The sequence below is a fragment of the Pseudonaja textilis genome, chromosome 2 (genome assembly GCF_049901715.1).
Source record: "Pseudonaja textilis isolate UNSWEBS1 chromosome 2, rPseTex1.2, whole genome shotgun sequence".
Classification (NCBI taxonomy): Eukaryota; Metazoa; Chordata; class Lepidosauria; order Squamata; family Elapidae; genus Pseudonaja; species Pseudonaja textilis.
This window is the reverse complement of record NC_141991.1, coordinates 104,427,632-105,518,520: the sequence shown is the minus strand read 5'-3', so window position 1 is coordinate 105,518,520 and position 1,090,889 is coordinate 104,427,632. Positions and strand designations below refer to the sequence as shown.

Here is a 1,090,889-nt window from a genome sequence, read left to right as displayed (position 1 = left end):
CAACAGTATGCTAAACAATTATGAAAGTGACTCAATGTCAACAAGTATATATCCTTATGATAATAAAATTTAAAAGATTAGCATGAGAAGAATTAGCATTTATGGTTATTGTGCTGATAATAAATGAGATATAGTTTAAATATCTGAAAATTAAATCAGATGCTAAAATCAGGTCTATTTTTCCCTTATAGGTAGGGATACTACAATGTTGCTGTTATACTTCAGCCATTTCCAATAAAAACTTTTTTTCATGAACTTGAGCACTCTGATTTTTAGATTGTTTTCACAATGGTATCTCAAAACAAATTAAAAATCCACCTTATTTTCAAGTTCAAGTTTATTTTAATTACCATTCAGTGAGGATTCTGAATAAATCAGTTGTTTTTCAACAACAATTTCAAGAATTGTTTTTCAACAACCAACAAAAACTTCACAAGATATTTGACCATATTTGATTTCACTTGCCTAGATTAGCTATATGGCTATTTACTACCAGACACAGTGATTCCTCTCAGAAGACAAGGATCAAATTGAACCATGAGTTTTCTGTCTTGACATCATTTCTGCATTCCCTTCGTAATGAATGGGGCGTTTTTGTCCATTTTTTAAATTTTTATTATTTGCTTACTATAACATTACTCCTGATCTGTCTATCAAATTTCAGTCACAGTTGTTGCAAACAAGTGCTAGAATGTTGATTCTTTGTTTTGAGAGACATTTGCTCTGGCATAGAAGAAAAAAATCTGAACTCTGTATGATGGATATATAACAGATATCGGTAAAAATGATTGGCAAGTACAGCATGAAGTACTGGACTTGTCATCCCCAGACTGAAATGTAATTAGAACCATTTTTTGCCACTGGAGGGAGACCACATTGCTCAAGAAAGCAATAGGAAGAGAAGTCCAGAACAAAGCCAAACACACACACACACACACACACAGGTGCTGTATATTTAGACTAAAAAAACTTTGTAGACTAGACAACATTGTTTTATGCACAATATCTTTTAGCAGCTAATTTTGAAGTAATCTTGTTTTTCGCAGAAAAAAGTACTACAGCAGCAATAGAATGTAAGCATTTCTGCTGGCAATTTTCAGCAGATCTGATTATACTTGCATTGAAATGGCTCAGTTTGGGAGAGGAACCAATCAACCCTGACTTTACTGATGATGGATAGGGGTATGATTTTGTTTGCTGCATATCTAAATCTAGGCAGGGGACAAATAAGTTGCGGAACAACAAAAATAGCAAATGGAATTCTACTTTGTTGTGTTTATAAATGTAGGTCAGCAACCACAGTGCCTGCAGACCAAAAGGAGTGCAGAAAATTATTTTGCTGATACTTTCTGAAATCGAAAGTCTCGTAGAAACTGAATAGGCATAGCCATGTGACATCATTGCTGCTCTAAGTTACAATTTATTTCCCAGGCTTGAATAGGATTTTAATGTCCTATTAAATATACATTGCTGTTACCCAGTGAAAGTGGTTTATTTTGCTGTATTTTAAGGAAATGTGTGGATTGAAATTTGCTTCCACTTTAAGCATTTATAAAAGGTCATTTAAAGATGTTAAAATAGAATTGTTATTTTTAATTATTTTTATTGTTACATTTAAAATGTCAATGTGGCTGTAGTATAATTGTGTGTTATTCACCACTTAGATTGGATAGAAAAGGAAACAAAGTATGATATCTCAATCTTCTCAAAACATCTTTTAAGTTTGAGGAACTTACTAGTATTGAATATAATTTGGATATATGTTTCCAGTCGAAAAGAAGAATATGAGAAAAAAAATTAGCTTATTCCAAAAGAAGGACCAGGAGTGACATGATAGCAATGTTCCAATATCTAAGGAGCTGCCACGAAGAAGAGGGAGTCAACTATTCTCAAAAGCACCTGAGGGCAGGACAAGAAGCAATGGGTGGAAACTAATCAAGGAGAGAAGCAACTTAGAACTAAGGAGAAATTTCCTGACAGAACAATTAATAAATGGAATGACTTGCCTCCAAAAGTTGCGGGTGCTCCAACACTGGAGGTTTTTAAGAAGAGATTGGACAACAATTTGTCTGAAAAGGTATAGTTTGTCCTGCTTGAACAGGGAGTTGGACTAGAAGACCCTCAAGCTCCCTTCCAACTCTCTTATTCTATTAAAATTGATTTAGCAGAATCTCTCTACTGTCTATACTATTGGAAAGCCATTATTTCCCCACTTTTTGTGGCCATAGTATTGCCATATATCTGGGTTTTATTTTGGGGAATGGGTTTTAAAAAATAAATAGTCAAGCCTCTGGGTGGGTCACAACAGATTAAAAATATAAATTGCTACAAAAGACAGACTGTATGACCCTAGTGGAAGTTAATAGGAATCAATTTGGGTTTAAAAAGGCGCTTTGCAGGTGGGCTGTTTGGGAGGGTTTTTTGAAATGTAATGAGGGAGGTGGTTGCACAGACCTAGGGAAAAGAGTTCCAGAGTGTAGAACCCATCAGAAATTTCTGACCTTTGATGAATGGGGGAGATTTTTTTTAACAATCATTCATCCCTACTAATGGGCAAATTCATTGCTGACAAGGCAGCATAGTATTGCAGTGCTAGTTTGTACAGCATAGTGATTTAAAGGTGATGGCCAGCACTTTGAACTGGGCCCAAAAATCTGCAGGTAAGTAATGCAACAATGTTAGCACTGCAATTTTGCAGTTCTGTAAACTGACTCAGCAGGACTCCTATCACCATATCCCAAAACAGCTGCAGCTTTTGGACTATGCAAAGGCTGCTCCATGAAATATCACCTATTACAATAATCAAACCAGATGGTGCTAAAAAGATGGCTTGGCATCTTTAAAGCCTCCTGGCCCAGATAGGATTGAAACTAGCATATGGGGTTAAGGTAAGCATACTCCCCCCCACCCCATGCAGCCACAGACTCTGCCTGTTGTTTGAGCAATAGTCATGAGTCCAGAAGGATACCCAGCTCTTGAACCAGTTCATTTGGAATGCACATAATTCTATTCAGAGTGATTATCAATATTTCAACATACTTGAATTATATATAGCAACTCAACCTTGGATGGGTTTAATCAAAGTTTATTTTGCCTTCTTCAGAGCTCCAGACATTTGTTCAAACTTCATTGCATAAAATTTCCTGACCGAACAATCAACGAAGTTGTGGGTGCTCCAATCTGGAGGTTTTTAAGAAGAGATTGGACAACAATTTGTCTGAAAAGGTTTGGTTTTTCCTGCTTGAATAAGGAGTTGGACTAGAAGACCCCCAAGGTCCCTTCCAACTCTGTTATTCTATTAAAACTTTTAAAACTTGACTAGGTAATGTAATATACCGCTGAATATTATCAGCCTAATGATAGCTCCCTTCAGATCAGCAGAAGACCTCATCTAGCAGGTTGATATAGAGCAGGGCTGTCAAAATCCTGGCCCATGGGCCGGATGCTCATGCGCTGGCCATGCCCACGGTTGGTTTAACTCAGATATGTTGATGGCGATGTGAGTTTGACACCCCTGATATAGAAGAGGAGTAGCAAGCACTGTGGAGCAGCTACATACATATAGTGTCAAATATTGTTATCTCATCCTAACAGACTGGAATCATTTACTCAGGAGCAGAATCACTGAAGATCAGTGTCTCCACAAACTTTGCAGGCATCCTAGCAGCATACCATCACTAATATTATCAAAAGCTACTGGCAGCATATAAACGGACCAGGAAGTGAGAAATTTCCTCCCTCAGTCCCAACAAAAATAACCTGTCTAGGCAATTAATAATGACCTGGTCTGAATTCAGACCATCTGTTTCTTCTAAAATTCTATGCAGCTGAGTCACTTTACATTTTTCCCTATGCTTTTGCGTTGCTTGATTTCTTTTTAATTTCCTGATATATTTTTGGAGAAGCTTGACAAGAATGTGTATATGTTCCATATTAATAAAGCAAAGTTTTGTTAATTTTTTTAAATTTTAAAACCTTGTTACAATTTCTCAGCTCAAATCTGTACTCAATCTTCAGTTGGATCAGATAGTTTTTTTTTCATAGTTATTCCTATTCTGCTTACTTTCTGGTTTATAGTTAATCATCTAGCAAGAGGATGGGAATGCAGCTAGTGGCATAACTGAAAATATTGGAAAGCAGATCTTCCAACAGGATAATACTTTTGCATATCTTTGGTGCTGAACTAATGCTTCATTAAGACCATCTTCAATGTATCTGCAGGGAATATGGCTGATTTTAACTTTTAAATGAAACTATAATAGCAATTTGAGCAGAGGGACGTGAGTCTGGTTGCAAAGATTTCTTTAGTGTGGTTCATTCATGACTCGATGGATATTGGTTCTCCAGGATTGTTTGTCAGTAGCAATTTTGTTGAGTTCTTGTAAGGTTATGTTTGTACCATTAGCCAACCATCTTGTCAACTTTGGTCTTTTCTATCTCAATTGTTCTGATTTTTTCCAAAAAGCAGGGTCTTTCTCCATTGACTATTGCCTTTGAGTTATATGTCCAAAACATCTAAGCTTTAATTTCATTATTAGGGCTTCTATGAGCAGTATGGTTTTACCTCATCTAGCACTAAATAATTTGTTCATTACAGTGCAGGGTATTCTCCAGCATCACAATTCAAAGGCACCAATTTTCTTCATTCAGCATTTTTTATGGTCCAACGTTCATAGCCATATGTTATAACTTGAAAAGCGGTAGCCCACAGCCTATTTGTTAGTGTGATGTCACTACACGTTAATGTGTTGTCTGATCAGTCTTTCTCCCAAATAGTCATATTCTTATTTCATGGCTATAGTAATTCACATCTCTATGAATGATTTAGTCAGGAAGATTAAATGCTACTACTTCAAGTTCCTCTTTATTTGTGCTCAGTTGGCATTGCATATTGATGTAATGTGAAGTTTGATTTTTTAAAAAAAAAATGTGGAGCAGCAAACCAAGTTTTCCCCTCTTCTTTTTATCTTCAAGAAGGCTTTCTCAGTTCTTCCTCTCTTCCTCAACATGGTATCATTAGCAAGTCTATTTATTGTGATTTATATACTACCTCTTGAATATCAACTCCATATGAATTGCCTCCTGTTCTTTTTTTCCTCAACAGTGCTGTGGGTTAGATTGGGTTAAGAAATAGTGAATGTCCCAAAGTTGAACAGAGAACTTCCATGACTGAAAGTAGAGTAGGACAGAGATCCCCAACCCCTAGGCCCCAGCCCACTACCATGAACTGTTCAGAACTGGGCCAAAGTGGTGGGTGAGTGTGTGCATGCACACATCCGCTCTTGCACAAAGCAGATGAACATGTTCGCACACATTCCATTTATGTGTGGGCCAGGTGCACATGCCCCTCACTCAGGCAACTACAGCTGTATGTGCTTCCCCATCACTAGTGCAGAACGAGCTCCCCCCCCCTCCGCAAAACCAGAAAGGGGCAACTCTGGACTAGAACATAGGTTTAGCTCATTTCATCATATTGTTGAAGTTAGAACTCCTATAAATGCAATAGTTTCAAAACTTTAGCATTGCCTCTCCTTTTGAGGTATGTGGGTTGGAATACAAATTAATCTTTTCCAGTCCTTCGGCCCCTGCTATCTTCTTTAGTTGCTTCCAATGTGCAAGTAGCACTTTAATAGCATCATCTCAAACATTTCTGTTGAAACTTCATCAACTCCTGCTGTTTTCATGTTAGCAATATTTTCTAGGGCCCATTTAACATTAACTTTCAGAATATTTGCTCTAGTTCAGTGACCAAATCTTCAGTAACCAAATCTTTGCTCATATCTTGGATACTGTGATCTTTTTTTGTTCAATTCTTCTGTACAGTAATTGAGCTTCTATACAATATTTTCCTTTTTACCAGTACACTAGATGTGGTAGAAGAAGATAGGTTTTAGATTATTTCTGTTTGTAGGGTGCTGTTAAGCTACTCCATTAATTAACAGCCTCCCTTAAGGCAAAATACAACAGTTGCTTCTTTGATTTCTTCTCGTTGAAAAGGCAGTTTTGTTTTAGTGAAAATTAGAGGCTAGAAACTGGGAGACCACGAGTTCTAGTTTCATCTTTAGGTTAGGGTAGAACAAAGCCCACTGGGTTATCTTGGGCCAGTCATCCTTTTGAAATCCTAGGAAAGAGGCAATAGCAAACCACTTCCAAAGTACTTTGCCAAGAAAACTCCAGGGATTTGTTTCAGCAGTCTCCCATAATTGAACACAACTGGGGGGGCGGGGTATCTGAAATAGCCTCACTACTGCCATGTTGCTTGATTCCAATTGGCTCATGGCTGTGGTTTATGGTGGTTGTAACCTGATGGAACTACAATTCCCAAATTTCCCACACAAGAATGCCCATAGATAGAAATTCTGAATGCTTGTAGTTCCGGTGAATCAGATGGGGGACAGTAGGTTTGATTAAATAGATCTATATAGGAAGAAAGAGAATTGATGAATGTTAATTTTGCATAACAGTGATTATTTCAAGGCTGATTACAGTTTGATCACGAGAAAAAAAAATTCACAACAGTAGCTGTTGCTTGTTAAACCAATTACCAGAACAAATAGACACAGGAACTAGCCAGATTTCTCAATCCAGTTTCTTTTCAGGAACTGAGATTAACCTTTTTTCCTTCCAAACAAAGCTGAATAGGGAAAATTACCTCATCAATAAACACAGGATTAAACATCACCAAGCATCACCAAAAACCAGTTTTAGACCAAAACTCAAAAGGGGTATGTAAACTCATGTTTGAATGTCAATCTTTCTAGCTAGCCAAGAAGCCTTGCTGAATGCCACTCATCTTGATTCCTTGTCATTAAAAGCTTCTTTCCGGCAGCTCTGCTTCATTATTCAATTATTTCTTCAAAGTACTAACTCCAACAGGGGGAGTATTTCCTCCCAACAGCAGTGTAAAAAGCTTAAAACAACCCTTCCCCTTTAAAAAGTCAAACTGTCAGGTTTCCAAGTAAAATGGCTACACATGTCAATTTCGGGCTCCACACAAGCAAACTACCAGCAAAGGAGGGGAAAAAACCTCCAGAGAAACTCCGGAGATAGGAAGTCAAGAATGTAATAAGGGTTAAGAGAAAGGCAGTTTTCTATAAGCAACACCAACGTTTTCTTCCTGCCTTCCTTACAGGATTGGGCCACTAAAGTGGAAAAAACAAAAGATTTCTTCTAACAACTGGTTCTTTGAACTGCTTAGAAAGTTAACAACTGGTTCTAGCGAATAGGTGCAAACCAGTAGAATCTCACCCCTGATTATACCATGCTTATAAGTACTGAGAGAAACCCAAAACCTTGAATTTTTTATTGATAATAGCACTATTATTCTGGGGATCATTCATTTGATGTTTTCTAAGTTCCAAGTGGTATTCCTAAGTGATCTCTGTAGACCAATGTTGGAAATATTCTATATATTTCTGCTGATAGTGTTTCTACAATTCATAAGTTTAGAGTGAATATTGAAATGAAATGCAAACATTTTTTTACAAGGATTATATATTCTTAGGATAATTAAGGACTGCATATTAATTACATGGCACCCTTGATTAAGAAATAGATCACAACTATTACTCTTTCTCATGGACTAAGGGTAGCTGACAGCTGTGGATGCCAGATCTGACAATTGTGAGCCATGCAGGTGCAAAATTGTCACAAAAACCCATCATCACAATTTGAATTATGAATGGAATTTTAGAGCAAGGAAGCAGAAACAAGTCACAATGAGAATTTACAAACAAGGCAAAACATGTTTTGAGCCTTTTATAGTCTAAACTTCAGTAGCAATGCAAAAGATCTTAATCAGATATCAAATTTCTTTGGCTTCTCAGGTTATTATTATCTGAGTTTGTGGGAACTTGCTGCTTTCATCCTGAGATCATTTTGCTAGGACTAACTCAAATTCCAGGTTATTCCTTTTGTCCCTTTTACAATTGGGGAGTGCGTTTTTGCCATTGAAGTGGCGTCACTTTTATTTATTCAATTTAAATAGAATGTTTATGTATATGATTCACATATGTATTTAATTCCCTTGTACCCTGACCTACGTTATTTCTTCATGGCTCCTATTTATGAGTTCTCAACAAAACCATCTGGATGGGGGAGGGGCTTCATGAAGGTAAGCCTTTGTGGCAGCCATTTGCACCTCTCCAAGATGAATCTACTCCCATCTCAGACTAGTTTCCGTGTCTTATTCTGTCACAACTGTGCATCATAAAGGAGCTCTTAATTTTCCTGGCTCCTCAGCTCTACTGAGTGATGACCACATGGGTGACAAGCTTGACAGGAGAAGCCTATTCTAGTGTCACTTGTTACTATTAGTGTCATCTGTGAGAAATATATGCCTCAGTGTGTATTAAATTGCTGAGGCAATAAGAAGCATTGAGAATCTCCATGCAACCCTCCTAGTCTTATAACAGCAACCCATTTAGTCCAGCATTTTTTTTTTACAAGACACCTAGATGAAGTTGCTCCAGTGAGAGCCAAAATAGATCAACAGCCAATATAATGCTTTGGTTTTGGCACAGCAAATCAGATGATTTAATGTTTGTTTGCATTTAAGATAAGCAAGATAACTCTTGCGTACATTAACTTTATTAGCTTGAGGCATCTTCCTTGACATGTTAGTTTGATATATGGAGGTGTGGTAGTCATCCATCTTTGGAAGGATTCAAAGGTTTTCTGTCCTGCCTTCAACTGAATAAAGCTTTCACAAATCTGGTATTCCCCAAAGGTGTTTGCACAAGTACTCTCAGGAATCCTAGCCAGCAAGGGAAATTGTAGTTCAGAGGTGCCATCTCAACATTCTTGAAGAAAGCTGTGTAATGGATTCAGAAGCATGTACAACGAAGGCTGCTAATTGTGTATCTTTATATCTCAGTTTTAAGTTTAATTAAGGTCAGCTGAGTTCTGAAATGGACTTAAGAAGCAAAGGTAGAGGTACCATAACTTATGACCATCTCTTATGTTCTGATTTTATATGAAGTTCATTGTCAGAAAATGTCTGGAAATTTCAGTTGGTGGTAAGCATATGCTGCTGCACAATATAATGTAGAGGGATTATATGATGCCTATCCAGAAATAAAGCTTCCCTAATTAGTTTAGGATCTGATTATTTACAAAATCATTCCCTCCTGGTACAAGTCCACCCAATAGCAGATGCTCTCACTGACCAACAGTAGAGACCTTCAAATTTCTAGGTTCTATTCACATGACCTAAAATGGACACCTAACATCAAAAATGTCGTCCAAAAAGCACAACAAAGAATGTTCTTTCTGCGCCAACTCAGAAAGCTCAAACTGCCCAAGGAGCTGCCGATACAGAGGAATTATTGAGTCTGTCATCTGCACTTCTATAACTGTCTGGTTTGGTTCTGCAACCCAACAGGACAGACACAGACTTCAGAGGATAACTAGGACTGCAGAAAAAACAATTCTACCAACCTGCCTTCAATCAATGACCTGTATACTGCACGAGTCAAAAAAAGGGCTGTGAAAATATTTACAGACCCCTCACATCCTGGACACAAACTGTTTCAACTCCTTCCCTCAAAACGATGCAATAGAGCACTGCATACCAGAACAACTAGACACAAGAACAGTTTTTCTCCAAAAGCCCTCACTCTGTTAAATAATTCCCTCAACACTGTTCCTATTACAAAGTCTGCACTACTATTACTATTAATCTTCTCACCACTCCTTATCACCCATCCCCTCCCACTTGTGACTGTATGACAGTAACTATCGCTTGTATCCTTACAATTTATATTGACTGTTTCCTAGTATGATTTGATTGCTTATTGTACCCTATGACTATCATAAGTATTATACATTATGATTCTTGACGAATGTATCTTTTCTTTTATGTATACTGAGAGCATTTGCACCAAGACAGATTCCTTGTGTGTCCAACCACACTTGGCCAATAAAAAATTCTATTTCTAAAGCTTCCCTAATTGGTTTAGGATCTGATTATGTGCAAAATCATTCCCTCCTGGACTCTCACTGACCCTCAGGCATTATATTTGCCTTCTGGAATCACCTTCTGGAAATCGAATTGGCCTTTCATAAAGACTTTAAGACCTTGTTCTCTGCTTGAGTCTGTGTGTGTGATATAGCCCATACAACAGTTTTTTACTTGTTTTAGTTGATGTTTTTGTGATTTCTCCTGATGCTGTATGTTCTATTTTTAAATAAGTATCTATATGCTTTTATCTATTTTGAACATTGTTAGCCATGCAGAGTCATCTATTTGTGATGGGTGGCCATATAAATCAAATAAATAAGAATAATATTCTTCTGTATGGCTTTCAGGATATGGAATGTGCTCCTCAAGAGGTGTGTTTAGCTCCTGCTCTCCCAATATTAAGAAAATGGTAGAAACGGGGCGTTGGTTCTTACCTGATACGCTTCTTTTCGTAGAGCTGTTGAGAGTGTCCAGGTTGGGAGGAGCTCCAGTCTCGGCTCTTCCAGGCTGAGCTTGAAAATTGAGGAACGCCCCTCACCGTCACATGGTCCTCGGGCACTCCCCAGGTTTTTGCACAGACGAGAAGGAAAGTCCTGTTCTCATCACACTCAGGAAAAAAATATATTAGATTGCTCGGTCGAACAGCCAGGTTTCCCACCAGACGGCCTACGGGTGGGGCTGGACACTCTCAACAGCTCTCGAAAAGAAGCGTATCAGGTAAGAACCAACGCCCCTTTCCATAGAGCTGTCTCGAGTGTCCAGGTTGGGACATACCAAAGCTTGGCTAGTCCTGCGGGTGGGGCCCGTCTGGTATAGAATCTCTCCTGGAACCCTGATGACCCGCTGGAAGGCATGCCCAACAGGAGAAAACCCTGGATATTGGAATGTCTCAACAAGGGGCCTAAAGAGGAGGCGGAGCTATCCGGGAGGAAGTCCCGCCAAAGAGGCCAACAGGTGTGCACTGGGACCGGGATTCAAGAAACTGGGAAGATCGACCCGTGTTGGGAATTCCCCTGGGAGAACTCTGGGACAGAGAGAAGGAGGGGAGGCGCAGAGATCTGTGTGAGGCCCGGGAGCGCAAGAAGGGACCCTGGCTAGCATTGAATGGGGGTAGATGTGTTGCCGACCAGTTGCCCAGGGCAGGGTGAGGAGGACAAGAGTGCTCCTGGGGTAGGAGCCTGTTGCAAGCAGGGGTTAAAGGTCGGAGTAGAGAAGGCCTTCTCGCACTCCTTCCTCTTTTTTTTTTTTTTAAAGGGACAAGCGCCTGAGGGCGACTGCATTATCGAGAATCCACGGAACGAACCTCTCCCGGATCCCGGGAGGGCTTCCTGGAAGAATTACCTCCGGACCCATCCGGCTCCGCTCGGTAGGGAGATCTATAGGGAGAGGATCGGTAGTATCTGGCAAAGGAGGAGGAGTGAGAAGAACCTGGCGAGGAGAGGGGGAGCCTCTGAAGTCGGACCTCCTAGAGAGGGAAGGGAGGTACTTGCGCTTGTTCGGGTCTCGGCCAGGAATGGGTCGAGAACCGGTCCAAATAACTTCCCCCAGAGATAGGGGCTGTTGCTAGCATAGTCTTGTTTTTAACGTCCGCTTGCCAGTGGCGGAGCCAGAGTAGACGGCGGGCGGTAACCTGGGACGAAATGGCCCTGGTGGAGAACTTTGCCGCCTGGAAGGTGGCGTCTGCAAAACTCGGCCGCGGCCAGGATCTTGGCAATGTCCTGGTGCGCCCTGAGATTGGCTGTGGGGACATGCTGCTTGAGCTGCTGGAGCCACTTGATGGAAGACCTGGTGAAAAACGACGCGGCAGTGGAAGCCCTGACTGCCCAAGCATCAGAGAGGTGAGCCCGGCACAGGGCCAGTTCAGCTCGCTTGTCCTCGGGCTGGAGAGCATCGAGTGAGTCGCTGGGAGTAGAGCGGGAAACCAGGCCACCACGGGCTCGTCCACGGGGAGGGGTCGAGCAAGGTGGAGAACTGCGGTTCCAGGTTAAAAACCGCTTGTCCTGGGCGTTGGGGGGGGGGGCCCCGAGGAGGCCAGCTGCCTAGAAACCATGTCTGAGAATATGGGCGGGACAGGGATCACCTCAGTTTCCGCCATGGGCTGAGAGAAGAGAGAGTCGGGAGGAACCCCTGCCACCGCTGGGTTGGGTGGGGAGGGGGTTCAGGCCCGAGGTGGTCCTGGCTTTGAACAGGAGGGACCTAAATAGGTGCGGTTTAAAGAGCCCTAGAAACGCGGGCTGACCTGGAGGAGGCCCTCGTCCTCCGACATGTCCCCTTCTAGGGGACCTGTTCCCGAAAGGAGTTCACTGCCTATGAGGGACCTCGTGTCAAGGTCCTGCTCGTCCCCAAAGAGGGAAGGGTCCCCGGGTTCTTGGGACTCCATTCCCTCCAACTCCAAAGGTAAGGTTAAGTCCTCTTGGGAGTTGCCTGACCATGCGAGGCCGCTGATCCTAGGGCCTCGGGGCGCGGGCCGAGGAGCCAGACCGGCCAGCTGCTGCATCTGTTGCGCTACCCTTTGCCGGATGGCCAGCTCCATAGCCTGCATTAGGTTTTCGGGTATTTCCGCCATGGGGAGAGACTCCTCCGGGCGCAGTTCTACAGCAGTGGTGGGCACGGTGACCTCAGGGGCCTGTCCAGGCTGTGGGGGAGAAGCAGAAGCAGGAGGGGAGGGAGAGGAGGATGGGTGGAGGTTGATGGAACGGAAGGGTCCCGGGACACAGAGCTTGACTCCTGAGAGCGTCTGTCAATTTCCCTTCGAGGGCCCTGTGTCGCCTGAGGGCATCCCTTTGGGAAGCTTTGGATGGTTCCTGTGCCTGTTTGCGCAGGTGGTGGGATTTGGCCTTGGCCTTCAGAGAAGTGCCACGAGAGGTATTGTCGTCTGCCATCTGGAGAGGAGAGAAAAAGGAAAAAATTTTCTGGTTAATGCGAGGCGGTTAACGGGTCTGGGTACAGCCTAAGCAGAGGCTGGAACTCCCAGTGCTCGTGTTGCACCCTTTTTGTCAAGGCCACAGAATTGTTCTGTAACGTGTTGGGAAGTAGGGCCTAGCCGGGGCCAATCAGCCAGAATAAACGCCAGCTGTCCCTGCCGGGCGAACCGGGAAGAGACATGGCAAGCAACTAACTCCTTAGTTGGGTGGAGACTTAGGCAGGATTGCAAGGTATTTGAGCAGTCCCAGGATCTGCCCAGGAGTCAGGGAAACAATGCGGCCTACTGGTAGGCCTCTGAAAAAAAAACCATTGACCCTGGGGCCGCAGGCAGAAGGGAATAATGTAAGCTGAAGCCAGGTCTGGATGCGGCCTACGGGAGGCCGGGAATCCCAACGCACGTTCCACGCCCCCTTTAGTCAAAAAAATTTTTTCTGTTTAAAATAGAGGTTTGGTACGAACCAGGGCCTAGCCCAGAGACCAATCAGCCAGAAAGGTGAACGCCAGGCAGCTACCCCTGCCGGACGGACCGGGAAGGGGTGGGGGGCAGAGCTGCTACTCGCCTGCTGGGGAAAAGGCTGCAGGGCCAACAGACCCTATTTCTGCAGGAGGCCTGTTGGTAGAATAAAAGACAGGCTGAGACGAGGGAATCCCAGGCTGCCTAATAGTCAGTTAAGGCTGCGGCCTGTAAAGGGCCTCTAGTAATGGCGGACGGCCATGCGGCCACTCCCAAGATGGCGGCCGCTCCAGGGCACACCCAAGATGGCGGCCGTTCCAGGACACACCCAAGATGGCGGCCGCTCCAGGGCACACCCAAGATGGCGGCGCTCCAGGACACACCCAAGATGGCGGCCGTTCCAGGGCACACCCAAGATGGCGGCCGCCCAGGGCCCACCCAAGATGGCGGATGCCACAGGGGCCCGAGATGGAGGCCGCAAGCAACGGAGGCAGCCCCAGCGGCGGTAAACTCCCAGGGAAGATTAGAGCCTTTGGGAGAACCAGGGAAGCGCACCCTGGGCTAGAAGGCGTCGCGGGGGGAACGGCGGCTAAGGCGAGGAGAGGCAGGCAGAACGAAGCGGCTCGCGGAGCGATTAGGCGGCAAACGGCGGTGGGGGAGCGCCGAAGCGCTGCTTTCTCCCTTAAAGAAACGGCTCGGATATTAAAAACACTCCTGGGGAGTTCAAACCTGAGTTCCTGCGCTGCCTGCCGGTGATCCACGTGAAAAGCGATGAGAGAAGAGGCCTAGAATGCTGAACGACCGAGCAAGGGAAAAACAGCCTGTTAGCCACGAGGCTGAGCAAAAAACTGGGGAGTGCCCGAGGACCATGTGACGGTGAGGGGCGTTCCTCAATTTTCAAGCTCAGCCTGGAAGAGCCGAGACTGGAGCTCCTCCCAACCTGGACACTCGAGACAGCTCTATGGAAAAACATTTATTCTATCAACTTTTGGGGCCATTTTTGTATGATTTGCAATCATTCACTCCATCGTCCCTGTTAAAACACCCTATTTTGGTCTTTGATTCATTACATTTCAGATCAAAGCTAACTGCATCATGCAATCTATTCACAAGTCACTTGAGTTCTTAGCCAGCAATATAGCAACCCTAATCCATATCCCCTATTTCATCACAGCATTTTTATAGTTATTCATAAATACGTTAAAAAGCTAAGGGGTTATCACACATCATTGTCCTACTACTAGCTTCATATTGAACCTTTTCTAAGCATTCAATTTATTCCCATGCTTGCTACTTCTTTCATTTACTGCTCTAACCGCATTTAGTAACTGATACTAACCCAATATATTCCATCGTATGCTTTCTCTAAATCCAAAGGGGTATAGTTAACTGCTTTTCTCATATTCATACATGTTTCACTGAAATATTTTGCAGCCCCCAAAGCCAAAGATGAAGATTTTGGAGTCCTCCAAAAGTAGCTGCTACTGCATAGTGGTGTTTAAACGTATGACAGAATATTAGTGTACTCATATTAACTACCTGTATTTTCAATTAACTTTAAACTTAAATGAATTCACATTCAGTTTTTGCCTTGAACCCACTCACTCTAGTTTCAAGTGCAGTCTCCCAGATAAGCAATTCAATTGCTGAGTGGGAACCTAAGTCTGGAAAATTCAGTTCACTTTTGGTTTATTGAGTTTCTATAGCAATTGGGGACATCTTTAAAAAAAAATAGAGAATCAGGCAATTTGAAATTGTGGATCCTGTAGAATAACTCCCATTTGCATCAATTCTTTGGTTATTTGACAATTTTCTCCAGTAATTCCATGTAAATAAGCATATGTGCTGTATTAGAAAGCAATGAGAGAAGAGACTATCCTATTACGCTCATTGTAAAGTCCCATGAAAAGCCAGAAAGCTATCAAGCCTAGCAGAATCAATTTGGAAACTGTAGTGCTCTTTTCAACTACTTTTAAAACAAGTGGTCCTACAGCAAGGAAATGTGATTGCACTCTTTTAAGACACCACATTTTGCATAGTCTCAGCAAAAATAATTTTGACAGCTATCATGGAGGATGAAAAATTCTTCAGAGGTGGATGAATAGCAGGGGACCTTATCCTAGTGTTCTCTATTCTGGCATAATTCATTCTAAATGCATATTTAATAGCTACAAACTTGACTTTCTCCTGATTATTCTAATTGATTCCTAAATTGTCTGGGTGGTAGTGGGGAACGCTTTTATTTTGTAGAAATCACTGACCCACATGCACCAAGCTTTTACCACTGGTGGGCCATGAGAAAACTTTGGTGGGCTACAGAGAAATCTCAGCCCCAGAGCAACCCCCCCCCCCAAAGCAATTAATCCAGGATGCATGGAAACACAAGGCTGTGCTGCCCACATGGCCCGCGGGAACCCTCCCCGCCCACTCACTCCTTACCCTGCAAACTTGCCTGCTAAATTGCTATTTTTCCTTTTTCCGACCATGTTTTGTTCTGCTATGCAGGGAGATTTAGATTAGCTAGGAAGCAGGAAATGGTTGGATTTCTTGCTTTCTAGCTAATCTTTAGATCTTCGGCTCTGCTTTTAAGCACAGCCGAACCTCCCTTAGGATTATTATTCAGTGCAGACTCACAGCAAGCAAATTGGAGAGACTGAGCTAGTCGATAGTGGATAAGATAGATCACTGAATGATTCTGTGAGCGATTCAATCTGCCTGCCTGCTTTGCCTGATTTTGGGTAAAAGTTGCTCTTTTTTAATAAAAAAATTAAATATTTACATATATGGTGTGTTGTGAGTTAATTTTGTGAGTTTGCTTGCAACCAGATTTTATGTGACAGACTCAGATAGCCAATGGCAGATAGATTTCTGAATGAATCTGTGATTCTGTGAGCAACTCAATTGCCTGCCTGCTTTGCCTGATTTTAGGTAAAAGTTGCTCTTTTTAAAAAAATAAAAAATTCAATATTTGCATGCATGGTGTTTTGTGAGTTAATTTTGTGAGTTTGCTTGCTAGCAAATTTTATGAGTTTGCTTGCAAGCAAATTTTATATGACAGACTGAACTAACCAATGGCAGATAGATTTCTGAGTGAAGCTGTGATTCTGTGAGCAACTCAATCTGTCTGCCTGCTTTGCTTGCTTTTGGGTAAAAGTTGCTCTTTTTTATATAAACATTTATATAAATATTTGTAATATTTACATACAAGCCATGCAAGCCACACCCACAAATTAGGCCATACCACAGAACCGGTTAGTGGTCCCTGGGATTTAAAATTATGAGTTTGGTGGTCCCCAAGGTCCAAAAGGTTGGCGACCCCTGGTATAGATCATTGGAAATCTTTTTCAGATATATTAAGGTAGTGAAGGTGAATATTGAGACAGTCTGGCTTTTCTAATCATCGTAGACTTCTCTAAGAGAAAGGTTTAATTCTGTCAGTTTAGCAAGAGTCACCAATTAGTCACAACCTGAGGCTTAGGGAATGGTTGTATGGTCTAAAGAGAAAACTTTCAGAAGAAAGCTACACACTCAGTATTGCATATTTAGTCACTGCTTGGACTTTATTTTATCAGGGATTAAGATGACACAGAATAGCACTATTTAGAATGTAAAGACAAATATCTTGCTAATCTACTTCTATTTGGTGGATCACAGCTTTTGGATTTACGCCAAGGACCTCCTCCAGGAAGCTAATTTATTCTCGTTACAATTTTTTTAAGAGTGCTGCTGTTGTTCGATATATTCATTGAATCCAATGGTTATAATCTGGAAGTGTTCTTTCCACATTGATATGATGTTGACTAGTTACTGCTATGTCATTTTTTTGACTGTTTAGTTCAGTCTGTCAAATCTGGTGGGTACCAGATTTGTTGGAACCATGCTGACTGGGAATTTGTCAGGTTTTTTTTTTTTAAAAATCACCTGATTTCTTTTTCAAAAAATAAATATTTGCAGTCTCATTTTTTCATATGAAACAAATTACTGTACCACCAATCAACTGAAGCTGGCAGATAGATTCCAAGTTTAGCATTTGCGTTTTTGAAACAGGCCCTCTAAATTTGGTATTAGTAATAGTGATGCTGCTTATTATAAAAAAAAGAATGTGTGTATGAATTTAAAGATAGATTAATGCTTGGGCAATAAACAATGCACTGATATTATACAGTTTTGAAGAAATGGATTTCTCTATGTGTATATATTTTTCAAGGCAGATATGCAGTACACACACACACACACACTATAGTTCATGCTTTGTATGTGTTGAATGGTGAGGCAAAAGTACAAACCTACCACAACTCACTGTTCTATTCCTGCACTGCATGTTGCAGCCAAAGAAGCATTCTTTTCTAATCACATCACCTTTCTGGATTTATCATTTTAATGTTCTCTGGGCCATTAAGCCCTACAGCTGTAAATTAATTTTTTTGAAGTGATATAGGTTTTAAAACTTCAATTTGTTTTAATGAGCATGGGGGACTCGCCTTACTTGCATAAAAAAAGCAATTATTTCTGCGTTCTTGCATTCCATCACACTCAAGAACTCCACCTACGGGACATAACTGGTCCTTTGTAAAGTGACTTGCTGTAGTTGTGTGGTTATAGTACAGTGCACTACCTGCCTGCAATATGCTTTCTGTGCTGAGAATAGCCAGAGCCAGAGAGGAGCTCTCAAGAAAACTTTAACGAGTCTCTTGATAATTTCCTTCATCACCTTTCTATTACTCCAGCAGTGCAAGGTAGAATTATGAGATGGCTAATGATCAGCATCAATTTAGGCTGCCTGATGGAACTAGATTACTTTTCTCCACTCCTCAACCTTCTGTGACTGGTTTGTAATATCTGCTATACCTTTTCAAATAGCAATTAGCCTAATAAACAATGTTTTCATTGCACAGATGTAGATTAGTCACTTCAAATACTATAAAGAAGGGATTATTGCAGAATCATACATGAAAGGTTAGGGGATCACAAATAAATATGTCCAATTACTGCTTTGGCATAGTGCTTTTATTTTATGCTAGGCATGCTCCTTAGCTGTTGGTAGCACCAATGTTTTAATCCCCTTTAGAAACAAAATAATAATCTGAAGGCTGAATGGTAATATCGCCAATTCACCAAGTGCTTCTGAATTTTAAGTTGCCTACAATCAATCTGACAAGAACACTTGAATGATAGAGTTTTGCAGAGACATACTTTTCATTTTAAGTCTGTACTGAAGGTATACTGGGTATAAAATTATTCTCTCCCTAATGTACTATAATCAGTTGGATCTTATTGAAATCAGTAGAGTTTAATCCCTCACTAATTTATCCCACTGACTTCAATAAGATCTAAGTGCCAGGAATTTAATCTGGGTCTAACCCAAATATGTTTGGGTCTAACCCAAATATGGTTCTCTGTGCCAATTTTGAATGTATTAATACCTAAATGCCATATGGGAGTCTGCATATGTAATAAATATTGATTGCTGTCACTGGCATGAGCATATTTGGTTTGATCAAATTTGCATTGAAGTAGGACAGAGATAGTGAGGAACATCATACCAATTATGTGACAGAAAGCAAAAAGAAATGAATGAGGCCATGCTAAGTATTAGAGGCAATGTAATAAGAATGAATACATTGACTGAATAGAGGCTCACAGAATTGAACAGACTGAAAACATCCCTTCGTTTATTGTTAGAAACAGTGACTTCATAGACACATATGGACATTGGCTGCATTTTTTTAAAAAAAGTACAAAAACTAAAAACCACATTGAGTTCATGGTTGTAGTCAGTGTAGTCACTGTAGAAATCTTTTCAGGTCAGCTCCTCTCCCTTGAGGGTTTATAGGATTATTATGTACATAGTAAATGCAAACATATATCATAGATCTGATCCTAGTCATGTATATGTACCTCTGAAGCATCAAATAGGGCTTGTCTGGGCAATGAGATTAATGCTTTGACACAGGTATATGTGATGTCTAAGTAGGTGTGCAGCCATTGGGTCATTATACTATGAAGTTCACCATCACTAGATGCAGCACTAGATATTGGGATATTCACCCATCCATCCATCTATAAAAAGTTGATCCTGGGGGCTGTTATTCAGTGCTTTATTACATTTAAACATTATTATTGTTTACATGTGTATCATATATTTCCTTCAAATTGTTCAGGGAAGTGTGCCTGAAATCATTCCATTTTCCCCAAACAATCCTATGAAATAGCCTTGGCAATTGTGTAGAAATCTCACCCAAAGTCTCTTGGGATACAATCTGGCTTCCACCACCACATTTTATCTTTTTTGACATTTCTAAGATTCTGAGAGATGTTCCAGATGAGGGAGAAGATGATTCACACAGCTTTCAGAATTACATCCCCCCCTCCACACATGCTTAAGGTCAAATATGCTCCCCTGTTTTGATATTTTGATTTGTCCCACATGGAATGACCACTTGGTATATTATTAAAATGTCCTTTGCATGTATGATTGGAAAGTGCTACATGATGGCATGGCATAGCTGTTGCTTTGCAAAGTCACTTGCAAAAATAATTTTAAAAAGAGTTTTATTTGCTTTTATTTTTTAATCATTGTACTTTTCTCACTTGAAATGTAGGAATGGTCTATGGTGGGGAGAAGATGAACTAAGAGATTTTTCCTTCGTATGAGAAGAGGCTGCCACATCACAAAGAAAACAGTAGCAGGGAATAAAAAACATCATAAACCAATCTTTGATCCAATAAAAGAAATATTTGTTTCAGAATGAAATTACAGTGATAAAGCCTATTAAAACGTTCCTGGATAATTAATTGGACAAATTTAAATGTATGAAATTCCTGTAGTTCTCATTATGAGAGTTGCATTATTATGCACAGCAAAATCCCTAAAGCAGAAACAAATACATTCATTTGCAACATCCATACCTCAGGAGATATCGACAGTCAGGCATTTATGGCAGGGCTGGATCCTGTAACCTGGCCAAGTTCACACCTGCCTGAATGATTTGGCCAGGCAGTAAGCAAGTCAAAAGCTCTTTTCTCCCTTCATCCAATTTGTTGCCCTCTCCCTTCCAATCACATTTAATGGATTGGCAGCTGTTAATCAGAGGGCTATATCCCTGCAATCTTCCTGCATCTCTGCAGATACTGCAAACACATATTTTACACAAACCTCCTAGTTGCGCTGAATTTTCCCAAAGTGAAGTCACCTTCCACAATCTTGGGAAAGTGCCTTAAGGAACTACTGTTTACGTACCTTGCTTCGGGATTTCCCAAGGGCATCTGATGCGCCTCTCTAAAAAGAAGCATATTGAACCAAGTAAGTCTTTCTCAGACTGGTGCTGTACAAATACATTAGGCTACTATACTGTTATGCCCATATCTCTGCAATTAAACATATTAAGTATAATGGGAATTGTAGTCCAGGTTGTAGGGAAGACTTTACTTCCCATGCTAGTGTTCCCTAGCAGTTGTGGACAACAACCTTCATAATTTTCATCATTGCTTTGAAAAGTTGAGCACTGTAGTCCAAAATATTTGTGAGGCACCAGTTTAGATAAGACTGATCCTGAACTCTAGCTTTAAATAGCAAAAAACCAACCTTCCTTCCTTCCTTCCTTCCTTCCTTCCTTCCTTCCTTCCTTCCTTCCTTACCAAGTCACAGCCTAAAATACACATCTACTTATTTTATATAAAGTTTTTACAGTAAATTCTTTCAAGAGATGTTGCTCGAGGAAGTTCAGGAGAATTTTTGGCAATACAGCCCTCTTGGAAGGATACATTGGAAGAAAGAAGGATGCAAATCTTTCAACCCTTAAGTTGTGTTAGCAAAACATATAAAACTAGGTGTTTTCAAACAGTGAGTCATGCCCCCTCCCCAAAGGGTCTACAAGTAGCTTAATGTCAGGGTCACAAGCTGGCAAAACATTTTGTTTCTGGCATGGTAATGCAGCTCAACCTTTTGTGTATTATTAAGCAGTTTTCTGTCTGCTTCCTTTTTTTAGCAGAGACACAAGAATTATGTGAGCTGCCAAACATTTGTATTTTTCAATGTTTGTTATAGAATATTATAAACTGAAGCAATAAAATATTTGTTTTACAAAATGTTTAAATCTATTTAAATTTAAATATACTGTTATATTAACAAGTTGACCGTTTTTGTAATTTTCTTTGATTAAAGCATAATGTGTTTTGTAAACTTTTTAAGGTATTTGAGATGGAAATTTTTGCAGAGTACAAATGACACTTATTGAGCTTGTAAAAAAAAACCTATTAGATACACGCACTGATCATCAATAGCTAGATCAGCTTCTTTTGGAAATATTTGCATCTCCAATACCTCTCTGGGTGTTATACAGAACAGCATATCTATAGACATTGGAACATTTATGAAACTAAATGTGTTATTAAAGTTCAGTATTTTTTTATTTCTATCATTGTTCTATTATTTCTATCAAAGTTCTATCATTGCTCTTCACAAAATGCACCTCTGTTAGTCTCTTCACCTGAGGTAGAGCTTTTCGTGTTACACCTAACCATGGCACGGACAGATCCTATAAAGATTGTCCTTTATCTCATCTCCCTCTGTGGCAAGTTAGCCGTCCTTAGCTCTTCTGATGTTAAAGTAGCAATTTCTTCTTTAATTAGGCAAGAAACTTGAAGGAATTATTCCAGAATGCCACCAAACCTATGACTTGAAGGACCCCAACTCTCAGCAGATGTCAGACCTCTTTGAATAAACTTGCATAATATGCTTGTACCAAAACAGAGCAAGTTTTGATAAAAGATGTAGTCATCTGTCAAACCAATATTTCTCAACCTCATCTCGAGAGAGCGTAGTGGATTTCTTTTTCCCATTAGCCAATGATATTTGGTGGAAGGAGAGAGGGGAAAGAAATGCAGAGGAATTTACCAATCTCTTCCTTTAAACATAATCTGTTATGCTAAAATTCATGATAAAAAAAGAGAAATAGTTATAAATACAAACAATCAATGGATGGGTGATCCTGTTTGAGGACCTATATGGGCTCTTTGTCCATCATACAAACATTTGAAGAACTGTTTCAAAGAACTCCCATTTTAATGAACTCACAACAGTTGAAGGGGGCTAGAAGCTTCCTATCTCACTTCTTAAAATTTTATTTATTTATTTTATTTGGTTTGTCAATTGCTTACAAGATAATTGGTATAAGTAAAAACATAGTTATGAATACATGGGTACATATAAGAAAAATAAAAGAAAGAATAGGATAGGGATGGTATGCATGCCCCCTACAGACCTCTTCTTCTTCTGATTCTTGGCATAAAAACCACTTAAAAGACTCTATGAATCTCGCTTTCTTGATCTTGCTCTGCAGTTAAGGAATTTGACACTAGTCCTTGTTGGTATTGTGCCTACGACACGACAATGTTCACTGTAGACAGTGAATATATCACTAAAGTATTTTGATTGTTCAAGGTAAGTAGCCCTTTAACTTGGCCATGGGGAGGAGCCCTCTATGTCCCCAAGTTAATGCATAAGCTTCTTGCATCCTTACCGAAGGCCTGAGAGAAGCAACCATCTTTTTAAAAAATTAAAAATTGAAACTTATGAGGAGAATCATACACAGTCACCACTCAAACAATCCATCATGTTCACATGTAACTCAAATGATTGTTATCCCCAGATATAACAACCACAACAACAACCAAATCCCACACTCCTCCAGTCCGTCTCTGGATTCTCATGTGAACCTTGCAGAGTTGATGCAAAGCATCTCCATCGGAAATGTTGCCTGTGTTGGCATTGTTTCCAAGCACCTGAATGAGCACCTCCAGAGAAATGGAGCCTCAGAACTGCATGCTAAATTGCCCGTGGAAAAAAAGAAAAAGAGCTATACCAGGGCTCTTTCTTTTATATCTGCGCTTGCAGGTTCAGCGCATTACAAAGTGCTCCTGCTTTGCCTTTTTCTTTTCTTTTCTCTTGACCGGGGGAATTTACTCCAAGAGAAAAATTAAGTTTGTTCCTCTGCTGGCAAGCTCTTGGAATGAGGACGAATTGCATTCCTGCCTTCACTCCTCCTCCATCAGGCAGGCAATCTGCAAAGATTCTCAGAGCTGCAGGCTGCTTATTCATGGCATGAGAAGGTTAAACAAAGGCCTCATTCATCCCTGCTCTCTTTCTGCCAGTTTTCCTTTCAGCCCGCCTTTCGTTTCTCTCTCTCCAGCATTCTCTTTTGCAAGCTCTGTCACTTAATTCCATTGACAGTATCATTCACATTGGGTGGGAGCAGGGGAAATCTCTCATCCCATTCAGAAAAGACCACTTGGGTGCTTTCCTTTCTTTTCCCAACTCCCCCCTCCCTTCCATCTTTTAAGTCTATCAGCATTCACAGATTTGAAAGCCAGCCAGAGGAGATGAATGCAGGAACTGCAGTCAATGTAGCTCCAGAACATGGCCGAGGGAGAGAACATATGCCCATCGTACGAGTTCCATCTCAGCTAAGAAGGTCACAGTAAAGCACTTTAGAAAGCTCAGTGCATCTTATTATTAAATTGGATTCTGAAATGAGGTTTAGATGTAAAGAAACAAAGAGGCTTGTTCCTTTTTTTATGCATGCTGCATCCCACAGATCACTCATCTCCAATCTCACATTACCTATAAAATAAGTGGTTTAGGATGGCAAGCTATTTCTGGCTGAGTGCATTTATCACAAAGCCAAAAGCATGGCATCTGAAAATTTGCTTTCTTGTAACGCACACTGGTTTGCCCTCATGCTGAGGATTGCTCCAATCCTCAGTTGCTCCAATGCTCAAAGGGAGGAATCACACATTCAGTGTGGCTTGTCTTGCTGTCTGTTTGCTGCTCCAGGGTTGCTATTTCCAATCTCTTCCTGCCAGACGCAGAACTGGCACTCTTAAGTGATATTCTCTGAATATGTCAGGTGAAAGCATGTACCTGGGTGAATATGTGGTATGGTGGATTCCTAACCCTCTTTTCCCTTACAATTTTGAAAAAGAGAAATTACTGTAATTGGCTGGACCGGACTGATGCCTTGCATCATTGTAGTATTTTAATGTAGTATAATTATATTTCTCAATTACAAAATGTAAACTACATTTTATTCCCCGTGATGTCAAATTACTTTTTTTAATCTCCTTCCTTTCCAAAACATAGACAAACAAGGGGAAAGGCAGCTAGAAAAAAATTGCACTCCTAGCCTAAGCATTCTGTATTGCAGAGGTGCAGTATATATACCTTTATTCATATAGCTTCTTTCTTGTTTTATATGTTGCAGCCTATTTGGAGATCTCAGAACAGTTGTAGAAAGCAACCTATATAAATACATTATTGGCAGGAATTCTGCCAAAGAATTATTATCTTTTCCAAACTCTGTTTCATTATCATTTTCTACAACAACTTCCTACCTCTGAATTATGGTTGAAAAAACTTGTCTTATATTTTTTTATTTATGTTATGCACTTATTTATTATTCCATTGACAAAGTGAGAATTGTAAACCTACCCTAAATTTAATATAACTGGGTGATAAGGGGATTGCCTTGGATTCAGAATATATTGAGCCGAGTTAGGATAATTCCGACACAGATGGAATTCATCTGAAATGCCTTGAGATCCTCCTGAAGTTTTAGAAACAATCCGATATTTGGAGAGATGTGGAAATAAAAAGAATATGTTTCTAAAACTTTATCTGACTTGCCCCATATGATTACAATTAGGTGAAGCAAGTGAGGTATAATGTTGTGGCTACAGAATTATACATGCTTGTTCTACATCTTAGGGAAGTTTTAAGGATAAACTGTGCAGAGGCATTTTCCACAGTTGGTCTTAAATTAGTTTTGTGACAGCACTCCAGTTTTACTTAGGATCTGGGTTAAATGAAGGATAATTCTTACCATTACTACTCATCCATTGGTTGACATGTAAGTAGAGTCTGTTAGCACCTGTGTCTTTCCTTAGAATTGGGCAGCAATTGCAAAACTTAACTGCCCAATTCTGGGCAAAGCTGAAGCTGCTTTAAAGAGTTGCAGACAGGTGCTATGTTCTTTCATCAAAAGCACCTTTCTGGAATTGAGCTGGAAGTTCAATTGAACTGGGCTAATATTATGATTTATAATAGAAAATCAGACTAATGTGCTGTGCTATTGGAAAACAGAACAGATGATAGTAGTTTGGCTGCTTTTTCCTTCACTCTTTATGGTAAAACCTGGTAAGAAAGTCTTCTTTCTCTGAGGCATGGAGGGAGACCTTCTCTGCACAACACTGAGACACACATTGTGACACTTGGCCCTCTACCCTGCATATGTAGAGAAGGATCATCTGAAGGGTTCACTACCAAGGAGGGCTTTTGCTTGCTATGAGCATTTTTTTAGCATTGAATATAGCAAAACTACAACCGTTGCTCATTAAAAAAAAGTTAAGTGGAGCAGTGTTTGAAAAATAGTGATCCTTAAAAGTTCCCTTGTTGTAAGCAGTTTGGAAAAGTTCTCCTTTAGGCACCATTATGTCTACAGTAGCGATGTCAAACTCATGGCCCATGGGCCAGATGCGTCACGTACTGGCCATACCCACCCCCAGTTTAGCAAAGGGGGGGGGGGGGAAGTTGCCATACGTCACATGATAAGAATGTGATGTTGTGAGTTTGACACCTGTGATATAAAAGCATCGCTGTGAAACCTTTCTTGGTGTTCACTAGGCGTTCTTGTTCCACCTGTCTTTTTAGGGGTTCTTTCAATTAAAAATAAAACAAACCAGAATATAAATGCTACAATGTCAAACATGTAGAATTATATTTATTTAAAGAAGTGTTCCTGGACACAAGAAAGGATTCGCTGAGGTAGTTCAGAGTATCTTGCCAGGTGTGGGAATCTGTCAAATAAGTGTTTTGTGACGGCCAAGTTCATCATAAGCACCCATTTTGTAACTGGGCAGGTTCTCCTTTGCCAACCATTTTTTCCCTGTAAGTAATTCTCCCATGGCAGCTATTTTATGAATGACTAGGTTTCTCGTGGAAGCCATTTTGCAAGTGTACTTCTTATGTAGTCTCATCATTCCCAAAATATCTATGGCCCTAAAAAGTTTCCCTTTGCCTCCATTCTTTTATCACATTCATATCTTTTCTCACTGAAGAGCTTTTATTAGCTTGGTCCTGTCAATAAAATAGAACTCTCCCCATCTTCCCTTCTCTTGTTCTTTATAACTCTTTTTCATTCTGTATCATCCTAAAGTCTGCAGGATTATTCACTTCATACAGTAAAATATGGGGGAAGCTATGTGAATTTCTTTCCAGAAAGTCCAATTCCATAGGCTGAGCTTACAATAAAAGCCCTGATAGGATTTTACAAATTACTTCCTAAGCGGCACCTTTCTCATGTCTGCATAAATGCTGCCACAAAAAACACAGGGAAGAAACAAAATACTCCAAATTCCTCTGCATCAATTTAAGAGGCTTAAGAAAATTTCCCCATCCACCATTTCTTTCATGCAGCTACCTCTACAACCTATGTAATATTTCATATACTGTATGTCAGCCTCACTAGGTAGACCAGATCAAGAAATCAATTCCATACAAAGGCTAAAACTAATTTCATTTTATTGTCTAGAACAACAGAACTATACAAGTCTGATTGTTCCATACCGCCTCCTTTTCCTTATAGTCTGGTAAATTAGGGAGGCATCTGAGTGTTATCTGGCGGTTCTGGACTTAAACAATGTTTCAGCTCTTTTTGCTTAGGCAACATTCCTATATATCTACATCAAGGTACTTTTCTTTACTGTCTACAATAATTTTTAATTTAAATTTCACCAAAATATATTGAGAGAAAGGTGAATTGTGATTCTATACTGACTGTGCTAATTCTTACTATTGTTCCTTTAGTTTGGACTTTGGGTCTTCTATGAACCTAGCTACTAAACTTTGCAAAGTGTGGTTTATCATATGTGGATCAGGCCAATTGTGGAGCTTAATCAACTGAATCAAGAGCAAGAGCAATGCTGCCTCAGAAAGAAACTCTGAGCTGTAGGAGTTCCTTCCCTTACTATAAATGTATGTTATTGTATGTATGCACACATATCAATGTATAATATTTCAGGCTATCTCCTGTTGTGGTGCTTAAGCACTTGTAGTGCTTAATGAGCATATTTTTCAAATATACAAAATGCCAGTAAAGCTGTAGTTGGCAAGAAAAATTATGATCTTCTACTCTTTGTTGAACAACAAGTTGCATCAGTCAAAGGCAGAATGATTACTGGTGACAGATAACGTGAGGTATAGATCAGCAACATTTGGAGGCCCAAAGGATGGGCATCTCTGATCCACGGTGACCTCATTCTGAAAAAGCTAATTTTCAGTGGCAATTTCTTATTGTGCAGAGAACTGGGGCAACTCAAAAAAAACTAAACAAAACAGTAGTGATGACTGAGATGGCAGTCATATATCACTTTTTAAACTTTTATAAAATTAGGAAATTGTGTTTGTTCTGGTGTTCTTGCCAGGAGGCAAAGCTTGTAAAATGATCTGGCGTTTCCATTTTGCAGCACATGTGACTTTTCTGCCTGAACATGACTGTACAACAACCATGTGGTTTCTTTAATTTCCAGTCCATCCAAGGACAAAAGATAAATGGAATTGATTCAGCCAGGTGTTAATGGCATCGCCATAAGCACATGCCCAATATTCAAAGGCTGGGCTTTGCAGCCTCGCTTTGCTACCCAGAACGGAGCAGCAGAAATTACTTCAGTGTTGTTGTCTGCTTAGGCAGCAGTACACAGGAAGCATAGCGCCTCCCCCACTTTTCATGTTTAGTGGAGAAATAAACACTGGGCTTAGTGAATCTGGACGGACGCATCAACAACTTTATTACCTTTTTTTCTGACAGATTTTTCATGTTTTCAGAAAGCTTCATGTTTGAGATATTGAAGTAGCTGGATAGTCTCCTAGAGACTTTAGAAAGGTCTAATCACAAATAATATATCTTGTGTCCACAACATAATATAGGATCTTTATTATTAGGAAGGCAGATATTGCATTTTACATAAAATATACCTTCCCATAAGTTAAGGAAAAGGATATCATCACTGAAATAGACACAGGAAGTGGGAAACAAGTTCCCTGAAGCATCTTCTTTTCTGACTCACTATTGGATATCAGACTAATATACCCAACATTTATATTAATATTACTTTAGACTTGTTTAGTTATTCGGATCATTAGTGTACCTGGCTGTTTACAGATTATAGGAGTACTGGTGTCTGCCCTGAAGAGCTTACAATCTAAAAAAATCATAAGAGAGGAAAGCTTTTCAAGATCATTTTGACATAAATGTATGGTGCATAGATATGTCAAGAAGATGGGCTGCAACTGGAGATTCTTTTAATGACTAAGTGCTTTATTAGTACACCTGCATTTCTGTCTATACTCTTCAAATCAAAAGAGGTAGATCAGAGATCAGCCACACTTACAGACAATAAGGGCATCTCCTGGCCCCTTCAATGTGTTTAAGGCTCATAAGCCTAATAATGCTTTGAAAGTCCAACAAAAAGTTGTAAGATTTTGCAACCCACAGATTTCAGCCTTCTTGAAGTTCTGGGCATGGAGATGTAACATCTCTTCACAAGACATTCAAGGCACCGAGGGAGCCAGCAGCAGTCACTGTACACAAAACCATGGGAAGATTTTGTTCTGACTCAAGACCATTTAGGTCAGGATTGTTGACATTGGCTGGCTTCACACAGCATGTTATGCCATGGCTTCATTGACCACAGTGTCATTAAATGACTGTAATTGGCTGTCTAAGTGAATTTTATGGTACATTGAGCCATAAATCGCCATTTACAAACCATTGTGGTAAGTTCAAATAACACCCTAGACTACAAACAAGGAGATATAATGTGAACCCAGACACTGATTGGCAAGATCTCTCTAGAATTTCAGGCTGGGATTTTTCTAACTCTGTGAAGTTGCTAGGGATGACGTCATGCCACTTTGCCTGGTCCTCCTATACATACTTGCTTCCTTTAATTCTGCTCTATGGCATATTGCGGATAGAGGGAGGGACGACAGTTGCAGAAGAATGAACAGCAATTGCACTCCACATTATGGAAAAGCTTAAGATATGGAAGACATAGTCCCCACGCGGCAAGGATTGTCCAACCTTTAATAAATCCAATTATATTAGGAAGAGAGATCTCTCCTTGGACTTAAACTTACAAAAGAAGAAGCGGGTAGGTAGTATAATCCTCCTAAGGCTAGCTTTACCTAAGGCCTGGTTTTCTAAGGCACAGAAAAATCTCCAAAGCTTGTCATGTGCCAACATATCTTGCACTCCTACAAAGGGTCAAGTTTTGCTTCGGTTTCAGTCAGAAGGCAGACGGTTGTCAAGCAAGCATTAATAATTATTTAGCATGCCTATTCACCTAACTAAGGATCCCTATGCTGCAAACATGTCTATGAATTAACAAGGCATCTGGCCTCTTTTACACAATATGGACAGCTTGGATCATCAAGTGTCTGCAGCAAATAAAAAGTGCCTTCCATCTGTCTCTCCAAAGCAGAGCTCAGTAGCACCAAAGCAAACAAATCGCTCTTTCCAACTTACCCTCCCTTCCACCTGCACCTTCTCCCCTCCCTCCCAGTTCCATGTGTTACTTAAACAAAAACCTACAAGTATTTCTAAAAAAGCATTTCCTGCTTCTGGAATTTCTTGGTGGAATGATATTAATGGGGGGTGGGGGGGGAAGTGGAGAGAAAAGCAACATCAGGTGTATCAGTGGCAAAAGAAGTGTAGAGGGTGATGTTTCAAAAGAAACAAAACATTGCAATTGTTAGTGATGTTACTTAACCCACATTCTACTTCATTTCAAGCTGCAGAGGCACTAAAAAGAACCACTAAAAGTGACCTCCCTCTGGCTTGGGTTTAGAGGCACCTTAAGTAACTACATTCCAATCTGTGCAGGAAATGAAAGATAATAAGTATACACTAAGTTGTAGTTAGAAATGGACCTCTGGGGAAAAGTTGCAATGCAAAGTCCTAATGATCGGCCTAGCAACTTTGTTTTGAATGGGCTGGGTCTTAGTTACTTTCAGACCATCTGAAGCAGGTAGTATCTGCCCAAACTCCTTACTTTGTGCAGGGCAAGAGAGTAGGTCGAGAATCCTTCTCCCATGAGAAGTCCAGGGGAAGGAATCAGAGATCAAGTGTTCTTGGTGACAGCCCCTTTGAGGAGAAGGTGGCAGCTGGCCTGTTCTCCTTTTAGAAAGCAGAAGAGACAAGGCTTTTCCAAAGAGATTTTAGTAGGGATGGTGCAACTTATTTAGGAACAGCTGACCTAGGGATGAAACCTTCCCATATAGGTGTGATTCGATGCATGTATGTGTCTATGATTTTAATATTTGTTAAGGGATGTTTATTTGGCTCCTGCAATACCCCATTTTTATACCTCCTACGGGAAGATAAAAAGTGAATAATGTGTGAGTGCTCTTTAATGCTGGATAAAAAGCAGAATGGAATCACACTTCTGATCTATCTATTGTGGTAGGAAGTCACAGGGGTGGTGGTAGAGAGAAGGGTAATGTATAAAAGAGCTGAAATTGCTGTTTGAAGGGGTGATGGTATAGATGAGAAAGGGATGGGATGGAATGAAAGTGTAGGCACTATGGGGGAGGGGAAGAGAAGAATACATCTTGTCTGAAAAACGTCTAATGCTCTAAATTACTTTGATTATGCGGGAAAGCATGATATATAGGAGAAAGCTCTCCTGAGGTTCCTTTAAACCCACAGCTAACAAAATTAAAAGAAGACTCTTTGATCACTTTCTACAAATAATTCCTAGGGGCATTGGGAATATTGATCTTTGATCTTCGATATCTTCCAGGAGATGGAAAGATCAAGACCCAATGCCATGACCCCTTGAGTGATTCTGTCTTCATCTGTGACAGACCAGTTAATGGAATGGTTTCTTTGAGGGGGGGAGGGGAGACATGGAATTTCCAAGGAGATCAATAAAACTGGATCAACCTTCCTCCTACCCCAAAATATTCTGGATGTTTGGGTAAGGAGTGGGAAAGAGTACCTATATTCCCCATGCCCAAGCTCAAATTTGCAAAAAGCAATTGCTTATTGTTGTCCCTGTCACTGAGAGATGTTGCTGAGTGGGATAGGATTAGAGATAAAGGGGGAGGGAAGGACAGGAGGGAATCTACCTATTGTTGCAGTGCATCTGGTAAGGACAGCAACATTGCCCAGCCTCTTGATTGAGGTGCAGCAGTGACGTCCAGCCAATTTACATCTGTATACTTTTCTACCATGGACAGGAGTAAATGTACACTGAAGCAGCTATGTGGATGAGCAAAGCATTGGGCTATTGTCACCCTACTTCAGGAGGCTTTTCCAGGAGGCTGGTACCTTCTCAAGTGCAGGATATATCCATATCCTTCTCCTCAAATTCTAAGAATTGTCTCCTCATGGCTCCTATTGACTCCACAGAAAGACTTTAAAAACAGCTACTGGCATCCCACAATGATGTCCCCTGTAAAATAACAAATTCTGTTAACCTTCGTAAGACCTCAGTTGTACCTTTCCTGGCACAAGAACATTTCATGGGAGAATAATGCAGATAATTTGCTCCTACAGAATGCTGTCCAAAATCTAGACAACTCCTTGCACATAGGGACTTTTTGCTAGTTTGTGTTCAATTGTTGCTCATTTTGTGGGTCTTAAGCCCAGCTGGGATATACAGTCAGATCTTGTTCTATACACATGTTCCTGCAAAATTTCTGATATATGTAGAAGAAATATGGCATCTTCAATATGTGCACTGTGTTTAATACTGTGTTTGCTAGGTGACATTTTCCACACAACAACAATCCTGTGAGGGGAAATGGGCTGAGAGAGAATGACTAGCCCAAACTGCACCCAAATGACAATTTTGATTGACTGATATCATATAGTCCTTTCTCCCCCTAACTTCTGAAAAACTGACCAAAGCAATAACTTAAAAAGGGGACAAAAATTATTAAACACATGCTATACAAATATTTTTCAGCAATTAAAATGGATACGGTTCTCACAGCGAAAATAAAGCTGATTCAACTCCATCACATACACTGAAAATGGGTCTAAAAGCTAATCCTGAGGGATTAGTCTATTGCATAATGTGGAGAAAACTGTGTCCTTAATTTACTTTTGAAATGACATCATTTTTGTTCATCTCCAAGCACAGCCAGCAACAGAATATGTGCCTACATTGATATCTTCTCCAATGAAGAGAGATTGCTTGTCCGAAATAACCACTATCTCCTTCATCAATAATCGGCCACCTTCTCATTCCACCTCATCCCAGAGTCTGCATTCTAGAACTTCATTAAGCCTCCTTTAGCCCTTAGGAAATTTCCCTTGGGGAAACCTGGTTTTTGACCCTCATCCTGCACCCACAGTTATCAATGCCAGCTTTGTCATTGCCTTGAGTAGAAGCAGAATTGGGCTCTGTATGCGCAAGAAAAACCTTTCAAGCATGAAAGCTAATTTAAAAGGAGCAGCCCTCCCTGCATTCAGAGGGAGGGAGGGAGGGAGGGAGAAACACAGTTGAATTTTGGTGTATTTTAACTGGGTTATTGTCCGCTGGGGATTGAACTAAAACCACAAACATTATTTCACTTTCCAGCAAGGCTTCCATGATGAATTTGAGTTGCAAAGCAGAAAGATGGAGGTTTTCTGTTTTTAATAATGAGTGACTAGAGTTGTAAACACCTCAACGCTGCAGCATGTGACTCTTCAAACAAAGATTCTTTATTGCAATAAACAAACAGCTGAAATTTGTTCCAACCTTATGAAAGACAGCACTGAACGCAGCCAGAAATTTCCACTAGAGCTGTGCTAAGAATATTCTGTTTAATTGATTTTCTACAAAATCTATTATGTTGCTCCAGGCATGGTTATTGATCGATAGTGCTGTGGAGGTAATGAAGGAGCCTTGAAATCAATAAGGCAAAAGTATATCTCAAACTGTATCTGCTTCACCAGCACATCAAGGATGCAGCCAGTCAAATTCCCTTGATAAAGCTGATAGTACAAGCCGCTGACTGCCGAGATTTATTTCTATTGGCATAAACATAACTAATGAAACCCCTATGACTCTTGGTTCTATGGACAGCAAATAAAATTTGGCATTGCTAGTGACAAAATGGGCAAGGACAGAAACTTCAGATGTAATGTAAATAAAATGTTTTAAATCCTTGGGCACTTGTGAGCAGACAGGTTCATTTGTATGTTAGTGCAGTCAGTATTCAGCTCCTTCCCAGCCGTGATCCAGCGACACTGTTTACTTTATTTAGATTCTGTGTTGGCTGTTATCACAGTATTTTCAATTCCAAGAGTGGTTCCCCCTCCTTTCCATCAGCACAATGCAGGCAACAGCAATCAACAACTGATAAATATGTTTGGAATCGAGCATTGTAGCCTATCGACTTTGCAAATGCTGCTGCCCTAGATAAACCACCTAGACTAGGCAAAAGACTGTCTCTCAAGGAATTAACCTCATTAAAGTTCAGAAGACTACAGACTGTCACAAAAACAGCTGAATTGCTGTAAAAAAATAATAAATCTACAGGATTTCCATGCTTTCCTGTTCCATGTTTCGTATTTCAATGCACAGAACTGCAAATGTTATTGCAAATGTAAATGCAAATGTTATAAAAGATGTGCCTTTAAGAAAGAATGGAGGGATATGTTATTTTTCCCTACAAAACATAACTGACCCATAAGAAAAAAGGAGTCGAGGACCACATACTACACTGGGTGGGGCTACTATACTGATTAAAAAAAAAATCTGTAGTGGAGAGATAATCAGCACATCTAGAATACCAAAGGAAATATTACAGCAATGTAGAAAAGTTGTTTTATGATACATGATTACAGGAAGTGTTGGGTCCTAGATGTGTATCTGAGATAAGTACAGATATCCACACCCATTTTTTGTCTCTTTATGAAGAGTTGCTCTTGGAGTTAAGGAACCATCCACTCCCATTGCACAAGTCCAACTGCACAATAGAGGTTCTGGATCACAATAGATTCTTTCAAATGCAGCCAAGTTTTGGGACAGAGACGTGGCATGCAGAATGAGGGAATCCATTTTCAGGGCCTACCGAAGAAAGTAGTGCCTGCCAACAGAGTTCTATATGCTACTTGTCTTAATGTCATATTACTATTATTCCAAATTCCGAGTGAATTTCCCATGGGCAGTTAAACCAATTAAAAGCCACCCTGTTGTTCTCATACCCAGTTGAAGAAGATCAAGCTGCAATCAATCTGCCTGGTGGTTGAGCAAGCTAGGTGCACTGTCCCACTAGCTTGACAAGGTTGATACCTATGGGGACAGGAAGCAGGTAAGCTAATCAGCAGAGCTATATTGTTCATAGTTATTAGAAGCACTAAAAGAGGGATGGATTGAAGTTCTGAACCCATCTCTTCTGATCCACCCCTACCCAATATCTACAAAGTGAAGCAATTCAGTAGTTATAGCAACACAGAATATTTTCAACAAGCAACTTTTCTGGAGTTGGGCTAAGGATTTCCAAGCTTTGTCTCTTTCTTCAAAGAAATGATCTTATTAAAATTCCAGAGAATGGATACTAATTCTGTCCTTGATAATGCTTTGTCTGATATACTATGTATAATACTGGAGTGATAATAATGGTGCAGAAAGAATGTGATGTTTCAAAGAAAAGAGGCTTTGGAATCAGTTTTGTACAACCTGGATTGATGGGCCGTCATTCAGGTCAAGAACATAGTTAAACTTTTCTCCAAGTTTGATATGAAGTTTATTGCTCTTCAGAGAAGGCAAGGACAAGAATCAAAAATATCAGGAATGCTCTTTATTGTTGTATGGTACAATAAAATAATTTTGAAATTAGACTTGTTGGGAAAGCCCCAGCTAGGCAAGGAGGAGGGATCAAGCAGGGAATTAGAGTTGAGTCATTGTGTAGCTGCAATAAACCTAGAACTAACCCCACCATGGAACCTTTGTTTTCAAGGGAAAATGAACAATTCAAGGAGATTCTTGTATTATAGGTAGAACACAATAAAGTAGTCAATTTAAACTTTTCATGTCTAAATCTGGTTACTTGGGCCTGATAATATTATACCAAACAAAATCAAGGCAGGGTTTTAAGTTTCTTTCTCATCCTTTCCCAGGACTGAGTAACTACACAAGCAAAGATTGATGAAAAGCCACATTAATTTTCATAGATGCAGGCAACCGCAAATAGAAGATGATTGGAAAGGGATGGATGGATGGATGGTGGACAGATAGCTAGCTAGCTAGCTAGACAGACAGATAGACACATGATTTATAGATGATAGATTTTTATTATACATACATACATTTAAACAGGAAAAATATATAGAAAATAAAGTTGACAGAAAAAAAGAGAAAGAAGATAAAGAAAAAGTGTAGCAAATAAGAAAAAGTAATTTAAAGAAATTACTTCTGATCTTCCTTTCAGGAATTACAAACTTATTGTCACTCTTTTCCAATCAAGGTTACATCAAATAGTTATCTTCATCCCATACTCAGCCCTTTGCAATCAGCAAATCCAGAAATTATCAAATTATTGTCAGCAATATGTCCGTAAAGGGTTTCCAGGCTTTTATAAAAGTACTTATTGTTTTATCCCTGACCAAGTCTATCATTTTTGCTAATTCTGTCACTGTCGTCATTCAATCTTCTACTGTGGCTAGTTCTGCATTTTTACACTTTTGTGCATATAGTAACTTCACTGCAGTCACCATATATAAAACCAACCTTCCATGAGTCTTTTCTAATTGGCTATCCATGATCCTAATAACAAAAATTCTGGTTTCATCTGAACATTAATTTTTTAAAATTCTGTGCATCATCATATGCATTTGTATCCATGTTTTTCAGAGGTCCACTATGTATGATAAAATGTCCCTTCATTCCTCCTATATTTCCAGCAATGACAAGAAATAGCTTTATACATATAATTTTTCTGGTGACAAATACCAATGGAACATCATTTTACAGAAGTTCTTTATTAAATTAAAAGACAATGTGAATTTCAGTCACATCAATTTTTAACCACATTTTTGCCATGGGATTTCTTTATTGAGCCACTGCAAAAGAAAGGATATATTTAGAGTCCAGCTTTGTGGAGACAAATACAAGAATCTAATGAAAAGCCACACCACATCCACCTCTTGGCTCTGTGTGTCTAACCCGCTCCCCTCTATGCAGTCTCATTTTTGAAATTAGTGATCATTCATAAGTCTACTACTAGTACAAGCTGTACTTTATCGCCTGAATCTGCAAAGAGTACAAGAAACAATAATTTTGTTTGCCTGTTATGGGCCTTCTGAGGGGCCCCCTTCAGACCTATTGGGAGAAGGCCTGATACTGGATCACAGAAAGAAAAGACTGTTGGTGCTGCAGGCTACTGTGCTGTTGCTGCTGGCTGAGGTAAATTCTGTCTGAACTGCTGCTCAAGCAGGACATTTTTCAGGTTATTTATGAATGTACCTATGTTGGTGTCACAATAAAGCTGCAGTAAGATCCTCTGGTGTGCCCCGAGGGTCAGAAGCCAACTACCCTCATAACGATAAGATCTTTAGCTTCTCTTGAAAGAGGGTTGAAGCCCTGTAAAATTGATGTCAGCTCACTAGGTAGACCAATCCAGAAAAGTCACTCCATACGAAGGTTGGAACTATCCTTTATGGACATAGTGTATAACAACAAAGCCTGATTGGGCTTTACCTTACTTCTTTCTTGCACTCCAGTGAACTAGGGAGTAGTCTGCCTAGTACTGTTTGCAAACATGAGTGAGGTCAAGCCTTAAACAATGCTCAATCCCCTTTGCTCATGGAATGGTTCTTGCATATCAAGATCAGGGTTATTTTCTTTACTCACTACAGCCCTGTTGAACGTTATTTCTGCATAGGAATTCCCCTGTATGTCATGTTTATTCCATTGGGTTATCCATTATATAATTAATGTGCCCTGTAGCTACAACTATGAATTGTGTAATCTTAAACTAGCTTCCAAATTAAGTGGAGAAAACCAGAGATTACCTTGGAAGAGATATGCAGAGACTGTTAGCAACACAAGGATTTGGAACGAAAAGAGGAGAAGGGATTAGCAAAAAAAAAAAAAAAAATCTTAGTGTCCCCATCTTGACTTCCTTTGGAAAGAAAAAGAAGGAAAAACACTGTCAGGTTTCCAAGATTCTATTACTGTAGCCTATATCAATATAATAGAGTTCCCATATTTCTCGCCAAGTTTGTTTGCTGACCTAGCCTACGTTGAAGAGCTGACACTGAATGAAGTCTAATGGAAGCAATAATTGAATTATAGAGTTGGAAGAAGTCTATGCATCCTCTGGCTCCAACTCCCTGTTCATTATGGGATTCAGACTAAAGTTTCCTGAAAAATAGCTGTCCACTGGAAATATCCAGTAAAGAAGATTCCACCCTCTCCTCTATATTTATTTTCCACTGTCAAACTGCTAGTTAGGAAGTTATTCTAACACAGACCCTGTTTTCCTGTCTGTAACTTTATTCTGTGTCTTGCACTCTGGAACAAAAAATAACAGCTCTTGACTTGTTGACATATGAATTTTACATAGAACATTCTTGTGGGTGTTTAAGATTGTTATCATATCCTAAAAAAATCTCAAGAAATTTAAGACTTTCTAAACTTACCAAAAATAGTTTGCCTGTTGAAAGAAAGAGTACAATATCGCATTTATTCAAGATAGGACTTTATTTCTCCTAAAATGGGATGGACAATCCATTCTGTCATTTACAAGCAATCCCTTATAACATCACATGGGAGGGCCAAATAATTCCAATGGTGTAATTGCCAGAAATTGACAGCACAGTTTTGTCCCATTCAGACATAAGAGATTCACATAAAATGGTAGCATTATCCACAAAAATAGCCATTACACCTTTTTTAAAAAAAGAAAGAAATCACAATCCTTCTAAAGCTGGAAAAACATCAACCATCTACTTCTATGTGACCCAGGAGTGTCCATTATGTATTATTGTTCTGCCTAGAATGGATCTCATCCCAACAAGATTCCATTTGATTGAAGTAATAGGCTCTTTTACTAAGGGTTAGTCACTGCAAACAAAGCAAGGGTTAGAACTAAGGTTTCCCATGCAAAGACTACAAAATTTTCTCTTTTCATGGTCCTCCCGCCTTGACCATATCAATGGTCCTTCCACCTTGACCATATTCCGTCTTGTCCAATAGCATGCCAGTGTGATGTTTGGGAACTGTTCTGATGTCAGGTGCGTCCTGCAATGGCTTTGCATTCTTTCCCATGCCAAATGTCCTTGAGGCAGATGGATCAATCTGGTTCAACAGACCTGGTTAATATTAGTGCCATTCCCTCCCTACTTACATATACCTTTTGTTTTCCTGCACATCTCCACTCCACCCCCATTACTGCTCTGACCACCACCTCCTCCGTTTATGGCAGAATGCCGTCAAACTTAGCGAATCATAGCAAAGTTAGCAGATCTGACAATATTGTCCCTAATAATCTGGGTCCTTATTTTACTGATCTTGGTAGGATGGAAGGCTGAGTCAACCTTGAGGCTGTCAGGATCGAACTCATAGCAATGGGTAGAATTTGTCTGCAATACTGCATTCTAATCACTGGCTCAGACTAATGCTGAATGTCAAATCCAGTCTAAACAATTGGATAACTGTGTGACAAACATAGTAGTAATTTTAATGAATTCAGACAGTTCTTCAGGTAGTTCAGCATACAGAAATCCATATACTTAAGGAAGCATTACTCCAGTGCTAAAAAATATTTCATTGATTGCTGCATTGTTCCATCATAATGCATGAGATTTTTAAATCTCCAAAATTGGGATATGTAACTCAGAAACCCCAGGACTCTGTGTAATCTCTTGAGCTTTTGATGCATTCCCTTGTGCCCCTCCAAAAGTTGCCATTAAATTATAATTAATAAAATGTCTTTTTTAAAAATAGAAGTGTTCCCTTTGTACATTCTGAACATTGCAAACCTCTCTACTCACATACTATTACCATGTAACTCACATCTCTTCTCTTTCTTTCCTCTTTTAACCAATCTACCCAGACAGAGGATGATTGCTCTTAGCATGCATACCAAGTTTAGTTGCAATGAATGTAATTTCGCTTAATTGCAATATCTCTACTTTCAAGGAAAGAGAGCACATTATAACATCATTTGCATTTTCTTCCTACTGCTTCTAAAAGAGTCACAGAGCCTATACTGTTCTTAATAACAGCCCCCTCCAAAAAGTGCTCTGGACATAGGTGTTGAATTTCCTTCTAGTATTTCCATGTTCAAAAGGAAATAATGTCAAGAAATGGGCAGTTCTGGACCATAGAGACTCCAAATGCCTTAGGGAAGTTTTGACCCCATTCAGGAAAAAAAGGAGAACGCCACAGAAGCTAAAACTGTAGATGTCTGCCGTTTCATTCAATATGTGTTTGTGAAGAACTTCATTGGATACCAGGCAGTGATGAACCAAAAGAAGTTGTCCACAGCTGGTATATCCACCAAAATATATTAATTTTTTTAGGATCCCATCTGAGTCGGTCACCAAAAGCTTATTCTTCCAAAGTTAGGGAATTTCTGTCTCTCAAGAATATATACTGGGCTACTGGGCTACTTTATGCATCATATTCATATAGTTCTGGTTGTATGTAGCTTTTAGTTGTTCATTGAGGTGTTGATGGCTGACTATGAAGTCATTAATTGTAATTTTTTGTACTGCTATGCCATTGGCTCCTAAACACCTGATAGGCTGGTGGTAAATCAACACTCCTATTGACTGACAAGGGGCTTCAATCATTTCTGTGGTTATTGTCCAGAGATATCTTTGTCCCGGCTTGGCCAACAACAGTAGTGGCTGTGAAATTGAATGCATGTCCCTGTTCATTACAATTATTTTTTTAGTTGATTGTTTTCTTCTCTTGCTCAAAATTTGTATCTGGGTTAAGTTGATGCTCCTCTTTCATCTATATGACTATGATGTGTCAGGTTTATGTCACCTGCTGCCAGCTTGTGTGTTGAAAACCTCAATGCTTTAGCAGCATTTGGAAGGCTGTTTCAACTGGGAGTCCCTTCATGAACCAGGTGACCACTGATATCTCAATCAATGGGGTGAAGGGCAAAAGAGGAGAGTCTCCAGTTTCAAGGAAGTCCAAAGACTTTCAGCTAAGGAGGAAGTGAATCTGGTCCTTTTGGAAATGTCTAAAGCTAATCTGCATCTCCAAAGTTTTTTTTTTTTTTTAATATATGATAATGCAATTAGTAACATCGGCGGTCTAATGAAATCCACTTTAAACCCTGCAAAAATACCATTGAAAGAGAATGCTGAAGGGCCTCTTCAAACTTTCAAAAAATGTAAAAAGTGTGTTCTTATTTAGAAGATGCCAATCTTGTCTTTTTCTTTCTAGGTTCAGCATTAATTAGGGTCTTGCTTGGGGCATGAATGAGGAAACAAATGAACTCTTGCATCAAACTCTACTGGAAGCAAATTTTCTATCTTTCTCTCTTCCTCCCCTCTCCCTTTATTTTTTAAAAAATTACATTTACATCATGGTACTCTTTGTTAGCCTTTCTGTCATGAGCTCTATTAAGTCAAGTAACTATAACAGTCATTTCCTGTTCTCCCAGTCAGAACATTAGGAATTTCTTCACAAATAAATGTAGATAAAAATATTTAAGGGAATGACAATACTCGTTAAAATGTTGTTGTTGTTTTTTTAAATGCATGCCCATATTTACACTCCAGCTTTTTAAAAAACAATGAGGGCTTTTTTTTTCATAATTAGCCAACATGGAATCCAGGCATTAAAGGATTGTGCTACTTAAGTTCTCTGAAATCCAAGTACAGGGCAAGTTACACTGTGTTAACCTGTGAGACTTTCTGCCACAATAATGCAGTTTTGCTCTAGCATAATGTTTATATTATGGAAGATGGAAATGTGAATATTCTAACACATGAAGCTTTAGGTAGCTTAAAATAAGCAATATGCATGTACATATATTCCCTACTATAGTGCTTAAGATTTGGTTACTTTAAATGTCTTAGCACTTCCTCATTTAAAGCTGGAAACAGAAAAAAGGTGATGATAATAATAATATAATGAAATGGTGTAAGGACAGGGAGTGATGTTGGGTAGAAGTCAATATATAAAATCTCACTGATTTTTCTTGCGGTTTGGACAGGACATTGTTGTGGGATTGGTTTTGTCTATTAAATTTATTAAATTTATTTGCCGTTCATCTAATTTCAAAACGACTCTGGGCATTTATCAATGCATATCTACATATGGGCATCCTACTTAGGTTTGACCCTAAGTTGGTTCACTATCCTTGGACTGAGAAGTTTAAAAACGTTTGCGTGTCCCAAAAACAGATTACGATAAGGAGGAAGTCAGAAACTAATACTTATTACATAAGTTTTAGTCATTTTTGTTCTATTTTTTTTTTTTTTTTGAAGTAACAAATAGTGGAGATTTTGGTCCACACTTCAGACATTCAAATCCCTTATATTGTTCAGCCATGATATATATGAACTGCAATAAAGGCAGTTTGTTCTTCAAAAACAAAACAAAAACAAAATATGGTTCATTTCCAACCATGGGGCATATAGAATTCTAGTGGTGCAGTGGTTAGAATGCAGCATTGTAGGAAAACTGCCCAAAATCAAAGTTCAATTCTCACTGGCTCAAGATTGACTCAGCCTTCCATCATTCCGAGGCCAGTAAAATAAGGACCCAGATTGTTGGGGGCAATATGCTGACTCTGTAAACCGCTTAGAGAGGACTATGAAGCAGTACATAAGTCCAAGTGTTATTGCTGTTTGTTCAGTCATTAGCCTTAAGCTTCCAATTGGCAGTTTCAGCCAATAGCATAAGAACCTCCGCTCTGGTTCTAAATTGGCTATTTTTTAAAATGGGCACAGTAAGCCCTTTGCCATGGTCCCTTCAGCAGCTTCTGTCAGGGCCATCTGTCCAGAGGACTTTTCCTATGTTACTTTAAAAGTTTACTCCTTGGAAATTCAGCCTATTTCACTGTTTCCTTTTCAGGGCCACAGCAGATGGCTGGCTTTTTAATGACCAGGCAGTGTTCCTTTCTGTGTCCCTGGACGATGAGTGGGCTTTAATTACTAACAGCCTGTTGTGGGGTTGTTGTTGTTTTTCCTTCTTGCCATACTTCTTACGTTTATTCAAGGAGCATTATTCCACGATATAAAAATGAAAAGAAAAGCATAATTATTGAAAACTAGTTTTTGTTCCTACAAGCAGGGGGAGACTTTCATTGCTATCAATAAGAAGCAATTAACAGAATCTTTTCATCAGTAATCCGGCTGCTGTGCTGAACAAGGAGCCCTCAAGTAACCTCTTTGTGCAAGCAAAAAGCTTTAATTAAAGGTACAGGAATTATGAGAAACTTTAATCATATGTTTGCTGACTAGCCTGGGCAACCTCGTGCTGCAGCTGTATCATTTTCACGCAAAAGCATGAGAAGGCAATATCAAAAATGCAGTACTTTAACAATGGTAGAGTCTGGATGACTTTCAGAACTGGAGAGTTCAAAAATTTGGGAATTTCAGAGGGGAAAAAATGCATCATGGAAACAATTGTGGATACTACTACTCACAAGCAATGAAAAGTTGCTTAAGAGAAGCGTTATTTATGCTATAAAGAGCAGTTCTATTTTCACTTTCAGTTTTCCTCGAGTAGATTATTCAAATTTCTGTATGGGCTTTTAAAGAGATTATTAGTTTTTCTTAAATTTGGGGGGAAACCTTTCTCGTAGGTAACAAGTAGTAAATATTAAAATAATTCTTATTTTTCATATTTGTGATGGAAATGGAGCACACATAACTGTGATTAGCAGATGTGCTTACCCTTTCCATTAGTATCAATGCACGATTATCAAGCCTATACCAAGCCAACCTTATAACATTTTCTCAGCTATAATTTTCATAATTGATTCCTTCAACCCTGTTTTATGTCCACTGAGCAATTGCACATCAGATTTATTTTCTTCAAGATTTCTTTTCATATGCTTTTTTTTTAAGTGCCAGGGTAATTCTAAGTCATGTGTCACAACTTCATTTCTATTGAGCTAAGCTACAGCTATTGCATAGTAGAATACCATTAAAAGTGGGTGACAAAGCTTTAACCTGTCTCTAATGAATATAAAGAGGCTTTTCATTAACTCAAATAGGGTTGCCCATAGTTTTGGCCTATGCCTTATAGCAATAGTCATAGTATCTGAAGACATCATCTTCCATTTAATCTAACTTTTAAAGATGTCTAGGATTACCATCTTACATACACACTTGGTCAACTCTTTTGATGTTGTGAAAGGAGACAGTAAATTAAAAATATATGTTATTTATACATAGTCAGTTTGGCATAGTGATTAAATACATCAGGAGAAAGAACAGGAGTTCTAATTCCGCCTTAGACACAAAATCAGTTGGGTGATCTTATTTATTAAATTTCTATATTGTCCATACCACCCAAGTGACTCTGACAATAATAAGCATCCTCTTAGCCTTAGGAAGCAGGCAAACCACTTCCAAAATTTTGCCAAGAAAACAGCAGGGAAGTTGCCAGGAGTCAAACTGACTTGAAGACACTCAAAAAAAGAAAAAAAAGAGCTTGGAAAGAAAATTCCTACTAAAATATTGAATAAATCAAAATGCACTTTCCACTAGCATTTTCAAATATTTTCATGGATGTTTTTTTATCAGGGATAAACCATGTAAAGCGTAGGGGCAGAATCTGTTTTATCAGCCATGTTTGTTCCCTCTTGTAATGGCTAGATAGGAGAGAACTTGGAAAGACATGACTAAAGCCAAGTTTGCATTTAATCCAACATTCAGCCCTGGGATCTTTTAAACCACTTAAGTATTACCCTACAACAGGGCTGTCAAACTTCCAGCCTGTGGGCCAGATGCATCACATGCTGGCCATGCCCATGACTGGTTTAGTGAAGGGGAAAAATGTCACATGATGCCGCTGTGATGTAAGTTTGACACCCCTGCCCTACAAGAACAAGGTGATTTCATAAAAGATATCTGGCTACTTTTACAGATGCTGTGAATTAGCTACCTGCTGGCTCCCTATAAAGGCGATGTTCACCTTTTCCATTAATAATGTCAGCCCTATTATTGGATAAATGAAATGGTTGACTAGGGAGCTAACTCCAAAAAGATCGTTCAGCTGCTCAGTTTCTAGAGAGCTCTTGCTAATGAACATTTTGGATTGTAAAATTGTGTTGGTTTTTGAGGAATTTAAGGGCTTTCTACATTGCTGCCATTTGTTCCATCTGTCTTCTTTGGTTACTCACTTTCACCCTAGTGATTAATTTTGAATAAGATTCAAGATGGGAAGAAAGCCATCCTGTGTGCTATGATATATAGACTGGAGACACTGTCTTGATCCAATAATAGTACGGAAGGCATTAGTTACTACACAAGATACTGTATTTTGCCCAATGGCAAGAGTGTTCTTTTCACAGGCTCTGGCACCAAATGCAGTATGTAGGATCCAAACAAGAAAAATATTTGGATTAAACAGAATCTCCCTCCCCCACCCTTTTTGTTTTTGGCCTCTCAACAACTCTCCTAACTTAAGCCAGATTCTGCATGTTTGATGTTGCTTTCTTTTCTGTTTTGAAGATCAAATCTTCAGCTTAACATTGAATACTGCCTCTGGCCCTCAAGAACTACCGTGAGCTAAACATTTTGGATCTGCTCTACAAATTGTACAAAGCCATAAAGTGAAAGTTTATGTGATCCTTCTGGACAAGAGTACAGGGATCTGTGAGCAGAAGTTCCCAAGGGCATGAAGGTTGCCTCAAAGACATAAATAACCCCTTCCGTTTTGAGAATTCTATGATATGAATTTAATCTGACAGAAATACCATAAGTTTCCCACATGACAAGGAGCATACTGCAAAATGGTTCTTTGATGTTTGGCATGGCTGGTTTATAAACATTTTTGTAGATTGAATTGCCCATATTCTTTCTGAATAGGCTATATTTTGAGCAGAGTCAGGGGTGACAACAGCAGCCCTTCGTTATATCGTGATAAATACCATTCAGCTATATAGGCCTAAAGACAGGTTGGTTATGCCAACATGAAATCAAGAATTTGCATGTTTACCTTTTGTCTTTTAAATGAATCTGAGTGGCCAATATTGTAAGTGATTAACACTTACTAGGAAGGAACTTTTTTTTTTTTTACTTCTCTGGTGAGCATAGAAGACATTTCATATAAGGTTTCAAGACATAACCCAAAGGGCCATTTGGCATTTTTCCTCTTTTCAGACAGAGGCATTCAACAGCTTCTAAGATTATTCACTGTAATTTTACGTATACAATATATAAGGTTTCATCCCTTGTACTATCTAAAAGAAGTAGACAGTAAAGCCAGGTGATTCTTCTTGACCTCATCTCTCTAGTATTTTATAGCTCATTTCTATGCACTGGAAAATGATTTCTGCAGTTGGAAATCTGCTGTAGTCCTAAAGGGGTCTCTGTGAAGTTTAAGCCGTTGTCCGTGGAGAGCTTTAAATGGCAGGGAGACCTGCTTCCATTTCAAGATATCTGACCTGAAGACATGAAGGGTTGAGCACTGGCTCAATAATCAAAGAGTTGGCCACGAAGTGTTGTTCCCCATGCATTGGGGGAAATGCCACGGCTATAAACTTTAGAAGGTTCTGTAGTCCCACTTTCTCATTCATCCATTACAATACTAACTCTTATATAGACTTCAGAATTAAAAACATTAATTTTTGTTACTGTTTTCTCCTGTTTCTTGATTAAAATAAATAATTTTTTTAAAAAGGTGATGGGGGAATTCCTCTTTCATTCTTTCCAGAAAAATGTAACAGACAAATAAAATAAAATAAAATAATAAAAAATGAGTATGATTGCAAATCTTCCTTTTATTCAAAGGGCATATCTATTTCAATACTAACTCATATACAGATTTAAGAGTTAAAAGTATTAATTTTCATTACTGTTTTCTCATGTTTCTTGGTTAAATTTTTTTAAAAAAGTTAAAAAGTGAGAGGTGTGCGTCTTTCATTCTTTCCAGCAAAATATAACAAATAAATAAACATAAATAAACTAAAAAAATAAATGGAGCATGATGACAAATCTCCCTTTTATTCAGAGGACAATTCTATTTCTCTCTAAAGAAAGCAGATGGAAGTAAATGGAGGAGAAATAAACTAGGTCCATGTGTATTTAACTGGCTCTTCAGAGACTATAGTAAGGGTCGGTACAGGTGCAAATAATTTTACTCTTACTTGGGTTATAGGGCAAAATGACTGCATTGAAAGTGAGCTTTCTTTGGAAGAAAATGTTGGAGAAATGTAAATTAGAAAGTTATTATTGTATCCCAATTTTCACTAACCCCTTTCTTCTGTTTGTTTCCTTTCTACCTATGATGAAGTTGGAGAAGTTATTCTGTACAAATCAAGGAAATGTGCAAATAAAAATCCATGGGAGCAGCTTTAAGCCAGGAATGTCATTTCAGGGGATAGAAGGTCACTTTTAGGAAGTTCAAATACCAGTACAAATAGTGAAGGCAGAGGAGCCTACTGTCTTTGAACCTGTAAATGCAGAGGTGTAGGATTGATTCCTACAGGTGACTTTGGACTGTTCCATTGACAGAATGGTCAGTGAAGCATGTCAGATTTAGTCAGAAAAGAAGGAACTGCAGCATGGCCAGTTACATCTGGAGCCTTCCTCATCCAACAAATTTTGTAGCTGCTGGGATTAAAATAAAATGTGTGATAATAACGATTTTAATAACTGGAAGACTTTCTTAAAATCTTTTTTGTACTAGGTGATTGGCTCTATTCTGAATCAACCTAAAAGTGGGGAGAACTGCTCACAGTATTAAAAAAAAGGAAGAATATATCCTTCCTTGTATCAAAGAAGGAAGTTTAGTGATAAAAGAGACTCTAAAATACTATCCTTTATTTAGGCACAGTGGTTAGAAGAATGCAGGTGTTAGATCTGGGAGGATGGTTCAAGAACGGAGGCAAGACTGCTAGTCCGGAACAGCAGGTTTGCAGGCTAACTCTGCCCACAGCCAGGGGTTCAGCTGTGACTGGTTCAAGGTTGACTCAGCCTTCCATCCTTCCAAGTTGGTAAAGTGAGGAGCCAGATTGTTGGGGACAATAGGCTGACTCTGTAAACTGCTCAGAGAGGGCTGTAAAGTTTTAGTTTGAGTGCTATTGCTATTGAAAACCACTTGATGAATCCAGGTAGGAATTGTAGGGCTACCTGACCAGGATGAAAAGAAGCATGCCCTTCCCATAGGTTTTCTTCTAACTTTATTCCATAACATTCACCTTAGATTCTGATCTGCGATCTCATTCTGAATAAGCCTGGCCTTGCTGAGGTGGGGAAAACTGGGAAATCATCACAAGAAAAATATTCCCAGACTGGACCTTTCAGGGGAAAGAAAGGACCATAGTGATAGTAAGACAAGGCAGGTGAACCATAACCATTTTATCTGATCTGTGATGGCACAGTGGTTAGAATACAGCATTGCAGGCTAATTCTGCTGACTGCCAGCAGTTTGATACTGACCGGCTCAAAGTTGACTCCACCTTCCAGCCTTCCAAGGTCAATAAAATGAAAACTCAGATTTATTGTGTTGTGTTGCCTCAGTGATTAGAATGCTGTATTGCAGGCTAATTCTGCCGACTGCCAGCACTTTGATTCTCACCAGGCTCAGGGTTGACTCAGTCTTCCCTCCTTCTGAGGTCAGTAAAATGAAAACCCAGATTGTTGGGGGCAATATGCTGACTCTGTAAACCAGTTACAGAGGGATGTAAAGTATTATGAAGCAGTATATAAGTCTAAGTCCAATGCAATCTGTCCTTGAATTCTCTGCAGAGGTGTCCCCCCCCCCCCACTTCTCTCTTAGCACTCCCTTTGTCTAGTGGACAGCATAGCCCTGTCAGTTTGATAAATGAGGATCAATGCAAAAGATCCCCAAATCTCATTTTGAGAGTTTCTCTTGATGGACTTGAGTTGAGAAGTGGCCAGTTGGGAATCTCTGGGTGAGGTTCTTTTGCATTGCCTTTGGTCCTCACTTAAACTTTCTTTTTAAAGTTTAAGTGTATTAATATACACCACCCACAAAAGGTTATTATGCTTGACCAGGTTCCCAGAAAGAATGATTAATGATTATCCCTGCCAGCCCTCTGCCTTTTGGGTGTGTTGGAGCTGTAGAGAAAATCTGGCTGGTTTAAAGATTCTTTCTATTAGCTTGTCATGTTCCCAAGTGACTCTCCAGAATGATGTGCATTTTATTGTATGTGGCAGTCTGCATGTAGGAACTTTTTTGTGTCATTATCATATGGTCAGGTGCTTAAAACAATGAGACCTCGTGATGAGAGGACAGGAGTGGAGATGACACTCTGAAGTCACTGCATTAAAAACTGTTGTAAGAGTGAATGTTTATCCAAACAGCACCTGTAATTTCCTATAATTCCCTGATTTGGTTATGCTCATTCAAATATTTGGTTCTTTCTTGCTAATTACTGATAAAGTTCCAACAGACTCTCCAGTACAGTATTAAATACCTGCCTGTTTTTTTCCTTTTGGGTCATGGTGGTTTATATTATTTTTAAAGCAGCAATAATAACAACAAACCTGTCAAGGTTCTGAAGAACTTTTGAGGGTTAAACCAGAATTCTCTTCACCCTCACATATAAGACATCATAATTATTTAAGAACATTTTACATCTTTCTATCACCTCATGTTATATTTTAATGCTTTGCCAAAGTCTCCCTTTCATGCTTTGTCATGAAAGAAATGGGATTACTCTTATTCTTCATTTCCTTCCCTTAGAGAAAGATAATAATGATGGAATGATAATTCACTTCTCAAAAATTGCCTTGAAATGGTCTTTAGATGGGTCACCATGTCCAGGAAAATAAAACAAATAAATGAAGAAAGAGCAAATACAGAAAGAGGAAGGAAAATACAGCGAAAGACTTTGTTGGCTGGCGTTAATGTGTTCCTCAAAAGAAAAAGGTGAAAAGTTTAAAGACAAAAAGACAATATATAAATCAGTGTATAGACCTGATAGAAACAAGGATGGTTTGCAAGGACAGAAAATTATAGGTAAGTTTCGTGAATGGTGTTGGCATAAACTAGATTCAGTTTAATTTTCTTATGCTTAATTTTCTTTAACTAAATATCCCCCCCCCTTTTTTTTGTATAACACTATTTACTCTGAAATAGAATAGCATGAAGGGGAAGTAGGCATGTGTCAAATTCAGCTTAGTCATCTTGATGAAAAAATAAATAAATGGTATTTCTCTTTTGCTTCTCATTAATATATAACCATATAGAAAATATTCACCCCAAGTTTATTCATAGCCTTTCCTGCCACATTGAATAATATAAAAAATCTTTAAGTGGTTGCCTGTTTTTCTTTGCCTTATGATAGCATGATGTGACAATATTGTTCTTTAAGTTATATTGAGATTATATGAATATGCCATTATGTCAAGGCTTCCTGCTTTCCCCCACTAGTTTTATTTAGTAACAGCAATATATTTTAGTCTTTTTTTATGATACTCATATTTCAGTTAGCATATCAGACTTAAATCTAACCAAAGACACCTGTTCACACAGAACAATGAGCTGAAAAAGAATAATGATACAGAATCATGGCATTCACATCACTAAGTTATACTTTAAAAGGCGATTTTTTATTTGCTGCATCAATTTTTTTCTTTCATGATCTGTACCATTAGGTACGACATTTTTATTCTTCCTGTTTTCCTGTCAACAATTATTTCCAAACTCAGATTCCTTAATTAGTGTTATTGTTTACAATGACCCATATTGGCCATATTGGTTCATAAAATAACAGGAAAGTAAAAAAAGAAAATTTCTTCCCTTGGGAGAAATAAGATCAGCTTCAAAACTTAGATGATTTCTCTCAATTATTTAATACAAGTATTTCTGAAAAGAACACACATTTGATATACTATAATCTATAAAAATTAGATCTATCAGACATCCTCTACTCGTTTTTTCAGGAGTTTAAGATAGCATGCATAGCACTTTCCCCTTTAATTTTTTCTCTATAAAAATAACCGTGTGAGTTAAGTTGGACTGAGGTAGACCGACTGTCCCAGAAAACACTAAATGAACTCCATAGTTGATGCCGGACTTCAACTGAGTTCTCGTCTAACTTCTTAACTATTATACCAAATTGGTTTGCTGTTTCTTATGCAAGTGGAACAATTACTGATATCATCAGTGTTTCAGATTATTTTTATGTATAATGGAAAACTATCTAAATCTTCTGCCATAAATTTCTGATTCTCATAAATTTCATCACACACAGAAAGACCTTGCTTCAGTAGTATGTCTAGGCTAATGTGGTAGTCTTAAGAAGAACTTTCTGATTACTGGATCCCTTAAGCCAAATCTATGGATAGCAGAGGTGGTATGCAGCAGGTTCTGACCAGTTCTGGAGAACTGATAGTGAAAATTTTGTGTAGTTCAGAGAACTGGCAAATAGCACCTTTGACTAGCCTCACCCCCATCTATTTTCTGCCTCCCAAGTCCCAGCTGATCGGTTGGGTCTTCTTTTGTTGCCTTGCACAAGAGAACGAAGCTGGAAAGCAGGTTAGTGGGCTATGGAGGGAATGGGATTTTGCAGTAATCTTCCCCCAGAGTGGGGAGGGAATGGGGATTTTACAGTATCCTTCTTCTCCCACGCCCACCAAGTCACACCCACAGAACCGGTAGTAAAATTTGTTGAATCCCACCACTCATTGAGAGGCCTAAATGGTTATCCTCAGAACATTGAGTCAAACCTAAAGATCTACTCATAATACTAGTACCGTGTTTCTCCAACAATACGACCTCCCCCAATAGGAAGACCCAGCATGTTTTCTAGGCATAAAATGAAATTAAGCCCCTCCCCCCAAATTTAGGCCTATTTTAAAACATGCAAAATGGGGGGAAGGGCGGAGGGACTTGCCATTAGAAAGATATAGACATGAAATTCTTAAAAAAAAATAGGTTATCTGTAGGGCATGTAAGGAATTTGAAGAAAAAATCTGCCTAGTATGAATAAAATTAAAATGTTTGAAGCTCTTTATTTTTAGGTATTAGAATTTGTGGGCCCCCACTGAAATTAATTTAGCAAAATTGCACAGGTTGAATGTATGCCAATTCCATATTTTATAGTAGTTAGAAAAAAAGCTAGCTTTGGAAACCATCAGGTTGGGGGTAATATGCACAGGAGGAAAGAAATTACATTTTCATATATTGTAGCTGTGCATGATATAGATTTCATTGCAGCAGTAATGACCAGTGAAGGCCGCCCTCCCTCTGTTATGTTGGAAGAATATAATGGAGGAATTGGAAAGGTTCTTCAGTTATATGTAGCTTCCAATTTTTTCCTTTATGCATTGCTCCTGAAAGTTATTTGCAGCTTATCATGTAAACTAGGAGTTAATAGTGCTCTATTCGTGGTCAGCACAGCACACAAGATTTTCTCAGCAAAAGTCCAAAATTAAATACAGTCATTAAAAATTAACAATATGTAGTTGAAAACTTCTGAAGCTGCAAATTCTCACAAGATTTCAGTGTTGTTCTTAGAACCCTCAGGAGATTTTAGGTGAGATCATCAACATCTCAGGAGATTTTTTGATCTCACTACACTTCATCTGTTTAATAGAAAACATTTCTAGGTTTAGTTTGGTATTGTCATACGATATATTTGAAGATCATCAAAGATCCATGGGTCACTTTCAATAATTTGCTGTAGGAGATTCATGGATTCCATTAGGAGGGGATAAAACAATGTAATGCCAGGAAAGATATCCATTTTTTCAATCAATGACAGTGTTGTACATCAGCACTTGAATTATTTTTCCCCAGGCATCTTCCTTCTTTGTACTTACAAAATAATAATAATAATAATAATAATAATAATAATAATAATAAAAATAATAATAATAAAAACAACACCTGCCTATCTCAAATCTTTGTGAAGTGTCAACAAATGAACAAAAATGCCAAATCAATTATAAATATCTGGCTAATTGGGTGACTAACCATAATAATAAAGTGAGACAATACTTTGATGTGGTTGTGAGGTTTATGTGCTCTCAGGAAGGTGAAAGCTATGCCAGAGGTTCAACAATGCTGGACAGGTCTCATCAGAAGAAGCAGATGAAGAATGTCTTTTCCATAAACAATATGGTGAGATGTTACTTACAGAAATCTATACTGGACTGATCATTGCTTAGGCTCAACAGGGACCACGGTAGATTTTGGAGTCCTTGGATTTCTGATGACAAGTGAACTATAGGACTTAGGATTGTTGACTGAGCAACCAGGGCCAGCACCTGCAAGACTACTGGAAGAAAAGTTGCCCACCCATGGCAAATAAAGTAACAGCCTACAGGTTGCAACCGTACCTTTAATACCATCAACAAAAACATCTGCCTATCCCAGGTCCATGGGTATGACTTGATAGGTGAATAAAATACCAAATCCATTCTAAACATCTGACAGACTGTGACCAATCATAATATCCTCTATTTCGGTGTTCAGACTATTGTAGTTTATGAAGCCCATGGGAAAACCGGAGGAGGAGGAGGAGGAAGAGGAAGAGGACGATGACAACGCTGTGGTGGTTGAAGGAAAGTGGTTCCTCTCACTCTTTCACTACCTTTCAGTATCATCAGTCATGGTATATCCTTTGGAGTCAACTGAGGTTCTTTCGACAGTCACTCATGCCCTGCTTACTTCACAGCTGTGATGGGGTTGCTTTGATGTGCCCATGAACACTACTGCTTCACAGGTGTGCTGTTTGCCAGTTTGGCCCCCGGGTAGGATTCAAGGGGGTGATTGTTGCCTATAAAGCCTTACCTGATGAACTGTCTTTATTCCCAGAATATCTGCCCAGCCTATTCAGTTTGGTAGGTTTGGTGCATTTCAGGTTCCTTCAGTTTTAAAAAATGCCACCTATCCGGATCTACATTCTGTGTAGAAATAACCACCCGTTGGAATGAGGATGGCTCAGAGCTGGGCATAGCCCCTATCCTGCTAGTGTTTTTGAATGGTCTTGAATGGTCTTCACTGAGGAATTTCACAAGGATAAGTAAAAACCCCTTTGAACCATCTGATTTCTTTTTTCACTTCTACCTAGTTTTTATCCTCTTTACCATCTGTTATTCTTATGATTGTTGTTGCAGTATTATTATTTGTTTGTAATGAGAGAAGGAGGAGAAGGGGAAGGGGCTGAAAATAAAGAGAAGAAAGAGGAGGAGGAGGAGGAGCAAGGGGGAGGGAAGAAGGAAAAGGGGAAGGGGAAAAAGAAGGAAGCGGAGAAGATATAATGGAGTGGGATGACTAGAATGTTAAACAGGAAGCATAGCCCCCAATGCAATGTTTTGTCCCAAATCCCACCCGTAGCCCTAGTAGTAGAGATGAATGAGTAGTAGAGGGCTCCAGCCTTCAGGTTCAACTACCTCCAAGATGAAGCAATTCTGCTCTCCTGGCTGTTGCCTCTCCCAGGAGTCAGTCAAATAAGAATTCTGGCCTGATCCCTGTAAAATATGAGGGGTGGGACTGATTTATCCAAGACAGATCCTGGGCACGCAAGGTGTAGAAGGTGCAGGTGTAAATAAGGAAATCCACAGTAAGAAGCCGCCTTGTTTTCCTTTATCTCTGCAGACGCTTCTTTCTCTCTTATCCTCTTTTTCTCCCCACCCTCCATTCCATGATATACACTGCTGGGCACACTGCCAGCTCAGTTCTACTATTAATAATCCAGCAACAATGAGAGGAAACAGATTTCAGTGCCAGCCTTCCAAAGGGAGCTAATTAAAAATAAGTGTCAGCAGAATAAAAAAAAGAGAGAGAGAGAGATTTTGAAAAATAACAGGATAGTGCCCTTTTAGGCAAAGATTGTATATATAAAATCTCCCCTGTATATGGGCTTCTTTTTGCCCTGTGCACTGTATCTTAGGAGAAAAATAGGACAATTAAAATTTAACGTGGGCCAGCATGTTAATAAATCAAAGCGGACACCAACACAGCTGGGAGAGCAAAAACGACTGTGTTACAAAGCACCGAGACTCTGGCTTCTCTGCAGGTCGTGTTCGGCAAATGAGAGCACCAGGCTAATGTTTCGCCACTCCCTACAGCTTTATACAGCAGGAAACAGACAGCCCCATCTTCTGCAAGAGAGGCACATTTAAGCCCACTGAATTCAGAGCCACTCACACAAAACAAGACCCACAGACGATCCTCCTCCCTCCTCCTCCTCTTCACTTGGGTCTTTCCATTTAGTTGTGGGAAACAGCCCGTTGTGAAAATTTTCCGTTTATTGTTTTGCTTTTGCTTCCCTTCTAAGATGCCACAGTCCCCCAAACCACCAGGACACGGGTCAGAAGTGCATCAGCCAAAGGTGCTGTGACATCCCCAAATATCAGCTGGACTTATAAGCACATGCACAAACAGACACACAGACACACAAGTGCACCTATAAACATAAATATCTCATCAAATTCCAGAGTTTTCCCCTGAACTCTTAGGAGAGAGATGGACCCTGAATACTGAAAGCATACTGATTTGAGGCAACAATGATTTGGCAATATAGGTAGTCCTTGATTTACAACAAGGGTCTTCAAACTTGGCAAGTTTAAGACTTGTTGACTTCAGCTCCCAGAATTCCTGAGCTAACGTGACTGGAGGAGGAATTCTGGGAGTTGAAGTCCACAAGTCTTTTTTTTTTGTAAGTTTTATTTGGGTTTTCACACACACAAAAAAAAAGAAATACAAGTAAAACATCTTTTTTGAAAGCGGCATAATCCTGGGCTACATCTCTTCGTACAGACACAAATTCAAGTTCATGCTCATTTTTATATTCCATTCCAGATCTTATTACTATTCTACATTTTCTACATAGCTTCTCCCCTCTTTTAACTTTCTTAATTTTATTTTATTTATTTCATCTCAATTCAAATAATTGTACTTATATTCTTTGTCTGTCCTGTTTCAACTGTCTACTATCTTTTCTCATTAAACAAAATTTATCCTTTAATCACTGATTGGAGTATGACGCCTTTATATCTTTCCCCTAAAATTATAACACTTAATATAATACATAACTTTCATTCGGATTCTGCTTGGCCCATTCCAAAACTACACAGTGTATTCTTGAAAAAGGAAAAAAAGATTATACATGTATAATATAATTAAAACAACAATCCGTTCCAATTCAATTCTATCATTAATATTAATATTCATTTAGATCTTAACATTTTGCACATTACTTTTCAAATAAATATCATATTTCTATGGGAACAATTATAAACTTTCACTTATATTTTATAAAACATTGACTAATTAAAATGTTCCCATTCCTTCCTAATTCAATTTTCTCATTTATTTTAATCACAAACATTTCCCCAAACCACACCATCTACTTTATCCCTCTTTTTAATCATATGTTGTTTCCAATTTTCTAAAATTATTTCTATTACAAATATAACAATACAATCTTATGTACCTTCACAGGATCCCTTTTTCAATTAGATTTTCACCCATTATCTCTAAATAGGTCCTGTTTCTTTACATTTTGCTCCAAACTTTTATAACTTCTCTTCCTTTCCTTCTTCCCTCTCTTCTTCTCTTTCCCCCTTTTACTCCACTTTCTCTCCACCTCCATTTCCCTCTTCTGTATTCCCCTTTTCTGTTGCTTTCCAACATTATATCCACTTTTCAAATTATTTTTCCCTTTTTTGGCTGTTTTCTTAAGTCTTAAATTCTCCATTCTCTTTCCCCACTTTCCTTTTTCTTCCCCACATAGAATTACTTGTTTATTAAAGATGGCTTCTTCTTTGTCCCAGTCTTCTTGTTTTGCAGTCTTTTCTTGTTGTTCCTCCTAGTTGGAGATCTCCATTTCTAAGAATTGAAAAACAAAGCCAAAAGAGCCCTTCCCTTCTTGTGCCTCTTCTTTGTATTTTTTAAGTTCCATTTTCAATTCATCCAAAAGTGATGCCATTGTAAAAAAATTTAAACAACCACCCAATTAATTTTAGTCATTCAAATATAATAACCAAAAATCCAAAAGTCACCAGACAGTCCAAATACACACAGCTGTTTCTTTTTACACTTTCTCTTCCTGGGGTTACTATTTAGTTGCAAAATCTCAGTTAAAATGTATCTTTTAGAAGTCTTGTTGAAGTTTTACTTTAGATTCTTTTGAAGTCCAGGCAGTCTCCTCCCTCCAGACCCTGCCCATATTCTTTTCCTCTCCCTTCCTTAATTGTTGTTTTTTCAGCTTAACCCGGTCAGCCAAAACTTTCACTTCTTATCTTCCTCCTGCACTTTCTTTTCCGATTGAGTTCTTCTTTGAGGCGGCCATTTCTGACCGCTGCTCCTACTGCCTTCGGGAAAGGGAGTTTGGCCAGCTGAGGAGGAGAGATGCGGATCTCCTCGATCCTGCTGGCAGTCTCCCTCTTCTTCACCACCTCTATAGGGTGGCTTAGCCCCGAAGCCAGCCGGCTCGGGGCGCTCCAGCGGCAAGCCCAGGCAGAAACCGTGCACAATCGTGGATTCCTGTCTGTCGCCGAAGCCCTTCAAACCAGAAGTCTCCGAAGTCCACAAGTCTTAATGCTGTCAAGTTTGAAGACCCCTGGCTTACAACCACCCATTTAGTGACAGTTAAAGTTACAACAGCACTGAAAAAGGGACTGATGGTCAGTTTTTGCACTTAACAACTGTAGCAGTGTCTCTATTGGTCACCAACTAGCATGACCAGCATTTAGGCATTTACCAACTCCAGGATGCAGCACCCAGCATTTATGCTGGGTGCTGCATTCCGGAGTGATATGATAGCTATTTATGACCTTCTGGGAATTACTTTTGAAAAGCCTACCTCTGAAAAGCAAAGTTAATGGGGGAAGCTTGATTCACCTAACGACTGTGATTCACTTAACAACTGCAATGATTTGCTTAACAACTGTGGCAAAAATAGTCATAAAATTAGGAGAGACTCCCTTAAACTCTGCTTTGCTTAGCCAGGTGTCTTGCCCTTGTTAGAGTCGGACTCTGAGGGAGAGGAGGAACAGCTGACAGGGAGTGGAGGTGTGGCTCCGGAAGTTGTGGAGGAGGCTGGGGAAGGGCAGAGGCTGACTGGGCAGTCAGAGGAAGAACCAGATCCATTCCCTCTTCATCCTAGGACATGCAGGGAGGAACGGAGAAGGAAACAACTTGGCTTATGAGAGATGAAGCAGCCATGATCCCCTTCATTGGCTGCAGCTAGGGAGAATAGTATATAAGAGAGACATTACAACACAGCGTTGCCAGAAGCAAAGTGTGTTTTATTTTGGGCTGAAGTTATCTTGGTTGGCATTCTGCCAACAGATTGTGCCTTATTATCTCCTTGAATTTGGTAATTACTTATCCTGGTCCGTTGTGGAAATTTTTTCACTGTAGTTTGTTTGGTGTTTTATTTCACTTCTATCTGCCATTAAGTTCAGACTGTATTGCTTTCTTTTGAAGACTATTTTTGAAAAAGTTTTATCTCCAACTGAAAATTATTGAACACTGGGGCCAAGTTGGAGGCATTAAAGGACATTTATTTATGTTTTGGATTTTGTTATGTTTGTGTTACACTCCGGGTCATCACACCAGAGAAATTCTTATTTCTTAGTTCTTAATAGTAAATTGGGAACTACCTGTATTTCTTTGGAATCTCTTCTAGATTGAGAGACAATGGATGGAAACTGAACAAGGAGAGATTCAACCTGAAAATAAGGAGAAATGTTCTGACAGTGAGAACAATCAACCAATGGAACCTTTGGAAGTTGTGGAAGCTTCACCACTGGAGGCTTTCAAGAAGAGATTGGACTGCAATTTGTCAGAAATGGTGTAGGGTGTCATGCTTAAACAACAGGTTGAACTATATGCTCTCCAAGGTCCTTTCTGTTATTCTGTTAGTAAATATTCTCCCAGACTTACTTCCTTTTTCAAATGGTCCAGCTCTAAGATTCTTTTTGCAAGGTCCTTGGTTAACAATTGTTTAGTGACTGTTTGAACTAACTGGTTCTGGAAGTTCTGGCTATCACAGCACTGCTGCAGTCACATTATTGCAATCCAGGCAATCCAACAGCTTGAATTTCTGATGATTGCAGCATCTTACAGCCACATGACAACAATTTGCAACCATCCCTTGTGCTTCCCACAAGCAATGTCAATGAGGAAGATGGCAAGAAGTCAGATGTCGCAGTCAAGTGAAATCCTCACTTAATGACCTCTGATGATTCATTTAACAACAGTAATGGAGACTGCCAGAACTTCAGTTGCTAAGTGGTAAAGGCACATAACATCACATTCTATGATTGTGTTGTTTAGCGACAGAAATTCTGATCTCAATTATCATTGGTAAGTGAGGACTGCCTGTATTAGACTGTATATTAGAGAATATGGGCAAGAGGTTGGAAGCTAATGATAGAAAATATCCTGATCTAAAACTTTTTAAGGTTCCACTGAAATCAAAACAGAATCAAAACACTTCTTATTATGTAGTGAGTTCTTCATTGTATGTGTTCTGTATTCTGTACAGTGGTGGATTTGTAAGCTGTACAGATGCAGATAGATAAACTCAAGAAAACGTCCATAACAAAGTACATTTATTGGTTCATCAGGTATCCTCATAACTCACATTTGTGACAAAGTTTTCTTTAATGACCAATCCTTTGTAGGTATAAAGATGATTATCTTCTATCCTTTTTCTCTCATCTCGTAGTGGTAGAAATAGAACAGTTACCACGAGTCCGTGAGTTCAGCCAAGAGAGAGGAAAACTCCTCCTACCCATCAAGGGTCAATTTAGTGACCAATCAGGATTACAGATGTGGTCATGTGATATGGACTACATTTCCCAGGATACCTTAACTACATTTACCATGATGCATTCCCTTAAGGGGACAGCTCACAATTGCTACCTAACTATCCAAATCCCATTAACTCTAAACTGTCTGGACAGCACAGTATGGTTCATTAACCTTGGGAATTATAAAGACCGAGGAATCAAAATTAATTCCATGGAAATGTGGAAGAAGGACAGAAAATGATCTGTAGAAAGAAGCTCTATGTGAGGAGTTATATAAGGAGAGGATTGGTTGCGTGTGAGACGTTAACAATAAACAAATTCCTTTCCTATAGAGAGTCTTCTTGCCTAAGCTGCTTTTTTACAAGCAAAACTGCAAGCTTCTGTCATAATTTCTAGCCCAACTTATAAGACTGGCTGGTATACTGTATCAAAAAGCAGAGGTCATGCATAGAAGTCACCAAGGGTTTGACAAATTTCACGACTCTTTATTTCTTTAGTATTCTTTCCCTTTTGACTGACTCTACCTCAGTGAAATATTCTTCTCCATCTGCAAATCAGTAGACAGTTAGAAGAGCCCATTGCACCTGGACAACTGTGTCCTTATTCGCCACACGGGTATATCTGTCCTGCCCACAGCTTGTCTATATCAATAGCTGATGAGAAAAAAAAAATCTGTATCAGGCCCCCAAAACCAAGAACAACATAACAAGTTACTTCTGAGTAGTTCCTTTATTGTTGTTCACCTAAAAGAGAAATCATGCTGAACTAAAGCAATTCTCTTCAATTACTAACCATAGAAATACTCTGTGAATTGTTTGGCAGGACCTCCCTTCATCCTCTTCCTGCCTACCAGACATTCCGAGTTCTGCTGTCCCTTCATCCTCTGGGAAGAAATTCCCCCCTCCTGCTGCTCCAGACTGCATTCCATCACATCTGCCAACCACAACATCGAAGGGATTGGCAACGAAGTTGAGACATGGATAGCCTTGAGGAGGTAGCTTGCTATCAGAATTGCTTCCCCCACAAAACCTTTTCCTGTCATCTCTCTCGCACTGAGGATCGGATGCTTGGGCAAGGAGAGACAGCAGGTAAAGAGGAGAGGAGGCTATTTACCCAGCAGGTATTCACAGCGATTTCGGGCTTGAACTAAATCAGCTCCCACAGATAGCAGCCCAAAGATCAATCAAGAGGCATGCCCAGCTCTTTTCCCGACACTCTGATGTTATTTAAGATGCTTTGAACACCTGGTTTACTACCATTGTTCCAGACCAGTGCTTATCATGTGGTCTTTTGAAGAGCCAAAAACCCATGTTTAAAAGTAGCCCAAACAACAGTTGACATGGATCGCACTATGAAAAGGTAGACAGCCAATTCTCTGTCTCTCACTATGCTCTGTCTGCCACTAAATCCCCAGTAAAATTACAATTTATTTTATTTTTATCCCACCTTTATCGCTTTATAAGTAACACAAAGCGATGAACATACTGAACACTCTTTCCTGCTCCTATTTTCCTCACAACAATCGTGTGAGGGGGGTTGGGATGAGAGGGAGTGACTGGCCCAGCCAGTTTTCATGCCTAAAACAGGACTAGAACTCACAGCCTTCTGGTTTTTTAGGCCAGAACCTTAACCACTACACCAAACTAACTCATGGGTATGACTTATGGTTGCTTAAACAAATATTGCATAAGAGAACAACTTCTCAGGACAGCTTTAAACTGCCTCTGGAACAGTTGTAAGGCAAGATATAGGCATTGTTGTGGTAACAAAGAAGGAAAATGAAAGAGATTTGGGGAGCGTATTTATATTAAGTGCAAGTTTGTAAAGATTCTCTGGATGAATACAGAATACTGAAAATATAATGAACTAATTGTGGAAACTGTGGATCTTTTGATTTGAATTTGTACCCTGATGGATACTTCTATACAGCTTTGTTGTCAACAATATTATTAGTTTCTATTCACCATAAACGTAGCAATAGTAATAGCACTTAAGACTTATATACCGCTTTATAGAGCTTTTACAGTTCTCTCTAAGCGGTTTACAGAGTCAGCCTATTGCCCCCAACAATCTGAATCCTCATTTTATCCACCTTGGAAGGATGGAAGGCTGAATCAACTCTGAGTCTGGTGAGATTTGATCCACCAAATTGCAGGCAGCCAGCAGGCAGCAGAAGTAGCCTGCAGTACTGCATTCTAACCACTGCGCCACCAAGGCTCTAACTTCCCCATCAAACATAGAATTCTGAAATTCACTCTTGTTTTAGCATGGGCTAAAAATTTTATGAGTGCAAGTGATTATGCGCTTATTCCCATAGTTCGGATAAGCGCAGAAAAAGTGGGCAACTGCTACTGGAGGGCAGGACTGGATGATTCACCCTTTATTAATCTACTCATATTTTAAATGACCTCACAGTGCATTTTGTTGGCTATTTGAGGTACTGTTAGACCTCAGAGAGAATCATGATGGATTTTAAATTCTACGAAACCCCATCATCTCAAACTTGTGGGTCTCTCCACCATATTCACAATCCCTTCTGTAAAACCAGGAACAATTCTCAAATCCCAAGCATGCAAACATTCAAAATCTGAATCTGAAAACAACATGGCCTTGATAACTGAGTTGAACACCCCAAAACTAGTCAGAAAATGTAGATAAGCTTTTTCTCAAAACCTTTCTCTAACTGTGTGATAACAGTGACCTCAGAAGAATACCTTCCTTACTTATGTCCTCTGCCCTAGATTAATGCAGGCAACTAATTTATCAAACACCGTACTTGGGGAAACTGAACCTGTTCAAACGTGACACGCCATGTTTATTCTTCTTCATTTACTAGGCAGGTTGTCTGTATTCAACCTAAAATATATCTGGATGCAATCATCACAGTCCCGTTATCTATCTTTTTCTGACATACATCCTGAGAAAGCCTTGTTGGCTCTGCTTTCTTGTTCAGCCTTTGAGAATACACAAGCTCTATCTAAGGATTGTCTTTTAGTAATATACACATTCACACAGGAGAGATAACTCGCTGCACGCATGATTAAGATGGAGCAGGAAATAAGTAGCAGAGTTCATCAATCCTATGCCAGGATTTCAGTTCCCAGGACATCTCATTAGCTACACTGTCACAAAAGATATTGACTCCTGTGGGAGAAGAGTGAGGCCACACGCACAGCTGTGGAGATGGATGCTAGGGAAGGCACCATACAAAACACGCAACACATCAAAGGGGCCTCACTAATGGTAATGCAAGGAATCAGACAAGTTTTGAAGAATGGTTGCTCTAGAAGCAATGCAATGTTTTTAGAACCAAACTTTACATGAAAAGAGAGAGATTCATGAAACCCCACTCTGCATGTTTTTCCTCCATAGAATAGACTAAGGGCTGGTCTAACTTTTTTCATAAACCCAACCAACTAACTTGGGATTACTAAATCATGGCTGTTCTGAAGGCCTATTTGATTGTCGGGGAGGATTGTAGAACCTGCCTCTTAAGCGTTCATGCGATTGTCATTTCATTGCATGCATGGCTATTTCAGTCTTCCTTTGTGAAATCCCAAATGATTATAACAAATGATTTTACATTTTCAAATTAAAAATTACAAATTAAACCATTAGTGTATTACTGCACCAGAGAAATGTTGAAAAAGACTGTTACTTTTCCATTATAACAGAAAAATAACAACTGCACAATCAGGATCTGGAAAAAAAATCTGCCACTTTCCCTTTGTCTAGCACAATAGTTATCATTAAGAGATGAGGGAGGACTCATTCATTTCATATTTTAATGAAGCTTATCCAATTTTGAACAAATATGTGAATTTTCCTTTGACATTTATGCTTCCTTAAATTTGAAAGTGAAGGCAACAGTACCTTACAATGCTTACATTAGTGAAAGAAAGTCTGTTATCTCTTGGCACGGATTCTACTGCCAAACAATTCTTAGTGTTCCATAGAGCTCCTTATATTCTGGCTTCCTGTAATTTAAGCCTACTATTTTGTATCCTGCATCCTGAATGATAAGGAATATAACTTCACTTTTTGTGTGAGACCCCTTCAGATAGTTCAAAGATATTATATCCTTTAAAAGTACACTTTTTTGAAGTCTAAAACCACCCATTTCTCTCAAAGTCTAACTTTATTCTAGTTCCCTAATATTTTTCTTGCTGTTCATTGCACCTGCTCCAGGTTGTCTACATTCTTCTTAAACTGTGGTGCCCCAAATGAACTCATTGCTCAATGTTTTGATCAACAGGAAGTTCCTTTCCTCGATTTGGAAACTAAATTCTTTTGATGAAGCCTAAGAGTGTATTTTTATTTTTCCTCTTTGCTCCACAACAACTGCCCTGTGAGATGAGTTTGGCTGAGAGAGGCTTCTAGCCTGGTGCCGTAACCAACTGGTTTACGCCTCTATTTCATGTCTTTTGATATTTTCAGTATCATTAGATATACAAGAGATATTTTCATATCTATTATTCTACAAGAAAAGATTCCCCATCTATGCATTTGACCACTTTCCTTAAATTTAATTTTATACTGTTGTTTTTAGTTTATTTTTCAAACTGTTAAAATCAATAAATCAAATTTTAGTTACACTTTAGCTAATACTGCCTCATTTTGTACAGTCATCTACACAGACATATACATTAAGGTGTTCTCTTTTGGGATAGGTGATGTTACAGATATTGCAGACAAGTGGTAAGAATTAATCACCCAAATGAATTAGAGGTAGGATTTTTTGAAAAAGAAAAAGGAAAGGAAAAGTAATTAGCACAACAGCATCAACAGCATTCACTACAAGTAGCCCTTGACTTACTGCCCCATTGAACCCAACATTTCTGTTGCTGATTCTTTTGTTGATTCAGTTTTACTCCATTTTATGACTTTTCTTACCATGTTTGTTGAGTGAATCACTGCAGTTGTTGAGCTAGTAACAGGGTTAAGTGAATCTGGGTTCCCTATTGACTTTGCTTTGTCAGGAGGTCACAACAGATTGATCAGATAAGCCCAGGACACTGCAACTATCATAAATACATACAAGTGCCTGAATTTTGATCACATGAGATGCTGCAATGTTCAAAAGTGTGAAAAATGGCCACAAGTCACTTTCAGTGCTGTTGTAACTTCAAACAGTCATTAAATGAATGGTTGTAAATCCAGGAATACACACACACACACACACACACACACACACACACACATACTTTTATACTCTGTTGGGCTCAATTGTTCACTCTTAAAGAGTGAACAGTATAATAAACAGCATTCGCTGTACCTTATTTTTGCAAAATTTCATTCTAGTATGCACTTGTGTCAATTTATTCATTGTGTTTTGTTCATTGTGTTGACTCAGAGTGTAACACAAACATAATAAAATCCAAAACGTAAATAAATGTCATTTAATGCCTCCAACTTGGCCCCACTGTTCAATAATTCTCAGTTAGAGTAAAAACTTACTCAAAAATAGTCTTCAAAAAAAGCAATACAGTCCGAACTTAATGAGCAGATAGAGGTGAAATAAAAAAACCAAACAAACTACAATGAAAAAATTTCCACAATGGACCAGGATAAGTAATTACCAAATTCAAGGAGATAACAAGGCACACCAACCAAGATAACTTCAGCCCAAAATAAAACATGCTTTGCTTCTGGCAACACTGTGTTGTAACCGTCTCTCTTATATGCTATACTATACCCAGCTGCAACCGATGAGGGGACTCATGGCTGCTTCCTCTCTCGTAAGCCAAGTTGTTTCCTTCTCTGTTCCACCCTGCGTGTCTTAGGATGAAGACGGGATGGGCCTGGTTCTTCCTCTGACTGCCCAGTCAGCCTCTGCCCTTCCCCAGCCTCCTCCACAACCTCCAGAGCCACACCTCCACTCCCTGTCGGCTGTTCCTCCTCTCCCTCAGAGTCCGACTCTAACAAGGGCATGACATGTTCTTTAAATTTCTCACCTCTTCCTTTTTAAGGATCTTATTACTTTCCTGATCTTTTCTCCATGCATACTTTCTTTCATGAGTTCGTTTTGTGATCAATTCCTGATTAATGATCTCCATGTGATCAAATTTACTCAGTGTACTACCCTTGTACTGATCAGTCACTTCTGTATTCAACTCACATCCAGTTATCCCCTATTCATTTTCTATGCAGTGTTTGTAAGTAATCTATTTCCGCCACATTCAGCTTATTTTAATGTTTCTCTTAACATATCCAGCACTCACTCCCAAAGAGGGCAGATGTCTGTCATTACTTCTGACAAATATTTCATTCATTGCAACAGATTACATACCCCTGCTCCGCTACATTTCTACCAGCTTTTATGCATCTTAAGATCTGCATGTTTTTTCCTTGATCAATGTGGATAAGCATTTCATTTATTCTAACACAGGCTTTACTACTATAATTTATCCTTACCGCATTTAGCAACCATTTTAAACTCCATATTTGCAGAAAAGATTCTACTTCTTTTCTGCAAATATGAGAATCAAGATTCTCAAGCTTAACTTTTTTCATATGCTATTTCTAAATCACCAAACTTGGAACAGCATCCTTCCAATCATCAGATGTAAGAAAACAGACCCAATAAACAAGTCACATAGCCAGTGCATAATGAAACCATGTCTGCATTTTAACATTTCTCCAGTAACACCACTTACACCTGCAGCTTTATTATTTTCAATGTTCTTTGAACAGTTTTTTTTTTTTCATTCATTTTTCCTTGAACTGTAACATTGATAGCATTCATTTCCATTTTATTTTATTTTTAATATAATTATTATTCTTGTATGCTTCTCTAATTAATTTGTTCCAGCATGCTCACAAATGTCCAACATTTATGTTTTTTAAGGTTTATTTTTTAATACCTTTTACTTGCTTTATTTTTACTTGTTTAGTCCTTTTCATCCACTTTGAATACATTTGTATTTTCATAGCTGGCATTCTCCTAGCCCCATTAAACTTTAAACAATTCTCCTTTTCTCTGTCTACATTCTTCTTCCTCTCTCCCTTCCCCCCACAACTTCTCCCTTCCTCTCTCTCCCTCTTTCTCTTTCTCTTATCTATCTATCATCTATCTATCTATCTATCTATCTATCTATCTATCTATCTATCTATCATCTATCTATCTATCTATCTATCTATCTATCTATCTATCTATCTATCATCATCTATGGATAAAATCACAATATATTTAGATCTGCAAATAAAAGTAGAATGGCTGTGGCAAAAGAAAGCCAAGAAAATACTACCGGTGGTAGTGATAGGCACTTTTTGGGCAACCTCAAAATACTTAAACACCATCGGCATTGACAACTTGGCATCAGTAAATTGCAAAAAGCAGCTTTCCTTGAAAGAGCTTAATAGCCTGTGAAAATTAATCCTCAGCTTACGACTACAATTGAGCTCCACATTTCGGTTGATAAGTGAGACATTTGTTAAGTGAGTTTTGCCCCATTTTATGACTTTTCTTGCCACAGTTGTTAAATGAATTACTGTAGTTGCTAAGTTAGTAACACGGTTGCTAAATGAATCTGGCTTCCCCATCAACTTTGCTTGTCAAAAGGCCGCAAGAGGTGATCACATGGCCCTGGGACACTGCAACCGTCATAATTGCTTGCCAGCTGCCAGACGCCTGAATTCTGATCATGTGAGCAAGGGGATGCTGTAATGGTTGTAAGTGTGAAAAATGGTCATAAGTCACTTTTTTTCAGTACCTGTGTAACTTCAAATGGTCACTAAATGAACTGTTGTAAGTCAAGAACACCTGTATTATTTTTAGTATTATTAAACAACATCAAAAGCCATGGTGGCGCAGTGGTTAGAATGCAGTATTGGGAGCTAACTTACTGCTCACTCCAGCAGTTCAATTCTGATTGGCTCAAGATTAATGCAGCCTTCTGTCCTTCCGAGGTCCGTATAATGAGGACCCAGATTGCTGGGGGCGCTATGATGACACTTTAAACTGCTCAGAGAGGGCTGTAAAGCAATGTGAAGGGGTATAAATGCTGTTGCTATTGTTATCTGCACATCTCATGTTCTTGAGATGGATTCAATAGGTGGACAAATATGCTAATTCCAGTCTAAATATCTGGCTGGCTTTGAAACTAACCATAATAATAATAAACATGTAGGCTGTTACTGGCCTTAGTCATATCCATGCCACATGCAGAATTTCCTTCCAAAAATATTGGTTGGTTTGGACACATCATGGATAATATGCCATAAATACCACAACTGCCTGTTGTACAATTTTATATCAGCTAAGATTTCTAATTTAGAAACTGTCTGGCAAAGCAATATAACTGTTGCCCGTGTCCTGATGTGTGCCAACCAATCGCAAAATAAATACAATTAATCTAATAAGACTTGCTCTCGAGTTAGTTATTCATGCTGCATTCTATTATCAATCCTTTTCGCCAGGCGACAAACTAAGTTCAAACCACCAGATGAGTTGCAGGTTGTGTCTCTCTTACGATTTGTCTTTCTTTTCTTTTCTGCAAGGGACAGGCAAAACATTTTGAAGGTTGGGTTTGTGGGTTTTTTCAGCTGCAGGAAATACAGCAGCTTGTGCTAGAGAACACCCTTTCTTAGTGCTGTCAGGTTGATGGTGAAAGAAAAAAAAATCGCAGACCATTTTCCAACATCTACTGAAGTTGTCAGGTAGCATAAATTAACTGATATTTTTAAGTGTAGTGTTTTAAGCGTATGGACAAAATTTTAACAGATAACAGGTAACAGATAATCAGAGTTGGAAGAGACTTTGTATGTCATCTAGTCCCATTCCCTGCCCAAGTGGGAGACCCTACACTATTTCTAACAAATGGCAGTCCAATCTCTTCTTGAAGGTCTCAAGTGATGGCGCTCCCACAACTTCCGAGGGCAAGCTGTTCCACTGGTTGATTGTTCTCACTGTCAGAAAGTTTCTCCTTATTTCCAGGTTAAATCTCTCCTTGTTCAGTTTCCATCCATTATTCCTTGTCTGGCCTACAGGTGCTTTAGAACTTATAGCTACACCTGTACAGACTAAGGTATGCCATGTGCAGAATATTCAAACCAGTGGTGGTATTCTACCAGTTCGGCCTGGTTCTGGTGTACTGGTAGCACCGAAGTTTGGTGAAGACCAAACCGATTCTCCTCTCTGAGGAGCCGCTGGAGCTGCTGTTGGGCCCAATACTACCATCTACTGTATAGTGCAGTGTTGGTGCGGTGTCGGGGGCTGCCATACTGATCTTTTGAAGCGCAGCTGCTTTGTGCGGCACAGCAGATTGCCGGGGATCAGCTGCTGAAGCAACAGGGAGAGTGAAGGATTGCAGGAGATGAGTTGGAAAGCCTCTGCGCATGCGCAAAGTGTGCGTTTGGTGCGGGTGTGCACACAAAGCACACCCACCAAGCCACACCCACTGAACCGATGGTAAACTATTTTGAAATGCACCACCGATTCAAACCTAGAGTATTATGATACAGGTAGTCTTTGACTTACAGCCACAATCTGAGCCAGGAATTTATGTTGCTAAGTGAGATTTGTTAAGTGAGTTTTGCCCCATTTTATGACTTTTCTTGCCGCAGTTGTTAAGTGAATCACTTCAGCTATTAAATTAGTAACACAGTTGTTAAGTGAATCTGGCTTTCCCCTTGGCTTTGCTTGTCGGAAGGTCGCAAAGGGGATCACATGATCCCGAGACACTGCAACCGTCATAAATATGAACCAGTTGTCAAGCATTTGTATGTAGCTCACATGACCATGGGGATGTTGCAAACGTTGTAAGTGTGAAAAATAGTCATAAATCACTTTTTTTCCAGTGCTGTTGTAACTTTGAACGGTCACTAAATGAACTATTTTAAGTCAAGGACTGCCTGTACTGTTAACAATTCTATTATAAAACATAGGGACATATATATTTGTATTTAACTGCATTAGAGCTATAAGAACTGGGCCACAAGGCTCTGCCCAGTTCTTATAGCTCAAAATCCTCCCTCTTTGTTTCCATCTAATGCAGTATTTAACATCCTTGGAAATCTTGGAAGATGCGTGCACTTTAATTTCCAAAATTCTTCAGCCAGCCATGAAGAACAACAGTTTTTTTTAAAAAAAAAATGTTTTGACAAAAATATGCAATGAGCAAACAGAATCTGAAACAGCTGCTGATCCCCCAACTTTATCACTTCTTACAGGTGTCTTTCTGATTAACAATAAATTCATTTACAGGAAGTGGCAAACCCAACAGATGTGGCCACCTCCTGGCTATTAGCAACGGCTGAAATCAGTAAATTTACTCCCAGACACCTTTTCTCCACATCCTGGGAATAGCTCTTTCTTTGAAACACCAGCTTGTCTCATTGTGCCAATGAATGGGTGTTTGAATGCTTGGACTTCTGGCGAATTAATGTCCATAATAAAAGAAGAAAATTCACATGATGAGCAGTTACAGAATAACATTAGCAAACAAAAGCAACAGATAAGGTTGCCTACAGCTTTGTACCTCTTACAAGAGTAGGCTCCACTGAACAATTTGAGCTTGTTAATGAGTGAACATGGGTACAATTGCTTGATGGGGTTTGTTCTCCTTTGCTTGTTATTTTAACTTGCAGTGCTTCCCTAAAGTTCTGATATGATTTGGAAATGCATTTGCTACAAAACATGTTTCTCCCTGGAAAAAATACCTAATTTGCTACAGATAATATATATTATCATATTATTACATTATTTAGGTAACAAATATTGTCTCTTACTGTACCTTGCTTTTGAAGCTGCTTAGATTCATCCTAATTGAAACAACATAAAACCACTTATAAACAAATAAAAATACTCTGCCGTCTCCCTTAAATGCACCATCTGAAATAACTTGCTGCAGGCTATAGTCAAATGTATTTGGACATTTCAGATCTGTTAAAATGTCCTTGGTAATTTTTTCTATTGTTGTATCTCCCATTTTTGCCAAGCACTAGAGAAAATAATTAAAATCAGTACCTGAAAATGTAAATCCTGTTACAATAACATTTAGCTATCTATTGGCACATATACCTTATTTTTTTTCTCCTACATGGATGGATGGAATGAAGTGAGGAAGGAGTGTACAATCGATATAATTACATTTCATGAAAGAATGGTAAAAATAAAATATTTAGTAACTGTCATAATAGGGAATTAAGAATAAAAGCTATAATGGAAATGAAATGTCTCTTTTGACTTTTTTTTTAGAATTGAGGGTGTTCAATATCATTTCACACCACCAACTTTTTCTTATAGGTGCATAAAGCCATGACACTATTTCTGCTTTTAAAAACTGAGTAAACACAATGTTTATTCCTATTATAAATCCAAAATAAGTTTCCATTTCAGTACCAATTATGAAAGTTTGTTTCACAAACAAACATATTTGGCTGTTACAGCAGAATGATGGGAAAGGAGGCATGAAATCTTCATTATACCTCTTATGTAATATAAAAATTAGGAACAAACATTTCTTTCCTAATGATAGATTGATGTTGTTGACTATAAGGATTAAAGCTCCCACCAGGAGTTCATGAGAGATGTATGCAATGTCTTTGGGCATTAATCCCAAAACCAGAACATAATTTTTTTTAAAAAAATCATACTTTCCCATTTTCTGCTTATTTTAACCACTCTCTTTTCTTGCTTCCTCTTTCCCAAATTCTTTGGCCATGTCCCCATTTGGATCTATGGAAAATCTAAACATATTCTGGCCACATTGCTGTGATTGTGCCCTTATTTTGTCCTCAGTCTATGAGTGAGATAGGCTTAAATAGTTTTTAATTGCCTCAGTGGAAGAAAGCAGTTTTCTCCACTTAAGACAACATCCAATAACAGCTGTATAAAATCTGCTATGCTTTGTTTCCTTTTATATAGGAAGCAAAATTAAGCGGATAGTAGTGGATGGGATCAGAGAGGTGTTATTGGCTGGTTCATACCTTCCTTGTTCAATCTTGTTAGTTGCCATTCTGCTATTGTCTTCTTAAACAACTGGTTTCAGTAGTGATACACTCTGGGATCTAACAGAATTATATATATAAAAAAGAGCTAGTACCCATAGAGGCACAATAAGGTTCAGCAAAATAAGCAGCATATTTCATGTTGGCATGCTTTCTTTCCAAATCAAGGATGTGATAATGCTTTCAATTATCAATTGGGGAAAGCCCCAATTCGAAGCAAGGATGTGATCAACATTAGGAAAAGACCACTTACAGTTTTACATATTATGCAGGCTCTCGTGTTTGTATTTGACCCAGAATTTTTCCTGATCTTTACCAAAGACCTTTTCGGAAAAAGCTGCAGAAAGCTTGAATTGTGGATAAAGGGACTTTCTCATGCAAAATATGTAGCTACCTTTCTCATCTAGTCACCAAGACATTTCTGTGTTCTCCTGTCCCTTCCCAAGGTTTAGTCTATAACTATCTACATATAGAGCTGGAAAATAATAATGGACCAAAGTGAAGTTTTTTTCTTCCTGAGGAAACACACACAGAAGCAAATGGTAAATTTTCTAAACGAAGAGACAGAAAAATAGTTATAGTTTGGAATGGCATTGGGTAGGGTCATTCACAGGGTTAGATGATCAAAAAAGTGAAAATAACCGGGACTGCACAATTTAAAACCAGAGAGATGTGAAATAGAGATGGGACTTCAATCACATAGTCATGGTGATCATCGATTGATAATCCTGGCTTGGGATGCATTTCAAACAGGGAGTACCATAATTATCTCTTGCAACAATCATTGCATGATGTTTATTCTAGAAAACATGTAGCAACCAATTCCCACAAATGGATTCAACTAGCTATAACTTCACCAGCTAAACTTTGTTGTTACAGTTACACAGTTTTCAGATGTCTAGGTTTTGTTATGTTGAAGTCTACATTTCAAACTACGGTTTAAGTTTCATGCTAATAGAGTGTAGCTGGGAAGAAGCAATGAGATTTCTCTGAAATAGAAAGTGAAATGCATGAATAAATAAAATGCCAACATTAGAACAGAGCTTTCTTGGAAGAGTTTAAAAAATATTAATGTGGTTGTGGCCCATATCTCCTAAACCTTGAGGAGCTATTTATAATTCTTAATGACTTATCTCAATCCAGAGAGACAAGTCTTTAAAAAACATCCTTTACAATCCTTTCATACATCTTGGCAAACAGGTTTTTAAGATGCCTACAGTTAGAGAAAACTCGAGATACTTTGAGTTTAAATGGATGTGCTGGGAAAAATGGTTGAAATGATTGGACTTTTATCAAATTTTCTTATCAACACAGGCAAAAATCCTATCTAGGCCATAGCTAGCACTAGTGCATTTTACACCAGCGGAGACAGACTACTTACTACTAACATGACAAAAATTGTTATTTTATCTAAGTGTATCTGAGCAAGTGTTACAAGAAGATGGAAAGTCATAACAATGCTGTAATTTTCAGAGGTTTCTTCTTCTTTTGCCAAGCAGGTGTTCTAAGATTTTAGTAGTATAGCCAGAGGTTTCCCCACCTTTAAAAGCCTAGTGCTTTAATTAGATTATTAGAATCATGGCAGCTAATAAATGTGCTGGCACCTTTCCAAAATAAAACTGGCAATCCAAAGTAGAATTTCTGGGATATGATTTAAAAACAGAAGTGAGTGAAAATAATCCCTTAGGAAGGACCCATTTTTGGAAGATAATTTCCTTCCATTGGCTATGTATGAAACCACAGATGTTTTGGTATGCATGTAGTTAATTTTAGTCTGCAGCATGCTTTATGTTTAGGAAGAGAGTATTTCTCACATTGGGACACTATGGAAGAGCTAGCTCAATAAAGATGATACAACTAGGAGGACCTTCACTGATGATTGTACTGATCAGACAGATATTTACAAGAGAAGGTGTTTTCTTAGCTATATTAGTTTTAAGATGATGTGAGCTTCAAAGGTTTCTGCCTCACCTGGGTATGAATTTGCAGCTCTTTCAATAATGATGCTATATGACATTGGCTAAGCATACCATCAAATGACCAAACAGCTGTATTTTGCAGATGTAATTTTCAAACCAAACATAATAGCAGCCCTATCTAGTTTGAACAAGAATGGCATTTTCTTACATTCTTATGAGCGAGACTTGAAGGGGGTAATCATAATACAGCATCTACATTTTCTGCAGGGAGTTGGCTTACTTCCTCTTGCTTGGGATTTAAGTTAAACCCTATAATCCATCTTTAATATCTACAATTCAATTGGGAGGTAGAGACCTTTAGTGTTATGTACTCTTTGTGATGGAAAAACATTGAAAATGTGCAGAGCTGTGGTGCAAGAGGTTATCACTCCTGTAAATATTAGCAAGGATGTTAAATCGTTTATTTTTTGGGTTTCCCCCCCAGTAAATCCTATGTTGTCCTCTCTATTCTTCTGCATTTTTGCAATTTGCAACTGAAGAAGACTCAAAGTTACAACATTCATGATTTTATCAAAATTTATCATTTTCTTGAAGGGAATTTAAAACTGCAGAAAGATATTATTCCAAGTAAGTGGAACCCATACCTTGAAGGCTGGACTTTTTTTAGCCATTTTTGCATTTTTCTTTATAACCTTGATACTTTTTAAAATGAAGCCTGATCTATAATCAAATCATTGATCAACTGACAGCTTCACATTAAAAGAACTTTTCCTGGCATTTTAATCCCCCAGGAGGTAATGTAGATATTTGTCATTGCTGATCTTCTCTTCTTGCAACCCATGCATAGATGACAAGATCCGTGAAATTGCTACTGCCAGGCAGCGAGATGGATATTAACCTTGTGGCCACCAGACATTACAGTACCATCCTTTCTGAATTGGCCTGGACCACTTTTGTTTCTAAAGCAAAGAAAATGAGAATAGGTGGGACGGGGATGGTGATGGTGATGATGCTGATGATATTGTTGTTAGAAAATTCATTTTCTATACAAGTGTCTTCCTTTCGGTATTGCTGTGTTACTTTTCATGGATGCATTTTAGTGGAGAATAAACAGCCACCTCTAGATAGATCACTTAGGATTGAAGATCTTTCTCTTTAATTCTAGTTCTCCTTTGTTTTCGTACTATTACCATCCATATACAGGAGAAGTTATGAATAAAAATAACGATTACATCTACATCTATGTACATGAGTATGTGTGAAGGGGTGTGTGTGTGTATATGTGTGTAGCAATGTGTGTTTATATGTACACACCCACCCACAAAACTGCTGCTGCTGCTGCTACTCAGTATCAAATCTGAATAGAAACAGATGGAAGGAAGGAGGTAAGAAGGATGAATAATATTTCATGCCCTGTAGCCAAGCATAATTTCAAAAGGAAATGAATGCAAACTAGTACAAGGATTTATCCTGTTATGATAGCAATTCAGAGTGGTTCTTTAAACAGAGTCTCTAAACACATTTACCAGTTATTTATTACTATTGACTGGAACTCATCTTTCAGGGAAGGGGGACCTCTTTGGAAGAGAGGCAATGCCTTATTAGAATAGAGATCTTAAGAAGCAAAGGAATTCTTTGGCCAGCTTTGCCCATACAAGAGTTCTGCCTCTAGTCCCCGCCTCTTGGAACGCTCCATCTTTGCAATTTTATAATGTTGTTTTACATTTTTTTTTATTTTTTAAACTTAAATTATTCCATTTTCAATATTTTATGAAATTGATTATATGTTATATATATTGATTATATATATATATATATATATATATATATATATATATATATATATATATATATATATATATATTAAACTGTACAACACCCACAGCCTCTCTGTGTAGATGAGCAGTTTAAATGTTTGATATAAATACCTACCTGTCTATAATTCCCACAAGTCCAATAGTGCTACTTCATTGTGATGGGGCAGTTTCCTGGGAAGATTGAGTGAAAAAAATGTTAAGACTGTACACCGGGAGTATACATTCCCATCAGGGAGCATGTAGATCACCCCAGGGCCCCGCTAAAGCAAGCAGACCACTTTATGTATTTCATCAAGAAAATTCACATGGTTAGACAATGATAAGTGATCAATGATATAGTGCAGGGTGTTGGATCCCTGAGGATTCATGGTACTGAACATGCTACATGAGAATTGGCACAGCTGATTGGCAAGCTCAGCTGTTTCTGCAAAGAATCTGACTAGCATTGATAATTTTACCTAGTTTGGGTGACAACATCTGCAAGAAAACAATCAAGTTCAGAGAACACCAAGGATCCCTGCAAAGAATCTCCTCTTTACTGGCTTTGACGGATTTAAAGCTGGACAAGGCACATTGGTAATGTTTGCTCTCTTCTGATGGGAGTGTGATTCGCTGCAATGTTTTGTTAGTAGAGTCACCAGTACAGGTTGTTGCAATGAAACCAAGATAGATCAGAGAAAGAAACTAAGAAACATCCGCTAAGAGAAAGAGACATCTATAGCTTCACCACCCTTTTCATAAAAGAGTACACATTTAATCTAACTATAGAAAGTATTAGCTTGGTACTCATTCATACCCTGTATTGTCAAGATGCTTACACACGTCCTAACCAGGCAGAATATAAATAAGAGGTAACTCCAGATTGTGAACTGGCTTGACAGAAGAGTGCCTACTGTCTTGGCCAACCTTGTGCTTATATTCCCACCAGGCAGCTGAGAACTAGATCAAACTCCTAGTTTTGTTAGTTAGACAAGCAGTGAAGGATAACAACCTGTTAGCCAAAGAGAAACAAAGTTGTGGCTGGCTACATTCAAGAAACTGAGAGCTGCGGAAGAGAATGACCATAAAGCAAAGTTAAAGAATACTGATAGAGGCAGAGGTGGATGACATATTACACATGGGATTATCAGAATCCCATCACAACCTTTTCTATATATGGATGTATATTGTTTAACTATCTGGAAATTGCACAGAATCTATTGAATTTGTGCTGATTCAGTTTTCTAGGCGGATCTCTGTTTTAATTTCAGTCAATAGATAACTCAATCAAATATTCATCAACATGAGATATCTCTTCAAAGGGATATATACCTAAGCAGCAAGTCCCTGAGGATTTGAATGAGATGTTTAGATGTATGACTTCCTTATCAGGTGAACAGAAGTCTGATTTGGCCACCCTCAAAGGAGACTTTCTTTGTGAAATTGGAGAAAAGCAGAGCCATCTTGATTTCATTAGAAAAGTCTGTTTTCTTGCACCCAATTGTTTAGCAAGTTGGGAAAGTGAGTTTGATGAGTGAGCAGGATTGGAAGAGTTGTGCGTATGTATATGTCAGGGGATTTGAAACCTTTTTCCAAGAATTCCAGTACTGTACCGGAAAAGCTGTGTCAGAATCGTCTGCCCAGAAATCCTGATCAAGTTGATTGTCCCAGCAGTGTGTTCTAGATTCTTGAAGAACAGCAAGTACTTGTTGACAGATCAGAATAAAATGAAAGAAAAATAGGAGTAAATCAATAAGATTGAAATGTTCAAGGTCAGCACATCTATGTCCTCTAGCTTATGAGCCAAAGAAGGAAAGCTGGCAGGTCTGAGCTACAGAATTGATTGTTTAATTGAAATACCAGTGAAAACCTCTTGTCTTTTGATAGTAATGGCATAACACAAAAATATACACAGAGAATTTGTTCTTACTTCTTAATGTTCCTAAATAAAATCCAATCCTTTGCCATGCTTGTATGCATATTCACATTTTCTTTCTATCCACAAATAGACTTATACTTACTCTGGGAACTGCACGTAGTTCATTAAATATCCGTAAAGTGCTAATGATACTTCTTTTTCTTTTTTAAATACCTGTTTAATGTTTTTCCAGCTCATTTCTTCCTGTTCTCACCCCAAATCTGGTGGGCAGTAATGACATGTTGAAGGCAGAAAATGGGATTATGATGTACAGAGTGAACACTCTTGAAAAATGGGAAACATTAAAAGATTCGCAGATACTTTCCCATTCTCTCCCCTTGCGGGCTTCTACCTAAAATGCATTTCATTCCCATCACATACGAGGAACAGTTCTGCAGGCACACACAAGAAATCTAATTCATATCTAGCTCAAATACTTTAGCTAATAGCATAAAGAAGCAGAAAGGAGCAAGGACAGGTGCTCTATTTTGAAAGAATAGATATGTGATCTGAAATCTCTCTCTCTCTCGTTCTCTCTCCACTTCCCACAGGGCACTATGCAATTTAAAAAGAAAAGTGCTTCCCCCCCTAAAATAATAATAAAAAAAGATAATTTCACAACAGGGGACTACTGTTTTTGTACAGCAGGTTGATTTACAACTGATTGCAATCCCAAATAATGCACAAGCCAAGAGTGCTAGCTTCAGATTAATATCAGTCCTCAAATGACCATTCCAAAGCTGTTCCTGAGTGTGTGTGTGTGTGTGTGTGTGTGTGTGTGTGAGAGAGAGAGAGAGAGAGAGAGAGAGAGAGAGAGGGAGGGAGGTGGAGAGAGGGAGGGAGTGCGCTATCTTCACCTTTGCTTTCCTTTTAGAAGATATAATATTGTCCAAAGGGAATCTATTGCTCTATTGTGAACATTGCATAACAAGCTCAGTAGGATGTATGGCATCTAACAAAAGGAATATTTGGGCAATCTTAAGAAGGATAAATGAAGTTAGGACAGGAACCTTGATGTTGGTTACTCTGAAAGCTAAGTGGTACTCCTTTGACAGAGAAAGACACCAGAGCAGGATGCCTGCCTGAGACAGTAAAAAAAGGAAATTGGTGCTTGATTTGAGGACAGTGGTGTGATGGCTGTTAACACTTTCTTTACATATTTAACCAGCTTGCTATAATATGGGTGGAAACTGTTACAGGAAATAAAAACCAGAAGAAGAAAAACATGGCCATATAATTGGTTGAATAAAGGCATGCTGGTTTCAAGTAGCTGAAGTACTTACCCAATGCATGTTTCTTTCAGTGAGAAAATTAACATGTGAGAGGTTACAAATGGGCTTCATTTCTCCATCTTTTCACAAGATTTTTGTCTCAGTGACCCTATTATGGGCTATGACATAAGATGCTTCCTTTTGTGGAATTCTTCTGCAGACGCGGTTCCTACAGTATAATTATATGATCTTTAAAAATGCCGGTATGTCCTGTTATCTCATGTTGTTCATGTTATTAACAATAGGAACCCTTGCCCTCATCATCAACTCTAGTTTCTATATGTCCATGGAGCTTGCTCTTGGAGACCCCACTAGAAGCGTCATGTGGTCCAGACAACATCTGTTTATTGGCACATATTATATTAATACATTATGCTAGGATGTATGACTGTACTTTGGTTTGGAGGTGTAATATGTTTTTAATAACTTTTTAATATTGTACCTGAATGATTTCATATTTTAACATTGTGCTATGTTTTATTTTTTATGTTTACTCACTATAAATAATCAAAAATGCTATGATTGTGGCAAGTAGTACCTTTGATTAAATAAAAAAATATTTTGAGTGACCAATAATTACTTTTTTTTAACTCTTTATCTTAACTTGTTTTCTGGTAGTTCTGCCACTTGCATCAGAGAGAGAGAGAGAGAGACAGAGAGAGGGAGGGAGGGAGGGAGGGAGAAGGAGGGAGGGAGAGGGTGGAGAGGGAGAGAGACAGACAGATTTGAATGTGGAGTCAAGCATAAGAAAGGTTCCCCTAAGCATTTTTGTTTCTTTTTCTTTTTGTGCCTTGAAAAGATCTTTCCTCCCTAGGGCTTCAATGATCAATCAACCCCAATAAATTGAAAACAAATTTTATTCTGTGTTTGCATTTTTTTCTCTGTTTGATTTCCTGGTTGTAATATAATTTAAGGGTTTTTTTAAATGCTACTCTTTATCAAAGCATAGGATTTGATTCATTAATAAATAAATAATAAACACTGGTTCAAAACAAAAGATATATGCATGTAAGCATCAGTTTACTGAATGTGCACCAGTCATGGGCTATTACTATGCTGGCTTCACAAGACAGACTGGAGAAATCATTGTCATTTCATGGGAATAAGGTAAGGTCACAGTTTTTCAAGTAAGAACAGTTCCTTTCAAACGACCCTCCCTCCGGACTTTACATTCAGGCTTGAGTTTAATTAGCATAAACAGAATTTAATTAGCATAAACAGAATAAAGTCCTGGATACATTTCTAATAATAGTCACTCTGCTGAAACATTTATAATGCAAACCGTTGATGTTTCTACTCTGTTGCATCATTTGAGAATGCTTGATTCCTGGGTGAGTCAAAATTAAAATTGTCTTATTTATACTTTTGCACACAAATATTAAAATTTAATTGATGCAGAGTGGGAAAAAATTCTTGGAACAGCATAGAAACATGAAGCAGAAATTGGGTTTTCAAAGCTGTTTGCTTTAGAAAGTGAACTTTTTGATACTTCTGGGGTGGGAAATTGGGCTTCATATATTTTATGCATGTTAAAAAGTATGCTTTGCATTTACTTTCTATACAGAAAGAAAAATTGTTGTTATTCATTAAACTGCATTCTCAGAGAACATTTCACACTTACATTTAAACAAATGTAGAAAGTGTGCAAACCAAAGCTGCAGAAAAATATACATCAGGATTATTTAACACATATATTTATTTATGTTGTGATTTCCTGTATGCTTTTTAGTATTTGGCATTTTCTTGAAAGATGAAGAATGAAGACTGGCTTGCTAACTAACAGTGAGCATTTTCAAAACTTATTGTTTCTTCTTCTGTATTTAAATACTTGATCAGGAGAGGAAAAGGAAGCTGGATGCATTAGTCCAAATTGCTTCCATCACTCTTATAACTTGGCTCAGCAAGTTGAATGATTTCTTCCAAAAATCCATTTGATGTATTCAAAGTCCAATTTCGACTCATAGAGGCAGAGACCTCTGGAGGATTGAAGACTTTCCTCAAAATGTTGAAACAGGTTCTGTTGGAACACAAGTTCTGCCCCTTTTGTGTATGTGTGTGACTCACAACACACATACAGAAGGAGCAAAGAGTACATCAAGGTGGCACAGAGATTGGATTGTGGTAGGTTTCCAGATCCCTTGAGAACCTGCCAACTTCCTCTTAAACCTTCATCTTCCAGCCTCTTTGCAAATTCTCTCTCTCTTCTCATGCCAAACCCACCACTTCTCTGGATCCTCTTCATCTCAGTCTAGCTATAAGAAGTTAGTGAAAGTTTTCTTTTCATGAAATGTTTTTATTCATTATCACTGTGAAATAGAAGTAATGCTAGGACAACCTCTCCCAACAGTTGGGAGTGTGTCAGTCTTGTAAGTTAGTACAGACAAGAAGCGCAACTGCGATGACAAGTTCTATCTTTACTGTGAGGTCATATTATTAGACACCTACAAGCCTGAAAATCCTTCCCTCACTTTGACCCTCTGGGAAACTAAGGTGGTTCCCTTCTGAGATGCTTTTGCCACCCATCCTCCATCAGACTCACATGTTATCGGACTGTTGCCTAAAATGCTGCTCTTCCTGTCTCCCAAGGACACTTCCTCCCTCCCTCCCTCCTTCCCTTCCTGATATAAAGGAAACAGGAGAAATGGAGAGAGTGACACCTTGATTTCTTCTCAAGCCTGAATTAAAATCAAAGCCAGAAAAGGAACATTGTGGGCATAATCCTGGTCTTGAATCTGAACTTTATTTTGGAAGCACATCATTTGGTTCCATCAGTCGCCACGTGTAAAAAAAAACTGGCTTCAAATACAGATGAGCATAACTTTTGAGCCAAATGAAGGCTACGTGTGGCATCAGCATGAAATATTTCTATCTTGGAGCTATTTTGTATGGCAGATTTCCCTAACCTGGTACTTTCTTGATATGTTTGAGATTGCAGTGCCTCTGGATGTTCAATCATCAGTTGACTTTGGGAATTGTCATCCTCATCTAGAGAAACAGTTGAGTGTACTGTGATGGTTAAAGGCATCAGGCTAGAAACCAGGGCAGTGTGAAGTCTAGCGTAACACCAGGAGAGTGACCTTGGATTATGCACTCTCCCTCTCGACCCTAGGAATCAACCAAGGGCAAATCTCTTTTGAAATCTTGCCAAATCTTGCAGGGACTCATCCAGTCAGTTGCCAGGAGTCAACATTGATTTGAGGAGACAACCCCCTCCCAACAGCGCATCCTCAGTCCTAATATGTCTGAAAGGGACAGGGTCTAACCTTTTTGGAATGGAATATTGAATGTGCCCTTTTCCTTCCCGACTGCAAAGGGAAGATTACACGAACTTCTATGTGTGGATTGCTAGATGGCATTTCTGCAGAGCTCCAATTCGCAGGGAATGAAACAGCTGCAGATGGCAGCTACACATTTAACATTCCTAAGTGCTTTTATCATTCCTTGAAAAAAAAATGTACAGGAAAAAAAAAAACATTGTGAACTGCCTGTCCATATTTAAAGCACAAACCCACACACCCACAAATGACACCTCAAGCAAACAAACTAGCAGTAAAAAAAGAAAAAAAAAGAGAGAGGAAAATCCACCCAACCACTCTTTCCCCCCTCTGTATAATGTATCAAAGCAATAACGTGTGCTGGAGCGTTGCAGTCGCCTATCAAGAGGTTGATCGGCTTTTATCAGCCTTGGGCAATTCGGCACATGATGGTCTTTAGAATGACATGGAATTTATTAAACTTTTCTACAAACTGACAGGCCCCTGTGTGACTGCAGCCCCTCCTCCCTTTGGTGGGGTTGGGAGAAAAAAAACCCTGTTTTTTTACAAATCCGGGGTTGCCTTTATTGTTTCCTCTTTTTATTTCACTGGCCACTGGAGTATGTCTCCCAAGGTGTTAGTTTAAAGGAACCCCCTTCTGATACCACCTCAAAGGCAATTATATATGTGTGTGTGTGTGTGTGTGTGTGTGTGTGTGTGTGAGCGTTGGCATGCTCGGGTCTTTTCCCATGTAAGATTGAGGAAAAGACCCAAACACACCAAGACCTGCACACCTGTACCCGTGAAAATCTACAAAAATACATACACACACACACACACACACACACACACGCACACATCCTGTGTGGCCCCACTGTTGCCTACCTCACACCATAAACCTGCTCAAACAAGCTCCACAGATATGTAACATGCATGCGCGCGCACACAAACAGACCAGGCATGATTGCTGCTGCCGCCTTCCTCCTCCCTTCTGGATCACCTAATTTTTCCTGTGTGTGCTGTCCTGTGCAATAAATTTAACATTTCAGACAATAGCCTGTCGCCTCAAGCAGCTGGCTCCCTTCAAAATCCCTTCAACGTTGAAAGCATCTGCTTGCTTTGCCTTTTCCTATCAATAGACCGTTAGACTGTTGCAGGAAGATCAGCCTACGCCATTATGGTGAAGGAGGCATTGAGGCTTTAAAGGCTGCTCATACAGCACTCTGTAAATTGACTGGAACACACACACAGAGACACAAAAACACAAACAGACAGATATACTGGAATGAAGTAATTTGCCTTTCTTTTTCTTTTACAAACCCTGAATGTATAAATCCCCCCAAATATAAGAGACTTGACGGCGACTCCTTCATACATACCTCCCTGCGTACATTATGATAAATTGTTTCAGAGCAGTTTGATAGATAGTGTAGCTCTGTTGGTTTCCAAACATGTCACATATTAGCAAAGCTTTTAAACTACTATACAGAATACATCAGGAAATGTATGTGTCGTTGAAGATGACCAATTCCTGATTTGTTCTCCTTTGTGCCTTAGAAAAGGTAGCAAAATATTTGACCCCAAAATGTTAATTTAAAATAGACTATGAGCTGAGCTGAATCAGACTCTTCATTTTACTATTCTCATTCAATGTGATGGAAAAGGAGTAAGTTTTCATTTATTTTTCAAAGATAAATACAGTGGTACCTTGGTACTGCTTTGAAACTCATCGTATTTGGTTCTCAACACATTTTGACATGAAAATTTTGTCCCGTTACTCATCGTTTGTTTGGTACTCATCACACAAGCTAGAACTTGTTAGTGGCTGCCTTGTGACTCCCTACATTATTCCTTATGAGAAAAAATTGTTTGGTCCTTATCATTTTTGGTACTCATCATGTCTCCTGGACCAATTTAACAATGAGTACTGAGGTACCACTGTACAATTTTGATGAAATTCATTTGGTGGTACCACAAGATTTTCCATGTACCTTTAGCACCAAAGCGAACAAAGGAGGTCTTTAATTATATCTTTAATCCTACAATCATCTCTCCGAAATCTGCTTTCTATATTTCAGTGAAACCAGGACAAAATCATCTTGAGAGAATGTCTCTACAGCACTTTCTCCAAGGAGCAGGAAGGGAGGCTGAAAAGTGATAGATGAGTAGCTGAACAAAACCACAAAAACCTTTCAAACCTCATAACAGTTAAGGAAACTCCAAAACATCATCTAAATATGGTACATATCACCTATCTAGATGTTTGAAAGAAAAGTACTTTGAGGATATGGTAGAAAAGAGAAGCCTCTTTCATAGGTGAAGAAAACTAGAAGACATAGAGTATTTTGTGGGTGTCCTTTCTTATAGATAAAATGTTGTACTGTTTGTATCCCCAATTTTCCAAGAAAAAAGACCACTATTATGGCATATTGCCATGACCACCTTCTGTAGATGCTATTGCTGCTTCAACCAAACCGCGATAGAGCTTTTTTCCCTCACAAATGGGCAAGAGAGAAAGATGTCTTTTTATTGACATTTTGGGAGTCTTGTGGAAGGAAGAGAAATGTCTTTAAATAAAAAAGACATTCATTGGGTGAATTTGAATCAATTTCTATTCTCTATTCTAACTCACCTAACACTAATTGTGAAGATTAAAGATTGGAGAAGAGTAACCTGAAGCCTGCTTTGATCTCTATTGGTAAGGCAGGGGGAAGAAAAAAATATGACTTAAAAAAAACTGTTACCAAATACCAGACAACCATTGGGAGTGCGAGCTATAGGAGTCAGGGTAACTGTATTTGAATAGGAGTTGGAAGGGACCTTGGAGGTCTTCTAGTCCAACCCCCTGCTTATGCAGGAAACCTTACACCACTTCAGACAAATAGTTATCCAATATCTTCTTAAAAACTTCCAGTGTGGGAGCATTCACAACTTTTGGAGGCAAGTTGTTCCACTGATTAATTGTTCTCCACTAGGAAATTTCTCCTTAATTCTAGGTTGCTTCTCTCCTTGATTAGTTTCTACACATTGCTTCTTGTCCTACCCTCAGGTGATTTGGAGAATAGCTTGATTCCCATTTCTTTGTGGAGGCTCCTAAGATATTGGAACACTACTATGATGTTACCCCTAGTCCTTCTTTTCATCAGACTAGAAATACCCAGTTCCTGCAACCATTCTTCATATGTTCCATATGTCCAGTCCCCTAATCATCTTTCTCTGCACTCTTTCTAGAGTCTCCACATGAAAGATGGTCCTTACACTGCAGGAGCCACTTGTTGGTCCAGAACTGAGGTCTGCTATGAATATAATATCTGGAATGTTAGGATCCAATTGTAGAAAAGGATTAACCTGTTTTTATTTCTCTTATCAGGTATTCCCATGATGCACACCTTGCCAGATGCATAGCACCAATGCTGAGTTTGCTTCTCTTGTGCTGGTTGTGCTATGCTTGGTTACGTACTATGCATAAGGATTAAAATTTCTGAACTACTGTATGTGCATCAGGGGGAAAAAAGGATTATGCTAGAGTATGTATGTCAGCATGCAGCAGCCATGTACTTCTGGATGCAAACTAAGTAACAATTGTCATTCACAAGGAACTCCTACCAAGCAGCTAAACCTTATTTCAGTCTTATTTACCCCCTTTGTTATCTATGCTGAAAAATGAATAGCAAGTATATATTACAATGAATAGCCTGGTGCTTGTCTGACAGAACAAGGGATGAACAAAAGATGGCTGCCTGCACAATGAATGAATTTCCTGGCAAATCTTAAGGGAAGATGGACCCTCTTGTTTCACTCACATGGAATTTGCCTTTGCTGGGGTGATATCTATCAGCATCATACCTTGATGAGCTTGGTTTAGGTTGGACAGGAAAACAGAGGCCTCAAGACTCAGCTGTTTCATACTCTGGCAGGAGTCTTGTATTAAGCTACTGTATTAATTGGGCTGAACAAATGTAATAAGTTTTCAAATGGCAACATAGGAGTAGAGGTTATATATATATATATATTTCATTGCTCCCAACTAGCGGTGGTCTGGATTTTGGCAGCCCAGATATTCTAGCTCTGGGTTTTAAGGATTCTGTCATTTACAATCTTCTTACACCTGTTACAAGGATCTCTGGGGGATTTAATCCCACCTTACTTGTTAGGAGAAAAAACTGTTGGGAGAAAGGGTGTGAACAGCCCCACAGCTGGACTAATTGAGTGAGGTTTTGGGAATCCAATAAGAATATATCTGCCAGGCATAAAATAAATACGGGTTATTGAGGCTTCCTACTACATTATTTTTCATAGCATTCTCACCAGTTATATACCCCTTTAGATGCAATTCTGGACAAATTAATATAATTTTCTTCTTAGAGCATTGGGCATGCACATTTTTCATCCAGCTCAGGTGAAGGCAATTTTTGGAGGCTTAAAAATGATGTTTTTTCCCCTCTCCAAATGTGAGGTGCTTCCAGGAATGTTCAGATTATGGGATGGTAGCCCTGAACATTTCCTGCCTGATTTTAGGATTGGAAGAAGTATGATGAGCAGAGAACTCAGAACAACATGCACTAAAAAAACATACAGTTGTTGGGTTAAGAGCCTGCCTGCAATCCATGGGCCATATCACCTGCCCCAATTCTAATCACTGATCTTTACAGGAACATCCAAATTAACTATGCCCAGAATTGCATCTAAAGGCATATAAAACTATGGTGAGGATGCTATGGAAAATATTGTATTAAGTATACTCAATAATCAGGTATTTATTTTATGCCTGGCAGGTAGATCCATATTGGACTCCCAAAACCTCATTCAGTTAGTCCAGCTAGGGCTGTTTTTCTATAATTGTATAGTTGTACAATCTTACAGCAATCTTACAGGAAGTCTCTGCACTATTAAATAGAACTTACTGGGTAAATATCTTCCAAGACTTCCCAAGAAACAGCAGAGATATCACCTTAAAGCGTTTATTGGAACATTCATTCTTCTTTCACTCTCTAGTCTAACATAAACAAGTCAGGTTGGTCTTCAGGTTTTCAAGTAGCCCTGGATTCAAGTTACGTGATCAGAGGCCACCAGAATGGGACAAGTGTGTTATCTAGCTAATTCATTTTGTGTCTCATCCTCATTTCTGGATTGTTTTGTGTGAAAGGGCAAAACACTTTTCATATACAATTTAAAATCGACTAAGTAACTACATATTAAAATATGGCTCCAATAGTAAAATAACCTTAAAAGCGATCAAGATTTACAGTAATTTGAAAATGGATTTTGAAAAAATGTGCTAATTTGAAATTTTCCATTAGTTCTCTTTCTACTTAAAACAGGAGCCCCCAATCTTCGGGCCAAAGCCCACTACCAGACTGAGCTGTTTGGAACCAGGCCATGAAAACAGGGGGGCTGACCACATGCATGCACACTCCATTTGTGCGAGGGGCGTGTGCATTCCTACTGCTTGCACAAATGGAGCTACACATGCACACATGCTTGCCCATTGCTCACATATAGAACCAACCCCTCTCCCCCCCAGCTGCTGGGTCACAAAGCCAGGAAGGTTGGGGAATTCTAATTAATTTAAAATATATTTTGTTCCTTGTGTGTCCTCTCATATACTCTCCATTTATGTTAGGAATTACTATTTCTGCTAGATTTATATATTTTTTCTCACAGAGGTGCACAAGTACACTGAGTTTGTATTTCAAGGATTGCTTTTCGGCTTTATAATAGCTTTTCTTGTTATTTTGTAAAACATTTCAGCCTGCAAAGGACATTTCCTCTCTTTTCCTTTTTATCTTTTTGAAGTTTTCATTTGTGCCCATTTGCTGGTTGGGAATTTCTATTTCATTTCTTCTTTCAGGACAAAGAAGGAAATCCATGTCAGGTTACAAATTATGGAATGGTCAACATTCCCAGTATAAGCTAACTGGCCAAGTCTGCAATGATGAAGTATCATCTCCCCAACATCCCTACTGCAACATTAGGGAAACACCATGGGCCCCTTAGATAAAAAAACAAGGCATCTCTAAAGGAATTGCTTCCACTTCCCATGACGTGAAACATTTTAATCTCTTTTCTACTTAATCCACTGAGCAAGATAGCCAGTCTGTTGCTCCCCAAAAACCACAGATAAAGAAATCACTCTCCTTGTCAACACACAGGAAGAAACTGCTGGAGTATGCGTGGTTTTTTTCTGCCATGTTATGTAACATCCGCCCAAATCTGTGCTAAAAGCCCAAAGGATTTAGAGTATAAGATTTATTGTTTAATCTCTAAATTCTAGAGCAGACACAGGCAGCTCAGAAGTCACACGTAGGCCTGACTGCATAAGTCTCTACAACCAAGCAACTGGACTTTAGCAAGAACAATGTCTTCTACTGCATGAGGACAACTAACAAATGCAAGCAATAACAAAGAAAGGGTTTCAGAACAAAGGTGTCAGAAAGAGAGGGGTGGTCTTACCAGTTTTTATTCTGGTTCATCTACTGTTTAACTTAACCTCATCTTCCATTGCCATTTAGACCAATATGTATTATTCCCAAAGGAACAGAGACTAGAGAGAAAAACTACATACACAAAACTACACAATCAGCATTGGAAAGGACAACTTAGACCATTGTGCTCAATTCCTTTCTGCAAATAAAGGCACCCCAGACTGATAGTTGTCTAGCTTCTGCTTGAACACATTCAATGAAAGGGAGTCTAACCACTTCTCTTCCTTCTCTAGGAAGTGGTTTCATTGTCAAACTGTTAGAAACCTTTTTCTAACATTCAGTTGAAATCTGTCCATTTGTAACTTACATGCCACTTGTAAAGGAGAATACTTGTAGCTTAGGTTAAAACGAGGGGTCCTTGAGTGCAGTGATGAGGTCAGCTAGTTTGGGTAATGAAACAACTGACAGGAAACAATCCAGCTCAGACAGCACCAAGGAGCCCTGAGAGATACCACTTTCTGTATTCTGGAGTGTCAGATGATAAAAAGGTAATGACCTTCTTCTGTGTGATCCTTCTAGATCGTTGAATAATGTTATCGTGCATCATCAGTCTTCTCAAGTCTCTTTTTCAGACTTCCTTGGACCCAATCTTTCAATCATTAAAACCTTACATTTTAGTTCCTTTTTTGGACCTCAAAAAAGGAACTTTAACCTTTCTTAAACATGGTACCCAGAACAGGATCCTACATCGGAAAAGAAATTTGACCATTGAAAAATAGAGTAGCATTATATTTTGACCAGCATTTCTCTTTTCAGAAATTAGCTACTGGGTTTTTTGTTTTGCAAAACTGTTGTCAAACAGCTCCAGAGCTGTTATCTATAAGAACTTATTAACTTGTGTGCCAAAAGAAGGGAAGCAGCCCAATAAACTGGAAGAATTCCAAAACGCGATCATTGGAAAAATAAATGCTGGGGCATTGCCATCTTGGAAAAAAATGACTAATTCAGTGCTCACAGACCAAAGAATACGAAGCAAAAAGGAAAACCTTTAAAAAAAAAATCTTTATCTTCTTAAAGAACAGTTAAATGTTTTTAAAGCACAGATAATAATACTGTGCAGTGCTTTGGATTGGCACCTACCAGTCTTGGGAAAGGGTTCGCCTTGCTTTAAAAATTGTAGACCTGTGCTCTGTTTATAACTGAGCCTCTGCAGTGTCATTTTACTATAGAGTGCTAAACAGCCCAAATAAATTCCTCAAACTATGCAGGTAGAATTAGAGGTAATTGATTTTCTAATATATATCAATAAAGAAATAAAAAAGGCAGCGCTTGAAGGCTTGGTTTCTATTATAATTAAATATTTTCAAAGCATTAAAAAAACACTCAAGAAAAGGTTGGAAAACATGTCTACTAATATATTGGGAGGGAGGAGGAGAAGGTATAATGTTTTCACCAGGGAGTCATAAAAAGAAAGAAAGCCAAAAGGTCCATATCAGAAATCTTTCAAAAGCTATTTTTCATGAAGCTAAATCACAGGGCTATGATTTGTCTGCTATTATGTATGTAGAAAGCATAACCCTTAAAAATACACACCCATCTTTGTTTTTGCACAGTTCAGCAGACAGAACTCCCTACTATTTCAAGGGGAAATTTTTGATGCAACATTGTAGCTGTGCTGCTATTCAAATATAATATGTAATTAGCGAAACAGAGATTGAATCCCAATGAATACCGCCTGCAAGACAACCCTCCATTAAAAGCCTTCTTGTTTAAACTTCAATATTTTAGCAATAGTGACAAAGACACACACACACACACACAGAACACCGATTTTTCCTTTTGAAAAAAAAATCCTACTCAGGTAAAAAGGTGCATAAGATGAAAATTGTCAAAGGATCCTAGTTCCCTCTCTTCCAGCAGTCTGAAATACATGGGGATGGATTTCCTTTTATACTAATCCATTCAGCCTCTTCCTACTCTTGTTGTTTTATTGAGAGGCATCTGGGAGATGCATAGCAGGGAACAGCCTACCCCGTGAGAGGCAACTGGACTCTGTTCCTAAGCTACAGAATCCTGCCCAGACTCCTAACAAAGGAACAATAGCATTTCCATAACAGAGCGAGAAGCATGCAAAGGGCGGCTGGGGGAGGGAGCAGCAACCATCTCTCCACACAGGCTGACAAATTCCACGCAATTTATATGCCCCATTTTGCTGATCTCTTCCCCCCCCTACACACACACACACACACACACACACACGTCTGCATACATTGGCATGCTGCCATGGAAAAAGCTGCGCTAAGCAAAGAGGAGAGGGACGCTCCCCCTCCCCAAGCCCAGATGCAGGGTTTTATAGGACTCGGCAGCACACATGTGCTTTGAGAAGGCAAATCTGGAGAGAAGAGACTTGTTTAAATGTTGCTTTGGCTTATCTGCATCCCAAAGTGGGAAATGGGAGGAGAGGGAGGGATGCCAAGGGGGATGAGGAGGCTGGCTCCCGGTTCCTTTCCGTTTCCATCTCCCCACCTTCCTTTCATCTCCCACCCTCTGTAAACAGGACTGCAAACATGATGCAAGATTTGGCTCCTCCAGGGTTGGAGAGGCCCTCATCAGGGTAGATTTTTTAGCAACAGCAGGACTTTTGATAGATGGGTTTTGTTCTGTTGGGAAGAATATCCCAGGCTATTTCTTTGGAAAAGGGGGCAATTCTTATTCCTATGTCCCAGTTTGTTTGTTTTTAATAATCTATCAAGCCCAAGCAAGATGACTTTCAGCAAGAGAATCAGAATTTGGTGAACACTGCGCTTGAGGAGAGAGATGAAGGTCCTGAATGATATCTGGTAGCCTGAATGGAAAAATGGTTAAGGAAATCATATTTAACCATGTGACAGAATAAGCCATCTCTCTCTCCCTCCCTCCCTCTCCTGTGTTTCACACTGCTGCCTATGATTTCAACTGGTGCACAAATATAGAATTCAGTCTTGTCATGTCCAAAGCCAAGGACATGTATGAAACACACACACACGCTTTTAGGTGCCAATTTATTGGTCTCTGCTTTTGATAAGGAACAAGACCTTTTTTATTAAACACAGATTATCAGATTATTTTAAAGGAAATTTCTGGCCTCTCTGATGATCAGAAATCCACAGGGCAACATCAGAGAAGGAAAGTAGGCCTTAAAGGATTAACAGATGAACCATGGATTTAAAAGCAGCCAGTGTAAGATTTATTTATTTACTTGTAGTTTAGGATGTTTGACATCGGAAGGGGAATGGTGGGATTCCCAAGAATTCCAGGATGCCCCAAATGTGAAGAAAATCGCATGTACTTTATCTCTTCCCTTCGACTATGATTGGCCCCATGCTAATTAGCTGAGCAATGAAAGCAATTCAAAACAAACACGGCATCATTGCACAAATGGGGGTGGTGGTGAACTGTGAACGCTACACAAAAGAAACCCGGAACTACGTTAGAGGACAAGGGAGAGATAAGAAAGACTACTGGCCGTATCTGACGCCAGTTAAGGGGTATTTTTGCAAAAACTGGTCTCCCGTCCTTCCAGCAGCAGTCGGTGCAATCGCTTTGGAGCAAGGGCGTTAAAAGCCCAGGCAATCCTGGGCAATTCCTTCAGCGAGAGGAAAAAAGACAATCGGATAGAGACAACTACAGGAATGAGCAGCTCTAGCCCAATTAATAATCCTCTTCTGATCGTCTTTATTGCGGCAACGTCGCCTTCCCTCCGCCTCCTCCCGGATACAAAAGGATCCTCCGTTCGCCTTCTCCCTTGTGCAGGGGAATGGCGGCCGCCACGGCGCAACAGCGCCCTCCGCTTCCAATAGGCCTGGTCCCGAAAAACTTGCCTCCGCTCGACCTGCGATCTGACGAAGGCCTCTCTCCCCAACTTTCCCGCTCCCGGCCTCACGTCCCAGGAGCGCCCCTCCCGGCGGGCCGCCATGAGCGTCTCCCTCTCCAGAAGCCTGTGCGCAAGCCAGATAGGCGGCTGAGCCAAGGCAAGCAGGCGAAGGCGGCCGCCGCGCCACGCAATGGACGGCCGGTGTGTGAGGGGGGTGGAGGGGAAAAAAAGCCGGACTGGCGTGAGCTTCATCAAGGGTTTCGCGGCTGATGCCCTTGCTAGAGGAAGAAAGGCTGAGGAGAGCCGTCGCGCTGCCTGAACGGATGTGTGTGTTTTGGGGGAGAAATAAAATGCTCCGGGTTTTTCAAACGGCGCCCCTTGCAGAGCGAGCTTTCTTCAGTGGCGAGACCGCGCTTGGCTCACACACACAGCGACCAAATGGCGTGGCTCCCCCCTCACCTCCCCCCGGGCATTGTAGTCAGCCCTAATTAGGGCTCTCCTGCGACGAAGACAGTCTTGCCGTTGCGGAGAAGGGTCGCTTTAAAAAAAAATCTTTTCTAAAAAAGGGCCGTTTTGATCTGGATTGATGCGTAGTTTCCCTTCTATTTTTTAAAGGCAGAATCTCCCTCTGGTGGCGCTGGACGGGGCAGGTTCCTGTCGCATTCTTAGAGAAGCCCAAAGTCGTACAATATTTCTCCCAACAAGCAAAAGAGATTTGCCGCTTCTTTTAACTCTCTCCCAGTGTTTGCAGACAATTGGAAACTAAAAGAAAACGGCTGCGTTCCATTTTTATTGTGACTCATTTCTGTCGTTCGTAAATCGGGTGGACAGTCACTCTCACACTGGTACAACCGAAGAGGTAAAGAAGTAACTCTATTACTGGGAATGTTCTGTGCAGAGATCTTTCCTTTGATGTTTACTTCCTTCCCGGGTGAATCATGCCCTCCCAGCAGGTACTGGGAAGGAATATCTTAATTCCCCCACCCCCAATCTCCTGCTCTACAGCCTGCAGAAATCTGTCAAAAGCCTAGGCAACTTCTATTTATCTTAGTACTTTGATCAGAATTTGGACCAAGGGCCTTGGAAATAAAGGCTTTTAATACATACCTATTTATCCATCTCTCTTTTAAAGGAATGAACACATCAGTCTCTGAGGGTCAAGTGTTGTGTAAGCAATATAAATCAGGGGCTTCCTGAGTTCTCCCTCTAAAATTGTTTTCTGTTTCCTAACTATTCTGCTGGAAAGATCCTAGGGAACAGAAAAGCAAATTGGAAAAGAACGGGAATTAAATTGGGACAATCCCACTTGATTGTAGATTGAAGGATGGCAAATTGCGTATGCCATGATTCACCTGAACATCCTAAGTTGACCTGTAGGAGCCCTGTGGGCTTACTTCACCTCCGGGGGGTAAGATATTCCATAGGGTGGGGACAATGGCAGAGAAAGCTCTTTTCCTAGACCCTGCCCGTCAAAATTCTTCAACTGAATGGGTCTGCAACATACCCTCCCAGCCTAACTGGCTGGGATGGATCGATAAAATAGGGACAAGTTAGTTCCTCAGGTAACCTGTTTCTCTTCCACTTCTAATGCTTACACGTGGAATTGAGTTGGAAGGTGCCATTCAGCAATCAAGTCCAAAGTCCATTCCTATTCAGTGCAGAAATCCAAATTAAATCCAGACTGATGGCTGCTTATCCGATGACAAGGAATTCACACTCTGCCTTAATGAATAGTTCTATTGTCAAATTCCTCTTAGTGTTTTCTTTAATATTCTTGTAACATGACCCCATTATTTCATGTTCTGAGATGATAGAAAACAGGTCTTGGTTTTCCTTTCTATGACGTCCCTTCAAGTATTTGAACAATGTTATATCCCCATTCAGTTGTCTTTTTCTCAACACTGAACATACCCCCCTTTTCCCTCAAACTCTCTTATACTTCTTTAATCATCTTTATTTCTTTTCTGTACACCTGTTTCTTGGAGGCTTTCTTAAAAGTCTGGTGCCCAGAACTGAATATAACTACTCCAAGTGGGGTTTAATGTTGCTTTCCAGATTTTCATTCAACTCTTAGAGGTTTATCCTTTTGCATTTGGGTTTTTTCCTCACTGACTGGGATTATTTGCCATTTTCCTTTCAGAATTCACTATCCAACTTTTTCTACTATCTTCTCCTGCTGTGGAATTCTTTGAGAGCATTGGTCTGAGATCCACCCTGCAGGGCAAGCTGAAACTGCTTGTCTCTTGTGCTGGTACCTGTGTTTCTTACCAGTAGTAAGAAATCAGTGCCCAGATTTCAGATTTGGACAATAATACCAAACAGCTGTTCTATCCAAACAGCAGTTGCCATGGCTCCTGATTAATGGAGTCTCCTGCTTTCCCAAAGCCAATAGCTGACCCTTTTCTTTGACAGGATGTCTCTTTAAGGGCACACAATTTTCATTTGCAAACATCAGCTGTCATAGAAACATTGATTTTGAATGGGCCATAAAGATTATGCAGTCTAGCAATCTACTAGGTGCAGAATTTTCTTGGTTAGGATGAGCACTGCATTGGGTCATATAACATTGTTTCACCATCCGTTTTTATTTATTAAAATTCTGCAACCACTCATCACCTTTACTTGACTCTGGGAGGTGTGCAAATAAAATATTAAAATCATATAAAAGCTATAGTTATAAGCAAAATTAAACACGGAATTAAACAGAGTTAAAAAGAACAGTTGAAAAGTTAAAAAGTCAGCGGGAACACCTTCAGCCCACCCCCAAGGTTGCATTACACTCTAAGACCATCACCACAGTTGGCAGAGTCTTGATGCTTTTCCAAAAGGCTATGGAAGTATGGGCTTGCTTCACCTCCGGGGGTAAGATATTCCATAGGGTGGGGACAATGGCAGAGAAAGCTCTTTTCCTAGACCCTGCCCGTCAAAATTCTTCAACTGAATGGGTCTGCAACGTACCCTCCCAGCCTAACTGGCTAGGATGGATCGATAAAATAGGGACAAGTTAGTTCCTCAGGTAACCTGCCCCATGCCATGGAGGGCTTTAAGGAGGATAACTAACACCTTGAGTTGGATCTGGAAGCAAACCGGCACCCAATGCAGCTCACATAGTAGAAGTGTTATATGCATATCCATACGGACACCCAAAATTGCTTGTACCACTACTGTACCAGCTGCAGTTTCTGGATATCTACAAGAATAGCCCCATGCAGAGCGTATTGCAGTAGTCAATATGGGAGATGACCAGGACTTCACTGACTGAAACAAGAGCCTTTCGATCCACAAAGGGGCACAACTGGAGTACAACACGAAATGGGGCATTCTGAGCTTTGCAGGTGGTCCAAAGAAATGCCTTCTCTCGGCCCCTGATTTTGCAAGCTATGACAAAAAGCTTCATAGGCCAAAAGCATTACTGGATTCTAGTCCAAGACAATTGAGAGGAGCCTCTGAAGGTGTGCTGGCTTCTTTTTTCTTATTCTTTACATTTGGCAGGAAGATGTTGAAGGGTTGGTTGCTTAATAGTAGCTGCTGACATGAGCCTGCATGTGCAGATGCATATACACACACACAATCTTCCATCCTCCACCCTTTCTCCTTTCAGTTTTTCCTTTCCCTGGTCTAATTTAAAGAAAAAACAAAAACCAGAAAATGAAAACTTTCAATGGCCTGGTGTTTAAAAGTTTTACTGGTCCAGAAACCCAGGATGAAATGGCCTTGAAAGAAAGTGACTAGTAACTGGGGATATTCCTGTCACAGCACACAGTAGCTAATTGGAGTTGGCCTAAATTTGCACAGCAGGCAAATCGGACATCCCCATTTGGACCAGTGCATGCCAGAAAATAGTACTTTTGATGTAAAAAGTACTATAAAAGAAAGAAAAAGGACAGAAGGAAGCTTTCTTTATATCCACAGTGGGTGGGTAGGGCATAAATGAGAAGCTAAGATGATCTTGTTTATATCCCACATTGTAAGCATTAATATGTAAACAAGAAAGGGCACAAACTTTTTGAGCCAATATTCTTCCAGACTGTTCTTCCTAAACAGTTTAATAGACTATCCCACTCCCATTCATTCCTGCAGTTCTTAGGTCCTTGTTCTTATTTCTAGATATTTGTCACTAAACCCCACAGGATTCAGTTTAAAACACTCCTGATCAAATCGGATATCCTTAATCCAAACACATTTTTTTCCAATCCTTGTGAGATACAACTCATCTCTTGCCAGCAGCTTACCATTCAGTTAAAACAGATTATGGTCTCAAAAGGAAATCTCTCTTCAACACCATTTCTAAGTATGTTGTATTCTATGGAATGTTTCTGTGCTCATCTGTAGTATTTTTTCTTTTCCCGTGGAATGGAAACATGGGATAAGACCTCAGGGTCTTTGTTAATAGAAGATATTTCCTTGTTTACAGAACAGACTATCTTAAGAAGTCCGTATGTACATATATGTAATTATAATACCTATCTAACTGTTGTGCAAATGTATATTTTGAGACCTGAAATCCTGATTGAAATCATCTAAATTCCCACAGAATCAAGGACAATAATTTCCTAGGATTTACAGCTGTACCATTCCTAATATATTTTCATAGGTGCAAGATGGTAACTTCAAATAATAATGCAAGCCATGAATTGCAAACTCATTATAAATCCCTTCTAGGGATCTAATTACTTCAACAGAACAGGACATGTGAGTAAAAGTTGTGATAGAGGAGGAGGAAGAAGAGGAGGAGGAAAAAGCAATATTAGACCAGGTAGGAATGTTTTGTGGTACAATTAACTCAATGTGAATATCACTTCCTTATGACAGACAGCCTGCATGGAAGAACACATAGAAAATATGCTTCCCTGTGCAGCGTGCATGCTTTTTCCTCTCTATATAATGATATATCCGTTGAAAAGCCATCAGTTTCATTTTAGTGCATACATTTTTATTACATACATTTTATAGTACCATATGCATTTTTTAAAATGCCTTTCCACTTTTTATATCACCCAGGTTGCTATAGAATGAACTAGATACAATAAGCCTACTTCCCCCTGCATCCAATTGTCGAGATTAATTACCTCTTTGTCAACTCAGCCAAGAAATTTACTGGGCCCAGTGCACTGCTTGTGATGGAGAAATACCTGCAGGGCACAACTGTTCCTTGTACTTCATTTTTATCCCCCCAATGTCTGAGCAATCAGTAGCTCTGGCCTTCTGTCATCTCATAGCTCTAGAAGTGAATTCCAGTGGAGGTAAAAGAGGCAGATGTAGGATTTTCAGACCCTGGAATGGGGTTGGTGGAATCCTTTAAGTATGGGTTTGTTTGTTTTTATGTGTGTGTGTTGTTGGGGGGCAAAGGGTAAGCAAACCTAAATTCTTAAAAATTTGGCTAGCCCTCAAACTTTAAGAAGGTCCTGATGACTGGTTCATCTTGGACCAGTAAGTTAGATGAACCAACCATATGGTGGGAGGGTTCCTGTCACAGTATATTTCCCTTTACTGTGTTCTATTTTTATATTTTTCTTGCCTTGCTGTTTTCAACCCTTGTTAGTCATCCAGTATCCCTGGGCAAGTGGGTGGCCATAGATTATTTTAAATAAATAAATAATGCTAGTAGGTTCACAGCTTCGGAAAGCACCACATAGGGCCATTAAGCTCCACCTCTCTGCTCAGTTCAGGAATCCAAATTAAACCTTTCCCAACAGGTGGCTGTCCACCTCTGCTTGAACCCATCTTATGAAAGGGAGCTCACTGCTTTGCTGGATGATTAATTCCACATTCAAACTGTTTTTACTGTCAGGAAGGTCTTTCTAACGTTCAATCGTAACCTGCCTTCCTGTAGTTTCAATTCATTATTCCATGTCCTGGTCTCTGGAACAAGAGAGAAGAGGCCTTTCTGTTAGGAATCACTTTTTCAGTTATCTGAAGTGCTATCATATCGCCTTTCAACTTTTTTGTCTCAAGGTTAAACATTCTGGATCTTTTAATCTTTCTAATTTTTAAATCCTTAATAATTTTGATTCCCCTTCTTTGTCTTTGGAGATTCTCAGTCATCCAGGTCATGGTTATCCCAAAGGTGCTTTTTTCAAGAGGCAACTGGAATTTCCAGTTTTTCTTTGAAGATGTTTCGCTTCTCATCCAAGAAGCTTCTCCACCTCTGACTGGATGATGGGGAATGGAAGGATTTTTACGGACAGCTGGGCATTTGCATTCTTTTAGCAGGTCGTTTAAGGTCACCTGAAGGTTGAGTCCATATTTTGGACAGAGCGTATTGCTGGTTTGAAAGAGGCCATCTATGTCAAAATTGAATAGCCATCTCTCAAACAGTGGGGGAGGGCTACAACATCAACTATCTCCAATCTACAACACAGTCCTTGCAACAGTTCCAAGAAGACTCCACACCAATTTGCACCACTCAGGTGATCCTGATGACACAGATAAACCTCCAGGTGATCTTAACAACCTGCTAAAAGAATGCAAATGTCCAGCTCTCTGCAAGGAGTATAAATCCTTCTATTCCCCACCATCCAGTCAGAGCTGAAGAAGCTTCTTGTATGAGAAGTGAAACGTCTTCAAAGAAAAACCAGAAAGTCCAGTTGCCTCTTGAAAAAAGCACCTTTGGGATTCCCCCTTTTTTTTGTTCCAGTTTGTTTAAATCTCCCTTTTAGTGTGGTGCCTAGAATTTGGCAAAATTACTCAAACTGGGATTTGGAGCGGCATGGTGGCTGGTGATGAAGATGCTTGCCTCCCACTCAAGACAGTTGAGAGTTCCATTTTAGGTAGCAGCAGATATTTCTCTCCCAGGAAAGAAAGAATATCTGCTGCAAACTCTGCGTAATGTCAGGAAGGGCATCCGGGCGGTAAATGCTTAGCTCTATCCAGTCACCCTGACTCTATCCCAAATAGGGACTGGAGGGTCATAAAAAGAAGAAAAAAAAATCAAACTGGGATTTCATTAGCACAAAAGATGAAGAACAGTTATTTCTTATATGTTAGAAATTATACTTCTATTAATATGATCTAAAATTGCATTTGCCTTTTTTGCAGTCACATCACACTTGGTCAATATCTAGTCTGCAACTAGTTACTAGTCAAATATTTTTTTCATAGGTATTATTATCCAGCCAGGTATTGTCCATTATAAGTCTGTATGTTTCACTTCTGTATATAACATAATGAATTTTGCATTTGTCTCCACTAAGTTTCATGCCATCTATCTACCCTCCTAAAATAATTTTAAATTTTATTTCTGTCCTTCCCATCCAGTTTTCTGTCTCCTATGAATGTGGTAAGTAGTCCATCCTCAAACTGTGCAAGAAGATGTAAGCCAAGGTATGGAGTTGTTGCTGCTGCCCAAACCAAGCTTTTATGTACCCTGACGCATTTCTCAGCAATGTTGCACGCTTCTATGTAAGCTTGAAATTTATAACCCTAGTGGAAATATATTTCATTTTTTTCTAGGTGTCCTGGAAAAGGGATTCTGTATGGCATTTGAGCAGAAAATATAATGAGCTGGATGAGGTCCTTTAGCCATAGAAACCACAGAGAGTGATAAAATCAATAAATCATTACTGCTGATAGCAAGGAAATGTTTGGGTATCTACAGCTTGCAGAATATAATGGAAATCATAAAGTCTTTAGCTGATTTTATGTTTCCCCCATCCACTTCATTTCCTAGGTTCTATAACAGGTTTGTAAACAAAATAAAAATGTGGGTATGTGTGTGTGTGTGGGGGGGGGGGAAACGAAAGAGGTAAAAGGCAGAGAGAGAGGTCTTTCTTTATAGGAATAACATCAGCATTCTTCTCAGCTTCTCAGCTGCTGACTGTTTCTGAAGCCTTCAGTGAAATGCAATTAGTATCTTTTACTGCCCACCTTCTGGGGATAGCAAAATTACCATCTTCTTCCAGTTTCACCTTGACATGCAGATAGCAAAGCACAAATCAGGATTTCATCTTGAGATTTTGCTACTAGATTATGGTATGGTCTTCTGAGAGCTCTATGATCAGATAAAATGATGAAATGATGGGAAAGCAGCTGGAATAATAAACATGAGATGTGGATAACTTCCAAAGATGCTCAAGTGCAAAAATCCTGTGATGTGTGCAAAAGTGGGCACAGAAAGGGTATTAAAATTATATTAACCACGGGGGAAAAAAAAAATCTGTTCTCTTTTCCTCTTGTGTTTTTGGTCCTTCAATGTTTATTTAAGCTAATTTTCCCTTTCTAGCATATTTTTTGCTCTGTCTGGATTGCTGCCAGATCATTTATTTTTCCTGGAAAAAAAAAGATGAATAATTTTATCTCTTTTCAAAAAAGATGATCACAGAGGCATGTTGGCAGCACTTTGGCAGCTTCAATAGGGTCAGCGCTGCTAAATGTGGAACCATCCGCTGTGTAGTATTTGCAAGAACAGAAATCCTGCCTTTGATTCCTTTTATTATACTAAGCTTCAGGGTTTGCTTAGCCCCAAAGAACATCTTAGCAAGAATAGCCAGTGAATAATACATACTGTAGAAGGAATATGCGAATATGTGTGTGCAGCATGTGATCAAATGTATTTCTCTGTGAGTACTCAGTCTGAGACTCCATTTATTCACTTTGGCATTTATTCACCATTCGCTTTGGCAAAAACAGATAGAATTCCAAAGAAAAGGCGTTCTCTATATATTTCACACTCTTGAAAGAAATAATAATGCACTGAATGCACAATTGTCACTAATAATGCACCCAATGATCTGGGTATCTGAACTCAACTTCTATACCTTCCTAATTATAATACACACAAACCCCTAAATACAAGCACACACTGAAAAGTTGAGTCTGCTCCTTATCACCAATTTGTTTGAACATGATTACTTAGAATTAAGTACTTAGTACTTCCACAAATAAGGTTTCTCTAAAAACACTTTACCCATCAACAAGGCACAATGATAAAGGGGTTATGCAGGACGAGTGTCCTTCTGACATGAACCTTATTATTATTCTGGTTTTCAGTTAAAAATAAGATAGATAGATGGAATTAAATTGGAAGGAAGCCCATCTTCCTCTGAGGAAATGGATCACAGTACTGTGGTTTATTTGACAATTTAGTCTGTCTAGTTGACAGGTCACCTCAGAAAGTCTCTTAATTTAAGAATGAGGAACTGTTTAATGATACATGGATTGAAGGCAAAGAGGCATTTGTATCCCAGGAGAGAACATTCATTTATATTACAAATATATAATCACTTTGACTTAGGCAAAACTTTGGTGTTGGCAACCACCAGGACTTTTTCTTCTCCTTTTGCTTATTTCAAAGGCTAAGCAAACCTAGATCTGCTTAATAGTTGGAAGGTGGGAATTACCCCCAAATTCCTGGATTTGAACTTGAAAAATATTCCTCAAAAAGACAATGACCAAATATGAAAACCAATTCATCTGTATACCTTGAGCAAGAAGATAAACAATTTTATTTAGTTTGGGATCTTTTTTATCAATGGTTGAATGATGAAATATTAAAATATAAAAGTTAGATAATAAGGAATAATAATGACTTTATTTTCCCTTTCTTTTTATTGGTTTTTGATACTATATCTATATAATAGTTTTCTTTGTTTCTTTCTTTTTCATATTTGGGATAGAATTGGTATGATTATAAGATTTGTTTTAGAATAAAATATTTAAAATATAGTTATCTCATAAAGGCATGACCGAATAAAAGTTTAGTCAAATTTTTTTTTTTTCTTTAATAGCGATACTAGGATTTATAAATTTGTATTGATAAGAGTATTATATAAAGTAACTGTAATTGTGACTATGAGGTGAATGCACAAAACCGATGGACCAACCGACTTACTGTGTGTACAAAAATATGGGGGAGCTGATACTTTTATGTTTTGTTGTTGTGTTTTTTATGTTAAAAAAATAATAAAAATTTATAAAAAAAAAAAAAAAAAAAAGACAATGACCAACCACTTTTGTATCATTGCCAAAAAAATTGACTGGCTGTAGTCATAAGTGTCTAGCCTGAACTGAGGACATGAGAATGTTTGCATTCCTTTAGAGAACTGCTACAACCATAGCAGACCAATAGATTCAGATGTAGGAAGAAAGCAAACCTCTTTAATTCCCCCCTTGTAAATCTAAGACAAAGATAGCTAAATTATCCATGGACAGCACAATTTGAGTAGCGCATACACCATTAATTCTATAGTGTAGCATGGGCTCAAATTCACTTACTGGGAATCCCTTGAGGTTGCATCAGCGGATGTCTCTGAGAATTGTTTCTCTTTAAAAGACTAATATTGCTATTGAGGTGTTAATGAACAACCGAGGAAAGGCCATACCACAAATTAAATATGTGGTTTAGACAGTTATGGGCAAAAATATAAGAGGAGATATATATATATATCTCCTCATCATACTTCCCTAGCACCTCACTCATTTTATATTTTCCAGGTTTCCTTCCTATATAGCTGTATCTATGACATAAGCTATGCCCATCCAAATCAGCAAAAAAAAAAAAAAAAAAATGGAGCAGGAGAAAAGCAAATCACCCCAAATATCACTGCCCCTATGGGATCACCACTATCACTTGTTATTGCAAACCTGTTCATGGGAGAATTCAAATCCAGAGCCCTAGCCAATGCCACCCATAAACCCAACTACCATTCCTAGATGTACTAATCTACAAAAAAAAACACAAAAAAAACAGATGGCACACTAGGACACACCATATACCAGAAGAAAACATTCACCAACCGCTACCTCAATGCCCAATCCCACCACCACCCAGCACAGATAAACTGTGGCCAAAACACTAATCGCCAGAACCAAATGCCTGGCAGACAAGACACACATAAAGATTGAACTATGCACCCTGACTAAAGTACTGACAGCTAACGGCTTCCACAAAAGCAAAATCAACAGCTTGATCCACAAAAACACTGAGACATAATGGAGACCTAGAAGATGAATAGACCTATGGAACAGCTGTCCTGCCCTACATAAGACGTACTACAGACAAAATTAGTAAGATACTACACAGGCATCACATCAAGATTGCCTTCAAAACAGACAGAAAAATAACAGCCATCCTAAGAAACCACAAAGATAAAATTGACCTGGAAAACCAAGGCATATATGAAGACCCCTGTGCATCATGTCCTGCCACATACACTGGACAGACCAATAGAAGAATAAGTACCCACCTAGATGAACACAAAAATGCAGTAAAAAAGATGGAACACACTTCCTCACTAGTCCAACACACGAAAGCCACAGGTCATAGTATTGACTTCAATGGCACCAAAGCCCTAGCCACTATTGAAAACCCCAGCTACAGAATTATCAGAGAAGCCATAGAGATTGAAAAAAGACCTGAAAGCATGAATAGAAGAGATGACTCCACCAGACTGTCAATTATCTGGAAGCCTGCACTCTCAAACAAAAAAATCTCCACACCACAAGCCAGGCAAACACCTGGGCACAAACAGACTCCCCCTGATACCTCCAGCTCAAACACACCCCAACCAGGCACCCAGATGAAACCTAGCTTCCTAATAAACGATAGCTGTCCATTTACTTAGAGCCAAGCCACACTAAAAGCCTCCAATACAGGAAACACAATATTGCCAGCCAATCAAGACAAAAAAAGCTACAAAACAGACAGAAGATATTAGAAACACCAATTAAACAGAACACAGCAAACTCCAAGACTGATAAACATAGACCAAGACTCCCAACCAATCAGGATGAAGAAAAAACCATTCTGGCAGAGTAGTAGACTAGCACCAAATTTAAAACAGAAATGGCTGTGAAAGTCTGACTCACAGACGAACATAATACATAAGCCTGATGATGGCAGATGAGATTCTGCTGAAACGTTACAACTTTAAAAGCACAACTATAATGACGTGGGAAAATAACCGAACAAAGCTGAATACCCCCCCCCCCACACACAAAGGGATATATATAAGGATATGTGTGTGTGTGTCCCCACTTATATATCCCATTGTTTTCCATCCTTTTCTTTCTCTTCTACATACATCCACCCCTCTCCACCTCCCCCATTCTTAAATTTAACAGTCTATATTGTAATCTGTTCTCTAATGAACTCTAGTTCCAGAAAAACTAGTGGGAATTTTCTCACATTCAGATCCCCATGCCCTCGAGGATGAGGGGATAAAAAACAGTAATGAAGAGGAAAAATCTTCAAAGGTGGTTACTGCCTTTGGAACAACCTTTCATTAAGGAAGCTTCCATAGTTGTTGTTTTTTTTTGCTTGATAAAAGCAGATTGGTTGTCTGTGCTTCACTAGATAGAACAAGTTTCATTTAGGTCTGGGCTGTCCCTGGAATCTGAATGATTATGTATTGATTTCATTTTATTTGAAATGAAACCATGCAGAGTGGTGAGAGATTGCATTAAAACAGAGCTCAGACCCACAAAATTAGAGATTAGAAAATAAAGCAGCATTACACTAAATGCAGCCCAATTAAAACCTTTCCAATTACAGAAAAAGGAGCGATCGATTAAAAGGGTTTCAATGCAGTGATATTTGGGGTGATTTGCTTTCCTCCTCCATTTTTCTTTGCTGATTTGGATGGGCATAGCTTATGTCATAGATTCAGATATATAGGCAGGAAACCTGGAAAGTATAAAATGAGTGAGGTGGTAGGGAAGTATGATGAATGAAAGACTTATTGAAAAGGTTTTGATTTTTCTACTCAATTGGCATCAAAACCATCACAAATGCAACAGAGGTAAAAAAAAAATGGATGTGGAGCAAACAGCTGCAGAGACAGACTTGCATGAGTGATAAGAATTTTCCAAGCAAGAACTCAAATGCTACAACCTTCCTACTCTGAGTAACTCCACATTTACTTTTCCTGCTCTGGGGCAAAGAAAGTAACAATGTGAAAAGCACTGAGCTCTAAGAGTAGTCCTGGCATATATTATTTAGCCTTGCCCGCTCCCTTGATGGGTGTGCTACACTAAATTCACGATAGATTTGCCGGTCACAAAAGTACAGCTCTTCATCAATCCCTAATAGCTTTTTCATTCTGTAAAGTATTTGGTGAGAAATATCTTGCAGGCATGGTGTCTCTGTGGGTCTATCAATATCAACTAAGCTTCAGAGGGATTTGGTCTGCTTTCAAAGATGATTCAAGTTTAGATTTGGTCTCCTTTCAAAGATGGTTTCAATTTGGATATTCCTCAAGCTGTTTCTCAATCATACTGCTTCAGTTGGGATTCCAGAGTTGGCTGAACACAACATACAATCCTACTTTGCATGCTGGAGAGCAACACTACAGAGGATAAGCTTGGCATGCTCCAAAATACATGCATCCTATTTCCAGTAACTCCTATGTTTTTAAACCTATATAAATGATTGAGCCGCAATTGAGCATGTTTATTGCCCGTTTATAGGTAAGCCAAGGCAGCTTCTTAAATCCCACAAATTAAAGTCTCTAAGTTTCCTTAGTTTTCATGTGAATTCTCAAGAAATCAATATAATAAATAAGTCCATTTCACAGTTGCCTTACAGTAATATCCATTTAGTTTTATGTTGTATGAAGCACTATTGCAGCAGGCCCAATAGGCAAGAAAGCAGAGATGCTGTTTCTGGGTATATTTAATACCCAGAAGTTAAAAAGAATGGTACAAATAGAATGGAACTTATCAGAACCTCATATAGCCAAGTGGCTTTGGTGAAGATTATTCATAAATCCTTGAGCAGGTAGAAAAGGATATTGGCAGAAAATTTGTAGCTTTGATTGCTGATCACCCTTCTGACACACTAATAAAGCCTGTGACTGGTACTATCTTTCACTACAATATTTTATACAGGAAAGTTAAGGAAAGTAATGGGTGGGTTTCCCCAGCTTTGTTTTCCCTTTTACTGTATGAAATATTGACTTCTGGTGGAAAAATAAACACCTGTGGTTCTAACTAACATGAAAGAGGGTAGATTTAGACGAGTATAAGGAGGTGGCTGGAAAAGTATGTTATTCCATCTTCAACTTGCCCAATTAATAGGTCACAGATTAAACTATTTCCTGCTCTTCTAACAGAAGGGAACCTTTGGGCAAAAATTATCAGCTGATAGATTGCAGGTTTAGGAGTGAGGTAAAGCAAGAAGGAATGATCAGTAACAAGCAAGCTCCATTTTCAAATAATGGTATAATGGAATGGAAGCAGGACAAATAAGTCCATTTTTATTTATGTAACTGGTGATATCTAGATACAGGCTGTGGATGGCCATGGAATTAGAATGGAGTACTCAAAAGGGTCTCATCCCCAAAGTAATGAAAGCAGTACAGCCAGGTGAAACTCTTAGTTGAGAGAACAATGCTACTTTAAATGTGAAACTATTAAAGATGAGTAAGCTGCCTCAACTGTGGTCTGGAGGTGTGAAGAAGGCTGCATCTTGAGGACAGGAAGGCAGAAAGAAATAATTATTGGGAGACATTTGTATCATAGATAAGGAACATGAACATGAGCCCAAAGAAAAGCTCACTGAAGTTAACATACATTATTTCCAGGGGTGGGATTCAGCCGGTTTGGTCCGGTTTGGGTGAACCGGATGTTGAATTTATATCTGGTTCGCCGAACCGGTAGTTGAACCAACTGGCTGGCCCCACCCGCCTCTCCCAGGAGTCTCCATGCAGCCCGTTTTGGATGCAGGTTAAGTGCAGGGTCTGCAATGGAGGCTCTGGGTGTCAACTCATAAAACATTTTCTATACACTTTTATAGTTGGCAACAGAAAGATGTTCTTCCAATAAATCCTTTGAAGTTTTGGATGTGTGGCTCGAAACTGAGTTGGAGTAACTGCCGGAATCCTGACACTGGGAGGGCAAAAAACAGGCAAAACCAGAAGGTTCAGAAGTCCAGAAATGAGCTTGTTTCCAGCTCATTTCTGGAGGCTGGGGAGGCTGTTTTCGCCTTCCCAGAGGCCCAAGGGAAACCTCCGGACTCTGGGGAAGGCAAAAAACAGCTCTCCCGGAAGTTTGGTAGGCTACAGCTACCATGGCCACGCCCACCTAACCGGCAGAGAACCGGTTGCTGGGATTTTTGAATCCCACCCCTGGCAGATGAGAGTATTTCTTATATGCAAAATCTGTGTGCACCCATTTTACTTTTCACTATTTTTCTGTTTCACTTATCGCAGGAGGATTGCCAAGAGCTTTAAAAACTATAGTTAGATCTTCCAATGACCTTGAAGCAGATTTAATAGGGGCCTTTCACTGTTTTGATTTATTTGTTTTGCAACTATCGGGTGGTGTGTACAAATAGGCATTATTAGCCCAAAAATCTCAACATAGGGACTCCTGTGTCTAGGTTTGAAGCATGCAGAAACAAACACATAATTGTCTATCTGTGTGTTGTATGTGTAATGAAGTGGCAGAATGCCCTCGATGCCGTTCCTAGGAAAGCTCTACATTTGTCAATTAACACAAATTACAGCCAGCCCAGCTTGGTGCCAGCCTCCAAAGCTTCCGTGCCCAAAAGGCAACAGAATTTTCTAACAGGGATTGGAGAGAAGCCCTTACAATAAAGAGATGCTTATTTAGATCTGAATGGAAACTCCAGTGCAGCACCAACAGCACAACTGAACCTCCCGCCTGCCTAGATTAAGCACTTAACTTTCTTTTGGAACTGAAGTCCCACTTCATAAAATTAAATTACATAATAAGATGTAATGATTCTATTGTGTCCGAACGCTCGTGCTGTTTCTGTCAGGTTCCTTTTCAATTAAATAAGTCTTTTAGTCGTCAGGGAAATAGAACTTGGCATCACGACTACTTACCGTGGAACATGGAAGAAGCTCAGAAAGAATGCATGTTTGTTATTATGGCGCTCAAGCCTCTGTCTAAGACAGGGCTGTCGAACTTGATTTCATTGAGGGCTACATCAGGATTGTGTTTGACCTGGGAGGGGCATGGCCAGCTCACTGGTGTCAGGGGCACCTGTGGTGGGCAAGTGCTAAGGCAGGACTTCCTTCAAACCCTCCTCCCTCTCGTAATCTTCCTTCCTTCCTTCCTTCCTTCCTTCCTTCCTTCCTTCCTTCCTTCCTTCCTTCCTTCCTTCCTTCCTTCCTTCCTTCCTTCCTTCCTTCCTTCCTTCCCATTCCCTCTTCATTCTCCTTTCTTCTTCTTTCCCCTCATTCCTTATTTTTCCTTCCTTGCTCTCTTCCCATCTTCCATTCTTTTTATTTGTCTTTCCTTTCTTTCCCCCTTTCTCCTTTCCTGTCCCTTCTTGGATGCTCAAATGCAAAAGGGGAAACATTTCTCCTTTTGTTTTGCTTTTAGTTTGTTTTGATAGCCCTCTGCCAACTAAAATGGAGCTGGTGGAAAGCTGAAATAAGATCATAAGCACATTCATGGCTTCATTTAGTGACTTCTTCATTTAATGACCAAATGGCTGGTCCCAGTCACTAAACAAGGATAACTTGCATAGGTATGTATGTGCTTGTGACACAAAACTGTTTGCACTCAGCTAGAGAAGGACTACTGGAGGAACACAAAGGTTAACTTTTACTCAAAAAAAATAGACCTAGCATACACACCCAGCTGATATTTGTGATTGGAAAAAAGACTTCTAAAAATAATGTTGGTGATCAAAAGACTCCTGGAAGTACCTGGGATAACCAGGAAAACAAAGAAACAGATCATAGAACACATCAGTCCAGAGTTCTCAATTGCACAATTGATCAGGCTCACACCCTGGGCAGATTAGGTGAAGATCTAGTCCTCCTGAGAAGTCTATAAAGCTGGGAAAGATTAGAGGAAAAAAACAGAAACAACATTAGCTGCAAAGTGGAGGAACACATTTACAGCAGCTACTGATAAGTGTTAGAAGCCCTGAAGGACCAGGCTGAGGACAGATCATTCTAGAGGAAAATACACCTTTGTGATCACTGAGAATTGACATCAATATGATGACACATAATAATTATGGCAGTCACCCTTGCCAGGGCTATATAATATCAGAAGACATCTATTAGGTCCTAATGAGATTTGCAGCAGATTGACCTGGGAAGTGAATACATGTATTCCCAACTTTGTCTACAAAGATTGAAAGCTTTTAGGAGTAGTTGCAATCTGGTAGCAAAATAACAGGAGTGCACGCATACGTGGAACAGGATTTAGAAAAATGCTGGAAAGAATTGGAAAGTCCAATAAAGGGCTGAAGGACAAGAAGAACTGGCATGAATGGGAAATCTTTTTACGTATAAATATGCAGTTGGCATATAAAATTGAAAAAAAGTAATACTTTATTGATTTCAAAGAGAGCTAAAAAAAAAACCAACCTCTGCACTTTTGTGTTTAGAAAGATTCAGGAAAATAAAAAGTAAATCATGAAAGCAGAAGAAGTACCAATAGCACTATATTAAAAAAAAAAAGAATGATGTAGACATTATCTTCAGGTAAATCAAACAGATATAAAAAAAAACATTCATTTTCAGAAAAATATTGAGAAAGAAAGTAAGGATCCAGGTTCAGAACACACATTTTAGGTATTACTATTATCAGTTCCTATTTTTATGGGTCTTTTAGTGATCATTTTTCATAGATTCTTAAATACTGATGATTTGCCTGCTTTCTATTTATTTCTTGGTGCATTCTCAGACACACCAAGATCAACTTCTTAACCATTTTATGCATTGCAAATATTAACTAATATTTTATATGTTTCTTCACCCATTTTTTAAATTAGGAAAGATTAAGAAAATCTTTTTTGCCAGCTTTTATTTAAAGCCTTGACATCTTTAGTTGCAAACAAATATATCAAAAGATTGTAACACTGACAGTTGTTATCTTGTGAATACGATAAAGAACACACATTATTATGCTTATACGCATAGATTTTTATTTAGAAAAATAAGTGGATGACATTTATTAAAGTGGAGGACTTTTGTTAAGAGCTGTGGTGGTACGGTGGTTAGAATGCAGTATTACAGGCTAATTCTGTCAACTGCCAAGAGCTCAATCCTGACTGGCCCAAGGTTGACTCAGCCTTAGGTAAAGGTCAGTAAAATGAAGACCCAGATTGTTGGGGGCAATTAGTTGACTCTGTAAACTACTTAGAGAGGACTGTAAATCACTGTGAAGCAGTTTATAAGTCTAAGTTCAATTGCTATTGCTATTGAAAGGGAAAAACCTAATTCTCTTTTCCTTTCGTGCACCTGCAATGAAAGCTACTGTTGTTCTTGACTTCTGCTAATGAAATTCAGGCAGAAGTTCTAAAAAGTGCCAGGGTTGCAAATCTATGTCTTGGCTTTTCTCCAAAGTACTTCAAAGTTTAATGCTATACTAAACCCAAATAGTCCTAGGCAACAGGGTATTCTCCTCCCTCCCTACAATCTGGGTAAGAATTATGGAAATGGAAGAAAGGAAATTATAAATTCAGCTCATACTAAATAACCAAGCTTTAATATGTGGGAAATGCAGTTGCTTTTTCCTCCCCAAGCCAGACGAAAGCAGATAAATCTTGCCACTCATTTCACTGGCAATCAAAACAACTGTTTTATTTAGAAAAGGGCCGGAAGCAACAATAACAGGAGAACATTTATTCTGAAAGATTGTTCATTGGCTCTGTTGAACCTGCTTTTTATAAACTAGACATTTTTTTATTCCTTTTACGAATCCAAGAATTGTCATTTTGGGTTAGCTGGAAGGAGAAAAAAAGCTATTCTAGTTGTGGCTTGTTGTTATCAAGTCTTCCCACTTTACCCACCTAAACAGGTGCCTTTCTTCTAATAAGTGCCCATTTGTGTCATCCGCCCATAATTAAGCATCTGTTCTCCAAGAGGCTGACAAATTCTTTGGCTGATAATCCCAGGTGGTTTGGTGGCATTATTTATAATGCTATCTTGAAAAAGGTCTTCTTTTGGTAGTCTCCTCGTCAAATTGAGATATAATTATTTCATTATTATGAAGATACAGTGACCAAAATCCACATGACACACCTGAGAGACAGCGCTAGACAAATAAGATACACAAACGTCGCATGAAAAACAAATGTGCTTGTCTCATTGGCCTAGAAGGCTTTGGGATATGACTTGTTCTTTATTGCAGCAATACATAAGCCATTATTAGAGCTGTCAACCAACTAAAATGTTTTTGGTCAATTAACCATCTTGTTGTTAATCAAGTGATTAATTAAATAGTCACAATAAATGTTACAGTATCTCCATAAGGCTGATAATTTAGGAGAAAGCTAGCAAAGATTACATTTTCCACTCCATCACAATGCATTCACGTGACTTTTTTGTTTGAAAATTACCTTATATATAGCTTAAATTAAGATATGTATATTTATCAAATTAGGCATTTAGGAATATGGCTGATTTACAGCTGTAGCTTAAACATGGAACAGCCTTTCTCTCCCAGAACTAACATGTTACCTATATAACTAACAAAGGAATTGAAAATGATTACTAAGTTAGTTTTTCTGGAAGGATTTATTAATTGATGCAAAATGACTGAAAGGTTAACATGAAGCACAGCAGGAATGAATGTCATAACCATCACAGTTATCATCTGAGAATGATTGTATATAGCATATTTCATTTTTACTGTGCCTATTCAACTAGCAGAGCAAATAGAAAACATGGGTTGAACATTAAAGGTAATTCTCGACTTACAACACTTCATTTAGTGACTGTTCAAAGTTACAACAGCATTGAAAAAAAGTGACTTATGGCCATTTTTCACACTTAGGACCGTTGCAGCATCCCTGTGATTTATATTTGGATGCTTGGCATCTGGCTCATATTTATGATGGTTGCAGTGTCCTGGAGTCATGTGATAACCTTTTGTGACCTTCTGACAGCAAAGTCAATGGGGAAGCCAGATTCACTTAACAACCCTGTTACTAACTTAACAAAATATCATAAAATGGTGCGAAACTAAATGTCTCACTTAGCAACATAAATTTTGGGCCAGTTGTGGTCATAAGGCAAGGACTACCTGTGTTGTACGAGGGTGCAGTATCATCAGATGCTGATGATAGCCAGTTATAGATCTCTGTCCCTTGCAAATTAAGTGGTACCATCAACATTTTATCCTGGTACTTGGAAGCTATATGGGTCCAGATAGTCCATAGTTCTGATAAGACTGGGTTTGAGTCTAGTTCTAGGACTATGCCACCTTTGGTGCTGGATGAAGTAGCATTGTCTTAGACAAACCCTTGCACAATCTGGAGTCCTTCTGGACTCGAAGAGCAGATGGCTAGGAGAGCCTGTGCAAAGCTTTGTGTTTGTGCACCTGTTTCACCCATTCCTGATTGGAGAGGCTCTTCTCACTATCACTCCTGACCTTGTAAACTCCCAAGTAACCTTTCTGTAATGCATTCTACACGAGGCTGTCCTTGAAAAGTATCTGGAAGCTTTGGCTGGTCAGAAGGCGGTTCAGGCAGCTATGTATGACCCTAGAACTGCACCTCTGCTCCATGGACTACATTGGTTGCAGGCCCAATTCAAAGTGCTGGGTGGTTTATCTAATGACTCATCTCTCCCAGTTATATATGACCATGCCATCAGATTTGGCAGAGAAGGCATGGCTTGCCAGGTGGTAGGGAACTAAGAGAGACCTGGGCCTTCTCTGCTCTAGTGCCCACCATATGGAATCTTCTCCTCCTGTAGTATGGTTGGATCCATCCTCTTAACATTCCACCAGTCTCCCAAGACCTGGCTATGCCATCAGGTTTGGGAGTCCAAGAGACCTTGTGGTAGTTCCCTTACAGTGGTTTAAATCAACGTCTTGTTCTTGTGCTATTTATAGTTCAAAGACTATGGACATACATGTAAAAGCCATAGTATCTGCTGTCATATGTAAAAGGTAGAGGAGTCCCTGCAGATTTCACTCTGATAGTCATTACCGACTATAGGGGGTGATACTCCTCTCATTTCAAGGCCACTGAAATAGTGCAGTCTGAAGGCATTTCTGTGGTCATGTGGCCAGCATGACATCATGGAGCACTGTTACTTTCCTACCATAGCGGTACCTATTTATCTATTCACATCTGCATGCTTTTGAATTGTTAGGTTGACAGGAGTGAGGCGAGGATAGGAGCTCACCCCATCATACGGTGCGCGGGTCTTGAACCAAAGGTGGTATTAAGCCAGTTCTGACCAGTTCTGGAGAACTGGTAGTGGAAATTTTGAGTAGTTCAGAGAACCGGCAAATACCACCTCAGTCTGGCCCCGTCCCCATCTCTTCTCTACCTCCCGAGTCCCAGCTGATTGGCTGGGTCTTCTTTGTTGCCCTGAACAGGAGATCGGAGCTGGAAAACAGGTTAGTGGGGTGGGGAAGGAATGGGGATTTTGCAGTATCCTTCCCCTGCCACGCCCACCAAGCCACACCCACAGAACTGGTAGTAAAAAAAATTGAAACCCACCACTGTGACTTGAACCTGGGTGCCACCTTTCCAACCAGCAAGCCTTGCGTCTTAACCACCCCGCATCCCACTGTCCTATGACAGAGCAGAAAAAAGGTGAAAAGAAAGGCTCGGCCATCATCCCTTTTCTGCATTATCAATGAGCAATAGATAGGATGACAATTGAACAGTGTAATTGGGGTAAGTAATATGTAAGATAGCAATGTCACAATAGGGATAGCTGCCCACCTATGTCCAACAGCACCAAGTAACATAATGAAATAAGGCTATAAGAATAACCTTGATACACAGAAGGAAGTGTAGCAACCAAGGCAACTGTCAGACAAATAAATTTGAGTCCAAAGCAGGAATATAATTTGAGAAAATGTCTCAGATTTGCCCCTCTCCACTTTTCTTAGAGGTACAATCAAGATGAAAGAGGCTTAGTCAGACTTTGTGCTTTTAAAGTTGTAGCAACATTTTGGCAGAATCTCATCTCTCATCATCAGGCTTCTGTATTGTGTTTGCCTGTTCTCACAGATGAACACAATACAGAAGCCTGATGATGGCAGATGAGATTCTGCCAAAACGTTGCTACAACTTTAAAAGCACAACTATAATGATGTGGGAAAATACTCGAACAAAGCTGAATACCATACATGTAAGTACCTGCGAAAACTTATATATATAATAAAAATATAACCTTATAATAAAAGTAGTTATAATGATTTGTTGGAATGACTAGGGAGACAGGAAGACTGAACATAGATTGAACAACTGGTATCTAAGACAAATCTCAGACCACAGAAGGAGAAAGTGGGTGGGAGGGTCCCTTTAGAAGGGACCCTCCCTAGTTTCCCAGAGAGTAAAAGGAAAGGAAGGGAGAAATACTTCCAGATTTGCAAGATTCTGTGAATGTAACCTTACAATAAAGATACAGCTAGTACTCCTGGCTGTGCTATCACTGTGCTATCTTTTGGTTATAAAATGGAAGCGATGGTCCATCTTAGAGGGCAGTTATGGAAATGCTAAACAAATGAATAAATTCATCAACACTTTTGTCTTTATGTTTATTGGTGTTGTGTGCTGTAAAATAGATAGCTTGGGAGGAAAGCTGCAACTTAATTTTTTTCCCTTTAGCAGAAAATTGAATGGCTATAGAATCTACTTATGCCCTTCAATTCATTCTTTGAATTCAGCATCCTTTCCATATCAATTTGCTTGTCCATTCAAACTTGTATGTTCTTCCTTCTTACTGCTTATAGAGAAAAGCTACTATAGTATGCCTCTACAATTCACAGTAAGACACTGGAGCTGCAATCTTGGATCACTCTGGCCGTAGGACACTAAGGTCCAGATGCAACTTTGATTTTCAGAAACCAAGGAGCCAGTATCCTGCAATGTCAGATTCAAGTCTTTATTTAATCTCTTGATTGTTCAGAAAGATTAAAGGTTGCATAAATATGTGTTTATGGAGATATGCAATCCTTGAAAACAATCTCAGGAGATTGTATAGCACAAATAATAGCAGGAGTATTTCAAAAATAAAGACATGTCTACAAGAAAGGAATTAAAAAAAAAGTAAAATCAAAGGAAAGGAAAGAGAAAATCAACCCATTGCAGAGCCCAAAACTGATTATAAGCCAAATAATAAGAAGCTACAAGGACCTTCCTTCCTTCTTTCCTACTTATAGGCAATCCTTGAACCACAAACATTCTTAAAAATCTCCAGATATTTTTCTATGTGAAGTTTGCAAAAACTGCACCATCATGTGTTGATTATTTTTCATTATAAGCACTTAAGAGAGAATCCCAGTGCAGAATTCCACTAATTCAAGGTGATTTTTTTAATGTTCATTTTGTCAGTAATTGCAACTTGCTCATCTAGAATCTTCTTTCTTGTCACTGCCATTGATCTCATTTCCACAAAATGTCACTTTGGGAATGGACACCTGCCCTATATTTTCAGCAATAAAGAAAGATGCAAAGAATGTATTTAGCTTCTCTGCAGATTCTTTATTATTTTGCAGTAATGTTTTAACTGTCATTCAACAGGCCAATTGTCTCTAGTTCTCTGCTCCTGCTAATGGTGTTTAATACATCAAAAACATATCTAGTGACGTACAATATTCCTTAAAATCCTTCTGCTTTTGTGGACAACACTTTTTCATGGAACCTGTATTTTCTAAAATTGCTTCCTTGAAGCTGCTTATTAACCCTGCTAGTGATGATTTGTGGTAGCAAGTCCTTCCCTGACCTTCCCTCTCCTTAAAGGGTTTATATGAAAGATGAAAGTATCTCACTGGTTCTCTGTGTTCTGTGAGGGTTTTTCTTCATGCCCAGTGAATCTATGTTATATTATGTGCTCCACTGTTAACATTGTAAATCAAAAATTGCTAGCAGTTTGCACACAACATATCTGTGTATGCCTGTGGAGATTCTCAGTCATCCAGGTCATAGTTGTCTCAAAGGTGCTTTTTTCTTCAAAAGGCAAGTGGACTGTTTTTAACTTGAGGAGGAAGAAGAAAACATTTCACTTCTCATCCAAGAAGCTTCATCAGTTCTGATGGCAATGGGATGGAAGGATAGGTATTGACAGTTGAGACCGGATGGTGGGGGATGGAAGGATAGGTTCTTAAAGGAGGGGGAAGGGAATGAAAGGATTATATTTCTTCACAGCCATTTGGTCATTAGCACTCTCTGAGAGGTATTGAGGCCACTTGGTGACTTAGGGTTACCTGAATCAGAGTGCAGCTGGTTGTGGAATCTACAACACTGCCCTTGTAGCAGTTTCAAGAAGATTCCACAACCAGTTGCATTCTGATTCAGGTGATCCTGAACTGGCATCCTTCAGTCTCAAGAGACTATGGTATCATGCTATGAAACCAGTAACTGCCACTTTCCGTGTTGTTTCTATGCTGTATGCAAAGCTGGAGTGTCCTCTCCAGAGCACGAGGCCTAGGTAATGTAATATGGAGGATAAACTGTTACCCAAGCAGCAGATCCCCACTCTCCACATCACTGAAATATGGAATGGCAGAGCCCATACGATTAGTTCCAGCTGCGTCTCAGGAGTTACTAGAACGTGATTGTACACAGTTACGCACTGCTTCCGGGACTCTGGCTCCGGATTTTGCCTTGAGGTTGACTCCTGAAGCCTTTTCCAATAATAGATATAGCCACAAGGCAGTGGAGGTTTGAAATCAGAATTTCCCTTCTCCTAGAAGATGGTTCTACTATTTTATCTGCCATTGGGGCATAAAGCCCTCTTCCGCCTTCAAAACTGTTGACCATCTTCTCCTGTAGCCCTGGAAAGGGGCCCTTACAAGGTGCTATCAGCCAGGCCAGCTGGACCAAGGTTTTTAAAGGAGGTATCACTCCTTCCGCACTCCTTCAGCACTCCTCCTCACTCCAGGACACCCAGCTCGGCTCCATTTGCAATATCCATTCTCTTCCAACTGTCACTTTCTGACCATTCCACTCTACCAGCTCTTGGCCTATCAGTTTCTTCACCTCTCTGTTTCTTCAACAAATTCCAGCCTCACAGTTAGTTTATCAAACTTGTCTCTTTCTTGCCTTTTCCTCTACACACTCTTCCACTTCCACATGCCAATCTCTACAATCCAAATTCTTCAAAAACGTCTCTGCACAACACTTCGGAGTACCATCTACAAATACATGCAGCTGCTGTCACCATCTTTGTTGCTCAGGTGATCCTGAGGGAACAGAGAAGCCCCCAAGTGGCCTCAACAGTTCTCAGAGAGTGCTAACGACCAGATGACTGTAAAGGAATACAATCCTTCCATTCCACCCCGCCCCACCACCATCCTATCAGAACTTAGCCTTCCATCCCCTCAGCCATTAGAACTGATGAAGCCTCTTGGATGAGAAGCAAAATGTGTCTTCTTCCTCCTCAAAGAAAAAAAATAGGCCAGTCACCTTTTGAAGAAGAAAAAAAAATCACCTTTGAGATATCTGTATACGACGTCCTTTTCTGAATATGGCAGATACATTGGTTTACTGTTCCGCTCTATGCCTGTTGCCCGTTTCTAACCCACCACCACTGCATAGATCAAAATATTTTTATACTTATCCTAGCTCCTACCAACCTTTATTTATGAACTAAGGAGACAGAAATCCAGTATTATTTCTGGTCTTTTTCTTCTTATGAGATAATCTAGCTTTAGCTCTGCACCTGCCAACAAGTTACATTTCACAGGAAAAAAAAAGAATCTTGGAAATTCTAATTAGCAACTTACTTTTGCATTTCAGGATCTCACATCTCAGTACCATTTATTAGGCTATCAAGATTGTGCATGATTTTAACACCTGGTAGGCAATTCACCTTGTTGTCTACTTGCTGTCACATACCATACAATCTCTGTCACTAATCCTACTATGAGTTCCCTTTCCTGCCCTCATCCACAGTAATATCTGTCCCGGTAAAAATCATTTGTCAAAAGTATTACAGGAAGTCAGTGTATGATGTGTGATTAACCAGAAAGTTTAAACTAATTACAGATCGGTAGTACTTCCCACAACAGATATATTTAATTTGTATTTTTTTAAAAAAAAAATACACACACATTCAAACATTCAAAAATGGCTGCAACATTTAGTCATATCTTGTCCATGGAAATTACTCTATTTTAATTTTCTGCACCCTGCTGAGGCCCAGTTGGTAGGAGCCAACATTACCATGCCAGTTTTAGATTGAAAAAAAAAATTAACTTCAGGACTCTTAATTTCCTTTTGGACTTTGGCCCTGATAAGAGAAGGGAATGATGCCTGTATCCAAACAGGAGGAACATTTAATTGGAATAATCTTGATTAAAACTCAATTAAAATAAACTTGATTAAAAATCTTTTGGATCAGTTCTAGCATTCTCATGTATTTGTAAAGCAGCAAGACAAACTTTCAGTTTTCCGTTTTGAGATTTTGCAATTCTGTTAGGGGGTTGGAAATCATTTAAGTTGCCCCTGGAAGGACCTTCCGCACTGACAATCTGGGTTTGTGGTTGTTTCTCCTTCCCACAAATGCATCATGGTTTGTTCTCTCTCTCTCTCTCTCTCCCCTCTATCCCTCCCTCCCTCCCCCCCATCAATAGAAAAATAAAGAAATGCAACAAGGCATGAATGGGAGCAGTGCAATGGTCTGTCTTAAAAGGAAAGTAATGGAGAAGACACTTGCATGATGATTCAAGTCTGTCTTGGAGGGCTTTGGAAATGAAGCCAGTGGCCATCTAGAAGCATGCTTAGTTTCTTACTGTTCATCAAATTAGTAATTTACAATAGCCTGCTGGATTTTAGAAAGTTTGGATGGATGCATAGAAAGATAGAATGTAAAGAAACTGAGGTGTTATGAAAATAAAAATGCAAGTTGTATTGTCAGAATTAGGACACTAGCAATACATTCTTGCACCATTACTGTTCAATTCACCATCTTTTTCTGTCAAAGGTTCTATGATTTGCACCAATACACACACACATACACACACAAACATCGCCCCCTTCAATGCTATAAAATGCTATGTTGTATTGTCATCAAAGGCTTGAACATCAACAGATAAGCGGAACGTAGCATGAATTTTCTGGATGAATATTTCTAACATTGATTTATCCTTGCTTTTGATATTGTAGTGATTATTCTGTAGCCCATAGACAAAAGTTTCACCCAGCACAAAAGCTTTCACCAATTAGACTAGGATATTCATAGCATAAAGTCTGCTATCTATTCTATTCATAGCATTTTTGTTAATGTATAACATGTTAATATAGATCCAGGTTTTCATAGGTCATTGTTTCTACTTGCAGAGATCGAAACAGAAGTGGATTGCATGTCTTTCAATCTGCTTTATGGTTTTCCTCCATAAATTATAATGATGGTTATTTGACCAAGCGCCATATTAGCTCTTTGTAGGGACCAACTGGTAGCCATTATCTCAATCTTTGTGAGAGACTCCAAAGGTTGTTGCTTTCTGGAGAAACATCGCAATATGAAATAGGAAGCCAAACTGATGTCTACTGACAAAATAAATATACAACATAAAGGCTATTCTCAAGAGACTCACAAACTGCCATCTTGAATATTATTTACAGCTCCAAATTTATTGAATGGCTCAGCATGAACTTGAATGAAACAGAAGCAATGTTTAAACATACAGTATCTTGTTGTTTTCTGCAATGTACAGGAAAGCTTTCTCCCCTTACCCCAAATTCCAACTGTAATAGATTAACGTGACACTCCTGGTTGGCCTAGAATCAAAATGAATTAGCATTTGTTCCAAGAAGAGATGCCAATGAATTTACCCAATGCAGGCATTGAGGTAAGTGAAAATTAGTGCTCAATTTCAGTACAACTATTGAAAGACTAAAAGAAAAAGGGCAGGTTTCCATAAAGACAGGTTGTAAGTGAATTTTGCCTTAAGCAAAATGCAAGGTAAGCTTAGAAGTCTCTGCTCAGATAAAATGTGGTGGGGTAATTATGTTATTTTTTAAAACAGAAATGTATGAAAGGGTTAGATATTAATTGCTTATTATTTACAATGCTGCATATGTAAACCTACTCCTTAAGGGATGCTTACCTTGATTCTAAACTTTGTAATTTCTTTTGAAGTTAAAAGGAAGAATATTTTCCAGAAAGTTTCTTGATGTTAAAGTTAAAAGGTTAACATCTTAGAAATGCTGATTTTTTTAAAGATTCAGATCTCATTCACTTCAAGTTGCCACAGTAATTTAGCAAGTTTGTTTAGTAATATCACATGAACCACCCAAATAAGCTACCCTTTTGTATACCCTATGGCATATTAAGTCAGAGTAGTATTTTGCTCAGCACTTGAAAAAGTCTGGGCATTAGAGAGGGCCAAATTCAAGATCTTAAAGTTAAGTGGAATAAACCAGAAAGTGCTTTCATTGACATGGGGTGGAATGGATGGCATTGAAGTCATTATGAAGATCTATTTTTGATTTATACTCTGTGAAAAGGGATCAAAGAAGTTACCACAAAGGAAAAATGAAAGAAAAAAAACACCTTTTGGTTAAGTATGTAAAACCTCAAGTATTAACCTAGTACAGCCAGGGCTTACCTGACTAGCAATTAATTATTTATTTTATGATAAAATTGTAGTATTTTCTGCTTCTCCTCCAACCTTAACAATTATCATATTCAAGAAGGTGCATCATCATTACATGACACCAGCTCCCTTTTTCCCTAGTGGTTTAATATGCTGGATGAAGTTAGTCCATTTATATTGGCTTACTGTGCAAATTTTGAAAATGGTGTTTATTCCACAGGGTCTATTAGAGCAGCAGTTGCCAACTGGTGGGCTGTGGCCCACTGGTGGTCCATGAGAAAATTTTGGTGGACCGCAGAGAAATGTCCCCCCAAAGCACCCACCAAAAGTAATTAATCCAGGCTGCATGGGAATACAAGGCTGCGCTGCCCACATGGCCCGCCCACCACTGGTCCCCACCCTTCACAAATCTTACCTGCAGTAGAGCCATGGAAGCTGGAACTGGAAGGTAGGACCAATGGCGGGGGAGGGAAATTCACCTCGAAGTGGCTTGCTGACGTTGGTGGGAAAGTCGGTTCCATATTCCAGAGCTGCAGTCCAGTCAGGACTGGCCCTTTGATCACCCTGGAGCAGCTCTTCCATCTGGGTGCACCGGCCTGCCGTTGAGGAGCTGCTCCATGATGACCAAAGGACCAGTCCTGACTACTACAGTTCTGGAATATGGGACTGGCCCGTGGTAGGACTGGAAATCTCCTCTATAGGGGGTGGCATGTGCAATGTGTAAATTTGCAGGTAGTGCAACGTGCAAAAAGGAGCACAACCCTCGCTGGCCGGAATGAGTAATGGTGCTGTTGCAGGGTGTGTGTGTGTGTGCAATGCAAATGGGCCGAAGCGGCAGTGGCGAAGATAGAATGCTAATGCCGTGCAAATGCGAGTAGCATTTGTTCTCTAATCTCCAGGTTAGAGGAGCAACATTCAAACGTGCCTGGCAGCAGCACCCTGTGGCTTCCTTGCTGCCTTTGGAGCCAATTTCGAAGGCTGGGAGAGGACTGGTGTGGGGGGGGGGCTCACTGGCCTCCAAATTGGTTCCCAGCCGGCCTGGGGCAGCATTCAAATGAGGGGAGTGGAGGAGGGGGAGGTTTCTAATCAAACCATGATTATAAGCCTCCCCCTCCTCCACTCTCCCATGGCGGGAGAGAGAGAGAGAGAGAGAGAGAGAGAGAGAAAACAAAGCAAAAAGCCCTGCAGAGTTGACACCTGGATATGCCAAAGGTGTCAATCCAGGAGAGAAAAGCTTCTCGCCACCCTTTTCCCAGGTAGCCCTTCTCTAAGCCCTTCAGGTGGGAGGGGGATGAGGGGTACGTGTGAAGGACTTTTGATGAACTTTCCTTCAAGAGTTTCTCCCTTTCTGCAACTCCGCAGCATGAGTCGGCCGCTTCTACAAGTGCCGGCGGAATCAATGAAGCTCGCCTCATGGGGCCAGTTCCTTAGGAATTTCCCCTCTCCTCTTCACTCCCCAGAGGACCAAGAAGGTGCTCAAAACAACCTGGAGGTTTTTCCACCTTATTTTTCTCTTTCGCTTACCTTCCACAGCAAAATCAAGACGACCAACCGTGTCAGATTCCCACCACCTTCCCCCGCCATCACTCCCAGGGAGAGAGAGAGAGAGAACAACACAAGGGCAAAGAAGTGATGTCGACTTGGCCATGCCCACCCACCCAGTCATATGACCACCAAGCCATTTTTATATTAAAATTTTATATATATATATATATATATATATATATATATATATATGTTTTCTGAGGTTCTCATGGGTATTTATATGTAGATCTTTGGTTGTTCGGGTTTTCTCCCGCGTAAGATTTGAAGTATCTAGGCAACGTTTGATGAAGTCTCATTCATCATCTTCAGGCTTCTGTCTCCAGCTCTGTGCTTCTCAGAGTAATGGAGATTGCAGCTGCTTCCTCCTTTAACTGCCAGTGGGGGTGGAACTTGATTGGGTGGGGCTTGGCTGTGTTCTGATTGGGTGGGGGTGTGTTCTCATTGGTAGGGGGTTTGGCTGTGTTCTGATTGGTTGGGGGTTAGCCGTGTTCTGATTGGTTGGAGGCGTGTTCTGTTCAGGAGGGGGCTTGGTTGTGCTCAGGTTAGTTTTAGTTGCTGGGGATTTGAGCTAGAGAGTTGTGATCTTGCTGTTTGGCTTCTAGTTCGTGGTCCTGCTGCATCTTCATAGTGGGTGTTGGTTTGCTTCATGTATGGCTCAGAGGGGTTTGAAGTGGGTAGTGATGCAGCTGCAGTGCAGCTTCTGGTCCATGGTCGTTTCTCATTTTCTGAATGGGTGGGAGTCTGTTTTCTACATGGAAGTGTGGTGGTGGCATCTTGTGTGGCTCTCATGGGTGTGGGTCCAGTGTCCTTCTTCATGTTAGGTACTGTCTGTTCATGAGGGCGGGTTTCCAAATGGCTGGAAGGCGGAGGTGTCATCTCGTTTGTTCATGCTGTGTGGGCGTTTTTCTATCTCTATGGCTTCTCTGATTATTCTGCTGTTGAAGTGTTCGGTTTTGGCGATAGTTCTGGTATTTTTAAAATCAATTTCATGTCCTGTGGCTTTGAGGTGTTGGACCAGGGAAGAGGTCGTTTCTTCTTTTTGATTGAGTTCTTATGTTCTTCAATGCGTGCGCTTATTCTTCTGTTAGTTTGTCCAATGTATGTGTTAGGGCAGGCTGTGCAGGGGATTTCGTATACTCCTTGGTTTTCTAATTCGATTTTGTCTTTGGGGTTTCTTAGGATGGTGGATATTTTTTTGTTTGTGCAGAATGCTGTTTTGATGTTGTGTTTTTGGAGGATCTTGCTAATTTTGTCTGTAGTGCCTTTTATATATGGGAGGAGGGCTTTTCCGTTTTCTTGTTCTCTGTCTTGGATTTTGGTTGGGGCTTCTTTTTGGATTAGGTGGGTAATCTTCTTTCTTTGGAATCCATTGGCTGTGAGTACGTTGGTGAGAGTGTGTAGTTCGGTTTTTTGGTGTTGTTCATCGGCTAAGCATTTTGTTCTGGAGATGAGTGTCTTGGCTACGGAATTGATCTGTGCTGGGTGGTGGTGCGTTAAATAGAAATCTTAGAAATGCTGATTTTTTAAAGATTCAGATCTCATTCACTTCAAGTTGCCACAGTAATTTAGCAAGTTTGTTTAGTAATATCACATGAACCACCCAAATAAGCTACCCTTTTGTATACCCTATGGCATATTAAGTCAGAGTAGTATTTTGCTCAGCACTTGGAAAAGTCTGGGCATTAGAGAGGGCCAAATTCAAGATCTTAAAGTTATGGAATAAACCAGAAAGTGCTTTCATTGACATGGGGGTGGAATGGATGGCATTGAAGTCATTATGAAGATCTATTTTTGATTTATACTGTGAAAAGGGATCAAAGAAGTTACCACAAAGGAAAAATGAAAGAAAAAACACCTTTTGGTTAAGTATGTAAAACCTCAAGTATTAACCTAGTACAGCCAGGGCTTACCTGACTAGCAATTAATTATTTATTTTATGATAAAATTGTAGTATTTTCTGCTTCTCCTCCAACCTTAACAATTATCATATTCAAGAAGGTGCATCATCATTACATGACACCAGCTCCCTTTTTCCCTAGTGGTTTAATATGCTGGATGAAGTTAGTCCATTTATATTGGCTTACTGTGCAAATTTTGAAAATGGTGTTTATTCCACAGGGTCTATTAGAGCAGCAGTTGCCAACTGGTGGGCTGTGGCCCACTGGTGGTCCATGAGAAAATTTTGGTGGACCGCAGAGAAATGTCCCCCAAAGCACCCACCAAAAGTAATTAATCCAGGCTGCATGGAATACAAGGCTGCGCTGCCCACATGGCCCGCCCACCACTGGTCCCCACCCTTCACAAATCTTACCTGCAGTAGAGCCATGGAAGCTGGAACTGGAAGGTAGGACCAATGGCGGGGAGGGAAATTCACCTCGAAGTGGCTTGCTGACGTTGGTGGGAAAGTCGGTTCCATATTCCAGAGCTGCAGTCCAGTCAGGACTGGCCCTTTGATCACCCTGGAGCAGCTCTTCCATCTGGGTGCACCGGCCTGCCGTTGAGGAGCTGCTCCATGATGACCAAAGGACCAGTCCTGACTACTACAGTTCTGGAATATGGGACTGGCCCGTGGTAGGACTGGAAATCTCCTCTATAGGGGGTGGCATGTGCAATGTGTAAATTTGCAGGTAGTGCAACGTGCAAAAAGGAGCACAACCTCGCTGGCCGGAATGAGTAATGGTGCTGTTGCAGGGTGTGTGTGTGTGTGCAATGCAAATGGGCCGAAGCGGCAGTGGCGAAGATAGAATGCTAATGCCGTGCAAATGCGAGTAGCATTTGTTCTCTAATCTCCAGGTTAGAGGAGCAACATTCAAACGTGCCTGGCAGCAGCACCCTGTGGCTTCCTTGCTGCCTTTGGAGCCAATTTCAAGGCTGGGAGAGGACTGGTGTGGGGGGCTCACTGGCCTCCAAATTGGTTCCCAGCCGGCCTGGGGCAGCATTCAATGAGGGGGAGGGAGGAGGGGGAGGTTTCTAATCAAACCATGATTATAAGCCTCCCCTCCTCCACTCTCCCATGGCGGGAGAGAGAGAGAGAGAGAGAGAGAGAGAAAACAAAGCAAAAAGCCCTGCAGAGTTGACACCTGGATATGCCAAAGGTGTCAATCCAGGAGAGAAAAGCTTCTCGCCACCCTTTTCCCAGGTAGCCCTTCTCTAAGCCCTTCAGGTGGGAGGGGGATGAGGGGTACGTGTGAAGGACTTTTGATGAACTTTCCTTCAAGAGTTTCTCCCTTTCTGCAACTCCGCAGCATGAGTCGGCCGCTTCTACAAGTGCCGGCGGAATCAATGAAGCTCGCCTCATGGGGCCAGTTCCTTAGGAATTTCCCCCTCTCCTCTTCACTCCCCAGAGGGACCAAGAAGGTGCTCAAAACAACCTGGAGGTTTTTCCACCTTATTTTTCTCTTTCGGCTTACCTTCCACAGCAAAATCAAGACGACCAACCGTGTCAGATTCCCACCACCTTCCCCCCGCCATCACTCCCAGGGAGAGAGAGAGAGAGAGAACAACACAAGGGCAAAGAAGTGATGTCGACTTGGCCATGCCCACCCACCCAGTCATATGACCACCAAGCCATTTTTATATTAAAATTTTATATATATATATATATATATATATATATATATATATATATATATATATATATATATATATATATTTCTGAGGTTCTCATGGTATTTATATGTAGATCTTTGTTGTTCGGGTTTTCTCCCGCGTAAGATTTGAAGTATCTAGGCAACGTTTCGATGAAGTCTCATTCATCATCTTCAGGCTTCTGTCTTCGGCTCTGGGCTTCTCAGAGTGATGTGAGATTGCAGCTGCTTCTTCCTTTTAACTGCTAGTGGGGTGGGACTTGATTGGGTGGGGGCTTGGCTATGTTCTGATTGGGTGGGGGGGTGTGTTCTCATTGGTAGGGGTTTGGCTGTGTTCTGATTGGTTGGGGGGTTGGTCATGTTCTGATTGGCTGGGGGCGTGTTCTGTTCAGGTGGGGGCTTGGTTGTGCTCAGGTTAGTCTTAGTTGCTGGGGGATTTGAGTTGGTGAGCTGTGATCTTGCTGTTTGGCTTCGAGTTCGTGGTCGTGCTGCATCTTCATAGTGGGTGTTGGTTTGCTTCATGTATGGCTCAGAGGGGTTTGAAGTGGGTAGTGATGCAGCTGCAGTGCGGCTTCTGGTCCGTGGTCGTGTCTCATCTTCTGAGTGGATGTGAGTCTGTTTTCTACATGGAAGTGTGGTGGTGGGATCTTGTGTGGCTCTCATGGGTGTGGGTCTGGTGTCATTCTTCATGTTAGGTACTCGTCTGTTCATGAGGGTGGGTTTCCAAATGGCTGGAAGGCGGGAGGTGTCATCTCGTTTGTTCATGCTGTGTGGGCATTTTTCTGTCTCTATGGCTTCTCTGATTATTCTGCTGTTGAAGTGTTCGGTTTTGGCGATGGTTCTGGTATTTTTAAAGTCAATCTCATGTCCTGTGGTTTTGAGGTGTTGGACCAGGGAAGAGGTCGTTTCTTCTTTTTTGATTGAGTTCTTATGTTCTTCAATGCGTGCACTTATTCTTCTGTTAGGTTGTCCAATGTATGTGGTGGGGCAGGCAGTGCAGGGGATTTCGTATACTCCTTGGTTTTCTAATTCGATTTTGTCTTTGGGGTTTCTTAGGATGGTGGATATTTTTCTGTTTGTGCAGAATGCTGTTTTAATGTTGTGTTTTTGGAGGATCTTGCTGATTTTGTCTGTAGTGCCTTTTATATATGGGAGGAGGGCTTTGCCGTTTTCTTGTTCTCTGTCTTGGATTTTGGTTGGGGTTTCTTTTTGGATTAGGTGGGTGATCTTCTTTCTTTGGAATCCATTGGCTGTTAGTACATTGGTGAGAGTGTGTAGTTCGGTTTTTTGGTGTTGTTCATCGGCTAAGCATTTTGTTCTGGAGATGAGTGTCTCGGCTACGGAATTGATCTGTGCTGGGTGGTGGTGTGAAAGTGCATGTAGATAGCGGTTTGTATGTGTTTTCTTCTGGTAGATGGTGTGTCCTAGGGAGCCATTGGATCTTTTGTATACCAAGACATCTAGGAAGGGAAGTTGTGAGGGTAGCATAAGCCATTGGCACTGAGGGATGAAAAAGTACCTTCCTGTTCAAGATCTCATAATTTCCGGAGATTCCTTCAAGGTTACTTTTGTCATCGAAACGTTGCCTAGATACTTCGAATCTTATGCGGGAGAAAACCCGAACAACCAAAGATCCATACACACACACACACACACACACACACACACACACACACATATATATATATATATATATATAAAATGTATATAAAACTTATATTAAATATATTATCTCTTTTTTAAAATTCATATTAGTGGTCCTTGAGATTTAAAATTATGAGTTTGGTGGCCCCTGAGGTCTAAAAGGTTGGCGACCCCTGTATTAGAGTATCTCTTATCATCCAGCGTCTTTGTGAAGACTTCTAGCAAGGCTGTCTGTTCCATTCAGCCTAAATCTGAGTTTTATGTCATTGGTTCCAAGCCAAGATAGAAAACTTTTCTCCCACTTCTATGTGACAACCCTTCTGATATCTGAAACTACTGTCACATCTGGGAGTTTTTTCCCATTTTTTGGTAAGATGTATTCCGTCTCTTCTCTGGTTTCCTTTGTGAGGGTAGCATAAGCCATTGGCACTGAGGGATGAAAAAGTACTCACCAGTTCCTTCACCTTCCTGTTCAAGATCTCATAATTTCCGGAGATTCCTTCAAGGTTACTTTTGTCAGTTTTATCCATCCACACATGTATCAAGAGAAAAGCATAGGTGTTGATGGTTTGAATAGGCTTGAGAAACTGTCTGTCATGGGAATCTGAATCTAGGAAATTGGAAGTCAACACACCTCACATCTAATTTCTTTTGCAAACAGTTGCTTCAGGTCTTTTTAGCTGGAAATAACTTGCCATCCAACACCTTTTCAGTTTTTCACCTCTTCAGAGACAATTGTCACCTCTACATAGACTATTTCTTCAATCCAAAGGAGCCCAAGTGTCTTCTATAATGTTCTACGCTGTGATATGCCCTGGTGATTATTAATTGTCCTCTAAGGGACAGCTAGATATGGATTCCTGACATCTACTGATATTAAGTGCCTCTTATTTCTAGTGGTCATATGCTTCCAAATGTTTACCTCATCCAATGGAACTTTTTTTCTGTTATTTGATCTCTTCATTCCTGTCTAAGAATTTCTTGTTTTTCCTGATGCATTTCAGTTTAGAATCTCTCTCCTCAGATCCTTTTGCTTTCTCCTTCAATTCAAAACAAAGCTTTTCACTTCCAGCAGGTATAGCTTGGATCCCCTTCCAACAGGAAGGTACACAATTAATTTCCCCTCACTGTCTGACATTTAGAGCCTTCCTTATCAACTCATCTTTGCCAAAATTTTCCCTATTGGTTTGCTTTAGTTGTGAGCATCTAGAATCTCTTCCCTGGACTGAAAGACCATGAAGAAAAGAGAAAAGGAAGCCAAAAAAGAAGGGGAGAGGAGAGAAAGGGGCTAACTCTCTTACTATGTGTTTTCTCTCACTTGGGGACCTCGAGGATGTTTTCCATTAGCGAAGGAACCATCACCCCTATCTATACATTAGATATTGAAAACTGGGGGTACTTAAACTTGGGCCAAAGAAAAACCAAATGGGTTTGAGGACCAGATTTAAGGATTGTACTTTTATATTACCCCCTCACCATGTCCTCCAGGGAAAGCCATGCTGGTACTGGCTGGAACAAGCTTTGGTAGAGTAGAAACTGCTAGTCTGTCAAATCGACTATAAATGGAGAGGGAAGAAAGAGAGAGTCCAAGAACTAACAAGGAAACTCTGTGTTATGATATATTTCAGACAGAAAAAGGTGATAGATTGAAAAAGGATTTACTGAATTTTGGTCCTCGTGTACAAAAGCTTTCCTGAAAGCAATTGCTCATGCTCTCTTATGCATGGCACTGTTCCTTGGGAAATGAAAAGACTTTTTTAAAAAAGGAAAGAGAAAGAAAAAAAAAGCTAGCACTGAGCCTCATGAATTCACAGTGGCACTCCAGAGGCTTAGAGAGAAGCAATAAATATAATAGTAGCAACCGTTGTCAGCGGCAGCTTCATTTTTATCCTAGCAGTATAAGAAAACTCTATATAGCATAAGAAAAACCATCCAATACTGTAATTAACTGCAATGAATTAAGGAGGGAAAATGAAAAGATGAGATAGAACATGAAGGGGAAAAGGGGGGGGGAGAGGACTAAAATCCTCGAATCAGTGAGAAATACTAGAATACAAGGCGTGCAGCATGAAACAAAATGATGTTTTCCGGTAAACTGATGGCCCACATTGCTCATAATGCAACTTGCATTAAGTGGCTTTTTGGTGTTAACCTTGTCCTTCCCAATGATTTCATTCATCACTCTTTATTACCTATTTATTTAAATTTAACAGGTGTTTGGCCTCTGTGACATTCCTAAAAAATTTGGTACGTATGTTGTTAGAATAAAAGGGGTACAGTCTTAAGGACTCAGTCCTTCCTTTCTCTTCTTGTCATTACTCCATCTTCCTTCTTCCAAACTCCCTCCCTCTGAAATGCACCAGTTTTTTTTTTTAAAAAATATTATGTTGGAAATATTAAATTTACCTTCAGTGTCAAACCTTGCAACAAGTATCATTCTCCTGACAAGAGACTGGCAGACAAAGTGATTCCCAAGCTCTTGGCCTTGGCCTTCCCTTTGACATTCTTTGCTGTCTCTCAAAAATATGTCCTGGCAGTTTTATTCATTGGACTCACTTTATTTGGGTCAGAAAAGAGAAATTAAAATAAAATGAGTTCTTAAGCATAAAGAAGGAAGGACTAAAGGAGGCATTGCTTACCTATGTGTCTTGGTTCAAGAGGGCTACCCCTTCACGTGGATTTGTTTATACTGTATTGGGAGAAGATAAATTAAGAGTGGAATAATTCCCAAGTGAGATGATGGGAAATAAGGCTGGTGATAAGTCAGGGACGAAGAGGCAGAGGGAGATACATTTGCCTCTTCTTCAGTGTACACGGGGAGAAAGTTAAGGAATGTACATAGCACATACATATTTTCTGAGCTGCAATTTGCAAAGCCTAACAACATAATGTTTCCCCCCCTTTGTCTGAGATACCAAATGCATGTATTTCCACCCCTCCCCCAAGGATTGTAAAGCCACCTTCTCCACCCAATTTCAACATCTGAAGCAGAAGTGATTCTGCTGTGCCACCCAGACTCCAGTATCTATCTGTAGTGGAAGTGTTCATATTTCTTTTGTCAAAGTGGTCCTGCTGGGTTTGTATTGGGTTAAATGCCTACTTTTTGTTTGATAACTGGTCCTAAAATATGTTTGTTTATCAACTGATCAATGTATAATTTGTTAGCTGCCAGGAAGCTTTTGTACCGAAAAAAAGTTATATAAGCAGGAACAGAAATAAAGGGGAGGGGAATAAATAAATAAAAGCTTGCATCAATATACTAGGCATATTTGTTTCCCCTGTATCTTTCTAAACATTTGAGGCAGGACTAATTGATTTGATTTTGTCCTCTCTCCAGATTCTGTATTGATATCGTTTTCTATCAAACACTGTTCTTCAACTCTAACCATTTCCCTGCCTTAAAAAGTTAAATGTACAATATTATTGCAAATCAAATGTTGGCATTAAATGTAGATGACTTTAGGAACCTAACTCTTACATTTCCATCCCCGAGTATCACAGCTGTAAAAATGAGCTTGTAGTATTGTGGCATCTTCCATTACAACATGTCTTGTTTCTCTGCATTTCACCAGCTGGCATCCTGCAATAATGCTGCTAGTGTCTGTGGAAATTTCATATTTCTTAATATTCCCATCTACTTTCCAATAACATTTTGATTTGGTTTGCATCCCTAATCACTTCCACAGCTGAATGCCATCCTGTAATTTATTCCATCTGAGGACAACTAACTGGCAGATGTTTCGCATAGTCTTTGTAATGATAGCTTATGGTAATATTCACCTGCAAATATAAAACCAAACCAATAATCCTTACAATTGGTCCTAAGACCCACATGCAAAAACAGGTAGTTATTAAATCTCTTATATTGAATGGTCCCTTAGTTCATTAGTTCTATTTCAGAGGTGTCAAACTCAAGGCCCGTGGGCCGAATCTAGCCTGCGGTCTGATTAGATCTGGCCCACAGGATTGGCCTGGAAATAGCAAAGGAACAGCCCGTGGTACCTCTGCTACTGAAAACTGGGCACAGGGGGGCTGAAACGTGCCCCCCCGTGCTCTGTTTTTGGATTGGATGACTTCCTGCAGCACTCTGCCGCCAAAATGGGGTGGGGGGGCATGTGTGCCCCCCATGGGTCATTTTGGGTGTGGACAGCCTCCTTCAGCACCCTGCTGGCCAAACGGGGTGTGGGGGGCACACATAGCCCCCATCTCCCTGTCCTGTCTCCTCCCCAGCTGGCCCAGGGAGGACAACTACAATGCTGATCCGGCCCTTGAAGAAATTCAGTTTGACATCCCTGCTCTGTCTATATTGTCCTATCTAATAACTACTGTGGACAACATCAGATTGAAGTCTTGCAACTCTATCTGCAGGCCATGGATCTGGGAAAGATGCCATCTGCTGCTGTGTGCTATTACACTTTTCTTTTTTTTTAAAAAAAACCAATTTATATTAAAATATTTTATGTGAATAGCATAAGGTGTACATTTAAAGAAAAATATACGGTAAATGAGAAAGAGAAAAGAAAGGAAAAAAGAAGCAAAGAATAAGGAGCGTTTAAAAATAATAATAACAGAAAACATGAAATATTTTAAAAATGCTTTTGGTTCTTCCAGAGTTATCCCATCTCCTTTCTATCACCATGCAACTGGAGAACGATGCAGGGATCAGGAAGGACATACAAAAGAAGCTATACATGCCATTGATTTTCCCTGTTGTATTGAGATACCAATCGTTTTCAGACCTTCAGGCTATCCAGTTTCTTCCAGTTCTGCAACTACATTATTTATTTATCTGTTTGTTTGTTTATTTATTTGTTTATTTATTCAAGCAATTATAAGATAACAGGTATAAGTATAAACATAGTTATGGATACACAGGAAGTACCCCCCATATCCTAGAGTTAGGATAGACAATTGTTCATCAGGCAACAAAGGGAGGAATGACCATCAAGATGAACTGTTTTTATAGCTAAGAGTTAATATTTTATTTGTTCACTGCCCAGAGTCCCCCAGAATGAGGCAGATGAGTGATTTCTAAATTTCATAATAAAATAAAATAATAAAATAAATAACTGAGCCATAGATTCAGTAAGGGAGCAAAAAAAGAAGAAGAAGGAAAGTAACCATTTAAGCCTGTGGGGCAAGAGCTGTTTTGCTGAGATAGGGAAGAACCTGAAAATAAAGCTGCTAATCCAGTGGGCTATAAAAAATTCATATCCGCCGTCAGTCATATCAGCCAAGGATGTCATGCCAAAAAGTTAGTGGCAACATCATAAGAGGCAGAAAAGCATCACTGCATGTATTAGAGGAGGCCAGAGCCTAATACGCTGCTGGAGTAAACCCAGAGGCACAAAGTTATTCATTACACAATATAACTCTGTATTGTCTCCAACATTTTTTTTGCAGCTCTTTCCTGATTTGTAAGATCAGAGAGAGAAAGATAACATTTTAATTTCTATTAAAAAGTTAATATGTGAAAGATAGTTTGTCTTTAATAAGTCCTGAAACCCCTCTATGGAATTACCCTGTAGGTAAGGATTTTCTTAGGGTTGCTATCTTGATAAAATTTGTCTCATAATTTCTAATGTCTAATTTTTATACATGCATTTTTGCTTATTTTCATAAAAAGGATTCCTGTGTCATTGCAAAACTTTTCCAGATGGTCAGAATGTATGTTCTGAATGTATGTTCACTAGATGATCGCTGATGAGTTCATAGATAAAACAATTATTATATAATATTTGCTGAATTTACCAATTTTACTTAGCTCTAAATTCATGTCAGGTTTGCCTTATAATGTTGTTAAACCCGGCATTATGTTTTACAAATCATGGTTTATGATTGGCATGTTCAGTTCAATCATGTTTTATTCCATAAGCCTTGGTTAAATAAACTATAGTTTAGTATGCTGAATTAAGCCAATAATTGTATGGTAGAAATCCTCTGCTTGAGGAATTTGTAATTGGGATTTTTGTGAACTTTTACTTTATAAACAGCTATTTGTGGAAAGAAAGCATTTGGTTTTATTTATTTATTTATTAAATTTATTGATTGCCCAACTTACCACATGGTAACTCTGGGTGGTTTACAATGTCATCATAATGAGATTTGTACTATAGAAGACTTCATTTTGATGAATTCCAATTAGGCACTTTATAAAAAAAAAGTGGCTATCATAAAATTAAATGCAAGAGGACCCTTAAATGGATACGACAAAATTCTTACTTTGAGAATGATTTTGAACAATCCTTAAGGTGGGATAAAAACAATAATTTATATGTTGCAACCCTGGTATATGATTTGTCAAAATATCTCAGAATGCCCTCTTTTTATGGTATCAGTCTTATTGCTACGGACAGATTTCAGAAATATATATTATTTTCACACTGTACAAACAATGAGTTAGCATAAAAATATTTCTATCTTCCATTCTTTTAGCCACAAAAGAATATCAGTTCAGCCATGTTAAATATCTTAAAATATTTTATTATGAAATCTACAGCAAAAAAATAGCTGGTTTTAATTAGAGGAAATAACTGAATGAGCTACCTCCACCATACAAATGTGGTTTGGTACTGAATATAAATTAGACTTTGGTTTCTCCCATAATGTATGATTTTGAAGGAACTGAATAAACTTGGATATGGACTGTACAATTGAGTTCTTTTTTCAATTTTCAAAGCCATTACTCATGTGTAAAAGAGTTAAACATTTCCTTTGGACAAAGACAAAGTACAGATATTAATCTAGTCCAAATTCATTTGGGTTTGGATTTGAAATTTGTTCACTATTGAAGCTGGGCAGCAGAACATGTCAATGGAGCAAGGAGAAAAGTTATATGTTTGTTGAGATTTCATTACCTGACTAGGTAAACATCATCAGTACATGGGAGAGTAGGGTTTGCTCATTGTTTATATATAAACAATATCTCATTTGTGGAAACATGTTTATATTCTGTGTTGTCTCTCTCCCTCCTTCCGTCTCTCTCCTATTGATGTCACATAATCCATCACTCATTAATCATTAATTCACTTAATCAATTGTCAGTCAGTCAATCAGTCAATCAATCAATCCCTATTCTATTCTCAGGTTTCATGATAATCTGGAATAACTACTGAAACAAACAGAAATAAAAAGTATGTTTTTTTCCCCTGCTGTATTAAAATAAAAACATGTCTGGCTTGTGAAGCAACAAATTTTGGCTACATCAAGAACTGCAGAAATAAAAAACTGGAAAGCTGTGGCCTAAATCTTGCATCTGTACCCTTCTTTCCCAAAACAGTGATGAGAGAACAGAGATAGACAAGCTGCAGCTTCACTTTCTTGATTCCCTCATTCCTGACTCATGATCGTACTATAGAAGCCTGAACAGCAAAGATTTGCTTAGGTAAAAGGTAAAGATAACCTAATAAAGGGTCTAATTTAAGATGGTCAGAGCTTTAAAGCTTGATGTACGCATATTGTATTTTCCCTTGATTGCATCTACTAAGAGGGAGAAGGAGAATTTTATTTCATTAATGAAGTGGGTGGGTGGGGGAATTACCTCCTCCAACCAGTCCAATTAAATCTGAGTTCTACAGGAAAAAAAGCTAGAATGTTTAGAGAGAGTGAAAGCACATCCAGTGCTTTCCTGCTGATTGGCTGATAAAGTGGGAATGAGGTTTGCATCCTATTTTTAGTCATTCTTACAGCAGACTGTTATGCCACAAGACTAGCTGTGCAGGGATAAGGCTACTGAACGAGATGATGATTTCTTGCCAGTATTAAATCCCAGACTAAAGACTTGGCTTCCCAAAAATTAATTGTTACTGTAATAAAGCACAATTTCATACCTTCCATATAAATAACACTATCAACAGAAATATATTTGCAAATGAATGTTTGGGGAGAGTGGCTGAGATTAGCATAAGGGAGCCTCCACCTCCCCTCCTTGTAAGCAAACAAACTCACAGAGATTTACATGCACCTCATCAAGAAGCAGCTGAAAAAAGCTGTTTCACTCACGATTAAAGCATTTGCCTCATGTTTTCATAAAACTGCAAGTGTTCCTATCTTTAATCTCTGGAAAATAAGTACAAGAAAACATTTACCCATAGGTAAGCTGTGCAAGCCAGAAAGAGCTTCATTAATATTTAAAGTCTTTATTCTAGAATTACCTACATCTATTTTCTTCTGGCAAGGTTGTGTTGTGTTTTGTTTTTTTGTTTAGCTTTATGTTCTCCAAGTGCTCTATTTTGTTTCTCATGCTGGATGGGCTTTGTGACATTTAGCTCATCAGCAGGTTCCTGTTTTCTATTAGAATTTGAGGGGATCCAAAGAATGAGAATATAAAGTCAGTGCTTTTTTTTTTCATCTGTTTAACAGGCATTTATAAAACATTTTATTATCCACCTTTATTATTTTTATAAGTAACTGAAATTGATAAATACAGCTAATATTTGCCCCTGTAGGGTAGTATATATATGTCCTACACTGTTTGTGTAATGTATATTGGAGGTGGTGACCCTTTGAGAGCTGTATGCAACAAAATTTCATTTTAATGTATGCCGATTAGTATACATTCAAAGTGACAAAATTATTTATTCTATTCTATTTTCTCCACAACAACAATCCGGTGAGGTGAGGGAGTGACTGGCCCAAAGTCACCTAGTCACCTAGCTGGCTTTCATGCCTAAAGTGGGATTAGAACTCATGGCCTCCTGGTTTCTACTCTGATGCCTTAACCACTAGACTAAATTGGCTATATTAGACTACTAGATCTATACCAATAAATCAAACTGACTAACTGCTCTTGGTTTACCATGTGAATAAACAACTGGGCAACTTCCAGATGCTTACTATCGACTATACAAGCTAGAATTTACAAGTGTTGTGGACCAAATTATGAATTGTTTCATGACACAATCACAAAACTTGAAACATCAGAAGCCCTTAGATTTTTGGATTATTTAGATAACCCCCAAACCTTATCCATGATATCCTTCCAAAACATAATGGGATCTTCACCTAGAATACTGAAAGACAACACTGTGCTTACAACTGCTATAGGGTATTTCTCTTTTTAAAGCTACTCATAACAGAGTATAGTAAGCATACATTTAATTATCTGCAAGAAAGGGTGAGGAACAGGTTCCAGCAAGGTTTCTAAAGGAGAGACAACAGGGGACAATTATCGCAACTCTCAACCAAAGTGTTGTTTAGTATATGAAATTATCAAATGAATAAATTGAAATTTATTTCAGTAAATTTAAATCTACATGGAAGGAAGCATGCAGTGGTGTACACCAAGGCTCTGGCTTAGGCCCTGTACATTCAATATCTTCATCAATGATTTAGATGAGGGGATAGATGGGGAACTCATCAAATTTGCAGATGACACCAAACTGGCAGGAATAGCCAACACTCCAAAAGTTAGGCTTAATATACAGAAGGATCTTGACAGACTTGAACATTGGACCCAATCTAACAAAATGAAATTCAATGGTGAAAAAAAGTAAGGCTCTACATTTAGGCAAAAAAACCTCAAATGCACATGTATAGAATAGGTGGTTCCTGGCTCAATAGTAATAATTGTGAGAGGGATCTTGGAGTTCTAGTAGACAGCCATTTAAATATGAGCCATCAGAGTGCTGCAGCTGCCAAAAAACCCAATGCAGTCCTACGCTGCATTAATAGACGGAATCAAGATCACGTGAAGTATTAATACCCCCTTATAACGCTTTGGTAAGGCCAAACTTGGAATACTGCATCCAATTTTGGTCACCGCGATGTAAAAAAGATGTTGAGCCTCTAGAAAGAGTGCAGAGAAGAGCAGCAAAGATGATTAGAGGACTGGAAGCTAAAACATATAAAAAGTGGTTTGGAACTGGGTATGTCTAATTTAATGAAAAGAAGGACTAGGGAGTCAACCTATTCCCCAGAGCAATGTTCCAATATCTAAGGAGTTGCTACAAAAACCAAAGAGTCAAGTGATTCTCCAAGGCACCTGAGGACAAGAAGCAATGGATGGAAACTATAAGATGTTTTACAGGTGGCACTTTCCCCCGACAAGGATAGCAAGAATGTTCAAGAATAAATCTGAAAAATGTTGGAAATGCCATCAGATACCTGGCTCATATTACCATATGTGGTGGACTTGTGAGGACGCTAGAAAATATTGGACTAAAATCTGCATATGGTTGGAAAAAATGACAAAGAAACACATAGATTTGAAACCGGAGGTTTTTTTATTGGGAATCTTACCAGATACATATAGTAAAGACTTGAAATATCTGGTTGTAAATGTATTAACAGCGGCTAGGATTGTATTTGCTAAAAATTGGAAAAATGAGAAAGTACCATTGCAGGAAGAAATTATTAAGAAAATATTGGAATGTGCTGAGATGAGTAGATTGACATTTGAAATTAGAGAGCAAGAGGATAAACAATTCTATAAAATTTGGAACCTTTTCTATCAATGGTTGGATGATAAAATATAATAATAGAATATTTAGAATGTTAGATAACAAGGAATATCTTTGCTTTTTCTTTTTCTTTTGTTATTTGACATCATATCTATAAAGTGTTTTTAGGATAGATTTGGTATGATTATATGATTTGTTATAGAATAAACTACCTAAATTATAGTTATCTCATAAAGTATGAATGAATAAAATTATAGTCAAATGATTTTCTAATAGTGATACTAGGATATATAAGTTTGGATTGATAATATGAGTTATTATGTAATGTAACTGTAATTGAGACTACGAAATGAATGCACAAAACTGATGAACCAACCGACACACTGTTTGTATATATGTATGGAAGAAAGCTGATGTTTTTATGTTTTGTTTGTTTTATTTGTTTTTAAAAAATCAATAAAATTGTTTTCAAAAAAAAAAAAAAAGAAGCAATGGATGGAAACTAATCAAGGGGAGAAGCAACCTAGCACTAAGGAGAAATTTCCTGACAGTTAGAACAATTAATGAATGGAACAACTTGCCTCCAGAAGTTATGAATGCTCCAACACTGGATTTTTTAAAAAGGAGATTGGACAACCATTTGTCTGAAATGGTATAGGGCAGCAATGGCAAACCTATGGCATGCGTGCCAGAGATGGCATGCAGACCCTTCTCTCTAGGCACGTGCACCATCAGCCCATCTCAGCTCTACTGCACATGCTCATGCACCTCCATTGGCCAGCTGGTCTTTGGGTCTCTGTTGCACATGCGCAGGGGTACACATGTATGCATGGGAAGGGTAATGCACCTTGCATTTTCGGTATGCATGCAGGCGCGCTTTGAGCACTCAGTGCCCTAAAGGTTCACCTTCACTGGTATAGCGCTTCCTGCCTGAGCAGGAGGCTGGACTAGAAGACCTCAAAGGTTCCTTCCAACTATTATTCTGTTAAATGGAAAATGTTATTTGGCTTTCCCACATTCTCCATTTGCTTGGCTTTTAACTTCTATGGACAAAAAAATAAAGAATAAGTGACACTGACTTAGAATGCAGTGATAAGAAATAAGACCTTTTAGTCATGAAAACGCCTGGATTGTGGCCAAATGGTACTTTATAGAATTAGCCCCAACATAATTTTGATGTTATTGAGTGCTTTTGCACTGACGCTTCAAAACAACTCTGAAAACTTCCTCCATGTTTTATATCTTTTCTTGATCAACTTTAAGATACATTTTAAATATGTGTTGAAAACAAGTTGTGCTTACATGTTGGCTTGCCAAGTGAGAGGAAGCTTTAAAACCTGGTGCCGACACACTGTCTCATCTGCCCTCTGGAGATTGTTACCTGAATGAAGCTTAGTTTCACATGTGTCCCATTATAAACTTGAATCAGTGCAACCTCCATAAGTCCTACCTTGCCAGCTTTGTAAATTGTAGGAATGTACCAGAAAAACTTCAGTTATGAGCCTAATTGAAAGGCTGGGCTAAAATGGATCAAGTTTGCTTCAAAAAATAAACCAAAGCAAGTAATAGATGGGTTACAGACATCATCTATTATGACTAATCCTTTAAAAGGAGCCAACATTCAAAACTCGGTAATTAGAATATGAGAAGAAGACCATATTCATCACATTGAGCTCCTGAATATCCCTTTCAATATCCTTTTCAAAATATCCAGCAAAGGCACAGGATAGAAATCCAACAAATACATACCACAGACATTAAAGAAATGTAATAAAAGTTTTGATTGGATGTCTAAATTACTTTAACAGCACCATTCTTCTTTGCTTCCTCCCTAACAAAAGATGAAAGGATGAATACCCCCTCTGCAAGATCTTTTATTTTGCTTTGTGCAATAAATTCTAGAAATATGTGGCTGCTGCCTTCTGTTTTTTCTTACTCTTCAGACAAGTACTGAAACTTTAGGAAGTTTATCTTAGAAACTAGATTTTTCTATTCTCTGCTACATTTCAAATACATATTGTACATATGCATGTACCCTGTTAAAATATTTTCAGAATGAATTCATTAGGCAATTGAACTCCTAGGATTCCGTGACATTCATATTCTGAACTCCCCTTCTTTACGACCCTGTAACCCTCTAAATAACTGATCAAATCTAACTGAGAACAGACACAAAGTTCTAGAGCAGTTCTTCCAAGGTCTTGACTGGCCAGAAAATTCTCCTCATCACCTTGGTGAAGGAAGTCAACTAGATATGCCCACAGGAAGTGATGCCACAATTTTTTCACTTCTAGAACTAGTATTGATTGTTTCACGGTTCTGTATTTTATTCTCTATGATAAAACAATAAATGTATCTTTAAAGAAGCTAGTGTCGATTCGAAGGTTTGATATAGTCTAAAGTGAATCCTAAAGTGGTTCTGCCTTCAGCCGAGTCAGACCAATATTTCAACATTATTATTTTTTTGCTGTCCCAAGTCCTGCCTTCTCTTATCTATTCTCCCTTTTGCAGTCCATGATGGTGGTGCTCAAAAAAGGTTCATTTTACCTTGATTCTATCTGCACTTGAATTATTACTGAGGGAAATGACACTGTGAAGTATAAAGCAGGCCCATGGAAAATCAGAATGGGAAGCCAAAGCAGGACCAGAGAGAGAATTCCGGGCAGGTCAGGTTCCTGATCTTCTCCTGCATCATTCCTCTCAAATGCTGTACAATTAAGTAATACAGTGGATTTGAATACACAGGATATCCACATTAAAATTTATTGCAATACGTAATCATTACCTTAAGTCTGTAGCCTGCTTGGAGGATTTTTGCTTTGGGTTCATTGTTAGTTTTCTTGAACTTATCAGTTAAATTATTAAAGATCTGCCTCTCAAGAACCATTTTCTGTTAAGATTATAAGGGAAAGGAAGTCTCGCGTTTCCTACGGCACATCTTAAAAGTGCAGCAGCTGATGCCATTAAGATGGAGATTGATGCTAGGGTTTGCAAGGTAACGGAGTATATATTAGTGTACGATTTTCCAAGCTTTTACTATAATTTTGGTCCCATATGACATTTTTCCCATCCTTAACCCCTTACTCTTTTTTTATTATTAATAGAAAATCAGTGGGCTTTTTTTTTTTTTTTGCAATGCCCCCATATTCCACATCAGTTGGATATTTCTCACTGAGGCCATTTCCTTTCCAGTGATTTATATTGTTATGGCAACATAAGACCTGTCTTGATTATTGTTATGTTGGTACAGGAATGGTCGGATGATGCTATAAATCACCAAAGAGGAAAATAGCCTGCATAACTGAGGCCAGGTCACAATGGTTATGCTGCAAAGCAAATTCGAACAGGGACAGAACAGAAGGTGGCTATGTTTGGGGCAGCAAGTACAGAATCCTCCCCTACCCTTAAAGTTGCTACAGCTATTAATTGAGCTTTCTTCCGAAGCCAGGAATCCCCGCCAATTCTGTTTTCAGGGGGAAAGACTTACTTCTCCTCCTACCCACTACCCACTGTTGCTTGAAGCCCAAATGAATATGCTTGAAGCCAAGGGCATACTGGAACCCAGGTAACACTGTCAATCAACCTCTGGAAATAAGCTTTCCTCTACCCACTTACTTAAGCCATTACCGTGTAAGTCAAGGGGAAAAGGCCCCAGGGCTGTGGCCTTTTGTAGTCTGCTAACTTTGGGCAATATAAAGCACTGGAAATCTGAAGTTTTGGGAGAAGAGGAGGGCAAGTTGCCCTCATATGGCACTCTCTGCTCTTGTGAGAAACAAAACGTAAGCAATTGTGTTAGGCAAACATATTCAAGTCGTGCTCAGAATGAATGGGTAAGTGTAATAGTAAGAATGAGGAGCAGGCTATTTGAGGAGCAATATGCTGGGATTGTCCCTTATCTGCTTCTCTCTGATTTCATGATGGGTTCAGAACTGCACCAAAATATCTAATGGTGCCCCGGAAACCCTCTAAGCATAGATAATGACAATAATACAGACAAGGCTATATTCTGCAATTTCTGACCCCACTTTTAGCTCATAACCATTCAAGCTAGCACATGAACCAGTAGAAAGACCAAAAGGAGGAACTTTGCTTGCTAAGACAGAGTTTACTCTCCCTTGCTTGACAAGGCTGCAGTGCCAATGTATTCACAAATTTTACACACTTCAAATGTTTTTTATAAGTTCTTTCACAAGAACAACCCCCCCCCCCCCAAACTGAGCTGCTTGGAACAATCCAAATGAGCATGTATGTTGGAGTGCTTTGTAAATAAAAAAAATTATAATGTTATTAATCTATTCATCCCAGATGTACGGGAGCTATTGATGTCATAGAGAGCCTGGAAGGAAATATTTTGTCTATTGTTATTTCAAAAATTTAGAAAAACCTCAGCCATGGCCATGAAGAAATAGTGCTGTCTTCCTTCCTTCAAGTAGCCATGGATCACAACAAAGACAGATGATATTTTCCTACTAAACACATAACGGAGGAAATGAATGGAGGCACCGATTACCAGATGCATCTCAGAATTCACTGAAGTGTAATGAAGTTAGCAAAGAAAAGAAGCTCACTTGTAGTGCAGACCTGCCACAGTATTAGAGTAATACATGATATTTTCTTGGCATGCAGGGTAATCTCTGCTCAGGGACTCATGTGCAGTAATGTGAGACAAATAAAGTATGCAGCATTCTTGTTCTGATTCAGAAAGGCTCAAACGGCTAGACACATCTTAAAAAGAAATGATTTCCATTCCATTCCTCTTAAACCGAAAGATTTAGAGAGACAGACAGACAGAGATAGATAATTGATTAGCCTTATGACCATGTCAAAATATATAATAAAAATAAGATTCAGAATCTAATTTCAGGGTAAAATAGATAAAAGAAAATACAGTAATAAAATGCATCTGTGGTAAATACAAGGAATCAACGTTCAGAATTTCAGATGCACATCACCTTTACCCCAATCTGTTCAATGTAATGTGTTCTTAGCTCAATTGCCCTAACTATAAAGCAGTTCTGCTCATGCTATATAAATTAGAATCCAGGAGAAAAATAGGACAATATGCAATTCAGATCCCAGTAGGCCTTTCTTTCAAGTAGGGATGCTAAGTATCTAAGCCTAAGAAGGTCACATAGTTGACAATCAAACAGAACTTGAGTAATGTCTTTGATGGCTGGAACACCACATATACGTCCTCTCATGATATGGCAGGTGGTGGAATGCAACAACTTGAATCTGACTCTAAAATAGGCCCTTCTTGCAAAATGTGTCAATTTCATTTACAGTATTTTTCAGATTTTGAAAAGTAGTTTTGTTCTTAGCCATCCAACTCAAAGATCTATATTTGCCAGTAACTCTTAAACTAGTAAAAAAAAGTAGCATTTATGTGGAGGTTTCATGTTGTGAAAAGTGGCACAATGCGGACCGAGATAAAAGGTGGAACAACAGTCTTTTCACAGAATTTGCAATGTCAGTTCTAGAATGGCCCATTCTACAAAGGAGACTGCCCTGGATGCTCCCTTCATCTTGAGACTGAATTCATTTTCGTTATCCCTAAAACAATTCAAACTCTTCAGCTTCTTGATTCAGAGGACATTCTGGATATACTTTATGCCACCACCAACGAAGGAAAACATCAAGAATCACATCGATTGCCCACATACACATGTCCTTTATTAAACCAAGGTAAGCAGCCATTGGGTAATTGGGCTACAAAATTTAAAATTATTTTGAGGAGAGGGTATAAACTGGACTGGACAGCATGGAGATGCAGTAGCATCACTTGATGTGAACAAGGCCTGGATCTGGGGGGTGTACAGATCTGGCCATCTTACATCTAAATGAAAACTTGAATGCTTTTAAAAAGACATACTTGCAGAAAAGCACTGAGAAAATGTGCCTGTGTTTCTTGGTGCTTTGTTGCCTAGCTTTTGCTCAATTCTCACGAAAGAGAAGTTTGGGTTCAGAAGTAGCAAGATGTTTTTGTTTTTATCTTGTTCTTGAAGGCTTCTCATTGGCAGCTGTTTGGATGCTTTGGGGAGTATATTCAATTAGGAACATCTTTGGTCTAATGAGCAAGCCTCTATATATACATATACCATGTTTCTCATATAATAAGGCTGGGCCTTATTTTTTTTTTTTTTTTGAGCCCTGAAAAAATGGCTAGGCCATCTTTTCGGGGGTGACTTAATTCCCCCCTTGCATCCTAGGATGGGCGGACGGCAATGGCTTGGATGTTGACCTTGGCGTTGGTGGGGCACTTTGTATCGGGAGACCTTCTTCATATCAGGAGAGCTTTCCTGGCTCTGCCCAGCCCGCCCGGCTCCGGTGCGGCCCTGGCGGGATGAGCGGAGAGCCCGGTGGGGAGGCGCTCGCTGCCTTGGCCAGAACTCTGCCACCGGGCAGTAGGGCCCGCCTGTCAGCTGCGCTGGGCACCCCAGGCGAAGCTCTTCGTGCTCTGCCTGGCTGGGCGCTTCTCCTGGGGTGGGCTGATCCTGCGCTGCAGCCCCAAGGAGATTCGCTTTCCCATGTGAGGTTGGGCTGCCCTCTCGGGCAGGGGAGGCTTTGTTGTACCAGTAGTAGGGTGTCATTTTTAAAAGAATGGGCTTTGCTTTTGAACGATCCCCGGGAGGGCAGCGACAGGAGTGCCTGAAGCCGAGTGTCTCTGCCGGGCTCTGGTTGCAGGGAGGAGCCCTGCCTGGCCATGCTGGCTGCACCAAATGCTGCGTGGCTGCACCAAATGCTGCGTGGCTGCACCAAATGCCGCGTGGCTGCGCCAAACACTGTGGCGTTGCTCTAAATGCTGTGGCAGCATGGGGAGAAGGGAAAGCAATGGTGGCAGAAAGTCTCCCGATACAAAGTGCCCCACCAACACCAAGGTCAACGCAGGCAGCACCATATCTGGGTGTGCAACAAAAGTACTTCCTAATGGCAAGCCCCCTCGCTATTCCCCCCATTTCGCATATTTTAATATAGGCCTTAATTTGGGGTGGGTGGGTTAATTTCATTTTATGCCTATAAAACATGCTGGGACTTCCTATTGGGGAGGCCGTATTTTGGAGAAACACGGTATCTGGGCAAGAATGTTACATGTATTTTACATATCTTTTTATAAACAAACCTTATGTTATAAAAATGCATAAGTAAGAACAACAGAATGCTCCTGCTGGAGTTTTCAGTATTTTTTTATATAGTGCTCACACATAGGAAACAAAGATATGCCCCTCTCCTGCTGTTATCTTCCTACAGTTGGTATTTAGAGGCATGCTATCTACCAAATAGAAATAACATTGACTCTTCAAGATTAATAGACCTTGGTAGCCTTACTTTTGTTATTCTTTCTGATCCCCTTTTAAAGTTGTTTATATAAATGGCCTCCACCATATTTTAAAGTAATGTTTCTAAATCTCAGGGCCTTTAAGATGTCTGACTGGCTGGGGAATTCTGGGAATTGAAGTCCACACATCTTAAAAGTTCTGAGATTTAGAAACACTGTTTTGGAAAAGTAAACTCTGTCAGTTTTGCATTGCGTAATTGAAATTTCCTTCCAGTCAGCATCTCTGGAAGGCCCACAGCCTAAGCATTTTTGAGACAAATGCTCAAAACTTCTCTCCATCCACTTTTTCCACATAAGATTTTAAACGTTTGAAGCATATTCCCACTGTCACCTTTTCTCATGTTCAAAGAGTTCCAAATTTTCTAGCCCGCTCTTGCAAGGAAGGTATTCCACCTTCCAGATCATTTGGGTTAGCTTCTTCACTTTTTCCAGGACTATTATATTCATTTGCAAATGCAATGTAAAGAATTATGCAAAGTATTTCAGATGCAGATATGTACTGTTTTCTAGATTTACAACATTGACATTTTTGTCTGCAGGCTCCATCCCGAACACTTTCTAGCACAGAATCTGCTTTTTTCATAGTTACTCCTCACTGAATCACTATCTTCATTAGATATCCACAATGACCCCAGATCTGTTCTTGGATTATTTACAGACAGCTCCTCTCCATCAGAATATCTCTAAAGTTGGGGTGAAATGTCCCAATGTACCTCACTTTATATTTATTACATCGTATTGTGGTTGCCATTTGGTTACCCAGGTTGAAGACAGCCTTTGAAAACTTTCATTTTCACCACCTTAAACAGTATTATTACAAATTTGGCCAAATCATGGCTTATCCTTAAGGTAAGAAGAAATCCAGTGATTTCTCTTTCAATGGGAAAACATCTCTTCACCACAGTCCCTTGGCATGTCTCACAGTTTAGCAAAGTTAGAAACGAAAAATGTCTGATGTCCAAGGGTTCTTTTTATTTCCCAATCATTCTTATCCTAGTTTAAAACACATTCAAGCTTTAACTTTCCTCGGATCCTTTGTGGTCAAAAGCTGTACAGAAGGAACAATCCATGCGCAAGCTGGCCAGTAACAAAGTGGCTTTCCCCCAAACAAGTCCATGCTTAAAAAAAAACAAAAACCTCTTCCTCTCAAGAAGCAGAAAATAGATGGCTGATGCTCTTGTTCTATGTTCTACAGAACAAGAACACTTATCCATTGTTTCAAAAAATATTCCAAAGGCATTTACAGAAAGCAGTACGAGTAGAAGTCAGTTGTTAAAAGCCACAAATACACTGAAAACCTTTAAAAAACTTCCCATCAGCTTGAAAGCAAGCTTCAGTTGCCTTGTAAACTCTGTGATCTACAATACTAGCAATGCCAGCAATTTTGCATCTAGGTACCTTTTCCTCATCATGCTAGTAGACTGTTAGGACTGGAGCCCAAGGCTGGGAGGTGGGGAGAGGCCAGCTGCCCTCCTTAAAGCATAAGAGAGAAATGCTCTTGCCAGTGCCATTTACTGGGCCAAAAAGAGACTTTCTGGCAACTGTCCAAATGGCATGGTGCAAGGAGACATTACAATTGCAAAGCCTTGGTGACAAGGTTGTGCAGCTGGGGAGGGAGCCATCCTCTCATTTCTGCAAAATCCACATGCAAGAAGATGCCTGTAAGAGAGGCAGAATATGTGTTGCTGCAACTGTCCTGTTTCCGAAACAGCACGGATCCTTTCTCTTGTGCCGCTTAGCCTGCCCGTATGATCGTGTAGACATGGTTCTGCTTGTGGACATATATCATGGACCATAACGTGTCCCCTTGTCGATTGAGACTCTGTACATGATTAAAGCAGACTTGCCAGAACCAAGAGGAAAAAGTTACCAGCACCGTGTTGTTAGGAAAAGTGGTATCTGGAAGAGGCATTTTTTTTTTTTTTTTATTAATTGCTGAGCAAGGATCCCACATGCCAGGGCAGTGGCATTATTTTGCTGATTTATGGTTGCAAGATGATCCTTGGGCAACATGGCGTTAGCAACATGCAGTTACACTTCCTGCATGGAAGAGTGGCGGAAAATAATAGACCAGCCTCTTGCACAATTAATGTAATGAGAGTAATTAATTTGAAAATAATACCCAAGGGTTAAGGATTTTGGGTAGGAAAAAAAGAAAGGAATAAAAGCAAAAGCAGAGCTTTAGTGCCCCATAGGAATTAGCATTATTCAAGCCTTGATTGTTGCATTCATGTGATAATATTCAACGAAGCTCCTCTCTCCTGGCAGAAGCTGTTGCCCCTTCTTTCCTTGCCTACAATAGATACGGAAGTGGCCACTCCAAAGGCAACATTTGTTCACAAGGTATGTCAGGACTGAACCCAATGATTGCTTTGGCTTTTCGCAATCACATAAAGGAGATGTACATTGCCATCTCCTATGGAAGGGAGTTCTTCTAATCATGGCAGCTGGCGAAGAGAAACAATGGGACATGTGATACTATACAAACAGCTGCACGAAGGGTTGTCCAAATGGGGGCATGGTGGGGGGGCGTGGAAGGTGGCAGGAAGGATGCCTGCAGAATAAAATGCCTGCAGCCACATATGTCTTGACAATTTATTATGGGAGAACAAATCCTTAAACCCCACCTTTCCATAAAGGGTTTAACTCTTTAATGTTCAGTCCAGAGTGAATTGAAATCAACTTATTCTATAAAAGGAGGCATTCTCCCAGTTCCACCTTTTGTTTTTAAAATTCTTATGATTCTTCTTGCTGTTTCTTTTTCATTCTCTCCAATGTCTCTCCACACTCTTGACATTTTCAGTGTGTGCTCATTGAAGCAGGAATCTGTCTTCATGTATGTATGTATGTATGTATGTATGTATGTATGTATGCATGTATGTATGACAAATGCTATGGGGAAACGGAGAAGGAGGAAGAGAAACAGATGGATGTGGAAAATTCTAAACATTCTGTTTGCCTCTTATCTTTATATTCACGACATGTTATGGAGTGTTCCTTTTGTGCAGACCTTTAAGATTTATATATTTTTTACTTTATTCAAGCCACCATCTAAATCAATGCAATAACCCTGCTTACTCTCTAATGAAGATGGATATGAATATTTTTTTCTTATACTAAAAAAAAATTATCATGTTGGCTAAGCATAGGAAATGCATTGAAAATGTAAATAGCATTTTTCTCAGTTTGGCAAGTGGGAGACCAAATTAAGGTTTGGCACTGTGCTTCAACCCATAGATACAGTATATTTATGGTGGGTTTTTTTAAACTTGTGAATACTTTTTTGTAGGCTTTATAGACTAATCATAATTTTAAACAGTTTGGCATGAAACAAATATCATATTTGCGCCAAACTCTGAAGACAGCTGGAACTGAAACACTGCAAACTTTGTCAGTGTAATTTGACAACAAAATCAAGTTCTTTTCCAATTTCTCCCCTGTAAAGAAGGAGCAGCAGAAAAAACATCTCGTTATAGCAGCCATTCATGTCCAAAGAAAGAAAGAGAAGAACAAAGGAAAGAGATATTTCAAGAGCTGCAATATAAGACTTCCAGATTTGAATACCCTAAATCTAAAGTTGCCATACTTACAAATCATAGGATTCTAGCACTCCACTAAAACATGCTTTACTTAACTATGACCCACTGAATAACACAGCCTGCATACACACAATACTTTTAAGTCACAATTACTGACTTTTAACACAAGGGATGAGTTTGCATGGCACAAACAAAAAAGTCAAAAGAAAAAAAATGCATTATGATCAGCAATGCATGTCCCAGGCTGCAACAGTATTCTATTTGTTTATAAAACCAACATAATTACTTAGATACAAAGAACACAGCATTCTAGAATCCGTTCATCACATATGTTCCCCAGACAGACATAGCACTGCAAAAGAAACAGGTTCATAATGGAGGATCCAAAGGGGCCAAAATGGTGGGCAAAAGTGTAAGTTGAAGCGCCCCCTTTTTATTGTGTCAATGTCACAAAAATATTGGGGAGGGGCTTCAAATTAAAATTGGGCCCACCATTTTAATCTCCCCTTTGTGTATATGTCTGCCAAAATGTTTTCAATACAAGTTGTGCAGTATTGCAAGAATAAGAGACTCTGGATGTCTATGAAGATTCTCAGTTATTCAGTCATAGCTGTATCAAAAGTGGCTTTTATTTTTGAAAAGGCAACTGGACTGATTTTTTGAGAAAAAGAAGACATTTCAGTTCCCCAATTTACAATGTAGTTCCTTTGGCTGTTCCAAGAAGATTCCACATCTCTGATTCAGGTGATCCCGAGGTCACACATATGAAACCGCAAGTAACCACAATGGCTCTCAGAGAGTGTTAAGACAAGTTGACTACAAAGAAAGCACAATCTTTCCATCCCCCCCCCCACCATCTTGTCAGAACTTATCATCCCCCCCACCACATAATCTAAACTGTCAATAATTGTCCTTCCATCTCCCATAGCATCCAATGTAACTGATAACTTACTAGTTTCAGGATAAGAAACGAAACATCTTATTTTCCTCAAAAGTCCAGTTGCCTTTTCAAAAATAATCATAGTCTCTTGATACAAGAAACTATGAATTTCTTTCTTTTATAACTAGATCTCTGATATAAAACATATTTTATATCTGTATTTCTGTTTCTTGCATCTTTTATTATATGCAAATAAACCAACCTTGCAAATTTGGTACTTTTAATCTTTGGCTTGGTAGTGATGGGCCTTTGGACTTTGGGTTAAAGTTGTCATTTTACATTTTATCTTTTTTATTGGGTTTCCACTCTCCCTGGTACTCCTGGACAATTGAACCTCATCCTGGAGGAAATGTATCTTTGATTCTGCATGTCTTGGGTTTTGACAATAAGATATGTCAGATAACGTTGGACTGTTAAATATATAAATCGTCTCAAAGATAAGAGTACAACTTCCATTATTTCATGAAAAGAGGCCAACAGGAGGATTTTTATATCTGCTAACTATTGATTTAATGTTTTCTGTGCATCCATTGAAGAATCTTCTTTTTAGCTTAGCTAAATGACTTATCCTTCATGTTTTTCAAGAGAAATACAGTAGCAAGAAACCCAGACGTAAAGGATTTATCCTTTTGAACTTGGGAAATTGGAGACAGTGTTGTATATACTACACCCTTTATATAGACTGTTATTTTGATCTAATAACACTTCTAATCTATTCTTCGAATTTTATATATATCAGACAGAAATAGCCTGACTTTTTTTTTTTTTAGAAAATGAAATTTAGAAATATATATCTTTCCTTCCTTGCAAGGAACCAAACTAATATACAACAGAGAAAGTAATTTTCTATGCTACCAAGGATTGTTTGCTAAGAAACAATCCGGGTTGATTGTGGAGGACTCCCACACTGTAGTAATTCTAATAAAGGAGAATATTTGTAGCTCAGAGTTGAAATGAGGGGTCCTTGGTGCTCTCTGAGCTTGCTTATTTTCTTGCAGACATTTCATTACCCTAACATCATCAGTGCTAGTAATATTACCTAGTTAGGATCCCTTATGTAGTAATTCTTAAATATAAGGGATTATATTTCAGACGGACAGTTGGTGTCCTTTTAACACTGTGTTTATTTTGTTGAATTTTGATTTCTTTTTACTTCGTTGGCAATAACTTGTGCCAGTGCAGAAACACTGTCCAAGAAGGTCAGTAGAATGCATCAAAGGGAAATACCAGTTTTGTAGAGATTTTAAAATTAAGCAGGGTCTGAAAAATATCAGCTCAGGTACCAGAAAGAGATCAGCAACATGCGATAAATCAGGCTACCACTTTTGCACCATTTTGTACCCTTACAAGACTACTATTCTCAAATGGGTGCAAAAAAATCAATAGAGAGAAAAAGTCCCATTGGTTATAAGCATTTTTCACATTGGATCAAGGAATTAATGTCAAGGGTCAAGTGAAAATATCTAACTTTCTTCCTAGTCAGCTAGTAAAGCATGGAAGACCCATTGCTTCTGTGACTGGGCTGCTGCTTGAACTGCGAATTTCATTCTTCTTTGATTTGTTGTTTCTAGCAACCAAGGACTTCATCCTTGCCCTTCAGGGTTTCAGCAAGGTGAGAAATGTACATTGAAGTTCCCACAAATACACAAGGTAAAAAAAAAAATGTCTCTCCAAAGCTCTGAAGCAATGTTAGGTCTTCTGTTCTTTACAACGAATTTGGAATCAACCTAGGTTTAAAAATAAAACACTAACAAGTTTTGTCATGGCCATAGAGTAAAAGGGACAAATAATTTCTTATGAGTGAATTACAGCTAAGGGGAGCAATTAATCTGGCAAAAAGCATGAATTCTAAACAATAACTAGGTAGTAAAAATGTGGTGGTTTGATGTAGCAATATTTATTTTGTATATTTGGCAATTTACATTTTAACAATGTAACTTAATAACTTCAGTGTGATTAATTGGTCTTTGTCTAGCCTCTTAAATTCTACATTGCTATGAACAGGTAAATTGTTAGGTGTTTTTTAAAAGATATTTAGTGACTGTTCTGTGGCAATTTTCAGATTCTCAGTCCAATTGTTTTTGCTCGGCGGAGATTAGGAAAGGTTTTAATTTCAAACAAACAAACAAACAAAAACCCCAGACTCTGTTAGTTTAGAATTAGTTAGTTTAGAATAAACTAATTAGTTTAGAATAAACGAACAGATGAATTTTTTATTTATTTATGATATTTGAATTCTAGAATGGCACAGAAGTGGAAGTTGATAGACTTGTGTTAGATTCGTAAGGCATGAGGTGTTTGAAAGCTAAATCTACAAATCATAAAAGCTTTAAAGCAGAAATCCATTTTTGGAATATACATACAATTAAGCAATTTCTGAATAAGAATTTTATCTTGGAAAGCAAATTTTTTTGTTAAAGCAATGTAACATGAAAAAAGTGAACATCTATCCCAGTTCTTTTCTGCAAATATCTCTCAGCCATTGCACTTGGATTAAGAAGAAATTCAGCAGTTGCCTCATAACACATTTTGCCCTTAAGTGTGTAAACACCCCAAATATATAATTTAAACTCTCTTCAAATAAATAACTGAACTGTTTTATTTTTCATTAGGCAGGGATGGGAAATCTTTATTTTTTTGCTTTATATGCAGCCCACATGGCTCTTCCTTTTGACATGCAAAATTCTGAGTTGGAAGGTCCAATCTCTTGGCTGAAATTTTGTTTTTCAGGGTTGTCTTTCTGCACAGAGAGATTGTTCCATACTTTCCTGTGTACAAAGAAAGGGGAGAAGGAATCCTTAGAAAATGGGATTTCATTCATGAGGAGGGGCTGCAATTATCCTTGTTCACTAGCTGAGACAAACAAAGACAAAATTGAACTGAGTTGAAACAAAGACATTTTAAGTTCACGAACAAACCAGGAGGATTGATTGTAGATAAATTAAGAAAAGAAAGAGAAAAGAAACTGTGGAGAAATTTCAAGAAGGTTACACTCTACTAACAAACAATGAGTCTATTTTAAAAAATCCTTTATAATTTTTTACTTCAACTTCTACAAGAGGCAGGAAGTGAAAAATTAGATGATTATCTATAAAAACAACATTTACCAAAGCTTTTGGAAACCCAAATATTAATGAATTGATCACTAACTTTGAAATATCAGATGCTATTTAAAAATTGGAAATAGTCAAAACACTAAGTCCAGATTGTCTCTCAAGCCAATATTATAACTATTTTGAAGATCAACTTTTAAAAGAAAGATATAATTAATTCCATACCACATGGAGTTAGGATGCCTCAATCTTGGAAAAGATTACCAGTATTGCTTTATTGCCAGAGGAAGGTCAGGATGCTTTATTGACAAAAAAAAATTATAGACCAATTTCATTATTAAATGATGATCATAAATATTTTAGTACAACACTGGCTGTTAGTCTTTTAACCATAAACTCCAACCCGGCTTTTTGTCAAAAAGACAATTGAAAGACAATGTGAAAATGGTCCTGAACATTATTGAATGCCTACAATACTGTAATGAGAAACAAGCATCTTTAATATTTTTGAATACAAAGAAAGCCTTTAACAATTTAAACTGGGTCTTTATATGTAAAGTTTTGAAAAATATGGACTTTGGGGGAAAAATTATCCAAGGGATTAGGTCAATTTTATGTATCATAGTAAGCATATATCAGTCAACCAGGACTTAACCAAACTGTGTGTGAAATTCAAAAGGGCACAAGATGAGGCCATGTTCCCATTATTGTACATTTTAGCTTTAAAACCTTTGAACAGAGATATAAGGGTGAAAACATTACTAGGTGTGAAAATTAAAATTGAGGTCTATAAACAGAAAGCTTTTTCTGAGGATTTAGTTATATTTTTATAAGACCCCCAATATGATATGGAGTACCTGATATCTAGAAGCTAAATGGAACTTTTGCTACTTGCAAACAAATAAACAGAAAACAAGAAATCAGAAAACAAAAATGCTGGTTAAGAACATGAGTATTCAAGATTACAAATCTTTGGAAATACTGTAAGTTGGATTTTGAGGTAAAAAGTTAAGTCTCTTGGGGTAAGGTTGACAAACATAAACTAAGAATGCTTCAAAATAGTTTTAAGCCTCTTTGGAATGATAGTAAAGAACAATTACTAAGATGAGATAAATTGCAATTATCCTTTCTGGGTAGAATTTACAATGAAAGTTTTATCAAAGATCCCAAAGGTACTTTTTCAAGAGGCAACTGGACTTTCTGGTTTTTCCTTGAAAACATTTCGCTTAGTTTTCTTTGAAGATGAAACTCCATGGATGAGAAGCAACATGTCTTCAAAGAAAAACCAGAAAGTCCTGTTGCCTCTTGAAAAAGCACCTTTGGGACAACCATGATTTGATTGACTGAGAATCTCCAAGGACTTTTATCAAATATGTTCTTATTGCAGACATTACCAGTATCGATGATTGATGTTCCATTTAAACAATGGCAAAAGTTTATTTCTAAGTTTGTATGCCAAAGATAAAACTGGGAATTAAATATGAAGTGTTGCAAGATGCTAAAGAAAGAAGAGGTTTTGGTTTACCAAATTTAAAATTGTATTTTGATTCTTGCTGTTTGGTCTAGATTAGGTGATTTTTAAAAATAAAAGGTTATTAGAAGTGGAGGGTCATGAACTGTGATTTGAATGGCACATCTACCTAAGGTATGAAAAGGTTAAAATAAATAAACGCTGATTTTAAGAATTATTATGTTAGGAATGCCATCCTAAGAATTTGGAATGAATACAAAATAAGTTTTTCTCTTAAGGTACCTCTTTGGGTATCACCTAAGGAAGCTTTTCAAGAAAAGAAATGTTGGTGAGATCAAACAGGTGGATTTGTGGTGAAATTTAAGCCAGACAAACCTACTCTCAAATCAAAAGAATTGGAATTGAAAAAATATATTTGTTATTGGGTCATATATTTACAACTGAAAAGAAAGTTTAATTTAGGCAAGAAATATTATGGGTTTGAATCTGTAAACAATAAATTTGAAATTGTATTGTGTGCTAATGATGAACAGGTTATTGCCAAGATTTACAAAATGTTGCTGAAATTGAACCTAGAAAATGAACATGTGAAACATTGTATTATTAAATGGGAAAAGAATTTTGGTTATAATTTTTGAGCAATAGGAAACTATGTGTACAAATATTTTGAAATTTACAATAAATTATAAACTGAAAGCAAACTATTACAAAGTGATGTATCACTGGTACCTAATACTTGATAAATTGTCAAAGATGTATAATGGTATATAACATAATATAATGTGTATTGGAAATATAATTGTAAAGAAGGAACTTTTTAACTTCGGTGGACTTGTGATAAAGGTATATTGGGACAAGATTCATGTTTTAATGCAGAAGATTCTTAAACTGAAGTATAAAATGGAAATCAGAAGCTTTTCTTAGAACTACTGGATAAGGAGCTTAAAAAAATGGAACTTTGTTATTGTATGTACTGACTAGAGTAAGAATTCTTTATGCACAAAAATGGAAAGATATGTCAATCCCCACAATGGAAAATGGATGGAACAAGTGATGGGGCTAGCAAAGATGGCAAAATTAACTGTTTTAATCAGAAAAAAGAATATATGTAGTTACCACTGTACCTGGAAACCACTTCTAGATTTCATGATCAAAACAGAACAAAAAAAAAAAGAAATTCTGACTTTGAAATTTGCTGATTAATCCTGTTATAGAAATGGCTAGTATTTAGTAAGTAAAGTATGTAAAAGTAAAAAAATAAAGTCTGTAATTTTCTTTTGTGCTAAAAAAAGTTGGAACTCGATGCTTTTTTCTTCCTTGCCCTTTATCCCTCGCTCCCCCCACCCCCGTTTCTTTCCCCTTTCCATTTCCCTGTCTTTAATTTGAATTTTGCATTATGCTCCCCGTCTTTGGAACATCATGCCCTTCCCAGGTGAGATCCTCACCTATTCTTTTGGCATTCTGCAAGTGTCTGAAAATTTGGCAATTGGCCTGGGGCTCCAATGGGGGCCTGTCCTTCTGGAGTTGGTTAATTAATTAAGATAAACTCACCTACTCTCTTAACTGTTTCTTCATCCCTCCCTTCCCATGTTTGTCAACTTTAAACCAGTTACTATTTGTTTTAATGATGTGTTTCATATTGTTTTTATTGATTGTAAGCTGCCTAGAATCACCTCTAGGTGCGTTGGATAGCATATAAACAAATAAACAAACAAACAAATAATAATCTCAATGAAATTTAGATATTAAAAAAGTTATGAGGAGGAGATCTGTTTCCATTCCCCAGTAGTAAGAAGAACTCTTGCGGGAGTCAACTTGGCTTTAGGCTAATAAAAGTTCTTCATCTCTACAATTTTGTGTATGCTTGTATATATGAATGTATGTATATCTATAGTGTGTGTTTGTGTATACATTCACAAATAAAATTTGTAAGTCAGTCATAAATCAGCTTCTATCCACTCCGTCAAATTCATATACCGCCCATCTCACTCTCAACATGACTCAGGGTAGTGTCCATTTAAAAGCATATAAACCATATATATAAATAAAAAGTAAGAAAAGGCTAAAGTAAGTTAAAAGGTGAGGGAAGGGTCTTCAAAGGTAGTGTGCCCATCTGTGAGCCCCATGTGGTTGGCAGAGCCTGGTCCTGAGATTTTTCCTCACCTTTGGGGGGAGAATATTCCAGAAGGTGGGGGCAACCACAGAAAAGGTGCTTTTCTTGAGTCCCACCAGTCAAAATTCATTAACTGACATGGGTTATAACATATTTCTCTGCCTGATTGGGTGAGATGGGCCAATGCAATATTTACTTCGATTATGATGATGTAGTCCTTGCTTTACCGGTGTTTAAAAAAATTGAAATGGGTGACCAAATTCCAAAGTTCATTATATGTTATGTTTTATACTATGTTATAAGTACTTGACCATCTGATTTATAAATATATTTATAAATACAGCCTATAGCTTTAGATACATCTCGATACACCTTTATGGTAATGTTTGAAGCGTCCTTCCTTAAATTCTTATGGACATTGGATTGTTTTCATTTAAGCATCTATTCTGGGTCAATTTCATTGATGTAAACAAAGGGGCGCCTACCACCCATGAATCCTTTGGTGAAAAAAGTTAAGATAGTTAGCTAAGGTTGATTATGGTGCAAAAGGGATGGCAGGCAAGCAGAGACAGGATCAATGTTATTAAAACATATCCTCCCCACCTTCCGCCCCCCAAAATCGGAATCCTTAAAGGGAGAAGCTTTGGTGCTCAAGGAGAGGGTCGAATAACACTGACGGATTCCCAAATCACCAGTTTAGGGCATCTAACGTGGTGGCGTGGAAAGCCTCGGGTTATGAAGACGACGCATGGCTGAGCTAAACAGACCATTGGTCTGATTCTCCAAAGACCCCTTGCCAGATTTGCCACTCGACCTTTCCCCGAGAAGGCATCCAAGGCGTTGTAGCAAAACCAAAGCAGCCGATTACGATTCTCCTGCCGGGGTCCATGCAGTTGGCAGAGTGAAGGACATTTCCTTTTCTTCAAGGGAAGAGAAGGGCCGGAGCCATGTCGGTGGTGGTTGATCTCGCGTCGTTTTAATTGTTTGGCACACCGGGAAAAGAAAGCAAACCTTTCATTGGGAGGTTAGAGGGTCGGTGCGACAAAGAGGCTTTTATTTTCTCCTTAATTTAACACTATAACGCGGCTTTTTGCTGCGCCGTCGGGATGTTTTGAGGGGAGGGGGTAATTAAAACCCCTACAGGAGAAGGAGGAGGAGGAACCTTCTTCTTCCTGCACCGTTCATTAGCGAAAGTGACATTGATGCAGACAGGCAGCCTAAAAAGCCAGCTAACCGCTCCCTTGTCTGGCAGCCCCCGCCGCTGGTTTCCGTAGCAACGGCAGGCAGGGGGAAAAAAGAGAGAGAGGAGAAAATAAACCCCACCAAAATCCGTCAGATGGAAAATGTCAATTACGGCGCAGCGGCACAGGCGGGCGAGAGAATGAGGGAGGGAGGAGGAGAGAAACAAACAGGGAGGAGGGGCGGCCGGCGGGAAGCACGCAGGGCCGCCGAGCGACCGGCGGTGCAGGCGATTTAGTGGGAGGAGGAGGAGGCGGTGGTGGAACAGCCAATATGTAAAAGAAGCGGGGCTGCGTCGAAGCGAAGCGGGGACGCAGCAGCCGAAAGAGGGAGGCAGGGAGGGACGGGGAGGCTGCAGAGGAGGAGGAGGAGGAGGAAGAGCGCTTGCCTCGAAGCCAACAAGCAGCGTCTTCGCAAGGAGGCGAGCGGGTTCTCAGCCCTTGGCCGGGCGGCCGCTTTTCCTTTGCAAAACAGCCTGTGCGGGCAGCGGCACGGCGCCCCCGTGGTTCAAAATGGCTTCTCTCCCCCACTCCACCCCTATTTTGAAAAGTTTCCTCCCGGCGAACGGCGGCTAAGGCAATCACCGTGACTTTCGGAGCGGTTGTGCCCTTGCCTGAGCTGGTGTCGAGGCGCGCATGGCGCCTGTGGCGGCATCCCTCAGGGGGGAACGCGACCGAAAGCCAGCGTGAAGGGCAGGCTGGGTTGTTCGGTTGTGCGATTCTTTCCGGAGAAGCCCTCGACACAGGATGCCGTAGCCGATGGGGAAGCGTAGGAGCCGAGCAAATCTGCTGCTCAATCGGTGGGGAAAGAGCAAGGCCGCCCCTTCCTAGGAAAGCAAAACCGAACCTCCCCTTCCCGCCGCCCCACCTTTGGGGCTTTGCGCCTGAGACAAAGGAGGAAAGGGCGACCAGGGCTGGAAACGATGGAGGCCGAGGGGCTTTTTATTGCAGGCGCTGTGGGAAAAAGCAGCACTGTCCCCTTTACGCCTCTGTCGGGGTCTCTTTTTGCCACCCTTGTCGGCGTCCTTCTGTTTTCTCACTCCCCATTTTTTTTCCTAATCGGGCTGTGCCTCCCACTTTGCAGTTGATATCTGCATCGCTTTACTTTGTTAATCTTTCTGTGAATCTTTAAGGTTAGATTAATTTGAATGACATGAGTGTCATGTCAGGAGTGACATCTGTGTTCCGATATTTGAGGGGCTATGGGTGGGCGGTGTCAACCTGTATTTTCAAAGCACCCCAAGGCCAGAGAAGGAACAATGGATGGAAACTGTTCCAAAGAGAGATTCAACCTAGACATTAAGGAGAAATTTTCTGACAGTGAAAACAATCAACCAGTGGAACAGCTTGCCTTCAGAAGTAGTGGGTGCTTCATCACTGGAAGCTTTCAAGAAGAGACAGGACAGCCGCTTGTCAGAAATGATATAGGGTCTCCTGCTTGAGCAGGGGGTTGGACTAGGTGCTCTCCAAGGTCCCTTCCAACTCTTATTCTGAAATAATTCAGCCCTGAATCTGACTGGACTAGTCACCATAAGCCTCTACAGGTATCCTAGGTATTGTTTGAATTTAAGACTTGGGAATAAGACTGACGTCCACAATGGCTTAAACAAACATATGCAAGAGGAAAATCAGTCCAATCATAGATTGTCATCCTTCTATTGTAGGCATATACTGTATATTTGTGCTTTTTTCCTGGCATTTGTATTTGGAGTTGGGAGCTGCTAGGGTTATGAGGCTCACAGTGGCCTCTGCGTATGTGTGTGAATGGACCTTTTTCTGCAATTGCACAACACAGCATAAACCTTTTACTAGTAGTAATTAGCATAATTACTACTTTGCTCTATCAATAATCCATCTTAATAGAATTGCCATAGGCTTACCTGATTCTCAGTCCTGTCATATACTATGGTTAACAAAACCTATGGCCCTTACTGGGAGGGGGAATGATGTGGAAAAATATTGGTCAATTGCAAGTATTTCATGTACAGATAGTCCTTGCTTATCTACTGACTTGTTTAGCAACCATTTGAAGTTACCATAGTTGGGGGAAAAAGCTTTGTGGCCACCCTCCCATTTGTTACAGCATCCCATGGTCACATGATACTGTTTGCCTAAATTTCTCTGTGCATCAAAAATAATACCTTGTATTTCTCATCCTTTTCTAAAGTCAGTTTGAACATCTGGTAGCTTTTTCACATAGGGCTCTAATCTATATTGGATGATCCTAAGCATTATTTTGCAAGCATGTGAAAGTAAAGGTATTCTGCCACTGTTTGCATGTTCTGTTAAGTTTCATTTTTGTTAAGAATTGGAATGTAGATTGTAGACCTCTTTCAGTCTGCTGGTAACTATTGTTCTTCAGATTTGCTTTCACAGCTTGGTCAGAACATTACTGATTCTTCTGTTGATTGCCTTGTTTCTGTGGGTATTCCTATATAGACTTCCAACTTGGTATGGGCAGGAGTGCTAATCTCACTTCATCTTCTAGTGCTACAGCTTCTTACAAGGAAATTTCTTATAAAGTATCTTGGATGTTGGCATCTCTACTGTACAGCATTTCAGTATATTCTTTCCATTTTTCTTTTATCTCTTTTTGAATTGGTTATTATCTCCACTGGCATCCTCTAGCACAGTGGCCCCCAACCTTTTTTGTGCCACGGCCCGGTACCGGCATCACAAAATGATCCGCGGCCCAGTACCAGCATCAGCACGCATGACAAGGCAAGCCGAGCGACTGGCCAGCCAGCCGTCCCCCGCTTCTCCCCGCCACCTTCAACTCCTCCTTTGTACCTTTGTTGATGGGCTTCGCTTCGGGACGGCTTCAGGACGGTCGCTCGGCTCGCCTTGCCTTGGGTGCTGAAAGAATCCTTGCACCTTAGTTTCGTTCAAAGCCTCCCCCTTCAATGAAACTAAGGCGCGAGGATTCCTTCAGGACCCAAACGCCGCTTTCCAACTGGAAAAGCTCACCCGGAAGCACTTTCTCGTCAAACAAGATGGCGGCGCCCAGCAAACCGGCGGCCCGGTAGGAAATGTTCCATGGACCGGTAGCGGTCCACGGACCGGTGGTTGGGGACCCCTGCTCTAGCATACTAAATCAAAATTGGAACTTCCTTCTGAGCTCAGTGGCCTTTTGGAAGTCTTCCTTTGTTTTTCCATGTACATTTACATAGCCAAAGATCCTCACTTTTTCCTCAATAGCATAGTGAGTGCCATTCAACTCCGTCCTCTGACATTATATCATCAATCATTTAATACTGTCTATTCATGTGGTTTCCAAAAAAACTGGTGAGAAAAGACATGATATCCCAGGAAAACTCTACTAGTCTTTTTTTACATCACCAGGCAATATGTACTATGTCATATATAGAGTGAGAACTTGCATATGTTTGAACTCAAGGGAATGGCTTACAAGTCAGTCACTTTTAGTCATGCACACTTTTACCTGCCTTATGGGGATACAGACTTATCTTACAGAGTGGTGGTTTCTGGCAATAGATGTAAAAATTACAGCAAGGTAACACGTAAGCTATGCTTCATAAATCCGGTCTGCTTTAGAAATTGACCTCATTCTTTCAGATACTTCTTATAGTTTTCTGCATGGAAATCTATCACTCTTAGCTGTATGATGTCGCTCACAAGACAGCAATAAATATTGCTGGGCCTCTTAGACCCTTTCCCAAATTTTAAATTGATTGCTCAGTTTCATTATGGGAACATCATTAATTAATTAATAGATTTCTGTTATTCACTTCCTCAGTACAGGTTTGAATTATATATCATTAATATTGACAGAAGAAATAAAGTTGGCCATATTACACCATATTAGTTGCAATAATAATGTGCCATATAAGTGAAAGCCACAATTAATTATTGGTGGAAGGGGGGAGGGAGGCAAGGTTAAATTTAAAATTCATTTGAGGTGCATTCCTCTTCCATTTTTCTTTTTGTCTTTCTCTCCTCCCTTTTCCTTTTTGTCTAATAGTATCATTTTTCCATTATATTAGTCTGGAAGGGATAATAAGCTGAACTATTGGAAGATAATGCCAAGTTATTAGTATTTTTCATAGCCAACTTGTTTCATTGCCAAATTAAAGAATAAAGAAGGAATGGGATAATCTTTTAGCCTAACATTGTTTGGAGATACTAATAATAAAGATTGGGTATGAGTATGCCCAATTGTCCTTTATGCACCATCCAAGTTATGTGAGTATGCAGGTATGTGTGTAACATACACATACACATGCAAAATATATATGAGGGTTAACTGGGGGTAACCCTCTTCAGACAAGAGACTTCTTAAGGAAGAACATCTCTAACTTGCTCAGTTTAGTTTTAATTTAGTTCCTTCTGTAGGAAGTTAAAACCCACTCCTCTCCTAGAAAAATAAAATATTTTAGGAAATATTAAATATTTCCCCTAAAAGGGAGGCAGAAACTCAGCCCCCCCACCTTTGTTAATGGGCCATTAAGGCCTGGGGCAGTCTATTCTACATAACAAAGATCTACCTCCAGGCAGAGCCATTTAATTGCCCTTCATTGCATCACCCAGCAAGAGTCAACCAAACTTAGCACACAGACAACCTGCAAAGCTAGCTATGACTTCTGACAGCAACCAATCAGGATATTCTTCAAAGAAAGAAAGTTCAAAGTCAGAGAGGGTATAAAATCCAGGGACTCTCTTCCCTTTTTTTTTCACCCAAGATCTCCAAGGCATGTTCATCAATAACCTTTCCAAGCAACTTCCATGAATTCAGTGTCTTTTTCCCCACTTGGAACTGAAGCCAGAAGGATATTTCTTCCAACACTCCCAGTCTCTCTTTAAAACAGAATAAAGGAATATGGAGCTGGTATCAGCAGAATTATCTTCTTTCTGGTTGGTTAATTGGTTAGTTTAGCACAACATATGTGTATCCAGCATCTCAGGTTTGAATCATTATTCATGGCCTATCCGAATGAGGATACTATGGTTTGTTCTACAAAATGTGGGTTAAAAATGGTTCTCTGAATACAGACATTGTAGCACAGAGAGCTTTCCATGAAAGCATTATGGAGTGGGCAGCTACATTGTCAATCATTTCAGTCTGGCCTCAATCTAGTTCATGTAGCTAATTATGATCAGCAGAATTCTCATTTCATTGCAGGTGCTCATTCTTTTTCTGTTCATGCACATCATGTAAATACAGATTACATCACTGCTATTTGCCTTTCAGATCATGAATAAGAAAATGCCATGAAATGTTTGCTTTCTAGAAAAACAAGCAAACCTTAATTAGAAAAAACAATCCAAGCCCAAACTTATGCTGTCTGTGGCCATGCCAGAAGGTGAATTCATCTTTGATTAGATGAAGTCAAGACTTAATGGGTATAAAGCCCCCAAAAACAGCTAATGGAAAAATAAAACAGGCCAGCAGGAAATCCAAACAAATTATCTGTGCAAATTTGGTGTTTTTTTTTGAGGATTGTATCCACTTTGAACTTTATGGGTTCAATACCATTTACATTAAGGGTGAGGATAGAGGCAGAGTCCACAAAACCTGCAATTCTATTTGTAAAATTTTATACCCAAAATAGAGAAGTATTGAGTTCAGAGGCCAAGGATAGTTAAGTTAAAGAAAAAAAAATATCTTTCAGATTTAGATTAAGTTTAAGAATCTTTTTTGACTCTTGTTCACTACATGGGCATGAACTTTTCAATATTAGCTAAGTGCTGCCATCTAGCTGGGTTAGTGACATATCTAGTACTCAGTATTAGTTGACATTTATAGCCATGGGTACAAGGATCACCTAAGAGCTGTGGAGACATGTTATTTCTACTGAATGAATGTGAACAGAAAAGTCTTCCGTCAAGTTTTATCTGTGATCATGAGGCAGTTTCTACCTTTCTTTCTAGGACTATCTTAACTTCAGCCCACCATCTCTACACAAACAACTTGTGTCTTTTCCAAACACTAAAGAACCCATACAAGAACTTTGTCATGCATAATGACTCTGATTATTAGCTGAACGTGGAAGAAGCTGAGGAAACTGACTCACATTTGCTAAGTGAGGACACTAAAAAAGAAAAGCCATTTCCTAAAAGACATTTGGGAGGCTATCACCAACAAAATCTGAAAAATACACAGCAAAAGGCACTGAAGATGCAGATTTTAGTGAAATGTGAAATGATGACTGGTCTTGTTGTATCATGCATATGACTTTATGTGGCATGATTTCAGCTTTTGTTTCACATCAGATTCAATTCTCAATCAAAGTGAAAAATGTCATAATTTAGGTCCAGACTGATCTGACAAGGAAGCCCAAATGGCCTTTACTGTAAAAGGAAGAGAGATTTAGTCCTGTCACAATAAAAATGGCCCAGAACCTGAATAAGACACTTGTGTCAGGAAATTGAATAAAAGAACTCCAGAGCTTTCTTAATTGGAAGCAAAATGTATTTGGGCTCTCTTCTTTTTAATGACCATACAATCAAAATTTCCTTCAAATCCTGGCTTGTATTCTAAACTCTGACATGGGCAACTCAGGATATTAGTAACAGCCACTACTGAAATATTTGAAGTGAAAGCAAAATGAGAAAACTGAGTATCTTTGGTCCCTCTGCATGCTGTTAGATTAAAACCAGGTATCTCTCCCATCCCCTGGCATATAAGGGCTGGACTGACAAATGCTGCAGATCAACAACATCTGGAAGACCATGTACTCAGCAGTTGTGATCCATCAGAGGCTGCATGGTTTTAATCCACCTGAAACAAATTTTCATTCCACTCCAGTTATCCCACACATCTTTTCTTTTTAACACACATATCAACCACTAGGACATGAAATAAATCAGCACTATACCAAGAGCTTGTAATCTATAAAATGTTTTCCCTCAACACCTGCTTTTAGCCTCTTATGTTAGATGTGCCATATTGTGAATATGTATAGATGCAAACCCATATTGTGCCTGAAAACACATTTTGTGGCTCTGAACACAAGAAGTATTTTATAGACGAGAAATAACAGGCAAACACAAATGGCTAACTTATTGTGAGATACTAGAATTTTGTCCAGGGGAATTTAAAATAGAATCAAGACAAGAACTGGGGCAATGGGATATGATTGTCAATGTTTTCTTATTTACCATTATTAGATTTAAAGTAAAGAAATGTGTTTATGGTTTTGAACATTGTAAGATTCAGTTTGAAATAGAATTGTGTACAAAGGATGAACGAGTAATTGTTAAAATGTCCAAACTTTTATTGAAATTTCAACATGAATGTTCTTGAAGATGAAAAAGCATGATAAAGTGAGTTAAAAATTCTTGTTATAATATGCAGATGGAAAATATTGGGACCATTGAAATTTATACCATGCTATAAATCTTCAAGAGAATTTTTGTAAAATGATGTACTGTTAGGATATGTCACCAGAGAAATTGTCTAGACTGTACAAATTTATGTTGGAAATGTGAATGAAGAGGAAAATTTTATCATGTTTGATAGACAGGGAAAAAATTGAAAACTCTGGATATTAATACATATAATGATTCAGAGGATTTTAAAGATTAATATAGAAACTAGAGTTTTTTTCTTTTGGGATTGATAGACAAACTGTTGGAAAATAGTCATGGCACTTTGTTTTTTTACATGATAACTACATGTACTGCATGTACAAAGATGGCAAGGTTCAGTATTTCCCATCATGGAGGAATGATTATTAAAGATGAGGAAACTTGCTAAAATGGCTGAATTGGCCATTTTTTTCTTTGATCAAGGAAAAGACAGGTTTTTAAAAATATTTATTACAGACTTTTGGCATTATGGACTTCTTGCGTAAAACAGAAAAAATGAACTTTTGATTTATTGTTTGGATGATTAGACAGGCTATAATATACTGTAGAAAGAAAAAAGTTATGTTGTAACTATAGAGTAATTTACCTTATGATTTTTGACTCTTGACGAATGTATCTTTTATATACACTGAAAGCATTTGCACCAAGACAAATTCCTTGTGTGTCCAATCACACTTGGCCAATAAAGAATTCTATTCTATTCTATTCTATTCTATTCTATTCTATTCTATTCTATTCTATTCGTAATTAAATTTGTAATTGTACTTTCGACTGTTATAACGAAGAGTAGAAGCTTTATAACGAAGAGTAGAAGCTTTGTATCTGTTTTCTTTCTTTCCTTTTTTTTCTCCCCCCCACGTTCTTGCACTTTTTGCTTTCTCTTTGCTTCCTTTCTTTTTCTTTCCTCTACTTCATACTAGTCTATATTAGCTTTTTATGTTCCTCTTCTGAAATCTTTAAATTGCACACACAAATACATATACGCTTGCTTTTAGCCTCCCAGTACTATCTCTAAGAAACTTTAAAAAAATGATGTCTTTGTTTTTATTTTGGTTAGTTGCCTTGAGTATCCTAAAGATGGCACATAAATTATAATTGTGTACATAATAAATAAAGGACAAGAGGAGCATGAGTGAGAAACTCATGGTTCTGGAGATGTTTTTGATCTGCAACTCCTAGAGTTCTTTCGGTACTATGGATACTGCAAGCTGCATTCAGCAACATCTGACATTTTAACTATCATTGGCCTAAGAAAAAGGCAGAGAATAAGTAACACAAAACCATGAAATGAAAAAGTGGTGATTGGAAAAAAGAAAGCAGGAGATGCTCAGGAAAGAAAAAAACAGAAGAAATATGGTTCAGAGGTAGAAGTAAACAAACAAAAGAGAGAAGAGTGCATAAGCGCACCAACGTGCCTACCGTCCCTGTCCTATTGTTTCTTTTATTTTTATTTTATTTTTCTTATATGTACCCATTTCATGTATTCATAATTTTTGTATACACTTTTACTTATTATCTCGTAAACAATTGACAAATAAATAAAATAAAATAAAGAGTGAAAGATCATGAGCAAGGTAATTAAATTCACACAGCCAAGATTTTTCTTTGTGACTATTATTTCTTAGAGAAAACTGAACTGATTTGAAGTCCTTCATGAGAAGTAATGTGAAGCTCTCAGATACAAATTTTCATGATTGCAAAGTCTGTTAAATACACTGTCCTTTATATCCGTTCATCTTCTGCTAATGGTTCTGTTTTGAACTGAAGATTCTTGCATCACCAACACAGTTTAACATTTTTTTCACCTTTTAGAATCTTTGAATGTAACCATAACTGCAAGTTTCTCTTTAAATTGACTAGAAGACCTTTATGGTCCTTCCAAAACTCCATTTTGTTATTCTGTAAATGGGGGTGAGTGGGTGGGGGAGGTTAGAAAATAACTTGCAAAGTATGTTTTGACATTTCTTTCTGCTAGGGCTACTATATCTGGGCTGAAAGAATCCAGACAACAAACAGGTACTAACAAAGAAGCACAGAATATTGTACTCTCCATGGTATTCAAGATGATCGGTTTTCAATAAAATCAAGTTACTATAAAACAAAGTCAATATACTCATTGTTCACCTGGCTTTTAAAAAGTATCAAGCTAAACTTCAGAACATTTTTTATTTCTACTTTTTTCATACCTGGAATATATGAGAATTCACAATTTGTTTTTCTTTTTTCACTTTGAAATCAGAGCAGAGACATCAAGTTGTTGTGACATATTTTCCTTTGCAATTCTCTTGTGTTATGTTGAACTATATTCCCACGAAACTCTTTGTAACCCAACACAGGGCATCAGCTCAGAGAGACCAAATTCCCCAAACTATTATCATATGACAGCATTAACAGTTGTTATTGTATATAAGGCTATCCATCTCACAGCAGTAACTTTGAATGATGTGGAAAGTGAAACCCAACAATTAAAACAATCAAAATGATTAGTCTAAAGTTGCAAACAGCAAATACCAACTTTCTACTACTATATCATGCTTGATTGTGCTTTTAAAGTTGTAGCAAGGTTTCGGCAACTTTAAAACTTTACAACTTTTTTACAACTTTACAACTGTTTTTTTTACATTTTTTTTTACAATTTTACAACTTTAAAAGCACAACTACAATGACGTGGGAAAATACCCAAACAAAGCTGAATACCATATGTGTAAGTACTCGCAAATATATTTTCTCATATATATATATATATATATTTCTACTAACAGTATTTTTATTACAAATTTACCAGATACACAGAGAAACAGTAAAAAGTGTCTACTCATAGCATAGATAGGATGTTAAATCCTGCTCTGTTTTGAAAATAAGAGAGAAGAAATCCTTTCCTGTATTCTCAAAACCCAATACAAAATTACACTAAGAATAAGATCAAAATAACCTGAAGTAGAGGTTACATAGTGCAGAAGTGGAAAGAGGAAGGCTCCCAACATTTAAGTTTTATTTGATGCATCATCTCCAATAGAATAGAATTTCAAACTATTAAGGACCACAGCACAAATAAAAAAAGAGAAGAAAAGTATTGAATTATTAGCAGTTGTCCACATTTTGAGAGAGAGAGAATACAGTACTCTTTCTTTCTCACAGCTTAGATGTCTAAATTCTGAATATTTAAGATGTTCAGAACATGTTTTTTCTTTTAATGTGCATTACTGTATTCTTTACAACTGTCTGGCATCCTGAATCTCTGTCAGCCCATAAATATACTGTGGCAACTTTCCATAAATATTTTTTTCAGAGCACCTGTGTGAAAAGTGCTTCTTAGCATTGAGCTTGCATTTCTTGGTGTTGCAATTAGGTGAGTTTAATAGGCCTCTCCTCTGATTAATCTGATTAATGTCTTTTAAAATGCATGGATGCTGGCTTAATTCCATATCTTGATAATAATACATGTGAACAAATGCATCCCTTCGCTTGTTTAAACTTAACTTTTGGTTCTCCTGCTCTATTTATAAGAAACAATAATATCTATTAATTCTTTCCAACACATTCCTAATTTTGTAAATCTCTGTGTCATTCCTCTTTTATAGTATTTATCTTTTAAATGTTTTTTTTTTAAAAAAGAAACTTCCATTCCTTAAGCTTCTCTTTACAAGAGATTCCATGTCATGTCTTATTTTTAGTATATTTTGGTGTATTTGAGGGTTGCATTTTGAAGCTCGCAGTTGGAATGGGCTATGGGAAAGGAAGGATTCCAGCTGGGACACTTCCCACACTCCTGGCTGTACATTCCATTGGCTAAACAGACAGCCAGGAAACCACAGTCTGGACAAGACTCCCTAGGCTTATTGAGAAGTCTTAGTACATCAAACAGAAAAGGTCCCAACCTGCCAGAAGAAATCTTGACTTTTGCTTTGTTATTTAGAATTGTGGAATGTTCACAGGGAAGGGATTCAGTAGCCTTATATATTAATAACTGTTCATGATTTCCATGAACAAGGACTCTCTTTCTACCGTGGATGCCTTCCCTTTCCCTGTTTCAAGATCACGCAATAAAGGTTTTTTTTAAAAAAAAATCTTAGGAGGCCAGCAGTGGAAGATATCTGTATCTGTGAACTTGGTTGCTTCAGACAAGCAGTGGCTACTTTTGCTAATTTCTGAAGTAAAGAAAAATGGCAAATGAAGGCTATCTTAGTGGGAACACTTACATGAAGTGAATGAGGCAGAATGGTTGCAAAAAACTGGGGGAGGGGGAAGAGACTCATTTTGTCTGGGAGCCTCCCTTGGGAAGCAGCTGGTTATCAAATTGGACAAAATTGAACCATGTTAGGTAATAGTCCAAAGGTAGAGTCTCATGTGTTCATAATGGGTTCCTATGTTCAGCATACTTTGTAAAATGCAACTTCTTCCCACAATGTTCATAGAGGCATTAATGGAAAACTTGCCATTACAGATAGTCCTTGACTTACAACCACAATCGGGCCCAACATTTCGGTTGTTAAGTGAGACATTTGTTAAGTGAGCTCTGCCCCATTTTACGACTTTTCTTCCCACAGTTGTTAAGTGAATTATTGCAATTGATACGTTAGTAACCAGGATGTGAAGCGAATTCCCCACTGACTGCTTGTCAGAAGGTAACATGACTCTGGGACACAGCAAAGGACATAAATATGAATCAGTTGCCACGCATCTGAATTTTAATCACATGATCATGAGGATGCTGCAAAGGTTGTAACTATGAAAAACTGTTTTTTTTTCTAATTGAAAAATTTTTTACAAGATATTCATTTGGATTAGAACACCTCCAAGGTCTCTTCCAACTGTTCTGTTCTGTTCTATACATTTGCTGCTGAATTTTGGTGTTGCACTATCTGAGGCTTTCAAGGGCCCTTAGTCTTTGTTGCAAGACAGCTTTAGATGAAAAAAAAAATTGATATTGACTCTCTCCCAAGGCCCCTTTTAAAGTAAAGTAAGCATTATACAACTTGCACCGAAGGATAATTTATGAACAAGAAAACTGCTAACGTATTAATTGGCACATTGACCAAAAACTAATATTGACAGACATTCTTAAATTCTGCTTTATGGAACTAATTGTATTTAAACACTGTAATATTTATTATGATTCAATAAGCTGCAATTGTTTTCATTGTGTAAGTTAATCTTGGGAAAACAATGGGTCTTTCTTCTCTACTACGTTATAGCACAATCCACCCATCCTTGAATTGGCAGATATATATTTATATGTGGGGGGTGTCTATATAATCTGATACTCCTGCTTTATGTATACAATCATTTATGCATGCAAACCAGAGTGTCAAACAATAGCAATGCTGTTTAGAAACTTTGACAATTCTAAGACCTTTCCCCTCTGCTGACTCGAGGTGCTCTTTACCCATCTTTGAGCCTGAAAAAAAAATTCTATCGGCATGAAATTGATTATCCCCATTGTCAATCCCTTTGTTGTCTCTGTTTCCAGCCTCTGACAGTCACTAAATTCCTTCCAAGGTTAATAGATGACAAATCCTAACAAATTTGAGAAGGCTCAGGGACCTTAGCAGAATAAAGGAAAAAAGCATTACTTTTACAGCTAAAGAAGTCTTAAATCTGAGCTGGGGATGACGTGAGAGCAATTTAATGGAGCTATAGCAGGGGAAAAAAAAGATGTCTGGGCATGTTTATGCCATGATTAGGTACAAGTGGGGATGTGAGTATAGACTTAAAAGGCAACTAAGAAATTGATTAAATAAAATATTCCTGTACAACATATATTTCTATGTCCTGTGCTTTCTTAACCAAGTTTCCTATAAATAAAATATAAGAGCTTAAAAAAATAAATGATATATTTGCAATATTTAACTAAGAAGAACATTACTATAATCAAATAATAATTAATAATATCAAGCCAGTTTGATTCCCAGCAACTACATGGGCAGGTCCCCATGCAGTTTTATAGGTGGCATTTTCAGCAATGGTTGGCTACTGCCTTCTCCCTAGGGTTGAGAATGACTGGCCCAAGGTGACCCATCTGTAGGGGTGAGATTCAATTTTTTTTAACAACCGGTTCTGTGGGTGTGGCTTAGTTGGTGGGCATGGCTTGGTGGTCATGTGACTGGCTGGGTGTGGCCAGCTCAACATCATTCACATCGAGGCATGCATCTCCTTGCCTGGCCTCTCATGACTGTGGGGAAGCTGCAACAGTTGTAAGTGTGAAAAATGGTCATAAGTCACTTTTTTCAGTGCCATTGTAACTTTGAATGGTCACTCAACACAAGCAAAGTACCAGCAAAGGAGGGGAAAAAAACTCCAGAGAAGTTCCTGAGACAGGAAATCTAGTCCTGCCAAGAACGTAATAAGGGTTAACGGAGAGGCAGTTTCTGTAAGCAACACCAGAATGTTTCCTTCCTGCCTTTCTTACAGGATTAGGGCAGTAATTTCTTCTAACAACCAGTTCTCCGAACTGCTTAGAATGTTTACAATGGTTCTAGGAAATAGGTGCGAACTGGTAGAATCCCACCCCTGCCCATCTGGCTTTCATATCCCTCCGAGGCAGATCTACAATTCAGATTTCCCTACTTCTAGTCTGCCACTTTAACCATTAAAACAGACTGGGTTGATTATAATCAAATAAGCTATAGAAATAAATATAAATGTAGATGCGATGCTATTTTTTAATTTCTGCATGAAGCATTTCCAAAGCAATTAATTGATATTTGACTGAAACAAATAACAGTGAACAGGATATAGTAAACTAAAATTATTTTTAAAATAATAAAATACCATAATTAAAGATCTCCCTCTGTGATGGGGAGTTGGAATGACAATGAAGAGCTGCAACCAAGTCAATGTCAGATAAAAGAAATTTGAGTCTGAAATAGAAAAGTAATTTGAGAAAGCATTTCAGATTTGCTCATGAATATACAGGAAGAGAGGGAGGAAGTGTACTCAAACTTGCAAGATTCTATTTCTGCAACCATTTTATTAGCATTGTATTCATAACTTTGGCTTTCAATCTAGTCTACCTCAAACGGCTTACATCCCAGGCATTCCAGAACTGAGATGCATGCATGGTTGGATGGATGGGCGGATGGACGGATGGATGGACGGGCAGATAAAAAATTATGGAAGAATGAAAGAATGAAAATAATATTTATCTCCTGGGATTGTTTTCAGTCAGAGTTCCAGCTAGCAAAATGGCAAGAAAGAACGGGTCTGGAATGCTTTCAAAGGAAACACAGTCAACTGCACTAATAATAAAATACTGAAGGTCTCATGAATAATGGCCTCATTTTTGTACAAACTGGAATATGGAACAATGTTTTCCATGGCATGCAGTTATGAGAATGCAGGACAATCATATGAAAGGTGTAACTCAGAGTCCCCAAAGTAATTACATTGCCTTGCAAATGGAAAGTACTTTATGGGAATGTTACTGGCTAGCCGCTAGTGTCATGTGAGAAATAGGTGCAGTGGCCATCTGATTTAGTCACAGAAGAGGTAAGCATATTAACAATGGTTTTAGTAGATCTTTAGAGTGTTTGATACAGTCTCAATAGCCCTGACCTCCAAATCTTATTGAGTAAAATTACATTCTTCAGCCAGGAGGGCAAAGATTTTTAATACATGTATCTTTCTCCTTGTTTGAATCTTCTTCTAAATGCCAAACAACCACAAAGTGGGAGGATTATGACAAAAACTAGCTTGTTGAAAACTAGGAAGGGTATATGTAATTGGCTCTATTCCATGAACTGTCCCCCTTACCAATAGAAATCTACATTAAATGCATGCAGATCTGCATTAATGGTAGCTAAACATCATTTCAAGAATCAACACTGAAACTACCAAAACCACAACATTTGGATAGAGAAATGTCAAAACATGCATTCAAGTTATTAACCTGAAAGTCAGTATTCCCACATCTGGTTTCCAGATGTTCTGGCTGAGGGTCATGGGGACTATGCTACCAATAAATCTGAAAATATCCAAATTTAGAAAAATGAAACAAATAGGATATAACTACCTTTTTGTGACTTCAACATAGGTTTATGAACCAAAGGATTACAGTTAGAGGATAAGGTGGTTTTGTCAACATGCTGGCTTTTAGTTCTAAAGCTCAGATGTAGGCTGGTGTCAAAGCTATTCTGGCACATACCTTATCTGTATCCTTAAAGGTAAAGATGTCCTTCACTGTTATCACCTGCTGTATCAGACACTCCTATCAAATGAACCTTGAAAACCCATAAATTACTACACAAACCATTCCAAACAATAAAAGCAATTTTACTTACTGAACCATTAAATTTACATACTTAAATTAGACTCAACCAGACGTTGCAAGGGGATGTTTGCAGCCAGACAAACAATGAATTTAGAGAAAGAGCTGCTGTGTACTTCCCCACCTCTCACATGAAATTAATGAGGTGCTTCAATTTAATCATCATTAAAATTACATCTTTATTTAGTTACTTAGCAGAGTTTGACTCTGTGGCATGTGACAGACTGTCTGGTTGCCCCTTTGATAATAACCTTTCTCATGGAGTGAAGAGTTAGTTGGAGAACTGACATACTTGCCATCCCTTTGAACTTTGCACAGCATAATTGTAAGAGTGTAGGAAAATGTTAAATTAACTAAGTATTTGGGGAAAAAACAGGGCTTGGAGGTTGAGAAAGAAGAGTCTTAACTTTTCCTAAGTAATTTTTTTTTTCAAATTTATATCCGCTGTGAGTGTCAGAAAAATAAAGCACAGGAGATGAATATATCCTTTGATATAAGAAGATTACCAAGTATATTTTCTAAAAATCAAATTTGTTTATCACTTTTCCATTACAAATTTGTTTATCAGCTTTCCAGGATTTGCTTAAAGAAAGCTTTTGGAGTTTGGTTTTTCTATGTAGATGATGTTAGGCGTAAAAAGTTGGTGGTGTCTGATTGATAATCATTTTTCTGTGATTTAAAGAGCAAGCTCAACCAAATATTTAAAAACATGAAAATAAATATAAAATATAAAAATAAATTAATAAAACTAAAAATGTAACATGAGCAATGAGATATGATGATGTGTGAAAGTCGGAGACATTTCAAACTACTTCATTATATTTACAAGAAACATGTGAAAGCAGAAACGTGAACATTTAAGATAAGCTTCACTGGAATTTAAATCCCAAGAACTAAGAGACAAAGCTATACCTGATATAGAGAAGATTCTATTTTAATTCTTTTTTTACTGCAACAGGTTTATATAAGAGCTTCCTTATAAGTGGGGATATAAATAGCGATACTAAACAAGGATTTAAATTCTTCTGCACCATTTTTACTGAAGATCAGTTTATTTGCTCTTCATCTGTAATAATTAAATAAATACCAGGCTATGTTTGCAATACTACGGATATCTACCATACCTCTTTAGATAGAAATGCTCTAAATCAGTTTTGTGTAACATGCCCCCCCTTCATCCAGATGCTTTGTATTTCTGCTTCCATATTCTCAGCCAGCACTGATTAAAAGTTTCTGGAATGCACCTGTCTCAGGAAGACTCCACTAGAAGATCGTTTAAGTCATTGGCTGTTCAATTGTGATGACATGGTTTTGGGTCTGGATTGCTGAGGTTGCTGGGTTTATAATACTTGACCTTAGTTGCAAATTCTGGAGGAAACGTTATCATTTTCAAAATCATGGGTCCAGCTTTGAGGTCAAAGTTTGTTAATTAAAGAAAGATTTAAAGAGAGTCGCAAACATTTCAAAAGCAAAATGTTCTATTTGACTTCATGTAAGAGAGAAATCATTTCTGAACTATTTTGAAATAGTTAGTATACTACATTGTGGGAAAATAGTTTTTCTTTTTATGTACAGGTCATGAAAAGAGATGAGAAGCAAACTTGACAGAGAATTGATAAATGTAATTTGTCTACTTTAAAAATGCAATGTCAGCGGTTCGGGTCTCAGGAGACTCAATTCATCAATTCCAGGGTTCAAGATGCTTGAAAGCTGTATAAAGGTTATACAAGCACAACACTGATATACTGCAGGGCTGGTCAGCCAGTTTAAAATACACAGACACTCTGTCTTGGTAACTTTTTTCCAATCTTCAGATAAATGGAGGAGTGAAAAGCAAGACTCTTCCTTCAAATAACTTGAGTTTATGCAGGCAACCTGAAGGGAAAGTAACCAGGGGAGGGATTCAAGTTTTTAACAACTGGTTCTGTGGGCATGGCTTAGGTGGTGGGCGTGGCTTAGTGGTCATGTGACTGGGTGGACATGGCTTGGTGGTCATGTTATTGGCTGGGTGTGGCCAACTCAATATCACTCACATTGAGGCACGCATCTCCTCGCTTGGCCTCTCATAACTGTGGGGATGCTGTAACAGTCGTAAGTGTGAAAAACAGTCATAAGTCACTTTTTTCAGTGCCATTGTAACTTTGAATAGTCACTCCACACAAGCAAAGTACCAGCAATGGAGGGGAAAAAAATTCCAGAGACATTCCTAAGATAGGAAGTCTAGTCCTGCCAAGAATATAATAAGGGTTAACAGAGAGGTAGTTTCTGTAAGCAACGCCAGAATGTTTCCTTCCTGCCTTCCTTACAGGATTAGGCCAGTAATTTCTTCTAACAACTGGTTCTCCAAACTATTTAGAATGTTAACAACTGGTTCTAGTGAATAGGTGCAAACTGGTAGAATCCCACTCCTGAAAGTAACTGAATGCCACATTAAAAAAAAAAAACTGACAATATTGAGTCATTCACATACATCATGATTAATGGCTGAATTCCCAAATGTGAAAATTGTTCAGAAATCATATTTTTGTTACTGACACTGTTCCATGCTTTGGCAAAGGTCATAGATGGTAAGATTACAATCCCTATTTCTTTAGCAAACATGCTTAATCTTGTAGAACACACCTTGCCTCCAAGTTCATAGTTGTATCTCCAGCATCTCAATGTACAAAAGATACAAAGATTCTGTCAGCAAATCAAACAGCTCTCCAAGTTAGGAGGCACTAGTAGTTGCTTTTAATATAGTTCCTTAAAACTGCCCTGTTTCCTCAGAACTAAACCTCATAGTGCTTAATGGAATTTACTCCCAGGAAAGGTATGCACAATGCTACTACTTTGTATTATAGATTTTACTTGATTGTTACCATTTCTAGCCAAATGGAATGTTGGGATGTTGGAAAGAAATGATGTAAAAGGTCTGGGATTGTGTCAGTGCATCACCAAGCTAGCTCTCTGAAAACTCAGGTGACAACAAAAGAAAAAGAAAATAGGCTGAATCAAACTAGGAGCTGCAGGAAAACAACAACAACAACAAAAACAACAACAACAACTACAATCATCTGGCCCACAATATGCCTGACATCACTTTTGTGGAAAAATCTGATTCATTGATATTGCTACACCAAGTGATGTATGAATCGAAGAGAAACAGCTAGAAAAAAAACACAAAATATTGTGATTTGCAAACTGAGGTTGAGCAATTGTGGAGGAAGAAATCAATGGCTGTACCAATAGTAATAGGAGACCTTAGAGCAATACCCAAAAGGCTGCCTAGGTCCATAGACATTTTGAACTTTATTAGACCTGAATATTCAGACTTCGCCAAAAAACAAACAAACAAACAAACAATTCGACCTGGAACTGCCTATATACTCAGACACTATTTCTTAGGTCCTTGGTTAGGACTTGGTGAATTTATACCATTCTGGAATCTTGTTACAATTTTATTTATTTTAAATATATTCATTCATTCATTCGTTAAATTGTTTTTAATTTAATTTCAATTTTAATATACTCTAAAGGCAATGCCTGTGCTCTGGAATGATTTGCCCCTCGGTATCTGGATAGCTCCCACCCTCTCATGGTGTTTCAAAGGGCCTTAGGGTGTTTCAAAGGAACACCCAAGCCTTTGGTAAGGATGATTAAAGCCCCCCTTGAGTTATGTGGATCTTCTTTTCAGTCCTGTTCTGGTTTTGTCATCTTTGTGATCTTTCACTTCTTTATTCTTGTTTATGGTATATTTTTAAGTTGTTTTAATTTTTTTGCCTGTGAACCATCCAGAGCAGTTGGGTGAGTATATAAATCAATAAATTAAATTAAATATTTTAAAATCATTTCATGAGTGGTTTAACCCTGCAACATTAGTGTCACTCACAAGGCCCCTGGAACTTCTCCATTCCATCTTCTCAGTGCTATTTCTTCTTATTCTAATCATCTCTTCCTCTATACTCCACATTTTTTTAGGTCTTTGGGCTGATTGCAGTTTCCAAGGAATAGAAAATAAGAAAGGTTTTAATTCTTCTTAGAGTGATTAGGATTGTTTTCAAAAGAGAGGACCTTAACTTCTTAAGACCACCTCTTTGCACAGAAGTATGGAAATGACCAGAGGTGGGATTCTACAGGTTCACACCTATTCACTAGAACTGGTTGTTAACATTCTAAGCAGTTCAGAGAACTGGTAGTTAGAAGAAATTACTGGCCTAATCCTGTAAGGAAGGCAGGAAGGAAACATTCTGGTGTTGCTTACAGAAACTGCCTCTCTGTTAACCCTTATTACATTCTTGAAACATTTTGCCCTCCAGCGATCCCTTCAGGGGAAATTGCTGTGTATATTTAAGTGCCTAAGAAAGAGAGGCATAGGCAGATTGACCTCTTCAGAGAGTATGTGTGGGTGTTCAGCTTCATCTTTGCCTCTCCTCTCCTCTCTATGCCAAAGAGTTCAGGGACAGTCAAGAATCAGAAGCAGGCTGCTTGCACCTTTTCAAACTAACACATTTAATTAATAGGCATGAGCTTTCATGAGCTGCAGCTCCTTTCATCAGATGCAAGACATGGCTGACCTGATGTAGGATTTATCCACTCCACACAACGGTTCTCCAGTCCTACTCATTTAATAAAGTATGTTTGTCTGAAAAGTACTACCAGCCTGTTGGAATTAATGCCACCCAAACAGCACAAATGCTTTGCACAGTCTTTAGAGTCAGAAACAACACTCAGTTATAACACATGAGGGATTATCTGGAAAAAGGATCACTGCCATCTTTCGTGGTTTGGGAATCTGAAAGACTGAATAAATCACTGCTGTTGCTAATCAGCGCTGAATTTTGCTATGTTAATGAGAACCAAGTAAAATGTTACAATTTTACTTGGAAGAGAATGTGTGTGAGGGAAGCAAAGCCATATGCATTAATATTGACCAAGCTATTTTAAAATCTCTTGCTCAGTACTTCAGTGAGGTTCTGCTCTTTTAAGGATTTGGCATGGTTTTCAGGGTCTTGGGTGCATTTCGTTTTGCTTTTTAACCCGCCCCCCCGCCCAATAAACCATACAAAAATGCAACAACATGAAGGAGCCTATTTTGCCACAGCAATATCTCCCATAGTAATTATTACCCCCTTTGTTTTTCTCTCCCCCGCTTCTCCCTCTCCATCTGTGTGTAGGAAAGAGAAAACTTAAAACTTTGATGGAGATATTCCTTACTATCCTCTTAAAAAACATTATTTTGCTATTTGGGTGTCAAAGGCTCAAACCAAGACCTTAAAGGAAGATTAACTATTATATCTTAAATGTAAGGTGAAATGTCTCTCTCAAGTCAAGCTTCTCTCTCAAGTCAAATCAAGTCAAGACTCCTAATGACTAGCCAGACAGGTTCATATTGTTGTCATGGCAATGTTACAAGAGTAGTTTTCTTTCTTCTGAGATGTTTTTTGATTTCTCAATTTAATTGTGATATGTCTTATGGCCTTCCATCAAGAACTAAGGCTGCTTTAAAGATGCATGGAAGTTTAATTTTTTATATGACAATGATAGCAAGATTGTTATATACATAAAGATGGAAGAGTATTGACATTCCCACAATGGAGGAATGGATTATAAATCTATTAGAATTAGCAGAAATGGCAAAATTGATCTGATTGGGAAAAAGCAACAAGTGTTTTCTTAAAAGATTGGAAACCTTTTATGGACTTTTTGCTAAAAGAAGAAAAAAGTGAAATGAAGATGTAATGGACTTAGCGGTAGAAAAATATGACAATTTAATATGAGTTTGAAGGGATTTTAGGAAGTTATAAGAAGGAAGGGAAATGATGAATATGTCATTATCTGTTGAAGAAAAGGTTGGAAGCCATTATAACTTTAGGTTTTTTTTCTCTTTCTTTTCTTTTCTTGCACCTACTTCTTTCTTCTTTTCCTCATTTCTTAAAAACCTCTTTTACTTTATATAGCAATTTCACTAAATAGAAATAATCGAAAAGAGCTTTGGAGGAAGAAAAGTTGCAATGAAAGCCCCAGAGAAAAGAGAAGAAGGTAACTTGTGTATGGACATCAGGGAAGAGAGAAGAAAGAGCCTAAATGTAAATAAAAATGGGTTTTCCAGTGATGTATGAAGTATGGCAATTATCATTCATTCATTCATTTATTCATTCAATGAGGCAATTCTTTCAAATGTTTTTGCTAAATCCACAAAAACCTATTGTGGAGCTTTCTATCTGGAGCATTTGGGCTAGGACTTTTATGCATTTATATCCTCCCTGACAGTCATACAAGATTTTAGCTTGATTGCATCAGTATTTTTTTTAGCTTGATTGGATCAGTATTTTTGATATACTGATTTATATTTCAGTAATTGAACCTGAAATGTGCCTTGGCCTCTTTGTGCACTAAGCAATGATTCACTTTCTCAGTTTGGGAATGTTGTTCCTTGTTTTTGGCCAGTTTTCTAGGCACAGTGATGGGCAGGTGCTTGTTCAAGTCAGTAGTAATGGTTCTAAGGTTTCTGTTTCTGATATCAGAGGATGTGAATTAAGTTCTGATTCACAGGCTAACACTTGTTGGTGTTTCAAAACACAAGAGTCAATTTTACAAATTTTCTATTCTCCTAGAGCTTCTTTTGTGTTACCAATTTATTTAAAATATTTGTTTGGTGCCCTCCTTACCAGAGATCCCAGGGTGGTGAGACAGCAAATAGGTCATAAAATATTAAAATATGTAATAGAGATATCAGATTAACGAGGCTTAGCAGAAAATTTCAGAAAAAAAGGCAAAATTACTTGGTCAGGTAAGCAGAGCTCCAGCTAGAAAGAGGAGCGAGAGGGGGAAGCAAAAGCATTATCGGATGAAACCCACGTCACACAAATTTGCTAACTGCCACATAATTTGCACAGCGATTGATCAGCTCTTTAGAGAAGAAGGTTAATCAAGTAATGGGCATAAAAGTGATAGTGCTTACTTGCCCATCAGTACTGTTAGGTGATTTCTGAAGCATTTTGTCCCTCCCCAGGCAGCTTAACAGGTGGGCCCACAAATGGCTAATTGGGAAACAGAGAGATGGGATAAATATGGACCAATTCACCATGGATGGGACTGCACAAAAACCACGCCCACATTTAAGGAGCAAAGATTGAGTCAGCTCTTGGATGGAGCCGTATTTCAATGCAAGAATGCTGCCACAGAAAAGAAGCTGTCACATAAATAATACATACCAGGTTATATATAACTCCCAGGGTTATTCTATTGACTGGGCTACAAGTTATCTCTTCCTAACACCACATTTATCACTTGCAACTGCAGATGGAAATCTCTATCCCTTCAGGGGCTTGTTTACACTGTCAAGGATCCCAGTTTGCAGAGAAGCTAATATCCCTGAACCAACAGTCTCCCAGGGCAAGGAAGATGTGGCTGATTCCAAGGTAACAGCCCAAGGGACTGTCAAGCTAGCATAATAGGGTTGAACAAGGAATTCGGGAGAGCTCCAGAGATAGCAGCAACCACAATCCAAGCCATCTGCCTGCCTGTTGTGTTGGAGTTTAATATGTGCCATGACTATACTGGTCCTAGGAAACTAAGGGTGGCGGGAGAGTATTCCCAAGGCAATTGGCACAAAAAAGCAAGCTTGTCCCAACCATCTGCTGATACATGGACATGAATGCACCTCTCTAGCATGAGTCCATCTTTAGGCTTTCCCCCACTCCCCATTTTGCTAGGTTCAGTATCCCGGGGGGCTTTCACCAATTCAATTCAATCTTTAATGTGACCTAACCTGATATTTGAACCTGTGCCTCTTTGAGTGACAGACTGATGCATCTTTCTCTCTGTCTTTTCACCACAGCTTCTCCTACTGTCTACTCCTCCTGACCTCATTTCCATCAAAATATGTCCAGGAAAGTAAGCAACTATCCCCTCTGCCTCTAAAAGGCAGCTTAAGGTCTTGCTCTTTCTATCTTGATATCAATCAGCATAAACAGGAGAGACAATTGCAAGAAGAGGATCACTTTGTTCTCCAGGGTATATTCAATCACCCCAGCCTCCTTAATCGCAAACAGATTAAACACACACAGCCAGAAAAAGCTGAAATGAAGGGTAAGAAGGATGACAAGAAAGAAAGAAAGAAAGAAAGAAAGAAAGAAAGAAAGAAAGAAAGAAAGAAAGAAAGAAAGAAAGAAAGAAAGAAAGAAAGAAAGAAAGAAAGAAAACACTAGGAAATGCAGTAGATGTCAGCTTCTACTTATTTTTTTAATTTCATCTTTTACAAGCCTTTTGCAAGCTAACATGATTAAGTTCTTCATACAATTCATTAGCATCATGTTGGAAATCCAGTACATATTATGCTCTCTGAGTAATCCAATTAGCAAAATGTATTTATTTAACCAGAATATTAGCTGCACACAATCCCAGATGAAGTCTAGCCCATGAGCCCTGAGTTTCGTTCGCAACTCTGGGCTCTTTCCTTTCTATAGAGAGATTTATGCAGATACAAACAATGCTGGCATCTCTGCTTTAAATGAACAAAATGAACGTGATGTGAAATTTTCTTCTCGAATACACAGTTTCCTGCAACAGAATGGGCTATTGAAGGGACACTGATTTTTGATCCCTCAGCTTTGAATACATTTGCTTCATAATCCTCCATTTTTATATGCATATAATTTTATATGCATATAAAAAACCCATGCATAGTAACTAAATGGCAACTGTGCTGCAAGGGCAGGTTCTCTGCTTATTGCAAAATGTCCTTTGTTCACACGTCTTTTGGGTTATTCCATGTCGCACATATTTCACCAAGCAATTGGCAGAATTTGCTAAATTACCGTAAAATGAAAAATGCATTTCTCAGTTTTATTCCATTTTTACCATTTCCACCTAAAGCATTTAACAGTTCTTGTCCTCATATCTTTTTAGGAAATATGAAGATTTGAATCTTTAAAAAAATGGTAGAATGGTAGCTATATAATTTTCCTTTTGAGAAAACAGAAATGTTGTTGAATCTTAAGAGATATATGGATATATATGCAGGGTTTTTTGGGCCATAGTAGAGAAGTAGGTTTCTTCCAGGCTGATTTACAATCTCCCATTCTAATCTCTACCAAAGATGTTCTTAAAGTGTGATTTAAAAAAAACCCCAAGATTGCAGCTGCAATGGGGCAATTAAAGCTCTGCCTATTTTTATGTGCATTTTGCATAAAAAACCTGCTTCAATTACCCATCATGGCTAGCATCTTGGTTTTTATATATACTCTACAGACACTCCTGGCTAACCATAATATTCTCTGGTGGAATCCCATCTAAATACTATCTTAGCCAAAGCCTGCTTAACGTGTGCACAGACACAAGGTCAGTTAAGTGTTCCTGCTACCTACCGTACTAAGGCTTGAATGTAGTTTATTCTGAATGTGGTTAATAGCCATGATTTCCACTTTCCTAGGTTTCACTCAACAAATTAGCCTACATTTGATTTATCATGAAATATGATGGACCAATCATATTCAGGAAAAACACCATACATGCTGAGCCCATTGCTTCAGAATCTATGTCATTTTTATCTAAAAATTGGTAGCTTTTTGAGAAAACTCAAATCCTAATCCTAGCCCTACTTCCCAGCTCTAAGACTTTTCTTCTCCTACCCTCGTCTTAGAGCCTCAGCACTCTCCTCCTGGGACTTTCTAGGTAGGAGTCATCTCCCTCATTTCAATATTGTTAACCCAGAGTTCAGTTTTCTCGGGAATTAGCCTAGGTTGCAAAAGGGGACCGACCCCCTGCTGTTGTTTCGGCACTGGTGGTATCATATACAATAGTGCAACCATGGATTTAACTTCCTGCATATTGTTAGATCTTTCGGCAAATTAGCCAAATGTACACAAGGTGCACTGAGAGGGGGAGAAAGTATTGCTATGTTTCCCTGAAAATAACTCAAAAAATAAGTCCTAGCACAATTTTTTCAGTAATATAAGCCCTACCCCCCAAATAAGCCCCAGTTAAGATTGTCAGTCAGACAGATGCATTTAGTAGTGCATTTCCTAAAAAATAAGACATAGTGCGTCTTTGGGAGCAAAAGTTAATATAAGATCCAGTCTTATTTTCAGGAAAACAGGGAAGCGATAGATTTTATGTCTTTTGGGTGGAATGGAAGATTCAGTACTTCAGGCCTGCCAGCAGGTTGGCAAGGGGCATAGATTGAATGATATTTTTGTGCTCCCTTATTGGTCCACTGAATGGCTTGAGGAGCTGCTGACCTGTTTTCTGTGTTTGGAGACTAGCTAAAGTGAAGATTGCCATCAATTTCAAATGGTTATATGAAAGAGAGAAGACCGGCAATGGGAAAGTGTGGAAGTCCCCTGTATTTTGGAAGGCTGGATAATAACTAGCTGCACATTTTGGTACCTGGAAGCCTGTACAGGTAGTCCTTGTCTTATGACCACAATGGAGCCTAAATTTTCTGTTGCTCAGTGAAACATTTTGTTAAGTGAATTTGGACCCATTTTACGACCTTTCTTGACAAAACCATTAAGTGAATCACTGCCGTTGTTAACATTAATAATATAGTTGTTAAGTAAACCTGGTTTTCCCATTGACTTTGCTTTCAGAAGGTCATAAAAGGTGATCACGTGACCACAGTGCACTGCAAAATGTCACAAACATGAACCAATTGTCAAGCGGCTGAATTTTGATCATGTGACCATGAGGATAGTGCAACGATCGTAAGTGTGAAAAGTGGTCATAAGTCACCTTTTTCAGTGCCACTGCCATCATACCTTCGAATGGTCACTAAATCAACTCTTGTAAATCAAGGACCACCTGTATAGCAGTGTTATTTTTCTTCATCCTTATAGAGGCCAGGACGACTCTCAACCATCCAGCAGGAGCCGTGTTTCAAGCTGCTGATCCCAGTTCTGGCCTAAAATCTTAATGACTCTACCAGCTGCAGATATGAAATGCTGAGGTTTAACTCTTCTCTCTCCGTCCTTTGCAATGCCTTCAGGTCTCCTCCTGCTGACAATGCTGAGGCCTCTAGGGACAATTAGCAGGTGCCAATTAATGGCTGAAGAATGGGATGGGCGGGAGGCAGGCATTCTCCCATTTTTGATTAAATGAGGACATGTGGGGGTGTTTTATCAGCATGCCTTCATTTCAACCCAGGTCCCCAATATTGGTGGAGAATGGAACTTCCTTTAGCTGGGCTTTTGAATGAACCCTCCAACTAAAATTAGCTGAACCTGGAATAGTTAACTCATTTCCCTCCATCTGAAGCCTTAATGACTCTGATTAATTTCTTTCCTCCTTTAAAGGAGACCCGGAATTAGCAATATGTTTGCGCACCCCGCTTCCCCCCCCACTCCTTCTCGGTATTTGCAGTTCGGGAAATTAATATCCCCACTCTGGACTGCCCTATTCAGCAGTCAGGCAAAATGACAGAGAGTCCAACTTCCCTTCTTTATGGCAACATGGCAAGGCTGTGGAAGATAAAGAAAGCCATCTTGCTATTGTCTTCTTGTGCTCATATTTGCAGCTCGGGGACATTTTTTGTTTTATTTCCCCTTTTTATTATCATTAGGCGAGGGGGGTTCCCCTCCCCCCTCCTCCCCTGGAACTGCCAGCGAGCGCACGAGCCAGACCTGATTTATGGTTATTAAAACCAGACAGTCTTTGGCAGAAGGCAAGGGAAGAACAATGTGAACGCGTTTCCCCGCCGACGAACATGCGGGGTTGAGCTTCCTTTGATACCTCTGGTCTCTGCCTCCCCCCACCCTCCATCCCCAAAATCTCCACCACAGCGTCAAAAGCAAAATGTACTAGCGACGGTGCGTGTTTCTGTTTGTGGCTTTCTGTAGGTCTGCGCTCCGCTCCTACCTAGAGGGGCTTCTGCCTATTCTGCATATCAGTTTTCCTCGCTGCTGCCCTGGCTCCGAAATCTGCAAATGCAGGCAGCACAGCGAGGCAGAAAGCCGGAGGGGAGCCTCTAAGCTCAGCCTGGGAGGTTCAGCCCTCCCTGCGCTCCAACCCCCCTCCTTCTCCTCCTCCCTTCCCGTGGCTAATGGGCAGTGCAGTAGGATCACACTTCAAATGGGAGGAAGCTGGTGTGTGTGTGTGTCTCCCAGCTCCCCACCCCCATTGTTTCTTCCCATTCTGCCTCCCCTCCCCCCTCCCCTCACTCCTTCCCTCTTGCCCTTCCCGGGCTTTCACTGCACGTCAACAATGCCTCTCTCGGTCCCTTTTCAACTTCTTTTTAGGCTGCTTCTGTATCACCTTGAGGCAATTGAGAGAGAAAAATATTTCAGTCCCAGCCTTCCCCTTTTATCAGCCTGGGGTTGTGGTCTACGGTGGATTCAAAGAAGCCCACTGCAAGAATGCTACCCTCTGAAGGCATTTCCCTTCTCTCTGTTTTAAGAATCCTACAACGTTTACTTTCAGGCTTCCCTGAAAAAAATGCCTCATTCCCTGGAATATATTTACTCCTGGGCACTAAAGATACTAAATTCTAACCTTCCATTGCTACACAGTTAAAAAGGCAATTACTACTAAGAAGCATTAATTAAACTGATTTTAAAACCATTGGAATTGTGCAGGAAAAGCTGTTGAAGTGACTTGTATCACTTGCCCTGTCATGTGTTAATAGTGCATTAAGTCCTATGAGCTACCAATTACTGGCCAGCAACATCTTCCAAGATTTGAGGGCATTTCTCTCCCCCCCACCCCTCTTTGCAATCACAAATATTGCTTGAAGCAAACCATCTTGCTCATTCAGCTATTGTATTCCAGTTATCCATGTAAGCAGGATGGCTAGCTTGTTGGGCCTCCCGAGTGAAAAATTACACATTGAATGAAAACATATTACAAGGACTCAATACTTTATTAAAAGGGAGGGGTGGCAGTTTTGGGGAAAGAAGGAAGAGGCAGCTTTATTTTTCTGAGATTTCCTGTTGCAAACTGTGTGCAGTAGCTTGATTCCTTTAGAATTCTAAATAGATCAATTGGTTTATTGGAGATGTTATGTTAAAATTTTGACATGTAACCTTACAGCTGCTACTCTTCAGCAGGCAGGTTGTATAATTTCAGTGGCGAAATATCTAACCAATCTTTCTTTTTATCCTATTTATTCCTTCCTCTTCACTGCAGCAGCACTTAGACTTATATACTGCTTCATAGTGCTTTACATTCCTCTCTAAGTGGTTTACAGAGTCAGCATATTGCCCCCAACAATTTGGGTCCTCATTTCACCAATTTCGGAAGGGTGGAAGGTTGAGTCAACCTTGATCTAGTCAGGATTGAACTCCTGGCAGTGGAATTCACAGTTAGCCTGCAATACTGTATTCTAATCACTGCACCTCCACGGCTCTTACTCCTTATTCAATGAGGGCTATTTAAGCCCTGATGTGTTTGAGAGAAATTGGAGTGGTTGTGCCTTTTCAACTTTGATTTTTAAAGAAATCAAAAATATCTTAACTGTGGCCCAAATTTTTCTTAGATGAGATATTTTTCTAATAGGATAATTCGCATCAGATTAAACTATAGCAATAGCACTTAGACTTATATAGTGCTTTACAGTGCTCTATACCCCTCTTTAAGTGGCTTACCCAGTCAATATATTGCCCCCAACAATCTGGGTCCTCATTTCACCAACCTCGGAAGGATGGAAGGCTGACTCACAAAAATAAAAAATAAATCACACTTTTGATCCTATACTAAGTAATTCAAGCCTGGAAGCAGCCAAAATGTCTCTGAACTGAACTCAGTTGTGGCTTACATGTTACTTACTTATGTTTTTATTTTTGAATGAGTTGTTAAAGAGTAGTGGGGGAAATGGTAGAAACTGATATTTTCTGCTCCTTGTTTAGTTGACTGGCTGGAATTTGTTCTTCTACTTTAACAAGGCCAAGCATGACATTTTGTGGTCATTTTGAATAACAAGTTCATCAGTTTTGGATAATAGCTTGGAATTCCTAGTTATGAGATTCCAGGTAGGTTTCAAGGTAGACATAGATATTGCTATAATAATTTCTTATGGCATTATATGAATCATCTAAGGCTGCTATCTATTTCCACCTAATGAGAAGACTAAATTTGTTGCAATATACTGAATACCTTCCATTCTGCCTGTGAAAGAATGAAGAAAGTAAACATCATTGGCCAGTCTGTCACATGACCTCCCAGATATAAAAACTACTTAAAGGTAGCAACCTAAAGAACCAAAATAAGTTTTATACACAGAAGATGTGTCATTGAGGCATGAAAGTTTAAAATAAATGAAAAAAGCTAGTAAAATAAAGGTGAAAAAATCCAGGTGGATATCAGGCAGTCTTTGACTACTGAAGACATGTAGATTTCAAGATGAAACCACTGATTTAAAACCACCAATGAAATATTAGCACAGGGCTCATAATGTAAGACAGATGACAGTTTGAGATCTGTCTCCTTGTGCAGATATTCAGAGGAAAAAGAGGATCTGAAGACACTGGAATGAAAATCTAGGTTTTGCTTGCCATGACAGATTGCCAACTTATTTTTAATTGCAACCCTTGCTTAACTCTTTGGGGAATTTAATTGCAGCTACATTTTAGGATAGGCCCACTGTCATTTTAGCAGAGTTGCTATTATTGCAAGTGGGAAGAGAATTAATCTTGGAGTGGTAGAGCAATTAGGTCACAAAGAATCAGGCTGCTTTCTATCTTCCTGTGAAGGAGATAATGGAAGGAAACAAAGTGGGGGAAGGGCAGCAGAGAACAGTAGGCCTGTTTGTATGCATTAATGGCATCACTTAATTATCAAACAGAAAAAAATCAACACTAATATATTTCTCTTCTTTTTACACTTACAATAAAGGAAAAGGTTGATGCAAATCATTAGAAGACTATTGTTATTTTTTTCTGATAAATTCTGAAAACTCATGGTATTGCCCTTTAAAGAAATCAGGCTTCTTTTATAGCACTAGTAAACAACAGAGACATACTGGGGTTGGATTTTATACAATGATTCAGTTAGAGTCATTTACCACAAAGTTCATCATGGGAACAACATAAAATAGTTGTACTGGAATGAAATTTGCATGCAGGATCAAGATATATGAATGAATGAAGCTCGCCATATGCCACAGAAATCAATGCTTCTTTTTAAAGGACTAACATTGCTTGAAAACCTATTTTACTTTATTTTCTCTCAAGTTGCCAATAATTATATTTTGGGGGAGGTATTGCACATTCTGAAATTTGCAACTGTCTCTGTAAGCGTTCAATAAATGTGGAAAAAAAATTCAAACCTACTGAGAAGAATTACCCAGAGTAACCTTATCAGGGAGATGTGGGTGGCATATACATTTAATGAACACATAAATTGCATAAAGAAAGGCTTTATATAGAGCCAATTGGGTGTAGTGGTTAAGACATCAGGTTTAAAATCAGGAGATGATACATTTTAGTCTTTCCTTAGGCATGGAGCCAGATGGGTAATCTTGGGCATACTTTTTCAGCCCTAGGCAAATCTCTTCCCAAAAAAACCTTGGCAGGGAAAATTGCAGGGATTTGTCCAAGAAGTCACAGGAGTCAATACTGAATATATACACACGCTCAAAATGATTTTATAAAGAATCCTTTCTAAATGCAATGAAATTGAGCAGTGTGTGTGTTTGAAAGAGAAGTACAAAGGATCCCGCCAAGCCCAGTCAGTGTTCCACCCAATCTCTCCATCCCAAATTCAACACTCGGAGACAAAATCCATCCAAGTAAGAATGTATTAGATAAGTCGTATTGGCACATCTGGGGAAAACCTGGATCTGAATTCCCGCATTCCCCCTGCTACACTAAACCTCACACCCAGCCCCCTTACTGATGACCCTCAAGACACGCTCTCCAATCCACCTCCATTCTGAACTCCCACCAAGACCAATCACTCCCCTTCAAACTCCAGCAAGTTGACCTTGAGCTCTGGCGAAATAATGTTGTTGTGGCTATCCTCCCTTCTCTCTCATTCCCACAGTTACCCATCCTCCCTTGTGAAAGCCCCAAATCTGAATCGAGATGGATCCAGGGCTGACATATTATTTCATTGGCATTTTTCATAATGGAAATCACTATTTCGATCAGGGCAATTGTCACCCAACTAATCAGAATGAGGGGATACTAAAATCAAGGGGATAGCTAACAGTTCAGGATCACTCTGATTTGAGGCACTTCCTTTTGGTCTCTCCTGATTCCCAACAGGTTCATCAAGGTCAAGGTAGCACTGTAGCTCAGCTCCAGAATCTGGAAATACACATTTATTCCTGTATCATTTATTAAATTAACTCTTTTGAATATAGTGGAAAATTCATGAAAGTTATTAACTCATAAGGGGTTCTTGGTGTTCTCTGGGCTTGGTTGTTTTCATTACCCAAACTAGGTAACATCAGCAGGAAATGGGCTTGACATAAACAACATCTGCACACCATTGAAAAGAAACAATCAACAACCCCAAAGAGGGAACAAAAGACCCAAACCCATTCTCAACAGCAACCAACACTCAGGTGAGCAGAGATCAACAAGAGTAACATTAGACCAACAATCAAGCAACAAACAATACCCCAATCAAGGAACTTTCAAACAAGCTAACAGTAAACATCCTAACCAAAAAAAAAAAGACCACTAAGACCACTCGACCAACACTAACAGGACAAACTACTGGAATGTAAAATAAGAGTAAACTCTACTCCCAAATAGCACTGTTGATGTTAGCTCCTTGGTGCTCTCTGAACTTAGTTGCTTTCTTGCCAATATTTCATTACCAGGATTAGGTAACACTATCAGTGGGAATGGTCTTGAGCCCCACTTCTTACTTCCTAGTTGTGATGGTAGCTAATTTGGGTAATGAAACACCTGCAAGAAAACAACCAAACTGAGGGAGCACCAAGGACCCTAAGCCTTTATTTCAACCTAAACTACTCTCCTCTATCGTGAATTTATGTTTCCTGTACTGAGGCTTGAAAATTGGTTCTCACACAATTAGAAGTAAACAACTTAGTAGTAGATCATCACACTATGATGAAATGAAGGAAAACAATTACTGCTAGTGCTATACATAGAGCAGATGGACGAAAGAGGCAAAAGAAATTGAGCACCATCTATATTACTGGAATTTATTTATTTTTTTGCTTCATGATTTATTACAGTATACCTGCTTAATTTTTGCATTCTGGGAAATATTTAATTGAAATATGTGAAATATATAATCTAATATTGTTTTATATCATGTATAAATTTTATTTAGTCATTATTTTATTTGTAGTGTAGCATAGTTTAGTGTATTGTAGCATCATATACATACATACATATATATACATACATACATGCATACATACACATATATATATACAGAAGCCTGATGATGGCAGATGAGATTCTGCTGAAACGTTGCTACAACTTTAAAAGCACAACTACAATGATGTGGGAAAATACCCGAACACAGCTGAATGCCATACACATATATATACATATATACATACATACATACATACAGTCATTTTTATTTGTAGTGTAGTGTAGTTTAGTGTATTGTAGCATCATATACATACATACATACATACATACATGCATGCATACATACATATACATACATACATATATATACATACATACATATACATACATACATATATATATATAGTCATTATTTTATTTGTAGTGTAGCAAAGCTTAGTGTATTGTAGCATCATATACATACATACATACATACATACATACATACATACATACATACATACAATGTAATATGTAATTTTTAAAAGGTTGCAGTAATTTGCTTTGTCAGCTGAGAGAAACCTAACACTGGGTCAGAGGAAGGGGTCAAGCTATTTTCCAAGGCGCCTGATGGCGAGACAAGGAATAATGGATGGAAACTGAACAAGAAGAGATTTAACCTGAAAATAAGGAGAAACTTTCTGACAGTGAGAACAATCAACCAATGGAACAGCTTGCCTTCGGAAGTTGTGGGAGCACCATCACTTGAGACTTTCAAGAAGAGATTGGACCGCCATTTGTCAGAAATGATGTAGGGTCTCCCGCTTGGGCAGGGGGTTGGACTAGATGACCTACAAGGTCCCTTCCAACTCTGGTTATCTGTAAGGTAGGTAAGAAGTGCCATGGAGTTTGTGCTCTGTGTGTGTTTGTGTGAATGTGCCTGGGAAAGAAGGCAGGAAGAAATGACAGTCAGCAGGTCATTTCTTAGCAGTTTCTTTGACAAAGAGCAAGCAGAGTTTTAAATAAAGAGGAGGACACAGAATAAACCCTGAACTCTCTGTCTATCCCCTAGTATTCCCCTGTGGTCACTAGATCATGAGATGCTGAAGTGTCAGTGTTATTAGCCTTGGACAGTCACTTGAGACTCAATTTCCTCATTCATTAGTCACTATAAGGTAAATATTCATGTTTCCTCTAAAGCACCTTCTCTAGTCAAGCCAGAGGTTTCTGTTACGATATTTTTTTTCCAGTGTTGAGATATTGGATTTCTGGTCAAGTATTAACCAAGTCTGAAACTATTTAGTTTTTTCAAGATCAGCCAACTTCTGGAATTGCCATCTCTATTCTGCTGCGAGAATCTGTTATTGTAACCATAATATTAATAATGACTACTTGATATTCTAATGGCCCACTCAAAGAATATTTGGCCACAATATAAATCTTAGGAGCTTGCAAAAATGGAAAACCATTTAAGTCTGACAAACTTTACACATGCTAGAAGCATTTGCTGCAAGAGTAAAATATCTAATTTATTATCAATGCAATTTAAATGCAATTTAAAACTTATTATTGTTACCATGCCACTAAATCTGTGGTGTTTTTACTGCAGTGTGTAAGTTGTTACCTTTTGATTCTTCACAGCTAGTCAGGGAAATGAGATACAAGTATGTAACATTCATTGATGTCATTAACTTTGATTATTGTTACAAAGATAAAAAGAACACTGGCTTTTCACATAACAGAGTATTGTGTTTGCACATATAATAAATGGCAGTTACTCACAGGTGATGTAAATTATTTTTCCATTCAATATTATGGGGGAATAATTATCCCTTTCCCCACAATTATGTGATCATTCATATTTATCCAGTGGCATAACTAAAGAATTAAAGTCAAGTACTTGTCCCTCCATGAGATCAGGGATCATAATATATAAGCTAAGTGTCATTTATTCCAGAACATTATTGCAAGTGGGATAAGTACGGTGCCCATTTTCTCTTTAAAGCAGATGCAACTGAAGCTGAGCTAAGTCCCCCTAGTTAGGTCAAATGTTGTTTTCAGACTTCGGATTCATATGTGGTATCAGTTGTCAGCTAGGATCCTTGAAGTTTTACCACAGACAGTACTGAAGAGTCACTTATTTCTTACTTATGGGGCCGCGGTGGCTCACGTGGTAAGATGCTGGGCTTGCGCATCACTGAGGTCAGCAACTTGGAGGTTTGATTTCTGTGAGTGAACAAACCATGGAGGGACAAGAAAGCAGCCTCCCCCAAATGCCTATCAGCATTCAGGGTCCTGCAGGTAAAGATAACACTGCCCCCCCAAAAAAAAACCTTTCAAAGAGGCAGCCAGCAACCTCGATGATCCCTGGCTAACATGTGCCATATGATAAATAAATAAATAAATACTTATTATTCTCTTTTTCTCTTTTACAATGGATTTTGCTACAAGGATCTTGTTATTCAGCAGCTCCCCCTCCCTGGATCTCCTCCCCTCAATGTTTTTCATACTTCACTTCTACAGTTGATCTGGATGTAGGCTGTTTTTCTTCCTTTCTGCAATACATTTCATAATTTCAATTGCCTGCAAATTTCTCTGTAAGCATGAGATCTTACATATATACTAAGATAAAGATTTCCTTCACACATACGTGCTAGTCATTTCCGGCTCTAGGGGGCAGTGCTCATCTCCATCATGTGGCCAGCATGACTAAATACCGAACCTTCCCACCAAAGTAGTCCCTATTTTTGCATTTTTATATGCTTTAAAACTGCTAGGTTGGCAAAAGTTGGGACAAGTAATGGGAGCTCACTCCCGCTGTGGCGCTAGGGATTCGAACTGCCGAACTGCTGACCTTTCTGATTGACAAGCTCAGCGTCTTAGCCACTGAGCCACTGCATCTCTCTGCATATCTCCCTCCCTCCCTCTCCCTCCCTCCCTCTCTCTCTCTCTTGTATACACAAGCCTGATGATAGCAGATAAGATTCTGCCGAAACGTCACTACAACTTTAAAAGCACAACTATAATGACCTGGGAAAATATCCGAACAAAGCTGAATACCATACATATAGATACCTATGAAAACTATATATATATTTATATTTATTTCACAGAATATGAATAGCTTTGGAATGGATTCAATTCCACATAACAGCTTAATTCAATGGTCTAGTGAAGAACCAAAAACTATGCTAAGAGTAAATGCAGATATGTTTTAAGATCTCTTTATTTATTTGATTCATCGCAATAATTTCTATATCTATGACTAACTTGAATGAGTCGGTCAAGAACGGTCAAATACAGATATGGATGAAGTGTTGAATTAAAGCAGACCAGATTCAAGAGCTGTTTTTTTTTTTAAAGTGCATGTTTTTCTCTCCAATCTCTTGAAAAAGATGCCTACAAAGCTAACAAAGGAAGTTTGCTCTTGCTGAAATTTCTCTTACTCCTTGGCGGAGTTAGAATAATGCAATTCAGATTTGTAAGTAGTAAAAGGAACTTAAGAGATAAAGGTGTCCACAGGAACACAAATGAGGTTCTGAAAGACATTGAAAAAATTAAATATATGCTAGAAAGCAGCATCTTTTCCAGATTTGAAAAAAACAACAAACCTAAAATGGACAAAAATTGTTCCTTAAGAACATGTTGCCCAAAGCAGTCTTATCCAGAGAAGAAAGTCACGTATTAGAGAGAACAGGTCTCATTTCTATAAACAGCAGTAAACACAGTTATAGGTAGTGCATATTTATTATTTGGGCATGATCAAAATTAATTGCCTTAATTTTGGCTGTCCTACTCTAATTTTAAGAAAAACAAAACTTAACCTTTTACTGAAATTTCATCAATTCTTATTTGCCCAGGGACACAATTTATAGGAACGATCTGAAAAAGTTTGAAGTTGGGTGAATGCCGAATCTTAGATTTATGACACATCTTGAGTTCCTTCTGCATATGGAAGATGCTCATCTTGAACTTCTCCCTGTCTTTGTGGTACTTTTAGCATTCTCTTAGGGAGAAACCAAACTTCTGTATGGCATCTAGATCCTCTTCCTGATACTGCTTCAGATCCAAACACATAACATGAATGGCTCAGTGCACTTTAAAATATGAATGAGAAATCTCACAACTCATACGCTGTGCAAGTTAATTTTTTTTCTTGCTTAAATTTCCCATTAGGCCAGCAGCAGCCCTTTATCTTGATTCAAAACAACCCACCTTACAGGCAAACCATGATGAGAAATTACACCGTATGGCAGGACAAAGATGTTCTTGAGCCCCTGTGTCATCGTAAAATATACAAGCATTCTTGTCACTTTGATGTTACACTCAGTGAAATCCCTACCTGCTCTTGACTCCTTCAAAGGCTGCCTTCTGGCAAGGACTTATCTGATAGTTTATTCGCTGCTGAAAGATAGAGGAAAAGAAAAATGAAACATTGAACTCACACAAAGGAAGACAGTTTACCCCAATGTAAATAATGGGAAGGGTTTTTTAAAATACGTGAACAAGGCCATATATGAGGGTAGTGAGCTCAACATTTTAAAAACATACAATCTGGTACAAACTATCATGTACATAATGATGTTTTAACGTATGATAAGTATGAATTATGTAAGTTGTGTCATCATTTGCACAATAGGATTAGGATGCATATGACATCACTTTCTGTTAAGTTCGGAAAGGAGGGAGGCCACACCAGAGCTTCAGTCATAACACGCTTTATTCGTGGGAATAAAGGGGGCTGTCGCGTCTGCAGCTAACAGCAGACCTACCAGCGAACAGCAGCTGGCTCAACCTAGCAGCCGGCTTTTATAGCCGACTGTCGAAGGGAGCCAGCCAATGGGGACTAAGAACGCCCCCACAGGAATTGCGGACCTGATGGGGAACTGGTGTCAGCCCCAAGGACATAACACTTTCTATCCTTCCTCTCCCTGAATTGTTCTAGGAAACCTGATCCCTTCACTCCATTCTCCATATATATTTCCAGCAAAGAAGGGAGCACACTTTACTCCTAAAGAGAGCAATAATTCTATTGTCAGATATTTCAGTTGAGCAGGCCCTGGCCCAGTTGAATCTGACAATTGTAACAGATAAAATGGGATATTGAGTTCTTTTTGGAATAATTCCGTAGTTCTTTATTATCAACCCAGTTCACTAGCATGTCATGCAAAGACAAGCTTGTCCAAACCTTTAAATATATATTACTGGACCTCTCAGATTTCCCCAGTAATCATGAAAACTGGATTGCAGCTAAGCTAGAATCTTTAACATGAACTTGTTTTCAGATTTAGCTGTTGATCGCTTACTTTCACAAAGAATTTGGGACATTCTTCAGGTAAGCCTTAGAACCACCAGTCCTCATATGCTTTGCAAATAATCGCAATGATACCTTTAATATATTAAACAACACCTGCCTAGGCAAAAGGTGGATAAAAATGTCAAATCCAGTCTAAACATCTGACTGTTAGCCAATAACCACAACACTAAATCTAGAACCTTCTTGAAAGCCAAGTGATTGAGGCACGGAGTCCCAAAGGGATGGAAACAGAAGGTAGCCCAAAGCCCTAACTTCTCACTGGTTGTGGATCATAACCATTCTTTCCCTCAGAGATTACACAGGGGCAGGAAAGGTGACCGGGTAAGATTTTCCAAGCTACTGTATTATGAACTGAAGCTTCTGAGTTGTTTTCAAAGGCAGCCACAGCCTCACACAGAGCCTGACATTGTTAGCCTTCAAAAAAAAAAAAAAAATAGACAAGAAACACAATCAGGAATACTAGCTCTATTGTTATTGTAAGGTTATATTAACAGAATCTTGCAAGACTGAAGAAGTATTTTTCCCCTCCTCTCTTTTGACTCTCTGGAAACTTGGGAGGATCCCTTCTGAAATGCTTCCCACTTCTCTCTATGGACTAGATACTTTTACAGGTTGTTGTCTAGGACTATGACATCATCTCTGCCAGGCCTGGAATGGCTGTAACGGTACCATCCGCAAATGGGGAAAAAAATGCTATTCCTTAGTTTTAGTGGACTGAAACTATTTTATTCAAAAGTGCATAGCTTTTTTAAGACCTGTGATTTCATTTTGAAATAACTTTAATTGTGGTACTTTTAGCATGTACTTTAAATAACATATGAATTCCTATCCTTACCCCACTCTCTGCCAATATTTAGAATTAGAGCATTCAGTCTAATTCTCATTAATTCATGAAGTCTTGTAAAGTGCTTTCTATATGAGATACCAGAAAATTACCAGAGGTAATTCAAAACTGATTTAAATAAAACAGTTTCATACTAACAGTGAACATTGCTTTGGGGGTGGCACAACAAGGCATCTAAAAGCTTGGATTAAAATAAATCAATGTCAAGGGTTAATAAGATATTACCAAGAGATTAGTAGCAAAGCATATTTACAGAAGTTACAAAACAAGTAATTTCTACTGGAAATAAATCGATAGAATATAATAAACTGGGGCTTTTGGGTCACTTGTGTCAAGGTATATCAAATCTATGAAACCAATGGCTGAATTCTGACAGCTCTTTGAGGTAAGACCAGGTCAGGAAACAGACACCATTAGAACTCTACTATATTGGTATAGACTATGATAAGGGATTCTTGAAAAAGTTCCCTCTTATGCTAAGGACATGTGGTGAGGCTGGGGCTATCTTGATATTCTTTCTTTCCCCTTCATGTCTTTCTGGACTAAGTTCATGGTTTCCCAACAGCTGCTACATATCTTCTTCAAGGCTATCTCTATAATGTTCTACTTCTACACATTCATATACATCTGTCAGCCACAAATAACCAAGGCCATTTATGGAGTTCAAAGCACAGAAGAGTTTGTTATTATTACCTATACCTAAAAATATAGTCAGCTAATGGTCAAAGCATAACTGGTGCTAGATAAGGGTCAACTGAATTCACAGGGGCTGGACTTGGGTCTTTTATGGTAATGCAATGACTCTAAACCAATGACACACATAACTTCGCCTTTCAGTTCAGCTTGATTTTTTCCTAAACCTAAACCATAGTATGATTTGTTTGATTTCATTTAAAATGTTTGAATTCAGCCACTGTGTATAATTATGTAATAAAAATACCCCAATGGATAATATTGGGAACATTCATAAAGAAATATCAATATAAGAATCTAATAAAGTATTGATTGCAGGAAATCATGCAGTAACTATGGATTGGAAAGGTCCATTGAAACCATCAAATGTAATTTGGAGCAACAATATTTGGTATCAAGTTAAAATGGAAAAGATAACTGGTCCATGCTCAATAACATGATATGATATGATAATAATATGATTTTTAAATGATTGAAAGTTGACCAAGCTATATTATATTATGAAGTATTGTAAAGTATTCCTAAAATATTTCTGGAAATAAATATGCTAAAGGTTTTACGTATCAATAGATGGACTAAAATTACATTAAATAAGTGGGATTAAAATTAATGTTATTAAAATAAATATTGCTCTCTAACTGGTTTATGTTTAAGATTTAACCCAAGAACATAATTTTCTTCAGGTAGACAAAATTATTGAGGAAATTTACATGTTAAAACAAGAATCAAAGATTTCACTGCCTAAGCTGAATTATCATGATATGATAAAGTTTTTAACAGATTTTCAAACATATATTTGAATTTTCAATTTATCAATCATATTTAAGTGGACTGAAATGTTAATAGAGTATAAACTTTTGTGAACCTAACTGGATCCCCACACCCATTTATTTCCACTCAAGTCTTAACAATTACATAGGTCAACATAGAAGAAAAAAGTCATTCATTCCTGGGACTGTGAGCAACTAAATATGTTTGATTCTACTGTATTGTAAATTAGATATTGACTTTGAAAATTATGAATATTTAAGTTAACAGAAAAATTCACCTTTTCTAAAATAGGTGCTAAAATGCTTTACTGGAAAGCAGGAGTGAAACCTGGAATAGTTACTTTAAAACGCCCAGGTCTTTGGTGAGAAAAAAAATGAATATGTAGGGTCATTAATTCATATGGTTGGTCTTCTGAGCTTTTAAAAAGAATCTCTATATTTGTGTTTTTGTGGGTGTGTCTGGAGATTTATGGGGAAATCTCTTGTTGGTTTCAAGATGTCAATATTAAGTCACTCCAAACATTGGGATTTGACTGTTTTTGGTAAACTATGGCTATATCAGGCATAGGGAATAGCTAAGATAATTATTTTAAGAAATTGAAAAAATATTACTCTGGGTAATATGAATTCAGCATATTATGAATGTACCAGTCTTCGAAAAGGCAATGGTACATTGTGTTTCCCTTAACAAAAAATTCACAATATTCAAAACAATAAAGTTTAAGTGATATGCTTAGACTTATATTTTTCTTTTTGTTTATTTCTGCTTTACTTGTTATTGTTTATCAGTATGTTTTTTAGACTTCTGTTTATAGTTTATTTTTGTAGTAAGTTCACTTCTTTTTGTATTTTGAATCTTGTTATAAAATAAATTAAAACATTGAAAATGCTATGAAGTATTGTGGGTTTGCTGAACCACAGATGGCCTATATTTTATTTAGATATCAGTAGTTCATATAGACCAGGGAATGGGAATGATGGCTCTTTTATGAACTTGTGGATTTTGATTCCCAGAATTCCTGATCCAGCCCTGGATTAAATCATCGCTGGCTGAGGAATTCTGGGAGCTGTAATCTACAAATCATAAAAGGGCCTTCATCCCCAACCCCTGCTATAGAGCATAAGCCTATATCAATTTAGACAGCAATAAGGCCTCTGGACTTAACAGCCCTTTCTGTAAGTAGACCTGGATTGGATTGCACTCTAATTACGATCTTTTCCTTTCCTGAAATATAATTGTTACTATTGGATAAAAGATGTTATGAATAAATGTTTGTGAAAAAAATATGCTTGAATTAATCTTACCTCTTCAGATCCTTCAGAAATATTGAGACAACAACGTTCAAAATCCCACAGTGATGCAGCCTTTTGTCATGCTGATTTGGAAATATGAGTATCAAAAGCTCAGACTGAGGATGGCTGAATTAAGTATTGTAAATAGAAAAACTGCACACTTTTATTCCAATTTAGTTTTTACTTTTTAACAATGGGTTCTTTCTTTATATATTTGGCATTAGAAGAGTAGGCTCAGTCAAAATAAGAAATTTTTATTCCCTAGAATATTGTCGCTGTTGCTTGGAAATGAAGGCCAATTCCCACCTCCACACCCAACACACAACAACTTATATATCATACTATTTGGTGTGTACACATGCTTTTTTACAGTTAGGCAGAAATCTGTTCTTATTCATTACAAACAACTTCTAGTACCCAGCAGCATTATCATATAGACATTTATTCAGTCTACTTCAGACATACCGGTATTACTAAAGTCATAAATTTTGCATTTTCCTAAATTTTATCTTTTATTATCATCAAACAATATCTGCTAAAATTATTATTTGCACTTAAATTATAAATATATACAAAAAATAGACACCTAATATAAAAATCATATTCTTCTAATATACATGGCACAATCAACCAGCAAATGTCTGATGCAATTTATTAAAATGACTCCTATCTCTTAATATACTAGGTCTGGAAAAATGCCAAAAAAAAAAATCCAGATAAGGTCGTGGCTTTCCTCTCAGTTACACACTATTTTTTTTTTTCAGATGTAGCTGATTAGCTATGTTATATTAAGGCTCTAATGTGCTATGTTTTAAAGCAAAATATTAGAAAATCTAATAAGGAGGCATAGATGTAGATAGGTTGACAAATACTTGGGTTATAGGAATAGATGTATAACAATGATATTATTGGCTATCTCATTGTATATTCCACATAAATATGATACATTATTTGGTTTGGAACAGGGTAAATATGCCCCCATGGACACAGTGTTAAGGCCTATTAAATACTTAATTATTTGGTATATTCACATTTCACTTCACCCAAAAGTCTTTTCACTCTATTCATCAAGAACACTTTCTCTTTCAACTGCAAATTTACTGGGACATGGAATTGAAGTTTTGCAATACTCCACAGGATAACTGTTTCCTTGGGTTAAGCCTATCTAGGGGAAAGGGAAATGTCACTTTTTCCTTCAGCTTTTAAAAGCAATACATTACAAGCAAATCAAAACACTTAAGTTTCACCATCCTGATTATTTGACTCAAAGAGCCCGGGATGTTTACTTGATTACTCATTTCTCCTGTCATGGTCCTACATCTCAATATAAATATGACTGTTTTTCTCCCTGACATACCCAAGCTACAATGGAAAAAGTTGTACTTATTTCATCTGAAACAGATCTACTCTGCAACTGTTGCTTGGATTTCTGTAACCTGCACAGTCTAGCTTAAAATATAACTGTTTGGCTTTATCTAAATATAACTTCTTTTTTTACTCTTACTTGCTTAATCTTAAATGACATCTTAAATTAGAAACATGCAACTGACTGACTAGGTTTATAGCTTAGGATCCTGCTCATCCATGAGTTCCACCCCATAGGAAGGATGAATAGGACTTCACAGGCTTGAGAAATTCTCCATTCTCAAAAATTCCATTCTCTGAAACCTCCTCAGGTTCAAAACCAGCTAGATTAAAAAATGTTTACTACTTGGCTTTGGAAATTCTTGTCAGCACTCCACATTCTGGAGTATCAATGAGTGAATTTATTTTAGCATGGATGTCAAGGAAAGGGAAAAGAAGCAAGCAGAAATAAAGGTTTCTTCATTGTAGGAAGCAAAAGAACTTAGTATATGGAAAGAGTTGCAGAATATAGTTTAGGCGAAGAACCCTCCAATGAAATCTGAATTGCATTTAATAGAGATGGGCATTTTTGGTGGTGAAGTAAGCCAGCAACACACACATTCCAAAACAAATCTTAGAAATGCTTGGTTTAAGGTGCCACAATTATGTTCATATAATTGTTCATCATGGCTCTTATTCCTAGAAGAATTACTCAGAAACAACCTAAAGGTGCTTGGAAACCAACCTAGAAAATCTAGTTACCTCTTGAAAAAGTACCTTTGGGACAACCATGACCTCGATGATATAGAATCTCCATAGACACTCTGAAACCAACCGATCATGTGGGGATTGAAACTAGGTGCTCCTATGGGTACCAACCATTATTAGTTCAACTATCAAGTTCTTCTGAATGTTAGAATCCAAACTATCAGAAGGATACTGAATTACTCACAGTATTTTATTCAGTGGTGATAATTTTTTACATTAACTCTGCCAGCAGGCCAAGATGATGTCAGGAACAATGTTTCCATTCAGGTAATCAGGAATATTTTGGCAAATAAATTGTCTCACTCACCCCTCCCCACTTTTTTTGCACCAGATGGCTCTCTAGTACTAGGTAAATCCAGCTCTCTTAGGCTTTAACACAAAGAGCCTTAAAATTAATTAGTAGCTCCATTAAAAAAATACAAAGCAGTTGCTGTGTTAAAAAGGAGTGCAAGAAAGGAGACTGATTAGGATTTTTTCTGTGCTTTTAGGCCAAAGGGATGAATTATAGCTTACAAAAGAGGTGGTTTTTATTCCACAGAGAGGTTAAAGGTATTTACAAGCTGGTGCTTTGATGCTGCTTTGTTTTAAGGCATTTGCAGAGCTGTTTGCAAGATGACAGATTCAGCAGCATCACTGTGAATTCAGCCTTCACCAGAATGAAAATTAGAAGAAAATTGGTTTTCTCACCAGAATAATCAACAAGAAGTCAGGCAACTTATGGTTGCCTGGTGACCAGGAAAAGAGCCATTTTCCTTATTCAAGACCAGTTTTGAGCCGACATGTCATGCTCCATGTTAAAACTAAATGCAACAGGAAAGGTAAATTCAATGGGATTCAGCAGTTCAAGAACAAGCATTCAGGAAAATTGCACTGATCCCTTTAAGCACAAAGAAAACATCATTGGAGATCATGGCTCATGATCTTTTATTGCTCAAACCCAATCAAATTATGCCACTTTATTCTAATTGGTGTTGTTGACAAGCTCTTTCTAACTGAATGGTTAGAAAACTACCCAACAAGTAGAGGAACAAAAACCACAAACAAACAGACAAAAAGAACACCCCAGCTTTTAATTGACAAGATGATTTTGGAAAACAGCAAGAGAAGGGAGACAGTTTCAATGTAGCTTGAACTGATTACAAGAAAGCATTCAGCCTGACTCATGATTGATAATCAAGTGCCTATAAATAGCAGGAATCAGTAGAAACATCAGAAACTTTGTGCAAAGATTATTCACAAGGAGGACACAATCCTGGTCTATGGTGAGGTTAATATTAAGAGATAAATCTTTCAAGAAGACTCACTATCACTACTACTGTTTATTATTGCACTGATTTCTATGTCAACAAGTGAGGCTATGACTATCAAGCATAAAAACCACCTGCCACTATTTCACCTCCTTTGCGTGGACAATTTCAAGCTATATAGATAAACATCATCTAAAATAGAATTGTTGTTCTATACTCTCCGTTTACACAGCCAAGATATTGCAGTGGAGTTTGGACTGGACAAATATGCCACCCTCATCATCAATAGGGGAAAAATAATGAAAACTGAAGGAATCAGAATGCCTATGGAAATAACATCAAGAGTCTGGATGAAGATGGTCACTACCAGGGGTGGGATGCTACTGGTTTGGCCTGGGACTATAGAACCTGTAGTTGCGAAGAGCAGCTGACACCAAACCGGTTCAGTGTTTGGCCCACCTGCCTGCCACCTGCCTCTAGGCTGTCTTTTATTCCCTGCTTTTCCCTCCTCAGCTGCTTTGTGTGGCACAGCTGAGGTTGAAAAAGCAGGAAACAAGAGGATTTTCAAATGCTGCACACCTGAACACAGTGCTTGTCAGCTGTCCAGGTGGCACAGCTGATGATTTCTTGCAAACGCTGCACACACCATTGTCCGCAGTTTGGAAAACCAGCAAATTGCTCCACTGGCTGGCCCTGCCCCTCCCGCCCACTCACTCCTTACCTGGCATGCGAGGCATCCAACTTGCCTGGTTTGATAAGTTGCTATTTTTCCTATCCCCCCGCCCAATCATCAGCTGTTCTGCTCTGCCAGAAGATTTAGGTTAGCTAGAAAGCAGGAAATCCTTGGATTTCTTGCTTTCTAGCTAATCTAAAAGCAGAGCTGAACCTTCCTTAGGACTGAAGCTTTTCAGTGCAGACTCAGGTAGCTGATTGCAGATAGATAGATCTCTAAGTGAATCTGTGGTTCTGTGAGCAACTCAATCTGCCTGCCTGCTTTGCCTGCTTTTGGGTAAAAGTTGCTCTTTTTTTAAATAAAAAATTCAATATTTACATACTTGGTGTATTGTGAGTTAATTTTGAGAGTTTGCTTGCAAGCAAATTTTATGTGACAGACTCAGTAGCCGATTGCAGATAGATCTCTAAGTGATTCTGTGATTCTGTGAGCAACTCAATCTGCCTGCCTACTTTGCCTGCTTTTGGGTAAAAGTTGCTCTTTTTTAATAAAAAAATATCAATATTTACATAAATATTTATAATATTTACATACAAGCCATGCCCACCCAGTCACATGACATACAAGCCATGCCCAGTCAGCAAGCCATGCCCACCTAGTCACATGACCACCAAGCCACACCCACAAATTAGGCCATAACCACAGAACCAGTTAAGAAATTTGAATCCCATCCCTGGTCACTACACATACCTGGGCATTGTTCAAGCTGACAACATGAAGCACACTGAAGTCAAGAAGAAGATTGGAAATGAATACATCATGAAAGAAAAGAAGATCTTAAAGTCCAAATCCAGTGGAGGAAATATTATCAAGGCAATTAACATCTGGGGAATTCCAGATATTAGATGCACTAGTGAAATAGGGGCCCAGAACTCAAGCAGGACTAAAAGCTCTTTATAGGAAAACCAGAAAAATAATGACAATGAATCATGTTCATCTATGCAGCAATGTTGACAGACTCTACATATCAAGGAGTATAGGTGAGCATGGAATGTTGCAAATACATCAGACAATTTTTTTTAAAAGGGCATTAGAATAATATCTAAAGGACAGTAAAGGTTGGGTCAGCAGCAAGCTCCACACAAGGTCATCTTAGGATTGTGTTGTTATAAATTTGCTTCGGACCATGCAAAGTATCTACTGGATGGACTACTGGATTGTTGCTGTTGATTCATCTGATTGAAAAATTGTGGTTTTCTCATGCTGCTCTACCAGGCATGTGATGGATCGAAGAAAAGCTCTAGACCTACTGTATGTTCAGAAACAGCTTGATTGACAGGTAGCAATACACAACACTCTGACTTGGCCAGCTTGGCAGATTGATATGTTGGAAGAAATGTCCATCTGGGTTCAGTTCCAAGTGGGGAGAAAGACACTGGAAACATGGAGGCTGTTTGGAAGGATAGATTAATGGTGAAGCAGAACCACAAGGATATGTGAATCTGGGTAGCTGAACACATGGAGTAGAGAGTGAGAGTTATTTACACTCTCTCTTGGGCCCTGCCCTTGAGTTTCCTGTTCCTGGGCAAGAATGTCCCAGGAGGCTATGCAGGGGAAACTTTGTAGGCTGTCTGAATCAAGTTTGATTGAACCTTGGGCTGATATAATATTCCCAGGTGCCATATGGTGAGTTCTGTTGCTACATGTGTAGAGAGCTAGTCCTATCATGTCCTGAGGGTCATGTCTTAACCAGCCTGGAGCTGAGGTCTTTTGTTTTGTAGATAGGCTGGCCAAGTCCTCAATGGGCACCAAATATGTGCTGGGGGCAGGGAGCTGAGTTTCTGTTTCTCCTTTTCTCAACCAAGGAAATATAATATTCTGCCTTTTTAATATTGCCTAGAATATTCCATTCTTCTAGGAGAGGGGTGCGTGCTAACTTCCTTCAGCTAAATCAGCCATTGTAAGTACCTGGTCTCACCAGACACCAAAAGGAACAGGTAATGGTTGTTTTTCCTGCTATGTGGCACCCCACTCTTAGTGGGAGAAGAAAGAGGAATCTACTAATTGCTTTCCTTCACATGTCCCACAATAAAACAGTGAAAACACATTTTTACTGGCTCACAGACTAGAGGAAAGTATTTTCACGCAGCCATCTGGCTACGCCCACAGAGAAGGTATAGAAAGACTGCACAGCAGTTGTTTCGGAGGCACCCTCTTATGTCTTTCCTGGGAGGCATCTTTTTTTGACTTGTAATGTCCAGTTAATTCAGTCCAACTACTTTCTTCTCTACTTAGTCCCTTTAATGTTTTTCCACATATAATCTGATGATTAGATCAAATATTTCAGCAGAACTGCTGAACGGGGATTTTTTAAGGGCATTTCCACCTGGTGTCTGGCACTATACCAAGTCCATGGGTTTTCCCACTATTGTTTGCACCAAGCAGCTAGCTGAGCTAATTTATCCCCGGTTCTGCTGCAGCACAGGAGGCCCTGGAAATCTTCTGCTTGACAAAGTGACACAGTGAATCTTGGAGAGCAGCCCTTCTCCATTGCCTTCTGAATCCTGAGCTCTCCCCCCACCCCCCACCCCCCAAAGGGCAGAGACAGCTCCCTTCTTCATACTGACTAGTGCTTTATTTTTATTCAGTACAAAATCTCACAGTATAAGAGGGAAGTGGGGGGGTGCTTTCTTAACGCTGATGCTTGCTGGCCAGATGAAGGGAACTAAAAAAACAGTGATAGGAAAGAAAGTTGTGGGGAACTGGCACTTGGTTTTGAAGATTTAGGAGATAGAAATGATTTAAAACTTGCAAAAAAATGTTTTGAAAATCTCTCTCTCTCTCTCTCTCTCTCTCTCTCTCTCTCTGATGTTGACCTACCTAGCAACAGTGCTTTGCCATCGAAAAGGTAATTCTGGAATAACTCTGGAATCAGTTTCTGATAAATGGTAATATGCTTCTTTCGTACACATGCACACATAGGCACACTTATATTGATACAACTATTAGGTAATTTTCCCATTGATATTCTTGAGAACATAGTGTCTACAATAGGGTTTTTCCATCCCTGAGCACTGGATTTCAAGGAAGGAAGGAAAGAAGGAAAGAAGGAAGGAAGGAAGGAAGGAAGGAGGAGAGGAAGGGGAGGAAGAAAGGAAAGTTTGTTGGTTAAAGCTAACCTGGAGATGCTGCCTGAGAGGTAAATAGTAAATTGCTTATGGATATTTCCTACAGAATGAAGGCAAATTCTTCAAACACAATTTTGATATGAATTTTGTCTTTAGCTCTAGGGAACCAGATAAGATTCTGAGTTATTAGGTATTAGCCCAGAGCGTTGTGATAACATTAGATATTATTTATCATTAAACCCAAGCAGGAGAAAAAGCTATTTTCTTCTGCAGGAGAACAGCATGCATTTGGAATGAGAAAAAGTCAGAACTGGGGGCTGGAAGAAGAATCACACAGAGCCCTAAAATGAAAGCTTTCAGCAGCATTCCCCATTTCATTGATTTAGCCCAGAATGAAATTAAGATATTTCATGTTTAAGAGCAATACACTGTATTAAAGCAGACCTTCTTGTGTTTGATAAAAGACCTAGGAATTTTAAGATAAGACATGAGAAACAATGAATTTTTAAAAAGAATAAAACTAAAAAGAGGCTGTATTACTCTGTGCACATAATTGATGTTTTATTTCATCAGAGCCCATCCATGTGTAACTGTAAAATAATTTGAACGGTACAGACTACACCAAATGTTAAATAACAGACGAGGAAATTACAAACTTTAGTGGCCAAAACATCTACCTAGAATGGGGGAGGGGTGGAAGGGAAAGGCCTTGATAAGGGCTACAATAAGTGGGAGAATGATGTAAAATTGGCAGGATTTTTTCCATCAAATTTTTTTATCAAGGAAGTACCTTGATCTGTCCCATAGTTGGGACTGAAACTGTCGTATCGGCTGATACGAACAAAAGACGTGAGGCAGTGACTTGAGTTCAGCTCATTTATTAAGGGAAAACACAAGTGGGGTCAGTGGGGAAAAGCCGCGGCTTATATGGATCTGGCGCCGGGCGCTGCGGCCAATGACAGCCGTTCGAATCGCCCACGATCGGCTCGGCCAATCGCGGTCGATTCTAAACGGCCAATCAGTGCCGCGCGCTCGACCAATCCGGTGGCTGCGCGCTTCCATTTCAAGAATGGAAATGTCCATACAGAACGCCCCTCCCCTCTTGGTCCGGTCCTACGTAACGTAGTCCCATAAGTAGGTGGGGCTCCGTACTTGCCGACTGGACCTGCGCAGATTAGTTGTTTCCTGGCTGCCGGCTGGTTCAGTTGGGATCCTTGTCGCTCTCCGCCTCGTTGATGGAAACGCCTGGAAGGGTGAGTCGGGCCTCTCGCCGTAGCTCCCTCCTGGTCTACCCAGGCTGGTCGAGCTGCTGGCTTCACTGCTCCCGCTCGGGCTTTCCGGGCTGGTTGAGCTGGCTTGGCTGCTCCCGCTTGGGCTTCCCGGGCCGGTTGAGCTGGCTTGGCTGCTCCCGCTTGGGCTTCCCGGGCTGGTCGAGCTGGCTCGGCTGCTCCTTCCAGGCGAGGCTTCGAGTGGGTCGTTCCCTGGTGCTTCGGATGGTGAGTATTGCTGGTTCCTTTTTGGGTGGGTTTGTCTTTCTTGTTCTTTGGGGCTTTCCCTCCCCTCTTGGTTGGTGTCTTGGCGGTTCCCCTCTGTTTCTGGTGTTTGCGTGTCGGTTGTATTTCCCGCGGTGGTTCTCGACCTTAACTGGTCGATGTGCCGTTTCCATGCTCTCCCGTCATTTGTTAGTAGCCAGTACGAATGGGGACCCGTTACCTGGGTTATCATCGCTGGTATCCAGAGAGGGTCCCCGGTGAGGTTTTTTGCATAGACTGCATCTCCCGGTGCGAATGTCCGGTGCTTGCTGGTGGAGTCGGGGGGCTTCTCTGGGTTGTATGTGGGGTGTAGGCGGTCAAGTAGTGATCGCAGCTTTCTTCCCATCAGCAGCTCCGCTGGGCTCTTGTTTGTTGTTGTGTTCGGAGTTATGTGCTGTATGAGTAGCATCCTGTTGATCTTGTCCTGTATGTCCCCGGTTTCGATTTTTTGGATGGTCCTTTTCGTGAATTGGACCATTTTCTCCGCCCTTCCATTCGCCGCTGGGTGAGCTGGTGCCGTTAACGCGTGTCGGATCCCTCGTTCCGCTAGGAATCTTTTGAAGGGTAGTGCGGTGAACTGGGGGCCGTTGTCCGATACAATGACATCTGGGAGGCCGTGGGTTGCGAATAGTTTGCTGAGCTCCTTGATGACGGCTTCTGTGGTGGTTGTCCTCATGTTGCTTACCTCCAGCCAGTTGGAGTAAGTTTCTACCGTCACCAGGAAGGTGTGTCCTCTGGTAGGTCCCACGAAATCTATATGAATCCGGGCCCATGGCCCTCTGGGGGTTTCCCATTCTAGGACCGGGGCGACGGGGGGGCTTGGTCTGGATTCTTGGCACTGCTTGCAGGATGCCACCCAGGCTTCGATCTCTTTGTCCATCCCTGGCCACCAGGCGTGACTTCTGGCCAGGGCTTTTGTTCTAACGATACCAGGGTGCCCCTCGTGCAGCATGCCCAGGACTTTTTTCTGCAGTTTCTCCGGGATTATGACTCTATCCCCCCACAGTAAACAACCCTTTTGCGTGAAGAGTTCTGTTTGGCGGTTCCGGAAAGCTCTGAATTGCTCATCCTCGTCCCTTTCCGGCCACCCTTTTTCCACCCATCTTAGCACCCGCGCCAGACGTTTGTCTTTATTGGTTGCCAGGGCAATGTCTGACGCGGTTAGTGGGAGGTTGGGTAAAGTCTCTATGCTCAGGGTGGATGTGGTGGGTGCTGGGTCAGCGTCCAGGGTGGGCAATGGCGTGCGGCTCAATGCATCCGCGTGTGGGATTGACTTACCGGGGCGATGGTTCAGCCGGTAATTGTAGGCGGCGAGGAATTCGGACCACCTCGTCATCCTCGGGGATAGGATGTTTGGGGTGGCCCTGTCCCCCGCCAGTATTCCGAGCAACGGTTTGTGGTCTGTGATGATGGAAAAAGTCCTGCCATAAAGGTATTCGTGGAACTTCTTTACGGCTGCGACGATTGCCAGGGCCTCTTTATCCAGCTGGCTGTAATTCCTTTCCGGTTTTGAGAGAGTCCTTGAAAAGAAAGCGATGGGTGCTTCTTTTCCGTCGGCGAGGGGGTGGCTGAGGACGGCTTCGATGCTGAAGGGGGATGCGTCGCATGTTACTGTGAGGGGTAGTGTCTCGCTGTATTGGATGAGAACAGCGTCCGATGTGAGCAGGTCTTTTGTTTTGTTGAATGCGTCTTCCTCTCGTCTTCCCCAAGTCCAGGTGGCTGCCTTGTCGAGCAGCCTATGCAACGGTTCCGCCGCGGTTGCCTTTTGGGGCAGGAAAACATTATAGAAGTTAATCAACCCCAGGAACGCTTGTAATTCGGTTTTGTTTCTGGGCCTTGGGGCTTCCTTGATGGCTTTGATTTTTCCCTCAGTTGGGTGGATTCCGTGCTGGTCTAGGAGGTACCCTAGGAATTCGACTCTTGCTGTGCGCAGTTGGCATTTCTCTCTCTTGACTTTTAGCCCTGCGTCTTTGAACCTTTGCAGTACCTCCCTCAGGCGGCTTTCCAATTGTTTTTGGTCGGCCGCTGATACCAGCACGTCGTCAAAATAGGGCACTACCCCTTTTATGCCCTGGAGAAGCCTCTCCATTAAACTTTGGAACACCCCCGGGGCTACGCTGACTCCGAACTGGAGTCTCTTGCAGCGGAATGCCCCGCGGTGGGTGACTATGGTCTGCGCTTCTGCAGTTTCCTCGTCGACCGGCAGTTGCTGGTAAGCTTGAGCCAGGTCGAGTTTGGCGAAAACCTTGCCCCCGCCCCAGTGAGTGTAGAAGGTGCTGCACTACTGGGACGGGGTAGGCGCTTTGTTGCAGCGCACGATTGAGGGTGGCCTTATAGTCCCCACAGATTCTCACTGAGCCGTCTGGTTTTACTGGGGTGACTATAGGGGTCTCCCATCTAGCATGGTCCGTTGGTTCGAGTACTCCCTGTTCGATGAGCTTATTTAATTGCTCATCGATTTTGGGCCTGAGCGCAAAGGGTACTCGCCGGGGCTTGAGGCGGATTGGGGCAATGGCGGGGTCTAGGCTGAAGGTTATCAGGGCCCCTCGGTACTTGCCTAGGCTGCCGTCGAAGACCTCTTGGAAATCCCGTGCGAGCTGCTCCTCCCAGTCTGCCTCGGCGATGTGGTTGGTGCCGGTCACCTCTATTCCTAATGGCGCGAACCATTGGAGTCCCAGGAGGCTGGGGTGGTCCTTCTCGACGATGGTCAGGGGGAGTATTTCGGTGTGTAAACGTGACTTTGAAATGTCCGATTCCTACCACGGGGATGCGGTTTCCTTGGTAGTCCTTGATGAGTTTCTGGCTTTCCAGCTCGCGCCGCTGTATGGAGGGCACTAGACACTTGATTTCCCGCCATGCGACCATGGATAGGTAGGACCCGGAGTCCACTTCCATCTTGCAGGGGTGGTCTTCAATGGCTACCTCCATGTGGACCTTCCGGCCATCCCAGTTGGATGAATGGCCGACGATGACCGTCTGGTGCGTTTCCTCACGTTGGCGGGTCTCGTTGAAGCGTCGGCTCCTTGCTTCCCAGCTCCATTGGCTCTCGGTTCCTCGGGGGGTGCTGTCGCGTCTCCGTGGGCTGCAGTCTCGATGCCGGGGGCTGTAGTTTCGTTTGAACCGGCAAACTTTGGCGATGTGGCCCCGCTTGTCGCAATGCCGGCATATCGCATCGAAAAACCGGCATTCCGACCGCGGGTGTTCCCCGCCGCAACCGGCGCATTGGAACTTCGATTTGCGGCTCTGCTGCTCGCGCCGGTCGCGCCCTGCCTGCAGCCGGTGGATGTCTTCCTCGTCGTCCTCGGAGTTGGAGGGGGAGTCGAGGTCGCCGTGGTGTGTGGATGCAGTCGCTCGGCGGTTGGTCTCGGGCTGCCTCTCGGGGGTCGGAGTCGTCTCGGTTGTGGTTGGGCGCTCTGCAATGCTTGCTTGCCGCATTCGGGCCGCTGATCTCTGGGTTGCTTCTGCTGCGGTGGCCTCGGCGAGGGCGTCGGTGAGGGATATGTCGCCCCTTGCCATGAGCCGGCTCTGTAGGACGGGGTCCTTGAGGCCGAGGATGACGCGGTCTCGCAGGGCTTCGTCGAGATCTGTGAACCCGCACAGGCCCCCGAGGTCCCTGAGATCAGCCATGAAGTCGCTGATACTCTCGCCCTCTTTTTGATCGCGCCGGTAGAACTCATGCCGGCGGATGAGGGTGGGCACGGCGGGCGCGTAGTGACTTCGCAGCAGGGGTTCGAGATCGGCCCAGTCCATTGCCTTCACGTCGAGAGGCTTGGCGAGGGCTTTCGCCATTTTAAACACTGCGGGCCCACAGTGAGTTAGGAAGACGGCCGGTTTCTTCTGCCCATTCGCGTCCTTGAGATTGCTGCTCTCCAAGAACATGAGGAATCTGTCTATGTAGGATTCCCAGTCCTCAGCAGCTTGGTTGAAGGGAGCGGGTGGCACGGTGCCGCTGGCCATGTTGCCGGTTGCGGTTCCATGTGCCACGTGTGGTGTGGGACTTGCTTCAGGATCCCATCCTCGTCGCCAGTGTCGTATCGGCTGATACGAACAAAAGACGCGAGGCAGTGACTTGAGTTCAGCTCATTTATTAAGGGAAAACACAAGTGGGGTCAGTGGGGAAAAGCCGCGGCTTATATGGATCTGGCGCCGGGCGCTGCGGCCAATGACAGCCGTTCGAATAGCCCGTGATCGGCTCGGCCAATCGCGGTCGATTCCGAATGGCCAATCAGTGCCGCGCGCTCGACCAATCCGGTGGCTGCGCGCTTTGACCAATCCGGGTTACCGGATTTCAAGAATGGAAATGTCCATACAGAACAGAATCGTTGGTTGCTAAGCAGTGTGGTTGTTACACAAGTCACTCCATGATCAGACCCAATTTTACAACCATTGTGAATCATGTGATTGTTTGGTCAGTCCAGCTTCCCAACTGACTTTGCTGGCTGGGAAGGTCCCAAATTGCGATCAAGTGTTTGCGAGACCCTGCAATTGTCTAAAGGTGAGCTGGTTTCCAAGTGTCAATATCGCAATCATGGGGACGTCCCAACAATCAGAACCTCAAGGATATAAGGGGCATTAGCCACGTTTTTTCTGAAGCTGTTGTAACTCTGAACTATTGTTAAATGAATGGTTGTAAGTCAAAAACTACCTGCCCGTGAGTTATCTCCAGCATAGATAGATCTTGAAAGACATGAATACTGGGTCCTATCTAACAAAATGAAATTCAATGTAGAGAAAAGTAAAGTCTTACACTAAGGCAAGAAAAACCAAAAGTACACATATAGACTGGGTGAAACCAGGCTTAATAGCAGTAACTGTGAGAGGGATCTTGGAGTCTTAGTGGACAACCAATTAAATATGAGCCAATAGTGTGCTGCGGAAGCCAAAAAAAGCCATTGCAACCCTAAATTGCATTAACAAAGGGATACAATCAAGATCAAGTGAGGTACTATACCACTCTAGTAAAACCACACCTAGAATACTGCATCCATCCATACACAATATAGGTAGTCCTTGACGTACAACCACAATTTAGCCCAAACATTTCTGTTGCTAAGTGAAACAGTTATTAAATGAATTTTGGGAACCCCTTTTTTGCCACAGTGGTTAAGTGAATCACTGTAGTTGTTAAAGTACTAACACAGCTGTTAATCTGGGTTCCCCATTGACTTGTGAAAAACAGTCATGTCACTTTTTTCAGTGCCGTTGTAACGTCAAATGGTCACTAAATGAACTATTGTAAGTGGAGAACTACCTGTATATTTACATGAATTAACTCTATACGTTCTTGCACTCTTGTATCGCCATCCTTCAGCTTCATTTCATTCTGTGTATTTTTTTAAGCAGCAACGTAAATACCAGGACTGTTCACTTCATATCTAGCAAAGGGAAACAGTCAGGAACTCAGGCACTGATGGACACAAAGCCTGAAATTTAGTCAAACGATTTATCCCAACACATTTGTAGGCTGTACACAGCACAATAGTAAACGGACTGCCTGGTAACTGAGGAGGACACATCCCTTTTATGATATTGAGCCTACTGTGAATGATGATGATGGCAAGTTAATTAATTATCTCCGGCATTGATTTACTTGAACATTTTCTTTTTTCTCTGGCAGCTTTTTAAAAGAAGCCCAATAGAGGGCTTGATTAGGGAGATAATGAAGGAAATTTCCAATAGATTATATCATTTCCCATCTATTTGCAGCCATTGTTAACATGGATTGCTCGCTCCGTGCTAAGATTCATGCCAAGGAAATTTCAAAAGCATGTAAATCTGTGTTAAATGGGATATTTAAGGATAAATTCAAATAATTGCATGTTTATCATATTTCTGTCAAAGTGATAGAAAAGATATTATCTGCTTTCAGTTCAGGAGGAGGGGTTATTTTATGTGTCCAATTCTCTTTTGAGCCATCTATGATATACATACATACACACATGCATACATACATACATACATACATAAATATAGTTTTAAAAGGAAGTGCTTTCTTATCATTAAAGGATACTTTGCTACGTTAGCTTTTGGAAACATGAAAAGTAAAAAAAAATGTGATACTGATCTGTGCTTTCAAGACCTTTTCATTGTGACAAAATTCTGTATTTGGGGGAAAACAAGCACCCCCTTAAAGTCCTTGTTTACAGCCTGCCACATTCCTATTCTTCTTGCTTTTTCCATTTTGCTTTTAAAAGAAGATCCATGCATGAGAAAGGTAAACATCAGCGCTAGGCTTCTCATCAGAAACCATGCAGAAAAGGTACTTCAGAAAACTCAGGAGGTAAAATGTGTCACCATTTTGCAATCCTTTCAAGCAGCTGAGTCAGAGATGATATTCAGCAGGTTCTGACCAGTTCTGGAGAACCAGTAGCAGAAATTTTGAGTAGTTTGGAGATCCAGCAAATACCACCTTTGACTGGCCTTGCCCCCATCTTATTCTCTGCCTCCTGAGACCCAGCTGATCGGCTGGGTCTTCTTTTGTTGCCCTGCACGGGAGAGCAGAGCTGGAAAGCAGGTTAGTGGGGAGGGGTAGGAATGGAGATTTTGCAGTATCCTTCTCCTGGAGTGGGGTGGGATTGCAGATTTTACAATGTCCTTCCCCTGCCATGACCACCAAGCCATGCATGACCACCAAGCCATGCCATGACCACCAAGCCACATCCACAGAACCGGTAGTAAAAAATTTTGAATCCCACCACTGAGTATCTCCCTAGGATTGCCTGCCTTTATTAAGCTTTATCTGAGTGTTAATGTGATTAAAATTATAGCTCTAGGCCAGATGCATTGACATCCCAACTCTTTTGGCTGCTATCTAGTAACCCTTTGGAGTTTTATAGTTGAGGGTTGGTAGTCCAAAATAAATTGGTTTCTTGACTTTCAGCTTCCATGCTTTTTGATGCACAAATGCATTTGATCTTTAAAAACATATTCTAGTGTCCTCCAGAAATTCTCCATTAGCAAAGGTTATCCTGGTTGACAATTACAGAATTTGCAAAGAACAACTATTCTAACTTCCCTTTCCCCAATGCAGGGACAAATTTGACAGCAGTATTGGTGGGAGAATTATAAACAGAAATGGTATTACCTGGGTGTCTCCCTGTAGTAGCATGTTCGAGACCTTTGCATTTTGATGAGCATTGTGTCATCTTTTGGTTTCTCCTTCTAGAAGATTCTAGAAGTTTAGAATTTATTGTGAGTTATGATAATGTTTAAGTTCCTTGTTTTCCAGTCTTACTTGATAAATAAAGGAAAGGGAGGAATCTTCACACAGCAATAAAAAAATCCCTCAAGACTATTTAGGTTGGCATTGACTTACATCTCAGGGTTTTGTTGGTTTGCATGATAAACAAATGCATTATCTAGTCAAGGTCAGGTCCTGCAATTTTGTTACCATGGAAACAAAGTCATGAGGTTTTGGTATCAGGTTTTGATAAAACCCTGGTATTGCCCTTTGAGTTGGGAGCTGACCTAGTATTGGGTAACTTTGATGTTTTGGGGTCTCTGTGGTGATTCACTGAGGCTCTCAAAAGCTGACTAGAAATTTGTTATCATCTTCCTGGCAAGTTTTTCTGTTGTTGTTTAAGTCTGTCTGATAAAGTTAATAATAATGCTGAAAAACTACTTGCTTGCTGGTATTTTATCCATTGTCTCTGGATCCTCAAACAGCCACCTTATCTGACACCTGGCCATTGTTTGACACTTGGCAATATACTCCCATCTGTCTGTGAATGAGACCAGAAAATTACAAACAAGCCTTATCTGGAAATATTTTCAGATGCAATATTTTTCTACCTTGTTATCCTTCCAGAGGAACAAATAGATCATGTCCAGCATGAGCAGAAACTCAAAACCTTTTTTTCTAAGTGGTAGAAAATCTTAGAGTTGACTGGACATCAGTATGAATAGAGTCAATCAGCTGATATGAAGTATAAAACATTGGGAAATTATCATTTCAAAGTGAATATTTAAATAGATTTCAGCAAAGTGGCTGAATTAACTACTACAGCAAAAACATCAAACAATTAATGTATGCATTGTGGTATTATTAAAATATGAACTATCATAAATTATAGCCATCAGATCAACAGATCAATTTTGGGATGAATGGCAATCAGCTAACGCGTCTGTCAATGTTTCCGGCAGAATACAATGAAACATTCACCATTATTAAGAGTACAATGTGATACATCCAAAATAAAAATCTTAATTTTTTCTTTCTTAAAAAGGGAACAAAAATAGGCATTTGTGTAAGTGTAGGAAATTTATCTATTTTTGGAAAATATATTTGGTTATGTAAAAAGACAGCTAGCTTGACTTACCTCAAAATTATGACAATAAACATGATTTTTTCCCTTTTAATTTAGCTATGTGCCATGCAAAGTGAAATATGCACACCACTCTAAAAGACAATATGATTAGCTTAGGTTTGCTGCAGAAGGCAAATCTAATCAGTTCTGATTTAAGGAAAATGTAGTTTACCATACATAACTTGCATATCATATTAAACCGTTATTTGTTTAATCATGATTTGTTGCTTGAGAAAGGCACAATTGCCTGGCTTTACACATACAAGTAATTTACAAATTACAAGGATTAGATTCATGCCAGATGCTGAACCAGAACCAAACCACAGTTTCGCTTAGCATAATATGTAGTGAGAGTTTTCTCTGTTCACTTTCATTTCTGCTGTGGCTCTCGAACAAATGTTATATAATGCTATAGCATAATTATTTTGTTTTCACATGAAGCCTCTTTTTGATACCTCCAATATGCAAGACTAGTGGTTAGCAAAAGTGGACTCCTTTTAGCCATGATCTCTGATGCATGTATAGCAGAGCTAGGGGATGGTAGCTCTCCAGCTTTGGGGATATAGCATGTTAAAGACCCCATTTCCTGGGTGTATTAAGATCCATATTAACATTTACTTGATGCCATATATATTTATTTTGTACTGCTTTGTTTTCATTATTTTTATGTTCTATGAAGTACATCACCCAGAGTCACTTGTTGAGATGGACAGCTATGGAAATCAAATAGTCTATTCTACATGGCTAGGATGCCATGTTGAAAATATACCTAAATGCCTGTAGGGTTATCCAATCTGCAATGGTTTTTCTTCTCAATTTTTAAAAATATGATTCTGTGGAATTCCCTAATTTATGAAAAAATTATCTCTGATGAGGCACCAGCCTCAAAGACAACTCAGTGTTTTAAATTTCAATATTATGATGAATCACTTGCTAGCTGACAAGCTTCATAGTGGACAGATTGCTACTAAATTGTAAATAAATAATTTCAGATCATATATGGAAATTTGATGACAAATTCCTTAGCCGGCCATAATGAACTATAAAGTGGGCACAATCAGTTTTAGAATGCCAATATTTCTCTTGTTGTTGCCTAACTATAATGTGAGTTCGCAGAGACCTGGGAAATAGGAGGAAAGGATGGTTATATTACAAAGGTTAGAAAGAGATAAAGAAAGTGTAAAGAACATATGTTCTGTTTGAGTCTGGAATCCCATCTATCAGAAGTAATTCCAAGAAAGGCTGAGATGAAGTCTGACCGTGCTTTAATGGTGAAGGCATGGGGGGGATTCATATCTTTATACTTCTGCAAGATAGCTAAATTGTCCGGTTTGTATCTCTGACTGATCGATTGATTACAAATGGGAATGGGGAAAATATTAAATGTCCCTGCCTAAAGGAAAGCAGTTTGTTCTACTATTTTCTCCCAAAGACTTATCATCTCCATCTGGGATAAAATAAAGCTCTCTTTAATTGAGATCCATTTAAAATGAATCATGCTAACAAGATTATTTAACCAGAGCTAATTCTATATTTACAGAAGTGTCATATCCAAGGAGAATGATCCATGTGCTTTGGTGGTAACAGATCTACAGGCTGTTTCATCGATGCCGTAAGACTATGAAATATTGGCTGCTTCCCATGATCTCCACTGTTTTTAAATACAGTTGCAGAAAGAACTTTGATGTTGGCCATTAAATCTTTGGAGGAAGAATACTTTACAGATAGAGGCAGTACATTAATAGAAGTCCTCTGGGTATGCTTACTGATCAATCCAACATTAAAACAACATAATACCTTAAGAATGCTTAAAGTCAAACACAGGATTTAAAAACTTATTTTTAAAGCTTGTCTTCTAAAGCCTTGTCTTCAAGATTGTCTTCTGTTTGCATGGAGAAGAGTGACAGGGCTCTACTATTACCAGACAGACAATTCTGATTGCTTTACTGAAGTGCTAGATGTAAGAACAAAAGGATAAGATCCTCTCTAATCCTTCATCCTGAATCTCAGAATTGCCATCCAAATGCCTCCAGTAAGTACGTAAAACAAAACAAAACATGAAAGTAGTTTATAAGGCTCTTCAGCAGCTACTGTTCATTTGCATGCCATCTGTAGAATCTTTATAGCCTATGTTAGGACTATTCTTCGTACTGTAGGAAGTTAGCACCCACTTCTCTCCTAGAAAAATGAAATATCCTGGGAAATATTAAAAAGGCAGAATATTTCCCCTAAAAAGAGTAAAGTAGAAACTCGGAGAAGCAGAAACTCAGCCTCCCCTCCCCTTTGCTAATGGGACATGAAGGCCTAGGCCAGAGTATTCTACATAATAAAGGATCTACCCATTTCACCACCTGGCCTGGGAAGATTGTATGGTCAACACTCTTTCCCTCTTGACCTTTCCTTCTCACCTTGAAGTATGTGATCATCCTTTCTTTTTCACTTTGGAGCTCCAAGCCATGTGGTCCTGCTGTCCACCATTAAACCATCTTTCCAAATAGCCTCCATGTTTCCAGTGTCTTTTTCCCCACTTGGAACTGAACTCAGAAGGATATTTCTTTCAACAATTTGGCACTCAAGCAGATGGGACTCCAAGCTAACCTAACCAATGGACCAGGCCCAGGTAAGATTCCCTTGCTGGCAAACAGATCCACTGAGTCTGTGGGTGAATTTTCCTGGACCTTGGCCATTTGGGAAAAAAGGTTTTAAAGGGGTTTTGAGTGTTGAGCTCAAGGGCTGCTTGGAAAGAAGGTGAGTACCTCTAAATTTTAATTTTAAAGCATGGAAAAATGTGGGAAATGTGTGTATGCCTGTGTGTGAGTGAGAAAGAGATCTTTCTTCCTCTGTGTGTTCTACCAAGAGAGCTAGTATCTATTATATTACTGCTTATAACAATAATATTCATGCTATTTGTTTAACCATGGTAATGTATTTTCCTTATATCACTAATCCTTTCATATATTTCCCCCTTTCCCCTTGTTTTTGTCTGCTAGCCATTGATGAGTCCCAAGGAAAAAAAATCATTTTCTTCCTTTTCCTTAATTGTAAGTGTTAGCTTAGTTTAATCACATCTTCATTGGTTGGGATTTCTTCACTTTTCTATTGTTGTGCAAATACTATTCTCCCTGCAGTCAATACATGTAAATATATTCCCTTTGTTATACCTGTCTGGCAGTATGCCCAACAAAAATGTATCTGGTTTCAAATCTATGATGTTGTTTTATCATTTTCCGCTCAAGCCATGTATGTATTTCTGTCTAATATTTTTTTCCACTTTCTGACATGCCCACCACATATGATAGTAGGAACCAGGTATCTGATGATATTTCCAACATTCTGTAGATTTACTCTCAAACATCTTTACTAACCTTGAAGGCAGAAAATGCTATCAATAAAACATTTTATAAAGATTTTCTTTGTTTGCAGTAGACATTGTTAATTTATAATTTCTATCCCATAAATTCTGCCATTGATCTAACTCAATCGAATAGCCAGAATTTTTAGAATCTTGCAACATTTTCAAGTTTATCCTTGCTTTTTTTTCCCTTGCCAAATCCAGTTTTTTTGGTATTGCTTGGAATAAATATAGTAATCTTGGCAGGGTATTCAATTTTATGGTGGCTCTTTCCATCAATGATAGTTGTAGATTTTTCCACTTAACCAAATTTGTTTTAATTGGTTGCGCCAATTTATAACTTTCTTGACTATCTGTATACCTATTTTCCTCGTTATTTTTCTATAAGTCTGTAAACAATTATTTTGATTTTTTTTCTTTATTTATTTTCAGTCCTGCAACTTCACCATACTCTTCTATTTTCCTATTTAGTTTGAGTCCATTTTCTTGTTGGTCTTCCAAAATAAAGAGCATATCTACAAATGCCTATAATTTATATTGTTCCCTTTTTATTTCTCTTGTCTAATATTTCTATTTAGCAATTCTAATATCAATATGAATAGTAAAGGAGATAGTGGACATCGTTTTCTTGTGCCCTTTTATATTAAAACTCTCTGTCCTATTTCCATTTTCTATCACCTTTGCCATTTGTTTATGGCAAATTGCCTTTGAAGTTACAATTTTCATATTGTTTTAATCTGTCTCTTAGGCAAAAAGCCATTTTAATCTGAATATATCGATTCATGTAGACTTTTTTAATTCTCTCTGCCATTATTGAAGCATATATCTTAGTCAGTTTTCAATAAAGATATAAGCCTATAGTTTTTTATCTGCATTAAATCTGAATCTTCTTTTGGAATCAAAGTAATATTTGCTTTCATCCACGAATTTGGTACCTTTGCATCAATCAATACTTCATTATGGACTTCCAACATTGATGGGTCTAAAGTATCTTGTAAATATTTGTAAAATTCTGCCTGCAGCCAATCTGGCCCTAGTGTTTTATTATTCTTTTGTCTCTTGATCACTTCTGATAATTCCATCATTGATATTCATTCATTTAACATGGCTTTTACTTTTTCCGGTACTTTAGGTAATTCCACTTTTTCCAAATATAGTTTAATTTTCTCTTCTGAAACTTTTCTTGCTCATACAGCTTTTCATAACAATCTTGAATTATTATCCTCATTTTGATAGTATAAAGTTCCCTGCTCATCTCCTGGCTTATTTGCATTTTCAAAAAAAAAGAGAGTTATATTTAACGTTTTCAGAGCACAGGACCTTTTGTTAGAGAAGGAGGAAGAGTGTGTGTGTGTGTGAGTGGCTTCACCCTTGAACAGCAGCTGGATCTCATTTCTTTGTTTGGCCTCTAGCTTCCCTCTTGCCTGTTGCTAGCTCTATAGAGCCATGATCATCAGGACAGGAAAAGCAAGGGGGGGCCATCAGAGTGTGGGACCTTCTGTATATAAGAGGAAAAGCCAAGTGGGTTATGACTGAAGGGAGGGAAGAAAATTTTGTTGTTTTTTTGTGCAGGGTATCCCAAAAGCAAACCCCAGGATTTTAGGTAATTGTGAATTTGTGGTCCTGCTGTCCACCATTAAACCATCTTTCCAAATAGCCTCCATGTTTCCAGTGTCTTTTTCCCCACTTGGAACTGAACTCAGAAGGCTATTTCTTTCAACAGTAGCTTTCTCTAGTTCCCCTTTTAAGCCATATAAAGGCCATCATCACAGCTTATGGCAGAGAATTTAATGAATTAATTATATGTATAAAGAATTTTCTGAATCTTTTTGCTAGATGACACTAATTTCCAGTATTGTTAGCTAATTCCCCCTTTTAAAGATAAAAATGTACTTTCAGCTATTGACATACATATGCAATTAAGTAATGTACTGTATAAATATATTAATACATCAATAATGCCTGCCTGCCTGCATGCTGGTACATACACACACACATAGGAGTGTACCTACAAGTGTTCAATTTGCATGTAAATTCTGTAGACTAATAGTAGAAATGGAATGAAATAATAAACTAAAATAATATTGGTAATATTTCAAGGCAAGTTCTGACCGGGGTCATGTTATACTATAAATCATGATATGATTTGTTTTACACAGTGCTCTAAGCTAAAATATTGTTTTTAGTTTAAGGTGTTGTATATGAACCCAGTGATTGGGATTTATAAGCCATGGTTTATAGTTCATTTAATGCAAACCTGGCTAATTGTGGTTTATGTGAGAATCCACTATTAAACAAAACATTGCTGAAAGAAAAAAATATAATCCTAGTCTTCATCTACAGGGTTCTGGTTTAAAATGATATTCAAATAGTAATCAACTGATCATTAAACATTTTTAAGAAAAATACTACAATGCAGGTTTATTTTCTTTATTTAGTAAAGTTTTCTCACACATCTACATTTGGCCCATTTTCTGACTATTAGGAAAAGGCACGATAAAAGCCATTGTGATATCTAGCTCAGACACTGGCAATAATCTGATGTACATATGCACATCCCCAAATAATGACATCATCCTTCAAATGATGCAATTATGTAATATGCAGAAAATTATATAATTTGTGTCATGTGCTCTCTGTAGACACACAAGTATTGAAGTTTTCTCCCTTCAACAAATGTGCTAGATGTTTACAGTATGTGCTTTGTCTACAGTAAAAAGGACAGAACAAAATCTTGCGAATATCCAAGGATGGAAATTTACCAACAATGTAATCTGGGCTGTGAGGAATGATTAAAAGTTGTGTAAAAATCTCTAAAATTTCAAAGTATCAAGCATGTATTTATTTATACAATACAATGTATATACAATAGGAAAGAAACAAGAGAAGGCAATAGTTATATTTGCAGAATTCTGAAGGAAATCAGAGACTGTAGTCACTGTGCCTTTCTGAGCACAATCTTGGGATTAAGCACATATGTATATTTTCTTCCACAGAAGAACATTTCAAGAAAACATCTTTGATTTCCAATTAAATATTGCTAGGAAACACCATTTTGAGATCAAGGTCTTTAACAGGGATGGGATTCCAACATAAGTAAAGCAAGTTCTTTAATATAATGCAACTGGATTGCCATTTTCCTCAGTAGGCAAATGAGCTCTGTTTTTGATGCCAGAGGTTTAGCAATCAAACCTCAAAATTGTTCGGCAGCTGGACTTATTTTGTAATGACTTCAAACTTACATCTCAAAAGAGCCAGCTGGTTCAAACTAGATGAGCTATTATGAAAAAGAGATTAACGTCTGGATGCATATTCAAAAACAAAGCCCATAATATATGTTCATTCAGACTTCCTGGCAAAGTTCCATATTACTAGATCCCTTAGGAGAAACTACTGAGTAACATTAGAATATTGGGATACATAATATTAGATTTAAAAATGATCAGTTACCAATATAATTATTCAATTTTGAACTCCCCTACTCATCTCTCATACAATTAAACATTGGCAACTTTGCTACTGATTATTGAAGAACATTTGCAGACATTCTGCTTCTGTCAGCTCTCTGATGCCAAAATCCTGCAAATTTACAACACTGTCACAACTAAAAAGACATGCCAAGAGGAATAGTTCTAACTTCCCTTTTCTGCATAATGCCTGGCATATTCCAGTAGATTATTTATTATTCTGTGGCTAGGCTTAATTAGTTTGTTATGTTTTCCAAATTCTTGCCAGGTTTGGATAATCTGCTATTTTGAAAGGGATTGGGGTGTGTGTGTGAGAGAGAAGGAGAGAGTCATTTTAATGATAGCTTCATCTTTCTTTAAGGCACCCACATATTTAAAAATGCCCCAGAGGAAGGATTAAATTATTTCCCAGTCTTTGAAACCTGGGGGGAAGAAACTAATACTGAGATCTCGAATTATTTTATAGCTGGTCATTGTTATTATCAGATCTATTTTTAGTTTTCTGAATAAATTGTTCCACAGACAGGCAACCTAGTGGCCTCCAAGAATATTGGACTTCAACTCCCATCAGGCCCAGGAAATTTGACAACAGCTTTAATTCAAAATATTGAAGTTGAAGCTTGGAATATCAAAAGGAGTCAGATTGCCTATCTCCCCCTGCTTTTCTATTCACATAAACTGTCGAATGTATCTTTTCTTTTATGTGCACTGAGAGCATTTGCACCAAGACAAATTCCTTGTGTGTCCAATCACACTTGGCCAATAAAGAATTCTATTCTATTCTTGTTTAAAAAAACTAAGGAATTATTTTCAGGAACTTGATTGTTGGGGAAATACTACATTTTTCTATGATTAAGAGTGAGAAATGCTGCAATTGTGATGTTTTGATTTGGGGTGATCATAATACTCATATTTTATTATCATGCCTGCTCTAGCTGTTCCCCATGGTCTGATTTACAATTTGAATTAAGCCCTAATATGTTTGGTTTGGTTTGGCTTCACTTATAAACTCAGCCATTGTGATTTGTTTATGACATAAAAGTGCAATGTCAAAAGAGCCAATTGCAGCTTATTCAACAAAAAAATGGCTAAATAAGCCATAAGTAAAATCTTTTTAAAAATTTTGATCCTGGTAATCACATGGCTATATCCAAGCAAGCTTTTTTGCACTAGCATGAAAGTGGTTCACCATTGTCTTTTTCTGGGACTTTTTTTTTTAAGCATTTTTAGTTTTTACTCTACAGCCCTGATATTTGTCAAATTTATGTCCTATATTTGTATATTAAACAATCCCATTCAAGTCAAAAATTGATTTCCCCCACAACTGAAAAACCAGTAGGCCAGGGATGAGGAACCTTTTATGGCTCACTCAGGAATTCTAGGAGTTGAAGTCCATAAGTGATAAAAGAGCCAAGTTTCCCTACCCCTGCACTAGACCAACCTGGCTTCCTATCCAAATAGCAACCAGACCCAACTATGATTAGCTTCCAGTAATTTGGCACACTCTGTGAACTCAGCCATCATCGGCAAACACAAGGTGCCTCCAGTTGCACAAAGCAACATGACAGTTTACCTTTGAAGGAGAGAGTATCACACATCTGTCATTGAATCCTGGCTATTGTGAACATGGCAGTCAATTGCAAACCTGGAAACAATATAAAATTATTTCTTTTTGGAGCAGAAAGGCAGCGAATCGCTAATCACTTGCCATCGTGTAGTCTCATAAACCGTAACAGGGTATGCTAGCAAAGTGGTTAAGTAAGCTGCTCCCTGAGCCTTCTTGTAGATTTGACTGACAGGAAAACCATATTTAGTAACAGGGCGATTAAAATGAGAATTGCAGAAGCATGAAGTCTTGTTATCTGTGCATCTTTCCCCAGCTGAGCCTCGAGACACACACTGATTGGTAATTCAGATCATGAAGTTTGTCCCATGGAGCTTCCATATGTTTCTCCCCCTGGAGGAGCTATGAATGTCAATGCACCCCTTAGGGTCTTCAGTATGTGAAAATTCTCCAGGGGAAGAAATGAGAACTGACATTAATCTGCCACAGGTGGCCTTTGCAACTTTTAAGCATTTCCCGATTTCTTGCAAATCCCCAGAAAGGAAGCTGACCCCACACATGTACACACATGCACGCCTCACCTTGAAATAATACATGTTAAAAGATGGATTGAGTTGAGCTGGAAGGCTAATCGCAAGTGATTTTATATGAGGAAAACATTCTGAGTGTTACAGGACTATTTTTCTTAACTGAAGACTTGTCACAAAGGCTTAATTACAAACGTCCACATGCACAATGGCCGTTTCAACAAGTCACCATGATTTCAATTCATACGTATCTGCAGAGAAGCAAGGGGAATATGGACACCTGCACTGCGACATTGGGCAAACGTCACAAATTATAAACTTGCATCAGATTGCATGACATGTGTTATGTCCTGAGAACTCTAGGAGTTCTCACTCAGGTCCACTCACTTTGTGTGGGCGTTATTCTCCCATTCCCATTGGTTGGTTCTCTCCAGCAGCCAGCTATAAAAGCAGGCTGCGGAGTCCAACCAGTTGCTGATTGCTGCGAGCCAGTTCCAGGCGTGGCAAGCTTGGTCAGCCCTTTATTGTAAAATAAAGTATTGTTGCACTCATGCTCTGGTTCAGCCTCTCATTGCTCAAACTTAACACTGGCGACAAAGGTGGGATGGCTACCAGAAGCACCATGCAACCGCTGAGTCACTAGCCACCGATCCGCAGCCCAGAGAGAGCGATCGGCTGGCGATAAGGGAAACGCTGATCCGCAGCCAGAGAGAGCGGTCAGCCAACAAAACGAGCGATCAAAAAGAGCAAACGCTGATCCGCAGCCAGAGAAAGCGGTCTGGTTCAAAAGTTAGAAGCGTCTGTAGCCGCTTGTTAGCCCCGCTACGGGGAAAGTGAAGCGCTGCGAGCCGCAGCCGCTCTGTATTGGCGCGAAATTCAAACGGGTGTCATTTGAATTTCGAGCCAGTAGGAGACACAGCACAGCGCTGTAGGAAGTCACTAACGCCCACTTTTGGCGCGAATCAAGACACCTCCAACGGCTAGCAGCCAACGTGGTAACCCAGAGAGAGAAAGAGAGGGTAGCAAAAAACCTCTCCAGAGCTGATATCACTAGTAACTCACGAGCGCCCGTTGTCCCAGAGAGATTTTTCCGCAGGTAGCCCAGCCGTTCCAGCACCATGAGTTCCAACCCAGTATTCCCGGCGTTTAAACCAGACGAAGAGAAGTGGGAATCGTATAAGAACCGCTTCAATCATTACATCGATGCGGTCGGCCTGTCGGATGCGGGAGAGCATCGGAAAAAATCCTATTTCCTAATCTACTGCGGAGCCACCGTTTACGATACCGCCGCAGCACTCGTGGCGCCGAGAGAATTGAAAAACGTCCCGTGGTCCGAGTTGCTTGAGATCCTCACCAACCACTACGCTCCCAGGCCTTCACAAATCGCCAGAAGGTTCACGTTCCATATGAGGAAGCAATCAAGTAAGGAGACCATCAATCAATATATGGCCGCCCTCAGAACAGCAGCCCTGCACTGCAGGTTTGGAACATACCTGGAGGACATGCTCCTCGATCAATTAGTTTGTGGGGTCAAGGATCTCAACCTACAGAGGCGCCTGCTAGCAAAAAAAGACCTCAACCTCGCGCAAGCGGTCGAGGAGGCCCTAGCAGCCGAGCTAGCAACGAACTCAGCCACCGAAATTCAGGGCCCAAGTGCCAAGTTGGCATCGTTCCCAGTCCATTCCGAAGAGGTGGAAGCGGAGGAAACCCACAACGATGAAAACGACGTCCACCGCCTCGCCAACGACAGACGGTCGCAGGTAGGGGCCAAACAAGAATACACCGGTCCACCCAAGCACATCACACTGTGCCTAGCCTGTGGGGGATCGCATCAAAGGGCCACCTGCAAGTTTAAAGGAGCCAATTGCAACAACTGCCATAAGAGGGGGCACATCGCGAGAGTCTGCCAAGCCCCTCAAAGCGCTGCACACAGACCCCCGTCCTCGCACTCGGGACCACAGAGGCAAGTATTAAACTGTCGCACGCACCGCCTTGCCAGGCGTACTGGCCACACTGTTAGTAAAATTTCTCTCTCCGTTTCCCTAGAAGGTAAACCGTGCCACATGGAGGTTGACACAGGGTCAGCGCTCTCAATAATCTCGTGGAGCACCCTCAAGAGACTCCATCCCAGCCTATCTACTACCCGGCTTCAGAGATGCCAGTTCGGTCTGAAGGACTACCAGGGAAGGCCATTCCCGTGATCGGCAGAGGCAAGTTCTTTGTCAGTTTTAGAGCTTTTAAAGGCCACCTACCTCTAGTGGTAGTTAACGGCAATCTACCCACCTTATTGGGGCTCAATTGGTTTCCCCACCTCGGCCTAGGGCTAACAGGAGTCCATGCTGTCTCAACCTCAGACACTGACTCCTTATTCGCTGACTACGCAGATGTGTTCAGCGAGGAGCTGGGGTGTTATAATGGAACCCCCATCTCGTTCACCGTTGACCCCCAGGCAGTCCCAATCAGATTAAAACCACGTAGAGTTCCATTTGCTATTCGACCAAAACTAGACGCTGAATTGGATAAACTACTAAAACAAGGGGTCATTGAGCCAACAGATTTCGCCAAGTGGGAGACGCCCATTGTCACACCCCTTAAAAAAGATGGTAGCCTGAGAATTTGCTCGGACTACAAGACAACAATCAATAAATATTTACAAGTTAGCGCCTACCCTGTGCCCGTCATTCAGCACTTATTACACACATTCGAGCCGGGCAGTATTTTTGCTAAATTGGACATGTCTCAAGCATATCAGCAGTTCCCTGTTGATAACAAAACAGCGGAACTTCAGACCATCGTCACTCACAGGGGTGCCTTCCGATGCAAGCGTCTCCAATTTGGCGTAAGTGTTGCCCCAGGTATTTTTCAATCCCTCATGGAGCGGATTTTACAGGGCCTCCCTGGTGTAGTACCCTACTTCGACGACATCTTGGTCTCGGCCAGGGACAGACCCCAACTCTTCCAGAGAGTGCGAGCAGTGTTAGAGAGGTTCAGACAGCATGGCCTCAAAAAAAGAAAAATGCGCCATTGCCACTAGACAGGTGGACTTTCTGGGTTATAAAATTGACGCCTCTGGCATTCACCCCCTGGAGTCCAAGGTTAGGGCAATCCACGAAGCTCCCGCACCAACCTCCAAAACGGAGCTACAAGCTTTCTTGGGGCTGCTGAAATTTTATGCATCCTTCTTGCCCCATAAAGCCTCAGTAGCCAAACCCCTACACAGATTACTAGACAAAAAGTCACCGTGGCACTGGGGGCACAAAGAAGACCAGGCGTTTAACGCCGTCAAATCACTACTTACGTCAGAGGCAGTGCTCATCCAATTCGACCCCAACCTTCCTTTAGTACTGGCAGCAGACGCATCCCCCTTTGGAATTGGGGCGGTCCTTAGTCACAGACTCCCCAATGGCGCCGAGGCCCCCATCGCCTTTTTCTCCAGGACGCTCTCGGCCACGGAGCGAAACTACAGCCAAATAGACAAGGAAGCCCTAGCAGCTGTTGCGGCCGTGAAAAAGTTTCACGAATTCCTTTTTGGCCACTTCTTCGAACTGGTCACCGACCATAAGCCCCTCCTGGGCCTACTGGCCGGCGACAAACAGACACCTCAAGTCCTTTCCCCTAGGATGACAAGGTGGACACTTTTCCTAGCGGCCTACTCATACAAACTTATTCACCGCCCGGGCAAAACTCTATCCCATGCCGACGCTCTCAGTCGCTGCCCCTTACCCGCTCCGGCTGAAGACCCAGCTCCTGTCAACGCCATTTTCGAAATCACCCAGTTGGACCTGCCCATCACCGCCCTTGACATCGCCGCTAAAACCAAGGCAGACCAAGCGCCGCCCAGGTGCTCGACTGGGTGAGGAGGGGGTGGCCGGGAGGCAACGTTGATAACAAATTCGCACCCTTTAAGACTCGCATGCAGGAGCTGTCCAGTTTGCAGGGTTGTCTACTGTGGGGCACTCGAGTGGTCATTCCGACCTCGCTGCGTACCCGAGTCCTGGAGGCGTTGCACGAGGGACACCCCGGCATCGTGAGAATGAAGTCATTAGCACGCAGCTACGTGTGGTGGCCGGGTCTAGACGAGGACATTGTCAATTGGGTAAGTTCCTGCAGCATTTGCCAGGAATCCCGTCCTGCTCCCCCATCGCCACCCCTACCAGATGGGAGAGCGCCAGCGTCCCTTGGTCTAGAATCCATATTGATCTGGCCGGCCCCGTGCATGGAAAGATGTTCCTAGTGGTCGTGGACGCTTATTCCAAATGGATAGACGTGGCACAGCTATCCACGACCACCACACTAGCAATCACCAACATGTTAACGCGCCTGTTCGTTACACACGGACTACCCGACTCCATTGTCTCCGATAATGGCCCACAGTTCGCATCAGTAGAATTCAGCCGTTTTGCTGCCAACCTGGGCATTCGCCACATTTTCACAGCCCCATTTCACCCTGCCAGTAATGGGTTGGCTGAAAGGGCCGTCAGGACCACCAAAGAGGCCCTCGCTAGGTTTGGCAGGGATGACTGGCACCACAAACTCGCACGGTTCCTGATGAGCCAGCACTCAACCCCCTGTACAGTCACCAATAAGTCCCCAGCGGAACTTCTGATGGGCCGGCGCCTGAGGACTGTATTGGACAGACTGCACCCTCAATACTGTCCTGACTCTCCCCTCGCTTCTACTTCGGGGGTTAGACATTTTATGTTACAGGAGCCAGTATTCGCAAGGAATTTCGCTGGGGACCCACTTTGGATTCCAGGCGAGGTCATCGCCGTCACTGGGCCGAGATCGTATAGGGTCAGGCTGGAGGATGGTCGCGTCTGGAGGAGACACATAGACCAACTTAGAAGGCGCCTCAGCACCCTTGCCAACAAGAATCCAGAGTCTCCAGTCGAAGAGGAACCACCTCATCCGCCGCCCAGCCACATCGCACCCAACGACCAGTCTGCACCAGCGGTCGCTCCGGTCAACCCAAACTCGGACAACAGCGCCCAGAGAGTTGACCAGCCTGATCCAACCCATGAGAGCTCGACCCCAGTAACCAACCCGGTGGTTTCCGAGGATGCCCAGTCCGGAGGGAGCGTTGGCGACACTATGCCGGCTCAACCGTCACAGACTGATACCGAACAGACAGACAATGTTCCCGAGCTGCGCCGTTCCGGGCGCCAACACAAACCCCCCCGTCTACCTCAAGGACTATGCATGTTCGCATCTGGGGGGAAGGGGTGTTATGTCCTGAGAACTCTAGGAGTTCTCACTCAGGTCCACTCACTTTGTGTGGGCGTTATTCTCCCATTCCCATTGGTTGGTTCTCTCCAGCAGCCAGCTATAAAAGCAGGCTGCGGAGTCCAACCAGTTGCTGATTGCTGCGAGCCAGTTCCAGGCGTGGCAAGCACGGTCAGCCCTTTATTGTAAAATAAAGTATTGTTGCACTCATGCTCTGGTTCAGCCTCTCATTGCTCAAACTTAACAACATGACTGGTGCACGTTATATAACCATGCCATTTTCAGAATGACATCATGACCCACATGTTGTTATTTTGATGCCATTGTAGTTTATAATAGAGGATTAGGGCTCAACCTATTTATCTGCTCCATGGATAATGTATTGATGAAAAAGAATGCATAATGCAAAAAATCAGAAGGTAGTGGGGGCTTCCATAACCTTTTTTCTGGGATATAAACTAATGGAATACAGCTAAGAATACGGCTATCAGCTGAATACTCTTTCATGTTTCTTCTGTTCACCCAGTTGTATAATTCTGCAGCCTTGGTTGGAAGGAATTGTTCTCATACAGTATGTTGCCAGGCCAAGAATTGATGAAAGGAAGAAGGCTCTGGCACTCGGTTTCTTGACTTAGCTGAAGGCATTAAAGCTCTTTCTCAGTCCCTTGCTAAGAGCAACTTCAGGGATTGTTTCTCATCAAAAGAGAAGGTGTGGGATATCTCCTCATTTTAGCAATCTTTCTGGTAGAAACATACCTAATCTTCTGATTGCTGTCTCTCACTATATTCTGAATGTGAGAGGCACCCTGAAGAGGGTTCTGGAAGAAACAAAACTTGCAGACAGCATTGACGGACATACAATAATATGTAAAAATGTAAATGTATATCTTATTTTTTTCATAGTAGTGAGAGGAAGAGGAACTGATTTTTAAAAGCTATATGTCCCTTCCAGCATTTATAATAATCCACCTGAACTCAAATTCATTGCAATTTCATAGCACCTCAGAAGGGGAGGACCCACGGAGATGGCAGATGTTGCAGGATAGCTGCAATATCACACTCTGTCTTTTCTCTGGAGCCCTCCAGCTGTTCCTCTTATTGGCAGAAAAAAATTATATGATGCCAGCCATTCTCAGAATTCAGTTGCCTTCTGGGTCCTCATGTACTAAGATGTCACTGGCTGATTCTGATTAGGAATTGTTTTTTCCAAATTCCTCTATGATCATACCTCTTATTCTTTAAGTCCATTTGATGATATTTATGTTTAACTTGGCATATTGATAATACAGAAGCCCTAATCAAATGTTACTGAAGCTATTTAATCCAATGTTTCGGGAAATGTTTTAGATTAAAAGTCCCAGAGTGCCATATCAACAAACCAGGAATCTAGGAAAGAAATCTTGCTTCATCTGGGCATATGGGATAGCAATAACAATACTTATGTATCATAGTGCTTTACAGCACTTTCTGAATAGTTTACAGAGTCAGCATATTGCCCCCAACAATCTGGGCCCTCGTTTTATTGACCTTGGAAGGATGAAAGGCTGAGTCAACCTTGAACCCCATCAGGATTGAACTCTAGGCTATAACCAGAGTTAGCCTGCAATACTGCATACTAACCACTGCACCACCAGGGCTTATGGGATGACTTTCATGTATTGGATGACCCTGTTGGGAGGATATACTTTTGGCATACCCTCCTAGAATTTTTTGTGCATCCCTTTTTGGAACAACCACACCTACCCATGGCAACAAAACAGGATTTCAGGAAGAATTTGGCTTAGCAGAGAGCTTATAAACAGCTATAATTCCCCAAATCTTTTCATATACATTATTATGAAGCCAGGTATTCCTGAATCATATATCTCTTTATTAGATTATTATCTATCCCACCCAATTTTATTTCATCTGCAAATTCAAGAAATATTTTCCCCCTTTTGCATCTAGGTCAATAATGAAAATATTGAAGAGTACTATGCCAAGGATCAAACCCTAGGGTACTCCATTTCATTCCAGTTTAATGTGGAACTGTTGATCAGCACACCTTGAATAAAATTTGGAGTTAGCTCTGGATTTACTTAATAGCCATTCACTTTGGTATGCACTTAATTAACAGTCTGTTAATCAGAGAGCCACGGAGTGCTTTTGTTAAATCCTTTGCTGAAGTCAAACTCTATTATGATCATAGCATTCCCATGATCTATGGGACATGCCTGACCAAATAGTGAAGTAATCTGACCTGGCTTATTTTTTAAAATTCCTACTGATATTTAGTAACCCTGTATTGCTTTCAGGAGGCTTATAGATTGCGTTATGTCCCATTGTAGAATGGGTCTATGACAATTTGCCATAGCCAACTTGCCACAATCAACTCGTCACATCCAATTCACTGCGGGACAACTTGCCATGGCCTACTCGCTATGAAATAACTGCTGTGGGACAAGAGTTACACTACTATCAAAGACATGATAGAATATAATCATTCATATAAACTAAAGAAAGGATGCAGAAGGAGGAACAAAATAAAATGTGAATGACAAAAGTTAAAATAATTTTAAATTTATTTTAAATAATTAAGTCAAATGGTTAAATTATCCCATGGCGAGTTGTCCCATAGTGAGTTGACCCTGGTGAGTTGGCCACCATGAGTGGCTGCATTGAGGTGTCCCATTCCATTGTAAATTGCCCCAAGTAATTAACTTTAGGATCCTTCTTTCTCCCATTTTCAAAAATAGAAAATTTGCTCACCTTCAGCATTCTGATACTTCACTTGGTATTCATCTAATCTCTCTGGAGTTTCTCAAATGTAAATAGAAAGATGGTTTGACAAGACTACCAGCAAATTCTTTGAGTTGTTTCTATAAAGCATGAGCAGCAATCCTGCTCCTTCAATCAGCTCTTTATAACTGCCTTGAAAATTGAATCAAAACTGGAACTGAGTAGCTGCAATCTTTCTTTGTTATTTCTTACCCTTTAGTCATCTTCAGTGAGCAGCTAGTAGACCGTATTTTTCTTTTAGTTTGAACTTGTCTAAGGAAGCTCTCTTTTTTTTGTTATTCTTACAATCTACTGTTAACTTCTGAGACACTTGTTCTTCTTGTAGGTAGCACTTGTATCGCTTTTACTCTTTAGGCCTCAGGTTTTCCAATTCCTGTTCAGCCCAGTGTCTTATGCTGAGTCTGTAGTATTGTTGTTATTTTGTGTGGGGGAGGGGGAGGAACAGGGTGGGTGGGAGAAAGACTTGAGCGTTATTTTGAATTCCAGCTGTGGGTTATATTTTCCATTTCTTTCCTGTTGTCCCTCTTGTATCTTGCTCCTTTTAAAATTCTTTTCCTTGAAGGCCACTGCATTCTCTGCCTATTTTAAGAATTCCTTTCTTAGATCAAATAAATCTTTACCTTTTTAATGGAAAGATGTGGGGGCACTTACTGTTCTAATCATCTTTATTTTTCTTCTAGTACTGATACACTGCCTGCATCTCTTGAAAAAAAATACACCACAAGGTGCTCCCAGGAAGGAACACAAAAAGTCTCACAAGGTCACAACTTGCAGAGTTTGTCCATTCATCTTCACTTCTGTTTCTTAAGATAGCACTGCGGGAAGAGTTTGTATTTTGCTTTGTTTGCTTTTCAGGCCCTTGGCTTAGGCAAGTTGTCATTAGATAGGAAAAATTGTTGGGGACATCTCATTTCAATAATGCGTGAACAAAACTGTAGGAAGAGAAAATCACTTCTGAAATTTTGCTTTCGATTTCCTAGAAAAAGAGAAATGAAGTACAGCCAAGTAAGAGAGGGTCCCTGGTAAGGGCAGAGATTCACTCCTTAGGCAAGAATAGCAAAAAAGTGGAATGATCTTACATATTTGTACTGCCAGATAGTTTCTCATCTCTGGCAATACTGAGCAGCCTGTAGGCATACAATTCTCTGGTGATCAAATCTAGGAATGCTCTCTCTCTCTCTCTCTCTCTCTCTCTCTCTCTCTGTGTGTGTGTGTGTGTGCGCGCGCGCGCACGCGCGTGTATGCGATAGAAGGGAATAAAGGGATAGAAGGGAATAAAGCCTAAGTACATCCTTGGTTTTGGGGTGGATAAAAGGGATGCCCTTCAATACCGAGACTGGAAAGGGAGGTCTGGTTTGTAGGTTTCATTGTTTCACATTTTGCTTTTGTGCAACCAGACTGTTCTTTTGCTCCAGTTGAAGGAATGTGGGAGAGAGGGCATATGACAATGTTGGGAGTTGGGCCCACACAATTACCATAGTCTTCCTCTGTAACTTATTTCAGGTAAAAATATCCTTGAGTCAACTCAACTCTCAGTTAATAAATGGGCAAGTGATTTTCCATTAGTTACTTTTCAAGATGCTTTTCTAATTTCTCAGATGAGTCTCTTTCTCTGTCTTTCTATCTCTCTGTCTCTCTGTCTGTCTGTCCGTTTCTCTCTCTCTCTCTCTCTGCAAGTGACTGGACCTGTCCCTCACTTTTTAAAGTAAGATTTCAGAAGTGATTTGAGGGTTGCCTCCTTCCTTGGGCTGGTATGACTGGCCCAAGGACACCCAGATGGTGTCATACTAAGATGGACTAGAACATACAGTCTCCCAGGTTTTAGCCTGGTGCTTTAGCAAACAATAGCTTCCTAGACCAGCCTGCAGGCTTGGTAACCAGACTCAATCTTGCTTAGCTTCAAAGATCCAGAAAAAAAATATATCAGCCAAGTGTTAACATCTATTGAGATCCATGGCTTAGTACTGACTAACGATTACTTGCAACTCTTTCATGGTTTTAACCACTGTCCTTTAGGAAAACCTCTGGGGTGGTTCTCATATAAAATAACCCACAGAATAATCTAATAAAGATAAGAATTCTACCTTCCCTTACTCTCTTACGTGATTTGGTTATCAGACTGAAAAAGATCCCCAATCATCTCCCACCCATCCCCAATACTTTGCTCCTGCAAATGAGAAATGAAAAGCCCATTTATTTTCTTAAGTGAGATCTTTTGGTGACATTGAAGGACCCCTTTTATACACAACAATTACTGTTTTTTTTTTTTAAAGTTTGCCTCTGACTCCAGCAAACCTGCCAGTTGACTTAAAGCTACATAAAAGATGAAAAAGCCCCATCCTATCTCCCTGGAAACCCTCCATTTTGTCTCTCTGTATGTGTGCTTTGCCATCTACATAATGCCCCAAAGAACAAAACAATATGTCAGCAAAGAAAGGGTTTCTCCCCGCTCCCGTCCCCTCCACTTCACAGCCAGGCAGCTTGATTTTATTTATTGTTATTGACAATTTCAGCAACTATTTCTCAATCATAAAAGCAAAAAGCAGAGGCTGAGCAAGCCAGATCATCACTCATATTTTGCTTTTATTGGAACCAGAAAACCTGGGAGACGGGGTGAGCTCGTTTGCCAAGACACCCTAGTGGCGGCATCACATTATTCAAATGGCTAAAGCAAGCCTCCTGCACATAGTTCATACAAATCTCCTCCATTCTACCCCCTCTGCAAACAATGAATCATACCAATGACTCCATTAGATATAATGCAGGAGCCCCCATGCGCATATCTAACTTGCTTTATGTTTGCCAGAACAAAATTTCAAATACAAAGAGCAATTCAGATGTGTCCTATAAGTACAACAACAATTTTATTGTTGGAACGAAGTCCTAGAAACCCAAAGATTTCGAAGCATGGGTTCTCTAGTTCTATTGGATCACAAATGCCCCAACCATATGAATTTCGTAACTATTTTGTTTAGCTCCTGAAAGAATCTTTTATTCAGTTTTATAGGAATTGTCTGAAAATAGTATAGTAATTTTGGTAGAATATTCATTTTTATCGCTGCTATCCGCCCTAATAAAGATAATTGTAGTTTCCCCCAGTTTGTCAGGTCTTTCTTTATCTGTTGGAGTAATTTCTTATAATTGTCCTTCTTTATAGAAGAACATGTCCCTGATAGCCAAATTCTCAAATATTTAGTTTATTTTTTAACCATCTGCAATCCCAGTTTTTCTTCTAAATCTTTTTTCTGTCTTTCTGTCAAATTTTTAGCCAATATTTTGGTTTTTTCCTGATTAATTTTTAATCCTGCTACTGCCCCATATTTCTCCAATTCTTGTAACAAATGTATCCCTGTCTCCATTGGTTCTTCAATAAAAAGCACCAGGTCAACTCCAACATTCAGATTATAGACTGGTTGGCAAACTTGGCTTAGAGGATCAAGTTTGCTTTTCCTTAAATGCCGGGTGCCTTACAGAGAGCCAAATGTAATTGGTTAGGAAGAACAGAGTTATTATAAGAGATGCAGTGCCTCTGGAACAAGTCAGGAAATTGAGCTCATAGTTCTATCACCCAAAAACTAGCTGGGGTTTTCCTTCTTCCAATTAAGATGTTAACATAGCCAAAAGAACAAGAATATCAGACACCCCTGATACAATCCATTCTGAAATGAACAATAATTTTCTCAGATCTTCCTTTTGTTAACACAATTGTCTCAGAATTGAACATCTGGCATACTCATAGGAGATAATTGTTTTAGCACAGAATTTGAGGAGATGAAGAAAGCATAACGTAGAAATCAGTGTTGGACGTTGTGGCTGCTATTTTTAAAGTCTAAATTTAGATTCTGATATGAATTAGATACAGAATGAGTAAAAAAAAATCTATGGCAGACACCCAGCCTAGCCAAATATACTGAAATACCTAGAATTATGGACCTCATCAACTCCTGCCTCACTACCTACTATCAGTTTGATTGACAAATATGCAAATCAGAGGAACACCCATAGGTCATCACTCTCAGGACTCATAGCAAAGACTGTAATGCATTCCTATGTATACAATTTAAAGTATGAATCCCTTATGTAGACAACACTTTCATCAGAATAAGAAAAGAACTACTAGAGAAGATATATTAAACAAACAACAACATCTTTAGAAAAATAAAATTCATAATGGAAGAAGAAAACTACAACATACTACCCTGCTTGGATAGCCTCATCAGCAGAGGAAACAATGGTAAATTACAGTCTATCAAAAAACAACCCAAAGTATTGGAAGTGGGGGAGGAGCTGGCGTCGCGACGATATGGCATGCAATCTTGAAGGTCTGAGATCGCTGCCGATATCTTTGTTCCTGGATGGTCCAATCGGATCTAAACCATCCTGAAGAGATGGTGAAAGTAAAGAGTGCATTCTGTCAATCCCAGGGATATTGCAAAGTCCCTGGTAGATTCCAGAGAAGCTCTTTTTGCCAGCAGCAAAGAGGCAGCCATTAAAGCTGCTGAAGTTGGGACAGCTCCGAAACGAAAGAGAACAGAAAGAGAGAGTGTGCCGGTTTGGTGTGAACTTTTTTTTTATTTTAAGATTTGAAAGGACACCCTAAGGAAAAGAAAGAATCTGTAAAAGTTTTGACAGAAGTGATTAAGTGGCAATTTTAAACAGGAATGTCAAAGTAATGTTTTTATTTTTTTTTCTCATTGCTGGATTTTTTACACATGATCTTATACTTTGAAACTGGACTGGTTTTTTCTCTTCTTTTATCTATTCTTTTTGTCCTTTTTGATTTTATAATATTTTAGGCTAGAGACCCCCTCTTAGTTATTTTTTTAAAATATCTTTTTCTTTTTTAATTAATTTTTTTATATTTTGCTTGGAAAAGGAGGGGGAAAGTGAAAGCAAAAGAAACTTTGTAACACTGCCAACTAGAGGCTTGGAAATATTCTATTTCTCTTCTGACCAGACAAAGCTGAGAAAGAACTGAGACTTCTTTTCAAGGACATTGCTATTTGATAAGATAGAGGGAAGAGCATGGGAGAGTATTATTACAGGTGCTCTTCTGGGTTTCTATCAGTAGCTGGAGTCTGGTGTTGAAGCTTGTAGGAAAAGAAAAGGTGATAAGTCTCTGGAGAAGAGAGTTATAACAAGAGCCTTGGATAATTAAAGAGAGTGCAGTGTGCTCTTTTTATTTTTTCTAAGCTGTGCTACCCCTCCTCATCAATTTGCTTTTTGTAATAACTATTTGGATTTCTGGCCCTTTGGAACTTGTCTTTGTTTGTTTTTTTCTTGTCTTTGGAAGTTAAATGTCTATGCTTGCTCTTTATTTCAAAGGAAAAGCTTTAGTATTAATGATTTTCTTCCTTTTTGTTTTAAGGGAGTAGTCTTTGTTTTTCTTCCCCCTGGTATTTTTGTTTTTCCATCTACCTTCCATATTGGCTTTTTCTTTTTTCTTTTTGTTTATTTTCTGGCCTTCTTTTTTTTCTCTTATGTATCCTTTTATATTTGAGACCTGTTAATTGGATTAAGGTGTTGAAGAATCTGAAGAATTTTCCCTTTCTCTTTTCTAGCTTTTTATTTTTTACTTTTCCGCCTTCTTTAGGATTTTACAACTTTTTCTATTTTGTGTGTGTTTATGGTCTTTTCCTTCATTTTTGAATTTTCACTGTTATCTAAGCAATCGATTGGATTAAGGTATACAAGAACCTGAAGAATTTTTTTTCTTTTATTATTATTACTATTTGGCTTCTTTTTTCCTACTATTTTTATTCGGAATTTCAATTGGTTATTTCACAATTGGATTAAGGTCTAGAAGAATCTGAAGATTTTGAATTGCTCGAAATGAGTAGGAAATAACAGCCCCTGGTTCCTCAACTTCTACTTCTTCCTCTCCACCATCTGGAGGACAACGTTCAATACAGGCAATGTTACACCAAGAAAAAGAACAAGAAAAAGTGACCCTGCAGATGATTATGCAAGGAATTCAAAATATTCAAACAAGAACAGAGAATATTGAAAAGAGAACAGAGAATATCGAACAAAGAACAGGGAAAACCAATGAAAAGGTGGAGAACATCCAACAAATGATGATGAAGTATGATGAGAGATTCCAAAAAAATTGAAGAAGAAGATAAACAAAGAGACAAGAAGATTGGAGATATTGATAACAGATTAATGGTGGTTGAAGAAGATAAAAGTGGTATGTTGAGATGGGAGATGGATAAATCAGAATTCTATCTTAGATTCCAAAATGTAGAGGAAGAAAAAGGACAAAACTTAGCTGAGATAATGATAGAAATACAGGCTGAAGCTTTGGAAATAACTGAAGAGAAGATGATGGATGGAATAGATGAGGTCTATCGAGTCTTCACAAGATATGCAATGAGAAATAGCTTACCAAGAGAAGTTCACATCAGATTTACAAAGAAAGCCATTAAAACACAAATATTGCACGTGGCAAGAGAGAAAACATTGAAATACAAAGACAAGGAGATTGTGGTCTTGAAAAAAATACCCAGAAGAGTGAGAGAGATGAGAAGAGAACACCAATTCCTGACCAAAATGCTACTTAAAAAAGAGGTGAATTATAGATGGCTGATTCCAGAAGGTTTAATGTTCACATGGTAAGAACAGAGAGAAATAGAATTGACTCAATTGAGAAAGCTGAATCATTTTATACAGAATTTTTTAGAGAGGAAGAGGAAGAGGCAGAAAAAGAAATTTCACTAATTGAATTCCAACAAGACGGCCAAATGACGACTGAAAAAGAAGAAGGTGCAGTAGGTGGAAAGGAGGAAGCCAAAGAACAACGTGAACCAAGATCTACGATAGCTGTTAAACCTAACTACAAAATATAACCATGGAAGATTACAATTAATATAAATGGACTTAACTCATCTGTTAAAAGAAGGAAAACTTTCCATAAATTAGAGAAATTAAAATTTGATATAATCTGCCTACAAGAAGTACATATTAAAAAGCAATATGAACAATTGTTGATACAGCCAAAATTAGGGAAAATATTTACTTCTTTGACACAATGCAAGAAAAGAGGAGTGGTTTTATACATTAGAAATATTATCCCAGCAAAATTGATTTATACTGACGATGATGGAAGAATACCAATGGTGGAAATAATGGACAATAATACAAAAACACTCCTGATTGCAATCTATGTCCTGAATGACAATCAAGAAGAATGTTATTAAAAATTACATATGAAAATAATTGAACTGGACTATGCTAGTATAGTTATGATGGGAGATTTTAATAGAATTGTAGACAATAAACTGGACTATACAGCACAGAAAACAATAAAGCAAAACAGAAAGACTCTCCCTAAATCTTTTTTTAAAATGGTAGATGAAATAAACTTGAAAGATACATGGAGAGAAAGAAATGCTAAAACCAAACAATACACCTTCTACTCAAATAGACATTTATCATGGTCCAGAATAGATATGATATGGATGTCAACAGAATTAATAACTAATATTCAAGAAATAAATATTGAAATAAGTACTTGGGCAGATCACAATCCAATGACAATTAAATGGAAAGGACAAAGAAGAAGATCTAGATGGACGTTAAATAATACTATTTTAAAGGGAAAAGACTTTACACAGTGATGGAGAAAGAACTGGCTTTTTTCTTTAGAGAAAACAAAAAAGAAGATACATCAAACCAGAACGTATGGGATACAATGAAGGCATATGCCAGAGGCTTGATAATAGACTATACAAGGAAAAGAAATACCATGAAAAGTTTCGCCTTTACAGCATTAGAGGATGAGTATAAAGGACTCGAAAAAGAGTTACAGAAAATACCACAGAAAAAGGACATTAAGTTAAAAATGGATATAACCAAACATAAAATGGGTCTAATAGAAAAAGAAGAACGAGCACAGAAAATTAGAGGTGCTAAACAGAACTACTTTGAAGATGCAAATAAACCAGGTAGATGGTTAGCATATAAATTGAGAAAGGAGAAAGAATCAAGGAAAAAATTGCAATTAATAGACAACCAAGGCCAAGTTTGCTATGGTAGTAAAGAGAAGAAGGAAATCATAGGAGACTATTATGGGAAACTATACACACAAGAGAATATTGGTGAGGAAAGAGTTAAACAGTATTTACAGAATGCTAATCTACCCCAGATACCTAAAGAGATTGAAACAATGTTAGAAAGAAATATAACGATGATGGAGTTAACTGAAGCACTCAAGAAGCAAAATAATGGAAAGGCACCAGGCCCAGATGGACTTACGGCAGAATTTTACAAAACATTACAAGAATCATTGAACCTTCCATTGCTAGAAGTTATGAATGAAGTTATGTTAAAGAAGAGGATACCTAAATCATGGTCAGAAGCTTATATTACAATTATTCCAAAAGAGGAGGCCGATCCATTACAAATTAAGAACTATAGACCTATTTCCTTACTAAATGTAGATTAAAATTTTTTTGCTTCAATATTGGCAGAAAGACTTAAAAAATATCTAAATAATTTTATTCATCCTGATCAAAATGGATTTCTGCCAAAGAGACAAATTAAAGACAATATGAGAGTAATCTTGGACACTTTGGAATACTATGAGGCACATCCTGAAAAACAAATGGCTCTGATATTTTTAGATGCACAGAAGGCATTTGATAATGTGAATTGGTGATTCATGTTATTACTGCTGGAACAGATGGGCTTTGCTAAAAAAATTATTCAAGCAATAGAAGCTATATATCATAAGCAAATGGCAAACGAAATGATAGAGGGAGAACTGACAGACTCTATCGATATAAGAAAAGGAACAAGACAAGGGTGCCCACTATCACCTCTGTTGTTTGTGTTAACCTTGGAAGTGCTAAATAGAAATATTAGAGATGAAAAGAATATAAAAGGGATGAAAATTAAAAAGGAAGAATTTAAATTGCAAGCATTTGCAGATGATCTGGTTTTCATTTTAGAAGAGCCACTAGAAACAGCATCCAAATTGATAGAAAAGATAGAGACATATGGAAAGGTGGCTGGCTTGAAAATAAATAAAGATAAGACAAAGATCTTGACAAAGAATATGTTATCAAGACAAAAGGAAGAACTGGCAAATCTATTGAAAATCCAGGTCACGAAAAAGATCAAATACTTGGGGATATATTTGACAGCAAGATGCAGTACACTAAAAGAGAATAATTATATCAAACTTAAGCAGCAGATAGCGCTAGATCTGGCAAAATGGGAAAATTTACAACTGTCATTAATAGGGAGAATATCAACAATCAAGATGAATATATTACCCAGAATTTTATATTTGTTCCAAACAATTCCAATTAGGCTTGGAAAAGATTACTTTGAAGATTTAAATAAAATTGTGTTGAAATATATATGGCAAGGTAAGAAAGCGAGAATAAAGTTAAAACTTTTGCAAGATCCTAGAATAAGAGGATTTGGTTTGCCTAATTGGGAGTTGTACTACCAAGCTACAAATTTGATGTGGGTTAAGGAATGGATAACATTAAGAAATACTAGATTGTTGACATTAGAAGGACATGATTTGTTGTTGGGGTGGCATGCTTTTTTATCATATAAAGGAACTAAAACACAGGGGTACTTTAGAAGACATTATATACGGGAGTCTCTGTGTTTAAACTGGGAGAAGATTAAAAGACAATGTTATTTGAAAATTCCAGTCTGATTATCGACTATTGAAGCATTTTCTTATCCTATAATATACAAAAAGGAACAAACAGTTAGATATGGTGAAATATTGAATGAAAAGGGTCAATTTAAATCTATGCAAAAATTAGAGGAACAAGGTAGAAAGATGAATTGGTTTTCATATGCGCAAATACATTCAAGGTATGATAAAGATTCTAAAACAGAAGGTTTCTATGATAAACTGACTGACTTAGGTAAGATTTTGACAGGTACTGATGAAAAGGTGATTAAAAAATTGTACGGATATTTATTAGAAATTAAACTAGAAGAAGAAGAAGTTAAAGAAACTATGATTGCTTGGGGGAAGAATTTTGGATATGGGATTGATCTAGAAAAATGGCAAAAACTGTGGTCTCAAAGTTATAAAATGACAATGTCAACAGCATATAAAGAAAATTTGTATAAGATGTTTTACAGGTGGCATTTCCCCCCGACAAGAATAGCAAGAATGTTCAAGAATAAATCTGAAAAATGTTGGAAATGTCATCAGACACCTGGCTCATATTACCATATGTGGTGGACATGTGCGGATGCTAAAAATTATTGGACTAAAATCCACACGTGGTTGGAAAAAATGACAAAAAAGTATATAGATTTGAAACCAGAGATATTTTTATTGGGAATTTTACCTGAAATATATAGTAAAGACTTGAAATACCTGATTGTAAATATATTAACAGCGGCTAGGATTGTATTTGCTAAAAACTGGAAAAATGAGAAAACACCATTGGAAATAATTGATTATTTCGTAAAACATGAATGAATAAAAATATAGTCAAATGATTGATTAATAATGATATTAATGTATTTAATATTTGATTGAAAGTACGAGAGCATATACAATGTAATTGTAATTGAAGGCTACGAAATGGAAGCACAAAACAATCTGTAAACCAACCGGCACACTGTATGTATATATATGGAAGATGGCTTGATGTTTTTATGTTTTGTTTGTTCGTGTTTGTTTTAAAAATCAATAAAAAAAAAAAAAACAGCAACAACCCAAAGTATTATCAAAGTAACAACCCAGCCTTTCACAAGGTTGTAAGCTATATAAGAGCATCATCCGGATGGATACAAATGCACTGCAGTAATCCAGAACACCAGAAAAAGGAAATAGATCATTTATATAACATCTTCTAACAAAATGTATACCAATGCAACTTTATCCATAACATAAAACCTCCATTTCATTATGTATTTGTTATTACATTTCTAGCCTATTTACAAGATTGAAATAATAAATATGGAATACGGGGGTCTTGTTTATGATTTCATCCTCAAAACAGCAATACTGATAGGTTGTAAACAGAGATTTTAATCCATCCAATATCACCGTATGATCTATTAGATTAAATGGGGACTCACATTGGTGTAATACCTGAATTATTGTATTACAATACATCACATACATCAATACTTTAGCTGCATTAAGTCTACTTCCATTTGTTCTTGGAAATGAGAAAGCAGATTTACAAACTCCAACGTGCACCGAAAATAATGTTCTTTTTTTTTTTTAACTGAGAACTGAATATTTTCCATAAATTCAAATTGGCTCAGTAGAAGCACCTATTTAGTATATAAGGGGGGAAAGGCATATTTCATCATAGGAAGATTATTATTGGTAAAGGAACTGAAAACAAAATGTGAAATCAAAATCACCTGGAAATATTGTGTAACGAACTGATGCCCTGTTTCAAAATAAGAGGTCCATAGGATGAAGAATGTTGCAAAAAGCCCATATGATCAATAGATTAGATTATCTTTCCTTGAAGAAAAGGCTAAATCCCTGAAAAAATAACCAAAGGGGATATTACTAAAACTCAGCCAGTGAAGTTGTTTCACTGAAGCCTAAGAACAGGGAGCAATTTTTTTTTTACATCAATTAGGAAATATGTTGCCTGAAGAAGTGGTATTGCCCATTAGCTCTGACGGGGTTTAAAAATATTTGATGAACAGAGAGATGATATAGAGATATATCTCAGTGGACAGCCCTTTTAGCTAATGAAATTTCCAGCGTTATGTTGCCCAATTTAGTTTATAAGCAAATTAATATTTGCTTTGGCTAGCAGAAAAGTCTTGGTTAAACCTTTGCTCTCCCCAGGTCTGATTGATGTCCAACCTGTCCAAGATCCCCAGAGCTATGGCTACTGTTTCGACAGTAGAACATATAAGTACCTTCTTACATTCCTAAGAGTTGACTGCTGTTTTGCTGTGGATGAATTGCATCGGAGCAATTGATTGACCAACATTAAACTGACGGATTGATCCATTCTGACAAGCTAGCCAAAAAGTTTGAATCTAGCAGACAAGAAACCCCACACTCAAATTGTGTCAGAAATTAAAAGCTGCAGTCAAGAACATGATTGTGATACTGGACTCTTAAAAATTGGTTAATGTTAGTACTGACGTTGTCCATAGATCTTGTGCTGCTGCATCTGGATTTTTAATAAATTGAGCAAAGGGGTGCTGATATTGTTTTTGCACTATGATGCAAAGCATAAAGTATCCAAGAGTTAAGGTCAGCATCCACCTCCCGTTCCCTCCATCCCACCGTAGTATGATATTAAAAAGCATATGCAGTGAGGCTATACCTTCTGTCCACAGCCTATCAATAATTCTGAAAGGTTTGCTTCTAACTCCCTAATGGAAAAGCCTTTTATATGGCTTGCTGGCTGTGCTTCACAGTTAAGCATTATCTGCAAAGATGCAGACCGTTGATTTGTGGGTATCGTAAGCTCAAGATGCGGAATCTAAAAGAAATGGTTAGATGCAGTACAGCAGGCCAGGAAACACAAGTAGTGGGGGGGGAGGGGGGGACAGGAGGCTGTGCATAAGGCAGAAATCTGGGATTATCCAAACCTTGAAGAGGAACTAATTCCAGCAATGCAACTCATTTTGAGTGGGAATGGGCTAGATGGAGAAAAGAAATCCTAGCTTAAACTTAATTACAAATTTCATTCACCCTGGTCCCCATATTCAAAAAAGTTCAGCAACAATAAGAAATCCCTATGAATGGCAATATCCAGTATTCATTACAAACCTATGAGAGAAATGGAGAAACACAACTCATTACTGAGTTCTTCACCTCTACCCTTGATAATGGTTATTTACATAATAACCTGACCTGTGGGTTACCATTCATTAACAAACACATGTGAAAACATTGAGCCAGCTGGCTACCACTCATAAATATAGATTGTTAACCTTGGCTTATAAGCCTTAAACTCACTGATGGCAAAAGAGAGACCTCGTTTTTGCATAACTGTTATGTCATACCCTCTAGGCCAAATACAATAAACCAGTGGCCTAAAGGGAGGCTCTCAAGATGTTGCTTCTCATGCCAGGAGCACCATTTAAAAACATCAAGCCCACGTAAAGGGTAGAAATACATTTACAGGAAAGGCAAAAAACCCTGACAATTCATGTTCTTATACTATTGGCACTTGCAGTTTTTGGCATTTGCTTTTACAATCAAAATCTATTGATATCTATCTTTCCAGGATACATCCTTCTGAAATAAATGACCTTAATGTTTTTACTTATATATGCTTCTTTTGGCTTTTCTTCTTGAAGGATAGTATTTACAAGAGAGGCAGAAATAATTTCTAAAAATCACAAGCTTGGTCAATTATATGACCCATGTTGTTTGAAGGTCAACAAAAATTAGACCCACACGCAAGGAAAACTTTAAAAAAAATGAACATAAAGAATCCACAGATCATTTTCTAGCTCCTTGAGAAAGATTTCTACTTAAGTAGACATTTTTATCACTTAGTACAATATTGGGGCAAATATAGGACAGCCTCAAATCTCCTGGCATTCTATAGGACCAGAAAGTGCCTTTCATTTTAGAGGCAGCATACAAATTATAGTGATTTTATATTATTTAACACAGTCTTCTTGATGACAGAATGGTGAAGACATAAAAGACCAGGTTAAGGAGATTATCACCATGGAGCACATCTATCTATCTAGTCACTAAAAGAATTGACACCAATTAGGTGGCATATAATCAATCTTCTTGATAGGGGCCATTTGTGATTTACTGCTGATGATTTTGTGTTGTAGCAATACTTGATGTGATGGTCATGACCAAAACCTCATGCGTGGTCAGTGGCAAGCACAAGCCAAGACTTGTAAAAGTAAATGTCACCAAAATCTATTCAATAGATGCAGTTTATGTATTTTCTATGACATATAGAATTTGAACACTTGGGGGACTTCCGGTTTGAAGGGCTTCGGCGATAAACAGAAATCCGCGATCGTGCGCAGTTTCTGTCTGGGCTCGCTGCTGGAGCGCCCCGAGCTGGCTGGTTTCGGGGCTAAGCCACCCTGTAGAGGTGGTGAAGAGGGGGGAGACCACCAGCAGGGTCAAAGAGAGCTGCATCTCTCCTCCTCAGCTGGCCATTACTCCCTTTCCTGAAGGCGGGTTGCAGCGGTGGTCAGAAATGGCCACCACAAAGAAGAACTCGACTGGAAAAGAATGTGCAGGAGGAAGATAAGAAGTGAAAGTTTTGGCTGACTGGGTTAAATTGTAAAAGCAACAACCAAGGTACCCTGGAATTTAAACTTACAAGAAATAGCATCGCTCCCAAAGAAGAGTCGGAAGCAGTGAAGGAAAGTGAAAAGGGAAAGGTTTGCCTTTTTTCCCCTTCTCTCTCCTTCCCTATACTGACAACTAAGAGACTTAAATAAGAAACCGGAAAAATCCGCTTTGACATCAATAGGCAATTAAGCTGAAAATAAAACAAAATGCCAAAGGGATAATAAAGATTTCTGGACATTAAAAGCTTTCTTTTTCATAAGCAGGAAGGGAGAGAAAAAGAATAAGGGCAGGATCTGGAAGAGGGAGGAGACTGCCTGGAATTAAAAAGAATCTAAAGTAAAACTTCAACAAGACTTCTAAAAGATACATTTTAACTGAAACTTTGCAAAGTAACCCCAGGAAGAGAAAGTGAAAAAAAAAGAGCAAAAAAGAAACAGCTTGCGTGTATTTGGATTATTTGGTGATCTTTGGATTCTTGGTTATTATATTTGAATGACTAAAATCAATCGGGTGGTTGTTTAAAAATTTATACAATGGCACCACTTCTGGATGAATTGAAAATGAAACTTAAAAAGTACAAAGAAGATGCACAAGAAGGGAAGGGTTCTTTTGGCTTCATTTTTCAATTCTTAGAAATGGAGATTTGGAACTATGAGAAACAACAAGAAAAGACTGCAAAACAAGAAGACTGGGACAAAGAAGAAGCCATCTTTAAGGAACAAGTAATTCTATGTGGAGAAGAAAAAGGAAAGCGGGGAAAGAGAATGGAGAATTTAAGACTTAAAAAAACAACCAAAGAAAAGAAAAATAATTCAAAAAATAAGTATAATACTGGAAAGCAACAGAAAGGGGGAATACAGAAGAGAGAAATAGAGGTAGGGGGTAAAAAGGGGAGAGAGAAGAAGAGAGGGAAGAAGGAAAGGAAAAGAAGTTACAAAGGACCGGGGCAAGATATAAAGAAACAGGACATATTTAGAGATAATAGGTGAAAATCTAACTGAAAAAGGGATCCTGTAAAGGTACATAAGATTGTATCTTTATATTAGTAATAGAAATAACTTTAGAAAATTGGAAACAACATATGATTAAAATGAGGGATAAAATAGTGTAATTTAGTGAAATGTTTGTGAATAAAATAAGTGAAATAAAATAAATGAGAAAATTGAATTAGGAAGGAACGGGAACATTTTAATTAGTTAATGTTTTATAAAATATAAGTGAAGGGGGGGGAATTAACTATGGAAAGCTTATAATTGTTCCCATAGTAGTATGATATTTAATTGAAAAGCAATATTAAAGATGTTAAGACTTTAATGAATATTAATATTAATGATAGAATTGAATTGGAATGATGTTTTAATTATATACATTTATAATTTTTTCTTTTTTTAAAGAATACATTGTGTATTTTAAGAATGTACCAAGCAGAATCCGAATGGAAGTTATGTATTATATTGAATGTTACAACTTCAGGGAAAAGATATAAAGGCGTCATACTCCAATCAGTAACTACAGGAGAAATTTTGTTTAATGAGAAAAGATAATAGATAATTGAAACAGGACAGACAAAAAATATAAATACAATGATTTGAACTGAGATGAGATAATTAAAATAAAATTGAGAAAATTAACAGAGGGGAGAAGCTATGCAGAAAATGTAAAATAGTAATAAGATATGGAATAGAATATAAAAATGAGCATGAACCTGAATTTGTGTCTGTACGAAGAAATGTAACCCGGGATTACGCTACTTTCAAAAAAGATGTTTTATTTGTATTTTTTTTCTCTTTGTGAAAACTTAAATAAAATTTACAAAAAAGAAAAAAAAGAATTTGAACACTTGCTATATAGTTGTATTTATATGGGGCCTGACTACATTGAATATGCTACTTTCCTAGTACAGGTAGTCCTCACATTATGACTATAACTGAGCCTGGAAATGATGGTGGTAAATCATGACAATTGTAAAGTGAATCATCATGTGACCAGATCTGTTTTATGACCTTTTTATGGCTGTCATTAAGTGAATTTGGTGATCATTAAGCAATCACGTTATTTGGTATGGGCTTGTTTTTGCTGAAAACTAGAAGTCATATTGCCATATTAATTTATGGCACACTTGCCGAGGGTTTAAGTGTACGTAGATTTTACTCACATAGAGGGAACTTTTTGTAGAAATCCATTGAGCAAATCACCATGGAAACCAATGTCAGAAAGAAGATATCAGAGGTATAAAGGTGCTAAGAAAGTGGACCCTAAAAGTTTAATGTACTGACTGCATTTTGTGATATGTCATTGTTGGACTAAATAATCTACCATTCAGCAGCTATTTTTATTTTGATGTTTCAACTTTGTATACCTAATAATATTTTCACACTTTTTTTCCCAGGCTAGCCAGCTATAAGAGTAGAATCTAATTAAAGCTTTGTTGGCTGACAGGATTAATTAGGCTGGATGGCTATAGGAGTGAGAAGTGAGAGTAAGAGAGATCTATGAAAACATTTTTTACAATGCATGTCCTGACACAATTGAATATGTGTCAATTATTATTATTATTAATTAAAATTTTATTCGCCTGACCTCCCCTATAAGACAAGTCAATATCATTTACTAACATATATATTTGTATATGTAAAAATATCCACTGGCTGGATCTAGGAAGAGGGCCTTGTCTGCTGTTGCCCCCACCCTCTGGAATATCTTACCCCAAGAGGTGTGAGACAAGCCCCTACTTTTCTGACTTCCTGTAACTGGCTCTGACAAATATCATGAGGGTTTAAGAGCATTATGCAGCTCTGGAGGGAGCTAGTGATTTCACGGCACTTCCTCCACATTGTCTAACCTTTTAGCCTTGTGCATTTTCACTTTCATTTTCACTTTGAACTTGTAAAATTTAACCTGAGCCATGGTGGCACATGGTGGTTTGAATGCAGTATTGCAGACTCTGCCCACTGCCAGGAGTTCGATCCTGACCAGCTCAGGGTTGACTCGGCCTTCCATCCTTCCAACATCAGTAAAATGACCCAGATTGTTAGGTTCAACCTATGCTGACATTGTAAACCACTCAGACATTGCTGTAAAGCACTGTGGAGCAGTATATATGGCAGCTTCTATCACACACTGCTTGCACTGGCACGAAGCCGAAAGCACCAGCCTGACAATGGCGAGTGGGAGCTCACCGAAACATCACCAAGGAACTCTTAATCTTACATGGGAAAAGACCCGAACATACCTAGACCTACACACACACACATACATCCTGTGTGAGCATGACCTTACATTTCAATGACATATCTGTCCATTTTGACCTCATCTGATTCATTCCAATGATGCTATTCTGCTAATATCTGCAGTGGAAGGCTTCACTGGCAGCCTTTCCCTACTTTCACTTGATTTGACTGTACAAACATGTCCTGCCCATATTTCCCCCCCTCCATTGGGTCTGTATGAATTTTGCCTTCATCTACTACCCAGCCTAAGTCAACTACAACATCAAAGTAGAGTTCCCCCTTATTCTCATGCATTCTAAGGACAATCTTGAGGCGTATGAAATCTGGTGGGCATTGGCACCCATTATTTTGGAAGAGCATCAGAGAAGTGAGTTGAAATGTCAATCACAGATGCAAAGTAAGGATCAGCCATGGGGACAGTCAATGTTTGGTTATCACCATTTTCTCCTGACTCAGAGGGAACTTCCCCAAGCTAAGTTGCAGTACCATCCCTGAGGGCATGTTTGTGCTGTGGTTAAGTGCACCTAGAAAAGGTACGAGGATGAGTGGATGGGACTTCATTTCAGCAATTAGAAGGGTCCTTATTAGTTAGTCCATAAACTAATTACTGCAGTTTATGACTCCAACAACCTACTTGTTGCCCACTGAGTTTTCCTAATCTTTATGGTGTTTACACTCTGAAGACTAAAATTAATAGCTTTTGAAACAAACAATAGCAATGAAAGAAAGCAAACAACCAACACAGGGAATCTGTGCATATAATAATTAGAAATGATTTTTGATTTTTTTTTTTTTACAAACCAACAACATAGGAAATGCATGTGAATAATCAGAAAAGGCTATTTTTTTTTACTTATTTCCTTAAAATGTTCACACCAATTACTGCTTCAGCTTTTGCAGAGCCACCTGACTGTGGGTTTTAGGCAGAGATAGCTTTCATTTTTGTTATCAACCCTATATGATTTATTTAGTAGAAAGCATATGCGGTGACTTTTTCTTTTTAGCTTCAGGGACACCACAGGCAACCACAAATATTCCTTGAGATGAGTTCATATTTGCCAGTTTAAGAAACAGTTTATTCTATCTCAATAATTGGATTTAGCAAAAAAAAAAAAAAACCCTTTATATAGAATGGAAAGAATATTAGCTCCCATAAAAGTATGTGATTTAATTGAAAAGTAATGTGCTAAGTGTTTAAGATATAAATAAACATTAATATTAATGAATAGATTTGTATTGGTATTGATAATATTGTATAATTTTAGAATGTACCAAACAGAATCTCAATGTAAGCTATGTATTCTATATTAAGTATCATAAATGTAGGGGAAAGAGATAAAAGTGTCATACTCCAATTAGTGTACAGGAGAAGTTTTCCTTAAAGAAGAAAGATAAATGGATAGCTGGAAGTAGAACAGACAAAGAATAATATTATGATTCGAATTGAGAAGAGATAAATAAATAAAATAAAATTAAGAAAATTTAAAAGAGAGGAGAAGCTATATAGAAAATTGAAAATGCTAATAAGATATGGAATGGTATATAAAATGAATATGAATTTGAATTTGTGTCTGTATGAAGAGTTTTAACCCAGGATTAAGCAACCTTCAGAAAAGAGGTTTTTTATGTTTCTATGTTTTGTGTTTTGGTATGTCTTTAAAAATTAATAAAATTTGGGGGGAAAAAAAGAATATTTTTTTTAAAAAAGTTGAATATTTACGATGATCCTGTTTTGTCCTGTGGACTTCGTTCCAATACAATGGAAATGAATTCTGACCAATAAAATTTCAAAACAGAAAGAGCTAGACATATCCCAAAACTAAGAAAATCCAGCCACAATCTATTTTCCTTGCCATTTATTGGAAACACTAAAACAACCACTTATGAGGACTTGGGTATTGTTTCTGTTATCCAACTCCATCATATGATGGCCAATTTGTTGCTTGGATATATTCAAAAACTTGTTTTTGCTAGACAAATGTAAAGCCTCTCTCAAATCATCTCAGCTTCTGCTAACCTAATGGACATGTCTGTTGTTTCTTGGCATCAATGTGGAAGTGATTTGCCACATTGTCTTCTTTTAACTCCCCAACCTTAATTATAGGATTTTCTTATGACCTCCAGGTATTAACCAGCTTCTTACCTCACATCTAGTATGGCACTCAAGTCTAAAAAGATTGCCCACTTCCGATCTAAAATAAAGCAAACCAAAATGCAGCTTGGTGCTAATAGAGAAACCTCACAAGTTTCATCAAATCAAAGAGATGGGCTACTGATAGTGGACAACAAGGAAACAGCAGGATTCAGCTCTGGGTAAGGCAAGCTCTTGAAAGCTGGAGGAAAAAAAGTGTTGAGACAAGAACAGAGATTAAAATTTGTCCGATGTTCTCTAAAATTTGAACTTTTAAATTGAGTGGATGTTATTTCTGCACTACAATTACATTGCCCACTAATAATAGACATTTAAGCATAATATTTCAGAACTGCAATTTGAAAATGGCATGTGGTGACATAGCTGTAAAAAGGTACTACTCAAGCCTAACCTTTTTTTTTTCCCCAGTGGTGGTCTTTAGACTGCAAAATACTTTTTTGCCCATTTATAGCTAATGGCAGGCCAAAATTAAACAGTCATGGTACTTATAAATCCAACTTGGAAAATGCCATCATGTATTTTTAATCTAGCTACCTCATCACTGAATAATAAAATGAAAGGATTGCTGAGTTTGACTGGCATTTGTAAGTAGCATATAAAAGAAGCTAATAGAAGGAGAAAATTAGTTGCATTTATCATCTTAACTACATTCATAATACACTCACGATTCAATTGTTTAAAAATTAATCCTTAAGAATAGCTTTTTTAAGTTTAAGCATTCCAAACAATTTTAATTTATTCTCTGAACAAATGCTATTTGTAAAAGATTAAAAAAAAGAACCTTCCACATACTGAATGAAATAAATGACCTATTTTTCAAGTATTTGAAATAAGTAGCATTTAATACCTCCATGTGTATAACATGAGAGGGGAAAATCCTGTAAGCTAATAGCAGACTCCCAAATGTATACAATCTGTCTTGAAGGCAGTGTTATTGATATAACATACTTTACTATTTTGGAAAGAACTAAGGCTTGTATTAACATAAATCAATTTACTCTGCTGGGGTTGTCAGTCTAAAGTCACTCCAAGTTACTGCTTGTCCAGCATTGCAGTGATCTTCATTTTTGACATTGAACCAACTCAATATTATCTAGATCAGCTTTCTGTAAATGAATAGTGTTCTATGACTTTCAGGCCACAAAACAATTGCCCATGCTGGCTAAGATTTCATTCATGCACCACTTGTGGCTACCTTGGACTCTGTTGCCAGGTAGTTTTCTGTAGGATGGCCTGCTAAGAGGGAGGAAAGAAATTCATCATAAAAATGAACAGTGGTTGAGGCAAGGAGAACAGACATCCCCAGTGTCTTGACATCTGATTTTTCTAACATACTTCCAGGACAGAGGTGGTATTCAGCAAGTTCTGACCAGTTCTGGAGAACCGGTAGTGGAAATTTTGAGTAGTTCAGAGAACTGGCAAATATCACCTCTGACTGGCCCTGCCCCCATCTATTCTCTGCCTCCCGAGTCCCAGCTGATTGGCTGGGTCTTCTTTTGTTGTCCTACACAGGAGAACGGAGCTGGAAAGCAGGTTAGTGGGATGGGGAGGGAAGGGAGATTTTATAGTATCCTTCTTCTGCCACACCTACCAAGCCACACACGCCAAGCCACACCACGTCCACCAAGCCACACCCACAGAACCAGTAGTACATTTTTTTAATCTCACCACTATTCTAGGAGCTCCTTTCCAGCTGCCTAAGCCAAAGCAAAGGGAACTGCAGAATGGGCAAACTGAGGCTGACCTCTCTAGCCAATTGTGGGAGTTCAAAAGAAGGAAGAGCTAAAGTGGGAGGCAAGAATGGTGTTCCCTCTTTCATCAAACTCAGGGAAAGTGGATGAGAGGGAAACAGAAGGATGATGAGCTCCTGGGGCAGACTTGGCCAGATGAATATTGCTATTCTCCTCCAGAATCTTTCATACTGACTCTTAGAAGCAGTGGCCAAATTTAGGGGGCGGGGGGATGTCTTGACACACACTGATCTATTCTCTCCCTAGCTTTGTGAACTCTGGCTCTGCATTCCAAGGAAGTTGGTTCTGGTTTCTGCCCAGACGAGTTACGCTCCATCCGCAACAACTCTTGGAGGCTCAAATACTAAACTTTTATGATTCTTCAAAAACACAAACCTTTATTATTCTTTGTTGGAAATTAAAATGGAGAACACTAAATAAAAATTGCTTTTTTCACTTTCTCTGTTTGACAGGGTACTTACTTAATAAATTCTTATCATTGTTTCTATGAACAATACTCTGAAGTTGAATGGAATTGGTAGGATTAACAACCTCTTAAGCGATGGTGAGATATGCCAAACTGAAAGTAAAACATTGTCTCTTTTTGCCTTACAAAAAAACTGCCAATATTTTTTTTATTTATATCAAAAACTGGAAATAATTTTCAGGCATAGTTGCCTGTTTCAAGAAGGTAAATCTTGCTAAGTTTCAGATTATTAAGTTGAAGGGTTTTGTGCTGTTGTTGAACAACCACCAAGCCAAATTCCTGGTGTCATGAGGAATGCTGTTAGGTAAGTGGCTAAAATGAAATGATGGGAAAGGAGCTGTGTTCATAGCAGTAAAGTATTAACAAGGGTATGCTTAATAGCACACTGGGATACTCTTGATTTTTGACCCCTTAGAGCAGGGATGTCAAACTCTCGTCATCACGGCGTCATCATGTGATGTATCAGGACTTTCCCCCCCTTTGCTAAACTGGGTGGGGGCGAGGCTAGCATGTGATGCATCTAGCCTATGGTCCATGAGTTTGACACCCCTGCCCTAGAGACTCTGGTATCAACGTGTGAAAAGACTTTCAGGGATGCAGCCTTCAGGCTAATGAATTATACTTAATACCATCGTGGTCATGATTTGAGTTTGGAGGCCCTGAACTGGATACACCAGTGATACAAGAGACCATAGGACAAGTCCCTATGTCTCTGTATAAAGGTAAGAGTGATTCAGGTGCTGATGCTCTCTGTCATCCATCAAACTGAATACAATCTGCCAGCATATAGCATAAGCGATGGACAAAACAATTGCATGTTCACACACATTGGTTTTGCAGTATTAGGCAGGCAACAAAGCATGCCATGTATCAAAGCATCTGCCGGTCCATCACATCTGGCAGACAGGCTGGTTGGCTGAGTCATCCTTTGTGGCCTGCCCGCTTCCATCGCACTGTTGTTGCCCTGGATTTGGCTGAACTTAAAATGTCACGGACAACTGTGGAAATGTCCTGGCTTAAGCTGTAATTGCAAGAGAAAGAGGAGACACCACCCCCATGGTAATTGTGCCCCTTTTCCAAAATATCTGCTGTGGGGAAGCCCTTTTGCAAGGCAATTACAGCTTGTGTTATTGGCAGGCGGTGGAATTCCTGATTGCCCTTTCCCCATCAACTCTGATGCTCTCCATTCACACAGTGGAAAAGCCAGCCTGTTTCTCTAATTAAGCTGCTTGAACAACAGTTGTAAGAGAACAATTAGCCCTGAGTCATACTGGCATGCAGCTCTCCCTCCACCTGCTGCCAAGCACTCATGTGGCACATAGAGCCATCAGTTGCTCACTCTTTACATGTTGGGTTGATGGGAGGAGCTGCTGACCCTCCTGGTAATTACTCAGTCTAACAGCTTAACTAACATGCAAATTCCTCTGTTGAATGACAGGGAGGCAGTGTAAGGCCCTGGACTTCAGCTGACAGAGGGGAGGAGGAAAATAAGAGTGGGTGGGTGCTGACAAAGATGTAAGAACGGGTATCAATTGCAGCTCTAACAGAGCTTCGGAAGTATGACATGATTCATTAGCTTTCTTTCATGCTGGGGTAACAAAGTTGTGGTTGCTGTGTTAATTAAAAGAGGAGGGAACTGGGTGGTACTTGGCAGGCAAGTCAATGGGTCTGGCAGGCAACTCCCAAAGGGCAAAGCTGCTCCAAATCACAGACTTTACAGTTCTCTCCAGAATTTGCATCTAAAGTCTTCATTCTGAGCATGGAAATTAGAAAAGGAAGTCAAATGTTTTCAGTGCTTCGCTTAATCCAAGCTGCTCGATTACTTTGAGGGTGGAAAGATTTGTCGTCAAAATCAAACAAAATCATTTTTATAAGGATAGAGGGCAGTGCTCACTATCCTGTTCAATGTTTGCTGAGTAGAGATGAAGCGAACTTTTGTAAGTAATGACTGCAGTTATTTTGAGGGGGTGTTGGCAATGGTTTTAATTGGGATATCAGCAGTAAAAGGCCACCGTAATAGTCCAACTTTTTTTGGGGGGGGGGGCATTTTAAAAGGAGCCCAGAGTATTTCTAGCTTCCTGCTTTTGGAAAATCTAGCAATGGACTGAGGGTGAATCCTCAGTACAATGTCTATTAAGGAGGAAGAATCTGTTTCTGAAAAATTTATAGAACAGGTCTACCTTTTCCTTGCTTTTAGGCTTACTGCAATCAGCAGTAGATTTAGCATCCATTTGGAAATAAATCTAAAGTTTTCCTCATGCCTTTCTTCTTTCCTCAACCCAGTATTTAACTGTACTGAATCTGTAGTGAACTGTATACCCTGGTGCACCAGAAACATTATTCTAAAATCCAAGATGCTAAGAAAGCACCATGGATAATAATACTGAACCTTTATGCTAAGTTATACACTAATCTAATTCTCCCTTCCTACCCCAACAAACAAAGGATGAATAACCCAGGCTTTGTTGTAGGACAGACATAAATCATGCACGCTATTTAATTTTTTAGTTACTTACTGATGTTGTGGTGGTTTTTGGTGTTATATTGCAGACTTAGTAAAACACTAAACCCTGAACTGAATAGGTTTTATGAGCTGGCACCCAATTCTCCATCAAGAAATATGGATGGACTAAGAAAACAAATTACATTTAAAATGAACTAGGAAACTCCTACTCCTATGGAAGTGTTATTTTATTCCACGTTGCCTCTGCATTTATAAATAATAATCATGATGACTTTATTTTATTTTCTTCACATCAATAAAAAGTGGAAGGAAGCTATTTTCTCACCAAGCAGGGCAAGTCTGAACCAGAATCCAGTTTTTTTTTTTAAAAAAAGAAACAGATATTGGGAATCTGAGAATTATTATTCATTGCATGGGGATTTTTCTTTATCTATGAATATCTATGAAAGATAGTGGACAAATACAGAACAGTTTAATGCAATCATCCTATATATTTTTAGAACCAGAACCTTCATTTGGGAAGAAAAAAAGAGCTTTAAATAGGAAATTTCATTTTATTTGCATGTATAAAATATATTAAAACAATTATGCTACTTGTTTATCCAAACAAGTTCTGAATTCAGTATTATGTAGCAGTTAAAGTATTCAGAATAACATTAACAGGTTGGTAGTTTTTAATTAAATGTTTCATGCAGAAGTTATAGAAGAGAGATGGTTTGAGACAGCATCTTCCCTACCTTAGTTGTTGGGAAGAATGCAACTGAAGGGAATCTGCTATATTGAAGATCATCTGTTCTTACTTATTCTTTCCAACCCAGTGGAACACTGGAAAGAAATTATGTGAAGGGAGACTCCATGCATATCCATCACTTGGGATCTCTCTCCCTCTCTCCCTCTCTTTCTCTCTCAAAAATTAAAAGAGAATAGGACCAAATTTTGTTCATGTATAGAAGCTGACAAAAGAGAGATTGAATTAAACAATGGACTAATCTCCCTGGGGACTGCAGAAAAATAGCAATCAAGAAAGACATTCTTCTAGTGGATCAGAATGCTATTCACTCCTCCATTCCATCATTCCTCCTCTTCCTGGTCATATAATGTCAGAGAGGGACATATTAGGCCTTCACTGTTTTCCAGCACATACAGAAAGTTCAAAAGCACATGCTAATACACCATACTACTTCATTACCGAGGAGAAACTACAGAGTCCTTCTGTGGCTCTAAAGAGGCTGGAAGAACTCAAGAAACCATGTTCTGCATGCTTCCCCTGTCTTGTATGGGACTTCATCTGTCTCCATAATTCAAGGGCAGTCTTACACTTTAAGCAATTCTATGACTGACTAGTACCAAATTTCTGCTTGTTGAAAGTAATTTATTTTATCCAGTCAGTATCTTCTCAGCTATTTTTCTTTCCTGCTGACCTTCTTAACAGACAGCTATTCATAGATTATATCCAAGTTCCAAGTCACTTATGGATTATTATCAGTCTTGCCCAGTCTGCTTCTGAAAATATATTCAATAGTATAAAAATTAATGGGCCTCCATAGGAAAGCAAATCAACGTATGGCCAGGAGGAACTGATAAAAGAAGAATAAAATGGAAATGAAAACATCTTTGAAGTCAATGATACCTCCAGATGTATATAAACTGTAAAACATAACCCCACTGTGGTCTCCAACCTCCAAGATTCACTTTTGTCTGAATAGAACTACTCAGCTTTTATCCATACAACTTTCAAAAACAAGTTTTCTGATTTCATTCCCCTGTATTTAAGAAAATGTGGAAGATCCTCAACTGACTACTAAATTGGAAAAGGCAGTATTGGCTGAAATGGTGGAAATTGCTGAAATCACCATAATCATGAATTTTAAAATCCTTTGCTAGGGATTCTTCATCAGATGCAGCCTAGAACTTTGCAGCTGCCATGACAAACCACTGATTTTTGTCAAGAGAAGTCCTTTGATTGTAAAAGTCATTATTCCTTTACAACATTGTTGTAATAACATTCTGTTATTTTATGTCCGTCAATATACTCCCATATAATGCTTTAATTACATTCAACTACATTTGAACACACATTTATGCATCTTTCCAAAAAGCACAATGGTTTTCAAGAAACTTGATTCGTAGTGATTCTAATTGCTGGGCACAATTGACTAGAGAACATTTCCATTTGTTACTGCCATCCATTTTATAGCTGAAACCTGCTTTAGTATGTCATGGCTTTTGAAAGGTAACTAGAACTGTGAGGTAACATAGTTCAGTTCAGAACAGAATACAAGGGCAATTAAAAGCATTATACAAAGCCAAGCTGTGATCCCAATGCTGCGAACAGTTTCTAAAACCATTTTTGTGACTCCTAAATCCAATCCCACCACAACTGCCATTTAAATAGTATAAGCCTTGGCCTGTTGAGCTATTGTTTCAAAGATGTTTCCTTATCTAAACAAAGAAACAATATGATCATGGTCAGGCAAAAAAACAGTGAGAAAGGGAGTAACTTCTGACTTCCTACCATTTACTTTCCTTGTAGGAAGTTGGCATGGAGCATTGGAAATGACATTTGTGTAGCTGCAACTGATCATGATAGCATGGCAGAGAAGGACCATGGCAGAACTGAAGTACCCACAACCTTGCCAATCCCACAGGAGTCATGGATACCAGATTCTGGACACATTCTACAAGGTAGCCCATTTGAGGTACGTTGATTCAACAATTGTTGCCCTATGATGATATAATGGAATTCGCGGATGAACTAGAGGGACAAGAGAAAGAGATGCTCACCAGGTAAAAATCAGACAAGAGGAGTGAGTGCCATTCAGGGGCTTAATGGTAAGACAAAGAAACTTAGGAAGGGCCCTCCGCCATTGATCAGACGGTTAAAAGTGGCAATGGGAAGTTTGTGCCTTTAAGCTTGCAAGATTCGTTAATGTAGCCTTTTAGTGAAGTAGATTTAGCTCTACTAGTCTGGTTTCCTATCTGCTTTACCAAAGAGAGCTGACAAATGCACCATTTTATTCAATTGAAGACAATCAAATAGATAGTAGTATGTAGTATTTTGGTAATATATAGTTGACAGCAATGTAAACCCTACAATTTCTTTGCTTTTTCAAAACAAACAAATGCAGTATCCTTGGTGCTCTCTGAGCTTGGTTGTTTTTCTGCATTATTCAAACTGGGTAACAACATCAGCACTGATAGTGTTACCTAGTTTGGGTGATGAAACATCTTTAAGAAGCACCAAGGACCCTTCATTTCAACCCTGAGCTACTCCCCTTTTCAATCCTCAAATAGCCATGGATATCTTTATTATTCCCAAAGAATCTTAAATCTGTCTCAAGTCACTTAAAGGTGCCCCACCTTTACTTTAAATAATAGGACAGCAGAAAATTATGCATCAGGGAACTAAAAGACATAAACAAATTGTCTAAGCATGAGGTGGAAGGGGTGAGGAATTATTTATTGCTTTATTCTTTAAATTTTATCCCACCTTTCTTCCAGGAACTCAAAGCAGCATATAAGGTATTCCCTCCTCCAATTTCACAACACAACACAATAATTGCTGTGTGGAATGTAACAATTTTACATTTCTTTCTGTCACTTGGGACACAAGAGGGAAATATGGCAAAACTCTTCTCAATGTCACCCAGTTAAAAGAAAGGAAAAATAGAAGGAAAGACAAGAGAGAAAAAAATTCAGATGAAATGCTCTCCTCCCACCCATCTCCACAAAGGTCCACATTTTCAGGGTCAGGTAGCCAGACAAACCTGGGTACAAAAATGGCTATCAAAAATGTGTGTCTGGTAGGAAAGGGCCCTCCAAATCATATACCAACCCAGTCCAGTTGGAATGGAGGCACCTGATTAAAATGGAATGAAATTCAGCAGGTGGATCAGGCTGCTCTGCCAGTATTAATAGAGGTGGGGAGCAGTGGGGACACTATTTTTGATATTGAGGAAAGTGCCTCCCCCACTCCTAGAAGAATGGATTATTTTAAAGGCAGAATATTATCTTTCCCTACATGAAAAATGGATAAACATGGTGTTTTTTTAGGCAGGAAGCAGACTCACGCATAATAGCACCTCCCCAGCAGATATTTTGTGCCCATTAAGAAAAACTGGGCCAGCCTATCTACAAAATAAAAGACCTTCAGCTCCAGGATGAGGGGATTAAGAAGAACAGGACATGATCCTTCAGGCCATAATAGGACTAACCCACTACCATATAGCAGAAGACACATAGCTCACTACATTGCACAATCTCCTAAGGGTATTTCAGTCATTGCATCATCTCAGAGTAGTCCAAACTTCAACCAAACCTGGGAGCTCAGACAAACTCCTAAGATTTGTACTTTGCCTATAGAGACAGCTATGACCCCTACATGGCCCCATGGGAATCTGACAACAGCCAGAAAATATACTCCTGCACAGAAACAGGAAGCTCAAGTGCAAAACCCAAGATAAGGTATAATTACCCCCCTACTCTCAACTCCATGTGGTCAGCTGCACCAGAACCATGTGCTTGGTTGTTCTGCTTCATCATTAAACCATCTTTTCAATCAGCCTTCAGGCTTCCAGTGTCTTTCTCTTAGTTTGGAACTGAACCAGATGGATATTTCTTCCCACAATATGGTGCAAGAAAACCTGGGTGGAGGTCATCTTCACATAAGGCTAGGTTGGGCTGAGGATGTGATCTCTTCCTATATAGCCCTCCTCACATTGGGATAACTGGGAAAAAACAAATCGGTTCTGGTTTTTTTTCTCTCTCTCTAATGTGGACAAGTACTTTAGCCAGGATTTTCAGTTGCTATAAAGGCTCTTTGACATTCTTCAATGTTTTCTATTCTGTTTTTTTCAGAGCTGGTAGAGGGACTGGATTACCGCCATAGTTTAATCTCCAGATATCTAAATGGGAAAAGTTAAGAAAGGGTTGTCTTTGATTTGGCCAATTCAAAGTTTAGAAAGTCCCAATCTGATATCAAGAGGAAAGCATTTTGCACATGTTCTATTCAGTGTATTTCTCTATCATTCAGGGTGTTTATTCCAGCCTTTGATAAAGGCATTTCTTTCTTTTAAATGGCCTTCATGAACACCTGTTAAATGTTTTGGTACAAAAGGTAGATATGGGGGGAAGTTGTGGGGGAGGGGTAAATGGAAAAAGAGCCCATTGTCTTGCTAGCCTTCAAGACTTATTTTAAATTTAATGTTGTTTTAAACAATCTTCCAGCGTTGGTTTCTTGCACCCATGTCTGCTTTCAGCTCCCCTCCCCCACCCAACAAAAATACAGCTATTATTCTCAGGCCATTTGGTAGTGGTTGCTATGGAGATCAAAAGGAAAATAGCATGCAAATCAACACAAGCCCTAGTGTTCAATAACAACCTTAAAAGGACAGCTGGATAAGGCAACAGAAATCACTTGAAATGCTTCAACCTGCTCTGCTTGCTGTGATTAGATCTAAAACTAAAAGAAAAATGCTCTAATGGATTAGAGAGCAGATGGGAAAAAAGTCTATCAGCAATGGGGTGTAACCTTCCTGATTATTATACACACATACATACTTTCACATTGCATCCTAGATTCACACTGGAAGGAAAAAAGTTTGTCTGTAAAGGTTACCGGGTTGATCAAATCACCTAAATATTGTATATGCAACATTTTTATGTTTTTCCCATCCCAGAGCTAAAGGAAGCTATTATCTCAGTAAGTTTTTGAAAATTCTGCTATTGATTAAAAATAAACTCTTTAGGGGGGATATGGATAATTTTAAAGTCAATCATATTGTGAAAACTGTTTGTGGATATTTGCTTTGCACTTGGGAAATACTTTGATTGTCTAAACTTTAGTTGGTAGAAGAAAACTTTTGATATTTATTTTTTAGATACCTGGTTATATCTTGGATTCTGGGAGGAATGAGAATGTAATATTCCCTAGGTTTGTGACTAGGGAAGTAGTAAAGGTTTAGTAAAAGTTTTCAAAAGCATTTGGTGTTACCCCACAGTTCTGACATTAATATGAAAATTGGATTTTACATACATACCGTCCAAAGAAAGCAGGTTTTACATCAGAGAAAATTCAAGCACTTTAGGGCTACCATGTTATATATACATAGTGTGTCCATGAAAAAAATTCCATTCTGAGTTGATGTGAAGGTCTGAAAAGGGACAGTTAGAATAGAATTCTTTATTGGCCAAGTGTTGTTGGACACACAAGAAATTTGTCTTGGTGCAAATGCTCTCAGTATACATAAAAGAAAAGATAGATTTGTCAAGAGTCGAGAATCATAACGTAGAACACTTAATAATAATCATAGGGTACAATAAGCAATCAGATCATACTAGGAAACAGTCGATATAGATCATAAGGATAAAAGCAACAAAGTTACAGTCATACAGTCACAAGTGGGAGGGGATGGGTGATAAGGAGTGATGAGAAGGTTATTAGTAATAGTAGTGCAGACTTTGTAAATAGTTGGACAGTGTTGACAGAATTATTTTTTTAGCAGAGTGATGGAGTTCGGGAAAAAACTGTCCTTGTGTTTAGTTGTTCTGTTGTGCAGTGCTCTATAGTGTCGTTCTGAGGGAAGGGGTTGAAACAGTTTATGTCTGGGATGTGAGGGGTCTTCACAGCCCTCTTTTTGACTCGTGCAATACACAGGTCCTCAACTGAAGGCAGGTTGGTAGTAATTGTTTTTTCTGCAGTTAGTAAAGATATCCCTTGCTTGGCTGTAGGGCTGCCATTAAGGAGAAACTTTAGTGTTATAAGGTGAACAAGCAGTTATATCAAGGATTAAGGTTACAATAAGAACATAGGAATGGTGTGGCTATATATATTCTGTACCTGTCAACAGTGGTGTCTCCCAAGGCAGTGTTCTAGGACCAACTCTCTTCATACTCTACATAAATGACCTCTGTGATCATATTAAGAGCAACTGTGTTCTCTTCACTGAGGATGTAAAGCTATTCAACACCACAGACAATGCTGCTATCCTTCAAAAAGGCCTTGACTATGTATCAGAATGGTCAAACAAATGGCAACTTCAAATCTCAACAAATAAATGCTCTGTCTTACATATTGGCAAAAAAATCAGAAAATAAAATACAAGCTGAATAGTCAAGACCTTGTTGATGATCCAAACTCTGTCAAGCACCTTGGAGTACCCATCTCTAATGATCTAAGTGCTAAAGCCCACTGTAACTACATAGCCAAAAAGGCATTAAGAGTTGTTAACTTAATCCTATGTAGCTTTTTCTCTGGTAATATCACACTACTAACTAAGAGCATAAAAAACATTTGCTAGACCAATACCTGAATACAGCTCATCAGTCTGGAACCCGCATTACATATCTGATATTAATACAGTTGAGAAAGTCCAGAAATATTTCACAAGAAGAGTTCTCCACTCCTCTACTCGTTGCCAAATACCTTATGCCACCAGACTTGAAATTCTAGACCTAGAAAACCTTGAACTACGCTGCCTACGGACCGATCTAAGTATAGTATATAAAATTATATATTGCAATGTCCTACCTGTCAATGAATACTTCAGCTTCAACCATAACAATACAAGAGCAAACAATAGATACAAACTCAAGGTAAACCACACCAAACTTGATTGCAGGAAATACGACTTCAGTAACAGAGTGGTCAATGTCTGGAATACTCTACCTGACTCTGTGGTTTCTTCCCCAAACCCCAAAAACTTTAACCTTAGATTGTCTACTATTGACCTCACCCCTTTCTTAAGAGGTCTGTAGGGGGCATGCATAAGTGCACCAACGTGCCTACCGTCCCTGTCCTATTGTTTCTTTTATTTATTTTTTCATTTTTCTTATATGTACTCATTTCATGTATTGATCACTATGTTTAGACTTATATCTGTTATCTTATAATCACTTGACAAAATAAAATAAATAAATAAAATAAAAATTAGGCCAAACTTTGTCTCATGATGATCAACTGGATACTCCCAAACCTGGATTGGAAGGCCATAGCACACTTTAATCATCACTTCCTGGTAACTGGTATTTAGGAATTCCTGGTAACTAATATTTAGGAATTCTACGATTTAGGAGGTAGTAAACAGTCCTCGATATAATTAGCCATTGATAGTATGATCCTCTTTGAATCTGTCCCATCTTTTTAAAATTTCCCAAATTGATTGCCGTAACACCACCGAGGAAGCAAAGTTCCCAGCTGAATTATGCATTGTGAACAAAATATTTTCCTTTTTCAGTCTTGAACCTCCCCACACAATTAGATTCAATGTATGACTCTGAGTCCAGGGCTTATGAAAGGGGGAAGGAAAAAAAATCCACAGAAATTCACATCATTTTTTTCAGGTATTATTTTATATACCTCTCATATATTTGTTCCTACTCTTCATTCCAAGCTAAAGAATCCCTTAGAGCCTTAGTAAGTCCACACCTAGAGTACTGCTTCCAGTTCTGTTCACCACATTACAAAAAAGAGGTTGAGACTCCAGAAAAAGTACAGAGAAGAGCAACCAGGATGATTAGGGGACTGGAGGCTAAAACATACAACGAACAGTTGCAGGAACTGGGCTTGACTAGTCTAGTAAAGAGAAGGACCAGGGGAAGTAGATATAAACAGGACAAGAAAGAATTTGGAATTAACAATAAACTCCAGCAATTAGATAAAATTTGATTAGGATCAGGCAAAAAAAATATAACAAAATTTTATAATTATTTATTAGAAGTAGAATTAGAAGAAGAAATTGTAAAAGCGAACATGATAGCCTGGAGTAGGAATATGGGACGTAGTATCACCATAACAGAATGGGAAAAGGTCTGGAGTAGAAATAATGAAAGTACAAAATCAGTAGCATACAAAGAAGATGCCTATAAAATGTTTTACAGATGGCACCTTCCTCCTTCGAGATTAGCAAAGATGTACCCCAATGAGTTTGAATTGCTGGAAATGCAAAAAAAAAGAGGGAACTTTCTTCCATATGTGGTGGTCCTGTATAGAAGCTCAAAAATATTGGCAGAAAATTAGAAATTGGCTGGAGGAAATGACAGGAGAACAGATCGAATTCTAACCAGAGTCCTTTCTATTAGGGATCTTTGATAAACAAATACCCAAAAAAGTGAAATATATAATAATACATATTTTGACAGCGGCCAGACTGGCTTTTGCACAATGTTGGAAACAGCCTCATGTTCCATCAGAGGAGATGATTATTCAAAAAATTTCAAGTTGTGCAGAAATGGACAAATTAACCTTGGCATTAAAAAATAAAGACACTTCAATATACTACAACAGCTGGAACTGCTGGTACAAATGAACAGACCAAAGATGGATTTCACACTAAAAGGCAAAAGAGGATAGGATAGAACCATAGTAGTGATATAAAGATATATGTAAGGATTAAGCGTGTATATGGCATAAAATAAGGATAAAAAGGGGGTTTCACAAACTGTTGAAGATGAAAATGTTTTTAATTGTTTGCTATCTTTTTCTTTCTATTTTTTTCTTCCTTTCTTCTTTTCTTTTTCTCTCTTACATTTATGTATGTGTTGTTGGTCTGTTTTAATTGTAAAATCAATAAAATTTATTTTTTAAAAAAGAGAAGGACCAGGGGAGACATGATAGCAGTCTTCCAATATTTGAGGGGCTGCCACAGGGAGGAAGGGGTCAAGCTATTTTCTAAAGTGCCTGTAGGCCAGACAAGGAATAAAGGATGGAAACTGAACAAGGAGAGATTTAACCTGGAAATAAGGAGAAACTTTCTGACAGTGAGAACAATCAACCAATGGAACAGCTTGCCCTCGGAAGTTGTGGGAGCGCCATCACTTGAGACTTTCAAGAAGAAATTGGACTGCCATTTGTCAGAAATGGTGTAGGGTCTCCCGCTTGAGCAGGGGGGTTGGACTAGATGACCTACAAGGTCCCTTCCAACTGTGATTATCTGTTATCTGTTATCCCAACCATAACACTCACAGAATTGTTCTGACTCATTATTTTGGTTTCCTTCTTTGTACTGCATAATAGTCTTCTTAAGGCATCCAGAAATGTATGTAATACGCCCAGGTATGGTCCTATCAAAGATTTGTACAAGAACTTTGCTATACTGTTAGTGCTTCGACTCCTTCTGTTTCCTGTTTTTTAACCCACTGTCACTCCATCAATATACCTGATCCCAAGTGAGGAGTTTGGTCAGAGCTTTCTAGAAGTACAGGTATACAATATTGATTAGTGACCTTTGCTGACAGGCTTTCTGTTCTCAAAAAGTAAAAAACTCAATTCTGAAGGAAAAAGAATTTACACAAAATATGGAAATTTGCTGAAAATCATGGTGTATTCTTTGCATGAAGATTCATTCTTTTATTTGTTTTTTTAAATACCTTTCAATCATTTCTCCTGCATAGATATTAATTTAACCAGACCATAATTTCTTTTATTGCCTTAGATCCTTAGTAAAAATTGTGAACATCACAACTATTTTCCAGACCTTAGGAACAGATGTTGACGCTAAAAAGAAATTACATATTTTTTAAATAAAATATCAGCTATTTCAACATATTTAAGTTCTTTAAGAATTCTTGGGTGGGTACCATCTGGTCTTGGGGATTTGTTCATTTTTAGTTTGTCAGTTTGGCTAATAATGTCATCTTTGTTATTTCTATTAGTCTCTGTTCATCCAATTCTCCTCTTAAAAAAGCCATCATAGGCATGGGCATCTGTCCTTAAGTCCTCAGAAGCAACAAATTAATTTCTCTGCCATTTCTCTATTTTGTTTTAGATATATAGTACCTTCCTGGTTCTATTTTAAACACATTTAAAGATTTAAAACAATGTTTGTCTTAATATTCTTTACCATGTCTTCCTTGGAGTGTTTTGTTTTTCAGTTTTTTACCAAGTTAATGAATCTTTTGTCCATGTTTGTGTTATTTTTCCCTTTTACTTGGACAAGTTTCATATGTTGAAGGAAGCCCTACTGCTTTTAATCTCTGTCTGTCTGTCTGTCTGTCTGTGTCTGTCTGTCTCTCTCTCTCTCTCTCTCTCTCTCTCTGTCTGTCTGTCTCACTATCTCACGCACACCCCTAATTTGCCAGTCTGGAGTCCTCTGGACTCCAAAACAAAGACGTCTCCTCACCAGCTTACAGCATGGCCCAAAGGCAGTTTCAAGGAAATTGCAACCTAGAGAAACCACAGGTTTCAATCCTTCATCAGCTGAAAACCTCAACATTCTGTCACCTTAACAAGGAGTTCCTCAGTTCTGCTGCCTTCTGGAAAGATCTATTTTGCTTAACAACAGAACCAACTTAGTCTAGTATTTCAGGCCCAGGCTAGAAACCAGGATTGTGAATTCTAGTCCTGCCTTAGGCTTGCTTGCCATTTGGGTGCCTTTATATTGTTTTCACTTTCTCAGTCCAACTCGCTTCAAAAGATTGTTGTTGTGAGAAAAATAGAGTGAAAGGAGTATCAGATTTGTTCGCTGCTTTGAATTCTTTATAAAAGTAATAAAGACAGAATAAAAAATAATAGAATAAAAAATTAACTCTAATAGAACTCACCCCAGGTGAACTCACCCAAGGACCTGCCTAGCTTCCCCAACAAGCCAGCCAGTCAGATTGCTAGGATTTCCAACCTTGAAGCCCTCAACTTCTATAAGCATCTTTGCTTTCCCATTGTTATCCTGGGGCACACAACAATTGTTGCAGTAAACATGGTTCTTCACCTCAATATTGAGCTTTTTCTTCAAACTGAATCCACAGTGTTTGTTTCCAGATCTTGCATAGTTTGAAGGCTGATAGATAATTTGCAGCAGCCATTTTTATGTGTCCTAGCAGCTGTGAAGGAAGGTGAAATATTGTCACTTCTTATCCCATTCCTTTCCGCACACCCCAAGCCAGAGTGAAAGCAATAAAGAAAAGTCCATAGCAGTGCAATTGAGTTCACCTCTCACCAACTTCTACTTCTTCTTTTTTTCCAATTTGGTTTTCCTCTAAGACATTAGAGTTCATCACAGCTGAAGATTAAATGAGACCATACAAGGCAGATATGAATGTTAAAAGACCAAATTCTTGGATTGTTTTTTTTTAAAAAAAACTATCAAAATTTTGGGAGCAAGATAATTCCTTTACTTGAATGTCATTAAATTTTGTTCATTGGAAACTCACCTTCATAAAATCTAAATATTCTCCTGGATTGTATAGCTATTTTAAATAGGAATAGGAACATATATAGAGATCACATCCTACCTTATGCAAGACCTTTACTTAGATGGCTGCCATTAAGATAAACTTGTGGGTATATTGTGTTCTACTGAATAATGAGTAAAAGCACCTGGTTTTAAACCAATTTCACTTCCATAAGTTAAATGGTCTTTCTTAACCTAGCTCCGAGCAGATGTGTTGGAGTTGAAGTTTCCAGATTTCCCAGTCAGTATGTCCTTTGTCCCAGTAAATCTGGAGGGTGCCAGAACAAGAACAGTTTAGCTAAAGCACCAGTTTGAATAAATCTGTTCACTAGCTCTACTTAAAAGAGATACAATAAATGTCAGGCAAGGTGGAGGAAAATGAGGAAATGTGAAGGACCAGCAGGAGAAAGAATTTGTCTCTTTGTATCTTAATAATACCATAATGACCCTTCCATTCCACAACTACTAAAGTAATTTCAAAATGTGACTTTTAAAGTTCATTGCCAAGAAAATGTCAGTGCATCTTACAAATTGTACAGAGCTGAGGTATATTTTTCCCACATTACAAATTCCATTTTCAATTCCAGAAATAGAACCAGCTTTTTAAGCAATCACCTGGCTTAGCCTGAACTAACAACTCTTTCACTTGATAGGAAGAAAATGCTCTTTTTTTCTCAGAATAAAGCAGAAACACATTCCTAAGTCATGATTAATTCTTCCAGAATTAAAAGAGAAAGACATTTATTTTATTTGATAAGACGAAATGAGTGATTATCTCTGAAAGGACCTCTGTTCAAGTTCATAGCAATGAACTATTCCAAACCTGGTTACTGTTTTCTGTTGAAGGATCCTTTTGAAAAGTGTGACATTTGTCACATTATCAAGGCCAAGACAACTGGATTCAGTCAATGGCAGCTGTGCGCTAAGGTAATCTGTTCCTTAGTTCTAGGGCACAATACCTGTTGGGTTTGCCATCAAGTGTACTCAGAGTTATTATTATTTTTTGTATCTTGATGTGATGGCAGAATATAGGGCTTGCAATGAATGAATACAATAGAAATGCAAATTTAAAAATGCAAGCATGACTTGGGAGAGGTTTTTGTACCCCTTATTTGCTTACAGTGTACTGTCGGTGCTCTCTGGAGTTGTTCCTGTAGTTGCTGCATTTTTAAACTCTTACAAACTCCACTTATATTAGTCAAGTCTCAAATAAAACCCTATTGAAGAATGTAAAGAATGGGGCATCACAATTTTGCTACTTGCTGAATGACTTGAGTTTATACATTGCACTAAACTCAAGAATCATTTATTTGGCTTTGGCTGTATGAATCCACCTACTATATTTAATTCAAAAATATTGGTTAAAAGTATAGCCATACTATAGCATGGAGGCTATACGGAACCACTACGTAGATTTCTTATAGAGGGAGATACTGTACACATTTTGAGTTTGATGGCTTATGAAAAAATGTCTAGTTAGTTGTAAAATAGGTCGTGGCTTCTTTTAAGAACCAGGTTTTATTTTATTTATCAACGAATGTACTTTCTCATAGAACTTCTCTGGGCAGTGCATAGTTAATTGAAATAAACTATTAAAAATAAAGCAATATAAAAACCATATAAATATCTACATGGAAAACAGCACATGGGCACAATAAAAATAGATATCCACAACAATAATAATGGCAATAAATAAACCATAACATCTCAGTAAATGTTGCAGCAAAATAAACATTCCAAGTAGCTCACCATTCTTACAAACTCCTCATCTAATACTGAAAACATTATCCTATATGGGCAATACACAGTAAACTTTTTCTTGGAAAAATGTTCCATAAGCAGACAGCCGCTATCAAAAAGGCGCATTGAATTAGGCTAGTAGTAGGATTCAATTTTTTTTGCTACTGGGTCTGTGGGCATGGCTTGGTGGGTGTGGCGTGGCTTGGTGGGAGTGACAGGGGAAGAGTCTCCATTCCCACCCCACCCCACTAACCTGCTTTCCAGCTCTGTTCTCCTGTGCAGGGCAACAAAAGAAGACCCAGCCGATCAGCTGGGACTTGGAAGGCAGAGAATAGATGGGGGTGGGGCCAGTCAGAGGTGGTATTTGCCGGTTCTACGAACTACTCAAAATTTCTGCTACCAGTTCTCCAGAATTGGTCAGAACCTGTTGAATACTACCTCTGAATTAGACCCTGAATTGATAGCTAAGTGAAAATAGCAAACTATCGGCATAGTGTGGCTCTCTCTCTAAAAAGGCTTAGCTGCTCATTTTTAACTCATAGAAGTTTCCCAATATTAAGATTTCTTCTGGAAGCATCATTACTTCTGAATAAAGAAGCAGCCACCATGATGAGTATATAAAGTGGAATATCCTGCGCTAATGATGGCAGACCTTGCCACTGTTATATAAGTTTTGGTGACACCCTAGTGAAGAGAATATATATTATACATGTTTCTTATAGAAATTTAAGCTGGCTGTATAATGCAGTACCTAAATCACTGAGAGCCCAAGGGTATATCGCCATTGGTTTCTGGTATGTCAGCAGGAACCAGTTTAGTTGTGTCCCTAACAGGTAACTTGGTAGATATTTCCAGCTCCGATCACCATTTTCTTGTTTAGTCTTTTAATGAGCTATACTATGCTGTATTAATTAGCTGCAGCTTTCTTTTTTGACTTTTTGCATGTCAACCAGAGTCATAGATAGATAAACATGCAAATGCTTACATGACTAGGCATCATTCAAAATGCCAATTTTAATTTTTAAATTGCTAAATGATTTAAAGGCAAACCATTTACTTAAAATGATTCTTCTTCTGATTGAAAGCAAACCTCATTCTGAAACTGTATGGGGTACCTTGCTCTGTTTTCCCATGCTGAGGGATAAGAAACTTTTGAAAATGAGAGTTGGCTTCCAAGAAAATGTTAAACATTATCAGTAGCAGGTGGTCAATTGATGTTTTAATTCCTGTGGCTTATTATACATTCTAACAAGATTTTTCTAGAAATCATTGGGTTTTCAAATATGTTTATCATCAATGGGTATCTCCATTTCCGCCTGCTTTTTGGACAGGAACTCTGCACTACTTAATAGGTTAGACTTGGATGAATGTTTGTGACAAAACTATTCCTGAATAATCTGCAGATGAAATTCCAGAATCTAATTAACATTTCTCTTGGAAAACAGAAAACCAAGTGATAATTCATATTTGCATGACTTGGAAGGCTAGAGTCAGTTGAAATAATGGTAAACTCTACACTCAGATTTTCCAAGACATAAGAGTCAAGCTATAATAATATTTTTTTTAAAAAAATGAATTGGTTTAATTATGTCAATTATTGGCCTTGAGATGTTTGTCAGTGAATCTTGTCATATCCTATTTATTTGAATTCCTTTAGCTTGCCTAAGGATTCTTTAGACAAGAGTACATCACAGTGCTTGTAGCATCTTAGTTTCATGAAATTAAAAAAGAAAAACACAAAGCAAAACTTCCAGTACTTTTTGAAAAGTAGCTGGTTGAAATAAAAGCTATTGTATGTATTAGATATGCTTCAAAATTCTCCTTTGTAATTTATCTTTGTCCTTTGTTTTACATTTCTCCAGGTTTCATCATCATCATCACATAGTTTTGTATGCAACGTTGTTTTGAATCAAAGGGGTTTTAAATAGTTTCCCCTCCTGTTAACTTTTCATCTTCCTTTCTTTCCAAGCTGAACAATATTTCAGCGTTCCTCTTTATAGGAACACAAAAGCATATTAAAAAAAATATTTTTTGCCACTTTCTGATATCAGTTCTATTATAACTCATTTTAAGTTTCTGCCTTTGTTATGATTGCCCTGACATACTCAATGGTGTCAATACATTCACTTTGAAAAATCTGCGAATGAGTTTGACTTGGAAGATTTTTCTCTCTCCATTTAGATAATTCTATCTGATTCGGCATCTAGTGACTACTTCGTTTTACGATCCAAAATTAAAGTCCAGTATTGCTCATAAAAAAACTACCTTCTTTTACAAAGACACAACACACCATTCTAATTTCATGTCAGGTCAAAGACAAATGGGACTAACAGTTCGATTTTTTAATTTCAAATATGGGGGAACTTTGAATATATTTGTTCAATTGGTTCAGTACAGAAACTTTTTACTTTCATATCTGGAGTTTTTACGGAGTAACAGTGACATGTCTTACTGTGTATTGTATTTTATGAATAATCTAGAAAATACCTTGGAATGTAGCCCTTCTCCCTGTAGAGCTTGTGGTTCAACTCTCTTGTTGATAAGAATTATGTGTTTTAAAAAAAACCTAGTGGTATTTTAAAACTTGTTTTGCTAAGAACTGAAAGAGACTCACAAACAGCTGTAAAACTTGTCAATCCAAAGATTCTTAGCTGAAAAGTAGTTAACAAGTGTTGTAGCTCGAAATAAGGGGAGGCCACACCAGAGCATTAACAAGAACACGCTTTATTCAGGGAATAAAGGGGGCTGTCGCGTCTGCATACTAACACGCAGACCTGCTCAGCGAACAGCAACTGGCTCGACCTAGCAGCTGGCTTTTATAGCCGGCTGTCGAAGGGAGCCAGCCAATGGGAGCGGCAAACGCCCCCGCGGTATGGACGGACCTGGTTGGGAACTTGTGTCAGCCCCAAGGACATAACACCCCTTCCCCCCAGATACGAGCATGAATAGTCTTTTAAATATGCTGGCGGTCTATGCGGGCGCCCGGACCGGCGCAATTCAGGTGAGTCACTAAGTGGCACAAAGTTCGGAGAATCAGGAACGGGGTTCGCCGGAGAGCAGGATTGTTCTGGGACCAGGCTTGGTGTCTGGGAGCAGTCATAGACCTCGGGTTGGGAAGTCAAGCAGTCATTGTCCAGCAACCCAGTGGCGTCATTGGTCGATAAGGCCAGAGTCTCTGGTGGACGGTCCTGGTCTACCGTTTGCTCTTCTGGTTCGGCCGGTGATGACTGGCCCCTCTGGTGGTCCCTGCTCGGAATCTGGTGCGGTACCTGGAGAGTTACGGGAGTCCATGGGTCAGCGTTGGTATGACCGCTTTGGCGCCTTCTAATCTGGTCCAGATGCCTACGCCAAACGCGCCCGTCCTCCAGTTGAATTCGGTATGATCTCGGACCGGTGATGGCCATGATCTTCCCTGGTACCCATAGCGGATCGCCGGCGTAGTTCCTGACAAACACTTGGTCCTGCAATACAAAACCTCTGACCCTACTGTCAGAACCAATTGGCATATCAGGGCAATAATGGGGATGCAGTCTATCTAACACTGTCCTTAGGCGTCTGCCCATCAGTAGCTCGGCAGGAGACTTGTTTGTAACTGTACATGGGGTCGAGTGTTGACTTAAGAGGAAACGGGAGAGTCTGGAGTGCCAGTCTTCTTGGTTGAATCTGGCCAACGCCTCTTTTGCAGACCTAACGGCTCTCTCCGCCAACCCATTGCTAGCGGGATGAAAAGGGGCCGTTAGGATGTGCCGGATGCCTAAGTTGGTGACATACCGGCTGAATTCTGTAGATGTAAATTGGGGGCCATTGTCTGAGACTATGGAATCGGGCAGCCCGTGTGTAACAAATAGGCGGGTCAGAGCCTGGGCAACTGCTCGGGTGGTGGTCGTGGGTAGGAGGGCCACATCGATCCATTTGGAGAATGAATCCATGACCACCAAGAAGGTCTTGCCGTGGAATGGCCCAGCCAAGTCAATGTGCAACCAGGACCACGGTGCGTTGGCACTTTCCCATTTGGTTGGGGTGGTGATTGGTGGTGCTGGCCTAGACTCCTGACAGGGACGGCAAGAGCTTACCCATTTGGCGATCTCGTCGTCCATGCCCGGCCACCAGACGTAACTCCGAGCCAACGCTTTCATCCGGACGATGCCAGGGTGCCCCTCGTGTAGCGCCTTCAGGACGGATGTGCACAGGGGAATTGGGATGATGACTCTTGTCCCCCATAGCAGGCAGCCCTGTAAACTGGAAAGCTCTTGCTGACGGGTTTTAAACGGTGAGAATTCAGTTGAGAGGTTAGTGCCCGGCCACCCCCTCCATACCCAGTCCAGAACCTGGGCGATAGTTTTGTCTTTTTTTGGAGTGGAGGGCGATGTCGCCAGTGGTGACTGGAATGTTGAACTCGCTGACATCGAAGATGGCATGGACCGGGGCCGGGTCCTCCACGGGAGCTGGCAGCGGGCAACGGCTGAGGCGTCGGCGTGGTTAAGGTTTTTCCTGGGTGGTGAGCGAGTTTGTGCGAGTAAGCGCCAGGAATAAAGTCCACCTGGTCATTCTGGGTGACAAGACTTGGGATGTTTGTTTTCTCCTGAAAGTAGCTAAACAGTGGTTTGTGATCTGTGACAAGTTCGAATTTGTGACCAAAAAGAAATTCATGGAATTTTTAACCACAGCGACGGCGGCTAGGGCTTCTTTGTCAATTTGGCTGTAATTACGCTCGGTTGGTGAAAAGGTTCTGGAAAAGAATGCGATTGGAGCTTCAAAGCCATTGGGAAGTCTGTGGCTTAAACAGCCCCAATCCCGAAAGGTGAGGCGTCTGTGGCTAAGACTAGAGGAAGGCGCTGGTCGAATTGTATTAGAACAGCGTCTGAGGTGAGCAGTGATTTGACTGCTTTAAAGGCGTATTCCTCTTTGGGTCCCCAATGCCATGGAGTGTTTTTGTCTAGGAGCCTATGCAACGGTTCAGCTACTGACGCTTTGTGGGGTAGGAACGACGCATAGAAGTTGAGCAAACCCAGAAAAGCCTGTAATTCTGCCTTGGTGGTAGGAGTAGGTGCCTCGTGAATTGCTTTGACTTTAGACTCCACCGGGTGGATGCCAGAGGCATCTATTTTATACCCAAGAAAGTCCACCTGTTTAGTGGCGATGGCACACTTCTCCCTTTTTAGTTTGAGGCCATGCTGCCTGAACCTATCCAATACCGCTCTGACTCTGTGGAAGAGTTGGGGTCTGTCCCTGGCTGAAACCAAAATGTCATCAAAGTACGGAACCACGCCAGGGAGGCCCTGCAGTATCCATTCCATCAATGACTGGAAGATGCCTGGGGCGACGCTAACGCCAAATTGGAGGCGCTTGCATCAGAATGCCCCTCTGTGGGTGACAATAGTTTGTAGTTCGGCCGTTTGGCTGTCAACAGGAAATTGCTGATAAGCCTGTGACATATCCAATTTGCGAATATAGTACCAGGCTCAAATGTGTGTAGTAAGTGTTGGATTACTGGAACTGGAGTGCGCGCTAACCTGTAGATAGCGGTTGATTGTGGTCTTATAATCAGAACAAATTCTTAAACTGCCATCTTTCTTAAGGGTGTGACAATTGGGGTCTCCCACTTAGCAAAATCTGTGGGCTCAATCACCCCTTGTTTGAGCAATTTGTCCAGTTCTGCGTCCAATTTAGGGCGTAGAGCAAATGGTACTCTCTACGGCTTTAAGCGGACGGGAACTGCTTGGGGTCCACCGAAAAGGATATGGGCGTGCCATTGTAACAGCCTAATTCATTGCTGAACACATCAGCATAGTCTGTAAATAGTGAGTCAATATCAGAAGGTGAGACAGCATGCACTCCCGTTAAGCTAAGACCGAGATAGGGGAACCAATCCAAAAGGCTAGGGAGGGCACCATCTACAACCACTAAAGGCAGATGGCCTTTAAAGGATTTGAATTTAACGAGGAACTTGCCTTTTCCGAGCACTGGAATATTCTTCCTTGATAGTCCCTCAAGGTGAGACGACTCTTCTGGAGCTGGTTCCTGGACAGGCTGGGTCGTATTTTCTTAAGTGTGCTCCATGAGATGATCGAGAGCGCTGACCCGGTATCGACTTCCATAAGGCAGGGTTTACCTTCTAAATGAATAGAGAGTGTGATTTTATTAGGTGTCAAAAAGTGTGGTTAGCTTGGTAGCACGTATAACAATTTTCTACTTGCCTTGGTGGCCCCGGAGGGGCGTAAGAGGACGACCTTTGTGGCGTCGCGTGTGCTGCTTGGCAGGGCCCTGGCGATGTGGCCATTCTTGCCGCAATTGTTGCAGGTAGCGTTTCTGAACCTACAAGTTGTTCTGGCATGGGAACCCCGCAGGAGAGGCACAACAGGATGTGTTTAGGTGTGTTGCTGCTCCCGGGCCTTGCTCCTACCTGTGGTTGCCTGGATGGTTTGAGGCGATGAACTTCTGAGTGTTCGGTGGGGTCTATTTCGCTCACCGCTTCCTCGGAGTGAACTGTGACCGGACTGGTTTTTTGCGAGGTCCCTTGGATTTCAGCGGCAGACTGGGTTGCTAGCTCTGCGGCCAAGGCTTCTTCGACCTCTTGGGAGAGGTTGAGATCTTTTCTGGCCAGCAAACGCCTCTGTAACCTCAGATCTTTGACCCCACAGACAGAGTTGATCAAGGAGCATGTCGTCCAAGTAATTTTTAAATTCGCAGTGGAGAGCTGCGGTTCTCAGGGCGGCCATATACTGATTGATAGATTCCCCATCAGCTTGCTTCCTCATACGAAAGGCAAAACGTCTCGCGATCTGCGATGGCTTAGGGGAGTAATGGTTGGAGAGTGTCTCCAACAGCTCGGCCCAAAGGACGTTCTTAATCTCTCTGGGTGCGAATAGCGCTGTGGTGGTATCGAAGACTGTGGCCCCGCAGTAGCTCAGGAAGTATGACTTCTTCCTGTGCTCCGTGGCATCGGCCAGACCGATGGCATCAATGTAGTGATTGAAGCGGTTTCTGTAAGAGTCCCACTTTTCTTCATCTGGTTTAAATGGCGGGAATGCCGGGTTTGAATTCATTTTGGGTTTTCAGTCTGTTGGTAGACTGACCAATCTCTCTGGGACTACGAGGCCCTGATGAGTGTGGCGGCTGTAGCTGCAGCGCCAACCTTATTCAGTGCTTACAGCTCTTAGAGGTTCTCTCTGTGTTACACGCTCTAAGTGACTCTTGGCGGCTATGTCTATAGTGCCTTAACTGACTTCAGTTTGAATTTCGCGCCCTCACAAGGGCGTAGGCGGCTATAGCTGTAGCATCGTGCTGACAGCTATTCAAATTGCGTGCCCAATGTTATTCTGGCGGCCGTGAGTGCGGCACCGAGCTTCGCTAACAGCAGAATTCAAACAGCAACGGTTGAATTCTGTGCTTATGAACGCTGGGCGGCTGAGGCTCTCAGCGCCCTACTTTCACTGAGTAGCTTGCTAACGGAGCGGCTACAACGCTCCACTTTCACTTCCGCAATCAACAACTGACCGAGCTCTCAGCGGCGCGGCTACGGCTCAGCGTTTTGGTGTGTGATTTCAGCTCTTCGATAGTTGCTGCTGGTTGGCCTGATCCCATCCTCGTCGCCAATGTTGTAGCTCGAAATAAGGGGAGGCCACACCAGAGCATTAACAAGAACACGCTTTATTCAGGGAATAAAGGGGGCTGTCGCGTCTGCATACTAACATGCAGACCTGCTCAGCGAACAGCAACTGGCTCGACCTAGCAGCCGGCTTTTATAGCCGGCTGTCGAAGGGAGCCAGCCAATGGGAGCGGCAAACGTCCCCGCGGTATGGACGGACCTGGTTGGGAACTTGTGTCAGCCCCAAGGACATAACAACAAGCAATTCCAAAAAGTGATCAGAAAAGGAAGTATGCAACCCTGAAGTTGCTGACTGTGGTTTGAGCAAAAGAGGCCTATTTCCAGAGGTGGTATTCAGCAGGTTCTGACCAGTTCCGGAGAATCGGTAGTGGAAATTTTGAGTAGTTTGGAGAACCAGCAAATACCACCTCTGATTGGCCCCACCCCCATCTATTCTCTGCCTCCCAAGTCCCAGCTGATCGGCTGGGTCTTCTTTTGTTGCCCTGCACAGGAGAATGGAGCTGGAAAGCAGGTTAGTGGAGTGGGGAGGGAATGGGGATTTTGTAGTAATCTTTCCCCAGGAGTGGGGAGGCAATGGAGATTTTACAGTAACTTTCCCCTGCCATGCCCACCAAGCTACGCCTACAGAACTGCTAGTAAAAATTTTTGAATCCCACCACTACCTATTCCGTCATCATTCAGAACTATAAAGCTGCTAGAAATGACTGCTTTGCAGGCACCTCATGAGGAGAAACTGTATGGAATACTTGTGGGAAATCTCAAGTACTCTCCTTGTCTCCTTGCAAGCTCTTCATTTCACTACAGTCATCAGTTCTGCTTTTCATGGAGCTGTTTTCAGTTAATTATTTCTTTCCTGAAAGCCTTGTCAGAAAGTGTTTCTTTTAAAAAATTTACATTCTGCAATGTAATTATTAATCCATATTCCTTAAATACTTCTGGAAGACTTCCAGCAATAAAATATTTTACTTCTTTCCTTCCCATTTATTTACCGATACCAGTAATTGCTATCTACTCAAACCTTCTGCAATGTACAGGAAAATCAGCTGACAGGCTTAAGAGGTGATTATCCAAAAACCTTGAGAAATAGTGGATCCACAATGCCTATAGGTGAACTAGCACACTGTTATTCAAATTTTGTTGCCAGGAACACTTTATATTTAAACAAAATCTTGGAAGTTGCAACTAATAGCTATACTTCTGATCCTAATTTCTGCGGCAATGAAGATTAGTTCATCACATCTTCCCTATAGTATTTTTTTTCTGAGAACCAACCAGCATTTAGGGATGAACACCCTTTGAATGGGGTGCGAGTAGAAGTGGATTTCCAGAGGAAAAATTGCAGACTACAGGAACCAGAAACACTACTCAGGCGACCCTGAGGACACAGATAAACCTCCAAGTGCTTCAAAGACCCTCCAAAACTGGGGTGTCAAACTCATGATGACATATTGTCATCATGTGATGTATGCCAACTTTTTCTCCCTTCATTAAAACATGGCTAGGTATGGCCAGCACATGACACATCCAGCCTGTGGTCCGCGAGTTTGACACCCCTGTCTAAAAGGATGCAAATTACTAGGACACATTCCTAAGACATTTCAAAGAGAATCAAGAGGTCTTGACATTTTTAAAACTAATCTTCAATATTTTAGGGTATGTTTTGTAAGGATCCATGGTCTGATAAACTTGGACTCAGTTAAAAGATCCTTTACCAGAACTTTACTTTATACCTGTTGTTTTTGAGTAGCAGACTATGCTACTCAAATCACTATTTCTTTGAGTGTAAAGGCAGAGGAAAAGTAGGAGTTGAATTTCTTTGTATTCTCTTGGTCTCCTATTAAGAGGTAAACCACAGTGAGCTGACTCCTCTTTTGTTTCACTCTTCTTACTGATATATTTGAAGAAATTCTTCAAAACCCTCCTTGTTGAATTTTATTTCTCTAAGATTTCATTTATTTTCTCTCTTTACCTTTCTGACCTCATTCATGCATTCTGACCCGAAGTTTGGTAGGTGTGCTTAGTCATTACGTTTCTTCCATTTTGGGTAAACATTCTCCTTTAGTCTGAGCTATGTTAGGAGTTATATATTCAATCATATTAATTTCTTTTCTTGCCTCTGCATTATCTTTAATGTCCTTTTCAGGAAGTTTCAATCAGCAACAATTTTCTTTCCATGCATCTTCCTTATGATTCTTCTTAATTTATTAAAATTAGTCTTTCTAAAATTCATGGCTTGTGTTTTTGTTTTACCAGTTACACACTATATTGTCTCACTATAATGCACACTGACTGCTCCCTTCCAACTTCAGTTGGATAATTGCCCTGTTCTTTTGGTATAGAATGTCTGATTTCCTTGTAAAAACATTATTAACACTGTCCATTAACCATTCGTGTGTTAACTAGATGTCCAGTTAATAATCAGATTCAGTGATGCTTCTAAATGGGAGCAAGTAGTTGGATGTAATTCGCAATTGTGTACTTGACAACAATAAAACCTTGGAGACAGCGAGATATATGGAGTCATAGGAAAGCAGATGCAGGGAGTTTGTGTATGGGTGTGTGGGCACATGTGTAGAGTACTCTGGAACAGAGAAACAGAAAGAAATAAGTTGGAGTCCTGTGACTTAACTGAAAACTGTAGTTCTCTGCAGAGGCAGTGCCAAATCCTAGTTCTGCCATAAGGCAGAAGTGCCAATTATATAACCTCATTTATAATATCTGTAAATTCTTATTCTTAAAAGGTGAGCAGAGCAGAGCAACTGGATGGCCTCAGGAGCTTTTTCATAAGAATATTTGCAATCCTACTCATGCTTATTTGGGAATCAAATGTACACCTACACATGAATTTAAAAATACAGTATGTCAAAACCACAAAGTGCTTCACTGACTATAGAAAAGCCTTTGATTGCAACATATATGATAAGCTGTTGAATATGCTTATAAAAATAGGAATTCCGGACATCTCATTGTCCTCATAAGAAACTTATGTACAGGTCAGGAAGCCACAGTCCAGAGAAAACATGGTGAAATGGATTGGTTCCAGGCTGGAAAAGAGTGCACAAAGCTGTCAATTCTCTCCTTATATATTCAGCTAAACACAGAATATACATTAAAGGAAACCAGATTGGAAAAAGATGAATGTGGTTTTAAAACTGGAGGAAGAAACACCAATAAACTGAATGATCCAGATGACATTACCCTCATGGCTGAAAATGCAAAAGATCTGCAAACTCTAGTAAGAAAAGTTAAGGAGCAACTTTTTTAAAAATGGGACTAATATTAAATATAAAAAAATATGAAACTAAGGATAATAGGTAGAACAACCAGCCATAGAATTGGCAAATAATATGTTGTCTGGAAGAAAAATGTCTTTTAAAAAATTTCTTAGTACTGAAAATGAACATTTGAAAAAATATTGTTTTAAGCTAATAAATTAGTTAAAGAAAAAAAGGGGACACTTCTGCCTTCCAGATATTTGGAATTATGCCTTATGTATGTACTTGCCGCTGATACAAATTGATTATCAAAACATTTGGAAAAGATCATTGTCCAACCCTCTTCATAGTAACATAAAACATTTCTGAAATATAAAACATAGGATATTTTTTAAATCTTAAGGATGTATTTGAAGAAATTAATTCACATCTCTAGGTAAGCAGAGAAATTTCCAGCTTCACATATTCAATCCTCTGTTCCTATTGAAGGAAAATTTCCTCCCCACATTCTGATTTTTAAATAAGGATCTGTTTCCCCTTATAGTGTTAGCTACAGCGTGAAACTTCCACTTGTCTCCATGGCTGCACTATTGAGTGAGTTAATTGGGTAACATCTTGCTCACCTACACAGAGTTTGAACCTCTTGCTGAAGCCCAGCTGTAGCTCACACATCCTCCTAATTACATTTATTCACAGAAATCAAAAGAAGAGGGACAGAGTTCAGTAAAGGTCACATTAATAATACAGGCTAAAAGAAAGCCTGTGGATATGTATTTTTCATTAAAGGCACATTTGACTGAAGGGGCAATTCTTTTAGGATTGGCAATAATTCTCAAGGAGGTGGTAGAGAAGGAGGGAGTGCAGGAGGAAGAGTATAATTCTTTGGTCATAGTTTGTTGTCTGCTCCAAATCAGAAGAAATAACAAGGAAAGTTAATGATGTTTCTCATAGCGGGAATAACCTGAGATCACAAACTTCAAACCATGAGGTTTTGTTGTACAAGCTCAAGAAAAGTACACACACTTGGAGTTCTGTTCACATTCAGGGCTCCTGAAGAGGCCATCAATGACTGGGAATAAAGAGGTGTCCTGTTTTGTTAGGTCCAAGTGGGAAGCAAAATCAGGACCATAATTCAAAACCACATTTATTTTGTTTATGTGCAAATTTCTAATGCTCTGTATTCCCTGAAGTCCAGCAAGTATGTCCTCAAAAAGTTGTTTGCTTTCCACATCATTCAGAATTGACAACGTCAATGTAGTTTTTAATTGCCTGTATGTTTAGTGAATCCCAAGATACTGTGAATATCTAACCCTCTCTGGATCAATTATTTTAGCCAATTGTCTAATTAACTGGATTAGATAAGTGTGCATGTTTTTTCCCCTTCCCAAAGGTTTTACAGAATCAAATAGAGCATGGATATCTTAAAGTTCACTCCTTCCAGACTATCAGAGGAAGAGATAGTGGACTGAAGATAGTTCCAGAACCGGCAACCACATTTGAATGCAGAGCCTATAAGTAAACAAGGAGAGGACTTGAGATTCCCCACAAGTGCTCCAGACAGCTTCTCCTCACAAGGAGACTGCAAGATAGTAGTTTCTGGTAGGTTTCTGGGAGATGAGGGATGATCAAGAGCAAATTGAAAATGGAGTTACAATGGACTACAAGAATGACATGGAAAAATATATTACACTGGACTTATAAAAGAAACCAGCTGATGTCTTAATAACTAAAAAGGCATGTGCAAAAAGAAATCAAAAGAAAGACTAGATATTTTTTTTTCCATATTGGATTTACAAAAAAAGCTTGTTAAACTTTTAAAGGATTTTGTGTGAAGGGGCAAAAAATGTAAATTAATCAAGTGGTAGGACATTCTTTGAATGGACTAAAGGCTGAGACAGTTAGAATTAAAAGGAAGGAATATAAATTTGGTTTATTTGATTAAGGTTAGAATAGATATTATCTCTGGTAACCCTTAATGGGATTTTGCTGACAATAAGACTGAAATGATGATGTGTTATGGATTTGTTCATGGATAAGTGATGGGATATGGGAAAAGAGATCATTTATTCTATTTTAAGAGGTGGTAGTATTACTAAAAAAATTTTATACTTGTAATGAAGATGGGATATCAGTATAGTTACAAATTAAAATTATAGTGTTCAAATTAATAAAATGTATATATGTATAATATATATATTATAAACCCTTAGGCAAAACTAGCCTGGATGACAGGTACAGAAAAGGGTTACGGGATAAAGTTCTTTACCACTGTTCCTTTTCCATGCCTTTGATTCTTCAAAAGAGTGCCTAGATTCCTCTTAAGCGTACTTGCATGGATGAGGAACAGCTATAACTTGTCACTCAGGAGCTTGAACCCCTTTATACCAGGTCCTTATATAAATTTGCCAAACGTCACTTCACACATTGTTGAAAAAGAATGCTTGGTGATTGTTTCTCCCACTGGAGGAACACAGGGGTAAAGTTTGAATATTGTAAGCCATCCAAAGTTACCCTGCAGTAAGATGGGCAGCCAATAAATTTCATAAATTTCATCAAACAAACAAACAAATGTGGAAAGCTGCCCTTTATGTTCACTACCCAGAGGTTTATTGGATAGATGGGTGGCCATAAAAGTCAGGTAGGTAGGTAGATAAACCATGAGGAAGAATCCAGAAGCAACATTTTATGTGTTTGACCAGCTAGGAAAGTCAGCTTCAACCATTGCCATTCTTACAGAGATCTTCCGATTATTTATTTTTAGAATGAATATATTTTCACATCTCAAATTAACCAACTCTAACTCTTTTTTAAATTACATCAGTGTCCTATTTCTTAGGTGTAATACCTGGTTTTGCAGAATACATTTAATTTAGTTTAGTTAGTGTTTTTTCCCCATGACAAATAAATTTTATTTTTCTTTCCCTTTCTTCTTCTTTGTGGGTCCCTGCATACCTCTGTGATGTGAGACTTCCCTGTACCTAAATTCTGAAAGACTTGTGCCCAATTGTGAGAATCAGAGTGGTTTTTTTAATTATTAAGATTCCTGTTGTCTAAAAATAGGTAGAATGGCATTCCTGATGCGTAGGACGAAGATACATCTACATTTCACTTGATGTAACCTTTATGTTGCACCAATAACAGAAGCTGCTGTCTCACATGAAAATATTCTCTTCCAGCTTGAAGGTGGGGAGGGCTGTATTTCTTTCTCTGCTGATACATAACAGCCCTCATGTCAGTTTGCACCCAGACAAAAGTCACTCAAAATCTCTTTTCTTTAACAAATAGAAATTACTTTTCAAAAGTAGCCTGAGGAATCGGTGATTTTCACTCGCTGGGAGCACTTAAATCCCCAAGGAGTCTTCTGGCTGAGTGTCGGTGTCATTTCTTCACAGCTGGAATTCCCGGAGAGAGACGATGCAGATAATGCTTTTGGTCTTGGATTTCCACCATGTTTCTTCTGTGTGAAGCAATTTATTGCCATCCCCTCAGTGGAGATACTGGTGCTGCCCCAGGCTTTCCTAAAAGCCGGTTAGTGTTGAATTAATAACTGGTAATGGGAGATGACATGGTGAGCTGCTGCCATCAGCTGCTTGACCAACAGACTAGGACCCAGAACCATTTCTGGTACACAGCCATCAATTTACAATTTAAATTCATCAATTGAGCAAATACAAGCAAATTCACATATGCAACAGAAAGGGCCCTGCAAATCCAAGTGAAAGAAAAGAAGGGAATCTTAACAGTGTTTTGATTCATTTGCTATCCAAAGAACAAAGGGGTGGGTGGTAGTGCAGGAAGAATAGTATAAAATCTGTGGAATCCACCATTAATTAATGTTGAGGTACCAGGGGGCTTATTTATAGCTCTCTCCGTTGCACAGGAGAGGATGAATTATAACCAAGTCAACCATTTGGGAACTTGGGACTATGTGTAGAAACTGATTCACGGCTGCTTCTCTCTGCTTAAAAGCTGGCATCTGGCTTCTACTGGGCTCAATAAAAACTTCCAGGACTTTCCTGTTCTCCATTTAGAATGTCACAGCAGCCTCTCTCTAAATCTCCTCACCCCATTTCCCATATTCCTTCTTGCATTTATCCTTCCACAATTACAACTAGAAGGGGAGCCCACAGCCAGGCCAGGAGTACCACATTACCCACAAGAGGGGGATAACTTTGCTTGCTTATGCCGAGCTGCTTTTTTTTAAGCATAAAAACAATTTAATTAAAAACCAAACCAATCCTTGTGGAAATTCTACCTCCTGGTCAATATCCCTATAGCGGACCTGATAATTCTTTTAACAACTTGTGAGGAATGAGCTAACGAGTTCAAAACAAGTTCCAGATGCAATACAGGCACTTTACTGTGGTGATTAAGATATTGAAGTTGGACAGAGGAAGACTGGGCTCAAATTCTTATCTAGACATGGACCTTGCTTAGTGACTTTGGGCCGATCACTTCTCCCAATCTTCTTTACAGGGTTGCTGTTTAGTGCACCTCGTACAATGAAATCAAACACCATCTTCAGTGCACATCATGACATGATCATGAAAATAAACACAAACACACATCCTTCACCCTCCACACATTGAACTGGAAACCCCCAATGCCACACCAACACTGCACTATACAGCAGAATTCAAAAAAGCTACAGCCTATTTGTCCTTATTTTTATTATTCTGTACCATCTGCCAGATGGTAATAGTTCAAAAAAAGGGTGCCCAGGATGAGATGGATCTTTGAGAATGTTTTGAACTTTCTTAAGGCAGCGGGAGCTGTAAAGCTCTTCCAAAGAGGGGAGAGGGCAGCCAATGATCTTCTGGGCAATGACATTAACCCTCTGGAGTGCTTTCCTATCTGAAGGGACTAGAGGTTTCTACCAGTAGAAACCTCCATGTATGGTTTTTTTTTTTTGAGAGCTCAGGGAGGATAGAAATCCATCAATGGATCAGAAATGCAAACCTTTGGCTCTAGAGCCACTCGTAGCATTTAGAACTTGGATCTGCTTCCCAGTTACTCCAAATATCAGCATCACATTATAATTGTTAGTGTGAAAGGGGCACATATTTGCTGAATAGACAAATATGTGCCCCTAAATTAAAACTGATTTTAATTTTAATTTACTCTGATTTAAAATTTGTCTTTGCCCAGCCACTTTCTGGAGTTTAACCCCTGACTTGCTATTGAAGGATCAAAGACAGTCCTCAACACAAGATCCCTGTTACTAACTTCAGCTAGGAAATGTGGTCAGACATACTTATTTCCCTTTAAGCAATAAAAACTGAAGTCTGTGACATGTGTGTTTCAGGTTTGATCTCTCAGAACAAAAAAAAAATAGAGAAATGCCTGAAATAACTGAAAGCCAAGGAATGCTTCAAATGATATGATAAGAATTTATGAAAGAATGGAAGAACTTCTGTTAGAAGAACAGAATATAAAAAAGCCTCCAGGGTCATGAAATATCTGGATCTTTGAATGTTGCCCAAAACAAGGTAGGATTCAGGGGGGGAAATCATCTATATTATGGAAAGATATCATAAAGAAGTATTGTACGTATATTTATTGCAAATAAGGCAATCTGGTGATACAGCAAAACAAATGGCTAGACTGTCAATAAATCCTGTAAGCACACAACATATCTCTACAAAAGTCTTCTTCCAATGCCCTCTACAGACATGTAAGAGCACCTCAAAGTGCAAATGTGGTAAGAGGCATGCAAGTCATGTGCCTTAGCTCTCAGCTATTAAAAATTTGCTTATAGATTCTGCTCAACCTGAAGTGAAAAGCTGAATTCTACTCTATCATCACAAATTCCAGATTCAAGGAAAAATGTACCTTGACAAAGGTCTCCACCTCATATCCCACTAACTATAATATGAAGGTGCCTTACTGAACCATTTTTAAAAGACATATTTTATTCATTTACAATTCCTATTTCTAAACCACCCATCTCCCTCATATTACCTTTGTCTCATGCCCAGCCCATAGCAGAGACAATTCAAATTACCTCGAATTGTTCCAGTTTTAAAGTAGTATTTCCCCCTTTTCTTCCAACACAAAGCCTTGACGTGTGAGTGATCTAAAATACCTCAGTGATAATGTTGGTGATGACCCAAATGGAGCTGGCTCTGTCTAACACCTATTGTCAACTTTAAGCTGATGAAGTCAACCCTCCTCACCGCTATTTGCAGAGCACATGCCTTCGTGGTTATTTTGGCCTGGCTTCTGCACAGAGATCATCTGACATAATACCTAAATAGTGCATTTCCAAGCACCTGTCAGATAGTATTCAGATTTCTTATACTCACAGATATATCAGTTTTGGGAAAGACAGCTAGATTTGTATTTATGGTCCCTAGAGAGAAAGGTAATCCAGAAGGTCAATTTAAATTGGAGAAGAGAGTTGTGTGTTGCTGGTTCTGTCCCAAATGAGTACATTTCACATTCTTCATTGCTCCTGCCAAGAAGAATTTTAAATAGCCATCCTTTCTACCATTTTTATTACTTTGGAAGAAGGGGAGATGGCATTATTTTGCCTACCATTTTAATGATTTCACAGACTACTTCTGAGTTCAGCCATTGCAAGCACTCACTATCGGTTATTTCAAATTATTCCCATAATAATTTGGGATATGTTGGGATATGTTGGAGTGCAATGACATTTGACAAGGGTTCTCCTTCTCCTTTTAGCATTAGAAGCAGGTCACAGGCACAGTGGGGCCATGGGATAAGGTGGGAACGAGATGCCTGGTGGTCTCTGGAACCCTCTGAAATCCCCCAAGTGATGCGTCACTACTACTCTTCTGGAGGAACGCTTAATTCATTTCAAAAAACAGCTTGGCTGACAGTCCAATGGAGGAAGTCAGACTGCAAACAGGATGAAGGGGGTGGCAGATGATCCTGTATGAGGGGAGAGCTCCATCTCATCTCATGTATCTTCCGATGTCCACCTGTCAGCCACATTTTTGTTGTGCACATTTAGAGTTTCTCCAGAAGACCAACAGATCCCTGTTCAGATACAGCACACAAGTGTTTATGCTTTTATCTTGGCACATAGGTAATTTGAAGAATGGCTAAATTCTCCATGCCAGACAACTGCCTTTAGTTGCCCAGTCCTGATCCATCACATTTTGAAGACAGTAATTGGCAATTTGTTTTGCCAAATGATACTAGGTGAGAAGCAAAAGGCATACCTGTAAATCCTTCAATTACTGCCCTTTGTCATCCTGTGCTAAAGCTGTAGGGATAGCATGAGTCACTAGGCTCATCAGTGGCCAAAGCCAAGCCAATCACATCATTACATCTTCCTGCTGAGAAAACTTTCCTCTTTAGGGTTTGGTTGTCATGCATCAGAGACTTGCTATAAAATAGTTGCAGCCTTATCAGTAAACTCTGCTTATTCAAACATTCAAGTTGCATTCTGACCCAGCTTGAGATAATGGTTACAGGCATGCAAACCGTGGTTGTAAGATGGAAAATCAGTTGTTTGCTTTCATTTTTATCAATTTGGGTGTATCTGGTTGCCCTTAAAAAACAACAATGTTTTAAATCAGAAGATATAAACCTGAGAGCTAGAACATGTGTACTCAGGTGATTCTACAGCATCCTTCATTATTAGCCATGTTGACTAGAATGTCCTGGAATTGTAATTTAGCAACATTTGAAGAGCTGATAATGTTGTGCAGCTGTGCCAAAGGTCATATGAAGCCTTCAAATGCTTGGAGTATGGTTTGCCCAGCACCATAGGCCATCCCAAATCATATTTTTAATATGACTAAAATAATTGGGGAGAAACTAAACAGATGTGAAAAGGAAGCATATCCATTTATTTAATTACCTTTATATATTTGTAATTAAAAATTGAAACAAATTTAAATTCCCCAATCTGTTTATCTTTGCCTACCTAAAGGACTGCATTCCCCACTGTCAACATGCCATAAATTTCAGACCTCAGCCACGTATAATTCAAAGACCAAAGCTCCATGAAAAGAAGAGACCAGAATTCCTCAAATTTAAAAGCAAGGTTCCAGAAACCTCCATGTCCCACATTACAAGTTCTTATGTCATGTGCTAATGCTTCACAGCTCTACTGAGATTTTGTTCATGGGTAATTTCAAACCTATTAAATCGTGTTTTTATTGGCTTTCAAGAGTTATTCCTTTCTAAGCCTATTTAATCATCTCTCTCTCTCCCCCTCCCTCTCTTTCTCTCTCTCTCTCTCTCACGCACACATCCTCTGGATATAAGTCAATCTAATATCAGATGACCAAAAAGAACCACATATATAAGGTCTGGGCATGTTTTCCTACAGATCAGATAAAGCAGCCTTCCTCTTACTGGCGTCCTTGCATAGTTGGGAAGTTTGTGTTCTGTAGTCCTGAATCATCGGGAAGGGTGCCTATCTGAGAGAAGGTTGACATCAAGGCAATATGATGAACCTGCTGTATGCAATCATTCTAAGTGTAATGCAGGCAATGCCTGTGATCATAACACACCTTAGAAACAGGGTCATAAGAAGATAAATTAGTTGCATCCACAGGCACAATGACTGCATATAGGATTTATTCATGCCCCATTACCTCTACTGGAACACAAGGCTTTGGAAGTCTTGACAACATGATATATATTTGTATTGTATCTAACTGTGTGCATCTAATACAGAAATGCTTCTCCAAGGTGGACACTAAGCCAGATGGCAGCCAAAGATTCAAGGTTTTAGGGTGCCATGCTGATATTCAACTCAGGGAAAAGGTTTCATCAATTAAGGTAGAAATATTTAATAGAATCTCTGACAGAACAGCAACAAATTAAGCGGGGAAGAACAGTAAACCAAGAAAATTGATCAAATTAGAAGCAAAGCCAGGCAAAATACCTTATGCTTAATTGGATAGGGGGAACTAAATCCCAGTCAAGTTTCTCAAAGCCATCATTCATTTCAGAGGAAGCAGTCAAGAAGAATGAGGGGAGGGAGAATGTAAAATAAAAATCTTCCACATGTAAAATAAATCTGATATTCATCAAGAAATTTATCTGATATGTTGCCATGTAGCAAGACCATCCATTAACATGATAGCTGTAGTTGATGTTGTTCAGTGACCAAGTCATGTCTGACTCTTTGCAACCCAATGGACCACAGCAAACCTAGGCTTGCTTTCTATCTGCCCAGAACTGTCTATCTGCCCAAACTTATGCCTACTGCATGGATGACACTATCCAACCATCCCATTCTCTGCTGCCCCCTTCTCCTTTTGCCTTCAATCTCTCCCAACATCAGAGTCTCTTCCAATGAGTATGAAAGCTGTAGTTAAGAAGAGCCGTGGTGGCACAGTGGTTCGAGTGCATTACTGTAGGCTACTTCTGCTGATCACCGGCTGCCTGCAATTTGGCAGTTCAAATCTCACCAGGCTCAAGGTTGACTCAGCCTTCCATCCTTCTGAGGTTGGTAAAATGAGAACCCAAATTGTCGGGGACAATAGGCTGATTCTGTAAGGCACTTAGAGAGGGCTTTAAACATACTGTGAAGTGGTATATAAGTCTAAGTGCTATTGCTATTGCTAACTGCTATTCAAAGGAGGTCACTGGAAAATGGCAGGCTCCTCACCTCCCAGAACTTCTGAGTTACTTAAGATTCTGCATTTCCCACTTAGAGCAGTCTGGAGAGTTTAGTACTCAGTATGATTGAATGACTTTCTGGAGTTATGGTCTTTGTGAAGCCTGTACTTTATATTTTGTGGGTTACCAATTACTGTTACTGGAACTCTGGGAAGTACATGAACTTGGAATGTGGCAATATATGGATTTCATAAGGACATAAATCAAGATTGGGTGAAGTGGGGATAGTTAAAGCATTAGTGGCAGAGTTAACAAAAAAGTGACAAGCTTCAGTAATGAAGTGGTAAACGTAGAAATATTCAAAATGAAATGAAATAAGATAAGAAAGAGTTTTAAACTCAAGAAGATGAAATTGAGAAACTGGGAAGAGAGTGGGGGGATCAATACAACCATATCAGAGAAATATTACAGAGGAATATTACAAAGAACTTCTTGGATTTCTTCAAGAAGATCTGCAGATCTTAAACTCAAATGTTCTACATGGCTAGTGAATATTCTACCTTTAAAATTACACAGATAAATAAGATGGATAATTGAAATGTAATATTTTGTTTTCTTTGCTCAGAGTCCAGTTTTTTTTATACAAATACTTCATGACTAATCTAATCCAATAAATATAATAAGCATGACTTTAACACAACTCAACAGTACACATGGCACTCTTAATAATCTTTCACTACTTGTACATGTGAAGTGGTTCCTTTTATTGAATTAATGGCATCAATTAGGACATGCATATTAGCATATCATGAAGCCTCATGGGTAAAGACAACAAATGCAATGATGATTTTAAAGCTACAGTTATTATGGGTAGCTAAATAGTTATATTTGTAAATTTGGCACATTTAACTCAGGTTAAAATGAAATCTGGAATTTTTTTTCTTATCAAAGTGTAGATATTATTATATTTTCCCCACCTTACCTTTACCTGAACCATTTTTACAGATTCTTTGCTCATGGCAAAGAATTCTCATCGCTGATAATAACATCTATTTATGCCAGGTTAGCAGAAAGATTTGATAGGTGGATAAAAATGCCTAAACATACTAAACATATTGTACGTCTGACTGTGTGACTAACCACAACAGGTGTTAATAATTTGCTAGAAGTTATTAGAGAGTATTTAGCAAGTTACCTATTGACAGTGATTTTGTCAATACTGATAATGTTCAAGTAGTACTCCAGATGTTTTAGAATGGCACCCAAGGCATCTACAGGTGGCTTCAACTGAGTGAACTATTGTTTCACTCAATGACAACAGCATTCACTTAATGACCATCACAAAAAAGGGTGTAATATCAGGTTGGTCTCTAAGGGAGCCTGCCCACATGACCAACCTAATTTTACAACCTTTTGTTGCGATGCTCCTTAAGTGAATGCAAAAGTCATTGAGCAAAACAATGGTTCACTATGAGCCAAGTTTTGCCAAACATTGGAAATAAGTGCTAGTTTATTGGGCAAATTTGTGATAAAATGCAATCACATGACAATGTGGGATATTGCAAACCACCATAAACATTGCCAGGTTGCAAAGTGCCTAACATGCAGTCACATGACCATAGAGAGGTTGCCCAGTTGTTGAAACTTTAAACAGTCACTAAGTAATCAGTTCTAAGTCGAGGACTACCTGTATTATTTTGGGACTATTTCACTCTCTTTTGCTACAGTTATTCCACTTCAATTTTCATGTTTGTATACTTTGTGATGTTTTTTCCAGTTCTTTCTCTCCTGTTCTGCTGTCCCCAGGTACTACAATGTCCATTATCCAGACCTTTCTTTCTTATCAACAATTGTTAAGTTGGTGTGTGTGTGTGTGTATACATGCCTGTCTGTTTGAATTCTAAACTCCCAGAGCACTTTAGCATCTTCATTTTCTACTATTATTTTTTTGTCCCTGTAGTTCTAGTTTGCAGACAAATTGTATTTTCGCAGATATTTCAGTGCACCTTTATGGCTACTTTATCACGTGGCTGTTTGCTGTCAGTCTGAATGAGTTTCTTGCAGTGGCTAACTAGGCTTCCACCATTTCTTTAGCTTGTTTGCAGAGGTGGCATTTGCTATCTATTGCTATCTTCTAAGTTCTGGCTTTATGTGCATTTGTTCTTAAGCTGAGTCTTTTGTAGCCAGAATTAATCCCGCTTCTCTCTTTCTTCAACTTTTCTGCTTTTAGACATTGTCAGGTCTTGTCATTATCTGCTTTGCCTGCTAGTTTTTTCATGTATCAGCCATGTAATACTTTGTCTTGCCATGTTTCTTTTCTCTTCTTCATTATAGGCCAGTTTGGTCTTTTTGGTATTTAGTAAACTTTTAGGAGGTGCTAGCTACAGTGCATCTTCTTCATTGTCCTTCAGATCGTCTTCCAATGTCCTTTTTTCATCTTCAACTGTCTGGTATACTTGCAACATTGTGCTCTCAGTTATGCTGCTCAGTTATGTGCTCTCCAGAAACTGTAAAAAAGGCTGCATGAATGAAGGACATGATTCATTGTCATTCTTTGCTGGTCTTTCTATCCGGATTTTCTAGTTCAGCTTGAGTCCACTCCACTATTCCAGCTGTATATCTAATGATTGGAATTGTTGTTGGACTGCATCAGTTGCCACACTGGCTAGCAATTTAAAAGTTATTGGCAAGCAGATAATTGGCTTGTAATTACCCTGTGCTGCCCCTTTTGTTGGATCTTTCAAAATTAGGGAGGTTTTGCCAAATATTAACCAATCTTCAATTTCATTTGCCTCCAGTATGTTGTTAAACTGCTTGACAATGAATGGATGCAAACTAGTCAGATGTTTCCACCAAAAACCATGCAGCTCATATTCACTTGATGCTGTGCAATTCTTGATCATCCGTCTCCCATGATTTCTGCTTTTATTACAAGTTCTTTTGTTTATTTGTTTATTTTTATTCATCTCCTTTATCCAAGCTGCATTTCTTGTTGGATTTCTTTGGTCTGTCCCATAGCTGTGCCAGAACTGTACTTTGTCTTCTTTGTCGTATGTTATCTAGTTCATTGCAGTGGACCAATGTGCTGATGTGCTGGAAGAAACATTTCTGATTCAACTGACATTGAAGATTCTGTCTGTAGTGTGCTTATTAAGCTTTGTATCTAATGATTTTCTTGGTTATAGCTTTTACTTGCTGCTTTGTTATTTTCAGTGCTCCCTTGATCTTCCTCGTCTCTAGATGATACTTTTTGATCAGGTATCTTTTGGTCTTATTCTTTAGCTTCTTTTTTTTTCATTTGTTCTAGCTGACTTGCATCTGATCTTAGCATGCTGATCCTATTTTCCAATCTGATCTTCCATTTTAATTATACACTCTTTTGTGTCTGTCAAGGTTTCAACCTTTAAAACCTGACATGACAGGGGCCACATTATCTGAGGGACCACTGGTTCCACCTGTCCCACCAGATCCAGCAGAGAGGGCACACTATAGGTACTATTATCTAGGGAGCTACATTTGCCACATCCCAAGTGGAAGGCCTTCTCTGCTGTGGTGCCCACTCTGTGGAATATTCTTCTCCCAGGAGTTAAGGCTGTTTTCATCCCTTCTGACTTTCTGAAGGTCTTTAAAAAACTAGTTGTGTTATCAGGGCCTGGGGCCCCCAGGGAATTGGTGAATTAATTAAGGTGGCCATAATTAAGGTGTTATTTATATCTCTTCACTTAATATTTCTTTTTGAGTATTTTTAGTTTTTTAAAAAATATTTAATGATTTTAATTTTTATTGCTTTAGTATTTATTAACTACTAGTTTGTAGCTTTGTTGTATGCCTGCCAAAGTCACTTGTGAGGTGCGTGGCTAGATAAATTTGATAAATAAAATCAAGGGTCAATTAGTACTTATCCTCTTACCTTCTACTAGATCACTAGGTGAGTGCAGAAAATAATTTTCCTACCCTTCTCCCTGAGCTCTTACCAGTTGTAAGTAACAAAAATAATCTTATACCGCTTCTGGAGCTGGCGTCACAATGATACGGCATGCGATCTTGGAGGTCTGAGATCGTTGCCAATATCTTTGCTCCTGGATGGTCCTATCGGATCTAAACCGTCCCGAAGAGATGGTGAAAGTGAAGAGTGCATCCTGTCTATCCCAGAGATACCGCAAAGTCCCTGGTAGATCCAGGAGAAGCTCTTCTTGACAGCGGCAAAGAGGCAGCCACTAAAGCTGCTGAAGTTGGGACAGCTCCAAAACGAAAGAGAACAGAAAGAGAGAGTGTGCCGGTTTGGTGAGAACTTTTTCTTTATTTTAAGATCTGAAAGGACACCCTAAGGAAAAGAAAGAATCTGTAAAAGTTTTTACAGAAGTGATTAAGCGGCGATTTTAAACAGGAATGTCAAAGTAATGTTTTTTTCTCATTGCTGGATTTTCTATACACCATCTTATATTTTGAAACTGGACTGGTTTTTTCTTTTACATCTATTTTTTTTCTCCTTTTTGATTTTGTAATATTTTAGGCTAGAGGCTCCCTTTTAGTTATTCCTTTTTTTAAAATATCTTTTTCTTTTTTTATTAATTCTTATTATACCTTGCTTGGAAAAGGAGGGGGAAAGTGAGAGCAAAGAAACTTGGTAACACTGCCAACTAGAGGCTTGAAAATATTCTATTTCCCTGTGACCAGAAAAAGCTGAGAAAGAAAGAACTGAGACTCTTTTTCAAGGACATTGCTATTTGATAAGATAGAGGGAAGAGCATGGGAGAGTATTATTGCAGATTAAGGTGTTGAAGAACCTGAAGAATTTTTCCTTTTCCTTTTTTTTTCTTTTCTTTTTTTTTTCAAGCCTTTTTCTTCATCTAACTACTGATTGGATTAAGGTATACAAGAACCTGAAGAAATTTTGTCCTCCCTTTTTTTAATCATTATTATTTGGCTTCTTTTTTCTACTATTTTTATTTCGAACTATAATTGGTTATTTCACAATTGGATTAAGGTTTAGAAGAACCTGAAGATTTTGAATGGCTTGGGGTTAGGGTTAGGGTTAGAAGAACCTGAAGATTTTGAATTGCTTAAAATGAGTAGGAAATTTACAGCTCCTGGTTCTTCAACTTCTACTTCTTCCTCTCCACCATCTGGAGGACAACGTTCTCAATACAGACAATGTTAAAGCAAGAAAAAGAACAAGAAAAAGTGACTTTGCAGATGATTATGCAAGGAATTCAAAATATTCAAGCAAGATTAGAGAATATTGAAAAGAGAATAGAGAACATTGAACAAAGAACAGGAACATTGAACAAAGAACAGGGAAAACCAATGAAAAAGTGGAGAACATCCAACAAATGATGTTGAAGTATGATGAGAGATTCCAAAAAATTGAAGAAGAAGATAAACAAAGAGACAAGAAGATTGGAAATATTGATAATAGATTAACGGTGGTTGAAGAAGATAACAGTGGTATGTTGAGATGGGAGATGGATAGATCAGAATTCTATCTTAGATTCCAAAACATAGAGGAAGAAAAAGGACAAAACTTAGCTGAGATAATGATAGAAATAATTTTGGAAATAACTCAAGAAAAGATGATGGATGGAATAGATGAGGTTTATTGAGTTTTCACAAGATACGCGATGAGAAATAGCTTACCAAGAGAAGTTCACATTAGATTTACAAAGAAAGCCATTAAAACACAAATATTGCAAGTGGCAAAAGAGAAAACATTGAAATATAAAGACAAGGAGATTGTGGTCTTGAAACAAATATCCAGAAGAGTGAGAGAGATGACAAGAGAATACCGATTCCTGACTAAAATGCTACTTAAAAAAGAGGTGAATTATAGATGGCTGATTCCAGAAGGTTTAATGTTCACATGGCAAGAACAGAGACATAGAATTGACTCAATTGAGAAAGCGGAATTATTTTATACAGAATTTTTTGGAGGGAAAGAGGAAGAGGCAGAAAAAGAGATCTCACTAATTGAATTCCAAGAGGACTGCCAAATGGCGATTGAAAAAGAAGAAGGTGCAGTAGGTAGAAAGGTGGAAGCCAAAGAACAATGTGAACTAAGATCTATGAGAGCTGCTAAACCTAACTACAAAATATAACCATGGAAGAGAAAAAACTGATACAATTAATAAAAATGGACTTAACTCAGCCGTTAAAAGAAGGAAAACCTTTCATAAATTAGAGAAATTAAAATTTGATATAATTTGTCTACAAGAAGTACATATTAAAAAACAATATGAACAATTGTTGATACAGCCAAAACTAGGGAAAATATTTACTTCCTTGACACAATGTAAGAAAAGAGGAGTGGTTTTATATATTAAAGAGACCATCCCAGCAAAATTGATTTATACCGATGATGGTGGAAGAATACTAATGGTGGAAATAATGGGCAATAATACAAAAACACTCCTGATTGCAATCTATGCTCCGAATGACAAACAAGAAGAATTCTACAAAAATTACATATGAAAATAATTGAACTGGACTATGCTAATATAGTTATGTTGGAGATTTTAATGGAATTGTAGACAATAAATTGGACTATACAGCACAGAAAACAATAAAGCAAAACAGAAAGACTCTCCCTAAATCTTTTTTTAAAATAGTAGATGAACTTAAAAGATACATGGAGAGAAAGAAATGCTAAAACTAAACAATACACCTTCTATTCAAATAGACACTTATCATGGTCCAGAATAGATATGATATGAATGTCAACAGAATTAATAACTAATATTCAAGAAATAAATATTGAAATAAGTACTTGGGCAGATCACAATCCAATGACAATTAAATGGAAAGGACAAAAAGGAAGATCTAGATGGACATTAAGTAATACTATTTTAAAGGAAAAAGACTTTCAGAATTTCAACAATCAAGATGAATATATTACCCAGAATTTTATATTTGTTTCAAACAATTCCAATTAGGCTTGGAAAAGATTACTTTGAAGATTTAAATAAAATTGTGTTCAAATATATATGGCAAGGTAAGAAAGCAAGAATAAAGTTAAAATTTTTGCAAGATGCTAGAATGAGAGGAGGATTTGGTTTGCCTAATTGGGTGTTGTACTATCAAGCTACAAATCTGATGTGGGTTAAGGAATGGATAACACTAAGAAATAGTAGATTGTTGACATTAGAAGGACATGATTTGTTGTTGCGGTGGCATGCTGTTTTATGGTATAAAGGAACTAAAACACAGGGGTATTTTAGAAAACATTATATATGGGAGTCTCTGTGGTTAAACTGGGAGAAGATTAAAAGACAATGTTATTTAAAAATTCCAGTCTGGCTATCGACTATTGAAGCATTTTCTTATCCTACAAAAAGGAACAAACAGTTAGATATGGTGAAATATTGAATGAAAAGGATGAACTCAAATCTATATAAAAACTAGAGGAACAAGGTATAAAGATGAATTGGTTTTCATATGCGCAAATACATTCAAGGTATGATAAAGATTCTAAAATGGAAGGTTTCTATGATAAATTGACTGATTTAGATAAGATTTTGACAGGTACTGATGAAAAGGTGATTAAAAAATTGTACGGATATTTATTGAAATTAAATTAGAAGAAGAAGAAGTTAACGAAACTATGATTGCTTGGGGGAAGAATTTTGGATATGGGATCGATTTAGAGAAATGGCAAAAATTGTGGTCTCAAAATTATAAAATGACAATGTCAACAGCATATAAAGAAAATTTGTATAAGATGTTTTACAGGTGGCATTTCCCCCCGACAAGAATAGCAAGAATGTTCAAGAATAAATCTGAAAAATGTTGGAAATGTCATCAGACACCCGGCTCATATTACCATATGTGGTGGACTTGTGCGGATGCTAAAAAATACTGGACTAAAATCCACATATGGTTGGAAAAAATGACAAAAAATATATAGACTTGAAACCAGAGATATTTTTATTGGTAATTTTACCTGAAATATATAGTAAAGACTTGAAATACCTGATTGTAAATGTATTAACAGCGGCTAGGATTGTATTTGCTAAAAACTGGAAAAATGAGAAAATACCATCACAGGAAGAAATCATTAAGAAAATATTGGAATGTGCTGAAATGAGTAGATTGACATTTGAAATTAGAGAACAAGAGGATAAACAATTTTATAAAATTTGGGATCTATTCTATCAATGGTTAGACAATAAAATACAGTAATGAAATATGTAGACTTTTAGAAAATAATAAATATATAAAGATGTACTTCTTTCTTATTATATCTACAAAATGATTTTAGGATAGATTTGGGATGATAATATGAACTGTTATAAAACAAACTAAGTAAATTATGATTATCTTGTAAAACATGAATGAATAAAAGTATAGTCAAATGATTGATTAATAATGATACTAAGGTATTTAATTTTTGATTGAAAATATGAGATCATATACAATGTAATTACAATTGAAGACTACAAAACGGAAGCACAAAACAATTTATAAACCAACCAGCACACTGTATGCACACATATGGAAGATGGCTTGATGTTTTTATGTTTTGTTTGTTTATGTTTGTTTTTAAAAACCAATAAAAATTAAAGAAAAAAGAAAAAAGAACAAAAATAATCTTATACCCATTCTTCATGAAAAAAAATAAATAGTAAATGCCTCACTCCCCATGCTAAATCTATGCTTTACAATATATTGCTTGTATGTACATTTGTCTTGTGGCGTGCACAAGAATTGGATAGGTTGCTATGCTGGGAAATGTGCATAAGGAGAAGCGGATCGTATAGAAGATTGTATTGGTGATGTCCCCATCAATTTCTCGCTCACCAATTTCCATTTGAATTAAATTCCAACTTGTGAAGATGGAATATTAACATGTCAGCAGTTTTGCAACTGGGTGGTTTTCCCAATAGCTGTGACCACTGTGCACATTGCCAAAATATCTGAGCCAGAGAAAGTGGGGGTGGGGTGGGGGAATTATTACTTCTAAAAAAAATGGGTACTTAAAGAACAGGACTCCACACCACTAGTTGTCTTGAATCTGGGAAGCAAGAGACAGGAGAGGCAAGAATTCCCATCAATGGGGAAAACAGATAACTCACAAAGACTGCAAAATTACAGCAGGAATCTCCTTGCAAAAGCTGGAAATTGCTCTTCAAAGAAAAAGCAAACTCTGTAAGAACAGCTTCTGAAATTGGAGCTGAATCCAAAATAAATAATCTTAAATCCCGAAGACTGTAAGAATAATCAGATTCCGAGCTGATCAAAGAGTGGTTCAGAAAAAAAATATTCCCTGATATCTAGCAGGCACCGCTTTAATATATTTAAAAGTAACATTGAACTGATTCAGGCCTCCAAGGAATTTGCTTTACCTATCAAAACAGACCAGTTTGCTCATACCACTTTGGGAAATGCTGGGGCACATAGTTTCTGATTGAACATAATATCAGGGTGTTGTACTTTGTGTTGCCTTCTAATGATTTTCCTCTTCCCATCTAACTTCGACAGAGAAAAGCCACCGACTGCAGGCAATTATCCCATGAGACATTTTATAAGGGAATGTTGGAAGAAATATCCTTCTGGGTTCAGTTCCAAGTGGGGAAAAAGACACTGGAAACCTGGAGGCTGTTTGGAAGGTTTAATCATGGACAGGACCACAGGGCCTGGAGCTCCAGGGTGAAAAGGAAGGATGCTCACATGCTTCAAGGTGAAGAAAGGGAACAAAAAAAGACTGAGATGCTGAGAGTGCCTGGGTTTTATAACCTTTGTTGGGATTTGAATTGGAGCTTGTATTCTGATTGGTTGTCAAACTCCCATGAGGCCATGCAGGTGCAACTCTGTAGGCTGTCCTGAGTTCCAGGCTTGGTTGAGCTTTGTTGGATGATGCATTGAAAGGGATTTTGGCAATTGCTATAGTTTTACCTGGAGATCTTTGTTATGTAAAGTATTCTGGCCCAGGTTTTAATGGCCCACCCATTAACAAAGGTGGGGGTGAGCTTCTGCTTCTGAGGTGAGCTTCTGCTCTTGAGTTTCTACTCTTTTTAGGGGAAATATTCTGCCTTTTTAATATTTTCTAGGATATTTCAATTTTCTAGGAGAGTCTGGACCTTCACCCAGCAGCTGCTGTCAGCATTACTGGGTCTCTCTCTCTCTCTCTCTCTCCATGGTTATTAAGAGACGAAACAGGCTTTAAAGCTGGAACCTTTTCACTCTGGGAAAATTGTGTATGGCGTGTTACATACGGATTGGATAATTAATGTATGCCCTGATTTCCTTCACTGTAACATAAAAAGTGTGAGATAACAGCAGTATAATTCCAGATAATTAAAGAGCAATCGACTTAGAGCAGTTTCTACAGCTCGGGAAGTGTATTCCTCCATTATTAACACCACCTAAACCTTCTCTATTCTTCACACCTCATTGTGAGCTGCACTCTTGGCAACCAGATCCCCAGAGAAGGAAGCACTACAGAGCACCGGCTGACTCAAACAGATGCTGTTCTCAGCCATACTCTCTGGTGTCATTTGGACCAATTTGTAGCATATTTGGGCCACATGGAACCATCATTATGCATTTTCATCCATCTGTTCTTTTCAACTACCTGATGCCTACTTCAGCTGCCCAGGAACCATAGAGGAAGTTGCAAATTCAGGTCTACAGGGAGCTTGTGATTAAGTTGTCAGGGAGTCCTGCTGCTTTGAAAACACCTGGACAGTTCAGATCAGGAAGGCTTTCCTCATTGGTTAAACTTGTTTGATTATTGACAGCATTCCTATACAATCTGTCACCCCAAAGAATTCTATATCTCTTCAGAGGCATTCTGTGGCCACTTCATTTGATCAGTGAATGTATCCAGTCATTTTGAGCAATTGGCTCAGGTCAAGGATCAAGGAATGAATTACATTCTGGCACGTGGCAGTTATCGGACATACTCCATAATACAAAGAAGTCTATTTTGCCACACAATAAAAACACTAGGAAGTGTGCCAACGAGGCAAGAGAAAGCAGAAAGGCTGAAGGAGAAAGGGATCACTTGCTCGTGTGTGCTGATGTATGGAGAGGCTTATGCCAGTCCTCTTAAATATTTGTTCCAGCATGCTGGAGGAGTTGAGAAACGAAGAAACAAAGGCACTTTAAGGCCACCTTTTTTCCTCTGATTTCATACATCTTGTTTAGTGGTGCTGAGTTTCCCTTTATTCTTCCCAATGTTTCCACAATGAATATACCGTAGCTGGGTACCCAAGGCCTTTTGACATTCTGTACTCGATTTAGGAGCAGAGATATTGAGTAGATAATTTCTCTGAAATTCTCCACTGAAGGAAGACATTTTACAACAATGATTCAGAGAGAGATTCCCCCTTCGTAGTGACGATAACACTGCTATTGAGCTACAGATAGTCTTCGACTTACAACTTGTTGCTTAGTGACCATTTGAAATTATGATGGACCTCCCAAAAGCTAATTACAATCTGGTTCTGAAGCTCCAGTTGCTGCTTTCTGCAATCATGTGACTGTATTTCAGTGCCTGGCAACTGGCCCATATTTACTACACATCACCACAATTTACATTTTTGCTGAAAATTGGCATTTATTTCTAAACACCATTTAGTAAACAATAGGTTTCCTTAACAACTGTAGCATTCACTTAATGATTGCTGATTCACTTTCATGGTGATTTTCTTAATCACAAAAAAGTTGTAAAATCAGGTCGATCACAGGATATGCTGCTTTACGGCCAACACAATTTAACGGAAGTAATAGGCAGTCTGCATGACAGTCATAAGTTGAGGACCTCCTATACTGGCTGAATTTTTTATGATGTCCTCTCTTGAGACTGAAGTTTCAAACCAGGGAGGTTGCAAAGAGCTGGAGAAAAGGAGGATGCAAAAAATAAACACAAGGACATTTGCACCACTTTTGGTTTACTCCTAACTAAGCACATAATATTAGGAAAAGGAGACCTGGCCTCAAAGAAAGTTGAGTCATTCTCTCTGAATCTATCTCATAAAAGTTGTTAGTGTGGAGGGGAAATGGAAGAATGAAATTTCCCCCTACACTGAATTTCTGATGGAAAGGTGGGATAGAAATATAACACATAAATACATAATCCTCTGTAGGAAGTTATCACCCACCCCACTCCTAGAAAAATGAAATATCATAGGAAATATTAAAAAGGCAGAATATTTCCCCTAAAAAGAGTAGAATCTCAGAAGTAGAAACTCACCTCAGAAGCAGAAACTCAGCCCCCTTCACCTTTGCTAATGGGCCATTACTCTGGCCTAGGCCAGCCTATTTTACATAACGAAGATATCCAGGTAGAGCTATAGGAATTTCTCAAAGCCCTTTCATTACATCATCATCCAGCAAAGCTCAACCAAGCCTGGGACTCAGGACAGCCTACCGAGTTGCCCCTGCATAGCCCCATGGGAGTCTGACAACCAATCAGAATAAAAAGCTCAAATTCAAATCCCAACAGAGGGTATAAAACCCAGGCACAATCAGCATATCAGTCCTTCCTTCTTTTCCTTTATCTTGAAGCATGTGATCATTCTTTTCACTTTGGAGCTCTAAGCCATGTGGTCTTGTCCACCATTAAACCATCTTTTCAAGCAGTTACCATGTTTTCAGTGTCTTTCTTCCCCACTTGGAACTGAATCCAGAAGGATAACGCCTCTTAAAACAATTTCTGCAACCAATTCTTTTTCAGCAAATACACAAGAACAAATAGAAAAGAATTCGGGAGAATTGCCTTTTTCTGGGTGCACTGGCAATCATTTGACTAAGCATCTTGTATTCCCATTATCTCCCTAATTGTTTGCTTTGCCTCTTTCTCTCTCATCTTATTTTGTTTTTATCTCACTGCTTCTCTGCCTCTTGTTGACTCATGTTTTCCCCTCTCTCACTTCTTTGCCATTTCTCAGTCAGACTCACTTGTTCTCACCTGTGTTCATTTTCACTTCTACTTTCTGTTGCTTGTTCCATTTCTTCTGCTCACTTTCTTGTGTTGCACAAGATGGTGCTGGTCCTTTCAAGTGTTCATGTTGCAGTTAATATGAGGCTGAGCTCTAAGAGTCCAGTGTTAGCCTAAGACATTTTACTGCCCAAGATGGAGCTCAAATAATACCTCCTCCACTTATTGGTAGCAGAAATTTTGAGTAGTTTGGAGATCTGGCCAATACCATATCTGACTGGAGATTTTACAGTATTCTTCCCCTGCCACACCCACCAAGCCATTCCCGCAGAACTGGTAGTAAAAATTTTTGAATCACACCACTGGACTGATGTTACTGAAGGCAAATTCAAGGTGGCTGTAATCATTCTTCCCTTTTTCCATCTCTTTCTATGGCTATGGAAGGATGCCTAGAGAGGCTTCCCTTTTTAAAAAAGGTCTGTCTAGGACATCAACACAGTCACTGACATTGGAAAGTATGGAGAACTCTTTGGTAAATACTTTGTACAAGGTGACAGGGGAGTTAATATAACTCCAAACAATATCAGCTCTAACCCCTCTCTGGCTTAATTGGTCAAGTCAATTAACTGGTCTCTGGAATTTGCATAACTTGCTTAGCTCTGTAGACCCAAAACGCAGTTGTTGTCTGGAAAGGAACACTTTAAATATTGTGAAACATACCCTAGAAAACTTCCTTGACTTTCTTTCATTCTGTAGTATAAGAAATTAGCTATAAAAAGGTATACATGGTTAAGGTCATACATCCTTAAGCTTTCCTTTTCAGTTGAGACTTAGCTGCCATAACTCCTCCCTCACCCTGTACTACAGTATTTAATTTTAAAGCAGAGCAAAAATGAAACCCCCAAGATTGTTTGGTCTCTTTCTTTCTGCTTGTTGCAGAGTTTCTAAGGAAAAGGGTTCACAGACAAAGGGATCCAATCTCAGGAGCTCCTGCTGCATTGCCTCAGTAAACCAGCTCCTTGTTTAAGAAACAAATCTCCACAGCTACCCTCTGAATTTTCACGTTCTGCTGCCTGTTTCCCATCTACTCCGTCTCAAATGTGTTGTTTAACGTTCTATTGAATATATACAAAAAAAAAAAGTAATATATTCTGTGCCCAGCTTGCTAACACAGGCTTCTTTTTCTAATGCTTTAAAGGTCTCAATCATTTGATTTGACCGTGATTCTCCCTCCCTCTCTTTTCTTTTCCCTTCCCCCTTCTGCCACCACCTTCATTTCAAGGAGAAAAAAAAAAAACCTTTCCCAGGGCTAAATCCTGACAAATGTCTGCCTTCAACCACCGCTTTCTTGCACACCCCCTTTGAAATATGTATGCGCATGTTATGCAGGGTGGATGCATATCAATGCCAAGCTATCTACCTTTGCATATTAAATCATTACCACATCTTTGCTGGCAGTAAAATATGCAGAGCGTATTCTAAAGAAAAGCCTCTCCCCTGCCGAGCCAGCATTCTTCCTTCTCCCCACTCCCTCCCAGCTTTAGCCCAGAAGCCCAGGTATCTCACACCACCCTCTTTTGTTCCTTTGCAAAGGCATTTCTCTTGTTTTCTCTTTGTCATTGTCCAGGCAGTTCTGCTGGAAAAGGACTTTTTGCAAATGTGACTCAAAGCAAAGCTGTTCGGTGCCCTTCAATACCCTTCACCCCAGGCCCCCTTTCTCATCTGCCTGGAAGAACCACCACTGTTGGGAAAGGTCTGGGGTCATCCTGCAATGCTGCAGTGCACGGTCTCCCTACTGCAGATGGCTGCTTCCCCTGGTATCTCCTACATCCCTTCCTCTGGAACCTAAACCTAAAGCTGACCTCCAAGCTTCTTGCTCCTTTCCCATGCACCTTTTGTGCCATTTCAATCCGTTGAAATCCCTTCCATTTTGTTTAAAAAAAAAAAAAAACCTGGGAGTGCCAATTAAAGAAACCCTGGTGACTTTTTTGAGTTGAGTTTTGTTTTCCTTGCTTCAGGGATGGGCAGAGAGTAGGTTAAGATGTACTGGAAAAGCTCTAGGTTGTGTGATTGTTAAGGACACCTCTCTGGCAATTATTCAATTTGTTTCAATTTGTGCGTGTGTGTGTGTTGTGTTTACAAGCATGCACACTTTTGAATCAGTTTTTGACTCCTGGCAACTGCCTAGACTAGCCCCTGTAGTTTTCTTGGCAAGAATTTTGGAAATGGTTTGCCATTGCCTTCTGCTTAGGGCTGAGAGAGAGTGACTGGCCCAAGGTCACCCAGCTGGCTTCATGACAAAGCAGAACTAGAACTTATGGCATCCAGGTTTCTCAGACTGGTGCCTTAACCTGTCCACCAAATTGGCTCTTAATCCAATTGTATTAACTGCAACATGAATCTCCCATGCCGTATATTATAACAATTCATTTGACAATTTTCATTTGACAATGGTTGCTCTGAACTCCGGGCTTGGCAATTTGGTTGCAAACGTTTCATCACCATTTGAGGAGACATCCTCAGTGCACTTTGAATTCTGCTTGTCTGTTGAAACACAGGTCTTTAAATACCTTTTTCTGTGATGCAAATTAGCATGGATGTTGATTTGCATCACATAAAAAGGTATTTAAAGACCAGTGTTCTGACAGACGAGCACAATTCAAAGCACCCTGACAATGTCTCCTCGAATGGTGACAAAACATTTGCAACCAAATTGCCAAGCTCCAGCGCAAACCAACAAGGTTTTATCAATGGTTAGAAACATGTGGTAGAAGTTGGAAGATGAAGAATCAGATGTGGGGGATTTGGAAAGAGACACTATTCATATTATTGATACAGAAATGTATGTATTAGAATGATAGAGTAGTTGACATTTTATACGATGGTCAGAATTTTTTGTACAAAAAGTTGTATATATAAATATGCATATATGTTATTTTGTTTTTACTTCTGTTTTATGGCAGTTGGAATGCCATGGCCAATTACACTGTATTCAATATATTTATATGTACACAATAAATATATATATTCAATTTTTTTTCTGTATATTGAGTGTATATTTTAACTTCCTAGGATATTAAAATAAGAAGATATTCTCATGCTGATTGAATTTACTATATCTTCTGATTTCAGTTGGTGATTTATACTATGTTGACCAAGGTTTCTAATATTTGTTTTTAGTTCAGTGCTTAATAATGATTCTTAATCTTTTAAAGTGATAGAATATAAGTGATTAGTGCTATATTTGCTAGGCATGAAAATCAAGGTCCACATTTAAAGTTCCAATTAAACTGATTTGTTGCTAAACAGCCCATGTAGAGGAATCTTCTCAACTAATGGCTATCACCTGCTTGGATTTAGATAAGGGTCAAAGGGGTTGGACTTAGTCCGGTTGTGGCTACATAGGGATTCTAGGCTGATCCCTCTTTTAACTCCACCCCCAGGTTCTGCTACTTCCACAATATTGGAAAACTGCCAGCTCCCTAGCATTTTCAATCCTTTGCTTGCTTATTTGTGTTTATATTATTTTAACTTTACTTTTACCTCTGTTAATAACCTTTCTCTAAAATGTCTCTGCAGTCCCACCTCAAAGTAATTTTAGATACTTTTTGAGTCTTCCATTACAATCCAGGACTTATGTAAGCTGGCCAGCATTCTAGCTTACTCCCAATTAAGGATTATCAAAACTGGCCTCAGGGTTCAAAGAGCTCCACTGTATCAAACTGCGAAATGGGAATTTTGCAATTTGAAAATTGAGACAGTTGCATTGATGCAAAATCCATTTGGCTATTTAGTTGGGATGATTTCATGCAATCCAGGGAGTAATGTGGACATGCTGGTAGATGGCTTATAATTGGATTATAAACATCCTGAGTGCTGTGTTTAAATGTGATATCACATTCAATGAAGGGCCCACATAAATCTGGAATTGAACCTGATTGAATTTTGGAAAGTAGAAATAAGAGTTAAGCACCCTTTCCTCTAACTGCATATAGCTTTAAAGTTCTAAATAGCTTTTTCTGAAATAGCTTTTCAGAAACATTCTGTGGTCTGTAACATAGGGTTAGCCCTGCAGATTGGGGCAATTAGATGCAAATGGAAGAGAATGGAGTGCTGCTACTGAATTTTCCTGAAGTGTCTGGATCTGACCCCTGTCATAGACTAGGAGATCATTTGTCTGACCCAGCAATATGCGAGTAAAAGTGGATTTTGATTAGATTGGTGACCAGACTAACTAGCATTTAGCTTTTGAAGCTTTTCCATTGCTGAATTTGTACCATAGGTTTGCCTCTCAATCTCATCCCAATCCTCTGTCCTGCGTTCTCTTTGCTTGTTAATTTTATAAAAGCATGCAGCAAATGAGAGCATTATGGAGAACTCTAACAGAACAGAAGAACAAAGACAAGCTTTGTTTCGCTGTAAGTTGTCAAATTCAAATCCCAGTTCCCAGGTGCCCATGTCTAACAAGTGCCCATTGAATGATTCACCTATGGCCCCTTTTGAGGGAAGGCTAAGAAGCACAGAAAGTTCTGCTCCTTCACTCACGACATTAAAGAGTGTAGGAGCTATAGTTATTTATTCACCATATGGCACATACACACATGCGCAGGAGATAAAATGGAATGTTGATGCTGGAATACATTCTTTGTTGCTGAGCCAAAAGACCATCCATTCATCCATTCAACTTAGCTTCTGATTCCTACTCTTCATAGTTCTCTTAATGCTGTCAGGAAGAGACAGGGAGTTCCTTGTGTGCATAGAGAATGATTTTTATTTGTTTGTATCCTACCTTTATTATTGTTACAAATAACTCAAAGCAGCAACATATCTCCACACCTTCTCCCTCCTATTTTAACTCAGAACAGCAACTCTGTGAGGTGAGTTGGGCACAGAGAGAGAGAGGGGGGGAGGAGTGGGGGAAGAATATGACTGGTCCAAGGTCACCCTGCTGGCTTTCCTGGGTAATCTGCCTCTGGATTTCCATACTTAATCCCTTAACCAAATCCACATGTAAGAATTTGATCTGCAACCTGTGTTTTCTTGTTTCATTTTTGTACCACTCATCCACGGCTTTACATACACTTTGCATACAGTTGACAGTGACTAACTGAGACCCTTTCTTCACTTGTGCTTCACCAAGGCACAAACACGCCTGGCAATAATTTTTTTTTGGCATGTCTCCATGATATGGGCTTCATATTTTCCCAAAGTCCACGAGTGAAGCATTTTTAAAGACATCATTAGCTATGTTGATGTTCAAGCGGTGCTTTTCTCTTTATCCCAGCACTGTCCAAGGGCATCTTCAAGGTGTGCAAAATCTGTGAGACCTTATTAACATTTATCTTCAAAGGAAGACAGAAAGCCAGTAGTGGTTAAACGCTGGATTAGAAATGGGGAGACCATAAATTCTCCTTCTCCATTAAGCATGAGTGGGTACTTCAGGCCAGTTACTCTTTCTCAGTCCACAGGTTTGTTGTTGTGGGAAACTAGGAGCATGAAGTATGTATGTTGCCTCAAGTTGATCAAAAATAATGAGTGTCAATGACTGGGAACTGAAGCAATATAGGCAGAATAGGGATTGGCAGCGAGGACAAGCAATTTCATACAGATTACTTCTCTGCCAGGTCAAGGATGGGTGGAGACCAGTTCAACTCATTGATGAAGAAAGATCCTCGTATTCTCTGGATCTGCATTTCAGTGATGCGCACGAGCTAAAAATTGGTTGGTTTCTTTTTTAGTTTGTCTGTGGTAGGAGTGCCCATTTTTAATATCACACCATGCAGGCATAAGGAGGTTGGAATGTGTCCTGATGGCATTGATGATGCTTTTGTCAGTTTATTTGACTCCTCCTGTGGACACCATTAAGCATATGGATAGAAAGTACCTTTCCCAATTATCATGACCAATTTCTTGGTTCTTCTTACCATGAAGCAATGCAGTTTGGCTGCTTCAAACAATAGATTTAGAGTAGTGTGGGCCCCCTTTGCTCCATTTTTGGCCTGGATGGCCTCCTGGAACACTGCCAGCCAAAACGGGATGCAGGGGGCCTCGCATGCCCACCCATGCCCTGTTTTGCCAGCAGGTTGCTGCAGGAGGTGTCCATCCCATCTCTCCCTACTCCCCACCCCCGGTCAGCCCATAGAGGAGAACTACAATGCTGATCCAGTCCTCGAAGAAATCCAGTTTGACACCCCTGATCTAGATGTAAGTGAGGGGCAGAAAATGATAGCCTAGCATAGCCCGCCCAATTTTCACATTTTCAATTGGCCCATGAAGTCTGGGAATACAAGAAACTACAGTTTCAACACATCTGGAAGATACCAGGTTGGGAAAGGATGATGTAGGACGAAAACCCTGGAGAGGACATAGTTTGAGGGGCAAAAATGTTAATCACAGCTTTGATCATTTTTCTTCTATACATCTAAAGAGATTTGTATGGAATACCTCAAGGACAAATAGCATCCATAAATGGATTAGCACTGGGACCAATAGAATGTGGGCAATTAATGCTCAACTCCCCAGCCATTTTCACAACTAAAATTCCCCTTCCAAGGTATGATTTGACTCGAAAATACTTAAGACACTTTTAAAAATGGGAAGAGATGTGTTTCATTGATCTCCCATGTCTTAAATAATTTGGGTCCTAGAAATATCTCTGTTTTATTGTCATCATGTTGGCATAAAATAAGTGGTAAGGATGTGCAACTTTCCCTGTTGTTATAGAACTCATTCATCAAGCAATGCTGAATGACCTTGAGTTCTCAGCTAAGAAAAGAACAGTGACGTTAAGCCAATTTAAATATTTGGAATTGCTTTAAACGGATAATTATCTAATCTTCAAGTACAGATGAAACAATATATTGGCCAGCATAGCATAATAGATTCCTGATATTCAGCTTTAAACTGGTTGTCTAAACTGCTATTCTCCATTATTCTGAGCCAGCAGAATCAATATTGTCTGGACACCTAGGCAAAATCAAAGGAGGGAAGGTCTCAGTGGAGACCCTCTGGTAACCTCACCTCCTGAATAAAGTATATGCAGCCTCCTCTCCTTCTATGAATTCTCCAGGGTCTTACAGACAATACAGATATTAATTTATTTATTTATTTTATTTATTTATTTATTTTGTCAAACAATTATTAGATAACAGGTATAAGTACAAACAGGGTTATAAATATATGAAATGGATAGGAATAAGACAAAAAGTAACAATAGGACAGGGACGGTAGGCACATTTTGGTGTGCTTTATGCACGTCCCCTACAGACCTCTTAGGAAAGGGGTGAAGTCAATAGTAGACAGTCTAATGTTGAAGATTTTGGGGTTTGGGGAAAAAAACCACAGTGTCAGGTAGAGTATTCCAGACATTGACTATTCTGTTGCTGAACTCATATTTCCTGCAATCAAGTTTGGTTCGGTTTATCTTTACTTTGTATCTATTTAGTCTCTTGTATTGTTTTGGTTGGAGCTGAAGTATTCATTGATAGGTAGGACATTGCAATATATAATTTTATATACTATACTTAGATCGAACGGAAGGTGGCGTAGTTCTAGGTTGTCTAGGTCTAAAATTTCAAGTCTGGTGGCATAAGGTATTTTGCTACGAGTAGAGGAGTAGAGGATTCTTCTCGTAAAATATTTCTGGGCTTTCTCAATTGTATTAATATCAGATATGTAATGCAGGTTCCAGACTGATGAGCTGTATTCAAGTATTGGTCTAGAAAATGTTTTATATGCTCTAGTTAGTAGAGCGATATTACCGGAGAAAAAGCTACGCTTTTAAGGTTAACAAACTCTTAATGCCTTTTTGGCTATGTAGTTACAGTGGGTTCTAGCACTTAGATCATTTGAGATGAATACTCCAAGGTCCTTGACAAAGTTTTTGTCATCAACAATGTCTTGACTACTCAGCTTGTATTTTATTTTTTGATTTTTTTTGCCAATATGTAAGATAGAGCATTTATTTGTTGAAATTTGAAGTTGCCATTTGTTTGACCATTCTGACACATAGTCGAGGTCATTTTGAAGGGTACCAGCATTGACAGTGGTGTTGAATAGCTTTACATTGTCAGCGAAAAGAATGCAGTTGCTCTTAATATAATCACAGAGGTCATTAATATAGAGTATGAAGAGAGTTGGTCCTAGAACACTGCCTTGGGGGACACCACTATTGACAGGTACAGAATTTGATAGGACTCTCCCAATTTTGACCATTTGTTGTCTGTTTGACAGGAATGCTTCTATCCAGTTATGCAGGTATCCAGAGATACCACAAGATCTTAGTTTTAGGAGTAGTTTGTCGTGTACCACTGAATCAAAGGCTTTAATCAAAGGCTCTATGTAAATTGCGTCAACTGCTTTGCTCTGATCAAGTCGTGTAGTCCATATGTTTTGACAGTGCAAGAGTTGCAGATTACCGGACAGTTTCCTTCTGAAACCAAACTGTTTGTTAGATAGTAGGTTGTTTGTCTCTAAGTGGAGGATAATGGATTGGTTAATAATTGATTGCATTATTAATAATTAATTGTATAAATAATTGTAAGTTGATATGTGTAGTCCTCAACTTACAACCGCAACTGAGCCCAAAATTTCAGTTGTTAAGTGAGACATTTGTTAGGTGAGTTTTGCCCCATTTTATGACTTTTCTTGCCACAGTTGTTAAGTGAATCACTACAGTTGATAAGTTAGTAACCCAGCTGTTCAATGAATCTGCCTTCCCCATTGTCAGAAGGTCGCAAAAGAGAATCATATGACCTGGGACACAGTCATAAATATGAACCAGTTGCCAAGCATTGGAATCATGGGGATGCTGCAGAAGTCGTAACTGTGAAAAAGGGTCATAAGTCACATTTTTCAGTGCTGCTGTAACTTTGAAGGTCACTGAACTATCTGTACTCACACAGATATGGATTCTGAAGGGAGAGGAATTCCCATATATGCTCCCTGTAAAATTATTTTACATTTCTAAGTCCTCTAGAAATTCAAATCACAAAGCGTTATAAAACTGAATGTGTGTGTGTGTGTGTGTGTGTGTGTGTGTGTGTGCTAATTTGATGTGTTGCCATGATTGTGTGCTATCCTAACCCTGGTATGGATTCTGGTTGGCCCTACATAATCAGCGATGGCCCAAATGGAGAGATGGAGCATTCTGGCTCCATTCTCTTCACCACCAAATCATGGAATTCTTTCCACTTTTCAATATGGCAATAGAGGTAAGAAATTGTCTTCTACATTCCTGCTTCCTTAATCTTTCAGGATGAATCATTGCTATTTTAAGCAGGATGGCAGACGGCAAAAAAGATTTATGCAGTAATAGTAGTGGGGAATTGTTTCAGACTCTGAGGTCTCTGAACAATAATCCATAATTCAGAAATTAATACAGGAAAGCAATGACAGCGGGATTTGAAATAAGAGTTAGTAGCTAAGGCAAGAGGCGACTCCATAGGCTTCTACACACATGCAATTATAACTTTAGCCGTTTCAGGAGAAGCAGACTTAAACCATTATCTTTATTGTTTTTTCCCCCCTGTGGTGGAAGTGTGCACAGATGCACATTTTCTCCCTGTGGTGTATATGCGCAGACGTACATGTGCACATTTGCATAGATGTGGTGGAGGGAGAGGGAAGTGAGAATGAAGCTTCTTTAAAGATATAGAGTTTAAATTGAGCCTTAAAACTGTGACTGAGCTAGATTTGATGATAACAATTAGCCTGGACAAACAGTTAATCATCCTGCAGGCATAATTTATATTTTCTGTGTGCAACAGGGAGATTGTCAGCACATCACCCTACAAATTATGGCAATAAAAGAATCTCATAATCTCCAACAGCTTAGCTGTCTGACAAAGAGAGAGAGCAAAAGAGAGAGAGTGGGGGGATCATTTCCCCACTTCCTCTCTTCCTTCCCTGGCCACAATGAAAGCAGTTGAGGTTGCCGGGCTCAGGTATTATATTTGATTTCCCTGGCTGCTTCATATTTAACTTCATCAGTGCTTTCTATTTACCCTTCCCAGGCAAGATCTTCTTCGTCACACTCTGGAGTTAGAACAAAGCCAAACCTAATCACACTGCAACAAGTTGGATATTTGAAAAGGCTTACCTGATCAGTCCAGACAGGAACTGCCTTCTTGCATCGTTAACCAATTCGGCAGGGAACATTTTTGCTGAACATTACATGCCTCCTTCTGACACTTATTCCCACCATTGTTTTGCGTGAACTTGCCACTACTGTTAGACAGAATAGGCATAATAGAGAACAAATTGGGGCAGATCTTACGCTAAGCTATTCCTCATATCCCCTTAACTGTGGCACAGCAGTGCCCCTCCATCTGTCCTTATAGGACAGGTGTCCCCATAAGACAGGCCTTTGCCTCATTGTAGCCCAACATGGAAGCAGCTTAAGTGGTGTGTCCCTTCTTTTCCTGATATAAGTCTTGTGTCACTTCATTGAATGGCAACTTTTAGGAGTAGTCCCTCCATTTTTCTTAGCAAGATTTCAGAAATGGTTTGACATTGACTGCTTCCTAGGGCTGAGGGTGACTGACCCAAGGTCACCTAGCTGGATTTGTTCCTTAGGTTGGACTAGTCCTCACAGTCTCCTAGTTTCTAGTCTTGTGCTGAACCACTACACCAAATTCACTCTCACACAATCTTTTCCTCCTTTTTAAAAGTATTTCTTCTTCTTCTTCTTCTTCTTCTTCTTCTTCTTCTTCTTCTTCTTCTTCTTCTTCTTCTTCTTCTTCTTCTTCTTCTTCTTCTTCTTCTTCTTCTTCTTCTTCTTCTTCTTCTTCTTCTCCTTCTCCTTCTCCTTCTCCTTCTCCTTCTCCTTCTCCTCCTTCTCCTTCTCCTTCTCCTTCCCTATCCACCATCAGATGTTGGTGGTCATATTGGCAATCCTACTTTTATCAACAGCTGCACAAAAAAGTGCTGTTGAGTTTTGTCCAAACCAGTCCCTTAGATTTTGAAACCATGATGTTCTTCTTCTGCCTGAACCTCATTTGCCTTCAATCTTTCCTTGGAGTATAAAGTGAAGTATGCCATATTTTTCTGGGTCTTGCATCACATGTCCAAAATATTCTAATTTTCACTTTCTTATGGTTTTGATGATTTCCTTTGGCTTTCCCAGGTGGCTATCACCTCCTCATTTCTGATTTTGTCAACCCAACTAAATATTGCTAAAGAAGACTTATTGTCAACATTATTTTGGTTGAATTAGCTATCAAGACACTGACACTTAGCTAGAACTCTGTTTTTCCTAAAAGGTTACATTATACAATGACTCAGAAGTATGTTATTTTATTCTGTTGCCAACATCTGCATGAAGATGGTGTGTGTTAGACAGGTAAAGAAGGGGCACGTTTGCAGATGGGTAGGTGGAAGGGACAAGAGAGTTGTGGAGATGAGAAATTCTTGGTGGCTCACGGAGGTCAGAAACACAAATTTCTTTATGATCCCCTAATGGGAATACTAGAAACATTCAAATTGTAGCAAATAACGATTGGCTTACTTCTAGCTCATGTCAGAGCTTAGACTTTTCCTGAAGCATTGCACAAATTTTCAGTCTTCTGAACTGATGAGCTAATTTGAGAAGTAAGGAATTATTTCAATCAATAATGAATGTATTGTGGCAAACTACAGTTAGTGGTAACTGGGAAGAGGAATCAAGAGTATCAGATCCACATTCACAATATTCACAATTGCTTTGACTCTTTACTTATATATTGACACTAAGATTTGCAATGTAGAGGTAGGATGGAGAATTGGTGCTTATTAGCATCCTAAGAATGACTGCTGTGTGCACAAACACACTAATAACGTATAAAAGAGCATTCCCAAGTGGTCCTTGAAAAAGCAAAATGTGGCTCATGATTTACCAAAAGACAGTAAAAAGAAAATAAGGCCACTGTGCAGCAAAGGGATAAGGGGGAGTGAATATGCATGTTAAATAAAGTTGTGATGCAAACCAGGTACCTGAAGGTTTTATTATCGTAGATTTCACTTAGGAATTAATTTTTATCTGTTCCACCTGATTATGTCAATCTCTTTATATTACAGTACTATTTTTTTCCCCAAATTCTTTTTAAGTGAATTTGTCTACCTTATTGACATTGGATTAGATTCAGATTAAATGTGTAGTTCTCAGAGAAAGCAGAGGGACTTAAGTAATCATTCCCTTGCTGCAATAGAAAATTGCAAGAAACAACTTTCCCTACTTGCACCTACCCAAGTCACAGCAGCATTTTTTTCTTCTCTTGTGTCCTCATTGCTTTCATCTCATTCCCAGCCCATGAATGGGACACGCTTAAGTTATTCTTAGTTACACTGATATTGAAATAGTCTTTTACCCCTCATTTTGACTCTGTCCAAAGGCAGCCTTGAGGTACATAAAATATATAAAGTCTGTCAGGCTTTATCATCCATTACCTTGGAATGAAATCAAATGACCGCAGTGATTTAAAAGAGAAGTAATAAAGTCAGGATGGAGGATCAGCCGTGGGACACTGCCACACACTATGATGTCGTATAATTTTCTGTGAACTCAAGGATGGCAGAGACAATTTGAACTTATTAGTAAAGATAGGCCCTTACTCAGAGTTATTCACCGAAATGTTCCACCATCAATATTTATCTCAACTGTTTGAAGAACTCATCATGTTATGTTTAAACTATGCCTACTTTTAAGCAATATTCAAATAAATGACATTTCTTCAGAAGGACAAACATGCAGAACTGTCTTATTCCCCTTTATATTGGCTGGTCAAGCAGAGAAGATACGTTATGGATGGTCAGTTAAATAGCTTGAGTGGTGGGGTCCACCCCTTATGAAATCCTCCCTCCAGACGTGAGGCAGGGTCCTCACTCTCTGGGCCTTTCAAAAGAGTTTGAAGACTTGGCCCCTGCCGACTTGCAGAGAGGTACAAAAGTTTGAAGTTAAAAAGGTCCTTTTAGGTTTTAATTTATTCTAGCCTTGTTTTACCTCGCACCTTTACTGAGATACAGCATTTTAGTATGGTTTTTGTGTTTTTTAACCATACAATGCCCAGACAGAGATGGGAAGCCTCTCAATTTGATTCATTCATTAATTAATCTTTTTGGCATAAAGCAGATTCGGTTACACACCAAACTCTTGCAGAGAAATAGATGTCGAATCTACAGCTCTCCACATGTTTTGAACTACAATTCCTTGCATCTCTCACCATTTTCTGTGCTGATGGGGACTTCAGGGAAAGGAAACTCAGCAGTATCCAGAGGGCTGCTTGATTTCCACCCTTGTCCAGCAGAGCAATTAACACAGCCCTAACAATTGCAGAGTGCCAGGAAAATGAGCATGCTTAGATAGCTCATACAAATGATTGCACATCTTCATATTTTCAAGGACACGTTTTCATCTGCGGACCCTAATATGGATTCCCTCCTACCTGTTAATGTTGACCACGTCTTTAAAGACTGGAAGCAGAATGAAACAGACAGTGGCATAAATGTATGGTTTTTAAACTCCTGGGTTTTTTACATAGATGGTATTCAGCAGGTTCTGACCAGTTCTGACCAGAACCGGTGCCGGAAATTTTGAGTAGTTCGGAGAACCGGCAAATACCACCTCTGACTGGAGATTTTACAGTATCCTTCCCCTGCCACACCCACCAAGCCAGAAATGATAGTAAAAAAAATTTGAATCCCACCACTGTTTTTTTTTTTAAAAAATCACAGTCATTATTTTGAGATTAAAAATGAAGAGGAAAGGTGGAAGGAAAGAGAAGAAGGCAAACAGCAGCAAAGTGGATGGACTTTCAGAGTGGCAATGAATGTAACATTAGGTGACTTAAAAGAAGAGATTAAGGCTAGATCCTCATTGAAAAAAATCTATCTACACCTGTATTTCTCAAATTTGCTACTTTCAGATATGTGGATATCAACTCCTGGAATTCCCTAGTCAGCCTTGCTAGCTGGGAAATTTTAGGAGTTGACGTCTGCACTTTTTAAAGTTACCAAAGCTGATTTAAACACTGATTTATATGGTCACTAGGAATTAAATGACTTTATTTTCCTTTTGATGACCTTTTTAATCCCTTTATTCAGGATGGAGTCGGGGAGACTAAATGAAGTTGAGCCTTTACTGGCCAGATTCCCTTCCTGATGCTTACATGGAGTTTGCAGCAGCTATATTCTTTTTATGCCCTGATAGAGAAACACTTGTTGCTGCCTAGGATTGAACTCAACTTTCCATATGGGAGGTGAGCGTCTTCATCTTTAGGCCACTTCACATTCAGGAGTTTAAAATGACTTGATAGCACATAATTAATCAAATATTATGGCATTGTAAACTTATGTGTTATATTCATTCTGTAATTCTCAATCGTGCAAACCTTTGACCCCAAATGTGATCAGGACAAGAAGCCCATCACTAAGCTAACACTACAGAGGTAGCACAATGCAGCCATTATGCTCAAGGAAACAATAGATGAAGATTACAGACTACTTTGGGGCAGATAAAATGCAAGATTAGCTTTATATGACTTTCGGTGTAAAATGAGTACACCTTCTTAGGCTAATTGTCTTACACTGAGATGTTTTAAAAGCAAGTACAAATGAAGGCTCCAGTTACCTAAAGATTTATGGCATATAAAATGCTATTTTTTCCCTCCACATTATATTTGCATAAAATGCTTATTTTACTAGAGTTTCACCAGACCTGAAAATGCAATATGATTCTAATAACATTTCTCTTGAGATAGACAGTAGAGCTGGGGGAGGGGGGGGCACCCCTCAACAATGACAGGAAAAGTGTTCATTCAGCTGTGTGTCTTTATTAACAAACATGCCAAAATGCATTTCTAATATTGCACAGTTTAAATGGAGAGGGTAGATGGGGAGAAAAATAGCTCACAAGGCTGGCCATCATCCAATCCATCTTTCTATTTTCTAGTGTCAATCCATTGTTTTAAACTTGTAATAAAATATTTGGCTGAAATATGGACAAAGTGTACCAACCGCCTTTAGAATTCCTATTTACTATAACTGCTTTACTAAGAATTTTGCTGGGCTTGGATTTTTAAAAGAGCATATACTTGTCCACCAAATACATCTGAATGAGGAGCATTTTAAAGAATAGTAGTATAGCAGAAACTCCTGTTATCTAAATTTGTCCACAGCCTAAGTGCAGTACATCATCTCATGTAGCTCCTTATCAGTTTTACTGGAACATTCTTATTTAGTTAAGGTAAGACTTGCTGTTTGAATATTTTGGTGAGACAGCACTTTCTTTCAAATAGAATCTGGATTATATTTGCTTTTACAGGAACATTCTGTTTCTGTCATTGCTGTTTTTACAAACAACTTTGCAAAGTTTACATCAGGGGATATCTAAACGGATATTTAGTTTGCTATTGTGTCTCTAAGTGGAATTGTTTTAGAATCCCACAATTGCAAATATTGGATTTCTTTATTGGTCTCTAAGTGGAATTGTTTTAGAATCCCATGATTGCAAATATTGGATTTCTTTATTGGTTTGTACTAAAACAAAAGAATAATCTGGAAAAAATGCTAAAGCCTAAGAATTTGTAGGAGGTTGAGATAGGTTGGGAAAAACACAGGTGCATAAAAAGGTGATTTGACTCTCTTTTTGTTCTTGGAAGGAGAGATACTGATGTTGGAATATTTGCATGTTGCAGTTCAAACCTCCCCAGTCATTTAAATTAACCAACACTATGGACTGAGCTTGGAACACAAATGGGAAACCAACATTGGCCTGTCAATATTGCTATAACCTGATCTATAATCCCTATACCTATTAAAAGTACAACTCACTAAACCTATGAAACACTTTTCCAGCATAGTCCTGTAAAGAAGAATGGCATTAACAGAGATTTGTTCTTGGAATATAACTGCAAACACATTCCCAGCCACCAGAAAATACCAAATGGTATAGAATCAGGAATGGTCCTAAATTACAATCCTGAAAGTTCAAAAGTAATAGCAATAGCACTTAGACTTATATACCACTTCACAGTGCTTAGTTTACAACACTATCTAAGTCAGGGCTGTCAAACCCCCGGCCCACAGGCCAGATGAGTCACATGCTGGCCATGCCAAAGCCTGGTTTAGCAAAGAGGAAAAAAGTCCCGATATGTCAGGTGATGCAGCCATGATGACATGAGTTTGACCCACCTGATCTAAGTGATTTACAGAGTCAATATATTGCCACCAACAATCTGGATCCTCATTTCATCAACCTCAGAAGGACAGAAGGCTGAGTCAACTTCAGCAGGATCAAAACTCCTGGCAGTGAGTAGAGTTGCTTCAAAACTGTGTTTAACCACCCTGCCACTTCTGTTTCTCAAAGCAACCCAATCCAATTCAAAGCAAATTGAATCCGAATTCTTGAATCATGTTTCCAGTGTTCTTTCTTGTCTGGATCTAACCTTATCTAATTCATCCTCTGGTGACCCATCACCAAGCTTAGGAAACATTTAACATTAAGCCAATGGCTATTCTGGAAAAAGATGTTCCAGCTGTGTTGAATTTGCATGGCCTATGAATCTGATACTCCAAATTCCATTTAACATCTGATGGCTGTAAAACAAAGCAGTTTTCTTGTTTAGGGTACACCATTAACTAAAAATAAGAGAATTATCTTGTTGTAGTAGTTAAGGCAAGAGGCTGAAAACCAGGAGACTGTGAGTACTACTTCTACCTTAAACACAAAGCCAACTGGATTACCATGGGCCAGTGACTTTTTCTCAGCCCCAGGAAGAAGGCAGTGGCAAACCACTTCTGAAAAACAACTTGCCAAGAAAACTACAATGATTTGTCCAGTCATTGTCTGAGAATCTGACATGATTGAATAGAAGGGAAATGAAAAAAAAAAAAGAGGAAAACTGGCTTAAACAAGGTGATATAAAGTAAAAATGGTATCTGATTTAAAATAGTATATTGTACATATATTTTGAGGTACACTTTATTACACACACACACACACATACACAAATTTTCTAATGACAAATAGAAAAAATATGATAGATCAACATCACACTGTTTATTTTTGAAAGTGTGCTAAGATTGTTTTTGAAAGTGTACTAAGCTGAGAGTTGTGCCCAATCAGGAAATCTTTATGAGAAATTTTTCTCTTCCACTAAACCCTAGCAGATGTGGAACAGGAAAGCAGCTATCCCATTAAAAGTGCATTCGCTTTTTGGTTTGGAAGAGACAGGGAAAATAGGGAATGGAAAGAAGTAACATGCAAAGATTAATGACGAAGGGAGTGTGAGGTGGTATCAGGGTAGTTGGAGGGGGGGGAGATAATCACATTTTACACCTGCTAACATTCCAAGATCCCCTTTAAGGCATGAGTACTAATGAGCCAACAAATTATTGAGATGGGAGGCAAAAAAGCTATCCCTCTGGTTCTCTATTCTCAGAGAGCCAATCTGGGACTGCCGAAGTGGAAAATTACGTGGGTTTCTTGTTTTTAAGGATATTGTTCCAAATGAGGTCTATGTCTAGCTCTTGCAAACTATGCAAACCCTTTATAACCCAAGATTTTCATGACGGAAGTCACAGGCTATATTTGAGCAGTGGGATATTCTGTCAATCATCTTGCATATTAATAGCTCAACATCACTGCACTTCCACATTAGCTATACATACGGCTAAGTAGCTGGTCCAGGGAGAGTGAAGCATATGCCTTAAAAGCAACTTAATAACCTAGGGTGTGTGAGGGGGTGGCAAATGGGACAGAGAATTATGACAGAATCCCTGTGCCTTAAAAAAACCATGGAATAGATAAGCAATTAACTAAAATGACCACTTTGTACTGCTAACCGAGGTTGCAATTATAGCTCTTAAAATCTGCCGCTCCGTCACAAATTACAGTGACCCACAACCTAGCTGTTTAAATAAATACAATTGTGTGATGTGAGTGTATAATGGTTAAAATCATTTTTGTTGATATCTGAAGGGAAATACGATCAACTGGTTGTAAGTGCTGTGGATAGGCCTCCTGGGCCATTCATACTGGCTGTTTTGCCCAAATCTCCAGCTCATCATATGGCATGCTAATCAATTTAGAGGGTTGCAACATTTCCCAGGTTATTCACCAATTCCAACTCCCCATGTTCCACTTTTGTTCTTGTTTGTAATGTTTGCACTGCAGGGAAGTTGGAATTGTTTGATTTCATTCCTCCCATTTTCTAAATCTAAACTGCATTGGCTTTTTTGAAACAAAGTCAAGACAAATAATGCATATTAAATCGGGTGTTCCCTAATATATCCTCCTCATATCCATCTCTGTATGCAGTTTTGCTGACAGACTGTGGTTTTGAAAAAATACCTTGCAAGTTACTGAAATCAAGGAAGATGACATTTAGCTTAAGCAATTGTTTATAGGCCAGAGAAAGCAAAGGTTATCATTAGCGTAGTAAAAACACAACAGAATAGTCAATTATGTGATCAGGGAGTAGCATTAAATACTTAATGGGATCTTATGAGATGGCTTTGTTTAGGGCACATGTGTGCCTGTCATGTAGCTTTGTAACTAATCAGCTAATCAACTAATCAGATAACAGAGTTGGAAGGTACCTTGGAGATCTTCTAGTCTAATCCCCTGCTCAAGAAACCCCTTGCTCAGGAAACCCTCTGCCACTTCAGACAAATGGTTAGTCAACATCTTTTTAAAAACTTCCAGTGTTGGAGCATTTACAACTTCTGGAGGCAAGTTCTTCCACTGATTAATTGTTCTAACTCTCAGGAAATTTCTCCTTAGTTCTAGTTTACTTTTCCCCTTGATTCATTTGCATCCATTGCTTCTTGTCCTGCTTTCAAGTGATTTGGAAAATAGTTTGACTCCCTCTTCTTTGTGGCAACCCCTGAGATACTGGAACACTGCTATCATGTCAATTCTCTTTTGTTTCCAGTACCAAACTGTATAAAAATCAGCCTGATTTCTGATGTGTGCATCTTGGGTGTGACCCTCAGAGGCATTTGCTTTTGCTTCTGTACAGAAATAAAAAAAAAAAAGTTTTTCTTTCCTTGAAGCTGTATGGAAATTGGCTTCTTTATACCAGGTTCCCATACTTAACCAATATTTACTTGCTTCTTTTCTAGCATTTTCACCAAGTGGACAGCATTAAATACAATGAGATCTACATGGGCAGGGAAAGGACAAAGTGATACCTTTGTCTGCCCATCCTACACATTGACTGGTTCCATTCAAAATAGCTCAGTGAATTGTTACTTTTGTTTACACATATGAAGACAATAGTTATAAAAGTGTTAGCAAACTAGAATTTGGTGAATGCTTATGGATTACATGGTTCTAAATGGTACAAGAATGTGAGATCATTTCTTATCCATTTTAGAGTTGAAAGAAACTGATGATGTGCAGATTTTACCATTTTAAGCCCCTGATTAGGAATACTATAATCATTCAATCACTAATGTCCTGCATATTTTCAGTGTCTATATGGTATTGGAGCTTAGCCAGCCAATCCTGCGGAACTGACACAAGGCTGAATGAAAATGAATTATGTGAATACCTTCAATGGTATTGTATTGGTATTGTATGTAACAGAAGATCTGTAAATTAATGACTATGACTGGAATAATATGATCAACAATCACAATTACATGAATTTCACATTCATTAGTCAGCACTTTTGTGCTCCCAACCACCTCAGACATTCAACAATTTGTCATAAGAACAACAAATAAAAATGAAGTCTTTTTAAAAGCGAATCTGCATAGTAAAAAGTACTTTATCGGTATAAATTTAAGCATAAGTTTTGTGGATGGAAATATGTGCTTTTGACAGCTACCTGTTATTTTATATTTTCCTCCCTCCCTTCCTGTGGTAGCTTCCCAACCAGCTTCCCCTAAAATCTTTTCAATCACTGTTGTGCAATGAGAGAAACATTTTCCTTGCGTTCAGTACGAGGGGATAAATCTGAGATGTAGAAAATTAGTTTACAGCAAATAGAAGAATGCATATTAATCTAGAACTATTTAATATCCCCTTTGTGTGAAAATGCTCTTTTCTTATCATACTACAACAGTTTCAAAATCCTCTATTTCCATCTGAGATGACCTGGTATGTCATGATAGAGCCATGCTTTAAATATCATGGGGAAGACTGATGTGTATGGTTGGTGAGTAAAATTTATTATTAACCGAACAACAGATAATCCCCACCCCAAACACACATACATTATTCCTAGGGTTTGAGAAAAGACAACAGAATATTTAGAAATAGTTTACTGCATTCTCCCAGTTTGAAAATGCACAATAGACCAGGGATTAGCCACTCTCTAATTTACATTACCAATTATGACAACAGAATCAGAAGTTGCAATTTCATCCGAACCCAGTAGAGTTTAATCTAAGTTTGTAAGTACTGTATATCCATCTACTGCCTGTTGCCAGAGGGGTAGCAAAATGTTGCCTTGCTAATGAGAAATGTCCCTAGAAAATCACTAGTCTACACAACATCGGAAAGGAAAACTGAAGAGCTCTAGAGCACAATGAGAAATTTCCTCCCCTTTCCCTCTTTCCTTCCCCATCACCCCTGATTTGTAATTACCAAATTAACACATTCTAACTTGAGCAACATACTATGATTAATACATATGTCCAATTAGCTGGTGCTTCTTTCTCCTTTAATTTTAGACCACTTAAATACTGTGCCCATAATCTGTAATGTCTCTTAGGTGAGGCTCCCACTCATCCAAGACTCCCTCCTCCATTTAATGGAATCCTTAATGTTTATCCAGAGAGATCCCTTTGCTCTGCTGCTCTGTAGGAAACATGGCTCTCAGCCTCCCACCTGTTGTGGGGAAGCAGTATACAAAAAGCAGGAGGGGAATGGAGAGTTGAGGGATGCAAGGTCCAGCTGAGGAGCATTTGGTGATGGGTGAACTCTGTTTCAATTTTCACTTTGTTATTGATCAGATCATTGCCCAATGCTCTCAAAATACTTTCTTGTAAAATTGGTGTTATCTCCAAGAAAGCAAACCCTTACTTTTTCATAAAACCTTAGAAAGGAATTAGATTTCTTGCCTCTTTTTAGAACTGTCCTATGTTTGTGGGGCCTTTTTCCTTCCCCCAAAATAGAGTCACGATGTACTTTGGATTAATGGAGTCATGGCCTCTCCTCACAGTTGAGGAAAAGTACTAGCCCTCTGAGGTGAAGGCCTCAGACACAATCCATCATTTTTTATGCTGCTCTTTCATCAGTCCCAGGAAGTTTAAGACCACTTCACAGATTCACCAGGGAGGCCACACTTAACAACCCACCTAGATAAAGGATATAGGAGTTGAAACATTTACATCCCAATGACTCTCTACATATTCACCTAACGAGCCTATTTAGATTAGGTGAGAAATGAAAATCCACCTAGATGATAGAGTATTATTGTTAGGAATATGAGTCACCTAACAGGTATTTGGGTTAGAAATATATAAACCAGGATAAACATTTTAAAACTATCTTTAAGAAAATGCAAAACTGTAATTAGGTGTGGTTTCTCAAATGGCCATAAGATGGAGCCAGAAACCTGGGTTGTTTAGTCTTAGTCTCAGAAGAGAGTGTGAGTCAGTCTCTGTTTCCTTTTGTTGAAAAATACTGCCATTCCTCCATTTCTTCTAATTGACTGATATTACTGGATTTAATGTAAGTCTGTTACTGAACTGTTTTTTGACACTGGACTTTGATATTTGGATTATCCCTGCATTGAAAACTGACTGATTTAACTTGTGAATAACTTTGGATTGCTTATTTTGGACTTTGCTTAATGTTTCTGGAAGTAAAAACCTACATTTACTGTACAGTGTATCTGTGTGCTGTATGTGTATTATTCAAACACTCCTCTCAAATACGTCTCCCTGTATGCGCTCATTCTCCTAACAGGGAATTACCTCAACAATTATCGACATAATTGCCTTCTGAGTCAGCAGAACCATTGGCATGAAATTAATCTTAATCTTAATACTTTATTTGGCCAAATGTGATTAGATTTACAAGGAAATTATCTCCAGTGCAGAAGCTCTCAATGTTCTCCTTCTTGTCAGCTGCTGCCCCGCCTTTCTTGGTTGGTTCCTAGCCACTGCCAATCCTCTGACTTCCCTCTAAGGAAATGGATGACAAAACAAACTGATTTTAGGCCTGTGTGTTGTTAGATCAGGTTGGAATAAAGGCCTTTCCACAGGTGTGCCTAGACATGGCCGAACCAATTGTGGCAGCATCTTTTTTCTGTTTCCACCACATTACCTTCATCTCATGTCCAATCCATACACAAATAAGATAATCTTAAGTCATTCTTATCCTACGAAAGCATGCTTTCTATTTTAAGATAAGAGTATTCAATGGCAGCCCATTGAAAATGTGAATCTGTCATATTACAGCCACTACAATGGAAGTTGAATGGCCATTAGTGAATGGGATCAGAAGGGTGCTTCCTAAGTTTTTCAGGGTGATGCAGGTGCATCCTCTTCCTAGTCTCCAGTTAGCATCTCCTGTCATTCTGCTATGGTCTCCCTAAAGAACTGACCCAACAGTGCTGTGATGGTGGTATATCAAGTGTGAGGACAAATTCTTCAGGGCAAGTGGTGGGGTGAACCAGTCTGCATCTCCATAAAGCATCTCCAGCATTTTCTGGTACCATTGCCTCACATAATAGCTTAGTATTTGAAGAAGAAAAAAAACACTCTTGTTTAAGGAAATCTAGACAGGTACTTCATGCTTACCTCATGCACACCAAAGCTCTTTTATGCCTTTGGTATCTGAAACACTGTGCAGTCTTGTTAAGTACAATACAATCAAATCAAAGTCAATCCCATGCCATACTTTAAAAAAAAAATCAACCCAAGTCAGGATAATCAGTTCCAATAGGGAAGACATTCTTTGGGGATGTTAAGTGATCACCCAAAATGTTAGAAATCTGGAAATCTTGGCTATCTACATATTATTTCTGAACGTGATGGCTCTGACTGCAGAATACTACAGAGCAAAATGCTTAAATGTGTCAGAATGTACAACACAACTTCATTCATTTTAATGCCATTGAGTTTTGTGAATTTCATGGACAGGTACTTTTGGCATTTTATGTTTGCAATTTTCAAGTGAAATTATTTTGTTTGGTTTTGTTTAGAAAATAATGGTTCAGTAATTACTTTTTTAGTTCAAGTGCTGCAATATTTTCTGAATCATCAATGTGAGCCTTGTGGAAGAAGGATGAAGTTAAGCGTCCATCCATCTGCTTAAGCATCCAGAAAGTAGCTGGTTTGTATATTTGCTACCCATTTAAATGGTACATAATGCCTGTATGTACATAAACCATTTTACCATTCTAAAATGATCTCAGGCAAAGATTACAAGGCGTCCAAAATCATGAATGAATTAGGTAGTTATACCTGCTGGCTTTATTGCAAGATAACAATATACAAGTTAGTTTTATCTGATGTAGTGTACATTATACTATACCACAGGACACATTTAAAATGTCCTCTTTCAGCTTACATTACCTTTCTGGTATCTCAATATTCAATCTAATAATTTGGGAGAAAAGTAAATAGCAAATTTATTCTGTGCCATAAAATCAAAAATATTTTCTTGACAAATTGTCCATTACCTTTCTTTAATCCATTGCTCCCACTCCTTTGTTTCCTTCATTTTTATAAAGGGCTTAATTCCATCAAAGTAGATGATTCAGCCATTTGTGTGTGTGAGAGAGTGTGTGTGTGTGTGTGCTTGATGTAAATTTGTTAAGAATAAATAACCAATTTCCCTAAGGTCACCTATCTGACTTTCACACAAAGGTCATTCACTAATTTGCTGTATTTGTGCATCCACCTCAAACTTTGCTGCACAGGAGAAATTACTGGATTTCTTCCCCTCTTCTTTCTAAGACTTGCAGCATTCTACTTTTCTAACAGTGCCTGTCAGTGTAACTGTGCAGAATAGTTCCGAGTTTGTTTTGCAAATTAGAATCTGGTTTTATGGAATCTCTCACATATTAATATATTTCACCCTTAAAAGCAGTGCTTTAAAAAGATTTCAAATAAAACCTAATTCCTCCAGAGCTTCTACTATGACAAACATCAATAAATATTATGAGTCCCTACGGCTGGATTAGAAGGAATCTTAAAGATTAAAGAATGCACAGGTCAATTATTGAAACAAGTAAATAACTTAAGGAATGATTACATATACTTTTCTCTTATTTATTTTGTATTAATCAGAAGCATTCATTATCTAGTGTCCCCTGAGGTCTCTTTGAATTGGGTTGAAGGGTGATTCATCAATGTACTATAAGGAAATTTATTCTAGCATATTACTACTACAATTACCATTCCTGCATCTTTCTCCCAATACCTCTATTTTGCAGTGGTGAACGTTCAAAAGAAGAATCTCATAAATACTAGAGATTCACAGGCAATGTGGGAAAATTTAAATCAGAATGAGATAAATTTGGAATGTGTCAAAACTAAGTCAAAAGCCAGGATTCTGATTTCAGTAAAGATCTGTATATCTGAAAATCAAGCATCTAGGTTTGGAATGCTTTAATTTTAAGTCTTTTAAAACCAGTATTGCTGGTTTTCAGGGGAGGGTCTCCTTAAGAACCAAGTTGGTCCTGGAAGTCTCTTCATCCTAGTTTACCATTCCAGTAGGGTGAAACAGGGGGATATCCAATGTGAAAATAATATGATCTGGAATACAGAGAGGTGAGATGAAACTTTGCATGGTGAAACTAATAAAAAGGAAAGACACTTGCTCAATACTTTCTTTTTGCTTGTTTTCTCAACTTTGCTTATACATTAGCAGCCAATCTGCATATCTCTTATACATTTGATAGCTGGGACTGACTCAGCACCTGCCTTGGCAGTTCTACTCCTAATGTTGTTTTATTACATACCTGCATATAACAAGGATAATAAAAGTAATGTTTCAAAAACACATTAGGCGGGATTTGGGAGCTTTCAGCAACCAGGTGGAGAAGTAAATCCAGTAAAGGACATACAATATCATAATCTTCCAGCATTACTTAATATACATCCAGTTCATATTGATGTTTCACCAGCCTCCATATGTTTGGCAGAAGCCCATTTCTTTTAAGTGATTTTGATAAGTTGATTGATGCAGTCCCTCTTTTTCTCATAAGTGTGTGTTTCTCAGAGCCTATTTTCCTGATGCCAAGAGCTTCTATCTAATAAAGGAGCTATAATGTACTTATTTTCCTCAACCCCAACTTCCCTCCGCTTTCGCTGGCAATAGACTACTATAAAGAAATTTAATCTGCTGCTGAAGTGTAGTTTATTATTAATGGAGAGGCAATGCTGCATCATACCATAATTAAACTTTAGCACACACACGCGCACACACACACTACATACACATATACACACACTGTGTTCCATTGCTTCTGGAATCTGACAGAAAGCTGCTGAAGCAGAGAAAAGCAAAGATGTATTGCACTGAAGGTGTCCCAACAGGCATATAAGGAGGGCAGACTGGACAACATAAAGTCAGAATTTGGTCAGCGGAAAACCAACAACAGAACATGTTGCTTTCTGGTAATAGCATTTACCCCTTTTCTTCCTTCCCAGAGCACAGCTTTAAAGCAGACTGCCTCAACTTGCTGGGGAAGAATTCTGGGAATTGAAGCCCCAGCACATCTGAGGGACATCAGATTGAACAAAGCTGAGCAGATGAAGATGCCAAGGTAACCAACTCTGCCAATAGCATCTTCTACCTAGGGCGTTGTTTTTTTCAGGGATGCTTTTGTTGGGAAGGTGGTAGTGAGAGAGATAAAATCTCCCCTTCCTTATTGTCTAAGCATCTCTCAGTCTTCTCTTCAGTGGTACTTTAATAAAATGAGGGCTTTAGAGCAGTTCAAATAATGTCAAATCTAATCTTGTTTTATAAATGGCTGGTTATATTATGATTGAATAGATCTATTGGACTCCAGATGGGAGAATTTTGGCCAAGTCACAAGGCCTTGGTCAGATCTGTGCCTATTAAGAATTAACTGCAAGGGTAGTAGATGCTTTGATTAAGGCAATCCATAGTAGCAGACATTCAGGAGTTCTGCTGATTATAGCTGTATCGGTTTATATTTATATATATAAAAGCGAAATACCACTCACACATCGTCACAAAATCTCAAGAACCGTAAAGCCTACAAATTTGAAATTTGGCATGTATGTTCCTCTTGGCTTCTAGGTGCTCATTAAGAAAGGATTTTTCAAAACGACTATCAGAGCATTAGTATTTCATATATTATTATTAACGCGCTCTGATGGTAAGGAGTTCTACTCCCTCTCCCCACCTGAAAAGAAATCTGTTCCAAATGCATAAGCAGAGAAGAGGAGTTTCAGTTTCAGAGCACCAAGCAGCTTTAGTACAGAACAGTTGAGCTAAGCCACGCCCAGGCTCCTTGCTGTCTCCTTCTTGCTCACACAGCAAATACTGTTTCAGTTTCCAAACAGCCCTCAACTCTCTCACACACTGACTGGACGCTAGCCAGATGAATAACAATGGATGCTAGTAGGCAGAGACACAATTTTATTTCCTTATTTTCCTCCCCAAAAACTAAGCCTGATCACATAGTTTCATAGCAAAGCACAGGTCTAGAGCTAATTATTGATATATCAGTTTGCTATCCCTAAACTTCCTAACAATAGGTTATCACTCTGAAAAGTCTTTAGAAATAGGAAGATAGCCTGTATGTAAAATGTCCAAGAATTTCAGAGTAACAAACACAATTCACTAACAAAGGACAATTAAGTGTATATTCCTTCAGCAAATACATTATGAAGCTGAGAACAAACACTGGGTCCACACTGGGGTTTTTTGTACCTTCTGACATTAGAGTTTCCCATCTCCACTGAAACTGGGAAGGCAGATTTATTCTCAGTTCATGAAGTCAGACTCTTATTCTGGATGAATATTCTGTTTATTAAATAAAGCATATACAATAATATACTTCCCAAGCTTCATAAACAAATGGCTTTGTTGGCGAGGGACGATGTGCTTGTTAGTTCAACACATCCCACAAGTACCAGCCTAAAGATGGCTTGTTTAGAATTAAGAAATGTGTCCTGTGCTGCCGCTGGAATTTTGTAAGCTACAGAAAGGCTAAAACTTTGCAACATTGTGAAGCCTAAATTAAGTTTGCAATTAAGCTTTATATTCATATTTTACATTTTTAATTAATTCATTCATTCAATTTCTATAGCTCCTCATCTCAATCAATGACTCTGGGCAGCATAAAAATGATATTGTATGTCAATAAATATGCAATAAAACAATAAAACACTTTAAAACAATTAAAAACAGAAGACTAAATAAAAATATCCATCCAAAATAAATGTAAACTTAATGCAAATTAAATTCAAACATCTCTCTGACTGCAATGAACAAATAGAACAACTATGGCAAAAAAAAAAAGAAAAGCAAAGATAGTACCAATATTAACAGGTGTCTTAAGTACAATTCCAAAACAATTGGAGCACTCCTTGGATACTGCATTGACAAAATCCCTATAGCAAAAGGCAGTTTTATATGGAACAACTCACATCCTGCAATGACACAGTTAACTCCATCAAAGATCAATATCCACCTATCCCAGGTATTTGGAAAGGACTTGATAGCTGGATAAAAATGCAAAATCCCATCTAAACATCTGGCTGATTGTGCAAGCAACAATAATAGGTAATAATAACATCACAATCTATCCCGGGATCTTTAAGCACTGCTTTTTTAAAAAATGGAGAAAGTAGAAAACAGAACTATTTATGATAGGAGTTTTACTAAGATATGCGCCATTAGCATCCAATCTCTAAGATTTAGCCAAGGAAATATCTGTGCAGAATATTCATACGCTGCTGTCACCCAGTGTTTGTGGACTTTACTATGCCATGGGACATGTCAGATGTTGACATCAAATTGCAGGAGGCAGACAAGGCTGTGAGTTGCTGATTTGAGATTAGTTGTATTAAGCGGTAAGATGGCTCAACCCCTTAGGGGTGTAATGCACAACGACAGCTAATCTAAGTGACTTTGTTTTTCTGCTGCCCAGCACAGGGTTTCAGGTCAGGAAGTGTAATCCTGGGGAAAAGAAAGGGTTTATTTTCATCTTGACATGCCGACTTTCCCTGTAATGGGAAAGTTGAAATTTGTGGATTTGCTGCTGGTTTTTTGATGGGATTCAAAGAGGATGTGGCATTCTCACCGGGCTAATATTTAAAGCCATTTCAAATCTGTTTAGTGCCACTAAGTTTTGAGGGTGGTGGAAGGTAACTCTGATTTATTTTCCTTGGTGCACAAGAAAATCAGGAAGCCTCTGCCTTTGTTTAGACTGATACTCACGGTGGACAACATAGATTTCCATGGATTTGGAAGGGAAACTTCCCATGAAGGGGTGTGAATTTGGAGTGTGTGTGCACATATAGAGGGTTTGGTTTGTGTGCATATGTGCATATGTGCATGCTTCCATTTTTTAAAGATTTCATAGCTAACCAATATTGATGGTTTTTAGGAAAGTTAAGCACAGTGAGATTGGATTGATGTTCAGATGGGAGATTACCAGGGAGACTCAAAGGTGTCAATTTTATTGAGAAATTATAACAAAATCCTGGAAGAAGGCATTGTCAAAATCACATAGTTGTACCCATGAAGTCAAGCCTGACTTGAGGGAGATTTTACTGTGCCCCAGACCAGTTTGGATCTAGGTGATTCCAAAATGGATCTCTTTTCCCCATCTAAAAACAGGTGCAGAAAAGAAGGCATGGGGTAGCATTGGGGAAAGCTGGAGGAAATGTCTGTAGAGTACAATATTTGTGTGTCAGCTGTATTGCCCATGACTGAAGTCACCTGACTTTTCTCCAAGGGAGCTTTCACATACTTTGGGAATGCCTCTGGATGGTGCCTGTTTTAACAGGGGTACAACTAAGAATGACTTAGTTGAACTTGAATCTTGAACTTGAATTTCATCAGAATATGAACATGCCCTGACCCCATCCCGTCATGTTGCTTTTGTCTTGACTTTAGTTCATGAGTGAACTAGCCTTCAGAGCCTTTCCTCACAGCTTAAACTGCTATCTACCCATCCTTGAACCAGGAGAAAACTATACTGGTCTAAACATTGCTATCCTCACTGCTGATCCCTACCATTTCTCTATGGTCTCTTTTCTGATATTGCACCAATTGGTGGAGTCCTGATTTCAGGTGTGCAGAGTATTTTAAGCAAAGCCATTATTAAATTCTCTGGCTTTATTATCCTCCTGCTTTCTGGATACCATTAGTTGTCAGGAAACCATCTGTCAGCATAATAGTGCTGGTGCTTGTTTTGAGCATGGTTTAGAGCACTTAAACTTTAAATCAAAACAAGACAGCCTACCTGGCAGCCGTGGATTAAGTTCCCTGTGGAGTAACTTCTGCTCCATAAACATAATGGGCATTACAACTTCAACCGTTGTTATTCCCATACAATATGTCCAAACCATACTCTGAAGTCTAGAAATCTTTTTCCTGACAAGTCAAGTGAAGCTGTTAGCATGATAATTAAAGCAATGGTGCCCAGTTCTAATGACATTCTTAAGAAAAATCTTTCTGTGATGAAGTTGTATGAAATGTTTGCATCTAACAGTTTCACTAGAAGGGAAGCCCATTTGGTCATCAATGAAAAAGAGTTCCTTGAAGCTAAGTGAGGCTTCTACCAAATGCCAAATCCCTGTAACGTTCCAAGTCTATTTTTTCTCCAGAGAGAGAGAGTGTGGTAATTATGAGGTATTATGGATGTAACTCCAATGAACACCCCCCCCCAAAAAAAATTGCCTGTCCTATAATAACTCATATGAAACCCTTGTGTTTTAAGAAGAAATGTTAATTATACTAAGAAAGAAGTTCCATAATAATCTCAAAGGATATGAAATCTTGGCTTGTCTAAGAGCTCTCTTCTATCCAGATCAAGTCAATCCAATGAAATTGAATTCTGCTTGGGAGCCCTCTCTGTCCTCTTCCCACCAACATCACTTGAGATCATGGATGACATCAGGACCATATCTTGATGAAATGATATAATCAGTGAGAGCCTCCCAAAGTCCATGTCTTCTGGCAGCATCCAGTTCCTTATGACACAAGTCAGTAGAAGTTCCAGTCCTTTGTGTATGTAATGTGTTGTGTATATTATACAAATGAAAAAATTTCCAAGGGCCTATTCTTTGTGCAACTATGACCCCTTCTCTAACATTTCAATTACTTTCCAATGCACCATTCTGTACTATCTCTGCCCTAAAACAGTTTATGATCTCCACTTCTCAACAACTTTGATTCCATGGGGAAAAATGCTTGTGCTTTAGATTCATGCAATTCTTGAAAAGCTAATTCTGTAGAAAACTAGCAACAATCTGCAAATGTAATAGCCTTAAATCTTGCTCAGCTGCTGATATTTATCTATCTTTGTAGCTTACTTATGTTCAGCTACCAAACAATCTTTATTTAGTGTAGTATGCTCGTAAAGCATGATTAACTACAAAAGGTCTTTGTGGTACCATTGACTGTAATTGTTTTAATCCAAACACATTTCCTTATAGGACTGACATCATAAATGCTGTTTTCTATAACAAATGGCATCAGGTGTGTCAAGCAGATCTGTTTACTGTTTTGTATCATTACTGTATAATATTTAATTTCCACTCAAAGTTCTTTATCAGGTGTTCCAAGGTTTCTTCTTCCCTTGCCAGCAAGAAGTGAAGTTTCTAGTTTTTATCACAATCCTTTATGTAAAGGAGGTTGGAGAGAACAGGCTACTTAATAATTTAGATATAGTTTATCAACAATATCCTTTACTGTGACTTCCTGATAGCATTTTCGCAAACTATAAACTTCCTAATAGATTCCTTCCCAAAGTGTTGAGCTTTGATTCCATAATCCTCAGCTAACATGACCAAAGGACAAGCTGGTCAAGATGTCATGATAATTGAATTCGATGAAATTTGGCAGATAATAAAAAGACAGCCAAACTCTTTGGATATAAGTTCTATATTTTCCTTTACCTGGACAAGTCAAGCTTATCCACCTGTATGTGGATCTACAGCCTTATACATATTTCTTTGGATGTAACTCCCTTTACATCTTTCACCAGGTAAAACATTTTTAGAAATGCTATCCAAATTCAATGGATATGAAATTGTTGACTTTCAAATGCTACTTCCTTTATGTGTTGCATTAGGACAAGTCCAAGTCTGTTGTTAATTCTGTAAGCCCACTTTGGATCAATCCTTACCTCTCTGTTCAAATTGCTTTACTAGGTTGTTATTAGAAGCAGAAACTGGAGGAGAGCCTTATATATAATGCTTTGGGTTTTGGAGGAAAATCAAAATATAAATCAAAGAAATTAATATGCGGTAAAGAGGAAAAAAATCTGCCTTCATAAGAATTTCATCAACATTTTAACTACTTTAGATTTCTTGATAGCTGCAAAAATGATTAGTCTTATCACTTAACAGAGCAACACACAGGGTTTTCATAGTAATTAGTAATAAGCACATTGTGATAATTTAGCACTTAATGTAACAAGTAGACATGAGTATCTATCCCAATTTTTTTTGGATATCCTTTCTCTTCTCTATTTTACTTTGTGTTCTATCCACTGGGCTTCTGGGTAATATTAATGTATTACTAATGCTATAACAATAATTGAATTTGCATTTGGCATTCAATAATAGAATTTTTCAGTTTGGAGTTCAGCACAAGCTGGACATTAAACCCATAGTCATCCTGGTCATTGCTATGTAGAAATAGAAATATGCATTTCTGAAGGTCTCCAGGTTGGGAAGTCTTGGCTTAGCATGTTTTGTGAAGCATTATGGTCTGTCAAACTCCAGTTGATATTTCAGTACAATGTGCAAACCCAGCCACTCCAAAAATGTAAGATGCATTCTTCCATCCACTAAACCCCCACCCCCAGGGGTGAAATTTAAAATTTTTCCTTACTGGCTCTGTGGGCATGGCTGTGGGCATGGCTTGGTATAATAGTAATAGCAACCAGGGGCGATGTTTTAACCTTTTCAAATTGTCCCTACCACCTCTCTTGAGCTGGACAGAGGTGGTTGAATTTCACCCTTGCCTCCCACCCTCTTCTATCATCACCAACAGGGAGGAAGAAGCAAATTTGGGCTCCTCCTCCATAGTTTCTCATCTGTGCTCCTTTACTTTCTACCCTTGAAATGCAAGAGTCTCATGTTCTTTTGAGACAAGAATGGAAAGAATGCTGCACTGGGACTGAAGGAGCAAAATCTACTTCCATTGAAGGCATCTCTGTAAAGAGGGATCCAGGATTTCCAAGTTTTGTTCAACCAAATCCTCATTGTTGACATTGGTTCTTGTCAGCCTTACCAGGTAGACCAGTCAAGAAACACAATCAGGTAAGCTAATTCTACTCCACTGTAAAATTACATTAATGAAGTCTTGCAAGTCCAAATGTAGAAATCTCTCACTGTCTCCTTTACAGCCCAAGAAATTAGGGAGGGTTCCCCTTGCCTGACCCATTATCCAGCTGTGGACTATGCAGGAACGTTTTTTTCTTCCTTTTCTTCCCATCCCTCTCTGGATTGAAGTCCCCTCTGAGAGCCTCTTTGCAGTATACAACTATTCTCCACACTTTCCCTCTTTGTTGAAAACTTGTGTGCATCTCAATAACAGCAAATAAGAATAGGTGTGTATGTGAGAAGGAGCCAGGAGCACTTATCAGTACCCATGCATTCTCTTCGTACAGCTTCATGACTAAGGGTGTGAGTACACATACATATGTATGTGTGTGCATGCGTGCACACTGCATTGCACAGGGGAAACTTTCAAGAGCAACCCACCCATTTGCTCTGGTGATGGTATCAGGGTTACGGACTGTTCAAAGCCTCACTAACCCTCGGCTACTTGAGGCTTATCATTTAATTAAAAATAATGCTTAGGTTTAAGGGCCAACCTGGTGATGTATAGCAAGCTGCTTAGCTTGCCTCTCCTCCTCTTTGTCTTTATGCCCAGGATACATTAGTGTAACCTTCCTTTCTAGCAAAAAGCTCTATAAACCACCAATAAATTTTACTGACTTTCCATTGACCTTCATGAGGGTTGGACAAGGCACATTTCACACCAAAGATGGAGCTGTAAATATTTTATCTGGGCAGTAAACACAGCAGTGACAGCAGCGCTCCCCTCGTTTCCCTGAAACTGCTCTCTGAATCTCACCATCTCTCTGAAAAGGGGGATTTATCTTCTGCTCCAGGAAAAGTCTTGGCAGAGCGACACGGAAGAAGATGCTTGCAGAGGCATGTCTGCATTTTTCACAGCAGCCCTTTGCTGCTGGCAACCAAGGCTGTTGTGTTCCGCAGCAGCTGTCCTTTTTTTTGAAAGGGTACCCACAATCTGAATGGGGTGGGGAGGGAGAAAATTTATTTTTGGCATGTAACTGTCCACAGCTGTAGTGGAAGAAGTCAAATCCAATGTAATATTAACGTGTAAATGGTAAATGCTTAATGCTCAAGATTGCCAACTATGGAGCGGGTTTACATAAAGGGGTATTACTTATTTTAAAAGAGGAATAGTACTGGAAAATGAATGAACCTGCACTGCTCAGTTTTGGAATGATGGATGCATTCATTTTGTGCAACCAATCATTACCAGTCATGAGGCATTATTACCCCATCATCTCTACTTCAATTCCGAGATTCGCCCAGAAAGCAGGCTTTTGAAAGTATGAGGTGGAGGTCAGGAAAGTAGCATTTACAGAAGGAAAACAGAAGCTTGGAATAAAGTCTTAGAGCAAATCAAGAGAAGCAAATTTTCAAGTGGCAGGCCTGAATGTCACTTAACCTTCAGAAGTTATAGGCAAGACAACACATGCTAAATTTGATTTTCATAAGAGGGTTGATGGAGGGTATTGGTTTAGTGGTAGAGCTCAGAAAGGGAGGTGCTATTTCAAACCAGGGGCCAAAACCAGAGCCACAAAGGGTTTTATTTGCTCAACCTCAATCTTTTGTCTGCAATATAATGAGGAAACAGCCCTGCTTCATAGGTCTGCTGTGCAATTATGTGGGGTTGATATAAATGATTGTTTTAAGCATTCTAAGTGATAGGTGTTCTTCTACACTGTTAGACCATCTTGTGTTCTTGTTACAATAATGAAACACCAAAGCAAAGGCAGATAATTAATCAGACCCTTCCAATACCTGTAAAATAGGTGTTCTTCCACAAACCTTTTGTCAAAACAAGTTTCACTACAAGATATGATTTAACATTTACCATAGTCATGTTTACTGCTTCAGCGTTGTTTTGAGTGACCATCACTTTTATTTTCAAGGATTAACATCCCCAAGGATGGGATTTGTGGGATCTGCACTGACTTAAAAGTTTCATTTCAAAATTTGCAATGCAAATCACTCCAAACAATCAAATTGATCCGGAATGTCCCTAATTTCCTTTAGGAAATCCTGGAAATGTTATAAGAATAAGACAGAATAAGGTAAAATTATATACCTCAAAATAAAACACTTGTCAAAGTGGAATATCACTTGTCAAAGCAAATGAACAGTGCATCCACCAAGAAGTGCTATTTTCCTATTTAAAAAAAAATAGTGTAGGTGTTTAAATAAAAATCTCATGGCACCCATCTCAGAAAAAAAAAACTTTGACCAGCATGAATAAAATTTACTGACATTGAAAACCCAAGGCTATAAACAGCTGCAAATAATGACTTTTCAGGGCTGGCAATTCAACTTCAAGTCTAATATATATTATTCTCTGTAACACTTGATTCCGCATGGAATCAAACACCTGCTTTATATAAATATTACAGTATTTGCTGGAATAAATGTAATTAGGAAACTGGAATATACTTCATCTTCTGAACTGTCATCTCAGCTTTAAAACTAATCTATTTCCCAGGTCTGGTACACAGTTTCTTTTATTACTAAAGACAAAATTATAAGGTAAATGCAGCCAAAATCCACACACTTCTGCTTTTTCTGGGTTGCAGAATACCCTAGGGAGGTGGCACTTTTCACTGAAAGAGTGGGAGAGGGAGGAGAGGTGAGTGCCAGGCAACTTTGGGCTGTAAATCTGTACAATTTTCCACCCAAAGTTCTATACCCTCCAAATGCTTTTCCTTAAAAAAAAAAAATGATACTCAAATATGCAAATGAAATTTGGGCCTAGAATGCTGATAAGAATAAAGGAGCAGCAACATTTGTGTGTCTGTGTCTGTGCATGGACGGAAGATTTTGAGCCCAAAGAAGGGAAGGATGGAGTGCTCCTTGCTCTTTCCTATTTTCTAAGCCAGTGTTTCTCAACTTCGTGAAGTTTAAGATATATAGACTTCAACTCCCAAAATCCCCCAGCCAGCAATCTGGGAGTTCATGTCCATACATCTTAAAGGTCACAAGGTTGAGAAATATTGTTCTAAGAATAGTTTCCAGTAGGGAAAGGGCAAGATCTTTGGCCCTTGATAGCTATTGAATGGTCATTGCTTTGTGATGAACTGGAAATGACTGATTGATTAGATTAATTCGTTTCATCACTTAAAATGCTAGAGGACTTTCTGAATAGAAGATAACATGTTTCTTTCATGTTCTAAAATATTGCTATTCTCATCTTAAGGAAAGGAACAGCTCCACTTAAACCTCTACCAAGAGAGAGCTTAGCCTATTGCATAAAACTACTATTGCTAATGGCACCTCAAATAATATTTTAAGGAACAGGTAAGACATAAAGCATAGCCTATCTCTATGCTCCCATGTGCACCTCCAATTGACATGGGAACAGATGTGGCTACAATTCCCTTTTCTCTGTTGGAAATCAGCATTTCCTTGAATTGTTAATTATTGTTATTGTTATTGCTGCTGGGCTGTTATCCCCCAATGTACCAAACCTTATATACTGGCTAACTAGGAGCAATTATTGGGTTTACATAAGAGCTTATACCTCCAAACTAAACTTCAACATCATGGCCTGGTTCACCTGACATGCTAAGACATGATCATTATGAGTCTTTGGGTAGCAAGAAGAGTCAACATATAAATTTAATAAATAAATAAAATTAAATAACAGCTTTGTTTCTGTTAGGAATGGATATTTGCCTCTCTTCCCAACAGAAACTGCAAGTAAAATCTCTACTTTCTGAATTTGAATTTGGGGCAATGCCAAGTTCCAAGTGGGGTATCGGGTATCTATCACTGCTTTGTGTGAGTCTACTTCAAAATTATTTCCTTTTCACCTATCCAGTGGTACTGGCTATTTGCTTGATTATTCATACTTATGTTTATATTCCATCTGTCTACTCTAGTGGTTAACTATTTTTGAATCAAGCTGAACTCCATAGTCAACCCTCAATTTTCTTTGCAATGTTTTGCTGTTGCTTTCTTTTGGGATGATCTGGTAACATACACCCACAACCAGACCCTCCTGGGATTCTGAGTGCAGCTTGGATCAGCCAAGTGCTACTATGTGTTGAGTGGAAAAAGGTAAAAAAGGTAAACAAATACCAAAATTCATATTACTGAATGAAGACCTTTTGGCTGATGCCCAATATTACTTTTCAATGATGCCTCCTTTAGTATTTGGTTTGTACCACTTTGCCTTAATGACACCTATGTAGTGCAATGCAATGGAGGTCAACTCAATGGTCACTAAAACTGGAAAGTCGGGGATGGGAAGGTCCATTTCCCTGTAGTATATTATCTTCAGGTCAGAGGACTCTGATCTAAGCGCTTGACTGGGCTCAGTAGATGGAGATGCTTTATTTTGCTAAACCCGGAAGATATGAGTGTCAGTCCCACACTGGAAAGAGAGGTTGACTTCCAAGATATCTTCAACAATTAAACATTGGAGAGGATCACTCACTGTTCCCTTTGGAAAGGAGTATTATGTCATACGAGGAGCTAAGACATAGATCCCGGATTGTACAAGCCTCCTTCTATCCTTAAGTTCATTCATTTAAGGCATGAGCTTATTCTCCTATATCAGGCCTATCAAACTGGCAGCCCATGGGCTGGATGTGTTATGCACAGGCCACACCCACTTTGGCTCCGCAAAGGCAAAAATCATCACAATATGCCATGTGACACCATCTGGTTTGACACTCGTGTCCTATATCTGGAATCATTGACTAGCATCTTCCTTTCAGGATAGGAGGGCTATGAAAATACACCGAAGTAGTAAGAATGCTTCACTGCATCAATATTTGTTATCCATACGTGTAGGGGCCAAGAAAAGCTACCTGCTCAGATACCAGCTATGCCTAAGGATTATCTTAACACACACCCAGGGAGGAAGGGATGGAGGGAAAGAGGGGTACAGAGGGAGGGATAGGGGGAGGGAGGGGAAGAGATGGGGAGGGAGGGAGAGCGAGAGGGAGAGAGAGGGAGGGAGAAAGTTTTCTTCTGGCAACTTACAGTTTCTTGTGATGGGGAGAAAAAGGATGCTAATGTAAGAGGTAGGAAAGCTGATCAGCTACCCATCAGCGAGCCATTATTCACAATGCCCAGGTTTAGGACATTAACAACAATGAAATCCCATAAAATATTTCACACAATCTAAAATAGTTCATCCATGAGGGAAAAAATGTTAGTTTTGCCTGGAGAATGCCCCTCATTCTATCCCCCCACCCCAGCAATTAAAGCCCCAACAAACTGCATTAGCTGCCTGTGTTTGTTCAACTTATTGATTAGACATTTCTCAGAAGTCCATTACCATTTAGAGGCAGTGAATTGTGTTTGTGTGCACTCATAGGTTTCCTTTCCTTTCCTTTCCTTTCCTTTCCTTTCCTTTCCTTTCCTTTCCTTTCCTTTCCTTTCCTTTCCTTTCCTTTCCTTTCCTTTCTCCTTTCTCCTTTCTCCTTTCTCCTTTCCTTTCTCCTTTCCTTTCCTTTCCTTTCCTTTCCTTTCCTTTCCTTTCTCCTTTCTCCTTTCTCCTTTCCTTTCCTTTCTCCTTTCCTTTCTCCTTTCTTTTCCTTTTTTTCTTTCTTTGATGGGTTCATGGCTTCATCTGTGACTCAAATGATTAATGCAACCACAAGACACCCTTTGCCTATCGAGCGATTCTGCCCAAGGTCAAATATTCATGCAAAACAGGCATGCCGATCTGCATGTCTAAATCTCATCTGCATGAATTTAAAAGTGGATGCCCTGAGATGGAAAATGCCTTGGCAGTGTGAGAGGGATGCCTTTTCGAAAGATTTAACAGCTTGGTTCCCAAATGATCTGTCTTATTTCAGCAGGCTCTCATTGGATAAAATCATGACAATGGGGAAGTTAGCATGAATAAAATCCCTGCAATAAGCATATGAAGAATGCAGTAGCCTGAAGTTAATCACCAGAAGAGCTGTATATGAAATCCAAACTGGCTGACTTCTTCAGATAAAGGATAAGAGAGTGTAAAGAAATGGGTGTTCTATTGCGTATAAAAGGCAAATGAAATAAATTATCTCCTGGCCAAATCATTAATGTTTCCCTCAGGACAAATATGCTGTGGTCATGCTTCTCCATGGTGGATATTTAAATCTAATAACTTGCAGGGTTACTTCCAACTGATCTACTTTAATGTGCCCAGGATAAACAGGGAGGCTGTTGCAAATGTTCCCCCACCCACCCAAATTACAAAAAAAAAAAAAAATCAGAAATGGGGAATGATGCCAGCATAATAAATTCTAGCTAAAGGACCAAGAATCCTTTCTCTTGAGGACTTTAGCACAATTTTAATGTTGGGCCTGTGATCTTCAAATGGTCCTCTGTGGCCTCTTCAGGTTCATCCCATTCATGCTGACTGCCTCACATGTCATCTCAATTCACACCCAGTCCACTGGTTCACAAAACTGCATCCGTGATTGAAAACCGATTCATTCAAGCACAGAAATAATAATACAAATAGCACTGGGAATAAGGAAATTTAAAATGAAAGCAAAATCTAACCAGAGTGAACCAGTTTCCAATGCAGTTGTCAGCTGTGAATCCTCATGGGTTGCACCAAGTGGACTTTTGCTGTAGAGAAACAATTCCTTAAGAGAAGTGAAAAGAGGAAAGATGAATTTGGGTTGGGGGTGGGGAGAGGAGACACCTGTTTCACTGGAATGGACAGTCACTTGCCCTTGAAATCCTTAACATTCAGAGATCTCAGCATCGTTGATTGGCACATTTTCTTGACAATTCTCATTATGGCACTGGATACATAAAATTCAAGTCATATGTAAATACAGTATTGAATCTTGATATTTGTAATCCAAATTTCTTTGGATTGTTTTTAAAAAGACATTCAAAAAAGGAGAGAATCAGAAGATGTAGAGCCAGTTTAAGTGTAGTGGTTAAAGCATTAGGCTAGAAATAAGGAAATTGTTACTTCTAGTCAAGCCATGGGTGTAATGAAGTCACAGGGTGAACTTGGGCCAGTCTCTCTCACTCCACTCTAGGAAGGAAGCCATGGCAAACTGCTTCTGAAAAATGCCATAAAGAAAACTGCAGGGGCTAGTCCAGGAAGTGAACACTGACTCAAATGAATGCCGCCCTCTTAAAAAAGAGACAGAGGAGAAATGTATATATATGCAGTTATAAGAATAATTGTATTATTTGTTGAAAAAGTTTCCCTCCTATGCTTTTCAAATTAAAGACATTCTGTAATAAAGATTCTGTTTCTTTAATTGGGTAGCCCCTACATTTTCCAAACATATGGTTCACACCAAAATAACATTTCAGCATTATTGTTTTTATTGTGACTTTGTGCGGAGAGCGGAGGCACCAACTTGGGGTGGAACTACTGGCTGTGTACAGGTAAGCAATTATCCATTTCTGCTTAAAATGCGAGGCAAGTATTTCTGAATATTGAAAATGCCTTTATGAATTTGTCCCAAAAGTGATGACATGGTCTTGGGAAAGACATAGCCTCCTTCAGAAATAGAAGCAAAGGTAAGGAGTGAACTGTATTTTCATGACATCTTAGCAGCCAAAGTCTTGAATACAATCTTTATTACACTCAGTTGACCCAGGCTATAGTCCTTTAGGCACACCACTCAAAGGCCAAATGGGGTTGTTGGCCAAAGACAACATTGACCCATCATCTTGATATATTGTTTGGAGTAGCTGAGTCAATAATGTTCGTAAATTGCCTAACAGAACCCTAACTTGCAGCAATTATTTTCTTTTCTGACACTATAAGAATTTATGAATGCTCTTCTTCAAAGTGCCATTCCTTTTATTCCTTTTTTTCCTGCCTTCCATAAGGGCTTGAATTTAAACAATAAATTACTTTATAATTAAATACTTTCATTGCAGATGAATTGTCTGTCACATGGAATGGATAGGACTGCAACACTTGGTGATCAAGAAATGAGATTGATTGATTCAGTTAGGACAAAACAGAGTGAGAATGCACAGAAGAACCTTGAAAGTAGAGAAATGATACTTTTCCAGCCTTTCCAATTTTTTTTTATATATTTCTGATTTTCCCCCCTTGCCCTGGGGGCCCTTTCCAGAGAAATAATGGATATTGTGACTGAAAATAATAGAATTTATAGCCCAGGCTCAACACTATAAATTTAGCTATTATGTTCCTGATGGGAAAATGAGGAAAGAAATGAATTGAGACAGAATATTTGTCTTAATAAGTGTCTCTTTTCTATAACGTTTCTGTGTATGTTTAATGTATTTGCGTATATACACAGAAACACACATACATATGTGTGGCTAGAGAGAGACAGACTGAGAGATATTCATTTGAAAAGACATTCAAATATTGTCAAATATATCAACATACAAAAGCAATGAGAAAAATTTAATTACTGTTCAGTATGTTGGAATAGTTTCCCACTGCAATGAATCCCAATACTTTATGGTATATACCTACCAAAGACTGTTATGGGTGAATTGGAATTATCTTTGCCATAATCAGATCATACAAATATTATACCTGCAACAAATATATTTGTCTTGGGCTGAGATCTCTTGTTTATAAAGTTGCATTAGATTTTGGGAGATATGTAAATGCTTGAATGATTCTCAAATTAGGTAGTGGGATCCCACAAAGAAATAGCAATGTAAACTAGCTATAACAGAATATATTTTAGACCCAGATTTAAAATGTTAGGCATTTGTGAACTATAAATGTACATGTATCAAAATGAAATGCAATTGCATTTGATAAACTTTTAACTATAAAATAATAGCCAAGGCATTGTTTCTCTGGACAGCTGTTTTCCAGAGATGATGATTGGCAACTGCTTTACTGATTTTGAAACAGCACAGCAATCCAGGGTGAGAAAAGATCTCAGAGGTCGGAAATCTTATATCATCTTGGTTATTTTGTCCTACTTTTCCCCCAAACCGGTCATTTTAATGGCCAAATAGAACCGAATATTTCTCATATTCTTCCTTCTGCACATCCAAAACAGGTATCTTGATCACTTCTCCATAAACACCAAAGAATGCTTTTCTCAGATATGATCGTTCATCTTCAAAGGTAGAGTAGATGATATGAACCATGCCAAACACTGTAATAACTAATTTTAAACATTTATTACAACATAGCAGAGACCCCAAAGCTGTCATTCTCTTGATTTTAATAAATGCCGTCTTGAAGCAGCCGCTTATCAAAGTGACACAAATTGTGTGGTAAATAGATTATGGCATAGCTGAAATACTGAAAAATGAGATCGGAAATGCTTCTTCTTCCCCATTTAAAGTACCATGAGATACACCATCTCACAATGATACCATGCCAAGGAGGCAGAATCTGTCAATCTGCTGGAGAGACCAAGTTTTTGTAAAATTAGGGTTAAAGAAATCTGGTTTTCAATGGTTTATTCTTTGCTGATTGGAAAGATTCCCTTCTGGTGCATTTGTTGCTTGATGTTTGCTTATTCTTGGTGGGAGAAGCCACCAAAGATAGCAGTATACTCAGTGGTGTTATTCTATCAGTTTGGGCCGGTTCTGCCAAGCCGGTAGCAGCGATGAGCAGCGGAGACCGAACCAGTTCTCTCTGCCGTTCTGCTGTTGGGCCCACCCACCCACCCGGGCCCCCATACTCACCTTTATACTCTGAATTTGAAGCGCAGCTGCTTTGCGTGGCACAGAAGAATCCTGCACAGCAGCTGCTGAAGCAACCAGGATCATGCAGGCTTGCAGAAGGTGAGTTAGAATGCCTCTGTGCCTGTGCAAAGGGCACATTTGGCACGTGCATGTATGCCCACCAAGCCATGCCCACTGAACCGGTGGTAAAAATATTTGAATCCCACCACTGAGTAAAGTCCAAAAAATAGTAAGCAGAGATAGTTTTTAACTTTAACAAACACTTTATCACTTTTAGATAAGCTAAGATGATTAAGCTCTTCCCTGACATATGGATTAGTGAAGAAAAGTGTCGCAAAAATACAATAATGTATATGGATTCAGCATGTGGCAGACTGGGGTCCAGTAGAGACAGAAACATTTTATTTTACTAGAGTTCCCAAATTGGCTTGACCCAGTACATTGCAATTTCATCCTTAACTCCACAGGCTTAACTTGAAATATTTGTAAAATTAATTCCATAACTCATACACAGTCTTGGATTTCAGTTTGATTTTTCTCTATACTGGAATGCCATTGTGTGTGGAGCAGAGGTTCTGACCAGTTCTGGAAAACCAGTAGCAGAAATTTTGAGTAGTTCAGAGAACCGGCAAATATCATCGCAGACTGGCCCCACCCCCACCTATTCTCTATGTCATGAGTCCCAGCTGATGGGCTGGGTCTTCTTTGGTTGCCCTGCCCAGGAGAATGGAGCTGGAAAGCAGGTTAGTGGGATGGGGAAGGAATCGAGATTTATCAGTAATCTTCCCCCAGGAGTGGGAAGGGAATGGGGATTTTGAAGTATCCTTCCCCTGCCATGCCCACCAAGCCACGCCCTCCAAGCCATACCCACAGAACTTGTAGTAAAAAAAAATTTTGAATCCCACAACTGGTATGGAGTTTTAATAAATGCACAATTTTCCATTGATTAGAGCCATATGAGGGGAAAAAAAACTGCACGTCAAGAAATTCAAACCAAAGACGGACTATCTAGGGTGCTCCATCACTGGAGCTATTTTATGGTGCTCCATCACTGGAGGTTTTCAAGAAGAGACTGGGCAGCCATTTGGCCAGAATGGTATAGGGTCTCCTGTCTGAGCAGGGGATTGGACTAGAAAACCTCCAAGGTTTCTTCCAACCCTATTATTCTACGTTCTTAAGATTTTTTTTCATAGAGAGAAATACAAATAGCTGAATCTCCTGGTTTAGTTTGATACCATCTTACATTGGCTTGACGGCCCAAAGTGAGTGGGAATGATTACTTTTTACCCTGTAGTTTATTTTTGTAAGAAAAATAAATAAATATCAACCTTTTTTTCATTTGTGCGATTATTACTTTAGTGTTCACCCTGTTTTTTTTTTTTTTAACGGAACCTGCAGCTTTTTTCTTTAACAGTAGAGAGCACTGTGATGTTAAGACTGTTTCGTAGCGGTTTGGTAATTGTGGTGAGAGATTGCTGCATTTTCAACCTTTGGAAGAAGCAGAGGACACAACCTGAAAAAAGTGAAGGTGGAGGATCCCATGAAACTATCTTAGTGTCACATTTCCCTCTATTAAAGGGTGATGATGGTGGAATGATACCCTTCCCACTTCTTTCTTTGAAGTGGGAGCGCAGAATACAGAAGCTCCAGTACTTCAGGAAGAGATGGGATGGGCAGGGGCTGAGAAAGACATCACGGGGAGGTAGAAGAGAACAGGCAGGAAAGCTAGACAGGATCAGAAAGGTTGGGAGGTTAGGTTGGAAGGAGTAGACAGTCTGCAAAGAGCTGGGATGGGGGTTAGATGAAAGCTGCCTTTCTAATGACAACATTCACTGTAGTTACTTAATTTCCTTGATGAGGTCATGGCAGAAAAGCAATTATCTTGCTCTGGCGGGAAACTCCAAAACATTCTCCTGTCTCAGGTTGTCTGATTCAGAGATAGAATTGTATGGTTTTCTGTAACAGCAGTCCAGCCAATCTTCTTCTAACAAGAGCACCATCAAAAAGGCATAGGACTAGATTGGCAGGAAAGGAGCATACATACGACTCATTTTAATGGAATATGTTTGGTTAAATTCCCAGCACTATGATTTTGCCTCCTGATGGCCTTATTCATTTAAAAAGATGCTGCTGCAGAATAGAGCTGAGAGTTCTGAATATGCATATGAGAATATTTTCCAGCAAACAGTCTTTTGCTTTATTCAAATGATTGTGAGGCTTTCGGTGGCGTTCGTGAATTCCAGGAAATGTATTTACAGAATCATCAGCTACAAAGAATTGGATTTCCACATTGCAGCTCAAGGGGGGATTTTCAAGGTTTTTGTTAAAATGCAGAGCTTCCAGCCGCACAAAGCCATTTTAATAAGACAATCCACTGCAGTTTCATATTAAAAATCCTCAATTAATAGCAACTGAAATTGAAAGAAAAATCACAATGACCTTAGATTTCCCCAAAGTGAAACTAAACAGCTGCTATATATAACTTTCCTCGTGATATTTCTTCTCCCTGATGATAACCAGCTGCAGGGCTTTATATTGTATCATGCCCAGTGTCCTAGGGAAATCTTGAAGATTAGTTCACCCACAACAGAAAAATCATTTTTATCTTGGTTAACATTTGAAGGTCATCCAATAAACAAAAGTCTATGGATTTGAACAAGTTGACTGGGAAAATTGTTCCTTCGTTGTTTCAGTATCTAAGTATCCAGTTCTAAAAACTGAATTTGACAATTCAGTTAGCCATCAGCCGTAACTGATATCACAGCCAAGGAAATGTTGCAAAAGTGGGCCATCAACTATTTTCCTAGTTTGGAAGTGTAACTCAGTATAGGTTTGGTATAAAGAAAAAGAATTCCACCTTGAGATCAAATATTTTACCCTTAGAACCTGAATTCAGACAAAAAGAAACACACTAAACCGTGAGTTAATGCTTCCAAATCTGAGCTACAAAATTCTTCATCATTGGAAGCTTTCAAGAAGAGACTGGACTGCCAACTGTCAGAAATGGTGTAAGGTCTCCAGCTTGGGCAGGGGGTTAGACTAGATGGCCTACAAGGTCCTTCACAACTCTGTTAATCTGAAATGCTAGGAAAAGATACAGAAAATTCCAGATTTATGCTGCCATGTCAGCTAGATTTGGTACAAATCATTGCCTCAATACAGAGATTCCATAATCCTGGATGGCAGACTCCTAGGTGCCAGTTCTTTCATGTCCTTACACCTGCCAAAAATCTGCTCCAGAAGACAGGGAACAGTCCGGGAAGTGACTGTAATTGCAAGGTGAAGGGAGGCGGGGAATTTCCTTTTCCTTTTCAAAAAGCCCCCATAGGACCTACATCTCTTCTGCAGATGTGAAGAAGCATCTTTGGATCCAATTCCAGAATGAAAATACAGAAAATTGATTGTATTGTGATAATTACATTTCAGAGACGTCTTCTGGGGCAAAATTCAAGGATGATTTTCTTTCTTTTTTCTTTTTTTTTAAAAAAAAGACAGTGATTGAGTCCTTGCACACATGGACCCGCCAACAGTTGAAATTTTAGATAACAGGTATGAAACACACCGCAGTAGAAAATGAAAGGTGTGTGAACTACACTTTTATCACTTCCAATACACTATGGAAGTGAGTTTCACAGATCTCCACCTCATTGATCTGGAATCCATGATCTCACAGTAAGAGAGATTTGCAAACCCTTTTCTTCCCACTCATGTCACCCTCAGAATGACAGTATAGTAAATAGTCTCTTATTTTTCCGGTAGGTTTCTGTAGGTGTGTGGAGTGGTGGAGGTGTGAAACAACCAAGAAATTAGAAGAGACATTTATTTCTGTAAGTGGATTTAAATTTGTAAATTTGGCTGAGCATTAATTCCCCAGGTAATTACAATTCTATCTTATTTTAATAGGAGTAAAAGGTATTTATTATTTTAATATGAATAAAAAGGGCTTTATCCCATTTGCAAATTGGTATGTCTCACACATAATCTAGCCATCCCTTCCAGCATACAGCCACTTTCCACAGCAAATGCAACTAATAATAACACCTATAACATATATGGCAGTTTTAGCTGATAAATTGCAAAATGCTTGGCACACCTGGGGAAAAGGCCATTATTCCCATTTTAGGGGTGAGGAAACAGGGAAATTGACTTGCTTCATCAGAAGATTGATTCACCCACAAGGGCAGTGAGGAAAGAAAAAGAAAGGAAGGAAGGAAGAAAGAAAGGGAGGGAGGGACAGGTACCAAATCCAGGTTTTTTAAAACTTAAATTCCTGTCCTATATATACAGTTTTGCCACCCTCCCTGTTTCCATTGTTCTCAAGTAGAAAATAGCACCTTTGCATTTGACAGCTCTATCAAGCCCCTGGCGGGTTCACTTTTCCATATATATTTTCCCCCCATTCCCCTCTCCTTCACCCACCTCCAGTTCAAATTACAAAGCTATTTGGATGCTATTATTTGATGCTGCCCCTGTGCTCCTGCCAAGAAGCCGTCCCAAGCATGCCCCTTGCCTGCAATCTCTACTGAGTGAACAGGAGTGATGCTGGCAGCAAAAGCAAGTACTTTGATGAGGAACTCTTAGCACCCTGTGGTAGCCATGGCAACGGGCTTTCACAGAGCAAGAGACCTATTTGCCAAAGCTGAGGGATTCACCATCTGAGCATATGTCTTTCCCTGTCTTAGACAGGATTACATCTTCTAGAAATGTAGACCCAGCTGATTTAAAAACAGAAAAATCTTTTTATTGAGGAGAGAAGGACTGCCTAAATGTCCAGTTGTGCTCTGGACATTAAGTGAATCCATCAGAGCTTTAAAAAGAACAAAGATCAATTAAAAGCTGTTAAGTTTTTATATTTTACTTGTATACCATCCAGAGTCATTCTGTAAAGGATATAGGCAGCTTCTAAATTTAGGTGTAAACCAGAGGTGGTATTCAGCAAGTTCTGACCAGTTCTGGAGAACCGCTAGTGGAAATTTTGAGTAGTTTGGAGAACCAGCAAACGCCACCACTGACTGGAGATTTTACAGTATCCTTCCCCTGCCATGCCCACAGAACTGGTAATAAAATTTTTTTAATCCCATCACTGGTGTAAACTCATAATTAGGATGTCATAGTATTGTAGGACTACTTGGAATGTGAGTATCATGAGATGCAAACACTCTCAAATTACTCCAGTAATTCAGACACTGTTTTTATACCTTAAAACAATAGTGTTCCAGTTGATCTTTTTTTCTGACCTGGCCTTCCTTTAAGGATCCTACATCTCCTGGAATAGCAAAACTAAGCTTTTTGAAGCTTTTCTTAAAGATCAAGGCAATGGGTAGATTGGTAGAAATTTGATCCTAGCTCACCAACACTCAAAATTTATTTTGGAAACAAATGAACAACTAATAAAGATTTGTCAATATTCAGATCAATACTTCCAGATGTTGATAGGAAAGTAATGGCCATTTCTCGACTAGTTCAATTTTCTGTAATTGCATGCAGATCGCACTGCATTGGTCAGGTTTGAATGTCTAGCGCCAGCTCTTGCCTTATTTAGGAATCATCTAAATCTGGTAAAGGAATTCCTTCCTTCTGCTGTCATTTATGCAGGAGAGCACTAGGTTCAGGAGCATCCCAAGTTACTGCAATGGGATTAATAAAAAATTAATCACAACCAATTCCTGTTAGTCCAGATCAAATGAATTTGTATTCATTAGCTCATTATTGGCTAGATTTACATGATCAGAGTGGTTTCTAACAACATTAAAATATAAAGGATGCTCAACTTGATAAAGATAGGAGCCACATTTTTTATTTAAAAAGGAATGGATTAAAAAAGCTAAAACATCTGGAAAAATGGAACCACCTTGCCTAGTCAGATTCTAGAGAATTGCAGTACAGTTGTCCAGCAAGTGTCTTTTCTACCCATTAAAGGCCTATCTAAAGAAGTTCCTCTGGAAATAGAAGGGAAGGGAAAATAAAATGACCTTCCCTGACCACTTTAAATTTCAGCTACAGGACAGCTAAAGCCATCAGAAGCTCAAATTCCAGTGGGTCTGTTGTTCTTCTGCTATAATAATGGGACCTAACTACACACAAAACACAACCAACTAGATGCCATGGACACACCTTCTTGTTACATTCAAGGGTGATTCTTACAACATAGATTAACACCTATGGTATTAATCATTATTAGGGGGAGGATTTGAGTATGATAAAATAGCCAATCATTTTCCATTTTGTTTGTGAGACTCAATCATTTTAACTATCAAAACAGAGCAGTCACGTTATGATTTTTAATGTTCAGTTAAACTAAACAGGAGGAAAAGGCTTCAGTACCGCTCCAGTAGTAACAGAATCCTCTGGCCATGAAAAAGAAGTAATATATCCCTGGATATTTCAGCCTTATAATGTTAAAGTGTTCTCTGTATTATAGTAGCTACTTTTTTCTCTTTTGTATATACCAGTTTTAAGCCTTTGTTGCTGTCTTTGGACACTTTGATTTGCATTTCCATGTTTCTACAAACATACTCACCAACCTTTTCCTAAAGTTACCTCCATTCGCTACTTTAGGACACTGGATTTGATAAGTATTTCTCAAGTAAGTAGTTCTTCTGTTCTTTAGTTTTTATTCAGAGTGTCTTTGAGTGGCATGGCAAGAAAATGCTTTTGTCCAATTTTCATTCTTCAGGATGTGAATTTGAATTTCAATAAAGCCAATCACTGTCTGGTCTGGTGAGTTGTAGGAACCAAAGTACACTGTCTCTGGAGGGCTTCATTGTGGAAAACTGCTTTATACAAACAGGGCAGATATGGTCTTTTTAAAACAGCCTTCCTCAATCTGATGCCTTCTAGATCTATGGCAGTATAATATTAATTCATCACTTCCACTGAACATGGCCAATGGTTATATTGTCTAGAAATTATGGGAGATAATTTATGATCTGAAAATCATAAAGTTAGGAAAGACAGGTTAACAGAGCTATATGAGTCATGTTTATATTAATGTAAATTTTGCTAATTCATAATACTATCTCATTTGTCAAGTCTACTATGAACGTATTTCCCCATCATTTAGACACTCTTCTTATGCAAACTATGCTCAATGAAAGTATTTTATTTGTTTTTTGAAGACGCCAGTTTCACATCATTTTTAAGCAGTTTTCCACTGCATTGGTTGGTTAACCCTCATAAGATGTCTGAAGTTTCCTTTCTATTCCAAGTGTTGTATCTAGTTTTGACTGGTTACTCCTTCCATCTATCATTAAAAACCACTGTGATTGGTGACAACTTCAACCTATTCTGAGGAGTTTCAAGATGGCATAGAGTAAGTGTCCTCGGAAGGAGGAGGAGGAAGAAGAGGAACACAGCACACTTACTTAAATGAAGGTGCCAGGAATTTGAAGGAAAGAAAACACAAAGGAATGGCTTGCTTCAAATATATGGACAACAATTTATGGGGGAATAGATGCGCAGGTTGTGTGTGTGGTTCAACAAAAGTTGAGAACAGGGAGAGGAAAGGCCATTGTATAATTGAAAAACTTCTGTTCATACAGAAGATACATGTAACTTCACTCAAACATGTAATTATAGTTATGAGAAGTAGCTAAAATTGTTTAGCCAGCAAGATTAGATAGATAGATAGATAGATAAATAGATAGATAGATAGATAGATAGATAGATAGATAGATAGATAGATAGATAGATAGATAGATAGATAATGGATGGAGAGAGGGAGAGGGGGGGAAGAGAGATGAGAGTGGAAGGAAAATACATTATTTCTCTCTTATTTATGTCATGCTATTTCCAACAGGGAACTAATCTTAGAAATATAATCTTAGATGATGCCATCTTCCTCTTGAAAGCAAAGCATATTTAGACCTTACAGCTGTTCAGATATATCTGTCAACATGGAAAAAAAGCTAATGTAGGAGGTTCTGTCATTGATTTTAGCAAATCCAATGATTAGGAACAGCCGTCTCAGAACTATTTCAGATTTCAGCAGAGATAAGAAACTCAATGCTTCTGCCAGGCATTAAGCAAAGGCAAACATCTCTTTGCTGTTGCTGTTATAGAGAGAAAAGAACAGGAACAGAGTTGGTGAGGGAACCCAGTGAAGCTCTGCCAGTCCCAGTTACCAAGAGCAACATTCCTGCCCTCCCCACCTGCCCAATAAATTGGTGCTCATTCCTCACTTCCATTTTCACAGGTCTCTGAGATAAAGACAAACTGGGTCTAATTATTTTCAGCTTGCACAGCTGAGCCCTGCAGCCTTCTTCTGCCTTACCTGAATGCTCTCACTGAGAGCAGGTTATATACGGCCAAACCCTATGGCTGCATGTGCTCTGTGGAGGAAGTCCTCTGTCAGAGCTTTCAAATGCCTTTTCTCCCATTTCATTTTCTCAAGTGAGGGTTTAATAAAGAATATTAATTTACTTGGACTTCCTTTAACGAGCCAAGCTGTGAACCAATCACATTCAGTAGCCGGGAAAGGAAAAAAGGTTTTGCAGAACTGGAAACATTATTAAGAGCCCTTGTATAGATTTGAGCAGGATTTTAATACTGATTTACAGCATGGTTTCTTTCTTTGTTTTTATTTTTTAGCATAATTACTTTTAACTTGCCTGCCACACAAACAAGGCATAGTTACCAAAGAACTTCAATCTGCATGAGAACTAAAGAGTCCAATTCAGTTGTTAGAATGTCCAGTGTCTGTATTTTGAATTCCAAAATCATATCGTTACCAAATTCTAGCAGCTGTCAGTCATTTAAATGAATGGAATTACTTAGCACATTAGATCTAATGAAGTGCTTCTTCTGTATATTTTATTTGGGGGGGAGAGATATTTTTGAATTAAGACTGAATATAAATTAAGTTAAATTGCATACCATATTCAATATATAAGCAAACCAGCCTTTCTCCCAATCTTGTGAAAGTCATAATTAAGCTTTCTGAAAATTGATTGATGGAATAAATGTTGGATGGACATCCTGCAGGCCTATGCAGACACGATCTCCCTGGCTTGCTCCAGAACAGATTATTCTGAGCCCATGTTTTTCTACTCTTATCACCCACCACTCACATCACAAATTTAAATGATTAGTGAACAATTCAATCTTCAAACTTGGAAGTTTAAGACTTGTGGACTTCAACTCCCAGAATTCCTGAGCTAACATGACTAGAGAAGGAATTCTGGGAGTTGAAGTCCACAAGTCTTAAAAACTGTCAAGTTTGGAGACCCCTGGCCTAAAGGTAATTGGTTTATGTTTTTACTTTCATTATATTTTTATTATTTTGCTATGTTTTAATCAATTTCTAAACTATCTGTTTTAATGCATTTAGCTTTGTTTTGGATTGGATTGTGTTTGCTTTTGTGTGCTTTAGAGTGACTATGAATATCAAGGAAGACTGGATCCACAACTTTAGGGATCTCCAAGAGACTGCCAGTAGATTATGGGAAAGATAAAGGAAACCCTAAGGGCACTGAAATCAGGGAGTATAATACTTCAAGCAAACACAATCATCTATTTGTCTCTTTAATCACTGGCAGCCACTGCAAGATGAATAATAGGAAAATAATTAAAAATCAATAGATTTGATTGGCTCACACCTTCTCCGTTACCCAAAATGGAGACTGAACTACCATTTGTAATTAAGTTCCGTACATCAAGAATGCAGCTTAGCAAATTTAGATCAGTCTAATTATAAAATATTGTCACTTTTAGTCCTATTATATCAAACAACATATAGCTGCATGTGACTTTAGCTATAACAGGAGAAGGAGAAAGAAGGAGAAAGGAAGAATAAAGAGAGAAGAGAATTATTATTTTAAGTATTTACAGTCAGCACCATATAAAGGGGATCTCATGGCAGGTTAATAATCAATAAAAGCAAATGTCACAATAGTATTAATTAAAGCAGATGACAAATTAGTTAAAAGAGACTATTTCAAAACATGCAGTAATAAACAAGTTTCATTAATGCAGAGGCACTTAAAAGGTAAAAGGCACGGGAAGAAGAATAACAATAGCACTTAGACTTATATACCACTTTATAGTGCTTTCCAGACTCCTCTAAACAGTTTACAGACTCAGCATATTGTCCCCAACAATCTGGTCCTCATTTTACCCACCTCGGAAGGATGGAAGGATGGATCAATCTTGAGACTTAAACAGCCAAACTGCTGGCAGTCAGTAGAACTAGCCCTATTGTATATTCTAATCACTGCGCCACCACAGCTCTGAAAAACAGGTCTTTATCTGGCACCAAAAGGCAGATCATTTTGGCACCAGGCTGGGCTCTATTGGCACCAGAATGCCCCCAATGTCTCTCCCCACTTCTTCAGGCATCCTAAATGAGGATACCATAATACAGAGGTCCTTTTCTTGCATTCTTTCATAATGTGCCTCTCCCAACAGTGGGATGTTTGTGAAAGTACAGTATGTATTGAGAGAGGAGTTACCTCAAATATTAGGGTATAATACAGCATCATTATTAGAACCTTCAATCCATCTCTACATTTGGAGTGATGTGATAAGGTCTTTGAAAACTACAGTGGTACCTCAATACTCATTGTTATTTGGTCCCAGAAGGTGCAGTGAGTACCAAAAACAATTTTTTCCCATAAGGAGTCACAAGGCAGCTAACACCGACAACTTCTAACTTGTGCAAATGAATCTGGTGAGGCAGGAACAATATTTCTCATAGCAGAAGGAAATTATCAGTCAGTTTAGGTAAGGTGCCTCCCAAACCCATCCAAAGAATGGTAAAGAAGGTATTGGTGTGGAAAATTGGGAGGAAGAAGCCTGGCATTTAAATTCAGCAGCACTTATAACAGTTTTGATTCATGGGCACCACAGTGGGCAAATCTTCTGTGTCTGCAAAGCAGCATTTTGTCCGTAACAGAGACTAATCTAGTTAAATCATGTCTATGAGCCTTCTGCTGAATAAGTCAATCAATGTCTGGAAAGCATTACAGCTATGCCCGTGTAAATCTTGACAGCTACACTTGTCCACTCTATTATATAGAAAATAAAGACCTTATGTGTATGTTCCTGGGTTTAATTCTAGCTTTTTTTTACATCTGTCATTGCAAATCAACATATACTAGACTGATCTATTGATGACCTTGAAATGTATATAGGTATCTGAAATAATTTTCTTTCTGACACAGGAACACCAGTTGCTGCTTCACCAACTTCATTCAAAATAGAGTTTTACTGGAACATAGGCATTTGGGACCAAGCCACACCAGCCTACGTAAGGTTGCATTCAAATGTCATTGATTCAGATGAATCTGAGAGTAAATCAAAGCAGCACACACAAGTGCTTTTTCAGGAGTACAACCCCATCCAATTCTGGAAATTTATCTAATTACCTGGCCAGCAATTTGCCAATTCATAGGGTCTCTGCCATGTTAGGATCCTCCAAGAATGAAGACGTTGATGGCCATCACTTTTTCAAATGCATTGCCCATGAAGATGATGTTGCAACAAGGAGATTGCTCTCATAGTACTCTAATTACAACCCCACTTCTGATATTGCCTCAGTATTTTCTGCCTTATCTCTCAGGCCCAATCCCAGATAAATATATCCAATGCTTGTATTAAGCCATGGGACTGATGGGAAACACAATTGTACCGATACTTCCCCCCTTGCCCTCCCTCTCCGGCTTAATTTTGTGCTGAGAGCCAACCTCAACTTCATCTATAATGTGATTTGTCTTATATGATGAACTGATGCACAGAGCCATATTCCAGAAGAATCAAAGAAGTAATTAAAAAGAGAACAACATAAAGAAGTAACCTTTGGAGGAAGAGGCATAATTAGGCCAGAGGAGATAGGTAGTGTCAAAAGCAATTTGATAATTAATACTTGCATGTTAAGGTTCTCTTTGAAAATAGAGGGATATTTGGGGAATACTAGGCAATAAATTTTATTTGGGTAAGGAAAATCTACATGCTTAATAAATCTGTCTTCCAATATTCTTCATCGTTACACAATTATTAAGTTGAAAACCACATATTACGACTGTTTTGCTTATGTTTCCCTATCTATAATTATGAAAGTTACTAACAATCAGATGTTACAACTACATTTGAGTCTTATTTGTGTTGTTCTGAAATGAACATTGTATCCATATTCATGAGATTTCTTTGTCTTTGCAGATAGATTTGTTATCAAATTGAATTTATCAGAGGGTTTTTTTTTTATACATTCAGACTGCTGACTTTGCATAACCTGGAACATAACTTTAATGGGAACTGTTTGAAACCCAAAATATCAGGTTTTAGTTTACATTATTTGTAGTTGGAATAGAATAATGAATAAGGTTCAGTAAAGAAATATTACTTGTATTCTCTCAACTATAATCAGAATCCTGTGAATAAACTACACCGTCACACACACATACCCACAACACACACACTTCAGTTTCTTCCATTTATCCTCTGGTTAGTGTTAGAATTATATTGACACCGGAGTTATATAATTGCATTAATTATATTGGTACCAGAATTATATTATATAATTATATTAATTATATTGACAGAAGAATTATATTGAACTAATCAGAACTAGATTTGCAAACCACCATTTTACATGGTATCCAGATGTGAACATAGCTGATGTTAACTCTGGAAAATAGCATGAAAACAAAATACTGCTAAAAGAGATGGAAATCTGCAATGATGCAAGAACCTGTGCTCTCCTATCCCTCCCCCTCCACATATTCCCAATACCTTAATAGAGTTTGGAGATTTCTAGCTTTGTTTGTTTATCACATCGATAACCTACTTGCTCCCAGAAAACCTATCTCACAGCAGCTATAGAATTGCAACTGTGTAATTAGGAAGTTCTTAGTGCAAACCTGCTCTCAAGTTAAATTCGTCCTGTAGAGTGTTCTTTGCTGATTGTTTTTCAGTCTTAGCTTCCTACTGCCTGAATAGCTGTACCAAGTTGTTATTAGGATAATGAGAATTTGAAGTTCACATACATAGGGGGAAAGGGGGCATTTAAGTAAATGCTAATATTTTAACAGGCACATCCCTCTCTTGACCCTGAACCTATGGAGATTGGATGCTTAAAAATCCATTTATCAGATCAAATCTGATGGCTCAATAAAGCAAAGCCCATTTTTTATTCCTGGAAGTGAGCTTCAGCCTTATATATACACAGGATTTTACTGACTTCCCCTCTCCCAGCACAATAGGATTCTTGAAGTAGCCAACAGGATTTTAAATCATGTATTAGGCTCCCAAAGTGAGTGTCTGCCTCACAATCATTTCCAAACACCTTGATGTGAAAAACGTTTGAAAAGATATCTATCTGATTGCCCAAATATATGGTGTGAATCTGTTGGAGGTGGGGGGAGAAACCAGTTGGCATCTAGACATCTGCCCTGGAATAAGTTTAGAATGCAGCATCCAGCTTATTTCTTTGAACAAGATTGGAACATCTTACCATTGGACTCTGAGAAGAACTGGTGGCTGTTTGCAGAATGGAAAATAGGAATTCAAGCAAAAATTCAGCCATATTTTTAACGGATCCTGTCCTTGGCTAAGGTTTAAGATTTATTCCCTCATTAATCACTGGCTTCCCTTCATCCATGTTAAATATAAAAATGATTAGGAAAGATCCCCATCATGCTTAAAAAATAATTAGCTGCTACATCATGTTGCACACATTCAGACAGAAAGGAGTGATTAAATTAGGAATATTAAAACCCCATTAATCTGTGCTCAACTTAAGCTCTGCTTGTTCATCTCACTGTGGCACTTATTATTTCTGACACTGAAAGATATCTGAATTACTAGCCGAAACAAGGATACTATCAGAAAGATGTCAGGTCAGCAATTAGTCAAAGGTGGAAGAAGATCCCTGAAGGGAGTTATGCTTGGCATTCTGCAAAATGTGTCAAAATCTCCTCACTTCTCATTGTTGTTTGGGTTAGTAGGTCACTTGCAAGGACCCAGAGAGCGCACAGATAACAGTGCAATCTAGTTATTAAAGAGCTGCATTTGACACTCATTGGAAGGGCCTACCCTTGATCAAGATGCTCAGTTTGGTACTATTCATGAATAGCTGGCCTTGCAAACACCAAAAGCTATGGGGGTTCAACATCCCCCATCCAGGTTCCTGGCAAAGGCTTACCTGGGGCAAAAGCTTATCTGGGGAAATAGAGAAGTCAGAGTGCAGGGTGCCGAAAAGTGATTTTTCATGAGAAATCCAAATCAACCCTTTGCATATGAAAATATAGGAAAAGGAGACAAGCAAAACAACTGGTTCTGAAAAATCAAAAGTTTGAGTTGAGGGGTATCTAACAACACTCCAGAATGTAGCCAGAAGGTATCTAATCAATGGCAATTAGAAGTACAGCGTCCTTCCTACATATAGGTTACAATTCCTTACCTGCCTTACAGCAACCTGAGATGGACATGTTTAAAAACACCGACTACTCCCCCAAAAATGTAAACAAGAACAATTGACAATTGAGGGCTGACGGACCACCATCTGAGTAGAATGGGAAAAGGCCACATGCTCTTCTTGCTTTCAGATTAAATTTAGGGAAAAGGGGGATTTTGGCACCCACATTTATGAAGGATGGTGGGAAGCCTGTAACTGTTCCTTTGGTTGCTGTAATTCTAGTGAAACATTTAGATGAAAGTACATACTTGAACAAGGAATGGGGGGAGGGGTGCACATGTCCCCAACCCCAGGGTCCAGGTATTGTCAAAAGAGCCAAGAGTCCTACTTGTATGCAGGGCTTCTCACCTGAGTAGTTTTTTTCTGCTTTGCATGCCATTCTGGGTATCCTGGCCAGCTTACACACATGCACACACACCATTCCTACAAGTAGACCTCCATAAAAGATGTCAGGAAGACTATTTATTTATTGCATTTATATGGATATCTATTTCATAGAATGATTCTTGGCAACTGACAACAATTCATAAAATCTAATTAAAACTAAAGGTACCTTGGGATCCTAAGATCCAATAAAGTTCCACATCCCAAAATGCTTCACTGAAAGCCTCAGCACCTGGCATGACAAGTGTAAAGAGTGCATGAACACCATTTTCCACAAAGCAAAGCCCACACAGTGGTAAAAAAAAAAAAAAGAGGTCCCCTCCAGTGGTGGGATTCAATTTTTTTTACTACTGGTTCTGTGGACGTGGCTTGGTGGGCGTGGCAGGAGAAGGATACTGTAAAATCTACTGAAACACCTCTGTTCCCTCCTTCAGCTAAACTTTTGCCTTCTTTGGTCTACAACTCTGTCTTAGCAAACATGGGGTGCTCTGGGAGCAAAAAAATAGCAGAAACAGTTTTATTAAAATGTCTAACTTGGTACTAAAAAGTGTGGATTCATTTCTATGAGCAGCATCCTCTGACCTGCCAAAATCCAGAAACTTTCAAGAAGAGCTTCTCTTGGTGACATTAAAATACAGGCAGGGGCAAGGAACTCAGATGCCATGTTCTACAGGGTTTTATAGGTCAAAACTGCTATTTTGCATAGCAGGTGCACTTTGCCACCCAACACCCAGCAAATCATAACACATGAGTACAATTAAAACCAGGGACGTGTGAAGAATGCATGGCTGCAGAACATTTTTTAAGAAGATAAACATTTCTTCTTTAAGAAGAAAAAAAAAGAATAAAACCAACTTCTGGAGATGCCGATATGATTTACAGTTCAGAGAAGCACATATTGTAGGAGAATGTATGCACATGCAGTGCAATTCTGTCCTCTCAGAGACAACTTGTCACCCACTTCCATGAAGCTTATTGGGTGACTTTTGTCAAAGTTGTTAACATTAGAGAATGGTTTGAGAATAAAATAGGCTGAGAAAGAGAAGGAAAAACCTTGAAGAAAATGTTAAGATGTAAATACTACCAAACATTCAACAGATTATTGATTTATTTATATTTCATCTTTTAACTTAAGTCATCCATCTGTCTTCCCATACCTCATGCTTTCCTGCATTCTCACATCTGTAGAAACAGGCACCATAAAGAGAACAAAGGGGGAAAAAACCTCTTATCCCAAATCTAACTTTTAACAGGTTTATCAACATAGTTATGAATGTTCAATCACCTGAGTCCCAAAGAAGGAGATAACATGAAGATGATTAGACTTTCCAGTGGGATATTTGCAAACTTTGGTATAAGTAAAGATTCCCCTCGTACATACGTGTTAATCACTTCTGACTCTAGAGGGCAGTGCTCATTTCCATTACAAAGCCAAGGAGCCAGTGCTGTCTGAAGACATCTCCGTAGTTATGTGGACAGCATGACTAAATGCTGAAGGCGCAAGGAACGCTGTTACCTTCCCACCAAAATGGTCCCTATTTTTCTACTTGCATTTTTACATGCTTTCGAACTGCTAGGTTGGCAGAAGCTGGGACAATTACCATGATGTGGTGCTAGGGATTCGAACCGCTGAACTGCCAATCTTTCTGATCGACAAGTTCATTCACAACATATCCTCCATAAGTAGCAAATGGGTGTAACCGATCCCCGTAGAATGCAACTTCCTTTACTGCCTTTGCGACAGTGAAACTCATCAGAAACAGCCTCCACAATGAGAGAGAAAGCTCAGGTATTCTGACGATATTTACTTAGGTCACCGATATGTCTACTCCCTATGGTGGTAGGCAGGGGTAGTATTCAGCAGGTTCTGACCAGTTCTAGAGAACCGGTAGTGGAAATTTTGAGTAGTTCTGGAGAACCGGCAAATACCACCTCTGAATGGAGATTTTGCAGTATCCTTCCCCTGCCACACCCATTAAGCCATGCTCACAGAACAGGTAGTAAAAAAAATTTGAATCCCACAATTGGAAGGAAATCAAACTTATGAGATTTCTGCCAGTGTAAGCATGGAAGGTATCGCACACCTCTTTTTCCAGACATGTTCCTGAGAAGAAGTCAGCCTGTCCAAATGCTAATGCTGGAGAGATAAGAGACCAAGAACAAGATTGGGTATTGATTGGCAACTGGGGGGAGCAAAGTGATGCATTGGAATTTCTCAACCAATGGGAAGTAGGGACCACTCAGGCAAATGTTTTTCCTCTCAAGAACCTCCAGTCATTGATGCACCATCATGAAGTCTTGTGCTGCAATCGGTCCTTGACATTGTAAACATTCCTTGGTCTGTGGTGGTCCTTTCCCTATTCATTAAAATGGCAAGTGTGAGGGGGTTTGGTATTTTGTTTTAACTTTCAGAAGATAGAAAGGTTAAAGAACAAGCCTTCCTGGAGGCATCCAGCTGATCGTCATCTAATGGGCCAGTTTCTATTGTTTACTTCTAGGGACCATGTGTCCCAGAGGATCCAATAGTAAGGAGAAGGAGGTGCACCATCTCCAGCCACGGAAGATGCTCATTCAGGAGCCCAGACTTCTTACTGGGAGGCTTTATTTTGAAGCTATTAATGGATAGGTCTGGCATTCGTGAAACTGTTAACTTCCAGAGCACCTCCACATAATGTATAACACAGCAGGGTGCTATAATTTTTCTCCTCCACCCCACCCCCCTTTCAGTTCTTTAAAATCCATTCCAAGTGAATGACATTTGCTAAGTGTATTTATGCAGCCCTTTCTAATCCCTTCAGAATATTAAGACTGCATTACTTTGTCTTTGGTTACATTAACTTCAAGTTTCTTTATGAGTAAGTATTTGGTGAAAAATTAATATACTGAAGTTGAAAAGAATCTTATGATGGGAAAAGACTAATTTTGTCTCCTGGCTGCTCAGATATCGGAGAACACTGGGGTTAATGTAATTAACTTACATTTTTATCCTGGATTGTGTACATACACTGAATCTCCTGGCTGGAAACAAGATTAGATTTTATTACACTATATATCCTGGTTATCTTCACCATGCCTCCAATATTACTTCCCTCAATGACTTCAAGGCTCTTTGCTGCAATGAAAATGCACAGCCATCTGGTACTGAGCCCATGCAGTTTATTTAAGGATTTAATTAAGTGCTCTAAATGGAGAGCTTCTTCGAATTAACATTTTAAATGTGACTTATTGCAGGTTTAATATTGTCTTAATGCCAACCTGGGAAACTCCATAGCAAGTTGTTGACGTTTAAATTGAATTCATTTGGGTGGCTCCAGGGGGACTCATTAATTAATCTAAACAACTAATGGGGATTGGTTCTGACTTTTGATGAAGATTATTTACAGAGACAATTTGCTGTGAATAAAGAGTCACAGTAGGCATATGTTTAATTGATTTTTTTTAAAAAAAGAGGACATCTCATTGTATTTAATATCAGAAATGCATCTTATGAACAAGCTTTGAAATGCCATGAAAGCAAGGATAGTTAGAAATTTCCTCTCTGGGTGCTAATAACAAAGGGAATGGGTAATTACATTTCCACACGAACTATGATGCTTGTAAGGGACTACAGGTCTGTCTCTTTAATAGCTGAAAGCAGCTTTCCCCAACCTGGTACTTTTCAAATGAAGTAGTTAGGCTGATTGAGGACTATGGGAATTAAAGAGCAATGTATGAAGTGCAGCACATGGGAAGGGCAAAAGGAAGGAGAAAGAATTACACTTGATAGCAAGTTTGCATAGTATTAGTCTATGTTATTTCCAGCTTCATGTCTTTAACTGCAGGGATGAAGCATAAGGCTGAAAGAAGTGCAGCAAACTGGGAATAGCCCAAACAATGATAGAATGCAGCTAGATTCAATTCAAAATGTGAGTCCCTGAGTCGAGGTTAAGAGGCAGGAGGAAAGGCAAAGACAAGTGAGGAAGGCAAAACAGTCCTCAGAATTCATTTGGGTTCCTGTTGATCCTATCTTCACCTGTGCCAGGTAGTTCTCTAATCAATGAATGAATGAGTTACCTGGAGGGTACCTTTTGGGGTGGTGTTACCTTTTGGGGTGGTGTGTATACGAAGGCAGACAGAATCCCTTTATCTCTGTGATTATGTGGCATAGCACGTACATATCCAAATGCATTTGCTCTGTCCCTTGAAACTTTAAAAGTGGCTTGTCCCTGATTTAAAGGACAGAACTGGTAATTCTAGTGTTAATCTATGTTGTGTGTGATAATATGTTGTGCTCAGGTTCTGGTAAAATCAATTGGTTATGTAAAAATCTCAATATTCATTTTCTGATCTATTCACTTGTACAAATCTGAACCTGTATTCAGAATATCAAGAAGCATAAAGATGAAAATATCCTTAATAAAAATACAAAAGGTTTTCATTTCATAACAAAAGAGCTATCATTAGAAATATAAATCATTTTAAATACACAGTATCAAGTATGAATAAAAATAGAAAAGCAAATTGGAAAATACACTTTATAATTTATTGGGGGTATTTGTGTGTGTGTGTTTCTGTGGGTAGAAAGAGGCACATTTCTGTCTAGGTCAGGACTGTCAAACTCTCAGCCCATGGGGTGGATGTGTCACACGCTAGTCATGTCCACACCCAATTTAGCGAAGGGGAAAAAAAAATCCTGATATATCATGTGATGCAGCTGTGACAACATGAGTTTGACACCCCTGGTCTAGATGCTATCTTGCCCTGGCACCCAGATGATAACACATATGTACTCAGTGTTTGCTAGATACCTAATAGAAGGAGATGTACAAATTAGGTAAGAAAATCTGCTAATTATATAGTTTGGATATAGTTTGGTTAAGGAGGAAGGGGATTGCAGTATTTCCATTCTGTTTCCTATCAAAAGAAATCTTGGAGCAGTTTACAGTTTAAAAAAAAACAGCAGACTCTGAAATTCAGTGAAGTCAGCACTGTTAAGGATCTTCAAAGGGCAACTGAAGTGGCTGTTACAGGCATAATAATTACTCCCAGCAGCTCATTGTTAGCAAAACCAGCTTTTGGCCACTAGAAAAGAATACAGGCTGCAATACTTTAATGAAGACTCTTATATCCATAAGCAGATTTCAGAGGGAAAAAATAATTCAGCAACAACTTTTGAATTGGCTTTCATTCAATATTGAAATTGGTACAGATCAGGCAATTTGGCACTCATTAATGAATTCAGAAAGTGGTTCCAACCTTGAATTGTATGTCAAGGATGTCAATGGACAGACAATAACCAGTAACAATAGCCCATCTATTATTGGCAGACAACTACATATCCTACTGGGAAAAAGGAAAGGGAATCTCTACGGTTTCTCCAGTGATGCCACCTTAACCTTAAAGTCACATCAAACTAGATCAAATCTAAGACATAGAAAATTAATTAGAAACTGCTACTTTCTCTCACAATATAATTGCAAATAGCCAAATCTATGTGCTGAAACCAACCTCATATTTATATCACAATTCCCAAATTCAGGAGAACTTATCTTCAGCTCAATTTAATTGATTTCCCACAGCTGTCCTGGAAAGGAAATATACAAAAAAACCCATATGAAACCTGACACTCCCCAGTGATATGGCTACCATAGAAACCACAGTTCTTGTTCTTCTCTATTTTACAGGGTCATTTGTCACCAGCTGATTACCCCCTCCTTTATTTAAATTTAAATTAATCAAGATAAAATTATTTTTTCTAAAAGTAGCAAATTCTGCTACATTATGTGTAAGCTTCATCCAACAAATGGTTGACAATAGTTCTTGTTGTTAGGGAATAGTTTTGAGTCATTAGTTTTATTGGATGTGCTTTTATTGGTTGACGACTGAAATACTGCCTACTTAAAAGAAACTCAAGAACCAGAATATGAAGTTAGATCCTCAATCTGATCATGACTAAGGAACTGATGGCAAAAGAGATGCTAGTTGTTGAAGCCAGCCAGAGATTTTGAGCTAAGACAAGACTGTACATGAAAAAGAATGCATGCCAACAATACGCTAATGGAAAGACAGATTGATAGGGAATGTCTTCTCATGGAATTCCAGCCACCACCTCTTTGTATGGTGATCAGATGCTACAAAGAACATTGTCAGATTAGGTTGAGATCACAAAGGATGTCTTTTATGCAAAATACATCCAGTGGTAACCTTTAACTACCTAGCAGAATGGTGAAAAATTGTACATTCAGTGGGATTTCCAGGGGAGAGTTATTGTATGGTACATCTGAAGGATTGGGACGGTGCTGGAATATTTCAATGAACATTGTATAAACACACAATCATCCTTTTCCTACTGTCCTCAACTACAGTGATCATTGTATAAACGCCTACCATCCCTGTCCTACTGTCCTCAATTATTAGTTCCTGTTTCATGTATTTAAACTTATGTTAATTCTTATTTCTATTGTATTGTAAGCATTTGACAAAATAATTAAAAAAATAAATTGTCATCATCACAGAGATGGCAAAGAAACAGATCATTTACCATTGTCAGAAAAAAAGACACTGTAATATCTCACATAAGAGTAAAATGCATACAGTAACTTTCCCTTCTCAGGAAAACTTACTTGATAGCAATCAATATTTCTAAATGAAATTACCTTTTACATAAACTTGTCAATACATATTAGCCAATATTTTCTTACTCTGTTGCATTTCAAAGCACTTAAAAGCACAGTTCTTGAAAAATCACAAACATAGTGGATTTTTCCTTCAAAAAGTTTATATAACCTTAAATAGTATGCTATGAGTTATGGAAATCCCATTGTTTAAAATAAAATAAATTTTTCCTTCTTGTTCAAGACATTTTGATTGCACCTCCTTGGTTGCTGTTTCTTAGAGAAGCAGCTTTATCTTCCAAATAAATATTGACTGGAAAGGTGCAGCAATTAAATTATGTAGAGTAAATACGGAAACTAACCTTTTTGTTCTCACAGAGAGTCTCGTTTTCTTTGGTTTTAAATTCACAAGTAGTTGTTTCCATGTCCTAGGGGGAAAAAAGGAGTGCCTTCCCATTACTGTCAAATATTGAAAATCTCGTACTGAAAACTAGAGAGTTATTTGCTATTTGGGGGCCATTTATTAAGAGGTCAAGAATTCAACTGTCAGTTTCTAAAAGATTCATTCATCAGTCAAATGTCAGTCATTTCTATGTGTAGCATGACTTAATTGAGCATTACTGGACTATACATATGAATGCATTTACAGCAGTTGTTGAATAATACTTCATGATTCAAAGTGTGATACAGAGAAAATACAAGAAATTAGCCACTATTGATGTTACGCTTATATATTAAGAATAATTAATTAAGAATAATTAATCAACCATTGAACTGAGATTCATACCAAAATATGTTTTTAGCATATAAAACATTTACCTCTATGATGAAGAGAAGACAGATATGCAAGCAAGAGAGTTTGACTTGACTTTTGATTGTTATAAATCCTTCCTTCGATCTCAAGAAGGAGGTAAAGACATAAAAATGTCTTTGGACATATGGATGGATAGACTTATACAGAAGCATATATAATGCTAATGTTTTGTTAAAAAAAAGATTTTATCATTATATAAAGATAAATGGAAAAACCAAAACTGTGATAAGATATCTTAGCAAAGTCACGCTAGCCTGTGAGTCTTTTGCAGTTCTAGATCAAAATAGATTGTCATACAGATTTTGAAAAGAATAGCATTTACATTTACTGCTATGCTTGGGAGAGTGAACAAGGAAAGATACCACACACTGTGGTGGTGTATATATTCTATGTCATTTGCCACATCTACCATCTTGTTATTTTACTTCCTTTCTGGTCTGCTTCTTCTGTTGTATGGTTTTGGTTTTGTTATAGTGTTTCTTATTCTGTTTGTTATACTGTGAGCCTACCGAGTCACTCTAGAATTGGATGGCATTCCATTCAGATAAACCAACAAAGCAGCATCTAAACATAGAAAAAGAAAAGAAGCATCTAAATATAGTATATAAAACCATACATTTCAATGTCCTACCTGCAAATGAATATCTCAGCTTCAATCATAACAATACAAGAGCAAACAATAGATACAAACTCAAGGTTAACCACACCAAACCTGACTGAAGAAAATACAACTTCAGCAACAGAGTGGTCAATGTTTGGAATACTCTACCTGACTCTGGTTTCTTCCCCCAGCCCCCAAAACTTTAACCTTAGACTGTCTACTATTGACCTCACCCGCTTCCTAAGAGGCCTGTAGGGGGCATGCATAAGCACACCAATCGTGCCTACCGTCCCTGTCCTATTGTTTTTTATTTTTCTTATAAGTATCCATCTCGTATTCAAAACTATATTTATTCTTATACCTGTATCTTGTAAGCAATTGACAAATCAAATAAATACTAAAAATACTAAATACTAAAGCAAACAAACCCAGCGACTGGAAGGGAATGAAAGACATTCCTGGTCTTCTTTTCACTTGTTGTTGCTGAACATGCATTCATGATGTTTCTATCAACTAATGGCAGTTTTATTCAAGCAAACCTGTAGTGCCTATTCCTATTTTTCGCTGTCTATTTCCAAGCATTCTCACCAGAATAATTTTGTGTTGATCTGAACTGATCCTTGCTTGCAAGAACTATTTTTTAAAAATAGCTACTTGTTCTTTATTCTTATGGCAGACAATGAAATCTGTTCCTTTGAGATAAGCTATACATCATTCAATAAGGAAGTAGCAGAAGAAACCCAGGAGAGACAAACTACATGTGAGTATATGCAATAGCAAGTAACTATTCATAAAGGCCCTGTAAAGCATGCTGTATTATATTTTCTGGGAATAGTTAGAACCTGTTGATTTTAAGTAAATGGAAAGAATCCTTGGTAAAACAAGCCTCCACCTACAGATTCAGTCTCTGTGCCATCTGGCTTATATGTGCTATCAGGAAGAGGTGAGTGGGTGAGCTCGCTTTGTACCTGAATACCTCACTGTGGGTGGAAATATGCCAATGTTCTTGAAAGAGGCATTGTGTCCCCTGTCCTTAACAGGCTGACCCTGGATCCTACTGTACTGAAGGAGGTAGAGGTTCTGTCCAGAATGGAGGTAGGTATTTTTCAGCAGCCTTCAATATCATGGTTCTTTGGGCTTGGGGATTAACACTTTGAATTGCATCCAGAAATAAAGTGGACTTTTTGAGGCTGTCTGCATGGGTCGGAAGTTAGTGTCATTAGTGTTTCCATTCCTTCCTGAAGGAAGGGAAGTGTGTGCATGTTGGAAGACAAATAACATTCTTGTGTATTCCAGTGTGGGCTCAGCTTGCACTCTATCTTTGCTGGGTTTTGAATGGTTTAGGGCAGGGGTGGGATTCTACCAGTTCGCACCTATTCACTAGAACCGGTTGTTAACATTCTAAGCTTTTCAGTGAACCAGTTGTTAGAAGAAATTACTGGCCTAATCCTGTAAGGAAGGCAGGAAGGAAACATTCTGGAGTTGCTTACAGAAACTGTCTCTCCATTAACCCTTATTACATTCTTGGCAGGATTAGACTTCCTGTCTCAGGAACTTCTCTGGAGTTTTTTCCCCCTTCTTTGCTGGTACTTTGCTTGTGTGGAGTGACCATTCAAAGTTACAATGGCACTGAAAAAAGTAACTTATGACCATTTTTCACATTTATGACTATTGCAACATCCCCACAGTCACAAGAGGCCAGGCGAGGAGATGCGTGCCTCAGTGTGAGTGATATTGAGTTGGCCACGCCCAGCCAATAACATGAGCACCAAGCCACACCCACCCAGTCACATGACCACCACGCCATGCCCACCAACTAAGCCACGCCCACAGAACAGTTTGTTAAAAAAATTGAATCCCACCCCTGGTTTAGGGTTCAAATTCATCAATATATATATGGTATCCAGCCATTCACTTTTGCCTCAGAGCATACAGGAGATGCAGTGGAAATCCTGACCGATGTCTGGAGGCTGCGAAGAAATATGGAAGAAATATGTTTAGGTTTAATGCTAGCACAATGGAATACCATGGGTTCAAAAGCTGACTACAAGTAAAATAATTTATTAATGATTTGAGAGTATTGTGCTCCCTCAGAAAGAGTAGGCTAAAAATTGGGATACTCCTAGACTATTTTGAAGCTGTAACCAAGAAGCTTTTGTCTGTTGTGGCCATTCCTGGAATGGAAGTTGTTGGCAACAGCCACTATGTTCTTGTGACCTCACAGATGGAGCACTGTAATATACCACACGGGACCACCCTTGAAGACCATCTGGAAACTACAACTAATGCAAAATGTAGCAGCCCACACACTAACAAGGATAACGCCATGCTATCACCTAACAGTACAGCAGGGGTTTCATTATTTGCCAGTTTATTTCTGGATGCAATTCAAGGTTCTAATTGAAATCTTTGTTATTTTTTTAAGCCACTCATTCCAAATAAAAACAGCCCAACCATGGTGTGCCTCTAGAAAAGGCTTGCTAAAAATCCTTACTTCTCATGCAGTGTGGTGGAAAAAGGACCCAGAAATGGGCCTTTTCTGCTGAAGGTCTCCTCCTGTAGAATACTACATCATTCATACTCTCACACTGGTATTTGAAAAAGCTTTCAGAAAGCCTCTGGGGCCTGACACATGAGTAATGGAAGGGTGGTAATGGAGATATGTGAGACCATTATAATTATGAATTAGTTTTTATTATTCAGTTGTGGGGTCTTCTATTATTGATATTGTACTAGTACTGCTGCTTGTGAGCCTCTTAGAATTACACCCTCAGAAAAGCATAAAAAGTCAAAATAAGTAAAAATGGTTTGAATTATATTTCCCAAGGTATAAGACATATATACAAACCCATGTTTGCATTGAAAAAGCATAGGGAGCTGATGGAAAGGGCATATTCCCAGAATGAGCTATGCTCTAGAAGCCCCTAATACAAATTCAGCCTCAGCTATGCATGACCGGGTTCCTTCTCTTTCAATCTCAGCAAATCCACTGCTCCTCTAAACAGATAGATACACAGAAATAATGATTGCCATCGTCCCTCCTGATCCTTATAAAGGTAGCCCAGAAAGTATATATAGAAGGCTGAATATCACCCTATAACAGTGCATATAAACCAATGAGGTTACGGGTGGCTTCTTATGATACATTTTCTTGGTTTTGGAATGCCACTGATAATGTTAGAGAAATTGTATAGAAAAATGTAACACACTTCAATCCATCATTTCATATGACTCTGTCTGTCTGTTTATTTAAATTTATATGGAACCCATCTCCTCGATAGGGTGACTCTGGGAGGCCTACAGAACATAGAAAGATATGTGGAAAAGCAGTTAAGATTTTACATTGTTGGTTCCACTATTATTCAAAGTCACAACCAACATTGTTAACAGTGGTTTGCAAAATATTTTGAATTTGATACAGTCCAAGTTCAACATGGCTTGTTTCAATATGATTGGACATGTTCTGATGGTGTTCCAGTTTCACTGAAAATGTTCTGAGTTCAGAATAAACTGAAGAGACAATAGACCTTCAAAGGAAGATAAAAGAAAAATATAGCAAGCTTGCCACAGATTTAGTTAGCATGCTACATTCCCCAAAGTGAAGCACCTATGATTATTTAAAGAAACAAGTATACATTTTTTAAATGACCATTTCCTGATTTTCTTCATTTCACTGCACATTCGAAGAGTTACCTTAGTTTTGTTAACAGGGGGTGGGTGGCCATTATTTTCACAGCTGTAAGAGCAACAGGGTCACTTTGTTGCAGAAGATACAGGATTGTTGTTTTTCCATTAATATGACTAGTCCTAGACTGCAGATATCTGCAAGACATGTTTTGAAAAGTCCTACCATTGGGATACAAGTTATGAAATACTTATTAGAAAATTATGCTGAGTTTTGAACTGATGAAATTTAAAGCAGGGTCTTTATACCCACCTCATTCAAATTCAGCTGTGAGCTAAAATAGAAACAGTGCACATTGCAGTAAAAGAAGAACCAGGCAAAGGTCAGTTTCTGGCCATCTGTCCAGAAGAGATAGCAGTGTTATATCTGATTTATTCTGAAAAAACAGAACAGTATTCTAGATAAATAAATATATTGGCTCATGCAAATACACTTAAAATGATGGCTCGGTTTTATGGGAAGTTGCTTAAAAAAATAAATCTCTTTGAGCATGAGCAGTTTGAGGAAATGGATGGATGAATGGATGGATGAATAGATGGGGAAAGGGAGACCTACCATGGGCTGATTTCAAATATTAGGCTCCCTATTAATTGCAAATGGAATTGTAATGGATGTGCTACACTATAGTATCACTTTATGTTCTTCCTACTGTGTTGTGAAGAATCCTGAGTAAACTGAATTAATTCAGTGATTTGGGGGAGGGGGAATCTTAAATACTCCTTAATAGCCCTATATTATTTATTTTACCTTTGATTGCTTATTACTCACCATAATTTTTAAAAATGGATTATCAATATAGATGTTCAATTGAGGAGGAAAAATACGAAAGCGGTGATTAGAAATGTGTTTGTGCATGTTTTAATTAGCACCCTAGTGTTGTTGAGCTACAACACCCTTTAATTTAAGCTGGAATTCATTAATATTTGAACCTTTTTTTTTTTCAAATAACAGCCAAAACCAAGTATTTAAGCTCTAATTAAAAGACTGATTTTAAAAATGAACAGGGTTGTTCTTATGGCTTGTTAAATACAGAGCTGCTGCGGCGGAAGCATTCAAGTATGCTGGCTGAACTCCAAAGTTCTTCCTGCATGGTTGTGAGAAAAACAACCCCAAACCGCAGAGGAAGATTGGTGGAAATTGAAGGAAATAGACTCAGAAAGGCAGCTGACCTAAAAAGCACTTTTTGTGTTTGTGTTAATCCACACTAGATCAATGTGTCAGTGACATGCTGGCTCTTGTGAACTTCCACATAATCATCTCTGTTACTCTTACTCTCTATATCAGTTTGTTGACAGATAGAAGATTACTGGAAGCTAATAGTAGTGAAGTAGTTAAGAAAGAATCTGGTAGCACCTATATTTGAACAGAACAGAATAACAGAGTTGGAAAGGACTACGAAGTCTTCTACTTCAACTCCCTGCTCCAGCAGGTGACTCAATACCATTCCAGACAATTGGTTGTCCAGTCTCTTCTCAAATGCCTCCAGTGATGGAGCACCCAGAACTTCTAAAGGCAAGCTGTTCCACTGGCTAATTGTTCTCACTGTTAGGAAATTTCTCCTTAGTTCAGGGTTCTTCTTGTCAGTACATTTTCTTAAAAGCATAAACTTTCATGAGCTGAATCGCCCTTCATGACATACAGGGCGGTACTAGGTTTACATAGGGTCTAAACTGGGATGAAGTAGGGAGGATAGGGACAGGAAGACAGGCTAGTTATGCAGATGCGGGTTACATGAGAGATGTCCATTGACAATTCCATACATTCCATTTCTTTATTTATTTATTTGATTGATCGATTTTTACCTCAGTTTTATTTTTCTGCATAAATAGCTCAAGGTGGCAAACATATAGATATGTTTCCTCCTATTTTTGCCCCCACAACAACCGTATGGGAACAAGTATAAGTTTGTATGCTCAGGAACATTTACCCATAAGAAGGCAAGTGATTGGTTATTGCTTTGCTGGAACAGAAAGTGGGGAAGGCCTAAAAATTGGGGCAATTGTCCAATAAGAACAGGTAATAGACTGTGGTCTGGATAGAAGCCCTTGAAAACTATTCCCAGTGTATGTCAGGCAGGCAGTTTTTTTTTAAAAAAAAAAACATTTTAGAGTCAAACCAGCATGAGAATAGGATGAAAGCAGCTTAAGTACTAAGAATGGATAGAACAAATCTGTTTTTGCAATGAAGAAAAAGAAGGGGGAAGAAGGTAAGGTCAAAGAAAGAATGGGGAGCTTGTCTGCTCACACTGATAAATGGCAGAAGGTATAGAATGATATCTTGATTCCATTGGAGAAAGAGAAGATCCAAGGATCCAGGATCTGATCAGAATTCCTATCAGTGGACAATCAGAGAAAATGCTGCAATATTATCTTTACTGGATTGCCTTTGGAGTAATGAAGCTCGGGTTAATGGGTTCAATGGTAGAAATGCTCCCTAAAGCCAGTGGCATCTTGGTAGCACAACTGCAATAAAGACAGACAAGGAGGATGGAAATGGGAGGAACAGTTATGGCAGCTCTAAACAACATCTTTTTATTGTCACATCTTGTTGCATTCCTTATTTGTCGGGAGCTATTGCTTTTCAAGTCAAAGGAATTCAAAGAAATGGATTGGTAATGATGAAATACTATGTATTGAAATGAATTTTAAGATAAAAATTCAAAAAAAAAATTCTAGCTTTGTTTCATCCTTTAGTCAACCTACCCAGAATTTTCTATGAAGCAATTTCTAGATCCCTAATGAATTAACCCTGAATCTGTTATATAATTCATAAGAATGCCACTTGGTAGTGGTGACTTAAACTCCATGGTTGGTTATTCTTAATATCTAACTCTGTTGGGAGGAAGGCACTACATCACGTCATTTTTCTCCCTCTCTAACCTTTCAGAATCCCCAGGGAAACCCTAAGGGCATTTTTTAAAATTAGCTTCTTTAATTCTCCACCGTGGGGCTAAGGAAGAAACTCCAGAAAAGTGAATGGCCATCTTCTCTATGACAGGGGTCTCCAACCTTGTCACCTCCCACAAGTCTTCAAGTTGCCAAGGTTGGAGACCCCTGCACTATGAGGCATGCTGGCTCTTTTCGGGAAGACGGTGTACAGGGAGTTATTGGCCTCAGACTTTCAGAAGAGTGAAGCTTTATTGGAGCTCTCAAGAACTCTGCCAAAGAGTTGAGATATGGAAAGATGATTAACTTGCTCAACTGTCTTCACATTTATTAATTACAATATCCGCCACTCACATAAAGTTGGCAGAAACCAATTTCTTTTCAGCAAAATTAGATCTTGCAAAAATTTAAACATAGGAAAAGAAAATATGCTGCTTTTCCAAATAGGATCCCGCTACTCACTGCATATCCTCTACTCCTCATTCTGGCAAGACCAACCATTGCATAAAAATGCTTTTCATCATTTGCAAATTTTTGATGCTCAAAATAGCCCCTTGGTTGCCTTAGCAACTAGCATTTATTTCCCCTCCATTCCTTCTCCCCCTCCCCTTACTCTTTGCATATTGCTGCATATTTCTATCATCTCTTTCCAGGCACAGTTCATAAACACGGCTGCATAATAAAGAATGTTATCATCAGTGACTTACAGCCCAGCTGCTGCAAATAAGATATGAAGTGGCAGGGAAATACAATTTCATGCAGCTAGGACAACAGATTGATAGGGTGCCCTTCAAATTTGATGCCACTTCTTTAAGTCTGTCTAAATTAAAAAAAAAAAGTTGGTCTGCTCTCTTCCTCCCCCTTTCTTGTAGCTATGACAATAAAAGCAAAAAGATAATTCATAAGGATTTTCATTAGTTTGGAGCAACCTTGCCCTGAGATATGGACCATTCAAAGAGATGCACGTCTCTTTGCCCCTTGGCTCTGGTTCTCCAGCTCTCTATCACCCTTGAAACATCTATCCATCTAGCTTGTGGACCTTTCTAATTTAAATAGTCCTCTTTCAAATTATTATGCAGTCTCAGATTTCTTAGGATAGGCTGACCATAGACAGAGATAAAATAAAGCCTTCAGCTCCCACCTTCAGAGATTGATTTTATTCAAGAAATATGGAAGTTGGGCTTGTTTAATGGGAAGAGATCTCAGGGACCTTGTCTCCATCAAAGAAAAAAATGAGAAGAGATTGCTTTTCAAGGATCCCTGTGGCAATTGCTTGCTGATGGGCTGACCTGAGCACGATTTGGACATTGATCAGAACTGAGAAGGCACATTGCCCTGCCCTTTCATCATGAGATCAGATGACTACTAATGCCACGGAATAATGCAGCAGAACCTGCTAGCATTGAAGGCCTATCCTTAGGCCCTGCCAGAAGATAGGTTTCGCAGAAATAATTTGAAGGATCTACAGCTTACCCTTTCATTTGGAAGAAACATATTTCTAGTGCAAATCTTGCATAGCTAAGCTGATTAGCTGACCTAGAGAAGTATCAAACATGCTATCTTGCATCAAGTAGATCTGCCTGGTTGCCATTCCAGAGAGCTTCTGAAGACATCTGGAAGAGCCAGCATATAAATGCAAAGAAGTGTAAGGCTCACAGTAAAAAAGTTTTGGTGCTAGTACATATTCAAGGTCAAAAGCCAAGGGAAAAATCACATGCTAGAATTCTTAAGCACCAGAGCTGTTACACTGAATTGAATTGAATTCTTTATTGTCGTTGTATGTATATATACAGTATACATACAACGAAATTCACATAACACCCAAAGACTAGACCCAACATGCACACACACATGATAATCCCCAAACACACCCCACCCACCAAAATTCTCCACCTCAACACACACACACACACACACACACACACACACACACACACACCAATCCCCAAACACCCCCACCTGTCAAAATCCCCTCCTCCTAAAAATACACAAGCATCCACACAACAGACAAAGTAATACCGTCCAACAGCTCACTGATGGTGATCCTTAAGTTCATTGTTAAGTGCAATTACAGCACCGGGATAAAAACTGTTCAGAAAACATGTGGTCCAAGTTTTATATGACTGAGGCCCAGGAGCCGAAAGGGCAGAGATTAATCTAGTAAACAGCAGATCCACCACTGAATTGTTAGAGCTCCATTCAAACCTTCGTTGCAAGTTTTCAGAGAAGCCTTTAGAGGTTCTTACTTACCTTTAATTCAACAGGTTTACTCACAAGGAGCATTACTGATGGCTATTAAGCTGGCTTTTCAATGTCTGGCACTTAGCTGAACCTGATGTCTATGGGCATGTTTACATTTAAGCTGCTCCTGTCCTTAACTCATTATGGCTGAACTCTAAAATATCTTTCAAAAATCCTTTGATACTTGACACTTTGACAACTCCATGCAACGTGTATCCAGTCTCGACTTCTGGCTGCCATCCCATCTTTCCGTTGTAGGAAATCAGTGACCAAGCTCTTCCTTTTCTGAGGACAAATCTTCTCAGATATATGTGTGTGATTCTGTCTCTCTCTGTGTTTGCGTTCTGAGTGTTTATATATATATATATATATATATATATATATATATATATATATATATATATATATATATATATATATATATATATATATATATATATATATATATGGATCTGTTGTTGGTTTCTCACGTAAGATTCGAGTATCTAGGCAACATTTCGATGAAGTCTCATTCATCATCTTCAGGCTTCTGTCTTCGGCTCTTGCTTCTCAGAGTGATGTGAGATTGCAGAGAAGCAAGAGCCAAAGACAGAAGCCTGAAGATGATGAATGAGACTTCATCGAAACGTTGCCTAGATACTTCGAATCTTACGTGGGAGAAAACCCGAACAACCAAAGATCCACATACAAATACCCGCGAGAACCTTTTATATATATAAAAGCCCTCACCAACAAACGAGTCCCAGCCACGTAAACCAACACCAGACCCAAAACAACATGGGACACCATTGCCAATCCCCCTCATCAGACCCAGGCCCAAGCCCATCCTATAAATGAAGCACAACCACCATCCAGAAAACAGACCATGGCTGCTTCACCAGCTGTCGCATCCCCCCAACCCCAAAACCAAACAAGCTGACACATGCCAAGAACACAAACCCAGACCCCAAACTCGAAGCCAGACTAAAACCCAGAATGCTATATCACGGCCACCTGCTCAGGCTATCACATCAGAAAATTCAGGAAATTACACCACAAGAACTCAAGAAGTTGCAACACAGCAAATGACCCAGGATATCACAGCACAAGACCAAGGATACCACAGCAATAAGTCTCACAAGGTCATCACATAACCCATTACCCAAGCCGTTACTACACAGGAGGCTAATGGAAAAGAGATCAAAACACAAACGACCCAGGAGATTACAACGCAGGACCCAGGATACCACAACAAAAGAACTCGCAAGCCCATCACACAACCCATTACCCAAGCCATTAAAACATGGGAGGCTAATGGAAAGATCTCTACAAAACAAACGACCCAGGAGATTACAGCACAAGATCCAGGATATCTCCACAACAAAACTCACAAGGCCATCACACAGCCCATTATACCAACATCAACTCCATCAAGAGGCAACAGTGCAGCCAACCAGCCCAGCACACCAGCCCGCACCACCAGTATTTATAGAGAGATGGCGGCTCCGATCACAAACTGCTTGCACTGGCATGAAGCCAAAAGCACCAGCCTGAGGATGGTGAGTGAGACCTCGCCAAAATGTTGCCAAGATACTCTTAATCTTACACAGGAAAAGACCCAAACACACCTAGACCTACATATATATAGAGAGAGGCAACTATAATGATGTAGGAAAATACCTGAACAAAGCTGAATACCATACATGTAAGTACCCACAAAAACTTAAGAAAACAGATAAATGTATGTATGTATGTATATCTGTTTTCTTAAGTTTTCACGGATATTTATATGTATGGTATTCAGCTTTGCCTGTGTATTTTCCCACGTCATTATAGTTGTGCTTTTAAAGTTGTAGCAATGTTTCGGCAACTATAATGATGTAGGAAAATACCTGAACAAAGCTGAATACCATACATGTAAGTACCCACGAAAACTTAAGAAAACAGATATATGTATGCATGTATGTATGTATGTATGTATGTATGTATGTATATCTGTTTTCTTAAGTTTTCATGGATATTTATATGTATGGTATTCAGCTTTGCTTGTGTATTTTCCCACGTCATTATAGTTGTGCTTTTAAAGTTGTAGCAACGTTTCGGCAGAATCTCATCTGCCATCATCAGGCTTCTGTATAGTGTTCGTTTGTGAGCCAGACTTTCCCAGCCTTTTCTGTTTTAAATTTGGTGCTAGCCTACTGCTGTGCCAGAATGGTTTTTTCTTCGTCCTGATTGGTTGGGAGTCTTGATCTGTGTTTATTGGTCTTGGAGTTTGCTGTGTTCTGCTTGATTGGTGTTTCTAATATCTTCTGTCTGTTTTGTAGCATTTTTTTTGTCTTGATTGGCTGGCAACATTGTGTTTCCTGTATTGGAGACTTTTAGTGCAGCTTGGCTCCTTGTAAACGGACGGCTATCATTTATTAGGAAGCTAGGTTTCATCTGGGTGCCTGGTTGTGGTGTGTTTGAGCTGGGGGTATCGGGGGGGGGGCGGTCTGTTTGTGCCCAAGTGTGAGATTCTGCCAAAACATTGCTACAACTTTAAAAGCACAACTATAGTGATGTGGGAAAATACCCGAACAGAGCTGAATACTCTCTCCCCCACTCTCTCTCCCTCCCTCCCTCCCTCCCTCCCCCCCTCTCTCTGTATGTATGTGTGTGTGTGTGTGTGTGTGTGTGTGTGTATATATATATATATATATGGGAGAGGGGGGAAAATTCAGTTTATGTTGTTAGCTATTAGTTATCATAAACACCAAAACATATGTATCTATATCTCTACATTTATATCTCTCTTTGGATCAGACTCATTTAAAAGTGTTGGAAATTGCTCTATCTGAAAAACACAACAACAAAGATCTTATCTAGCTGTTAGGAATAGATTTATATAAATTTGACCACCATTTCTTAGTTGCATTATTATTTTTCCTCCAAACATATTAACTTTGTCTATATAGAAATCTCTTTGACCTTCTCAATACTTTGGTTTAAGTTTGAAGTTCAGCAATCCATTGTTTAATTGTTTTTCCAGTCATTCCTAGTAGAAACCTTTCATTTTTTAGCATCCAAATAACCTATAGGCTATTTGGGAGCTTGGGGAGAGACACATTTTCTACATCAAAAATGATAAAATGGTGTGCTACTAGTGCTTCTTTCTTCTCTTCTCTTCTCTTCTCTTCTCTTCTCTTCTCTTCTCTTCTCTTCTCTTCTCTTTCTCTTCTCTTCTCTTCTCTTCTCTTCTCTCTCTCTCTCTCTCTCACACACCCTCTTTTAAGGCATAAGGGAAAGTAAAAAAGCTCAGGGAAATAAATTTAGTATTTAGGTAGCCCTGGAGGCTATTATGGACTATGGTAAACATTGACTTAGTTGAAAAGATGTTTTGACCTCTTCAAAGTCAATGAACAGTTAGCCTACCATAAACTGATGAATGGCATTCACAATGGACAAGCCCACTTGGGTTGACATAATATGGGAAAGTATACTTTAAAAGAGAAGAGCAGGAGCTGTGAAACAAATGGTCTTGCCTACTTAAAAAGTAACTCCAAGTAGTTTAACCAATTATCCAAAATAGAGTTTTCAAATGATTTAATTCCATGCTTTAAACACATTCAAGATGGGGTCAGAAAAGACATAAGTGGAAAGACTGTGATAGGAAGGTCTTTCCTGGTTATGATGGCCACAGGTGTATTCAGCAGGTTCTGACCAGTTCTGGCGAACCAGTAGTGGAAATTTTGAGTAGTTCGGCAAATACCACCTCTGACTGAAGATTTTACAGTATCCTTTCTCTGCCATCCCCACCAAGCCATGACCACAGAACTGTACTAAAAAAATCTGAATCCCACCACTGAGCAGTATATATTCATTGATAGCTCCTTCCCTTAAGGGATAATTGAGAAGGCTCAATTATACATACAGAACAACTAATCCAGCTCTTCTATTTATTTGAATGGCAAAATTATATATTTTTTTGCCTGACCCTTAAAAAAGGAAGCGAATCCCCCAGACATTTTATTCTATAAATGTCCCCCTAATATGCAATCTCTAAAAGTACATCTCCTCCCTCCCTCCTGCTAAATCTTTAAGTTTTACTCATATCTAAAGCATCAGTAGACCTCCGGCTATGATTGTCTGCCATAATCAAGAAGAACATTAAGACAAGTGAATGGTGCTGAAAAATGACATCTTCTCTCTTTCTTCCCCACCTTTGCTCCACATCCCATTTTTGTCACTACAGGTCATACGCCTGCTCCCTACTTTATAGTGAAGTGATAAATGCATCAATGAACAGATTACTGGAGGCCATTTCAATCTGGAAACAGAAAACCACACTTAATAATTGCCAGTTTTTATCCTGAAGAAAACTAAAATACCTATAGCCTGAATTTGTCTCTTTTCTCTTTGTGTTTTCAGAAGTGATTGATAACAAAAAAGAGTCCACCTGAGAGCTCAAGGGAAGTTCAAGATGAAATTGTTTTTCCCTGCTTTTCAGGAGCAAGAGGACTATTTGCATGAGATGAAGTTACCCCATAAATGACCATGACCTCATCTTGTTTTCAGTGTGAGATAGATGATAGATAGATAAATAGATAGATATGATGGATAAAAGAGAGAAATGGAGAGAGAGACAGAGACAGAGACAGAGCAAGTGAGAGAGAGATTTGTGAGTTTCCTGCTAAAATGTTTCCTACAAGAATGTCAAACAGAAGACCAAGGACATCGTATTATTTAGAGAATATTCATTATGTCCTACGTTACTGTTCATTTACCTCACACAAATTATTGAGTTATCTGTAATTATAGGATGCAATGACTAATAGTTGACATTCATTGCTGTTTTTGCACACAGAACTGTATGTGTGACATACAGGTATCCCAAAGGTTCTTTTTTCAAAAGGCACCTGTATTTTCTTTATTTTTACTGGAAGATGTTTTGCTTCTCATCCAAGAAGCTTCTTCAGTTCTGTCTTCAAGAAAAACGTCTTCCAGGAAAAACCAAGAAAGTCCAGTAGCCTTTTGAAGAAGCACATTTGACATGGATGATTGAGACTCTCCATAGACAGACAGACCGGTATGCATAAATTCTTTATATTTTTGTTAAATTTCAGGAAAGCTTCAGAACAAACCCATTGCTTGCTATATCTTTATTGCTGTACTTTTTGTTTCTATGCAACTTTATTAGTTGGAAAACTTACCAAGACATGTAAAAAGAGCCTGACTGGGAATAAATTTGATGATGCCAGCCTATCTCTTCTATAATTCTGTTGCCCATATAAGCCATTTTTTGTGGAGAACAGGAAATTAGGACAATGAGAATATGTCACCAAGGTACTTTTTTTAGAGCAAAGCCATGGGGTAAAGATATAATTGGGAGTCTAGATTCAGGAAATGACCAAATATCTTTCTACAACTTCACAGTATACATAAAAGAAATATTCTACATGAATCTTCTTTAGTGACATGTGAAGCATTCATAAAATACAGCCTTGTGGAGCAACTTGTAGACCTTTAGAACACCATATATGGAAGCTGGACTGCATTGATTGATTAAGCCTCATTTCTTTCGAAAGTATAAATGAATTTTATATTCTTACTGCCTTGAAATCTGTCAGAGCGCAGCATTCAAGATTAAATAGACTCTATTTGCTTTGTCTACTGAGAATCGAGTATCAATTTCATAGGCTGCATTTGATTACAGTAGTGTTATTATGTTTGACCTAGAAAAGATTGTATCCAACCACTTATTTCTAGTATTTTGATATGCCACCTTGGCAATGGATGGCAGTTTCTGTCCTGTCAGTGGCTAACCAAAAGTATCAATTTCACATGAAAAATATCTAACATCAAATGTTAAATTTTAATATAACTCTAATGACCTTAAAGTGAAAAAAAATATTTTATTTCAGATGTGAGCAAATATCATTTATCCTCACTTGCAATGAGATACAGACTTTGGTTGTGAATATTGATTATAAAGGAACCTGGACTAATAACTTCTTACTTGAAAATAGACCTTCAAACATAGTATTAAAAAACAGCCACAAATATGTGACTGGCATGCACACATGATTCTGATTTAAACAACATGACTGAGACTTAAATCAGATTTAAATCGGACTGAGAGAAGATGTTTTCCCAAACAACAAAGGCAACAGCAAACCTATCCATTATGAGGGTTAAGAATTGGCAGTAAGGAGCTATGGAGAATCAGAAGACAAGAGTATTTAGCAATAGCAATAGCACTTAGACTTATATAATGCTCCATAGTGCTTTACAGTATTCTCCAAGAGGTTTACAGAATTAGCATATTGCCCCCATGATCTGGGTCTGCATTTTACTGACCTTGGATGGATGGAAGGCTGAGTCAACCTTGAATCTGTGAAAATCAAACTGCTGGCAATTGGCAGAATTATTGCAGTTAGCCTGCCATACTGAATTCTAACCACTGCACCACCATAGCAATTTCATTTGCTTTGCTTTCCACACCCTCTATAGTTGCCCATAAAAGTATCTTCTGCACATTCCAGTGGTTCAATGTTTACCTTTGCAAGGTAAGGTTTATGTTCAAAGGAACCAGCAGCAGTGAACACTTAGCATATATAAAACAGGCTAACAGACATAGTTTTGTACATAGCTATTGTATGATCCTACAATTTTGCAACATCTCAAGGATAGCCGGCCAACTGATTTATTGCACATAGAAAACCACCTCTAGGCAAGTTATTAATTCGGGGTTGATTGCATATCAAAACTTGTAAGATTTGTTTATTTATTTATTTATTTATTTATATTTGATTTGTCAATCACTTACAAGATAACAGGTATAAGTATAAACAGAGTTATGAATACATGAGTTAGGATGTTGTTAGTAATGATAGTCACCTAACAGTTGGGTTGGAAATATATAAACCAGGATAGTAATTTAATACTGTATCTTTAAGAGAATGCTGTAATTGTGATTGGCTGAGGTTCCTCCAATGGCCATAAGATGGAGCCAGAAACCTGGTTTCTTCTTCTTGCATTTCCTGTTTTGCTGTATTGCCTGATCGTTGTTCTACATGGGTTCCTGTGAATCTTGCAACTGTTAGGAAACTCCGTTTACTGAACTCTGTTTATAATACTTAATTTCATTTTTGGATTATTCCTGGACTGATACTAACTGCTTTAACTGTGTATGCTTTGGACTGTTTGTTAAACTTTGTTTACCTGTTTACTGGAAGTAAAACCTACATGTATCTGTATGCTGGTTGTGTGTTATTCAACATGACTCTCACTACGTTTTCCTGAGTGCACTCATTCTTTTAACTCAACAGATATGTATAAGAAAAATAAAAAGAAACAAGAGGACAGGGACGGTAGGCATGATTGGTGCGCTTATGCATGCTACAGGCCTCTTAGGAAAGGGGTGAGGTCAATAGTACATAGTCTAAGGTTAAAGTTTTTGGGGTTTGGGGAAGAAACCACAGAGTCAGGTAGAGTATTACAAACATTGACCACTCTGTTGCTGAAATCGTATTTTCTGCAATCAATTTTGTGTGGTCTTGTATTGTTGTGGTTGAAGCTGAAGTATTCATTTACAGGTAGGACATTGCAATGTATGATTTTATATACTATATTTAGATCAGACCGAAGGCGGCATAGTTCTAGGTTTTCAAGGTCTAGAGTTTCAAGTCTGGCATAAGGTATTCTGCAATGAGTAGAGAAGCAGAGAACTCTTCTTGTGAAATATTTTTGGACTTTCTCAACTGTGTTAATATCAGATACATGATCTGGGTTCCAGACTGATGAGCTGTATTCAAGTATAGGTCTAGCAAATGCTTTGTATGCTCTAGTTAGTAGTGTGATATTACCAGAGAAAAAGCTACATAGGATTAGGTTAACAATTCTTAATGCCTTTTTGACTATGATGGTTCTGTGATAGGTGAAAGACTCTAAATACTCAAAAAACACCAAAGTTTTTTAAATGTTTAATTTAAAATTGTTTAATTTTCCCTCCAAGGCTAGAGACAGAGGCTATAGGATGAATTGGTTCCCATTGCCAAGCTTGAAGACAGCTCTTTGAACCTGGAAAGCAGATTGATTTTCCTGTCCCATTTCCCTGCTAGCAAACCAGAAGTACCTCTGCCTAATAAGCGGAAACCTGGAACTCTAGAGAACTCCTTAAAGGGGTATATAAAGAACCTGGGGGTGAATCCCTTCAGTTTTCCATTGTAGTAACAAATCTAGCTCTTGAATAAGCTAGTCATTGAAATGTCTTGAAGCTGCCTGGAGTTCTGGAGCAGTATGGCAGACTGAAACCAATTCTGCTTTTGCAGAGTTCACCAATGTGGCTGAAACAAAAGCCAGTGAAAGGATCAGTTCCTTGGAACTCCTTGGAACAGAAGACAAAAATCACCATGTTTGATTCCATAAAGATTATTTTTTGCAAAAGGATTGAAAACCAGGGGACCTGACACCTGAAAGATTTGTTGAGTGCTGGAATATCCATCTTGCTTAAGTTGCTCTTGATATCTTTCCAAGAAACACTGATACCCAAAGACAAGCTGTAATACACCAGCAGATTTTCCCTGCACCCTGGAAGAAAGGATCTTTAAGTGAGTTTCAGGATGAATAAGAGATGCTTTTAAAACAGCAAAAGGAGGACTAGAATGTAGATTTTTGATAGTTAAGGGGACGGCTAGATGGACTTGAAAAACTATGTTTAAAAATGGATAAAATGATATAAGAGATCTTGGAAATGAACAGTAAGAAATCCTCCTGTGGAAGGTTTTGTTGATTGAAAAATAAGCAGATAATAAGAGGGGATAGAGGGAACCAGAGAGAACAAAGGGTTGTTCTTAAAGAAGAATAGGTCAATTAGTACAACAAAGCAACACTATTTGGCTAAAGAAGAAATTAACGATTTACTCAGTTACAATATTAGAGCAGAGTGACAATATAGCAGAGGATACAGAAGAACAACAGATGTGGATGAAACAGACTGAGACTGTTCTGACTGTGGATCTGAAGTTTAAATATATACTGGATTATAACAGTAATATGGAAAAGACATTGTGGATCTGAAAATGGATTTAAAAATGCTAGAATATAAGATGATATGGGAAATGATGCCAATTGATGTCATAATAATCAAAGTCTATTTGATTATTTATTTGATTATTTGACAAATAGTAAATCAGAAGCATGACTTGGAAAGACTTCTTACTTTGGATTTGCAAAAGGAATCAAGGAAACTGTGAAGGGACAAAAAAAGAATTGTTCAAGCTGTTTCTGGAAGGAGAGAAAGAGAAAATGATAAGAGGTCAACTTGTGAGGCAGTATTTAATTTAATATTTCTGGCAGCTCTTAATGGAAATTTGCTGATTAGCATTGAATCATATGCTGTATATCTTGTAACTTGACTATTCATAATGGATGACATATGAGAAGAAAATATTGTTTTAATGGAAGTACTTAAGATGGTGTTAAGTTAGCCAAATTGTTTACACACAATTTAATATTTGGATGTTTGGGTTTCTCTGTTAATGGATGAGAAAATGAGCTCTTGTCTACCATAGAATGGCTTATCTGCTTGTCAGTTGGTCACCATGCTTTATGAGAAAACAATCCAATGCTATTTATCTTTATCATGGGTTATAAACTGAACAAGTAGTTATTACTGAAATACTAGTGTAAAGAACCAGCCTAACACCTGAAGATATGAGAAAGGTTTATTTCTTCATGTACATGAGCCAGGGGATAGGGTAAATAAATATTACTATCTTTGTTTTCATTAAACACCACCAATGTTACTTTTCTTTATAAAAATCCAAACCATATTTTTGGTCCTTATTTCCGCATAAAACTTTCCCTAATTTATACAAACTAACTCCATAAGTTACTTGCTTCCCAGATGGATATTGTATCTTGATGACCTTTCAGAAACCAATGACTGATTTTCTGTTGCTATCTATAATTGGAAAAACACTGGCGATAAGAAACTGTATATAAGAAAGTCAATCAAGAATATCAAGCAGTAGAAAAAGGGAAGATGATGTGAAAAAACACCCTACCTGATGTGTATGTACAGAAGGCAGAGTTAAATTTCTATTTCCTTTATAAAGAAATATTCAGACAATTTACTGGTCCTGCCACCCACAATTAAAATTATCGGGCCACTGAAAGGCAGAGATGGAAACAGGCCCTGGAAGGAAACTGCCTGTAGCTAACTGCAGAACCTTTCAAGCAGATCATTTTCTTCTTTGTTGCAATTCATCTATTGTCCTGATCAAATGAGCAGCAGCAACTATAAATTCCCTGCCATTCTTGTCAGTCCTTTGCTCCTGAATTGACTGGAAAACAAGAGAATCTTACTGGATACAGGATGCTGTCCAAACTACTGTATATAGTTGTATAGCTTGTTCACCCTAGTATTGTAGAGTAATCTTTTCCTTCTTTGCCTGCATACAGTAATTGACTTCCATAGTTTGCTATTACATTTAAAAGATTATTTCAAATGATTGAGTATTGATTCATTTACTACTTCCCCCCCTCCCCCTGTTCCATGTCTTTTAAATGGCTACAAGTTTTTCAAAAGTTTTTATTTGTCCTTGGAAAAAGGTCCCAACCTCAGCCAGAAGTTAAGATTTGAATATAATTCAGAAACTTAAATAATTGAACACAGGACAATTAAGAACAAGAGAAATGAATCTTTTACAATCAAAGTGTGGGGATAAATAAACTTCCAGTCACTAAAAGTGGAACAAAAATATATGTTAACAGGTCACTTTAAAAAAAATCATAAAAGAGGCCCTTTATTATTATTTTTTTGTGGAAGTGGGAAAATAGATTTTCATAATGGACCACTATCACAGAGCTCTCTGCTCTATGTCCTCCAAGCAGGCCTTAGGAATAGGACATCTAGAGCAAGTAATCTTGAAGATATCCAGGCTTGACTTGAGCCATGTAGGGCAATGGTCCCCAAGCTTTCCGGTTTTGTGGACCGGCAGCAGTGGCAGCAGTGGGGTGGGAGGAGTGGGAATGCTTCCATGTGAGCACCAGGTGAGTGCCTGCACACACAGCTTTATTTGTGCAAGCAGCGGGCACACACACCTGTCACTCTCACAAACGGAGCATTGCACACATGCGCACTCAACTGCTCAGTTCAGAATGGGCCATAGCTTGGTACCGGGCTGTGGCCCAGGTGTTGGGGACCCTTGATGTAGAGCTTTCAGCCCTTAGCATATCATTCAGAAGTGGACTAGCAGCCAATGCAACTTGCAGAGTAAGGATTTACAAGAGCAAATTTAGGCGCATCTGTAATAGAATTCCTAGGTTAGAAATTAGCCTCAAGGAGGGGAACGTGACCTCATCCATAGACCTTCACCAGTGGTCCATATGTTGGACTTGAAAGAGCTTCATATTCACAGCCATTCCAAATTCAGTCTGTATTTGTTCATCCCAGCTATATCCTAACTACCTCCCTGATTGGGTCAGGATCTCTTCCAGTTCACTTGTCTGGCCTGTGGCAAAGAGCTGGATATTTGCACATTGATAGTACTTCACCCAATACCAAACAACATTTTCACCTAGCAGTTTGTAAATTTTAAATAGTATAGCGGGGAAACCAATAAGACAGCAAAGACAAAGAGGGATCATTTTTTACACTAAAGGATGGATGATTGATGACGATGATGATACGATGACTTTCTGGTTCAAGTGAATGAGCACTCCCACAGAGCCATTTGGAACCACTTTGGCTGAGAGATGAAAAGATGCACAGAAAATGAAAGAAAGGACAAAACATCATCCTGTTTTGCAAGTGTCTCCTGCAGCACTGGAAGCCAAAAATGGCTGACTGTCCAATGTGGATCAAATGTTTGGTAGGCTACCCCCATGGCATTGGAGGTTGCAATATATAGCCTCAGAAAAATCATTTTATGGACGGGAAAAAAGTAAGATGCCCTAGAAAACAAAGCATGAATAAGAGTATTTGTCTCAGAGGCGTGGGTGTCAAAATGGATTAATGTTGAAGCTTGCAGAAGGAATATGAGGTGATTTGAAAAGTGGAAATCTCATGAACTGAATATATTATTCTACTTGAATTTATTTATCAAATTTATATAGTCACAAAAAATGATTCTGGGTAGCATACAACATTTAAACAACTCAAAAATATATAAGAACAATCACTATTAAATTATATAATTATATATACTCTGTGTTTGCGTACACATACATGCATAAACACACAGCATCAAGACAAGAGTAGATAATAACATTATAAAATGTCATTGGTTCCCCGGGATCCCTGATAGCCAGATCTTGAGGACTTGCAGAACACTATCTGGGATGCAGCTAACCTTACATTGTATGTGTGTGTGTGTGGGGGGGGGAATGCCATGGTAGAAAAGTGCCACCTCCTTGGACTTGCCAAATGTAGGTTTCCTAGAACATATCACCCCAAGCATATAATCTCTGCCAGATCTAATGAGGTGGGCAAATGTAATTCAGGAGAAGCTATGCTCACCATCCTAAGAACCCTGACCTCTTCCACAGGTCCAACAAGTTCAAACTGTTCCCGGATCACTCAGTAAGACTCCTTCCAAGGAACCTTCTTTGGGTCTGCAACAACCGATATCCAACTGGGAGCAAATCTTTGCCCAACACATGCTGAACTAATTTCTCCAAACTTCCAAACACCCCTGTGCCCAAAAAGGTTTATGTTACTAGGAAAAGGGCTGTGGAGTGTGTATCTGCAGGCACAATAAAGGCAGAGAAATATTAGTGTGAGGGTAAATTCTCCAAGCTTGTGGGTTAGTTTCCAAACATTTTGTTATCAGGCTAGATAACCTCTTCAGCAGAATTTAGGAGATGTTAGAATCAGTGTTCTTCTGTTTAGAAGGGCTTCAGGTGTGGGTGTGTCAAGTGATGGGTCAGCTGTGAGTCATCAGTGAGTTTTGTAATGGGTCTTGTGATAAGGAGATCCAATCTAAGACCCATCACAAGACTCACTGATTCACAGCTGACCCATTACTAAACCCTCACTTGATACACCTACACCTGAAGCCCTTATAAACAGAAGAGCACTGACATCCCCTAAACTTTGTTGAGGATGTTACGTAGCCTGGTAATGAAATGTTCAAAAACCAACCCACAAGCTCTGAGAATGGACCCTCACCTTCATTCTATACCGGAGCTACAGATATCCCCCACTATTGCAAATGCTAGTGCTTTGCCACCCTTTCTTCTGCAAGATAGGCCTTAATAGCAGCTTTAGCCAATGTTCAATCCGGTTCATCCTTTGTTGAGTGATGTTCTAGACCCAAATGTTGAACTCACATTGTCATGGTGGTGTAATGTGACATATTGGGACTTCCCCTCCCTTTGCTAAACCAGGTGTGGGCATGGCGAGCACGTGATGTATTCAGTCTGCAGGCTGGGATTTTGACAGCCCTGCTCTAGACGTCTCACATTTCATCTCCCTCCTCCATGAATCACTGGGAATAATAGGATCCCTGGGAAGAGGGAGATTGCATGGGCACAATCCAATGTCTTAAAAGGCCCCTTATTCCAAGCAGTGACCAAGCCTTCTGATGGACTATGCAGCAACCTGCTTTCAGAATTAGAAATGTAGGGTTGTAGCCCTCTCCTGAATTGATTTCCCAAGTGGAAATATATCCTGCAACACACTCTTAACTTTGAACTCTTCTCAAGGTTTATGAGAAAGGCAAATTATTAATTCCAAGGATTTTTTTAGATTGGGGTATGGCAGGCATCCATTGCATTCATGGGTGGTTCCCAGTCCATATCAACAGTATCCACAGGATAAGATGTATCAAAAAAAAGTCAACACTGCAATTAAAACCCTATCTGTTTTTCATGTTCCTGTGCATTATGTACAGAGATAAAGATATAGTTGGAATTTCAATCACATCGTTGTGGTCACCAGTATGACTTTTCTCACCCGCTCCTTCAGAGAACCCTGGTCCATATGCTGCTTGAAAATAGATGCTTGAAGTTATTTTGTAGACATGATTTCTTAGTTTAGAGAAGCTGCAGAAATAAGAGGACTTATTCAGGACCATAGCTGAATTCAAAATGATAAAATGAAAAGCACAAAGGAAAATGAATTGCATTCTGTAAGAATCTCAAGCTTCATCTGCTCCTTGACTTTCAGGCAGGGGTGGGATTCTATCAGTTCTCACCTATTCACTAGAACCGGTTGTTAACATTCTAAGCAGTTCGGAGAACCAGTTGTTAGAAGAAATTATGGGCCTAATCCTGTAAGGAAGGCAGGAAGGAACATTCTGGTGTTGCTTACAGAAACTGCCTCTCTGTTAACCCTTATTACATTCTTGGCAGGACTAGACTTCCTGTCTCAGGAACCTCTCTGGAGGTTATTTCCCCCTCCTTTGCTGGTACTTTGCTTATGTGGAGTGATCATTCAAAGTTACAATGGCACTGAAAAAAATGACTTATGACCATTTTTCACACTTAAGACTGTTGCAGCATCCCCACAGTCATGAGAGGCCAGGTGAGGAGATGCGTGCCTTGATGTGAATGATATTGAGTTGGCCACACCCAGCCAATAACATGACCACCAAGCCACGTCTACCCAGTCACATGACCACCAAGCCATGCCCATGAACTAAGCCATGCCCATGAACTGGTTGTGAAAAATTTGAATCCCACCCCTGCTTTCAGGCACCTGTATTTTACTGTAGTTTTCATTCTAAAGTTCTTCTTTTTTTCTAAGTTTACCTTTGGATCCCTTTGGTAAATTTAAGACAAAACAAAACTGAGAAACCTTGAATAGGTTAAATGCTGGCATAGAAGTTTAACTTTGTTTTTGGTCCAAAAAAATAGTAACTGCCTTAAGAAGATTATTCACCTTCTTAAGGCAGTTACTATTTTTTTGGACCAAAAACAAAATTAAACTTCTATGCCAGCATTTATGAATAATAATCTTTATAGAATATGAAGTGCTACTTTCTGTTTCAAACCCGCTATTGGCCTGCGTCACTACTTTTGAGATTTTGCAGTATAGAAATCCTTAAGTTTTCCATGTTATAAACATTCAAGAAGAGTTGACTTACTGTGAGTACAAAGAATAAAATTTGAATTTTAGTATTTTAATAATATAGCATTAAATGCATTATCATATTTAGATAAAAATGATTTTGAAAAATAAAGATTTGCTGTATCAAAGTAACTCAAGTAGATTTTCTGCATGAATAATTGGCCTTCCTATCACTCTGAATTTGATATTCCTGTTTTATGAGTTGTATTTGACTCTTTTCCCATTAAACTCATGGTAATTAAACGGGGAATATGCAGGGGTGGGATACAAATTTTTTAACAACCGGTTCTGTGGGCGTGGCTTGGTGAATGTGGCTAGGTGGTCATGTGACTTGGTGGGCATTGCCTACTCAACATCACTCACATCGAGGGGCTTCTCCTCCAGTCTCTCATGACCATGGGAATGCTACAATGGTTGTAAGTGTGAAAAACAGCTATAAGTCACTTTTTTCAGTGCCATTATAACTTTGAATGGTCACTAAATGAACCGCTGTAAGTCAAGGATTGCCTGTACAAAAATACAAAAAACTTCTTTGTTTGCAAAAAGCTGTTCTAAATACCAATCATTAGATTAAAAATACTTGCAAGCTGGAATTACAAATCAGGCAGGTGCCAGACCCCTTGAGGAATTAAAATAATTAAAATGAAATGATAACTATTAGCAGCCAACTCTTTTAGCAGACAGGTCATTTAAGCTCTCCAGAAAGAGCACACCCAGGAGAAACAATCCTTAGATCCATGTGTACCACTTAAAGACACCAGCTGGTCTCACTCACCTCACAAGATATCCTAAGGAAATCATCCAGATGTAAGGAAGGATCACATGCCCCCCCAGAAAGGCAGTAAAAAAATCAGTTCCAAGTTTGCATCCTGCCTCTTGGAAGTACACCCCAAAAGGACAGTGCCAGGAACCACTAAAGCAGTGAAAGAAGACCCCCCTCCCCAGATAGAAAAAGAAACCATGAGGCAGGAAAAAATTCAAATGCAATGCAAATAATTAAATCACAAAATTAGCTGTTGCTTGTTAAACCTGAACAGGAACTAACTAGATTTCTCAACCCAATTTCTTTTCAGGAACAAAGATTAATCTTTTTCCTTTCAAACAAAGCTGAATAGGGAAAATTATCTCATCAATAAACACAGGATTAAACATCACCAAGCACAGAATTAAATGTCACCAAAAACCAGTTTTAGACCAAAACTCAGAAAGGGTATGTAAACTCATGTTTGAATGTCAATCTTTCTAGATAGCCAAGAAGCCTTGCTGAATATCACTCATCTTGGTTCCTTGTCTTTAAAAGCTTCTTTCTGGCAGCTCTGCTTCATTATTCAATTATTTCTTCAAAGTGCTGATCCTGGCTGGAAGAAATCCAACAGGGGAGTATTTCCTCCCAATAGCAGTGTAAAAAGCTTAAAACAACCCTTCCCCTTTAAGAAAGTACCAGCAAAGAAAAAAAACCCCTCCGGAGACAGGAAGTCTAGGCGTACTCCCAAGAATGTAATAAGGGTTAAAGGAGAGGCATTTTCTGTAAGCAGGGCAATAAAGATTACGCTAGAAACAACACCAGAATGTTTCCTTTCTGCCTTCCTTACAGGATTAGCCCTGTAAAGTGGAAAAAAACAAAAGGAGATTTCTTCCAACAACCGGTTCTCTGAACTGGTTAGAAAGTTAACAACAGGTTCTAGCGAATAGGTGAGAACCGGTAGAATCTAGTTGGAAACTAGTTAGATAAGTGTCAATTCCAAAGATCTATGAAATGCATGATAGTAAGCCAGCCACTATGAATAATTTTTATGTGTTGGCATGATTAAGCCATCTATGTCCCATCCATTTGTAAATAGAAGCCTCATACAGTTCCTCATTAAGAATGCAACTAAATATAATTATATGCTTAGTAAACACAACTTTTGTTTGCAGCAAAATCATTATAAAAAGAGTTTGTGTCATTATATGCTTATTTTCATTACTTATGTATATACAAGATTCAGGATGAATTATAATTCAAGAAATTGTCAGTGCAAAGGAAAAAGAAACCAAGGAGGAAAATCAATTGGGAAGCTTTGAGATACATTTATATTCTGCTACCCAAGATTGGGTCCCTGCCAAAGGCTTGAATTACAAATCTTACCAATCCCCAGGTCCCATGCAGTATTATTAAATTGAGGTCCAAGCATATCTGGGAACATCAAGTTAGAAAAATCTTCTTAATGGTTTACTGTTTGCATATCATGGAAACCTAAATAGTATCCGTGGTTTAGTTGCTTAGTATGTTGTGTGATCAAAACATGATTTAATGGAATATTTAATTTAAAAAAAAACCTTGATTAGAAACAGGAATCACCAGGGGAGAGAATAAGAGCTAGTTGACAAACTGTTTCTTGTGCAAGGCCTTTACAATTCTCTGGTTGCTTTTCTTGGTTCTTATTTCAAGATGACATTTAAAGGTTTTTATCTCAACTATCCTATTTTGCTTTTAATGGTTTGGGAATATGCCCCTTGAATCTCATTCAGTGTTCTTTAGTTTTAGAAAATCACATGTGCAAATAACAAAGAAATCTTCATATTCTAAGTGATTTGGAAGAAGTATTAAAAAGAGAACTGCTTTAAAAAGCTGCCACTGCTGCTCTCGCTCCATATTACACAAGTATAATTATAGATTTATTTAGTTTTATCATGGTGTTATCAACTGGGGAAACACATCACCCTCAAGATTTGATTTGCATCTAGATTTCTGGGATTCAAACAGTTGCTCAATGTGTTTTCTTGGAAGCTTCCAATTCAACTTGCGTTCCAAAAATAAACTTTCTTAGCTCACGTTGCCATTTATTGGAAAATGACAAAAAGTATTTTTAAAACAAATGGAAATCTGCCATGCAACAGGCAGCATCTTCCAGTATAAACTACTGTATATATTCTAGAATGTTCTTATTTATTTATTTACTATTTATTTATTTATTTTGTCAAGCAATTGTAAGATAACAGGTATAAGTATAAACATAGTTATGAATACATGAAATACATATAAGAAATATATATAAGATACATATAAGAAGAATAAAAAGGAACAATAGGACAGGGACTGTAGGCACATTGATACGCTTATGCACTCCCCCTACAGACCTCTTAGGAAAAGCATGAGGTCGATAGCAGTGTAAGGTTAAAGTTTTTGGGGTTTGGGGAAGAAACCACAGAGTCAGGTAGAGTATTCCAGACATTGACCACTCTGTTGCTGAAGTCGTATTTCCTGCAATCAAGTTTGGTGTGGTTTACCTTGAGTTTGTATCTATTGTGTGCACTTTGTATTGTTATGGTTGAAGCTGAAGTATTCATTGACAGGTAGGACATTGCAATATATAATTTTATATGCTATATTTAGATCAGACCAAATTCTTATAATGACCCAAAAGCTCTCTATTTTTTTTAAATAAATTAAAAAGAGGGGAAGGACACATTCCACTTCTTTGTTTGAATCCACTCTAGAAATCATTGTGTAAGAGGGTTCTACGAGGTTTGCTGATACGGTGGCACCAGAGAATCTAATTTTGTTACTATTTCTTGGCTTCCGTTCCATGTTGTTCAAATTTCTGCAGCTCAGATACGACATCTTTATCCTTTCTTTCCATTCTTGCAAATCATTCTTCCTTCCACCATGTGTTTTCACCATTTCACACAATGTAAAATTAAATAAAGCACAATATTCCAAGATTAAAAAAGCTATCCATTATAGATCAAACACCCAGCTTTAATTAAAATAAGAAATAAAGGAGGAAAATGTAAAATTGTTTTTCAAAAGAAAGCACAAATATCTTGGAGCAGAACTTGAAATTCTTGCAACTGTTGGATGTAATTTACAGGTTGAAATGTCATAGTCTGCGTCAACTCAATGTCATATCGAGTTATCGTCTGCCATTTTTACCACCTCCAGCTGGCTGACTGAAGCAGTTGCAGCTCTAGTTCTAAACATTCCAGATGTCACTAGTTTAGAGAAGGCTGATGCGAATTCTCTCTGTTAATTATGGGGGAAAATATTTTTAATATTAAAAATCCTTGCGACTAACATTTTTATCAATAAAAGGGAATATTTGTATCTCAGGGTTGAAATGAGGGGTCCTTGGGGCTGTCTGACCAGTTTGGGTAATAAAACATCTGCAAGAATACAACCAAGCTCAGAGACCACCCCCCAAGGACCACTCATAACACTTATTTCTCCTCATTCAAAGCAGTCCTTGAAGTGTTATTGTGACACAGAGCCACAAGGATGAAAATATGCAGGGGTGGGCTTCAAATTTTTTAGCAAAGGGTTCTCTGCCTGGTTGCTGAGTGGGTATGGCCAGGGTAGGTGTGGCCTAGTTGGCTTCCTGTACCACGACAGGGGGAAGCGTTTTTGCCTTCCCCGGGCTCTGAAGGCTCTGAAGGCTCTCAAGCCTCCGGGAGGGTGAAAACGGCCTCCCCGGGCTCTGGAGGCTCTCTGGAAGCCAGAAACTGGCCTTCCCAAACTTCCAGGAGGCATGTTTTTCACCCTCCCCAAGCTTCCGCATTTACTTGCATCCAAAACGGGCTTCGTGGGAACTCCTGAGAGGGAAGGGCAGGGTGGGCAGAGCCAACCAGGAGTGGGATTTGGTGGTTCTCTGAACTACACAGAAACTTAGCTAGGGGCTCTCCCAAACCCCTGCGAACCCCCAGCAGCCCACCCTTGAAAATATGTGAATAATTTCTACAAATACTTGCTCTCTTCTCTCCTTCTATGTTAAGCAAAACTCTTCATTTGCCCAGACAAGAACTTCATAATACAACCAGACATTAATATATTTATTTTCTATTTGACTTCTTATTCACTTAAATGCTAGTATATGGAGGAAATGCATGTTTTGCCGTTGTAGGATTTGGGTAATCCATTCCCAGTGATTGATTTATGAAAAAAGATGGTTCAGGGAGAACCATCTGAGTTTGTTTTGACTGTCCAAGTTCAACAGGTAGTTCTTCTCTGGACTCATTGATAGACTTCAAGGTTAAGCACCAGATTTCACGTATTTTCCAAGAATATACACAGCCATATTTCTGGGCAAGACCCATGTAATGATTCTTGCCAATTTATAAAAATTCTTGCCACTCCAAGTAAGGGATCTTGGGGTGGTTAAGAAAAGCATGTACCAAAGTATTAAGGAAGTACACAAGGGTTTTCAGTATTTCTTGTCTGCCGTTGGGTGGTCACTCAGAATTATTCAGCCTATTTTATGCTTGGGAGCCATTTTATACACTAGGAGCCTGCAAGCATCTGACTGACATCTGAGCAATGTATCTGGGCAGACAATAAGAATGAGCCCCATTGCTCACCCCAAATCTCACCCTAATCCAAAACATAAAACTCTCCAAACATCCCTGCCTTTCGCTGGGGAGAAAGAGGTGAGGTGCTTTTCCACTGTCAGCTCCTTTTATTTTCTGACATTGCAGGACTTTTGAAGAATTATGTGGTTACCAAGGAAACCCAGATAGAGGTGTACAGGGCTGCCACTTCCCTAAGTATGGAAAATGCCAGCAATCCACAAACAAGCTCATCCGGTTGGCACATCAGTGGCAGCTTGACTTTGTGGCTGGCAGGACAAAAGAACATGATGTAAAGAGGAAGGCGTGTGCCCCCCCCCCCATCTGTGTGCATATGAAAGTGCATGTCTGATTCAAACCAGCAGCCTCAACATCTGCTTCGGTCAGGAGCTTCTTGGTTTTAGGGCAGCAGCCTCAAGGTTAGGCACTCCCAGGGAAACTTCCGCACTAGGGTAGTGTTGTCAATTCACCTGAAGGTAGGAACGAAGGACAGCCAACTGTGCTGCCTTTTTTTTTATGACTCCCATAGGAGAATTCTATTAAGGATAGCAATTTTGCAATAATCAGTTTGAAATCACAGTTTGATTAGTTCATGCATCTTTGGTCAAAATCTCATGGGAATTTAAATCACTAAAGATGGCTTGTTAAATATGTATATTCTTAGTTTTTGCCTTTCACTGTACAGATTGCAGCAACCATCACAGATACATTTAGTCAGTACATTTATATAGGTTTTCATCGCTCAAAAGAGAGAGTGGTTCTTAATCCAGAAAGAGTTCACAAAGAAGTGATGACCAAATAAGAAGTGGGGAGTAATATTGGGGTGAAGAATCTGGCTTGTAAGTCAGAAAGGCTTCCTTACTTAAGCCAACCTAACAACTGATCCCAAATATAATGACTTTCAGAAGTAGGATTGTAACTTTCACATTTCCAGCTACCATGGGAGTGCCCAACACCAACTCCAGTAAAATGGCTAGAATCCCCCTTTAGAGTCCCTCCAGCCTGTTGTTTTGCACTAAACACTCACAGAAAAATCACCACCTCTTAACTTCGACTTTTCACCAGCACTTGATTATATAGACGGATAAGAGCATAGTGCATAAGAGTGCTTCGGGATTATTATAATCATGTCTAGATAATATAAGCCTGCTACCTTCTCAGTCATTCAAGGTATATATTGTATTATAAATGGGTGTGCTTTGAATGATCTTAAATGTGTGATAAGTTAAATGTGTGATATTGTCTAGGCAGCTGAAATGCCATGCCTGAGTTCCTTGTCCATTATTAATTCACACATTCATCCTAAATGTTAGGTGCATAGAGTGACCATAAGCAGAATAACTTTGCACCAAGGAATTCAGGTCAGAAGAAAAATGAAGGGACTGTTCCTTTGTTCACAGATGAGTCAACTTTCTTAATACAAATGTTAAAGATAGCAGGATCATGTGAAGATCCAGTATAGGTCAAAAGATGTGTTCATTCCTTAAGAATAATTTAATGTTTCTTTCTGATCTCTAATACAGTAATTATGTATGCAGGTTTTTTTTAATACTCACTTTTCTCATTTTGTTGTTAAGGTGCAGTTAGGTCCATGACAGGAAGAACGGGGGAGCGGGGAACCATGCCAAAAATCCCCCACTGAATGGAGTATCAGAATCCCTGACTCTATTTCTTATGTATGGTTTCTACTCTGAGAGAATTCTAAGAGTTTCAAGGGCACTTCCTCACGTGACTATTTTGTACTAGAAATTTATAGCTGGCGCCCTCAGTACATTACTGTATTAGGTTTATTAAGATGTTCGTCTTTCCTGTGGGCTGCCCAAATTCTGCTGAGATAATTGGAAGACTAGAGTAAGTCTCTGTTCCTCTCAGTCTCCCTATCAACATCTATGGATGCCTTTTATTTGAAATTGCAAGGTGTGTTCCCCCACAACTCAATCTTGCCTTGTATCTTTATTGGCAAGGAGAGAGAGAGAGAGAGAGAGAGAGAGAGGCAAAGATTGTGTGTGTGTGTGTGTGTGTGTGTGTGAGAGAGAGAGAGAGAGAGAGAGAGAAGGGGAGATAGAAAAAGAGAGAGAGAGAAGAGAGAACCCCAAGTGTTTCATTTAAAGGTAGGGAAGTTTATTTCAATCCCTTATAACACGAGAATATTTTCCAGGAGGAGGAGAGGAAACCAATGAATTTTTTAAAAGGAAATGTTTCTAAAAAGAGAAAGCTTGCTGCCAGTGATGCTACCTGGCGAAGTAATTAGGAATGATTATTTACAACCTTGCTATTGTTTTAAGGTTGTTTTGCATCTGTTCAATGTACACAGAGGGGAACATCTGTTTTCATCTGCAGTCAAATGCAACATTCCTCAGCCGGAGATCTCCCTACTATTTCTCTGGGCTTTAATTATGTCTGCCTCTGTAGCCAGAGTCCTCTGCCCTCATGCAGACAAATGGAAGCTCGGGCTTGGCCGGGAGCAGTTGACATAGCCTGATGCTGTTCCACTTGCCTTTTCTTCAACCTTTAATCCTCTGTTCACCCGGGTAAGGTACAAGTGACATGGAGACGTGTCACCTCTACTTTCTGGAGACAGGCAAGCATGGCAGAGAAAAGGAAAACACACCACAAAGGGGTGGGAGAAAAGCACTGTAATCAAGGCCTTATCTCAGCTGACAAGATAAAGCGTACAAGCCAGGGAAAGAAGGCTCCTTGTGAATGAAGAGGCAGCCTGCGGGGCCTTGTCAATTCCACTCACCAATAAAATCTCTATAAGAATCTGTCAGAGAAATTTGACCAATGCTGGAAGGATGCTTTACAGTGGTCTCTCTGACACTTTTCAGTTTGTATACCGGGATCAGTGCTGTCCTTAAAGTGAGGTCATTAGGTAGGGGAAAGGGGAAAGAGAAGGGCTGGGGATAGTTGAATAACTGAAAGGGGAAAATGTCCTTCACTGAAACCTCAGAGCTCAGGCAATTATTGTCTTTAAATTCCTCATGCAGCTCAGGTGATCCTTTCTCTGATAATTAGATTAATAATTGTTTCTGAAGAATGACTTTCTGCAATGAGAATTATTTTATTTGCATATATTAAGAATGTGCTGTTTACTAATAGCTTGATTTTGTTTGTCTCTTGTGAAAACCTTTCTGTCTCCCCATGAAGAGCTGAAACCTCTAGAAACAAATCTTTTACGCATGATAAATTGCATTACAAAAATTATTGTATTCACCCTCCGCTCCCCGTTTTTGCCTTTCTAATTGCTGGTAAGCACCAGGCCTTTAGGATAGACCAAACTAAGGAACCAAAGTCATGCAGGCTAATGCTACTTGCATTATCTTGGAACATCAGAATTTTAAAATTACAGAAAGCTGGCATAAAGTTCTCCTTTGTAAACAGTTATGTCTAGAAACATTGCAAGAGGAGAACTTTGCAAGAAGAAATGACTGCATAAGGCAATGTGTTGGTCATTTGGTAATAAAGTTATTAAAGGAGATATGGTCTTTTTATTTGTGGGGAGTGCGAGTGCGGACTAATTAAAGGGGAGGCAGGGAAGGCTTTTCAGAGATGCCCTGATCCTGTACTTAGCCTTAAAATAATTTAATCCCAGAAAGTGGATAAAAAAACACATTGTTGAAATTCATTCATTTTGCCTCATAATTTCAGCAGCATAATCTCAGTGTGCAAGGAGAGGAAGGGGGGAAACAAGATTATGATGCTTGTATCTTTTGTACCATATGAAAAAGCATTATGAGGAAGCTTTGATTCACTCGAATCATGATAAGCAGCCCAATAACTATAAACTCATTGGATGATAATCATGACCATATGGAAGACTGTAACCTGGACAGTAAGAGGTATTAGTGATAAAAATCATGAATTAATGAATGATGGAAAGAAAATAGAGATATGTGTGTCTATGAAATTGAGAGAAAAGAGATGAATGTTGAAAGGGATCTAGTAGGTCATCTAGTCCAACCCCTCCTGCCCCCGCCCAAGCAGGAGACCCTACACCATTTCTGACAAATGACAGTACAATCTCTTCTTGAAAGCTTCCAGTGATGTAGCTCCTACAACTTCTGAAGGCAAGCTGTTCCATTGGTTGATTGTTCTCACTGTCAGAAAATTTATCCTTATTTCCAGGTTGAATCTCTCCTTGTTTAGTGTCCATCCATTATTCTTCATCTGGCCTTTGGGTGCTTTGGAAAATAGCTTGACCCCTTCCTCTCTGTGGCAGCCCCTCAAATATTGGAACACTGCTATTGTGTCTCCCCTGGTCCTTCTCTTCACTAGACTAGCCAGGCCCAGTTCCTGCAACTGTTCATCATATGTTTTAGCCTCCAATCCCCTAATCATCTTTGTAACAGATCCATAGTCTGATCTGATGAAGTGGAGGTGGTACAAGGAATGAAGAGGTCAATTTAATTATGAATGAAAAGGATAAAATAATCACCCGAAAGTATGCATAACTATCACTAATAGCATGAGTATTGTAAGAAAAAATGAATGCTTGTTGAAAAAAGCAAAATGACTGCATATAAGACCCCACTTTGTTATTTGGAAGTGAAAGATGTGAAGAGAAAGAAAAGTAAGTTGAATGCAGAGGAAATGGATTCTTCACAAAGAGTGTGCATGTTTAAACACAAAGAAATAGGGTCAGGAATATGTGGGTATCAAATGAATGCATACTGAATACAAGAATGAGTGACAGTTTGAAAGAACTGTGATTTAAAGATATTGAAAGAATGAATTATTGATGCTCAAAACAAATACATACAGTAAAGGAAGTGTGAATAGATTGAAAGGAAGAGGAAGATCAAAAAAGTTGTGATTGGATGGAATCAACAAGAGGATGAAAAAGAGAGAGAGAGGCTGAGAAGCTGAAAGAAAAAAAGATAATGTATGAAGCAGTTTGTGGGTATGGGGGAAGCAAGGATGATTTGCAAGGATAAAAAGCTATGAAGAAATATAGCAAATGGTCTTAGGCAAGGGTCTTCAAACTTGGCAAGTTTAAGACTTGTGGACTTAAACTCCCAGAATTCCTGAGCTAACATGACTGGAGGAGGGATTTTGGGAGTTGAAGTCCACAAGTCTTAAAGCTGTCAAGGTTGAAGACCCCTGGTCTTGGGAGTTAACTATATTTAGCTATATCTCTTTTTATTTTCTCCCCCATATATCTTGCTTCTAATGTGTTAGGCTTATCATCTCTTACTAAGTTCCTATATTTTGCCGATAACGGAGAATAGTTGTAGCTCAGGGTTGGAAAGAAGGGTTGGTGCTCTCTGAGCTTGGTAGGGTTTTTTTTGCAGACCTTTCATTACTCAAATTAGGTAACCTCATCAGTGCATTTGCTATAGCCTGCATAGCATTGCTCACCCCAAAAGGAAATTGTCTGATAAGTGGGTCGGAAGGTAGGTAGGTGAGTAAGAGGAGTCTGTCCAACAAGACTGTAAGTCTCCTCTGCTCTCTTCCTACTGAAAAACAACAACCCTGCAGAGAACAAAAATGAATGAATGAATAGTAACTATTCTATAGTATATATTGAATAGAAATAGTCTCCTTATTCCCTAATAATATATAATAACCTGGCACCCCTGAGATAGCCAGAATTATAGTCCCCAGAATTCTTAACTGGGAATTATCTGAAAGTGTCTGATTGGAAAAGTTTTATTTAGAAAACAGAAACAAAATATGTGTGTGTGTGGGAGGGGGGGATTATTATTCCAGCAAACTTTTCATGAAGAAGGAAAAAAGGGAACTATATTTTAGGTTTCACTAAGTTTCTGGTGTTTAGAACATAAAACATAGAATAATAGGTTTGGAAGGGACCTTGGAGGTCATCTAGTCCAACCTCTTGCTCAAGCAGGAGACCCTTTACTATTCTGGATAAATGGTTGTCCAACATCTTTTTTCAAACCTCCAGTGATAGAGCAGCTATAATTTAAGCTGTTCTACTGATTGTTTTCACTTACTGTATATTTATGGTGCTACCATACAAACATTGTTTATTCATTCCAAAAAATTATAAGAAGATTATCACTGTTAACATGAACTAAGTGGTAATAAAAATGAACATTTTAGTTAGTTATATCACAAGTATATAATCATATACTATAGAATATTAGTCCTCACAGGTAGCATGCACTTTTTCATGAAACTAACTGGTCGTCATGTTTCTGTGGGGCTACCTCTGACACTACCATCACTATTAAAATCTATGTATCAGGCCAAGGATTATTATAAACCCCTTCCAGAATTTTCCCCTACTATCACATTAACAGAACAGAGAGCGCAAAAATGCACATGTCCTTGTTGGGGGTGGGGGGAAACGTTTTCACATAAATCATAGTTGAACTTTTTGTAGAAATGTCATCAGGGAAACAGTGATAAGGGAAATAAGTAAACATGAACTCAGCAAGAGCCCTTCAAAAGCTTCGTTAGCTGTGCACACAAAATCAATACAAATACCTTTCACGTGGCTTTAACATTCACCACAAGATGGCTCCCTGTGCACTACTTTTAACAGCCGGTTTACTCTCTCTCCAGGTGACCAAACCCGTTATTTCCATGAAAGGGAAATCAAAACTATATACATATGCCTGTCTCAAAAAAACAAGCCTGGGAAACAGTGGAGTTTTATATTTTAAAATTTAGGGCATCAGTCATTGTGCCATTTTCTCTTTAAACAGAGGTATAGCATGACAGCCAGATAACACCACTTCAGCATTCCTGGGCAGGAAACATCATCCCAGGTCTCAGTGCATTGATAATTTCATGCCTTGATTATTACATATGTTCAATGTGCCTTTTCAACAGCTGCATATTTTAAAAGAGAGAAATTTATGAAATGGGAGCAGAATAAACAGGTCAAAAGCCAGGTATTGTTTTTATCATGTCGTCTTCTAAGAAATTTTTACATACAAATTTGAGATGGCTGCTATTTATTTCACATTGGCAAGAAGAATGGCACTGCCCTGATACAATATGCAGGGATAATTCAAGCCTAAAGCCCTTGATTTTTTTTTTATTTCTTTGAAAAAATAGGGATGGTCTTAGTAGAAAAACTTTTTAAAAATGTTTAAAAGCAGATATTCTTAAACTGCTATCATCGATTGATTGATTTACCTAATGCACAGATTTTCAGAATTCGATCTAAATGAGAATTCAGTCAATATAAATAAACATACAAAACCAAGCGTAGTAGTCCTCAACTTAGAACATTTCATTAAGTGACCAATGGCACTGAAAAAAGGTGATGATTTTTCACCCTTACAACCATTGCATCATGTCTATGTTCACATGATCAAAATTCAGACGCTTAGCAACTGATTCACAATTGTGATGGTTGCAATGTCCCCAGGTCATGTGATCACCTTTTGCAAACTTTTGACAAACAATGGGGATGGGGAAGCCAGATTCACTTAACAACCATGTTATTCACTTAACAATTGGAGTGACTCACTTAACAACTGTGGCAAGAAAGGTCGTAAAATGGGGGCAAAATTCACTTAACAAATATCTCATTTAGCAACAGAAATTTTGGCTCTATTGTGATCTGTAAGTCGAGGGCTACCTGTAATCTACAATGGTATTGGGAATATTTGCATCCAAAGCAGTTTCTTAAGAAGAAAGACATTTTAACTGCAGCTATTCTACTAAATAGCAATCCTGAAAGCGGGATTGCTATTTAGTAGAATTAATTAAGCAGAATTTAATCCTGATTTAAATTTCATTTTAATCTCAATCAGAAGCATGACATTAGCACTGTATTTAATTGGTGCCAGTCCAATTTAATAATTTCTCCTAAATCAGCCTGGACTAGTATGAAGACCTTTGAGATGTTTTGTGTGACACTTTATCAATATCCTTTAATTTATTAAAGGATAGCCTATCCAAATTAACTTCTAACCCTCTTACAGCATGAAATTTATTTCCTGTGGTTAAGATAAATCTTTGACTATATATTTTAAAGAAAAAAAGTCACTTTGTTTACAAAGACATTAACTACATGGGGTTTCTAGTCTTATATTAACAACTTGAAAGTTTTAATTTTTTCCAATAGTCTATGTTAATATTTATTTAATAAACTTTGTCATAATTGTTGGAAATGGATTTTGTTTGGCATACCTATTTGTTTGGGGTAAAAGGGCCTTCTATTAATTATTATTAAATTAATACAATTAAAACTTGTGTTGTGAATATTGCTGATTAATTATAAAAATAGTATTATTATTAATGTGAATTAATCACTAATATTAATTAGCACAATAATTTCTATATTAATTATTCTGTTTTAATTACAGAAATAATAGTATACTGAAATATCATTTCCAATAATACATTTTTAAAGACTGAACCATACACAGCAATTACACAGCAATACTCTTCCCTCCAAAATTATACTAGTCTCAGGCTTGAAATACCAACGGTACACATTAAATTCCAATTAAACTGATTTATTGTTCCTGCCTATGCATTGGAATCTAGTCAACTAACTGTTAGTACTATTTTGGTGTTAGAAAGGGATTAATGGAATTCAAGAGGGGTTGGACTTAGTCCACTTGTGACTATATAGCAACTCTAGGCTGATTCCTCTTTTGACTCCACCCCAGGCTCTGCCTCTTATTTTCTAAGGATGTTTATAAGATCTTTCTTTTATGTACTCTTGTACATAAAAGTGAGAGGAGAAAGAAAGAAAGAAAAAACTGTCAATGGAAAATAAAGGCAGCTACTGTAAGGCAAGCAATGCACCAGGTACAAGGGGAAAATTACTTTTTTGTCAGTCATTATGGGACAAAGAAACACTAGCTGACCTCCCATCTTGAAAATGCACCAACTTGTCTATATCTCTTTATTTCTTATCTTGGCCAAACTGCACAAAAAGACCAGAATCTTTTTACTTCCTCAGTCACATGTCTTTCTTTAAAAAGGGTGCAGGGAAATATAACATATAACATATTTTGTTGTTTGTTTATGGAAATACAGATTTCCATTGTCTTGATTTGCTCAACCAAAACAGCTACATGTGGTTTGGGTTATGTGAGTTCTGCACACTTCAGCTATGATCAAACCTTAAAGTAACATTTAATTTCTATGAGTTGTGAAAATATTGGAAATATGAAACTTCAAAATACCATAAAATCAGTTGTCTGAATTTTCAGATCTAACCTTTTTCATTATCCATGTTATTTTTCATCCTTCCAACCAGCTTGGTTTATTAACTATCATATCTTCTACTTTAAACATCTGTTTATGTATGTATTTTGGATGTCTCCCAAAGTTTTACAATAAATGAAAAACATACTCTGTGTGTGTGTGTGTGTGTGTGTGTGTGTGTGTGTGTGTGTGTGTGTATTATCTTGGAGCACATAAAGGTATATTTTTATCATTGAATGAATTTGATTCATTGTATAATTAAAAATGTGATGACAAGTTTTAAAGTTTCCAAACTCTAGTAAATACTATTTCAGCTGAAGAGACAATAATTTAGGATTGCAGTCAACAAATCCATACAAAAGGGAAGTTGGAATTTATCCAATATTAGCTATAAATTCTGAGACCATCAGCAATCGATCTGAATGCAGAAAAATGGTCCAGGTGGAAATCATGACATCTATTTTCTTCTGCAACAGAGAATTGAACATCAATGGCATCATCAAGTTTCAATAAAATTGGGCTATAATCCTAGTTCATATAATTCATTTTACCTGATTAGGTTGGGCTGCAGAATCTTTGATGCTGACTTTCCCACGAAAAGCCATTCAAGCCCATCCTCCATGAGGAACCTCCTGGAGATTAGTGGCTCTCCTGTGTAAGGAAAACGAGACTAGTTTTAACCATTTCTAAGGAGGAATATTGACTGGATATTACATCTCATGCTAAATCATAAAGTGGCTTCTTTGGTTTAACTTGGTAAGATGTGTGAACCCACGTCCGGATCAACTGGCATGTTGACTGGGGAATTCTGGGAGTTGAAGTCCGTACTTCTTAAAGTAACTAAGATTGAGAAACCCGTTCTAGAGTATTCCCAATAACTATGCTTCATCTTAGATATTCACTCCTCAAGAAGCAATGAAATTTCTCTTTCCAGCATGGAGGCAAACAATTAGTGCTGAGGTTCTATCTCTTCAAGAACTTGTCCCTGCAATTTGCGGGATATTATGTACATTACTTTTCTGGAGCTTATATTAGTTGACTGGAAGAAGTCTTGTCTGGCCTTTAATTTTCTGAAGAGGCAGGGGACCATGTTGTTCTTGAAATAGCTTTGAAGTACCTCTTAACACTTTCTTAGTCCTATAAACTGTCTTGCCCAGATCTGCATCATCTTTAACCTTGTTAAGCATTCTCTCCTGCTTTTCAACAAAATTATTAATGAAAATGTTGAAAAGTATTCAAGAATGAAAATCCACTTAATATTCCAATCCAGTTTGGTAAAGACCCTTTAAACCAGAGGTACCAAACTCAAGGCCAATGGACCGAATCTGGCCCATGGGGTGCTCAGATTTGGCCCATGGGGCTGCTCTGGAAACAGCAAAGGACCAGCCCATGGTGCCTCTGCCAGCAAAAACAGAGCTCTGTTTTTACTGGCAGAGGGTTGCAGGAGGCTGTCACAGCCAAAAATGGTGCTTGAGAACTGGTTTTCGCTGGCAGAGAGCTTGTGCCACCACAGGAACCCCTGACATGAGTGATGTTGACCTGGCCATGCCCACCCCATCCCCTGAGGTCAAACACAACCCTGATGAGGCCCTCAATGAAATCCCTGCTTCAAACTATTATTCTCCATCAAGTACAATTTTCACACTTGCTGAGGATCCATAACAGGTACATCTTGGGATTAGAGCTTCTTCATGGTTGATTCATGTTTCTGTCTATTCTCCGAGTTGGGTCAGTTTTCCAATTCCTTTGTGGGCTGGCTAGCTGGGGAGATGTCTTAATAATCAGGAGGCATCTTCATCTTCTCAAAAAATTGTAACTCACTTCTACAAGTAACCACACTGATATAAATACGAACAGGAAAAATAACATTGATTTTAAAAAATAATGTATATTGGATCCTTTCACAGATCAATACAACTGTTTCTCCTTCTTAAGATAGAATGTGTGGGGCCCTGAGTAAGATGCCTGTCAGGACACTATAAATGCTCCATTTCCCTTATTGCTTCTCACTTATTTATCTTATTGTCATTAGACAACAAGAGATATCTATTTATCTTGCTTGCTTGCTTGAGAAAACTTCACATACGAATGCTGTATCAATTGAAAGGTAGCTCCAGATCACTCTTATTCCAGACTACATGCTGGAAAATCAAAAATCCTCTTTTCATTTTCTTCGAAATACTTTGCTGAGTTCACAAGTAAGCATCCAGTGTTTTACTTCTGAATCACTGAACAGTCTTCAGCACGCTAGATTTAGCAGCTAAAAATTTAAATTGCAAACAGAGTGCATAAAATGCAAATGCACTCTTTATTTATGTTCACATTCTACTCTCACCACTCTCTCTGGGTTAACCTAACCTGGTTCTTACAGTCATTTCAATGTAAGTGGGTAGCATATTACCTACAACCTGGAAAGAAAAACCCATCATTCTTCCTTTCTGATTGAAAATAACATGTTGACCTTCATTTAGACTTTTGTATTTATTTATTTTGCATACGATGATTATTGTGTTATTCTTTCTTCATGTGAAAACTATGGTCATTTTTAATTGTGGATGGATGTAGAATATAATACTTTTGGGTGAAGTAAAACACAAAAACACTATTGTCACCTGTATTACTAATTTCCTTTAGCTATGCTGTTTGTTTGGGTTTTGGGGGGGACAAATCACAGCTTGAACTATCTTGCTTTGCATGTAATGAGTCTATCTCATACATTAGTTTCACCTTTTAAGTTGCATTAACTGAAATAAATGAACTTTTGCACGATATTCTAATTTTTCAAGTTTCACCTGTATATTCCTTCTGTTCATATTCTTTTTATTGGTACTATATTGCTCCTGTGTCTTCCAAAATGCTGAGTTTTTCATGCATATACAGATTTGGTTTTCCCCTAGCTAGGAAGCAGATTTATATCACCTTCCACTATCTATGATAGATATTTCCCTCTAAAGGGCAAATTGTAAGAATTATCTCTCATAAGAGATCCTTTTGCTGTCCTGAATGATGTATATATATTAATTGGGTATACTGTATTTTTTATAGAGATAACATAAATTCTGAGGTTTCAATCAGACTTCTACCTAATAAAGAAAAAGGTGGTTATGAATACAGACACACGCACATTAACATCACACAGTGTTGGTTTCCTAAAAGAAGCTTCAAAATGTGCAGGAGGGCAGACAGGGCATCTCTGTGATAATTTAAAGCAACTATGTCCATTCCCAAAGGCTCATGGATAGCTTTTATAGCTACGTCACAATCTTGAGAAAGGACTTAGCTGCTTTATGGTAAGGTGGGCAGGTGCGCCATTCACGCTTGGGCACTTGCCAAGACATATTTAGGTGTTTAAAGCCAATGTTCTGCATAACTTATGTGCATATAAAATTTGTGTTTGTGACTGCCATACCTTTCAAAGCAATTAAAATAAGGAAAAATAATAAGGATTACCAGATTTTAGAGAGATAATATAAACTTTGTTGACCTAATAATAAAATTCACAGATGAACTTTAAAACGGAGTTCCTTGTTTATCAACCACTGTTGGGACTAGCAACTTGGAAATTAAATGAACACATAGCTGTGTTTGTGATCTTACTCCAGTTTTCCTTTGCTTTACAATCCTGTAAAAGTCATAAACATGAGGCTTCATTATAAAGTTACTTCTTTATCGTTGTAATAACTGTGAATGGTTACTAAACATGGCAGTCTCTAAATGAGGGCTAAAAGTAAACTGTGGTAAATACTTTCTCCTTAGTGCTTCATAAGGCTGGATATTTGCCTCCTGAGGAATTCAAGCCTGTTAAATAGAGTATTCCTAATCTCAATTACTATGCTTTGGTTTTAACACAGCCATTACAATGAATGCAATTTATGTGACTAAGGGCTATTCATTAACTTTTCTTGATGGAAAGGTCATTATAAATTGACATTAAACAGAGAGTCCATTTGACCTTTGCAAAATCTTTTGGTACCTGAAACACAGTTGCAAATGGTTCTAATTCAGAGGTTGTATTCATCAGGTTCTGACCAGTTCTGGAGAACCGGTAGCAGAAAGTTTGAGTAGTTCAGAGAACTGGCAAATACCACCTCTGACTGCCCCTGCCCCCATCTATTCTATGCCTCCCGAGTCCCGGCTGGTCATCTGGGTCTTCTTTTGTTGCCCTGCAAAGGAGAATGGAGCTGGAAAGCAGATTAGTGAGGTGGGGATGGAATGGGATTTTGCAGTAAACTTCACCCAGAAGTAAGGTAGGAATGGAGATTTTACAGTATCCTTCCTCTGCCATGCCCACCAAGCCATGACCACAGAATAAAAATTTTTGAATCCCACCACTGTTCCAATTCCTCTTTGATTCACCCTATACAGGCCACATAATATCCAAAGACTGGTTTGGGGGCATAAGTCCCACTTTCAAGTCTCTCAGCATTAAAACAAAACTGTTCCTCAGAGCTTTCAGTGCAAGGGATCCCAGTTGTCTGAAAGCAGCTTCGAGCGAAAGGAAGTTAGTTATCAAAAGTCAGTATAATGTTTCTGGTTACTGCAATTGTTTTTAATTTGCATTTTATTGTGCAGGATGCATAGAATCTATAATGAATTGGATGGCATACAAGTTTCTAAGGGGCCACATAATAGTAGGGCCATTTAACTTGGTTAATAAAGCAGAGAATTAAAGTCAGTTATTATAATCTCCACACTGTTCTTTGGGCAATGTTGGTCAGCGGTTGCTAGTCAGATAAATGGATTCTAATTGACCTGGCATTCCCAAACTTTTCAGCTCATCAACCCCTCCATGAAGGTTTCCCATTGTTCATGGGCCCCCATTTATTCTATGAAAATAATTTAATGAATTCTACTTTATTAAACCAATAGTACCACAAGAACATCAAAAGCAAAACTGACTCCTTGGATAGTCCCACTGACTTTTGTGGGCCAGTATTGGCCACTCTGAAGAACTGTGAATTTGACTTTGTATTGAAACTTGTGCCATTCTATAAAGGGAGAGACCAGTTGAATTATTGAATCCAATTGCACAAATATATTCAAGAAAAGAAAAGAAAAAACAACAATGAGGATTTTCTTTTTGAGGAAAGAACAATATCTTGGAATTTTAGGAATTCTACACTTGAGGAGTATGGTTAAAAAAGACTCTAAGAAGAGTGCAAGAGGAACAAAAGTTATCCACATTATGATAGAATCCACAGGCATTTTTCAGACCCTTGTCTCCTATGGTGCAGCAAATGAATGCTCACAAAAGGTTCCAGTATCACATCATTAGTTAAAAACAAGCAATTACTGTGTAGCACAGGCTACAAGTTACATTCTGCATATTTTTCTCCTCAGCTCTTCCTACCATGTTATTTTCCAGATGCCATAGCTATGATGTTTGGGAATGATGGGAGGAACAATAGAACTGGAAGGCAACAGGTTGGAGAAGGCTACCCACTTTGCTCTTGCCTTTCCCAAGAGTCAAGTTGTTTAAATATGCTGCAGCTGCCACGTTTGAAATGAATCAGATTAAAATCCATGTAGTATTGCACTAAATTTCTCCTCTGTCATTTTTAAAAAGTGTTCGCTTCACTGAAAAATTGTTGTTTTTCTTCCAGTGGAAAACAAAATATTGGTGACATTTTTGTGACTAGCGGATATGTATATATTTTGGTAGATTTTCATGGGTACAAGTATGCAGGTCTTGGCATGTTCGGGTCTTTTCCCGTGAAAGATTGAGAGTATCTTGGCAACGTTTCAACGAGGTCCCACTCGCCATCTTCAGGCTGGTGGTTTCGGCTTCATGCTTGTGCAAGCAAAACGTGATCGGAGCTGCCGTCTCCCTAGATATACTGGTGGGGAGGTTGGCTGTGTTGTCATTTCTTGATGGGTTGATGGAGTTGATGCAGATATATATATATATGTGTGTGTGTGTGTGTGTGTGTGTGTTTTCTTAAGTTTTCGCGGGTACTTACATGTATGGTATTCAGCTTTGTTCGGGTATTTTCCCATGTCACTGTAGTTGTGCCTTTAAAGTTGTAGCAACGTTTCGGCAGAATCTCATCTGCCATCATCAGGCTTCTGTATTGTGTTCGTCTGTGAGTCAGACTTTTATAGTTGTTTCAGTTTTAAATTTGGGGCTAGCCTACTGCTGTGCCAGAATGGTTTTTTCTTCCTCCTGATTGGTTAAGAATCTTGGTCTGTGTTTATTGGTCTTGGAGTTTGCTGTGTTCTGCTTGATTGGTGTTTCTAATATCTTCTGTCTGTTTTGTGGCTTTTTTTGTGTCTTGATTGGCTGGCAACATTGTGTTCCTGTATTGGAGGCTTTTGGTGCAGCTTGGCTCCGAGTAAATGGACGGCTATCATTTGTTAGGAAGCTAGGTTTCATCTGGGTGCCTGGTTGGGGTGTGTTTGAGCTGGAGGTATCAGGGGGGATCTGTTTGTGCCCAGGTGTTTGCCTGGCTAGTGGTGTGGAGATTTTTTTGTTTGTGAGTGCAGGCTTCCAAATGATTGACAGTCTGGTGGAATCTCTCTTCTATTCATGCTTTCAGGTCTTTTTTTCAATCTCTATGGCTTCTCTGATAATTCTGTGGCTGGGGTTTTCTATAGTGGCTAGGGTTTTGGTGCCATTGAAGTTGATGCTATGACCTGTGGCTTTCATGTGTTGGACTAGTGAGGAAGTGTGTTCCAGCTTTTTTACTGCATTTTTGTGTTCATCCAGGCGGGTTCATCCAGGCAGGTAGCTTCCTAACAAATGATAGCTGTCCATTTACTCAGAGCCAAGCTGCACTAAAAGCCTCCAATACAGGAACACAATGTTGCCAGACAATCAAGACACAAAAAAAGCCACAAAACAGACAGAAGATATTAGAAACACCAATCAAGCAGAACACAGCAAACTCCAAGACCAATAAACACAGACCAAGACTCCCAACCAATCAGGATGAAGAAAAAACCATTCTGGCACAGCAGTAGGCTAGCCCCAAATTTAAAACTGAAACAACTGTAAAAGTCTGACTCACAGACCAACACAATACAGAAACCTGATGATGGCAGATGAGATTCTGCCGAAACGTTGCTATAACTTTAAAAGCTCAACTACAATGACGTGGGAAAATACCCGAACAAAGCTGAATACCATATATCTATATCTATATCATCTATCTATCTATCTATCTATCTATCTATCTATCTATCTATCTATCTATCTATCTATCTATCTATGACCTTGCCTTTACCTAGGAAAAAGGTGACCAGAGCTGTGGTTTCAATCTTCTTTTCAGAAAACTGAAGCTGCTCTGGATTCTAATCTTTTAATTAAACTCAAAATGAAGACCCTACTACCATGCCTAACTAAATTAACATCTCTACCAAACCAGCTCAAGCTCAAAAAGACAATGAAAAGAATCAAAAAAGAAATTCTCAAATGCCTTGCCAAGAGAGAGAAAGAGAGAGTGGGGGGAGGGAGGGAGGGAGGGAGAGATTGATTTTAAACGAGTGGAAAAAACAATTTATGGCACAATATTCAGACACTGTGAAGCTGGTTCAGAACTAGTGGTTCCTTAAGTTGGAGCTAAACTTTGCCAAGTCTGTTTCATTGATCTCTCTCACGGTGGCCTAATTTTCCTTCCATCAAGTGGCTGTCATCATCACTTATTTGCAGTGGGCTGTAATTAAAATCCCGGCTCTGTGATTCGGCATTCTCCGAAAGCATATCCGGAGTATCCCAGGCTGCTTAAAACATCACCTGCTGAGGCATATCATCCCCTCCTAAATAACTATGACAGTGATCAAACTTGGGCTAATTACATTGACTTCATTATTTGTTTGTATGTTTTTATATTTAATTGCTTTCATGTTCATCCAATTACGAAGCAACAACAAATAGAAATTAACTTTTTATCAATCTGCTCCCAGCCCAGCTAAGTGGCACTTCAAAGGACAAGCACAATGGGAGGTTAACCAACCTGAGAGAGCTTCAGTTAGTGAAGGGATCCTCGGGCTAAAGACAGGAAGAATTGTGCTCACTGGGCTGGGCTGAGGATTTGCTTGATTCTCTTTGGCATTACTTTCCCTAAATCCCTTTTACATTTGTTCTGCACTGTCAATAATCCGCATTATTAAGTCCTTGGCCAGTATGGTGCTTTTCAGCTGCAAATGGCTGTCATGTAACCATCTCAAGTATCTTCACTGAGTTATACAATTGTGCAAAACTTTTAATTAGATGTGCTGTTTTATTGCACTGTTGTTTTTCCCCTTCCCCAATAACAAATGGCTGTATTAAACTATTTCCCTTTTTACAGGTAGTCCTCGACTTATGACCATAACTGAACCCCAAATTTATGTTGCTAAATGAGACCATTTGCAAAGCGAGTTTGTACCCCTTTTACAATCTTTCTTGCCATAGTTGTTAAGTGAGTCCCTGCAATTGTTAAGTTAGTAACATGGTTGTTAAGTGAAACTGGCTTCCCCAATGATTTTGTTGATCAGAAGATTGCAAAAGGAGATCACCTGCAATCGTCATAAATATGATGCAGTTGCCTAGCATGTGAATTTTGATCGCTTGTCCATGGGGAGGCCACAATGGTTGTAAGTGTGAAAAATGGTCATAAGTCACTTTTTTCAGTGCTGTTGTAACTTTGAATGGTCACTAAAAAGGACTTACAACACCCAGAATATTGCATCCAGTTTTGGTCACCATATTACCAAAAAAGATGTTGAGACTATGGAAAACGTGCAAAGAAGAGCAAAAAAGATGATTAAGGACCAGGAGTTTAAAAAAAAAATACACGAAGAACGGTTGCAGGAAATGGCCATGGCCGGTCTAGCGAAAAGAAGTATTGGGGTGACATAATCGCAGCATTCCAGTATTTGAGGGGCTGACATAAAAAAGAGGGGGACAACTTATTTTCCAAAGCACCAGAAGGCAGGACAAGAAACAATGGATGGAAACTAATTAAAGAGAGAAGCAACCTGGAGTTAAAGAGAAACTTCCTAAAAATGAGGACAATTAACCAGTGGAACAGCTGGCCTCCAGAAGTTGGAGGTGCTTCAACACTGAGGGTTTTTAAAAAGAGACTGGACACTCAGTCATTTGTATGAAGTGGTATAGGTTCTTTTGCTTAAGCAGGCGGTTGGAATAGAAGACTTCCAAGGTCTCTTCCAGCTCTATTCTGATTGATTGATTATCTGTACTGTACTCTTTTATTGTAAAGACTACCCAGAGACCCAGTGGTGGGATTCAAATTATTTTTACTACCGGTTCTGTGGGAGTGGCTTGGTGGGCGTGGCAGGCGAAGGTTACTGTAAAGTCTCCAGTCAGAGGTGGTATTTGCTGATTGTCCGAACTACTCAAAATTTCTGCTACCAGTTCTCCAGAACTGGTCAGAACCTGCTGAATACCACCTCTGCAGAGACCATAATAAAGATATTTGATATTTAAACCCCTCAAGCATATCAGATTGTTTGGTAGGTAATATTTGGCTGATCCTCTCCTTTTACACTTCCGGGCTCCGTCTGCCAGGTTTTGTATGGTGAGCCCCTGTTTAGTATGGTGAGCCCCAATCAGATTGAAGAAAGGAGAAGGCCTACATAGAAGTAAAAAAGGAAAGAAAAATGAATTCCGTTTACTCTTGTTCTTAACAACTTTTGTTAAGAACAACAGTCTCACTTTTGTCTCCTTGTTTGAGCTTTCCTTTTCTCACATTTTTTTAATTTCAGAAACTTTGTAAGGCTGCTTCAGTTTGCAAAACCTGTGTTAGTTATCATTCCTGATCCTAGTATCTTACTAAATATACTATGAAAATACTTAGAATGAAGCATTGCAATATTATTGTAAGTTGATGCCTATTTGTTCACTGACTTTTTTCTCTTTGCTCTTTTATCTTACCCATGTTAATGTATGTTATAAAGCAGGGGTCCCCAACCACCGGGCCGTGGACCGTTACCGGTCAGTGGAACATTTCCTACCAGGCCGCTGGTTTGCTGGGCGCCGCCATCTTGTTTGGCGAGAAAGTGCTTCCGGGTGAGCTTTTCTGGTTGGAAAGCGGTGTTTGGGTCCTGAAGGAACCCTCGCGCCTTAGCTTCATCGAAGGGGGGGGGCTTCGAACGAAACTAAGGCGCGAGGATTCTTTCAGCACCCAATGCAAGGCGAGCCGAGCGACCGTTCCAAAGCCGTCCCAAAGCGAAGCCCACCGACAAAGGTACAAAGGAGGAGTTGAAGGTGGCAGGGAGAAGCGGGGGAAGGCTGGCTGGCCGGTCGCTCGGCTCGCCTTGCCTTGTCATATGTGCTGATGCCAGTACCGGGCCGTGGATCATTTTGTGATGCTGGTACTGGGCCACGGCACAAAAAAGGTTGGGGGCCACTGTTATAAAGGAAGCTAGAGATTTTCTGACAAATTTCAGGATGAAAAGGAATAACAAATTTCAAATAAGAAATCTGAAAGAATGCAAAACAGTTGTATTTGAATATACCATAGATACAATAATGACCAAAAAAAAAGCGATCTCAGCTATTGTTTAGAAGTACTTAGCAAACATTATGAATGCATTTAAGTCTTGGGAATTTTGATCATTTGAGCAACTCTCTAAAGAAGAAACACTTAAGTTCCTTTCTTAGTAAATTATTAAATACTAGACCATCAAGAATCAGAAATATTTAGGACAAAGCTGTATGATTTCAAGACTGTTCATCTTGGCTTCTCTTCTATTTTTTGAGGTACCATAGAAATATGACCTTGGGAAAGGCCAAACTATTAAAAAAAGATTTTACAAATAAGTTTTACTATTAAAACAACCTCAGTTGTATTGTTATATATTTTCTAGCCTCTCCTAGTATGTCTTGTTCTCATATAAATATTTGATAATGTTTTGAAATTTGTAAGATTTTATACAAATTGTATTTCATGGGTTTACTTTCAATATTTTTACAGTGTACAGACTTCAGTATTACTTAATGAGAATGGTGTCATCTATATGCTAGACAATCAAAATTCTCAGATAAGTAGCATTGCCTAGTAACAAGGATAAGAAAGATATTTGTTCCTGAGGTGCAAACTAATAGAAAATGAAGAACTAAAGCAAGGTAATTGGATACAGTCCAAAATCTTTAAAGTTTCTATGATTTGAATGCTTTTCTTCACAAAGTGAATTACCTAAGTCTACTCAGTATCAATTTATGCAATTAAAATATTTCTTAATAGTACAATTTGGGCCAGATGTATTAGCTGATTCTGACATTCCTGAACAAATAATACTACACTAGAAAATATATTTGAAGTCCTTAAACCTACAATTTATTTTTATTCACAATTGCAAAAGATGCATTGAGATGCACAATTTGCAGGTAGAACAGGACTCTGACTCATACATAGTTCAATGGGCTTACTCTGTGTTGATATAGCTTTGATATATTATTCATACAGTTGTACACAGAGCTTTAAAAAAATAAAGAACAAAGATGGGAATATCTTGTTGAATAATACAGTATTCCAAAACTTTGGAACCTATCAAAGTATGAAAAACTTTATTGTGCATGAGCAGAAGCTAAGATTAATACTTTACTTGGATGGAAAGTAATTCACGGCGAAAGACGCTCTTCCATTTTCTACATATGAATTGACTTTCTACCAACTCTATGGGAAATTTCATCAGTTTGGAGTAGATGATTCTTGTGTTCTCTTCCAGGTTTATGAATCAATGATACTATGGTGACATGTAATATAAGTCCTATATGATGAAGGCTGAAGGTCATGGAACTTTGTTCTACCGTTATATTCTATTCGATTTTAATTTATTATTATTTGATTTTTTTATATTTTATTTATTTTCTGGTATATTTTGCTTTACTTTTATGTTATCATTTATGACTGCAGATTAAAAGGCAATAATACATTTTTTAAAAGAAGGATAGTTTCCCTCTTGGTAATCTAAAACTGATCCCATTTTAGAACTTGTAACAGGTAAACACATGAAGAAGCCAGCAGGTGCTGGCTTAATGTTAATCAAGCTTTGTGTCAGCCAACAAGAGTGTCAAGTATTCCTCATTACACCATATTCCACCTGTTTCAGAAGCTTTCCATATGGCTCTCCCATACTGCTTTTCTTAGCCTTGGTTGATTTGACATGTTTCTAATTTCTCCAAGAAATCACAGCAGAGAGTAGTATCTGCAGAAGGAAGTAGACTGAGATAACTAAGGAATATCAGATAACAGGCCATTAAGCATTTTTGTTGGTACTGTATAAACCTATCCACTTAAATAATATAATAAATCAGGTTGTCAGTGTTTCAGATTCATCTCCCAAAGATGTAGCCGACATTCTGAAGCAGATTTTGGAGATCAAGTTTAAAGCACTGCATAAAACCCTAATAATACATTCACAGCAAGTCCCTTGGATAACCAAAGCATAATAGTCATCCCTTCCACCCCCTTACAGTAATCTTGGAGGTAAGCACTTGTTGATAAGATAAATTTAAATAAACATGTCTTTTAAGCATGGGGCAAGAGAAAGGGTTTATGAAAAAGAAAATGGCAGGAAAGATTACCATTTTCTCTGGTCACCTAGTTATCACAATGAAACCAACTGGAATGCCCAGTATAGCCAATTTATTTCAAAACCTATGATATAATGGTTAGGGCACAGAATTAATTTTTATAAATATGCTACTTATTTATTACAGGTTAAAATTCCTACTTGTCAAGGCTAGGATTGGCAGAATTCCATATTAATAAAAGGGGAAATCTCTTGCTGGTTACTGTTCCCTTTCCTTTTCTAGGAACATGGTCCTCGGCAAAGAGATAGGGAAAGAAAAACAGAAAAGGAAGAAAATTGGAAAATAAAAGTTAGCTAGTGTTCCAATCCATCTCATGTCCAGAAGGCACTTTTGTTCTTTCCATTCACATCTACATGAAGAAGAAAAGGATGTAGAGAGAGACTTAACAATATCATCATTTACAGTATATGATTTGGCAGCACAATGAAACAACAGCCAACAACTTAATAGCCAGCCACCAGCATCCCAATCAGAAATCAACCAATAAAAAGCCACACACAATCAGGCACCACATAAATACTATGCATAGAATAGCCTAAAGCAGTGGCCCCCAACCTTTTTGTCCCACGGACCGGTACCGGCATCACAAAATGATCCACGGACCGGTACCAGCATCAGCACGCATGACCAAGGCAAGGCGAGCCGAGTGACCGGCCAGCCAGCCATCCCTCGCTTCTCCCCGCCACATTCAACTCCTCCTTTGTACATTTGTCGATGGGCTTTTCGGGCCTTTCTTAATCTCCTCCTGAGTAACGCGAGACTCCACCACCACTGGGATGGCTCTTTGTTCGAAGCTGCCCCCCCCCCTTGACAAAACTAAGGCACGAGGATTCAGCACCCAAACACCACTTTCCAACTGACGACCGACAAGCTCACCCGGAAGCACTTTCTCAAGCACCGTCGAAACAAGATGGCGGTGCCCACTTCTTTGCAGCCCGGTAAAAAATGCTCCACGGACTGGTACCAGTCCGGGGCTCGGTGGTTGGGGACCACTGGCCTAAAGCACACATTCTGGTAGAGAGAAGTTCCCTGACAACTGAACTCAGATTAGATCATGACTGAACCCAGATTAGATCCTGTGATTAGAATTCCACACATGTTATCCCTTTTCTACTAGACATACGTGTTGCATATACTCTAAAACCACAATCAGGTGGCACAAAGCCTTCCTTGATCAAGTTTTAGTTAGAATCCTGTGAAATTGGGATAACTTATCTGCTTACTAATCACCCTACTCTTTCTTTCCAGTAAGCACTTTTTTTTTAATCATTTTGTTGGTTGTTTTCTTTATTTTTAACCAATTACTTCCAAGAAATTGAGCAAATTTTATTTCTCCACAATATTCCTTGTTTTCTTTATTTACTATTTCATATGGCCCAACTAAAACTTTAGGTTGGGACCATTTTCCTAGCTCATCATCATTATTGCCTTCCTGAGAAGCTGGGAGTAGATTCTAAGCAATCAGCATTTAGTAATGAATCAACCCCCAAAGGCTAACAACCCCATACATTTTACAACTCATTTTCTCTTGAGGACATTCCAATATGTCTTCATGGTCACCGCTGATTTATAAAAGGCATCATAAAGCTGTCCATATCTGGAATTTATTCATAGTCACTTTCAGAATTTCAGACCCTATTTAGGAAGTTACCTTTTTAAAGTACTAAATATTTTTCTAGAGAACTTCCCTGAACTCTAAGTGATCAAGAAACTCAGAAATCTGACCACAGTAGTTGTACTCCAACCCTGCTCAATGCCCTATTCTTGCAAAGTTTCTTACAAAGGAATGCATGTATGGTTCCAATTTTCAAGTGGTGTGATGTAACATATTTCACCGGATGTGACAGCCTGACTTGCAGTAATTGATCTGTGGTGTGCCAGAGACTTTATGACCTAATGTTCAGAAGATGTGGGTTTCTTATTTACAAATATACAAATGCACACATTCACAGACAGCAGGGGGGGGATCATAATTAACTTTATCTAACCTTATAAACAGATCTTCAATCCAAACAAGCCCAGAGACCTGCCTCTTATAGACAGAGCTTGTCTAATCCAGACCAACAGGACCATATTAGGTTTCTGCAGAAATGCACAGAACAGCAAAGTAGGGAAGATGCTTGCTCAGCAGAAATAATTAAGTGTATTTTTTTTTACTATTATAAGGATTAACAGGAAATTAATTAGAATAAACCTCATGCTCATGCAATAGGTCAAGTCTAACCATGAAAAAAGAATCAATACTAGATATGACCCCAAGAACAGAATATAGATTTACTAGAAATATGTGATGTTAATATCAGTGCAGGATCAGTAATGATCAGTGAATATTAACTTGATTCAATGACTAATCATGAGTCAGCTACAAACTACATTTGTATTGCCCCACACATGGCATTATCTCAACAGGTAACAGCATCTAGTCAACACTGTTTCAGCTCAGAAACTATGGGGTACTATGTGTTTGGGTAATATTTGATTGGGAGAATGCCAGGAAATCCCAAGGCTGGATGAGTGATGGCAGAGTCAGGAAAATATCCTGGAAGATAGGTAAACACACCTCTGGCTGTGCAGCTAAAACTACACTGATATCAGGAGGTGAGTCAAGGGCTTTTATTCCTTACAGAGCATAAATAATAGGAAGAAACAGTTTTAGATTAGATGAATTTTAGACTCCGGGTAATTTAGGGGTTGAGAGAAAATCTTCAGAATTTTATGAGGAATTTAAGTTTGAGTAGATCAGTAAGGTGATGTTTTTTATTTGAAGTAGTTTCCATATGGAAAGCATTCCCTGATATTACTATCATCAAGAGATATCTTCTAAGAGACTTATTTCTAATATCTTACCATATGTTTATTTCCATTTTCCATTATAAGTTTGTAGGCATTATCCTGCATGGTAGAATCTCCGGAAATATAGTATTTAGATTATATTGGCTATTAACTCCAGAAAGATCACTTCTTTATGTTTATGAGAGTCTCAGTGCCAAGACTGAGTTCTAGAGAACGGAATTCACATTCTTAATTGTGATGCTCAGCAAATCAAGTAGGGATTTCTACTGTGTCCCTGAATTAGCAGACATAAGGACTGAGGTATAGAAACCGATATTTCTCTTTTGAGAAATATTCATTGGAAAATATCATGCTATTATGGGTATAATATTCTATAAATATAATATTCTTCATTCTATAAATGAAGAGAGTAATTAGTGCATGCTTTCCTTTCCCTTTAAAACAAGGTCTTGAGGGGAAAAAAAGGTTTGCTATCCTGCCTGATTTGGCTGGGTCATTATAACCTATGTTTCTGTTTTTGTGCATTAATCACTCTAAACCCCCCAATTTTTGCCCTCAACTTCCTCTAGGATACCAAAGGCTAAAAGCTCTGCAAAGAAAGGGAAGCAGGAAAGTAGGGCCAATTTTAATACTGGAAGAACCTGAAATTCACCTCCTTGAAGTCTGTATTCCTTCTTCCATTCTGTTTTCCCTCCTATAAGGGAAGAGAAGGCTTATCATCATGTGGTGGCAGAGTTGCCAATGGCTGGAATGACTGAGCTGTGGAGGTTGGCCATGTCATCCCAATAGAAATGAAATACCTGTGAAATTTGTTACTTGCCAACCTTGAGGGGGAGATAACCCTCACCTGGTCAGCCAATCAGCATCTCAGCCTTTCCAGTCGAGGCAAGTTTTGACTATATTTCATCATTTACCACAGAACTCCAGTGACTGAACTCCGATGACATCAGAGGCAGGGCACTTTTCTTCATTATCCCGAAGGGCCCCACTGAGGAAAAATGAGACAAGAAACCCAGAGTCCTGTACATCTTTTAAAAGTAAGCTTCCAATTTCTACTTAGATCTCCCAGCCTCAGCTTCCAAACTGTTTCCGGTGGAAATTATTCTGGGCAAACTAAATGAAAAGTCCCCTGTGTACTTGGCTCAAATGTGCTTGCTTTCTCCTCCTCCCTCCTCACCCACCCTCTTCCACTGCTCATATCGAGGTATAAAAATCTATAACTGTAGAGCCAAGGAAGAGAACTTGATGAGAAATTCGTATGCCAGCCTTCCCACCACTGTAATTTCATTCTGCCTTTGTAATTGCCTGATATTACATTGTTCCCTGCCGGAAGATTAATTAGCTAGTCTTACCGTCCAACATACCATCCCTCTGAAACCCTCAAGGAAGCTGGCATGGTGCCAAGTCTTGCAGATTTGCTATGCAGGCTGGCAGCTGCTTCTCTTCTCCCTTAACAACAGTTGCTGTGCCAACATACACCCCCCCTTTTCCCTTCCCCAGCCCTCTGCCAAAGAGGTAGTGAAGTTTGAATGCCATCGGCTGGGCAGGGGTGGGGGGCGGGTGAAGAAACAAAAACCCCAAATAATACAACAGCACACAACCCGAAAGTCTGATTGGCATAATTACTCACACTCATTAAGTATGGCTGCACGGCATATGCAAATCGGGCGACTCGAGTACACGAGGCGCATCAAGCGGCTGGAGCATCAGCAATGCCTTTCAGATTCCTCAACCCTGGCTGGGATGGTCGGGAAGAATGCGAGCGAGATGGCATCTTGCAGGCACGATGTGCCAGACGGACAGAAAACAGCTTTTGCCTTCAAGCTCAGGACCTATGACGTTCCACAGAGGGAGCCCTGAAAAAAGGAAGGAAGGAAGGAGGGAAGGAAGGAAGGAAGACCAGGAGGGAAGAAAAGGAAAATAGGGCAGAGGAAGTTGCAAATGGGCAGTCATGGGGGAACATGACCAGCCATTTTGGATTTAAAGAAAACAGTGGGGCAAAGATAAGACAAGACACCAACCTGTCCAGATAGGTATTCTGCTTTCATCTTCCACCCATCCCGCTCTCTCCCCATAACAACTCACCCTCCACAGCAATCAAGAAATGGTGGGGTTTCTTCCGCAACAACCATTAGCTAAGACAATGGCATTTTGCATACACATTGAAACTGCGTATTGTGAATTCACTTGGCAAAGAGCCCGATCCAGCACTGAATATCTCAGCGTGCCGGGCACTGTATTTGCTGCTTTTGTTTGACTCAGTCTTGTTTTTGGCAAAGGAGTTGTTGTTTTTTAATTAGTCTTTCTCTCCGCCTCTATTATTTCCGTGTTTTAATTTTTTTTAAAAAAAATCAAACCCACTCTATTTTTGCTTTATTTGATGGGGTAAACAAATAGACAGAACCTCCCAATGCAAAAAGGAAAAAAACAGAAAAAGGGAGGTCTTTTGAAGAGATACGGTGATATTTTTTCTCCAATCAACTTACAACCGCATTTGTAATCAATTAAAAGAAAAAGGCTTCCTCCCCCTCCTCTTTGTGACTTATCTTATGCGCTGTTGATAAATGAATTGTTGCAAAATATTGGGGGGAGGAGATGGGATTAATGAAATGAGAAATCACAACATACAAAGATCCTAATGCTCTCAGCAGACCAATGCTAATTAAATGACAGGCAATTAGTTATTTTGAAGATTAGATGGGCTTGTCAAGGGTCTTCAAGGCTCTACGGATGTCTGTGAGCACTTCATATTGGTCAAGATTTGGGGGTTCCCCCCTCCCCGTTAAAACTTCTCTTTGCTGGAGTGCTGAGGTTGGGAAGAGAGGTGTCCATCTGTTTCTCCCTTCCCACAAACATTCTTGCTGTGGCCCCCAGGGAGCTTGGTTTATTTATTTAATTTATTTTTCAATCCCCGAGAAGCTGCCGCTTCTGAAAATAGGTGATTTAAAAACCGGGGGGAAAAAAGAGAAAGGAATCCCAGCGAGATACACATTAACAACTACTAGACCTACTGGGGGCATGTTACAGCCTGATTGTGGTTTTCACTTATTTCTGGAAGATGCAACATCCAATTACAGCGGGGGAACCTGGCAGATGCTACGTTGCTCTTTGCAACACCCGCTCGCCTGTTCCTGCTGGCAATCAGGAAGATTTTGGAGGCACATGTTGTCGTGCCCTTGGATGCGCAAAGGCAAACTTACCAACTCTGGGAGGCAGTAGTGATTGCCAGATCCAGACTGGGAGGGGGTAAAATATTTCCCAAGCACATGGATTGGGGATAATGATCTAATGGCATCCTACAGTCTAATTAAGCTCTGCCAAACTTCATGCTGAAGCTGAGGTAGAAGAGGTACCCCTGCCAGGCATTGCCTGCCTATTTGTTGTCCCCCTCCCAGCCATTGTGCATCTTTGTGCACTGCGTGAATTAAATTCTGATGAATGTGGCATTAGTTAATTACACAAAGATGCACATGGTAGGGGAAAGGGAGAGCTGCACTATGCAAATAAGCAAAGGAAGCCCGGCTGTAAATTTGCTTCAGCCTGCAACGCTATTTGCCTTTCCCTCTTGGTCCACATGGCTGAATGACAAAACCGAGCACTAATAAGGCAGCACGCCTAACCTGCAGGCGCCAAATTGGCATCCAGGAGATTTACAGCCATCTGTGTCAGGATGACAAGAGGAGAGACAGGAACGGTGTCACTGCAAGAAACAGAGAAGAGCCGCAGACAGCGTTCAGTGCCGCCATTTTCTCGTGCTTGAGAGGAAAGGCAAGGAATCGGCCGTGCACCTTTGAAATGGCTGTTTGAAAAGGGAGTGCCCTCAGATTTCATCCTGGTTCATTTTCTGCAGAAGAAATGTTGCCCCTTTATCAAAGGAAGTAGACTGCCTGCTAAGATGCTATTAGCGAATTACACATTTTAATAGGAATGTACCTAAATGAATGTTCCTGATTACAATTATCAGGTGGGTTGCATGGTTTGTCCTATGATAAGGACACTGAAATACCCAAAGCTGTGACCATGGTAGTTGAGAATGATGGGAATTGTAGTTCCAACATCTATATGGGAGTGGGAGAAGACTGCTAGGGACCAAAGACTGTAGAAAATCCATGAACATACTAAGATAATTTTTCCAGTTTTAATGGGAGAAAGAAATTATATTTCAGCTTTCCTCTGCATTTAATATTTCCCTTTCATGTACTATTTGGATTACAGTAAACCAGAAAAGTACATCATCCTTTACCTACGCTCTGCAAACATAAAGCACTAACTGCGTTGGCAAAACTTTTGTTTAGCATTCATACAACTCCATCCAGTTCAAGTGCTGGGATGTTGGTGAGTAAGCAGTAGTGAATGTTGCCCCATCTGCAGATCCATCTTTTTTTTGTTGCTTCTGAACATGTTTAGAATCTGGAAGAGACAGCCAAGAACTCCATGTTCTTCTATAAAAAGAGAAGAAAGTAACTTCTTTGTATTTGCTTTCATCCCTTCTGCTACCCCTCCTCCCACAATTCCCTCTATTTGTCTGTTATAAATTCAGCCAAAGCCCTTGGGAAGCTAGCTAGTAGGGCTGTGTGAATATTCAGTTAAGAGATCCAATTTATCGAATGCAATTTATTTCCAAGTTAGAATGGACTTTTCCAAGCCATAGAATAATCAAAGCAGGTATAGCTCAAATCATTTGGGTTGCTCAAATGTTTCTGGTGCATGTGTAGCACCAAGTTTTGCTTAATCAAATTGGAAACCCACACTGAAATAATTTGACAATTTCATTCAAACACCCAAATCAAATTGATTTTCAGAATTGGTTCACATTTTTGAACAAGAATATTTTTTCTGAAGAAAATCATCTATTCAGATTAGATTTTGATTTGTACAGACCTACTGGCTAGCAAGTCAAATGATTAAATGGAAAACTGAGAAGTTGAGGGTTTTGTTGAGTGGAAATGATATGGTGAGAAATTGCAGAAGTGTGGATAAACTTGTAGAGATGAGAATATTGGGAAAAACACTCCCATGGGATGGGGGAAGAAGGGGACCAAAAGACCATTTCCACAAGATGTTGCGATTTTTTCTGAAGTTGCATTGACTGTAGGAACTGCAAGTATGTCTGTGAAAAAAACTAATGTTTTTCCATGAGGGAAGAAAAAAAATGACACACTGAACGCTTGGATTCCTTCCCACTGGATTATGACCTTGTTAAAATGATGGGGGTCACACAGGTGCTGAGAAGAGCTATTGAAATGGTCTCACTGTGGCAGCTGTCAGGGACCAGAAGCAGAAGGAATGGTTTTAATATAAAACTCCACAGGCCGCTCTATTACTTATTGCTTGCTGGCTTCGAGTTCTTTGGTCACAGACATTTCTTGCAGTATAGAAGTTAATACTCGTTTCACCTCAGCCCCATTTTTGAGAGTTTGAAAGAGAAGGAATGTGTTAAAATGGCTTTTCAAAACACACGTGCAGCTAAAAGAAGCCCAGATTCCCCATCCTCTAGCACCTGTATCTCAAGGTCACCTCACAGCCAATATTTTTCAGTGGCATGTTGCCAGAAGAGATAATTATTTCAGTTGTTACTCTCCAGATCTGGCCTCCAACGGTTACGTATATCACCTCAAAATGTTGCCTGCCTGCCATTTAAAATTCTTCAATGTGCCAGGAAAGCATGGAGCCACTAGGGCTCCTGCCCTACCACCATGTGTTCTTTTACCCATGCTTACCTGTTGCACATGGAAGGGAAAAAAAGGCAGAGGGCTGCTCATCGAGATGTCATCATTCAAGAGCAAAAATAATTATAGCATGCAGCAAGGGGATGGGATGTGGAACTATTTAATTCTAGAGGTGCTTCATATTAAACATTCTAATTCCAAAGAAAAGATTTGATTGATTGATTCCTTTGTTCTATGCCATCCATTCCTGCAGGTTAAAAAAAAAAAATCCCAGAAAACCCCAGACCTCAACTATATGTAAAATATCAAGGACATAAATACCTACAAATGCAATGCACTTATATACCAACCTTTAAATCACAGGTTTAAATCCTTCCTTTTTTGCAAGATAGAATAGGTAAATTCTCAAAGTTTTTCTGAAGCCTAGATGGGTTGAGGTTAATCAGAATGAGGAGGAAGTTCTGAAGTGTAGACGTGGCTACTGAGAACATCCATTTTCAAGGTCCATCAAGTGACAATCTTTAGTGAGCAGATTTTGAAGATGACTTTCTTTGAGCTGGTTGGATGGGCTGATGAATGTAAGAAAAGGCAGTGCCTAGATAACCAGATTTAAAGGACCTTAAAGATAACTAGCAATTTAAATCTTACTCATTATCAATTGGTAACACTTCAGTGCCAAAACTAATGAAGTTACCGAAGGTTGCACTTATCACTGCACTACTGCACTCTCATCAAATTTTGTGCAAACTGTAGTTTCCAGATTTTTTTTCAAGCACAACTCCTGCAGATCCAAAGTAATCTCTTTTTAAAAAATCCTAGTAATAGTTATGAATTATATGTCAACAATATTACATCTAGAGTCAGAACAGGGAAAATTGAGTCTGCCAGTGTATTTAATCTGGCCTGATTTTTCTAATTCAATAGGAATAGAGAAACAGTAGCATAAAGAAATCTCAGTGCATAAGTTTTTTTTCTGACGTTGTTGTATAAATCTAAGGTAGTAATTAAGTAGTTAAGTAATATTGACTTTACAAAGAGGTCATGCATTGGTTGGTGTAGAAGAGGTTGATCCTCATGGCTCTCCTTTGTAGAGTATATCAAGGCTCTCTCCCCTCCTATAAACTTCTACATGAAAATTCTGGGTGAGATCATCCAGTAGTTTGGGGTTTCCTATCATCAGTATGCTGATGTTACTCAATTATAGTTTGACTGAAGCTACCGAAGTCCTGTTTCAGCACCTATAAGCTATGCTTGATGGAAGGAACCATCCTCAGCATAATCTACCAAGATTTATTGGCTATGGTTATTAGGGCATGTAATCTGGGGAGATTTCAACTCTTGGCTGGCACTTCCCCACTTGATGGCATTATGTACAGCTTCATCCCATATGCCAGATGCAACCTTTTCTGAATCAGATAGTCATGCCCTAGTCATTTCATGCTTGACTATTTTAATATGCCAGTTGCCCTAGAGCAGTGGCCCCCAACCTTTTTTGTGCCACGGCCCGGTACCGGCATCACAAAATGATCTGCGGCCCGGTACTGGCATCAGCACACTTGGCAAGGCGAGCCGAGCGACCAGCCAGCCAGCTGTCTCCCGCACCTTCAACTCCTCCTTTGTACCTTTGTCGATGGGCTTTGGGGCGGCTTCGGGGTGGTCGCTCGGCTTGCCTTGCCTTAGGTGCTGAAAGAATCCTCACGCCTTAGTTTTGTTCGAAGCCACCGCCCCCCCTTCGATGAAACTAAGGCGCGAGGATTCCTTCAGGACCCAAACACCGCTTTCCAACCGGAAAAGCTCACCGGAAGAACTTTCTCATCAAAACAAGATGGCAGTGCCCAGCAAACCGGTGGCCCGGTAGAAAATGTTCCACAGAGCGGTACTGGTCCAGGGCCTGGTGGTTGGGGACCCCTGCCCTAGAGGACCAGCAGATTCCACAGATCCTTTTAGAAGCACAAGATTCAGACAACAACCCTGCACCTCACCCCATAGTCCAAGCTTAGTGTTTAATACAAAAGACTCCCTTATTTCATAAAAGTCTGTCTACCTCCACACCAGTGGTGGGATTCAATTTTTTTTTTACTACTGGTTCTGTGGGCATGGCTTGGTGGGCATGGCAGGGGAAGGAAGGATACTGTAAAACCAGTCAGAGGTGGTATTTGCTGGTTCTCCAAACTACTCAAAATTTCCACTACCGGTTCTCCAGAACTGGTCAGAACCTGCTGAATACTACCTCTGCTCCACACAGTGGGAGAATGCCAATGCCAGGATAGGCCCAGTTGCCACCTTGAAGCAAAGAAAAATTCCTCTTGCTCTTATGTACTCTGGGTAGTTTCATCAACAGGCAGAAGAGTCCCAAATTGGAAGGCTGCAAGGATTGTGTATGAGCCATATTTCTCTACAGAAATCTTCTACTGATATCAGCAGTATAGCACCAAGTATAACCAAGTTCATTTCTAAATGACTGGTTAACTGCTGAGCTTGAAGGCATCACAGCTCTGAATACTTGAACCTGTGGGAAATGCTGTTGAAAGGGATAAATACGAGTTACTGAACAGCAGGGGATAAAACATTGCATTTAAGTCTCCTAATACCAACTCTTGCTAATTACACTTCATTCCTCAATATACCCATTGCAAGGTAGGTAATAATTAATGACCTGGTATAGATGTGCTGTGTGGGAGGCTCTGAGAGCTTAAGGTGACTTCCTGGAGGTTACGCAGCCAATCCCTTCTCCCAGCTCCTATGCCAGACCACCAAGGACTCTAACCAAGACTCTTAGTTTCCGGGTTGTTGGATTAATTGTAACTGTTCTCTCCCTCCAGCCATTAGGATAACAGCCAGCACTGAGTGGGTTAAAAGCAGCTTATCAAATTAAGCATTAAACTAAGTGGAGAGAAAGCACGGATAAGAGTTTGTACAAAACCATTCAAATTGCAAGTGTGGGTTACAGTAATTGCTAAATTATAGTGTGGCTGCTTCATTGCACACAACCCTGACCTCCCCCCAACTTTAATAATAGGCAGGGGCTGACTCTGGCAGACAAAACCCGGGGAGTCCTAAGTTATAGTCTGACACTCTTATTATGATGATTATGATGATTATTACGACTACATTAGCACCTAGAGGACCTAGCCAAGGACTATTTTGCCGGGAACAGCACAATTACAAATAGTAAAAATGTTAAATCTGACAATTTAAGTTGTCACGTGAGATGCAAGGACTGGAGGGCTGTGATCCAAAAGTAGTTTATCGTGGAACAATGTTGGTCTCTGAAAATAGGGGTCAAGTGGCAGGCAAAGTGGAACTACCTTGATGCCCATTTTATGACCAGTTCTGGAAAAATGCAGTTACAGCACTCCTCTGTATGCCCATCATTTGACAAGTTGGAAAATTTGCATGTGTAGACAGACAATATATGTTTGTCAAGGTTAATCACATCTCTGGAGTCTGGACTCAATCTGCCCAACAGAAAAGCTTTCTTCAACTTGGTGCTCTTTGGCATTCAGTTTCATTGGTGATGCTGGTTGGAAATTGACATCCAGTACATCTGGAAAACCCCAACTTGGCAAAGGCTACCTTGCCATATGCAATGTGTGTGTTATTGTAAAAGTATATCATAACACTAAAAGGAACAGGATTTCATACGGCTCTGGTCTGTGATACCAGAAAGCATTTAGAGTTGAAGATTTATTTACAGTTTGTTGGCAGATCTAATTTTCAGTGGTGTTCACCATCAGACATAGCCAGTATGAAAACTACACTCTGACAGACAAACCTAAAAATGATCCAAATTCTGGTTCTGAGTGTTTTGACTGGGTTTACATAGTGTGATAAGAAATGGTTTGTTTTAGCCATAGTTTGTTGAACATATACTGGGCCATATTCTGTAGTTTAAAAACTACAATTGGGTGAGTTCACAGACTAAGCCAAAACCAAACTGCATTTCAGTTTAGTGAAATATGTGAAACCAGTCACAATGGTATAGGTACCAGACTCCTCAGCTCCATTAAGTTGAATTGGAGAGCAAGATCTAAACATGGAATGATTCAATTCACCATTGCAATTTGAGATTATAAAGCGAACTAAATTGGTGCAATCTGCTTCAGGATTCCACTCCCCCCACCCCCCAAAAAATCAGCCATATGTTATAATGAGGAATCATAAAAATGTTTGCAGCTGCTTCACATTCGGCCAGTTTGAGTTGAAAGTAGCAGCAGTGGGGGATATTTTAGAGGACATTAACCCTGCACTTTTCAGCAGGATGCCTTCAAGGGGATCATCATAATAAATTGTTGAAATATCCCCTCTGCACTTGTTTTGGAGGCAGAGATAGCAAGAATGAGGAAAACACAGCACTTTCAAATTGCTCACAAAAACACCACCACCACTAAATTCAAGCAGGGAGCATTCTCCTCAGCGTTTAAAATAGCATTTTTCCAAAACTGGATTAAAACTTTTTAATCTTCTCTTGCTGTTCTGGGATGACAGTTTTGATGTTGCATTCAATCACGGGTGTCCACAGGATATGATTTTTTTTTAAAAAAAGTTGCACATAAATGATAGGCGGTAGCACAGAAATAGGAAGCCTAGTAAAAGAAGCTGGTACAATGAAAATGTCGCTCCTAACCTTTCCATTGACAGTAAGAACAATTAACCTCCAGAAGTTGTGAATGCTCCAACAGTGGAAGTTTTAAAGAAGAGACTGGATAACCATTTGTCTGAAGTGGTGTAGGGTTTCCTGCCTAAGCAGGGGGTTGGACTAGAAGACCTCCAAGTTCCCCCTTCTAATTTTATTGTTCTGTTATTCATTCCCTATTCTGCTTTCTTAAAAAAAAAAGTAAATAGCCAGCATCTGAAATGTTAGTCTAAGAAGCTTTCACAGCCTTAAATCCAATTCAAATATGCTCAATTTAAAATCAAGACTTGACCCATGAGTGTCTGTTGGAATTGTTCTCCTGGAGCCCATAATCATTATACTCTGAGCTGAAGCCTTGTTGGGGTGGAAGGACCAATGAAGAAGTGTCAGAGATGGCAAAGTTAAGGTTTACAGCTGCCTTCAGATCTTTGGCTTGTTAAGTGTGAATCATTTAACAAGCTATTCATTTTAATACATACTTTATACTGTGTGATGTATACTTTTACCTTATGCATTTTTTTAAAAAATGTTGATTGTTCAGCATATTGGCTTCAATAAAAACATGAGATATAAACTTAAGTAAATAAAACATGATCTTCCACCAGATTTTGATTTCTGTATTAAAGTTGAAGTGATTGAAATAATGAATGTGGTTAAGAGCATCTGAAGACCCTTAAATGGTAAGACATCAAGTTGGTTAATTTCATAGTCACAAATTTTAACTCTTGAACTTGCCTCAGGCTTCCCCTTTGCTTATTTGCTTATGAGGAATAACTGCTACTTCCAAATGTAAACCCCAACTTCCTACAGTCATGCAAGCTCTGTGCTTTGTGTATAAAGCTCTACAAAAGTTGAGCCGTTTCTTTAAAAAAAACCCCACCTCTATTAACTATTAAGATAGGGCATGCCATCATTAAATATAAATGATAAATGGGATGGAGTTACAGAAAGGGGAATGTGAATGAATGGAATTGTTTGTGCAATTTTAGTTGTAGTGATCCGTTGCCATGCTAATAATGAATAGATGCATTATTGATAGCAGTGTTTATTCTTATAAACCCAACAGACCAAGTTAATATTTAATTCAAAATCTATACACGCCATCCCACTTACCTTTTCCATCATGGAACTATTTTTCTTTAGAAATATTTTAGCTGTAGCATTCACACCTCTCTCTCTCTCTGGATGGATGAATGGATGGATGGATGGATGGATGGATGGATGGATGGATGGATGGATAGATAGATAGATAGATAGATAGATAGATAGATAGATAGATAGATAGTGTGGGTTATAATGTGTTGTCACTCTAGCTTATAAATTTGTTGGTTTGTTTCTGAGCAGATGAATGTGTCAACAAACCATCTTTAGAATTCATCCACTGTCTTTTATTTTCCAGAAGTGCAGGATTCAGCAATGGATGTAGAAATGATACTGAGGGTTGGTGTTTTCCTTTGCACAATTGCCCAGAACTCTCTTAGCATAACAGGAATCTAACCATTGTATAGCATTCGTGCTTTCCTGCTCAACTGTCCATGCCTGTTGGAGTTGGGATTGCCTTGTTGCCCTTCTCAATTCTTGGAATCCATTCATATTGTTTTTCAGCCTGGAGATAATTAGGCTTAGTTTTAAATACTTAATTTTAGCTTAAATACTTTTTAAAAACTTCATACCAAGCATAACAATATCAGACTGTTTAATGTTTCAATTCTTCTCAAATCCTCAATAATTAGATGAAATCAGAAGGTCTAGCTTTTCTTTCCACATCTTCCCAAACACCCTTCTTAGATGTATCCAAAGTATCCAGCATAATGGTCTCCATTGGATGTCACACATTCCCCAGGGAATCTAATTCCAGCTCATCCAGGCAGCAGCAATGTAAGGAAGGCTACAATGATTTGGGACTTAAGTTCTTAAGATTCAGTATTTTAGAGTAAATCAGCAAGGGATTTCAACTTTTTGTTGTTTGGCACAGGAACACATTAATGCAAGTTTTCTCCCCAAAAAGGTTCAATTCTTGTGAGAGCACATTTCATGACATTTTATGATTGTACATGTGATCTTGTAAGATTTATGTATTCTCATGCCCAGGTATCACAAGATTGCAAAGGCTTCCTGAGATCTTGTAAAAAAGCACTAGCACATTTAAAATTATTTTTGGCCACCTGGGAAGATGGCAGATAAGATAGGCCCTGCATTATCATTCCCAGTTTCTCCGTGGCCATTTAAAAAGTCTGAATTCGAGTACTGGGATCTCCAATGTAGATTTGTGGGCCACTATTTTGGATCTCTCTCATTTACCAAAACTGGAGTTTTAGTAAAAAGAAAGTCAACTTCTTGACTTTCTATTATCTCCTGCCATTAAATTTCAAGCAAAATGACAGTGCTGGTTTAGCCAGAAATTTTCCTTTTGTGTCATTCCACATCATAGTTTGACACCCCTTTGTTCTGATACTGAGAATACCGGCTGATGGGTGCCTTTAATAACTGAAAACCCTGGCTCCCAGATTGTTATTTCTAGTAAGGATTTATTGCTCTTTGACATGTGACTCCAATGAAGTTATTAATCAAGAGATGGAAGAGTCAAGTCCAGTTTATTGTCTGCAAGTGATAAAAGATAATCCTGAATACTGATGTCCTGGATAGTGATTAGGAGATAGAAGGATCTGGCAGGAAAAGGAGGGAGCAGGAGAACAGCACTGTGGGTAAAGGTATGCAATTTCTGGTAATGATCACCTTCCAAGTAATTAGTTTTTAAATCAGGCAGATGTTTTGAGAGCCATTTTAATTTATGTTTTCTTTTACTCTTATTATTTATCGTAGATTCTCACACACAGGCAGAGTGTGGTGCAGTGGGGCCACTCATCCTGAACTGAGAACCATCTTCATCACAAGCCGCCCTCCCTCAGAAATTTTATTTCCCTATCGGCAGTAGCCACAAGGTAGGATAGAAATTCTTTGGCCACGTTTTCCCTATAATCTCTCCTTTGGGACTTCCATCAAGCGTCTTTATCTACATTTGCTTCTTACTTTCTCCCATTCATTATAGGCAGCAATCAGCAAATTGGGGCTCTTCTCCCCCCTCTGCAAAGCTACTTTCTTTAAACATATGCTTAAATATTCCAGCCAAATCTCACGACACTAAAAACACTTTTCATTTTTGTGAAACTGCAGTTATAGGGGGAGGTGGGGTGGGGTGGGGAGAAATGACTTGAACAAAGTTGTCCCAGGGGAGAAAAATGCACTTCTGCAAATTACTGGATTCTTATCCTGAATTTCACTTATGGATTGTCTTATGTGTGCTGTTCCCAGCATCCGCTCAAGAGCAATACAAATACCATTTTTACACACATTTAACAGTTTTCCTGTAAAGAATGTAATGTTCTGTGAAATTTCTGTTGGCTTTCTGCTGCTTGGTTGGTTTACCCTGGTTTGTTTATTCAATTTATAGAGCCACCTTCCTTCATGACTTTGAGAAAAGCAGTTTAAAATGTCCTAAAAAGGGTTCTGTAAGTCAGCAGACCTTAGAAAGCCAGTACGCAAAGCCCAGTGAGATTATAAGTGATGGCGTGCTAGGAGACATCGTTTTCCATTCTCAAGTCAGCCATGAAGTTCATTGGGTGTCTTTGGGCCAATCACTCCCAGAGTGTCACGATAGGAATAAAAGTTCATCATCTTGAGCGGTTTGAGAAAAGTTTGAATCAATCGATCATTCATTCCTAGTATCTCGTTCAACACAGTGGCCTCATGTGACCTCGGGTCTCAGAAAGAGTGCTAGCGACCAGATAACTGCAAGGAAAATAAATCCTTCCATGCAGTGGTGGGATTCAATTTTTTTTACTACCGGTTCTGTGGGCATGGCTTGGTGGGCGTGGCAGGGGAAGGATACTGTAAAATCTCCCTTCAGGGGTGGTATTTGCCGGTTCTCCAAGCTACTCAAAATTTCCGCTACTGGTTCTTAGTGGTTAGAACCTGCTGAATATCACCTCTGCTTCCATCCTCTACCATTCAGTCAGAACTGAAGAAGCTTCTTGGATGAGAAGTGAAATGTCTTCAAGGAAAAACAAAGTCCGGCTGCCTTTTGAAAAAGCACCTTTCAGGCAACCATGACCTTGTGTGATTGAAAATCTCCATAAACATTTCAACTAACACAGCCTTGAAGTGATGATAGTGAACATTTTTACAGTTCAATATCAAGGACAAAATATGAGAGCCTTTGCTATTCTAAAGCAACCAACATTTTTTTCCTTTCATGTGGGCAGGCTTAGGCCTCAAGGCTTGTGACCAAGTGAAGTAGGAAGAAAGCAGAGATAAGATTTTTTTTATTTCAAGATGGCTACATTCCATGCCGTAACAGAATTCTACCTGTAGGTCTTACAAAAGCTATCCCATGCTTCCACAGTTCACATTTCCCTACAGGGAAAATAACTGTGTTGATCACCAGAGCTAACCTTTAAGAAAATACAAGGAATTCAGAATAGAGCCACAAGAAATCTGTATAGCTCAGTAGTCCACTAACTTGACCTGAAAATATCTAGCACTAGAGGGTAAGTCTACAAACCTAGCTGTCAAAATGTATTAACTAAAGTACTAAAGACTTAAACTTTTATATTGATCTTATTAAGGTTATTTTGGCAGGATTTGATGCCATCAACTGAAAAGCAACTTTATAGAGAGTTAGTTACTTTGTTCCTGGAAAAGCAATCAAGTGGCTTCGTAAAAGACTTGACTGTGTGGCATAAACTTTCATAGACCAGTCTACTTTGCTGACATAGTGGGTGCTAACTCAGGAAAAAGCTTGCCACAATAAAACTGTCAAGATTTTAAAAGTACCGCAGGATCTTTTGCTGCTTGTATTAAACATGAAGGGATAAACACATTTACTGATGATTATTCCCAGAGTCGTATTTGAATGGTTCAGCTCAAGTCAGCAAAATAAATAAATAAATAAAATTCTACAGCGTTGCATATAAGAAAATTCTGGACATCTTTTCTAAACTTTTCCTGTGGAGGACAAGGATATGTAGAAATAGAGTGGGACATTACTGTGACAGCTAAAGCTCTGTTTGGTAGCTTTATCGTTTGGCTATCTTTTGAATTTACCTCAGTTGGCTCTATGAACCTATCTGATTTGTAACCTTGGATTAGCTGTGGTCTGTTAGCCAACTGTGGAATCATGGGATAAAGAATTCAAATTCAAGCTTGGCAACTTATCGTTCAAGAGCACTTTGATCTTGAATAAAGATATCTTTAAACTGGAATTGGATACAACGTAAAGTGAATAAACAATGGTTGGATGATTTATATCTGTGCAGTGAGGAGAATCTCCTTCTGATCTTCCAGAAAGTCAAGATTCTTTTATTTTACTCAAATGTATGCTCTGTACCTATATATAAAATATGAAGCACTTCCAGCTTTCTCTTCAGCTGAGACATAGTTTCTTAACTGTTCTCTTTTGAAAACTTTTCTTTTCTTTCTTTCCTTTCTTTCTTTGTCTTCCTTCCTTCCTTGAATGGTATAGGGTCTTCTACTTGCACAGGGACTAGAAGACTTTGAAGGTCCCTTCCAACTGTTCCAACTTATTCTGTTATCATACTGTGGCTGGACATCCTGAACTAATCAGTATGTAGAAATGTTGGGAGAAAAAAGGATTTACATATATACTCCTTGAGCCCAACCTCCCCATCACCCCAAAAAGCCTCATCTGGTTATTTCCATTTGAAACATTTATTTTTGGAAATACATATTAAACACTATTATTTATACAAAACAGGACTAAATTTATCATAATGCATACTGTTCTCAAAAAGGCCATTTTTAATCATTCGGATGAACTTTTTTTGGTTTTACTCAGTAAACACTCCTCCAAACATACAATATAAAAGGAGAAAGCTGTTTTAGTCCTGCTTTTGCTGGCTGAAAAATACTGGCAAACGTGGTATGATGATACAACTGCTTTTAATTTTTGTTTTACTGAAATGCATGGAAATGGGATGTGGAGACTTTCTCCGTTTCTTAGTTATCCGTTTCATAAACACTTGAAATATAGATATTTATATATATTTTTAGATAATGCACAATTTTTATTTTGCTAAAATATAGCAAGTCAGCAAGTAAAAAAAATATTTTTCCTCAGCTTAACACAGCTCAGTAAAGTTATTCCATTTTTCTTTTCTTTTGGCTTGGGAGGGACAACTTAAACTTTAAAAAGGGTAGTTTGGATTGACTTGCAATATCAAATGTGTAACAGCCTCAGAGCAAAGAATATTTGAAGACATATTCACCATAGGCAGAAATGACAAACAGACAAGAATCACATCTCCTGACAGTTTGGATTCAGGGGAGAAAAAACTTCTACCCTGGGCAGGAAGGACACAGTAATGGCTCACAAGAGGTCTGGGCGGAAGACGACTTTATACACTTAGAAGACCTGTATGAAGATGTATTCATCTGCTGGCACCCTACAGCTGATATTTGATGTCTTATCCTAAAGCATTTTTGCCTGTTAAGAATGGACACATAGATGCCCAAATGAGCAAGAGGAAATCAGAGCATTTAATATTGAAGGAAGTCAAGACTCAATACATAGGCTGTTCTTTTCAGAATGTTCCACAAGAGGGCAGTATTGCTTTCTGGTTTCAAAAAGGAGCAATTAGGAGTCTTAACAGCATGTGGTCCTTCAGAGCTGGCTCTTTTGAGCCTCTGTTCAAACACAATAATGCTATAACCTATGGACTTCTTGATTAAACATAAATACTGGCTAAAGCCGGGATCAGATTAGCATTCAGTTCTCACCCCACATCCATTGTTATGGAGAAATTGCCCCTGTCAGCTTCCTCAAAGGAAAACAATTCCCCTATTAGGAATATAGACATCCCTCTACTGCATAAGGACTGGTTGGAGAATGTGAATGAATTCTACATTAAATGAACTTTCTCAGTAACTTTCAGCATACAGTATGTCAAGGATTTTTACACAGCCTTTTGCACATGTTTGCAAAGTCTTCCTGTGCAATGGATTGGATATTCAACTTAATGGTTAAAATTTGGAGTTATGGGGCCTGAAACCCAACAAATCTGGATTGTGCCAAGCCAGAAAAAAAAATGCAGGGTGTGGCTTTTCAGACTGAGATGAACATCCCAGATGATATGACTACGGATGCATACCTGGGATGCTTTAAGCTTTAAGTATAAAGGTTACACTCAAAAACTGAACACTTGAGATAGTTTAGACTATCCAGATCTCAAGAATGTCTTCAGTATTTTGAAGAAGAAGAAAAGGAGCTAAGGTCAACAATATTAATTATTGGGGTCTTCAAAGCATATGAACTTCCACCAAAGGAAATCTTATACCAAAAGTGCTTAAACAGAAGTGTAAATCAAACATATGATGAACCCCTTCACTTCTAGAAAGTCAACAGTTTTGAGGTTTCAGGCCTGATGAAGGCAGAGATGGGCTAAGGAAGATTTTTTTTAAAGGCGCCTTTTTAAAGTCAGGTTGATCTATGTTTCCAAAAGATGGCATTACTCTTAAAATAGAGTCACCATATCATACCATAACAGATCATCAGTTTTTATTGCGTCTACTAGCTCTCGCTACTATTGTTGTCATTTTAAGGGAAAAGGAGGAAGAAATAAGGCATGCTGGAGTAAGAAATGTATAGTGCTGTGTAGAATTGTGCCATGCAATCATCATACATCTTTTTATTCACTCTACCATGCCTTTGAAAATATACCTAGTCATAACAAATCTCATCTGAAATGGATGGAGTTAAGATATATAAAGCAAAAACAAAAAACTACCCACCCACACTGGAAATAAAACAGAAAGAACTCCCTGTTCTTTCCAAGGTTTAGAAAACAATAAACTTTGGCACTAGATAAACCAAGTGGCTTGCAAAGATCTGTATTAATCCAAGGCAATCTGAAGCAGAAAAAGAATAGTCTTCTTTAATTATCTTCTACTCATGGTGAAGAAGATCATCCTGTGGAGCATTCATCCAGTCTATTTGCTAAAGAAAGCTGCCCTGTCCAGATCTGATTTTGCCCTTTCAACGTTGTTCTGATATGCCATTGCTTAATTGGGAACAGAAGCTGCATGGTAGAAGCATTTAGTAAGAAATGCATAGCACTGTCTTTTCTTATTAACATAGCTATGCTTCATATTTACTAGATTGGCACAATACTAGCAATCATTTCAAATAATTGGGCCAATGATACTCAATAGCACAGGAATCTGCAAAAAAGACCTCTTGATTCCCGATTAACAGAAAAAGAAAATTTCAATCATTGCTCATCTCAGTTTCAGGGAACTCAAATTACTATAATTGTTTGAGAATCTTTTCCTTAGCTCCAAGGAAAGAACATGGACCAGTCCTGGTCAAGAACCTATGCTAAAGTGGTCACCACTCTATCAAAACTCAAGAAAAGTCCCACCTGTTGAGAGTTCATCCTGAAGCTGCTGTCCCTAGAACAATTAATTACTATATCCTAAAAGGAAGGACAGGAGAGATGTTTCACATCATAGAGACTGGGAAAGAGCAAGATGCAATGTCTATTATGGAAAGCACTGTTATTTGGTCAATTAACATCAGCAGCCTGGATACCACTGGCAAAGAGAAAAGGACAATGGCACCAGCAAAGGATTCATAGGATCGTGTTTTAAAGAAAGTAGGGCGGAACAGGGAAGGGAGAGGGGCAACTACAGAGTATTACATTTCATTGGCCACCAGTTCTTCCTTGTCAACCACACCATTGGAGAGTGCGTTCTGGCTTTCATTTAAACGCTTAACTCTGTAGGCTTCAAAATGGATGCTGCTAGTAATGTCTTTGATGTTCTGCATGTGTGTCCTAGGAAAAAGAGAAGAGAATATTTTTTAAAAAATACAGGAAAAGGAGAGAGAGATCTTCAGGTCCAAAGTTGCGAGGTAAAACCAATGTTATACTGGAATGTAAAAGAAGATCCATAATACAATAGTAGAAAGCATATCTTTTTACCATACGCACATTTGAATCTTTTGAATTTTCAGGAGAAACGAAAATTAGATGTGTTAAATTTTCATGTTTCTTAAAATTGGTAAGATTGCAATAAATTGACGAATGGGGTCTGATACCTTTTGCACATTTTGACTTGTTAACACACCAATATTTTAAGTCAAACCTTTAAGCAAGTTTTATTGAATAAACCACTGGGTAGCAGGCCATAAGTCATGGATGACAACACATACAGAAACAGGCAGACTACGTATGTGAAACCAAATCCCACTACCGTATCTTGAGTTACATGCACTATTCTCCAACTTTGGTAGGAACAAAACCAGACTGGAGGGTCTCTCTGGAATGGTCTCCACAGTCCCAGTCTGAAAAGTAAATTGCCTTGATGCATCCAAACTGCCTTTTAGGAAATTGCCACCAACCTGATCAGGAGATCTCGCAAGTAAGCAAACTCGCAGTGTGTTGTATTCTCAACTGTCAATACAGAAGAAGGAGCAAACAATTAGCATATACTCTTACCTGCTAAATTCCACAGCAAACACAGGGTTCAAAACACCATTCAGTTCATAAAGAATCTGCAGCACTAAGCCTAGTGCGATTCCCTAATTCTAATATGCTAGAACAGCTGGAAGGATTTCTTTCATAATGATCCAGTTATATCATCTTATGATTGACTGTACCTCTCGCTCTTCCTCTCGAATGTTTCTAAAATCACTCTGTCACAAACTTTGGCCTTCCGACACCCTCGCTAGTTTCATGAGATACAAGAACTGGCCACAGGGTGGAAGCAGAAGGCTTAAAATAACTTTCCTTCCCCCCCCCCCCACCTTTTCAAATAAAAAAATACTTTATTTGCTTTAGGTTGCCTGTCCATTCCAGTCCTCTGACGCAGGAAATCCTTTTTTTGCAGTTCAACTTTTAACACTTGGGACTCCTTCACAGGATTTTAAAAATAAACATCCAAACTTTGTAGCAGAAGCAATATATGCTGTCACAGAAATGCCAAAAGGTATTAAAAGCAATTGTTGGAAAAATTTCTGCCGTTCCTGATCAGTTAAATGGGCTTAGATATGTTTAGCAAACTTTTTCAATCCTGTCCTCTCAAAACTGTTTCAAGGAAGATGGAAGATTATTTATGATCTTCAAGCAGAATTAAAGCATAGATATTCCTCAAGTTACAATTGTAATGGAGCCTGCCCATCATGGTTGTAATTTGTATTGCTCATAAAATATGTCACTCATGTTATTAACCTGATTTTTCTGTATTTTTGCACTGGTAGTTAAGCAAATCAATGATTTGTTATGCACACAGTTTTGGCGAAAAATGGAAGTCAATGCTGATTTGGGGCAAAAATAATTGTAAAATGTGGTCAGCAGGATTGCCAAGCACCTAGACTGCAGTCACGCGACTGTGTGGGATCCAGGTAGGTCCATTGGAACTTCAAATGGTTGTTAACAGTGGTGGGATTCAATTTTTTTTACTACTGGTTCTGTGGGCGTGACAGGGGAAAGATACTATAAAATCTCCAGTCAGAGGTGGTCTTTGCCGGTTCTCTGAACTACTCAAAATTTCCACTACCGGTTCTCCAGAACTGGTCAGAATCTGCTGAATACCAACTCTGGTATTATGCTAAGTAATTGTTGACTACCTATATATCTTTCTACTATACATAATGCCATAATAGAATCACAATCCAATTCAAGAAAATAACGTAACACATAGTACAAAAGAAAAAAAAAGGATAATGCTTTCTTTGTCTCCTTTGCTTGACGCTCAGTGAGGCGAAATTCCAGTATTGTTTGTATTAGCTGCTACAGAAAATGGGATAACTGTAATAATGTTTACTGTCAATAATGAGAGAGGTAAGGGATGCTACTCCGAAACATCATTTTCAACTCATTTGGATTCACAGCTGACAGTTTTAATATATTAAAATCTCTACAGGGCATGAATTAAATCCTACTAAATCCGACTATTAGCCTGGCTAATAGTCTGCATGGCAATTCCCCGTATTGAAGGAGGGGTCTCTGCCGTGAAAGTTAGCAATTTAAAAATTCAGCAGAAGGGAAACAGGGGAAGGGGAGGGAAGAGGGGTGATGGAAGACTGAATCTGGGGTTGTTGAATCTGCTGCGTGTGCTTAAGATCATACGGCAAGTCTTCACATAAAATGTAAAGAGGGAGAGAGAATAAATAAGGGAGAAATGATTGGAAGAGAAGGTAGCACCCAAATGCCCTGGGAAACCACTGCAGCCACTGCTCTTTTAATGATCATGCTTGCTATTTTGCTTGCTCTTTAAAGCAGTATTTATGGAGTCTTTCACAGCATAATTGTGTTCTCCCCTGAATGCAAAATTTTATATTATTACTTGGTTTTAAATGGCTAATATCTAGCCAACAGAATGGTTCTAATTGTTTACATGCACCCAGAATGATTGCCACTTGCAGCTAACAGACGTAGATCCAAGCTACAACCCACAACTATCTTTCCTCTACTCTCCAAAGACTGCTACTACCGCTCAGTGATCAATCACAGGAAAGCTTCTCTTGTGCTTTCAGAAAGTCTCAAGATATGCTGTCTCATTTCAACACCGACATGAAGCCATTTTCCTTCAATAGTTTTGGGCCAGGCTGGGATTCTGGAAATCTCCCTTTTGCATCTTGCAATTCTTCAACTTCTAAAGGCTGAGAATTTGGGTGGAGATATAGAATTAAACATGAGGTAGTGGAGCTTTCTGACGAAGCAACAAATCAAAGCTGTTTTCTCCTATTATTGACAATTCTTAATCCCTTTTCAAGCAATTACTGAGCAACCTTACCCATAAAACATGACTCTTATTCCACCCAGCAGAGGGCAGCAGAGCACACGGTCTTGCAAAAATGGATGCACACATTGCCATCCTTGAACACTGAAGATGTTACTTTAGCAAATCGAAGGTCACAATAATGGCAAGAAAACAATAAACAGGAATTCTTACCTTCGATTGTGCCCCATTTTGTTTTCCTTCCCAGAATTCGTCTTCCATTAATCTGGTACTCTTGGTCACTGCCCACCACAGCAAATGGAATCATTTCCTAGAGTAAAATGTTAGGATCAAAATGGAGGGTGAAAAAATCTAGCAACTTTTCACTGTACTAAACAAGGCATGTATTAAACAATTAAAGCAAGTATTTTTATGTCCGCCCCCCTCCCACTTTATTTTTGAGACTTAGTGTCAACTCATAAAACATTCTGTATACACATTTTACAGTTGACACAGAAAGCGGGGGGTTTCAAAGAGCAGGCAGCAGTGTGGAATCGAAAGTATATTCCATTCATATTTTCTTCAAAGACTGATTAGATGACTGAAGCTTCTGCCATACAAAAATCTAATTGGAGAGCATGATTGATGACTCTTGGCTATGGATGTTTTTTGTTGGATGATACACCCAGAGGGGTGGAGTGGGGTGGGGGAAAGCAGGATCAAGGGTGACAGTGAATTATGTATCTCAGGGTTGGCTATGCCCAGGTTAATGCCAGACATAGAATGTTAACTTCAAATAAATCTTTTTTAGTTTTGGGAGTGTGGCTTGAGGCTCATGATTTAATTGGAATAACTGCCGGAATCCTGACACTTAAGTTTGGTCCGGTCTTTCTACAAGTTGTTCTATATCTGAGGACTAACAAAAGCTCAGAGTCAAATTAAATATAAGGCGGTTTTATTTCAAGAAACTAAGCTTGTTTTGAGAAGAACTGATAAAAAATGGTAAATTCAGAGAAAAACTTATTTTCCAAGGATTAACAATATGGTAGCAAAACTGCTAATCAGAACCAGGCATTGTGGATAAATTAATGAGTCTTTTTTTCACCTGCAGTAGTTCACCATCTATTTCCTAATTTAAAGTTACATGTTATTTTTAATTTGATATTTATTTGCATGGTTTAATCCCAATTACATATTGGGAAGTTGTACAGCACAGTCAGCTGATTGGGGTAGTCCTAAAGTCAGTGTAAATAAATAAGCCAGTAAAACATGTCTGAAAGAAAACTTAGATGGTCCCCCCATGTAGAGGGCAGAGGAAATGGCCATGAAGGACAGGAGGAACCTCTACCAAGTCAGGTCAAGAATGTTATGTGAGTAAACATCTTAGAAAAATCCCTCCCCAGTGCACCCAAAATAAAAGAAAGGTGAGAGGGCGAGGGGAAATTCATTATAGCTTTACAATGCCAGCCATACTCATCTACATGACTTTGATTTGCTAATCTGATCTGCCTTGGAGGGCTGACATCCTCTCAACCAAAATTGTGAAAATATCTTCTATGATCTTCCCCGAGGCTCACTTTGGTGTGTTTCAATGCATCCCTAACTGAAAGTTCCCTTAAATCAACATCAGTTTTACATCAAACATAAGGAAATAAACCAACCTGCAGATTTTAAAGAATGATTCAGAAATCTAATAGACAGAAATGATTAAATATCATGGAGAAGAATTCTTGGAGCCTGAACGTCTGCTGTAAATCACGGGACACAAACAAAAAGTGTATTAAAAGAGATTTACATACTTACTCTAAATTTTTCATTTATTAATCGGTCTTCAGAATCCTCATCAAACTGTTTCTGGGGATATACATCTATACCATTAGCAAGGAGATCTGCTGTAATCTAAGAGGAAGAAAAAACACTGAACATAATCAGACTGTGACAGCTAAACCAGTAAAAGATTCTTATTGACTGAGCTATAGAAAAAGGAATGGCACTGGCCTTCATATCTGGTCACATCACCCACAGTGAACCTGCAAAGTATGGACTAAGGCAACTTCGCTAAAATGAAGAAGGTGTGAAATTTAAATAATGTTTAAATAACCTGGGATGTTGGAATACACTGCCATCCAAGAAAGAGATACAAACTGGAGTTGTTGTATTTCGAGGGAAAGAGAGGCTTAGACCAGGGCATGCAATTAACACGTTTATTTGAGGAACAGTGGTTGTCGCGTCTGCCAGCCAAACGGGCAGACTAGCTTGCGAGCAACGGCTGGCTTGGCTTGACAGCCGGCTTTTTATAGTCGGCTGTCAAACGATGCCAGCCAATAGGAACGGCTGTTGAACTTGCTGCACGAGTGGACCCGGTTGGAGCCCCAACCGGTTCCCAAGACATAACACCCCTTCCCCCCAGATGAGAACACACATAATCTTTGAGATACGCCGGTGGTCTGTGTTGGCGACCTGAGCGACGTAACTCAGGAGATTCATTTGGCGAAGACGAGTTCGCGGACTCCAGGTCAGGGTACGTAGTGTGGCGACCAGGGCTCGGTGCTGGAACTGGAGTCAGTGAAAAGTCTCTGCCTTCACTGGGGTTAAATGGTGGTGCTCCCCCTTGCCAGCCCCAGTCGAGGACCCAGCTCCTGTGCATACTATTTTTGATGTAAACGAACTAAACCTACCGGTGACTGCAGACGACATAGCATCACATTCCAAGAAGGACAGAACAATCGCCCAGGTTCTGGACTGGGTAGGGAGGGGGTGGCCGGAAACTAACTATTCAGTTGATTTCGCCCCATTTAAAACTCGCCAGCTAGAGCTCTCCAGGTTGCAGGGATGCCTATTGTGGGGTACCAGAGTGGTCATACCAACCACCCTTCGCATACCCGTCCTGAAGATGCTGCACGAGGGCCATCCAGGAATCGTGCGGATGAAGGCGTTAGCTCGAAGCTACGTCTGGTGGCCCGGGATGGACGATCAGATCGCCAAGTGGGTAAGCTCGTGTCGACCCTGTCAAGAATCTAGGGCAGCCCCGCCAACCGCCACGCCCACAAAGTGGGAAAGTGCCAATGCCCCGTGGTCACGGCTTCACATCGACCTGGCCGGGCCAATGCACGGCAAGACCTTCTTGGTGGTCGTGGACGCCTATTCAAAATGGATAGATGTGGCCTTACTTCACACGACCACCACACAGGCAGTTGTTAAAGCCTTGACTCACCTTTTTGTAACTCACGGACTCCCTGACACACTGGTATCCGATAATGGCCCCCAGTTCACCTCGAACGAATTTAGTAGGTATGTCACAAATCTAGGCATCAGACACGTCCTCACGGCCCCCTTCCACCCCGCCAGCAACGGGTTGGCTGAACGGGCAGTCAGATCAGCCAAGGAGGCGTTAGCCAGATTCGGCCCAGTGGGTTGGCATTCTAAACTGTCTCAATTCCTCCTAAGCCAGCATACCACACCGTGCACGGTTACGAACAAATCCCGGCTGAGCTGCTGATGGGGAGACGCCTGAGGACTGCCTTAGACAGGCTGCACCCCCACTACGGCCCAGACACCCCTTTGGGGTCTGACAGTCTGGCCAGGAATTTCGCAGTTCAGGACCTAGTGTTTGCTAGGAACTACGCGGGGGACCCACTGTGGGTGGCCGGAAAAGTCGTAGCTGTCACGGGTCCGAGATCTTATCGGGTCCAACTTGAAGACGGTCGTATGTGGCGAAGACACCTGGACCAGCTGCGGAGACGACGGAGCAGCCTGACCGGCCCAGACCCGTCTCCACCAGAAGAGCCGCGGGCGCCACTCCAAGGTCCAGCTAGGGGTTCCCAGAGTGACCAACCTTCACCAACGGAGCGGAGAGAGCAGACAGTAGACTGGGACTGCCAGCCGGGAGCACCACCATTTAACCCCAGTGAAGGCAGAGACTTTTCACTTTTGCGCTGACAGGCTGCTGAGTCCGATGGCTCGGTAAGCAAACGGCAAGCGGCTGCGGCTTCCTTTTGCGCTGACAGGCTGCTGAGTCCGATGGCTCGGTAACAAAACGGCAAGCGGCTGCGGCTTCCGCTGACAGGCTCCTGTTCCTTTAGAAAATGCTCCTGGCTAGCCTTCATATCCCATCCTCGTCGCCAGTGTTGTATTTCGAGGGAAAGAGAGGCTTAGACCAGGGCATGCAATTAACACGTTTATTTGAGGAACAGTGGTTGTCGCGTCTGCCAGCCAAACGGGCAGACTAGCTTGCGAGCAACGGCTGGCTTGGCTTGACAGCCGGCTTTTTATAGTCGGCTGTCAAACGATGCCAGCCAATAGGAACGGCTGTTGAACTTGCTGCACGAGTGGACCCGGTTGGAGCCCCAACCGGTTCCCAAGACATAACAGGAGTAATGACACCAACCAGTCAAGTATTATCAATTACCATTATCTAGACAAAGTTAACTAGACAAACACTGGAAAGAAATACACAATATTCACAGAGCCTCTTGGATTTAGGTTGTTTACAGCAGCTCCAGACAGTTCTTGTGCACTGAGATGATAGTACGCTATGGCTTTTAAGCCACCCGCTCAAAAACATCAGTGTTGGTCCCAAGATTCAACTTTTTCCTTTTAATTACAGACAAACTGTAATTCATTTGTAGGCTGGTCCAAAATGAGAGTAACTTCCTTTTGGCTGTCAAGTCAACGGGCAAAATACTGAAGACTAGCCAAGTTATTTTTGGCATCTGTGGTAGAACCAGAGGCCATCTTTTTTTTCCCATGTTCATAAGGATAATGCAACAATTAAACAAATCAGAAGCCCTTTAACAGCACTAAACAATATAACCATTAATGATAGGCTCAGAACAAAGCAAACAAAGACAGTCAGGATGGTTAACTTCAACAGGATAAGAGCAGAGATTTATCCCTTCAAACAGGGCCAGGCATGTGGGTGGTACACTTAAGCAATGAGAAGAGCTACAGATTATTCTTGAGGCACATGTAGTAAGTTTGTCCTTTCAAAGCAATGATAACAATTCACCTGCAGCAAGATTCGCAAAATGGAAGGGGCCATTGAGTCTATTTTCTCACTCTGAAGAGAGAGCAAGACAAGAGAAACACATATAGTGCTTGGAAATTGATAAAGGCCTTTCCTCTTATTAGACAAGGTTGCTCCGAACTGTGGCCCAAGTACTGGGCTGGGTCCCTGGGATGGTGTGGGAGGAAAAAAAGGAAGAGACTCAGAAAAACTAGGAAGGGTCTGGTCCTATCTTATCCCATCCTGCTTACCCTTTGCTTGAAGGCGTCCCTCTCCTCCAGGGTTAATGTGTCTGCTTTGGCGATGACAGGCACAATGTTAACTACTTTGCTCAAGCGTCTCATGAACTCAATGTCAAGCGGCCGGAGGCTGAAAACAAGATAGAGAAGAGGTTTCTTAAATGAGACCAGGAAGTGGAAACCTTCTGGCTTCAGAAATGTCAAAAAGAAATGGCTCCCTCCCTCATAGAACACTTCAAAAGGGTATGTTTGTGTGTGTGTGAAGTCAACAAGCAGATTTGAAGGTGAACACAGCCATTCCTGTTTCTGATCCATCAACTCAATACACATGGAGTTTCCTAAGGAAAACCGGCAACCAGTGTGAGAGCAGTTGTTCATGTTCAACAAGAATTGATACCCAGGGACAGGCTGCCTGGAACACTGAAATATTATTATCTTGATTGAAAAATTATCCTGGCAGCAATTATTTGGTAAATGTCTTCAATCCCATTTTAAAGTTGTCCACATCAGAAGCGATATACTGCTAACTCTCTCAGCCTAACACACTGCAGCAATTTAACAAGTGAAATCAAACAGCGAGTCCTTGGACGATGGATGGCCTCAACACTTTAGAGTAAAAAAAAAGAAAGAAACCAAACAAATGCAGTTTTAGCTCCCTATGTCCCCTTGTAACTCAGGACATATCTGCATTCTGTGAATATGTACATGCTTGTACAAATATAAAAATGTATGCAAAGCTAACACCAGCAAAAATAGAATGTAGACAGTTCTTCTTTGGTCTGTGTTGTGACTTTTACAGTGCGGTTCCTTGCTCAAAAAATCAAATACAGAAATGCACACAATTGCATATAAAAGGAATTCTTAAAAATAGTTTTAATATTTGCAAATGTATATGGAATTGGATATATCAGATATGGTTGAACAAAATATGGAAAACTGATAAACCTAAACCCAAACCAATCCTTAGTCTGCAGTAATCTAGTCCTAGTGGAAAGAGAGCTTAACTTCTGGCTAGAAGGGTTATGCTAATTTCTTCGAAACAATGGGCTTGGCTTCTGGTGAATGGCAGATCTAAGTCCCATATATGTTTCTTCTTCCCTCACAAAAAAAACCCAACATATACATTTCACTTAGCTGCTCCCCCATTCCTGCATTTGTTTTTCTTTCTTGTTTGTGTTGGGGTTTATTTGTTTCTTTTCTTGGTCTTCAAGGCTTCTGCAAGCGACCTGGTAATCTTGACTAAGGAAGAAAAGATTGCTTTGTTCTACTAGGCTAGGGCTGTCAAACTCACGGCCTGTGGGCCATATGAGTCATGTGCTGGCCACGCCCACACCCGATTTAGCGAAGGGAAAAAACGTCCCGCTACATCACATAATGCCTCCACGATGCAAGTTTTACACCCCTGTACTAGGTCATGAGGCTATTAAGTTATGTTCTGCTAGACTAGATTAGAGCCATGGTGGCACAATGGTTAGAATGTAGTATTGCAGGCTAAATCTGCCAACTGCTGGGAGTTCGATTCTCACTGGCTCAAGGTTGACTCAGCCTTCCATCCTTCCAAGGTTAGTAAAATGAAGACCCAGATTGTTGGGGGCAATATGCTGACTCTGTAAACCGCTTAGAAAAGGATGTAAAGTACTATGAAGTGGTATATAAGTCTAAATGCTAAATGCTACTACTATTAGGATACACTTTATACAAGAGAAAGCAGGGGAGGTAGTGTGGTTGGAAAACAGGCATATTAACAATAGACTTATATACCGCTTTATAATGCTTTACAGCCCTCTCTAAGCAGTTTTACAGAGTCAGCATATTGCCCCCAACAATCTGGGTCCTCATTTTACCCACCGCGGAAGGATGGATGGCTGAGTCAACCTTGAGCCTGGTGGGACTTGAACTGCCAAATTGCAAACAGCTGGTAGTCAGCAGAACTGGCCTGCAGTACTGCACTCGAACCACTGTGTCACCAAGGCTCCCTGGTGACAATGTACTCGAGAGAAACAGCCCGGGGGGGTGGGGGGAGAAGCACTTCAGTCTAGCGATTAAGGTGTCAGGCTTGAAACCTGGAGACTATGAGTTCTAGACATGAAAGCCAGCTGGGTACTTTGGGCCAATCATTCTCTGCTCAACCCACCCATAGGATTGTTGTGGTGGGGAAAAGAGAAGTATGTTTACTGTCTGGATTAATTTATAAAAATAATAGGAGGATTTTAAAATATCTAAATAATTAAATGTTCTGACTTCAGTCCATCATATCACAGACAGAGAAAGATGGAGCCAATTTCTTCTGGAAATCATTTACCTCTTGCAAAGAATGCTTTTAAAAGCTTTGAGAGGCTTAAAGTTCCAAGTTAGCTGTATTTGGCTTTAATTAACTGAATAGCAGATATTCTGCCAAGTGGTTTCCAGGTATTTCATATTATAACAATTGCTTTCTCTCCCGAGAACCATGTTCTGGAAGGTAGGTTATAAATTTCCCCAGTAAAATAAATAACTAAAATGTTAGTGAAACTCCTATTTGCATTCTGCTACCTAGGATAGGCTTCCAGCCCAACTGCTGTGATCTATAAAGAAAGCTGTGGGTATGCTGATTGATTCCAGCATTAATCACCGTGGTATCTAGAAAATATATATTAAGACGCACCCTCTTGTGACAAAAAATGCTCTTCGTTAAGCTGATCATTGGCTCTTTAAGAACATGCTGGAGTCCTGCCTTAGCAACCGCAGCCTTCATTTCATCCCATGTTAACGTGTTACATTCACGAACGGAGGCAAAAATATATGTGTCCCAGTATAATGTTGCAGGATTTAATCTGGGTCAGTCACCGGAACCAGAGGATTTATCTTCTGAGCTTTCGGATTTGTGCTGGAGCTCCTCCTCATGGAATTTCTCTCTAGCACAGTGTAAGACACTCTATGTAAACACAAGGAGAGAGAAGTCCCTCCAGCACGAGTCTGAAAGCTCAGAAGACAAAAATCTCTGTTTCCGGTTACCGACCCAGATTGGATACTACATTATTATGTAGTATCACCCTAAAAGAGAAATTCATACATTCATTGTGCAAATGGGGCAGATAGATTCACACAGTCTATGCGAGTTATTTTAAAAAGGTTGCTTTTGTTTATCTTTTATAAAATCAAAAACTATTATATACATATACATCAGGGTGTCAAACTCGATTTCATTGAGGGCCGCATCAGGGTTGTGTTTGACCTTGGCAGGGCCGGGATAGGCATGGCCAACTCGCCATCACTTGTAGTGGCCTGAGCACTCTGCCAGAGAAAACGGGCTCCCGAGTTCTGTTTTCAGCAGGGACAGCCTCCTATAATTATCTGCCAGCAAAAATGGAGCTTGAGAGGGTCACACACAGCCCTCCCAAGTTCCATTTTCACTGGCAGAAGTACCGTGAGCTGGTTCTTTGCTGTTTCCAGGATGGTCCCACAGACCAGATCCGGCCCCGTTCTTGAGTTTGACACCCCTGATATACATACACATACAAATATACATACATACACACACATACACACACACACAAGCCAAGTTGTCTTCCTACTGGAGAAATCAGCACTGAACCTCATGACAAACCTTCTGCCTTATGGTGGCAGAAACCATGTTGTTTCTCATTTTTGCCATAGTTATTGGCATCCATATGCAAATGTAAAACACAGACATCCAAGAAAAGTCATGAAGCAGAAATGGTTGCAAAAGACTTTCCCAAAGCATGAAATTCCAAAAAGTAAACACAGTGATAGTGTTTCATTTCTTGCCAATAAGCAGCTTTCTAGTCCTTGCTGGGTCAAAAGGGAAGCCTGCGTGGGGGATGCCAGGATGCTGACTAATGGCAGTGGCCAGTGAAATGAGATTTCCTCAGTATACTCAATTTAGATTACATGCATGGATATTTAGCTCTTCATTTTAATTATACAGATCACTTGCTTGTTCCTGCCCTAGAACAGGAATTGGGATGGGTTGCTGCCAAAATTACTTGTGTTCATTCCAAGTTAGAAATCCAGAAACAGAAGTGCTAAGGTTTGATGGGAAAAAATTAATCCCGAGGAAGCAGGTAGAATCCTTTGAGATATGAGTTCTGTCTCATGTAAGCTTGAACCCTACATTTCCAGGAAGAAGATAGGAAGCTGGTTTTTGGTGGTTATAAAACTTTACTGTGTGGTGGGTGGAGAAGTCAAAAGACTTGAAGAAGGCTTTACTGCAACCAATCCTAAAGGAACAGACTCTATATACTGATCTACTACCCACCCAATATCTAACTTCCCTTTTGGGAGAAAGGTTATTGATAAGGTGCTGGACCGTCAACTGCAAAGCACTCTGGAAGAAATGAATGATCAGAACTTTTCCTATCTCCTTTCAGGCATGGGCATGGGATAGAAACTGCTCTTGCTGAAAACACACAGTGGATCTTAGATGGAAGATGAATGTTCCAGCCTTCAATGAAGTTAACTATGGTATCTTTCCAAATTAGCTATGAGGCATATGAATTGAAAGCAACTAGCAAAGGGTTCAAAAGTTCCACTTGGAACTTTTCTGTTCTCACATAGATTGATATGCAGTAAATATATGACTGTTGAAAGAGAGTGTGTGTGTTTGTGTGTGTGTGTGTGTGTGTGTGTGTGTGTGTGTGTGTGTGTGTAAGAGAAAACTACATGGAACTAAATACAATCCAAATTTGAATATTGCACTGCAAGCTGGTCTGCATGTCTCAAAGAAAACTAATATTATATTAACCATAGTAGAGCAAATCCAAATGCTGCAGATAAAGGCTATCAATATTTTTGGATGACTTAATTAGAACTGAAAGAAATCTAGAGTATGCTGAGAGCTTACTGGCATATTGGCTTTTTGTTCATAAATCTTAAGTTCTATCTCCTAATTGATGGAATACAAAGAATAATATGTTGGTTTACAAAATAGTTTCTATAGTAGAGAACCTAGCTTGCATAAAATCGGCTTTGGTGTACATATAGCATACATGTGTGCTCAGCTGTCTTTACGGTTAGCAGGCAATGCTGGATATGGTAAAATCAAAGTTGGTAACGAGTCTTTCTTAGTAAAAACATTATGAGAAAGCCTCAACTGACCTAAGCCACAATGGGCACTAGTATGAGTCAGTATTTATGGACTCTTCCATAGTGCCTGTGTGATGCTACCGCAAGTGGAGTGTGTGTGTGAGCACATGTGCGCTCACTGGCCAGCCACTCAAGTGGCCTGGTGGCCAAAAGGCCAGGCCCTGGTAGCAGAACCATGGCCTGGTTGAAAACCATGGTTGGAAACTCCTGGTCTAACCTATATGAACCAATGCATTTGGGTGTGTACAAATCGCTTAGTAAATGATATCAGTATCTTACACCCCAATGAATGGTGATAATAAAAGAATCAGAGGTAAATTTGAGAGAAAATTTAACAATACACTGAATAAACATGATCCATAAAAAAGGAGTTTTTTGCTATATAATAGGGATGGAAAAATGGGAATGCAATGAACAAATATAGAAAAGCTGATTGGGATTCAGAGACTCAAGAATGAATAATGTTAAACCAACTGAGTGATTACTTAAAAATAGATCTCTTTGTTCTAAACACTTTGCTTATTCATAAGTCTATTTATTAATGAGTACACATGCAAATGAAATGAATATAAATTTTAAAACATGATGTATTTGATGGTTTATTAGAATTAATGAAGACAACAAGGGAGATGAATCTGAAAAAAAAACACATTTAAGTAGTTTCAAAGGGAAAATATTGGGAGAAAAAATGTGCTGTGCTAAAGAAGCATCTGTTTCTGTACAACTTGAATAGATTTTTAAAAGGAGAAGTGAAAAACAAAACAAAATACAATTATTGCACTTCCAACAGAACAAACACAAAGTGGGTAAAAGGAATGAAAAGATGGATAAGCTGATTGGCACAAAGTTTGTAGAATAAAATGAATGGGAAGTATGAGCAAAGAGATTTAGTGGAATGATAAACTGAAAGTAATAGTGCATCCAAAAAAATGCACGTGGGAGAATAAAAAAACAACCCCAAGAGATTAATAAATGTGTATGGAGATATAATAAAAAGAGCCGCAAAGAATATAACCAACGTTTCCAAGGAAGAGTTAAGTTTGAAAAAAGCAGAGAAAATGCAGAACAATTTTAATGGATTAAAAAAAAATCTAAGAGGGCTAAACAAAAAGCAGTATTTCGAAGAAATGAATGCCATAAACATTTGTGACTACAAGCAGAATAATGAAGGGGAGGTCACAGATACTGTGAGGGTACTGAAAAATGTTACAGTCACAGCTGTTGATGATGCAACTAGAGAACTTTTAGCTGATGGATGCGATGCAGTGGTTCTATGACTTATATAATATGCACGCGTGAGAAGTGCATGCATGCCCAATGACTGGGAAAATGTTATTGTTCCCTTCTACAAACCGAAAGGTAATAAGACTAAATGCAAAAGCTATAGGAGGATTAGTTTCTTAAACATGCCTAGGAAACCGTGTGGCAGAATTCTCACTGAATTTTGACCAAAAGTACCATCTGGCTTTATGTTAGACAAAGAATGTGCTGAACAAGTTGTGGCTCTTTAGCACGTGATCAGAAATCTATGTATGCGTAGAATTATGTTCACAACACATTTAGTGGTTTAGAGAAAGTTTATGATAGACTTGAATTATGGAATATAATTATGGAATATATTGTAAAGATAAAAGTTTCCCCTGTCCAATTGTTTCTGACTCTAGGGGGTGATGTTCATCTCCGCTTCTTAGCTGAGGGAGCCAATGTTGTCAGAAGACATTTCTGTGGCCATGTGGCCAGCTGACTATACGCCGAGGTGCATGGAACATTGTTGTATATTGTATGAATATATTTATACTGAGGTTTGGTTACTGAATACAGAAAGAGTAGCACACAAGAAAGTACAGTACTGTACGTGTGAGAATAAGTGAAATGTATAAATGGATGAACTCTGAACAAAGAAGAAGAAAAGTATGATTTTATGCACATTTTAAAATACTGTTTATCTGGAAAGGCAATAAAATGATCAGGCATGCATGTTATACTGCTCATATCTGTTACCCTCTTGTAGAAATCTTGTAAAGAAGAGTCATGTTAAACCCTTAAAAATAAGAAGAGAAATTTCTGTTCATAAATCAACATGTTTCTCTCTATAACTCGATGAACTGAAATGTTTTGTTAGTGACAACAAACTGTGCTATAATGTGTAAGGCATCCTATGTGACATATACATACACACACACACATATTAATATACATACATACATACATACATACATACATACATACATATTTGGCCTGGTTCGGGGAACCGGTAGTAAAAAAACAGCAAACGGTTCGGCTGTGAACCGGTATTTCTTTCATTTTTTCCTCCCAATGATAAGCTGTACTCCCCCTCACTGTCTTGCTGCTTTGCCCAGGAGGTTCCCTGAGGCCCAGGAGGCAAAAAGGTGTGTGTGTGTGTGTGTGTGTGTGTGTGTGTGTGTGTGTGCTGTGCGCCCCCCCCCTGCACTCCATTTTTTTTGCCTCAGGAAAGCCTCCTGGGAGCAAAAATGGCCTCCCAGGAAGCTTCCCTGGGGCCCAGGAGGCAAAAAAAAAAAAAAAATGGAGCAGAGGGGGCGGGGGTTTGCAAAAAGGAAGAAGCCATGCCCACCAAGCCACATGGCCATGCCCACCTAGCCATGCCCACAGAACTGGTAGTAAAAGTATTTGCATCCTACTCCATCCCAACTCTACAAATCAATGTGCAAAGTATCATCTAAACAAAGAACTATCCCCAAAACAAATCCAATTGGGTTAGGATGTATGGCACAGAGCTGAGTATACCAAGTAAACAAACATATATCCAAAGGGAGGAATCAAGAAAAATACAGTCTTTGGCAAGCGTATACTGCCCTCTCTAGTATATCTAGAGTATACTTTGGGGGAGTATACTGTCCCCACTAAGATTTACTAAAAATGCCTGCAAATCGACCCTTACCCATCATTTTAATGTGGAAGAATACTCTTCAAAGACAGGTGAAGAAATACAGAAGGGGGAAAAGAATTTGGCTCTGACCTCAAGAAGAAAATGAGACAAACTGATTCCTCAGCTCTGGGATAGCAGAAAGGACCAAAAATGCTCAAAATAACCCCACCGTGACCCTGTTCTCTTTATAAAGGGGGCAGTGGAAATTATTCATTGCTTTCAAGGTTCATCTAATATATCCTGCAACAATAAAGTAGCATTCCTGGAATCCTGCAGAGTGTTTCTTGACCTAGCCAATCTCAAAGGGCTGACATTCTCTAAATTATGGCACTTGAAATTTCACCCAGTAAATTTCACTATGGATAGTCTTTGATATATGACCACAGTTGAGTTAAATGAGTCACGGCCTATTTTATTATCTCTTTCACCATGGCTAATAAATGAATGACAGTGGCTGTTAAATTAGGCATGCAGTCACAGAGTGAATCCAGCTTCCCTCAATGCTCTACTTCTTGGGAGCTGGCAGGGAAAGTTGGAAACAGTGATCAAGTGACCCAAGGGCTTGAATTTTGATCAGGGATCCTGCAACAATTGTAAGTGTAAGAACCAGCTTTAGGACACTTCTTTCAATGTTCTCATAACTTCAATCTGTCGTAAAATTAATGGTTGCAAGTCAAGGACTATCTATACACTGAGGCAGTAGAGCACATACAAGCAGGGTACTTTCTTGTGTAATTAAAGTGTCTTTGATGGAGCTCTGATGGAAGTGGGGAAGTAAAGCTTTAAAAGAAAGTAGAACAAAGAGCAGACTCAGCTTCCCTCTGTGTCCTCCTCCCTGATGCCCAAGAACAGAAAATTACGCTGAGTTGAAGGCAGTGCCAAATCAATTCAGAGTGGAAATGGGTGTGTGTGCACACGTGTCATGTATTATATATGCTCACAGAATGTAAGGTGCCAAAATACACCCAGAAAATTGGGTTTGGCTTATCCGTGGATAGGCTCAACCACAAGTATATTCAGTAATACTTTTAAAAAGTATCCACATATTCTGCATAGGAACATGGATAAGCAGATTTTTAATTTTTTTAAAAACCAAAATACCATTAAAAATGTGCCACCCACATAAAAGCTGACTGTGAAAATTAAAACACGGAAAATTCCAAGGGTTGGCTTACTTGTGGATCGTTCATTTTACGTGGTGCTTTGGTTAACACAGGGTCAGTTTATCTGCAGATGGGCTTATACACATACATAAGGTGCTTAGTTAAACTTGGAAGTTTTCTCAAAAGCCATACAACTCTGAATACAGTATCATAAACCAGAAAGACTCACAGCGTACCCTTAACCAGCAGGAGTAATTACGAAAAAATTTAAAAGGAAGCAGAATAAGAGAAAGAGGTTTTGTGGAGTGGGGGAGGGGAACAAAGAGGGATTGGGAACATCCATGTTTTTTTTTTCCTGACTCTTCCCACATACTTTACAACCTGCCTGCAAACTGCAACTCGACTCTCCCCATAAACTCGCTAATTCTTGCCAACTCCCCCTCCCTCAATCCATGTGTCTTTTTTTTTTTTTTTTTGACATGCGATAGGAAAGCAAGGCCCTAGAATGAACTGTCTGGGGGCAGAGGCCCAAGGAACACCTAGGCCTAACCTCCAGCAGGGATATCAAGCTACATGAAAGTCAGAAATGATGTGTCCCATAGCTTCAAAAATCCTAGCCTTATATTGGAAACACATGTTTCTGGGAAAAGAGGAATACACTAGGCAGACTTTTAGGCACCGCTTACCACGCAAGCAGCAGGGTGAGAGGGAAACAGTGGGGCTCAATTAGAAAGCCTCTCCCAGGCAGTCTAATGTTTCAGCGGCTGTTTAAGAGGGGAAGAGCTAATACGTGGAAGTATGTTGGTTCTCAAGGCAGGATAGGCCTGCATACCAGACAAGCTGTGAATCAGCACCTATGTCCAGCTGCAACTGAAAAGGTGTATTTAACTTGCAAGGGGGAAGGAAAACAGGGCTAGTAAAGATGCAAGGCTTGTTTGAAGGCAGGCACTGAGCAAGCACGTATTTTCTTGGATGCCTGATTGCAGGGAAAGGCGGCAATCTGTGCCACTGAGCTCATCTACAGAAAACCAGAGGCTACAGTTCGGAAGCAGCATACATACGAGTGGCCAGTGGCAGGGATGAAATATATGCAACAGTGAACTCTGCTGTCCGGGATCTGCTTCTTCCGATTAATATTTAGCTCTTCCTGGAGATACTTTTCATATTGGTCATTGATGAACTTCATAATCGGTTGCCAGCTGTGCAAGAAAGAAAGGAATATAACGTATTAGAGGCAAATGTCTCTATGTAGGGATTCCCTTAAAAAAAAAAAAAGTCAGTTCATTCACTTTCTCAAGCTTTGAAGCACTGGTTGATTACCATCAAGTCGTTTTTGACTCCTAGTGACCACACAGGTTTTCTCTTAGATTTCTGTTAAGCTTGCCAAGTGTAATAAAAGGAAAATATGTTAGCTTATTATAAATGTTCGTTTGTATGCACTGTATTTTTGCTAGGCCTTTGCAGGGAAAAAAAAATGCCTAGACAAGGAATCACAGAAACCAACTCACAGCCTGCTTTAAGTTTATTATTTATGAGCAATAAGAAAGTATTACAAAAATTGATAGAATTGCTAGGAAGGCTAACATTTTCATTTTGGACTTTTTCAGGAGACACAACAGATCATTGCTTGTAGGCAGAGATCCACCACAGCCCCCCAGTATTGGCAAACAGGATTTCTCAAGTGCTTGCTATGAAAAGTTAGATAGGGTACCTACACCCTTAATGTCATCATTTGATGGAATCTTGAAGTTGCACCTTCACGGTGGCCACTACAGTTCTTTGGACCAGCCCCCCCACCTGACATCCAAGAGATCCCTATGCTTTTAGCTTCTAGAGGGCTGGTAGCCCTGACTCTTGCCTTGAGCATTGGGATAGGATGAGGGTTGAGCTGGGTAACTATTTGGGTCTTGCCACCTGGATGGGGAAGGGAGTCAATGCTATGACCTGTTGCTTTCATGTGTTGGACTAGTGACGAAGTGTGTTCCAGTTTTTTACTGCATTTTTGTGTTCATCCAGGCGGGTACATACATACATATGTACATACATACATACATATACATACATACACACACATATGTTTTCTTAAGTTTTCATGGGTACTTACATGTATGGTATTCAGCTTTGTTTGGGTATTTTCCCACGTCATTTAAAAAAAAAAAAATCTCCACACCACAAGTCAAGCAAACACCTGGGCACAAACAGATCCCCCCTGATACCAGCTCAAACACACCCCAATCATGCACCCAGATGAAACCTAGCTTCCTAATAAATGACAGCCGTCCATTTACTCAGAGCCAAGCTGCACTAAAAGCCTCCAATATAGGAACACAATGTTGCCAGCCAATCAAGACAAAAAAAGCCACAAAACAGACAGAAGATATTAGAAACACCAATCAAGCAGAACTCAACAAACGCCAAGACCAATAAACACAGACCAAGACTCCCAACCAATCAGGATGATGAAAAAAACATTCTGGCACAGCAGTAGGCTAGCCCCAAATTTAAAACTGAAACGGCTGTGAAAGTCTGACTCTCAGATGAACTCTATACAGAAACCTGATGATGGTAGATGAGATTCTGCCGAAACGTTGCTACAACTTTAAAAGCACAACTATAATGATGTGGGAAAATATCCGAACAAAGCTGAATACCATACATGTAAGTACCCGCGAAAACTTAAGAAAACAAATATATATAATGTGTTATATATATGGTTATATATATATAAGGTTTTTATATACACACACACACATACAGTGTATATATATTCAAATAAAGGTAGTTTCCTTATCAGGGTCTCTTTCCAGCCTTCAGCTCTCCCCTGTATTTATATGTTCTTTGACAGGCAGGCCCCCTTAAAGTTAAGAGAGGAATGGAATCTGAACCTAATTTGCATTTGCTGTATTTGGAGGCATGCCACTATTGTTTTGTTGTCTTTGGAAGGTTGATGTCATTTGATATTCTTTATTCCAGATGATTCCTTGCAAAATACTAAGGAAATAGTAAGATGTATTCTCAAGAGTCCTTTCTTCCACTCATATAATTCACATCAATCCTGGAGGTGGCCCTTTGCTAATAGTGCACTATGGCATCACATTTTCCTACACATTATAGAAGGAATTCCATCATAGTTCTTTTCTGAGTAATTTAATTGGTAAGCCAATCCTCATGAGAAAAGATGTAAAAGTAATTGCAAATCTCCATGTCTATAAAGTACAGTTTGGTTTAGAAAATTTCCTAGCTTTTGGAAGAATCAATAAATTTTGGCATAATTTTTGCTTTTTATCATCTAAAGCAGAGTAATTCCATTCCATTCTCTCCTCCCACTAGGTGAAACATATTCTTGGGAAGTAATCAACAATACTAGCTTCAACTGAAAATAATTTTGTGATATTGGCAAATTTCTATCCTCATTCTCTTCAAAATAATTTCCTTATTCTTATCCTGATTAAGTTAGTCTCTTTTTGTTTCCAGCCCAGAGATGGAAGAAAATTTGGTCACAACTGGTTTTGTACCAGTCAGTCAGTCAGGGTCAGTCAAAAACAAACAAAAAATCAGAGTAGGTCACACTGTAGGAATAGTTTTTGAAGTACCAAGTTCCCCTTGTCCTGGTACATTTCTCCACTGAAAGTTCCTTACCAATTCTCATTGTTAATGTGGTCCCCAAATCCAGGAGTGTCAATGACAGTCAGTTTCATACGAACACCTTTTTCCTCAATATCTGAAATGGAATGTGAAGATATTAAATAGCAATGTATCACTTTGGGATGAACACAATGAATATATGGGAAATCCCTGTGGTGACCCAAAGTGTAACACAAACGTAACAAAATCCAATAAATAAATAAATATCCTTTAATGCCTCCAACTTGGTCCCACTGTTCAATAATTCTCAGTTGTAGATAAACCTTGTTCAAAAATAGTCTTCAAAAGAAAGCAATACAGTCCAAACTTAATGGGCAGATAGAGGTAAAATAAAAAACCAAAACAAACTACAATGAAGGAATTTCCACAACTGACCAAGATAAGTAATTACCAACTTCAAGGAGATAACAAGGCACAGTCTGTTGGAAGGACCCCAACCAAGATAACTTCAGCCCAAAATAAAACATGCTTTGCTTCTAGCAACACTGTGTTTTAACCATCTCTCTTATATACTATTCTCCCCAGCTGCAACCAATGAGGGGGATCATGGCTGCTTCCTCTCTCGTAAGCCAAGTTGTTTCCTTCTCCATTCCTTCCTGCATTTCCTAGGATGAAGTGAGAATGGGCCTGGTTCTTCCTCTGACTGCCCAGCTGGCCAATGCCCTTCCCCAGCCTCCTCCACAACCTCTGGAGCCACACCTCCACTCCCTGTCGGCTGTTCCTCCTCTCCCTTAGAGTCTGACTCTAACAAGGGCATGACAATCCCTCTTTAGGTGTATGTATGTATCAAAGATGTTCTTGATAAAGAAGTTTAAGCATTTTATCCTAGTCAACCAAAAGGTGACTCCCTAGACCAGGAGTGTCAAACTGGGTTTCTTAAGAAGGCTGGATCAGCACTATAGTTCTCCTCCCTGAGCTGGGGACAGGGGAGATGGGACGGATGCTTCTTGCACTTTGCTGGCCAAAATGAGCCATGAGGGGGCCCACCCCATTTTGGCTGCCAGAGGAAATGTGGGCTGGTCCTCTGCTACTTCCTGGCCAGCCCCGTGTGACAGGTTTAAGCGTCCTGCGGGCCGGATTTGGCCTGTGGATCTTGAGTTTGACACCCCTGCCCTAGACCCTCTTTCCCTGGTGCTAACTTTCCACAAAAGACAGGCAAACAATCTCTTGTCAACACTCACCATGTGTGATGGACTTGATTTCAATTGTCTTGGGAATCCGCTCTTCAGAACTTGGTTGCACTGATTTGCGACTGATCTTGGATTTGAAAAGGGTATTGATTAAAGTTGATTTTCCTAAGCCACTTTGACCTAAAAGATAGCAGGAAATAAATTTCAGAAAGCCACATTTTATTACTGAAGCCACCGCATGGCTAGTCTGGGCACATCCAACCTCTCCTTGGAAAACATGTGATGATACACATAAAGATTGCTATTATTTGATTTCTGACTGAATTATATTTTTATGACATTTATTTTGTTCTGTTGGATGTTTCCACAAAAGAAGCATAAAGGAAAACTGTATGTTAACTGTATATAAGGCATAGGAATGGAACATTACCTTACAAGCAGCTCTTTGTTAAGTTTGCTTTACGTGCATGAAACAAGCAAAAATAAAAGAATAATTAATAATTAAAAAGATAATTAAGAAGCAAAAGAGAAGCTAATTTTTATAATACATGCTTAATTTCTCGTCTTTGCTTCTTTCCAATTCTGTAATTTGGATGATCCTATTTTCTAAAAAGCAAACAATATTCTGTCCAAGTTTTCTTATGTTAGGAAAATCATTTCAGTCTTCTCATCTCTTTATGATACCTTCAAGGAGAAAGAAGTACATAGTTTATAACTAAAAAAAAGGAGAGTGCTTCTGTTTGAGTTACATCTGCTTGCCTTCTGTTATCGGAGAAGCTCAAAGTGGCATTTTTAACCACACTGGAATTGGTCATGCTAACTGGAGCTTTTAGTAGCTCTTCAGCAACATTTGGAGTCCATAGGTTTCCTGGTTCAACAAGTAATGTCAGTTTGCCTTAAATTATGTAGGTTGTGCTTAATTCCCAGTCAAATCAATAAGTTAAAAAAATCACAACAGCATTTCAAATGAAGTTCACATTCAGTTTCTTCCAATTCAGGATCCCACCTTCTCCATAAATGAGCACCTTTTCACTTCCACAATTTGCATTTCAGTGCCCCACATTGGTTGACAGGCATTACATTATTTTTCCTAATATTGATAGTTTATAACCTATGGAATTTTTACAAGGAACTGTACAAAAAATATTGTAATTTATTCTTGGCTTTTAACAGGAATTCCAGGCAGTCAATTGTGTGCCACCCTGTCTCCAATTCTCATTTTTTCTTTTCCAACTTAGAATGCCACAGTGGTCCATGTATATACTGTGTACGCTCAGTATTCATGAAGTTGCTCTGAAGACATGTCATTCCTTGCTTTTAAGGGAAATGTTGAGAGTTCATATACATGGGGAGTGCATCAAAATTTGTTTGTTGGGTTCTATCTCTGTTGCTATGCATGTTATTAGTGGAAATAATATGCATGGATGACAAACAAATATATCTTATTTTTCAGAGAACTGTCTGAGATGAGTGATGGAAAAATAAGCTGTCTTCTACTTAAAAAAAAGTAATGCAAAAAACATTGTTCTCCTTTCATTGATACTCTGCTTGTATAGTAAACCTGTGCTTTTAAAAACCAAGAGAACACAGCTCATGTTTCTGAAAATTATTCATGATTTCTGTTTTTAGTAAGCTGAAAACGACAACTAAGTGTTAAACCAAAATGCTAATTCTGAGTTTGACAGTCCAGGCATTCTTTTAAATGAATTGAACCATCTTCTGGACCCATAACTTAAAACCAAAATTCAAAGAAGCTAAAAGATCAAAAAATGTCAGTGAAAAAAATACAGGAGCCATTAATTAGATAAGAGGTTTTTAAGGGAATTGCCATAGTGGTTAAGTCTTACACAGAACACAGGAAATGTAATCTGCAGGGGTGATTTATAAAAAAATCTGAACTGCCAGGTCCTTTTAACATCAAAATCAAGAGGTATTTTAAAATGCTTATTCCTAACCTTTACTTCTCTCTTCTAATTAAAAAAACAAAACAAAACATTATGAGTGTGTACTACCATACCTTGTTGGAAAAAAGCAATGATCTGGAAAGCACCAGGTAGAAGAAAGTTGCTTTTATTGTTTTTTATTGTTAGGTTATTAATGCACGGGCACTGAACCCCAGTATACAAGGGAATGGGGATGTGGTTACAAAAGTAAAGAAATATCTGGTTTTACACAATTAATCACATAAAATATGTTATACTTTAAGTTTTATTTTACTATGAAAAGTGGGTGGGGAATGAAGAGAATTCAGAAAGGTGAGAACAGCCTCGGTCACAGCAGACAGAATACCAAATGGGAGATAAGGAAGATAATAAGACCATAAGCAAATGAAAAGAACACTGAAGCTACCCAAGAGGCCCTGTGCTTATAAGACATGACCCCAAGGTCTATATGTTGTTTTAATGTTCGATTTGGGAGCCACCCAGAATTGGTTAGAAAATGGATGGCTACATAAATGGATTAAATATATACATAAATAATCTTGTGTGAAAGCATGTCACAGAAAGGATATAAAATAAATGAAGTCCCTGCTAGGAATAGTAGATTGGATATTTAGTCAAAATTTATTTTTCATCTTGCTTAGTTACAAAGGGTAGCCAATAAATCACATGTTGTTTCCAAAACTGTAATACACAGTATTTGTTCCTGTCACAAAGCATAAACTGCTATAACCAAACAGTTACCTTTAAAGGGCCAGCAAAACTCTTAATTCTTTTGCAGAGATAACACAAGGCCAACTGAGGACTAATACAACTTCATACTTTAACTCAATTTAATTCCAACCTTCCTCCTAGACTTATAGCTATGTTTATATTTATTTATTTAGAAACTTACATGCTGTCTTATATTATGCAAGATAATTTCCACAGCTCAACACTAACATTAAATAAAATCAGAAAAGTGACCTCACAACAATACCACGTATCCCATATATACCATCCACAATATCATATAACCTCCCCATAATCTTACATTTGCTGCGTTCACTTCAGAGGTGGTATTCAGCAGGTTCTGACCAGTTCTGGAGAACCGGTAGTGGAAATTTGAGTAGTTCAGAGAACTGGTAAATACCACCTCTGACTGGCCCTGCCCCCATCTATTCTCTGCCTTCTGAGTCCCAGCTGATCAGCTGGGTCTTCTTTTGTTGCCCTGCAGAGGAGAACGGAGCTGGAAAGCAGGTTAGTGGGGTAGGGAGGGAATGGGATTTTTCAGTAACCTTCCCCTAGGAGTGGGGAGGGAATGGAGGTTTTGCAGTAACCTTCCCCTGCCATGCCCATCAAGCCACGCCACACCATGCCCACCAAGCCATGCCCACAGAACCAGTAATAAATATTTTTGAATCCCATCACTGGTTCACTTGTGCCCTCTCCAAAGCCTGAGTGAAGTGCCAAGTTTTCATAGCCTTCTGAAGGGCTAATAGGATGAAGCCTCTCTGAATGTCGGAGGCGGGGCAGCCACAGAAAAGCTGTCCTGATTCTACAGCCTGATCTAATTCACTGTACATGTATACAACTATGTAGTATAAACAGTGAGGCTATGAAATGGAAAAAAAATGCTGGTATAAGAATTGTGCAGTTTTAATTTTACACACAATTTTGTTCATCCATAAAAACAAGCAGACACAGAAATGAATCCAATCTTCCCAGGAATATTAAAAAGAAGAGAAATGAAAAGTTTATGGGTGTCAAAGAAACCAGGAAACCAGATATATGGCTGTATTTCTGGCACTGCCTTCCAAACAGCTACAAATAAAGATAGAAAAACTCTACACTGAATGCTTCACTTCCTAAGCATATTGAGTCTGCTTGAGCCAGGACTTTTTGAGATTTTATTAAAAACTGTGTACCAACCCCTTCAAGGAAATGAAACAAAGTATTTTTAGCAGTCAAGTATTCAGTTCATGTGTACATCAAAACTGCTGTTTTAACCATCCTCAAATAAATGTCAACTGTCTACATTTGTTAATCTGCTAACCATCTGGAGCTAAATATTTGCCGAATAGTATATACACCCAGTTCGCAATAAAATCCTAGAAAAAGAAGAAATAAATGGAAAAAAATTCACAACTCTTTTTTTAGAGAATCTTAGAAAGATGGCACTGAACCATTGGGCTATAAATGATTAAGGGAACAAAGCAGGAATTTTTAGTTACCTTCAAGTTTTAAACCAGACTTGAAATAAACCATTTCACTGATAAGCCAGAGTGAGCAAGAATTACCAAAAGGCAATCAGGCAAAGCAGGACTGATTTATAGGTTTGGAAATGAAACAATCCCTTCTGTTTCCCAAAAAAGCAAATTTAATTATTTTGTAACAGAAGTTGCAGCTCATCTGTCTTTGTTCCCTGCCTTGGCCTGTTTTCACAAAAACATTTTCACCTATAGTCATGGTTCATCATAGTACTTTCACTCTGTATCCCTAGATCATTGGGAAGTTTTAACCACCATTCCATGTTCAATCTCTCATTTCTTTTTCGCTTGATAATTTCATTCCCCACAAAGACCTGGTATGGCCAGCCACAAATAATCTATCTACCAAAATAAAAACTAATGAGGTTGTCCCATTAAACTGGCCATACAATACCAGCATTTCCAGTTGTCTTTTTAATCATGATGAACAATGTCACTGTAACAATCAATGTCACTTTAGAAGAACGTTTTTTTACAAGAAAAAAACCTATTTTCTAAACAAAATAGAACTGCTTAGGGAAATTATTAGATTATCATCCCCTTTTTGTAAAATCTATAACTCAAGTTGGCAAACATGCTTCATTTTCCTGCTTCCTATTTCCCACACAGCAATGACCCTGTGAGGCGGGTTAGGCTGAGAGGGACTGATTTAAAGGTACCTAGCTGGCTTTTATGCCTAAGGCAGGACTATAACTCACAATCACCTGGTTTCTAGGCCAGCCCCTTCACCAGACTGGTTCACTTTGGCTCACAGTCAACCACTCACAGCCAAGAATGTAGATATTTTACTGTTTCTGATGGAGCAAGGACTCTTTTTATTTGTTCCTGTATCAGTACTTAATTCAAAGTTCAAAGCAGTGAATGTAGAAGCAACACACTGCCTCACCCTCTCCAAAAGTAAAAAAAAGTTCTTTGTTCCCATGGAAGGAAAATAGTTTCCCTGAAGTAACATACACAAATGGGGGTGATGTTATACTTAGCTGGCCAGAACAGTCAGTGATCAGCAGATTCTTCTTCAGCAACACTCACTCTTCCTACAATGTGAAGTCTAACTATTGAGTACATGCATAAATTGAAGGATGTCTTTATTTGTCTTTTCAGGCAAACCCTTTTATCTTTCAGACCTTTTCTGTCATTAGTCTTTGCTATTGCCCTTAAGAATCATGTTTTACCCTATTATCAAAGCATCAGAGAAAGAACTAGATGCAAACCACAACTTAACCAGGGGGTGGAAATCAACTTCTGCAAGGAGTGTACCATGCTATCTTCAAGAATCACAAGCTGATGTAGCATCAAGTGCTAGACTTGCTAGATTTTGCAAGGTTTTAAAATTCAGGTTCTTTAAACACACCCTTAATGTTGAAGGAGATGAAGCATGAACAAAAATAACAAAAAGTGTGGGGTTTAGAACAGAGGGGCAAGAATGAAGTCAGAGTTATGATGTTGGGTCAACAGACTTGCGTCTAATAAGATCAAACTTCAGATTAACTATCCACTCTGACTGGGTAAGAAGGGACTAAAGGAAGTGGGTCATTGTTTAGGTAAGAAATGCTCATAAGCAGTTTTTTTAAACAACCTCTGTAACTTTCAAGAGATTACAGGGGGATTTTTTTTTCTTTTAAAGGAGAATTATACAGCACCTTCAAATAACTTTCAACAATGGCAAAGCCAAGCAGGATTTTGTTTTGTTTTTTTTAAATGGAAGAAATTCAATCACAGAATGCCAGGCAGCATAGCTGCTTATCAAAGTTGAAATGGCTGATTAAAGACCACATGTTCCTTGATGTTTGATGCTCCAGTCAGGACAAAGAGGCTTATCAGAAAAAACACATAATCATTCAGAGTATAAAACATCTATTTTAGTAATCTACAGAATAATTTATGAAATTGCACTACCTTAAGAATTCACAAAAGCTAGTTACTGTTGTTCATACAAATTTTACACCCATCAGGAGTGGACAGATTAAAATAGAATGATGGAAGGAAATCAAAGTACAAACTTTTTGGTACCCTCCAGTTGTCAAGAAACTTAGCTAGCATGACTAAGGTAGTCTCTACCCAGACACACCAAGGTAAGGAGACTTACCAACAACCATGATGTTGAACTCAAAGCCTTGTTTCATGGCTTTTCTTCGCATCTGTTCGAGGATGGCATCAATCCCAACGTAGGCAAAATCGGCAGCTGGCTTCTCTGTCCTTGCTGGTGCAGCTTGCTTGAGACCAGCATCTCGAGTGGCATCCATCACACTGCTGGGATAATTGGGAATGGTCTCTGAACCTGTTAGTGAAAAACCAAGCCACCGGTCAATAAAATATATTCCCTGGTCTATTATTAATGCACATAAATAAAATAATCAAAATATCTTCATAGATACAGGAGGAAAGTAAAGGAAAAGTAAATTACTTTAAAGGAAGTGCTTGTGAGAAAAAAGAGGAGACGCATTTGTTTACAATACTTCATTTATATAAAAGTGGGATATAAATTTAACAAATGGGATAACCACGGATGGGATTCTACCAGTTCGCACCTGTTTGCTAGAACCGGTTGTTAACATTCCAAGCAGTTCGGAGAACCAGTTGTTAGAAGAAATTACCAGCCTAATCCTATAAGGAAGGAAGGAAGGAAGGAAGGAAGGAAGGAAGGAAGGAAGGAAGGAAGGAAGGAAGGAAGGAAGGAAGGAAGGAAGGAAGGAAGGAAACATTCTGGTGTTGCTTACAGAAACTGTCTCTCCATTAACCCTTATTACATTCTTGGAAGGACTAGGCTTTCTGTCTCAGGAACTTCTCTGGAGCTTTTTCCCCCTCCTTTGCTGGTACTTTTTGTGTGGAGTGATCATTTAAAGTTACAATGGCACTGAAAAAAGTGACTTATGACCATTTTTCCCACTTACGACTGTTGCAGCATCCCCACAGTCACGAGAGGACATGTGAGGAGATGCGTGCCTCGATGTGAGTGATGTTGAGCTGGCCACGCCCACCCAGTCACATGACCACCAAGCCATGTCCACCCAGTCACATGACCACCAAGCCACACCCACCAACTAAGCCATGCCCACAGAACCGGTTGTTAAAAAATTTGAATCCCACCCCTGGGGATAACCACCAATAATAATCTCTTTTCAATCTCTTTTCTCATTCTTTCCTCTTAGTTTAGGATTTTACCTTACTTTATCTTATAGCATGTTACAGACCAGTTTTTTTTTAAAAAAAGAAAAATCCGTGTTTTATCTCTGGGCATTCACATCTCTTACAGACAACAGTTTGCAATCTGATTAGCTCGGTACCATGTTAAATGTTATGTTCAAAAGCATTTTCAAATGTGAATTGATAAGACACCCGGGCCCTCAACATGCCTTGTGATTCCAGATTTTTAACATGGAGTGGTGGTAATACTGTTAGATCAAAAAATGAAGGAGGGAAGAAGCAATTGCTAACATTTCTCTCAATGATTTAGTCATAGGGGGAGACAGGCTTCTAACCTATTGATTAAACAATCTGGAAACTATAAGAATAGTTTGGTTCTGAAAATCATACTGCAGATAATAAGTTTTTGACACAGAGCAAGGTTAGTGGAGTTCCTACTTGCCCAATTCCTGATGCTTCATCTCTATCCAGTTTGCCACTTCCTGGCCTTCAAAATAATCCTCATGCTAAGCCATATTTTGATTCGAACCTTTCCAAATAGTTTTGGATTCTCTGACAATGCTGGTGGTGAATCTAACTGTACTTAAGTTTAGCTCTATTTTGGTTCTCTGTAGCCTCTGTGCTACAGAGGGATGAACAGGCTTCCCAAGTTTAAAATATAAAGGAGACAAAGTCTGAAAAAACAATTTCCATTTTTTTCTCTTTGTGTATGTACATAAGAACAGTTATTTACTCATCACTGTAAAATTAAGGGCCTCTTACTGCAAAATGACATAGTATTTTCAGGTTTTTAAAAAGTTTGCAAGTTGTCATGGATTCAACTAACATCCTTAGTTCTTTTCCCCTTTGTTGGCAAGGCTTCTTTGTCATGATCTCATCTTATTCCTTGGTGCAAGAATTCGTCTATTCAATAAAAGCTTTGGAAGACTCGGCTCCTGCAATATCTTAAACAAGGCCATCCATTACAGCCACTAAGGATGTGAAAAATTTATAAGCCAATAACATGAATTTAGCAGCCAAGGTTTCAGAATAAACTGAGTGTAAAAGCAATAAATGACTGTATGGACATCACACCAGACTCCTCCATTAGGAAGAACAAATATATCACTGTTGTTAATCACAATAAGGATGCCAAAGCATTTACAAAATGCTTCATCCCATCAAATGAACATAATCTCAGAGCTCTCTTGTGGCACAGAATTTCAGTTTTAACAACTTGATGAACAAATAAGAACTTTCTAATCTGTTCAGTATCTCCCAATCTTCTGGTTCATTCAGTGAAGTTTCGTAACTCATTTTTTTAAACCTTACACTGGCTTCTGAGACAGGGAAGGTCAAATCTGCAAGCATCAATCTGCCTCCCCAGACATCTTTGTTGGTGGCCACCAGGCTCCCTGCTCCTTTTTACCAAGTTTATCTTAATTCAAAATAATTAATAGAAAGGTAGCATTTGCAAATACCTGCTTTAGTCATTTGGACCCCTCTGGAATGGTAAAAAAAAAATTCCAGGAGTTACTTTGTGTTCTGGCAAATGAGTATTTCATGTCTATGATGGCAGCTATTTTCAGAGTGCCCAAATCCTCTGAACATTTCAGATGTGCCTCTGGCCCTAATCTTGTCTTCCTTGCTAAACCTCAAAGGTTTTCTCTCATGTGGAAATTACTCCAGCAATTTGATCCCTTTGGCAATGTGTTTACTTAATTGTCAATTAAAGACCTAGTAGTTGAATACACAAACTCTGTAAAAGCTTTATTATTAATCTGGTTAAATGATTCATGCATGTATGTGCCTTTTTTATTCTACTCCCCCTCCATAAACCTGACCATCCCCCAGGTTCCTTCCTAAGTCCAGATAATTTTTGAACAAATTAAAAAGCACAGGTTCCAATCTAGATCCTCAGGGAACTCTACATTTACATCTACTTATAATGAGAACCATTCTTTTATCCCTATTCTTTGCTAGTTTCTGGTATGTGTCTTCATAAAATTCTTCAATAAACACTCATGCATGACATGAAAAGGGTGTTGGTACTTACCTGATAAGCCCGTTCTCTGTGAGCTGTGAAAAGCATCCAGAAGTGGGAAGTGCTTCAGTCTCTTCTGGAAAGGCTGGGCTTAAAACTCCGGGACGCTCCTCCTCCTCCACGGGGCACCTCCCCAGCGTCCCCCAGTTTTGTGAAGACTGAGTGCCAAAGTCCGGAACTCATCACCTAATCTAGATCCCTGACCGGAATGGAACCCCACCAGACAGAAAGAAATGGGTGGGGCTGGATGCTCTTCACAGCTCATAGAGAAAGGGCGTATCAGGTAAGTACCAACACTCTTTCTCCCATGAGCTGTTCAGAGCATCCAGAAGTGGGACATACCAAAGCTTGGCCTGTCCTTAGGGAGGGACTCCGTCTGGATCGAAATCCACTCCTAAACTCTGTGGACCCTCTGCAGGACTCTTCTGTCAAATGAAGCGTCCACTGAGGCATAGACATCAATTTTATAATTTCTGACAAAGGGTGATGGTGAAGCCCAAGTTGCCGCTCTGCAAATTTCGTCTATGGAAGCCCGTGTGGCCCATGCTGCTGATGTTGCCGCCCTCCTTGTTGAGTGGGCTGTAATGCCCTTGGGAACTGAGATGGACTGGCATTCGTAACTTTTAGCTATGGTGGCTCTCAACCATCTACCAATGGTCATTGATGACACCTTGTGTCCTAAAGTGGATGGGTTGAAGGATAGGAACAGAGCCTCAGATGTTCAAAATGCCACCGTGTGGTCTAGATAGATGCTTAACACCCTTCGAATGTCAAGTCGATGCCACTGATGCTCCAGTCTATGAGATGGTTTCAGACAAAAATTTGGAAGCACCAACTCCTGCGCTCTGTGGAAGACTGAATTTACTTTAGGGGTGAATGATGGATCCAATCTGAGAACCACTCTGTCTGCATGAAACACACACAGGTCCTTTCTCATCGACAATGCTGCCAATTCGGAAATCCTCCTTGCTGATGTGATCGCAATTAAAAAGACCACCTTATATGTCAGGAATTTGAGACTAGCTGTTCTTAAAGGCTCGAACGGGCCAGTTGTAAGTGCGGTTAACACCTTGTTAAGCTCCCAAGTGGGATAGTGGTGAATTACAGGAGGTCATAAGTTTGCAGTACCCTTAAGAAAGCTGCGGATATGTGGATGGTGCACTATGGAATGAAGCTCACCCCAGGATATCACCGAGGCTAAGGCCGCCACCTGTCTGCGTAAAGTATTTGGAGATAGGTCCTTGGTCAACCCCTCCTGTAAAAAGTCCAATAATTGTCCTATTGATGGGGTGGTTGGGTCGATCTTAGACCCCCGGCACAGCGACAGAAAGCAGACCATGTGGCCTCGTATATACGATTTGTTGAGGACCGTCTGGATACTTGTATGGTGGGAATGGCATCCTCTGAAATCTGTTGGGTCCTTAAACGGCTCCGCTCAACCTCCATATGGCTAGGCTGAGCCATTGTGGGTCCAGGTGAAGTACCGGCCCTTGCAAGAGGTGGAATTTTCCAAGGTTGTTCTCTTGATAGGTCCTGTAAGTCCGCAAACCACGTTCACCTGGGCCAGTAAGGGGTGACCAATATCAATTCCGCTCGTTTCTCCAATAACTTCTGGATCAACCTGGGTATTACAGGGAGTGGAGGAAACACATATAGAAGTCCGGGAGGCCACTGACATCATAGGGCATTGACGGCCTCCACCCCGAGTCGGGTACCTTGAAATATACCAGGGCAATTGGGCATTGAGGGGAGAGGCAAATAGATCAATAACCGGTTGCCCATACCGCCGCACTGCTTCCTGGAAGACAGACGGGTGTAGGCGTCACTCTGTCTGATCTATCGTGGCCCTGCTGAGACAGTCTGCTTGTGTGTTTAAGGCCCCTGCTATGTGCTCTGCCTTGAGTGAAAAGAGATTGGCCTCGGCCCACTTGAACAACCTGGCCATCTCCAGCATCAGAAGTTTGGAGTGGGTGCCCCCTGTCTGTTTACGTGGGCCTTGGTTGTGATATTGTCTGTCAAGACCAGAACGTGGCGTGATTGGAAAAGGGGTAGAAAACTGCGTAACACCAGATGAACTGCTCGCAGCTCCAACAGGTTGGTGCTTTTGTGATTGTTCAGAAATAGTCCAAATTCCCTGTGCAGTGTGGGATTGGAAGAGAGCTCCCCATCCTACCAGGCTGGCGTCAGCTGTGATCATTGTCCTGCAAGGTTCCTTTAAAGGACACCCCTTGTTTATCGTGTTTTCCGACCACCAGCGGAGTGATTGGAGAACATTGTGTGGTACCTTTATCCGGACGTTGGAAGTGGCTCTTCCGGATCGCTGGAAAGGTAGCAGGAACCATTGCAGATCTCTAGAATGGAATCGAGCCCAAGGCACAATGGAAATACAAGAAATCAGTTTCCCTAACAGTTGAGACAGAACTGCCAGGGAAACCCTCTTTAAGGCTCTGACCTCTCTGGCCAAAGACTGGATACTATTCAACCTGTCCTGAGATAGAAAAACCTTGCCCTCCACAGTATCTATCACTGCCCCTAAATGAACTAACCTAGTTGAGGGGATCAAATGGCTTTTATCCCAATTTATGGAAAAGCCGTGACCTTGAAGGGTCTCCAGAGTAATCTTGGTATCCAAATTTGCTTGATGTCTGGAAGATGACAAAATTAAAATATCATCCAGATAGCACTGTAAACGAATAGATTTGATCCTGAGGGAGGCAGCCAAAGCCTCTAGGGCCTTGGTAAAAGTCCTAGGGGTTGAAGCCAGACCGAATGGTATGGTGATATATTTGTAGTGCCGATCACAATAGCAAAATCTAAGATATTTGTAGTGAGCAGGTCTAATGGTATATGTAGATAAGCCTCTGTCAGATCTATAGAGGTCAGGACATTGTTCTCTCTGATGCTGAGCAGAATGGACTGGAGAGTAGTCATCTTGAATTTTCGATAAACCAATGATCTGTTCAGACGTGGAGGTCCAGAATTGCCCTCCAGCCCCCCGAACTCTTTGGGACCACAAACAATCGAGAGTAACAGCCTTGACTCCGTTGTTCAGATGGGACCTCTCTAATGGCCTGAATATGCAGAAGATGATTGATAGCCTCCTGCATCAATGCTCTCTTAATGGGGTCCGTGAACCTCCTAACGAAAAAGTTTGGGGGGGGGGAGGATTGAAACTCTAGCACCAAACCAAACCTAACAGAGTCCCTAACCCACGCATCAGAGGTGGAGCTGTCCCATTGATCAGCAAACAATTTTAGCCACCCTCCAATGGGAGCTGCTGTCAAGGACTCACTTGGGGCAACGAAAAAATTGGCCTCCGGTCCCTCTGGGGTTTCTTCTCTTTTGGCCTCCCTGCTGACCTCTATCAGAAGATTCCGACCTACCCTGTCTAAAACTGGGCCTGTAGCCTGATGTTCTCTGCAATCTGGGAACGTATGGGCCTTGATAGTAGGGCTGAAAGGAACCCCTTCAAAACGACTGGGGCATTCTGTTTTCAGACCTCCGAAAAAGAGGGGGAAGCACTTTTTTCTTGTTGCTATTCTCAATAAACAGGGGCTCCAAGAAACTGCCAAATAATTAAACCCCGATATTGGGGCTGATGCCAGCTTGCATTTATGCTTGGTATCCGCCTGCCAATGTCTGAGCCATAGCAGTCTCCATGCTATGTGAGATGCTATGGCTCTAGACGAGAATTTGACTGCATTAAATGTGGTGTTGGTGGGGAATTCTGCCGCTGCAATAATCTTAGCAATGTCCTGGTGGGCTCTGACATTTGACACCAGCAATATATCCCTCAAGTGGAAGAGCCATCATAGGGAGGACCATGTAAAAAAGGACGCAGCAGTAGCTGCCCTAATGGACCAGGCATCAAAAACATGCACCCTACGGAGTATCAACTCTGCTCTCTTTTCCTCTGGTCTCAGGGCTTCCTCAGCCTCATTGGGAAAGGTTGAAGAGGAGGCCAGTGCCACAATGGGCTCATCCACCTCCGGAGTTTTGAGAAAATTTGAAAACTCTGGTGCCAAATTATAATATTGTTTCTCGTACCCTGTTGGGGCTGGGTAGGATGCTGCTGATGCCCATTGATTTTGTACTAATTCAGCAAACCTACAAGGGACAGGAATAGTTTTTGCCTCATTAGCCAGTTGTGAGAATATTAGATCCTCGGATTCATCCTGAGACCCTGTTGACAATGGATGAGGGCTTGATGTGCCTAGTTTAGTGGTGTTCTTTGCTTTGAACAGGAAAGATTTAAAGAGGTGCAGATGAAAAAGGCCAGAAAAGGTAGCTTGGTCCGGAATGAGGCCTTCCGTCATCCGACATTCCTCGTTCTAGTGGGTCAGCCTCTGACAACCCCAAGTCCATCTGATGGATCGACCCCACCTCCATGGGAACATCCTGGTCATCTAATTCCACCTCCTCCCCAAAGACCCTGGACTGGTATGTCAGGAATATTGGGGAATACCTGAGTTTGATATTGTCCCATATGCGCAAAGGATCGAGCAGACAGGGATCCCGCTTCTGAAGTAGCCGAAAAGTGTCTGGTCCAGATGGATTGCTGAAATTCAGCTGCAATGCCCTTTTGTATTGCCATATCCATCCATTGCCTCATTTAGATGGGAATAGTCTCAGGTAATCCCTCCTCCTGTCTTAAACTGGTGGCCATAGGGGGGAAAGTTGCCTCTGGGATTCGCCGGGCAGTGCTCATTGGAGGAGATATGGCTATGGGAGGCTGTCCAGAAATAGCCTGTCTGGGCTGGGTAGATAAGTCCAAGGGCCTCAACAATGAACTTGGGCCCTTATCCAATTGTTGTGTCATAGCCATCTTGTCCACCTCCCTGGCCCATTTCTGCAACTGCCTTTCCAAGGCTTGGTGCCGTCTATGGGCATCCTTATCCACAACCTTAGAGGCCTTTTTGGGGCCCACTGACTTATATCAGGACTTATTTGTCTTGGAGCAGAAGACATTGTCACCTTCCATTGTGGAGGACTGATTCTCATGACTCTAACTTTATTATTATTATTGTTGTTGTTGTTGTTGTTGTTATTATTATTTGTACTTAGGGGTGATGCCTACCCCTGTGGTTGAAGGTAGAATGCTTCTCCAGGAGTGTAAGTCTATATATCTATATACACACACATACGCGCGCGCACACACACACACACACATACACACATACATGCCTATATCTACATGTAAAACTGTGTATATGGGAAACAGTATCTAAGGGTCCCCGACAAGGGAAATCCCCAAACGCTCCAAGCAAGAAATATTCTGGATCCCTGGTCCCCAACAAGGGAAACCAGCTATACAGGGCCTGGATGAATCCTTTCCTGTCAAAAACGTCCCGCTGTTTGAAATGGCACTTGCGGCTTCACTCCAATGTAATGATCCAAAAGCAATTGCAAAAGGAAAAAATTCCTGTTTAAGGACTAGCCTGCTTATCCAAAGCCAGCTAGATAAAAGAAAAATAACGCCAGGGAAGTGGAGTGGGAAGGTACCTGCCCCGGTCCCCAAGAAGGGAAACCAGCGGGGAATGGCACCTGTGATATTTAGGCGCAAACTTGAAGCCAGCCGTTGAAAATGGCGGGAAGGCAGAATCTCCGATGTTAATTGCCTGAGCAGTTTAACGAGCTGCTGCTGCTGACTCTCTGAACTGTCAGATAAATGATCCTGTCAGTCGAAATGGCAAGGAGAAGTAAGCCGCGGTTGCAAGCGCTCCGCCAAGATCGCAGAGATAAGACAATCCGGGAATTAGATAAGCTAATTGCCTGAAGCGGCTGTTTCAGGCTACCTGCGGAGTTGCAGGCTCCACCAGCCACAAAGAACTGCTCTCAAACTGATCGGGGGGATGACCTAATAGAGCCACAAGCCTTGAAATCGCCAAATTAATTGGGGAAAATTTACAAGCCGAATTAACCTAAGAGCAAACCTGAATTTTGACTAGCTGAATCAGAAAACCATTCCAGTCAGGGAGTGCACAGCTTCTTACCACGAAGGCTGAGCTAAAACTGGGGCACACTGGGGAGGTGACCCGTGGAGGAGGAGGAGCATCCCAGAGTTTTAAGCCCAGCCTTTCCAGAACAGCTCATGCAGGAAAGACATGGGGGAAGTACTATGTATTCGCATAACTTTTTATTTTTATCTATGCCTTTTCAGAACCTGATTGCAAAGAACAGAAGAATAATGATTTCGACTGAAAGTTCCAGAAAAACCTAGGCCAAAACAAATGTAGGCCATATTTTAAACAATATTTTAAAAACATGGCATCCATTCAAACCTGCTTAGATTTCCCAATTTCCTCTTGGGAAGTTAACTATGCAGGTAACTATCCAAAAAGGTCATCAACAAGAAGTAAAAATACAAAAATTTGAAACAGATTTTGAATATGCCATTAACAACCTTCCAATATTGACATCCAGGAGACAAGTACAACCCACATATCTGGTTGTCACAATGGGGGACATATGGAACATTTATAGCCTAATGGTACAAAAATCACTCTCTCAGAATTAAACTCACTTTAAATGTAATAATGTCAGCAAAACCTCAGTGGACCTAGAAAGCTCCTAAATCACAATTACATTCCTCTGTCCACTGGCTCAACGCTATATCTGTTGCCATGGATGCAATCTTCACATTGTACGAACAAGACAGTGTCTTTATAACAGGCAGGATTCTTCGGTTGAACTCTCATCCAGTAAGAAAGTATTGAGGAAAATGTCTTTACATGATTTATTGAGGATTGTCTTACATTACATTATATAAAGCAACTGCAAGGAAATTCCATGTGGATGATAACTCTGAGTCTTAAGAGCCTCAATCAAATCCCTTGCAGATTTGATCCACATACATATTCACTGTTTGGAAGGAAGAGTTATTCTTTAACTTGCTAATTTTCTATACAAAAGGAATTCTGGGAAGGAAAAAAATGTAGAAATGTACTCAATCGTATGAACAAAGCAATGCTTATAGGCCTGTAATCCAGGGATAGGATTAATTCAGAATTGTGATTTAGGGTACTGTAAACGGAATATTAGCAATCCCAACAGAAACACATATCTTTCCTTCTCTCCGTCTCACACACACAACACACTTGAGACATCAGCCGCAGAAATTGCTGTTCAGGGAAAGACGGATTCCAGCTGGCTAAGAAGAAAACATTCCACTAGAAAGAAAAAGGGCAAGCAAGCAAACCTTTGCGTATCCTGCCTCTAAAACATCAAGCCTACGTTGGATTCATGATCTAGCTACAGAGAAGACTTTAATGCAATTACATTACTCTTTGCCGCCATCCTGCATGTGTTCACCAGTTTGTGATGGAAGAAATTTTTGCTGGAGACATCTTTCACTTATTAAAAAAATATATATATAAACAGATGACTCCCCATCTCAAACGAGGATCAGGTCCCATGCACCTTCTCCAAGAGGAAATTCTACCACTTCTGGGCATATTTTTTGCAAGCAGCAAATATGTGTTTAATAGTGAAGCCTGGCTGGAAGCTGTTTGTTGTAGAGTGAGGTGCTTGCTTATTATTATTGTTTTTTTTTAAAAAAAGCTCTGTAAAAAGTGAAGAAAATTAAATCCTTCTACTGTTCTCAATTGATGGTAGAATTTCCATCTCCACTCCCATGTCCCATGACAGAAACTCATTACTTACTAGCACCAGCCTCCAACTTAGAACAGGAAGTCCCTGTGGGAATTTTTTCCGAGTCTCTCCCACTCACCCCAATTTTATAAAGAGTGTATATACTTCCTTAGTCTCACCCTTCCTGTAGGCTTAAGAGATCCCTGTTGTTCAGCTAGGATGTGTGAGCGTGAGAAAAATGGGAACTGGGCAGAAAGGCCCTCGGCAATAATCATGCGAGGGAGAGATAATGCAGATGCAGAGCAAATATTGGCCTCTTCCACATGTTTCCCCTCAAATTGTGGGACCCGATTGGATGTTGGAAAATTAACTAAGAAACAGTGCAAAAGCCCGATTGAAACGCCTTCTCTGGATCTATGAGGAAGGGCAGTTTCCCACTATCAGAAGTTTCTGCTCATCTCATCTCCTGGGAATTATATCTCCAACTGTAGCCAAATGCAATAATGGCTTACTACTATCTTACCCTATCTTTCTCAACTGCTCCAAGAAGCAATTTTGCCCCTTCTTTCAATTGGGTTTCTTGGAACTTTTCTTCTCTTACTACTAAAAAACGTTGTTAGGAAACAGTTGTGGAGAACAGAGTACCAGCTGGTTGCTAGTTTCCTACATCCATTGGCCAGCTAGAAGGAACACTGGCCAGGTTTCATAGGAAGTTGTTGTATGGATAGTACCGAAGTGTATATAATGAAGAAAAAAGGGGAGGATGGAGGGTTTTTTTCCATCAAAACTAAGTTGCTCATTGGATTGGTAAAGCTATAGAGGGCACAGATTGCAATTCAGCAAAATCACAAACTGAATCAGAGGCTGACTGCAAGACCATTTGTTCAAAGAAAATATAGTACAAATATTGTATATGTGTGTATTTATATATGTGGGGGAATCTGCAGGTTCTAGTGTTTTAGTCAAAGTGATAAAAGCAAGGTTTTCCCCTCACAATGCACAGTACAGTCCTTCTGTATGTGCATACAACACACACACACACACACACACACACACACACACACACATTTAAGAGGTGGAGCTTGCATTACATTGGTGTAAGAGAGTACTGCTTTGGTCATTTGTTTTCTCCTGGCCTCTCCTACTGGCGCCTCTCTTTGAATGTATAGGAGAAATTGTCTCTGATCAACACAGTTAACACCACAACAATCCTTTGAGTCATCACAATATAAATGGAGTTATTAAAATACGAAAGAACTCTGTCAGGTGAAAGACCAGATCCATTTATGACAGTTCAATTAACTGATTTACTTCTAAAAGTCTATGTACAGGAATCTTGCCACTAACAGGGTCAAGCACCTAGTAAGAGTTAGATAATGGGGGGGAAAGCACTCAACACTTGCAGCTATAAAGAGATTCTAGACTAATTCCTCTTTTCACTCCATCCCTAGGCTCTGCCAGTCCTTCTCCAACACCCTCTTCTTTTGCACTCATTTTTTTCATCTTAATTACAACTTATTTATTCAATAAACCAATTTATATAGCCACTCATCTCAGTGACACAGTGACAAAACGATAAACAAACTAAAAACTAAGCAGAGACTAGAAAAAGACAAACAAAACAAAGCCACTTACATACCTGCTCAGGCCTTCAATTCAAAGGCTAAAGATGTACAGTGTGTCAAAGATCATACAAAAAAGAAAAGGTTCTTTCAAATCGAACTTGACTTGGGAAACTTCATGAACAATCTAATTAATCTTCTGACAACAGCTAAAATCAGGCCAAGTATTGCTAGTTTCAAAAGTCTTCCTTTCAACCCATAATAATTAGTACACCAACTAATTATTCTACAGAAAAAGCAAACCACAGCATACCAATTAAATAAACTGAACCGTATTTGATGATTACATCCCAAGCCCACAATTGCTCCCATTTATCACAGCTGCCTATTTAAAAAGTAAGCAGAGAACACACTGCAGCAAACTAAACTATTTCCCTGACCCCATGAGTCCGGATTTTCATGTCCTTTATACACAATGAAACACACTTTCCCTCTTCAACCTCAAGAAAATTCTTCCAAACCTGAAATAATGCAATTATTTCTCTCACTTCCATGCTCTGGCTATTGTTCTCTGAGAAACACCGTGATTTTAAGCAAGGTGCTGCGTTAACATTCTTGCACATTCCAAAGCACCTTTTCCATATCAGATGGAAATAAGAACCCTGATTCAAAGCAAAATGAACAAGGTTAGACAGTCAGAAATAATTAAAGTTGACAGCAAGATCAGACAGGCTTTTTAGTCACATGAGCACAAAGATGGGCCAGATGAAGGGAAGACACTACTGTAGAAAAGACAAGTGGCCATGGATATTGCAGAGCACATCCAGCCAAATCCAAAGTCACCATTCAACTTTTTCATCTTCACCCCTTACCAGACATCTGCGGTAAAGGAGGAAGTGATAGGAAAACACAACCATAACTCTTCACTAAAATCATAGGATGAGACAAGATGAGCAATAACGTTTTATTTGCTCACAAACCTAATATTTACTCTCTCAGAATTCAGTCCATATACCAAAGGATTGTGGAGAAACAAAAAGAGGAGAGAATCTTTTACAACACTTTGAGTGACAAGAGAACAAAGACAGGAAATAAATATCTGGATATCTCTAAGAATGCCTGATTGATGCAGAATGTAATTGTCTGGTGTGGGCTGGTAGAGAGCTCTTGTTAAGTGTTCCTCCCCCAGGAAGATATGATGGGAGAAAACTTGGAGATGAACATTCCTTGGCAGGGCTCCCCTCCTATGCAGCCAGCTGTCACCAGAAATAAGAATTGCATCCTAACTACTAACATACAGAGAACAGTTAAAAACTTGGCTCTTTAAGCAGACAGAGAGAGATAAAAGATGTATCCAGTAGACACCTGGGATGTGTCAATGCCATTTATTACAGTATTTGAAGATTATATTTGTGACTGAATTGTAATTTAAATTGCTTAACATTAATTTTGCTTGTTCCATGCTATATAATTTGTTTTATTAATTATTGTAAGCTGCTTAGATTTGCTCAGTCCAAAGCAACCTAAAAGTGGAAGGAGCAGAAATCGCTAGCCTGGCTCTAATATATGACAATAAAAACTAAATTATAAATCCATTTGTTAAAGATGTAAGACCCAGATCTGCAGTCTGGCTAGAGTCTTCTTCAGCCCAAGAGACTGTATTTGTAAGTGACAGCTCATTTAATTTACAAAGAGTACTGGACTCATGTTTTGTAATATTCTGTGTGAAAAGAAAGGGCTGATAAAATAAGACATACAGAGTGTTGTGTGTGTGGGGGGGGATTACTATGTTGAAGCAGCTATAGAATTTAAAAAGAGAATGGGTAGATGCAGTCTGTCCAGTTCTGCCTCATAGGGAAGCAACACAAGCAAGCCACAGAAAGATTAATGACCATGGTTGAAATCTCTAGAAAGAAAGAACTGGACTGGAACCCAGAAGGGAGGAGATAGAAACCTTGGCTGGGAAAGTTACTAAATGAATTTTACTTTCTTTACTTCCCAAGGTACTGCTCCAAGAAGAAAGGAAGGGAGGACACGCAGGAAGAAGATTTAGAAAGCAAACAACAGTATTTCGGTTCTAACTAAAGAAACAATGTTTTTATATAGAAAAAGTAAAATGGGGTACACTTCCATCATCCTAGTGCAGGCCTCCACTTCAGAAAGTATCAATCTCATCATTTCAGAAATGTAATATAGGCTGTGCTGGAATCATTAAAACTTAAGATGCCGCCCTAGCTTTCCACAATGCAAACCCACCCAGTTAAGTTTATTCATGAGAATCCATGAATAGCTGGAACTCAAGAGTTTTCTTTTGGTCAAGAGTGGACAGATATTAACTTACTAATAGAAGAGGTTTGGTACAAATAATGTACTTTGGTTGCTCTAATGATTTACATAGGCATCCGCTAACCTAAAGCATAATCAAAAGTAGAATTTAAAAACTCTGAATTTTCCCCATAGATCATCAAAAATAAAAGATATAGAAAGAGAAAGATGGGGGGAAACTTCAAAGGAAGACTCTTTGCCATTATTAGAACCGTACTAGCAGAAATGCTGATCCACTGGTGTGTCTATTTTTAGCCAGAACAGAGGCCCTTCTCTTTTTTCTGCCAAGGACACAGACAGATCTTTCATTCCATGGTAAACAATATGGAGCATCTAAGCAAGCCTTCAACCATAGGGGGTCAGAGATTGGGAAACAAAGGATCTTCTTATGGTGCTGGGGAAATTAATTATATAGACAAGACAAGGACAAAAGAGATGGAGCTTAAGTACTCCCCTCTTGCATCTCATGTGTAGCTTAATGGATTTTATGTGTGACACGTGACAGAAAAGCATTGAATGCTTCCATCTGGGTTACTTGCTATTGGGAAGAATTCTAGATTAGCAATGCTCCCACAGTTTACCGATCCAAGTTAATATGCATGTTATATAATATAATGTGGACTCTTCTTTATAAACAGAATTGCCTCGGATACATAAGCTTGGATAGAATCTCCTTTTTCCTGTCCTATTTGTTCATATCTTCTATCGGCCTGCTGATTTGGGTTTTATTTAGATAATGCACTTCTAGATTATGAGATATGCTGAAGATCCATTGCTTAAGGCTAAAAGCATGAGAATTATTAGAAAATAAGATAGACAAACTTGCTTGAACTCTTCTATTTTGACAGTTTGGAAATGGACCTCACTGCCCCAAGTTCCACCAGAAATTGGTCAGAGGGCAAGTTCTTCTATGGCCTGGAGTGATGGCTGCAGTAACTGGGATAGTAATGGGAAAATGCTGAATTCCACGTTACAAAACAATAATGGTGCAATGGATAAATACTGAACCAACAAACAACTCTCAATTCTAAAATTTGTGAACTCAGCAAGTCACTCTGACTTCTACAAGGTTAAAAGGGACAATTAACCAAAGATAACAGTTCAAACTAAATACCGAATACCATATGGTAAAATGTTACACACTGGAAAGTTTTGCGTACTTTTTAAGCTCCCTGAAAGGAAAAGTGTTGCTACTCAAGTTACAGAAAGGGGTAGACAAGTTCCATAAGTTATTTCCATTCATTTGTCTACAGAGAATCAAACTTCAACATCAGATTACAATACCATTACATCGATAAATGTGTTCCTTTAACTGTATAAACATAACACTGCTTGCAGTGGAACAGAATACAATCCTTTCACAATCTGCTCAACAAAAAACCATTTATAATGCCTTGATTGGTACCAATTAGTATCCAGTAAAAGACTCCCAAAAGATGTGATACACACTTTGAAATCTTCTAGAAGAGATCTAACAACCTGTCCTAATCTAGAAGGGTAAAATAAGACTATGCTTCTCCATTATTTTAGAATATGAACCTTTTTAAATCTTTTTATCTCCCCAACATATTAAATCTAATTAATTTTGAAAATAGCAAAATTGGACCAGATGTTGTATATCCAACAATTAGAAGCAGCTAAAGATACAGTATTGAATCCCATCACTGGCTTCTTATTAATAACACCCACCATATTATTTTGAAATAGATTGGGATCTGGGATCACATTATTTCTTTGGGTTTACTTATTCATTGGTAATAATGCCACTGTTAAACTTGGATCTAATCAACCTAATGCTGATATTGATTGCAAGGATGTTTCCCAGAGCTGATAGGTTAAAGAAAGCAAACTGTGATGGATATCCCAGTGTTGAACACATAAAATCCAGCTATTAGTCTGAATATCCATTCTCAGATGGATATTAAGCCTTTTTGAAGTTTGGTCAGAACATAAATCATACAACTAAATGTATAAATAAATAAGTTGCGGGTACAACTCCTCTAGCAATATAAATATTTCAACACTAACAAAGCTGGAGATAATCTTAGATGATATACCAGATAAAAATTCAGAGATTTTTTTTACCACTTACAAAATTAGATCAAGCATTTATTTGCTCTCAGCAGTCTTTTAGGAAGTTCAAGATGTAGCCTAATATCCTGATGAATTAAAAGTCTGCAGTTCCTTGTTCCATCCATATAAATAATCCAAATTATAAAATATATAAAAAGGCTGTCTCCTGCTTTTATAAGTAATCTTATTTCAATGAAGATCTTTGTAGAATTTGAAAGTGTGAAAAATCATGTTGGCCTAGTAAATAAAAAACAGGCCTTCATTCAAAAAGTAGCTATTTCAAACATTAATAGGAACGTAATTTGCATGGTATCTCAACAAAAACCTTGGCTACATTTTCACATGTATCCTGAACTTCAGTCTAACTGCTCAGGTATTTACTTGGAAATCTGAATGTGATAAGTAGGGTCTTCAATCACTAGAGTTGATGAATGCCATCCAACACCTATATGGTCAAGATGAGATTTCGACACTAAATTCGGGCAACCCACTAGTGAAAACTAGGTTACACTAAATGAGTTGGGTCACTTGGCAATACTAAGTGCCACAAACTGTCTTACCCTTTATACATTCAGAATTTGCATTCCTTCTCCATGATGAACTGCTGTTAACTGTCTTATTTCCCATGCCCACCTGGTGGTCTATTTTGCCCTCATTAAAAATTTGGGTCAGCTCAGTTGGATGTCTTCCTTTCCATCGTTTTGTTGCCAAGGGCAATGGCATTACAAACTTGTCATTGTTAAACAAGTTAGATCTTATTTTATCAAACAATAAGGGATCACATACACAACTAATATAAAATCCACTACCACTGTGCTGTGAATCAGACTGGAAATCCAACTTCAATCTGGCTGTTGGCATTGTTGCAACAAGAAACTTTTAGATGAATTACAACCCTTTTTATGATTTGACAGAATTTTATCCACTGCAATGGGCATTAAAAATCTCCTTAATCTTAATCCACTCAATGTCAAATATGAGACTTGCCTACAAGCAGCTGGTTTCACTTCTTTCCAAACTTAGTTTAGGCCAAGCAGGAAAAGAGGAGCTACAAAGCCAGATGTTTTGGGGGTTTTTTTGCATTTGACCAGCCAATCCAAAAAGTTCTTGCTTGGACAACCATCAGCACAAAATAGCTACCATTCAAAAGTCTCCTATCCTACTACCAGTTACAACAAGCTGCCTATTTTGTTGAAATATGGAAACAAATAGGCAGATAAAATGTTTTATGGATGATTCCAAAAACTGCGTTCCTTCTATGAGAATACTCTCTTTTCACAACTATAGGCTCTGTGCAAACATAAATTTCCTTTTGCATTATGCCATCATTTTTCTATAATTCTTTTGTTTAAAAAAATCAAATTGCTCCTATACTTTTACTTCAAAGGCATCTGCAGTAATTCACCCATATCAATAAGTGGATCAAAGCATATTCAAACTTACATGCTTGTCCTGTTCACACAGCCTCTCTTCTGTCCACTGTCCATTTACTTCCTTCCCAAAAGAAATTAAGAACATGTATAAAGCCTTTTTGATTGAGTGCAAGCATGTCACTTTCATTATTTCACATTGGATTTCAAGAATTTGTGAAGTAGAAAATGGTAATCTACAACACTATCATTTTACAAAAAGGACAAACATGCATTTTTAACTGTGTTTTTTTTTTAAAAAAACACATGAATTATAAATTGTGAGGTACAGCAGTGATGCAAATTTTCATTGTTTCTTTACTGAAACACTGTACAAAACAGCCGTTTATACAGCTGAGGATATTATATTTTTACTTGTTGCCACATTGGCACTCTGAAACACTGAAGCACGAAATCATAGTTCATTGCTGATTAGAAAAATAAAGCACCTCAGCTGGAATTCAGTGTTATGCAAGTTCATCTCCACATGTGTATAACTTAACTTCTATTTCCATTTTTGTCTGTAGCTTTTATGAAGATATTTCAAAGCAGTTCTGAAGAATCACTGCTCCCACTTTAGATTGGATAAAACCATCTGTTTTACAAGATGGAGAATTTCAATTTTACTAGGCTTACAAATGACATGGTTTTTGGTTAATGATTTTTTAAAAAAATATATGTTCTTACAGGAAGATTTTCCATTTCAGAGCTGACAAACAAAAATGTGTCTTAAACTGATTAATGAGATCGGCAACTATATAAAATTGATAAATAACTCTTAGTCTCTGTATCTCAAAACTCTCCATCTTTCGTAATTTTATAATATTGTTTTCCATTTTTAAAACTTTTAATCTTAATGTATTCGGTTTGTATTATTTTATTGAATTGATTAAATTGTACACCACCCAGAACTCCTTTGTGAGGGAGATGAGCGGTTAAAATGTTTGATGTATAATAAATAATAAAATAAAAGCTAAACTAGAAGGATGAACAGAGACAGACATGAATTGACATATAAGGTTGATTTCAAAATTACAATTTTTTAGTACACCAAAAATCCTGTATGAAAAATAAAGACATGAAAATGTTGGCATATGAAACATTTTTGCACATATTTCAAAGAATATTAATGTTTTTCTGAGGAAAGAAAGAGGGGGACTGCATTGATGTTGACGTCAAGACTAACCCCTCTCCAATGCCTACAAAACACCTCTGCTTTCGAAGAACTGTACCTTTACTTTTTCTGCCTAAGTAGCCTATCCCTGTTCCCTAGAGAAAAATGGACCAAAGAAAAGTACAATGTGGTCTAATCACTAATAACATCACTTGGAGGTCCTACAACACTGCCAAAATGAACACACTGAATGTTAAACACTCCATCTGGATGGAACAAGCTACTGTTACTTTTATTTTGTCCCATTCCATGGATACACATACTACAAATCATATCATGCATTTGCCCACATTCAGAAACATTACAATTTTGACAGAGAGCTTATGTTAATATTTCAGAAACAAACAAATGAACAGCTATGATTGCATCTCAAGCATTAATTAGTTTGTGTCTTTCACTTCAAATAGCCAAGCCATCTAGAATCTGTAATGTTTGGTTTAACATTGGTTGGACTGATGTATTACCTTCATTTTTTCACATTCTTAGGACTGTGAGATTATTTTAATAAATACCTTAGAAGTATTTTAAGTAAATGAATAAACAACACTGTGGAATCAATCACAAACCATCAAGAAGGAATGGTTCCATGCAACTATCACTTCTGGACCAATAAACTGCCATGCATTAATTAATGTAAACCTTAATTGTAAAAGCTAAAACTATTATCTACCCATTCTAGCCAATAAGCACATCTATCATTCTGTTAATAAGTTCTAATATAATATTTATCTTTAACGTAAAAAATAACAGTAGAGTGATTACACCATCCAATAGTAGTGAAACTGGCATTACAGTACTAAGATTAGTTTCATAATGGAACTAAGGCTGTACCATGGACAACTTTGTTGACTTATGCTGATACTTAAGTCTAAAAGATTACACTAGTATTTTCTTTTTGCAGTATTCCTATAGAAATGTTATCAGAACCAGCAACTGTCAGTTCATTAACTGTTAATTAACTGTCTCAGTTTTATTTTAAAATAAGATTGGGAAAAAAATCAGTTAATTGGATTTACACAGGATATATAATAGACAACAAATCTACAAATTCTGAAATATTAGATTTGTTCTTAGTTTCTAGCCCTTGTATCTGCTTGAATCCTATTTTTAAGCATTAAAGAAGATAAATATAGGTTAAAAATGTATTTTTCTGTGACCCTTTCAAGTTTTATTGCCAACTATAACCTAGGTAGAAATTTTAAACAAACTGGAATGCAATTTTTTTTCTGGGAGTTTACACTGATAATTACAGCAGTACTGATTTTGAGTTTCAATTCTACAGAAAATATATTAAATAGCACTGATTCTCCAACCTTTAAATCTGTTAATTTCAAGCAAATCATCTTCCTCTGCAATCATGTCTTCCTAATAATATGACTTTTTATTTTCTTTACAAGTAGTCCTCAACTTATGACAATTAAGATAAAAATGTTCATTGTTTTAAAATAACATTTTCAAAACAGAAACAAAAATAGAATGCATTGACCACTTGCCCACAATAATTTTCTACTTGTCACTATTAAAAACAGTTTAATATTTTTCCATATTAGATTGTCTAGTTTTCTGTAGCTAACAATGTAACATTGTTCTATGTAACATGTGTCCTTTATCCTTGGCCCAATGTAGCCACTGATATCCATGAGAACACAACACACAGATCGAGGAGGGAAGCCTAAATCTGAACTGTGTAATCATGTTTACAATTGTAAATCTACTTCCGGAACAAGAGAAATTGCTTAAAACATGTAAAGGCTAGGTTAAGCGGAGGAGAATAAGGAAGAAATTAATTTCTCTTAAACAATTAGAACCCAGAATATATGATAATAGATTGTTAGTAAATGTGAGGTCAACTTATCCAACCAGATCTTACAGTTGCTTGGAAAGTTTGGGTGTTAAGGAATAAGACAGAAATTTGGGTGGTTTTATTTTAATGAGGCTCTTATATTTAAGGGTAATTTAGCACCATTTGGAGTCAGACAAACTGCTAAAGCTGGATTGAAGAGTACCCTTACCTTATCTGGGTTTAATTTCATTTTATTTACCCTCATCTAAATCTTCACTGCTTGCAGACATCAGTGAAGAATATTTATACTCCCTACCAGGAGCTGCAGGGAAATGAGATATACATCTAGATATCATCTGCATACTGATAACCCAGCAACTTCATATAGTTGTTAAATGTTATGACAAAGAGAGATGCAGCCAACACCATTCCAGTATTGAAGAAAGGACTGAATTCCAATGGAAATATATTCAGCCAATCCATTTCATCCAGAAACCAAAGGAGCTGTGATGTCATATACTGCATGAATTTGCCCCAACAAGAGACATCAGAGACAGGCTAGTATCTGTATTTGAATTTAAGGAGTGTTTTATTTTAGGGAGGGATAAAAAATATTCTTCCCATCTCTATTTTCACTGGCCAGGATGGAAAGAGTCAAGGACCCAAATGGTTAGCCTCAGAATTCCAAGAGATCTATCTGTATCCTCACATTCAATGAACTGAAAATAATCATATAAGGATGGAGAAGGATAACCATTATTATTTTCTTAGTCTTGGTTCAGAACTACAACTTTCTGGGCTTCGTAAGCGTGGACTAGCTTTGCCACTTGTCTGTTTTCATTTCCAAGGACAAATTAGTTGTTATATGTTTCCTGTTTATCTTTATGGGCAGAACTGACTGCTGAATTTGTGCTGTCTTGCAAAAAAACATTTTTCCCACCCAGTTCCTTATTAAGGAAATGCTTCCCTAGTAAACCAATATATATTATCCTTATTACACATTTGGTGCCAAAACAAACATCTTCCAAGCAACCTGGACCTAACATGGCAATGATGGGTCCAGCATTATATCAAAATGTATGTTCATTTTTTTATACCCACCCTTTTGTGCATTTGATTCAGCTAATACATACAATTATACTGAAGGTCAGAGTGTGAATTAGCTTTGCTAAAATATCTGTATTGTCTATATATTTTTTAAAAAAATTCAGATACACACACATATATTACTAGTTGGCCAAAGGCATTCATTTGCAGATGTGTGGTAATATAAACCAAATAAATAAATTCTTATCTTTCTAATCTTATTTCACAAGACCTGAAACTTTCAGAGAAAGACAGCAACCTAGACCACTTCCTTTTTGCCAGTCCACAAAAAAGTTGCCTCTCATTTTAAGACCAAAATGTGATTTTGCCTTTACTAATACAGCTTTTGTGGTCTTCCCTGAAGTTGTCATTTATGTTCTCATTTGGAAAATTCTCCCTGAAGTTAAAGCATATCTGTGATTAAGTCTTTGTATATCTCAAGCCTCTTCCTTTAGGTGAACAGTTTCCAATGAATTTGTAACTTTGGGTTCAGAGAGCCAAATTAGAAATAACCAATGAAAACAGAGTAGCACTATTACCTTATGTTTCTGCTTGTACTATTTCCATTGCATTCCTGTTTCATATCCACACTATGAAACAAATACATAACACTATACTTGTGTTTTCATCCCATTTTTTCAATTCCATTTTTTTCTTACTGTAATTTTGTTTGCTCCCTTTCTAGAGCACCCTACTGTTTAATGTTTTGCTTGTATGTTTTTTTAAAGCACACAAAGGAGAAGATAACTGAAAACCACTCATGTCAGATGCTGGCCTTTAATTACGGAAGTAGCTTGCCACTTCCTTCTTTTCTGATATTTTCTTTTTTTATTTCTCACTGTAGTCTATAGACATGGTATATCCTCGGGGATAGTGTCACATTCTGAGTATGAACTTGCTCCAACTTGGCTTAGCTTTTCAGATCAGTCAAAGTTGTGCCACTCACTTATCTGGACAGAGAGAAAGATTTAACTCAACTGCTGATCACCCCATGACGCTTCCATATAGTTTATTTGGCTTAATATGGATGCAGTTTCCAATGCCTTATTCTGTTTTAACTACCTACAACACTAGGATTTTCTGAGTCTCCCATCTAAATGCAAACTATTTTAAACTCTTAGCTTTTCTGAGAGCCCATTAAGATTGGCTAAGTATTATCTGAAAGTAGTTAAATTTCTCAAAGAACATGAATAAATATATGGAAAAATACAAGGATTGTATTTTCTTACCATTGTTAAATGGGTATCTTTTTTACATCAGGATTAGTATTATTTGTGGGAACTGTTCTCTCTGAGCTCTCATCCCAAGACAACTTTGCGTAGTGTCTTTTCATGAGAGACCACCACAATTATTACTTCTGCATAGTTTGAATTGGATAACTCTGAAGCAGAATACAAATTATTACTCTGTTCCCCCCCTTCCCCCCAATAATGCTAGATTAGGTAGTTTGCAAACATTTTCAACAAGAGGTCTCTTTCCCCAGGTTATTTCTGAGAATGCTTACTCAGGAATAATTCTACTGTGTTCCCATAAGCTGAATGCACACGTTTAAAAATCCTTGATAGATCAGTGTATCACCAATCACTTTCAGATATTATATCGAATGGTATTTCCTGGCACAATCTCTCCTAATACTAAAATTAGTTTCTGAAATTATGCAGAAAGCCCATTATGAGTATTATGCTGTTTGTGCCTATTATTAGGCTTTCTATGTCCTGAAGAACCTGCCATTGCTGCTTTGCTAGAGTGAGTTTGTAGTTATAGCTGCATGCTCCACTCACTTAACTATTCTTATACCAAAGCTTGGAGATTAGCATGTATGCAACAATAATCTTGAAATACTGTATTGCCCTTGGCATGCCTGATTTTCACTCTCTTCCTTGTTCAGTACCCACTTCACTCAAGATGTAGTTTCTTCCATGCACAGGAAACTGGAAAACAAAAGTGCACCTTGGGTTTTATTAGCATAGACTTGAACTATCGTTACACAAAAGAATCAGAACATTTTCTCTGCGAGGTGTGGGACCTCCTCAGAAATGTAATTCAGATCTCATAAAGCCAGAGAAGTCAAGAATAAGGAAGCATGATACTTGAAGAATGAGCTCCCTATTGTTTCTAGGGTTGAAAACCCAGCATCTTAAAAATGCCCCTCTCCTCAAGAGGAGGCAAATGGTAAGCAAAGGTACCTAGTTTGTGGAAAGAACTATAGAGGATGTCTCAAAACAGTAATCTTGTTCCAGTGATCTTTTTCAAAAAACACTCTAGAGTGTTTTTTGGAAAAAAAAAACTCTCTTGTATTTGGAAATACAAGTTATGCTCTGGCAATCAAAACATTTAGGCAAATTACAGATGACGAATATAGCATATGATCTGCATCCCTCTAGGACATCCCATGTTCAAGAGCTATGTATATATTTCAAAGCCTCAAAGATCTTACAATCAACAATTTGAAGTGCAGGAGGGAACAAAAAAATAATTGAATATTGACCTGAGCAGATGGTCAAGATTATTCTTTCCTTCCACAAGATTTGAAACTTAAAAAGGTTTAAAAGAAAGACATTATGGGTTTTTTTTTAATAACACTAGAAAAGAGGTTGATTCGGAATCTCTCAGGATGAACTGGGTTTTTTAAAGACAGGTATATCTTAGGAACTATTAAAGATAGGAACTATTAAAGATGTTCAAGTGACTGAAAGTGGTTGCAGAATGCAAGTTATCTCCATTTCAATAATTTCAATTAGCACATTCTTGGAAATCCTAGATTCTCTTGTCCCCTGCTCTTCACAAATAAGTATTTTGTATTTCTTTGCACCTCATGCTTTTCTATACTTTGTGTGCCCTTTTTAAGCTCTGCACATGCAATGTAATTTCTTGCAGCTCAAGACTAGTGGAAATATCACCAGCAGCATCACAATCACTATGTACAGTACTCAGTTAGGAAGCAGAGTTTTGAGATGGAAAGAGAAAGGTGGTGAGTTGGTGGGTGAGAATCCTGCCCCTATACCCAAATAGCCTACAATAGGCCTTACTACTTCCTGGTGCGTTCGAGTTCATTGTAAAGATTACTCAGGACAAAATTTGTTTTGCCTAGTTAGAATGCTTGCTACATTGTTTAAGAGTATATAAATGGCATAGAAATTGTGGCATATTAAACTGCTCTCCATTCAAACAAAAAGGGATGTTGAATGCACTGTTATAACTATATAATGTCCCACAATATTATGTTATTGCACGAGGGTAAACCAGACATTAATCAGCTCTAAGAAAATTTAGGGCCAACACCCTCCTTACATACTTGCCTTCTTCCTTCCCCCAAACCACTTTTTTTATAAAAAGCATAGGAATAATCCTGCCCATATTTCATGAACAACCCCCCCCCCAAAGAAATGGCAAAACCCCAGCAACACTACTGCTCAGCTCAATGGTGGAAAAAAGCTCACAGAGAAACGGCAGGATTTAAAAGCCAAGACACGTAGAAGTCCAGGGTTTACATTACACCAAAACTGGAAAAGCCAGGCACCCATACTGTTGCTTTCTTAAAGCCAGATGGTTCATTACAGGAATAAGTAATGAGAGGGAGAGAGGGAAAGGAGGGAAAGGAGGGATGGGGGGGAATTACAGTTAAGATTTGTTTCTCCTTTTTAGAATACAACACACTGGGCAGATTGGGGAAAGCAGAGAAAGAAAGAGGGAGGGGAAAAAAAGCAGAAATTAGCACACTCGGCTGTATTGGCCAAATATTTACAAAGAGATAGCTGTGAGGCACAAAGCCCTTTTCTTCCCTCAGAAAGAAATCTGGTTAAGACACGGAAAGCTGCATTCTCCAGACCGCGTCTCTGGATACAGCAGTTCCAAGCATGAGGCTGCGAAGGCTTTCCGCTAGTGTAACTAAAAATGCAAGAACCTGCACATACCTTCAACTCAAACTACACGCCAAACACCCCTTCAACCCGAATGGGAAAGACATCCAGAAGCTTCCCTTCCCCCCAACTCCACCCCCACACCGATGGCTTTGTCACAGAAACAGCCCACGAAACACAAGGATTTCTTCCCTTGCTCCAACCCAGCCCACCCTTCCTGCCCACCCCTCCTTTCCCTTGCACAAAGCCAGAATGGCAGAGCAACCTGAAGGGGAGGGGAGGAAAAGGGCTAGCAGAAACTATCTGCAAGCAGATTGGTAAACGGGGGGAGCAGCAAAAGTTTGAATTCTATCTCAAAGAACAAAGGCAGTTTTCAGGAGACTTACCCAAGCAGCTGAAACTCTCTATTCTCCTGGCTATGTTACTACCGAAGACCCGCCCCCTCGCAGAGTCACATGGTTCAGGCTGCTAGTCAACGATCAAAGGAGCATTGTCATTCTGTGAATAATAAGCATCCCACAGTGCAAAAGAGGTAGGCAGGAGCTGGGACAGGGGATAATTGCTGCCCAGGGGTGCAAATGGCAAAGCAGCCCCGTCCAAAGGGGCGGGGGTGGGGGGAGGGGGGAGAGAGAAGATAGAAAGGTTTTTTTAGGCTGTTCAAAAAGGAATGGCTGTAGGGTATAAGTTGTTTCAAATGCAGCAGAGTAGGAGGCTGCTATACCATGGCTGACTCAGAAGCCCTGTCCTGATTTCAGGCACGTTTACAGAAAATATAAAACTCCATGCCATCTTATGGTAAGCAAAACCTTGGGACTTGCCTGTGAGTCAACATGCTCAATGTCAAAAACCCTAACTTCTAAAGGATGAGTGAAAACACAAAACAAGAGTGCTTGTACAGATAAATAGCAGGTGTGTTTCTTGCCCAACACAGCAGGGACAAAATGAAAAACAAAACAAAAACATCTTGTGAATGATTAAAAACTGGTAGGACTTGGGTTTGATCAAGGAACCCCAGATTTCAATATATATAAGTGATTGTGTTAGAATGTTAGATTCAGCTCTGAGCTACCCACCATCAAATACCCTAAACACACTTGTGAGTCTTAACCCTTGTACATAAAATATTGATTCTTAATAAAATAAACGCTCACACATTTCTGCTGGGCACGGTCCTGGATAGAAATTCCTCAATATATGGAAAAGTGAACAAAACAAATGCAAAATGATGATGGCAAACTGAATAATTTTTTTGTGGGGGGGAAGAAGGAAACTAGGTTCTTTGGCAGCCAGGCATTCAGGAAAGTGAATTGTACTTTCACACTACCTCCCAATGAGTCTGTGTAGAGGTTTCCCACTGTGTCAACAAACTGCAATCTAAAATATCCCTGGAGAGTCCCCCAACCCTTCAGACTAGATTTTGAGTAGATTAAGGAAATAAGCCATTTGCTCTTGACTGCACTGTGACAAATACAGGTCCAGCCAGTTGTGGCTGGGACCACAGGAAAGCACTTTTAACACTATCGTCCATTGAATTGTGTGTGCCTGAACTGTTTGATATAACCAGATTAGCCATGATGAGTTTCACATAAGATCAGGTGGATCTTATCACTTCAGAGAATTATTGAAATCAATGTAATGCTTTTCTAGCAACTGTATTTAGCTTAACGTTGTAAGCATACCAAACATAAAGAAAAGAGGAGGTAAAAGTGTGTATTGTGAGGAAGGAGCACTAAAATTGTACAGTTTGTTTTAGAAGATTTATATTAATAAAACACAGAATGAACTGAATTTAAGTCTTGGATACTAGGATAGAAATTCATTAGGAGGAAACACACCAGAAATTAGTACTGTGAGCTTTAAATGAAATGGCTCTTGCTGGTGGAGGATAATAAGTAGGTTATTTAGTGGTTCTGAGGGAAAAAATGAATTCCCCAATATATTAGTTCAATATAGTTCCTCAAAGTCAACAATTATCAAAATGGGATTTCAAAGCTCCTTTTGAATTACGTTAAATAAATTCCAAAGGGGAATAATCATTTAATTTTGTTACCAGTCTATTACTAAGATTAAAAGACAGGGTTAAGAAAAGTGAATGATTTTCTATTGGCAGACTTGCACTCATGAGGGGATTTCTCATTTTGTAAGCTTGCAATTCATATCAGACAGGCTGGTTCTTTTCATATCAGGTTTGATGGATGTTTTCCCTTAGGTAAGAGCCCTCTTATTTTTTAAGTGTCATGTGGTAGATAAAGTTCAACAGCTGAAGCTTTTCCTATCAGTGCCCCTCCATACTTCAAGGCTGTTAAAGAACAGTACTCTGAGAAAAAAAATGACAACCCATTTAGCCACCAGATCCTACACAATTTGGAGATTGGTTTCAGAAGAATATAGTACCAAGCAACCAGTGGAGAATAAGGTATCCACACATTTTAAGAAATTTTAAAGGAATATGACCAAACCATGATAATTAATAATTAGAGAAATTATTGACACAAAAATGTTTGAAAATATTTCAATCTCTGAGTTTTCTGTACTCTTAGCAACATAAGATGGCAGTGAAGAATATATAAACTAGGGGTCCCCAAACTTGGCAACTTTAAGACTTGTGGACTTCAACTCCCAGAATTCTCCAGCCAGCATTCTGGGAGTTGAAGTCCACAAGTCTTAAAGTTGCCAAGTTTGGAGACCTCTGATATAAACATAGAAGAACTATCAGGGAACAGCTGTAGTTAGTCAAACAGTGTTTCAACTTCAACAGCTTAACTGAAGGATCAAACAGAATTTGGGTTTTTAGAGGAGGGAGGAAACCGAGGGGGTGAACTGATAAATAAGTCAAAGGCCATTAGGCCAAACTATGAATGCCATCATTCAGCTGAAACAGGAAATGATCTGCATTTTGATCTATCATGGTATGCCATGGCTTGAGATGTTCCAGAATCAGCACAGCAGGCAGTTAACATTTGGGCTACATTTAGAGATTGTTACAAAGATAGCAGGGAGCTTCAAGAAATCAACAAAAGGGTTTTTAAACCAGCTGTTGTTTACCCTCACTTATCAAGTCTATAAAGCAAATAGGGGTAATAGGTCAATAAGTAGAAGATATGTTTTGAATTTAGAGGTTGCTAAGCTTCAATACTTCTCTTGCTTCCCAGCTAAAAGAATACCAGGTAAGAGAGTTGGAATAAGCTTCTCTTTCTCTAGCACACCAGAGAATTGCTGTCAATCAAACAGCAATCAATATTAGGTAATTTTGCTGGATACATACATCACTCCAAGCCATAAGTCCTATGTAGAAAATATTTACATATAGGACAATGAGGAACATCTCCTTTTTCCAAATTGGAGAAATACCTGAAGAAATACCCGAATACCTGTATTAGATGGTGCACCTTGATCTCTGCAAGAAGAGATAATTCCTGGTTGTGAATTGGGCTTAGTGTAATGTTTGAACATAGCCAAGTTTGGCTTACACAAAGCATGATTAATAAAGCAATATTTTGTTAATTGAAATGACTTTTGTACTTAATTTTCTTTGTGCCTCAAAATGTTGCTCTACATTAGAGATCACAGAAACAAAGCTTTTATAGAGCCTTAAAATACTACTTATAGTAAAATATTTGTAAAATATTTAACAAAGCAGCACGAAAAATTGAAGCAGCAAAAGTTTTCTGGTGTTTGCCCTCTGCCATAGAACCTTACAACAGAGGTGGTATTCAGCAGGTTCTGAACAGTTCTGGAGAACTGGTAGAAGAAATTTTGAGTAGTTTGGAGAACCAGCAAATACCACTTCTGACTGGCCCTGCCCCCATCTATTCTCTGCTTTCTGAGTCCCAGCTGATTGGCTGGGTCTTCTTTTGTTGCCCTGCACAGGAGAACAGAGCTGGAAAGCAGGTTAGTGGGGTGGGGAGGGAATGGGATTTTGTAGTAACCTTCCCCTGGAGTGGGGTGGGAATGAAGATTTTACATTATCCTTCCCCTGCCACGCCCACCAAGCCATGCCCAACAAACCATGCCATGCCTACCAAGCCATGCCCAACAAACCACACCATGCCCACCAAGCCATGCCCACAGAACCAGTAGTAAAAATATTTGAATCACACCACTGCTTACAACCCAGATGGCATAATCTGGAGATTCTGATCTAACACATAACTTTTGCCAGTTTTGCCCAAATAAATGAATTAACTCAAATTACACATATATGAAATTTCCTGATCCCAGAAACAGAAAAGATTGCCCCTGAGCCATCTAGATCCATTCACAGTCACCCTTTCAGCTTTTTTTTTTTTTTGCTGGAGTATTTTTTGATTGTTATGGTGATAAACCAAGTAATATATGAGAAGCTTTGTCTTCCTTATTGGATTATACCTTTTTTTTTAAAAAAAAATTTTTTTCTTAATATAAAATACAATGAAAATGAAGACAATGTGAAAAGTAAAGGAAAGGGGGAAGGGATAAGAGAGAAGGAAAGGGGAAAAGAAGACAATAACTTCCAACTTTTTTTCAGAGCAGTAAATTACATAGTCAAATTATACTCTGCACTTTTTATTTATATAAGAATAGTAAGACACTTCTATAACTATTTATTCAATTTACTAAATTTGCTTGCCATCCTTCTGGCATTGAAGCAATTTAATAATCAAAACCCAAAATCAAATATTCACTTTTTATCTCTTTCAAACCAAGTCCAGAAGCTGTTTCCAGGTGGAAACAATGCTAGTTATAGTTTATTCCCCTAATTAAAAGTTAACTTTGCCATCTCTGCCAATTCCATCACTTTTTCAATTCATTTTCCATTTTATCAGATTATGTCTTAAATTTCAAGAAATTAAATGAAATCTTTCCAAGAAGAATAGAATTTCTCTTTCCATTTATACCTTTTCTGCAGAATCTTTCAAGGAGGTTCCCTGACCCAAATGTTTTATTGATTCTTTTTCTAGGTTTTTTTTTTAATATTTCTCATAAGACTTGCTGTATAGAGGTAGTTTTTATCCTCAATGAGGTTTATATGTAAAATAAAGCCTCAATAATGCTTTCTAGTATAAAGATGAATTGGTTTTCATATGTGCAAATACACTCAAGGTATGATGAGGATTCCAAAACAGAGGGATTTTATGATAAACAGACTGATTTAGATAAGATCTTGATGGGTACTGATGAAAAGGTGATTAAAAAATTATATGGTTATTTATTGGAAATTAAGCTAGAGGAAGAACAAGTTAAAGAAACTATGATTGCTTGGGGGAGGAATTTTGGATATGGGATTGATTTAGAGAAATGGCAGAAACTATGGTTGCAAAATTATAAAATGACAATGTCTACAGCTTATAAAGAAAACTTGTATAAGATGTTTTACAGGTGGCATTTTCCCCCCGACAAGGATAGCAAGAATGTTTAAGAATAAATCTGAAAAATGTTGGAAATGTCATCAGATACCTGGCTCATATTACCATATGTGGTGGACTTGTGAGGACGCTAGAAAATACTGGACTAAAATCCGCATGTGGCTGGAAAAAATGACAAAGAAACATATAGATTTGAAACCGGAGCTTTTTTATTGGGAATTCTACCAGATGTATACAGTAAAGATTTGAAATATCTGATTGTAAATGTATTAACTGCGGCTAGAATTGTATTTGCTAAACATTGGAAAAATGAGAAAATTCCATCGCAGGAAGAAATTATTAAGAAAATATTGGAATGTGCTGAGATGAGTAGATTGACATTTGAAATTAGAGAACAAGAAGATAAACAATTTTATAAAATTTGGGACCTTTTCTATCAATGGTTAGATGATGAAATATGACAATAGAATACTTAGAATTTTAGATAATAAGGAATATTCTTGTTTTTTCTTTTTCCTTTGTTATTAGATACTATATCTATAAAGTTTTTTTTTTTTAGGATAGAATTGGCATGATTATATGATTTGTTATAGAATAAATTACTTAAATTATAGTTATCTCATAAAGTATGAATGAATAAAAGTATAGTCAAATGATTTTTCTTAACAATGATATGAGGATATATAAGTTAGGATTGAAAATAAGAGTTATTATGTAACATAACCGTAATTGAGACTACGAAATGGATGCACAAAACTGATGAACCAACTGACACACTGTTTGTATATAAGTATGGAAGAGAGCTGATGCTTTTATGTTTTGTCTGTTTTTGTCTGTTTGTTAAAAAAACCAATAAAACTGTTTTCAAAAAAAAAATGCTTTCTAGTAAACTACTCTACTGGCCTCTTGTTTCCCAGGCCCTCCTGGAATCCTTTTCAAAAACTGATGTGAATATTCATCTTCTATTGTCTTCTGGTAAGAAGTGTTACTCTAAATGACATTTTAAAGCTCCAGCAATCTTACATTTGAGTAAAGATCTATTGAAAATAATTGACTATCATCAATTTACTTGCTTTTTGGTTTCTTTTGAAAAAAAATGGAATTGGGATGTGGAGTGTTCAAGAGTTATAATGGAACATTGTTATAAAAACCAACATTAATATTAGTCATCTCTATTTATCCCCCCTTTCTGCTTCTAGGAAACACAATGCATTTGTCAGCCAAATAAATAAAAACATAAAAATACTACAGAGGAATAGTTAACATTGTACAGAGGAAATAGTAAGTCATTTCCTGAGTACAGTCATCATTGCATCACCCAATCCTCAGTAAGTGATATAAATTATGCCTTCACCCAGCAATGGCTGGATGACTCTAGGAGATCCTATAAGGCAGGGGTCGCCAACCTTTTGGACCTCAGGGACAACAAACTAATAATTTTAAATTCTGCAGAGCACTAATATGGATTTTGACTGATGGTGGCCTGCCGACGTTTTCCCAGGATCTCTGCAGAAAGCAGCAGACACTCTGAGAAAATCCCCCAAAAAGTCTGAAGGAAAATGCCCCACCCCATTTTCTTACTGATCGATCATTCTTTACCATCTCCAGCTCCATTCTCAGGGGGAGGGAGACTTTTGGCTTCATGCAAGGAAAGCAACAGAAGCAGCAGAAGCCTTTCTTTCTCTCCCCCAAACTCTGCCAGAAATGAGTCTTTGCTGGCACAGCCTCTTGGAGCAGGATGGCTTGCAGGGTCCCAAACACTCATTTCTGGTGGAGTTTGGGGCAGAGAAAGACTTTTGCTGCTTTCCCTGCTTGCAGTCAAAAGCAAAAGAAGAAAAGCGGAAAGAAGCAGCCCAGTGGCCAGGCCAGGCATATGGGGCACATGGGGCAAGTTCCTCCCCTCTGCCCTTTTCCCCTTCCCCTCACTACCTCGTGTTGTTCACAATGCAAGCGACACAAGCCTTGTGTTCCCACTGGCCACGTGGGTGGTACAGCCTTGTATTCCCGTGCAGCCTGGATTAATTGCTTTGGGGGGGTGCTTTGGGGATGATATTTCTCTGCGGACCACCAAAATTTTCTCGTGGACCACCAGTGGTCCCCAGCCCACTGGTTGGCGACCACTGGTCTAGGTTATCTTCAATTTCTATAGCAGATTCCACTTCCTCCAGAAGATGCGGGATAACCACTTGTGATGACTTGAAGTTCACCAACAACTGACGAGTTCTTGTTTTAAATGTTGCAGTAGCAGTAGGGAAGCCCATTTCTTATCAAGTTATCCAATACCAGTGCTGCCTCATTTAAAGCTCAATGCTATGAATTCAACTATATGTTATCTTCATGCATGAAGGCTGATGGTTTGGGAGTTGTAATCACAGCACATCTGGACAACACCAACTTGAAGGCACCTTCAGACAAGCTGAAACTGGGAAGTATTTCCAATTCAATCTGAGGTTATTCTGGTTCACAAGGATTATCACAGCTTCCTTCTTCACACTTATCCATATGATCAAATTGACAGGGTTAGTTTGAGGTTCCTAAGTGGAACCTGCATGCAACAGTTTCATTGGATTCTTGCCTAGCAAAGAAGAAATATAGAACTGTACCACTTCAGACTTACTCAAAATTATCTGAGGTCTATTCTATGGGCACTGGGTAAAATCAGGGACAAGTTCCTAACCTGACAAGATAATAAGAACAACATTCTTTCCATTCTCATCTGCTTTGTCTACTGTAAATTTGATTAAGCTCATGGATTCTCCACATATTAAATTATCTACAGATACCTACAAAACAACTTTCCCTAACCTGTATAGGTTGTATTTCAAGTCCCATAATACCCAACCAACATTCTAAGTCTGGAGACAGCATAGCAGGGAAAGTTGATATACATTCATAGTATATGTGCCATGGAAACTGGAATGTTATATATCTAGTACTTACTAATTATTTAGTAGTTTGTCCATTAAGTAAGCTGATATCTAACTCTACTGAGTAGAAAGACTTAGAAAGAAATAAGCCAGTCAGAGTCCAGCAGTGTTGTGTGAACAGTTACTTCAAATGTCTACATGGTCATAGCTCAGCCAGTCAGGCTAGAAAGTCTGCTCTGCAGGAAAGAACCAGTAATATGCAATGCCCTGTTTTTGAACTATTACCATCTGGCTGATGGTACAGAATAATAAAAACAAGAACATATAGGCTGAAAAACAGCTTCTATCCCAGGGCAGTAGCTCTTTTGAATTCTGCTGTATAGTGCAGTGTTGGTGTGGTGTCGGGGGTTTCCAGTTCAATGTGGGAAAGGTGAAGGATGTGTGTTCGTGTTTATTTTCATGGTCATGGTCATGATGTGCACTAAAGGTGGTGTTTGATTTCGTTGTATGAGGTGCAGTGACAAAGTAAACAAACTAACTGCTAATCAAGAATGCACAGGATTCTGCTTTGTTTTTTGTATGCAAAATTATAAATGGCTTAATACCTTTACATATTTACATGAAAAACCAATAAGAGGTGGTAGAGATGAGTAGAACAGTTGCTCTGAGCAACTAGACAGGTGACACCTATACCTCAAACTGGCTTAGCTAACTTGACTGATCCTAGATCCTAAGGAGGGTCAGATCTGATGAGTTTTTGAATGGAAAGCTACCAGGAAATGTAGACCACAACTGGAAGTTGATGATAGATAGATAGATAGATAGATAGATAGATAGATAGATAGATAGATAGATAGATAGATAGATAGATACAAAATGTCTTTATTGGCCAAGTGTGATTGGACACACAAGGAATTTGTTTTTGGTGCCTATGATCTCAGTGTACATAAAAAGAAAAGATACTTTTGTCAAGAATTATAAGGTACAACACTTAATGATAGTCATAGGGTACAAATAAGCAATCAAATCATACTAGGAGACAATATAATCGTAAGGGTACAAGCAACAAAGTTACAGGAGATGAGAAGATTAATAGCAACAGTAATGCGGACTTAGTAAATAGTTTGACAGTGTTGAGGGAATTATTTGTTTAGCAGAGTTCAAAATGTTCTTGTGTCTAGTTGTTCTGGTGTGCAGTGCTCTATAGCGTTGTTTTGAGGGTAGGAGTTGAAACAGTTTATGTCCAGGATGTGATATTTTCACAGCCCTCTTTTTGACTCGTGCAGTATACAGGTCCTCGATGGAAGGCAGGTTGGTAGTAACTATTTTTTCTGCAGTCCTAATTATCCTCTGAAGTCTATGTATGTCTTGTTGGGTTGCAGAACCAAACCAGACAGTTATAGAGGTGCAGATAACAGACTCAATAATTCCTCTGTAGAATTGAATCAGCAACTGCTTGGGTAGTTTGAGCTTTCTGAGTTGGCACAGAAAGAACATTCTTTGTTCTGCTTTTTTGATGACGTTTTTGATGTAAGGTGTCCATTTTAGGTCTTGAGATATGTTAGAACCTAGAAATCTGAAGGTCTCTACTGTTGATACTGTGTTGTCTAGTATTGTAAGAGGTGTAGTATGGGAGGGTTTCTCCTAAAAACCATCTCTACAATTTTGAGTATGTTCAGTTCCAGATTGTTCCAGTCACACCACGAGGCTAGTTGTTCAACCTCCTGTCCGTATGTGGATTCGTTGTTGTCTCGAATGAGACCAATCACTGTTGCGTCATCTGCAAACTTCAGTATTTTAACAGATGGATCGTTTGAGATGCAGTCATTGGTATATAGGGAGAAGAGAAGTGGAGAAAGCACACAGCCTTGGTGGGGGCCCTGTGCTAATTGTACAGGTATCAGATGTGATTCTGCATAGCTTCACCTGCTGTCTGTTAGGAAAACAATATATGGGCGGTTGCCAAGAGATATATATGGAAATGATTATTAAGTCATTAGAAATTGCACTTACTGATTTGTTTCTAGATTAAAATTATATTCTATTTTTATGGAGGTGTACAAGGCAGCATATGCAATAATGCCTCCCCCCATTTTTCCTAACAACAACCCTGTGATGTAGGTTACTCCATTTGCCTATTACTGGTTTCCATTTCCCCCCATCTGTCAATGCTGCCATCATACTTTGCTGCATTGCTGCTTCACTGATGCCAGACTGCCATGAATCGTGGGGGAAGGAAGCTGTCAGGTGGCAAGGGGGAGACAAGTAACAGAAACCACATTGATTGCAGCCCATTGGCTGACCAATTCCAAGGCCACAAGCCTGGGAATGGAATGTGAACCAAGGACGAGGTCACCAAGCACCAGAACTGTTACCAAAATAATACGTTTAAATCAAAGTTGATACCAGGGAGATAACGGGGAAGAACCAGAGAAAGGGAGAAAGTAAGTAGATAGCTTTTGTGCACAAATCTCAGATCTGGCTTTCTCCGGTTTGTAACCACTTGGTTTAATAAAAGTATTCCTTTCACTACAAACATTGTTGAATGACAAGCTCGACATTATCCCAGCAATGCCCTACAGCAGGGGTGTCAAACTCGTGTCATCACGGCAGTGTCACATGGCATATTGGGACTTTTCCTCCCTTTGCTAAACTTGTGGGCGAGGCCAGCGCATGACACATCTGGCCTGCAGGCTGCGAGTTTGACAGCCCTGCTCTACAGAAAAGCTATTTTCACCCAATCAGCAGCTAGCATAGTAAATGACAAACGATAGTAAATGAAGTTTGGAATACAGATCTTCTTTTACACCTTGCCCATATAATTCAACCAAAATGTAAATATATTTTGATTGAAACATACATACATACATACATACATACATACATACAGTAGGAGAGACTTTGAGATGATTTAAAAGCCTTTAATAAAATGAAGTCAAATTCCAGACAAGTGAGGTTACTGACCTGTAATTTCATTATACCTCTGTGGGACATAGCTAAACTATGTGTGCTCATGCAAAGGTTAAAAAAGATTAGATATGTTTATGAACTAGGATATTCTCTCACCTCAAGAGGGCAGCTCTGTTCTTCCTTTCTGTTCCAAAGAAGTGCCAAGTTTGTGAGCTACAGAGGACAGCCTGGTTTCCTGGACATTGGGAAACATTTGAAGGAATATGTTTCCCACCTCAGGGAGGGAAATGAGGTGAGCAGTGTCTGTTATACAAAGACTTCCTTAGTTTCAGAAGGTATACAGAAATTCTTTATCCTGTAACTCTCTCTTGTAAATCAGCATGTTAGCTTTTGAGAGAAATGTTCTGTTTACTTGTTTCTAATGGTGTTCTTTCTATTCATTTGAGATTGGAAAATTCCCTTTCCTGTATAGGCAAGGTCTGGAATGCTCCCATAGAAATTTTGAATTAGGGATGGCAGAAGATTTCAAATATTATTCCTGTTTAAGGACACCAAATAAAGGAAAAAATGCTATAGCTAAATGCTACATGTTTTGATGCCAATGTCAAACTGGAAATATTGGAAGGTGTATCTGATCCTTCTTCCTTTAATCTAAGCAAATTGGTCACTGTTAAGCTCCAATAACAGAGAAATCTATTAAGTTCATGTTCCTAGTTAAATCACACACACACACACACACCACAGGAACACATACACACCCCTTCCTACTTTCCACATCAATGTCCATGTTATCCTCTGTACTGTGACAGCTGTAGCTTTTGAGTGGTTCTGAAGTTGCTACAAAAGTAAACTTTGGTTTTTAATTCATGCTAATTATAAGTTTCACTGAAAGCTGCTAAGCAGAGTTGGTAGTGAGCATCAATGACTTTTAGCAATTCAGACACAGAATTTTCTAACCCTGATTAGAAGTATCTGGGGGGATGTGATGACTCTGTGATGCTGAGTCTTAGACAATTAAAGGTCTACAGTTTGGCAGTTCGAGGCCTAAGGGCTGTGAGATGGAGTAAGGTTCTGCCACTTGTCCAGGCAACCTAGCAAATTCAAGCAGGTGAATAGGTATCACATATAAGCATGCAGGAAGGTAATGGCATTCCATGTGTTGCCATAGTCTGTGCTCCAGCGTGAAGTCATGCTGGCCACATGACTGTAGAAACATCTCTGGACAAAGCTGGCTCTTTGGCTTAAGAAGCAGAGATGAACATTGCCCCCTAAAGTTGATCACAACTAGCAGGATAAAACCTTTCACTTAAAAATATGAGCAATTAAATATGAGCATGTTGGCATGCAAGATAAGGACCTAGCGGCTGAGCTATTGCACCAGAGCTCAAACCCTACTTCTGTGCTTGAAGAACAAAGAAGAGCTCTACTACCTCAGATCTTGTTTTCTGTACAATATATGATTATCAAAGTTGGAAGTGACCTTATAGGTCATCTAGTCCTGGGGTCGCCAACCTTTTGGACCTCAGGAACCACCAAACTCATAATTAGAGAGAGAGAGAGAGAGAGAGAGAGAGAGAGAGAGGGAGAGAGAGAGACTGAGACTGAGACTGAGACTTTTGGCTTCATACAAGGAAAGCAGCAGAAGCCTTTCTTTCTCTCCCCCAAACTCCACCAGAATGGCACAGCCTCTTGGAGCAAGATGCCTTGCAGGGTCCCAAAGACTCATTTCTGGCCGAGTTTGGGGGAGAGAAAGAAAGACTTTTGCTGCTTTCCTTGCATGCAGCCAAAAGTATAAGAAAAAAGTGGAAAGAAGCAGCCTGGTGGCCAGGCGAGGTGCATGGAGCAAGTGGGGCAAGTTCCCCCCTCTGCCCTTTCCCCCCACCCCTCAATACCTCATGTTGTTCACAGTGCAAGTGACACAAGACTTGTGTTCCCACGGGGCATGTGGGTGGCCCAGCCTTGTGTTCCCGGGCAACCTGGATTAATTGCTTTGGAGGGGACATTTCTCTGCGGACCAGCAAAATTTTCTCACAGACCACCAGTGGTCCCCAGCCCACTGGTTGGTGACCACTGATCTAGTCCAACCCCCTGCCCAAACAGGAGACCCTACACCATTTCTGACAAATGGCAGTCCAATCTCTTCTTGAAAGTCTCAAGTGATGAACAAATGGTCCCAGCTTTCTTTAGCCTTGTTGGAGCCCCATGTGCTGCTGATGTTGGAGAATAATGTTACCAACTGAATTTGGGAGAAATCAAAACTCCTTATACCAGTATACTTCTGTTTAATTGATTTTGGAACAGAACTGCATGTTTTGAGACTATCTGCATGTTTTGAGACTATCTCAGAACAATCATAATAACTTTTGGCAGTTACTTCCCCTTTTAGAATTTGAGAGCTAACACAGAACAGCAGCAACTACAAGAGGAATGAAATAACTCCCATTTGAGCATCACCTCAGTTTCAAATTCACAGTCAGCTTTTAAAAAACCATTCTTCTCTCAGTGCCAACTTCCCAGCTGCAATGTGGAATTCATTATTAAGACGCACTATACAAATGTTAAGTCTCATTATTAATTTAATGACTGGACACATTTGGGTCCAGCCAGCAGCTTGGGTTTAAGATGAGATCTGAACTGTACAGAGAGATAGAGGTCAGCAATGCTCTACATTTGGGGTTTTTAGTTGCACAGGAAGGATGTAGCTTCCTTCCTGGTGCACTCAGGTTATAGCCAAAGGCAACATTCATTTCTCAAAGCAAGGCTGCAAACACAAGGCCTAATGTTTACTGTGGAGGAGCCAGATGGCTTTTATTTTCAAGGAAATCTTTTCTTGTGGAGCACTTATTCCCAGAGCACCACAACCCCACAGTGCATCACAGATGTTGTCCGCCACAACATTTACAGCTTCAAAGCAAACACAACAACACAGTTCTATAGGATTTCTTCTGTTGACACTGATGACCAGGGAGCAGCTCTGGTGTGTAGTGAAACAGTGCCAGACGCATTCAAAACCTTTAATTTTTAAATAGAAAAACGTTTTTATAAAACGATGAACCAGCTTCAGTTTTGCTGGCTGATAGCAATGCCCTGGCTGACAAAGTTTCTCACCATTTCTCTAGCCGTTTTAGGAGACAGGTCAACATAAAGAAATTCCTTCCATTCTAAAATCTCCATTTCAGCACATCAAGTGACTACAAAATTGTGCTGCCTACTTGCACAGACAATAGTTCCAATTTGGTCCACACAGAACAACACCGAGTATCAGTATGATGTAGTAGCTAAGCAGTGGTGGGATTCAATTTTTTTTTACTACTGGTTCTGTGGGTGTAGCTTGGTGAGCATGGTGTGGCTTGGTGGGCATGGCTTAGTCAGCATGGCTGGGGAAGGATACTGTAAAATCTCCATTCCCTCCCCACTCCTGGGGGAAGGATACTGCAAAATCTCCATTCCCACCCCTCCCCACTAACCTGCTTTCTAGCTCTGTTCTCCTGTGCAGGGCAACAAAAGAAGACCAAGTCGATCAGCTAGGACTCAGGAGGCAGAGAATAGATGGGGGCAGGGCCAGTCAGAGGTGGTATTTGCTGGTTCTCCAAACTACTCAAAATTTTCTCCAGAACGGTTCTCCAGAACGGATCATAACCTGCTGAATACCACTTCTGTAGCTAAGGCATTAGGCTAGAAACTAGGAGACCATGGGTTCTAATTCCACCTTAGGCTCAAAGTCAGCCTGGTAACCTTGGACCATTCATTCTCAATCAACCCAGGAAAAGAGGCAGGGCAAACCACTTCTGAAAAAGCCTTCCCAAAAAAACCCCTACAGGGAATAGTCCAGGCTGTTACCAGGAGTGAAAAAACTCAAAGGCACAAAACAACAACAAAGTATACCACTACAGCAGAGGGAAGAAGCATCCTAAAAGCTTGCAGAGTGTTAATGTAGAACAACCTTACCAGTTTGCTTTCTAAGAAAGGATATTTTATAGCTGACTGAATCTATTATAACTATAATTTTACTAGACTAGCTACAAAAAAACATCCCATTCTTAAAATTCAAAATGTGCCTATTTGCCCCAAATGGCTGGGAATTCCAGCTATTATACAGATCAACTGCAAAAAATGCCATGAACCTATTTCGGTTTGTGTACCTGATGCAAACAAGCAAACAAGTCATGTAGCATGTGATAGGAGAATGGGCAGTGAAAATATCAGCAAGCCCAATCTGAGGGACAGGTTTTCTTGGATGCAATCTTATAAGCAATCTAGCAAGTCTTACAACCCGTCACCAATTGTGGATATTTTTGATGTTTGACACTAAAATGGCAATCTAGCTTTGCCATATAACCAATATGTTATTGAAAGACTAATGCATCTTAAATCCCACATCAGTGGGATCATACTGTGGTTCAAAAAGGCTCCCTGTGGCGTTCTATTTACCAAAGAAATGAAACAAGAGTCTTTGGGCCTTCCATCTGAATGCTTAGAAACTTCTGGATTTGATTGATTGAATGTTGAAAGGGCTCTGAGCTGGCCAATAATCTCATGCTGTTGCTGCTGCTACCACTATAAATGATGTGGCTAGTCCATCCTTGTATGAATCAGAAGCAGACCCCAGGCTATTGCTCAGGGGCCAGATTATTTCCTGACTGACAGACGGACGGACAGACTTATTTATTAATTTATTTATATCCCACCTTTATTATTTTTACAAATAGCTCAAGGCTGTGATCATATCCAGCACATCTCCCTATCTCCCTATTCTTATTTTCCCCACAATATCTCTGTGAGGTAAATTGAGCAGAGAGAAAGTAACTGCCACAAATTTACCCAGATGGCTAAGGCAGAACTTGGTTTCACAAATCTGCTGTTTTCTAGTCTGGTGGTTTAACCATCAGACCAAATCGGCTCTCGTGTGTATGTGTGTGTGTGTATGTGTATGCAAGGAGGGGAGGTTATTTCAATTCTGGTATTTGCATAATCAAGCATATTTCTCAAATCTATGCCACCGCAAGTCATCTCTGTAAGCAATTCTTTCAGTCTTAAACTTGGTTTTCTTTATTTGATGTAAAAATGATATATACTGATCTCATATAGTATCAAAACAGATGGATGAATTGTGGCTTATTACATACTTTATACATTTCCTTAAATCCACGTGTCCCCAGCTTAATTGGAATACAGATTGCTGCTCTTAAAATAGTACATTAAAAAAAAACTAGTTTCTGAAAAAGGGACAATATCATCCTGTAAAACTCAAGGCGAGTTGCCTTTTACACAGAGGCCGATCTTCATCAGTATTGTACAAGCCTTTAATCATTGTTAAATATTCACATTATTTGGAAAGTATTTCTTTTCATATAATGCGAATATGGATTCAATAGTTTTTATTGTTATCATCATCATCATCATCTAGAATACACACAGGTTTCTGGGGCCCTTGCAGGAGTTTTTCATGATGAAAAAACATTGCAAAATGTTCTAAATCGTCACAGGGAGTTATTTTCTCTGAAATGCAACTTCTAGCATCAACAGGATATGAAACATATGCTAGAGACCAGCCTCTTTAGTATATCAGCTCCTTTCCCCATTTCCTAATGTTCCTTGCCCAACCTTCAAGCTTCCTGTCATAATTTATCTTCACAGAATCCACCGGAAGACATGTTTAAGTAATACTGTATTTTTCTGATATTAAATTCTAGTGATTTTGTGCAGGCTTAAAACTAGAAAAGCTTTAAAAAGCATAAAGCTAGAAAATATACAAATGGCAATGAATTCCAACTACACCATTGTATCTAGGCATCTTCTCAAAGTAGCTATATGTTAATTACATATGATAAGTAACAAACAGGAAAAGCATGATGCAACATGACAAATGCATAATGTCCATATTGGATAACCAAATAGAGAAGTAGCATGTTAAAATGATCAGTAAGACGCAAAGGGTAATAACTGTACAGGGCAGTAGCATTAGTAAACAACCGAGAATCCTCAATCAAATATAACCTACCCCGCATCTCCCAAAACTTGTGGATCAGAAGACGCTTTTCAATCCTGCACTATTAAAATGTTTATTTGCATTTTTAGCATAAAAGAAATACAAATTGTCATGCCCGGGTTCCTTGACCCCAATTTGGATTTATACTGACATGGGCTGAAATAACTCCATCCACCCATCCATCCATTCCACCATCCATCCATCCATCCATCTATCCATACTTGAAATGATATTGGATGCTGAAAATATGAGAGCAGCTTAGGCCGTAGTGGGAACAAAGTTAAGACAGAATAATCACTGTAACATCAAAACTAGCCCATAGGAAAAGCTCCCTGAGTTTGCTCACTGAGTCACATAATTTTTTTGAACTCTGTGCATCAATACTGAAGATATGGAAATTTATGAGAGAACAGACTTTGTAATTTATCTTTTCATGAAAGGTTTTAGCTTCAGCAAGCCTGGGGCTTGGTAAAGAGGATAATCTTACATAAGCAGAAAGGAACCTATCCTAATATTAAGTAATGCATTTAGAATTTGAATCTGTTATCTATTTTTGAAATGTCTCCATAGCCTAAAAAGGGGAAAATGAAGTTATGTTTCTATATGATCTAGATGATAAGTTTATGGATTGAATTAATTCCATTTTGGTACTGAATTGGTATTATATGGATTTTTTTAATTCACATGTTTTTTACACTCATTTGTTTAATAGTGTCTAATGTGGGCTGTTTTTTAATTGAATAACTACTTTTTATCTGATGGTACCATTGTTCATATTCATTGTTTTTTTTAAAAAATATATTTAATTTGAATAATTACAAAAGGTTTGTTCCAATGGATAACTACCTTAAAGAATGTGAAATTCATATCTTTGCATTTTAAAATCAGGCTAATGCAATAGAAACTTCTATTATGTGTATATTGGATACCTCAAAGAATGTTTAATAAGGTTGGATGCAGTTGACTTCTGCTGGAACACTGATTCATAAGAGTTTGGTCTCATCTTACTCTTGGCACATTTGGGGCTGAAATCCACAGATTGTTCACACGGTTTTAGATTGATTACTACTGGTTAAAGATCCATATGTTCTGCTTGGCTGTTTCCCCAGCATTTGGAATCTATCTAGACATCAATAACTGTGAATCTTTCATACATCGGGGATAGCCAAAAAGAATTATTAAACAATATTGGAAGAAGGAATCTATGCCAGACATGCAACAGTGGACTGCTGACAGAAGTGATCTGTTAATATTTGAATTGGGGTTGGAGGTTTTCAAGGAAGCATCAGAGAAGAAGACTTTCAAGCAAGTTAATTAGTTTTTGGAGTTACTTTGTGCATTAGATAAATATCTAGGCATTATCACCCCATTTTCTTCCTTGTAGATTTCTATATTATGAGATTTATTTGATATTGGGATTTTTAAAAATTTGATGCAGTGAAAAAGAAAATACTTGAAGTTGTAGAGTTCTTCATCAGTTCAGAGTCATTTTCAAATGAAGCTGGGTGGCAAATAAATTTAACAAATAAATAAATAAACTGTTTGTAAACAGTCATAAGAGACAGGCACAAGCAGAAAACCACACTGACTCTTACTCACCAGTGGTTGGACAATTGTGTATTTTGTTTCACTAACAATGAAGTTCTATGAGTAACACCTTAGCAAACCTAGATAATGTCTTTCCATTTCCTCTTCGCCTCTTGATAGGAGCGGGTTTGAAAGTGGACCCAATCCTCAGGACTTTTATTGTCATCCACTTTGTACACTGTGAACTCTGTAAATTTGTAATTTTGTTGTCTTTTTTGGAGGGAGATGAAGTGTTGTTCTGTTTTGGAAATCTGAAATCCACAAGCAACAGAAACACAAGAAAAACAGACCTCCTCACTATGCGAAGGGAATCACTTTCCACTCTCCTAAAAGCAATGGCTTGTGTCTTATCCTTGCTAGTAACTCTTTATTCTTATTTATTTTATGGAATTTATTTCCTTGATACTATGTTTCCCATAATTTGTAAGCAGCCTGCTAAGACGGGGGTCCCCAACCACCGGTCCGTGGACCGGTACCGGTCCGTGGAACATTTCCTACTGGGCCGCCGGTTTGCTGGGCGCCGCTATCTTGTTTGATGAGAAAGTGCTTCCGGGTGAGCTTTTCCGGTTGGAAAGCGGCATTTGGGTGCTGAAAGAATCCTTGCGCCTTAGTTTCATCGAAGGGGGGGGGCTTCGAACGAAACTAAGATGCGAGGATTCTTTCAGCACCCAAGGCAAGGCGAGCCGAGCGACCATCCCGAAGCTGTCCCGAAGTGAAGCCCATCGACAAAGGTACAAAGGAGGAGTTGAAGGTGCCAGGGAGAAGCGTGGGACGGCTGGCTGGCCGGTCGCTCGGCTCACCTTGCCTTGTCATGCGTGCTGATGCCGGTACCGGGCCGCAGATCATTTTGTGATGCCAGTACCGGGCCGTGGCACAAAAAAGGTTGGGGGCCACTGTGCTAAGATACTTCGCTGAACTGGTTTATTCTTTCTGTGATTCTAAACCAACTTTTTAAATTTCAAAAAGATACAATATACAAAACAAAAAGGGGGAAGGAATTGATTTATCCTTTCTAATCCTAGGAAATATCAGAAGCTGTCAGCAAGTTCCCCTATCTATCAACATGGCAACCTTCTTCACTTTGGAATGGAATAGAACAGGATAAAGAATTGGAAGAGATCTTGGAGGTCAATCTAGTCCAACCTCTGCTCAAGCAGGAAACCCTATACTATTTCTGACAAATGGTTATCCAAGCTCTTCTTTAAAAACTCCGTGTTGGATCACCTACAACTTCTGGGGCATATTCCACTTGTTAACTGTTTAATTGCAGGAAATTCCTCCTTAGTTCTAGCTTGGTTCTCTCCTTGATTAGTTTCCATCCATGGCTTCTTACCTGCCTTCAGGTGCTTTGGAGAATAGCTTGACTTCCTCTTCTTTGTGGCTGCCCATTAGATATTGAAACACTGCTATTATGTCACCCCAATCTTTCTTTTCACTAGACTAGACCCAGGTCCTGCAATCATACATATTGTCTAGCCTCTAGTCCCCTAATTATCTTTGCTGCTCTTTTCTGCACTCTTTCTAGAGTCTTAACATCTTTTTTATATCATGTAAATAAAATCAATTGAAAAAAATCAAGGTATTGTTGTGAGTAAACTTTTATTTTCGAAAAGACAGATCCTGTCAACATCTGAATGGCACTGAACCATAAAGGCACAAAAGGGAAAGAAGATGATGGCACTTAGCAAAGCAATAGTACTTTGAAGTGGTATTTGGACTTTTTTTGTGAACATTTCTTTCTGTTTGCCAAGAAAAAATGGTTTCTGTAATGATGAATTCAACATGAGTAGCACAGAAGAAAACAATACACACAATTTCTGCAGCAGTAACACAGCTTTTTCAATCTCTTTCCCTTTTGCAGTATTTTGCAACCCAGAGGGCAAAAGAACTTTATAGAAAGCCTGGGCTTGATCTGAACATTTTCAAAATCGAAGTGGTTCAGAAGAATTTTGTTTTCAGGGAAAAAAATTGCTGTGTTCAAAAAAAAAAAAAAAACCCTGAGGTGACTACATTTGAGGAAAAGAAGTAACAATCAGATGAGCAGGACCTATCACAGGAGTTTCTTCCATTGTGTAAGAAAGCTTCTCTCATGCAAATACAGATCTCAAACCCATGCTCACTGGTTCACAGAAGAAACACCCACATTGAGAAGAGGTTCTAGTTCAATCATATATGTTCTAAAACAGACATCCAAGAGAGGAAGGGTGAACTGTAGACGCCTGTAAAAAACAGAGATGATGACTGCAGCAAAAATCAAGGAACCGGGGATTAGACTTGGTCCTTAGAACCTCTCCAAGTAAGGAGAGAATGGGAAATCACCCACATATGCTCTGGATGGCTGCTCCCTATGAGGAGACTGCAGCACAGTGGTATTCTCTGGGTTTGAACACTGGTATTAGCCATCTTGTTCATAATTGTGGCAGAGACTTCTAAGTAGCACTCACAAGCCTCACTTTTTAATTACTTTCAGAAATTGCTCATTAACTACTTCTAAGCTATTACAGGCCCTTTAGAATAGCAAGTTTGAAATTTCCAGGTTTTAAATCACTTTAATATTGAATGAAAGAAACTTTAATTAGAAAGTTATGAATTTAAAGAGTATGAAATAAGATTTTGATCTTAGAAAGTTATAAACAGAGTAAGGATTCAGATAAAAATGAAATAATAAAACTTTTATAATAAGATTTTCAAATTAATTATAAGGAACGAACAGCTTCTCATGGGAAATAGATCATGTTTTGGTTTTTCCAAGATACAGCATTGGTAAATAATTTCACAATTTCAAAACTGGACACTAGAGGGGACTAGAGGTTTTAGGTAGAGGGAAAATATACTGGGCTGCAAGATGGTCATAACAATAAAAAATACTAAGGGACACTTCTGAAGAATGGAATCAGAAAATAATAGCCATGTAATGAACAAAGTCAGTAATGATGTTTGCTTTTACGTATAGACTAATATGTGCAAAATATGTTATTGATTTATAACTGACAGGCCAACATAATGATTTAGAAAAGGATATTTCAGTAATTCTACTAAAGAAACTGGTTGGGATTTTAAAATTTAAAAAGGAGATACAAATGGCAAAGCAAAGATTTTTTTTTTTCCTATTGGATTTACAACAAAGGCTTGTTAAAGCCTTGAAGAATGGGATAAACTAGAATTGAAGATAAATCAAATCCTGTGACAATATTTGAATGAACTGAAGATTAAGACTCTTAGAAGTAAAGGGAAGGAATTTAAATTTGGTTTATTTGATAAGGATTAAAATAAAAATATATAGTTATTTCTGGCTACACTTTTTAGACTTTCTGCTGACACCAAGACTGAAAATATTATGTTTTATGGATTTGTTCATAGTTATGAGATGGGATAAGGGATGTAGAGATAATTATAACTTTAGAGAGGGTGAAGAGTTTATATTTGTTGTGATGAAGGTTGGAAGTAACTGTTATATATTTCTTTTCTCTTTTTTATATTAATTTTTATTTCCCTTTTCTCTTTTTCTTTGCACTTTTTACTCATTCTATTTTATTACTTTATGTTTAGTTTATATTTATAATGGAAGGTGTGAATGATGTGAGGGATGAGGGCAAGAGATGTTGTGTAAGAAGGAGAAGCCCTCAAGGACTTAATGGTCAAAGAAAAAAACGTAGGAAGAACCTACCCTAATTGATCAGGTTGTTAAAAGTGGAGGTGGAGGGTTTATAGCTTCAGACCTGCCAGATTCTGTTAATGTGGCCTTACAATAAAGTAGATATAGCTCAGCTATATCTGTTTCCTGTTTGGTTTACCTGGTCGGGCTGACATCAATCTTTTAAGTCTCACAATACAAATACACATAGACAGACACTCACAAACATAGCCAATTTTTAACATTGTATAGAGCAGTAATACAACTACAAATTAACTTTAAAAAACCTTTGCCATATAATTTTAAATCTTCTTGCTAGCATGAGTGTTCTTCCTGAGTACTATCCTCCCAAATTTAAGCACCCACTAAAACTACAGATATCTCCTATTAAATTGTGTTTCCAATGCTTTCTGATCTTCTCAGTAGCCAATCAGATACAAGCAAGAGATGAACATGTATGTCCTTTTCCACTGCTATTCTATTTCCATTCATCAACTGGTATCTGAAGGCACGCTGTCCCCAATGCAGAGGTACAGTTTGTCTTCAAGATTAACAGTTCTTGATGGATTTGTCCTCTATGAATGTATTCAGTGTTTTTTTTTAAAAAAAAGTCATTCAACTTCATGGCCATTATGATTCTAGAGGTAAATTATGCATCATACACAGATATGCCTAAGTTGTTTTATTGAGAAACAATAGAAATATAAAAATGGTTTGCCAGGCAGTAATCATTTTATTATCCTTGTTGTCCTAATAGGACCTATTTTATTTTTACCCTTGAATCAGAACAGATCACACTTGGAATAACAATGGTTCAGAGAGGCTAAGAGGTTTTTTCCATTTTCATCAACATAATGAAAGCAGTATCATGTTGTTTTGCCACAAGCTCAGTCCCTTTTGGGCATGCAACGTCATGATGCACACGCAAACTGTGTAATCATGACAGATTAACAGATTAACAGAGGTGGAAGGGATCTTGTAGGTCATCTAGTCCAACTCCCCTCCCCCCGCCCAAGCAGTAGACCCTACAACATTTCTGACAAATGGCAGTCCAATCTCTTCTTGAAAGCCTCCAGTGATAAACAACTTCTGAAGGCAAGCTGTTCCATTTCTTGAAAGTTCTCACTCAGAAAATTTCTCCTTATTTCTAGGTTGAATCTCTCATTGATCGGTTTCCATCCATTATTCCTTATTCTGGCCTTCAAGTGCTTTGGAAAATAGGTTAGCTCCCCTCCTGTCTGGGACAGCCCCTCAAATATTGGAAGACGGCTATCATGTCTCCCCTGGCCCTTCTCTTCCCTAGACTAGCCATGCCCAGTTCCTGTAACTGTCCTTCATATGTTTTAGCCTCCAGTCTCCTAATCATCCTGATTGCTCTTCTCTGCACTTTTTCTAGAGTCTCAACATCTTTTTTATAGTGTAGTGACCAAAACGGGATGCAGTACTCTAGGTGTACTCTAAGTACTCTAAGCCTTACTAAGGCTTTATAGAGTGGTATTAGTACCTCACTTGATCTTGATTGTATCTCTCTGTTAATGTAATTTAGGATTGCATTGGCATTTTTGGCTGCCACTGCACACTGCTAGCTCATATTTAACTGGTTGTCCACTAAGATTCCAAAATCCCTCTCACAGTTACCAACTGGTTTCACCCAGTCTATCATGACAACATGGTGCAGTATTGTTTTCATCATCCTTGCCTATTTGACCCTTCCTGCAGATCCTGTTGCTATATCCCTTTGGTATATCTGACAGTCAAAAAGATTCTTGGGCAGTCTTAATATTGAAGGATTAACAAAACTATCATCAGGTTGAATGTTGCCCACTATTTTTGTTGATTTTGTATTTCAAATTCAGAATCTGTATTTAAGCAAGCATTTTTGTTTTCAGTTGAAACCAGTAAGGAAAAGGACTCTGCTAACATGAAGCATTAGTGATACTGAACAAACATTAAAGGGGCATTGATGCATTCCTTATTATAAAACATGAACTAAATATAGAAGTGCCACATCTGCTAATGAAAATGTTGTAGTCTCAAAATATCTTGCTGACCTCAGTTTCTGGATATAGTAGTGTGGCCACTAAAATGCTTAAAACAGAAGTTTATACCTCTGGCAGTAAGTTGTAACATATCCTTATATATTGTACATTTTATAAATCCCAAAAATAGCAAGTTGAAATATTACAATAGTATATTTAAAAACAGAACATATCATACTGAATATCTACCATTTATCCTAAAAATTCAAAGATCAAGAATACATTAGATTTAGCCTGATACATACAGATACTTAGTTAGGTGGAAGCACCACAGCTTGGACTAATCTCGAAAAGCTAAGCAGGACTGGACTTAGTCTACTGGGGCTGTCAATTAGATTGTGTATGTGCATGCTTTGAATGAGACTTGACTCCTGGCAATTATCCGGATAAGTCCCTGTCATTTCCTTGACAGAATTTTCAAAAACTCCTTGACAGGATTTTCAAAAACAATTTGCCCTCGCCTTCTTCAGCTCAAAAGGTCACTCAGCTGTCTTCTTGCTTAAGGCAGGACTAGAATTTACATCTTCTGATTTCTAGCCTGTTACCTTAATGCATATATCAAACTGACTCTTGTAGACTAGATTGCAAAATCAAAAAATCATCCCCAGAAAGACAATATAATATCACTCTCATTTTCTTGCCAAGAAAATTCCATGGATGTATCAAAGTCACCAGGAAACAATTGTGACTTAAAGGAGAAATTTTACGACATGAAAGGCCTGACCACCAATCCTCCAAGTTTGTTTTGTTTGTTTGTTTGGAACATGCATGGCTTCCAATCTTACATTGTGATACTAGACAATAAAAATAAGAATAAAAGCAAAGATCAAGCAAACTATTAATTTGCTGACTCAACCCCCATCCCACTCTAGTTCTTGGGGTAGACTCCATCTATCCTGCTGATAATTAAGGCCATAATTACTTTTTTGAGAAGAATTACTATCCTTTTAATGGTTTCATGAAAATAACTTTAACTGGTCCAAAATGGTCGTCTGAAACCAGTCATAAAGCTGGAAAAAACACTCTACATCTGCATGCAAAAATACTAATTCTGTATGGTTAAAGTCTACTTAAAATGTCAATTTTCTACATTTATTATACATATATTATACAATCAGAAGAGACATAGCCACTGGTATTAGGTATAAAGCAGATCCTTTATAATTTGTCCTATAACTATTATTTTACTGTTTTTATTCTTTTTTCATTTTTTGAAGCAGTTTTATGATAACGGAACTACAATTGGAGTCAAATTGATTATATTTTATACGAATTTTACCCTTGAATAATTTGCTTATCTATTGCAAGAATGAACTAAACAGGGATGAAGTAATTGAGTCACATTGCTCCACAATTCTTGAAACTCAGCTCACATAAATATCCATAAATTTTGTTTTAAGTAAAAAGTTCTTTTATATACAAATGCCTAAGGAAAAAACGTGCCTTTCTGATATGCCTTTATTTTATATGAAATCAAATTCCTGGGTATTTCTGGAGAGTTACCATCTCTAGAAACATCAGAACATCAGAAACATTATCTAAACTGTGTTGCCAATTGAAGATGGACATTTTATCACTGCAGAGATTTTCTAAGTATCGTCCAAGATTTTTTTTGATGTGGCATCCAATGTGCTGATAACCACTGGGATCATCACAGCAATTTATACTATAATCTTTCACTTTTGGTTCTCAGATCTTGATACTTTGTCACCAATTCTTTATTATTGCTGCACATACCCCAAAATGTGAAATCACAGCAGCTAGCGTTTTTTTTAATCTAGTATGGCCTCCATATAGAATAGAATAGAATAGAATAGAATAGAATAGAATAGAATTCTTTATTGGCCAAGTGTGATTGGACACACAAGGAATTTGTCTTTGGTGCATATGCTCCCAGTGTACATAAGAAAAAAAATAAAAATACAGTCATCAAGAATCATAAGATACAATACTTAATGATAGTCATAGGTTACTAATAAGCAATCAAATCATTCTAGGAAACAAATAAAACAATATAAATTGTAAAGATACAAGCAACACGGTTATAGTCATAAGTGGGAAGAGATAGGTAATAGGAAGGATAAAAAGAAGAATAGCAATACAGAAGAATAATAGTAATACAGTCTCAGTTAGATCGTTTGACACTGTTGTGGAAATTAGTTGTTTAGCAGAATGATGGCATTCGGGAAAAAACTGTCCTTGTGTCTAGTTGTTCTTGTGTGCATATACTATAGCATCGTTTTGAGGGTAGAAGTTGAAACAATTTATGTTCAGAACATGAGGGGTCTGTATATATTTTCACAGCCCTTTTTTTACTCGTGCTGTATACAGGTCTTCAATGGAAGGCAGGTTGATAGCAATTATTTTTTCTGCAGTTTTAATTATCCATTGAAGTCTGTGTCTGTCTTATGCATTGAGTTCTCAAGAACCAAGGATATCATATTGTACTGGCATAGTATAAATCCAGATTCAAGCAGTGTGTCCCTTTAGAATTCAGAATTTATTTTTAATTAATTCACAGATTATCTTTATTATTATATTATTAAAACCCTATGTACAAAGCAAGAATGATTGGTTCCAAAAGTTTAATTTGATTCATTCCAAGTATTTTTTCCTAATTTATTGACATACTGAGTGTGTTGCAACAACCACTAGGAAATAAATTGTGACAATATATACAGCTTTAAAGAAGGATGAAAGGAAGAAGAAACCTAGAAACTGGCTAATTGTCAAGGTATCTTGTCCAATCATCATTAGATTTGATGTTCTTGGAAACAAAGCAGTCTCTGTGAAGTCTTAATCTACTGCTTTAACTCTTCTCCCTTGATTTATTGCATTTGCATGTTACCAATCTTTCGTCCTATTACATCCTGGCCAAAAACAGCAAGGCTTTGTGCTGAGGCAAAACCAGATCTGTATAATTAGTCAGAAACAGTTTGTGACAAAACCATTCCTTTCTTGTTTTTTGTAAACTACAAAGGAATGCATTGACTGAGTAGTAGGACACCATCAAGGCCTCACCTAGGACAACAACAAGCCGCAGTTTAAGGCTTATAAAAGGGGACTGACTAATAGAGACAATAATCTCACCACTGCTACCACCCACCAAAAGAAACAGGGCAAGGGAAACAGACCAAGTTATCTTTAAGTTACAACTGCTGACCATGTGTGTTAACTTAAGAACAAAGAATTTTAAAATTTTGAACACTTCAGTTCTTTGAGGGTAAAGAATACTATTAAAGGTCTTTTCATGATTTTTCTCTGGAACTGCTCTAACAAACTTACCGGCAAAAGATTCATTCTGTACACATATTTATTACTTTTAGGCAAATCAGTTAACGTGCATGCATTGCAAATTCAGAGACTGTATAATGTACACAATGTCTGTATATAATTTACAATCAGACATTTTTATTGTAAAGCCAAAATCTTGAACCAAAATTTCTGCTATATTCATGCTGACATATTGCAAGCAAATCAGTGCCTGTAATATCACAATGCTTATCAATGAGTGTAACCAGCCTTTTATAGTGGAAGGATGAAAAATGTGTAATGATTATTACAATATTTTACCTTTTTATTGTATATCAAAAAGAAAGACAGCATTGATTACGTACATTGAAAATGGTTTGGCATAAATATATTTTGATATTGTCAAAGTTAAATTGTATCAATAGTAGAATAATATATTAAGGAAAATTACAAATATGTACTGTAATGTCTCTGGATCCTAAACAATGCTATACTGGTTTTGAAAACATTATATTCTTCAATTGAAAGGACTGATAGCTGTAAAGATAGATGAATACCCATGTAACGTCATCTTAAAAGGTAGTTTTGTGAGCCACAATTTGTGCTTTGTGGCCAGAAGAATTTACTGTGTGGTCTAGAGATGTCTTTCTCAATTTTGTTTTCTCCAGCAGTGTCATCAGTTTGATAAGATTTGGGGTTTTTATCTCTAAGACATCTAGAAGGCAGCAGGAAGGATGTTCTAGAACTCAAGGCCAATACTTCTGCTTTAGTTGTCAAGTAATCAAGTAAGTCAGCTTTTTACAAGATAAATATCAAGTACCTTGGATCAACATTCCTGAGAATGTTGGCTATATAGTCTGATGGCTATACCTCTGATGAATTCCCAGCTTGGGTAAGACTTATGTAAATTGTGCTCATACAACATCATTTATGGGACCAGTCAACTTTACATTACAGTTGTGTCCAGTGGCAACTCCAACAGGCATTCAGAGAGCTCTCCAGTTCCTTTCTGTATTACAAACATATTATATACATATACTTTGAGGGGTGCTTGTAATTCACACTCAGAGTGGTGAACTTCTATTATTCAGTTAAAATTATTAACAACTATTTGAATTACTTATGAGGCCTCACTAGTTCACATCTCTATTGAGATTGCATTCTCTATACCCCAATTTTTATTTAGAGCATATTGATACCACCACTATTTTCACACCTCCCTCCAAACTTTCAGAAACAGTTCAAAGATAATCTACTTATATTTTCACTTCTGCTGCTAAAGGAAATTCTTCCAGAATAAGAAAATTGCTTTCTGGTAGTCTGAAAGTGCTAATCCTCATCTACTATAACTGCTACTTTGAGTATATAATAAGCACCCTGTTAAGAAAGAGCTGACTTTTTCAGCAGCTTGGTTTTTCACCAATCTTTCCATGTTCCAGTTGAAATTCCTATTGTCCTTTCCAGGTTGCCATTGTTCCCAAGGATATGTGAAGTAGTTTCCCAGATTTGATATTCAGGCACCTTGCTTTCATTAGACAGTGACTGTTATGGCACAGATGAAGGATGAAAATGAAAAAGTTCTACAACCACCACCCTCACTTTGACCTCTGTCAGAAGTGGTATTCAGTAGGGTTCTGACCACTTCTGGAGAACCAGTAGTGGAAATTTTGAGTAGTTTGGAGAACCGGCAAATACCACTTCTGACTGGCCCCGCCCCCATCTATTATCTGCCTCTCGAGTCCCAGCTGATTGGATGGGTCTTCTTTTGTTGCTCTGAAAAGGAGAACGGAGCTGGAAAGCAGGTTAGTGGGGTGGGGAGGGAATTGGATTTAGCAGTAACCTTCTCCCTTCCTCTGCCATGCCCACTATGCCACGCCCACCAAGCCATGCCCACAGAACCAATAGTAAAAAATTTTGAATCCACCATTGACCTCTGTATGTTTATAAATGTTTAAATTTTCCCTTCCCTGTGCTCCTAGCGTGGCTTTCTGGAAAGAAACTGAAAATCAACGTGCTATTTTCCAAAAATTTCCTTCTTGCTTTTTCCATCCTCATTCATCTATGAACAGTTTAGAAAGGACTACCAAACTGCATGAGAATGTACGTTCTTAGACTAGAAAGTGCAATCTACTTGTTTAATTCCATTATTCCAGATGATGCTATTACTTTGCAACTTCTGTTACTTAAATGTAGCTATCTGAATTCCTGAAGCTCCTTCTACCAAACTGACAGTTCAGTCTGGGCATTTTCCAAATGCTTTTTGAAATGGAACCTCATTCGCACCAATCTGATAAGAGCAATTGGAACAGGTGTGGTTTAGCTGAAATCAAAACAGTGAGACAAAAAAAATACCCCAACCCACACCATATTTCCCCACCAACATTTCTACTCACATTTTCTGCCTTGGCTCATTCAATCTCTTTTCAAATTGAAAACACTGCTTTTTTTTTTTTACCTCTTTCTGTTTATCTCACATTCAGCACCTGCCTTCCCTGCATAGAAATAGACCATGCCATGTTTCCCACCAACCTCTCACCCCCACCAGTGGTCTCCTTGTACCAATCACCCACGCACCCACCTCCCAACACACACAAACACACACACAGCCTCTCTGTGAATGAGCACTTCAGGACTGAAAGCTCTTTCCTGCCTAAAACAATATCAACAAACATAATCTAGCCCAAATGTGTCATCTGGTTTTAAGGAAACATTTCCCAAACAGCTTTTAGTTTCTCAGTGCAATTAAACTGCTAAGTTGCTCAGGGAGTTGGAAAGGATTACTCACTGTTAATCCACAGCTTTTTGCCTGGTTTCTATTTTGATAAAACTTGTTGTGTTTATTATCCTTTATATCACTTTAAACTGCTGGCCACAATTAAGTAACCATGAGTGAACATTAAAAGAAAGAGTCCAATAAAGGCTTGGAAAATATATCCTTGGAAGTTTGATCAGCATGTTTTATTCCTCACTATGAAAAACAACTATTGTACAAAATAATCTTTCTTTTTCTTTCTCCAGGATAAGAGATCTTTCTTCACTGGAGTTCCTTTAGTGCAATTTCATTTTAAGATCTTTCTCTTTTCTGGCAGAAGATTATACTTCAGAAAGGAGATAGCCAGGTAGATGTTTTGATTCCACTTCATACCTGAAGCATATCCTTAAGCAAATGTTCCTAGCTCCTGGTACTAGTGCTTTAATAGAGTGAACAATACCAAATTGGAAATGTTAGGAAGAGGACTGTCAAAAGACATTGAATGTATTTTGTTTTGTTCATGCCTGTCCAATTGACAGCATCTAATTTGAGGGCCAGTTTGATTTAGTGGTAAGGACTAGGATAGAAAGTGGAAGTGGACGACCATGAATTCAAGTCAAGCATTAGCCACAAAAGCTGGCTAAACGACCTTGGGTCAGCCACTCTCTCTCAACCCAATCCCTCTCTCAGGTTGGTTGCTGTGGGGAAAACAGGACGATGAAGGTGTTTTGGATATGTTCACCATCTTGAGTTATTCGTACAAATAAACAAACCAATAAATAAAAAAATATAAATATTGGAGAAATCTCCCAAAATGAGAAAAGGAAAGCACTGGTATTATTTACTATATAATTATAGTGTATCAGAAGACGTTCAGAGAAGAGCAACTAAGAGGATCAAAGGCCTGGAGACTAAAACATATCAAGAATGGCTGCAGGATTTGGGTTTGCCTAGTCTAAAGAAAAGAAGAATTAGACATTAAAAATTCCAGTATTTGAGGGACTGACACAAAGAAGATGGGGACAAATTATTCTCCAAATCACCAGAGGGCAGGACAAGAAACAATGGATGGAAACTAATCAAGGACAGAAGCAACCTGGAGTTAAGGAGAAACTTCCTAACAGTGAGGACAATTAACCAGTGGAACAGCTTTGTCTTCAGAAATTGTGGGCATTCCATCATTGGGTGTTTTTAAGAAGAGACCAGTCAGTCACTTATCTGAAATGGTCTAGGTTTTTCTGCTTGAGCAGGGGGCTGGACTAGATGACCTCCAAGGTCCCTTCCAGCTGATTTATTCTAGAAGACAAAAATTAATGAGCAGAGTCTGTGCAATATAGCAGCTAGAGGACAGAGCAATTGGATTATGAATGGAAAGACCCAGATTCAAATTTCAACTGAATGATTTTGGACTAAAGTGGTTCCTCAGTACTCAACTGCTTTGAAACTCATCAAATTTGGCACACATTTTGATATGAAAAATTTTGTCCTGGTACTAATAGTTTGTTTGGTGCTCAAAGCACAAGCTAGAACTTGTCAGTGTTGGCTGCCTTTTGACTCACTACATTATTCCTTATGGGGAAAAAAATGGTTGGTACTCATCATTTTTGGTATTCATCTTGCTTCCAGGAAACAATTAATGATGAGTACCAAATTACCACTGCATTTGTTATCTCACCTTAACCTCATATGATTTTTGTGAGTATGAATTTGGAGGAAAGACTAAATGAAACTAAAACAGCAACCAATCCCTTGTGTTTCTGCTGAAAAGAGGGATGCAATTAATTCTTATTAATAAATCATAAACATTTAGCATTTCTTATTGCTACAACTGAAGCAATATTTAAACCTCTCTTTAGAGACCATACCACCAATAATTGCAACTATTTAATCTGTATGGTGTTTTGTTCCATCTGATAAAATGGAACATGAAAAAAATATTCACACACGCACGCACACACCTTAATCTCTCTGCTTTATCTATTATGACAACATCTGAAAAACAAACTACAGCCAAGAAGCCAGATCTGTTGCAATAGCTGCCAGGCTGCAGCATTTCAGAAATTTGCAGATATAGTCTTAGTATAACACAAGGAAGAAATATTACTTATGAACTGTTTTATGCAGTACATGGGCTTAATGCAAGATAATTAAATTGCAAGGATAGGGAAATCCAAATGTATGAAATGTCTGCAAGTAAACAACCAAACATAGATAACAACAAGGACACAACAGATCCCAATGACCGTTGAAAGAACATTATTATTCAATAATCTCCTTAGCAAATAATATGATTATTTGGGAAGCGCTGCATGTTGGAGAATTTTCAAATTCATACAATCAGGAAGCCCTTTGCATCCTTTTTGTTCTTCAAGAAAATTTGACATGTTTAACTGCATATAAAAGAAAAAATGTGAGTGGATGGTCAATTGTCAATTTGAGTAGCAGCTATGTGGCTTCTATGATTTGATAGAACACAACGTACAGTACAAGATAATTTTTTCCAGCTATGTATTGCAAACTGATTCTGGCAAATAATCTTCCTTGTTAAAAATTAGGAGGTAACATATTTTTCAATTAATAAATTTTATGAAAAGATTTAAGCTCACAAACATTAATAGTTTAATGAAATCAGTCAGAAACAGGAGCTACCAGATTCCTTCTAATTTTTGGCAACCATAAACTGACAAGACTCTTCTCCTACAATGTACATTATGTTTTTGGGATTTAATTTTTCTGATTATTGGGCCAAAGAGCCCCAATATGTTTCCTCAAAACAGAGCTTCTATGATACAGAACAGTAGAAATTTGATTGGGCCATGTGATGGACTGATGGATGCAGGTGGTGGATCTTTGATTTTCTTTTGGGAAGGGAAAACCCGGAATTCTCAGATTAGGGTTTTTGCAGATGTGTCAATAGGACATCTCTAATAAAATGGAACTTGGAAAAATGGAAATGTTTGTTTTGGAGTTTATTGTGCTGGAGTTGGTTAGTTGGAACACTGACACTAACCTGAATCGAGATTGGGGATGGAATGAATGAGGGAGAAGTGGCTGAATGGATAGCCCAACTACACGACAAAGGGGCTGCTGAATGAGAGATGCCAATGGATTCATCCAGCCAATGGATTCCATTGCCAATGGATTCATCCGGGCCAGATTTGAAGACATGAACCACACGAATGAGAATGAGGCCCTGATTAAAACTATGAAACAAGGAATCGTCCCCCTAAGGAGTATGTCTTGGACTTCAGAAGAGTGGCCGGAAACCTTAGACACTGGCCTGAGTCAATCCTTATCTTCTATTTTAAAGAAGCATCGACCCAGAGATCAGTCCATCGCATGGCCCAATCAAATCAAATACTTTATCACCAACCCTGATCTTTATCACCAACTATAGACTTCATCCTCTCCTACTTCTTCTGAGAACTTCTTTAAAACAATTATGTTAAAGTTCATAAAAATAGAGTAGCAGGCAACCAAGAGCACATGTTAAAAAGTCAGTGAATACCTGCATATGCTGTGCTTATAAATTATCTTTGTTCCTACCAGTTATCTGCTGGAAGAAGCCATATAGTAAGAATATCACTCCCTTGAATTCAACATCAGTTTAGACCCTGAGAGCTTGTTAGGCAGAGGAAGCAATTCCTCCCTGCTCCAAATGAAATCCAAATATCACCCTGGGGACAAAGCAACAGCAAGTACAGATTTCTGTGCCAAGGATGTTTTAAAAGCTAGTTTCACTCAACTATTTAACTTGAAAGTTTTAAATTTTTTAAATTCTATTTTTTTAATTTAATTCTAAAAAAATGTTTAATATTGAAATGCCTGCCGAAATCAGCTTTGTAGGCTTTACCCTCACTGGTCATGTCTGCACTAAACTCTAACATAGTCTACTGAATCTGCAATATTTAATTTATTGACTATTCTTGTTGAATTGATTTTTTTTCTACGGGCAGATGTTGAACTAGTATGCATTCATATCTGAAAACAAAAGTGCCTGACAAGATATCAATCTTCTGTTCAATTATTGTTCAATGTGGCAGGTGAAGCTGCTGTTAAGGTGCTCTGAGAATGTGGAAAGGGCCATGAAACTGTAATTTATGGGGCAAATATATGCCATTAAGCAGGCTGCACATTTTAAAGAAATCTTGTATTAAATGTGACATCCTATTAAAAATAAGCTTAGGAACCAGGACAGATTGTGCCTATCATTTTATAGGATATATAAAGCTACATAAAGCATTTGATGAATTTCACTGGGATGTTTTGTAGAAGATTTTGTCCTTCCCAAATGCTTATTGGGAATAGAGTTTGACATATAGTATTTCCCAACATGTTAGGATACTAAGAAGCAGTTCCTGTCCTAAGAATTATGAAACCATAACAACGTGGTAGAGAGATAACAATGACATTCTGTATCTGAGCAATACTTCAGCATTTCTATTAAGCATTTCAAAAACTGGCATATGCATTCACAAGCTAAGGGTAGTGTGATTGTCAGGGAGAACCCATTAAACCAGTGCTTTCCAAACCTGGGTAAAAGTTTTTCTTTGGGTAATATATTATGGTACGGACATTTAAAGTGACTTAAAATGTCACTGGGTAAAAAGGACTGTTTGAAAAGCGGTTTTCAAAAAAAAAAAAAAAAACAAGTTTGGGAAGCACTGCATTAAGCCAAGAAACTCAAGTGCTGGAAATCAAGTAAATTCTTCTGATAGCTATGAAAACGAGTAAGTTTTGTTCACTGGATTATCTATAACTTGAGGTTCTAATAAACATTTTACAAGCAAAACATTTTACAAGCTGGGGTCCATCGACAAAGCTCTATGTTATATGAGATTATTACTGAGTCATCGGCCTGTGGAATTAAACAATCTAGGAACATAAAAAGCTTTCAAACTCAAGATTAGTTTAAAATTCACTTAAAGTAATGCTCGGGGCAGAGAATATGCTATTATTTGCTCTTAGACCAAATATTTAGTGAGAAGAGGAAGATCAGTCCACAGTTCTAAACCACAGAATTGATCCTTTAAATGATCAGCAGTTATAGGAAACAACCGGCTTATTTTCTACCCAGAAATAGCAGAATTGAGGGGGAGGGGAAGTATTATGAGAATCACTATTGACTTCAACTTTGGTTTGATAAAATGAGCACCCCTGATTTTCAGGTCAATAGGGGAAAGGGGGATTGAATTGCAGAGTTCATCCCTCATAACCTACCACCCATAAAAGTAACTTTAATTACAATTGTAATTATCAGAAGGGTTCAAATTTTGTTTTACTCTTCTTGAAATGTTTTAGTTCAGGTGAAGGATTCTTTTGAACTCAAAACAACCCTAGAATGATCAGGATATCCCTGGGACACTTCTAATAATTTCAGAACTTTTGTCAATTTGAAACTGAGTGTTTCAGTTTAAAAGATTTTTCCCATCGTTATATGTTTGTGTTAAAAAAAAAATCTCAATTGCAAACCTTGTAAATGTAATGTAGAATCTCTCTTTTCCATCCAAAAATAAACTAGGGCAATAAAACATTAATAGCAGTTGTTACTTATCACATCTAGGGCTCCACCAGTTGCTACCTCCTGGCAACCATATTCAATCTCTCTGTTTTTCAATGGCCCCCAAGACACATTTCATCCTTAATAATTCATAGCAATTGCAATGAAAATATTCATCCTTGAACAAAAGGTGCTTTTTCAGGAGGCAACTAGACTTCCTTCTTTTTTCTTTTGAAGATATATTGCTTCTCATCCAAGAAGCTTCTTCAGCTCTGACTGGATGGTGGGGTATGGAAGGATTTATATTCCTTACAGACAGCAGGACATTTATACTATTTTAGGCCACTTGGAGTTTTATCTGTGACCTCAGGGTCATCTGAGTAGTGCAAAGTGCAACCTTCCTGGTTGCAGGATGTTTTGTGCCTAATGTCCCTTCACCGTTGAAGACAGGCGCAGTCTGTTGGGGATGAGTCTGTGTTGTCTGCATCTCAAACTAAAGTGCAAATGGTTCCTATAGTCTGCAATTTTTCGATAAATTCATTCATATTCTCATACCATTTGAAGGAGGTGTACATCCCAAAGTGCATAACTAAAAGTCTATGGAGATTCTCAGGCATCCAGGTCATGGTTGTCCCAAAGAGGGACAAAGCTTGGTTATAAATAGCTTCAGAGAATAAGATTCAATTTTTGTTGCTATTAGAAAAGAAGAGGGAAGGGATTACCTTCCTTTTCTACAGTCAGCATCCCCAAATCTAGGACAACATAAAATGATCTCCAAGGTATTTAAGGACACTAAGCCTCCAGCAACTTAATGCAAAGAACAAAACATGTTTTAAAAAGCATAAAATAACTTTATTGATTTATGACTACTGGGCCCTAATAATATGCATATTAATCAATAATATAATTTATTTAAATAGTTTGTCTGCATCACAAATTTCCATAGATGCATAATTGGGAAGGAAATTTAAAATAGACAAAATAAAAGCTGAGAAAATCTTAGAAGGGTATCTGATACCAAAGTTCTGGTTTGTTTTTTTCAATTATTTATAGTTGAAAAAATATATATTATATATAGTTTATATATATTATTATTTATAGTTTTTTAAAATTGTTTCTGCTCTACCATAAAAATTGCATGCATTTTTTAATCACAATGGGATACAAATATCAGTGGCTTATGATTGGATTTTATATTTTCCAGGTAAGCAAGTCATTACTTCTTATCCAGGTACATTTCGTGTAACCTTTCAAAGTAAAATTCTAATCTAATTGAAATCCATAAGAATCTATTCTATTTCTATATTATGATGGAAATAAGATGGAGGGAAATGAAAGGGTATCTTATGTGTGATATGTAGAAAACTGCAATGTTTTGAAAAGAAATTGCACATTTCTTTTTTATATATAACATTATTAAGTTTTTAAAGTAAAGTTAAAAAACTGACAAGTAATTAATAGTCACAAGGGAGAATAGAAAGTAAGATAGAATAGAGAAAGAAATAACAGATAGAGGTACAGTAAAATAAAAATATATAGAATGATACACAAAAAGAACGATTTCTGACTTCTTTGGAAGCAGCTATAAATAAAACTTAAGTTTAATTCTTGTTCTACAGTTAGAGCATAGCATGCATTTTTAAAGTAATCTACGAATATCACCAGAAATCAAATCCATATGTCATTACTTCATTTTTTTTTCTGTTTTGCAAAAAAAAAAATCCAAAAGCGGTATCCAGCTAGTATTAAATTTGGCCAATGTGTTTCTCTAAATACAGCCATCAGTTCAAGAAATTGTAAATAAATTGTAAGGGGAGACATAATAAAAGTCTTCCAATACTTGAAGGGCTATCACAGAGAAGAAGACATCAATTTATTCTCCATAACACCTGAGGACAGGACAAAAAAACATTGGGTCATGTCAGAGGGAGATCCAACCTGGAAATAAGGAGGAATTTCCTTAGAATAATAATTAATAATTAATGGAACAACTTGCCTACCAGAGTTATGAATGCTTCAATTCTGGGGGTTTTCATGAAAAAAGTTGGGACCATTTGCCAGGGATGGAATAAGGATTCGTACTTTGGGCAGGCAGTTGGACTAGAAGAAATTCAAGGTCCTTTCCAACCCTACAATTCCATAATTTTAAAGCTTGAAGGGCTGTGACTACAATACTGACATTTATCTAACCGAAAATGTCTAACTATTCAAACCAATTCAGGTTGCATATTTTTCTCCAATAAGATGTGGTCCATGAAATTAAGGAATTGTTCCAAAACTTAACTAAATAGAAATTAGATGGGAAGAAGATGAGCTAACATTAGTGCCTTTCCGTTCAAGCTGGTAGTCACCAAATCGGTTCAGGCTGATGGCACGGAGTTCAGAGAGTTTCAGCCTCGAGACATTTATGTGGAAGACATCAAGGTAGAAAAAGCTGCTAGAGGAAAATTGAAATAACCCTGCTATTTTTAATTCCTGGATTGTAAATTTGAGCAGAGGAAGGCAAATAAAAGGGTGCTATAAGAATCTTTCATGTCTATTTTATTTTTTTGTTTTTATATACAAGACTCCACTGGAAGTGAAAGATCACTTTGTTATTGATTGCACTGAATGTGGCTGTCTCCTGCTTTAAATCTCCCAACAGACAGCTGCTTTCATTGTTCAAGTCTTATATTCAGCAGCTGTCCCAGGATGCCAGAGTTGGTTTTAAATCAACATCTCCCCATCTTCAAGCAGCTGTTACCAACTCTAGGATTCAGGTTCTATCTTGAGTCTTGAATGAGCAATGACGCTTATATCAACCCTGGTGGTAGCTTAAATTGATGCTGTGCCTCAGATTATATTATGTCCCCATGCAGTTTGTTAATTTGTAAACAGAGAGGAACCAAATGTTCTCCTGATTAATTTTTTAAACTCAGAAGGGCGGGGGTTAAAAAACACTCCCTTTAACTTCCCATCTCTTTGTGGTTGTTTGGCTCCAAAGTAAAGTATCATATGAACAATTGCATCCTCTCCTGTTTGTTTCTTCTTTTTTTTGATAATCTGACAAATAATCAGTTGTGTAATTGTGTAATCAATTGTGATAATATGATGCTGCTACATAGATAGATGATTACAAAGACAAAGTCTTCCCTTTTTAGGGAAGATGGTTGAGAAGATTATTGTGTAACAGCTTCAGAAGGTCCAGGATGAAGTGGATTATCTGGACCCCTTTCAGTTGTGTTTCAGATCTTTATATAGGACTGAGACACATTAGTCATGTTTATTGATGACCTCTGACAAAAATAGGATAGGAGTAAATGCATCCATACTTCCCTGACTTTATCTCTTGGTTGCCTTCAAATCCATGCTATCCCCTTGGATCAGCTGCAGTAGTTGGGAGTGGACAGCATTGTGTGGAGTTAGTTCTTTTCCTTCTCTTGGGGCCAGTTTCAGTCAATGTTAAGTGAGGGCAAGAAATTCTGCCTTTGTTCCCTAAATTGTGGTGTGCCACAGGTTTCAGCACTCTGCTCCTGTTTAAAATCTACATGAAGGTGCCTGATAAGGTCTTCATAGTGTGAGTTATCACCAGTATGCTGATGATATCCAGCTATATATCTCTGCCCTGTTGAAGTAGGAGATGCTGCTTGGTATGTGGAGACAGAAGGGGGATTGGATGGAAAAAAAACAAGCTTCAGCTCAATTCTGAAAAGACTGAGTGGCTTTGAGTTTTGGAACCACCTGGATCTAAGAATTTACCCCCTGTGGTTCTGGATGAAGTTGCACTTTCCCAGACCCAGTGTACAATCTGGGGTTCATTCTGGATTCATGACTCCTACTCAAAAGAGCAGGAAGCAATTGTGGCTAGGAGGGTCTTTGCAAAGTTTTGAGTGATAAACTAAAAAGCCTTACATGGCATGGGGTCAAGTTGAAGGACCATCTCAACCTAATGACATCTACCTGTTACATCAGGTACATCGGAAGAGGCTTATTACAGGTTCCATCTACTAGAGAGTGTCATCCAGCAGGACCTAGGGGAGTCTTTTCTACTGTCTTTAGCCTATGGAACCTCATACCTCCCCACAAGTCAGTATGATGGCCCACCTTGATGGCCTTCCAGAAGGGCCTGAAGACCTGGTTTTGCCATCTGGCCTGTGGATCAGAGAGTGGTACAGAGCCCATAAAATGGCTGTACTGTTTGTGATGTACAAGCTTTCCTGTTGATTGTATTGTACTGTATGGCTTTTCGTTTTTCAATCGCTTGCAATGTTTTTATTGTTCATAGAGCTGTTTTATAGTTAATTACGTTTACCACTGTTTATGTTTTAATTGTATAATCCACTCTTACAGATAGGAAACTCTATAAACCAAATAAATAATAAAATATCACTACAAAGGAACAAAAAGTTCCATTAATGGACAAAACTTTATAGTCTACCAGGGATAAATTGGTAAACAACACATTTGTATCATTCTCTAAAATGTTAGCTTAAAAGATCCCTTTTATGCTAGGAAAATACTTCTCTCCATCTCCTTTCAGCTCTGATTTAACTTTGATATTTATTTTTTCAATTATTCAGCTGCTTTCATCTCTGCGCAAACTAACAGTCATAAATTGGCCAAGCAAGACCATTTTATTTTACTTTATTTTAATATTCCACTCCTCTGCTTACTAACTGAAAGAAATAGATAAATAGGGTATTTCTGTCTTAGCTTTTTACATGTTTCAAAGCTTTGTTTTTTTCTGACTCCAGCTTGTTATTTCTGTGAAAACAATTCAATGCATTTTAACCTTTTCATCATCTACCTTGTTAGAATCTTAGTACAGCTAGTGGAAATATAAGATCACTTTCAAAGCTCTATCTAAAATAATATCTATATCCTTTGAAAAATTATTCCTTTCATAAATCTTCTTTGTAATTATTCTTATGCCCGGCTGCTTAAAGGATGATAAAAAAGCAATATTGTGATGACTATTCTGTGCATGGAAACATGGATGAAAACATGTTTTGTCTTCCCATTTTAAATGGATACCTTCTTCACTGTACACAACAGTATAGATTCCTTCCAGGCTGTAAAGGTATGGTTTGAAGAATTATATGTTACTGCACTGATTTACTATTGACACACATCTCCAATTCCAAAGGTGCTTTTTCAGGAGGCAACTACACTTTCTTGGGTTTTTTTTGAAGGCATTTCACTTCTCATCCAAGAAGCTTCTTCAGCTCTGACTGGATGGTGGGAAATGGAAGGATATTTCTTGCAGACATACAGTATATAATATATTCCTTGCAAACATACATAAATACATACATACATACCAGGGGTGGGATTCTACTGGTTCTGTAGAACTGGTAGCTCTGAAGAGCAGCAGACACAGAACTGGTTCTGTCTGCTGCTGTTTTGGCCCACCTTCTTGCCCGGGCTCTTACCTGACCTTTATTTCCTGCTTTTTCAACCTCCGCTGCTTTGCGCGGCACAGCTGCGGTTGTAAAAGCAGGAAAAAAGTGCTTTTTCAAACACTGCACAACTGTACGCAGCGCTTTTCAGCTGTCCAGGCAGCACAGCTGATGATGTTTCACACGCGGGCGCAATGTAAAATGTAAATCACCAAACCAGTAGTTACACCGGTCAGATCCCACTCAATACACACACACACACACACACACACACACACACACACACACACACACACAGAATATAAAATAGACATTCGGAAGAAACTGGCAGACCTCCTATCGCTAATAGCCACTCTCAATCCAAATAGGCAAATGTTGCAAAAGAACGACAATACTGGCATCATGGCAACAATTCAAAGCACCTGGAAAGATCCCATTAAGATTGCAAAATGGAACTAGAGTAGCAAAATGAAATTACCTTATTCCCTAGCCTTATAGAGAAAGCATTATTTTAGAACTGGAACAGCTAAGGACAAATTTAGATTGCCTCCTTGCTAAGCTAAGGAATGAGGCAAAGCCTGAACCATGAGGACATGTTCTCTAAAACTGGATGTTTATAAACTATAGTGAACAGTTGCTTTCAAAGGAGCCCTAAGTACTGCTAAATCAAGCTAGCCACAATCTAAACTATTTTGTATACAAGAAATGAAATGGATATTTAGCACTGTGCAGTTTCATTAGTATCCCAAGACATTATGACAATATGAGACAAAAACAGGTGGACAATTTATAAAGCTGTCTTGAGTGGTACAAATATCATTCAATAATGCAAATTAATAACTGGATAAAACGGAGTAGAAGAGCTTTTTCTATCACATGTTTTAAAGATCTTACTTAAAAGCTCCAGCCTGCCCTAGAACAGGTAGCAGTGAAACTTGGAGCATGAAAATATAAGATGGGCTTTGCTTGATCAGGCTAAAAACAACTGAGTGGCTGATTTAATTAACTCAGAAAACTTACAGATGGACAACTCACTTTTCTACTTCTATTTCTACTGTTACTACCTAGCCACTAGTATACTAGAGGTATGCCTGTTACTCTGAACTTACTAAGCAGCCATGAAAACCATTTGCCGTTGATAAGTCATATGATTTTGACTCCTTTAAAAACCTTCTAAATTGCTACTCACTGTCCATTATTTTATTATATTTTATATAAGAGGTATTTCTTCCACATCAATCCTATCTTCCACTTCAATAAATGACTCTTAAGTTTCAATAATACAAATGAGGAAGTAAAACTATCCATATCATGCATGAGTTTAGATATAGCTTTCTTGATCCCTCTTAGCTATTCTTTTTCATAACTAAATAAAAATGAAACACTATACATAGTGTTTTCACAGAAGAGCAGCTTTGTAATAATTTGAGTCTACTCCTTTTCATAATCTCTTTTTTTAGGCACTGATCAGACCTGTGCAGAGAAGCAGAATTATACACATATATACTAAGGGGGGACTGCAACAAAATGTAGGAATCCTTCTCAATACCTCATTACATTTAACAAAGGGAAAAGTAGGACCTTGTTAACAGAAGGTAGAAAAGATAATCAGTGATCTGGGACTCAAGGAAAGTTCTCTATGTTAGGGGGAAAAAAACTAAAACATGTATCATGACCATTTTTATTAGGTCCAACTAAAATATTTGCAAATCTAAACAAATAGGTGTGTTATTACAATTTTTCCTTAAGCATAAAAGAGATTCTTATAGAAAAAATATATGAAAATTTCAAGAGGAGAGGAGGAGACTGAATTCATATCAATTGAGTGACAATCAGAAAGAACAAAGGTACAACAAGGAAGTAAATATAGAATATAGAATAAATAAAATACACTTCCATCTAGAACGGGAAACAAATAGTCCTAACACTGCATGTCATTTTTTGTAACACCAAAACCCTTTTCTATGTCACCTTACTATGGCAACATAAACATCAACATGTTTTTCTATTATTTTAATAGAAAATAAAGGTAGACTTAACACCGTTGAAAGAACAAAGGTAAACTCCCCAAATCTTAAAAAAGCTCCTATCCCAACTTGCAGAATTCACCTCTTGAACACTTATTCCTCTTGAGAAAATTAAGTATTGTCCAAGAACCTAAAAGTTGCTTTTTGTCTGCAATAAAACCATTCTTCTTCATTCTGCAAGAGGCCAGAAAACCATGGATCTTCTTAAACAGCCTGTGTTTTTTTTAAATTTGAGTTGTTTCTTACTATAAAATAGTTCTCATACCAAGGCATCATTAAAAAGGGAACACAATGCAGAGCATATGCACATCACAATGCTTTGATTGACTGCATTCCTTCATAGTGTGTTCCCAATGCCACACTATCTATCTATCTATCTATCTATCTATCTATCTATCTATCTATCTATCTATCTATCTATCTATCTATATTAAGAACATCTATAAAACCCTCTCTCTGGAAGGTCAAACATGGCAAATGCCATGCCAGAAATGCTCTCATCCTGTTAAACTGCAGAGTTGTCTCTGAATTGCCATCTGAAAGTCAGGATAGATCTCAGTCAAGATCTCAGTCTCATGGCTGGCACCAAATAAAGTGCCAGCACAGTTAATATAATTATTCATAATACTAATTATATACAATTGAGGGTGATTTTAGAATTCTGACTTACTAGTCAAAATAAGCTGGACCATTGTAATGAAAATCATTCAAAAAGTGTAGGTAGCTATGTGCGTGTGTTAAGGAACGAAGAACCAAAAACCACACCATGCTAACATCTTTCTTAAGGCCAACTAAAATATCTACAAATCATAAACAAATAACCATGCTATTACAACTGGGTCTGGATTAAAGATCTGCAAATTTAGCTCCACAACGCTTTTCTATCTGGATATGACAGCTCTTTGAAAAAAGACTTTATTCCAAAGTTAACACACATTCTTTCACTCAGCACTAATCCTGGGCATTCATTATACAATCTATTTTGGACCCATTAATGGAATTTGGTTGCAATTCTAAACATTTTCTGTTTGAGTTGTCTGTATGGGGCCATATAGTACAAGGCTCAAGAAATGCAGTCACAGTTTGGGTAGTGCTACTGTCGTAGGACCACTAGAAACTATTATTGTTCTAGATTGTTATGGATCTTTTCAAAATTGAAAGATCCAGTGATTTATTTTGCTAGCAATGATCTCATGTCCAATGAATGTAATGTAATGTAGATGTAATGCATTTGCTTAGTCCATTATAAATTATAAAATTCAGATTTGTTTAATTGCAAAAAGAAAAACCAATACAGAAATCCAATCCAATTTCAGAAGGACACAATTCATCCACAATAATCTAAAATAAATATGAACACAATTGCATCCCACAATGAATATAAATCAATAATAGTGGTTATTACTTTAAAATATTGGTAATCAAAATCTTACTGCTATCCCAAGAAAATAAAAAATAATCCAGACAAATAATAAGAGTCAGTGGTTAAGGTGTTTGGCTAGAAGTGAGAAGACTCCACTCTCAACCGCAGATGATCCCTGGGTTACTTTAGGCAAATCCCTCTTTCTCAGCTCACTATAGGGTAGCCCCATATGTGTTGCCACATTGTGCTCCTGTATGAAAGGAGAGATGTAAGTCAAACAAATAAAGCTGAGCTACAACTGAAATAATTCCCATGAATCAATATGTTCACTTCTTTCTCTCTCTCTCTTTTTCTTTAGAATAGTAACTGATTATAATCCCGGGAACTGGCAAAAGATCTCTGAAAGAAAGATGTGGACAAAGAGCTGAAACACAGTCATCTGCTTACCTTCATGGGCTTTGTATGGTAGTTCGGTCACTGCTGGCTGTATCTTTGGTTCTGGTGGCAGATGCTGATTGGTTGAAAAATGCTCCACATTTTCAGTCTGCCTGATTGGTGGCACTGGGACCTCAGAAGATTTTGTCACCTGGATTTCCACACGTTTGGGAGCAACATCAGGCAAAGACGGACTAGTGGCTTCAACTCTTCGCTGGGTTGGTTCAGGGATCTTTGAAGGGACTTCCATTCTGCGAAGAGCTTGGTCCTGTGGCTTACTTATACTGATCTCAGTCCTTCTGGGAGGAGTCTCAAGAGGCTTGTGTCCCAACACATCTGTTCTCTTGAGGCCAAATCTTGATGCTCCTGAGGTGGAATTTTCCACTTGCTTAGATGATATGTCAATGGAGATTTCTGTTCTTCTGGACACTGGTTCAGGATGTTTTGGCCCAGAAATCTCAACTCTCCTTAAAGAGGACTTGGGAGATTCCCCATGTCTGGAAGGAGTTTCTGAATTCCTGGCCCCAAGATCTTGGAATTTCTGTGTAGAACTAGACACTGTGGACCTTGCAATAGGATTGAGTGCCCGCCTTTGTGGAGTAGAAGAATTTGAAGGCTGATCTACTTCTTCAACTTCAAAGGATCTCTTCAAAGCTGAAAGATAAAAAAAATGGAATTTAAATAACACTATCAGAATTATATAGTTATTGTCCTCAAGTTGCAAATTATATATCAACATTGCTCTTCATTGAATGATATCCCTCAAATTGGATGATATCCTATTTGTTAATTCAAATACTTAAGGAAAGTGGGGGGGGTGACTTGCTGAGTCTTTGGATCTCTAGGGAATTTGTGCTGAAGTCTTAGGAAACTTAATTTGATTTTCAAGCCTTCCCAAATGTAGTTGAAAAAATAAGGAATACCTTACTCTTCTTGCCAGTCTGAAGGCTCACAAGGTTTCTGTATAAAAATGTATATTTTTATTTATTTATTTTTATTTGTCAATTGCTTACAAGATAATAGGTATAAGTAAAAACGTAATTATGAATACATGGATACATATAAGAAAAATTAAAAAATATATAAAAGAAACAATAGGACAGGGACGGTAGGCACGTTGGTGTGCTTATGCATATACCATATAAAGTCCCTTCATCTTTTTGAAAATCTTAGTTACATTTAATTTGGGATTTCTTCTTGAAATGTGCTTTGCTCCCAACTCATTACATTTACAGTATATCACGGCATAAAAGATACCTAGAATGCCTCTGGAGGAAAATGCTGAGTGAACCTCACCAAACATACGCAACAGCCTTTCTTGAAGATTGTCTTGTGGCAATAAGTGAGATTTCTTATTTCTCAATCCTTATTATAACTACCAAGTGGATAAGAAGGGCCACAGAAATAACTGCAGGGCTTCCATGAAGACGCTTCAAGGCATCTAGTGGATAAAGTCACGCATTTTTGTTGGGGTTGGAATCTGGATGAACAAATCTTTTGGAATTGTCTGAGACAGAAAGTTATCCAGAAAGAGATTGAAGGTATTTGCTCTGATGAAATGAGCAGAGTTTAGAGTGCTGTGAGTTCAGCCACCTATATTTTAATTCCTCTCTCTGGCTGACTAAGGTTTCCTGGGAGGTGACATGTGATTTGGTCCAGACAGTGGCCAATGTTGCACTGTGGGAGGCTGTTCTGCCTGCCTTGAAGAAGACCATTGTCAACCTCTTCTTAAGACATTGTTGGTGGACCAAGGGAACTGGACAATTTTCATCCAGCCTCCAGCATGGCCCTGGAAGAAACAGATTATCTGGATCCTTTCCAGTTTGGATTTGGGCTTAGCTATAGTGCTGTGAAATCATTGACCGCACCTCTTGAGGACCTCTCGTGATGTCTCGGTGTCTGTCAATACCATAACTTTATCATTGGTATACTTACAATTTATATTGACTATTTCATAGTATGATTGATTGCTTATTGTACCCTATGACTATCATTAGGTGTCGTACCTTATGATTCTCGACTCCTGATGAATGTATCTTTTCTTTTATGTATACTGAGAGCATTTACACCAAGACAAATTCCTTGTGTGTCTAATCACACTTGGCCAATAAAATATTCTACTTCTACTTCCATTGTTCATGGTATTCTTCTGGCCCAGCCAAGGAAAGTGGGAATTGGAGGTACTGTATTGCAATGGTTCCCTTCCTTTATTCATGGCTATTCCAAATTGATGTTAGTGTATGTGTGTTGGGGGGGGGGGAGCACTTGAACCTGAGACTCATACTTTGTGGAGAACCTTCAGCTTCTACTTTCTCACTACACCTATATAATATCTACACGAAACTGCTCAGCATTATCATTAATGTGCTGATGATAAACCAATTGTGCTTCTCTACCCTGGGCTCACCAAGTGATGTCACTGAAGTTCTTCCTTGATGCCTGGAGGCTATGAGGATCTGGATAGAGGAGAATTCTGGTTCAACCCTACTAAGTTTAAGAGGCTGTGGTTGCAAGTCCTCCACTCCTCCACTGGCTTTGGCTTTGCACATGACATCTCAATCTTAATCATCTCTCATTAGGATTCCGGTAAAGCACTGAATACGGGGCTTCCATGGAAGAACATTTGGAAGCTGAAGCTGATTCAGAATGCACCAGCAAAGGGAGTTCTGGGAGTTTCATTACTTCTATAATACCCTGCTCCAGAAGGCTTCAAAATATAGTTCTAGGTGCTATTTATCGCCTTGTCTCCTATAAAGCTCTACATGGGATACAGCCAGACTATTTGGATGACTTCCTTTCTCCCATTATTTCTACTTGCCCCACCAGATCTAACAGGTTCCAGTCCCCTTTTATCAAATACTATCACCTTGTTGGACCCCAGAATTGTGCCTTCACTATCTTAGCACCTGTCCTATGGAACAGCATCCTATCAGAGAGCTAGATGATCCTGACCTGACACTGTTACTTTTCAAGTTCTGAATATCTGACTCTTCTCTAGGCATTTGGGCCAGAATGTTAAGTGAGCTCTGCTGATGATGTAGTTTTATGCTTGGGATGTAATGTGTATCTTGGGTGTCATGGGTCATTGCTCGAAGCTGTTGTTTTAATCCATGCACACAACCCACAGTCACTGTTGAGAGATGGGTAGTCATTTACATTATTAAAATAAATAAATATAGTCCCACCAAAATATTGGATGCCTTCCAAAACAACAAAAATCTCAAAGTCTTCCAGCCAAATGATCAAAATAATTGTAGGGCACTGACTAGAAAAATAGCTCAAGATCATCAACATCTATAGATAGGATCAGGCACAAATCTGACACATCAATTTGTCCAACTCCCAAGGGTGAGTTGGCCAGACACTTGGCTTAGATGCATTAATTACTTGGCATGTTTCAAAAATTGCACTATCAGCCTCTTCCTCATACTTAGCCCTTTTAGGTTTTATTAGAAAAGCAGCAAAGGGAAGCATTTGTTTATTAGATCAGTTGAGCTTTCCACAAAGCAGTAGTGCTCAAACCAAGAAAACATTTCGGTATACTTTGGAGTGTGGTTTCTACTACATAGAAAATTAATTATTTACAAAATCCTCATTCTAAACTTTATGAAACACCAAGGGCACAGTACAAGATGACCTATTGCTCAGTGCCCTTGTTGCAAGGTATTACTCATGAATAGACAATAAAATCCATACAAGTAATCATATCTACAGCTAAAACAGGGATTCTCAAATTGAACTTGATGGAGTTCCATGACAGACCATGGGCAACAAAAGAGTTTGCTCAAAATTCACAGTCAGAGGTATATATACATATTTTTTCCCCAAGAAAAAGGTCAAACTTGATTCCTAGTCATTTGAGAATCATTAATTTGGTAAAAATGTTAAACCCTCAGGTAATTGTGAAACACAATTTCACAATTGTGAAAACTTGTGAAAGTTTTAATTTATGAACATTGGAAACATTTTGTTATTTGTTATAAATGGTGAACCTTTTGGGACAGTAACTGAGGCATCTTTTTTGTAAAATACAATGTTCATATATACATTCCTATAAATTACAATAATCATGCATTGCATCTTTTTGCTAGTTTCCTGTCATTTGAGTTTTGTCTCTTCTGGGACAAAAAAAAAACATCTTTAAGGTTTTGCAGCCTAAATAAACTGAAACTACCTGATCTAGAGAATGGGGAAAGAATGAGAATCCAGTGACATATAAGTTATGACTTAGAACTTGTATGGAGAACTTTTTAAGGTCATATTTATGACCTTAAAAATCCTTTTGAACACTCAAAAAGATTCAAAGTTTAAGCACTTCTCTCTATATCTGTATCTCGATATAGATACATAATTGGAACATCTCAAGAGCATTGGTCATGTTGGCTGGGACTGCTGGAAGTGATATTTGAGCAACATCGGTGGGGCTACATACATGAAGTGTTGACAGTGTACCGAGAAGCAAGTACAGTCGAGTGTGATCATGCATCTACCACAACACATTTTTAATACTGGTATGTGTATAGGGTAGGATGAAAAATGGAGGCAACACATTGCTGCGTTAATTATTTTACTTGGGTTCTGTTTAATTATGAATTACCTGGCTATTACAATCAATTTTATTTAATTTCACAACACTTGGAGATCGGAAGATTGGTTCAGGAAGGCTGAAATGCTTAGCATGCAAGACCACATCTGGTATACTGACAGCAAGATTGTTATTTTAAACTTCAGTGGTGTGTTGCTAGCACCAGCAGCACAATCATTGCAGCCAGCAAACATCACAGTGTGCTTGCAACATTATACTTAACCTTCCTGCTTTCTGCATTACCGCCAATTAAGATAAATAACTGTTTACATGCTGTAGTGCATTTGTTAGGTAATGAGATACATTATCTTTTGAAAGAGGTTGAGTGTCTGCTTTGTTAAAACTGGCACTCAGAAAGCATCAGATCTTTATTGTTATCAAATCAAGACAACAGCATCATGAGTAACAAAAATTTCAAAAGCACGGAACAATAAACTCAAAGGAACTCAAAGGACCAGCAGCAAACAAACAAGGCAATGAAGCAAAATGGCATTGTGTACTCTTACAGAGTATGGGTTAACAAACCTAGCCTTCCAAATCAATCCAAATTGTTCTAGTTAGTTTTGAAATCTAATCTGATCACAGATTTCAGGAGAGAAAGAATAACATACAAGTGTGGTTTGTGGCTGTGGGTGGAGTCTTAAGAAAGAATAGCTTTGTCAGCAGATTCCCCAAATTATCCGGCTGGCTGGGAAGACACCTGGAAGATGCCAGATTTGGAAAGACAGTTGCAGAATCTTGAGACCCCTGGAAATGTCATTCTTCCAAACGGAAATGGAAGATGTGGAAAAATGGTGACAGAGGGCCATTCTGAAAAGGTGAGTAAATGAGAGGCGGAACAGGAGAAGGGAAAAAAAAGTATGAAACAAGCTACAGATGATGCAAGGTCTAGTGCAGAATGCACAACTTCAGAAGATCACAAAGACTGTGACTTTTCAACCCAGAACATGCCTCAGTCCTCACAAAAAAGGTTCTGGTTTTGACACATTCCCTTGAAATTTTTAAGTTAAATCCTGAAATGCAGATGCAACAGTCTAGCAGTCCATAGTAATGGTGATCTTTGTCTAGCTCCCACAGAACTGATTTCATCATGCATAACACCTTCATTTCCTTAGTGTCCAGATAACAACTGCATCTTAGCAAGCATAAACAGCAGACATATACTTTTGTAGTGTGTGCACGTCTTCTAGGTTCAGGCAGACTATAAAGGAAGTGGGAGAACACATAATAAACTTTGGTTTGAGAGAGGACAAGAAAAAGGCTCCTCAGATAAAAATTGTTTTGCAAAGACTTTTCAATCTCTATTCATTATATTGTTTTCTTCAGTTTGGGGAGATAGAATGCAGATTAATATTTTTCTGACAGTTACTAGTGTGGAAAGACAAATTCCAACTAAAACCTCAGGAAAAATCAAGTTTAGTTTAGGGATACATTAGCCTCTTGAGCAAGCTTTTCCTTTTTCCAAATTTCTGTAACTCTGCTAAATGTTTCTGAATCTTTTGCCCTAATCTTATTTTCACCTGCTGTTACCTTGTTTTCAGTTAAGAGAAGTTCAGTACAGATGGCTGGATGAAGAATATAGATTACAAGAACTAGTAATCTAAATTAAGAATTTAATAATCTAAATTGAGAATAAGACATTAGAAATTACCTAATATGTCCTGAATCAAAGAAAGGTAAATATTGTGTGACCCAACACACTTTATCTGTGTTTGACCTTGAGATAGGAAGTATCCACTCTGCAGAACAAGACAGTCTTCTATCCTGTTTGACTCTGGGGCCACCATGATAGAAATTTTTTTCTTGATTTTTCAAGTCAAGGAACAACAGAGCCCCTTTAAAAGAGGTTGGGTGGGAGAACTGATCTTGTCTCCACATGTAAGAAATATATTTAACCTGTTAAGCCACTCAGAACCTGAAAAAGGCCTAATAATAAGAGACAGTGAACAGGACTTCCACTTAATAGGGGTAAATGAAAATCAATCTGGTGTAGTGGTTAAGGCATTAAGCAATCCACAATTTGGGAGATTGTGAGTTCTAGTCCTACCTGTGGCACAAAGCCAGATAGATGACTTTGGGCCAGTCATTTTCTCTCAACTCACCTCACAGGGTTGTTCTGTGTGGAAAATAGTAGGAGCAAGGTGTTTAGATATGTTTGCCACCTTTGCCTCAGCTATAGGAAGGAGGCGATGGCAAATCACTTTTGAAAACATTGCGTAGAAAATGTCAGGGACTTGCCAAGACAGTGTCTAAGACTTGGACATGACTGGAGCAAAAAAGCAGGGGAATGGGTATAAATATGATCAGAACCATGATGTGATTTTTAAAACTATACTATGCAATTTTTAAGCCTATCCCTTACCTCCCACAACCATTTGCCTTAAAGAGCAAAATGTATCTTTAAAAAAGCTGAGTTTGAAAAGAGACTAATGAAAATCCCCCAAGTTTTTCTTTTTACTTCTTAGCATGGCTAAAGATAGAATTTGCTGGTTGCTATAGATTAGGTGTTGACAATATATGGCTCTTCAGATGTGGTTTGATTCCCATCATCCCTCACTTTAGAGCATGGCGGTTTAAGGTTGTTGGAAGCTCAAGCTCAAAAACATCTGCATAACCACTCTGGTGTGAAGCAGGAACAATTTGAACATCTCCAAACCAAGGCAAAAGAAAAGCCCTATAAACATTGTCAAAGGGCAAAAAACAAATATATGTGGTCAAAGACAGCCTGCTGTATTGCCTTTCAAGAGATTTAAAACTACAAATAAGCCAATATACGTCAAGTTTCTTTGTCTGCAAAAGCCAACAATAATATGTGGAATGAATAAATCAACACAGAATCTTTGCAAACTATTTCAAGTTGAGGAATGAACTAGCTTCTTTTGCAATACAATCCTATAAATATCCACTCATAAATAGACCCAACTGAGTTCAATTGACTTTACTCCCATATATTTATGTATAAGAATACGAGATTCAACCACAAATACAAAGGCAAGATTTCTAACTGCTTCAATCTTAAAATATTTTTATAATGGTTGAATATCTACTGCTGATTAGCAAACAGAGCAATCTTGACTTAATTATTAGCCTTGCCTTCCTTGAAAGAAGGCATCTCAAAATGTACCTGTATATGGAAAATTCATTCCTGAAAGGTTAAAGAAAATTATTTAACACCACAAGTTTGTCTTCTCCCAAGCTTTGTCCATTTACAACAGAAACGAAACAAAGCTACTTCTTCAAAGTTATGATTTTTATTTAGTCAAGCATAGTAACAACAAACTTCTATACACTTCCAACCTTAAAGTTATATTTCCCACCAGTAAATACCAAACCATTGTCAAAGTTCATTGGGAGCTATCTTGAAACAGAGGGATTCCAAGTAGGAAAACAAGACATGAGCCTACGGACAGTTTAAATCAGGGGTCTCCAACCTTGGCAACTTTAAGCCTGGGCTTAAAGTTGCCAAGGTGGGAGACCCATAGTTTAAATAAAGTTATATTTATTTTTAAAATATCCACTGGAATATTTCAATTTCATCTTTTTTTAAAAAAAGGTATTGTTTTTTAAATACACACTGAATTATTTCAGTTTAATCTTATATTGGGACAACATAAATTTTTCATGATATATTTTAATATAGACATGTGGAAGTAAAAAGTATTCCTAGGTCAATATCCAGAACTTTTTATCAAACACCTTGCCTTCTTTCAAACAGAGTTAAATACTTCTGCTGAACAGAAGCATGAAATAGTATACATTACATCATCATTCTGTCAGAACTTACCCTTCCATACTTCCATCATCCAATTTCAACTGTCAGTATCTATTATCCCAAAGGTGCTTTTTTTCAATAGGCAACTAGACTTTGTCTTTTTGCTTGAAGACGTTTTGCTTCTCCTCCAAAAAAAGCTTGGGCGAGAAGAAGATTCTTGGATAAGCCAAAAAAAGCAAAGTCCAGTTTTTCCTTTTTGGAAAAAAAAAACACCTTTGGGACAACCATGACCTGGATGACTGAGAATTTTCATAGACACTGTCACTACCTATCTTTCCATCCCCCCCCCCATCATCTCAACTGATGAAGCTTCTTGAATGAGAAGCTTCTTCTTCCTCAAAGGAAAAACAGTCCAGTTACTTTTTAAAAAGCACCTTTGATACACATTAGATCAGTTTTCTTCAACCTAGAGCTTTCTAATTCCAGATCTCTTAATCCCCAAACCGTGTGGGGAAAGTTGTATTTGATTATACTGTATAGATCTCTTACTCCTCCAACATACACACACATTCCAATGATGTTTAAATGGCAATGTATTTGACTAGGTCACCGGAAGAAGACATGTACACCAAAATAAAGGTCTCATATCCATATGAAAGAGATATGGGCCAATGAAACTTTGATTCAAATACCTACTGAACTCCAGACAAAGCCTCCCCTTTTTTCACATGATGAATAATCTTTGAGGCAAGTTTCTCTATCTTCTAGGTTGCAGTTGAAGTATCTGATACTCAAGGTAATTATGACCACCAAAAAAAAAAACCCAAACCCCACTTTCACCTCATTTAAATTAGTTTCAAATATTTCCTGTCTGTGTTACAACACTTTGCTGTAAGCCTTCCCAGGAGAGTCCTTCCATCTGTTCAAGCTGGATCAAATAAAACTTGATATCAGTCTCTTTATTAACTTCACTGCAAGAACAGCTCTGGCTAAAATCCATAGAGAACAAAAGAAGTTAAGTTTGCAAAGAGCCCACTCAAATGATACAGAAACCATATGCAAGGAAGTTCCTACAGGAAATCAGTGATAAAAATGGAGGAAGGGGGATTTACTTCTTACAACATGTAAAATATGCATACACTGAATAAGAGAACATCTCCTGCTTCATCTACAAGATTTTTTTTTAACATTTTGGATTGTTTTGCATTCATGAGAATGATTCCCAAGGATTTTGTACAATAAGTCAAGGGCAGGATTGTAGGCAGCTGCCTGAGATGCATCATGGGGCCAAAATTTAAGTCAGGGCAGGGAAGCCATGGGAATAGGGAGGAAGAGAAATTGAGGAGCAGTCTAGAAATGTGGAATACTAGTTTAAACTAATGGACCACCAAAATGCACAGAGATGCACGACAGCTGATAGGACTTTGCTGATCAGACAAGGTCTGATTCAAAGAAGAAATTTTTCCATGCAATTGTCAGCTTCAGTGGAGACAGCTAATTCAAGGATGTGATGGTGGTACCTACTTCCACAAATATATGCTCCAATCAGCAATTCTATTATTACAAGGATCAGCTCCACAAAAGATAAGAAAGTCCCAATTGGAGTCCTAGTCACTCCTATCAGCTAGACATAAGAATTTCTGTTCAACCATTAAACTCATTAAGTAATCCCCATCATTTTATGACTTTTGGAGGATTAACAGAATATCAGAATAAGAGTTGGAAGGGACCTTGGAGGTCTTCTAGTCCAACCATCTGCTTAGGCAGGAAACCCTTTAACATTTCAGACAAATGGTTGTCCAATCTCTTCTTAAATACAATACTTCTATCTTTAGAGCATTCACAACTTCTGGAGGCAGTGGTGGTATTCAGCTGGTTTGCACCAGATCAGGTGAACCAGTAGCGAGGATTTGGCGTGGGTTGCCGAACCGGTAGTAAGTTCTGGCTGGCCATGCCCCCGACCTGGTCGCCCTCCCGCCTGATGCTCACTTCACCCCACCAGCCTGATGTTCACCTAAGGTATGTATTTTGTTTTTTCCCCTCCTGACAATCAGCCGTACATATGATCAGCTGTGCCAGGATTCCCCTTGCTGAGGCCCAGGAAGGCAAAAAATAGAGGGAGGGGCTCCAGTCCACCCTCCATTTTTTGCCTTCCTGAGCCTCAGAGGAGACTTATGGGAGCAAAAACACACACACCCCCGAGGCTCTTCTGAGGCCAGGAAGCTCCCAAAATGGAGTGTGGAGGGGTGCTGCATGCCCCTCCCATACTCTTTTTTCTTTTTCCTGAGCCTTTGAGGAGCCTTATGGGAGCAAAGAGCCCTCTCCAGAGGCTCCTCTGAGGCGCAGAAGGCTCAAAACATGGGTGGAGGAGTGGCTGCAAAAAAAGCCACGCCCACCCCAGTCACATGGCCATGCCCAGAGAACCGGTAGTAAAAAATTTTTGAATCCCACTACTGACTGGAGGCAAGTTATTCCACTGATTAATTGTTCTGTCAAAAAATTTCTCCTTAGTTCTCTATTGCTTCTCTCCTTAAATTAGTTTCCATCCGTTGCTTCTTACCCTGCTTCAGGTTCATTTAGATTAGAAGAACCCAGATTGGGAAGGTTTTTGTAACAGACACACAGTAAAAGGATATGAACTGCAGTTCCTCAAATCCCTAGATTTACACAGAGCTCTTCTGGCTCCTGCTTCTCCAGGGCAAATCCTGATGAAGTTATGCATTCCCAAAGACAGCTTGTTCATAGCAGCATTAAAATATAAACATTTCCCCCCACAAGGTTTGACAGCTTGGTAAACACACTTTTAGATCATTCTCGGTAACAGCAGCAACTTTGATAGGAAACCAACTACAGTTCTCTTTGCTCCAGAAAGGATGGGGAGGAGGAAAGTGACAGCAAGTGGCTGACCAATCACCAGAGCCACCCCACAGCTGCAAGGGAAAGGAAAGGTCAGTAGGACAAGGTGGAGCCACTGCAAGCAAGCAAAGTTCAACAAATACAAGCAGGGTGATGGGCAGAGAGCTCAAACAGGAGCAGTCATGGGGAAAAAAAGTCATTCCTTCTGCTGCCTCTTCACTCCCCTGCTCTTCCAAGTACAATCTTCAAATAGTGAACTCAAGAGCTGTCAAGGAAAGTCAGACCCTCTTTTTAAAAAAAAAAAAATCACCTATTTTCATAGGGGTCTTGCTGCATCTCTCCTCATACCTTAGAACTACGTGGATGTTAGAAAGATGGAACATTATAAAAATGAGAGTGGGCAGGCAGGGAAAGCACTCGGAAGGCACCCACTTCATGAATCTTGACCTCGCAATGAGATAATAGAAGTACCTTGACTTACTCCTCTTAATGTTGATTGCAAAATCTGGGGAACTTGCAAGCTTGGCAGGAAAGGTAGGAAATAACATCAGGCAGGCGTGTCTCTTTTTTTTTTGTATATATAACAATTTTATTTGGGTTTTCACAAAACATAATACAAGTAAAATTTCTTTTTTTAAGAATAGCATGGTCCCGGGTTATCACTCCCCCACACAGACACAAATTCAATTTCATATTCATCTTTGTGTTCTGTTCCACATCTTATTACTATTTTAACATTTTCTCAATAATTTTTCCCTTCCCTTAGTTTTCTCAATCTTACTTTTAATTATCTTGTTCCTTTCTATATTCAGTTATATATATCTTTTTCTAAGTTTCAATATCTTTCTAGTCATTATATTTATACTTTTGTCTGTCCTGTTTCAATTTCATATTTTCTTTTTTCATTAAACAGATTTTTTCCCTGTAGTTACTAATTGGAGTATGACACCTTTGTATATTTTAATTTTTATCCATTCAACTCTTATTTAAACTTCAATTTATGTCTTTACAATTATAACATTCAATATAACACATAACTTCCAGTCAAATTCTGCTTGGTACATTCTTAAAATATGCACTGTTCTTAAAGAGAATATATTCTTTCATGTTCCTCTTCACTTAAAATTTTATAACACATTTATAATAATTAAAATGTTTCCCTCCTTTCCTAATTTCATTCCCTCATTCTCTTTATTTCATTTATTTATTAAACATTCCATTACATTACAATGAGTATTTTATCTATCATTTTAATCACACTTGTTTCATATTTTCAAAGTTCATTTCTATTTTTAATATAACAATTCTATCTTATGGACCCTTGCAGAATCCCCCTTTCAATTAAGTTTTCACCCATTATCTCTGTGTCTTCTAAATAGGTGTATACCCTTAATCCTTGTACATTTTCCCTGTTTCTCTATGTCCTGTTTCTGTCCTTTATAATTTCTTTTCCTTTCCCTCTTCCCCTCTTCTTCTCCATTCCCTTTTTGACCCCTTCTCTCTCTAATTCTGATTCTCTCTTCTGTAATCCTCTCTTCTGTTTCTTCCTAATGTTGTAATTACTTTTCAAACTATTCTTTTTTGGTTTGTTTTTTCTGATCTTAAATTTTTCACTCTCTTCCCCCCCCCCTTGCTTTCTTTTCCCCACATAGAGATACTTGGTCATTGAAGATGGCTTCTTCTTTGTCCTGCCCTTCTTGTTCTACAGGCATTTCTTGTTATTTCTCATAGTTCAGGATCTCCATTTCTAAAAATTGAAATATGAAGCCAAAAGAACCTCTTCTTTCTTGTGCATCTTCTTTCTGTTTTTTAAGTTCCATTCTCAATTCTTCCAAGAGTGATACCATTTAAAAAACTTTTAAACAACCATCCAATTAATTTTAGTCATCTAAATGCAAAAACCAAAAATCACCAAGTAATCCAAATAATCCAAAGTTGTTTCTTCTTGCTTCTTTTTTCCACTTTCTCTTCCTGGGGCTCTCTTATCTTGTTACAGAGTTTCAGTTAAAATGTATCTTTTAGGAATCTTGTTAAAGTTTTACTGTTAATTCCTTTCACTTCCAGGTGGTCTCCTCCATTTTTCCAGATCCCATTTTCCTTCTTTTAAAAGTTTTTGAGAATCCAGATATCTTTATTATCCCTTTGACATTTTATTTTCAGCTTAAATACCTGTTAGTGTGGATTTCTGCTGGTTTCTTGCTTAAATCTCTTAGTTGTCAGTATAGGGAAAAAAAGAAAAAAAAACAAATCCTTTCCCTTCCCTCTCTCATTTGCCGCTTCACAGTCTTCTTAGGGAACAATGTTGTTCTTTATAATTCAAATTCCAGGGTACCTTATATTGTTGCTTTTTCAGTTTGACCTGGTCAGCCAAAACTTTCTCTTCTTATCTTCCTCCTGCACATTCTTTTCCGGTTGAGTTCTTCTTTGAGGTGGCCATTTCTGACCACTGCTGCAACCACCTTTGGGAAAGGGAGTAATGGCCAGCTGGGGAGGAGAGATGTGACTCTCCTTGACCCTGCTGGCAGTCTCCCCCCTCTTCACCACCTCTACAGGGTAGCTTAGCCCCGAAACCAGCCAGCTCAGGGAGCTCCAGTGGCAAGCACAGATCGAAACTGCGCACAATCGCAGATTTTGGTCTGTCGCCGAAGAAGCTCAAACCGGAAGCCAGGCAGGCATGTCTTTTGTTATCTCTTGTTTGGCCAAGTAATAATTTTCCTGGGTAATTTTCCAAGTAATGTTTTTTCTGTAAAGGCATCTGGTCCAGCTAGAGCCCTTTTCAGCTGACTATAACTGGGAATGGCAACTAGGAACACGAGCTAGCTGAGTATATAAAGTTTGCAAGTAACTGGGGAGATACACTAGCAGCAGGAGGAGCACAAGCAAATCCAGCAAAAGACAAGCAACTAGCCCAGGGGTGTTAAACTTGCAATGACATGTCGTCATGTGATGTATCAAAACTTTTTCCCCCTTTGCTAAACTGGGGGTGGGCATGGCCATTGCGTGACACACAATTGTGAGTTTGACACCCCTGAACTAGCCCCTAAAGTACTATGTGTTTTCAGAGTTTCTCAGTCACAGTGAATTCTGGTAGTGGAATGCCATCATGGATTTTGAAGATTTCAGGCTAAGAAAGGCCCAAGCCCAGACCTTCAATATTTTTAGGCAATGAACTAAAGCAGAAATCCCCCAAGACACCATTTGATCCTAAACTACTATAGTTCTTCTCTCACCAGCTTGTCAGGCAGTTCTCTGCCACACATACAACCGACTTTTAGAACTACAAAATAAATTCAGTTACAAAGGAATATGTGACTAAAGAGGCAAGCACCATCTCCCTTTCATGAACTGCAAAGGAATCAAGAGAGCAAAGAATGCAAGACTTTAAAATATTTTGCATACTTCCAAAGGAAGCTTATATTGTGCAATGTATCCTGTCCCATTTGAAGATTTTTATAGGGCTGTCAGATGTCACTGTGATATTTCCATATTTTCTGATTGATTCTTCTTTCTTTTTAATTCCAGGGAAAAAAGTATATATATTTTTTTAAAAAAGATAATTTCGCTACCAGAGTTTTCAGTGATTGTGGTTGATGCCATCTGTATATTGCGAGCAGCCTTTTAATCAGATCCCCAGCACCTCACGTAATTTACTCTAAGAGCCAAGCAATGATCTCTGAAAGTGAAAATATAATTACTGCAGAAAACTGAGTCATAACAATTCAGCAAAACAAAAGCTCATGATTCCATGTAAGGACTTTTGAGATCAAATCACGACTAAGTGGCTGTACTCTCTATCCCTTTTTTCCCCTTCAAGCTTCTTGCATTTTTTGGAACATCAAAAAATGTCATCCACTACATCTGAATTTCAGAGAATAACTGCTAAATCGGGCTGTTGGCACTTCTATATGGGGATGATGGTTAGACAGATTAGTTACAACTGAGCACATACAAATTTTGTAGCATTTATCCACCGAAATAAATATCCTTCCCTCCTCCCCGCCCCCCCGCTTTGGAACAGCACCACTTTAGGACAGTATTTCATGAAAAGGGGCATTGGGAAGGACAGTCTTTCTCAATCCACACAGTTGTGTTGCATTATAACTTTCATAGTTCCTACTAGAACAACACAAGATTTGCGGGGGCTATAGTGAAACACATTGGAGGCTGACAGGATGGAGAACACCAATGTAGGAAAAAATATGTGAAGATTCCACTGGATTAATCTGCACCATTGCTCTATTCCAATATATGTGGCTTGTAGTCCCTATCCTTCTTGTGTTTCTTAACACACTCACATTCACATATACATAATACATCTGTTTTTCCTCCTAACGTGTGCAGAGCCAAAAAGACTTCAGCCCACTGCAGTTTCTTTTAAATTATCATGTTATCATACACATTCCATGCTGGGAAAAATAATGTGTGAAATACCTCTTGGCTACCAGAAAGTAAAATTTAGTGAGAATTAAATGTTTAGAAAAGTTTTTTTTTTTTAAGATCTGTCACCCACCTCTAATCTAATAGGAAGAAGTTTAAATGTTTCCAACTATAGTACTAGCTGACTCTGTTTTCCTCAAAATATATCTGTATCAAAGGTATGTTTTAGGAATCATTCCTTTTTGTTGGAACCATATGTTTGAAATGGGGCAGAAGGAATTCTTAGCAATCTAATCCAAGCCAAACTTCCAAAATGAATCCTGAAAGTAAATGGACATATAGCATTGTGATGTTATAAATCTATATCAATTGGCAAATACTCCCAATGCCACTTCGTTTCTCTCCGGCTGAGTATTTCTATTAGTCCTATCTTCAATCCTTCTATTTCTTTTTCTTCCTTTCTTCCAACCCCAAAATTTCTTTTTTGATTGACTTGTGCAATTTAACTCAGACCAGATTGGAATCCTCTTTTGAATTTTAACTTACTAACTGAAGACAATGACAGGCAAAGCTATCATTAATTAAATAGCCAACAGTTTAATAGTGTAAGAGAGCTGGACAGTAAAAATGAGTTAAAGTTTCTAACCACCAATAGATAACCAATAACCAATAGATAACCAATAGATACTTTGTAATAAACATTGTACGCTTTCCAATTTCACCATCAATTTGCTGCCACAGAGTATGTTTCTATTAGGTTAAGTCAGAGACTGGGAGATTCCTTCAAATACTGACTTAAGCAAACAGACATAACAAAGCAAAATAGACATATTTTGCAGCACACATTCTTCAAACTGTTCCTTGGCACGTGCAGCTCAGTCCAGTTTTAATTCTCTTGTGATAAACAAAATGTTCCTTTCAGAGTGTTAGTTATGTTACTGTTATGGTTATTGCATTATAACACATGAGTCCCTTTCCAACTGTGGCAGAAAGGATTCCATCCCCTACTTTACGATACTTTAGAATTATGAGAGAAGTTAAGTGTTCGGAAGTTTCCATTGTGATCCAAGCTGTAGCTTGCATGCTTCACACTGAGGGCAAGAGTGGTGCTAGATTTTTTTTAACAAAAAACATGTAATGAAGACACACAGAACTCTGATTTCATCGAAAGGTGTAGGGCCAGAGCAGCTATTACAACTGCAAAACTGAGATATTAAATATTCTAACAAGCGGCCTCAAGTTCAAAAGAAAAGGAGCATGAAAGTGAAACATACCTTCCTACAGGTGGTCGCAAACATTTTTCAGAATAATGAAAGCTCACCTCATCTCCATATAGGACTGATACAAGGGCTTGTGATTCACTTCATGGGGGCTTATAAGTCTTGGGCAATGTTCCTTAACAGGGCAAGGCCACTCCCCCATAAGTGCCATACACCAATTTCCCAATTCCTTACTGGTCTTCTAATCAGGAAAGCTGACAGTTGTATCATGCCTTCTATCACCTAACCACACTTCAAGAAGAGTATTAGGCCCTTCTGGCTGTTCATTGATGAATATGGGAAAGAATTACAAAGACATGGAGGCCAAGCCATACAGGTGGGGTCTCCTTTCCTCTAAAGCAGCAGCATGATTGGGGCAGAAGCAGCACCCAGAGAGATTCTAACAACTTTCTGTAGTTATCCAGAATTCCTAAATGAAGGCCTAAAAAGAATAATTCTTATTCTTTCAGAGAAACATCTGGCAGTCCCTTCATGGTATGAAGCAGGAAAAGAGAAGAGAAATACAAAGAGAAAATAGCATAGCCTTCACAAGGTCTGTTTTTCCATCCTGCTGCAGGCATTCTGTCTCATGATTGCACTATCATTTATTTGGATAAATATTTGGAATGGTTCTGAGTCCCCCAAACTCCAATATTTTCTTTGAATTCACAGCATGCTCGCAATGAGCCTTGGTACGTATTACCCAATTTAGATAGATAGATAGATAGATAGATAGATAGATAGATAGATAGATAGATAGATAGATAGATAGATAGATAGATAGATAGATGATAGAGAGATGATAGATAGATAGAGAGATGATAGAGAGATGATAGATAGATAGTAGAGATAGATGATAGATAGATCGATAGATGATAGAGATAGAGAGATAGAGAGATGATAGATATAGATCGATAGATGATCGATAGATAGATAGATAGATAGATAGATGATACATAGATGATACACAGACAGACAAACAGCCTGTCAGAGAGAGGGAGAGGGAGAGAGAAATAAACCATTCTGGTTTATTAAAAAAACATTTTACTTTGTTTTATTTTTTATTTTATTTTATTATTTTTTAAGTTTATATGCTGCCATCTCAAGAGCAGAGGTGGTATTCAGCAGGTTCTGAGCAGTTCTGGAGAGCTGGTAGTGGAAATTTTGAGTAGTTCGGAGAACCGGCAAACTCCACCTCTGACTGGAGATTTCACAGTATCCTTCCCCTGCCATGCCCACCAAGTCACGCCCACGGAACCGGTAGTAAAAAAATTTTTTGGATCCCACCACTGCTCAAGAGGGACCTGCCCTCGAAGTCCCCATAATACCATGCAATAGTATTACGAAGCATGTAATGGTACTTCTGTTGATCTCAGAAAGTCACAGGTTAATTGCCTCAGTTCTTGCTTCAGAGGAAATGCTATGACCAAAGTTCTGTGGTGCTTCCTATGAAGACCCACCTCTTCCTGCCTCCCATTTTAAGGATTTCCAGAATGAGCTTCTTCCTCCCATGCTTCCCCTCAAAGAAAGGGAAGGGAAAGGCTGCTTGTTTGTGCAGCAATGAGAAATTTATGTTTACAGTTAAGCCAGAGGTTATACAGAAAGAGAACTAGGTTTTCCAGTGAGTCTTCCAGCATATTATTAGTGGTGGAGAAAATGACTCTCCTCCCCCTCAATTGCACAAAACTAACATGTTTCTGTGCAGAAGAAATTTACAGAATTTGTTGTCAATGCTTTTAGACTGCTAACCTTTTTATCTTATAAATATACAATCAATTGTATGTTCTCCCTCCTCCTTGATCAAGATTTTCCATCCCCAAATATCCAATAGAATTCTGCAAGTTCCAGAAGCACATATAAGAAAGTGAAGGGAAGTCAAATCTCCATGCCCGAGTTCAAGGCTTGCATAAGTTGGTCTATTCTTTGAATCCTTTATCTGATGCATCCAAGGACACCAGAAGGGCTAGAAAAATTGGTTTAAAAGAGCAAGTTATAAACTCCAACCCAGCTTGTCTAGGATTGGATGGATTTTTTGATCTTAGTATTTCATTATTTCCTTCATTGTGTATTTTTGTATTTTGGGGCTCTGTTAATCTTTTATAATCTTGATATTTTTTTAAAAAAGCAATAAAATTGGAAGAAAAAGAAAACAACCTTCAAACTGACCTTGGCCATAGATAACACTCCTTTCCCATTTCAGACCACTCTCATTTGCTAGAAGAGTATGTTGTTGAGAGTTTTTATAAAGACCACTCAAGAATTGTGTACATGTTTTTGAACACTCAAGCCTACTATCATTTTGTCAAGAGGTATTAATGACTCGTTATTAAAATAACCCTTTAAAAAGATAAAGCAAACATGTCCTCCTTTGAGATTTCAGAATTTTAAATTATGAATGAAATTAATTTGGTTTGTCAAGGAGAGACCTGACAAAGTCTACTAAAGATCGCTCTAAAGACCACTGATCACTTGGCATCTGACCAAATTCAAAATACGTCATTGCACAACCCACTGAAGAAATCTGAATAAGTTTAGAAAGAGAAAACTCCTAAGAACTCTTGCCCTCCTGAGAGCATGGCTGAACAGGTGAGCATCAAAACCCATCACCTCCTGACTCCAAGACTTCTCAATAGCAGCCCATGGAGCTTTAGAATAGGCAACAAACATTTTCTCTCCTGCTTTATTACATACAGTAAAGCACGGGAGCATGGATCAGGATCCCTGCCAAAGCTCAACCCTCCCTCCCCAAAACCCATCCCCAGACTGTATGTCATGTTCAGCAGACGGTTTCATGTCTCTTTATGGCATCCCACAAAGTGGGAGGGCAGCAAAGAGGAAGGGTTTCACTAGTTGCTTTGCACATCATGAAATCCAGACACCATGGACAACAAGCAACAAGCCAAACCTAAGACAGCAATTGCAGGATATGGATCAGGAATAGGGTACTGGGCATGATGCCAAAACAAGTTTTTTTTCCAGTTCAAGGATGGGTATCTAGTCATTTAACTTGACAACCCTGGAAATACTGAAGACCAGAACTTATGGTCTATTCTTAGAGAAGATTAGGATTGATCTTAGTCAAAATTCTCGCTCCTTTTCACTACCCTTCAATGTTGCCATACCCTTCAATGATGTCTGGGCTACCAGAGGATGGGCAAGAGAAGTGGCTTGAAACGGTAAAAGGCAGAGCAAAGTTCCCTTCTCTGGTTCCCTCCTCATATTACAAACCATTTGGGGAGGCACTAATTTAAGGAAAACTGAAACGAAATCATGGTCCATTCAAAGATAGTTAGCAGGGAAGCAACAAATACTAGATCCAAGAAAGTGTGAAACCAGAGCTTGCCACTGCAACACTTAAAAACAGAGAAAGAGATGGGAGGGGAGGGGAGTTAACCTTGGCAATGTTTTGGGTGGAAACATCTGTTATCTCTGCAAAAATGCTGTCATTGGATTGTTACTGTTTAGAACAGAGTAAGAGCAAACAGCATTGACCCAACATGGAAGCATACATGCATTTGTAAAACACTTTGGGGGGATGTCAGAGGAAAGGAGAAAACGTTTACCTGACACTATATACTTCCTAACTTCACACTACATTCTGTGGGATATAGTACAGAAGGTTACGGGTTCAAATCATCTGTTTCCTTCCTTCCTTTCCATTATACCAATGTCCCATTGCTGAAATATACAATGACTTCCCTGGACTAACAAACAAACAAGAAATATATGGGATATGACAGAGGGAAGAGCATGTGCCTGGAATGTGACAGGCTTACATGCCTAACTGGCTGGCCTAGCCTAGTGTCTCACAAATTATGATTTTAACTCCTGTACTGCATCAGAATAGGGGAAGCTAAGGTTGTCTCTGCGTTGCAACAGAGGAAGCAGCCCTAGAAGACCCCAAGAAAGGAAACATGCAGTGTGCCTGATACTGGAAGACTTTTAAAGTACAGATAGTCCTCAACTTATGACTGATAGTCCTCAACTTTAACAACTATTAGTAGAAGGCCAAGGAATAGGTTCTTTATAGCCCATAAATCACTTCTGGGTGAAATGTGCCGCCCTACCCTGGTTACATGGTGGTTACATGGCCACATTTTGGATGCTTGTTTGAATTTACAACTGGCTGCTAAATTATCACTCTTTGCAATAGATGGTCATGTGATCACCATCTGCAATCTTCTCTGCTGGCTTCCCAGAAAACAATTGCAAATGGAGGAGATGGAAGATTTGAATCCATTTCCCCCTCCCTTCTGTGTAGAGAAGGGAACTCCTCCTGCACATTGGGGGAATGGGCCTCAAACATGGTTAAAAAATGCTAGCAAAGCCAACTTTCAAAAAGACTTCAGGTCTCAGCATTTCAGAACACCAAGACTCATAGCCTTTCAGAATGCCAGCTTTGTCTTTGCTAGTCAGGGCCATGATTCTCCTGATGGTTTGGAAGGGTATTTCTCCAAATAATGTGATGTGCTGGGATGAAGAGAGGATCCATGCACTGATAGGCTCAGCCAGTCAATGCCTCCCAGCCTGCAATAGCTTTCTATATTTTGTTGGGCAATGGGTCCCACAGGGCCTCCCACACCCCATGAGGCACGACTACAAAGGAGAGAACTTGGATTGTGGTCATTGAACAAGACAATCATATGAACCCCTCACTTAATGACCACAATGACTTAAGACTAAAATTCCAGGCTTAATTGTAATAAAAAGTCCTGAACGACTTTAAAATGGAGACCATCTGGCCTTCATGTTGAACAGCCTTCCTAAGGGAGGTTAAGTGATATTATATGCAGAGTATCAATTTCTATCTGAGAGAGCCCCAAAGAGGCCTCTGATTGTCGTAGATAAGACAACAATATGTACCTCTGACTTCTCAGCTGCCAGTCCTTTTTGTCCTGCATCTCAGAGATTAATATTCTATGTACGATGTTGCATCTCCTTTTAATTCTAACCCTCTCTTCTCATCGCTTCTCCCACATATACTGAACTTGGTTCTCTAGGGAAATATTTTATGTATGAATAAAAGAAGGAAACGTACGAATAAAAGAAGGAAGTGAGGTACAACTTTTCTATTATTTTTCCTCCCTTCATTTGCACTGACCAGAGAAGTTCAGCCCAACCAAGTAATTTATCAACCTTTTTTTCCAAGGTACAATACTTCCTTTCCTCTTCCTTTGGCAAGTTGGTTCAGAGATTTTATTCTGCAACAGCATACTTATTTGGGGGAATGGGTGGTTTTAAGAATGATGCATTCTGCAGAACAGGGAGAGAAAATTTGTAGCCCAACAAAATGAGGGGGAGGGAAGCTTCCTCAAAACGGGGAAAGAAGTGTCATGTGCCATAACAAAGGGACAAGGAGTTTGAAGACTCACACTGAGCATGAAGTTCTGTAATGGCTCCTTCCTACCAACTCATAATGTGCATAAGGAATGGCACAGACAGACTGGTTCAACCATTTTTGAAGCCTCAGAAGACCAAATGAGCAAGTGTTGATAGCACGAGCATTCTGAACAGTATCCAAGATGTTGCACTGCTTGCAACAGGACCTCTAGACGCTTGTGCGTGCAGTTTATATCATACATATTAACTGTGAACAGCTGCTCATACCAGACCAAATTAGTACATCAGCCTTTTGCCATTGATGGCAGTGACTAAGGGCAGCTTCAACTTAATGATATGTAATGCAGTCAGAGGCAGAAAGTGTGCAGGTGATCATTGTAAGTTGGGAAATCTAAGTTCTCACAGCAACTAAGGGAAGCATGATTGATGGTACAGACCTTTGAAGGCAGGAATGATATCCACAAATCATCATTACAGTGATGTACAGGAAATTCAGTTCCTATGTCATGTGGAACAATGATTATTTTCAATTGACTAACCCAAAATAAGACACAGTGATGGAGTGCATATTCTGCTCAGCCACCAAACATGGGCTACAAAACAAAATGATAAAGTGTACACAATATCTAAGATAAAACCAAAAAGTTCATAACATGACTAAGTGTAATGCACAAATTCAAGCAGTGTGATGAATCAATCCTAATCTTCTAGCCTTGGCAACATCACATTTGGATTATTGAGATCAAGAGGAGTGAGCGTACTTTGGATCTGAAAGGAGGACTTTGTGAAATTAACCCCTACTTTCTAGATAAAGTGGCACAAACAAAAAGCAAGGGACAACTATAGTTGATCAAATCTGGAATAAAATCCCCATTCTGCAATGAAGATAAATTTCTTAAACCAGAAGACTCAAGGTTATTTCTAAAGTGTTATTTAACTATGGTGTGATATATATGCATAGTATGTGTTTTTCAGAAATAAGTAACCATAAAACTGTAGTTACAGTTAATGCAACATGAAATGTAATCCTTATTATCATTTCATGGTCTTGCCATCTTGTATTTGGATATATAATCTCCTTAATCTTGCTTCTCTAATCTTCAAGAGCAAATAGTGAAAATTCCATCCCTCCTGTGTTTTCTGCATATCAGATTGTGTAACTTACTGCATCCAGAGGCTGACAAAATATATGACAGCGTGTTTAGTCAAGTGAAAACTTATACAATTGCCTATATTTTAAATTATTTAGTAGTATTTTAGGCAAGGCAGACTTAAGCAGGAGAGTGAAAGCCACATGGAATTGAATTGATTAAGTGGGCAGTCATATAAATTGAAGAGGAGAAATAAATAACTCAAGAATGTAATGTTTCATTATCAAGAAACCCAAGGATGTCCTTATGGCATTCCATCCAAGTTTTAAACAGGTCTATTTGTCATTCTTGTTCCTTCAAATCAGTTTGGACTCCTATCTGAACAAGTCAATTGCAATCTTGTTGGCAAAATTTATGGACATGGCTTGTTCATGCTGTTTTCCAAGGGCTGTGAAAGTGTAAATGCCCCAAGCTGACTTCATTCCTAAGGTAGAGCTAGAACTTCATTTCCCCAATTATCTTTAGCGTTTTGAAATTAATATGCCGTAAAAAGAAGAAAGAAGATGGGGGAAAGAGAAATGGTTTGCACACTACATATTACTTTTTCCTGATGTCTGGCTTTCCCAATTTCCACTGCAGAAAAACTATTTGCATCACACCTCTAAAATAACACAGCCTGATGGTACCAGGAAAGTGAAGAAAATGAATCCTGCCTTTTTCAAAACACTTTCTGCTGAAAAGCTGTAATGCTGAAATCAATTTATTAGTATGCAAGGAATGTCTCATTTCCTTTTCCAAGAATGATAAGTCTCTTCCGTTCTATATATGCATATCGACTCTGTAGGAGTGAAATTATTCAAAATTTTGGGTAGTTTTCACTTCCTTTCTTAACATTTGTGTCATGGCAAATTCATGTCCTACTGTCTACCTAAACAATATGCATTCCCCACAGCATTGAAATTACTAATTTTAGCACATGGATGATATATAGAACCTAAAGCACTGAATCAGCTGCTGTTTTCTTCATATAGCAGAGATGTGGGAAGAGATTTCCAAGGAAGTATTAGATCTGTGTATCTTCAATAAAACTCCAGATGATTTGCAACACATTTTAAAGAAATGTGGGTGGGAAGTAAAGCAGGATTCATGGTCCTGAAAATAATATATATACTATATGGTTATTGACTCTCATGGTCAGTGGTTAAGCCTGGAGTATCCCATTTCCTTTGGACATTCCTAGCTTCTGTGTAAAAATCTGCATATGCAGATACTTGTGTTCCTCCTATACTTTACTATAAGACTTTAATTTTTGTTGAAACAATACATAAGCACTCCGCAAATATTACACCTACCTTTGAGAGATGCTAAGGCAGGGCTAGTTTCAGGATCAACTTTATCAGAGACCCACAAAGATCCAAGCCCTTATTCGGTTTTTACTATAGGACTTTAGCTCAGCTACCCTTGGACAGTTTTCTCTCCTATCTTTTCCCTCTTTGTGGAGAGGGGTGTATATGTTATGATGGGAAGATGTTAGGAAATGTTCCTTAATTACCCAATTTCCTGAATGACCTCCAGGAATATTCCTAAAGTTGTCAGGATACTGATCTGTGTGGGATTGTAGGAATTGTAGGCCATATCTGGATGGTTTGCAGGTTGGGGAGGACTACTATTTGTGAACTCTTATGTGTCAACAGCAGTTCTTCCATCCCAGATTATTTACTCCCATTGGGTTTAAGATAAAGATAACTTGAAGGCAGATACATAAACTATGGCTGCTCTTCCTCCTTAAATCTACTTGGCTGATACAGAGAGACAAAAGTAGAAACACTAGTATGGACTCTGGCTGAACTGCAAAAATAGAATTGGCACAGGAAGATTGGGCCCCACTGCACAGTTGAATGACGCCAGAATGACACAGGTATAATGGCATTAACACAAAAATATTGCAATAATACACTTGCATCATTTATGGGTCATCATTTGTGCCCCTCACAGGATGTTCATGGGGTTTCAGGTAGCCTAATTGCCCACCAGATGTGTGTAAACACTGGAAGGTAGATAGTAGATTTACTGCCTGGGAGCTATAAAATTAACCAGTTAATGGCTGGGTTCATAATGTTACACCAGTGGTTTTTGAACCATTGTTCTTGAACTGCTGACACATCCACTAAGCCAAGACCAGAACAAATTATAAATTCATAATAACAATTATTTTTAAGTTATACAAGTAAATTTCTAGAATTCCTAATCTGAAGACCTCAAAGATAAACTTATGTGTGTATATTTTCCCAAAGTACGATTCATCAGTAAAGTTGTAGACAGTCAGTTTCTATTTGCCCCTATTTGGTGGATACTCATGTATTATCATGAGTATTACCTCACAATCATGTACTACCTTCTATCACTAATCCAAAATTTTAGCAGTTCATACACGATTTATTTATTTGAGAATAACTGAGAAGAAAGAGAAGACACATACTATTAGAGATCATCTTTCATGAGCAATATGCATTCCCCTGTGCCAATGGACAAAAATGAATCAGTGCTGAACAAGAGTATACCTGATAAATCTTTTAATTGTAAACTTTGCCTAGGAGAAATATATCAGAATACAATCAGAATTGCAAGGTTACTCAGAAATTCTAGTTTACCTAAGTATGAACAAATCTTAACATATTGTAATAGGTCTGTATGAACTTATTCGTGCAACAAAACTTGACAAATATTTGTATTCCAGGAGGAAGCTGCAGCGTTTCCTTACGCTCCTGCTTTGCAAAGAAATGAAATTATGCCAGTGCAAGACACACTATCTAAATAAAACTCCATGTCATGCTGTCACAGAACTTTCCCATGCCATGGTGCAACTTATTTTTCAGATGTGGTTGTCTCCTATATTTCCTGTTTGGTGCTTAATAAAAATGGAACCAGAAGGCAAAACGTTTCCACAGAGTTAGAATCATTAGACTCACATACATTTGTCCCAAATGACTAAGAATCCGGGAAACAAATCAAGACCATCAATCTCTGCTTTATTACACTGGTGGTGTTTTTCTCTCTCTCCCATTTCTGATCTTCATCTGCACAGAAACTATGATGCTGAAGTGGCCGCATTTAATTGGGATTCCACTCATCTAATTACATTAACTGTTATTCAAGTTGACTGCTTTCTGGGGCATCATCAGAAAATGTGCATTGTTACAAATCCAGCTGAATTATGCTTTATAGGACCAGTATTTTCTCAGACACTCTCAAAGTAGATGCTGGCTATCGGAAACCCTCACTGCACATCTTTTAACCTTGGATCAAAGGTGTGGCTGTGGCATAAACCTTGGATTGAATTATCCCTCCAGCTGGCAATTCTTAATAAACAATATGGCATTATATTTACTATATATTGTTTACAATATTTCTATCTATATCGGTTCAGTGTTCTAATATGAAATTATTATAAGATTATATATCTATGTGTGTTAACAAGATTTGCCAGGGTTGATACTCTGCATAAACTGGTTCTCCCTCATTGACAGGATGCTGCAATATATATTAAAAGGAATAAGGAAACTCATTCACATCCTTGATAAAAATATTAAGCAGCCCAATTTCCCCTAGACATCTGCTCCAACTTTGCTATTAATATGTAAGTGGACCTACACTTAGACCTAGCTTACCCTACCTCTAATACCATTATAGAAGAAAATCAAAATATTAATGCATTTCACACATTACAAATTGGTTACTTTGACATTTAGTTTAGAATATTTGTTTTTAATCAATGGACACTGGAGTTCGGCCTGTCATTCTCAAGCACCCAACTGGACTAATATGATTTTGCTGTATTTATAACGAAGAGTCAATCATGAATTTCAGTCCAGAAAAGCCTCAGCCTATGACTTCAGGAAGAAAGAGGACAAAGAAATGTTCAAACAAATGAAGGTTTGTTTGTTTATTTAATAGCCACCCATCTCAATCAATGATCCTGGGTGGCTTGCAAAGTTGCTATGCTGCTACTCGGGGGAGTGAGGAAGGTGAGGATGGGGAAGTCTGACATGTTTTTCAAAAACATAAGGATCCTTCAGCAATGAAATATCTGAAATGAGCATCTGTTACTTTTCATGGAACATGAACAAAGTTCCTGGAATCTCTATGCACATCCCAAACACTTAACAATATACAGTATCTCTTCATGCTAAACCAGTTGTAGAGACTGAATTTCGGTTTTCCCCAGGGCTTGACCAGAAAAGAAAAGAACCGCATTCTGGCAGGATGTGGCAATGGCTTTTGGATCAGGAGCTTGGATTTCTTTGCTGTTCTGTCCAGCCAATCTAACAGAGCTTGTGAATACCAGCACAGGGAAAAGCTGAGCTAATGTGAAAGTAAATTGAAAGCCTTGCCATGTCCTATGACTACAGAAAGTGGGAGGAAAAGAGAGATGCCCATTCTTATAAATCCAAGACGGGAAAAGAGAGTCCATTTAGCCTTCCTCAATTCAGGGATCTACAAATGTGCTGGTCTACTACTCTAACTAATATTTTTTATCAGGTTTAATGGTTGGGAATGACAGAGTCCAGCACTAAAGATTCTGGATTGAGAATAATAGTTCAACCTAATCAGAATAAACAATAGCTATTCAATAACAAGATATTACCACATGAGGGCAATTGATCAACTAAAGTGTGGAAGTCTTAATACACAGCAAACAACTCAGTTCTCAACCTAGGTCAAGTTCTAAGCAATAAGCACATACTTCAGAGATCAATTCACGGAGAGCACAAGAGAAAGAGTTTTTAATTCCAGTTTAATCCCCTATCAGCTAGTTTTATTTATTTACTTACTTACTCGGTTAATACACTGTTTCATTTCCAAACACTGATAGGATTAGGATGGCTGCTTCTGAAAAAACTGAGAAAAATATTCTGATGCTTCAAATACAGCATAACAGCCAAATACCACTGCAGGAAATTGTGGAAACAAGATTAATTTTCTCCAGTAATGTGTGTTGTTGTTCCTTAAATTCCCGTCAAGCTGTTTTGAGGATATCTTTATATTGCACGTGAAGAAACAGCGACATATTTATGGCTAGTCAACTGTTCAGTTTTACATGTACAGGGAGGGAGGGAGAATAGTATTGATAAATGCTGGGGAATAAGAGTGACAGAGACATCCTATGAGCTATTCTAATTTCCATGGAAAAAAAATCTACAACTCTCCCAAAAACAATTTACAGCATCCCTTACCACTACAGTATATACACTGGCTAGGGATGCTGGGAGTTACAGCGTGTAAACATCTATACAATTTATTTCTGGGCTAGACTTTAAGATTATAAAAACATATGAAGATAATAACATGTTATCCACTAATTCAAGTTGAGCATTCAGTCTATTCCTATATTGAGCAATTAGTATAAACACAACACGAAAGTTGGCCACAGAGTCCTGAATCAGAATATATAACTGAAGTGAGTAGTCAGCACTGGATAAAATCGTGCTGTTCTAGGTTAAGAAAATAATAACATAATAAAGTTCTGATTGTATCTAAATGGAAAATAAAACGCCCTGAACTCTGCTGAGTTGCCAAAGGGATGTGAGGCGGTGGCCAACCACCTCAATTTTTCCAGCTTCCCTCACTTCTGCTCCCATCCTCCAGTTCAATGTAACAAAAGGAATGGTGGATCTCTTGGACTCCCAAGACAAAGGTCAAATCCTACTCACACCTGCCCACTGAACTTCTGAGGAAGAGAGCCCCAGTTGTGGCCAGAAGCCATGCTTCAATGAAGACACAGCTGTTTCCATACTTCAATAATCTCCCATTGTGTAGATGAAGTTACAAAAAAAAATCTGTTCCACTCTTCTGAGAAGAGAGCATACCGTAGTTGTAGCAGAAAACATGGCGGGGGTTGGGCCAAAGTTTGTGACCCAGTACACCTTGTGTTTTGCTTCCAAGGACAAAAACAACAGAATCCCGAAGAGCTTCCAATCAATGCTGTATAATAAACCATTCAACCGCTTTGCACTTTTGATCATCCCACTTCATGATGGAGCTTGTCACTGCTAGGATTTTGTTTTCTGTTCTTTACAGGCAGAGAGAAGCCTGTCAATTTGTATGCAAGGAAATACAAAGTCAAAATCTTCCAAGTACAATCCCCTCAATGAGATAAGCCCCCATTCCTACCCCAGCAGTTCAGAAGCATGCAAATGCAAGTAGATTAATAGGTACTACTTCGGTGGGAAGGGAATAGTGTTGCGTGTGTCTTTGGCGTACAGCCCTGCTGGCCACATGACCACAGAAAATGTCTTCAGGCAATGCTGGCTCCCTTGGCTAAGAAACAGAGATGAGCACTGCACCCTAGAGTCGGTCAGTACTGGACAGGGAAACCTTTACCTTTTTACTATTTCCTCATCCAAACAATTTTTGCAATAGTAAAACTAAAGAAGGGGGGGGGAAGGATCAGAGGCTATGACCTATCCCCTGACTTCCTGAGTGAGGCCCAACTTTACAATTTTGCAACTTAAAATATTAGTTGTAGCATAGAGAATGAGAGAGTCCTACCAATGCCCTTCACTGAATTTCTTTGTAACTTCACAAAATAGGAATGAATTAGTAATCCTCACATGTTTCTGAGAGAGAGAGAGAGAGAGAGAGAGAGAGAGAGAGAAGCTAAAGTAACAGGCCATTTATCTACCCGGGACATAATTGGATTTCTTGGTCTTTCATAATTCTCAGCTGCAATCTGTCAGAAGTGCTGATTCACCCATTGTGTTTTGTTTGATTTGACTAAATGTGATGTTTGGTTTGTAAACCTCAGTTTAGAACTTAATCCCAATCAGCTGTAGATTTAATAAACATGCAGCAGATCAGTGGTCTCCAACATTTGCAGTTTGGTGGCCCAGCTGGGGTGGGGGGAGGAGAGAGGAACCGGGCTGTATGAGTAGCAGGCCGGTACTTATGTGCATATGCAGCTCGCCTTGTGCAAGTAGTAGGCTAGCGCACTTCCTCCTACACACTCAGTTTGACTAGTGGTGCTGTGCAAGATGCGCATGTGCACCAGCTCATTGCATGCGCAAGTCAAGCTGAGTGTGCCCACCGCTCACACAGCCCAGTTGCGAATAGGCCCAGGGATTGGGGATCCCTGCAGTATATAGATAGCTGGATAGACAGATGTTATTTATTATACTCATCGATCATTGCAAAGTAAATCAGGTAGGCAATAAGGTAACATCTACTCAGGCTTTGGCTTATTTACTTTCGCTAAATTTTACAGTCTATAAAACAAAACTTTGTAACATTTATGGAAAGGGATGGATTTCTGTTGGAAAATAAATAATAAAAAAAAACCTGAGGCTTTTGAGAATTTTGTTATTAAAGATTATGAGGTGGAAGGAGATATTCCTTAAAACTGACAATATACAAGAACTGTGGTCTCCAATAGTACAAGAGCAAAGGTGAATTACATATGACATTTTCTTAAACTTCATCTCTATGATGGTTGTGAGCTAAGTTTTAAAGCAGCCATAGAATAAGACTCTTCTAAATTGTGGAACTATAATTGGATATAAATATTAAGTTGATCTAATTTATGCAGATTAATTATTTTCAAAAATATCTCCAATCAGGGATGTCTATTCCATTTCACTTTCCGTATTGGTTGTCCGAGAAAGTGGTGTTTCTGAGGGAATTAAGTCAAAATAGTGGTTATGTGAGGAAACCCCATTCCTAGATGTGCTGCAACTATGAAAGGTTTCAACCATATAGCCACGATACCATTTTAAGTCTTTTCAACTCATCTTTATCTCTCCCTCTTTCACAAAAGCCCTGGTATTTCCCAAAACTAGAGAAACTATTGTACTTCAATTTCTGAAAGGATAATCTTTTCCATTTTGAGATGAAGTTGTTGATTAATGTCACATATCTGATTCATTTGGGCTATGGATAATCTTAATCAATAAGCAAATATATTTCACCAAAACTGCTCTCCATCTTAGTGGTGCCAACTCCTTTACTAGTTTTGGTAAATAAATTGGGAAATACTATGCAGAAACATGGGCTGCATACCCTCTAAACTGGCTCTGTTGCTATGTGAACTCCATATGTATGAGCTTTGGATGTGAATAATTTTAATATGCCAGTTAAAAACATACCATAAAAGAATGTATTTTACGGGCTGAGATTTGGACCTGATTATGTTCAGAGATCTGTTGCAGATAATGTTACAGTGCTGACATGTGAGATATATGGCTTTAAGTCCAAACTGTCCCATGGAGAACTCCCAATCTTGGTGCCCATTAAGTGTGACTGTGTTTGCTGTAAATTCTGGAAGATGATTTTAACTCCCAGTCAAGGTTCAGAATTCCAGCACTGAAGTGCATGACTGAATGATACCCAAGTCTGTCTTATAGCTCACTATCTTGTTCCCCAGATCTTCCCATTCTTAGACTTTGTCCTTGTCCTTGGATCCACCCTGATTTCATTTATAGGCCTAGAAAAGAGAAAGCTTATTACTGAAGAGCAGCTTTTTGAATGTGAGTTGTTCTTGCCTTTCCATTTATGTCAGTGCATGTGGTTTTATGTACTCATAGCAGACAGGGAGAAGATTTTTTTTAACAAAGAAAGATCATTTCTGGAAAGGAATAAGACTGCCACCCTCAGTTTGTCAATCCTCCTTAAAAAAATCTTAGTGTACTTTTAACAAAGCCATGCAACAACTAATATCAGTGGAAGCTATTTTAAAATCTCATTGCCATGTAGAACTGTTTTCAAAGGTGAGTCAATGCTACCAACAAAAAGACCTACTCTTCTTTCTCATGAAGTTGCTCCTTTTTAAAAAAAATCACTTTGGCAAACTTCAGCAAGGCTTTAAAATAACTTCTAAGATCCTGATAGAGGCCATTTTTAAACCTCACAATAAGACAAGGTTGAAACAAAAACAATGAAAGGAAGTAGCAAAAGATCAAGGCAATAAATAGCAATAGCACTTAGAGTTATATACCGCTTTATAGTGTTTTATAGCTCTCTCAAAGCAGTTTGCAAGGTCAGCATATTGCCCCCAGCAATCTGGGTCCTCATTTTACCCACCTCGGAAGGATGGGTCAACCTTGAGCCTGGTGGGATTCGATCTGCCAAACTGCAATTGGAGTAGCTTGCAGTACTGTACTCTTAACCACTGCGCCACCGAGGCTCCTAAATGTAGTATCTAGGGAAAATTGTTCACAGTAGGTAACTTCTCTGTCCTCTCTTGGTGTGCAATGTCTCCCTCAAAATATTTCCATGGGTTGAAATACATTTCCAATTCCTTGTATACTATAATTTACTATACATGGAACTGAGATATTACTATACAGAAATCTGCTGGAAATTGGACCTTTCTGATCAGATTTACTAGCATTACAACCATGCTTCCTCCCTCCCCCAATCCTAAATACCTTCATTGACTTCATATTTGCTTTGTAGTCCAATTAAAATGTTAGTAAACAGGACCAGCTGCCTTTAGCTACAAGAAAGAATGGCTTACTTTTTTTTTAAAGCAGTGCCTCCTTAGAGACAATCATCTAGCACCTCTGTTGCACTTCTTTTGGTACTGGCTGCAAGCATTTTTATTGACTAAAGGCACTTTCAATTCCTTAGTTAACTCTTGGCTTACATACTGCTTTTAATTGCTGTCTTTTCTCTATCGCATTATTGATATTGTTATATATTGCATAAAACTTCATTATTATGTAGACGGGCCAAGGAAATGAAAGATGTTCTATACATTATTTACATTATGGACAAGGAATCTATGCTTACCAAAGGCCAAACTGGAACCATTTCAGATTCCAAGGTTAGTACAGAAGATGTTGGTACTTAAAGTTCAGCAATGCCTAGAAGATCACTCGTTGCCCTTTCCTGGTTTACATAAGACATAAGCCAGTAAGCTTTGACTAAGAGCAGTTTTTTGAGTTCTCATTGGAAAAGCCTCCCTCATTATCTGCTACTTCAGCTTCTATTCACTGGAAATGATGAAGGTTTTGAATGCTGGGCTATCATGTGAAGAAGGGCTGCACCCAAAGTTGCAGCATCAGAAATGGTAGCATCAATGCATTTTTTTCAGATCAGTTCTATGGTTTAAACTCTCTCTTTCAAAGCGGAGGTTTTCAAGATACCAAATACCATATCCTCTGCAGGAACAGCGGAGGCCCTGACATTTGTATAATCAGCTTTTTACAATCAAAAGGGGGGGGCGGGTGATGCATTTCCCCCTCCTTTTCCTTCTGTCGTTTGATTCTCAAGTTACCACAACTGTGTGAAAGCAACCGTGTAAAAGAGTACCAGGAAGACCTGACATGGCTCCCTGCAGACAGTAAACAAAAGAGGCCATTTCTGGGATTGGGATACATAGAATTTAAAAAAACAAAAACCTTTGAGGATCAAAAAGAGAAAGGAAACGTTTACACGGCTGCACTAGTCACAATAATGCAGCAGAACACTGGATCCAAGCCAGGACACCACCAGATTTTACGTTCTGATAACAACCCAACAACTTACCTCCAAAGGACCCAAAAGACAGACAGATATACACAAACTTTCTACAGGCCTTTCTGATTCTCTGCCTTTGGAAAATCAGAAGCCATTGGACCAGAACAGAGAAAAGTGTATACACGCACACACACACACACACAATTTTGAGCCTTGGATTTTCAGAATGGGTGGGCATGCAACTAAAGCCAAGCAAAACAAACAAGAAGGGAGGAGAGAGAAGGGACCTTTCAGCCTCATTTTGGTCTGGACCACAACAAATTACAAGGCGCTGCCCTAGCTACAGTTAGAAGGTGGGGCTGGGGGCTCCTTGTCCTCACACACACCCTGAAACAGGCGCTAGGATCACACTCACAAGAAGTTCATGCGCAGCACACGCACTCTTTCAAAGCCAAATGAACATTTACCAGGTGAGATACAGGGACAAGCATCTCAGGGCAAGGATACTTCATTTTGCTCTCTGTATAACAGGTACTGGGCTGTGGTTGGAATGGATGAAGTTAGAAAACAGGACTTTTCCTGATGAACAAATCGCTTTTTTTTTCTTTTTCCCCAGCTGTAACGCTGAGAAAGTGGAAGCGAGCGCCAGGCCCTGGTCTTCCCTGCCTGAGCAAGACCCAACAGCTTTCTTCCGAAGAGGGGGTGGGGAAGTGCCCATATTTATATATCTTTAAATTAAAACTCCAGCATTTGCCTGGCCAAAATAGAACCAGGCAACTCACACGTCTTTTATGCCTCACCAACCCGCATCTCCGTCTATTTTACCGGAGTTCCCCCTTCGTGCCGCAATCCAGTGCGGACTGATCGCATCCCGCCGGGGGATCGGCTCTGCGATCCGACCCACCATCCCAAGCATAACATCGGCCTCTGCTCCGGGTGTTTCCCGCTGGCTTGTAGCTACCGCGAGTGAGGGGGATGTCGGCTTGGCTCGCGGAAAGGAGCGGAAAACGGCGCCTGAGTAGCCGCGGGAAGGGGGAATCTGGGGTCGATCCCGCTTCCTCCTCTTCCCTCTCCCTCCCTGCCCCTCGCGATCTACCTACCCTCGAAGTCGGAGATGATCCCTTCCAGGTGCGCGTTGACCGCCGGGTCGGACATTGCCTCGCTCAGCCGTCGCCGTGCGCTTGGTAATGCCGCCCTCTCCTTCCCCGGAGGTTCTCGGCAAAGGCCGGAGCGTGGACGGAGAGCAGGGCGCCCTCGGAAAGCCGCCCCCCCTTAACAGCGAGAGGGGAGGTCGAGAGTCGGCCGCCAGGCGCTCGCAGGCAAGAGTCCCACCCCACCCCCCCACCCCGCTCCGTGGCTCCGTCCCGCTGAAGAGAGTCGAATGAATGGAGGAAGGAAGGGGAGCCGCGGCCCTCCCCGCCCCTCCGCGCTTGGCAGCCCCTCTTGCGTACAGGCGGCGGCGCACGCCCGTCAACAAGACGAACTGGAGCAGGGCAACGCCGACCAGAGGCTAGCGAGGCGGCGGCTCGGCTCTTTGGCCCGGAGGGAGGGAACGAGCTCACTCCGTCCTAAAACGTTGCCAGTTACAGTTACAAAAGAACAAAATTAAAACAAAAACAAAAACACCAGCCCGGGGGAAGGGACTGTCGTCCTGCCTCCGAAGAGCCGCTTGGCATCAAGGAACAAAATCGGGTCACTCCAGCCGACAGCGCTGCGGCCACCTGGAAACGAGTTTCTGAGAATACGCAGACTTCTCTAGCCTCCCCCGTTAACAAACTCCGGAAAAAAATTGTACGTTGGGCGGGTGGGGTGGGTGTTTTTTAATTACGGTAGAGTACAATCATAAAACCCATTCTCCATTTCCTTTCTCTACAGGTAAACTTGACACCTATTGTGCAGCTGAAAAGTTCAGCCAAGGCGTAAGCAGAAGGGAATATTTACAAGTCATCTCCTCGTAGCCCCAGGATCAAATTCGAAACCGGGCCCGCCAACAGACCAGCGCCCGTTTTGTTTCTCAAGCAAACCGTCCGTCTTCTTTTCATCCTGCCTTCAAGGAAATCAAAGTAGCATTACCGGGAGCAAAGGCAATCCATTGTTAACCATTAAAACAATCCCGGGAAGGGGGGGGGGTTGAACTGGAAAGTCTGGAAAAGCAAAGAGGGGCAAAGGAAAGGGGGGGGGAGTAAAACTCAAGTTAACAGTCTGAGCCAGGGATAATTTAAAGGACCTTCAGGCTGATGCATGAAGACAACTGAGCTAGTAATTAGGAGTGACTGCAGCAGTCTATCACCCTCCCCCCAACATACAAGGTATGGTGCCCTTCAGGGCTATTGAGCTACACTTTCCAGACAGACTGGCTACCTCAGAGGAATTCTAAGGACAGACCTAGGAAATAAGTGACTTTTGTTAGATTAAAAATCTAATAAATAAACAAGAGCTTTGTAACACTCCTATTGGGTAACCCTCCTATTGGGTGACCCACCTTCTGGCCACTGAAAGGGTAGGTGAGTGGAGTTATAGTCCAACACATCGGTAGGGTGGCAATAGCGGGACACTGCTTTTCGCTATTCTGTTCTTATCATTCCTCTTCTGTCCAATGAATTTCCCAGGCGTCTTTTTATTTTACACAAAAGATCTCTGCTTCCTACTGTAAATGGACAATCACTGTTGATCAAGCTCAACTCCTGGTGATTCCAATGAAACATCCATGCTTTTCAGCGGGACAATAACACAAAAGTATATGTAGCTCTATTCCTCATTCATGCCCTTAGCTCAAACTACGCCCTCCCCATCTTTAACCATCAGTTTGCTATTTTTGCTTTCGTGTATAAGAAAGTCATTTGTTTTTTTTATCACCATGGTTACGAATTAATGAAAAGAGTAGTAAAAGTAGCAACTTATTTCTGAAGAGTTTTAAAAGGATGTCACATGGATGTAAGATGCTCATAAAAGACAACCCTTTTCAAGTGTTTAGAGTGACTGGACTACAGCTGGGGAAATTCAGCTGCAAACCTGCCTTCAGCCATTAAATCTGCACGATGACACTTTCTCTTATCCTAGTCTATTTCAAAGGAGATGGTACATTGCCTTGAGCTCCCTGGAGGAAATGTGACTGTGAATGTAGCAAATACATAAAAGGAAGTTAAATCTCTTTGCGTTTAAAGCGCCACTGCAAATGGTCCTTTAAACAGAAAAATAAGATAAATATTTTAAATAGTTGCAGAATTTAAGAAGATATTTAGGTGGCTTTTCCTCATGCACTTGCTGAGGAAAGTTTCTACTGATAGGGCAATGAGTTTCTATTACATGCTTATACATGTTTCCAACATACTAAGAACATATGTTCATTATTTATAAATTACACATTAATGTTAACTGAATGTGGGTCTAAGCTCTCTTTGGTGACACAATCTTTCCTGCACTGGTGAAATTTTTCCATGTTTAATGTCTGTTTTTATTTACAGCACGACATAAGGGACATTCTAGATGAGACAAAATTGTTTTAGTTTTTTAAAGAAAAGCTATCAGAATAGTGCCCTCAGCAGGATACTGTTTAATCTAAGGTAGGGGAAAATGTGTCTGCCATACTTTATAAGATCAAAAAGAGCAATAAGGGAACTTTGCCTGCCTTGAATGTTTCAAGCTGTTTCCCAGCTTAATTTTGGGACTGCTGAACTGTAACGTGCTGAATAGCTTCTTGCCATCCAGCTCTGTTTGCAGCCAGTGTTTGTGAAATACATAGTCCCCATTTATATTAACAGTAGGTAGCTATTTGAAAACAGGTAAGAGCCAGATTTCTCTCCAATGTACCCTGTGGTGTATTTTAGAACGAAATCAGGGTTAGGCCACCGTAGATTTCTAACCAACAGCGTTACTCTTGAGTTCAAAACTGGCATCACTTCCTTAATTCTAAAGAAATGTTGTGATTAGCATCTCTTTATCCCCGGTGAATCAACCAGGGAATGATGTAAAGATACCTACTGGTTGGAGAATACCAAATGCTGCCTCAGTGCTGGGGCTGAAAAGAACCCCTACTTTTCCTTCTCCTGCAGTGCTAAAGAGAAGCCACACAATCCCTTTCGGATGCTGTTTTTTCACTTTGTACGCTTATACAAAAGAATGAATGGAATGGAAGAAAGAACCTGAAAGGAAGCTATTTAGATATTAATTCAGTTATATTAGTCCCCTACCCCCAATCTTAAAAAGGTTCCCTATGCACATACATGGTAGTCATTTCCGGTCCTAGGGGGTGGTGCTCATCTCCATTACAAAGGAGAAGACCAGCGCTGTCTGAAGACGTCTCCATGGTCATGTGGCCAGCATGACTAAATGCCGAAGGCATATGGAATGCTGCTACCTTCCCACCAAAGTGATCCCTATTTTTCTATTTGCATTTTTACATGCTTTCGAACTGCTAGGTTGCCAGAAGCTGGGACAAGCTCACTCCGTTATGCGGTGCTAGGGATTCGAACCACCAAACTGCCGACCTTTATGATCGACAAGCTCAGTGTCTTAGCCACTGAGTCACTAGCTTAATGCCTACTTAATGTAGTGGATTATAATTCCATCATTCCCCAGGTCAGCATGGCAAGTAGGGGTAAGAATACCCATAGATCAACATAGTAGCAGTAGTAGGATAGATAACTGGGGAATGGCTGCTGAGTTTTATTTCAGAAGATAGTCCTACATTTTTGTGTTCTTAAACTCTGTCCCAGCCCTTGATTAAAAAATGTATAATAGTCCTCAACATGCAAACATTTGTTTAGCGACCATTTGAAGTTATGATGGTGCTGAGAAAAGTAACTTACAAGTGACCCTCACACTTACAACTGTCCCAACATCCTGTGGTCACAGATCAAAATGTGGGTGCTTGGCGTTATATTTCTGTGATTTACATTGCAATCACATGATTGCCATTTGCAAACTTCCCCAGCCAGCTTCTGAAAAGCAAAGTCAATGGAGAAAGATGGGTTCACTTAACCATGGCATTCTTTGCTTAATGACTGCATGATTCACTTAGTAACCATAGCAAAGAGAGATTGCAAAATCAGGTGTGATTCACTTAATGACTGTATAGCTTAGCAATTAGAAGTTCTGGTTACAATTGCAATCCTAAATCAAGGACTACCTGTAATTCTGACCTATTGGGCCAGTGCGTTGCCACTGCCCCTCCCCTCCTAATACACATATTATTTACTCTGTTCCCTTAAATTTAAAAGGCCCATGAAATTAATAAACATGTCTTCATTTCAATTGCACTCTGAAGAGCAACTGTGGGATAAGAGTTAATTTGTACATGTTATTGGTGCTCCTCTTTCTCTCTCTCTTTTTTTTTTAAAAGAACCCTGCTTGTTATTTTGTAAAAACAAAGGAAATCCTAGTTTGCATTGAAACCTTGTGCTGCTTTTTAGACATCAGTCCAGCTCCCTGCTGCTTTGCGCCTTCGAGGAGAAAGAGGCCAGGTAAGGATGGATGAACAGACAGAATTATCAATAGAAAATTGATGGAGGATTCCAGACCACACTGAAAACATAATGCCAGGTGAAGAGCCTTGCAACACTTTTTCCTTCAAACTAATAATTTTTTTAAAAGGCCCGTGCCTTTAAGTGCCTATGTGGGAGGAAGCAAGGAGCCCTGTTTATTTCACCACCACATTGTTTCCTTCCCTGCTGATTTATCTATAATGTGTAATTTATGCTGCACTGCAATGCTGCCATGCAGAACTAGTCCCCAGCCACCTACTGTGAAGAACATGATAGTCAAGGGACAGGAATGAAGAATCTCTGGAGGGTGTCTGACATGACATTTTCAAAAAAGCCAAATCACAAATAGGGTGAAACAATAGTGCAAAGGGGGGGTACAGCATATCATACACAGGTTAGGGACACAGATTCTACCCCTTCCTACCCGACCTCTTTTTTTAAAAAAAAAATTGTTGCTTGAGCTAATTTCTAAAGTCACGCTAAGCTGCTTTTAGCATCTGTATAAAAAGACAGGAAACCACACTGTCTGATTCTGGTGACTGTGCAGATAAAATTCAACAACCTGGGCAAAGGAAGTGGGAAGGACTCCCAGAGGGCTGGGCTGCATATGGCAGTTGGGCCACATGTTGATCACCTTGATCTAAAGGAAGAGTCTCCAAACTTGGCAACTTGACGACTTATGGAGTTCAACTCCCAGAATTCCCCAGCCAGCCATGGAGAACACGTTAACTTAAAGCCTCACGATACTAATTTCACCTCCTCCGAAAGGGAAAAGAGAATAGAAAAGTGATTTGAGGAGGCAAGAACAGGACGGAAAAGTTTAGTTACTTATCTATTTTAATAATTTACATAACCATCCAATTTAAACTAGTAACTCTGGGCAGCTAACAATTCAAAAACTCTTTTCTAAAGCCAATATAAACATAAATTCAAAATAATTATATCACAATCAGGGTACCACACAAATAATTCACAATATACATGTTGGGCTTCAGTAATAACTTGGCCCTAACATATGAAGGACAGGTTAGATATTCAGAGCCTAACAGAAGACCAATAGAAGCAGGAAAACCCAGATCTCCGATGGAAGGCCGTTTCCAACAAAGGTAGGGTACCCCTATTGTATGGTACCCTAGGAGAAGGTAGATCTTCTAAGTCCTATCAGATGAGATTATTTTAGAGAACAAATCCAGAGCATTCTCATCCTGCCAGATTTGGTGGGATAGGCTGGGACCGTTAGAGACAGGTGGTCCTTCAAATTGATGGGCATGACTTACTTTCCCTTAGCAAATCATTTTCTCTTAGGACAACACTTGGGGCTTTCAAATATCAAGATTTTAAAACTAGGCTGTGAAAATACTATTTCTTGTCCACCTTCACAATATTTATTCCCCTAGACAAAAAAAATATCTTGCTTTGAAGCCAAGGATTCCAGTTCTCTGAAGTACTGTTCTGTCCATTGTTGCCAAAAACCTCATTATCTTTATGAATGCATTTTCCGAAGGTAGGTAGAGCTGGTAGTTATTTTGGGTCAGGAAAGTCCATAAATTGAGGCAGAATGCATTTTTTTAAATTTGTTCTGAGTGAGACATGGTTTTCCATTCAATTTTCCCTCACTGCTCTACTGTGTTTGTTCATTATCATTTTTTTTTCTACGTAAAGGGTTATTGTTCATGACTTTGGTCTCTTCTGGTAGCAAGAACCCAAACTTCCTGCTCCTTTCCAGACCTTCCCCAGATCTCTAGTTGCCAAGTGCTAAGAACTTGAAATTGCGAGACATGCATTTTCTGGATGTCTTGAAGCAAAAATTCACCTCTATCCTTTCCACCTGCTTTCTCCTTAAAAAGGGGCCAGACATTGATTAGTGCTGTTTACATTGATTAGTGCTGTTCTTAGTTCTCCAGGGCTGAGGCTGGAAAAAGCTTGTTCACTAACCAAAGATGCTGCTACTCCTAGACTTTCTCTTGTTGAAGGTATTTAAACAAACACCAGACTGCCATCTGTCAAGGATGCTATAAGAATGGATTTTAAGAAGTTGGACTAGATCAGGGGTGTCAAACTCGCATCATCACGGTGTTGTCACGTGACATATTGTGACTTTTTCCCCCTTTACTAAACTGGGCATTGGCATGGTCAGTGTGTGACACCACTGGCCTGCGGAGTGCAAGTTGAAAGCCCTGGACTAGACGATTTCCAAAATCCAAGCCTTTCAAATGCTACCTGAAGATTGCTGGGATTGGATTTAGGAGCTTCTTGGAAAGCATGTGCTCTACCACTAAGCCACATGAGTAGGATGATGTAATAACACATCTGATCTCTATAAAAGAGAGACAGCCATGTGGAACTTATAAATACGTAATTTTGGTCAAACCCTGTGTCTTTTATTGTTTTGTGAGATCGATCTTCCACACTAACCAAAAAGAAAGAAAGAAAAAAGGTACAGTGCAACATCCTGCTAATTTCATAATTGAAAGGGATGAACAGGCAAGATGAAAAGGAAATTAAAATTATACTTTCTGTATATGTTCATTTCTGAAAATGACATTTTTGTTTGCAAGACATCAGAAAGGGAGAAAATAGAAAAAAAAATCCTAAATCTTTTAGAGCCCAGATTTTAAAAAAGGGAGATGGAGGAAGAGAAGGGATTTTTAAAGAAAAAGTTTTGCTCTCCAGATGATACTCTGGAAATGTATTTTGGAAGAGAGCATATGAGGGAGTTTGTTAATTATCACCTTGTTCTCAACAATTTGTATTTAATAGAGTATTAGCAGGCAACAGAGAAATATCTCATAAGATAAGCAATGGTGTTGCTGGACCATAACTCCCAGCCTCCTGCACCATTGACTATGCAGAGCTCCTGGGAATTAGCATTCAAGCAAATTGGGAGAGTCACAGATTTCCCAACCCCAGATTTGGACAAGTATATAATACCTTAGATAACATCTCTGCAACACTGTTTCATTTTCTTTGTGGAAAAGAAAAAAAGACCACAGCGGCTATTTAATTGAGTTTTCTTCCTGGAAACAATAATTAATCTCAGAGCCAACATGATTCAACTTCATGATTATGTCATTCAGCACAAACAAAGCAAATGTCTATGATGGCAATTCCAGTACTTGTAGTTGCTTCCTTGGTGACTTTATTTCAGAGTTCAATTCTGGCTCATTTTCTAAAGAAAAGAGTGAGTGATGGAGGTTATGATTTTGGAAAGCATATAGTTTATAAGTCTAAAGATTTTTGTACACCCCAAGATGCAGCAATTAAGATGGATTTTCTAATGAGTAATTGTCAAGATTTAAATATGCAAGAACCTTAATTTACAGTGTTATTGGGGACACACACTATTATCTTGTAAAGTTAAACTGCATCATTACCAAAGTAATTGTTCCTGGTGATTCTTCACTAAACAATGGCATTTCATGATAGAAAACAAAACCAGAATACCTGTAACTACAACAAAAATCCATCCACTAAAAAGTCTTGGGGGTTCGTAGAGCTGATTAAGTCTCCTGGCCATGAAAGAAATCTCACTGAGGCCTTAGGCAAATCCTGCTCTCTATATTCTCCCTCCCCACTTGGCAATATGTAGAGAAGTGCCACAGAACCACCTTAAAGATTCCCTGAAGAGTCACATGGAAGTGATACCTTATATAAATTAATACATACATACATACATACATACATACATACATACTACATAACCAACCCACCAACCCACCATAAAATGACATGGCAGAATTCTGGACTACAAGCTACCTATGTTGCATTCAACTTGCTTTTATGTTTCTCTTCATATATTTAATTCTCATTCCCATGTAACAATGCATCTGGAAACATACTTTTTCGCACAACCACTTTCATTTCTTTCCACAGTCATTTCACATAACAGATAACAATTACCTTGTACTTTTCACCTAGTGTTTCTATTCTATGGTTCAAAATTTCTCCAATCATTTCCCCCATCTTTAGAAAACATTCCACCAAGCTTGATGAATCTAGTTATTTCTCCTTTTTTGCCATTTAAGTCTAGCAAATAGGCTGGATTTTTAGCTTCCATGGAATTACTCGCAGAATATCTTCGGTGCATTGCGCCAAAACAAATTCAATGCAATTAAATTTGTTTAGATTTTATGCAAGTGGAAATACATTCTTTCATTGTTTGGAATCCTCAGATGGATTCCTGCTGATATTTCCTGAGGACAATGTTATATAGGAATAGAAAAGCTATGACTCTCCCAATGTTGCTAAACACCATGCCGGCTGGATCTGCTGGAAGTTGTAGTTCAACATTTCTTTCTCTACATGGATTCCTCTGTTTGATACTTGTGACAGGTGCATTTTTAATTTCTGGAATGTTTGAGAGGCTAAGGGTCTTATATTAGGTTTAAGTAAAGATTATTAGAAATGGAAATAAACACGCTAATCTAAAATAGACTACTAGCACATGAGAAGAGCAAGTATCCCCTAATGTCCATGATTAAGTAGACACCATAATGACAGAAAGACAATCTCCAAAAATGGTGGTCAAAAAGTTAGCTTGCAGTGATCAAAACTGATATAAACACTTTGCATTAATTGCTCATTTCCTAATACCTTTAGCAAAGATGTAGCACACTGGCTTTCTTCCTCACTGAGTTTTTCCACATGTATGTAAGATTTAGCCAACTCTTATTTCAAATTAGTTTCAAGAATTGTGAGAGAGAGGGGGGGAGGGAGGGAGGGATATTTTAGGATATCAAGTTCAACCCTCTCTTCTTCATAAAAATCCAAATTAAAGCATTCTTTTAGAGAGTTGTCCAGCCTCTGCTAGAACATACCAGGGAAATTTGATTCTGATTTTAAAGTTCCTCTGTCTGCCATATTCACACCATCCTGTTGTTGTTTTAACTCCCACCAGAATGCTGTCATTATGGTAAGCAGCAGAAAGAAATGCAGATGAAAACCAGCCCTCATGGTTTATTGGGAAAAGAAATTAGTCAAGGTCAGTGGTGGGATTCAATTTTTTTTTACTACCGGTTCTGTGGGCGTGGCTTGGAGGGCATGGCAGGGGAAGGATACTGTAAAATCTCCAGTCAAAGGTGGTATTTGCCGGTTCTCCAAACTACTCAAAATTTCCGTTACCAGTTCTCCAGAACTGGTCAGAACCTGCTGAATACCACCTCTGGTCAAGGTTCTGCAATGTGACTTTGCATTGTCAGCATTAGAGACTTGGAAAATTTATTTATCCCTGGAGGAGGGAGAGCTGGAGAGGAAAAAAACCTTTCTTTCTATAAATAGTGGTTTATGTTCTTGCTACTTGCCTTCTTTGATAAATTGGTGCATGTTCTGTTCATGCTGAGCCAAATTTCTTTCCCTTCTCTGAATTGTTTTGGAGTGTTCAAGGTAGTGTTATCCCATCGTATGAATGCCATGGCCATCAATATATCCACAGGTATATTGGTACTTCCCAAGCAACTTTTTTTTTACAAAAAATCTTTTTTAATTAAAAAAGAAAAAAAGAAATACAGATGGGAAACTTCTGTCCTAAAAAAAAAAAAGCCAGGCATTATTTTATTGGCATTAGCACTTCTGGGGCTCTTGGTATTCTTAGAATTTTTTTAAAAAAATGGTATGTGGATCCTGGGTGCCGAACAAGTCAGAGAAAAGTCAAGTAACTAGGACTGTGTCCAGTGGCACCAAAGCCGTTGTCCACCTGTGATGGAAGATGATGTTGGGCCAAGGGTGGGATTTTACTAGTTTGGACTGGTTCGGGTGAAATCCAACCCTACAGAATGGTTGCCCAAGTGTGGAAGAGAAGCAGTAAGAAACATGAGTCCCATCATGTGAAACTGGGACACTAGAGGAGTGATTCTCAACCTTGGACATTTTAAGAAGTATGGACTTTGATTCCCAGCCTTTCTCAGGCAAGCCATGCTGTCTTGCCTGAATTCTGGCAGTTGAAAGTGCACACATCTTTCAGCGGCCAAAGTTGGGAAACACTGCACTAGAGTACCATCTATAAGCTCCCTTACCTTAACCCTGAGACCCTGCTTTCTAGTCACTGAAGCTATAGTCTCCTGATAGTGCTTCCATCTTGGGTCCGTGAGACCATGGCAGGCAGAAATTGGATCGAGATGACACGGTAGGAGAAAAATAAGGAAAACAAAGCAAGTTCTTCTCTCTGTGAACATAGGTCAGGTGAAAGATGAGCCTGAGAGAAACCAGCAATCTACAGGACTCCACAACTAGCTCACTACAGACTGCCCCCTCCATGGCATTTCTCCCTTGGCTAATGGACAGACCAGAAAAACTCCTTAGCAAGTATTACTTGTCTAGGGTCAAGGAACTATCAGCCACAATGAAGTATTTTTTTCAAAAGGTTATTACTCCAATCAACACTAGCTCCCATGCAACCTGCCACCATCTCATCCTGAGATGCTTTTCCCACTATTGATTTGTGTTTCCTTTTTCTTCTGCTGTCGTACCAAGTGCAGCTGCTTTGTCTTCCCTGCTCACTGAAGAGGACAGAGCTGCAGCGATGGCAGAAGAGCCACACTTCGACTGGGTGGGTGGGGAGAGATGGCAAGTAGAAAATCCCCACTTCTTGCTCCACTAGTAGAAGCAGCAATAAATTATTTCTTCCCACCTGGTACTTTTCTGGGGTTCAGCAACAGAAATGTGGAAGGGGGGGGGGGAGAAAAAGCAGCAGTTTTCCAGGTGAAACACTTTTTCTGTCACAAGATAAAAAGCAAAGCACATTGCTGGAGATGTGGGGGAAAGCTCTAGGAAACCTGCTATGTATAAATGGAGTAATAATCACCAACATAGTAATCTTTCACCAATAACATCAGGTAGACCTTTACAATGCCTTCATGCATTGCTCCTTCCTGGGATCTCTATTTCTTTTTGTTTTCCAAATTAATGAAAACTTCCCAGTTTCTTTTAGGGTCTCCCAAATCTGGAGCCGATGGAGCAAGTAAGTTCCCATACTCCATCATAAGCACCAAGAAATTTGACAACGTCTGAATAAATGTACAGAATTGATTTAAGCCAAATCTCTTATCTTTGAATAAGTCATCATAGAACTCTCTCCCTCTCCCTCTCCCTCTCCCTCCCTCCCCCTCTCTCTCTCTCTGTGTGTGTGTCCCCCTTCCCACATTTTAAAACAATGCCTGGTGCCATCCTCATGTTGCTAAGTCCTCTTCAACGCCTGAAGACTCCACCTAAGAAATCCCAGGGCAACTGAAAAGATAATTTAAATTCTGCCCTTCAGTTGAATAACTATAGCCCTTCAGGAGCAATTTCTATCACAGATTAAAATCATTCACCATGTGATGTAGCATTTGAATACTAAGCAACTGAGTGCTAAATGACATCTTAGAAATCACGCAGAAACCACTTTGAGATGCTCCACTAACTGCAACCATATTCTGAAGCTCACCTAGCAGTTTAGATAGTTTTCAATCTCACAGTTAAAAGAGAGACACGAAGTCCCAAGATGCTAACAAATAATCAGTTATTAACCAAACTTTGATGTTTATGAATCTAATTACATAAAAGTGATAGAATAAGTCCTGAGTCAAGTCATTGCAGACGTTTCTGGGTCCATAATGCTATTTAGTAACATCAGAGGACACAAAGCAATGGTGTGATTAGCTAGCAAATCATAGGGTTGTCAACAGACCAGAATCAATGGCCTTGTTATAGTCATGAAGACAATGTCAGTACTTTTCTCCTCTGACTGTGCGTCTGTGAACTGAACAGTACACAATGAATGACCAATCGTAGTCTGTGCCCAAAATTCACTGAAAGCTACAGAATAAAAATCTATTCCAATTTATAATGTTCTTCTTGTACGAAACACAACCGTATGTATATTTCTTTAGATCAATCCTTCCCAGCCTCATGTTTGCAGATCTGTTGGACTGAATTTATCATTGGAGAATATGGCTGGTTACCAAGCTAGGGGAGGTTGTATTAGAACCCTACAGGAACTTATTTCAATAAATAAAGAGCAAAATATTGAAGCATTAGAGTTGGGATCATGGTGCTCACAGGAATTATAGTTTGCTCCATCCCCCTTTTCTTTAAAGAAATTATTACTGATTGAAATTTCACAAAATAAAGAACTTGCATAGATAGATACACATAGAGTTTCTATGTGAGACTGTATAAATTTTCATGAGATTTTGGATTTGTAGGAGGACATCTGGATCATCATAAGCTCACAAAAATCTATATGGCATCTAAAAAATTGATCGGTCTCTGATTAAGACCTAAAATTTCCATATAAAATGTTATATAAACAGGCAATAGGAGTGAACTAGCCATCTTTTTTAATACATACAACATGTTTCTTCTTCTACCTGATTGTTGGTAGTTGCTAAAACTGCACCCAACTATGGAAACATCTTCCAACTCCAACAAAATTCAATTTGTCTCCCTTGGGAATTGTCAACTGACAATCTTATCAGTCATATTCTAATTTTTAACCTTCTGAGCCTCTTGAGAGATTGCATCAAAATGTTTTAATTTATGGCATCAAATTTTTAAAGTATATTTTCTTGTTTGTATGAAAATGTAAATGAAAAATTAACAAATACATTTATTAGGCAGGACAAGAGCAAAACGCATTCGTAGAATGGAAAAGAAATGGAACAAGTCTCTCCCAATACACATTGCAGGAGATATGATCTCTTCTGGAAGTGACTCTGCAGCTGCTGGGCCTATAGAATTGCGGAGAAAATTATCTTAAGAACTGAAAGGAGAAACTTATTCCACAGTTCTGCGTCATTGAGAAAGACACAAGCAGCATTTTTTTTCCACCAGAGGTGATGGCACATAAACTCATTCACTTTAAAAAAAAAAAAACCATGAAGAAAGCAAAGATAAGAGGAAAATAATTAAAATTTCATATCTATAAAGGAACTATGGCCAGAGGCTTCCTCTGGTGTGTTAAAAGTTGTAAAGATATATAGTATACCCGTATTAGGAGAAAGGAAGGGGGACAGCGAAACCATGGAATGGAGAGAAATGGAACCAAGCAACATTTAAACATGGGATGAGAGAAAGAAGGAAGAATGAGGAAAACGGAGAAAAAGGCTTTATAGGAAAGGGAAGGGAAGCAATTAGACAGTCAGGAGAAGCAACAAGGGGAATCAAAATGTAAGCTGAATTCCTGGCAACGGATTTACATACTTTCAGCTGTTGGCAATAAAATGAGCATGAATAAGGAAGTGGCAAGTCAAGCATCATGATCTTGGAGCCAATCCAAGCATATTTTGATCAAAATATATCAGGCCATTCTATTTAACTCTGCTTCTGAATAAAATACAGGATGTGATGAGAGGATTGGTTAGATGATGACCAGAACAGTGCAATGGAAAAGCTGAGCATTCTTCACACTCCCTATAAAACACCAGTTCTTGTTCAGATCAAGTGGACTTTGGCTGGAGAACTTGTAGTTCTCTCACTTTCTGTATGCCACCCAGAGTTGCTTTTCATGAGACTTAAATTTCCTTTAGAATTAGACTCAAGAACCAAGATTCAAATCCTGGCATCTCTGAGAAGACCATTGGACTGAGATTCTTTTCTATACTTTTTTTAAAAACCATTTTCATTCCATTTGATGGCAAAGAAATTGCTTTGGATTTTTTTTTCACCCCCCAACAGAGCTGCATCACTCTAATTACAATATGTGCAATATTCTTTACTGTGCAATTATCTCTCCAATTGCCTGCAGCCTCCCTGATTTCCCAAGTCTAAATAAATTCCAGAGGAAATATCACAGCGAACTCCTCCTCCAAGGCTGAACAGAAGGATGAGGTGTCCTTAATGCTCTTTGAGCTGGGCGGTATTCTTGCAGATATTTCATCACCCAAATCAGGTAACATCATCTAGATCAGGAGTCAAACTCATGGCATCATGTTGTCATCATGTGACATATTCCTACTTTTTTCTCCTTCACTAAACTGGGAGTGGGCATGACCAGCATGTGACACATCTGGCCCATGGGCCATGAATTTGACACCCCTGATCTAGATCCTCTGCAAGGTTCTAGAGCAGCCAGGTAGGCTACTAAGCAAGAGAAGGATGCACAAAATAAAAGGAAAGAAAGCAACAGCGCACTCCACTAATCACTTGCAGTATTAAAATAAGCTTTAAAATGTCACCCAAAGAAATCTGAACAAGCTAGAATAGAATCTTTTTTTCCTAGAGGTGTTGGCGGAAATTGGTTGGCAGAATTCCAACCACAAACTAGCCCAAAAGAGACTCCTGCATGAAAGCTGGAATGTGGCTGTCACTCACAGTGATAACCATATTAGATGCAGCAAGAGTTTGAAAAAGCTAAAGCACTTTCCTCTGTTCTTCTTTGGCTCTCAGCCCTTGACTGCCACTTCACAACTTCTCATGGTCCCTCCTCCTTGGTTTGGCTCTGCTGTTCTACAAACCAAATCTTTTTGGTCAGAACAATCTATTGAGTTCCATGTTTATTACTCATACCAGTTGATGAACAGCTATAAACATTTACAGAGGAACATGTGGAAAACTTTATTGTTGCAATCAGGAAAATATGAGCAAGGAATTCTCCATTAAGTTCCGATATCTGAAAAGCTCTCTTATAACGTGTACAAATTTAATGCTATGGCACGTGCACATTTGTTGCTGACATGTCAAATAAAGACATGCAACTGAACATACCGTAAACATCTGGGGGGAGGCAGTGATCATGTCACCTTTGAATCTCATTTAATTTTGGCAAGTGACTTAGCAGAGAACTGTCATGCCATGTTAATTCATTTTACTAATGGGAGGGAAATTATTTCCAAAACAGTACAACAGAATCCAAATATGGGAGCATTAAAATTAGCAGAGCACCTGAATAAAACAATGATAAGCAGACAAGCATGCATGGCCTACAACAGGGGTGTCAAACTCATGGCGTCATGGCAGCGTCACATGATGTATCAGGATTCCCCCCTTCGCTAAAGAGGGCGTGGCCAGCGCATGATGTATCTGGCCTGTGGCCGCGAGTTTGACAGCCCTGTCTACAAGAACACTTATTTCCAGATATGTGGAACAATGTAGGTTCTTTAAGGGTGGCATACAATAACGCTAAGTATTCATGGCGAAGCTCTCTAGTTAGCACAGCTGCTCATAAGCAAGTTTCCCAAAATATCACAGGTCCTGCTGCTGGAAAGAACATTAATTTCCTGCCAACTTAGAAAGAAGGTGGCCAGCTGAGGCCACCTTGGACGAAGGGCCACTCAGGCATTCTTTATAACAAAGCAACCGATTGTATTTGATTGTGTGAAGCAGCTCTAGCTTTCAAATTAACAAGGGAGCAACAATTATTGTTCATCATATGATGTAGCTTTTGTGGCTAATTTGCACTTTGTTCTTGGTGGTTTGGTTTTGGCTTCTGTTCTTTCCTCTTAATGTTTTATACCCCTGACTGGGACAAGGGGGAGGGGGAGGAGGAGGGGAGAGGTGGAGAGGGAGAGGGAGAGAGAGAGAGAGAGATTGACTTCTCCAGAGGTGCTCACCCTTCCTACTTGGCACCTCGTACCCATGCAACAGTTACACGTCTCTCATGTAATTTCAGGGTTAAAAATCTGCTGGCAATCAACAGGCGACCTTCTTACACTCCAGCAAGAGAGGTTGGGTGAAAATAATTTTTTAAGCAGTTCATAGAAGTTCAAGCATAATTACTGCTCCCATCCTTCCTGCCTTCATCTGGCATTCAGCCAGAAAAAGAAAAAGGGCAAAGGATTTCATCAAGGCTGGAGGCAGTGTCATGGGGAAGAAAAGAAAAAAAACCCTACCAAGGGAAATATTCAGCCCACTTATTTGGGTTCTGATGATCATGCGGATTTGCAGGTGCTGATTTAGCTGGCATCCTTCCCAGTATGGACTCAGGATGGCTCAGGTGGAAGCTGGAAGAGACTCAGATGATACAACTGGTCCAGGCGTGGGGTGCTAATTAGGAGGCAAAAGATCAACTGGAGTGGCAACTGTTAGCCATTTAGTGCTACCTGTTCAGCCCTCCACCCTTGTTTTGAAACTGGAAGCTCCAAGCTTCGTTCCATTCCTGTTCTCAGCAAGCTCCTAAGATTTAATCAACGAATCGCTGCTATGCTTGAGGTGCTGTTAATGACTGGCAGGAGAAAGACATTCTTTTTTTCTTCCAACAATAGAGAGCCTCCCTCTCTATTTCTTGCAGAGCTCAAGATTTCAAAAGTTCTTGTTCTTCCAGAGGTGTTTTTTTTTTTTTCAAAATACCTCTGAACTATAATAATGCATGATTGACCCAGGCAGACACATTAGCCAGTCCACAATAAGCTGGTTTAAGGACAGCACTACCCATTGAAAGAAAGGAACTATGGCTCATAAAACTGACATTGCATTAATCTGGTGAAGTGATCCATTAGCTTTTGAAGGTGCAGCTCTAGAATAGCAGGCAATAACACTTAAGACTTATATACCTCTTCATAGTGTTTCGTAGCCTTCTCTAAACAGTTTACAGGGTTAGCATATTGCCCCCAACAATCTAGGTCCTTGTTTAACCAACCTTGGAAGGATGGAAGTCTGAGTCAACCTTGAGCCGGTCAGGACTGAACTCCTGGCAGTGGAAATGCAGAGTTAGCCACTTCTAACCACTGGGTCACCACAATGCATCAGTGTTGGGATCCAAATACAGGCTGAAGAGGATCCCTCTAGTTTGTATGAAGAGCAGTTATGGTAGATACTGCTGAGTTTTCTTGACCCAAGTTTAGAGCTGCCTAAACCAGCAAGCAGCAAAGACAGAGACAATTCTGTACTGCTTCACTGCCCTGGAATTTGGCAGCAAAGCTGTAGTAGTCCTTCCACAGCTGCTCTTATTTTGCAAGGACCAGCCATAACCCAACCTGAGTATGTTATAAGCATATAACACATTTAAACTCTATGCATGCCTTGAGCAAAAGCAAGAGGATTTTGTCTTCCAATATTTTCATGTTTTCTAGTCAGTAGAAAATGTTTCAGAATTTGGCTGAAACTTATTTTACCTAGCACACCATCCTAAATAAATCTCCAATTTTGCTAATACATAATATTCATCATGTTCCATTTGTCTTTGGCTCTTCTTACTCTCCTAACCAGGAACTCATACATTTTACTAAGCCCAGGGCAAGTTCAATAACAGCAGACCACATTTCAAAAACTGAGATGGCAGCAATCGCTTCTTTATGCAACAACAATAACTTACAGGGTCTTTCCATATGCAAGAGCTGAAGTGATCCTGGAGGGAACAATAGGTGTCTATAAGTCATAACATCATCCAAACGACACGTGATGTCATTATATTAATGATGCATTAAATGCTAGTATCATGACCTCTGGTACAAAAGCATAAGTTGTATTATTTGCATGGTGTCATGAGGACATACAAGTCATAGTTTCCTCTGTACATACCAATGTATGGGGCTATGTTCCTGTACCCTCTATGAAAGTATGGGATTTTCAGAGGTTTTTGTGAATTGAACCAATTAACTGCTTGTGGAAAGAAATGTAGTGGCTGTTCTTCCAGAGTATGGAAGAGACAACTTCCTAGTGGAAATTCCAACTTTTGGCTTCTGGAATTCTCTTTACTCCATAAGCCAAGATGCTAGGGTACTTTCTACCATCTTCAAGACAAAGCTTTGACATTCCCCTTACTTCTTTTCTTGGTACAAAAACAAACATCAAAAGGAAACAATAACACAGAGGGAGGTATTGGCTGGAGTTCTAGTTTTCTGCTCCCTCATTGGTCAACCATCCACCTAATACATCCATGACAAACTGAGACTGCATTAAGGTGACAATATGTGTGTCATCAGGTCATGATTGAGACAGTTCCCTTGTTTGCAAGCCCTCATTTCAGGGACAAATAGTTTCTTCCACCTGAAGGAATGCCATTCAAATGCTTGGTTTCATTAGTATACAATTAAATCAACATATGATGGCTCAGTGGCTAAAATGCTGAGCTTGTCAATCAGAAAAGTCTGCAGTTCGGTGGCTCGAGTCCCTAGCATCACATAATGGCATGAGCTCCTATTACTTGTCCCAGCTTCTGCCAAACTAGCAGTTCAAAAGCATGTGAAAATGCAAGTAGAAAAATAGGGACCACTTTGGTGGGAAGGTAACAGCATTCTATGCACCTTCAGCATTTAGTCATGCTGACCACATGACCATGGAGATGTCTTCGGACAGCACTGGCTCTTTGGCTTTGTAACGGAGATGAGCACCACCCCCTAGAGCCAGAAATGACTAGCACGTATGTTCGAGAAGAACCTTTACCTTATATGATTATTGTCCTGTTGCTTATTTCATTGTTCTCCCTTTTTTGCCACATTAAATATTACAACTATGTCAAAGCCTTTGAAGGCCTGCAGGAGCCACAACTATTCATGTAGCTCAGTCCTCAAGGGATGCCTTCTTGTCTTTAAACCATGCAAGATATATGGAAACTTCAGGATGGCCTAAATGACATTTGCCTTGAAATCATGAACTGGATAAGAAAAGTCTTGTTTTCATTCTATTTAAGAGCTACATTCCTCCTTTTTTCCTGATTTGACTTCTATATCAGATTTATTAAAGTGTATCCAAGGTGGAGCCAGACTGAATCATCTGTGTCTACTCATGCTTAAACGTTTTTGGTATATTGAAAGCTCCAAGGCTAAAGATATTCATTTAAGGAATTCAAAACTCTCCACATGCCAAGAAAACAGGACCTTACTCTCAGATCAGAGCATCTGTAGCCACACTGCCCCTATCCAGTGTGTCAGAAAGCTTTCTGCACTTGGAAGCTCAGCACCCAGACTTTCCATTTAGCCCTTAAAAACAAAATCCTGGACCAGTTACATAACTCTTGCAAAAGGCTAGATTTTCTAAATAATGCCAAATATAGTCATATGAGAAAAGCGCCTGGCTTCTTGGATAGGGATTTCTGCAAAATAATTTCTTCAAATTGGATCAACCTCTTGAAATCTTCAGCAAGATTTACAATCCAGTATTCCTCAACTCATACTTTTTAAAATACTGAATTAAATCTCACAGAATCCATAATTAGCAGGCTTCTTGTGGATTATTCCCAGTTGTAGGTAAACATAAATGACCACACAAAAAGGGTGCCAGGTTTTGAACTACCACATCAGCAATGGACACTCCCAGTGGTGGGATTCAATTTTTTTTACTACTGGTTCTGTGGGCGTGGCTTGGTGGGCATGGCAGGGGAAGGAAGGATACTGTAAAATCTCCAGTCAGGGGTGGTATTTGCTGGTTCTCCGAAATACTCAAAACTTCCGCTACCAGTTCTCCAGTTCTGATATACCACCCCTGGACAATCCTGAATAAAATTCATACCTCGTACGGTGTTTGGCAGGACTCTCGGTATAAACGCGGCACAGTATCTTCCCCTCAGTGTGACTGCAGTGCAGGGACCCATGTCAAAGTGTAGATCACATTGTCACCGGCTATAAATGGAGGACATATGCTGGCCTAGCATCTGATTTTTTTTTAATATAAACAATGCTGTGCTTCAATGATTAGATGGCCTAGTCATTGGTATTTGAACATAGATCTTTTAAACATTTATATTTTATTGGATTCTACCAGTGGTGTATTAACCATTAAGCACACTAAGCACTTGCTTAGGGCACCAGGCCCAAAGGGGGTGCCATAAAAACTTTTATGTAGCCTAAGCTTGACTTCATTTGAAGGGGGGCACCAAGACTTGTCAGTACTTAGGGACCAGTGAGCCTTAATCCGCCACTGAATTCTACTAATCTGGATGAACTGTCAATTTATGTTGTTAGTTCATAGTATGATATGCCACAGGCTAAATACATTATTCTTGGACCAAGCAATTTCACATGCCTGGAGAGCACCAAGCTATTGGAGTGAAATGTTTCTTCAAAGCTGTTTCCTGTTTTCCTTTTATGGACCTGGGCTCTGTAAATTCTGTGTAATCCAGAACAGTTTTACTTCCAGTTAAGCTGTTTGCCAGGAAATCTGGGTCCCAGATTTCCAAGGTAAAAATGATATGAACTGGATATCCCTCTGGCAATTCTCACATGAGATTAAACTAGAGTCTTGCCCATAAAAAAGAGGGGAATGCTGGGTAAGTGTTGTACCCTTCTGGCAGGTCCGGCAGATATATCTTGATGACACATGAGGAGAGGGGAAAAAGTGAGCAATTTGTGTAACCAACAACAGCTTAATAAAGACTGATGATAAAAGCATGAGGTTAACTAGAGATGCTCTTTGCTGAGAAATTCAGCCATGCAAAGGGGAGGGGAGAGATGGGAGATAGTCCAAGGAGCTTTTATCCAGTTCTCTGCAAACTTTTCACCATCTACGGAAACTGCCTCAGCTCTGGAGGATCCATTAAAAGATGAACTGGCTGCCTGTCTTTGAAGATACATGGAGCTCCTGGCACAACTAGCCAGTGGGAGGAACAGAGAGATGGGTCTGTCATTTACATTAGCCTAAGAAATTGGAGCACTGACTGATGGCTTCCAAAGAGACCTTGCCTGAAGTAATGGAAAATGTAATGGAAAAATGAATTAGCCCTGGGTTTTCCTTTCCAACAAATTGCCATCAACAGGTTTCGTCCTATTCTTTTTGTAAGGTCACCAGGTACTCCTCAGCATAAAAAGTCAGCATATAATAGTTTTGTTTTAGGCAAAGGCGCTGCCAAGTACAAACAGTACTACTTGAAAAAAAAACAAAAAACTTATCCTTGGAATTACAAGCCTCTTGCAGGGAGGCAGAAGGGAGACCCAATACATAGAACTTGGTTTGTACCGAAAACACTCTGGAAATAATTTATGGCTAGTCCCTTCACACAATCCTTCACTCATTTACTCCTGAGGATGCAGACTATGATTCTTCCACATCATTGCCTTACAGGTTAAACCCACATTTTGAAGTGCTAGAATATGCATTTTAATTGTACGTATTTAATTAGTGCATTATTAAGCTTATAATGTGATTTACTATGATAGGTGAACTAGGCCACATTGTTAATATATGTGAATGTAGCTACCGGATATATCGTTAGGAATAGATGTAGTTATTGTCTCCCCTGCTTACTATCCTGTGCAAGCTTTCGGTGTCTTGTGCAATTCATTCATTGAATATACTGACAGCACAATTCTCTGTCTAAATGTTGCTTTCTAATTAAAGAGTTTGTAGAGTTGAATGTAAGGAGAGCTGATTATACTTCCAAGAGAAAAGCTTGGCCACTTAGAAGCAGAAATATATACCATTTGTAAAGCAGAAAGAGGGCCCAATAGGTTCAATTAACTTTTTCCAACTCATACTGACCATGTATAAAGGTTTTCACCGTGATGCTCCAGCATGTCCTTTCAAGTTTTCCAATGGTGCACTCATTGCCAATAGAACTGAGTTCATCCACCTTGTTGCTAATTGACATCTTCTTCCCTCTCACAGTCTTAGAACCTCTTCCAGAGACCTGGGTCTTCACATAATGTGTCTGAAGTGAAACAATTTGAGCCTGGACATTTGCACCTCATACAAGAACTCTGGGTTGTCTTGTTCAATGACTCGTCATAGAGGTGGTATTCAGCAGGTTTTGACCAGTTCTGGAGAACTGGTAGTGCAAATTTTGAGTAGTTCAGAATACCATCTCTGACTGGCTCCACACCCATCTATTCTCTGCCTCCTGAGTCCCAGCTGATTGGCTGGCTCTTCTTTTGTTGCCTTACACAGGAGAACGGAGCTGGAAAGCAGGTTAGTGGGGTGGGGAGGGAATGGGGATTTTACAGTATCCTTCCCCTGCCATGCCCACCAAGCCATGCCCACCAAGCCACACCATGCCCACCAAACCACGCCCACAGAACTGGTATTAATTGTTGTTAATCCCATCGACTCATTGGCTTGTCATCTTGGATATCCATGACATTCTCAGGAGTCTTCTCCGACACTAAAGTTCAAAGGCACCAATATTCTTCCTATCCTGCTTCTCTCAATTCCATAGAGTGCCACAGGGAATATTATGGCTTGCATGATTTTGGTCCTTATAAGTATAGACATATCACAGCATTTGAATATTTTTTTCCCCAAGGCCTTCCAAGTGGTAATCTGGGGCATTTCTTTTTCTTTCTTTATATTGTTGATGCTTGATCCTACAAGTTATAGAAACTCTACACCACTTTGGTCTCTTAATTTTCATTTCTAAGGCTGGTAGTTCTAACTTTTTATCATTAGTTTGGTTCTTTATATTTAAATTCTAGTTCTATGTTTTTCACTGTATTCTTTGACTTTTAGTACTACGGCTTGCAGATTCTTTGACATTTTCATCTACCAGGGGAGCGTTGTCAGCATAGTCAAGATTTGATGTGTCTTTTTCCAATTTTAGAATTGCACTATCTTCTTCCAATCCAGCTTCCCTTAATATATATTTGGCATTACAGTGGTTGAAATTCTGTCTAGGGCACAACTACTGTATAAAAAGTCCTCTTATGTTTTACACAAAAATCTTATAATGTTGAGGCCATGGAGATTCTCTAAGGCTGCTTAGAGCAAGGGTGGGCAACGATGGGAACCTTTACAACCTGTGGACTTCAACTCCCAGAATTCCTGAGCCAGCCATGCTTCTGGGAGTTGAAGTCCACAGGTCCTAAAAGGCCATAGTTACCTATCCTGGCTTAGAGTAAAAATGAATAGAAATAACATGAGTTTCTGCAACCACCTTTCCATCATTCCAAGGCAAATAAACCAGAGAGGAAGAAGGTCAAATTGATGAACATATTGTCCATTCCTTTCATCCAACTTTTAATGTAGTAGCAGTAGCAGGAGCTGCCGCCAGCCTCTCGGAGTGGCCAGGCCAAGCTTCCCTCAAAAGCATTTGGATACCCTTAAAAAGCAAACACAATTCATGTTGCTGTTGAAAGCTCCAGTAAAGTCAAAAATAAAGATATAGATCAATCCACAAAGTTAGAGGACATCTGAGTAGAAATGAAAAATTGTTCCTTTCCCTTTGTTGGATTCTCCCTGGTGAAAACAATGACTTTATCCAGAGGAAATTACATAGTTTTGGTTCTACAATTTTGTTTTAGCAATTATAATAAACAAATATATTACACTATTCAGTGCTTTACATGGCAGACTCTAAATCATGACAAAGTTGTGGAAGGTCCAGATGTAAGGATGGTTTGGCAACAATTCTGCTTAGTGGAAATTTAAGACTGCTTGTTTTTTTTTCCTCTCCTCTCTGCCTCAATATACTGTATGTTGAAACACATGTCCACAGACATCTGCACATTCCAGTTTCATCAGACAACTCCTTTCCTTTCAGACCTGGCTACAGTGGGAATGACGGAGACTGCGGTCATCATTTCAGTGAGTGCATAGTCATTACTGAAAGCCTCAAAATGGTGCTAGCATCTCAGAGATAGGAAACGGGCTTAATGCATCGCATTCAAAGCACTTACATATCCTCTTGATCTCCATGGGTATAAATGGACAGGCCTACAACAAACAGCTTTATAGGCATTTGCTTGAGAATGGGGTGAAATTCAAACATTTTCCCTACCGGCTCTGTAGTTACCACTGAGAAGGCACCATCTGATTTGCCCATACCTCCTGCATTTAATTCTCAAAGCCCCTTCCTACGTGTTTGGACTGAAGGGGGAGAAGAATTGACAATATAGTCCCTGAAAAGTCCCGATGCCAAGCTGCCATGCTTTATAGAGAAATGCAAAGCTCCAAAGCAGACTAACTTCCATTGTAATGATGTTCAGGAACTTCAACCTGAGAGTCATTTTGTCATAGTTTCTGCACCTAGCAGCTTGGCCCCTCCATTCTAGAGCATTCCAATTGCGGGCAAGGGTTAGCCCACAGTTAGGAAGACCAGCAAGGTAAACGAGCTCTAACATCCATCCGATGTTGCTTTTTCCTAACTCTATGATGCTCTTTGAAAGTTATACTTAGGGACAACTGTGATTTATCTTACTTGCATGTAACCCCAGCTTTGAGAATATTTCAGAGGCACTTGGTGGTACTATTGGGGAACTTAAAATCCATCAAGTCTGTATTTGCCTTATCTGGGAAGCAGTGGTGGTATGGTACCGGTTCAGCCTGGTTCTGCCAAGCCGGTAGCAGCGATGAGCAGCGGAGACCGAACCGGTTCTCTCCACCACTCTGCTGTTGGGCCCACCCGCCCACTTGGGCTTCCATACTCACCTTTATCTTCTGCTTTTGAAGCGCAGCTTTGTGCGGCACAGCAGAGAGACACGCGGCAGCTGCTGAAGTGACCGGGAGAGTGCAGGCTTTCAGGAGGTGAGTTGGAACACCTCTGCACCAATGGTGGGATTCAATTTTTTTTTACTACCGGTTCTGTGGGTGTGGCTTGGTGGGCGTGGCAGGGGAAGGATACTGTAAAATCTCCAGTCAGAGGTGGTCTTTGCCGGTTCTCTGAACTACTCAAAATTTACACTACCGGTTCTCCAGAACTGGACAGAACCTGCTGAATACCACCTCTGCTCTGCACCTGCGCCAAGTGTATGTTTGGCGTGTGTGTGCATGCAAAGCGTGCCCACCAAGCCACGCCCATCAAACTGGCGGTAAAAGTTTTTGAATCCCACCACTGCTGGGAAGTGTGGTAGACCAGGAAAAGTCTGGGGAAATCTGAAGAAAATCTGATGAAAACGTTATGTCCAGGCAGATGTGTAGTGATCACACATCTGTTTCATTTCATCACTGTCACCTGGATATCCAACATTCAGCTTTCAGAGGCTTTTTAATAAAGAGAGGTGGGCTGGAAAAGTTTCTGCATGAAAAAGTGTCTGGTTACTAGCAATCGTTTTCCTTCTTTTTCTTGTGGAATTCTCCATTTTAATCCTCCCTAATTCTCTGCTTCTCTTCTATGTCTGCAGGCCTCTAATCTTCCCTGCTCTTTACCAGGGATATGTAAACAAACCCACAGCTGAGGAGTAATGAGAGTATTTAAAGGGATTCAGAAACTGAAACTCCAGGATAAGAGGGTACAAGGTTTCTATGCAAAGAGATTTGAACTGCTTTGCCTATTTTGTTCATTTTTCAGTATCCAGCAAGTTGTGAAGTGCCATATAATGCTAGTTGCACTGATCCTAAGAGAAAAACATTTGGTTTTTCTAGCTTATGCATTGCTGTGCAGCCCTTGCCCCCATCCTAAACATTTCACACATGGAATGCAAGCTAGCTGCATTCCACAGCTCTCTTTGGGGGGAAGACGGGACACAGAGCCATAGGGCACATAAAATTTTATCAACAAAAACTCCCAGTAGAAGCCATTTCCTGAAAAATGCTCCAATTTGCAATATGGGATTTAACTGAAAAGTAAATACTGCCACCTAGTGGAAAACGTAACATAGCCGCATGAAGGACGCAAGAATAATGGTCTTCATTTTCCCAATATAGTTTCAAGAGACTATGGCTGTTCTTGAGCACCTAGCTCTTTGCAAGAATATATTTCACCTAACCAGAAGTTAAATCATCTCTCATATTGTATAAAAGCAACTGAGATGGTAGAGACTTCTATACAGGTAGTCCTTGACTTACAACCACAACTGAGCCCAAAATGTATGTTGCTAACTGAAAAATTTGTTAAGCGACTTTTGCTCTATTTTACAACTTTTCTTGCTGCTGTTGTTAAGTGAACCGCTGCGGTTGTTCAGTTAGTGACACGGTTGTTAAATGAATCTGGCTTCCCCCTTGAGTTTGCTTGTCAGAAAGTTCCAAAAAGGAGATCACATTTCCCTGGGACCCTGCAACTGTGATAAATATAAGTCAGTTGCCAAGAATCTGAATTTGGATCACGTGGCCATGGGGATGCTACGATGGTTGTAAGTGTGAAAAACGGTCATAAATCCCTTTTTTTCAGTGTCCCTTTGAACGGTCACTAAATGAATTGTTGTAAGTCGAGGACTACCTGCACAAGGGCACACACTCGCACATACAACTATACATGCAAAACAGGGAACCAGGGCATAACTTTCTACTTAGTTAGTGGAGGAGATAGTTCACCAAGAGGGAGTTGCCCCATTGCACAATCCAAGCTAAGTGCCACTGCCTTGACAGTAATTGACACTCCATCAACACATATTTCGTAAAAAACAACAACAACCTAGTATGTATATTTGGCAGTGCCAGAGTGTAACATGCACATGGGCTCCTAGTTAATGCTGAACAGGACTGCAGACTGACATTTCATCTAGATCATCAAGTTTTCAAAAGGATTTGCATACATTACTCCAATTATGCTCACAATTGCCCTGCAATTAGCCTGGCTGCATCTTAATCCCCTTATTACTATGAAGGAATAATTGCTGGAGCCTCTCCCTGTTTCTTCCCATCCAGGATAACTGCAGGCTTTGCAGTCTCCCACTGGCTTCAGGAGCAGAGCAGCAGCTGAGAAGGAGGCACTGGTGCCTCGCACACTTCCCTCTCTTAAACCACTTCCTGGAAAGCGCCTGGGTGCCCTGAGGAACCAAGTCACCATCCTCCTTTGTTACACCCTTCTAGCTCAGTGTACAATGCCCAGTTCTTTGACTATCTTCGGAAAGGTCTCAGCAGCATTAATTACAGTAAGCCTGGTAACATCAGAAAAAGAGGTGAGAAGGATGGGGAAGGTCAAGAAGGGAGGAAGAAACATATTAAAAATGACATTTCAGTTCTGACTTTCTCTGACCCAGCTTCACAACTTGAGGTCTTCTCCCTTCTCATGATCAAACCTCTGTTGCTGCTGTTGACAAGAGACCGACAGCATGTACCTGACCTTCTCTGACTTTTCAGTAGCTAAGCTGAGTTGAAGCTAGTTGATGTTGGAGTAGGGTGGCCAATAAAATATCTCAGCATTATTGACTAAAAGGGACAGAAACAATTGGATTCACTTCCATGCTGTTTACAAAAATACAACAATATAGTTCCAAGATAAACTCAAACTAACCCATAGGAACAGCCAAAGGGTCTTGACAGCATATAAAGCAGACTCTCTTACTCAAGCGGTCTCCAAACATACCTGGGAATAACAGGATTTTTTTTGGACAAAGCATCTGGAAGGTACCACCTGCTGCAGGAAAGCTAATCTAAGTCTCTCCTGCAAAGGTTAGAATGCTCAAGGATAACCAAAGGATAACCAAACTCTTGATGTTGTTCCTCAGAGCAAAATGCTAAGCAGTCAACAGATCCTGGTATTGCTCAGTAATTATTGTCTTATCAGTTAGGCAGGAAAAAAAATAATCAGTCCAACTTAAAGAGACAATCCTCAGTCAAACACAAGTAATTCCACTGAAAGACTTATGATATAGCTTGGTTTTTTTGCTTACCTTCAAGGAAGGGAAAACTTTAGAGATTATGAGAAGCAGGAGATGTATGAATATATACAGAGACAGAGAGACTGTGCAGTCACAACTCTACCCTGTTTCCCTGAAAATAAGACCCAACTGGAAAATAAGCTCTAGCAGGATTTATCAGGATGCTCGTAATATAAGCCCTACCCTGAAAATAAGCCCCAGTTAAGATTGTCAGCCAAATGGACACATTCTATTTTCCCGAAAATAAGACCTAACTGGAAAATAAGACCTAATGCATCTTTTGGAGCAAAAATTAATATAAGACCTGATCTTATTTTTGGAGAAACATGGTAGAAACAGAATTTTTTTTTTCCACAATAGTGAAACTACTTCCATTTCTACTACTCTGAGCCCAGCATGCCCAACTCTGCAGTATCTTTGGCCGATAAGTGTTTAACTTATTTTAATGGCGGTTAAATCATCCATTTTTCTTGTTTTTTCCCCAGCCTAGCTTTCACTTTATTATTTCTGTACAGGATGCTGCATATCAATTTACCCAAGCATTCTTTCACAGCTCCCATGCACAATGCAGACTCTGAAGCCATAAGCATTCTGAATGCTGCCATTCAGGCCCGAGGCTTTTCCAGCTTGAAAAAGGAGAAGACATCCCCTTCTGCCCTTTTCATTTCCAAAAACCAGCTAGATTGGCCATTGACTCCAACTTCAACACTGGGTGTGTGAAAGGTCAATACTCATTTCATATGGAACATAAAGCCCAGCTTCAACATTCACCTGCCACTCTTCAGCTCCCATTGGACACCTAATGATACAGGTGGTCCTCTATGGCCAGAAAACAAACCACGAGAAGTGATTTTCTCTGAATTTGACCCACATGAAAAACATCTATATTCAGCGAAGAAAGGGCATTTCCAAAATTCAGCAATATAGATCTGTACACAGTTCCAATCAAAAAGTACAAAAAGACACAAAAGTTTCCAGTTTTTCTTGCTATATTTGTAAAATAAATAGGCAAAGAGATGTTTTAATCTTCTGGTATAGTGAACACAAAGCCATGTCTGTTGAGTACATCTGAAACACACTGTGCTTTGTCCACAGGCCAGAAGAGGCCCTGGGATTTTAAAGAGTTTGCCAAAGGTGCATGAGTCAAGACACTGGCAGAGATCAAAGTGAACTCTTGATACTCTGTCACCCATTTACTGAGAATCCTAAAGAATAACACGAGAAACCTCAGCATTTGATTGAATATTTTCATCCCAGTATCTATGAGCCAGTTCAAATATTCTTTGACATTCCCAATTCTGTCTGGGGTCAGAATGCTATACAACATAGGTAAAATGATGGTATTTGTAATCATAAGAAATGGAAATAATCACCAATTTAGATGACTCGCGTAGATTATAAGATTACCAGTGATTGCTACTCATGACAATAGTTGTGGCCTGCTTGTGGACAGTCAAAAGCCATCTTGGTTGGCCATTGTAGACAAGAGCAATGTCTGATAAGATGGCTCTTTGGTCACACTCCCCCAAAACTCCCTGAGATCCTTATTTTAATGGATTCTTTTATATCAGGGATGGGATAGATTGATGGGGAGAAGACTGTGAAAGTGGAAACATACGGATCTAAGGTCACCTATCCACCAATTCAACGAATGGATTCAAAAACAAGAAAGTCCTGGGACAGGAATCAAATGAATTAAATAACATAATCGAAACAATTACATGCTTTATTCTGCAGCCAAGTCCAGGCTTCAACATGGCAAGAAAACTGGATGTCAGCAGAAATGCAAAAAGATGGATTATACTTTCCTTATGTCGTCTCCCTTACTGGAAAAACCCATGGACCTTTCAGATGCAGTCTGGCTGGATTAGCCATTTCCTTTTCAGCACTGACTCAGTCCCCTCCAATCCTAACTAAGGGCATAAAAAGTTTCTTGTGCTCCATTATGCCCTTCAGGCCCCAAAGGGCCTGTGATCCTGATGCTAAGGCAATGAGTCACCATGTGGACCATATACCATATAGGCTGGGAAGGAAAAGAGGTTTCTCCTCTTGTCTTCCCTCCCCGGAATATCTAGAAGTTCTCTAGCTTTCACTACCTGCTTCTCCCCAACTCTGGCTTCTGGCCTTGACATGACAGCTGCACTATTTATATTTTCTGGCTTGCTAGAAGGTGATTCCCAGCAACGGCCCTTCCTCTAGGCTGGTTCAATTCTGAAAAGGTAAGCATCTGAAATAAAGCAAAACTAAAAAAGTCCAGGGACACCTTTCCTAAAAGCTGAACTATTACTCACTTGAGAGTGAGGGTCATATTGATAGTCAGGACAAGTCATGGATCAACCAAGGAGATTGGGAAGAGAGATGGAGGCAGAGCTGGGTGAAACAGTTGCTCCTGCAAAACGTAATCTGGAGTATAAAATCTGAGGGGGGATAAAACGAAACCCTCAGTCTTTGAAAGGAAAGGAATTGGGGTCTGAGCCTCCTGGTGAAGGCACACAGAAATACACCAGAGGTGGTATTCAGCAGGTTCTGACCAGTTCTGGAGAACCGGTAGCGGAAATTTTGAGTAGTGCGGAGAACCAGCAAATACCATCTCTGACTGAAGATTTTACAGTATCCTCCCCCTGCCATGCCCACCAAGCCACGCCCACAGAATTAGTACGTAGTAAAAAAATTTGAATCTCACCACTGAAGTACACGGTGTCTGTTATTTGGAGTGGAAACTTGATGCTGAGTAAAGAAATTCATATTGCGATCTAAAATGCTTAAGTCATTTGCATGAACACCTCCTGCACTTTCCCCCATGCATTTACCCACAAGTGTACACTTTTATGTACACTGACAGCATATGCACCAAGACAAATTTCTTGTGTGTCCAATCACATTTGGCCAATAAATCTATCTATCTATCTACCTATCTATCTGGTCAATCACTCCACAGAAACTCAGAGTGGCCATTTCTTTCATGGCTTGGGTTTTACACCCAAGTAAATTGCTATGTGGATTTTTCTTCATAGGATACTCCAGAATTCACAATAATATTTTTGAAGAAGAGGAGGAAGGGCCCCTTTAGGATAGTAAGCTGAGTTGAGGGGGTGATGCAGCAAAGGCATGCTAGAGAGATGGAAACTGTAACACTTCCTGTGATGGAAGAAGGCTGTTATAATCAGTGCTGTCTTCCAGTGGTGGGATTCAAACTTTTTTTACTACCGGCTCTGTGGGTGTGGTTTGGTGGGCATGGCAGGGGAAGGATACTATAAAATCTCCAGTCAGAATGGCATTTCCCGGTTCTCTGAACTACTCAAAATGTCCACTATCGGTTCTCCAGAACTGGTCAGAACCTGGTGAATACCGCCTCTGCTGTCTTCCCTGTTCTGCAGGTAGTCCTTGGCTTAACTGAACCTTTGAAGTGATAACGGCACTGAAAAAAGTGACTTACAACTGGTCCTCACATTTACAATTGTTGCAGCATCCCCGTGGTCATGTCATCAAAATATCTGGGCACTTGGCAACTGGCACGTATTTACAATAGTTGCCGTGGAGTGATTTGCTTAACAATTGTGGGAAAAAGGTCATAAAATTCGGCACAGCTCACTAATAAACTGTAGCACCAGAAATACTGGTCCCAATTCTGGTTTTAAGTGGAGGACTACGTGAACTTTCCATGAATATCTGGTCATGGAGTTCTGAAACAAACAAACAAACCAACCCCTGGTATACAGAATACATTTTCATTTTTACAAAGACTTGAGCTTAAACCAGGATCCCGGTCAGTGATTTCCCATTTTCTGCTTTCTCTGCCCTTCCCCCAAAGCCTCTGAGGCAGAGGAATAATTGCAAACATATTTATGGCTGGAATGGCCATAGATCCCTTCCCCCTCCTTCCCACCTAATCACATTTCATTGTGTTAACATGATATGGGCCCTCTTTATCCTGCTGCCCACATCGCAAATGCACTGCAGTTGGGCAGGGGAGAAAAATACATGGCTTCAGACCCTGAAATACCCTTAGTAAACTCTCACACACATAGGCCAAAGGCAGAAAGAAATCCCAGTATAAGGAACAGCCTCACAAACACTATATAAGGACAAAGGAAAAACAAGAGGCTGATGATGAGATTCACACATAGACACAAACTCTCATTTTAAAATCACATCTGCCCTAGGCTGGAAAGAAAAGAAGAAAAAAGCTTCAGGTTAAATGTGTGTAGGCAATAATACCTCAAGGAACATTTCCACAAACAGTGGGTGGGGGCTGAACTGTCAGATGCAACACACAGTGAGTTATTTATCTGGTATTGGTATTTACATGCCCTCAGCAGGAAAAGCATAGATAAGAAAACATACGTTATTGATGTAATTTGTTTAGGTTGCAAAAGGCATTTTTCCTTGATTCACAGCTTTGATTTCTTTCTACAGAAAGCATGATTACACTTATGGTTCTTTGTGCTGCTCTCTTTCTCATGCCTTAATGAGCAATCTGCTGCTTTTTCGGAGTTTGTCACACTGCCCAAATTTGAGCCACATTAGCAACCCTTTTTGATTAGGCTTGCTTGATTCAGCAAACCCAGGGATTCTAATCTGTCATTTTTGTAAAAGTTGCTGATGTTTTATATATGGCAAGAAAATATTTTGATTGACAAACAATAATTAAAAATGAAGAAGGAAGGGAGGGAGGGAAGGAAGGAAGTCAAATCACGCCCACTATTGCATTATTAACACGTAAGCCAACAATTCAGAATAGGGAAAGGGACATGTGCCAAATATTATTCAATCACGCACACACACACACACAGTTCTTCCTTCCCCAACCTCAATACTTGTTTGTTCTTCATGGTATATTTAAAAGTATAACCAAACAAGCCTTCAAATAACTCACCTTGTAAGGGAGATGGGCAGCATACAAATTTAATAAATGAAATAAAAATAATTACTTCTCATGCTTACCGCCTTCTTCTTACACCAAGATGGGATACCTTTAATTGTTCATTCTAGTAAAGGTTTGAAGGTTATATTCCAAGGTTGATGGGGCCAAAATTAAGAAAATCATTGCTCCCTTTCGTAAAAGACTTTTCCAATATCAATAAGAATGCTAGTTACATATTGTTTTCCTCTACTCTACTATGCAAAGGATGCAAAAGGGATTAGATCTGGCATGACTCCTGAGAAATGAGTTACATTAAACCCTGTGCAGTTTATTCTTAGGAAAGCAAGCATAATGGCCTCTTATAGATAATTAAGCAATAACCTGCCCTATTAATTGTGCAACTTCTTCCAATCTCTCTTCATTTTCTTTCTCACCAGGACAAAACCATCTGTGGAAGGGTTCTCCCGCCCAAGAGTTGTTAGATTGCAATTCTATACATACCTACCTCGCTGTGAGTCCAGTTAAATTCAATGCAGCTTGCTTATCCAGGTAAAAGGCCAGAAAGATAACAGGCTAAGATTGCAGCCTTTAAACAGAATGAATCAATGCAAGCAGAATCTGACTGCATCATCAACAGTTTTAAAACGAAACAAAAATGCCTTCTCTATTTCCCTTCCACCCTATCCTGACAAGTGGGGCTATCGGGTAATATGTAAGTGAAGCATTATAAAGACAAAACGTATTTCTTTGTTTTTATGACTCAGATTATCCATTTGTGACTAATGTTGCCTTTATCAAAGATAGCTAGTATCAGACACCAATCTCTCTGCACGAACCATTGCTCAAGCAAATAGTAAATTTGAATCTGGGATACAATAGGAGCCATAAAGTGTGTACAGGAGGCAATTAACCAGGGTTGTTTATTTACCACAATTAGGTTGACTTTGCCCTTAATTAGTTACAAAAAGATCACAAGTCCAACAAGACAAATCTTCCACTGATAATGTGCATAAAATGAGGAAACCTAGATGTTCCCCATTGGGAGGTGGGTAGGAATAAAATAGGGCTAATACACATAGTCCTTGACTTACAACAGTTCATTTAGCGAATGTTCAAAGTTACAACAGCATTGAAAAAAGTGACACACGACCATTTTTCACACTTTACAACCATTGTAGCATCCCAATGGTCATGTCATCGAAATTCAGATGCTTGGTAACTGACTCATATTTATGACGGTTGCAGTGTCCCAGGGTCATGTGATCAATTTTTGCAAACTCCTGATCAGCAAAATCAATGGGGAAGCCAGATTCACTTAGCAACCGTGTTACTAATTTAACAACTGCAGAGACTCTCTGTGGCAAGAAAGATCATAACATGGGGAAAAACTCACTCCCCTTAGCAACAGACATTTTGGGCTCAATTGTAGCCATAAGTTGAGGACTACTTGTATCAAACAGCTGATCCTAGAAACTCTAAGGTGGTTTTCTAGATACCATGACCACATTTTCTTGGAAAAAAATAAAGGACCAGCCTGAAAAGTAGACAAATCTAAAAGAGATTCATATGATCAATATAATGAAAGAGTCCTGTTTTAGTGGAGTTTTACTTAAATATTATTGTGCTTAAGTTCTCTTTTGAAATGACTGTCATCTCCAAAAGTTAATAAGCATGCAAGTCCTGAAAGGTTAATCTAGGGCATTATAGTAGTTCTTGAAGCAAAAAGGGAAATAGTCTCTCCTTCCATTCCACTTGAATGAGACAACTGGATTGAAGTTACTTCAGCACTGGGCATGGGATAAAATTCTCCATCCCGTATGAAAGCGTCAAGCTAAGTAGTCTAGGAAAACTATGCAGTGTAGTTTTTCCTCAAAGGGAGAGGAGTGGCTAGGTAGATCCAATGAGTTGCCTACAGTTGCTGCTACTGCTCCCCAGTGTCTACCTCTGGGAGAAGTTGTCTCATTTTGCCTAACAACTGGCCAGGCCCAAGTATGGAAAAATCCCCACCAGGTCTGTAGTTCAGCTTTGGCAGCTACTATCTCCGAGTCAGAGCCAAATTGGCTCAATACACTGGGGCTCCAGCACAGAAGGACAGCTTTGACAGATGTGATGTGCTCAGGACGGAGAGCTTGCTATAACTTGGATGCCTCTTTCCCTCCCTCCCTTCCAGACATAATTACAATTGCACAGGCTTTCTGCATAGCGGTGCATTCAGTACAAAAGGGCAACGCATACTTAAGGACTTACTGCGTATGGAAAGTCTCCCATGACCACGGCTTGTCCAGGTGGCACAAAAAAGAGAAGCCTGTTTCTGCAGAAACATTTATTTCTACAAACTCCAGAGCCCAACTGTTTGAGGAAGCGGGAATGCAGAATTGCAAGGATTATGGTAATTATTCTGTATTAGGGCTAGGGCCTCCATGTGATGTTTAATTGTCACCTGTCCAAAATAAGGAAATACAACTTTAACCCTGGAAGAGGTAAGTTCTACTCAAGCTAGTCTTGCTCATGGGCTGGAGATCAAGTGAAGACAACACCATGGGGATATGATAGGACAAAACAACTGCTGCCAGGACCCATTTGTTCCTTGGTTAAAATTCAAATGGGGAAAGATCCTGTAAGGTACTTTCTTCCCTTATTCCAATGCTGTATGAGAGCAACCGTCTGGGGCATAACATTTGTTACGTTGTGCTGCTTTGGAAGGAAGGCAGAGAACTGCAATGATCTGAAGCAGAGGCAGGGTAGGGATCAGCAATGAGGCTCACCAGTATATTTTTCTGTTGACACAAGAGTGAGTAAACAAAACTTCATTCCGATGGTAGGAAAGGGCCATAACCGAGTCCTGTAGGACTTCTTAGTGAGAAATTGGAAGTTAGTATATCTGTGGTCTACCACGGGAGTCTGATCTTTTTCTACAGAAGCATTTGCAGATATCTGCCAAGCTCAGGGTCATTCTTGAAAATAAAGAATATATTTGGGTTGGTGTTAGCATGCTTGTTCCTAAAATCAGGTGGAATATGTAGTATATTGAGGGATGATGGAAATCCAAGTCTCAATGGATGAAAGCCTGATTTTTTCCAAAATGCTGATATTTTCCCACACAAAGCATTCAGAGCACTTTTATATTCCCAGCAACAGCATTGCTCTCTTCAAGTCTTGTCATAGCTATTTTTTAGCTTTGCATAGGAAGAAGGAGGATCATAGGAAGAAGGAGGACTCTTAAATGGCACATAAATTGCAATTACATGGGATTATTTAATGTTACTAGAAATTTCTTTTTTGAAAATCTAAGCATCATTTTCACTAAGCAAAATATTTTCACGCAACCCTTTTAGTTCGAAAATGTAGACTGAAATGTTCTCAGAGCTAATATCATGCTCAATGAAATGGTCATTAGATTATCTCATCTATGCAACTGAATTATGGGTCATCAACCACATCTAGCTGCAAGGCATAATGCAATCGTGTCCTGCCATATTTTTAAAAAGTCTTGATGAATCAGCCTATACTTTACCACAAATGATGTGCTTTTACAGAAAAGCAATTCACAAGCACTAAGAACCTATAATATCACAAATAAGGAACAGGCAAAACTTGATGAACCATAAACCCTTTAACATGTAATGCTTTATCTGTGTTTTTCTACAAAGCACAGGGCAGGGCGAGAGGGAAAAGCATTTTCTCAAGATTAAAACACTTTGAAATTGCAATATAACAGTACACTTGAATTTTCAGAATGGTTCACACAATCAGAAGTAGACACATTAATTCCACTTGTAAATTGAATTCCAGGAACCAGATTTTTCCCAGGAATCCTATGTTCCAATTTCCATCCATCCATTCAGTGCAAATACAGCTGTCTGGATACAGAGACTGTTCTACAGAAGGTGCAATTCTCCATGTTTAAGATCAACATCAAATGGATATACCCCTGCAGAGCTGAATAGGCATTAAGAATTACTTCCATAGATTCTTCTGAAACCATAGAGGTCAGGGGGCAAAGCCAGACAGCTCAACTTTCACACAAGATCTCTTCATAGGAGAGAGTTCTGAGGAGAACTAGAGAGTTGTTGGCAAAGGTGCTGCAAGTTATTTTAGTGGCTTGTACTAAACCACTGCTTATTAAATAAACCCCCAATTGTATAATTAACATTAATATTTCTGAATTCAAAAAAAACCTGGCATGCAGTAGCCTGCAATCATTACAAGTTCTTTACATCATAGAAGAGTATCCAGTATTAAATTCTAAAAGTTCTAAGATTCCAAGCCCAATATTTTAGCCAATGTTTTAGTCACTCTGTTGCACCACTTCTCAGGCCCTAGAGAGTCTGTGGTTCTTATGAAAATAGGTAAATAGCCATTAGGTTCTTCAGAGCCATGCCATTGGGGAATAGTGGTAAAATCTTTAAAATAAAGGCTCTCCGGCAACCCTGGTGTAGACAGGACATGCTTACTCCATTGTATGACTCAGGAGTGGTTCTGAGAAATGCTTTGAAGTGGTTTAGACCCAGAGAGGCAGAGTTTGAAAATGAGAAAGTAAAAAATACATCACAGTAGCTCTGTAGCATACCACGTGCCTTAAATTGTCCCCCTGAACATATCTGAAATATCACAGGGAGGCCAAACAAACCCAAACCTCTGGTTTGCTTCTGATTTGGTTTTGTCCTTTCCAAGCTTACCATCCCAAACTGTCATACCGTCTTTAAAAAAGCAAATGGAATAGCAAAGCATATAAAATGAAAGTGCCTCTCCAGTGATTTTTAGGGCATTCTCTCAAGAGAACTAAAACAGGGGATCATGCAAACTTCCAAAGAAATTATATATAGTAAGGGTTTCCTGCTTGAGCAGAGGGCTGGACTAGAAGACCTCCAAGGTCCCTTCCAACTTTGTTATTCTGTTAAATTACCCAAGGATACTTTGTTGTAAGCCACAATCCAAGTATGGAATGAGTGAAACCCAGTACTAAAATATGTGGTAGAGGAAGGTGTGCCATTGTGGTGCAGTGGTTAGAAGACAATATTGCAGGCTAACGCTGCCCACAGCTAGGAGTTTGATCCTGACAGGCTCAAGGTTGACTCAGTCTTTCATCCTTCCAAGGTCAGTAAAAAGAGGACCCAGATAGTTGGGGGCAATATGCTAACATTTGTAAACTGCCCAGAGAGGGCAGTAAAGCATCATGAAGTAGTATATAAATCTAAGTGCTATTGCTATCTTTAGACAGAGCAGGAAACACCTGTGTGAAATCTTGGAGAATAATTGCAATGAAAAGCTACTGACCTGGTCCTCAGCATACCAGTGTGATAAAATTAGTCCCATCACCCCTAAACAGCATATTGAGAATGATGGACTTCGGGGAAGAACCAGGATTGGCTAGGCTCATGTAGATATATTTAATCCAGGCATTTATAGCTAAGCTTTGGTATAGAAATGTCAAGAAAGACTCCTAACCTAGGGATGCCTAGACTTTCAGCTAAGATCTAACATGTCAAAATTGTGCTTGTAGAACAGGACAGATTAAAGAAACAACAGTCTTATTTTTCCCAGAAAGGTTTGTAATGTGTCATGACACCTCTCTGATATTCACTTCAATCTGCACTGGTTTACTCTTAAGAATCAGAGCACACCTATGATAAGGCGTCACAATACAAGATTACAATTTGGATGGAGCCAAATTGCCCACACCTCAGCCATCTTATAGCCAGCAAGGTTACACTTCATTTGCAATTCACTTTGGTCACTTATTATTTCTCTCATTGAAGAGTGGAAAAACCAAAACGGCCATGGAGCGGACACTGTTTTCTATATGTCAATATCCCAAACTACATCATAGTCTCAGATAACCATACTAAATGAAATAGAGAGACACTGAATCTCTCTTTTGCAAGTTTGTGCTTGTGTACCAGTTGCACAAGTCTGCACTTCCCTGAAAAGAGCAAGTTTACAAACTGGGAGTTCCTTGATTTTCAGATAATACTGGATTTGCGAGTGGAAGTTGTAGAGAGAGTATTCCAGCTCTGTTGAGATCGATGGATTATAATATCTCTCGGCCAGGGGTGGGATTCAAATTTTTTAACAACCGGTTCTGTGGGCATGGCTTAGTTGGTGGGTATGACTTGGTGGTCATGTGACTGGCTGAGCGTGGCCAACTCAACATCACTCACATGAAGGCATGCATCTCCTTGCCTGGCCTCTCATGACTGTGGGGATGCTGCAGCAGTCGTAAGTGTGAAAAACGGTCATAAGTCACTTTTTTAGTGCCATTGTAACTTTGAATGGTCACTCCACACAAGCAAAGTACCAGCAAGGGAGGGGGAAAAAACTCCAGATGTTCCTGAGACAGGAAGTCTAGTCCTGCCAAGAATGTAATAAGGGTTAACGGAGAGGCAGTTTCTGTAAGCAACACCAGAATGTTTCCTTCCTGCCTTCCTTACAGGATTACGCCAGTAATTTCTTCTAACAACTGGTTCTCCGAACTGCTTAGAATGTTAACAACCGGTTCTAGCAAATAGGTGCAATCCTGTAGAATCCCACCCCTGCTCTTGGCTGCTATTTATATTTAATTTCTTTTTTTGTATTGTATTTGCTTTATTGCTTTGATTTATGATTGTTCATCACTCAGTCACTGGTTTGACATGGGTGGCTATACAAATTGAGTAAAATAATAGAGGCTTGTGTGCCAACTGTGACCCTTCCCAAATGAATATTTTGTGACAATGATCAATGTCTTGGATACATCCTGACTGCAATATGCTCTATATGAGGTTAACTTGTAAAAAAAAATCTGGAGTGTGAAATTGTACAAAATTATTTATGGGTACAAAATACTAAATTATAGCATTAAAATATTTAACATATGAAACATCAAGCAATCTACCATGACAATTTCACTCACTGGGTAAACTAAATCTTCACATCTCCAAAATCATTCCTGAAGAGTCAAGTCTTTACAATCCTTTGAAAGCTTAATAATGTAAAGAGGACTAGATATTCAGAAGTAAGCGGTTCCATAAATGGAAGGCCATCACCAAGTAGGCTTCCTCCCCAGATCCCTGTAGAATGGCATTTTCCTAAAGAGACCCTCAGCAAACCCTCTCTTCCACGGGTGGTCAGTTTTAATATAGAGAAGATAATATATATACAGACGAATACAGATGAACACAATACAGAAGCCTGATGATGGCAGATGAGATTCTGCTGAAACGTTGCTACAATATTAAAAGCACAACTACAATGACATGGGAAAATACCCGAACAAAGCTGAATATCATACATGTAAGTACTCGCTAAAACTTAAGAATATATATAGATATAGAGATAGAGATAGAGATATATAGATATAGATATATAGATATAGATATATAGATATAGATACAGATATGTGTGTGTGTGTATGTAGGTCTAGGTGTATGTATGTATGTATGTATGTATGTATGTATGTATGTATGTATGTATGGTATTCAGCTTTGTTTGGGTATTTTCCCACATCATTATAGTTGTGTTTTTAAAGTTGTAGCAACGTTTCAGCAGAATCTCATCTGCCATCATCAGGCTTCTGTATTGGGCTTCTGTATTGAAGCCTGATGATGGCAGATGAGATTCTGCTGAAATGTTGCTACAACTTTAAAAGCACAACTATAATGACATGGGAAAATACCCAAACAAAGCTGAATACCATACATATAAATATCCGTACATACAAATACATACAAATACATACATACATACATACATACATACATACATACATACATGTCCTAAGCCACAGAGCTTTAGAGGTGACAGCACTCTAAAGCCTAGGTGGCAACCAATGTAGTTCTCAAAGTGGCATGTTACCTGAGAAATTTTGGATCTATCCATAACCATATGGTTTGAATCCCTAGCACCACATAACGGAGTAAGCGCCCATTACTTGTCCCAGCTTCTGCCAACCTAGCAGTTCTAAAGCACATAAAAAATACAAGTAGTAAATAGGGACCACTTTGGTGGGAAGGTAACTGCTCTGTACACCTTTGGCATTTAGTCATGCCAGCCACATGACCATGGAGACGTCTTCGGACAGCGCTGGCTCTTCAGCGTAGAAACGGAGATGAGCACCGGCCCCTAGAGCCAGAAATGGCTAGCATACATGTGCGGGGGAACCTTTACCTTACCTATAACCATAAAGACTACTTGTGCCAGTTGAAGCTTCTCTATGATGTCAAGGTCTTCAGGGACATGTAGAGTATTCACCCCATGTAGAGTGAAGTGAAATATTGAAAAGAGCATGAGTTATCATGCCCAAAGTTTCAAAATCCAGACATGGCAATGGGCACATGAGATGCAATTGCATAAACACTCTATTTCTACAGCTTCAACTTGCTAACATATTAAAAGAATCTCATGATGACTGGACTGAAATACTTCTTTATTGAGCAGCCTGTTCAATTAACTCCTGATATGGATCTACCCAGTAATTAAGGGGATACGCTTTTGAAGATGCTTCTGCTGTCAAAGGTCACTGGTCTGGCATTAGCAGACAGTAGTCTTTTTTCCTGGCTAAGAAAAGCATTAGAGGACAAATTCTCTAAGCATTTCAAAAGTCTGTAAATATCTTGTTCAGGAAGATTTTAATAATTATTTGACCCCACTATTAATAGCATTTATTTCAATTTGTATTACATTAACTTCAGTTAGCCACCTTGAGTGTTCATCTAACTCTAAGCAAAAAGAATGAGTGGATGAAGGCTTCAGGATTTGTTAAATATTTCACAAGGTCTTTGAGGTTTACTGTCACAGAACAATGAGCTGGTGCATCATTTATACAGTTCCTTTGTGTGGTAAACCAGTGAACTGAACTTTTTGGTGAAATATTTCTGTGCCTTTCCTGGACTGATTCTGGCTATCCAGTTAAGTCATCAGATTCTATTGTACAGAAAAAAAAATTCGTTTTAATATAAATTAGGTCAAATAATTATGTAATATCCTAAACTCTGAAGCGTTCCTATACTTTGACTACTCTTTCATTAGCGCTACTGATTCGCAGGACTGTATAGGTAGGACATAATTCTAAATAGGTGCTTTGGCATGTGCCTTAAAGAAAATGAGGCAACAATTAAATTAGCCACATCTTTTTCCCAGATTTGCTCTGGTACCTAATGCAACTGTCATGTGATCCTGAGGGAAGAGGTTTTTGCTTTAAAGTGTGTATGCTCCTTCTGTTCTGAAGTATATTTTTAGCACCAAAGCTGATTCATTATTGAGACCTCCTGATTTGTCACTAGTCCTAGTTCAGACTTCCTATCTTGTCTGCTATTGCTAATTTATATTCTTTAGATTACTAAAGATTACTGATTACTGACTCATTCCATATCTCCTCATTCCTTGTTTATCCCATCCATGATTCAGTCCTGACAGACACACATGTAGTAGAATACTAATAGGGTTCCTGCTAGGAGGTGCTCAGCTTAATAACTCTCCCTCTCAAATGATCATCCAGAGTAAGAACTAATGAAAGGATAGCAAACAGCTCCAAGTTCAGTACCTTGATTTTTTGGGAGGGCAGCTATGGCTGACAATGGTTCTTATTTTCAAGGTATTTTCCAAACATGGAGTGGATAGTTAGGAATAAAAACATCTGCACTATTGTTCTCATCCTGGTCATTCATATTTTGAACTGTTACCATCAGGGAAACGTTATAGGTGTCTTAAAATGACTAATAGACTGAGAAACAGTTTCTTTTCCAAGGCAATAATTGTCTTGAATCAAACAATGCATTTGTGATTTAATCCTATGTATATAGTGGCATTTTTCAACTTTAACTCAGTAAATGTTTTAAATAGGTTTTACACTAGGTTGTTATTATTATTGTTATAATATCTGTACTGTGATTGTGATGTGGTTTTTGGGGCACTGTGCTGGAGTAGCTTTCAAATTTCATTGTATTTGTGGAATGCAATGACAATAAAGGTATTCTGTTCTGTTCTATGCTATGCTATTCAGTGGAATCTGATCAACACAAAGGCACTTAAAAATTAAAGCAGGCACCAGTCATTGAAGGTCACACAAACAAATGCTATCTATTGCAGTTCCCTTTTGCAGAGTGCATTTCAACAGAAAACCAGTAATTAACTGACCCCATATCTGCCATTTTCCCTTGATACAGATCTCATCAAATTGCTTTTCTGGTCCTTTTGGATCATAATGAAGAGCTGTGGTGGCGCAGTGGTTAGAATGCAATACTACAGGGCTAACTCACTGCTCACTCCATGAATTCAATTGTGAAGGGCTCAAGGTTAACTCATCCTTCCATCCTTCCAAGGTCAGTAAAATGAGGGCTCAGATTGTTGGGGGCAATAGGCTAACATTGTAAACTGCTTAGAGAGAGCTCTAAAGTGGTATGTATATAAGTCTAAGTGCTATTGCTAATGATGAAACATTCATGGTTACAGCTTTATTTATACAGTAGTTTGTACAATTGTACATTTTTGCAAATTGGTGGAAGAGGACCTATAATCCCTTCCTGGAGATAAAAGCATACAGAAAAAAAAAACAAATAAGGCTATTTATTTGAGACATATTTGCCACATAGGACTACTTAATTCTCCCTAGTACTTTGAAAGAGGGAGAAAGATTAAAGTAGGATGGTAGCTAATCAATTTAGGGTTTTTTTTTCCTTAGTCTGATATGCTAGCTGGGAATTTTGGGAGTTGCAGTCCAACACATATTAAACATTGAAGAATGGAAGAGGTTTATTGGATGTATTTACTGCTGCCTAAATCAGAAATAGAAGTAGTGTTCCCTTAAGCAATAAGGCTGCTGTTAGAGCCACTGTAAATGTGCAATTCAAACTTTTCTTCTTCCAGAGCCCAGATTAAACCAGCACTGGGTTCACTTTTCCTTTGCCACTGTTGCACTCCACCCTTGCTTGGTGGTTTCCTCTAGAACATGTGGTTTTGCTTCCAGTGTGAATATACAACAAAGTTAGCAACGCCCAGGAGAGCTGAATGACTTCCCAACTAGTGTTTCACCCATGCCAGGGAGAAAGACGGGTTTTGAAAATTTGAGGGAGACACTTGCCTGCCCTGCTGTCGAATATATCTCAAAGGTAGGTTGATTACAATCACTGTAACTTCATCATCTAGAAGAACAGAACAGGAGCTTTCCTCAACACCATTAAGTGGCAGAATTCAAGGCTATTCTATCCATTTCTGGCTTATTTTCTTGCTAGTCCAACTCTCCTACTGTTGTTTCCCACCCTCCCACAATGGTTGTGTTGTTTAATGACTGAGGGACCAGCAGCAGACTCTCCCTTGAGGCATGGACCCTGATATGGGCTCAGCCATGTTGAATATTGATTACAGTCCCAAATTCTATTCTCTAGATAGAGTTGTAAGAACAGGAGGAATCGCACCTAAGGCTACTTGGTGAATTCAGGGAAATAATAAGACGCGAGTGACAACATATCTCTGCTGTTATCTGCTGTGTCACCTGAATTCCATCCATTAACTCTGTTGTTTACAGGTAAGGTATTTTTAAGACCTCAAGAGACCAGCTCAGCGATTCTTTCAAAGATACCAACCGCTAAAAGTATTGCAAAAACAGATGTCTCATAAACCTGCCATCAGTCCAGGGCTGAAAAATAATGAACAAAGTAGCTCCAAGGCTCTAAGGGAGAGTCAATAGCTGGTTATTGTGTCTACAGTGGTGACAGGTACACAGTGGGCCTATTGTGAGCCTCTTCTTTTACTTAGCAATCAATTTACACCTTGTCTTGAGCAAGTGGACCTCTGTGGAGAATGGTGGTTTCTCAGGCATAGGCCATTAGCAGAAAAGCACCCTGTCAAATATACTTGATGATGAAATACAGGGCCCAAGAGCAGCAACCTTCTAGTATAATGTTTCCTACCTAGGGAACATGCATATATCCAGGATACTCTCCCCTAGCAACCATACCCCTCTTGTTTATCAGCCAATCCTCCCTGTAGCCATATAAACATCTCCGGAGGACAAAGGAGTAGGCGGGAGAGCTTCTGCCTTTCACACAAGTTTTGGCATGAAAGCCAGAGCTAAACCACAACACACAGGCAAACAAAGCAAGCAGCCAACTTCCAGGACATAAAACCATCCTTGAGCCACCAGCTGGGGTAGCCTTTCCCACTCCTCCCACTCCCAAGTCCCACCAACCTTTCCCCCCACCCCCAAAACTGTCAAAGTCCAGGCAAAGAGACTTCCAGAAGGGCCATTCCTTTCTCTGGCAGAAGGGGGTGGGGGGAGCCAAAAATTGAAGGAAGCACCAACGGGATCGAGAAGCCCAACACTTTGACCCGTGGTGGGACTCAGTGAGACCATTCAGGAGGGGGAAGGAGAGTAGAGCTAAACCAAGGTCATCCGGGACTGCCGAAATGCCACAAGGGTTGTGCTGAGATTTTTCCAACACAGCCCAAACCACAGGAAGGGGTGAATGGGGGAGAAAGGCAGAGGAGGCACCACGTCTACATAGCCACAGCCAAACTATCCCAGCCACTCACTCACCTGTAATCCGGTCCCTGTCCATGACTGGGAAATAGATTTAGCATCCACGTGCTCCGAAGTGTATTTAATTACTTTCCCTGCTGCTGCTGCTGCCGCCTTTTGCCTCTTCGTCAAAACCAAGCTAAACAAACGTCCCCAGCCGAATTTCTTCAATGGGTTGCAATAGCCAGCGCCTCTAGATTACCACATTTCCGTGCGCGGATCAGACGCTTCTGCTGCCAGCTGAAGCAGCTTTGTACCATTGAAAGAAAACGAGCGAAAAAGGAGAGATGCCAAAGGCATGACCCAGAAAGAAAAAAAATAAAAATCGGAACACGCAATTTCTCTTCCACCACCACCTCCTATCTCCCCCACCCCACCCAAAATATATTCCGCCACGTGCAGGGCTACTGAGAAACCCAATTCTCCCGCAAGACTCTCTTAAAGGCACAGCGCAAGCCCTTCCTCCGGGACAACGCGGCTCGCTCGACTTGTCATTTAATAATCAGCCGGAAGGCGCTCGGCAAAACTGGGCTCCTTGAAACAAAACAAACCACTGACTAATCCATCGATATTAAACGGCGTCCTCGGATTTCTCCGGGCTTCATTCGCTGCCGCCGTTTCTCCTCCTCTCTTTGCGTTTTTTCTTTCTTTCTTTTGGCTAGACTAGAGCATATAAAGCCCTCCAATCGGGATTTACTCCTCCAGTCAATCTGGCTTTCCAACTGCTTTTTAAAAAAATAAATAAATTTAAAGTCAGTTTCTATTTGCTCTTCTGTTCTGCTGACTTCAGTCTTCGGCCGAATGACAAGAGAGAATCTCGCCCGTCTGCTTTGCTCCCAGGGAGGATTGCAGCACTTCTCTGCTCCTTGCTGAAGAGGCTTTTCTTCCTCCTCGGTCTTGGCCAGAAGCCACAGGGTTGCCTTGGCACGAGGAACTGCCTGTCGGACTTTCCCTTGTCCCACGGGCCAATAAGGCTGAGCGGTTGCAGCTGGCCTCGAAGTGACAGGCAGGCAATACAAGCTGCCTGGCTCTTGGGGCTGCTGCAGATACCCTTCCCCCCACCGCCACCCACCCCAGGCAAATTGGGCTTACTGATTACTGTCCAAAGGGCTCCGGGTGTGGGCTCTGAAGGCAGAAATGCAATTGTGCAACCACCGTGACCTTAGTCACAAGACTGGATATTATGGCCCATTTCATAAAGGGCTGACTGAGAGTTGGGGAAGCTCTGGCGAAACAAAAAGCAAAGAAAGGATTGTTCTCTCTTGGGAGTTTCAGGGAAGAGATCTTGGGTGCTTTTGCAGTTCAGAGGGGCAGGTTCGTAAAGAATTGTTTTCAACGATTGAAGGAACTCAGCGAGCCTCAGCTAGGCCAACACCAACCCCTAAATCTATCCAACGGGAGGGGACCAGAGCACTCCCAATGTAAGTTAGGCTGGGATGGACCACAGAGGTAGGTCTGGAGAGGCATGGGGAGTTTGCTGGGGGGGGGGAGTCTTTTTAAGGTCAGTGAGCAACTTGGGATTCACTAAACAAAACATGGGGCTTGATAAAATGCCCCTGGTTCAGCAAACTGCCTCATGAAATGGGAATAGCTGGTGAATCAGGCCAGGAGTTATTTAGTGCTTTGTTCCTTTTCAATGTTACAGTTCCGTCCACAAATTCCCCTTAAATTAATTTTAAAGATCCTCTGTCGTATGCAATCAAAAACATCCCATGTAAATTTATACATGTTTTTTAGGAAGGACTTACGGAATAAACACAGGTTCCTGCCAGTTGCTACTTACGAGATTGCCCTAGAAAAATTCAACATGAATAGCCAATACTAATAAGTAGGCCTCTACTGGAAACTCTCCAGAGGGAGTTCTGGAAGAAGTAAAATATTCACCAGACTTGTAGAACAAATGCTTACAAATCTATTTCTGCTTAGCTAGTCCACAAAAGAGGCAGGATCCTCATAACAAATATCTCTAACAGTTTGATCCTATCAATCAATTAATTAGAAGGGATGGATATATGTGGGCCTCTCAGCTCCACCCTTTTAGAGAACAGAAATTGTAGTGCTTTATTGTGCTGCATATATACTTTACAATGCATTCAGTTTGAGAAGGTGCCTTCTCCAACTGTTTCTTTTCTGAGTCTTTCCATGACTGAGAACATTGACCAAGGCAGGAACTCTAAATTTAGGGCTGCTCTTGCCTGCTTGACCTATGCTAAGTGGGATCATTGTCCATGTTGGACATTTTTGCAGCTAACTCCCAAAAATGGCATTTATCTTTGGGTTCAAGGGGATGATACTGCTGTATGGAGTGAGTCATCTCCATTCCAGATTATTAAAATGGATGAATCATCTTCCCATGGAAGCAGAAGGGCTTATAAAATCCCTTTCAGTATTGCAGCCTCCACATTTTGCCATGTACTGATCTACATGCATGCTTGCCTTTCTACATTTCTCCTAAATATAGCTTTCTGGTTATTCAAAACCCAGGGTGGAGAGTCAACTAAGGCTGTTCCTTCAAAGAAAGAGGGGGAAAAAAGGTTGAGCTGCAGCCACATTGAAAATAAACTTCTGGACAATAATAGAAGCCCTTTATATTGTGACACTTGCATGTCTTCTAAAATTGTAGCATATTCATAGGGAAGAAAGGACCATGGAAGTCAGCTAATCTACTTTGTGTACACTGCAGGGTCTGTAACATTATCTCTGACAGAAAACCAGCCTCTGTATCCCCCAACAAATGAGTTTTTTTTCCATTTAATGTGACAGCCTGTTCTATTTTCTGACAACTCCAACAAAAGTTTCTCCTAAACCAACTTCCTTGCAGCTTAAAGATGATGAGATTGAGAAATACCAAGATCGAGACTGGAGCATGTGATCTTGTGGCCTCACTAATGTTGATAAGAGCCACTTTGGCCATTAGGCCAAACTAGATTCCCTGCACTTATTTTGGGATGAATCCTTCCTGGATGACATAGCACAAAACAGAACCACAGCAGAAAATGCTATAAAGTTATACAATTTAAACCCCACTGTATGATGTAATAAAATATTACATCAAGTTCAGGCTGTGCTAAGAGCTGAATCTCAGTAGATATTTTGTGAAAGTGAATTGAAATAGTCCACCTAGTAAAAAAAACAGCAGATGCAGGGTGTTCTCTCTCTCTCTCTCTCTCTCTCTGTGTGTGTGTGTGTGTGTGTGCGCGCATGTGTATTCTTTGTCCCCATCAGCTATATTATTATTCCAGGAAAGTACACCAAGAGGAAGTCTGTTGGCTTATTGCAAAATTTTAAGGTCATCTTGAAATTACTTCAGGCCAGCACATTCATGACTTTAAATGACAGTATCCACAGGCATGATGTTTATATGACCCTACTTTGTCCAACTGAAGGTTTAAAGGCAGCATCTTAATACCATCCAAGCCAAATGTCACTGGAACAGAACTCCCAAAATTTGAGATTAGTGGTTGTTTCTAGCATTCTAGGGGAATTTTGTGATAGTTACCACGAAACATTTAACCAGTCCTAAGACATCAATTTACTGAAAGATGAATTAGTGAAGTTTAGCCACCTCCTCTTCCCAGCTGCTGTCACCTCCCAACATCATTGTTTTCTAAGGAGCACATGTTCAAATAAAGAACTAGCAAAAGCCAGCCACTATTTTTATCTCCTAAGGTGTGGCCAGTGAAGCTGGAGCTGTCCTTGGAAATAAGAAATGATGCCACAGGCTCACAATCTGCTCTGCAGCATGCCTGTTTCCATCTTCTTGCATCCTGATAGGGAAATAAGTTAGAAGGGAAGGAGTTTGTCACACACCAAGACAGACCACTGCAATGTGGACTCTACCCTATAACCAGGGGTGGGATTCTACCAGTTCGCACCTATTTGGTAGAACTGGTTGTTAACATTCTAAGCAGTTCGGAGAACCAGTTGTTAGAAGAAATTATTGGCCTAATCCTGTAAGGAAGGCAGGAAGGAAACATTCTGGTGTTGCTTACAGAAACTGCCTCTCCATTAACCCTTAATACATTCTTGGAAGGACTTAGACTTCCTGTCTCAGGAACTTCTCTGGAGTTTTCCCCCCCTCCTTTGCTGGTACTTTGCTTGTGTGAAGTGACCATTCAAAGTTACAGTGGCATTGAAAAAAGTGACTTATGACCATTTTTTACACTTACAACTGTTGCAGCATCCTCACAGTCATGAGAGGCCAGGCAAGGAGATGCGTGCCTTGATGTGAGTGATGTTGAGTTGGCCATGCCCAGCCAATAACATGACCACCAAGCCACATCCACCTGGTCACCAACTAAGCCACACCCACAGAACCGGTTGTTAAAAAATTTGAATCCCACCCCTGCCAATAACATAGAACAGGGCTGTCAAGCTCACCACCCGTGGGCCAGATGCATCATGCGCTGGCCACACCCACGCACTGGCCACACCCATGCCCGGTTTAGCAAAGAGGGAAAAAGTCAGGATATGTCACATGACGATGCCATGATGACGAGAGTTTGACACACCTGACATAGAAGATACTTGCATTAAAGCCAATCTTCTCTAAATGATGCTATTAATGCTACATTATCCTACTCTGGTGAAGAATAGTCCCAGCTGCTACCATTCTTACCACCACCTGTGCTTCACCAGTTCATTCAATAACTGTAGGGTAATGAGAGGTTATTTTCTGTCTGAAAAGCAGGGGACCCTTTCCCCCCCCCCCCAGCAAATGGAAATTTAGAGGCCCTTCTCCGCAAACTTCCTGCACTGGTCAAATGAGACAGTCATTTCTTCCATTAACTTTCATCATCTTGAGCAGCTGAATTACATTGCTGCAATAGAAAAGCTTTTTCCTCAAAGGGGGTGTGGAGACAGGAAAAAAAGCTAAATCCAATTATAGGCTAGGAGCTTGGGTTTGGACAGTGTTTGTCTTTTAAAAATAAATTTCAAGGCAACTAGGACAATGCAAGGCAAATGAAACATCCATTATGCAAACATAGTCAGACATTCTAGTAGTTTCAGAAATACAGAGAATACCACAAAATTCCAAATTTGAGAAGTTTTCTCCCTACACAGACTAGAATGGAAGGCAAATGAACACAACTGTTTTCAATAGCTGTGATATGTTCATTAGTCCAATCATTACATATTGTAGTTAATAAAAGTCATTTTTGGAGGATCCCTTTGGCAAGCCAGACAATGATAGTTTAACATTGTCTACTCTGAGATCCACATGTCTGTTTTAGCCCTGCTTTTAAATGAAACACCATTCCCTATTTTAGTGTTAACTGTGATATGACTTTTTCTCCTATGTTTTGTTAATAATATGCTGACATTTTTGTAAGCTCCTAACTTATGCTTTTAATTTTTTTCTTTCTTTCTACCTCTATTGCAAGGCACCACAGTCAGCTCATTTCATTCCAAAAATCAATTGAATTGATAGATGAAACCTTGCATTTTTTTTTCAAATCAATCATCAATCCTTTAACCAATCATCTTTTAACAGTGACATAGCTAAGGATAATTTAGCCTATCTCACTTAGAGGCTGAAAGAGCAAAGTCATAGGAATATGGCAGAAAACATCTAGTACTAGAGAATATGCAGGGTCCTTGATGCTCTCTGAGCTTGGTTGTTTTCTTGCAGAAGTTTGGTTACCAAATTAGATAACAACATCAGTGCACTGGATAATGTTTATGCCATGCTTCGACGCAAGGGGAAATGGGCCGAAAATGTCACTCAGCCAATTGCTGCCACAATATCTCATATCATATATCATACCAAGAATCATTCTGGCGTAGTAATTAAAGCCTTGAGTTAAGAAATCAGGAGTCCTGGCTTAGGGACAAAGCCAGCTGAGTGACTTTGGGCCAGGTGCTCTTCCTCAGCCCCAATAAGGAATCAATGACAAACCGCAAAATATTGCCAATAATATTTTTATCTTATCCTCGCTAGGCACTTGCTAGGAGTCAACACTGTCTCAGGGGCATACATTTATATTATACTAAATGAAGCTGTGAATAGGTGGTATAAAGTTTTTTAGGTTCCGTAACATACCATGCAATGTTAAACTGTTCAAATTTATGATGTAGCACAAGTCTGTGGAACTGCAATGCAGTTTATTCAGTGGACTGGTTAAACAAATCAACGACCACTGGGGTTTCTCCCCACTGCTTCTTAATTATAGACACAGACATTCATTAGAAATTACTGCTTTGCCTTAAAAGAGAAAGAGCGAGCGAGAGAGGGAGGGGGGAGAGGGGGAGGGAGGAAGAGAGAGAAGGAGAGAGAAAGAAAGAGGGGGAAAGAGGGAGGGGGTGAGAGGGAGGGAGGGGGAGGGGGAGGGAGAGAGAGAGAGAGAGAGAGAGAGGGAGAGACCTTGTTTCAATAATGTTAATACATATTTGAAGAGAATTGTGGTTCCTCAAGGGATAATTCATGAGGAAAAGAGATGAACACCATTTCACAGTCTGATCTGGACCAAGTTCTAAAATCATATAAAAAAGAAAAAAACAAAACAAAGAAAAGAAAAGAAATCCTGGGACAGGAAGGAACAGCCTCAACTCCCACACCATGAATAGCTATGCTCCAAGGACGGATTTAGAAGTGGTATGTTATTCTGTGGCTAAGTTACATAATTAGAGGTTTTGGAATGCACCAGAGACTCGTTGAAGATCTTGTCTTTACAGCTCTTAAGTTGTGCACGACCAGTAAGATTGCTTTTTTTCTCTCAATCTCTTCCCCTTCCCCCTCCTCTCTCAATTCTGGAAACTGTTATTCATCTAGGAAAACAACACCGAGAAAGACAGAAATCAGATGAAACATCAGTAAGCCTGAGGAAATGTTGCAAGTCGAACCCAGAAACGAAATCTTTGCACGTGAGAAAATTGTTTGGATGGAGGGTTGGGTTGTCAGAAGAGTTCAGGAGATAAGAGGACAAAAATTGTGTGCTTCTTTGAGCCAGCCTTGACTCCTTGTGTCTATATGGAGGAGCCCCTTCAGTTGTCTTGGCAAGATTTTGGAAGTGGTTGCCTTCTTTCTAGGGCCAACAGATAATCAGCTGGATTTGTACTGAATGTGGGATTGGAACTTTCTCCCATTTTTTTAATCCGGAGCCTTTAACCACTACCTCAAATTGGCATACTTCATATTATTTTCAAATTTAGCTTCTGCTGGGCACAGAATTGTGGACATAATCAGAGGACATAATCTTATTTCAAATTTACACTGACCACCAGACCATATAATTCATTTCAGGATACTTCAGAGACAGTGAAGAGAGATATATTGGCCCTGATGCTGGAGATAACATAGTTGTTAATATTGAATAATCATGAGGAGTTTCTAGAAAGACCTGACTCCTTGGGTTTTCTGTTTCAACTTCCTTGTTTTTAATCCTTTCTTCAATGTAAGATGTTTTCTTTTCTGCAATCAATCAATCAGCTAGACCAGTGACAGTTTTTCATTTCAGTTCGATTTGAAAGCACTATGGTCATTGCTTCCAATTACAGTGGTATTGTTATGTCCTGAGGACTCTAGGAGTTCTCACTCAGGTCCACTCACTTTGTGTGGGCGTTCTTCCCCTTTTCCTCATTGGTTGATTCTCTCCAGCAGCCAGCTATAAAAGCAGGCTGCGGGGTCCAACCAGTTGCTGATTGCTGCGAGCCAGTTCCAGGCGTGGCAAGCACGGTCAGCCCTTTATTGTTATAATAAAGTATTGTTGCACTCATGCTCTGGTTCAGCCTCTCATTGCTCAAACTTAACAGGTATATTTTGCTAATCATCCTCATCTGAAATAGTTAAAACAGTAATATATTTCTGCATTTTCTCACACAGATACGACTCTTTGCTGTTCCCATAGGCCCCTATTTATCTGTACAAGTAATCCTCGACTTACAACTACAATTGAGCCCAAAATTTCTGTTGCTAAGTGAGACATTAGTTAAGTGAGCTTTGTACCATTTTATGACTTTTCTTACCACAGTTAAGTGAATTATTGCAGTTATTAAGTTAGTAACCTGGTTGTTAAGTGAATCTGGCTTCCCCATTGTTTTTGGTTGTCAGAAGATTGTAAACATCAACCAGTGGTCAAGCATCCAGATTCTGATCACATTACCATGGGGATGCTGCAGTGGTCATAAGTGTGAAAAATGGCCACAAGTCACTTTTTTCAGTGCCGTTGTAACTTTGAACTGTTATAAGTTGAGGACTGTTATAACTTTTCTGTCATTTTTTCTCACTTATGTTTAAGTATGTTTTGTTTTAACCATAGGTTACTGAATAAATCATTATGATCTCACCTCAAATATACAGTATATGAATATGTATATTCATCCACCACAATTTATCAACAATGGTAAACTGTTGTTTGTATAGATACATTTTGGAGGTGATTATTAGCTCCCAAGTAGTATTATATAACTTGGCTGCTTTTGATGGATTTTTCATTTTACCCTCAGTTTACATTTGAGATAGCATTGATTGTTTGCAGCCTTTGCAGTGTGTTCTGTTTCTTATAACTGTACAGGGAACTGTTTATGGTTGTAACATCAGAAGATGCCCCATAAACTGTTAACTATAACAGGCAAATGATCCCTGCATTTTCCCCAGGTTTATGGGGGAAAAGTTAAGTTAGGAAGAGCACATATTTCAATAATCAAGGGAGCCGATATCAGATAACACACTTATCAGAAAGCTCTCTAAATAAAGGCCTGAAGGCTGGGATGAGATTGCTGTTTTGCAAAAATCCTTGATCGTCTATTGATGTTTCACACATTGAAAGCAAGATAGAAAATGGCTTAACAGCTTGAACATAAATAATCTATATTAAGTGGATTGAGAGACAATTGGATCTGTTTGCTTAAGAAGATATAAATGCCCCTGCTAAATGAACAGAAAGTCCATCCAGCATAGAACAATAATACAACTGAGCACCAAGTGCCTTGACAGAAACTGATTGAAAAATTGTGCATGGACCACAGCCTATTTTCTATATTAAATGTAAGGTAGAGCATGGGGAACGTTCAATACCATCCCTTGTTTTGCTTTGTTTTTCCTTAGACAAAGCTGTTTCAAGATACTTGAATGCAGAAGGAAGGTTATACAATTAAACACAGCACAGATCAAACCCCAGCATCAGGCAAATATACACAAGGACTGTAATGCCTATTCTTACTTTGTAATGTCAACGAGGAACATTTTCTTTCACATTGGATTCTACACATACGTACGCTATTCCCCGCTCCCTCCTCTTGTCCTCTACCACCATCTCCTCCGTCTCTTTCTGTCATACAGTAGAAGACACTTCACTTAATATAAATGGGGAGACAGTCAGTTATGCCTTCCCACTCCCTTCTTCCTTCTCTTCGCACAGACATAACCTACTCCAGATCTGCCAGCAACAGGACAAACTTTACCTTTCAACACCTTTGCAGTGAATTGTTCACCTCTGCTTGTCTGGATGCTGAAGTTTCTCAGAGAAATTCTGTTTGCCCAGCACTGTGGAATTAGCCTGGTCTCCTCTCAGTGTGTCTTCCCCTTTACTCCCAAGGCTAAGCATTCCTGAGCAGATACATATTGCTTGGCATTAAGAGATAATGAACGATTTATCTCTCTGCTGAGGTATTGTGCCCAGGCAAAGGGTGAACTGGAATACTACCAAAAGAATAACTGGATACAACTAAATTCTATTGTCCTTTGTTTAGTGTTCAATACAAACCGCATTACAAAACGGTTTTGTTTCTAATCCCATCCAAAAGGTTTTCACAGGCCATCAGTGAAGGTCCTTCCTGACTGCACTTTATCTTTTTCATGTCTTCCTCACTTCATTTAAAAAAATCCAACAGATGAGAATAATATCCAGACCTTATCCAGATACGTGAATATTTGGAGCACCCCAAATAGCAGGGTTGAGATGTAGCACAGTTATAGAGGGGAAAAGAGCACAGTTATTGAGGGGGGGAATCCAGGAACCAGGAATATAAAGCATATAGTTTACAAAAAGAATTTCCTTTTGCAGGGCATAATGCTAGGTTTCATTTTCCTTTTTAACAGTGTGCAGTTATATTGGATTGCCATAGGGAAGGCATATTTTGCTGGAATGGAATGGAATGGAAAGGAAAGGAAAGGAAAGGAAAGGAAAGGAAAGGAAAGGAAAGGAAAGGAAAGGAAAGGAAGGGAAGGGAAGGGAAGGGAAGGGAAGGGAAGGGATGGGATGGGATGGGATGGGATGGGATGGGATAGAATCTGGAAGGGACCTCAGAGGTCTTCTAGTCCAGCCCTCTGCTCAAGCAGGAGAACCTATACCATTTCAGATAAGTGACTATCTAGTCTCTTCTTAAAAACCTCCAGTGTTGGAGTGCCGATGATTTCTGAAGACAAGCTGTTCCACTGATTAATTGTCCTCACTGAACAAGAATATCAGAAATTGCTGGCATATGGTGCCAACATTCTCCACATGACATTCTCTGAAACTTCAGCTAACTTGTCATAAAAAAGTTGTGTGACAAAAAGTTAAGAGAATGTCAGTCCATATCCTCACGCCAATTTATTTTCATTTTCTGCATTACCTCTTTACACTTATGCCAGAGAATGTCAAATGTACTCGATTCAATCTTTAAAAATGTCTAAGTTCTTATGAGATCATCAAGTCCCATGACATTTTGAAATTTTCACATGAGATCTTTCAAAATTCCTGAAAAGAATATGAACAATAAAGATTTATTCATAGGCGAGTGTGTTTGCCTACAAGGGAGGGAGGTGTCTAACGATCATGATGCCTTGTAACTTCTCGACAAAGTACAGTAGAACAATGAAAATGGGACTGCATGGAAGTGTATACATTTATCTTCTCTTTCAGAACAGCAAGGCCGATGACTATGAAAATACATGGAAAATTTGTTAGGTCCTGTAAAGCATTTGATGCAAACATGTCACTGAAAAATCACTTCTTACGCTCTCATTTAGACTATTTTCCTTTGAGCTGTGAGGCAGTGAATGATGGCCATGGGGAGAGATTCCACCAGGATATCGCAGGCATGGAGAAAAGATACCAAGGGAAATGAAGTCCATCCATGCTTGCTGATTACTGCTGGAATCTCCCCAGGGATGATCCTACTGCAGTTCACAAGAAAAAAAACCCCAAAATAGCAGATTAGATACCGAATAAAGATGGAACCTTGCCGTTTAATCTGATGTTAGAACTTGTCAGTTTTTTATGCAAAAAACCATCAAAATGTTACATGAAAAACCAATAAGTGAATGGAAAGTTATGTTATTGGTATCAATAAAAAGATAAATTGATAATGATTGGTGTGGCACCATTCTCATTGCTATATCACATTTTGCAGAAAAGTTATGGAGCATAATCACACATACCCTTCATAATTTGGAATTATTTTGATGCAATTTTGACCTGAAGCTGTATCTTGGAAGCTGGAGCCAATTCATACTCAGGATTTAATTTTCCTTTGTTAATGATGCAATTCTGGTAAAATTAAGCTACTTTCATTTCCAAGGCTTTCTCCTTATGGACCAGTGTAATACAGGTGGTCCTCCACTTATAGCAGTTCATTTAGTGACCGTTCCAAATTACGATGACACTGAAAAAAGTGTCTTATGACAGTTTTCCACACTTACGACTGTTGCAGCATCCCCATGTGATCAAAATTCAGATGCTTGGCCACCGACTCATATTTATGATGGTTGCAAAGTCCTGGGGTCAAGTGACCACCTTTTGCAATCTTCTTATAAGCAAAGTCAGTAGCGAAACCAGATTCCCTTCATGCAATGAATCATTTCACAACTGTGGCAAGAAATGTTGTAAAATGGGTCAAATTCACTTAACGTTGGAACTCTTGGGTTCAAATATGGTCATAAACTGAGGACTACCTGTAGTTCATGGAATTCCTGGAGGAACAGGAGAGTCCTTAGGCTTGGTCTCTGCTTCCAGTGTGAGACTGCTGCCTACAGTCTCTCTTGTACAGATTAAAGGGAAGAAGGCATTCCTAGATATGGTGTTGATTCTTATGCAGCAACGTGTGCAGCACCACTGTTTCAATATTTGGCCTTGACAAAAAATCCAAACAAAACCGGTCAGCCCTGAACCAGGCAATGTGGTGAGAAATTCTTTGAGCAAGCAAAGTTTTATTTTTCATACCACAACTGCCATTTTCAGGAAAAGCACAGAAAGGTTAGTACAGAAAACATACTTGTTGGGTTTTTTCCATGCCTTTGTCATGTACATCTGCACCTTCACCTTTCCAAATAGGCTGCCATTTTGTTTACATTTTTTCTCTTTGAAATGGGTCTTTTACTGCATGTAAATGGGTCTATTTACAAATGCATTGAAATTTCTCTCTCTTATTTAGTGTCACTCTGAGCAGGAAAAGAGGAACAGACAAATTGGTCAATGTTTCCTTCCTTATCATGCTGTGCTGGGGAAATGGTTTCCTTCAAGTGTTACATTGTTAGGCTTTTTTCTAGGCTGCCTTTATTCTCACATATAGATGGGGCAAAATGTATATGAAAATATACCTTCTACTGATATGTATCAGAAGGTACATTCCTCTTTTGCCCCAACTGAGGGGCTCCAACTGAAGATCATCAGATGACTTGCCTCCGCAGCAACAACTGTCTCAGTTTTGTAAAGAGGTACAATTTGATTTTGCAGAAAATAAGGGATATTTCATGGGAGGTGAGAACATTCACAAAACATATCCTTTATTATAGACTCTGCAGTAAAATTTCCACTGCTTATCATTTCCCACCAGCACTGCCACAAGCACTAAGAACGATAGACTTTTGGATTAGGTTTCATAAAAGTTCTGGTCATAAAAACAGACTTTGTCTCATGGAATTTAAAATTTATTGGCACTGGGAAAGGGACCAAGCAAAATGTATTAATTCCATGACTGTCTGGATAAAGTGCTATTGCAGTCACTAGATGTGATTGTTTCTAGCCTTGAGAAAATTACAATGTAATTTGAAAGAAAAAAAAAAAACAAGGAAAAGCAACTTCTTAAATATATATGTGCTAAGAGTCCATTGTGTTGCCCAAGAATAAGGTAGAAAGCAATAGGAATGCTTAGGCATTGGTCCTACGAGCATGGTGTTAGCCCTATACACAGAGACAAAGAGACACAGTATGTAATTTAAGCAGAAGAATGTAAATAGCCATGTCTGTTGTACTGGACAGCCTATCAAGAGCCTAATTCAGAATGTAAAAGCAGAGGTATGGTGGCATTTATGGCCATCAAGGTATTGATGATCTTAATATCCAAGCATCCCTTACCATTGCCTATGGTAACTTGGGTTGAAAGTAAGTTATATTTCAGAAACTAGAAGTTGCCCCCTTCAGATAAAAAGTGACCCAGGGGGTTTTGTCTTTAATTTCTCAATGAGCAAAGCTGAGGCAAATCCTAAACCAACCCACTGGTGGGATATATCTATTATGAAAGAAGGTAGCATGTCATATGATTTTGACATAAACCTGGATGCACTTTGGTCAGTGCAAAATGATAGCCAGAATTTGTGCGCTTAGATTGTAATAAGACTTTTCCAACAAAAGGAATGCCTAATATCTACTCCTCAGAAGTTCCCACATAACTTTGTCTGTCTAAAGTGTCTCTAAAATGCTAGCAGGAGCTTTATGGGATAAAAAGATAAATGACCCAATCATCAGCTTTGGCAATTAGCTAAATGATGAGAGGTTTGGGGATCCCACTATGCAGTAGGTCAATAAAGAAATGAACTCTGTGGGCTTGGTGGTTTCTGGAAGGCTGTAGACTCACAGTGCAGCACATCTTTCCATGCTGCCAATTCCAGGTTCAAATCAGAATTAACAAGAAATAACTTAAAAGTCTAACCTCATAGAGGCAAAGAATCCCATCCTCAAGGTTACTCAGAGAAAGTCCTTTCAGCCTTCTGTACAGTACAGTATAGTGTACTCTATGTGATATTGAATGCAACAGGATGGCCTGCCCTACTCAAGATTAAATAAACTATCCTATATTCACTTGCATCCCTAAAAATGCCAAATCCATTGAATACTGTCATATATATCAACATTTCTTAACCTTGGCAAATTTAAGGCATGCATACTTGAACTTCCAGATTTCCCCAACCCACATCTTAAAGTTGCCAAGGTTGCAAAACACTGCTATATGCTACAACATGTAGAGAATTATGTTTGATGAGTGCCAGAATGAGAAATGATTGCTTGGGAGGATGAGAAATGATTGCTTGCTGCTGCTGTAGACTAAGGAACTCAGGGATACATACTGTAATCCATTTTTTTTTTAACCAGAGATAAATAAAAGAAAGCAAAACAAAAATAGGAATATCCAAATCAATAATGCAGCCACTAATAAAGAAAGAATAACGGATACAAAAAATAATAAACTGAGTTAAATCTGATTAAGGATGGGAAGTCACTAGGAAATCCCAGGGGTGTATTCCAGATTGGGAAATTGACTGAATATACCAGATGACAATGGAAAATCCATTCCTAGAAATCCTAAGATTTCCAGTGTGGACTTGTCCATGAAGTCACAAGAAGTCAAGCGCTATCAGAAAATATAGAGATTTCAAAGACATGTGAAGCAGCCATTCTTATAGAACTTCAGTTTGAAAGCTCTTTCACAGTAACTGTTGGTTGGGATTATGGAAGATGAAAACAGACCTACTTGAGATGCAGAGATTTGGAAATGTCCAAACTTTCCTCTCTTTTTGGTTGTCGATAACCTTTCTCAGAGTAATATGTGTGTATTGAGCAATGAGCAAGTTTTGTAGTAGGGAAGCAGACTGTTCATGAGTGACTCACCCAGCTAATGAGGCAAAAGGAGTAGACCAGCCACAGGAAATGCAAATGATCTCAGCTAAGAAGGCATTCAAAGCAGATGGGTAGTATCAGCCAAAATGTAGCTAATTTGGCCATTGGCAAAGGAAAAAAAAGGACTGACTGAGCATGGATTAAAAATAAGGAGATAATCCTTGCATAGTTACAGACCCCTCACATAAACTGTTTCAACTCCTTCCCTCAAAACAACGCTGTAGAGCACTGCACACCACCACAACTAGATACAAGGACAGGTTTCCCTGAAAGCCATCACTCTGCTAAACAAATAATTCCCTCAACACTGTTCAACTATTACAAAGTCTGCACTACTATTACTGTTAATCTTCTCATCACTCCTTATCACCCATCCCCTCTCACTTGTGACTGTATGACTGTATAACTTTGTCATTTGTATCCTTACGATTTATATTGACTGTTTCCTAGCATGATTTGATTGCTTATTGTACCCTATGACTATTATTAAGTGTTGTACCTTAATGTTCTTGATGAATGTATCTTTTATGTATACTGAGAGTATTTGCACCAGGGCAAATTCCTTGTTTGTCCAACCACACTTGGCCAATAAATAATTCTATCTATCTATCTATCTATCTATCTATCTATCTATCTATCTATCTATCTATCTATCCATCCATCCATCTCTATGATGGGCCCCAATGCAGTTGGCAGTTGAATCAAATGCATAATTTGCATTGTGTCTACATTTGCCTTTCTAGTTAGTTCTCCAATTCATAAATATTCCACATTTGGAAAAAAAAATCTGGTTCTGCCAATGTTTGAATGGGAATGTTCAAAGCAAAAGTTGAACCTGAGTTTTGAAGGCTGTGTATGTGAGGTGTGTGTGTGTGTGCATGAGTCTGTGTTCATTCAAAATTGTAATGCTTTAGGTAGGTTGGCCTCCCTTGCTGATGTTTATTTTGGCAAGCGTGGGCTGCCAACTGTAAAGTACAAATTAGCTTTGCATGTTGATCATCTGCTGCCAGTTATTAAAAATAGTGCATTTTTGTCTATTATTAAGATGGCACGACTGTCTTTCCTGGCAAGAGAACAGTGCGACTCCCTTCCATCTGTTACAGCACTGCAGTCTCACATCCTTCATAGCAAAAGTTTTCATCAGATCACAGAATGTCCTGTTTCAGGAGTGGCTGATATCTACTCCCACAGAGAATCCCAAATGAGGCTGGGCTGAGGTCTCGTTCTGTCAATATCCTCCTTTTGTGTCTCTGTTCACAGGGCCACTGGCCTCCTTGCCCTGGAGATGCTTGCAGAAAGTGAACCTTTCCATTTTACTTTGTTTTAAAATGTATTTACTGCCCACAAAATATTTCCCAGGGCGGTTTACAAAATAATTTAACATCACCCTCCGAAAATGTAATTTAAAAACAGCAACTAAAAATACAAACCAAACAGGACCAATGATAGGTTTGCCTTGCTTGGAATATGTTTTTCTGGCTACCAAGTCTTTGTCTGAAAGTGGATGATTATAAGCATCAAGAGCTTAATTTAAACATACAAATTAGATAAAGTGCGCTGCTCTCTGCAACATCTGTGTTAGGACCTCCCTCTCCTAAGTCCTGCCAGGTCAGGGAAGAAATTCCAGAGAATAGAATAGAATAGAATAGAATAGAATAGAATAGAATAGAACAGAATAGAATAGAATAGTTTATTGGCCAAGTGTGATTGGACACACAAGGAATTTGTCTTGAGGCAAATACTCTCAGTATACATAAAAGAAAAGATGCATTCGTCAAGAGTCAAGAATCATAAGGTACAACATTTAATAATAGTCATAAGGTACCATCAGCAATCAAATCATACTAGGAAACAGTCAACTTCTTCTTTTTACTCAGCAGCTGGCAATGTTCCCCCAGAGGTTTCTCTTTAACATCCCCCTTTTTTGTTCTTCTCTGGAGCTCTCTTTCTTCCATGTTTCCATCAACCCCATGCACATACTGTTCCCATACCACATTTTTTTCACTCCATACCACATTTTATTTTTTCTAGTCTGGGTAGCCTCCAGGTAAGTGACTTCACTTCCCAGAACTTTTAATAATAAATATTGCAGTCTGAGAATGCTGGGAACTGAAGCCCAAATTGGGCAAATATGATTCAGTCTTCATGTCAAGGCCATGACAATTTGTCCTTTTGGTAACATTTGGACCAACACTTAGTAGTGTTAGCCTGGCTTTTCCCCCACACTTATCAAAATGTGAAGCATTTTGCTAGGCTACAAACCACTTCACAATCATCTGATTCCATTTACTGCATCAAAAAAGTCTCTGTTTCGATTTGGAAGTATGCATCAACGGGATAATATGACTGAAGTTTCACTGAAACCAAGTTCTGTATAACCCTATTAAATTTCACCTTGAGCTAAACATTAAGTACCAAAGATTTTCAAATTATTTTTAAAAGGAATTTTTGATTTTGGTTTGGAAAAAAATACTCTGCAAAAGGGAACTGATACACAACATGTATTATTTGCCTTTCTTTACAGGCAATCCTTGACTTATGATCACAATTCAGCCCAAAACGTCTGTTGCCGAGACAGTTGTTAAGTGAAATTTTGCCCCATTTTGCAACCTTTATTGCCACACTTGTTAAGTGAATCACCACAATTGTTAAGTTAATTGAAAGTGTTAATTGAAAGTGGTTTCCCCATTGATTTTGCTTGTCAGAAAATTGCAAAAAATTGCAATCAAATGACCCTGGAACACTGCAACAGTCATAAATATGAGACAGTTGCCAAACAACTGAATTTTGATCACAGGACCATAGGAATGCTGCAACGGTTGTAAGTGTGAAGCATGTTCATAAGTCACCGTTTTCAATGACTCTGTAATGTTGAACAGTCATTAAATGAACTATTGGGAGTTGAGGACTACCTGTACCTGGTATATTATAAGGTACATTTTTGCTAACATAGGATCATTTTTGTAAAACCCATAAATGTATCTATGGATGTGAATGGATAGGCAAAATACCATTAACATTTTCATCCCATTTAACATAAAACATTAAAAAAACATTAAAAAGCAGAAATTCAGAGGAAAGGATAGAAATGTGTCTTCTGATTCTGAGATGTTTTTTTTAATAGAAATGCAAATATAGATGGTAAGGCAGCAGTCCTCAACCTTCCTGGTTTGGTGGCCCAGTAGAGGGAGACAAGGGAACTCAGCTGTGTGAGCAGTGGGCTAGTTTCGTTTCGTTTAGTTTACTTTATTGTCATTGCACCTCGTAAAATGAAATCAAACACCATCTTCAGCGCACATCATGACCATAAAAATAAACACAAACACACATCCTTCACTCTCCAAACATTGAACAGAAAACCCCTGACACCACACCAATACTGCACTATACAGCAGAATTCAAAAGAGCTACTGCCCTGGGATAGAAGCTGTTTTCAGCCTATTTGTCCTTGTTTTTAATATTCTGTACCATCTGCCAGATGGTAGTAGTTCAAGAAAAAGGGGGTTCCCAGGATGAGATGGGTCTTTGAGAATGTTTTGAACTTTCTTAAGGCAGCAGGAGCTATAAAGCTCTTCCAAAGAGAGGAGAGGGCAACCAATGATCTTCTGGGCAATGACGTTAACCCTCTGGAGTTCTTTTCTATCTGCCACTGTGCAATTGGCAAACCATACAGAAGTGCAGTATATTAAAATGCTCTCTATGGTGCAGCAGTAGAAGATTACCAGCAGTTTTTCATTCAATTGTTGTTTTCTGAGAAGCCTCAGGTAGTATAATCTCTGCTGGGCCCTTTTGACCAGGGCTGCAGGTCAGGTCCTCTTTTAGGGTAACATCCAGAAACTTAAAACTGGCCACTTGGTCCACTTGGTCTCCATTGATAAGCAAAGGCTGGATGTCTGATCTGTTCCTTCTATAGTCCACTATAAGCTCCTTGGTCTTATTGGTGTTGAGGACCAAGTTATTGTCTCCACACCACGAAAGCAGCCGGTCCACCTCATCTCAGTAGGCAGACTCATCCCCCATGGAGATAAGTCCCACCACTGTTGTATTATCGGCTGGTGCACATGTACACAGGCAGCTTAACATATGCAAGTGGCAGGGTGGTGTGCATGCACATGCAGTTGCTCAACTTGATCAAGTTGAGCTGCACATGCGTGTGCCCATACATCAGCCCGCTGCTTGTGCAAATCACTTCTGGGGCCTGGTTCTGAATAGGCCATGGCCCTGTATCCTGCCGTGGCCCAGGGGTTGGTGAACCCTGTGGTTCAATAGTTTGAATGCAATTTCTCCTTGACATCAAGTTTTCTAAATTTACTGATTGCAAAATGTGACGGAGAATTTAATGATTTCTGCTCCATCCTCTGATGCCAAAAAAATTCACAGTCTTAGGGGGGTACCATATATGAAAATCAAGTCTGTTCAACATCTGGATACTAAGGTGAACCAAGAACAAAATGTGACAGAAACAACAAAGGCATCAAAAGGACAAATATTTCCAACTGCAATTTCCCTGCTGTCAGCAAAAGTACATGATTTACTGTTAATGGCTCTGTGGTTTTATTACAACAGAAGTTATGTGTTCTACATCCAAGAAGTCATGATTGGTCAATAGCCAGATGCTGATGGTGCAGAAAGCCCGCTGACAGAGTCTGAGCAAATGGATACATTCAGTGGCGAGATTCAAATAATTTAACAACTGGTTTGCCCAGGGTCAAGTTAGCTGTCATGGGAGATGCGGCCAGTGATAGGCTCCAAATTTCTTAACAACCGGTTCTGTGGGCATGGCCTAATTTGTAGGTATGGCTTGGTGGTCACATGACTGTCTGGGTGTGGCCAGGTGGCCATGTGACTGGCAAACCAAATACAAGAGGTCCTCGCTTAATGTTGGGTTGCTTAGCAAGTGTTCTAATTTATGACTGACCTCCCCAGAGCTACTTGACCTGTTTTTGGAGTTTTGACAGCCATGCACACACACACACACAAACACACACACTCCCTTCTAAACCTGCTATTCTATGATTTTGTAAGGATCTCCTGCTGGAGAAGGGGATTGGACTAGAAGATGACCTCCGAGATCCCTTCCATCCCCAGATTGCTGTGCTGCTTCAGAGTCTTCTGAGGCCAGGGATTGTATCCTTCCTTCCACTCCTTTTTTCTCCCTCCCTCCCTGTAGTAGCTACTGAGATCCTATAGATGGTGCTAGATGCTAGCAGCAAACTGCAGTGTCTGCAGGCCCCTATATGGGGCCTCTTGGTTACTTGCATGATCTCATTCCCTATATCTTGGTGAAGGTGGAAAGTCCCAGACTTTCCAGACATATAGGTGATCTCATTTACTAACATCACCACTAGTCTTAAGGATTGGTTGGGAGGTTGTACCAATGTGGTTGAGAAGTTTCATCCATGTGGGATCTATTCTCCAATCCAAATACTGTATCTTATGCTACTCTTCCTTGCTTGTAAAAATGGTATAAAAGAATAAACACTGCCCAGGCAGTCAGATATCTTGGCACCCTGCACAATGACTGGTCTTTGAAATCCATCACCTCCCTCCCTCCCTCCCTCCCTCCCTCCATGTATCGATATATCCATTCATATATCTCGTTCACTTTCTCCTCCCTCCCTCCCTCCCTCCCTCCCTCCCTTTTTCTTTCTTTGTCCCTTCCTTCCATCTTTCTTTGTCTATCCCTTTTCTTCCTTTCACTTCCTTTCTCTTTTTTCTTTTTCTTTTCTTTTTCTTTTCTTTCTTCTCTCTCTCTCTCTTTCCTTCTTTTTCTCTCTCTTTCCCTCCCTCTCCCCCTCCCTCTCACTGTGTCTCTCTATGGCTCACTCTTTCCTCCTCTGTATCTCTCTGTGTGTTTCTCTCTGCCCCTCTCCTATCTTCCCCTCCATTTCCCCCCCATTTCTTTTCTTTGGAATCCAGACTGGCTGAACAATGATCACCAGCCATGGTGGAAGCGTCCCTTCAGGAGATCCTCCTCCTGCTCCTCCTCCTCTTGCTACTAGCAGCTGTGGTGGGCGCGGGAGGGCACACACGCATGGGGAGACCCTCCTCAAGCGAGCAGCCACATGCCCTCTGCCCAGTTTTGCTGTGCTTTGGGGAGCATCTCCCCATGCATGTGCACCCTCCTGGCCCCACCACAGCTGCCGGTCATGAGAGGAGGAGGAGAAGAAGAAGGGTCACCCAAAGCGATGCTTCCACCATGTCTGGAGATCGTTGTTCAGCCAGTCTGGATTCCAAAAAGAAGAAATGAAAGAAGTAGTGAAGAGCACCAAGGAGAGCTTGTTGGCTTGGCCCAGCTGTGCCAGAGAGAGAGAGAGAGAAAGAGAGAGAGAGAGAGAGAGAGAGAGAGAGAGAGAGAGACCCAGCTGCTTTGCTATCTCCTGCCGTGACCCTTATCTTCTCAAGCTAGGCGAGGGAGGGGAAGGACCAGCTGCTTCAGGCAAGGTGAAGAGGTGGTGACCAAGCACAGGCAAGTAAAAGCCTGGGGATGGTGGCTCCCAGCTCAGCCAGCCCAAGGGGCTTTGAGGTCAGACGGCCTGGAGCAGCCAAGATCTGAGCAAGCATTGCACCGCAGCATCCGCCCGCGGGTTCCCCTGAATGCTCACTTCTTTGGTGTTGGCTTTATGGAGCTGTGGGATGAGTCCTGGGCTGACGTGTGACAGCAGCACATTTAGCTGTGCTCGCTTCTAAGTGTCCAAATAATCCAGTGAAGGTACTGGAGGAATCGCTCAAGTAGACCTTCCCCCACCGCAGTCCTCCTTCTGCAGAAAACAGCCATTTCCTGAGCTAAGAAGGCAAGGACCTGTGGCTTGGCTCACTCAATTCCTACCCCCAAAGGTCTCAGTTTGGTGTGGAGAGGGCAGCTCCCCCCGGCAATCCCCCTTTCCCTCAGTGCTCTGACTTCCCATCGCCTGCCAGCCTTGAACACTGGGTCGGACCACTAGAAGGTCACTTCCCTGCTTCTCATGGCGGTCTTATGCTGGCCGCTGCAGGACCCCCCACCTCCTTTCCCAACTTTTCCCTCAACTTCAAAATGATGATGCCTGTTGCCAACACGGGTGCGACCAGGTGGGCGTGGTAGGGCCAACCAGGGGTGAATGTTCCGGGTCAAACCAAAAGGCTGTGGGTGGGAGAGGGAAGGGGTGTCAGGCAAAGGGGCCATCTGAGCGGCAAAGTGATCACCCAGGTTAGGGCAGTGGGTGGAGGTGGCAAAAGGCAAGTGGGGGTGGAAGGCAACTGGCAGTGGCAGGTAGAGGACTGGGCCCTGGAGCTTGCAGAGCTTCACTTACCCAGGGAGATCAGGCAGGGCCAAAAAATGAAGGCAGGCAGCAATAGCTGGCCTGGCAAGTGGGCCAAAGCAGGATGCGGGTGATGCTGTGCATGAATGACAAGGACTGACTGGGTGGGCAGGGGAGGGATGGGCAGAGAGGAGTGGGGCCAGCCAGTGGGGCCATTTGCTGGTTCTCCGAACTGCGCAAAATCATAACAACCGGTTCTATAGAACTGGACAGAACTGTAGAATCCCACCCCTGGGTGTGGCCCATCCCTGTCCTGCACTTCCACCTCACATGCGGGATAAGCCTCCCACGATGGCCAGTGGGTTAAATTACACCCCCTGCCATAAAAATGGATCCTGGGCACTGGGCTGTAATGGAGAAACAGGCTGGCCTGAGGGAAGGAGGAGGAGCACCGGCTGCTCTGTTGCCTGTTTCTCCATTGCAGTGCAGCGTAGTGCCCAGGATCCACTTTGATAACAGGGTGTGGGTAATTTAACAACCATTTCACCCAAACTGGTATGAACCAACTAAATCCCACCACTGGCTACATTGTAGTTGGTTGCAACATAAAGCCTTTTTTAAATGATTTCATATTGCAGCAAGGGAGGAAAGTAAATAGCTTTTTACTTTCTTTTTTAAAAAAATAAATCCCTTCCAGAAAGGTCTGAATGCTGTTTTTAAAAATAATCTGGTTAAAGAAAAATTAGGACCCTTCTTTCAAGATAGAAATGTTTTTCAATTCACTGTGGAGCTCACAGAGCTCACAGAGATGTATAGAAATGTCTAAGGGAAAACAGATTTGTGGCATATTCTGTAAAACAGTTTTGCCTACTTCTTTTTCCATTCAAGCAGAGTTATATGAGAGAAAAAGATATACTAACAATTTGGGTATGTTTACAACATTTTTAGGTGTTAGGTGTGGGAAACGCACTTATTGCATTTTTCACACACCTCTTCTCCTCTAATGGGAAAATCTCACTTAACTGCTAATTTTTTGTTTATAAAATTTATTGGCCGCCCATTTTACCTCAGGGTAAAAAAAACATTAAAAAACATTTTAACTCTGGGTGACTTAAAATCATAAAAGATAAAAAATTGTATAAACTGAAAACATAAATAGGTTAATACACCAGCAAACACTGTTGATTATGTTGTTATATACTTACTTTAACAAGAACCTTTCTCATTTGCATTAATTAAAAAAAATTACAGAAGGATGATGTTAAAATTGCTCCTCAGTGTCTTATTTTTGTAAAAGTTATTTTAAAAAATGCTGAACTAGTGGCGATGGTGTGTCTGTAACTTTTACTAAAAACAAAGCATAGGACTCCCTACATAGTAGTCGGAATTACTGCTGATCTTGAAGGAGTTGATATAATATGGGTCTTTATGTTGTTCTCTTTTGAACCTTTGGACAAATAAGAAACTGGACACCTGCATTGCCATATCATCATCAGTCCAGCCTCTAGCTGAAGAACAGCATTCTATCAAATATGCATGGTCCTTTGGAATGTGCAAAGGCAAAAGGGCCTTTGGAAAGAAGTATTTTTTTTTAAATCTGTTTGGAGACATACATTCAAAAGGGGTGGCAATCTATCCCTGGTTCTACAAATACAAAACTGGCACAAGGCGTTCTTTGTTTCGTATGATGCCATATTACAGAAGCAGCAGCCTGGCAGTCAACTTCTTAAGCAAGCCTATGCTGAGCTCTTTGTGCCTCAGTGCTATGCTGACAAAGTCAGCCATATTTGGAATGTTACTTTCAGAACTCAAAGAGCCACCTGTGGTTTCAATCCATCCAAGGGACGGAGGCAGTGATTATACATGGGGCATGTTATTGAGTGACGTGATGTGCCATCTGTGCCAGGCAGCCTCTTTCACAAGGGCATGACATGTTTCAAAACGCACTGAGCAAACAAAGTAAACAAATAAGAATTGTAGCGGACTATTTAATGCTGCCCATCAAACGCTGAGTTAGTAAGTCTAATGGGTATAACTCCACGCACAAATTCTCTTTGGTTTGTGCAAACTAAATTTCCCTTCCTTGAAGACAGCTGAGAATAGTTACCTCTTTTATGAAAAAATGTTCTTCAGGGAAAGCTATTATTATACGGTGTTTTTTAAATTTATTATCATTTTCTTTCATCAGCATTTCACTTTGTCTATAGAAGACCAAAGCTTGAGAGAGGAACAATACCATGGCCCACAGAAGTACAAGTCTTAGCATCTCTGTATGACCAGGTTCAATGAGTTGCTGAGGCTTAGAATTCAGCAAAGTCAGGTGGTTTTGATCTAGGCAAAGCACATGATTCGTCCTATTCTGGAGCCATGGTGGCAGAGTGGTTTGAATGCAGTATTTCAGGCTGACTCTGCTCACTGCCAGAAGTTTGATTCTGACCAGCTCAAAGCTGATTCAACCTTCTATCCTTCCGAGATTGGTAAAATGAGAACCCAGATTGTGGGGGCAATATGCTGACATTGTAAACCACTTAGAGAGGGCTGTAAAGCACTATGGAGTGGCATATAAGTCTAAGTACTATGCTGGTGCTATTCTTGTATCCTTGTATCCTCAAGGCATTCTTGTGAAGTAACTTAGCCATGATAAAGTCATGTTAATAAAAAAAAATCATAACTGACAAAAGGCATTCCCCTCCCTGTAGTCTGGCAATCTAAACCTCTGTCTCAGATATATTTAATTCACCTGAAGCAACACCAGGAAGGTACAGCTTCCCAACATGAACAAAAAGAGAGATGTGTTTAACCTTAAGAGAGGAGAAGAGTTAGTACAAGTAGTCCTCAACATATGACAGTTCATTTAGTAATTGTTTAAAGTTACAATGGCAATAAAAAAAGTGACTTAGGATTGTTTTTCCCAGTTACAACCTTTGCAGCATCCCCTTTTGATCATGTGATCAAAATTCAGATGCTTGGCAACTGTTTCATACTTATGACCGTTGCAACGTCCCAAGGTCATGTGATCCCCTTTCTGACAAGCAAAGTCAATGGGGAAGCCAGATTCATTTAACAACCAGGTGATTAACTTATAAACTGCAATGATTCATTTAATAGTTGTGGCAAGAAATGGTCATAAAATGGAGCAAAATTCACTTAACAAATGGCTCCTTTAATAACTGAAATGTTGGGCTCAATTGTGGTTGTAAGTCGAGGACTACCTGTAATATGTTAATCTTGCTGTGATGAAAGCTGGAAGTTCTTTATACATTCTTTTCTTTTTCTTTACCATAATTTCTTTTTGGGGGGATCCTTGGTGCTCTCTGAGTTTGCTTGTTTCCTTGCAGACATTTCATTATCCAAACTAGGTAACATCATTAGTGTTATGTCCTGAGGACTCAAGGAGTTCTCACTCAGGTCCACTCACTTTACGTGGGCGTTATTCCCCCATTCCCATTGGTTGGCTCTCCCCAGCAGCCAGCTATAAAAGCAGGCTGCGGGGTCCAACCGGTTGCTGATTGCTGCGAGCCAGTTCCAGGCTTGGCAAGCACGGTCAGCCCTTTATTGTAAAATAAAGTATTGTTGCACTCATGCTCTGGTTCAGCCTCTCATTGCTCAAACAAAACACTGGCGACGAGGATGGGATGGCTACCAGAAGCACCTTGCAACCGCTGAGTCACTAGCCACCGATCCGCAGCCCAGAGAGAGCGATCGGCTGGCGACAAGGGAAACGCTGATCCGCAGCCAGAGAGAGCGGTCAGCCAACAATACGAGCGATCAAAAAGAGCAAACGCTGATCCGCAGCCAGAGAAAGCGGTCTGATTCAAAGTTAGAAGCGTCTGTAGCCGCTTGTTAGCCCCGCTGCAGGGAAAGTGAAGCGCTGCGAGCCGCAGCCGCTCTGTATTTGGCGCGAAATTCAAACGGGTGTCATTTGAATTTCGAGCCAGTAGGAGACACAGCACAGCGCTGTAGGAAGTCACTAGCGCCCACTTTTTGGCGCGAATCAAGACACCTCCAACGGCTAGCAGCCAACGTGGTAACCCAGAGAGAGAAAGAGAGGGTAGCAAAAAACCCCTCCAGAGCTGATATCACTCACGAGCGCCCGTAGTCCCAGAGAGATTTTTTTCCGCAGGTTGCCCAGCCGTTCCAGCACCATGAGTTCCAACCCAGTATTCCCGGCATTTAAACCAGACGAAGAGAAGTGGGAGTCGTATAAGAACCGCTTCAATCATTACATCGATGCGGTCGGCTTGGCGGATGCGGGAGAGCATCGGAAAAATCCTATTTCCTAATCTACTGCGGAGCCACCGCTTACGATACCGCCGCAGCACTCGTAGCGCCGAGAGAATTGAAAACGCCCGTGGTCCGAGTTGCTTGAGATCCTCACTAACCACTACGCTCCCAGGCCTTCACAAATCGCCAGGAGGTTCACGTTCCGTATGAGGAAGCAATCAAGTAAGGAGACCATCAATCAATATATGGCCGCCCTCAGAACAGCAGCCCTGCACTGCGGGTTTGGAACATACCTGGAGGACATGCTCCTCGATCAATTAGTTTGTGGGGTCAAGGATCTCAACCTACAGAGGCGCCTGCTAGCAAAAAGACCTCAACCTCGCGCAAGCGGTCGAGGAGGCCCTAGCAGCCGAGCTAGCAACGAACTCAGCCACCGAAATTCAGGGCCCAAGTACCAAGCTAGCATCGTTCCCAGTCCATTCCGAAGAGGTGGAAGCGGAGGAAACCCACAACGATGAAAACGACGTCCACCGCCTCACCAACGACAGACGGTCGCAGGTAGGGGCCAAACAAGAATACACAGGTCCACCCAAGCACATCACATTGTGCCTAGCCTGTGGGGGATCGCATCAAAGGGCCACCTGCAAGTTTAAAGGAGCCACTTGCAACAACTGCCATAAGAGGGGCACATCGCGAGAGTCTGCCAAGCCCCCAAAGCGCTGCACACAGACTCCCGTCCTCGCACGCGGGACCACAGAGGCAAGTATTAAACTGTCGCACGCACCGCCTTGCCAGGCGTACTTGCCACGCTGTTAGTAAAATTTCTCTCTCCGTTTCCCTAGAAGGTAAACCGTGCCACATGGAGGTTGACACAGGGTCAGCGCTCTCAATAATCTCGTGGAACACCCTCAAGAGACTCCACCCCAGCCTATCTACTACCCGGCTTCAGAGATGCCAGTTCGGTCTGAAGGACTACCAGGGGAAGGCCATTCCCGTGATCGGCAGAGGCAAGTTCTTTGTCAGTTTTAGAGCTTTTAAAGGCCACCTACCTCTAGTGGTAGTTAACGGCAATCTACCCACCTTATTGGGGCTCGATTGGTTTCCCCACCTCGGCCTAGGGTTAACAGGAGTCCATGCTGTCTCAACCTCAGACACTGACTCCTTATTCGCTGACTACGCAGATGTGTTCAGCGAGGAGCTGGGGTGTTATAATGGAACCCCCATCTCGTTCACCGTTGACCCCCAGGCAGTCCCAATCAGATTAAAACCACGAGAGTTCCATTTGCTATTCGACCAAAACTAGACGCTGAATTGGATAAACTACTAAAACAAGGGGTCATTGAGCCAACAGATTTCGCCAAGTGGGAGACGCCCATCGTCACACCCCTTAAAAAAGATGGTAGCCTGAGAATTTGCTCGGACTACAAGACAACAATCAATAAATATTTACAAGTTAGCGCCTACCCTGTGCCCGTCATTCAGCACTTATTGCACACATTCGAGCCGGGCAGTATTTTTGCTAAATTGGACATGTCTCAAGCATATCAGCAGTTCCCTGTTGATAACCAAACAGCGGAACTTCAGACCATCGTCACTCACAGGGTGCCTTCCGATGCAAGCGTCTCCAATTTGGCGTAAGTGTTGCCCGGGTATTTTTCAATCCCTCATGGAGCGGATTTTACAGGGCCTCCCTGGTGTAGTACCCTACTTCGACGACATCTTGGTCTCGGCCAGGGACAGACCCCAACTCTTCCAGAGAGTGCGAGCAGTGTTAGAAAGGTTCAGACAGCATGGCCTCAAGTTAAAAAAAGAAAAATGCGCCATTGCCACTAGACAGGTGGACTTTCTGGGTTATAAAATTGACGCCTCTGGCATTCACCCCCTGGAGTCCAAGGTTAGAGCAATCCACGAAGCTCCCACACCAACCTCCAAAACGGAGCTACAAGCTTTCTTAGGGCTGCTGAACTTTTATGCATCCTTCTTGCCCCATAAAGCCTCAGTAGCCGAACCCCTACACAGATTACTAGACAAAAAGTCACCGTGGCACTGGGGGCACAAAGAAGACCAGGCGTTTAACGCCGTCAAATCACTACTTACGTCAGAGGCAGTGCTCATCCAATTCGACCCCAACCTTCCTTTAGTACTGGCAGCAGATGCATCCCCTTTTGGAATTGGGGCGGTCCTTAGTCACAGACTCCCCAATGGCGCCGAGGCCCCCATCGCCTTTTTCTCCAGGACGCTCTCGGCCACGGAGCGAAATTACAGCCAAATAGACAAGGAAGCCCTAGCAGCTGTTGCAGCCGTGAAAAAGTTTCACGAATTCCTTTTTGGCCATTTCTTCGAACTGGTCACCGACCATAAGCCCCTCCTGGGCCTACTGGCCGGTGACAAACAGACACCTCAAGTCCTTTCCCCTAGAATGACAAGGTGGACACTTTTCCTAGCGGCCTACTCATACAAACTTATTCACCGCCCGGGCAAAACTCTATCCCACGCCGACGCTCTCAGTCGCTGCCCCTTACCCGCTCCGGCTGAAGACCCAGCTCCTGTCAACGCCATTTTTGAAATCACCCAGTTGGACCTGCCCATCACCGCCCTTGACATCGCCGCTAAAACCAAGGCAGACCAAACGCTCGCCCAGGTGCTCAACTGGGTGAGGAGCGGGTGGCCGGGAGGCAACTTTGATAACAAATTCGCACCCTTTAAGACTCGCATGCAGGAGCTGTCCAGTTTGCAGGGTTGTCTACTGTGGGGCACTCGAGTGGTCATTCCGACCTCGCTGCGTACCCGAGTCCTGGAGGCGCTGCACGAGGGACACCCCGGCATTGTGAGAATGAAGGCGTTAGCACGCAGCTACGTGTGGTGGCCGGGTCTAGACGAGGACATTGTCAATTGGGTAAGTTCCTGCAGCATTTGCCAGGAATCCCGTCCTGCTCCCCCCATCGCCACCCCTACCAGATGGGAGAGCGCCAACGCCCCTTGGTCTAGAATCCATATCGATCTGGCAGGCCCCGTGCATGGAAAGATGTTCCTAGTGGTCGTGGACGCTTATTCCAAATGGATAGACGTGGCGCAGCTATCCACGACCACCACACTAGCAATCACCAACGTGTTAACGCGCCTGTTCGTTACACATGGACTACCCGACTCCATTGTCTCCGATAATGGCCCACAGTTCGCATCAGTAGAATTCAGCCGTTTTGCTGCCAACCTGGGCATTCGCCACATTTTCACAGCCCCATTTCACCCTGCCAGTAATGGGTTGGCTGAAAGGGCCGTCAGGACCACCAAAGAGGCCCTCGCTAGGTTTGGCAGGGATGACTGGCACCACAAACTCGCACGGTTCCTGATGAGCCAGCACTCAACCCCTGTGCAGTCACCAATAAGTCCCCAGCGGAACTTCTGATGGGCCGGCGCCTGAGGACTGTATTGGACAGATTGCACCCACAATACTGCCCTGACTCTCCCCTTGCTTCTACGTCGGGGGTTAGACATTTTTTGTTACAGGAACCGATATTCGCAAGGAATTTCGCTGGGGACCCACTTTGGATTCCAGGTGAGGTCATCACCATCACCGGGCCGAGATCGTATAGAGTCAGGCTGGAGGATGGTCGCGTCTGGAGGAGACATATAGACCAGCTTAGAAGGCGCCTCAGCACCCTTGCCAACAAGAATCCAGAGTCTCCAGTCGAAGGGGAACCGCCTCATCCGCCGCCCAGCCACATCGTACCCAGCGACCAGTCTGCACCAGCGGTCGTTCCGGTCAGCACAAACTCGGACAACAGCGCCCAGAGAGTTGACCAGCCTGATCCAACCCACGAGAGCTCGACCCCAGTAACCAACCCGGTGGTTCCCGAGGATGCCCAGTCTAGAGAGAGTGTTGGCGACACTATGCCGGCTCGACCATCACAGACTGGTACCGAACAGACAGACAATGTTCCCGAGTTGCGCCGTTCCGGGCGCCAACACAACCCCCCCGTCTACCTCAAGGACTATGCATGTTCGCATCTGGGGGGAAGGGGTGTTATGTCCTGAGGACTCAAGGAGTTCTCACTCAGGTCCACTCACTTTACGTGGGCGTTATTCCCCCATTCCCATTGGTTGGCTCTCCCCAGCAGCCAGCTATAAAAGCAGGCTGCGGGGTCCAACCGGTTGCTGATTGCTGCGAGCCAGTTCCAGGCTTGGCAAGCACGGTCAGCCCTTTATTGTAAAATAAAGTATTGTTGCACTCATGCTCTGGTTCAGCCTCTCATTGCTCAAACAAAACAATTAGTACTAGCATTTCTTTTTTTTTCTTTTTTCTGCACTTTTTATTCTTTTTCCACAATCTAAGTTTCAATTAAATTTGTTTTTACTATTGTAATTTAAAATTCTTAATTAAAATATATTTTCAGAAAATAAACAAAGCAAGTAGGAGTCCAACTTTTTGATTATTCTGTACAAGTATTCCTGTGCAATGAATCTAGTTGCAAACAAGAGCAAGCAAGGCTTATTGTTTTGGCTAAAACTTCTTAAACCCCCCCCACAATTCTCTTCTGATATGGAATATAGGCTACCTCTTCTTTCCATGAACTGTTATCTGATCCTTCCATGGACGCTGTTGTATGAACTTCACTGTGTTACTTTACACTTCTACAGATTGCTGAAAAGGATCCTCAAGGGTTGTCTCTTTGAAACTGATGTAACAATCATCAGGGAATCTATTTTTTTAGTCTGACCCTATCCAGGCAGCTTACTTGGACTTGTTGGATCTCCAAATCTTCGGAGTCTCACACCGGAGGTCCTTGAGGTTCCTGGGACAAAGAAGAAAATGCATGGAGTGATTAAACAGATATTAGACTCAGGGAATCCTCAGTTGTTTTGGCAAAGGCTAACACATTAAATAAACTTGGAATATCTAAATATGCAGTTATAAATCACCTGAATGTATTCAGCACAACATAGATTAGGGTTGCAATTTCATCAACAAAATCATAAATGGCAATGATTATATATATATATATTTTCTTAAGTTTGAGTATTTTTCCACGTCATTATAGTTGTGTTTTTAAAGTTGTAGCAATATTTTGGCAGAATCTCATCTGCCATCATCAGGCTTCTGTATTGTGTCCGTCTGTGAGTCATAACGGCTGTGAAAGTCTGACTCACAGACGAACACAATACAGAAGCCTGATGATGGCAGATGAGATTCTGCCAGAACATTGCTACAATTTTAAAAGCACAACTATAATGAGCAGGGAAAATACTCAAACAAAGCTGAATACATACATACATACGTGTGTGTGTGTGTGTGTGTGTGTGTGTGTGGTGTTTTTTTTTTTTCCTCCTCCAGCACAGACCAAGAGGTACTAAGATGTCTCATATCTCCATTAGAAAAATAGTAATTTAGGAAGGAATCATCAAAATACTGTTTCTCAAAACTCTTGAAAGAAAGTATGCTACAGTACTCCGATCATTAACTTTATTTTTCATAGAAGGGCCTCTGAATGAGAGGCAGCCTCTAATTTCCACAACATGGCACATACTTTTAGGATGGATATTCCAAATGCTTACATGCATATTTAAGATAGAAAGATAGGCATTTGAAGATATAATTAAGCAAAGTATTTTGGGGGTACTGATTGTTGTTCAAATGCTATTTATGTAGAAGCAGCATAATGGAGCCTCGGTGGCACAGTGGTTAGAGTGCAGTATTGCAAGCTACTCCCACTGCAATTTGGCAGATCGAATCCCACCAGGCTCAAGGTTGACTCAGCCTTCCATCCTTCCAAGGTGGGTAAAATGAGGACCCAAATTGTTGGGGGCAATAGGCTGACTCTGTAAACCGCTTTGAGAGGGCTGTAGAGCACTATAAAGCGGTATATAAGTCTAAGTGCTATTGCTATAACAGAGTTGGAAGGGACCTTGGAGGTCTTCTAGTCCAATTCCCTTCAAAACAGGAGACCCTCTACCATTCTGGACAAATAGCTGTCCAATCTCTTCTTTAAAACTTCCAGTGACAGAGCTCTCACAACTTGTGGAGGCAAGCCATTCCACTGTCAGGAAATTTCTCTTTACGTCTAGGTTGGTTCTGTCCTTGATTAGTTTCTATCTGTTGCTTCTTGTCCTACTTTCTGGTGCTTTGGAAAATAGATTGATCCTGTTTTCTTTGTGGCAGCCCTTCAAATATTGGAGCACTGCTATCATGTCACCCCTTGTCTTCTCAGTTCCTGCAACCATTCTTTATAAGTTTTAGCCTCCAGCCAGGGGAAAGGGTCAAAAGAGAAGCCAGGCTAGAAGCATTACAAGTCCTCAAACCTTTTATAAGCATATCAAAATATGTACAATTAAGTATAATTTGGATAAAGTTGCAGCACTGATTTTATCCAGAGGGCAGAAAGTTCACCAGTTTTGAAAGTACCGAAACATGCTATTAGTTCTATTAGAGACGTTCCACAAAAAAACCCTAATGCTTTGTACAGCAAGGGAAAAGATAACTTGAGAGAAATATTGCTCTATATGACAATTCTCCCACTTTTCTTCAACACTGAAATGCAAGCATTGGAAAATTTAAATATGACCATCCTGGAACATTCCACAGCATAACTCTCTGCAAAATTACAGTGTTGAGGAAGGCTAGTTGATTTGTGGCTAAACATTATTCCTTGTGACTTTATGACATATGACTTGGCAAGCTCCAGTCCATTTTCCACAAGTCAACAATCCTGATAATTGACTTCCTTTTAACGGATGCTTTTATTTGGGGTCAAGTATTTAATATGTAAATCAAAGCACTCTTGAAGTCTCTCCTACCCAAAGCTTGGAAACTTTTTTCTTCTGCCCTATTCTTAAACTGTTGCGCTAATTTCTTTATTTTATGTGAGACAAACACAAGTCACCCTTACTTTGACTAATGCAGTATTTCCCCCTTTATTCCCACACTATCCAAGGACAGCTTCCAGGTGCATTGAATCTGCAAGAGTTTGTTTCCCATTAACCTCGCCAGGAAGTCAAGTGACTCTCAGAGGCTAGGGAGTGAGGCCATAGAGGCAGGATAAATATCAACAATTTCACTCTATAATTTATTGCTGGTTCAAGGATGAGTGAAAAACATTTCAACAGTCAGAAAAGAACCGCAAACTGTTATTCAATCATTCTAGTCCATTGGGGGTAATTTTTTTTATTCCTTGCTTCTCCTCTCCCCCCCTCCCTCCCTCCCTCCCTCCCTCCCTCCCCCCTCTATCTATCTATCTATCATCTATCTATCTATCTATCTATCGTATGCAGCTTTGTTCGGGTATTTTCCCACATCATTATAGTTTAAAGTTGTAGCAACGTTTTGGCAGAATCTCATCTGCCATCATCAGGCTTCTGCACTGTGTTCGTCTGTGAGTCAGACTTTTACAGTTGTTTCAGTTTTAAATTTGGGGCTAGCCTACTGCTGTGCCAGAATGGTTTTTTCTTCATCCTGATTGGTTGGGAGTCTTGGTCTGTGTTTATTGGTCTTGGAGTTTTCTGTGTTCTGCTTGATTGGTGTTTCTAATATCTTCTGTCTGTTTTGTGGCTTTTTTTGGTGTCTTGATTGGCTGGCAACATTGTGTTCCTGTACTGGAGGCTTTTAGTGCAGCTTGGCTCCGAGTAAATGGAAGGCTATCATTTGTTAGGAAGCTAGGTTTCATCTGGGTGCCTGGTTGAGCTGTGTTTGAGCTGGAGGTATCAGGGGGGATCTGTTTGTGCCCAGGTGTTTGCCTGGCTAGTGGTGTGGAGATTTTTTTGTTTGTGAGTGCAGGCTTCCAAATAATTGTCTGGATGAACACAATACAGAAGCCTGATGATGGCAGATGAGATTCTGCCGAAACGTTGCTACAACTTTAAAAGCACAATTATAATGACGTGGGAAAATACCCGAACAAAGCTGAATATCATACATATAAGTACCTGCGAAAACTTAAGAAAACGTATATATGTATATATCTCTCTCTATATATATCTATATATATATCTATATATGTATATTTGTTTTCTTAAGTTTTCCGGGTACTTACATGTATGGTATTCAGCTTTGTTCAGGTATTTTCCCCCATCATTACAGTTGTACTTTTAAAGTTGTAGCAACATTTTGGCAGAATCTCATCTGCCATCATCAGTACAATACAGAAGCCTGATGTTTCAGTTTTGTTTCAGTTTTTAAATTTGGGGCAGCCTATTGCTGTGCCAGAATGGTTTTTTCTTCATCCTGATTGGTTGGGAGTCTTGGTCTGTGTTTATTGGTCTTGGAGTTATCTGTGTTCTGCTTGATTGTATGTATGTATGTATGTGTATGTATATGTATGTATGTATGTGTATGTACATACATACATACATACACACACAACACACACACACATAAACTTTATCAGAATTTCAAAACAGAATAAAAACTAACAAGAACTAACATTAGAATGAAAAAGGGGAAAAAGAAAAGAATGAAGAGCAAAGGGCAAAAATCAAAGAAAATAAAAAATATGAAAAAATGACTTTCTTTTACAACGGTTATGGGAACAAATTCACTTTTTTACACTATGGTTACAGCATTATTATTTTCTATGATCTATTGCTTTGATTCTGTCGGAACAATATCATAACTACATTATTTCCTTTCCTACAAAACATCAATACGGGATTTCCAGTCATTGTTAGACAATGTTCTCTTTCTAATTAAACTGCTCAATTTGTCCATTTCAACAGATTTCATCATCTTCACCACTCATTCCCCCACTGTGGATAAAGTTGAATCTTCCCACGTTTGTGCCTTTAATAGCCTTGCCCCAACTGTCATTTATTAAAACAAAGTTGACTTTTTTCCCCCATCTGCTTTTCCATCAATCCCAAAAGAAAAGTCTCTGGATTCAATTGTATATGAATCTTTAAAATCTTCTATATTATTATATGCAGCCTGAGCCCAAAATTTTGTAGCTCTTTTACACATTCACCAAGTATGATAAAATGTGCCTTCCTGTTTATTACATTTTCAGCATAAATTTGAAGGAACTTTATATATTCTAGCCAATTTTTCCACTGACATACACTGACATCATTTTATAAGGATTCTTTTTAAGGCTACAACTTACTGTACATTTTAATCCTTTCAACCATATATTCTTTCAGGTTAAGTTGGAGAGTTTTCTACTGCTGCAAAAACACCATCAGAAACAATTTGTCAACTTGACAAATACCATCTTCTCACTTTGAAAAATCCTTTTCGAAAAATATTTTTCTGCTAGCTTAGTTGCATGCTCTAATCACATAGAGTTGCATGCTCTAAATATATCCAGCTCAGTTGTTTTGTGAAGTTTTCATATACAAAGGACAAAGATACAAGCAAATTGAAGGAGCCCCTATGGGATCACCACTGTCACCTGTCATTGCAAACCTGTTCATGGAAGAATTCAAATCCAGAGCCCTAGCCAATGCCACCCACAAACCCAAACTATGGTTAAGATACATCGATGACACATTTGTTATTTGGCCCCATGGAAAAGAAAATCTAAACAATTTCCTAACACACCTAAACAGCACACACCCAAAAATCAAATTCACCATGGAAACCGAAACAAATAAACAACTACCATTCCTAGATGTACTAATCTACAAAAAAACAGATGGCACACTAGGACACACCATATACCAGAAGAAAACACACACCAACCGCTACCTCAACAGCCAATCTCACCACCACCCAGCACAGATAAACTCCATGGCCAAAACACTAATTGCTAGAACCAAATGCCTGGCAGACAAGACACACATAAAGACTGAAGACTGACCAAAGTGCTGACATCCAATGGCTTCCACAAAAGCAAAATCACAGGCCTCATCCACCAAAACACACTGAGACACAATAAAGACCTAGAAGATTAACAGACATATAGAACAGCTGTACATAAGAGGTACAACAGACAAGTATGATACTACACAGGCATCACACCAAGACTGCCTTCAAAACAGAAATATAGCAGCCATCCTAAGAAACCCCAAAGATAAAATTGACCTGGAAAACCAAGGCACATATGAAGTCCCCTGTGCATCATGCCCTCCCACATGCGTTGGACAGACCAATAGAAGAATAAGTACCTGCCTGGATGAACACAAAACTGCAGTAAAAAAGCTGGAATACACTTCCTCACTAGTCCAACACATGAAAGTCACAGGTCCTAGCACTGACTTTAATGGCACCAAAATCCTAGCCACTATAGAAAACCCCAGCTACAGAATTATCAGAGAAGCCACAGAGATTGAAAAATGACCTGAAAGCATGAATAGAAGAGATGACTCCACCAGACTGTCAAGTACTTGGAAGCCTGCACTCTCAAACAAACAAACAAAATCTCTATACCACAAACCAAAAAAACCCCTGGGCACAAACAGACCCCCCCTGATACCACCAGCCCAAATACACCCCAGCCAGCCACCCAGATGAAACCTAGCTTCCTAATAAACAATAGCCGGCCATTCACCCGAAGCCAAGCCATGCTAAAAGCCCCCAATACATGAAACACAATGTTGCCAGCCAATCAAGACAAAAAAATGCTACAAAACAGATAGAAGACATCAATCAAGCAGAACATAGCAACTCCAAGACCAACAAACACAGTCCAAGACTCCCAACCAATCAGGATGAAGAAAAAAACATTCTAACAAAGCACAAGGCTAGCACCAAATTTAAAACAGAAATGGCTGTGAAAGCCTGACACAGATGAACCCAATACACAGGCCTGATGATCACAGATGAGATTCTGCTGAAACGTCGCTACAACTTTAAAAGCACAACTATGACATGGGAAAATACCCGAACAAAGCTGAATACCATATATATATATATACATGAAAACTTAAGAGAATATATGTGTGTGTGTGTGTGTATGTGTGTGCATGTGCACATATGTGTATATGTGTATATGTATATGTGTATACACATATACACATATGTGCACATGTATATGTATAGGTATAGGTATACATATATGTATACGCATATGTATATGTATACGTATGTATTTAAAACTTTTTAAAGTTTTGAAACACCAACACTGCGTTTTATAAAGCCATGCAGCAACAGTATGGCAATCTATCATTCATAAAAATAGGGTTTAGATTGCCACATGATGGTGTTCTGAACTCCATCCAATGTTATAAATTAATAGTAAGTGGAAATATCCACTGTAAGCAGAATTCTTGTGGGCAAACCTCTGAACTTCAACCTAATTCAAGCCAACATTTCACATCTCTCTGCCTCTCTTTCTTGTCTCTGCCTTTCTTTCTCAATCTCTCATTTTCACTTTCACTATCTATAGCAGGGCTGTGAAACTCACAGCAGCAGCACGTGAAGTATGGGGACTTTTTTCCCTTTTGCTAAACTGGACATGGGCATGGCCAGCGCGTGATGCATCGAGTCCATGGGCTGGGGTCTGACAGCCCTGATCTACAGTTTTATTTAAATAATATCAACAATGATAACTAAACACAGTACTTAAAAATTCCACTTAAAAAAATTCAAAAATGTTGAAAAAAACAATAACAAAGTTAACAAAAAGGCAGAAGAAAAAAAAATAACTCCTCTAACCCAGGCCATAAATAATGCAATAGAATAATCATTTGTCTACCAAAATAATATCTTTAAATAAATCATTTTAATCCATATTTGAAAAACAAATTAAACCAGGATCATACAGGGTTTCCCTTTTTTTAGTTAGCCTCCCATTACTGCACTTAAAGCAGAGGTGGTATTCAGCAGGTTCTGGCCAGTTCTGGAGAACAGTAGGAGAAATTTTGAGTAGTTCGGAGAACTGGCAAATGCCACCTCTGACTGGAGATTTTACAGTATCCTTCCTTCCCCTGCCACGCCTACCAAGCCACGCCCACAGAACCGATAGTACAAAAAATTGAATCCCACCACTGACTTAAACCAAAGGTATAAATCTTGGTTTTTTGTTTACTGTTTACCTACCATTCTACTAGTATGTTGTCATTTCAAACATTCAAAAACATAAACTGCTCACAATTCCAAGAAAAGAGAATATATATTATTACAATATATGTATATAACAGGAGGCAAGAAACTAGGATTAATGGGAATGCGGGACTAGAGTTTCCCTTAATCGCTACTTTGTTCTATTTCGTGAAACAAACCCATGATCTGAAGTAAAAAATATTAAGACTGCCTTCTTGGCTATGGTGGTTTCCATAATCTGATTGTAAACCCATCATTTCTATTTGTCAGTTAAGGGCAGACTGCAGAAAATAGGAATCACAGTCCAACATGACCCCGTAACTTGAGGGCACTGGATTAGAAAAGATTCAGGTGAGGAAAAAATGGAGAATAGATAAAACGCTGCACCTGCCAACATTCCCTATTCAAGCCAGTCATGAGGAATTTGTGGTCTGCTCGCCAACTTTCCCCTAAGAATAATAATGCAATAAGAGCAGAACCACATGGAAAGCAGCATCTTTCAACAGTGGTATATTAAAAATATTCCTGCTGGGCAAAATTATACAGTACATTGTGCCTATTTTTTTTAAAGCACACATTGAAGCCAGCCACTTTCATTTTGAAGGAATAGCAATGACATGAAGCTCTAATCTAAAATGTACTCCCAATACAAACTGAGTTCCTATATCAACTTCTTACTAATATAATCTTACTATTTGCCTCTTGACATACTTTTGTCACAAGAGCTGCCAAAAAGGCCTTAATATTTAGCTATTTATTCTAATGCTGCAAATAATCTGACTTATTTTTTTTAGGTTTGTAAATCAGGCCGTTCTATACCACATCATTGCGGCCACCACCCCCGCCCCCCACTGCAACTATATGAAGTAAATTAATCTGACAGTGAATGATTGGTCCAGAGTCACCAGTGACTTTTTATAGCTAATGAAGGAATTGGACCTTGCTGTCCTCACTCCTACTCCAATATTTAACCATTACATTAGCCTATAGTGCTGCAGTTTTTTCCAAATCTTTTTCAGTCCACCCTTCCTTAACTTGATTTAAAGTCATCTCAAGTCCTAGTGGTCACATCCGTATGGTTTGGTGGGACTCTGAGCTTGGTTGTTTTCTTGGAGACAGTCAAACTTGGCAACACATTAGTGCAAGTAGGGAGTGGAAATTGGTCTATATACTAGTGGTTCCTTAATAAGGTTGTTGTTTACTTTCAGTTTGAAGTAGTAGCTCCTTGATTGGGGCATTGTTTACTGCTTGCACGAGGGTTGTTTGTTAACAATACAGAATTGACTTTCTGTTGCTTTTTCCAAAATTGTTTTCAGCTTCCCTTTGTAACTTTCTAAAATCAAAGTTTAATCACCCTTTTGCTGCTTATTCCAAAGCAGTTTTTTAAAGACCTTAAACTTATATTTAAAATTTCTTTCACTAAGGATTGAAGGGAATTCATCTTCTGCGGTAAAACATGTTGATCCTGGTGGTGGCTGAAAAGCAGCTAACAAGCAATTTCCAAATGAGATTAGAAGCATGCAAAGGTATACTTCTGGTATCCTTTCAAAGGCACCAAGTATAGTTTGAGCAAGATGGCTTTCCCTTTTTTCTCAGAGCTCTAAACCCACTGGAGACCACTGTGGACTATCTTAAGTCCTCACTTTGTCTGGAGACAAATTATTGAAGAGCTGGTTTACGTGCTGGCTTTTCATTCCACTGTGGAAGCTCTGCTTTTCTGAGTTATCTTCTGTCCACCACTTTTCTTCTGGAAGTAATCTAGACCTGTGATTGAAGCTAGGATTTGAACCACCCTTATACAATTTCTCTTCTAATCTGCCCTAATTGGATGCATGGTGGCTCATCTGGTTAGAATGCTGGGTTAACAAGATGCAAGCCCTTGTTTGAGACCCAAATGCTACAGAGAGATGGGATAAGCTCCTATCTTTCTCTCTAGTTCCTACTGGGGACATGAAAGGAGACTGCAACTGGGCAACCCCAGGCAACAAGTAGTGATGTCACCAATTAAACCTTTCAACCTGGAAGTGCCTCAGTGCTTCTGATACAAGTGTGATGCAATCTGCCTAATCCTTAATCCAACTCTCTTCATACTCTACATAAATGACCTCTGTGATCATATTAAGAGCAACTGCATTCTCTTCGCTGATGATGTAAAGCTATTCAACACCACAGACAATACTTCTACCCTTCAAAAAGACCTCAACTATGTACCAGAATGGTCAAACAAATAGCAACTTCAAATCTCAACAAATAATGCTCTGTCCTACATATTGGCAAAAAAAATCAGAAAATAAAATACAGGCTGAATAGTCAAGACCTTGTTGATGGTCCAAACTCTGTCAAGGATCTGGGAGTACTCATCTCAAATGACCTAAGCTCTAGAGCCCACTTTAACTACATAGCCAAAAAGGGGTTAAGAGTTGTTAACTTAATCTTACGTAGCTTTTTCTCTGGTGATATTACACTACTAACTAGAGCATACAAAACATTTGCTAGACCAATACTCGAATACAGCTCATCAGTCTGGAACCCACATTACGTATCTGATATTAACACAGTTGAGAAAGTCCAGAAATAATTCACAAGAAGAGTTCTCCACTCTTCTACTCATTGGAGAATACCTTATGCCACCAGACTTGAAATTCTAGACCTAGAAAACCTAGAACTACGCTGCCTTCAGTCCGATCTAAGTATGGTATATAAAATCATACATTGCAATGTCCTACCTGTCAATGAATACTTCAGCTTCAACCATAACAACACAAGAGCACACGATAGATACAAACTCAAGGTTAACCACACCAAGCTTGATTGCAGGAAATACGACTTCAGCAACAGAGTGGTCAATGTCTGGAATACTCTACCTGACTCTGTGGTTTTTTCCCCAACCCCCCAAAACTTTAACCTTAGACTGTCTACTATTGACCTCACCCCTTTCCTAAGAGGTCTGTAGGAGGCATGCATAAGCACACCAATGTGCCTACCATCCCTGTCCTATTGATTCTTTTTATTTTTCTTATATGTATCCATTCCATGTATTCATAACTATGTTTATACTTATACCTATTATCTTGTAAGCGATTGACAAATCAAATAAATAAAAATAAAAATAAATAAGTCAGCTATTGGGGTTTCCTTGCAATAGAGTAGGCAGCTGCAGACTGAATGATATCTCAGTCCTAGGCCACTTCTTTTCAGAGTCAGTGGGAAAGGGGTTGAAGTCTGCTTCAAAGTTATACCAATCTGGCCTGCCTTGCAAGAGAATTGGCTTGGGGATGGAGGATTTCTTCACAAAGGTGTTAGAAATCTGATGTAGAATAGTTTTAAAACAGAGTAATGAAGAATAAATGAGAAAGCAAGGGATGAATGCAAAGTTTGCTGCTTATCATTGCTTGCCGTCATTTAAAAAGGCACTTCCCTTTTATTAGCATTGAAATTAAACCAACAAAAAGAATTGGCAAAGTCGCAGATGCTTTCCAACATTAATCAGAAACACTCATTGAAAACATTTATGGTTTCTCAGCCTCTGTGGAAGGGAGGCCCTTGTCAAACATAAGCCAAGCACAGCTGCACTGAAAACATAAGCCATGTGTTGGGATGTTTTGTATTTCTTTTCGCCTGGCAGCAGTGAGAGGCAGGCGGTTCACTCCACAGGAGGGCAAAGTGCCCTGGCAGCTTTTCGGATAGACAACAGCCCCCTGTGTGGCTTGAGGCCCCCATTTGCAGCCCATTGACTTACTTGCCAGTAAGATTGCCAGAGCCAAACCCTCTTCCTGGAGGACATCAGCCAGAGCTCCGATTGACTTATGTGGCATATGTGTCTGGCTCTGAATGCCCTCTTTCCTGCTGCTGCCATAGATTGATTTCAAAGACACATATACGTTTCCTTTCTCCCTTTGAGCCCTGAAAACAAGAAGTTCCCCACGGAATCTGGAGTGCATCTGTTCTTCATTTACAACCCAGGTTTCATCCCGTCCATAACATGGTGATTGGGTTTATTTATTATGTAGGCTAAACTATAGTTTATTTTACTATCGCTTTTATTAAATGAAACACAACTGGCTGGGCTTATAAAAGATGCTAAATCCATAAACGGTGATTCAGAAAACCACAGTAACTGGATTCACACAATATACTAACATGTCTTGCTTTAATTCAAGAGGTTAAATAATTGGGAAGACTTCAGTGATGAGATAGATACATTCACCCTCCTGTTAGCAAACCCTGGGAATTTGGGTGATGTATCTGTTCCTGATCAAAAGCAAAGGAAAGAAAGGAAAGCTCCATGTTATGAACACAGACAAATTTGCACTGTTAACATAAAGTCCTAAGAATGTACACACATATGTAAACAGAAGGAAATGCCATTTTTTTGTGTATATATAACTGATGGCAGAATTATATCTGCTATGTGGATATGTTATGTTTTTCTTAGTGTCTTCTGTGTATAATTTAGTAATAGAAACCAGGCCTGCAGGCAAAGCCTTTCTTCCTTAATCCTCTCTTTGTAAGAGTAGCTAATCTTTTTCCAACAGTTATTCATCCACAAGCACTCTCACTATACATAGGAGCTGAAAAACAATTTGGAGTCCTTAGGATTTCTACGGTTTACTGCTAGGGCAATTCTAATCCAAGACAATGATGTTCAGAAATGTCACTCACAAGCAAATGAGGATGGGATTACAATTTAGCCAGCATATACTGTAAATATCTCAGGGATTGCTTACTTTAATATTGACTGCATGGTTTGAAGACTAAAATGCATGGCCTGTTGTGCTTACCAGGTACAGCCACTGTAATAGAAAGGGAGAAAAGGTAGTCTTTATGGTTTCATGGACCAATTTGCAAGGAGAGTGGTTGACAAAACAGAAAAGGAAACTGGGCAGACAAGCTGACAAGGAGAAGTAAATATGAATTATTTATTTTCAAATTCCCAGAAGACCAGTGCTGATCTTGTTCATATCATCCCATAAGGGTTTATCTTTACAATCATCTTGCTTGCCCTGGCATGAAGATTCTCCACTAACCATTCATGAAGGGACATATTTTCATCTCATCACCACCCTTTTTTAAAAGTCCCTAAAAAAATAATAATTCTGGCAAAAATTTCCCTGCTACAGCAAAAGAAGGCCTTCCATTAAAGTACATGGAAGAAGAATCCTTGGTGCTAAGCCACTCCAGGTGGCTCAGCAGCTCTGCTATGGATTGGCCTTCTGTAAAACATTCACATTCATTTTTAATACGGGAACTGTTAGTCTGGTCCTGTGCCTTGTAAGGGTTTATAAGTGATAACCAGACTTTGAATCACACATAGAAGCCTGCTAGGAGCCAGAAAAGCTCAGGAACAGGAGTGTTATAGGAACATACCATGGTTTGTCCAAAATTGCACATACTGCTGCATTCTGGACCAGCTGCAGCTAATGATTGGTCTTCAAGAACAGCTCTATGAAGAGCACAGTGAAATAGTCCAACCAGGCGGTATTAAAGGACGGGTGACCATTAGTACAGTTCACGATCCAAGAATAGACAAACTTAATATGTGAGATTAATGATCTGTGCAAAGGCTTTCCTAGCCACAGCTGTTACATCTTTTTCAAATATGAACAAGTCCAAGACAGCCCTAAAATTGCACACCAGCTCTGTCTTCGAGGAATACCATCCCATCCAAAGTCCAAGATTTAAAAAAAATCCAATTTTGGGAGTCTCTAAAACGCAACTTTTCTTGGTCTTCCCCAAATGTTCTTTCCCATCCACAACCTCCAGGACCAGGAGAGAATCCTGACTTGGATTCTTGGGCAGTCTCAAGAAGACATGCACAACAATTTATCTCCAGCATGTTTCATGTAGATGTTCAATGGGAGTTGGGAAACAGCAGAGCTCTGGGGCTAGGAGTCTAGAGCCAGACCTCTCCCCACCATACCAACACTGACTGAAACCAACCTTTAAAACAGAAGACAATCATTGCAAAAGCCTGCCTCTTCCACCCTAATCTCTAAGATGTTGCAGAAGGATCCATGGTTGATGGTACTGAAAGCCACTGAGAGATCCAAGAAACCAGGATAGATCTGCCATGACTTTATTTTATTTTTTATTTTTATTTATTGATTTTTGTCAATTGCTTACAAGATAATAGGTATAAGTAAAAACATAGTTATGAATACGTGGATACATGTAAAAACATAAAAGAAATAAAAGAAACAATAGGACAGGGACAGTAGGCATGTTGGTGCACTTATTGGTGGTTTGGTTTGCAGTATTCCAAACATTGACCAGTCTGTTGCTAAAGTCGTATGTCCTGCAATCAAGTTTGGTGCTGTTAATCTTGAGTTTGTATCTATTGTGTGCTCTTCTATTGTTATGGTTGAAGCTGAAGTATTCATTGACAGGTAGGACATTGCAATGTATGATTTTATATACTATACTTAGATTGGACCCTAGGCAGTGTAGTTCTGGGTTTTCTAGGTCTAGAATTTCAAGTCTGGTGGCATAAGGTATTTTGCAAGGAGTAGAGAACTCTTCTTGTGAAATATTTCTGGACTTTCTCAACTGTGTTAATATCAGATACGTAATGTGGGTTCCAGACTGATGAGCTGTATTCGAGTATTGGCCTAGAAAATGTTTTGTATGCTTTAGTTATTAGTGTAATACTACCAGAGAAAAAGCTACGTAAGATTAGGTTAACAATTCTGAATGCCTTTTTGGCTATGTAGTTACAGTGAGCTCTAGCACTTAGGTCATTTGAGATGAATACTCCCAGATCCTTGACAGAGTTTGGATCATCAACAAGGTCTAGACTATTCAGCCTGTATTTTATTTTCTGATTTTTTTGCCAATATGTAGGACATTTGTTGAGATTTGAAGTTGCCATTTGTTTGACTATTCTGATACATTGTTGAGGTCTTTTTGAAGGGTAGCAGTATTGTCTGTGGTGTTGAATAGCTTTACATCATCAGCGAAAAGAACGCAGTTGCTCTTGATATGATCACAGAGGTCATTTATGTAGAGTATGAAAAGAGTTGGTCCTAGAATACTGCCTTGGGGGACACCACTGTTGACAGGTACAGAATTTGATAGGACGCTCCCAGTTTTGACCATTTGTTGTCTGTTTAACAGGAATGCTTCTATCCAGTTATGCAGTTTGTCGTGTACCACTGAATCAAAGGCTTTATAGAAGCAGATTACATGATAGTTTTTTCCTAAAACCAAATTTTTTATTAGAGAGTAGGTTATTTGTTTCTAAGTGGAAGATGATGGATTGGTTAATAATTGATTCCATGACTTTACATGGGATGCAGCATAAAGAGATTGGTCTGTAATTTTCAACTAGGTTGGGGTCTCCCTTTTTGAAGATGGGGATGACCGTGGCTTGTGACCATAGTTTTGGCAAGGAGCTGGTCCTGAAATTTTTTTAAAAAAATTATGCTTAGAGGTTTGGCTATGGCAGTGGATAGCTTTTTTAAGAAGTAGGCACATATTCCATCCAGTCCAATAGAAAAGAGATGGTTTTAGATTGCCTAGTGCTTTTTCAACATTGTCTTCTGTAAAAGCGATATGTATTAGATCATTGTAGTTGTCTGTGGTTTGACTAGAAATGCTGGGCATGATCCATTGCTGTTTACAAATACTGAGCCAAAGAATGTGTTAGAGAGGTTGGCTTTAATAGTATCATCATTGCAGTCTCTACCATTAGGTCCTTTCAGGAGTGGGGTGGACCTTGAGTCTTTTAGTTTAGTTACAAAATTGTAGAAAACATGGGATCGTTGAGAAATGTGATCAATGCTTCTCAGTATTATAAACTTGACTGAAAAGATTCAAGATAATCCACTTCTTCCAGATGTCTTTTTCCCTAAGGAGGAAACATCGGAAATTGTACTAAAGTTTTCCTGTACCACTGGGTTCAGGGTGGCTTTTTGAAGACAAAGTATAGTACTGATTCCTTCAAAGTAAGTCGAACCTTCTTTGAATTTGTGAGTAATCAAAAGACTTTAACTGATTTCCCAACAATGGCTTTTGCTATTTACAATCTCAGTAAGTGACAGTGTCTGGCTGAGTTTGGGTTTAGGAGTTAAAGAAGGCCAGGTCAAATGGGTATTCTGGGGGTATTTCCTAGACTAAAACATTAAAAAAATCCCCCAAATAAGCAATAGATAAATAATTTCCTTTTGCTTAAAGAAGAAGAAGCTTCCACTGTGCATCTTTAACTGGAGAGTTTAGTTTTAGCAAGTAAGCCATGCCAGGCAAATTCGGTTTTCTACATTACAAGTTTTTTAATTGAGCAAGGGAACTTCTGGAAACCACCATCTGAAATCTTGTGATTACCCTTGCTTCCTGAATCAAAACTCTCAAGATGACCATTTAGTGATGCAATTCATTCCAAAGCCTGTTGATTTCACTTCGAACACACAAACCAGTAGCAATCCTTGAATAATACAGAACTGACAATATACATAGAATATCTCCAAAGATTCCCACAACCATTGTAATAGAGAGGGGAAAGATTAATAAGATGTTATTTTTTGCCTAGAGACATAGCTTTTCTAGGTGTGGGAGAAAAAATGGTTACTAAATGTAAAAATCATCTTTAAAAAAACCCTACCCCTGTAAAGTCATGGAATCAATTATTAACCAATCCATCATCCTCCACCATCCTCAACAAACAACCTACTCTCTAATAAACAATTTGGTTTTAGGAAAAAACTATCATGTAATCTGCAACTCTTACACTGCAAAAACATATGGACTACACAACTCGATCAGGGCAAAGCAATAGACATAATCTACATAGACTTCTGTAAAGCCTTTGATTCAGTGGTACACGACAAACTACTCCTAAAACTAAAATCTTATGGTATCTCGGGACACCTGCACAATGGATAGAAGCATTCCTGTCAAACAGACAACAAATGGTCAAAATTGGGAGCATCCTATCAAATTCTGCACCTGTCAACAGTGGTGTCCCCCAAGGCAGTGTTCAGGACCAACTCTTTTCATGCTCTACATAAATGACCTCTGTGATCATATCAAGAGCAACTGCATTCTTTTCACTGATGATATAAAGCTATTCAACACCACAGACAATACTGCTACCCTTCAAAAAGACCTCAACTATGTATCAGAATGGTCAAACAAATGGCAACTTCAATCTCAACAAATAAATGCTCTGTCCTACATATTGGCAAAAAAAATCAGAAAATAAAATACAGGCTGAATAGTCAAGACCTTGTTGATGATCCAAACTCTGTCAAGGATCTTGGAGTACTCATCTCAAATGACCTAAGTGCTAGAGCCCACTGTAACTACATAGCCAAAAAGGCGTTAAAAGTTGTTAACCTAATTTTACGTAGCTTTTTCTCTGGTAGTATTACACTAATAACTAAAGCATACAAAACATTTGCTAGACCAATACTCAAATACAGCTCATCAGTCTGGAACCCACATTACATATCTGATATTAACATAGTTGAGAAAGTCCAGAAATAATTCACAAGAAGTGTTCTCCACTCCTCTACTCGTTGCACAATACCTTATGCCACCAGACTTGAAATTCTAGACCTAGAAAACCTAGAACTATGCGACCTTCAGTCTGATCTAAGTATAGTATATAAAATCATACATTGCAATGTCCTACCTGTCAATGAATACTTCAGCTTCAACCATAACAACACAAGAGCAAACAACAGATACAAACTCAAGGTTAATCGCACCAAACTTGATTGCAGGAAATATAACTTCAGCAACAGAGTGGTCAATGTCTGGAATACTCTACCTGACTCTGTGGTTTTTTTCCCCAAACCTTTAACCTTAGACTGTCTACTATTGACCTCACCCCATTCCTAAGAGGTCTGTAGGGGGCATGCATAAGCGCACCAACGTGCCTACCATCCCTGTCCTATTGTTTCTTTTATATATTTTTTATTTTTCTTATATGTACCCATGTATTCATAACTATGTTTTTACTTATACCTATTATCTTGTAAGCAATTGACAAACGAAAATAAATAAGTTAAATAAATTAAAAATAAAAATAGTCTAGTGTTTGCCTAGAAGCCTTAGCTGTCCTCAGACTCCCTCTGCTGCCCTGCATTTCATTTTTCTCTCTGTCCTGAGTTTTATGTTTGGAACATCACGTTCTGTATGAAATCTCTTTTATTCCTGTAGCTGAAAACCTCTTCATTTTGACACCATGGAGATTTTTCCGACATGAAACAGTAATATGTTTTCTTAAATCCAACACTTGGTTTATCAAAGACATCGTTTTCCATATCTGCCAGGGTCTTTTAATCAAATGCTCTTGCTTTCTGGCTGCAGAATTTCCCCTGTGGCCCTTGGCCTCTTTTCTGTTCTGATTTCAAAAACACTTCATTTGTCCATTTTATTTAAAAGACTCATCTTCCTCTGAATCTCTCAAACTGTCAAATGATGCTTCAGCATTAATTACTCCAATGCTGCAACTTCATGAACTTAACTGTCATGAGGATAAATGTGTGAACCGCTGTAACCCTTGTTGGTCAGATTCCAGCCATCTAATGTTGGATTTTCCCAGAAGATGATCTATTTAGAGAAAAGCATTGTCAGTTCTATTTTTTCCCATGTGTTAGAGGCCAGTGAGAAATGAAGGGTAACTCAAGTACTTAATTGTATCTTTTCAAAGGCCTACACAAATTTAGATTGGGATACAATATTGGAATATTCTCTGAAGGCTCTGTGAAAGAGAAGACTTTCCCTTGACTGTCCCTCTGAATATTAAAAGAAAATGAGCCACCCTGACTGGGGAAAATGAGTTGTTCTCGGGGGAGGAGAAACATAGTACAGAACAGTGGTCCCCAATCTTTTGGGCACCAGGGACTGATTCCATGGGGAAAGGTTTGTCTGTGGATAGGAGGGGTTGTGGTTTTGCATGTTGCCTGCATCTTGTGGATGGGGCTTCACTTGTTTGTGTGGTCTGGTTCCTGGCATACTGTGGCCTGATGCTGGTTCATGGACCGAGAGTTGGGGACCCCTGGTAAACAAAACTCATTTTTACCACCACCTTCAGCAGCTTGCTATAGACCCAAATCTGTGGCAGAATCTTCTTTTAAGACTTCTGTTACACACACTCTTTCTTTTGGATACTGTATGTCCATGCGCACCTATATTAACTTCCCATATTTTAGGATCTGATCATTAACATCTAGTTAGTTTGGGCTTCTTAAACCAAAATTATAAAATTAGCAGTCATGTTTATAAGATGCATCAAAACTTACATTAAAAGGAGAGGAATAAAGAGAAGGAAAAGAAAGACCAATGCACTTTAATAAGCAATCTTGGTCCTTGACCAATCAAGTAAGGATAGGCAAACTGCAACCCCAGGGCACTCTTAGGATCCCTATTGCTGCTGATCTTAAAACCTCCTTTATCTAATAGCATCCAGATTATGTACCCTTGCCACTATCCTGATCAATCAATCAATCAATCAAATAGTCATTAGTTTAATAATGTTTCACTGTTAAATTATTCTCCTTAAAGATCAGTGTCTCACCCTTATTAGCTGATTTAATAATAACTGATTGGTCCTTGATTAATAACATCATATATTCCTTGTCAATTTTTTTTAAAATATGTTAATAACTGTTCCATGCAGCCCCTCAGTCCAGCAGTGTACAAATTAAGACCATTCATCCTTAATTAAGGTTCACAAGGATGTAGGGTTGAACGTATATGATCATGTAGTATTGTCCGTGAGAATTCAGTTCTGTTTATAAAGCAGAGAAGTGAAGAACAAGTAGAATCTCCTCCTGAGCATTTTCCATAAAGGCCTGCTCCAGGCTATAACCTTTGCACGTCTCTCTTTTTGTATTTATCAAAATAATTGCTCGCTGAAGTATGAGATCACAGGAAGACATGTGGTCAATTCACTTGCAAACAAAGTAGACTTTCATACTCCACTATTTTAAAAGACTCATTATGCTATAAAAAAGCTGAACTAAAACTGCTGGATAAACCCCTCACCCCTGCAGCACAGGCCAAATTGGGATTTATTTAACCCTATGGATTTTAGCTAAAAGAGTACCTGCAAAAAAATAAATAGAAGCCACAAAAAGAGTGCAGATTGTTGGTTTGAAGAAAATAGAAAATAAAGGCAACTCTAACAATTGAGGAGCAAGATTTATTAATAGACATTGTTCATTATGTTTCTCTTGGTGAGACTAAAATCTCATAAGGTTAACTGCTTTGGTTTACTCAGAAAGGACCAAACAGCTTCCTGGTAGTAGCTAAACACTTGTGGTTCTAGCGACTATGCTTTGGATACTCAAAATTTATTTTGGTACCTTTTCCTCAAAATTTGCTTGAGCTTCTTTTTCCACTTTGGACTGCAAGATCTCTATCTAAATCATAGTTTAAAATTATGAAATATATTATAATGGAAGCATTCCTTGGCATACAAAGACATCTCCCCTAGATGCAGTTTATTTGTGATTTTAACAGACAACAAGAGAGTTAATCTTCATGTAAAGAGACAGATTGGTGTAGTGCTTAAGGCACCGGGTTAGAGACTGGGAGTTCTAGTTTTGCCTTGGAGACAAAAAACAGTTGGGTTACCTTGGACCGGTCACTTTCTCTCAGCCCTAGGAAGCAGCAAGGGAAAACTACTTCTAAAATCTTGCCAAAAAACTCTGCAGGGACTAATCCAAGCTGTTGTCAAGAGGAGTCTACTGAGTTGAAGACATTCTACCTAACCTTCATATGCTCCATCGTCTTTTGATTTGGAGACCACTCAGACTCATCTGTGATTCAGCTTTTAAGACAAAAGGTTTAACGTAGGGGTCCCCAAACTTGGCAACTTTAAGACTTGTGGACTTCCCTTTTGGAAGCTGAAGTCAACAAGTCTTAAAGTTGCCAAGTTTGGAGACCTCTGGTTTAATGTGAAATCAACTCCAGCTGGAGTTATTGGAGCCTAGTGCCTCTTTGAGTATAGAAACTGAACTGTGAAAATATCAGGACAACTCCCTTGTGCATTGTATATGTGTATTCCATGTCACAACATCTGGGTTATTCTCTGTGGGTATTGTTTTCTATCATGGCTAATGTAGGGTGTCCTCACTAAGCATCAGTCTGTTTGGTAGACCATAGCAGAGTATCCTGGATCTCCACAAAAATGGATAAATGTAATATAAAGCATAATACAAGATGTAGCCAGAAAATGCCAAATTAAGATGGTTTAGTTATAGGAAGCGGAAGAGAGCAATTAAAATTTTCAGAACAAAACAAGCCGGCGTTAGTTCCAGATTCATTCAGCTCCCTGAAAGAAACTTCATAATGACTAGATAGAAACAAGCATCACCCAATAGTTGTTCTGCTCTTAGTAATTCATTTCTTACATATACCTGGAAAAATGACATCTATTAGGTATGGGTGGTCTTAAAAAGTTTATTAGGAATGGATGGTTTAGAAAAAAGAAAACCAAATTTCTTTTTATCTGAAGGTATTAGATTCAAGAGACTTGCAGACTTGCAGAAATCAAATGAAATGAAGCAATCTGGAAAAGTAACAAGGGATTATTTCTATTTTGTAAGGTTGGTGAAAGGCAGAGTTATAGAGGAAGATGCTAGTATTTATCCTGACCTGTCAAATGTCTTGGCGTCTAAATCATTAATTTCTTACAAGAATGGGAACCTTATGGAGTTCAGTTCTTCTATCAATAAGATGAGATGTTGGAATTTAAGGTTCATAGGGAGGATTGAAAGTTCACCATCCTGGTTTTCTACATACAATATTTCTTAAAAGCAGAGAAGAATTGCTAGTTCTAAAACCATTATTTAATTTATTTATATCTCTCCTTTCTTTTGACATGGAACTGAAGACAATGTACTCATTAACAATGATAAGGTAGTCACAAACTAGACTGCTACTAAACCTAACAGTCACCAGATCTGCTTAGCTTTAGCAATATGGCTCCATCCCAAGTGTTCACACCCTATGTGTCATCCATGGAAGTGATACCCATGTAAAGCAACTGCATAAGACAAAAGATTAATTTGTCCCAGTTGTGTCTTGCAGCTGAAGCATTCTCAATCTCAACCTATTTTCAATTGCTACCTGCTTTGCATTTTTTTTGTAGGAGCAGACTACCGGATTATGCAATTAGAGTAGTTACTCCAACCTCCACATTAATGTAGAAAGATGTTTTATTTTATTTTTTATTTTATTTTTATTTGTCAATTGCTTACAAGATAATAGGTATAAGTAAAAACATAGTTATGAATACATGGAATGGATACATATAAGAAAAAGAATCAATAGGACAGGGACAGTAGGCACATTGGTGTGCTTATGCACGCCCCCTACAGACCTCTTAGGAAAGGGGTGAGGTCAATAGTAGACAGTCTAAGGTTAAAGTTTTTGGGCTTTGGGGAAAAAACCACAGAGTCAGGTAGAGTATTCCAGACATTGACCACTCTGTTGCTGAAGTCGTATTTCCTGTAATCAAGTTTGGTGCGATTAACCTTGAGTTGTATCTATTGTTTGCTCTTGTGTTGTTATGGTTGAAGCAAAGTATTCATTGACAGGTAGGACATTGCAATGTATGATTTTATATACTATACTTAGATTGGACTGAAGGCAGCGTAGTTCTAGGTTTTCTAGGTTTAGAATTTCAAGTCTGGTGGCATAAGGTATTCTGCAACGAGTAGAGGAGTAGAGAACTCTTCTTGTGAAATATTTCTGGACTTTCTCAACTGTGTTAATATCAGATACGTAATGTGGGTTCCAGACTGATGAGCTGTATTCGAGTATTGGTCTAGCAAATGTTTTGTATACTCTAGTTAGTAATGTAATATTACCAGAGAAAAAGCTACGTAAGATTAGGTTAACAACTTTTAACACCTTTTTGGCTATGTAGTTACAGTGGGTTCTAGCACTTAGGTCATTTGAGATGAATACTCCCAGATCCTTGACAGAGTTTGGATCATCAACAAGGTCTTGACTATTCAGCCTGTATTTTATTTTCTGATTTTTTTGCCAATATGTAGGACAGAGCATTTATTTGTTGAAATTTGAAGTTGCCATTTGTTTGACCGTTGTGATACATAGTCGAGGTCTTTTTGGAGGGTAGCAGTATTGCCTGTGGTGTTGAATAGCTTTACATCATCAGCGAAGAGAATGAAGTTGCTCTTGATATGATCAATATATTATTTCCTTATATATGTTGAAGAACTTGCATCTCATTCTAAATTGCTCAGCAAAGTACAGAAATATTCTATTAATTGTTTTGAATGGCTTTTCTATTCTTTTAATAAGTTTCAACTTTGAAATTTGGTGGTGCAAAAAATGCTGCTAATTGGTTAATTCATTAATATGGCAGTGATGCACATTTAGGGAATGAGACTGAGATACTATCAAAATGCCACCCAGAGTCGTTTGTGAAATGGGCAGGTATAGAAGTCAAATAAATAAACAACATACAACTTAATTTGCCACATTTTTGTTTCTACCATTTTAGGTCTACCAGTTCAAAAATCCAGATGACCAGGAGGTGGCAGCACTGAATTATTCTGCCATCCTAATGCTTGCAGACCAAACCTATTCTACTTTAAGGGAAAACAACAGTGGATAAAGGCTGCCTACCACAGATGACTCTGCAGACATTCACTGGTGAAAGAACATAAACCAGACTTAGGATGAGCCAAGGGAGCAATGAACCTATAAGATTTATTAGTTAATGAAAAACTTACTCAATCCTGAGAAAAAGGAACACATGCGACAGAAACTCAAAACTGATTTTATTTGGTATAAGATACATAGAAAGAAACGGATAGGCTTTTAAAGATTCTGTTATTCTACTCATAGCATCCCAGCTGCTCATGTTTCTTCAAATTGCTAACATCGAAGTGCTGACAACACCAACTCATAACCATTTGCTTGACAGCCACTTAAACATGTCATCACATAAAGACATCCAGCAATGAGCTCAAAAAGCAGTGGCACCAGGAAATTAATGGTAGGGCAAAACGAAGCAACAAAGATATACCTGCATTTTCCTTCCCTAGTTTTTATTCCTTTGTTTGTGTCACTCTCTCAATTGCTTTTGATCAAAGTGGACATGGCCACTTAAAATGTACCCCTTCTCATGAATGAACTGGCAAATATACGTGTCCCAGGACAATATTGCAGGATCCAAACTGGGTCAATCACTGGAACTAGAGGTTTAGTCTTCCGAGATTTTGGACTCGTGCTGGTGGTACTCCAGCATGAGCCCCAAAACTTGGAAGACTAAACCTCTGGTCATGGTGACCAATCTTGATTGGATCCTGTACCCCTTTTCCTAAAAAGAAATGGGAAGAACTTGTGATCCTTTCTGAAGTTGGAGGTTTGTAACTCCCAATCATTTTTGATCATTGGTGGTACTAATTGAACCAGGGGGAATTGAGAGTTCAACGGTCTCTGACAAAATCTCTGTCAATGTAACAACTTGTTCAGTGGTGGAATTCAAATTTTTTTACTACCAGTTCTGTGGACGTGGGTTGGTGGGTATGGCATGGCTTGGTGGGCATGGCACAGGGAAGGTTACTGCAAAATCCCATTCCCTCCCCACCCCACTAACCTGCTTTCCGGCTCTGTTCTCCTGTGCAGGGCAACAAAAGAAGACCCAGCCAATCACTGGGACTCGGGAGGCAGAGAATAGATGGGGGCGGGCCAGTCAGAGGTGGTATTTTCCGTAAGTACCCAAAATTTCTACTACCGGTTCTGCAGAACTGGTCAGAACCTCTGAACTTGTTCCCTCCACTGGAATGCTCATACTCAAGTACCAAGAATTTTAGACTGGATCTCAAAGCCACTTAAGATATAGCATAACACAAGCCTAGAGAAGTTGCGTTTGAAGTATGTTTTATAAAACTTTCAACCTAGCTTTATCTTTTTTTTCTTCTACCTTAAGCAGTGCTCTGTATGGGTGAATTTCTACCTATAACTTATAAGATTTTCAGCATTTCCTTTCCAGCAAGCTCTACCACAACAGGAAATAGAAAGAGGGGAGGAAAGAAGTCTTTTGCCAATCATTTTGTCTTTTTATATTGTATTCTTTGAAAGCAAGGTAACAAATTGAAATCAGACTCAACCTCAATATTCCCAGAAAGGGAGTGGATTGGGAAAAGCAAGGGGTGGAGTGAGATGGGGAGGGAGTTATATTATATCCAGTTTGGTGGGAAAAGCTGAGATTAGACAGCTGCATCATTGAAGAACAAACCCAGCCTGGCTCCCACAATTTCACCAAAATGCTGCCTTCAGTCATTTTGCAAATCAAAACCAGAACAAGAAATTATATTTTGGGGAGTAAAAAATAAAATAAAATGTAAAACACCTTGCTTTACTTAGAAAAGGATGAAGAGTGCTTTTTTAGGAAATATTATCCTCTAGAAAATCCAACCATTTTGCTAAATTATTCTAAAGAATATTTTGGGACCGCTGCAACCAATCAAGGGTTGAATAGGTCAGAGATATCAAAAATAGAACTCATTTTTTTCTGTATCTCTTTATATCTGATAATAATCAATATTCACAAATACTAAGAAGACATTAAAAGCCAAAGCAGTGTGTTTGTAACCATGGATAATACATTTCTCTATGCAAGCATATTATTGGTTTCCATTGCAGATAAATGCACAAGAATGTGTATAGTTGACACTCCTGGAGAATGCCTGGACAAGAACATGCAGGGTTTTTTTTTTTAAGCCAAGATTTTGGAAGTGGTTTGCCCTTGACTGCTTTTTAGGACTGAGAGTGACTGCTCCAAGATCACCCAGCTGGCTTCATGCCTAAGGTGAGATTATAACTCTCAGCTTCCCAGTTTCTAGCCTTCACCGCTGCACTCCAGTGGCTCTTAATATAGGAGTAGACAACTTTTAAAGGCACATTTTCTATTTTGAACACCATGCTGTAGGCTCACTCATAAAATGGTTGCACTGGTAGACATGAAAAACATAACAATAAAAGTGCTTTGCTGGATCAGACCTTGACTCATCTAGTCCAACAATCTGTTCTCATTAGTGGCCAACCAACTGCAAAAGGAAGTCCATTAGACTCCCAACAGATGGCCTTTTGAGGCAATCAGATTGCCATCAAGGCTAACAGCCATTGTTTCCCATAACTTTCAGGGACTGGTCCAACCCTTTCTGGAAGACAGGCAAGATGATAGCCAGCAATCACAAGCATGTCCAATAAGGAAAAGGCACTTCTAGAAGTCAAATCATGAGATCCTTCTCATGGATTTCTATTCAGGTTAGCCCCCTGAATGCATTCCTATTGTACTTATTGGAGTTTTTTTTTCCTGCACAAATGCTTAGAAAACAAAGGGTCATTCCAATTCAGCATAGGGCTACCAGATCTGCAAAGAAGTACATAAATCTAGTATTTGTATAGGTTTTTGTAATCCAGATCTCATTACCCCGCAAAGAAAAAAAAACAGGATGCAACTATCCACCATTTTTATTTACTATGAATGCTATAATCCTAAGGACTGGTTGGCTTCCAATTAATAGTGAAAAGGATGAGATAAGAAAAATGTGTAAGTGCCAAGGGAGGTCTCTATAAAAATGATATTAGCACTAGTGCACCCACACAAACCATTGATTGTACATATGCATTGTTAATTCTTCATCAAAAAGAGCCCTTTTATTGTTATATGTTTTAAATAGTTGGCTGAAGCTCTTAATGGTACTAGAAGGTTTCACTTAATTTCTAATTTAGCTTTAATTTTAAAACAGGTTGTGCAAATAAAATAAAAGCTGCTAACCTTTAAACTTTCCTTGGAGCCATTTACATTTGTCTGTGTATAAATTAGTGCTTTATTTGAGGAGTCAATATTATATACCCAAAACAAGCTAGAGAATGTAAATCTTCCTCACCAAGCCCACTCCTTCTTTGAGTGCATTGCATTGCCTATGCTTTGGCTATCACTCAATAACCTAAAGGGGATGAAGTAGTCTGCAAGAGTATGGTTTCTTTGCAGCAGTATTTCCTCCCTTCTTCAGAAAAGGTGAGGAATGAAATCAATTAATTTAAGATTAATATAGTCAAATTTGATTTGGTTGGGTTTGTTGTCTTCTAGTGTACTTTTCGCTAGTGAAATAGAATAGCTTGTCTTTAGAAGTTGTGGGAGTTTCATCACTGGAAGCTTTCAAGAAGAGACTGGACTACCATCTGTCAGAAATGGTGTAGGGGTTGGACTAGATGACCTACAAGGTCTCTTCCAACTCTGTTATTCTGTTATAATTTTAGTAAAGATTTGCTGGCAGCCATTAATCATAGTAATTTATATACGTTTAGAAAATGCACTGCATGGAACATAATAGATACAAATCAATACCAGTAAAGTCTTTTATTTGGAAATCATCAATCAAATAAGCATCTGGAAACTCCATGGATACAAATCTGTGTTGTTTTCTTAACAATTTTTTAAAACTTCCAGCCATGTCCTTACTTGTGAATATACTATATACCATTTTTTAAAAAAACCATAGATTACTGTAGCTGTCCAATTCTGCTTTAAAATTCAATATAATATAAATTTCCTTCTGCAAATAGAAAGAATATTCCAGACAACTGTTTTTATCAGAAAACAACTGAATTTAAAACAAAAGCAAAAAACAAGGCACAACTGAATGTAATTTCCTTGAAAAATTAAATCTTCCCCTTTCCTAGTTCCACAAGTGGAATTCCATAAGTGGAAATTCTAGAGCCTATGCTGTTAATGTCTACCATAGTTCCCTTGCCAAGATTCCTATATAAGCAAATAGAATACTGCAAATCACAAGTATACTCCTGAGCAATTCAAAATTTACTGTTCGACTTGGACATGTGGTTCATTTCTGATACTTGGGAGGTTAATTGCTATAATCCTGTGGGTTGCCTTCTCTTTGCATTTCAAGAAAGCAGTTTATAGAGGGAGGACTTGAAAATGAGGATTTGCTCTGGTCAGAGTTCAGAGCCACAAGTGTTGTGAGTGAAAATACACAGCAAATATAAATAATACTAGAAATAAACTGTAAGAGGAAGTTGAATCTTTTGCAACAATAAAGATTTGGCATTCTAAACCACGTGGGATAGCCAAGACTCCATACCCTTATGAGTAATAACATCTAAGAAGGCTTACTTGGAAATTCCTCAGAGGAATGTGTTCCTCCCTTTTCATTCTGTTAGTTGCTGATCTGACCACACGCCCCAGTCAGAAAGAGTTATAATCAAGACATCGACATGCAGAGATGCAGCAGGGAGTTTTGAAGGCAGCTCACTCTGCTACTTCTCTGCAAACCATGTGCAAAATCTTGCCAAGAGAATAGAAGAGACATCTCTGCATTGATATTGGTATTATTTAGATGATTAAATTGCACTGATAACAATAATCATCTCCTTACAGGCAGGCAAAGATGTCTAGCAGTTTTTATTGAAATTTGGTATTTGGGAAACACATGAGGGTTTATTTATTATGTGAGTTTAATTATTATAATTATTCAGTGTGTTTTAGAATGTATTGAGCTGATGCACACTAGCTAGAGCCTTTTCCATTCTTCCTTATTTCTGTAAATGCTCTCACAATGGAAAAACAAGAATCTGTGTTGTGAAATTGATATGTATCTAACCTCACAATCGATACAAAAGGAATGAGCGGCTCAAAGAGCCATGGAAAAGTTACACGCTCAGCATTAGAAGACAAGATAGAATGACCTGCACATGGATTACAGAACAAACGAAAGTATATGGTATCATAAAGAGAGTAAAAGAATTGAAATAGATAATGTTCACATAGCAAGAAGAACTGATGGCAGGTGGGCCAAGGCAGTCATAGAATGGATCCCACTTGATAAAAAGTGTCCATGAAAGAGACCTAAAACAAGATGACAACATAAGCAAATATTGTGGGCCCAATTGGCAAAAGAAAGCTCAGGACTGTACAGGTTGGAAACATGCGGAAGAAGCCTTCATCCTGCAATGGATAGACAATAACTAAAATGTTGATGATGATGATGATTGTGTGTGAACACTGATGTTGCACACTGTTGGTTTCCTCCTTTGATTACATTATATTACTCTGTTACATACATGCATACATACGTACATACGTAAGTACATACATTAAATAGAGTATCTAATATAATGTAATCAAAGGAGGAAACTAACAGTGTGCAACATCAGTGATCACACACAATCATCATCATCACCATCATTTTAGCCATTGTCTATCCACTGCAGAAGGCTTCTTCTGCATGTTTCCAATATATTATATTCTATCTAAACCTGAGGTGCACAATCTAGTCATCTGGGACCTTGTGCCTTGTTAACTTTGGGGTCAAACTCTCAAGCCAATCAAAACATTTTCATCAAATTTTAACCGTGACAAAAAGTAAAAATTGTCTGCATTAGATATTGTCAGAGGTTGTAGCACTAGCCATGGGGTTATACATGAAGTTTCCTTTGTTTGCTTTGTGGATTATAATGTAATTAGTAAAACAAGCATTTTTACGTGAACCAACATGCTAAGAGTACAACATACTGAATAATTCACTATTTTTAAATATAACTATGATGTTCATTTAACATAATTTAAACAAACTTTAGTTCTTTGTCCTGGAAATACTCATTCCTCTGGAGTTCAACCCCAGAATAACCTTCATAGGCCCTGGAAGAAGACTGGCTTGAGAAAATTTACCCTGCAATAGGGACAAAGAACAACAAAATATTTCCTTCCAGAAGTTGTATTCTGAGGGGCAATTGCTTTGTTACGTAAGAGCGATGTATTTCTAAGAGAAAGCCATTATTTGTAAGTTTCTTCTGGAACACATGAACTTTACATAGAATGGAAAGTAGCCCCGAGGCAAGTATTGCTGTTTTGTTTTGCTATATAACAGGCTACTGGACTTCTACTACTAAAAGGCAGCTCAAAAGCACTAAATTACTGCCTTTGTTTGGCTTTTTATTTGCTTCACTTTTCAGTTCTGGAACTGAATTCAAGGGTCATTGCCCATATCTCTTGTGCTCTTTCAAAAACAGCCTATTAAAATCACATGTCCTTGTATTAAATCAAGGGTCTTCAAACTTGGCAAGTTTAAGACTTGTGGACTTCAGCTCCCAGAATTCCTGAGCTAACATGACTGGAGGAGGAATTCTGGAGTTGAAGTCCACAAGTCTTGCCAAGTTTGAAGAGCTCTGTATTAAATCATGAAAGGAGACAAGCTTCTAAGACAGATCTAGAACTCTGGATGTGACTATTGGGAGACATGACAACACTACTGCATGTACTTTACAACCTTTACTTGCATTTCCTTATGCTATTTGCCTTAGCCTATGCAAAAGGAAAAGTAATCCTTGTTTGAGCTTCCACTGGGAGGTACTTCATGTTCACCCAAGGAACTGTCAATGCAGGAACTCCTGTTTTCCTAATAAACCCCAAGTAGAGATGATCTTTTTGGCTTGAAAGAAAAGAAAGGCAAACAAGCAGAAAAGCAAAATGTTAGCCTGCTTGAGTTGAAAGTTGTTCAGTCATTCAGTCACTTCTCCTTCTTCAGGATGTAATTTTGCCAAGCTTGCCTATCAGGGATTGCTTCTTGGAGTTGAATTAGAATAGAATAGAGCTGAAAGGGGCATTGGAGGTCTTCTAGTCCAGCCCCCTGCTCAAGCAGGAGAACCTATACACACACACACACACACACCAAATTGTATAGCTAAAAGTATGTAGATTTGGGATGAACACCCTTTGAATGGTGTGGGAGTAGGAATGGATTTCCAGATGAAAAATTGCAGACTACAGGAACCAGGAGCACTACTTGGGTGACCCTGAGGACACAGATAAGTGCTTCAATGACTCTCTAAAAGAGTGTAAATGGCCAGCTGTCTGCAAGGATTATAAATCCTTCCATTCCCCACTATCCTGTCAGAGCTGAAGAAGCTTCTTGGATGAGAAGCAAAACATCTTCAAAAGGAAAAAAAAACAAGTCCAGTTGTCTCCTGAAAAAAGCATCTTTGGGACAACCATGATCTGGATGACTGAGAATATCTACAGACTTCCTGAATGATAGGATACATGGGCAGTAGAAATGAGGCTGCTTGTTTCTTCTGCCCTTCTCAATTCACTGTCTGAAACAGATTATTTGTTCTGCTTCAGGAGGAAGGCAGACAGGCCTTGCGTGTGAGGGCCTGAGTAGTCTTAGGCATTGAACATCGAACTTCAATCAGATGACTAAAGAAATGTCTGGGGAGAAAGTTGGCTTCACTGTACCTTGGTGGCAGCCTCACTCGCTTCTGTTACAGCAATGACATCATTCTCTCATGCTGTCAGTAGTCCTGGGCAGTTTCCCAGCACCTAATTCATATTGATTAAATTATGCTGCTCATCCATCCATTGCTTAATCCTCTGTTTTAGCTTATATAGTAGTTCACCAGGGTTCCTCTGTAATTTTTTTGCAGTCATTTTTGTACATGTCCAGACATCGTCTCTTGAGCCACTGAGTTTCTCCAATTGCTCAAGGAAATTTGTACTCATTTCCTTCATTTGTCTTGTCAAGTGAAAGAAGACAAAACCTCTTCCTCTAATACCTCTGATATTTCAGAAATAAAGGCTTGTGGAATAAGCTTGTTTTCTGCCAATGTTGATATCAGGTCTTGAATCCAAAATAATACAGTGTAGAATGCAATAAAGGCTAACTGTTAAATACAGGTGAAACTCGAAAAATTAGACTATCATGCAAAAGTTCTTTTATTTCAGTAATGCAACTTAAAAGGCTAAACTAATATATGAGATAGCCTCATTACATGCAAAGCAAGATAGTTCAAGCCGTGATGTGTCATAATTGAGATGATTATGGCTTACAGCTCATGAAAACCCCAAATCCACAATCTCAGAAAATTAGAATATTGTGAAAAGGTTTAGTATTCTAGGCTCAGAGTGTCCCATTCTAACCAGCTAATGAAGCCATAACACCTGCAAAGGGTTCCTGAGCCTTTAAATGGTCTCTCAGTCTGGTTCAATAGGAATCACAATCATGGAAAAGACTGCTGACCTGACAGTTGTGCAGAAAACCATCATTGACACCCTCCATAAGGAGGGAAAGCCTCAAAAGGTAATTGCAAAAGAAGCTGGATGTTCCCAAAGCAGATTAATAGAAAGTTATGTGGAAGGGAAAAGTATGGAAGAAAAAGATGCACAAGCAGCAGGGATGACCGCAGCCTGGAGAGGATTGTCAGGAAAAGGCCATTCAAAAGTATTGGGGACTTTCACAAGGAGTGGACTGAGGCTGGAGTCAGTGCATCAAGAGCTACCATACACAGATGGATCCTGGACATGGGCTTCAAATGTTGTATTCCTCTTGTCAAGCTGCTCCTGAACAACAAACAACATCAGAAGCATCTTACCTGACCTGAACCCCATAGAGAATTTATGAGGCATTGCCAAGAGAAGGATGAGAGAGATGAGACCGAACAATGAAGAAGAGCTGAAGGCCACTATTGAAGCATCCTGGTCTTCCATAACACCTCAGCAGTGCCACAGGCTGATAGCTTCCATGCCACACTGCATTCAGGCAGTAATTGCTGCAAAAGGGGCCCAAACCAAGTACTGAGCACATATGCATGCTTATACTTTTCAGAGGTCCGATATTGGTCTATGTACAATCCTTGTTTTATTGATTGCATGTAATATTCTAATCTTTTGAGATTGTGGATTTGGGGTTTTCATGAGCTGTAAGCCATAATCATCTCAATTATGACAAATCATGGCTTGAACTATCTTGCTTTGCATGTAATGAATCTATCTCATATATTAGGTTCACCTTTTAAGTTGCATTACTGAAATAAATGAACTTTTGCATGATAGTCTAATTTTTCGAGTTTCACCTGTATACCTGACCTTCTAAAGTCACCCATCCACCATGGTAAACCAGTCAAGGATCTTATTAGCTGGGCTGTTGGTTTGAGCTCCAAGTTTGGAAATTTGGAGCTCAGACCATCAGCCCAACTACCAACCCGAGCTATTTATTATATTCAAATACATTTCAATCTTACTAGCTTTCATCACTGAGCAATAGCAATAACACTTAGACTTATAAACTGCTTTACATCCCTCTCTAAGTGGTTTACAGAGTTTGCATATTGCCCCCAACAATCTGGGTCCTCATTTTATCAACCTCAGAAGGGTGGAAGGCTGAGTAAACCCATGAGCCCATGAGACTCTAACTGCTGAATTGCTGGCAACCGGCAGTCAGCAGAATTAGTCTGCAATACTGCATTCTAATCACTGCGCCACCATGGCATATGCTAAACTGAGTCCCCTTTTAACTACAACACCATGATCGATTATTTTAGTTTTGCTGTGTTTCTTTTCAGGGAAAACCAAACACCAATCCATTTTACTTGTCAGTGTTTTACCAGAATAGTACCATTTAACAGTAACATGCAGCAGAAACAATAGAAGCAGAATAGAAACTGGCAACGAAGCCACACTACCACACTACCACAAATTTCACACTAGTAAGTGTTCTGCTGACTCAAGAATGGGTGCATAGTTCTTCAGCAATGAGTAGGTCCTTATTTTGCTTCACTGATTCTTGATTAAATCATGTACTTTTGAATTAGCTTTGTTCAGTCTAAAGTCAGAGCTCAAGGCTGTTATCTGAAAAATAATCTTGGAAAGGCTGTGTCACAGAGAAGCCTTTTTGCTCTAAAAAGTACAAACAACCACATTAACAGTTAAAATGTTATCACGCTGAGAGGCAGAATCCAACAAACTGAAATTGTTCCTATCCACTTTAACCCATGGAACAAATTCTTGCAAGTTCTAACATGATACTATACCTGCCTTCTCAGTAATATAATATTGTCTTTTGTGCTCTGCGCACATACATGCATACACATTCAGTTCAACACCAGGAACTTCATCACAGCAAGGCATTTCATCTTCCCATTTGAACAGGAAAGACCACCCAGATGAAAACATTCCTTATAACAACTTTTGCCATTGTTAAATGTAGCTGGCAGGTTTAAGTGGCTTAAAAATTGGCACTCTTAAATGGCTATAATGGAATCAATGTTCCACAACTGGGATACTTCAGCTAGAGAAGCATCTTTCTCATTTTCCCACAATGCTCTTCAGCTAAATTATACTTATTTATTAGTGGTTTATATTTATCTACCAAACTCTGTTCCCTAGAGAAAAGACATGGGATATCATAATTGTGGGCCCCCTGAAGTGCAAATACCTTTTGAAAAGCAATAATTATATATTATACAGTGAAAGGTATTATGAGTTTTCTATTAATTTAAGATGAGTGCTACATATTTAATCTAATCAAGTCTTACACAGTGTACATTAATTGTTTTCACAGCTTGGAAAATGCCAGGATTCTGCAGCATTGCTTGCTTGCTCTCATAGAGTTTGAGAATAATAGGGTGGGTTGTTTTAGGTGGGGAAAGGAGAGAAATTATTTCTTCAGTGAACTTAGTATAGGAATCTAGACTGCAATATTCTCTTTCTAAAGAGATCATATGATCATAACTACAGTGGAAATGTGGTATATTTCTTTTAGTTTTATTTGTTAAAAGGCTCGTGCTGGTATGTTATACTCAGAGTTTCTCTTCTTCTTTTCTTCTTCAGAACTGAAGAATCTTCTTGGATGAGAAGCAAAGGAAAAACAAAGGAAGTCCAGTTGCCTCTTGAAAAAGCACATTTGGAACATCCATTTATAATTATCTATTAGAGACAGAATTAGAGGAAGAAATAGTTAAAGGAAATATGATAGCCTGGAGTAGGAACATAGGATGTAGTATCACCTTAACAGAATGGGAGAGGGTCTGGAATAGAAATAACAAAATCACAAAATTGGTATCATATAAGGAAAATGCTTATAAAATATTTTATAGGTGGCACCTTCCCCCCTCGAGATTGGCGAAGATGCACCCTAATATGAGTCCAAACTGCTGGAAATGCAAAAAAAAAAAAAAAAAAAGGAGGGAACATACTTCCACATGTGGTGGTCCTGTATAGAAGCACAAAGATACTGGCAGAGAATTAAAACATGGCTGGAGGAAATGATGACAGAACAGATCGAATTCAAACCAGAGTTCTTCCTATTAGGGATCTTTAATAAACAAATTCCCAAAAAAGTGAAGTATATAATATTACATATATTGATGGCAGCTAGATTGGCCTTTGCACAATGTTGGAAACAACCTCATACTCCATCAGAGGAAATGATTATTCAAAAAATACTAAATTGTGCAGAAATGGATAAATTAACCCTAGCATTAAAAGATAAAGAAACATCAATGTATTATGAGAGCCGGAACTGCTGGTATGAATGGTTAGATCAAAGATGGGCTACATAACATTGTAAAAGAGGATAAGCTATAACTGTAGTGGTAATTATATATTTGCATTAAGGATTACTTGTAAATATGGCATAAAATAAGGATAGAAATAATGACCCACAAACTGTCAAAGATGACATTGTTGTGATTAACACTTTTTTATTTCTTTTTACTTTTACTTTTACTTTTTTCTTTTTCTCTCTCCTCTCTTTTACTTCTCAACTCTGTTTTGCTTCTTCTTTTTTACATTAGTGTATGTGTTGTTTTTTTATTTTAATTCTAAAATTAATAAAGTTTGTTTAAAAGAAAAAGCATCTTTGGGACAACCAAGATCTGGATGATTGAGAACCTCCATAGAGAGGAGGAAGAAGGAATATTATGTGTTTTCTCCCCCTTATAAGTTACTTATAAAACAATGAAGACAGGATAAAATCTATTAAATAAATAAATTGGCCTTTATACGGATGTTTTTGATTAACTTTTCCTCTAATTGGATAATATACACCCACATAAACCACAGCTGAGATGAAAGTGCCTAATTAAAATGCAAATTAAAACTGTGAACTAAAAACACTTTAAAATTGTGCACGTATTTGGGGCAGGCTCAAAATACGGATTAGCCCCTTAATCTTCAAGGATTGATTCAATTAACTAATGTTGTTAGTCTGAAAAGATTTTGATTGTGCTAAAGAAAAATGGCAAGAAACACCCCAGCATTGATTACAACACACAATCAAACATTCAGCTAAATTTGTAGCTATACCAAATCATAAAGAGCTCTGAGAAAGCACCAGCATGCTGGGATCTGGCTTCACTGAGTACACATATACTGTAGATCACTAGAGGTTGAACAGACAAGTTTACTAAATTCCTTTGGCCTTTTGCATACAAGCATTCTCCTGACTGCCTATCCTGTAAAAAAAAAGCAAACAATTATTGTCCAAAAGCATAAAGCTGTTCTTATATGCCACAATCAGATATCTAATATCCAGAAAAGATAAAACATCACAGTATTTTTACAATGCTTGCTTGACCAAAATTGCAAGCTAATTTACACATAGTAGACAATAGATACTGTATTTGCCTTTGGTGGCATGTAGGTGTTTCTTAATTCAAATAATATTTAACAAATAATATTTGTGGGAAAGACAGGTCCTGGCTGTTATAGCTGTGGCTCAAGGATTGAGCAATCTTGATTATAAAGCTCTATAATTTTCCTCTAAACATTGTAAGAATGGACAGGAAATCCTGTCACAATGAATCACAAAGGCCCCAGGATCATAATTAAGCAAAGAACAAACAGGAGAAATCATAGGAACAGGTTAAAGTAAGGAAACTTTAGTCAAAGGCTCTAAAATTGGGCATGCACACCAGAAAAGTTACTAACTTGAATATCCAACTAAAAACTCTGCAACAGATTTCAGTTAAGAGAAGCTATCAAACTTAAGAAGAAAATAAATCAAAATGGAAAAGATGTGTTTTAATAGGAACTTTTAGAAGAATTTAATACCTTCCCATCAATGTAAAACAATAATATATATCAATAGCTTTTTTTTTTAGAATCTTTGAAGTTAATTTTACCACATGGCACACCCAGTTTGGTCTAGCAGTTAAGATGCTGGACTATGAGCAAGAAAATCTCAATTCCAGTCCTACTTAAGGCCCGATACCATCTGGCTGTCTTTAAGCCAGTCAACCTTTCTTTTCCATCAGAAGATAGCAAGGGCATATCACTTCTGAAAATGTTCTCAAGAAAGTACATAGATCTGTCTAGGTCATCAACAGGAGTTAAGATTGTCTGAAAGGTACACACACGCATATACATTCTTCCCCTGGGATCACTTCCTGGTGCATGGATTTCAGTTCCCAGAATTGTTGGCCTTTGCCAAGAAGGCAGCCCTCTCTAGGGGGGAAAATCTGCTGTGGCTTTCCATAGTATAAATTGTTTCTCGGTTGTTTTTCTGTAGTATAAATTGTTTCTTGTTTCGCATATGCATAAGCTATACCCCATAGTTTCTAGAAGATACATGCAATTGGCAATATTACCTTTGTGGTACGATAATCAAAAAGGGATGTGGAATACAGAGGACAATCAGTAACAACATCTCCATCTCCATATCTTGGTGACATTTCGACAAGGTCCCACTCGCCATCTTCAGGCTGGTGCTTTCAGCTTCATGCTTGTGCGAGCAAAGTGTGATCAGAACTGCTGTCTCTCTATAAATACTGGTGGGGAGGTGTGGTGTGCTGTTATTTCTTGATTGATTGATGGTGTTGATGTTTGCAGATTGGCTGGCATTTTCGTAAGAACCTATCTGGCTGAGGTGCTGGCTGTGTGTCTATCAGCTTCCTGTGTTGCAACATCCTGAGATTTTGTGGGATAACCTTCTGAGTTCTGTGATGTGATATCCTGAGCAGATGGCTGTGATGTAACGTTTTGGGTTTTAGTTTGGCTCTGAGTTTGAGGTCTGGCTATATGTTCATGGCTTGTGTCAGTTTTCTTAGTTTGGGGGCGGGGGTGTGTGGCAGCTGGTGATGCAGCTCTGGTGTGGTTCCTGGATGATGGTTGTCTTTCATCTATGGGATGGGTTTGGTTTGAGTCTGGTGAGGGAGATTGGTGGTGGCGTCATGTGTTGTTTTGGGTCCGGTGTTGGTTTTCGTGGCTGGGACTCATTTGTTGATAAGAGCTAGTTTCCAGGTATCTGGTAGGCAGGAGGTATCGTCCCGTTTATTCATGTTATGGGGGTGTTTCTTTTTTTCGATGGCTTCCCTGACTATTCCTCCAACCTACCAGACAGCTGGAAACACAGCCAGCACCTTAGCCACACATGTTCTTATAAAAAAGCCAACCCACCTGCAAGCAACAACTCCATCAACCAATCAAGAAATAACAACACAGCCAACCAACCTGCTTACAACAGAGCAAGCACACCACACCTCACCACCAGTATTTATAGAGAGACGGCAGCTCTGATCACACAAGCACGAAGCCGAAAGCACCAACCTAGCTTTGTTCGGGTATTTTCCCACATCATTATAGTTGTGCTTTTAAAGTTGTAGCAATGTTTTGGCAGAATCTCATCTACCATCATCAGGCTTCTGTATTGTGTTCTTCAATGTGTGCACTTATTCTTCTGTTAGTTTGTCCGATGTATATGGTGGGACAGGCTGTACAAGGGATTTCGTATACTCCTTGGTTTTCTAACTTGATTTTGTCTTTAGGGTTTCTTAGGATGGTGGATATTTTTCTGTTTGTGCAAAATGCTGTTTAAATGTTGTGTTTTTGGAGGATCTTGCTGATTTTGTGCACGCATTGAAGAACACAAGAACTCAATCAAAAAAGAAGAACCGACCTCTTCCCGGGCCCAACACCTCAAAGCCACAGGACATGAGATTGACTTTAAAAATACCAGAACTATTGCCAAAACCGAACACTTCAACAGCAGAATAATCAGAGAAGCCATAGAGATAGAAAAACGCCCACACAGCATGAACAAACAAGATGACACCTCCTGCCTTCCAGCCATTTGGAAACCCACCCTCATTAACAAATGAGTACCTAACATAAAGAATGACACCAGACGCACACCCACAAAGGCCACACAAGATGCTACCACCACACTTCCATGTAGAAAGCAGATTCACACCCACACAGATGATGAGACACGACCACGGACCAGAAGCCATACTGCAGCTGCATCACTACCCGCTTCAAACCCCTCCGACCCATACATGAAGCGAACTGACGCCCACCATGAAGATATGGCACGACCACGACCACGAAGCCAAACAACAGGATCACAGCTCACCAGCTCAAATCCCCCAGCAACTAAGACTAACCTGAGCACAACCAAGCCCCCACCTGAACAGAACACACCCCCAGCCAGTCAGAACACAGCCAACCCCCCAACCAATCAAGTCACAACCCCCACTAGCAGTTAAAAGGAAGAAGCAGCTGCAAGCTCACGTTACTCCGAGAAGCACAAAGCCAAATACACAAGCCTGAAGATGATGAATGAGACTTCATTGAAATGTCACCTAGATACTTCCAATTTTACATGGGAGAAAACCCGAATAACCAAAGATATATATGTATGTATGTATGTATGTATGGCATTCAGCTTTGTTCGGGTATTTTCCCACGTCATTGTAGTTATGCTTTTAAAGTTGTAGCAACGTTTCGGCAGAATCTCATCTGCCATCACCAGGTCCCCGTATAGGGGCCTCTACGGGGCCTGGTGATGGCAGATGAGATTCTGCCAAAATGTTGCTACAACTTTAAAAGCACAACTACAATGACGTGGGAAAATACCCAAACAAAGCTGAATGCCATACATGTAAGTACCACGAAAACTTCTCATATATATATATATATATATATATATATATATATATATATATATATATATATATATATATATATATATATATATATATATAATATATGGATCTTTGGTTGTTCGGGTTTTCTCCCGCTAAGATTCAAGTATCTAGGCAACGTTTCGATGAAGTCTCATTCATCATCTTCAGGCTTCTGTCTCCGGCTCTGTGCTTCTCAGAGTAATGTGAGATTGCAGCTGCTTCCTCCTTTAACTGCCAGTGGGGTGGGACTTGATTGGGTGGGGCTTGGCTGTGTTCTGATTGGGTGGGGTGTGTTCTCATTGGTAGGGGTTTGGCTGTGTTCTGATTGGTTGGGGGTTAGCCGTGTTCTGATTGGTTGGAGGCGTGTTCTGTTCAGGTGGGGGCTTGGTTGTGCTCAGGTTAGTCTTAGTTGCTGGGGGATTTGAGCTGGTGAGTTGTGATCTTGCTGTTTGGCTTCGAGTTCGTGGTCCTGCTGCATCTTCATAGTGGGTGTCGGTTTGCTTCATGTATGGCTCAGAGGGGTTTGAAGTGGGTAGTGATGCAGCTGCAGTGCAGCTTCTGGTCCATGGTCGTGTCTCATTTTCTGAATGGGTGGGAGTCTGTTTTCTATATGGAAGTGTGGTGGTGGCATCTTGTGTGGCTCTCATGGGTGTGGGTCTGGTGTCCTTCTTCATGTTAGGTACTCGTCTGTTCATGAGGGCGGGTTTCCAAATGGCTGGAAGGCGGGAGGTGTCATCTCGTTTGTTCATGCTGTGTGGGCGTCTTTCTATCTCTATGGCTTCTCTGATTATTCTGCTGTTGAAGTGTTCGGTTTGGGCGATAGTTCTGGTATTTTTAAAATCAATTTCATGTCCTGTGGCTTTGAGGTGTTGGACCAGGGAAGAGGTTGTTTCTTCTTTTTTTTTTGATTGAGTTCTTATGTTCTTCAATGCGTGCACTTATTCTTCTGTTAGTTTGTCCAATGTATGTGGTAGGGCAGGCAGTGCAGGGGATTTCATATACTCCTTGGTTTTCTAATTCGATTTTGTCTTTGGGGTTTCTTAGGATGGTGGATATTTTTCTGTTTGTGCAGAATGCTGTTTTGATGTTGTGTTTTTGGAGGATCTTGCTAATTTTGTCTGTAGTGCCTTTTATATATGGGAGGAGGGCTTTGCCGTTTTCTTGTTCTCTGTCTTGGATTTTGGTTGGGGTTTCTTTTTGGATTAGGTGGGTAATCTTCTTTCTTTGGAATCCATTGGCTGTAAGTACGTTGGTGAGAGTGTGTAGTTCGGTTTTTTGGTGTTGTTCATCGGCTAAGCATTTTGTTCTGGAGATGAGTGTCTTGGCTACGGAATTGATCTGTGCTGGGTGGTGGTGTGAGAGTGCATGTAGATAGCGGTTAGTATGTGTTTTCTTCTGGTAGATGGTGTGTCCTAGGGAGCCATTGCATCTTTTGTATACCAAGACATCTAGGAAGGGAAGTTGATTGTTGGCTTCTGTTTCCATGGTGAATTGTATTTTGGGGTGTAGGCTGTTGAGGTATGTGAGGAAGTTGTTCAGTTTTTCTTTCCCGTGTGGCCAGATTATGAAGGTGTCATCTACGTATCTGAGCCAGAGTTTGGGTTTGTGGTCGTATTTTTCTAGAGCTTGTGTTTCAAAGTGTTCCATGTAGAGGTTTGCGATGACAGGTGAGAGGGGTGATCCCATGGGTGCTCCTTCTATTTGTTTGTATTTTTGTCCATTGTAGGTGAAGTATGTATTGGATAGGCAGTGGTTGGTTAGATCTAGGATGTGCTTGGGGGGGTTGTATTTGTTTTGGATGGCTGTCAAGGCTTCTTTTATTGGCACTTGGGTGAAGAGGGATATGACATCGAAGCTTACTAGTAGGTCGCTGGGTTGTAAGTTTTGTTTCTTTATGATCTCAATGAACTGGAATGAGTTTCTTACGTGTGAGTTGATGGATTCTGCATAGGGTTGTAGTTGTTTGGCGAGGAATTTGGCCAGGTTTTGTAGAGGTGAGCCTATGGAGCTGACTATTGGTCTGAGTGGGGTTCCTTCTTTGTGTATTTTGGGGAGACCATAAAGCTTGGGGCATCTGGATGATTTTTCTCTGGGTATGATTCCTTGCTGGATTTCTTCACTGATGGGGAGGCTTTTATTTTGGATTTGGTAGTTTTTCTAGGTAGGTGGTGGGGTCTGTCTTTAGGGGTTTGTATGTGGGGTCTTGGAGTAGGTTGGTTAGCTTGGTTTGGTAGTCAGATGTGTTCATAACCACTGTCGCGTTGCCCTTGTCTGCTGGTAGGATTATTATGCTGGTGTCTTCTTTCAGGTTAAGTAGTGCAGTTTGTTCTTCTTTGGATAAGTTGCTTTTGGGTGGTTTGCTAGTGCAGAGGATGTTGGTGATTTCGAGTCTGATTTTGTTAGCATCATCAGGGTTGGTTTTGGTCAGGCTGGTTTCAACTCCGCATATGATGGTTTCTGTGGGGATGTGTTTGGGAGCGACAGCAAAGTTGAATCCTTTTGAAAGGACCTTGGTTTCAGCTTCAGTGAGGATCTTGTCTGAGATGTTGTGCAATGTTTGTTTCATGTGTGGCTGTGGGGGAGGGGGAGTTGGTTTCTGGCATTGTTGTAGTTTCCTGAGTTTGTTGTCAATTATCAATTATATTCTAATCATGCATACAAAAGATATATTTCAGTGCGTTTAAATAAAAACTGTTATATATTAACATTGCTACACCTATTATGAAATATATCAAAAAAAAACATATTCAAATGCATTTGTATTGTACAGAGTAGCCAAATCCTTTGAGAATCTATTCTCTCACTGGAAAAAGGACAGTTGTGTGCCCTACTTTACAGAAAACGGTCCTTTTTTTGAAGGTATTCTCTCAGCTCTGCTTATAAAGAACTATCTGAAAGGAATATAGAGGACTAAACTCTCCATCAATTCTGGCCAACTGCTTTAAAAGGCTTACAAATGACTTTTCCTCTCTACGGAGAGATGTATTTTATATTTTTCTATTAGCTTGGCAGTAGCACATGTAAAATTATCTGGGGAGGATTGTCAACCACAATTTAAAGATCAGCCAGCATTGCAATTGTTTAAAAGCAAATACTATTCTGGGATGCATAGAGTTCAGATCACAGGAAGCAATTGTTCTACTCTATAACACCATGGATGACATCTCACTTGGAATATTGTGTCCAGTTCTGGGCACTGTAGTCCAAAAAGGACAATGACCGATTGGAATAAGTTTGGAGGAAGGCTCCCAATTTATTGAATATCTGGAAACCAAGCCTTATGAGAAACAGTTAGTTTAAGTTATAGAAAATAAATTTAAAGGAAGATATAACTTTTGAAAAGTTATAAGATACAACTTTTCCCCCAAAAAAGTTAAGGGTTGAGTGGACCTGTCTGGTAATCTTGTCTGACAAGATTAAAGGCAATGGAGTAAGACTACAAGAAAACAGGTTGAAACTAGACATCAGGACTTCTTGGTTGTATGTGGTCCACCAGAGGAACAGATCAATATATAAAGTGATGAGTTCTACTTTGCTGGAGGTCTTCACACAGAGGTTTGATGGTCACCTGCTTCTAGATGAGCAAGGATTGGACCTGATGATCTTTAAGATCCCTTTTTGCTTATGATTATAGACTGAGCCATCTGAAACAGTGGTTAGCCTGCAGTACTACAGGTTAACTCTGCTCACTTTGCCAGGAGTGCAATTTCCTCAATTCTGACTGGTTCAAAGTTGACTCAACCTTCCATCCTTCCAAGATCAATAAAATGAGGGTCCAGATTACTGGGGACAGTATGCTGACTCTGTAAACAGCTTAGAGAAGGCTGTAAAAGCACCGTGAAGCAGTATGTAAGTCTAAGTGCTGTTGTTATTATCAGGTCTATTACGTGGCAATTTTCATTATTCAAAACACTTCCAAAGAATGACTATAAATTATGAATACCATTTTTAAATACTTGCGTTTATGAAAATTTCTATTCCCCTTCGGCATCTTTCTTGCTGATTATGTAAATGGATACTTTACTGGAAATAGAACCTAGAGTGTAAAATATACCTGAGAATGTGTTTCAGGCCATTAGTCGATAACCAAACATTGAGTCAATATTTTACAGAGATAGGAATGTGATGAAGAAATAAGAAATACAATTCTCCTAACCACAAGGGTCTGGCTCAAGAAGGGATTGATTTTCCAACACAACGCTAAAGAATATTGAAATTAAGATTGTTGTTAACCCTAAAGTCGGAGATGACTAATGAATGAGTCTGACAAGTGTTCTATGTGAATTGGTTATATTTCATAATCCCAAAGTCCACAGGTAAACCTGACAGTGCACTGTGACTTTTGTTTACTGGCATTACAGTGTGACTGTACCACCCAAAAAATAAAAAAGCAGTTGCTTAAAACAAGGGCACAGTGTTTTCTATGGAAGGAAAAAAAAGGTGCTTTTTAGTTGTGAGGAAGGGCTGGAGGAAGGAGGCTGATGCATGGAAAAATTGGAGAAAAGAGCTAACCTCTAATATGATGTTATAAACTCAAGCTGCTCTAGTTCACATAATTTTACAAAAAGAGGCCACAGGAATTTCTTCTAGTATGTTAAAGGAAAAACACAAAGTTCTTTACAGGGTACAACAGTTACTGTTTCTTCCAGAAAGCAAACATTTACTGTGTGTTTTCTTTTCCAATGATTCAAAGGGGAAAAATGGGTTATCTGAAAGCATATAGGAACTTGTTTGTAGAGAACTTTTCACCTGATACAAGATGAAATTGAAATGAAACACAAAACTGACCAATTGTTTTCAAATCACTTGACAGGTTGAACTTTTCAAGGTGACGTAACAATAAATCAAAAGTAGAGCAAAAATCTGGCATTTCACAGCTTATGGCTCAGGCCAGACTAATTTTGAACATCCTACCTAACAATTAAAACTTTCACTCAGATGAACTTTCACATTATGTCCTGTGGGCAGTTGTTTTTTTTTTTACATTATGTGGAATCCAATTCTTCTCCTGAGTTGTCTCATACACTACATTTTTTGACCTTAGAAATTCAGTTGAGTGAGACAATTACATGCTTTTATTTATTTGGTGCCAACATTTTTCTAGAAGAATTGGATGCCAACTACAGGTAGTCCTCAACTTACAACCACAATTAAGTCCAAAATTTCTCGTGCTAAGTGAGAGAGTTGTTAAATGAGTTTTGCTACTTTTTTTTAGTTTTCTTGCCACATTAAGTGAATCACTGCAGTTAAGTTAGTTACACCATTAAGTCAATCTGGCTTCCTTCTGCTTGTCAGAAGGCCGCAAAAGGGAATCATAGGATCCCAGGACATTGTAACCCTCAATTGCTAAGTGTCTGAATTTTGATCATGTGACCATGGGAACGCTACAATGATCATGTGAAAAATAGTCATAAATCATTTTTTTCAGTTTCATTGTAACAGTCACTCAATGAACTGTTGTATGTCAAGGACTACCTGCATAGACCTATGAAGATTTATAACATTTATAACTTTTATTGAAAATGTAGTTATCAGTAACAGCTTTATCCAAACTGTTATTTTCTGTAAATGGCTGGCTAAATACTTTGGGGGACAGATACCAAATACATACAGAGAGTAACAGGCTGGCAATTCTGTTAGAAAAGTCTAAGGTCTATATCCCCTTGGTATGAAGAACTCTTGCTTCTTCCATACATTTAAACCCTGCCTTTCTTCCATAGCAGGACTCAAAGCAGGCAGTCCTTTGATCATCTTTCATCTTGGTCCTGACCAAATCAAGCCCTGTTTAGTTTCAGCAAACAGACATGGAGGAAATCTCAAACGGCAACTCGTATCAGACCTCCTGTCCTTGTAATCATGCTTAACTGGAATAGAAGTTCTCTAAGGACACAAATGTTCTTGAGAGTAAAAAATACAGTAGATTTCCATGAAAATAATATAGTGTTTTGTTTCTTATTATGGGTTGGATGTATTACTGTGGATACGCTGCCCATGTCAGTGTCTAGCAATTCTGGGCTGCTTATATCGTAAAATTAAACAATAAGCATGCTAAAAATATTAAACATTAAAACCTCAAAAGTCATAAAAATCAGATCTCACTTTGATACAATTATATTGGCAAACATTTCTATTTTCGATACATCCCCCAAGGATGTGTCAAGATGAGTGCTTCTACACTAAATTTCCCTCTTTTAACAGCAACTAAATTCAGAGTTACAAATTAAGAGCTCAGCTGTAGTTAGTTTCTGGAGTTGAGCGTTATCATTAGAGTTAAACTGAACTTAATAACCAGTGTGCCTTGTTTTGTTTTAATTGGAATCAATAAAAAGCCATACATGTATAACCACTCTTTTATCTTCCAGGAACTGAACATGTCAAGGCAAGCTAAATTTCATGCCAAGATAATGAGTAATATAGCATTCATTTAAGAATGTTTCACCAAGGCATGAACAGTTTCTGAAATATGATAGTTGTTTTATGTAAAATATTGGTTTTTTTTTAAATCTTAACAGAGGTTGATTCATCTGTAGTATCTTATGGTCAACTGTAATGTGAAGGGCAACTGTTGTGGTTGAGAAGTCCAGCTGTTATACTATTTTTGGTGAGCTTGGCTAGCCAGAAAATGCAAGGCTGTTAATTTGCAATTATAGAAACTTCATAGTACAACAGTTGTTATAGATTTCACTTGCATTTCAGTAGCAATTGTTGCGATTGAAGAGTTGGAAGGGTTTGCTGTCAAACCAATTGTAGGCAACAGCTGGACCTCTTCAGAAGATGGATCCAGAATAGCAAAAACAATAGCATTTAGACTTATATAGCACTTTACAGTGCTTTGCAGCCCTCTCTAAGTGGTTTACAGAGTCAGCATATTTCCCCCAGCAATTTGGGTCCTCATTTTATCCACCTTGGAATGATGGAAGTCTGCGTCAACCCTGAGCCTGGTGAGATTTGAACTGCCAAATTGCAGTCAGCCAGCAATCAGCAGACATAGCTGCAGTACTACACTCTAACCACTGCGCCACCAGAATGGGGTCATCTCAGAACTATTGATAACATCCATATGACATTGCTATCCAGAACTCTTAAATCTGGTTCTAAGCTAAAAGCAGGGAAGGCATATCTTCAGAGAATATGAAAGGTTAATATTATAGTTCTTCAATTGTTTGAATCATGTTTTCTGAAACCATCTATTACTGGAATCCCCTAGTGGAAGGTTACAAGTTGCAGCTAACTATTCTGCACAAAGAATTTATGTTCTGCCAATAAAGCAGAATAATCTCAGGGAATATGAGACATTCTCTATCCTAAAGGATCCTTTACTAAAAGTAACTGAATATACTAGCCACCTGAACAAATGTTTAATTATCTCAAAACAAACAAATAAACTATGAACAGTTTGGAGGAGAAGATCTGGTTTCTCAAGAATAGTGTTTATTACTGTACACTGGCAAGAGTCTTTGTAAATATAATTAGTTAAATAAATAAAAGATTTACTGATCATGTAGTATAAGTGCGAAAGGCTGGGTAATCACAGAGAGATAATACAGAAAAGAAACTTGATTCCATGCAAGCTAATGTTTTGAATTATGCTTTTTCAGTTAAAAATCTTCATTACTCATAAATATACTTTTCTTTTTAAACTCAGTACAGATGCAAAATATAAAGTTTTAAGGAAACCATGGTCTAACTACCAAACCTGCTTCCTATTGAGAGATGCTAAAGCCTTTTGGGATTGTAATCCCCAAAGAGTCTAGGCATTAATGTATTGCTTCTGTTGATATTAGTTATATTACTATTTACCACTGATGTACTTGACTAGCAGATCAGCTGTCCATTTCCAAAACTGAACTCCAATCAAATCCTATACTGTGATATTCAGTTCTGATTTCCCCGTATATGAACTTCACATATAGCTTAATAGATCTGGAAAAGTCAGTAAAGTTATTTGGAAAAAATATTGTGATTTGTTTGATTGCTGAAAAGCATATTTACATCTATTTTCAGAAATATCATGCACAGAATTAGCATTATATTTAGCCAGGACAAAATGAACATAGCCAATCAAAGTGATTCTGTTTTTACTTTGAATAGTATATACCAAACCAGCCTTTATTTACCTGCCAAATAGTTAATACAACTCCCAGAATACCTCCTCCAGTCATGTTAGCTCAGGAATTCTGGGAGTTTAAGTCCACAAGTCTTAAACTTGCCAAGTTTGAAGACCCTTGAGTTAATAGTATTCTCAAGACAAAGATTGTTTGCTACTCTTTTTATTACTTTGCTGGTTTTGGAGAACTGACTATACATTAGAAGAGGGAGAATTTGGACCAGCCTTTCCCACTACAGGTATGCTGCATTTGCCTTCCAAAATTCACTTTTGACCCAGTGAAAAGGAGTTTTAGTGTCACCTTTCCAGAGGCCAACAGAATGGGGAATCTGCCAGTAATTCAATGTACAAGGTGAAGGTTTTATATAAAGTATGTCACATCTGTGGTAGTACATAAATGGTCATCCTGTAAAAAAGACAAGTTTGTTGCTTGAAACAATTCTTGTAGTTCCCTAAATATGCTTTTAGAGTTTATGACACATTGGTTTGATTTACATATACATTATGCTAAGCAATTAAGCGTGGTTGACAAAAATGATTCATATAAATACAGCCCAAATCAAATAAAACTCATTTTAAGTTAATTCAATCTGTAAGTTTCCATTTTAAGTTTCAAAGTGAAAGAATTCTAGGTTTCAGAAATCTGAAAAGACTGTCATTGTTCTTTTCTTCACAAAACGCTACTTTTCTATCGGGAAATTCTTCCCGGTTTTGGGAATGTATTATGAGATGATCACATTCTACTGACTGTGTTACATTCTTTTCTTCTGTTTAATCTGCAGTCTTTGGATATCCATAGAATCTTTATTATATCAGACATTTAAATGATAAGTTTCCAACCAATACAATAATATTCCTTCTGTAATTATAAACTAAGAGGAAAAAGCATTAGATATTTATTCAGTGGCTACTGATGCTACAAGAGCTTAAAGTAAGGAACTTAAAAACAGTTTAAGTATGATGTTATCCTCTCTATCAGTCACTTGGATCTTCACATAGTCTTTTCAATAGCTGCAGTAAATGATTTATGTCTGGGAGACTTCCCAGGTCAACTACAATTCAGGATAGATTTGAATACTCTGGTCCCAGAGAGAGAGCTGTAGGAAAAGTTTAGCATCTTGCTTACTTTTGTGGAATTTTGTATGTACCTTACTAACATGAAATTTACTAACATATATAATCCTCTAGCAGCCCTGTCAAACTGGCAGCCCGGATGCATCATGCACAGGCCACGCACATCCCGCAAAGGCAAAAAATGTCACAATATGTCATGATATGTCACATGGTGCAATCAACTTTGACACCTGTGCTAAAGGAATCAAGATGTTTGCTTTAGATTTTTACCCATTTTTAGTGCTGAATAAATAAAATGTAAAAATTGTCTAGATTGAATTTTGGAACTGTTGGCTACAGAGGTCTTTTTGGAATCAGTTTCTCAATATGTGTATGCTGTAAAGCAAGTGTGTGTAAATGAATCTCTATTTTCATGAAAATTAATTCAGAGAGGAAACACCTGCTTGAAACTTTGCAGAACAATAAATGAAGAATGAGAGATGATTCGGAATGGAAGAACTGTGAGCAAGGGATGGGTTACATATCTCTTATTCTATAGTCCCCCTAACAACTGTATGTGTGTGTGTGTGTGTGTGTGTGTGTGTGTGTGTGTGTGTGTGTATTTTCATAGATTTTCACGGGTACAGGTATACAGCAGTGGTGGAATTCAAAATTTTTTACTACCAGTTCTGTGGGTGTGGCTTATTTGGTGGGCATGACTTGTGGTCATGTGACTGGGTGGGCATGGCAACTCAATGTCACTCATATCAAGGGATGCCTCACCTGGCTCCTCCCCTCCCAGCCATTCCTTCCCAGCCTCAACTTATCTATAGTTCTGTAAAAATGTTGTTCACCTTTTTTTGACTTTATTATCTGCATACTATAAATGTACTTTCATAGACCACTGAAAGGAGGAAATGGCTCACATGCTTTACCCAAGAGTATGATAGGCAACAGGCTTGAAAACAAGAAGCAATGGATGGAAACTGAACAGAGAGAAGCAACCTAAAACTAAGGAGAAACTTTCTGACAGTGAGAACAATTAACCAGTGGAACTGCCTGTCTCCAGAAGTTCTGGGTGCTCAATCACTGGAACTTTTTAAGAAAAGACTGGACAGCCATTTCTCTGAAATGGTATAGGGTTCACCCCAAGGTCCCTTCTAAGTATTATTCTGACACCTTTCCCAGCATTTCTACTCAGAGTTTGGCATCCTCAATTTTCTTGCCTGAGCTGGGGGCTGGACTAGAAGACCTCCAAGGTCCCTTTTCAACTCTTGTTAGACAATGTGTATTTTATGCTCTGCACTATTGACATTGAATGCATGTAAACCCTGAAAAATATGTGGTAGCCCTGGGCAAAAGAAAGGCAGAAAAATCACTCTAGGTGTAGGGACAGCGTAAAATATTAACACATGATAAATAATGGAACAATTAAAAATAATAGCACAGAGTTTTATCTCTCTCCCTATTTTTTTTCTTTTTTTCTCTACTTTCCTTTCTTTCTTTCCCTTCCTTCCTTCCTTTCTTTCTTTCTCTTTCTTTTCTCTCCCCCCACTCTCTCTCACACACAGAGCACTTGACAAGCATTTTGGAAGTAGCTCCTTTAAATTGCTCCAAGGCTTGAGTGGATTCCCCCGCCCCCTCAGTTAGACTGCACTCCTTCTCACTCCAGCACTTTAACTCACAAGGGGAAAGCGATACTTGCAGCGTCCATGGGGAATCCTTGGAGAAGTTTTTAAAGGACCTGCTTCCAAAATGCATTTCTTTTACATTGCAAAAGTGCTCCAAGGCTCGATTCACCCCCACCCCCGCTGTCAGACCACACTCTTTCTCACTCCAGACACATTAACTCACACGGGGAAAGTGATACTTGCAGCATCCATGCCTTTCTTCATTTTCCCCGGGGAGAAAGAGAACGTGGGGAATGGAAAGCTAGGACAGAGATCCCAAGTGAGCGACCGGGTGACTGGGTTGGGGGCGTGACCAGGGATTGCCACCGGTTCAGCAACCCATGCCAAATAACCGCTACCGGTTCGCCCGAGTAGGTGCAAACTGGTTGAATACCACCTCTGGTATACAGGTCTTGGAGTGTTTGGGTCTTTTCTCATGTAAGATTGAGAGTATCTTGGTGATATTTTGATGAGGACCCACTCGCCATCTTCAGGCTGGTGCTTTTGGCTTCGTGCTTGTGAGACCAAAGCATGATCAGAGCTGCCGTTTCTCTATAAATACTGGTGAGGATGTTGGCTGTGTTGTCATTTCTTGATTGGTTGATGGAGTTGATGTTTGCAGATTGGCTGGCTTTTTCTTAAGAACATGTGTGGCTGAGGTATTGGCTGTGTGTCTATCAGCCTCCTATGTTGTAACGACCTGGGTAATGGGCTATGTGATGACCTTCTGAGTTCTATTGTTGTGACGTCCTGGGTCTTGTGCTGTAATCTCCTGGGTCATTGGCTGTGTTGCAACATCCTGAGGTTTTGTGGTATAACCTCCTGAGTTCCATGATGTGATATTTTGAGCGGATGGCTGTGATGTGATGTTCCGGGGTTTGGTTTGGCTCCAAGTTTAAGGTCTAGCTATGTGTTCATGGCATGTCTCAGTTTACTTGGTTTGGGGGTCGGGGTGTGTGGCAGCTGGTGATGCAGCCATGGTCTGGTTTCTGGACGGTGGCTGCCTTTTGTCTATGGGATGGGTTTGGGTTTGAGTCTGGTGAGGAGATTGGTGGTGGTGTCATGTGTTGTTTTGGGTCCGGTGTTGGTTTTCCTGGCTGGGAGTTTATGAAATACCATGCAACAATTGCCCAGCCACATACATTGGACAAACCAACAGGAGAATAAATGCATGCATCGCAGAACACAAAAACACAGTCAGAAAAGAAGAAAATATTTCCTCCCTTTTCTAGAACCTTAAAGCCACAGGACATGAAATTAATTTTGAGGGAACCAAATTAATCTCCAATACTGAACACTTCAACAAAAGAATAATCAGGGAAGCCATCGAAATAGAGAAACACCCCCACAACATGAATAAATGGGACGATACCTCCCGCCTACCAGACATCTGGAAACTAGCCCTTATCAACAAATGAGTCCCAGCCACAAAAACCAACACTGATTTTGAGGTTACACCACAAAACCTCAGGATGTTACAACATAGCCAATGACCCAGGAGATTACAGCACAAGACCCTGGATGCCACAACAATAGAACTCAGAAGATCATCACACAGCCCATTACCCAGGTTGTTACAACACAGGAGGCTGAGAGACACACAGCCAATACTTCAGCCACACATGTTCTTAAGAAAAAGCCAACCCATCTGCAAACATCAACCCCATCAACCAATCAAGAAATAACAACACAGCCAACCAGCCCGCTTACAACAGAGCCAACACACCACACCTCCCCATCAGTATTTATAGAGAGATGGCAGCTCCGATTACGCTTTGCTCGCACAAGCACGAAGACGAAAGCACCAGCCTGAAGATGGTGGGTGGGACCTCGTCAAAACATCACCAAGATACTCTCAATCTTCTGAGAAGCACAGAGCCAAAGACACAAGCCTGAAGATGATGAATGAGACTTCATCGAAATGTTGCCTAGATACTTCCAATCTTATGCGGGAGAAAACCCGGATAACCAAAGATCCACATACAAATACGCGCGAGAACCTCAGAACCTCAGCTTTGTTCGGGTATTTTCCCATGTCATTATAGTTGTGCTTTTAAAGTTGTAGCAACATTTTGGCAGAATCTCATCTGCCATCATCAGGCTTCTGTATTGTGTTCGTCTGTGAGTTAGACTTTCACAACCATTTCAGTTTTAAATTTGGGGCTAGCCTACTGCTGTGCCAGAATGGTTTTTTCTTCATCCTGATTGATTGGGAGTCTTGGTCTGTGTTTATTGGTCTTGGAGTTTGCTGTATTCTGCTTGATTGGTATTTCTAATATCTTCTGTTCTGTGGCTTTCTAATATCTTCTGTCTGTTTTGTGGCATGAATAGAAGAGATGATTCCACCAGAAAGCATAAATAGAAGAGATGATTCCACCAGACTGTCAATTATTTGGAAGCCTGCACTCACAAACAAAAAAATCTCCACACCACAAGCCAGGCAAACACCTGGGCACAAACAGATCCCCCCTGATACCTCCAGCTCAAACACACCCCAACCAGGCACTCAGATGAAACCTAGCTTCCTAATAAATGATAGCCGTCCATTTACTCGGAGCCAAGCTGCACTAAAAGCCTCCAATACAGGAACACAATGTTGCCAGCCAATCAAGACAAAGAAGCCACAAAACAAACATGTAAGTACCCGTGAAAACTTAAGAAAACACACACACACACACACACACACACACACACACACACACACACACATATGGCAACCCATTAAATAAGTTACACACTCTTGTATATACAGAGATAGCCTATGTACAGTATAATTGACGTGGCTGCTCTAAACATCCTTCTTCCTCTAATCAAGCAGAGCTTGATTAACACTTTGGCTTACCAGGAAGTTGAGAAGTATGAAGAGGGCAAATCTCTTAAAGAGGCACCACAACATTGAGAGAACATAGGCACTGAGCCCTATTTCATGCTGCAGCATATGAAGACAAATGGGCAAAGGGAAAAAGGAAAGTGGAGGGTCACATGGTTACTTCTTCTCCCCAATCTCCTCCACCCAGCAGCAGTTGTCCCAAAAAGTTGCCCCTTATTTCTCCATCAACCAAAGCACCTCTGTCTATCCTGAATGACTGTTAGATTCAAATGGAACCTCCTCTTCTCTGCCCTTTCATTCAAAATAGAGTCATGAGTGGGTGCAATGAATTTTGGTAGCTTTTGATGGTGATGTTCATAGTATCTCTCTGACTTTCTGCAGGCTGAGACCTGGGGGCACTGTTCCATAATAATGCTAATTCTTTCTGTCAGAACATATTCAGAAGGTGATGCTGGGTTGATTATTGCTTTGCCTGCTTTTCTGTGGGGGAAATTCTGTTCTATCTTATCCCTTATATTGTTAAACAAATGCAAATGATAACTGGGGGAGATAATCCCGAGCCTTAAAATGCTTTATACCTTTTAACTCAAAAAACAAACAAACAAACAACCCTCAGTACCCTGGAATGTAGCCTAATCATAATAATGGTTTGTCTGAACAAACTGAAATTAAATCCAGGTAAGAAAAACAACAACTAGATTTGGGGATTAAGATCAAGCCAACTCTGAATAGGGTTTCCTTCTTCAGAAGCAGGAGGTTCTCAATTTGGGAGTGAATCTTGACAACCAACTATTTCTGTACGGGTAGGTACTACACTGGTTGTGGTGAAGAATGGATTTGCACATTATTTCCTGAGCACAGTATTTCCTGATCATTTTATCTTGAACTGATCCTGAACAGTTCCTGGAGGTTGCAACTGGTGCAAAATGGGATGCTTAAGCTGCTAACTGATGCAATGTACAAGGATCACATGATATGAACATCGAATTATCTGAACTGGCTGCCAATTGCCTACCTCTGAAGGTATTGGTGTTGAACTTTATAGCTTATCTTGTGGCATCCCCTCTCCCATTAAGAATCATGGATGTAAAACTCAAGGTCCAAGGGCCAGATCCAGCCTGTGAGGTGGTTAGATCTGGCCCATGTGGCTGCCCTGGAAACAAGGCCCACAGTGCCTTGGCCTGGCCCAGGCCAACTGTTCTGACCAAGGCTTCCTAAACCGTAATTACGCACACACTTATTTAAAAACAAGATTTATTTTATTTCAACACTGGGAATTGTTTTCATTCCCAGCAGGAATTAATCTCAAACAGTCCCCCGAGATAAGCATCCACCTTTCTTTTCTGTGAAGCGCTGCCAATAATAGAAGTATCAAATGAACTAGAAAGAAAACCAACCAAAGTACGAAGAGCTTCAACAATGAATCTGAACTGAAATAGCTACTTTGCTTCCTGCAAAGGTTTCACCATCTTTGCCTGACCTTTATATCTTTTGGGAGGGGCAATCACCTCCCAGCCTTACTCCCAAGTTGCCCCTTTTGTTTCAGCTGCTCTCGCCTTCTAGCAGCTGTGCGCACATGCACACTGGAAACAGGCTCTCCTGGGTCCTCTGCCTTGCTGCTGCCAGACTCCGAAGGCTCTGGAGGCAGCACCCCACTCCCAGATGGTCCTGGCTCCATCTCTGCATTGAATGCAGAACCCTTGTCTGAGTCCTCTCCAGATTCCCTGACTGGTCCCTGTTCTTCCTATCTGATTCCCTTGCCGTCTGTACTGGCTGCCAGCAAACTGGCTTACAACCTGCTGGCAGCCATCTGGGCCAGAACACAACCAGCCTTAAATCTTAAGGGCTGCCCTGGAGCCCACAAGGGACTGCCCCAGCTTTCCCCCTGGATACACAAAGGGACAAGTCTGAGGTGGTAGGGCAGCCCCATGGGTTAGATCTAAGAACAGGAACAGGAAACAACACTGTCCATGGTCCCAGTTCTCTGCTCACTTGTGTGCACTGGCCTTATTGTTTGAAGGCAGGAATGACATTTGGCCCACAGGGATGCCTCAGAGACAGTGAGGGACTGGCCACCCCTGCTGGATGCCCTTCAAAGTGCACACAGCAGGCAGTGAGCACGCGGGGGCCAATGGTGTCCAGCAGCAGCCTGCCTGCTGAGCAGCTCAGCAACACACTCAGCGCAGGTGGGTCTGGGGTTCTGTGATCCCCAGGCTGGCCCTAAGCAACAGGCAGAGGCACATCTGGTCCATTGGAAGGGCTGGGCGGCTGCCCACCCACCTGCATGCTCTATTTCACTGTCTGTCTTTGCTTGCCTGTGGTCACCGGATTCCCAGCTGCCTCTTGGGCATGGGGACTCCAATTCACTGGGGTGTTTGTGATGGGCAGGCAGCAGGCTTGCTGAAGAACAAGTTTTGATGGCAGGGGCAGTGCGTGCAGGAGTTGCAGCATGGCAGTGATGGTGACCAGCTCAGCTGCTTCATGGCAACCTGCTGTCTGTCTTTGTTCCTCCGGTGGATCAGGCCCTAGCACCTGTCCTGGCCTCGCCCCCTTCTGCTGGAGACCCCTTTATCCCCAGTCCCCAACAGGGACCACCCCTGACACAAGCAACGTCAACCTGGCCATGCCCACCCATTCAGCCGTGCCTACTCAGTACTGCAGTGTTTTGTAGTTTGCAACTTTGCTTCATTATTACAAGGTACCCAGAAGGCTTACATAAGTAGAAAAGTGGAATATACAGTACATATAATTATCATATATGGCTTTTGTTAAGCTGCTAAAATGATTGAAGCAGCATAATATCACGCTATAAATAAAATTATGACATAATATAAAATTAGGCTGAAGTCCAGCATCAACACCCAAAAATCTGAGAAGTTTCTGGGTTAAATCACATTTACCCTTGTTCCTTACATTCCACATAACACTTTCCGAGGAATTATGAGAAGTATGAAATACTGGTTTAGCAATTCAGGTTTAGCTCCTGGAACAAACAACAGAAAGAAGATCACAAGAGCCTATTTTTTCTAGAAGTTACCTTAATTAGGCTCATGAAGCACATACTGTGGCATAATAATAATAATTATTTTTTACTGTTTTATAATATTCTCAATTTGAGACAAAAATGTTTCTGGCAGCATGGAGAGTTGACTTCCAATGCCCGTATCAGCTCCATTTTAGCAATTACATGGAGAGTTATTACAGTTAGATATAGATATGAAAAAAGAATCCAATTAGTCATAATCTATATTCATCTGGCAGAGCTCTAGGCAGGCCTTTTCTCACAAATGATTGAAGCTCGGCCAAAGCACACAGGGGTTGGCTATGCAGAACCATTCCACAAAGGCTAGTAGGCACTATGGGCGTGTGAGAGGAGTTAGACCTAAGTGCAAAACAGACTGCTTGCCAAGAGCTCTAATGAACACCCTCCCCAGAGTGGGCTGGTGCCCAAAAGTTAGGCTTATTTTTGAGGGTGGGTTTTTAAGGGGCCCAACTGGTGCTTCAAAACTTGCTGAGGATCCAAACATCGGTTTCACTTCTTAAAATTTCCTCTCCCCTTTTTCTGCCCCATCCCACAAATAAGACTAATTTGGACCTGGTCCATCTTTTTAAAGCTTGGCATAGCTTTTAAGCCAATGGAAATTTGTTCATTTTCTGAATCAACAAGACACACAATAAACTTTCCCACAGTTCTCAATGAAGGGGCAAATCTCTAGTCCAGGGGTCTCCAACCTTGACAACTTTAAGACTTGTGGACTTCAACTCCCAGAATGCCCAGACCCCTGCTCTAGTCCACATACCCCCTGCCTCAGAGGTGGTATTCAGAAGGTTCTGACAAGTTCTGGAGAACTGGTAGCTGAAATTTTACGTAGTTCAGAGGACTGGCAAATACCACTTCTGACTGGAAATTTTACAGTATCCTTCCCCTGCCACGCCCACCAAGCCATGCCTACAGAACCGGTAGTAAAAATATTTGAATCCCACCACTGCCCTGCCTGGTAAAACATGGCACTGCAATTTCTAGTTTTGACTGAGTGCTGTCTCTCATATTCTTTCAGACAGAATTCCCTCATCCTCCCTGGGACACTTCCTTTGTATGTTTGCATTCATCCTTGCTACTCATCCCCTTTATGAAGAGGAATAGTTACAGCATTTTTACAATTGTCCAGCCTTGGTACACACAGATGTAATGTTTTACATATATAGCAATAGCACTTAGACTTATTTCACAGTGCTTTACAGCCCTCTCTAAGCAGTTTACAGAGTCAGCATATTACCCTCAAAAATCTGGGTCCTCATTTTATCCACCTCAGAAGGATGGAAGGCTGAGTCAACCTTGAGCCCGATGGGATTCGAACTGCCAAACTTTCTCCAAAAATCATATTTATGTTTATGTTTATTTCATTTCAATTAATTCATGCTCTTTGTCCCTTACCCCTCTTAATTTCAAATCAGTTTTCCTTAGGCCATGATTGTCATCAGTCAGATAAGTCTACCTGTTATGCACATATGCCTTTGATCTATATAGAAGTAATCCTCAATTTACAACCATTCATTTAGCGATAATTTGAAGTTGCAGTAGCACTGAAAAAAGGGACTTATGACCATTTCCCACACTTATGACTGTTGCAGCATCCCTATGGGCATGTGATCAAAATTCAGGTGCTTGGCAACTGACTCATATTTATGATGGTTGCAGTGACGGGTCATGTGATTCTCCTTTTGCGACCTCCTGATGAGCAAAGACAATGGGGAAGCCAGATTCACTTCACATCCGTGTTACTGAGTCACCACTGCGGTGTTTCACTTAACAATTCCAGCAAGAAAGGTAAAAAAATGGGACAAAAGTCCCTTAACAACTGTCTTGATTAGCAATATAAATTTTGATTTCTCAATCGTGGTTGTAAGTTAAGGATTCCTTGTACAGTATGTCTAACACTTTTGAGTAATACAGAGTAGGAGTGGACTCGGTCACCAGCTTTATAATCATACTCATGCCAAGTAGAATATTTGCTGCAAACAACAGTGTCATTTTATCCAGACAGGAACAGTGTCATTTTATCCAGTATGCCACAAGTGCAGTCAAATCCTCATTTTTACCCCAGCCATGTTTGTTACTCTGTGCAAGCTAGAATCTCTGGAAATACTTTCCAAATTTTCACATGGTCATCAGCAAGAAAGGGACACCTGCAGAATATTGACATTCTCAGTATCTTCAATTGTACATTACTTAAAGCTTATGCAACAGCTTTCTTAATATACTGAAACACATTCTCTATTAAATTATCTTAGAACTTCAGCCCTCCAGTATGTAAACGTGTATGAAACTTTATGACAAGTTTCTAGTCCTCAGAGTTGCAGAGATCAGCTGCCTCCTGGAAGCATAAGATCAAGGTCTATGAAGCATTTTCAATGTATACAAGCAACCTATGCATTGCAGAGCCCAAGAGTTATAAAAGCATAGAAAACTATGACTGTTGTAATGTATGAAATAATCCATAAAACCACTGTAGGAGCCTTGAGTGGCAACTCTTGTTGGGCTGGTTGTAGATACCGTTTTAAATGTCAGTTTGTTACATACCAAGGCTTTCAGCTACCAAAGGCTATTTTTGGTCTGTCTATACCTGTATGTACACTGATATCTGCCTTTCAATCTGAGAATTATCATATGCTTAATTCACTCAGGTTTTTTGTTCTATTGTCAATGCCCTTCCGCTTCTCTCCCCTGAAACCCACTTGCAACTCTAAAGAGTTGAGCCAATAGAAGACAAAGCAGTAGTTTGCAACAAGTAGTTTCTCATTCTGTGCAAAGGAGGAGAATGTTCCCGAGGAAATATTTTGTTTCTACTCACCTGTATATGATGATGTCTTTTTCATGCTGTCCTTATTCCAGCTGTTACATAAGAAGGGAAGAAAGTTTCTCCAAGCTGCCCTCCCTTGTAAATAATCCCCAAGGGGCTGTGGAAGGAGGTTGATAATCCTCTTGCTGTGGCAGGCAGGGCTCCACAGAGGAAGTGCTCTCCTCTTACAGGTTACATACAGACCTAATCATAATTGCAGCTGGGCAGGGAATGCATAGCACTCCCATTCATTTGAACACACCTTTTCTAATCCGTGGGTTGTTCCAAGTAGGCTAAAGCTGAGAGAGGCAGTTCAGGGAAGAGTTCAGCTGCAGGAGAAATTTCCCCTTTTCCCCTCTGCAAATAAACTGGCCCTGGCACACACATGCTCCTCTCCCTGCCAGATATCCCCCCCCCCTTTTTTTGTGCACTTCTTCCCCCACTTGAATTGCCTTGCCCCAACTTTGAGTCTTCCTCCTAGTGCTTCCTTCTCAGCTGTGCTGGCTGCTCAGGTTGGAGGCAGGACTCATTCGAGCAGGCTCCAGTTCAAAGTACACTGTGGCTTGTCTGCCCGTTTACTGTAAACACGAGTTCTTTTCCTCCTTTAAAAGGCCCAGAGAAGGCAATTTATTGCTCAAGGCTGCGGTTGTGTAAGTATAAATGTATCGACCCTGATTGTAAGGTTTGTATAAGTGCTGCCATTCATAGCTTGGAAAGAAAATGGGGCACTGATAAGCTTGTCTTGCCGTCTCCACAAAATTCCTAGGTAAAAAGAGGCCAGGTGATGGTGCCTGAGTGTTTTTCAACATTAAATCACTTAGCAGACATGAACATTTCATCTGAAAACAAAAGATTTTGGGAGGGGAAATGTTCAAATATGTGACTAGGCAATTGATATTTAGTGAAATGAAATGAAATGAAATCCAATATACTGTTTGCTCACTCTCACTTCTTGGAGCATTGCCACTTGAGAATGATATATATGTATTTAGGACTAAAAATGATTAATCTTTGCAGTATGTTTCATCAACTGACTTTGCTTTCTACCCTTTCTTGCCCTGTCTTGTCAGAAGTTGTTGTGGTTATTGTTTTCAATGTTGTTAGCTGCAAAAAACACATTCTGAAAGTGTATAGGTGCAAGAACAATGTCTTTGAGTTAGGTTTTACTCATGTAGACTTCATATCCATATTGAAGTTGTTGTTGTTTTGCAACAGTTATTTGCAGTTTCTTTTTTTCTTGATGTCTTTTTTGACTTTCCAGTATATAGTATACAGATTCTTCCTAGTGGTCTTCCATCCAAGTACCAAGTAGGTCTGACCTAGTTAATTTTTCATAATGCAAGCTTAAATTCTGGCATAGCTCGCTGCATAAATCATAAGGAAAGTCATAATGGTATCCATAGACCTTGGATGATAAGCAGCCTATATAATTATGAAAAGTCCCTCTTTTTATTGGGGAGAATGAAGATGGAAGCTTCTTTTTTTTTCGTCAGAGAAAAGGATACACATATTATTTGCCTTCTATAGTGAAAATCCATTGGAATTGATAAGGTACCATTTAGGAGCAGCTACTTCGTATCCCTGTGCCAAATATGAAAAAGGAAGGAAGGCTCTAGAATAAATTAATAACAATTTCTCATCTGCATCAGTGAGAATGTGTGTAGCTTGTGAATCAGAAGAGAATTCTCCAGAAATGGACTAGAGTCATCAATCCATAGACAGTCCACCAGGAAAATTCTAGAACCCCACCCCACCCTGTTTTGAACTCCAAAACAGGCAGCAGAAATGTGGTTTATCAGATCTCTGGGCACACAATCGAGGTGCGTAGCCTGCTGACGGAGCCGCTCAAAATGGAAGCAAAACAGGGCAGGTGCACCCAGTGTCAGCACTGGGCTAATGCAGACAACAGCTTGAGGCCCTCAAAAGTTCATCAAGTCCACTGAGTTGAAATGCACTCACTGTCTCTCCATTCACACCAGTTCCCCAGCCATTGTGATATTAATAAAGAACAATTAAAAAGGGAGACTGCAGAGGTGAGAGATTGACATCCTCAGGCTGGAAAAGGCTACAATGTCATCCCATAGCTTTGTAAAAAGGATGGCAATTCAGCATTTGCCACTGTGACTTTTTACCCTTGTTGTGTAGAAGCATTATTTTAGAGGAGCTTCATAAACCTTGACAAAGGTTGCCAGTTGGCGCTTATGACATGCCCATGAACATCTTTTGCCATCAGGTATAAGCAGGCTTCTACAACATCTTTCTAGAGCAGGGGTGTCAAACTGGCAGTCCGTGGGCCGGATGCGTCATGCACAGGCCACACCCACACCCAGCTCCGTGAAAGGGGAAAATGTCATGAAACGTCAGATGCCGGCAAAGCAGAGGTGATATTCAGCAGGTTCTGACCAGTACTGGAGAACTGGTGGCGGAAATTTTGAGTAGTTCAGAGAACCAGCAAATACCACCTCTGACTGGAGATTTTGCAGTATCCTTCCTTCCCTTGCCAGGCCCACCAAGCCACGCCCACAGAACCAGTAGTAAAAAAATTTGAATCCCACCACTGCGGACCCGTGCTCTAGAAGGTATCTTTTTCCTTCTCTTTATCAATGTTATAACCTGTGTAATTTTAACGTGCTAACATTCAGAGTTGAATGAATTCAGGTGTTGATATCTCTGGATCACTAATCCATGCTAAAATAACATTTCAAATATTTGTCTATGGAGATTCTCAATCAACCTGGTCATGGTTGTCCCAAGGGAGTTTTTTCAAAAGGCAAGTGGACTTTCTTTGTTTTTCCCTGAAGGCGTTTCACTTCTCATCCAAGAAGCTTCTTCAGTTCTCTTGTTAGCACAAAATGTGTGCTAATGACTAGATGATTGCAAAGAATACGAATCCTTCTATTCTCCATCATTCAGTCAGAACCAAAGAAGCTTCTTCGATGAGAAGCAAAATGTCTTCAAGGTAAAAAACAAAGTCCAAGTTGCCTTTTGAAAAAGCACCTTTGGGATTCCAAATATTTGTACCCTTCCCCAAGCCTGCTCAGACTCTCACATCCAAGTAACTTAAACAAAGTCCCACAAATGTAATATTTCTGAGGATGAATTCTTTTCTAAGTGCAATGGACAGTAGGCTTGTTCTGTTGCTACCGTGGCTTGGAGTATTTCTTCAGCTCTGGAAGCCAAAAGAAAAGAAAAGAAAAGATCCAAAAATGTCAGAAAGGATTTTAAAAATAAAAAAGAGGGAGGCCACAGAATGAAGTATTTATTTATTTATTTATTTATTTATTTATTTATTTATTTATTTATTTATTTATTTATTTATGCATGCTGTGTCAGAATTATTCGGAGACCAGCACTTCTTTTGAATGGGCAAGTTAATGTTTCATAAAATACACATTCCAGGAGCCCTCAATAGGCAGGCCTTTACATAACTTTCTCCCCTACCTTTTCAAGATTAGTGAGGGAATGTATAGTTCATTAAAGAAAGGGGGATTTGGAGCAATAGCAGGAGCCAGGTGGAGTGTAGTCATGCCAAACACGCCAGGTCAGCCTAGAAAAATGCATGAATTATGCCAGCTGGGTCAGGGCTTTTTCTGATAGCACCCTCCGTTTTCTTCATGTTGGAATTTCTGTCCACAACTTTCTAAAGAAAAGCAGATCTCTCTGTGAGTTTAGGGTTTGGGGGTCAGATCAGCCTGCTTTTGAAAAGTGCTTTCCATTGTCTCGTGAGAGGGAAATATAGTCTAACCAGTAAAGTACTTTTTTTGTTTTGATTAGTTTTATTTTTAGTGGAACTAAAATTTTTGCTTCTGGTGAATTGTTGCTCTTTAAGAAGCTGTTCAAAATGTTCATAAGTAAGGAGGTCATTTAACATTATTGTGGTCCTTTGTCAAAGCACATCTGTAACAGTTTATCACATCTGCAGTACAGAAGATTTATATATATATATATATATATATATATATATATATATATATATATATATATATATATATATATATATATATATATATTTGTTTTCTGAGGTTCTCGCGGGTATTTGTATGTGGATCTTTGGTTGTTCGGGTTTTCTCCCGCGTAAGATTCGAAGTATCTAGGCAACGTTTCAATGAAGTCTCATTCATCATCTTCAGGCTTCTGTCTTCGGCTCTGTGCTTCTCAGAGTGATGTGAGATTGCAGCTGCTTCTTCCTTTTAACTGCTAGTGGGGGTGGGACTTGATTGGGTGGGGGCTTGGCTGTGTTCTGATTGGGTGGGGGTGTGTTCTCATTGGTAGGGGGTTAGCCGTGTTCTGATTGGTTGGAGGCGTGTTCTGTTCAGGTGGGGGCTTGGTTGTGCTCAGGTTAGCCTTAGTTGCTGGGGGATTTGAGTTGGTGAGCTGTGATCTTGCTGTTTGGCTTCAAGTTCGTGGTCGTGCTGCATCTTCATAGTGGGTGTCGGTTTGCTTCATGTATGGCTCGGAGGGGTTTGAAGTGGGTAGTGATGCAGCTGCAGTGCAGCTTCTGGTCCGTGGTCGTGTCTCATCTTCTGAGTGGGTGTGAGTCTGTTTTCTACATGGAAGTGTGGTGGTGGCATCTTGTGTGGCTCTGATGGGTGTGGGTCTGGTGTCATTCTTCATGTTGGGTACTCGTCTGTTCATGAGGGCGGGTTTCCAAATGGCTGGAAGGCGGGAGGTGTCATCTCGTTTGTTCATGCTGTGTGGGCGTTTTTCTATCTCTATGGCTTCTCTGATTATTCTGCTGTTGAAGTGTTCAGTTTTGGCGAACAGCAAGATCACAGCTCACCAACTCAAATCCCCCAGCAACTAAGACTAACTTGAGCACAACCAAGCCCCCACCTGAACAGAACACGCCTCCAGCCAATCAGAACACGGCCAACCCCCCAACCAATCAGAACACAGCCAAACCCCCTACCAATGAGAACACACCCCCACCCAATCAGAACACAGCCAAGCCCCCACCCAATCAAGTCCCACCCCCACTAGCAGTTAAAAGGAAGAAGCAGCTGCAATCTCACATCACTCTGAGAAGCACAGAGCCGAAGACAGAAGCCTGAAGATGATGAATGAGACTTCATCAAAACGTTGCCTAGATACTTCGAATCTTACGTGGGAGAAAACCAGAACAACCAAAGATCCATATATGTGTGTGTGTGTGTGTGTGTGTGTGTGTGTGTGTGTGTGTGTAATATGTATATGCTAACTAAAGCTTTCGGGGGGCAGGTGTAACCTGATTTAGAAGAACTAGAGAGAGCCAATTTGGTGTAGTGGTGAAAGTGCTTCCTAGAAACTTGGAGGCTGTGACTTCTAGTCAAAGCTGATATTTGGCAGATTCTGTCCAGTTCTGGAGAACTGGTAGCAGAAATTTTGAGTAGTTTGGAGAACCGGCAAATACCACCTCTGAATGGCCCCACCCCCAATCTGTTCTCTGCCTATTGAGTCCCAGTTGATCAGCTGGGTCTTCTTTTGTTGCCCTGCACTGGAGAATGGAGCTGGAAAGCAGGTTAGTGGGGTGGGGAGGGAATGGGGATTGTGCAGTAACCTTCCCCTGCACGACCACCAAGCCAAGCCACACCCATCAAGCTATGCCCACAGAACCGGTCGTGAAAAAATTTGAATCCCACCACTGGTTCTAGTCCCATTGAGGCATGAAAGCCGGCTGGGTGACTTGGTCAGTCATTCTCTCTCAGTTCTCAGCGTGGTTGTTATGGAGAAAATAAGAAGATCAAGGAGTATTGTGTGTGCTTCCTGTCTTGAGTTACTTATAAATGAATAAAGGTAGAATAAAAATATACTAAATAAATTAGCCCACATTTATCTGCATGGCAAGCTGTGATGCAGCATGATTTATGTAAAAAAGGGAACTCTTCATATGCCTCTGGAAAACACACAATTAACATGGTTAAGAAGAAAGAGGATCCACTGATGGGGGATTTGGGTGCTTGAAGCTGCAGCACAGCTTTCAGTCCTTTAAGTGCTCAAAATCAGAAAATAGCTTGAGAGACGTGTGTCTTCCTGGTTCAGAATATTCTGAATCATACCCACATGTCCACTATCCAGCTTTTCTGTTTCATGTAGGGCTATCTCTCTGGGCTTCTCTTCAATATGCCTTTCCTATTAAACATATAAAAGATGAAAGGGTATCATGCGGTACCAGTTAACCTCAGACTTCCATCATGTCGATCTGAAGTGGAAGTGGACTTCTATTCATCTGAACATGTTCTACAAAAGAGCTTATGCCTGTGGATATGCAAAAGCATCACAAGTCCTACATCTCCCTTGTCCTAGAACTATACTTGTGTTAGAAAATTCATACAATAGCTACTTTATTAGTATTTATCCTTTGCTTTAATCCCTAAAATATAAGTCTTTTCTGCTTTGGATGTTCTTTTTTTAACCAATTATTACTTCTGAAATTGAGAGGGATCTCTGTTATTTTATTTTATTTATTTTATTATTATTATTTGTTTTTTCTTTTTATTCACTCAGTCAATCAATCGATTTACTGTATACCCCCACCCCATCTCACATTTGTAACCCTGGGCAGCTTACAATTAAAACATAAATGTTACTCAAACCCCACCAAAATAACACAACCACACAAATAAAACATGTCAAAACAATTACAAATTATACTGTTTCTGGATGAACATAGTTGTTACAGAACAATACAGTACAGCCATTTTATCATCTGGAGATGAAACTGAAGAATCAAACAAAAAAGACAATTTTAGTCTTTCATTGATCAAATAAAGAGTAGAAGACTAGAATTTTCGTACTCTCACAGTAAGGTTGCAGGAATTGTTTTATCCCCCTGGGGCACAAAGTAATATCTATATTAACTCACACAAGCAGCATATTACAATTTTTACCCTGTCATAGAGCTAGGGGAATTACAGAATCAGAGTTGCTGCTGGCAACTTATTTCATATGCATATACACATTGCGTGAGATGCTATTTTTCTTGTTGACAGATATTAGGAAAAAAGTTCACAATAAAGATGGACTTTTAGTAGTTTCTACTTTATTCTATGTAATATTACTTCATGGGACATTTTAGGGTAAGAAATATGAGGACTTCTTTCAGACAATGAATGTCTTGTCCATTGGAGTTAAACAAAAAGGAAACACTATACGTGTGTTTGTGTGTGTCAGATTGAGATTTTCACCATTTCCACCATTTCCCTGACTCTTGTGGTTTTATTAATACTGATTACATTTCTTTGAGATTGAAAATGAAACAAAACCCTGCAACTCTTATTATGTAGTTCATCAGCTGGAATTTCTGTTGACCTTTTGGTTAGCTCCATGTTAGCTCTTCCACCTGTATGAGAACTTTATGAATACTCCTATGTTAGATGTAACATGTTCCCCAAAAGATCCCCAGAGTAGAAATGTGTTCCATTCATGATGGAAAAATATAGCAGAAAAGTTTCAATGGGAAGTGGCCAGATGTTTTCCTCCCATGACAGAGTTGGGGAACAAAGATGAACTGCATGGATAAGAAAAGATAGGGAAACAATAGGTCAGAGTTACAAGGTAACTAACTGCCAAGCAACTTCATAGTATGTGGGAAACAGCTCTATTGCTGGATGTGAAGATGGAAACCAGAGTGATGGGCCTGTAAATCAAGCATATCCACCTCCCCACTCCTGTGTTTGTTTTACCTCTGGCCCTGCCAGCTTCATTTAGCACACAATCCCTCTTCTTCCATACCTCCATGGTTGGAAAGTTTTCCATCTGGTTTGCCTTCTTGTCAGGCTATCCAGTCTAGCTTTGGCAAAACAGAGGGATAAGAGGGAAACTGCCAAAACAAACAGTAGATGTGCAATGCCACCCAGTGGCTGGCAGAAAAGGAACCAGAAAGGGGAAAAAAAAGGGGGGGGGGAGGGGAACACCCTGAAAATTAGCTGTAAAAGGATTTAAATAGCAGAAACAAAGTAAACAAATGTAGATGGCATCAGATTTCAGCTTTGGCTCCAACTCCGAACAATTAAGGGCCTTTCCCAGCCACTGCCAGTTTGCGATCCCACCAGCAATCTTGGCTCCCACCAACAGCAGCATCCAAGTGCTGACTTGTCAATTGTGTTTTGGTAAAGCCAGCAACCCTGAGGTTCATAAAAAAGGGGCTTAGCAATATTTCTTAAAAAATCCCTAAGATGTCTGTAATTTAATTTTATAGCTGGGGAAAAAAAATCTTGCACCAAACTGTCGCAGCAGATGCCAATCACCCCAAATCTGTGCTTGGGCCCAGAACCACTACAGCAAAGGGATTTCAATAACTAACAATGTGCCTATGTATAAGTTTCAAGCTAGTTTGTCCTGAGCTTCAAGAAGTAGATTGTTATCCTAGATAAAAGCAGCCTAAGGTTAATGAGATTTATACTTTAAACAACACTTTCAATTCATTATTTTGCTGACTGGATTTTTTGTAGGTTCAAGCAAAACAGAGAAATGACAGATCAGTACATGCACTGCAATGAATGGATTCATATATTGTTTTACTCTAAGAGTTCTCAAACTCTGAATCAGAATAAGTAAATAGTCAAAATGTTTTATACATCTGATCAGGCATGTGAAGATAAAGTGGAAACATTGTCAAAAACCACTCTGGCTCCATTCCATTTTTTGCCTGCATATAAGCTTAAAGTAGGTTATTGAGTTACTTGGAAACACCTGTGATCTATGCATCAACATTCAGTTATTAAAAATGTATATTTATTATTCTTTTGTACAACCCAAACCTTAATTAAATCATTCATTTAAATCCCAGGGGGAAGTCACACACGATTACTTTTCTACTGTAGGGGTGTTCCCAGCTGGGAGAAGGGGATAAATGTGCACACCATAACTATCTAAGTGTTATTATTTGCATCCTTGTGTAAAATATACTGATACAAGTACATACTATGGCATTTGCATAGTGACATCATTCCACGTGTGTTTGTCAAGTTGGTGCTCTTGTGGTTTTCTGCAGATGACTCAAGAACATGCTGCCACAAAGTTTGAAACCCCTTGAGTTAAATTATCGTCTGTTTCTTTGCTTTTAGTTAGCATGATGTTGGAACCCACTGAACTGCTGTTGATTAAGTAACCATGTTTAATCAAATCATTGATTGTAAGCCCAATCATCAAAGGAGGAGGGGCAGTTAGAAAGTACGAGGGGCTGACTTCCAAATTGTCTCTTTTAGTGCTATCAATTTTGTAGGCAAAGACAAATTTCAGTAAGATTATGGTTGAATGTTTTGGCAAAAAGAGGAGGAAGTATAAAACAGATTCCCGCCTCCCCAAGTTTCCACAAATTAAGTTACCCAAACTTGTTGAGTCATAACATTTTAACAATCATTCTTTCATGTCTGGTTTCTTTTTCTTTTTTCCCTTTCTGAAGGAAAAAGAAATATGAGTCCCTTATATTTATCCTGTTTTCTACCCTGTAAAAGGAATTAAAGTTAGCCAGTTGTCCTTCTTTGCTGGTAAATGAAAAAATAAGTTTATATACAGTTTTAAAGTTCTGGATGCCAGTTTTCCTTCTCAGTGCCATGGCACATGTTCATTTTTTTCTGATTTCAGAGTTTAATATCATCAAAAAAGATGCTTTTGTAAAATATGAAAGACTAGACCTCACAAGTCTTTCAACCTGTCCCATTTCCATAGCATACATGTTGGAACATCATCAGTGGCATATGCTATATAAAGTAATACAGATACAATAGGCCTATCATAGCTGCAAATTTAGAGATGACCACTAGATAGCATCCAAGATATACAGGAAATTCTGACTCTTGGTTGCAATTTGGATATAGCAGGTACATAGAGAAGACAATTATCTGTAGCTCCACAAGCACCAACAACTTTGTAGTAGGCACAATATTTTTCTATTACTATGTGCATTTGAGTATCAGTAGCACAAAGAAAATTATTAACATTGGAATATTACAAAACAAAAGCCATCCAATTCAGCCCTGCCTGCTTCTGCCCATGAGAAGGGAAAGCAACTTAATCTGCGTTTCTCCTTATTTTCTTTCTTTTTATTAAATTATTCAATTTTCAAAATTTAAAAGGATAAAATAAAACTTTATACATCATTATACCAATGTCAAGACATCTTTTACATTTCCTTATTGTCTTTCTATGAATATACTTTAAAATTCCATTACTATTATATATATATATGTGTGTGTGTGTGTGTGTGTGTGTGTGTATGTGTGTGTGTGTGTGTATTTATGTATGTGTATGTGTGTGTGTATTTATGTGTATGTGTGTGTGTATTTATGTATGTGTATGTGTGTGTATGTATGTATGTATGTGTATGTATGTGTGTGTGTGTGTGTGTGTGTGTGTGTGTATATATATGTTTTCTGAGGTTCTCGCGGGTATTTGTATGTGGATCTTTGGTTGTTCGGGTTTTCTCCCGCGTAAGATTCGAAGTATCTAGGCAACGTTTCGATGAAGTCTCATTCATCATCTTCAGGCTTCTGTCTCTGGCTCTGTGCTTCTCAGAGTAATGTGAGATTGCAGCTGCTTCCTCCTTTTAACTGCCAGTGGGGGTGGGACTTGATTGGGTGGGGGCTTGGCTGTGTTCTGATTGGGTGGGGTGTGTTCTCATTGGTAGGGGGTTTGGCTGTGTTCTGATTGGTTGGGGGTTAGCCGTGTTCTGATTGGTTGGAGGCGTGTTCTGTTCAGGTGGGGGCTTGGTTGTGCTCAGGTTAGTCTTAGTTTACCCACTTCAAACCCCTCCTAGCCATACATGAAGCAAACCGACACCCACTATGAAGATGCAGAAGGACCACGAACTCGAAGCCAAACAGCAAGATCACAACTCACCAGCTCAAATCCCCCAGCAACTAAGACTAACCTGAGCACAACCAAGCCCCCACCTGAACAGAACACGCCTCCAACCAATCAGAACACGGCTAACCCCCTACCAATGAGAACACACCCCCACCCAATCAGAACACAGCCAAGCCCCACCCAATCAGTCCCACCCCACTGGCAGTTAAAGGAGAAGCAGCTGCAATCTCACATTACTCTGAGAAGCACAGAGCCGGAGACAGAAGCCTGAAGATGATGAATGAGACTTCATCGAACGTTGCCTAGATACTTGAATCTTACGCGGAAAACCGAACAACCAAAGATCCATATATATATATATATATATATATATATATATATATATATATATATATGTGATCTTTGGTTGTTCGGGTTTTCTCCGCGTAAGATCAAGTATCTAGGCAACGTTTCGATGAAGTCTCATTCATCATCTTCAGGCTTCTGTCTCCGGCTCTGTGCTTTTCAGAGTAATGTGAGATTGCAGCTGCTTCCTCCTTTTAACTGCCAGTGGGGGTGGGACTTGATTGGGTGGGGGCTGGCTGTGTTCTGATTGGGTGGGGTGTGTTCTCATTGGTAGGGGGTTTGGTTGTGTTCTGATTGGTTGGGGGTTAGCCGTGTTCTGATTGGTTGGAGGCGTGTTCTGTTCAGGTGGGGGCTTGGCTGTGCTCCGGTTAGTCTTAGTTGCTGGGGATTTGAGCTGGTGAGTTGTGATCTTGCTGTTTGGCTTCTAGTTCGTGGTCCTGTTGCATCTTCATAGTGGGTGTCGGTTTGCTTCATGTATGGCTCGGAGGGGTTTGAAGTGGGTAGTGATGCAGCTGTAGTGCAGCTTCTGGTCCATGGTCGTGTCTCATCTTCTGAGTGGGTGAGAGTCTGTTTTCTACATGGAAGTGTGGTGGTGGCATCTTGTGTGGCTCTCATGGGTGTGGGTCTGGTGTCCTTCTTCATGTTAGGTACTGCGTCTGTTCATGAGGGCGGGTTTCCAAATGGCTGGAAGGCGGGAAGTGTCATCTCGTTTGTTCATGCTGTGTGGGCGTTTTTCTATCTCTATGGCTTCTCTGATTATTCTGCTGTTGAAGTGTTCGGTTTTGGCGATAGTTCTGGTGTTTTTAAAATCAATTTCATGTCCTGTGGCTTTGAGGTGTTGGACCAGGGAAGAGGTCGTTTCTTCTTTTTTGATTGAGTTCTTATGTTCTTCAATGCGTGCATTTATTCTTCTGTTAGTTTGTCCAATGTATGTGGTAGGGCAGGCAGTGCAGGGGATTTCGTATACTCCTTGGTTTTCTAATTCGATTTTGTCTTTGGGGTTTCTTAGGATGGTGGATATTTTTCTGTTTGTGCAGAATGCTGTTTTGATGTTGTGTTTTTGGAGGATCTTTATATATATATATCTTTTCCTGTGTAAGATTAAGAGTATCTTGGTGACGTTTCAGCGAGGTCCCACTCGCCATCCTCAGGCTGGTGCTCAGTGCTGGCACGAAGCCGAAAGCACCAGCCTGAGGATGGCGAGTGGGACCTCGCCGAAACGTCACCAGGATACTCTTAATCTTACACGGGAAAAGACCCAAACACAACTAGACATATACATACATACATACATACATACATACATACATACATACATACATACACACATTTTCTGAGGTTTTCGCGGCTATTTGTATGTGGATCTTTGGTTATTTGAGTTTTTTCCCGTGTAAAATTGGAAGTATTTTGGTGACGCTTCGATGAAATCTCATTCATCATCTTCAGGCTTGTGTCTTCGGCTTTGTGCTTTTTGGAGTAATGTGAGCTTGCAGCTGTTTTTTCTTTTAACTGCCAGTGGGAGTGCGGCTTAACTGGGTGGGGGCTTGGCTGTGTTCTGATTGGGTGGGGGTGTGTTCTGTTCAGGTGGGGGCTTGGCTGTGTTCAGGTTAGTCTTAGTTGTTGGGGGATTTGAGCTGGTGAGCTGTGATCCTGTTGTTTGGCTTCGCGTTTGTGGTCGTACCACATCTTCATGTTGGGCGTCAGTTCGCTTCATGTATGGGTCAGAGGGGTTTGAAGCGGGTAGTGATGCAGCTGTGGTATGGCTTCTGGTCCGTGGTCGTGTCTCATCATCTGTGTGGGTGTGAATCTGCTTTCTACGTGGAAGTGTGGTGGTAGCATCTTGTGTGGTCTTCATGGGTGTGGGTCTGGTGTCATTCTTCATGTTAGGTACTCATTTGTTAATGAGGGTGGGTTTCCAAATGGCTGGTATATCAGTGACTGTATGACCTCTGTAGCTGCCATACACTAAATAAATGAATAAAAGTTTTACATCTCCAGCTCAGATAAGTCTTCCCCTCACTTTGCAACTATCACCAGGTGACTCCCAGGTCAGTCTTTTCATGTTTTGTTGCAGGTCCTCCATAGCATGGAGATGCTAGAGTTCTGCCTCAATGGACAACATCTAACAGAAAAATATCCTAGGAATTTGGATGAGTTTCAAGAGGAGCTCGCAGAACAGCCTTCTGCTCATAGCTGCGCATAGAGCAGCAGGCAATTTCTACTACATCTTTTTGATTATTGGAGTGAATGTACTTTGTGGAAAAAAACAGAAGGAAAAAAATCTATGAATCTAAACAGACCAAACATGCATTTCCCCCCCAAATAAATTAAGTAAGCAAATAAGTAAATTTATATTCAACTTTGATTCTTTCAGAGCTTTGTTGTTGAAAATGGGATAGAACATGGTTAGCTAGAAAGTGCTATTTGTAATCAGATTGATACATAATGACCAAAGAATCCACTGGAGCTGGGTAGCTAATAAATAATAATAATAATAATAATAATAATAATAATAATAATAATAATAATAATAACAACAACAACAACAACAACAACAACAACAACAACAACAACATAAAGATTATGTGAAAGACAGTTTTGAACCAGCTTTGATGGAGGTCAACAAGAGGAAGCTGCAGCAAACCAAGAATCAATATAGAAAAACAACGATGCAAACTTGGGCTGACAGCTGGTGTAACAAAGCACTGCATGGACAGTTCCTTGAAAAGATCCAAGGCAAAGTAGATAAGGCAAAGACCTGGTTATGGCTGACCAACAGAACACTGAAGAAAGAAACAGAAGGCCTGATTCTTGCAGCCCAAGAACAAGCCATTAGAACGAATGTAATCAAACCCAGAACAGAAGAATCTGTTGATGATCCCAAATCAGGGGTGGGATTCAAAAATTTTAACAACCGGTTCTGTGGGCATGCCTTAGGTGGTGGGTGTGGTTTTGGGTCATATGACTGGGTGGACATGGCTTGGTGGTCATGTTATTGGCTGGGTGTGGCCAACTCAATATCATTCACATCGAGGCACGCATCTCCTCGCCTGGCCTCTCATGACTATGGGGATGTTGCAACAGTCATAAGTGTGAAAAATGCTCATAAGTCACTTTTTTCAGTGCCATTCTAACTTTGAATGGTCACTCCACACAAGCAAGGTACCACCAAAGGAGGGGAAAAAATCTTCAGAGACGTTCCTGAGACAGGAAGTCTAGTCCTGCCAAGAATATAATAAGGGTTAACGGAAAGGCAGTTTCTGTAAGCAACACCAGAATGTTTCCTTCCTGCTTTCCTTACAGGATTAGGCCAGTAATTTATTCTAACAACCGGTTCTCTGAACTGCTTAGAATGTTAACAACCAGTTCTAGCAAATAGGTGCAAACTGGTAGAATCCCACCCCTGCCCCAAATGCAGACTCTGCAAGGAAGCGGATGAAACCATTGATCACATACTGAGCTGTTGCAAGACAATAGCACAGACTGACTACAAGCAACGTCACAACACAGTTGCTCAGATGGTCCACTGGAATTTGTGTCACAACTACCATCTGCCTGTAGCAAAGAACTGGTGGGATCATAAACCTGACAAAGTGGTCAAAAATGAGCATTGCAAAACTACTGTAGGACTTCCGAATACAGATTGACAGTTTTGGAACACAATACCCCTGATATCACGATTGTGGAAAAGAAAAAAGTATGGATCATCGACATTGCCATACCTGGTGACAGCAGAATCGACGAGAAACAACTTGAAAAAGTCAACAGATATCAGGACTTGAGAATCGAACTGCAGAGACTCTGGCATAAACCAGTGCAGGTGGTTAAAAACAATTGGCACTGACAAGATCACATTGGTCAGCTGCAGAAGGTCACCTTACTGGGATCTGCTCACATAATCCGCCGATACATCACGGAGCCCTAAACACTTGGGAAGTGTTTGACTAGTGATTTGTGATATGAAACCCAGCATTGTTATCTTGTTTGCTGTGTATACTGTCATTTTTGTTAATAATAATAATAATAATAATAATAATAATAATAATAATAATAATAATAATAATAATAATAATAATAATAATATCTATACCATCAATTCATAGGATAGGTACAAAAGTAAAATAATGTGATGATCAGACATCACAAAATTTGGCCTAAAGAATTGAGCTGCAGATGCTCAATTATTGAAACCAAGGAACAGGACTCCTGTATTTATATCAGAATAAGAGCTGTGGTGGTGCAGTGGTTAGAATGCAGTACTGCAGGCTACTTCTGCTGGCTGCCTGCAATTTGGCAGATCGAATCTCACCAGGCTGAAGGTTGACTCAGCCTTCCATCCTTTCGAGGTGGGTAAAAATGAAGACCCAAATTGTTGGGGGCAGTAGGCTGACCCTGTAAACGACTTAGAGTTTAGTTTATTGTCATTGCACCTCGTACAACAAAATCAAACACCATCTTCAGTGCACATCATGACCATGACCTTGAAAATAAACATAAACACACATCCTTCACCCTTCACACATTGAACTGGAAACCCCTGATACCACACCTATACAGCAGTGCACTATACAGCAGAATTCAAAAGAGCTACTGCCCTGGGATAGAAGCTGTTTTTCAGCCTATTTGTCCTTGTTTTTATTATTCTGTACTGTCTGCCAGATGGTAATAGTTCAAAAAAAGGGTTCCCAAGATGAGATGGATCTTTGAGAATGTTTTGAACTTTCTTAAGGCAGCAGGAGCTATAAAGCTCTTCCAAAGAGGGGAGAGGGCAACCAACGATCTTCTGGGCAATGACATTAACCCTCTGGAGTGCTTTCCTGTCTGCCACTGTGCAATTGGCAAACCATACAGAGGTGCAGTATGTTAAAATGCTCTCTATGGTGCAGCGGTAGAAGGTCACCAGCAGTTTTTCATTCAGTTGTTATTTCCCTAGGAGATGCTTACATTTAGAAATGCAGGTTGGAATCTGCTTAGTGGATCAGCTTAGGTATTATATCTTAACACAATAACTGCCCTAATGATTATTTGTTTTATTTATTTTTTGCTTACCTGTTGATTCTTCTATTTTAACCCACCCTTCTTTTATTCATACACACAGAGAAACATATAAAGATTTGTATATGCATGTATGTCTGTTTGCATAGGGACACATGCATTTTTTTTTACACTGTACATCTTTCTCCGGGGTTGTTTTTTTTTTTGCAAGCCATCTTAGGCAGTTTGGAACAGCTTGCCTTCAGAAGTTGGGGTTGCTTCAACACTGGATAATTTTAAGATGAGACTGGACAGCCACTTGTCTCAAATTGTATAGCGTGTCCTGTTTGAGTAAGAGGGCTAGAAGACATTCAAGTTCCCTTCCAGCTTTATTCTGATTAGTTGATTGATGTCAATCCCATTGTTTCCCCTTTATACCATCCCCGTAGTAACTTTCTAAGGTAGGCTGGTTTGAGTGACTGGTCGAAAGACTATCAGTTAATTTTCCTGACTCAGGTGGGTTTGGGTCTTCTTAGACAAACGTTTGTTCTCTTATAGTTCTGTTTCAGGTTTCTCCAAGCAGGGAATTTCTTGTGAATGCCCAAGTAAGCAAGGTATTTCTCTTCTATTCCCTGAATCCTAGATGCCTCTGTAATGAGGCCTTTGAAGAAATTGCTATACCTTTGAATGAGATATGTTCGGATACTTCACCAGCTCTCAGCTACGGTGCAGTAAGGTTGAATTCTCAGGGTAGCGTAGATGAAAAGAATAATCTGAGGGCAGTGCATACATTCTGCAGACAGATAGAATGCAGGCAGTGCCAGGCTTGCAGTGTTGATGGGTACACCTGGGAGATACAGAACTAGCAATTCACCTGTAGGAACAGGGGAATTGGGTGGAATTTAATGAAAGCGCTCAACTCGGCATAAATCACCTCCCACCCTTGGCATGATTTAAGAGATGTTTAGACAGCTCTGACTTGTCTTTAATCACAGCGGGAGAGGTAGGTGTATAAAGATTTAATAGGAAAGGGGAATGTAAGTCTGCCTTCTCTGGGCCTCCACCCCTCGCATTCCTCAAGCCTTCTTGGCATTGCATTACAGGGGCAAATGCCGAATAAATGGACACACAAAATAGGCATTATTGAACTTGCAGGTTACAGTAATAACTGAAGCAGTTTGGAATGGATTGGAACAAATATTCCCTATTAGTAGAAAGACCCGCTTGTGAGTTTTCCTGAAGCATGTAGCTGGTCTTAAGAAAACATGAGACTTTGGTCCCATCCCACAAAGATCTTTTTATGATTATATCTGTACAGTAGGGGACAAATACCAGGCACTTCCAAACAGTCTTCACTTGACACTTCATGAGTGTACAAAAATGAAAACATGACATATTTGTGATTTAAAACATGTTCTGGATGTTGCTCCACAGCTATTTAGTATCCAATTGTCGTAGAATTATTGATCATACATGTAAGGCAAGGATTTTGGCACACTATTTATTTATTAAATTGATGATAATGATGATGATATCCATTCATTTGTGTCTGATTCTTGACTATTGTATGGGCCAGATCTCGCCACATCTTCTGATCTTGCACTGCTTCTTTGAGTTTTTCTATGCTTTGGCTGGTGTCAGTTTTGATAGTGTCCAGCCATCAAGTTATTTGGCAGCCAGATTTCCTTTTACCACTAACTCTTCCCAACATAATTGCATTCTCCAGTGAATTAAATTTATATGGTGTCCATCTCACAGTTACAGTGACTCTGGGTTACTTACAATATGATAAGAAGGTTAAAAAAAGATAATGCAAAATGATTAAAAATTAAGAGCATTAAATAAGAAACTAAAAACCAAGAAGATGGGTGACTTTTTGGAGGAGAAATGATATGATTCATTCCTTAATTTTAATTAAAGGCTTTGAAGAGAGTTTAGCAGAAACCTGAAAACCATTTGTTACTATGCATGCCTGTACTGTAGTTCACAATTTTCATTTGTATTCTACCCCAAATCTTCTACTCCAAAAATTTAAAGATATGGAATTTGTTCTAGGTGCCTTGTGGTACAAATTATAGTCAGATCTACTAGAAGATTGTGAGATTACTATAACCTATATTAATAAAGTTCAGTTCCAGTAAACCTTCTGAATTCAATTTCTTGAGCTGATTGAATTGAATTATAATGAGAATAATCAACCAATAGAACAGTTTGCCCTCGGAAGTTGTGGAAGCACCATCACTTGAGGCTTTCAAGAAGAGATTGGACTGCAATTTGTCAGAAATGGTCTAGGGTTTCCCGCTTGGGCAGGGGGGTTGGACTAGATGACCTACAAGGTCTCTTCCAACTCTGATTATCTGTTATCTGTTTATCTGTTATTTATTGTCATTGTACATACATTACATAGTATACATACAATGAAATTCACATAACACCCAGAGACCAGACTCAACATGCACACACACATGACAATCCCCAAACACCTCCCCAGCTGCCAAAATTCCATGTCTCCTAAAAACACACAAGCATCCACACAACAGACCAAGTAATACTGTCTAACAGCTCACTGATGGTGGTCCTTCAGTTCATTGTTAAGTGCAATTATAGCTCTGGGATAAAAACTATTCAGAAAATGTGTGGCCTGAGTCTTAATTGTTCTGTATCTTCTGCTAGAAGGCAACAGTTCATAAAGATTGAAAGCAGGATGGGAAGAAGACATCTGAGAACATCTGAGAATGTTGAGCTTCCTCAAACAGCGAGATGCGAAGATGTCACCCAGGGCTGGTAGCTGGAGCCCGATGCTATTCTGGGCAGTTTTAATGATTCTCTGTAGAGCTTTTTTGTCTGCTACAAAGCTGCTCCCATACCATACAAGAATGCGGTATGTCAGGACACTCTCAATAACGTTGAGGTAGTAGGACAGAAGTAGATACTGAGATAGATTTATCTTCCTGAGCTTTCTCAGGAAGTACAGCCTCTTCTATGCCTTCTTTACAAGCATGTAACTCAAAGGACTGATCTACCTCAAAGTGCCTCATTTGGTACTTTTTCCATCCTTACAAATTGTTCAAAATGGATACATTAAAATCTTGGTTTATCAAACTTTGATACAATGGGCTTCATATGCAATGAACCATTCCCTTGCACCAATGTTCCTTATCCATCTCATTGTTCATTATTTGCTTAATGTTAGTTCCTAAATGACTTAAAATAATGCAAATAACATATTTTACACCAGGGGTGTCCAACCTTTCACCTTCCCTGGGCCACATTAGAAGATGAAAATTTGGTTTGGGCCACACATAAAATAACAGTAACGATACCTGATCATCCAAAAAAAACCATAGAAAACATAGTTAACATATTAAATTTATTTGGAAATGAAGTTAGTGAGATGTTTTTATTATTTATTATTTATTAAAAATTATTTATTTTTTATCATGGTTTTTTATCACGGTTTATCACGGTTTATTTTCTGGCCAAATTTTGTGGGTGGGGGAGAAAGCTCGCCTGCCTTGCGCCTACCTCTCCTCCTGCAAATGGCCCAGCTGGATGCGGCAGGACTGGAAGGCAGAAGCAGCAGCGGCGGCGGTGGGGGCAGAAGCGGCGGCAGGGGCAGAAGCGGCGGTGGCAGAAGCGGCGGCAGCAGAAGCGGTGGCGGCAGGGGCAACGGGGGCAGAAGCGGCGGCGGGGGCAGAAGCGGCAGCAGCGGTGGGGCAAAAGCAGCGGCAGCGGCGGCAACAGCAGGAGGTGGCGCTCTGATGGCGTCTGCCTTTCCTGTTTCTGCTTGGCGTGTCGCTCGCCTCGCCCCGCCTCACGCCTGCCTCTTCTCCTCCTCCTCACTGGCTCTGGGATGAAGGTTGGGGTGGGCACTGGGCCGCATTACAAGGCGACCTGGGCCGCATGCGGCCCACGGGCCGCGGGTTGGACAAGCCTGTTTTACACCATTTGTGTGGTGATGCCATTACCAAATGTGATAAATTGTCACAATGACATGTTCTCCAATTAAACAGATAATCAGGAAAAACTGACACTTCTTCCCTAATTGGGCCATGCATACCAATTTCAAGTTCAGCCTTGCCTATACGTGCTTGATTACCTGGTGGAACACGGATTCTCTTCTTGCAGAAGACTAGGGAAAAATAAGAATGGAATAATACTGCTTTTTCTTCGTTAGCTGCTAGCATTTTAGTTGTCTTCATGCAGTGTTTTGATATTTTCATCTCCTTTTATTGTAATACAAATAAGTCAATTTTATTCATAGAGCCAAGAATCTTGTTGGGAACAGGATCAATAGCATATGCAAAGCCCATGCAAAGTTTTACAACAAGAACCTTCTTTGTTAAAGAAAGTGAAACTTATTGGTGCCTTGAGATAATTTCATACACTGGATTTAATGGAGATGGTAGTGGTGCAGTAGCAATGGGAGTGAGCTTGTATAGGTGCAAATATTTCTCAGCCATTGAATAAATTGCTATCTAACAATAATGCTAGTCAGGGCAAAATCCTTGATTAGGAGGGTCTCCAACTACAACAGGAGGTTATTACTGTTTCACTTGATATCAAGCTTTAACATAATAATATAATCATGTCATTTTCATGTTGACACATGTTATTATTTGTATGTCGTCACATCATTACAGATGATGTTCCCACTCCTCCAATCTATGCCACAGTGTAACTATATTTAACCGATGCTTGAAAAAAAGGTTTACAAACTCCAGAATTGGTATTCAAACCATACAAAAAGCTAAAATCCAATATACCAAGCATACGCAGCATGCTTGAGTCAAGTATTAAATCCTATGGTAGATGTTGTGAGTGAGAGAAATAGAAAACAAATCCTGATCTGGGTAAGTATTTGAGAAAGCTCATTTCTAGATGGAGAAGCAATATGGAAGGTGTAAGCATTGTCTGTGTATTGGAGCATATTATGCCTATGTTCAACTTGTATATTTTGAAATAAATCCAAAGAATGGTTAATGAAAGAAACAAAGTTTATGCTAGCAGTGAAATCTCGGACCACTTACTTCATAATATGACTCTACTTTTATTGATCTGCATCACAATGACAGTTGTGTATCCTTTCCTTCCCTAAAGATTACTGTTTTCTTAGCAGTTCCTGAGCAAAGGGCAATCATTTTTAGTATGACAATTCCTAGGAAAACATTGCCCTCTCATGTTCAACATTAAGTGTTGCAATATTTGTTTCCTCCATAAAATAACTGGAATGTGAATTCTCAAGCTCCAAGGAATATCAATGTAGTTCATCAGTCAGTGCACAATGTCATAAATCTAGAAGTCAGTGCCAGAGACAATGGGGTTTCTGGCATAAAAGAAATCTGTGTTAAAATTAATTTAGGATATTCTAATATGAAAACCACACATCATTTAATATATTTTCAGCTGTCAGGTATCCAAATTAATCTAGCTGCCATCTAGAAGGGAAATAAATTTCTTCTAACTCTAAAGCTAATATTTGTAAACTTTCAGACAAGCCATTCCTCAGCTCCAAACTTGTACATTTCTTTATGACCCAAGAAATCTCATGGGCTACAGATGGCCAGCTACCACTCACCCATTTGCTGCTTTTCTGCAATAGGAGCAATGATAACCTTTTGTTTCTTTTCTGCATTGAACAGTCTTTAACACACACATCTCATTAACAGACAAGTGAACCTTTTCTCATCACTCAGAGTGCTGGGAATTTAGGAAAATCTGAACTTGATGAACCTGTCAATGAAATGTCAATAAGCCTTTTACAAAAAACATGTGAAACAATGGTTTCCTTCGCTTGCAACTACCTTTCTCTGAATTTGAGGGAGCCAAGATAAGCATATTAATTGCCCAAGAGCCCCCTTTAAAACCAAATCAGTGAATGCCAGCATTCTGCCTTCAGAATATTATTAAAATCCATTAGAAAAGCCATTCTAAATGAGTCAAATTTATAGAACATCTTGATCATGGAATCAAAGAATGTTGCAATAGGACTCACTTCTGTCCAGAACCTTTGACTTTACAAAGGCTGCCTTTCCACTAAGGAGATACTCTTAGAATCAGTCATCTTTGAAGGGATATAAATCCTGCTGTCATTATTGTTATTTTGATACAATGACTGGATTGTTGGTTTTAGTTGTCAATTCTATCTCTCCTTTCTGACGGTAAGAACAATCAACCAATGGAATAGTTTGCCCTTGGGAGTGTCATCACTTGGGACTATCAAGAAGAGATTGGACTCCCATTTGTCAGAAATGGTGCAGGGTTTCCCGCTTGGGTGTGGGGTTGGACTAGATGACCTACAAGGTCCCTTTCAACTCTGATTATCTGTAATCTGCAATCTCCTAAGGAAACAAGCAACCTGCTCTGAAGTTGAAGGAAACCCTTTTCTCTCCTGCCATTATTGAGTTCCACCATTTTATTCCAATAGTATTTTTAAATGACATTCTTAAAAGGACAGGCCTTGCTTGCATGTGGCTGTTTACTTGAATTCTTTCTTCTGAAAAAGAAAAGGGAGATGCACAAAAATAATTGAACCAGGTAGCCCTCCCCCCACTGCCACCACCACCCTTCCTATTCCTGGCAGGGATGATTTTTAAAACATGTCAAAATTATGAGGTGGCACAGGAACTTCCCCATCTATTTCAGAAAGGATGCTTGTTGTGAGGATATCTCCAGGGGTGGGATTTTACCAGTTCTCACCTATTCGCTAGAACCAGTTGTTAACATTCTAAGCAGTTCAGAGAACCGGTTGTTAGAAGAAATTACTAGCCTGATCCTGTAAGGAAGGCAGGAAGGAAACATTCTGGTGTTGCTTACAGAAACTGCCTCTCCATTAACCCTTATTACATTCTTGGCAGGACTAGACTTCGTATCTCAGGAACTTCTCTGGAGTTTTTTCCCCCTCCTTTGGTGGTACCTTGCTTGTGTGGAGTGACCATTCAATGTTACAATGGCACTGAAAAAAATGACTTATGAGCATTTTTCACACTTATGACTGTTGCAACATCCCCACAGTCATGAGAGGCCAGGCGAGGAGATGCATGACTCGATGTGAGGGATATTGAGTTGGCCACACCCAGCCAATAACATGACCACCAAGCCATGTCCACCCAGTCACATGGCCACCAAGCCATGCCCACCAATTAAGCCATGCCCACAGAACCGGTTGTTAAAAAATTTGAATCCCACCCCTGGATACCTCTTCTAAGAATAGGAAACAAATCTTGCAAGGAGGGAGACCGAATGAATGACCCACACATGCAATTGTTATTTTTTTGATGCCAAAGCTCCTTAGAATGAGGCTGCTTGGAGAGAAATGAAACTAAGATGGTAAATCATCCAAAGTAGCAGTCAGGAGACTCTGCACTTTGGACTCCTCTGACCATTAAATGATTATTTTATTTGGCAAGACATGGCAGCAATTCCTTTTCAACAAGTTTGGAAATTACCACTAATGGTCAGCAAGGGTTAAAGTTCCTTATTTTATTTATTTATTTATTTATTTATTTATTTATTTATTCATTCATTTATTTATTCATTTATTTATTTATTTTGTCAAGCGATTATAAGATAACAGGTATAAGTATAAACATAGTTATGAATACATGAAATGGATACATATAAGAAAAAAAAACCAGTAGGACAAGGACGTAACACTGCTGGCTGTACTGAAGGAGGTGTAAATGAGGGGAGGGACAATGCTGGAGCTTAATAAAAATATGAAGCAATAATCCATGGTTGCAGTTGACCAAGCAGTGGCTGGCAGACTGAGCAGTCTAAAAGCAAATGACCCTTATTAGCCATTTCCTTGAGCAGCTTGGATAGAAGAGCTATTAAACTACACTAACATATGGAAATATTGATTTCAGGATGGTAACCGTATATTTCTTGCCTTCTCTCAGCACAAGGGGATATTTAAAGAGATGTTTTTAACTTTGAGGTCCAGTGGGAAATCTCAATTTGTTGTCCTTCTCCCACATTTACCCAGGAGCATTGGTTCTACATACTGCGCACACACACACACACACACACACACGCACGCACGCAGAGAGAGAGAGAGAGAGAGAGAGAGAGAGAGAGAGAGAGACAAACACCTTTTTTTTGTAGCCATCTTCTTCCTTCTCTGGTCAATTTGTCTGTTGAGGTCCTGAGAATATTCTGTAAGGATTCTGAAAGAACTACAATGCCTAGTGTTTTGCCGGCAAAAAAATTGATGGCAATGTTCATACCATTTCATATGCACAGTGGTAAAATTTCTTATTTCTTTCAAGCAACAAAACTGCAAATTTTAGCAAAATATCTATTTCTTGAAATGCTATTTTGATTCTTGATGTTCTTTTTATGTATTTGTGTTTTATATTAATGTGTTTTTCGTTCCAATCTGTGATTTGGCTATATAAACTATATATAGTATTTCCCCTTTTTATGTATCTTTTTATTAAAGAAAATTTTAAGAAGATAAAAACAATACAAACTTTAGAGGAGAAATAAAGAAAAATAGTGAATAGACAAGAAATAAGAAACATAAAGAAAAAAAAGAAAATAAGTTATTATCAAGACGAAGCTTCCAAACTTCTTAAAAGTGATTATAAATGCATTTATATTTTGCTTCCTCTTTGTAAGATGACATTATAGTTTCATTCATTTCATAAGGTACCTTTATAATAATCAAACCTACAAATCGCAAGTTCATTTTATTGTTTCTTCAGTAAAAAGTCTATAAGGAGTTTCCAGTCACTAATAAAGTTAAAATTCTTTCCTAAATCAAACAAGTCAGTTTTGCCATCTCTGCTAATTCTATCACATTCTTCCACTGTAGATATTTCAGAGTCTTTCCATTTTTTCACATATAACAGTCTTGCACAAGATATCGTATACAAAAACAATATTCCATCACTGTTTCTGATTGCCCATTCAGTAAGAAAAGTTTGCATTTCAGTTGAATGTAATCTTTAAAAAAAATTTGAATCACTGTGTGTATTTGAACCTCAAATTTCCTGGAAATTCTATAAATCCACCTGGTGTGATAAAATGATCCTTCATGTTGTCTACATTTTCAGGATATTTTTGAGCTACATTTATACAGTTTATATACTGTATATACACTACACACACACACACACACACACACACACACACACACACACAGAGTTCAGTGTCTCTCAATAAAGATTAAAGAAAACCCAAAGAATACTCATAACACTTTCCAAGTGCCACTGAATGCAACAAGATGTATGACAGAAATAATTTGTACACTATTTGTGAGAATAAATGGAAGGTTTAATCAATAGGGCAACACTGAGAAGGGAGCTATACAAGGATTGGATTGTCCCAATACATTTCTGAACAAGCCTATAAAGAATGTTTATGGTGACATAGATGTCTTGATTGGGAACATAAAAGTGCAGGTACTTCTATAAGCTGACAATATAATAATGGATAAGAACATAAATGTTTTGCAGTGTACATTAGATAGATTTCAGGAAGCAAAGAGTATAAATCTCAGCATTAATGTGTCAAACACCACAGTAGTTTTATTTGACAGGGTGAAAGGTATGAATTATTGCAAGCTATATATACAGTAAATGACAAAAACCTAGAGCAAATACATGGAGCTATGTACTTGAGAAGAATTTTTGCAAATGATGAAATGGGCGAAGACATTTGACAATACACAAAGTATGGTAGGAAGCTATTGGAACCTACATTGAGTGTGTAAATGTTTTCAACCATGGCCTTCTGGGATGGTTTGTTGATTTCTAGTAAAATCCAGCAAAGAAGTAAAGTCTCTGAACTGAAAGTGGTTCAAAGTATTCACAATATAGTTCAGGAAATATATTCACAATATAGTTCAGGAAAAGGTGTTGCATGTTCCAGAGTAGAACAGACTGATAACTTTTATACATCCTTGTAATACAACCAATCTTATGAAAAGCAAATGTTTGTCAAAAGAAATAAAAATGGTTGTATCTAAAAACATGATTCTGCACACTTTTGTTTCCATATATGAGCAGAAGCAGAAAAATAAGTGGAATCCAGAGGAATGGGGTACTTAAAAAGTGTTTGTGGTAGAACAAGAAGAAACACAGTCTAAAATGAATGGGTGCTGAATCAATGTGCACTGAATTGAAAGCAAGTGTGACCAGCATATTTGAGATGTTGCAGGATCAAATCTGAGTCAGTCACCAGGACCAGAAGTTTTGCATTCCGAGCTTTCGGATTTGTGCTGGAGCCCATCTTCAGGGAACTTCTCTGTAGCAGAGTGTGAGCTTTTCTGTATGAGATATTTATAGTGCCTGTTGTATGTGGCTTTTTAGATGCCTATGGAGATTCTCAATCATCCAGGTCCAAAGATGCTTTTTAAAGAGGCAACTTGACTTTCTTATTTTTATTTGAAGACTTTTGCTCCTCATCCAAGAAGGTTCTTCAGCTCTGACTTGAAAGGGTTTATGGAATGGTTTATATTCTGGCAATGGAAGGGTTTATATTCCTTGCAGACAGTTGGTCATTTGCATTCTTTCAGACAGTTATTGAACCCCCTTGGCTTTTAAGATGTTGATTGGGGTGTGTTGATGGCTGGTTTTTAAGTCTTTGCTATTGTTTGCTTGTGGTCTCCAGCCCTCACCTTTTAAGTTCTTGATAGGCTGCTGGTAAATCAGCACTTCTGTTGACTGACCAGGGGCATGACAGAGGGGCCTATTTTAGATGGTTTGTTTGACAGATGGACATAATTAAGGTTCAAAATACCAAATAAACATGGGAAGGAAAGAAATGGAAAGATGAAAAAGTCATAGTTTGATGCCATTGTTGACAGAAAGAATGATGAATAAAATCAGCCACCTTTGAGTGAGAGGAACAATTTCCACCTGACCTTTGTTTAGGTGGCAGTCATCTACTTTTTCCATTCTGAGAACTAACTTTCAGTTTGCAAGAATAAATAGGTCAAAACAGTATAACGAATGATGTTGGTATGAACTTTTGCTTCATTTCCTTTCTCATCTGATCTCTGCAATTTCTTTCTCCTATTATTTTTACTCCTACTCATTGTTTTGCGATAGTGACTCCTCTTGCCTGCCCGACCACCCACACCAATAGCATAGTAAGTATACATGCATATATCTATTTTTTGGGATAGGGCATGGAATTCTACTAGAGTTTTATTAAAGTGACACTTCTACTTCCCCACCCCCCAAGTATTTGGAGGCCCTTACTGAAGGTTTTATTCTCCAATATGATCAGAATTCAGCTTAAAGCCTTTTTGATCAAGTTTACACCCATATTTTTACTGGATCTTACAAGATGCAACCCTTCTTATGCAGCAGAGCCTCATCCAGATATTTCAGTGGATGATAAGAATGTCACCTCAATGCCTATCCTTAGAGTTTCCTTTGTAGAACTTCACAGGACATGATGATAGAGATATAGCTTTTCTCAATACTTGTCCTTATTTGTCCTTACATGGAATAGCAGGGAGGAAAAATTGTCAATGAACTTGATAAATTTTGGAGCCTCTGCTGTCATCAACCTAATCCATATTTCTCATAGATATCAGGCTATGCAGTCATGGCCAGTCTCATTGTTTCTGTCCTTTGTAATAGTGAATTGCCAAATACCATCACTGTTGCATTGAAGGGGACTTCTTAATATTCCACCATCCTGTTTGAAGTTCAATAGTGTATCTTTCTGGTATTTTTTTTCCCACCTTTTCTTTGAAAACACGGGGATCACTGTTTTCAGCAAGACTTGGAACACTGTTTCTTTCCAGGAGCAGTGGTTATGGTTACGATTGCCATTGTTTAATCTTTCCATTCACTGATCACTTTCTCTTTAAACTCCTGTTGTATGCAAGATCCCCATTATCAATTATACTATTGTCTAAAGTCACTCAACTGAGTTGTGCCAATATAAATGTAATTATACTTAAGGCTTTCAACAATAATTAGGTGACTATATTATTAAATAATACTTTCTTTGTTAGCCCAATAAATCTTTGTTCTCTCTCTGCTACTCTTTCTAATCCTGTACATTTTCTTCAAGCCCTACTACAAGCTTCTTTAACTGCCACAACCTTGCTTTTTTTTTACTATAATTATGTGTCAGATTGTCACAGCAGTAGATGAATTCATTTACACTTAAGGTGCCTCCAATAGAAGATAATTTATTTCTCTTTGTTCCCTTCTCAGGCTTTCACCTAAATACCAGCTGTTAAATCAGAAGAAAATGTATCTAGTGTCATCCCCTTGAACTCATCCAGTGCCAAACCCTCACTTAATACCCACCACTGCTACTGTTTCTACAATCCTGGAGAAAATGAGATGGAATTCCAGTGCTAGTATTGATGCCCCAGAAAGATTTAAAAGTGATCCCTAGCCCCCAAAACTACAGCAGATGTTGAGACTTTTCATTTAAGTTATGAGTTACCATAGGATTCTGTTCCCTTCAGAAGGGACCCAAGTTCAAATTCTAGTGAGTCTTGATACATTTCTGTTATTTTTACTGACAGGTTATAAATGTGTGAATAGAAATTGGATCATATCTGTGTGGATTGTCTCTGCAAGAGGATCCTGGTGGCCATCTTGTTTACAGAGGACTTCCAAAGAATGAAGCAGCAAAACAGATGCTTAAAAGAGTGTTGGAGGAAGGCAATAGCAGTAGACTTATATACTGCTTCGTAGTGCTTTACAACCCTCTCTAAGCAGTTTACAGAATCAGCATATTTCCCCCAATAATCTGGGTCCCCATTTTACCCACCTTGGAAGTATGGAAGGCTGAGTCAACCTTGAGCCTGGTGAGAATCGAACTCTGGCAATCAGCAGAGTTAGCCTGCAATTATCCTGCAATGCTACATTCTAACCACTGTGCCACCACAGCACCAAGGTACCACTACCACCACAACAGATGGCAACAGATGAATGAGGGATGTGAGAATAATTGCCACTTTATTTTTTTTTTAATTTTTATTTATACATTTTTGTTTAACAAACGTAAGTATTCAAAGTAATTGCAAAGATAGAGAAGAGCCTCAGGAGAGATCACAGTGCAACCCTAGCCAGCCAGCATCAACAGCAGCCATATCAGCAAAAAGCAACCACACGCACAGCTACCCTAACTGAAGACTGAGGCAGCAGTGGGAAAAGAAAGAGAAGGCTCTGAGAGAGAAGCAGCAAAATCAACAAGGAATAAAAAGAAAAGTCTTAGAAGGCCTGAAGTAGGTGGCAGCAGTGAAAGACACCTTAAGAGATCCAGGAAACATGCCTTATATTCTCTCCCACATCATCAACAGGTGTAAGAAAGGATCAAACAAAGCAGAACAGATTCCACCTGGAGTGGCCCAGATGTACCCAAAGGCCAAGATGTGGCACATGGCCAGATGAACTAACAAGAGTTGTGGCCAGATCCAGGATAAGAAACCTCATGATGTCAAACCACATTAAAACCAGTTCCAGTATCATGAGAGTAAATTCATCTGAATCATCTAACAGCAGACACCAAAGCAGCAATAAAGACTCCCATGGAGATAGTTGGTAGTTTCTGGGAACTCTGGTGCATAGGAACCAACATTTGAAAGTTGAAGGCTATAATACAGCCCTTAGATAAAGGATTAACCAGACTGAGGATTTGCATATAGAAATTTAATTCGCTGGTATTTTTTGCTGTTTAAATTTAATAAAGTCATTAATGCAAATTAAAAAGTATTTGAGAATGAAAAATATACTTAATATACCAAGATTTAAGAATTTGTGCTACATTTAATAATAGATAGATGTAAGAATAATAATCTATTAAATGAATATATAAGAAATGGTTGATTAACTTTTAATTATAAGGCTAAAGTCTCTTTCACTGTATTTATTATTAACCCTTATTTCTGTGTTAATTATGCCACATTTGATAATAAAAGAGCAAAATCTTATTATATTAAATAAGATTAAAATATATATTATATATTTTAATATATGTATTTTGAAGTTCTAAAATGGATGTCTATCTCCAGCCCACTTGTTAAAACTGTTTGGCTTGACTAATTATTTCATTAACATGAATAAAAATTTGCTTCCCACAGAGATGGTTTTCTTTCTTTTTTCTTGCTTTTATTAATTTTCTCTCAATTCTGGATTTCCTGTAGACATATGTTTAGAAGCAAGAAGATTTGTATCCTTACTTGTTAATAGCAAGTAATAATTTTCTAATAACATTTTTTCCTCAAAATCCCCAAATATGTTAAACTAACCATCTTTGGGGGAAAAGGAAATCCTTTCAATTGAGATTTAGGCTGGACATAATATGGAGGCACCCTTGATCACATTTCTGGAGGTTCTGTGTGGAGCTAGGATGGAGGAGGGTCAACCAACCTCATTACTCCTTGATATTTCAAAGATTTTTCAGTGCCCAGTCTTGATACCCTTCTGAATCAACTGCTGGGAGTGGGAGCAAGATGTACAGTGGTTCTCTTCCATTTTCTGTGACCAGTTGCAGTGAGTAGAAGGAAAAACATCAAGATTTGTGGGATGTGCCTTAAATCTCATAGCTCTCACTCAATGGGCTATTGGGTTAGGTCATCAGTTGACTGGGGTCAGATATTGTCAGTATACTGATAATAATTATACATTTACCAGCTATGCTGTTGAAGCAATGGGGCCAAGGATTTGGATAAGAGGAATAAGCTGAGATTCAAGCCTAACAAGACTGAATGGCAGTGGGTGTTTGGGTGCCCTGGTCATGGGGTTCTTCTACCATTGGCCATGAATAGGAATAAATTATCCTATTGGATGGTTGTTTGGCTTGGTTGTTTAAGGGAATGTCTGCCTCCCATATTTTTTGTCAATCCTGTAAGATTTAAGAGAATTGGTTCACTGTTGGTCCAGTCAAATCAATGTGATTTAGCATGAACTAAGACTAGAGACCAAGTGCTCAAACTGCAACCAAAATGTATCACAAGGTGCCAACAGGGCAATTTAACCTGAATAATGAGGTTTTACTACCTAAAGTAAACAACACAGAGTTCAGAGCTAATTGTTCTAAGAAAAACATGATAAATGCTTTTTTTATGCCACTTCATTTTTCTGCTTTTGAAATATTTACATTTAGCAACAATAAAAAAGAAAAACTTTTGTAATATAAGTTCTCTTTGTTCCCCTCTCTCTTTCTCTCTCTAACCCTCTGTCCCTCTCTTTCCCTCTCATCCCCTTCCTCTCTCTCTCTGCCTCTTTCTGTTTCTCTCTCTCTTTCCTTCCCTCCCTCTCTGCCTTTCTGCTTCTCTTTCCTCCCTCCCTCTCTCAGCCTTTCTGTTTCTGTTTCCCTCTCTCCTTCTCTCTATTTATTTTATTTATTTTTGTCAATTGCTTACAAGATAATAGGCATAAGTAAAAACATAGTTATGAATACATGGATACATATAAGAAAAATAAAAAAAAATAAAAGAAACAATAGGACCAGGGATGGTAGGCACGTTGGTGTGCTTATGCATGCCCCCTACAGACCTCTTAGGAAAGGGGTCAATAGTAGAAAGTCTAAGGTTAAAGTTTTTGGGGTTTGGAGAAGAAACCACAGAGTCAGGTAGAGTATTCCAGATATTGATTACTCTGTTGCTGAAGTCGTATTTCCTGCAATCAAGTTTGGTGCGATTAACCTTGAGTTTGTATCTATTGTTTGCTCTTGTGTTGTTATGGTTGAAACTGAAGTATTCATTGACAGGTAGGACATTGCAATGTATGATTTTATATACTATACTTAGATTGGACCAAAGACGGCATAGTTCTAGGTTTTCTAGGTCTAGAATTTCAAGTCTGGTGGCATAAGGTATTCTGCAACGAGTAGAGGAGTGGAGAACTCTTCTTGTGAATTATTTCTGGACTTTCTCAACTGTGTTAATATCAGATACGTAATGTAGGTTCCAGACTGATGTGCTGTATTCGAGTATTGGTCTAGCAAATGTTTTGTATGCTCTAGTTAGTAGTGTAATATTACCAGAGAAAAAGCTACGTAAGGTTAGGTTAACAACTCTTAATGCCTTTTTGGCTATGTAGTTACAGTGGGCTCTAGCACTTAGGTCATTTGAGATGAGTACTCCAAGATCCTTGACAGAGTTTGGATCATCAACAAGGTCTTGACTATTCAGCCTGTATTTTATTTTCTGATTTTTTTGCCAATATGTAGGACAGAGCATTTATTTGTTGAGATTTGAAGTTGCCATTTGTTTGACCATTCTGATACATAGTCAAGGTCTTTTTGGAGGGTAGCAGTATTGTTTGTGGTGTTGAATAGCTTTACATCCTCAGTGAAGAGAAAGCAGTTGCTCTTGATATGATCACAGAGGTCATTTATGTAGAGTATGAAAAGAGTTGGTCCTAGAACACTGCCTTGGGGGACACCACTGTTGACAGGTACAGAATTTGATAGGACACTCCCAATTTTGACCATTTGTTGACTGTTTGACAGGAATATTTCTATCCAGTCATGCAGGTGTCCAGAGATACCGTAAGATTTTAGTTTTAGGAGTGGTTTGTCATGTACCACTGAATCAGAGGCTTTACAGAAGTCTATGTAGATTGCATCTATTGCTTTGCCCTGATCGAGTTGTGTAGTCCATATGTTTTTGCAGTGTAAGAGTTGCAGATTAGATTTTATTTTTCCTGAAACCAAATTGTTTATTAGAGAGTAGGTTGTTTGTTTCTAAGTGGAGGATGATGGATTGGTTAATAATTGATTCCATGACTTTACAGGTGATGCAGCATAAAGAGATTGGTCTGTAATTTTCAACTAGGCTGGGGTCTCCCTTTTTGAAGATGGGGATGACCGTGGCTTGTGACCATAGTTTTGGCAAGGAGCTGGTCCTGAAAGATTTTTCAAAGATTATGCTTAGAGGTTCGGCTATGGCAGTGGATAGCTTTTTTAAGAAGTAGGCAAATATTCCGTCTGGTCCAATAGATAGAGATGGTTTTAGGTTGTATAGTGCTTTTTCAACATTGTCTTCTGTAAAATCGATATGTATTAGATCATTGTAGTTGTCTGTCATTTGACTAGGAAATACTGGGCATGATCCATCGCTTTTTAGAAATACTGAGCTAAAGAATGTGTTGAAGAGGTTGGCTTTAATAGTGTCATTGCAGTCTTTACCATTAGGTCCTTTCAGGGGTGGGATGGACCCTGAGTCTTTTAGTTTGTTGTTTACAAAATTGTAGAAAGCGCAGGTGGAATTGGTGCGTAGAAGGTTTTCTTCTTGTTCAATGTGATAATTGGTGCATTCAGACTCTCTCTGCCTCTCTGTTTCTTTTTTCCTCCCTCTCTTTCTCACTCTTCCCATTTCTCTCTTCTTCTGCCTCTTTCTGTTTCTCTTTTCCTCCCTCCCTCTCTCTGCCTCTCCGTTTCTCTCTCTTTCCCTCCCACCTCTCTTTCCTTCCCTCTCTTTCTCCCACCCCCTGCATTTTAAAACAAGAAACGACTGACCTAGGACAATGCCCTTCTCAGTCATGACAGAATGAGCTGTATATGCTGAAATTCTCTTCCCCCCCGCCCTCCAATTTTGGAAAAAAAAACCTTTCCTATCATGCAGCTACAGTGACAAAACAGGTGGGCCCCCTTCTAGGTAGAATTAGATATTCCTTCTTAGGATCAGAACTTTTTTCTGAGAGAGAGAGAGTGAGGGGAGAGACTTTCCTTTTTGAACTTCTGTCTTTCACATAACTGTTAAAGCTTTTGGAAATCTAGAAGGAAGAAAATGTGGCTTTGAATACAACACCACAAGATCGTTGCCAGTTGAAACTCAGACTAGATTTACAGCCACCTGTCACATTGTCCTCACCTTGGCTTGTCTTCTTTTGTTTCACAGATTGGGGAAGTTAGAAACAGAGGCCATCTAACTGGATGCCATTGTGAGAAACAGTGCAGCCCTGACTGATGTTACTGAAGAGTATAACATTTGCATATGGCCTTCGTGCATACAATAATATTGGAGGAAAGGTTGTTGAGAAACAAACATGACAGTAATGTGCCCTTTGACAAGGGACACTCCAGTGGCCCTTTAAAACCCAACACATATACACAGCTGACTTGGGTGTGTATCTTCTCTCTCTCTCTCTCTCTCCCCCTCCCTCCCTCCCTCCCTCTCTCTCATATCTCTATCTATCATCTAAGAAAAGAAATCCAACTAAAAAGAAAGAACAATACAGACAATAATGATTAATAATTATATATTAATAGTGACATAAACTCAATTAAAATTTAAGCTTATAGTTAACTGTAGACCATGTATTGCTTCATATTATTATTATTAGAACACAAAGATCCATTGCTTAAAATGACATATCCCTTCTATTGATGTAAAATTATTCTCTTTGCTAGGCTCACTGAAGTTTAAGCTCTATGAGATAGCAATTTCCACATTTTAAGAATATTGTTCAACACCACATTATGTTTCTTATCTTCTTCCCACAATTGTATTGACATAGGGAATTATTTGAAACAAAAAAGCTGTATCTTGATGCATCTATATTATATGAAACAAAGAAACAAAAACAAAATATCAATTTGTCTTGTAATTGCCTAATTATTTCTATCTCTGATATGAAAGCCAAAGAGGACAAGTAGTTAAATAGTATTTCTTAAGGAAGAGTTTGTTCAAGAGTTTTGTTTTTAGCATCTTCCTGGTGAGGAAAACACAGACTGAACCCATTCAAAGATGGACTGAAATCTTCCAGGATTCAGAAAGGAAAGCCAAAGCACCTAGGCTTCCATATTCAATAAATAATCAAAAATGCAATTGGTTATTTTTTATTTTATTTTGGGTATGTTCAAGGTCTTCCCCAATTCCCTAAAAATATTTTCCCTGAGGCTCTATCTTAATTTTAGAAGGGCCTACCCTTTGTTCCTTTGTTTATACATACTCATTGACTCCTATTTTTTTTCATCTATGCCTATTGATTTTGGTGGTTTCTTATCAATAAAATTTCTTTTTAAAGAGACTTAAGTGTAATTTATGTCTTTGATTCAGTATCGTACGTAAGAAGGCCTAGCATCTTCAGACTGACTAGACTTAAAACTTTTTTTCAATCAGAAATCTTTTTTTTTTCCTTTGGACTTCTTTAAAAAAGGAGGATGTGGTAACAAATGGGATCCTTACAGTTAAAGTTTAATAGGTATTTGTGATCCTCTAGCATTTAAATAATAAAATTGTGATTTATTAATTATACTCTACAAAACACCCTGGGTAGACCCCTGTTCTCCAATTATAAGTCCTGGACTGAAAGTTAAACCAAGAATCCCTAGTAATCTGTTATGTCAATTTAATTAACTGTTTTTAGTTTGGTGTTTTTAGTTTAGTTTAATTTATGTTACATTCACCTTTGTCTTTGAAAAAAGTTCTTAAGGCCACGTTATAGACATATATCCACAAGCAGATATATGCAAATTCAGCCAAAAAAAGAATTACCTGTGAACATTTTTTGGCAGCATGTTTAGCACACAAATGATTTTTATTTTTGAGTTTGAACCACATTATTTTCAAGTATCTGTTGACCACATCCTTGCTGTGTACAATTTCTAGTCTGAGAAGGTGCATTTTGAAGTATATTTCTATACTCAAGTGTCATGATCTATTTGCCTAAACCAAACCAAACAGTAATTTTGAAAATATCTTCATAAATATCTCAGCCACACAGTACTTGGTTCCCTTATTACATTTCCTGATTAAACACTGAAATAAAAAAAGTGGGCTCTGTGGTCACCTTTGGTGGTTCTGAACCCAGGAAGTCCTATTCTGGTCAGGCCTGTTGTTTTCAAGTTGCACATCACCTTTCAGTATCTTTGCTTGTTTGCTATCTGTGTTTCAAGTCCATGCAATTTACAGCTATTTTGGAGCTCATGAGAACATGAAGATCCCACTAAATCAGACCAAAAGTTCATTTACTCAGGTATTAAGACCAGCCAAATGCCAAAGCAAAGTCACAAAGAGAACCTGGGTGCAAACAGCAGGCTTCCACTTATATTTTCTAACAACCAGTATTAAGACAGATAATAATTCTTGATCCTAGATATAATACTTATTTATTTATTTATTTTTATTTATTTGATTTGTCAATCGCTTACAAGATAACAGATAATCAGAGTTGGAAGGGACCTTGTAGGTCATCTAGTCCAACCCCCCGCCCAAGCGGGAGACCCTACACTATTTCTGACAAATGGCAGTCCAATCTCTTCTTGAAAGTCTCAAGTGATGGCGCTCCCACAACTTCCGAGGGCAAGCTGTTCCATTGGTTGATTGTTCTCAGAAAAGTTTCTCCTTATTTCCAGGTTAAATCTCTCCATGTTCAGTTTCCATCCATTATTCCTTGTCTGGCCTACAGGCGCTTTAGAAAATAGATTGACTCCTTCCTCTCTGTGGCAGTCCCTCAAATATTGGAAGACTGCTATCATATCTCCCCTGGTCCTTCTCTTTAGCCAAGAGAAGACTAGCCAAGCCCATTTCCTGTAACCGTTCTTTGTATGTTTTAGTCTCCAGTCCCCTAATCATCCTGGTTGCTCTTCTCTGTACTTTTTCTAGAGCCTCAACATCTTTTTTATAATGTGGTGACCAAAACTTGATGCAGTACTCTAGGTGTGGTTTTACTAAGGCTTTATAGAGTGGTATTAGTACTTCCCTTGATCTTGACTGTATCCCTCTGTTAATACAACTTAGGATTACATTAGCTTTTTTGGCTGCTGCTGCACACTGCAGGGTCATATTTAGCTGGTTGCTCACTAAGACTCCAAGATCCCTCTCACAATAGTTACTGCTATTGAGCCTGGTTTCACCCAGTCCATATGTGTACTTTTGGTTTTTCTTGCCTAAGTGTAGGACTTTACTTTTCTCTATATTGAATTTCATTTTATTAGATATGGCCCAGTGTTCTACTCTGTCAAGATCCATCTGGATTGTTCCAGATGGATCTTTTTGGGTGTTAGCTATTCCTGCCAGCTTAGTATCATCTGCAAATTTGGTAAGTTCCCTTTCTATTTCCTCATCTAAGTTGTTAATGAAGATATTGAAGTGTATTGGGCCTAAGATGGAACCTTGTGGCACCTCACTGCTTTCTTCCCTCCATGTAGACTTAGACCCATTAAGGACTACTTGTTGAGTACAGTTTGTCAGCCAATTGTGAGTCCATCTAGTGGCGATGCTATCTATTCCACTTTTTTAAGGTTACTAAGAAGTAGGTTGTAGTCTACTTTGTCCAATGCCTTGCTGAAATCTAAATATATTATGTCCACAGTATTTTGCCGGTCTACTAGATAATAGGTATAAGAATAAACATACAGGAAATAGGTACAAATAAATGGGGACAATAGGACAGGGATGGTAGGCACTATTGTGCGCTTATGCACGTTCCTTATAGACCTCTTATACAACCATCAGGACTGGGAATGCTTGAATCAACCCTGACTTTGCCTATCCTCTTCATAGTGCGTGTGAATTGCCTTGAACTTTTGGAATTGTGAATAGTAGAAAGGAAAGTGTTCTTTGTATCTTTGTATGTTGTGCACAAAATGAAAATATGTTTTGTTTCAAACGCAGAACAACATTGATGAGGTTCCAGCAGAAGGAAACTTGAAAAGCCTTCAACAGCTGCTCCTCTCTTTTTTTTCACCACAGTACCACAAGATTAGTTAGAGGTGGCAGCCCATGCCATATGTTGCTTACCAACCAATCTGAAAAATATTTGGCTGGTGATTATTTTAAAAACCTTTTTAAAGCATTAAAATACACCTTTTATGTGCTTATCCAACAAACCAAAGGACAAAGAGAAACTTCATCAATCTAATTAATTCACCAAGCACAAGTTTCTAAATTGCATGAGTATATTAATTGCATATTAATATTATGACCTGAAAACGTATATATGCACATGAACTCCACTGCACATGAACTGAAACTTGATAAAACACCTCTAATCACTACGGAATATTTTTCATTTTGAATATATTCCAAAGCTCAGAATGAATACAAGAATGTGCATACAGACACAAAGTATAAAAGTTTAATAAATCAAAATCAAATAAATGTTGGGCAAATCTTTACATTTGTAGAACATGAGTTTATGATCACCATGTATATGTGCAGCACATTTGATCTGCCTGGAAAATAAAGTACAGCATCCTATAAGATGCATGCACCCCATTACCCGTCTTATGAATGTTGACTCTCTATAGCATAGGATGGGTGTCAAACTTAAGGCCCAGGGGCTGGATCCAGCCCACAGGGTGCTTAGAACTTACCTGTGGGGCTACCCTGGAAAAAGCAAAGGACCGGCCCACAGTGCCTCTGCCAGCAAAAATGGAGCTTAGGAGAGCCACATGCAGCCCTCTCTAGCTCTGTTTTTGTTGGCAGGAGGTCATCGCAGCTGAAAACAGAGCTCAGGAGCCTGTTTTTGCTGGCAGAGTGCTCAGGCCACCATAGGACTCTCTGACATGAGTGATGTCAAGCTGGCCACGCCCACCCCAGCCTCCTGAGGTCAAACACAACCATGATGCGCCTCGCCATGAAATCAAATTTGACACCTCTGGCATGGGGATTTTTAGTTTGTTTGTTTGCTTTAAAATTAGCAATAAATTACCAAGAAGTCTGGCAGGTGTAAAACTTTGAGCAATTTTCCTGTGTGGTCAGGTTCTTAATTGCTTCTTTCCTTCCTAAATTCTGTTCCGTTATTTCATCTAGTCAAAATAATAGCAGCAAAGACATGACTAATTGGAATTGCTATATTAGCAAAACTGGAAGAAGTGGGTTTTTTTGTTTTTTGTTTAAAGAAAGCATTCACTGCCGACACAACAAAAACATAATCACTCTGCTCAGAACAGTCAAAACATTCAAAATGTCATTGCCACATTTTCTTGCATACCCAGAACACTTAGAACACCTGGTTTAAGGTCAGAGTGCTTCAAATGTCAAACTATTTTGCACCGGTGTACCTTTACATCCTTTACAAATCATAAAGAGTGGTTTCACTCTTCCTAGAGTGATTCTACATATGGCTGATTTTTCTGACAGAACATTATCACTGGAGGTTTTCAAAAATAGACTGGACCGTTTGACTGGGATAGTTTAAGGCTCCTACCTTGAGCAAGAAGGATTATTTCTTTTTTATTTTTAGCATACAATAGATTCCATTTCAACCATGTGTTGATTAGGTACATATTTCATGTGCTTAACAATTACTAATAATATTCTTCTTAACAGTATAACCATAGAATAATAATCACATTCCTGTATATATAATATATGTAATATTCAGTATATTTATTACATTAGTTCCTCTTATTGCTTTATGATTATGTCTAATCCCTTTTAATTAATTTTATTTTCTAGCCATTTATAAAACAAGTCCCATACCATGTAATATTCAGATTCTTCTTTTTCTTTCATTTATAATGTTAATCTATTCATTTCTGCACATTCAAATATTTTTTCAATTATTTTCTCCTCTATCGGTATCTTATCACTTTTCCAATTTTGAGCAAATACAATTCTAGCTGCTGGTTTCTAAGGCCAATTCCACCTCTATGATTCTAGGGTTGTTTTCAGGGCAGCATGGAATATGGCACCACCGTCTAATGACTGTGCCACGATATATCCTGCTTCAAATTTCTTTGACCTCACACCCAGATGGCATCAGTTCTTCAGTTGAGATGTATTTTACCACAGGATCCAATCTGGGCCGATCACCGGGAGCAGAGGTTTTGTCTTCCAAGCTTTCAGATTTGTCTTGGCGTCCCTCCTCAAGAAACTTCTCTGTGTCTATGTGTCACAGAGTGGTTCCCTGAGGATGGACTCCAGCAGGAGTCTGAAAGCTCGGAATGCATGCTTTCTAGTTTCTTCAGCACAAAAACTGGAGAAAATTACTTTCTGTGATTTTGATGCTCTGGTTGCTCTGGTTTGATGTTAGGTTGACTCAGACTTACATCTTTCTGAGGTGGGTAAAATGAGGACCCAAATTGTTGGGGGCAATAGGCTGACTGTGTAAAACTGGTAAAGTACTTTGAAGCAGTATAAAAGTCTAAGTGCTATTGCTATTGCTATACTTGTATTGATGCAGCCCAAAATTGCATTGGCTCTTTTGGCAACTGAAGTACGGTGTCAATTCTTGCTTAATCTGCGGTCTAGCAAGACTCCCTGATTTTTGTTGCAAGATTCCAAGACCTCTAATACAGGGGTCACCAACCTTTTGGACTTCAGGGACCACCAAATTCATAATTTTAAATCCCATGGACCACCGATATGAATTTTGACTGAAGGTGGCTTTCTGACATTTGTGGGAGAAGAGAGAGAGGGAGAGAAATCTGATCTAACCTCAGAGGGCTGGTGGTGATGTTCTCTCTCTGTCTCTTTGTCTCTCTCTCTCTTGCTCTCTCACACACATACACATACTCACACACACCAGTGGTGGGATTCAATTTTTTTTTATTACCAGTCCTGTGGCCATGGCTTGGTGGGCATGGCAGGGGAAGGATACTGTAAAATCTCCAGTCAGAGGTGGTATTTGCTGGTTCTCCGAACTACTCAAAATTTTCACAGGGGAAGAAAGTGAAAATAAAACTTAAACTGTTACAGGATGGAAGAATAAGAGGAGGATTTGCTTTGCCCAATTGGGAATTATATTACCAGGCAACGAGTCTGATGTGGGTAAAGGAATGGATAACACTAAGGAATACTAGACTTTTGAATTTAGAAGGACATGATTTGCTGTTAGGATGGCATGCCTTCCTCTGGTGTAAGGGAACTAAAACGCAGGGGTATTTTAGAAGACATTATATTCAAGAAGCATTGTTTTTATTTATTTATTGTATTTATTTATTTGGTTTGTCAATTGCTTACAAGATAATAGATATAAGTAAAAACATAGTTATGAATACATGGATACATATAAGAAAAATAAAAGAAACAATAGGACAGGGATGGTAGGCATGTTGGTGCATTTATGCACGCCCCCTACAGACCTCTTAGGTAAGGGGTGAGGTCGATAGTAGAAAGTCTAAGGTTAAACTGGGAGAAGATAAAAAAGCAACATTATTTAAAAATTGCACTATGGTTATCTACTATTAAAGCTTTTTCTTATCCAATAATATATATATATATAAAGGAACAAACAGTTAGATATGGCAAGATATTGAATGAAAAAGGTGAACTTAAATCTATGCAAGCGTTGGAAGAACAAGGTGTAAAAATGCATTGGTTTTCATATTTGCAAATATAATCTAGATTTGATAAAGATATTAAAAGAGAAGGTATCTATGATAAGTTGACTGACTTAGATAAAATTTTGACAGGTACTGATGAAAAAGTAATTAAAAAACTTTATGGACATTTGCTGGAGTTTAAATTAGAGGAACAAGTTAAAGAAACGATGATTGCTTGGGGAAAAATTTTTGGATATGGGATTGACCGAGATAAATGGCAAAAATTGTGGTCTCAAAATTATAAAATGACAGTGTCAACTGCATATAAAGAAAACTTGTATAAGATGTTTTACAGGTGGCACTGATGGGAATGTTCAAGAATAAATTGGATAAATGTTGGAAATGTCATCAGATACCTGGTTCATATTACCATATGTGGTGGACATGCTTGGATGCAAAAAGATACTGGACTATAATCCACACAAGGTTGGAAAAAATGATAAAACAACACATAGACTTTAAACCTGAGATATTTTTATTGGGAATTATACCGGAAAAATACAGCAAAGAGCTCAAATATTTGATTGTAAATGTTTTAACAGCAGCTAGAATTGTATTTGCTAAGAATTGGAAAAAATGAAAATATACCTATGCAGGAGGAAATTATTAAGAAAATCATGGACTGTGCTGAAATGAGTAAATTAACATTTGAAATCAGAGAACAAGAAGACAAACAAATTTATATGATATGGGATTTATTTTATCAATGGTTAGATAAAAAGACACGGTAAAGAAATAGATTAGGAAGCTTTACAATAAAAAGTTAATAGATTGATATGGAATACAATATAAAATATATAACCATTTGATAAATGTATAAGATTAAATTATAATGAAATTTAGAATATCTCACATAGAATGATGGAAAAATAGTTTAGTCAAATGAATGATTAATGATTGATAATACATAAGCACATGTTAGATTGATAAGGCGAGAATTTATACAACTTGTGAGTAATGGCAAAAAAAAGGATAGCACAAAAGATTGTAACCAACTGATACACTGTATGTATATTATTGAAAGGTGGTTTTATGTTTTTATGTCTTGTTTGCATGTTTGTTGTAAAAAATAAAAACTTTTTTTTTTTTCGCTACTGGTTCTCCAGAACTGATCAGAACCTGCTGAATACCACCTCTGACACACACCCTCCAAGGCAGCCACATTCCTAACCTGCTTTTCAGCTCCATTCTCAGGGGGAGGGAGAGGGGGAGAGAGAGAGAGAGAGAGAGAGAGACGATATTCTGCAGTCAGAAGGAAAACAGGGTGGGGGATTTTCCTGCAGACTTTTTTGGGATTTTCCTGCAGACAGAGACCCTGGGAAAATCCCCAAAAAGTCTGCAGGAAAATTCCCCACCTTGTTTTCCTACCGATCAATCATTCTTTATTTGGGATCGCAGGATACCGTTTCCAGCTCCGTTTTCAGGGAGAGAGAGAGAGAGAGAGAGAAACACACACACACTCACAGAGAGAGACAGAGATAGAGACAGAAACAGAAACAGACAGAGACAGACAGAGATACTTTTGGCTTCATGCAAGCAAAGCAGCAGAATCAGCAGAAGTCTTCCTTTCTCTCCCCCAAACTCTGCCAGAAATGAGTCTTTGCCAGTGCAGCCTCTTGGAGTAGGATGCCTTTCAGGGTCCCGAGACTCATTTCTGGCAGAGTTTGGGAGAGAAAAAGACTTTTGCTGCTTTACTTGTGTGCAGCCAAAAGCAGAAGCAGAAAGAAGCAGAAAGAAACAGCCCATGCAAGTGATGCAAACCTTGTGTCTCTGCACAGCCTGGATTAATTGCTTTGGGGCATGCTCTGGGGGTGACATTTCTCTGCGGACCACCAAATTTTTCTTGCAGGCCAACAGTGGATTGCTCTAATAAATCAAAGTCTCTAATTTTACTAAGGGCTATTTTCCCATCCAAATGAATGCAAATTTGGCTCTCTTCAGACCTCCAGCTACATGTGTGGAAATCAGAGGAGGTGGGATTAGTAGGTACCATTCTTGACACAGTTTGTGCCCTTCACACGTATAATGGGCTACCTGAATGGAGCTTTTGAACCTTAACTTTCAAAAGTGTACATTTTTGATTGCTTTTTAAAAAATGGAACAATTATATTTTTGTTGGAATTTCAAGAATATTTTGTTATTCAGCATTCAATATTATATAGCATATTGATTTATTTTAGGCTCAGATTTCTTGTGCCTCAGACTGTATGTCATGTCTTCATAGATAAAATTTTGCTTTGTCTTTGCATGTCTTTTTTGGAAGCATTTCTTGATCTGTTTAAAAAGACAATAATTAAGATGCATTACCCCTTGTTTTTTATATTACCAAGTTACCTAAAAGTCTCAGTTATGTGTGCTAGGTGCAGGTCTGTTGAAACATAACATAAAAAATATAAACAATAAACACATCTGTTAACAAATAAAAAATAAAAATTGAAGCATTATATAAAACCAAAATAAACACGTAGGAACTATAAAATAGATTTGTAATGCTACATGTTTTTAATTCGCTGGTCTTGCACTGAATAATTTTCTGCATTATCCATTATAGGAAGGAGGACATAGCTAGACATTTTAAAGGTCACAATAGAGCAAATATGAATGTTGTGCTGAATCACTAGGCTTTTCTTTTAAGTTTGCACTTATGTGATTATATGGATTCACTGCAGTCCTTACATTGGTATAGAAAAATCACAATAAAGAAACCTGGAAACCTTTAAATTGGGAATTATTTTGTATTACAAATATCCAATGTCCTACAATTATGCAGGGATAATTACCTCTGGGATAATTATTATTGGGACATTTCTTGACATGTACATAATTTTTGGAAGAAAAGAATGGAAGTGGATGGAACTTAGTTAATATAATACCTTGATATTAGCCATACTTACATTGGTATGATCGATGATATAAAATCCCAGCATAAAAAGCAAGAGTATTAACAAAGAGATAATACTAAACAGCATCCAGGGAAATTCAAACTTCTTCTCTGCAGCTTCTGTAGCAAAGAAAATGGGACATGTGGTTTATCATAAGGCTTTACACCAACCTTTCCCAGCCTCCAAATATGAAGGAATAATATTTCCTCTCATCATAAAAACTGAAAAGTCTGGGAGTTGTAGTTCCAGTTCATTTGAAAGCCATCTTTTAAAAAGTGCTTTAAAAAGGCTGCTTTATTGGACCCCAGCTTTCCATAACCTGGATATCCCTTTGATCTGTGGCCTTCAACTCTCACAGTTCACAAAAATTACATTATTAATTGTGGGATTTAACATCTCAGATACATTTAATTGTTTAAAAAGATTGTTATCTATTATTCATTTTTGCTTATCACACAAGGGAAAATTGTAATGGGTATATATGGATGTATTTGTGTGTGTGTGTGTGTGTGTGTGTGTGTGTGTGTGTGTGCGTGCATGGTGATATCCTTACATATTATGTAAACTCCTAGAGAAATTCTATGAGCAAAGATGAGATAAATTAAGCAATTTATCTGAATGACTGGATCAGAATCTGGATTGAATCTTCTGGTCTATAAAATTTCAATTTATTTGAGAGTCTACATTTTTGCAGTTTAAAATTCAGTCTATCCCATTGTCACCTCAATGTGCCATTTTCTTTTTAAAACAAACTTTCCTTGGTTATGTACTTTTTCAAATATGTGCATTCTGAAATATATATATTTCAAATATATACTACATGTCTATTTTGTATACTTGTTTGCTCAGTGCACATTATTTGCTTTTCATTCTTAGTACAATCCATTTTTATATCTTTTAACTATACTTTGATTTTGTAGGTGCTTGACTCAAACAAACACATTTTTTGTATTGGTCTAAAACTACATGTAAAGATACTGAAGTCTAGAATTGTAGTTTATGAGCTATCACTTTTGCCAACCCCAGTATCATCAAGCTTATTACTTTTTTAAAAACCACTTTAATTTGTATCCAGACATTCCCCATTTGCTTTTACATTTCATAGAATTCTAAGAAAATATGGCTAATGGCAGTTAGAATCCAAGTAACAAATGGAGAAAAAATGGTTAATGGTTTGTAAGTGAGAATTAAACTGTTATCCACACGATCATTTTCTCTATACCTACCTTTTATTGCCAAAAGAATAGGAGAGCTATTCTTCTGCACAAGTTCATTGTTTATGACCATGCCTGCCGTACACATGTATACATCACTGTCTTTCTCTTTCAGATGCTTCAGTGTGATTGTGACTGTGTTGTTCATCTCAAAATACTCAGTGCGATTTTCATATGCAGAATCTTCTTTCTTGATTTTACCATGTTGAGTAACATAAAGCACATTTGTGACGTCTCCAAAGGTTCGTTTCAGATACAGACCTTCAATCACATGCATAAACTTGCAGTTGAGATTGACAGATTGCCCTTCTTCAGCAATAAGAACCATCAATTCCTGACTCACCGTTTTATCTGGAAAGAAAAAGATCTCCTGAGTGAAAGTGATGGTATATAAAATCATACATTGCAATGTCCTACCTGTCAATGAATACTTCAGCTTCAACCTTAACAATACAAGAGCACACAATAGATACGAACTCAAGGTTAACGGCACCAAACTTGATTGAAAGAAATACAACTTCAGCAACAGAGTGGTCAATGTCTGGAATACTCTACCTGACTCTGTGGTTTCTTCCCCAAACCCCAAAAACTTTAACCTTAGACTTTCTACTATTGACCTCATCCCTTTCCTAAGAGGTCTGTAGGGGGCACGCATAAGCGCACCGACGTGCCTACCGCCCCTGTCCTATTGTTTCTTTTATTTTTCTTATATGTATCCATGTATTCATAACTAGGTTTTTACTTATACCTATTATCTTGTAAGCAATTGACAAACCAAATAAAATAAATGAATACTATTTATGCCCTTGCCATATTGATGTCAATGGATCTTAAGTGTTATAGTGTGTGCCAGTTCCTATTCCAGGTCTATTTAAAAATACAAAACTCTGAAGAGAAAGCCTCATTATAGGATCCTTTCAGTTGTATTCCATCCTTGATACTGAGGAGAATCCCAACTTTCTTCCAGGCATTCTCACAATGCAAGTTCCAGTTAGTCCTTCACCCTAAAACCATCCCAGTTTAAAAGCCTTATCATAATTATGAGCCATGGTGGTGCAGTGGTTAGGGTACTGCAGTTCCAGTCTTCCTTCACATTAGAATCAGCCTAGCTACTGAGCATTATCACAGTTTTGTAGCTTTCTGCAAATACCACATGCTGAATATCACCACCTATTCTCCTGAAAGCTGGCAGACACAATAAACAAGCCTATTTTAATTTGTCATTTTGTTTCATTTAGCTTTTTATTATTGTCACTATATTATAGAATGAGAGGCTCTGCTGCATAGTTTTGCTAAGAAAAAAAAATCTTTGAATTGTGGAACTGCTCTAAAAGCAGTGGCTATTATTTTCAAAGTGCATTCGGTAAATACTATTTTTTATATACTATAATAAATATAGTATACTCAAGAGTTAGTCTTTAACATCCCAAAGCTCTCAAAATATAATGTTTATATTTTTAAGATACATTTTAGGAACTTTTACAAATTTTGAATGCTGGAATTAATATAGAGCAGAAATTCTGACATGAAGAACTGTTGTTCCCCAACATACATCTTTGAATACCAGCACCAAATTTCGCTGATTCCTTAAATGTTTCAGCATACCGACCAGAGCTGTGCAGAGATCCGTATTTGAAGGGGAGGAGGTGACTCAGAGCATATGTCACCATGAAACACATTTTTCCCTTAGGATTGCATGGCAAGAGTTGGCCAAGCTCAGGTAAAATGTGGCTTATTTAAGGAGCAATGTATAGGTATTTTATACCAATTTGATTTTTCTCATTGGATTTGACAGCTTAATCTGAGAAAGTTAATATTATTTGCTTTCCAAGACCAACAGAAAAGATAAAGCATAAAATATTAAAAATTACAAGACAAGTTAATGAAACAATGTAATAATCCAAGAAAGGCAACAATCTCTGCAAACCATAGCTACTCATAGAAATTTACTGCAGAAATTAGTATACAAAAAGGAATTTCACTGGGATTGTGGTAATAAAAGACTCTTTGACACCACAAAAACTAATAGCATAATTTCTATCTATTACTTTTAAGTACACATGGAAAGGAATCTTCTCACATTTTAAATATACAATATATATAGACATTTCTCAGACAAACCTGAATATCCTACTTTGTATCCCACATTCAGACAAATATATTTATGCATTTTCCAGACAACTTGCTTGCTTTTATACACTGAAATTCTCTACTTTACATGTGCATTGCCAAGACTGCACAGATGCCATGACAGCTATGGAGCACTGAGGCAGAGGTAAAACAAAGTAATCATTAGCACATGGTTTTGGCCAAATAAAATGGAATAACTTAAAAGAAGATTGTCTGGAATTTTGAATAACGGTTCTCAAAATGCCACCATATTTTATTGCAACTCCTACTTAGGTACAACCAGTTGCTAGATTGGGTTTCTCTGCTGTTTACTCATCTTGCAAAAAAAAAAAAAAAATACACAAAACATACTTCTACAAGTCATGCTAAGATATAAACAAAGTCTACAAATTCTGAGATAATTGATATGAACATTCTGAGTATTTATATTATCCAAAGAAAACTTTGATTTATATCAATAGGCTAAACCCAAATCTGATTTCTTCCCCTATAGTTAGCCAAAACAGTTTCTCTCTTTATATCATAAATAAAAGCAAGATCCGGATAAATAAACAGTCTTTTTTTAACTTAGCTCATGTTATTAATTCTCAGTGAAGGTTAAAAAGCAATAAAAATTTTTTTGGACAACTTCTACCTTTTGATCCTGCATTTCCAGGAGAAAGCAGCAAGAGAAAATACATAGAAAGGATCCAAAGCATTTTTCAACAGCTGTTTTTTTTATAACTGAAACCAGTTACTCTTTTACCCACAGAGCAAAAATTGCCTTCCCATTTGGATGATCATGTGATTTTCAACCAAACAAGTGCTTGGTTTAGTATAAACCACATTAGTATATATAGTCAAATCTAATGGTATATCCACACATAAAAGCAAATTTCTGAGAAGATACAAACAACATGTGCTCAGAAAGCAGAACTACTTAACTCACTTTTTGCATCTGTCTTTACACAAAACAGTCCAACCTATCAAAAACAGTACCAGTGGGCATGACTTGGTATACTTGGTATAATAGTAATAGCAACTGGGGCATTTTTTTACAGATTCAAATCTTCTCTAGCACCTCTCCCAAGGTAGGCTGAGGTTGTTGAATTTCTCCCTGCTACAGACCTATCAGCCTGACCTCAATAACAGGGAAGATGCTGGAAAAGATAATCAAGCAACAAATCAGCAAACACCTAGAAGCAAACTAAGTAATAACCAAAAGCCAACATGGATTTGTTAAAAACAGATCATGCCAGACTAATCTTATTGCATTCTTTGACAAAGTAACAAAATTAGTTGACCAGAGGAATGCTGTCAATATAATTTACTTGGACTTCAGTAAGGTATTTGATAAAGTAGACCATAACCTACTACTAGATAAAGTAGAAAAATGTGGGTTAGACAGCATCACCACCATAAGTGGCTGACCAGCCACACTCAAATGTAGTCCTCAATGGAACTGCATCTACATGGAGGGAATTATGCAATGGAGTACCCCACTGTCAGCTCTGTTTTAGGCCCAGTACTCTTCATCAATGACTTGGACAAGAAAAAAATGGAGAACTCATCAAATTTGCAGATGATACCAAACTGGTGTTATCTGCAAAATGAAATGGTGAAAAAGTAGAGTCCTACATTTAGGCAAGAAAAATCAAATGCACAGATACCCTATATATGGTACCTTGCTCAATAGTAGTAACTATGACAAGGATCTCGGAGTCCTAGTGGACAACCATTTAAATATGAGCCAGCAGTGTGCAGCAGCTGCCAAAAAAGCCAAAATGCTTCTAGGCTGCATAAACAGAGAGATAGAATCAAGATCACATGAAGTGTTAATACCACTTTATAATGCCTTGGTAAGGCCACACTTGGAATACTGCATTCTGTTAGGAATGATAGTCACCTAACAGTTGGGTTGGCAATATATAAACCAGGATAGTCATTTAATACTGTATCTTTAAGAGAATGCTGTAATTGTGATTGCCTGAGGTTCCTCCAACAGCCATAAGATGGAGCCAGAAACCTGGTTTCTTTCTTCTTGCATTTCCTGTTTTGCCGTATTGCCTGATGGTCATTTTGCTCAGATTGCTGTGAGTCTTGCAGCTGTTAGCAAACTCAGTTTACTGAACTCTGTGTATGATTCTTGACTTCATTTTTGGTTTATCCCTGGACTGATACTAACTGCTTTGACCATGTATGATTTGGACTGTTTGTTGGACTTTGTTTACCCATTTACTGGAATTAAAACCTACATTTTACTATTCAGCATATCTGTATGCTGGTTGTGTGTTATTCAACATCAGTCTCACTACGTTTCCCTGAATGCACTCATTCTCCAAACGGGGAATACCTCAACACATTCAGTTTTGGTCACCACAATGTAAAACAGATGCTGAGACTCTAGAAAGAGTGCAGAGAAGAGCAACAAAGATTATTAGGGGACTGGAGGCTAAAACATATGAAGAACGGCTGCAGGAATTGGGTATGTCTAGTCTAATGAAAAGAAGGACTAGGGGAGATACGATAGCAGTCTTCCAATATTTCAGGAGCTGCCACAAAGAAGAGGGAGTCAACTATTCTCAAAAGCACCTGAGGGCAGGACAAGAAGCAATGGGTGGAAGCTAATCAAGGAGAGAAGCAACTTAGAACTAAGTAGAAATTTCCTAACAGAACAATTAATCAGTGGAACAAATTCCCTCCAGAAGTTGTGAATGCTCTAAAACTGGCAGTTTTTAAAAAGATATTGGATAACCATTTGTCTGAAGTGGTATAGGGTTTCCTGCCTAGGCTAGAAGACTAGAAGACCTCCAAGGTCCCTTCCAACTCTGTTATTCTATTCTATTCTAAACTCATTAGGGATAGCTTAGATCTGAAATGAAGCCTTAGTCCTTGTTCTAGCAAAGTCACAAAAACGTTCATGCTAATCCTTCATAAGCCAAGTTTGCTCCCACTTTATTCCACACCCACATACAATGATATATCATAGTGTCTGTAAAATAGATTGAAGGAGGACTAGTTTCCCTTTGTGTTGCTTATTGTCCTTCTGTCATATCCTTTTCATCACAATTTTCAGAGTTCCGTCAAACACCTTCCCAGGTATACATGTCAAACTAATCCAAAGTAATTTTTGCATTCATACTTGCTAGGGAGGGAAATAATGATAGTATTCTTCCAATCATCAGGCCAAGGTGAAGGTTTATATACATCATTAAATAAATCACACAGTGATGTAATATTCAAACCACATCTGTATTTAAAACATCATTAATAAAAACACTTTAAAAACAAATTTGGGGAAATGTTTATTGGTTTCTGGAGCATCCTAAGGTTACTATGCAACTAATACTAATACTATTAATATTAATACTACAGCCATAGAAGTTCTTAAAATGAAATAAACACATTTTCCAGCTATCTCGCCTACCCACAGCCTTATTTTCAATGTTTCATAACATTTATTTCATTTCTACCCCTTTGTTTCAATTCCAATTTGACATATTTTCCCACATTTTTCCTTAAACAAAGTTTCCAGCATCCCCACTCTTGGATAATTTTATCCCAAATTATTTCAACAGTTTTAATTCTATGAGCTTTCATGGAGGCTCTTTGCTTAGCCCACTTCACCAGTTTCCAAAGCAACTTATTTCCCTCAAAATCACGCATTTTGTGGGCCATTGTTAATCTTATTCTTTCCTGATTTCTGACTACATTACTGCCTTTCTCAGTCTAATTTTTATCTTACATGATTATTATTAGGTATTATTATTAAATTTATTTTCTGCTTGTCTCACCACAGGGCTACTCTATATTCTTATTTCCTCATATACAGCTTCTTTCAATTCTTTCAAAGGCTCTCATTAGAATATCTCAATACATTTCTTTATTACTCTATAATTATTATTCCCACTTCATGCAGCTATCCAATTTTCTTCTATTATGGTCCTTTCCCATTCATGCTGTTGCTAGATTAATTAATTGCTAGATTAATTTATCTTCTAATACTTTTATATACTGCATTCATACTTTCTTTTTCTGTAGTCATTCTACTTTCACTCTACTTTATTTCACTTACTTCCTTTTCTTCCATATCTATTTTTCCCCTAAAGATTCATGATTGACACTATTAAATATGTCACACATTCAGAACATCTAATCATCTTTGTATCCAAGATCATTCCTTCCTGGACCAACTTGGGCCACATGAAGCTACCTAATAAAGTTCCACATAACCAACAGCATTCAGTATCACTATATCAAGAGCTTTAGATAGGGCAGATAGTCAAGCTACCAAATCTGAATTAGCAGATGTGCAGACATAAAAATTGTTTTACTGCCCTCTAGTGGTTGTCTAGTGTTTTTGCAGCCTATACCTGGTAGCCCTAATGTACCAAATAGCAAAGATCTACTCAGAAAGCATTATTCAGTCATTTTGATCGGCTTCTGTAGAGGTGCTCAGCATATGTGCTCAGCAGAGCAAAAAAATTAAAAACACTTTAAAAATATTTAATCTTGCCAGCCACCTAGCATCTTGAAGTGCAAAATGCCAAATAAAGTAGGATTAAATAACTTTCATTTTCTTACATAGTGAGTAATCCATGCTGAATGAGTTAATTGTTGATCTATGACTAAAGGAAGTTTCATGATAAGTTAGTACTTCTTGTTCTTTTTTTAATCCAGAGACAAATATTTTTTCCAAAATTCATTGTCCACCTTCTTAACAAAAATAGTGATCTTAACCACATTCATACAATCTTAGATGGTCCATATCTGTATATTTGTATATATGTAACTCAGAATTGAACTGTGGAGTCTTTGCTGCTCTGAGAACATGGTTGTTTGCTTGCAGATGTTTTACGACCTGACTGGGTAAGATTATCAGAGAGAATAAGTGTGGAATTTGCTCTGTTACTGGTATATACAGTAGCTTGACCTACAGGTGGTAATTTTAGATGCTCATAATCTAGATCAGTGGCCCCCAATCTTTTGGGCACCAGGGACACAGTTTCATGTGCTGCCTGGATCTCATGGATGGAACTTCTCTTGTTTGTGTTCTGACCCAGGCTTCATCCAAGTTAAGGAAACACAAACTGAGTGTAAAATCAAACCTTTTTTAATGCGATGCTGGGAATTTGTTGCATTCCCAGCCAAAATTCATTAAACACAGTTCTCTAAGATAAGTTCATGCCTTCAGGGTTGTAGAAGGCTGCCAAGAAACAGAAGTCCACTTAATTAGAATATATACCAACAGAAGTTCCAGCAAAGACAAACTAGAGTTCACAAGGCTTTAATGAGGAATCAGAGTCTAATGAACTAAAGGGGACTTTAAGAAAAACAACCAAAAAAGAGAAAAATAAGGTGAAAAGTGGATATAATGTTAGAAAACAACAGAAAGGGGGAAAGCAGAAGAAGAAAAGGGAGGTGGAGAGACAAAGGGGTAAAAGGGGCAGGGAGAAGAACAAGCAAGGGAGGAAGGAAGGGATGAGAAGCTTCAATGGTGGGGAATAAGATATAAAGAAACAAGATTCATTTAGAGATAATGGGTAAATTTAATTGAAAAAGGGATTCTGCAAAGGTACATAAGATTGTATTGTTATATTTGTATTTAGAAATAATGTTAGAAAATTGGAAACAACATGTGTTCAAAAAATGGGATAAAATATTTAGTGTAACTTAGTGAATTTTTTTTGAATAAAAGGAAGGCAATGAAATAAATGAGACAATTCAAGTAGGAGGAAATGGGAACATTTTAATGATACAATGATTTAAAATATAAGTGATGTGATATGGGGGGGAAATAATTATGGAAAGTATAAGTGTTCCCATGAAAATATGATAATCAATTGAAAAGTAATGTGTAAAATGTTTAAGATTTAAATGAATACAAATATTAATGTTTAGATTTGAATTGGCATGGATAGTTGTTTTAATTAATTTTTTTTCTTTTTATAAAATATAATGTGTAATTTTAGAATGTACTAAACAGAATCCCAATGGAAGTCATATATTATATTAAGTGTTATAAAATTTAGGGGAAAGAGTTAAAGGCGTCACACTCCAATCAGTGTACAGGAGAAATTTTGTTTAAAGAGAAAAGACAAATAGCTGGAAACAGAACAGACAAAGAATAATAAGTATTACGATCTGAACTGAGGTGAGATAAATAAAATAAAACTAAGAAAGTTAAAAGAGGTGAGAAGCTATATAGAAAATTGAAAATGGTAATAAGATATGGAATGGTATATAAAATGAACATGAATTTGAATTTGTGTCTGTACGAAGAGATGTAACCCGGGATCAAGCAGCTTTCAGAAAAGATGTTTTATGTTTTTATGTTTTATGTTTTATTTATTTGTGTATTGTCTTTGAAAATCAATAACATTTGTTTTAAAAAAAAGAATCTAATGAACTTCTTTGCTTCCTGCAAAGAGCACGTCACCAAGTACTGACTTTTATCCCTGATGGGAGAGGCAATCATTTTCCAGCCTTACTTCTGAGTCGCCCCTGCTACTTCAACTGCTCTCTCCTTCTAGCAGCTCTGCGCATATGCACACTGGGAAGAGCTCCCAGGGGCCCTCTGCTTCGCTGTTGCCAGACTCCGAAGTCTCCGAAGGCAGCACCTCACTCTCAGATGGTCCTGGCCCCATCCCTGCATCGGATGCAGGATCCTCATCCAAGTCCTCGCCAGACTCCCTGACCAACTCCCTTCCTTTTCATCCTCACCGTCCAATACCTCTGTCGTCTGCACCAGCTGCCAGCGAACCACAACAGTTTGCTTGGACCAGATGCAGGCATGATGCAGACTGGTGCTGATCCATGGATAAGGGGATTGGACAGCCCTGATCTAGATTGCAGTTCCAGAAGAACCAAGGTTGAATACCCAGATAGAACATTCATTATACAGGAAGATAACAAAGGAGTACAGTTCATACATACATGAAACTTCCAAGAAGGCTTGGTCAGTGCCATTGTTGTGTCCATAGAACTGACTGAAGTCCCCAACCAGGTCCGCAGTTCGAGCGGGAGCGCCGATCGCTCCCATTGGCTGATGCCGTTTGACAGCCAGCTATAAAAGGAGCTGTCAAACGGCTGCCAGCTGATCTGCCTTGTTAGCCCGGCAGTAGCGGCAACCCTTTATTCACCGAATAAAGCCCTTTGAAAACAAACGCTCTGAGTCAGCCTCGTATCTCCGCTGCTCCACAATAGCCAGGTTGGCTTTTTCTCACAGGTAAATGAAATAAGCCAGAGTGCCTTTCACTCATTCAGTTCCTCTGATTTTAGAGAATTGTCTTTTGTTGTGGAAACTATGCCTTCTTTTTTCTTCAAAGTCATCAGTTTTGACAAACTGCATCAGGTGAAATCTCTCAAAGGAACTCTTTTTACGTCCATGGCTGCTTTAGGTAGATCTCATGCACTACATTTTCCATATATATCAATTCACAAACACATGGTGAGAAGCTACATATACTTGTGTTTATTTGTTGTGTTTATATACTGCCGTATTTCACACAAAAAAAAACCTCCTAATGATTTATAACTCGAAAATATGAACACAGAATGAAGCATAAATACCAATTAAAATCTAAACAACCATAAAAGTTGCTATGTATTAGTGACCATACATTTCCCAAAGGCCCTCAACAGGTCTGTCATTAACAATTTCCGGAAATCAAGGGGGAGAGTGTTCCATTAAATCAGGCCTGTGGGCTTGATCTGATCCATGGGGTGCTTAAATCTGGCCCATGGGCCCGAATTGGAAATATCAAAGGACCAGCCCGTGGTGCATCTGTTAGCCAAAAATGGGCTGCGTGAGGCCCCCACATGACCCATTTTCTACCTCCATGGCCTCCTGCAGCACCCTGCTGGCTAAAAATAGGCCATGCAGAAAAATGGGCCCCATGCAACCCCACCCCCGGCCTATTTTTGGCCTGCAGGGTGCTGCAGGAGGTGTCCATCCTATCTCTCCCGCTCAGTCAGTCCATGGAGGAGAACTACAATGCTGATTAGGCACTCAAAGAAATCCAGTTTGACACCCCTGCATTACATGGTCACAGTAGCACAAAAATGTTGCCTGTAAGTCTCAGGCCCTACATGGGAGGCCATTAAATGATGTTGGCTGGAGATCCACACAAGGTGAATTGAGTGTTATCCATATGCTGTGGCAATCTATAAGGCTAGTGGTACATAGAATGCCAATATATTGGCATTAACTGAGAGTTAAAATAAATTTATAAATTTAACATAAATAATATATTTAAACAATTAAATAATATATTCTAACAAACTTTTGTTTGGGGATTTTGTTTGGTTTTTGTTTTTGCTAAGAAAACCTACAAGTTATTTACTTGCATACTTAGATCATATGTTAAGTGTATGATAGACCTACATTTCCAAAAGCAGTTGAAATATGTGCAAATTGGGAATATAAGTCCCTGTGTGCACCTTCAAGTTAGCCTTGACTCCTGGCAACAAGTACTCGCAATTTTCTTGGCAACATTTTTGGAATGGGTTTATCACTGCATTTTTCCTATGATTAAGAGAAAGAGACTCCCCCAAAATCATCCAGCTGCCTTTATGCCTAAGGCAGGAGTAAAACTCATGGTCTCCTAGTTTCTAGCCAGATGCCTTTAATTACTGTATTGAAATGGTCCTCAAGTAAATTTTTGCAATGCTCTATTGTAAAGGTCAAGAAATTCCCTTAACAAATATATGTAGTGTGTGTGTATGTGTGGATAGATAGATAGATAGATAGATAGATAGATAGATAGATAGATAGATAGATAGATAGATAGATATGTGTATATGTAATATAGATATACATATGCTGTACATATACATACATACATACATACATACATACATACATACAGTTTAGATTCTGTAATAAAATGTACACATATTTACACCTTTGATTAAACCAGATTCATTTCTATGGTTGGGTGAGTTTTTGAAGACTGTATTAATAATGTTTAAAAAAAAACTACCCAATGAAAGAATAATTCTTACTAGAGTCAAATATGGGAATTATGAACATATGGGAATTATAAGCATTAATTGGAAAACTAGAGAATGAATAACGGTATTATTAACATATCTAAATAATATAATGATGTAATAATGATTAGCAGTGAAATAATAAAATTAATAATAATATAGATATTAATGATAGAATTAAACAATGAATTATTAGATAATGAAAGAATGTATTAATAGTAGAATTACATGGATTGGATGAATGGAAGGAATATGAATAGATCTATCCTATATGTTTAAATGATATTGTAATTGGTATAAGAATTGTATATTGAATTACTGAACAATGAAAGAATGAAGGATGAAACTTTAATATATACAGATGTGAAGAGTTAAAAAAGGGAAATAAGAATACTAAAGCAGGTGAAAGATTGAAGACAGAAAAGAAACGTCTTTGACTACTATGGTGACATGAATGAAAGGTAGAATAGAAATAGAAATAAGAGGGGAACAACAATATACATATTTTAATATAACAAGATGTATGTAATAAAAAGAGGGAGGTTTAGAAATTGAATGGTGGTAGTATTAGACATGTTTAAACAATATGAAACAATAAAATGAGTAATAATACTATATTTATTTGTACTAAATGTATGATACCCAGGTATCACACTATTCATACATTGGTATGTATAAGCAACATAAAATAAAAAACTTGACAAAAAATAGAGTAGAGTAGAATAGAATAGAATAGCATAGTGTAGCGTAGCGTTGTGTAGCGTAGAGTAGAGTAGAGTAGAATAGAAGCTGGAAGGGACCTTGGAAGGCTTCTAGTCTAGCCCCCTTCTCAAGCAGGAGAACTTACACTATTTCAGACAAGGGACTATCAAGTCTCTTCTTAAAAACACCCAATGATGGAATGCCCATGATTTCTGGAAGTCAGCTGTTCCACTAGTTAATTGTCCTCACAGTTAGGAAGTTTCTCCTTAATTCCAGGTTGCTTCTCTCTTTAATTAGTTCCCAACTATTGTTTCTTGTCCGGCCCTCTGGTGATTTGGAGAATAATTTGACGCTCTCTTCTTTGTGGCAGCCCCTTAAATACTGGAATACTGCTATCCTGTCACCCTTAATTCTTTAGATTAGCCAAACCCAAAACCTGCAGCCATTCTTCATATGGTTTAGTCTTTAGACCTTTGATCATCTTATTTGCTCTTCTTTGAACTTTTTCCAAAGTGTCAACGTTTGCTTTTTTTTTTGTAGTATGGTAGCCAAAATTGGTTGTAGTATTCCAGGTGTGGGTTTACTAGGGTTTTATAAAGCAGCACTAACATTTCATGTGATCCTGATTCTATGACTCTGTTTATACAACCCAGGATGGTATTAGCTTTTTTGGCAGCGGCTGCACACTGCTGGCTCATATTCAAGTGACCATCCACTAGGATTCCAAAGTCCCTCTCACAGTTACTGTTTTTGAGTCAGGCCTAATCTGTACTTAATATACCTTTGAATTTTCCTCTATTATCTGCAACTACAATATACTCTGTGAACTATTAAGGAGGGGTTGTCTTCACCCTCTTTCTCTCACATATAACATCTGCACTGAGTTGCCTCATAATCCTCTGGAATGAGCCCCCTCTTTACTGGGAATCCACCTCTTTACTACATTTTATTACAGAATCTAAACCTAAACAAATTGCTGGGAAAAAATACTGGGTAATTAAGAAGCAGAATGTCCCAATAAATGTAAAAAACAGCCCATGGTATACTGTATTTTTTGCACTATAAGACACACTTCTCTCCCCCCCCCCCCGCAAAAAAAAAGTGGGTGGAAATGTCTGTGCATCTTATGGAGTGAATATTGTGTAACAGACCAAGCTGTGGTGGAGGGAGGGAGGGGGTTGGTGCAGCAGTGGCAACAGGCAGCGGCAGTGAACAGCCTGTTGTTGCCACCACCTATCACCACCTATCATTGCCACTTGCTGCTGCTGTCACTGCTCGGCGGTCATTGCCGCTGCCATTCACTGCCATCTATCGGCTGTTGGATCGGCCCCTGGAATCAGCTATTCCAGGTGCGGGAATCACCACCACCTATTACTGCTGCTGCACCAAGCCAACATTTGAAGCAGATTAGATACGCTAACATACATATCCAATCATTAGAATAGTATTCCATCCTCTCGTCTGTGATTTAATCATACACATATATTTACATTTAAACAGTTTTATTTTACTTTTAAAAAAGGATTCATTACTCCACAAAATATACAATTTACACACAATTTTCCTTAACATGTACATTCTGTGATTTTTTTGAATCCAGGAATACTTTACAAAATTTGGAGACACTGCACAGCATCAAAAAGAATTGTACTCCAAATTGTTTTGATAGTAAGACTAATCGATTAATAAACTAAACTAATAAAATAAAAAATATCTACCCCAAGTTGACATCATTCAGATTTCTTAAATATGCATACTAACCAAAATCACATTCAACCTTCCATGATAAAAATATTCCATGAAGAATGAGTCACCTGAAATACAGGTTCACAGAAGGGTCATCTTGACAGCTTCTATTCCTATTAAGACTTAAATTCCAGTTAAATTGATTTACTGTTCATGTGTATGCACAAGAATCTAGTCAGTTAATGGTTAGCAATATTTTTGGTGCTAGATAAGGATTAACAAAATTCAAAAGGGACTGGACTTGTTTCTACATGGAGACTCTAGATTGATTCTTTTTCTATTCCCCCAGGCTCTGCTACTCCTTCTCTTACAGCTCATGGTTCCATTCCTGTGAATACTGTTTGTCTATGAAGCCTGGGAAGAAGCCAACAATCCAGCAAGTGGCACAGTCCAGATTCAAACGAGTTCATGAGAATTTTTAGCTTCTGTCCCTGAAGTTGTTCTCTACACCTCAGCATGGAGGGCCATTTTTATTGCACTGGATTGAGATCATGGCTCCCATAAGTTCTGTGCAAATCCAATGTCTGTCTGTCTATCTGTCTGTCTGTCCCCTCCCCTTTTTCAGAAGTCCTGATGCTAGGTAACATTTCTTCTCATTGTCAAGTCAAAAGCATCAATGTTCGGTAACATGTAAGAATGGTTTTGAGAAGTCTCGTGTAAACTAAAACACACAGGACTGTTTTGGCCTGGGCCAAAGTTGTTTGGGAAGTCAGTAGGGCAAAAGCTAAGTTCTTGGCAGTTTAGGAAAGGCAGGGAAGGGAGTAAGGGGCAAGTGGTGGGAAAAATATTTGCCCTGCTGGCAGCTTTTGGAGGGAAGAGGAGGAGATTGAGAGGGCAATGCACCCCAAATCGTGAGTGAACCAAAATGGTTCAGAAGAACCTCTATAATGCAAAGTTTTGGATTTTTTTCTTACTGTTTGTAGACTGTAGTAGTAGCCATTTAAAAAGTCTAACTGGGCATTCAGCAAAATAACCTAGGAGCTGTTTAGAGAAGGGTGAAAAGACCAAAGAGACTAGTGCCAAGTTTTTTAAAGTAAATTCATGATGACATTTAATTTTTGTAGTCCACAATTTTTAATCAGTATCTACTTTCAACTTCTTAAATTAAAATGTTCAACATCTTCATTATTATTTACATCTGTAAATCTTACTTTGTCCATAGTTTTCAGAAAAGAACATGAATCTAACTTCTCCAAGGCAATTTACCATTTAGCTCACATTACATATCTGAAGTTGAAGGGAAGACTGTAGAGTTTAAATCACTAGAGGCAAATAGAATTTAAATCTTGACTAATGCCTAAAGACCATTCCTTTTATTCTGCTGGATATTTTATTCATTTATTTATTTATTTCATTTGTCAAATATATACAAGATAACAAGTTTAGGTATAAACATAAACATGAACAAAGGAAATAGATACTGATAAATGGGGACATTAAGACAGGGACAGTAGGCACACTGGTGCACTTATGCATGTCCCCTTTAAAAACCTCTTAGGAATGGTGTGAAGTCTACAGTAGACAGTTTGAGGTTGAAGCTGTGAAGGATTGAGGCTGTAACAATAGAGTTGGGTAGGGAGCTCCAGGTGTTGACCCTCTGTTGCTGAAGTCGTATTCTCTGCAATCGAGTTTACAAATACGTTCTTCCAATTTTTTTTCCTGGTAAGTAAAAAAAGGAATGAACAAAAAGAATTAATAGACTCATAAAGCTGAAGACCATGTACTTGTTTGTATGCAATTATTTTATTTATTATAAATAAAACAATAAACTATTTGCCTTTAAGTTGTTTGAATTGCTTTTTATTCTGTTAGTCTCAAAAGATGAATCTGACTTAAGTCTTGACACTTTTTTGTGTGTCCTTAGATGCTTTACAGCCCTCTCTAAGCAGTTTACAGAGTCAGCATATTGCCCCCAACCATCTGGGTCCTCGTTTTACTGACTTCAGAAGAGTGGGAGGCTGAGTCAACCTTGAGCCTGGTGAGTGAGTGCAATTTGACTAGAAGCTGCCAAATTGCAGGCTGCCAGCAGTCAGCAGAAGTAGCGAGCAGTACTTCATTCTAACCACTGCACCACCATTACTCCATATGTCGTTGAGTATGTTAGTAACTAGCAGGCATGTCAATATATCTATAGATTTATAAAGAGAAAACATATATACTTACCTTGAATTGGAAGAAAGCAGGGAAAACTCTCTATTCTAATAAGTGAAGTCTTTGCATGACTGCTATTTCTACACAATAAACAAGGAATAACAATTAGTGAAATTAACAACAAGACCAAGAAAACAGTTAATGAGTATTATAAACTTTTCTATTTTTTTAATGAGGCAAAAAGTCTACTTTTATTGTGAATTTTTAATTAACCTTTCTTTATTTTATTTATGTGGGTACTCCCCTCACCCCAGTGATTCTGGCAGTGAACAAACTTTAAATGGACTGTAATGTAAATAAAATATAAGATCTTAAAATATATAATATATATTGTAGCATAAAATATGTTTTGTAATTCATTCTCAAGGTTTGAGTATTTGAAATTTTTTTATGGACCAATGCTTTTTCTTTAAGGCAAAAAGCAGGCCAATTTCACTTTTTAATTAAACTCCTGATAACCTATATTCAGACAGCCATGCAGTGTTCTTAACAGTCATATAAATATAGTTTACTGTTGCCTTGTTCTGAGATTTGTTTTCCTAGCAAGAAAAATAAATTCAAATATAATCTCAAGATTTTTTCATATTATAAGATTTCCCAAGCATTTTCAATTATTAGGAATTGATATTAATAGATAAAATACAAGAAGAAAAAAATCACACAGACATAGAATGCAGTGAAAAGGGTTGGAGTTTCCCATGACCACTGTGACAGGATACTCGCGGCTCATGTTTTAGTGATTTATTGGATTCAAACCAAGGAAGTTAACATTGGGTCCATTCAAATATATTTCAATATTTTCTAGGCACCACAGGTTGAATGTTTAAGTATGATGGTAAATTGAATGTTTAAGTATGAGGTCCCAGAGATGATAAATAATGGTGCCAAATAGGAAAGTCCCAATGTCTTTCTTTTTTTTGCCATGTCTGGCTTTATAGCAATGGTTAAAGTAAACGGTCATTAGGTATTGAAAAATATTTACCTCTAGTTTGCCCTTACCTTGCAGAAGACCATTTTTCCTCTTTTTCCTCCACCACATTACAGCCAATAAAATGGAAGCCAATGAAATAACAATTATCACAATGACTATTGCCCCAGTCATATTCAGTGTGGTCTCTTCTGTTATAATCGTGGAAGTTGTAGCATTTTCAAATGTCATACATTCAGAGACTGTATAAAATAAAGAAAAGAAAATGGAGTTAATTTTCCATCTGAACAATTAAAAAGGTAGTATATTCTTGAAGTGCTGAATTCCTGGTCATTTCATGAACATGTCCAGATGATTTTCTTGGAAACAGCATAGAAATATTTTATTACCTTCTTCCAAATTAGTCCACTTCTGGGCTTTCTTTATGGTTTTAAATCCAAGTATGAACTTTGATTCTGCTTAGGTTTTTGGATTCAAACTTTATGCTGTTATCTAGCAAAGTATACGGTACTCATCAAGGAGACAACATATAAGGAAGCTATTTGGTTCCCAAAAGTGGGACTGCTACAAGCCCCTGATGTGGCACCAAACTAAAATCATTTCTCCCATTCTGTAGAAAGAATCTCTTCTCCCAGGTCTGTCAACAAAAGTACTTCGTATTAATTTTTGTCAATCATAGCAACCAAATAGAGCTTCTATTATATTGAATATTAGATACATGGGACAAGTAACATGACAATGTGGTGGACTTCATGTGCTGCTGGAGTTCTAGACAGAACTTCAGACAGTAGCTTGCCAAGAGTTCAATGCAACACAGTGATTGGCCCCCGAGCATCAATCTCACATTTTTATTAATTCACCCCCCAAGATCTTATAATTACATTTCCATTTAAACACTCCAAAGTGCTCATTACCCACCCAAAATTGTTCAATGAAAACTGGGATCTTAATGGGATCTGAACAAACACCTATCTTGTGAAAAAATACCTTGTGCTAATGGTTCTTTTAATACTTTGTAACTTTAATTACCTATGTTCCTTGGTAATGATGGTTGTTGACAATCTGAAGTATAGGTGTGACAATGAAAAAAATGAAACATACCTGTCTGTCTGTTAGGAACTCTTGTCTGGTTGAAAATGCAGCAATATTCAGTTTCAGAAGGAGCAGATTCCAGCTGAAGAGTATTGCTTAAGCTGAATGACCCATCCTCAGTTTTCACCGACTGAGATGTTGCTTTATGGATCAGATTAGTTCCAGTTTTAGAAACCCAATAGAGCTTCTCCTCTGGGTAACCTTCAGATGCTGTACAAATAAGTATGTCCTCCTGTTTCATTATTTGAGGCCTTGTATATGGTGCTGAAAAATATGGAAATGTACTAATCAGAACAGAACTACATTGCTCATAGACTTTGGATAGCAGTTCCTCCAAGATCTACTATTTTTCTAGTTATATTTGTGACACTCCCACCCCTTGTCTCTTTTCAGGAATGTACAGATCCAAGCCAGTTATCATTAAAGTCTAATTATTTTCATTGCATTGTTAAAAAAAGAGTAATGTGACTGCTTTGGACACCCACAGGATAATCCCAGAGACATCATAATTGGCAGGCCAAAAGCATATAATTGATTGGGGGGATTTAAAATTAGCTTTTTGCACTTAATATTATGTTCTATTTTGCTCAGTAATATTCTGGACTTTAAAAGAACATTCATTCATTATAGGCTGCCCAACTAATTGCTCTCTCAAGGGGATGAAATTGTGGGGAAAAATAGGAGGAGGAAGGTGTATTAGGTGTATTCTCTATGTTGAGTTGTTTATAAAAAAAAAATAAGGACAGGATAAAAACAAACAAATGAATATAATTCTAGATTTTACAATTTTAAAAAAATTGTATCAGAATTCAGAGTTTTCTGGTTTTACCCTGATGGTTTAATCACTAGAAAAAATACCTAGTCTTTTCTATAAAGGCATTTTGAAACTGTATTTCAAAGAATTCATGTTTATGACATTCTGTTTGTTTCATACTTCTAAACCAGGCCTGTCAAACTTAAGGCCTGTGGGCCAAATCCAGCCTGCAGGGTGCTTAAATCTGGCCCATGGGCTGGCCTGGAAATAGCAAAGGCCCACAGTGTCTCTGGCAGCCAAAACAGGGCACGGGGGTCCGTGCTTGACCCCCCCACACACACACACCACATTTGCAGCCTGGACTTCCTCCTGCAGCACCCTGCTGGCCAAAACAGGGTGCAGGGGCCATGCATAGCCCCCCTATGCCCCATCTAGGTGGGCAGGGTCCTACAGGAGGCATCAGTCCTGTCTCCCCACACCCCATGCCCAGTCTGCAGAGGAGAAGTACAATACTGATCCAGCCCTCAAAGAAACCTAGTTTGAAACCCCTGATCTAAACATTTGCTTAATGAATAGGCAGAATGGAGAAGTCTGATAAGAAGCTTCTAGAAGTATCTGATTGACATTCCTGGAAACCATAGTGAAGGACTAGATAGGCATACCTCCTTTTGTTCCTGTGGACAAATTAAGGTCTAACGTACCAATATAATTTTCATTTTGTCTGTTCCTAATATATACCTGCTAACAACATCTGTGCTGTTTATGAAGAAATGCAGAACAAAAATTGAGAATAAGAAAAAAAAATGAATAAGCTGTTAAGGAACTTTGAAAAAAAAATCACAGTCCTAAAGAAAAGAAAGCCTGAGAAAATAATACAGAATGACACCATGTTGATTTTTTTAAATATATGATGGTTAGAGATAAACTGTAACAAGATTGGGGATTCTGTTATTCTACCACCTATAACAACAAAAAGCACCTCAGAACCCCTGCCACACTTATTTCTTAAATTTGCTCCCTTCAAATGTCTTTCTGCCTCACTAAGCAAAATACAACCAGGATTATTTTGAGTTTCTTTCTCACCCTTTCATCTTCCTCAAGACTATATAATCTTTTTTCCAAGTTCCCTTTTAATGGCTCATTCGCTCATATTCCGTTCCAAGGGCTGGCTTGAATGTTGCGATGGGCATTTATTCACTGGCTCCATCCCTCCCCTCTCCTCCCCCGTGTAGATGTTTATGGTGAAAGTCAGTATTAATAGTAAAACTTTATGAATGGCAGCTGCTGTAGCAACTAATTTTGACCAATACACATTCAAATCTAGTTTCTTGAGGTTCATTGATCATAGGCTCAAACTTACCAAACACCTCTAGACGTATAGTCAGGTTACTTATACCATTTTCAGTTATATAATTTAAGATATAGTTTCCTTCATGTGATATCTTTATTGGATAAATACTTAGAAAAGCTGTACAATTGCTGTACAATTTCAAAGTTGTTTCATTTTCAGTCCAGCTTCCATGTTCTTTGATGATGACTTTGGCAGAACAGTTGTCTCCCTTGAAGGGGCAGAATTTCAATCCTATCAAAAGAATGGGTATCTTACTCTTGCATTTAATCATAATGCCTTTTCCAAGTTCTGCAATGTTGGGTTCTGAACATGATAAACAATTATCCCCTGAAAAAAAAAGCAGAAGATGCAAACAATTGCACTGTATGATTTTCATTTACCAAACCTAAATTATTAGGAATTAAGAATACTATTAACAGCCAGAAAACATATTTGGATAGAAAAAGCTTCAGTTAGTAGTTCAGGCAATACGGCTAATAGGAAAGCTTTCCTAAACTTTGGGAGAATGGCTGCTGTTCAGTATAGTCACCTCTGCTTTGCCTGAAGCATGGATAAATTGAATTCATAACAGCCATTAATTGGATTTAGGAAAAAATGGCAGTTAAAATTGTATATGATTAGCTGAATAACTATAGGCTCTTTCCATATTATGCTAAACCTCAGTGCCTGGATTCACACAAACTCTAAGCCACAATCAAAAATGCTTACTGTAAGTTGTGAAGTCAGCCATTATTTACTGACTACAACGTGCTCTATGCAGGCTACCCTGGAAGATTTTCCAGAAACTACAACTGGTCTAGAATGTGGTGGTGTATGCAATTTTAGGGATTTCATCACAGGTGTGTGAGCTGCACTGGCTTCCAGTTTCATCTCAGGTGCAATTCAAGGCAGTGGTGGGATGCAAATATTTTTACTACCGGTTCTGTGGGTGTGACTAGGTTGGGTGTGGCTAGGTGAGCATGGCCATGTGATTGGGTGAGCTTCGCTTTTTTTTTTTTCGCAGCATCCTCCCCTTGCACTCTGTTTTTTTTTTGGTTTTTTTTTGCCTTCTGGGCTTCAGGGAAGCCTCCTGGGTGCCCGTTTTTGCTCCCTGAGGCCCAGGAGGCAAAAAACAGGGCATGGGGGGGCTGCACAGCAAAAAATAAATAAACACCTTCTGTGACCCTTTTTGACTCCTGGGCTTCAGGAAGTCTCCTGGGAGAAGCAGTAAGACAGCGAGGGGGATCCTGGCACAGCTGATTGTTGGAACAGCTGACCCTCAGGAGGAAAAAAGAAAAGAAATACCGGTTCGACCGAACCGGTAGCTGTTTTTTTACTACCAGTTTGCCCAAACTGGCCTGTACCAGTAGAATACCACCACCGATTCAAAGTAATGTCCATAGCCTTTAAAGCCTTAAATCGGTCTGAGTTACTGAACCTTTTCTAACAAAGTAGAAAGAGAAAGAATCCCCAATGCCAATAGAAGAAATTTCATTTGGGCCAAATAAAACTTTTTTAAACTGATATTTGCAGTTTTCTACCTTCCCTTTTGTGTTCTTGCACCTGTCCTCCTTAATGTGTTGATAAGCTTTGTTCGTTCTTGAACTCAAGGCCCTATCCTTAAAATGTACATATATTCCTGTAAGTTGGATTTAAGGAGTTGTTTCTTTGTCATCTCCAATGATATATATAGGGTGTTTTTGTAAGCAGGAAAAATTGAACAATAACTATCATATATTCCTGGATGTATAACAATGAACAAGAATATCTAGTTTTTCAGCCACATCTTATCTCTGTCTATATAAAAGCGAAATACCACTCACTCATCATCACAAAATCTCCAGAACCATAAAGCCTAAAAACTTCAAATTTGGCACGTAGGTCCCTCTTGGCTTCTAAGGTGCTCACTAAGAAAGGTTTTTTCAAAATGACCATCAGAGCATTAGTATTTCCTATTATTATTATTAACACGCTCTGATGCTAAGGAATTCTACTCCCGCTCCCCACCTAAAAAGAAATTTGTTCCAAATGCAAAACAGAACCAGAGGAGTTACATTTTCAGTTTTAGTTTCACAGCACCAAAAACCTTAGTACAGAGCAGTTGAGCTAAGCCATGCCCAGGCTTCTTGCTATCTCCTTCTTGTTCACACAGCAAATACTGTTTCAGTTTCCAAACAGTCTTCAACTCTCTCACACACTGACAGGACGCTAGCCAGATGACCAATGGATGTTGGAAAGCAGAGGCAGAATTTTTCCCCCTTATTTTCCTCCCCCCAAACTAAGCCCAACCATATAGTTTCGTAGCGAAGCATGGGTATCGAGCTAGTTAAGTAATATTTCTCTTTTTTAAAGCCTTATAAGAATCATATAAGCAAACAAGCACATAAAAATATATATGGTCTGTATCCTATAACTGAATTGTTTTTATTGATTTGACTTACATTATGCTTGTAATAATTTCCCAAAATCATGAGTTTTGACATTTGGTCCTTAGCATAAAGTTGCAGGCTATTCTTCCTCCCTGCAGCTGTAACTTTAAGGTTAGAAATGGAAATTACTCTTTTTTCCTTCTCCAATAAAAGGAAAAGCAAAGTAAGAGTAAAGGAAATGCAATTGAAGGAATCTCACCTATGTCCTTTAAAAGACAGTATAAAAATATTGTAGCCATAAAATAAACTTGAGATAATAGAAAATTTTACCTGCTTGAATATAACTTAAAACATTCAACAATAGGAAAGCATACAGTAAGTTTTGGAAAGTTGCCATATTAACACCAATTGCTTCGGCTTAGAATCTCATTGGAAAGCATTTCAGAAACCGAGTCACCACCTTGAAATAGCAATGGATGTTTTTCCTGTTGAGAAATGAAGACATTAAGTATTCCTTCCCCATCTTACTCAATTAGAATAATCTGTGAATAAAATTATTCCCAAATAATCCTTTACCCTGTACTTCTGAATTAATGCCTTTCTTTTAAAAAATGTGACACAAAATTTTGTAGAAGAAAATGAACAATATGATTGTCTCTTGCAGGTTGAAGGTAGTTTATCCTTTTTCTCATTTGGATCTCTGATCAGAGGAAAATCTCATTAGTTTGGTTTCCCCAATACTGAATATGAGCAGTTGTTCACTTCAAATGATTGTCAAGATATTTAAGTATTTTTAACATCTAAAAAAATCTATTGGTACTACCAATTCATATCTTTTAAACTTCATGATACTAGCTGTGAAGTAAGTCACCTTATGACAATAGCAAAACAAAATATTTCAGTCAGATTAGAAGCCTGTACTATATTAATTTATAAAAACATTCTGTTACTTCTTTTCTCACTAAAAGAGGACACCCTGTCTCTTTTGAGTGTATCAGTAACATCAGATCAACCTGTAACTGATTTTAAACAAATGGCTGTCAACATGTATTATAATTTCTCCCCATAATACAATTTTCTATGATGATGTGAATGCTTTCACTGATCTATCTGTGCCTAGTATTAGTTAAAAGAATTGTTATTGGTTCACATTTTTTCCCTTCTGCCCACATAGAGTCTCAATGAGTTTGCATTTACATAGCAAACCCAGCACACACTATCAAATTATAATTATAGTGAGATGGAGTTCCAGAGATCATTCTGTTTGTAACAGAAAGTGGTTTTTTAAAATTATCTTTATTGTTGAAATAGTGAAATACTGTACAAAAGAGAAAATGAAGTAAAATAAGATAAAATAAAATAAAAGAATAGCTGCTAAATATGAATAAAAGGCATTATGAAAAGACTTTCTGGTAACTCATTCTTCTTTTCTCTTCCATTTGTGTTCTCAACTGCTAATCACAATATGACTATCTAAACCTTACAATAAATGTTAAAAAATCATTGGGGATTACAGTTTTCCAAACTTCTAAATTTGCCTTACTATGTAATGAGTTGTATATAAGTCAGCCTTTCTTACTTAAATTTATTCTGTATATATACTGCAAATTGTGCAGCATATTCTCTAATTTTAGTCTCCCAATCTGATACCTTCTACAAAGTTTATCTGGGAATTTTATTCTTGAAGCCGTCAACCTATATCATAGTAAACTGTGCATTTTACCTTTATGTGTCTTGGAATTATACCTAATAAAATACTTGTGCTTTCAGTTCAAATGTTAGTTTTAGTTTTTTTTTAATGTTTTGATGTATTTCTTTCCAGTTCCTTTGAGCTTTTATTATTAACATAACCACCACATGTGATAAAATTTTCCATCTCTGTTATGGCATTTTCAACATTTGTTGTTAAGTGCCTTGTCTGTCTTGGCAATCATTGATGGACTTAAGCATCATCTGTAAAATATTTACATCAAATTTCTCTTAAATTATAGTTCAGATTAACTTTTATAGATTTTTTTCTGTAACTCTTCCCATTGGGCCATTGTGATTGTTTCTTTGAACTTTAATATCAATTATACTATAGCACATTTAATTTGTTCTGTGTCCATGTTGCATTTCACCAGCAATTTGCAAATACATCCTAATTTGTGTTCTTGATTTTGTATCAGAATTTCAAATTCTGCTATTTTTTTTCAAGATCCTTTCTTCTTTTTTAAGATCACTTTATTTTTTTTTCCAGTTTTCTTTCAAAGATCACTTTATTGTTTCAGTGATTTACAGTTAAATTCACTGTGGTTCTTTGGACGATTCTTGTGACTTTAATCTCTTTCCTGGATTTGGATATGACATGTTGGCAAATGTAATTAATTTTATTGTATTATTTTATAACACTTTATTCCCCTTCTCTATCACTGTTAGTTTTCTGATTTGAGTTTAGATGATGACCTTCAACTGATGGAAGACATTCAGTGCAAAAGGGAGAGAGAATGTTTTCCGAAGATTTCTGACATTTACAGGAAATAAAGATGCAGTAAGATAATGAATTTTCTGCAGAGTTTGCATTTAAAATTACTATGCTTGTTTCCCAGGGGCATGTGTTATCTATCACCTTTTAATTAAAATATACATTTTCAATCTATATTAAAATTAGATAACTGCAGCAAATAGTATTGCAGAATATTTTTCCCACTAACCCAATTACTGCATGTATGTAGCCAAGATTGTTGCGTGACTAAGGGTACTTTTACAGCTAACTTCGTGCACACACAGCAATTTATTATCAGAATTAAACCAAAGTGAAAGTATTGCAACAAAATGTCAAAACTCTCCTAACTTTACCTTTCTCCCAGAGCTATATTGTTAGCAAATATTCAATCTGCCCTTAGCAACCATCTCCCCGCCTTTTCCTCTCCCTTTTTCCTCTCCCTCAGCTTTTCACTCAGAAAGATAAGAAGGAAAAGATAAGAAGATAAGGGAATTGGCTGGTTTTGCTGCACACATGAAATCATTCTTTGTTCTTGTTTTGGATCTTGAAAGATATCCCTCCACAACTGAAGTTGTGTAATGCACCTCCCTCTCAGTCTTCTGTCCCTGTGTGGGACTTTTCCAAGGTGTCCGGTTATCTATCTGCAGGCAACCATGACTCTTTGTCCCCATCCACATTGGGTGTTGGGTGAAGAACATCCCTTTGTCTGTTTGCCACTTCTCTTACCCCTAGAAGCCTCCAGGTGACATCTTCAACCTTTTTCTTCCTCTGGAAGCAGGAAACAGCATCTGCACACTCCAACGGCCAAGGACACTGAAGCACTCTCTCTCTCTCTAGCCACTGATTTCCTGTAGGCCTCTCCTAAGGCACCTGCTGCCTTGATGCCTCAGAGGGGCAAAGACTGAAATGTGACATGCCTTTCTATTTTTCCTTCTCTCTTCCCACCTCTCTCTCTCTCACACACACACACACACTTTATATGTCAAAGCACCAGCAATTGAGGGAGTGAAGTTCCCTCCTGGACTTTAAACTTCAATACCCATTTATTATGTTTGGACAATTAGAATGCGTCTTCCATCTGCCCCACAACAATCCTAGTTAGCAACCAAAGCAACTTTGCCCCCAGGATAGCGCTTTCCTGGATTTGGATATGACATGATGGCAAAGGCCTAGTGCACCATCACTTAAATATGAGCTAGCAGTATGCTGCAGCTTCCAAAAAAGCCAACATAGTCCTAGACTGCATTAATAGAGGGACAGAATCAAGACCACGTGATGTGTTATTACTACTTTATAATAACTTGGTAATTCCACACTGGGAATATCCAGTTTTGGTTGCCACAATATAAAAAATATGTTGAGACTCTAGCAAGTGCAGAGAAGAACAACCCAGATAATAAGGGAACTGGAGGCTAAAGCATATGAAGAACATTTGGGTAGGAATTGGGTACATCTAGTTTAAAGAAAAGAAGCATTAGGGATATGATAGTAGTATTCCAATATCTAAGGGGCTGCCACAAAGAAGAGGGAGTCAACCTATTCTCCAAAGCACCTGAGGGCAGGACAAGAAACAATGGAAGGAAACTAATCAAGGAGAGAACCAACCTAGAACTAAGGAGAAATTTCCTGACAAAACAATTAATCAGTGGAACAACTTGCCTCCAGAAGTTGTGAATGTTCCAAAACTGGAAGTTTTAAAGAAGGTAGATTGGACAACCGTTTGTCTGAAATGTTAATAAGGTTTCCTGCTTGAACAGATTGGACTAGAAGACCTCCAAGGTCCCTTCCAATTCTGTTATTCTGTTAAGGCCATATCTGAACTTCTCATTTCCCCCCTTTTTTTCTGCCCACTCACACGAGGTCAAAAGCATTCAGCCTGGCCAGAAAATTCACATGCCACAAATATCATTGGATTTTTCACTATACCTAAATTAATTCCTATCAATCAATCAGAGTCAAAAATAGGGAGAGAGTTTATTCATTGTGTGGAGCATAGTGATTGAATGACTGTGTTGTAAACAGGAGGGATACAACAATCCCTATTTCCTGTTTACAACACACTTATTTCAGCAGTTCCAAGAAGGCTCCACACTATGCAGGTGATTCTGAAGGCACAGATATGTAGACTCAATGACTCTCAGAAAGAGTGATAACGACCAGATGACTACAAGGAATATAAAACCTTCCATTCTCCACCATTCAGTCAGAACTGAAGAAGCTTCTAGGATGAGAAGTGAAATGTTTTCAAGGAAAATCAAAGCTCAGTTGCCTTTTCAAAAAGCACCTTTAAGACAAGCTTCCTCCTTCATTTCACATTCCTTAAGGGTTTTATTTATTTATTTAGCATATAGCATCTACAGAGGTCATGCAACCACTGATACATGAATTTAATTTAAATAAAATGTATATATACATATACACATACATACATATATGTATGTCTCTGTGTGTATACACACATGTATGTATGTATGTATGTATGTATGTATGTACCCTGTTTCTCCAACAGTATGGCCTCCCCCAATAGGAAGTCCCAGCATGTTTTATAGGCATGAAATGAAATTAAGCCCCTACCCCCAAATTAAGGCCTATATTAAAACATGCAAAATGGGGGGGGAATGGTGGGGGGGCTTGCCGTTAGGAAGTACTTTTGTTGCACACCCGGATATGGTGCTGCCTGCGTTGACCCCGATACAAAGTGCCCCACCAACGCTGAGGTCAACATCCAAGCCATCGCCTCCCGCCTGCCCGAAGATGCAAGGGTGGGGGAATTAAGATGGCCTAGCCATTTTTTCGGGGCTCAAAAAAAAATAAGACCCGGCCTTATTATATGAGAAACACGGTATGTATGTATGTATGTATGTATGTATGTATGTATTCTGTCTCACCTGTGCCAACGAAGTGAGAAGTCCAAGTTTCCAAAGTAATCTACACAAGCAGACAAGACCAATAAAGACAGGGTTAAATTCCTTTAACCAGGCAAGTCCTTGGCAGTCTCACACAAGCTGCCTGCCAAGTCTGATAATAAAGCAAGAACATAAATCACAGGCTATCGCCACACACACAGAATCCATCAGAGCTGCTCTCACAAATTAACACGTTGTCCCGAACAAAAAACCAGAGCTAACACACCCACTTTTATTCCCTGTGGGGCGTGTCAGTCTCTCATCTCAGTCTCTGACTTGTCCTTTCTTTCTGCATTGCATCTCACGCTTTTCCCTGCGTCTTTGCCTCGCATCAAACCAACATTCCTCAGCCAGAGGCTCTGATATGTCCTCCTGGTTATCTGCCGACACCCGAGGCACAACCAGGGAGGAAGATCTTGCCGAAGAGGAAAGTTCTGGGGAGGAAGGTAATTCCAAATCCTCTAAGAAAGCAGGCTCAAACCTCAGAGCCAAATCCTCCTCTTCCTCATTGTCCAAGTCTGTGACCTCTAGCAAAGCAGGCTCAAACCTCAGAGCCAAATCCTCCTCTTCCTCATTGTCCAAGTCTGTGTCCTCTAACAGAGCAGGCTCAAACCTCCGAGTCACAACATGTATGTATAATATATAGACAATGCAATGTAAGGTGTAATATAAGGGTCCACAAGAGTTGAAGATCTTTTAAAAACAAAAAGACCTTTTTATTTGACTAGTGTGTGGTGGGGCTTATATCACCTTAGTAAATATGGATATAGCTGTACTCTAGCATATTATAAGCCACTGCCCCAGATGATTGTTGTACTGGGTTTAATTGTAATTATCTGTTTTAGCTGTTTGCAAGTAAATATTTTTGACTAGGTAGAATTTGGTAATTGCTAAGGCTTTCCTGCCTTGTGTCATAGTTTGGTAAAGGCATATTATGGGTGATCTCCTGCATTGACTCCCGCATACTTGATACCTTTCTGTCTGATGCTTCTGCCAATGGCCCAATAAAAGATAAGCATATTTTAAAATCATTTTTATATATTTGGATCAGAAAGGGAAAAAGGTAAGGGAGGGAGGGAGGGGGAGGGGATAGAGAGGGAGGAGGGAGGTTGGTTTTCTACTCTATCAATATATTAAATGTGCATAGAGGGCAGTAACCAGTGATCAAATGATAAAGGGCATTCCTGTCACAGTAATCAGCTGGGTGAAGGACTTTACCCACAGTGAAATAATACGTATGAGATAAACAAGCTAAGTTTTAAGATCCAGACCATAGCAAGAACTGTCATGCCAGGTCCAGGAAAGTGCAACCGAACAAATGAAATTTATAAGTTACTTTATGTAAATATCTAACATATCCTTGACCCAAATGTCTGCAATCTACCAAATATAAACATTCAGTGCTGGAAAAAAAAGTACAGGTAGGTGATCATTAAACCTGTAGTTGCTTTTTAATGTGAAAATTATGGAACTTCTGCTGGTTTGGCCCTCAGAGAATTCCTATTTAACGGCTGTTCTTCAGAAAGATCTTAGTAGCTTATTTCTAAGTTAATGGCTGCCAGTCAGCAACCAGGTAAAATTCAAGGAACTGATTATTACTTTTCAAGTCCCATATGGCCCAGGGCCCTGATATCTTCAGGGCCAAATGAATTCACTTGTCTAGTGAGATTAGAAACAGATGGCCCACTGTGAGGACCCCATACCCAGGTCTTCTCAATTTCTACACAGCAAATACAGAACATTCAGCCACATACTCACATACCAGCAAACTGTTGTTTAAAAATAGTGCCAGTAAAGATTTCACTGCATGCATTTAATAGAGCAAGAAGATAGAGCAAGCAACAAGGCACCAGCAATTCCAAGAAATACTTGCAGAAACTGGGATTCTTTAGTAAACAGAAAGTTTTACCTGATTAGTCACACTCCAGTTTCTTGGTAGTAAGGGGGAAAATTAGATTCCACTACTGCCGACAGACAGCCTATACCTGTCCAGTCAACTCACAAAGCAAGGAGTTGCGCAGGAATGAAATAAAATGTTGTCTACATTTGCTTTCATTTTCCTTTTCAGTTTGGGACTTGTAAGAACAATTGCCAGGAGACTGAAGTGCAAAAAAATCAGACAAGTTTTCAAATGATATGCTGTACTTATGTTTCTAAAAATTTAAGTCTTTAAGATAATGCAAGATTTATCTGATCAGTACCTTATGTACTATGATTTCTGTTGGGAAAGAATGGGCTCCCTGCTACCTGATCCTCAAAGTGCTACAAGCAGGGGTGGGATTCAAATTTCTTAACAATGGGTTCTGTGGGTGTGGCCTAATTTGTGGGTGTGGCTTGGTGGTCATGTGACTGGGATGGGAGTGGCTTGCTGACTGGGTGTGGCTAGGTGATCATGTGACTGGCATGGGCGTGGCCAGGTGGCCATGTCACTGGCAAACCAAATGTAAGTAGTCCTCACTTAATGACCAGATCCTCGCTTAATGGCCAGTTGCTTAGCAAGTGTTTTTTGCCAGTTTCCAAGGCCTGGGGAGCCCTGGAGAGGGCAGGGCGAGGCCTGGGCAGGTGGCCATGTGACTGGCAAATCAAATGTAAATGGTCCTCGCTTAATGACCAGGTTCTCACTTAATGGCCAGTTGCTTAACCAGTGTTTTTTGCCAGTTTCCAAGGCCTGGGGAGCCCTGGAGAGGGCAGGGCGAGGCCTGGGCAGGTGGCCATGTGACTGGCAAACCAAATGACCAGGTCCTCACTTAATGGCCAGTTGCTTAGCAAGTGTTCTAATTTATGACTGACCTCCACAGAACTACTTGGCCTGTTTTTGATGTTTGACACACACACACACACACACACACACACACACACACACTTCTAACCCTGCTATTCTTTTATTCTGTAAGGATCTCCTGCTGGAGCAGGGGGTTGGACTAGATGACCCTTGTAGGCCAGCCCTAGATTGCTGTGCTGCTTCAAAGTCTTCTGAAGCCAGGGTTTATGTCCTTCCTTCCTTTCCCTTTTTCCTCTCTTCCTCCCTCCCTCCCTTCTTCCATGTATTTATCTATCCATCCATATATCTCATTTACTTTCTCCTCTCTCCCTCTTCCTTCCTTCCTTCCTTCCTTCCTTCCTTCCTTCCTTCCTTCCTTCCTTCCTTCCTTCCTTCCTTCTTTTCTTTTTTTTCTTTCCCTTTCTTTCTACTCCTTCCTTCCATCCCCCTTCCTTCCTTTCACTTCCTTTCTCTCTCCCTTTTTCTTTCTTTCCCTTTTCTCTTTCTTTTCTTTCTTGTATCTTCCTTCCTTCTTTTTCTCTCACTTTCTCTCCTCCCCTATCTCTTTCCCTCTCTTTCTCTCTCTCTTTCTGTATCCCCCTCTCTTTCTCTCTCCCCCTCCCTCTCTCCCTCTTTCTCTCTTTCTCTTTCTGTCCCTTCCTCCTTCCCTATCTCCTTCTAAAGCTAGGAAGCCCACCTGAAACACACATACACACACACACAGGGGTGGGATTCTCCCAGTTTGTCCCTGTTCTATTGTACTTTGCCTATCAGAGAATAAGCCTGCAGACAGGGACTGTGCTTTTTAATCTTTGTGCAGGGTCTTAAAAAAAATACATGCAATCAACAGAAACAAATGACGCAGCTTAGAAACAAGAGGATGCTCAGAGCAACCCCAGTTCTACAGTATCATAGAATAAGAACAGCCCAGAAGAAAGGCAATAGCAGGAAGGAAGGAAGGAAGGAAGGAAGGAAGGAAGGAAGGAAGGAAGGAAGGAAAGAAAGAAAGAAAGAAAGAAAGAAAGAAAGAAAGAAAGAAAGAAAGAAAGAAAGAAAGAAAGAAAGAAAGAAAGAAAGAAACCACCCTACTGCAGCCTTTAACGTTTCAGATTGGTGACCCTTCCTAGACCCAACTGATGCTTCTTATTGTATCTACAGTACATGAGTTTCAGTCCCAAAGATGTTCCTTCTCCCCAGGAGCCCAACCTTCAATTCTGGATGAATACTTCTGCACCCTTTCACTCTTTGTTCCTCACCATCCTTCTTACATTGGATCACAAGCTATTGAACCAGATCAGAACCAAGAACAACAGTTATGCTGCAATGGTCATAAGTGTGAAAAATGGTCATAAGTCACTTTTTAGTGCCATTGTAACTTTGAATGGTCACTAAATGAACTGTTGTAAATCAAGGATTACCTGTACAAAAATACAAAAAGCTTCTTTGCTTGCAAAAAGCTGCCCTAAATACCAATCATTAGCTTAAAAATACCTGCAAGCTGGAGTTACAAATCAGGCAGGGTGCCAGAGCATCTTGAGGAATGAAAATATTTAAAATGCAGTGATAACTATCAAACAGCCAGCTCTTGCTCATAAAGTGAAACCCTTTAGCAGAGAGGTCATTTAAGCTCTCCAGAAAAAGCAGACCAAGGAAAAGTAATCCTTAGATCCATTTGCACCATTTAAAATACCAGCTGATCTCACTCACCTCACAAGATATCCTAAGGAAATCACCCAGATTTAAGGAAAGGTCACATGCCCCCCAGAAAGGCAGTAAAAAAAAATCAGTGCCAAGCTTGCATCCTGCCTCTTGGAAGTATACCCCAAAAGGACAGTGCCAGATAGTATTAAAGCAGTGAAGGAAGACCCTCTCCCCAAATAGAAAAAGAAATCATGAGGCAAGAAAAAATTCAAACACAATACAAATAATTAAATCACAACAGTAGCTGTTGCTTGTTGAAGCTGAATAGGGAAAATTATCCCATCAATAAACACAGGATTAAACTTCACCAAGCACAGAATTAAGCTTCACCAAAAACCAGTTTTAGAGCAAAACTCAGAAAGGGTATGAAAACACACGTTTGAATGTCAATCCTTCTAGCTAGCCAAGAAGCCTTGCTGAATGTCACTCATCTTGGTTCTCAAGCGGCTTGGAAGGTCAAAAACAAAATATGCATTTACCAGAAATCCTCTGACACCCTTACCTTGCTTCTTATAGAAATATTATGCAAAACCACGAAATTACTGAACTAAGGAACTTTAAGTAAGCATGTTTCAGTGAATAAGGATGGATCTGGAAAATAACAGATATGTACTTCTCCTTTTTGGTATAGTTTAATATAAGAAACGCCCCGGGCTAGGCTGAGGTTATGAAATGTATAAAAGTGACACCTCAGGAAGAGCCAGGGATTCAGAATTTGCCATTCTAATGCTCTGAACCTTGTGCACAAATAAAAACCTTTATTCTCCAACCTTTCATGGTCTTGTGTCCTGATTTGGAAACAGGATCTGCTGCAACAGTTCCCTGTCACTAAAAGCTCTTCTTCATTATTCAATTATTTCTTCAAAGTGCTGATTGTCCAGGAAAGTATTTCCTCCCAAAAGCACTGTAAAAATCTTAAAACAACCCTTCCCCTTTAAGAAAGCCAAGCCTCATAAGCTCCAGAGACAGCAAGTCTAGGTTTTCTGCCAAGAATGTAATAAGGGTGGAAAAAAACAAAGGGAGATTGCTTCTAACTACTGGTTTTCCAAACTACATAGAAAGTTAACAAGGGTTCTATAGAACCAGATAGAACCAGTAGAATCCCACCCCTGGCTAAAAATGATAGAGGGGAGAATGGTCTTAAGAGCAAGTAGAGGGGGGCAGAGCTGGTATCGCGGTGGTACGATGCGTGATCTTGATCTTCCAAGATCGCTGTCGATACGTCCACTGCTGGACGGTCCCAGCGGACCTAAACTGTCCCATAGAGATGGTGATTGATAAGGGCATGTCCTGTCAATCCCAGGGACATCGCAAAGTCCCTGGTTGATCCAGGAAAAGCCCTTTTGCCAGAGGCGGAGAGGCAGCCATTCAAGCTGCTGAAGCTGGGACAGCTGTGGAATGGAAGAGATTGAAAGAAAGTGTGTCAGTTTGGTGAGATGAATTTTTACTTATTATTGCTTGAAGAGAACACCCTGAAAGATTTAAAGAGAAATTAAAAGTGAAGAGAAAAGAGTTTAAGCGGCGAAATTAAGCGTGTTAAAATGAAAGTTTTCCCCCCCTTTTTATTGAAACTTTGAATTGGTAAAGCTTCTGAATTTTAAACTGGACTGGTTTCTTTTAAATTTTCTATTTTTGTTTTTATTTTCTTAATTTTTTGAAAGTCTGTTTTGATTAAGACTCTTTTTGATTTGAGATTTATTTATTTATTTTTAAAGGAAGAATTTCTTTTCCTTTTTTTGTTCCTGGTATTGAATACATGAGAGGGGAGTGAAAGTGGAGGAAAAAAAGTAGTGCTGCCATCTAGAGGGTGGGATATATTGCTTCTTTTTTCTCTTCTGTTTGTTCATGTACTTGTGCTATACTCAAGGACTCTGAGCTTTGCACTGGAAAAGATAATGGAATGAGCATGGCAGATTGTTTATGCAGGTGCCCATCTGTGAAACTATAAATAATTATAGCCTGGAGTTGAAGTTGAAACAAAGAAAGATTGAAGGGACCTTGAAAATACTGGAACTAGAAACTTTGAGTTGATTTATTAAAGAGCCTTGGATACTCAGTGGCAGTGATGTGACTGGCTTCACATTAGGTTATTTTTCACCTCCTTTTTACTCCCCCCGGTAGATTTTTATATTTGGATCTCAATCTTCTATTCCAGGAACTAGAATGTAAATTTTTTATCTTTTTTTGACCTCTTCCTTTTCTCTCTCTCTCTTATTAAGAGAAGTAATTGGATTAAGGTACATAAGTGCCTGAAGATTTTTGTTTTTCTCTTTTTATTTTTTGGAGTGGTAATTGCCTGTCTGCGCTCCTTTTTTCCTCTTTTTCCTTTCCTCTTTTTTCTCTCTCTTTCTCTACAGATAAGCACTACAAGATGAGCAGAAAGACAACAGCCCCAGCTTCCTCAACACGAATAGCCTCTTCACCATCTGGAGGACAACAGTCAATGGCTATGATGGCAGTCATATTTGCAAATACAATCTAGATTTGACAAAGATGTTAAAACAGAAGGTATTTAAGATAAGTTGAGTGATTTAGATAAAATTTTGATGGGTACTGATGAAAAGGTAATTTAAAAACTTTATGGACACTTATTAGAATTTAAATTGGAGGAGGAACAAGTTAAAGAAATGATGATTGCTTGCCGGAAAAAAATTTGGATATGGGATTGATTTAGAAAAATGGCAGAAATTGTGGTCTCAAAATTATAAAATGACAATGTCAGCTGCATATAAAGAAAATCTGTATAAGATGTTTTACAGGTGGCATCTACCCCCAACGAGACTTGCGAGAATGTTCAAAAATAAATTGGATAAATGTTGGAAATGTCATCAGATACCTGGTTCATATTACCATATGTGGTGGACATGCTCGGACACAAAGAAATATTGGACTAAAATCCACACATGTTTGGAAAAAATGATAAAACAACATATAGACTTTAAACCAGAGATCTTTTTATTGGGAATTATACCAGAAATATACAACAAAGAGCGGAAATATTTGATTGTAAATGTTTTAACAGCGGCTAGGATTGTATTTGCTAAGAATTGGAAAAATGATAAAATACCTATGCAGGAGGAAGTTATTAAGAAAATTGTGGACTGTGCTGAAATGAGTAAATTGACATTTGAAATTAGAGAACAAGAAGATATAAAATTGTTTTCCCATATGATATGGGATTTGTTTTATCAATGGTTGGACAAAAAGACATGGTAATGTAATAGACTAGATAATTCTGTGATAGAAATTCAATAGATTGATATAAAATATAATATAGACATATATAACCATTGGTTGAAAGTATAACATAATTTTTAAGATAAAATTTGAAATATCTCGTATAAAATGATGGATTAAATAGTTAGTCATGGATGATTAATAACTGATAAATATATAAGCATATGTTAGTTTGAAAATGTGAAAATTGATATAAACTATGAGTAATGACTACAAAAGGATAGCACAAAAGACTTGTAACCAACTGACACATTGTATGTATATAAAATGGAAGATGGTTTTATGTTTTTATATTTTATATGTGTATGCTTGAATCTTGTCCTCCAACTATTTTGCTTCCTGGGTCTCTTCAGGATTTGGATAATACTGGGCTTTGGTTATCCATCCTGCCTGCCTGCCCTTCAATGGCTGAGTGGAGTGACTATAATTTTAATAAATAAATATATAAACAATTCTCCATATAGTTGTTAGGACACCCTAACAACAGAGATCTAATTGGTACTCACACTTGCAGTATTTGCATATTAACTGATTTTTTTTCTTTCACTGAGTTGTAAATATCCCTGACATATTACTTGCCTTTTATCCCTTGTTGTGGATTACCTTATGATTTCTTACCTTTTCCTGTTTTTCAGCATTATATACAAGGATCAGTTGTAAGTGGTTCTGTGTGCTTTAAAATTTTAGACAAACCAACCAACCAACTAACCACCATCGAGAAAAGGCCACAGAAATGAAAATGTTCCAATAATCATTGCTTGCTATATCCACTAGATGTCCTTGCACTACACAGGTTTGTTTGAACATCACTGGATAAACAAATGTGTGAACCATACAGACAAGATATACATTCTGAATCAACACTGTAAGGAAAAGTATTCATTCTGAGTGTAGTACAGATTTGGTCTAATGATTGGGTGTTAGCAACAATCAGAGGAAATTATTGACATCTTTATAATATGTGAATTTTAGGACAACTAAGTTGTTTGGAGCATATACAACTATGCACAAAAGCCAACTTTATCTTGGCTTTCGAAGGCAGACAGGAGATGATAATAACATTTTGCTCTGAATAGAAAAGATTTTTGTGACACTGTGTGATCTAAGACATTCAAACTTCCTGCTATCTTTTGCTAGGAGGTAAGAGGCAATGAGGAATGTTTTTTTGTCCTTTTAAATGAATTTCTTTCCTTTGAAGCTACAGGCAAGAATGAATCTATGCCAGCTCTAAAAATAGGAGAGCTTAGCAGATACTTTGGAAGCAGGTCTAGGGACCTGAATCCCCTTTTCTGCCCATTGTTTATGTATAACAATAACAGGGTAAATACTGCATGCATCCGATGAAGTGGACCTTACTCAAAACAGCTTGCATCACAGCCAATGCGCCCATTTTTTAGTGGTCACAATACTCTCACAATAATCTCAGAATCATTCCAGACTTTTGATTGTTAAGCAAGATGCACACATGAGCCCTTCACTCAACGACTGCAATCCTGGCTCTTCCAGTTGTGGTTGTTAAGCAATTGGGCAAATTGTTAAATGGAGCATCAGGAAGAGGGCTGTCTCCGTGTCCCACCATGATCAGGAGACCAGATAATCAGAGCTGGAAGCTCTGGAAGTTAGGTCATCTAGTCCAACCCCCCGCTCAAGCGGGAGACCCTACACCATTTCTGACAAATGGCAGTCCAATCTCTTCTTGAAAGTCTCAAGTGAGGGCGCTCCCACAACTTCCGAGGGCAGGGTGTTCCATTGGTTGATTGGTTGATTGTTCTCACTGTCAGAAAGTTTCTCTTTATTTCCAGGTTAAATCTCTCCTTGTTCAGTTTCCATCCATTATTCCTTGTTTGGCCTACGGGAGCTTTAGAAAATAGCTTGACCTCTTCCTCTCTGTGGCAGCCCCTCAAATATTGGAACACTGTTATTGCGTCTCCCCTGATCCCACAAGAGTCCTCTCTTAGTTCCACTACTCCAAGTTCCATTTACCTTTGCTTTTTTTCCCCTGCCATTGCAGGCACTCTCAGCCAATGAGAGGCACAGGTGGACTTTCCTACCAAGTCTACATGATGTCATCCTGGAAGTGGGCCCCATTCTTGCCATTAATAAAAGATTAAATTAAATTAAGGAAATTATTTTAGTTTGGTTGCTTGCTTCTTTCTATTCTGTTAATTGTAAAATAAAATAGGGGACTTAAAAGGATTACAGTCCAGTATATTTAGGGCAATCAGATTGGAAAAATATTTTTGATTTTCATTACATTACTTTCCTCATACATATCTCTTTCAATTTTTTTAAAGTTATACTGAATATTGTATTTTCTACTTTGAACAAAACACTAACGTTAATACTAATGCTAAAGTGAATTAAACAAGTATTGGTATGGAGAAGTGAGTGTGATTGTGTGTATGAGTGATAGAAGCTATTCAGCGTAGTTAGTCTGTTCAAGGCACATTCTTCCACACATGGAACAAGTAGTAACCTTGCAATGGAATAAATGGGTGCACACTGCAGTGATGTCATTAAAATGTATCACAAAAATGGCCTAAGTAAGAATGCATCCCAGACATGATTCTTCCAATCTAATATTTTCCAGATGTATACGGATCCCACATCATAAGATTTCAAGTCTAGGACATAATTGCATATTGTCCTATTAATTTACATAATACTACATAATGTCCATATTAATTTGTGTATCTTTTAAATCATTTTAACCCAAATGACCCCATTTACATTTTGGGGCAAGTTTTATTGTTTCTTAACTTTCAATCATATGTAGCATTCTTTTTAAAAACTCAGATCCCTTTATTCCAGTTGGATAGCAAATAATATAATCACAAATCCTATGTGACCACCTGGAGTTGGGCAAGGAGCCTGAAGTCAGTGAAGGATCCATTGGAGCTAGGTTTATGTTGTCTAGGGAATTCTGGCAGCAGAAGTCCGCACATCTTAAAATGACCAGCATTGAGAAATAATGCACTAGAGTAATATAGTGTGTTTACCATTTTAGCAGTTGCCTCTCATGGGTGGCTGATGTTTAACTTGAAGGAAATCAACTTTGGAAGACTTGTTTTGCATATATGACTTTTCAAGAAAATTAGGATTTGAATTAAAAGTTCTGGTAAAATAAGACTATGTTTCTGTTTTACTCTTAAGTTCTGCATGCTTTAACTATTCAAAATGAGGTTCTGTTTTGATGTTACAAAAATGCTTTGATGTATGAAGTTGCTCATAACTGATAAGCAGTTGTAAGTACTAACCAAGTTGTATGGTCGCTAACCAATCTTCAATTTTTTTGTGCCTCAGCTTCTGTTGGTCAGTTCTGTTGATTCAGGTTGCATGACATGCTATGGTGGGCTAATTTGGAGAGTGGGATGGGGTTAGTATGTGTTCAATGTGTTGTGGGAACTCAATCTTCATCTTAACTTGTAACTTGTAGCAAAAATCAATCTTCCTAAATCAACGCTCTCCCAACACAAATACATGGTTTCCTAGTATGTAGCCCTATTCAGGGATTATCTGCTTCAATCTTAAAAAAATCTGAGTTGAACAAGGATTTAGGAGAAGAGCCTAACCCTCAATATTCTTTTTCTATGGTCACAGTGGAAGACTGATGCAAGAAATAAGCAAAGCAACAAATCTTGTTTTCTACAGCTGCTATGAGCAGAAGCAATGTCAACTTGGGCTGCTAAAGTCCTGGAAAAGCTGGATGGTCAACTTAAATTTAAGTCCCATCTTAAATCTGGGTGTTTGGAGGATTTCAAGGTCACAAACCTGGAGACTTTCTTTTTTAACTATCTGGTAGACTTAAAATATGTGGTGTTGAAGTAATTCCCCGTTAGGAGAATGAGCACATACAGGCAGACGTAGTGAGAGAAGTGTTGAATAATACACACACAGCACACAGATACACTGTACAGTATATGTAGGTTTTTACTTTCAATAGCAAAATTCAAACACAGTCCAAAATCATTCACAGGTAAGATCAGTCAGTTTTCAGTCCAGGGATAATCCAATAACTAAGCCCAGTGTCAAAAACAGTTCAGTATTAGACTTACATCAAATCCAAGAATTAATTAATCAAGAAGGAAACAGAGACTCACTGAGACTTCTTCTGAGACTAAGACTAAAACAGCCCAGGTTTCTGGCTCCAACTTATGGCCGTTTGAGAAACCACACCCAATTACATTTTTTTTTTTTTGCATTCTTAAAGATACAGTATTAAAATGGCTATCCTGGTTTATATATTTCCAACCCAAATAGCTGTTATATTCCTAACATGTGGGAACTACAGTTTAATCCCATGGCTGAAAATTCTCAGCACTATAATCCTAATCCAACTATTACAATGATCCCAGTTTATATTGTGTTCCTACAATGGCAATCCAATTTCTATAGAAAGCATGCAAACCAGATGTCCAAGAAAAGCAGAAAGCTAATGGTTGTCTCCTTAAAGCTGTGAGCAAGAAAAAAAAATAGAGAGAGAGGCTTCTTTGAGTCCTGAAGTAATTAAGCAGGTAAATACCTGTGTAATTGATTTTACCTTCCTTAAAATGAAGACAAATTAAGTTTAGCAGATCAGTATAGCTTCCCTGATTCCAGCAAGGAGAATTAACAAAATATTATAACTTTATAATTAGCACATTGATTTTTAGCTATACCAGAAGATAATTCATTGCATACATGGTCAGAATCAGCAGGCTCAAAGGACTTGCAAAGTCAAAAGTTACATGAACAAAGTGATTTCTTCAAATTGCTTTTTCCAAATTAAGGGTAGATCATCAATATTCATTGTATCTATTGGGGTGAAAAATCAGGGTTATGCCAGGCAACCAAGAGTGTAGCTTATCTATATTTTCTTCATGTTATCTCTTGTTTATGATTAATTCCCAGTAATAAAATCCACTATAGTTGTCACCAACCTCCAGGATTCCCAATGGGAATCTTAGCAGCTTATGAAAATTGAGTTAATTGAATCCAGAAATCGTACTGGTTTCCAAATTAAGTCTTATTTATAGAACTATATAATGAGTTGTAGGACTGTTAGTGCATACGATTAAGTAGCGAATGTAGGTTATTTTATCATACCTTAGCAGACAGAACAACTCGTGACAACACGATTCCCTTAGCAAAGGGAATTTCATACAAGATAAAACTATGATATCTTCTTTCTTTATGCACTTGTGAAATCAAATTAATCTAACTTGCTGCAAAATATCTACCAGGCCCCAACAGACATAAAAAAGAGCAATTTTTCAAATTAAAAAGCTTCAGAAGTCATTTTGTCCTTTTAACCGGGAAAAAAGAGATGGATCACAGGACCTCTGTATATCAAGCATGTGCTCCAAAAGTGATCTAGTATATATTTAGAACACTTTTAGGGCAGCAGTATTCATTGGTGAGAGATGGACTGTTTGTTCTTAGGTCGTAGTAATGGCCTCCTATCTCGTATCCCATTGTTACATCTCAATCCCTTTCATTTTTTCACTGCTCGGACCTAGTGATTGCCATACTTTGGCTGTATAATGCCTGGAGATGAAATAAATATTTATATGATCAAAAATCAGCGTCTAAAACAACAAAATAGAAAAACATGCCCAACAGTATCTCAAACCACTTAGGAAAAGGCAAAATTTATACAGAACTGTCAGAAGAATAATTTGGAGTTCCAACTGGAGGCAGGGTTGCGCAAGAATAAAGATGAGCTGTGAGGAAAGAAGAAATATTTATTCCTAAAAGCAAAACAGTTTGCATTTAGGGGCGAGCAGCAGAGAAATAGGGTACAGTGGCAAAAAGGATATTTTTATATAATCAGAGAGAAATTTACTTTCTTCACTGTAAGGAATGAATCCAGGATATGAGTCTGTTAGATATTTTTGAAAAGTTTCCTTGTTCTAACAATGAGAAGATGAAACAATACTGTTTCTGTATTGTAAGCTTAAGAATAAACTTGTTTTTATATCACTATAGTTATTATATGGAACTTTTTTCCTCTTTCTTTTTTCTGTTAATTATTTTTTAAATTTTTTTAGTTATGTTTTATTTTGAGCACTATAATATAGTTAGGTTTTCTTTTTTCACTGCACACTCTCTTTCTTTCTTTCTCTCTCTCTCTCTCTCTCTCTCTCTCTCTCTCATTTTCAGTAAAAAATAATTAGGAGACTGGTAATCACTGTAATTTTAAGCTACTGTCTGGAAGTGATCAGTTCAGCCTGATGGCCAGATGATCTGTCCTCTTCCTGGAAATCCATTAGGAAACAAACGGGAGAGAGGAAAAAAGCTGAGGAGGAGAAGGGAGGAAAAAAATAGTCAGCCTGACTTGGAAAGGAAAATAGGAAAAAAAACTATATTTGGTTTGGGACTTGGCTTTTCCCCATCCTTAGTATATATTATATTTACAAGGGATTTTTTTCCCTTCCAAAATAATAACCATGAACTGGGAGGGAAAGGGTTGTCTTAACATTTGCTGAGAAAAATAGAAGATATTATTGAAAGCAATCTAGTGGTCCTGAGGGGTGCAAATGACAACCAAAGTTGCTACTGAAAAGTTTAGTTTTCTCAAAAATTAGTCCTCCGTGCTTGCCTGCTGTTAACCATAGTCTGCTTGCCTTCTGAACCATATCAGCAGTGGTGGTATTCTTAAGGTGACCAACTTTTTTACAATGAAAAGGAGGACACAAATATATTGAAGAAAAAAAAACCAAAGCCACTTGCGCGCAGCATACTCTCTCAGAACAATTCTCCTGTGTGGAGCGCATGCGTCTCATAACTGCGTCTTGGCACACTGTACCGAGCCTTGACGAATCGTCATGTCAAATACAAATACGTCACATCACATACAATGGATCAGCTCGGCATCAATCAAATATGGAGATTTACAGATTAGTCTTCAAATATCAAAAAGGAGGACATGGAGGAGGACACTTTTCGAGAGAGGACAGAACTTAAAAAAGGAGCACTGTCCTCCCTAAAGGTCACCTTTGTATTCTACCAGTTTGGCCCAGTTCAGTTGAACTGGTAGCTCCAAGGATCATCTGTGAGTGAACCGGTTTGCTCCGATGATCAGCTGCTGGGCCTGCCTGCCCCAGCTCTATTTTTACCTTTATTTCCTGTTTTTCAACCTCAGCTGCTTTGTGCAGCACCGCCGATTGCTGCGCATCAGCTGTTTTACACACAGGGCTTGCGGCAGAAGGTGAGTTGCAAATGCTGTATGTGTGCAAAGCACACACAAAGCACACGTTCACACCGAACTGGTAGGAAATTTTTTTGAAACCCACCATTGCATATCAGAATAGGCCTTCTCTCTTTTGCTTTCAGTTCCCAATGCAGACAGTCCCTCCCTTCCCCTGTGTCAGCTTTGAAATTCAGCTGCCACATTTTTTTTAGAGAGAGTTAGAGGAGTTCAAAAGTTCAAGGTTATTCTGTATGTCGTATTAAGAATTTCCAGTTACAGTTAATTTGCTCTCGTGATTTATGAAGCGTAGAAGTGGGAGGAGAGAAGGTGGATTCTGTTTAACGCGTGAAAAAACTTTCACTTGGGAAATTGCCTTTGACATGTCAGATCTGTTTCTAATAAATTCAACCTTGGAGAGAGATGTCTCGGAGTGATTGATATCATGGATACTTTCTGGATGTCTTACACCCTGCCTCTGCCTCCATCTTGTGTTCTTCATTTTTTGCAGTTTCTTTCAAAAGGAAAGAGGAGATTGGGGCTATATGCATATTCCTTGGAGATTTATTCTGAGAGAATGATTTGAATACATAGCCAGGATCCCATTACATTTATAAGCTTAGTGTATTATTTTACAGGCCATTGAGTTTAATCAGTTATTAAGTCAATTGCTATTAATGTTTCATTTGTTTTTTTTGTCCCATCTCTCCTCTGTGTGGAGTGTGGCCTCTAGCAAATAGAACAAATATGTAATATATGCATAAGAAGGACTATACAAAGCATTTGAAAGAGGAGACCACAAAATGTGCCAGCACAAGTAAAGTTTCTCCCACTGAAAGATTAAAACAGCCTAAACCTTTATGAGGCTCTTTCAGCTGCTTCCAAAGTTACCTCAATTGTGTGCACAAGGAGTCGTGTATGGGATCACCAGTAAGGTGAAGTGCCTGGACATGCATGTAATTGCACAGGCAGCTTGGGACAGCCTCCTGGAGCCCTGCAAGCTTTCTAAGGACACCTGTCGAGCACAAGAATTCAGGAACCAGAGACGTTCAAATGAACACAAATTTATTGCATGCTAATACTCTCTACCAGAATCTGAGCAAATTGGTGGTAAATAAGTGCCAATGGAACTCAAAGTAGGTTGGACGTAGATCGTTTGTGAGTGAGAAGGGACTAAAGGGACTGATGATGTGTTTGACCCTTTCCTCAGGCTCCACCTGGTCATCTCCTATGACACCACAGCTAAAATCTTTGAGGACCCTTCATTCTAACATGCCTTGTGATGGAAGGCTTTTTAATGCTTTGCACAGCTCTGTCACTGATATGCATATACAAGTGTATCATAAGCTATGCTTACCTTTGGTGGCAGGAAAAAAAAATAGGGCTTCTTTCAGCTGGCATTAGCAACCCTAACAAGGATTAACAAGGTAGGGAAGCCTAGAGTTGAACAGGATTTTTTGCTTGGGTTTATTATTTCTTTTCTGTCAACCCTTCTGTGGAAGTAGTCATCTTAAATTCAGGATTGTATAGCATACAAATGGGAGAAGATTAGAAAAATCTCTGCTTTTCACTACAGACTATGATATTTCACCTGACTTCATGATGTCCCATTCTTCATTTTCAGAGAGATTTTTTTCAAAGGATATGAGGAGACTTTTGCTTATCCAATCCATCTATGGACCACATTTGTATTATCGTTTTATCCAAGCATAAGCAATACTTGGTAGTTTGTTTGTTATTTTACAGTATAACTCATTCTAGTCTGGGACTTTGGGTAGTGTACAACATCAGTGAAAATAAAACCACCTCATCTCATCCCACTCTGGGTAATAGATAAAGTAAATCAGAACAAATCCTATACTAAAAATAATCACAAAAAAGATAAATCTCAAGTAAAACCCAAGATTGGTGCCCATAGTCAATAAGCTGAGACCAGAGCACACTGGAACAAAACAGTTTTAATCTGTTTCTGGAACTTATAGCAAGGTGGAGCTGGATATACTTCCAGAGGGACAGAATTATATATTGTAGAGACTATTGTAGAAAAAGACTGCTTCTGAAATACAAATTATTATAGTATACCAAATATATTTCTTATTAAAAATTAGTCTTAAAATACAGTTGTCACAGTGTTTATATGTTATTCTATGTTGGAAGGGATTTAACATATCATCACCACTAAGCCAGCCATAAATTGATTTGAGCAGAACAAAGAGAATAGTTCAGTAGTATGTTCTGCAGTACAGAGATAATACCACATAATTTTATAACGTTGCAATAGATTGCCAAATCAGATAACCACAATGTTGGCAAGGACCTCCCCATCATTGGTTTCAAATGTTGGAGTGCCAAACAGACTAGGGCCAAAATGGACTATCTGAGAAATACAACAGAAAATGTATTTAGTTACAGTGCTATTAGTGAGTAAGGATACCTGCAATGTTGTTCTATGGTTTCCTTTAGTAGAATTGTGGATTCTGAAATCTTGCTTGGCACATGTGAAAAATGCTTGCACAGTATGTCAAGAGAGTTCTTTCCTGCTTATCCTAGTCTCCTTCTCCATGCACTGAAGTTTCAGTTGACATCTGTGGATACAGATTTATCTGTCTTCTTGCTACTAGATGAAGAAATTGTCAGAATTCAGGTCAATGCTGTCAAATATCCCAGATCAATAAAGATTGCAATTAACAGTGCTGTTGGCAGCACCTGGAAGTATCCCATAAATAGGCAAATGTTACTGTAACACAAGTAACGCAAACAGTAGAAATTATGGCCATATACCAGCCACCTTCTCTACAAAGCAACAGAAAATCTGTAATGAACTCATTTCAACAGGACCAGAAATATCTCTCTTTCTCAGTTTGAATTAACCAGCAGCCCTTTAAAAAAATAAATGCCTAACTATCAGTCTTTTGAAATAACATTTAATAAAAGGATTAGCCAGTATCCAGAAGATTAACATTTAATCGGGAGCCTGCATCTGCCAGGAACCTTAATAATGCCTGAATTTCATTTTCTGGAGTGCAAATTGGGCATTCTGCAGGCAGCCGGTAAAAGCTTGGCAGATACCAGGCCTTGGCCACATCATCACTAAGTTCGTGAATGAGGCATTGTAGATCATTTATATGACAAGATATATCAAGAGAAGTTGGAAAGCACTACTTTAGAAATGATTTCTAAGATTTCTGCAATCTCCAGAGTGAACTGGGAATGATGCAATGGCTGCATCATGAGGGACATGTTGTCAAAAAATGATTAGTATGACATCTTCATGCTATGGTAAGCAGGTTGTGAGAATGAAGCCACGAAGGAGCACTGTAGAAGTTCAGATTTATTATTACTGTTTTGCAGATGTCTTTAATCATTCCAAAGTTGCATTTTTCAAGAGGCAACTAGAAATCTGGTTTTTCTTTCTCATCCAAGAACTGTAAGGTCTTCAAAGAAAAACCAGAAAGTCCAGTTGCCTCTTGAAAAAAGCACCTTTGGGAAAACCATGGCCTGGATGATCGAGAATCTCCATAGACAGATGTCTTTAATGTTCTTAGTATTCATTTAACACATTATAAGTCATTTAATGCCTTTTGGGAATGCACAGGATGTCTTTCTCTTACTGAAAATCTCTGGTTGCTTCTGGTTTTACAGTATAATTACTACTTTTTGAACACCAGTGAAGCCCTTTCTGCACACCCAGTCCTTTCTGCTGCTTATTTCTAGAAATAGGATTGAGGATGATCATTAGCCTCTCCTCATTCCTAAAAGCCCAAGTATTGTAATGAGGTTAATTAGGATGAAGGAATATGCATTTTCATAAATGTGAACAATGACCCCTACAGATTGATTTTATGTGTTGCTCTATTATTATCATTTTTAGCTTTTTGCCTGAAATAGTATCCAGATTTGTTAATAGACCATTGTAGAAAGAAAAAGGTTCTCTGAGTACAGCCTAAGCAACAAGAAGTTTCTAGGGTGCTTTTTCAGCCCTATTATTAAAGGAGGACTATTCCATTGGTAAAATCTTTGGTTCTCTCCTTTGGATGCTGACCAGCTGAGTGTGAAATCTAGTTATGCATGGAGTAGAAGCAGCGGGGTGGAAAGTTAATTAAATATTTAACTAGAAAAAAGTTTAACTGAAGTGAAGGACAAAAGGGGGATACCATCATGAAGGAAAAGATATTCCAAGCTTCTCAAGGAGTTCCAGCCAATTGACAATAGCCAAGAAAAAAAATATGCTGGTTCTCCTGCACTGGATGTAGTAGTATGAAGAAAGATGGTTGAAACTACCTTCTGCCATCTTGACTAGTTTGGAAATATTCTTCATCATTTAAGAGTAAATTTGGCTCATCATTGTACCTGGCCAACTCTATCTCAGCTCAGAAGCTAATCATGGCTAGCGGTAGTGAGTTTGAAAGGTGAGTAAGATTAATCCCAGAGCTGGGAACTCAGCAAATAAAAGCTAAATTCTCGAAAAGGCAATGGCAAACTACCTCCATAATGTTGCCAAGCGAATATAATGGAAATATCCATGAATGTACCAGGAATTAAAGTTAATTTTACAGAGACTTTTCCTTTATATGAGACAAAGTGGCAATATATTATAAAAAGATTAAATGATTACTCTTTGTAAATTTATAGTCTCTTAAGCAAAGAACAACCAATTCCACTGCAAATCAATTGACATAACAATATTAGATGGCTTGAAACTTTTCAAGGATTAAACAGTGATCCACATTTTTTTCCTCACGGCTCTGGCAAAGGAACATCCTCAAACATAGAAAACCATGACTTGGCAGTCAAGCAACCAGAGGCAGAAAAGCAGCCAAACAATGAGAGAGATATGTAGCATCTAGCCTGCCACATCTTCTCTGGATCCAATTTAGTCACACCTTCAAGTAGAGTCCCTTCCTCAGATCCCACTAGAACTTCAAGTCTTTTGGATGGAAAACCAGATACTAGAAGGTGGAGGATGCCCAATTACTCCAAGAAGTCCCTGGCTTGTTAATATATTTTTGTTTATTCTTTTAGTCTCTTTTTGTAGTATTATCACTGATTATACATCTTTCCCTCTTATCACTTATTTTATTATCTCTATTCATCCCTCAGTCATGCATATACTTCTATCTTAAGATGGTATTCTATGTTTTTGATGAACTGTAGTACATAAAGGTCTATGTCAAAGTAAATTTGTTAATCTTTAATTGTAACAACTCATCAGTTCCATGCATCTTCATGCCATATTTTGAAAAGAAAACCCAAAAGGTCATTTCTTTCCTTGATACATGTGTCAATTATTTGACACTGAGATGGAGTGCACATATTTGTACAGAAACCTCTATTTGGTTTTGATTATTACCATGCAAGAAAACAATTATTACATTTTCTTTCTTTTTTTTCCACCACTGTTGTCACGGATAGCATATCTATTCAGTAAATCATATTTGATTTGTGATTTTAGGAACCTTTTCCAATCTGGAAGCTGACTAATTGACATTTGCTATTTATTATTGCTAATAATAATGACAAATAAGTCAACCCTTTAATAAATATGACTAAAGGTCTAAGTTTTTCAAACATAACATATCATCAGTCTTGGTCCCAAACCAGTTCATTAAGATTATTTGATTTCCTGCTCTAGAATTGGTAATCAAGTTCTTAGCTTGAAAAGGGGCAGTCTAAGATCTGTCATTGTCAACCTCCAAAGATAAGATAGATTCTCCTGACCTTTGAAAGCCCCGAAAGAGCCATGTCTGGGGTAGACATTTCCGTATTGTGTAAATCCTAAAACTCCTTATCCTTTTTTGATATGCCTGATCCAGGGAGAAAATAAAAAATGGCATCTATAATTTTGCTGTTGTTGCTGTTGCTGTTACTACTGATTACATTTGTTTGATAATGATAAGTAAATTATGAGTAAATCAGCAACTGAAGGTTCAGTTATTCTGTTGAAGCACAATATAATGGCTCCTTGGGAATAAAGTCCCATTGAACCCACTGGAGTGTACTTCTGAACAGACATAGGAAGGAGTGCTCTGTAAATGCCATTCAGTCAAATTGGATACAAACAGTAGCCATCCAGTAAAACCAAACTGTTCCACTTGGTTGGATTTGCAGCAGCAATTTATTAAGGATCTACAGAATCAAATGAATATGATTGCCTTGCAGAGACAAGAATGATGTGCTAGAAAAAGGGAATTAATTTACCCAATCCTTTAACCCTTCAGCCATTTTTTTTCCAATTGGAGAGAAATAAGACAAAAATAATTCCCTTTATATTAGTAGAACACACACTGCATGTATACTAAATATCTGTCAGTATTAATATTCCTGTCTTGGACCAAGTCTCAGATAATGAATGTCTTAGAACAATGGGACAATGCAAGCTTCAAAGAAAAAATAGATTCTCAAGGCAGAGACATTTAGGGAGACCTGGTTACCAAGAACAAGTTTAACTCTCAAGTACAGACCAGTTACATCCATGAGTCTTGAAGCAGTATATGGATGTCAACATGGAATCTTTTTTTAGTGACTTTGTGAAATCATGGAAGTCAGGTATAGTACAAGAGGACTGAAGAAGACCGGATGATTTACATCAGGAGTGAAATTCATTTTTTTTTCCTACTGGCTCTGTGGACGTGGCTTGGTATAATAGTAATAATAGGTGGTTGAATTTCACCCCTGACTTACATGTCTTTAAAGAGAGCCAATTTGAGAGAATGGATCTGGGTAACTATGAACTATATCAGCTTAATGCTGAATCTGGGCAAAAGCTGGAAACAAAATTAGTATTACGCAGTTGGCTTGTGAGCATTTAAAATAGAAAATACTGTTTGGCAAGAACTACAGTGGATTTATCAAGAGCAAGTCATGGAAAATGAACCTGATGTTCCTTTTTGTAACACAGTGGCCAGTTTACTTGAGCAAGGAAATGGGATGGATGGAACATACTTTGACAGCAAAGCATTTGGAAAAATCTCCCATGAGATCCTAGTAAAGAAGTTAGAAATATCTGAGCTCAATAAATGGATACAGAGCTCAGTAAACAATCATATCCAATGTGAAAATGTCAAATGCTCTGTATCAACCTGGAAAATTGAACTGCATACTTGTGCTGGATTCTATACTGTACAGTACTATACTATTAAACGTTCTTATAATTTAACTTAGATAATTGATATATTATTTATAAATTGAGTTGCAAGAGCAAATAGAAAATGTTTTCTGAATTGTAAAAAAACACAAGGGATGACTGCAAAGATTGCATATATGAAAGAACAGCCTAAGTCCCAAAATAAATTGGCTTTCTTCATCATAGCAATCTCTAGAAAGAGGCATCCAGTACTCTAAAATGCTACGTGCTTACAAAAACCAAGTCCAGTTCTCTATCTGTATTTTCTTTTAAAAAATTGATTAAACTGCATACTTTTGTGCTTTTCCCACAGTTATATCTCATCTGAAATATCCTCAGCTTGAATTTATAAGAGAGGTCCTTTTAGTTTGTAGATACTAGCTGCCCAGATAACCATGTCTAGCAAAACTCTTACGTATCTGTAGTCTAAACTAAAGTGCTGAAAGATTAATCTTTTGGGGAGAATTGTGAGATTTTATGTTGGTGTGTACCATGGAAATATTTGCTCAACGGTCTAATTCTGATATGGTAATTCTTCTAATCTTATCACTAAGCAGCAAAAAGTCATCCCCACCTTGTTCTAGCAATGATGAATGAGAATACATGCCACATATGTATCTCACCAGGATCTCTTCTCTCTTGAATAGTCACTCTCAACCTAGAAGTGAGGCCCAAAGTACTAAAATCAAACCATGTGCTTAGAGCTCAAAGCATTGCTAGAGACCTCACACACCCACTTTACAGTCTTTTTCTGTTGTTCCGCTCTGGGAGGAGGTTTCAAAGTATTTCTAACAAAGTATCTCTAACAGCTTTGTTCCCTATGACATCCATCTGATAAACTTGCAAGATTTGTTTTTCTTGCCATGTCCATGTATACATCTGAACTAGACTGTGTTGTTTCTCTGTGTCATATATGTGGGTATATGCATCATTTTGTATTTATTTATTTACCAGTCATGTTTATGTAGTGTATATTGGAGGTGGTGAATCTTTGAGAGCTGTATGCAACAAAATTTCATTTTAATGTATGCTGATTAGTACATTCAAAGTGACAATAAAGTTATTCTAAGTCTAACTGACATATCTAACTGTTGTGGCTCCGGGCTTGGATTCAGCTCCTGTGACTGATATGAGTTCAAGTGAGGAGGACATGGCAGAAAAATATGAGCCAGCATGGCTCAGTGATTGGACTGGTAACCAGGATGAGGAGATGGACGTGACAAAGGAAGACAGACCTGATGTATTAGAATTGTCAGGACCTTTGACCTCCTCTGGTTCCTTATCTGATCAACAGCCAGGAATGGCTGACAGGGAAGTTTTGAGAGAGTCTTCTAGTGGAGATGAGAACTTGGAAAATTTGTGGTTAAATGTAAGGAACAGAAGACATTTGAGAAGGCAAAATCAGCTGGAACGAAGGAGGAGGGCGAGTCAGTAAATTAGCACGTTGCCTCAATGGGTATAAAAGGACACAGCCGGGCTGGTACAATTTGCCAGGAACAAAGTGACTTATTGAGTGAGGACGTTACAGCAAGAAGCTCTGAGACTTGAGATTTATTGCCAGGACTGGTTTGCCGGACAGAGTAAAGATTTATGCTGTGGATTGAGATTTCTGCCAGCCGATATCTTGTAAGACTTCTTTCTGTTTGATTTAATTGTGAAACGGCTGCTTTCTGTTTTGTTCGTTTGAATTTTGAAGGGGAGTCATAACATCTAACCCTACAGGAATCAATCTCAACTTCTCTCTCAATAACATACTTTTAATGGCAAATAGTCCAGATTAATTTTTACATGAGCAAAGATTTTCAGGAAAATTCCCACCAATGAAATCCCATTATTTAAGCCAAGCACAAGCCAGCTCAAGGTCCCAAGCTTAAGCTTCAGATGGATCACCTTCTGAAGAAATTATTCGTATGTTTCTTGCCAATGCCCTGAGACTGGTTAAAGCTCAGAAGGAAAGTATGCTCCATATTAGGAGAAGATGTGATAAGTTGATTTGTCAATGGGTTATTCTTCCTCTCAAGTTCATAAGTGTTGTTTCTGAGTGGAATCCAATGATAAAGATTCAACTTCACAGTGGATTCAGTATGGGCACTGATATGTTAGTAGAATGTGCAAGTGACTAGCTCAGACACAGAATAAATATCCTCTCTGACTGCAGACATCTTCAGTCGATATCTGAAAATGAAGTGTAGCTCCTACTCTTATGTATAATAAAGGGATTCAAATCCCCAACTTCTCTCTTTCCTGGGAATAGAGGAAACATTTTAATTGTGTTAAATATTGAGACAGAACTGGAGGAGAAAACAGGAAAAAGAAGGAGAATTCTAGAGTTGAGGGAAGGAAACAACTAGCAATGCTCTTCTGAGTCTTCGTCAAAAGATTCTGAATACACAGTAAGCTGAAAATTTTCAGGGAAACTGGGACACTTGCAATATTCCATTAATGCAGCCTTACAATAAAGTAGAATTAACTCATCTAGTCATGTTTCTTGTCCGGTTTACCTGGGAAGGTGATATCAATCTTATAGTCTGAGAGTACAAACTTCTGATGACAATTTTGACCATCTGATTCAATTAGAATCGCTCACCCTTATCTGGACTGTTTTATAGGCAGCATCTCTTTCCCTCATCCCCCAGGGTCATCCATGCATTCCATTGCATTATATATGACATTGCAATGCAAGCACAAAAGGACAAAACTTGTCTTAGGACATCATGTAGCACATCTCAGCATTTTGGCATTGTCCAACTAATTGCAAATGCCCCTACTTTAAACTATATCCAAAAATATTTATTTTTGTTTATTTTTCATTTCTTATAAGATAAATATATTAGGTACAACAGTGCCTTTTCCAAAATCAGTAACAGTAGCAGCCACAATCTTATGGTCCACTGGAACAATTCAGCTGCTTTTAAAGTAAAGGGTTGACCTAACTTTTCTTTTTAAAATAAAATTTCATTTTGTTTACCCTTCCAAGATTGATCCTGCTTCAAATATCAAGAGAGCTGATATTACTAGTCACATGTGTCCATTCCACACACCCAGGAAATTGCATTGTAGGGATTATTTCATTTTCCTCTTCTTTTGCTTTTTAAAATATAGATAAGCTACCACACAAAAGGCTACTTTTCCCACACATAAGAGTTGGGGAGGGGATGCTAGGTCAAGCACACATTTTGTCTTTGCAAGCCATTATTACTTCCTCCACAAATTCAAATCTTTTTATTCTTTTTCTTCTCCCCTCTGTCTTTTTGACGATTCCCCTCCCCCATACATTTTTTCACTCTTCCCCTTCATCTCTATTTACTCTTTCTTCATATATTCATATTTCTGTTTTGTATTTTAATTGTCATTACTCTCTTTATATGACCAAATAATCTCACTTTGAATTTTTATACTGGTCATTCAATTACTGGTATGTATTAAATCTATATTCATTCATATTTCCCTTCATTCTGTACATATTTCACATACTTCATATGTATTCAAACCCATTGCATTCAACTTATATTTATTCTCACTTCCATATGACAAAATAAGAAAAGGTAAACTTTTATGTACATCTATTTTCACTTATTTCAACAAATATTGCAATAGACTACATATCTTTTCACCAGCCTTTCCTTGTTTCTGGATGGCACCTACCAGGACTGATGTGTTGGATTCCTGCACTGACTAGTGATTTGAATTTTAGATAGTGTATAAACTTATAGAAGTATATCCAACTTCTACATTCTATGATGTTTTGAAATAGACATAAAGAGGATGCCAGGAATGAGAAAATAGGTTGTTTTGCACCATGAACCAGAATGCCGCAAGACCTATTTATTCTGCTAAGCATACTTTTTTCATATTAATCCCTTTTTGTCATATTAATCCCAGAAATCATCAATTCATTTTCAGCATAAAGTCTGTAAAAGGTTTCCAGTCTTTTATAAAGATGCTTATTGTTTCATCCCTAATCAAAAAGGTCAGTTTTATCATCTTTCTGCTAAATATTCTTAAAGAAAACAAGTCAGCCCCAGATGACTTACCTCATTGCAGAAAACGCAAGTGAACTTAAGTTATGTTAAAAGCGAGTTCTAGAAATGATTCATGATGATAATGGAATATGCTGTACAATAGAGCTCAATCATATTGAAACCATTATGACAATCTTATGAGGTAATTTGCAAGCAAGTCAGTGATGAGCAGGATTTGAAAGATGATTCTATCCCACAATCAAAGCCATTTCTCAAATAAGTATCTATTCAGTTTTTATGAACATTGCTGTTTTCTTTAACATCTGAACTCCAGGTAGTCAGTAAACCCAGTTAATTCCAGAAATTATGATTCTCCATGGATCTGAATACCTCAAAAGTTTGAATACTTTTTATGAACAGCTTTGTTTGTGTTAATGTATCAACCTATCCAATGTAACCGTCTAGCAGAAATTTACTGTCTTGATTTCTAAAGGAATATTTTACTTCTTCCGATTTCTTCATTTGCATGAAACAGCTCCATATCATCTCACACTTAGTTCTATTACAGTACAATCTTTGAATTTATTAGTCAGATGTATTCTTCACTGAAATAAGTTGAACTTACTTCCAGGATCATTCATAATCATATTAATATGTGTTATCTCTCCCTGTTGCCTTGCATTTTGTCAGAGGTTAAACTTCAAATGTCTTTTTCTGTGACAATTGTTGTCATACCTGGTTGCATTTATCTAAATGGTTGTTTGATTTCAGTATATATTTCATTACATTTTTCTGGTAGAAATTTAGTAGAAATTCTAGCAGTCTTTATATTCTATTTTCTACCTGCAAAATCTTCTTATTTTTGTGTAATAAATTAGAGCTTTGTGAGTTTTAAAGTGGATTGGACAAGGAAAATGCTTACATGCATAGGAATAGTGCTTAGACTTACATAACACTTTATAGTGCTTTGCAGCCCTCTCTATGTGGTTTACAGAGTCAGTATATTGCTCCCCCAATAATCTGGGTCCTCATTTACTGACTTGGAAGGATGAAAGGCGAGTCAACCTTGAACTGGGCAGGATCATCAAACTCCTGGCAGTGGAATGCAGAGTTAGACAGCAATATTGCATTCTAACAACTGCATCACCACAGCTCTTTTTGTATGGCCTAAAGTCATTGATTGTATCTTCTCTGATTGACTTGTAATTTGTAGAAAGATGTTGGCTATTTGGCCAGTGGTATGCTATTTCTTCCAAAGGAGAAAAACTTTAGTAAAGTTAATAATATAATGACATATAAAAAATAAGCAATCTCCTTAACAGGTTTCTTTGGACAAAACGCCCTGAAGGCTGAGACAGAATCAAAGATAATTACCTATAATAGCAACAACAACAATAATAACAGTGATAACCCAGATGTCTTGCATATAATGTATTTCTTGAAGTTTTGTGAATAATCATAGAAACACAGTATTTCTGACAGAAAGGGCATTTTACAGGTCCTGTCCATTAAGGACTTGGTGGGTCCCAGAAAGCATGTCTTCTCTGTCATGGTGCCTGTTTTATGGAACACTGTCTGCCCTCCCCATACAATTAGGTCATTTATATTTAAGAAGTCCTTCAATATTTTATTATATCAGAAGCATAGAGGGGCTGGGGACCAGTGAGATTTTGAAATGGTTCCAGTTGTTAAAATCTGTTGCTCTCTTTTAACTTTGGAATTATTTTTTTTTGAGTAATAGTTTTTATGTGTTTATTTTTTAAAATAACAATACTTCTTTGTTATGCAGAGTCACCTTTTCATGAGCTGGTGGCCATATAAATTTAATATATGATCAAATAAATAGCACATAAATTGCTATTGAGAGTGTTATAATTAGCTATAACTAGTCAGTGCAGGAATTTTGTATGCAATTATTTCAGACTAGATAGAACAGCCTGCCATATCTGAAAATTAAGGGAAAATTATTTTAAATTAGACATTTTGTTGAAAATGAGCAAGTGCTACTTTAGGGATATTTCTAAATAAGACCAACATATTAAGAAGCACAAGTATTTTAGTCATAGCAATCAAATTGATCTGCCCATTTTTCTGAAATCATTTTTTTCATATGATTCTAGAATGACTTTGTTTGTGTTAACATCTACTGAGATGAATGCAGTATTATAGTCATTTTTCTATATTAGGGAAGGGTAAAATTCTAAAGCTTCTGAAATTTCCATCTAGAAATATGACCATTTATATCATTGGATTATGCATGAATTTGAATGCTAGGATTCAAAGACAAAATGTTAAAGAATAAAAAATACCTTAACTTGAAAAATAAATATAAAAAGATATTTCATGATCTCTCTCTGGGGAAAAGGTTCCCAAGATACATTGCCATTGTCAATCCTAAGAAGAGCTTTTCCTCAATCACCAGGAAAATTTCTGAATATATATAAAGGACTTAGAACTCAAGAGACTATAAGAGTGTGGTAAAACATGTATGTTATATACTAAATATCTTGTTTGTTCAAATGTTTAGAAACTACCATCTTTAACTACCATGATTAACCCATAATCCTTAAATCAGTTTTGCATGTTTAAAACATGTCTGCTCTTATGTACATAAGAAAACAGGCATGAATGCTAATCTAAAATGTTGATTAAGTTGTTGTTTCCCCTAACAGACTGAAGGAATTAGTGAAAAGTGAAAAAGTGGTGAAAGATTGGGGCATAAATAGATCAAAAGGGGGACATGGAAGAAAAGGAAAAAGTGAAATAATTTTCAGAATGAAAAGAATTATTTTACAGAATGCTACAAACAAATGTGGAATTAAACTAATGGGAACTATGAACAACAATGTTTGGTAGAAATGAAATAGAAGCAGCTATAGATGGGAATAGAAAAATGAGGATGAGAGACAGATATTAGTCGCAGAATGCATATAAAATAGTAAAGGTAATGTAGCCAAAAGGAGCACGATTATATTAAGAGGAAGAGGAAGTGCAGATGAATGAGATTAATAAAGATCTTCTGGCAGATTTAATACAATTAAAATTAAAGACTATGAAATGATTTAGGAATTCAGAAAGGAATAGTTTGGTGATATGTAAGGAAATGACAATATATTGTAGAATTGAAAAGAGATTCTGTAAACATCAGCATCTGAGAAAAAGTAGAAACAAATGCTGTAAGAATGTTGAAAATAGCAATAGCAATTAGACTTATATACTCTTCACAGTGCTTTACAGCCTTCTCTAAGTGGTTTACAGAGTCAGCATATTGCCCCCAGCAATCTGGGTCCTCATTTTACTCACCTGGTAAAGGATGGAAAGCTGACTCAACCTTGAGCCTGTGAGACTCCAACTGCAGGCAAATGGTATGACTGCAAATGTAGACATTATAATTGGATAATTGTTTAAAAGTGAATGTAGTTGGCTTAAGGAGTGGCTGTAAACCATGTTTACTATGTGAGTAAAAAGAGCCTCTATGTCTAATTATTGGAAGTAAAAAGCAAATGTTTATTTTAGGGCATTTTCCATTGTCTCTGGCGGTGCAGCATGATCAAGTTCACATCCATGTTTACATAATCACATTAAAAATATGTAGGGATGATTTATTCATACAGATAAAATGAAGGAATGAGAAATACATGAAGGAGAAACAAAAATATAAAAAGTAAGAAAAGACCAATTATATATTTGTATAATATATAATATATAATGTGTAATATACATTGCAATGTCCTACCTGTCAATGAATACTTCAGCTTCAACCATAACAATACAAGAACACACAATAGATACAAACTCAAGGTTAACCGCACCAAACTTTATTGCAGGAAATACGATTTCAGCAACAGAGTGGTCAAAGTCTGGAATACTCTGCCTGACTTTGTGGTTTCTTCCTCAAACCCCAAAAACTTTAACCTTAGCCTGTCTACTATTGACATCACCCCTTTCCTAAGAGGTCTGTAGGGGGCGTGCATAAGCACACCAATGTGCCTATCATTCCTGTCCTATTGTTTCTTTTTATTTTTCTTATATGTATCCATTTCAGGTATTCATAACTATATTTATATTTATACCTGTTATCTTATAATCCCTTGACAAAATAAATAAATAAAAATAAATAAATATTATATATTGGATAGAGTTCATAAGAGTCACAGACAGAAAGAGAGGAATTTTTTTTGGAGGGCGGAGCTGACGTTATGACGGTACAGCTTGCAATCTCGGGGCTCTGAGATTGCAGCCGATATCTTCGCCCCTGGTCGGTCCAAACGGACCTAAACCGTCCCATAGAGATGGTGACAGTAAAGGGCACATCCTGTGGATCCCAGGGACATCACAAAGTCCCTGGTTGATTCAGGAGAAGTTGCTTTTGCTGGCAGTGGAGAGGTAGCCCCAAAGCTGCTGAAGTTGGGACAGCTCTGGAAAGGAAGAGATCGAAAGAGAAAGTGTGTAGGCTGGGTGAGATCTTTTTTTTTTTTTTTACTATTTTGAGATTTGAAAGGACACCCTAAGAACAAGAAGAAATCTGTAAGATTCTTGACAAAATTGGATAAGCGGCGATTTTTAAAGAGAGATGTCAAAGTGAGGCTTGGCTTTTTATTCTTTTACTTTTTTTTTACTGGACTTTTATTGCAACTTAGCAGTTGTTAACTGGACTGATTTTTCCTTTATATATATTCTTTTTTTCTCTTCTCCTTTTTGATTTTTCAACTTTTTAGATTAGAGGCTCCCTTTAGTTATTTTTCTTTATATATATGTGTGTGTGTATACTCTCTCTTTCTTTTTCTTTTTAACTTCTATTACGTTTTCCCTGGGAAAGGGGGGGGGGGAAGTGAGAACAAAGAAATTTTGTAACACTGCCAACTAGAGGCTTGAAAATATTTTATTTGAAGTTGAGAGAACTCTGAAAGACTCCTTTTCAAGAACATTGCAACTTGATAAGATAGAGGGAAGAGCACGGGTGAGTGTTATTACAGGTGTTCTTCTGGACTTCTATCAATAACTAAATACTTGAAGCTTGGCTTTGAAGCTTGGGGAGAAGAGAGTCACAACAAGAGCCTTGGATAATTAAATAAAGTGCAGTGTGTTTTTTTTTTCTTTTAGTTGTGCTACCCCCCCTTACCAGCTCTATTGTAAACTTTTATTTTTGTAATATTTTTATGTTCCCTTTTATTTTAAAGGGAAAGCCTCAGAATTTTTCCTTTCTCTTTTTTTATTGGGACTTTTGCTTCTTCCATCCATGTTTTTGGTTTATTCTTATGGTTGTTGTTTTTTAATTATAACTGAGATTTTTCAATTGGATTAAGGTGTGAAGAACCTGAAGAAACTTTTTTTAAAAATTTCTTTTTTTCTCTCTTTATTTTTTTCTTATTATTATTGGGCCTTTTTCTTTTTCCTATTTTTATCCATTATTTTGGATTACAACTGACTATTTTCTAATTGGATTAAGGTTTAGAAGAACCTGAAGAACTTTTTCTTTTCTTTTTTTTCTTACTACTATTGGGCTTTTTACTTTTTACTATTTTTATCCTCCATTTTGGATTATAATTGACTACCTTACTAATTGGATTAAGACTTAAAAGAATTTGAAGATTCTGACTCATTGAAAATGAGTAGGAAACTCATACCTTCTGGTGCCTCAACTTCTACTTCTGCCTCCCCACCATCTGGAGGACAACGTTTAATTCAAACAATGTTAAAGCAAGATAAAGAGCAAGAAAAAGTGACTCTACAGATGATTATGCAAGGAATCCAAGATCTTAAGACAAAATCAGACACCATTGAAAAGAGAACAGAGAATATTGAACAAAGAATAGAGAACATTGAGCAAAGAACAGGGAAGACTGATGAAAAAGTTGAAAATATTCAACAAATGATGGCGAAGTATGATGAGAGAATCCAAAAAATTGAAGAAGAAGATAAACAAAGAGAGGAGAAGATTGGAAACATTGACAGCAGACTAACAGTGGTTGAACAAGATAAAAGTGGGATGCTGAAGTGGGACATGGACAGGTCAGAATTCTATCTCAGATTTCAAAATATAGAGGAAGAAAAAGGACAAAACTTAGCTGCGATAAGGATAGAAATTCTGGCTGAAGCCTTGGAAATAACAGAGGAAAAGATGATGGATGGAGTAGATGAGGTGTATTGAGTCTTTACAAGGTATGCGATGAGAAACAACTTACCAAGAGAAGTTCACATCAGATTTACAAAAAAAGCCATTAAAACACAAATATTACAAGTGGCAAGAGAGAAGACATTGAAATATAAAGGCAAGGAGATTGTGGTTTTAAAACAAATACCTAGAAGAGTAAAAGAGATGAGAAGAGAATATCGATTCCTGACTAAAATGTTATTGAAAAAGGAGGTGAACTATAGATGGCTGATTCCAGAAGGACTAATGTTCACATGGCAAGAACGGAGACATAGAATTGATTCAATTGAGAAAGCAGAACTTTTCTACGCAGAATTTTTTGGAAGGAGAGAGGAAGAGGCAGAAAAAGAGGTCTCACTAATTGAATTCCAAGAGGACCAAATGGGGACTGATAAAGAAGAAGGCGCAGTAGGTGGACAGGTGGAGATCAAAGAACAACGGGAACCAAGATCTATGAGAGCTGCCAAACCTAATTATAAAATATAATCATGGAAGAGAAAAAAATGATTACAATGAACATAAATGGACTTAACTCAGCTGTTAAAAGGAGGAAAATTTTTCATAAATTAGAGAAATTAAAATTTGATATAATTTGTCTACAAGAAGTACATATTAAAAAACAATATGAACAATTGTTGGTAGAGCCAAAATTAGGGAAAATATTCGCTTCTTTGACTCAATGTAAGAAAAGAGGAGTGGTTTTTTTACATTAAAGAGACTATTCCAGCAAAATTGATTTATACTGATGAGGATGGAAGAGTATTAATGGTGGAAATAATGGACAATAATATGAAAACACTCCTGATTGCAATTTATGCTCCGAATGATAAACAAGAAGAATTCTACAAAAAATTACATTTGAAAATAATTTCATTGGACTATGTTAATATCATTATGATGGGAGACTTCAATGGAATTGTAGACAGTAAATTGGACTATACAGCAACAATAAATCCTTTTTTAAAATGACAGATGAATTAAATTTAAAAGATATATGGAGAGAAAGAAATGCTACAACCAAACAATATACTTTCTATTCAAATAGACACTTATCATGGTCCAGATTAGATATGATCTGGATCTCAACAGAACTAATATCTAACATTCAAGAAACAAACATTGAAACAAGTACTTGGGCAGACCATAATCCAATGACAATTAAATGGAAAGGACAAAAAAAAAGAAAGATCGAGATGGCCGTTAAATAATACTATCTTAAAAGAAAAAGACTTTGCACAATGGATGGAGAAAGAATTGGCCTTTTTTTTAGAGAAAATAAAAAAGAAGATACTTCAGTACAGAATATTTGGGACACAATGAAGGCATATGCTAGAGGCTTGATAATAGATTATATAAGAAAAAATAATATCAAGAAAAGGCAAGCCATTAAAGTTTTAGAAGATGAGAATAAAAGGCTTGAAAAAGAACTACAGAGAATGCCACAGAAAAAAGATATTAAATTAAAATTGGACATAATTAAACATAAAATGGGTCTAATAGAGAAAGAAGAATTGGCACAGAAAATTAGAAGTGCTAAACAGAACTATTTCGAAGATGCAAATAAATATGGTTAGCATATAAATTGAGAAAGGAGAAAGAACCAAGGAAAATTTTACAATTAATAAATGATCAAGGCCAAGTTTGCTATGGTAATAAAGAGAAAAAGGAAATTATTCGAGACTTCTATGGGCAACTGTATAAGCAAGAGAATATTGATGAGGAGAAAGTCAAACAGTATCTACAGAATGCTAATCTACCTAGGATACCTAAAGAGACTGAAAAAATGTTAGAAAGTAATATAACAATGATGGAATTAACTGAAGCATTTAAGAAGCAAAACAATGGGAAAGCACCAGGTCCAGATGGGCTTCCGGCAGAATTTTATAAAACACTACAAGAATCATTGAGCATTCCATTGCTAGAAGTCATGAATGAAGCTATGTTAAAGAAGAGGATACCTAAAACATGGACAGAAGCTTATATTACACTTATTCCAAAAGAAGAGGCTGATCCATTGCAAATCAAGAATTATAGACCTATTTCTTTACTAAATGCAGATTATAAAATTTTTACTTCAATTTTGGTAGAAAGACTTAAAAAATACTTAAATAACTTTATTCATCCAGATCAAAATGGATTTTTACCAAAGAGACAAATCAAGGACAATATGAGAGTAATCCTGGACACTTTGGAATATTATGAGACACATCCTGAAAAGCAAATGGCTTTGATATTTTTAGATGCCCAAAAGGCATTTGATAATGTGAATTGGAGATTTATGTTATTATTACTGGAACAGATGGGTTTTGCCAGAAAATTTATTCAAGCAATAGAAGCTATATACCATAAACAAACGGCAAAGGTAATGATAGAGGGAGAATTCACGGACTCTATTAATATAAGAAAAAGCACAAGACAAGGATGCCCTCTATCACCTTTGCTATTTGTATTGACTTTGGAAGTGTTGAATAGAAATATTAGAGATGATCAAAGTATAAAGGGAATGAAAATTAAAAAGGAAGAATTTAAATTGCAAGCCTTTGCGGATAATCTGACTTTTATTTTGGAAGACCCCTTAGAAACAGCTCCAAAACTATTGGAAAAGATAGAGACATATGGTGAGGTGGCAGGTTTGAAAATAAACAAAGATAAAACAAAGATTTTAACAAAGAATATGCTGTTAAAACAAAGAGAAGAACTGGCAGACCTATTGAAAATTCAAGTTACGAATAAGGTCAAGTATTTGGGGATATATTTGATTTAAAAAGAACAATTACATTAAACTTAAGCAACAGATAGCCTCAGACTTGATGAAATGGGAAAATCTACAATTGTCATTAATAGGGTGAATCTCAACAATCAAGATGAATATCCTACCGAGAATCTTATACTTGTTTCAAACAATACCAATTAGGCTTGGAAAAGACTATTTTGAAGATTTTAATAAAATTGTGTTGAAATATATATGGCAAGGTAAGAAAGTGAGAATAAAGTTAAAACTCTTGCAAGATGCTAGAATTAGAGGAGGTTTTGGTTTGCCTAATTGGGAATTGTACTACCAAGCCGCAAACTTGATGTGGGCCAAGGAATGGATAACACTAAGAAAGACTAGATTGTTGACATTAGAAGGACATGATTTGTTGTTGGGTTGGCATGCTTTTTTATGGTATAAGGGAACTAAAACACAAGGTTATTTTAGAAGACATCATATAAGGGAGTCTTTGTGGTTGAATTGGGAGAAGATTAAAAGACAATGTTATTTGAAAATTCCAGTTTGGTTATTGACCATTGAAGCATTTTCCTATCCTATAATTTATAAGGAACAAACAGTTGGATATGGGGCACTACTGGATGAAAAGGGTGAACTTAAATCAATGCAAAACTTAGAGGAACAAGGCATAAAGATGAACTGGTTTTCATATGTGCAAATACATTCAAGGTATGATGAAGATTTTAAGACAGAGGGATTTTATGATAAATTGACTGATTTAGATAAGATTTTGACAGGTACTGATGAAAAGGTGATTAAAAAACTATATGGTTATTTATTGGAAATTAAATTAGAGGAAGAACAAGTTAAAGAAACCATGATTGCTTGGAGAAAGAATTTTGGATATGGGATTGATCTAGAGAAATGGCAAAAACTGTGGTCTCAAAATTATAAAATGACAATGTCAACAGCTTATAAAGAAAATTTGTATAAGATGTTTTACAGGTGGCACCTTCCCCCAACAAGAATAGCAAGAATGTTCAAGAATAAATCTGAAAAATGCTGGAAATATCATCAGATACCTGGCTCATATTACCATATGTGGTGGATTTGTGAGGACGCTAGAAAATATTGGACTAAAATTTGCACGTGGTTGGAAAAAATGACAAAGAAACATATAGACTTGAAACCAGAGATTTTTTTATTGGGAATCTTACCTGATACATACAGTAAAGATTTGAAATTCCTGATTGTAAATGTATTAACAGCGGCTAGGATTGTATTTGCTAAAAACTGGAAAAATGAGAAAATACCATTGCAGGAAGAAATTATTAAGAAGATATTGGAATGTGCTGAGATGAGTAGATTGACATTTGAAATTAGAGAACAAGAGGATAAACAATTTTATGAAATTTGGGGTCTTTTCTATCGATGGTTGGATGATAAAACATTATAAATAGAATATTTAGAATTTTAGATAATGAATATATAAAGAGACATTTTTTTCTTTTTTATTTGATATTATTTTTATAAAATGTTTTTTAGGATAGATTTGGTATGATTATATGATTTGTTATTAAATAAATTAAGTAAATTATAGCTATCTGATAAAGCATGAATGAATAAAATCATAGTCAAATGATTGTTTAATAGTGATACTAGGGTATATAATTTTTGATTGATAATATGAGTCATTATGTAATGTAACTGTAATTGAGACTACAAAATGGATGCACAAAAAAATTGGTAAACCAACCAACACACTGTTTGTATACTTATGGAAAAGTTGGATGTTTTTACATTTTGTTTGTTTTGTTTGTCTTTAAAAACTAATAAAACTGTTTTCAAAAAAAAGGAAAAAGAAAAAGAAAGAGAGGAAATTTTTTAAAAGGCAGTATATAAATAATCGTATGGTTATAGTAAAAGAAAGGAAGATTTGGAACAATAGAGAAGTATAGGGAATGATGCAGGTATAAACTAGATTTAAGTGTATTTCCTTTTCTTTTATGTCATGCTTTTAATTTAATTGCCTTATTATGTCTCACCTTTTTCAGCAGTCTGCATAGTATTGTTTACTTCAAAAGGGAATAGCATACACACATACACAAACAAATGATTCACAAAAGAAGAATGCTGCATATTGTTATTTATGCAAGGAAGGATATAATCTTGCAAGGTTTCTCCTTCCCTCTTATAAATGTTTATCCTTCACAGTTTTATATGCAGTGTCCTTGTTTTGGCTTCAGCTGATTAATACATTAAAAAATATCTAAATGAATTAAATAAATGACTAACATTTATCTTCTTGCATATATTAATACATTTTCATTTTGACACTTTATCCCTTGGGAACCTTCCTCACTGTTGAAGAATGGCAAGAACATAATTACCAAGGTTCTTCTCTTTGGGTTAGGAAGCCAGACCTGACAGGAGATTATCTTTTAGAGAGGTACACATTGCTTTTCCACATTGGAAGTGAATGCATCTTCTATTTTATAATCCAGATAAAGCTAGAGAAGAAGAATTGCATATTTATTTTATTTATTTTATTTGGTTTGTCAATTGCTTACAAGATAATAGGTATAAGTAAAAACCTAGTTATGAATACATGGATACATATAAGAAAAATAAAAGAAACAATAGGACAGGGACAGTAGGCACATTGGTGCACTTATGCACGCCCCCTACAGACCTCTTACGAAAGGGGTGATGTCAATAGTAGAAAGTCTAAGGTTAAAATTTTTGAGGTTTGGAGAAGAAACCACAGAGTCAGGTAGAGTATGCCAGACATTGACCACTCTGTTGCTGAAATCGTATTTCTTGCAATCAAGTTTGGTGCGATTAACCTTGAGTTTGTATCTATTGTTTGCTCTTATATTGTTATGGTTGAAGCTGAAACAGGTAGGTCATTGCAATGTATGATTTTATATACTATACTTAGATTGGACCGAAGGCGGCGTAGTTCTAGGTTTTCTAGGTCTAGAATTTCAAGTCTGGTGGCATAAGGTATTCTGCAACGAGGAGTGGAGAACTCTTCTTGTGAATTATTTCTGGACTTTCTCAACTGTGTTAATATCAGATATGTAATGTGGGTTCCAGACTGATGCTCTGTATTCGAGTATTGGTCTAGCAAATGCTTTGTATGCTCTAGTTAGTAGTATAATATTACCAAAGAAAAAGCTACTTAAGGTTAGGTTAACAACTCTTAATGCCTTTTTGGCTATGTAGTTACAGTGGGTTCTAGCACTTAGATCATTAGAGATGAGTACTCCAAGATCCTTGACAGAGTTTGGATCATCAACAAGGTCTTGACTGTTCAGCCTGTATTTTATTTTCTGATAATTTTTTTTTGCCAAAATGTAAGAGAGAGCATTTATTTGTTGAGATTTGAAGTTGCCATTTGTTTGACCATTCTGATACATAGTCGAGGTCTTTTTGAAGGGTAGCAGTATTGTCTATGGTGTTGAATAGCTTTACAACATCAGCGAAGAGAATGCAGTTGCTCTTAATATAATCACAGAGGTTATTTATGTAGAGTGTGAAGAGAGTTGGTCCTAGAACACTGCCTTGGGGGACACCGCTGTTGACAGGTACAGAATTTGATAGGACATTCCCAGTTTTGACCATTTGTTGTCTGTTTGACAGGAATGCTTCTATCCAGTTATGCAGGTGTCCAGAGATACCATAAGATTTTAGTTTTAGGAGTAGTTTGTCATGTACCACAGAATCAAAGGCTTTACAGAAGTCTATGTAGATTGCGTGTGTTGCTTTGCCCTGATCGAGTTGTGTAGTCCATATGTTTTTGCAGTGTAAGAATTGCAGATTGCAGGATAATTTTTTTCTGAAACCAAATTGTTTATTAGAGAGTAGGTTGTTTGTCTCTAAGTGGAGGATAATGGATTGGTTAATAATTGATTCCATGACCTTACAGGTGATGCAGCATAAAGAGATTGGGCTGTAATTTTCAACTAAGCTGGGGCCTTTCTTTTTGAAGATGGGGATGACCGTGGCTTGTGACCATAGTTTTGGCAAGGAACTGGTCCTGAAAATTTTTTCAAAGATTACGCTTAGAAGTTCGGCTATGGCAGTGGATAGCTTTTTTAAGAAGTAGGCACATATTCTGTCCGGTCCAATAGATAGAGATGGTTTTAAATTGCGTAGTGCTTTTTTAACATTGTCTTCTGTAAAATCGATATGTATTAGATCATTGTAGTTGTCTGTGGTTCAACTAGGAAATACTGGGCATGATTCATTTCTGTTTACAAATACTGAACCAAAGAATGTGTTAAAGAGGTTGGCTTTAATAGTGTCGTCGTTGCAGTCTTTACCATTAGGTCCTTTCAGGGATGGGATGGACTTTGAATCTTTTAGTTTGTTGTTTACAAAATTGTAGAAAGCGTGGGTGGAATTGGTGCATAGAAGGTTTCCCTTTTGTTTAATGTGATAATTGGTGCATTCAGTCTTTATCTGGTGGCATAAATTTTTGTATCAGCTTTTGAAGTTGGCAACGTGATCAGATTTGTTTTTCCACCAAAGTGATCTCTTTTTGGATTGAAGCTTCCTTATTGTTATGGGTACTCTGTTTTTCTGGGTTTTGGAGTTGTTATTGGTACATATAGTTTGATGACTGTTTTGACTTCAAGTAAAAATATGTTGTAATGGTCTTCAACAGTATTGCATCCAGTGAATAGAACTTGCCTATCAAGGGATGAGAGATCGTTGTCTATAAGATCATAGTTGCCTTTTTTGAAGTTATAATTGGGGATCACATTGTTGTGTTAATTTTTGTGTGGACGTATGTTGAGACAAAAGTCAATCATGCTGTGGTCACTGTTGGAAAAGGGTTCTTTAATTTGTATTCCATAAATTGAATTTAAACTATTGCGGAAGATGAGATCAAGGCAGTTGTTAAGTTGTTATTTGCTCTTGTTTCTCGAGACTGAATTACCATCTTAATTTCATTCTTGTTTCACTAAAAATTCCAGCAAAATGTTAGCCTTTGCTTTTGCCCCAATATCTATGGTCTTATGTCATGTCTAATGCCTTCATTTGCCCCAAAGAGAAACAGGGCCCACTCTTCATTCCTAGTGAAGAGACTGAAGCCAGAAGGTATTTCTTCTTGATAGCAAGAAGGCTAATGTTGCTTATTCCAGTACAAAACATGCAAAGTAATCAAAATGCAGATTAATGTATTCTCTGTTACCTCTAATGCCATCCTATACAACACTCACAAAGAACAAGCACACGTTTCAGTGAGTTCTAAACAGATTCATTGCCTCAAACTGTAGATCTCCCATTGGTGGCATTTCTTTCTCTTTTTTAATGAATTTTAGTTACCATGGATTATATTAATTATAGTAGAAAATCATGTGACATCCACTGTCAATACTTCTTCAAATAAGCTATTAAAGTAAATCCTTGATATAATGGATCTAGAATTTTCAGAGAAATATCATTTCAAATAAGGGGCAAAGTTTGTTGAAGCTGATATTTAGCAATATCCATGTAAATTCATGATATTTGCATCAATTATAATATTTGCATAATGATGTAAGTATGCAAATATTTAAATTACAATTTGTATGAAAGCATATCATTTAAATAATTACTTCATAAATATAAATTGATTCAAATAATATAAATTTAAAGTTACTAGTCATTTAGGTTTAATATATCCCTTTCTCCTAAATTGTTCCTTAAAATGAGGATTTAATTTAATCTCAGTTTGCTTGTAGTACAATTACTTGATACCTCTTCTCTTACTCTTTTTTTCATAATCTTGTATATTCATTACCCCTAATATCTCTCCATCCTCTGCACATCATTTGGGTTCTGGGCTAATTTGTATAATATAGCTAACTCTAAACTATTAAAATTACCTTAATGTGAACAGTTTTTTTTTCTTCTACTGCTCTAATTCTTTTAACGAATTTCTAAGATTAGTACAGATCTACAGATCCTGAAGAGTTAAAATTGAACTTGGAATGAAAAATGTACTATTCAGCTTGTGAGGACAATCCATCTTTAATAATTAAGAGTGTTCTGATAAGCAGATGACTGAGCACAGCCTAAAGTACAGTGGAGAATTTATTCTGTAGTAATGAAAGAGAAGAAATTTTTTTCCCCAACCTCTATTGCATCTGCTGAAAATCACCCCCCAAAATATCTTCCAGGTGGTATGGGAACTGACTCAGCCCACAAGAATTGTGGAAGACATCTGGTGCTTTTGGCAGCAAATGTTTAAGATTTCATGAATGTTTTTCATTGATAAAATATTCACAGAATGATGCCATGAAAATAGTGTTGGTTGAGAGGACGCCAAGTCACACTGCCTAGTCTGGATTCTGTTTGTTTCTGAACACCTCAAAGATACAGACAGGACTTTGAAAGTTTGAGACACTCTTTGTCTTCTGGATTTGTCTTTTACTTGGTTGTTCTGCCCAAGAGGCATGAATAAGGGAGATGTTGTGCAAGATTCTTAATGCAATCTGCCCTGAAAAAGACAGTAATATGGGACCCCCTGAAAAAAAAATTAGAGCTCTTTTTTAATAATTATAGACCAATGTCAAATTTGCCATTTCTCACTAGTATGGACGAGTGGGTGGGGATAAAAGTTATCCTAGTACTCTTGATAAAGATGATTATCTAGATTAGGTTGAGGCTAGGTATACTGAGGGAGCAAGACAGCATAATATGATTCTGCTTGTGCTTCTTGGCCTCTTAGTATTTTTTGTTTTACTCCATTAATTATGGTACTCACAAATGGAGGCAAATACAAAGGATAATGTTGCAGGGTCCATTCTGAATCGGTCACTAGATCCAGAGGTTTTAGTCTTCTGAGCTTTTGAATTCATGCTGGAACCCATCCTCAGAGAACTTCTCTTTCATCAGACTGTGAGAGGGAACTTTTCTCACACACATTCTGGTGAGAGGGAAGTTCTCTCAGGATGGGCTTCAGCATGGATTCAAAAGCTCAGAAGACTAAAACCTCTGGATCTAGTGACCAACCTAGATTGGATCTTGCAACCATGGTACTATCCTGAATTACCTTAATGGATTGGGATTGGAGGCTTGTAGCCATTCAGGATAGATTAGATCAGGAAACAGACTTAAAGGAAGACTGTAATTATTCTTTATTAACCTTCAGTAATAAATGGCTATTTTCCAATCTGTGTTAAACCCTTCAGAGTGGATAATCTCCAGTGCTTTATTCCTCCAGCAATTATCTTAGTAACAATTTATCCTGGGCTGCCAGCTTCAACTGGATGTTCTCCATGTAAATGAATGAATAAAAACCAAGCAATCCAACAATCCCCAACAACCTGTTCCATATTCCTTGGATTATTTCAGCATGAGAGCAATGATGCTAATCTAAGGGGTGGTGGGAGGAGAAAAGGTCTGCATTTAATCTCAAATGAGATAATCTGGGATGGGATTGTGAAGGCATTCATGTGGGCAATCTAGAAAAGCAAACAAAATGAGCCATGGAGGCACAGTGGTTAGAGTGCAGTATGCAGGCTACTTCTGTTGACTGACAGCTGCCTGTAATTTGGCAGTTCAAATCTCACCAGGCTCAAGATTGACTCAGCCTTCCATCCTTCCAAGGTGCGTAAAACGAGGACCCAGATTGTTGGGGGCAAAAGGTTTACTCTGTAAACTGCTTAGAGAGGGATGTAAAGCACTGTAAAGCGGTATATAAGTCTAAGTGCTATTGCTACTGCTAAAAGGTACAGAGATTAGTGATAAGGAAGCAATCTCTACATAGAAAGGAGAAACACTGGTAGGACTGCTCCATACATGAACTAGCTATTGAGCTTGCCTCCTGGCATGGATAGGAAGGGCAATAATTATGGGGATGACCAATTAGTCTCATTGAAGCAATGGCTGAGCTACAACTCAACTTGGTTGATAACCCACTGTAAACCACAATAGAATTTCTGAAGTTGGTTTGAGAAAGAGCTGGGAGTAGCCCTGGAAATAAGCAGTTTCAGCTGCAGTGCAGAATTGTTCGCAAATTGTATTTACCTTTCTATTTTTGCAGCCACATCTTACAATTGATGCATACTTCTTTTGTGTTCAACTCTTATTCTAAAATCTTTTTTACAAATAAAAGAAAATCTCTCTTCTGCACCTGTACATTTGATTTTTGTTTCATAAAGCACTTTGCATTGGTCCCTGTTAATTTTTCTTCTGTTCCTCTCTCATTCTCTTCTCTAACTTGTCAAGTTAATTTTGAATTTAATTTTTATCTTCCAGGGTATTAATTATCATACCTAATTTTGTCACCTGCAAATTTAATAAGCATTTCTTCTCCTTCATCACACAAGTCATTAATAAACATATTGAAAAGAGGACCTGAATCTGAACTTTATGACACTCACTTAATACTCACTTCAGTTTGATGAGAAAATGTTAATGAGTATTCTTGAGTATAATTTTCAAGCCAGCTAATGTCTATTCAGCTTTGTTCGGCATTTTCCCATGTCATTATAGTTGTGCTTTTAAAGTTGTAGTAACGTTTCAGCAGAATCTCATCTGCCATCATCAGGCTTCTGTACTGTGTTCGTCTGTGAGTCAGACTTTCACAGCTGTTTCTGTTTTAAATTTGGTGCTAGCCTACTGCTGTGCCAGAATGGTTTTTTTTTCATCCTGATTGGTTGGGAGTCTTGGTCTGTGTTTATTGGTCTTGAAGTTTGCTGTGTTCTGCTTGATTGGTGTTTCTAATATCTTCTGTCTGTTTTGTGGCTTTTTTTTTTTTTTGTCTTGATTGGCTGGCAACATTGTGTTCCTGTATTGGAGGCTTTTAGTGCAGCTTGGCTCTGAGTAAATGGATGGCTATCATTTATTAGGAAGCTAGGTTTCATCTGGGTGCCTGGTTGGGGTGTGTTTGAGCTGAAGGTATCAGGGGGAGTCTGTTTTTGCCCAGGTGTTTGCCTGGCTTGTGGTGTGGAGATTTTTTTGTTTGAGAGTGCAGGCTTCCAGATAATTGACAGTCTGGTGGAGTCATCTCTTCTATTCATGCTTTCATGCTTTCACAGACGAATGCTATACAGAAGCCTGATGATGGCAGATGAGATTCTGCCGAAATGTTGCTACAACTTTAAAAACACAACTATAATGATGTGGGAAAGTACCCAAACAATATATATATATATATTTCAATTTAATAACATTTTAAAAAAAGAAATTAGTAGAGGCAGGGGAAAATTGTCATAGGGTCTCTCACACTGTAAAAGGTTGACATGACTGGTTCTTTGTTGCTTCAAAGTGTGGACACAGTTTAATGGTTTTAAGTTATTCAACAATCCAATCCAAATTATCATCACAAGAAAGTTCTTAATGGAAAGGACAGCTCAGCAGTAAATCCACTGATTGTCTCTGAGAAATATTTTTCTTTCTCTGGGACCATTTAAGCAAAGGCACTGGAATGTCTTCCATTTGGAATTCTCCACTGTGCAGGAAGTTGCACAAAATAGTCTAAATGGCCTCTTCCACAGATTCCATGACATTATGAACCCCGAGTGAAAAGGGAAAAGAAATCATCCTAGTAATTGCTATCACATATTGAGAGTTAGGAATTGCTAGGAAAACATTGATTTCTTGTGAATCTGACAGTTACATTTCTGAAAAGGAAATCCATACTTCTATGTGGAGAATCATCTCCCAGTCTTTTTATTTTGGTAATTGATCCATTTCTAGTTATTTCAGTGTCTGAAATCTTCCTCTCTGGGTGAATGAAAATGAGATAAGAAAAACCTGTTGAAAATTATCATATGAAGTGGAAAGATGCTAGGATATTTAAAGATCTCACACACACATACATACACACAGAGTTGGACACTCTTATCCAACCTGCCTCCAGTGAACTACTGAGTTGCTTCTAGCTTCATTTCTCAATACCACACTGGAATTGCACTTTCTATACAAGAACCAAAATGCCAACAATATCCCTTCCCCCAACCCACTAAATGATGTAAAGATTATGGTTGAGGAAAACAAAGTAAATATTTAATTTAGCTGCTGATTCCCTAAGAAGCTATCCCAGGAACAGAGCTTTGGTGAGAGGATTGCAGGCTTATTCACCTCAGCTTTTACAAGTAATTTGTAGTTGTTTGCTTCATGTCCAAACCAGGCTGAACTGTCAAGGCCTTTCATCACAGTGAAGTTCATTTCACCTAAGGGTGCCATGAAAATCCAATGAAGATTAAGAAAAATAAAACAAGCAAGCCAACATCCTAGTTGGATAGAATGGCTAAGGCAAAATGTTGGTTTTTAACAAGTTCTGGCAGGTCTTCTTATACAGTTGTACATTCTTTCTGTTCTGTTACATCATGGGTATATCCAGCTTCTTAGACAAATGTTTATCCAGGGAAAGAATTTCTGCCATTCTTGGTAGCGATATTTTCTTACTTTTTTCTGCTTTGCTTAGCTTCCCATGCAAAATGATATTAGAAAACCACCTGATAAATCACAAAATATAAACATTCATTTATTTCTTATTGTGAGGGCTAATTAAATGTACTCATTCTTACTACGCTTCATTTATTCACTCAGAATTTATTAAATGATTCTCCTTTGGCTGATATAGTTCTGCATTTGAAAAACTGTTATTTCTAGCTTTTACCCAGCTTTAAAATGCAGTTCCTTTAAAATTGGCATTCTTCCAGCCTGCCCTGAAAAAAATAATTGTTACAAAATAATACTCAGTATGTCTTTAAGTGCTCAAAACATATTCATAATCTCAGTAATTTTCACCATCTCTTGGTTAAATAGTCTCCAGTATTTAAAATCCCTAGGCTGCAAGTATTGAATGGCACAAAAATTCTCCGTACATTAATAGCTGGACTGAGCCATTTGAAGCAAAGAGTTTCATCAATCAAACACTGTTCTACCAATTTTGAAGGACATAACTATGTAAGACAATGCCTACACTGTTGCTTAGTCACATTAATCTAAATTCAGGGAGAATGAAAGAAAGAACCATAAAATGACTTAAATAATGATTAAGCAAAAGCTATGATTTTTTTTAAAATAGCACACTCAAAGAGCACAATGGCACTGTGGCAAGCCAAAACTTATTTTTCTTTTTTGCTTGAAGTAGAATAGGAAGTGATTCTTTGTCTCCCTAACTAAAATCTGGTCAAGTTATTTTGGCATTTAAGGCAAAACACAAAACCCACAGGTGTAAAACTGTTATGGTTAAATTAAGTTCTTGGCTCTCCTTTGACAATTTAGCGTATAAATTCATTTCTTGAACCATTAACCTGTCTTAAATTCAGGATTATTTTGATTTACACAAAACATTTCCATCCCTTACATTGAGTTGGGTTCCTCCCAAAATAGAAGAGAATATCTGAAGTTCATGGTTGAATTGTGGACTTCTTTGTGCTCCCTGAATTTGGTGGTTTTTACCTAACTAGGTAACATCATAAGTGAGTGTACAGTATGCTGCCTATTTGTATAGAAAACTACTGTATATGCGAGAGCCATGGGAGAGCAACTGCTTAGGTTTCTTATGGACTTAGTGAAATGACCCCTCCCCCCCAACATGGAATGGTTTCTTCCTGGAGATCCAGATAGCACCATCACACCTAAATTTTTAAAATGGTACTGTTAGGTACTGTTTAAGCCTTTAGTTAAGATCTGTCATTGGTATGCCCATTTTTTTCAAGGGGTGTGTGTGTTAAAGTAAAATATTAAATGCTTTGACGTATTCTGGTATTACTATATTTGAACTGATTTTGTGATTATTGATGTGTTGATGATTTTTATTCTGGTTTTATGTGTACTGCCATAAATTCACATAGACTATGGCAGCATAAAAATAAAGTAAGTAAAGAAATATTCCTTCTCAAATAATACATGGGTTTTTCTTCTCACAAATTTTCAAAGAAATAGCTTTGTTGGAGATAAGTGGTGTCAGTGAATATCCAGAGAAGGAATCTAGCAGTATCCTGTCCAACCAATGCATTTCATTAAAAGACATAAGCTTTGTGCGGTGCAGTTCATTTCATCAGATGCATAGAAAAACACATGTTCAAATAATAAAGCGAGACATTTCTATCTTTTGATATGACAGAGAAACAGCATTGACTTGTCATGTGTTGTCTGACCACGTGCTAGGTAAAATGAAGCAATCTTGCAACTTTGGCTTTGGCCTTTGAAATGCAATTATTACTTTTGTAGCTTGTTAGCTTTCTGTCTTTGCAGATCTACAATGGCCAATGTCACCAAGCAGCATGAATGAATACAAGGATTGGGAGGGAACAATTGTCATATATCTTTAGCTAAGAAAATTTTCTCCTTCTCTTTTTCACATAGCCAGGCAAGATGCTATCTTTGGCTCCACTGAGATCTTTCTGACACCCCAGCCAAGATTTCTATCTAGGACTTTTCCCTGTAAGGAGAAACTCCTTCAATTGGTTTTCAGGTTTAGATCTGAAATTTCAATTATCGTGTAACTTCTTTAGATATAAGTGATTTGGCAAGCTGATTGTCTAAAACAAATAACTTATTGGTGTAGTGTTATACTATTATTCAAATACATAATTGGTTAAGCAAAACTCTATGATTCAAACAGATGCAAGTGACTTCATTGTAGCAAGCTATCCATTTTACTCTTTGTTTATCTTGTTTATCTGGCTTTGCACAGAGCTTAGAAAAATATGTAATACCATTTTTATGGAGGTGAATTGTGTCACTGTTACTGACAAACCTAAAAAGATAATGATAATTTGTTACATTTATTATAGCTTCCCATTCCAAAAGACTCTTGAGTTGAAGCTTACAGTGTAGCTTAAATTCTCAGAATTGATAAGTTAATAGGAAATAATGCATATATGTATTTAAGCTACAATTTATATATACCTATGTAAACCCTATTCTTCTCAGCCAGATTTAGTTTGAGAACATAGCCATCACACTGAACATTTTAAATTACTGTTGTATTATATTCTCAAAAATAACTGGAGTGAACAAACCATTTTGTTATAAATAGCTTCAACTAACTGTATTGAAGTATATCAAAGAGCTGTTTGTTGATGAGTGAAAATTATTGGGAAGGGGCAGGGGGAAGTAAAGAATTTGGATCTGCAAAAGAAAAAACAACCACACTTACCCATTCCTAAAGTAACTGTCAATACGAAACTGCTTTCTCCATCCCCCTTAAATGCTTTGTAATGCAGTTCCATCTTCTCCTAAACAGTGCAGCCATCAGCTTGAAGAAGGTTGGTAATGAACCAGCCAATCAATCAATCAGCCAGTCAATCAAACAATCAATCAATTAATTGATTTAAACATTTGCCAGAGTCAAATAAAAGTCTCTGACCATTTCCATTGTTCTCTAATATAAGGAATTGAGGTAACCAATAGAAACTACTGTTTCTAGCATAGACATTTCACCTTCTGTACACTTATTATCAAATGCTCTTCGGAAATATTGAAGAAGCAAATATATAATCAGGGTTTAGATAGACATTGTCTTGTCTTTAGTGGAAATGGGAAAAACATTTTTTACTAAAATTCTATGTGTTAAGAGCAGTGAGATTTCCAGGGTTCCAAGGCTTACATTGAATTTTCTTTGACTGAGAAACTAAAGGGTCACAGATATTTGGTACCACTTGCCTTTCTTAATAAATACAGTAGCTGACTGTATTTTTTTATTAAGAAGGGCAAATTGTACCACTACTTCAGCCCAGAGAATGTTTCTCTCAGAAAAATTTTAGCTTGCATTATAATGCAGCACATGCTTTGGGGAAAAAGAGTTGGGATACTTGCTATCATTAAAATTGATTAGACAACTAAATGTATCTATCCATAAATGAGCCCAAATTATGTGCTCTGCTGAAATCTGCTTGGCAAGTTATGGACCCAGCAATCTTCTCCCAGAAAATATTCTTGAATCAAGATGGAAAGTTGATCCCAGGAGATCATCTTGATTAATCCCCAACTCACAACAAAGCAAGCTTCCCTTAAGGAGAGGCAATCAAATAAATGTTAACAATAAGGCACTGGTATATATTTGCAAGCATTTGTTATGGAAATTAGAGCAGTGAGATCCATGGATTAAAAAGTGCAAGCCTGTACATAATATTAATATGAGGTAAAAAAAGTAGAGCATTGTGTCGTAATATTCAAACCTAAAAAGTATGGCTGCTCTTACACAAATTACCACAGAAAATATGTCTGTCAATCAGTGCACAATGCAGTTCCTTCTGTGATTGTAAGCATGTAGAACTTTACATTTGCTAACAAATGATACCAGATCCATAAAACAACAATAATACCGGTGTCAGTGCTACATTATATTTTTTAATATCCTAATATATATTTAAAATAAAAACACAGGTTTTAGGTAAAAGAAAGCCTTTTGCTCCAGGGAGAGATATTTCTGCTATTTTAGAGATGATCCTCATGCTCACTGGCTGTTGGTGGTATAGTATATGGTATGTATAATAGTTCAGCTAACACTACAAGCCACACACAGCTAACAGCCAAAGCATTCACATGGTTTCATGTGTCCTTTCTCTAGAATAAATACAAGGTTGAAGGTTGTGGGTGTTCTGATATTGTATTTGGGTAGAATTTAATTTCAACTAAGCAGTACTTCCTTCCATTCTGTCTTCTCGTTGAAGATTTTGAAGAGAAGGACAAAGCCTTTCTGTGATATCCAAATGAGAAAGCAAAAGAAGGGTTATGAGGAGAGAGCTGTATGAACAGATCTTAATGATAATTAATTATTTAATTCTAGCAGAGTCATGCCAAAAGTGAGATCAGGGAAAATTTGAGGAGTGCCACACATAGTTATATCTTTAGCTACAAAGTTGTTATATTCATGGTTAATTCACTCATGAACTGAGTCAATGTTTAAAAAAGGCCATTTAGGTTTCTTTTACTCAAATGTAATGGTGGCTGTAATTATTAGACTTTTTCATTCCAGTTGCATAGATGTGGAGCAGTGATTCTCCTGGCCAAATGCTTTACAGCAACTACAAAGCAAAGCTGTCTTTTCTTTCTCATTACAAATAGTTGGATGACCAGATCTGGGCTTGAAAAGAACAAAGAACAGCAGTTGAAAATGTTGAAGTTGAAATGAAAATATTGAAAAGTCAACCCTATAAAAATAACAACTGTCAACTACTAACAAGCCTGGGAAACAAGGAAAGTTGAGAAACAAAAAAAACTATGGCATTATATTATTCTGCCTTACAGTGATTTTTTTTCCTGTGCCCTTTCTCTAGAATAAATACAAAGCTGAAGATCACAGGTATTTCTGACATTTTAGCAGAAATTAATTTCAGCTAAGCAGTACTTCCTTTCATTCCCTCTTCTCTTCAAAGAGTCAAATATTGCTTGTTGTTGATTGCTCAAGGCATGTAAAGTTAGAACTTTTATGAGAATGGATGGCACCATCTCCTCCACCATTAAAGTGGCCCCCAGCCCCCAAACTAGCAGCCCACTCAGAAGTAACCGTAATATTTTAGAGGAGGCTGTGAGCTGCCAGATTGGGAATTATATCATCAGGCATCTGAACTTATGTGGCTAAAAGAATGGATAACCTTGAGGTATAGGTGATTATTAATTTTGGAGGGTCACAATTTGCAACTGGGGTGGCATGCCTTTCTATGGTATAGGAAAAATAAAACACAGTTATTTCCAATTACATTACATTAGAAATGCTTTGTTTTCAGTATGGGGAAACATTAAGAAAAAACACTATTTGAAAATACCAGTCTGGCTCTCTATAATGGAAGCATTGATACAGCGAAATGTGGTTGATACGGAAAAAATCATAAGATATAAAAATATTTTGAATGAGAAAAGGGAATTGAAAAGTAAACAGGAACTGAATAATCAAGGGATAAACTTAGCATGGTGGCCACAGGTACAATTACAATCAAATTATGAAAAAGATGTTAAATTATATGGTTTTTCTAAAGAACCAACAGAATTGGACCAGATTCTAACAGAAACTGATGAGAAATTAAAAAATTTACACTTACCTATTGAGTATTCGCTGATGCTACAGCCAAATGGGCTGCCACACAACCTCTGCAGACACCTACCACATTCCCACTCTTCCAATTAGGACCAACAGTGCAACACCAGGATCTCTTAGAACCAGGGGAAGCAAAGACATGGGAGGAGAAGTTTGAAGCAACTTATCAGGATGGCTTCTGGTGCAGCAGTGGTTTTAAAAAAAAATTCCTATTGGTTTGGTGTGAAGATACAGAATATTTTGAAACATGGGATTCATTTTATCTATGGTTAAATAACACAAACAGAAGTTAAAACACTTAAAATTATAAGCAAAGGATTAATTTTACCATGAGGGTTAGTTATATGTCTATTATCAATATGATTTAGTATTAATAATTAAGTATTAATATTATGTTGATAAAATACTGTTATTATATGACCACTACTAATGAACATTATTATTACGATGATGATGACTATTGCTCAAACTAACTGTAACCAGACCACACACTGTTTATATAGACACTGAAATTGTTGCTCTTTCTTTATGTAGTAAAAAAAAAATGGAAACAAGGAAGTAACTCTAATATTTCTTCCAACAGCACATGGGGTGAGGTCTTCTCTGTCAGCTTTTTGGAGGACATTGTAGCTACCTGCACCATTGGACCATTCTGTCTCTTATGTGTGTAATTGGGGTGACAGGCAGTGTCTACACCTTGGTTGTGATGTGCCATTACATGAGGTCCTCTGCCTCCATGTACATCTACATCATCAGCTTGGCCTTAGCAGACCTGCTCTGCCTTCTCATTACCCCTTACAATGTGGGGACTTATTTAATTCAGGAATGTTACTGTGGAGATACAGGTTGCTGGACCCTCTATAACTGAGAATCAAAACTCTGTATATTGTTTGTTAGATATGCAGAACCTTTTTTGTTCCCATTTTATTTATAAGAATTTGTTGTATGCATGAAAGCTTGGTTGGATGAAATTAGATTTTATTTTACATATAATGAGGTTAATTCTAAGTTTCTAGCATATGGTTCTGCTTTGACCTTACTTAGATGTCATTGTTCAACCTGGCATCTGTGAATTTTTTAGGAACAGCCACAAGACAAAGACACAGCTTTCATTCACACTTTTATAATCAATGCAGTGTTCTTTCCAATTCCATGCCATCTGACTCCTGTCATATCAAATATAATACAACATTTTTAGGAGTGACATGAGATAGAAAAGCTCAGGCTCAAAATAAGAAATATTTGCCCAACTAAGATAGGGGTTTTTTTGAGAATCCAAAAGAAGTACATTATCTTCTGAAATATTTATTGCTGCTGCTGTTCAATTTTTCAGTCACTTCTGACTTTTTGCAACCATCTGTCAATAACTGCTTCTTCTTTGAATAACTTGTAGTTGTGCCATCAATGACAGCAGCTAGCACCTTTGTCTTCTTCACATTCCCTTTGATTTTTCCAAGCAGGAAGGCCTTTTTTCATGACTTCTGCCTTTGCATTTGATATTTAAAATATTTAAACTCTAGCTTTATTTTTAGTCCTTCTGGTTTGCAGCCTGATTTCTCTCTCGTTGGATGATTACTTCTTCTTGGGTATCATCCCAAGTTTCAAGGTTTTATAATTTTTGTCCAGCATCACAGTTCAAAGGCATCCTTTCTTCTTTATCGGCCTTCTACTGGTCCGGCTTTCACAGACGCAAAACTGGAAAAAGCATGGCTATTACAATATCTATCTTTGTTATCGATGTGATAGTTCTGTGCTTCAGAAATGTTTAAATTATATGTTGAGTTGTGATTAAAGACATGCTATTATAGCCCATTCTTCTTACACACCAAACTTGTCTGTGAATATCCATGTATTTAATATATATATTATATTAATCTCTTAACATAATATGCAAGAAAAACTGATATAATGAAATGCATAAAACTTGGGGGGGTTATACTGAAGAAAGAGGTTTTAGAATTTGAGGCAGATTTTTGAAAGAATCATTTTAATAAAATCTTCAGGAGGCAGAAAGGAAATTCCTATATAAGAATCTTATTACATACAGTAATGTCTTAGTGTACATCACAGATACTGGCACAGCAGCAGGGATGGAGGGATGGAGGAAGGAAGGGAGGGAGGGAGGAAGGAAGGAAGGAAAGCATATAATGGATGAAGTTTATTTATTTCCAGGAATTAAGATCTAACTAATAAATAAATTATTAATAAATTAATAAGATCTAATTAATAAAATGGATTATCCAGATTTCAACCCATATAGAATCCAGTTTTAGTTCAGTAATGCAGCAAACCTTCTATGACAACATTAAGGAACAATGTTACACTTTTTTGAGGATCAACCTGTAAATTATTTGGATATATACATGTATCAGACCAAAAAAAAAAAAAAAACAGGAAAGGCATGTAGTGACTCTTTCAAGCATATTTCTTTATTGTTCCAAACCTTTAGACAGAATCTACCAAACTATTCCCCTCCTGGGAATTCAGACCAGTATACTCCATCACCGTATGCAAAATGTTTCAGTCCTTCTGATCAAGCTATATGTTTAATGACTTCCTAAATAAGCAGACACTGTCTCAGCAACAGACAACTCCTAGCCCGGACTTTTGAGAGGGAGGAGGAAAAAAACCCTCTGATTATTGTCTTCATGATGTGGATGATTTTATGCATCTTGATCCTGTTCCCATGACTGACTCAGGGACTTTTATGATCACAGTAAATTGATAAGAGAGCCCTTCGCTTCCTTGTCAGCAGAAGTAAATAGTCTGGAAAACCATGCCTTCAGTGTTACAGTTATGGCTTATCAAGTCCTCTTGCTGAAGTGCATTTAGTTGAGGAATGAGATTATTCTGATTGCTCATACAAATGAAGGCCTGGAATATAAAAACAAGGACATTAGTTGTGGACTCTGTGATAGAAAGATGCCTCTAACATGTAAGATTTCAGAAGAAATGCATTGTTGATTTTAGAGAAGGACTTGGATGTACAGTATGTTTTATTTATTCTTGTACTACTAGAAGCCTTTGGTATAAGTATAAGTCAACTTATTTTTTATTATTTATACTTATACCAATGGAAGCCATTCTTTTTCTTCCCTTTTTACTCATCCCTGTCTTCTTTTCTTCACACTTTATTTTGCATATTGACTGATTCTTTTCTTCTTCTTTTTCTTCGTGCTTTTGAAATTTAATAAACTCATATTTTTTTAAAAGCGATGCTTCTAACACAGAACCTGTATTTTTATCCCTGGTGGCAGAATCATATGTATTTCTACAACTATTCCCAATATAAATGAGATATCTAACTGATTGCATAGACAATATTAGCAACTACATAATTCCATAACTGCCCAAAACTGGGAAAAGACAAAATAACCAACATATATATTAGTTAATGATTTTGTGCCTTGTGTTAATTTTCTAAATGTTTTCCTTTGCTTCACTTTTAACGGAAACTAGATAACCTGTGAACCATTGGGTCACTCTTTCAGATATATTTTCCTTACATAAACAGAAACAGAATAACCAAAAAAGCTATTGGAGCAGAAAAGACTTCCAATTTCTTGTTGATTTCCCCACCAAGTTTCCTAATAGGAAGCTAGCAGGGAGAGTTGAAAACTCTTTCTCCCTCCCTCCCACCCTCCCTCTCTCCCTTCTTCCCTTTTCATTTCTTTCTTTCTTGTCAGCAGGCATGGAGACCATGAATGAAGATGAAGCTGATTGAGTGGTTGGTTTGATAATGCCATAATTGCTGCCATAAGGAGAGCTGCGGGATTATGGGTTTTTGTGTTGTGAGTTTTTAATATTGTAAGCATCCTAGAGTCATCTCCTTGTGAGGTGGAAGGCTATATACATTTGTTTGATAAATAAATAATAAAAAATATGGAAATTGGTTGGCCACTGACCTTTCATAGATGCTTTAAAACTTTCCATATTGCCTAGCTCTAGGATTTTCCAATAGGCTCCTTTCTAAATAGGAATCAGACCTGATCCTGCTTAGCTTTTCCAGATCAGCTCAGAGCTTTTATTTAGCTAAATATATTGAACATGCATCCCCAAACATTTACAGAACACATCAGCTGTTTATTACGGTGCTTTTCCTGTTTGTTGAGATTTCATGGGCACAAGATACTTGGCTGCTAAAGGCAGAGCAAAACATAGCCCCCAAATCATCTTGATGGCACATTTCAAATTAGTGCTTCTCCTCCTACTGCACCAAACTCTAATAAATCTTCATTAGTGGCAACTGTTTACCTGTTTGTGAACTCATTATGTCCTCAAAAAAGTTGCTTTTCTTAATAAGAAGAGAAAAAGACAGAATGACAAATCCAAGATGAAAATATAGGTTTTTTTTCTTTAAACCATGACTGCCTAGAAAAAAATATTGTTCTCTATCTCAATTGTCGATATTCATAATCAAAAGGTGAACACATGTCATTGTTTAAGGTGTTCAAAGAGTAATTCATGTCATCCACTATAAATCCAAGATATCATTTTTTTTCCATTTCTTTACCACGTTTGATAAATCTATATTCTAAATGTTTTACTGAATTAGTTCCATCAAAGGCATATAAAAATCTAATATTTTAGACCATTGGACATTAATTCGTTCATATTGGATATTCCAACTCTTTATTGCAAAAGTTTTGCAAGTGATTCATGCCCAGCATAATAATGCTGTTTAATTATCTTGTGAGGAGATTTCATTCTGGGGGGTCCAGATACTGAAACTGTTAATGAACTCTTAGCTGGCACTCCAGGCAGTGGGAAGAGATGAACAAATCCGTGAAAAACTAAAAAGCCATTCAGAATCAATTTTTTGCTCCAGAGGTGGGCTTTTCAAAAGAAGAGTTGGGTTTCATTGTGCTTTTTGTCCTTCTTTCACTGGAGGATGCAGACCATTTTTCCTCTAAGGCTGGCTGAAAGCCAGGTAAGAAAAAAACCATAATCTACAGAGATCTGGATTGGGGACCGGAGATTTCTGCAGAAAGCTAGATGTAGATCTCTTTATCTTGTGGGCTTTGATTTGAGATGTGGCATTTTCTCTTCACTGTGTGTGACATTCTGGCCAAGGGAACAGCGGCTGAAACCAATTCTTTCTTTTCTTTCTTTTTCTCTCTCTGTCTTTCTTCATTTTATCTCCTGATTTCCTTTAATTTCTTTTATCTTGGTAGGCATAACAAAGACTTGAGATCTTAATGACTCATTCCCATTCATTATGGGAAAGCAGCATACAGCTGCCACTTGAACAGAGGAAGAAACTCCCTTATCTCTTCACAAGTAAAACAGGGCTGAAAATGATTTGTTTGTTTGTTTGTTTAGGTGAAAAGTGGATAGTGGTGATAATGCCAGAATGACTTTTTGTAAGATTATCAGGGAGGGTGCAGTAGAGTGCAGATGGTTGAGAGAGTTCCATCATGGGTACTACAGGGGACCAATCCATTACATACTGTGTATCTATATGTGCACCCCATTACACCTATCAAAAAGTACTGTGGAGTAATCTAAAACTACTCAGAGTAAAGATCAAAATTTTACTTTCATTCCACCATTGCCCTGAAATATTTAATGTGAAGGTAGTCTGTAATTATGAGTACAAGGGGAACCAAACTCTTATCAAAATATCAGAGGGGGTCATCTAATCAATGTCTATACGGATAACACTTTTTGGAATTGTGTTCTATAGAGAAATAGAACTCAAATATAAAAAAATGTTTACCATCAATCATATATGAATTGTCATTTAGTTAAAAATATATTTAGGAGCTGACTTTCCCATTAAAACTTTCTTAATAATCTATCCGTTTGTTTGAAATCAGGTAAAGTTATATAGGAATACCATTGAGTACATATCTCAATTTTGAATGAAAATAAATCATCACAACTGTTTTACTACACAGAAGCTTAGCTCCTCGTATATCCACAATCACACGTTTTAAGTGATGGGTGTGTATTCATACATTCTCTGAGAATATCAAAAGAATTATTGAAAACAAAATAATGGGCCATAAAGGTGAAAATGTCTGAAGACATTATTGCTAAAGTGTAAAGATGTCATCACTTTGAAGATTAGCTATCTGCTGAATTTCTACCTGTATGGTTATTTTTAATCGGACTTCTCCCTTTTTTAAAATTTCTCTTTCATTTTACTCTAGTCCTTTCTCTTTCTTGTACAATTACCTTCATCCTTATGACATCTATTCTTTACTTTGCCCTACTTTACTTCTTACTGTGCTTTTTCTGCTAGGAGTGAGAAAAGAGTGGGAGAGAATGGTTTTAATTGTATAAATGTGGTCCTTTATTTTACAAATCATTAATTTTAATCAGTGAAAATCCATTTGCTTAAGAGTTTTTGTCCTGGCTCTCCCCTTTTGGGAATGTGACTTCTGGCACTTATAAATTGACTCAGACAAATATGTACATAGAAGTGTGTCAAACAGTCCTGCACATGCATTTATTGGGAAGGACAATTTCTCCTGGGCTGGTTTCAAGTGGCATTAGCAACCCTAGGTGTTAACAAGATGCAAAAGCTGGTTTTGTTATACGTTTATATTGTTCTGACTACTCTTTTGTGGCCTCTTTAAGGATACATTCACAGGATTTAAAATGATTTTTTTAAATAAAACGATTAACCCTAATTATAACCTCACTTCAGCAATACTTCCTTCCTGGAAAAGATTGTCAGTTTATTCCTTTTTCTAGTAAGGACAGAAAACAGAATGTAAGAGGACTACATATGCTAAATAATCTGTAATTCTTTAAAAAATGATTTTTGTGTAGACAAAGTCCCTTTTCTTTTTTCTGCATTTTCATTCATTCATTCATTATGTGACAAAGAAAGTAATAGGAAAAGCAAGAAAAAAAGATGCCAATAGTCTAGTTGATATTCAAAACAAAAATAATTCTTTGCTCTTACAGTCTTTGCACATGTCTTTTCGTAATAGTCTTCTTTAGGACCAAAACATATGTGTATATGATCTAATTCTGAAAATACTTCCTTTACTCGAAAGAAAACTTGAAAAATTCTTTTCTCTTGTTTTAAAAAGAAAGTATTTCTGAAGGAAAATAAATAATCTGAGAGTAATTCCTACATATATTTCAGGAGTTAAAAAGCTTCAAGTACCATTTATTTTGCTGCTCAACAATGGGGGAGCTAAAGTGCGCCTTCCAGAAGTCATATCTTAGGACTATTGATCTGCTATAGTAAGAAAAGGTAATAACCTCAGTGAAGGGTCCTCCAACTCCCCTTTTCTCTTTGAACCTCCATTAGGTACATTGCAAACTCTTAGAAAGGAAGAAGGTTGTTGCAGAATTTTTGTTCTTCACGCTGTTGCCTAGAGGCTTTACAAGACCAGCCTGTGTGGCTACAAAGAGAAGAGGAGGAATCACATTCAAGCACCAATGATACATATCTTCTGAAATACACCTGCAAGATATGTACTACACAGTCTGCTAATGTAACTTTTATTATATGTGCAACTTGAGATAGTCTGAGCCATAATTATTCCTGAGAATTGGTTTGGATGGACCTTGTTTGGGCATGCAGTTTTGGCTATCACATCATACTATGATTAATTTGGATCTTGAGACATATGCTTCTTCCCTCTGAATAGACCATGACGCTGATTTTCAGGGTCTGAGGAGAGCTGTCGTTTCATTAATAGAAAGCTTTAATGAGTCACAGCGGTGTGGAAAGTCACCCTGGCACTAATCAGGTACCTGAAGAATATGGTAGGAAATGTGACATAATATGATAGGGAACATGACATTTTAGGCATGTTCAATTAAAATGCTGATTTCAAATTGTGCTGTTTTGCTCTCTCATTCATGACATTCAAATGTCAGTCATGGCATTCAAATGAAACATTTACCTATCTATAAAAGGACAGGTTCCTGCATTGTTGCAGGGGAAAAAAGGAACAGCTGCTTGTCATGCATCCTATGCTCCTAGAAACTGCTTTTTCTATGCAATGATGCTGATTGGCTTCTGACCCTAAACTAATCTGACAGGGAAAGTTTGCACAAGTTTTCATTTCCACTAATAGCATAAATGATCTATTAACAGACATTAATTAACAATTAAGTAGCACACACATATAGAGGTGAATGAGTTTGGGGATTTATATTTAAGGCTGCTTCCTTATCTCTCTACCACCTTATAGGAGGATATATGAGAGCTTTTGCTGGTCAGGGATTTCTGTCCTATAGATTAAGTGCAGCACACACAGGGTCCACTTATATAATTCATAGTTTCTCATTCCCTCCTTCAGGGTGTTCAGTATGAGAAATAAAGGTACCATGTCTGCTTTTAATTTATTGATTTGTATCCCATTTTTATTATTTTTTCTAATAACTTAAAGTGGCAAACATATCCTCCTCTTCTTTTCCCCACAACAACCCTGTGAGGTGGATTGGACTGAGAGAGAGCAACTGGCCCAAAGACATCCAGTTGACTTTCATGGTTAAGCAGAACAAGGTAGGTAAAATGAGGACCAAGATTGTTGGAGGCAATATGCTGACTCTGTAAACTGCTTAGACAGGGCTGTAAAGCACTGTGAAGCAATATATAAGTCTAAAATGCTATTGCAATTTCATTTATTAAGACATTTTAAGAGGCTTTGGCTAAAAAAGATGAATAAGACAAAAAGAAATGTAAAAGCAAGATATAAATTAGTAGTTAATCAAATATATAAATAAAAAATGGCAAAAGCTAATCAAATGTTTCCAAAATTTCCAGAACAAGCTGTATTTCAAAGCTTTAAATGTACATTTGCCATTCTGGAGAATATATTTTCTTAAAACTCAAAATATAATATAATATAATATAATATAATATAATATAATAATATACATAGCAACTATATAATTGTCATCATACAATTAACTTGTGTCATTAATGAAGTTATTTGAAAAATATGAAAAAGAGACAATTTAATATTGTACTGATCAATTTTGAATTATTTTATGAGAATCAGCTGAACATAAAGTTTATCAATAAGACATAAATTGAGTCTAGCTAGGATTTCTTTGCTTGTTTATTCATTTTATGTCTACTCTGTTCAGACTCCAAAGACACCTTCCAGACATTTACATCAGAATACAAAATAAAAGCATAAAATGAAGTAAATAACCCAACAAGAAACTCAGTAATATAAGAGTAATAGGATTGCATTTTTCATCTGACAATTTCTTTTGTCTCATTCTAGCTCAAATCAAGGTCAAATTCTCATCTACAGGTTCTGGTATTATATAAACTACTCAGTTATTACAGAGATATCATTACTATTGTCTACTCTCAGTTTGTTTCTTAAAAAAAAACTTGTTAAATGTCAGTTCAGGATATAAAGAATTCTGTGAGCAATTTCATTGTTAAAGCAAGCAACTTTTCAGCACTTTATATTTATAAATCTGGAAAAGATCAGATTTAGCAAGGTAGTTGTTGACTTAGAGATACACAAGAATATTTTCCTCCATTTCTATTGTTTGTTCTGAATATCTTTACAGAAGAGAAATAACTCTAATACCTTTGGACATTCGTCCACCATGAAAATGTGGTTGGATTCAATGACCGCTTCCTACTCTATGAACATAGTTGGAATGGACAATATATTTATCAGAAATAAGTTCTGCTTCAAAAATCTTAGTGGTCTATTAAAGATGGTAGAATTCTGAATAATATAAACAACTTTTCTCCCAAGCATAGCCTTGAAGCCTTAGGTACATATGAGAGATATAGCCTGGTGGTTATCCTCTATAAATCAAATGGTATCTTGAATAATTCCTGCAGCTTGAGCATGGGAAAGCTCCAATGCCATCCATCTATTCCCTTTCCCTTTGGAGAAACAAATGTTGACCAAGCACATTAGAGGGTTATTTCAAAGGAAAATCACCATCGTCATTTTCCATGAAAGATTCTGGGAGTCAAAGTGTCATTACAGACTATAAAGCAGCAATCAGCCACCTGGAATGTAAGCAGAAAAAAGGAATGGCCGTGAAGCACAGGAGGAAGAGCCACTACCAGGACAAGCCTGGGCCAAGAAAGTAACTTAAGAAAGCAACTTAAGGCAACCCTCCACACCAAGTTCACACCAAGATAAGAGGGAGAGGGAAGCACATTCAGATTTGCAATATTTTGTTATAATAATTAGAAAAAAAAGTTGTACTAGCCTTCATAGCATAGGTTTGTTAATCTAGTTTTACAAAGTAAAGAGTAATACTGAAGTTTCCCAGGATCAGGGGTGGGATTCTACAGGTTCGCACTTATTCACTAGAACCAGTTGTTAACATTCTATTCAGTTCAGAGAACCAGTTGCTAGAGGAACTTACTGGCCTAATCCTGTAAGGAAGGCAGGAAGGAAACATTCTGTGTTGCTTACAGAAACTGCCTCTCCGTTAATCCTTATTACATTCTTGGCAGGACTAGACTTCCTGTCTCAGGAATGTCTCTGGAGTCTTTTTCTCCTCCTTTGCTGGTACTTTGCTTGTGTGGAGTGACCATTCAAAGTTACAATGGCACTGAAAAAAGTGACTTATGACTGTTTTTCACACTTACGACTGTTGCAGCATCCCCACAGTCATGAGAGGCCAGGCAAGGAGCTATGCGCCTCAATGTGAGTAATGTTGAGTTGGCCACGCCCAGCCAGTCACATGGCCACCAAGCCACACCCACCAACTAAGCCACGCCCACAGAACCGGTTGTTAAAAAATTTGAATCCCACCCCTGGCCAGGACCTTGAACTATACTGCAGAAATTTAGTAGCAAAACTGCTGAATTTCGTCAGCCCATCCTTTTTTAAAAAATCACTTAAATAGAGATAGAAGCTATAAGCTTCTTGGAGGCCAATTTTTCCCATTTCTATTCCCACAATTAGGTTAATCAGACCTGTGAGATTTAAGAACTGAATTATTCAACATTCACAACACAGGAACAAGTCTGGTTCACAATTCAAAGGTTTATTAAAGAAAATAAGTGTTTGCAAATGGGCCTTCAAGTCCTTTCTAAAGTGGATTGGGAACAAGAAGAGCAAGCTTCCATATTCAAGCAATACATTTTATACCCCTGCACAGAACACCCCAGGCCTAAGAAGCCCTCCGCACACACCCCTTATTCTCTATATTCTAAAATGAGATAAACTATATGCTTGAGATTCAGCAAGACATTGTTTTCTGTGTTTCAGTGTCTTATCTTTGTTTTACTGCTGGGCTTTACCTTGGGAAGATGTCCCTTATAACAATGTATCGTGTACTTGTACTGAACACATTTTAGGTTTTAGGGTGGGGGTTTTATGCAGAAAAAGAAAAGGAGGAAGCTAACAGAAAAGAAAGAAAGAGCAAAGAAGAATCTTCGAACTACATAAAAATTCCATTATAAAAGAGTAACTTATAATTCTTTTCTCTCAGACCTGCAATTGGAAAAGTTTAAAACTGGGAAATCATAGTCATCCCCATTGTTAAATCTCTCCAACCCTATCTCTCCTTTATAAAGGCCAAAAATCAGCCTGAAAGATTCTTTTAAAACTACGTTTAAAGGTATGATTGGAAATTTAGTTTTGCTTTCACTTCTTTTCCACCCTTGAAAACCTGAAAATAGTGTGAAATGTTTCAGTTCCACAACTTCTGATGACATAATCACTTCAACAGTGATTATGTTCAACAGGAGTGCATTGCTACCTTGATGATTACTATGCTGAATTGCCACCCCCAAATTTGTAAAAATTGCTCAAGCTATTTCTGCTTTTGACTGAGAAGATTTTAATTGTAACCCAAACAGCTGTTGCTGTTAGGTTGTTTAAAAATGTAAATCATGCCTATAGGATACTTATAAAAGGACAGCTCCAATCTGTTAGTTATACCTATGTTCCATGAAAAAAGAAAAAAGAAAGAAAGAGGAATGAATGAAAGAAAGAAGTGAACCTGATGAAGTAGTTGTAGTCCATGAAACTGATGTTGTCATGAATATGTTAGTCTTAGAAGTGCTAAGGAAGTATTCATTTGTTGTATTTTGGGGGGGGTCAATCCTAATTTATTTTCTTATATTTGCTATTTTGAATTTTTTAAAAGTAATTTTAGTATCTGTGCACTATGTAAAATCAATCTGCTGTCTATTAAATTTGTTCCTGTAACATACCCAAGAAGTATCACATCCTGAATATTTCAGCACTAGTCCAGAGGAACGTAGACATGGTATAATCTCAGATAGGATGGAGAAATCCACAGTGAAATTTATATAAACATGACTGGTGTTGTGCTTAATAGTTATAGGTTTTGTATTGGAGAGTTCTACAAATATGTAATGAAAGTTTCTGCATTCTTCCCCACCCAAAGGTGATGAGAAAGAGTAGCAATGCACCAAGATCAATTTTGTCAAAGGTCAGGTAAGATGAGCTAGAAATCTGAGAGTCAAATTGTAAAGCAGATATCAAAAAAGGGCAGGCTGAGTTTTAAGATGCTAAGGAACCAGGAAAGGGAGAACACCGTGACCTGGAGGAATTGATTAACAGTAAAGGGAGGCTCTGTTGTCTCTCATTTCGATCCTCTGTCCATGAACAGTAGCTACTTTTCTCTCCCGCAGAATCAGGGGTGCGTTTCTACCGGTTCTGTCCACCTCTGTAGAACTGGTAGCTCTGAAAAGCAACAGACATAGAACCGGTTCTATGTCTGCTGATGTTTTTGCTCACCCTTCCACCCGGGCTGTTATCTGATCTTTATTTACTGATTTTTCAACTTCAGCTGCCGAACCTGTTTCAAAGGCTGCTTCTTGGCAGGCAGTGTGCTAATGATATGCTAATGATGATTTATGATGATTTACAGGCACAGGGAACTGGTAATTAACCCTTTCATACCCCACCCCTGCTCAGAATCCTCCCCTTCTGCCTCTAAGGTCATGAGTTCTTAAGTCTAACCAGTTTGCCATTTTCCTCCATTTAGTTCCTCTAATCTAAATATATTGTTACATTATCTATTGAGTAGTTGTCAACACAGAACCACCAACAATATTTTCAAATGAATCTAGTGTACCAGAGAAGAAAACAACGACTTGCTACCCCTCCAGGATACCTTGATTAGCAGAGACCACAATGGCAAACTAGAAATACTCAAAACACAAAAACTATTCCACGCCATCCAAATGCTTCAGCAACAAATGCTAAAGCAACAACAACACCTCCCACAAGAGAAGCTGTGCAAGAACTTTATTTTGATGAATGCAAGCTCACTGCTGCAATCCTGAACAATAGAAAGGGGAAACAGAGCATCTATACAATATGTTCCAACAAAATGGATATCCACACAACTTTATCAAAAAGTGCCTGAACACTCACTCAACTTGATACTGCACAACCAACACAAATCCTAAAAAGAATACCCTGCCATAAACCAAGAACATCTCAGAAACCATCAATAGATTACTACAACAGCATGGAATCAACATAGCTCGCAAGCCAATTAAAGGCCTTAAAAACATCCTAATCAAACCAAAAGACCCATCAGTCCCAAAAGAAAAATGAGTAATCTACAATATACATGTAATAAGGGGTATAATGTAATATGACAAACAGACAGAAGACTGGCAGAACACATCCATGAACACCAACTATCAGTCAGAAGACATGATGAAAACTCTTTAATTTAATTTCACAACATATGGATAGATTGGGAAACTGTGAACAAGCCAAGTCAAAAAATGAGAATTCATAAGAAGCTTGGCATTCTGACAAATTAGCCATCAATAGACATATAGGAATAAACAATATCGATAAGTTATGCAAAAGAAACAATCAACAAGCCAAAAAGGGAACAAAAAGACCTCTCCACCAGCATGCAGCTCCAAGAGCAACATCAGACAAACAATCAAGGAAACAGCATCTCTATCAATAAACAAGTCAACAATAAACAGCCTGACCAAAGAAATTCTAAAACCACCCTCACCAACACTGATAGAGCAATCCATTAGAACATAAATTGAGAATAAAACCCACCCCTTACTAGCACCGATGATGTTACCTAATCTGCAAGAAAACAACCAATATCAGAGAGCACCAAAGACTTCTCAGGCTGAATCATGTGGAGTTACCTCTAATTTAAATCTAGATGTTTTTCCTGCTAGAAAGCTGCTTAAAACTATGTATATAGACCTGTTGCTTGTTGTTTTACAAAACTGGGAGATCAGTTTCTTTGACGACAACTTCTCTCAGTAAAATCCTGTAAACTTTATCCTTTAGAATCACAATGAATGACATTAACAAAGATGTGTCTGCTAGCACCATGACATCAAATTAGATCATCCAATGGTTTAATTTGGGTCTAGTTTCACATTGAGGGTGCCCCATTTATTGAAATAAATGCTTTAGAATATTAAGACATTAAACAGAAAAGGACTGTGGTATTCTACATAACAGTCTAGTATTAACATTGGTTCTAGATACAGCCTGAGTGAAGAGTTATAACTAACTAGATTCCAAAAGACACAATCCCACCAGGCATATAATAATCAGATAATCAGAATCCACCAGATGGCATTAAAGTAAAAGACATAATTGTTTCATGAGATCCTACTTTCTGAAACTATTGTTAAACACAGATCACATCTATTGTCCAATTATTGTTGGTGCCACCATAGCGCTAAACATGTATCATGCAATAATAAAATTTACACATACAGAAAAATACCTGCCAAAGCGAAAAGTATATACTCCACTTTAAATCCACTTTGTGATAGTTTATTGATGACTAACTTCTGAATTAAACTTTCCCCTTTTGAGAATCAAGATAAACAATAGACACTATATATCTACTACTACAAAGGTAGTTTTGAAATAGCATTAGGGTTCATGAACAGGAATCTCTCTCTCTCTCTCTCTCTCTCTCTCTCTCTCTCCCTCCCTCCCTCCCTCCCTCCCTCCCTCCCCCCGTCTCTCCAATAAAGATTCATTCTACCTAGCAAGCAGTGGTGGGATTCAAAATTTTTACTATCGGTTCTGTGGGTGTGGCTTGGTAGGTGTGGCTTGGTGGGCATGGCAGGGGAAGGATACTGCAAAATCTCCATTACCTCCCCACTCCTGGGGGATGGTTACTGCAAAATCCCATTCCCTTCCCATCCAGTAACCTGCTTTCCAGCTCCATTCTCCTGTGCAGGGCAACAAAAGAAGACCCAACCGATCAGCTGGGACTCGGGAGGCAGAGAATAGATGGGGCAGGGCCAGTCAGATGTGGCATTTGCCAGTTCTCCAAATATTCAAAATTTCTGCTATCAGTTCTCCAGAACTGGTCAGAACTTGCTGAATACCACCTCTACTAGCAAGGCTTCATGAAGAAGTTTAATGAATGCTCAAAATATACAAAACATGTTGAAAGCTTGGCAAGAAAGTCCATAGACAAAGTGAAGAATCAAGATAATGTTACCAGGGGTGGTATTCAGCAGGTTCTCCGGAGGCAGAAATTTTGAGTAGTTCGGAGAACCGGTAACAGAAATTTTGAGAAGTTCAGAATACCACCTCTGACTGGCTCCGTCCCCATCTATTCTCTGCCTCCTGAGTCCCAGCTGATCGCCTGGGTCTTCTTTTGTTGCCCTGCACAGGAGAACAGAGCTGGAAAGCAGGTTAGTGGGGTGGGGAGGAAGTATCCTTCCCCTGCCACTCCCAAGCCATGCCCACCAAGCCACACCCACAGAACCGGTAGTAAAAAAAAAATGAATCCCACCACTGAATGTTACCCTCTGAGTCTGGTCCTGGTTCAACTGGCAAATATTTGGGAGACAGACTGCCTTAACTTGTAAGAAGAAATGTTGATTGCTATTATCTCAAGACCACAAATAAGAAGATTTCCCATTGGCTGTTATTGGTGGGTAAATGTCACATTTCCTTAAGTAACCTGAAGTGTATCTTGAGAAGATTGGCTATATCTAAGCTGGCCACTTTATCTGTTGTCTAGAAATTTGGTTAACCGGACCCAGTAGAATATATGTCCTATCATATATGCTCTATGAACACCAAAATAGAGCTAAGAGATGCAAAAAGTTCAGAACATTTCTGGATCAAAGTAAGACCAATCATAAAGAAAATAGAAGTTGCCAATTTCAATTAAAGTCATTTGTTGTAACCAGCAAGTGTTGCTGTTTTTGACTCCAGACTCCTGGCCCCAGTGTTTTGCCTTCTTCATATTATGAAAAGGGGCACAAACCAGTGGATACCAACCTGATTCTGGATTTCCTATAATGTGATAGGTTTTAGCCAAAATCTTTAAAGAACTATATTCTTTCTGATTTTCATCTATTAGAGTAAGTCTCCTAGGAAGATTCTCTTGAAATGTTTTGATTTGAATGACCTTTTGTTCAACCATATTCCTGACCCTGCAGTTCAACTCTGAGTCACAAACTCCAGTGAAGAAGAGTTAGCCATCTCCAGAGGCAGAGGTTGTTTTTTTTTTTCACTTTCAGGCAGTTGCTTTTTGGCTCCTCACCAAGGATGCTGCCTTGCAAAAATGTTGAACTCCCACTTCCATTAATCCTCATCAGCAGGGTCAATAGTGGGGGATGATGGAAGTTAAAATTCAACAATATTTGGAGGGCCATACAGTCGTCTCAATTGTTCATAAATATGTTTCTTTGAAATCTCCCCTCTAGTGGGTCTATGCTCTTGTGAATAACGCCATGCTGTTTTCCTTGATGCAGGTGGAATCCATACATTCCTGAGAGTAGCGAGAGGAAAAATGTCTTAGTGCTCAAATAAAGCTGTTGGTCAGAGATCAGAAGGTCAATTTTTTGTTTCCAAGCATTAATTGACAGGATAAAAGGAAAGAGCTGATAAGGCAAACAGGAACTTCTCAAGGCCAGACTAAATTGTGAGTCAGGGGCTTTCAAAGGGCAAATGGACAAGAAAGTTGGTGGAAATGCACAAAATCACCCATGCTGTCGACCTACTGACTCAACCCCCATCTTAGCCCAATGCCTGATGGAAGATCTTCAGAGCTTTCTCAAAAAGGGTAGGAAAAGGGTAGGAAACCCTAAAATCTCAGTTGAGAGATATTCCAAAGGCTGTGGTAGCTAGAGAGAAAGTCCACCTCCAAGTTCCCACTGGTGATAACATTTGAGAGGAGTTACATGGAGTGTGTCCAAATCTAGTGAAACAGATAGATACCAGTGGTGGGATTCAAATTGTTTTACTACTGGTTCTGTGGGTGTGGCTTGGTGGACGAGGCAGAGAAAGGATATTGTAAAATCTCCAGTCAGAGTGATATTTGCCGGTTCTCCGAACTACTCAAAATTTCCACTACCGGTTCTCCAGAACTGGTCAGAACCTGCTGAATACCCACCTCTGGTAAATACCCTCAGGAAAAATGATTCTGCAAATAACCATGTAGGTCTTTTAAGAGTGATAATCACCACCTTGAATTCTACCCATAAAAATGTGGAAGCCTGTGTGATTCTGGCAACAATGGTGTAACACAAGCAAATCATGGAGCAACCACAACCACACGCATCCTGCATTCCAGACCAGGAAGGGCATTCCCATGTAGAATACATTCCACATTCCACATCTTTAGAAGCGGTGAAAGTTTTTGAATTATCATTTTTGTTTAGATTTCTACATTAGAATATTTCTATAGCTGTTTGTCTTGGTACTGCGGAAGGTTCTTCTTCACTCTGTCTTTTACCGTGGCTCTATCTTTTACCATGGTTTATCCTCACCTTACAACAGTTAACGTAGTGACCATTCAAAGTTACAATGGCACTGAAAAATGTGACTTTTGACTGTTTTGATACTTATGATCATTGCAGCATCCCCATGGTTACATGATCAAAATTAAGATGCTTGGTTCATATTTATGACCGTTGCTGTGTCCCAAGGTCATGTGATTGATCACCTTTTGTGAGCTTCCAACAAGCAAAGTCACTGGGGAAGCCAGATTCACTTAACAAGCAGGTTACTAACTTATCAACTGCAGTGATTCATTTAACAACTGTGGCAAAAAAAATGTATAAAATGGGACATAACTCACCTAACTATTGTCTCATTTAGCAACAAAAAATTTGGACTCAATTGTGGTCATAAGTTGAGGACTGCTGGTACTACTTCAGATTTGCTGGTGATTGATCAGTTCAAAGCCATCCAAAAAAAAAATTAGTTTTCTCTTCCCAAGCGTGTGGCTTAGCCAAAGCTTTCCATGACTAATTATCCCAGAAGAAATTCCAAGCATGTATCGAAGTTGTCCAGCCATTATACCCTTCAACCAGGGCAGAAAACCTGAACTGAATGTTTAATTCTATTATACATAGTGAGTGTATAATTTAATTATAAATTGTACAATTATAATTTAAAATGTATCTGCAGCTACTAAGATTGTTAGCCATGCAGGTATAAAGATAGCCAGAGAAATGATTGAAGCCTGGGAAACAGACCCCTTGTCAGTCAACAGAAGTGCTGATTAACTTATCAGGTATTTAGGAATCAAAGGCTTGGTAGTATAAGAAAACAACAGCCAATCACTGGCTGTCAACCAATAGGAAGGCGTATGACTGATAGAATAGCCCAAAGCACATATTTCAGTAGAGAGAAATTCCCTGAAGATGGGCTCCAGCACAAGTCAGAAAGCTCGGAAGAGTAAACCTCTGGTCCCAGTACTTGATCCAGATTGGATTGTGCAACATTATCCTAGGATACATATATTTGCCTTCAATCTTCTTTCTCACCCTTCTACTTTTCTCAGACTAAGATTATGTTTTTTAGAATAACAGAGTTGGAGGGAATCTTGGAAGTCTTTTATTTTAGCTCCTGCTTAAGCAGGATAACCCAGGGGTGGGATTCTACCTGGTTGGACCGGTTCTATAGAACCAGTTGTTACGATTCTACACAGTTAGAGAACTGGCAAATCGTACCACTGGCTGGTCCCTCCCCTCCCCTCCCAGCCCACTCACCCCTTACCTGCCATGCGTGCCATCAAACTTGCCTCCATTTGGTAAGTTGCTATTTTTCCTTTTTTTTCCCCGACCATCAACTGTTCTGCTGTGCCAGAAGGTTTAGATTAGCTAGAAAGCAGGAAATTGTTGGATTTCTTGCTTTCTAGCTAATCTAAAAGCAGAGCTGAACCTTCCTTAGGACTGAAGCTTCTATTTTTCAGTGCAGACTCAGAGAGCAGATTGCAGAATAGTAGATCTCTGAGTGAATCTGTGATTCAGTGAGCAACTCAATCTGCCTGCCTGCTTTGCCTGATTTTGGGTAAAAGTTGCTTTTTTATTTAAAAAATTCAATATTTGCATAAATATTTGTAATATTTACATACAAACCACACCCAGCCAGTCACATGACCACCAAGCCATGCCTAGTCAGCAAGCCATGACCACACAGTAACATGACCAAGCCACACCCACAAATTAGGCCACACCCACAGAACTAGTTGTTAAGAAATTTGAATCCCATCCCTGGGATAACCTATACCATTTCAGACAAGTGGCTGTCCAGTCTCTTTTGAAAAGCTCCCAGTGATGCAGTACCCACAACTTCTGAAGGCAAGCTGTTTCACTGGTTATTTGTCCTCACCGTTAGGAAATTTTTCCTAAGTTCTAGGTTGTTTCTCTCCTTGATTAGTTTACCAGGCCAAGCTCATGTAGTCATAATAACTACCATCTATCTTCCTCAAGATCATCTCCATGTTCCTCTGAAAGGACAGGCAGTTGTTTGGTTTCCATAGAATAAGAACAACTTGTGATTCTGGGATTTTGAGTTGCTTTGTGGACCTTTGTCTGCTAAACCTTTCATTTCACCCACTGTGAATCTATTTTGATTCATGGCCATATTCCTTCTATTCCTTAAGAGCTCCAAATAATAGAAAAGAAAGGACTGTAGCTGAAATAAATGCATGGTTAAATATTTTAGTAAGGTAATTTCCAGACCGTTTTGGTTTGGATGGAAAATGTAGTTAGTTCACAGAGTGGAAAACAAAGCAACTTTAGTTTAACAAATCAAATGAATGGCAACTTGAAGAGCCAATTTATACAATTTAAACAACTAAAATTGCTGTTTTATCTCTCCTGAGATACATTTGCAAAATGAATTTGGATTTGGTTGGTGAAAGTTTTGCAAGAATATTGAAGAAAGCTAAAAAAAAAAGATGATTAAAAGAAAGGAAGGAAGAAATGGCAGAAAAGAAAGAAATTGAGTTTTCAGTAAGAAGAGGCTCTTTTGAAGGAGTTTGTTTTAATGCCGAGACAAGTCCCTGTGGTTTTCTTGGCAAGATTTCAGAAGATTTCAGGTAAGGTTTGCCCTATCTGTTTCCTAGATCTGAGAGAGACTGATTGCCCCAAGGCCACCCAACTGGGTTTATGCCTAAGGCAGGAGTAGAACTCCCAATCTCCCAGTTTCTAGGTTGGTACCTTAACAACTGCATCAAGCGCTCTCTCTCTCTCTCTCTCTCTCTCTCTCTCTCTCTCTCTCTCTCTCTCTCTCTCTCTGTTTATTTATTTAACTGTGTTCATATGGTACTCGGTTCCAAAAAGTTTACATGTTACACTAAACAGTGTTTTGTATGTTGTAAACAGACATTATGGTTTGGTGTGTTCTTGATGTGTGAGGCCAGCCAGGTGACTTCATTGAATGTTTAGTATATTGTTGTGTTTTTTCTGTTGTCTACTGGTGCAAAGGCTTAGCAAAGGATTTCAAGCCTGTAACCACATTTTGCGATCTTTCCAAATGAGATGGAGAATTGATGGCCCCACCAGAGGTTATTGATACAGAACTTCCCTCAACATTAGTTGCTACTATAAATACTAGATTGGTCGCTACTATCAGTCACTACTATTAGTCACCACTATAAATACTAGATCAGTTTCAACCAGATGACATGTCTAGATTTCAAAAAGTCATCTCTCCTGATGAATTATACCCTGCAAGGATTGAGTCAATGAAAGGGATGGGACCTTGCTGATCTCCAGGTCTTCTAACAACTTTTTAAGCTTTTAGTCATAATGTTCAGCAGAATTGGCTGTGTGAAAGCAGATTTCAGAAAATTCCCATCCTAACATCTATAAGAAACAAGCCCTTTAACATCTATAGGAAATAAGGTCTAGTTATCAGTGGTGGGATTCAAATTTTTTTACTACCCGTTCTGTGGGAATGGCTTGGTGGGCGTGGCAGGGGAAGGATACTGTAAAATCTCCAGTCAGAGGTGGTATTTGCTGGTTTTCTGAACTATTCAAAATTTCTGCTACAGGTTCTCCAGAACTGGGTCAGAACCTGCTGAATACCACCTCTGCTAGTTATGGCTAACTTTATAGGAGAAGAAACATTCTAAACAAAGGAAGTTTTACTGGTAGATTTCTTTCAACAAAATAACATCTCAGTTGTGGGACAGTTGTCTCTCCTTCCCATCTGACATTTCTTCATCTTAGCAACTTCCTTTGATGCTATGTTTCTGGGGAGCAGTAGGGGTACTAGGTAACCTGAAGTAAAAAAGAAAAAAAAAAGGTTTTGGAAAGAGGAAATTGGAAGAAGATGCCAGGAAAGAAAAAAAAGAAAAGAATGCAATACGGTTGCTTTATGTGCAGAGAGACCGACTACAAAGTATATTTGGAAAACCATACTAAAAAGCATGTTCTGCATTTGCTAAAACGGCCCAGTGGGTTTTAGCACATCAATTTTCCTCTTTTGGATTAAACCCTTACAGAAATGGTGTATAAAAACAGAAGTCAATAAGCCAAATTGTCTCACATCGACAAATCATCATCTGCTCCAAAGAGAGTGCATTCAATGTGAAATGAAATCATTTTCTCCCTTGCCAAACCATGGCCACCTGCCTGCCAAGAGTCAAGACCATCCATTCCCCATTGAGCTATTCAATTACTATTATTCCAGAAATTCAAAAGGCTGTAGTAGAGCACAGTGGGAGAGGAGCAGGAGACTAGGAGGTGGGTGTCTATAGTGACTGTAAATAAAAGTATATTTTCTATAAGCAGGATCAGGAATCTCTGGGATATACAGGGCAGGTTTGCTATAAAACGCTTTATCAATAGGCAGACTATGTATTCCACTTCAAAAATAACCTTCAATATTAGGGCTTATTGCTCAATAGATGGGACAAGAAAATCCAGGTCTTTGGAGCATAAGGCAAACCAGAAAGAGGTCCCCCCCAAAAAAGAACCCTTAAGACAGTAAAGTAAAGTGGAATTCTTTAAGCTGAATTCAACCCCAGGGTATTTCATCAATATGCCAAGGCCCTTTTTCTGGCCAAATTACCAAAGTAGATAGGAGGGCTTCCATCAAAGTCCTAGCCAGGCCTCACCTTACATCACTTCTAATCTCAAAGTCAGCCAGATACTATAGCCACCTGCTAAGGCTTTGTAAATTAGGAGAGACCTGTGGCATTGCATTTGATGCTTACATGACAAAATCAAAACATTATAAAAAATATTCTGTGAAACTACATACTTCAACTTATGACAGTTCATTTAGTGACCGAAGTGAAAAAAGTGACTTATGACCATTTTTTCATACTTATGGCCATTGTAGCATCCCCGTGGTCACCTGATCAAAATTCAGATGCTTTGACAACTGGGTCATATTTATGGTTGTTGCAGTGTCCCGGAGTCCATGTGATTACCTTTTGCAACCTTCTGACAAGCAAGGTCATTGGAAAGCGAGATTCACTTAATAATCATGTTGTTAACTTAACAATTGCAGTGATTCACTTAACAACTCTGGCAAGAAAGGTTGTTAAATGGGGCAGAATTCACAACAACTGTCTCACTTAGAAACAGAAATTTTGGGCTTGACTGTGGTCATAAGTCAAAGACTACCTGAATTGGCTTTTCTTTTGTACAAGGAGTGATTCAACTGGTCTCCTCACACAGAGGGTATTTTGTTCCCCTCCAATCAAACAACAGGTTGTTGAAGGCTAGCTAAAGCATCTGGTATCTCCAGTGAACTTTGCCTCTCCCTGAATCCCAGGAGTTAATTTCACATATCAATATATGAAATAGATACTTTTTCCTCAGATCCAAACCTGAGGCAACTGTTTCATTCTGCCTCAGCAATAATTATAGGGAACTAATGGGGCAGTTGACAATATGTGCCATTCTAGTAAATTTGGTGTTCGGGACTGTTCCTTTACATATAATCCTATAGACTCTGATGCTATTAAATTCAGAAAAACAGTTTGTTCACGTCCAGATATCTTATAAATTATCTTCCTTAATTAATTTTCATCTGTGCCTTGGTTCCTCCTTCTCTGAAACCCCAAATTAAATTTCATTAAAACTATTCTCACATCTTGCTAACAAAATACAAGATTTAGAGCTAAGAGATCTCAGTTGAAAACTCCAGAGGATAACTTAGAGGTCAGCAAGGAATTGGAGTTTTCAGTATTTCCTTTCTACCATCTTTCAACTTCTGATTTTTTCCAGCTCAAAAGCTATGATACTGTAGATTTATTTCCATTATAATGCTGCCTCTAATTTCTTGTATCATTACTTGTTTTATTTTCACCCCCCCCCAAAAAAAAAATTCCAAAACAAATATAATTTGCATTCTCTGCTCCCTTCAAAAACTCTCTGACTTGATTTGTTTATATCAAAAACAAACAAGTCTTCTGCTTTCTTAACTCTTGGCCTTTTTTCCTTCTCCATCTGAAAAAGAAAAACAAACACAACCAGAATGAAAATCCCAATAAATCTGCAACAAATAGAAGAACAAGAAATAATGATTTACTCATTTGCATTAAAAGCATTGCTCCACAGCTTTGACTCCTGATGTTATTGCTTCTCCTTTTTTCAATTATATGATTTTTAAAAGGTATTTTTCCTCACCACAACAAGCACAACAAACGACTGATTTATTTACATTAAGGAACTTCCTCTAAAGTTTTCGTTCCAGATTTTCTTTTTGCACAGCCACATAATCAACAGAAGAAAGACCTCTTTGAGGTCCCTATTCCAGAACCTAAGCACTAAACCCCAGTGGTGAGATTCAAATTTTTTTACTAATAGTTCTTTGAGCATGGCTTGGTGGGCATGGCGGGGAAAGATACTGTAAAATCTCCAGTCAAGGTGGTATTTGCCGGTTCCCCGAACTACTCAAAATTTCTGCTACCGGTTCTCCAGAACTGGTCAGAACCTGCTGAATACCAACTCTGCTAAGCCTCCAGTATTAGAAAATATTCTCCCTCGGTATGAGTTTAGCTGTCCCAAAGCAGCCACATATGGCACATTTTGCAAAAGAGATGGAATTGTCATCTCTGGACAGAAGCTGTTGTCCTGGTGGGAGTATGGGCCATAGACCTTTTCTTGATGGCAGGAATGCACATTGTGTTCTCTACCAGCCCTCCACCGACTGGGAAGGCAACCTCTGACCATCGTTTTCTGCTACGTGTCAAAAGCAATGTTTTTTTTTTTTACTTCTGGCAGCACACATGGCAGGTGTCCTGCTGTGATCTGTTTCATGTAGGCAAATTGGATACCGTAAAGTGTGGTAGGAATGTTGGCCACTGCCTTCTACTGTTGTTTTGCTTTTTAAATCATTTTCATTGAGGAACTGTACAAGGTGGGCGCCACACCAACCAGTCTTTCTCTTCTTTTAATCAGGAGAAACAGACCAGAATTCTGCCAAGAACTGGACTATTTAAAGAAGGATTAGGGGTGACATGATGGCAGTCTTCCAATATTTGAGGGGCTGCCACAAAGAAGAGGGGCTCAATTCTTTAAAGTATCTAAAGGCAAGACAAGAAGCACAAGATGGAAGCTAATCGAAGAGAGAACCAATGTAGAACTAAGGAGAAATTTCCTGACAGTTAGAATTAACCCTTCCAGTTAGAATTAATCATTCCAGTTAGTCAGTAGAATGGCTGGCCTCCAAAAGTTGTGGGTGTTCCATCACAGGATCTTTTGCTTGAGCAGAGGGTTAGACTAAAAGACCTCTCAGGTCCCTGCCAATTCTGTTACTCTGTTAAAATACAAATCAATCAACATGTTTTCCCTTTCAACTCATGTCACAGGAAACCCATGTCAATGGAAAAGAGGGGGAGCTATGTTGTTATTTTTAACCATCCATCAGTAAGTGCACCAAAAGGAAAGATGGCAGACAGAAGACAATAGAGAAGGCTCATACAAACATCTGTCCATAGAAACCACATGATCAATGGAAAAAAATGGAACCAGGGTAAACACAATCTGGATAGAAGATCAGGAGATCAGCATGACCAAATCAGAAGAAGAAACAAAAGGCAGAAGAGGATATCCTAAGCTGGCTTAGTTTCCAACCAGTATACTCTGCAGCTTAAGGCAGCAATGTGGAAAAGCCCACAATCATATTCAGAAGAGCAGACTCTAAGCAGCTTGTTTATCTGGATTATATCACTGCATTCTGAACTGCAAAACTCCGGACATAGTGAAGGATGCTTCATTCCCAGGTCTTGTTAGAAGCCTTCAAATTTGCCTCTACCAAGGGGAGAGTAATTAACACCAAGGATGTCATGTTACATGAAATGTTTGCTGGCACCATCAAACAATGACGCTTTCGCCATTTTTTCAGGGAATAAGAATGTCTCTATCCAAAGGCTCTCAGAAGAGAGAAAGCCAAGACTCCCTAAGGAATAGACCACCAAGAAAGCCGATTCTTTTCCCTTGTATCTTTTTATTGGAGTCACCAAACCATCATGCTGTCCACAATGAGTACACTACACAAGAGGGGAAGGAGGACAATGTGGTTGGGGCCCTACGTAAAAGAGTTTTTTTTTTTTTGTAAGAAACAAAGAATTGCTCTTTTTCTCTTTTTCCCTCTTTCTCTTGCCCCCACTCAAAAAATTGCCGTAAGTTTTTTTTTAAGAACACAAAGGGATCAGAACAAGTCAGAGAACTGTTTTTTCACAGAGAACCGTTTTTCATAATCAAAATGATAGGTCCTTTATAATATCCATAAGAGTACACTGTAAGGCTTCTGACCCAAGACTCAGCCGTTTTGAAAATTTAAATTCAGTACCAAAAACCTTTGTTGATAAATTACACCCCCTCCCCTCCCTGAGGGAAAAAATGCTTTACTAACACTGTTTTTGTTCACAAAGGGTCTGCTATGAATAGAGAGATACCCAGGCACCATGTAGGGAAAGGAGCTGGAATATGGCTCCCCAGCTTCTTCTGGAGAGGAAGAAACAGCCCAGATCATTTATGTGACTCGCTGTCTCTTGGGCCAGCAAGGACTCAGCAGTGGAGGGCTGCCTCCGATTTTTGAAATGTTGCTTCTCTTCAAAGTAACCCTACCTAGCGCTATGCAAAGGCAGTTCCACAATGCTGAGCGTCATCGAGCAGCATAAATAGCAAGCACAAGTGAATGTGGAGATTGGGAGGGCACAGATTTCAAACATACTTGGCTCTCCCTCTCTATTTTCCGCACACCCATTCCAAATGCCTTAAGCTTTTGGGTCCCAGGCTGCTTCTTTTTGTCTGCAAAAGATCTTTTAGTCACATTCTGGCTAAGTCTGCTGGTTTTTTTCACCACCCCTTTATTTTATTTTATTTTATTTTATTGCCCAAGAAGAAACCTCATCAACTGGATTTCACTGAAGTCAGGTTTGATTCTAGATTTTTATATGTTTACTTTATTTGCTGTTTTCTCCCCTTATTTTGGGCAACCCCTTGAAATGTGGATGGTTTACCTGACTGAATGACTGACTGAGATGAAAGATAGATTTCTAAGTAGCTTGAAAAAATGTGTGATGTGCTTGGGTTAATGTAAAATGTAAAGCTCAGCTATATCCAGTGTCTGCTGAGGTGTTTCTCTAGACCTTCCCGGGCATGCTGAAAATTTGATTTGACAAACTGATTCAGTTGTAAAATCAGTTCAGCACAGTGAGTTGCTCTGCTCTCGTGGTGGGAGGGAAGGGGAATTGTTGCTTGGATCTTTTTAATCTTTCTCCAAACTGACCAAAGTGATACAGTAAACCTAGAATCGTTTTGGCAGAATACCAATGCTATAATACTTGAGGTCAAAAGAGTCATAAACTTAAATACATTTAACATACAGGAGGGTGAAGATGTGATTGCTGCTGTTGTTTTAAAAGCAAATAGAGAAGAACGTACTGGCAGGGTGAGAATTGTTGGGCCTAAACAGGGAATTAATTAATTCTTCCATAAATCTCCCTCTGAAATTAATATTGCTTTGGGAATAGATCTTACAGTATTATCCACATCCCCATTTAGTTATTTATTTATATTAATCAGTTGTCTGATTTATTACCCCCTGTGTGTATGTGTGTGTGTGTGTGTGTGTGGTGTGATCCTATAAGTCAGCATTTGCAAGGTGAATTTTATTGGGCATTCAATCAAGTCCTTGCAAATTTGCATGGAAGCCATACAGCAAATAAATGAATACTGTGAGGTAAGCTAGGCTGAGAGAGATTAACAGCCAATCAATTTCATGGAGCTGAAGCTTTCAGGTCTCAAGATAACAAATTATTCAAATGAACTCCAGGCAGATTATCATAATTGTATGGAATTTACTGTCATAAAATTTGCTGATAGCCTCTAGGTCAGTAGGTTTGCAAGACCAAACAAATTTGTGGAAGGTAATTTCTAAGGGCTGATAGAGAGCAAGCTGCAATTGTACCCCATTGCTACTGCAACAGTGCTGAGTGGAACATGGATTTTAAACACAGTTACTATGATTTTGAATTGCTTTAAAAATAACAATAGGTTGCCCCAGACATGCCATATTTCATACCATACAGATATTATGAATTACTGATGTTTATAATGTGCTGTCAATGTACATAGCATTTTATAAGGATCAGATATGATAAACCCAGCTCCCCAAGGAGCTTACACTCTAAAATCGATAGATCTAAGATCTAAATAGATCTAAGAAAATAGAAGGAAGAGAGAAACTGAAGAATGAATAAGCAAAGGAAAAATCTTTTTGTTGCATACAGTATATCTTGATAGAGCTGCATATTAGAATACAGAACTATTTTAAAAGTTCCCTGAAAAGGTGGGTTTTGAACAGGGGCTTAAAAGGAAATAAAACTGGTGGTCATGTGGCAGAATCCTGAAGGAGAGTTGACATATCATTTATCAAGCAGTAAAGGAAAAAGTGAGGAGTCATAGGAAGGAGCAGAAAATGTTTAGAGGAATGTAAGAGGTAAGAAGGTAAGAATAAGGACATCAGAGATTTTGAAGATAAGGACAGAACTCTTTTTGTGAGATTCAAAAGAGAAAGCAAAACAAAGCAGGAGGAAGGTGTGTAGTCAGATCTGAATGATGTGGTTAATTCTGGCAGTGTCATACCAGAAATGAGACCAGGGAAAACTTGAGTAGCGCCATATCTAGTTATATCCTTAGCCACAAAGAAATTGTATTTGCAGTTAATTCACTAATAGACTGAGTTAATGTTTACAAAATGCCATTTAGGTTTCTTTTACTAAAATATAATGGTGGCTATAATAATTAGACTTGTTCATTCCGGCTATATAGATGTGGAGCAGTGATTCTAGAGGCAAATGCTTTAGAACCCAGTAAAGCTGTTCTTTTTTTCTATTAAAGATAGCTGGATGGCCAGAGCTGGATGAACAATAAATTGAAAAAAAAAAAAAGGTTAAAGCAAACAAACATCCCCTCTCCGTTCCCCCCCCACCCCCACACAAAAAACTGTCAACTACTAATAAGCCTGGGAAATAAAGCCTAACAAACAAAAAAGCTATAGCACTGCATTATTCTGCCTTACAGTGTCTTTTCTGCCCTTTCTCTAGAATAAATACAAGGCTGAAGATCACAGATGTTTCTGACATTTCAACATAAATTAATCTCAGCTACACGGTACTTCCTTCCTTCTTCTCTTCGAAGAGTCAAATATTGCTTGCTGTTGATTGCTCAAGGCATGTAAAGCTAGAACTTTTATGAGAATGGATGGCACCATCTCCTCCACCATTAGAGTGGCCACAGACACAGAAACTGGCAGTCTGCTCAGGAGTAACCCTAATATTTCTTCCAACAACACATGGGGTGAGGCCTTCTCTGCCAGCTCTTTGGAGGACATTGTAGCTACCTGCACCATTGGGACCATCCTGTCTCTTATGTGCGTAATTGGGGTGACAGGCAATGTCTACACCTTGGTTGTGATGTGCCATTGCATGAGGTCCTCTGCCTCCATGTACATCTACATCATCAACTTGGCCCTAGCAGACCTGCTCTACCTTCTCACTATCCCTTTCATTGTGGGGACTTATTTCGTTCAGGAATGGTACTTTGGAGATACAGGTTGCCGAATCCTTTTCAGCTTGGATTTCCTCACTATGCATGCTAGCATTTTCACCTTGATGGTGATGAGCACAGAGAGATACTTTGCGGTGTTGAAACCTTTGGACACTGTGAAGAGGTCAAAGAGTTATCGGAAAGCGATTGCCCTCATTATCTGGGTAGCATCTCTGCTTCTCACTCTGCCAATGCTGATCATGATCCAGCTGGTACAAGGGGAAAAGGATATCTGTCTCCCCACCTGGAGCAAATTGTCTTACAAGATCTACATCACCATTCTCTTCTGCACCAGCATTGTTGGCCCTGGTGTCGTCATTGGGTATCTCTACGTTAGACTAGCAAGAACCTACTGGGTGTCCCAGACCACTTCCTTGAAAGAGACCAAGCGGCTACCCAACCAAAAAGTCCTCTACTTAATCTTCACGATTGTGCTGGTCTTCTGGGCCTGCTTCTTGCCATTCTGGATCTGGCAGCTGATCTTCCAGTACTACGAGCCTCTTCCCATGTCTCCTAAAGCCACTAGGAATGTCAACTACCTGACCACCTGCCTGACCTACAGCAACAGTTGCATCAACCCTTTCCTCTACACCTTACTGACCAAGAACTACAAAGAATATTTGAGGAACAGGCAGCGTTCTTTTCACAGCAGCCGCAACTACTTCCAGAGAAGGAACCGATTTCAAAGGATTTCCGGGAGATCTTTGTCAACAACCAGCCAGCATTGTACAGAGACTTTTATGCTTCCACCCATTCCAGGGGGAAGTAATAGCCCATGATGAAAGAAGCACACTTCCGAAATCAACTGTCATCAAAGTCAGAAGAAGAAAGCAAGCATTACATTTGAAAGGGAGGGATTGTAGAAGAGATACATGCTGGGTTTAGAGTTTTGATGATTTGTCATCATAGTAAATCAGGGGGAAAAAAGCTTTTGTGTTTCATACAACCCGTGATATGTCACTGTAAGTTTTGCTTCTTGAAATTTTATTATTCATATTGTGAACAGTATTCACTAAGCAGAATTATTTGGGAGATAAAGGTATGAATAAAAAAAAATGTGTTAATTTGTTTTATGGTTCAGCTGGAAGGCAGGTAGCAATTTTGTGGAAATCGAATTTGAGGGAAATGTTTGACTTTCTACTGAATTCGTATCAGCTAAATTCATATATAGGGACTAAAAACTTGGGTACATATTGTCCAGTAGATTTCTCAGGACTGACAGTTGTGAGTTTGTGGATAAAACCACTTTATGCACACCTACACATTCAAATCTGTTTGCCTTTACCCCTAGCACATTCTTCACTGATAATGTCAAGCGTCGTTCTCTGTGCTTCAAAAATAATTCCAAATATATAATTTGCACCTGAGGAAAAAGTGCTGTGACTGCTTTATGGAACTGAATCATTAATGTTAATATGAATCTTAAAGCAATCCCTCTTTCTTCCCCACAAATGTTTCATCTTCCCTCTCAGGGGTCATTTTAATAAATAGTAGAACAGTCCAAAACACTTCTTCCAAAGCTTTTTTTTTTTTAAAGATGCACAGCTCTAGTGTCAAATATTGTGTGGCAATATTATAAATACAGGCATTTAGTTCTGAACTTATAACCACAACCACAATCAAGCCCAAAATTTTTGTTGCTAAGCAAGACATTTATTAAGTGAATTTTGTCCCATTTTATGACCTTTCTTGCCACAGTTGTTAAGTGAATCAATGCAGTTGTTAAGATAGTAACACAATTGTTAAATGAATATAGCTCCCCCATTGACTCTGCTTGTCAGAAGATCACAAAAGGGGACCACGTGACCCTGGGACACTGCGACTCATAAATATGAGTCAGTTGCCAAGCATCTGAGTTTCAATCATGTGACAGTGGGGCTGCTGCAATGGTCATAAGTGTAAAAAATGGTCATAAGTGACTTTTTTCAGTGCCATTATAACCTCAAATGGTCATTAAATGAACTGTTGTAAGTTGAGGACTACCTGAAGATGACATAAACAAAAAATAAAGATTGTTCAATGAAAATAACTCAAAGAGAATATAATATAGCATCTCTGCAGTAATAAAGCTGCTGTGTAGCATTTGTTTGTTAACATAAACAAGAATTAAAGCAGGTTCTTTAAGAGCCATGCTTCATGGCTGGACAGAAAGTTTCAGTAAGAAGTGTCTGTGCAAACCCTATTCATTTCTTTGAAACCCTATTCATTCGTTCATCTATGAGATCCAGCATTTTGGGGCACAAAACATTTTACAAAGCAACCTATAATATTGTCATCGCTACATAAATAGTGGGGTTTTTTTAAAAAAACTTTTTGCTCTTAGGACCGACCACTTGCTACTTTTAAAAGTTATGCAGGACTTCCAAAAGAGCTTTGGTAATATTTATATTTTCCATATATTATAAATTGAAATTGATGCATTCATGGAATATTTATTAATTAATCCATGTAAAAATAACTGTATTAAACTCATTAGATGTTAACATAAATAAAATATTGATCATAAAAAGCCCTATATATTTTAACAAATTTAAAAAAGAGAGAGAGAAGAGTGCCATTGTTTTAAAGGTTTGTATCTTCAATAGTTGCCAAATAATTTTGATTTCAAGGACCCTTGAGGGGTGTGTTTGGGGAACTCCAAAAAACATAGCCATAAGCACTTTAATACTAGTATTCTTATCCTGTGATTTTAAAAAAACCCAATATCCTAAGTAATCTGTAGCAATGCTGTGAGAGAATTATGGCATTTTGAAATTGTGACATTTTTGCAATGTTTCTCATTTAACTGAAGGTGTGCTTTGCATCTTTTTTTTTTTTAGCGGGAGTTTTGTTCTAATACTTTTACCTTGCCAGGTTCTACAAGTCAATGCACAGCAGGGCCATTACTGTGTTTTTTTTTTTTTACTTCATGCGAAATATAGATATTGCCTCATTAGGAACAACAGTCATCTCCAGTATGACATGGAAAGTGATTTTCTAGTTTTTTCTCCATGCAGCAGGAGAAACCTTGAGATTTTTTTGGTCAGGAAGCAAGGGGGGCATTTGCTGGTTTTCAATATTATAAAATTGGAGCGGAGGGATCAGTGGTGGGATTCAATTTTTTTTTACTACTGGTTCTGTGGGTGTGGCTTGGTGGGCGTGGCAGGGGAAGGATGCTGTAAAGTTTCCAGTCAAAAGTGGTAGTTTGCCAGTTCTCCAAACTACTCAAAATTTCCGCTACTGGTTCTCCAGAACTGGTCAGAACCTGCTGAATACCACCTGGGAGGGGGAAGTGGGGGGGAGTGATTATCCCATTACTAGTAACTAGAAAATCTCGAGTCCAGAACAATACATGCCTTTACCAAGCATAATCAACTAGGACAGCACAAGTTCTTTTTTAAAAAAAAATCCTTCCCTTCCTCGTTTTCCCTTTATGTTAGTTTGTAATTAAATGTTTGTTTCTGAAATTTAATAAAGATATTTAAAATAAAAAGATGCTATTCCCTTTTAAAACCTCTATTACCCCTTCCGCTCTCTAGTTCAAAAGAAAACTAATATGGCTGTGAATGTATACACATGAGGAGAAAACAGAGTCCAAATCAGCCGTGTAAAGCTAGACAGAGACACAGCTGCTTTCATCATTTAAACAAGGGCCTTGTATACATTCCCCCACACTGCAAAGCTTCACTCCACTCACTAGATTTGTACAGCACTGTAACAGAGGAAACTCATTATTTTCCTAGAGTTTATGAGAGCTATCCAGCTCCTCCCAATGGCAAGTTACAAAAAATCCTAATTTATATTCATGCATACTTATTACCTGGATTTCAGCTGCACATAAACATGCAGGGTATTGTGGTGTCCAACAAAAAGAAAAAGAAAAAAGAAAAATCTGATACTTTAGAGACTACAACCAAAATTTTGAAGAAAAATTTTGTTTTGCTTTTTCGTTTTCCTTTTCAGTAAGGGTAATTTGAAGGAATTAATTCCAAAATATATTTTTCTAAATCAGGGTATTATAGAAAAGAGAACAGTTAGGAGAAAAACCAAAATTAGCCAAGCCTAAAAGAGAGAAGAAGGAGATGGAGAGGAGCTAGTCTAAGACTGATTAAAAGGAACAACTCCTAAAGCAAGAGCATCCATTGTTGGGAGTAGTTAGCCTAGGTTGGTTGGTTTCTGAAATAAAACAGGGTCAACTCTAATTAACACTTGTGTAGAGACCACCTGGGGATCTCAAGACTGGGGAACCTAGTTTAGATCCCACCAAGAAGAATGTAGCAGAAGTCTATTTCAAATCTAGAATGAGGAATCTGGAAATCAAGTCTGATCTGAGAACATCTTTACTTGAAGGAAAAATGTTGGTTGTGAGTTTCAGGTTGGTAGATGTGGTGATAGTGAAAAGCTAAGGAGAAAAACACATAAAAGAAATTAATTGCTTTATGTTATCAATAGGGGGGAAATCATGCAAAAATCTGTCTGTTCTTTCCTGCTGTGTAAATAAAATGGAAGCTGGCTGAGAAAGAAGTGAGGAGATCCATCTGACTGGTAAATAATATAGAAGAAATATCCTTCCCCAAATCCTGAACTTCTGAATCTTTACTCTGGGAGGGAATTTAGTAAATTAAAATAAACAGAACTAAGGGAAGTGGTTAGAATTCAGTTTTACCAGCTAACTTTGCTCACAGTCTAGAGTTCAATCCTGATGGGCTTAAGATTGACTCAGCCTTTCATCCTTCCAAGGTTGGTAAAATAAGGATTGTTGGGGGCAATACGCTGACATTGTAAACTGCTTAGAGACTGCTGTAAAGCACTGTGGAGCGATATATAAGTCTAACTGCTATTGCTATTTATTGCCTTTGTTTGGTTAGTTGCAGAATTGGGATGATCTAGATGTGGTATTCAGCAGGTTCTGACCAGTTCTGGAGAGCCAGTAGCGGAAATTTTGAGTAATTCGGAGAACTGGCAAATACCAACTCTGATTGGAGATTTTACAGTATCCTTCCCCTGCCACGCCCACTAAGCCACACCCACAGAAACGGTAGTAAAAAAAATTGAATCCCACCACTGAGGTGATTCAATTAAGTTTCTGCAGGGTATATAAAGCAAAATGATCAGTTTAATCATGTAGCCATGCTGCCATCTCCACTTCTCAAACTCTCCAACCAATCATATCAAGGAGGCAGAGACAGGGCAGAGTCTGCTCTCCAGTATCTGATGTCTTTGTGATGGCTTAATCATCAACTTTCCTCAGTCTGATTCCTTTTGAATCTTCTTGATAACTAATCCATTTAACTTCTTGTGATGCTTGCCATAAAGGAGAAAGGCTGACATTTAAAAGATTAGCACAAATAATCACTTAAGCTCCTCAATTGAAAGCAACATCCAGGCTGTTCTGACCTGAAGGTTCGCTGGAAGATTCTGACTCTGATAGTTTAGATGTGAGGGCAAAGATATGAATGGATTGGCAGGAGAAAGTATTATTTATTTAAATATATGCAACATGTGACTGAAATCCAATTCAATTGTATTACAGGGGATGTATTCAGGTACACATAGAGAAACTAAGTGTCCCTGCAGCTACTCCTTATTAACCACTAAAATGAAACCTTTAGATGTAGCAAAGTTTAACTCCCTTCACCTACAAACAGCACTATTCTGGTTTTCAAGGGAGAAAGAGGACAGAAGGATTCTCACTTTCCTGCTTTTTGTAGATTCTCCTCATCTTATCTCCAAGTAAGCATCTTCCCAGAGGCCAAGGATCTTGGGAAACAAGCCATCCCCATATCATAACTTGACACAGTGGTGGGGCTGTCACTGTTCAGCAGATGTTGAGGTTTTGAAGGACTGCTAGAGCCATGTTCAAAAGGAGAAGTGGAGTCTACTGGTCGCTGAAAACACTGAACCTCCTCAAAACAACTGAATGCAGGAGCAACTCTGCCTAAGTTTCAGTAATGGAGGGCTTCTCTTGTGCCTTAGCTGCGCTGGAATGAATTTCAATTGCATAAAAATTATCTTTAACACATAGCACAAAAGTTGTTCCCAAGAGATTCCCAAGAAGCAGAAACAATATTTTACTTTAAAAAACAACAACAGCCAACACTTTTTTATAAAAGCATCCCGAGTGAACTCATTCCATTAAATTATTCCGTTTAAAGGAAACCAAGAGCTTCAAGGCTTTTAAATCCTTTGTTGGTCTAACCCAAATTATAATTTCACGAATTGCTTTATTCTATCACAAAGCTATACTTATTAGACATTTAGTGGTGACACTAAGAGCCAAAGGATAGTGCTGAGGGTTTTCTGTATCTTGAGCCAAGTGCAATACTATACCCTCTTAACTAGCTTCCCTTCCTTTCCGTTTTCTCTTCGGTTCCCTAGGTGTGGTTTTTTTAAAGCATTTTTTTAGATTAGTTGGATATAAAACTCTCTATTACACATTCCTTCCTTGCAACATCACTGCTTGGATCAGGGGCCCTTAATAATGGCTTAGACAGCCGTTCAGTGTCCTCTTATTACCTATCATGTGATCTATTAGGTCTTTGGGTAGTTCCTGCTTTTCAAAATTATTCAAAATACTTCTATTCTTTTGTATTGGTGACCAAAGAACTATTTCTTATGTATGCAAGGCCAATTAGAAAAAGATGTCTTTTGTCTTTCCCCTGTCTTTCCCCATATATATTTTATCACCTCAGTGTCTCAGTCAAAGGCCATTTCTTTCAAGGCTCCAGAATCTTATCTTTGCAGATCCCACCCACCAACATTCCTTATTTGAAAGTCTGTAGAGATTCTCAATCATCTAGGTCATGGCTGTCCCATAGGTGCTTTTTCAAAGGCAACTGGACTTTTTTGTTTTTTCTTTGAAGATGTTTTGCTTCTCATCCAAGAAGCTTCTTCAGCTCTGACTAGATGGTGGGGAATGGAAGGACTTATATTCCTTGCAGACAGCTGGTCATTTGAGGGTCATTGAAGCACTTGGAGGTTTATCTGTGTCCTCGGGGTCACCTGAGTAGTGCTAATGGTTCCTGTAGTCTGCCATTTTTCTGGAAATCTGTTCATACTCCCACACCATTCGAAGGATGTTCATCGCAAACTGCATAGTTAAAAGTTTGTAGAGATTCTCAGTCATCCATGTCATGGTTGTCCCAAAGGTGTTTTTTGAGGAGGCAGCTAGACTTTTTTCTTTTTTTCTTTCAAACATCTTGTTTCTTTCTTTTATTTCCTCCATTCTGCTCTCCCTGCCTCAAGAATTTCATACTCAATATTTCAAAAACCTATTCTAGTGAAACCACTGGAGGTATCTAGTTTGAAATGAGGCGGGTATAATGTCCCCGAAAGGTCTGTTCTTCTTGCTATGAAGGAGGAGGCCATTCAATGTTTCCCATTATAGATTTTTTCTCCTAAAGAGAACTTCAAATTAGCCCATACCAAATCAGTTTTGTTTCAAAAATGACAAATCCAAACATATCTATTTCCAATAGAAGAAAATATATGCAGCTCCAGGTTGAATTGTGGAGTCCTATCTCTAAGCTTGGTGGTTTACTCAGAGCTCTGATAATGTTACCTAGTTGGGTAATGAAATATCAAGAAAGAAAGAAAGAAAGAAAGAAAGAAAGAAAGAAAGAAAGAAAGAAAGAAAGAAAGAAAGAAAGAAAGAAAGAAAGAAAGAAAGAACTCCACAATACCTAATCCAGAATGAATCAAGACTATATTGTGCAGATATAGTTATTTTCTCAGTGGCTAATGTGAAACATGATTTTATTTCAGATTAAGCTGAAGTTTCTGATTTTGTCTGGCAGAGGTAGACTATTTTCTGAATCTTAGAGATTCTACATTCTTCTAGGAACCCCCCCACCCCAATAATCATCAAAGAGAAAAACTTTAGTAATGTACTCTTGAGTATCTGCAGCACAAGGAGGTATGAAAAGTCCAATCCTGTATTGGATTGTTGTAAGCCTTTTTTAAATGAGAATACGTGATCCTTTTTTTATGTAAGATCTTTAGAACTTAGAATGACTAGGTTGATAATCTACAATTTAGTAGCATTCAGATGATTATTTCAATTCCCTATGGCAGAAAATAAGGCCTACAAACATTCGTATGTTTTTTCTTGCTCACTATTTAAATATATATAAAAGTTCCCTTTAGGTCTAAAATAACTCATTATATCATAATGAATTAATACAGACTGTATTTTTACAAAATATTCCACTGAGCTGCAGCAGGTTTCATAATCTTATTCACTGGAGAATATTAAAATCTCATCCATTTAAGTAAATTCATTCTTCAATAACAGGGTGAAATACTTGCATAGACTTTACAACAATTTTGCTCTACCTCCTACTCATACCCCTATGAATTCAGTCTATTTCTGAATGATATTTTGATGTGGATTTAAAAGTGCTTCTACCCTTTTCCTTAGGCATTTGCTTATGTAGAATCAAAAATAAAATAACCGATAAAATAAATTAACCAAATACACAATGCAGTCAAGGTCAAACCAATAAGTTGATCTGTGTACTACTGTTATTCCCTGAAAGTTGAGAAACTGTACTGGTTGTTTTGAGATGTTTTTGATGTATAGTAGTGTTATCCTTTGTTATCCTAGTGTTATTGCTTGATTGGTTGGGCTGGAGTAGGTTGAATGTTTTGATAAAGTTGTGTGGGATATCCATTTTGTTGGAAGCTGTTGTTTAGTAATGTGTTTCTTTTTCTGATGATTTGAGTTGCTGTAGTGTGTTTGTATTTGGCTGAATAATTTTCTTACACAGCTCCTCTTGTGGGAGGTTGGGTTGTTACTTTGGTAATGGAGCATTTGATTAATATAAGTTGTTTTTCAATAATCTTGCATTTCTAGTTTGCCCTCAGTTCCCCTGCTGATGAGGATATCCAAGAAGAGTCTTTTGTTGTTGTTGTTGTCTTCTTCTCTTGTGAATTTCATTCCTTTGAACAATCTCTTGTGTTGTAATGGTTTGAGACAGATGATAAGTGAACTTCGCTCTGAGCATGCTACGCTCAGAGCTGCACGTAATTATCTTTGGCACCGCTCTCAGGAGCAGAAATGATATTTATAAGCACTCTCTTTTAAATGAAAGAAAAATACGTTCAAACCTCAAGTTGAATTACTCTTTATATCAAAGGAAGATAATAAATGCAGAATAGGACTTCAACAGAGATGACCAGGTCTTAGCAAGTCTTTTCTTCCTGAATTAACAGATCTTCCTCAATAATACAATTGGACATTTATGGGGTTTTAAATTAGACGAGCACTAAACTTGATCTGTGCTCTTGGGACTGGTTTAAGTAGATTTTTATGCGTTCCCCCATTTTTAATTGGAAAAAGCTATTGGCTTCATTAAAGCACAGAAAGGCAAATATTGAAAGGTTGATTGCAAATATTTTACTCCCCAAGAATGTCTGGGCATAAAAGGGAAATCATAAAGGCCAAGATGGTACCCACAACCATTTGATTACAGACTCATCTCATGTCATTGAAATCTCATTGTGATGCATGTAAAAAGGATGGGACTTTTTACTAAACAATTTTCTGTTTATAATTTATAAGAAAGTTATAACCACATAAATTTGTTATAATCAGGCAGAAATCTGCAAAAGCTGAATTGTGATAGCCTGATTTTTTACCTCTTTAATAGACCTAGGAACTTCCATAAACAGGTTCATCGAGTTTTATAACAAAAAAGGGTAAATATAATATACTTTTTGTTCTGGAGCACTTCCTCTCTTACCACTAGCTCACTGAGACTTTGTAAACTAGAGGTGAGCTTATTGGAATAAGCCCACTGAGAGTTTAAATCTGAAGTTGTAAACGTATATAACCCTGACATTCTCCCTTAATCATGCAGCTCAGGTCTTATCTAGTTTCCAGCCCAATATTTAACCTGTCTTCTATTCTTCTGTATTTAAGTTTGTTCTTCTGCTTAAAGTGACAGGTACCTACCACAACAACAAACAGTATAAAATATATGCAATCCTGCAGTTTATTTTCAGATGTTAGAACACTTTTTAAAAAATGATACCATTTCAGAATGAAAGAGTAGAAACACCATTTGAATGAGGCAAGAAGAGCTTTGAGCAGATATAAGGATGTAAAGTAGTCAGCTAGCAAGAAGACAAATACCTTCCTAAACAGTATGCATCTAACCATCGTGAGCATGATAAAGAGATACAAAATAAAATATAAAGGGGTGAATTTGGCAGTGGTTCTACATGGCCAAAACCCAACTGTATAGTTGCTATAGTTCAGTTCTTTTAATAAGGAAAAACCTGATTCTCCACAAGTGTCCCTGGTATCTTCTTTCCTGACTTGAAAAACTAAAAATAAAGAATTATTTTTCCAACACAGAAAAAAAAAAAAACTGCTTCTGAGTGTTGCATTCATCAGAATGTTCATAGTGATTACTGGTTGGGTAATGAAATATCTCCAAACAAACAACCATTCTCAGAGAGCACCAAGGACTCCACGGGTCAACTGAGTGACATATGTTTTCTTCTGTTGAAGATTGGATGAGGCAAGTATAGATGTGATGGTTTTTCCTTACCCTCTACTGGCTTTCTCTTGTCCCTTTTATCCTAAATACTGAAACATTTATAATCTTCTAGAACAGGTACCAAAAATCAAATCACTTTCTTCTGGTAACTTTAATTGGGGTATTATTCCTTTACTGATAAGTGGTTCACATCGGTCTGGTTCACAGAGCTTTGAAGTACAGTAGTTTGTAGATTACGGTTAAAGTTCTCTTGTAATGTTCTGAAAATAAGTCTGCTCAAACTTCACCAGCCTATTCAGTTGTGAAATTAAAGGTCAGCAATCCGAGTCAAAACAGAAATAAAATAAATAGAAGGTTGCACAGAACTGGTTTCCTGTTCTCTCTTTGCCTCTGAAGTTACTTTGAAGGAGCAAAAGTGATTTTCTAAAGCATATAAGAGAAAGATTAATGGTAGGGTAGAAATGCTTTTTTCCCATCATTTATGGCAGTTCTTCCCATTAATTAATGTCAAATGACAGTACAGTTTGTATACAGATATGAATTCTGGAGATACATAATAAAGCCAAGTCATGGTGATTATTATTCTTTTCATAGCAGGAATGTTTAGCTAATATTTTATTAGAACTGTGATTTCTTGCTGCAATTTTATAAAGAATGCATGAATGGGCATTAAAAAAAATATTGGCAACTGAACTACAAAACACTGACTGTTGTACTGGCCCATTTTCATTTTATTCACTGGTGACATGCCTGTGGCAGAGACAGAACTCATGGTCTCCTGATTTCTAGCCTGGTGCCTTTAACCAGTACACCAACTGCTTGTCAATCAAGAGTAATATCCTCCAAAATCTATGTGCCAGAGTTGCTGCCAATATTTTGCATCTACATTTAAGAAAATCAGTAATAGCTTGCATAGTTAGCATAATTTCTCCCAGGCTTCCAATTTGTTTATATAAACTCATTGATATACTTTAAAAGACATTACTACAGACCTTAATAGTACTGGATCAAAAAACTTAATATATGTCTTATTGTTATGACTCCCCTTCAAAATTCAAACGAACAAAACAGAAAGCAGCCGTTTCACAATTAAATCAAACGGAAAGAAGTCTTACAAGATAACGGCTGGCAGAAACCTCAATTCACAGCATAAATCTTTACTCTGTCCGGCAAACCAGTCCTGGCAATAAATCTCCAGTCTCAGAGCTTCTTGCTGTAACGTCCTCACTCAAATAGTCATTTTGTTCCTGGCAAATTGCACCAGCCCAGCTGTGTCCTTTTATACTCATTGAGGCAATGTGCTAATTTACTGACTCGCACTCCTCATTTGCTCCAGCTGATTTTGCCTTCTCAACCGTCTTCTGTTTTTTACATTTAACCACAAATTTTCCAAGTTCTCATCTCCACTAGAAGACTCTCTCAAAACTTCCCTGTCAGCCATTCCCGGCTGTTGATCAGATAAGGAACCAGAGGAGGTCAAAGGTCCTGACAATTCTAATACATCAGGTCTGTCATCTTTTGTCACGTCCATCTCCTCATCCTGGTTACCAGTCCAATCACTGAGACATGCCAGCTCATATTTTTCTGCCATGACCTCCTCACTTGAACTCACATCAGTCACAGGAGCTGAATCCAAGCCCGGAGCCACAACATCTTATATTACTAAATGGGATAAAAACCTAAGTTAGGATCTCTTCCTTGTTTCATAGATTTAGTCATTTCTTGTACAGATTACATTACAGTAGACAGCCTGATAATTTCTTGGAAAGAACTAAATTACATAAAATGTATTAATTTCCTCTTCCATTACAGTTGTTGACTCAATATTGCACAACTGACTCAGTATTGTACTCTTGAGAGTACACATTAAAATTGTTGATTTGAATCCGAGGTGTTATAATAATTGAGTTAATGCTATGGTTTCAGCCTAGAGCAGTGGTTCCCAACCTTTTTTTCGCCCCGCACCCCTAAAGAAATTTCACTCAAACCTCGCCCCCCCTGAAATAAATAATAAATAAAAATGCCAACATATAGCCAATATCCTATTATTTACCTGGACTTTTCTTGCACCCCCTGGAATATCGTCTCGCATCCCCAGGGGCTGCGAGCACCCCAGGTTGGGAACCCCTGGCCTAGAGGCTAGTACTTTGCCAAATCTTTCACCTCCTCCCAGTATCTTTGCTTCATACAAATGAATGAATGTTCAGTTTCAGTAAAAAGAATTAAGTTCTGATTTCAGGGAGGGGGGAAGAGTATTTCTTTGTTTCTAAGTTTCTAAATGTAATAGGTTTTGCTTTCTGGATAGATCAAAGAATTCAGTAGCATTTTGTTTACTGAGTATATTTGCAATAGTAGAGATAGATCAATCTCCACAAGGTATAAATAGAAACTAACTTCTTTTTCACAAATAAGGAAAAGAGAAAATGTAAAGATAATCTATTATTATATATCATCTATAATGAGCTTAGGCTAATTACATTTATTCTAAACTAAAGGAGTTCTTATAGATTCCAAGCAGCACAAAAATTCATACTTTATTCAGAATGCTATACAGAGCAACATTAGTGATAATAATTATCTGACACAGGAAGGAGGGAAGAAATGGAGGGAGGGAGGATGGAAGGGAGGAAGGAAGGAAGGAGAGACAAGGAAGGAAGGAAGGAAGGAAGGAAGGAAGGAAGGAAGGAAGGAAGGAAGGAAGGAAGGAAGGAAATAATTCTAGCTAAAAACATTTTTACAGACATATATTTCCTGAAATATTTTCCTTCTTTCTCAACTCTTCCTATATATTTCTGACAATTTCAGTAAGTGAATTCTGAGGCTTCTGGGGAGATGGAAGTTGCCCTGTTTCTCTTCTCCTCTTTTGTTTTTAACAGCAAGCCATTTTTCCCTCTTTAGCAGAAAGGGAAGGATTTGGCTGTTCTCACTCTGTATCCAACCCAAACCATGCAGTTGTCCTTCAGACAGATGTTGACTCCTAGTAGATGATTATGACAGAATGTGCTTATTGGGGATGCCTGAGCCTTGGTGGCAAGGAGCCCACATTCTTGTGAAAATGAGCTAGCTATTCACCATTCATCTTCACATTCATTTCAAAATGTAATAAAGTTTCTCAGAAAACCATGTGAATCACGGGGGGGGGGGGCGGGGAGCATTTGCACCACACGTCCCCACTAGCTCTACTAAATGGCTTGCCCAGCAAACTCCCATTTTATTTCTTGACCATTCCATTGTGCCTGCCAATCATTACAACAACATTGTCTGAGACAAAAGTTAGAGTGCTTTTGGCAGAAGCCTCAATCAAAGAGGCTTTGATTCAAAGGTTTTTACAATTATTTTCATCATCATCTTGGTTTATTGTGAACATGACCAGAAAGTAAGACCTAACTGTGGGGGGAAATTTTCAAAGATAACTTCTGGGGGAAAAAGTTGTCAGAACTGCCATCTGAAAAAAGTACACTAGAACCTTTTGTGATAATTGGTTTTTAGATAGCAACTATGTTTTTCCCCCAAGCAATGACTAACTCATTGGCACTTTTTTTTTTTTGGATCTCTTAAAATTTCCTAACTAGTTCAGAAACTTCTGCCTAAAGGTTTACTGGAATTTGCATTCCTCACAAAGAATAAATTGTGGTTCTGAGAAGAAGAAAAAAGTGTCTTTAAACAATAGTTTAAAGTTATAAACTTCATGAATATAAAATTATGCCTTCATTCCTCTAGATACTCACCAGCACTCAAGTTTTTTAAATAAACTTTTAAAATGTTTTCTCACATTTGTCCTGAATTTTGACAGTAGCAATCCCTTTATATCATAAATACTACCATGAGATATTGAGAAACTGGAGAGACACACTTCATGAAAGGTATGTGTGTTTTGTTTCATTGTGTAACTTATGAGGAAGTGAATGTAATTTCATATATTTGCTTGGAATTTTAGGGAAAGGCACATCATAGGATATTAAAGTGTTCTAAATGATAAGCAAGGACATGAACTATTAAGCAATTGTCTAAAATAAACCCATCATAATAGTGTTTTGATGCTACATATATGCACATGAAATTCAATGGTCCAAATCAGTTTGCATTAAGGGATTAGGCTGGAATCAGTAAAAATATTAAAATCTATTTGGAACAATTTTCTGAATTGGTCTGAATATAAAATAAATTTCAACTGCTGAATTGAATCAAACTTAACTTTCAAAGCCTATTTTATGACATGTTTATATTTGATTTTACAGATAATCCATGTTTAGTTATCACAATTGAGACCAGCAACTCAGTTGTTAAGCAAAGCAGTCACTAAATGAAACCGTGTCTGTGCTTATGTTCTTACTTCAGCTTTACAAACCTGCAAAAGTGAGAATTGATCATAAAGTTACTTTTTGATCACCATTGTAATGACAAACGGTCACAAGTGGGAGCCACTTGTATAATAAAAGATTATAAATTAAAAGATATACATGCTCAGAATTAGCTGGACTTTTTAATATTGGAAGATGAGAAAATGGATTATCTTTCTTTGTGTGAGAAGTGGATTTAATAAGATCAGTAGAAGTAATTTTTGTACCTTAGAACTCAACAGGCATATAGTAGATTTTTTAAAGTACAATTTCAATATCTAAAATAAACCAAATGGAAATTAATCTACCCAATGCCTTTTTCACTGTATTCCATCTTATAGATGCCATTTGTATATTAGGAGTAAAAAGCACAGGCTCCAAAAATTCTGCTCTCTGTATCAGCCTAAACAATTGAGAATTACACTGACCATTCTGTTTTTATAAAGCCGGCCTGGCTTTTATAAAGTCTTGTTTTTATTCTCAAGATTCATAAAAACAATGTTTGTCTCCTCTCTCTGAAATAGCTCCGAGAGCAAGAAAATTATCTCTCAATGCTCCATTTGTGGATCTTCATCGTTGTTGAGATTCTGTAGGAAAGTATTTCACCTTGATCTAGATGAAAATGTATAGCTGTCATGATATTTGATATAGAATGCATTTTCTATTTAGTGAATTATTTTCAAACCTGAGTTGCTTAGAATTATCAGTCTTTCAGCTAACCCCACTTCATTCTATTTCTTTTCTTTTTTAAAAAAAACAAGTTTTATTGGTTTTTAAAGACAAACAAAAACAAACAAAACATAAAAACATCCAATTTTCTTTCATAAATGTACAAGCAGTGTGTCGGTTGGTTTACAAATTTTTTGTGCATCCATTTCATAGTCTCAATTACAGTTACATTACATAATAACTCATATTATCAATCAGAAATTGAATACCCTAGTATCACTATTAAACAATCAATGGACTATAATTTTGTTCATTCATGCTTTGCGAGATAACTATAATTTACTTAGTTTATTTTATAACATTTCATATAATCCTCCCAAATCTATCCTAGAAACATTTTATAGATATGATGACAAAAAAAAGAAATACATCTTTATATATTCATTATTTTCTAAAATTCTAGATATTCTATTATTGTATTTTATTATCTAACCATTGATAGAAAAGGTCCCAGATTTTACAAAACTGTTTATCATCCTGTTCTCTAATTTCAAATGTCAATCTGCTCATTTCAGCACATTCCAATATTTTCTTAATAATTTCTTCCTGCAATGGTATTTTCTCATTTTTCCAATTTTTAGCAAATACAATCCTAGCCGCTGTTAATACATTTACAATCAAATATTTTAAATATTTACTGTATGTATCAGGTAAAATTCCCAATAAAAATATCTCTGGTTTCAAGTCTATATGTTTCTTTGTCATTTTTTCCAACCACATGCAGATTTTAGTCCAGTATTTTCTAGCATCCCCGCAGGTCCACCACATATGGTAATATGAGCCAGGTATCTGATTACATTTCCAACATTTTTCAGATTTATTCTTGAACATTTTTGCTATTCTTGTCAGGGGAAAATGCCACCTATAAAACATCTTATACAAATTTTCTTTATATGCTGTTGACATTGTCATTTTATAATTTTGAGACCACAATTTTTGCCATTTCTCTAAATCAATCCCATATCCAAAATTCTTCCCCCAAGCAATCATAGTTTCTTTAACTTGTTCTTCCTCTAGTTTAATTTCCAATAAATAACCATACAATTTTTAAATCACCTTTTCATCAGTACCTGTCAAAATCTTATCTAAGTCAGTCAATTTGTCATAAAATCCTTCTGTTTTGAGATCTTCCTCATACCTTGAATGTATTTGTGCATATGAAAACCAATTTATCTTTAAACCGTGTTCCTCTAGATTTTGCATCGATTTAAGTTCACCCTTTTCATCCAATATTTCCCCATATCTAACTGTTTGTTCCTTCTTATATATTATGGGGTAGGAAAATGCTTCAATAGTCGATAACCAGGGTGGAATTGTCAAATAGCATTGTTTTTTAATCTTCTCCCAATTTAACCACAGAGACTCCCGTATATGATGTCTTCTAAAATAGCCCTGTGTTTTAGTTCCCTTATACCATAGAAAAGCATGCCACCCCATCATGTCCTTCTAATGTCAACAATCTAGTATTTCTTAATGTTATCCATTCCTTAGCCCACATCAAGTTTGTAGCTTAGTAGTACAACTCCCAATTAGGCAAACCAAATCCTCCTCTCATTCTAGCATCTTGCAAGAGTTTTAACTTTATTCTCGCTTTCTTACCTTGCCATATATATTTCAACAGAATTTTATTTAAATCTTCAAAATAGTACTTTCCAAGCCTAATCGGTATTGTTTGAAACAGATATAAAATTCTGGGTAAGATATTCATCTTGATTGTTGAGATTCTCCCTATTAATGACAATTGTAGATTTTCCCATTTCATCAAATCTAACGCTATCTGTTGTTTAAGTTTAATGTAATTGTTCTCTTTTAATGTACTACATCTTGCTGTCAAATGTATCCCCAAATACTTAACCTTATTCATGACTTGAATTTTCAATAGGTTTGCCAGTTCTTCTTTTTGTCTTAGTAGCATATTCTTTGTCAAGATCTTTGTTTTATCTTTATTTATTTTCACACCAGCCACCTTACCATACGCCTCTATCTTTTCCAATAATTTTGGTGCTGTTTCTAAAGGGTCTTCTAAAATGAAAGCCAAATCGTCTACAAAGGCTTGCAATTTAAATTCTTCCTTTTTAATTTTCATTCCTTTTATACTCTTATCATCTCTAATATTTCTTTTTAACACTTCCAAAGTTAATACAAATAGCAAAGGTGATAGTGGGCATCCTTGTCTTGTACCTTTTCTTATATTGATGGAATCTGTCAATTCTCCCTCTATCATTACCTTTATTCTATTTCTATCATATACATTTATTATCAGGATTGTATTAAATGCATTATCGGGATTTTAATTTCAATAAAGGAAAATTGTCAGAATACCTTGCTTTGAAATTGGAAAATGCATAATCTTCCAATAACTAAAGACAAGACATTGCTAACATCAGTTGTATAATAATCTGCATAGGGAAAAATCAGATATATGTATATATGTCTTCAAATCAGTGTGGATTACTGGTGAGTACCTGAAGTAATCTCAGCAGTTTACTTGACAATATATTTTTTCCAGAAGTAATTTGCTATTGCCTCTTTCTTAGGGATGAGAGACATTGACTGATCCAAACTGATCCAAATTCATCCTGGTCTCTCCGTTTCTGGTACTTAACTAATATGCCAAACTGGATCTAAAACTGGTTCTGAAACCTTTTTGTGTATGTGAAAAATCAAAATCCTCCAACAAAGGCCTCCGTATAACAAATAATGTCTGGGAAATTGGCACTCAGAATTAACTACTTGACTGTTTTATTTTCATTATCTGAAACATTCTTTCCTTAAATTGAACCACCTTTAATTCTTATTAAGCTATTAAAAAATATCACAATATTTTTTTGTCTGTGTCTGGAGGGAGATTGTATTTATTTGTTTAAAATGTTTATTTAAACCGTTTCACTATTTAAAAATCCTCTAACTAAAATTAAAAATAATCCTGTACAAATAAGAAAACCCAAGGCAATAAATTATAATTCACAATGAACACACATAAAAAGAGTTCCCCTAACATTTTGACCTTAACACCTGGGGGGAGGGAACAGGTTGCAAGAATTTTCCAGAAGGCCAAGGGGGTCAGTGCCCTCCAAGTCTCAGGGGGAAGGCTGTTATCCAGAGCAGACAGAGTGACAGAGAAGGCATGCCTCTGTAATCCTGAAAGTCAGCCTTTTTAATAGATGGGACTGGAGCATTCTCACTGTTGGAAGAAATATCTTCTGGGTTCAGTTCCAAGTGGTGAAAAAGACACTGGAAATAGGGAGGCTCTTTGGAAAGAAGGTTTAATGGTGGACAGGACCACATGACTTGGAGCTCCAAAGTGAAAAGGACGATCACATGCTTCAAGATATTGAGTGAAGAAAAAGAAGGAAAAAGGGGGCAAGATTCTGAGAGTGCAATTGTTTTACACCCTCTGTTGGGCCCCACTTTAGTGTTTCCTGTTCCTGTATAAGAAATGTATCCCATTGGCTGTCAGACTCCTAGGGGCAGAGGTCTTAGCTAACTTTGTTGGCTTTGTCTGGACCACATGGCTTCACCTGAGTGCTGGCTGGTGGTGAGATGGGTAGAGGCCTTTGTTATGTAGAATATTCTGGCCCGGGCCTTAATGGCCCACCCATTAACAAAGGTGGGGATGAACTTCTGCTTTTGAGGTGAGTTTCTGCTTCTGAATTTCTACTCTTTTTAGGGGAAATATTCTGCCTTTTTAATATTAGCTAGGATATTTCATTTTTCTAGGAGAGGGGTGGGTGCTAACTTCCTACACCACTTTGTCAGATCTGGTGCAACAGTCAGAGAGTTAACTCTGCAAGTAATCTGTAAGTAACCTAGTTCTGTGGCATCCAGGACTTTAAAAGCACCCTGAATAATACCCGGAAGCATCCTGAAAGCCAATGCAGTTTGTACAGCATTTACATTCTTATGTAATTTAGTTTACCAATCTATTTGTCATTGGTGTCAGTTTTATCACAAGCCCAGTCTGTCCTGTTTTTTTTTTTTGTAAAAGTAAAAGTTTGCACACAAATTGATCCTATTTCCCTTTCTAAATATATTGTATGGATCTTTAAATTAAAATTTGTGTTTCAAAATTCAAATAAGTATGAATACTAAGAAAAAAATAACTTTGCTCCAATCTTTATAATTGATGGAAAGGATTTCTAGTGTCCAGAAATCTTTATTGTCCCCTTGGCAGTTAATTATATTTTCAGCTTAATTACCTATTGGTGCCAAAGCGGATTTTTTGGATTTCTTATTCAGCTCTCTTAGTTGTCAATGTGAGGAAAGAGAGAGAAGAAAAAAAAACAACTTTCCCTTTTCACTTTCTTTCGTTGCTTCCGACTCTTCTATGGGAGCGATGTTATCTTTTATGAAATTTAAATTCCAGGGTATCTTAGCTGTTGCTTTTTATCCCAGTCAGCCAAAACTTTCACTTATCTTCCTCCTGCACTTTCTTTTCTGGTTGAGTGCTTCTTTGAGGTAGCCATTTCTGACCACTGCTCCTACTGCCTTTGGGAAAGGGAGTTTGACCAACTGAGGAGGAGAAATGCAGCTCTCCTCGACCCTGCTGGCGATCTCCCCCCTCTTCACCACCTCTACAGGGTGGCTTAGCCCCTAAGCCAGCTGGCTCGGGGCGCTCCAGCAGCGAGCCCAGGCAGAAACCACGCACGATTGTGGATTCCTGCCTACTGCCGAAGCCCTGCAAACCGGAAGTCCCTGATGGAAAGGATTTCTATTTCTCCACTGTTTATTCTGTTGTAACATTGTGAAAATGAATGTCAAATATAATTTTATCACACCTTAGATTGTAAGACAGATGATCTCTGTGGTCTCAATGTTTTTTATTTTCCTCTGTGAGGTTGAATATGCTGATTCACAAATGGAAGCAATTAATAGACTCTGTGAAACCTAACACAACATGGCCTCAGACTTTCAAACTCAGTGGCCACTAATTACAGGACATCTTGTTCTGTCTCATGTAAATATATCTTACATAATCTGTCATGATTAGCTGCCTTTATGACAAACATGCCAGGAATTACACAGAGAAGAGGGTTTCATAGAGTAGTTCATCCCACCTGTGGCAAGTGATGGTAATAAAATAAGGCAAACCATATAATTTCTTAATAATTCATTTCTTAATCATACAATATTTTTTCTTCCAATCAATACCACCACTTGTGGAAATCTTTGAATACCAAATACTGAAGTGAGAAAGCAGATGGCAAGAAAAATGAAGCTCATACCTCTTTGTTCCAATAGTTTATGTCATTGTCTGTAAGCCCTGGAAAGTATTTGAGCTCTACCGAGAGACTGGAAAGTCAGCCAAATCGATTTCCCTGTTCTCTTGGTTCCCAAGAATTCCATATTGGTCCAGACATCTGTCTCAGTCCATCTTCTTTTCATCTCTGCATTCTACATTTTTAACATGTCATCATCTACAATTAGTTTGTCTAAATCCAACTTAAAACAAACTGCAAACATAGCTATTTGCTTTTTAAATGTCCTACTTCATATTTATATATTTTAAAACTTTTTAAAAACTGTTTCTTGAAGGACTACTGGGTAAAAAATACTGTGTTGTTTGAAAAAGGGATTCTGGAAGCAGAAGCATTTTTCAGAAAGATGTGGCAGAGCTATGACGTGATTGGAATCTGCACTCATGGTATGTGCTACTACAATGCATCTATGCTGGTTTTTCTTGCATGTGAACTTTGGCACTTAATTCTGTGATGGGAATATGATTAGCAGCCCCAGGAATGTATTGGATATTTTTTGATAAGCCCATGTTTTCCAGAAATTTAACAGGTTTGAAAAAGGGGCCCTCATGATGGAAACACAACTTAGGAAGCGGCCTTACACTGAGTCACAATTTTGATCCCACAGACCTAAAATAGACATCATTGTACTCCCAGGATTTCAAATTGGAATCTTTCCCAGCCATTACTTTAATGAGAGATTAATCTGGAATTCTTCTGTATATGTTAAATGGTGACTCTTCCTTCCAGATTGGAAACACTGTTCATAATTCTCCCAAGAGTTACACTGCAAATGAGGACAAGCAGAGATACTGCACCTGGCCATGGTTTGGAGCTCACATCTCTTTCACAGTACTAATCAGCCATTTTTTTTAAATTACCTAAGTATAGTTTAGGATCTTAGTCTTAGTCTTTTTAAAATTATTTATTTATTTAAATCTATTGGTCATCCGACTCCACTAAATTATATGCAGCATGCAAAATTAAGGCAAGTATTAAAAAGCATTGAATCACAGACAGCTCAGACCAGTCTAAAGGACAGCAGAAGCAACAAAGCCGAACAGATTAAAACAAATAATAAACACCCAACGTTGGGCCTGAGTCCAAAGCCAGGTTTCCAAACTTTTCTGAACCCCACAATCGAGGGCATTCCTCATCTATGGAGTGATGTTGTTCCAGAGACGGGGATCCAAGAAGAAATCCATGCTTTCTAGGTCCCTTAAGATGGAAATCCGTGCTTTCTAGGTCCCTTAAGATGGAAATCCGTGCTTTCTAGGTCCCTTAAGATGGAAATCCATGCTTTCTAGGTCCCTTAAGATGGCAATGTTTAATGGAGGGCACCTGGAATGCCCCCACTCTGCTGGAATGTACTGGATGGGCAGAAGCAGTTGGAGGATGAACATTTACTCAAAAATCTAGGCCTTCTGCCTTACAGGGCTTTATAAGTAATAACCAGAACTTTGAATTACACTTGAAAGCCAATTACACTTGAAAGTATGGGTGTGCCAAGAGGTGCCTGTAACTGCTCAGGCTGTTACTTTGGTTTTCTGGAAGCTGGCAGGAAGTTATGAAGACATGCTCATTTAATGACTCATGATCCTTACTTACAATGGGGACTGCAGGGATGCTGTGGCTAAGAACTTTACAACCTTAAGAGATAGAAATTCAAGTCCCAATTGCCATCATAACTCAAGAGCAATCCCTATGTAAGATAAGCACTTATTTAAATATGATGAAAAGTTCATAAATAATGCAGTCTTTGCAATACTCAGTCTCCTACTGAACAAGTTTAAGCTTTTAGAAGCACTAGAATGTAATACTCCTTATAGCAATAACACTTAGAGTTATATACTGTTTCATAGTTCTTTACAGCACTCTGAATGGTTTAGAAATATGTCAACATATTGTCCCCAACAATCTGGGTCCTCCTTTTACCTACCTTGGAAGAATGGAAGGCTGAATCAACCTTGAGCCAGTCAAAATCGAACTCCTGACTGTGGGCAGAATTTGCCTGCAATACTGCATTCTAACCACTGCTGTACCATGGCTCCTGGAATTATAAATGATTTTGGGTATTATGGCAGTTCATAATGTTCCCCCCAACATTTGGATACCTTCTCTCTGAAAATTTTGCTATGCTTGCTGGTAAGGGTCATGCTCTCCTCCAGCATATATTTTTCCTACTTGGAAAGCCAGTTACAGTAGCTTTGCCACTCTAAATTTCACCCACTGTGGAATTGTATAGCCTGTGGTGTTAACACTCCCCTTGGTATGTCTACAGAGAATATCTTACGGGCCCCAACCTCCAAAAAAAGAAATCAAATGTGAGGACTGGGGGGAGAAGCATTTCTAAGAGACATGCAATTAAGATCGCTCAGCAAGGTACTGATCAGGTGCTGGAAAAGTGCAGAAGAAGAAAATGTGAATGGCACACCTACAGAGTTTCAAAAGGAAGAAAGGAGAGTTTGAAATGACTAATTGCAGAATTAAGGCTAGCTTCTTTTGCCATACTTTTATGTCTGTCAAAAAAGCACCTTGTTGTAGTACATGACAATAAATAAAATGTTCAGAAACAAACTTTATCGGATTATAAAATGCCTAGTTAATAAAGCAAATCCAACTGGACAAATGATGTCCGTTATGGAATATGTTAATCTTAGCATAAGATAACAAGTAAAATTCTTTGGCTTGCCTTTGGGTGCTAGACAATATGCATTAAGTTGTAAATTAGTCATGCATTCGGAATAATCCAATATTATATATGGAAAATGTAAAGAACACATTAAGCATAATTTGCATCTTTTTCAGCAAAGAAAAAGTATTGTTGCTTGAGCAAAATTGTCATTGTTTACCAAATAAAATTACAGGTGTTTTTTTTTTTAAATGTTAGATTATGGTGTATTCACAAATCAGGAAGTCTCTGTGTAAACATCATATGGAGACACCGATCGGTTCAAGATGGAGAAAGGATTGTGGCAAGGTTGCATTCTTTCACCTTTCTGATTCAACCTGCATGCCAAAATGATCATGAGGAAGCTGGAACTTGAAGAATAAAAAATCAGAATAAAGATTGGAAGAAGGAACATCAACAATCTTTGTTATGCTGACAACACAATTCTCCTCTCAATAATCAAAGAAAGCCTTAAACATCTGATTAAAAGAATTACAGAATGGAATGAAGAATTTGTCCTCTTCCTGAACATTAAAAACCCCAAGTTCATGACCACTTTGAGTAATGGAAATGTCAAAATAACTATCGAGAGTGAAGAGATCAAATGTGTACAATAATTCACTTTCCTAGGATCGCAGATTGATCAAACTGTGAATGCAGTCCAGAAATAAAGCATCGAATTGCACCCGGTTGCATAGCAATGATGAGCTGAATCAAATGTAGAATGCAATTAAATGCAGATTAATTCATGCAATTGTGTTTCCTCTAGCTATTTATTATTGTAAAAGCTGGACTATGAAAAAAAAATTTTGTTCAAGCTGAGGTGTTGGAGAAGATTTCTGCACAGTCATTTGACAACAAAAATGACAAACAAGCAAGTACTGGAGCATATTAAACCAGGTATATTGTTGGAAAATAAATTACAAAATTCTGCCGTATTTATTTCGGCCATGTCATGCAATCAAACTCACTGGAAAAGGCTTGGAATGGTCATCAGCAAAAGGAAACAAAGTCTCCAAAAAGCACCGTGAGTAGATGCCATCAAAACTGACATAAAACAACTGAAAGAAGTTGTACAAGATTGGAGAAGGTGGAGAAAGCTGGTCCATAGAATGACCATGAACAGGACACAATGAATGGATAGCATCCTCATGGTGTGACAGTACATTCTTACATATTCTTAAAGTTAATGCGAAATCTTTCTTACTTAAATAATTACCATCTATTTCTTTTTAAGAAATAAGACGGAAAAATAGAGACATACTGTCATGCCCTTGTTAGAGTCGGACTCTGAGGGAGAGGCGGAACAGCAGACAAGGAGTGGAGATGTGGCTCCGGAGGTTGTGGAGGAGGCTGGGGAAGGGCAGAGGCCAGCTGGGCAGTCAGAGGAAGAACCAGGAGCATCCCCTTTTCATCCTAGGACACACAGGGAGGAACGGAGAAGGCAACAACTTGACTTATGAGAGAGGAAGTGGCTATGATCCTCCGCATTGGTTGCAGCTGGGGAGAATAGTATATAAGAGAGATGGTTAAAACACAGCATTGCCAGAAGCAAAGAGTCTGTTATTTTGGGCTGAAGTTATCTTGGTTGGTGTCCTTCCAACAGCCTTGTTATTTTCTTGCAGTTGGTAATTACTTATCCTGGTCCGTTGTGGAAATTCTTTCATAGTAGTTTGTTTTAGTTTTTTATTTCACCTCTATCTGCTCATTAAGTTTGGATTGTATTGCTTTCTTTGGAAGACTATCTTTGAATAAGTTTTATCTCCAACTGAGAATTATTGAACAGTGGGGCCAAGTTGGAGGCATTAAAAGAGATTTATTTATGTTTTGGATTTTGTTACATTTGAATTACACTCCGGGTCATCACACATACTGTTAGCTAATATTTTTAAAATAAGTACAACATATACATCAACTTATGATTAAGAATATTAAAATATTTATGGTAACCAATGCAGTACAGGCAAAATATGGTTTCATTATTTAGGAAAAATGGAAATAAAATTATGTTATTTTGATTTAGCAAAATGGATGCAAGTAATGAAATCGTCCTTTCTCTGGATATTTTAAATCAGAGCTACAGAAAAAAGGGAACTGAATCAGACAAATGGAGAGCTAGAGAAAAGTGAAATTCTTTACCTTCACCAGGTAAATTGCTGCAAATAATACCATGTGTTATCTAAGCAAAATAGACGAAGAGAATGAATGCATCTGATTTCCCCAGTGATGCTGGATTATGAAAAAGAGAGATAGTTTTGGTAATTTTATGTGAAATGCCACTTTCATATTATGGTTTACCTTGAAGAAAACAGGAGTCTAGGACACAAATAGGAATTTGGAAGAGAAAGAAAAGCTTTGCTCGTTGCCTAAGGAGCAAAAAATGTAGCAGATAACATAATTCCAATAATTTCCAAAGAGACAACCATTATTATTTTGTTTTTTTTCATTAACAGATTATTAGTGTTTTATTTGAGTCCATTCTTAAAATTGTACCTGCGGGTTCAAACACTTATTGCTGAAATGACAAAATATGGATAATTTGTTTGCTCTCATTTTAAATAAATACTGTTCTTGAATGCCTAAGAGCCTTCCAATAATATAAAAAGCTAATAAAAATGGCATATGAGAGCACTACATCCTGAAACTATATTACACAGAAATAATTGAAAAACAGTGATGTGCACCTACTAAATTAATTTTTTTAGCAGATGAGTGGGCAACCATTCATTTTAAAATACTTCCATCTGGAATTCCATAAATTTGTTTTTTAGATATTGCTGGCTTGGATATTGTTTTTTCTACAGTTGATTGGATATTGATTTTGGCTTGGATATTGATTTTGCTACAATAAAACTACCAATTTAAATTATAGAAAATGTGTACAAAATTTCCAATTAGCCAACTGAAAAAAATAAAATTGAAATCATATGGCATATGTTATACATTTGTACTATACACACACACATGTGCACACATTAATAAATAAGATCCACTAGCACAATTGTTGGTTTTACCAGGAGCCACAAGGACCTCTTTTCTTCTCAAGCAATCTTCTTGCAGCAATTTTTCCAACCTGAACAGTTGCATCCCAGGGAAGATGTCAAAAGTGGCAAGTTGATAGCTGCAGCATGGAAATCAAAGCCCACTATTTTCATGTGCATCAATATTGCATACATATACAGAAAAATAGGAGTTTTACAATATGAAATACAAAATGTGAAAAAACAAGCAAATGATGTGCTTGAGGTGAAACATCTTGACAGATTGTTCCAAAATGTTTTAGGTATTCTTCATGCCACAAAGGAGTATAGAGCTATCCAGCGGTGGGATTCAAATTTTTAACAACTGGTTCTGTGGGCGTGGATTAGGTGGTAGGTGTGGCTTGGTGATCATGTGACTGGGTGGACATGGCTTGGTGGTCATGTTATTGGCTGGGTGTGGCCAACTCAATATCACCCACATTGAGGCATGCATCTCCTCGTCTGGCCTCTCATGACTGTGGGGATGCTGCAACAGTCATAAGTGTGAAAAATGGTCATAAATCATGTTTTTCAGTGCCATTATAACTTTGAATGGTCACTCCACACAAGCAAAGTAGCAAAAGAGGGAAAGAAAACTCCAGAGAGGTTCCTAAGACAAGAAGTCTAGTCCTGCCAAGAATGTAATAAGGGTTAACGGAGAGGCAGTTTCTATAAGCAACACCAGAATGCTTCCTTCCTGCCTTCCTTACAGGATTAGGCCAGTAATTTCTTCTAACAACCAATTCTCCAAACTGCTTAGAATGTTAACAACTGGTTTAGCGAATAGGTGAGAACTGGTAGAATCCCACCACTGGAGCTATCAGAATATTAAGACTATGTTCATAAATCTTTGTGTCTGAGCATGTGTATGTTTGTGTGAAGTTATTCTAGGTTTTAATCTTTAAATTCCCTGCCATCATTTTCTACATTCTAACTATTTATTTTCTCCATAGTTTTACAATACAAGTAGTCCTTGATCAACAAGTACAATTGAGCCCAAAATGTCTGTTGTTAAATAAGACTTCTTCAAAAAAGGAGAAAAAAAACAGACGCAGGAAACTACAGACCAATCAGCCTAACATCAATACCCAGGAAGATACTGAAAGATAATAAAAAACCAGATCTGCCAACATCTAGAAACAAGTAAAATAACAACTAGTGGTCAGCACGGGTTTGTTAAAAACAGATCATGCAAAACCAATCTTATTTTACTCTTCAACATAGTGACTAAATTAATAGACCAGCGAAATACTATGGACATAATATACTTAGACTTCAGCAAGGCATTCAACAAAGTAGACCACAACCTCCTTCCTGGGAAACTAGAAAAAAGTGGAATAGATAGAATCACCTCCAGATGGATTTGCAACTAGCTGACAAACCGTACGAGTAGTCCTTAATGGGTCTAAGTCTGCATGGAGGGAAATAAGCAGTGGGGTGCCACAAGGTTCCATCTTAGGCCCAGATGAGGGAATTACCAAATTTGCAGATGATACTAAGCTGGCAGGAATACTTAACACCCTAGTAGATAGGCTCAAGATCCAGATGGATCTTGACACACTTGAACACTGGGCCTTATCTAACAAAATGAAATTTAATGTAGAGAAAAGTAAAGTTGTACACTTAGGCAAGAAAAAACAAAACCCCAAAAACATATATATTGGGTGAAACCAGGCTTAATAACTGTGAGAGGGATCTTGGACAACCAGCTAAATATGAGCCAGCAGTGTGCAGCAGCAGCCAAAAAAGCTAATGTAATCCTAAATTGTATTAACAGAGGGATACAATGAAGATCAAGTGAGATAATAATACCACTCTACAGAGCCTAGAGTACTGCTTCCAGTTTTGGTCACCACACTATAAAAAAGATGTTGAGGCTTTTGAAAAAGGACAGAAAAGAGCAACCAGGATGATTAGGGGACTGGAGACTAAAACATACGAAGAACGGCTACAGGAACTGTCTTGGCTAGTCTGGTGAAGAGAAGGACCAGGAGAGACATGATAGCAGTCTTCCAATATTTGAAGGGCTGCCATAGGGAGGAAGGGATCAAGCTATTCTCTAAAGCGCCCCTCGGCCAGACAAGGAATAATGGATGGAAAATGAACAAGGAGAGATTTAACCTGGAAATAAGGTGGAATTTTCTGACAGTGAGAACAATCAATCAATCAATGGAACACCCTGCCCTCGGACGTTGTGGAAGCACCATCACTTGAGACCTTCAAGAAGAGATTGGATTGCCATTCGTCAGAAATGGTGTAGGGTCTCCTGCTTGCGGGGGGGCGGTGAACTAGATGACCTACAAGGTCTCTTACTGCTCTGTTAATCTAATCTGAAGACATTTGTTAAGTGAATTTTGTCCCATTTTATGACATTTCTTTTCACAGTTGTTAAGTGAATCACTGCATTTGATAAGTTAGTAACATGGTTGTTAAGTGAATATGGCTTCCTCATTGATTTTGCTTGTCAGAATGTTGCAAAAGGTGATCACAGGACCTTGGGACACTGAAACTGTCATAAGTATGAACCAAATTGCAAGCATCTTAATTTTGATCACGTGATCATGGGGTTGCTGTAAAGGGTTGTAACTGTGAAACAGACATAAGTCACTATTTTCAGAGTTGTTGTAGCTTTGAACATTCATTAAATGAGCTGTGTGAGTTGAGAACTATCTGTAATACCCAGGGGTGGGATTCAACCAGTGTTACTACCGGGTCAGTGACTACATTTTGCTGAGCGCATGTGTAAAAAACCCTTTAGCTGTGCCGACCTCAGCTGTGCCATGCAAAGCAGCTGAGGTTGAAAAAGCAGAAAATAAAGGACAGGTAAGGGCTGGTGGGTGGACCAAACAGCAGCAAACACAGAACCAGTTTGGTGTCTGCTGCTCTTCAGAGCTACCAGTTCTATAGAGTTGGGCAGAACCGGTAGCATCCTACCCCTGGTAATACCAATAATTTTCAATTTAGACAAAACTGTAGATTATACTGATGATTTTACATTCTATTAGCCATTTGTATTATGGTGGTGGCTTAGTCATTTTTAGCACTATGGTTTTATGCCAGTACATCAATTACATAGATTTGTATTCATAATTGATTTTGCAATGCAAATTCATTTATGAACTTAAAGGAATATGGCAGTTAAAGCTTAACAATTGGTCAAAAGAAACAGAAGCACTGAAAATGGGGAGATGCACTAGTTTGTCAAAATATTCATTATTTCTCAGAACCCCACTGAATGGATTTAGAAATAAGGAGTATTTTGGTTAAAGTAAGTAGCAAGCAAATAAAAGCAATGATTTTGTTGTACTCTTATCAAACCAACAAGGACATAATGGCACTTTTTCCACTTCTTTCCAAGAGACCTGAAGAGTGATGGGAAACTTTCATCACTTCAACTCTGGTTGACAAACACTCTGCCAAATCTGATGTTTGTAGGAAAACCCTGTTTTATGCTGAAGGCAACTTGTCTTCCCTCAATGGTAGAAATCATATGAAGTTCAGGTTCATTGACCTGATACTACATAGGGAAGATTTGGTTGAAGGTTTGGTTAAAATAGTAGGAAACTACACATAAAACTGAATATTTCCTTTAAGAGAAATTAAAACTAGGCAGAAATTACTGCCTTGGGCTTTAAAAGTGGATTTTAATAAACTCGGCACAATAATAAGTACCGTCTTAGGCTAAGAGAAGCTATAATAGGGTGCTGGAAATGCACTTTCAGCCTGAATCAACAGATGAATATTTTCCAAATCACTGGGAAGCATTTTTATTTTTTTTGCATTTGTCAGACTCCACTTTGGTAATAGGAATATTTGGTTCTAGTCTGAAGTCTATGAGAGACTGACTTTAAAAAAAAGGCCATGGGAAAAACTTGGCAATTAAACTGGCTTTAAAAAAAAAAACACCTAACAGTGAAGTCCAGTCCTAAGGTTTCTCTTGGACAGCCTCTGCCCATTAAGGTTTGAAAATTCCAAGACTGTCCTTATGCAGTATTTCTGGGATATAGATTTTGAAACTAATCCAAGCCTGGTATTTAATCCCATCATCTGTGGATTTGTTTTTTTTCAAATGGGCATTTGCCACCTGCCTGTTTTTCCTCCTTTCTAGCTCTGAAAGTTTGCCTTCACTTTGGCTGATTGGGGACATTAGCCTCTGCAGTCCTGTGAGTCATTAGAAAAACAACCCCCTTACATGCCTGTGAGGGGACAACTCTGGAGAGCTGCTGTAGCAGATGCTGCTTTGTTTCTCTCTTTACAAGGAACCTCAGATGATAATTGTCTTTCCCATGCTGAAAAACTATCGGCAGATAGGATGATTCTTATTTGCCAAATCTTCTGTATGACCAAAACTGTGGTGCATCACCCAGGCTGCTTGATTTTGTGCTTTTATTTTGTCAGTTTGTGAATGAAGACAATTATTAATGTTGATCATTCATTACTTTTAATATTCTTCTATTGTATTAAATGAATTTATTATTTTATAAGTAATTCAAGGCAGCAAACATACTGAATATTCCTTCCTCCTTCTATTTTCCCCACAACAAAACCCTCTGAGATGGATTCATCTGAGAAAGACTGAATGACCTAAAGACCCCCAGCCAGCTTTTGTGATTAAGATGGCACTAGAGCTCACAGTCTCCTGACTAGCATCTTAACCCTCTACACCAAACTTGCTCTATTGGTTAGTTCACTTTTAATAAAGACACTACATATTTCTAGGAGCTGGTTTTACCCTATCTCTTAGGCTAATCATTTCTCTACCAACCATTCAATGCCTGCAAGCTAGCACTGATTTGATAAAATTTCCAAAGCCCTATTTTCCATTCTTCACCATTCTCTCAAAATTTTACTTTTATCTCCCTCACCTCAGTGCTGGATAAAACTAGCAATCCAATGAATTCCTTCTGTATTAATGATTTTTTCCCTATGAAAAAGGTGAACTGTCATGTCCCACTTCCTGTTCCAAGCTGTCATTCCATATAGTACAACTGAAGAAAGACCCAAATATTCACTAGCATTGATGGTGTTACCTAGTTTGGAAATGAAATGTCTGTAAGAAACCACTAAGCTCAGAGAGCACCAAGATCCCCAGAGACCCAGGTACTACTTGGGTGGCTTCTTTTCTTATAAAGTTTGCTGAGATAAAGGACATCACAATGGAAAGAAGGTGAAAGGTTTTCTGATCATTCAAAGAAGCTCAGATCCCCTCTAATTGGTCAGTTTGAAGCAGAAAGTGTGAATTAATTGGCTAGTGTTCACAGTGCTCAACTATTTGCTCGCTCAGACTGAGTTAATGAATGATTCAAAGAGTTTTCTGCAAGTTCCAGCCTCGGCATATAAATAGTGCTATGCTTGAAGTATTTGAGATATACAGATAGCAAGGACAAATGGGAGAAATCAACACTTAGTTTTAAAGTACCTTCCAAAGAATGCTTCTGCAGCAGACTTCATTGTTATGTTACACTATTTCCCATAAATTACAATTTTAAAAAAAGGATGCTCAGTTGCTGTTTTGCTCAAATTGACCCAATACTGAGAGGAATAATAGATTTAACGTTTTCAGTGGAATGTTTACTACTTCAGACAAATTTACAATTTCAAAGATAGAAGATATTTGCTTTTTCAGGTGGTTGTTCTAAAATACTGATAAGCAGGATCTCATAATTCTCCCACTATCCCATCAGATATTATGGCCTAAATATAGTACTTATGCAGACTTAGCATACAGAAGTAACATGCTAGTTGGAATCTTACTTATTTGCATAGGAAAATTTATCAAGTCATATTTTGGGGGGAAATCCACATCTTTGGTTCAGGGGTGATGGGAACTGTAACTTAAAAGATTGGGAGGTCTATTTTACAACAGCAACATGACAATTAATTATGCAATCATATTCACCAATATACTATATAATATACACCTCTATCTCTTTTAATTTTGTTGTGAAGGAGTTATAGTGATCAATTATATATGATGAAAGACAGCTAACTGGGATGCAGCCCTCAATGAATCTTATTTTTTCTTTATATTTTACTCTTTTAAAAAAAAAGAAAATCAGGACTAATTTTTAAAATTGTCTGCAGCAGATGGCACAAACTGACCAATGGCTGGTATCAGAAATGCAGCCTGGGTTGGGCCTGGCTAGTACTTGGATAAGGGACCACCAGGAAATCCCACAGGTGTAGGCTAAATTGAGAAGTTGGAAGAAAACAAATTCCAGAAGCAATAAAAGCAAACCTCAGAGTACAATTGCCCAGAAAATGTATGTCCATGTTCATAAGTGCTCAGATTGATTTTATTCTTAGTTATAAAATGAAATCAAGCATGTAAGTTGCCAAATCCAGAAATAATTTTGAATAGCCACATGATTGAAAGCTATTAGCCATGGTTAGTTGAATTCTAAAATATGCATGCTGATGATAAGACTCAGAGCATTATAATCAAAACTTGGTCCTCAATGAATGACAGTCATGTTAACCCTATACTTTAAGGATATTTTCTGCTGCCTCTTAAACTCTTTTCCACCTTGAAGCGTGTTTCCTAGACAATTGCCTTCTACTATCATCTCTTTTCCCCCACTTAAATACTGTGTTAGAAATGTCAAGGTTTTCACTTTTGCTTCTTGAAAATAACTGCTTCCTGAAAGTGGAAAAGAATCACCTCATCCAACCTCTTTTTACTCCAGTTCTTGCAGTATTCTTGTGGATTTTTATCAAGCATTTATCCATTTCAAATATTCACTTCACAAGTAGGGGCCATTTCTGTCAAGGAGTTTCTGGCCACAAGTAAGCTTTTTTCCAGCGTCTCCTGACCATCTTCCTTATATGTACACTGCTTAGCTGATAGCCCAAAGAGATGTTGAGCTTGTGGTAAGCAATCATTTTAGACTTCTCAAAACAAAAAAGTACTTTTATTGATATAAATAAAGAGGAACAGAAGTAATTGTTGAGGTGAAATCAAAGTGAGAACTAAAGTTAGTTTCTATATACAAGGAAAGCTTCTTGGTGAGACATTTATTGGGCCATTCTCTTCAGCCCTGCCTTTAACAATGTATTTATAATTTTAACTGCTTGTACTCTAGATTTATATTTTATTTTAAGTTGCTAACTATTTTGATTGCCCTATGGGCAAAAAAGCACTGAAATCACTTCGTCTACAACATTTTACATAGTGTCTAGATGATATCATGGTCTTTGGTGATTCTTCTGCTTTTTCTAGTATCCTATTCTTGTAGTAGTGTTTCCATTTCTGTCCCTATCATTGGGAAAGGAGAGGTCTACTCTCTGGAAAGAGCCATTGACACTGAAGAAAGTAGATTAAGGAGAAGAATTCTGGCATTCTTTTGATTGTTGTGAACTGTCCAGAAAAAAAAAAAGAATTAAAAAGTGATTAGAAAAAAAGAAATGAACAACTTTTCAAGCTAGTGTGTGAACTTGGACAGAAAAACCTGGTACTTCATATCAGTAGGTCTGCTGATGCATTATATCTAGTGTACCAGCTTTATCCTGTCCAAATCAATTAACTTTGGCAATAGTGATCCATCTTGATTACATCCTGTCTTGTCTATTACATGGTACACTATATGACACTGCCCTAGAGTGAAAAGTGTTTGGAAGTTACAACTGTGGAAAATTGGCTCTTTCACTGCTAATTACTTCAAGATACAGAATCATTCGCTGGTTGCCAATTAATTACCAACCATAACTTAAAGTATTGTTATGGAGACCTTAACAGCTCAAGTCCCTGTTTCCCTAGTGATTCAGCTTTCCTAATATAAATTGATGCCATTATTTAACTGTGCAAGAATGCCCCTTTTAACAGGGTCAGTCTTGGGGTTTCATCTTGTGAAACCCAGGAGGGGTGGCCTTCTCTTGCATTGCTCTCAAGCCATGGAATATGCTTCCTTGGTCTTACAATATTCTGTTGGTTTTGTTAGGCACAAAAGGACCAAATCCCACATGGTGCATTAAACAAAGTTATGTTTTTATTGTTCCAATGCCTATTTGCAAGAATCTTGCCAGACTGACTGCATTCTCTTGAGAACCATCACATAAGGCTTCAGGGATGCTGGGGAAGCTTAGTAATGCAGTCACATTTTTTGCTATGCAAGGACTCTGTTTGGTCCCCCTCTTCACATCTCCCACTTTCTACCTGGAGATTCTACTACAGACATATAGGAAACCTATAAAGATGCAGCTCTTACACTAGCCTTTATTTGTTAGGTGAGTTTAGTGTTTCTTTTACCATTAATGGTATGTGTGAATGTGTGTTATGTTTGTTTAAGATTTTGTTAGCTGCCTGGAGTGGTTGCTACAGCAGAATGTTGGACTGTAAATCAAACAATCAATATGTCAGTCAATCAAACAGATCATCAGTAAGAAATCTGGTTTTAGCTCAAGGCAAAATACCCATGTTTGAAAATGCTAACTGACTTCATTCTAGAGGTATCTAAGCTTACACAGGCATTAATTACAAACTAGTTCAACCATCTCAACAAATATACTGACTTGTGAGACAGTTCAACTCTTGGATAAGAGCATCTAACAACTTTCTGTCAGAAGCAAAATCACTTATTTTCTGTGGTGTGATGTAGTTTAGCTTTGGGTGCTATATAATCAAAACAGCACCAAAAGTGCTGAATTTACTTTCTTAATTTTCAAAGTAAAAATATGTAAGGTTAAGTAGTTTTCAGAAGCCTCCCCATTGGGATTTAGTTTGATCTGTTCCTATCTTGTACAATTGTACTCTGCATTAAGATGTAGCATTGGCTTATAGTTTATCAATAATCTGACTCCAGAGCAACAGTGGCAATTATGTGTATCTTTGCAGAGGGAGGGAGAAGAGAAGAATACCCGCCTAGTAGAAAGAATCTTCATTGTAGGGTTCAGTGTCATCTCCTTTCTCTTTTACCAACTTTCAACTGCACAAGAGTGAAAAATTATTGCATGCTTTACTGAATTATAGTCCAGTGATCCATATTTGTTAGCATCTGGTGGTTCCAAACCTTGAGATTATGAGTTAATATACGTGTCTTCTGATTCATTGAATTTTATTTATCAACATATCCAAGAAAGGTTGCCTAGTACTTAAGATACACTAAAATCTCCTCTGAGATGCATATTTGGATCATATTTGGATTTCTAAGGAGGCTACTTACTCACTGGTGTCCTGCTGCACTTCACAGTTCATTATATACATGTGCCTCTTGATTTCAAACAGATGTGTTTTCTGTTTGTTCACTGAATGTCAGCAGCATCTGTCATTCCATAGCTCATGGTTCCCATGGAGACCACTGTATCTTTTTTTTTAATATGAATGGATAAGCACGGTGGTGGAAAGGTCTCAGTGGAAGACCTTGATTGCACATCACTAATGAATATTCAGCAAGCAAATGAAAGTAACCAAGAAACTTCTTGGAAAGGATAAGACACTAGGACAAGATCCTAATGGATCTTTAATGGTACATAAGATAGTATTGTTATATTAGAAATAGAAATAATTTTAGAAAATATGAAACAATGTATGATTAAAATGTTTGATAAAATTGCTATCATAATTCAGTGGAATGCTTGTCAATAAATAAATGTAACAAAATGAATATTTAATGTTTTGCAAAACATATGAGAAGAGAAATAAGGGAAAAATTAATTATGGAGATTATATGTGTCTTTAAGGAAATATGATATTTAATTGAAAAGAAATGTTAAAGATATTAAGATTTTATTGATTATTAATGATAGAACTGAATTGGAATAGAATGACAGTTTACAATTACATATATTTATAATCCTTTTTTTAAAAAAAAGAATATAGTATGTATTATAAGAATGTACCAAGCAGAATTCGATTGGAAGTTATGTATTATGTATTATATTGAAGGTCTAACCTTAAGGTATATATTGAAGTTTAAATAAGAGTTGAATGGATATAATTAAAAGATATAAAGGTGTCATACTCCAATTAGTAACTACAGGAGAAAATTTGTTTAATGAGAAAAGGTAATGTGAAATTGAAACAGAACAGACAAAAGTATAAATATAATGATTTGAACTGAGATGAGATAATCAAAATAAAATTGAGAAAATTAAAAGAGGGGAAAAACTATATAGAAAATGTAGAATAGTATAAGATATGGAATAGAACACAAAAAGGAGCATGAAATTGAGTTTTGTGTCTGTATGAAGAAGTTCAACCTGGGACCATGCTATTTTCAAAACAGATGTTTTACTTGTATTTTGTATGTGTGAAAACCCAAATAAAACTTTATTTAAAAAAAAAACGTTCCCCACTTCCCCTAGAATAAAATGTATGCAAATGAAATGCTCCAACAGAACTAACTTGGTCACCTTACTATACTGTATATATTGATACATTAATGATAGGTAGAGGCTTTGTATGATCGGATGTAGCTGACTGTTTGACTGGTAATAAAATTTTAGTCCAGACCCAGTTACTTCATTTGTGATTATATCCATATCTCTATTTGCGCCCCTAAGTAAAAAAAAACATCTTGAGGAATATATATTTATCAACTAGAAATTTTACAAGCCTGACTTGTGAATGCACTAAGTGAGCAGTTGTCTGTAAATCAGCATTTTTTCCCCAGAATGAAACAAAAATGCCTCTTTGAGAAATGGAATGCCTGTCTTGAAGGCCCTAGTTATTTCTGCAGCAAAAGTAACAGTATGGTGTAGATATTACTGTAGCTTCAAAAATTCCTGCCAGTAATAGCTCCAAAAGGAGTAGAAAAGGCACATATAATGCAGATTCAGTTGGATTCAATTTTTGTTTGTTTTCCAGCATAACCTAAATCACATGACCAACCAAAAGCAATTAGATGGGGAATAAAAAATTAAAGAACTACTGTACATGGGAGAAGGAATAAGCATATCACAATCTCTTGTTCTGGCTGGATATCCAGGTCATGGATACACACACACATATGCACACAGACATATACAAACATATACACACAAACCTGCACTCAGGTTGCTTAGATTGCATTGTTATTTTCTACTAAAGATTCATAAAGTCTAACTGAAGCTTTGAAAGAATTGGAAGAATTTGTGCTGTCTTGTTGGCAGTTCTTTCCTGTTTAGAGAAAACATTTTAAAACGAAGAGATTTTCATTCCCAAATCTTGAAAATCACTTAAAAGTGAAACTGCCAACCTCACAAATAAGCATATGCCCCAGATCTGATAGTCCAAATATTCAAGACTCAAATTAAAGGAGGTGGCTTTTTTTCCTTTTAACAATAATGCAAATGTATTATCTCATAATTAAGATTTGCTTTATTTGTCATCCTGGCAAGCAATATTAATTACTTATGGCTTAATATGTAGCCATGATAATTAAGCCACTCCACCATCTTCAGTAAAGTGGTAATGTTTTATTTCCTCTTCTGTCTCCTCAATGAATAGTTTTAATATTCCATCATCCTCAGAGGGGATGCTGTCATTACAGTAATAGAGAATCCTCCAGTTTCATGGGATTTTTAAAGGATATTTTAAAGTACCACAACCTAGTACCTTAAGGATAAATTTCAGGCAGAAGTCATATGAGATGTGCATTCACATACCTTATTTTTAAAACTTCAGGGCATTTATCCCAGTCCTGCTCAAGGATACTATAAACAAGTTTAAGCTTCACCAAGCAAACTCCTCCTGTCTTCCATCTTCTTCTGCTTCTTTCCTACTTTATCAGTCAAAATATTTAGCATTTAATTGCTCTTCAGCACAAATAGATTTTATCGATAGGTCAATTTCATTAGCACTTTTTCCCCCTGAAAGAAAAGGAGCTACTTTGATTACACACAATTATATCGCAATATGATTTTACAATTTTCTGAGGAATACAGAAATCACTACTGTATGAGATTATGTCATGTTTCACTTCCAAATGAAAAGGAACAAACCTCACCATGTTTTTAAAACAGCAAAATTAGAACATGCAGCCTCTGGACCAGGGGAATAGGGGCTTCCCAGCAAGGCTTGGATGTAGACACCTGCCTCAGGACTCTTCAAAAGTTGTGATTAATCTGACAGACTGACAAAGTGGTTAAATAGATGGGAAGTAATTATGGCTAGCTTTAAGTTAAATATTTAAATCAGAAGTAAATTAAATCAACATCAGTTATTCTTCTGATTGCAGTCAGTAGTACCCTCAGCCAGAAAATAATCCTGTCTTCCTGAAGCAGCAAGTTTAGCTCTAGGTTCAACAAATATCATTTTGAATTATGCATTATAAGTTCTTATATGGGAGAGAGTAATGGGAAAGGCATTTTACAGAGGAAGAAAACAATCCAAGTTCATTTAAATTAACCCAACAGAGTATTAGGAATGAACATAAAGTTTATAATAAATCATTTACAAGTATAATTTTTAAAGTGGTGTGATATCTATCTGCCTACCACCCAGAGTTCCTAGGAGACAGAATATAACATTTCAAAAACAAATGCCATGTATTGTTACAGCAATGACACTGAGATAATGAGAGATGAGAACTGTTTGGCCAGAAATAGGCTATCAATTAAACATATTAAAATATATGTGGATGTGATGCCTCAGAAAAAACAAGACCTGCACTGGTGGCCTCTCCTGAAGGGATTCCAAATTCTGGGGGCTTGGCATGTTGAGATGCCATGACCAAGGCTCAGTTGTCTCAAGGTTAGAGCGTCTGTTTAACAGCCTTATGAAAAGGACCATCTAGCAATAGACATCTAGAAGGTTCTTGAATTTATTCAGCAAGCTTTCCTGTCTTCTGGAGATTAATATGAGGCAATTTGTCAGGCCATGGATTGTGTTTAGGATGTACATCTGAGGTGGTATTCAACAGGTTCTGACCAGTTCTGGAGAACCGGTACTGGAAATTTTGAGTAGTTGGAGAACCGGCAAATACCACCTTTGACTGGAGATTTTACAGTATCCTTCCCCTGCCAAGCCACACCCACAGAACCGGTAGTAAAAATGTTTGAATCCCACCACTGATGTATCAAATGATGTACATGTATCAAACATGAAGGATTCAGCAATCCTGAAGTGAACATGGCTGAGGCCATCTTGGAGGCTTCAGGATTGCCACATGCCAGAGGGAGGGGGGAAATAGTTAGATGGGGTTTTAGCCAAAATAATGCAACTTTCCTGTGGGAACTCAAGGACATTCACACAGGTAGCTGGCCAGAGGAGGAGTGAAATAACCAAGCAACCGGCCAGCTCCTGGATTGGACAGCATGACCAGTAACTTGTGGGGAAAAGGGAAAACTTTGACTTATAATTAGATGAAAGCCTTGAGAACTTTTAGAGTCAGCTTTCACCAGTTGTTACCAATATGATATGCCCAATAAAATGGTTCTTTGAGGAATTTGCCTGCCTAGAAGTTGTAATATCTATGGGTGTATTACTTGGAATGCTGACATCATTGGAGTTGCTGGAGGAAAGGAGGGAACATGGTCAGAGAGAGGATTCACAGAGAAAGGGGGAATTGGGGGTCCTGAAGGAGCAAGCAGAGTAAAAAAAGGACATTTGCTAAGTGACTTGGCTCCTGAAAGAATGAGAGCTGCACTGAAAATGCAGACCAGGAATAATAACACAAAGTTGTTGGCTTGCCACCAGGCTCGGGAGAGAGTTATTTTTCCTCCTTCCCTCAGGCTCTCTAGAGAATATAACAGTGGAAAGGAAAAGCCCTGCTAAGTTGCCTAAATGAGGAGTTAGCCTCACAAAGTTGTGCTTAAATTGAACATCTGTGTAAATAAGGAAGAGGAAAAGAGAAACAGTTGTGGAACTGTAAGAAGCTATGTAATAGTTCATTATTTATATTAGAAATATTAGTTCACACTGAGAGCAAGTTTGGTGTCGTGGTTAAGGCATCAAGATAGAAACCTGGACGTGTGAGTTCTAGCCCCAGCTTAGACAGACAGACAGCTGGGTGACCTTGGGCCAGTCACTCTCTCTCAGCTGTATGAAGGATGCAGGAACCTGTCCAGGTAATCACAGGGCATCAACAAAGGCACTAATATAATATAATATAATATAATATAATCATAAATGCAATATGAATATAAAATAGCACTGTAAGAATAAACATTGAGCTATGGTGGTGCAGTGGTTAGAATGCAATATTGCAGGCTGATTCTGCCAACTGCCAGAAGTTCAATTCCAGTGGCTCAAGATTGATTCTATCCTTCTGAGAGAGAGACTTGATGTATCAGATTGAAATGAGGCCTAGTTTAGACTGAGGCCCTTTTCCACATTGAAAAATCTTTGCCAGCACATTGAAACACCTTTGGCTTCTATTAAAGGCTTTGTGGACAAAACATAGTCAAGACTATCAGGAAGCTCTCACGTTTTGTTGAGGCTTTAAACAGATTGGACCAGATCTCCACCCTAAAAATTACTTTTCCCTAATGTATTACAGTGCCAATTCTGAAGAAGGCAAAACCAAAATGTACTGGTAAATTACAAGGAGAATACACACACACATTCCCTTCTAACCCTGCTGGAGCAGGTGATTGAACTAGAATAAATGCCTCATTAACTTTCTCCTCCCTCCCTCCTTCTTTATTTCTTTTTCTTTCTGTCCCTTCCTTCCATCCCGCCTCTTTCTTTGTCCCTTTTTATTTCTGTCCCTTTTCTCTTTCTTTTCTTCCCTCTCTCTTTCCCTCTCTCTCTCTCTCTTTTCTCTCTCTCTCTTTCCTTCTCTCAGGCTCACCCCATTAACTTGACTTGCTTGGGCAGGTCCCTCCAATGCAGTGGGCTCAATGGGGTGGACCTGCGGGGCCGGCACCTAGAATGTTGCAGTGGCGGCATGTTTGAAAAGTAGAGCAAAGCCAGAGGTTGCTAATTTTTGCTGCAAAGAATCACAAAAGCTTCTGTGTTTTGCACAAGAAGGGACACACATGTCAATGCAATTCAGTAACATAAAATAAAGAATTACAAATAAAACAAATAAAGCAAGAATCGGCAAAGCATCTCTGATTAGATTTTATTCACTACTAGAATCTAATCAGAGATGCTTTGCCGATTCTAGTCCAATGACCTGTTCCAGCAGGGTTAGAAGGGAATGTGTGTATATGTGTGTGCATGGCTGTCAAAACTCCAAAAACAGGTCAAGTATCTCTGGGGAGGCCAGTCATAAATTAGAACACTTGCTAAACAACTGGCCATTAAGGACCACTTGTTTGCCAGTCACATGAACACCAAACCACACCTACTCGTCATGTGACCAGAAAGCCATGCCCAGACAGCAAACCACACCCACCCAGTCACATGACCAGCGAGCCACACCCACCCAGTCACGTGACCAGCAAGCCACGCCCCCAAATTAGGCCACGCCCACAGAAATTTGAATCCCACCCCTGGGAATCCCACCCCTGGGTGGGGGGCACTGAGGATGAGTTTGTAACACCAAGGGGGCAGTGGACTGAAAAAGTTTGGGGACCACTGTACTATGGCATATGTATGTTTCCTTTTGTATTTTGAAGAAATACATTTTCCAGAAACATTCATACATAAGTAAAATAACAAGGGAGAAGGTTGCCTTCTAACAAAAAGAGGATTTTATTAAGATTTTGTTTTGCCAAAAAAATGCACTGAAAATTTACAGAAATTTTCTAATGTTCTCTCACACATACACATAATTGGAAAGGAACTGAGTTTCTACTTTGTTCTATGAGACATAAATGTAGGAAGCAAAAACTGGATCTGTATCAGATCCTTAAGGGTTTTTATTTGAGCAATTGCCCAATTTTTCTAAAGAAAGAATGAATGACAATTTTCTTGCAGGTACTGTATGACACAAAGGTTACAACTGCAGAGCTTGGAAAAATACAGCTTGATGATGAACGAGGGAAACGCTAAACGAAAGGCTCAACATCAGATATCAAGGGAAGCAGTTGAACAAGTTGCATACACATCATCCTCAACCTCTGTTATGAAAAACAATTCTGACCTATGTTCAAAGACTCAGAAATTCTTGTATGGTTAAAAAGGTGTTTGTAAGTGTTGGTAAATGGTTGAAAGTGCAAAGAGAAAAAAGCCACAGGCTTGGACCCAGAATGATATAAATTTACTTCAACCAAATTATCTTACATAATCAAGTACTTCTTTTTTTTTAAAAAAATAACCTTCCAGAAAGATACAAAAGATATATAAAACTGATGTTAAATAGTTCATGTGACGATACCTTTAACACCATCACACATCAACATCTACCTAATCCATGTCCTTGGGAAAGACTTGATGGATGGATGGATAAAAATGCCAACACCAGTTTAAACATTTGAAGTGTATTAAAATATGCAGAACCTAAGTAAATGATTCATAGTATATTTCATGTTCAATTATATAAAATAATTGATGAATCCGATCATAGATTTACAGTTGTTTTTATTGTCATTATGACAATAAATGACAAGCTGTTTAATTGTTGCAAAGAAAATAGAATATTCCAAAACGATGGATGGATAAAAATGCCAAAACCAGTTTAAACATTTGAAGTGCATTGAAATATGCAGAACCTGAGTAAATGATTAATGGTATATTCAATTATATCAAATAATTGATGAATCCAATAATAGATTTACAGCTGTTTTTATTGTCATTATGACAATAAATGACAAGCTGTTTAATTGTTGCAAAGAAAATAGAATATTCCAAGAAGATGAATGGATAAAAATGCCAAAACCTATTTAAACATTTGAAGTGATTGAAATATGCAGAACCTGAGTAAATGATTAATAGTATATTCCATGTTCAATTATATCAAATAATAGATTTACAGTTGTTTTTATTGTCAATAAATGGCAAGCTGTTTAATTGTTGCAAAGAAAATAGAATATTAGAATAGAATACTCTAAAAAGATATTAATTCAGATATAAATGTGTATCAAAATAGCACTTTGAAAATGTTCTGGTTTTCTTTAGTCATATTGTATAATTATACATCTACTATGCATTCTACATATCATGCACATTTAGATATTTTAAAACATGAATGTAAAAGTTTTGGGATTTTAGCCTGAGTTTATAAGATTTAAGTTAAAGAGGCATAAGCTTATTGTACTTTTTCATGTCTGAGCTGAATGAAAATTGATTACATTTCTTCTATAATCAAATATTTCTCTTAAAAAAGAATTAACCCACCAGAAAGATACAAGGAAAGGTATAAAACTGATGTTAAATAGTTCTCACTCTATAAAAATAGGTTTTTAAGTTTTTTTCCCTTAAATACATCTCATTAGTATTCCCAGTGTTCTCCTGACATGCCAATTATTTAGTTTTATAAAGGGATAGCTTTAAAAATGTTGACTGCACAAAATATGCTCATTACCTATACATGTAAGGAACATTTTTTAATTTGACATTTTTAACCTCTCTCTCTCTCTCTCTCTCTCTCTCTCTCACACACACACACACACACACACACACACACAGAGAGAGAGAGAGAGAGAGAGAGAGAGAGAACTATTTCTTTTCCTGTGGGAGTTGGAAAATATTTGTTCAAGCAAAACCCTCAGTCGCCCACCCACGTATTATTTTAAGAATGTCTATGCAGCCTATGCTAAAGTCTACAGCTTATTGAGCTGTCCTCAGCAGTAGCACTGCAAGATCACCATTTGACAGCATCCACTGAATCATTGAGAAGGCAAGCTGTCTTGTGGGAAAAATGAACAGAGGATGGGAGGGGGGGTCCCAGAGTCTGGAATGAACTTTCCTCATCTCTCTAGCCACTTTACAATGCATTGCTCAGAATGTTTCTCAGGACAATACAGCTCCTGAGTAGCAAGCACTCGGCTGAAGGCGCAATAAACTTGATGCTCTGGCCAGTGCATCAGGAGGGCCACTGGTAGGAGTTTGTCCCAATCTGCTGCCTTTTTTTCAACTTCTGCTTAAAGCAGCCACTTTATTCTACCTGAGTTATCCATGACCAGGCTCAGTTCAGATATGCTATAATTATATTTAAGTTTGCCACTGGAAGAAGTGAAAAACTTCTCCTTACTGGGGAGGGGGCACAAGTGCAATGGTCTTTTTCCTGTATCTTCATTTTCTGATCTCCAATCAAGACATTTAGGAAATTACACCAAGACATCCAAATTAGCAACAACAACAACAAAAACCCCAACAGCAAAGGTAATTGGTAAAAACCATCCAGCAGTACAGTGAAAGAAAGTATTTACCCTTGGCTATTCTTTGTCAGATTCCAATCCAAGCAAAATAGCTTTCTAAGATAATATTTTCAGGTTTCAAGAAACATATGTGAAATAATACTGTATTTTCCACTTTAAACCCCCGTTCAAAGATAGGCTCAGTTAATCACCATCATCTTTTCAAACAGCCTCTATCTTTCCAAATGTAGGACTACATGATTTGTTACAGAATAAATTACTTAAATTATAGTTATCTCATAAGGCATGATTGAATAAAAGTATAGTCAAATCTTTTTTTCTTTAATAATGATATGAGGATATATAAGTTTGCATTGACAATAAGAGTTATTATATAAGGTAATTGTAATTGTGACTACGAAATGAATGCACAAAACTGATGAACCAACCGACTCACTGTTTGTATATAAATACGGGAGAGCTGATGTTTTTATGTTTTGTCTGTTTGTTTGTTTGTTAAAAAAACAATAAAATTCTTTAAAAAAAAAAAAGAAATGGGATTTTTAAAATGTATTTATTTTAAAAGTCTATATTTACATGTACAAATCATTATTTTCAAATTATGGAGAGTAACATAAAATCCAGCCCCAGATATTTTGGTAAAATTTAATAATTGGCAAATAGTTCTATTATCCCACTTTCTGGAAATCCTAGCATTTAGAACACTTTTTAAAGAAGAATTATGTAGAAGAAACAGTACAATGGTCTTGATTTTCCTTCTGGTGAGTTTTCTTTTCTCTTAATTGCAAACAATGATGGTTTGAAATCAAATGGCCTTGAGAGAAAATAGAAAGTTTTGAAAGCTGGCCCAGATGTGTGATGAGGTAAGAGTTTATTATCTCACATGTTTTAAATAAATAATATCAACTCTGCTACAGATTGAGTAAATAGTCTGCTTGTCATGTTTTTAGTCAAGTTCATCAATAAATATCCACCTACTTTTTACACAATTCAGTTGAGTTCAGTATTCATTCCTCAGTCAAGTCGTATCAGTTGTTCATTTCCTGAGTAATTTGACTTAGCATCTTGGTTAGCATTGGATAATGGATATTAAATTGCTCCTATTTATGGCTGTTTTCTGGAAAAACTCAGTGCAAACAACATGCTACACAGGGCACTGAAGTCTTAGCTTGGCAATCAACAGCATCCATTTGGACATCTGATTGGTGCTATTAACAGCCATTTGCCTAACACAGAATGTTCAGAGGCTACTTTGTTCAAATTTATTGCAAGATGCCAAGAAACATATTCATGTTTAATATTCTCCAAACAGAAATGCTTAGAATAAAAGGTAAAAAAGTCAGAACTATAAAAAGAATTCCTCTGGTATAATAATTGTTATGAAGTTGACTGTGTCTCATTAAGTTAGTATTCTGGTCAAATTCAACTAAATTGAAATAATTAATCTGACACTTAATCTCAATGACTTTCAATAACTGAGTGGACCTGAAACATCATTAAAAATTAACCCATCTGAAATTCAACAGGCATGCATCATTAATCACCGATGAGCAAATATGATTGTGGTTGTTTTGTTAATGAGATGAAGTAGAATAAATCCAACTGCTTTTGTTTCAAGAGCTTAGATTGAAAAGCTGGAACAGATTTTATTGTGCCGAAGCAAAGCGCTGGTTCTGACTCTCTTACAGCAAGCAGAAACAGGAGATTAACGTTTTCACATCATGCATTCTAGACAGTGCTCACAAGTGTTCCGCATTTTTGATTTGTTATGAGTGCCAATGAGATTTTTTTTCCCCCAATGCAAATAATAACCTCAAACAACAGGTTTCAGAAGGACCACAGCTGGAAAAAAAAGAATGCCATGACATCTGTTATGATCCTGATTAATATCAGACCCCTCCCCTCAGCCCTCCATTAGATACCACTATCCTCATTTCTAAAATGTGGACCAAGCATCATATCTCATTTGGCTTTTAGTGTAATGCTTTTGGGACACTTCAAAGCAAAATCAGCAGAAGGTTTAAATGGGAAATAATTTCACTCACTCTTTTTCAAAAAGCAAACATGCCAGCTTGCATAAATGTCTTCCAAATCTGAAGCCTTCAAGCTCCCATCAGTTTTTAGATGACATTTTTGGATCATGAATTAGGAGCTGTATCTTGGCTCCTTGGTCAAGAAAGGTAGATGTCACAGCATAGACAAAACAACTGCTGGGTCAAATCTGTGATCAAGCTTGACATCATGATGAGAAATTAGAGGGGCAGCACTGGCTTCCTTTTGAAGGAGAGAAGATGAGAGAGGGAAGTATCCCAAGTACCATATGATCAATCAGAAGTTATTTTGAGAGAAAGTGGAGAAAGTGATCAATAGTTCTGTGAGAGAAATGGGTGGTTTCTAAATGATAAATAGATTAGATAGATTGAGTGAATAGATTAGATGAGAGGGAGGGAGAGGGACAGGGAGAGAGGGGGGTGAGGGGGGCAGGCCCACAGGCAGGTAAGTAGCTTTCTTTCAAAAGTGTTTGGAATGAGGTCCTGAGGTGCTGTTTGTCCTAGCATATTGTCTCAGTTTCATAAACCATCTACTTCTATCACTTCACAGACATAGACCTCCATCAAGAAGATATTTCATTTTTTCCAACTGTTTTTCTCCTTGTTGGAACACGACAAGGAGATTTTTGCATTAGGAAACTATATTTCAGCTATCAGCAAAAAAGCCATCCACTGAATGTTAAGGAACAACAGTCAGGCCATCACAATGACGCATCACTCAAAAATGGCCAGAGAGTGGGAGAAAAATACTGTGCTGCGCAACATCTGGATTTCCCAACCTGGTGCCCTTCAGATGATTAAGCTCCAACTTAAAATTCAATGCAACTAAAAAAACATCAAGTAGCCTGTACTAGAAACCATGTTTGAATGGTCGGCCCCTCAAATATCACAAACGTTCTTGGAGTAGATGAAAATCATGGTGTATAACACAGGAAAGAATTTGCAAGCTTCTCTGTTCAGTATATAAAAACAACAGACTTCTACTTCTAAAGGGCCTTTCTCCATTATTCCATTGACAATCCCACGATATAGTCAAGCTAAACATTTTATTTTTATGAGACATTTGCTTGCAATTGTTCCTATATGTATGTATGTGTGTGTTGTGTGTGTGTAGTTATATTTTCTATCTATCTATCTATCTATCTTCGTAGATTTTCACGGGTACAGGTATGTAGGTCTAGGGGTGTTTGCACTGCTTGCACTGGCACGAAGCTGAAAGCACCAGCCTGAAGATGACGAGTGGGACCTCACCAAAACGTCGTCAAGATACTCTTAATCTTACATGGGAAAGGACACGAACACACCTAGACCTACATATACATATATATGTATGTATATATATATATATATATATATATATATATATATATATATATATATATATGTATATATATATATATATATATGTGTGTGTGTGTGTGTGTGTGTGTGTGTGTGTGTGTGTGTGTGTGTGTGTTTGTGTATGAATACAATACATACACAACAAATAAACATGCATCCGGGCAAAATGACAAAATTGTCATTTGTTCCCTGAGCATCTTTTCAATGGTTTTTTTTTCCTATCAATTATCAATGCATTTTTTCAAAGCTTATAATCAATATGATTCTTGCTTTTCTCCCTCCCTTACATTTTCCATCCCAGCGTTTCTCTCTTCCCAAGGTACAAGATGGGTAATTACTGCTCAAAATACCAATTCTTGCCCTACAATTATCATTAGATATAATGAATACCTCAATGCAGCAGGCAGCTTTGAGATTACTGTTTATACTCTCAGACTGCACAGTAGGCTGTCAGGAACAAGGCACCTATCACACTGAACAAATTTCTTTTTATACAAAGTTAGGTCTCCCACAACTCACTGAGACAGTCAGAAAATGGCTACTGGAGAACCTTTGCCCTTAAACACAGGCATTCGGTACAGTTTCTTTCTTTGCTTTAGAGAAGCAAGAGTACCCAAAGAATGAGCTGCACTCACTAACCTTTGCCTCACTGTTTTACCCCTGGCATCCAGACCTTGTGAAAAACCCTTACAAAGAAAAGCATGCTATATCTGAATAAAGTTTCCTCATGATTGGAATCAAAATTACGTACCACAGATTGGACTTCTTTTCATTTTCATCAATCTGTGGACAGTTGAGGAGGAGGATCAAGAATGTACTTAGGGCCCATGAAATGGATGTCATTTAATATTATGCAGTATTCAAAGACTGCCTTTGATTTCTTATTGAAAAGCTCTCTGGTGTGAATATGAGGATGTGCAGTTGCAGCTCCCTCGTTATCACAAAAATAAAGGTGGAAGGGAGGGAAGAATGAAGCACATCCAGAGTCTTATCCTATGACTTTACAATAAAGGTAGTTCTGAACTCCATGACATGGGTTTCCTAGTTTAATCTACTTTGAACAACTAACATAATACCTGTTATGCCAATGACTCTTAAATGGGAGGTTTGTTAGCAAGTTGAGGGTGCAGTCTGGGACTGCTGCTGCGGAGACACTTGTGTGGAACAATAAAGCCCTTTTTGGGAGGGGGCAGCGAGTTAATGGCATCATTTGAGACTGATAATTGGGGAGGGGGTAACACACAGGAGACACTGTGTTGGCTGCCTGACTCAGCAATTCTAATTAACTCTCATCTTCCACCATAACAGAACTCATGCTCATGTATGGGCTTTTAAGGGCCAAGTAGACCTTCAGATTGAAGGCAGGACAAGAAGCAATGGATGGAAACTAATCAAGGAGAGAACCAACCTAGAACTAAAGAGAAATTTCCTGACAGCAACAACATTTAGTCTGTGGAATGACTTGCCTTCAGAAGTTGTGAGTGCTTCAACACTGGAAGTTTTTAAGAAGAGATTGGACAAGCATTTGTTTGAAATGGTATAGGGCTTCTTCCCTGAGCAGGGGATTAGACTAGAAGACCTCCAGGGTCCCTTCCAACTATGTCGTTCTATTCTGTTCAGGTGTTCGGTTTCAGGAGGATGCCTGCATAAAATGTCCTCAGCAGAATAGAACATGACATAAACATCTTTTCAGATGTTATGGTGAAGCAAGGCCCCAGGACCTTTTAAGATGCAGGTAATCCTGAACCTATGACCATTTAATAATAGTTCAAAGTTATGATGGCCTTGGAAAAAGTGATTTATGATCTGTCCTCAAAGTTACAAGTGCTGCACAATTCCTATAGTCTCATGATCACAATGCAGGTCCTTGGCAAGTGATTTGCATGTACAACGTTTGCAATGTCTTACAGACACGTGATTGCAATTTGCAACTTCCCAGCCAGCTTTCAACAAGCAGAATCAATTGGGGAAGTTGAATTTGCTTAATGACCACTTGATTCTCTTAATAACTGTGTGATCTGCTTAATAACCAGAGTGATTTGCTTAACAATTGCAATAAAAATGATAGTAAAATCAGGTCCAGTCCCTTTACAGCCACTCTGGTTTATAATCCCAATCAGGGTTGTACATCAAGGACTACATGTACATATTTACATATATGTTGGTCTTTCCTTGTCTTCAAAGAACACTAGAGTTGTGGAGAATGCCAGGTTCCATTGCATTCAAGATGCCTACAATTTTCTGCGTGAAATGTGTTCTCTATAAACATAATTAATTCACTTCCACCTCTGTTTTACCCAATGCTGGTGGAGGAGAGAAAAAGCATCTGGTCTGTCATGGATATGCCATAATTGGCTGTACAATTTTTGCTGGTTTCTCCCACACTTTCTCCTCCCACAACAGGTAAAGCAAAGACGGGTTTCCATGGTAGCAACAGTTCTTACTAAAGACCTACATTAAAAACTTGTCCCTGAGTTATATATATAAGAACTTCATTTTAAAATGGATGAAGAGGTTAGGAACCCTGTTAGTAGACACAGACTGCACCTGTCAGACTATTAGTCTTTAATGGCAACTTAAAGGTGTTACTCTCTAATTAATGGTACCAGATCTGCATTATCAAAAGAATAATGTTGATTTGTTACTATGTTAATTGGTTATCTTTATGTTATTCCTTAATGTGGTGGAGTTTAGTTTCGATTCCCAGGAGGAGGGGGTACATTCTAGAGGACCAAGAGACATGTGTGTATGCATTAAACACAAAGTAGTTGCTTTAGTTTGGCAAGATTTTTATCTATAGGTGAGGAACCTGCTTAGAAGTAACTCTCCATATTTTTCTTGGTGACTGATAATTCATTAGCAATTATATTTAAATGAAATAGGCAAAATATTAACTTTGTTCGGTTAGATGTTCCCATTACTTAGCCCATCAGAAGAGAATATAGGTAACTAGGAGTCAAACTGTGGAGTCCTTTGAATTAATATTAATGTTTCTATCTCTGTTTTATGATGTTGTAAGCCACCCAGAGTCACTTGACAGTGAGATGAGCATCATATAAATTTAATAAATACATTATGAAGTATTGTGTGCTATAGAAAGCACAACAGAAGTTCCAGATTCTTGATAGGAATACTGCCAAAGGATACCGCATTATGTCCAATTTTATTTTATTTCCTTTTTGCTCAGAGTAGGGTAAGGAAATTAATTTGGAACTTGGGATAATAAAAGTTTGTGTGTATATGTGCGTTTTGTTGTTTATTCTTCATAATTGGCAGAAGAAAAAAACAACAACCATAGTACATTTTCCAACTGCATTTGAGGGACTAGGAAATAGAAATTGTGTTGAAATGAAGGTGCGTTTACTACCTGCTTTATCCCATCAAGTATCTTCTTCCAGCCCAAGTTCAACATCCAAATTAGATATGATACTTTACTTTTAAAAAAATTAGCATGGAGTAATATATAGATGGGAAGAGTCATGTCATCAATATGATATGTCATTCTCCCTGCTCATTTTAATCTATCGCCATCTTGTAAAATCAATTTAGCTAAGAGCTGGTGAGTGGCTGAAAATCACTCAGCTTAGATTCATTGTACTAAGTACATAGTACATTGTACTAAGCCGAAATACTTTTTGTTAGCATACATGTTTCAAAGCTATTTGAATTATAGCTTCAACCTAAATTAATACCCTGAGATTCTTACTATCTTCTTCTATCACAAGTAAGTCATGTATGTATGACAACACTAAAATATAAAGTGCCACCCACCTAATGTGTTATGCAAACCTGATGTGTGTACTTAGTTTATGGTTCAATATGTTGGTTGAAGTCAGAAATTTTGATTGTATTCCAAGAGTTGAGTTTTAGCTTCATTGAAATATTTTATAAGATAAATTAGAAGTTACTTTCTTTTTATACTTTTGTTTCTTTATATAATTTTTGTTTTCTGTATTCCATTTACTTATCTTCCCCTTTATTCTTTATTTTCTCTCTATCCTTCCCTCTTTCTGACTATTTAAATTTATTACTCTTTACAATGTATTGATGTTTTATAAAAAAATACAATAACATTATTTTTAACCGAAAGTTTCATTGAGTAAACATGATTAATTGTGAGTATACGTGAATAGATGCAGCCATAGATTGTGTTCACCAATAATGCTAAGCCAAATATGTAAACTCAGTTAACAAGAAGTTTCTTTTTTTCTCCAGAGCTATCTCCATGAAATAAATATTCCATCCTGTAAATTCCAGCTCCCATACCAAAAGCCTGAGTTCAGAAGCTTAAAGCTGAGACCAAATGTGTAGCGCAATCCCTAAGAAGCTGGAAATAGACATCACAAAAGTATTCATTGTATTCCTCTAACACCAAGAATAAAATGTTGTGGGACAACATGAGTAGGCCTTCATTGTTTCTTTACAACTTGAGTTTAACTTTACAAGTTTTCAACCAGTCATTTTACTTTTTTGAAATTATTTTATAAACGCATATGCTGAGTGAAAAATAATTCAAATGTTGATGCTACTGGTGGACCTCACAGACGCTGGAATAAAATTAGCAAGAACAAATAAATTCTATGATTGCACACCAATCGTTTCTTGCTGCTTTGTTTAAATTCTGCATCAAAACAAACCACTCCACGGAAACTCTTCTCTTTTTAATTAAAAAGGTACAAGAAAGAAAATTGTCACTGATATGCTAAAGTCAAATATGTAACTAAAGTATTTTTATGACATTTTATTTAAAAGTCAATATACAAGATACTTTTAAATTAGAAAAAAAGCATTTGTTTTCCAATTTGAATATTTCTCTTTAAATGAGAAAACTATTCTTTCTTTTCTCAGTTCTGTATGTCATAACAAAAGAAACAACAAACATGGTGCAGAATTGAGCAGCAACAATTTACTGCATGACCGATGATGACATCTCAGTTGTTATATGGAAATTATTTCTGAAGATATGCATTTGACAGGCCTTGCTTACTATTTGCCTTTTATAAAAAAGTGAGATCAACTGAACTTTCTTTTTAAGTTGGTCCATCCATAAGCATAGGGACTACTTTAAAACTTGATCTGAATCTAAAAGTAATAATAACTTTATGAAAAGCTCAATCTTCAAACAAAAGGGACCAATGGGCAAAAGATGTTAGTCTATGCAGAAATGGCTTCTCCATGCCCAAATTTTTCAGATGCAGTCAAAATGTTAATTATTATGTACTACAATCAATAATCTATCTTTTTTTTCATACCACACAAATATATTGCTTTAGGTAGTCATATCATTCTATTTAAAGTGAGTTGACCTAGTATCACAGATAGGTCACCTTCCACCTTCTTCCTCAGAACCAGATTTCTGAAACTATACAGGAAGGCTAAGTGCCTTCTTCATTAGGCAGAATGTATACATATTAATGGACTTGTGCAGATTTTGATATGCTTATAATGCAAAATACCAGGAGAATGTCTATATTTGTATATGGAAGAGAAAAAATGAGTTTATCATACAATTTTATACCCATTCTGCCAAACTCATTACTCAAAAATGTCCAAGGCCTATCACTAGAAGATTGTCATTCAAGTTCACTCCATGGAGAATCCACAGATTTGCAAACTGTGGAAATCCAATGCCACTGAATATCCACATGGGATAGTTGTGATTCCCTAACTCACAATAGAGTGACTTCATCTGTGGGTCTCCCCAAGAATACTTATTGTGATCAGAACTGCTTGTTCATAAATAGCAATAGCACTTAGACTTATATACTGCTTTACAGTGCTTTACAGACCTTTCTAAGTGGTTTACAGAATCAGCATATTGCCCCCAACAATTTGGGCCCTCATTTTACCCACCTTGGAAGGATGGAAGGATGAATCAACCTCAAGCCTGGTGAGATTTGAACTGCCAAATTGCAGGCAGCTGGCAGTCAGCAGAAGTAGCCTGCAGTACTGCATTCTAACTGCTGTGCCACCGCAGCTTTTCTAATAAGTTTTTATTTTCACTACTGTTACTTTCTCTCAAATCTATTAACCTGGAAGTGAAATGATTGCTTGATGATGTGCCATCAAGTTCATATCAATTCTGATGACCATAGATAGATTTGCTTCAGGACAGTCTGTCAACAATTTAATCCTTCAGATCTTCCAAGGGTGCATCCCCTGCCAATGTGATTGAGTTCATCCACCTTGCTGCTATTGTCTTCCTTCCACCTTTCCCAGCATTGCAGAATTCTCCAGTCTTTACATATATGTCCAAAATGCAATAATTTGAACCTGAACATTTCTGTCTCAAGTGATAAGCCTGGATCTGTATGCTTTCTTGGCAGTCCATGGTATTCCTAGGAGACTTCTTCAGCACCAACATTCAAAAGAACCTTGCTTTCCATATATGGTTGCAATCTCCATTGGATAGCCTTAAGCATTCTTTTGCTATCATGTGAAATGAAAGATTTGATATGATAGCTTTGTAGAAACTGCTAAGTTATAGACTGACCTCTTCAAATCTGTTAGCTATTATCCAGATTTGGTAGCATTATTTGTTAGGAAACTTTTCATATTCTTCTTGTTATATTTCTGTAAATAGTTCTCTAATTATTATAGCCGTCTGACTTGGTAATGATCACAGTAATTATCTAACTTCATCTTCTAATAGTAGTTGTTTGTAAAGAAAGACTGTTTTCTAAAGTATCTACGTCATTGACATCTCTTCTGTATTGAATTTCAGCGTGCTCTTTCAATCCTTGTTTGATGTCCTTTAAGTCAATTACTATCTGTCCATTGGCATCCTTAATATACCAGTTTGCAACCACCTTCTGAAATCGGGTACTTTTTGGAAGATTTTCCTTGGGTTTTTTTTTGGTTTGTTTCTATCTTTGTCTTTACAGATGTTCTTGTAATACTGTAACATTTCTTCTGACAGTTCTCTGAAAAGTTATGTTAAGTTTCTTCCTAAGATCTTTGGCTTTGGCTTCTTTAATTTCATTCTGTGGCTCATCTGGTTCACTATCAATGAGATTCGGGACTTCAAAGCAATTCCTCATCTTCTTGCAAATGGTATGTATGCTCAAGATCCCAGTTGTACTTAGAACGTGCACATAAGCAGCTCAAGATTTGTTTCACAGTTAGCTCCTGCCCATCTCTTCTTAGCTATATAGCTCAGCTGAATTTTTCTACTTCCTTATACCAATAGCAGAGTTAATTTGATTTATGTATGTTCTTTATGATGATTTTCATGCATATAAACAGCATTTTTATTGTTTGAAGAAAGAATTATTAATGAGGAAATCATTAGGTTGGCAGTAACTGATATGTAATTCTTCTGGTTCCTTCTGGTTCTTAGGCTATATAATAAAAATTATGTTTATCTCAATGCTATATATAACTTTGGCATCCAATTCTTTGGCCACAAGCAAAACATTTTATTTGTATATTCTCTCAGTTTCAGATTGAATTTGATTATTCACCTCCTCCTTTTCTGCACCAGTGTTTGGAATATAAACTTGGATAACTGTCATATTAAAAGGGTGTCCACATACTTAATTGATATTATTCAGTCCACTGACTACATTATAGCCAAGTAATGTCTGTGCTATATTCTTCCTGACTATGGAAGCAAAACTATTCCTTCTTTGGTTTTCATGTTCTACATAGGAAAAAATATGATAATCGAACTGAAAGTTTTCAATTCCAGTCTTTTCAATTTGCTGATGCCTAAAATATCAATGTATAGTCTATTCATTCCATTTTTCATTGTGTTGAGTTTTCTGCTGTTCATGGTTCCTTTTTTCTTTTTATTATATTGTTATAAATCTTGATAATTTTATTATTTCAAAGTGATGTTTATATAATATGATTACAGAATATTAATATAGTATTATTTAGAAAGCTTAAAGTATTGAAGATAATGTTTCTGGAATACCTATTCAGAGGAGCTGAAGGTAAGTGATCCTGGTAAAAATAACATACTAATCTGAATATGGAACTTCCATTTAACTGTCATGATTAAGAAGTTATTAAATCCTGATGGAATGCTTATAGCTTAGGGTTAAACTGTGGGGTCCCTGGTGATCTCTGAGTTTGGTAGTTTTCTTGCAGAAGTTTCATTATCAAACTATGTAACATATCGGTATGATGTTATCCAGTTTGGTAATAAACATCTACAAGAAAACTACCACGTTCAGACACCACCAAGAACTAATTAAACCCTCTTTGAGACCATCCATATAGGATGTTTTCTACCTTTCTATTTAAGTCATAGCCCATATTTAAGTCCATATTTAAGTCATGTAACAGAGTTTCTCAACTTTAGCAAATTTAAGATATATGGACTTCAATTCCCCAAATTCTCCAGTCCACATACCTGGAAGAACAAAATGATCTTAAGAGGACCAGCCAAGGTGGGGCAGTCATATTGCCACCCATGTTATCCAGAAAAATGCTTAAAACAATCCATAGTACCAAATCAGTTGCTACCTGTGGTGGTGGGGTGGGAGTGATGACTTTTGTAACTTTGTCTTATTTGCATGAATAATACACAACAAATCCATATATTATTCTATGGGGTTCAAAGCTTCAGCCAGGAATTTAACTCACAGTCAATTTGGGTAACTACAGAACACTTTAACTTTAGGAGCTGTCCAAGTCCTGGTGCTTAATGGTGATGCAGGAAGGTGTGTACTGTATTTATGCCAGAATAATATATTTTATTCATCTTCTCTTAAGCCCTTTAAGAGCATAAGGGAAGGTGGACCATATATATATATACCATTCTGGTACATATAGGTACATCCTTACAAAGAAGTTTTAAAAATAATTAGTATCTCGATAAATGCTTCTATAAGCATTAAGTAACAAAGCAAATTTTATATGTAAATGAGGTGACTCTATTGATCACTCTGTAAATATTATGACCGTCTTCATCCAAGCATGATGTTTACCAAATCCACCATCTTTCTTTCCTGACAATATATCAAAACAATGTTTCATCTCCAGATATCCAAATGTTTTCTGGAAACATAGAAGCCCTTTTCATATACTGATGTAGAAAATGAGCAACAAGAATCATCCTGACCATTCTTGCTGCTCTGCTCAGTGATATGGCTCTCCCATTGCAATATATCATGGTTTACTGACTAAAAAACAATTGTCTGGATTCATTTAACACTATTATGATTTAGAAATAACAGTGATTGGATCTGTATCACACCTTGTCATCCTGCCATTTGTTTAATTTGGGCTTTGTGTGGTGTGTGAATCCCACCAATCAGTTGAAGGCACAGTAATTGTTTATTTGTAGCAGCTCTTTTCATACTCCCTAGCACTTTGCAAAAGATAGGGTCCCTTGTAATGTGCATAGAGACTTCACACTGCTATACCGAAAGACGATGCTATCCATACCTTCACCTCCAATGTAAGGTCAGTCACTGGGGCAGAAAGCATGACTCTACTTTCCCCTCTAAAAGCCTTCAGTGAAGCTAAAGTGTTGCATGAAAAGTCTATGGAGATTCTCAGTCATCCAGGTCCCAAAGATGCTTTTTCAAGAGGCAACTGTACTTTCTGGTTTTTCTTTGAAGACATTTTGCTTCTCATCCAAGAAGCTTCTTCACCTCTGACTGTTGCATGAAAACAAACAGCTAATATAGTCTTCAACTTACAACTACAATTAGGACCAGAATTTTCATTGCTAAGCAAAGTGGTTGTTAAGTGAGTCACATCTAATTCTACAACTGTTTCCCCCCACCCCATGGTTCTTAAGTGAATCATTTTGGTTGTTAAGTGCAATGGTCATTACGCTTGTTGGAAGCTGAGTAGGATGACCTAGAGTGGGATATAAAATAAACACAATCACAAAAAACAGGTGAAGCCCCTTTTATTCCTTCACTTTGCTTCCAAGTTCCAAATATCCTTGACGGGAGACAAAAAACTCCCATATGAGCAGTTACCAGAAGGAGGAAATGCCATTTAAATTATAAAGAGTAAAAAACAACACAAACCAGGCAAGATCAGGGCTGGAGGACGTCCACAGATAACAGAACACATACTGGGAAGGACGCCAAACTCAGACAGGAACCATAAACTAGAGATATTTCCACGCTTTGTTTCTAGCACTCACCGATACACATGTCCATCCTCTTATTCAGTTGTCACAGCTGCAGCCCATGAAGAGGATCAAGGCCCTCTCTTCCTGAGTAGACCACGTCTCTCCCTTATCCTCTCCTCCCTGCATGTCCTAGGATGGAGAGGGAATGGGCCTGGGTCCTCCTCTGGCTGCCCAGTGGGCCTCTGCCCTTCCCCAGCCTCCTCCACAACTTCCAGAGCCACACTTCCACTCCCTGTCAGCTGTCCTCCTCTCCCTCAGAGTCAGTCTCTACCAGGGGCATGACACTGAGGTTGCAAACGGTGACCACATGATCCTGGGACCCTGCAGTTGTCATAAATACATGACAGTTGCCAAGTGCCCAAATGTTGATCATGTGACTGTGGGGATGCTACAATGTTTGTGAAGACTGGACATTTTTTTCAGTGTAACTTGAAACAGTTAGTAAATGAATAGTTATAAGTTGAGGATGAGGATAAAGACACATGTGTACACTAAATATATTTTAGTCATAATAAAATTCCCCCTTTTGGCTGCTTTGTCATCAAATAGTGGCAGTAATCATTAATCTCCATGCTGGCAATTTTACATTTAGATTATTCAAATACATTATTAAGAGAAGCCACTTAAAATACCTTCCATAGCTTTCTAAATGGCTGGACTTTGTAAGATTGGAATTGACAGATCTACCATTTAAGGCAAAATAGCTGGAACCATCAGTCAATGTTAACAAATGGTTTGAAAAGCCTATGAAAACTGGTGCTGCCTATTAAAGTTGTTCGTGGAAGCTGACTGCTTCAAACAAGCAACATAAGAGAAGTATTGCCTAATAAAACTTTGGAAGGTGAACTGTGTTGACACTTTTTGGATAGCCACCGTGTTATCATTTTATGGATTATTAAAGTCCATTAAAAAGTCATTAAAACTGGGTAAGTTATTTGCTTGGAATCACAGCGCTGAAGCAAAACAAAATAATTATTTTTGTTTTGTTTCTATCTATTTTTCACGGATGGGTGTTCTGTTTTATACATTTGCTTTGCTACCATCCTAAGTTTGATAGATGGTACTGCACAGATAAGCAAAGAATGCATAAAGAGAAGTTGGCCTGTGACCTAGATAGTTTAACTACAGAAACACAAATTTCATGATAAGTATTTGACTAAATGTTAACAAGGACCTACTATGCAAACACATTTTGACTTTTTTTTTCCAGATTCTGAATGTATGAAAAAAGAAAACTTCAGTACTAAATAAAAGCAATTGTAACTAGTATGAAGTAGTTTTCTTCTTTTATAAAGGAATCTATGATTTCAGGAAATCGGAGTGCCAAACCTAGAATACTTCTTTGTTAACAAGAGTTCTTGCATTAAGCACCAGTGTGGTATAGGTGTTATGTCTTCCTATGTGGAAGATATATCGGTACTTTGCCACTACAGAAATAATCCCATGGCAGCTCAGAAAATCTTCATCTTCATCTGTGGTGCAAAGCTTGGTGGAATAACAGGAGCTTTTATCCTGTAAGTGTCCCATTTTATTCTTTCCTAGCTTTTCTTTTAAAATGTATTAAAATTATTGTCCTAAAAAAAAATGACCATCTGGTTTATCCTGGCTTGGCCTATACCCAAATTCTCCATTTCAGCCCGGCGATAATCCAGCTTCAGATGTTGCTGGACTTCAATTACCATAAACTGTAACATTGGCACTGCTGACTTGAATCATAAGAATTAGAGATTGACAACATCTGACAGGCCAATGTGCAATTACCTTCTGACTGCTATGGCTTTGTATCATCTGCGGTAAATATGTCATCATTTTGCTGCTCAGGATGTTTGGCAGCAAAAAAAAAACCCTGATAAAACATTACTGGGCAAAGCACCAACTCTATTACTAATACCTAAAATAGCAGCAATTAAGCTAGAGCTATATTTTTCTCTCCGTGTTTAAAAAGAAAATAAAAAGAAGCTTGGCATTAGAAGGACAGTAAAAAATGAACAATTTTTTTTGTTCCTTTCCCTTCTATGATGTATGTTCTAAAATTTCACTTTTCTTCCTCTTTTCTTTACTTTTCATATTTTTCCTAGTTTGTATTAGTTTTTGTATCTTTTTATTTGTGAACTTTAATAAAATTATTTTAAAAAATAAAATTATGTTCCCAGAAACTCATTTGTAGATTGGAAGGAGCAATGTTTACTTCTCTTCCATTCTTTCCTTCCTAGGGCATTTATTTTTAAAAGCATTCTCTCCCATTTAAACTAAGGGACCTTCTTTGAACATTTGCAAAATGCTTGCTGTAGTTTGTTTCTCATTGGAACAGAGGTTTTGCACTTGAAATTGGACTTTTTTGTGACATTTTTGCAGATGAAACTTTTCAAGGTGAAACAGTATACACACCCAAAATGAGCTGATGGTCCTTTGAGGTCTCAGCCCAACCAGGAAAAAGCAAGGGGTTACTTTTCCTGTCTTCCTGCACCTCTGTTTTCCCTGTAATATGCATCAACTTTCCCATACTTGTCATTTAACTAGCACTTGTTAGCCAGATTTTCCCCAGATAGCAATGGGGGTGGGGACGGACAACCCCTATGCTGCTCAGGGGATGCAATGACTCAGTGGCTGAGATGCTGATCTTGTCTATCAGAAAGGTCAGCAGTTCGGGGGTTCGAATCCCTAGCACTGCGTAATGGAGTTGAGCTCCTATTACTTGTCCCAGCTTCTGCCAACCTAGCAGTTCGAAAGCGTGTAAAAAATGCAAGTAGAAAAATAGGGACCACTTTGGTGGGAAGGTAACAGCATGCCAGCCACATGACCACGAGACATCTTCGGACAGTGCTGGCTCTTCGGCTTTGTACTGGAGATGAGCACCGTCCCCTAGAGCCAGAAACGACTAGCATGTATATGTGAGGGGAATCTTTACCTTATGCTGCTCCAACACATGCACAGAGGATAGTGGGGAAAAGATCCTTTCATCTCCTGTTTCATCTTGTTCACCTTGTTCATCCCAGGATCGACTCAAAGTTTCTTTTCTGCCCAGGCTTGTCACTCATCCTGCTGTTTCTACCATTTTTGACCCTTCTGCTTCAGGTCAGTTGCTCATAAGGTATATAATTACCATAAATACCCAGGAAAATTAGTTTAAATCCAGTTTACAAAGTATTAGGTCTATATATTTGTTTTTATTCATTTCATGATACTGGCTAATTTCCACAGCCTGCTTTCAGAAAGAAGTTGGTGAAATAAAGAATTATCTCTCTATCTCTCTTTATCTATCTATCTATATCATCTATCTTTTTATCTATCATCTATTAAAGACACAAACAATATTTACTCTTACATTTTTAAAAGGTTTTTTTAAAAGGACGGGTGTCCTTATTTTTCAGAGCATCAGTTAGCCTTTCCGTCTTTCAACCATTTTGAAAGATGGGCTTCTTTGGCTGTTAGCAAATGTATTTTCCCTTTTCCTTATTTTGCATGTGTTAATCCAAAAGAAGAGTTCAAGGAAGAATTGACTTAAAACCAGGTGCAATTATCTTTCCTTTTCCTTTAAAATGAGATTATTTGTGAAAATGAATCATTAGCCTATTTTTTCAATTTTATATATCACTGCAAATCACATGCTATATTCCTGTCAGTTAACATTGTAAAACTTAAAAACATGTGAAACATGGCACAAAACAATAAATATAAAATTCACATATAGCAGTAAAACCTGTTCAACCCTGTCTTTTCTAGCTCAATTTAATGAAGGTGTAAGGAAATATTGCCTACCAAACCTATTAGGAACTGTATAGTAGAGTCACAGCACAATCTTCTTTCCCCTGGAAAGTTCCCTACTTTGTGAAATAAAGACACAATAAAGCACTAAAATAAAGAAGAGGTACAACAATTAAAGAGCTATTTTTGCATCATAAGATTAGTCAAAATCTCTTCCTCCTATTACATCACTATTTTCACCAGAAAATCATATATTGATTCCCTATTTCCTTTTTCTTTGGGGGGAAGTACTACTTCCTCCTACTTTCACAGTTTTCTCTGAGCAGGAGATAGTAATAAATCCCATCATGTCAACATAGAGAAGAAGATATCAAGGAAGCAGTTAGGCTTTCTTGCCTGGTATTAACCCAATTTGGGATTCTTCTGACTGATTTCTGGCAAGACTAAACATATCCTTCTTTGAAAAGAGGTCAGGTGAAGAGAATGCATTACAACCCACTGTGATGAGGGCTGCAGATATTCATGTTGATGAAGTTGGCTGTGATGACCCAGGGCCTGACACAAAGACAACACAGTCAAATAATAAGTAGGAGTCCTTTTATTAGCTCCAACTTTGCCCCCAATGTCCTGGTTACCTTCTGGTCTGGAGAAAAACTCTCCCAGGAACAGCCTTTGGCTACAGAGATTTAAGTCCAAAACATTGTCATCAAAAACTTTAACTTTAAGTTCAATCAAGTCAAGAGGAGGTAATTAATCCGGCAAGTCAAGACAAGGAGTTCCAGAAGTGAAGGAACATCACTAAACCCACCCAGTTGGGAGGATACTAGGAACACAGAAGTGAAGGAACATCACTAAACCCACCCATTTGGGAGGATACTAGGAACACAGATAACCTCAGTCAGCACAAGATAAACTCATGTTTGTTCCCAGAAAAAGCTGCTCTCAGCTGCCTCTCCTTTAAACTCTCTCCCCAGGTATGCCCTATGAAGGGAATCAGGGCCCTTTCCTCTCCCGTAAGCCACACAACCCACATTGCTCTCTCCATTCTTCCCTGCATGCCCTAAGATGAAGAGGGGGTAGGACTGGGTCTTCCTCTGAACTCCTTCTCTCTTGTTCTACCTCTTCCCTGCTCTGTCCAGCCGGACTTTGCCCTTCCCCAGTTTCCTCCACAGCCAAACTGGCTGGCAAACCATACTCAATGAGTAGTCCTTAATGGGTCTAAGTCTACATGGAGGGAAGTAAGCAGTGGGGTGCCACAAGGTTCTGTCTTAGGCCCAGTACTCTTCAATATCTTCATTAACGAGTTAGATGAGGGAATAGGAGAACTTACCAAATTTGCAGATGATACTAAGCTGGCAGGAATAGCTAACTCCCAAGAAGATAGGCTCAAGATCCAGATGGATCTTGACAGACTACAACACTGGGCCATATCTAATAAAATGAAATTCAATATAGAGAAAAGAAAAGTCCTACACTTAGACAAGAAAAACCAAAAGTACACAAATAGACTGGGTGAAACCAGGCTCAATAGCAGTAACTGTGAGAGGGATCTTGGAGTCTTAGTGGACAACCAGCTAAATATGAGCCTGAAGTATGCAGCAGCTGCAAAAAAGCTAATGCAATCCTAAATTGTATTAACAGAGGGATACAGTCGAGATCAAGGGAAGTACTAATACCGCTCTATAAAGCCTTAGTAAGACCACACCTAGAGTACTGCATCCAGTTTTGGTCACCACATTATAAAAAAGTTGTTGGGACTCTAGAAAAAGTACAGAGAAGAGCAACCAGGATGATTAGGGGACTGGAGGCGAAAACATACAATGAATGGTTGCAGGAACTGGGCTTGGCTAGTCTAGTAAAGGGAAGGACCAGGGGAGACATGATAGCAGTCTTCCAAAATTTAAAGGGCTGCCACAGGGAGGAAGGAGTCAAGCTGTTTTCTAAAGCTCCTGTAGGCCAGACAAGGAATAATGGATGGAGACTGAACAAGGAGAGATTTAACCTGGAAACAAGGAGAAACTTTCTGACAGTGAGAACAATCAACCAATGGAGCAGCTTGCCCTCGTAAGTTGTGGGAGCGCCATCAGTTGAGACTTTCAAGAAGAGATTGGACTGTCATTTGTCAGAAATGGTGTAGGGTCTCCCACTTGGGCAGGGGGTTGGACTAGATGACCTACAATGTCCCTTCCAACTCTGATTATCTGTACCTGTATCAATAGAGCCACACTCCCACTCCCTGTCAGCCGTTCATCTTCCTCCTTGGATTCAGACTCTGACAGGGGCATGATATTGGCCAATGCGTTTATGATTAAAAGTGGGAAGGAATCCCGGGAGAAAAATGTGTAAGCAATCCTGCTCTATAGAATTAGTGCTCCTCTTTTCATTTCTTGAACAAATCAGCTGTCCATCTATCTTTTTAAAATCTGGATGCTCAAGAACTGGAAGAAGAGAGATATGTTCAGGGACCTGAATTTGTTCTTGCATTCTCCAGAGTTATAAAATAAGCATTTGTGATATAAATATTTATGCATTCCAAGTTGCTGTTCAAATGCTTCCACCGTCCTAAGCTATAATTACCTAAGCTGAGTGGATGAATAGGAATGTGAAATGAGCTTCTCTCATGGCTTCAGGGGTACAAAGACCCTTTTTCTCTGTTGCATTAAATATTCCTATGAAAGAAGGGCTAATCTTGGCCTAATCTTATAGTGCCATGATGGCAACCCTATGGCATGCGTGCCAGAGGTAGCACGCAGAACCCTTTCTATGGACACGTGAGCCGTTGCCTCAGCTCAGCTCTGTCTTGCATGCTCATGTGCCTCCTGCTGGTATTTGGGTCTCTGCCGTGTATGCGCAAGGGGCAGGGCACATGCACAGGGCATGGGGTGCACGATGGGGGACATGAACATATTGTATTTTGGGGATGTGTGTGGGCTTTGGGCACTCAATGCTCAACTCAACTCCATTCTTTTGAAGATGTGTTCTGAACAGCTTCCGTGTAAGATTTATATGTGCTCCTACACTGTCTTGAACATAAATCTTCTTTAAATTCTCCCAACATTTTGCAGCCATTTCTTCTCCACGAATATGGACAAGCTGCTGATCACAGAGTGTCAGTCCTATTATACAGAGAGCTTGCTCATTCTTCAGTTTATATTCTTGTATTTTCTGGGCATCATCCTCATCTTCCGGATCCCAAGCATCTATCTCTGGTGGGTTTTGAATTATACTCCACAAACCTCTGCGTAGAAGTAGGCTGCATTTCATAGACCATGAAACATAGTTTGTTCCATCCAGTTTGGATATTAGAGGCAAACTTGGTAAATTGACTTGTGCCATCTTTCTCTGGATATTAAACTATAATTAATAAAAACACAACTGTCTGTTTATAGTATTATGTAACTACACTAACTCTCACTTTATATAAGCCTGTTATATCCTGGTTAGTCTGACTGTGCAGCTGGGCCCATAACCAGTGTTAGGGATACACCCTAGCAGAATCTGCATGGCAGTCAGGCAGGCAGGCAGGCAAAATATGTGAGATAAACGTTTTTGTAGCTTACACTCAGTAAAACAGATACACTGTGCTAGTTAAATAGTTTATTCCAGTAAGAGTTATAGCATAGTCAAAACACAGACCATATATCATTCACTAGTTCAGTCCATCCAGGGATTATTCAGTTGCAAAGTCCAGTGTTGAAAAAGAGGTCAGTAAACTTACAAATATCAGTCCAGTAATATATCTCCTCGCAGTAGAGATATGAAGAAGTCAAACCTCCTTTCTTCCTTCAGCAGCAGGGAACACGCAGTTAGCAAATCATCAATTCATCAAACCAGTATAGTCAGTAATCGTCAGCAATCCAGCAGGCTCTCTTGCTCCCTCTTATGGCGGTTCACAACCGCACCCAAAATTACATGCTTTGCAGTTTAAAGTGACACACACTTAAACTTACTATCATAGTTTATATATATTATTTTACCCAAACTACATTAGGTAACCTTGTTATTCCTAACAGCCATCACTAAACCTCCATTGGGAGGAGGAAGAAGACTAATTTGAGCTCAGAAGCTAATACAAGATGAGGCAACGTGTCTGGTTTTATGGAAGGCACCATGCCCACAAGGTCTACAGAGTTTCAGCTCTGCAAATTAAATATTTCCTTTGCAGATACACTACAGCTGAGGCAGAAATACAGGTGCCCCTTGATTTACAACAGTTCATTTGTGACCACTCAAAGTTACAATGGCAAAAAAGTGATTTATGGCCTTTTTTCAACTTACAACCATTAAGCATCTCCTTGGTTACATGATCAAAATTCAGATGCTTGGTGATTGACTCATATCTATGACAGTTGTAGTGTCCTGGGGGTTTTTGTAACCTACTGACCACCAAATTCAATGAGGGAAACCAGATTCAATTAACTGTGTTGCAAACTTTTTTAAAAAAATAAAGTTTTATTTGGGTTTTCACACATACAAAATACAAGTAAAACATCTTTTTTGAAAATAACATGGTCCCGGGTTGAACTTCTTTATACAGACACAAAGCTCAATTTCATGCTCCTTTTTGTGTTCTATTCCATATCTTATACTATTCTACATTTTCTATATAGTTTTTCCCCTCTTTTAATTTTCTCAATTTTATTTTGATTATCTCATCTCAATTCAAATCATTATATTTATACTTTTGTCTGTTCTGTTTCAATTTCATATTATCTTTTCTCATTAAACAAATTTTCTCCTGTAGTTACGTATGACACCTTTATATCTTTTAATTATATCCATTCAACTCTAATTTAAACTTCAATATATGCCTTAAGGTTATGACCTTCAATATAATACATGATACATAACTTCCAATCGAATTCCGCTTGGTACATTCTTATAATACACACTATATTCTTTAAAAAAAAGATTATAAATATATGTAATTATAAACCCACATTCCATTCCAATTCAGTTCTATCATTAATAATCATTAAAATCTTAACATCTTTAACACTTCTTTTCAATTAAATATCATACTTCCTTAAAGACACATATAATCTCCATAATTAATTTTTCCCTTATTTCTCTTCACATGTTTTGTAAATCATTAAATATTCATTTTGTTACAATTATTTATTGACAAGCATTCCACTGAATTACGATAGCAATTTTATCAAACATTTTAATCATAGATAGTTTCATATTTTCTAAAGTTATTTCTATTTCTAATATAACAATACTATCTTATGTACCTTTGCAGAATCCCTTTTTCCATTGGGTTTTCACCCATTATCTCTAAATAGGCCCTGTATCTCTATATTTTGTTTCTGTCCTTTATAACTTCTTTTCCTTTCTTTCTTCCCTCTCATCTTCTCCCTCCCCTTTTTACCCCCTTGTCTCTCTACTTCTAATTCTCTCTTCTGAATTTCCCTCTTCTGTTGCTTTCTGATTTTATACTTATTTTTCACTCTATTTTGGGGGTGGGGGGGTATTTTTCCCAATCTTAAACTTTCCATTCTCTTTCCCCCTTTCCTTGTTTTCTCCCACCTAAGATTACTTGTTCATTAAAGATGGCTTCTTCTTTGTCACAATCTTCTTGTTCTGCAGGCATTTCTTGTTGTTTCTCATAGTTCCAAATCTCCATTTCTAAAAACTGAAATACGAAACCAAAAGAACCTCTCCCTTCTTGTACATCTTCTTTATACTTTTTAAATTCCATTTGCAGTTCTTCTAAAAGTGGAGCCATTTTAAACAGTTTTAAACAACCACCCAATTGATTTTAGTCATTCAAATACAATAACCAAAAATCCAGAAATTATCAAGTAATCCAAATAGTCCTGAGTTATTTCTTATTTCTTTTTCCACTTTCTCTTCCTGGGGTTTTTGTTGCAATATTTCAGTTAAAATATATCCTTTGGAAGTCTTGTTGAGATTTTGTTGTAAGTTCTTTTTAATTCCAGGCAGTCTCCTCCCTTCCAGATCCTGCCCTTTTATTCTTTTTCTCTTCTTTCCTGTTTTCAAAAGCTTTTGATTATCCAGAAATCTTTATTATCGCTTTGACTTTTTATTTTCAGCATTAGTGGATTTTTTTCCAATTTCTTGTTTAAGTCTCTTAGCTGTCAGTATAGGAAAAGGAGAAAAAAAAACAAATCTTTTCCCTTTTCTCTCTCTTTCAGAGCTTAAAAATGTTCTTAGGGAACAATGTCATTGTGTTTTTTTTTTAATAGCTTCAATTCCAGGGTACCTTATTTGATGCTTTTGCTGTTTGACCCGGTTAACCAAAACTTTCTCTTCTTATCTTCCTCTGTACATTCTTTTCCAATTGAGTTCTTCTTTGTGGTGGCCATTTCTGACCACCGCTGCAACCGCCTTTGGGAAAGGGAGTAATGGCCAGCTGGGGAGGAAAGATGTGGCTCTCCTCAACCCTGCAGGCAGTCTCCCCCTTCTTCACCACCTCTACAGGATGGCTTATCCCTGAAACCAGCCGGCTCGGGGCGCTCCATTGGTGAGCACGGATCGAAGCCTCGCAGAGACGAGGCTTCAGTCTGTCGCTGAAGAAGCTCAAACCGGAAGTCATCAACTGTGTTGAAAAATTAATAACTACAGTGATTTACTTAACAATTGTGGCAAGAAAGGTCATAAAATGGAGCAAAACTCACTTAACAAATATTTCACTTAGCAACATAAATTTTGGGCACAATTGTAGTTGTAAGTTGAGGTCTACCTGTTTATTCTCTCTGACAGAGATAAGACCTCCAAGTGCAGCTGTAAAATCTCTAAAGACTAAATTGTCACCTATTACCTTGGTGGAAAATCACTTTGGTGATTGGAATAGGGGCAATGGTATCAGCATATTTCATACAGCAATAGCACTTAGACTTATATACCACTTCATAGTGCTTTACAACCCTCTCTAAGTGGTTTAGAGCAGGGGTCACCAACCTTTTGGACCTCAGGGACCACCAAACTCATAATTTTAGATCCCAGGGACCACTAACTGTGGGCATGGCCTAATTTGTAAATATTGAACTTTTTATTTTAAAAAAGAGTAACTTTTATCCAAAATCAGGCAAAGCAGGCAGATTTAGTTGCTCACAGAATCATTCAGTGATCTATCTGCCATCGGCTAGCTCAGTCTCTCAAATTTGTTTGCCGTGAGTCTGCACTGAATTTGCTTGCCAGCAGACCTTCAGCTAAGGGAGGTTTGGCTGTGCTGAGCAGAAAATCTAAAGACTAGCTAGAAAGAAAAAAAATCCAAACATTTCCTGCTTCCTGCTAATCTAAATCTCCTGGCACAGCAGAACAGATGATGGTTGGAAAAAAGCAAAAATAGCAATTTAGCAGGCAAGTTTACCAGGTAAGGAGTGAGTGGGTGGGGAGGGTTCCTGCGGGCCATGTGGGTGGCGCAGCCTTGTGTTTCTGTGCAGCCTGGATTAATTGCTTTGTGAGGGTGCTCTGGGGGTGAGATTTCTCTGTGGCCCACCAAAATTTTCTCACGGCCCACCGCTTGGCAGCCGCTGTTCTAGACAAGTGTTGAATAAAACCTGGGGCAATACCTGGGGATGTCCAAAGACATATCTGGCCAGTAACACTCTTCCTCCCTCCTTAAATATATTAGATTAGAGAGCTCACACTGCTCTCTTTATCTTAATTGCTACAAATAGGAACAGATAAAAGGTTCAAAGGAGAGAGTGATTTTCTCATACAAAGATGAAATCTGTAAAGGAATTTATAGTACAAAGCTTGCTAAGTTACACATTGTCATGTTATCCAAACAACACTTTTTACACAGTTACTTCTTGTATATACAAAGAGAAAAAGGAATTCATACCACAAACTTCCTGCCATTCTTTTGTGATGTCCATTTTCTAAGGTTGGCTCAGCCTTCCATCCTTCTGAGGTTGGTAAAATGAGGACCCAGATTGTTGGGGGTAATATGCTGACTCTCTAAATCAGCGGTCGGCAACCGGTGGGCTGCGGCCCACTGGTGGGCCATGAGAAAATTTTGGTGGGCCACAGAGAAATCTCACCCCCAGAGCACTCCCCACAAAGCAATTTATCCAGGCTGTGCAGAAACACAAGGCTGCTCAGCCCACATGGCCCATGGGAACCCTCTCTGCCCACTCACTCTTTACCTGGCAAACTTGTCTGCTAAGTTGCTATTTTTCGTTTTTCCAACCATCATCTGTTCTGCTGTGCCGGGAGATTTAGATTAGCTAGGAAGCAGGAAATGGTTGGATTTCTTGCTTTCTAGCTAAGCACAGCCAAACCTCCCTTAGGACTGAAGGTTTGCTTGCAAGTAAATTCAGTGCAGACTCACGGCAAGCAAATTTGAGAGACTGAGCTAGCCGATGGCAGATAGATCACTGAATGATTCTATGAGCAACTCAATCTGCCCGCTTTGCCTGATTTTGGATAAAAGTTGCTCCTTTTTAAAATAAAAAAATCAATATTTACATGCATGTTGTGTTGTGAGTTAATTTTGTGAGTTTGTTTGCTAGCAAATTTTATGAGTTTGCTTGCAAGCAAATTTTATGTGACAGACTGAGCAAGCCAATAGCCGATAGATAGATTTCTGAATGAATCTGTTATTCTGTGAGCAACTCAATCTGCCTGCCTGCTTTGCCTGATTTTGTGTAAAAGTTGCTCTTTTATATAACAAATTCAATTTTATATAAATATTTATAATATTAATAATAATAATTAATAATAATAGAAGCCATGCCCAGCCAGTCACAAATTTACATATAAGCCACACCCACAAACTAGGCCACACCCACAGAACCAGTTAGTGATCCCTGGAATCTAAAATTATGAGTTTGGTGGTCCCTGAGGTCCAAAAGGTTGGTGACCCCTGGTGTAGAAGATGGTCAGTTGACAAGATAAGTTGTCAGACCATCCCCAGATGTTGCCTTATAGGGTGCATGTCTGATTTAAAAATATATGTGGATTAGGGTCCACTATCTTAAGTAATGTCCAAATGACTGATATGTTATACGACCATGTGTTATTGTTTATACTCCCTCTCTTAAGAAAACTAGAAAAAGATAGCAAAAGTCCCCAGATAGATTTTTTTTTTAGACTTCAGCTTTAAAGTCCCAGGAAGAAGAAGTGTTGCACAACCGTTGGCTGTAAGTGGGTCTGACCCTTGCCACTAGTGGGGTTCTTAGTAAGAGAAGAAAATGCTAATTCAAATTGGTATATTTTTCTTTCTCCATAATTTTATTAATAAAATGCTTTTTGGCATTTCACTCTGATTTAAGCCTATTCTCCCTGAATCCTAATGAACCAATTGTCTCCCAGATGGCCACAGATACCAACATATATGTTTTCTGTTAACTCATGGAAGAGTGTTAAGTATTTCGAGGCAACAGCAAATAGAGGTTTTCAAATTCTTACTTATAGGATGCAAAGCATTTGTTGCAGCATTGAATTATGACACGTCCTTCATCCTTTCACTGGAATAAAAATGTATCCATTCCTCATTTTCAAAATGACTAGTCTTTGACAAATTCTAAAGCGCCAATTTCTTTGTTGTTCTTAAAGGATTCAGACAAGTTTCTTTATTACCATTCTAGCACAGGAGAACAGGAAAGGAACAAGAACATAGCAGTTTTGATTTCCAAAAATGCAATCATCAAAGGGGCAAAGTGACCAGGCACATTAGGCCAGAAGCTGGATTTTGTTAGTTCTAAATCTGAACATCAGGAGAGAAAGAAAAGCTACCTGTTTGAAGGGCAATTTTACATATAGTTTCGGAATCACTTCTACATCACATCTGGCCATCTTTCTTGGATAGATGAACTACTGTAATTTTCAAATATGGTTCAGCTTATATAACAGCACTTCCATATTTATTCATTCATTTGAATGCCACACATCTCAAGTTCATGACTCTGGGTAGCTAACAGTGTTTTTTAAAAAAGCAGAAAAAACAGAAGAACTAAAACTGCAGACATAAAACAGCAGCCCAGATTTAAAAAGGCCCATCAGTCACAAGTTAATATAATGCACGCACAAGCCCTAATGCGCACATCAGCCCTACCTCCTGATTCCCAGACTCAGTGACAATTGATTCTTTACTTTATTGTATTGGATTTACTGTACGCCACTAATCATGCCTGTTTCTGAGCAACTTACCCAATGAATTTTAAAATGTAAAACAGCGATCTAATAATACAGTTTACCCAAATGCTTAGGAATAATTATGGCATGCATCTCAGTGGAAATACAGAAGCAGCCATTCAGAACTGAAAGGTCCATTGAGGCAGTTGGATCTTAATAATTGTGCAAATATTTAACAGTGAGGACCTGTCTGATATCAGGGCCAGGAGAGCAACAACTGAAAAGGTCCACACCTGAGATTTCTAAGTTATCAGTTTCTAGTTGTTTCACAATCCCTACAAACACTATCCACATTTCCCCCCGACTTATATAAGCAGTCGGCATTATGTTTTGGTCACACCCCATCTCCAGCCACTGGGCTAAATTGAGCTATTATTATCTCCACCCCCAGACAGGCAGTCACACAGAGAAATTTCACACTGCAACTTACAGTATTTCAGTAGTTATAGATGTAGAAAGCACTTAGATGCAAATTAAGCCGATCATCAGAGCTTCCTAAGGGAATTTAAATGCAGGAGTAATATCATCTTGACAGCTAAGCAAATTTGCAACATGGCCATACATATGCATATGACATTATAGGGAAGGGTGCTTGCCACTTTTTCCCCTCCATGTGACGCATAAGTAAGGGGATTTCTGTTGTTTTAAGACATGTCATAATTCATAGAGCAAAATACTGATTGAAGGATTTTTGACTCTGCCTTTGATTAGCTAGGGGGAGCATTGATGTGTTCATGATGTTCTCAGTGTTCTGATAGGATCCTGCATTATAGGAGGAATGTGGGTGTCTAAAGCAGGCTTTCCATTCAAAATCTACTGCCTCAACATGTGAACAGTATGAAGGACTACAGGCAGTGACATGCCAATGGAGGGGCCATTGCCAAATCCCCCTTCGGGCTGTTTTTATTTACAGTTGTGATTAAATGACACCCTTTCCTTTCCCACAATTTCAGTACATATTGTATGCAAGTTTATGGTCATTTTGCAAATTTGTTTAGTGTTGAGTTGATATTATTCAATACAGAAACAAATTTGAATTATTTGCCATGAGGTAAAACTGGACGCTATTTATTTCCCTGGTATATCAGCAATTTCAGCAAGCATTACAAGGTTTTTTCACTTTTTCTGATGATTATCTGTTAAGCAGTTCTATCCACAAAACCTCTGTGCTGTTTACAAATTATCTAATCCTTTCATTTCCTACAAATGGTTAGTCTATTGGAATAATCCACTGCTCACTTCTTCAACTACACAGAAAGCCCCCATATAATTCAACTTTTGGCATACCTGAATTATGTGTCACCTTTACAGCAAAGGCAACATGAAGTATTTTGTTTTGGGTCATTGCTTAATAACTGCTCTATCAGTAGGTGCCTCCTCTAGAGAGATTATAATCAAATCTGTGAAATTAATTGCCAGTCTATTTCCTGTACTTTGCAAACAGCAATTAACAGCATAAGAACAAGCTCTATGCACAGAATGAATTGAATAATATTATGGACTTTAAAATAAATAAATAGTGTGCAATAATTTATCCCTTCTGAAACAGATAGGTTCACCATAAAATCTCTGATGTGGGCTGTAAAGAAAGTGGAAGGAGAAATGTACTTTCAAACTTACAAGTTTTTCTTTTTATCTGTTCATTTTATTAAAACTTTAAAAGAGAACATGAAAACTAACCAGGGATGGGTTTCTACCGGTTCGGACCGATTCTATAGAATGGGATATTATGAGTCTGAGCAGTTCGGAGAACCGGTAAATCGCGCCCCTGGTTGGCCCTGCCCTTTCCTGCCCACCCACTCCCCTCTCCGCCCAGTTATTCCTCATCTCGCCAGCCATTGCTAACTTGCCTTTGCCCGCCATTGCTACCTGCTTTCCACCACAGCCCTGATCCCCCTGGGTCAGTGAGCCTACAAGCAAGCCCAGGTTGAGTCAACACCCAACCCGGGCCAGCCTAGGCTGCTGCTCTGTCTCCAAACACCCCACCCCATCACCGGGCTTGCCTGGGCTGGGGCCATGCTTGCCAGAGAGAGGAGAGAGCGTTCTCCTGTCCCCGCTGGCCACAGAAAAGCTGCTGCGGGGCTGGGGCCGTGCCTGCCAGTGAGAGGAGACAAGAGAACAGAATGTTCTCTCGTCTCCCCAGCCAGAGGCTCAGGTCAGCAAGGCACCCCTTAATCAACTCCAGGACAACTGACAGTGTCTGCGTGTGTGTGTGCGTGTGGGGGGGAGAAGAGCCTGAAAGCCCTGATGCACCACGTGTGCAGCTGCATGGATGGCGGGGGAGGGGAAACGATCCCGGAAGCCCCTACACCCTTAATGGATGAATGGATTGTGAAAACGGTAGAGTTCACAAAAATGGTTGAATTGACTTGTTCAATTAAGAATTAGCCTTATAAAAGCCTTTATGTCCTTTTTGCTGAAAAATAAAGATAATAATGAATTGATGATTTCATGATTTATGGCAAGAATGGAAAGATATGTAATTTGGGAGAGAGGAAATGGTAATTAGTATGTTTGTAAGTGCTGCAAAGAAGTCTGGAAGACCCTTTTTTATATTTCCCTCCCTCCTCCTCCCTCCCTCTCTCTCTCTCTGTATATTGCTCTTGTAATCTTTTTATTCTTTCACACTTATCCCTATTTTTTATTTTCCATTTTATGTTTCCATAGTTTTTAATCTTTTATAAAAATTTCTCTGTAATAAAAAATTTATTTTCCCACGTAAAGAGATGTATATACACTGATGGAATTAATATTGAACAAAGCTAAGCAATCAATAATCGCAAGATAAAAGTTGAAGATACGCACAGAGACAGAAAGAGCACTTGGTACTCATTCAAGTAAGAAGGAGGAATCCGGTGTCTGTTAGATGTGTTATGCTTTGACTGCATTCAGCCCTTAGAAAGTGATAATGAGATGGGATTGTGGGAGTTGTGGATCAATCATCTCATATAGATGAGATACTACAGAAGCCATGTAGTAATCACATATAGAAAGTGCTTATTAGAAAATCCTAAGTACTTTTCTGGTTGTGTGTCACTAAAATAAATGATCTCCATAGCCATATCTAACATGCATGTGACATTCTCATGAAAAACACTGCTTTAGAGCAGGGGTCACCAACCAGTAGGCCGTGGCCCACTGTTGGTCCATGAGAAAATTTTGGTGGGCCACAGAAAAATGTCTGCCCCAAAGCAATTAATCCAGGTTGCACAGAAACACCCACATGGCCCACCCACCTGCTGGCTCCCATGCTTAGGCTGAGTGCAAACCTGCAAAAATCAGCACAGCTCTCACCAGCCAGGACGAGGTGCTGTTGCAGCAAGAGGGGGCTGGCGGCACAGGCAGGCTGAAGCAGCGATGGAGATGGATGGAAGGTGCAGGAGCGCCGCACTACTTGCATTTGCGTGGCCCTCCCACACCTTCCAGCTCACCTCTCCTGGCCTGGGCTCTTCCTGGATGGCTGCTGGCTGTAGGAATGGCCCAGGGCAGGGAAAATACTGGCTGTTGGTGGTGGGAGGGGTGGAGTGGGCAAATCTGCATCATCGGCATCGTCAATTTTCTTGTCCCTCTCAGTGCCCTGCTCTGCTGCCTCCTCCCACGGCCCCATCCATCACTGCCTGGGGAGAGCATAGGAAAAGCAAGCAGAAACATAGCTCTCATTGGGGCAAAAGATGGATATTGAAGGAGGCACAGGCAAGAGAAGACAGAAGCTGCCACCTTTGAAAATCATCGCTTTCGGTTGCCTGTGCCTTCTCATCTCTGCCTTCCTCGGGCAATGATGGATGGGCCCATGGGGCGGGGGGTGGGGAGGCAGCAGAGATTTTAGGGCTGCTCTCCCCCCTCAGCAAGCCAGGCCTGGAGGAACGCAAAGAATTGTGGGTGAGCGCCAGAGAAATGTTTGTTGGAAACAAACATTTCCAGCACCTTCTCCTCTGTCCTGAAGTAGGATTGAGTGAGGGGAAGGGAGCAGGGGGAAGTGTAGGAGGGAAGGAGGAGCCTGGCTGGCTTTTCTTTGGCATGGGATGAGGGAGGGAAGAGACCAAATGTCCAGACCAAAAGAGCGCTGAGGAAGACTGGCTCCTAATAACCAGCTTGTTTGTGCAGGCAAGAGCTTTTCTGGGCTCAACACCCCTCCTTCAGCCTCCACATAGGGAGGGACCGTTCTCTGCTTGGAAGCGGCGGGAGAAACCTGGAGTTTAGCCTTGGAGAGGGGATTCTTCTTGTGTGGATGCTGAAGGGGGGGTGTTGCCCCGTTATTAGGAGCCCATCTTCCTTAGTGCTCCCAGCCCAGCCCTCCTTCCCTCCCCCAACTCCAGGCAGCCACACCTGGAAAAGGACAGAGATGTTTCCTCTGACTTGGGGGAGATATGAAATGACAGGAGACCAGATTGGGGGGGCTCTGCTTTCCTTCCATTTGAGGGGCAGCCGGTTCCTCCCTGTCCAGATCTTCCCAGCCTCCAGGCCCCTCTTTCTTCCCAAAGAATGTGAGGCCCCTCCTTTCCCTTTGCTCTGCCACACAATTATAATTAAGAATTTATGATTTTGTTATAATTAAATATATTTAATATAAAATAAAAATTCTATATTAACTGAACTAAACTGAAAGGAACTGTTATGTTCAAATGTTGCAAGGTACCCTACATTATCACCACAATCATACTGATTTGATAGATACATACTATGTATCTATCATATCCTTCATCTTTTCTGGCTATTGGAACTTTGTTGAATTGGATGCTATTTGTTATTTCTTAAAGATATCTCTGGGGAATTAACACAGAAGACAGTGGGAGGCCTTTACCTCTATGTGCTGTGAATATCTGGAAAGTCTATTTAAGAAATGTTCAAAAGCCTATAGGTTCAGCCGTGAAGTCGGTGATTCAGAAGGAAGAGTTTACCGATATAGAGGTGTTTGTAAATATTGTATTGGGACCCAGTGCATTTCCCAGTAGGCTGTACATTCTGTGCGTACGCAGTTGAGTCATAAAGGTAAATAATCAATTGAGCTAGGATTAAAGAGAGACATGCCATGAAAAGGGCTCTCCATAAATGCGCTATTCACTGCTCAAAAGCTACAACTAAAAGCCTTCATTTAGTGCCATTTATATATACAAAAGAGCCAGCATTTTATTTCACCAAGAGATCAAGAAGAATACTAGATATATTTACTTGGTCCTGAAAAGTCTTGCTGGTGAAGAATGAAATGGCTACCAAAGGCAATGGAGGAAGCTTTATCTTTGAAAGGAAAACACACAAACAGGAATCTTGGGTGAGGGAGCCTGTGCCATATTGGAATTCAATATAATGCAAATAAAAACAAGAGAACACAAACACACCAGAATTTTAGATTTTAAAAGAGCTGATTTTAATAAACTCAGAGAGAGCTTGGGAAAGATTTCTTGGATGAAAATCCTAAAGGGGAAAACAACTCAAGAACCTTGGGAAGCTCTGAAAAATATGATCATAAAAGCCCAAACTAGCACAAAATTACTGAAAAAGAAAAATAAGAAATCCAAGATGAAACCAGCATGGTTGCACAAAGATCCCTCTGTCCCAAATGTGCTTTTTCAGGAGGCAACTGGACTTTCTTGTTTTTTTCTTTTGAAGGTGTTTCAATTCTCATCCAAGAAGCTTCTTCAGCTCTGACAGGATAGTGGGGAATGGAAGGATTTATATTCATTTCAGACAGCTGGTAATCTGCATCCTTTAGAGCAAGGGTCTTCAAACTTGGCAAGTTTAAGACTTGTGGACTTCAACTTCCAGAATTCCTGAGCTAACATGACTGGAGGAGGAATTCTGGAAGTTGAACTCCACAAGTCTTAAAGCTATCAAGTTTGAAGACCCTTGTTTTAGAGGGTCTTTGAAGCACTTGGAGGTTTATCTGTGTCCTCAGGGTCATCTGAGTAGTGCTTCTGGTTCCTGTGGACAATCAATGAAATATGAATCAGCAGTGTGCCACAGCAGCCAAAAAAAGCCAATGCGATACATTAACAATGTTAATGTAAATTGCATTAACAGAGGGATTGAATCAAGATCTATAAAGCCTTAGTAAGGCCATACCTACAATACTGCATCCAGTTTTGGTCACCACACTATAAAAAAGATGTTGAGACTCTAGAAATAGTGCAGAGAAGAGCAACAAAGGTGATTAGGGGGCTGGAGGCTAAAACATGTGAAGAACAGTTGCAAGAACTGGGCATTGCTAGTCTAGTGAAAAGAAGCGCCAGGATGACATGATAGCAAACTTCCAAAATTTAAGGAGCTGACATAGAGAGGAGGGGGTCAACCTATTTTCCAAAGCACCCAAAGGCCAGACAAGGAACAATGAGTGGAAACTGATCAAGGAGAGGTTCAAAAAGAAAATGTCTTCTAATTTCTAACAAATAAAATATCTTTTTTTGAGAACAGCGTGGCCCTGGGTTATCACTTCCCCATACAGACATAAACTCAATACATATTTATCTTATACTTTCTAATCCATATCTTATAACTATTTTCACAATTTTTTCAATAGCTTTTCCCTTTCTTTACTTCCTATAGCCTTATTTTAAATTATCTCATTCCTTTCTTAATTCAACTACATATCTTTTTCTAATTTTAAAAATCTTTCTAATCAATGTTTTTACACTTTCATCTGTCCTGTTTACAATTTCATATTATCTTTTCTCATAAAACAAATTTTCCCCTGTAATTACTAGACTGGAGTGTAACACCTTTGTATCTTTTTTCAAATCTTATTTAAAAATTTAAGTTACATCCTTACAGTTATAACATTCATTTTCTAACCTCTATTTTATAACACATACCTATTTTCAGTCGAATTCTGCTTGGTACATTCCCTTAAAATACACACTAAATTCTTAAAAGAAAAAAGTATATATGTATATATAACTGTGTATATATGTATAACAATAGTAAATGGAATAATTATTCTATTCAAGTACAGCTCTGCCATTAATATTAATAACAATCTTTTACATTTCTATTTCTTTTAACAAACATTACCTAGTAATATCAGTTGTCTTTCACTTTAATCATCTATATTTCATATTTTATTTATTACTGTCTTTAAATAAAAAACCAAACAATAGTTATTAACAGTAGTCAATAAAGTTATTATTATTATTCGAGTTCACCTTATCAACTGATAAAAATCTTCCATGTTTATTTTCAGTTTTTTTAAACGTTCTTTTTAAATAATTAAGAGCCTTATTCTCTTTACAAACAAATATTCCACTACACATCAATATAAATTTTTTCTATCCCTTTAATCATCTAACATATTATATAACAATGCTATCCTGTGCACCTTTGCAGAATCCTCTCAAGTTAAATTTTAACCATTGTCTCTGTGTCTTTTAAATAGGTTTATACCTTTAATTCTTGTACGTTTTTCCTGTACCTCTATAACTTGTTTCTGTCTTTTGTAGCTTCTTTTCCTTTCCCTCTTCCCTCTCTTCTTCTCCCTCCCCTTTTTATTCCCTTTTCTATCTGATTCTCCCTTCTGTGATCCTCCCTTCTGCTTCTTCCTGATATTATGATTACTTTTCAAATTGCTCTTTGTTTTGGTTGTTGCTTCAGTACTTAAGTTTTTAACTCCCTTTCCCCACTTTCCCTTATTTACCCTGCTTAAAATTGCTTGGTCATTGAAGATGGCTTCTTCGTTGTCCCACCCTTCTTGTTCTGCCAGCGTTTCTTGTTGTTTTTCATAGTTCAAGATCTCCTTTTCTAAAAATTGAAATATGAAGCCAAAAGATCCTCTTCCATCTTGTTCTTCTTTTTGTTCTTTAAAGTCTCATTTTTAACTCTTCAAGGAGTGATGCCATTTTAAAAAATTTTAAACAACCCCCGGTTATTTTATTTTATTTCATTAGGATCCTCCATCCAAAGTTCCAGGAATCATCCAATAATCCAAAACTGTTTCTTGCTTCTTTTCTCACTTTCTCTTTCCAGGGCTTTGTTCTCTTGTAATAAATAAGAAGATATTTTCTGACAGTGAGAACAACCAACCAATGGAACAACTTGTCTTCAGAAGTTATGGGTGGTTTAGCACTGGAAGTTTTCAAGAAGAGATTGGATAGCCACTTGTCAGAAATAGTATAGGGTCTCTGGCTGGAGTAGAAGGGTTGGACTAGATGACCAACAAGGTCCTTTCCAACCTGTTATTCTGTATACAACTGCTTGTGTGTACACACCCACACAACAACCTGGCAGTGTAAGAGTTATTTAGTCTCATTAAGTTTTCTGTATCAATAACTGAAAGGATAAGTGGAAATAAATGTCTGGAACATGTAAATCAGACACCATGTTCAAGGCAATAGTAGTATATTTTAATTTCTTCAAGCAAGACATAAAAAGATATCCTGGAGAGTTATGGAAGTTAATTTTAATCAAAAAGCAAGCACGGAAGCATATTTCTGATGGAATATAGTTGTAAAGAGCATTGAGGTACAAAGATGTTGGAAGAATTTATTCACATTCATCTGTTGATAAATTGAAAAAAATGTATGAAAGATGGATGTTTACAACCTGAGGATATATGTAAAATCATATAATCTTACATGTTGTCAAGAAATTATTAATTATATATTAAGTAAACACTTGGATTTAAAAGGGTACCCATGGTGAAAAATGATTTCAGCTATTTCCAATTCATGCCTGCTTATTTCTACAAGCCTTCATGTAACAATGCAAACAACCAGATCCACGTGTGAAGAGTTCAGTTAGCTGTCTTATTGCTCAAGCTTATACATTTTACATGTTATATATAGGAATCTTCTCAGTGTGATGGTTTGCATCAGGGTAAGACTAGGTAAGGTTCAACATTCAACATTAAGAGGAGGGTCAGACTTCATTTTCTTGTGCCCACATAGGGATTCCAGACTAATTCCCCATTTGACTCCTTTCTCTGGCTTGCCCAGTCTCTCTCCAACATTTAATATACAAATACATTCATGATTCAATGTGTCTAGAATATTGCAATTAACCAAGGAGAAACTTTGATGGTGTACTTAAAAATCTAGATGTAATGCTAATGGCTCAATTAAAATAGTTACATTAAGAGATTTTTTTAAAGAATATAGAACATAGCTCACAACTTAAATGCATTTTTGTTCTTGCTCCACACAATGGCAGATAAGGACCAAAGTAGATAAAAATGACACTTTCTTACATCAGTAACCAGAACACCTGCTCCCTGCCTGTAATGTACAATATAGCTCTCTTATTCAACTTGCCATTCTCCAGATATTTTGGACTATTACTCCCATTCTAGACCCAGTATGGTCAATGATCATGTTGGCCCTAGATTATAGGCTGTCAGTTATAAAATGACAAATTGGAGAAGATTGCAGTATAATTATAAATCAACCAATACATAATCAATCAATATTGTATTTAAATTATTAACTCTCATTGAACATAAACATATAAAAAATTCATACTGGCATGGAACAAACACAATACAGCAATGAGATCGAGTATTTTTGTCACTATTGATTCAATCTAGCATGTGCTTTAGCCTGGATTCTTTAAAAGCACTGTATTTTGAGCTTGAATTGTTTGTACTCTAGCCTTCCTCCTTGTCCTTTCTATAAACGCTTTCAGAAGTTACAATCAATTTTCTTGAGTCAAGAGAGGGAATCCAGTATCATATCTTTAACTATTTCCATATTCTAGATAAAATGTTCTATTTAGTTAGTTTAGGTCCAGTACATCTATAAGTAATATGGTAAAAGTACAGCATCTGTCTATATTGTTTTTCTAATATAAATTCTCAGAAAATAATTGGCCTCCTTATGGAAATATATTTTTCAAGAAATGAATAACAACTTCTTGCATTTATGTCTTCTATTTGGAAAACACTATAGATGGGAAAGTGTTATGTCCTGAGGACTCAAGGAGTTCTCACTCAGGTCCACTCACTTTATGTGGGCGTTATTCCCCCATTCCCCATTGGTTGGTTCTCCCCAGCAGCCAGCTATAAAAGCAGGCTGCAGGGTCCAACCGGTTGCTGATTGTTGCGAGCCAGTTCCAGGCGTGGCAAGCATGGTCAGCCCTTTATTGTAAAATAAAGTATTGTTGCACACATGCTCTGGTTCAGCCTCTCATTGCTCAAACTTAACACTGGCGACGAGGATGGGATGGCGACCAGAAGCACCTTGCAACCGCTGAGTCACTAGCCACCGATCCGCAGCCCAGAGAGAGCGATCGGCTGGCGATAAGGGAAACGCTGATCCGCAGCCAGAGAGAGCGGTCAGCCAACAATACGAGCGATCAAAAAGAGCAAACGCTGATCCGCAGCCAGAGAAAGCGGTCTAATTCAAAAAGTTAGAAGCGTCTGTAGCCGCTTGTTAGCCCCTCTACAGGGAAAGTGAAGCGCTGCGAGCCGCAGCCGCTCTGTATTTGGCGCGAAATTCAAACGGGTGTCATTTGAATTTCGAGCCAGTAGGAGACACAGCACAGCGCTGTAGGAAGTCACTAACGCCCACTTTTTGGCGCGAATCAAGACACCTCCAACGGCTAGCAGCCAACGTGGTAACCCAGAGAGAGAAGGAGAGGGTAGCAAAAAAACCTCTCCAGAGCTGATATCACTAGTAACTCACGAGCGCCCGTTGTCCCAGAGAGATTTTTCCACAGGTAGCCCAGCCGTTCCAGCACCATGAGTTCCAACCCAGTATTCCCGGCGTTTAAACCAGACGAAGAGAAGTGGGAATCGTATAAGAACCGCTTCAATCATTACATCGATGCAGTCGGCCTGGCGGATGCGGGAGAGCATCGGAAAAAATCCTATTTCCTAATCTACTGCGGAGCCACCGTTTACGATACCGCCGCAGCACTCGTAGCGCCGAGAGAATTGAAAAACGTTCCGTGGTCCGAGTTGCTTGAGATCCTCACTAACCACTACGCTCCCAGGCCTTCACAAATCGCCAGGAGGTTCACGTTCCGTATGAGGAAGCAATCAAGTAAGGAGACCATCAATCAATATATGGCCGCCCTCAGAACAGCAGCCCTGCACTGCGGGTTTGGAACATACCTGGAGGACATGCTCCTCGATCAATTAGTTTGCGGGTCAAGGATCTCAACCTACAGAGGCGCCTGCTAGCAAAAAGACCTCAACCTCGCGCAAGCGGTCGAGGAGGCCCTAGCAGCCGAGCTAGCAACGAACTCAGCCACCGAAATTCAGGGCCCAAGTGCCAAGCTAGCATCGTTCCCAGTCCATTCCGAAGAGGTGGAAGCGGAGGAAACCCTCAACGATGAAAACGACGTCCACCGCCTCGCCAACGACAGACGGTCGCAGGTAGGGGCCAAACAAGAATACACCGGTCCACCCAAGCACATCACATTGTGCCTAGCCTGTGGGGGATCGCATCAAAGGGCCACCTGCAAGTTTAAAGGAGCCACTTGCAACAACTGCCATAAGAGGGGGCACATCGCGAGAGTCTGCCAAGCCCCCCAAAGCGCTGCACACAGACCCCCGTCCTCGCACTCGGGACCACAGAGGCAAGTATTAAACTGTCGCACGCACCGCCTTGCCAGGCGTACTTGCCACACTGTTAGTAAAATTTCTCTCTCCGTTTCCCTAGAAGGTAAACCGTGCCACATGGAGGTTGACACAGGGTCAGCGCTCTCAATAATCTCGTGGAACACCCTCAAGAGACTCCACCCCAGCCTATCTACTACCCGGCTTCAGAGATGCCAGTTCGGTCTGAAGGACTACCAGGGGAAGGCCATTCCCGTGATCGGCAGAGGCAAGTTCTTTGTCAGTTTTAGAGCTTTTAAAGGCCACCTACCTCTAGTGGTAGTTAACGGCAATCTACCCACCTTATTGGGGCTCGATTGGTTTCCCCACCTCGGCCTAGGGCTAACAGGAGTCCATGCTGTCTCAACCTCAGACACTGACTCCTTATTCGCTGACTACGCAGATGTGTTCAGCGAGGAGCTGGGGTGTTATAATGGAACCCCCATCTCGTTCACCGTTGACCCCCAGGCAGTCCCAATCAGATTAAAACCACGTAGAGTTCCATTTGCTATTCGACCAAAACTAGACGCTGAATTGGATAAACTACTAAAACAAGGGGTCATTGAGCCAACAGATTTCGCCAAGTGGGAGACGCCCATTGTCACACCCTTAAAAAGATGGTAGCCTGAGAATTTGCTCGGACTACAAGACAACAATCAATAAATATTTACAAGTTAGCGCCTACCCTGTGCCCGTCATTCAGCACTTATTGCACACATTCGAGCCGGGCAGTATTTTTGCTAAATTGGACATGTCTCAAGCATATCAGCAGTTCCCTGTTGATAACCAAACAGCGGAACTTCAGACCATCGTCACTCACAGGGGTGCCTTCCGATGCAAGCGTCTCCAATTTGGCGTAAGTGTTGCCCGGGTATTTTCAATCCCTCATGGAGCGGATTTTACAGGGCCTCCCTGGTGTAGTACCCTACTTCGACGACATCTTGGCCTCGGCCAGGGACAGACCCCAACTCTTCCAGAGAGTGCGAGCAGTGTTAGAGAGGTTCAGACAGCATGGCCTCAAGTTAAAAAAAAAAAAATGCGCCATTGCCACTAGACAGGTGGACTTTCTGGGTTATAAAATTGACGCCTCTGGCATTCACCCCCTGGAGTCCAAGGTTAGGGCAATCCACGAAGCTCCCACACCAACCTCCAAAACGGAGCTACAAGCTTTCTTGGGGCTGCTGAACTTTTATGCATCCTTCTTGCCCCATAAAGCCTCAGTAGCCGAACCCCTACACAGATTACTAGACAAAAAGTCACCGTGGCACTGGGGGCACAAAGAAGACCAGGCGTTTAACGCCGTCAAATCACTACTTACGTCAGAGGCAGTGCTCATCCAATTCGACCCCAACCTTCCTTTAGTACTGGCAGCAGACGCATCCCCTTTTGGAATTGGGGCGGTCCTTAGTCACAGACTCCCCAATGGCGCCGAGGCCCCCATCGCCTTTTTCTCCAGGACGCTCTCGGCCACGGAGCGAAATTACAGCCAAATAGACAAGGAAGCCCTAGCAGCTGTTGCGGCCGTGAAAAAGTTTCACGAATTCCTTTTTGGCCACTTCTTCGAACTGGTCACTGACCATAAGCCCCTCCTGGGCCTACTGGCCGGCGACAAACAGACACCTCAAGTCCTTTCCCCTAGGATGACAAGGTGGACACTTTTCCTAGCGGCCTACTCATACAAACTTATTCACCGCCCAGGCAAAACTCTATCCCACGCCGACGCTCTCAGTCGCTGTCCCTTACCCGCTCCGGCTGAAGACCCAGCTCCTGTCAACGCCATTTTCGAGATCACCCAGTTGGACCTGCCCATCACCACCCTTGACATCGCCGCTAAAACCAAAGCAGATCAAACGCTCGCCCAGGTGCTCGACTGGGTGAGGAGGGGGTGGCCGGGAGGCAACGTTGATAACAAATTCACACCCTTTAAGACTCGCATGCAGGAGCTGTCCAGTTTGCAGGGTTGTCTGCTATGGGGCACTCGAGTGGTCATTCCGACCTCGCTGCGTACCCGAGTCCTGGAGGCGTTGCACGAGGGACACCCGGCATCGTGAGAATGAAGGCATTAGCACGCAGCTACGTATGGTGGCCGGGTCTGAGCGAGGACATTGTCAATTGGGTAAGTTCCTGCAGCATTTGCCAGGAATCCCGTCCTGCTCCCCCATCGCCACCCCTACCAGATGGGAGAGCGCCAGCGCCCTTGGTCTAGAATCCATATCGATCTGGCAGGCCCGTGCATGGAAAGATGTTCCTAGTGGTCGTGGACGCTTATTCCAAATGGATAGACGTGGCACAGCTATCCACGACCACCACACTAGCAATCACCAACGTGTTAACGTGCCTGTTAGTTACACATGGACTACCCGACTCCATTGTCTCCGATAATGGCCCACAGTTCGCATCAGTAGAATTCAGCCGTTTTGCTGCCAACCTGGGCATTCGCCACATTTTCACAGCCCCATTTCACCCTGCCAGTAATGGGTTGGCTGAAAGGGCCGTCAGGACCACCAAAGAGGCCCTCGCTAGGTTTGGCAGGGATGACTGGCACCACAAACTCGCACGGTTCCTGATGAGCCAGCACTCAACCCCCTGTGCAGTCACCAATAAGTCCCCAGCGGAACTTCTGATGGGCCGGCGCCTGAGGACTGTATTGGACAGATTGCACCCACAATACTGCCCTGACTCTCCCTCGCTTCTACTTCGGGGTTAGATATTTTATGTTACAGGAGCCGATATTCGCAAGGAATTTCGCTGGGGACCCACTTTGGATTCCAGGCGAGGTCATCGCCATCACCGGGCCGAGATCGTATAGAGTCAGGCTGGAGGATGGTCGCGTCTGGAGGAGACACATAGACCAGCTTAGAAGGCGCCTCAGCACCCTTGCCAACAAGAATCCAGAGTCTCCAGTCGAAGGGGAACCGCCTCATCCGCCGCCCAGCCACATCGTACCCAGCGACCAGTCTGCACCAGCAGTCGTTCCGGTCAGCCCAAACTCGGACAACAGTGCCCAGAGAGTTGACCATCCTGATCCAACCCACGAGAGCTCGACCCCAGTAACCAACCCGGTGGTTTCCGAGGATGCCCAGTCCAGAGAGAGTGTTGGTGACACTATGTCGGCTCGACCGTCACAGACTGATACCGAACAGACAGACAATGTTCCCGAGTTGCGCCGTTCCGGGCGCCAACACAAACCCCCCGTCTACCTCAAGGACTATGCATGTTCGCATCTGGGGGGAAGGGGTGTTATGTCCTGAGGACTCAAGGAGTTCTCACTCAGGTCCACTCACTTTATGTGGGCGTTATTCCCCCATTCCCCATTGGTTGGTTCTCCCCAGCAGCCAGCTATAAAAGCAGGCTGCGGGGTCCAACCGGTTGCTGATTGCTGCGAGCCAGTTCCAGGCATGGCAAGCACGGTCAGCCCTTTATTGTAAAATAAAGTATTGTTGCACACATGCTCTGGTTCAGCCTCTCATTGCTCAAACTTAACAGAAAGGATAGAGTCTATCCCCAACATTAGTACCAATCTGAGCCTACCTATTCTACCCAAAAAATAATCAAATGAAGATCCCTAAAGAGAAGGTAAGCTATGGTTATGAGTGTTAGAATTCAAAAGAACTTGTGTAAATTAAAATGCTTCAGTGCAAAAGAGCAAAGATAGTCATGACTCAACACCTTTCTTCTGCAATCTTGTTCGACATGAGTTTCCTTTCTGAGCATGCCTAACAAAGTTGCCATAAAGTTGTTACAGCGGGTAGGTCAGAGAATCAAACAGTAGTACTGTGAATTATTTTATTTAGTGTACAGCAATGGTACATTAGCCAGGAGACTATAGTATTAATACAGAGTGGTTGTTTTGCTGCCTAAGACTGCTAGTCTGTTTGGTTCATGTTTGCATGCTATCCAGAAGTGTGCTACAGGAGGTGAACTAGCTCCATATCCAGAGGAGTATGGAGGGCAATCTGCAGCAGCATCCATTTTTTTCCCTCCACCGATAGCACCTTGAGTTTGGACGTTGCATTTGGGCAAGTCTGGAACTAACTGGGTTCATATTACTGTACAAAGTGCTATTATTTTTCCCCCCATCAAAGTGGTATCTATTTATCTACTTTCATGTAGCATACTTTCGAATTGCTACATTGGCAGAAGCCAAAGCAAGTGATGGGAGCACACCCCCATCATGAGGCACTAGGACTCAGAGCACAGACCTTCTCCAGGATCTTTAAGCTACTGAGCCACTATGCCTCTGGTAGCGGGGACAGAACAAACAACATAGAAATATTGCCTGCAAATTGGAATTTTAAACTGTGGTGCCATTCTCATGTGAAAGAAAAAGCAGCAAAAATAGGGCATACATCGATGCATATGGCCAAGGCAATATTGCATACCCAGCCTAGGTGTCTTATTATAAAACCTTATTAACTGATGGTTTAACTGCAGCGATTAGGTGGCTACAATTACAAGGAATTATTACTGAAACTGACCTTCTTTTTCAACATTAGCAGCAGGCCCGGAATTTTAGTAACTCTGTTAGAGACTAGAAGAGGCTTTCTTTTGTTCTTTCCAGGATTTTGAGGGCACATGCTGAAAACAGCTGCCTCTCGCTAACTGTCAAGTAAGCCTCTGATATAATCCCCTCTCTTATTCTTGGAAAGAAAAAAAACAAGAGTCTGCTTAAAGTTCTTCAGAATATTTTGCTGGAGCTAAGGAAGCATGACACATTGGAGCTTATTCGTTAAATGAAAGTAAACAAAAAATAAAAATAAACAAACTGGAAATTCTTGAATTTAGCAGATCCTTCTTATATAATGATCCTCTATATGTATTCTCAATATCTCAGATCTTCTAAATACAACAGATGATATATTGATTTTTAAAAAAACTTTTCTAAGAAAACCATTTGCTAGCCTACTGGAAATTTGCATACTGTACTGGAAAAGAGAGACCAACTACTGAAAGTTGTAATTGTTGTGCTCATCAATACCTCTTATTCAGGACTACTACTCCCCAAGGGTGAGAAAGGCCCTTGCTCATGCTGGAAAGTAAATTAAAAGAATTAGTGTAAGGGCTGAGGCTGGCAGGACAGATATTGGGTATTCCCAGCCTTAATAGATTCATTGTGTCACAAACTTCAATTGCCTTCTATTGCTATCAAGAGATTGGCCAACTACCCTTAGATGAGAAAGATGGCAGAAAGAAGTTTAGGGTGTAAATTTTAGGAGACAGAAAAGTTCTGACCTTGACTGCACAACAATGAATAATCAACTGTAGTTTTTTTAACTGTCATTCTTGTCTACGGGAAAGCTTTAAATCTTGCTAAATCATGTCGGAAAGTCTTCTGCCAAGTCAAGCCAGAGGCAGAATAAGAGGGTTAAGTCCCTGGATGACTATGAATTACTGCCAAGCACTACCTTGACATTTGACAATTACAGAGAAATAAACATTCTGTGATGAGTAAAGAATTGAAATGTAGCTAGAAAATGGGAAAATGTCAAAATTTTGAAAAGGACGCTCCTTGGCAAGTGCTTATATTTTCATTTACAATCTAGATGTTTAAAGAGGCTTTCTGCTTCATCACTAATTCACTATCTCATATATAAATCAATCAAGTTACTATTTTACTCCAATTTATCACAGTCAGATGATATTAATGGATGGAAGCAGAAATCAATCAGTCAAGAACTGCGACAGATGCTATATCTTCAAATAGCATACAAAACATTATTGTGCACAACTGAAAATTTATACAAGCAGATCCAGAGAAACTTGTTACTGATTTATGGAAACCGGTAAGAGTCCTGGCGGCACAGTGGTTAGAAGGCAGTACTGCACGGCTCACTCCAAGAGTTCAATTCTGAGCAGCTCAAGGTTGACTCAACCCTCCATCTTTCTGAGGTCTGTAAAATGAGGACTCAAATTGTAGGGGCAATATGCTGAGTCTCTAAACCACTTAGAGAGGGTTGTAAAGCTCTATGGGGCAGTATATAAGTCTACTATTGCTGTTTGATAGTTGGAATATTGATTGGTGATAAAGAGAAATATGTTTTCTGAATCCATAGAAGCAAAATTAAGCTTTAAAACTCTTGTAAAATATTGAATTAACAAGTATTAGTGAAATTTAAAGTAAAAGTGGTTGTCTCTGAACTTCTTCTCCCTTCTCTCCTTCCTCTGCCAGTATGTTATCTGAGCCTGTCTCTGAGAAGGTTCTCCCACACTACTACAGTGCAGATGCTATCACAGATGCCATTAAAACTTTATAATGACTATTGATGGGATCTATTTGTGTAGTGCCAATATGTAGTAGGCCTTAGGTCTGTCCAGTCTTATTAAGGAATATGAACAAGAATAGTGTGGGGGGGAGCTACTTTCCTTATGTCTGGCTTGTGGGATTTATTAGAAATTTGATTGGCCATTTGGAAACAAAATCTGGGTTAAATTGATCTTTAGTCTGATCCAGCACTGTTTGCCTTATACTCTTGCATGACATACACTTTGCATTTACTTTTCTCCATTAATGGACTCCAGTATAAAAATGGTTCATAGCCAAGCACAAGCTTGCCAGATTGCATAGGATCATGGTTTCCATGAGCAGGGTGGAGACTTGCCTTGCCTCTCTAGTTATCCTACCACAGACAATCAATCTGGAAACAAAATAGGGAATATTTTAATTTGCTATGCCTAGGACCAATAATTAAAAGAATAGTGGTGTTATAATTGGGTAGTATTGTAATTATAACTAGTAATAAGTTCCCTCTGCTAATCTAAAAGATGTATCAGTGGATGTTTTAGCAGAGGCTATGTCACTTAAGCTTTTCGCCTGCAACAGTCTTTGTCAAACTGATTACCCTAACCACCACCTCCAAAAAGACATCTTGGATTGTGACTCTCATTATCCCCACTTCTGGCATGACTATCTGAGATTCTGAAGGCACAATTTTGAGGAAATATACCTAGAAATCTGCATGGGCAGAAACATCAAAAGAGCCAAAGATCACTTGTTTCTGTGAGATCACCAGATACTAAAAGACTTGAAACAGAAAGTCACCAACCTCCCTTTCCATTGTACAGGAAACACAACATGCTCTTTCAAGTAACTGCACTGCATGTTCTAACCTATTTTTGTTTCTGGCAAATTAGTCTAGAATTGAAATAATTGCATGGCGCTCTACAAGTTTTAAATTAAGCAAGAGAGCAGAAGGATAAAACTTCATTGCAACAAATGTTTGGAAATCCAAAAGAGGCAAAAGTTTTGTTTTTGTTTTTTAAAACAACCTTCAGAAACAGGTGGACCATTTCTTTACACTTTCACAAACACATATGTGTGCCCCACAAATTAGGGAAGGTGGATCCACTATTTTTATTGCTATTTGGCAGAACAATTTACTTGTGGAAAATTACCAGCTGCTACCTGGTGCTAATCTAACTGCATTTAAGCAGTAGCACTCAGGTGCCAGTTTTCTAGTTATTTGAATCATGTACAAATGACCCAAAATGACATCTTGAAATGAGAGAGAGAAAGAGATGAAAATTAGGGGGGAGGGAAAATGGGAAGGAAACCCAACCAAGTGAGTAAATGCAAGCAAATAAGAATTTTACAGTAGAATGAAACCTTCCATTTTATAACAGCAAACTGAATTTCGATGCGTTAGTTTGACTAAATGTCCAAATTTGAGTTGACAGCTATCACATACTTTACCACTTCTCAGACTGGAATCTGTGAAGTGTGTCACGGATGTACTAATTTGTATATTAAGCGGTTGGGATCCATACAACAAGTCTGTAAATCATTTACTGTGCAGACTTCAATTGTTTTTAATAGGATTGCTGTATTTGACATGCTTTTAGACTTATATAGGAAATGATATGTAATCAGCCATCTCAATCAATTATAACTCTAAACTTAAGTTTGAGCTAAAGCTTGCAAGTATGGCTTCCAAAAGTTTCACAAATGAAGGCAAATATACGTGTTGCAAAATAATGTTGCAGGATCCAATCAGAGTTGGTTCCTGGGACCAGAGATTTAGTCTTCTGAGCTTTTGGGCTCGTACTGGAACCCATTCTTAGGGAACTTCTACTGTAATATATTAAGGATGGGCTTTAGCATAAACCTGAAAGCCCGGAAGACTAAACCTTTGGTCCCAGGAACCAACTCAGATTGGATCCTGCAAAGGTTTTCCTCAAATTCAACATAAAAACTGTTTACAGGTAGTCCTTGACTGTACAACCTTAATGAAGTATGCCTATTAAGCCATGATGGTCAAAAAACAGGTCAGTCATGTGAGTGATCTGATTTCACAACCTTTTTTATGGAAATAGTTAAGCAAATACCAAAGTCATAAAGTCATAAAGTGACTCTATGATCATAAAGCAAACCAAATTCACTATGGGTGGGATTTTGCTGAAAATTGGAAGTAAATGCTGGTTTTTTACCAAAACTATTGTAAAATATGGTCATGTGACTGTGGGGAATTGCAACAGTTGCAAACATTGCCTGGTTGCCTAGCACCCAAAGTTTGATCATGTGACTAAGGGGTTGATGATCACTGGAACTTCAAATTCAATTTTCCAATCCTAGTTTTCACCCACTGAGATTTTTTATGAAAAAGAAGGGAATTGTTTCATATTGCACGGATTCATGAAATAAACAAGACATAGTTCACAGAAACGTAGATAGGATCCCATGATTATGAATTCTTTTGTTAAAAATTATATTGTGAAAGAAATTAATAAAGCAGTACAGTTGAATCTATTTCCATGTGAATGTTGCTGTTAGTGAAAAAATATGAGACAATTTAGTAGACAATATTATAACAGTTGCAATCATTGAAAAGTAGTTGAAATCAGAGGAAAGTTCTCAAGTTCTCCATGCAGCAATTCAAGAAATATTTCCCATTAGAGTAACATTCCAGAAGAGCAAAACAATTATACTTTTATTTAATAAAACAAATGTGTTCATAACATACTTCTCTCCCAAGTTTTTGCATTTTCAAAATGTGTAATCAAACCATAAATGAATGTTGTTCCATTGAAGTTAAAGAAAATCCTTAATATACTGAAATGGCTGGAATGAACTGGTCTCCAAAGGAATACTAGAATATTCTGGGCTTGCTTCTTTGGAATGTTTCATTCTGGGGATGGAATGTTTGGCAAATTCCAAATTCAAATCAAGAGGTAGTATCACAGCCAACCATGAATCAAGATAAAAGAACAAGCTGGTCGTGGATCAAAAAGATATCAATTTGAAAGGCTAGAATGAGAACCAAATAGTTAAAAGAAATATCCCAGAACTTTTATCTTGATCAAGATGGGAAAATCTGTATATTTGCCTAGGAAAAGCCAATTACCAGATTAAATGGCATCATTTTGGAAGATTGTTTACTGAGAAAATATGCAGCTGAGCACATGAGCCAATTGTCATTATTCCCAGCTCCAGGTAATAACTGCTTTTTTATATAATCTCTCTCACTGTCTCTCCTACATTTCCAATTACACTTTTCACAAGCTTTTATATATGCATAACGATCCAGGCAACTAAAGTGGCTCATCATAGGGTATGCTAAACTAAAGTGGCTCATCATAGGGTATGCTCACGGAATGAAGTTCATAAAAATGCAAATTATTACTCCCTATTGCTGATTCCTGAAGTCAGTGGTGCATGGTGATAGAGTGGAGAGTATTGTGTAACATGAAGAACCAAGTCTTGTTTTAGTTCATTAATGGAAGATTTTTAGCTTTCCACTAGTAAAATTCCATTAAAAGTACCAGTGCTGTAAAATAACAAGTGTGTTAGCAAGATACTTGAGTCTAGTATGTTAGGGATTTTATCATCAATATAAGTTTTTTTTAAGAAATTTTATTTTTTTAAAACAAACATACACATACAAAACATAAAAATATAAAATCATCTTCCATTTTATATACATATAGTATGTCGTCAGTTGTTTACAAATCTTTTGTGCTATAATTTTGTAGTCATTACTCACAGTTTATATCAATTTTCACATTGTCAAATGAACATATGCTTATATATTTATTAGTTATTAATCATCCATGACTAAATTATTTATTCCATCATTTTATACGAGATATTCCAAATTTTATCTTAAAATTTATGTTATACTTTCAACCAATGGTTATATATGTCTATATTATGTTGTATATCAATCTATAAAATTTCTATCACAGAATTATCTAGTCTATTACATTACCATGTCTTTTTGTCCAACCATCCTTTCAACCCCATATTAATTCCTCATCTTTTTCTATCATTAACTCCATTAAATCTTCATTTCATATTTTTTCTTCTTTTAGCAAAAAGTCTATAAAAGTTTTCCAGTGTTTTAAGAAAACACTTTTTCTTTTCTCCCTGACCAAACAGGTCAATGTTGCCATTTCTACTAATCCTTTGTTAGGTGGCAACACTGCATGAATTCCGGGCCCTCTTTTTTTAAAGTAATTTTTATTTTAACAATAAAAAGGAAAGCAAGGTAGGCATGTCTTTGGAGAAACATACAGTTTGCACCAATTGAACCCTAAAGGTGAGGTAGTTTTACGGTTGCCCTTGGTTTTTAGCTATTATTTCTTTGTAAAGGCAAAATGAATTTAGCATGGTTGTAGAGAGTTTCCTAATTTGTTAAAGGTGCTCCAGAAGAGCATAGTTTTCTTTATGTTTATTTGTTGTTTATTTGTTTATGTTTATGTTTATTTGTTTTAAATGAATGCTTCTGGATTACATTCACTCAATATGCCAATGCATAGTACTGATTCACATTTTGAAATATAACATTTAGTATCAAAATAAAAATCCATTGTAACAAACCAACCCCCTTCTACATGTCTAACCAAATTAAAAAGTGTTACTGAATCCTCTCCTAAGTGAGGCACAGATCATGATATGTTGCTAGTTAGAATTTCCATTTGGCTGCTGTTTAAAGTGCTTTGCCAACCCACTTTTGTCCTACCATTCGTTTAGCGACCATTTGAAATTAAAAATGATTTACAACCAGTCCTTGCACTTATGACTGCAGCTTCTCAATGGTCATATGATCAACATTCAGGATCTTGGCAGCCAGCAAGTGTTTATGATGTTTGTAGTATCCCAGCCAGCTACCAGCAGTTCATGGCTCAGTCATTCAAGGTTGACTCAGCCTTTCATCCTTCCAAGGTCCATAAAATAAGGATTTAGATTGTTGGGGGCAATACACTGATTGTGTAAACCACTTAGAGAGGGCTGCAAAGCATTGTGAAGTGGTGTATAAGTCTAAGTGCTGTTTGTTATTTGTCATCTTCCCCATTGGCTTCCAACAAGCAAAGTCAGTGGAGGGAAGTAAGATTTGCTTAACAACTGCAATTATTTGCTTAACATGCATGGCAAAAAAAGGTGAAATCAGGCCCAACTCATTTAATCACCTTGTTTAGCAATGAAAATTCCGGTACCAATTGTGGTTGTAACTTCAGGGCTACGTGTGACAAAGTTTCACCCACAACCTCTCAGAAATATACACTGGAGAACTGTCTCTCTCTCTCTGTAGGACCCTTTTTGGCTAGGGGCTGCCCCAGGAAGGTTGGTTAAAGGCTGCCATAAGGACTTAGATATATTTGTTCCTTCCTAAATAATAATAAAGTTAGTGATTATAATATATGGAAATTACTACAAAATTAACAGTCCAGAGTATTCTCTGTGAAGAGGATACTGATACTAAGCAATGAGTTGTACTGTATTGTTATCGTTCTTAGAACCCTTTAAATCAGGTGTATCAAACTCAAGGCCTGCCAGGCTGGATCTGGCCCACGGGGTGCTTAGACCTCACCCATGGGGCTGGCCTGGAAACAGCAAAGGACCAGCCTGTAGTCCTCTGCTAGCTAAAAAAAAAAAAAATACCCAGGGCTCTGTTTTTGCTGGCAGAGGGCTATCAAAAGAAACAAAAACCAAAAAAAAGGAGAAATGTTTCCCCTTTTGCATTTGAGCATCCAAGAAGGGACAGGAAAGGAGAAAGGGAAAGAGGAAAGACAAAGAAAAAGAAGGAAAGAAGGAAAGATGAGAAGAGAGCAAGGATGAAAAAATAAGGAAAGAGAGGAAACAAGAAGAAAGGAGACTGAAGAGGGAAGGAAAAAGTAGGGAAGGAAGGATGGAAGGAAGGAAGGAAGGAAGGAAGGGAGGGAGGGAGGGAGGGAGGGTGGGTGGGTTGGTTTATAATGAGAGTAAAAGAGGACTTGGCAACCACAGGTGCCCCCGACACAAGTCCCCAACATGCCCATCATGGCCATGCCCACCCATCCCCACCCTGGCAACTCTCTATGCCCCCCCAGCCCTCCGAGGTCAAACACAACCCTGATGTGGCCCTCAGTGAAATGCAGTTTAATACTCCTGCTTTAAATCCTCCTCTTATACCCCCTTGTTTTTTCTTCTCTCTACCACCCCACCTCTCCCTTTTCTTTATCTATTCTTAAAGGTGCTATTTGAAGCCATGAGAGGAGCAGAAAAGATGACTGATTTTGTTGCTGCTTCTTTTTATTATAAAATATAAAGGTTTCTGTAACCATTTCACTTAGCTCAATCAATGTTCAATTTAAGGGAAGAAAAGGCACCAGAAGTACAATTTTGGGACCCCATGCAATCTCAGCCTCACTGAGAAAGCAACTGTGTACTTTTAAACTTGTTTCCATGGTCTGTCTGTAGCTGAGACTAATGGAAAGCCGTGTCAAACACATTTAGCTACTATAATGCATCATGTAGTTTGGTACTTGAACCATACGCTCTTTCATTTTTGGAGAGTTATTAAAATGGTCTCCTGCTAGGTAATATTTTTAAATAACATAGCAGGTCAGAAAACCAAAGGTAAATTTCCTGAGACAATCCTGAAGGATGTTTATCAGTCATAGAAAACCATATCTAGTAGTGAGATGGCTGAAACAATTCCAAAGCTAAAAATATCTGAAACAATTTGTTCATTGTTCTGATTTGTTTCCATTTGTGGATATTGCAAGTTTTTCCACAAAAAAAATCTGACTATTTGTATTCATTGCTGATTCTCAAATGTTCTTTAATTATAACTAAGGAACTGAAATTATTATATGTTTAATCACAGCTGTCAGTTCTTTGGCTGGTGTTGGCCTTCATATGTTTCAGGTTTTTCCCAAGAACCTAGGATGTCAGAGGCCAAAACTAAAAAATCATCAAATGATACAAAGTACAGATTGTGTAAAGAGACAGAAAAAACAATAGAACATATATTCAGCTCTTGCAAAAAGATTGCATAGAATGTAGAACTGAAAAAGTAGTAAAAATGAGCAGGTTAAAATATTGTGGGATTTCTGAATAAAAACTGATAAAGCCTTGGATCATAACCCACTAGGTTTATTTATAGTTGAAAAGAAGAAAGTGTGGGTACTTGATGTGACAATATCAAGACAAAGGAAAATAGAAAATAAAGAATTGTAGATGAACACAAAGTATCAAAATCTGAAAATTGAAACTAAAAGATTATGGCTGTGATGGTTCCAGTACATATCAGCATACTTAGATGGCACTTAGAAAATCTGTGAATTGACAAAACTTCCATCTGTCAATAGAAAAGGCGACAATGTTTTTGGATCTATAGTATGCTATGCCAATACAATATGACATCCAAGGTCCTTGGGAAGAGCTCGATGAGTATGAAGGCTAATATCAGCTAAAGAACTGGCAGTTGTGGTTTCACATTGTTGTGTATTAATAATAATTTTAGCTTTATGCCTCCTTACTCCCAATGACTATAGGAAACTCAAAGCAAGAAATCACACTAAAATTAATAAAAGATAAAATACAGAAAATAGACAGGCCTCACTATCCCTTGCCAAAAGCTGAAATGATAAGCTAGGTATTCATGCAGTTATAAATAATAGGAGAGTGTCCTCGCCCCTAGTTATTGTGGAGAACCTCATTCCAGATGGCAGATGGTGCTACAGAGAAGACACATTTCTGAGATCCCAGCTGACATTGTTTAACTGAAAGAAACTGGAGCACACCAAACTTGTGAAATCAAACTGGTGGGGCAGAAAAAGGCATTCCTATAAGTAACCAGGCTCTATGCCATGTGGGGTGTTACAAGTAATGACCAGTATCTTGAATTTCCACAGGAAGAAAACCGGTGACTGATAACATCTAATATTTTCTTTATTAGTATTCTTAAAATGTTACAAAACTCTTATTCTGTGGTTGATGTTGAAAAATGTCACTTACTCTTTTGGTTCCTGATAGTTCATTGTGACAAGATGTAAAGAGGTACCCCAAAACCCTGTATGTTCAGTTGTTCTGCTTTCTCTGAGTGGAAAATAAGTCAACACTGAGAAAGAAATATGCTGTTTTAAGTATAATTATTTAGAATTGACTTCAATAGAACTTCTTCTCATGTATAGGGCCGCAACAGGAAACAGATGCTGAATTTGACGGGGAATGGGATTTTAATTATTTTCTCTCAAATATATTCCACTAACCCTCTTTATAGATGAGAGACACATTGTACTATTAAAAAGGAAATTTCAAATGTAAGGTGCTTGGTGGTTGCTGATGTTGACTCCTGTTTAATTATAAACAATGAATGTTTTGTTTTTATCAGTTAAAAATTCTGATACTTGCCAGTGGATTACTTCACAGAAAAGCATCAGGGGGAAAATCCTCCTTTACCCACTTCCACTTCTTTAAAAATGATCCATGAAAAAAGAAACTCACCTGAATCTTATTAGAGAATCCCTTTTAATGACTACTAGACAACCCATGATTCACTGGATGATTGTTTCAGGAGTATTTCCTGACATAAACAGAATGATCATGGATGGGGAAAAAAGTGGAAGCAAGAGCAACTTCTGATTTTCTACTGATTTCCCCACTGAGTATTTTTGTGAGAACCTGGGAGGGAACATCAAAAATCTTCCTTCCTTCCTTCCTTCCTTCCTTCCTTCCTTCCTTCCTTCCTTCCTTCCTTCCTTCCTTCCTTCCTTCCTTCCTTCCTTCTTCCCTCCCTCCCTCCCTCCCTCCCTCCCTCTATATTAAATTCTGAGGAAATTAAATTTAAAATAATATATTTCTAGCTTCCTTGTATCTAAAGAAAAAATTAAATTAAATTAAAAATGGAAACTATGGAAGGGCTGCAGAAAACATAAGAATAGGTGGCTCCTAAGAATGTATATAACAACCAGGTTTAAAAGCAAAAGAAAATAAAAATCTGAAACCAATAAATAAACAGCCACACAGACACTCCCAAAAGATAGCTGCCTCAAAATAGGTGTTTTTCAAGGGAAGATGAAACAAAGTAATTTGCTAAAATTTTCTGCTTCCCAGTGTTTGAAAATTTTCTTTCCATGCCGAAAAGGCTTATTTTTTCATTCATAGGATGTAATACTTTCTGCAGGTTATTTCCTGATGTACTCTACTTTGGCATAAAGGATGGAATTTCCCCTCCTCCCCTGCTCTGCTGCCTTTTTGGACTGGAATAAACCCAAGAAAGAGATTATTTCTTGGTACCTCCTTTGCAATTTCATCGAACCCTGGGATGCTGCAGACAGAATGCTGAAAAAAAGGTTGCTCCATTAAAGATGACTCATTCACACAACCCTTGCCCCAGTGCAGGATGTTCCACGTCAATGTCTGTCATTTCAGTACCCGCACATAATACAGTATATAAAATATCACTTTCACCTGCCAGTCCCTGATTTCTTATTTTCAGGATCATTTCAAGTGCATCTTTATGATTCCTGTATGAAAAGGCACTTTGAAAATGTTCAATGCTATTTTTAACAATCAAAGGCCAAAGTTTTTGAGACTAGGGAAGGACACACCAGTAATTATCTGAATTCTCTGATATCATAGGAACAGCATTTTTCTCCCAGCAGACTAGGCAGCTTTTGAATGATTCAACTGTTGATAAGAGTGCTATTCTTGAAGTCAGTAAAAGATTGGCTGCAGCAAAATTGATTATTTAACTAGATCACTACATCTGCAGAAGAAGGATCTTTTGGTATCTAATTATATATTTCATTTCACAGAATTGAAACATAATATAAGTCTTGCCGCATTAGAGAAGAAAAAGCAACTGACGAGTGATGCCAATTAATTTCTGACAAAGTACTACAAACTGCTACTTTGTTAATTAAGGTTTTCCAACCTAGGTGTCATATCTGACAGCACTATCATTTTGCAGGCATCATTATCACTTCTTATACAGTTTGGTCAAGCTTCATCACTGGAATAGACAGACTTAAAAAAAAGATTTATAAGCATTACCAGTTATTAATATTAGCATGTATGCTGAAATTTATACAAATTTAATTACATCTTCATCATTATCATCATCACCATGGAACTGAACTCGCAGTTCAGTTCAGACCAGTGAAGAACCAGGGGAAGAAGACAATGCAGACCAGCCCCAGTTCTGAGATTAAAGGAAAGTTCTTTTAAGGCTGACACTGTTTCTTGACATAGCAGTTCCTTAAAAGAGGTTTGTGCCTATTTTACAGAAATTTGGGGTGAAAATAAGGTGAGGAAGAGATATAATTTGACTCTAAAAGGAGACTGATGGAAAATCTTCTAGAGGGTCAAGCAGGACAATTATATCTGAACTGTTAAGTACGAAATTATACAATTCCAACTTAACATGAGTTGTTTAACATGAGTTGTTAAACAACAGTAATGAGATTTAAGAATATGCATTTAAGCAAGCAACTTTATTTATTCTTGAAAAGGTGGGTATTGTGTTTGTTTTCATAAGGGAAAGATGGTAATACTGAATCCTAGCTTTTAGAAGTGAGGGCTTCAGGTTTGTTTTTTTCTAGGAGTGATGGAATACCTTTCACCACAACAAAATGACAATCATAATAATAGGACTCTGCAGCATCATATTCCGAACAGCCCCACAATTTCCTTTAAACATCTGTCACTGATGAACCCTACCAGAAATCATCTCAATCATCTGTGAGTTTAGTCCTGGCAGCTTTTATTTCAATATGGGAGACAGAGTCACATTTATAACTTGGTTTATACATTTAACAAATAAAGTAGGGCTCTGTTGGGGAAATCCCATAGTATTAGACATGTTTCTTCTCAAAAATATTGCAAAAATACCAAATTCTTAAGTTTAAAATTGCTGGTAATCTGTAACATCTAGTAGCCCTTAGTGACCTTCTGCAAGGGTTAAGATGGGTTAAGGGGTTATTACAACCCAGTTCTCTGTCCTCCTTAAATCCACCAGTCAGTGAGTACTTCATGTGGATTTTCCCCCGAGTTTTGAGAACCTGGTGATAAAATATGTAAAACACCTTGAGAGCCTTGGAATATACAAAGGAGTCTGGCTAGCAGTGAGATGTCTGGGGGATTATGCACAAACAAATTTGCAGGATGCAACAAATGTCAAACAAGAGGAAGGTTTTGTGACTGATAGCGCAAAGATGTCATGGCAGCCAACACATGATAGCTGCTGCAGCCCAGCCAATTCAATAGGTAAGACATGCCAAGTCTTGTTTAAACTCTTTATAGATATTTTATATTTTGTATTTTAGTTAGTTGCACCACAGACAACTCTAGAATCACAAAATGATTAAAGATTTAATTCTCAGTTTGAGATCAAAATAAATGGCCCTCTTTTATTAGTATCTGTTTCAGTAATAGCCTATTCTTCAATACTCAGTAGAAGCATGTCAGTGCTTGCAGATAACCTTCTCAGATATAGAAAAACAAAACAAAACAACTATGGCTTCTGTAATTGATTATATTGTAGTAGTTGTGCATAAAACATTGTATACTTATCACAGAGCATCTTTATATTTCTTGGAATATTCCCTGTTTGTCCCAGAATGTACCTCTCCCTATCTCTATCCCTCCATATCCCAGGGATGGTTTGTCATTTTCTTAACTAAATATTCTAGTATAGGAAACAGGGTTGGACTATTTAGAATATCCCACCAGATTTACTTCAGAAAAATAACATCAAATTATATCTCTGAAACTTAAAGGTTTCAGACTGACTTACTAAATGAGGATGAAATTTTTAGACTAGGCAGAAATTATTATATCTTGATTTATAATTTATATTGTACTGATTATTACAAATTGTATATAATCTTGATTTTAATAATAAAGTATTAAACCGGAGAAACAAATAATTGTACTTTCAAATTTACTGCATTTATTTAACTAGACAATTGTGTGATTGATTGGCTCATCTTTTAAAGAAAGGTAGTATAGTCTGATGTGACCAGAATAAATATTTAATTTTAAGGTGACCATATTTTTTTACCCAAACACTGGGCATGAACATCTCAGACTAATATCTTAATATCATAAAATTGTTATAAAAATAGTAGTGGCAAACAAACTTCAATGACAATATTTAATTACCTGAACAGATAACCAGAATGACCATGGATGGACACAAAAGCAATGGGAGCAGGGGCAACTGCTGACTTCTTACCAGCTTTTCCACAAATATTGCTTGTGTGAAACTGGCAGGGAGAGTTGGAAATGACAACCACATGACCACCAGGATACTCCAGTGGCCACAATTTTGTGAACAAAACTGGTCTGGACAACATGGAAAGTTCAGTTCCACAGAAGTAATGAATCCCAGATTTTTACACATTCAGTTAGTCTATTTTAGCTACTCTGACTCAAAACTTCTTGTAGTATAGTGCAGTGGCCCCCAACCTTTTTTGTGCCACGGCCTGGTACTGGCATCACAAAATGATCTGTGGCCCGTTACTGGCATCAGCACGCATGACAAGGCAAGGCGAGCCAAGCGACTGGCCAGCCAGCCGTCCCCCGCTTCTCCCCGCCACCTTCAACTCCTCCTTTGTACCTTTGTCGATGGGCTTCGTTTCGGGACGGCTTCGGGACGGTCGCTCGGCTCGCCTTGCTTTGGATGCTGAAAGAATCCTTGTGCCTTAGTTTCATTCAAAGCCCTTCCCTTCGATGAAACTAAGGCGCGAGGATTCCTTCAGGACCCAAACGCCGCTTTCCAACCGGAAAAGCTCACCCGGAAGCACTTTCTCGTCAAACAAGATGGCGGCATCCAGCAACCGGCGGCCTGGTAGGAAATGTTCCACAGACCAGTACCGGTCCGGGGCCCGGTGGTTGGGGACCCTTGGTATAGTGCACTGTTTTGGCTAACTTGCGAGTACAAAATACAAACAGATAAAGACAATGAGAGCTCTAGTGGTGTATAGATTTTATAATGCTGGATTTCCTATTCATTTTTTAGTTTTCCTATTTTTCTACTCAAACATGAGCTTACAAAAGCTCAAAGAAGCTGTTAGTGACAGACTTTCTTTGTAAAATGATGTCCATAAGGTCAGAAAGAGTCAGAAACAACTCAACAACAACAATTAGATATAGCATAATCCCCAGTCGAGTCCCTTGGAATATGTTGCCAAATGATTTTATTTACTATGTTAGGATGGGGAAAATATTAATAAGGAGCAGTCCTAATAGCTGCATTTAACTTAAGTAAATTTAAATTAATTCAAATTTTTGTTGTAGCATACAACATCCCTTTCCTATAGCAAATAGATAAAGAAGTTATGTATATATTGCTCAAATTTTGACATTTTTCCCTTTTAGAAAGCCAGACTAAAGTTTGCTGGGGGAAAATAACAATGAAATCACTACAACTTGTATAGAAGTTCATAGGCTTTGGCATATGGTGCCAGTAATATATTATTCAGCAAGCAAAGAAATTATTCAAAAACCATAAGTCAAAGCCCTTTCCTGCTTTCATCCTGACCTATAACTGTCAGAGTTTATTTCTGTAACATTCTCATTTAGTTCTCATGGCATTCCAGAGGAGTGGCCTGGCATTTGAATAATGAAGAAATAGGAAAAATTGGAGAAAGTATGTGTGATTTGACAAGGCTCTCCATTCCTCAAAACATTCTGCCTATTGCATTGGATTAGCTAGATGCAAAATAAGTTGAAATTCCTGCAAATTACAAATAGGATAGGAAGGAAGTCCCTGCAGATTTTACTCTGCTAGTCATTGCTGACTATAGTGAGTGGCATTCATCTCCATTTTGAAACCATGAGCCAAGGCTGTCCAAAGATATGTCCACAGTCATGTGGCCAGCATGACATCACAGAGCATTGTTACATCCCACCAAAGTGGCACCTATTTATCTTTGCTTTTGAACTGCTAGGTTGACAGGAATTAGGCAAAGATGGATGCTCACCATGTTGCACAATGCTTGAGTCACAAACTTGGACTATTGGCTTTCTAGCTGACAAGCCCGGAGTCTTGACCACTGAGTCATCATGCTGCATATGACAAATAGAATTTCACAATAGCAATAGCATTTAAACTTATATACCAGTTCACGGTGCTTTACAGTCCTCACTAAGCAGTTTGCAGAGTCAGCATATTGCCCCCAACAATCTGGGTCCTCATTTTACTGAACTCAGAAAGGTGAAAGGCTGAGTCAACCTTGAGCCGGTGAGAATTGAACTGCTAAATTACTGGCAGCCGGCAGCAGCAGAATTAGCCTGCAATACTTCATTCTAACCATTGTGCCACCACGGCTCTTAAACTTATTTATTTCAATTTATAGAGCATTTATACCATGTACTGTATATAACTCTGGGTGGCTTGCAACAGTTTAGAGCTCCTATACTCTTTTTAGTGGTGCAGGAATCTTGCTCTCCCTCTTGGAAACTGGCTGTACAGCTTTATGCAAGACTGGAAGTATTAACCAGATACAAGGACAGAATGGGAACGCCTTATCTGTAGCAAAATTCCAAACATTTCAAATGTTACACATGTCAGAATAAGACTCACTGATCAGCCTTCCTGACAGCTGGATGTTTAGGTAAGATGTAAAAGGGCAGTTTATTTATTTATAGTTTGGTTAGATGAATTTTTGTCATACTTTTTTAAATATAGTTTTTTCCTGGCCTGGGGGGTGTAAGGGTTGATTTGAGGGATATGTGAGTGAATTAATGAATGAGGGAGGGAGGGAGGAAGCATTTGTGTGAATTTCTGTAAGAAAGAGATATTGTGGTTTTAGATATATTAAAGTGATCCTAAGTTTAGCAACAGCAATAGCATTTAGATTTATATACTGTGTCATAGTGCTTTACAGCTGTCTGTGAGCCGTTTACAAATGTCAACATATTGCCCCCAATAATTTGGGTCCTCATTTAACTAATCGCGGAAGGATGGAAGGCTGAGTCAAGACTGATCTCCTGGCAATGGGCAGAGTTTGCCTGCAATTCTGTATTCTAACCATTGTGCCACCATGGCTCATTAATATAATGTATTTTACACACCATATCTGCTCTGTTTCCCTGGAAGGGCTAGTAAGAAATGGGAATGGGTACAGACCACAAGCCGCTCCTCTTTATTTGTATTACCTATTTTTAATAGGTAAAATTATATGATTCAGAAGAAACCAAACCAATAATGACATTACAATATTCAGATAAAATGACAAAATAGATATCTTTATATCTTTCAATTATAGAATAACTATAATAGAAGAAAAATATTTTAGTTGGTTGGGGTTTTTTTTGGTGAGGTATTATAATTATAAATAACAAAATAACAGAATTGGAAGGAACCTTGGAGGTCTTCTAATCCAAACTTCTGCTCAAGCTGGAAACCTTATACCATTTCAGACAAGTGGTTGTCCAATCTCGTCTTAGAAATCTTCAGTGTTGGAGCATATATACATCTTCTGGAGGCAAGCCGTTCCACTGATCAATTGTTCTAATTGTCAGGAAATTTCTCCTTAGTTCTAGGTTGCTTCTCTCCTTGATTAGTTTCCACCCATTGCTTCTTGTCCTGCCTTCAGGTGCTTTGGAGAATAGGTTGAGCCCCTCTTCTTTATGGCAGCCCCTTAAATATTGGAACACTGCTAACATGTCATCCCTAGTCCTTCTTTTCATTAAACTAGACATATCCAATTCCTGCTGCCATTTTTCATAAGTTTTAGTCTCCAGAGCCCTAATCATCTTTGTTGCTCTTCTGGGCGCTATTTCTAGCATCTCAACATCTTTGTTATACTGAGGCAACCAAAGCTGAATGCAATATTCCAAGTGTGGTGTTACCAAGGCATGATAAATTGGTATTAACACTTCATGTGATCTTGATTCTACCCTTCTGTTAATACAGCTTAGGACTGCATTGGTGTTTTTTTTTTTGGCTGCTGCAACACACTTGCTTGCTCACATTTAAGTGATTGTCTACTAGGTTGTAAGTTCCCTCTCACAATTACATTCTATATGTTATCAAGCAGCTTTGGTTGCTATCACCCCAAATTCTTCAAAGCAGATTCTAGCAAGAGAGGCTCACTAGATTTTGTAGGATTTGTTGTACTTTTCATACAAGGAGAAACTCTAAATTTCACTTGATTCCTTAAAGCAGGGCTGTCATATGCTGGCCATGCCCACTCCTGATTTAGCAAAGGAAGAAAAAGTCCCGATACATCATGTGACAGATAACAGATAATCAGAGTTGGAAGGGACCTTGAGGTCATCTAGTCTAACCCCCCACTCAAGCGGGGGACCCTACACCATTTCTGACAAATGGCAGTCCAATCTCTTCTTGAAAGTCTCAAGTGATGGCGCTCCCACAACTTCCGAGGGCAAGCTGTTCTATTGGTGGATTGTTCTCACTGTCAGAAAGTTTCTCCTTATTTCCAGGTTAAATCTCTCCTTGTTCAGTTTCCATCCATTATTCCTTGTTTGGCCTACAGGAGCTTTAGAAAATAGCTTGACTCCTTCCTCCCTGTGGCAGCCCCTCAAATATTGGAAGACTGCTATCATGTCTCCCCTGATTCTTCTCTTCACCAGACTAGCCAAGCCCAGTTCCTGCAACCGTTCGTTGTATGTTTTCGCCTCCAGTCCCCTAATCATCCTGGTTGCTCTTCTCTGTAATTTTTCTAGAGTCTCAACATCTCTTTTATAATGTGGTGAACAAAATAGGATGCAGTACTCTAGGTGTGGTCATACTAAGGCTTTATAGAGCGGTATTAGTACTTCCCTTGATCTTGACTGTATCTCTCTGTTAATACAATTTAGGATTACATTAGCTTTTTTGACTGCTGCTGCATACTGCTGGCTCATATTTAGCTGGTTGTCCACTAAGACTCCAAGATCCCTCTCACAGTTACTGCTATTGAGCCTGGTTTCACCCAGTCAATATGTGTACTTTTTGGTTATTCTTTCCTAAGTGTAGGACTTTACTTTTCTCTACATTGAATTTCATTTTGTTAGATAGGGCCCAGTGTTCTAGTCTGTCAAGATCCATCTGGATCTTGAGCCTATCTTCTTGGGGGTTAGCTATTCTTGCCAGCTTAGTATCATCTGCAAATTTGGTAAGTTCCCCTTCTATTCCCTCATCTAAGTTGTTAATGAAGATATTGAAGAGTACTGGGCCTAAGACGGAACCTTGTGGCACCCCACTGCTTACTTCCATGTAGACTTAGACCCATTAAGGACTACTAGTTGAGTACGGTTTGCCAGCCAGTTGCGAATCCATTTAGTGGTGGTGCTATCTATTCCACTTTTTTCTAGCTTACTAAGAAGTAGGTTGTGGTCTACTTTGTCGAATGCTTTGCTGAAATCTAAATATATTATGTCCACAGTATTTTACTAATTTGGTCACTGTGTTGAAGAATGAAATAAGATTGGTTTGGCATGATTTGTTCTTAACAAACCTGTGCTGACTGCTAGTTATTACTTTACTTGTTTCTAGATGTTGGCAGATCTGTTTTTTTATTATCTTTTCCAGTATCTTCCCGGGTATTGATGTTAGGCTGATTGGACTATAGTTTCTTGGGTCTGGTTTTTTTTTCCTTTTTTGAAGATGGGAACCACATCAGCTCTTTTCCAGTCCTCTGGTAGTTCCCTGGTTCTCCAGGATTTTTGAAAGATATGGTGCAGTGGTTCTGAGATGACCTCTGCCAGCTCCTTTAAAACTCTGGGATGTAATCCATCAGGCCCCGGTGATTTGTTTTCATCAAGATCAGACAGGTGTTCTCTTACTATTTTTTTGCTTATTTTAACTTTTATTTCTGGTCTGTCTTTTACAGTTATGTTTTTGGTGGGTTGAGATATGGTTTCTTTTTGCGTGAAGACAGATGCAAAGAATGAGTTAAGCAGTTCTGTTTTACTCTGTTGCCTGTTACTTCCTTGTCATCTTCTCTCTTTAGTGGACTGACTGTTTCCTTGATTTTTTTCTTGTTATTTATGTGTTGGAAGAAACTTTTTTATTATCTTTGATTTTTTTTGCAAGTCTTTTTTCGTTCTGAGCCTTTGCTATCCTGACTTTGTCTTTGCAGATTCTGGCTATCTTCTGATATTCTGCCTTAGCTGTATGTCCTTCTTTCCATTTTTTGTACTAGTCCTTTTTTTCTTTCAATTTGCCAGAGAGATCTTTGTGCAGCCATGCTGGTTCTTCTTGGATTTCTTGTTTTTCTTTCTCAGTGGTATTGTGCTAGTCTGGGCTTCTATGATCATACTTTTTAGAGTTTCCCAAGATTCTTGAGTTGTTTTCCCCTTTAGGATTTTCATCCATGGAATCTTTCCCAAGTTCTCTCTGAGTTTATTGAAATCAGCTCTTTTAAAATCCAAGACTCTGGTGTCATTATGTTCTGTTGTTTGTGTTTGTGTTATGTTGAATTCTAATATAACATGGTCACTCTCACCCAAGGTTCCTGCAGTTTCAACTCCCTTTATCACTTCTCTGTTTGTAAGAATTAAGTACAGTATGGCTGTCCCTCTAGTTTCACCCTCTACCGTTTGGACAACAAAGTTGTCAGCTAGGTTGGTTAGGAACTTATTTGATTTCTCACTTGATGCAGAATTAGTTTTCCAATTGCTATCAGGATAATTGAAGACTCCCATTACTATTGTTCTGTGTTTCCTGCATATGTTTGTTAGTTGGCCGGCAAAAAGGGCATCTATTTTTTCTGCTTGATTGGGTGACCTATAATATACACCTATGGCCATGTCATTCTTTTTTTCTTTTATATTGACCCAAGTGCATTCTGGGAGGTTTTCATCTTTGGTTTCATGCATTTCTGTAGCAATATAGTGGTCCTTTACATACAGTGCAACTCCACCTCCTCTTTTATGGGGTCTGGTTTTTTTGAATAGTTTGTATCCTTCTACCAATATGTTCCAGTCATGGGTTTCATCCCACCAAGTTTCTGTTATTCCAACTATATCATATTTACCTTCATGTATTCGTAGTTCGAGTTCACCCTGTTTGTTTCCCAGACTTTGTGCATTTGTATATAGGCACTTGAGATCTTTATGTCTGACACTGTGTTTACTGTCTACATAGCCTGTGTTGTGCCTACCTGCCCCTACTTTCTTGCCACCTGTTTGATTAGTGCACCTGGTATGGAACTCACTATTAAATGCTTGGTTTTGGTTGGCATCAAGGTTGATAATCTTACCTGCACAAACATCTATTTTGCATGCACTGCTATCCTTATTAGTTTTAGGCTGCTGGGGACAGAAATGTTCTGAATCCATTAATTCTCTGTCCCCGCTGTTCAGTTTAAATGTTTATCCAGGAAATCTGTGAATTTAATGCCAAGTAACTCAGTCCCTTTCTTTGATGGATGCAAACCATCTCTTTTGTAGTTTTTCATTGGACCAGCTGCAGACATCATGACTAATAAAACCAAAGCCTTCCCTTTTACACCACTCCTTTAGCCACACATTAAACTCTGCTACATGCTGCCCTTTCCCTTTTTGTTCCTTATATACTGGTAGAACCTCTGAAAAGATAAGCCTACAGCCCATATTGCTAAGTTCATACCCCAAGCTCTGGAAGTCTTACTGAACAGAAAGTACATCCTTCTGGGACAGATCATTTGTACTAAGATGTATAATAGCATCAACATCACAGTCCTTGCTGGCATTCTTTACTATCTTAAGAATATGCTTCTTGTCTCTGCTAGCAGTAGCACCTGGTAGACACTTGATCTCTTTCAAAACCTCAGTATCCTTTCTTAAATTTACATCCCTTACAATTGAGTCCCCAACCAGAAGGTGGCTTCTCTTTTTGTATGCCTTGCTCTTCTTGTGTGACTGGTGTGTAATACCTGATTCACACTTTCTCCTTTCCAAAGTAAGTCCTTCCTCTAGGACCATGATCCCCAGCCTACTTGAGTTATCATTATCACAACTACCTTGACCTGTCACTTTAGTGTCCCTATTAAGGTCAGCAAGGGCACTGTATCTGTTTTGCCAGGAAACAGCAAAAGCTTTGCATTTATGGTCCACAGCTCTCACCCTGCCAGATCCCACGGTTGTCCATACTGCCCTTTTCCTGTAGGATCTTTGTGGTAGTGGGGGCTGGTAGCATGGCAGCTCAATAGATGGCTGGATTGGGCACCTAATTTCTGATTGGAAAGCACAGATTAGAGATTGTAGATAGGTAATCTGTCCATGAAGATTGGTAATTTTTTTACAAAGACGACAGTATCCAAGTTTGAAAAGAGTACTGCGAAAGACAGCTGTAAAACAAGTATTACACTCAACTAAGCCAGTCATTTTGAAATAAAATAAAATCACAATCTCAAGCGCATTTACCCTAAATGTATTATTGGTATTCTTGATTTATAGTTATATGATTCATGCGCTGTTAGGCGCACGGGCCTCTATCTTTCTCCTTTTTACTCACCCTCTGCTTCCTTCACAAGTAGCCAGCAGGTCTTCCCACAACCTCTGGGAATTTGAAATGCAATGACGCCACTATGATGACATGAGTTTGACTCCCTTGCCTTAGAGGCAAATGCTACTAACTTTTCATAGCTGGGAACAGATATTGGAGAAATGATGGGGCTGGTTTACTTGGAATAACAAGATGCTTGCTTGTGAATTGTTCCTAGTTACTGTAAAGAAATTTAAACCCATACATGAGTTTTTGACTACATATTTTGCTACGTTTGTGCATTTTATCAGAATTTCTTCATCATCAGCTATATGCTGTCAAATCATTCAGACTGCCAGAGGCCTGCAACAAGATCAAATGTAATAAAATGTCTATTATGAGGTTTAAAAAATAATTGTTTGCTAATTTGTATGTTCAAATGTTTGGCAATTACAGCCATATAAATCAAATAATATTCTGAGCAAAGGGCAATGGAAGGCAGGTTGGTGTCTTCTAACTACTGAGCTACAGTTTCCAGCATCTCCTGTTGTTAGCCATGTCTTTTATAGATCATGAAAAAATATATCCATCTCTATGGTACTTAAGCTGATAAACACAAAGTAGCATATTAAAGGAAGATAGAATTGAGCTATTTCTCTTTCTGAAGGTATGAGTTCCTCTTGTTTGTTTATGTTTCAGAAAAAAACATGTTCACATATCAAAAGCAGTTTAAGGTTGAATTAACTCTTCTGTAATTTTCTCTGAAATATTCATCTGAAATATGTAGGAAGCATAGTTATCTTTCGGTAAAAACTTAATTAAATCCATCTGCTCAGTGTAGCTATTTTAGTCTAAGAGAACACTAAGTGGCTTTTGATACATCCACCAACTTCTCAGTTCTATCAGACCAATACAAATAATAAAATCTCTTTGAGCTGCTCGTTTGCTTTTATTTTAATGACACAAGATTTGCACATTCTTATACAAGCAAATATTATGTACAACTTGATAACACAGGTTTTCAAGGACTCAAACTTTCTTACCCCATTTCCCCTTCATTTCTTAACCAAACAGCAAGCATCTATCAACTCCAGAATATTATGACAGAAAGCTGTCAGCTATCATCAATTCACAGAATTTCCTAAAGCTAAAATTTAAGCAACATGGCATGGTTTTAGGCAAAAAAAAAAAAAATTAAGGAAACAGTACTTTTACCCCAAAGGCCAGAAGAACAAATGTAGAAGAATAAGAGATAGATCTTTTTACAATAAATTTCACAATACTTAAGTATGTAACTAACAACTGAGAAATGTAGCTCTGTCTGATTTATTCAAATAGTCCGAGGCACAATGATTTAATTACCTACAGGTTAAATATTTACATAGAGTTACATTAAGATTTGACTTTAAAGTATTAAACCTGATAGAACCATTACAGCCTACGGCTTAAAAAAAGACCAGTCAAAACTGAAATATATATACTTGTTACAATTGGACCACTGGTAAAGAAATAGCCATTGCAGACTTCCTAACATGAGGCGGTCATATCAAGGCTGCAATCATCTGACAACCACTAAATTGCACCAAAGAGCTTGAGTTCTGTCATCTAATGGTCATCTGGAATGTTGCAGCCCAGATGTGGTGGTGTTAATGTAGTTTCCTTGGCTTTTTGTTGTGAACAGACCACATAGGACAAATTTTCTAGATGATGATGGTGATGATAATGATGATGATACTTCTAATAAGGATAATAAAAATATAGCAAAAGAAAGCAAAGCTAATATTACCAATAATAACAGGCAATCCCAAAACAACTGAAGCATCACTTGGATACCAACAGCACTGCCAAATTCACCACCAGTCAATTGCAAAAGATAGCTTTACTTGAAATAGTTTCCATCTGGTAACAATATCTGTAACAGCATCAACCATCCACATCTGCCTACCTTGGGAAGGACTCAATACATGGCTAAACGGCCAAATCCAGTCTGAACATCTATCTGACTATGCGATGAACCAAAATAAAAAATAACAGCCAATTAATGTTGCTAAACATTATCACATGGCTGCAGTTATAAATGAATACCTGGAATGCAATTGAATATTGAAAAAAATATAATAAAAGCACAAACAGAATGGTAGCAAAGAAAAATATTACATGATTAACATCAAGACATCTTTTGTATTTCCTCACATTTTTCAGTACATATATATTTACTTATTCCTTTACCATTGCATCTTACTCTTACTATAAATCAATATCTTTTATCCTTACATCTCAATCTTCTCCATGGTATATTTACATATTCCCTCATTCTTTTCCTAATTGCCATTTTCTTTTCTTTTTATTTCTAAACCACTCAAAGCAGGCATCCCAGGCCCTATAATAAATTGAATCTTCTCTATCTTTTATTTTCATCATTAGCCTGTCCATTTCTATACAATCTATTATTTTTTTAATAACCATGCCTTCTGGTGGAACCCTTTTTCCTTCCAGAGTTGTGTGTACGAAATCCTTGCAGCTGTTAATATATGTAACATAATATATCTATCTGTTTTATTGCATTTTTGTGTTATTATACCTAATCAAAAAGTTACCAGATTAAATTCAATTTTTTGATTCGTGATTTCTTCTATCTACTGTCTAATTGTATTCCAATATTTTTTCACTTCCTGGCATGTCCACCAGGTATGAAAAGAAATGCCTGTTTTGTTTTATGTTTTTAAAATTTGGAAACTTAATAAAATTTATTTTTTTAAAAAAGAAAAGTATTACATGATTAATTTCTACAAAAATTGAAGGTTAGGGTTAGTAGTTAAAGATAAACCTGGTAGTGGCTTCTAAGTAGAACATTAAAAAAAAGAAACTGAAAGCTTGATTATGAATGTGCAAGAGAACAAGCTATCTGAAAATAATGCAATCAAGGCAAGAATTGAAAAAAATCATCTAATGATTCAAAGTGCAAATTGTACAAAGAAGCAGATCATATACTCAGTTCATGCAAGAAGATTGCACAAACTGATTATAAACAATGACCTAACACACTCGTCAATTTACTGGAATATTGATATGTGCCAGTAATGAAAAATAACCTGAAAATAGCAGGTTAAACTATTGTGGTATTTTTTAATATAGACTGATAAAATTTTGACTCATTATAAAACATATATAACCATGACTGAAAAGAAGAAAATATGGATAATTGATGTGACAAAAGCAGGGGACAGCAAAATATAAGACAAAGAATTGGAGACGCTCTCAAAGTAGCAAGAGCTGAAAATCAAAAGTGGTTAGGACCATGATGATTCTAGTGTTTATCAGTACACTGGATATTTTACCAAATAATATTGGACAACACCCCAAAAAATCTGTGAATTGATAAAATGTCTGTCAATTGCAAAAGGTCACATTGCTTGGATCCACATATGGATCCATTACAACATTTTAGGGTCTTAGGAAAAGCCCAATGGGTATTAAGCAGGGGTGGGATTCAATTTTTTTAACAACTGGTTATGTGGGTGTGGCTTAGTTGGTGGGTGTGGCTTGGTGATCATGTGACTGGGTGGACATGGCTTGGTGGTCATGTTATTGGCTGGGCATGACCAACTCAATATCATTCACATCAAGGCACACATCTCCTTGCCTGGCCTCTCATGACTGTGGGGATGCTGCAACAATCGTAAGTGTAAAAAATGGTCAGAAGTCATGTTTTTCAGTGCCATTGTAACTTTGAATGGTCACTCGACACAAGCAAAGTACCAGCAAAAGAGGGAAAAAACCTCCAGAGACAGGAAGTCTAGTCCTGCCAAGAATGTAATAAGGGTTAACAGAGAGGCAGTTTTTGTAAGCAACACCAGAATGTTTCCTTCCTGCCTTCCTTACAGGATTAGGCCAGTAATTTCTTCTAACAACCGGTGCTCCAAACTGCTTAGAATGTTAACAACCTGTTCTAGCGAATAGGTGAGAACTGGTAGAATCCCACCCCTGGTATTAAGGGCAGCACCAGTTAATGAACTGGCAGCTGTGACGTCACATTGTTGTGAACAGAGAATAATAAATTATATGCCACCCAATTCCTAATGACTCTGGGCAGTCATCTTTCTTCTTAGTGATGTCTTCCCTGGGGATTAAATATAGATGTGAGAAGCTAAGGCAATAGGAATGGCTTAGGATATAGAGACATGCTCCTTGGTCATCTTGTAGTTAAAAATTACACAAACCACTCATAAACATTTTCTTGAAACACTCTTCCAGGATAGCTATTTCTTTTTTATAACATTGAGGACAATTGAATAATGCAGAAGGGCATTTTAATATAACATACTACAATGTTAACTGCCTGGCTGTTACAAACTAAAACATTTTCTTCTTTACCTTTTTAAAGTAGCCAGCTTTTTTCCCCCAAGGAGCTACAAATAGGTGCTGCTATGTCCCTGACCCTCTTGTTCAAAAGTATCTTTTTGCTCTCGAATCTGAAATGAATCATAATCCTAGAAGTTAGTTCATTTTATTACCAAAGTTTAGAACTCAGCTAGATTATTTTTTAACAAAAGGGACAAAGAACTTTCTTGCAATGTTTAAGAGCTAACTGCTTGATCACAACATAAACTTTCATGGATCATTATCTACTTCACTAAATACATTGAATACTATCTTGAATGAGGAGTATACTGTAGTATATACTTTGCTGTGGAACAGGGAGAAATAATAAAAGGAATGTCAGACAGCAATAAAATCTAGAAAGCAAAACAGTATAAATAATCTATCAATAATGGCTATTAATTTTAAAAAAGTTGGATGTGATAGACATGCATGCATTGATGAGCTTTGTAATGCACAGAATATAAGTCCCTCAGCTTTGTTTAACCCATAATAAATGCTGCTCAAACTTCTAATACATTCTAGTACAGCTACTTTGCAATGTGTCAGCCTTCAAGATTTTCTTCCTTTGCTTTGCATCTTTCAGCTGACATAAGTAACAGGGGGAGGTGGGGGGACATTGTTATGGGAAGCGAGCTGGAGGCGTTACAAAACAGAACTGTATAAGTTGGGGGGAGTTTCTTGCTTAGGATTCTATCCTATGCTATGCGCAGCCGCAAATCTTTACCAAAATATGTCAAGGTTAACGGACAGAGGCCTCATCACCACCTGGAGATGCCCACATGATGATATACACAACTTTTAATTGGATGAGCCAATTGAACTATTGGGGGTAGGAACGTTGCCATCACTTTGTATATGTGATTTAAGCACTCATTTTTTTCAGATTCAGAATTCTTTTGTTGCTACCACTTGATTTCCACTAAAAGATATCTTTTCTCTAATTAATGGACTCTTAAGTATTTCTTTCTTGGATTTTGAATGGAGCACCAGCTGACACAATGAAAATGGCCTTTGCAATTCCTTTGCTCAAGGATGACATTAGTGGCAGAATGTCCTGAGCAGTTTTGACAAATCTTTGCTCAAGATCTCCAGTTTAAATCCATATAGTAAAGATGACATCTGTATATGCCAGTTAAAAGAAAAAGCAGGAACTGAGGAAGTAATGTATGACTATAAAGATAGTGTGAAGACACTGCCATATTTTGATGGCATTTACAATCTAATAGAACTCCAATATCTGTTGGTAAGTCTCATGTAATGAATTTGATAAGATTTGACATTAGAAATGAAAGTTAATGAAATTGGATCAAAAGTAAATACTGGGTATTGTTTCTGAATTATTTTTTTAATATGTTCTATAGATACAACCAAATGACAGGCACTTATTTCCCTCTCGATTATTTTTATTTAAAATAACACCAATGTTACATTTAATGAAGAAAGAAAATAGAGACAAACGTCTTACAATGATGAAACCTGCATCAATTGATCAAATATTCAGTGTGAGTTGATTGTGGCTGGTCAATTACCACAATCAGGAATATCCCCAGAACCTAATAAATGAGAATAAATATAAAATAAATCTTTATTTTCCCACCCACCCCTCCAAAGGGCTGTGAGTATATCATGCATTTTGTTCTAATTGACATTAAACTTCTTTATGTGGATACACTACTAGTTTAGGTCCAAAGTTTAAAGGCCATGAAGAAAAGTCACTAGAACACATGGATGTCTCTGTGGGTTCAAATTTTGAATTCAAAATAATTGTGTAAAAAAAAAAATCTTCAAGGAGATATATGCTTAAGCTAACATTTTAAATACTAAGGACACTACCTCAAAGAATAAAGAAATAAAATATTACATGCCTTAAAATACAGAGAAGGAACATTTTTCTCTAAAATATTTTAAAGAGCCACTTTCAGGGAAAATATTTTTGTATAGTTATTTTAGTGACATATTGGTCTGTGTAGGAAATCCAGGATATTTTGTTTTATGAAAAACAGTCCAAAGATACTGCTTTATTTAACAGCAAAGAGAAGATGTTTTATCTCTGGATAAATGTTTGTATACCTTGAATTTTTCATGACAGATAGTGAGCAGAACAGCATCCATGCCAAAAGAGTTAATAGTCTTCTGTGTAATTTCTTTCTACCTTCCTGATATTTTCACTGACAAAGTAGTAAGTTAGTTTTAGATATTTTTGAGTATGCTAGATGTTTTGGGGAAAGCCCATTTGGTCTAATGATCAAGGTACCAGGCCAGAAACTGAGAGATTGTGAGTTCTAGTTCCACCTTAGGAATGAAACCAGCTGAGTGACTTTGAACTATTCGATTTCTTTCAGCCCTGGGAAAATGATAGGGATAAACTATATCCATATTGCCAAGAATACTGCAGGGATTTGTCCAAGCAGCTCCCAGGAGCCAAGAGTGATTTGAAGAAATAAGGAAAAAAAAATTTTTTGCACTTCAACTCTCATGGGACCCAATCAGCCTGGTTAACATTAAGGAGCTGTGGGAGAAGCAGTCTAAAATAAAAGGAAAATGTCAAGTTGTCTTTCTGGTGGAGCTTTTTTACATGTATTTGCACCAAATGTTTAATTTGCACTTTAGATTTCTGAAAGTTATAGATCTAAGCAGGGCTGTCTTAACGCCTGGGCCTGATGGGCACTTGCCTGTGGGCCAGTGGTGAGATTCAAGTTTTTTTTAAACTACCGGTTCTGTGGGCGTGGCCTGGTGGGCATGGCAGGGGAAGGATACTATAAAATCTCCAGTCAGAGATAGTATTTGCCAGTTCTCTGAATTACTCAAAAATTCTGCTACCCATTCTCCAGAAATGGTCAGAACCTGCTGAATACCACCTCTGCTGTGGGCCCCACGAGCATAGGGGCCCCATACTAATTTGTGTATACAGGGTTTTTCAAGCCTAGTTTATTGTTCAATGTTTATCATGTTGACTAGTTGTTACTGCACAGCATGTTTTTAATGTTTCAACACCGATTTTGTTGGAAGTACCAATAAAATAAATATATGTTTATCGACCATTTATTTTTTTTATTCATATGACTAGTTGTCATAAGGGCCCCAGTACACTGCTTTGCCCGAGGCTCATAATGCTGTTAAGACAGCCCTGGATCTGAGGGATTAATGTGTATATAGTTATGAAAAGTGAGTCCTGAATTTTGTTGACGTTTTCAAGTTCTCACTGGTCTCTCTACCTTTTCTCATACAGCCTGTTCTAAAAGGGTTTTATATTTGTTTCCTGTGACTGCAGGCTTGAACATGCATACCAATGTAGTCATGGTTTAAACAAAGGAATAATTCTGCCTGAGATTCTTTCAGAATTCAGAAGACAGACTAGATGAAATGCACCACTCACATATAAAGCTAAAGGTATTTCTACATGCAGCTTTAGCAGCTGAGCTGTCTGTAAATAACCTGGGAAAGATTTCAGGACTACAGTGGATAATTCAGTGGATATACTGAGCAGGAAGCATTTAAAAAAGACAAATTTCATGCTAAGAAGCATTAGGGAAAGAGATGGAAAGTAAAACTCTTGATGTTGTAAAGCCCTTATTCAAATGTATATCCACATCTGGAAAATTCTGTATAGTTCTAGACATCAAATTTGAAAAAAGGATATTACAGAGTGGAAAAACACACAGGAGCAGGCAACAAAATATCTTTCTTACAAGAGAAGGCTAAAACATTTGGGACTCTTTAGCCTAGAAAAAAAGATGACCGAATGAAGACATGATTGCGGTGTATAAAAATCAGATGAATTGGGCAAGGCCATAATTGTAATATATAAAATCACTCTCAGCATGGAGGAAGTGGGCAGAGAGAGAAGATTTTCACTTTTGCTTAAAATGCTAAAGGCCAGAGTCATCCATGGAAGCTATTTGGAAGGAGACAGACATACAGTATACAATTAATCATATAAATTCATTATCACAAGTGAGTTAGGTGAAGGCCACTAAAGAGCCAGTTTAATAGAATGGTTAAGGCATCAGGCTAGAAATTGGGGGACTGCGAGTTCTAGTCCTGTATGAAGCCTAAGCTGGGTGACTTTGGGCCAGTAACTCATTTTCTCACCCCTATGAAGGAGGCAGTGGCAAATCACTTCTGAAATCTGAAAACAAAAACTTTTCCCAGCGGTCACCAGAAGTCAATACTGATTGACTTGTAAGTGCAAAAGCAAAGAAACAAAACTTGAAAAGAGGGTTGGATAGATTCCTGGTGTGTTAAGAGCTGTTTATTTTAAGAATACTTCTGAGATGGGGCCAGATAGCATGTTTGGAAATAACAAGAGAAAGGGAGTAACAGTAAGGGAAATGTATTTCAAAAGCTCCTGCTTGTTTCTGGTTGGCCACTGTGAGAAACCAAATTTTGGACTAAAATGAGCCTTGGCCTAATCCAGCGGAGCTATTTTCACATGTTTATGGAGCTCATAGAGACCATGGGGTGACTTAGAGCCTTTCAAAAAGTCCTAAGTCTAAAAGGGTGCTGACAGACTCACCCTAATTTTTTGACTATCATAGCCTCTCCTATCTATAATATCTGATTTGGGCCGTTCACTACCTCTCAGCCAAATTACAAACCTCACAAGCTTTTTTATGACAGTGAGGTGGAGATCCTCCTGCAGCTCTCAAAAGAAAGGTGAATGGTAAATAGTGTTAATGAAACTGAAGAAGGGCTATTCCTAAAGTTGGAGGAGCCAATCTGGGTCAGTCACATCGACCAGAGGTTTTCTCTTCTGAGCTTTCCAATATGTGCTGGAGCCCATCTTCAGAAAACAGCAGAGTGGGTGCTGATCTGTGTTTGGTATTTATATGGTGTAATTTATAGCTTTTTAGATGTAGATTGGGGAGTTGATGGCTGGCTATTAAGTTGTTGGGGAACTGGACTAGAAGACCTCCAAGGTCCCTTCCAGCTCTATTCTGATTGTGCTGCCAAGCTTTCACCTCCTCAGTACTTGACAAACTGGGGGTAAATTCCTAAAGTCTCCTAAGTAGATCTACATAGAACCAGCATGGTCATACTCCACTCAGTATCAAGGATGCAGCTGTAGAGATGGTCAACAGTATTAAGTATCTGGGGTACAGATAACTAACAACCTGAAGTAGTCCCTCTATACTCATCCTTAGTGAAGTATCGGATGCATCGGATGAGGAGAGCACATCTTTCTCCTTCTGTCCTGAACACTTTTTACTAAGGAACAATTAAGAGTGTTTTAACAAACTGCATCACTGTTTGGTGGCTGCAGTGCCTCAGAGAGAAAGTCCATACAGAGAGTGGTAAGGCAGCAGAGAAGATTATAGGAAGTTCACTTCCTGTCATTCAGGATACTGCTTATAAGCGCTATGTGCTTAGAGCTCAAAGCATTGTTAGAAACCCCACACACCCACTTCACAGTCTGTTTCTGTTGCTCCCCTCTGGGAGGAGGTTTCAAAGTATTTCTAGCAGGACTACCAGATTCTGTAACAGCTTTGTTCCCTATGTCATCTGTCTGGTAAACTCCCAAGATTCGTTTTTCTGGCCATATCCATGTATACATCGGAACTAGACTGTATTGTTTCTCTGTGTCATATAATATATATGGGCATATGCATAATTTTGTATTTATTTTATTTATTCATTCATTCTGTCACGGTTATGTAATGCATATGGAAGGGGATGACCCTTTGAGAGCTGTATGCAACAAAATTTCATTTTAATATATGCCGATTTGTGTACATTCAAAGTGACAATAAAGTTGATCCAAGTCTTCCTTCCGAGGCTAGTTGCTTAACATGCACAAGACAATCCCACGAATCCAAACGCCCTCCCGTGAGAGCAACTGCAGTTCCCGACAAGCCTCGACTACTTGAGTAGCTTATCCTCAACTCCGATCGCCAAGCCACTGAAGGAGGAGGAGGAGGAGGAGGAGAAGCCCGGTCCCAGGCGATGCTGGAGCGGCGGGGCAGGCAAGGCTCGGGAACGGAGCCAGCCATTGGCCGCCTGGAGCCCCGCCGTGGGAGCGGGAGGCAGTGGCCTCCGCGCGGCAAGTTGGAGGGGTGGGTGGGGAGCCGACTGGCCCCACTTGCTCCGCGCTCGAAATGGAGCGCAACTTGAGCGCCGGGCTTGGCAACGAGTCTTCTCGGGCAGCGGGGGGGAATGGCGGGGAAATGGCGGCGACCTGGGTTTTTGGCGCCATCCTCTCCGTCATGTGTGTGGCTGGCGTGACGGGCAACGTGTACACCTTGGCGCTGCTCTGGCGCTCGGGCCGCGGCGCCCGGGGCGCGCCTTTGTCCGGCTCCATTGCCAGCCTGGCGCTGGCCGACTTGCTCTACCTGTGCTCCATCCCGTTCATCGTGGGCACGTCGGTGGCGCAGGACTGGTACTTCGGCGAAGTGGGCTGCCGCTTCCTGCTCAGCCTGGACCTGCTCACCATGCACGCCAGCATCTTCACCCTGACCGTCATGTGCACCGAGCGCTACCTGGCCGTCACCCGGCCGCTGGCCGTGCGGTACCGGGCGCCGCGCTTCCGCAGGATCACCGCCGGCGCCGTCTGGGGCATTTCGCTGCTGCTGACCCTGCCCATGATGCTGATGGTCACCCTGAGCCAGAGCGGCGACGGCAAGCAGATCTGTGCCCCGACCTGGAGCCCCGACGCCTTTCGCCTCTACCTGACGGTGCTTTTCAGCACCAGCATCCTGGCCCCCGGGCTGCTCATTGGCTGCCTCTACGCCCGCCTGGCCGCCACTTACTTGGAGTCGCAGAAGAACCCGCCGCGCAAAACGGGGCCCAAGCGGTCTCCCCGCCAGAAAGTTCTCATCCTGGTCTTCACCATCGTGCTGGTCTTCTGGGCCTGCTTCTTGCCCTTCTGGATCTGGCAGCTGGTGTCCCTCTACCACGGGCCCTTGGGGCTGCCGCTCCACATCCAGAAGTATATCAACTACCTGGTCACCTGCCTGACCTACAGCAATAGTTGCATCAATCCCTTTCTTTATATCTTGCTGACCAGGAACTACCGAGAGTATCTCCGTAACCAGCATAGGAAGTTCTACCGCTTCACCTCTTCCTTTCGGAAGAAGGGCTCCAACTTGCACTGTTCTTGGAAACGGTCGTCCTGTTCCGGCACCCAGTCTGAGTCTGGGACAGAAGGCCTGGGGATGGCTGTACTAAAGGACTGCAAATGAACTTCCTCCCCCTCTTGCTTGTTGGGGAACCGTTTCCAAAGACCATCCAGGTGGGCCCCAGCAAGGTGAGATTTGCAATGTGGGTGGTCTGTTTTGAAAATGCCCAGGGTGGCCTAAGTGAGCAATTTTATTTCCTCCATAACAAACTTTAAAGTGAAACTTTCTTCTGTGTTAAGTATACACACAATTGTGTTTTGTTCAAAATCAGAAGTACATGTTAACCTTAAAAGTGACACAAGTTTACTCCAAGTCTTTGGAGTAAATTTAAGCATATAAATCAAGAAGTTTTTATTTAATTAAGATAATTCTCAGTAAGTCTTACCCTGTGTAATAAGCTCTGGGATTGTAGAAAATTGGAGAGACTGGTTATTATAATACTTTAATTTCAGCAGAGGCTTTTTATTTAAAAAAAAAACACTTTGGATTTATATAACTAGGAACAAATCTTTGCAAATAGATAAATATCATTCTTATCCATTCACAGAGATTATTAAGGTTATATCCCATATGTCTTCATTTTGTTGTTTTCTTATACATGAGTGTTTTAATATAGTAGTTGATTTTAAGGGTCATAAAGGTAATAATAAAGACCCACAATTTAAACTGCAATATTTTAGTTACTTGGAATTAAGTAATTTTGAACTAAGTGCAGTTTACTCCTAAGTATGTATCATTCAGTTTTATGGCAGAGCTTAATATTTTGCATGCTTGTTGATTTGTTCTATAATCTTTCTGAAGGCTGGTGCTAGTGCATCACAGTTGTGCATCATAGGTTTGTTTTTTTTAATACTTTTTAAAATCAATATATTGAAACAAACAGCTATATTAACTTTAATGATGCAGTGATAACGGGCTAGATAAAGGTTATTGCAGGGTATTTTGCTAATCTTTTAAAAGAGTAATATATCAGGAACTCAATATCTTTGGAAAACATTCTACCATGATACACATATGTATCACTTTGTTCTGATTTTTCACCATTTATGTAGCTTGCAACAGTTCAATTCTCCCTGTCCAACACAAATTCTTCAGCCTTGGATACATTAATTTTCAGATCCATACTCCTTGTTTCATACAATTTAGCTAACATTTATTCCAATCATTTTGAACTTCAGCCAGCAACATAGCATCAGCTGAATATGGAAGTACATGCAAACAACAACAAAATGACATTAGAGTGTCATTGCAGGCAATATTAGTAGTATTGTCCTAAATGAGTTCATTACAAGATGAATCCCTTCTCAGGGATTCCGTTGCTAGCACAAATCAAATAATGTAATAGTTTAAGAGGTATGGATACCCTTCTGTTGCTGGGAGGAAGGTAGACAAGCAGCAGCTCCAACTGAATGCCCCAGTTTCATGAACAGGATCTTTCACCTGGCTTTATGTGGTAGCATCCCTAAGAGTCACCAAAGACTACCAGATAAACTATAGCCGCATTCTCGCCCTGAAATCACTACTGGTGCCATACCTGAAATCTGGAAATGCACTTCTTGAAGAGGGGGAGGGGGTCCCCACCCAGTCAGATTTCAGTAAAGCATGTCAGGTTGACCCTTTCCTTCACAATCAAGTCATGGACGAGATAAGCTTTATTATACAGGCTGACATAACATTCATTGAGCTATGACGATGAAACTAAGATTATCTGAAAACAAGCGTTCAACTTTTTAAAAAGTTAAGACCTGTCTTTGTTCTTTAAGCAGCCTGCAGGAATAAATTTGATTTTTAATTACATCTAGAACAAATGATGGAACAGATATAATTAAAGAGTAAAGTGTCCTCCAAGCTGAGCTCTCTTCTTTGGTGATGTCATGGGTAGATCCATATAGTTCCTTGGCAACAGTACAGAACTGATTTGCTTCCTGTTTCCTCATAGGTATTCCCTCCCCCCTAGTTTAATTTATAGTCTTGGTATTTTTTAATTCCACCCATCCATCCAGGACCAACCTACTTAGCCCCTCAGCTTAGACAAGATTAAGCAAGTGTTGCCATATGCAGAGGCTAATGTCATTCTTCTCCTCACACTTATTTTTCTGTTACATTAATAATTACAACCTGGCGGCAGCTTTTAAAGGATTGTTTGCAGCTGTGTCCAAGGCTTTTAGGGTGTGTCTGGCCCTGCAGATTCTAAGCTTGCCCATTCCCACCTTAAAGGAATAGAAAGCTAACAATCCTTTCACTCATGTGCTTCCTGGCTGAGATGTCCATGCTTTACTTATTACACTTTTGCCTTTGAATCTTCTCTCTCCCTCATCCCAGCTTAGTCTTTTTCATTCTCAGCTATCCCCTCCCTGTCTAGTTTTTCAGCTTTTTTTCCTACTTCTGAAATTTTGCACGCTGATTTTTTTTTCTGCCATACACCTGTAACATGTTCACTTTCTTTCCAGACCTTTTTTTTCCCCAGTTGCAATTATCTCTGCATTTTTCTATGCTGCTTTTATTCAGCCCCAAAGTCTCTGATTTATTTATTTCCCTACTTCCCAGGATTCCTTCAGATTAAATCCAGAGTTCTCCCCATTACCAGTAAAGTTCTTTTGAATTTGTAACAATAAATCTCTTTATTCTGCTTAAAAGATAATAGTTCATTAGTCATCATTCATTACCACTGATTGTCCTAAATCAAATTTTAAATCTTTGCAGATGACAGGAACACTTGAACTATTAAGAAAGTGTTGCTGGCTTCTCCTTATTCATTATTCTAGGCTTTGCTCTCCTTCTTTGGTCCTGATCCTTACACAACAATCTAAGGAGAAAGTCCCAATCAAATCAAATACTGTAGATGAAGGTCTCATTCTGTGTTACCAAGTGCCTGTGGCTTCTATTGTCCATCATCAACCAAGAGACTGCCAGGTTGAAGGGCCCATCTGGATCCTTCATACATATTTTTGGACATGTCACCCATTTTTCTGCTTCCTTCTATTCTTATTCTGCTTCTGCTGTTTCTGTCTGTCATGCTATTTTTTCCCCCTCCAGTACCCTTATGAGACAAGGGTGTTGATAACTTTTCTTCTTTGTTGACTTAAACTTTTTGAATCAGAATCAGTATAGAGCTGGAAGGGACCTTGGAGGTCTTCTAGTCCAGCCCCCTGCCGAAGCAGGAGATCCTACAACATTTCAGACAAGTAACTGTCTTAAAAACCTCCTGTGATGAAGCACCCACAATGTCTGAAGGCAAGCTGTTCCACTGGTTAATTGTTCTATCTATCTATCTATCTATCTATCTATCTATCTATCTATCTATCTATCTATCTATCTATCTATCTATCTATCCATCTATCCATCTTCCAAGTCACTTTCATGATACATGAAGCAGTCCTTCTTAAATGTTGTAATTGGTTTGCTTATGAGGCCAATGTATGTGACAGTTCACAAACTATATTAAAATGATATTGGAAAGAAAATAGGAACATCTGTGTGTTCCTGTCATGCATGAAGATTGTGGAATATGATTTGGAACCAATTGCTTCAGGGACATGACTTGGGATCCATTGATAACTAAATGTAATTTGTTTTGCAGATTTATAAAATACAAAGATACAGATCTTTCATCACAACTGACAGTCCAGCTGCCATATTTTGCACCAATAACAGTTTGTGGAAATGTGTCAAGGGTAGCCCCATATCAAACATATTGCAATCACCAAGGAGAGGCTGGTCCTAGGTATATATAAAAAAAAAAACTCTTGACAAATTTAACAGCTCCAGAAGGATTGCAGATGCACTTCTTCAAAAGTGCTTCTTGACATATGGCACTGCCTGCAAATCCACTCACAGTTTAGGCTGAAGGAGTTCTCCCAGGTTCCACTGGCTCATTCAGGAGAAGTGGTCTATGTTCCCAAACAGTCTCAATTCCCAGCCCTCCAGGGGTGGAGAGAGAGAGTTGTGGTATCTGTATGCCTGCTGTCATTTTATTCATCCGTGTTTGTGCATGCAGACGAAACATGATGTATTCCTTATTTCTAAGGTGTGAAGTCATAACTAGCTAGCTTCATTTTAAAAATAAATGGTTTGGGTAGGCTTTTTGAATGTTCACTCCCCTTCTTCCTGTAAGATCCTTTGTTGGTTGAAACCTCTTCATTACTAACTCCACTGATTTGTCCCCTGTTACATCTGAAAAGAGAACACAAGCTGTTTAAAATATATAGGGAATGTTTTATCTTGATTTGCAAAGAAGCACCTTTTAATTTACTGCATTTCTCCTGATTCTTTTAAAAAAAAGAAAAATAGGCAGGTACTTTGAATTCTTTTTCCTGCTTGTTTAACAAAAAATATTTTATCCATAACTGATTATAGAAAGAATATATTTTCAATGATTGCATGATATTTTAGAATGTATTGATTTATTGATATATGGTTGCCCATCTCACCGGAAGTGACTTTTGAAAGAGAGCAGTATGTTCATGAAGTTCTCTGCTTGGGCCAGTTGTGACCCAGATAAAATAACCCTCCCTTATGATTTCCTATTCTGGGTTTGACCAAAAGAAATCTCCAAATATTTTGGGGAGTTTTGGATAGAGATCTGCAAGATTCAAGCCTGCTGAAGAGCACAATTCTAGATGCCCAACAGATGGCAGCAGAGAAACACCCCAAACATCTTGTTGCATCCAAGTGGTTGTTTTAATACCTCCAGGCCAAAACTGATAACCCTACTTCTTGAGAATTCCTTGAATAAGGGAATGAATAAAACAAAAATATGGGCTCAAATCCTAAAATAGGATGAGTATAATTTACAAAAAAAGAAGAAAATAACTTGTATCCAACCAAAGCAAAAAAAAAAAAGGCATTTTTTTTTTCATTTTGTGTCATCAACCCAGCTGCTCCATTAATATTTTTACTCTAGCTTTGTAAATGAAACTAAAAAATTATCTGAACACAAGTGCTTATGGTAATCCAGTTTAGTTTCAATAAGAGTGAATGGCCATGTTTATAATTAATAGCACATGAACCACCTGCTAAAGTCATTTGCTGAGTTTACTGCTGTTTCTCTGTTAGCTCTTCCTGCAGTCCTTGTTTTCCCATCTTGCATATTAATTGCTCCTCTCCTCCCTTTTAAATGCTCATGGTTAATTTGATATTTGAAATTCCTCAAGACTACAGCTGTGTAATTTTCCAACAAAAATACTGTATATTTGGTTCCATTGCCTTTATTATTTATTCATAGATTTATTTGAATTATGCCGCTTTTTATGATGTAAGTTCTATGGAAGAATCTTAGGAGAATTTCAGCAAGAATAACATCAACCCCCAAAAAAATATTTGGAGAAAAACATATGAAAAATCTCCAAAAATTTAACCTCCCAGGACAGTGGGTAGCAATGGCTTTGGGGGAGTAGAGAAGTGTCTAAACATGCATTTCTGTTGGTTGTTTGGTTGTTGGTTATTTCTTGCTTGGACTAGATCCACAGTAAATAGAATGAATGGAGCCCCAGATAGTGGTTTCCTTATTGTAGTGCTCTACTCTAGGGAAAAATAGGAGGGATGCTGCCTAAAGTTCACAAATAAAAAATGGATTATAAATCCAATATATAAATAAAGCAGAAAACTATATAGCTTTCTGGTGCAATCCATTCAACATGAAATCCCGCTGACTTTAGCAAAATTTATTTTCTGATATGCCAGATTTTACTTTTATTTAACACACAGCAGAACTTTCCACTGCTGTTATCTTGAATCTACCTCAGATCTGCATGGAAATACCCAACAAGAGCTTTGTTTTCATAGCTGCAAACCCAAGCATTAAAATTCATAAAGCAAAAACTGTCTTCTGGAATTATTGTTCATTCATACATGAAGCAGGATGCTCTAAGGAACATGTGTTTAATCTTTACTTCCATCAGGACATGAATAATAAAAAGAAGTAGAATTAGGAAGAGATTTATTTCCAGTGTTTCTCAGTCTTGGTTATTTTCAAATGTGTGGATTTCAACTCCCAGAAATCTCCAGCCAGCCTTGTTGGATGGGGGAAATTCTGGGAGTTGAAGTCCACACACTGAAAAGTGGCCAAGGTTGAGAAATACTAATAAGAGATCATTCTTGCACACAATATTTTACGATGTATGTTCTATATCTGAAGCCAGTAGGCAGTGTGAGGTCAGGATAACAATATTGAGTGGCTGAGAGTCTTTCTATGTTGCAACAGTCAAGACAGTGATGTAATTGGTGCCATTCAAAGGGGTGATTTTTCTGAGGTTTGGGAAGGTTCTTGAATTTTCATCCTTAAATAAAGCCTTCACTTTTTAATTTTTTTGCCCAGAATAATGGAAAATTGAATTCTGATGTCATTAGCCATTGAAATTGATACATTTAGAGCAGGGGTGTCAAACAATGGTGTCATGTGACATATTGGGACTTTCCCCCACTTTGCTTAACTGGGCAGAGGCAGGGCCAGCCTCCAGGCTGGGAGTTTGATATCCCTGATTTAGAGGAAGGGGAAGAGGAGGAGAGGGAAGAAGGGGGAGGAGGAGGAAGGGGTCAGGGAAGGAAGTGGAGGAGGAGGAGGAGGAAAGGGAAGGGGAAGTTATTGTTGAGAGCCATTTACAGTTTGCTAGTCTCAAGATGTCCACATAATTAAGGATAAACAAAATGTTTTCACCTTAAGAAATTTTGTTTTGTGCAAACGTCCAGCACTTTCAGTACCAAACCAACTAAGTATTACAAGAGCAGTTTAGCCTTGCCCTAAAAGAAATAGCTTAGCATAAGAACCAAAACTAACACTGACCATTTTAAAATGGGAAAAAAAATAATGGAATTGCATTAGTCCACCATGGCATTCATATTTGTAGATTAGTACCATATTGTAATGCTTGGAGCATTATATTTTCTTTTTGTTTTGGAGGTATTTTGGAAATTTAAAATGTAAAAGGGTCCATTGCAGCATGACTCATGCCCAGTTGATAGATAGCATTTTTCCAGCTCCTACAAGGATAGTGGCATCAACTTACCTGGCAAGCTGCTGTAATTACACATTGAAAAAGGCTGCAGGGCTTGGTTCAGGACAGTATGAAACTGAATCCATATTGATTGATGGATTGGTTTCCCTTGCTGGTTGAGTTTTTTTTTTTTTTGGAGCTGCATTAATGGTATAGCAAATGGGGAAAATGTTCCTATTTGTTGCAAAAACAGAACTGTGTCCTCTTTCTCTCTGTAGAGAGAATTCAGAGATTTATGCTTGTTAATTTTCTGGCCAGGAAATGTCTTGTTTTGGTTCCTATGCATACATAGACAGAATTCTTTGGTTTTGGTTTAGATAAGTTGCCAATATTTTTTTAAAAAAATTTCTGTGGTGTGAAATTGACTGTGGTGTGAATTGAATAGCATGGTTCATGTCTGCCAAGATAACATCAAAATAGCAAATTGGACAAATATTGCAGTGCTGCTCCAGTTTCGCTGACTGGTAAAGGATGAGATGTGTGATGTCTTCTCAAGCAGCTGGTTGCCTCTAAAATAACTGGCAATATATGGAAAGGAAATGCATTCCAGTGACTCCATGCCTAGAAGCAGCATGAAGAAGGCGTGTGAAATGGATATGACAGCCAATCTAGCAGAAGTGTACTCGCAGCTTATTGCCACATCACAAATTTAGAAATCTTGTGGTTGCCTGGTGTCCAGAAACAAAAAGCATCTTTGTGCTGAGAGATTTGATATACTAAGCAAGAAAAGGTGTACTGTTCAAAGGAACTTTTAATTTATGACTCTATAAATATAATGGTGGCATGATGGTTAAAAAGCAGTATTGCAGGCAAACTGTGCCCACAGCCTGGAGTTCGATCCTGATAGGCTCAAAGTTGATATAGCCTTCCATCTTTCTAAAGTTGGTAAAATGAGGACCCAGTTTGACGGGGGCAATGTGCAAATAATGCTTCTACATTGTAAACAATCCAGAGAGAGCTGCAAAGTGCTGGGAGGCAATATAGAATCCTAAATGCTATTGCTGTAGTGAAAAATGCACACTTCGATATAACGTAAATAATTTCAACAATACAAATATCTGTCTTGTAGCATAGATTTGTGCTACTAGAAATTTTGGGCTTTATTTCTGCCCTATGGGAGATTAAACAATCTCACAGAAGATAAACCAAATTAAAATTTATTTAAAAAACTAAACTGTAAAAAACCCTTTAAATTTTAAATATTCAAAATATCAAACAAAAAGAAAACATAACACCCCAAGCAGATTACAGTAAGGTGCTAGTCTGCTACAACTACGACTTTTTGTAGCAGAATCTTCAAAGGGATGTTGTAGGGATTTCAGTTTGTTGCAATTCATCATAACATTATGATGACAAACAATACCCCAGGTTCATCCTGAAAAATAGGTAAACGTTGAAATCATACAGAATGAATTAGCTTGTAGAGAAATTTTTTTAAAAAATGATTCAGTATCATGGTAAAACATAAAACAATCTAAATGCCAACCCTCTTCAGAACATGTACAGTTTTCTGCAGAACAAATCATTTTTCTTAACAGAAAAACTCATTTACTATTTAAACTATTTAACTATTTTCCCCCCTTTTCCTGGAAATTCAGAATTTTTCAAATTCCTAGTTTAGATCTGAAAATGGTAAGGGAAGCTGTGCTTTTCCCAACCTCCATTCAAAATTTCTGAATAAGTTTTGTATCAAGATTTAAAACACTCAAACATTTTTGTTGTCTCCTAGAGCAGGGGTCGCCAACCTTTTGGACCTCAGGGACCACCAAACTCATAATTTTAGATCTCAGGGACCACTGACTGGTTCTGTGGGTGTGGCCCAATTTGTGGGTGTGGCTTGTATGTAAATATTATATATATATAAATATTGAATTATTTATAAAAAATAGCAACTTTTACCAAAATCAGGCAAAGCAGTCAGGCAGATTGAGTTGCTCACAGAATCACAGATTCATTCAGAAATCTATCTGCCATTGGCTAGCTCAGTCTGTCACATAAAATTGCTTGCAAGCAAACTCATAAAATTAACTCACAACACACCATATAGGTAAATTTTGAATTTTTTTTAAAAAGAACAACTTTTACCCAGAATCATTCAGTGATCTATCTATCTGCCATTGGCTAGCTCAGTCTCTCAAGTTTGCTTTCCGTAAGTCTGCACTGAATTTGCTTGCAAGCTAACCTTCAGTCCTAAGGGAGGTTCGGCTGTACTTAAAAACAGAGCCGAAGATCTAAAGACTAGCAAGAAAGCAAGAAATCCAATCATTTCCTGCTTCCTAGCTAATCTAACTCTCCCGGCACAGCAGAACAGATGGTCAGAAAAAGGAAAAATAGCAACTTAGCAGGCAAGCTTGCCGGGTAAGGAGTGGGTGGGGAGGGTTCCCGTGGGCCATGTGGGCAGCGCAGCCTTGCGTTTCTGTGCAGCCTGGATTGCTTTGGGGGGGGGGTGTTCTGGGGGTGAGATTTCTCTGTGGCCCTCCAAAATTTTCTCACAGCCCACCTGTGGGCCACGGCCCACCAGTTGGCGACCACTCTCCTAGAGGGATGATGGTGGTGAGGACATTTAGGTAGTGTATGGACAAAGAACATCTGTTTCTTGTGAATGTATATTGAAGATTTGGACCTATTTAGCAAAAGGTAACCTTCCCTCACAATAGCTACCCTTGCCTTCAGTCTTTTCATGTTTGAAGCAGTGGTGGGATTCCAATAATTTTACTACTGGTTCTGTGGGCATCACTTTTTGTTTTTGCTTTTTGCAGCACCCCCATTCCATTTTTCGGGCCTTCTGGGCCTCAGGGAAGCCTCCTAGGGGGGCATTTTTGCTCCCAGAAGGCTTCCCTATGGTTCAGGAAGGCAGAAAACTGAGCCTGGGGGGGGGGGGCGCAGCTCACCTCCATTCTTCATTTTGGGGCCTCCCTGGAGAGGGTTTTTTTGCCTTCCTGGGCCTCAGGAAAGCCTCCTGGGTGAAGCAGTAAGACAGCGAGGGGAATCCTGGCACAGCTGATCATAGGAACAACTGATTGTCAGGAGGTGGAAAAAAGAAATACCCTAAGGAGTGACTGGGCGGGCTAGCATAAGGTGGGTAAGCTGAGTGAGTGGCAAGCGGGCATGGCCAGCCAGAAGTTACTACCGGTTTGGCAACCCACACCAAATCCTTGCTACCGGTTCACCTGGACCGGTGCAAACTGACTGAATACTACTACTAGTTTGAAGCTCTTGGATTGGAAGTCTCCTCATTTCTTACAGAGAGAAAAGTGGATTGCTATACAAAATATTTCAATAAAGAACTTTGCCAAGAAGCTGTCTGTCTAGAAGCAACCCAAATTTCAGTATTTAGCTTGTGCAAAGTTTTTTTCTTTCTTTTTAGACTTGTTACAGGACAGATAGGTTAACATGCTCCTGTGACATGTCAGGGTTCTGACCCAATGTCCTAATTAAATCATGAGCCTCAGGCCAAGCTTCAAAAGAAATCCAGTTATTTATTAGGAGCTTCATGTCTGCGTGGACGAAGCCAACTCTTGACCTCATTTAATTCATGCTTTAGCTCTGACCCTGTTTCCCCCTCCCTCCAAGATGTGTTATCAGTCACATTCCCCAATGAAGCAATTTCACGGATTGTAGAAGTCACTCCTTCCAACCACTGTGGATCTCCGTGGAGATGACCTTGATGTTGACGGCTGGAATGTGCTTTGTTCTAACTAAAATGCAAGTTCCTTGATGTAGCTGAGGTTCGATTCCCCATCCCCCTTGTCTATGGCAACTTGAGAGCAGGTTAGGAATGCTTCGCGAGTTTTCATGATACATACCAAGGCCCTGAATGCAGATTCTGTCTCTCTTGGGCACCAAGAAGGATATAGGCTGTATTCTAACTATCCAGAAAAGACCCAGTAGAAACCACTGCTAAGTATGGTAATCTCCTACAAATAAAGCTAGAATTAAAATGCTTATTAGTTTTGGCTAATGCAAAACATTTTCAAGCTTTTGGAATGCATCAAAACATTGTGAGAGATGCAAAAAGTTCCTTCTTCCTTATCCTTTCCACTTGTTTCGGCTATTATTGACACTGAGACATTGCACTGTTGGCTTACATCCAAATGAAATTCTGAACTGATTAGATTCTGTGCCAAAGGATTATGCCAGAATCAACAAGTGATTATACTAAAATAGCAAAGAAAATTTACATGATTAGCTTGAGTAGCATTAGAGTTTCACTGTTATTATTGTGCTGATCAAAAAGACACAATTTCTCTATTAAATCTTTTAATACTTAAAATTGTAATTATAGAAGTATCCTCTTTGACCCCATTATAGAGAGATTATACTAACAGGCTATTATTACTTTCCCACCATTTCAAATGAATTCTATGCAGAATGAGGTTTAAAATAATCCTGAGATGTTTTCTGTATGGACTTATACATAAAACCATGTGCATAGTCATATATTTATTTTATCACAGTTACACAGCTAAAAGAGTCCTGATCTTAGGCAGCATGACAGGAGTGATTTATGGCATTTCTGAGAGCATAAACAAATGCAAAAAAAAAAAGCATCCAAAATGGGTTGTGTAATTTCAACTATCTTGTTAACATTTTCATAGTGACATAAATCAGCATTAGGCATTTAAGCAGCAAATTATCAGTGGGTACCAAATTACTATTGGGAATAGAATGCCTCTACTTTAATTTCCTCTGTGCTGTAACCTGAGCATGGTGAAAGGAAGAGCTTTTGTGTGGTTCCATCATAAAACACACAAACATCCCTCATTTTCATATGTTTTGGCAATTGCCTGATAATATGGCTTTTTATATAAAGAGATGCATAGCTTATCTGTGAGTAGGAGGCTAATTTTGATCTCTACAACTGATCCCACTTTTAACTTAAATCATCAAATTAGAATCTTACCTTTAATTTTTACAATACACATTATTTTTCCCAATCACAAAACAGAAAGAATGTTTATCGTCTGAGGTCTGGGTTTCCACAGAAGAGTTTTCCACAGGAGCTTTAAAAATTAACATACTTTCAACCTTGCATATATCTAGTATGGTAACCCCTGTATTTTTATTCTGCTTGTTCTTGGGTATTTTTTTCCAGTTAGGTCTTATTTTAAGAGGAATACGATACTAATTGAGTCTGTCTAGCTGAAAATCTTAACTGGGGCTTATATTACGAGCATCCTAAAAAATCATGCTAGGGCTTATTTTATGGTTGGGCCTTATTTTCAGGGAAATAGGGGTATGAACAGTTGATATGTTAGGGTAAGGTCTAACTGATAATGCAGCCTACTAAGCTTGTAGAATTCCCCACCACCATGCCTCTTCTTTTTGCAAAAAAAAATTATTAAATGTTATGTTATACAAATAAAAGTAATACATTCTACATAGAGTTAAAATATATTTTAAAAGAAAAAATATATAAAGGTCCATTAAAAAGAATCCTCCTTCCTCCCTGCAAGTAGGATCAATATTAACAGCTCATTTTTAAAAATCACCCCCTCCAACCTAGATAGCAAAGGTCCATTAAGAAATAACAACATATCATAAAAGTTGCATTAATAAACCCATTTTTAATCCTTCATTTTAAGTTTATCTCATTTTCTATTTAAACAAATCCCCCATCTCATTTTAAAATAAACAACATTAAAGCATCACATCTAATCATTAATAACCACCTTCGTAACAAAAACATATTAAAACATCATTCTTGTATTAATCAATTAAAATCCATTAAATGTCACTGAAACTAGCAGTTCACTTATATTAATCCTGACCAAATAAACCAATGTTGAAATCTTTTTTTTTCCTTCCAAAAATCTTTAACTCCCTCAAAGTCCAAACATTTAATTTTTCAGTCTCTGTATCTTTTCTCTCAGAAGTGTTGGCATCTTTTTCATGACTCTTTTGTGGTTCCAGTGAACAAAAATTATCCTCATCACTCTTCATGTTGTCACTGTCACTTCTCACAAAATCTTTTGACAGTTCAACTAGTCCTTTCTGTAAAACCATTATAGAGAAGTCATCCACATCACTCTTCTGGTTTGATATTTGTAAGTCTTTTGTAATTATAATAAGCCAGCAACCAGTTCCATTTGTAAATCCATTATTCCATCTCTTTGTTATAAGCTATTATTTTAAAATCAATATTCAAATCAATTTGGTTTTTATTCAATGGAATTTTCTCTTCATCAGTATCATCTTTCAATATGATAACAGGTAGTTTGCAGCTTTAGACCATTCATCAAAAATTTCCTTTATAATACCATTGGTACATTTAATTTCCTCCTAGTGCCCTCTAGTGTTCAACCTTCAAAGTCATCTTATTAGCTGTTTAAAAAAATCCCCATGAGAAAGGATTATTTTAATTAACTTCAAAGTTTTTCTTTCATTTAGATCTATCTGAACCCTTAATCTGTTTAAAACTTTTTAAAATTGGCACTCTAATCACCCCTTCTGCTGTATATTGGGGGAGGGGGGGGAGGGGGGGATTCGTACAAAACTTTAAACTCATCATTTTCTTTTACCCAGCAAATACAAACCAACTTGCAGTTCAACTTGCAGCTTTTCAATCATAACAAGTGTGTGTGTGTGGGGGGGGGGAGGGGTGAATAAAAAATAAATTTCAAAGAATTTTCAATTTTAACAAGCAGTAAAAGGGGAGGAAAAAGCAAAAGCGATTTGAAAAATGAGGTTTGATCAAACCTTGACTCCATATAAAGCTACATTAATGGCTCTGGGCTTAATGGAATCCCAGTTGTTTGCAAGAGAGTGCAAAAACATCAGTTTCTGCCCTCTGTTCACAAAACAACCCCATCTGTCTGGAATACTAATAGGTGATTTCAAATACATCTCTCCTTCCTCTAGAGACAATTTGGTAATCTGGATGCAGCCTCCAACTGCCTGTGGGCTGTAAGGTCTCCTGCTGTTCCGTAGGGAATCAATTTGCCATTCCTCACTGGAAACTTCTCTCCTCTTGTATTAAGAACAGTAGGTCAGGAGAAAATAACTTAATGTAAATGCCAGTGTGAACAGGAAAGGGACCTGCAGATAACCCAGAGCCGAAATAGACATGAATAGGGAAGTCAGGGTGTACAGCCTGTCACATAAAATTAATGCTCTCACTTCTACAGAGGAAGAAAGGCAGAGGAAGAAAGGCAGTAAGAGATAAAAGAAGCAGAGCGGAAAATGCAGAATGGAAGATGTGGGGGTGGGTGGGGTGGAATAGTATATGTACGGAGAGGGAGACAAGGCAACAGGTAAAGGGGACAGTTTTTCTTCCTAGTAGTTAAAACAAATGCTCAAGTGACGAGTGGAAGGGGTTCTCTCCCAGGTAGGTGGTACCACCTGTGTCCATCTGGTTCCCAGTACAAGTAAAGGGAGATACTGCTTCATTGTCATTACTCACTCTAGCACAAGGGTCTTCAAACTTGGCAAGTTTAAGACTTGTGGACTTCAACTCCCAGAGTTCCTGAGTTAAATGACTGGAGGTGGAATTCTGGGAGTTGAAGTCCACAAGTCTTAAAGCTGTCAAGTTTGAAGATTCCTCCTCTAGCATTTGACTCTAGCCATTAGCACATACTCTTACTCTCCATATGTATCAATGAGATCACAGTAGAATTGCATAAGACTGACCAAATCATCCGATTGGGTGTACTTTCAAATATCAACATTTTACCATTAAAGGAATTTTAGCATATGGATGTAGGAAGTTAGCACCCACCCCTCTCCTAGAAAAATGAAATATCCTGGGAAATATTAAAAAGGCAGAATATTTCCCCTAAAAAGAGTAAAGTAGAAACTCAGAGAAGCAGAAACTCAGCCCCCCTTGCTAATGGGCTGTTAAGGCCTAGGCCAGAGTATTCTACATAATAAAGGGTCTACCCATCTCACCACCTGGCCTGGGAAGATTGTATGGCTAACATTCAGGTGAAGCCATGTGGTCCAGACAAAGCCTACAAAGTTAGCTAAGCACACCCCCCCCAAGTCTGACAGCCAATGGGATACATTTCTTACACAGGAACAGGAAACACTAAGGTGGGGCTCAACAGAGGTTATATAAGGGTCTCTCAGCATCTTGGTCTTCCCTTCTTGGTCTTCCCTTCTCACCTAGAAGTATGTGATCATCCTTTCTTTTTCACTTTGGAGCTCCAAGCCATGTGGTCCTGCTGTCCACCATTAAACCATCTTTCCAAATAGCCTCCATGTTTCCAGTGTCTTTTTCCCCACTTGGAACTGAACCCAGAAGGATATTTCTTTTAACATGAAAATAAAATTCTTCAAGTCAGCAACATGTATTGTTTATTTATTTATATTGCACCTTCATTATTTTTACACATAACTTGAAGTGATGAGAACATATCCAACACATCTTCCTCTTATTTTCCCCACAACAACCTGTGAGGGGAGTTGGGCTGAGAGACTGACCCAAGGTCACCCAGCTGGCTTTCATGGCTGTGTGGCATTTGAACTCACAGTCTCCCGCTTTCTAGGCCAGTGCCTTAACCACTAGACTAAACTGGCTTCCATAATGGATGGTGAATGCAAATAAACATTTTTGCTTTCTTCACTAAATGTATTCTATAGAGCATCAATTAAAAAGTAAGAGACTCAGTTAAATTATACCTAGTTCATAGTGGCTTGCAGATGCCAAATGAATTTATGACAATCAGACATGGATGCTTGTAATGATAATTATGAGACAATTTAATTCTTTTCTGGAAAGCAAATTAAATTCTGTTTAGAAAACAATTTTCTCATTAAGTGCTTGAGTAGAAGATCTGTAGTGAAATAATCTTGTCAGAAAATGAGAGAGCGCTCAGAATATATAATGTAGATTTCTTTGATATTTGGATGATTTGCTGCAGGCAGAAAAAAAAAACTGGACAAGGTAATAGAAGCTGTGAAGAACGAAGTGGGAAGAAAATGCTTAAGCACCAGTAAAAATCCCCCCCCCACAAAAAAAAAGTTAAATAGCTTTTTGAAAAGATCTTTATCAAGGATTCTGCATTTGCTGACTGGAATGTGTTGATTAGAAATCATTGTCCCCAACAATTGCAAATTTTATGTTTGAAGGAGGCAACTATAAGCTTATTCTCAAGCAGCTGCAAGGTGGTAGCACTTTTCTCCTGGCTTCCCATGGACTGAAATGAAGGTTGAAGTGATCTAGCAAATGTGAGGGTATTTCTTGAGTGATTTGCATACAAGTAGTCTTTGACTTATTATCACGGTTGGAAATGGAGCTTCTGCCATTAAGCAATGTGATCATTAAATGACATTGTGCCTGATTTTACCACCTTTTATTGCCACAGTCATTAAGGAAAACACTACGGCTGTTAAATCAATCCAGTTTCCCTCATTGACTTTACCTGCTGGAAAACCCCTGGGAAGTTTGTAAAGGCTGATTACCTGACCCTGGGAAGTTGCAACCATTGCAAATAAGTGGGTGCTAGTTGTTAGGATTCTGACCCTGTGACTGTAGGGATGGCTCAACGGTTGTAAGGACAAGGACTAGCCACAAATTGCTTTTTTTCAGCGCTGATGTAATTCTGAACAGTCACAAATGAATGGATGCAACTTAAGGACTACCTGTAAGTAATTTAACTTTGAATCCTGACCTAGAAACCAGAAGTCTGTTGAGTTCTAGTCCCATTTTCAGCACAAAAACCAGCTGAGTGACTTGGAACAGCCATTCTCCCTCAGCTCAACCAAGCCACCTCACAGGGCTGTTTTTATAGGAAAAATAGGTGGAAATGGGTATTAGGAATGTTTTGCCACCTGGAGCTACTTATAGAGAAACAAAGATGGGGGGAAAGTCTAATAAAAATAATAAACTTGGTCAGAAGTTTTCAAGGGTGGGTTATGGGAGAGAAGAAAATAGCTAATATTGAAAATAAATAAATGCCCTTAGAATCCCCTTTCAAAGGAAGACAACTTTCTTATTGCCAATGGAAATCAAATCAGGCAGCTTCTGCTGTAATAAGCATTTTAGTTGGTGGGCTAGATAGGTTTGTTAAAAAGGCACATTGTGTGCTTGGCTTTCTCATAGAATGTATATACTGGAGATGATTTTACAGGTTACAAAATTACAACTTCTCCTCAATCAGAAATTCACTGAACCATTCTTTGCAGTGACCATCCAGAATTCTTTGTGTCAGATCGTGCGGTATTTGTTAAAATTTAAAACTGATGAGTACTCAAACATCTAAAAACTGCTGCGTGAAAGATGTGTCAAAGGAGCAGGTAAGATTTGTACATATAAAAACAGTTAAATATGACTCATATAAACATTCATGACAGAATGCAAAGTAATAATTTTAACTCACAGTAATTTTCCTATATAACTTGCTTGGAAATCTTTTCCTACAATTAAATAATATATAGTTTTAGCAGGTTCTTCTTAAATTTTCCTCTGGTAGAAAGAATGCTACTGAAATATTTATTATAATAATGGCAGTACAATTTGCATGATTCAAATATATTGTTTCCATTTCTAATATGTTTTAAGTTCCGTCAATTTTACTTCCATCTTCAGGAAAAAAAATCATTAAAGGACTTTTAAGTTATTTTACATTTACTCAACACTTGAATAAGTCAGGCAGCCAAGACCAAGCTTATTTCAAAGTAAACCTTAATGGATTTTCAAATCATTTGAATATTTCTAATCTATGATTGTAAGATTAAACAATTTCTCCAGGCAAATAGAGAAATTAAACCACTATTAAACACATTATTTAGTAGTTTTATTTTATTCTAAGAAGTCTCCTCTTAGTTGATTATATGAAATCATGACTGAGATCATATACAACTGGTTTCTTCAGAGAAAATTCAATCAGCACAGCTCATGGCTTCTTCCAAGGAAGAACATATTGAAATAAGGGTATAAAACAAAAATCCGATACTCCTGTATAAAAGAGTAGAGTACTCTTGTGTAAAATTGCAAGTGATTAAAGCTATAAATCAGTTGTTTCACAGGTGTTCCAGGTTTTTATTTTCCAAAATATAAACAACTCTATGGTATCTGGAACAAGGCATGATGAAACTTCTTCCTTGCAATATATTCCAGAGTCCATGAACATATTTCATGGAATATCACAAATTTAATTTTGAGAACAACTGATAAAAGGAATATTTGAAGAGATTAAATGATGGAATAGCAGTAGCAATTGCACTTAAGATGTATATACCACTTTACAGTGCTTTACAGCTCTCTCTAAGCAGTTTACAGAGTCAGCATATTGGCCCCAACAATTTGGGTCCTCATTTTACCCATCTTGGAAGGATGGAGTCGGCCTTGAGCCTGGTGAGATTTGATCTGCCAAATTACAGACAACCTGCAGTCAGCAGAAGTAGCCTGCAATACTGCACTCTAAGCACTGCGCCACCACAACTCATAATATGGTACTCTTTCCCAGGCTGATTGTGCAATACCCAAAAGAGCTGGAAAAGAAAAGCCAAATCACCGCTATCTTATAAAAGCAATGTTAATGGGCCTTAAGGCACTGTTTTTGCAAAACTTAGAAGGAAACAAAGTAAAAAACAGCAACCACACACACACACAATTTACTTTAAATAAAATTCAGTGAAATTTATATGGTAATTTAAAAGGATTTTTTTCCTCTTCCATACAGAATTTCTCTTGCCAATCCATCTGGCTACCACCTGTCATGTTAAAACGGGATCCCTGATACCATGGTCAGGATTGCAGGTAAAGGAAATGGTGATGGCATAGCGAGTGCCCCAGTGGACTTTCTCAACATGATGGAGGTTTTCTGAGCCAGATGTGAAAAACGAAACCCGTCCTGCAAAACAAGAATCTACAGTCAGAGCGGAGCAAGATACGCATTATTTATCTGATTGCTGATACCTAGGATTCTACAATTAGCTACTCAGCTTCAATCATCCAAGATTTGATCATTATCTAATGGTAAAGCTATCCTGTTCCCCGATCAAAATATCATGCAGTTAACAGAATTTATTAATATGTCTTTAATATGTATATTCTTAGTCCTAGAATTATTAAAAGAAAGACTTCAGTGGGGGGAAGGAAGGAAGGAAATAAATCTTTGAACATTGTCTTAAGTGAACAAGACTTTTGATTTGGGTTGTGCACAGCTCTGGTTCTGAAGGGGGAAAAGTAACTGGCATGCCCCCCCCCCTTGGAGTCTGTCTCCAAGGAGGAAGACAAACAGCTGACAGGGAGTAGGAGAGTGGCTCCATTGGCTGTGGAAGAAACTGGGGAAGGGCAGTCAGGCTGGGCAGAGCAGGGGGGAGGTAGAACAAGGGAGGGGTTCAGAGGAAGACCAAGGCCCACACCCTCTTCATCCTAGGGCACGGAGGGAAGAATGGAGAAGAGAGCAACATGGGTTGTGTGGCTTACAAGGGAGGAGAGGGGGTCGGATTCCCTTCACAAGGCAGGGAGAGAGTTTAAAGGAGAGGCAGATGCAAGCTGCATTGGCCAGGAACAAACATTGATTTTATCTAAATGTTGACTGCTGTTATTAGGATTAAGAATCAAGCCCAGGAACTGTCACACTTACGCATCTAAACACTTTTAATTCTACCTGATTCTAGTATCTGAATTTGAAAACTATTTTTAGTGTTTCTCTTGTTCTGAAACAGTTTAAGATCTGTTAAAGGGAGTTTTGAAAAATATAAAAGCTTTGATGTAACGGATGCCCATAAAGAAATAAAATTGCTGTTATTGTGCAAAACTTATTGTATAAAATTACTGAATTTCTTGCCAATTCTATAATTAATATAAGCTTTTAAGTAAGTATATATTATTAACTTTCTAATAATCTGCCCCAGTTGGAAGACAAAGAACAAGATTTTTCCTAACCCCAAGCTGAGCAGATGAAACCAGAAAGTCACCTTCTATGCATGCCTCTCAAATAAAATGCAGATTTCTTTCGTCTTCCACCACACAGAAAGCTGTAAAAACTGGATTTGGGATGTATAAATTGTGCATACTATTTTTTTAAAAATGCCAGTGTACTACATAATAGGACTTTCCCATGCCTTATATCTATGAAGTGTTCCCAATAATTTAAAGAATGTAGTTATTTAGCTCTACTCATATAGCATTTATAGCAAACGGATATGAATAGATTCTGATTTCAACCCAACATGGGAAATATACAGCAGTAGAGTTATTGTTAGCCTATGCAGAAAGTTTAAATATAGACACAAGTGATGGTGGAGCTTTTATCAGGCCTGGTCCTAAATATAATACAGACCCATTCAATTTTCTGGAGTTCATCAGAAGGCCAAGTGATTTAATTATGTAAGAACTCTCTTTTATTTGAAAGTACACATAATATGTGTTGACACTTCACTAATAAAAACAGTTTCAAATTGCCACATTACTGAGATGTAAATGTACTCTAGTTATGCCAGAATACTTCAGTCTTTTCTCCAAAAATGGATAACTTTAAATAATACTTTTCTTACTATGTCAGTTGGCAGTAAAAAAAAAATGTTATAAGAGCTATGAAAAGGAAGCATATGATTAGATATGACACTTGATGTTAGCTCATGTCTGACTACTTGTATTTGCTTGGAAGGGTATGTTAAAATTCTACCTTACATTATAGCATTCACTTGTCAGTAAGAATGGCTATCAAACCTAGCCAGTTCTGGATATGGTTCATTGCCCGATCAAAACCAAGAAGATTAGTTCCACTCTTATTCCAAAGTTCCTCGTTTACATAATAAGTACCCGAGAGATTAAAAATACCTGAATCCCTTAGCCAGATCTTGCAACTGAGAATAATAGGAGAGCATGTGCTAGCCATTTGCTCCTTCTCTGGGAAGACAGAAGGCTGAGGAAATCTAAATGCCCCCAAAGTAAAAAGCAACTATAAATTCCAGTGATAAGATACAAGCCTATGCTACTATTATTATTCAGGTCACAAGGGGAAGGGGAGAACCCCAACATTATAAGTCACAAAAAAACCATATTATTTCAAATGAGTTTGATCAATGCTTCTTCAAATGCAAAAAGTTTCAGATTCTGAAATGGGAACTTGGCACCATAAGTGCATTGTATTTTCTATGTAATTCTATAAGGGTATTTAAAAACCTTTTTTTAAAAAAAAATCTAGGCATCTCACAAAAACAAGCTACAGTAATAGTACTTTACCTATAAGCTTCAGGAAGTCTGATGGATTCAACCTGGACATAAGCTTTGGGAGTTCAACTGTGCTTATTGGAAATGGAAATTCACTTTGAAGTGGACTTCAACTGACCTCTGGGTTTATATGCTGCTCCAAAGCCTGCCCTTGGAAAACTACTCTTGCAGAATGAGTCAATCTCATGCCTAACTCTACTTTCCTTTAAGGGCAGAGGACTTCGTTTCCTTAGTCTTACTTACTTTCAAAACAACTGTCCAAATAAAATAAAGAAGAAAGGACTCTGCTTTGAAGGGATGCTCCTGGGAACTGTCACAAAATCAGACTGCTGTGGTAGTAAGCCAAGATATTTCCTATTCTTTGGCACTTTAATTTTTGCCTCGAGACAGTATTTATTAAGCTATGACCTTATACAGAGATTTTTCCTCTCAAATATGTAGAGTTTCTCCTCTCCCCATTACTGAGAATCTCTTAATGACTAAAAACCTGGGGTAAAAGTTCATTATATCTTCCCTAAGATCGCTGGATATTTTCTCATTAAGCTTGGGTAAGAAAAAACGGCAACAAAATGCATTTTTGTCACCAAAGACTTACAGCAGAGATTTTTAAGGAGATCTTGCAAAATTGCAAAAAGAGGAATGAAATGTGTTTGGCAGAAAAATAAGACCTTCTACTTGAGTGCCTCCAGTTCAAGCAAAGTGGTCCATTCCTCTTGGATGACACTTTTTCAGAACCCAATATTGTCTATGGTGGCTGCTTGAGCCAAAATGCTAATAGTTTACAAGGTTTCCCCAAGCTATTTCACGTGGTTCAATGAAAATTGAGTATTTGTTTGTATTTATTCTTTTATGAAGTATAAGCAACAATACAACCATGAACATATGCTTTAAAAGTACCTCAAATAACAAAGTCATGCATTGATACATAAATGTCTTCTAATTCTTGTTGAATTATAGTTTCATCTCTCTTAAATTTTACAGGGTTCAATTTAATTGCATTTTTGGAATGCAAAGAAGAAAATGATTGTTCTAGTCTTGCTTCCACAAAAAGTTCAGAAACGTTAACTATTCAACAAAGCTTTTTGTTGCTAAACTAAAACAAACATATTTTTTTTCTTTCTCCAGCTAATTTTTGTTGTTGTTCTTTAACCTATATAGTTGTAGAAGTGGAGCATAATTTCATTCTTAAAGGTACATCCAAACGGCATTGTTGAAGGTTTGACCTCTTTAAGATTTCACTTAGTATGCTCATCTTCAAAACCTTAATAAAATGTATTTAATCAAACTTCAAATAAAAGGACATGTGCCAATTAATAGTTTCCAACATGGATTATAGTGGAGAGATTATGAACTTCTTCCAGGTATCACCTGAGAAAGAATAAACCTTGCTGAGCCTTCCTAAGGACTTGCTTTAAAGTGACCAAATAAGCAGCTTCAGATCATGAGGAAGAAGCCCCTAGATCTGGCTGCTCAAGTGTAATATTCTGTATGACAATCCTTCAGCACAAAACAGTTTCCCACAAGTAAAGAAAGATTTTACTTTATTAAAATAATGTTCAAGGGAAAAAAAGGACCAGATTAATCAGAAACTTGTTCATAAAGTGAATGTGTATGTGGAGAAAAGCAATTATACCAAGCAAAGGACACAGTTTCCAGAGCTAAGCAATCAAATTATTAAAATTCCTTCTGCAGGAAAATTACAAAGTTATTTAACTGCACTTTATTAATGTGGAACATGATTATGATGATTTTAAATCTTTACTCCGCACCTCCTTCCTTCCCTGTGTCTTCCTTTTTTCTATTTCATTTCCCTCCAACAGTTATAAATTACATCATTTTTTGGGACATATTCCTCTGTTTAACCTACCACCAGTATGCCAATTTTTTCAAGCTATTAATGCTTTTAGGTATTGCCACAATACACTACCTTTTGTTTAAAAATACTTAAAAGTTAGCATTACAGAGCTAATTGAACTGACAAAATATACATATTAGAATGCCTGCATGGGGATTGGGATTGTGCTAAAAAGGCAACGCATGAAGCTACACAATTATAACACTGATGCCTCCGTGATTTAGAGATTCTCAAGAATCCCTTGGAGATCTTGGCCATAATTTACCACAAAATTAATTATGCTTAAACTTAGATGTTCACAATTAAGAGCCAGAAGAACCTCAGGGGCTAAATGGGCTCCTAAGGATCTTCAAAAGCTTTAGTTCAGAAAAGGGAGGACATGAATTTGACTGCAGTTTTTCCCTTTCTCTCTTTTCTTCCATATTCTTTTGAGCCTGTAAGAGGGCTTAAGGGAAAGGCAGAGCTTTATTTCACCCATCTCATAGAAATTGGGGAAAAGGAAAGCTTTCTGTTATATATATTCAAGAAAAAAGCCAGAGTCCTTTTAAAGATCTCAAAAAAGAGGCTGGTCGAAGAGAAAAAATTGGAACTCTTTAGTGAGAGATAATTCTTTTTCTTGCTTTGTAATGGTTTGGTTAAAAAAATGAAATAGAAGAACAGCAGAACAGTTCCCGTATTTCTTGGCATGTCAATTAAAGGAATACATGCATTCTTATTCCTCTGTATATACCTTTCAGATATTTGGGAAATTGTTCTCACATGAAATGTTTTTCAAGTAAACTGTATATTAAACCCTAAGTAATGATGATGGAGAGGAGGAAACCATTTGATTCCTGGCAAAGACCTCAATTAGCTTCCGCAGTTTTTTTGGCAAGATTTCAGAAGTGGTTTGTCAATGCCTCCTTCTTAGGGATGAGAGAGAGTGACTGGCCCCAGGTCACCCAGAGGGGTGAAATAATTCAGATTAGTTTTTTTTGTAACTCAGGATCTTCCAGTTATCTTGAGACCATAACTTCCAAAACTCCAATCCAATGGAAATATCTAAAGAACACCAGGGTGGGGAAGAATAGATTAGATCAGGGGTCACCAACCTTTTGGACTTCAGGGACCACCAAACTCATAATTTTAAATCCTACAGACCCCTAATATGAATTTTGACTGATTGTGGCTTGCTGATGTTGGTGGGAAAGTCGGTCCTATATTCTAGAACTGCAATAGTCACAGAACTGGCCCTTTGGACATCTTGGAGCAGCTGCTCCTCCACTCGGGTACACTGGCCTACAATAGATTGGAGGAGCTGCTCTGGGATGACCAAAGGACCAGTCCTGTAACTACTGCAGTTCTGGAATATGGGACCGATTTTCCCACCGTCAGCAAGCCACCCTGGGGCGGATTTCCCTCCTCCGCTGTTGGTCTTACCTTCCAGTTCCAGCTCGTGTGGCTCTACTCAAGGTAAGGTTTGCGCTTAGCTGAAGGGTGGGGGCCAGTGGGTGGGCAGGCCATGTGGGAAGCACAGCCTTGTGTTCCCGCATAGCCTGGATTGCTTTGGGGGGGGGGACATTTCTCTGCGGACCACCAAAATTTTCTCGCAGACCGTCAGTGGTCCCTGGCCCACCAGTTAGCGACCACTGTACTAGATGACCCTTTGTAGCATCACACTGTTATAAAGTTTCAATAGGGTAGTGAAAGCTCTATATAGGCTGTCCACTGAGTCATTTGGGCTGTCTCTTTGACTCGGTCATTCATATTGTCATGGCTGAGTCATTTTGAAAAATGTGAAGTCAAAACAGATAGAGGTTTATGAATGAATGATCAGACTATATATTTTGTTTGCAATAATTCAAAGCATACTACTAGATTATTAGCTGAGTACCCCTCTTTATATTTTAGTCTCCTTTTTTACCATCAACAAAATTGTTTGAAAACTAACAATTCACAAATCATGGCTGTTTTTTAAAAAAGCAACCTTGATTTCCAAAACGATGTTTCCTCATGTAACATGGTGATATCAAGTTACAATACATATTTACCTCTCATTTATTTTTGTAACAGAAAGGAGCTAGAAATCACAATTCTTACTTGTATAACATTTGAATGATGAAAAGTATAATACTGCTAAAGACTAGGGTAAGGTAAATGCAAATATTAGATAACTCTTAAGACAAAAGCTGCCAGTTTTATTTATGGATATACACACAAATTAGGGAGCTGTGTTCAAAGGAAGGTATTAGAAACAGATCATGAACTAGTAAGATCTGTAAAGCAAAGAAAGTTCTTACCTGCTCGAGGTTCTACAGTCCTATTTGCACCTTCGTCCATAAAGACAAACCGTCCGCCACCAAAGTCTTCTGCATAGTCTGATAGGTAGAGCAGTGATGTGTAATCAAAGGAGCCATAGGTCACCTATAAAGGAAAGAGTACTGAATATCAAAAGAAAGCTTGGGGATTGTACAAATACATAGGCCCTGAAAGAAGTTGGTTATCTGGATCCCTTTCAGTTGGGCTCCAAGTCCAAGTATGGCAATGAGATTGTATTGATCTCATCTGTGTTTGATCTCTGGTGAGATGTATCCCTTCTGGTACTGAATGATATTTCAGTGCTTTTCATACTATCAAACATAGTATCTCCCTTACCTGCCCCCAAGAGAAGGTGTAGGGCAACCTTACTTTGCAGCATTCTCAATTGGATCTGCTTCTTTTGCAGCCACATCATACTAGAGTTTCCATCTGCAATCAGCTACTTGTCATATTTTGTTCATAAACACTATTACTAAACTAGGTTTCTCCATCCCATATCTTATCTGTTTTTTTTTTTCAGTTTATGAAATACTTTGTATTTGTGATAAATTTCCTTCTGCAACTTTCAATAGATTGATTGAACTTTTCCAAGGATATTAGCTATTTTCATCCTCATTTCTAAAGAAGGGCTATTAACGAGCACTGTTTGAATCGGATTATTTAAAGTCAATTAAGCAACCTCTAATCATCATGTCATCCATTCAACACACAATTTGCTAATCAGAATATTATGAGATCCTTGATCAAATGGTTTGCTAAAATTTAGAATGATCTAGAAATCTAGATGATCTAGAAATCTAGATGATCTAGAAATCTAGATGGCTGCAGCATTTTCACAATCTAATAAAGTTACTGAATAAAAAACTAAGGTTATTCTAATAAGACTTATCCATGACACATATATGCTTATGTTTAGTAATTATCACATTATTTTCAAGGTAATAGAAATCAGAGACATAATTACTGACTGGTGGATAGTTTCTTGGATGGTCTCTTTCTTGAATGGTCTCTTTCCCCGTTTCAAAGATAGGAAAATTTGTTCTCTTCCAATCATATGACATTTCACCAGTTCTTCACAATTTCTTAAAAATAACATGAAGGTTTGTCAAACCTTCTAGGGCAGCTATGCCCTTCAGTATCAAAGGATGCAATTCCTCTGACTCTGGAAACTTAAGATTCATGTAAAGAAAAGAAGTATTCTCTCATCATGTTTTGTTAAATTGCTCTGTCCCTTCATTCTGCTCTTCATAATTTTCTTAGACCAGCTTTGCTGGCTGAGGAATTCTGGGAGTTGAAGTCCACAAGTTTTAAAGTTGCCCAGGTTGGAGACTCCTGCCTTAGACAGCAAATATATTCTTGTGGGAGAAGACCAAACCAAACAGCAAGAAAAAGGCTATTTCCTGTTTGCCTTTTCTCATTTTCATTAAGCAGTTGGCATAATAATTTGTATTTTTCCCTTTTATGTTGAACATATATGAATAATATTTTTTCTACTTGTTCTACTAACAGCAAATAGGATTTTCTCCATTTGTTCTTTTTTAAAATATACTGTATCCAGTACTTATATACAATCACTTTTCAAAAGGAAAATTATTATGTGCTGCATGTTCCAAAACTAATTTTCTTCAAAAAATTACTATCCTTCATCCATTTGTTTTAAGAATGGAAAATATGATGAGGCATTAGCATATGCAAATGAGAGTATCTTTGCAGAGAATCGATCAATTATTTTGCATAATTTCCTAATCATTTATTGAAAGACCCAAATGAGCCTTCTGCTGTATTTTTTTTCAGCTGCTGTTACCATAAAATTTGTTTAATAAAGAGAATAGGACTGCCTTCAAACACAAGGTCTGATATTTGTCTTAAAGTGCTTTACGTTAAAGTGCTTAAAGCTAAAATGTCAATAACTTGCAACTATTTTCAGCACCACTTAACCTCTGCTGACAAGTGCAAATGTATTCCAACAATACAGGAAAAATCCATACAAATGTTTATGTCAGCAATTCACAATTTCCTCAATCAATAATATAGAGTGAAATGTCCATATGATGTTTCAAACCCAATTTTTCATAAGTTACTGAATAATCAGTATTTCTAATCTTACAACTTTGAGAAAAATATATTTTCACTAGAATGAAAGTGTTGAAGGTCACAAATGTAATATTTGTGGAACCGTTATAACCCAGAAAAGGTGGTTTTTTCATTGTTTTTTCCTTATCTACCACAGTTCAGTTTTACAGAAGAGTGTAATCTCCATTGCAAAATGTGTTGCAGAATGCTGAGCTAAATGTTTTGGTGTGACATTGTCACTCACATTCGGTTGAGTGGAAGGTAATAAGTTGGTGATCTCTTCCAATCACCAGAAAGGTTCAGAAAAAAGATGTTGGCTAGATAAAGGACAGAATGCCCAGTTTCTTCCTGATGAATATAACTTCAGGATCTTTCCAAGCCTTACCATTTATGGGGAAGTAATGATGGACTGAGGACCTAAGAGCCACCACAAGATAAAAAACAGGCAAGTAGACTTGCTTTTTGATAATTCTTCTCCGGACAAGGAGTAGACTTGAAATTACAAGTGCTCCAGGCCATTCATGAAATGACTGCTAAATAGCAGTCTCCAGCAGGATTACAGCTCTGGGTGGTGAGGAATCAAATCAAATCAAATCAAACATTTATTGTCAATGCATAACATGTGTACAATGAAATTGAAATGAGCCTCCCTTGGTGCAGCTCCCCCCCCAAAAAAATAAAACATAAAATACATCTTGTACGTTGCGCTGGCCCTATAAAACTATAATATAAAACCTAATTGTGGTGTTATGTTGCAAAATAGTTATGAGGAAATAGCCATCTTGTTCAAATGGTAGTCAGAGCCTTTGAAATTGTCATGGACCAGGCTTAGGACTCACGTACGGAGTCTGAATCTGACACTGAACAACCTGCAGCTGAATTGGTAGTATGTCAAGAGGAATCACACGAGGCTGATCAAACACATGTACCACATGATCAGCTGGAAAAATCAGAAAATGACATGTGACCTCCCAGCCCATGCATGTGACAATTAGAGAGCAGAGAAGGTCTAATAAGACTCCTCGCCAAGCAAAGAAGAAAATCTTCTAATTGGCTGCAACTTATCAAAGAATCTACTTTGTCTGTTTCTTTGCTGGAAATATCTCATGTCTCAAATCACATTTGTGTGTGAGTTTGGTTCTTGGGCCTTTAACCTTTGGACTAGTTGATAACCTTAACTTGATCTTGAAACACTGAGCTGGTTCTGGATGATTCTTTGGCATGCTCCAGTTTTCAAAGTAAAGGCAAGCTTTGGCTTTGTTTACATGTCTTGTTTCCTGTAACTTCAACCTAGTATACTGATAATTACCCAAGAAATGTCCATGCATGTATGTGTGTGACTGAAGCCTGCAGCACGGCACTAAAGATACTAAGTTCACAAATTTCCTTTTTTAATCACTTTCAAACATTACTTGCTAATTAATTTGCAGCTGTTATGAACCTTTAGCTTGACAGGTTTTATAGCACCAGGTATTTCCTTCAATCCTTAGCCAAATAAGTTTTAACTAAAAGTTTTAAATATATAAACATTTTTTTAATAAACAGCAAAAGGGTGATTAAAAGTTTGACTTTAGAAGGTTACAAACGAACTAAGGGTTCAGATAAATATGAAATAAGATTTTGGAATTAATTATAAAGAATCCTTCCTATGGGAAAATGCTTTTGTTTTGCTTTTTTCTTTCTTTCTTTAAGATAATAAGATTTTAAAAGTTAGGTACTAAAGTGAACTAAACATTATAAAGTTGATACACACTCACAATTACAGAATTAAGCAAAGTATTTTAACATTACACAATAACTAAAGGTATTTTTAAACAATGGATCCTGAAGTTCATTTTAAGAGTATCCACCTCTAGACTACTTAAAAGATGTTATGGAAAAGAAATAAGTTCTATCTGACAATATCAATACTAATTTGATGATGACTTTAAAATGACAGGGTACAAGAACATGGAAAAAGATGTTACCCTAGTCATACAAAGGAAACAAGGGTTGGAAAACTATATTAAAGATTTGCCATTTTTCCTCAGAGGGGGAAAAAAAACCCAGTGACTTATTATATCACAGTTTTAAGACAATCATTATGTTTAATCCATGAAATGTGAAAGCATATTGATACAAAGAAGCACCAATCAAAGCACACCCCAAAACTATGCATATAATTCTGAGTTCCTTCAAAAAGCAAAGAAGAGAATATAATGAAACAGACCATGTTCCATGTGAAAGCTCAAATGATGGGAAAACCTATCCATTTAAGCTACTTTCATTCCTTTCATTTTTCCAGAGTTCATATAATGCAAATTATTACTAATCATTACTGTATTAATAATTATTACTTGCCCTCAACAATCATTGTCTACTAGGATCAGTCTTTAACATCTTTTATCTTTTTATGTTTTACTGATTTTATTGTAATGTCTTTGATTGTTGTGAAATGCTCAGAGTCACAAAATGTTGGCAACATACAAGTTTAAAAAATATGATTCGTTGCACAGCCAGCCATACCTTTAGACTGGATTTATCCATATATGCAATCCTTCCATTATTATTATTATTGTCTTGTTATTGTTGTGGTGGTTAATCTTTGATGAGATTCACAGACTTTGGGGCTGGTTGATAGCTCAACAGGTCGAGTCTTGACCAAGGACCTAGGAACTGTTCAGGTAACGTTCGAGGATATAAGCTGTTCCAAGTAGGGTGGGGTTTTTTGCAGAATCATGGTATTCAAGTCTAATAAATTCAGAATTTCCAAATAGCGAGATAGCCCTTTAGGTATTGTTCCAAGGGCTCTAATTACAATTGGGATAACACACAATTTCTTTTTCCAAAGTCGCTCAGCTTCAATTTGTAAGTCCCGATACTTTGTGATACTTTCTTGCTGCATGTCTACAATTCGTGCATCACCAGGTATTGCAATGTCAATGAGCTAACACTTTTTCTTTTCAACTATTGTTATGTCAGGTGTATTGTGGGCCAAGTGCCTGTCTGTATGAATTCTGAAATCCCACAAGATCTTGACTTTTTCATTCTACAGAACCATCTCAACCTGATGCTCCCAGTAGTTGTTACTATACTCAGATCCAAACTTTTGGCATAATGAATGATTTTAGCAACTCAGTTATGGCATTCTAAGTAGTCAGTTTGTGAAATTTTGCTGCATCCACTGATTAAATAGTCAACTGTTTCACCTTTCTCATTACAGAGGCAGCATTTGCTGTTGGTCGTGACATGCTGAATCTTTGCCTTCATGCAATTTGTGGCTAAGACTTGTTCTTGAGCAGCCAAAATAAAGCCTTCAGTTTCTTTTTTCAGTATTCCTGTGTTTAGCCAATTCCAGTTAAGTTTTTGGTCAGATGACGATGATGATGATGATGATTATTATTATTATTACAAGAGGTATGTTCAATTTAATAAAAATAAGATAGATGAAATGTTATAAATGTTAGGTTATAGTCTTTGAACTTACATTGGGAGAATTGCCTAAAAAACATTTTTACTACTAACTTCCTTTTTCTGAACAGAAAATCAGAATATAAACTGAATAAATAATGGATTACAGCATACAAGTATAAAAGGCAATAGAAAATCAATGTGATAAAAAAAAATTCTAAAAAATAAGAAACTAAACATACCCCCAAAATAAGATCCTCAAAGTCATATACTAAAAATATTTTAGCATTATCAAGATAAGAAAATCCTCCTAACGAACAAAGTGTTACAGATCCTGATCCTACATTTTCATATTATCTAGAAAAACATAATAACAATCAACAGAATGGCCAGACTGATTATGTAATTTAATAGGAATCAGCCCTAGGATTTTAACTTCTAAATTTAGGCTCAACAAAAAGGGGAGCACTACAAATTTAAAAGTCCTCCTATATCCATTTAGTCATTAATACGTTTCATTAAGCTCAGCAGGAGTTACTTCCAAGAAGGCACACATGGTACTTACATGCTAAAATTACATCAGAGCATCGTGACTCTTTAATTAGAGTGCTAGCACTTATATATGCAGGACACCAATGCCAAAGGTAGATATTTAGAAGAATATTAAGGAAAATATTATTTCAAAATCTCATTACCTTGTCAATATGAGGATGCCAATATTCATCATGGGTTGTCTTTGCTTCTGAATTATTTATTCTAGAGAAGAAAGTTGGCTTCGTCAAATACATGGAAGATGAGCTGATGCCAAAAGTAAGAGCTATTTTTTGTTGAATTCTTAGCCTCACATCACTACAAATGAGAAAAGACCACCAGAACTGAGTAAAACTGCACAAAATAGATTTATTTTAAATATATTCTTTTATTTAACAATATCTAACATACACAGATTATTAAAAGAAATTCATGCACATTCTCTCAAGCATTCTATAACATATGTGAACACAATTAATTGGATAGCAGCCTTAGAGAGAATAGGTTTTATTAATTTGTTTATAGTTCAGTTCAGTTTATTTCTGAAGCTTCCAATTATACAAATACTGTATATGACATGCACTTTATATTCTACTACTGTAACCTTCAATCTGAAAAAAAGTGTAATTTGTTATTTATTTTTCTAATTGTGCTCAGTTTCACACACCACATAGGTCATAAATCAGATTTATAAAACACAACAGGTGAATTCAATCTTGCCATAGAAAAGCTTCCTACCCAACAAACACTTTGGTTAATGGAAGTAGAGGTCAAGAGAAATTCTGTCAGTTTTGGGTGGAAGGCCTGAAGCAGGCAGAGTGGGAACCAGCGATAGTACTATTATCTAAAAACTGGGCAGTTATTTCCCCCTTCAAGGCCAGAAGAGAATTGGCCAATATCCAAAGAGGTAAAAAGAAAAGACTTAGAATTTAAGTGAATGCTGTAAAACTCTAAATAGTCTCTGAGTTACAACTCTTAGTTCAGAACCCACTCAAAGTTACAGCCACACTGAGAATAAATGGTACTTAAGCCCCATCACCAAATTATAATCATTGCAGCATCCCTGAAGTCATGCAATCACAATTTGGGTGCTTACCAGCCCACCTGCATTTATAAGCTACAGATGCACTTCACCCTCCCCCCAACTCTGCCCTTTTGGCCCCCTGTATTCATTAGCCCCTGCTGTCCCTTCACTGTCTTCTTACCCCCGAAGCCACTGAGTATTTGAGCATAATACATTTGAATGTTTCTCTATATCCATGTGACAGAATCCAGTGTCCATATTCTCAATTTTTATCCACACTGGAAAATTTAGAAGAAAAGATTTTTTTTCTTTTTCTTTGCAACTCAAAACTGTGTATCAGAAAGTCTTATTGAACTTTGAGTTGTAACTTTGAAGGGTTGCTCAACAAATGGTAATAATTTAAGAACTACCTGTATTATAAAAGAACACGTTTTTATATCATCTCAACAATCATTTCTTTGTCAATTTTATTGATATTCATCTTAACAAGAATGCTTTGGGAAATTTCTGAACATATTTCAATAAACATGGTGATCTTTAAGTCAATTTAAATGTCCCTGTTATGATGAATAATGGGTTCGATTTGGGGCAATTTACACAGGTTTGGGAAACACTGATCTAACAGCACAAACTTGCACATAGCATAAATGCTTCTTTCTTTCATTATCCACACTGCTTCTTTTCCGTATTTCAGTTCTACCCTTTAAAAAAAAGTTTATTAAAAAAAGTTTATTCAGGAAACTTATTTTACCAAAGCAAATCAGTTTGAAAGTCTTGTCTATTTTTTTCAGTAAACTTTGCCCATCATTTAAAAATCTTCCTCAATAACTAGTTTCTATTCACATAGACTATTTGACAAAAATCAATTCAGGCACTCTAAGTAGACAATGGGGCTTTTCTTTAGCTATTCCCTTGAGCTGCCGCTCTGAAAGCTATCCAGACTGAATTGTACTGAAAAATCCTTTAAGGATTTCTTCTGTGCTCTCTTACACAATAGCTGTGATTATACTGAAAATGCATCAGATGCTCTTTAATACAGAGCCATGCTCAGAGATGATAATCCAAAATGAAAGGTTATTTTTATATCAACCCACCATTTAGACTTGTGTTTATCTGCCTTTTCAGAATGAATCTTCTACCTAGAACTGGCTATATTAGAGACAGTATCGAGTACAAGAAGAAAATACACAATGTAACCTGAATTGTGATCATAACATCTACACAGCTAGATTTCATTCATGAGTCAGATTAATATAATTAAGGCTACCTCATCTTTTTCTGGTTCAAAATACAACATGGCAATACAATTAATGCTTCCCAAAACAACCAGACTGACAAAAATTCCTGACAAACAATGACAAGTCCAGAATGCTCTCACTAAGCATTCCTGCTCCGAGTTTCTATTCAAGCATCATCCCTCAGTCCTTCTCTGGTCCTCTCCAATGGCAATGAACAACCGATGCCAACCAAGGCTAATGTGGTGTAGTGGTTCAGATGCAGAATCAGGAGTAGGGAGATACAGGTTCTCGTCCATCAGCCACAGAAGCCCTCAGGTTGATTTTGGGACAGTAACTCTCTCTCAGCCTAACCTACCCTTCAGATTTATTACTGTAGGGAAAAACATGATGGCAACTTCATATCAACTTTACTAATCTTAAGTATTACCAATCTTGAAAAAGGAAGCTGCACAAGAGACTCTCTCCTTTTGCCATTTAAGACTGTACCAAAATCAAATGCTGAGATTAAATAAAGTCTAGGATGCCTCAAGCTACGTTTAACCAGATTCTTTCTGTGTTCTACCCCGCCATTCATTAGTGGTAAAACAGCAGTGATTTCATGAAGATTTTTCTCTTCAAGCTATTCAAATGTTTTCTGAACTAATATTTCTACAATGCAAAATATTTCATCTTACTTTGCTACATAACAAGTTAAGACAATGATCAATTCAAAAATTATGCTGCAATATAATTTTTTTCGAATACAGTAATAAACAAGGGGTACTAGTATAATGAATTTGTATTAGCCAGATGACTGGAGAAAGCAAAAATAAAATTTTATAATACCTGGATTTTCTTACCGATATAATTGAAAATCGTCTTCTGTGAAGATGTCATGGATTTTATCATTAAAGTATCTGGAGGGAAAAGAAATAAATGACTCATGAAACCATTTCACAGATAATGTAGATTAAATCTTTGCACTAAACAATTACTTTCAATACTCTTTCAATTGTTTACTTAGATCACAATTTTAATACACAATTATTTTAAAAGTTTCGGAACAATATGGAAATACTGAAGCTGTAAAAAATGACTTCGGTCAGGTCAGCTTTAGGGTTGTCATGTTGATTCTGACACAATACTTATTAAGTCTAACACACTAATTCCAGTAAGTACACATTACTATGGAAAACCTGCAGCTTGTTTAAAAAAAAAAAATATAAAATGAACAAAAGCCTATTTCCACATCCAATATCCCCAAAACAGTTATCACATATTCTTTGCTAAATGAAGAGAAGTGCTGAAAACAGAGTAACTTGTGGCTTTACACCTGTTTAACAGACAGAGAACTAAAAGAACAAAGATCAACCATTCTAAAGGTGGATATATTAAAATGCAATTCTAAATTTACCTGTACATATTAACAAAATGCTTCCCCAAAGAAAGGGCTCCAGAGTGCAAATCTAGAATTGAAGCCTGAAATAGGAATAAATATATACATTCAGTACAGACAATGGAAAATATTTAAGGCATGTTGCTTTCTTTAAAAATAAGACAGATTACTCTGGAAGTCATATTTCTATTCTACAATGTTCTGAGAACTTAACGTAAAAGTGTGCTGATTGTAAGTATTTCCCAAGAATCAAGGAAAGTCAAACTTACTCTGAATTATTTCCCAATAATTCTTTATCTATTCATGTCAAGCTTTGATATCACAATTCATACACAATGGTTACCAGTTATGAATACAGTGAGGCTTACCATTATTTCTGGAGGGAAAAAAGTTATGCATTTCAAGAGGAGTGGATTTTATTTAAATTGTGATTTAAACCATGATAGAAATCACTATTAAGAAACAATGATTTAAATCACAATTTCTTCAATAACTAAAAATATTTAATAACAATTAACCCCTCCAAGACTTAGCCAATTCAGTTGGTTCTAGATTATTGTGCATTTATCCCTCTGCTTCTTCTGTTGGGTAAAACGAACAAGCAAATTAAATCATATAGCAGGAATGGGCAACTTTTCCACATACCCTGACTTTTTACAGAATTATAATTAAGCAAGTCTGAATTTTTCCCTGATCTCATTTTTTTTCAGAATAAACCTCAAGACAGAAAATGATCAGACCTCTGAAGTGGTTTCACATTACAATAAAGAGCAATACGTTAGCATCTTGCAGAAGGGATCCAGAAATAATCCCTCTTAAGTGTACATGACCAAGAAAAAATGCTTGACAATATATTTGTATTTAAGATGAAGTTATATACGAAATAAAATGCAAACAAAGGTTATTTGTTTAGTAAGGTTAAGCTATGGTATATTTTTATTCAAGAGTCAGTTTTTTTATATACTCCATAGAATATCTTATTTATTTATTTTTAATTAACATTAGGAGCAACAGCAGTAATATTCTCTTTCATGACCTTGATCAGATTACATAGGAACCTGTTCAGCTAGTAATTGAGGTTAGCTTTACAATATGCTGACAAAGTAAGTAGCTTTTAAAACAAAGTTTTCAGTTTCTACAAAAACGTGCCAAGTGACTTGCTGTACAAAGGGCATTAACAGAAACAAAATATCAGGAAAGTCATTCACTCAGGAGAATCTGGTCACCAGCATAAATATGTATGGTGACTCACAAGGTTAGAACACTGGGCTGATGACTGGATGATTTGAGACCCGTTGATGCCACAGGGCGGGGTGAACCCAGTGGTTCAAAAGTGGGTGATCGCGAGTAGATAAATGGGTGCAACTTAAGTAGGAAACTTCATGGGGACTCAGAAGGATCCTCCAACTGAGCAACAGTGATGTCACTGGCAAATATTTTGTTCAATTGTACTTTATTAATTTGATTCGTTTTGTTAGTTTTTATTGTTTTTTATTTTAAATAGGATTTTACATTCTGTAAGCTGCCTCAAGGCGAGTAGGCAGCAATATAAATTCAATCAAGAAATCAAGAAATCCTTTCATCATGGAAGGACTTTTGTGCTTCTGAAATGGAATAATTAGTATACCAGCATAAATAAAACTTAATGAAAGCATTTGCATGAAAGATACACATTCTTATGGCATAGCAGGTGAATATCATAATCCTTAATATGAAGTGCTCTCTGAGCTAGAACAATGATGATGTTACATAGTTTGATTAATGAAATATCTGCAAGAAAACAACGAAGCTCAGAGAGTACCAAGGACCTCTCATTTCAATCCTAAACTACAAATACTCTCCTTTACTGATCCTTAATCAGCAGAAATGGCAAAGTAGCTTATAAGTGATGCAGATCACATATACACATAAATTCATCTTAATTGATATCATCATACTACCAATTTTAGAGCAGCAAACAACCCCTCTTCACCAATTCCATTCAGTGTGGTTTAAACTATGATACTAGGTAAGACCTTATTTGTGACAACATCTGAATATAGAAATCTTCACTTGGGCAAGCAGGACTACCCCATGTGCCTTTAACTAAAATATGAGAGACTAATAATTTAAAGCATTTATGAAAAGATTGTCCATCTCTCTTGCATCAAATAGAAGGAAAACCATGCAAAAGCAGAGGGATTTCTGATTGAACGATCTGAAACAACTGAAAAGAAGTCAACTTGTTATTTAGAGAAACAGATAAAAGCAATACTGAATCAGCTTGATTTATTGGAACTATGTGAAATTTATAAAAAAAAAAAAAACATCCTAAACAGAAATATTATGAAAAAGGTATAAACCAGACACTTTGTTAGCTTATCCATTTCAGAAGAATGGAATAAAAGAAAGATAGCTTCTATTTGGGAAAGAACCCAATACATCTCTAAAACAAATTACATTATTCAGCAACTCATCAATTATTTTTGGAAATTGTACAGCAAATAGCTACCTGATCCAGCAAAAAATGAATATTTAAATGGCATATTATTTTAAATATTACTAATCAGCAAAAAGCTTTCACCCAATAACAGAAGTCAAAACTAAAGCTTCCATTAAAAAGTTAAAAATGAATAAAACTCCAGGACCTGATGATAATTCAACAATATAGTACAAGATTTTTCAAGAAAATTCTGACTAAAATTTCAACTCAACGAACTAATGAGATTAAGATACATGACAAATTTCCAGCATCATGGAAATATTTTTTGTTCTTTGATTCAGAAATGAACAAATGATATGACTCTTTCTGAATCACATTAGATTTCATGTGGAAAAGACATTGGGAAATAATGGGAAGAGATGCTGTCCAGCAGACAGTCAGTTAAGACAGTGGTCACCAACCAGTGGGCCGCGAGAAAAGTTTGGTGGGCCACAGAGAAATCTCACCCCCAGAGCACCAGCACAAAGCAATTAATCTAGGCTGCGCCACCCACATGGCATCCTATTTTTCCTTTTTCCGACCATCATCTGTTCTGCGGTGCCGGGAGATTTAGATTAGCTAAGAAGCAGGAAATGGTTGGATTTCTTGCTTTCTAGGTAGTCTTTAGAACTTCAGCTCAGCACAGCCGAACCTCCCTTAGAACTGAAGGTTTGCTTGCAAGCAAATTCAGTGTAGACTCATGGCAAGCAAATTTGAAAGACTGAGCTAGCCAATGGCAGATAGATAGATCACTGAATGATTCTGTGAGCAACTCAATTTGCCTGCTTTGCCTGATTTTAGGTAAAAGTTGCTCTTTTTTAAAATAAAAAAAAATCAATATTTACATGCATGTTGTGTTGTGAGTTAATTTTGTGAGTTTGCTTGCAAGCAAATTTTATGTGACAGATTGAGCTAGCCAATGGCAGATAGATAGATCCTGAATGAATCTGTGATTCTGTGAGCAACTCAATCTGCCTGCTTTGCCTGATTTTGGGTAAAAGTTGCTCTTTTTTAAAATAAAAAATTCAATATTTATATAAATGTTTATAATATTTACATACAAGCCATGCCCAGCCAGTCACATGACCACCAAGCCACACCAACAAATTAGGCCATGCCCACAGAACCAGTTAGTGGGCCCTGGGATCTAAAATTATGAGTTTGGTAGTCCCTGACGTCCAAAAGGTTGGTGACCCCTGTGTTAAAAGACAGCACAGTTCACAGTTGCAAAATAGGGTGGGCAAGAAGTTCAGACCCACCTAGCTTTTGGGGCTATAAAGGAGACAGAGTTAGGTTTAGGGTTAGAGTATTTTCAGAATTTTAAGGTTGATGTCAGCTATTCCAGTTGAACCAGATAGGACAGAAAATATGACCAGATAAACTAATTCTACTTTACTGTAAAGCTAGATTACCAGAATAGCAATAGTAATAGCACTTAGACTTAAATGCCGCTTCACAGTGCTTTACAACCCTCTCTAAGCTGTTTACAGATCAGCATAGTGCCCCCAACTCAACTAATAGACTTCCTAGATTCAATCAGGAAGATATAGGTCACTATGGTTTGGTATTAGGATATCAGATTAATCAGAATAAGACACCAAGAGTTACATGGAATCTATCAGGAAAAAAAAGGAATAGTAATGCTCTTAAGCCAATTAAGTACTTGGGAATTCTACTCGGCAAAATATAAAAAGATTTATTTAAGAATAATTATTCACATATTTGGAAACAAAATATAATGGCAGATATTTTAATAGCAAAGAATGCTAAACTTGTCCTGATCAGAAAGGATATGTGCAGTAAAAATGAATATTTTTACCAAGAATTAATTCTCAGTTTCAAATAATTCCAATAAGAATTGAAGAAAAGTTACTAAATGTGTACCAGAAATGAGTAATTAATTCTATTTGATTAAATAAAAAATGACAATAAAATTTAAGATTTTGCAATATCTCAAAGAAATAGATTAGCAGTCTCAAACCTTAAATTATATCATTATACCAGTTGTTTAATCCAAATCCCTAGCTTCAATTTTAATTATGTATTTTCCTGAAGGTGAATATATAAATATTTGACTAGTGGAGATTCATACTGATAAAATAAAGATGAAATCTTTTGAGATTCTCTCCTTAGAATGGTTAGAATTGCTGATTGGTTTCAATACCTCTATATCTCTATCTATGTAGGTAGTATAGTTCAAACAAGGGAGAATACTCAAGAGACTTGAGTGAATTTTTAAAAGTTGTTAACTCAAAACATTTGTTGAGGCTTATTTCTAAGCTGTTACTGAAGTATGAACTAGAAACTGAACAGGTTAAGGATTGTTGTATTGCTGGAATCCAAAATCAATAGTCAAAGTTGGGTTTTTACTGTGCAATAAAATAGCTAGAAGCCATCACAATAGTAGATGAGGTACATAAAAAAAGATTTAGCAAACTAAGCTGTGGATTATGCATCAATGTCAAAATTAAACATATATTTTAAAATAATTCTGAATTTAACTTGAAAACTTGTTCTGAACTGTTATTCTATATGTGGACTTGTACTATATGCAAAGTTTGGGCCTCTTAAGGGAGGGTCTCAAACTTTGGCAACTTTAAGACAAGCGGACTTCAATGCCTAGAATTCCTCAGCCAGCAAAGCTGTTTAAAATACCAAGTCTTGTCTCTTTTGTCTAACAAAGACAAATCATTTAAATTTGGTAAAAAAGAAGTTATATACTGTACTTTATTCTGATTAACAGCTCTTATTTTTTATTAATTATTGATATGTGATTTGATTTTAGTAATTAAGATTACTGTAATATTAACCCAATATTATTTTGAAATGTTTTATTTAATATTATACTATGTGGAATTTTTTTCAGTTTTATTCTTTTTTTTCTTTCTTTTATCATGACTGTGCTATTAATATATTACAAAATAATCATACCAATAACATTTGTTTATGGAAGAAAGCTCCTAAGCCTATCAGTCAAGTTCAATCGTGTGATCATTAGTGCATTTAAAATTCTGTGCTTGAAGACATTTTGCATAATGGAAAATGAGCACACTGATTTAAGTAACCAATATATCCTAATGGAAACTTATTTGACAGATGGAAGGCAAGCAAAGAACAGGCAATGTACAGTAATGGCCAAAATTGTGGAAACCTTTTGGGAAAAGTATATTTTTGAGGTTTGATGGCTAATAACACCACTTTTTTGGAGTAGTACCATAAAATTATATATCAATGGAATGATAATTTAATCAAGAATGTGATGCAACAAGTTTGTCCAATTATCTGTGCTCTATGAAGTTATAGCCAAATAACCAGAAAAAGGAAGCACAACTTGCTTAGGTTGATATCAGGTAGCTTTGCTTCATCTTATTGTAGCCAATGAGCATGAGTTTTTAGATAGCGAATCAGGTGTCATCTTGTTTTGCAATGAGCCAATCAGATCACAGTAGGATTCAGTTATTGATGTCATGTATTGAAGCTTAGAGGAGGACATTTGTCACTATGTTATGTGATTGATGTCAAGTTGGTTGGGTTTTTTTTTGTTCTTTCATTTAGTGAGCTTGTAAAGCGTAATAAATTAAAGTAATGGTGCAAAGACTTGACTGGTCACCCAGAAAGCGATGTAAAATAGTATTATTAAGTGAATAAGGCTACAGTTACAAATAAATTAGAAGAAAAATTGGTGGAAACTTAACCAAAGATGGCATTTCTAAGTTTTTGAAGAGGTATAAAGAGACTCAGTCATACAAAACCACACTGGTAAAGGCAGGAAAAGGTGCACAATATCAAGTGATGATAGAAGAATTAAGAGACTGTGCCTACATGACAGAAGAAAATCATCTGGCTGTATACAAGATGAAAAGGAGCAATGCAATGTGATGTTGAGTGCCAGGATTGTTCAGCGTAGACTGCAGGAATTTGGCCTAAAATCTAAAATTCCACAAAAAAAAAAGCCACTTTTATCTCTCAACCAAAAGTTGAAAAGACTAAATTGGAGTAAAACCCATGTTACCTGGACAGAGGAACAATGGGACAGTGTTATTTGGAGTGATGAGACCAAGATCTTCATTCGGTAATGAAGGCATAAAATACGTAAGGAGACACTTTTCCCAAAAGGTTTCCACAATTTTGGCCACTACTATACAGTTCTAAGAGAACAGAAAGGCAGACTGAAAGTGGGTCCTTCTCACTCACCTAGATCAAGAGACTTTATGCCTTTCAAACGATAGCAAGGATACATTGATTCCTTATTGAATAGGCTGTACATTTTCTAATAAAAAAAAAAAGACACTAAGATCGAATGGCAAAATCTGGGATCTAATGTTACTGGATCACAGATAGTTGAGATTCCTATTAGTAACTGAAATGAACATTTTGACAAATGAAGATGAGAATGGACGCCCGTTTTTGTCTGACTGGTACTTCTCCCTGAAAGACAGTGTAAAACATAATCTGAAGAATCTTGCCTGAATACCAGAAGAATGTAAGAAAGTAACGGGACACTGCTCACCCCTCCATCCGATCCTCCCAAGGACAGTCCCCTCTCTGCTATTCTGTGGACGAAACAACAATCTCAAAACATAGCTTTTCCCCCAGTTGTTTACAGATGCTTTTGAAAAACGATTTGCCACCATTGATAAAGAAGAAACAGAAAAGAAACAGCCCCCTTGGATCCACAACAGGTAAATCAGCATAACAGGTGGCCCTCATAATCTGTGAAGTTTCATTCTCAAGGGTTCAAACTCAAGGGATTAAAAAACTGTAGATATGACTTTAAAAAGAGATAATTTATGCATAGACAAAAGCTATCCAGAATATTGTGTTCATGTAAATTGGGGGTGGGGGTGGGGAGCTCCAAGCTACAGTTACATAATTTTTTCCGCATGATCCAGACTCCAGGTGATGAGGGGCACCTGTGCCACATACATTACTCAGCAAGGCAAAGCATTTGCTAGTAAAAATGGCAAAACCCAAAGCTCTGCGCTTACCCAGCCATTTCCAGGTAGGATTACTCCAAAGGTTAGCAACTCAAGTTTTGAATTACAAGTGAGCAAAGGATAGGAAAATCTAGTTTATTATCAATGAAATAATTTCTATGGGAAAATTGGAATTTCTAGGCTGAACAGAGGAGTTTAAAGATGCAGTGGAGAGAATGAAAAGGGAGCAATTGAAGTACCTTCTGTGAAGAAAAGAGCTGCCCATCTTTACTGAAAAAAGTGATAAAGCCTCTAATTAAAGCTTTCAGTTCTTTCTCTGTTTACTGCTGAAAACTAACCTTAGGGCTGGTCAAGGTGTATTTTCCCAGCTAAAGTTTAGAGCAGTTGAATGTGGGAAGAACAACAATTTAGGCTATCTAAGAAATAGGGCTGGCAAGGGAGAAAACAGCATACTGTGCTAACAGCACAGCATACTGTGTAACAAGGCCAAAATATACATTCATGCTGAGCTAATCAACATTTCATAGGAATGCTGAAACAGAGGCATATAGTGCAGAGTATAAAACTGTATATACTTGATATAAATATTGTGTTTATATACACAAACACACATACTCATTAATAGAGATACAGTATGTGTCCATGGAAAGTGTATCTAGATCAGGGCTGTCAAACTCCTGGCCCGCAGACCGGATGCATCATGCGCTGGCCACACCCACACCCGGTTTAGCGAAGGGGAAAAAAGTCCCAATATGTCACATGATGCTGTGACAATGTGAGATTAATACCCCTGATCTAGATAGATCAAACTATTCTAGATTGGCTTTCTGGATTTCCAGATCCAAATTCCAAAATATAAAAATACAATGGAAACAATTTGGAAACCTGGTTTTAAATTATGGACAGTAATTTATTTACTGTTAATAAACAAGTTAATACAGTTAGAGAGGAGGTATAAGCTCATGTTTTAAAAGGAAACATTTGATCCTTTGGCCTTCCCAACCTTAATTCCATACCTGTTAAATGAAATAATGGTGACTTATGTCACAAGCATGTTTGAATGTAATAGAATGCAGACCAAAAAGTATGATTCATGTTATATCAGGAGAAAGGGTCTAAGACTCTTTAGATATTCTAGAACAAGAATTCCCAGATGTTTCACCAAAGTCCTCTTGACTAAGACTGAGAAAATTAGTGGAAAGTGGACTCTTTGGTGCTCTCTAGACATTTCATTTCCAATCTAGGTAGAATCATCAACATAAGTGAGTATGGGGTTTGCTCCCAGTTTATATACAATAGCTTGCCCTGTCAGTATTAATGGGGATGTGGTTTCTCCTTGGTATTTCCTTGATTAGGGATTGTTTTCTACTTGTTTGTTTGCCTGGTGCTTATCCCAGCTTATCCGGTTATTGGCTTCTGTACAGCAAATGTTCTGTGGTTTCTTTTTGTTTCCTTCTTAGCTTTTTTTAATTGTCTCTTTTGAATGATGTGTAAATAATGTTTAATGCTGTATACTGGAAGTCTTTGTTTAACAATGCTATTGTGACTGGTAACTCTGTTAAGTAACATGGTCATAAACTGAAACAATCATGTGACTGTATCACTTTGTCCCATCTTAATGATGACCCTCCTGGATGCTACTGTAAAAAAGAAGTGCACAGGTTGTCAAACAAGGATGTCACATGACTGCAACCTCCAACTTCCTACCAATGTCCCCACTGACTTTGCTTATGGGAAGCCAGCAGGGAAAGTTGTAAATTATAATCACACGACTGTGGGAATGTTGCACCATCCATAAATACAAGGTCCAGTCATAACTACCACAGTCATCATAAGTTCAGACAGTCAGTCAACAAGGGGGCATCTGTATACTGTTTATAAAAGAAACAGAGATCATCACCACCACTCTATTCTAAAGTTTTTAACAAGGACATTCTGTGTCTGGAAAAAAAATATTTACCTACGGATTTGCTCAGCTTCTTCCCTGTTAATTATGGCATCTGTTATTCCTCTTCCACATTTCCGAGGGGTACAGCCTAGATAAAAAAAGAAGACAGTATTTAAATATTTATTGCTGCTGTACCTGTCTTTAAAGGTATTACAGACAACTGTATTGCTTGAACTGATTGATTCACCAGTAGTAAGAATCTGAGAACAACTTATACATTGCTATCATTGTACCTCATATTTCTCATAATAATTATGGTATCTAAAAAAAAGGTCCATTTCAATTTCCTCTGCCATTTTTCTTGGTCTTATGCATTAGCTAAAGAATCTGACATTCTGATTTTCAAAATTATACAAATCATTGTTAAGAAGTCTGTATTTCTTTTTCCCCACAAATGATCCTGCTATAATAATAAACATTGTAACAAATCTAAGTAATGTTTTTTTGCCTAATCCACCAAAAGAATTTTGATTTGTTTAGAAGAATCCGCTGATGCCAATTTTTAATGTCACTTGATGTCACTTGAATGTAAAAGACAGTTATCTCTAACTTTGCAAATTTTTATATTTTTGTTAGGAGCTTCAAGTAGCTAAAGTTAATATTCTATTCTGTTGGTTTTACTTTTTGGACATTTACAAAACTATCACATTTCAAGGAGCACCTGGGGAACAACTATTGATTCAACCTCTTCAAGTGAAATAAACAAATACTGAGTTACAAGCTTGATCTTTCAGAATACATTAGACTCTTGAGACCAAACTTTTCTGTACTTTTAAAGAGTAAACATGACAGGAGAAAACAGATGATCTACCTTCAGTGGACACTTCAATCATTGGTATTTTAAGAAAAAATATATTGAAACGTATACTAGAGAACTCTGCAGCATTTTATGTTCAATTCTAAAAAGATGTTGGGGTACCAGTCTGCAATCTAGGCAGCTTATATAAGATTAAAAACCAAACAGAAAAAGACCAACAAGATAAAACAATAGGAAACAGTAAGGCTGAAATCATAGGCATACATCGAATCTATCTACTCCGGTGGTGCAATGCCTGGGGACGAACCAGGTTTTCAAGGCTTTATGAAAGGACAGAAGGGTTGGGGCCTTCTGAATCATAGGGAGAGCGGGCAGCTGTTCCACACAGCAGGCATTGTGACAGAGAAAACACAATCCCTACTAGATAGTATTGATTCATGGAGGGGATCCAAAGCAAATCCATCCTGTCATATCTTGTCAGACAGGCAGAAAGAATTGAAGACAGTAAATCTAATCTATCATTTGATTCTGTACCATAAAGAGGTTTAGAAGTAGTAACCTGTAATTTGAAGTATTTAGAAGTCTACTGGGAGTAAGTGTGTTTTGCAGACTATGACTACCTATGCTGCCACGTTCTGGATCAGATGTAACTTCCTGATAGCCTCTAAGGGTAGCCCTATGCACAGCACATTACAATAGTCCAAACTGACCAAGGCATAAGTGACCATGAACCGACCAATCCAGGAAGAAGCATAACCAGTACACAAGATGGTTTTATGCAAAAGCCCTTCTCACCATGGCTGCCATCTACTCTTCAAAGTTCCAAGAGACACCAAAAATCTGCACCAGTTCTGTCTGAAGAAATGCAACCCCCCCCCCGCCCCAAATAGAGGCCCCCAGGATCCAGAGACGCCTAGAATTCATTGCCACTCAATTTACTTTCTTTTCAAATATGTGCTGCCGATCCAGGCCCCCTTGGCCTCTAGATATTAGTACAAAAAACATAACTTGCATGGTCCTGAGTTGAGATTCATACATGAGTATCATCAGTATATTGGTGATACTTATCCCCATGACAGTAGGTGAGCCCACCTGGCAATGTTATAGACGTTAACTAGGAACAAATAGTACTGTATACAGATCTCTGAGGAATCCTGGACAGAGTTTAGATTTCTCAGAACTAAAGCAGATAAACAAAGCAGCATTACACAAGTTTGGGAAGGAACAGTATTGCAGTAAATTATCAAAGCAATAGATAAATCCTGAAAAAGACTAGAGATAAATTACAGCTCCCAGGATTCTTGGGTACAGTTAGATGTGATCTTGGCAAGCATCAAACTGAATTTTGATATATTTAAGACACTTTGCTGTCAAGTTACAAAGTAGGGAACTCTGTCAAATGCATCTCACAGGTGCCCCCAAGTGGAAACTTGGTAATATGAAAATTGCAACAGAAATGCAAAAAAGGAGCAGCCATTCAAGAACAGACTGAATTGATCCAGCAGAGCAAGGGTCTTCACACTTGGCAAGTTTAAGACTTGTGGACTTCAACTCCCAGAATTCTTGAGCTAACATGACTGGAGGATGAATTCTGGGAGTTGAGGTCCACAAGTCTTAAAGCTGTCAAGTTTGAAGATCCCTGCAGCAGAGTATGATCAAAGTATATTCATTTAAAAAATATGTATTTGAATAGGTTAAAATAAAATGTTTTTTTTTAAATTAAAATACTTCAAAATTAAATTCATAGTATTGAAAATGCAAACCTCTCATTTGAAAGCATGTTAAAACTGTAATTTCACCCTCAAAAACCAATTGTCAGTAAAAATTGGGTCCCAAAAATAAAAAAATGGATCTAAAAATATTATCCCCAAAACTGAGTATGTGCCTAACAAACACAAAAACACAAATGTGAGACATACCGTAAATCCTATGTATTATTTCATTCTATATGAAATCAAGTATCTGCCTCCACAGTTATAAGCACTATTTTTGATTCCAATTTTTAATTCTAATTTCAATTTAGTGATTCTGAAGGTAAAAAAATCACTATTATGAGTAATGAACTGTTAATGAAAACTCATGTTTTTATAGGAGATGAATTTTTGAATCAGATTATATTGGCACAAGCAGGCAACTATAAGAATCATGGGACCTGAATTTTAGAGAGGTATCATATTAAACAAATGAATCCAAAACATAGGTTGTTGTGAAGTTTTAAAATGTACATGCTTATTTTATGGGAAAGTTTCTCATGCACCCATAAAATCCCATCTGACTCCAGAGACTTATCAGAACTGGAAAGTAACATCATAATCAGCATGGTGTAAAACTACTGATATTTGGGATAGATTCAAGTTTGTTTTAAACATTTCCCATTTTATGCCACATCAGCACTGACTGCATCGTTTTCTTTTTCTTCTGCATCCTTTGAATATAGATGTAGTCTGGGAGATTATACTCCTTTAAGGGAATCTCTTGCACTTACATGATTTTTATTATAACTTCTCTCTGCCTGAATATATCTTATGATTCTCCAAAGGGAACACTAAGAGTTCATAGAGAGGTTTCTCCCACGTACTAGAAAAAACAGGCTTTGAACTCCTATTAAAAACCAGAAGAGCCATAGCTTGAATTAGTAACACTGACAACTGATCTTTATTTTTTTTTGTACACATCAAGAAGATCCATATGATGGCACAGCATGGATGTAGTCCATGATTCCATACAATTTTCTGCCATATTTGCAATGTACAATATATACTGTGTAATTTTTTAAAACTTGATTTAATTATATGAATCATACTAGGTGATTTGTCTATGCTGGAGAGAATGCTATATAAGATTCATGAACATCAGTGAATCAGAGTAATGCTTTTGCCTCATTGCAGCATCTATTATAGAAATGATCTGTAATTTAAATAATATTTTGATTGAAATCTGTAAAAAATATAGCGGAACCATGCTTCATGTCACTAGTTTGTACCAACAGATAAGCAATTTAATCTATGTGTTTTATAGAGAGAAATGTATCTAATGATTTGGCTCGGGGTCAATCTCATACCTAAATCCAAAGTACTGGCATTGATCCATGGCTCAACAGCATCATCATAATAAAATTTGTGATTCTTACAGTTCTATTCATGTATGTGTTTTCTTTACTTTGGTTTATGGAAAGCCCATGTAGGCAGTAGCTTTGGACTTTGATGGTACCTAGAAATATTGTCACTGATTTTTAGAAGTCTCTGAACCCGAATATAAATCCTGGACATAAGGTAAGATATTGTCTAGAAATCATGAAAAATTACATGTATCTTATTTTGTAAAAAATATTTTCATGCCACTGCAAAATACTGAATTATAAATAGTCCTTGACTTACAACTATAACTGAGCCTGGTAATTATGGCTATAAATCATGATGGTTGTAAAGTGGATCATCTAGACCTCTTTTAATGACCTTGTTTACACTGGTTGTTAAGCAAAGCTATTATTTGCTATGGTTGGTTTTTGCAATAAACTGGAAGTAAACACTGGTTTCCAGTAAAACTGTCATAAATCACAGTCACATGACCATGGGATGCTGCAAAAGTTGTAAAAGGTTGTTAGAAATAAAGAAAGGAAATAGACTTGGTTTATTGCATCAATGTAAATAGAGAAATGTTATTATTTCCGGTAGCCTCTTAATGGAGTTTTGCTGACATCAGGACTGGAATGCAAGGTTTTAAGGATTTAAGGATAAGAGATGGAATACAGGAAGAAAAGACCATTTGCTGTATTTTAAGAGAAGGTGATAAGTTACTATAATTGTTCATAATTATGATGAATGGATATATGTGTGTGTGTGTGTGTGTGTGTGTGTATCTTTACTATATTATTTTTCTTTTCTATTTTTTTCTTTTAGTTTGAATTAATATTTTATCATTGTAATTATAATTTTTAATAAAATTACTACCATGTTTCTCGCGAAATAAGGCCGGGACTTTTTTTTTTTTTTTTTGAGCCCCCCCAAAACGGCTAAGACGTCTTTTCAGGGGTGAATTAATTTCTCCCTCCCCCATGCGCCAGCGCCATCTCCAACAACAGCATCTGAGTTGCTCCCGCTTTTCCCTCGTCCCCGTAACAACAGGAAAAAAAAAGATTTTTAAGTACCTGGGAGCACCGCGCGCTGCGTTTTGGTTTAGTCCCGAGCGGCTGGGTGGGCGTGAGAAGAGCCGAGTGAGCGTCTCTGCTGCTGCTACTCTTGGTGCTCCAGCCTCGGGCTCTGCAAGTTTGCAAAAGTCCCGGTGTGCAGCCCATTCCTGCATTCCAAGTGCCCAGGCCGAGCTGCAGCTGTCCCTCTCTCGCCAGCACTGTCTCCAATAACAGCGGCAGCAGCGGCGGGAACCGTGGAAATTATGGAGGTGGCTCCCCAACCAAGAAGCGGCTGAAACACTTCCACGGTTCCCGTTGCTGCTGCCGCTGTTATTGGAGATGACACTGGCGAGAGAGGCACCAGCACCGGCAGGAATCGTGGAAGCTTACGGAGGCCTGAGAAGTGGCTGAAACACTGCCGGACATCCATGCCGACGCCGCCCGTCTGCTGACCCAGGTAAGGGAGGGGTGAGCCCTCCGTGTTCCACCATGGTGTTAGGAGCGGCTGATGGTGAGGCGTAGCTGCCCGCGGGGCACTCCTAATGGCAAGTTCCCCCTGCCTCCCCCCCCCCAATTTCACATGTTTTAAACTAGGCCTAAATTTGGGGGAAGGGGTTTAATTTCATTTTATGCCTAGAAAACATGCTGGGTCTTCCTATTGGGGGGGCCTTATTGTTGGAGAAACACGGTATTAAAAAAGCATCAATGCAGGTCATATTATTCAATACCTTCAAACCGTTTATGGCTGTCATAATCCTCTGAGCAGGGTACTTCAATGAATTTGTTTGGGATGCTTTCACCATGATGAGCCAATACTTCTGTAACTCCATCTTCAAGGAACAGGTAGCTCCTACTCAAAAGATAACCCAGCATGGCAGATGAGAGAAGGAAAGCTGCTGTTAACCATTTTCGCCGTGACTCTTTCTGAACATTTTCTTTCACACCACTGAAAACAAAACAAGATATTTTTATTCTCTTCTTTAATACATATTTTCACTTTGGATTTTACAACAAAGTTTTAAAACTTATGTCTGGCCTTCATTATTTTTTCATCATTTTAATTTTAAAATGTTTGTCTTATGATTATAGTACACTATACAGTAGTATCAGCTGATCTGGGAAAATGCTATATTGAAGAGCAGAACATGCATTTTAAAAAGCAATAAATATAATTCACACAATTTGCACTTCTTTAAACACAAAACTAGTGAAGTACACTTCTACTCAATAACATGGGCCCAATGACTGCATCTTTAATACACAGGCCTCATTCACATCAAGTAAGAAACATCATTTTCTGAATATCAGGCTTGGGAAAAATAGCCTTTAAGCTATTAAAATTCCTTATAATTATTCTTAACAAGTTATGGCTTACTAAAAATACATGTTTTCTTGAATATCAAGGGGAACTGAAATACCTGAATTCTACCTCATTTTCTTTAAATTTATTGATTTGTAGTAAGTTGCAGGAAGTATTAGTATAAACTGCTATAGAAAGCTAGAACAGTGGGGTTTGGATTTTGGATTTGCATTGGACAAACCCAGGTTAAAGATTTCACACAAAGAGAATTCACTAGTTGACTTTGGAGACAATTCCGTCTCTCTTAGTCAACCTACCTCAAAGAATTATTGTGAAGACAAAATGTGCTGATACCCCACATAAGATTCCTTGACAGCTTATAGGAAAAGCAGAATACTATCATTATTATACTTAATATTATTTTTATCTAGTTATTCCCCCATGGCTTTTACTATTTATATCGTCACAAGGACTTATAAAGATTAAGTTGCTTACATATAAGCAATTCCAAGATTGCCCCCCCCCCAAAAAAAAAATCCGCTGTAGCTGAGTGAGGAAATAAAGTTAGGGTATTTCTGGCCTAAATCCAGTGTTCTGCTACTACAGTAAGGATACTAGGCAGAGGTCATTAAGCCAATTCATTAGGAAAGAGGAACACCGTGATCCAAAAGAAACATAAAAGTTACAAAAAGATAATACTGGCCAAGTAACACACAAGCATCAAATCTCAAAAGGAAGCTGAAGTTCTTTTAATGAACTTAACAAAGAGCTCTTTATTTATGAGGATACCTATGTCATGAGTGTGACCCATAGTGCACAGCTAAAATATTATAATTTCCTTACTTTTCCTGCAGCATACATATTCTCAATATGGAACCTCATATACATAGTTCTTGACTTACAACAGTTCATTTAGCGACTACTCAAAGTTACAACAGCACTGAAAAAAGTGACTTAGGGCCATTTTTCACACAATCCTTGCAGGATCCCCATGGTCACGTGATCAAAATTCAGACGCTTGATAACTAACACATATGACGATTGCAATGTCACGTTTTGAGACCGTCTGCCAAGCAAAGTCAATGGGGAAGCCAGATTCGCTTAACAACTGTATTACTAACTCATCACCTGCAGTGATTCACTTAGCAACTGTGACAAGAAAGGTAGTAACATGGGGGAAAAAAACTCAATGCCTCACTTAGCAACACAACTTTTGGGCTCAATTTTGGTCATAAGTTAAGGACTACCTGCATAAGGTAGGTTGTCTAGAATCCAGCTATCAATACCTCCTTAAACCAAGGGGAAGGAGAAACCTTTCTTACAAGCAGATTACAACCTGTCCCCTTATTAATAAGAACCTTATTTCAGGAATCCAACTCAGTCCAACAAGGAATTATTAAGAGCTGCCTGATTCTAGATTCATCATGCCGGTCGAAGACCTGAGCTTATACCCCAAACTGACACCCTCTGGAGATGTCTGACTTTACCGCAATCCTCAATCCGGCCCCAAGGACTCTATATCCTGGGTGCATAATATTCTGGGAAAGAGTTATCCACCTCGAGACAGAGCTAGGCTGGCAAAGCGCTGCAGGAGTGAAAGAAGCCGGGCACAGGATGGGAAAGATGAAGTGCAAAGAGCTCCCTTCTTCTCTCACATGCGCAACACCGAACCCTAATAGGCAACTATTAGCAGCCAGTCTCCTAGACACCGCTGGGGATCTTCGTACCTGCTGCAGTGACGACGGTCTTCCGCTCGAGCCGCCGCACCCGCACCGCCGCTCTCCGGAGCCCTTCCACCCGCCCGCCGCTGAGGAGCCATTGTTCCAATGAAGCAGCTCCACCTGGATCTTAGGATGCTGCCTTCGAGGGCCGGGGGGGGGGGGCGCGGAGGGAGGCATCGACCAATAGGCTTTCACAGCGCCCGACCCGGAAGCTCAGGGAGACGCAATTGATGTCAGAGAACGCAAGCCGATGAGGCATGCTCAATCCAGCCTGGAGCAGCCGAACACAAACCAGGGGAGGTGGAAAGGTGAGCAGTTGCTGGAGGTCCGATGCGGTAAGGTTACGCGGAAGCTGGTGTAGAGTTAAAAAACAAAAAGGAGATCGCAGGATAGGGGGTGGGGCTTGAGCCACGAGCAATATATCTAAGAGGTTGCATTTACTCTGGTTATTTTTCCTGTGCCTTCTGCTGTTTGTACGGACCTTACGAAGGGGTGATTTCAGGACTCCAGTTTGCTCTTGGAGAAGGGCGTGGAGGTTTTGCTAGTTCGAGCTGCGGCTGTCCCAGAATTGAAAGTCACCTGCAATTCTGTAAAATGAATACATATATCCACTTCACGCTGTTACCTTAACATGGATAACGTGTGAAGTCCTTAAGGACAAATGTATTGTTTGAATGTATTATTCCCATTTGTGACCTGCTCTTAATTTTAATAACTTCTAAAGATCCCTAAGTTCTTTTCAGAATGTGGTTATTCTTGTAGGCCTTGTGGGTAGTGTTTTTCTTTTTAAAGGTAAGTTGCCCAGAGTCATTCTGGCATTTGGTGGCTTTTAAATCAAATAAATAAATAAATGTAAATACATTCTAAAGCAGGTGTATGCAGAAAGGGATTTATTAAATAGGGTTTTCCACAATATGTCCCAATAATTTGTCGTGTATTGCATATTATATAACAGCAGTGTATATGATACACTTTGCATGCAGAACATCTCAGATTGGATCCCTGGCATCTCTAGATAGGGCTGAGAGAACAGTAAGCTGCTTCAGTTAACATGTTGCCTTCCAGATATGTTGAGCCTTTTGTTCATGGCCAGGTTCTTGACTGGTTCTCAAAACATTAAGAAGGACCATCTCTAGTTAGTGCTTGAATGGGAGACCATAAAGAAACATTAAGTTTGAGAATTTGAAAACATCGTAGAAGTAGTTCATAGCAAACTAGTTTAATAATGCCACAAAAAATTATATGAATGTGTCTGAAGTCACCAGGATTTTAACTCCAAAGAGACTTTAGGTTGACATGCTGAGCTATCAATGTTCTGTGTATGGCATGAAGCAGTTTCCTGAGTCAAATATCAAATATCCTCTTTTATTGACAGCTGTATATTGTAAAACATCTTGAAGTTTTAGATTTAGCAATATGTCAAATTTTAAAATATTAGTGAAACTGTTTTCCTCATATCTATTTTCTGCTAAATTATTATAAAGTGACTCAGTAACATTTAAACTTTAACAGAATGCTAATACATAAAATTAAGCTATAAGGTAGCAACCTTTACTTGGAGAGAAGACTCTGAATGTGATGTGGCTTTTTTCAAAGAATGCATTTCAGTTGTAATGGAAAATTTATATCATCCTATACTGACCTAAGTGACAAATTTGCTCTTTGAGATGAATGAAGCTTATGGATTGAAGATGAGAAGGAAATAAGAATACAGGTAGTTCTGGACTTATGGCTGCAAGTAAGCCCCAAATTTCTGTCAAAATATCTGTCAAGTGAGTTTTCCCAGTTTATGACTTTTCTTGACACAGTTATTAAGTTAATCAAGTTAAGTTAATCACTGCAGGTGATAAATTAGTAACACAATTGTTAAGTGAATCTTAACATTGACTTTGCTTATCAAAAAGTCTCAAAAGGGGATCACATGATCCTGGGACATTGCAACCATCTTAAAAATGAGTCAGTTGCCAAGTATCTGAATGTGACCTTGGGAATACTACAGTAGTCATAAGGGTGAAAAATGGCCATAAATCATTTTTGTTGAAGCTTTGATATCACTAAATGAACTGTTGTAAGTTGAGGACTACCTGTATATGGGAAAGATTAGGCATATTAAAGAAGGTTGAACTATTTCTTTCAGAAAGGACAGCTTCAAAACTTCAGTCTCTTATGGGAACAAACATCCTTGGAGTGAAGAGTGTTATGTAACTAAATGGCCCTGTAATTTTGAGACAGGGTAATCAGTGTGGTAACACTCTCAAGCTACTAGCATCAGGCTTCTCCCAAACCATTATTGAAAAAAGAATGTTTGCAGGTAGAGAGTCAGAGGCATAAGATATTACAAGGTTTTAAAAAGAAAACAAAAAGCTAGTGATTGTCAACAATAAGACTCAGACCATATATACTGAAAGGTTTAATTTAACATTTCTTTTTCTGACCCATGTTTTAGGGGTGAAGGGATTGAAAGTGTGCTTCAGCTTATATAATAGGAAGGTCACCCTATGGTATTTGCTTTGTAAAAGCCATGAAGAAAATATGAGTGTGGCTTATTTTGACATCATGTCCTCCTGTAAGAATAAAGACTCACAAAAGGTTGTTTTGTGGCAACTTTCTTTAATCTGATTTAATGATGGGGCAAATGAGGCAAGTGGTAATGCTACTGTTCTTTTCCAGTATATCATTTGGTGTACTGCTGACAGCAAAGACAGAAGAAAATATAATGATGGTTTCATCTCCATTTGAATTGCACCTGGTGCACCTGGATCTCAAGGGAGCTCCACCCAGAGTCTCATACCTGGCAGAGGTAACACAGTCTTTATGTGTATAGTTGAGGAATTGGTTTCTAGCTTCACCCAGCTGAAAAAAGTAGTCTTTAATCTATAAATTCTATAATTGCTGAGGAGAATTCAGTAGGAATCTGGTGGCAGATAAATATAATCCATCAGTCAATCAATTACGGTAAAATTCCTAGATCTATTTTGTATAGAGTAGCTGCAGTGTTACTACAGTTCAGTTAACTGTGCAATTAAGAAGAACAATGGCCTGGAAAATAATACTGTAGAAATAATGACTTCTAAAACAGCTATAACTGGTTTTGAAAAGTGACATTAGGAAGAACTCAAGAGTTGTGCTGGATTAGGCTAGCTGTTTTTCTAGTACCACACAAATTTCTCTGGCAGAATAGGAGTATTTCCCAACTGTTTCCTTCAGCAATTTATTGTCTTGAATACTGGTAGTACAGGTAATCCTTGAATTATGATCATAATGAACCCTGCTCATCATGTGTTGTAACTCATGATGGTTATAACTTGAGCCAACCATGCGACTAACCAAATTTTTACAACCTTCTTTGCTGTGGTCATTAAGTGAATGCTGCAGTCATTGTGAACCAATAGTTTGCTATGGACGTGCTTTTGCCAAAAACCTGAAGTAAATGTCAGTTTTCTGCAAAAATGTTATAAAACATGGTATGTGACTACAGGACATTGTAAATGGCTATAAATGTATTCCAGTTGCTGAACTCTTGAAGTCCAGTGAGGTAATACGGTGGGATGACTGTCAGAACTAGTTTATAAGTAACCTCCAGAGAGATCTGTCATAACTAGTGAACAGTCACTAAGCAAATGGTCATAAATCAAGGACTGCCTGTATTATGTAACCAACATGACTATTAGCCATTATGTTCCATGAATTTATCTAATCCCTCCCATTTTGGGACGATGTTTTCCAACCATCATCTTTCCATTGCAAGGTTAAATACATGCATTGTGTTGTTCCTAGTAGTCCTAAATCTCCCACATTCATTTGAAATGTGTGAACCTGGGTTCTAGCATTTTGAAAGAAGAAAGCTGCGTCTTCCCCATTTTTGTACTGTGTGCTTAATGTTGATAGTTTCTCTGTAAGGAAGGAGAACATCAAGGAAGATTCTGCTCTATACTTGCTTTTTAAAGAGATACTTAATTTTTAAAGAGGTAAAAAAAGAAGACAGCTAAAACATGCTATCTCACAAGACCTAAGGTTAGTGATCAATACACCTGGGAGGCGTTTTCTAAAGTCACTGTTATCTTATAAAAGTAAATGTAGCAAATCACCACTGACTAGAGATTTGAGATGTTTTATGCAACCAACAGATCTTCCCATTGTTCCATGTCCTGGGTGCAAATGGTATTCTCCTTGAATATGAGGATATGTACCCTTATGATGGAGAACTGAAGCCACTCCAAGCAAATGATGCATACAGGTATGTTAGTCAGCCGGTCCTCTTAGATGACATAGTCTCTGGTTCTCTTGTCTCACTGAAATCCCAGGTTTTATAGAGCTGTACCAAGCAATTGGAACTGATGTAAATTTACTACTGCGAGGCAAAATATTTTTTTGAATATCCCTCAAAATCAACCTCATTCAGTACTTATTTCTTCTATTTGCTCTGTACTGCATAGTAGTTTAGAATCTAGAGTATCAAATATTTAGAAACTTTGTTTAAATTTCCTGCAGGTATGGATACGTAAAATAGATGCAATTGATCCACTATGCAAAGGAAACACATCCATGCAAGATGGATTTCTAAACAAAACAAAAAAAACCCTGGCATTAAATGCATAATTTATTAATGAATGCCTCTCTTTTTCTAGTCCCTCTGAGGTTAAAGAGATTTTAAAGCTGGCAAAGTCACATGATTTAGAAGTTATCCCTTTAATACAAACATTTGGACACATGGAGGTAAGTGCCAGGTCCTAGTTATGGACATTTCCTCACTGTTTATTTTATTTTTTGTAATTCTGAGTTGTTTTATTGTTTATAAACATTTATTTAAACAGAGCTGCATTTTTAGCTGTGCAGTTTTCTGGATTACTGTACTATATTTGCTTTTGGTTTATGGATTACTGCCTCTGTTTCTTACTTCTCCTGCAGTTTGTTCTGAAGCACAAAGAATTCTGCCATCTCCGGGAAGTGGCAATGTTCCCCAACACAGTGAACCCCCATAAAGAGGATTCCTTGAAATTGGTTATTGCAATGATAGAGCAAGTAATGGCACTACATGACAATCTCCGATGGTTTCACATTGGTTGTGATGAGGTAATGTTTGGAAACATGGGCCTGAATTTGATCAGGGAAGACACAGCCATTTAGCAGTGATCATAGCCGATTGGCACATCTTTATGTTTCCTTGTGGGTTTTTTTTCCTGTTAAATTGTTTATTTGTTAAACTTATTTGTCACCTATCTTGCCCTGAGGCTACTCGAGGCTATTTTGATGTTTCTCTTCATGCCAACTTCCATGGGATCATCCTGATCAGCTTTTGTTATGCATCAAGAACTTATACTTACATATCTTCTTTTTTAGCCACTTGTCATTTACTTTTCTGTTAGTTTGCTTGTACCCTGGTGTAAGGAAGATGAAGAAATCTCCTTGCAAGACAAGGATGAAAACACAAAAAACATATGTTTCAGATAGCTGCTTTCCTGAAACAAAATATCTGGGTTTCAGTTACTTTAGTCCACACAAAACAAAAGCTGCTTTGCTCCAGATACTAACTAAAAAGTATTTTTCTAAGCACAAATGGGGGTGGGGTGATGGAAAAGTCCAGTAGCAACAGCTCAAGGAAAGCAGGGAAAGCATAGGCTGGTGGAATAGGCCAAATTGGGACATTGGCAGCAGAGGTTTCTGAGAGGAAAAAGGAAAGGGGAGTCAGTACAAAGATGGACAAGCAGGTCATCACAAAGTCCATGCAGAGAGATGGGACAGCACGCACTAACATTGTTCTAGTCACCCTATAAAATGACATAATTCCACTGGGTTTTGTTTTAGTCAACACCCAGAGTAATTTCATGGTTTATTTCCACCAAACTAGGGCTGATTCAAAATTGATGGACAGAGCTTTTGAATATGATGATTTGTTTCATATTTGGAAGAAAATGTATTTTCCATTGTGTTTACACCTATACTTAGATTAATAATAACAATTTTGCCTATCCATCCTTGCTACTATCCTGCAGTTGTCTGATATCATGAGATATTTTCTTACAAACAACACAGTATTATTTAACTTCACTACTTTGTAAATATTGGGGTACAATTAATAATGCCTGCAGGATTTTGTCAGGTTTCTCAGTGAGGGAAATCACAGACCTCTAAGCACTTAAAAGTTGAGCCTGACTTCTCCCTATGACATGGCTAAAGATTCCCAGATGCGGCTTTGCTAAATTAGAATATTTATTTCTAACAAGAATGAAGCCACAGAGTGGTTGATTGCCTGCTGTTAGTGCAAAGTAGTACAATAATTTTATACCTGGGTGTGTGTATTAAAACCAGATTTCTTTTGTTTTCTGCCTTGCCCACATCAATTTTCCAGATTTAGAATTTTGGGTTTTGCTGGTTTTCACATTTATTAGTCCATTTTAACATAACCTGACAGAAGGGACAGCAGTAATTTATGAAATTTTCCCTTCTTTCTTTTCATGGTAAAGATAATCATTCTGAATGCAAAAAGCAGCTCTTTGATCATTTGGGAAAACCTATTTCCAAATGACATAGCAATATAGAAGGTATCCTAAAGAAAAATAAAAAGTTTTATTTTATATCTTCAGGTGTATTACCTTGGTGAAGGGGAAGAATCCAAGGAATGGCTTCAGCAAGAAGAAAATACTATTGAAAAATTGTGCCTAGCCCACATGAAAGCAGTGGCCAGTCACATAGTCTCAACCCATCCCACAGTGAAACCAATTGTGTGGGATGACATGCTGAGGAGAACAAGCAAAGAAACTCTGAGAGGTAGGTAGTCAATTCAGGAGAAATCCAGCTGTAGTTTTGGAATATTGGAGCAAACTCAATAATTTCTGAGAAGTCACTTTTCATCAGTCACGTTTGCACTAAATAATAAGCCATTAGGCTTGCTTAATGTGAAAGTGCCTGCTGACCAGAGTAGCCTGACTACCAGTTCTCCTACCTTTGTTTGGGGTCACAAACATGCATCCTACATTTGGGTAAGGGTAGCTGTTTAGAAACCTACATCATGACATTTCATAATTGTATTGCTTGAAATTGAAAACAAGAGCCAGTGGACACACAAATATCAACCAAACTTTATTGTTTGCACTGTATTGGGAATATATATAAACATTATAATTCCATAATTTCTCAAGGATTTTGAGGTACTTTTGCAAAAGAAAGATCAATTATAATAATTATAAAAGATATTTTCCTTTCTTTCATAGTGGAGATAGTTATTCTAAATGCATAATGAAGCTCTTTGATCATTTGGAAAAGCCTTTTTTCATTTTTCATAAAAAGATATCTTTCTTCAGTAACTATTTCTGCCAACTATTTTGGAATCTAAACATCATTAAAAAGTAAGCACTTGAAGCTAATATTTTTTGTAAAGATGGATAAAGTCAAATTGCTATGCTGTTTGAAGTGAGGTTCTTTTGGAAACATTAAAGAAACCTACATATAAAAATACATAATTAAGGCATTTAAGCCTATAATTATTATAATCAGCACTGACAAGGATGTCTATTGTGAACAGGGAAACGGTTTAAAAATAAAAATCCTAAAACTATATAAACACTTCAAATAATAGAAATTATTTCAAAATATAGAAATACCTCAGTGAAATGAATTAGAATAGTACTAAAGATACTGTTGAATTAGAGGAAAATAAAGTTCTGATTCAATACTGAACTGAGAGATTGCCGGAGGATTATATCTTCTTCAGTCTTGCCCTCACAAACCATATTTGGCATTGGGATCAAGAATTTGACATATACCTCCACATTTTCCATAATTATTCAGAACTGGTTTAAAATTAAAATAATTTGAAACAGAAAGGAAACACATTGTTAAATCATCACATCTTCTATTTCATGAGTGAATGCTAAAATCACTTGTTTCACTAACCTGTATTCCTGGCTTCATTAATCCATTCCGAGAAAGGCAGGAACTTTCTTTCCAGAATCTTAGCCATTGTTCTCAAAATTACAGAAATAAGAATCGTTCACACAAAATTGAGAACAAACATCACAAAAGTTTGATCTTCACAATTATTAACATTTCTGCTTCTTTCCAGATTCTGGGTTAGCACAACTGATAGAGCTGATGATTTGGGATTATTCTCCTGATCTTGATGTGGAGAGTAAAGGTTTGTACTTGGATGTTTTCACTTGAAAAAATATAACTAAAATACACAGTCCTGATGATCAGAGTAAATATAGCTTCCCCAAGCCCTGCATTCAGCAGCTGGTATGTTACGCTAAAATTGGGATTAAATCTCCATTTTGGCAGGAAGGTCACTGGATGTTGCCAGAATAAACACAGAGTATGCTTGTTTAGCAACAGTCCCCTGGTGCTCCAGTTTTTAACAATAACCAGCAATGGCCTGATTGGGTATAGAGACACTAAACATAAATGGAAAAAAAGCTTATCTGCTCTTTATTCCCTTTGTGCTTCTGACTCACAGAGAAACATACACACAGCATAGAATTAAACCAAGGTGGAAGCAGCAGAAATATTGCTACAGAAACAACCCATTTGCTGGTGTTTCTACCCTTTGTGCTATTTTCCCAAAAGATTAATGGCTTCTAATTATAAGCTAGCTATTTATTTGGTTGGGATAAAATATGGATCAAGTCATGATTATAGATTTTGATTAAGGTCTGACAGTCTGAATTTGCACAATGTGCTAAATCAGTGGACTGTATGACTTAGCATGTATGAACCACATCCATTCTATTATCTTAACAAAACTCACAATTATTCCCATGGGCAAGATATATAAGCCAGAAATGAAAGCTTATTTCATTTGTTGACATGTTAAGGTAAAGCAATGATTAGCTCTTTACTTCTAGGTCTTTTTTACAGTTTTATTTCAACGGGTACAATTTGTTCAATTATTCTTAAAAAGATATTGGAAAGGGAAAGTAAGCATGTTTTAATAATAAGCCTATCTGCAGAGAAAAAATATCTTTGAGGGAAAGCCTCACTCATTTAAAAAGTTTTAAAAGTATTACCTAGGTGAAATAATAAAAGTAATAATAAAAATAATAATTAATACTGGGAGGTGTTTTTTTTTTAAAGAGGTTATTAGGCAAATTCAGATCTTATATTTTAACTGAGTTTATCTGCTCTGTGAAGAGCCATAGGATCACTATATTTTAATATTTTATTACTAATCTGAAATTAGGTTTGTACTTATTGCAAAGCAGCTGTAAGAACAGGGCCTTAACATCCCAAATTTTTCATAATTTTTCCCATAAATTTCCCCTTGCCTTTTAATAGTTCATTCAACCCATATCATTGCTGTCTCCTTTTTATGCAGCCAGTCTCATTGAAAAGTACCAGAAGTGTAACTTCTCAAAATTCTGGTTTGCTAGTGCCTTTAAAGGAGCCACTGGAGTAAACCAGTGCTTGACACTCATTGGACATCATCTTAAAAACCACAAACAATGGCTAAAAGTAGCTGAGAGCTGTCCTGCTGGTATCGTAAGAGGGATCACTCTGACTGGCTGGCAAAGGTAACTACATGGTATACAGATCAGTAGATATTATAGCATTATTAGTAAATTGAAAATTTGAAGAGCACTCTTAAAATTGGTTTTGGCCATTTTTTTCATACTAAATCATACATAATCATGCAGTCCTAGCTTTAAAAAAACAGCTTTAAATTACTGATTATGTTGGGACTATCACTTGAGACAAAATTTCCACTTGCTCCATTAAATTTAATGATTGTCTCAACTGAGTCCAAACATCTTTGGCATCTTCTATTTGTATCATTTTCACAACTATCCTTAGTCCCAAATTTCCTTAGGCCTGAGATTTCCTTTCATATTGCATCTCCTAATAATTGTATTACATAAAGGTGCTTAGACATACTGGAAAAGCAGATTCAGACGTGTTATGTATTATTTGTGTCAGCTGAAGAGGTAGTGTTTTCCTAAAGTTCTTGCAATCTGAGATGCTACTGCTATACTGCCTCACTAGACCTGCATTTTCTTCTTTAGGTATGATCACTTCTCCGTTTTGTGTGAACTTCTGCCTGTGGGAATTCCATCCTTAGCCATATGTCTCCAAGCATTAAAAAATGGTACAGTATGGTTCTTTCTTCAATCAGTTAAACTACATGCTTAGGATCTATCAACTCTTTGAGGTAATCCAAACAGGAATTCACAACCATGAGTACTAACACTAACTTCATTGTAACATTATAGTAACAGAATCTTGCAAGTCTAATAACACTTCTCCTTTTTCCACCTTTATTTTCAAGAGAACTAGGAAGAGTTCCTTCTGAGAAAGTTTCTTCACCCCCATTTCCTCTGTGTTCTTCCTGTCTCCCAAAGTTATTCTCACAGCCATTTAACAGCCTCACAATAGAAACACATATATACAAAATTATTTCATTTTATTACAAGTTTAATAAAATACACTCAATTTTTTTTAAAAAATACCCCAATGAACTATAAAAAATACAAAAATAAGCAAAAATAAAAAACACAATAAACAACAAAAATTATGAACAATGTAGGCATACCCTCTGTGTATCATGTTTTAAACAATATCAACATTTCAAATAAAAAACCTTGAAAAATGTCTTGAAATCTGTACCAAAGAAAACTTTACTAGTGGAATGCCATTTCAAAAATAGATACATTACACATCTTGACTCCAGTTTTACTATTCAGAATAGTATTACTTTTCTAATGTCTCAAAACAATGCTCCTAACAATTTCCCATGCCTGATAACCAAATTTCCTAAAAACAATAAACTTCCACATTTTTGGAATGATAATATGTATTAAAATATTGTTCTAGAAAGTTCCAATAATTCACAAGATTAAATCATACCAGCATTGCAAGGAAACTTTGGGATTACTAATACCAACAATTCTGCATTCTTTTGAAATACCCTTTTCTCTTCTATTTTAACCCATACTTTTTAGGTTTGTAACTTATAATAGGCAACTGTGTTCTTTCACTACATTTAGTACTTTATGTGACTAATTATTTTATCAATATGTGAGATAACAGCCTGGAATTTGAGGCAGTGATAAAGTGGTTTGTAACTCTAAGGAAATAATGCTCTTAAATATTTGAGCCCTATCTGAGATATTCCCTGTATGGCATCAAATAGAAAAGATTATCAGATAATTTTAAGCTATTTATATATTTATTTAGAACTTCAGAGACAGATCTAATCTGAAGGATATTACAGATCCCAAATGTTAAAGTGTTTATAGGATCAACATCTTTTCAGCAACAGGAGAGGGATGGGCCAGGTGTATCCAGAGGACTGATAGTCACATGTCCAACTGAGGAACATCTGAACAGGACCTTTACTGCAATTATCACCAATATGAAATGAGGTAGCAGGAGCTTGTTTGAACACTAATGAGACATTTTTGGTATTCCTCAATTTTCCATTACCGTAGTAATTGCTGTACAAGATAACTACCCAATTTTGTTTCCTTTTCCAAATTTTATGCTTTAAAAAGCTCTTCTTTGGATCTTTAAGGTGGCTATTCAGAAAAAGTGAGAGAAGATGTAGAAAAATTACTAGGGCTCTCCCATTTGGAAATTGACAGCTTCATGAGGTAAAAGTCCCAAGTTTTTTATTATTATTGAATTATTACAAATTAAATCTACTCTTACTCATCTTCAAATAAGGATTTCGGAGTGGAACATTTTAGAGAACTACAACATTTTGTTTTGCCTTAAAATTATGCCAAAATCCCCTACCGTGGCATTTCTGGAACAGTTCAACTCTCTGGAAATAATCCTCCAAAAGCAGAAGTGGTTTGAGATATCACAACTCATAAAACTGTTGAACCACACCCAGAATTGCATGGTTTGAGGAGGAGATTTCTCTGAAACATTCCATTCTCAAGTTACTGAGTTTTACACATTCTTTCTCCTAAATTAGAAGTAAGCAAAGCTGCATAATACATTTTTTAAATTACGTGGAAGGGATTTCCAAGGATAATAACATCTTGGAGTGATACTGAGGGTATTGAAAAAAGAGGTATAGGACCACAAGTTGGCATCCTTGTCTTAAATATTTAGCAATCCAATCAAGGTTAATTAAATTACAGGTAGTCTTTGGGTTATGTCAATTGTTCAGTGACCATTCAAAGATATAACGGTGCTAACAAATGGTATTGGGACCTTGTAATTTTGACCATTGCAGCATCCCCACGGTCATTTGAGTGTGATCTGGGCACTTAGCAATTGGCTCAAATTTCCATTGTTGTATCCATGATCACGTGATCACAATGTGTGACCTTTCCTACTGACTTTCCATGTCAGTGAAGAAGCCAGTAGGAAGACAAAGATATGTGCATTCCATTTCTGAAGCTTTGATAAAATCTGTTCATTGTCATTGGATAGAAAACTGCCATCCATTTTTGCTTTAACAACTCATTTAGCACTCATTCATTCTTCCTCTAAGGATATACTAATGACATCTTATTATCAGAGACATAAGCAAATATGGCAAGGACATCTGTACCAAGTGAGGTTTTTGCTACTGAAGTTCATAATTGTAGGAAGTCAATAACTATATATGTTTTCCTTCTATAAAGATTGATCTTTCTACTGATTAGAGAAGACCAAGGTTCATCCTCTTCCATCCTCTTAATTTAATAGATACCTGAATAAGGCTCAGGCATCATCCAAAAAGGCCTAAATGTATTTTCAGGAAATTCATTCTTTCCCAATATATATATTTTTTAAATTCTCCTTTTAAAAAGGCTGCCCAGTGATTCACAATCAAATGAACAATATAATATCTAATCACTTAACAATGAATAACATGTTTTATTCTAGCCACTTATTATGAAAGCTGACAGCTTTTTTTTTTTTTTGAACAGTGACATCACAGGGACTTTCCCTGGAAATGAAATTCTCTCACTTGTGAGTCAAATTGCATTTTACCTCAAATCTTCAATAGACGAACTTTTGGAAAATAACAGGTGAGAAATTATACCCCCCCCCCCCAAGTTGATTCTTATATATTCGTATATATTGTTATCTGTATAAAATATAGTATCATTTTCTTGTGTATTAAATCACCCACCAATTACATCATGGTTATATGGCATTTAAAGAGTATCAATATTGTGTTAAATGGTCCTGAATAATGCCTTCTAAATTTTAAATAGAATAAATGGACTTATGTGATTTTTCTCAACTCATTGTTTTTTTGTTCATATCAGTCTGAATTTTTAGATATGTTACAGGTTGGTTTAGTCCCTATCACAGAAAAAGAAAGAAGATCCATCCCATAATGATTCATCACTTTCAGCCAGATGCCATAAGGTAATTCAAAATGTGTGATCTCATGCAAAGTCTGCATTTTTAAAACTAGTTTGGGACAAGTGGCTATGTTCAAACCCATCAATACATGCAGTCCCATGCTGAGATTTAAGTGATGTTTTTTATGGATTCAATCCAGTTTCAATCAGGTTTGGCGGCATCATTAATGCAACATGTATTATTAGTTATAACGAATATATCTCATTGATTTTAGTGCCCTAGCTCAGATATAGTTATGTATGTTATTGTAAATTTTGGTCAGCTGACATAGTCGATAACAATCAAATTCAGAAATAGCAAAATATTTCCCTTATTACCTTATTAATAAAAGTAAATTATTCACTGATTCACTCATATATGGCTGTATGTGTATGTATCAAATAAATAACACACTTAAAGACAGAGAGATGAATAAAAACAAATACATCTATTTTTGAACTTCCTTGAACTATATGACAGCTGGAAATTTAAACTGCCAACTTGAAAGGCTTAAGAAAAGAATGTTGACAAAGTGCTGGTCCTTCATGGGACATGAAAGGTAAATTCGGCTAGGCAGAGATGTTAATATCTTCTCCTATGTGCATATTCTTTGTAGCACAAGGTATTTTATTCAACATATGGCATCATTTTTTTTTCTTAGGCTTCTGACCAAATGGACTGTTCTAACAGAAGAATTGCAAACAGCCATGAAAAAGATTTTCTACACTACTGCTGTAGAAGAATGGATAGAAGAAAATGTCCAACCAAGCCTTCAAAGACTTCAAGGAACAGTAGATGATCTGAACTGTGCAGTACATGAACTGTCTTAGCATTTTGATATAAGACTTTGTTCATTGGAAACTCAACTTTCAGCTAGAATCGAGCAAATAAATAATAGGGTATGTCCAGATGAATTTTAATAAGCTTGGCATTATGATGAAAGTCTGAGGTTATAAAAGATACGAGTCTTCTTTCTATTATGCTTCTACACAGTGTAAAGCTATATACATAGTGTAAAATTTCCAAATTTAAAAATCATGCAAATACTTCATATTTTAAGTAAATCTTATTAGTATGCTTAGAATATTTCCCCTGAAGTGTGAGAAAAGTTAAGTATAATTTTTCTCTAAGTTCTACCATCTTCTAATTAAACTGGTGGACATTCAGGATATAGCAAACGGACTATTTCATGCAATCAAGAATTTTAAAGAATTCATAAAAAAAAGTGAGGATTAACATACAGACAACTTAAAAATGGGCTTGTACGAATTAACGGAGGACTTTACATGGGATTGTAATGTGTGAGAAAGAGCACATAAAAATAATATCTTTGATTTAACTAAGTCTGTTTATACATTGGTAAGTAATTGTGCATCTGTTAGTTTCTTGAAGCTGTGCATTTGAACATTTAGTGATTTCAGCTACTATAAAGCACCAACTGTTCCTTTGCCAGATATTTAATACAGGGAAAATATGCAATTTTGTTAAAGCAACTCTTTACTTTTAACTTCAAACAGGCTCCTTTCTATTTTAAGTATTAAGGTCATCCAGGTAAGAACTTTAACTAAATAGCATTTTTCAGTAAATCAAACTGCCTGGCTGAGATTAGTTTATAACCCAGATGTTTATAAATAAATGTTGAACTTCGACTTTTTTCAGAACTATCTAAAAGAAGAGTGCCTGTCTTATCCTAGTCAGAGATATCAATCACATTTCCAAGATGTTCTCAGATTGCTTCCAGCAAAATATCTTAATATTGACCCTAAATAACCATCTGTAATGAGTTGAGATGAGCAATGAATATTAGGTTCCACGTACCAGAACTGGTGACAGCCTCATGCCTAAATTTCCTTGTGCAGCTCACATTCTCTGACCATCTCAAAGACACAAGTCTGTTAGATTCAATTTGATACAGAATCATTTCTTATTTTAATGTTCCAATTTTAATCTCATTTAGATGGATATTTTTTCTATTGTATCAATTTCAGTGAATTATTTTTTTAAATGCACACATTTGTAGATACAAATCTATTGCTTAATTATGCAAGAAAAAAACTTTTAATTTCTAACGTCCTATCACCAAGAAACAAGTATTTATAGAATGGAATTTGTAATGTTTCCTAAGCCATTGTTATTTTTTTTTTTTTTAAAGCAAGTTGTTTTAAAAAGGAAGCATTAAAATGTATATACTAGAGTATTTGAATACATGACAAGAAATATTAATACTGAGTATGAAACAGCGCAATAATTTTTAAATTATACAACTGAAAAACCACTTTATAAAGCACATCCACTTTCCAATGAACATCTTAACACTTTTCAAATAACCCGACATATCTGAACAAAAATATCTTTTTGACAATTATCATTCAACAAGATTCTATTCTAAGACACTTAGAAAATGACTAAATTTTATTGAAATTTAAAACAATCACAAGGATTGCAGAAGGAGAAAGAAATAGGCTCAAGACTTATCAGGTATTAGGTAATCATCCAATTATGTCCAAATGGTATTTCCATCTGAAAATCTTTCAGTTAAAAGGTTCATTGATCTAGATCACGGGTGTCAAACTCACCAACGTCACATTGCCATCACGTGATGTTTTTCCCATTCACGGAGCTGGGGTGGGCGTGGCCTGCATTTGATGCATCCAGCCCACAGGCCACCAGTTTAACACCCCTGGTCTAGACACTTTAAAATACGGAAGACTTTTAAACTCCTTTCTGATAGTTGCAAATCTCTGTGCTTAACATTATACACAGGAAGTTAACAATTAAAAAGTTGTTTTTAGAACTTAAGAATATAACAGATTCAAGTTTTCCACCATTCAGAGAATTTTTGGTTTCCACGTATCAAGAGTTCATGTAACTATTTGTCCTTTGCTTGATCTTCATCACTAACATCTGTTCCACTACTCGTTTCAAGGCCTTCATCAATCTGTAACTCGTTCAGTTCAAGGAAAAGAATAATGAGGTTGGCCATAGCCTCAACATCACTGAGGAAGAAAAAAAGTAATAGGCAAGAATGAATGAATCCAATGCCTGCTTCAGCTGGTCATGAAAGTATGAAACTCTGTGCATCCATCTACTAAAGGCAAAATGTTTACTAAAATGTATAACAAAATCTTGGGCCTTTATTATTCCCATGTCTGTCTGAAAGAATATCACAGGGTTTTAATGTTAACTTCTATTTTCAAAATGACTTCTGTTTCTATTTTCAAAATGACTTATATCACAAAATTATTTAAACAAAATAAATTATGGGTTTCAGATGCCAATTATCTTCCTGATATATAATTAAGAAGTATTACATTAATTTACCTGAAACACTATGCCTTTCCTGCTAACCAACTGATCTAATGGCTAACTAGCAGGAAACAAGAGACATCAAATATGTGGGAAAATTGTTAAAACACTTTAAAAAATGTGTAGCTTTATTTCTTCTGAAAATGTATATAACATTTTTTAAAAGTGCCTAAAATCAGCTACATGTTCTATAGCAGACATAATTAAAAACCTAAACTCATTTTAACTGGAGAACTGAAAATATTAATGACACATTTCTGACATCTACACTTAAAAAATTCAAAATTAAATATACTTAAATTCATTTTGGAATAGGTTGCAGTCATGAAGAGGCCATAACTTTAAATGAGCTGTGGTGGTGCTATGATTAGAATGCAGTACTGCAGGCTAACTCACTGCTTACTACTCCAGGAGTTGGATCCTTACCAGCTCAAGGTTGACTCAGCCTTCCATCCTTCTGAGGTCAGTAAAATGAGGGCCCAGATTGTTGGGGTCAACAGGCTGAATCTAAACCTCTTAGAGAGGGCTGAAAAGCACTGTGAAGTGGGATATATATATATAACTGCTATTGCAATAACTTTATATCTTTAACCGGAAAATGTAAGCTAATGCACAACTGAAGAATTTGAAAAGAACAATAGTAACAAAAGGACAATTGGATTGTTGAAAATGTGATTGCCAATCTTAGGTTAAATGATACCTAACATATTACAATTACCGTATTATTTGGAGTATAAGACGCTCTGAAGTATAAGAGGCATCTAGCTTTTGGGGAGGAAAACAAGAAAAAAAAATCTGCCTCTGCCTTCCAGCAATTTGCCTCTTGTAGCAAACAGTAAACAACCTGTTTCAGTTTCAGCAAGCCTGATTAGCCCAAGCAGCTGATTGTCAGTTGGATCAGCTCCCGACGATCAGCTGTTTTAGGTTGCAGGGATTGCAATAATCTATTGCCACCTCAGCGCAACCCATTTTTGGCCTCCACATCCCATTTTCTACCCTCTGCACACCTTGATTTCCACCCCTTCTGGGTGGCGGGTATCAGAATGGGCAGAAAATAGGTTGCGCAGAGGCCAAAAATGGGGCACTCAGAGGCAGCAATAGGCAATGGGCAAAGTCTGCAGCCTGAAACAGTTGACTGACTGGAAGCCGATCCAATCGACAATCAGCTGCTTATGCTAATCAGGCTGTGCTGAAACTGAAACAGGCTGTTTGCTGCAAGGAGGCAAATTGCTGGGAGGCAAAGGCCAAAGGGTGGGAGTGGCAGTTGGGCGGGGCTTCAGCAACATTCACTGTTTAAGAAGCAGAGATATTTCCACCCACTTTTGGGGGTGGAAAAAGTGTGTCTTATACTCCCAAAAATATGGTAATCACAAAGGACACAGTTCATACATACCTTCTGCAGCCCATCACTGCATTCTGTGTGAGAGGGTGTGAAAATCCAGTACCAAATCGCAGTACAATTAGGTGCCCCTTCCCAAAGTAACGAACCTTTAGTTCTTCTACATTCACAGCTTGTATTTCATCCAATGGAACAACCACTATTTGCAAGGAGCAAACACCGAATTGTTAGTAAAATAATATCAAGCAATACTACGTACAAATCAAAAAAGTAGCAAAAACTATCTGGATCTCCTTGCATGCCCTCAATTGCCTCCCATTAATTTTAGGGTCAACAGAGCTAAGAAACATTGACCCTAGATAGCAGACTTTCTGAATTCTTCTTTAGAAAATACGAGCATAAACTCTTTTTTCCTTTCTGCAACTTAGGTTTCTCCTCCCAGCACTTTTGAATGATGATTTGTACATTTCAGGGCAAGTTCAGTTCATCATTCATGTAGTGAAAATCTTTTTAAAGCAATAACACAGTCCAAGAATCTCTCAAACCCTAACCATAAATTTAGTTTGTCTAGTGGGAAGTATGGTAGCTATGTGGTTAGGAGGTTAGCAAGCCCACATTCATCAGAGTGCTTCTGTGTGAAGGGGTGAGCTCCCATCATTCACTCCAGCTCCCGCTGACCTAGCAGTTGAAGACATGCAATTGCAAGTAGCTAGGTACCATTTTGGTGGGCACATTAATGGGACATGAAAGGAGCCTCTATCGGGGTATTCCCCAGGCAATAGTGATGCTACCAGCTAATCCTTTCAACTAGGAAGTGCCTTGGTGCTTTCAACATGAACGCAGGTAAGTTTCTGTAGTTGCCCTTTCATAACAGAATTATTACTAGCTTACAGTGATTACATTTTGATAATTTTTATTTGGGAAACATGAGTGTCTTCAAAGTCCTGTAATAAATCAATCTACACAATTGCATTGTAAAATTGTACTGCTTTCTTGTGCACAGATTAATGGAATATGAAGCAAATATGGTCTTAGTAGCTATAAGCAAACTCTTAGTGAAAAACAGAGGAGTTTACTTGTCTATTGTCCAACCATTCTGGTATTCTTGCAATCACAGCATAAAATAAAGATTGTTTCAGGTAGAGTTGAACTAAGGGTGCTTAAAAGGATAGTGCCTTCTTCTAGGATGTTTCTTCTACATTCTTATCTAGCTGATAACTGTAAGGTTTCCTGGGATCCCCTTTGAAGTACTAATTTGATCGAATTCTGCTAAAAAATGCCACATCACATAAGGATAAAATGAACAGTAGTTGGAAAACTCTAACTCTGAAGTCACAGCAACCATTGGAAACAAACAACCTACTAGTTATTATGAAAATGAAAATATTTAATCTCAAACCAAAGACAATATTGAACAGAAATTTGTAACAACATGGATTTGGCCTCTGCAGGATTCTGAAGAAATTATCGTTTTCTTCCAGTTTTTGCAGAGGCAAAATTTTAACCTGCCTAAGCAAACTGGTTAAAGAATCACAGTTATGAGCACAGCTAAATATACTTTACTACAATATGTACATATGTCAAGATGAAGTAAATATCTTGTTTTTGTACAGCATGCATCATAATAAGAAACACTTGTTGCTTTACCTTGTTCATGGCCAGCTCTTGAAAAGGTCAACAACTTTTTGTAAAGGCTGAATGATTTTAAGTAAACCTTTCCTGAATCTTTCTCAAATATAGCTTCCTGTGTGAAATAAATGAATAAATCACCTTATGAAGCCATTTTTGGATGAGAGGAAAATAATCACAGTTGTCAGACAAGTATAAACACTTTTTTCGGTAACAATGTCAATAATTAAAATAGTCAATATAACATATTACTCTAAACCTCTGGATCATGTAAATAAACTTAGTCTCAAACTTTCCTTAAAAAGTAAAATCAACAGAATCTGATATTTCCCAACTCTTTATCTCTCAGTTTCAGAAAAATATTAAAAGTCTGAATCTCAAACTGGATTGTTCCAATTTCTTCCTTGTTTTAATTATGAAACAATCCTTTCTAATTTGTTGAATCACTTCCAGAGCAACTGAAATGCCTTTTTCCAAACCAGAAGTGCTTTCTTGATCAAACAAGTTTGAGAGCAATCTAATCTGGATGCAACACATTCCATTATTGAATGTTTTTTTTCCCCAATTTACTCTGGCCAACAAAACTAACTTTTTTTGTAAGACATTACAGTACTTACTTCCCACTCATCCAGGTTTTGTGCAGCTACAAAAAGACAGCCAACAAGATAAAAGAGTTTCCATCCCAGGCTATCTGAAGAGCAAAATAATATTTCAAATTATGAATACATTTCTAATTTACACTTTGTTTAAATTATTTGTTGGCATTAAAATGTGGCTGAAGATAAAAAATAAATAACAATCACAGCAAAACTAAAAGGAGAATGAATAATTTAAGACCAGCTAGTGTGAAAATCAATTACAAATGCTTTCAGCAGCTCACTAAATGTTAATACGAAAATGATAGAAGCTGATACATTCCAACTGGTAATAATGTTTAAAACTGGCAATATACAGAGCTAAAACAATCGAGAAATTGTTGGGCAGAGCCCATTGAAGCAAATACCATAAGTTGCCTTGTAAGAGAGAAGAGGAAGACAAAGACACCATCAACACTTGCTCTTACAATAACAAAAAATTGGGCATTTTGCCTCTTATATTTTTATTAGAAAAATTCATCATTTTACACAAGGGGGGAATTATTAATTGAATCAACATTTTTAACACTTTCACACTTCCTCTCTTCCTTATGAGGTGTCTAGGAAAAATGGAAATATATACACTACAGAGTTCAGAACTGTAACTAATTCCTCCTGAGCCCACCAGATGAGGCACAAGTCAGAACATAATAAATTTAAAGAATGGCAGAGAGAAATGTGAACGTGTTTTTTAAAAGGTATCAACAAATGCAGTAACTAATCTTTTCTAATGAATTTACCTTCACTATAATAAGCAGCAGCTATGCCAAAAGAGGAGATCCCTATAGAGAAAAAGGAGAGGAATTGATTTACAATTTAATTCTACTATTTAAATATCTGATTAAACTATATAAAAATACAAGGTTATGTTTGCACTTAGAGGCATTTTAAATATTAAATTATACAGTGTTTGCTGTAGTCTCCAGCCCTGAAGAGAGAGCAAAAATTGTCAAAATTGTCTTTTTTTAAAAATTGACATTAAAAAGTCCACTTGAGCTTTGTTTTAAATGTTTGGGAGAAACAGGCTTACCTACAAGGATAGACCAAGATCTGATACCCGGGGATCTCTTTAAGTGAAGGCATGTGTTTGAATGACTTTCAACCTGCATATACATCTTTGGCAACGGATAGGAAGTCACAGTGCCACAAAGCACTCACAAAACCTAAAGAACAAGAAGGCAGGAAACCAACTAAGTTATTGTTTTCAAGCAAACTGCAGTTTGGCAGGAACAGTTCCCACACACATTTGTCCACGCTTCCAGCATTTTCCGCTATCCGAACCAAATGCATTCCCCCTCCCCCAATATGAACAGCCCCAAAGCCCTCGTTTCCCACGCTCCAAACCAACAGCAAATTCATAAACTTCGTTGTATTGTTTATATAGCGTTTTAAGGGTGCAATTAGCAAACGGGAACTAACAACGATGGGTTTATTTCCTCCCTTCTCCCTTCCCTGCACCGCCGGCAGTCCATTGTAATAAATACAATACAATCCTGAATAAACGAAATGGTCCAGCGTCCTTCTCTCACTCTCTGTACTGCCCTTCAGACGTTACCCTTCTGAACACGTGCTAGACCCTTAGTTTAGTCCCAGGACTAAACTAAATCAAAAAAAAGGAAGTGAGCGTTGCGCGCAACTCTACACTGCATGCTTCTATTGAACTTGAGGCGCGGTTCCCTTTATTGGTTCTCCCGACCATTTTAGAGAACTGCGCGGCGTCAGGTGTGTCTCCACGATCCCGCGGGAGACGCATCTCCGCCAAGCTCACCAAAGTGACCGCCCGTCGCTTTCCCAAAGTCTGCCGTGCGACCAATGCGATGCCGAAGAAACACAGAACTAACACAGCTCGCTATACTCAAATGGGCAGCGAGCTTTGAAACGTAGACCGCGCCTCAAGTTCAATAGAAGCATGCAGTCTAGAGTTGCGCACAACGCTCACTTCCTTTTTTGATTTAATTTTTCCTCAAGGCGAGGCTCAGGAATGGAAGAAGTTCTTAAGAAATGAAGAGAGTCGAGGGAACGCAGCGAAGACTTGAAGCGAGCGGGAACCTTGCTGCCTAATTTTCTACAAGGCTTTTGAGTCTTCTTCCCACGTTAAGCAATCGAGGGAACAGCGCTCGTTTGGTGGAGCGGTTTTATCAAGGCAGACTAACAATTTTACGTTTTGTATTTATGTTTTGTTTGGTTGCAGTTGAATAGTATTCTTTGGGGTTTTTTTCTTTTTAATTTATTGTGTGTGTATGTTGTAACCCGCCGAGAGTAGAACAGTCTATATTGGGCAACCTTGTAAATGTTTAGTAAAATAAGTTCTTGGCATCTCTGCTATAAATTAGGCATTTACAGTGCATTGTTCTAAGTTAATGTAGTTTGGCTCATTTTCACTTTATGCAGTGCATTAAACATTTAGATAAACATTATCAAAATGTTTTCACCTGTCAGAGAGTTTGGGCTAATTATTTCATCTGTCTTTTGAGCAAAAAAAAATTTGGACAAGACATTTTATCATTAGCAGCAGACAAAAACAAATGCCACATTTTAAAAATGCAAAGTCAAGAATATTCTTTTATTACTGGAACAGATTTCATTTAAAAAAGGTCATCTGTTAGCAAAAAAGAAAATAATTTAACTGCGCAGTGAAAGAATTCCATAATTATTTCTGAATCTGAGTGCAAAATTTGGGGCAATGATTATATAGGAATGACATTAATGGAAGCATGTAAAACCTTCTGTGAAATAACATTAAGTAGAATATTGTCAGTTATAAAAAATAACTATTATAAAAAATAACCATTTCTTTAACAGATTAACATGCACACTGTGGCCAAATGTCTTATCATTCATTCCATCCCAGCCTCAACATTCCCACTGATATATACAATTCCATCCCTTTGTTCCTAGTTACATCACATATATGAAATGTTCAGACTGACAGATGTAAGTATTGGTACCCTTATTTGTTTGTTCATTTAGTTTACTGCTTCAAACCAGATAGTTTTAAGACAGGGTAGAAGTACTAATAAAATAGTACAATCATAATAATAATGAATACAATACTGTATACGGTAAAACTACTTGGTGTCAATGATGTGCTATCAATGTAGTACAATCATAATAATAATGAATACAATACTGTGTACGGTAAAACTACTTGGTGTCAATGATGTGCTATCAATACCCAAAAGCCTTCTAAGAAGCCAGGTCTTCTACAAGATCATAAGAGTGGATTGTAACTTTTGATTTATGGAATAGAGTCAGGGGTCTGAAACTGGTGGCCCGCAGGCCGGATGCATCACACATAGGCCACACCTACCCCAACTCCGCAAAGGGGAAAAAAACATTGCAAAATGTCATGTGATGGCAACGTGAGATGGCGAGGTTGATACCTGTGAAATAGACAGTTCAAAAAGATGGCAACCATCAGAGAAAATCCCTGCTAACAAGCCCTCTCCTGACTACCTTCTGGTAGATGAGAACTTTTACCAGGTATCCTTTAACTATTCATGTGGGGTCTATCTGTAAAAGGTGGTCTCTTAGATTCCCAGGCTCAAGCCATATAGGGCTTTATAGGTAGCAATCAGCATGTTATTGTACTTGGAAACACAGTTGCCGGTGAAGCTCCAGAAACAGCTGTGTAAAAGGGAAGTAATGTGACTAGATCAGTGAATACATGGACATGCATTGTGGGGGCAAGTAAAATTTCTTGATGGTCTTCAAAGGTGGTCTCACATAAAACAAATGATAGTAATCTAATCAAGAGATGGCAAGGCATGGAGTGACTGCCCTCAACATGTCCTGTTCCAGACAAGACTGCTAGAGCTGAAAAAAGGCTTCCTAACTACAGCATTCACCTGCTCTTTTAATGGTAGCCATGAGTCCAGGAGGATGTACAAATTACAAGCTTGTTCTTTAGGGCAGCATATACATGACAGCAAACTTTTTTTTTACTGTAAACTTCCTTAAAGCTCTTTAGAATCTGCAAACAATCATTAAATAGGGTCCGATTCAGTATCTTGCACACCTCACTCCAACTGCTTAGCAATATTTGCCCAATGGAAACAAACTATATTGTAACACATCATAACACAAATAGTGAACAGTTCAAAGTACACGCAGCGCTGATGGATCAAAGGTTATATTTAAAAGCTCATATATCCAAAATTTTCAAACAAATTAATTTTAAGACATCTTAAAGGCAAAATATGGAATGTTCTATCAGTTCAATTTGTGGAATTTGAATTTCTTTTCAACATTTTTAATAGTTGTTATTATTTAGATTTATACAGCTGCTAAACCAGAAAAAGTAAAAAGTAAAAATTCAGAGGTGTGAATGTTATAAAATATACATGAGTCAATACAGAAATACTAGCCTCGTGGGGAAATAAACAAAATTCCAATCACCCATTATTGACCTGGCATAATCCCAAATTGCTTCAGTCTCTAGTCCGCCTTCTCAACCTTGTCAGTTTAAGATGAGCAGACTTCAGTTTAGGAATTCCCCAGCCTGTAGTCTGGCAAGCTGGCTGTGGAATTCTGGGAATTGAAGTCCACTTATCTTAAATTTTTACAATGTTGAAAAACGCTACTCTATATAAAAAGCTAGGTTTTGAAAACTAAAAGATAATGGTATTCTAGATAAGAGAACAGGAAGAGCAACAAAGAAGGAATATCTTAGATCCCACAACCTGATTGACAATTTAGTTGATCAAATAGACAGAAAAAAATTACAGAAAGCAGTCCAGAAAATAACCAGATCTTATACCATACTGAAAACATACTGTACATCTTTTCGATTCTGCTGGGACTAAAGCAACTTGGAAATGCAGTAATATTTACATTTGCAAACTCACTACTGCAGCATATTGCAAATGTATGACTTCTAGAGTTCCATTAAGCCAAATGTGTGGAACATTCCAATTATTACCATTGGCACAATGCCAGTTTAACTCTAAGCAAGTTTTTTATAATGTTTATTCCAGATAAACTCAGAAAAGGAAAAGGCAAGAAAACTAAGCTTAATGGTTGATAAGTCCCTTAGTTCAATTCCTTATCCTGGACAAGATTTGGGTTCCTATAACCTCCAACATCCAAAGGACACAAAAGGCTGTGGAAATTAGATTGGAGGATTGGTTAGAAGACACAGGAAAAACACCTCTACAAGAAAACAAAAACAAGAAATAATTAATAAGCCAGAAGGGAGAAATCAGACTCATACTTTTAGGTGCTTCACGGATTGGGAGAAATGTAATCGTGGGGACTACCTATAGTTTTCCAGCTTTGTCTCTAGTTCTTCAAGTGAATACTATTTTTTTTAAAAAAAAAAAAAATCATCATCATTGCGGGGCGATTTTCACCTTTCTGACGCAAGGGGGCGCTGATCCTCGCTTGAGCCACGCCAGGGCCCGAGAGTACGTGACAGCTCTCAGGTCTACAATGAACGCCGGCGAGCGGCGGGGAAAGAGGAAAGGCCAGCTAGACTACCCCAAAATCAGGAGGAAAAAGAAGAGCGGTTTGCACCGCGTTTACTGTCATTTCAGGACGCCCTTCGCCTCCTGACCCCGTTTCAACCCCGCTTCTCCGCTGGCCGTAGCCGTCCGCAGCGTGGGGCTCGCGCTAAGTCCTCCTCCTAGGCATGCCCTTTGTGACTTAAGGGAATTCAGTGCAAGGTACCGTGCCGCTTTTGTTTCTTTCCCTCCCCTTTTGCTGCATGTGGGGATGTCCCCCCTTTTTTTTTTCGCCCTCAGTGGACACGGGCATTGCCTTCTGCTCTCCGCGGGCGAGAAGTAGCGACCGGCTGCGGCACCGTAAAGGAGATTCCCTCTTTGCGTGGTGCTTGTGGCAGCCGCGCGCGTCGTGTGTGTGTCATCTCCCAGATAAAATGCACCGTTTGGGTTGGCCCTGTTAACTGGAGAGAGAGGGACGGTATTAATCAAACAACAACGCTTCGCCAGGGAAGCCCCTTCGCAGGGCAAGCAGAGAAAGACAACTACTCTTGTTGGGTTTGATCTTAGGACGAGGGCAGGCGAAGGGAACCAACCAACCCATCCTTTAAAGCCAGCGGAGCGAAACCTCTCTGCACATTCTCGGTAAGGGAACTGGAGACACAATAGCCAGCGTGTCAGTTGTGCAAGCTGAAAAGTCATGCCTATGAGGGAATCTAGCAGATTTCCCTGTAATTACGCACCCGTGGCACTTGCTACTGGAAGGGTGGGTTGATTAAAAGCTATCCCCTACTGTGGAATCAGGTGTACTCCAGTCATCGTTATAAATTTATTTATTCTGCTCCTGTAATAAATGCAAGCTGTGCCTCAGAGGGATTCTGGGCATTTGCTTTGGTGCATCCCTGCTTGTTCAGTTCATAAGGATTACACACAGTGAGAGGGGTCACAAATGACTCTGGTAATTGAGTTGTGCTGTTTGGTCTTCAGAACTTGAACATTTTGAAATGAAAGAGATGGGGTATGTTTGGTGGAGCTGTGACTTGATGTAAGGTGGTTGAGGGAGCACCTGTGGTCAGGTATTGTCAGACTCTGGCTTCTCTCAGGGCCACCCAGAAAGCAAGATTGTTGAGGATTGTGGTCAAGCAACATGAATGGTTTGGACACAGGTTCCACATCCATAGCATAAAAAAATATTGGGGACTTAAGGGCATCAGGGATGAGAAGTTATCCTGTCGACCTGTTGTGCAGCATTAGGGGTATCTTGAAGTATTTTTCTTCTATTAGTAGCAGAATTGTCTCGATGTTCATAAAGTGCTGAAAAGAAGCTGACAGTCTCTTGGAGGAGAATTCCATTACTTTGCCAATTCAAGAATGACTTGCAGGCATTTTCTGTGTACTGTACAATACTGTTTTCATATCTGAGATTGAAAGGCACTCATTCCCATTTCTGAGAAGAAAGGTTTTCTCAACTCCTTCTGGACTATAAATAAAGAATGAAAAGAACCTGATAGGTGTAGTTTACACTCATGCACACAGCTTCATTTTTCATCTCATGGTTATTCAAGATACATAGTATTAAATAAAAGATGGAGAAAAGTTCTGCCTTTTTGCCTTTTGCCCTCTCCTCTCTGGACATGAAAAATGCATCTGATTGTAAAACAACTGTTTGCTTGGGTTCCCATGGCAAAGAAGCAAAATGGTATACGGAGCAATAAAATTGTGTATCCTGGAGCTAATTGACAGGAAATAAAAAGTATTTTAGTTTGACAAATTTTCCACATCACGAGAGTTGAGAAGGCAATTGCTGTTTTCGTTAGTTCTGCAAATGAGAAAATTAAAAACTTCCACTTTTCAGCAGAAATGGGACTGGCAGCTGAGCAGTCAGGTGGTTCTCTCTTTAAAAGTTTCTTATTGGCTCTAGAAGGTCTCATTCAAAAGAAAGTGCAGAATAGGGCTGAAAAACTGGAATAATAATGAGGGAAATCCGCTACAGCTCTTCTGCTGTTTTTCATTATTCCAGACAGGTGGAAAGTAGGAACACTGGCTCCTTTTTCTGAGCACACCTGGCAGCAACTCAAGAGAGACCCAATTTTGCCAAAATAAAAAGTACCAAAGACAGACCTACCAATGAAGTGTGAAAATTGCACCAAAAAGGTGAGTCTTATTTTTATTATTTATATTGTGCTACAGTCCCAGTGCACAAGCACTGGGCAAAAAAACTTTTGGCCAGGCTCTATCTCTCTGAGCCTTCTTAAGGTAGTTATGCTGGGGGAAAAACAGGAGAAAGCACTAACTATGTTATTTTGAGCTCCTGAAAAAATGGTGCAATATACTTCTAATACATTCATACCTAAACAAAGCCATGTACCTTTTGAAAACAAGCCCAATGGAACTTACTAAAATATATTTGCAAATAAACATGAAGCTTTCTGCTCTTGTGGTGGTGGTTCCTCCTATCCAGAAAGAAATGGATAGTGATAATTAAAAGTAATCTATCTGGACAGAAAATGCTTTCTTTTAATCTCCCAAACATACGAATTGGAGAAAAATATATAATTGATGTCTGGGATGCGAATAATTTTAAACCAACACTATTATGGTTTAAACTGGTGCATAGTTATAAATGTGCATTTATAGCATGAAATGATACAAAATAGATTGCATTTCAACTGTGTTCAGTTGTCTTCCCTACATTGTACCTTTCAAGAATCTTGGGATTCAATTTACATAGTTTTTGGCTGGTGTGATCATACTGGCTGGAAAGTATAGAGAGATTTGGGAGCTACTAGCTTAAGGGAAGTTGTTGTATATTTATAGTTTCTGCATAAATAAGAATAAATTGCATCAATGCTTTAGCTGTTTAACCTCAGAATTTCCATGAATTTCATGAGTTAACTTCTTCATTTCTATAATGTTCGCTATTGTAATTGACCAGGACAGTATATGTTCCTTTTTGATGTTAGGACCATATAGTTAATAGTTAATATTATTTAGAGAAATTTAGAGACTTTTTTCTTATTGAGTGGGGGGAAAGGTGGTGGGACAAGCTCAGATTATATATGTGTGTGTGTGTGTGTGTGTTATAGGCTGACCTTGTTTTTTGTAGTTCTAACTCCTTGTAATTTAACACAAATGCTGTTCCTTCACAATCTCACCACTTGTATGGATGAGGTCTTATCATTTTGTCCCTGTTGTTAAGAAAATCTTAACAATCCCCTTCTTTCCCCCATCTTTTTTAAACTTCTTTTTGCCTTATGTGAGTGGGACATATTATTAGAAATAGTTAATGTGTGCTGCATTTTGTTTATCAGGATGAAAGTGGAAAAGTTACATTAACCAACAGATCAAATTTGAAATTTGGTTTCTGTATCATTAAAAATATTGAAAGAAAAAAAAAGATTTGACTATACTTTTATTCAATCATGCCTTATGAGATAACTATACTGAATAAAAGTATAGTCAAATCTTTTTTTTCTTTCAATAATGATATGAGGATATATAAGTTTGGATTGACAATAAGAGTTATTATGTAATGTAATTGTAACTGTGACTACGAAATGAATGCACAAAACTGATGAACCAACCGACACACTGTTTGTATATAAGTATGGAAGAGAGCTGATGCTTTTATGTTTTGTCTGTTTGTTTGTTAAAAAACCAATAAAATTGTTTTCAAAAAAAAAATTGTAGAAAACAACTAGCGCACAGACTGTTTTCATTGCTTTCCTTAAAAACAATTAGTTGCTGCATCAAATGTAGATCTTTCAGTTCAGTTGATATTATAAATCCATAATGTTATTATAAATTTAATATATTAAAATACAGAAGAATAGTGCATTCTAGTTACTCTGACATGTTTTTTAAAAGAACAACAACATCAATTGAACTAGAACCAAGAGCAACAGGAATATTTTGGAAGTGCATGGCAATATGAAGTGCTTCATTTCCTTTCTTTTTCAGACTTCTGTTCTAGTCAGTATTGTTATTTGATCTGAATTTAATTTGATTAGGGTAAGGGATTATTCAGAAAAATACTGGAGGGGAGTAGTAATTAAAACAAAATACTGACAATCTGACCTATTCCAGAAGGTATATATTTTTATTCTATTTCTTACAGAAGAGGAAGGTTGCCAAAGTCCATTGACTTCAACTACTGTAGGCATTTTTGTGTGTGGTGGATATATTATACATGCATTTTTTTGGTAGAGGTTTCAGAACACATACATTTGTGCTCCTTTCCCTTGAAGACTTTGCAGTTATGCTGGTCTTTTTTTGTTTTTTGTAATGAGTTATTTAATTGTTTAGGTTTCTGAAAATAGCATATACTTCAGGAGTAATCATTTTTGACATTTATGTCCTACTGTAATATCCACTTTTTAAAATTTTACCTTTGTACCAGTCCTGAGAGTTAGCTAGTGATTTAGCAAAGGCAGAAACTGAGGAGTTCCATGTTTGAAATCAGCAAGTTGTCTACCTCCCAAAGACCTTAGGAGACTTTTGTTATAGTGGATGCTAACTGGCTATCTAGTATATTAAGGTTACTGGATCTAGACATCAGTTTTCATATTTACTGCCATTGGAGAGAGAAAAATACTTAGTCTATTTCTATTGGATTTTCTTTCTTTTATATTTTCCTTCTGTTACCCCTTCTGAGATGGCAGCAATTCCTTTATTTTATTCCAGTGGATTGCTCTGAAGCTAAGCACGGTCAAGTTTGGTTAGTACTTAGATGGGAGACTTCTATTAAATTCTAGGCCTGTGAAAAACATTCCAGAAGAAGGCAGCAATAAACCATGATGTTGCCAGGAAAACTGCAAGGTTGCATTTGCGTACGTACCAGAATTCAAGTTCAAATTGATGGTATCTTTGCCTTAAGTGCACCCTGCCTTATCAGTAGTATTATATAAATTATTAGCCATATATGTTGTTTGGATAAGTTTTGCCAGATATATACAATTCCCATTACATGATCCCATAGACAATTTCCATCTTCTTTTATTCTACCTCAGGTGGCTTTGATCAGTGATTCTGTTGCTTCTGAACAAATGATATTTTATGCTATGTTTCAGGAATGTAGTAAAAAACAGAATGATGATCCACAAAACGCAACAGTTGATGTTCTCAATTCAAATGATGAAAACAAAGAGGTAAATTCCTTTTAAATGAATCTCTGAATTGCTTTGCTCCCCAGACAGTTTAAATTAATCTTGACTAGGCATTTCTGAAGGTGGCCGAAATGAAGATAACCCCCTTCCTTGTTAAATTCAGCATTTAGTTGCAACTTACTCTTGTGGTTTTCAGCAGCATTCTTTTCTTGTTCAGTTTAATAAATTCTTGTGCCGCAATTAGATTTCTGAATGCCAGACTATTGAAAAGATTATAATTCTGAAGAATTCCCACCACGCTACTATCCTGATTTCCCTAATCATACATTTCACTCTAAAGGCCTGCTAAAGATTAGTGAAATTATTCTGCATTTAAAAGCATCTCTTTGGAAAAAAGCATATCCAGAATCCAGTGGTAATATTTAATGCAGTACAAATAATCTTTCTTAATTACTTCACTTAATTCTCAAAGTAAATGAATCTTTAAAGTCACAGGAATTAGTCTCAGCTCACTGTTAAGATCCTTCCTAATCTAAATATCATTTCCCAGAAAGATTTTCTGTTGTGGAGAAATATGTGACCTAAGTAAGTGTGTTCTTGCTGCTTTTGCCCACTTGCATCTCGCAGTGGCCCAAATTTATGCCAACTACAGGTTTTGCTTCCCTTTGCTCTGGCACGTGGACTTGATCTTCTCCCTAGCCTAGTGTGAGATAATGTTAAATCCTCCTTTGCTGTATCAGGGTTAAAGTGGTCTTTTCCAAGGTCAGCTTCAACATGTGTAACTTGGAAGCTTTGGAAGGAAATCTGGCAGTGACTGGGAACAAAAGCCACAGAGACAGGATAAGGATTGGTCACAGAGGTAGCCAATTGCATACCAGTGGAGTATGAATTGATTGAATTGAACTGAACTGAATAAATTAATTTAAGGTTTCTAACTATTCAAGGATTGGGGGAAGAGAATCTTTCAACTTGTCAATGGAGAAAAGTTGCTAGGATTCTATTCAAACCAGGCATTGATTATGCAGCAGAGAGAGATATAATTACTTCAAAAAAGAAACTAACCTTACTAAAGTGGACTGCTGCCTTCATCTGAACAATAGCATTCAAATTACAGAGGTGAAAGAAAGCAGGATGAAACCTTTCCACTTTGCTTTTTACTCAGCCAGCCACTCCCCCACCCCCCAAAAAAGCTGGGGTAAGACCTAAATTAGATTAAAGTGGAGGGAGTAAAATTAGAGAACCTACAGGTTTAATTAAGGGCTGTGCCTGCTTCCCCATAATTCAGGCGTTATAGACAGAACACTTACCTATTGTGTGGTACTTAATTGTTCATTACTTCTTGTTTCAAGAATAACTGCACTATGTTCTTTTTTTACTTCATCATTACATTTTTTGATGGATTTTTTTAAAAAATTTATTCATTTCCAGAAAAGTGAATTCCATAAGTTGGCTAATGCTAAAATATTCCTTAGTGATTGCCTAGCTTGTGACAGTTGCATTACAGCAGAGGAAGCAGTCAAAGTTTACCAGCAGAATCCAAATGAGTTCTTCCGTGTATTGAACCTTAATAAGGTAAAAGGGATGATGTTTGTATGCCTAAACATGTCTAGGAAGTTTTCTGCCCTAACATGTCACTCTAAAACATTGTGGTACATCCAACTTTTTGTTTTCTTTACTTTGCCTTCCCTGTTTCCCACTTTTAGATTTTTCCTCTGAGATTTTTCCTTAAAAGCTATTCTCAGTTCTTCAGTACTTCTTTCCATACTCATATTATAGCCAAATATCTGTTACTTGTTCCTTATATTCAAAACACTTCAAATCCATTGCTTCTGATTAGTGACTTGTTAGCGCTAAAATAACGTTGATGCGGATGACAATCATCGTTTTTCCAGGCATACAATTTGGATGGTCTTTTTAAAATTCCCTTCTTTTTTTAACACTATCCATCCAGTGTATCATTAAATGTCCTGGCATCAAATTTTGAATAATTCTAATGTCTACCTTTTTATCTGAGTTCCAAAATCCTGGTTCTCTTATTTCTTTCTGAATTATTGGGCAGACTTAACGATGAATCTCATTTGAAATCTTTTCCTCTCTTTCTACTTATTATTGCACACCATTTTGCTTTCTTTTTTAGCCTTTACCCTGCTTTTTTTTTTCCTGTGTGCAGTGTGGAGGGCCTTACCCAATCAAATCCTTTCATTTGTTTAATCTGCCCTACCTTCTTTCATTCAGCACGCCCATGCTTACGTGTTTCTATTAATCTACCTCCTACTCCCTTTTTTCCTTTTCTAATCCCGAAAATTCCTTTCCACCCCCACATTGGATATAATTTTTCTTTGGCCCTACCTCTATTCAGAAAGCTCATTTGATTAATCTTGTTAAATCGTTTATTTAAGATTGAGGGGGGGAAACTATTTTAACTTTACTTTTTGATTCCCCACCCGGCACCATTTTCTTCTGCTCTCTTTGCTATAGTTTTCTGTTTTTGAATGTGAATTTGTGAATGTATCTTCTGAATATTTTATGATGCACACCTTCCAATGCTGGGATTTTATTATTATTATTATTATTACATTATATGTTACATTGTCCTGATTTGGCTATTTATTATTATGGGGATGTTTTGTTTTTGTCGCATTCTAACTCAGAGGTTTATTTGCTTTAATAAGAATTGGCACCGGGTATAAAAAAACCAAATTTCTGTATGAAGCAACACTGCTTGATGTAAGAAAGCCATCTCTTGTATAAGTTAGACTCTAAATGTTTGTACTTAACACACCCGTGTGCTTTATTTTGCTTTCCAGAAGTGTGATACCTCAAAACACAAAGTATTGGCAGTGTCTATATGTCCTCAGTCCTTGCCTTATTTTGCTGCTAAATTCAACCTCTCAGTAACAGAAGCAGCTAGGAGGCTTTGTGGCTTCCTCAAAAGTCTTGGTAAGTTTGCTACTAGATGAAAAAAAGAAAAGAAAGCGGAAGACAGCATTAAAAAGATTGTTGCTTCTTTAAATAAAACTTTGTTGATTCCTTAGACAAAGTTTTATAGCATGTGTGTCAGGGTACAGGCAAGGATTGCAAAATGGTTAAGATAAGTGAGTTGTTTATGGATATGATCACAAGCGTTATAAATGGGGATATAATTAGGCAGTTAAGGCAGCACAGACAAGGCAAGAACGCATCTAAATCTTTTCATTATGTTTTTGTTCATAATCAAGGCATCTAAAAGTTTGCATTACAGAATAAAAATGTCTAGTATAGAGTTTTAAATCTTTCCAAGAATTGCACATCCCCTGGAGATAGTCAGCTGCCATGGAGGGGATTAAAGGGAAAGACCAGGACTGCATCTACTTGCCTTCTTTATCCAACGTTCTAGGCAGTGGTGGGATTCAATTTTTTTTTTTACTACCGGTTCTGTGGGCATGGCTTGGTTGGCCTGGCAGGGGAAGGATACTGTAACATCTCCAGTCAGAGGTGGTATTTGCTGGTTCTACGGAACTGCTCAAAATTTCCACTACCATTTCTCCAGAACTGATCAGAACCTGCTGAATACTACCTCTGGTTCTAGGCATTTGGGCTGACACCTGGGAAGAGATCTGCATGCTTCCAACCTTGATTACATGGTCCTTGCCCACTGCTTTTGCTGGGGAGAGATGATATAATTACAAGCGCTATTCCAAGGGTGTTAAACTTGCGGTGTCACATTGTCGTCACGTGACTTATCACAACTTTTTCCCCTTCACTAAACCGGGGGTGGGCGTGTCCAGCAGATGACGCATCCAGCCCGCAGGCGATGAGTTTGACACCCCTGCTCTATTCAGTATGGAAGGGGACAGCATTTGAATGCAAGAACATAAGTGATCTTGATGTCATACACAGACATTCTTTTATATAAATCAATAGTCTCCTCAGCTTTAAAAAAAATACTTGTATACTGCTTGAAGGAAAAGAGGCAAATGCTATTGTTAATTCAACTATAAGTTGGTATACTAGAAAGCTGTGGCACAGGAAAAGAGGAATTTGTTATGGAATTAAAGATGAGTTGAAAACTTGTATTGTTTTCACAATTTAGCCAGTGGGTGAATCACTATTTTTTTTTAAAAAAATAACCTTGCCAGTGAACTTACAAGATCACCAATTCCCCACCCTAGTTGCAGATGACCAAAAGTCATACAGACTTGATCTGGGTTTTCAGCAGCCGAAAATGGGTATCGGCTTCCCATACAACATGATTTCCATTTTCTTCAGTATTTAAACTGAGAAGATACAGCACAGCAACAAGTGTATCTCCATTTAAAAGGATCTTAGGCAGGGGTGGGCTGCTGGGGGTTCAGGAGAACCCCTAGCTAAGATTCTGCACAGTTTGGAGAACCCCCAAATCCCACTCCTGGCTGGCCCTGCCTACCCCACCCCACCCTTCCCAGGAGTCCCCATGCGGCTCGTTTTGGATGCAGGTAAGTGCAGGGCGTGTGCGGAGGCTCAGGGAGGGTGAAAAATGGGACTCCCAGAAGTTTGGAAAGGCTAAAAATAAGCCCATTTCTGGCTTCCTGAGAGCATCCAGAGCCTAGGGAGGCCATTTTCGCCCTCCCAGAGGCTTGAGGAAAGCCTCCAGAGCCCAGGCAAGGCAAAAATGCGTCCCCCAATGCCGCCGTGGTGCAGGAGGCTGACTAGGCCACACCCACACCCACCATGGCCACGCCCACCCAGCAACCAGGTAGAGAACCCCTTGCTAAAATTTTTGAAGACCACCCCTGATCTTAGGAGATAATTGGAAACTTTTGCTCAAGAGCTGCTGTCAGGTAAAACATAATACTAGGCACTAACAGCCTAATATATGGTGAATACTTTATCTTAGGGCACTTTGAAATGTTTCCTGCAGTTTTGTCCTTCAGAGAATAGCATCTTTTACTATAGAAAAATGGTTTATTTGTGATTCTCCACAACAGTTGATCATGCCCTTTACTTTTGAAAGTTGATCTCATGACTATGTATATTCTGTCTTAGAGTCTTTTTTCATCCTCCATTGCCCTAATGAATGATGAAGACTCCACATTGGGAATGAATGATAGGAAGGAGAGTAGGACAGCAGGAAATGGGGTAGGCTACAGGAACAACGTATTTGAAGGTCTGATCAAATTTCTCGGTAGCAAGGAAGATCTGTTAATGAATTCTGTAGAATTCAAGATTATCTTTTAGGCTGCTGCTTGCATGGGTGGATGGAGAGGTTCCATTTAAATCTTTTCCACATGAAAATAAAAGGACACATGCCAAAAACCAGCATTGCCTGGAGAAAAAAAAAGTAATTCAGTTCTGTAATTGGTCTGTTCTCTAGGAGTGCATTATGTCTTTGACACCGCAATAGCTGCTGATTTCAGTCTTCTGGAGAGCCAGAAGGAATTTGTGCAACGGTACCGCCAACAGAATCAGGAAGAACATGTTTTGCCAATGTTTTCTTCTGCCTGCCCAGGTGAGAAATCTAAATCCAGACATGCTGTAATTTGCTTTTCCAATGTTTTCTGTGATGGGAGATGAGTTCGTTCAATAATGATGTAGACAATGAGTTTCCTGAAGTGTGTTTCTCTCAATTGGCTTGCCTTAGTGTTGGGAAATTTATTTTTATTTTAAAAACACAGCGGCAAAGAAACTTCTGTTTTTCCATTCAGAAGAGTGGTATCCGTTTCAGTTCCATAATAATACTTGTCAGCCTGTAGCAAATAGTAATAGCAAATTCTGACAGGGGGGACGTCCTGTTTGGTTCATTTTTCCCCATTCTTTTCTCTTGTAATGTTACTCTTTCATCCTGTTATAATTTATAGCAAGTCAGATTTCCCTAGCTATCTTGTAATGGAGCATTTAATGAATGTGGTTACAAGCAGGCTGATTTCCTGACACTTCCCTGGGGTTTTCTTCCCATTTTTTAAAGCATTATTTTTAAAATCCTTTGCATTATATTTGCCTCAAAGATCGCTGATGTTGGCATAACATCACTGTTTGCCAAAGCAATTCAAACAAAAAATAGAATAGCATAGAATAGAATACAGAATTGTTACATAGAATAATAATACAGAAATATTTTTAGCATATGGACAGAAACCAGATGTAGACAAACTACTATATACTAATTTTCAGTAATATGTCTTTGGATATCATAAACAGTAAGGGGAGAAGGGAAGGAGGGAGGGAGGGAGGAAAGGAAGGAAGGAAGGAAGGAAGGAAGGGAGGGAGGGAGGGAGGGAGGGACTTTAAAACATTCTATTCATATATCCATTCTAGGTAAATTCTAGGTAAATTTGGAGCCAAGACAGAATGGACAAAAATGACCAAAGAGCGCCAAACAATTTTATGAGCTATATATGGCAATAACACTTAAATTCATAGACGATTCCACATTTTGTTGTTATTTTAATATAGAAATTTATAAGGCCACACAATGCTAGAAAGACTGGGCAGCCAACTGTATAGAAAGAACAACCATCACATGCAATTAGTTGTAAAATACAATTAGCATTCTACCTTACATTTTGGCTGGCAATTAAATAAATAGTTGCTAAGGTTGGAACGGGTGAAAACGGATTCTTCAGGCATTACTACTGCAAAGCCTCTTCCAATTTCAACTGGATATACAGTATGTAAAACATTTGCTTGAAACATTCAACTTTTTTGACACTACAGAATCAAATTGTGATTGTTATCAGTTTGTCCAGCAGAGGTTTCACCTGAATTTTGCACCTTAGACTGTTACCAGAATAGCTGAAGTCTCTATGCCAGGCCTCTTTTTCCCTCCTCTTCCACTCTTAAGTTAGCTCTGGAAGTCCTCACCATTTTCTCAGCCAACTCTTCTCTACTCCAATTGGACTGAGGCACAGTTCTGGCTAGAAAGAATGGCAGCTTTGGTTGAAAGCGCACAGGATATCCGGTTGTGAATGGCAAACATTGACTTTGAGCAGCAGAATACAGTAACCGGGAAGTGTTCTGGGTCTTCAGCTTTTCTATAACCCTGTTTTTGGAGTTCTGCCTTGGAGCTGACTCTGCAGAAAAAGCCTGCATCTGGGTGCTTGTTTCAATAAAGATAAATACCTACTGGAGCCTCCTGCTTATACACCAAGGCAGTCTGTGTGATCATGCAATGGCAAAGGTGTGAAATTGCAATACTTTGAACTCTGCTTTTCTTATCAAAACAGATACTTGGAGGTCACTCAATTTACAGAGTGACTCATGCTATAAGCTAGTTCTCGACTCAGCTCATTAAACTTTGCTGAGACTTGTTTGATCAGGAATTATATAAGACTTGGAAATTATAAGACTCTGGAAGCTCACCTTTGATGAGATGAATTATTATAAATGATTTTTGGGATCACCATCTTTGTTTCAGGGAGCCACCGCTGCATTACACATTATATTTTGTTTACATGTATGTGTTTCAAAAGAGTACCAGTGTATTACAACAAAGTCATTATACATAATACATTTTTTTCACGCTCCGCTAGAAGCGTTCTATCTGCAAATGTGAAAGGACCAGGAATTCATGTATGTGTAGATATGAGGGGGTGAAGCCACAAAAGACAAGAGAGGATAAGAAAAAGCAAGTGCATGCTCAGATAAGTTGAACAGAAGTGTCAGCCAGCTGCTGTGGCTTGCCTAGGCTTTCAGAAGGAAACTAAGAAGATTTGCAAATAGGGAATAATAAAATTACATTTGTTTTTCCAGATAGATCGAAAGTATCTTTGTGGCTTCTTCTAACCTGAATCTTAAGGAGAGCCTTAACTGAAGAAAGAATGACATCCACTAAGAATCTTATTTAATTGTGATGACTGGGGGAAAAAAGTCAATTGAAATTTTGCTTCCTGGAAACTAAGCCAGTCTACCATATAGTTTTTCCTACATGTCTTACCCTAACTGGAATTCTAAGTGGAAGGCCATTCAGTGCAGTGGAGAATACTTGTCCCTCTCGTAATTTGTTGCTTTTGCCCCCCTCCGCCCCCCTCCTTTTAAAAAAGAATTGTTAAAATATGATCCTTCATACCATCATTCTAAATCTAGAACATTATGGGGAAAATAATGATTGCTCTTGCAAAAGACAAAATGTTATTCTTAATGTTAAAGAGAACCTAACACAGACCCTTTCTGGGACTTTTCAGGTCAAAGATTTGCTTGACTAACGTAGAATTTTGGCAGCTGTTTATGCTATTGCTTATTCAAAGCAATTTCTCATTAAAAGAAACCTTAAAGCAATCTAAAATTAAATACTGCAATTGCAATTAAAACAATAGGTTTTTCATTAAAAAAATTTGAATCAAACAAATGTTAAGATATATTTAACATCAAATGCCCAGATTCTGTTTCATTGATGTTCAAGGTGGTAAGGCAGCGAGTTCCAATCCAGTTCTTATGAGGCTCATACTTTTCCTTCACTTTCCTTCTCTTTATGAGGTTCATGCTTTCCTTTGCTCCCTGTGAAGTAATAAGGTAGTCAAATGTGATTGGAAACATAGTATCATCACGTTATTTCATTATATAGTCCCAAAATCAGAGGTGTCAAACTTGCATCGTCAGACTTGTCACGGTGTTGTCATGTGACGTATTGTGACCTTTCCCCCCTGAGCTAAACCGGGTGTGGGAGTAGCCGGCATGTGACACATCTGGCCCGCAGGCCGTGAGTTTGACAGCCCTGCCCTAAATGTATTATGTAGAAAGAGAAAAAGGAATCTAAAAATGGGTTGCAGAAGTTTCCGATAAAAAGACTTGAAAAAAAATTGAAAAATCACATTTATGGGAAATATTATTGTATGTCTTGAAAATGTTCTTGCAGCCCTGAAATATTTGCAGAAAACATTTGGTACTGCAAAAGCAAAAGACGATAACCTCACTGATAGCGACAGCCTGCCTTCTGCCTATTTTCCCTTCTTATACATGTATAGCTTTGTGTGTGGCCTTGTACAGTTGAGGCTGCTAAATCCAGGCACCTAGCTTGGTACTCTCTGCCCTATAATTTCAGGAACTGCAGGATGCTAATTACCGACATTGAAGAGGAAGAAAGTATCTTTGCTGAAAACCTATGGCAATAATTTGGATTTTTCTAAACATCAAGCCTGGAAATAATATTGCAAATGTAAAATGTCATGTTTTCCTATGGATCTGGCATTCATCATTTCTATAGCTGATTGTTCCTGGAGCAAACACATTAGTCCAATTCTCATGTAACAATCCAAGTCTTGAAAATTTCCCCAAATTCATTCTGTCTACAGCCTGATGATCCCTCGGTAATCTGATATTGAGATTTTCAGAGAACAAAACTAACTACATCCACATGGCTTGCTGAACAATTTCTTTATTCATCATCATAGTGATACAAGTATTTTTAAAAGATGGCTTTGGGTTTGTCTTTTTAATTTAATTAAATTTTAACTTCTTTGGTTATGAATATTCCACCACTTCAGATCCTCTTTTACTAATTTTGTTTGTGCCTTCCTTCTAGGCTGGATCCAATATGCAGAGAGAGTCCTGCCCAGCATGGTAATCCCACATATTTGCACTGCAAAGTCACCACAACAGATCATGGGTTCTCTTGTGAAGAATTATTTTGCCAGGCAGCAGGTATGGGTTTGCAGTTTTTGATTTTCAATCAGTTTTGAGAGAAAAATGTCTTTTTCTCATTCTGGTCTTAGATGCTCATTCCTGGGATCATTTCACAAAGGGGTTTATCCATTTAGCACAGTTAGAGTCTGGTAAATACGAGCGTTTGAAAAGCTTTCAGCCAACCTGGAATCCTTCTGTAACATCAGCTTGTACTCCTGAGCAAGTGGGCTTCTGGTAGCACTCATCCCTTGCTATTAAGTCATCTTGACGTTAAGTGAAATTTTAGATCATGCATGTGAAATCTTCCTGATAAAGGGCAGCACAGTAAGTTTATTCACTGTTTTGAGTGTGAGTTACTTATCTGCTCTATTTTGGCTGCTTGGAAGATTTTGGTGCCAGCATTCCAGAATCCCTACATCCCACATAAGCAAAGACCTATATATGAAGAATCCTGGTAGTGGAGTGGTTAGAATGTAGTATTGTATGCTGACTCTGCCCACAGCCAGGAGTTTGATCCTGAGCAGCTCAAGCTTGACTCAGCCTTCCAAGGGTGACAAAATGAGGACTCAGATTGTTGGGGGCAATATACTAACTCTGTAATCTGGTTAGAGAAGGCTATAAAGCACTGTGAAGTTGTATATAAGTCTAAATGCTATTTCTATATTGTACTATAAAGTCGACCTGGTAGTGCCCAGACAATTAACATTAAATCCCGTAATGCCAAGGTTTGGACCACAGGGCAAAGAGACATCTCCCTTGATGACCCTTCCTCATCGCCCTTCAATTTAGAACAGGATTTAGATTGCTATTATTTATTTACAAGATTTAAATAACCTTCTATCACAGGGCACAGCTCTAGACGGTTCACAACAATAATAAAACTTTATGATCTGTAAACTGCTTTATTGGGGAATGGGTGGCATATAAATTTAATAAATGCTTAAAAGTAGAATCAGAAATTGTTCTGGATCACAAAGGCTGCAGTCCAGTACACCAGCCACTGCAGGAAGAGATTTCGTTTATTTACTTTTCCGTATATACCCTGCCACTTCAAGATTAGATGATTCTTCAAGCAAGCTATAGATTGAGCACAGGAAAAAAATATATGAAGGCCAACCAGGATAGATTAAGGGAGTCTAATTTCCAATTTAACAAAATCCAGATTCCAATAGAAGAGAATACCTGTAGCTCAAGAATGAACTGTGGACTGCTTGGTGCTCTCTGAGCTCAGTTATTTTGTTTGCCGATGTTTCATGACCCGACTAGGTAACATCATCAGTGCAGACTGATAATATTGTCTAATTAGGCCATGAAACATCTGTAAGCAAACAGTCAAGCTCAAGAGCATCAAGATGTGTACAAATCCAAATTCTGTAAGAAACGCATTCTGAAAAAATGTTGCTCTGTGTATGTATGTATGTGTGTGTAAGTGTATTTTCTTTTTTTTCTCTTTTTCCATCAGAATCTATCCCCTGATAAAATTTTCCATGTTGTAGTGGCCCCTTGCAATGACAAAAAGTTAGAAGCATTACGGGAAGACTTTTATACCCATTTGTATAACTCTCAAGAGGTAGATTGTGTTTTAACATCAGGTAATATCTTCTTTACAATATACTGCATTGCCTTTTATTCAAATTTATTTTAACAAGGACACTGTACGAGGACCTACAGTCATGTAACAGGTTGGCTGGATAGATATGATTGGGTATTTTAAAAGAAGAGAAGCCGGGGTAATTTACATTTTGAAAGATTGTGATTAACAGTCATATTTTTCATCTTTGATATTGCATTGTATTATTTTGGTGTCTGCTGGACATATATGGTGACAGGAAATATTTCTGGTAAGATTTGCCCTGATTATATATACATAAAACAGACAATGGGGGAATGAACTTGTAATACCAAAAGGATACACAGATGCTGAATTTGCTCTCGCATCCTATCACTCTCCCCCGGGAACTTAACTTCCTAGAATCTTCATGTGCCACTTTTCCATGACCCCAAACTGAGAAGGGCTATGACAAATGTATCACTGTGAAGTAAGCTGTGATTGAGACGATTGTCATGTTTCTTCAGCCCTATCATTGGGGAGAATGTGGAATGTCCATGGGCATGTAAGGTTTCCAACGTAGTTTATTCTTTTTCTGATTTTAACAAATGCGGAGCTCTTGTATACTTTTTATCTCAAATGCCAAAATACCTTTATTGCCCTTGAGTACGAATAAATCTTCATTTGTTATTCAGAGTTAGGAGATCATAATTTTTAGTTTCAGAGTGACAACAACAATGTGTTTGGCTACCTCACCTGGCAGAAGAACCAGTTAGAAGCCAACTAAGTTCAGACTTAGCTGATATTTGGATGGAAGCCCTCCAGGGAGCCTCAAAGCTGTTTTCCAGATGGGAGAGTTAAAAAAAAAACTGTTCTAGAAAAAGAAAAGATTTATCTTGCGAATTCGTGTTTAGTAACCTTGTTACATATTTAAGGAATTTTTTTTTTCCATACAGGTGAAGTCTTCCAAATGATGGAGCAAAGAAAAATATCATTGAAAGAAATAAATGAGGTGTCCTTTGATACCCTGTAAGTAGCTTTGGCAAGCCTTTTGTTTCATGATTTCTCTAAAAACAATCACCTTATGCATTTCTATCAGATGAAAGCATTTTAGAAGCACAAATACGAATTATTATGGCCTTCACGTTATGCTACATAAAGTGGTGTTAAAAATTGGTTTGTTTCAGCATGCCATTCTTGTAAAAATTATTTATGTATCCAGAGATCCTGGTTATGTTTGGGTAAATGGACTGGACTGGCCCCCATCCCCATCACTTTTCTTGCTGGCTGTCCTGTAGCTCTCCATTGCAGAACCAAAGTATCAGCCAGCTTCTTTGTTCCCTTCATCTTATTTACCAGCAAATACAAGAAGAAAACAATGAAGCAGCCAGCAGCTCCTCCCTTCCCTCCCTTTGCTCCAACATATGAGTAGATGACATGAGCCAGATGGGAGTTCAGCAGCTACCATCCAAGTGAAATGTTGGTGTTGCCAGATAGGTTGACTTCTGCTAATGTGAGCGTCTACAACCCCTGACAGTAACATTACCATATGCTCTCAATTATAGTGCAGAAGCAAGAGTTATTGTTGTGCTATTTGCAGAGATGATGGAATGGCATGCCCAGCCTGCAGTACTGGGACACATAAGCTTTGCTTTGTGGGGTTGACACTGGGCCTATATGCCTGTCCTGAGATGCACTTGCTATAGAAGCATGGAATGTTTATCATAGTACATTAAGTGGGAAGCCTCCACACTGTCGAACATTGTATCATTTAGAAGCAATAACAACTGCTCTTTCAAAAGATAAATTGCCAGAAGTGGCATTTTTAAAGTGCTCAAGTATTGCTTTAAAATCTAAGAATTATATTATGGTGGAAGTCTTTTAGATGCTAAAATATTTCCACCATAATATAATTCTCATATTGTAAAGCAATACTTAAGTGTTTTAAAAATGCCATTTCTAGCTGTTTGTCTTCTGAAAGAGCAGTTGTTACCCATTTTATTAGAATCACAGTTTTTAGCAATATTTGTCTACAAATATTGTAGGGCAAACATGTCATTTAATCTACAGGAAACCAAACAACTAGGGAAGAAGAGACATGCTTACAAGATCAAATGGTTGCAAAATAAATCACAAACACCATTCACAGCTGCAGTGATCTGATTCGTTATTTTGAACATTTGTATGCTGTTCTTCCAGACTAGGATTTGTCATGCACATATGACAATTGCTTATTCCAATCCAAGAGCTACAGAAATGCAGATATCCACATAATAATGACTGGGGGATATAATATGACTATGGGTGGCAGAAGTTTTTGATTCCCTTACTGTGTTAAGTGAGGGTGCAATGGCTCAGCAGGTAAAGACACCGAGCTTTCCAGTTGGAAAGCTGACAGCCTGTCTTTGAGAATCCGAGTGCCCCGCAACAGGGTGAGCGCCTGCTATTTGCCCCAGTTCCTGCCCACCTAGCAGTTAAAAAGCAGGCATATGCAAGTAGATAAGTAGGTACCATCTCAGTGGGAAAGTAATAATGTTCTGTGTGCCTCGGCATATAATCATAATGGCCACATGACCATGGAAAGGATCTTCAGACAACACTGGCTCCCTTGGCTAGGAAATGGAGATGAGTATCACCCCATACAACTGGACAAGGGAAAACCTTTTTCTGATTAGGTAGCATATCACAACTGTTTATGCACAAATATGTACTAAAGTCCACAGTGCATCCTTCCCCAATCTAGATATGCTGCACTACAGCTCACATAACTCTTAGCCAGCATCAGCCTTTTGCCTGGGAATGATAGCATAGTCAGGCCCGTTTAAGGGGTCAAGGTTGCCGCTTATACAAAGTGACCTTGGTTTTCCACTTCTTGACTCTCCCCTTATTGCTTAACAGGTTTGGTGGCATAGAAGAAGAGCTAATTCGGCATGAAGGAAGATCAGATGGTTACCTAGAGCACATCTTTAAACACGCTGCCAAGGAGCTATTCAACACAGAAGTGAAGGAGCTCACCTACAAAACGTTAAAGTAAGTTGCTTAACTAAAAGTTAAGCAGAAAGAGAAAATAGCTGCTTTTCAAACCACATGTACAGGTAGCTCTCAACTTATAACAATCGGGAGCAGCATGGCCATTGTAAGTCAGTGTGATCACAAAGCAAGATGTCGTGTGACTACACCAATTTCAGCATTCATTACCTGTTGTGGTCATTAACTGAGAGTCATGTTCACTTCAGGCCTTTCTGGGCTTGGTCTCTCTCTGTTGTGAGCCTCAGTAAGTTAAGGAACTGTTACCAGCTTCCTCCACCCTCCCTATCTCGCCCATGTATCTGCTCCCTTTTAACCACCCTGCATCCTCTAGCAGGATGACAAGCAGCCCCAGAACCTGATGGTTCTGGGGCTGGTTACCACACCCCAGGAAACTTCAAGCCATCCAATAAGCCCCAGCAAGCATTCATTCACCCAGCTGCCTTCTCTCCCAGTTCCCCATGCCAATTTTTGCCTTTTGCATCTAACTGCCACAGCCAACGCAGGAAAGTGTCACTCTCTTTGCTGTCTCCTTTTTGGACCCAGTTTCTCTGGCAAACTTTTTCTACACAGGACTCCTGAGCTTTTGTAAAACTGAGCTCTGCCTGTAAAGCTGCGCAATCTTCAGAACATCTTTGGAAAGACAGCACAGCTTAATGCAGTGCAGCTTTATGAAAGCTAGGCTACTTTGTTGGCAATGGTATTTACTTAAGGCCTTGATCCAACCTTATTTACATATTTGTTTCGTATGCAAGCCTTCACTTCATGGGTCAGTATTAGATTGCTTCTAAAACACTGTCCATAAAGCATGCAATTGCTTAACAGTCATTGTTTATTTCTGTTTTTTTTTTTAAAAAAATCAGTGTTTAAGAAATTTGATAAGCTTTGGAAGGCTGTGCCCCTTGATTTGAAATTGCTTTTAGATACAAGAATTCCAAAGGGGAAATCTGTTCACAAGGCCACTTTCTGTACCTTCAGAGCCTGGCCTCTTTGCCTGCAGACTAAAATTATTGTAAATTGGAAAGGCAAAGACTGTCGTTTGCTATAAAAGTTCAACACCTAAAGCCTGTAAGGTCAATTATTAGCCTTTTTTCATGAAGACTAGATTGATAAAAATAAAAGTAATCATAGTAAAATCAGTCATAACAAAACCTCAGTCAAAAATTATTTGGGGGCGGGGGAAATAGTAGAGAAATTCATTGATATGAGAAAGTATAAAAACAGCATGTTAGATTAAGTTGAAAAGAACATGAAGGACCAATGCAAGGCCAGACAATAAAGAATTGGTACCATCATGCTGCCAGCATCCCCCCCCCTTTTTTTTTTTACAGAGAGAAACTACTCATTGTTTTACCTGCTGAGTACTAAGGCATAGGGGAGCTACTGAGAGCATATGTCACCAGTATTTAGTCCTAAATCAAAACACACACAAACCCCTATACCATATATGTATAAATTCACTACATTTGCAATCACTTTCAGAAAAAATATTGAAACAGTTTGAAGAGAGTGATCATATTCCTTCCAAAAACAAGCAACAAAAGGTGGCAGCAGATAGAATTAGTAGAAAGCATTTGTGGCCATCAGATATAGAGGCCGAAATAGGAACTCTTAACCATATTCCTTCACTTGCTTGCTTGCTTGCTTTGTTTGGGAACAACCAGAAATCTTTTCCCCCTGTCTTTTCAGAAACAAAGACTTTCAGGAGGTTACCCTAGAAAAGGATGGCGAGACAGTGCTACGTTTTGCAGCGGCCTATGGCTTTCGAAATATCCAAAATATGATTCTGAAGTTGAAAAAGGGGAAATGTTCCTACCACTTTGTTGAAGTTTTAGCCTGTCCTGGAGGTAATCACCAAACCTGAGGTTTCTGCATCTCCCTATATAGTTTTAAAAAATCTTCACACATGCTGTACAGTAATTAAACTCTTTAATGTTGCTGATGCTAATGCTGACTCTAGTTAAGACAGCACTGTCTGAAATTGCATGTACCAGATTTTAGATAGCAAAGCTGTATTTGTCCATGATATTTATGTGAACATATGGGGATGTCAGAGGCAGGGTAAATGAATATGGAGATGTAATGATCACATGAAAATAGGCTATACAGAAACATGGTGGATAAACCAGGGGTGGGATTCTACAGGTTCGCACCTATTCGCAAGAACCGGTTGTTAACATTCTAAGCAGTTCGGAGAACCAGTTGTTAGAAGAAATTACTGGCCTAATCCTGTAAGGAAGGCAGGAAGGAAACATTCTGGTGTTGCTTACACAAACTGCCTCTCCGTTAACTCTTATTACATTCTTGGCAGGACTAGACTTCCTACATCAGGAACTTCTCTGGAGTTTTTTCCCCCTCCTTTGCTGGTACTTTGCTTGTGTCGAGTGACCATTCAAAGTTACAATGGCACTGAAAAAAGTGACTTATGACCTTTTTTCACACTTATGACTATTGCAGCATCCCCACAGTCATGAGAGGCCAGGCGAGGAGATGCGTGCCTCAATGTGAGTGATGTCGAGTTGGCCAAGCCTGGCCAGTCACATGACCGCCAAGCCACACCCAACTAAACCACGCCCACAGAACCGGTTGTTAAAAAAATTGAATCCCACCCCTGGGATAAACCCACTCAGTGTTTTTAAGTAAACCAATTTCTCCTCTTGTTTTGCTCATTGGTGTGTAGGTTGTTTAAATGGGAATGGCCAGGCCCAGACTGAAGATGGAAAACCAGATAAAGCCCTTCTCAAGCAGATGGAGGATGTATATGCCACAGTTCCTGTTCAGATTCCTGAAACCAACGGGCATGTGCAGAAGCTTTATCAGGAATGGCTAGAAGGGATGGATTCCAACAAAGCCCAGGAATCTTTGCATACTAAATACAACATGGAAAAACCAGCTGCCCACAGTTATGACATCAAATGGTGACCAATCCGATTATAAGACATGCATCAGGGTTGATGGACCTGCAGCACTGTCACAGCTATGCTATGCAACTGAAATCGGAGGCACAACCACGAAAAAAAGCATGCTCAGAACTGGAACTGCACTTGTTTCCTCATTTGGGGTTGTGCAGAGTCAAAATGCAGCTGGTCCCAGTGTAAATGTGGTGCATCTTTATTTAATCAGAATTCTCGCCCAATCATCCATATACTGTTAAGATGTATTGGAAAGAAAATCAGGGCCTGCTACAAAATGCTTCAATGCTGACCCCTTCGGAACTTGAGGCCTGTGTGCTAAGAATCTAATACCATGAATGTGCTCAGAATGATTTCAGGTTAAAGTTTGTCATTTACTTAAGACTTCATATTATTACTTAACCTAGATTCCAAAATATAATTTAAAAACCTGCCTACTACCAATGTGGTGTCTACAAAGTCAGGCCTATTTTCTTAATTATGGCAAAAAGAATGAGCTTATGCAAGTCTGAGAGAACAGTAGAACACTGACCTCTGATAGAAATGAATGTTCATTTGGTCAGCTTTATGTAGCTTCTTCAACTCCCCTGAGAACAGGGGCCTTTGCTCCTTACTGGCATTGATTTCTTCTTGAGAATATTGGGATCCTGGTGTCGTAAGACAAGCCTGGTAAAATCCTTGAGGTTCAGAACTATATTTGGGAGATCTGTATCATCAGCAATAAAGCTAGGTGAATTGGGGAATAGTCAAAGAGTATTGTAAGTACAGATAAGATCATGCAATCAAATGGGCAAAGGCAGTGGTGGGATTCAACCAGTGTAACAACCAGTTCGGTAAGTGCACGTAGTGTTTTAAAAACAGCAATTTTCAGCTAAAACTTGCCTTCTGCTGCAGCCCCGGTGAGTAAAACAGCTGAGGCGCTGTGTCATGCGAATCAGCTGGGCTTCAAAAGAAGGAACTAAAGGATAGACTAGGGCAAGGGTGGGCAGGCGGGGCCAACTGATCTCTGGAACTACCGCTTGGCCTGAACTGGTCCATACCGGATGAATCCCATCCCTGGACAAAGGTCATGCTAGAATAGGCAAACATGATAAAAGCCAGAATGTTTGAAACAAAGGGCTCACCTGATTTAAGAAGATGTAATATAATTCTTGTTAGCTTGCCTAATGCTGAAGTTCTAAGTGATGTTTTAAGAAAAGATGGTTCAGTGACTTCTTCCTAGAAACGCTAATTTGTTTTTAGGATTTTCTGGGAATTTTTGTGCATACAGATCAGTCACTGATAATTTCTCTAAAGAAGGTAGATATGAAGAGAGTTCTATTCATCACTTGTGGGCTGTTTCATTCACAACTGGTCAGTCTTTGCACAAGCAGGCAAAATGTGAACATTCATTTTACCCAGCATCACACTGCTAATGTCATTGGGATAAATTAACACTTTGGAGCAGGATTGCTCCAAAGGAGACCAAGTATAGGACTTCTTTCCCTGGATCATATGCTGAATATTAAATATTGTTTATTAGCATGTGATATTACACCTTCAAAGTTCATGCAGCACTTGACCAAGAAGATTGCTCTCCCTGGGAGATGTCCTAGTAAGCCCAGATTTGTTTTTAGTAGACATTATAGATTTATATTTTGAGAGCTGCCTCTACAATACTGAGATGCACTTTCAAGTACTGAGATGCACTTTCAAGTACTGAAAGGAATGATCAGCAGTTGTTATGCTCCAAAATTGTAATGCGAATCCATTTTGCCCTATTCTGAATCACCTTTCTCAAACAAACATACATAATTACCCCCTTGAATGCTCTGCTCAAGAAGAAAAATGCTACAAAAATTGATGATTCTTCTGTTCTTTTTCTGTTGTTCTTTTGTTTTATTAGATCCTTTGAAACTCTGCTGCCTTTGGCCTGTCCCATGTTTTCTTTTTCATTAGATATTCTTACCTCAACATGAATAAGCTTGGATGTGATTCCGCTGGGAATCCCAAATTCTTGGATGTTCTTAAATTGCCAGCTTATAAAGTCATAAAATAGGAATATTGCAACTTTTAGGTTGTGAAGATGTAACCTTCAGATATGTTTAATGGTTCGATGGTATCTCAGTTCAAAAGCATTCAATTTTACCCAGGACTAGCTGAATAGGAAAGAGACACAGGAAATCAAGCAATTATAAAGTGATTTGCTTTTTGGCACAGAGATGTTGGGAAGAGGTGCATTTTGTGTACTATACATATGAATTGGACTAAAATGGCATGCCTGTATTCATAATATCCTTGTAACAAGAAAACAGTAACATAAAATGAATACCAGAGTAAAAATACATACTAAAATTTATCTGCATGGAGGAAAGGAATTTAAAATAGCCGAGGTATGTGTAGGCATAGTGCTACATTAAACTAAAAAAGGACTTTCTCAAGCTATGGTACTTTTTCGCAGCATTTGATGTTCAAGTACATCAGCATTAAGGTATCAAAGATGGGCCCACATATTACACACATAGATTCCTTTTTATCACAAGAACATTCTTCTGGGGGTGAAAGATACCGGCCTTTTCTAAGAATACCTTCAACACTTATCAGTTATGCAATTGAAAAGGAATTTTGGATGAATGTACCAAGGTTGCCTAAATTTCTGAAGCAAGGCAAAAGCATAGAAGCACAGACTTTAATACCTTCGAGATATGGTGGCAATGTAATTTATTTTTAATTAGTTCATTGAGTTACCCTGGATGGGGGTTCCACCCACCCACCCCATTCTGGCTTTTTTATTCTGTTCTGATGTGTTTGTATATACAAGTGGGCCACATCTTATGTTAAATACATAAATAAATACATAAATACACTCTGAAATAGTCCAGAAGAAATGTGTGAAAATCCACCATTTCTGATCTTCGTTAAAGTAGCCATATGACTAATGCATAAGACAAGAATTTTGTGTGTCTTTAATAGTCAGTTGGTTTAATTCATTTTTTTTTTTGCAAACTCATATAAAAATCCGAACAAAGACAGGCTGCTTTAATGAATAGCGAAGAGGTGCTTCATTCAGAGCAGGTCTTCTGGACCATTTTCAAAGATACGCCGCCCCTTTTATATTATTTAACTTGTTATACATATTTTAACTGCTTGTAATCTATGTGCATGGTAGGCTTTGGAAAATATGGATATCAGTAAAAGATTTTTAAATAAACAGGTCCAGTGTTCAAAATACTCTGAGCATAAGTTCCCATATATCGTGTTTGCTGCGGTTTGGGGGGGGGGGTAGCCTTTTTTGTGCCTAAAATGGAAGCTTCTCAGTGTAAATCAAGAGTTATGGAAAAGTCCTGTCACTGACCAAGCAAATTCTTGTTGCATGTCACATCTGTGGTACTACAGTTTCCCAGGTTTGCCCCTGCTCAGGTTAATGAGGCATCACAGAAACAACAGATCAGAGGTGGTATTCAGCAGGTTCTGTCCAGTTCTGGAGAACTGGTAGCAGAAATTTTGAGTAGTTCGGGGAACCGGCAAATACCACCTCTGACTGGCCCCGCCCCCATCTATTCTTTGCCTCCTGAGTCCGGGCTGATGGGCTGGGTCTTCTTTTGTTGCCTTGCACAAGAGAATGAGCTGGAAAGCAGGTTAGTGGGGTGGGGAAGGAATGGGGATTTTGCAATATCCTTTCCTTGGAGTAGGGTGGGAATGGAGATTTTACACTATCCTTCCCCTCCCACACCCACCTAGCCACGCCCACAGAACCAGTAGTAAAAAAAAAAATGAATCCCACCACTGCAACAGATGTGTTTAAAAACTGCTCACCTCCTGCAGTTACTTGGATCTTTTTGTCCTCATTGTAAGGTCTCTATCCAATGAAAGACAATACAGAGTAATTCCTAACCGTGTTTTCCTGATAGGAAGTGGTCTACAGTATGTTGAGCAAAGCTTGTTTCCTTCGCAGTACATTGCTGTCTTTCCATGATGGAAAACTGAATAGTGTCATCCATTTTGCATCTCAAAAAGATATCAACACATGAAAAAGTAAAAGCCACACGTATGAAATGTCAATATGCTAGAGCTGTGGCTGTGCAAAATATGAGTTGTAGGACAAAACTACAAAATCTGTTACACCATATGATTAATATAGGGAGAGCTTCTTACATGATCATTGCATTATAAAAAATATTTTTTTAAGTTCAAGGTTATAGAAATCTTAATCATTTGTCAACTGTGCATTGGATCCATTAGGTCCACTGTCTTAATTTGTTGCGATGACACCTTTGTGGAAGGCAGCGAACATGTCCAATGCATCTTTCTCCTACTTTCCCCACAACAACCCTGTGAGATGAGTTGGTCTAAGAATGAGTGACAGGCCTAAGGTCAGCCTGCTGATTTTCATGGCCAAGGTTGAACTTGAACTCAGAACCGGGTGTTTTAATCACTATTTAATTCTGGAATAAATTCTGGGAATTTGGGGAGTTGCATTTCATAAGTCTTAAATGTTGCCAAGGTTGGACACCCCTGAACTAAAAGAACCATTGCATCCGCTTTGGGTGGTACAATGCATATTTGTGGTGCTCTTGATGAGTAAGCAAGTACCATGAATAAGTAACTAGCCCAGATTTTGGTACTTAAAGGCAGCTTAAGTCAGGCTTTCCAAATGCAGCAGCTTTAATTAAATTCAAATCAATGGATTGCCTCTCTAGAGAAAGTTACAGAGACCAGTTTCTCTCCTTCCGGGTGGTCTCTACTCAGTCATCACTTTTGCAGAGTGAGAATGTTTCTCCTTGCATTAAAGAAACGTTTTAAAAAGAAAACATGTTTTTTAAAAAAATAGATATCCACCCTAATCCTGCTCATAATTATAGTTATACCAGAAGGTTTCCAAATCTCTCTTAATAACATACACACTTACTTCGCTCTCGCAGGTTTCATCCTCAGGATTAGCATGGTGAGAGCAGCCACCCACTCACTCCCACAGGTCCAGAGTTAAGTCATACAGACAGTCCCCAACTTACAACAGTTTGTTTAGTGACGGAAGTTAGAACAGCACTGAAAAAAGTTATTTTTCCTGTAAAAATCAAGCAGCCAAGAAGTCTGGAGGAAACCCTTCAGATTTTTGTCTGTCGAAAACAGTTTCTGAATCAATGTCACAACAAGATTTCTCAGCTGGGTAGTTTTCATAAACTATAGCAATTCGCAGTTTATATGTTTTGCACCCAACCAATTGATTTTGTCTTTAATTTAGGAAGGGTCAGTGGTGGCTAGCAAATAAGCAACCTTACAAGCTAGTACGTTTATTGCAAAGATCTTTTCGAATAAAGGCACATTTTCATAGTCTCAAGAAATTACTGTTATCTAAAAACAAAACAGTCCCTTTAAAACGTTGCTTTGCAAGCGCAGGTTCTACCGAGATTTGAACTCGGATCGCTGGATTCAAAGTCCAGAGTGCTAACCATTACACCATAGAACCATTGGACAAATAGGTGTTTGGAAAAGTCCTCCATTAGCACGTCCTCCTCGTTTCCCTTTGAAATCTGGATTGTTCTTCACTGTTACATTTGTAAAGCTCTTCTCTGTTGAGCAATAAAAGTGAAAACTATTCCCTGTTTTTTTAAAAAGCCTAACTCAAAAGACCGCATTTCAGCATGATTTTTCGACTATTATCCATCAAAATGAAAGAATTGACCTTTAACCTAATCTTAGTTTTCAGATATATTTTTCTTAATTCTTCCTTTTTTCCCCGTCCGTCTATAAAATAGGATCCGGAATGATCTTAAAAAAATTTACTTTACAGGTTCCACCGAGATTTGAACTCGGATCGCTGGATTCAGAGTCCAGAGTGCTAACCATTACACCATGGAACCACGATGCAAATCTTTTCGATTCTCTATTACTTACGCCGGTCGTGAATTAATCTAGAGTTCCTTTCTCAGTTCAGACTACATTGAAGTTCTTGTTTCAAATTAAAAACGTCGAAGTTGCTATTGATATCAAACTTCTTTCGTCCTAAAAACAGCTTCTCCGGTTCAGCGCCTCCCAAACCCACCAAGTGAAAATTGAACTGAGAAACAACAACCCGCGGGATCTAATGCAATTCATAAATAGGGCAGAAGACAGTTGCAAACGCAACCTAAGGGAAATGAGTTCGTTGTGGTTGGTCGCACCGTC

At 38.6% G+C, this 1,090,889-nt stretch overlaps 10 protein-coding genes, 7 long non-coding RNA genes and 2 other non-coding genes across 48 annotated transcripts; 8 read left to right on the top strand and 11 right to left on the bottom strand.

Annotated features, from left to right (window-relative positions):
• Nucleotides 1-91,237: 91,237 nt before the first annotated feature.
• On the top strand, nucleotides 91,238-95,028 carry LOC148126993 (uncharacterized). Of its 3 annotated transcripts, XR_015741788.1 has the most exons (4): nucleotides 91,238-91,864; nucleotides 92,279-92,522; nucleotides 92,796-92,831; nucleotides 93,214-95,028. It is a non-coding gene; the product is annotated as an uncharacterized LOC148126993 (long non-coding RNA). The 3 variants fall into 3 exon arrangements; XR_015741789.1 differs by lacking the exon at nucleotides 92,796-92,831 and having other exon boundaries at nucleotides 93,804-95,025; XR_015741787.1 differs by having other exon boundaries at nucleotides 92,279-92,831; nucleotides 93,214-93,797.
• A 98,031-nt stretch (nucleotides 95,029-193,059) lies between these two features.
• Nucleotides 193,060-424,987, bottom strand: LOC148126992 (uncharacterized). Of its 7 annotated transcripts, XM_087924787.1 has the most exons (7): nucleotides 424,613-424,985; nucleotides 424,158-424,383; nucleotides 407,748-407,847; nucleotides 391,621-391,709; nucleotides 368,800-368,854; nucleotides 367,839-367,904; nucleotides 366,016-366,446 (listed from the first exon to the last, which is right to left on the bottom strand). In XM_087924787.1, exons 3-7 carry the CDS (start codon nucleotides 407,816-407,818, stop codon nucleotides 366,419-366,421), a joined length of 309 nt encoding a protein of 102 aa, XP_087780913.1. In that variant the 5' UTR covers nucleotides 407,819-407,847; nucleotides 424,158-424,383; nucleotides 424,613-424,985; the 3' UTR covers nucleotides 366,016-366,418. The 7 variants fall into 7 exon arrangements, 2 of the variants coding, with proteins under 2 accessions (XP_087780912.1, XP_087780913.1); XM_087924786.1 differs by lacking the exons at nucleotides 366,016-366,446; nucleotides 368,800-368,854; nucleotides 391,621-391,709 and adding exons at nucleotides 193,060-193,285; nucleotides 194,090-194,151 and having other exon boundaries at nucleotides 424,613-424,987; XR_015741794.1 differs by lacking the exon at nucleotides 391,621-391,709 and having other exon boundaries at nucleotides 424,613-424,980.
• Nucleotides 424,988-438,543: 13,556 nt separating this feature from the next.
• On the bottom strand, nucleotides 438,544-710,596 carry SEPTIN9 (septin 9). Of its 4 annotated transcripts, XM_026702075.2 has the most exons (12): nucleotides 710,254-710,596; nucleotides 651,821-651,877; nucleotides 540,992-541,633; nucleotides 469,959-470,150; nucleotides 463,735-463,863; nucleotides 462,548-462,629; nucleotides 459,970-460,107; nucleotides 449,825-449,942; nucleotides 446,372-446,467; nucleotides 444,803-444,899; nucleotides 442,248-442,299; nucleotides 438,544-441,681 (listed from the first exon to the last, which is right to left on the bottom strand). In XM_026702075.2, the coding sequence occupies exons 1-12, from the start codon at nucleotides 710,276-710,278 to the stop codon at nucleotides 441,543-441,545; spliced, it is 1,767 nt and encodes a 588-aa protein (XP_026557860.2). In that variant the 5' UTR covers nucleotides 710,279-710,596; the 3' UTR covers nucleotides 438,544-441,542. The 4 variants fall into 4 exon arrangements, with proteins under 4 accessions (XP_026557860.2, XP_026557863.2, XP_026557862.2 ...); XM_026702078.2 differs by lacking the exons at nucleotides 651,821-651,877; nucleotides 710,254-710,596 and adding an exon at nucleotides 620,825-621,679; XM_026702077.2 differs by lacking the exons at nucleotides 651,821-651,877; nucleotides 710,254-710,596 and adding an exon at nucleotides 575,752-576,093.
• Nucleotides 576,101-576,827, top strand: LOC148126991 (uncharacterized). Its single transcript, XR_015741797.1, has 2 exons — nucleotides 576,101-576,442; nucleotides 576,527-576,827. It is a non-coding gene; the product is annotated as an uncharacterized LOC148126991 (long non-coding RNA).
• Nucleotides 710,597-710,747: 151 nt separating the features above from the next.
• On the top strand, nucleotides 710,748-723,736 carry LOC148126990 (uncharacterized). Its single transcript, XR_015741796.1, has 2 exons — nucleotides 710,748-710,891; nucleotides 723,446-723,736. It is a non-coding gene; the product is annotated as an uncharacterized LOC148126990 (long non-coding RNA).
• Nucleotides 723,737-752,008: 28,272 nt separating this feature from the next.
• LOC148126989 (T-cell antigen CD7-like) lies at nucleotides 752,009-758,559 on the bottom strand. The gene is made up of 4 exons (XM_087924779.1): nucleotides 758,409-758,559; nucleotides 755,657-755,995; nucleotides 754,443-754,549; nucleotides 752,009-753,822 (listed from the first exon to the last, which is right to left on the bottom strand). The coding sequence occupies exons 1-4, from the start codon at nucleotides 758,470-758,472 to the stop codon at nucleotides 753,703-753,705; spliced, it is 630 nt and encodes a 209-aa protein (XP_087780905.1). The 5' UTR covers nucleotides 758,473-758,559; the 3' UTR covers nucleotides 752,009-753,702.
• An 11,670-nt stretch (nucleotides 758,560-770,229) lies between these two features.
• Nucleotides 770,230-785,480, bottom strand: LOC113437196 (uncharacterized). 6 transcript variants are annotated; one of them, XM_087924773.1, is made up of 7 exons: nucleotides 785,120-785,217; nucleotides 778,150-778,304; nucleotides 775,481-775,798; nucleotides 773,376-773,630; nucleotides 772,346-772,516; nucleotides 771,360-771,426; nucleotides 770,230-770,854 (listed from the first exon to the last, which is right to left on the bottom strand). In XM_087924773.1, exons 2-6 carry the CDS (start codon nucleotides 778,214-778,216, stop codon nucleotides 771,389-771,391), a joined length of 849 nt encoding a protein of 282 aa, XP_087780899.1. In that variant the 5' UTR covers nucleotides 778,217-778,304; nucleotides 785,120-785,217; the 3' UTR covers nucleotides 770,230-770,854; nucleotides 771,360-771,388. The 6 variants fall into 6 exon arrangements, with proteins under 6 accessions (XP_087780899.1, XP_087780904.1, XP_087780903.1 ...); XM_087924776.1 differs by lacking the exon at nucleotides 770,230-770,854 and adding an exon at nucleotides 783,193-783,322 and having other exon boundaries at nucleotides 771,359-771,426; XM_087924774.1 differs by lacking the exon at nucleotides 770,230-770,854 and adding an exon at nucleotides 783,193-783,232 and having other exon boundaries at nucleotides 771,359-771,426.
• Nucleotides 785,481-788,471: 2,991 nt separating this feature from the next.
• LOC148126988 (uncharacterized) lies at nucleotides 788,472-791,361 on the top strand. Its single transcript, XR_015741786.1, has 2 exons — nucleotides 788,472-789,103; nucleotides 790,030-791,361. It is a non-coding gene; the product is annotated as an uncharacterized LOC148126988 (long non-coding RNA).
• A 68,979-nt stretch (nucleotides 791,362-860,340) lies between these two features.
• UTS2R (urotensin 2 receptor) lies at nucleotides 860,341-864,774 on the top strand. Of its 2 annotated transcripts, none has more exons than XM_087924772.1 (2): nucleotides 860,341-860,568; nucleotides 862,743-864,774. In XM_087924772.1, the coding sequence occupies exon 2, from the start codon at nucleotides 862,890-862,892 to the stop codon at nucleotides 864,021-864,023; it is 1,134 nt and encodes a 377-aa protein (XP_087780898.1). In that variant the 5' UTR covers nucleotides 860,341-860,568; nucleotides 862,743-862,889; the 3' UTR covers nucleotides 864,024-864,774. The 2 variants fall into 2 exon arrangements, with proteins under 2 accessions (XP_087780898.1, XP_026557490.2); XM_026701705.2 differs by having other exon boundaries at nucleotides 860,419-860,563; nucleotides 862,743-864,650.
• A 2,778-nt stretch (nucleotides 864,775-867,552) lies between these two features.
• LOC148126987 (uncharacterized) lies at nucleotides 867,553-872,299 on the bottom strand. Its single transcript, XR_015741785.1, has 2 exons — nucleotides 869,979-872,299; nucleotides 867,553-867,625 (listed from the first exon to the last, which is right to left on the bottom strand). It is a non-coding gene; the product is annotated as an uncharacterized LOC148126987 (long non-coding RNA).
• Nucleotides 872,300-877,288: 4,989 nt separating this feature from the next.
• Nucleotides 877,289-881,614, bottom strand: LOC148126986 (uncharacterized). The gene is made up of 2 exons (XR_015741784.1): nucleotides 881,025-881,614; nucleotides 877,289-878,792 (listed from the first exon to the last, which is right to left on the bottom strand). It is a non-coding gene; the product is annotated as an uncharacterized LOC148126986 (long non-coding RNA).
• Nucleotides 881,615-983,585: 101,971 nt separating this feature from the next.
• LOC113437255 (urotensin-2 receptor-like) lies at nucleotides 983,586-1,003,549 on the top strand. 2 transcript variants are annotated; one of them, XM_087924766.1, is made up of 2 exons: nucleotides 983,586-984,922; nucleotides 1,003,411-1,003,549. In XM_087924766.1, the coding sequence occupies exon 1, from the start codon at nucleotides 983,775-983,777 to the stop codon at nucleotides 984,855-984,857; it is 1,083 nt and encodes a 360-aa protein (XP_087780892.1). In that variant the 5' UTR covers nucleotides 983,586-983,774; the 3' UTR covers nucleotides 984,858-984,922; nucleotides 1,003,411-1,003,549. The 2 variants fall into 2 exon arrangements, with proteins under 2 accessions (XP_087780892.1, XP_026557959.1); XM_026702174.2 differs by having other exon boundaries at nucleotides 983,586-984,907; nucleotides 1,003,411-1,003,541.
• On the bottom strand, nucleotides 987,399-995,698 carry LOC148126985 (uncharacterized). The gene is made up of 3 exons (XR_015741783.1): nucleotides 995,593-995,698; nucleotides 991,799-991,998; nucleotides 987,399-988,967 (listed from the first exon to the last, which is right to left on the bottom strand). It is a non-coding gene; the product is annotated as an uncharacterized LOC148126985 (long non-coding RNA).
• Nucleotides 1,003,347-1,037,140, bottom strand: OGFOD3 (2-oxoglutarate and iron dependent oxygenase domain containing 3). 3 transcript variants are annotated; one of them, XM_087924764.1, is made up of 9 exons: nucleotides 1,036,785-1,037,140; nucleotides 1,034,656-1,034,873; nucleotides 1,029,054-1,029,129; nucleotides 1,026,667-1,026,709; nucleotides 1,019,714-1,019,778; nucleotides 1,019,160-1,019,216; nucleotides 1,016,223-1,016,376; nucleotides 1,010,046-1,010,169; nucleotides 1,003,347-1,003,581 (listed from the first exon to the last, which is right to left on the bottom strand). In XM_087924764.1, exons 1-9 carry the CDS (start codon nucleotides 1,037,123-1,037,125, stop codon nucleotides 1,003,445-1,003,447), a joined length of 1,215 nt encoding a protein of 404 aa, XP_087780890.1. In that variant the 5' UTR covers nucleotides 1,037,126-1,037,140; the 3' UTR covers nucleotides 1,003,347-1,003,444. The 3 variants fall into 3 exon arrangements, with proteins under 3 accessions (XP_087780890.1, XP_026557875.1, XP_087780891.1); XM_026702090.2 differs by having other exon boundaries at nucleotides 1,036,955-1,037,055; XM_087924765.1 differs by lacking the exons at nucleotides 1,019,714-1,019,778; nucleotides 1,026,667-1,026,709 and having other exon boundaries at nucleotides 1,036,955-1,037,055.
• Nucleotides 1,037,141-1,037,171: 31 nt separating this feature from the next.
• HEXD (hexosaminidase D) lies at nucleotides 1,037,172-1,051,812 on the top strand. Of its 4 annotated transcripts, none has more exons than XM_026702084.2 (13): nucleotides 1,037,172-1,037,256; nucleotides 1,039,619-1,039,748; nucleotides 1,041,076-1,041,185; nucleotides 1,041,577-1,041,664; nucleotides 1,041,857-1,042,021; nucleotides 1,043,533-1,043,716; nucleotides 1,045,011-1,045,082; nucleotides 1,046,259-1,046,454; nucleotides 1,046,944-1,047,026; nucleotides 1,048,452-1,048,530; nucleotides 1,049,806-1,049,907; nucleotides 1,050,164-1,050,253; nucleotides 1,050,891-1,051,812. In XM_026702084.2, the coding sequence occupies exons 2-13, from the start codon at nucleotides 1,039,665-1,039,667 to the stop codon at nucleotides 1,051,057-1,051,059; spliced, it is 1,422 nt and encodes a 473-aa protein (XP_026557869.1). In that variant the 5' UTR covers nucleotides 1,037,172-1,037,256; nucleotides 1,039,619-1,039,664; the 3' UTR covers nucleotides 1,051,060-1,051,812. The 4 variants fall into 4 exon arrangements, with proteins under 4 accessions (XP_026557869.1, XP_026557868.1, XP_026557870.1 ...); XM_026702083.2 differs by having other exon boundaries at nucleotides 1,037,222-1,037,283; XM_026702085.2 differs by having other exon boundaries at nucleotides 1,037,222-1,037,740.
• Nucleotides 1,051,813-1,052,623: 811 nt separating this feature from the next.
• CYBC1 (cytochrome b-245 chaperone 1) lies at nucleotides 1,052,624-1,059,250 on the bottom strand. 6 transcript variants are annotated; one of them, XM_026702093.2, is made up of 7 exons: nucleotides 1,058,907-1,059,250; nucleotides 1,058,169-1,058,301; nucleotides 1,057,879-1,057,920; nucleotides 1,057,121-1,057,194; nucleotides 1,056,522-1,056,618; nucleotides 1,054,929-1,055,073; nucleotides 1,052,624-1,053,225 (listed from the first exon to the last, which is right to left on the bottom strand). In XM_026702093.2, the coding sequence occupies exons 2-7, from the start codon at nucleotides 1,058,251-1,058,253 to the stop codon at nucleotides 1,053,099-1,053,101; spliced, it is 570 nt and encodes a 189-aa protein (XP_026557878.1). In that variant the 5' UTR covers nucleotides 1,058,254-1,058,301; nucleotides 1,058,907-1,059,250; the 3' UTR covers nucleotides 1,052,624-1,053,098. The 6 variants fall into 6 exon arrangements, with proteins under 6 accessions (XP_026557878.1, XP_087780897.1, XP_087780896.1 ...); XM_087924771.1 differs by having other exon boundaries at nucleotides 1,059,078-1,059,242; XM_087924770.1 differs by lacking the exon at nucleotides 1,058,907-1,059,250 and adding an exon at nucleotides 1,058,694-1,058,904.
• A 3,253-nt stretch (nucleotides 1,059,251-1,062,503) lies between these two features.
• NARF (nuclear prelamin A recognition factor) lies at nucleotides 1,062,504-1,087,955 on the top strand. Of its 2 annotated transcripts, none has more exons than XM_026702087.2 (12): nucleotides 1,062,504-1,062,801; nucleotides 1,064,597-1,064,730; nucleotides 1,067,646-1,067,723; nucleotides 1,069,110-1,069,253; nucleotides 1,070,489-1,070,621; nucleotides 1,073,014-1,073,148; nucleotides 1,077,157-1,077,275; nucleotides 1,078,720-1,078,849; nucleotides 1,079,763-1,079,835; nucleotides 1,081,705-1,081,836; nucleotides 1,083,523-1,083,680; nucleotides 1,084,514-1,087,955. In XM_026702087.2, exons 2-12 carry the CDS (start codon nucleotides 1,064,704-1,064,706, stop codon nucleotides 1,084,753-1,084,755), a joined length of 1,371 nt encoding a protein of 456 aa, XP_026557872.1. In that variant the 5' UTR covers nucleotides 1,062,504-1,062,801; nucleotides 1,064,597-1,064,703; the 3' UTR covers nucleotides 1,084,756-1,087,955. The 2 variants fall into 2 exon arrangements, with proteins under 2 accessions (XP_026557872.1, XP_087780887.1); XM_087924761.1 differs by having other exon boundaries at nucleotides 1,062,560-1,063,221.
• A 2,164-nt stretch (nucleotides 1,087,956-1,090,119) lies between these two features.
• TRNAQ-UUG (transfer RNA glutamine (anticodon UUG)) lies at nucleotides 1,090,120-1,090,191 on the bottom strand. Its single transcript has one exon. It is a non-coding gene; the product is annotated as a tRNA-Gln (tRNA).
• A 322-nt stretch (nucleotides 1,090,192-1,090,513) lies between these two features.
• Nucleotides 1,090,514-1,090,585, bottom strand: TRNAQ-CUG (transfer RNA glutamine (anticodon CUG)). Its single transcript has one exon. It is a non-coding gene; the product is annotated as a tRNA-Gln (tRNA).
• Nucleotides 1,090,586-1,090,889: the final 304 nt, after the last annotated feature.

Coding starts and splice junctions, on each gene's coding strand:
- LOC113437196 (XM_026702082.2), bottom strand. CDS start 778,216: ATGGCAACTTTCCAAAACTTACTGTATGCTTTCCTATTGTTGAATGTT. Junction 775,799..778,149: donor TTTAAGTTATATTCAAGCAG/GTAAAATTTTCT, acceptor TTTTTTTTTCAG/GGGATAATTGTTTATCATGT. Junction 771,427..772,345: donor GAAAAATGGTCTTCTGCAAG/GTAAGGGCAAAC, acceptor TTTATTGTGTAG/AAATAGCAGTCATGCAAAGA.
- LOC148126992 (XM_087924786.1), bottom strand. CDS start 407,801: ATGGCTTTTCGTGGGAAAGTCAGCATCAAAGATTCTGCAGCCCAACCT. Junction 367,905..407,747: donor CTGCAGCCCAACCTAATCAG/GTAAAATGAATT, acceptor TTTTCCCCCTAG/GACATGGAAACAACTACTTG. Junction 194,152..367,838: donor CTCTCTGTGAGAACAAAAAG/GTTAGTTTCCGT, acceptor TCTATCTTTCAG/CAGCGAATAAACTATCAGAT.
- NARF (XM_026702087.2), top strand. CDS start 1,064,704: ATGAAGTGTGAAAATTGCACCAAAAAG. Junction 1,073,149..1,077,156: donor GTTTTCTTCTGCCTGCCCAG/GTGAGAAATCTA, acceptor CCTTCCTTCTAG/GCTGGATCCAATATGCAGAG. Junction 1,081,837..1,083,522: donor CTCACCTACAAAACGTTAAA/GTAAGTTGCTTA, acceptor CTGTCTTTTCAG/AAACAAAGACTTTCAGGAGG.
- OGFOD3 (XM_087924764.1), bottom strand. CDS start 1,037,125: ATGCCTCCCTCCGCGCCCCCCCCCCCCGGCCCTCGAAGGCAGCATCCT. Junction 1,026,710..1,029,053: donor GAAGCTGAGCAAATCCGTAG/GTAAATATTTTT, acceptor TTTCGTCCACAG/AATAGCAGAGAGGGGACTGT. Junction 1,019,217..1,019,713: donor CATTTTGTTAATATGTACAG/GTAAATTTAGAA, acceptor TTTTCCCTCCAG/ATACTTTAATGATAAAATCC.
- LOC113437255 (XM_087924766.1), top strand. CDS start 983,775: ATGGAGCGCAACTTGAGCGCCGGGCTTGGCAACGAGTCTTCTCGGGCA.
- CYBC1 (XM_026702093.2), bottom strand. CDS start 1,058,253: ATGTATATGCAGGTTGAAAGTCATTCAAACACATGCCTTCACTTAAAG. Junction 1,057,921..1,058,168: donor ATCTTGGTCTATCCTTGTAG/GTAAGCCTGTTT, acceptor TTTTCTCTATAG/GGATCTCCTCTTTTGGCATA. Junction 1,056,619..1,057,120: donor AAAACCTGGATGAGTGGGAA/GTAAGTACTGTA, acceptor TATTTCACACAG/GAAGCTATATTTGAGAAAGA.
- UTS2R (XM_087924772.1), top strand. CDS start 862,890: ATGAGAATGGATGGCACCATCTCCTCCACCATTAGAGTGGCCACAGAC.
- HEXD (XM_026702083.2), top strand. Junction 1,041,186..1,041,576: donor CAAGCAAATGATGCATACAG/GTATGTTAGTCA, acceptor CTCTTTTTCTAG/TCCCTCTGAGGTTAAAGAGA. Junction 1,049,908..1,050,163: donor GAACTTTTGGAAAATAACAG/GTGAGAAATTAT, acceptor CTGAATTTTTAG/ATATGTTACAGGTTGGTTTA.
- LOC148126989 (XM_087924779.1), bottom strand. CDS start 758,472: ATGCTTTGGATCCTTTCTATGTATTTTCTCTTGCTGCTTTCTCCTGGA. Junction 754,550..755,656: donor TATTCTTTTGGCAATAAAAG/GTAGGTATAGAG, acceptor TCTTTGCTACAG/AAGCTGCAGAGAAGAAGTTT. Junction 753,823..754,442: donor ATATCATCGATCATACCAAT/GTAAGTATGGCT, acceptor CTTTTTAAACAG/ATCAAGAAATGCTTCCAAAA.
- SEPTIN9 (XM_026702075.2), bottom strand. CDS start 710,278: ATGAAAAAGACATCATCATATACAG. Junction 462,630..463,734: donor AATCAAGTCCATCACACATG/GTGAGTGTTGAC, acceptor ATTCCATTTCAG/ATATTGAGGAAAAAGGTGTT. Junction 441,682..442,247: donor TTGCGAGATCTCCTGATCAG/GTTGGTGGCAAT, acceptor TCTTTTTCCTAG/GACACACATGCAGAACATCA.